Here is a 1,153,433-nt window from a genome sequence, read left to right as displayed (position 1 = left end):
TCAGTTTTTTTTTTTTAATTAATATTTTTTAGTTATCGGCGGACACAACATCTTTGTTTGTATGTGGTGCTAAGGATCAAACTCGGGCCGCACGCACGCCAGGAGAGCGTGCTACTGCTTGGGCCACATCCCCAGCCCCAAACTTTCAGTTTTTTAAAGGAAGATAGGATTTTCCAATGATCCTATCTTTAAAGAAGAGAACAAATTAATATGATTGACTCATAGAAGTAATATTAGGATCTGGATGTGATGATACATGCCTGTAATTACAGATACTTGAGAGGCTTGGCAGGAAGATCATGAGTTTCAGACCAGCCTGGGCAATTGTGGTTTTCTTCGTGTGACTGAAATACCTGACAAGAACAACTTCAAGGAGGAAAAGTTTATTTTGGGGTTATAGGTTCAGAGGATCAGTCCAGGCTTAGGTGACTTGATAGCTCTGAGCTGAAGGAAGGCAGAAAGCTGAAGGGTGTTACTCTATTCATGGCCACCAGAAAGAAGAGAGAGTGAAATCTCTTTATCAACCACACCTCCTTTGGCCCCAGTTTTTCATGCACTTTTCTGGGCAAATTGTAAGTTTTTAAAATTCTTCAGGTCTGCTTTATGCTCCTGATTCTAACAGTAAATATGGCTGTCATCAGAATCCATGCCACTATCTGAATGCTTTGCTGTCTTGAAATTTTCTCCACCAGATTAACTAGTCCATCACTTTTATATTCAGCCTCATGCAAAGTCTCAGAATATGGATGAAATGTAGATAAGTTCTTTGCCAGAATGTAATATGAATGGCCTCTAGTCCTATTTCCAATAGAGTCCCTGTTCTGAAACTACATGGACAGTCTTTACTGTCTGCTACGCTCTTAACATTCTGGTCATCACCAGCACCACCCATTAAGCTTTGGTTACAATATTTTAAGTTTTTTCCACCATGCATCTCCAAACTTTTTCAAATTCCTTTGAAAAATCAGTTCCAAAGACTTGTGAACCAATGGTCAGGTTAGTCACAACAATGACCCCACTCCTGGTACCAATTTCTTTATTCTTTTTTATTAGATTTTTAAAAATTGTAGATGGACACACTACCTTTATTTTACTTATTTTTAAAAATGTGATGCTGGGCTGGGGATGTGGCTCAAGTGGTAGCGCGCTCTCCTGGCATGCGTGCGGGTTCGATCCTCAGCACCACATACAAACAAAGATGTTGTGTCCGCCGAAAACTAGAAAATAAGTATTAAAATTCTCTCTCTCTCTCTCTCTCTCTCTTTCTAAAAAACAAATATATATTAAAAATGTGATGCTGAGGATCAAACACAGTGCTTCATGTGCTACATGAGCTACAACTGAGCTACAACCACAGCGCCAAAGCAAATCTTTTAATCAATCACCATCAGAGACTTCTGTAACTCTGAACACTAAAGGGAGAGCTCAACTATAACAAGTTGACTGGCAGGCTTAAGAAGAAAGGATGGGGAGGAAGGCAAGAACAGTGAACAATGGTAAACGACAAAGGAGAAAAGTGAATTGCTACTACAATTGTACATATTATGGCACTTTGCCATCTGGATTTCACACAACATTTTGTTCATGCTTACAGCTCTTTCAATGCTGTATTTATTTATTTATTTATCGATGCTGTATTTAAATATGCTTAATGTAAACGTGTCTATCTCATAATCTGTGACCTCTTACAAGACACAACTGCATCTCACTCCATGGTATCCCTTCTGTAGGATCCATAGTAAATACTGGAACAGAGTTGAATTAATGTATGTCATTACCTAGGTTATCCATTTCCCTTCTAACAATCCAATAGGAGTCCAAACACAACTTGTATCTGAAGCACATTGACTAAAGTAAAATAGTGCAATTTAACTATTACTTCTTAAAGGATATGTAATATCTTTTAATATAGCATTTCCACATTAAGTATAATGGTTAGTGTAGGTTTTTTTTTGGGGGGGGGATTGAATTCAGGGGCACTTGGCCACTAAGCCATATCCCCAGCCCTATTTCATATTTTATTTAGAGACAGGGTCTCACTGAGTTGCTTAGCACCTCAATGTTGCTGAGGCTGGCTTTGAACCCGTGATCCTCCTAAGTAGCTGGACTTACAGGTGTGTGCCACCATGCCCAGCTGGCCCTAAGGAACTTTGTGAGACCCCGTCTCAATATAAAAATATATAAAGGGCTGAGGATGTGGCTCAGTGGTAAAGCACCTCTGGGTTCAGTCCTTAGTACAAAAAAAGAAAAAACAAAAAAGCATTCTGTTGCTAGCTTGGTATTTGTATTTTTTTCTTAAACAAATGTAAAACCTTCCCATGTATTTTTCTGTATCAATTAAGATAATCTTTTTTTCCCCTTCAGTATCATATAATTTTTTTCCTTTAGTATCTCAGATTTTCTTTCTTCTTCATTTTTTTTTTTGCGGGGGGTACCAGGGATTGAACTCAGGGATATTCACCACTGAGCCACATCCCCAGCCTATTTTGTATTTTACTTAGAGACAGGGTCTCACTGAGTTGCTTAGCACCTCACCAAATTGCTGAGGCTGGCTTTGAACTCATGATCCTCCTGCCTCAGCCTCCAGAGCCACTGAGATTACAGGAATGAGCAACTGCACCCAGCCTCCTCTTTTTTAATGGCCAAATATCATCCTACTGAATGGATGTACTACATTTTGCCTATCCATTCATCTACTGATGGTTACTTGAATCATCTCTAACTTTTGGCTTTCACATGTTACAAAATACTCTTTTGGCTTTTGCTGCTATTTAAAGATATGAAAACCATTCATACCTCATAGGTCTTATAAAACTAAGCAAGGAACCTAGGTTGTAGCTCAGAGGTAGAGCATTTGTTTAGCAACTGTAAGGCCCTGGATTTGATCCCAGCACCACACAAAAAACACACAACAGAAAACTAATTATATAGTTTGAATATGTTAAACTATGACTTACCTATTTTGTAGTCTCAGGTGAGCTACTCTAGATCACAGCCTAATTGTAAGCTATATTTTTCTATATAAAAATAAATTTTCTTGGGCTGGGGTATAGCTCAGTTGGTAGAGTGCTTGCTCTGCATGCACAAGGCCCTGGGTTCAATCCCCAGTACCAAAAATAAATAAATAAATAGATAGATAGATAGATTGATTTTCTCCTAGTATCACAGATTAAAAGATGCCATTATTAATTAAGATTTAAAGAGATATAATGAAATACTTGTTTTTCATGACAATATTACTAGTATCTATAGAAAGATATTCTTACCCTTGAGAAAAGATAACAAACCTTCAGAATAATCAATTTCTTTTATTAATATTCTTTACAGAAATATTTTTTAAAAGAATGACAAAATTACCAGTAAGCGAAACTTCAAGGTTAAAATTAAAGATGAAACACTGTAAAAGGATTTTACCACAAATATTATCGAAAGGATATTTTGAAATAAAATAGTCCTATTACAAACATTTTTATATTTTGAGTGTCAAAATGAATTTCACAAGATAATTTCCTTTTCATCAGCAACTATTTAGATAAAAGTAAACAATATAAATATTAACTAAATATGTTTTTATCATTATAGGTAAATGCCTATGATTTATTTCTATTTATTTGTTTAGGGTGCTAGGGACTGAACCCAAGGCCTCATGCATGCTAAGACTTGGCTCAGTGGTTAAGCGCTCCATGGTACAATCCCTGGTACAAAAACAAACGAAACAACAACAAAATCCACAGCTCAAACCACCTGTTTCTTTAAGATTCATCAGCTATCTACTTCTAAAAAGTCCTTATCAGAGCTATTTCTTCATACCCAACATTTACTAACCCAACAGATGGGTCTTTAAAATGAGGCATGTAATTTTACTTCCAACTCATTGATTTTCAAAACTCAACTGGAGGCTTAAAAATATTTTAGAATACAAACAGACCTCTTGAATTAAACCATTCTCAACATTTGTCCAGGATTTGTTTGTGAACTCATTTGTTGTTACATACAAGGTTTAAACATGCTTACTAGAGGTTACAGACAGAAACCCAGAAACCATTACTTGAAACTTTGAAACCTATCAAGGAAACTCCTAATGCAACATCACTGCTTTTTCCTTCTCCTGTAAGAATCATTACTGTGAATGCGTACTCGCTGGTGCACAGAGGATGCTATTTTCATGCTGTCTTTCTTTGTAAACATCTTCTCTACTGTTCCAGGTTTCCAAAGTAACAACTGTGCATCTTCTCCCCCTGTCAGCAGAGAATCATCCTGTGTATTCCAATAGAAAGAACGAACGGTGGCGGCATGTCCTCCCTGAAGGGTAGTCACATGGGTCAGTCCTGACGTGGTGCAGTTCATTAAGTGAATCCTTCCTGTGTTTGTTCCTCCAATAACAAACAATTTGTCCATCTTTTCATGATAGAGGCCACCAATCAAATAGTCCAAATTACCTTCTTTCACATTAACTATTTCTCTGACATCCTGGATGTTCAAACGTGTAATTGGTTCATCAGTATCCAAATGATTAAGATCCCACCAACAAAATCCTTCATCATGTGTCATGCAGTAAATCTGTTTATAATCCTTCCCAGACCAACCAATACAGCTTACGGATGACACTGAGTTACAGGTTGTAACTAGTGCATCTTCTTCATTATCAACATTAATATCAAATACATTTACCAAGCCATCAGTTGAACCGGAGACGACCATGTTGGGATTGCTGGGATGGAAACGTACTTGAGTGATATCATCACTATGTGTCTCTGAATATGTACCGAGTGGGTCTCTACTAGTAGACAAACCCTGAGAATTAACTCTTGCATCCCAAAATACCAACAATGCATCATCGTCCACTTTTTCTGTACCAGCACAAATGACATGATCATTACAATTGATATCAAAGCTGATGAAAACATTGGAAGTGTACCCCTTGAACAGCTGAACAGGTTTTTCACTGGCTAATCGAGTGTCCCAACATTTTACAGTGCCATCAGTACTTGCTGAATATACACTGTCACATGAATTGGAGAACTTGACTCCATTAAGAAGTCCAGGATATCCATTAAATTCTCGTAATATGTTTAATGTTTCTTTATCATATATCCTTATTGATCCATTAGAACATAAAACAGCAACCAAGCTTCCTTTTTCTTCTTGTACAGTCTTCGATGTGTCTATGTCAAGCAGATAAGTGGGTTCCTTCGGTTCCAAGGAACGCTTAACAATATGCAGGTTAGAAAATTGTTCCTCAATCTTCTCCATATCAACAGTATCATTCAATGATAGTAAAACTCTGTAAAACAGAAATATAAAAAATAAAATTAAACTAAATTAAATTTAGTTTCTCTAATGTTGCAATTAGGTAATAAAAAAATTGGCACAGCTGGGCACAGTGGCATATGTCTGTAATCCCAGCAGCTTGGGAGGCTGAGGCAGGAGGGTTGAAAATTCAAAGCCAGCCTCAGCAACTTAGGGGAGAGTCCTAAAGCAACTTAGTGAGACCCAGGCTCAACATAAAAAATAAAAAGAGCTGGGGATCTAGCTCAGTAGTTAAGTTCCTTGGGTTTGATCCCTAGTTAAAAAAAAAAAAAAGGCACAGAATAGAAATGGAAGCTGTTCTAATATTTTAATCATTTCCCTATCACAATATAACTAAAACTCAGTTGCCTTCTAATTTACTCTTTTTTTTTTTTAAAAGAGAGAGAGAGAGACAGAGAGAATTTTTTTAATATTTATTTTTTAGTTATCGGCTGACACAACATCTTTGTTTGTATGTGGTGCTGAGGGTCGAACCCAGGCCGCACGCATGCCAGGCGAGCGTGCTACCGCTTGAGCCACATCCGCAGCCCTAATTTACTCTTTAATGCTGCATTTACCATAGGTATTTCTTAGCTAGTAAGAAAAGATATAAATTATATATATATATCACTTAGTAGTTCCTTTTAGTTCAAACCCAATTATTGGTCCTGCTCACAGTCCTCAGTATTGGCAAACACTGTGAATCATTATCTGGCCCCAGGTCCCTTATACAACTTTAGAATTTAGCAGGGATGTGTAGGCCATGGGGGGGAAAAAAAGTTCCCCAGAGATGTTCATGCCTTAATCCCTGGAACCTGAGTATAAGTTAGGTTACATGGAAAAGGAGAAATGAGGTTGCAGATGGAATTAAGGTTGCCAATTAGCCTAATTTAAAGCTGCTCTTAAAATAGGGAGATTACCCTAGATTATCTGGGTAGACCTAATATAATCACAAGTGTTTTTAAAAAGTAGAAGAGAAACACAGAAGTGTCAGAGGGAGATGTTACATGAAAGAAAGGCACAGAGAGATACAACATCACTGGTTTTTAAGATGGGGGTCATAAGCCAAGAAATGTAGATAGCCTCTAGAAACTGGAAAAGGCAAGAAAGCATTCTCCTCCAGAGGATTCAAGTGGAAATGCAGTCCACTGACACCTTACTTTTAGTCCAGTGACATCCACCTTGGACTTCCGACCTTCAGAACAAGAAGCTATGAAGTAAGTGTGTAGTCATTTGTTATAGCCCCATAGGAAACTAATAAGTCCCCAGGACAGAATCTTGGAGAAGTGTTTCTCAGGCAGTAGCAACTTTTAAATGGTGGGACTGGTTTTGAACACAGACACTATCTATCTATCTATCTATCTATCTATCTATCCATCTATCTATCTATATATATATTTATATTAGTTGGAGTTGAATACAATACCTTTATTTTATTTATTTATTTTTATGTGGTGCTGAGGATTGAACCCAGCATCTCGCAATGTGCTAGGCGAGTGCTCTACCGCTGAGCCACAACCCCAGCCCCTTTTTATTTTCTATTTTGAGACAGGATCCCATTAAGTTGCTTAGGGCCTCACTCAATTTCAGAGGCTGGCTTTGAATATGAGATCCTCCTGCATCTCCAATGACTGGGATTACAAGTGTGCACCACCATGTCCAGCTCACTACAAGTTTTTCTATGGTACTTTTCGCTAATGAATATCCTAGTCTGCTTCACTAACTAATCCACAACTTTATTCTTAATTATTTTTCTGTTGCTTTAGTGATAGCTTTGGAAACATCCATCTTTTCATCTTTAAGAGAAGTGACCACTAACTCAACAGTTATGAGGATTAACTGAAATAATATGTGTAATGTGTTCTGCTTCATGTCTGATATAGCATAATACATGTTCAATAAACATAACTGTAAAAATCACCAGTATCACCACTACCTTTTCCACTAACACCAAATGATAAAGAAGTTGGATCTATCAGAGTGGCCTCAAACAGCATAATTGGTGGTTAAAAAAATATCAAAAAGTTGGGTCTAGGGTTGTGGCTCAGTGGTAAAAGGATTGTCTACCATGTGTCAGGCACTGGGTTCGATTCTCAGCATTGCATAATGAATGAAATAAAAAAAGGCCCATCAACATCTCAAAAAATATTAAAAGGTACATTCAAAATTGGCACATGAACTATCCCCATCTTTTAATTTTGAAATTTAAAAACTATAAATACTGCTAGGCATGGTGGTACATGCCTGTAATCCCAGTGACTGGAGAGGCTAAAGCAGGAAGATTGCAAGTTTGAGACTAGCCTCAGCAACTTAGTGAGGCCCTAAGGTCTTAGTGAGACCCTCTCTCAAAATAAAATATAAAGGGCTGGGAATGTGGCTCAGTGGTTAAGTGACCCCTGGGTTCAATCCTGGGTACCAAAAAAATAAAAGTAAAAATAAATTCAAAAATAAATAAAAATAAAAACTATAAAACCTGCAAGAATAATATAATGAACACATATAAACACACACAGTCCTTAACCTCCTAGAGTCCCCAACTGTTAACTTCTTGCCACATTTGTTTTCTCTCTATATCTATATACATACATCTTATTTTGTGTGAACCATATGAAAGTTTGTTACAGAAGAAATACCACTTCATTTCTAAATATTTCAGCATAAGAACACCTCCCCAACCTTGTTTTTCATGACACTGAATGTTTTTAAAAGTCCAAGCCAACTGTCTCAAAAGATGTCCCACATTCTCGATGTGTCTGTTTCCTCATGACTAAATAGAAGTTTAACACTGTGGGTAGGGATACTATTTAGGTGATACTAAGTACTTCTTGTTGCATCACCTCAGGGAGGCATATGATGTCAAGTTATACTGGGATCTGCTAAGCAGTTATTCAATCATTCTTTCTACCTCATTTTGACTTTCATCTAGAAAACTATAAAGATTCTCACTCTCTGCCCCTCCCTTCCTCTCCATTGTCACTAAGAAATTATTTTTAATAATTATATAATAGTTCATTGCCTTTTTTTTTTGAGATCGGAATTTGTTAGCTTTTTCGTTGCTGCAACCAAAATACCCAACAAGAACAACTTAAAAGGTGGAAAAGTTTATTTGGGGCTCACAGTTTCAGAAGTCTCAGTTCCATAGATAGCTGTTCCATTGCTCTGGGCCCAAGATGGGGCAGTGCAACATGGGGGAAGGGCCCAGTGGAGGAAAGAGGTCAGGAAGCAGAGAAAGGAGAGAAGGGGTGGGGAAGGGGTTGGCTCTCAGGGAAGATGAACCCTCTCAGGGCACCTGCCCCTGCTTACCGTTACCAGCCAGTCTCCAGGATGGATAGTGTGAATGGAGCTCTTATTATCTAGGCACTGTACCTCTGTATATTCCTGCAGCAACTCAGGAGCTTTGGGGAGACACCTCACATATACAAACCATAACATGGTCTAGTTATTTGTCCAGTTATTCCTGAGCTTAAGAAGTTCCTGCCTTAGTCTCCCAAGCAGCTGGGACCACAGGCATAAGCCACCACACCCAGCTTGTTGCCTTTGATGTCCAGACTGTTCCAACTGGACACTGAGAAATACTTTTGGTTTTTTTAAATAACATTACCCCGTCAGTCTATAATCCCTACATGGATAAAACTATGGAATTACATTAGACTAAAAATAGTAAACTTCCTTCAATTTAAGTATTCCAAGACTAAAGAACCAATGACTAGTTATGCTGTGGTAGTTACCAGCATAACTGTTGGTTTTCCAACCAAACAGGCTAAAATGGCTTCTTTCCTGGAACATATCATGGTTTCTCCTACCTCAGTACTATAACAACAGCTGTTTCTCTGCCTGGAATACTCTTTCCCCACATTTTCTACATGAATAACTCCTTCCTGTTATTCAGGTCATAGTATATGTCACCTCCCCAGAGAGAACTTCTCCATCAACCAACATAAAGAAGCCCTCTTGTTCCCTGTCACATTGCCTATTCTATTAATTTAAAAAAATTAATCACTTAATTACAGAAAACTTCAAATGTACAAATAGGTGTAGAAGAAAGTATAACAGACACCCAAATATGTAATACCCAGATTTAACAGATGCTAACATTTTTGCCACATTTGCTTCAGAATTTTTATTTAAATAATTGAAACATTACAGACACAATGAAAACTTTTACTCCTATGCTTAAGAATTTATAAAAAGGAACTACATTTATGTGTATCTGCTGTGAAGTTTACACTATTCATTCAATAATTTTTGAGAAGCCCTGTTTTATTAATGAACATTATAGGAAAATGGTTGCTTATGCCATTAAAAACTGGTCATTGAGGGCTGGGGCTACAGCTCAGTGGTAGAGTGCTTGCCTCACATGTGTGAGGCACTGGGTTTGAGCCTCAGCACCACTTAAAAATACATAAAATACAATTAAAAAAATGATAAAAGAGCCTAAGAGTTCTAGGAGCAACAGGATAAACCTGAAAGGACATTGCATGCATCTGTGTGTTTGCAGGGGAATTCCACTCATGGGAATTTGTAAAATGAAGGCATTCAAAGTACAAAATGAAACTACTAAGATTTTACATTTGTGAAGAAAAAACATTATTTAGCATAATTTTTTACCACAAGATATTCAAAATATCCTAAAATGTGCATTTAACTTTTCAGTCCACAATTACAGGGTGACCTCATTTACATTCATGTTTTTAATTGCCACCTGTCAGTGAATAATCCCATCTATCTATACACAAATCCACATGTCCAACTACTACTGGTGATTTCTCCTTGGATGTGTCCTACCACACCCCAAAACAAAAGGGGCTACTTATTTATTTTTGAGAGAGAGAATTTTGTAATATTTATTTTTTAGTTTTCGGCAGACACAACATCTTTATTTTATTTTTATGTGGTGCTGAGGATCAAACCCAGTGCCCCACGCATGCCAGGCGAGCACGTTACAGCTTGAGCCACATCCCCAGCCCCAAAAGTGGTTATTTATGCTCCCCTCTTCCCAAAACCTTGCCCTTGAAAAATACTAAACAATTTATACGTCTCAATTGTCTCCATTTTGTTCAATGGTATTTGCATCATAATGGTACCTTGCTCTATCTAGTTCTCACGTTAGAAATCCTCATAAATATCTCACTCTTCCATTCAGACCACTCATTCAATCTCCAAATCCTACTTTTGAGCAAGCTGCTTAGAGAAACATTAGATTAAATCTATTTCTGTAGATCAAAATGATATTGAAATTTCATATGGCTCAACCTAACCAACACATGTGGAGAACAAAATTAACCATGAATTTAATCTTTTTTTGTGTCTGTTTGTTAGATGCACAAAATAATGCTTAATTAGCATTCTAGATCTCAACAGTTTAAGAAATATTACAGAGAGAGCTAAGGAGGTGAAATGAGAATATTATGGTTTAGATATGTGGTATCCTCCCAAAAAAGAACTTATGTATGAGACAATGCAAGAACAGAGGTGAAATGATTAGATTATGGGACTTGAACCTAATCAGTGGATTGAACCACTGACATGGATTAACTGTGTAGTAATTGGAGGCAGGTCACTGGGGGCTTGCCTCTGGGGTTTATATTTTGTCCCTAGTGAGTGCAGCTCTCTTTCTGCTTCCTGATTGCTATGTCCAGAACTGCTTTCCCCCACCATGCCTTTTTTCCATGTTCTGCCACACCTTGGGCCTAGAGCTATAAACTAAAACCTCTGAAACTTGGGAAGCTGAGGCAGGAGGACTTCAAGTTTGAGGTCAGCCTCAGTAATTTAGTGAGGCCTGAAGCAACTCAGTGAGACCTTGTCTTTAAAAAAAAAAGGCTAGCGAAATGGCTCAGTAGTTCTAAGTGCCCTTCAAGGTTCAATCCCTGACACCCACCCCACCCTTCCAAAGTTATTGTCAGGTCTTTTGTTCACAGCAGCAAAAAAGCTGACTAGAAGAGATATATGAGAATACACACATACACAAACACACACATGCACACATGGAGGGACAGAAGAGTACCAAAGGAGACAGTAAATGAAGATAGGCAAAAAGAGATCAATAAAGAGAAATACATAAGTGAAAGCGAAGTTACTGCTACTTCCTTTTCAATCCTACAGATACACTGCTGTCCATACCCTTCCCAACACTGAGAGGAGATAAGAGAAGGTCCAGATAAAGAAACAGGTAGAGGGATGGGGATGTGGCTCAAGTAGTAGTGCTCTTGCCCAACCACATCCAATTTAAATTTGGACCTAACTGTTCTGGGAATGGAGGTATATTACTAATATCTCATCTTTTTTTTTTTTTTTAATATTTATTTTGTTGTAGTTGAACACACAGTATCTTTATTTTTATGTGGTGCTGAGGATTGAACCCAGTGCCTCACACATACAAGGCAAGCACTTTACCATTGAGCTACAGCCTCAGCCCCTAATATCTCATCTTGACCTATAATTCCTTCAAAGAGCTATCTACTTCAGTCCAAGAAATAGCAGAAAACTAGCAGTGGCCTGGTGCTGAGCCATGGCAGCTGTTGTGATTGTTACTGGGATACAAAATTCTCAGGTATGTAAATAGTGCAGTGGCTGGGAGAAATTTAGAAAGATACCTCATGGACACCTTGGGGCTTCAAATAATAACTACTTGTTGAACAGCCATCCTGCAACATTTTCGGGGAGGGATACTGGGGATTGAACCCAGGGGGTGCTTTACCTCTGAGCTACATCCTCAGTCCTTTTTTATTTATTTTGAGACAGGGTTTTACTAAATTATTGAGGCCAGCCTTGAACTTTCAATCCTGTTTCAGTCTCCCAAACCGATGGGATTACAGGCATGTACCATTGCACCTGGCCCATCTTGCAATATATTACATGAGAAATGCTGACTGATCTCTGATCTGAATCATTGTTCTTAGCTGACTACTAGCTGGTATATGCCTATAATCCCAGCAGCTCGGGAGGCTGAGGCAGTAGGATGCGAGTTCAAGGCCAGCCTCAGCAATTTAGTGAGGCCCTAAACAACTTAGCAAAACCCTGTGTCAAAAAAAGGGCTGGGGATGTAGCTCAGTGGTTAAGTGCTCCTGGGCTCAACCCCCAGTACCAAAACAACAACAACAACGAAAGGTTGACTACTTAATAACAAAATCACTAAACTTAAGAATGAACTCCTCTTGCAGGTTTTTTTCTATTTTTTCTGGTACCAGGGATTGAACTCAGGGGCACTCAACCACTGAGCCACATCCCAGCCCTATTCCTTATTTTATTTAGAGACAGGGTCTGACTAAATTGCTTAGTCTAATGTTGAGAGCCACAGCCGAAGGGGCCTCAGCAAACTTCCAGCTGCCAGCACCATCTGCCAGCTGATGATTGGCTCACAGCGGCCCCAGCAAACTTCTAGCTGCCAACTGATTGGCTCCTCTGCGGTGATGCTCATTGGGTTGTTTCCCTGCCTTTTCAGACCACAGAGCTGCTCATTGGGGGACTTTTTTTGGCTCTGCCCACGCGACCCAGCCAATTGGCCTCAAGAGCAGAAGGAGTGGGGGGGTGAGAGGCTTGTGGGAAGCTGGTGGTGGCAGTTGGGCTCTGAGGGTTTTGCCTGAAGAGCTGTATGGTGTGGTGTGTGTGTTCTAAAAATAAAGTTCGTTTCTTTTGACAAGTGGCTCCTGAATTGTGCCCAGCCAGACTGTGGCAGTCTAAGGTCCTTGCTTAGCATCTGGATGGCCATCTTAAGTGACAGCTGCCATTTTAAGGAAAAAGTTTCACTTTCCCACCCAAGGGACTTCCCTGAGAAAGGTTCATCACTCCCTTATACCAACCCAACACTTAACCTTCCTCATTAGGACCTGCCTGGTTCTGATTCCTGAGCCTCCCCCATAAAAGTCCCAGAACCCACGCCTGTTTTGCATCTCTCTCCTATAGAAAGGTGGCCTTTGTCAGCTCTGACAAACTCTTGTGTATATCTCTGACTGGTCTCTATCTTTCATTTCTCGCTTACCTGTCTCTCGTTCCTTGCTTATCCTTCACTTAGCACCTTTCTTTTGCTGAGGCTGCCTTTGAACTTGTAATCCTCCTGCCTCAGCCTTCAGAGCTGCTGGGATTACAGGCATGTGCTCACCACACCAGGCACTCTTGCAGCTTTAAAAAAAAAAAAATTAAGTTGTAGACGGACACAATATTTTTATTTCATTTATTTATTTTCATGTGGTGCTGAGGATCCAATCCAGTGCCTCCCACATGCTAGGTAAGTGCTCTACCACTAAGCCACAACCCCAGCCCCTCTTGCAGTTTTTGCCTAAATAAAATTTAAGCTATTTTTATATATCAAATGTTATTTCATTTTATTTCCTATTAAAAGAAACCAAATAATATGTTCTTCCTATTTTAAAATACATCTTAAATAAATCCAACTTCAACTGAGTATTGCTTATTACTCAACTGGCTCAGTTTGAATATGAAATATGACAGAGAGACTAATTTAAATAATTTCATAAAAGAAGTAGATAAAAAGTATTAAAGTACCTTATGAAATGTACTATAGTTGAAGTCTCTGTGAATTATTTTTTTAAATATTTCTTTTAGTTGTAGATGGACATAATATCTTTATTTTTATTTATTTATTTTTATGTGGTGCTAAGGATCGAACCCAGGGCCTTGTGCATGCAAGGCAAGCACTCTACCACTGAGCTATAACCCCAGCCCTCTGCGTATTATTTTTGTGTAAAATAAAATATAAGCAGTGCCCTTAGAAGTCTATTTTTATTTTTCAGGTTGAAATGTTCATCATTTTACGTAAAAGATTTGACAACACAATTAACAATTGCACAGAAGTATATGATTTTCTTTTGAGACAATTTATCAGATGTGGATTGGAAAATCCTAATTCCCCACAGCTGGAACTCAATATTGCCTACTGACTATAAGGACCTAGCTCTGATGATTGTGAAATACAAAAGTCCCTAACAAAGAAAGAAGTATAATGGGAAAGGTCATTCAGAAATGGGCTCTAAAAATTTAGTGACCCATACTTACGATTTAACAATAATGTCACTACATCTATTAAATTGGGCCAGGATAATTAAGCCAGAGAAGAAAATCACAATTGGAGTTTAAGAAATACTAGGTTATATGTCAGAAACGTTATCTCCAGCTTTTTCTAAAATCTTAATCATTTAACCCTGTGAGACAGTATTATCATCACCATTTTACAGAGGACACTGAAGCTCATGAGCTCACTTGTCCATGCTCTCTCATACCTTGAGAGCATGAGTGACCATACTGGGGGAATCTGGTTTGAAATTGAAGTAACCTCAAAACCTGTGAATCTATATTCATTCAAATACTAAGCTATTGCTGAACCGAAGTATTACAGGTTTAATTTTTTCCTTAACCAAAAACTCAAAATGTTCCAAAAACCCAAAGCACTCCAAAATTCAACATCTTTTTAGAGCTGACATGACAGAAAATTTTATGCTCAATCTTGTGATGGAGCACATTCAAAACACAGTTGTACTAAAAATATTGTATGAAATTGTTTTCAGGCTATGTGTAAAAGATGTATATGAAACAGAAATTAATTTGTGTTTAAACTTGGGTTCCTTCCTCAAGACACATGCATAAATATTCCAAAATCTGAAAAACTCTAAAATCTGAAACACTTAAAACACTCAATCTTTATTATCAACTTTAATTAAGAATAAGCACATTAGGCTTTGAGAAAAAGGAAGCAGTGTGATCGGAAAAACATACCAACCTAGAAAAGTTTATAGTAAGCAACCATCCTTTGTTTTTTTGGTACCAGGGATTGAATCCAGGGGAAGTAAACCACTAAGCCACATCCCCAGCCTTTTTTATTTTATTTTTGATAGTTGTAGATGGAGAGAATGCCTTTTATTTATTTTTATGCGGTGCTAAGGATCGAACCCAGTGCCTCACACATGCTAGGCAAGCATCTATCACTGAACCACATTCCCAGCTATTTTTTGTATTTTATTTAGAGACAGGGTCTCATTGAGTTGCTTAGGGCCTCGCTAAATTGCTGAGGCTGGCTTTGATCTTGGGATCCTCCTGCCTCAGGCCCAGTCACTGGGATTACAGGTGTACCACCGTGCCTGGCACCATCCTTTACTTTTAATTTTTGTATTCTACTTTTATTTATTTATTTACTTGCTTACTTACTTATTTATTTTTAGTTGTAGTTGGACACAATTCCTTCATTTATTTATTTATTTATTTATTTATTTATATGTGGTGCTGAGGATCGAACCCAAGGCCTCGCACGTGGTAGGCGAACACTCTACTGCTGAGCCACAACCCCAGCCCCTACTTATTTATTTTTATTTTTAAATATTTTTTAGTTGTAGTTGGACACAATGCCTTTATTTTTATTTATTTATTTATTTATTTTTATATTCATTTATTTTTTAATGTGGTGCTGAGGATTGAACCCAAGGCCTTGCACATGCTAGACACAACCACAGCCCCTCCACTTTTATTTTAACAAACTTTTTGTTATGGAGTAGAGAACAGTAAAAGAAACCCCCTAAAGCCCTCACTCTGAAAAATAATTACATTCTCCAAAAGTTACTATTAGTTACAGAGGAGTCAGTTGTGTGTAATATTTCATTTGATGAGCAATTAAGAAACCTGAATGGACAGAATGATGGTACTCCTCAAATCCTTCTTCTTATCCTCCATGTGGCACCAGGATGGTTTCTGGATTTCACTTCAGCTCCAGGGACCAACCTTGATTAGCCTAGACCAACCACAGCATCTTATCCCTTTCATCATTAATTGGTTCAGAAACCTTACAAAAATGCCACTCTGTGCATCCATGCCCCTCCCTACCAGAAGTTCTAAACTGGAACCAAGCCAATTGATGGACAGAACTTTTTACACCATAGTTATGGGATTTGACATCTCCTGATTATTTAAGTCAGTTTGCTGCAGAATTTTTTGTTAATGCAACCAGAATCCCCTTAATTAGAGATAATCAAATAAAGTCTTAGATATATCACCAAGTATTGATCTAATTTAGAAAACTTTAGGGAGCACACAGGAGTCAATTTCATTCATATTAAAGACAGGAACTTTGATCATTTGTTCCCCCCTCACTTCCCTTTCAACTGCTTTTGTACAAAATTAAAAGAGAAAAGGAAATAAACAAAGGAACTCTCAGAAGACTATAAAATATACTCAGTAATTATGGTAGAAGCCCTGATTCTAAAGACAGCAACAAAATAAACACAACACTGAAGTGAGAGATTCAAAAATTCTTAATATACAACTCCATCTGGGAAGTTTCTGTATGTTCTAATAATGTATACATATATTTATGAATAATATAGTCAACATGGTTCAAAATTCAAAAGGCTCCAAAACTACTGTTTTGGAATGTTTCTATCTTCAAGACTCTTTCCTCTCCTAGGCAATAAATGTTACCAGTTTCTTATGAATACTTTCAGAAATTGTCAACTTGGATTTAATGTAAACATAACAGTGAAGTATTTGTAGCTTAACAAAAACTTGCCAGTGTGGTACAATTAAAATAGCAATGGGTTTAACCAAAGCAAAAATCCTCACTTTAAACACTTGTTTTACCACAAACTAGCAAAGCAGCCCAACAGAATCTCCTTCCCCAAGCCAATACCCCCTTTTCCTGAAGCATTACTGAGGCAAGTGAAAATAAAGCTTGAGTATTCTAACTCTCCTGACCTGGGGAGAAGGTAGTTAAGGGAGTGGGTGGCCGAACCCTCCTGCCTACACTGAGGGCCTCAGCAAAGAGCTGTGAGGGATGCCAATTTTTAAGGCCTCCAAGCCAAGTCTGAGAAATGAGAAACAGCTGACAGGAGAGAAACAACTTGGAACATGGGGAACTGCTACTTGCTATAGGGCACTTATTGGGACCTCAGCAGAGAGAATAGAACCCAGATGCCCAACCAAAAACTGCCACAGCCCCAGCACAGGAACACATTTTTGCTAGTGGAAGGGATGCCACGTCATGCCAGGTGATTAAGGGGTAATGTGTCTTTTTGATGCAGAGGACTCCAAGGCCCACTGGACAGGAGAGCCATAAAGCAAAAGAAGGCCCAAGTCCTCTCATCAGCACTTGAAAGGGTGAAAGTTGAACAGAAACGTTCGCTTGAGTGCATCAGTTAATTAATTGTGTACATATCTACAACATGTAGTTTAAATAAAACATCCAACTATAAAGATCTCAATTTCTAATATTTTTTTATCTTAAAAAAATAAATTTGAAATAAATTTTCAAGAACTAGAATATTGTACTAAACACCTGATTTACAGTCATTTCTTTCATTTTTTTGTGTGTACTAAATCCAACTTAAACTAAATAGAATACTACTTAGAGAAAAATGTATAACTTTATTTATGCATATTCTGTCCATTGCAAAGGAAGGTGTCTAGAAAAATATCAAATGTATTTCAAAGTAATTGGAGCAGGCTGGGGTTGTGGCTCAGTGGTAAAATGCTTGCCTAGCATGTGAGAGGCACTTGGTTCAATTCTCAGCACCACATATAAATAAATAAATAAATTAATTAATTAATTAAAGGTCCATCAATAACTAAAGAAATATTAAAAACAAAAAACCAATGTAACCGGAGTATGTGTGTGTATGTGTGCAGGGGTAGTATACTTTCTAATTTTTCTATATTGTTCAACATTTTAATTGTCATAATAACATTCTAACAATCCCCAAGTATTACATGTCCATTTACTGATGATAAAAGCATAGCCAATATAAAACTACTTTCTGAATTCATCATTCTTATTCCAGATACTATGCTATTAATTCCTATACTATAATGCCTCTGTAATAAGTATATTATACTTTTTAAAAATAAGGATATACTATTACCTTTATGGAAGCATATATCATATTAATTTTCAAAAAGGGATGAATATTAGCAGAGCACTTGGAAACAATATCTGCCAATGTCTAATGTCATGTACCTATGGCAAGGTCAATGGCAAACCTGAAAAATCTAATGGTAACCACACTAGCTCTACACTGGACACTAAAGAGAGTTATTATTTATGAAGCATATCTAATGTCAGCTTATCCAAAACAACACTGCACAGGGGAAGCCTAGGAATCTGGGTATTAACATTTCAGAAAAACGGAAGACTGACACAGGCACAAATCACTCATGGCCATATGCAGTATGTCCTAGAGGGAATAATACCTTGGGATAAAAAGCATACATTGATTTAACTTCAGTAGAACATTTCCCATAAGACATTTATATCAACAATTTAGAGAAATTTGTGTGACATTTTAAACTAACATAGAATTGGCTTTAAACAACTTGCCAAAGAACCATTTGTTTTAAATTGGGAAGAAGTGCTGAATATTTAGTAGAAGGTATGCTAAACTGACATCTGCTACAATTGCAATATAATTTCAAATTTCATATTCATTAATGACTGAGACTTAATGTCTTCATAAATTAATCCAGTTTAGTGAGTGTGAATATATTATTCTTATTCACATAAATGTTCAAGATACTGGTAGCAGCAACATATGGCATCCCAGGCATTAAATATACTAAAATTCTAAGGAAAAGCACAATTTTGAAAGTGCAGGAATCTGTTACCAAGGCAAAGGGGGAGGGGTTGAAGAGAATGACACATACTTTCTCATGTAATGCAAGATTATCCCTCAGGTTCCAGATATGACATTCAAAACAACTTTTTAAAAACAAACACATTTTCCTCAATAACATCCTGAGTTGCCCAGTTTCTCAAGTAACTCTTCCATCCAAAGTCACCCTCCTACAGTAAGTCTATGAATGCCCAGCTTCTTTCAACAAGAACAATGAACTGCCTTTCCCTTTCCAGAACCACCAGCTGGTTAACCAAACACAGAGAAACCAAAACTTCCCTAGTCACCAGATGTCTTAATTTGGAACAGTTAGAAGCAATGTGGAATAACCCAATTCTTGAATTGTTACTATATATTTACTATTTCTTCTTCTAATTCTAAAAAGATGCTTTTAAAAAATTAAACAAATGCTATCTTTAATATCTGCAAAAAAAGAAGGCAAAATAGCCTGGCATGGTGGTGCACGCCTGTAAGCCCAGTGGCTCAGGAGGCTAAGGCAGGAAGACTGTAAGTTTCAAAGCCAGCCTCAGCAATTTAATGAAGCCCTAAGCAACTTAGGCTGTGGCTCAATGGTTAAGCTCCCCTGGGTTCAATCCCTGGTATCAAAAAAGGAAAAATAAAAAGAACCATGCTCTATTACAGAATGATATAAACATTATCAAAACATTACTTAAATACCACGCAAACCATAGTTAGAAATTGATAAGCTCTAACATTAAATCTACCCAAAAGTCCTATTCGAGAATTCAAAAACAAAGCCAGGCATGGTGGCCTACAGTCCCATCTACTCTGGAGGCTGAGGCAGGAGGACCACATGAGCCCAGGAATTCAAAACCAGCCTGGGCAACATAGTGAAACTCCATCTCAAAAGACAAAAATGAAACAAAAAACCAAAAACTCATAAAACCGCAACCAACCAAAATAGAATTCAAAAACAATTTATGAAGAGTTTTAATATGACAGGGTGAGGACATAACTAAATTCAGCAAAGAACACAAAGTCCCTGACCTCAGGGAAGACAGCAAGAGGATAGACAGAATCACAGGCAAATAACTAGTTATAATAATAGAAATAGTCAGTGATGAGTGTTAGAAAAAGTATCATAAGGCAAGAAAAATGAGGTAGGAAGTTCTTTTAGATTCAATTATCAAGGGAAAAGCTTTCCCATGAGGTGACATTTGATTTGGGACTGGAATGAAATGATGAAACAAGGTATTGGACTATGTGGGGCAAGAGCCTTCTATGTAGAGAGAAAAAACGAGAAGGCCAGTACAGTTAAAGCTGAGCCAGAGAAAGAAAGCATGGTGTAGCAAAGTAGGTTAAAGAGGTAGCAAGAGCCATGCAAGAGCTTTGTAAGCCATGGTAAGAACTCTAGAGTATATTCTTGAGTGAGAAGGCCGCTGTGGGTTGAGAGTAGGTGAGAGACACTATGAACAGATTCTTCTAGTAATTGCCCAGAGAACAGACATTAGGGCAAGAGTTAAAATAGGTAAGACATTTGTGCAAAATTCTGGGCAAGAGTTATGATGGTAAGAAGTGTCTGATCTCAGATTGCAAATCATCTTTTCAAGAATAAATAGAATTTTCTGGCAAGACTAAATATATGTGTCAAAAGAGGGATCAAAAATAATTCCTAGGGGGCTATAATTACACTCAGTGGCAGAGCACTTGCCTAGCATATGTGAGGCACTGGGCTTGATCTCTAGCAATATATAAAAATAAACAAAATAAAGGCATTCTGTCCATCAAAACTACAAAAAAAATCTGAGGTTTCTATCTGGGTGTGGTGATGCACGCCTGTAATCCCAGTGGCTTAAAAGGCTGAGGCAGGAAGATAGAAGATTTGAAGCCAGCCTCAGCAATTTAGCAGGGCCATAAGCAACCTAGTGAGATCCTGTGTCAAACTTAAAAATAAAAAGGGCTGGGAATGTGCTTCAGTGGTTAAGTATACCTGTGTTCAATTCCTAGTACCAAAAAAAAAAAAAAAAAAAAAAAATCCTAGGTTTCTAGCCTAAGCAACAACACAAATATATTGTTTGCATATTACTTTTTGGATATTTACAAACTTTTAAGATAATAATAAAAGGATAAATTGGACAACATATGATTATATAATAGTTTAAATAGGGTTACTGGTAGATAGATTGTAGTACATCAATGCAATGGAATTCTACATGGCAACGAATACTTACTATTGGCATACACAAAAACATGGGGGAAATCACAGATCTGCTTAGTGAAAGTTACCTGACACAAAAGGAGTACTATATGATTTCATTTTTATTTTTTACTTTTGGTACTAAGGACTTAACCCGGAGGTATTTAACCACTGAGTTACCTACTCAGCCTTTTTAATTTTTTTTTGTATCTTATTCCTATTTTAATAAAGACTACATATATATGATAAATCATTCTACACATATGTTCATGTAGCCTAATGAAAGATTTAAAAATTATATGAACAAAGAAATGTTTGGAAATATAAAGTTTATAAATATTGACAATTGATAAAGCATAGTGAGTCAATTTTTAAAATATTTATTTTACAGATATATTCACTACATACCTACTAATTGCATACCTACTATGATTCATGCACTCATCATGTACTTCAGAGTTATTAGTATGGAAGATAGCAAAGAAACATGGATTTTTGTAGAACTTACACTCTAGTATAGATGTAACTTTGTATGAAATCTTGGATTGGGTTTTTTAAATTGGTAACTACAAAATAGTTCATATAAAGAACATATAAATTAATTCAATAATGTATACAAAACTGCCTTTTGAAATTTAAAGTGCCTAATACTATAAAAAATAGTTAAGTATAGATATAATTATTTTATTTTCTTGTTTATTACTCTACATATATTTTCCTCAAAGTCAGTGACACAATACAGTTGAAAATAATGATTTTTAGCTCCTATCTATTAATTTAGAGCCTTTTTAATCTTGACACAGGGTCTCATTAAGTTGCTGAGGTGGGCTTTGAACTTATGATTATCCTGCCTCAGCCTCCCAAGTCACCAGGATTACAGGCATGTGCTACCATGACTGATTATAATTTCATTTATACGAAGTTTAGGAATAAGCAAAACAAATCTATAATGGAAATCAGGGTACTAGTTACTTTTTTTTTTTTTGGTACCAGGGATTGAACTCAGGGGCACTTAATCACTGAGCCACATCCCTAGCCCAATTTTGAATTTTATTTAGAGATAGGGTCTCACTGAGTTGCTTAGCAACTTGCTTTTTGCTGAGGCTGACTTAAAACTCATGATCCTCCTATCTCAGCCTCCTGAGATGCTGGGATTACAGGCACTAGTTACCTTTTGAGGGGATATGGACTGGGAGAGAGAATAAAGGAATTTTCTGGGTGGTGATTATGAACAAGTGTATATATTTGAAAATAAAAAGTCATCATGGTACTCACTTTCAAAGCATATATCTAAAATCAAAATGATACAGACAAGATTGGCATGGCACTGTACAAGGATGACACACATGTTCATGAAGCATTCCATATTCTAGGTACATTTTAACAAAGACTGGGACACAATTCAGTGGTACATTACCTGCCTAGCTTGCGCCAGGCTCTGGGTTTGATCACTAGCACCAAAACAAAAATAAAGGAAACATAAAGAGTGTCATACTAAGACACAAATGTCTCAAAATTTAGCCCACTGGCAATAAAGGAAAGATTTTGACGGGGGTGGGGTACCAGGGATTGAACTCAGGGACACTCAACCACTAAGCTACATCCCCAGCCCTATTTTGTATTTTGTTTAGAGACAGGGTCTCAATGAATTGCTTAGTACCTTGCCTTTGCTGAGGCTGGCTTTGAACTCGTGATCCTCCTGCCTCAGCCTCCGGAACCCCTGGGATTACAGGCATGCACCATTGGGCCAGCTTAAAAGGAAAGATTTTAAAAGTGTCCAAGGAGGGCTGGGCAAGGGGCTGGAGTTGTGGCTCAGCGGTAGAGTGTTTGACTGGCACAGGTGAGGCCCTGGGTTCGATTCTCAGCACCACATACAAATAAGTAAAGATATTGTGTCCAACAACAACTAAAAAATAAACGAATATTTAAAAAAAAAGAAGAGAGTTTGCCTAGCATGTGTGAGGCACTGGGTTCAATCCCCAGCACTGCAAAACTAGAAATACATACATACGTAAATATGTCCACAGAAAAAAGAGGTCACAAAGAATCATAATAGCATCAGACATTTCAATAGCGGGGGAAATGAAATAATGTCTTCAAAATTCTAGATCAAAATTCTTTCTTTCTTTTCTTTTTCTTTCTTTTTTATTTTTTTTCTTTTTTTGGTACCAGGGATTGAACTTAGGGGCACTTGGTCACTGAGCTACATCCCCAGCCCTATTTTGTATTTTATTTAGAGATAGGGTTTCACTGAGTTGCTTAGCGCTCGCGCTTGCTGAGGCTGCTTTGAACTTACAATCCTCCTGCCTCGGCCTCTGGAGCCCCTGGGATTGCAAGCGTGTGCTACCGCACCTGCCTGGATGGAAATTATTTCTGAGAATTTTTTTAGCCAGCCAAGTATGTGGGAATAATTACATTTCTATGTAATTAATAATTATATTTCTATGTAAAAAAAAGAATACAAAACAAACAAACCATCATGGAGAAGGGCTCCCAGCCTTGAGAAGGACTCTTACTTGAGAAGTATCTTACTGAGAAAAGAGCAATGATTCTGATGTCCAGAATTCAGTTTTAAAGAAAAAACAAACAAAACAAAACAACCCCAAACCCAAAACCTCCCAAATTGTCAAGAAATGAAGCGAAGAATATAACAGACATCGAGATCAACTTGATGATGGACTTTAAAATAATTATGAATTGACTATTTTGTACAAACCCAGGGGCTGGTGGTGCAGCTGAGACGTTGAATGCATGCTGAGTGTGCAACAGTGCCCAGATTCAAATCCCTGGCACCAAAAACAAAAATATAAAGTCCCATGAAAAACTGAAAGATAGAAAATATTAAGTGTCGACAAAAATGTGAACAAACTATAGGAAAGACATTATAGAAAATCATATAGAAGTTTTCAAAAAAATTATACATAAAACTATTATATGATCCAATAATCGTACTATTAAGCATATATCCTAAGAATTTGAAACCAATATTCTTTTTTTAACTAAAAATTTTTTTTTCACAATACCTTTATTTTATTTATTATTATTATTTTATGTGGTGCTGGGGATTGAACCCAGTGCCTCACGCATGCTAGGCAATCACTCTACCACTGAGCCACAACCCCAGTCTTGTTCTTCAAAAAAGTTTTGAGATGAGGTCCTGCTGTGTTGTCCAGGCTATTCTCAAATTCATGGGCTTTAAGGGGTCCTTCTGCCTCAGCCTTCTAAGCAGCTGGGACTAAAATTAGTTATGTTGAAGAGTTATCTATATTGTTCATTGCCCATGTTCATTGCAATACTATTCACAATAGCCAAGACATGTAATCCACCTAATCATTAATGAATAGAGGGGATGCTATTCAGCCTTTAAAAAGAAGGAAATTGTATTATTTGTGAAATAAGGATAAATCAAATGGATTAATCAACTGATTAGATTATAGCCCTCATAATCCCAATTATTTCACTTCCTGCATTAACACAGGAGTTTTGGCGGGGGGACTAAACCACAATATCTGTCAATAAAAGAAAATAAAATTTTCTGGGCATGGTAGCACACACCTATAAGTCCAGCTATTTGGGAGACTGAGGCAGGAAGACTGTAAGCTCAAGGCAGCTTTGGCAATGGAATGAGGCCCTTTTCTCAAAAAATGAAAAGGGCTGGGGATGTAGCTCAGTGGTAGGGCAGTTGCCTAGCATGTACAAAGCCCTGGGTTCAATACCCAGTTCTTGGGGAGTGAGAGGGAAGAATAAAAGAAAACTTTAAAAAAAAGTATATGAAATTGGAACCCTTCTACAGTGCTGGTGGGAATTTAAAATATATCAGCCTTTCTGAAAAAGTCTGGCAGTTTCTCAGAAAGTTTAATACCTTTTCATCTATGAATATTCATAGTAGCTTTATTCATAATAGCCATAAAGTGAAACAACTCAAATAACCATCAACCAACAAATGGATAAACAAGATGTATATGCAGCCATACAATGGAATATTATTTAGACCCAGAAGGAATGAAGTATGATACATGCTACATCATGGATGAATCTTGAAAACATTACACTATGTTAAAAAAAGCCTGATATGAAAGATCACATGATGTGTGATTCCACTTCATTAAATATTAAAAAGAGGAAGTTTAACTTGTTGGGGTTGGGGTTGTAGCTCAGTGGTTGAGTGCTTGCCTCACATGGGTTCGATCCTCAGCACCACATAAAAAATAAATAAAGATATTGTTCAATCTGGCACAGTAGTGCACGCCTGTAATCCCAGTGGCTAGGAAGGCTGAAACAGGAGAATCGTGAGTTCAAAGCCAGCCTCAGCAACAGTGAGGCACTAAGCAACTCAGTGAGACCCTGTCTCTATAAATAAAATACAAAAATAGGGCTGGGGTTGAGTGCCCCTGAATTCAATCGTGGTACCCCAATAAAGAAACAAATAAATAAAAGGGCTTATCAGTAGACTCAAACCAGGTGAAGAAAGAATCAGAACTTTCAGGGAAAAAGAAAAATGTATGCAAGATGGGCCTAGTGGCTATGCCTATAATCACAGCTATGTGGGAGGCTGAGTCAGGAGGACCAAGAGTTTGAGGCCAGCCTGGACAACTTAGCAAGACCCTGTCTCAAAAAAGGAAAGGAGACTGGGGATTAGCTGAATGGTAGAGTGCTTACAGAGCACGTGCAAGGCACTAGTTTCAATCCCCAGTACAACTAAGTAAATAATATTTAAATGATAAAACATTTTGAAGAGATACTTCACTAAAGTATATGAATGACAAATAAGCACATGAAAATAGGCTCAGCATTATTAGTCATCAGGGATATGCAAATTTAAACCACAATAAAACACTAAGACACTTTTACTAAACTGACTACAATTAAAAAGGATTGACGAAACCAAATGCTGGTGAGAATGCAAATCTTCAGGAACTTTACTACACTGATGGTACAATGGTATAGCCACTTTGGAAACCAGTTTAAGTTAAATATACACTTACTCAGCAATCCCACTTTTAGGTACTTACTCAAGAGAAATAAAAACATGTCTACCCAAAGACCTGTATATAACCATTCATCACAATTAACAGCCAAATGCCTGGAAATAACATTAATATCTATGGTCTGGTGAATGGAAAAAAAAAAAAGAAAACTATGTTAAGATTCATATAATGAACTTTGATTTCTACACAAACACATGTGTGTATACATAATTAGATACGTCTAAAGTATATTCAGTGTAAATGTGCCTCCAAAAATGCTACCCTAAGTCACCTAGCACAAAGACACTTTTAATGTATTTACATTAAGGATTTTTAAAATTTCCACTGTTAGGATGCTGATCCATAATGGGGTGCATGGGAAGAATAGAGGAACTTTGGGCAAAGGGGGAGACGAGCAGGAGGGGGCACAGGGGCATGGGGGCAGGAAAGATGGTGTAATGAGATGAATATCATTAACCTAGGTACATGTATGACTGCACATATGGTGCTATGCTATATCCTGTACAACCAGAGAAATGAAACAGTGTGCTGCAATTGTGTACAATGAATCAAAATGCATTCTGCTGCCATATATGCCTAATTAGAATAAATAAATAAACTTTGAAAAAATTTCCACTGTTAACCAGAGACTGAAATAAGATAAAGCCAGAATGAGATCAAGCCAATAAAATTAAGCCAGAATTTCCTGACACTGGATAGCTTATAAACAGGTTAGCATCTTTTATACAATAAAGAAAATTTTTTTAAATTTATTTTTTGGGGGGCGGGAGAGGTGGTGGGGATTAAGCCTAGGGCTTTACACATGCTAAGCAGGCACTGTACCATTGAGCTACATACCCCCAGCTCAGGCAAAACTTTTTTTGGGGGGGTAGCAGGGATTGAACCCAGGGGCACTCAACCACTGAGCCACAACTCTAGCCCTTATTTTGTATTTTATTTAGAGACAGGGTCTCACAGAGTTGCTTAGCACCTTGCTTTTGCTGAGGCTGGCTTTGAACTCACAATTCTCCTGTTTCAATTTCTTGAGCTGCTGGGATCCCAGGCATGCTCCACCGCTGGCCAGGCAACATTTTTTAAATGGAAAGGTAGAGATGCTTTTCTTTACATTTTGAGGTAAAAATCGCTACTTAATAACTCCAAATTCATCTATTGAAGGGCATGTAGGTTGGTTCCACAGTTTAGCTATTTGAATTGTGCTGCTATAAACACTGATGTGGCTGTGTCCCTGTAGTATGCTGTTTTTAAGTTCTTTGTGTATAGACAGAGGAGAGGATAGCTGGGTCAAATGGTGTTTCCATTCCCAATTTTCCAAGAAATCTCCACACTACTTTCCTAAATGGATGCACCAATTTGCAGTCCCACCAGTTCCCCACATCTTTGCCAACACTTACTGTTATTTGTGTTCATAATAGCTGCCACTCTGACTGGAGTGAAATGAGTAGTTTTGATTTGCATTTCTCTAATTGCTAGCAATAATGAACATTTTTTCATATATTTGTTGATTGAATATCATCTTCTGAGAAGTGTCTGTTCAAGTCCTTGGCCCATTTATTGATTGGAAACTGTGGAACCAACCTAGATGCCCTTCAATAGATGAATGGATTAAAAAAGGTGGCATATATACACAATGGAATATTATTCAGCAATAAAAGAGAATAAAATCATGGTATTTGCGGGTAAATGAATGAAGTTAGAGAAGACAATGCTAAGTGAAGTTAGCCAATCCCCCCAAACCAAATGCCAAAAGCTTTCTCTGATGTAAGGAGGCTAATTCATAGTAGAATAGGGAGAGGGAGGAGCAAGGGAAGAATTGAAGAACTCTAGATAGTGCAGAGGGGTTGAAGGGAGAGGGAGGAGGCATGGGGTTAGAAATGATGGTGGAATGTGATGGACATTACTATCTAAAGTACACGTATGAAGACATGAATTAGTGTGAATATACTTTGTATACAACCAGAGATATGAAAAACTGTGTAATAAGAATTGTAGTACATTCTGCTGTCATATATAAATAAAAAAATATTTACTGAAACTAAAAAAATAAACTCCAAATTCAGAGTATATTCAAAAGGAATATGTTGAAACAAAAATTTAAAAAGTGGTAAAAGCTTTGAACACCAATATTTATAGCTTGTCCAATACTTGTGCTATAGAGTATTAAACACTTGTGCTGTGTCATGGGAAGATCAGAATCTAGGAAGTTCTAAACTCATTTCCTTTCCTCTAAACACAGTAGAAGATCCTGACTTCAGAGAAACAACTAACAAAAGGCATAATTCTGTAAAAGCCGGATATTAAGAGAAAAAAATTTCACACTTTTACAGAAAAGCGTGATGGATGAAAAAGACTGCAAATAATGTACTGTTAACTGCAACTTTACTTACAAATAAGACTTCTGCTATGAAACTGTTTCAATACTTGTGTTCCTTGCCCCTGGCATTGATTACTACTGCCATCTAGCAGCAGGTTCAAAAATAAGAGAACTGAAAAAAATCAAAATGTAACTCCAAACATAAGGATATTTTAACATATTAATAATTAAAGTTCTGCTGTTAATCATGATAACTGAAATTGAACTGTTTCTCAGAAGTTCCTCTCTTCCCTGAACAATGTAAATTATTGGCTCCATATGAACTAAACTTTTACCTCAACTCTATTCTCCCCCAAATTCCAATCTGTTTCTGCCTAGAACTCTTCACCTGAACATGCTGCCAAAACTTCTAAAAAGATTGACTTGCGTCCCTAAAATCTCTCTCTGTTAGCTGGTCAGGTAGGTTCAGAATCAGAATCATTTTTCATTAAAGGGAAGCAAGAGTCAACTAGCCAATGAATCCTACCTTGAAATCCACCCTTCATATCTATCTCCTCAAGCTGCCTTTACAAGATCCTCTTTGTTTCTCATTATCTCTCATCTGCAAGTGCAGTGACCTACCTCATTCCTGACAAAGAGGACAGGAAACACTATTTAACACCTAAATGGCTCCTGGACAAAGATGGTAAGAACAGAAGAATTCTTGCATCCCCTAGGAGAAATTTCAACCATAAAATTTCACGTCATAAAAAAAAAAAAAATTCAGGATGACATTACCTGGGGGAAAACAAGCAAATGTATGATTTCACAAACACTGCTTGATATTTTATGCGGGGAGGGGGTAAAGTACCAGGGATTAAACCCAGGGGCACTCGGCCACTGAGCCACATCCCCACATCTATTTTATTTAGAGATAGGGTCTCACTGAGTGCCTCACCTCCATTGCTTAGTATCCCACCTCCATTGCTGAAGCTGGCTTTGAACTCAGAGTCCTCCTGTCTCAGCCTCCAGAGCAGTTGGGATTACAGGCATACACCACCACGCCTGGTTTAATGCTTAGTATTTTTAAAGTATAACATGCTTTTCTTGTTTCTGTATGGCTGCAGACATTGAAGGAAAAATTGAACTTGTGAATTTCTGTATTTTGTACAATCTTCAATATTTATTGTGTAAAATGTATTCCATTGGTCAGTAAAAATTTTTCCCCCACAATAAACTACAAAAAGGATTGCTAGTCTCTCCAAGAATCCTACATCCTACCCATACTCAAGAGCTACTTCAAATTCTACTATACCTTTATTAATCCAGCATACAATGAGTTTTTACTTCCTCTGAATGCCAAAATATTGTTTATACAGCAATAATAACATGCTAAATATACTAGAGTGTTAATATCTCTGTTTTACATATTTATTTTTGTTTTCCCCTTTTATAGAGTATAAAACTTGAGGACTAGTAACACGTTCTCCAATTCTTTAATACCAATTCTACCGCCAGTCTAAGAAATCCTACTTCCTGTAAGAGGAGTATGCATACTAACCCACACAAAATATATTCAATAGAGGAAAACAAGGAGGCAAAGATAAGAATTACATACATATGTGAAACAATGGCAGTTTAAACAGGAAAGGCTCACAAAAACAACTCCTGAGCCTCTGAGGCAGTTATCTTCCCCACCGTGTTTAAGAAAGTAAAATTCTTACATAAGAAATAAATTGAATAGTAACAATATGGATAGAACATCCATAACCATAACTTTGAGAAGGTGAATTTGCCCCAAATTGTCACCCCAAAGTGTCAGGAAGCTAAAAAAGGGTTAAAATTTGGAAACATTACCTTCCAGTCTTCCACAGTAACTGATGAACAGAAAGTATTCAACAAACATTTGACAGTTTAAATGTAGTATCTAGCTAGTTCTAGAAACTCAAAAGTAAATAATATATTCAAAATGCTACTTTGATCTCACAGAATACCTTATAGAATCAAACTATCTCAAATTTCCAGTATGTAATAAATATTATATGACATAAACATGTTTTGATACAAAAAATCCATATAATTAATCATTCAAGACTTTAAAAAATAACCCAATGATTCATAAATTATATTCCTCTTATCAGAAATGCCTCAGGGGATCTGACTCTCAAAATGCATAGCTCCTAAGAAAAACATTAATTTGATTTTATAATCTCAGGGAAAAATAGGGAATATGTTTAGGGGGAATAAAATAACAACTCAGTATTACATTAAATGAAAATTAGTGAGAGTACATGGGCAGGGAGGGGTTGGAAATCAACTAAACAATGTGAGAAATTTAGCTTTAATGCCTATTTCTTGTTTTCTGAAAATACACTGCTGTTCCACATACTAACACCTTTAGGTCTCCGTAATGCAAACCTGATGAAGGATCAAGAAAGAAAGAGAAGGGCTCTGACAGAATGAGAATCTCCATAAAAATACAGTGACAGCACACAGGAGTTGGAAAACAAAATGGGAAATGAAGGCAGCATTCCTGGCATTCAGCATGAGCTGAAGAGGTGATGCTGTGGGAAAAGAGGCAGCATTTTTATAGGAAAACACCTGCAGGAGACATTCGACAGGATGGACTTACTTTTTTGACAGGAGGGTTGAACTTCAGTGAATCTCAGATCCTACCTAAACCTTGGTTTTTTTCACATACCACATTTTTTCTTGGTGCATGTGTGTGCAGTGCGTGTGCTGGGATTTGAAGGCTAAAACCTCAGTCCTTTTTATTTTTTGAAAGAGGGTCTTGCCAAGTTGCTGAGGCTGGCCTCAAACATGGTATCCTCCTGCCTCAGCCTCCCAAGTCACTGGGATTATAGGCACCCGAGCACCACCTTGCCATTTGTTCTAATGACTGTTTATTTTATGTGCACTGATGATACAATATTAACTAACATTAATGAATTCCTGCTATATGCAAGACATTTTTCTAAATAACTTTATTATACAGTATACTTCAGCCTTCCAGACAGCTGTATAAATTAGGTACACTCCTTCCATTTTATAATTAGGACAAAAAGGCTTAGAAAGGGTTGGTGATTTCCCTAAGGTCACTCAGTTCACAAATGCAAAGCAAGAATTGGAACTCAAATCTGGTTGTAGGAGTCCACACTCTTAAACACTTACCTATACTGCCACTCAAATGATACAAAGGACCTATTACACAGCATTTTAACTTTTTTTCATTAAATTTTTTTTTTTTGTAATTGTAGATGGGCAGCATGCTTTATTTATTTATTTTTTAATATGGTGCTAAGGATGGAACCCAGTGCCTCACACATGCTAGGTAAACACTCTGCCACTGAGCTGTAGCCCCAGCCCATATAAAACATTTTTAAATGTTCACTCAAATGTAAAGTATTATTAGAATTATTATTTACCCTAAGGAAATTAATAATAATTTGAACAATCATACTGTTAAAATATTTTATTTTATTTATTTTTTTAAAGAGAGAGAGAATTTTTTAATATTTATTTTTTAGTTTTTTCGGCGGACACAACATCTTTGTTTGTATGTGGTGCTGAGGATTGAACCTGGGTCGCACGCATGCTAGGCGAGCGTGCTACCACTTGAGCCACCTCCCCAGCCCTAAAATATTTTAAATACATACATGTGAAAAGCCTTGATATTAAATGAAAAAAAAATTATTTTTAAGAAATGAAAATATCAATGACGTGAAATCCCGTGCAAATTGTGGTTACCTGTAGCACACATGCAAGTTTCTAAATACTTATAGGCTTAAAAAAAAAACATTTAAAATAGTATCAGTTGTGATACATAATAAATTAAAAATAGCCATCTTGTGTAGCTTGTTTTCTTATATCACATTAACACTTGTTGATTAATGGTACTGAATAAAACCAGTGGGGAAGGAACATAATTTATTTAACAGTATTTGTCAGGCACTGTTTTAAGTCCTTCCAATAATCACTAGTGTAATTATTATTATTATTTTTTTTTTTTTTGAGGTCTGGGGATTGAACCCAGGGCCTTGTGCATGTGAGGCAAGCACTCTACCAACTGAGAGATATCCCCAGCACCCAACACTAGTTTAATTCTGATGACATCCTACAAGGTACTTATTGTTACTACTGTTGGGCGAGGTGGCACATGCCTGCAATCCTAGCAGCTCAGGAGGCTGAAGCAGAAGGATCGAAAATTCAAAGCCACCCTGAGCAATTTAGGAAGACCCTACCTCAAAAACAAAAAAGGGTTGAAGATCTGGCACAGTGGTTAAGAGCCTGGGTTCAATCCCTGCTGCCAAATTAAAAAAAAAAAAAAAGATACCTACTAACACCAAGGAACACGTAAAAGAAATACTTAGATATGACAGACTGATCTAAATTATCAGGAAAATGTTTTTGGTTAAGATGGAACACTAAGCTTTAGAAGAGGGCTCTTCTAATTTTCCTATGACTTTGTAGTATTACCAAAGCAAAATTAAATTTTGAGGCATGGTAATATCAACTTAAAACCTCAGAGAGACAAAATGTTTTACATTTTTTTTGATCCATTCAACATATGAAGAGGAAAACTGTCAAAGAGCTTAAAAAAAAAAAGAAAAAAGAAATCACATATACTAGTAGAATTTAAAACAGAACACTAAATTTGAATATAACCTTACATTTTGTTTATAAAATAATTTTACCATTTTGCAAAGGATGACAGTATTTATCATCTTGTCTGATTCTACAACTTCGCAAGTAGGACAAGTACTTGTAAAAATTATTCTTATTTTATAAGTGAATACACAAAACTTAGAAAAGTTAAACATTTTGCATGATCTAGATATATATATTCTGACTCAAAGCACTTCTCTGCACACCATGCTGCCAACAATTTTATGCTTTATACTTGTTCAAGTTGTTTCACAACAATTAATGCTTGGCCAAGAAAATCTGGAAAATAATACAGAACACAAAATGGAGTTTTATGATCTTTAAAATGTTAATAGAGTTTTACTAATTATCATGTGCCGTACAATCTTTAACTAGCTAGAATGATGTACCATTTTGTCCTGCCAAAATGAACCTGGAACCCAAGAAAAATCTGCATTTAAAACTAAGAGAATCTAATTTTAAATGCTTAAATATGAAATAATATGGCCGTGCAACAGTATGGGTTGGGTATCCCTTATCTGAAATGCTTGGTACCAGAAGTGTTTTGAATTTTGGAATATTTCCATATTCATAATGAGATATCTTAGAATAGGACCCAAGTCTGAACACAAAATTCACTTATGCTTCCTATACACCTTATATACATAGCCTAAAGGTAATTTTACAGTTTTTAGTGATTCTGAAACAAACTCATGATATCAAACTGTCCATTGTGGCATCTGTTGGCCCTCAAAAAGTTTTGGATCTTAGTCACTTGAAGGCCACTTACTAGATCAAGAAACAGGGCTAATTGGGGGGGAAAAAACAGGGCTAGTGAACCCAATGTGAGCTAACAAATAAGTGAAATAGTTTAGGTATAGATTACTGGGGAGAATTATTTTTAAAATTATATAATTAGATAATTAAGAAAACTCTTCACAAAAATGAAGTGTATAAACATTAAAATCTTCACTGGGTGTACTGTTGCATGCCTATAATCCCAAGACTCCAGAGGCTGAGGCTGGATTGTGAATTTAAAGTCTCGGCAATTTAGCGAGGCCCTAAGTAACTTAGGGAGACCCTGTCTCTAAATAAAATATAAAAAGGGCCAGGGATGTGGCTCAGTGGTCAAATACCCCTGGGTTCAATTCCCAGTACCCTCCCCCCCAAAATTTAAAATTTTGTGGCCTATAAATTGTATACTATATATATATCTTCATATCCTGAAGTTGAGTGGTAGACCACTTAAATTGGAGATGGACCAACACTAGTTCCATAATTTACCTGACACCTACACTGAAGACTGTAAGTACCAGAGTAAAGAAGTTGGAAAGACTTCTTTGGAAAAAGTTTATATGGACTGTTATAGAATTTTTTCCCTTGTTTTCAACTATGTACAAACATAGTTTTGACCTGGTCCCCTGTAAACTGCTGATACAGATAGGAGTCATGCTAGAAAATTCTGAGAGACTGTGCTGGCTATCTGCTCACATAGCACAAGGAGAACTGGCTGCACTACACTGTTATGGGCTTGACTAGTCACACTTTATTAGAGCAAAGGATGAGAGACTTATGCTGAGTATGGTGATACATGCCTGTAATCTTAGGGGCTTGGAAGGCTAAGGTAGGAGGACTGCAAGTTCAAAGCCAGCCTCAGCCACTTAGCAAGGCCCTCCACAGCTCAGGGAGACCCTGTCTCTAAATAAAAGATAAAAAGGGTTGGGGATGTGGCTCAGTGGTTAAGTGCCCCCTTGGTTCAATCCCCAGTAGCAAAAAATAAATAAATAAATAAAATGAAAGTTTTTTTTGCTGTGGATATGTCAGCATCACAGGTCTGGAGACAGCTTAAAAGGGACTTTGCCCAATAAGAAACATTTAGATGACAATGGGAAGTTTTAAAGAAAAGTTTAAAGGACTGGAAACTAAGGACTGTTAAATAGCTGGCTAAATGTATCACCAATATAGATAGCACAGACTGCTAGCACATCAGCAGATCACTAGCTAGAGACAAAATTACATCAGTTAGGTATAGATATGTGATAAACTTCTTAGCTAACAGGATGTAAGAGAAAACAATATGGGTCATTTCCTCCCTGGTCTGAAACTTCACAACTTGCGTTTCTTGCTCTTTGCCCTTCCTACTCCCTGCAAGAAGCAGAGATTGTCACTGAATAGTTATTCTATGTTGAATGTCAAACTGAAGCTGATTTTCATACATTCTGTTATCCTAATGTATCTATACCAGTATCATAGGGAACAAACCCAGATTTTTCTTGGGTTCCAGGGTCATTGTGGCAGGACTAAATGGTACATCATTCTATGGTTTGGATGTGAGGTGTCCCCCAAAAGCTCACATGTGAGACAATGGAAGAAGATTGGGAGGAGACATGATTGGGTGATAGCTTTACCTAACAGTGAGTTAATCCCTGATGGGGTTAACTGAAGTGGTAGGGTATGGCCGGAGGAGGTGGGAATTGGGGCATGGCTTTGGTGTATATATTTGTATCTAGCAAGTGGAGTCTCTCTCTCTGCTTCTTGATCATGATGTGAGCTGCTTCCCTCTGCCACACACTCAGTCATGATGTTCGGCCTCATCTCAAGCCCCCCAAAATGGAGCTGGCCTTCTATGGACTCAGACCTCTGATACCATGAGCCCTCAAATAAACTTTTTCTCCTCTATATTTGTTCCGATCAAATCCTTTAGTCACACAGCAAAAAAGCTGACTAAAACACCAACTCAATCAGATCCTGTCTCCTGAAAATTATGAATTCTAGCCACAGATGAGAAAGCAAGGACTTTCTTCTAAGAAAAAAACCTGAAGTCATCAGAGCTACTGTCTTCTTGATGGGAGGTTGTAGGGGATCCTATCGGTCCAGTTCTCTATAAAGCCTACTAAACATTCTGGGATAGGTGCAATGGGACTCAGAGGATTGATTTGATGGTTGAATGGTTTCTTATCATGAATTCCCATCACAAGACACAAACCTATGACTACAGTAAACTGGGAAGGAAGCAACAGTATAAACAGTAATCTCTCTCCTTCAAACTGCAATGTTATGATGTAATAGATAATTAAACAGCATCAATCATGAGCATATCAAGAAACTGAATGCATACATCACAGAATTTTTAAGGTAGAAGATAAATTTAAGATTTACTCTTCTAAAAGAATTCAGGTCTTAAGTGCAGATATGATAGGAATGTTCATTTACCTCTGCTGTTAGAGATAATTCAATGGAAAAGTTGGAGAAGCACCAACCTCCGGCAACTCTGAAAGTTCTTTTCATAGTAAACTGAAAGTCTAATTCACTAGTCATTTAACATGATTTTTTTCCTCTCTTATATCCCCTACTAAATCAGATGGACAGCATGCCTTTATTTTGTTTATTTTTTTATGTGGTGCTAAGGATTGACCCCAGTGCCTCACACATGCTAGGCAACTGCTCTGCCACTGAGCTACAGCCTCAGCCCCACTACTAAATCATTATACGCTTTGTGGTAGAGTGAATATGACCCCCAAGATACCTAGGTCCTAATTCCTAGAACCTATCAATATTCATTATATGACAACAAAAGGGCTTTACAAATGTTACTAAGCATCTCGAGATGCAGCAATTATCCTTGATTATCTGGATGGCCCTACATGTAAATATGAGTGCTCTCATAAAAGGGAAACAGAGGGGGACTGGACCGCAGAAGAGAAGGTGATATGATGATGGAATGATACGCTTTGGAAAAAGGAGCCACAAGCCAAGGAATATAAAAAAACAGTAGAAGCTGAAAAAGGCTAGGAAATGGATCTTCCTTCATCAGAAAGAATCTGGCCTGCAATATCTTAACTTTAGCCCAGTGAAAATTATTTCAGTCAGGCTTCAGACCTCCAAAACTGAAAGGAAACATATTTGTTTTATCAGTAAGTTTGTGATAATTTGTTATAGCGGCCATAGAAAATTAATACACCTTTTTGATAGTTTAGCAGTGATGTGCACATGATCCAACTTATATTAAACTGAATTAACATGAGGATCGTTCCAGTTTAGAAATAGAGAAATTTTCTTGTTTTTTGCTATAAAGTAAATGAAAATACACAGAAATCACTGCAAATACAGTTCCTTCAAAGAAGTATGGTGAAAAAACAAAAGAGATGGGCATGGTGGCACAGTGCCTGCAATCCCATCGACTGGGGAGGCTAAGGCAGAAGGATAAGTTCAAAGCCAGACTCAGCAATTTAGTGAGTCCCTAAGCAACTTAGCAAGACCCTGTCTCAAAATAAAAAATAAAAAAGGCCTGGGGATGTAACTCAGTGTTTTAAGCTCCCCTGTGATTTCAACTCTATTTGTAATACATATAAGCTGCAGAAAGGGTAGTCATAACTTTAGGTTAAAACAAAAATACAACTCAAATAGTGATGAACAAGGTGAGAGAAAAGAACTCAGAAAAGCAGTTATGTGGGCTGCTTTATTTTTGTCTTAAACATAGAACAGCCTAAGGAAAGAACACAATCCAGACACTTCTCAGTTCACACACCAGAACTGTCCCTGAACCCTGGACAAGAAGGCAAGTGATCTAGATAGGTTTAAGAGGTGTGTTTCTATGCTATGTGCTACCACTGTTCTACTCTGTACAGTGGGTTCAAATGACAGTCCAAATATCAGAAAAGAATCTGAAACGCAGATAAAGTCAGGTGTAGTTGATGTAACACATTTTATATAAATTACTCATTTGATCCTCACAACTGTAAGAAATAGACAAATTTGCTACTGATTTTAATTCTACAGTTGAAGAAGCAGAGGATGACTTAACCAAAGGTCCAAAACTGCCTCCACTCTGATGTCTTTCTACTTTATCAGTTTACCACCATTATCATAATCAATTTAATTTCAATTTATTTTAAAGTAATTTAAAATAATCTCAGTTTAGAAAACAGAAGTAGCATTTTGTAAGTAACACAATGTTTTAATTTTACATCCCTGTAAACCGAATGCCACACTCTGCATTTTCCTTTGCGCTTTTATTCAACCAAGCTAAACACATGGACGTGTAAATTAATGTCTAAGACCATTTCTTTCTGTGAAAATGAGAACTATTAACAGCGCCTACCTCTAGAATGCTGTGAAGATTCAATGTTATAACACATACAAAGTGCTTAGCACAGTAGCTGTTATTATAGCACATACTACAGATTTTCACCAGGGTCTCTTCCCTGGTGAAAATCTGCTAACATGGAAAAATGCCAAACGCAGAAGGCGTGAGAGGGAGAGTGAAGGAAAAAAGGACTTGTGACCCTTCCTTGGAAACTGGTGCTTAGCTTTTGCCAGAAAATAACCCAGAGCACAGGAGCTGGGGTAGGCGTTGGCAACACCAGCCTGACTTGCACAAGGCCCTGCAATGCAGCAGGACGTGCCGGTTTGATCCAGGGACTCTGACCCCAGGTGAGAAGCCCCAACACGTGCTCCCTCCTCCCCGTCATTTCCCATTTCCTCGGAGTTCCCCACCCTAGAGGTTCAGTGACTCGGACTTTCATGACTCCACCCGGGCTCTAGTCACCTGCCAAAAGACAGCTGCCCATCCCAGGACCGTCCCGCTCAGCCCTGCAAAAAGTACCTCTACTGCAAACCCCAAACTGGAGCTGGAGAAAAGTCGCGAGTTCGGCAGTAGCTGAGAGCTGACGTCCGGAACTCCGCCCCCCCACCTCTTTGATTGGATAAAAGCGCAAAGGAAAATGCAGAGGATTGGTTAGTAGGAGAAAGGCGGCCAAAACCCCGGGGAAGAAAAAAGGTGGGGAGTGAAGGCGCCAGGTCTTCTTCATAAACTGTCCTCTAGCTAGCTCCCGATTGGACGGTAGAAAGGCGTATGCGCCTGCGTAGACCCAGTTTACGTAAAGCGTCACACAGCACCGCCCACACGCTGCGTTAACGGAAGTTTCAACCACCCCATTGGTTGGGATGGAAGTTTCAGCTGCGTCCAATAAAGGGCAAGAATAAAGCAGGTTCCGCCTCTTCCTCAGCGCCCCAAAACTTCCTGTTGATATTGGGATATGTGGGTTCTTTTCAGCGTTTAGACGTTAGCGCTTCCACTGATCCAAACACGGGTAGAGAACTGTTATGGTGACTAGGAGTCTTGTACTGGGGGTGAGAAATAATTTGGAAGAGTCAGGCTCTGAAAAATCAGGGAAGGAAGCCTAATTCCATGTTTGAACGCGGAGGATCCACTCCTTCAATTCCTCACTGGCGCGACTGTGGTTTAGGAAGTCTGTGGTTATCATTGGATAAAAAAGATATCAATTTGTAAGTAGCTCCGCCTTAGCCCCAGGGTGCTCTGGGATTTGTGGTCCCGGACGCTAAGGTCCTAAAGGATAAGTGTGGTGGTTGCTGTAGTTTTTCCACATTGTTCTTAATACCTGTTGACGTTTATTGTGGTTTTGATGTGATGCGTTGTGCTTTTATCCTTTCGTATATCAGAACTGTTAAAGGCAAAGATAAAATTGAAAAATGTCACGTGTGCTCATAAAAGATAAATGTTAGTGTTTTCAAGAAACTTGTTTACTGACTGATGTGCCAGGCACTCTGCTAGGTGTTCATAGTTAGTGTGCATTAAAATTGTTTGTAAATTTTTGCTATTACAACAAAACCGCCTTTAATTTTCATATGGGTGACCATTGAAAATATTTGAACATCCTGGTGCGGTGGGTTGTGCACGCCTGTAATCCCAGCGGTTGGGGAGCCTGAGGCAGGAGGATCTTGAGTTCAAAGCCAGCCTGAGCGACTTTCCGATGCCCTAAGCAACTCAACGAGACCCTGTCTCTGATAAAATATAAAAAGGGCTGGAGATGTGGCTTGGTGATTAAGTACTCCTTTGGTTCAATGCCTGGTACCCCCAAAAAAGCAATTTTTCTAGATTTAAAAGTTACACTTTATAGGATTAAGCTAATAAAAAAAGGCTCTTATGACTGATGGTTGGAATTACTTCATCTTTGTTTAAAAAATAAAATTATTTTTAAAAATCTTGTCCTGTATTTTTCTTCAAAATCATTAGAGGTTTCAGGTTGTATGTAAATGGAACATTACAGATGTAACTCTTTATTCCCAATAAATGAAGTGTCACGTTGGATGAAAAACCACTTTAGTTCTCCTTTAATATTCTGTGCAGTATACTAAGTGAAATGTATCATTACAGTAAAGATTACCCTGAGTCAAAAATGCAAAATTATGTTTTAATGCTTTCATTAATCAACATTTTAATAGTATTTTTTTTTTTTACCTCCTGTTTTATGTTCTTTTCTTTGCTTTTGCATCCTGTTTTAAATCAGTGATCCATTTGGGATATAAATTGAATATTCTATGACTAAGAATAAAACCCATTAAAAACTGTATCACGGCTTCTGTGGTTCAAGGCATCAAGGCTGTTACTGTGGTTAGCAGTGGTTAGCTGAGTGATAAATCAACTGATTGAATAAATTGTGTGCACTTTGGCCTGTTGTGTATAAACTTTTTTTTTTTTAAGAGGTGAGGTGAAGCTCTTTTTGAGAGAGAGAGAATTTTTTTAATATTTATTTTTTAGTTTTTCGGTAGACACAACATCTTTATTTTATTTGATTGTGGTGCTGAGGATTGAACCCAGCGCCCTGGGCATGCCAGGTGAGCGCCTTACCGCTTGAGCCACATCCCCAGCGCGTTGTGTATATTTTTTAAGTTCTCACTTAGCAGGGCTTTTGGACGATCCCCAAGTGTTCCATTTCATTTCATTTTTTTTTTTAAATTTAATATGTGCATGGTATGTGTTTCTGTTTCTCTTGGGTGCAAACCTAAATGTAATATTGTTGGTTTGTTTGATAACTGTTCACTTTTTTTTTTTTTTTTTTTTGGTGCTAGGGATTAAACCGAGCCCTCCCACATGCTAAACATATACTCTACCCCTGAGTTACACCCCAGGCCCTAAGTATTCCTTTCATTCATTCATTCATTCATTCATTCTTTCATTCATTGGTACTGGAGATTAAACCTAGGGGGGCTTTACCACCAATCACATCCCCAGCCCTTTTTTTTTTTTTTTTTTTTTTTTTGAGACAGGGTCTTGCTAAGTTGCTTAGAGCTTTGTTAAGTTGTACAGGCTGGTCTGAGTTTGGGATCCTCCTGCCTCAACCTCTTGAGTCACTGAGATTACAGTTGTACACCACTGCCTATTAAGTGTTCTATTTTAAAGAGAAAAAACTTTTAATCACTTTTTTTTGGTGTGAATTTAAAAACTGAAACTCAAACAGATACCATTACTTTTTTTAATGGGATGAACCTCTCAATCATCTTTGTACATCATCTGTTGGACTGTAGCTTAAGGAGTGCATCAAAGTAAATACAAGGTGACTCTTGAGATGCAGGGAGAAAATATTAGAACCCCTATTTGTATTTAGCGTTTTTTTAAAGAGAAAGAGAGAGAGAATTTTAATATTTTTTAGTTTTCGGCGGACACAACATCTTTGTATGTGGTGCTGAGGATCGGCTGCACGCATGCCGGTCGAGCACGCTACCATTTGAGCCACATCCCCAGCCCCTGTATTTACTTTTTAACCTTATTTTTCTTCTCATCCCTGTGTTTTAAAAATTTTGTACATGATATAATAGTGTAAACTTTTTGATATATATGTAAAAATAAATTTGTATTGGAATAAGTGATAATTTTGTTATTGACTTATGTGATCAAAAATAAACCAATCAAAAAATCAATGAAGGCCAGGTACAGTGGCTCACACTTGTAATCCCAACAATTTGGGAGGCTCAGGCAGGAAGCATATGTCCTCATAAATTTGAGGACAGCCTCAGCAATATAGTGAGACCCTATCTCAAAGTAAAAAGGGATGGGGATGTAGCTCAGTAATAAAGCCCCTGGGTTTAATCCCCAGTAAATCCCATACCCCACCCCACCAAAAAGAAGGAAAGAGGTTATTCTTTAATCACTAAAGAGCTAGTTTTAAGAAATAGTTTTAAATTGCATTATGAAGGGGGTAAATTATCATTTAATTAAAATGGTAAATCAAAAATTATATATACCCATATACACACATATGTACACAAAATATTTGTATTTGCTACTATTAAAATATACTATATAAGGGCTGGAGTCGTGGCTCAGTGGTAGAGTGTTTGCCTTGCACACCTGAGGCCCTGGGTTCAATCCTCAGCACCAAATAGAAATAAATAAATAAATATAAAGATATTTAAAAAATATATATATATAATATGCCGCAAAGCCCAAATTGTACATAATACTGCTTGCAAATTCTTACACTTAATCATATATCTAGTTCAGCCAGAGAAAAGGAACCTATAGGAGAGATACTGTAAGGTTTTGTTTTGTTTTTTTCCCCAAGGAATTGATTCATACAGTTGTTGGGGGCTGGCTAGGCAAGTCTGAAACAGTAGAGCAGGCCATCAGGGAAGGCAGGCTGGAATTCTCAGGCATGACCTACAGTCCAAGAAGAATTTTGTTGGGCAAACCTGTTCTGCTGTTTTGCTCTGAAGGCCTTTCAATTGATTCAGGTTCACTCAGATTATCAAGGATAATATCCTTAAAATCTACTGATTATGAAATGTTAATCTTATCTACAAATACCTTCCCAGAAACAGAGTATTTGAATAGGTACTGATCATCAAGTTGAAAACTGATTATTACAGTCATATATATAGAAGAACTTCAGATCATTAAAGAGTAAGATTTGAGATTTAGAATTCATTCCAGAGAACCATGTTTGATATTTCGTGTTATATTTGTGGGAGTAGGTTAATATAAGCATATAATATATATAAAGTATCTCATTTCCCCTTTCTGATAAAATATTTCTGAAAGGAACAGCCCTGGCCTTGGCTCTCTAACTCCCTGCTTTATTCCCCTGACTATCCTTGAGACCCTAGCTTTTTAAGGGCTAGTCCTAAGCACCATGTTCCTTGGCCCAAATCTTGAATCCCAGAGTTCTTTGAAGATTGCCCAATACATAGAGGCCCACACCCAGACAGACATGCCTCTACCACTGCCTCTGCTACATAAGGAGTACTTGCTGGCAAGCCACCAACTCTGGAGCTTCCGGAAATGTCAACAAGGCTGTCCTTGAAACCAGAGGTTGGGGGTGGTGAGAACATCTTGTGACAGGTGCCGGCTGGTTTTATACCAGTCACTACGACAAACTGCTCTTTTCAAGAGGTAGTGGTGTTAAAACTCCTTCAGTTTTAAGATGGACTTTATTAACCTCTTTTGCTTTGTAGAGATGAAAGTGGGGGAGGAGGTAGGGCTGGTACTGAAAATGATAATTATGTTAATCAAAAATACCACCTACCTCCAGAAAACTTTTTCATACAGCTACCAAAAAGTGATGTTTAAGCTTCATTATTCTCTCTTATTTATTTTTGAGGTGCTGAGGATTGAACCCAGAGCATTGTTCACCAAGGCAGGCACTCTACCAACTGAGCTATACCCTTAGTCCCATGCTTCATTATTCTCTTCCTACCCCTTTGAAGTTAAAAGAATGAACAAATATCAAAATAGCTACAAATGCATGGAATTAGGAGAAGAAGGAAAAAAAGTATTTGACAAACTAGTGTTTGGATCTTCTGTTTAATTAAGGATTAGGACCATGCTTTATTTTAAACAGAGAAATTATGGTAGGACCAAAAGAAATGGCTTGGGATCTTAGTAATTATATGAAAAAAATTTCTTTATTACATAAAATGTGAAAGTGCATATTTACCCTTTCATGTGAAGTTAATCAAAGGAGTATGCTACCAGGTTGACTCTAAATGTATATAAATGAAGAGCTGAAAGAGATTGAATTACTGCCTAGCACGGTGGTACACACCTACAACTGCAGCAATTCAGGAGGCTAGGACAGAAGGATTGCAAGTTTGAGGCCAGCCTCAGGAATTTAGCAAGACTCTCAAAATTTAAAAATCCAAAGGGTTTGGTATGTATCTCAGATAGAACTGCCCCCACCCCCACCCCAGCTTCAATTCCCAGCACCACAAAAAACGAAAAAAACAAAGAGCTATTGAATTGCTAAATGAATACAACTACACATTTACACTTTCCTTTCTTACCTTTTAGTCTTAATTTTTTTTTTTTTAATACTGAGGATTTAACCCAGAGGTACTTAACCATTGAGCCACATTCCCAACTCCCCCCCCCCCCCACACACACACACTGAGCTCTAAAAAAATAGGAAAACCTTCCACTTTGTTTTGTAGGATTCCTGGAAACATCGGCCCACAGACTCAAATACATACCAATAGTATCTCTATTCACTGTGTGTCTCTTTTTGGAAGAATTTGTTAGGAGGTTGGATTTAATTTTCTAAGCATTATATTAAACAAAATTCCATGCCAGATTAATACAATATCTTAAAATGCACTAAAGATTTTAAAGATAGGTCTAATCATGATTGTTAGGGTTGTGTGTGTGTGTGTGTGTGTGTGTGTGTGTGTGTTTTACTGGGATTGAACCCAGGGACACTCTACCACTACATCCCTGACCCTTTTTATTTTCTGTTTTTGAAATAGGGTCTCACTACATTTCCAAGGCTGGCCTTGAATTTGTGATCCTCCTGCCTAGCCCCCGCCCCCGCCGTAGGTGGGATTATAGTCCTGGACCACAACACCCAGGTTTGATTGCAAGGATCTTAATAATATGAGCAATAATAGTAGTATCATATTGCAATAATGCCATGTTTTCTCTCATTTTTAAAAATACATTTAAGGTGGGCATGGTGGTGCATGCCTATAATCCCAGCTACCTTGGGAGGCTAAAGCAGGGGAATACAAATTCAAGGCCAGCCTGCTGGGCTCAGTGGCATAGGCCTGTAATCCCAGCAACTGAGGCTGAAGCAGGAGGATGCAAGTTGAGGTCAACCTAAGCAATTTAGTAAGATCATCTCTCAAAATAAAAAATAAAAAGGGCTGGAGATGTAGCTCAGTAGTAAAGTATCCATGGATTCAACCCCCAGTATTAAAAAAAAAAAATCAAGGTCAGCCTAATAAACTCAGGGAGACTATCTTAAAAATGCTGGAGAGATCCTGTCTAGCATTCCTAGAGCCTGGGGTTCAATCCTCAGTATACTGAAAAAAAAAAAATGTGTTTTGGCACATGCCTTTAATCCTAGCAACAAGAGGATCATAAATTCAAGGGCAGCCTCAGTGACTTATCGAGGCCCTAAGCAATTTAGAGAAACCCTGTCTCAAAAAAAAAATAAAAGGACTGGAGAAATGGCTCAGTGGTAAAGCACCCCTAGGTCAATACCCAGTACCAAAAAAAAAAAAAAAAAAAAATGTTGTGATGGAGATAAATACTCACCATGAGAGCCAGCAGCTTGAATAAATTTGTAATCAGATGATTACAAATGATTACAGATGATTGCTGTCAGGCTCATGAAGTGAAACTTATTCCTAGGTTTGGTAGAAGAAAAAGAACATTAAGTAGATTACAGTCTCAACATGAATATATTCATTTAATTAATTAACATTTCCCACCCTTAGGTTTAAATATTAAAAATTGATGCATGATAATTGTTGGTTTGTGCTACAATATTTATTACTTTTGATAAGCATTTCTCACCTAAACTTGTAGCATGTAATAACTTCTTCCAGAAATCTTCCACATTAAAAAAAATTACAAAAACTTATTTGACTACCACTTAGAACAAAATGAGCAGTGAAAAAAAAGAAGAAAATTATTTCTTTCAAAAAGCAAAATCAGCCAGGCTCAGTGGCGGATACCTGTAATCCCAGCATCTCAAGAGGCTGAGGCAGGAGGATTGCAAGTTCAAAGCCAGCCTCAGCAAAAGTGAGGCACTAAGCAACTCAGTGAGACCCTGTCTCTAAGTAAAATACAAAATAGGGGGATGTGGTTCAAGTGTCAAGTGCCCCTGAGTTCAATCTGTGGTACTACACATACACACACAAACACACACATACACACACTAAAGCAAAATCATGAGGCTGGGGTTGTATTGTAGTTCAGTGTCAGAGTGTTCGCTCAGCATATGTGAGGCCCTATATTCAATTCCAGCAGCAAAGAGAAAAGAAGAGAATAAAAATAAGAAAAACTAAAATCATAAATGTATACCAAGTGGAATAAATTATAGTATTTGCTCCCAACCCCTAGAATGCTCTAGACAGAAGTAGGCAATTCTTCTTTTATTTATAGATTACTTAATGACCTATTTGGTCAGCTAAGATAAGGAAAAGCAAGAATTTAATGGTTTGCTGGATCTTGGAATAGGTGAAGTTACTCACCCTAGATGTAGTGACTAAGAAAGGAAATGGTCATGATTATGGTCCTCATTTGGGAAAACAGAGTGCTGAGGATGGAACCCAGGGCCTGGGGCATGCAAAACACACATTCTACCACTGAGATACAGCCTCAGTCCCTCATCCTCATTTCCTATATATAAGTAGAACTTTGGGCTTAAATAGAAGACTGGAGGGTAAAAAAATGAGGAACAGAAACCTGACCTTATGCGGCTTATTTTCTAGTAGGCAGAAAAACAATATTTATAATTTATATTTAAAAGTACATAATGTGGGGGGCTGGGGATATAGCTCAGTTAGTAGAGTGCTTGCTTCACATGCACAAGGCCCTAGGTTCAATCCCAGCACCACATAAAAATAAATAAATAAAATAGAGATATTGTGTCCATCTACAACTAAAAAAATATTAAAAAACAAAAACAAAAAAGTACATAATGTGGTTGTGACTCAGTGGTAGAACATTTGCCTAGCACATGTGAGGCACTGCGTTGGAGCCTCAGTGCCCCATAAAAATGAAATAAAGGCATTATGACCATGAACAACTAAAAAAATACTTAAAAAGGTACAATATTATAAAAAAAGTACATAATGTAACTTTAGCTATGGTAACTATGATGCACATCCTCTATGCTCCCTTATATTTGCCATCTTCCTTCTCTGATTCCCCCTTTTCCACTCACACCAACTTCCTTGACATTGAACTTACCAATAAATTGTTACTATACAATAGTCCCCCTTTTTCCTAGTTTCACTTTCTGCCCTTTCAGTTACCCACAGTCAACCATGTCCAAAAATATTAAATGGAAAATTTCAGAAATAAACATAAGTTTTATAGACCCATTAGTCACTTAGTAAATCCTCTTGACTATCAGATTGACTATCATAGTATCACAATGCTTATGTTCAAATAACCCTTATTTTACTTGACAATGGCTCCAAAGCACAAAAGTAGTGATATAACCTTTTTCACAGCATAATATTATAGTTCTATTTCATTATTAGTTATTGTTAATCTCTTACTGTGCCTAATTTATAAATTAAACTTTATCACCATTATGCAAGTATAGAAGAAAATATACTACTCTCCAAGGTTTCACTGGGGGTCTTGGAACAAATCCCCTGCTGATAACAGGGAACTGTTATATAAATTTGAGCATATGATTGGTTCCCACGTACTCCCCTCCTTACTCCTACCTTGGCCCAGTCAGAACATGAGCTAGTCTTAGCCTCCTTGTGACTGGCATTCTGTCTTTAGTTGCTGGATAATGGGAAGGTCTAGGAAGTACTGGAGTAGGAGGAGGGTGGATGCACTCAGGATCTAAGGCAGCAGCTATTTCCTTATCAGCTTGGTAGTCAAATATTCCAATAATACAGCAACTGATATAGCCATACTAAAATATATTAGCTGAATATTAATTGGTGTTATGAAAAAAATAAAGTAAGCAAAGAGGATGGAGAGTGATGGAGTAACTCGGTACTCTTTTTGAGAAGTAAGGTGGACTTGGGAGTTCGTGTGTGTGCTTGTGCATGCGACATGCAGCAGTTATCTGTTGGATGACTAAGTAGACTGGGCAACGTCTATTTACCTCACACTGATGAAGAGACCTCAGTGGTGACTAGAACTGGGAGTGCCAAAGTAAACCTTAAAACTGACCAAGTCATATTCTTATATTGTGTGCATGTACAAATATGTAACACGAACCCCACAATTATGTATAATTATAATGCACCAACAAAATTTTTAAAAAGTTAACCTTAGATTCTTCTGATGATGCTCCCTTCATCTTGCTCTGTACTGAATTCATAATTCAGGATAGTATTACAATGAATTATTGCTTCCTGCAGATTAAACTGTTGCAAGACCCAAAACTTGTGAGTGGGTGAATTTTAAGGAAAGCAGAGATTACTAGAAGGAGACACTAGGAATATCACAAGTGCACTTCTCTCTGAAGTTGATCTCTTTCCAAGAGCTTGATCACATGTCTTCTGAGGCCTTGAACTAACAATTGTATTCTCATTTTATTTTTAACCTATTTTTAGGACTAGATTTGTCTTCTTCCTGAAAATCTGCAAGTCTCTTCCATTGTGAAAAATAATTTCCTGCTGGGTGGGGTGGCACAAGTCTGTAATCCCAGCAACTCAGGACACTGAGGCAGGAGGATTGCCATTTTAAAGCCAGCCTCAGCAATTTAGGGAAGCCCTAAGCAACTTACTTAGACCCTGTCTCAAAAAATAAAAGGAGCTGGGGATGTAGCTCAGAGGTTAAGCACCTCTGGGTTCAGTCCCCAGTACCCCTCCCCCCAAAAACAACAACAACAACCTGTGACTCTACCTTTAATTTATTATTTCAATTTCTAGGGAATTTTATATGCTGCCTCCATTTCATCATCTCCCTTTGATCTCCTAGAATATAGCTTTAGTCTATAGGGCTTCTATGAAAACCTCTCTTAAAGGTCACAAATCAACTCCTTAATGACCAAATACAAGAGCTTTCTCTACTTTTATCTGACATGACTGTCCAGCCATCTCATGAAACACCTTTCCCCTTTGGTTCTGCTCCATCCCAGTCTTAAGTCCTTTGGCCTTTCCTAATTGTAAGTGTCCCCATGTTCCACAAACACTCTCCTCCTTCTGTGTTTCCTATCTTAGTGCTTCACCATCCCAGTCAACTACAATGAAACCCTTGACATCATTTTTAACCCTCAACTTGATACTCTGCATTCAGCTACTGGTTGATGGTGCCTAGGGAAGAAAAAGCGTTTTCCTGTACTCTTGCTGTACTCTTGCAACAAGTCAGCCCCTCACCATGGTCTGCTTGCACTTTGCTATAGCTTTAAATCACCTTTGTCTTCCTACATGTTGCCCCTCCCCCAATATTTTCTCCAGTCACCAATGTTTTATCTTTTAAAAGGGAAAAACAAGGAGCTGGGCATGTGGCTCCCTTGTACAGTTCTTGCCCAGTACAGAGCTGGAAGCGGGTAATCCTGAGCACCAGGGGCAAGTGCCTGCCCAGCCCTGTCCCCCAGCGGCCATCTATCCAGGTGATCCTGTCTTCTCCAAGTTCTAACAGCTTACTGTGAAGATCTGCAGCAGCAAGTCATCAGGAAGAGGAAGACTTTCCATTGAGTATCTAAGTAAGATGAAAATGTTGACAATGTAATTTTCCAGAAGCAGAATTTTCATAATCAGTGGCACTTAACCACTGAGCTACATCCCCAGCCCTCCCTTTTTTTAGAGAAAGAGAGTCTCACTAAGTTGCTTAGGTACTCACTAAGTTGTTGAGACTGATTTTGAATATGAGATCCTTCTGCCTCAGCCTCCCAAGCTAGTGGTATTACAGGTGTGCACCACCACACCTGGCTCATAATCAGTCTTAAGATTTACTGTGACCTATGGATTTGAATCCAATTAATTGGAAGATCCGAGGACACACTGATTTGTAGACATTATGCAATGCCATATTTTATCTTCTGTGTAGATTCTTCAGAAAGTGATCTTGGCATTTTAGATCCAATTCAAGTATTGGTGTGTCTGTGAACTGGATTTAATTTTCCATGTGGATAAGGTACACAATATTTTTGTGGATATGGTGATAAGGGAATGTTATTGGAGACCAACATGAATGAGGATTTCACAAATTAATGCATAAAATAAACTGGAGAAATATGAGAAATATTAACATTGGCAACATTAGTATTAAAGTGCCAAACCTGCCCTCTTTTAAATAAAATATTAAAAAAGGCTACTCCCAGGTAAAATCCAGGGTGGAATTCATCTAAATTTACCATGCAGTTGTTTAACAAAATAGAGGAGAGTATTAACTTTTGTTCTTGGATTTAAGTCAAGGTACTATATAGAAACTGTGTACATCAGCAAGGAAGGTCACAGTGCTGCTTTTCTTTCTCAGTGATTTTAAAGAAATTGAGAAGTTCCAATGTGATTTTTTATTTCTTTTTAACCTGTATTCCTACACCCACCTAAGGCATTCCTCTACGTATTGTCTATCACAGTGTTTCAAAAGGTGAAATATTTCATTATGTTCAATCCAAAATGTTGGTGTTTTGTATGGATCACAAGCTCAGTTTTTCTTAAGTCTTTCTGCTTTTTGCCACAATTATTTAAAAAGCCAAATATGTGTTGCATGAAAACATTATGACCTTTTCCTCTTAGTTTAAATAAATTCCAAGGTAACTGGATTTCTAAAGCACATTTCTATTTGCTTGATATTGACCTTAGAAATTATTTTTGTGACCCTTTGATTCAAAAGAAATAAAAGCATGTGTGTGTGTGTGTGTGGTGTGTGTGTGTGTGTGTGTGTATTTTTTGTACTGGGATTGAACCCAGGGGCACTTTACCACTAAGTAACATCTTAGCCCTTTTTATTTTTATTTTGAGACAGGATCTAACTAAGTTGCTTAGGGTGTCACTAAGTTGCTGAGGCTGCCCTGGAACTTGCGATCCTCCTGCCTCACTCAACCTTCCAAGTTGCTGGGATTTCAGACATGTGCCACCAGGCCCAGTTGTTTTGTCACTCTTTAAAAATAAAAATGTGTGGGCTAGGGTTTTGGCTCAGTGGTAGAGTGCTTGCCTAGCATGTGTGAGGCACTGGGTTCAATCCTCAGCGCCACATAAAAGCAAATAAAATAAAGACACTGTGTGTATCTATAACTAAAAATATTTTAAAAATAAATAATTAAAAAATAAAAATGTAGAGTAAATTCTTAACTCTTAACTAATTCCTAACTAAATCTTCAGTGGACTTTTGGTTTAAAACTGTGCAGTAATCTAAGAGCTTCTTTTCCCTCCCATTTTCTAAAATGATTATAAAAGAATTTTTTAAAAGTTAATTATAAAGGACAAAGTAAACACAGAAGAAAAATATTTTTCATTTGTTTGTTTGTTTTGGTAGTGGAGATTGAATTCATGGACGCTTTACCACTGAGCTACCTCCTCAGCCCTTTTACTTTTTGATTTTGTGAGACAGGGTCTCACTAAATTGCCGAGAATGGCCTCAAATTTACATTCTTCTGGTCTCAGCCATCTGACTTTCCTGGATCATAGGCTTGTACCACTGCACCAAGCAATAAAAAGATTTTAATGATTTATAAAAGATGGAAATTGGAGGGAAGTGTGGTAATTGATTTAATAGTGTTGAGGAAGTCACAATTTAAAGAGCAAAAATCAAAAATGTTAATGAAAAGAAAGCTAATTAGCCATGAAGAAGGCTTCAGAGGCTCAGCACCAAGTCTACAAGAGAACATTAGACATAAGAACAAAAGTCTGCACTCAAAGTTATTGGAATCCCACCCAGTTCCCCCTCCCATTTCAGAGCTCCTCACTCAAAAAAAAAAAAAAAAAAGTCAAAAATTCCAGATATTTGAGAAAAACTTGTGACATAGTCTTCATAAAACAAATAAATAGGGGCTGGGGTTGTGGCTTATCAGTAGAGCACTCACCTCCTAGAATGTGCAAAGCCCTGGGTTCAATCCTCAGCACTACATAAAAATAAATAAATAAAATAAAGGTATTGTGTCCAACTACAACTAAAAAAATAAGTATTAAAAAAATAAATAGAGAAAAAGAACCTGGAAAATAGGGCCAATTCAGGGAAAGCTTTAAAATAATTATAAGAATAATTTGCATCCTCAAAATAGTAACAGGCATATTTATATATAATTATGTAATATATATCAAGTAAATATCTTTCTTATTAATTGATATATTTAATTATAATATATCTCAGTTAACAAAGAATTTGACTTACATTGTGTATTATGTATTTTAGTATGTATATATAAAAGCTCCTGGGAAATAGAATAAAAAGAAAATAAGAGGAAAAAATTCTTAGAGAATATGTTCACAAGATTGATTAATATGAGGTCTGAAAGAGAAAAGGGATAAAACAGAGAATGATAATTTGTCAGAGAAATAACATAAGAAAATGTCTGAAAACAGAAGGACTTAAATCTCCACTGCTCACCCCAAATAATGAGAACACACACTAAGACACATTTGGTGAAATGTCAGTATCTTGGCCTACAGAGAAGACCTGGAAATCACCCACAGTGATGAAAAGCGTGGGCCATGGCCTAACAAAGTCCTCATACACTTTGATAAAAAAGCAATGTTTAAAAATAACGTCAATTGGGCTGGGGTTGTGGCTCAGTGGTAGATCGCTTGCCTAGCATGTGTGAGGCACTGGGTTTGATACTCAGCATCACATATAAGTAGGTAAATAAAATAAAGGTATTGTGTCCATTTATAACTAAAATATAAAAACAAAATAAAAATAATATCAAGCTGCGCATGGTGGTACATGCCTGTAATCCTAGCAGCTCGGGACTCTGAGACAGGAGGATCACAAGTTCAAAACTAGCCTCAGCAAAAGCAAGGCCCTAAGCAACTCAGTGATACCCTGTCTCTAAATAAAATACAAAAGAGGGCTGGGGATGTGGCTCAGTGGATTAGTGTCCCTGAGTTCAATCCCTGGTACCAAAAAATAAAAAAAAATTATGTCAAGCCAGGCTTGCACCATGGGAGCCTTAGGCATGAAGATCCAAGTTCGAGGCTAGCCTGAGCAACTTAACTTAAATCTCCACATCACACTTTCTAAAGTCAGGCCTTCTCCTGCCTTCTGATCTCATCTGTCAGCACTCTGTCCCCAGATTCACATACCTAGTGTGGTGACCACATTCCTTTAATGACACATACTGAGCCCCTTCTTGTGTGCTAGCAAGCATAGGAAGATGGGTAAACATTTTTCCTATCCTGAAGGAATGGTCTAACGGCAGGAACAGAAGCATAAACAAATCAATATGCTTCAGTGAAATCCATGTAAAAGCAGGGACAACAATATTTCCGTGGGAATCCAAAATCCCATGTTTGTGTCTCACTCACCACTGCGTGCCCTTGATGTTGATCAATGTGTTTGAGGTGTGTGTGTGTGTGTATGCGTATGCGCATAGGTACAGAAGCACCATGAGGCTCTTCTCACTAGTCCTGCCTTCTCTCTCTCCCAGGGACAAAGACTTTTTCCCTTACATCCTAATCACTTTGCCAGTTTTGCTCTGAGTCTATTTCTGTCTGGAAGTATTACAAGGCAATAATTAAGAACGCCAGTTTGAGAGTTCTAAAGACTCTTATCACTTCTTAGATTCGTAATAGGGAAAGCCACACATCCACTTAGCATTCAATTACTTTATTTTGTTTGTTGTGTTTTCGGTACTGGAGAGGGCCTTGTGTACACTAGGCAAGCTCTCTACCACAGAGCTACATCCCCAGCCCAGTTACTTCATTTCTCAAACAGAGGCAACAGGACCAGTGATCTGATAGGCTTATTTTGAGGATAATTCATTTTGAGATAATTCATTTAAAATACGTGGAACATAGTATTTATGATCATCATGTCTGTCTCCCCAAATGTCCTGATGATGACAGGGATTATATGTGGCTGATTCTATATCACTAGTCTCTATCCCAGAGCCTGTAATTCCAGGTATGGGAAGAAAGAAAAGATAATTCAAGATTTCCTGGAGATGGTGTGATCTAACACTGGGGTGGATGGGTAGCATCTAACTATGGGTGGGAGTGGCCAGGGCTAGCAACCTGACTTGGAGAAGGAGTGCTGCTGGGTTAATGAGAGATAGACTGGTAGGTGGAATAAAGCTGTGAACACAAACATAGGCAGAGGTATTTATGCATGAGGTTGTAAACAGGGACATTATTGTCTCCTGGGCAAGAATAACAATACCAATCCTTGAGCAAGGTGAGTAGGTAAATTAATAGGAAACAAAACTGAATTCCTGGTATGTTCCCTTCCCAAACTCCACACTGGATAAAATACCACCCTTGATCTGGGGCTAAGAGAAGACCATGAGAAGTTTTAGCAATAAAAGGAAAAAGAGTCAACAGCTATTAGTAACAAGCATCAGAGTCAAACAAAGATGAATTTGAATTAGGAGAGCAAATTTGTAAGAAAACCAGGACAGCATGTTTTTGAAATTCTGCAAATAGTTATTGAGCCTCTATTGCATGCAAGGCATTGCTGAGAACTGTGGTGAATAAAGTCCCTTCCTTTCAAGTAGGAGGAGGAAAAACACAGGTATGCCAATCTGTGCGAACAAGATGGAATATGATAGTGCTGGGAAGAGAGAGAATCTGAATGCAGTAGAGAGTTTTCTAAACTAGTAATTCTCAAACTTTTTGGTGTTAGGAACTCTTAAAAATTATGAGGCCAGGCATGATGGTGTACACCTGTAATCCCAGCAACTCGGGAGGCTGAGGCAGGAAGATTGTAAATTCTAGGCTAGCCTGAGCAATTAGCAAGATCCCCCCAGCAACGATGAGACCTTGTCTCAAAATGACAAAAAGGGCTGGGGATAGATAGGGCTTAGTGGTAAAGTGCCCCTGGGTTCAGTATCAAAACAAAAACAAACAAACAAAAAATGATTGATTATCCTAAAGAGATTTTATTTATGCAGGTTATATCTATCAACACTTACTATTATATTAGAAATTAAACATTTGAAAGTATTTAACCATTTTTAGTTAGCAATATTAACCCACTGTATGTTAATATGACATTTTATAAAAATATATTTTCTAAAATAGAGAAGAATGGGTAGTAAGAAGAACTGTTCTGTTTTATATATTTACAAATCTCTTTAATGTCTGTCATGTAGAAGAAACCTGGATTCTCATAGCTGCCTTTGCGTGCAATCCATTGTGATATGTTGCTTTGACTAAATAATTTGAAGAAAATCTGGCCTCACACAGACAAAGAGCAGAAGGGAGGAAATTTTAGATTCCCCTTAAATGGGTCTAAGAAACCTTCAAGGATCTCTTGTCCACATTTGGAGACTCCCTTCTCTAGGTTGTACTCAGTTATTTAATCCTCCAGCAGGACCTATTTGTTAGGTAACTGCTCCCATTCCCAGCACCTGTGAGACAGAGAACGGAGCACTTGTGAGGTTTTTGTTTTGTTTTGGTGCTGGGGATTGAACACAGGGCTTCATGCATGCTAAGCATGTGCTCTACCTCTGAACTGTACCCCTAGATGCCCAAGCCCAGGCCTCCACCCCCACCATTTAAAAGGTATTTCAAGCACAAGGTGTAAAAGACATGTGGGGAAAAAAATCTGCCTGTGCCCCTGTCCCTTAGCCAACCAGTTTCTCTTGTAGGAGGCAACCGGCATTCTCAGTTTCTTGTCTTTCCTGCTGGAAACATTCTGCATATATTAGCTAGTGTGTGGCATAAACAGCCTGTTTTACACTTTGCTTTTCTTCAATTAATAACACACCTTAGAGATTTGTTCACACAAAAAGCAAATGCTGCTTATTGTGGCTATAACATTATTGCTTAATCTTCCATTATTATAAACAATGCTATGATAAATGCCTCTATTCATACTTCTCATGCATGCATATACACAAGTATATTGCTTCATAAATTATTAGAAACAGAATTTTTGAGTCAAAGGGATGTGCCTTTCACAGTTTGATAGCTACTTCTAAAACTGACCTCCATAAATTATCTATTTCTCAGACCCTATTCCACACAATATATTATGAAATTATTTTCTGTCATATGACAAACAAAAAAGGTATTGCATTATAGTTTTGATTATTATTTCTATTATAAGTTTTCCATCTGGTGCCCTGCCCAGATCCCACTTACGGGTCACTGCCCCTACTCTCCACATGCCCCACTCTTGGTTGCTAACAGGTCACAACGGGCATCCTGCTTGGGAGAACGATCTTAAATGACATTGCTCTATTAGATTATTCATTTTACTGATTTGTGGAAACTTTCTATAGGAAGACAGTGCTGGAAATGGAGGATTCTGGCAAACTTAAAGAAATATATATAGCATGAAGACATTGGGAAAATATGGGACAGGGTGTCCAAAGCAAAAAAGACACTGAAAGGGCAGGTGGAAGGACGTAAATCAGCTTTTTCTGTTTCACATTTTGTAGGTCTGTGTTTCCTGATCTTTAATTACAGTGATCTCCAAAGTAGAGTTTGCAAAATGACTCCCCAGGGTTCATGAAGAAAATCTTGGCATTTCTATTTGTATATATATTTTTGTTTTTTCTTTTCCATTTATGTATATTTTTTAAAATCTAAAAGCAAGAAATTAATTTTTCCTAAAATTTAGTTTGTGGATTGACATTGTATTTTTACCAGTCCAAAGGTCAGATGTTTATGTAAGGTACGGGGTTTCTAGAGACAAGAGCAGGAATTGTGTCACCCTCACTTGTTTGCTCCTTTTCAGCACATTATGGCACATTGTACAAGTAAAAGGTTTACCAATTATACTATCTAACTTTAACTAAACTAACCCCATAAAGTGGGTGTTGGTGCCCTGCCCAGATCCCACTTATGGGTCACTGCCCCCACTCTTCACATGCCCCACTCTTGGTTGCTAACAGGTCACAACCTGCATCCTGCTTGAGAGAACTACCTTAAATGACAGGAGTTGCCTAACTGGAAGGTTATACACTTAAACCCCACCCCCGTGCTCCTGGGCGGTTTGTTTGACCAAATGATAACAGGGTGCAAGAGGCCTGCCTTGTGGCCTCCAGGTGAGACAAGTCTGCGGTACCATTCATATTCCAGAGCTCCTTCTGAGGTCAAACTTAGGAGAGACTTGAGTGGAACCCATGTCTTTGCCCCCCCCCCCTTCCCCTATGCTATTCTGTTCCACTTATTCTCTTTTTGGTTTCAGCTGAGCTCACTCAGATAAAATCTCCAGTACAAGAATCCCCATGTCAGGCTCTGCTTCTTGAGAACTTGACCTAAAACAATAAGCATATGATTCTAAATAGTCATTCAAAGAAAAGAAGGATTGAAAAGATCAATAATAAAAACCACAGCTACAATAACACGATGGCAGAAAGAATTCTTGTCCTACTTCCAGCACAATCTTTCCTAGGCAAAATATGTGACAAAAAAAGGCAGTTTAACAAGAGGTCATCTAAAACAATTTGAAATTACAAAGAAGACTAATTGAAAAACGGATTTCTACCCACTTTTCTAACAATTGAATCTTTTTTTAGAATTTTTTTCTTCAAATATATTTTTAGTTATTGATACACCTTTATTTTATTTATATGCGGTGCAGAGAATTGAATCCAGTGCCTCACACATGCTAGGCAATTACTCTACCACTGAGCCACAATTCCATCCGTAGCAATTGAATCTTGCCTTAGTGACTATAGTGGTTTGATATAGTTTGATAGAGCTTGATAGAGTAAGGATAATATAAAAGCATTACTATTAGCAAAGTATTTAATATAAAATATAATAATATATTATTATAAGGATAATATAAAAGCATTACTATTAGCAAAGTATTTAATATCAATGCAACACTTGAAACAATTTTACTAAATTAAATGTGTTTAGAATTCTGATATTTTTTATTTCCAAGGCTTCTTTTCTTTTCTTTTTTTTGGTACCAGGGATTGAACCCAGGGACACTTAACCACTGAGCCATATCCTCAGTCTTCTTCATGTTTTATTTTGAGACAGGGTATCACTAAATTTCTGAGCCTGGCTTTGAACTCAGCAATCCTCCTGCCTCAGCCTCCTAAGTCACTGGAATTATAGGTGTGTGGCATTGCACCCAGCACCAATATCTCTTAATAATGAATGCCAAAATTAAAAAAAAAACAGCAACTAAAAAGAAAATAACTTATATACCACTGAAGAAATATTTATTTTCTGCCACAGTTAAAATAATTAGATAATTTATAGAATTTTTTAAAAAGTCAAACTCAAATCACATTCTTTAGTTAACATACAATAAAGGGAATCTGCTTAGAAAATATGGCAAAGGTACAGAAATAAGTAGTAGAATAAATTATGCAGTGTGGGAAGTTCCTATTCATTTTGATGAAAGTGAAAGTGTATCTATGTCCCAAATTATGTATTTGCTAACTTCTGAGTCAATAAAGAAATACAAGAAGGATTTTTTTTGATAGACATTACAAGAAAGTTATTCCATAGTGAGTTGGTAAGTCAGTGAGTGAAAAAAGGAATGAATAAACCCACATAATTAAGATTATAGTTATTACATGCACACATGTAATCCCAGCAATTTGGGAGGCTGAGGCAGGAGGATCTCAAGTTCAAGGCCAGCTTCATCAATTATGTGAGATACTCAGTAACTTAGTGAGACTATCTCAAATAGAAAGGTCTGGGGATCTGGTTCAGTTCTAAAGCACCCCTGGGTTCAATCCCCAGTACCAAAAAAAAAAAGAAAAAGAAAAGTACAGTTACTGAAGAAACCTAAAGGATAATCTAACTTGAAAGCAACCAGTTCCTTCTTCATCTTAGATTTCCCCTCATTTTCAGGAAATCCTATGCCTGTTTCTGATGTCTATGGCAATGTCTCCTCTGATCATCCAAGACTGCTGTGGAAATGACTTTTCTTACCATCTCACTTGCCAGGGGCACCTTGGAGAAGCCCTGCCCACTTTCTATTTTATTATGGATATGAGATAGGAGATGGAGAGGACAAGGCCAACCATTAAGATCACCTTAATATTTTTAGTATTTTCAAGGAAGTGGTGTATGTTCCAGTGACAACGAGAAATTTTGCTATATCTAGCTTTGTTTCTTGCTCTTCTTTCTGTGGTCATGACATATGGACTGATAAAGCCCTATGAACTTCTGGCAACCTGCCCATGTTATCTATGCCTTATCCTCCCACCCTCACCATTAAAGTGATGTGTTTCTTAGTGACAGAAATGCTATTTTATTCATCTTTAGGGGCATATGTTTAATAACTGCCCAACAAATATCAGTTGAATCAATGTCTTTTCATTATTTGAAAAGTTAGATATTATGTGTCATTTATAACCCCTCCACATTCTAGCCATAAAAATCCTAGTTTTTCTGAATTAAACATTCTTTTCCTCTCTCATTCTTAGTCATGCTCTTCCTTTTGTTCTGGGTTATATCTTAGTTACTGCTTCAGCTGTGGAGCCAAGAAAAAATGATAATCAAGTAGAAATTTGATTAGGAAAAAAAAAAGTATTCCAGAGAGGTTATTTTTTAAATTAGTTACTTTTTTTTAATTTTACACAATATCTTTATTTATTTATGTGTGTGCTGGGCATCGAACCCAGGGCCTCACATGTACTAGGCGAGTGCTCTACCACTGAGTCACAACCCCAGCCCCCTAATTAGTTGCTTAATAAAACAATTTTTTTATTGTTTATTCATGGGAAAATAATTTTTTCTTTATTACTTTCTTTTTTTTTTTTTTTAGTGGAGCATTGACTTCATTAGAACAGATGAATTTTCTGCAATGTGGTTACAATGCTAACACATATGGAATCAAATACTTCTTGTCTGATATACATTCTTGTCTGTAGTAACGTGTCTTCACTGACAAGTTATTATAACAAGAAGGTTGGAACCAGATTGCACAAACTTCTCCATGGTATCATTGGTCTAATTATTTTAATAAAATAATACTTTAAATTTTCAGTATAGCCACTTTACAATAAATAGTTTTTAGTGATCTGTTGAATAGACTTCGCCATCATCCATAAGGAAAGGAGAACAGTAAAACATCAAGTCCCTGAATGTCCCCTTTCTATTCCCAAAAATCTAGCCAAGTTAAGGGAACAATGAGAGCAAGCCTGGGCCAGAAAGTCCAGATACACATTATCTTGAAGGACACAGGCTTTCTCTCATGCACACTGGGAACTAGGACAAGTTAGCGTTATCTGTAGAAAGCTACTTTCTTGCACATATGCCAGCCCATCACTCCTTGGGATGCTGGTCATACAAGCTCACTAAGCAGGCTAATGCTGATGCTGTCACTGTTTCTGCAGGCTAACATATAAAACCCCCCTCTGAGTGGGGATGAGCACAGAACCAAGGGCACTGTGAAGAGGACATGTGTCAATGGTCCAGCCAGTTGCCACTGGACAAAGTGCTATGAGAAATAGAGGAGCTTTTTTCTGGAACAGGGTTGTGAGGGACAGAAGTGATACCAGTTAAGCCTGTTGCCATTAAACTCTTCTTGGGGCAATTACTGATCTCTTGAAAGCTTTCCCCAATAAATCCTGTGTCTCCCATGCTGTCTCTAGTCATTTTCTTTGGCCTTTCAGCAACCTAACCAATGGGCCTGGCACAACTGGGCAATGGACACGACAGCATAAAATTTTTTCATACAACAGACTGATTCTCCAGTATTTTGTGGCAAAATACTTAATAAAATAGGCCAAAGTGAAGATAAATAGTGCAATTTTCTTTTATAAAAAAGGAAAGCTTTTTAAATATTTCCTGACCTTTCTGTATGAACAAGCAAATCTCGCACTATGCAGATATTATTTTGGGGAATAGGAAAGAAAAAAAATAAAAGAACACTTATCTGTTCCTTCAAGGTAACAGTGACATTTTAACAATGAATGGAAACGTAATTTCTTATCAAAAGCAAGTGTAATTTGAAGTGTTTGTGTCATTCTGTAATTTTATTGCTGAAATTTATGTTTGTCACCTATAAAAATTCAAGTACAATGAAATTTAGAAACAGAATTGTCAAACCTGTTTGAAATTTTTAAGATTTACAGTGGATTTGAATTCATTTTTCTTTTCTTCCTCCCTCCCTCCCTCCCTTCCTTCCTTCCTTCCTTTTTTGTGGGTGGGGAGGGTACCAGTGATTGAACTCAGGGGCAGTTGACCATTGAGCCACATCTCCAGGCCTATTTCATATTTTATTGAGAGACACTGGGTTACTTAGTGCCTCGCTTTTGTTTAAGCTGCCTCTGAACTCACAATCCTCCAGCTTTAGCTTCCTGAGCTGCTGGGATTACAGGCATGTGCCACCACACAGGACTGAATTAATTTTTCTAAAAATAAAAATGCAGCCGGGGATGTTGGTCAGTGCCTGTAATCCCAGAGACTTGGGAAGCTGAGGCAGGAGGATTTCAAGTTTGAGACCAGCCTCAGCAATTTAGCAAGGCCCTAAGCAACTTCATGAGACTGTCTCAAAAATAAAAAAACACAGGGCTGGGGATGTGGCTCAAGCGGTAGCGCGCTCGCCTGGCATGTGTGCGGCCTGGGTTCGATCCTCAGCACCACATACACAAACAAAGATGTTGTGTCCGCCGAAAACTAAAAAAAAAATATATATATATATATATAAAATAAAAAAATAAAAAATAAAAAAACACAAGTTTGAGACAGGGTCTCACTGAGTTGCTTAGGGCCTCACCATTGCTGAGGCTGGCTTTGATCTCACTATCCTCAGCCTCCCAAGCTACTGGGATAACAGGTGTGAGCCACTACACCACCAGCCTGGGCAACATGGTGAGACGCTATATCAAAATAAAGTAAAAAAGGGCTGGGGATATGACTTAATGATAGAGCACTTGCCTAGCATGAGCAAGGCACAAAATACAAAATAGGGTGGGGCATGTGGCTCAGTTGCCAAGTGCCCCTGGGTTCAATCCTGGTACCAAAAAAAAAAAAAAAAAAAGTAAAATATGGAATACTAAAGAAAGAAACTGAAAAAGATACTAGAAGATGGCAAGACCTCTCATGTTGTTGGAGAGGCAGAATTAATATTGTCAAAATGGTCATATTACCAAAAGTAATCCACAGATTCAATGTGAGCCCCATCAAAATACCAATGACATTCTTCATAGAACTTGAAAATACAAACCCCAAATTCATATGGGAGAGTAAAAGACCCAGAATAGACAAGGTAATCCAGACCAAGAAGAGTGAGCAGGAGGCATCACAATATCTGGTCTCAGTAAGTCTCCTAAAGCTCAAAAAACAAAACCAAATGTTAGTGATTGAGATGGCATCCAATTAGAAAGCTTCTGTGCTAGGCACAGTGGCACAGGCCTATAATCCCAGTGACTCAGGAAGCTAAAGCAGGTTGACTGCAAACTTGAAGTCAGCCTCAGGAACTTAGTGAGGCCCTCAGCAACTTAGCAAGATCCTGTCTCAAAATAAAAAATAAAAATGGGGATGTAGCTTAGTGGTAAAGTGTTCCCCAGGTTCAATCCCCAGTATGAAAACAAAAAAAATAGTTTTTTAAAAAAATATATTTTTTAGTTGCAGTTGGACACAATACCTTTATTTTATTTATTTTTATGTGGTGCTGAGGATTGAACCCAGATCCTCAAACATGCTAGGTTCTACCGCTGAGCCACAACCCCAGCCCCACAGCCCCCTGGCAAAACAAAAGTTTTGTATAGCAAAGGAAATAATAATTCTGGATTCGAAGAGAAGGTCTACAGAATGGGAGAAAATCTTTGCCAGCTGTTCTTCCAACAGGGTATGGATATCCATACTACATAAAGAGTACAAAAAAATTTAACATCAAATATAAATAAATAAACAAACAAACTAGTTAATAAATGGGCAAATGATCTAAACAGACATTTCTCAAGAGAAGAAATGCAAATGGCCCATAAATATATGAAAAAAAAATGTTCAACATCCTTAGCAATCAGGAAAATGCAAATCAAAACTATACTGAGATTTCATCGTACTCCAGTTAGAATGGCACTCATCAAAAATACAAATTACAATGCTGGAGAGGATGTGGTGGGGAGGTACACTTATGCATTGTTGGTTTGACTGCACATTAGTACACACACTTTCGAAAGCAGTATGGCAACCTGAAAAGAGTAGGAATGAATCCACCATGTAAACCCAGCTGACCTTACTTCCTGGGATTTATCCAAAAGAATTAAAATCAGCATATTATTGTGATACAAACACATCAATATTTATAGCAGCACAATTCACAATAGCAAAGTTATGGAAACAGATGCCCAGCAACAGATGAATGGATTCGGACAGTGTGGTATATACACAATGGAGTTCTACTCAGTCATAAGGAAGAATGAAATTTTGTCATTTAATAGTAAATGGATAGAACTGGAGAACATTATGGTAAGTGAAATGAGCCAGACTCTGAAAGTCAAAGGTTGAATATTTTTCTCATGCAAAACTAGAGAGCAAGAAGAGAGAGGAAAAAGAAGGAGGAGGAATAAAATAAAAGGGGAATCACAAAAATACAGGGGAAACCAATAAAGTAGAAGAAGGGGTATCAAGAGGGAGGGAAGAGGGGTGAACTTAGGGAAGTACTGGGAATGAAACTGACCAAATTATGCTATGTTCATGGATGAATATATGACATTAAGTCTCAATTATATATATAATTATAACACTAACTGAAACAATGTTAGAAAGGAGATCAGTAGAGCAAGCAGATCAGGAGAGAGAAGCAGGGAGGCAAAAAAAGAAGTACTGGGGAATGAGACTGATCAAATTATGTTACATGCATATATGTCTATGGCATAATGAATCCCACTTTTATGTGTCATTATTATGCACCAATAATGAAAATTAAAATAATAAAATTCTAAAGGCAGCTGGTTACAAATCTCATATACAAAACTCAATAGCTTTGCCATAAATTTAAAAAGAAAGTTACAATAGCTGAGCACAGTGGCTACTTGGGGAGCTGAGGTAGGGCAAGTTCAAGGCCAGCCTAGGTAACTTAGACCCTATCTCAAAATTAAAAACAAAAAGGGATAGAGGCAGGTATGGTGGCACAGGCCTATAATCCTAGCAGCTCGGGAGGCTGAGGGAGGAGGATCTTGTGTCCAAAGCCAGCCTCAGCAATGGTGAGGCACTAAGCAACTCAGTGAGACCCTGTCTCTAAATAAAATACAAAATAGGGCTGGGGATGTGGCTCAGTGGTTGAGTGCAGCTGGGTTCAATCCCCGATACCAAAAAAAAAAAAAAAAGGGCGGGGGGTAGGAATGTAACTCAATGGCAGGGCATCCCTGGGTTCACTCCTTAGTGCTAAAAAAGTTTCTAAAGAAAGAAAAGAAAAATGAAGAAATGTGCAGGGTCAGTATGAAGTCAATTGAAGATATTGAAGATGTCTTGAGTGTATTATCCAGTTATCACTTCTCAGGAAACACTGTATGGACCCCCCATCATAGATAAAATCACTTAATATAAAACCCACCATAAGTCAGGCATGGTGGCACTCGCCTGTAATCCCAGTGGCTCAGGAGGCAGAGGCAGGAGGATTGCAGTGAGACCTTGGCTCCAATAAAATACAAAAAAGAGCTGGGGATATTGCTCAGTGGTTAAGGACCCCCGGATTCACTTTCCAGTAGCAAAACAACAACAAAACCACCATAAGAGTATTTATCTCCCTCTTAGCATTAAAACCATGATTTTTATGCCTATTGGTACAAATATGTGTTTAATCCCTTTCTCCTCTTCTGGATTTCATAAGATCCAAGATAACAGATATATTTTGGTTACATTTATATTTCCAGTGCAAAGTAGAATTCTTGGCATACTAGGATCTCAGTATTTGTTGAGTGAATGAATGAACAAATGAATAAGGAAGGAAAGACATATATTATGCTTGGTGAAAAAGATTTAATATTGTAGGAGTATTATGTCTAGGTAAATTAATCTATACATAGAATATAATGATGAAGACCAACAATATTTTTTTTCAAACCTGACAGAATTTTCTTAGAATTTATCTAGATTCTGGAGACAGATGGTAGTAATGGTTGTATAACAATGAGAAGGTACTTAATACTATGAAACTGTGATTAAAATGAATGAATACAAATTTGACTGATAAAATATTTAGAAATATGAAAATATTCCCAAAACACTTTTAAAATAGCATTTGGCTGGATGTGGGAGTGCACAACTATATTCCCAGTGACTTAGGAAGGCGAGGCAGGAGGATTGCAAGTTTGAGGCCAGCCTTAGTAACTCAGCAAGACCTTAAGCTTGTATCAAAATAAAAAATAAAAAGGGCTGGGGATGTGGCTCAGTGGTAGACTGCCCCTGGATTCAATCCCCAGTGTCAAAAAAAAAAAAAAAAAGTGAGCATTATCCCACTCTGTCTCCCCACTCCTCTTCCCAGTGGCAATCGCTACAACCAATTTCTTGGATATCATTCCAGAGATATTCTGGGTACATGTACACGTGCATGTGTGCACGTGCACACACACACACACACACACACATCTGGTTTTAGTCATTAAGTGGAAGCCTACTTTTCTTCCCCTTCTTCTTTTTCTTTGAAATACTTGGGAATTAATTCCGTGTAAGTATGTATAGAGTTTGCCCTCTTTTTTGTTGTTATTATCTATTCAAAACGTTCCCTTATAATACTGTATATGTGATATTATATAAGTGGAATATATATTTACCATATGAAATATGGTAAATATTTCTATGATATATGTATCATAGAGAATGGGATAGTATGCAAAGAGCTCTCACAAACCAGCAAGACAACCCTAAGGAAAATTTAACAAAAGATATGAATATATAAAGCAAATAAAAAAATAAACATTTGGAAAAATGCTTAACCTTATAAATAAGTAAATGTAAAATGAAACAATAAAAATAATTATCAAAATGAGGCATTTTTTATTCAGAATGAAAAAACAGGAAAGTTCAATAACATCCAGTCAAAGCTGGTGGTAAATTGGAAAAGAGGTCCTCTTATATGTCATTAGAAGTAATGTAAATTGATACAAGGTATCTGGAGGGCAATTTGAAAACATCTGTCAACATAAAAAAATTCACAAAAGTTCTGACTAATCACTTCCACTTCTCATAAATGAATAAAATGTGTTTGAAATGATGGTCACTGTATGACTCTCATTTTTACTTTTTTTTTTTCCCCCCTGTACTGAGGATTGAACCCCGGGGGCCTTGTGTGTGCTGGGCAATACTCCAGCATGCGCATATATATAGGGGCAGGTATGGTGGCACAGGCCTGTAATCCTAGCAGTTTGGGAGGCTGAAGCAGGAGGATCTTGTGTCCAAAGCCAGCCTCAGCAATGGTGAGGCACAAAGCAACTCAGTGAGACCCTGTCTCTAAATAAAATACAAAATATATTTATTTATTTAGTTGCTGATGGACCTTTATCTTACTTATTTATTTGTATGTGGTTCTGATAATCAAACCCAGTGCCTCAACATGCAAGGCAAGTGCTCTACCACTGAGCCACAACCATAGCTCCGTACTCCAGCTCATTTTAATTTACTTTGAGATAGGATTTCACTAAATTGCCCAGGCTAGGGGCTGGGGCATAGCTCAGTGGTAGAGCACTCGCCTCAAAAATGCAAGACCCTGGGTTTGATCATCAGCACCACATAAAAATAAATAAATAAAATAAAAGGTACTGTGTCCATCTGCAATTTAAAAAAAATGTTTTAAAAAAAATTGCCCAGGCTAGACTCAGACTCTCGACCCTCCTGCTTCAGTCTCTCAAGCCCTGGGATTATAGAAGTGTGCCACCATACCCAGCATATTGCAATTTTTAAAAACAACAATATCCTAAATGTACAAATAGAATGCTATCTAAATTATGCTGTAAGAAAAAAAAAATATACAGCCATTAAAGTTCCATAGACCCTTCAGACACATTTCTAAATGAAGAAAACTATAGAATCATACATGTAGTTCATTTTTACTTATATTAACTTTTAAAAGGCTATGCAAGCCAATGTATACATTTTTTTAAAAGTCAACAGAAGAGCTGATTAATAGTAGTTACCTCTGAGGTGTCAGAATATTTGACTAAAAGTGGGAAGAGATTTTAATTTTTCCTTTTTTACATCTTAATTCCGTTTTAAATTTTTATTTAGCCATGTAGAAGTTTTATTAGTTTATGATAAAATTTTAAAAACACCGTAATCTGGGCACAGTGGCTCACACCTGTAATTCCAGCCACTTAGGAGGCTGAGGCAGGAGGATCTCCAGTTCAAGGCTAGCCTGGGCACCTTATTGAGATTCTGTCTCAAAATAAGAAATAAAGAGGACTGGGGATGTAGCTCAGTGGTGGAATGCCCCAAGTTCAATCCCCAGTACTGCAAAATAAATAAATAAATACATACATCAAAACAACTGCATAAAACAGTTATATAAAAATGTCCCATACCAGAGGCTGGGGATATAGCTCTGTGGTAGAATGCTTGCCTAACATGCACAAGACCCTAGGTTCCATCCTCAGCATTGCAAGAAAGTCACATACCAAAGAATAAATCATTGTTGAAATACCCTTTTAGGAAAATTTGCCTCTAACTTCCAGATCAGGGTCTAAAGACTTTTTGTTCCAGTTATCCACTGTGAGGGAGATTAGACTCTCCATTGTCAAAGAAAGATTAGAGTTAATTACAAAGTCATGAAGTGTTTATGTATAAATTTAAAAGGATTTTCATCAAAAAGGACTTTCTTTTTAATACTGAACTAATTAAAAATAAGTTAATCAAATACTTTCAAATCTCAACATCCTGGTTAGTTTTAACTGGTAATTCTAACTCAATATACTTTAATGTGTAGATAATGTTAGAATTTATATCTTACTCCCAATTATTTTAGGACTACTCTATCAAGAACAATGAAAGTGAATTGTGAATGTTATTTTCTTTCTTTTTTTTTTTTTTTGCAGATGTCCAACACAGTGTTTTGAATAATTGCAAAGAAATAGGAACCTCTCTCTTTTGAGCTTATCCTGGGCACTCATTTTTCAAAATCCAAATGTAGTTTATTCTATTGAGAAAACTTTTCATAAGATAATTTCAAGATTGCTATTCTAGAAATACCACATGCAGAAATAGAACAGAATCTTTTTAAGAACGGCCAATGTCTAGCAACAGAATTTGTATTGAACACTTATCGGTGAAATATTTATGTAGTGAGAATTTTTAAAAAGGCAAAATATGCAGGTTAATGTCCATCAACATTCCTCATGACACACTGGGAGATATATAATATTGGAAATTACAATCGAAGCATGGCTCACACTCTCTTTTAAGCAGGAAGGACTGTGGAAGTCTGACAACAAGAATTAATTTCCAATCTAGTAATTATGCATTTTAGACCAAGTTTGAACTGGTAGTTAATAATAAACAATTAGCCCTCTTGTTATTGCGTTGTTGAAGAACTCCTGGAAAAACATCCCTTACCTCTGCTCAGGCCTTGAGCAGATGAGATTTCACTGGAGTCTTAAGCTCCAGTCAAGTAAGAGTGTTGGATGTTTCCAGCTATTTTACTTTTGTAATTATTATGTTACTATTGGTGGGTTTTTAAATTCCACAATAGAAATGAATTTTCCTCCCCCTTCCCCTTCCCAGAAATGTTTTTCAAGTCCAACACTTCAAGTTCAGAACTTTAAGGAAAGCTTGCACAGCAGAAAAGAAAATGCTCATTCGGCACTCTGGATAAATTTAGATGGAAATCACAGATTTCAGTTTGTTCAATTTACTTTAGAAGAAGTTGAATTTATTAAATACATATTATTGAATGCACTAGATGTAGATTTTTGTTTTGTTTTGTTTGCAATGCTGAGTACGGGGCAACCACTTCTGCCCCTGAGCCTCACCCTTAGGGGCCTCCCATCTCCTCCTACCCCCGCAATGGGAACAAGGCAACGTTACTTCCTGATTTTGCAAAAACTAGGCAAGAGTTGCTAGGCAAATGCTCTGCAATGCAGCTACACCCAAAACCCTTATTTATTTATTTATTTTTTATTTTGAGAAAATAAAATTGCTCAGGCTGGCCTGGAACTCTCAATTTTCCTTGCCTTAGCCTAGTAGCTGGGGTCATACGCATGGACCACTGCACCTGGTTATAAGCATTATTATTTTTTTAATTATTATTTTTTAGTGTCCATCAACATTCCTCATGACACATTGGTAGATATATATATAATATTGGAAATTACAAACTACCACTCAGTGGTAGTACCAGGGATTGAACTCAGGGACACTAGACCACTGAGCAACATCCCCAGCCCTATTTTGTATTTTATTTAGAGACAGGGTCTCACTGAGTTGCTTAGCGCTTCACCGTTGCTGATGCTGGCTTTGAACTCACGATCCTCCTGACTTCAGCCTCCCATGCTGCTGGGATTACAGGCATTCACCACCAAGCGGCTATAAGTATTATTTTTGAGGTAAAAAAGTTATTGTTTTTAAAAAAAAAAGTATTTTTTTTAGGTGTACTTGGACACAATACTTTTATTTTATTTATTTTTATGTGATGCTGAGGATGGAACCCAGGGCCTCATACATGCTAGACAAGCGCTCTGCTGCTGAACCACAACCCCAGCCCCAAAAGTTATTGTTTTATATTGTCTTGTTTCAATAAAACTGTCAATTTAAATACTTAGAAGATTATTTGAAATGTGGTAATTTGTGCTATTGATGATTATTAATAAACATTAGTGATACATCATTGTTCTAATTGAAATTTGGATTTAAAAAATAAAAAGAATGATGCACTTGCATTTGATTGGTGGCGATAAATTGAAAACATATCAGAAAATAAAAAATGAATTGTAGTCAGATGCAGTGGCACACACCCATAATCCCAACTACTTGGGATGCTGAAGCAGAAGATTGCAAGTTCCAGGCCAACCTGGGCAATTTAGCAAGATCCCGTCTGATAATAAAATTTTGAAAAGGGCTAGGGGTGTAGCTCAGTAATCCCCAGTACCAATAAATAAATAAAAGTATATATGTTGAAGACATGAATTTAAAACTTAATCATAAACACCACCAATATTTGAAGGTTGCATGATAATTCTAAAGCATAGGCTATCTTGAGGTTCATATAATAAACAAAAGACAAAATTTAGAAGAGAAATATATTGCCATAAGGCTGTTTTAAAAATGTTTTGAAATGGATGGTGCAGAAGTCTTTTAAACTAATACCATGGGTCTGGGGTTATAGCTCAGCAGTAGAGGGCTTGCCTCGCACTTGTGAGGTACTGGGTTCGATCCTCAGCACCACATAAAAAATAAATAAATAAATAAATAAAAATATCTTTAAAAAAACCCAATACCATGATTTTTGTTATAAATAAAATGTTGATTATCACAGGGCATTTTCAATTTTTTATTAAAAAAATACTGATGATCAATGTTCTTGGCCAATTAGACCGACCAAGAGTAAATCCCATGGGGGTTGGGGGTGTAGCTCAGTGGTACAGTGCTTGCGTAGCACGTGTTTGATCTAGCACTGGGTTTGATCCTCAGTATCACATAAAAACAAATAAATAAAATAAAAAATAAAGGTACTATGTCTATCTACAACTAAAAATATTTTTTTAAAAAAAGTAAATTACATGGTTATTGGTTTGAATGGTAGGGTTCTGTCTTAGACCTTCTTGCCTTACATTTTCAGGATTGGCAAATGCAAAGCTGCCACTTCTAGCTACGTGATCATAGCACAGATTGACCAAGGGAAATAATGACAAAATCCCAGTCAGCAAAGAAAACAAGAGAGGGCCTTGGGTAGTCAGAACAGCACAGGTTTAGCAATGTGAACTCTATGGCATATAAGTATTAGCTAGATAGTCTGGTTTTCTGAGGTTGATATCATACAAAGAAACTTGATATTAACTACTTTAGGTAAAGATCTTAAACACTCATAAGGCTGAAAGGGAGACTGACAAGAGAAACATGTTTTCTAGATAAAGGGATTTTTTTTTAATATTTATTTTTTAGTTTTAGGTGGACACAATATCTTTATTTTTTATTTTTATGTGGTGTTGAGGGTTGAACCCAGCGCCCCATGCATGCCAGGTGAGTGCACTACCGCTTGAGCCACATCCCCAGCCCTAAAGGGATCTTTTGAAGGGTCTGATTTGGAAAAGCAGTTCACAGTCCTGCAAGACCCCCAGTGGGTACATTACAAGACCCCAGGATGCCTTAAACCTTGGAGAGTATCAAACTCTCTATATACTATGTTTCATTCCTATGATAGATCTTAGCAATGTCAGCATATGATTTCTTTCCCCCTTATTAGGTCAAGAAATTTCACCTTTTCATTTAAAAGAAGCACTTCACAACTACTTTTTTGTCATATCTGAATTGTCAGCATCATTGTTCTCATAGTTCAGGACCATTACCAAGTAATATAAAGGTGGAACACAAGCACTGCAATAACAAAAAGCCAATCTGATGACAAGAGGGCAACTAAGTGTCTAACTAGTGGGTAGCCTACACAGCATGGATCCACTGATCAGGGAGATGATTCATGTCCTGAAAGGGATGGAGTGGATGACAAAAGATTCATCACACTACTCAGAACAGCACACAATTTAAAATTTATGAATTGATAGGCCTTAATTAATATTCTTGAATCGCGAATAACTGAAATCTCAGAAGTTGAAACTATAAATAAGGGGGATTATTGTAATGGAGCAATGTAATAGATGAACAATAAACTTATAAAAAAAAAAAAAAAGAGAAGAATTGTTGCAAGGGCAGATGTTGCAAGTGGGCAGTGAGCCAAAACTTGATAAAACAGTATGTTCCTCACAGTATGTTTCTTGATGTGTTAGCTGGCTCTGGGTGCCTGAGACTTTGATGTTCAAGTCATATGGAGTTAGGAGAAGTCCTTTCCTTTGTGGGAATTGTAGATGATTAAAGAAATTTTTATTTCCTCAATGTGATAATTATTTTTTCTCTAGCTCAGAGCTTTTTAAATAGATCATAGCTGGCTAGTGTGGCCCACAATACTCTTTAAAAAGATCTTTAGTCCGTATTGGAAGACACACACACACACACACACACACACACACACACAGACTTTAAGTCCATTCTAGCCACTTGAAAGGGTTTGGTATTAGAGAATCTAGGTCAAGCAGACCACATGATTTAGTAACTTAATAACTGTGGTTTATTTAATGACAAAGTGCTATTACAATACATAACTTGAATAATAACTTGGACATCTGAATGACCTGGTGGATTTGTTAACCAAATTATTGAGACTTGGCCTTCAAATTTTTGATTAAGTCTGGCACAGGACCAAGGAAGCTGCAGTTCTAGTAAGTACTTAAGAGATGCTGATCCAAGAGTTGCACACTGAGAATTACTCTTCAGCCAGCTTAATTCTGTTGATATGATTTTCAATATTTTCTCTTTGTTGTTTGAAAAGTGTGAGAGAAAAGCTAGATTGGCACTAGAAATTATTAAGATCTGGGGCTACAACGATTTGGCAGATAGTGTCTGGTTTAGGTTTTACTTTCCTCTTGATGTAGATATAGTCTGATTTTAGATTTAGTTATAACATGTAATGTCTACCAATTTTATAAATCTATACAAATCTCATAAGTATACTTACTGCCTCATTCTCTAATCCTCACCCCTCTGCTTAACTTATAACAACCTAGGAGTTGAACTACAGGATCTTATGATAACTATGCTTACATTTGAGGAAGTATGAAATTGCTTTTCAAGGTTACAGCACCATTTTATAGTTACAGCACCATTTTATAGTCCCACCACCAATTCACTGAGGTACCAATTTCTCCAAATCTCACCAAAAATAATTATCTGACTTTTTTATTGTAGACAAATTAGTGGGTGTGGCTGTTCCCTAGTGATTAATAATGTTGAAAATATTTTTATGTGCTTAAAGGTCATTTTTCTATCTCCTTTAGAGAAGTGTCATTCAAGTCTTTTGCTTATTTATTAAATTGGATTTTTAAAAATTGAGTTGTAAGAGGTCTTTACACATTCTGGGCACCAGACCCATTATCAGATATATGACTTGCAAGTATTTTTCTCCCATTCTGTCAACTTTTCCCCATTTCTTTTCTTTTTTTTTTTTTAGTATTTACTTTTTAGTTGTAGTTGGACACAATGCCTTTATTTTATTTATTTATTTTTATGTGGTGCTGAGGATCAAACCCAAGACCTCACACATGCAAGGTGAGTACTCAACTGCTGAGCCACAATCCCAGCCCCCTTTCCCCCCATTTTTTTAAAGAGGGAGGGAGGGAGGGAGAGAGAGAGAGAGAGAGAGAGAGAGAGAATTTTTTAATATTTATTTTTAGTTTTCGGCAGACACAACATCTTTGTTTGTATGTGGTGCTGAGGATCGAACCGGGGCCGCACGCATGCCAGGCGAGAGCGCTACCGCTTGAGCCACATCCCCAGCCCCTTTTTTAAAAAATTTTTGAGATAGGGTCTTACTAAGTTGCTGAAGCTGTCCTCAAATTTGCAATGTCCCTTCCTCAGCCTCCCGAGTCTCCAGGGTTCCAGGGGTGAGCCACAGTGCCCAACAAGAACCCTTTACTTTTGATTTGATTAAAGTCCAATTTATTTTTCTGTTGCATGCTTTTGTTGTCATATCTAATAAACTGTTGCCTAATGCAAGGTCACAGAGATGTATCAAAACTATGTCTCCTTCTAAGAATTTTATAGTTTTGACATTTTAATCCATTTTGAATTAAATTTTATAAGGCCCTTCACTTTTATTTATATGTTTATTTGGTACTAGGGATTAAGGTGAGGGACACTTTACCATGAAGCCACATCCCAGCCCTATTTGTTTATTTATTTAGTTGTAGGTGGACACAATACCTTTATTTTATTTTTATGTGGTGTTGATGATAGAACCCAGTGCCTCATACATTCTAGGTGAGCTCTCTATCTCTGAGCCACAACTCCAGCCCCCTTTTTATTTTTTTAATTTTGAGACAGGACCTTGGTAAGTTGTTTAAGGCTTCACTAAATCGCTGAGCTGGCCTCAAAATTGGAATCCTGATTTAGCCTCTTGAATCACTGGGATTACAAGTATGCACCACCATTCCTGACATCTATTTGTTTTGTTTTTGTAGGTGTGGGGTGGGTACCAGGGATTGGACCCAGGAGTACTTGACCACTGAGCCACATCCCCAGCCCTATTTTGTATTTCACTTAGAGACAGGGTCTCACTGAGTTGTTTAGCACCTCGCTTTTGCTGAGGCTGGCTTTGAACTTGTGATCCTCCTGCCTCAGCCTCCTGAGTTGCTGGGATTACAGGTGTGTGCCACTGCACCCAGTTAACTATTGTTTTTAATTTTTTAAAAAATTTTATAGTTGTACATGGACACCATGCCTTTATTTATTTAGTTTTTTATGTGGTATTCAGGATTGAACCCAGTGCCTCACACATGCTAGGCAAGCAGTCTGCCCCAGGCCTAACTATTATTTTTAATGAACCCTTTTTTTGACCCACCAGATATAGTAACACATGCCTGTAATCCCAGTGATTCAGGAGGCTGAGGTAAGAGAATTTGTGGCCAGCCTGGGCAATTAAGGGAGACCCATCTCAAAAAGTGAAAAGGGCTGGTGATAGCTTCATGGTAAAGTACCCCTGGGTTCAATCCCCAGTACCATAAAAAGGAAAAAAAATGGGAAAATACACACAGTTCTCATATACCACCTAATCTTCTTTTCACTACTAATTCTTGAATTAGTGTGATATATTCATTACAGTTGATGAGCCAATACTGATAAATTATTAATGAAGTCCATAGTTTGCATAAAGTCTCAGTCTTTGTCTTATACATTGAAGCACATTGTTTGAATGTTAAAATGCATATTCCTAGTCAGGTGAGGTGGTACATGCCTATAATCTCAGTGATATGGGAAGCTGAGGCAAGAGCAGTGAAAGTTTGAGGCCACTATCGTTAACTTAGTGAGGCCTTAAGCAATTTATTGAGACCCTAAGCAACTTAGTGATACCTGTCTTAAAATACAAAATAAAAAGGACTGGGAATGTAGCTCAGTGATAAAGCATCCCTGGGTTCAATCTCCAGTATAAAAATAAATAAATAAATAAATGCATATTACTAAGTCAAACATGCCAATCTGAAGAGGCTATAAACAGCATGATTCCAACTATTATGCTATATGGAAATGCCAGAACTGTGAAGACAGTAAAAATATCCGTGGTTGCCAGAAGCTTCTGGTGGTAGTGGGAAGCTAGGAAGAAACAGGTAGAACACAGGGGATTTCTGGAGCAATATTCTGTATGTAAATATAGTAGTGGATACATGTCACTTTATATTGTCAAACCTGCAGTATGAATAAATCCCAATATAAACTATGGACTTCATGGGTAGGCACTATACTGGTACAGATGCCAGTAGAGGCTGTATGGGGTTGGGGGGCAGTAGAGGCTGTATGGGGGTGGGGAGCAGCAGCAGAAGGAATGTATTTGGGAACTCACTGTACTTTTCACTGAATTTCACTGTAAAACTAAAACTTGTAAAAAAAATAATAAAGCCTCTTAATTTAAAAAATATTGCTAACAATCTAAATTGTCCATTCTGGAGAAATGGAAAGATCAATTGTAGTATAATTATATGGTGAAATACTATACACTAGGTTATGAAATGAATTAGATATATAAATGATCCACATAAACATATCTCAAAAACAATGATGAGTAAAGAAGGTTAATTTTTGGCTATATCATTAAAGTTTAAAACTACACACAAAACAATATGATATATTGGTTCAGGACGTCTAATATGCACATAGAAGTGGACTGAAGGACTCAGGTCAATCACCTCTGTAAAGCAGAAGAGGATGAAGCTTTAGCTTCACCTGTAACTTAAAAAAAAAAAAAACTTAAAGCAAATATGACAAGTAGTGGGAATACAGATATTTATTCTTTCAACATTTCTGCAATTCTTAAAGTATAAACTAAGAGGGAGGGAGTTGGGTGTGGTGGCGCACATCTGAAATCCCAGTGGCTGGGGAAGGTGAGGCAGGAGGATGGCGGGTTTAAGGCCAGCCTCAGCAAAAGTGAGGTCCTAAGCAATTCAGTGAAATCCTTTGTCTAAATAAATACAAAATAGGGCTGCAGATGTGGCTCAGTGTTTGAGTGCCATAGGTTCAATCCCTGGTATGAATAAATAAAGCAGAGGGAATGGATGTTGAACAGTGGAGAGAGAAAATACAGATAATTATTAAGAAGTTAAGGAACAGAAATGGGGCAGAGCGAGTTTGTGCACTGTTGGAAATGATTGATCTGTGTTGTTGCAAATAACAACATTTCCTTTTTAAACACTGAATAGCATATCAGTGTATGTGTGTGTGTATAATGTTTTCTTTATCCATTCATCCACTGATGAGCACTGGTGCTGATTCCACATCTTGGCTATCGTGCATACATAGTGTTGCAGTAACAGAGGAGTACAGATATCTCTTTGGCATACTGATTTAAATCCTTAGGGTATATCCTCAGTCGTGGGATTGTGTACAGTCATTCTATTTTTAATTTTTGGAGGAAACTCCATATTGTTTTCCATAATGGTGGTACTAAGAAGGGGACTTTTGCTGTTCTTGTATGACTTGAATTTTTTTAATTATATAGTAATGTAGCTATATACATACCTTGTATAATTTTTCATGGGAAGTAGGAAAGTAACTTCCCATTTCTATGAAATAATTTTACTATATAAGAAAACAGGGATTGGGGCTGGGGTTGTGGCTCAGAGGTAGAGCACTTGCCTAACATGCATGAGGCACTGGGTTCAATCCTCAGTACCACATAAATATAAAATAAAGATATTGTGTCCACCTATAACTAAAAAATAATAATAAAAAAAAAAACATGGGGCTGGGGTTGTGGCTCAGAGGTAGAGCGCTTGTCTAGCATGTGTGAGGCACTAGGTTCAATTCTCAGTACTACATATAAATAAATAAAATAAATGTCCATTGACAACTAAAAAATATTTTAAAAGAAAACAGCTAACACAAGAATAACCTCATTTTTTCTGATAGAACTTACGAAATAAAAATCCTTTATGCAATAAGCACTGTTACAAATCTAGAAATGTTTTAATAAGTAAAGGTAGTGATTGTCTTGGTTGCTGTTCTGCTTACTTTATTTTAAAAAATATTTATTTGTTCTAATTTGTTATACATGACAGCAGAAGGCATTTCAATTCATTGTACATAAATGGAGCATAATTTTTCACTTCTCTGGTTGTACAGAAAGTAGAGTCACACTATTCAAGTCTTCATACATGTACCCAGGATAATGATGTCCATCTCATTCCACCATCTTTCCTACCCCTAGGCCTCCTCCCTTCCCCTTCATCCCATTTTGCTCCCCCCCACACCCCATTATGGATAAGCAACCACTTATCAGAGAGAATATTTGGCCTTTGGTTTTTTGGATTGGCTTACTTTGCTTAGCATGATATTCTCCAACTTCGGCTGGGGTTGTGGCTCAGCGGTATAGTGCTTGCCTAGCATGTGCGAGGCCCTGGGTTCGATCCTCAGCACTACATAAAAATAAAATAAAGATATTCTCCAACTCCATCCATTTACCAGCAATGCCATGATTTTATTCTCTTTTGATGCTGAGTAATAGTCCATCAGGTATATATACTACAGTTTCTATATCCATTCATCTATTGATAGGCAATCTAGGTTGGTTCCACAATTTAGCTATTGTGAATTGTACTGCAATAAACATTAATGTGGCTGTGTCACTGTAGTATGCTGCTTTTAAGTCCTTTGGGTATAAACTGAGGAGTAGGAAGCTGGGTCAAATGGTGGTTCCACTCCAAGTTTTCCAAGGAATCTCCATTCTGCTTTCCATATTGGTTGTACCAATTTGCAGTCCCACCAGCAATGTAAGAATGTGCCTTTTTCCCCACATCCTCGCCAACACTTAATGTTGTTTGTATTCCTAATAGCTGCCCATTCTGACTGGAGCAAGATGAAATCTTTGATTTGCATTTTTCTAATTGCTAGAGATATTGAACATTTTTTCATATATTTGTTGATTGATTGTATATCATCTTCTGAGAAGTGTCTGTTCAGTTCCTTGGCCCATTTATTGATTGGGCTATTTGTTACTTTGGTGTTTAGCTTTTTGAGTTCTTTATATACTCTAGAGATTAGTGCTCTATCTGATGTGCAAATGGAAAAAAATTACTAGTTCTAGAAGTTTTCTTGTGTAACTTTTAGGGTCTTCTAGGTATAGAATCATATCATTGGCACATAGTGCTAATTTGAGTTCTTCTTTTCCTATGTGTATCCCTTTAATTTCTTTTGTCTGTCTAATTGCTCTGGTCAGTGTTTTAAGAACTGTGTTAAATAGAAGTGGTGAAAAAAGGCATCCCTGTCCCAGTTTTTAGAGGGAATGCTTTTAATTTTTTCCCATTTAGAATGATGTTGGCCTGGGGCTTAGCATAGATAGCTTTTATAATGTTGAGATATGTTCCTATTATTACTAGTTTTTCTAGTGTTTTCAACATGAAGGGGTGCTGCATTTTGTCAAATGCTTTTTCTGCATCTATTGAGATGATCATATGCTTCTTATTGAGAATTTTTGCATCTATGTTCATTAGCGATATTGGTCTTAAGTTTTCTTTCTTTGTTTAAAGTTTTCTTTCTTTGTTTGCCTGGTTTTAGAATCAGGGTGACACTGGCCTCATAGAATGAGTTTGGAAGTGCTCCCTCTTTTTCTATTTCCTGAAGTAAGAAGAGTATTGGCATTAGTTCTTCTTTAAGGGTCTTGTAGAACTCAGCTGTGCATCCATCTGGTCCTAGGCTTTTCTTGGTTGGTTGAGTTTTGATGGCATCTTCTATTTCATCACTTGAAATTGATCTGTTTAAATTGGGTATATCATCCTGATTGAATTTCGGAAATCATATGACTCTAGAAATTTGTCAATGCCTTCAATATTTTCTATTTTATTGGAGTACAAGTTTTCAAAATAATTTCTAATTATCTTCTGTATTTCTGTAGTGTCTGTTGTGATATTTCCTTTTTTATCACATATGTCAGTAATTTGAGTTTTCTCTCTCCTTCTGTTTGGTAGCATGGTGAAGGGTCTGCCAATATTATTTATTTTTTCAAAGAACCACCTTTTTGTTTTGTCAATTTTTTCAATTGTTTCTTTTGTTTCAATTTCATTGATTTCAGCTCTCATTTTAATTATTTCCATCTTCTAGTGCTTTTGGTGTTGATTTGTTGTTCTTTTTCTAGGGCTTTGAGATGTAATATTAAGTCATTTATTTGTTTACTTTTTCTTCTTTTAAGGAGTAAACTCCATGCAATGAACTTTCCTCTTAGTACTACCTTCACAGTGGCCCAGAGATTTCAATACATTGTATCTTTGTTCTCATCCACTTCTAAGAATCTTTTAATCTCCTCCCTGATGTCTTTTTCAACCCATTGTTCATCCAGTAGCATATTATTCAGTCTCAAGGTGTTGGAGTAACTTATTTTTTATTTTATCATTGATTTCTAATTTCATTCCATTATGATCTGATAGAAAGCAAATACAAAAAAGATATTACCCTGCAAAGAGTATCTTTGTGGCATAATATATGGTCTATTTTAGAAAAAGATCCATGTGGTGCTGAGAAGAAAGTGTATTCATTCATTGAAGGATGAAATATTCTATATATGTCAGTGTCAGTTAAGTCTAAGTTATTGATTGTACTATTGAGATCCATAGTTTTTAGTTCAGCTTTTGTTTGGACGATCTATCCAGTGGTGAAAGAGGTGTGTTAAAGTCACCAAGAATAATTGTGTTGTGGTCTATTTGACTCTTGAACCTCAGAAGAAGAGTATGTTTGATGAACGTAGATGCTCCATTGTTTGGGGCATATAAATTAATTATTGTTAGGTCTTGTTGATAAATTTTTCCCTTAAGCAGTATGAAATAGCCTTCTTTATCCCTTTTGATTAACTTTAGCTTGAAGTCTATTTGATATGAGGATGGAAACCCCTGCTTGCTTCTGCAGTCCATGTGAGTGGTATGACTTTTCCCAACCTTTCACCTTCAGTCTGTGGATGTCTTTTCCTATAAGATGAGTCTCTTGGAGGTAATATATTGTTGGGTCTTTTTTTAAAAATCCAATCTACCCGTCTATGTCTTTTGATTGGTGAGTTTAGGCCATTAACAGGGTTATTATTGAGACATGACTTGTATTTCCAGCCTTTTTGTTTGTTTTTGGTATTTAACTTGACTTGGTTTGTCCTTTGATTCATTTTTCCTTTAGTATAAAACCTCCCTTTGCTGATTTTCACTGTTGTTTTTCAATTCCTCTTCATGGTGTATTTTGTCAAGGATGTTCTGTAGTGTAGGCTTTTGAGTTGTAAAAATCTTTTGTTTATCATGGAAGGTTTTAATTTCATCATCAAATCTAAAGCTTAATTTTGTTGGATATAAGATTCTTGGTTGGCATCCATTTTCTTTCAGAGCTTGATATATGTTGTTCCAGGATCTTCTAGCTTTCAGGGTCTGGGTTGAAAAATCTGCACATATTCTAATTGGTTTCCCCCTCTATGTAATCTGCTTTCTTTCTCTTGTGGCTTTTAATATTCTCTCCTTATTCTGTATGTTAGGCATTTTCATTATAATGTGCCTTGGTGTGGATCTGTTGTGATTTCGTACCTTTGGTGTCCTGAAAGCCTCTTGAATTTAGTTTTCAAATTCATTCTTCATGTTTGAAAAATTTTCTGATATTATTTCATTGAACAGATTGAGCATTCCTTTGGTTTGGAATTCTTTTCCTTTCTCTATCCTAATAACTCTTTTTTAATGTAAGTTAGTCACATATTTTATTTCTTCTTTTCCAACAACTCTTAATTTGGACTTTTTATGCTATACCACATTTCTTGTATGTTCTGCTCATGGTTTCTTACCATTTTCACTGTGTGTTCTACATTCTTTTCAAGATTATATATTTGTCTTCATTGTCTGAGGTCCTGTCTTCCAAGTGGTCTAATCTGTTGGTGATACTTTCAATTAAACTTTTGATTTATTGTTTCTTTAATTTCAAGGATTTCTGTTGTTTTTTTAAAACCTCTATTTCCCTTTTGAAGTAATCTTTTGCTTCCTATATTTGTTTATGTGGCTCTTTGTCAAAATGATCTTTTGCTGCTTGTATTTGTTCTCTTATATCATCTTTTAATTCACAGAACATTTTAATTATGTACATCCTGAACTCTTTCTGTCATATCTTCTGCTGTGCTGGCCATGGATTCTAATAATGTGGTGTATTGATTTGTTTGGGGCACTTTCTTCCCTTGTCTTTTCATATTGCTTGTGTGTCTTCCCTTCTAGCACCATGGATCCTAGGTGAAGGGTGGGCAGGAATATCGGTGCCAGAGAAGCTGTATTCTCACAACTTGAATCCCAGGTCACAGAGCGATGCAGAATGCTGCCTCCCTCTGGCCCGCCACCTTGGATTCTGTCGTTTCTTTTTGTTGTTGTTTCTTCAGTTTCTTTTTTTAAAAAATATTTTTAGTTGTAGATGAACAAGATACCTTTATTTATTTTTATGTGATGCTGAAGATCAAACCAGGTGCCTCACACATGCTAGGCAAGCGCTCTACCACTGAGCTACAATCCCAGTCCCTTTTAAAAAAAATATTGTTTTAGTTGTAGATGGACACCATACCTTTATTTTATGTGGTGCCGAGTATCGAACCCAGTGGCTCATACATGCTAGGCACGTGTTCTACCACTGAGCTGCAACCCCATTCCCCTTCCAGTTTCTTAACTTATTATTTTAAGACTGTTGCAATATTTCAATTAGAAACAAGCAAACAACACTGTTCATTAAAATGAATTTGGTGGCCAGGCCTAGTGGTACACACTTGTAATCCAAGTTAATCAGGAGGCTGAGGCAGGAGGATTGCATGTCTGAGGTATCAGCCTGGGCAATTTAGTAAGATTCTGTCTCAAAAAAGAAACATTTTTTAAAGAACTGGGATGTGGTTCAGAGGTAGTACACTTGCCTAGGTTGTACAACGCTCTTAATTCAATCCCCAGTACAGGGGGAAAAAAAAGTTTGGTAGATTTTACCTTGGAAAGCCCCTAAAATAGGTGGGAAATAGAATGTATTTTATTGCCACTGACCCCAATCAAGTCCTATTTGGGCAGTGAACACGTTTGCATACCAGGAAGCCTTTTTAACTCTGCTTCTATCAGAAAAATGGACGTTTTAGTTCTGAATATATTGTTATCTACATTTTAATGAAACAGTATCACTTAAAATTTTAAATTAAATAACTGGTTATTTGAAACATTAAAGATCAACTATACAAAACAATACTCTTGAGAACACATAGAGCTTATTATTAGGTCTGAAAAAATATATCCTTATATTTGGGGAATATTTTCTTTCAGAGTTAATTTTAATTCTAAAAGAAGTCTCAAAACTAATCTGGATTCAAATTCCATTCTATACAATGGATTATTATAGTAATTACATACAAAACTTTCTAAGAATCTAAACTATTAACCCTTAAGCATTTGCATGAAAAGTGACAAAAGTCTTACTGGATTAAATTGGAAGCATTTATTTGCCAACTCAAACTTTTAAAATACCTAAAATAAAAAGTCAATCATTCATCTCCAAAATCTGATAAATGTTAAAGAAAATTTCTCCCCCAAAATGAACATAGTGAAGCCTGCCTAGGAATGAAGTGTGCCACCACACCTGGCACAACCAAGGAAAGTTTTAAAATTAATTTGGTTTGCCAGTCATGGTAGTGCAGGTTTGTAATCCCAGCAAGTAAGGAGGCTGAGGCAGGAGTTCAAGCCAGCCTTGCAACTTAGTGAGACTCTTAGCAACTTAGCAAGATCATTGCAAAATTAAAAAAAAAAAAAAAAAAGACTGGGAATGTAGCTCAGTGGTTAAAAGCCCCGTGGATTCAATCTCAGTACTGGGGTATGAAAAAAAAAATCTAATTAATTTAGTTTTTTAGGGCTGGGCTTGTAGCTCAATGGTAGAGTGCTTGCCTAGTATGTGCGAGGCCCTGGGTCCGATCCTCACCACCATATAAAAATAAAATAAAGGTATTGTGTCCAACTACAACTAAAAAATAAATATTAAAAAATATTTAGTTTTTAAAAAATGGTCGGGGGAATATTAATAGACAAATATTAAGACATTCTGTCATATCCTGTTGTCTGCTGTACCAGGGAGTGGGCTTTCTAAACATCCATGGAAAATATACCAAGACTAAAAATAATGAAAGGAAAAAAAAAAAAAAAAGAAATAGTCTGCAAGGGCTCTCTGGAGCAAGGCAAGAATCTGGATAGCCTATTTACAGGCAAGAGAGCTTTCATTGCCCAGAGTGGATTACAGTGAGTATGGCAGTTATCAAAGCACATTCTATTCTCCCTTAGGTTGTTATCAGATAGAGAATTCCTTTTGGGGGGAAGAAAGGAGGCAGGGGAAGGACAGGTTGTGAAAAGCCAACTAGCTGAGGTTAAAAAAAAATTGTTTACTTCCTTCATCATTTTCATTTTTTTAAGAAAATCTCTTACTTTTCTTAGAATTTTTCCTTCTGCACGTCTCACAAGGAAGGCATGTTTCCTTATAAAGATATGCTTAACAATGAAGAGCTTTCTGAAATGTCTTTTACAAGGAGCATGTTACACCTTATTTTTTACTATATTTATAACTTATGTAACTGCAACTAAAATTCAAGCTTTAAAAGTTTTTTTCTTTTCAACTCATGAACTTCAAAACCAATGGAAAGAACATGGCCAAGATTTGAAGAAATATCCAGCAGTTACATCTCCTATGTTAAAAAATCTTACCAGACAATAAAATTCTCCCTTCAGAAAATATACTTCAACTATGAAGTTACACTTAGAAAAGGGGTCTTTACAGATACCAAATTAAACATTTTGGTTTTTAAATTAGAATAAATACTGTTAACAAAAATTAAATTGCTTTAGCAATGAAAAAAATCTTTGCAGTATAAAATTGTAAGATTACATATTAAAAATAAAAACTAAGTCTTTACTCATTTTTATTGAATGTTTTGTGAAAATGATCCTTTAAAGGGCTTATGGGAAAGATGAGAAAAAAATTGCCTTTAAAATTCTAATCATTTCATTGAATTAATTTTTTGTTGTTTTTGAAAGATATGTTTAATAGATGTTACAGAGAAAGCTAAAAAATAAAAATAATTATGCCACTCTTGTAGGTCTTTTGAATTTTTGAATTTTCACATGTCATGGCACTTTATAGTTAAAAAATAAAATGTCCATATGTTTTTATTCACTTAAAAATTTTCCTCAAATACCAATAATTGCTGGAAAGGATGTGGGGGAAAGGGTACGCACACTGGTGGGATTGCAAATTAGTACAACCACATGGAGACCTCAAAAGACTAGGAGTGAATCCACCATATAACCCAGCTATCCCACTCCTGAGTATTTATTCAAAAGAACTAAAATCAGCAGACTACAGTGATACCAGCACAGCAATATTTATAGCAGCACAGTTCACAATAGCCAAGTTATGGAACCAGCCTAGGTGCCCATCAACAGACGAAATAATAAATTGTAGTACACACGCAATGGAGTTTTACTCAGTCATAAAGAAGAATGAAATTTTGTCATATGCTGGTAAATGGATGGAACTGGAGAGCATCATACTAAGTGAAATAAGCCAGAGCCAGAAAGTTAAAGGTCAAATGTGTTCTTTCATATGTAGAAGCTAAGAGAAAAAACAGAAAGAATAAAATCGGGGATCTCACAAAAACAGGGAGACCAAGGGAGATCAAGAGATTAAAGGAAGGGATTAGAAGGAAAGGAGGAGGGGATGGCATTGAGAAGTACTGGGAAACAAAATTTCCCAAATCATGCTATCTCCATGTATGAATATACCACAATTAATCCCTATTTTATATATATATATATATATATATATATATATATATATATATATATATATATATAAGATTATAATGTACTAATTAAAATAATGAGATCAAAGAAAGGGAGGAAGAGGGAAAGGGAATACTTCAGAATTCTCTACCAGATAAGAGAGACAGATGCACAGAATGCCAACAAAACAAACAACCTTTAATCTTGAATTTGACTTTTATTTTAAAATACATTTAGCATAGAACTGTCATAGGACAGAAAATAATAAAACACAAAGAAATGGAATATTTTCAAATACTTTTGAGCTAGACATAAAAATTAATAATATAGCATAGACCCCAAAATTCATTCAATAACCACACGTTTTTGAAAGAAAAGCTCTTTTCACATTTTCCAACGTACCGATAGGTTCCAAAGTGCCTTGGTTTCTTTTTAGTAGGTAAAGAGCCCAAATTTAGTTGCTTTATTTAAAATTATCAGATTCAGTTTCGGTAAAAATTACCATGTCCCTAAATTCTCAATCAGAATTATAAAAATATGAGCTCAAATAGTTATGCTATGCAAAATAGATACATCTGAATTGATATTTCAGGATAATCATAGATATTGCACTAAAATCAGTAATCCCATACCTGATGTTCATCTATATGGAAAGTTAATTCTCTTCTTTATGAATATCTTACTACAAATAAAATTATGTTAATCTAATTACAATCACACTTGAAAATATAAAGGCACAGACAAAAAAAAAATAGTTGCATACTATACCCAAATTTTCCACTGTGAAAACAATAAAAAGTGGGAAAAATAATAGGATCTAAATGATTGATACTTATTATTTTTAGATTTTATAATTTATCTTAAGTAGCTAATAAGTGAGTATTAAAAGTTAACAGTGGGCAATCCAATCCTTTCCAAATTTAGAAAAATGTTTTTACATATGAAGCATTTGCACCGTCCCATCTATAAATTTCAACTACATTTCCATTCATTGGAAATATCTACCTGCAGTATAAACAATCAAGACAATGTGCAAAAAAATATATCTTGTTCCTATAACTTACAATACACAGAAAAATACCTACAAAAATGGAAAATATTTATCCTTTTAGCTTTCCAATAAATTAGTGAGAAATTTTAGCCCATTCCACATTTCTTTCTAAATAAAGGTCTAAAGGATTAAGGGTGGTTTAGTTCAATCCCTGTTAGTTTGACATATATTTTTTAAATATTTGCCTGATTATATGTAATTAAGATAGAATTAGTCTTTTATATCACAGTATACATGACATTTCTTAATTCAGCAACAGAAAGGCACAATTAGCAAGCAATAAAATTCAGTACCTGAATTATTAAACTGATGTACAAAACAGCTGCAAAAAAAAGTACATTCAACACAGTGTACAGAACTTTAAAAAAAAAAAAAAGAATCTAAAAACTAATTTTTCTGAAAATTTGGTCCATTAAAAATGTCTCCCATGTTCAACATCATGGGTAACATGAAAGGTGATGGCAGTGTAAAAAGAGGCAGTAAATTAATATGTGGTAGCATATGAATTCTGGTCTATTAATTATGCAATTCAATTAGGAAATGGCTCCCATAGTAAATAAATGTTAAATATATTTGTTAATAACATACCTGTATTAATTCCAAATACACAGGCACAACTGTTTGCATATTATTATTGATTTAATAATACACCCCACAGTTTAAAAAAAACCTTAGGTATATTATTTTATATATAACATATATTAGATATATAATTGTATATTATGTACCTTAATATATATTATATATAACTTGAATCCATAATAGCACAAAACTCTCCAAACATTACATGAACATTCTAAATAGATACTTAATCATTTTCTCAGTATAGAAATAGTTCAGCTCACCTAAAACAATATCTGGATGTGCAATGATAAAAAGCACTGACTCTTAAGAATTTACTTAAATAATTATTTAAGTTAAATTCTTGCAAAAGCCTAACTCTGATCTTTTACTTAGAGTATATTTTTAGGTATCAGTAACTGATAACTTCCTTTCTTATCACAAACAGTATTTCCCCATCAAGAGATACCAATAAAGAAAAATATGTAGGGAACCAAAAATGTGATAGAGAAACCAACCATTCCATAGGTAATATATCGATAAGGAAGTTCAACTTCCATGTGCTGTCTTGCTTTTCGAATATCATCACATGGTATGTTGAAGATTTTACAGGCTAAAGGAATGGTGATCTTTTTCATTATATCTCTGACTATTAGTACAAATATCATTCCTATGAGGATCCGCAATATGGCTTTTCCAAACAGAGTCACAGTAATGGGAGGCCTAGTGAAAGGTAGTATCTCTAAAGAAGGATCTAATAGTAGACCCACACTATAAGCAACATGGGATCCACATGCAATTCCAGCACCACTTCCTAGAATCTCAGCTGTGTCTCCACGGGATGTGCTCCAGGTATCAAGAGTGAAAGAAAAGATCCCTAAAGCTAAATGAAGACCGATGATGATTAGTGGAGCATATTTGTGAGTTTGGTTGAAGTTGTCAATCAGGTCCACAAACGGATAGAAGACAGCTAAGATTAAAATGGTATATAGGAATCCAGCAATAATGTCCTGGGAAAAGATAAAAGTTGTTTAGTATAGTTGTTTAACATAATACTATTTTTGGCATTTAAAAAATAGTATATATTTCACATTTTAAAAGTTGAATAGATATAAATTTTACAATTCTCAAAGTAAACTTTACAAACTAAAAATGGTTGGGTTGTAATGATAAAAAAATCTGCTGGTAATAATAAAAGATTATTTTCATAGTTTTACCCTTTTATAAATTAAGAACATATACACTATATGCAAATTTATATCCAGATTCTGAACAATAAACTGTGCTTACATTGTACAGTTTTGTTTCTGAAAGGAAAGTATGTTTATTATTCAAAGAAACAGTCACTTGCTGTCATACAGCTTACATTTTAGTGGAAAAGACTGAGGATAACTGTGTTTAAGTAAGAAAACAGATAAATATTATAGTGACAGATAGTTACAAACGTTGTGTAGAAAGTAAAACAGGATGGGAAGGGCTCTATGAGAGTGGGAGGGAAGCCTGTCTGAGGAAGTCACACCTAAGCAAAGACTAGATTTTAGACAGAACTAGCCCTACCTTTCTTTACAGTACTAGTGGAAAAGACTCTCCAGGCAGAGGGAATACCAAGTGCAAAAGCACAGGCCTTGAGGCAGATAAGTGGCGAGTTCAAGGGAACTGACAGAAATCCAGCATGCCTCAAATATCAAAGGGAGAGGAATATGATACAAAATCAAAGAGATACGTTGAAGTCCAATCATGTAGAACTCTTGTAGTTAGGGAAAGAGTTTAGATTTTATTTCAAAAAGTGACAGGGAGCCAAGGCTGGAGATGTGGCCCAGAGATAGAATGCTTGCCTGGCATGCAAGAGACCTTGGGTTCAATCCCTAGTACGACAAAAAATAAAAATAAAATTCATATCTACATGAAGAGAAGGTATGTCAATGGATTTAGTAAAATATTTTAAAATTAGATTTAATTTAAATTTAATTTCTTTCCCATATTCATAAATTGAATATGGGAAAGAAACAAAAGAATTAATAGAAGATAATTTACTGCAAAAAAATAAAGCTAGTATTTAAAGTAACTTTTCTGAATTATTCTTGAAAACATTCAAACATGTTTCATAATTTTTACCTTGAAACCAAATCCTCAGATCTACTCTGTATCACTGAAAATCTTGTCAAAAGAGTTAACAGTCCCTATGTCCATGTCCTCACTTCCTATATTTTTCTAGACTCACTCCTTCAATGAAACCACCACTTTTCATGGATACTAGCAATCTTCATGACACTAAAAACAATGGTCACTCCTCAACTAGGACAGACTCCAGGAGTCCTCTACCAGAGTTACATTCCCAGCTCTTTTTATGTTTTATTTTGAGACAGGGCCTTGCTAAATTGCCCAGGCTGGCCTCAAACTTTGCAATCCTCTTGCTTCAGCCTTCCAAATCACTGGGATTACTGGCATGCACCACTGTACCCAGCTACAATGGTCACTTCTCAACAGCATTCAGTATAGTTGAGCAACAGACTATCTGTCAAATGTTTTGTCTTAAAATTCTTACTGGGAAAAAATTAATGTAGGGTATAAGCCAGGTACAGAAATAAACACCTATAATTCCAGTGATTTAGGAGACTCATGCAGGAGAATTGTAAATTTGAAACCAGCCTGAGCAACTTAACAAGGCCCTGTCTCAAAATAAAAAATAAAAAGGACTGGAAATAGAGCTCAGTGGTAGAACACCCCGGATTCAATCCCTAGTACTGCAAAAAAAAAAAAAGAAAAAAGAAAAAGAAAGATACATAAGATGTATATGAAATTACAAAATTACTATCTATGAAATTACTGCCCAACAAAAGAACTATAATATTCCCAGTACTGTCAGATCTATTGGTGCACTGCCTCCTAATTCTATCACTGTATCCTCCCCAGAGGCAATTTCCAAGTCTGGATTTTGGCTGAATTAACTGTTTTACCACATATCTTGAAGCAAAAAATTATCTAGTTTTGCTTCTTCCTGAGCTTTGTAAAAATATTACCATGTAGCATGTAGCCCCCGGGCCCTTTTTTTGGTACCAGAGATTGAGCCCAGGGGCACTTAACCACCGAGCCACATCTCCAGCCACTTTTTATATTTTATTTAGAGACAGGGTCTATCTGAGTTGCTTAAGGCTTCACTAAGTTGCTAAGGTTGGCTTTGAATTCTGATCCTCTTGTCTCAACCCCCCAAACTGCTGGGATTATAGGCAGGCACTACCATGCCTGGCCCTTGTGGTCCCTTTTGACTTGTTTTTTACACTTAAGGTTTTTAGATTCATTCATTATATATAATTGTAGATCAACCACATTCACAACTCTATAATATTTTGCTGTGTGATTATACAGTTCATCCATTTTCCTATTCAGATTGTTTTCAGATTTTGGATTAATTAACTGGTCCCGGCTGAACTTGAATGCTTCCTTAGTTGGCATCTATTCTTAAACCAACCAGGAGTATTATAAACATTACTCCTATGCTCTTTTTTGTGATGCTCCCTGGCACAGATCTGTAACTGTTTCTCTAGAGTATATGCTTAGGAATAGATTATCTGAATCATAAAATATGCTCAATTTTACAAGACAATAAAAAGGACAAGAAAAAAATGATACAACCCACTTGAAAACTTAGAATTCCATGAAATAGTTCATATTTTGTCATATTATGTCTTTTCTTCTATCCTTTATCTACATTCCTAGGGTGCCTTCAGAGACACCATGTGAGGAAAAAAAAGATGCCACATGAGATGCTGAGGGTAAAATATACAGTTCTGTTCTCAAGGAGCTTACAGTTCACTGCAGATGACAGACAAGAAAAAAAGACATCCCAATTAAGGGTAAATGGAAGAAGGGTCACCTAACCAGTCTTAAGAAAGGGAAGATGGGGAAGGTAATGAGAATAGGACAGCTAGCCAGGCCAAGACAGTGAAAAGGGCATTCCAAGCAAAGGTATTCCTAATATCATAGAGGTAAGAAACACTCTGCATTTAAGTAAATGTAATTCCGCACGGCATCACATCTGTGGGAAAATTTACTAATCAGGAGACTGAATACTAGATGGAGCAGTCAAACTGGAAGCAGGGCTACTAATTAAGAAATTGCTGAGATAGTCTGGTCAATATATAATGCAGGTGAGGACTAAGGGGATGTCAATAGGATAGAGAGGGATAGGAAGTGAGTAGGTGTGGCTGTAAACAGAGCAGCCCCCTCCCCATGTTGCTGTTTTTGAAATGTAAATACAGTCTCAAAATAAAATATCTGATGTGAGTCTTAAAAATACTGATAGGAAAATGAAGAAATTTAGAGTTTCATATGTAAAGACGTAGCCACCAGTCACTAAGTCTTGACTAATACTTAGTACTCTCCCTGGTTTCTGGACAGAGTACCTGGTTTCAGTTCAGTGACAGGAGAGGCACCAAAGAGATTCTACAGGAATATAAAACTGAGACACCGTTTCTATGAAACATGATTACTACATTCATAATTCACAAGTCATCATACTGGTACTCTGTAAAACAGTTATAAGACTTAAAATAACTATTTTCTTTTAGGTTTCATATAAACTTGCAAATGATTAAAATTATAAAAATTTTCATCAATGTCAGAAAAAATAAAGCATTAAAAACAATGTTTTCCTTACCAGAATGGAGTGCATTCCCATGTAAATTCTACTTAGGCAAACTAGAGAACACCAGCAGGGAATAAGAATCAGTCCATATATAGGAGGATACTATAAGGGAAAGAAGTGAAACTGGTTAGACTAAGTTAGATACAAACAAGAAATAAAAACCAAATCACTGTACTAACTCCAGGGTTATCGAGAACTGTTTTTACTCCCCATTGCACTCCCAGCACCTAATTCAGGGCATAGCACATGTCACACACTAAAGAAATACTTTTCCAACGATGAACAAATGACTGAATTTTCATGTTTCTACATTATTCTTTCTGGGAACTGGCTCATTTTTGCTTCTGAAGTACAGATTTTATCACTGGCATGCTACAGGAGGGGGACAGATAGAAGACATATTTTAATATGGTTCCAAAATTAGAGTTGCTGGAACAGCACCTCAATCTGGTCCATGTCAATGTCCTCACTTCCCTGGGGAGGAGGACCAAGAATTTTCTTCCTAATTTCCATCAGTGATCACTATTTCTAATTTGCATTGACATTTCCCCTCCTCATATTCAATATTTAACACTTAGTAATTAGCTTTCCACTTCTGTGCCCTCCACTAAAATTTCAAATGCTAATACTGAAAAAATTTGCAGTGAGATAATGGGAGCAGAAACCTCCCAAAAGAAAAAAGCATAAACAGAAAGTAAAGGCAACTCTTGGTATCAATGGCACCGATAGAAGAACTGACTTTGAATGTCCTGAGATTAGAGGGAAGGAGGAAATAATGGATGGGTATGATGCTAAGTTTGTAAAGGAAGAGGAGAAAGCACAGTCAGGGCAGTTTATACCTCAAATTTCTCAAAATTTGAAAGCCAAACTGAAGCCAAGATGGTTGGAGAACTGGAGTTGAAAGAAGATTTTGAGAGTAGTAAATATTTAGTAACATTTATTCTATTTGACTTCTCTACTACATTTTACATGGCCCTCCATTTTTTCTTGAAACTCTCAATACCCTTGAGAGCCCTGGCTTCACACTCTCTAGTTCGCTTTTTTGTTTCTGATCCAAGAGTATATCTTCCTCTTTTTATTCCTTAAACATTAGTGCAAATAAGGGGTTTTGTTTTGTTTTGTTTTGACAGGGGAGGTACTGGGAGTTGAACCCAGGGGCACTTATTCACTGAGCTATGACCCCAGCCCTTTCTATATTTTATTTTGAGATAGGATCTCAATAAGTTGCTAAGGCTGGCTTTGAACTTGAAATCCTTGTGCCTCAGCCTTCTGGGTCGGTGGGATTACAGGTGTGCTTATTTATTTTAAACATTTATTTTAGTTGTAGATTAACACAATACCTTTATTTTATTTTTATGTGATGCTGAGGATCAAACCCAGTGCCTCACACATGCCAAGTGAGCGCTCTACCACTGAGCCACAATCCCAGCCCTTATTTTTTAACTAGTACTGGGCATGCTGAAGACCTATCCATTTCCCTGAGTTTAAGGACCAATTTCCAATTCCTGTATGTATCTTCATCTCAAAGTCCCTATGGAGTTAAACCCACCACCTCAAAACAAACTCATCAGCCTATCACTCACACAAACTTGCTTTATAATATTCTAAATAAGAAACATGAATTATCCTTACTTCTTTTCTTATCCTTCTACTCAACCAGTAACTAAGCTTGACTAATCTAGCCTTACCAAGTACTACCTTCTAAATATTCCTTGCTGTCATCTCTTCTACATCCCTATTTATATTTCTCTTGCTCAGATCCTTAGTTTCTTTTACAGGCTCCCTATGCATTCCCTATTGCCCACTGTGCCCCATGCATGAAGAACTTGGTTTACTTGGGCAAACAGACATTTAACCATACAATGAGGTAAGTACTGACAGAAGTATACTAAAAATTTAGAGGTACCCTTGGGGGACAAGTGGTTAATTTATCTTAGAGATGTCAACAAAGTCTCCTAGATTAAGTAAGATTAAAAGATGGGTAGGATTTCATCAGAGAAAGGAATGAAGTACAGTGCTAAAAAGATGGAGAAGATTACAAACAGCAGGAACAGATGAGCAAAGGCTTTTCTATATGCAAGAAATTGTAGGCAGTGAGAGAACAAATTTCTCTTCCTGATGAGGAAAACATCAAATAGCAAACACATAAATATGCAAATTATAATATAAATTACATGTAAAATATGATGAATGGTATAGAGAAAAAAAAGAGAACAGGTGTTAAAGAATCAGTAATAATCATGAATATTTTTCATGTCTACGTTTCAGGTTCATTTGGCAGTTAGATTAAGGGCATGTGACCAGTTTTGGCCAATAAGCTGGGCGGGGGGGTGGGGGGGGTGGAGGTATGCCTTACGACACTTTCAATCATTCTTTGAACCCTCTCTTCCCAGAGATGTGATTTTGAAAACCATATGTTGAGCCATGTGTGAAGGCTGAGGCAGGAGGTTCAAAGCCAGCCTCAGCAAAATTGAGGAGCTAAGCAATTCAGTGAGATCCTGTCTCTAAATAAAATACAATATAGGGCTGGGGATGTGGCTCAGTGGCAGAGTGCCCCTGAGTTCAATCCCTGGTACCCCCACCAAAAAGAAAAAAGGAAAAGAAAACCATATGTTGAGATGCATAACAAGATAGGTTATGCATCAGCTTGGGTCCTTGAGGTCATAAGTGAACAGAGCTGTTGGCTAACCCATAATGGATACGTAAACACAAATCAGAGAGAAGCTTTTGTTGTGTTAAACCACTGAGATTTGGAGGGGTAAAGCCATTGCCACAATATAACCAAGCTTACTTTAATTTAGACAGAAACAGACATGGGATCAGGAGTTTAGAAGTGTTAGTGGGGCAGGTTACTGTTACATTATATAGAAGATGGTCTGTGGAGGGGCTGGGGATGTGGCTCAGCATTAGAGTGCTCACCTAGCACCTGCAAGGCACTGGGTTCGATCCTCATCACCACATAATAAATAAATAAATAAATAAAGGTATTGTGTCCAACTTAAAAAAAAAAAAAGAAGAAGAAGAAGAAGATGGTCTGTGGAGACTTCATTGAGCAGCTGAGATCTGAGGCAAGACCAGATACAGGCAAGAGAATTAGCCACACAGATACCTGAAGGAAGAACACATACAAGGAAGAGGAGTCAGCTGGTGCCAAGTTCCCAAGACTGGGAAGGAACCTATTGTGGTCAGAGCAGAGAGAACACACATCAGAGGTAGAGAGGCAATGGGGGCAGATTAAGAACAGTCTGAGAGGCCACTGTAAAAAGACTGGAGATGTAGTTCAGAGGTAAAGTGACCCTGGGTTCAATCCCCCAAAACAAACATAAATCAAGTATAGCAGTGTCAGATTGACTGCTAGGTTGAGATTAAATTTGGGGGATCAAAGGCAGTAACAAGGAGACCAGTTGGAAGGCTTTTATAGTATCATCTAGGTGAGGGAGGATAACATGGTTTCTATTTGTACAGTAGAAACTCAAGTCTTTTAGATATTTCTGTTAATCTTTTAGAAGTTGTTAATAGAACAAGACAGCCTAACAAATAAAGCAAAACCCTCTTAGCCTTTCCTTTTCCCCTAATCCATGGCACCTTCAGACTTCACTGCAAGGAAGAGTAGAATAGTTGGGAAAAGTCAATTTCATTTTAATCAATTGGTTGATTTTGGGGAGGCCATTAGCCTTCAGGGTATTTTCTCTAGAATTTGCTCTGAGAAAAATTCCTTATAAGAAACACCTGATTCAGTTCTGACTACATGATGGCTTTCATGTTACTTCCCATTGAATAATGGAATTCTGAGCCAGTGAGCAGGGAGGCAAAAAGTATTCCATCAGTAATCGTAAAGCAGATTTAAATAAAGACCTCAGATCTTAATGACCAAAGGAAATAAACTAGATACGCTAAATAAGAACAACAGAACTAAAGTGGGATCATGTGAGGAAGAATTATGTATAACTAATTCATCTATTACATTTATTTATTTCATATTTAAGAATTTCCAAATTATATCTACCTTTAATTTTATGTTAAACTGTCTTTAAAAACAAATTTAGAACCACTGTCTTCATTTAGATGTAACTGAAGGAAAACAGAACTATGTGGAATTATCCTTTGCCAAAAAATAATTCATTAAAAATATGTAATATATGAATATGTACACACACATACACACTAATCATTTTCAGTCATCTATTAGTTCCCCCATTTTTTCATGACTTTTTGGAGTACCCCAGGGCTTAATCCTACATATACTTCCTTTCCCTCTCTACATCACTCCCTTGATACAGTTCATATGCTCATGGCTTAAACTTATTTCTCTAGCCTGGACTTCTCTCCTAAATTCCAGAGTTGTATATCCAACTGCCTTCTTGATATTTCCATTTCAATGTCTAACAGGCATCACAATGTAACATGACCAAACCTGAACTCCAGGTTTCTCTTTCATCTCGCCATCCAGTTGTTAACTGCAATCCTTATGTTAACCGAAAGGAAAGCATATAATATACACAGAAGGAAAAGAGAAGAGAATCCAAAACAACAACAACTGAACATAGTAAAATGAAAAAAATGAGAAACAAAAAGCGCATTAAAAAAAGGTGGAAAAAAATTAGCAAAATGGCAAAAGTCACTCCTTACTACTAATTACTTTGAGCAGAAACAGTTTAAACTCCCCATTCAGGCAGAGATTTGGCAGAATGAATAATACAGTGTGAAACTATATACATTGTGAAAAACACTCACCTTTAGATGCAAAGACACAAAAAAGTTGAAAGTGAATGAAGGGAAAAAGATTACAAACAATAACAGAGAGCAAGGTGGGTATTTCAATACCAGACAAAATAGACTTAAGTCAAAAACTGTTCCAAAGGACAAAGGAGAGTAAATATTGACACAAGGGTCAATTCAACAACAAGATATAACAATTATAAGCATACATGCACCAAACAAAGCCTCAAAATAAACAAAGCCAATATGAGCATCTTAGTTGATGTAAAAAAAAAAAAAAAAGAATTTGACAAAATCCAATACCTTTCACGATAAAAATATTTAAAGAACAAGGAACAGAAGAAGAGAATTTCTACAACATGATAAATGGCATTTATGAAATATATACAAATAACACCAAACTCAATATTGAAAGACTGAAAGTTTTCCCTTAAGATTAGGAATAAAGGCTGGGGCTATGGCTCACTGGCAGAGCACGCACTTGCCTGGCATGTGTGAGGCACTGGGTTCCATCCTTAGCACCACATAAAAATAAACAAATAAAATAAAGGCTTTCTGTCTATCTACAACTACAAAAAATAATTTAAAAGATTATAAATAAAAGGACACCGCTTGCTACTGCTATGTAACACTGTACTAGAAGTTCTAGTCATAGCAATTAGTCAAGAAAAAGAAAGACTTCTAAATTGGCAAAGAAAAAGTAAAACTATCTCTATTCACAGATATGATTCTAAAAAATTGAAAATCCCAAGATCTGCCAAAAACAAAACAAAACAAAAACACCCCAACAACTGGAGTTAATAAATTCAAGCAGGCATGGTAGCACAAACTTGTACTCCCAGCTACTTGGGAGACCTAGGCAGGAGGACTGCTTGTGTCTAAGAGTTCTGGACTAACCTGGGTAATATATGTCTTAAACAAACAAACTAAAAACAAAACAGAGAGGCTGAGTACTTTTTTTTTTAGTACTGGGGACTGAACCCAGAGGTACTTAACCACTGAACCACATCTCAGCCCTTTTTTATGTTTAGAGACAGAGTCTTGCTAAGTTGCTTAGGGCCTTGTTAAATTGTTGGGTTAGGTTTAGGATTTTTGGTGGTGCTGGGGATTGAACCCAGGATCTTGTGCATGCAAGGCAAGTACTCTACAACTGAGTTATATCCTCAACCCCTCTGGCTTCCCCCTTAGAGTACATTCTTTTTATGGTTATCTAATCTATACCCTCTCTTCTGAAAACTTCTCCATGTAAACCCAGCAGTGTGGCCTGAAGACATGCTTACACTGTGTGATTCTGCTCACCTGATCACAGCTGTTTGAATCAGGAATGAATACTTGGCACTGGGGAAGCAGATTCAGTGGTTAGACTGAGCTAATCATATTCTTTTTTTTCTGACAGTAATTCAAAATAAAGTCAGAAAGACCATCTCTGCTGTGTGCTTGACCTTGTAAATAGTATAGAACTAGGGGTGGGGCTGGGGCTGGGGCTCAATGGTAAAGCATGCTTGCCTAGCATTTAAGAGACCCTGTGTTCGATTCCAGCACCACCAAATTAAAAAAAAAAAAAATAGTATAGAACCAGAGGTGACACAGACATATGTATAGCAAAGCAGAGAGAGAGAGGACAAAAGGGCAGGAATGAGAGACACTATGTAATCCCAAGAAGCAAAGACAGACAGCGGGCCTTAGTTCTCCTCACATTTTAGAAACTGGCTCCAATCCCTCAAGGAGGCCCAGAAGAGCTTTCATGCCCTTGGCTTCTATCAGATTCCCCCTCTAGTCTGGGGGTGGGGGTGGGGGAAACAACTTCCTCTTTTTCCTTAAGCTAGTCCAGAGTTTATTTTACATACACACATACCCTTAGTTAGATACTAACCTCCAACTAAGGTTACCTCATACCTCTCAAATGACTCAGATTCTATTACAGGTAGCTTTCTCCTTAGAGCCTCTGTTCTTTTGTGTGTCCTTTCCTAGGGCAATGTTATCTACGCCTGTCACTTTACTCTGCACTTACCTGCTGATGACACCAAAACTGCCCAGATGTCTTTCTGGATAGAACTGCCTCCTAAAGAACTACAGATGAGTATCTTACAGACACTTCAAACTCAACAAAACTAAAACTGAAATAGTCTCCTCTGTACTCTACCCTGCATTTACCCAAATATGACCTGCTTCCATTATTTGCATCTCCACAAATCAAACTGCTCTCTCTCTCTCTCAGCTTCCCAAACACAATATCCAGGAATAATACGTCCTTTTATTTCCCTCCCTACTGCCATCCAGTTAGTCACCATGTTATGTCAATTCTACCTGCAATATCTACCAATTTCATCCATATCTTTCTATTACCACTGTTGCTTATCAGGATTAGGTTTGTTTTTGTTTTGTTTGTATTGGGGATTGAATCTAGGGGTGCTTTACATCCCCAATCCTTTTTATCTTTTACTTTGAGACTGTGTCTTGCTAAGTTGCCAAGGCTGGTCCCAAATTTTCGATTCTCCTGCTTCAGCTTCTGGAGTCACTGAGGTATACTACCACACCTGACCTTAAGGAAAGTTTTTGTTTTTTGTGGGCTTTTTTTTTTTAACTCAGGGCACTCGACCACTGAGCCACATCCCCAGCCCCAATTTTGTATTTTATTTAGAGACAGGGTCTTACTGAGTTGCTTAGTACTGCGCTTTTCCTGAGGCTGGCTTTGAACTCCCAGTCCTCCTCCCTCAGCCTCCTGAGCCTCTGGGATTACAAGTGTGTGCCAATTTGCCGGCTAAGCAAAGTTTTAACAGAGCCAGATACAACTTAAGATTTTTGGACCATACAGTTCATGTATGTCACAACCATTTAATTCTGCTATGTAGCATAAAAACAGTCAGATAATATAAAAATGAATGGACATGGCTGTATTCCTATATGCTTTCTTTATAGACATTAAAGTTTTGAATTTCACATAATTTTCAAATGCTACAAAATACTCTTTGGGCTTTTTACAACAATTTAAACATGTGAAAACCACTTATACTTCATAAGTCACATAAAGATAAGCAGCAGTTATGAGGATACAGCTCAGTGGTACAGTTTGTGCTTAGCATGCATAAGACCTGGGTTTGAGCCCTAGCACTACAAAAAACAGATTTTTAAATTAAAAAACAGGCAGCAGGCCAGTATTTCCAACCACACTGATCTAGGTCCCTATCCTAGGTACCTGTTCTCTCTCCATGGAACTGGTAAAATAACCTTCTCCATGGTCTGCTCTCCCTATCTCCAGTATTGTCTCCCGCTAGTCATTTATTTTCTATACTAGAGAGAGAATCTTCCAAAAATACCGATCTATTCTTGAAAAAAGAACCATATGTTCTATTCACACCAATGTATGTAGGGCTCTCCATTTTGCCTAGAAACTTTTTTTGTGTGTGTGGTGCTGGGGATTGAACACAAGGCCTTGTGCATGCAGGCACTCTACCAACTGAGCTATATCCCCAGCCCCAGAATTTTTTTTTTTAACTTTAATTTTTTTGCAGTATTGGGGATTGAGCCCAATACATGTTAGGCAAGCACTTTACCACTGAGCTACATCCCCAGACCCCTTTTAAAAAATTATTATTTGTTTTGAGACAAGGTCTCACTAAGTTGGCCAGGCTGGCCTTAAACTTGCATTTCTCCTGCCTCTGTCTCCCAAGTAGCTGGAATCAGAGGTGTATGCCACGACACCTGTCAAAAAAAAAATTATATTTGATAGTCATCTTGATTTTATTCAACAAGAAGAAAAAGAGATAATTGCAACAAAAGAAATGCACTTATTATTCTCTGTTGACATGATTTCCTCTATAAAAATAGCACAAGCACATGAGAATCTATATACAAGTTATTAAATTAAGGATAAGTTCAACGATGTATAAAAGCACCTACATTTCTATATTTCAACCACAAAAAGTTAAAATATTTGAATTTTAATAAAATATCAATTCCAATAGAAACAGAAATATAGCTAAAAATGAATCTTAAGTTTGACTTATATGGAGAAAACTATAAAGCTACATTGAGAGATATTTTTAAAAACCTAAATAATAAGTAGATTTACCATATTACACACCAGAAGACTCAATATTATAAGGCCATCAATTCTCTCATTTATAAAGTTAATTTATAAATGTATTGTAATTTCAATGAAGTACAGAGTTTTTCTTGGAAATTAAAAAGTTGATTCTATAGCATATACTGAAAGCAAGGACCCAAATTAGCCAAGACAACTTTAAAGGTAGGGAACTTGCATGAACAGATATCAAGTCTTACTATACAGCAATTAAAGCAATAAAGATAATGTTATTGATAAAGACACAAACATACCAGTGAAACAGAACAGAGAACCCAGAATCAGACCCATACATATATGGGAACTTGATATGTACAGATGTGGCATTTCAGATAAGTTTAAAAGAAAAAAATCAGACATGGTGGCTGCAATACAAAGGCAGGAGGATCACAAGATCAAGGCCAGCCTCAGCAATTTAGTGAGGCCCTAAGCAACTTAGTGAGACTCTAAAAGTTAAAAAGGCTGGGGATGTGGCTCAGTGGTTAAGTGCCTGTGGGTTCAATTCCTAATACCAAAAAAAAAAAAAAGTGTGTGTGTGGGTGGGTGGGTGGGTGTATAGGCTTAAAAAATGGTATTAGATCTATTAATTATCTACATGAAAGGAATTAGATTCATACCTCAGAAAACCAAGAGAAAGTGAATTAAAAATTCACACATGCGGGCTGGGGTTGTGGCTCAGCTGTAGAGTGCTTGCCTAGCACATGTGAGGCCCTGGGTTCAATTCTCAACACCACAAAAAAAAAAAAAAAAAAAAAAAGAGTAAAATAAAGATGATATTGTATCCAACTGAAAAAATAAATATTAAAAAAAAATTCACACACGCAACTACAACTATCTTTTCAATAAAAATATAAGATATTTTTCTTTTGGTTCTAGACAAACTAAATCTAAAGTACTTAAAGAAAAATAAACAGGAACAGTAAGAATAATTCTGAAAATGTAAGATATAAAGCCATCTTAAATGTGATAATGTAGAATTTTGCACATATCAGACATATCAATTCTAAATTTAAAAAAATATGGATATAGACCCAACTACAAACTTAGTATGCGATAAAAGTGACAGTTCAAGTCAACATATAATCCACACTACTTGGGAACTGATGCAGGGGGATCAGAAGTTTGAGGCCAGCCTGGGCAACTTACTGAGAATCTGTCTCAAAAAACAAAGAAGAATGGGGATATAGTCCCTAGGATCAAGCAATCCCCAGCATCCCCCAAATTAAAACAAAACAAAGAAAAACCGTCATAAAAGTAGTATAAGAAGCTATTCTAAATGTCACATAAAAGCCAGTGCAACTATGAAAGAAAATATTAATACATAAAAGAAAATTTTCTGTTTGACAGAAATTACAAAGTCATAAGAAAATTAACAATTTAGGAAAACACATTTCCAAATCACACCATACACAATAGGCTAATTTTACTACAATATAAACTAGGGCTTCAAAACTAGTAAGAGTAAGTAAACAACTTGGTAGCGCATGCCTCGGTAGAAGTACCAGTTACTAGAGAGACTAAGGTGAAGGGATCACTTGAGTCCAGGCATTTGAGATGAACCTAAGCAACACAGGAAGATTATTTCTCAAAACAAACAAAAACCAAGCTGGGCGTGGTGGCTCATGCCTTTAATCCCCCAGAGGCTCAGTAGGCTGAGGCAGGAAAATCATGAGTTGAAAGGCAGCCTTAGCAACTCTGTGAGGCCCTACGCACTCAGAGAGATCCTGTCTCTAAATAAAATATAAAAAAGGGCTGGGGATGTGATTCAATGATTAAGCGCTCCTGGGTTCAACCCCCATTACCAAATAAACAAAATTATTAAGCAGCACAAGAGAAAAATATTATTTCCATGTAAAAACTTGCACAAAAATATTAGTAGCAGTGTTATTCAAAATGAGCAAAAAATGAACCCAAATGGCCATAGATTGATGAAAGGATAAGTAAAATGTGGTATGCCCACCTAAATATATATTAATTAGCAATTAAAGAAATGAAGGCTTATAGCACAGATATATGCTATGAGTGAAATGTAAAAATATGCTGGGTAAATGGATATTTTTAAAAACCATTATGCAAAGTGAAAAAAGCTAGTCACAACAGACTACATATTACATGTTTGCACACATATGAAATGTTCAGAATAGAAAAATCTACATACACATGAAGTAGATTAGTAGTTGCCTAGAGATTGGGGGGGAATGGAGAGTGACTACTATAAATAAGGACTTTCTTTGAGGGATGTTGAAAACGTTCTTAAGTGGATTGTGGTAAAAGTTACACAATTTTATAAATATACTAAAAAATATTGAATTGTGTTTTTTGTTGTTTTTGATATGGGGTCTTACCCAAGATGGCCTTGAACTCCTGGGCTCAAGCAATCCTCCTGCCTCAGCTCTGTATACCTGAGACTACAGGAACATGCCACCATATCTGCTTCAAATGTACATTTTAAATGGGTAAATAGTATGAAATGGGATTATGATTCAACAAACTATTATGTAGCTGGGTACAATGACACATGCCTGTAATCCCAGCAACTCAGGAGGCTGAGGCAGGAGGATTCCAAGTTTAAGGCCAGCCTAGGCAACTAGCAAGAAGACCCTGTCTCAAGATAAAAATTTTTTTCTAAGAAGGGCTGGAGATGTAGCTCAGTGGTAAAGCCCCTGAGTTCAATCCCCAGCATTGCCACAACAATAAATAAGAAAAAAAAAATAACACTAAAAGGAGCTAGGGATATAGCTCAGTTGTAGAGCATCACTGAGTTCAATTCCTACCATGGAAGGTGGGGAATTAGTTATCATATTAAAAAAAAAAAAAAAGCAGCTGGGGGGTACACCCTTGCAAACCCAGCTACTCAGGAAACTGAGGCAGTGATTGCAAATTAGAGGCAATGAGCAATTTACCAAGATGCTGTCTCAACATTAAAATTTTTTTAAACAATAAAAAGGACTGGGGATGTAACTCAGTGGTAAAGCACTTCTGGGTTAAATCCCCAGTATTAAAAAAAAAAAAAATTGCCCTAGCTTGTTGTGGCAGGCAGTTCTCAGGAGGTAGCAGAGAAGAAGGAATCAAGAGTACAGCATCTCACTGGGAACTATGCAAATTCATGGCCAAGTATTAATCTTCAAGCATAGGGAGAATGTCCTCCAGGCTGGGGACAAACTACTGGAAAGAAATAGGCTATGAATCCCCAAAGTTCATGTAAGTTTAGCATTCTTACTACCAAGCAGTAGAAAGATGAAACTGTGTAGAGCAGTTAGAAGGTTACCACCTAAGTCATGAAGCTAAATTAACTCTAGGCTGTTTATTCTAGACCCATCCTAGCAAGACTAAAAGGATTAAGCTGACAAGTAATTTAACTGCCTCCAGAACAAAGTCCAACACTATTTAAAGGGATAAAACAAAGTCCAAAACCCTGAAAAAATAACCAAGGAGCAAGAAAATACAATCTATAACTAGGAGAAATGTTCAAAACACACCAACATGATAGAGATCATAGGATTAATAGATAAGGGCCTTAAAACAACTATTAAAAAAAAACTTATAAACACATTAAGCTGAGAAATGAATGACTTTTGAAAAGGTTTAAAAAGATACAAAATACACAGTATCTGAAATTATATCCCATCTTACTTGATGAAATTATCAGAACATTAGACACTGTAGAAAATCAGTGAACTTGAAGCCATAGCAATAGAAACTATACAAAAGGAAGCACACAGAGCAAAGCCACAGCCAAACAAAAAGCAAAACAAAGGGGCTGGGGTTGTGGCTCAGTGGTAGAGCTCGACTAGCACGTGGGAGGCCCTGGGTTCCATCCTCAGCACCACATAAAAATAAATAAGTAAAATAAATGTATTATATCCAAATACATCTAAAAAATATTAAAAACAAACAAACAAACAAAAAGAGCATGAGTGACCTGCAAATAAACATGAAACTGGAATTCCCAAAGCAGAGGATGTGTTGTGGCAGGCAGTTACAAGGAAACAGAAGAGGAAAATTTTTTTCTAGAAATAATGCTGCACATCTTCCAAATAAAATAAAGTACAAACCCACTGACAAGATCAATAAATCCTAAGAAGAAATATCAAATCATATCATTTTAAAATTTCTCAAATCTAGTGACAAAGAAAATCTTAAAAGCAGTAAAAGACATTATTACATACAAAGAATTACAGATAAGAACTACAGCAGACATCATGCTGATATCTATGGAAACCAGAAGATAATGAAGCTATATATGTAAAGTGGTGAAAGAAAAAAAACAAAATCAACCTAGAATTCTGTATCTCATGAACATATTTTTCCAAAGTCAAGTCCAAATATTTTTCAAAGAATAAATCTAAGGGTTAAGGATATAGCTCAGTTGGTAGAGTGTTTGTCTCGCATATACAAGGTTCAATCCCCAGCACCACACACACACACACAAAAAAAGGAGAGGGTGGGAGAAAATGAATAAAGCTAAGAAAAATGTCATTGCTGACAGATATAAACGAGAAAAAATGTGAAAAAAGCTGTTTAGGCAGAAAATTTCACCAGCTCCAAACCTATATTAGCACATTCTAAACTACATTCTGAAACATTATACAAAATGATAATGTATTATGGGCTTTATAATATATACATAAATATGTGTTATAATACAAAAAGGGGAGGTGGGAAAATGGTAGCATACTATTGCAAGGTTCTATGTTATACCTGAGTGGTAAATTACTTAAAAAGGAGCAACTACTGAAAAGAGGAAAGATGTAGTACAGTTAAAAAAAAAAAAAAAAAAAAAAAGCACGGGGCTGGGGTTGTGACTCAGTGGTAGAGCGCGCACCTTGAATGTGTGAGGCACAGGGTTCGAACCTCAGCACCACATAAAAATAAATAAAAGTACTGTGTCCATCTACAATTAAAAAAATATTTAATAAAAAGCAAAATAACAATTATTTAATAAAAAAATAGAAAATAAGCAGTTCACAAAAGAGGAAAACATAAATGGTCAATAAACTTAGATAAACCTCTTTAAACTTTACTGATAAGAAAAATGCAAATTTGTTAAAAAATTATCTCGGGGAAAGACCAATAAGTTTGACAATATATTGTCACAGTAAGAGTGTAGGAACCAGGTACTGTCATATATTGCTAGTAGGAATGTAAATAGGTACAATCTTTATAAATGGCAATATTGCATTACCTGTTGAAAATCAAATGTATATGCTGTATTCTACTGTTTTTTGACATAGGGTTTCACTGTGCTGCCCACATTGGTCAGGCTGGTCTCAAACTTCAAGCAGTCCTCCTGCCTCAGCTTCCCAAGTAGCTGGGATAATATACATATACCCCAAAACACGCTTAAATACATATATTCTTTGACACAGTAATGTGTTAATAAACATATAAATAGTCACTGTATCTCTATATTTTATGACTGAAAATCTAAAGGTACTAGACTGTTCAACCTATTAAATTAGGCTATATTTATATATTAGAACGCATCGTGCAAATGTGAAAAAATAAGATAGCTGTCTCTATAAAACACAATGAATTAACATGGTAATATAATGCAATAGTCTTGTATCCTATAGCCAGATGCCTGGTTTGAATTCTGGCTTTATAACATATGTAATTTCTTCTGAAAATTAGTGGTGATAATACTGCCATAGGATTTTATGGGGATTCAAAGAATTAAGTCATGTAAAACATTAAGATAATCACAAGCACAATTAGTATTTATTAATTTCTGGGTAAAAGAAAAGAAAAATCGTTGTGTATGTGTGTGTGGGTGTGTGTGTATTACTTTATTTCACTTTTGTGTACTGAGAATTGAACCCAGGGCCTCGTCCTTGCCAGTCAAGTGTTCTACACTGAGCTACATTCCCAACCCCTCACAATATATCTCTAAGTTAAAAAAAAAAAAAAAAAAAAAAAAAGATCAAGAGCCAGAACAATATAGTATGTTACCATTTGTATGAAAAATGAAATATATAAATATACATCTATAAAAGTAAAGACTATCTCTGGAAAGCTAAACAAGAAAAATACAATAAATTCTGTAGAAAAGAACTCCTAGTAACTGGGACAAAGAAAAGGGAACTGTACTCTCTTCTTCATATTTTTATGTAAATTTAGAATTTTCTACAATCAATGTATTACTTATTTAAATAGAGAACTGAGGGGCTGGGGATGTGGCTCAAGCGGTAGCGCGCTCGCCTGGCATGCGTGCGGCCCGGGTTCGATCCTCAGCACCACATACAAACAAAGATGTTGTGTCCGCCGAAAACTAAGAAATAAATAAATATTAAAATTCTCTCTCTTAAAAAAAAAATAAATAAATAAATAGAGAACTGCAATTAATCTTAAACCAAGAATTTGTAACAAGCATTTATAAAATCATGAAAATGTGAAATTCCAATACAAGTATTATGCTAGGTTAAAAACTAGCAAAATATTGTATTGACAATATTTAATAAATTGTTTCTTCCCAGAATTACCACAGTAATCCATTTTCCTTGGCTCTTTTTTTCCCACCTTTTTTATTGGTGCTTCACAGTTGATGGAATCTGTTGTCACATATTCACACATGCATACTTCCCTGGTCTCCTGGAGCTTCTTTTGGTCTTTGTTATTTATGACCCACTTCTTTGGCCCTTATTTCTTGTTTTTCTTCCCTTTATTTTTTAATGACCCCACAGATATCTTCCTCTGTTATGTACAATAAACTGTTTTTGTTAACAAATTTATTTAGTTGTAGATGGACACAATGACTTTATTTATTTTTTTATGTGGTGCTTAGGATTAAACCCAGTGCCTCCAATGTGCTAGGCAAGCACTGTACCACTGAGCCACAACCAATAAACTTGTATTTTGATAGAACATCTTATATGCTTTTCTTTTCCAAAGCTCTGTTAATTTTTTTTGTACTGGGGATTGAACCCATGGCTACTTTACCACTGAGCTACATCCCCAGTCCTTTCTATTTGAGACAGTGTGATCTTTACGTTGCTGAGGGTCTCACTAAGATGCTAAGGCTGGTCTGGAACTTGCCATCCTCCAGCCTCAGCCTCCTTAATTGCTAGGATTACAGATATTTATTGAATTTTTTATTTATACTAGGTAAATAGAGGGAAGGCAGGGGAGAAGTCAACATTTAACACATTTAAGGCACAAATATTTGAAGCCAGGTACAGTACCCTGCACCTGTAATCCTACTTGGGAGGCTGAAGAGGGAGGATCTCTCTTGAGCCCACCAATTTGAGACCAACCTGGGCAAAACAGTAAGACCCCCATCTCAAAACAAAAACAAAAGGACACACAAATATTTGTGGATACTCCATACATATATACATATACAAACACAAGTTATCTTTTCAAGGCATACAAAGCTGTTCTTATTTTTTAAGAACCTAATTGTTATTTCAAAAATAGCATTTATTTTTACAAAGACGCTATAAAAATTATACACAGAGTATGACTTGAAATGAGTTTTCTGGGTAAGACCTTGATTCAAAGTGTCTACATTTCAATCCAGCCTCTGCCATTATTAACTGTGTTAATTTTTAATTACATAAAGTCCTTGGTACCTCATCCATAAACTTGAGTTAATAACAGGACTAAATTGGAATATTACAAAAATAAGTTAAATGAGGTAATGGATATTTCAAACAATGTCTCATCCACAGTAAGTCCTTAATAAATATTAATAAGGGGCTGGAGTTGTGGTTTGGTGGGAGAGTGCTTACCTATATGTGTGAGGCACTGGGTTTGATTCTGAGCACCACATGTAAATAAATAAAATAAAGGACCATTGACAACTAAAAAATATTTTTAAAATAAATAAATATTAATAATAACATGTACCTATTATTATTAGAAAAAGTATACTTTAAGATAAACTTCAACTAAAACATTATTAAAGCAAGTATATACTTAGAACCTGTTTTATGCCATATTATTTAAAAATTAAGAATTTGGGGATGGTAGTGTAACTTAGTGTAGAGCTCTTGCTTAGCATGCCCAAGGGCATAACAACAATAACAACAAATTATTTCTGAAAAAAACATGCAGGGCTGGGGTTGTGATTCAGCTGTAGAGCTGAGCACCCTGCACATAAAATAAAGGTATTGTGTCCAACTGCAACTAAAAAATAAAATAAAAAAAAAAATGCAAACATAAATGCAAAAGAAATTGCTTCATTTATTTTAGATTTTTAAAAATAGGATTATGTTCTTTATATGGGATGTTCCATATTTCTTTTTTAAAATTATTTTTTAGTTGTAGATGAACACAATAACTTTATTTATTTATTTATTTATTCTTATGTGGTGCTGAGGATCGAACCTAGTGCCTCAGGCAAGCACTCTACCACTGAGCTACAACCCCAGCCCCTCCTTATTTCTTAATTTTCTCCCAGTTCAAGCTACAAAAACTTCCAAATAAAATGAGAGCAATAATAATTATATTGGCCAATGGACCGTAAATTATTTAATCCTCATGGGAATGCCATATCGTTCTTTTTTTTTTTTTTTTAAAGAGAGAAGGAGGTGGGGGGGGGAGGGAGGGAGGGAGGGAGGAGAGAGAGAGAGAGAGAGAGAGAGAGAGAGAGAGAGAGAGAGAGAGAGAGAGAATTTTTTAATATTTATTTTTTAGTTATTGGCGGACACAACATCTTTGTTTGTATGTGGTGCTGAGGATCGAACCCGCGGGCCGCACGCATGCCAGGCGAGCGCGCTACCGCTTGAGCCACATCCCCAGCCCAACCATATCGTTTTCTATTTCATGTCATCATAAAAGATAGATAAGGTTTTTTGTTTTGGGGTTTTTTGTTTGTTTGTTTGTTTGTTTTCCAATGCTGGGGACCAAACCCATCTGCCTTTTACATGTGGCACCAGGGCTCTTCTTGAGCTCCATTTCCAGCCCTCAAAAAAGGCTTTCAAGCAACTGCTTGTAGCTATACTATTCCAATATACCTTACAAAGACTTGAAGACTGGAATTGCAAAGAGGCTGAGACAGCAATCTTTTTAAGAAAAGATTATTTTGGAGAAATATAAAATATATTCTAAGGAGCTCATATTAATCTTTGGGGAACTTACTCCAGTTCCTGAATGTTCCTCATTTATGTAATGGAGCACAACCTCTGGGAGTAAATTGTAGAAATCTGTACTTCTGCTAATTTGTTTTTATATACTGTCACTTTAAGAATAAATTAAGAGCATAAATAAATAACAAAATAAAGATTTTTAAAAATAAAAAAAGAACAAATGAAGAATAATGAAACACAAAGAAGTAATTTAAGACTCCATATATGAGATGAATCTTGAGCAAATTTCAAGGAGGGTAAGTGAAGTAGTCATGCCCAGCCAAAAGAAAGGTACATGAGCTAATTCAGGTGAGAGGCATTTCAGCATCACAGACATATAAAGAAGTCCAGATCTCTTCCAAGCAAGCATTTGGGTCATATAAATGGACAAGACTATCTACCAAAACTGATGCTAATGAGAAAAACACCAGGTTTTCATTGTTTAATTCTTCTCCCAGTGTCTCTCTCTCTCTCTCTCTTTTTTTTTTTATCTACTCTGGAAATAGCAGCCTACAATGCAGTACAATACTCACCGACAGAAAACAACTTGAGCAAACGAAGATAACTTTTGTTTGAAATACATAAAAAGGATTCAAGGAAAAATTAAAAGGTAACAAAAAAAAAGTCATTTTGATTTTTATACTGAATTATTATAGTCAAACATTTGTAAAGAAAGAACTTTTATGTAAGGGATTTTTTCCCCAAAAACAATTATACAAATTTAGGAGTTTACTCAAATTTAGAGGAAAGATACATAAAATACTAAATTTAAACCATTATAAGATTAGCTGGTACAGTAGTGTATGCCTGTAATCCCAGTGACTGGAGCTGAGGCAGGAGGCTGGCAAATTCAAAATCAGCCTCAGCAATTTAGAAAGATCTATCTCAAAATGAAAAATAAAAAAGGCTAAGGATATGGCTTAGTGATAAAGCACTCCTAGCTTCAATTACCAGTAACAAAAAATAAACAAACAAACTATTACAAGATTAATTCTGATGTGATTGGTCACTTTCCACATCTGTAAAAGGACATGTTTAAGAGTAGGTGATTCTTAACATTTTTGTTAGCTCAAATTTCTAAAACCGTATTTACAAAATTCCCCAAACACTGAATTATATATACTAGGTTGTTCAAAATCTATAATGTAAACTTGTTCTAATAGTTCAAATAATCCTAAAATGCTATCTACAGCCCATAAACAATTCAGAAGTAGTATTTTCAGACTTCCTGTTAGCATGTTCCTTAATAAATGAAGAGCAAAAACAGCTATTTTCTCTTCAATTTCTAATATTAATAGCATATGACAAAACTACTCACTGAGGAGACATTACAAAAGGCCTCCCAACCTTAGAATGCTGAGAGTCTTGTGAAAATAAGAGACGTTTTATCATCTAGTCAGTAAATATCACACTAAATACAACTCACTGGCAATCTTAAATTCTGAAATATTCAGATTAAATGAAAATTTTGAGGTATTTATCTACTGTGCAAAACAGGCAGCACTGGTTTATAATCTGAATGTCACTGTGTATTCCCTTTGGTTACATAGGAAGAAACTTTGTATGGTACTATCCCCTCCTAATTCTGCCATTCTTTTTTGTTTTTATAACTTTATTTATTTATTTATTTTTATGTGGTGCTGAGGATGGAACCCAGTGCCTCATACATGCTAAGCAAGCACTTTACCCCTGAGCCACAACCCCAGCCCAAATAAATCTGCCATTCTTAATACCCACATCACATATTCTGTATGTTCCAATAAGAGAAACACTATACAGAGCTATCCATGGGGACAAGATTTTACCTATACTGAAGTTGTGTGGGGGCTAAGTAAGCTTATTATAGCTTATTATTCTGGAGTTTTACATAGAATGTGTTATTTCTCAATGTAAGACGATCTTGTGCATTTAAAAATATGCAGGAAATCTGTTTCCTTAGATTCTTCATAATTATGTGCTTTATCCTTTTTTAAATTTTTTTTTTTTTTAGTTGTTGATGGACCTTTATTTTATTTATATGTATGTGGTGCTGAGAATCGAGCCCAGTGCCTCACACAGGCTAGGCAAGCACTCTACCACTAAGCCCCCAACCCCAGACCTCTGCTTTATTCTTAAGGGACTGGTCTGCAAGACTAACAAATCATATAATTTAAGACAGATAAAAACAAGCCCAGTAATTGAAGAATAAATATTTCTTCTATATGAAAGCTAACTAGTTTTTAAACCAATAACATTTATGGACCATAAAGAACTCAAAACTGGTAGGTCAAAGGAAGTAGGCAAGATAAAAATGATTTTTAAAAACTCATCCCTGGCTCTCAGTCTGACCCTACTGTCATATTCACCATTTTTACAAACCCATTAGTCTGAGAACCCTAGCTTCAAGAATAACTTTTAAAACATGTATTTTTACAGTTAACGTGACAATAGTACTGTAACAGCTCACAAACTTGATTCTACAGATCAGTGAGCCAGAAGGTAATTAAACGCTGTCTATCAGCAAATTAGCAACCAAGTCCCTTAAAAACAGAACTCAGACTCTGCTCCATTAACTTCCATAAATAGCCGCTCTCGTTTAAAATGTGTTACTTTATTGCTTGGAACTAGCATGAGCACGTTTGTTTCGGAACTATACCACGGTTTTGTAAACACCATCTCACAAGAGAGCGAACGACTTTTTACCTGTGTCGGAAGCAGAATCAGTATGGGGTAAGTCACCATATATTACAGTGAAATTTGGTCTCAGTTACTAAGTGATCAATTAAGAAAATCCACTTCCACGATGCATCCCAAGAATTAAAACAATTTGAAAACTCAGCCAAAGTCCGATGATAATATATGACTGCATGTAATATTTACACTTTGCGTGAAAAGTACGCGATTAAAATGTAATTTAACTGGCTAAGTTTTCTAGGTTTCCCCCCAACACTTTTTTTTTTTTTTTTAACTGAAAAAGGGCCTCTTTACCGGTACTGTGAAAACCTATGCAAAAAGAAGTTTGGGAGGGAAATGGCCAAATTAAAACAGCTGTAAAGAGCATAGAGTTCTTTGACGCCCCAGAGGTTGAGCGGGGCGAGCAGAGAGAGGCTTACCTGCCAGCGGCCATAGGTGAGGAGGACCATAGCAATGGGGATGGCGGTGCCAGACATGGCGTGGGTGGAGGGCATGCTGTACTCGGAGTTGTAGAAGACCTCCAACTTGACCACGGGCGGCGAGGAGGGTCGCGGCCAGCGGATGATGTCTTTTGTGCACTGGCCCAGGTACATGACCAGCACCCAGATGATCACCAGCCTGCGACCCACCAGGGGGTCCAGGTTCCAGATCCAGAAAGGGAAGAACATGATGTAAAAGAGTTCGTTGCCCAACTCCGTGCCGAAGCAGAACAGGTAGTAGAGCGGCCAGTTGCTCACGCGGGCCAGATCGCCCTCCTCGCCCGTCAGCGAGTTGCGTCGCAAGGAGCCCGCGCGCTGCGACGAGGCCGGGCCCAGCTCGGCCGCCAGCCCGTTCCGCACGCCGTTGGGGGCGCCGCTGCCGTCCGGCTTGACTGAGCACTGATTGCGGTCGCTCCCGGGCGGCTGGGGGCCCTCGGTCGCCCCTGACTGCCGCCCTCGCCGCCGGGGATCTCCGGCGAGCGGCGCTTCCACCTTCTCATCCTCCCTCCGGTCGGCTGAGCGGTTCGGCGGCGCCTCCACCCCGCACAGACGCTGGAAACGGGCCACTTTCTGCGGCTCCTGCAGACAGGCAGCCAGCTGGGCTAGGTGCTGCCTCAGCGACATGATAACGGGACCTGGAGGGCGAGCCGAGCCCCAGCGCTGCGAACCGTCTCCGCGCGCCCAGCCAGCGGCAGCAGCGCCTTGCTCAACGCGCTGGAGTCTGCCGGTGACGGCGCCACAGGCCGCAGCGGCCGCCACGCGCCCCTCCCTCGCTGCGCGCGCTCCGCCACCTCCCGCGGCCTCCGGGCGCGCGCGCGCGCGCGCCGCGCCCCGCCCCCTGCCGCGCTCCGGGAGCGTGCCGGGCCTGGCGGGTCCGCCCGAGCGCAGCGGGCGGCCAGGCTAGCAGCTCGACTCAGCCGGCTGCAGCTGTGAGGTTCCCCTAGTACCCACCACCAGGCGTCGCGGCGTTCTGCGGGCGGGGCGGGTCCCCCTTCTCCATCTTCAGCCCTCCTTCCCTGCAGGCTGGTGTTCCCGGCTTCCCTCTGCCAGACATTGGCTTAGAGAGGCCACGATCCTGATGCCATCTTTGGCAGTGCTGGTGACCAAGCAGCCGGACATCCTGTTGGCACTGAATCAAATGGTGGATGATGAATGGAGGCGAAATAACCACCATGCGCCCGGAATCGTTCGACTCAAGTCATTAGCAAGTAATTACAGAGCTGTCTGAGAAGGTTGATGTCAGGAAAGCCACGTGCCAATTGACCAGCAGTGGCAAGATTAGATGGTGATATCAGGACAGACCGAGGATGTATAACTGGTCAAATTAACAGTTGTGGTCTGCAAAAGAAAACCTAATTGCCCAAATTCAAAATATTGTGTCATTTATTAAATATTTGGGTATATATTAAGGGAGCACAGGTATTCTTAACTTACATTTAAAATATCCTTGTAATAAATTATAATAGCTATGACGTTAGCACAGAAGAAATATAATAGGTGAATACAGTATATGAATTTTGAGTTTGATAAGATATGTTACAAACTTGACTTCTAAATAGAATAGATTTTATTCTAAGCTCTCTGAAATCTAATTCCAGGAAATTATTTCAGGCAAGGTCAATGTCTATAATTTAAAAATTCAAACCACTTCCAAGAAACTGGCTGGAAAATGTCCCACGCCTTTACTTCATTAGAAATATTTTCATTTCCCAGGGAATGTTACTCTCTTCCTCCTACTCCAGTTGCTGGGCTGTGGCCAGAGAAAGAGAAATCATCATCCCGATTCTCAAGTTGCTTACAATATAAAGAAGAGATGGACAAGACCACCTCTGGAGTACAGCTCAGATGTAAAATAGAGACAAACAGCATTCGGAAAAACAGAACAAGTATGATCAGGGACAACAAGAAAGGTGTTAAAGCCTGGGCAGTGTCCTACCTCTGTAATCCCAGAAGGATCTCAAATTCAAGGCCAGCCTCAGCAACTTAGTGAGGCTCTAAGCAATTTACCCAGACCCTGTGTCAAAATAAAAAGGGCTGGGGTTGTGGCTCCGTGGTTAAGCAGCCCTGGGTTCAATCCCCAGTACCAAAAAATAAAATAAGAAAGGTGTTAAGAGGTGATCCTATTGAGCTTGTTTGTAATTAAAGAGAAAAATACGAATAGGTGAAGAAGTCCATTTTAGGAAGAGAAAATGAACAAAGACAGGGGATAGGAATGTGCAAAACTATATTTGGTTAAAACACACACACACACACACACACACACACATACACACACCTAGAAATCAAAGTAGGACAGGTAATTGGGAAACAGGTTAGAAAGGGGGTGATGAAACTATGTTGGAAAGCTTTGACTGCCAAGCTAGGGAGTTCATTTTGTAGGTAGTGGGAGCCCAGAAAGACTTTTTAAGCTAGGGAGAAATCCCATCAGAACTGTAATTTAGAAAGACAGTTGGAAGAAGGAAAAAAAAAAAAAAGGTAACTGGAACCTGGTGCAGTGGTAAACAGCTGTAAGCCTAGCGACTTGGGACACTGAAGCAGGAGGATTGCAAGTTCAAGACCAGCCTCAGACTTAGTGAGACCCTGTCTCAAAATAAAAAAATAAAAAAGGCTGGGGATGTAGCTCAGTGGCAAAGCACCCCTGGGTTCAATCCCTGGTACCAAAAGGAAAAAAAAACTGGGAAGGAAATCAAAGATGAATTGCCAGAGACCAGAGACTGAAAGCCAGGTAAATAATTAGGTGAGTGAAGTAATCAGGTGAGAAGAAAGAATGCCTGATCCAGGACAATGGTTTCAGAAGACAGAAGGAAGAGGATAGATTTGAAAGAGTTTGGAACTAGGAAAAATTCAGCTGTTTCATTTGAACTCACAAATCTAGTGGTGCATACCACTAATCCCAGCTACTCCGGAGGTTGAAGCAGGAGGATTATAAATTGGAAGCCAGCCTGGCAATTTAGTAAGACTCTGTCTCAAAATAAAAATTTAATAAAGGGGGTTGGGAGTATGGCTCAATGTAGAGCACCCCTCAGTTAAATCCCTAGTACCACAGTACATACACACACAAAAAAAAAAAAAAAGAAAGAAAGAAAGAAATGGAAAGAAAAAAGATTGAGGATGTAACTTAGTGTCCACAGCCCTTGGTGCAATCCATAGTAACCACAAAAAAAATAAAAGAAATGGATTAATAGGACGGTAGAGCTAGAAGAGGATTACAGGCCATCTTCTTAACTCCCTCATTTACAGAGAGTACTTTGATTTATTCACCTGGTAACTGTGTTAGGTTCTTGGAGATAAACCAATAATAAGACACAGATCCTATTTTCAAAATGCTGTGTTCAAATAATCACTGAGAGTGCTGTCCTTCTGCAGTCCTCCCAAATTAGTGTTATCTTCTGAGTTTTCCTTCTCTGAATTCTCCCACCCGTTCTTCCTTGTTCTACTGCCACAATCCTAACCCCAATTCACTTCAGACAAGCAAGGAGACGGGCCTGTGAGTGCACACCTGTAATCTGGGCTACTTGGAAGGCTGAGGCAGGAGTCCAATTTCAAGGCCAGCCTAGACAATTTAGAGAGAACCTGTCTCAAAATAGAATTTTTTTTTTTTTCTTCTGGTACCAGCTCTACCACTGAGCTATGCGCCCCCAAGCAGTAAGAGAAAGCAGGTGCTATTAAGGTCTCCTGTGCAGAGTCCCCATCCTGTCTCCCTCTCTTACCACTGTCCTGCATCCAGTTATTTTCACCCCATGTTAAATAATTCTGAAATATTGTTCCCTGAATATTTTATGCTTTCTTATGCCTGTGTGTCCGTGCATGCTGGGCACTACCAGCGAGCTACATCCCCAGTCTCTCTGTCTTGCATTCATTACCTTCCACTTCTCACCTGAGTTAGAGACCATGAGTTAGTTGAAGACAGGAACAGAATCTTTAATTTCTATATCCCTAGCAACTACCACAAAAATGTTTATTCAATAACTGAATGAATTAATAAATACAAATGCATGAACTTCAAAAATTTATTGCTGCTGGATGAGGTGGCTGTAATCCTAGCTACTCGGGAAACTGAGGCAGATGGATCGCAAGTTTAAGACCAGCATGGGCAAATTAACAAGACCTTGCCTCAAATTTTTAAAAAATTCAAAAGGGGGCTGGGGTTGTGGCTCAGTGGTAGAGCACTTGCCTAGCATGTGTAAGGCACTGGGTTCAAACCTCAGCACCATACATAAATAATTTAAAAAGTTTCATCAACAACTAAAACATATATTTTTTTTTAAATGATAAAAAAGGTTGGAGATATAGTTCAGAGGTAGAACACTTGCCCAACATGTTCAAGGCCCTGAATCCAATGGCAGTACTGCAATAAATAAGTAAATAATTCCTATAGATCTCCCCCAAAGAAATTGAAACCTGGCAGAGGATATAACAGTGCTGTCCAACATGCTTGAGACCCTAGGTTTGCTCCCCAGCACTGAAAAAAAGATACCGAAATCCAAAGGATTAAAACTTTCATGAACCTGATTTTTTGGCTGTGACTCTTTGCCAGGGCAACTATGAATTTTAAGAGATCATTCTCTTTTTAGTCCTTATACAAATTTTTTCTTTTTCTTTTTTTCTTTTCTGGTAGTCCTGGAAATCCAACCAAGGGCCTTAGGTACTGTACCACTGAACTACACCCCTAGCCCCTGGTACAAATCTTTGAGGAGGCCTCACTTTCTAGAGAGACCAAAGTTTCTGGTCAAACCAATGTGTCCCATAACTGTTTAGTAATAAATTCTTTAGAATTATTTCACTTAAATTATCACTTGAACACAATAAGAAAGTGAAGATTTCTCTTCTTGGATAACCAGTTTTAATAATGGTTACATTTATTAAATCTTGTTATGTAACATGTATTTATTTGATGTGTCTTAGAAAGGGTAACTAATTCAATCTGCACAACTGTTAAGGTAGGTATTCTTTCACCCTCAACCCACATGTGAAAAACTAAGGTACAGAATCATTAAAAAATATATTCAAGGTTTCAGAGCTAGTAAGTTCTAGAGCCAGAACCCAAGGCACCGAAAGTCAGAATTTGTACTTTTTTTTGTGGGGGAGGGCATGTACTGGGGATTGAACTCAGGGGCACTCAACCTCTAAGCCACATCCCCAGCCCCATTTTGTATTTTATTTAGATATAGGGTCTCACTAAGTTGCTTAGCGCCTCACTGTTGCTGAAACTGGATTTGAACTTGCAATTATCCTGTCTCAGCCTCCCTAGCACCTGGGATTGATTACAGGGGTGCGCCACTGCACCCAGCTATGCACTATGCATTATGCTGTTACCTCCTAAGAACCCTTTTTTTTTTTTTTTTTTTTAGGTACTGGGAAGCATTGAACCCACTGAGCTACATCCCCAGCCTTTTTAATTTTTTTATTTTAAGACAGTGACTCACCATCTTGCTAAGGGCCTCACTAAACTGCTGAGGCTGGCCTTGAACTTGTGATCCTCCTACCTCAGCCTCCCAGATTGCTGGGATTACAGCTGTGTGCCACCACACCTGGAACAAGTACTCCTAAAATGGCTCTTTGCTACTGTTTTATTACCACACTGTTTAGGAAATTCTAATTAATTATAATTCTAATTTTCTCATGGAAAATAACATTCAATTGACTTCTGAGTCCTGAACTTTCGAATTGTGTTTAGTTGGTCATTAAAGTATAATAAATATATGCTATGTAAAATGTTACATGGAGGCAAAAAAGAAACAAAATATGTTTCCACTCATTTTAATTAAACAATTATTGAGTGCTTACCAAATGCAAAAAAACATCATATTGAAGTCAAGAGAGGATATACAGGAATAAGACACTGTGTTGCCTTCAAAAAATTTAAGGGCTGGAGATGTGGCTCAAGTGGTAGCGTGCTCGCCTAGCTTGCATGAAGCATGGGGTTTGATTCTCAGTACCGCATAAAAACAAAATAAAGATATTGTGACCACCTAAAACTAAAAAATAAATATTTTTTAAAAATTATAATCTTGAAGGGGAGATTTAAAAACTGTATGGGAAGCCAAGCCTGCTGATACACACCTGTAACCCCAGTAACTTGGGAGGCTGAGGTAGGAGAATTGCAAACCCAGCCTGTTAAATGTTTTAATAGAGGTGCAGACACAATGCCAGGGGAATAATAACAGGAGGGATTATTTCCCAAACAAGAAAGGAATAGTATTTTTAGCATTTGTGTTGGATAGAAATTCAGAGGGGGGAATTTTACAGGGAAAACAATTTGAGGCACAGCAAAAGAGAATGAGCAAGTGTGGGCATTGAATAAAACCACAGGTGACCATTGTCTGGACTAGGCCTCTGCACTAGACCCAGACAACCAGTCTGGAAATCAAAATGGAATCACCCATTGCTAAAGCTGCACCTCACCAAACCATAACTAAGCTGTTTATCTGACCATCCAGGACACCGAGAGAAATGAGAGAGAAAGCCAAATTTCTCATCCAGACCAGTTTCAAATGGCATGATAATAAAGTTCCCTGTACCTTATTTCTTACACACACAAAAAATGTAACCCAAAGTAACCTGTCAGCCAGTATTTTCCTCTTATTTTGTCTCCACCTTATCTTACAAGAAAAGTAGTTTTGAAATTATCAATCCACTTTTCATTCTTTGTTTCTGCTTTTTTCTAACTTTCTTTGTCTATAAAATCCTTTTCTGCTCAGTTGATCAGAACACTTACTCTATTTTATGGAGTGAAGTGTTGTCTGATTCTAGAATTGAAATTAAAATCCATTAAGAAGTTTAAATTAAATTGCTGTACCTGGGCTCAGTGGTGCACACCCGTTAATTCCAGTGACTTGGGAGGCAGAAGCAGGAGGATCATAAATTTGAGGACAGCCTCAGCAACATAACAAGACTCAGTCTCAAAAAATAAAAAGGACTGGAGATGTGGCTCAGTGGTAAAGTGTCGCTGGGTTCAGTCCCTGGCACCAAAAGAAAAAATAAAAAAGTAAATTGTTAGGCAAATTTTAAAAACAGTAGAAAGATACTAGAGAATAGTATTGACCAAATTATATTGTTATATTGAATGTGCATATAAATATGTAACAATGAATCCTGCTATTATGTACAATTAAAATGCACCAATTAACATAAGGAAAAAAAATCGCTGCATTAGTTCATGGGAGGAAGAGGTGAAGTTAAACCTTATTGTGAAAAAACTTAAACGCTATGGAGAAGGAATTGCATTTGCTTTTTATTTTATTTTATTTTGATACAGGGGATTGAATTCAGAGGCACTTGACCACTGAGCCACATCCCAGCCCTATTTTGGATTTTATTTAGAGTCAGGGTCTCACTGAGTTGCTTAGCACCTCGCTGTTGCTGAGGCTGGCTTTGAACTCGCAATCCTCCTATCTCAGCCTCCCAAGCCACTGCAATTATAGGCATGCGCCACCACGCCCAGCTGCACTTGCTTTTTAGACAACAGTTGAAAAGAAAAGAACACACTGGTATGGTAGTACATGCCTATAATCTCAGTGATTTGGGAGGCCAAAACAGGAGGATCACAAGTTCAAGACCCCAAGATCTCACTAAATTGCCCTAAGTCAGCAATTTAGTGAAATCCTGCCTCAAAATAAAAAGGGCTGGATGTGACTCAGTGTTAAAGTGCCTCTGGGTTGAATCCTCAGTTCCAACAAAAAAAAAAAAAAAAAGAAGAAGAAGAAGAAGAAGGAAAAATGGTTGTATTGGAGTAATTTATTACTTCATTAATCTGGCCACTGTGGCACTTGGCTGTAAATCCCAACAACTCACGGGACTAAATAGAAAGTTTGAGGCCAGCTTCAGCAATTTAAGGAGACCCTGAGCAACTTAGCCAGATCCCGTCTCAAAATAAAAAGGGCATCCCTGGGTTCAATCCCCAGTACCAAAAAAATATAAAAGAAAGAAAAATAAAAAGAAATAATGTAAAATCTGTTTAAAAGATGACATATATGATGAACCCAGCCTAATTTCATTTTGATTGGGAGCCATCTTGTCACAAAGTCATGAAAAGTTCATTTCTGTTTTACTATAAAATACTAAGATTTCTATTTGGCCTAACCACACTCTGATGTTTAAACTTGTTTGGAATTCCTGCCCATGCTCTGAACTCCACCCCATGCTCTGGCTCTCCTTGACCAGATAACAACTGTCTCTGAAACCTCAGCAGTGCCTCATGAATTCTGATGTTGGAATCTGAACTTACTCCCTATTAAGCCATGTAGATCATTAATCTGCTATCTGCCTTTGTATTACGCTTGCCAGAACCCTGTTAGCTGTAAGTCCCCAAGACACCTGCCTTTGAAACTTTTTGTGCTATAAAAACCTCCCTGCGCTTAGATCAGATGCTGTTCTCTGGCCGGGCTTTCAGGTGAGGCAGTTGCTGGTCAGCCCTCTTGTGTACACAATAAAAGCTTGCTTTAATTTGGTTTAAAATTGGGTTCAGTGGTTTCTTTGCAGTGCGGGTTCAACAGTATACAGGGCTGGGGATGTAGTTCATAGTACGGTGCTTGTGTAGCATGCATGAAGCCCTAAGTTCAACCCCTAGCACCACACACACATGCAAACACATACACACACACAGAGTCCATATACAAAGATAGACTCTCAAATAAAAAACAAATAAAAAATAAAAAAATAAATCCAGTTAAGCACTTTGTCATGCACTTGTGATGCCAGCAACTCCAGAGGCTTAGGCAAGAAAATTGCAAGTTCAAGGCAAGCCTTGGCAATTTAACAAAACTCAGCAAGTTAGCAAGACCCTGTCTCAAAATAAAAGGAACTGGGATATAGCATAGTAGAAAAGGCCCCTAGATTCAACCTCAATCAAAACAAACAAATAAGCAAGCCATCAAAAAAAAAAAAAAAAAATCCAAGGGGATAATTATAGTGGGGAAGGAGGACCATCCATAGAGGGATGCTATGACCATAAGACTTACAAGCTCTCAAGAAAAATATTTTTCTATTAGAGAGTGGAATGAAAGAGGCTAAGGAGTACCAGGTATGAGGAAATGGAATAAAGGGATGATGTGACCACGTAGTAGAACAGATAAAGTTTTACCCTGAGGCCAGCATATGTGCAGGGAGCAGACTTAAGGAGGGTTCTATCCTGCCTCTGGTAAAGAGTGGGCCCTAGTTCAGAGTCCTGGGTAAAGGAAAGAAACTCAACCAAATTTCAGCTAGTAAGCATTTTTGTTCCTTTTGATCAAGAGACAAAACAGTTCAGCTAGTCATGCATGAACCAAGGAATGGGAATTTGGAGTCTGCCTCTAGCATTTTCCTGGGTAAATAAGGAAGTCTTATCTAAATCATGTGAGCACTTGTGAGTCTTATCTAAGTCATGTGAGCAAGTGTGGTTCCTTGGTAGGAATACCAACTGGTGAAAGGATTTCTTCACTTGCAATGTCAAATCAAATAGAGAGGCATTACTTAATACTCAGATTCCTATTAAGGAATAAAAATCCTTGTCTTCTTGGATGTCAAGAGCAAGCTTATTTGCATTTCTATCCAACTCATAAGTTTAGTCCTGTAATCTAACATACAACATGCAGTAATAGGACAAGATTAGTATTTTAAAATTAATTTGGAACATGGCCATTCTGTTCTTTTCAAAACTGTTCTCATTAGAGTAATAATGCCCTGGGCTGGTCACTAAGAATGGAAATGGATGTGGTATGCTAAAATTGTTGTGGGAAAGTAGACTGTGCATGGAAGACCTTAGGCAAAGCAAATGAGCTTCAAACCACTGTAGAGTCTTTGGACTTCCATGGGGTTATCTCAATACACAATACAATTTACAATTTCGTAAATTGAAAATGTTGTAAGTCAGCCAGACATGGTGGGCCACACCTATATGGCGATTTAGTGAGATTGTGTCTCAAAACCAAAAAAAGGGGCTGGGGTATAATTCAGTGGTAGAGCACCCTGGGTTCAATCCCCTGTACACAGAGGTGTTGGTGGGGGGTGGCATAAGTCAAATGTACATTAAATCCACCTAACCTACAAAATATCATAGCTTAACTCTCCTGCAGTGGGGATTAATTTCCACCATTGTGATTTTGTGGCTGACTGGAAGCTGCAGTCCACTGCTCCCGCCCATTATTTCCATAAATATTGAATCACATATTGCTAGCCCAGGAAAAGATCAAATTTCAAAATACCGAGTACAGTTTCTACTGAATGTATCTGGCATTAGCATGATAATAAAGTCCAAAAAATCACAAATGAAAACATCATTAAGTCAGGACTTTCTGTAGTTTGTAAACTCTATTTTTTTTTCTTGTTCATTTTTGTATTCGAGATTGAACTGAGGGATCGAACCATTTTTGTACCCGGGACAACCGAGTAACATCCCCAGTCCTCTTTTTTTTTTTTTTAGATTGCTAAGGGTCTGGTTAAATTACTGAGGCTGTCCTTGAACTTGAGATCCTTGGACTGCCAGTTGCTGGAATTATAGATATGCACCACAGTGTTGAAAACTGTAGTTCTAAAGTTACTAATTCAGGATAACAAGTGAAGCAACCTTAGATTCCTCAATTTGAGGCTAGAAAATGGTGAGTTTTGTTTTTGTTTATTTTGATTTGCAGTACTGGGGTTGAGCCTAGGGCCTTGAAATGTTAAGTACTGGGTTTCATCCCCAGCTCCCTTACATTCTTTAAGTGGTCCATCCTCCATATAAGTCAAAAATCTCCATTAACAGAGGGAAAACATTTGTATATACAGATGGATAAATATCTATTCTATGAAGAAATGACACTCCTGAACAGTTTTTAAGTATATTAATGGAAATGGATTGAATGTGTGCTTGGACACATGCTTGTTAAATCACATTATAAGAGGGCATTGTTGGGGCTGGGGTTGTGGCTCAGCGGTGGAGCACTCGTCTAGCACGTGCAAGGAAGGCCCTGGGTTTGATCCTCAGCACCACATAAAAATAAATAAAATAAAGGCATTGTGTCCAACTACAACTAAAATAATATTTAAAAAAAGAAAAAAGAAAGAGGGAATTGTTTAGGAGTAAGCTCCTACACTAGGCCCCAACAGAGGAGACTTCAGGTCAAAATGGAGTCACCCATGCAGAAGTTCCAGATGACAAAACTGAAAATAAGTTGTAAACTGACTTGTCCAAAAATCAGCAGAGAGATAATAGCCAAATTTCATAAAAAGGCCAGTTTTTTTTTTTTTTTGGTAGTTGTTATTGTGTGTGTGTGTGTGTGTGTGTAAATGAGAGTTTATTGACAAAGACATAAGGTTAAGCTTCACCCAACCCCATGCTCTACAAGAACAGATCCCACTAAGAACAAAAGAATGATGAGCATTCTTAGGGCAACACTTAGCCCTCCCCCCAGGCCAATTTTATTTAGTGTAATAACAAAGTTCCCTTTTCTTTTTTCTTTTTTGGAATTAGTGTTTGTACTCAAGGGTGCTCTATCACTGAGCTATATTCTCAGTCCTTTTTATTTGTTTTGTTTGTTTGTTTTGAGTCAGAGTGTAACTAAGCTGCCCAGGCTGACCTTGAATTTGTGATCTTCCTGCCTCAGCTCCCTGAGTTGCTGAGATTATAGGTGTAAGCCACCTCACCTAGTTTGAAGTTCCCTTTTCTTAATCCTATACAAAAAAATTAAACTTGAAATAACCCCATGCTAACTAATCAGCTATTTTTCTATTGTTATGTCTCACCGTGAAATGACCTATCCACTTTTAATTCTTTTTTTCTGCTTTCTCCAGCATTTTTCTGTTTATAAAACCAAACTTCATAGCTCAGCTCATTGGAACACTTATTCTTTTTAAAGTATCGATATTATAATTATTAGCAATTATTGATTATACAAAATAGTAGGTTTCAATTGGTGCGGTGGCGCACACCTGTAATCCCAGTGACTCAGGAGGCTGAGGCACGAGGATCACAAGTTTGAGGCTAGCCTCAGCAACTTAGGTGAGACTCTAAGCAATTTACTGAAACCCTGTCTCAAAATAAAAATAAAAAATAAAAGGATTGCGGATATGGCTCAGTGTTAAAAGTGCTTTGGGTTCAATCCCCAGGACCCACCCCTAAAAATAAAAAAGAGTTGTTAAAAAAATAATAATGGCGGGGGGGGGGGGGGGAGCTGGGGATATAGCTCAGTTGGTAGAGTGCTTGCCTTGCATGCACAAGGCCCTGGATTCAATCCCCAGCTCCACCAATAATAATAATAATGGTTTCATTTTGACTTTTTCATACATACATGTAACATTCTTTGATGTATGGTATTGTTACCGCTGTTGACCGGTGATGAGTTCTTGCTTCCCCAATGTTGAAGAATAACACCAAAGAAGCACGCCGAGGCAAGGTCAGAGTAGAAATTAGAAGTTTATTAAAGGACAGCAGAAAAGACTTCTCCTGGAGGAAGAAGGGGACCCAAGAGGTGGAATCCGTGGAAGGGATGTTGTCTCCCCTTTTTATAGTTCTTTCAGTGATGGAATGTAGGTGGGAAGGACCGAGGGGTGGGACACAGGTGGGCCAAAGAAGTAATCTGGTCAGGAAGGACTTCTGAGTCAGCACCTTTTTGCTGGGGGCTGTTCATTAACATTTCTTTGAGGTGGACTTTGGCCTAGGGCCTTTTCGGGACTTCATTAACATTCCATGAGTTGTCCTGCGTTTCCCGGAATCATTGCCAGCATGGCCTCCATTTTAGATTTCACTCGGCATTAGACCCGATTTATCTAACTACGCCTAACTTTAAATCTGGCTTCAGTATCCACCCTCCCCTGCCCTTCATGCCTTTTCTCTTTCCTAAAGGTAACCCCTTCTACTTTCATGTGCTCTTTATTTCCCCCTAAATTCCACATAGGAGAGAAAACATGCAACACTGTCTTTCTGAGCCTCTCACTTCACTTAATATGATGCTTTCTGGTTCCATCAATTTTCCTGCAAATGACAAAATTATTTTTCTATTATAAAAATAATAGATGTGTATAGATACCACATATTGTTTATCCATTCATCTGTTGATGGGCAGCTAGGAGGATTCCTAAAGGTTATTGTGAAGAGTGACTCTATAAACTTGGGGGTACAGGCATGTCATTTATATGCTGACTTGTACTTCTTCAAGAATATACCCAGGAGTCCCACAGCTGGATCATATGATAATTCTATTTTTAGGTTGTTGAGAAACCTCCAAACTGTGTTCTATGCTCAACTAATTTATATAACTGACATTATCACCAATGGTGTGTAAGGGTTCCTCCCCCACACGTTCCCATTCTTACCAGCATTTGCTATTTTTAATTTTCTTGATAATAGCTGTTCTGACTGAGGTGAGGTAGAATTTGGATTTGCATTTCCCTGATAGCTAAAGATGTTTAGCACCTTTCATGTATTTATTGACCATTCATCTTTCTTCCTTCCTTCCTTCCTTCCTTCCTTCCTTCTTTCCTTCCTTCCTTCCTTCCTCCCTCCCTCCCTCCCCCCCCTCTCTCTCTCTTTCTTATTGTCAATGGACCTTTATTTTACTTAGTTGTATGTGGTGCTGAGAATTGAACCCAGTGCCTCACACATGCTAGGCAAATGCTCTAGCGCAGAGCTACAACCCCAGCCCCTACTTATATATTTCTTTTGAGAAGTATTGTAACAGTGGTCCACTTCGTGCTTTGAATATAGCCCTTGAGGCTTTGCCACTGTGGCTCATTTTTAAGCTTTATTTATTTATTTACTTTTCTTTTCACCCTCTCCCCTTCCCTAGCCTAGGGAGAAACAAGATTACTCTTCTTTCCATCCTAAGCTGAGTAGTCTATCTTTGAGCAAACATATACCACAGGAATAAATTAGTTCAGACTTCAGGGATGGTGCCACTATCTCTCAAATCACCAAGTGAATTACAATACCCCACCACCCCCACACCACCTGCACACATAGGACACACCTGGAATATAAACTTTGAATCACTTCTTTTTTTAAAAAAAAAATATTTTTTTAGTTATAGATGGACACATTGTCTTTATTTTGTTTATTTATTTTTATGTGGTGCTGAGGATTAAACCCAGTGCCTCATACATGCTAGGCAAGCGCTCTGCCACTGAGCCACAACCCCAGCCCTGAATTACCTCTTTTTAAAGCCCTGTCTGCCAGCATGGTGGCGCAGGCCTGTCATCCCAGCAGCTCAGTAGGCTGAGGCAGAAGGATTGTCAGTTCAAAGCCAGCCTCAGCAATTTAGCAAGTCCCTAAGCAACTCTGGGAGACACTGTCTGTAAATAAAATGCGAAAAATGGATGAGGAGGGGGCACTGAGGCTGTAGCTCAGTGGCAGAGCACTTTCCTAGCATGTGTGAAGCACTGGGTTCGATCCTTAGCACCACATAAAAATAAAAACCAAGGCATCTGTCCACTTATAACTATAAAAAAATTTTTTAAAAAATGAGTGGGAATATAGCTCAGTAGTTAAGCACCCCTGGGTTAAAGCCCTCTCTTCCCTCTGATGGTCAGAATCACAGCCTCTCGGACAGGAGTCCCCTATGTTTCTCCTTTGCTAGCAAAGCAATAAAACTTTTTCCTTTTTTCTCAAAACCATGTCTTTAATATTGGATTGATATCAGGAATAAGGACTGAAATTTCAGCATCTCTTCAGATCATTTGCCCATTTATTGATTGGATTACTTTTTTGGTGTTAAATTTTTTGAGTTCTTTATATATTCTGGATATATTCTGGATATTAATCCTCTGACAGATGAATAGCTGGCAAATATTTTTTCCCCATTCTGTAGGATGTCTCTTCACTATTGTTTCTTTTGCTATGCAGAAAGCTTTTTTAAAAATTTGATGTAATCACATTTGTCAATTCTTGCTACTATATCTTGAGCTATTGGAGTCCTATTCAAGAAATTATTGTCAGCTGTGGTGATGCACACCTGTAATCCCAGCAGCTAAGGAGGCTGAGGCAGGAGGATTGCAAATTCAAAGCCACCTCAGCAATTTAAAGAGCCCTAAGCAATTTAACAAGACCTTGTCTCTAAATAAAAAATAAGAAACAGCTGGGGATGAGGCTCCTGGCTGAGTGTCCCTGGGTTCAACCCCTGGTCCCGGAAGAGAGAGAAATTGTTGCTTGTACTAGTATCTCAAAGTGTTTTCCTGTGTTTTTGTTCTGAAGGAGACATAGGGATCTAGTATATAGGTGATTTTTGTTCTGCATTTGTTTTTTTTGTTGTGTTTTGTTTTGTTTTGAGGCTATTTTGAAGGGGATTGTTTTCCTGATTTCTTTCTCATCAAGTTTATTTATATAGAAAACCTACCAATTTTTATATATTGATTTTGTATCCTGCTACTTTGCTGAATTTTAAAAAACTTTTTAGGGGGGCTGGGGTTGTGGCTCAGCAGTAGATCGCTTGTTTAACACGTGCAAGGTGCTGGGTTCGATCCTCAGCACCACATAAAAATAAGTAAATAAAATAAAGGTATTGTGCACAACTACAACTAAGAAAAAAAAAACCTGTAGGGTTTTCTAGGTATGGAATCATGTTATCAGTAAACAGGGATAACTTTACCTTTTCTATTTGCATCCTTTTATCTCTTCCTCTTGCTGATTGCTCTGGCCAAAGTTTTCAGTACTATATTGAATGAGGACGTAACAGTAGTCCATCTTATGCTTTGAGCATAGCCCTTGCTGCTCTGCCACTGGGACTTATTTTTAAAAGGACGAGTTTCTTTCTCTTCTTCTCTCCCTCCTCCTCACTGATTTCCGGGGAAACAGGATTACCTTTCTTCCCCATTCTTGGCAGAGTTATATGTCCTTGAGCACACACCCACTATAGGAACAAAGCAATTTAGACTTTGTGGACCATACCATAAGATCTCAGAATTGACTATCTTCCAAATTAACAAGGGAATTACAACTGAGACCATGTGGAATGTAGGCTTTTAATCATCTCTTTAAATACCCCGTTTCACAGGGCACAGTGGCATATGCCTGTAATCCCAGTGGCTCAGGAGACAACAGGAGGATCACAAATTCAGCAAAGGCAAGGCACTAAGCAACTCAGTGAGACCCTGAATCTAAATAAAATACAAAGTAGAGCTGGGGATGTGGCTCAGTGGTATTCCTGAGTTCAATCCCTAGTATTAAAAAAAAAAAAAAACCCAAAACCCTGTTTCTCTGGGTGATGTGCATCTGTAATCTCAGCAGCTCAGGAGGCTGAGGCAGGAGGATCAGACTGAAAGTTCAAAGCCAGCCTCAGCAATTTAGTGAGACCCGAAGCAACTTATTGAGACCCTGTCTCAAATGAAAAATGAAAAGGAGGCTGGTGCTGTGGCTCAGTGGTAGAGCGCTTGCCTACATAGGTTCGAGCCTCAGCACCACATAAAAATAAAGGTATTGTGTCCATCTACAACTAAAAAATAAATAAAAATAAAAAGGGCTGGGGATGTGGCTCAGTGATTGACCCCCCCCCCATTCAATCTCTGGCATAAAAAACAAAACAACAACAACAACAAACAAAAAATTTCTGTTCTATGTGATGGGCAGAATCACAGCCTCTGGGACAGAAGTCCCTGTGTGTCTCCTTTGCTAGAAAAACAATAAACACTTTTTCTTTTCCTTTTTCTCAAAACCATGTCCTTGTTATTGGATTGGGATGGAGGACAAGGACCAAGCTTTCAGTGACAATTTCTGGTTTTAAGGAAATGCTTTCAATTTTTCCCTATTCAGTATGACATAGGCTATGGGCTAGTTGTATATAACCTTTATTATATTGAGGTATGACCCTTATTCACCTAATTTATTCAGGGTCTTTATCATTAAATGATATTGAGGTTTTGTTTTAGGTTTTTTTTTTTTTTTTTGGTGCTGGGGATTGAACCCAGGGCCTCGTGCATGAGAGACAAGCTCTCCACCAACTGAGCTATAGCCCCAGCCCAACGTTGAGTTTTTATTGAAGTTTCTTCTGCATCTATTAAGATGATTGTGTAATTTTTAAAGTTTGGTTTTCTTTCTTTGCAGTATTGAGGATTGAATGCAGGGGTGTTTAATCACTGAGCTGCATCCCTAGAGTTTTTTTTCTTTTGAGACAAGGTCTTGCCCCCAAAATTGTAGAAGTCTGCCTCAAACTTGTGATTTTTCTGCCTCAGTCTCCTTAATTGCTGGGATTATAGACGTGCCCCACCTCAGCAGCTTAATGATTATGTGATTTTTCTCCTCCTCCTCCTCCTCCTCCTCCTTCTCCTTCTTCTCTTTCTTCTCCTTCTTTTTTTTCTTCTTTTGGTACTGGGGATTGAACTCAAGGGACACTCAACCACTGAGCCACATCTCCAGCCCTATTTGTATTTTACTTAGATACAGGGTCTCTCACCGAGTTGGTTAGCGCTTTACTTTTGCTGAGGCTGGTTTTGAACTCATGATCCTTCTGTCTCAGCCTCTCAGCCACTGGGTTTACAGGTGTGTACCACTGATCCCAGCTTTATTCTTGATTCCATTTAAGTGGTATATTACATTTATTGGTTTGCATATATTAAACCAATCTTGCATCCCTGGAATGAAACCAACTTGTTCATGGTGTATTTTTTATTGTTTTGGTATTGGAGATTGAACCCAGGTGTGCTTGACTACAGCCACATTTTTATTTTTATCTTCAGACAAAGTCTTGCTAAATTGCTGAGACTGTCCTCGAACTTTGCAGTCCACCTGCCTCAGCCTCTGGATATAGGCATACACCCCTGTACCCTGCAACAGACTATCTTAAGTGGTGTGGTTTTAGTTAGAAAACTCAGACACACAAAAAAGATCATTGTTATATGGTCCCACTCTATAGGAATTGTTGGATAGGAAAATAAATCTCCTCTCCTTCTTGGGATCTCCAACTGCATCTAAGAATTAATGTGACAAAACACCAACAGAAGTGCCCAAATTTTAATAATTTTTATACGCACATGGGAGTCTTCACAAGAGAATGAAAAAAAAAAAAAAAAAGTCCAGCACAAAAAGCTTTTTTACCTTTTAGGTAAACAATAAATTGGTGACAAATGACAAGACAAAGGGGTTTTGGCTAGGGGCAGTAAATTGGAAGTCACTAGGAAATATATTCAGGTGGGAGAGAAAACTCCTGGAAGATAGGGATATTTTAGTAAGTTTGTTTGTACAGATCATTTTGGTGTCAGTTCTTAGACTCAGAGTGTTCTAGCACGGGCAGACCATTTTCTCATGGGTCATTTTATGGCCAACTTTTGGTAGAAAAGGTCAGGCCAGGTTGCCCTTTCTGCATCAGCTGTTTCTCACACACCTTCAGCTTAAAATAAACAATATGCCAAGCTGGTATATCTTCAAGTGGCATGTCCTTAAGAGCTTCCCTAGTTTATGATTCTTTTTCATAGTATCATTTTGGAGTGAAATGTACATCATTTGGGGTCTGGGGTTGTAGCTCAGTGGTAGAGCACTTGCCTAGTGTGTGTGAGGCAATGGGTTTGATTCTCAGCACAAGAAAAAAGAAAGAAAGAAAGAAAGGAAGGAAGGAAGGAAGGAAGGAAGGAAGGAAGGAAGGAAGGAAGGAAGGAAGAGGTTAATTGACAACTAAAAAATATTTTTAAAAACATGCATTAATTATGTTTGTATTATTGGCATTTGTATATGTGTGTGTGCATGGTGCTGGGCATTGAACCCAGGGCCTTTTGCATGCTAAGCATGTACTGTACCACAGAGGTATACCTGAAACTATATATATGTATTTGTATATATAGACATAGACATATGCATGTCTATATATAAATAAAGACGGGGTCTCATTGTATTTTTTCGGCTGGCCCCAATCTCTCTCTCTCTCTCTCTCTCTCTCTCTCGCTCTCTCTTTTTAATTATTTTTAGTTGTATGTGAACACAATACCTTTATTTTATTTATTTATTTTTATGTGGTGCTAAGGATTGAACCCAGTGCCTCACACATGCTAGGCAAGTGGTCCACCACTGAGCCACAACCCCAGCCCTGGCCCTAATCTTTTAAACTCAAACAATGGTACCTCAGCCTCTAGAGTAGCTGGGGCTACAGGCATGCACTACCACACCCAACTATAATCCAATTTTGTTGTTGTTGTTGCTGTTGTTTTCGATGTTGGTGGGCCTTTATTTTATTTATTTATTTTTATGCAGTGTTGAGAATCAAACCCAGTGCCTCACACATCCTAGGCAAGTGCTCTACCACTGAACCACCATTCCAGCCCCTAGAGTCTAGTTTTTATTATTTATATTTATTTTATTTCCTCTCTATCAGGTTGTGGTCCATAAAGAATCATTGAGTTAGATTTTGGAGCATTAGTGATCTAAAGCATATCCAACACACATTAGAAAGGAGAACAATTATCCCTCGCTCCCCTAGAGTGCTGAAAGTTTCTAAGCTGCCTCAGGCCTGTGCTAGGCAATCCGAGCCTGCTCTAGGGTAAGTGCTGTGCCTCTTGGAATCAGCTACTGGAGTCAGGTTTAACCTGAAAACCAGAGGCATGAACATTTTTCTACTTTGGGCTCCCTAATGTGGTGCTTGAACAGTCTAACTTTTGGCTATCCTGTGCACTCCAGGGAATCCAGATGTTAAAATAGAAATGGAATGAAGAGTTGCATCATCTTGGGCACAAGAAACAGCTTACTTCTTATAATTTTTTCTTTTTCTTTCCTTCTTTTTCTTTCTTTTTAAATTTTAAGACAGGGTCTTGCTATATTGCTAAGGGTGGCCTCAAATCTGCAATCCTCCTGCCTCTGCCTCCTGAGCTGCTAGGATTACTGGTGTTCACCACCGCCCCTGGCCAAATTTTATTCTGCCTGGAGCCAGGAAGCTCCTCCTGGCAGCCTTTGATTTTGGCTCCCCAAATTCCTTCTGCTCCTTTTTTTATTTCTGCTTGAAATCCTTGTCTTCCTCCTAGGTCTCTTTGACCTGCCCCTGGGCCATTTTCTGAGCTTCTTGCCACCTTCGTAACTGAACATGACTCCTTTTGCCCTCGTCCCAGCCCCTGCCACTGGACACCTCAGACTTCTTAAATGGTATACAGGGAAATATCTTTATTCTGTTAGGGATAGAAGAGGATTTTTAAAAACCACAAACCATAAAATAAAACGTGGATGAATTCATCTGGACTTAAGGATTTCTGTTTCTCCAAAGACATCACAAAGAATACATCAAGATGTTTTGATACATAAGCCACACAAAAGGTCAATACTGAGAAAAAATATAGAGCAACAAATTAAGACTAAGACAAACTAAAAAAAAAAAAAAAAAAAAAAAGATACAAGACACAGGCATCTCACCAAAAAAGAAACCAAATAAAAAGACACTCAACTGCCTTAGTAATTAGGAAATGAAAATGTAAAGCAATGTTGCCATTTCACAACAACCACATTGGCAAAATTTTAAAATTGCTTAATACCAGGTGTAGGCAAGAATATGTGAAGCAATCAGAACTTTGGAACAATGATACTCTGCTGGTAGGAGTATAATGACCTCTTTGGAGAACAATATATCATTTTCTTAAAAGGAGAACGGAGCATACCCAACAACCCATTGCTTGCATTCCTAGGAATACCTTAAGGAAATTTTTGTACCTGAGCCCCAGAACACATTAAAGAACATTCATGGAAGCATTATTTGTGATGCAAAGAAAGAGAAACACAAATATCCTTCAGCAGAGAGTAGATTGAAGCTGTGTACACATAGCAGGGAATACCCTACCCAGCAAGAAGTATGAATGAATTTTATTCTACACATCAACATAGATGATTCTCCAAAACAAAACATTGAGAAAAATTCCAGTCACAGAAGAAAAACGTGGTATGATTTCATTTATATAGAGACGAAGAAAATGCAAACTCCAATAATATACAGTGGTTACCTCTTAGGGTAGGTGGGAGAGAATATAAAGGGGAGGGGCACATGATGGACTTCTAAGACACTGGTAATTTTCTATTCCTCATCCTGAGGGTTAGTATACGTATGTTTCTCTTATTAATGTTCTAAAAAATTTTGTAGCCTTTTTCAATACATAATGCATTTCAAAAGTATATAAATTAAAAAACACAGTTTTCAGAATTGGAGCCTATATGATAGAGTCAGGCTACAGTAGACTCTAGTACATCAGACTCTAATATAGTTGCCAGAGTTTATGGACTCCTGATATGCAGGTAACTATGATCACAGAAATATCTGTGTATTGTTATACTATATGTATTATTAGAGTACATGTTTATAGCAGACCTATGGTCAAGGTTTTCTTTTGTTTGCAAATAGCAGAAATCTAATTCAAACTAATTTTAAAACAAAAGAGCAAGTATGTATGGGGTATGTAACTGGGAAATATAAGATTGCTTCTATAGCAGGATATCTGTAGTCCCAGCTACTTGATAGACCAGGTAAGGAGTTTGAGACCAGCCTGAGCAACATAATGAGACTCCTCTTTTTAAAAAAAGCTATTGCTTCTGGCTTTAACTACAGCTAGATTCAGAGACTTGAATGTTATTGTTGGAATGCTGTCTCACACCCACTCTCAGCATTTTCTTCTGTTTTTGACTTTATTCTTTTACAGGCTTTCTCCCAAATGGTGGCAAAGATGATCATCTGCCAGGCAGATTCCAGAGGCTCAGGAGACTGAGCAGGAGGATTGCAAGTTCAAGGTCAGCCTCAGCAATTTAGCAAGGCCCTAAGCAACTTGGCCAGAACCTCAAAAAATAAAAAGTGCCAGGGAGTGGGGAATGCTTGTAATCCCAGCCTGAGGCAGGAGAATCGAGAGCTCAAAGCCAGCCTCAGTAAAACCGAGGCACTAAGCAACTCAGTGAGACCCTGTCTCTAAATAAAATACAAAATAGGGCTGAGGATGTGGCTCAGTAGTTGAGTGCTCCTGAGTTCAATCCCCAGTACCTAAATAAATAAATAAAATAAAAAATGAGTCTAACGGATACTCCACAATATTACACGGTTCAGTTCTATTGATAAAATTTCTTAACACCATCATCTATTGCAGGATTCCTGATTTACACAAAATAATCCCCCTGCTTTTTTTTTTTTTTTGAGACAGGGTCTCTTGTTTTGTCCAGGCTGGCCTCAAACTCCTGGACTTAAGCAGTTCTCCCACATCAGTCTTCCAAATTTGGGGACTTCTAGTGTGCTGCCACCATGCCAAGTAATTCACTTTTTTTTTTGGTACCAGGAATTGAACCCAGGGATGCTTAACCACTGAGCCACATCCCCAGCCCTTTTTGTATTTTATTTAGAGACAGGGTTTCACTGAGTTGCTTAAGGCCTTAAATTGCTGAGGCTGGCTTTGAACTCTTGATCCTCCTGCCTTAGCCTCCAGAGCAGCCAGGACTACAGGTGTGTGCTACTACAGCAATTCACAGTTTTTAGGCCTCAGTGCTTCCATGATTTCAACACCACAGTTTTTTTTGCCTCCCTTGGCTTTATTGTTTGCTCATAGGCTAATTATCGTACTTTCGTCTAAGGCAGGGATTGTGGCCTCAGATACCAGGCAAGTGCTAAGAATTTCTGACTAGATGTTAGAACTCATTTAGAGAACAATTTTGCCCATTACTTCCTCAATTTTCTTCCTGATTTCTATTTGGATTTGTAAACTATGAGCTCTTATTCTCTCCTTCCTGTGTCAACTCAAAGCCGTTTTATTATATTTGCAGAATTCAGTATCTAATACAAGTTGTTGTGGGGTGGTATATTCAGCAGTAGGAGATAAGCTCTAGAGAGATACAGAAGTGGGCTCGATTGCTGGCTCTTCTGCTTGCCAGTTGTGTGATCTTGGAAGAGATAACAGTGCTTCATAGAGAATGAATAAATGAGTGTACTTATGTAAAAAGATTAACACAGTGCCTGGCATAAAGGAAGCATTTAATAAATGGTAGTTTCTATTGTTGACTCTGTTTTTACAGTGTGCTAAAATTGCTGTTACTTTTTTTTCTTCCAAGTATTTATGGTGCCTTTTTAGTTTTCATTTCTTCACATCCTTTTTCTAGTTTTTTTATCTCTTGGTCACTAAACCAAAAATGTATCTGGACAATGAAAGACTAAAATAACTCAGTGCTTCATTTGAGGAAAAACTGGTTTAGAGAGCAAAATAGATTTGCTTGTCAAGTGGGTTTTGTTTAAAGTTGGAATATAAAGTCGGCAGTTATGAAATACATGATACATCAAGAAAAAAAAAAACCTATAAATATATAGGTGACCCTAATTGTGAAATTTTAGAAATTTACAGTACAGAGGGACACTTGATTGGATTGCACATCCTAGTCTTAATGGTATCTTTCATGACATTTTTGTAAAAAAGAAAAAAAAATGAAGGGGCTTGGAGTAACATTATGTCAACATGCATATCAAAAATAAAACAAAAACACAAAAAGGAAAAAACAAGATAAAAAATGAAATGGCTCAGTGGTAGAGCACTTGCCTAGCATGTGTGAGGCACTGGGTTCGATTCTCAGCACCATAAATAAATAAATATCCATCAACAATTAATAAAATAGTGTTTAAAAAAGAAAAAATGTGAGCTGGGGTTATGGCTCAAAGGTAAAGCACTCTCCTAGCATGCATGAGGCACTGGGTTTGATTTCAGCACCATGTAAAATAAAATAAAGATATTGTGTCCACCTATAACTAAAAATAAATTTTAAAAAAGGTGAAGAAATGAATAGTATAAATATAAAAGAAACATAAATTCAAAACATTTTATTGCCATGCTGAAGAGTGAATAAAGTTTTTAATTGGTGGTGTACATGGGTGTGGCACATGTGTGATAAACATTCTGCGTTGAGTTAGATAAACAGTTTTAAGTACATAGTGTTCCAAGACCCTATTGTATTACATATATAAATATATATGTACATATATTACATGTGTATTTTTTTGCAGTGATTGGAATACATTTTTGCTAGCAAATTTAAACATATATACAGTTAAAGGTGCCAATTATTATTGCAATATTCTTTACCCTGAGACTATTATTAAAATAGTTTTAGAAAACATTCCTAAGGCAATCAACAAAGGAAACCTGACAACACCTTGTCCTTTTACCCCATTTGCTATATACAGCCACATTCAAGTGAGTCAGCCATAATTTTAAGTGTTTCACATCTGTTAAACATTATAACAATGAATATTTGAGGATATTTTGAAATATCAAAACACTGGGAATGTTGGAAAATGTAAAGGATAAAAATTTTAGTCGTGTGTCTGATCAATGAGTTTTACTCCTAGTGGATTAAAAGAAAGATTTTTTTAGTCATACTTGTTCAGGGAATTTAAATTTTATTGGAGTAACATTATGTCACCATGCATATCAAAAATAATCAGGCACTGGGCACAGTAATACATGCCTGTAATCCTAGAGACTTGGGAGGCTGAGGCAGGAGGATCCCAAGTTCAAGGCCAACCTGGGCAATTTTGCAAGCATCTGTCTCAAAATAAAAAAATGAAAAAGGCTGGGGATGAAGGTCAGTGGCAGAGTATCTCTGGGTTGAACCCCAATGCCACAAAAAATAAATAAAATAATTTGAAACGGGCTGGGGGTGCAGCTCAATGGTTGAGTGCCCTAGGTTTAACTGCCAGTATTGGTGGTGGGGAGTGGCAGTGGGGAGAGCAGAGGGAGTCAGGCTCCAATATTAACTGAATTCTGTATTATTTGAAGATTTATCTGCTATAGTACAGAGAAGACAAAAAATTAAAAAGAAAATAAAAACACAAAAAGGAAAAAACAAGATAAAAAATGAAATAAAGAAAAAAATTTGTTCTTAAAAGCCACACTGATCTATTTATTTGTTTTTTAAATCACAAAGATTTATGCGCTAATGGTGTTAAAGGTATTTGCTTCATCTCAGTTTAACTGAAAGCTGAAGGATTAAATCACTTAAGCTGTTTCTTGTCAAGTACTATATTTGCTTTCAGCAATTTAGGGCAAATGACCAAAGAAAGGAATACATGGCTTAAAGGATTAGATTGGTGGAAATAGTTGTTTCATGTTTCAAAGAGCGCCCGTACTCTCTTATATTCTTCATAGCAAGCTGCTATTTGTCCGATGTGTCACTGTTGATAGCACCTCTTTGTTTTGGCTGTCTGCTTTTATTTTCTTCTCACTGCCTTTGTTGGTTTAGCTTCTTTTGTAATTCCAGTCTTTCCCAGCCTGCACCCCCCACCTGGCTTTTGATGGATCCTTCTTTCTGTTGCTCACACCGGATGGCTAACTTTCTTTTCTTCTGGTTAAATAGAAATTCTAGCCGACAGCTTGGGAGAAAATAAATATAATTACCTCTGGTTACTTTCATTGTGTCCTCAGACCTAGGAGAAGTATCCTTTGGTAAGGGCCTCTGGTCTTTGGCATCCAGGTATATTCATGTATGTATGTGACATGTTCATAGAAGCAGAAATATAGATGTGAAATGAGATCTTCATGAAACAAAAGCACACACTTAAATGAATGCCAGTCTACTATTTTAAACTATCTCATCTATCTAAATAGCACGTTAAAGAGAGGCTTGTCTCTTGAAACGACTGGAAACACATTTATTAGAAATGTCATCAGTACCACAATTCTTCTTGCACATCAGTTTCTTTCATCCAGTGTTTGTGAGAACATATATATCAAAATGGATTATTAAGCAATTGTTCTTTTAGGGGACCTCCTCCCCCGCCTTTTTTTTTTTTTTTTTTGGTACCAGCAACTGAACCCAGGGGCACTTAACGGTTGAGCCATATCCCCAGCTCTTTTTAAATATTTTATATCGAGGCAGGGTATGCATGTGCATGTGCCACTGCACCCAGCTTAAGCAATTGTTAATGTCATATGTGACAGGATGTTTAGAAAACAACAGGAGACATGAAATTCTAGTCATAATACTTTTTAAATTTTTTTAAATTGTCAATGGACCTTCATTTAATTAATTTATGCATTTATTTATACATGGTACTGAGGATCAAGCCCAGAGCCTCACACATTCTAGGCAAGCACTCTACCACTGAGCTACAACCCCAGCCCCTAGTCATAATACTCGATATCATTTAAGACAAAAGAGAAGCTGGGTATGGCAGTGTGTGTTCATAGTCCTAGACCTTGGGGCCCTAGGGCAGAAGGATCACTTGAGCCAGGAGTTCAAGGCCCGTAGCCTGGACAACATTGCAAGACCCTATTTGAAAATTTTAGAGAAAAAAGACTAATGTGAAGACAGAATTTGAAAATATTTATGTCCTAACCATATCTGGGTTCATATAGGATTAACACAAAATATCAAGTTCATTTTGTATCTTCCATAGCCAGATATATTTACAGTTATATTTGCTGTTGGTATCTCAACTAATGTGTGAACAACAACCCCTGAAGGTAGGTGGGGTGATGGCCTGTCTGTAATCCCATCTACTGCCGAGGCAGAGTTTGAGGCCAGCCTGTGCAACACAGCAAGATACCTTCTCAAACAAACAATGACAACAAAAATTTATATAAATCCCAGTGACTTGGGAAGCTAAGGAAGGAGGATTGCAAGTTCAAAAGCTAACCTCAGCAATTTAGTAAGGCCCTGTCTCAAAATTTTAAAAAAGGAAAAGGGGTGGGGATATTGCTCAGTGGTTAAGCACCTCTGGGTTCAGTCTCTGGTACAAATATATATAATTTTTCCAAAAGAATTTATAATCCTAAATTTTGAATACCACGTTGTTTTCATGCCTGTGACATTGAAACAGCTGTTGGGGCAGCTGTTTAGAGGTGGGAGCAGTTTCTAGGTTACTTTGTGGCTAAGTATCATTCTCTATTCAGTTACCAGGGACATGAGCTGTCCAAGTCAACAGCATCACAGAAGTAAGGGTTTAGCTCTGTGACGAGCTCCACTCCTTCCCCTTTTATAGGGGGATTGTTCTCTAGACAGGAAAGCACATCTTGGACAATGCTGTTTAAAACTTTTCAACCTGTAAGTTACTTCAAGGGAAGGGAGGAGAAATTTTGAAAACCTCATACTTCACCTCTCCTACCTTCTCCCCTTCCCTCTGTAAAGAAAACTTCTTTGGGGAGAGAGGGACCAGAAAGGCCTTTGACCTACTTCTTTCTCAGCTGCATCATTTAACTCCCTGGGGACCAAGACTTTAACGTATGAACCATCAGGTGACATTCAAGATCCAAACTATAGCAGCGAGTGATCCTCCTCCCTTGTCTTCATTCTAGACTGACTAAGAACTTGTACTAATACCCTCATATTCTATCTTTTTGTATTTGATCAACTTTTATAGTGTTTATGGTTAAGCTACTGGTTGAATCAGTAAAAACCCAGCTGAGAAATGCCAGTAACGTATCCCTCAGTATCCCCCATGCTACATCATTTCATATTCTTTGTGAAAGGAGAAATGTATGAAAGTCATTGTATGATTACCTGTGCAAACTCATCTTTGTCTATAACTAAAAGAATTTGAGGGGGGGCTGGGGATGTGGCTCAAGTGGTAGCACGCTCGCCTGGCATGTGTGCGGCCCGGGTTCGATCCTCAGCACCACATACAAGCAAAGATGTTGTGTCCACCGAAAACTAAAAAATAAATACTAAAAAATTAAAAAAAAAAAAGAATTTGAGGGTTGGGGTTGTGGCTCAGTGGCAGAGCTCTTGCCTCTCACATGTGAGGCACTGGATTCAATCCTCAGCACCACATAAAAATGAATAAACCAAATAAAGATATTGCATCCATGTATAAGTAAAATATATTATAAAAAGATTTTGAGATGGCTTAAATTAGACTATTAAACAAAAACAATGAAAAATCCCAGAATAAAATGCAATATCCAATAATGAATGTTAACTCGTTGAGGTTAAGTCCCCATGTTGTAAGCTTTAAAATTCTAGGAGTAATGCTGAACTATTTCATCCCATGCTGTGTCTTATTGGTGTCATTGTGCTATCAGCAAATGAAATTAAAATAATGGAACACCATAGAGAAGGAACAAGATATTGCAAAAATGCACTAAAATTCCAATATCTCGATGTAATGAATAGTTAAAAAAATACCCTTAAGTGCTATAAGGAAAACGAAACTCCCCTATGCTTTGTATTCTCAGATGCTGTTATGCTACATTAATGGACCACTTTTGACTTCTTCTGAACAGCAAAATAATCCTCAGTGATAAGAGAGTATTTTCAGGAATTTCTTTTTTTTTTTTTCTTTTGGTACCAAAGGATTGAACCCAGAAGGACTTTACCACTGAGCCACATCCCTGACCTTTTTTATTTTTTTATTTTGAGACAGGGTATTGGTAAGTTGCTTATGGCCTCATTTAGTTGCTGAGGCTGGCTTTGAACTTGCAATCTTCCTGCCTCAGCCTCTCAAATAGCTGGGATTATGGGCATGTGACACCATGCCCAGCCTCTTTTTTTAAAAAAATTATTTAATTTAACTTATTTTTATGTGATGCTAAGGATCGAACCCAGTGCCTCACATATGATAGGCAAGCACTCTACCACTGATCTACAGCCCCAGTCCCATCCTTTAACTTCTTCTTTTTTTAAAATATTTTTTAGTTGTACATGAATGCAGTATCTTTTTTTTTGTTTATTTACTTTTATGTGGTGCTGAGGATCGAACCCAGGGCCTCACGTGTGGAAGGAAAGTGTTTTACCGCTGAGCCACACCCCAGCCCCCTCTTTCTCTTCTTTTAAAGGCACTAATACATTGTTGGGGGGGGCTCTGGCTTCATGACTTCATCTAAATCTAATTACCTTCCAAAGAATTACCCTCCAAATTTCATCACATTTGGATTAGGATTTCAAATATGAATCTGGGGGATAAGGGACACAGACAGACATTCCCTGCATCGCGGTCATAGAAATAAAATTGGCAACAATAATAATGTAGTTGACACCTCCTCCATATCCATGGATTCCAGGTCTGTGAATTCAACCAACCACAGATCAGAAATAATTTTTAAGTTAGGTATGGTGGTATATGTCTGTAATCCCAGCTATTTGGGAGGCCAAGGAAAGAAGATACCAAGTTTGAGGCCAGCCTGAGCAACTTAGTGAGATCCTGTCCTAAAATAAAATAAAAAGGGCTGGGAATGGAGCTTAGTGGTAGGCCATTTGCTTAGCATGTGCAAATGCCTGGGTTCAAGTTCTCATATACATATAATTCTATGTTTTTAAATTGCGTCTATACTAAACATATATGGATTTTTTTTCTTGTCATTACCCCAAAAGAATACAGTGTAACAACTATTTATATAGCATTTATATTGTATTAGGCATTATGAGTATATAAAGTATATGAAGGGGTCCTGGAACTGGTCCCCACAGATACTGAGGGACAACTGTCCCTTGAACATGACTCACAGATCCCTTAAAAAAAGAAAGACAGATTCTGAGTTTTTCCTGTTACCTAAACAACTTGTTCAAAAATTTGCTGAATACTGATGGACTTATTTAATAAATATTTGCTGACCATTTAATAAGATACAAGCAGCATATAGAACACTGACAGAATTACACAAATGAATAATATGACATGCTGTGTACCTCTAAGATTCTTACATGGTAGGAGGGGCAATCTGCCAGCATTTTACATCATGTATTTGAATAGCTTTTGTGAGCCAAAAGATGAGATACTGTCTTCTCAGTTAACATTCTAAAAAGATCACCTAGTACTTTTCCTTTACCATGAAAGACCTTCAGAGTATATTCATGAATTTAGTAAGCACACCAAGCAGGAAGGAACACACTGACCTATATCAGTGTATTGTTTTGCATTTAAATGGTGTCTTAGTTCACTGGAGGTTTCAAGTGAATGTTTATTAGAGTATTCATTCCTTCTGATTAAGATGATAGCAGATGATTAACGAGTCCAGTGCCATAATTAAAATGAAAATTCTCACCTCCTTGATGAACAGGAATATCTAGATGCTGACTGCTTGTACACCTACAACAGTTTAGAGAAATGACTGCATACACCCTTAAGCAAAGACAATCTCCTGTATATGTGTCTGATTTTAGGAGGTTAAAACTATAATTATAGCTCTGAGGCCTTTCTTCAATGGAGTTGCATGCATGCCTTTGAACTTAGGTAACATTTACTACAAACAGTGTACATTTCTCAGCATGTTTTCTCTTCTTTCCTTATTTTTTCTTTTTTTAGTACTAGGGATTGAATCCAGGGCCTTGCTCATCCATGGGAAGGTCTCTAGCACTGAATTACATCCTAGCCCCAAATCTCTTTGTCTTTATTTTTATTACTATTAGGAAAATATCAAATCATGCAGATAGCATTTTCCATATTGATGGCAAAAAAATTAGTAATAAAGAGTTTTGTATTATGGACCCTTGAATAAGTTCAAACAGAAATCAGAGGAGTATTTTACTCATGAAATGATCCTAGTTGTTATCAAGTAGGATCACCAGGTGTGGGTATTTCTATACCAAAGATTATTTATTTATTTATTTATTACTTTTTAAAAATATCTTTATTATATTTACTTATTTTTATGTTGTGCTGAGGATCGAACCCAGTTCCTCATGTGTGTGAGGCAAGTGCTCTGCCACTGAGCCACAACCCCAGCCCCCAAAGATTATTTATATACACATCTATCACTATAGTTAACCAACTAAAATATATTGTTACTTAATTTTAGAGACTCTTAGCAACTGTCTAGACTAAAGTTTAGTTATAAACTTTAAAAAAATTAATGACACTTCCTTTAAACCAAATCATACATAGCAGCCCAACATTCAAAACTAATGAAATAGTTCTGTTCTGAAAGGAGGTGGGAAATTCTTCTTTACCTAAAAGTGGAGAGTCAGTAAACCAATTATGAGGCTTTTGATGAGAACTATGACTCACAGCTGACAGAATTTGCATTCATTCTGACAGAATCCTTTGTCAGAAGAGAAGATAGTCTTGCCGCTCAGAACAAGAATGATGGGAAACCACATTTTCTCTCCCGTTCCCAGGAAATAAACTATTACAGAGAAAAACTTGTCCAAGTATGGCTACGTAATAGGTTTGAGACCACAAATTTGAAAAACTTAAGAAGATAATGAGGGTCTGGGGATGTGGCTCAAGCGGTAGTGCGCTCGCCTGGCATGCATGCGGCCAGGGTTCGATCCTCAGCACCACATACAAACCAAGTTGTTGTGTCTGCCGAAAACTAAAAAATAAATATTAAAACAACAAAAAAAAGAAGATAACGATCATAATTTTAAATTATCCCTGTTTCTCTTTTGATAATGTTGGAGTACTTCACATAGAACCAACCCTCCCAGAGATAACTTTTTTTTTTTTTTGAGACTGGGTCTCACTATGTTGTCAAGGCTGGCCTCAAACTCAAGCAATCCTCCTGCCTCAGCCTCCAGAGTAGGTAGAACTACCGGCCTATGCTTCCATGCCCAGTAGTAACAAGTATAGTCTCTGGAAAAAACACAACTGATACCTATTTAAAGGCACTAGAGAGAGAGAGAGAGAGGAAGAGACCAAAAGCTTCTGAAAACCAGAGGACACTCCACCCTTTAAAGAAAGGACTAGAATATATCTGCAATTGTTATGACTTTTTCCCCCTCATGGGCATTGCCCTTGCCATGTGGAATGGAGCAACTAGAACTTCAACTAAACTGAAAGCTAATCACGGGGGTTGTCAGAGTGGCTGAAAAGTAATGTGGAAAATCCTGGAAAGGAGAGAACTACAAAGAAGGAGAGGCAAATTCTGCATCTAGATTCTGCCAAAATCTTTGACCTCTGTTATATACATTCTTGAGGAAGACTTGAACAATACAGATAAAAACAAGGTAGAAGCAGGTTGAAAGATCTAACAGAGGTTACTGTGGCTACATTCACTGCCTGATAGAACAACTCTCAAATATCTCCACAACGTAGCATCCATGTTTGGCAGAAATATCACTCAAAATTGAAGGCGTAGGTGGTGCACGCCTGTAATCCCAGTGGCTTGGGAGGCTGAGGCAGGAGGATTGAGAGTTCACAAGCCAGCCTCAGCAACAGTGAGATGCTAAGCAACTCAGTAAGACCCTGTCTCTAAATAAAATACAAAAAAGGGCTGGGGATGTGGCTTAGTGGTCAAGTGCCCCTGAGTTCAATCCCCAGTACCCGTCCCCACAAAAAAATTGAAGACATAATACTTTCTTTTTTTTCAATACTGGAGATTAAACCGAAGAGTACTCTATCACTGAGCTATACCACAGCCCTTTTTATTTTATATTTCGAGACAGCGTCTAGCTGAGTTGCTGAGGTTGGCCTTGAACTTGTGAGCCTCTTGCCTCAGTCTCCCGAGTGACTGGGATGACAGGTGTGCACCACTGCACCTGGCAATGTAGCACTTTCAGACGAAGTCTGATAGAATGCATCATTAGAAGACTTGAAGGAACACAAATAGACTGGAGATCTGTATCCTTGCAAAAAAATGAACAGAAAAATAAAGAAAGAAAGAAATGAACAGTGCCAGAAAAGGTAAAATGTGTATATAAATTTTTTTCTCAAGAAATACTTTCAAGTTAGGAGTGGTGGTGTGTGTCTATCATCCCACAGACATGAGAGGCTGAGGCAGGAGGATGGCAAGTTTGAGACTAGCTTGTGAGTTCAATTCTTAGCACAACATAAAAATAAACAAATAAAATAAAGGTATTCTGTTCATTTATAGCTACAAAAAATAAAAATAAAAAGGGCTGGGGATGTAGCTCAGTAGTAAAAAGCCTCTGGGTTCAATCCCCAGGGGGAAAAAAAAAATGAAAAGGGCTGGGATATTGCTCAGTGGTTAAATACTTCTGGGTTCAATCCTTAATACCAATAAATAAATTAATACAAAAATGTTTTAAAGAATAATTAATTGGTTAATTAAAAATAACAAAATTGTAGGTTTATAATAAATGCAGAAATAAGAAATATGACAATAAGACTAAAGACAGGTAGAGAGAAGCACAAGTACACTTTTATAAGTTTATTACATTATATCTGAAGTAATACAGCATTATTTGAAGGTAGACTGTGATATTAAAAATGTTAAACTTGGACCGGATGTCAGTGCACACCTGTGATCCCAGCAACTCAGGAGACCGAGTTAGGAGGATCCCCAGTTCCAGGCCAACCTCAGCAACTTAGCATGACTCAGTCTCAAAAAAAAAAAAAAGTTAGGGCTGAGTTTTTGCTCAGTGGTAGAGTGTGTGTTTAGCGCTGGGTTCAACGCCCAGAAAACCCCCCTCTAATTATCAAACCAAGAGCAAGCTCTAAAAATAAAGCAGAGGTACAGTAGTTCCCCTTATTCTCTGTTTAACTTTCTGAGGTTTTAGATACATCTGGTCAACTTTGGCCTGAAAATTAGTACAAAATAAGTACAATAAGATATTCTGGGGCTGGTGATATAGCTCAGTTGGTAGAGCACTTGCCTCACATGCACAATGCCCTGGGTTTAATCCCCAGAACAGAGAGAGAGAGAGAGAGAGAGAGAGAGAGAGAGAGAGAGATTGATTCTGAAACTGGGCATGGTGGTGCACTCCTGTAGTCTCAGCACTTGGGAGGCTGGGGTAGGAAGATCCCTCAGTTCAGGAGTTCTAAGATAAGCCTGGGTAGCACAGAGAGAACCCATTTAAAAAAAAAAAAAAGATGGTCACAATGGCCCACACTGGAGGCTGAGTCAGGAGGATCAAGTTTGAGGCTTGCCTGAGTAACTTATGGAGACCTTGTCTCAAAATAAAATATAAAAAGGGCTGGGTGTGGCTCAGTGGTAAAGGGCCCCTGGGTTTAATCTCCAGTTCTACCTTAACAACAACAACAAAATAGAATGCATGAGACAGCATTTTCTTATAGCTTTTATTACTGTATACTATTATAATTGTTCTATTTTAATATTAGTTCTTTTTATTCTTACTGTACCTAAATTACCTAAATTCATAAATTAAACTTTCTCATAAGTATACATGAAAAGGAAAAAAACAGTAGGATATTATATATAAGGCTTAGTACTATTCATAATTTGCTCCATTTCAGTTTCCAATACTATTCAGCTTTTTAAAAGAAGGAAATTGGGCTGGGGCTGTAGCCCCGTGGCAGAGCGCTTGCCTAGCATGTGTGAGGCACCGGGTTCAATCCTTAGCTCTGCATAAAAAACTAAACAAATAAAGGCATGCTGTCCATCTACAACTACTAAAAAATAAATAAACAAAAAATAACTAAATAAAAGGAAATTGGGCTAGGATGTAGTTCAATGGCAAAGTGTCTGCCTTGCATTCACAAAGCCCTGGGTTTGACCCCCAGTTCTCCCCCAAAAAAGAACCCCACAAAAAATAAATAAAAAAGATAAAAAGAAGGAAGTCTTGTCATTTGCACCAACATGGGTGGATATAGCGTACCTTATGTTAAGTGAAATAAACCAGAAAAGGAAAGAGAAACACTGCGTGATCTCACTTACATATGAAATCTTTAAAAGTTGATCGTAGAGGTGGAAGTAGAATGGTAGATTCCAGGAGCTGGAGGACGGAGGAAATGGGGAGATGCTAGTCATGGGGTAGCAGAATGAATGAGCTCTGGAAGTCTAATGTATAGCATGGTGACATTTGCTAAGACAGTGGATCTTAAATGTACTTACAGCACACAGACACAAAATGGTAACTGTAAAGTGATAGATATATTGATCAACTTGATCATGGTATGCCTGTAACAATGTCTACATATATCAAAACATCACAGTGTATACTATAAGTAGATAGAATTTGGGAGAGGGGCGCTACCAGGGATTAAACTCAGGGGCACTTGACCACTGAGCCCACCCCCAGCCCTTTTTTGTATTTTATTAAGGGACAGGGTCTCACTGAGCTGCTTAGGGCCTCGCTTTTGCTGAGGCTGACTTTGAACTCTCGATCCTTCTGCCTCAGCCTCCAGAGCCAAGGATCACAGGTGTGTGCCAGCATTAGATACAATTTTAATTTGTCAATCTCACCTCAATAAAGCTGGAGAAGAAATGCATCAACCAAATAAGATGAAATAATAGTTTGATAATATGGATTAATCATTCGATACAGGGAATGACACGGGCAGATATGTGATAAAACAAGTGGAACAAAATATTTATGTAGCTTCTAGATAGTGGTACTTGGGTGGTCATTGTATTGTTTCATCAACTATTATACTTTGGACATTTTAAAAATAAAATCTTTAGAAAATAAAATTAGTGATCTAAATTTTGACTTTGAAAAGCTATATCCAGGCATGGTGGCACATGCCTATAATCTCAGCATTATGCATTGGCTGAGACAAGAAGATCATAGGTTTGAGGCTAGCCTAGGCAACTTAGCAAGACCTTCAAAATAAAAAATAAAAAGAGCTGGGGATGTGGCTCTGTGTTTAAGCACCACTGGGTTTAATCCCTGGTACCAAACTTAAAAAAAAAGATTTATTTTCCACAGCAATATGAATTAGCAATCCTAAAAGCATTTGTTTTTTGCATGCACACACATGGCGGGGGCAGATAATATGTATCTATTAAGGTACCTTTATACACATTTTTTTTCTAGGTTTTTCAAGAGCTCTGAGCTCATCTGGCATGCAGATTCAGTTCATTTAACTTTCCTTTTGAGGTAGAGACAGAATAAGACAAGCACAGAATATCTTATGCCAGAAATTAGAAAAATGCTTAAAGTAGTTGGAACACGTCAAAAGAAACAAGATATAACCTGAAAATTTCCTTTCTAGCCAAATTGAAGATCATTTTAGCATCAAGATAAAGAACAGTAAAAACGGAGTGTAACACATTAAACAAAATAAGATCCATGAGCTCATACTGATAAGAAGGAACAAATAAATAAATAAGAGACCATTTTTATTTACAACAGAACATCAACTACAAAATGTAGAACAATGAAGTTAGAAATTAGTAGATGTTAAAACTATTGGGTAAAATCATGATGGCAGACAGAATATTTATACACCATCAGAATGCTTCTGCACAAATGACTTAATATTTATTTACGGAAAAATATTAACTTTGCAAATGGAGAAATCTGGCGGCTACCACCTTCAACTATGATTAAAGCTAACCTTGGCAATATTGAGACAATTGACCTGATGTTCTCCTGATACGGTGCTCTAGGAATGGTGCAGTTTTGCTTCTGTGATTCCTGCCAAAAATGCATAACCAGAATCTAATTATGATGAAATATTATACAAGTCCAAAATCCAAATTAAATGACATTCTACAAAATATCTGGCCTATGCGCTTGTAGGGTTTTTTGTTTTGTTTTTGTACTACGAATTGAACCCAGGGGCCCTTTACCACTGAGCTACATCCCCAGTCCTTTTTTACTTTGATAGAGGGTCTCACTAAATTGCTGAGGCTGGCCTCAAACTTGGGTCTTCCTGCCTCAGCTTCCCAAATTACTAGGTTAAAGGCATGTGCCACACCCAGCCAGTCTCTGTGCTCTTTAACACTTGAGGAACTGTTCCTGATTAGAAGACCAAGGTATTATCACATCTAAATTCAATATGCAATACTGGGTTGGAGCCAAGGAGAAGAGAATAGCTATGAAGGACAGTATTTGGACAATTGATGAAATTTGAATAGTTTTTTGATTAGATTGTACTATAGTTTCAATGTTAAAATTTTTAAAATAACTTTGTGAATATGTGATGTTGGGGGTCAAACCCAGGGCCATACATCTATCTCATGATGCTAAGCACACACTCTACCACTGAGTTACACCCACAGCCTTCAGTGTACTGATTATGTAAAAGAATGTCCTTGTATTTAGAAGATACAACACAAGTATATAGTGGCAGCTGAGTGCAGTCGAACATCCCTGTAATCCCAGGGAACAAGAGGCTACAGCAGGAGAATTAAGCAACTCAGCAAGACCCTGTCTCTAAATAAAATATAAAAATGAGCTTGGGATGTGGCTCAGTGGTTGAGGGCCCTTGGTTCAAACCCCATTACCAAAAGAAAAAAAGTGAAGGGTTGATCTTTACCCCTTATTTTTAATTTATTTATTTATTCTAACTTGTTATTCATGACAGCAGAATGCATTTCAATTCATAGTACACATATAGAGCACATTTTTTCATGTCTCTGGTTGTACACAAGGTAGAGTCACACCATTCTTGTCTTCATACGTGTATTTAGTTTTAAATGGTTCAGGAAAAAAATACATATGTATGCAAATATGCATATATACACACAAAGAAAAGAATATAAATAGCATAAAATATAAACAATTTGTATGTCTTATGGATGTGTGAGAATTCCTTATACTATTCCTGCAACTTTTTTTTGTAAGTTTGTAATTTTATCAAAATAGTTTTAAAATTTACTCATGCAATAAATACGTATATATGTAATAATATATCTGCACACATGTATATGTATGTATGTGTATCCAGTAAATTCAGTGGTGGACTGTTTATGTGTGAGTAAGGAAAATGTAAGTTCTTGATGTTAAGTCTGAAATGAGCTCTTACATCTCTTTTTTGGGGGGCGAGTACTAGAGATTGAACTCAGGGGCACTCAACCACGAAGCCACACTCCCAGCCTTATTTTGTATTTTATTTAGAGACAGGGTCTCACTGAGTTGTCTCCCTTTTTCTGAGTTTTCTCCCTTTTGTTGAGACTGGCTTTTTTGAACCCACGATCCTCCTGTCTCACCCTCCCAAGCCACTGGTATTACAGGTGTGCACCACCGTACCCAGCGGAATACTTAAGAAAAAATGAACTGTCTACACTGATAATTTCCACCATTCACTATTATTCCAATATCTGTTTGTTTGCTTATTTTGGGACTACTAAGGATTTGGGAAAAGCTATCCCACCTTATTTCCACCCACAATCAAAACTGGAAAACTTCGTCTTGTATGCACAAGGCCCAGGGTTCAATCCCTAGCACCACCACCAAAAAAAAAAAAAAAAAAGCTGGAAAACTTCAAATCCAGGACCTATTCAGGAATAATTCTTCCCGGCAATATGAACACTTAAAGTTGAAATCCTGTTCATGATGCAATAAGCAATAATGTGTAACCGCTTTAGGGATGGATTGCTTGAAGGAATTAACATAATCCAAAAATGTACATGTGTGATTGGTATGCAAATCTGTCCACAAAATCTATAAGATTCCATACTATCTTTTAATATGTGGAGATGTTTTATAAAGCCAAATAAATATGAAACTTCAATGAAGATTTTTTGCTATAACCATAATCAATGACATACATGCACTTGGTTTAAAGAGTCAAGTAATTCAGCAAGTTGTTAAACAAAGTAGCAATGCCCTGCCCCACTCCTGCCCATTGCCCACTCTTCAGGCAGAACCACTTTTGACCTCTCTTTAAACAACATGTTTAATTGTTTTTTCTTGGTTTTCCAGTTCTTTAAACTGTTTCTTATTGCAGAAGGTGAGGACGTAACGGTCTTGGCTCCCTTCATTTACCACATGAGTACTTGCCCTTCTCTTCCCCACCCTCCCAAAATTGTCCTTTCAAAATTCTGGTTTATACCCAGGCATGGTGGTGCATGCTTGTAATCCCAGTGGCTCAGGAGGCTTAGGCAGGAGGATTGAAAGTTCAAAGCCAGCCTCAGCAAAAGTGAGGCATTAAGCAACTCAGTGAGACCCTGTCTCTACATAAAACACAAAATATGGCTGAGAATGTGGCTCAGTGGTCAAGTGCCCCTGAGTTCAATTCCCAATACAAAAAAAAAAAAAAATTCTGGTTATGTGCCCGTAGTCCCAGTTACTCAGGAAGCTGAGGTACATGGATCACTTGAGCCCTGGAGTTCAAGGCCAGCCTGTAGAACATATAGCAAGACCTTGTGTCAAAATTGTTTTAAAACAAAAACAACACATTATTTTTAGATCAATATTAAGAGTTTCCATAGCCAGATGCTGTGGTGGATGCCTATAACCTTAGCTCCTCCAAAGGCAAATCTGAGGCCAGTCTGGGCAATTTAGCAAGACCCTGTCTCAAAGCAAAATGGACTGGGTATGTAGCTCTGTGTGAAGCACCCCTGGGTGTCTGAATGGTAGAGTGTTTGCCTAGCATTCACAAGGCCTGGGTTTGACCCCCAGCACTACAATAAAGGGTTTGGGGCTCTACTCAATGGATGATGAGGGAGAAAGTAGGAAGGATATGAAAGTGGCTGTCAAATAAATGGAGTATTGGTAAAGGGATCGCACGGTTAAATGGAACCTGGTTTAATGCTTTGCAGAGGTGCCCGGCTCTGTGCAGCAAGAATCGCCATGATTTCTCAAAGAGCAGTATAAGGATGTGACTTTATTAGGCCACTTGTTTACCTCCTAATGGAAAATTAATTCTGAGCTATGTTTTCTTTAATGCCCCTTCCCCGACCTCGATCCTATTTTTTTTTTAGAGAGAGAGAGAGAGAGAATTTTAATATTTATTTTTTAGTTTTCGGCGGACACAACATCTTTGTTTGTATGTGGTGCTGAGGATCGAACCAGGGCCACACGCATGCCAGTCGAGCGCTACCACTTGAGCCATATCCCCAGCCCTCGATCCTATTATTTTTATTATTGCTAATAATAAAAAAAGTCCACTGATGAGAAGCCCATGTCAATGTAATTATTTTTCTTTTCTTTTATAATTATTTCCCCACTCTGACCCTTCCACTTCTCATTCTCAGCATGTCTTAAAGATCTGCTTATGAGATGTGACTAATAAAATTTAATGTCAGTGTGTTTAAGTGTTGATTTGCTTGTATTTATTCTAAGTAAGACTCATTGGAATTTTCCGACTTTGGACTGATGTCTAGGAAAGTCCTCCACCATTATCTTTCATATTGCTTCTCTCGTCTCCACTTACTCCTGGAGTTTTTCTTGGCATGCTTAAAGCTTCTTATTTCATTTTTCATTATTTCTTAAAATGTTTTCCTATATTCTTTCTCTCTGCGCCATCTTCTGGATGCTTTTCCATATCGCTCATTTCTTTTCTGTTCATAATGTTCTTTTTCTCCCTTAGTCTCTAGTGTTTCCTCTGTAAAGATTATCAGTGTACTTTCATGTTGCTTGTCTCCTTTTGTGTCTGGTTTTGTTATGTTCTTGTTTGTTCGATCTGCTGGTTCTTGGACATGTTTTCTTCCTTCCTTCTTTTTTTTTTTTTTTTTTTTTGGTACTGAGAATTGAACCCTGGAGCACTTAACCATGGAACCACATCCCCAACCCTTAATTTTTTTAAATTTTATTTAGACACAGGGTCTAAGTTTTTAGGGCCTTACTAAATTGCTGAGGTTGACTTTGAACTATGTGATCCTGCTGCCTCAGTCTCCTGAGTCACTGGGATTACAGGCATGCACCACCATGCTGGGTTTCTTTCTCATTTTTGACCAGGAATTTATCCTCACTTGTTGTGGGAATTCTACATGATCTGATTTGTGAAGGGTCCTTATGGGGTCATTTCTGCATGGCTCTGTTAGGGCCCCAGGGGTTTTACTGGATCTATCAGAAGCTTTTTATATTTTGGCTTTGGGTTTTCTCACCTTGAAGACAGCACATATGGACCTGCAGCCATGAACAGCAGAGGCTTCAAGCTTAGGTTTCTCTTGGTGACCCCCTTTCTATCTCTGGCCAACCTGTTAGCATGTCTCTGCTCACTCAAAGGGTAGGGCTTCTGCCTGCTCTGTTTCACAGGCAGAACAATTTTCCTGGCTACCAGGCCTCTGCGGAGAGCTCAGTTTCAGTTCCATGCTGTGCCTGAATTTGGAGTTGTGGCCCCATGTCTTATGTCCTTGAGGCTTTTAAGCCCTTAAATGAACTTCTACTCACTTCTGATTTTTTTTTTTTTTTTGTACTGGGGATTGAACTCAGGGGCACTCCACCACAGAGCCACATCCCAGCTCTATTTTGTATTTTATTTAGAGACAGGGTCTCACTGAGTTGCTTAGCACCTTACTTTTGCTGAGGCTGGCTTTGAATTTATGATCCTCCTGCCTCAACCTTCCAAGCTGCTGGGATTACAGGTGTGCGCCATCATGCCTGGCTCCCAGACCTTTTTTTTTTTTTTCCATATATATATTTTTTATTTAGAGACAGGGTGTCACTGAGTTGCTTAGGGCCTTGCTAAGTTGCTGAGACTGGCTTTCAATTTGCCATCCTCCTGCCTCAGCCTCTGGGATTACAGTCATTTGCCACCTCTTCTGATCTTTGAGGGTCATTTGATTAGCTCAAAATCAACTCATGGCTTTGTGTTACTCTTCAGTTATCAGCCCCTGGGAATTTTCTGGTGGAACCTGTAAAACAAAGAACCAGGAAAATGATCTTCAGCTGGTAAATAAATAGGCTTGAAAATTAAGCAAACAAAAAACAAATCCAATTTCATTTGCATTCTGATTTATTTATTTATTTTTGAAATATGTTTTTAGTTGTTGATAGGCCTTTATTTTATTTACTTATATATGGTGCTGAGAATGGAACCCAATGCCTAACACATGCCAGGCTAGTGCGCTACCGCTGAGCCCCAGCCCCAGCCCCAGCTCCTGCATTCTGATTTATATTTGTTATACTATTTAAGATTTAACTTCAAATAGACAATGGTATACTAATTTGTGATCTAAATTTGTGGAGACTTTTTTTAAGGTAAATTTATTATTATTTTCTTCCTGCTTTTATGGCATCACAAAACTTCAGGTGGGAAGGGGGAAGCAGGGCATAGTGGAAGGAATGGGGCCATAGCATCAGGAAGATAGATCTGAGATCACCTGAGCAGTGCACGTACTGCTATCTGATCTTGGGTGATTTACTTCTCAAGACTTAAGTTTCTCCATTAGCAAAATGAATACAACAATACCCATTTAATATAGCTGCTGAGAGGATTAAAAGTGATCATAACAGCTAATGGTAAATTGAGTACATTGATGCTCTGCTGGGTGCTTTATTGTATTATCTCTTTTAATGCGTATGAATTCCTTAGTCCAGTGCCTGACACACTGCAAATGGTCAATAAATGTAGCTATTAGTTCCAGCAAATTACTGGTCCTAGCCAGCACTTGATCTGCCTATGAAACCCTTCACCCTAGTCCAGCAAGCCCCTGCCTGAGCACAGAGCAATAAAGAATTAAGACTTCATAATCAGATTCCTTACATTCACATCTGCCACTCGCATGCGCTCATGTGCAAGCATGCCCGTGCAATGCCGGGGATATAACCCAGGGCCTCCTACTTGCCAGGTAAGGGCTCAAGGATATATTCCCCCAGCCCAAGATCTACACTTTCTCTCTGGCCATGGTCAATTAAACTCAGTTTCCTTACCTGTAAAATAAAGATAACAGCAGTTCCTCCTAGAGTTATTTTTGAGGCACAATGAGTTAATTCATGTAAACTATTTAGAATACAGCCTTGTACATTATAGATCTTGGTATGTCATAGCCAGTATTTTTATTATTACTAGAAATTTATTGTCTCCTCAGACAGCCCATTTTGTTTCTGTAATGTTCTCCCCTCCAGCTCCCAATACTGGGGATTGAACCCAGGAACTCTCTACCACTGAGCTACATCTCCAACCTTTTTTTTTTCAATTTTTAAATTTTGAGACAGGGTCTTGCTAAGTTGCCCAAGCTGGGTGACTTATGATCCTTCTGCCTCAGCCTCCTGAGTCCTTGAGATTATAGGCATGTGTCACTGCACCTGGCTTTTATAATGTTCTAACATTAAAATTGTCACTTGCTGGATGCAGTGGCACCTATTTGTAATCCCAGTGACTTAGGAGGCTGAGGCAGAAGTATCACAAGTTCAAGGCCAGCCTGGGCAACTTATTGAGACCCTGTCTCAAAATAAGAACGGCTGGGGATGGAGCTCAATGGCAGAACATTTGCCTAGTGTGTGTGAGGCTGTAAAAGAAAGGAAAAAATGTCTCAATTTGAGCTGAGATCTGCCTCTCTAACGTACAGCATCTAGCAATTGGCCCTAATTTTGTCCTCTGATGAGAAAAAAATCTGATTCCCTTTCACATGATAGTACTTCAAGTATCTTTTCTCCAGAATAAACACCTCAGTGTTTCTCATAGGCACACAGTTTTGAGTTACCTTGCTATCTGATGACCTTCTAAGAGCATGAATTGGCTTATGTATCCTTCTACTGTGGGAACTACCTCCAGGCATTGTCTGATGAGCCTGGAGTATGGCACTCTGTACTCCTGAATACCACACACTTGGTTAAGTTCTCATAAACTTAGGCTTTCTATTATGCACAACCAAACTCATTTTTTTAATGCCAGCAGTGTTAATATTTGTTGAGAAAGAGAGGGAGGGAGATGGGGAGCGGGGGTCCTGGGGATCATCTCAGAGCTCGATGCATGCTAAACATGTACTCTATCACTAAGCTACATCTCCAGCCTAGTAACTTTTAACTCTTGGGCTGGGAATGTAACTCAGTGGTAGAGCACTTGCCTAACATGTGTGAGGACCTGGGTTTGATCCCCACCACTGAAACAACAACAAAAAATTCACTCTAAACATTGCCTCATTATTTGAGCCTTCTCCCCGTCCAACTGAGCAGCTATAACAAAATACCTCAGCCTGGGTAAATTATAAACAATAGAAATCTGTTACAGTTCTGGAGGGCAGGAAGTCCAAGATTAAGGTGCCAGCAGATGGGTATATTGGAGAGGGCTCTCTGCTTTGAAGATTGTACCTTCTGTATGTCCTCAAGCCTCCTTTATAAGGGCACTAATCCCATTTACTCTTATTACCTAATTACTTCCCAAAGGCCCCACCTCTTAATATCACTGCATTGAGGACCAGGTCTCAACACGTGAACTTGGGGGGACATAGCATTCAAACTGCAGCAACTTCTTAACCTTATATGTTCCCTAGGCTGTTGAGAGCCACAGCCGAAGGGGCCCCAGCAAACTTCCAGCTGCCAGCAAACTTCCAGCTGCCGGCTGATGATTGGCTCACAGCGGCCCCAGCAACATCTAGCTGATTGGCTCCTCTGCGGTGATGCTCATTGGGCTGTTTCCCTGCCCTTTCAGACCACGGAGCTGCTCATTGGGGGACTTTTTTGGCTCCACCCACGTGACCCAGCCAATCGGCCTCTAGAGCAGGAGGATTGTGGGAGGTGGAGAGAGAGGCTTGTGTTGGAGAGAGAGGCTTGTGGAAAGCCGGTGGTGGCAGTTGGGGCTCTGAGGGTTTTTCCTGAGAGGCTGTTTTGTTTGGTGTGTGTGGTTCTAAAAATAAAGTTAGTTTCTTTTGACAAGTGGCTCCTGATTGTGCCCAGCCAGACTGCGGCACTAGGCTGTCATCAAAATATTAGCATCGCTTCTAATTTAATGTAATTTCCAACTTTGATGAACAGGTTGTCTAAATCATTTATTCAAAGATAATATCTTGGATATCCTCTGGGTTCAATCCCCAGTACCTCCCCTCAAAAAAAGAAGAAGAAGAAGAAGTAAAGTTGGAACAGAGGTACAAAATGACATGACACAGCAGAAACAGAAAAATGAAAGGCATAAGTCCAACCATACAAGTAATTATAATAAGTGTACATGGATTAAACACTCCAATTTAAAGGCAGAGACTGGTCAGATGGTGCATGCCTGTGATCTTAGCTACACAGAAGACTAAGGCAGGAGGATCCCAAGTTGGAGGTCAGCCTAAGCAACATAGAAAGACAGTGTATTTATTTATTCCTTTATCTATTTACTTATTTTGGTACTGGAAATTGAACCCAGGGATATTTCACCACTGAACTACATCCCCTACCCTTTTTATTTTTCATTTTGAGACAGGGTCTTGCTAAATTGCTTACAGCCTCACTAGATTGCTAAGGCTGGGTTTGAACTTTTGATCTTCCTGCCTCAGCCTCCTGAGTCATTGGGATAACAGGTGTAGCCACTGTGCCTGGCAAGACCCTGTCTTTAAATCAATCAACCAATCAGTAATTTACAATGACACAAATTAGTGAGACCATGTCTCAAAAAATAAAAAGGGTTGGGGATATAGATCAGTGGTAGAGTGCCCCTGGGTTCAATACCCAAACAAAACAAAACAAAATCCCACTCATATGGTTTACAAATGAAGAGATTCAACAACTTGTCAGTTTTTAATATGTTAATAGTAATGATGCCAACATTTACAATGCTATTTAGTGGTGTGGTGTACAGGTACTTCAATTAATCCTCAATCCAGGCATGGTGGTGCAGGCCTGTAATCCCAGGAGCTCAGGAGATTGAGGCAGGAGGATCGCAAGTTCATAACAAGCCTCAACAATTTAGTGAGGCCCTAAGCAACTTAGTTGAGACCCTTGTCTCAAAATAAAAAATAAAAAGGGCTGGTGATGTGACTCAGTGGTCAAGTACCCCTTGATTTAGTCCCCAGTACCAAAAAAAATTAATTCTCAAAATAACCTATGAAATAGATGTTTACTATTCCATTTAAGATGAGGAAAAGGAAGCCCAAGAAAAGGTAGGTCACTTGCTCAAGGCTATGCAGCTAGTAACTAGGCAAGTCAGGGTTCTAATCTAGGCAACTGGTTTCAGAAATCATGTTCTTTCTACTGCTCCTGAGACTGAAAATATAGAGTATACTAAGTTTGGTGGTATAAAGCAGAGGAGAAAATGTTATTTTCTCATTTTGGGAAAATAGTAAAAGTGCTTCATCAGTTTTTAGACACTAATAAAGAAGAATATCTTCCATTTCCTTTTGTTTTTTCACTTTAAATTTTTTTAATTGACATAAAAATTATACATGTCTATGGGGTACCCTATGATGTTTTCATATATGTTGTTATGGTTGGATGTGTACCCCAGGGTTCTCATGTTGGAAGCTTTGTCCCCAATGTGGTGATGTTCAGAGGTGGTGTGGAATCTTTAAGAAGTGGAGTCTAGGGGCTGGGGTTGTGGCTCGGTGGTACAGCGCTTGCCTAGCACGTGTGAGGCCCTGGGTTCGATCCTCAGCACCACATAAAAATAAATAAATAAAATTAAGGCAACTAAAAAATATTTAAAAAAAGAAAAAAAGTGAAGTCTAATCCCAGAAGGGATTAATACAGCTTTTTTTGGACCCTGCTTATATTTGTCCAGAGGGGGATATTATAAAAGAGCAAGACTAGCTTCTTCTCAGTCTCTGGTTTTCAATCCATGTGATCTCTTCCTCTTGGATGCATTCCAGTAATGATGCTTTCCATTAATGTGACAAAGCAAGGGATCCTCACCAGAGCTGAGCAGATATTGGTGCCATGCTGTGGAACCTCCAAAACTGTGAGCCAAATAAACCCCTCTTCTTTATGTAATACCCAGTCTCAAGCATTCCTTTATTATAGTAATGGAAAATGGACTAAAACATATGTATGCATTCTATAATGTTTAAACTCTGGGTAAGTATATTTATCTTCTTTATCATTTCTCTCTCTCTCTCTTTTTTTTTTTTTTTTCTTGTGGTGCTGGATATTGAACTCAGGGCCTTGTGCATGCAAGGCAAACACTCTACCAACTGAGCTATATCCCCAACTCCCCATTTCTTTCCTTATATTTTTTTGGTACTAGGGATTGAACTCAGGCATACTCAACCACTGAATCACATCCCTATTTTGTATTTTATTTAGAGACAGGGTCTCACTGAGTTGCTTAGCACCTTGTCATTGCTGAGGCTGGCTTTGAACTCACGATCCTCCAGTCTCAGCCTCCTGAGCCACTGGGATTACAGACGTGATTTATCACTTCTTTATGGTGGAAACATTCCAAATCCTTTCTTCTAGCTTTTTTGGAATATACAGTTCATTATCGTTACCTGTAGTCACCCTACTGTGCAAATAGAACACCAGAACTGATTTCTCCTCTTAGTATCCATCAACCAACCTCTCCCCATCCCTCTTGCCCCTCCTATCCCCAACTGCTGGGAACCACTATTCTACTCTTAACTTCCAAAAAATCAACTCATTTAGATTCCATATATGATATTGTGCAGTATTTGTTTTCCTGTCACTAGCTTATTTTACTTAACATAATGTCCTCCTGTTCCATCCATGTGGTCAAAAATGACAGAATTTCATCCTTTAAATTTTTATTTATTTTTTATTTTTTTTAAGACTGGGTCTTGCTATGTTGCCCGGGCTGAGCTGGAACTCACCATCCTCCAGACTCAACCTCCTATGTAGCTGGGACTACAGGCATGCAACACCAGGCCTAGAGATATATATGGCTATATATCTATACTATTGTGTGTGTATACCATATTTTCTTTATCAATTCACACCTTGGTGAATACCAATGTAGATTCCATACCTTGGCTACTGTGAATAAAAAATTCTGAAAAGGTGCAGCTGTCTCTCAGACATACTGATTTCATTTCCTTTGGATATATACCCAATAATGAATGGCTAGATCATATAGTAGTTGTATTTTTAATTTTTTGAGGAACCTCCATACTGTTTTCTGGAATGACTACACTAATTTACGTTTTTGCCAACAGTATTGTTGTATTTTGTCTTTTTTTTCAAATTTTATTTTATTTTTATTAGCTACACATGACATTACAATGATTTTGGCAATTCATACATTTAAATCATTGGGGTATAATTTCTCATTTTTCTAATTGTACAGATTGCAGAATCACACTGGTCATAGAGTCACCTATATACATACAGCAATCATAATGTCTATTCTATTCTGCTGCCCTTCCTATCACCCCTAGTCCTCTCCTCCCCTCACATCATTTCTCTCTACCCAATCTAATGTGACACCTTTTTTTTTTCTTTTTCTCATCACAACATCATACATGTATAACGATGAGGGTCTCCTTCCATCTTCCGTGCAACTCCCCTTTTCCCTCTTTTTCCCTCCCACCTCTCTTCTCTATTTAGTGGTAGTCTTCTTTTCATACTCTTCCTCCCTATCCCATTTTGAGTCACCCCCCTTATATCAGAGAAGACATTCGGCATTTGTTTTTTAGGGGTATTGTGTCTTTTTTATAATAACTAGTTGGAAAACTGTACAAAAGAAACAATTGAAGAAATTGACAAAACCAAAAGTTGGTTCTTTGAAAAATTAAATAAGCTCGACAGACCCTTAGCCATGCTAACGAAGAGAAGAAGAGAGAGAACTCAAATTACTAGCATACAGGATGAAAAAGGCAATATCACAACAGACACTTCAGAAATACAGAAGATATTTAGAAATTATTTTGAATCCTTATACTCCAATAAAATAGAAGATAGTGAAGGCATCGATAAATTTCTTAAGTCATATGATCTGCCCAGATTGAGTCAGGAGGATATACACAACCTAAACAGACCAATATCAATAGGGGAAATAGAAGAAGCCATCGAAAGACTACCAACTAAGAAAAGCCCAGGACCGGATGGGTATACAGCAGAGTTTTACAAAACCTTTAAAGAAGAACTAATACCAATACTTTTCAAGCTATTTCAGGAAATAGAAAAAGAGGGAGAACTTCCAAATTCATTCTATGAGGCCAATATCACCCTGATTCCTAAACCAGACAAAGACACTTCAAAGAAAGAAAACTACAGACCAATATCTCTAATGAACATAGATGCAAAAATCCTCAATAAAATTCTGGCAAATTGGATACAGAAACATATCAAAAAGATCGTGCATCATGATCAAGTAGGATTCATCCCTGGGATGCAAGGCTGGTTCAATATACGGAAATCAATAAATGTTATTCACCACATCAATAGACTTATCTAAAGATAAGAACCATATGATCATCTCGATAGATGCAGAAAAAGCATTCGACAAAGTACAGCATCCCTTTATGTTCAAAACTCTAGAAAAACTAGGGATAACAGGAACATACCTCAATATTGTAAAAGCTATCTATGCTAAGCCTCAGGCTAGCATCATTCTGAATGGAGAAAAATTGAAGGCATTCCCTCTAAAATCTGGAACAAGACAGGGATGCCCTCTCTCACCACTTCTGTTCAACATAGTTCTTGAAACACTGGCCAGAGCAATTAGACAGACGAAAGAAATTAAAGGCATAAAAATAGGAAAAGAAGAACTTAAATTATCACTATTTGCAGATGACATGATTCTATACCTAGCAGACCCAAAAGGGTCTACAAAGAAACTACTAGAGCTAATAAATGAATTCAGCAAAGTGGCAGGATATAAAATCAACATGCATAAATCAAAGGCATTCCTGTATATCAGTGACAAATCTTCTGAAAGGGAAATGAGGACAACCACTCCATTCACAATATCCTCAAAAAAAATAAAATACTTGGGAATCAACCTAACAAAAGAGGTGAAAGACTTATACAATGAAAACTACACAACCCTAAAGAGAGAAATAGAAGAAGATCTTAGAAGATGGAAAAATATACCCTGTTCATGGATAGGCAGAACTAACATCATCAAAATGGTGATATTACCAAAAGTTCTCTATAGGTTTAATGCAATGCCAATCAAAATCCCAACAGCATTTCTTGTTGAAATAGATAAAGCAATCATGACATTCATATGGAAAAATAAAAGACCCAGAATAGCAAAAATAATTCTAAGCAGGAAGTGTGAATCAGGCAGTATAGCAATACCAGACTTCAAACTATACTACAGAGCAATAGTAACAAAAACAGCATGGTACTGGTACCAAAACAGGCAGGTGGACCAATGGTACAGAATACAGGACACAGAGACCAATCCACAAAATTACAACTATCTTATATTTGATAAAGGGGCTAAAAGCATGCAATGGAGGAAGGATAGCATCTTCAACAAATGGTGCTGGGAAAACTGGAAATCCATATGCCACAAAATGAAACTGAATCCCTTTCTCTCGCCATGCACAAAAGTTAATTCAAAATGGATCAAGGAGCTTGATATCAAATCAGAGACTCTGAGTCTGATAGAAGAAAAAGTTGGCTCTGATCTACATATTGTGGGGTCAGGCTCCAAATTCCTTAATAGGACACCCATAGCACAAGAGTTAATAACTAGAATCAACAAATGGGACTTACTCAAACTAAAAAGTTTTTTCTCAGCAAGAGAAACAATAAGAGAGGTAAATAGGGAGCCTACATCCTGGGAACAAATTTTTACTCCTCACACTTCAGATAGAGCCCTAATATCCAGAGTATACAAAGAACTCAAAAAATTAAACAATAAGATAACAAATAACCCAATCAACAAATGGGCCAAGGACCTGAACAGACACTTCTCAGATGAGGACATACAATCAATCAACAAGTACATGAAAAAATGCTCACCATCTCTAGCAGTCAGAGAAATGCAAATCAAAACCACCCTAAGATACCATCTCACTCCAGTAAGATTGGCAGTCATTATGAAGTCAAACAACAACAAGTGCTGGCGAGGATGTGGGGAAAAGGGTACACTTGTACATTGCTGGTGGGACTGCAAATTGGTGCGGCCAATTTGGAAAGCAGTATGGAGATTCCTTGGAAAGCTGGGAATGGAACCACCATTTGACCCAGCTATTCCCCTTCTCGGTTTATTCCCTAAAGACCTAAAAAGAGCATACCACAGGGACACTGCTACATTGATGTTCATAGCAGCACAATTCACAATAGCTAGACTCTGGAACCAACCTAGATGCCCTTCGATAGATGAATGGATAAAAAAAAAATGTGGCATTTATACACAATGGAGTATTACTCTGCACTAAAAAATGACAAAATCATGGAATTTGCAGGGAAATGGATGGCATTAGAGCAGATTATGCTAAGTGAAGCTAGCCAATCCCTAAAAAACAAATGCCAAATGTCTTCTTTGATATAAGGAGAGCAACTAAGAACAGAGTAGGGAGGAAGAGCATGAGAAGAAGATTAACATTAAACAGGGACGAGAGGTGGGAGGGAAAGGGAGAGAGAAGGGTAATTGCATGGAAATGGAAGGAGACCCTCATTGTTATACAAAATTACATACAAGAGGAAGTGAGGGGAAAGGGAAAAAAAAACAAGGGGGAGAAATGAATTACAGTAGATGGGGTAGAGAGAGAAGATGGGAGGGGGGAGGGGGAGGGGGGATAGTAGAGGATAGGAAAGGCAGCAGAATACAACAGACACTAGTATGGCAATATGTAAAACGTGGATGTGTAACCGATGTGATTCTGCAATCTGTATACGGGGTAAAAATGGGAGTTCATAACCCACTTGAATCAAATGTGTGAAATATGATATGTCAAGAGCTTTGTAATGTTTTGAACAACCAATAATAAAAATTAAAGAAAAAAATAAATAAATAAAGAGCCACCTGCTGCTCTAATGCAGCCCAGAGTGTCTAGCTAAGGTCATAGTTCGTTTTTTCTCCCTCTTAGCTGTTCACGGATTTCTATAGCTCCATCAGCCTTGATTTTTCTGGTTCAAACCTGATGAAGACTCCAGTAACTCTATTTTCAGGTTCTCTGCCTTTTTAATTTGTTTTCCTATCTCTAATCATAAACATTAGTGAAGGGAACTTTAGAAATGGAAAACATAATCCGAGTGGATTTCCAGTGTGTGGCTTTTCAAAGATTGAAAGAAATTTCAGATGTAACAACAACAACAACCAAAAAAACTGTACTGAGGGTTGGGGATTAGTTCAGTGACAGAGCACTTGCTTAGCATTCACTGGGCCCTGGGTTCTATCATTAAAAAAAAAAAAAAAAAAAAGCTGGGGCTATAACTCAGTGGTACAGCAATTGCCTAGCTAGTGGGTTTTCTTGCTTCAGCCTCCCAAGTGTCTGGGACTATAGGTGTGTGCCACCTTGCCTGGTTTCATTGTGGTTTTAATTTGCATTTTCCTGATGATTAATAATTTTGAGCATTTGGTCATTTGCATGTCATCACATAACAAATGCCAAGTTATACTGTGATTTCTCTTCAGATCATATTTTCTTTTTCTTTTTTTGGTACTGAGAATTGAACCCAGGGATATTACCTCTGAGCCACATCCTCAGCCCTTTTTATTATTTTTGTTTATTTTGAGACAGGTTCTCCTTAAGTTGTTAAAGCAATTTTTTTTTTTTTTTTGAGAGCTTGCCTCTGCAGGGCTAAAAAAATAAATAAAGAAAGAGGAATGTCATGTTAGGTCTACTGCCCGTTTTTATTTAGTTTTTCAAAATTTCTGTTAATTCCCAGTTTCTGGGGTTTCAGTTTCAGTCTATGGGTGGCTGGCCACGTTCGTTTAGGCCTGAGGCAAGGCAGAAGAGAGGGAGAGAGGGAGATGACCGAGGGAGAAGGAGAGGAGACAGGGAGGGAGAAAGGAAGAGGGAGAGAGAGGAAGAAAGGGAGAGAGCCCATTTTTAAACAGAATTAGAGTCTTATCCAAAAAAAATCCTTCCCTATTTCAGTATCAAGAAGTATTTTTCTTATTTTTCTTCTAATAGTTTCATAGTTTTAGGTCTCAAATTTAAATTTTTAATCCAGTTTGAATTCATTTTCTGCATGTGCATATCCAGTTTTTCCAGCACGATTTATTGAAGAGAATTTCTTTTCCCTAATATATATCCCCTTAGCAGCTTTGCTGAAGATCAGTTGGCTGTAGAGGTGTGGGTCTACTTCTAGGATCCCCGTTTTGTTTCATTGGTCTTATGTGTCTGTATTCCAATACCATTCTGTTTTAATTACTGTAGCATGGTAGTATATTTTGATGTCAGGCATTAAAACGCTTCTTGCTTTTTTTTTTGTTTGTTTTTTTGCCAAAGATTGCTTTGGCTATTTGTTTTTTGTGTGTGGCCCCATATGAATTTTACAAATATTTTTTTCTAGTTCTGTAAAGAATGCCATGGTATTTTGATAGAAATTACATCAAATCTGTCAATGTCTTTGGCTATTATGAACATTTTAATGATATTGATTCTTCCAGTCCATGAACACAGGATGTCTTTCATTTGTGTGTGTGTTCTCTTATCTTTATTGATGGTTTCTCCTTATTATCTTTATTAATTTTCATTGCAGAGATCTTTTATCTCTTGGATTAAATATATTCCTAGGTATTTTTTTTGTGGCCATTTTAAGTTAGATTGTCTTCTTAAATTTCTTTTTCAGATAATTTGCTATTAGCAAATAGAAATGCTACAGACTTTACAATTTTTCTGTGTTTGTTTATCAGTGTTAATAGTTTTTTGGTGGCATCTTGAGTTGTGTTTTTGTGTGTGTGTGTGTGTGTGTGTGTGTGTGTGTTACTGGGGATTGAACCCAGGGCCTTGAGCATATGAGGCAAGCACTCTACCAACTGAGCTATATCCCTACCCCCTCTTGAGGTATTTTATGGATGAGAATATATCATTTACAATGAAGATTTGACTTTCTTCTTTTAAATTTGGACATCATTTATTTCCTTCTCTTGGCTGATTGTGTCAGCTAGGACTTCTGGTTCCATTTTGAATAAAAATGATGAAAGTGGGCATCCTTTTCCTTGTTCAGATCTTAGAGAAAAAGTTTCAACTTTTCTCTGTTCAGTGTTATGCTCTTTGTGGGCTTGTTATATAGGGCATTTATTATGTCAAGGTACATTTATTCTTTACCTAATTTGTTCTGAAAATTTATCATGAAGGGATATTAAATTTTATCAAATGCCTATAAGATGATCATATGATTCCCCCTCCTTCATTCTGTTGATGGTGTGTTGATACATGTTGAAAGATCTTGTATTCCTGGGGTGTATCCCACTTGATGTGATTAATCTTTGATGTGCTGTTCATTTTCTCTTTCTTCCAGTTGTATGGTAGAGGCAACATATATGATGAAAAGATAATGGGCTGTAGAAGTAAAATAGCTGAGATTTGATCTCTGACTCTGCTACTTAACTATTTGACTTAGGCAAGTTATCTAACTTGTTTGGAGCCTCATTTTTCTTATCTGTAAAAGAGATTTGACAATGTTTACACATCAAGACTTGCATGAGAAACATGGCATGAGTTACTATATATAAAATGTGGATGCTGGGATTGTTGCTTAGTGGTAGAGTGCTTACCTACCATGTATGAGGCACTGGGTTAGATTCTCAGCACCACATAAAAATAAATCAAGTAAAGGTATTGTGCCATCTACAACACACACACACAGACACACACACACACGAAATGCGATTGCCATGCCTTGCTCATAGTTGACACTAAACAAATAAAGAGGGTTTTTTTTAGTAATCAGGATTCATTGAAATATGAGAACCAGTCATATCTTCTATAGAAGGGCAGGGCAATTCCCTAGGACTTCCAAGCAAGACCAAACTTGAAAGAGAACAAAGAACAATTTAGAACTTACTCAATGGCTTTATTTATTTATTCTAGTTAGTGTATTAAATGCATCTTCCTCAGGCATGCATCTTATCTAGAAATCTTTAATCCCCTTTTCCCATTCTGAACTCAATCGTGGGTTCTCATAGATATTTTTTTCACTATTATCTCCCAAGAATCTTTAAGGAGTATGATCAGAACCCAATTGCTAGTCTCCATAGTTATTATCAAAACACTTTATCAGAGATCCAATGAAGGGAAGATAGGTAGAAGGAACAGAACGTGCTTCCTTGCTCAGATGAATTTGCTGGATGCCAGTTATTATCTAATAACCTGCTAAACCATTTCTCCTTAGGGTCCTGATCACACAGTATGTCACTGAGCACTGAGAGCCTTTTTGTGTGTGTGTGTGTGTGTGCGGGGGGGTGCATTTTTCTTTTAATGAAGCCTTTTTTTAAAAAAATGAAGAGATATTAAGTTTTATCAAATTCCTTTTCTGTATCTATTAAGATGATCATATTGTTTTCCCCCTTTCATTCTGTTGATGGCATATTGATGATTCCTATGTTAAGGAGCGCCCACTACAGTCCTTGGCTGTACCAACTGAGCTATAGAAGGGCCACAATGCATATGTTGAAAGACCTTGTATTTCTGGGATGGATCCCACTTGATGTGAATAATTATTGATGTGCTGTTCCTTTTCTTTTTCTTGAACCCAGGGCCTTGTGCATGTGAGGCAAGCACTCTACCAACTGAGCTATATCCCGGCCCAAGGCTTTTACTCTAAGTGTTGAAAACTTTTTATATCACTGGCATTGGCTTGTATTTAGAAAACAAACACACATTTATTAAGGGACAAATGATTAAAACCATTTATTTTTCTAATCGACAGAAATAGAAAATGTTTAATTTCATCTGTTTGGTAATTTACCAAAGAATTCTTTCCACTAGATGTCACTGTTGTACTAGAAAAATTAAAATGGTCCTTGTGATACAAAAGTAAAATTCTCTTGCCTTGGGATGGCATATATATATATTCCCCCCCCAACCCCCCCCTCCAGAAGATACAACTAGAAGCCTCAGATGAATCTTATCTAAGATAATTTAATCCAGGGAAATCAGGAAAAGTTGTGTTGTATAGAATTTAGGATTTGGCCAGAAGATTTAGAAATATCCAAAACCTACTGCAGAATGACAAATTTTCAAAGACTGGTCTAGTAAAGAACCTTTAATTTTCTTGCTAGGCCTTTATTTGAAATTCTTTTGATGAGTCCTCTGACCCCTCATGACTTGTGCTGTGCTTCCATCCAGAACCAGCTTTCTCATGAGGATGGAAAACAGAACACCTCTTGAATTTTCTTTCTCTTTGATATTGACCCCTATGGTGACCTGATTTCAAAACATAAAGTATACCAATAGTTAGTTCCATTTGAAGTTATTACACTAAGCACTTCTTTATTCAAGGAGCTACAAAGATAATTAAGAACTTTGTTTTTTTTCCTTGTTGTATTTATTAACAAATTAGAGAAAAAAAATCCCTCCAGAAAATTGAGATCTGTGGCATGTTTCCCTGTGCCTGAAGTTATATTGAAATATAACAGATGGGAGCACAGTAGGAATCTTGCAGAGTATTGGCAGATATGTCACACAGAGCAGTTTCTTATTGCTGAGTCAAAAGCCTGTTAATGCTTACTAAAATACAAATAAACAAAACCACATCAGAAAATCAGAGAAAGATAATAGTGATAATCCTGATAAGTACCAACTTGAACCATGTCGATCATCAAATGGATGAAATTAGGGGATTTTTAAATCTCCAAATGTTTGGAAATTGAGCAAAATATTTCCCCAAAACTTATAGATGAAAAAAATAAAAATAAAAAGCAGTGGAAATGTTAAGCTATTTGGAATAAAATAACACAAAAATATGAAATTTGTGAGATACTGTTATAATAGTATATATAGGGAAATTGTAGCTTTAAATGCAATATTTAAAATTTTTCTAGAGGCTAGGGATGTGGCTCAAGCAGTAGCGCACTCGCCTGGCATGCATGTGGCCCGGGTTCGATCCTCAGCACCACATACAAACAAAGATGTTGTGTCCACCGAAAAACTAAAAAAAAAAATAAATATTAAAAAAAAATTTCTACATCAATATCTTATTTTAAAACTAAAAGAGTAATAATGGCCAAATTATATGGTTACATTGTGTGCATTATGAATATGTAACAATGAATTTTACTACTATGTACAATTAAAATGCATATAAATAATTTTTTCAATAAAAAATATGGAAAAAATAAATAAATGGAGGAAAAAAAACACCCAAAAGTGTAAAAGAAAAGTAATGATAAAGTTAAGAGTAAAATTCAAGGAAAATGGAGATGCAACTGAATAACTTAGCAAACACCAAAAGTTGATTCTTTGGAAAGATTAGTAAAATTGATCAACCCCTAGCAAGATAAATAAGATAAATAAGAAAAAATTATCAAGAACCAATAAAAATGAACATTGCTGTAGATCTTACAGGCATTAAAAAGATAAAAAGCCAGGCATGGTGCACATGCCTGTAATCTCCTGTAATCCCAGTGACCTGGGAGGCTGAGGCAGGAGGATTGCAAGTTAGAGATCAGCCTCAGCAACTAAACAAGACTCTGTCTCAAAATAAAATAAAGGGCTGGGAGTATAGCTCAGTGGTAGAGTGCTTGCCTGACATGTGTGAGGCCCTGGATTTGATCCCCAGCACCACTAAAAAAGCAGTTCAAAATAAAAGGGGCTGGGGGGTTGTGGCTCTGTAGTAGAGACACTCTGGGTTCAGTAGTGAAATAAGAAAAAATTAAAAGCTGAATGGTCCTAAATACCTAACAAAAATCAAAATTTAACACTTTTCCATCATATGTATAAACAGAGAAAATAAAGAGCAAGAAAAGACATATGAGTGAAGACACCTTTGACTTAATCAGGCAGCAGGCACTGAAAGAGGAGTGACAACAGAACATGACATTTAGGGTCTTTGAATGCTAACGTTAGCATTAATAATGAAAATAAAGCAGAATAACCTAAGTCCTGGAAGAACAGGGAAAAACTCGCTTAGTGGCTAAGGTGTCACTTAAACTGTTGGATTAAAGGTCTGGAGTCATAGCTCAGTGGTAGAGTGCTTGCCTGGCATGTGTGAGGCCCTGAGTTTGATCCCCAGCACTGCATATAAATAAAACAAAAGATCTACTAACAATTAAAATATTTTTTAAAATAAAAATAAACTGTTGGATTAAGGTTCCTTAAATTCTTTGCAACAGAAGACAAGATTGATGTTAATGAGGGAGCAGGTTTTCCAGTGGGAGAGAACGAGCTGTGCAGTCAAGTTAGAAGGAAATAGAAGAACCCAGAATTGCCTTTTTATTTTGTTTGGGGAACTTCCAGCTGATAGGGTTCAGATTATACTACTCCAGAATGTCCCACCAGCAGAGGTGGGAAGGTCTCTTGCCCCCATCCCAGCCCCCTGGCCAGTCCTTCCCTGAGGCAGGTCAGAAAACCAGAATAAGTTGTTTTAGCATAGGATTCTTTTGAGCTCCTCATTTTGAGAGAGTGCAGCCATTGAAGACGTTCAGAAAACAAGTGGAACTTTCAGTGCCTGTTGACTGTTTAACTGGGACATCCCATTTGTTTAGGGGCCTGCAGGTAGACTTCAGGGATAACTGGCAGAAGTTGGCAGAGGTTAAGAATCATTACCAAGCTTTGTTTAGTTTAGTATGTTTCAGCTGTATGGTCTTCTCTGTTCTCTCTATTGCAACCTGTTTCTTCCATATTAACTCGTCAGTTGATTGAAACTCCCTCCTTGAGGGCTCAGTGGTAGAGGATTTGCTGACACATGTGAGGTCCTAGGTTCAATCCCTAGCACAAAAGACAAAACAAATAAATAAGACCCTTCTTGATCTCCTGCTAGATACAGGCTCTGCCAACTTCTTGTTGGCTCAGTTCAGCTGAGGATAACTTGGTACTTTATGATCTTCCCCGATTCCACAAAGATCTCTTCCTCCCAACATTTCTATACCTCCTTCCTCCTTTGCCCAACCAGTTCCCTAGAATCTTTAATATTTCACTCTTTATTGCTTCTTGGCCTTTTGGCTAAGATCAAGTGTAGTATCTGTTCTTATCAGTTTAATATTTCACCCTTCAAACCCCTACCTCTTCTGTCCCTCTCTCCACCCTTGCCAGATCTTTCTCCTCACTTCAGCCTCTCAATCACTTGAACTTGAGTTTTTCCCGCTTTTTAAGGGACTCAGGGTGCCTCAAAAGCAACTACCTGTGGCTGAAAAGAAAGAAGGCTAACTGTTAGTACATTAGATTTATTTATCCACCCAAAAGTGCTTTGGGATTATTTGGATAGCTGCCAGAGGTCTCCTTTTACCTCCATGAGATTACTTATTAGCGCAAATAAAAATCAAAATCATAAAGGTCTCCTCCATAAATATTGATAAACAGGAAAACTTAATTTGTGCCATGATATTCAGATAAAAATATAAAGGGAAGGACTGGGGTTGTAGATAGCGTTATGTTAGAACAAAGGCAAAGCCCGGGTTCAAATCCCAACACAGTGAGTGAGAGAGAGAGAGAGAGAGAGAGAGAGAGAGAGAGAGAGAATATCCAAACAGTAGGATTACTAAGTTTTATTGAAACATAGCTAAAAATTTAGGACAAAAGTTTAAGATCTCTGTTCATGTTTGTATGGTATGTATATTTATGTATATATGGATGGATATTACAGATGTGTGATATTTTTCTACCTATGGGTAGTATTACCAAATCACTTAATAAAATCCTTTAAAGAAATTCTATTCAGATTGAAGTGCTTATAAATTAAATATTCCTAAAATTCTCAGAAATGTAGAAACCAGCCCCAAATTTAAATAGTTGATGTGGGACAAACTTTGGCAAATAAAGCTTATTTTTAATATGCTGGTGAAATAAAAGCAGGAATATCTTCAGAATTTTCAGTATTAAAGACAATGAGGCATCTGCGGATATACCTCAGTTGGTAGAATGCTTGCCTTGCATGAACAAAGCCTTGAGTTCAATCCCCAGCATCATTTAAAAAAGAAAAAAAAGATAATGTGGACATACAGTTTTATTCAACTTGGGTTCACCAGTCAAACAAGCGTATGTTTATGTTTAAGATGATAAAACTAGGGCTAGGGATGTAGTTCAGTTGGTAGAGTAATCCTCTAGTATGCAATGATAGAGCACCCCTAGGTTCAGCCTCCAGCATCACAAAACAAGCAAGCAAAAACAAGATTGTAAAACTATAAATCTAATCAATAAGAACAAAATGTTGGGCTGGGGTTGCCGCTCAGCAGTAGAGTGCCTGCCTAGCATATGTGTGAGGTGCTGGGTTTGATCCTCAGCACCATATTAAAAAAAAAAAAAAGTATGTGTCCAACTACAACTAAAACATTAAAAAAAAAAAGAACAAAATGTTAATTAAAAAGGAATTGCTTGATGTATGTCAAGCATGGTAAATGCTTTTACTGGGGATCGAACTCAGGGGTGCTCTGTCACTGAGCTACATTCTTAGCCTTTTTTATTTTTTATTTTGAGAAAGGGTCTCACTAAATTGCTGAGTCTGTCCTTGAGCATGTGACCTCCTGCCTCAGCCTCCTGAGTGTCTGGGATTACATGTATGTACTGTTGGGCAATTCTATATTTTTTAAGTAATCAAAGACCTGAAAAAGAAAACATGAAGCACAGGAAATTGCTTTGATAACATATATAATCTTGGTGTTACTTAAAAGGTTAAAAGGTTTATTACCACCAAGTGCGGTGGCACACACCTGTAATCCCAGCAGCTTGGAAGGCTGGGGTGGGAGGATCACGAGTTCAAAGCCAGCCTCAGCAATGGCAAGGCACTAAGCAACTCAGTGAGATTTTTTGTTTATGTGGTACTTTTTATATTTGCCTGTGTGGTTGTTTGTCAACAACAACCAAAAGTAATTTAAGACTATAGTTTAATTTGATGTCTCAAAAAAATTTTTTTAGTTGTAGGTGGGTACAATGCCTTTATTTTTATATGGTTCTGAGGATTGAACCCAGTGCCTCATACATGCCAGACAAGTGTGCTACCACTGAGCCACAAACCCAGCTCAAGCATCTTATTTTTATATGGTATATAAAAGGTAAATCTATTTGGATCTAGTAATAAATATGTCATTTGCCTCATGAGAAGTTTGTATTATGAAGAAACAGACTATACCTGTATTAATTGTGAGAGGTGTATAAGAAAGTAGATTGTGTCTTGATAAGAAAGGTGTGAAGTACACATTTTTGTTAAAAGCAAAAGGAATTCCATACTAGAATAGAATGACAGGTTATTTTAGAATGAAAAAGAAGAATGAAGGACAAAAATTAATGAATTAAAAAATTAAGAATCTTGGGAAAGGAACCTTGTGTGGTTAAATATGGTTACGATCAGATGGATATATTTATAAACTTTTATTAAAATTAACTAGAATTAATAATACATTGATGCAAAAGTAGAATTAGTGCTTTTCTCTGTAAAATGAGTTTTCTTGGAGTATTGATCTACTTTTTTTTTTAAAACTTTTTAAGTAATACACCTTTTTTGGGGGGGTGGATACTGGGGACTGAACTCAGGGGCACGTGACCACTGAGCCACATCCCCAGCCCTATTTTGTATTTTATTTAGAGACAGGGTCTCACTCACCTGCTGAAACTAGGGACAATCATATTTCAAAATTCCAGGAGACTTAGTAACATTTTGAGCTACTAGGGCAAAATTAACGGTTCTTTGTAATTCTTCTGCAACATGGGCTTAATATAAAATAGCAATAACTCTCAAAAGCCCAGAGTGTCCTGTTAGCTTGTGTAGCTCACCATTATGGAGCATGCTAGAAAGGGTAAGTCACTGTGCTATGACTAACTTAAACTGATAATGCATGAAAAATGGCATGGATTTAAAAAGGAGAAAAATTACATTGAGACTAAGTGCATCTTTTTTTTTTTTTTTTTTTTGGACCAGGGATTGAACTCAAGGGCACTGGACCGTTGAGCCATATCCCCAGCCCTATTTTGTGTTTTATTTAGGGACAGGGTCTCACTGATTTGCTTAGCGCCTCATTTTTGCTGAGGCTGTCTTTGAACTTGCGACCCTCCTGCCTCAGCCTCCCGAGCCACTGGGATTATAGGTGTGTGCCACCTTTAACTGGTCACAATACTTGTAAACAATTGTAACACCCTGCATTCCCATTTGCTCAGCTTAGCCCTTTTTTTCGGTTTCTCAATCAGAACTCTCACTAAAATAAACATTATTTGAAAACCTGAATTCGATGTCATGCTCCTACTCATGTGACAGGCTACATACCAACAATTTCAGTCCATTGTGATGGAATTGATGAGATTCATAGGGGGAGATGGGAACAGTGAAATAAAAACAGTGCCTTGTAAAGTAGAGCAGATAACTTTAACAGAAAGGAATATAAACTCATAAAGGTTCATTTGCCTCCCAATATAGCAAGCAAAGAAGGATAGCGGTAATACTTTTCACATGATCGAATTGTTATTTCAGTATATATTTGTTTGGTGTCTGTCCTGGACCAGGCTCTTTTGGGTACTGGAGACGTGTCACAGGTAAAACGTCTTTGGCTGAATGGTGCTGACGTTCCATTGGGAGACGAGTGAGATGTTAAATAATAAATACAGCATATAAATAACTTACATAGAATGTTAAAAGGTGACCAGTGCGGAAGTAAAAAAAAAGTAGAGCAGGACAAGAGGGAACAGGAGTTGGGGTGTTCCAGTTTAAAATAGGGTGGGTAGGGGAGTCATTAGGGATGGGGTGTCATCTCAAGCAAAGATTTGATAGAGAGGAGAAGGTTATCTTTGTGGAAATCTGTGACAGGAGCATTTCTGGAAGAGGACAGCTAGTACCTAATGGGTCTAGAGAGACAGAGGGAAATAGGAGGCTGGTGTGTTGGCGCGGAATGAACAAGTGGGAAAGAGCTGGGGGCCGGATGGTGTTGGGCAGTGAGGCGAGAAGCCCCCACAAAGGTTTTGAGCAGAGGACTTTCCTCATCTGAGCTAACGTTTTAGCGGTACCATGGCTTGCTGGCAGTAATTCAGGTGGCGGTAATGGTGACTTGGTTCTTGGTGATGGTAATGGAGATAATGAGAAATGGTTATATCCTGAATATATTTGGAAAGTGGACCTGTGAAGGTTTCCAAAGGCATTAGCTGTGAATTGTGAGAGAAAGAGAGGAGACACCCAATGATGTAGGAGGGAAAATTGAGAGGATAGGTCCTAGAATCAGGGGGAGAGAGAGAAAGGTCCTCTGCATTGGGTGCTGCTGATGGGTCTGGTAAGATGAAGACAGAATCAGCCATTGGTTTTAGTGAGAAGAAGTCATTAATAACCTTGATTCATGGAGACCTGGGTGAGGGAGCAGGTTCAGTGGAATGAAGAGGACCCGATTGATGTGAGATCAATTAAGAAAATGAGGAGGGGATTTGGACAGTGAAAATAAATTGTTTTTGAGGCTTTTTGCCACAAAGGGGATATGATTATGGGGAACTGAGGTCAAGGTTGGTTTTTGGTTTTAAATGGGAGAATTACAAAGTGCATTTATAAGATTCTTAAGGTACCCCATTTCGAAAGAAGAGAAGTTCAGTGGATTAGACAAAGGGGAATGAAGGGAAGGGGGGGATGGGAATAGGAAAGACAGTAGAATGAATTGGGCATCACTTTCCTATGCTCACATATGAGTAAAATGAGTCTATTGTGATAGGAATGGTCCAAAATGATACAGAAAAGAAAGGAACAAAATGTCCTTGCAGGTGCTAAGGGATAGGATCTAGCATATGAGGGAAGAGACTGGCTTTAGCCATGAGCAAGGCTAGTTCATCTGAGCTTGTGGTTTGGTGGTAGACCATTTTGGTATGTTCTTAGTTGAGGGGTGGGATGATCACTAAGTGACTTGGAAAAGCAGGGTCTTGGCTGACAGTAAGAATGGGGGCAAATACTGGATGTTTGAGGAAGAAGGAGAAGTTGTGAAATTGCCATTTGGGGATGGGAGGGGCCAGGATAAGGTGACCACTGGACAGCATCGAGGTGGTCAGCACTCTTGGGGGGCTTCCCCAGCCACATTCAGCATGCCTGTAGGATGAAGCGCCAAGCAAATACGAGATGGGTGAGGTGCCGTAAAAATTGAGCATGGAATTTAAAATGGAAAAGGATGGAAGGAAGGATCTCAAGGGGATGAAGGACAGTGAAAAGCAAGAAGAACCAGTGACTTGGAATTGCCAGAGGGCTTAAAGGATTGTTGGAATTGGGCCACTAGTAGGGGCAATCCGATAGACAGGGAGTGATGTTAAAAGCAGGTGCGCCAAATTGAGATTATGGAGGAGTTGTAGTTATTAGTAATGAAAAATATTGTGTGTGACCAGGACAGTGAAGGAGGCAGGGCAGAAGACACATTTATTGAAGAGAAATTCAAGAAATAGTGAGGCTGGGAGGTTGGAACTTCCATCACTGTTGAGTATTGAAATTGCCAACCATGAGACAGGGACTGTACTGGAGAGTGACAGTAGGGAAGAAGCTAAATTCATGCTGAAAGCCGGGCATGGTGGTGCACATCTGTAATCCCAGCGGCTCTGGAGGCTGAGGCAGAAGTTCAAAGCCAGCCTCAGCAAGAACGAGGCACTAAGCAACTCAGTGAGACCCTGTTTCTAAATAAAATACAAAATAGGGCTGGGGGTATGGCTCCGTGGTCCAGTGCCCCTGAGTTCAATCCCCAGTACCTGCCCCCGCCCAAATCATGCAGAAATAATGGGAAATGACAGGCATGGTAGATGGCTTTTAACAGGCAGATAGTCTGATGATATCAGAGAAAGCGGGAGGGCTGCTGGGGAAGTTCCTGGAGGGAGAGCTGGGTTTCAACTGCAACAGGAGGCAAAGCCTCAATGTGAGAGAGGATGTGGGTGGGACCCAAGTGTGTGTGTGTGTGTGTGTGACTGTGTTTGTGTGTGTGCGTGTGACTGTGTTTGTGTTGACTGACATAAGCAGGGATAAAGGGTGATGTGAGATGAACTCAAGGTTGATGATAGTGATGAGGCTGAGAACACTGGGTGCAGGGATGGGTGGCCATCTGGATTCCTGCTTCTGCCTGTCTGTCAGGATGGAGGACTGGGGAAAGAAGCCCATCTCTTGTGTGCACCAAGGGACAATGGTATTTAATACTTTTTACTGAGAAAAGAATCAATGAGAGAAATAGCTGGTACTTCCTTTGTTTACTGTGTGCCAGAGCCTATGGCAAGTGCTTAGGGGGATCATTCAGTTCTCGTGATGGTCTTTAGAGGTGAGGGCTCATCCCTCCCTGAAATGAGGTCTCACAGACATAGGATTCAAACCCAGGTCTCTGATGAATTACAGCTCATTTACAGTTAATTCAGCCTCAGTGTATTCTCTAGGACAGATTTTCATCACAGATGTCAAGGCTGAACTGCAATGACCCTATGAACCTTTTAAAATAACTTCAGGGTCTAGGGTGTAGCTTAGTGGTAGAGTGCTTGTGTAACATGGGCAAGGCCCTAGGTTTGAGCCCTAATACCTCAAAAAAAAAAAAAGGCATAAAAATCTTCACATGTTCCAGGGTTACATTTACTTAAAGACTTTGTTTGGGGTTGGAGACTCCTCACTTTTTCTTGTACAGTACTATCAAGCCTGTCTATGAAGTTAACTGTTTTCTCAGTAAAAAGTATTAAATACCATTGTCCCTTTGCAATTAACCAGTGTTTTTTTTTTTTTTTAAATCTCATGTCAACATGCTATTTGTAAAACACCGTTTGGATGAATGTTCAAAATTTAGTCTAAGAACTGGAGCGTTGGTAAGCTTGTGCTGTGATAGACCTTAGAAGTTTGCTATATTCCCCAGGTTCCTGAGGCTTCTCATTTTGCAACTATTGTTTTTTTTCTCCTCTGGTAGCCAAACAGGAAGACACTCAGAAGAAAACCTTCACCTGCTGGATAAATTCACAGTTGGCCAAGGTGAGGAAAAAAGAGCAAATTAAGTTATGAAGACATTTGCTACTCTTCTCATTCCCTCAGTTTTGACTCCAAGGAGGCCATTAAAAAGATGGCACCTGTGACCTGTGAAAGGTCGCAGAATGTCTTTTCATGAGAGAATGTGCTGACAGTCACCTCTGCTGTGGTGTATTTGGTATTCTTTCTCAATACACATAAGGGGTACTTTTGTTATGTGTAGGGGACACTGCAGTAAAAAGTAGCAATGTCTCTTTCATCAGATGAAATAAAAATAATGATTTGTTTATACTGAGTGTTATATGGTAGGCACTATCTGGAATCTCTACATGTAACGATTATGAGGACTTATGACATTTAAATGACTTCACAGCATTTCTGTGAGGTAGGCAGTATTATTCCCGATAAAGGTCAAGGAAACTAAAGCACAGAGAAGTTATGCGACTTGCCTATAGTGACACAGCCTGTAAGTGATAGTGCTGGGATACAAGCCCAGGCAGTCTGGACTCAGAGGCCTTGATCATAATCTGTGTGCCATCCTACCTCTCTGTGATGCTGAGCACCTCGAATAACCTAAATGCAGGATGAATGAGTCCCTTACTAACACCGTTCCCTTTCCCAATACAATGGTTGTAGTTTGAACAAAGGGTAAATACATAAGCAGGTTACTACAGAAATGTAACCTGCTTTCTAAATGGGCCACTACTGGCTGATTTTGAATGTCTTTCATGTCACTTTTACAGACAGGTTTTAAGTTCTCAGGGAAAGCTCCACACAGAAAAGTATTGTGTTACTGGAAATTTGCCATGAAATAAATTAAGCCCACTACCTTTCTTACTATGGCTTGATGTGGAACTTTGCAGGGGCTTTGTCATTTTATTAATTAAGAAGAAAATTGCTGCTGAATCTTAGCTTTTTTTTAAGATACAAAGTGCATTTATAAGATTCTTAAGGTACTCCATTTCTGAAAGAAGAGAAGTTCAGTGGATTAGACAAAGGGGAATGAAGGGAAGGGGAGGATGAGAATAGGAAAGACAGTAGAATGAATTGGACATCACTTTCCTATGCTCACATATGAGTGAAACCCCATATCGTGTGCAACCAGAAGAAAGAGAGGTGATACTCCATGTATGTATAATATGTCACAATACACTCTACTGTCATGTATCTAAAAAATAAAATAAAAATTAAATTCAAAAAAGAAGAAAATTGCTGCTGAATCTTAGCTTTTTTGAAGATACAAAGTGCATTTATGAGATTCTGAAGGTCCTGCATTTTTGATTTGATGATTTTTCAAATTATCTGAGTTTGATTATTTTTCTTGTGTCCTTTTTCAGCACACCTCTCCCTCAGTTATATCAGACTTATTCGCAGACATTAGAAAGGGGCATGTCCTCTTGGATCTGCTAGAAGTACTCTCAGGACAGCAGTTGGTAAGATTTTATGTGACACAAAGAAACTTTTTGTTGATTTAAAAAATGCATTTCATATTTCTGAGTAATATATCTGTTTGAACTTCATAGCCTCGTGATAGAGGATCTAATACACACCAGTGTAGACTCAATATAGAACATGCTCTGAAGTTCCTAGAAAACCAATCAGTGAGTATAAATTTCACCTGAAAATTTGCAGGAGTGATTATATTGCTTTGGGATATTTTTTTTTCTTTTAATCTGCACTTCTTCATTTCCAGGTCAAGCTAATAAATGTCCACGTTGCTGATATTATAGAAGGAAACCCATCCATTATTCTTGGACTAATTTGGACAATTATACTGCACTTCCATGTAAGTAGTGTGATGATAGGAAAGTTACTTCTCTAATTCCCACAGTTTGAACTGAGTGGAATGCCATAACTGTCACTCAATGCCTGATTCAATCTTAAGCTTTTCCACAAAGAGGATGCTCTGGAAATCTTAAATAGGCAGAAAATATGCAGCAAGTCTTTTGCCAGTTTTTTTTTTTTGTTGTTGTTGTTCTTGCATTTCTTTTATTTTTTTTTATTTTTTGGTACGGGGATTGAACTCAGGGGGCGCTTAACTACTGAACTACATCCCCAGCCCTATTTTGTGTTTTATTTAGAGACGGTCTCACTGAGTTTCTTAGTGCCTTGCATTTGCTGAGGCTGGCTTTGAAGTCATGATTCTCATGTCTCAGCCTCCCGAGCTGCTGGGATAATAGGCATGCGCCACTGAGACTGGCTTCCACAGAGATTTTTGAGCTCTTATGATAATCTGGCTATTGTACTAGGGCACATCAAGATATACTGACAGTTTAGTCCTGACTTTATGAAACTTATGACTGATAAATATTGTTCTTTTGGGCCTGGGATGTTGACTTAGTGTCAATTTTTCTGTACTACCTAAAAGATTGCATTTTTATGTACATTCATAATTACTTTAAAAATAATTTTAAAAAATATGTGGGGAAGCCAATGCTTATTTTAGAAAAACTAGAATATAGCATAACTAATTTATATAAAATGTAACACATACAAACCCAGACTACATACTACTTTTGGATACATGCATTTGTATTTATGATAAACTAATATGCATAAAGATGATGAAGACTAAATTTAGGATTGTGGTTTCTTTCCTCTTGGAAAAGAGGGAAATGGAATTAGAAAAAGCAACAAAACCAAATATGGTAAAATATTAAAATTTTATAATTCATGGGTATATTTATGAATTATCTTTTGAAGGCATGTAAAATATAATTCAAAATTTTAATGGATAATAAGAAAATCATTTATAATCCACCATAGATAACTATGATAAACAATTTGATGTACAATCTTCATGCTGAGCAAGAATTAATATATATATTCATACATGTACAGTCTTTCCTCTGTATCCATGTATCCCACATCAATAGATTCAACCAATTGAGGCTATAAGATATTCAGAGACAAAATTCACAGATTTTTTTTCTTTTCATTATTTTTAAAATAATATGGTAGAAAAATCATTCATATAACATTTACATTGTGTTAAGTATTATAAGTAATTGAGATGATATAAAGTATACAGAGGATGTACATAGTTATATGCATATACTTTGCCACTTTATATAAGGAATTTGAACATTTGGTACCTGGAGAGATCCTGGAGCCAATCCCCCATAGATAACTAGGGACAACTGTGTATCTTAAACAAATGGGATCCTGTTATCCATACTGTTTGAAAACCCATTCTAATCAATACCTTTCTAAATTTATATATATTTTAATGGAGATATATATAAAATATTTCATTAATGAACTATCAGAGTGTTCACAATTATTTGTGTTATAAGTCATTTAAAAAAAGAATACCCTTAAGATAAAACCTTTGTATACAACCTTAACTGTTTCTGTGAGCCAAATTCCACAAAATGGAATTGTGCCATAGGATTTACAAACTTGAACCTTTGTTTTAACATTTTACATTAACTTTTGTTGGTCACTAATACACATAGAGAAGCACAAAGAAGTCTTATGTATAGAGCTTGATGAATTTTCATAAATTATAAACACACCCATGTGGGTTGGGGGTATAGCTCAGTGGCAGAGCACTTGCTTATTATATACAAGGCTCTGGATTCAATCCCCAGCACTGCAAAAAAAAATAGAAGAGTTAAATCAATTTTTTAAAAAAGCACACCCACATAACTGTGATCAAAAATGAAATTGCAGAACTTTTCCAGCACCCCAGGTCTTCTCTCAAAGTCTCTGTCTTTCTTTCCTAAATATAGCCAACCCTTTGATCCTTATTATTGATTTGTTTAGCAAATTTTTTGGGGGATTTGAATTCAGGGGTCTTTAACCACTGAGCCATATCCCCAACCCTTTTTATGTTTTATTTTGAGACAGGGTCTCACTAAGTTGCTTAGGGTCTCACTAACTTGCTGAAGCTGACTTTGAACTTGCTATCCTAGTGCCTCCGTTTCTTGAGTCACTGGGATAACAGGCATGTGCCACTGTGTCTGGCAGTTTAGCATCTTTAATTCCACAGAAAGCGAATTCTAAGTGTGTTCTCTTAAACACACTATACATTCTGTTGTGTCTGTTATTTCACTTCACATCCTTTGCAGGGTTCATCTTGTTGTAACATGTGTCAATACATCTTTCATTTCCATTGCTGTTGTGAACATACAGTTGTATGAATGTATCACAACTTCTTTATTATTCACTGTTGATGTGCATTTTTTTTTGTTGCTAGTTTTCAGCTCTTATAACAAGTCCACTCCCACTATAATGGCATGAATCCATTCATGAGGGCAAAACCCTCAAATCTAATCCCTTCTTAAATGTCTTGCCTCCTAATTCTTCTAGGTTTCTAACACTTGAGCTTTGGGGACACTTGCAAACCATGGCAACTATTTACTGCTAAATGGTTTATTAATGGGATCATTTGATTTACATTCCCACTGGAACTGAGATTTCTAATTCAATCCTTGCTAACACTTGGCATTTAAAATTTTTTATTTTAGTTCTGATGTTTTGTGTAATGATTTGTAGAAGCTTTAAAATATATTCTAGATAAAAGTTCTGTTGGACACACATAAATTGCAAATAAGTTCTCTGACTCTGTGGCTTGCCCTTTTAATTTTTTAATGAACAGACATTTATCATTTTAACATAGTTTGAATTTATCAACTTCTTTTATGGCCATTAGTTTTCACATCTTTAAAGCAGTGTTTTTCCTGTTGCCAGTATGTTGAAGATATTCTCTTACATAATTTTCTAGAACAGTTCCATCCAGTAGGATTTTTCCTCTCTCCCTCTTTGGTTGTTGTGCTGGGGATTGAACTCAGAGCCTGCTAGGGGAGCACTGTACCAGTGAGCCACATCCTCACCCTTCAATAGAACTTTTCATAATGATGGAAATGTTCCATAGCCACACTGTAAAAAACAGTAACCATATCTCCATGGCTACTGAACTCTTGAAATGTGGCAGGTATGACTGAGGAACTGAATTTTAAATTTTAATTCATTAATTTAGATCTCACATGTGTCTAATGATGATCCTATTGGATATTATAGTTCAAAAAACTTAATTGTCTCATATTTATATATACAATCTTTCAACAATGGGGTTGATTTTTTTAGTATATATATACATATTTATATGTATATATATATTATTTTTAAGTTTTAGGTGGACACAATCTTTATTTTACATTTATATGATGCTGAGGATCAAACCCAGCGCCTTGCGCATGCTAGGCAAGCACTCCACCACTGAGCCACAACCCCAGCCCCTTTTTTAGTATATTTTATTGAAGCAATCAAAAATTATTTTTTCCCATATGGCTACCCAGTTGATTCAAAACTATTTATTGAAAGGGTCGTCATTTTCCTTCTCTACTATAGTAACACCTTCATAAATCAAGTAACCATAAATGGGTGACTCCCTTTTTAGATTACCTATTCTGTTCCATTAATTTATCTTTGTACCAGTACTATACTACATTAATTCCTATAGATATATAGTAAGTCTTGATATCTGATGGTGTATCTTGTCCATCATGTTCTTCAGAATTATCTTGGCTATTCTTTGCTCTTTGCATTTCCACCCAGAGTTTATAAATAACTTTTTCAATTTCCTCATGCACACACACAATTTGCTGTGATTTTGATTAGGATTGAATATATGGAATGTTTTTGAAGAAATTGGTGTCTTTAAAATATTGCTTCTTCTAATTAATATAATTTAATTATTGTTCTATTTAGAATATACTCTGATTTCTCTATTTGGCCCATACATTTATAAGAATTTATTGCTTAATTGCCAAGTATTTGGTGATTTTTGTTTGTTTCATCTTCATTATGAAATAAAATTTTAGTGTGGTCAGAGAATATCATCTGAATGATTTCAGTTTTACAAAATTGCCAAGACTTAGCTGGGTGTGGGGGTGCATCCTGTAATCCCTGTAACTCAGGAGGCTGAGGCAGAAGGATGGCAAGTTCAAGGCCAGCCTCAGCAATTTAGGGAGGACCTAGGGAACTTAGAAAGATTCTTTCTCAAAATAAAAAGGGCTGGAGATTTAGTTCAGGGGTAAAGTTCCCCTACCCCTCTGCCCCACCCCCCCCCCCAGCAACCCAAAAAAAAAAAAAAAAGCTGAGGCTTACTTTAATGGCTTAGCATGGTCAATTTTAGTTTATATTTTAAAAGAATAGTGGTTTTGGGGCTGGGGATGTGGCTCAAGTGGTAGCGCGCTCACCTAGCATGCATGAGGCATTGGGTTCAATTCTCAGCACCACATAAAAATAAAGATATTGTGTCCACCAAAAAAAAAAAAAAAAAGAATATTGGTTTTGCCATTTTAATTACAGTGCCTATCATCAATGCCAATCAGATGAAGTTTGTTAATTTTGTTGGTCACATCTATAATTATAATTAGTTTATTTTTATTTTTTAAAAATATTTATTTTTTAGTGTTTTAGGTGGTCACAATATCTTTATTTTATTTTTATGTGGTCCTGAGAATCGAACCCAGTGCCTCATGTATGCTAGGCGAGCGCACTACCACTTGAGCCACATCCCCAGCCTCTAATTAGTTCATTTTTGAGATGGGGTCTTGCTGTGTTGCCCAGATTGGGTTCAAACTCCTGGGATCAAGGAATCCTCCTGCCTCAGCTTTCAGAGTATAGGGACTATAGGCATATGCCATGTACCTGGCTCATGTATTACTATTGATTATATGGTTATTGTGTCGATTTTTGATAAAAATATATTAAATACTTCTATGTTTGTGGATTTATCTTTTTAAGTTTTGCATAAACATTAGCATGTTTATTTGAACCAATTGCTGTGTTTACTAATGATATGAATTTCCAGTTTCTCATAGCTGGGTGTGGTGCCACATGCCTATAATCCCAGCTACTCTGGAGGCTGAGGCAGGAGAATCACAAGTTCCAAGCTAGCCTGGTCAACTTAGAAAGACCTTGTCTCAAAATTTTAAAAAAGACTATAGATATAGCTCAGTGGTAGATAGTGGTTGCATAAAATGCTCAAAATTCTGGGTTTGATTCTAGTACTTAAAAAAAAAAAAGAAGTTTCTCTTATTTTTACCATCACTGGATATGATTTTTTTTAACCTGTGTTATAAAGAAAAAACTATCCTTTCATTGAATACATTTAGCGTTCTTAAATTACTTATTATTATATTTTTGGTACCAGGGATTGAACTCAAGGTGCTTAATGAGTAAAACATTAAGAGTAAAGCATTAAGAGTAAAACATCTCCAGCCCTTTTATGTATTTTATTTAGAGACAGGGTCTCACTGAGTTGCTTAGGCCCTCACTAACTTGCTGAAGCTGGCTTTGAACTTGCGATCCTCCTGCCTCAGCCTCTCAAGCCACTGGGATTATAGGTGTGCGCCACCATGCCAGGCTAGCTTTCTTAAATTACTACTGGAATGTACTTAATGGCAATTTTATTTTTTTTCTTGGGACTTGTTTTCCATATGGTTAATTGTTTTTCTTTCCTGCATGTACATTCTTTAAAAATATATATATATATATATTTAGTTGTCAGTGGACCTTTATTTTAATATATTTTAAATATATACATATATTTAAAATAAAATTTATAAAATATGCATTTAAAATATATTAAAATAAATGTACGTATTTATTTTAATATATTTAAAAAAACATATATATATATATTTAGTTGTCAATGGACCTTTATTTTACTTATTTATATGAATTGCTGAGAATCACATCCAGGGCTTCACACATGCTATGCCAGTCCTGTACCACTGAGCTACAACTCCACCCACTGTTTTTAAAGTATTTTTAGTGGTAGATGGACACAGTACCTTTATTTTATTTATTTATATGTGATGCTGAGGATCAAACCCAGTGCCTCACACATGCTAGGCAAGCACTCCACAACTGAGCCACAACCCTAGCCCTGTACATTTGTTCTTGATGTTTAATGATTCAGGTGCATTTTGATTGGTTCAGTCTCTAAAGATATTGCAGCCCAGGAGCTAAGTTTAGTTTAGTTTGGTTTAGTCTGGCAAATGTTGGGCTTCAGGGAAGTGCTCTGTAACCAGGTCAGGGAATGAATGGATGCTTGCCTTCTATGTGGGATGCCATACCTGGGTAAGGCCAGGAATGACCCAAGTCTAGATGAAAGTATGGAAAGCCAAAGTATGACCTAGATGATAAATGCTGTTACTGAAGGATTTGTCCAGAGCTCCTTTACCAAGAGTTAGCTGTCACTATTACAGAATACTTTTTGATCTTCTTTTGGCTGAGGATTTTTGTTCAGTCCTGGTAACGTGTTTTATACATGATGACAATCATGCTTTCCTTAGATTGAGGATCTTGCCCAGTCTGATTCTTGCAATTACAATCAAGCTTCCCCGGATGATATGAGTGTGGCTGATTCATCTCCTACCTCAAGTCCTCCAGCAAAGAGATGCCTCAAAGTCCAAGAGTGATGGCAGTTGTCTGCAAAGAAAGTTCTTCTCTTGTGGGCTCAAGACAAATGTGCCAGGTAAGTTCTTTGCTGGGATCCGGAGAGACACAGGGCAGTTGTTTCCACTAACACAGTGACTTCCAGGCCTGAAGATCAGGCCTGACTGGGTTTAACAGCTACCCCAAGGCCTCCTACACCTAAAGAGAAAATTCTATGTCCCTTCATTGTTTAGTGAGTGTTCCAAATATGGAAGTTCATGAGCTTGGCCAGTTTTGGTTTTGAAGGCCAGAAAGTGAAATATCTGGGTAAACTTACTCCCATTGCTGTGTTTAGGTGGTCTGCTGTTGTGTGGAAATTTTCTTCTTCAGGCACTATTCTTCTGTGCATCTGCAGGATGGGTTTAGATTTAAGGGATTTTACCACACTATGAGATCTTTGAAAGTTAAACCATGTCTTAAGTGACTATGTATCCCCAGGACTTAGGAAATGAGAGTTCATACTAGGTGTTCCATTAATGTGTGTTGAATGTATCAATTAACCAATAAGTGAGGAAGTAACCAATACGTAAAGTTTTCTCTTGATTCTGTCATGATTACATGAAGAAACCACAGTCTTTATTACTTAGAAGTAAAGACTTTATTAGTTATTACTCAACTCAGTTGGGAAACAAAGAAACTAGAGACAATGTGTTTTTAAAAAGTGGGGATGATAAAGGGAAGGTAGTGGTCATAATTTATTGTTAAAGAAATGTATTTCTGCTTTTGGGAAACATTTTCTTTCTGTTTTCACCAATGGTTATTCTAGCCATTGGAGTTTAGGAAGGATGAGGGATTAATATGTAGGAGATCTCCCCACTAGAAGAACAGCAGGGTGCCAGAGGCATTGCTCATCATGTGGTAGCATTGTCCAGGTAAGTAGAATCATAAATAGGCTTCAGAGACCTTTCAGATGGGGACTTCTGAGTAAGTTCTTCCTAATGAAAGGCTGGGAGATAGAGGTTCCTTTCTGCCTTCAGCCTCACCTTTATTTAGTTGTCATTCACTCACAAACATGCACAACTTACAGGTCTTAGATACGTTAAATGAACTTTCTACGGAGAAAATTTTAGTTTTTACCTAAAACTGCATGTACAAAAAGCATTATTATATCATATTTGATTTATGAATAAATAACCTTTATATCCTTTCAAAGCCTCGTATTTTTACCACAGTGTTTCTTTTCTCCGTGTCTGTCCCTCATGACTTTTCAACTCTACAGCTGATGCTAAACTTAAGGTGCAGCACCTCTTGAGTGATTTGTCTTGATTTATTCTTTTTGGCCATCATTGGTAATATTTTTTAGGTGACTTGTATTTCGATATTCTGTAGTTTTTCTGGGACTCAGATATAAGACTATATTGTAGTATGTTGTGTTTTCTTCTTAGTGAAACACATGAATCTGGCTGCCTTCTCTATTTCTAAGTGAGCTTAGATCCTGCCAATCAGTCCCCAGCCTAACCGTGCACTCTCTGAAGACCTGGCAGTGACATCTTTGTGGTACTGGCTTCAGCTCATCAATGCAGAACTAACCTCAGGGCCTGGTGCTCTGTTGATACAGTGCCTGCTGCTCAGTGATGAGCTGGTTCTGGCCCTCTCAGTCCCATGGAAAGGGTCTGGGCCTGTCCTCAGCTCTGAACTACATTCCTTTAGCCATTAGTTTAACTTACTGTCTTGGAGCACAGGCTGAAGCCAGAATTCCTGGGTTTGAAGTCCTAGCTCCCAGTACTTTCTAACTGGTAATCCGGGGTACCTAATCTCTCTCGCTCTCATTTTCTTTCTCCCTCCCTCTCTTCCTCTCCTGCCTCCCCTTCCCCGCCCCGCCTTCTCCACTCCTTTTCCAGGGCTCTGATGGAACCCAGGGCCTCATGCATGCTAGGCAAGCGCTATACCTCTGAGCTACACCCCCAGCCCTACTGAGTAGCTTTTGTCTAGTGAATATCTTTATTTTTTATTTTTTTTTTAAATGAGAGAGTAAAGGAAATTATAGTTGTTCTGGAATATTTCTCAAATTTTGTTGGCATCCGTACTTGTACAAGACTTCCTTTTGTAAAATATAGAGAAATATAATATAGAAATGTGTTGAATGAGTGATTCAAAATATATAGATACATATAGTAAGCCCCCATTATGTGCCGAGCAGAGTTTGGCAAGTGAGTCTGCCATGGTAAACAAGAACGGCAAGGCCTTGCCTCTCAGGGACCTGCATCCTGATGAGGGAAACAGATAAAGAACTGTGATAATTAGAGTTGGCAACAAGATGAGGCAGGATTTATGCTGTGGTCAGAATTGTTGATGGTTAGAGAGAGGATGGCCAGGCAGGGCCTCTCTGGGGAGGGGCCTTGGAACTGAGACCCAGAAGGGAAGGCTTTGGTGGAAGTGTGAAAGTCTGTGAGAAAGCATTCCAGTGTGAGGAGTGTGGCTTTGACATCAGGAGGGAGGCCAGGGGACATGCAGAGATGGGAGAGGTAGAGGGCCCTTGAGGGCCTGAGAGGTTATTATGCATAACATGAGATTCACCATTTTCACCATTTTTAAGCGTACAGTTCAGTGGCATTCAGTACGTTGCTGTGCAGCCTTGACCGCCAGCCACATCAGAACTTCTTTCATCTTGCACAACTGAAATTTTTTACCTGTTAAACAACAACTATTCATCCTTTCTTCCCCCTCCAGTCCCTGGCATCTACCATTCTACTTTTTTTTTCTTCTTATTTTAATTTTTGTGAGTACTGGGGATTGAACCCAGAGGCACTTAACCACTGAGCCACATCCCCAGCCCTTTTTATTTTTTATTTTGAGACAGGGTCCTGCTAAGTTGTTTAGGGCCTTGCTAAGTTGCTGAGGCTGGCATTGAACTTGTGATCCTCTGCCTCAGCCTCCTGAGCTGCTAGGATTACAGGCATGTGCTACCCTGCCCAGCCACCATCCTCCTTTCTGTCTTTATGTACTTGTCTACTGTGGCTGCCGTGTGTGAGTGGAATCATACAGTATGTGTCCTTTATAGCTGGCTTAATTCATTTGGATTCATCCATGTCACAGCTCATCTCAGCATTTCCTGCCTTCCTTAGGCCAATCTTCCACTGTATAGACCATATTTCGTTTGCCCATTTATTCACAATGACAGACTTCTAAACCAAGGAATGGCCAAGTCCATCTATCCTGTGGGCTACTAGCTATTGATGAGGCCCAATTTGTCACTTAATTGCTCCAGTGAGAAGAAAAATTGTTTTCTCAAGTGAAGGATCGTAACTGAAGGTGAAAGTCTAGAGTCAGTCTTGAGCCAACAGCTTGTGCATGAAGAGTATTGAACTTGAATGAGTATCATTATCATCTTGGGGGCTTTTAAAGATGTGGATTTCGGGCCCACTTCTAGAGTGATTCATTAGGTTGTGGAGAATGGCTTGAGAATTTGCATTTCTAGCACTACAGCAGAGGTGCAGTTTAACTTATGCTTTAATTTGACTAGAAGATAAAATTTTTCGTAGAATGGTTTATATTGGTTATTTGGTTCACTGAAACGTTTTAATTACTATTGAATATAGTGGGAGTGTTTTGATCTATTATTTTTAACTGCGTGTATCATGTCGTTCTGCGATAGATATGAGTCTGTCAGTGTGACAGATTTTAAGTCAAGCTGGAGAAATGGGATGGCTTTTCTGGCTGTCATTCATGCCTTGCGACCAGACCTAATTGACATGAAGAGTATGAAGCATCGATCCAACAAGGACAATCTGAAAGAGGCCTTTGGAATTGCAGAACGAGAATTAAAAATCCCCAAATTGCTGGATCCAGAAGGTAAAGAAGCTTCTTTCTTTTTAAAACAATTTTTGTAAAGGTTCAGCATAAAGTTGATTTGAAACTAATATCTCTATATAAGCAAATACAGCAACATTATATTTTAGTCCTAGAGGGTTTAGCTTAAACTCTTCATTGAATTTCATGAAATGAGGAATTCCTACCAATTAGTTAATAACTTCAGTAATATTAGGGGTGGAGCCACAGCTGGAAGCAGACAGTGACTTTATTGGAATAATTTGAGCCTTGGTCTTAATTTCCTTCTATTGTGTTCTTCTTGATCCTGTTATTTCTGTTGTAAATCCCTCATGAGATGTTTCTTTGAGTCTTTAATTATGGTTGTTATGTATCTCCCCTTTCCATTCCCTCCTCCTATTAAAACAGAACTTCTAGGAACAGAAACTGCTGCTCTCTCTGCTGTCCTCACTAGAAAGCCCTAAATATTGTGCCAGTTATGTTTGCAGAGATTACTATCAAATCATAATTTATTTTAACGTCATTAAATCAAGACTCTAAAAGCAAGATTAAAATGATTTCTTTCTGAAAAGCACTTTACTTTGAATTCTGTTGTTTCATAAACAAAACGACATTAAAAACAAAAGTCAGTGCTGGAGGTATATAGCTCAGTGGTAGAGCTTGTGTTTAGCATGCACAAAACCCTGGTTAAGTCCTCAGCCCCCAAAGAAAAAAGAATTAAAGTAATAAAAAGAGGTATACAGAGTTAGTGAAAGTTATAATGAACCAACAGATCAAGAGATAAAAATTCTAGTCTCAGCTTTATCACCAGGGCATATATTGTAAATGTTCAGTGGCTGGCTCTCCAGAACAATGTGAAACACACACATCTAAACATGTCATACATTTTACTGAGGTAAAAGATATGTAGGACACAGTTTGTCAATAATAATATATGATATGCATTATAAATTTCAAATAGCCCCAAAGTGCTAGTTGGTTTTTGTCAAGCTCTTACAATCCATCTGTAGGCAACGTGGGGCTGCAGTTTGCTGAGCATGTGTAGTTCTTACATGAACTACACTTTGGTTGATAATTTCCTTTATGTTAATGATTAAGTGGAATAGCAACGAGGAATGTCAAAATTTCACTTGTTCTTCAGTGTGACATGAGTTATTGCTTTGCTAAGTCAAATACTGGAAAAATATTTCTTGAATTTTTTATACTCTCACAGTGTAAGAGCTACAGATAGGACATACTTTTAGGATTTATGTATATCCTTAACAATTTCTCCATCCATTTTTTAGCATTCAACCAAAGAACAATCAAGCTCTCATTTGCTTATTTTTTTTTTTTTTTTGGTGCAAATACCACCGTGTAAGACCTATAGATAGGACATACTTTTAGGATTTATGTATATCCTTAACAATTTCTCCATCCATTTTTTTAGCATTCAACAAAAGAACAATCAAGCTCTCATTTGCTTATTTTTTTTTTTTTTTTTTGGTGCAAATATGACTGATATGGCTGATTTCAAGTTGCTGTCATGAAGTCACTGAGTATAGATTTGGGAAAAAATGTGGAGCAGCACACCATTATGTTATGTCCATCATACAAATGCAATGGACATAAATAACCCTATCCATAAATGCTAGTAAAATGCAAATATAGTAATTAGGGAATGATAAGTTTTGAGTATTTGTCACCCTTGCTTTTAATAGCATTTAATTGTATATTTACATAGTTTAATTTAAAAATTTTTTTTTTATTTGTTCTAATTAGTTATACATGATAGCAGAATGCATTTTGATTTATTGTACACATTTCTCTGGTTGTACATAATGTAGAGTTGCACCACATGTGCAGTCACACATGTACCTAGGGTAATGATGTTCATCTCATTCCACCATCTTTCCTGCCCCCCATACCCCCACCCTTTCCCTCCCTCTCTTCATAGTTTAATTTTTAATGATGACTATTTTTAAAAAACAGCTTACAAAACTACTGAACATTTAATATTAAGCTCTCTTTAATTAGTGTGAGCCAGCTGGCTCCTGTACACCAGTGGCCAGGTGACTGGGGATTTGTCACTTACATATATATATTATTAAAAGTAATTTTTTGTTTTTGGTGCTAAGGATTGAATTCACAACATCTTGCATGCTAAGCTTTCTCTCTACCATTGAGCTTTATCCTCAGCCCAATATTTTTGGTTTTAAGCAGTTTTATTGAGATATAATTCACATAGCATATAATTTATCCATTTAAGGGTACAACTTAAGGTAATATATTCACAATATTGTTCGACCATCACCACTATCAACTGTAGAGCATTTTCATCACCTTAGAAGGAAACTCTGAGACCATTAGCAGTCACTCTCCATCTTCCAACCTCCCCATGCCAATTCTGAACATTTCATATACATGAAATCATAAAATATGTGGTCTTTTGTGACTGTCTGCTTTAAATTTGCATAATGTTTCCAAGATTCCTCCATGCTATAGTAAGTATTGATACTTCATTCCTCCATTTTTTTTAGTTTTATTTATTTATTTATTTATATCTTTTATTGATTTTATTTTTTTCAAATACATGACAGCAGTGGAATGCATTACAATTCTTATTACACATATAGAACACAATTTTTCATATCTCTGTATATAAAGCCCTCCATTTATTTTTTAATTGGATATTTATTTATTTTGGTATAGGGATTTAACCCAGGGGCAATTTACCATGGAGCTTTATCCACAGCCCTTTTTAAATTTTTTATTTTGAGACAGGGTCTCACTAAGGTGTTTAGGGCCTTGATAAGTTGCTGAGGCTGGTCCTTGAACTTGAGATCCTCCTGTCTCAGCCCCACAGCTACTAGGATTATAGGTGTGTGCTACCATGCCTGGCTTCATTTATTTTTAAACAGGCTTCATTTTTTTTATAACAGTTTTAGACTTTAAAAAAGTTGAAAATATAGTACAGTAAGTTTCCACATACCCCACACCAGTTTCCTCATTCTTAAAATTTTTCATTATATGGTGCATTTGTTGTAACTAAAGAACCAATAGTGACATATCATTACAATTAAAAGCCATGCTTTCTTTGAATTTCTTTAGTTTTTACTTAATGACCTTTTTCCCTTTCAGAATGCTCCCTGGGACCATATTACATTTAGTTATCATGGCAACTCTTGACTGGACTGTTTCTTACACTTTTTTGTTTTTTATGACCTTGACAGTTTTGTAGATTGCTGGTCAGGCATTTGCAGAAGGTCCCTTTATTATAATTGATTTCTTATTTTTTCCCCTCATAATCAGTGTATTCGTGGGTTCTTGGGAAGAAGGCCTAGAGGCAAGATGCTGTTCTTTTTTTTAAAATTTATTCTAATTAATTATACAAGACAATGGATTGCAGAATATTACTGAGCCTTAAAGAAGAATGAAATTATGGCATTTGCAAGTAAATGGATGGAGCTGGAGAATATCATGTGAAGAGAAATAAGCTAAATCCCCAAACCAAGGTGCTATTCTTATCACATAGGTTCAAGGGTACGTGCTATCAGCATGGCTTGTTACTGTTGATGCTGACCTTGACCACCTGGCTGAGCTAATAATGTCCCTCAGGTTTGTCTGCTGTGAAGTTTCCCCCTCTCCTTCATATTGTACTCTTTGCAGGGAAATCACTGCGTAGCCCATACTTAGGTGAACGAGGCTGGCCCTCCTTGATGGAAGGTTATTAACAGGTCTTCTGCACAGGAGATTTGTCTGTTTTCCATTTATTATTATTTTTTTATTCAAGCATTTATTTATAAGACTATGTGCTTGTTGATATTTTATTTTATACTTGGCAGTTGTACTCCAATACTATTTTGTTTATTTTAATGCTCGATTCTTTTTTTTTTTTTTTTTTAGAAAAGTTTGTTTTAAGATAAAAGCATTGACTATTGGGAGCTCTTTCAGTTGGCTCCTGTGTTCCTTGGATGTATCCCCACCTACCTGGGGTTTGTCTGTTTGATTTTCACGAGAGTTCAATATTTATTGAGATAATATTTCATTCTTTCTTTTTTTGATCCTTGGGATTGAACCCAGAGCCTAGTGCATATTAAACATGTGCTGTACCATTGAGTTACTCCCCCAGCCAAATTAGGTGACATCTCTAAATTCACAATTAGGATAATGATTCCACATTTCTGTATATCAGTTTGGGGATTGGTCTGGTTTCATGTTGTTGTTGTTCTTTTTTTTTTTCTTTTCCCAATGTAGTTCTTGATTAATTCTTGTTGACTTTTATTCCTGTTTTTTGTTTTTTTTTGCCTTCCCTCTCTTTTTACCCTTTTAAAATTTCCTCCCCATCTTTTTCTTTTCCTTTTTGTTAGATATTTTTTCTTTATTTTTCTCATACTTTGTTCTAATTTCTTATTTCTGATTATTGTCCTTTAAAAAAGCTTACATTGTGATTCTCTAAATCTTCACTCTTGGGATGAAAATTTCTCTCTCTCTCTCTCTCTTTTTAAGTTGGGGTCTTTCTGTGTTTGTTGGGCACCTGTCCTTGAACTTCTGGGCTTGAGTGTTCCTCCTGTCGTATCCTCCTTAATGGCTGTAATTTTTTTCTATTTTAATATGTGCAAATAATTAAGCAGTTAATGGAAAAGACAATATAATAAAAATTTCCTGGGCTGGGGTTGTGGCTCAGTGGTAGAGTACTCGCCTAGCATGTGCGAGGCCCTAGGTTCGATCCTCAGTACCACATAAAAATAAATAAATAAAATAAAGGTATTGTGTCCAACTACAACTAAAAAGATAAATATTAAAAAAAGAAACAAATTTCCTCTGTAGGAATGATTGCCCACAACTTATTGTAGTTTAAATAATAGCTCAAAAATGTGAGATGCATTATGACTATTTATGCAAACCAAATATCATAGTCATGTTTGATTAAGGGACCTGTCCTCCGACACAATTTTGTTAAACTATTTAATCCTCATGCATCATGGCTTCATATAAAGTGAGAAGTCTAAAAAGGGATATTTAGTCGAGCCAGTATCATTATTTTATGCATCTCTTGATTTTTACACCTCTTCCATTGAAAACAGAATAACTCGATTCTTAGGAATCCTTCCTATATTGAAACCTCAGCCCCAGCTTTTTATTGATAGCTTTTATATGCTTACTGCCTTGAATGATATTATTTGTTCATGGATTAAATTTACTTTCTCCTTTAGCTGACTTATAGCACTCTTTGGGCCTAGTGAACAGGCTCACTAAAACATCCTAGTGTGTTATATCTGTCATTTATTTTTCTCCTAGCCATCAACACCTTGAGGGGCAGACAGTGCCTGAGAGCATCTAGCATCTACTTGTTGAATGAACAAAGGGATGAATCATAAGGTCCCTGAGGGCAAGGACTGTACCTGATACACCTTTGTAGCTCCTGCTTTTTACCAGCCTTTGTTAGCTCTCTATAAGTATGTGTTGCATTGAATTTAAGTGAATTAATAAGTAGAGAAGATTTCCTTTTCAGTATGACATATTAATTGTTTTGGCAACAAAGACACATCCCCAAATGAAGTGTTTTGTCTATGGCATATTGAATCTCTTTCTTTGTGATTTTATGATTCACTTGATTTATTATATGCCTGGAGAAGTCCTGCACTTAAACAATTTAAAACCATTTTGACTCTCTGGGAAGTCCCTGTTTTTCGAAGTTATTTTGCAAGGGACTTCTTTAATGCAACATGGGGGAATTTCTGCACCATGTCTCTAGAAAGGGAAATGCTTTAATTTTCTTCTCTCTACCTTCTTGAATACTTATGGCCTCACACATATAGCATCATAGAAACTTTGTAACTAGGAAAGTGAGGCTGTGTACATACCCATGCCAGGATTGCACACATGTGGCCCTAGATATAAGCCCTCTGTACAATGTTGGAGCAAGGTTGAATGAGCGAGATTGCATGGTTACTCAGCTACTTTGGTTCAAGAGCCTGTGAACCCAGTGGCATAGGCTGTGGCATAGCTTGTACTTGAGTATTCATTATAGTAAATTAACATCTACAGCTAATTGATAGTGTGGTATATCTTGCAGACGTGGATGTTGTTAACCCCGATGAAAAGTCAATCATGACCTATGTGGCACAGTTTCTGCAATATTCCAAGGATGCTTCTCGGACTGGAGATGTGACTCAGGTATGTCTTTATCAGTATAAATGAAGTCATTTTGTTGTATATGACTACTGGTTTAATTTTAAAAAACTGGGTTATGATTTTCATACAGAATTTAATTAAATAGATCAGTGATTTTTTTTTTTTGGTATCAGGGATTCACCCATTCACCCAGGGTGCTCAACCACTGAGTCACATCCCAGCCCTTTAATTTAAAGCAAAAAAAAAAAAAAAAAATTTTTTTTGTTTTCATTTTGGGACAGGGTCTCGCCAAGTTGTTTAGGGCCTCTATAAATTGCTGAGGCTGACATTGAACTTGCAGTCCTCCTGCCTCAGCCTCCCAGGCTGCTGGGATTACATGTGTGCGCCACCATGCCTGGTTTAGATCAGTTAGTTTTGACAAATGCATATACCCTTGTAAACCATTATGATGTGAAACAATGTTACCTACAACATTCCATTGTGCCTCTTGTCTTATTCAACCCAGACAGCCAGTATTCTAATTTCTTTCACTGTAGTTCGTTTTTCCTACCCCTTTTTTTCCTAAGGTAAAAGTGATAACTTCTTAAGCTTTACTGAATTACCTAAAAATGAATTTTAGCCAGGTGTGGTGGCACATGCCTGTAATCCCAGCAACTTGGGAGGCTGAGGCAGAAGTTCCCAAGTTTGAGGCCAGCCTCATCAGCAATTTAGCAAGCCTTAAGTAACTTAGTGAGACCTTGTCACAAAATAAAAACATAAAAAGGGCTGGGGATGTTGCCCAGTGTTTAAATGCCCCTGGATTTAGTCCTTGGCACCTAAATAAAGAAATTAATTGTTAATCTACAATGCATTTTATTTATTTCTTTATTGGGACACATTAAATGAAGCTAGGTTTTAAACAATTTTGGAGTTATTTGAATTTTTGTGTATTATAACTTTTATTCACTTTATTGATATATAATTCATACACCATAAAATACAATTATTTAAAGTGTATGGTACTATGTGTTTTTGGAGTATTTACATGATAATGCAACCATTATCATCATCTAATTTTAGCACATTTCCATTTTGCCTCTGTTTTAGCTTCATGTAAATGGAACTGTGTAATTTGTATAAATGGAAGCATTGTGTTCTACCTTTGATCCTTGTTTGTTGAGATATTCTTGAAATACTAGTAGAGTACCATTTGATTATTCAGTATTTCCCTTTTACTTTCAGTCTGTTACACAGTGTAGGTAGAAATTTCATAAAAATCACTGAGCTGAAAAGAAGCCCTTATTCTGATTCTTATTCTGATTTTATGAAGATACACGAGTGCTGGGAAGTCAGTGAAATGTTTATGAACATTATTTTCAAATTTATTTTAAATTCCTTTCTCAGATGTGTTTACATACATTTTATTTGACAAACTGTTTGCCTCTGTTTTTCCAGCTGTGGTGTTTGAGGCAAGAAGCCAGATTGTTGCTGACTCTGGAAGCTCAAGCTGAGGCTCGGCTTCTAACTCAGTTCACTTGTTTCTGACCTGCTGAGGAGCTACTCTTTCCTAATTCATTTTCATATTAAAAAATAAAATGAAAAATTCAACTGTCCATGAAATTGAATGCAAAAAAAAAAAAAAACACACACTTGCCTACTAGATAAAACTCAAATGAAGTTTAAAAAAAAATTAGAAATAAGGTGTAACTTCTGCTTTATCCTCTAGCATTAAAGTCTGCTACCAAATATAAGCAAGCTACCACCTAAGCAAGAATTGAATCTAAGAAAAGAATAATTTTTGCTCACTTCCATGTGATAGCACCATCAAAACTTTTAGTAGTGTTATTTTAGGACCTTTAAAACGTTCAAGATATTTTTGATGCCAGTGCTTTTCTCAGGAAGTGAACATCTCTTGAGTTCTTCCCTATTTAGATTAATTGGAAAGCACTCTTCTAAAATGCCTACTATAAAGCAGTGATTTGGGATAATGTTCTCTGAAATTGAATAATAGAAATGCATGGGCCAAAAACAGAGGGCATTGCTTGCTTCCCCCCACTTTTTTTTTAAGTACACTCTGATGTTTAGATGTTAGTTTCAGTCTATTTTAAAATTTATTGTTGTATGAATAAGCAAAATTACTCTTTGACACTGAGTCATTGGAATGTTATGATGACATTATTTCACTGATGTTTCAAGGTGTTAATTTTATTGTTAACACAAAAGGTCGTCAAGTCTATTTAGGGGAGAGTTTAAATGTGTATGTGTGTGTGTGTGAATTACAGAGCAAGGTAAAAGATGCTATGGCCTGGCTAGCTCTGCAAGAGAAAAAGCTACAGGAGGCACTGAAGGAGTCAGAAGGCAAGACCTACTTTAAAAAGTACCATGTAAGTGTGACTTTGAATACCTATTTGTATGTAGTTTACTCTTTTAGGGAAGAATAGTAAATACCTTTTTAGAAAACTCTAAGTTAAATATTTAAATACTAAATCAACTCCAGGTTTCAGGGCTGAATAATAGGATAGTGCTTCTGAAACTTTAATGTGCATATGAATCACAGTGCAATCTTGTTTAAATGCATTTTTAGATTCAGTAGTTCTGGGGCAGGAATTTTGAATTTCCAGCAAAGTCCCTGCTGTTGTCGATGGCGCTGGTACTTGGAGTACTTTGCAGCAAGGTTCTACTACAACACGAGCTGAGTGGCTGCAAAAGAGACCATCTGGCCCATAAAGCCATCTTTACTGTCTTGCCCCTTACAATGAAAGTTCTCCAATCCCTGGTTTATAGCAGAACATGCTTTTTTTGAAAAAAAAAAAAAAAAAATTTTTTTTCTTAGCTGTAGTTAGACATAATACCTTTGTTTTATTTATTTATTTTTATGTGGTGTTGAGGATCGAACCCAGTGCCTTGCATGTGCTAGAGGAGGGCTCCACCGCTGAGCCACAACCCCAGCCCCAGAACATGCTTTTTTATTATGAATATTGAATGAAAGGAAAAATCAGGAAATGAGCAATGGGGCATCCCAGAATTCTAATACGGCCTCAACCAAGGAGTTCTTTGGGAAATAATGACAACTATTATTATTATTTCTTTTGGGGCCTCAACCAAGGAGTCCTTTGGGAAATAATGACAACTATTATTAGTATTGTTTCTTTTTGGTGCTAAGGATTAAATCTAGGGCCTTGTGTGTGCTACAGTGCTTTGCCACAGGGCTATATCCCCAGTCCTAATGATAATTTTCATCATTATCACCATATATTGAATATTGCTATGTGCCAGGCACCTTGCTGATAAGTACTTTACAGGTTAAGACATCTTGCTGAGTTTGGTGTTGCTATTTAAGTTTGATAGATGAAGATAATAAGGTTGGGAGACAGTAAATGACTTATCTAAGGTTATGTAGCTACTAAAGTGCAGGAGTAGGGTTTTATTAGAATGTAGCTTTAAACTTCTTGCTCTTTTTATATCCTGTTGCTGTTCCAGGGTAAGTGGGTATTCATTGTAGAATTTTTTTTTTTTCAGTACTGGGATTGAACCCAGAGGGGCTGTACCATTGAGCAACATCCCACCCTTTTTTATTTATTTTTTTCTGTTTGTGGTACTAGGGATTTAACCCAGGGGTGCTTTACCACTAAGCCACTTCTGAGTCCTCATTATTTTTCTTTCTTTATGTTTTTTTGTGCATTCCATGGCCTTGTGCATTCCAGGCAAGCACTCTACCAATGGAGCTATATCCCCAGCCCCACCCCCATTAATTTTTACAGTGAGATAGTGGGCTTTGAACTAGTGATCCTCTTTCTTCAGCCTCCCGAGTAGCTGGGATTCCTAGTGTATACCACCATTCCTGGCTAAGCCATTTTATTTTGAGACAAGTTCTCACCAAATTGCTGAGGGACTTGTGAAATTGCTGAGGCTGGCTTTGAACGACTTATCCTTCTCCCTCACCCTCCAGAGTTGCCCCGCCAGACTTAGCCTGGAACTTTCCATCCTTCTGACTCGGCCTCCTCAGGGCTCCTGGTCACTATGATTAGAAGCGTTTGTTCTCATTATAGAATCTTGAAGGAGCCAAGGTGAAGGTGTCTGAGTCCCATTTCTTAGAGTCCCTTGTCTATGCAGTTCTGCGTTTCCTACCATCTCTCTGTTCTGGATAAGCTGGAGTGCTATCCATGTGTCCTCACAGCCACTAGCACTGGAGGCCACCACGGCCCTATCTGTGAGGTGAGGGAGATGGGTGAATCCAGCCTCAGCAACTCTAATACTCAACAGGTGTGTGATTTGTGACCATACCATCGTTTTCATTTGAAGCCATCCGGGAAAGAAGAGACAAGACTTTCTCATCTTCCTTTGGTTGAAGCAGTATAGAAGTCTTGTGCTTCTTAGCTCTGGTCTAAGATTCTTCTTGTTGACCAAATGCTCAGTGTTCAATGGAAGTGTATCGTTCAGGCACACATCTTTGATTTAGGAATGTATAATAGATTCATGTTTCCTAAATAAAAGGGCTTCATGGAGTTACTAATTACCAGAAAGAAGTTAAATAAATTAATTATCCCTTGGTTTGTGCATAGTTTTTTTTTTTTTCTTTCCTGATGCAGAGTCTCACTATGTTGAACTCTTGGGCTCAAGCAATCCTCCCATCTCAGCCTCCTGAGCAGCTGGACTAAAAGAATGTGCCCCCAGTCCCATCTCATATAAAATTCAATTAGAAATAATCAGTAATTATATAAATAATATTTATAGAATTAATAACTCTTTTTTTTTCTTCAGTGCTGGGAATTAAACACAGGAGTACTCTACCACTGAACTACATCATCAGCCCTTTTTATTTTTTTTATTTTGAGATAGGGTCTTGCTAACTTGCTCATATTGGCCTTGAACTTGTGATCCTTTTGCCTCAGCTTCCTGAGTCACTGGGATTACAGGGGTGTGCCACTGCATCTGACAGAATGGATAACTGTTAAACACTCTTCACATAAATGTGAACCAAGAAAAGCTTTGTTAATTGAATGTGGGGTGGCAGGGAGAAAGTGGTTTTTTTTTTTTTTTTGGTCTACGTAAAATGAATTTGGAAGAATTGGTTCAGGTTGAGTTAATCACAAACACTTTGAAAATCATTTGTGCATGACAACCACTGTGATATAATTCTCACATGTACTTATTCTTATTTTGTTGTGAACCCATATTTGGGAGGACAAACCAATTCACATTTTGCATGTGGCATCATGATCTGTCCTATAAAACTGGATGTTCTATTCCAGCAGGCATCCAACATTGTCCACACAGGTCACAAGCCAAGACTCATTTGGCTGGTACCCAAATTATCAGGATGCACTGAAGAAAGAAACCAGATCAGAGAGCAGCTCCTGGGGTCAGGGATTTTACCTTTATCTAAGTCAAAATTTAAATATAATCTTTAGGTACAGGTCTTCAAAGAGCATATTACATTTTATAAAGTGAATTAACTGTTTCAGCCTTTAAAATATTCTTCTAATTATAGAGCCTGACGTCCTGTATGGAGTTATTCAATGAAGAAAAAGTACGCTTTCTGAAAGTACTGTCACCAAAAAGGGATCAGCAGGAGCTGAATGAAGATGAATTACAGTTGAGAGAAGCCTGGGATGGCATCAACCAAAAGGTTACTGTTATGTTGGTCTGAAGAACATTTTCATGGGCATCTTTGTTTTGTTGAATGAAGACTTTACTGTAGACTTTCATGAAGAATTCTATAAAACACAGGATAGATGCTTCATCAGAAAATGGGATAATATTATATTTTTTCCCATAGCATCATTTGGAGAGTAGTTGGATTTAAATAAGAATTTGTGGCATTGTGCTTAAATACAAACTTATCCAATGTTATATTCTTACTATTCTTGGTTTACCATGGTAGATTATACCTATTTTGCCACACAGTAGATGATTTGGTTGACCTGTAGCTTCTACACCATCATGTGTCAATATCGGTAGATGCTTGAAAGGGTTAGGGACAAACCCAGAAATTATGTGTAAGGATAGATATATGTGTGTTAAGTCTGAATCTATCTGTATGATTTTCATCCTTGTAAATTTATTAAGACTTGATTTCTGGCCCTGATTATGGTGTATATGCTTTTGAAAAGAATGTGTATTCTGCAATTATTGCATGTAAGTCTATAAATATCAACTGTAGTTACTAGTGTTATTCAGACTGGCAGTTTGTTCAGTTGTTATCCCAACTGCCAAGAGATTAAAATTTGTAGAAATCTCTCTCTTAAAATATATATATATATATATATATATATATATATATATATATATATATATATATATTAGAAGGACACAATACCTTTATTTTATTTATTTATTTTTATGTGGTACTGAGGATCAAATTAAGTACCTCATACATGCTAGGCAAGTACTCTACCACTGAGCCACAATTGCAGCCCCTAGAAATCTCTTTTTAATTCTGCCAAATTTTGTTTTATGCATTTAAAAATTTTGTTAGGTATATACACATTTATGATTGTTGTGGCTTCCTAACTAATTGATACTTTTACCATTATGAAATACCTCTGTTTATCTTTAGTAATACCATTGTTTTTTTTTTTTTTTGCAGTCTACTTATTCTAATATGAATGGGATCATTCTAGTCTTCTGATGCCAACTGTTTATATGGCACATCTCTTTTCTTCATTTACTTTTAACCTCTTTGAGTTTTTGTACTGACAGAGCATCTCCAATTCTGTTAGCACAGAATTGGATCTCACTTTCTTATCCACTCTGAAAACCTGCCTTTTAATTAGAGTGTCTAGTCCATTTACTCTTAATGTTATTGTTGCTATGGTTCAAATTAGGTACACCATTTGACTTTTGTTTTGTTTATTCCTTGTTTGATTGTATCTCCGTTTCTTCCTTCTTGTCTTCTTTTGAATTGTTAGGGTTATTGTTGTTGTAGAATTCTATTTTAATTTGTCCATGACTTTTTCATTCTACCTCTTTCCATCTCTATTTTAATTTGTCCATGACTTTTTCATTCTACCTCTTTCCATCACGTTTTTAGTAATTGTTCTAAGGATCACCTTATACATTCCACACTTTTTGCAGTCTGGTAGAATTGTATAATTCCTTAGTTATTATACAACTTCTTTTTTTTAAATTTTTTATTGTTGGTTGTTCAAAACATTACAAATTTCTTGATATATCATATTTCACACTTTGATTCAAGTGGGTTATGAAGTCCCATTTTTACCCCATATACAGATTGCAGAATTACATCAGTTACACATCCATTGATTTACATATTGCCATACTAGTGTCTGTTGTGTTCTGCTTCCTTTCCTATCCTCTACTATCCCCCCTCCCCTCCCCTCCCCTTGCCTCCCCTCTTCTCTCTCTACCCCCTCTACTGTCATTCATTTCTCCCCCTTGTATTATTTTTCCCTTTCCCCTCACTTCCTCTTGTATGTACTTTTGTATAACCCTGAGGGTCTCCTTCCATTTCCATGCAATTTCCCTTCTCTCTCCCTTTCCCTCCCACCTCTCATCCCTGTTTAATGTTAATCTTCTTCTCCTGCTCTTCGTCCCTACTCTGTTCTTAGTTACTCTATACAACTTCTTTTAACACATAAAATTCTTGCCATCAAACTGATTCACTTGCCTCCTATTCTTTATCTTATAGTTAGTTGTTCTATATATAAATGCATGTTTGACATGTATATATCATATATGTGGCATAAACATATTTTAAAGCTCCCAATGCCATGTTATATTTTCCTTGCCTCAAACAACCATATGTTTTAAATAATATTATTTTAAGAGGAATTAATCTTTCATATTTATCTTGATGTCTACTCTTTCTAATTCCTTCTACAGATTTTAGTTTCCATTGAGGCCATTTTCCTTATGCCTAAAATCTTTAATTTAATCTTATAGTGCAGTGACAGATTTCTTTGATCTCTAAATGTCTTTATTTTGCCTTCATTTTTACAAAACAATTTTATTGAGGTATAATTTACATATTATAAAATCCACTTATTTTAAATTGATAATGAAATGATTTTTAATGAATTTGCGGAAAGACTATATGGCCCACAAAGTCAAACTTATTACTCTGGCTTTGAATAGCAGATGTTTGCTGATTTCTGCTTAGCTATCAGAAGGGTCGGCCTGTTTTCTGAATATGTTTTCCACACCATATGTCTACTTAAATAGTTGTCCCCTGGCTTAAAAGAGCCATCCTTTCTGAGGATCTAAATTTGAAAAGAAGTGCACTTCCAGGAATCCTACCATCAAGGGGTAGGCTCATTGTACTGTCTGCACCTGCTGATCTCAACTTGTGAAGGGACAAGAGCTGCCTGTGACAGGTTCTTAATAAAAGTCAATGAAGAAGAGAGTGTTTGTACAGTTCAGCCTGTTCCAGGACACAGAGACCTGGCCTAAGTACTCAGAATATGATTTGGAAAAAAAAAATATCTGAGATAATGAGCAAAATCACAAAAAGAATTATTTTGCAAGATTAAGTGCTACAAATTGATAGTATCCGAAAATTCTATTCTTATTCAAGCAGACTGCAGTTTATTTCTCAATGTGGCAAAATGAGATGTGCTGATTTTGAAGCCATCAGGTGTATAAAACTTAGTATCATCCAGTTTTTTGATTCAGTAGTTTGAGAACAGGGTTATCTTAAAGTTTCCTAGTAATGGTTTCATTTTAAGCCTGCTGTAGGGAAAAAATGTTTTATTTTTGATCTGATAAGATCTTATATAAATTTTCAACCAAATTCAAAAGTAATTGTCTGAGAAAGGAAGTGTGGAACCTGTTTTCTATGTTAAGTGAGAAAGGAAAGGAATGAAAAAATAAACATTGCCTGCCTCTGTTTTTCTTCTTTTGACTACTATATAAATATTTTCAATGTGACCCTAAGTAAAAAGCACAAGTTTGGTTTCATTTAAAAAAAAAAAATATATATATATATATATATATATATATATATGCAGTTTTCTTTTAGTTATGCAAAGAATTACAATTGAATTAGACCTATCCTTCTTAGCCTCTAACTCAAAGATTTTTCAATTTCTTAGTTTGTTTTTATTTCTTAGAAAATGCACAAATAATTAGATACAATAGAAAAACATGCTGGGGCTGAGGATGTAGCTCAGTGGTAGAGCCTTTGCCTAGTAGGTGTGAGGCCCTGGTTTCCATTCCTAGCTGATTTGTTTATATTAAAATTTTGATTCTTCATTTCCAACTGGAGATTTAATGGCATATACTCAGTGATTTAACACTGTAGAATTGCCTTTGCTGTATGCTTTTTTCAGACAATAAACTTGGAAGGCAAAAAATAAAAAAGACAAAGTGAAAACTCCTGTAAAATTCAGTGCTTTCATTGCGTGCTGCCTCAGTCGAGGAGCCTAACTTTGTCTTTTTTTTCCTGTATTGGGCATGGAATTCAGGGCCTTGTACATGCTCTGCAATCACTCTACCATTGAACTACACCCCCACCTGTCCTCATTTTGTATACCTGAATAGTTGGTGAAAAGTCTTTTACATATTTGCTTCGCAAATAATGAACACCCAACAAATGTTTTTGAATAAATTAATAATGAAGTGAATATCATATAATATGTGGACTTTGCCCACTTTCCCCTCTAAGTAAAAACAACTTAACTCTGAGAATAGTTCAGTAGAACTAGATCACAGAAAGAGAAAATACAGACTTAACACTCACATTTTCATTAGTGGCAGTTACTTTGAGTGAAACAAAGTTTGACTTGTGCTTGATCTTGAGAGTGGTGTGTTTGAGAGGAGAAAGCCACTAAAAAGCAATAATGAAGGATATGGGTAAAAAGCCACAGTCAGGAAAGGAGATGGCCTTGGAGATGGATTTTTATTGTGCTCGAGAATTCCAGTGGTCATGGCTGGAGGGTAGCTCAGTGGTGGAGTGCTGGACTTGCCTGTACAAAGCTGTGGGTTTGATTCTCAGTACTATAAAAAAATAAAATAAAATAAAAAGTCCAGTCATCAGTCCAGTATTCTTCCACACCCCCCACCTTTAGCTCCTCTAGCTGGCTTGGTCACATCACCTGCCACTTTTCTTTTCTTTTTTTTTTAAGGCTTTATTGTTTCAGTCAAAGCAGTCATATGAATGGCTTAAGTATGCCTGAATCCAGGAACTCAAATGATATCATTAGGGCCCCCTTTTTTTTTTTTTTTTAAAGAGAGAGAGAATTTTAATATTTATTTTTTTTCTTAGTTATCGGCGGACACAACATCTTTGTTTGTATGTGGTGCTGAGGATCGAACCCGGGCCGCACGCATGCCAGGCGCATGCACTACCGCTTGAGCCACATCCCCGGCCCCACCTGCCACTTTTCATTGTAACCATATACCTATCTGCTTCCCGTGATAGCTGGTTGAGTCAAGAGCTGTGGTTTTATTTGTCGGATTGACTCTGATGTGGTGTGAGGGCTGTGTTCTGCTCTACCCTTCCATTTGTGCATGGTACCAGTCTGGGCAAGGCCCTGCTCTTTTTTTTTGTGTGTGTGTGTGTGTGTGTGTTTTATTATGTGCTTATTTCCTTTTATACCCACACTTTCTTTCCATTCCTATTTCTCCCTGGGTCATCATTTTGAGGTATTTAGTGTATATCATTTTGTTTTAGATGTTTTTGCAGCATACACATTGATTTTTACGTAAGCGTGTATTTTTAAATTGTGTAATCTGAGGTTGTACATAATTTCTTTTATTTTTGAATACAGCGTATTTAAGGCACCCCCAGGTCACCATATAGGCATCTGATTTGTTCCTAACTGCTGCCCAGCACTCCATGGGATGTGGCCACCACATGTCCCCTCTGCACTCTAGAAGCCTTCTATAGTTTTATACCCTACTCTTTCCTAATGGGTTGTTTATAAATGTTTGCTGATGAGTGAATAAGTAACTGTGTGAGTGAGTGGGTTTTGATAATACTTAGAAGGGAAGAAAACCCAGGCAGAAGGGGCAGAGAAAGCCACCACTTTGCGTGTTTAGAGAAACAAGCTGTCAGAGTTTGTGTGACTCATGTGTGCATGCAGGGAGTGGTGGGAAGGCTGAGGAAGGAAGAGGTGTGCCTGGATTGTGAAGGGTGTGACGAAGGGCAGATATCAGGAGATATGGTATTCTAGTGTGAACATGTGGCTAGGGCTAGGGAGAAAAATCATCTATGAATCTATGAAAAGTGTGATTGTAATATCAGAGAAACACAAGGCCATACAACATTCCAAATGGTAGTCCTTGATTATGACCATCCCTGCTTAGAGGAGGGCTTTTAATATTTCAGTATTTTCCCATATAACTTAATATAGATTTATCTAAACCTTTCTCCTTCTTGTGCCTTCTTTTCCTACAGCCTTTGAATGAATTATATTCCTCATCAGCAAGTAGCTAATGATATTTAGGACTAAGATGTTTACCCATTGATAAAGATTGTCTTTTTTTTTATATTTATTTTTTAGTTGTAGTTGGACACAACACCTTTATTTTATTTATTTACTTTTATGTGGTACTGAGGATTGAACCCAGGGCCTCACATATGCTAGGCAAGCGCTCTACCGCTGAGCCACAACCCTAGCCCCTCCCATATTGTCTTGACTAACAAATGACATTTATCAGTCTTGGCTTTCACAGGCACTTTGAAGAATTAAACGTACTCTAGGTAAAGAAATACATTAGAAAAGTTCTGCTGAAGGACATCTTCCTTTATTTTCAGATTAACGCATGGAAAACAAACCTGAACGATGCCTTGCCCTGGCCCCTCTGTGAAATTGAAGCGTGGCTTCAGGAGGTCAAGGAACTCATGGAGGAGGAGTTACCGACCTCGCAGAATTACTCCGAAGCCATGGCTCAGACAGAAGAGAAAATGACTTTATTCAAGGTTAGAAAAGCAAAAGAAAAATGCAGAAAAATCAGGACTATGTTAGGTTCTTGAGGAAGATTCTGTCCTAGAAGATTCTGTCCAAGAGCAGCCAATGGATGATTGAGCACCGTGTGGAGTGATTCCCTAGGATTTCAGGATTTCAGGGATCCAGAAGATGCTTTTATGTTCATGACCATGTGCTTGTTCAATAAGAATTCAGTATAAGGAGTTCTAAAGCAACTGTAAGGTCTCGGGGGGGGGGGGGGGGGGGGGAGAAGGCTATGGACAGAAGATGACTTATTTAAAATGAGGAAGATTAGGTTGTTACTAAAATGGCATGAAATTTGATGTGTGAGATTAATAATTGCATTTGAGGTCCCGAAGGAATGGAAAACACACCAGACAAGAAAAAAAAAAAATTGATCATGGTTTTACCAAAAAAATGGCAGTCTGCTTCCCTTGCGAAATGTTGCAATTTAAAACTTTTATGTTAAAAATATGTACTCGTAAAATCTTGGATAAAATGAGAGGGGCTTTATGACCTTTTTGAAAAAAGACATACCGTGAGTGAGAGGAACACACCCATTGCAGGGTTTGGCAGTAAGTCTAGTTTATGTCATGCTAAATCTCTTTTCAGAGTCTGATGGGCAGATCTGACTACCATTCGAGTATTCTCATGGCTTTTGAAAATAAAGACAAAGAGCATTTGCCATTGGTGCCCCTTAACACCCTGGAGGAGATGAAGAGACGGTTCGTAGCACTACCATTGCATAACTGCTGGGACTGTTCACAGGGGAGACATAGCATGATGCCATGGGACCACAGGAATGTAGATATTTAGATAATTTTTACAAGTGTTCTCTTTAAATCTTTTTTTTTAATATTTATTTTTTAGTTGTAGTTGGACACAATACCTTTAATTAATTAATTTATTTTTATGTGGTGCTGAGGATCGAATCCAGGGCCTCACACGTGCTAGGCGAGCGCTCTACCACTGAGCCACAACCCAAGCCCCTCTCTTTAAATCTTGATAACAGTGCCTTCAATTTTTTGTAATAGTTACATTCTATCACGCTAACATCCTTTTTATTGAATGGTAGAATACTCCGGTGTAAGCTGTGTGTTTTTGGAGCTTGCCTTCTGCTTCGTAAATACAGGATAATGATAATCTCCCTGTCCATGTCTCATGAGGATATGGATTGAGGGAAGAAGTATAGGAAAGCACTTTATAAACTGTACAACCCTGTTGATATGGAGATTATTTAATGGGTGGTTGTATCCATCATCTTCTCTTTTCTCATTACTCATAAGCAATTTATTAGAACGAGAGGGTGTTAGCCTTGGTAATGAAAGCTGTTTTAATATGTAAACTTTTAAATTGTAGTTGTGTTAAATTATAAAGAAGTTCTCAAATTTAGTAAGATTTTTTTGTAGATCAATATTTCATTACAGGATTTCTCAATGAAGAATAATCTCTTCAGAAAATGTTCTAGTAGTTGTATGTATGTATTTATTTATTTATAGCTCAAAAAGGTTTATTTCATATTTTGCTATAATATTTGTTTTACATTAAAAAATAAAAATAAAAAATAAAAACTTTAGAATACATGTGAGTTCCATGTGTTTATAAAAGATAAGGTTTGCCCAGCATGGAGGTACATGCCTATGATCCCAGCTCAGGAGGCTGAGGTAGGAGGATTGAGAGTTCAAAGCCAGCCTGTGCAAAAGTGAGGCACTAAGCAACTCAGGGAGACCCTGTCTCTAAATAAAATACGAAATAGGGTTGGGGATGTGGCTCAGTGGTCGAGTGCCCCTGAGTTCAATCCCCGGTACCAATAAATAAATAAATAAATAAATAAATAAATAAATAAATAAATAAATAAAAGAAGGTTAAGTCCTCAGTGTTTTTTAAAATGCCAATATGGGCTTCTCACATTTTGTCAATAATATTAAGTTCAAAAATGTGCAATTTTTTTTCAGAGTGAACAACACTTTAGGGAACAATTTCACTCTACTTCTAGAATTTCACTACTTTAAATGCTCAGTTCTTGGCTTGCTAGATGAAGTGAAACCAAAATTGGATTTTTGGAACATAAAATTTGGAAAGAAAGAATCTGTGGAATTATTGCTGGAAGACTGGCATGTAAGCTGCTTTATTCTGTCTTGGGCAACTGTTTTCCTTGGATGGGTGCTGAGTTTGCATTTTTCGTTGGCTTAATTTCCCATTAACTGAAGATTTGGGACAAGGTTCTGTTGGTTGCTCATGTTAGCTTTGATATCGCCTAGAGAAAAGAATTGTAGGTAGTCAAATAACAGGCACAGAAAGGGTAAGAAACAGAAAACAGCATCATTTATAAGATTGAGTTAACCAGGACAATTAACCTACCAGGTTTCAGTGTTTTTTTCCACTCAAAACTCCTTCATTCACTGACTTGAAATTTCGTTTTATGTTTTTTCTTTCCCAATTCATGATGCCATTCAACAATTAAATTTTCCTTAGAATATTTTAGTCTTAGCATTTCAAGTTCTAATAGTACATTAATTTCTTTGATAAGACATATTTTAAAAGTCTTTTAATCTTCCCCCTCTCCTCCAAAATATCAGGAATCTTTTTGGGTTCTATATGATAGACTTGCATCTAACCACTGTGAAAAGTCTGGTCAGCCTGCATTTGTGTGAAAATAGGGGACCGTTAGAGTTGCTGCTGTACTGAATGGTATGGATTGTTGTGGCATAGGAATTTCCGTAGTAATGCAGATCCAGTTTTTTTGTGGTACCTGCAGTGTGAAAAGTAATTTGACTTCAGTGATCATATTGGTATCTGGATATTCTAATTTAGGACTAAACTATATTTATTACAAAAAATATTATCCCCCCTACTCCTAGGTTCACTTCATATGTTCAGATATAATGGCTTGGGGAGGGGGGGCAAAGAAACCTAGGGAAGAGGGTGGTTTCCTATAGTGCTAGTTCATTAGTGGATTTTGTAAATTAAATTCCACAGCTACTTCAATAAATAATGGTACATTTACGTATTCTGATTTTAATAATATAACACATTTCACACTATTTACACAGCAACAATGTAATATGTTAATGTAAATAAAATTGCTTTTGATATTCAGAAATAACAAGAATTTAATTTTTTTTATTTTGTTTACAGTCCTGGGAAAAGTAAGAACCATTTGCCAAAATAAAAGGAAAAAACTTTAGTATTAATAGTAATTTTAACAGAATTGTTGGAAAATATTGAAGACAGGTGTAATTAACTAAGCTTTTGTTTTTAACTATTATAGAGGCTGCATTAGAATAAAATGTTTATTATAATAACAGACCATCTTAAGACTGTAAAGAAGCTGAGATTAAACTGAGTTTAGGATTAGACCAGTGACCCAGTGCCAAGGAGGCCAAGCTGCCATGATGGTCTTGGTTCTCCCACCACCCAGCGCTTCTGGGATATGGTATCACAGATTCTTGGCTTTTAGAACAGCAGGCAATGTAAGCCTTGGATAATTTTAGTTTAGTATTTTTCCCCTCTTTCTTGATCTGGTGCATATGACAGTGTGTATTACCTTATTTTGCTTCTCCCATCAAGTTAGAGAAACTTTCAAAGGATTACTTTCCATAAACAAATTTATTCCTTAAATTTATTATTTCCCTGTAATGTAGTGAATGCAATGAATCCATTTGAAGTATTTCATGAAATGATCAGCGTTGCACAAATCAAAAAATTGAGCCTTCTTTGAACTACAAAAATATACTTTTGACCAGTACATCCTAGGAATTTGAAAACTTCCTAAGGTTTAAAACTTAACTTAAAGAACTTGTGACATTTGTGGAAAATCTAGTTTTCCAGGTAAAATGAGCATGAGATAAATCTCTCACCAATATACTTCCCCTGAGAAATGAAACACTTTTTAGTCTTCATACCTATAATCTGCAAAAGAAATTCTGACATTCAGAGCAAGTAGCCCATTTTGCATAATTTATAAATTCTGGAATTTGTTTGAGTTTGTGGATGTTTCCCTGACTTTTTAAAAACAAAAGCATTAACTCAGCCATGTTTTATTGCATATAACCTACTATTATGCCAGTGCTCCTGTCCCAGGAGCTGCCCTCATATGCTAACATGGAGGTACAATACTCTATGCGTTAGTTACTCACACCTGTTCGTTACTGAGCTGGGCACCAGGACACCACATTAGGCGGACGAATGTCCCAGTGGTGAGGACAGAGTGTGAGCCAGCAATCCTTTTGGGTTTGTAGATTTTAGGGGTTTTCAATTTCCATTTGGGGTTTTGGGGATTTTTTTGTTTTGTTTTCTGTTTTTTGTTTCTACATTTACCCCCACCCCCAGGCATAATAATGCATGTCTTATTCAATGTTATGCAACAAACTTATACAAAAACTCACTTAGTGTCAGCCACACAGTTTTTTTTAATGCAGTATATTCACCTGTAAATAGTTTGTGTAAAATTTGACAGAAAAGTATATTTACTACCCTGTAAATACATGTGATGATATATTGTATTATTTTGCTTTTTTGTAAAGCAGTTAGTTGCTGTATATGGATAACAAACAAAAATTTGATTATTCTCGTGTTAGTATTGTTAAATTCTTCCTGCGACTGCGTTACATCATTTAAAGAAAATGCTATGTATTGTAAACTTACATTGTATATGATAACTTAGTCTCCTTTCTATCAGGCCTAAACTTTGGCAGTTCCCTAGTCCACACCCTTGTTAATATTGTAAGCAGTTGTATGCCAGCAGGAGAAATACTGCCCAACAGACAAAATCAATCACTGTAGGGGAAACTTGTAGAAATCAGATTCAGAGCATTATTGTTCCCCACCCCATTTCTTCCTTGTGTATGTACTCCCCCTTCCTTTTTCTTAAGTAAAATGTAAATTCAATCTGCTCTAAGATGTGAGGAGTTATTTAATTTCTTCACATGCATCAAGCTCTGTTTTATTTGGTGTAAATTCTGTGTTATCACTTCCTCCCATTTCTCCCTGATCTTTTGAAACATTAAACCTCATCCTTTCTATTAAGGGTGTTTTTTGGGTCTTCTCCTCACCCCCATGGGAAAGATGTTTGTATTTCCAGAACCTCTCAAAAGTAAAATAACTTTGGTGAAATGCTTTTTTAGGGCCTGCCAAACTCAAAGATGACTCTGGGATAGGCTGATTTATCTTTAAATGAAATGCCAGGACCCTCTGACCAATCAGAGGTCATATATTAGGTCCCCACAATTCTCTCGAACATCTCAACTTTCCCCCACAGACACTACCTGTGTAAACAGTATAAGCCACCGATCCTGAGTTTTACCTATTTCATTTACCCACTCCAAGCGGAAAAAAAAAATCCACCCTGAACCCTATGGACAGGTCAGAGCTGTCCTCAGAAGGGTAGCAGTATGTCATCAATCAAAGGATTGAAAAAGATCAGAGGCCAGTGATGGTCTTCTATGGGAAGGCTGGGAGAGCCTGAGAGTGTGCTGGTCCATCCCACACTCCCCTTCCCCCTGCCACTGCTGGTCCTGAGAGGATGTGAAAAGTATGTGCACGAATGTGTCTGAAGCTTCTCAAGCAAGGTTGCTGGGCACCCAGGCTTAAGGATCACTGGAATGAGAACTGGAAACTCAGATACTGCAAATAGCTATCTTTTTCCCCATGTCCTACTAAAGCATCTTAGTTAACACTAGGGTTGTTTTGGTTTTTGATGACCCTCTAGATCATACCTCTTCATTCCTGGACAAGCTGCTCCTTAAAGATGTGGGCCAGGCCCATTTGGCAATTCTGAAATGCCCGAGGCCTGAACAGTTGGAGAGTTGGGGAGGGGCAGAAGGTGCTGAAACCAAGAATTTTGACACATCACCAAGTGGTAGCATCCCAGTGTTCCTCATCCTGCCCCTCCCTACCATCACTAAGGAAAGCCCCTAGTGGTGACGAACATCTTGTAGCATTTACCCTCATCCCTAGGTCTCCCTCAGTTTCCTTCAGTGAAATGGCTTGGCCTGCTCACCATATATGTCAGAATAGCCTCCAACAATCTCATCCAGATTCTCTTCGCAAGCAAGGAGTGTCTCACTGAAGTGAGTTCCACTGAAGACCCATTTAGCTGTGCATGGTGGCACACGCCTATAATCCCAGCAGCTTGAGAAGCTGAGGTAAGAGAACCAAAAATTCAAGGCCAGTCTGGACAACTTAACGAGTCCTGTCTCAAAACATAAAAAAGGGGCTGGCCCAGTAGCTTGGGAGGCTGAGGCAGGAAGACAGTGAGTTTGAAGCCAGCCCTAATAACTTAGTGAGAACTTGTCTCAAAATAAAATATGTAAAAAAGTGCTGGGGATGTGGCTTAGTGGTTAAGCACACGTGGGTTCAGTGCCCAGTACCAAAAAAAAAAAAAAAAAAATTACAATGTCGATTATATTTCTCTATTAGGACCACGCTCTAGCAATGTAGTCATTGTTGGTTTGAATCTCTCAGATTTTGTTCTTTTAGAAGTGCTCACTAATCCATAAGTGAAAACTTAATGTCACATGAAACTATAAAGTCCCTTTATACTGTATATATATGTATACATATTAAATATGAATATGCATTATTTAAAGTTCCCAAAGCAGCTTCATACATTTTTCCTAAATAGGGCCAAATTTTTGTTTTCTTACCATTCTGTATATATCCAAAAAAATTTAAAAAGATACTGTAAAATTTCTGTAGGTTTTCTACCACATATTTATTCTAGGAACCAAGCAGATCAGGATAAAGAGGATCAAGCCTCTGGGTTATAGGGTTCAGAACACTCCCAGCAAAGTGGCCACTGATAACTGAACAGGCCCCCCCCCTCCCCCAGAAGTTCAGAAAGCATTGTCAAAGCAGATGCAGTGGCACCTGCTTGTTATTTCAGTGATTTGGGAGGCTGAAGGAGGAGGACTGTAAATTTGAGACCAGCCTGGGCAACTTAATGAGATCCATAGTTTAAAAAAAAAAAAAAAAATCCACCTTCAGCGCCACACACCTATAATTCCAGAGACTCAGGAGCTTGAAGCAGGAGGATCATAAGGGCCAACTTTAGCAATTCAGTGAGACCCTGTCTCAAAAAGTAAAAAGAACTGGGAGTATAACTCAGTAACAGAGCACCCCTGGGTCCAGTCCCTAGTACTAAAAAAACAAAATTGCCAAATTACGTCCTTTGACATTTTCTTCTTACAGGAAGAAAATGTCAACAGATGTAACCTCTGATGATTGTATTCTTTTGTTCAAAGAAACTTTTGATTGGCTATAATTTGGCCCAGCCCTGTAGTGAGAATTGCAGATACAATAGAACAAGAAATCTTGGCCTCTGCCTTCTAAGATCTTAAGATTCAATTGTGAAAACAGCCACATAAATGACAATCACAGTGCCCCAAAGTATGGACAGTGTTCCTGAAGGGAATCCAGCAGAATTAGGAGTTGGATCTTGAAAATGTCCAGGAGGAGATATATCCAATGAGCAGTTGCAGGTAGTTTGGGAGTCTATTAACATGCAGGAGGTAATCTGAGACTATGCAGAAACTCTCTCCAAAAGGCCAAGTAGAGAAGCGCACAGGCAGAAAGCAGTATACCACAAAGAAATTGGCTTACTAAATTCTTTCTGTCCTCCATTCTTTTGTCTCACATGTAGATGCAGCCTAATCTCCTACATGTAAAACATATGAAAGCATACCTTAGCCCCAGACCACAAAAATAGGGAACAGCTTTCTTTCAAAACAATTCTAAATGTTATGAATCTGGGTCAAAGTAAAATGAAAAATTGATGGGACGGAATGCTCACTTCCCAACTCGGTCATTTGTGGATGAAAGCAGAATGGAATTAGGCAATCTATCAGAAACTGCACCAGTACTGCCCATAGAGTTCTACAAGGAGATGAAAAAAAAAAAAAAAAACATTACTAAAGTCCCAAGTCTTTTGGGGTTTGCAGCAGTCATTCAGCAAACTGCCTTATTTTCCTAAATTAACTCGAGCTGTGCTCCCTTGACAGTTCCTCCTTACAGTGCTATGATCAGCAACTGTCTTCCTAACTCCCTGGTTAGACTGTGGGCTTCTAGTAGAGGATAAGGCTTTGTTCAAAGGTATTCAGTAGATGGTTGCTACATGACACTTCAGGCTTTATGTTAACAGAGAACTCTATATAAAACAGAAAAACAAGAACAAAGACCCATTCCTTCTAGCACCTCCAATGCAAAATCCCAAACAAGACAGAGGTAGTCTGTATAATAAAAGTCAAACCTATTGAAAACTCTAATCCTGGGGCTGGAGAGCAGCTCAGTGGTAGAGCCCCTGCCTAGCATGTGTGTGGTCCTGGGTTCAACCCCCTGCACTGTGAAAGGAAAAAAATAATCCAGATTTTGATATTTCACAGATCAGTAAGTTTTTCAAAACAGTCAACTTATATATTTAAAAATAAACAATCACTACACACACACACACACACACACACAAATCTATCAGTGATTTTGGTTTTTGGGGTAATAGGGGATTTAGTACAAAAAAAAAAAAAAAAAAAAAAAGAGGCCATTCCAACCCCAAAAGAGGAAAGAGGAAGGGATAGAAAGATAGAGAATGGCTCTTTTTTAAGTCACAATGTTGTCCTTATTTTTCTCCCATCACTTCTGACTCGGCACCATGCATCTCAGCAGACAGACACGTGATAGGCTCAGCTGGACAGGCACCCAGTAAATGGAGAGGTCCACCATGGTTCTGGATGGGGAAAGTGACTCTCACGGAATACCAGTTTTTCCCACATGAATGTCCTGGTCAAACATAATTCCAGTCATGATCCCAGCAAGAAGAGTGTATCCAGACAGAATGATCCCAGTTCACCTTGGAGAATAAACAGGAAAGCGTGGCTAAGAAACAAAAATTAAGAGAGTAATTGGTAACTTTCCCTACTAGTAAAAAAAAAAAATATTTTTTTTTTTCTTTTTAATATTTAAAACTGTGGTAGGGTTTAGGTCTAACTGGTAGAGCATTTGCCTCACATGTGCAAAGTCCTGGATTCCATCCCCAGCACTGCCAAAAACCTGTGATATAATGGTGATTTGACTTGATAAATAGAATGGAACAGGCTAGCAGGTCCACTTTATGCTATAGTTAAAAAAAGAAAGCACAAGTAACCCCCAAATTCCTCTTGCTTCAAAGCCACAAAAGTGTTTTCTCCGTTCTGCTACACATCCATCACTGGTCAGCAGAACTGCTCAACCCAGTTTCCTAAGGCCCCAGAATCTCTGATCAGCTACCATGTGGTGCCAGAAAGAGAATCCAGGCTGCCCTGTCTGCTGCAGTGGTCACTAGCCACATGTGGCTGTTGAACACTAGAGATGTGGCTAGTGAGAATGAAAGCTGATAGTTCTCATTTTAATTTTAATTAAGTGTGAATAATTACATGTGGCTAGTAGCTACCAGATTGGACAGAGCATTATCAGTAAGCAAAGACTCAGGCCAGATGTGCAGTCACTTCTGCTCACAGTCATTGCTGAACTTGTCCCACTGCTTCATCAAGTCATAGGGTCCAAAAAAAACCTGTCCAAAAGGAAGCAGGCTGGCTGGAAATGTTGGCAAAAACATTAGGGGCTGTCACCATAAAGAAGGACTCATAGAAGCAGTGGAAGAAATCCTAAAGATCATGCTTTGACTGCCTTACCAGGTTTTAAAATGTCCCATGTCCAAAAGAAAAATCACAAGATTAAAAGTCTAACCAATGGCCTTTGATTGGTCTTATTTTAAACAGTTCATAGAAATTCATTATAAGAAAAGGCACAGTAGAAAACACAAAAAGGGCAAATCTGAATGGCTAATCCATAGAAAGGACATACTGTACCAACTGCTAATTACTATATGGTGACAAGTGTCAATGCACTCATTAGTTAAAAAAAAAAAAAAAAAAGGAACTGAAAGAGTGGGATCCTTTTTTTTTTCTTTTCTTTTGTTAAAGATGGGTTTTTTGGGGGCTGGGGATGTGGCTCAAGCGGTAGCGCGCTCGCCTGGCTTGCGTGCGGCCCGGGTTCGATCCTCAGCACCACATACAAACAAAGATGTTGTGTCCGCCGAAAACTAAAAAATAAAAAAATAAAATAAAATAAAAAGATGGGTTTTCATTATTACCCACGCTGGCCTTGAACGCCTGGGTTCAAGTGATCTTCCTGCCTCATCCTCTCCAGTAGCTGGAACTATGGGCATGTCTGCACTAGGCTTGGATACCATTTTTATTTGTCAAATTAGTAAAGATGGATTTACTACCTAGTGACAGTCAAGACTGGTCTGGTGAACTTGCACATGTACTATGCCTCGTTTTCTGTGTCACCATACTTAAAAACACCCACACTGGGGCTGGGATTGCAGCTCAGAGGTAGAGCACTGGCCCAGCACATGTGAAGCCCCGGGTTCAATCCTCAGCACCACACAAAAATAAATAAATAAATAAATAAATAAATAAATAAACAAACAAACAAATAGAATAAAGGCATCGTGTCCAACTACAACTAAAAAATAAAAGTCCACGCTGTTTGCCCCAGAAATGCTGTATCTAGGAATCAAGCCTTATTAGACAAATATGAACTAAGACTTTTGTCAAAGTATTATTTATAATATCAGAACTTCTGAAGACAACCAGAATGTTGACTAAATCACCTATATTCACCTACTACTTTCTAGAAGCTAAGCATTTCCTTTAAAAATGGGCAAGCCTGGGCTGGGGTTGTGGCTCAGTGGTAGAGCACTCGCTTAGCATGTGTCAGGTACTGGGTTTGATGCTTAGTGCCACATAAAAATAATAAAATTATTGTGTCCATCTAGAACTAAAGATATTTTGTTTTTAAAAAATGGGCAAGCAAATGTGGCTGGGGTTGTGGCTCAAGCGGTAGTGTGCTCGCCTGGCATGCATGCGGCCCGGGTTCGATCCTCAGCACCACATACAAACAAAGATGTTGTGTCTGCCGAAAACTAAAAAAAAATATTTAAATATTAAAAAATGGGCAAGCCTTGGGGATGTGTTTTAGTGGTAGAGTGCTTACCTAGCATGGAACCTTGGGTTCCATCCCTAGCACCACAGAAAAGTGAAGTGGGGCAGGGTAAGGTGGGGGACTTAAAGAGTAGTGTTTTAATTTGGGGGAAATTTCTAATAGAATCAAGAGTTTTTAAATTGTACATGAAGGCTGATCCTCAATTATGTAAATAAATACAAATATATATATATATATATATACACACACACACACACACACACACACAACACACACATATGTAGTTTATGTAGTTCATATATAGGAAAATATAAAAAGAAAATGCATCCAGTGTTAATAACAGTGGTTAATCTTTGTTTTGTTTCTTTTTGTTTGTTTGTTTAATTAGTTACACATGACAGTACAATGACCTTGACATATCATACATTTGAATCAGATGGGATATAATATCTCATTTTTCTGAGTATACAGGTTGCAGAATCACATTGGTCATGCATTCACATATATACACACAGTAATAATAATAATGTCTGTTTCATTCTACTATCCTTCCTATCTCCCCAATCCCTCCCCTCCCTTCCCATCACTTCTCTCTACCTAATCTAGGGTAATGCTATTCTTTTTTTTTTTCTCACATCATTCATGTTTTTTCTTTTTAACATTTGTCTATATTTTTACAATGAACATTATACTTGAAAAACAAAGGTAGGTTGTTTTTAAGAGGTGATGATGATGCTTTTTTAAAATATATTTTTTAGTTATACCTGGACACACAATATCTTTATTTTGTTTATGTATTTTTTATGTGGTGCTGAGAATCGAACCCAGTGCCTCACATGTGCGAGGCAAGCGCTCTGCCAATGAGCCCCAGCCCCAGCTATAAAAGGTACTTATAAAAGGTATTCATGATAGCAGAATTTTTGAGGTACTGAATTAACTATCAGTCATCTCCTGGACATCTTTATCTGTTTCCTTTTGTCAAAAGAAGACTTTTTGCCCAATTTAGATTCTAGGGAGCTGGGTTTGTTTTTCCCTCCTTAGGGGATTATTAGCATTACTGGGTTCGAGAGGTTCAGGCAACTCCCTCACCCAAAGCGCTGGTCACCAGAAACCTTGTCACTTTAGTATTTCTGTTCCCAGGTGACAGTCTCTCTGGGTTGATGGGGAGGGTCCTTGCCTTAGAGAACATAAAGCATGCAGGGTTGTGGACGTATGGGGAGGTGTGCACGCCTAACTGTGACCCACTGTCCTCAGTTCTCCGGCTCCTGCCAGTTGCTCCCATCCACATTCTCACTCCTGCTTCTCTGAAAGCATGCCTTCACCCTTGATTCTTCACCCTGCATCCCTTTTCCTGATCTTGAAATGATCCCTTCAGCTTTAAGAAGTGGGCCTGGTGTCCTGACCAGGCCAGGGACAGTGGATGGACAGGGCATCACCATATATCATGAAAACACTGTAGAAGGGGAGGAGAGCAATGAGGGCAACTGACTCAGGGAGGACTTCCTGGAGGAGGTGGCAACTGAAGATAAATAGGAGAACAGAGGCAGGCCACCCCAGAGAGAGGAACAGCCTGTGCAAGGCAAGCGGGCATGATCCACTCCTTGTTGAGTCTGGAGTCCGCCACACAATGCTTGGGATATAATAACTGCTCAATAAATGTGTACCTGAGTGTGGTCAATGGTGTTGCAGAAAGAAGATATTAGAACTGCAAAGGGCCTCCCCTGCTTGCAATCCAAGCTTGGATTTAGGAGTTTTCCTGTTAGGCAGAAGGGGGCAGTAGAGGAAAAGGCCAGAAGCAGGAGTTTATGATAGTAGGAGGTGAGACCCAGGCAGGAGGTTGATTCCTAAACCTTGAGGAACCCACAGGTGAATGCCCTTCCAGAAAGCCACTCTCACGGGTAATTTCTGCAGCTGATGATAGGATCTGGAGCCCACTTTGGGTAGAATTAGTAAAGTTTTCACCATTTCTTCTAAGAATCCTGGAAGGAAATTTAGCAAGCAGCTAATCCTGCTTCTGATAGTTGGAGAAGGTTCTGGGTGGGCACCCTTCCTGACATGAAGTCCTGCAGCAGAGGAAGGATGAGGTCCCAAGATGTCCTGCTACATGCACCCTGCTGCCCCCAGTCCAGTCAGGGTCCCCAGCACCCACAAGCAGAGCTGGCTGTGTCTCTGAGCAATGCCCTCCCCCCCCCCCCCCAGACCGAGGTCTATTTTGAGACAGGTGAAGAAGGAAACGAAGTTCACACCACCTTCTTCCCCTCCAAAGCGAAAATTATTCATGGTTTAAAAAACATAACAAAACTCAGAGGGTTGTGAGCAGGAAGAACTGTGAATCCTGCCCCATTTCCCTGACAAGATAGATGCTGAAGTCAAGACCTATGGATGAATACAGAAATGCACCCTCTTCTACACTAGTCCAAAGCCACTCCATACTGACACAAGAAGAACCACCACATGCCAGCCACACCTGGCACTGGCACAAACATTTTCTTATTAAATACCTGCAGTATGACCTCTGCAAAATAAGGAACTATAATCCTCCCTTTCCAGACAAGGAAACTGAGGCTTAGAGAAGCTAACTTGTCCAGAACCCCAGAGTTTGAAGAGTAGCAGACTTTGGTGCATTGCTCAGCTGTTTTGGATTCTAAAACCCATAACCTTTCATTAAACTTACACATGATATTTTAACTATTCATTTACTGTGGCTGTTGTGCTGCCCTAAGCTATCTGCAACAGGATGGCTAAAACAAAAGAAATTTATTCTTTCACAGTTCTGGGGCCAGAAGGCTGAAATGCAAATGTTGGCAGGACTGTGCTACTTGCAGAGGCTCTCAGGAGATTCTTTTCCTGGCTCCTCCAGCTTCTGGTGGCTTCCAAACTTCAATCTCTGCCCCCACTCCTCGCATTACCCTCTTTTTGTGTTAAGTCTGTCTCTGATCCTTCTTTTCTAAGGATACATGTGATTGCATTTAGGGTCTTCTCCTCAACAACCCAGGATAATCTCCCATTGCCAGATCCTCAATCAGATCTCCAAAGATCCTTTTCCAATTAGGGTGACATTTACAGACCCTGGGGTTTAGGACATAGGTATCGTTAGGAGGTGACATTTTTCAGTCTGCTGCACCATCTTTGCCCATTCCTTAATTGATTCCTTCACAGGTATGTGTGTGTGTGTGTGTGTGTGTGTGTTGTAGTGGGCATTGAGAGAACTAGAGAGATCAAAGGAGAAACAGGCAGTCTTCATTCTCAGGGAACTCATGCCACTCATGAAACCTTTCATACCTCTTCCCAGATGCATTTGTGATAGGGATAGAGGTGTGCAGGAATTGTTCTGAGGATACATATATTAACTCAGGCCACAGCCCTACCCCCACAGCATCCACGTTCTTCTTCTCCACTGCAGAAGCACAGGGGAGACAGGCAGGCCAGGGGTGAGGGAGGGCATGGTCAGGGACTGCTTCCCGTAGAAGGTGCCACATCCTCAGAATCTAGAAGGACAGGAATTGGACAGAGGAATGGAAAGGGGGAGGGGACAGGGAAAACCCCCACCCCACCCAAACCTCAGGCAAAGGGGAGCTGAGCTGCTTCTTGATGGGTCAAGACTATCCCTGCCAGCACAGGCTGTGGGAGCCACTGAGGTGTTCCAGTGGGGTGGGGACATGGCCAAATCTATTTCTTCCTAGACAGTCTGAATCCCAGCTGCCCTGTCCATGTGTATTTCCCAGCGTAGTCCCAGCCTGCTAAGGCTGCTGCAGCTTTGGAAATCACCTGGAGAATCAGAGATCACCTGGAACTCAAGGGAGACAGAAGGGAGGTGCTCAGCCATCTTGCTTATTCCTTTACCAAGGGACCTCTTGCTTCCCTAGGGCAACACCTCCCCTCTGGGTTCCCAGTTCTGCAGTGAGGCCCCAACATGGAGATACATTTTGAACTCTTAGATCAAGATATTGGAAGCTCTGGGGTCCTGGTCCCAGATCCACCTGTAAGAACTCAAGAACCTTAGAAATGGAAGCATCTTGGAGGGGCTTTTGGGTTGGCACTCAGCAGGCTTTTCTGGGATTCTAGAGCCATGACCTAACTGTAGATCACACGTGACATTACTGCAAGTATTGAGTTTGGCAAGGAGAGGGGCTGTGACTTCTCCCTTTTTTCTGTTCCCCAGCATGCCCAATACAACACAGGTACTCAATAAAAGGAATGTGGCAAACCCAGAGATGTCCTGTCCCTGGCTTTTGGGGGATTTGTTCCCAGAGTTCTGAGAGTAATTTCTGAAGCTCCCACTAGGGGGAGCCCCAGCTTCTTCCCATCTCCTTTCTGTGCTGAGCACCTTGGGTAAGAAAATAAGCAAGAGCTGACCTTGGAATGACTATCAGGGTTCCCAGGGCAGGCAGTGGCCCCAGCTCCCACTCCCACCTTCCTGCCAAGGGCCTGGATGGATCTCCTGCACTTGGCCTCTTTGCCTTCCCCCTTGTCCTCCTTTACTTCCTCCTGGAGTTCACAGGGCAAGTAATGCATTCCCTCTCATTTTCAGTAGTCCAGTAAGAGTGATATTACTAACCCCATTATATACATAAGGAAACTGAGCTCATTGGCAAAGCATTTGCCTCGCACATTTGAGGTACTGGGTTTGATCCTCGGCACCACATAAAAATAAGTAAAATAAAGGTACTGTTTCCATTTACAACAACAACAAAAAATTCAAAAAATTGTTGGTATCTTGCTCCCAGGCCGACGCGATGGCGCCCACCTAAGGCGGTGGGGGAGGTGTCTGGGCTCAGCTCCTCGCTGGTCGCAGATATTAATCATCTTTCTGAAAATCCAACCCATGTCTGTCTGGTGCTGATAACGCCAAGGTCGCGGGTTCGTTCCCCAGATGTGAGCGGTTTTTCTTCCGTCTCACTCATCTCCAGGGACAGGCAACTTAAAACAAAAGTGAAGCAAAATAAAAGAGGAATCTTAAAATGGCTACCCATCCTCTCGCCCTGCCCTAGGGGCGAGCAGTTTCACTTACCCTCAGTCGCTCCCCCTGCGAGCCACCAAATGCCGCAGTCTGGCTGGGCACAATCAGGAGCCACTTGTCAAAAGAAACTAACTTTATTTTTAGAACCAGACACGCCAAACAAAACAGCCGCTCAGGAAAAACCCTCAGAGCCTCAACTGCCACGACCGGCTTTCCACAAGCCTCTCTCTCCCACACAAGCTTCTCTCCACCTCCCACAATCCTCCTGCTCTTGAGGCCGATTGGCTGGGTCACATGGGCGGAGCCAAAAAAGTCCCCCAATGAGCAGCTCCGTGGTCTGAAAGGGCAGGGAAACAGCCCAATAAGCATCACCGCAGAGGAGCCAATCAGCTAGATGTTGCTGGGGCCGCTGTGAGCCAATCATCAGCAGGCAGCTGGAAGTTTGCTGGCAGCTGGAAGTTTGCTGGGGCCCCTTCGGCTGTGGCTCTCAACAGAAGAGCTCTTGCCTACCACATGTGAGCCACTGGTTTGATCCTCTGTACTGCAAAAAATAAATAAAATAAAGGTATTGTGTCCATATACACCTAAAAATATTTTTTTAATAAAAAGGGACTGTTAAAATAGAACTTACTACATTTTATCTTTTAATTTCAGCTGGGCGTATTTAGATAGGTTTCCCTATATGCTTATTAATTAAATTATATCTCTGTTGCTTCTGTGTGCATAATATACTCATAATTAAAACTACTAAAATTAAGAAATTTGGTGGTGGTGGGGGGGGCAGATACTGGGAATTGAACCCAGGGATGATTTGCTGCTTAGCTACATCTGCAGCTCTTTTGATTTTTTTTTATTTTGAGACAGGGTCTCACTAAGTTGCTAAGGCTGTCCTCCAACCTGTGATCCTCTGCCTCAGCCTCCTGAGTTGCTGTGTTCAAATGAAGAAAATCTATGCTTGGGAATACTATTAAATACTTTATACTTAATAAAAGAATCAAGGAAATCTGTGATTAAGTTCGTGAGGAGATGAAGACACACACTACTTGGACTCAGCCTGGGCTTACATGTACTGGAGTGCACCCATCCTCACTGATGAAAGACACTTCACTATGTGAAGATGCTACAATATATTTGGCCATTGTTGTGATCATAGATGTTGTTTTCTGTTTAAAGTGATACAAATAGTGAATTTATGAGTATTCATGGGCAGATCTACAAGGGTCTACTTCCTCTGATGCACATGTATACATTTTCTCTAGAAACTAGAGAAATTGTTGAAGGGTAGAGTTTTGGAAATAACTGACTACACCAAGCAATGTCCAACCCATTTTTCAAAAAGATTAGACCAACTTAAACTTCTGGCAGTGATGAACAAGATTCTGTTTACTTACAAAAATCTTCAAAACATGATTTTTTTTTCTATTAATGATGTTAAATGCATTTTATTCTTCATTAATGGATTGAGCATCCTTATAAGTTTATTGTACATATGTGTCTCCTTTTCTGAGAAATGAATCTTTATATTTCTCATTTTTCTATTGGGTTGCTTTTACCTTTAAAATTTTGCATAAGTTCTCTATTTATTTCTGAAACTAATCCTTCATCAGTTTATGGGTTGAAAATACCTTCCTTAAGTTTTTAGTAATAGCTTTTCACAATCTCTAAGGTATCTTTTGAGGAACAGATGTTCTTAATTTCATATAATGAAATGTATCAAGCTTTTTGTTTAATATTTTTGGATCTGGTTTAGGAAATCCTTTCCTACCCCAATGACAAAATTATTCACAAACAGTTTCTACTGAAAGTTTTAAAGGTTAGTTAGTAATATTGGAGTCCTTAAACTTCCTGAAATTGACTTTGTATGTTAGTGTAATATAACATTGGAGTAAAAAACTTTTTTTCTTTATTTCTTTCTTTTTTCGGGGGCGGGGGAAGGTGGGGGTGTAACAAGGATTGAACTCAGGGACATGTGACCACTGAGCCACATCCCCAGCCCTATTTTGTATTTTATTTAGAGACAGGGTCCCTCTGAGTTGCTTAGCACCTCACTTATTGCTGAGGCTGGCTTTGAACTCACGATCCTCCTGCCTCAGCCTCCCGTGCTGCCGGGATTACAGGTGTGCACCACCACAACTGACAAATAATTTTTCTCTATATGAAGAAACAATCAACATGTTCCAAAGAAACCAGAGATGACAAATTACCTGGAAAGTGACGTTTCTGCAGTACTTTCAGCCTTTCCAAATTCTGAGTACACACAGTCCTGCTGGGGGGCATGGAGGGTGACAAACTCAGCTCAAGGAACATCTCAGAAAGTCTGCGATGAACTTAGGAAAAAGAAAAAAACAACATAAGTTTGAAATGCAAAAGGCAGAATTCAACATATAGCCGAGCTGTGACATAACCCAAAGCTATATGACCCACACATATTTGTGACTATATCTCAGGTCAGCCCAGAAAAGCCTTCTGAAATATTGTGGGGAAAATATAGTATGAGGCAATAGTTAGTAAGTTTTAATTGTGTTATGTTCAAAGTGTTTGTATATTGTTAGAATGCTATTTTAAAGACATATGATTAGAAGATATGAAGTTCAATGGATACAGACTTTTGAGGAGATTCTGAAAAATTTAGCTCTTCTGAACTTTTGAAGAAGTTGCTACTGATTTTCTTTTGTCTAATTTCATCTCAGCTTTTCTTTCCCAAGGTAGATGCATAGCCACAGCCCTACTCTTTTTTAAAAAAATATTTATTTTTTTTAGGTGTAGATGGACACAACACAATTCTTTATTTTTATGTGGTGCTGAGGATTGAACCCAGGTCTGGCGCGTGCTAGGCGAGCGCTCTGCTGCTGAGCCACAATCCCAGCCCCACAGCCCTACTCTTAAGCTCAGCAGTTTCAGTTAGTAGCACATGTTGATGCACAAAAGGAAGGAACGAGGATAGCAAGGGAAAGCCCTGGTGGGCTCGGGGTTTTGGTTCAGAAATAGGAGTGGAATATACTGTGTAGTTAAAAAAAAATCTAGAAGAAAAGAGTTTGAAAGTTTTTAATTACAAAGAAATGATACATGCTTGAGGACATAGATGTGCTTACCCTGATTGGAACATTACACCTGTACACATGTATGTAATCATCACCTGGTGCCCCATAAGCTTATGCAAACATTTATCTATGAGTATTTTATCTATAAATAAAAAATAAAATAAAATGTAATTCGGAAGTAAGAGACCCAAACAAGAATAAGAAGTCAGAGGAAAGTGGAAGGACGTTAAAAAGGGAATATCTCTGAAAAAAAGGAATGTCCTGAATAACTAAATGCAAGAAAGGAAAGGAGTAGACTTTAATAAGAATGTAAGAAAGGCTGTGAAAATAGAAATAACTAATTCAAATCAACCCCTTAATCAACCGCTAATGGGGCTCTGACCCTGGGGCATCTGTCAAATGCAGAATGTTCAAGATGGACAGAGGGAGGAAAGGAAAATGACCTACCAACTGCATCCACAGGAATTACTATCAGGCAGCTGCCGTTCAGGGGAAAAAAATCTCTGTTTCCCAAGATTTCAACGAACACCACACTGCCCTTTCCTCTCTGCCCTCCTCCCCTGAAGCAAACATGCGGATCATTTGCAGACTTGCTCCTGACCTGGCTTGGCTTGCATCATCCAATCTACCCACTGTTTTGTGGTCAGCGGCTTCACTTTGTTGGCTTTCAGTTGCCAGGCATTGGGCACTTTGGCAAACACCACGCAGCAGAATCGCTCCACCTTCACCTCACAGACATAACCACGGAGGGCCCCCTTATCATGAACTTCAAGGAATCGGATGGAACATTGAGTTGTATGCCTCTGTGTACAGAAATGACGGACAGGTAACTTCCTAATGCAGCGTTCAACAGAATTCTTGAACTTGGAAAGATTTATTTTCTCTTTTTCACATCCAATGACTTGATGGGTCTCATCATGTACACCCAAAAATACATAGCCTCCTTCAGCGCTGGCCAATGCAGAAACACACCTGGCGAGCCTCTCTTTAACACACTGTGACAGAGCTGCTGGGAACATTTGAAATTCAACGTGCGGGGGACTCCATCAAGTTGAGTTTCTCCAGGTACTGCAGCTGTACTCTATCAAATAAAGTAGCAGCCGAGTCCTCTGTGTCGTCTTCACGGTGTGCACCAGCCTGAGCTTCCTGTGGACTCAACAAACTGGAATCAGTTTTCTCTTTCAGGAATACCAGTGCTTTATGAGAATCCATGACATTGTTAGATGATCTATATCTGTGGTACAAATTAGAGCACAAGGTGGCAAGTGGCACACCTGAGACTTTTGTGTTCCATGACGTCACAAATATTAAAAAAAGCTTTCCCTGTTGCATCTCATCTAAATAACCTTCAAAAACTGGAGGTAGATCCAACCCCTCTTCATGAATCTCATGATTGTAGTCTTCATCCTTTATCTTGGCCTTGATCACTCCCCCCTCCAGAGTTCAGCAGAGCACATACTGCTTGCAAGATGTTTTCATTCTGTTTCACCCACAGTAGAGGAGGGTTCATATCCGTTCTTTGCTGAGTCCCTAGGATGACTTCTCCTGCATCTATAACAAACTCAGCAAAGTTCGTTTCCAAATCAATCTTGAGACTCATCTTCTCAGCCCTTGAATGACAACCCTGAAAGGTTCTCCTAAAAGAAAGAACAAACAGATCAGGGCAAAGAAAGAAAAAGCAGGAAAATCAAGGGGTTAAGTCTACCCTTCTGCAGTTGGTCACTTCACTGATTTTCATACAGCATGAGGCCAAATTCACCTATAAATGGAGGGGGCAGGGCAGATGGAGGAGCCAAGTCTGCTGGATGCCACTGCCACCACAGGAACACTGTGATCTGAGTAATGAGTTCTGCCAACTTCTCTGAGTGGCAAGGGCTCTCAGGTCACCTGTGAAAAATAGAAAGGTTTACAACAATGCTCGTGGACTGGAGCTGGAATGCAACTAGGAAGCTCTCCTGGTCAGAAGGATCTCTGGGGCGAGAGCCTACAGAGTGGGAGAAAATCTTGGCCAGTAACTCCTCCAACAGGCGATTAATCTCCAGAATAAATAAAGAAACCAGAAAACTTAACAACCCAATCAATACCTGTGTACTAAACAAACTTCTCAAAAGAAGAAATACAAATGCCCAACAAATATATGAAAAAGTGTTTAACATCTCTAGCATTCAAGGAAATGCAAATCAAAACTACACGAAGATATCACCTCTGGCAATTACTAGTCTGAATGGCAATTATCAAAATACCAACAATAATAAACGCTGACAAAAATGTACAAGGGTATACTTGTACATTGTTAGTGGGACTGCAAACTAGTACAACCACTCTGGAAAGAAGTATGGAGATTCCTCAAAAAACTAGGAGTTTGGGCTGGAGAGTGGTAGAGAGCTTGCTTAGCAAGTTTGATGCACTGGGTTTGATTGTCAGCACTACATATAAATAAATAAAATAAAGGTCTGTTGACAACTAAAAAAATATGACATAAAAATAAAATTATTCAAAAATATAAACCTAGGAATGGAACCACCATATGACCCAGCCACCCCACTCCTTGATATTTTTCCAAAACTAAAATCAGCATACTCTTGCAATACAGCCAGCTCAATGTTTACAGCCACACCATTCACGATAGCTAAACTATGGAATCGACTCAGATGCACATCAGTAAATGAATGGATTAAGAGACTGTGGTTGATAGACACAGTGGAGTTCTAAGCCATGAAGTTACCAGGCACTTTCTGGTAAATGGATGGAAATGGACAACATCAGGCTAAGCAAAATAAACTAGACCCAGAAAGTCAAAGATCAAATGTTTTCTCCCCTAGGTGGAAGCTAGAATAAAATAAAGGAAAGAAGGAGGGAAGGATAGGATAACCTAAAGACACATAGTTGAGGAGAAGAAGAAATCAAGATGCAGAGTGGAGGGTCAGAAAAAGGGGAGGAAATGCAGAATGAATACTTTGAAAGTCATCTTATGTGCATATATGAATATACCGCAGGGAGCTTCACCTTTATGTCTAAGTAAAAAGAACCAATTAAAAATGAATCAATATTGAGCTGGGGTTGTGGCTCAGCGGTAGAGTGCTCGCCTAGCGCGTATGAGGCCCTGGGTTCGATCCTCAGCATCACATAAAAATAAATAACTAAACACAACTAAACAATAAATATTTTAAAAAATAAAGGCATTGTGTTGTGTACATCAACACCTAAAAAATAAATAAATATTTTTTAAAAAAATGAATAAATAGATGAGTGAAGGGAAGTCTCATAAAGTTGAAGAAGGAGAACAGAGACAGATGGGAGAGAAAAGTGGGAGGATCAAGAACTAAAGCTGTGGGCTCAGGATGTGGCTCAAGTGGTAGTGTGCTCGTCTGGCATGCGTGAGGCACTGGGTTCGATCCTCAGCACCACATAAAAGAAAATAAAGATCTTGTGTCCACCTAAAACTAAAGAATAAATGTTTTTTTTAAAAAAGAAAAGAGGGCTGGGGATGTGGCTCAAGCGGTAATGCGATCGCCTGGCATGCGTGCGGCCCAGGTTCGATCCTCAGCACCACATACAAACAAAGATGTTGTGTCCGCCGAAAACTAAAAGATAAATATTAAAATTAAAAAAAAAAGAAATAAAGCTGTCTTTAGTTCCTTCCCTTCTCACTGAGACTTGGGCAGGTTTTTGATTATTTTGTAATCCATCTTGGGGAAGGAACAAATCTGATAGAATTGGTAATTTATCATTGCCCCCCCCCCCCCCAGGCAGATCTGAGAACAAGACCTCAGCACCAGAATGCAGCTTGGTCCATATGTAGCTTGCTCTGTGGTACATCTATAAACCAGCCAGCATTGACACAACAAAACAAAACCAGTACAGGGCTCCAGTGGAAGAAGAGGACCTGAGATCCAGTAGCTAGTAAATCAGGGTACACAATGCAGACATTGGCCAAATGAGCTCAGTTTGAAGTTAGAGTATCACCAGGAAAAGCCACATGTCCATGCTGACAAGAACTGCCCCTGGGATGGCGGGTCCTTGATGATTTGAACTGTAGTCCAGATCCAGTCTTGTCCTTAGAGGACCATAATTACTTTTAGAATCCCCAAGTTAATGGGTCTGAGGGAAGCTGATTTACTACCCAATATTTAAAACACACTGAAGGACGTGAGACCTGGTCCTTGGGTACTGCTCGGGACAAATGCCACTGTCAGGGAGCTCAAGCCACTGTTTCAAACCAGTACCTTACTCTCTTCCTGTAGGAAGAGAACCCAGGAGCCAGATTTCAGAAGGGTGCTTGATAGGCATAGAATCAGATCAAAAAGGGTGTCTTATGACTTGATGACTGGCTTCCATATCCAATAACTTCAGGCAGCTGTGCTATAAACTAATCACCAAAGAGAAGGAGTACAACATAGTAGTAAATCGCTCCATCTTGGGAGGGAGAAAACCTGTATTTATGCTCCTTTCCCAAGATTTGCTTTGTGTCTCTGGGACACATACAACCTATTTTTATGTTCTGTAGAGGTTTAAACAAACAAACAAACAAACAGAAAAAAAAACTAAGCTGATAGTGTTTATGAAATTAAACTGAAAAAAAAATAGGCCTATATCCTGGAGATGTGAACAAGAATGCAGTGACCATTGCTATTCAAGAACAGAAGAAGATTAGGAACAAAGTGTAGTATAGGCAAACTGGCTTTGGAAAGCTGCATTCCCCGGCACTGTTACATGCACCATTTTGAATGAGCACTAAGAACGCAATGTGGACAAAATAGGTAACCACAGAATACAGTTAGCATGGTTCCATATATACGAGGTTCAAAAACAGGCAAAACTAATGTCACTTAGGGTACATAAATAGTGTATTATAAAGAAAATTAAGGAAATGATAGTCATAAAAATTCAAAATAGTGCTTACCACTGATGAAAGAGAAATGGCAAAATTAAGGAGAGACAGAGAAATAGGGAAAGAACATACAGGCAGCTTCTTCCAGACACAGATTTATCAATCCAGAGTGGGCACATGGGTGTACCACTTAATATTATTTTTAACTTAGCAAACATAGTTACATTACCCACACCCCACTCTCCTCATGCTGGGGATTGAATGCTCTAACACTAAGCCACATCCCCAATCCCTTCTCATTTTTTGAGACAGGATCAAGCTAAAATGCCCAGGCTAGCCTTGAACTTTCAATCCTCCTGCTTCACTCTTCCTAGTAGCTGGGATTATAGGCATATGCTATTGTTTTCTAAAGGCACATTCAATGTAATCCCAGTGACTTGGGAGGCTGAGGCAGGAGAATTGCAAGTTTGAGGCCAGCCTGGGCAGTTTAGCAAGATTCTAGCTCAAAATAAAAAATAAAAAGGACTGTGGATGTAACTTCTGGCAAAGTATCCCTGAGTTCAATCCCTAGGAAAGAAAGAAAGAAAGAGGGAAGGAGGAAGACAGACAGACTTGGTGCTATTCTGGACCCCTCTGTCACAAGAAGACAATAAAAATTTTTAAAAAGGTCAAAGAGAGCTCGTTCACAAGCAACCATACATGGGGTATATCCATAACTACAAGATACCATACATGGGGTATATAAATACCAGAAGCTTATTTCTCACAATTCTGGAGTCTGGGAAGTCTAAGATGAAGGAATCTGTTAAGGACCTGCTTTGGTTAAAGATGGCACATTTTCACCGTGTCCTCATATGGCAGAAGCTATTGGTATAGAAACAATCAAGACATGAGCTATTGTTATACAAACAGATAAGATAGATTTATGGAACAGAATAGAGTCCAGAAATAGACCCACACACATCTAGACAACTAACTTTCAACACAGATACAAAGTAGAGTAACTGTAATCTTTTCAATAAATTGGATTTAAGAAATAGATAAACATGTGCAAAGAAAATAAACTTAAGTTTCACGTTGTTTACAAAAACTTGCTCGAAAATGCCATAGACCTAAGTATAAAACTAGCAACTAGGGCCGGGGTGCTGGCTCAGTGGTAGAGCGCTTGCCTAAACATGAGAGGCACTGGGATAGATCCTCAGCACCACATAAAAAAAGAAATTCATTAAATAAAATTATAAAATACAAACAAACAAACAAATAAAACAGTGTGGAAATCAATGAAGATTGTCCCAGTGAGAATTGTAAGTTATTTTCAGAGCTCAACTGAAACAAGTTATACTGCTTGCATTTGGCAGAGACTCAAAGGCAGGCAGGGGCATGAGTTTGCCCTAATCTGAGGTTGTGGGTGTGGGTAAGCTGGGAGTGGGCTTACTAGAAGCAGGACATCCTCTGTGACTGGTCTGGAGATCATTTTGACTTTCTCTGGTTGGTCCTGAGTTGGAAGTGGGGGCAGGGACTAGGGAAGCCATTAGTTATTGACCAAGTCCTGACCATTTGGGGCCAGTCATTGCAGAGGTTATAGGTCACAGTTCTATTTTTATCCATGGTCTGGCCATTGTCCATAGGAATATTCAAGCTCTCAGTCTCTCTCCACTTGGTCATTTTCTTGCTTTCAAGATGAGAACCAACTCATGAACACATGGAAATCCAATATTCACTGCTTGAGGTCATATCCACAGCAAACTATGGCAAGATCTTGACCTTTAGAGCACAATCATCTGATGAGAGTAGCTGTGCAGAAAAATGTAAAACTCTGGAAAGAATCCAGTTGACTAGTCTCATGACCATTATGATAAATAAAAAAGTACTTTAATAGTGCCTGTAGGAACTTGGAATCCCTAGAGTCCAACCCAGACCAAAAGAACAAATCCCATAAGCCATGAGGATCAATCTCATACAACCAAGACTCCTTTTCTGTAAAGTGACTACATATCCTTGTTGGCTTCATTGATTCAAGTACATCAGGAAGTACAGGTAATGGCACAAATGCCACCATGGCTAACCAAGAAGAAATCTAGACCAAGGCCGTGTCCATCACTACTTGTGTTAATGACGGCTCCTCACTACTTGTGCTAATTTCTATATAGGGAAGAGATAGAGATAGTATCCTTTTTTTTTTTTTTTTTTTTTTTTTGAGAGAGAGAGAGAGAATTTTAATATTTATTTTTTAAATTTTCGGCAGACACAACATCTTTGTTTGTATGTGGTGCTGAGGATCGAACTCGGGCCGCACGTGTGCCAGGTGAGCGCGCTACCCCTTGAGCCACATCCCCAGCCCGAGATAGTATCCTTAATAACGTCTGTCAGAGCTAATGGTAAGTTTCTTATATATATTCTATGTGTAAGACTCTCACTGATGAGAATCCTCTTCTGATTATGCATATAAACAAGGAGTTGATAATTCCTCCTAGGCAGTGTCCCCAGATAATCATGGATGGTTTTCTTTTAGGTCTCATGCTAGAGGTGAAATATCCAACCTTGTGTGATTTTTAGAATTAGGGTTTCTTTATGTAAATATGAACAGCTCTCATGGTATTTTTCCTAAAGTACAGGGAATGTTAGTCTAGGTTTAAATTTTGCAGTTGATTCCATTCCTGGCTGAAGAGAAGGACAGATCTTAGAAAGAACTGATATTTTGAAGTTTCAGGAGAGTTGTAGGTTAAAGATAAGGGGTCTAGACAAGTGAAAGAGAAGGAAGGCACCAACTGAGGAGAGATCAGAAGAATAAGATGAAGGCAGAGAGGCAACTGGAGAGCAAGGAGGGGAAGGCTTTTCTAGAGAAATGAGCCTTATATGTTACAGCTTAAGTATGTCCAGTTGCTCACTGTCATTAGGAAAAGAATGTTTTGTTTTGTTTTGTTTTTGCAGGAGGGGAGATGATAGGGATTGAACTCAGGGGCACTAAGCCACATCCTCAGCCCTATTTTGTATTTTATTTAGAGACAGGATCTCACTGAGTTGCTTAGCACCTCACTTTTGCTGTGGCTGACCTTGAACTCTTGATCCTCCTGCCTCAGCCTCCTGAGCTGCTGGGATTACAGGTATGCACCACTGTGCCCAATTTAGGAAAAGAATCTTGGAGTGAAGCAATTTTTGATTCAGAGTTTCATTTGAGAGCCTCCATATCAGCCCCAAACTGCTGCCCAATTGGTCTTATAAAACTGACTTATCCCATTACTTTTCTAAGGTGCTTCTCAAATGAGCAATTTTGTTCACATGCTCCCCCACGTGGTCATTAAAGAGCCAAACCATCCTTGAAGTTATGCTACTTCAAAGGGCCATGAATTAGTAGTATACATATAAGAGCAGTTTTTCCAACGTAAGCAGAGGATGTAGACTTAGAACACCTTAAAAGAGATGACAGCCATCAGTGGGAATGTAATGTTTATGAACTTTGTGTCTCATGTTACCAGCCTCATGCTTGGCCATCTCTGATCCCAGATCTGACAATCTGTGTCCTCCTGCTGGCTGGATCAAAGCCAAGACCCCAGGACAAAAATCTTAAGTCAGGAGAAGAACTCTATTCTGGTTTTATTGATGACCCACAGCCTAATTTGTCCAAATGTCCAGTCCAGGGAGAATTGCAAACTCACTGGTCTGCAACGCCATCTTGAACAGAGCCTTCTAGGATCTATGCCTGTGTTGTGTCTTGTGATTCTTCTTACAACAAACACTTTACTTTTATTTTGCAGGGCTGGGGATGAAACCCAGGGCCTTGTGCACGCTGGGTAAGTGATCTATCATTGACCTCTATTTCCATTCCCTGAAAAACAATTTCAAATGGAGCAACACAAAAGGTCTAAAAGGGAATAGCCTGATTGTCACATGGATACCAGGCAAATGGTAATCAAATAGCCTGATTGTCCCATGGATACCAGGCAAATGGGAATCAATATCAAAATCCAGGTGCCAAACTGAGGATAAACAGCCACATCAACACAATGAAAGAAAAGTTCAGAACTAGTGCTGACTTACCACAACAGTGCAGGCTCAACAAGCCACTTGTAGCAAGGTGCAAGGGGTCTCTGTAGGCACCAGACCTGGGCGTAGCCTGGGACCCACAACAACAAGGAGTGTAGATGGTGTCTTGTAGGAAACTCCAGAAGAACTGTGGACATTAATGAAAACCACTCAACTGAAAAAAGGTACAGGGTATTTATGGAGAGCTTGCTATAACAAGGGAAATAGTCACCATTGCTTGCAGTTGGCAGAGGTCTGATGACAGGGGAGGGAGTGGGAAATCTTCCTAGGGACAAAAAGACAAGCTTGGGTAAGGTCTGATTTGTGGTCATTAGTGAGGAAGATGAGGCAAGCAAAGTCGAAACGGAGCATCCTCTGTGATTAGACTGGGAAACCTATTTGGCTTCCTGGGTTGGCCCTGAGTTAGAAGTGAGGGCAGAAATTAGGGAAGCTGTCAGTTACTGGACAAGTCCTGACACTTTTGGCCAATGGCTCTGGGGGCTGTGGGTTACCCTCCTGGGCTGGTTGCTGCAGAGGTTGTCAGTCAGAGTTCTGTATTTATTTATATTTGGCCATCGTCTCTGTGTATATTCAGTCCCTCAACTATGAAACTTCTAGAGAAAGTAAAGGAGAAAATATTTTTTCCTTGGGTGAAGCAAACATTTCATAGAGATGCCACTAAATGCACAATACATAAAAGAAAAAAAGAAATGTTGGACTTTAAGAACTTTTCTTTGACCTTTGCCTCCTTGCACCCTTGAAAGCAATATGGATCAGCAACAGCTCTATTGGAGCCATGCGCAAAAATTTGGCCTGGGTTCTTGATCTTTCCGCTGGAACTGTAGCTCAGTGGTAGAGTGCATCACCACATTTGTGAAGCCTGAGTTTAATACTCAGAACAAGAAAAATGTCAAGAGCTTCGTAATGTTTTGAACAACCAATAAAAAAAAAATAAAATAAGAAAAAGAATGAAAACAAGCCCCTGATTGGAAAAAAAGAACTTGTAATCTAAGTTATATAAAGAACACTCACAAAGTAAAATAAGAAAACAGGCTGTGTCTCCCTCTTGAGCTTGCCCCCATTCTCCTTTGAATATCTTTCTACTTTCCTAAATAAATCTGCCTATGCCTTTAACTGAGGCGTGCTGTAATTCTGTAATTCTCTTCCCTGCTAGTCCTGAATCAAGTTCCCACTTCTCTCTGGGGAACTACTTGGATCCTTCTTGAGAGACATCTCTTGTCTTGTGAGAGAAAAATTCAGGACCACTCAGATCAAGATACATGTCAGAGCTCCTGTAGCATGGGACAAGCATGCTTGGCAAATAATCAGCAAAGTTTTCAGAGGACATCATTCAAAGATGGAGGATGGGAAATTCACAGGCAGTCACTTGTCAAACTCCACCAACAATAAACACCAGGGGGTAGGGGGGCTACTGAATGAGTGTTCTTACAGGAACTAATATGAAAACCCTTCATCTAGGTGGAGCTATTAAATATTCCTCCTTCAGGAATAAGCATCTGACTCCTTATGTTCAAGTTCCTTGAAGAGTTTTACACACACATTGAACAATGGGTGGCCAGTCACATGCCATGGAGCCAGGGTTCCCTAAAGATTGGGAGACTAACGAAACAGGGGGGATTTGAGACAGACTCCCTCCAAAACTAAGAACAACTTCTTGATAACTAGTTTCTCTGCAGGATTGCAAACAGCCACTTTTGAAATTAATGCTTCAAATTGTTTTAACTTCTGAACTTCCTCTCACTGAGAATAAAATCTTCCTCCTGCTGAGGACAGATGCCAAGGAAGTTGAGACTGACCAGTTCTCTGGCTGACTGAATCCCAACATGTATATTTCCTGCCTTTTGTTTCATTTTTGCCCTCTCATTTAAAAAAAAACTTTCCTCACCTTGAGTTCTCTGAGGGTAATGATTAGAGACAAAAGTCTATATCTTACTTCAAAGCTGGCTTTGAATAAACCTATTTTCCTGCCCCCGCCCCCAAAGTTATAATAAAACAAACAACCCAATGTAAAAATGAATAAGAGATTGAACATATACTTCACCAAGAACGATACATAAATAGCGAATACCATGGGCTCTCCATTTCTGGTTTCTGCACCTGTGGATTCCACCAACCTCAAACGGAAAATACCTGAGGAAAAGTTTCATCTGTACTGACTATGTTCAGACTTTTTCCTTGACATTATTTCCAAAACAATAAAGAGCAACAACTATTTACCTGATATTTGCATCTTAATTGGTATTGTAGGTACCCTCCAGATGATTTAGAGTACTTGGGAGTATTATGTAGGTTAGATGCAAGTACTACGCCATTTTGTATGAGGTGCTTGAGCATCCTTCGATTTTAGTATTCACAGGGGGATCTTAGAATCAATCCCCTGAGGGAGGGCTATCAGCCCAGGAGAGAATGTTCAGCATCATTATTTGCTAGAGAAATGCCATTAAAACTACAGTGAGGGCTGGGAATGTAGCTCAGTGGTACAGTGCATGCCGTGCATGCTTAGCAAGCACAAACCCTGGGGTTGAATCCCCAGCACGGCCAAGAAACCAAAGATAAAACACAACAGAAACTACAGTGAGGTACCACTACCTACCTATGAGAACATGTAGTAGAATGGCTCAAATAGCTAATGATACCAGGTGCTGGCGAGGCTGTGACAGAATGCAAACTCTCCTGCTAGGAACATGAAGTGGTACGGGCATTTTGGAAAAGAGCTTGGCAGTTTCTTGAAAATAAACTTACCATCTAACCCAGCCATTCCACTCTAGGGTATTTTCCCAAGAGAAATGAAAGCATGTGTTTATTCCAGGACCTGTACATGAATGTTCACAACACTTTTATTTGTATAAAACCATAAACTGCAAACAAAACAAAAGCCTATCAACAGGTAAATGGAGAAGCCAATTTCGGTTACCCAGACAATGGGACTTTGACTCAGCAATAAAAAGGAAATGACAAGGATGAATTACAAAAATAATTATGCTCATTAGAAGAAGCCAGACAAAATAGGACATGGTTCCATTTGTATATAATTTTAAAAATGCCAAATAATGTATAGTGTCAGAAAGCCATTGGATTTCACTTGGAGAGGTGGGTAGGAGTACAAGGGAGAAATCAGAAAAGAGTACAAGGAAACTTTTAGACGTACCATCTTGATGGCAGTGAGGATTCCACCTATGTTGCAATTTATCAAATTGTGTGTTTTTATTTTCAGTGCCGGGGATCGAACCCAGGGCCTGACAAAAATTGTAGACTTTATGTACAGTTTCTTGTCTCTCAATAATACATCCATAAATCGATTAAAACCTTATTTATTGAAAAATAATTTTAAAGTATTTATTGTAATATCATTAGCTCAAAACCCAGCAGGAGATTTATGTGCCTGCTAGCTGAGTTTTTTTTTTTTTCATAGAATCTAAGTCTATGATGGGATTAGTGTCCCAGATTCTGCATACTCCTGATGGAGACTTTTCTATATCTTGTATATTCATTTGATTATGATCCTCCTGCTCTTTCCCTAGCACATTTTTTTTAAAAATATTTTTATTAGTTGTGGATGGACCTTTAATTTTATTATTTATTTATTTACATGTGGTGCTGAGGTCAAACCCAGTGCTTCACACATGCTAGGCAAGGGCTCTATCACTGAGCCACACACAACCCAGCGCTCCCTGGAACATTTGAATTTTTACTTCTCAGACCTGCCAAGTCCCCTCTCAGTGGAAATCCTGTGTGTGGCCTGGAACACAACAGGCTGTCCTGACTTCCAGAGAAAATGACCCCAACACGAGGTGTTCTCTTTTCCCTTGCCATGCGTAAAGCAGGAACTGTTGTGCTTCAAGGAATTGCCCATGTAGGTTCTCCGGCCCCCAGCAGTCTAAGACACCGGGTCACAAGGATCTATCCTTCTGGTCTGTGAATCTGTCCATTAGTCTCAAGAAATACTAATCATGAATGGTTGCTTACTTAATGTCCTGTTACCATGGCAATAACACTGAAATCAATTTCTATTTTTCTGATAAGTAGAAACACCTGTAAATTTTCATAATCAGATGAGGAACTAATCACATTTCCTTCTTCTTTGACTCATGGAATTAGTAAAACTCAGGATGAATCACTTTATTTAAAGAGAAGAATCCCAGTCTTGTGACACTTACATGAATCATCTGACCCAGGATGCTTCATACTTAGTTGTTCACCTGAAATCCGGGGCAGGAATCCTCACAGCTACCCCGACAAAGGCATGAGAGATCATTTTTTTTCCCCCACCTACACATCCCGGCTTCCCCACCTCCTGGTAGGGCAAAGCCAGGAGAACTTTGGCCACGCCCCATCTCCTCCTAGGGGCGTGGCTCTGGACCTCCACCTACTGGGGCCTTCTCCACCCCACCTCAACCCCATCCACCTGAAAACACCCAGCAACTACTGCCAAAGCCCTGAGGTCAAGCCTGCCCCAACTCCCTCCTGTACTCGTCCGGAAGGATTCTCTTCTGGCTCTTAAGACAGTCGTGTGCAAAAGGGAAACAAATTGACTCACTGCAGCCAGCCTCTGCGGACAGAACCCGCCCAGCTCTACTAGCCACTTTATGCAGCATACAGGGATTCATGCATGGGCTATGCTGGGACCTGCCCATCCCTTCTGATGCTGTTACTATGTTCCAAGCCAGGGGCTTATGGGAAAGGCTGGGGAACAGAGCCTCTTGTCGTAGACGGGACACTAATTTATTTGTCCCCCAGACCACAACCTCACTTGGCTTCATCCGCAGGATCCTGGGTACCCGATTTAGTTGTTCCTCTCAAGTCCTTACTACTCCTGAACTGTGGGAAAATTCACCAGGTTTGGTTTAGGAAATCTTAGGCTGTGCTGCTTGACGTTTCTCCCGCATTTTCAGCCTCCCAGTCTGGCGTGCTCCACAGCCCTCTGTCCTTGGAAGTTGCTACTAAGTTGCTAACAAAGCAAATCCCTCAAGCAAGAAAGGCGTTCTCAGGGCAGTGCCCAGATCTGGGGAGTAGGCTGCCTTTGCCAAAGCCCTGGTGGGTGCAGACCTAGCGCCTTTAAAGGACCCGTGCAGGGGATCCAGGAGGATTCAGTACCTGTCAGTGTTTCTCCTCTGCAGTGTGTCTCTCTCCTGGAGTTAGCCACAGAGCCTCCCAAGTCCAGAGCAGAGACCTGGCCCTGCAGACTCAAATGCTTATATCTGCTGAGGTTGGTGATGTTTGGGGGCGGGGCATTGTGTAAGAGGCAGAGGGAAACCCCACGATTGCATTTAGGTGGACTAGGAAACCCATCTCTGCATAGGGAATCCTGGATGACTATGAGTGAGTGGGGTGGATTGAGGGGAGGGAGAAGGTGAGTTGCTTTTTCTTCCTTTTTATTTAGATTTGCAGGTCTTATCCCCACACTGGGAAGGAAACCTAGGTGTAACCCCCACGTCCTCCAGGCCTCCCTGGACCAGCTCTGGCCCTCCGTGAGATGCCCCGGGCTCGGGCGTGCTCTGCAGGTCTTTCCCCTTACCACCTCAAAGTCCCCCTAATTTCTGCTTAAATTGCTGCTCCAAAGGCTTCAGCTCCCAGCCAAATGAGCCAACAAGGGAGTGAGGGAGCCAGTAGCTGGAGGCACTGGGCAGCCCTGAAAGCAGAAAAATAAAGCCTTTCTTTTGCACCCACTTTCCCAATAATTAAAGAATATTGATCCACCTCCTTTCTTTTGCAGGTTCTTCAGTTTGTTAAAGGGTGATGCCTGCTACTAAGGACTCCAACTGAGGCCTGCCTGGGCATAAGTGGGGCCGCTTGGGCCCACAACAGCATGCTCTGTCAGGGGCATTTGGTGACCAGAAAGAGAAGCTGTTCTTTGAATGGGTCGCCCACTGCAGACTTGACAACACAGCCTTGTGCTGAACTCAGTTCAATTTGTTCCTCTTTTTTCTATTATCAATGTGTGTTAGAGTCTGTAAACAAGTCAAAATAACACCTGGCATTTTGCCAGGGGAATGTTAGAATTTGTAAACAAGTCTGTATGGTGCCTGGCAAAATGCCAGAGGGAGTGGTTTGAGAAGTAACAAAAGGGAGCCATTAAGTGTGGAGATTCCTTATTGGTTGACTGATGTATCTAGTTTATGTTAATTAGATAAGCTGTGTGGAGTGTATAAATACCGCTCCTGTCCTGCAATAAACGGCTTCCACTCCTGCTGTATCAATCTACGCAAGTTGTTCGTCACACCCCCCCCCACCCACCCCCCCACCCCCCCCCACCCCCCCCCCCCCCCCCCCGGTTATTTTGCTGCAGCCGGACTGCGGCAAATGTGCTTTGGTGAAGCAGTCCAGAGACCCCCACCCAGAAGACTCTTACCATAATTAAGCAGAAACCCACATCATATTTGTCACATGTAAGTCTCTCTTCTTATCAGAGAGCTTTTTGCATAGCGCATTAGCTATCTGCAAAAATCTGCAGAAGGCTTGTCATTTCCTCTTTTTGTTAATTGCCAGTTTTGCAGGAAAACAAACACACTTGTGAAACATCTATTTAGAGGATGGAAAGAAAAGCACTTGCTATTGTAAAGGTTAAATTTAAGTTTTGCTTTTCTGTAAGTTTAAGTTCTGTTTTCCTGGAACCCGAAACTTATGTCAAAAACAGTTACTTATGTCAAAATGTACCCTGACCCAACACCCCCTGACAAAACGCATGATTATTCTGTAATGGTTATTTTGTAACAATCCCACCCTCGCACCCTAACTGCCATATGAACTTCCCTGTTTAAACACTGCATAAAAACTCTGCTTAAGCTGTGCTCAGGGCTCCAGCTTCTCTCAGGAGAGCTCTGAGCCCCAGCATGCTGGTCCAATAAACCCCTTTGCTTTTGCATGAGATAGTCTCTTGGTGGTCCTTTCCTCAGACGTTTGCCCAACCCTAACACTATGTGAACCTCCTAGCTCCCCCACTCACCCCCCACACTGGATATAAAATTCAAAGAATTTCTCTACTCATGGTCCAGGGGAGAATTTTAGGCAAGAGCTTCTATGGACCCTGCAATTAAGAAACCTGCTTCTCGAAAATTCCTCAGGTGTCCAGCCTCTTCTGTCCTATTTCACTGAGTACTCACGAAGGATCTGGCTACACCAAGCCCCACCCTCCGAACTTGCAGGCAGATAGATGTGACTAATGTTGCTTCCTGGTGGTGTCTCAGGCTGGGAACCCAAGATCCAAAAGGGTACCCACCGCAGCTCAGGGGGCCCAAGGGAACTAGGAGTGGACTTCCTGGGGGCTGATTTGAGCTGAACCTTCAAAGGTTTAAGTAGCACTTGGGTGTTTCCTGGAGCATTCAGTCCATCCTGACTCCAAGTGCTCCTCTTCCTGCCCTTCCTCAGCCTTCTTAAAATTCCAGTTAGCAGATGATTCTCCATCTTCTCTCTTTTCAACTCCAGGGCCCAGGGTTCCTAGGACCCCTGGAACCAGCTCAGAAGACCCTCTCTCCCCCCATGCACCGTAGAATTCAAGTGGACCTGGCTCAGGAGACAGTGGTCTATGGAACCTTGCTCAGAAAGACCTTCCAAAGAATCAGGCCCAACCAGATCTTGTGAGGCTGAAGAGAATGTGGAGCTTTGAACTAATGGGAAGGGAGCTGGGTTTAAATGGGTCTTTGTAGAACCCCATAGGTCTCTGGGGAGGCTCATAGCTGCTCAAGCACATGCAAATCCCTGCCCTGAGAGGAGGGTATTGCAGCCCTGCTTATTTCTGGCACTCAGGCAGTCACTTCCAGACATCCTGGGAAGATAAGAGCTCTGGCCAATTATTCAAGGCAGAGGGGAACAATGCATTTAAAAACTGAACCTTAGCCTTCTATAGTCATTTGAGGGGATTAGGGATCATTTTTTTTTTTTTTTTAGTGGTCAATGGACTTTTGTTTTTTTATTTATATGCGGTGCTGAGAATCGAACCCAGTACCTCGCACATGCGAGGCAAGTGCTCTACCACTGAGCTACACAGCCTCATAGGGATCAATTTTTAAATGCATTATCAAATAGCTAAGGTGTACAGAGAGCACAAAAATAATAAATTAATCACTCATGTATCATGAGTAGTGTATAAATCATTCCTGTGAGCTATGTGAAACCCTGGAATTTGGTGCTGCTTCTTGGAACTCTTCTGGGTACCTTGCAAATGGGGCATGACTCATTCAATGAGTCATCAATGAAAGATGACTCCTGTTCCTAGGGGAAATTTCATGCTTGTCATAGAATTCTCTAGTTCTTTTAGCCATGAATTTAAATCCCAGGTGCCCAGAGATGGGTGTAACCTGATAAGTCCCAACCATGTAAGTTTTTCCCTTTTTTGATATTCACACTGAAACCCTGTGATGTTCCTACCTATAAAATAAACATGCAGGATTTTGTTCCTTTGTTACATCCAGTTTCTACCAGAACTGGTCGCCCACCAGACCTCCCTATTTCATCTATTTTTGTGTCTTTTGTCCTATTACTTAATAATACTCTGGGGGCTAGGGCAGTGGTACAATGAATGCCTAGCACGTGTAAGACACTGTGTTCCAACCTCAGCACCACATAAAAATAAATAAAATAAAGGTATTTTATGGATGTGCACCTCAGGAACTTCCGGATCTGGGAGCCTAAACATGGATGCCTGAGGCATTCTAGATCCTGGGGCCTAAACATGGACGCCTGAGGCACTTCCGGATCTGAGGGCCCAAAGATGGACGTGCACCCGAGGAACTTTCAGATCTGGGGGCCTAAACATGGACATGCACCTGAAGAACTTCCAGATGCTATGGCCTAAACATGGAGGACTGAGGAACTTCCGGATCCAAGGGCCCAAAGATGGACGTGCACCTGAGGAACTTCCGGATCCGGGGGCCTAAACATGGACACCTAAGGAACTTCCGGATCCTAGAGCCTAAATATGGATGTGCACCTGAGGCACTTCTGGATGCTACTGCCTAAACATGGATGTGCGCCCGAGGAACTTCCGGATCCGGGCACCTAAACATGGACGTGCACCTTTGAAACTTATGGATCTGGATCTGGGGGCCTAAACATGGACGCTTGAGGCACTTCTGGATCCAAGGGCCTAAACATGGACGTGTCCCTGGAACTTCTGGGTCCTTGTGCCTATAAAGGGCAGGGCGTGACTCTCAGAAGAGACGTGGCCCATGAAGGGGAGCTGAGTATGGGGCCTGTTGGGGGCAGACTGAGCTGTCCCACCCTGAACTTGAATGTGATGGTGGCTTCACATCCCCCGCCTTCCCCTGGGTGTCACTTCCTCCCCTTCCAGGCGGTGCCGGGGAGGAAATGAGACCAGGCGCAGGGACCAGGCCACTGTCTTTCTCCTCACTTAGGCAGGCACCCAGACTGGCTGGGGATGGGGACATCTTATGACACTAGCTGCCTCCTATATCCCTGCCCCAGGACCTCAGAGACCACAGGCAGGGAGTCATTGACATGATTCTTTCCTGGCCATTGACCCTCAGCCCCAGGGTCTGCCCAGGGAGAGCTCTATCTCCCAGAGGGTCAGGGGGCCCCTGTGACCTGCTGCTCCTTACCCACTGTCATCCTGGGTGAGCACAGGTCAGGACACTAGACTACTGAGAGTGACATCTCCTGGATGGGCGGCTGGGGACTTTGCCTCTATCCCCAGGCCTCAGACACTGGATGATCCCTCCCAGAGACAGAAAATAACCCCACACTGCCCAAGACTTATTTTTAAGCTTTGGATTCTGAAATTTTCTTGCTGCCACCTTCTTTGTGAAGCCAGTTTTTCAACAGAGACAATATTCCAGGGTGGGGGGGGGGGAACAACATGGAGTCAATCAAACCAAGCTAACACATCTGGTCCTCCAAGAGAAATCTGGTTTGGAGGGAAAACAGCCATTCTCAACTGGCGAAATAGTGAAGTTCCCTTGTCCTTATTTTGTGTAAGCAAAATAAATAATCTGATGTTAACTCATCAAACTATTTTTGATGAGTGCTTGGCTCATAGGAAAACTGATTCTGTTTTATGGAATGAAGTGTTACCTGATTTTAACATTGAAAATGAAGCCAATTTCGTTAAATTACACTGTCATAATTCTGTTCTTTGATAGCAGAAATAAATAAACCTTTAAAAAAAAAGAAAAAAGAAAAGAAAGAACAGGGATAGTAAGCTCACTTTTTTTTGAACCTAGGAAAGCATTAATTCAAGGATGCAACTTATTCTTGAGGGATGGATGGTATACTGCTTTGACAAAAGGGTGTGCCCCCAAGTACATCTCCCCTCTTTCTGGTGTGGGAATGGCAGTAGGCTGTTTTCTGTGTGAACAAGCAAACTTAATCACATTTTAGTGCTAATGAACAATTCAAATGCTTTCAATCTGTGGACCCATTCATGTAGAGCTCTGTGGTCATCATGCTCCTCCTCACAGCCCTCCAAGGGAAGACCAAACTGAAAATGACCACAGCTCTCAGCCCGACAGTGGGTTGAGGTCTATGGGCCAATTAACTGCTCCTGACGTTGGGTCACTGGAAAGTCATACCTTTGGCCTTACTGAGCAGGGGACTCTGCTGGAGACTGTAGCTGGGTAGGAGAGTTGACACTGTCATTGGCATGGGTCTGGAGGGGCAGTGTATTCTACGAGACCCCAAGGGAAGAACTTGGAGCCCCTCACACTTTCACACATTTACCTCCAGTTAGCACACCAGCTTTTCAGAGAAAGTTTCCCTCGTGTTTCCAGTAGGGAGAGAGGAAACCGAGGTGTGGGCATCTATGTCCACCTGGCTCTATTCTCCTTTTCATGAAAAGAATATCTGCTCTCAGGAGAAACCGTCTGAGCAGAGCCTAACAAGTTTGGGTTCCAACAAGTCTTCCTGGCCTGGGGGAAGGGAAGACTCCAAATCTAGCCACCTCTGGCCTTTTACCAGGGAGAAGGGGAATATCTACTTCCAGTTCCCTCTGCACTTCCAGTCACACCTGAGGGGGAGGAATGAGAAGGACTTGAGGAAGTCACAGCTCAGGGTCTCATCCCTTAAGATAAATAGGTTCTCTCATCAGTAAACATAAAAACAACACTGAAACTACCAGAGTATAAACACAGGAGTGAATAAACTGGCCAGATTTCAACGTGGAAAACAAGGTAGAAAATCTTGGGGAGAATTAGGACCCTAAGCCTGTTACCTTAGCAAGATCATTGACACAAAAGACACATGCTAAAGAATTTCTAGAACCCAGTTCTCTTACTCTTCAATGAACTGCTTTGTGTCCATCGGAAAGATGTTGCATCCTTAATGACTGGTTGCCTCAGTCCCTTCAAAAGCTGTAAGTGCACAGGACAAAACACCTGCAAAGCGTAAGCCTGATCTCAAAGTCCATAAAGTCACTGATGAGGGGGAAGAATAGCCTCCTAGACCCACCTGTGCAAACCATGGCTGGAAAGTGTCCTGCCCAAAGCAGAAACAGCCTACAGCAAGTTTTATAAGAGTGGTGACTTGGTGTGCAAAGGTGCTCATTGGCTGGCTTTCTAAATACCTGTCCTTGCTCCTCAGAATACACTAAGGAGTTTATTTTGCACCTAGAAAAAAATAAAACATTTATAATTGCTACCAAAAGAGAGAAGGGAAATGCAGTGCCAAGGAGCAGCTCTCTGTTGGGTCATCACGTCGAGGTTTTCCAGCTCTCATTTAGCATGACTGCCATCCCTTCCCACATCTACCAGGACACTTAATTTACAGAGAGCCACGTAGCCTGCCCCGGAAGGCTACCGCTGGGTAATAAGCCCAGCACTGGTGATCCTTTTAGTGACTCCTCGGACTTCATCATACAAACACCTGTGGCCAGCCTCTCATCTTAAAGGGTAGGCTGATTGACACCCCATAACAGCAGTTCAGGATGAAATCTGACACCTGTTGGATTTAACAGCTGTCCCATCCCCAGGATTGTGGTTAGGATCAAACTGAAATTTCCTGGAAATCCTTATCTTTTCCCCATATTTTCACTGGTGCAGTATAGTTATACACAATGGTGGGACATGTTGTTAAAGACTCATACGTGCATGCAATATAGTAATATAATTTGGCCAATATCACTCCAGAGCACCCCAGCTCCGCAGGCTCTGTGCTGGGAGCAGGTTGGGCAAAGCAGAGAAGAAGTTCTTACCTGATGGTCGTTGTTTCGGCAAGGGAACCTAGAGAAGTGCGTTACTTCCTTTTGCTTCTCTAACACCTCGCCACAAACACAGTGGCCTGAAAAACACATTCGTTATCTTACAGCTCTGGAGGCTGGAAGTCAGAGCATCTGTCCCCCTGGGCTGAAGTCCAGGGGTCTGCAGGGTTGGCTCCTTCTGGAGTCTCTAGGGGAGAATCTTATTCCTTGACTTTTTCAACTTCTAGAGGCCACCTGCATTCTTTGGTTGGGACCTTGAATTATTTCAACCTTTTCTGTTTTCACACCTCCTAGTATTAACCCTGAGCTTACTGTGCTGTGGTGACATCATGATTATTTGGGGCCTACCTACATTATATAGGATTATCTCCCCTTCCCCAGTTTCTTCACTTGATCATCTTGGCAAAGTCCCTTTTGTCATGTGAGGTTACACATTCTCAGGTTCTAGGGATTGGGCTGTGGTCATCTGGGAGGGCCATTAGTGAGCCTACCCTAAGAAGTCAGAAACATACCATCTGAAGTTCCAGTACAGATCTGCCTGGTGCCCAGGCCCCTTCTCCATTGCCAACTCTCCCATCCCCCAGGACAAGAAGGACTTTGTGGACATGCGGGTGAAGAGGCTCCTGAAGGCAGGTGTCATCTCCACTCTCTCCTGCATGGTGAGAGCAGACAGTGCCATCCTCACTGACCAGACCAAGGAGCTACTGGCCAGGTGCCACTGCAGGGGGCCAGGGGCTGGGCCTGAGGGGACTGGAGGGCAGGAGGCTGGACAGGGAGATGGAAATGGTGGGGGCCTACATGAGGGACCGAGTGAGCCACTGGGTGTCCCAGAGACTGAAGGGGACCAACAATGAAAAGTGACATGATGGGGCAGATGTGACAGGTGGAAGCTTGTGTCAGAAGGTGTTCATTCTGGTTGCCTTGTTCCCAGAGATCAAAGGCACAAAGTGCAGCCTACTGGGCATGATCAGATCCAGTGCAACAGGTGCCCTGTGGGGAGACACAGCCGGTGGGGACATGAACAATGGCACCCAAGCAGCCAGACTGGAGGGCCAGGGCTCGGCAGCCAGGAAGGCCTGGTGGAGGTGACAGCTGAGCCCTGATGGAAGAAAAGGAGCCACTCTAATGCGGGGGAGGGAAAGGCTTCAGGCCAGGAAACAGCATCTGCAGAGACACCAAGGACAGAGGAGATTCCTCTAGAGCATGGAGGCCCAGGAGGGAATCTTGCTCACAGGGAATTAGGAGACCGTGGAGGTGGAGTTTCTCTTGGGTGGCGAGGGGCACCAAGGAGCCCCTGGCAGTGCCCATAAACAGGAGTGGGGTGGCTCTTTGCAGCCTTGCTTGGCCTCAATTTCTTCCGTGCCACTTAACATCATCACAGCGTCTTCCCAAGGTGGCTCATCGTGCATTGTGGGGCAGGAGCACACGGGGTGCACTCTCCGGGCTTTCCCTGTTCACCCTGGGGCTTCCTGGGCTCTGGCTGCTGGTCTGCGATGGGAGAGGCTGCTGGCAGTTCAAATGCTCTCCTTTATCCTTGGCCCTGCAGGGTGTTCCTGGCGCTGTGTGACAACCCAAAGGACCGAGGCACCATTGTGGCTCAAGGTGGTGGCAAGGTAATTGTCAGGATAAAGTCTTTGCTTTCCTAGAAGGTGATCTGCTTCACAGGAGCACACAGACTGTGTGTGTGTGTGTGTGTGTACTTGTGTGGGTGTGCTCATGTACCTCTAACCTGGCCCAAGAATCCTGTATCCCCAACTCAACCCAACCTCCTCGAATACGGCAACTCAGTTATTTGCACTGTTTGTGCTCATGGCCCCAAACCAATTTCTGCTTGATTGGCTGGTGCCATGGATGTCCTTTGGAATGTCTTTATCTTCCTTGCTATTGGAAGGAAGCCTGGTACAAAGATGGAGACTGTGGACTTTCCTGTAGAATAGAGTTGAGTCTTGCTGTGCAACCTGGGGCAGATGCTTACTCTCACTGAGCCACAATTTCTTCATCTGTAAAATGGAGGCAGGAACCACACACTCACATTTCAGAATGTCACCAGGATTACATAAAATACATGTAAAGTGCACCGTAGGTGGTCAATAAGTGTCTGCTGTTATGATTAGGCATGGCTTAGACAGTAAGGAATCCATTTATTATTTCTCCCAAAATTGAAGGAACCTGTGGATGGGTGGGCAGAAGTGGAGTTGAAGACCTTGATGATTGGGACCCAGGGGAGTGAATCTATGGCTGAGTAGTTGCTTTCCATGATGCTCAAGCGCTGATTATGTTACAGAGTCTCCGTGAACCTTTGATGGGACAGAGAGACAGCAGCTGGGGTGGGAAGATGGGAGAGGACTCTGGATCTGTGGCCTAGGTGACTGTGCCCTTTCTTGCAGGCTCTGATCCCACTGGCTTTGGAGGGCACGGATATGGGCAAGGTGAAGGCGGGCCATGCTCTGGCCAAGATCGCAGCTGTCTCTAACCCGGACATCGCCTTCCCTGGCGAGCGGGTGGGTATTTGGGATGAGTGGGGTAGGGCTGTGGGAGGAGTCTCCTCTGCTCTCATCACCCCAACCTGGGAGAGGGACCTGGTGCTGTCTCAGGGTGGGTGATGATTCTCCTGGATGCCTGGCCTGGCTGTGCCTGTGACATTCAGGACTGTCCCCTCAGAAATTCAGTCATCTCATTTACAAAGTAAAGGCAACATTCCTGCCTCTGAGGATCACTGTGCAGATGAGGTCCGACAAGACGTGTGGGAAAGTGCTTTGGAAATTTAAGGCTGGCCACCTATAAAAGCAGAGAATGGAGGGAGATGTGGCCCTTGCCCCACCTGATCCGCAACCTCTCCCCACAGGTCTATGAGGTGGTGCGGCCCCTTGTGCGTCTCCTGAACACACAGAGGGACGGGCTGCAGAACTATGAAGCTCTCCTGGGCCTCACAAACCTGTCTGGGCGGAGTGACAAACTCCGGTGAGTGGGGTGGGGTGGAAAGGGCAGGGGTGGGGAGAGGTGCCCCAAAAAGTTGGGTTGGAATTTCACAGGTCATGTGCTCAAGCTGCTGTGCTCAGAGGACAGCATCAGAGGCACTGGGTAGAAACCACAGTGGGAGGGGTTTGAGTTGGAGGAAGGAAAGACCACACAGAGACTGTGCAAAGCCCAAGGACTAGCAAAAGGGATCTCCAGTGGGGTGGCGTGTTCCTCCCAGGGCGCGGCCGTGCCCAGGATGCTAGGCCATTTAGTTTATACCCACTGGTGCCCCTCCTGGAGCCAGAGCAGCAGGTTCCATGCCACCCAGCTGGCTGATGGTGTGGGAGGGACACCATTAGGATGGAGGAATGGCCCCGGCGTGGCCAAATCCCCGCATGTTCACTACCAAGCACTCAGGGCCTCTCTTCCTCCACCCTCTTGCCCCAGACAGAACATCTTCAAGGAGAAGGCCTTGCCGGACATCGAGAACTACATGTTTGAGAATCATGACCAGCTGTGGCAGGCGGCCACAGAGTGCATGTGCAACATGGTGGACAACAAGGAAGTGAGGACTGGGCTCGGGGCGGTGGGGGGAGACCCAGGCGGGGAGGGTCCAGCCAGCAGTCAGGCCTGGTGTGAGATCAGGGGCTCCTAGGATGAGACTAAATTAGCGTTTTGACCAGAGAACCCAGGAATATCTAAATCTTTCCTACATTACAGCCCCTCTCCCTGTAGACACCCTGAGAAAAACATATTCACAACATCCTGTCAATCTAGGCTGGGTTTTTCACTCCAAAGCTTGTGTGGGATGAGGTGCAAGGTACCATTTTCCCAGTCTTCTTAGGCCTGAATATCATCATAGCAAAGCAGGATATGAAACCAGGGCCTTTTAGCCATCCAGAGAGGACAGACATGGGACTTCATTGTGTAGCAAACCTGGAAGGCCCAGTCCTTGGGAGAATCATTCCAAGCTTTCCCAAGGGGAAATGAAGCAGGTTCCTTGGGCATCAGCCCCTCCAGCCGTCCTGCCTGCCTCTTTTGCTGGTGCCAAGTTGAATGCAGAGGTGGTGCAGCCTGCTGGGTGTGGGGGGGATCCCTTATTCTCTTTGATCTTTTAATTGGAGGAATTTCACCCAACCAGTCAAGGAAGGCTTCCAGGGGGAGGCGGCATGGGCAAGCTGATAGAAGAAGGAGGAAAACTCCCAGGAATCCTGGGTCAGAGAACTTAGATGCAAGCCCCCTTCCCTCTTCCTCTGCCTCACCCCAGGAGGCACAGGTGGGGGACATTTGTCTCTGAACCCTGCAGCTGTCTCCCACAGGTTCAGGAGAGGTTCCTGGCAGATGGGAATGACCGGCTGAAGCTGGTGGTCCTGCTCTGTGGGGAGGATGATGACAAGGTACAGAATGCAGCCGCTGGACCCCTGGCCATGCTGACAGCAGCGCACAAGAAACTGTGCATCAAGATGACCCAAGTGGTAAGTGTGGGTCCTGGGACAGGAAGAGGCTGGGCATGCGCCAGAGAATCTCCCCACGCTGTCCCAGATGATCCTCTGGGGAGGCCATTCCACAGGGCAATCCCTACCAGTCCCCATTTCTATTCCTCCTGCCTTAGGAGAGGAGGTCTGTATCCTTTGCCTTCTTCTGGTCATTGTGTGGACCTCCTGAATATGCTGGCTTAAATCCCCTCTGTGTAGTTTCATCCATTATCTTCCATGGTACATACAAGTCATTACTTAAGAACACAACAATACAGCTGGGCACCATGGTGCACACCTAGAATCCCAGTGACCCAGGAGGCCTCAGCCTCCTGCCTCAGCAGGATGATCACAAGTTCAAGGTCAGCACTGGCAACTTTGTAAGACCCTGTCTCCAAATTAATAAAAATAAATGGACTGGCGGTATAGCTCAGCGTAGAGCACTCGCCCAGCATGCTTAAGGCCCTGGGTTAGATCCCCAGAACTGAAAAAAAATAACAATAATACCAGCAATGCTCACTGCTGCTGGGCTCCTGAGCTCCCCAGAGAAGCATGGGAGTGGTTGGGCTGCTGCAGGGAGCTTATGGTTTGGTGAAAAGGCTGCAGGTTCCCTAAAGTGGCTATGATGAGCAGCTCCTAAGATGGGACTGGGGCCACCACAGCAGGTGCGATGGGACTGATGTGGACATAAAGATGGGTGCAAAATGCAGCTCTCCTTGTTTGACCAAACTGAGCCTGTGCACTCATGCCCGCTGATGGTGAAAAACGTGAACGTCTCATGTCAAGTGTACTCACGTCTGGGTGAGGCAGGCGTTTCAAATAGATGATTTAAGGTATGTGTGTATGTGTGTACGTGCATGGGTGCAGGTGTGTGTGTGTGTCTGTGTTTCTCTATGTTCTAAAGGGCTTAAGCTCTCGTGGTACCAGAGGTTCTCTGCTGGCATGGTCTTTGGGTTTCAGCCTCTTTCCCTACAGCAAACCTCTCAAAAATGTAATGTGTGTCAAAATCACCTGGAGAGCTTGTGAAAACAGTTTCCCCAGGTGTTTTGATTCAGTCGATTGGGGTTTGGAAGCTTCTGGTCTGTGCACCACACTTCGAAGCCATTGCATCAGTGAAGCTTCTGCTGGAACACCTGTGGAATACCCATGGATGCTGTCTGTCTCCTGGCACTTACTGTATGCCAGGTGTTGCTCTAAGCCTTTACATAGATGCATCATTTATTCCTCCCAACAATTCTGTGAAGTGAGTATTATTATTACCTTTCATATCCAGATGAGGAAACTGAGGTACAGAACATAACGAGCCCAAGAGCACAATTAGTTAGGAAGGACTTGAGTCCTTGGGGATTGCCAGACTACCCCTGGCACTTCTTCATTCTTCCCGAGGGGCTCAGTATTCTTGGCCATCTTCTTGTCCCATCATGGACATGCTGGGGGACTCATGAGACTTCCCAGGCCCATCTTTGGTACAACTCTGGGGCCTATTGAATGCTGGGCATCTCTAAGGTCTCACAGCAGCTGGGCTGTGCCCAGGGAAGCCAGGCTGCAGATCCTCCTGCCTGGGATTCTGATTGAATTTCTGTCATCCTTTCCCTTGATCACCCAGCGACATCCCAGAGGGACCCATTAGCAGATGTTCATCAGCATAGAAACTGTCCTTGAACCTTCCACAGATAGAGGGTTTTCATTTTCTTTCCTGGGGCAGAAGACCTAGTGTAGTGTGTCAAAAAATGTGCTTAGAAGCTTGAAAGGCAGGTACTTGTCTTTTCCTCTCTCTGCTTCCATCTCCCTATCTGAGAGCAGCACATGCAGAAAGCGATCCCTGCAGATGAAGGGTGGATGAAGACATGAGGGAGCCCAGGGAGAAACCTCTGGATTGGTGTCAGGTCAACAGGGCTTGTTGAGCCCCTGTGCTAAGCTCTTTCCAAGAATCATCTCATTACTCAGCGTGATGTTAGAGGAAGGTGGAGCAGAAGACAGGGGAGGCTCCTGAAGCTTAGAGAAGGTGAATAGCCTAACCAAGGCCATGTGGTTGGTATAAATGCTGAGCTAGGACCGGAACACCGATTCTCTGACTGCAGAACCCATGCCAATGTGATGCCTATTCTGCTCTGCTGCCTGGGGTGTGTCTATTGAAGGCTAAAGGAATCAGTCTCCTGGTTCTACTCTCGGCTTTATCACTGTCTCCTAGGGTGATCAGAGTGGTCTAGAGTCCTGCTCCCCCATGCACAGTAATTGGACATCTTCATTACTGTGGATGGTGGATTGAGGAAGAATGGAGGAGAGGATTCACTCCAGACTCTGGTGTTGATTCTAGGCAAAGCCAAGGCTGGTGCAGAGCATGCCTCCCTGCATGGAGCTGTAGTGTGAAAGGGCACTTGGCTTGGCAGAAACAGGCATTGCCCATGAACCCAGAGTGAGAATTCTGATTTCTTTACTTTCTTTCTTTTTCTTTTCTTTTTATCCTTTCCTTCCTTCCTTCCTTCCTTCCTTCCTTCCTTCCTTCCTTCCTTCCTTCCTTTCTTTTTTTCTGTGCTGGGAATTGAACCCAGGGCCTTGTGCTTGGAAGGCAACCCTTTACCAACAGAGCTATATCCCCAGCCCAAGAATTCTCATTTCTGAACACTCCACATCCCCATTCTGCTCAGACATGCAGTGGGCCTATCTCTTTACTCTCAAGTTGCTTAAGATGTGAATAGATGGAGGATGTTAATCCTCTGTATTTCCAGATGTGTGGCCATAGCTAAGTTACTTGGCTGTAAGTGTGGCCAATGCTTTCCACTTATCTTGTCCCCAAATCTCCCCTCTCTGTCTCCCTCCTGATTCCTCGACTCCTTCCTTCCCTTTTCGGCCCTCTCCAGACATCCCAGTGGTTGGAGATCCTGCAGCAGCTTTGCCTGCATGACCAGCTGTCAGTCCAACACCGGGGCCTGGTCATCGCCTATAACCTGCTGGCAGCCGATGCTGAGCTGGCCAAGAAGCTGGTGGAGAGTGAGCTGCTGGAGATCCTGACCGTGGTGGGCAAACAGGAGCCGGACGAGAAGAAGGCGGCTGTGGTTCAGACGGCCCGGGAGTGTCTCATCAAGTGCATGGATTATGGCTTCATTAAGCCAGTGTCATAGGCAAGGGCCCCCAGGGGTGCTGAGGCTGGTTCTGTATTGTGTCAAGTCCTGCGCTGGGTACTCCCAGACTGTCAGTTCATCTGGGGATCGTAGCAGTGACAATTAATTTTCAACATAAAGGAAAATGTTTGTTTCCTGAGTTGTTCCCACTTGTCGTAAGAAAGTCTGGGTGTTTCTGGCTCTCTTGATCCCTGCCTCCTTACGTGTGTCATGATCTAGAAGTTCCTGGAATAATCTCCATCTGTAAGTAGAAGACAGATTGGATAATTTTTTTTTCTGCACCCATTCTGAAGGTCAGGATAATGGGCTGAAGTTCTTTCTATTTTGGAAAATGAATTGTGCGGTAGGTAGGAACTAACAGACGTGTGACTATGAGGATTAATGCTGTTGTATTTGGATTCTGGCTTGTGCTGGTTTTTATATACTCTCCCCACACTGTTGGATCAGGCTGTCCAGAAGTGCTTTTTCACCTGCAGTGCCCTGTCCCAGCCCTGTGCCCCTTCCCTTCACCCCCCGTTGATGGAAGTGTAGTTTATGTCGGGCACAGGGGCATCATCCTTGAGATTTGCTTGGCAAAGTCTTCCAAGCAAGATAGACACAGTGAATATAAATAAAACTCAAAGTACTTTAAGCCAAAATTAAATTTATCTTGGCCACCCAGGGAAAGGCCTGACATGGTTGTTAGATCCAGTGGTTCAACGTTGTCACCAATATTATTCTCTGGGGGGGAGGTCTTTTTCTCCCTCTCATCTCCCCACCCCATATCTTGTCTTGAATCCTCTGAGGTTTGACCTCATTCTCTGAGAGGCTCTCTCCATGCGGGAGGAATAATAAGTCTCCAGCAGCTCCAGACTTACATAGTTGTTATGGTTCAATACAGTAGAGAAGAAAAGGACCATTTTCAGTAACCCAGCAAAATTCCCAGCAATGAGTAGGATGTCCAGCTTGGGTTGTATTTCCGTCCGTGAGCCAATCCTATCCAGAGGTGACTGCTCATTGCCAGGCTCAGGTCATATCAGTGAGTCTGGGATGAGAAGGAGCTTCATTCCTGTCCAATTGACATGGATGGATCAGGGTTCCTATAGAATGGGAAGAGACGTGTCACCACAGAAGAATGTTATGATCAAAGAACGTGCTCTGGATGTCAGGCCTAGCCACAGAAGAATGACACAAGCAGGGTGCTTGTAGATGTGACTTTCTCTATGAATATTGCCTTCCCAGCATGGCTGAGACCTCTGTGATGGAGTGCTGTCTTCCAGTATGTCCCAGATCCATCCACATTTATTGAAAGGTCAATGTTTCTGATAATCAGCATTGGGTAGAAGGTAGGGCTTTGAGATTTATGGCTCTTGATGAAAATTAAAATTACTTTGGTACAATAAATATAATTGTAAACATCTTTGGAAAATCACCTGAAAAAGATACAGACAGATTGCTGGAAAGTTGCACCATTAGGATTGGGTCAAATGTTAACATAATTTCACCTCCTAGAGAACAGGTGCAAACATCAGGAGAACTGAGACCTTCAGATCTTCTCTGTACTAACAACCCTCATGTACACCTTCCCCAGCGCTTACGTGAGCTTGCACAGCAGAAACCATTCTCGTCATGTCCTTCTTATTCTGACAGAGAATGGCAGTCATTGAGGTGTGGTCCTTTTGAAAATATATACAACATTTTTTAGTAATAAATGGTGTGATTTGACCTGTCTATCTTCTCCTTTCCCCACATTTAGGACTGAGTGGGTGTATTAAGTGCTTTAGAAAAATCTCTCAGAGATAGGGCCAAAGTCTTATTCATTTTCACTTTTGTGAGATTATTACCTATTAGCATGGTGTTAGTGCACACCTGTAATCCCAGTGAGTAAGAAGTCCGAGGCAGGGGAATTACAAATTTGAGGCCAGCCTTGGGAAATTAGTGAGAACTTGTCTCAAAAATAAAATAAAATAAAAAAGGAATAAAATAAAATATAAACTAAACAAATACAATAAAACAAAACAAGACAAAAATACCTAAAACAAAACAATAGAATAAAATACAATATAATAAAGCAAAGCAATAAAATGGACTGGGGATGTAGCTCAGTGTGGAGCACTTGCCTAGCAGGGCCTGGATTCAATCCTCAGTACTACAACAAACAAAACCCACTGTAAGAAACTGCCTTTGCTTCCCACTCCTTAGTTACAGAAGCCATTGGCTTTTCCAACCTGGACTCAGTCATTTTTCTTTGCAGGACACAGGTAAGCACGCCCTTCCTAGCAATTTTCTTTCTTTTCGCGTATGCCTACAAATAGACCAATGCTAGCTTGGGATCATCTATTTATTGTGGTATCTCACTAAAACACATCAAGGAGCAGCCAGTGTGTGCCAACTTCTTAACCATTTTCTTTTTTTTTTAGATTCAAACAGCAACTCTTTATTCCCGAACTCACACCAGCCGTCTACAATCACGTTCTGGGGAAATCCACGTTCTCTGCCCAAATCCACCTCCACTGGGCTTCTCTCTCCCAAAATATACTGTCTGAATCCCGTGAGAACTCAAGGGGAACTCAGGCAGCAGGATACACCCTATTCCCAGCAGGAATAATCTTAAACCTGGAACGCCCTAAACCCGATTATCCTAAACCGGGAACACCCTAATCCGCCCTGGTCCTTGAGCAAGGTCACCTACATTCAATGTCACTGCAACATGGGGTACGCTGGCAAGGAAATTGTCATACCTACTTGGCTAATGGCTCCCAGCATCTCCCCCCTTCTGATTAATTAAACAACAAGCAATGTGGCTTAAGGACCATGCCTGGTAGGTTGTCCAATTCAACATATGGTTCTTACCCGTCATCGGAAAACTGACCTTTAGGCATCAGCCTCCTGTCTTAGGTTCTTAACCATTTTCCTTAGAGCAAACCCATGAGTACATCTGAGGTATGCTTCTTAAATTTCAAATACTGGAGAAAGTCAGTATTGTTTTCATTACTTTCTAATTGAAATATATTATTGTCAGAGAACTTACCTATATAATATTCATCCTTCACATTTGAGGAGCATGGAATTTTAAATTTTATATCTTCAAAGTTATATTTTGTAAGAATTGAACTGAACCTCTTTTCCCCTTTGTCTTCCTGTTTGTTAAAAGTGAATGGCAGGGCTGGGGCTGTGGCTCAGTGGTAGCGCACTTGCCTGGCATGTGTGAGGCACTGGGTTCGATTCTCAGCACCACGTATAAATAAATAAAATAAAGATCTATCAACAAGTAAGAAAAAAATTTTTTAGAAAAGTGAATGGAAAACAACTTCTGTTTCTAACACTAGTATCATGGCTGTTGCAGACTATATATATATAGATATAGATATAGATATAGATATAGATATAGATATAGATATATATTTCTCTCTCTCTCTCTCTCTCTCTATATATATATATATATATATTTTAATTATTATTAGTTGTTCAAAACATTACAAAGCTCTTGACATATCATATTTCATACATTTGATTCAAGTGGGTTATGAACTCCCATTTTTACCCTGTATACAGATTGCAGAATCACATCAGTTACACATCCACGTTTTTACATACTGCCATACTAGTGTCTGTTATATTCTGTTGCCTTTCCTATCCTCTACTATCCCCCCTCCCTTCCCCTCCCCTCCCATCACCTCTCTCTACCCCATCTACTGTAATTCATTTCTCCCCCTTGTTTTTTTCCCTTTCCCTCATTTCCTCTTATATGTAATTTGGTATAACAAAGAGGGTCTCTCTATATATTTTTTCCAAGAGAAAAAATATATAGAAATGTAGGCAAAATTTAATCTGTTTAAAAGCATCAAGGAGCAATTGAGGCAGTGAGGACTTGAGAGGTGAAGATCAGGGAAAAAAGAAAAAGCAGAGAAGGAACTTGATTTTTTTTTTTTTTTTTTTTTTGGCACTAGGATTGGAATGAGGGCACCATGCATGCTAGGCAAATGCTCCACCGTTGAACTATAACCCCAGCCCCAGAGAAACTGATTTAGGTGTAGGCTTTTTCATCAAGAAAGTTGAAGATGTAAGTGGTAGAGACCATTGATTATCAAAGAAGAAATAGATCTGGGTGTAGTAGCACATGCCTGTAATCCCAGGGACTTGGGAGGCTGAGGCAGAACATTGCAAATCCAAAAGCCAGCCTCAGCAACTTAACAAGACCCTAAACAACTTAGCAAGGCTCTGAATAAAAATAAGAAATAAAAAGGGCTGGGGATGTGGCTCAGTGGTTAAATGCCCCCAAGTATAATTCCTGGTACCAAAGAAAAGAAGAAGAAAGAGGAAGAGGAAGGGGGGAGGAGAAGAAGAAAGAAAAGAAATAGAAAATACAAATGCAGTAATCTATTAAAATCCAAACCCCAATCAATACATCTGAATGCCAAGGTGATAGATTTCCTTGCAGTTGATACACATGAAATCTTTTGGAGGTATTAGGATTGACTTAGGCCTGAGCCTAAGCAACTCCATTTTAAAAACTCCAGTTTGAAACCTGCAGTCTCACCAGGCACACCCACAGAGCCCTCCAGTATGGCCTCAAACAAGTTACTTCCCCTCACCCTGATAAACAGAGTGAAGCCTCTGGCAGGCTATCCCGAGGGAAAGGCAAGAAGATCAGGATAGAGCCCACCAGACCAGATGTTTCTGACCCCAGAGTAAATGATGTCATGGAGAAATCTGGTGGTAGCTGATCAAGACTGAAAGTGGGGTCAAAAGCCCCCAAATTCAGTATAAATAATAGAACGGATACATAGGGATTCAGCCAGCCGAAACAAGGATGCACTTGAGCTAGAGAGCCTGATGAAAACCTGGACTGACATCCCAACACTTGTCATCATTTCCTGATTCTCTGCGTGATCCTCACTGCTCTCAAACTCTACCTGGACCTTGGTGAGGGTCGCAGCTTCTCCCTATGACGCTCTGCTCAACCAGTCTTCGACTCCACACCAGGAAAAGCCTGCCTTGGTTCTGGACCTGGTCACTGCGGTCTAAGTGAGTTTGCATCTGCTGGACATAAATCCTAAGGCTTGAGACTTTTGAACTTAGCATGGAGAGGGAATGTCTGTCATAAGCCTGTCATAATTGTGTTTTGCAGTGCTTAGAATTAATCTAGAATTGTTTGCTGTGAATTAATAAATCTAGATTTGTTTACTGTGAATGGATTATGTCTATCACAGTGCCTAGCATTAAGGATTGTCGTTTTCTTGATTAAGAACCTACAGAGTGAAATTATATTGAGTAATTTGAGTGAATAAAGCATTGAAAGGGACAGAAGCGTATGGACATTCTTCATTTCTCCTCTTGACTGCATATGTCACAATTTTGCCCCCTCGCGACAGGAGGTAACAATCACACTATGAGCCACGTTTCTGGGATCCTACCTACCACACAATTCATTTTTCAAAATAGAAAGAACTTCAGCCCATTATCCTGACCTTCAGAACAGATGCAGAAAAAATTATCCAATCTGGATTTTCTGGCTTCCATTTTCTGTCTTCTAATCACAGAGATTATTCCTTTAGTTCCCTCAGCTGTAGGATAGGTTCAGAGTTTAACATTTCTTTTTTGAAAGAAGAATGGATGAGGGAAAAAATTTTCTAACTGCTCAGCTACAGGGTGGGTAGAAACTGTCATTCTGCTTTATGAAGGTGACAGTGTTAGTTGTTAACAACAGGGTGAGTTGTGTCTGGTTTTATTCAAGGTATACTTTCCTGGTCAGAGAGTCCAGAGACTGGGTTGGGCTGTGGGATGCAGGATCAGGCCCCTCACCACCCCCCATTCCCCTGCCTCCCAGCCCGTATTTTTCTTCCTCAGCAGAAATTCTGGCTCAGGCTCAGCTGAGCGGGTGGTGCTCAGTCAGCACCCTGCAGCCAGACAGGTGGGCAGCAGCTCTGTGGTCAGTGCGCCTGTGCTCTGCTGATCCTGCAGACTCCCGCAGCTCCTGACCACAGCATCCTCGCCCAACTTTCCCCTGTGGCTGTCGGGTTGAAGCTGAGGCAGATGGCTCTGGTCTTTAGTGAAGGCGGCAGTGGCCGCTCAGAGTTCAGGCTCTCACAGCTCCTGGATGAGGAGCTGCTCCTTCTGGAAGCTAAGAGAGTCTTGGCGGCGACCTCTGCTGGGGGCCTGGTGGTGTGTCTGCTGCTCAGCCTGAATCCAAAGCACGTGAAACTGTCCTTAGAGGGGCGCAGTGGCGCCCTGTCCTGGAGCCCAGCAGGGTTTTCCTGAGCTCGAGGGCTGTTCCAAGGCGCCTGCTGACAGGCAGTATCAGGAGGTGCTGGCCAGGTTGTCTTGGGGGACAGCGCAGCCTCACGTTTGCTGCTGTGCTGTGTTATATGGTGCGGTGGCCAAGGGCCAGTCTAGCAGAGGAATGGGGTTTCCATGGCTTCTGCCCCTCTGGTGTGGAGGCGTCTGTACCAGCTGCTCACTGTCCCTCCTTCCTGACCTGCGGGTGGGGGGCTCCTCTGTGCTCCAAGGGAGAGGACACCCAGGTGGGGGGGGCGGCAGCAGCCTCTGAGGACTTGTTGGGTCTTCTCAAGAAAGACTTGAGACAGGGAAAATGTGTCGCTCTCCCATGGAAATTGTCAGGTGTGGCAGCCTGGTGGAAGTCCTGAACGTGGTTGGGAGCAAACCCTCATCGTTCTGAATCTCACCCTGAATCCCTGTTAATCTCACATAGAAAAAGGTGCTAGGAGACAGCCAGGACCCACGGTGTGAGTGGCAGGGGCAGTTCTGGGTCCTTGCACTCTCCGCCAGTTTACATGCGGGTAGTGGGCTCAGGGTGAGCACTCTGGTTCCCCCCTCCCCCCCCTCTGGGGTACTAATGCAAAATGTCGATGAATTATGTCGTTTTCAAGGCTTTGACTCAGATTTGTACTTTGATAAATGAAAGTGAATATCAAGCTTGTTTGTACGGAAATAAGACTGTATATAAAAATGAGTCTGTGTTGTGTCTGGTGACATATATTTTATGTTTACCCAACGCTGTGCTAAACTTTGTGCTTGGCTTTGAATTATATATTTACACCTGACTTTAGATAAAAAGGAAAATTTAAAAGTTAAAAAAAAAAACCCAAAATTCAAAGAAAGCAGCCCAAACATGGGATTTTCTGGCTTCCATATGGAGAGAAAACACTGTGTACACAGGGTACTTGTCCCTCCCAGCCTGCCCTGTTGAAGCCAGGGAGACACTGGATTTTCAGTGACTGTCCCCTCCAGTGTTCCCAGAGGAAGTGCAGGAAGACACACAGGCCCGAATCCCAAAGCTGCCACCGCCTGCAGAAGCCGCTCAGTGGGGAAACTTGCTCCCCAGCAGTTCCCCTTGTGTCTGGCCAGGCCCCTGACAGACAGCAGACAGCCCTCAGACAGCTCTGAGGAGGGCAGGAGCTCCTAGTGGTCAAACTCTCCACCGCCTGCCCCCACGTGAGCAAGACTAGACACAAATGCTAGCTCACACTCTCACTGCAACAGGGGAGGACAGAGTGTCGAGTGCCAGGCCCAGTGAGCGAGATCTTGGCAAGACTCACAGCTGCACACCTGCAGGACCAGTCCTGTGCTGGCCCACAGCCTATCACCTGTCATCGCTTCCCCCTTCAGAGGCCTGGGGGTGATTCCCCTCCGCCCCCAGCCCTGCAGTTCCGGCTCCGCCCTCTGCCCTTCTCCACCCTTGGTGGCACCTGGGGTGCTCTTATTGTGGCCCAAGCCACAGCCCACTTTGTCAGAGATTACCACACCCTCCCCCACCACCACCGCCAGGAGGCATGGGCAGCATGTCCCTGTACTGGAGGTGCAGGTACCGCCAGTTGAACACTGTATGTGTACCCTAGTCCCCAACTGCTCCGGGCCCCAAGACCAGCCCTCTACTTGCCAGCCAGAGGCTGCTCAGCCCTCCACTGTCCTCGCCCCCCACGTCCACTGGACTCCAGCCCACTTGTGCAGCTATTATGACGCCTCTGGAGAGGAGCACAGCGGGGATGAGGGGGTGCTGCACCAGCTCGACAGGAGGGATCCCTGCCACTGCCTAGCTGCTGACCCTCAAACCCAATTTCTACAACCCTTCCCAGATGATTGGGCAACCTCACTGGGTCAGCTGGTGGACCAGCGGGATTTAGCTCTGCAGCCCCAGTGCCAGGGCTTCACAGTCGCCCCAGGACCCAGGCACACACCAAGTTCACAGTTCAAGGGCCTATCCCGCCTGCATGGGGGGCGGGGTGCGCACACAGCCATTGCATGTGCGTGCATCCCTTTGTGATGCAACCCTTTGTTGACGGTTTTCTGCACCTTTAAAAGCTGGGTCCTGGCCAAGAGTCTGACATTGCCCTTTCGCCTCAAGCCGCGCTGGCAGCAGAAGAAGGACCCTTTGTGCTCAGCTCTGGAATCCCTGAATCCCGTCGTCTTCCCTAACCCTTACTGCTGCCATGGGTACTTCTCAGGGTAAGCTTTGTCCCTCAACCCTGCCCCGGCCCTGGCGGGCACGGACCTGCCAGAAGTGTCCCGAATGAAGTCCAGTCACAGAGTCCCCTGACCTTACCTACAGTGGTTGGCCACTCTGGCCAGCCCCGCGGCACAACTCCCAGGTTGTCCTGCTGCCATCCTGGAACTGCACATCAGCAGTTGAGCAAAGTGCCTCCTTGCTGCTGGTCCCAGGTCCTGGGAGACCTGGACATAACCTCCATCCTCCACATGCCTGGTCTCCTAAGAAGATGATGCTGTCAGCTGCACCTTTCACTAACTCCTGCAGCCTAGACCACCCACTCGGCAAACAGATGCCTTGTATGGCATAGGAGCAGAGAGCCACTGCTTGCCAGCTTGTAGCACCATGGTATACCCGAGAGCCCTGCCCAGGGAAGACTGTGCTCAGTGCCCTTGGAGGCAGTGGCCAAGGGTGGATGAGCAAGTGGAAGGCCCTGCATATAGAGAACATCAGAGGGGGAGCCCATATCACTGGAGGAGCACAATATGACTTTAGGCTCCTGGTGGCCCATAGCCACCTGCCTTCCTTTGTGCCCAGGCAGGGAATCTTCCGCACCCAGAGTTCCCAAGTCAGAGCTGAGATATCCTGGGCCTTCTGTATGAGCTCCTGCTCCAAGAGAAAGGCCATCAGAGCTCCTATAGCTCCACTAGAGGTCTCCAAACCCTGGAGAGGAGGGCTCCAGGCCCACCCAACAGCAAGCTGCCCCAGGGTACTCTTCATCCCCAGGGATGGCAGCCATTATGAAGTCAAACAACAATGAGTGCTGGCGAGGATTCGGGGGAAAAAGGTACACTCAATGGAATATTACTCAGCACTAAAAAATAATAAAATCATGGCATTTGCAGGCAAATGGATGGCATTAGAGCAGATTATGCTAAGTGAAGTTAGCCAGTCCCTAAAAACAAATGCTGAATGTCTTCTCTGATATAAGGGGGGTGACTCAAAATGGGATAGGGAGGAAGAGCATGAGAAGAAGACTACCACTAAATAGGGAAGAGAGGTGGGAGGGAAAAAGAGGGAGAAGGGGAGTTGCACAGAAGATGGAAGGAGAACCTCATTGTTATACAGAATACATATATGATGTTGTAATGAGAAAAAGAAAAAAAAGTGTCACATTAGATTGGATAGAGAGAAAGGATGGGAGAGGAGGGGAGGAGTAGGGGGGATAGGAAGGGCAGCAGAATAGAATAGACAATATGATTGATGTATGTGCATTCCATGTATGTATTATACATCAAATTGCATTCTACTGTCATGTATGACTAAAAAAAATAAGTAAAAATTAAAAAAAAGGTGGCAGACTGGAGCTGTCTACTGCTGAGGCCCTGTGAGTACTGTTGGGCTTTGGGCCCTGGTGAGAGAGTAGGAAGTTCCTACTGGAGTCAGATGGAAGCCCCAGATGTGGGGGAAGGGGGACTGTGAAGTCATAATGGTGTTCATGAGGGTGGCCCCCAAGGGAGGCCCTGGCTGCAGAGCCAAGCCAAGGTGCTGGGAGAGGGCCTGGGAGGAAGGGCCAAGCAACAGTTGGCAGGCTGTGGAAGAGGGGGACACAAAGTTTGGAGGTGGGAGGGTGTCTCTGGGAGGAGAGAGCAGCGCCCACCCACTTTGGGTGGGGAGGCAGTGCTGGGGTGGTAAGGCAAGGTCTGGCTGAGGCCCACTGATGCCAGAGGCTTGGCCCCTCCCCAGGTAGAGGGGGCCCACATATGGGCTGGGGTTGGGGGGCATGGTATAGCTGTCCCAGATGGCCTGGGACTCACCCATCAGAAGGCAGTGGATGTGCTGTGGAGCTTTCTGTTTCTCCCAGTTGAGGTCCTCAGTGGTGACTGGACAGGCCAGTTCCAGAAGTGGTGGCAGCCTCAGAGGTCCCCCTATTGATGTGATGGCAAAGGAAACTTTCATTTCTGTGGCCTACCTGTATTCCCCATGGATGAGCATTTCTTCCTTGGCAACGGCTGTCCCGCTCTGCCTACAACCACCTTCTCACACTGGGCCTTCTTTGCCATCCATTTCCCTGCAAATGCCATGATCTTGTTATTTTTTAGTGCTGAGTAATATTTCATTGTGTATAAATGCCACATTTTTTAAATCCATTCATCTATTGAAGGGCATCTAGGTTGGTTCCCCATTCTAGCTATTGTGAATTGTGCTGCTATAAACATTGATGTGGCTGTGTCCCTGTAGTATGCTCTTCTTAGGTCTTTTTGGGTATAGTCCGAGAAGGGGAATAGCTGGGTCAAATGGTCGTTCCATTCCCAGCTTTCCAAGGAATCTCCATACTGCTTTCCAAATTGGCTGCACCAATTTGCAGTCCCACCAGCAATGTATGAGTGTACCTCCCCCCCCCCCCCCCCCCCCCCCCCCCCCCCCCCCCGCATCCTCGCCAGCACTTATTGTTGTTTGACTTCATAATGGCTGCCTTTCTGACTGGAGTGAGATGGTATCTTAGGGTGGTTTTGATTTGCATTTCTCTGATTGCTAGAGATGGTGAGCATTTTTTCATGTATTTGTTAATTGATTGTATGTCCTCTTCTGAGAAGTTTCTGTCCAAGTCCTTGGCCCATTTGTTGATTGGGTTATCTGCTTTTTTGTTGTTTAACTTTTTGAGTTCTTTGTATACTCTAGAGATTAGAGCTCTATCTGATGTTTGAGGGGTAAAAATTGGTTCCCAGGATGTAGGCTCCCTATTCACCTCGCATATTATTTCTCTTGCTGAGAAAAAACTTTTTCAGTTTGAATTCGTCCCATTTGTTGATTCTTGGTTTTAACTCTTGTGCTATAGGAGTCTTATCAAGGAATTTGGGGCCTGCCCCCACGAGATGAAGATGAGGACCAACTTTATCTTCTATTAGACGCAGAGTCTCTGGTCTGATTCCTCAGTCGGCCATCTTGAAAGGTAAAGAAACACGCTCCCCGTGGGAAGCAGCCCCTCATCCCTGGAGCCACCATCCCACCTGGGGTTTCTGACAGGAAGAAGCCCAGAGCCCCCACCTCTGCCAGCTGTCAGTAGTTTGGACACCTGGGAGCTCCAGGTCCAGGGGTAGCTCCATTCCCACCATTGATAGCAGGCCCCCAGCCTGGGCAGCCCAACCCACTCAGCCCTTGGTGCTGACAGACATAGAAATCCCACCATGGGGGCCCGTGCCAGCACCCACACACATTCTGCTGGCAGCCAGGCTGCAAGTCCACTGGAGCAACTAGTCCATCAGCCTCTGCAGCTGCTACTCAGAGGCCAGGGCCTGGGACCAGTGTTTGTCCCAAGAACAGGCAGTCCCAGTCAGCATGGGACAACCAAGTTTCATCCCCCTTAATGCTGCCAGTGTCAGTTGCCTCAGTTGCAACTTGGAGGACAGATTTGTCCCCAGTTCTTCCGTCTCCCATGGCAGAAATGGGCATCTGCTAAAAAAGTAGAGGGACCCCCAAAACCAGAGAACACCATGGGGCAAGCTTGGGACAGAACAGCTCCAGGGCCTGCCCCTAGGCAGAGCACCACCATGAGGACCAAGGGAGAGAAGGCAAAATACAAACCAGGGCAAGCAACCACTGATGTTTGTGCAATTAATGCCGTCCCCCAAAGCCTGACCGTGCAGAACCCCTGAAGCTCTCCTGGGAGGAACCATCACCACCTTCAGAAAGGCCACCTTGACTTGTAAGTTTGTCCCCATGCAATCCAGGAACCTGGGAGCCCAAACTAGCTCCCGGAGCTCATATCTGTCTTTGGGGTTCTGTTCATCTCCTCCCCAAGTGAAGGAAAGAGAAGCATGAGACAGCATTTACAGGGTAAATGGGGCTTCGACATATTCAGCGCCACTAACTAGACCATCCCTATAGTGGTCACTTTACAGGGGACAAAAACCAACCCTGTTCTTGGAGCCACGAGGGCCACTCCTTTAAGTGCCAAAAGGCGCCCTCTTACAGGCACCCTGAATTCCACCTCGGAGCATCAATACCTCCATGAACCAGGCTGCATATATTTACAGAGGGAATCATATCACCCATTTCCCTGGTGGTAAAGGTGAGGCTCTGGGAAAGGACATGAATTATGAGTTAGTCAAGGTCCTGCCTGGAAGAGCTGGGACTAGAATTCTGGAAATCTGGCTCCAGAGCCTCATGTGCAGAACCCTGCAGGGGAGGCCTGATGCCGGGAGCTTGGAAGGGGGGGACCCATCAAGTTGGGGTGGGGGGCTCAGAGAAGAATGAAGAGATGGGTGTGGCTGGGGAATTCGTCCAGAGGGGGAGACCAATAGGAGAGGGAGGGGATCGAGTGAGGGGACTGCATGAGCAAGGCCAGGCAGCGGGAGTGTGTGGGTCAGGCAGAGGAATGACCTGTGAGCAGCTGGGGGTGCAGGGATGGAGGGGGACAGGATTCAGAAGGAAAAGAAGGTTGGGCCACACCATGGAAAGAGCCAGGTCTGGCAGGGAGACACCACCCCTCCCTGCTCCATCCTCCAACTGTCTTTGAGTCTGTGCCTTGAACTTCCCCAAACCCTCCCTTCTCACCACCTCCACTGACCCTATTCCACCCCTCCCAGCTCTCACCTCCTCCCTGCCTCGCCCATAACAAGACAAAAAGCTCAAAGCTGCTGGCCATTTCCATGTAGTTCTTTTCCCTGCACCTTGTCCCCACATCTGTCTTAACTTGAACTCCAGGTCGGCTCTGTAGGGGCAGTGGTGGGTGACACACAGGATCTCCCTGCTTTAGAGCTGGAGAAACTGAGGCCCAGAGAAGTAATTTCTACTTCTATTTCAGATCTTGGGCCATCACCCCCTTGAGGAAGCCCTCCCTGCACTCTCTACTACCCTGTCAGGCCTGGTTTTTGGTTATTTGTTCTCAGAGGACCAAGGATTTTTGCTGTAGAGAACTGGCCTCAGGTTGTCACTGTCTATTCATTCACATGGATTAGTTTATGTCTTTCTATGTCACTTGGCATGCAGGGGACACTGGAGAAACACTGAGCGACTGAATGACAGTTTGGGTTCTTGTGACAAGTAACAAGAAGAGGTGTTAGTAGAACATGGATGGGGCACCACATGGTCCCCACTTGGGGTATAAAAAGTCTAGGAAGCTTCTATAAGGGGGTGATGACCTGGTTGGAGCTTGAAACCTGAGTTGCTGGTAGCAGCTGGAACATGCAGGATGGTACCTGGCAGGAGGTGAGCCCCTGGCTCCTGTCACCTTCAGGAATCTGGGTTCAAGGTCCAGTGGTCTAGGTAGCTGGGAATGTGGGCCTGTGAAGGCCTCTGCCCCAAGCTCCATAACCCCAGGCAACGTTGAGGCAGGCAGGGTGGCACACCCTTCCTCTGCTCACTCCCCTTTGTCCAGTGGTAGCCAAGGGGCATCTGACTCACCTCCTCTTTGCCCCACTTCCCCACAGTGAGATTTATTTTAAAGTTACCTGAAAATCCCTCCAGCCTTCCTGATTCAGCCACCCTGTCCTCTGTGATTCTCTTGTGAAGGTCAACTGAGGGTCCCTGAAGGACTGCAGCCCATGCACCTCACTGGCTCAGCTCACCCACCCCACCCTGTGGCTCTCCACTCTCCCCCACCAGGTGGCAGAGGCTTCTGGAGGTCTTCCCACCAGGAGTCTAGAACAGGCTTATTTATGTAGAATAAAAAAATTACGTATTTCATCCCATTTTCCTGGTCTTTGACAAAACAATTCTATTTGCATAAGACTAATAATTCAGTGACCTCCTTAAAGGCCATTTTTCTCTTGATTCTGGCCCATACAGAGGCCATGCTCTGTTAGAGTGGGAAAATAATTTTTTCTTGGTCACAGATTTATAGCTATAAGCAGAGCACTCTGTGAAAATTCTTTCTAGTGAGTAGTCTGGGCTTAATATTTCCTATACTTACATATTATGAAGGAGACCTTCCAAACATTGTGGTTCCTCTGTGCACCTCATATCCCTTCTCATTATCTGGACCACAAGCCAATTTCAAATTTCCCCATCCAAGCAAATGGCCTAAGGACAGAGAACTCCCAGATGCTCAAACAACAAGGAAACCAGAGAGCCAGGACAGGGCCTCTGTAGTAGTGAGGAGCCTGACCAGAGAGCCAAGTAAAATGAAAGCCTCCTGCTACCCAACTCTGAGGGCAAAGCTGCCAGGAAGTGAGAGGGAAGGGGACATCATGTCTCTGAGCCTCCACTTTGCCCCAGGATCACAGAGGTCAGGGTGAGACCTGTGCTATGCATCTAAGCAGTCTGCCACCAGGTCCCATGTGGGAGAAGGTGGATGTCATCTTAGCAAAAGAGTTTTCTCTTGGACCCCACAGGCCCCTGGTGGCTGGTCCAGCTGAGCTGCCAGGTTGAGAGGCCAGCACAGATGTGCACCTAGATGCAGCCTTGCTCATGGTGGTGCTGGTGCCCTGAGGCAAACTTGGGCATTTCTGCTTGGGTGGGCCCTTTGGGGATGGCACTGAAAGGAGGGGCCTAGGTGGCTCCAAGATCATGGTTGCTGTTTGTCCTGTGTAACTTGGTCACCATGGAAATACTCTGGTGGTGGGGGCCACAGAGAGTCAGGCCCAAGCTTGCCTCATAGGTCTGTCTGGTGCTCGAGGGTCCCTCCTCTTAGAAAGGAGATGCTCATTACCCACAGGCTGCTCCCAGGTTCTCTGCTCTCAGGTTCCACTGAGGACACTGCCAAGGGCATAGTCATGCAAGTTGGTCTTTCTGGGGTGGTGCTGGCCCCTCGATTTCTGCTTGGGTGGCCTTTGTGTCAAGCATTAAATGGAGGGGCATTGGTGACTCCCTGCTCATGTTTGCTGCTTGTCTTTTGTCCCTTGGTCACTGGAGGTATTCTGGTTAGAGGTGCTGCAGGTTTTCATGCTCCAGGCTTGCTGTCTGGGCTTGGAGTTTCTCTTCTTTTGGAGCAGATGCTCAGTGCTCCAAAGGCCAGTATCACATCTGGAGGGAGGTCTGTAGTCGTAGAAGCCAGTGATTCCACAGCATGGACTTTCAAGTGCCTTTCTGGAAATGGTGTTGGTCCCCTGCATTGATCGTAGGGGTTTCTGCTTCGGATGACTTTGGAGATGGCAGTAAAATTAGAAGCACCCATAGCTAGGGTGTCTTAGCAGGTCCTAAGCTGGACCCATGGTGCCCAAGTCCTGGAAAGTCCCACAAAGGAGAATAAGCCAGGGCAGTCCCTGCCAGAACCTGGACTCTCCAGCCTTTGAACCCAAAGGTGCAGGATGCCAGCCTTGCCTGCCTTGAGTGTAGTAGTTGTCAAGTGCTTCACAGTCGTTGCACAGGAGCATTGCTGGCACAGTCAGGCATTTCATTGAGATGAATCCAAACCAGGGGAACAGGTTTTTGAGCAGTATTGGATGTGGGAATATATAATGTGATTGGCTTTCTAGAAGGTAACCTCATCGCCATGGTTCCTGATGGGCACTGCTGAAAATACAGAACCATCCGGAGGACTGAAAATTTGATGTCATTCATTTATTTATTTTTATACCAGATATTGAACCTGGGGTTCTTAACCACTAAGACACATCCTCAGACTTTTTTTAAAAAATATGTTTATTTAGAGACAGAGTCTAGCTAAGTTGCTTCAGACCTCTCTAGCTTGCTGAGGCTAGTTTTGAACTCCATATTTTCCTGTCCCATCTTCCCCAATGCTTGGACTACGGGTGTGTGCCTCCAAGCACTGCTGGGCCTTTCATTTTGGCCAGATCTGAGCCTCTTAGTACTTTTGTTAGGAAATGGCCAGGAGGAGGGAGAGTGGATCTTAAATGGATGGTTTGTTATTGTAAAGGGCTGGGGATTATAGTTTGAATTAATCTAACAGTCTTCTTAATATTGTCCTGAGCATTGAATTTACCCATATTGACCCTACCTCTCCCCCTGCCCAATGCCACTGTGGATCACTGAGGGTTCTCTATGGTCCGAGTTCAGCCACAACCCTTTTCTTGGTTACTTCTCATAATGACATACCCGTGAACTGCATATCTTGACTGGTAACTAAAGCTTTCGTTGGTGGTGCTTTCAAATATGAAACTATAAATTTGTTATCAAGTGACTTGTCTAGAAATCATTTTCTTCCAAATTGTTCCAAAGAGGTCAGACTGGAAGAGGACCTAGTCACTTGCCAGGCTGACCTTCTTCAGGTGTTCCAGCCCCTCAGTGATTTCCATCAGTTCCCCCTCTTTGTAAAATCATGCAATAGACTTGTGTTTGGGGAAGCAGCAGGCTTAGGATTGAAGCAGGAGTTCAATAGAGGTTTTCAGCAGGAGGCTATGATAGGAGTCCTCAGTGCTTCCCCAGTGAGCTTGCCTTTTAATAGCAGGTAACCCTGGGAATGGGACAGATATCAACAACTAATAGATATCAGTACTCACATGAAACAGCTGATGTGCTGTGTTCAGCAGCCTATTCTTTTTTTTTTTTTTTTTTTGATATTGTTTTTTAGTTGTCAATGGACCTTTATTTTATTTATTTATATGTGGTGCTGAAAATTGAGCCCAGTGCCTCACACATGCTAGGCAAGCACTCTACCACTGACCCAAACCCCAGCACCATCAGCCTATTCTTTAAGAAGAAAGGATGTTCATAACCTGTTAGTGTCAGGAAGGCCAAAGGAGCACATGTACTAGTCTCTGGGGAGTAGTAGCCTTCTAGGGCAGGCTCCCTGACTGTGTGTTAATTAAGTGTCCTGGTCCATGTGGGCAAGATGAAAGTCAACCTCAGTGTGAACTGGGAAGCGCAGAGCTGATGACCAAAGAGAGCTGTTCTTTGACATTGCATTTCCTTCATCTATCGTGTTTAGCATGAGGAAGATTTTTTTTTTCCTTGTGGAAATTGAGTTAATAGGTGGTAAATAAATATCTTAGTTGCTTCTGATGTGGCTGAGGAGCACTTTCAAGTGTTTAAAAAACTGGTTTCTGTATATCATTGTATAGCTAATTGCAATTCTTATGAAACCTTCTCATAGGCTGTTTCTGGTTTTATTGGGATTTTTTTCAGCTGCATTGTGAATTGGATGAAGGACATTTTCCCTTCTTATAAATGGTTTTGTGGAATTTTGAGATTTGGGTTTTTATTCACATTTGAAGGGAATAAATCAACCAGCCTTAAGAACATGGCATCTTTCTGATGGATAGAAGCAATTCAAGGAAGAATAAGGATGATGTCTTTTAGAAATGCTATAGGAATATTTGTTTGGGGGTCAATAAATAACATGCTTAGAGTTTAATAAATATTTTGTTATGTCATCGTAGTTTCTACATTTTTGTATTCTAGTAGAATTTTATCTAGTTTTAATATTTGTTTTTGAGCAGACATCTTTATCTTGAGAGATATCATTTAGTGTTACTTTTCAAAATTTGCAGCTGTGTAAATCCAGATGCTTGGTGAAGCTGCTCTAGTGTGAGGAAATCCTCTCCTGTTAGGCCAGGAGCCTGTAAGGCACCATCAGCACATATGAAACCTGCTATGTATTATAAGCAACAGGAAATAGCACAGAAGCTGCAAGTGCATTTAGGTCATTTGGAAGTTGAATTCTTGTCATATCTTTACTTTGCTTAACATATCTTCTCCCCTTTAGTTCTTTCTTATAGTAATTTGAAGCTGATGAATTTACTGGTATTTTCAGGAGAGCATATACAATTAAAATATTTTTCAATTCAGTATCAGTTCAAAGAACTTAGCATCACCTGCCTCTCACCTTTGGTGGGAAGGTAATGAGCAGCCACTTAGCTCTGTGTGCACAAGGATGATGGTCCTGAGTCTCCTGGGATGGCTAGCTAAATCTGGAAGTTCCTTAGGAGATGGAAAGACATCAGCTCCTCATGTTCCATTCAACAGTGAGCACAGGGCGCTCAGTGAACATGCATTAGGTTTGTGAGTGTCCCCTGCAGGGACTGGTCTCCTATTCCCTTTCCAGACCTCAAAGCTGAATTGTCTGTCCTTCTCTCTGCTCCAGTAGCCTCAGCTATTGAGTACTATTGCCTCTGAGATGCTTCTTTGTTCATACTACTGGGATCTTGCCTCCAAAGTTTAGTTGGAAGAATAGGAGGAAACTGTTGCTTTAAACTGCACACAAAACAAAAGGAAGTGGCTTTGCCTTTCCCTAAAGACATGGAGATAGAGAAGTCCGTTTCCGTGGTCGTGGCCATGCTATGGAACAAATTCTTGGCCATTCCACACCATCCTTGCTTCTTATATGTTTTGTGCATCAGTGAATTTTTTAGCCCTAGCATTTTCACCTATGGGAGGCGTGTAGAAATGGAGGCACAGAAATGCCACCTCCTTGCCATTTCATGGGGTCCTCAGGTCTCTGCCTGCTGCCCCACCAACTTTCCCCACAAACCTCTGGAATTTCAGCAGTGCCCTCTGCTGTGGGCCTGTGGAGCCAGACTAAGTTAGACTTCCCGTGACTCAAACTTGGAAGTGATACCCCATGAGGCTTGTTGATTTCTGTTTCTTAGAAACCAGATGCTGATGTGGATCCACTGAGAGAGGAGGGAGCTACAGGCTTTGGGCACAGGATGCTGTGGTGTTTGAAATCCCCTGTAGTGTACCCCATCATACGATCGGAAGAGACATTGGGGCAATTTGATTTCGCACAGGAATTAGAATTCTATGGCAAAGGGGAGGCTATCTCTGAAAATAACCCTCCAGTGGTACAGAGTGGGGACCATGGCCAAGAGAGGAGCTGACTTTCCCTCTGTCACTGTGGGACTCAGGTCATGGTAAAGTTGGATGTCATCCTTTGTCCCTTAACTTCCTATGTCATGTGATCTGTATATTTGTGCATTAGAGACGCATGACTCCTGGATAAGTGTTTCTCAGGGAGTCCATGTATGTGTGGGCACATGTCCCTGATGACAACCTCTAAAGCAGATGCTAGAATGACCCCTGGGAACATGTTGAGAAGCTATGGAGGCCCTGCAAGGCACAATGACTTCCTCAGGGCCACACACATACCCACAAGAAGGGGAAGGGTCTCAACCAAGCTCTGTCTCCCCAAACCAAGGGAGCTGGCTACACCCGGGCCTGTCTGAGGGCCTGATCCAGGGTGTGTTGGTGTAACTGGGTCCACCTGTGCCTATGTCATGGGAAGACTGCATCCCAGTGGGCCATTGGAACCATCTTGTGTAAGAAAGGGATTCAGCAAAGGACTTCCTGAGATAGTGACCTCACTTCCTTGGCCATGGAACTCACAGAACTTGGAACCCTGGTAGCTAGGCACTCACAGTCCACAAACAGTCCCAGTCTGCTCACTGGTGTTGAGACAGCAAGCCCAGAGCCATGAGTTCTTGTTGTCTACAGATCTGTGGGTGCTTAAGCCTCAGGGCTTTTCCTGAGTGTGGAGGTGCTGGGTCAGCGCTGTGTCCCAACGACTCTGGCAATTTTTCCCAAGGAGACCAGAAGTGAGACAGGACAGGGCACCACACGTGTCCATAGTTTAACCCACATTCAGATTCCCCTTTCAAAAGTGCCAGATCTCACCAGGTTAGTGTGTGTGTGTGTGTGTGTGTGTGTGTGTGTGTGTGTGTGATGTCTCCTGAGAATATGGAGGGAAAATATTTTGATTTCCCCTGACGTATGGCCGTGATTCCTTTTGCAAATGGCTACCGTTTTCCTGTTGAAATGTCCCTCTTTGATTGCCCATCCTAGGGAGAAGATGACCAAGGCTCATCAGTGGATGTGTCCTGTCTTATGGAAACCCTCACAGTACTTCTCTGGGAGCTCGAGGATGGCCTGGTGCCTGCCCTGCAGCAGGGTAACACCCCCTATGTCCATGGGGTTTTGTATTTGTACCAAGATTTGGCCAGTACCCAGAAGGCTCTGGAGCTGCTGGGTAAAAGGTGTGTATCACCTCCAAGCCCTGGCCCATGGCCATCTCCTGGCCTGGTGTTGGGAATGCCGGGCATCACTCTGAAACTCCGTCAGCTCTGAGGAAAGTAGGGTTTTTCAGAGGAGAACTCTGCCTGGGTGTTTAGAAATCCAAGTAGGATGAGCCCTAGGAGTGTTTGCCTCAGAGTGGTCCTGGGACACAGGCTGGCGATGGCTCTGGCCTTTCCCTGGGGGCCTGTCCCCTCCCTGAGAGGAAGTTCTCTGCCTCAGACCTCACTCTTCTGAGGCCTCAGGAAAAGCAGTTTCCACATTTGGGAAGGAGTCTGTGGGTTGCATCTGGGAGGGTTCCAACCTGCCTGTAGACAGAGCAGGGACCCCTGGGGTCAACTGAGAGGGTCCTGGCCCTGAGGTAGCCAGGCAGCAGGTGGTTGGGTTCATTCATGGCTCAAATATATATGAAGCACCTACCTTTGGCAGGTACTTGGCCTATCATTTAGGAATCCGTGCAGACAAACTCTCCCAGCCCTCCTGAGCTCCCGTTATCGTCAGTAAGTTAGTCAAGTCCACCAGGCATCTCGACAGATGAGGGACACAGGATATTAGAGGTCACAGCCTCCTGGTATTCTCTAGGTATGGACGCCTCCAGCCATATGTTGAGGAGGAGTACCTTCAAGACAAGAAGTGAGTGGTCTTTGGGCCAAGAGGGAGGGCTGCTGTCTCGAGAGTGGTCACTTGGGGGGCTGTTGTAGAGGATGGCTGGGCAGACCTCAGGGTCTACCCTGTTGTTTCCCAGCAGAGGACAGAGGTCTGGGGCTTACTCTGTAGAAGGAACAAAGCAAGCTGTGGTGGGATTCTGGGTACCCAAGGAAGAGAGGCGTGGCTGGAGCCCAGAGCCAGGCCCTGTGAGGATCCCTCTCCAGCACAGCCAGTCCCAGCCTGGATTGCCCGTGCTTTTTTGTATAGAGACTGGAGAGAAAGTGAGGGGAGAATCCTACCCACACATGTGCCTCACAGTTTTGCCCCCTTTGCTCTGCTGCATGTGACCTGCTTGGACACTCTCTGGGAAGCTCCCCATGCAGGGGGCCTTGGGAGGTTCCAGCTGAAGGAGAGGCCCTTTACATCATTATCTTCCAGTTGGTACAGGTGGTGACCCAAGCTGCCATCCCATTCTTTCAAAGTCAGCCATCTTCCCTGGCAGCTACATAAAATTCACACACACACACAAATGCCAGAGGCAGGGGGTCAAGAAACGGTTAGACCAGAAGCCTCCACTTCTCCTAGAATGTTTTCTCGCTGCCCTAGTTCTAAAGTCCTTGAGGGCACCTCCCACGTGTGAGCACCTGCGCATTGTGCCAGATGCCCCACCACAGCTATCCGCCTCCTCCCACTAAAACTGTCTATTTTATTTTTTATGATGGTGGTTTTTTTTTTAAATGTCTGGGATGGCATTGTAAGTATTTTAGTAACAAACATTTATGTTGACACAATAGTGCTCAATCCATTCACCAGGCTGTGCCACCCCCAGCACTGAATAGCTGAAGATGGAGCCCCCTTAGAGCACAGGGGACCTGTGGGGCCCCTGTGCATGGAGCAGAGATGACTGCCTAAAGGGTGGTGAGGATTTCAGGGCATTTTATCCCCTACAGTGTTCTGTGATGTTAACTAGGTTAGATGTCATGTGACACTACAAACCCTGTTCATATAAGACAGCAAACTTAATATGTGTCTTCTTATTGCTCCACAGATCATGACTCACCTTCTTCTCATTCCCTAAGAAACAATATTGAAGTTAGACCAGTTAATTACTCTGTAATGGACTGAACAGTTGGAATAAAAGGAAGAGTTCCATGTTTTGCATACCAAATAGAAAGCTGTGCCTTTGGCTGGGCTGTAGCTCAGTGCTTGCCTAGAATGTATGAGGCACTGAGTTCAATCCTTAGCACTACAAAAAAAAAAAAAAAAAAAAAAAAAAAAACAACTAAACAAAGAAAGGCATGCTGTTGATCTAAAACTATTTAAAAGAGAAAGAAAGAAAGAAAGAAAAGAAAAAAAAAAAAAAGCTGTGCCTCTTGAATAGTTAGTCCCAATGAGAATGCAAGGGAAATGTTCATAAAGAAAATTAAAGTGCTGCTCCAGGGCATATGTGAATGATAAGAAAGCAAAACAGCTGATAGGGATAAAGTTTTCATAGTCTGGAGAACAGATGAAACAAGCCACATTCCCTTAAGCCAAAACCGCATCCAGATAAGACCAAAACATTAGATTTTTCTGATGCCAAGAGAAGGGAGAAAGCTCCAGAAGATGTCTGAAGGTGGCAGAATTTGGTTCATGATGTTCGAGGCAAGCGGCCCATCTCCATATAAGACAAGTGCAGGGTGAAGCAGCAAGTGCTGATGTAGAAGCTACAGCAAGTCATGAAGAAGATCTTGCTAAGCTATCTGATGAAGACGCGATATGGTTGAGTTTCTCGGTGTCCCCCAAAAGCTCATGGGTGAGACAATGCAAGAAGGTTTAGAGGGGAAATGATCCTGTTATGAGAGCCTAAAGCCAATTAGTGAATTAATCCCCTGGCAGGATGAACAGGTGGCACAGATAAAATGGGGTGCCCACACCCTCCCCAAGCCTGGAGGTGTAGGCGCCACCTATGGAGGAGTCCAGTTGCAGGGTGGAAGCGAACAGCAGTCATCCTCAACGTTCCACATTAGGGTTCCACATTGGAGGTTCCCAGCAACCAGCGGCATCCCTCTGCGGGCAGGGCATTCATCAGCGAGCCTAGGCGCCCTAAGGCCCTTTGGGGAGTCCAGTTGAATCGGTGGCTGCATGGAAATAGGCGTCCAAATAGGAGCATCCTCATCCATTGGCGGTGGCGGGAGTCTGCTTCCAGTGCAGTGGAGGTGTTGGCAGCATTTCTGGTGGCCAGGTCGGGACTCCAGTGGCCACAGTGTGGAGCGCTGGCTGTGGCGACAGCGACAGCGTAGGACAGCGGGCCTCAGAGTCAGAGGGCGACCAGAGGATGGGGTGCCCTGTGCTGTGGCTTCCCCAGGCCACTTGTCTTGCTCCTGGCAGGGCCTGCCTGCTCAGGAAGCAGGACACGGCAGGCGGCGGTACCCACACAGCCTCTGAGGACCTTATGCTGCGCACGCAGGTGGCGCCTGGCACCGGCCCTGAGCCCCCCGGGTGGCAGCTCGCCCCACCCCGGGTTCGCCCTGCCCCTCCCTGGGTTGCGGCCTCTGCGGGGGGAGTAGGCCCGCTGCCAGCCGGGGCAGCCTTTGGAGAGGACACCCACCCTCCCCAGCGACATCTCTCCTGGGCTGTGGCCACTGAGAGCAGAGGCAGTGGGGGGTGGGGCTACAAATCCTCCCCCTCAAAGCGCATCCCTGGGGCGGGACAAGAGTGGAGGGCATAGATGGCAGAGGGAACCCCAAGACGTGCCGTCCTTGGTCTTGGTCTTCTGCCACCCTTAGACAAAGAAATGTACTTTAAAAAATTAATTAGCTCTAATTAGTTGTACATAACAGCAGAATTCACTCTGGTTCATTGTACAGAAATGGAGCACAGCTTTTCATTTCTCTGGTAGAACACGATGTAGAGTTGCACCATATGTGCAGTCCTGCATGTACCTAGGGTAATGATATCCCTCTCATTCCACCCTCTTTCCTACCCCATGCCCGTCCCTCCTATCCTTCCCCTTTGCCCCAAGTTCCTCCATTCTTCCCTTGCCCCCCTCATTATGGATCAGCATCCACTTATCAGGGAGAACATTCAGCCTGCTGTTTTTGAGGATTAGCTTTTTTCACTTACATAATATTCTCCAACTCCATCCACTTACCTGCAAGTGTCATAATTTTATTCTCTTTTAAAGCTAAGATTCCATTGTGCACATATACCACATTTTCTTTATCAGTTTAGCTCTTGAAGGACTTCTAGGTTGGTTCCACAGTTTACCTACTGTGACTTGAGCTGCTATAAACATTGATGTGGCTGCATCACTCTAGTATGCTGATTTTAAGTCTTTTGGGTATAGATTGAGGAGTGGAATTTCTGGGTCAAATGGAGGTTCCATTCCATGTTTTTTGAGGAAGCTCCATACTGCTTTCCAGAGTGGTTGCACCAATTTGCAATGCCACTAGCAATGTATGAGTATACCTTTCCCCCCCACATCCTCACCAACACTTATTGTTGCTTGTATTCTTGTTAACTGCCATTCTGGCTGGAGTAAGATGGTCTTAGAGTAGTTTTGATTTGCATTTCTCTAATTTCTGGTGAAGTTGAACATATTTTCATATATTTGTTGATCGACTGTGTATCTTCTTCTGTGAAGTGTCTGTCCATTTCCTTAGCCCATTTATTGATTGGGTTATTTATTCTTTGGGTGTTGAAGTTTTTGAGTTTTTTATATATCCTGGAAATTAGTGTTTTATCTAATGTGCGTGTAGTAAAGATGTTCTCCCACTCTGTGAGCTCTCTCTTCATATTATTGTTTCCTTTGCTGAGCAGAAGCTTTTAAGTTTGAATCCATCCCATTATTAATTCTTGATTTTATTTCTTAAGTACAGGGTCTCTGGTCTAATTCCTAGGTCCTTGATCTACTTTGAGTTTTGTGCAAGGTGAGAGATCGTGGTTTAATTTCAGTCTGCTACATATGGATTTACAGTTTCCCCAGCACCATTGTTGAAGAGGCTATCGTTTAGCTAATGTATGTTTTTGGCACCTTTGGCAAGAATGAGATAACTACATTTATGTGGGTTTTTCTCTGTATCTTCTATTTTGGACCATTGGTCTACATGTGTATTTTGGTGCCAATAGCATGCCGTTTTTGTTACTACAGATCTGTAGTATAGTTTAAGGTTTGATATTGTGATGTCTCCTACTTCACTCTTCTTGCTAAGGATTGCTTTGTCAATAAGGATTTCTCTGTGTCTATTTTTCCAAATGAATTTCATGATTACTTTTTCTATTTCTATGAGGAATGTTATTGGGATTTTAATTGGAATCACATTAAATCTGTATAAGGTTTTTGATAGTGTGGCCATTTTGACAATATTAATTCCATGAGGGAGGAATTGGAATCAGGTACCTGCTCAAAAGGGGACGGATCCGATAGCCACGCCCACCTCAAAATGGCAAGGAATGCTTTCCAAGATGTAGTCGGTGTGCTTCCAGAGCCGGGGTGTCTGGTGATGTCAGGGGAACTGATGGCCTTGTGCTGTGGGGAGGTAGCAGCTGAGTGACCTGCATGGGAGTGGAGCGGAGTCTCGGTGGTCTGCAGATGTGTTGGTAGGTGGTTCTGCTAAGGCGCTGGCCGAGTCTTAAGTGAACTGCAACTTTGGCTTTGGGTCCTGCTCGGACACTGAGGCCCAGAGTCTTGTGCAAGGTCACAGCGCTGGTCATTTCTGTAGAGAGAAAGCTGTACAGGGGCCTCTAACACTCTCAAGAGATGCAGAATTCCTACTAGGAGAGATCTGGGTCACAGAGCAACACAGATGCTGCTTCCCTCTGGTCCGCCATCTTGAAAGTCTTTTCAATTTCTTTCTTTAGTTTTCATTGTATAGGTCTTTCATCTCTTTTGTTAAATTTATACCCAAATATTTCATTTTTGAGGCTATTGTGAATGGGATAGTTTTCCTAATTTCTCTTTCAGAGGGTTCATCACTAATAGATAGAAATGCATTTGATTTATGGATATTGATTTCATATCCTGTGACATTGCTGAATTTGTTAATATTAGAAGTTTTCTGGTGGAGTTTTTTTGGATCCTCTATGTGTAGAATCATGTCATCAGCAAATAGGGATAGTTTGAGTTCTTCTTCCCCTATTCCTATCCCTTTAATTTCTTTCATCTACAGCTCTGTCATGTAGTCTAAGCTGTAGTGGAGTTTAAACAGCAGTATAGTTTAAACTCTGGCTAGAGTATCAGGGACTATGTAGAGTAGAAGGTGAGAGAGGGCATCCTTGTCCTGTTCCAGTTCTGAGAGGAAATGCTTCCAATCCGAAATGCACTTTGAGGATGAAGAGGTCCTAGTTCCTCTGCTCTCCCCCCTACAGCCCAGGTGGGATGTCTCTTAGGAAGGTGGGGGTCCTCTCCCAAGGCTGCCCCACCTGGCAGATGGCCTAGTTCCCCTGCAGAGGCCACATCGGGGATGGGGCGAGCAGCCACCCGGCGGGCTCATGGCCAGTGCCAGGCGAGGCAGGTGTGGGCAGCCTAAGGTCCTCAGCAGCTGCCTGGGTATTGCCACCCCCCTCGTGCTGCTTCCTGAACAGGCCGCTCAGCCAGGACCAAGACCCAGGGCCTGGAACAGCCACTGCAGAGGCCATTCCAGCCTCTCGTCACCCTTCCACTCTGAGGCTCACTGCCCTGCGCCCTCGCTGCCGCCGCCAGCCTGGAGCTCTTCACTGTAGCCATTGGACTCCCCACATGGTCGCCAGATGCCACTGCAGCAGGATTCCTGTTACCCCAGCAGGATGAAGATGCTCACCACTGGACGCCTCTGTGTCCTCAGCCCCGTTTCCAGACTCTACTGGTGCTGCCGCCACCGTGCAGCAACCAAACTCCCAAACCCCAGCTGGACTATGATGCTGCCCACCAAGGGCCCAACGTCAATGCCCTTCACCCCCCGCCATGATGCCTTACTCCAGTGCCCCATGCCGGCTCCCGGATGAAGCTGCATGTTGTTGCTGCCACCACCAGACTCCATCATGGACGCATGACAGCGATACGCAGCACTGGATGCCCACTTCACCCACTGCAGCCAGACTCCTGTGGCACTGCAGGACAGAAATGATCATGGCAACATCCCTCTGTTGTCACCACAGCAGCTTCTGGACTCTTCTGCTGCCACCGCCACTGTGAGTATGCAGCAAGGGATCTCCCAAACTGCAGCTGGATACCAACACCTCAGCTGTTGCCACCCCCACGCCAACTCTCAACTCCGGACCTCCCTCGCCTGATGCCCTACGCCTGAAGCAGCTACATGTTGCTGCTGCTGCCACCAGATGCTACCACTCCATGAGGCCTCTTCAGTGATTCCATCCCAAAGATGCTGCTGTGCTGCCCAAGACCACAGAAGCTGGGAAGTTGGGTAGTCTCCATCGCAGTCGCCTCATCAGTGCCCACCGGTTGCTTCCTGCCTTTCCTCCCCCAGGACCACCCACCAGTCCTTCTGGGCCCTTGAGCAGGAGTTGTGCTGACTCAGGGAACTCATCCAAGGAAAACAAGTGAGTACTTTAAACAAAGGTTGCAGTCCTCACAACAGGCAGTGGGCGGGGCTAGGTGGGTCCAGCCTGCTGGTGAGGGGGCAAGGGTGGAGCTACTGGCCTCCTCTGGACCTTGACCCTGTGGGGCAAGCTGGAGAGGGATCTCTGGCTGCTCTGGGAGCCCAGCCTGGAAGCAGCTTCCTAACTCACCCTCACACTCCTCTCTGAAGGGGACTCTGGATTCCAGAGAAAGCCATCTGGGCTCTTGGGTTCTGGGCAGTGGTATGAGCCAGACTGGACAGACTCCACCCACCTGGACTAGGGGAAAAGCCCCCTCTTGGGAAAATACCCTCCTAGATCTACCAAACTTAGCCTGACATTGACTTCTTCCATGAGATTATCAAGAAAGGAAAAATATGTTACCTAGTTTTGTCTTGCAAAGGGTAGTGTGGGGAGAGAATGCCGCAGTCTGGCTGGGCACAATCAGGAGCCACTTGTCAAAAGAAACTAACTTTATTTTTAGAACCACACATGCCAAACAAAACAGCCTCTCAGGAAAAACCCTCAGAGCCTCAACTGCCACCACCGGCTTTCCACAAGCCTCTCTCTCCCACACAAGCTTCTCTTTACCTCCCACAATCCTCCTGCTCTTGAGGCCGATTGGCTGGGTCACGTGGGCAGAGCCAAAAAAGTCCCCCAATGAGCAGCTCCGTGGTCTGAAAGGGCAGGGAAACAGTCCAATGAGCATCACCGCAGAGGATCCAATCAGCTAGATGTTGCTGGGGCCGAGGAGCCAATCAGCTAGATGTTGCTGGGGCCGCTGTGAGCCAATCATCAGCCGGCAGCTGGAAGTTTGCTGGCAGCTGGAAGTTTGCTGGGGCCCCTTCGGCTGTGGCTCTCAACAAGAGGCAAAGGCATCAGAGTTGGTAGAGCTGAATTCACATCCCTTTTAACTGGGTGACCTTGTCCAGGGTCCAGAACTAGGTACAACCTTGGTTTTGCATCTGGTAAAACAATGATGGTGAGGATGATAAGCTATCACCATCTGTAATAGCTGGAAACCTCATGTGTGGTTCATAAATCTGACTATTCCAGTAACTTAAGAAAATGACAAAGAAGGCACACAACCACAAAGAAGTACCTTTTCAATAATCCGGGGATGGCTCTGTGAACATAAGGGCCCATGGAAAGACATAGAGCCACTGGAATTCTTTATTCTTACATAGGAGACACACAAGGGGAGTTTCCATAGAACATTTTATCCCAAAAAGGGCAAAGGGGTCGGAATACAAGGGAACAGATGAGTGTAACTCAACCCCAGTGGGTGATGCCTACACCTGGAGCCATGCCTTGTTATCTGAGCTGGGGTGACGCCCACATTACTGCAACCTGGCACTGCCCTGCCAGACTGAATGCAATAATTGTTCAGAACCCGGTGCATCAGGGCTTAAAGGCATCTGCATCCAAGGCAGCTCCCGACAATAAGCCATGGGCAAATCAAGTTGTTCTGCACTACCTCACCTTGGGAGCCAGGTAGGCATTCAGCAATATTTCCATGCAGAAATATATTCTCAGACTAAAGGTGACACACCTAGAAGTGCACCTTTGGATGATAACTGACCTGTGAGGTAGGGAGTTGAAATTTACATCATGTTTTTAGAGGAAATAATAATATATGGAAGATCATAAACCAAAGCATGAAATGTTGGGTCAAGCTCATGGAATTAAAAGCTCTTTTCAAATTTATTTAATGTTCCATTGAGATAAATCTATGTAGTTCAAGCCTCCCGGGATATCCCCGACTTCTGCTGCACACACAGGGAGCAGTGTCCACAACTTTTTTACTCCTCTATACAGTATCACCAAATGTATGTGTTTGTGTGTATACACACACACACACACACACATACACATATATATACTCGCACACATATACATGATGTATTATGTAATATTTTGTTCTTTTTGGTTTGTTTTTAGACTGTCTGTAATAGAATCTCATATACATTCTTTTGCTCCCCTTCAGCTGACCATCAGGAAGAAGGAAACACCAGAGAAGCTTGAGGATCAGAAGGACACTAGCCCTGCTCTGGTCACCCTGGAAGCTGGCTAGCCTGCACACACCAAAGTTGTCGAAACAGTAGCCCTGCTTCAGCCACTTGAGGATTGGCTTATCAATGCAAGGAGGAAAATAAACTAAGCAACAGGATAAATGGACTGTTTCATCCTGTAAGAGGGCTCTCATACTGTGGTGCATTGCCACCCCTTACTTCTGTCATATACACAGTCCTTTCCTTGGTCTTTACTACAGGACTGACAACCACCAAACACATAGCTAACCCATAATGGGGGGCGGGGCAAGGGAAGATGGGAGGGACTTTGGATTGGGCAGAGGGGAGTGTGGGAGGGGAGGGGATATGGGAGTGGGAAGGATGGTGGAATGAGGTGGATTGTATTAATCTATGTACATGTATGATTGCAGGAATGGGGTGACTGTGCACTGTGTCTAACCAGAGAAATGAAAAGTTGCCTCCATTTGTGTTTAATAGTCAAAATGCATTCTGCTGTTATATATAACTAATTGAAAAAAATTCATAAAGGTCTAAGGCTTAAAAGGAAGTTTAGACACTTTAATGGTCATAAAAATATGTATACTTTTCTTATATAAAATTTAAACTTATTAATTAAATTGAAAAAAAAAAAAAAAAAAAAACAACTAGCACATGTACTAGTTCAAACCTGAAAGGGCATTAAGGCTTGGGAACCAAGCTCACTCTTTGGAGGATGGTTTTTCTATTCTTGGTGGATTGAAAAGTTTAATTGACATAGTATGGATTATGCTATTCTTTATTGCTTTCATATTTGTCTCCCCTTTACAATGAAACTATTGGGTCAACTATAGAAGCAGCTGTTAGAGAGAGAGGGGGGGCGGGAGGAGGGAAACATGGAGGGAGAAATTAAGATTATGGCATTATATAAAATTTTAAGCCTAGAAGATGATGTTTTTTGATTTAAAGGGTTAAATAATGAGCATAGAGGGGGTAACGATGTATCACAAATACTCCAAATAGTCCAAATGATGTAGTGTCCAAAAGATCCCCACCTTAATTGTAATATATAAGCCTTTCTCCTAGTAAACAAGATTTTTTTTTTTTTTTTTTTGAAGTCAACAGGATTTCTAGAGAACTCATTGTGGTTTAGCTCCTCTTCATTGTAAAGGTCAGGTTTCTCTTTCTTGTAAAAGTTAGGTCTGCAGGGCTGGGGTTGTGGCTCAGTGTTAGAACACTTACCTAGCAGGTGTGAGGCACTGGGTTTGATTCTTACACCACATAAAAATAAAATAAGGTATTGTGCCCATCTACAACTTAAAAAAAAGTTATGTCAGCAATCAAACTTGTTGATGTACAAAAGTTACTCTTTCTCTTTTCTTAGTAAAATCTTGTGAAACCTCTGTCCAATCTAAGAACATGGAAGAAAAAGTAACTGTTATGTTAGCCATTGTGTTGTGTAACCATTCACTGAGTAGAAATCCCAGAGAACTTCCATACCTGGGGTCCAGGGATTTTTTGGCATTAGCCCCTCTGGATTACACCAGCTTAAATAAACCTTGTTCCTGCACATTTCTCAAGTGTCCAGCCTCCTCTGTCCTACATCAATACCTGCTTGAAATGCTAGAATGTCCCCATTCTTGAAGGACACTCAGAGACAGTCTCTCTGGCTCTGCCACAGTATGAATTCTATCCAAAGATATTAATCACAAAAAACTAAAGGGAGATTACACTATAGTGACCTCCTGGGGGGAGATTCAGTGTTGCATGATGAAACTTGTATACATATATTGAATTGCTATGATATACCCTGTAAAGTATAGAAATGATACATCTGAATAAACATGTTTTGTGAGAAATTGAATGTCATGTTTGCATTTGGGGTTGTTTCTAATATTATGCTGTAATAATATTTAATGATGTGATTACATTTTTTTAAATCTGAAAATAAATCAGAATTTTGTACAGTAACATTGTTAGTAAAGGGGATATTTTGGTGATTAGAATTTTTGCTTTCCTGTTAAAGCTAACTTGTTGAATTAAAGCTTTGCAGCAGACACCAACTCCATTAGAACCTCAGTCTGGTGAAGCCACAGCGTGGTGCCTGACCAGGGAAGTGCCCATGTGTGCCTGGTTCTTTGCCACCTAGTAGATAGGAGCCCTGACCCAGGGGGGTGGGACCTGCATTCCTGCCCCCTTACTTTCTCATGTTGGGGCACCTTGACTGCTGTGCTCTGCTTTAATCTCTCATCTGTGAGAATATTTGTCCAATGTGCCATGGGGCTGTTGAAGATCCGTGATGAAATTTATGAAGTTTAACGAAGTCTGGCTGGTTTATAGCTGAGGAGTGGCGCATCCTGCCAAAGCTGCCTATGTGACTGCCCTCTACCTGCTTTCCTGTGTGGTCCCTGTGGAAGGCAGGGGCACTCCTGTTCATCTGCCATGCAGCCTGCCAGTTTCAAAGGGTGAGAGATGTTAAGTAGCAGTGAATTGTGAGAAATGAAATGGAAGCCAATATCAGGGCAAGGTCATGGGTTTTCCTTAAGTTACTTTTAAGGTTTTCTTTAAATTAATTTTAAGGCAAGTGGGTACTCAGATAATGCAGGAAAACAACAAGTATACAAATAAAGAGAACAAAAGGAGCCAAATAAGAAATACATCAAAGGTTTAATGGGGGCTATTCCTAACTCTTGACAGGGTCAGTTGAGGTCATTGTAAAGCTAGAATTGATGGACACAGGTGTCCCAATTCTCACATTAACATAGGATTGACTCGTAAATAACACTCCCCTCCCTAGGTGGACACCATGACAGTTCTGGAAAGGACCAACTAGAGCCCAAAACTCTACCACCTGACATGAAGGAGTTGAACCCTGATTGTCAAATAGTGCTGAAGGTGGACCCCAGCTCTCAGGGCACCCCTAAAACACTAATCCATTTGGAGACAGCATTGTTCCATTTGTCGTTCTCGGCTGGGAGAAGACCCACTCAGGAGTGCTCTTTGTTTGAGCCTTACTCTACTTTTACTTATAATGAAGCTCTCCTGCATGGTTTTTGAGTCTGTAATTTCTCTTTTTTTGGAACACAAACACTGAGGTTTGGAGCTTCAACTCCCCACTCTCCTGGAGTCCCTTGTCAACCCTAGCAACCTGCATCTTGGTGTACCATTGCAGTAAGATGAGTTCCTTGTTTGGAGCTAAAGTTTTATGGCAATAAACAAGGCATCCTATGAATCCATGAGTGGTGATAGTAGCAGAAGCTTTATGAATAGGGAAAGAACATTTACATTTGGAATTTGTATTTACTCCTGTGAACCACCATGTTTCTGCTAGTGTTTGTGAGCAACTCTGCCATCTCCAGGACTCTGTGTCAGCTTGTTATCAGCAGGAGGAACATGCACCAGTGGAGTAGCTAGGTCAATCCAGGTAGGAAGGGGCCCATGTTCTGCCCAGGCATACACTTCCTTTCGGAAATGTGGGGTGATAACGGGATTCCAGAATGTGGGTCCCCAGTTCTAGACCATACTTCCAATGGGAACTTAAAAATCTCTTCACACAGAAATCATTAGGCTCAAATGGTTTCACCAGCAAGTTTTATCAAACGTCTAAGGAGCAAATAATTTCATTCTTACACAAAATTCTCCAGGGTACTGAAAAAGGACATTCCTTATTTCACATGAACATTAGGCCACTCTAATAAACATGGGTGCAAAATTCTTCACTAAACATTAGCAAATCAAGTGCAGTGTAGCAAATGTGCTTTTTATCACTGGTACCAGAAATGCTATGCATAATTGTATCAAGGGGAAAATACATACACACATACATTTATCTGAGAATGAAAGATTTAATATGTGAAAATCAATGTGATCCTCCATCTCAATAGAGTGAAGGAGGAACATGATATGATTTTCTCACTAGAGGCAGAAAAGCACTTCATGCTAAGTGACATGCAGGGCATTAGAATAAAGAGCTACTTCCCTTTTCTGTTCCAGAGCAGCTTCAAAAGTGCTAACCACTCTTTTGTAAGGCTGGTGGATATTTTAGGGATGCAGGTTGGGCAGTATGAAGGGTTCATTCTTACAAATCCATACTAAATCGATATCACTTTGACATCTGTTTAAATCTGTTCACATAACTTGGAGGGAATCTGGTGATGTAACAAAATGTAGAAAAAAGAAATGCTTTGGAAAGGAGAGGGGGAGCTATTCCTGGGTAGGCATCGGCATCCACATTTTGAACTGCTACAGCCCATCAGTCCCCCTGACTATCTTCAGCCTTGGCCTTTGGACAGGGCCAGCCCAGCAGCATGGGCAGGTGGGCAGGTCGACAGGGCACTGAGGCCAGGAGAATCTTCTCGAAGAAGAAGAACTTGGTCACAGGTCTCCATGGACAGGAGCAAGGTAGAGAAGAACCAAGACAGTTTCTTCTCCAATGCAAATCCCAGCAGCCACTTCCTCTCAGGCTTCTCAGACCAGATCTTAATTGGAATCCTCTCTTTGCTGAATCCATGGGAACCCACAGACTTCATTTGGGGCAGGCTGCAAGCTGGGCTGAGGAATAAATCTGAGCTCTGGGACACACATTGGTACTATTTCCTGGGCAGGGATGGCAGTGTCCCGTCTGTTACCCAAGGAAGGACTATGGTCCCTGTGGGGCAACAAGTTCCAGACAGGAGTGGGGTCTCTGTAAGCTCTTTACACATCAACTTTGCTCAATTTATCTTAACCCTAAATTAAAGAATATATTTAACTCCTTAAAAAAAGGGAAATTCTCTTCTAAGTACCTGGAGAAGACCAGGGAGGCTGTGGTATTTGGTCCAGTGAGACTGTTGGCTTCAGAATCCTGCCCCGGGTTTCACTGGGGCCATAGGATGGAAGTGAAGATGTCAAAGGCCAGAAGAAACCCTAATATACACTTCCTAAGTAACAGAGTGCTTAAGTTGTTTTTCCAGAATCCACTTAAAGAAAATTTATAACCAGCTATTCAAAAATGGACCTATGCAGAAAAGCCAGCCCCATCAGCCAGTGACTTTTTTGAGGTTTAAAGCTTAACTTCCCTGCTACCCCACAGAACTTGATAACTACCTGGAAAAGAAATATACAACCTGTGAAGAGGCAGCATGACCATCTAGGCCTGTGCCCAAAACCCTAACTTTTCCCCTTCTCACCACCCAGCCAACAAACACCTTCTCCCTTTCTATAAATTCCACTTATCCCAACTGATCCCAGAGGCAGATCTGAACTTACTGCTCTGACTTCTTGCTGGCTGACCTCACAATAAGCCTCATTCTTTTTGCAAAAACCGATGCCGTAGTATTGGCCTCTATGTGCCTATGTAGCGAGCCTTTGGGCTGGCATCATTAGGAACACCCTCCAGTGCCCCAGGGATAAGATTGCCTCTCTGCTCCCAAGATTCCAACAGTTGGTGTGTTGGGACAAAGGAGATTAAGTGCTCAGGAAATTGTCCCAGCTCCTTGGCCTCCTCAGAGCCCCACCTTCTCCCACCAGGTTCTGGTCAGGTTCTGAATTTGCCAGACACTGGGAGAATGGGAAGAGAGAAAAATCCCTTCCATCAGGTCTGTAGCTTCCAGAGCTTTCCTCTCCAGCCTGGGAATCTGTATGTGCAATGGTAGCTTCCACAGACACTCTGGGCTGTGAAGGCCTGGGGAACACTGGGACAGAGAGGACTAGGATGCTAGGCAAGAGGGTTGGGGCAGATGTCCTACTTTCATGGGTCAGAATCAGTCAAAAGGAACCAGGATCCAGACCTAGGCATTTTGAGGTGATGCCAAGGCAGGAGCTGACCAAAATTCTGCTTAGGGAAGTCCTGAGGCTAGGGGTTGCTCTGTCAGGACTTGTGTTCTGAGTCCCCATGGGTTCCTTGTAGCTGTAGGCTCTTGGATTCCTGCAGGAGCACTAGACATTGTGATGTGTAGTCTAATTTTAGGAGCCAGAGAAGACAACTGAATTCAATTTCTGGGTGCATAGGTGCAGCCTAAATCCTTTCCCAGACCTAATAGTACTCCCCTAGTTCAGAGACATGAAGACTCTGAGTACATAGGACCGACTGTGGACACGGCTGCAAGGGTCTGCGTGAGGACACGGAATTGTCACTCTGAGTACAAGAAAGCTGTGCTCCAGATGATGGTGCATACGTCCTTAGCTTGAAACTTGTCACAGCTGCCCTATGTGACAGCTTTGGAACACACAGACAGCTCCAGCACACCTGAACTAGACCTCCTGCAGTTTGGTCCCCCATTGGTTGACCCATGACTGTTTGAAAAGCAGTTCTTCTTTCTATTATAGGTGTGGGAAATTATTTCAGGTAATGCAGCAGCTGCTGGGCTGCATACCCCACTGTGAGGAAAAAGGGTCTAAAATAGTTCCTTTCCCCTAAAAATGGTTGGATCCCAAATCTACAGACTCAGAATCTGCATTGCAACAAGATCTCTCGGGTGACTGATATGCATTCTTGAGAAGGGCTGGCTAGGTGCAGCCTTTCCTGGATCCGGGCTGTTAACCTGGTGTACACCTGGGTGGGGGAGATATCGAAGTTGACTGAGTCAAAATGGCGTCCCTTGTGTCAACCCTAACAACAGAAACAAAAAGTAAATGCAGCTGGGAGATTTCGAAGGAAGCCTTTTTAGGCGTGTTTGCCTGGTAGTAACCACCACAGAAGACTCTGCCAGAACCTGAGACCTGACAAGGCCACCACAACCTCATTCGAAAAGTACTTCTGCCAGGATGCCTGCTCAGCCACCATCTGTGCCACCTCAGACTGGAGCTGTCCTTGTTATTAATCATTTGTGATCAAAGATTATTATTTCAAAATGTTTGATATAATCCTCATTTTGTATTTAAAAGCTTCACCTTCCCTCAACCTCTTTGAATATGCTCATAGTTTGCCATGGTACAAGTACTCCCACTGCTATACTTTGTTATTCCCAAATAAATATTATTTTTCTTTTTTCTTTTTGGTACCAGGCATTGAACTCAGGGACACTTGACCACTGAGCCACATCCCCAATGTTATTTTGTATTTAGAAAGTGGGTTTCACTGAGTTACTTAGCAACTCGCTTTTGCTGAGGCTGACTTTGAACTCATGATCCTCCTGCCTCAGCTTCCTGAACTGCTGGGATTACAGGTATGCGCCACCACACCCGGCCCCTACAACAAAATCATTATTCTTTAAGTGTTGAGAGCCACAGCCCGAAGGGGCCCCAGCAAACTTCCAGCTGCCAGCTGATGATTGGCTAACAGCGGCCCCAGCAAACTTCTAGCTGCCAATTGATTGGCTCCTCTGCGGTGATGCTCATTGGGTTGTTTCCCCGCCCTTTCAGACCACGGAGCTGCTCATTGGGGGACTTTTTTTGGCTCTGCCCATGCGACCCAGCCAATTGGTCTCAAGAGCAGGAGGAGTGGGGGAGGTTGAGAGGCTTGTGGGAAGCTGTTGGTGGCAGTTGGGCTCTGAAGGTTTTCCTGAAGAGCTGTGTGGTTTGGTGTGTGTGTTCTAAAAATAAAGTTTGTTTCTTTTGACAAGTGGCTCCTGAATTGTGCCCAGCCAGACTGAGGCATTTGAGAATCTTTCTGTCTCTGATTTCTATAAGATTGATACCTGTTTTGAATGATACTCTTCAATGTTCTCCATAAATTTAGGTGGTTGCTCCTTTCCCAGAAAGCACCTGAAGCCCAGACAGAAGGGCATCATCTAGGAACCCATCTGCATGGGTCCTTTCAGGTCAGCCTCACCATCAGGGGTTGGCTTGCAGGCACAGTTCCAATGCCACAACTATAATGTGAAAATTCAATTTTTTTTTCTCTTTTACTTCTAGATCCTCAAGCTAGGCAGGGTGACCAGAGGAAGGTAAAGAGAAGTCCTCCCCTCCAGGTCTCACACAGCAACAGTAACTGCATGTACATGGGAAAGGATTTCCCCTATTTTAGGGTCTTTCAGGTGGAGTTACTTTCTGTTGGGTATACCAATCAACTCTGATGGCAAAGAAAGCTGCGCTGTATAGCACAAAGCTGGGATTAAAACAGAGCTCTACAGAGGGACTTCTTATCTATCTTGGTCACCCTAGGCAGCAGTCAGCTATGGAACTTTCCATAAGTCCGTAGAAGCCTAGGCTATTGGCCAAGGCCTAATCACTTGGACCAAAGCAATAATAAAAAGCCCATCCTACATATGGTAGTATACATTTTAAGGTAATGAGGATAAAAATGCCAGTGAACATGCGGAGGAAATTTAGAAACTGCCTCTCACTAGCCTCCCCAGCCCAGCTAGAGGCCTCCTCACCAATATATGTCTTAATTGTTCCGGAGCAGTTGTATCCTCTGGGATCACTCAGGCATTATGGATAGTGCGTAGTCCCAAAGAAAGTAACACATAGCAGCCCCATTTCAGCAATCTCACTGAGTTTGGGGTTCCTTCTTCTGAAACAATGCTTCTCAAATTCTAATGTGTGATGTGCATATGAATATATGGCAATCTTACTAACATTCTGATCCAGAACATCTGGTGGTGGAGTGCTTGCCTGGCGTGGGTGAGGCCCTGGGATTAATCCTCAGCACTGCATATAACTAACTAACTAAATAAATAAATAAATAGATAAATAAATAAAAGATCCGTCAACAACTAAAAACATTAAAAAAAGAGAAGAAGGTCTGGATTTTGCCTTGAGATTCTGCAATTTAATGTCTCTCCCAGTGATGCAGATGCTGCTGGTTCACAGGCTACATTTTGAGTAGTGAGGCTCTACCAAGTGCCAAGGAATTTAGGGCTTTCAAAACATTAACTATACAGTCTGAGGTGAGGCCAGGCCTCAATTAGCCAAACCTAGAAAGATATTAACACTCCCAAGACAACTCACTGAATCCCAGCTGAGTGCCAGTGATTTTAGCCAGACCAAGCCTTGATTTAACCCTCCCTCATTTAAGGTCTTTAGTACACATTGCCATGCTTGTTCCCCAGGATCTGCCAATGCACACTGATGATGTGTGCAGCTTTTTAATGTACAGACTACCTCCTTGCAGATGGCTTTTGCTTCTGCATCTGGGCTACTTGGGATCTAACTTCCTTGTCTGTGCTGGGGATTGAACCTGGGACCCTGGGCATGCTATGTGTGCACTCTACCATTGAGCTATACCCCCAGTCCCCAGGGTCTAACTCTTATTATGAGGTAAGGCTCTGAGTTCTGAGGAGGATCAATATCAGGTTATGAGACATCTGGCCTAAATGTAGAGTCACTCAGTCAATGGAAGGCCAGTCCCCTTAGGCACAAGTGTGGCTTCCTATTTAAAGATGTTCAGGGAACCAAAGTTCTCAGCATCTGCCCAAATGTCCTTATTCCAGGCCTCAAGGTTCCACTGCTTCCACATCAGTGTCCTTCCCTTGGAGTTAGTGACCTGGTATTGTCGTAAATTTAATTGACATAAAACTCAGCAGTATTTACATTCAGGTCCTTGGCTTGGTACTCAGCCCTATCTGCCCTGCGACTAGAGGAGATGAGGGGTTCCTTCAAGACTGACACCAAGGCATTCTGGTTCCATGGAAGTTCTCAGCTGGATAGTTGCACCTTTGATCTCAATTTGTTTTTCACTGGATTTGTTTCTTAGAGCTCTCAGAAAAAGTTCAAGAATCTTTATAATTTATATTGTTGCCATAGAAACCAAACGTCGCAGTCACTTGAACTCCAAGAAACTTGCCTTCCATCTTCAGTTCATTCTGATGGTAATTGGTGTGATCTGATGCCACCACATAGGTGTGTAAACTGCTAACAAATGATGTAAAAGGAATCTACCAAAGTCATATAGACCTCTTCCTGGAGGGAAGAGGAGAGAAATTGGATGTGAAAGAAGGAAGTAGAATTCCATTTAAGATGCAATGTTTTATGACTTTTATTTTTTAAAAAAGTTTGAAGGCAATATGAAAACAGCATTTATAAATTCTATATGGTAAAGATTTATTATGATATGATTGCATTTTCCATTTTTTTTTTCAAATTTTGACATACTTCATTCCCAACACAGAACTATATAACATTATGATATTGAAGGGTTTATCCAAGGATTCAGGTTGATCGAAAAATGAGAAAGGAATTCATAAAACCACTACAACAAGTAAAATACACATAGCAAAATCACTTCAAAATTACTACATGGTACAGAACCCAAACTCATAAAAAGCAAAAGGTGTCTTTTTCTCCCTCTGGCACCTATTTGTATTTCCCAAAACACTTCCTAGTCTTTTAGGTATACTTCCAAAGACACTTAATGCATTCACAAGTGCAAACATATATCAATTCTATAAGCATAAGATGGATATTATTGGGCATGTTGCATGTTCACTATACAATATACCTTAAAGATGATCCCACATTAATACATATACAAATCCCCCTTTTATGGCTTCTTAGTATTGATTTGTCATAATCTATTAGGCACTCTGGGTAGTTATTTACTATTTTGCTACTTTCTGTTACTAGAAATCAAGTGAAATTCCATACTTCTCTACAGAAGTCATTTTACCCATATTTGAGTATCTATACAGAATAAATTCCCCAAAGAGAAATTACTAGGTAAAGGGATATATACATTTAAATTTCTGACAACCACTGCCAGATTGTTCTCTACAGAAGTGGTATTAATTTCTAAAAAAATATGAAGATGCTTTTCTTCCTGTCAAGTAGTATGCTATCATTCTTAATTATTTTGTCAATTGGTATTGCTGCCATCATGAATGACTGTCTCCATATGTTTAGGAACTATTCTAAATTCCTTTTCCACCTGTCATTTTCTTTGCCCATTTTTCTTTTCAGGATCTTAGAATTTTTCTCTTCCATTTATAGGGATATTTTTTGTTTTGGGGTGGTACTGGGGAATGGGACCCAGAGGCACTCTACCCCTGGGCTAGATTCCCCAGCCCTTTTAATTTTGAGACATAGTCTCACTGATTTTTCCAGGCTGGCCTTGAACCTGGGATCCTCCTGCCTCAGCTTTCTGAGTCACAGGGACTGCAGGCATGTACCACTGCCCCCAGCTTAAGAAGTTTAAAATCAACAAGGAATTAACTATTTGTGACACTTGCTGCTGATATTTTCCCAGTGCATTGCTTCTTGCACTTTTTAATGGTATTTTTTCCTACAAAGATAATTTTCTACTTGAAATAGTTATTATTTCCTATTCTAGTTTCTGGTGGGAGCCACAGACTTTTCCTATGCTGAAATTCTGGAGCAAGAGGTTAGTAATATATTCCAACTTAGCTGTAATTCATTCCATAATCACCTAAGTCCGTGTTTTCTTGTGAATGTGTCTGAAAAAAAATATTTTTGGGGGTACCAGGGATGGAACTCATGAGCACTTGACCACTGAGATGCATCTCCAGCACTATTTTGTATTTCATTTAGAGACAAGGTCTCATTGAGTTGCTTTGTGCCTCAGTTTGGCTGAGGCTGACTTTGAACTCAAGATCCTCCTGTGTGAGCCTCCTGAGCTGCAGGGATTACAAGCGTGTGCCACTGCGCCTGGCTGTGTCTAAAATTCTTCAAAGTAAAGTTCTTAATATTGTAACTAGCTGCCAGAAATGAACCAATTGTAGCTTTAAGTTTATACTCTTACAATGAGAAATTTAGGTTTCCTTATTAGGAAATAAAAAGGTCTTATTATTCTTAATAGAAAATTAACTAAATTTTTTAGTTACTGTCTCTGAAAAAAAATGTGGATTTATTTGCCTTTAAATATTGGGAGAGTTTCCTAGAGACCCAGGACAAATGAGGGATTCACATTTTGTAGTAGTGGCCTTTCAAAAAATAAGGATATTAAATTTACTCTATAATTTCATTGGTTATTAAATTAAGTGGAAAACAAAATATAACCTTTGAGTTCAGTACATTCATTCCCCTTTAGTCTTCAATCATCTTAAACAAACAGTGCTTCCCTAGAGGACTGTGGCAATCTTTTCTTTCTTTTTTTTAATTGTTTCTTTTTAGTTATACCGGCAGCAGAATTCATTTAGATTCTAGTTAGAATCCCATTGTTATGGAGGTGGGATTCACTGTGCTGCCTTTATATTTGTACATGGGAAATTATGTCAGATTCATTCCACTGTCTTTCCTTTTCCTGTCCTCCCTTCTTTTCCCTCCATTCCACATTGCCTAATCCACTGAACTTCTGTTCTTCCCCTAAACACCCCCCCTCTTATTGTGGATTTAGTTCCCACATACCAGAGAACACATTCAACCTTTGGTTTTTAGAGACTGGGTTATTTCGCTTAGCACGAGAGTCTCCAAATCCATCCATTTGCTGGCAAATGTCATAAAGTCATTCTTTTTTGTAGCTGAGTAACACTCCATTGTGTATATATACCACGTTTTCTTTAACCACTCATCTATTGAAGGGCACCTAGGTTAATTTCATAGCTTAGCTACTGTGAATTGAGCTGCTGTAAACAGTGATGTGACAATCTTACCTTACGTAGCAACAGAAGATTCACCACAGGGATAATATTAAAGCACATCTAAAAAGCAGAGGTTTCAAATAACCAAAAGGCATAAAAAAATTAAGATATTTTAAAAGACCGAGATCACAAACACTAAAACCATTAAAAGACAAAGGGGAAAATAATAAAGTAATATAACGCAGTCAAAACTTATAATTTGTAGCTTGTGGTCTTACATGTGGAAACACCCTGCCGGTTCCCAGCCTCCACAATGCCAGACACATTACCCCTCTCCACCTTTCACTTTCCCTGCACACCGTACTCAAGCATTTCTGCACATGACTGGGCTAAAAATAATGAAAATATCTGAATCTGCCTGGCACATGTGGCTTCGAGATCTTCCCATGATTACTTTTTCTCTCACTGAGAACTTCCCTAACATAAATATCCAACCCCTCCCTACACACACACACACACACACACACAATCTCTGAGTCTCAGGGTGCTCTCTCTGATATCCCCTATTAATATCTAAAATGCCTGGTACCTGCATTTATTTAGTGTCTGCCCCCAGGAAGAATCTTAGGGGTCTTATTTGCCACATTATCCCCAGCCCCCAATGCTGACAAGAACACAAGACTTAATGAATGAGTGCTTACTAAAGGTCTGATGCTTACACATTTAGATCAAGTAATTTCATAGTTAACTAGAGTTGAGGTCTATCTTAACTTAAGACCGGCATGCTCCCATCAGTTAAAAACTCTCAAAATATACAAATGCTTCCTTGCCCTGGAAGCCAGACAGAATAGAAGACTGTACAAAATGGCTGGCTCATTCTCTGGGAAATGATCCCAAACAGGATGTTTCTTACCAGGCCTGAAAATTGACGGACACCGTCGAACACAATGTTACCAGTCGGAATATCCATTGCATCACTGATCTGCACGAATGGATCCAATTCCTCATTGAGCTGAGATATTGTTCTCCTCATTGCCTTTAGAAATTTATCTTTATTATTATTATTTTTTTTTTATTTTTTTTTTTGCTTCAGTTGTTTTGGTGAAAAGCACAGCAATGTCCCTGGGGACACTTCTCTGACACTTCTCTGCTAGGTAGATCACTGTCTCCTTCAAGCCCAAGAACTCAACAGTTTCTACACTACCTGGAACACCCCAAGTCCAGTTAGGTTCATGGAGCATCACCAGGGATCCAAGGGGGACATTAGGAGGAGGATTTTTCTCTGACTGTCTGCATCACTTCTTGTAGCTATTGAGCTATTTCATCTTCATGGAGGACTGTTCCTGTGAGCTCTTCTCTTGGAAACTGGTCTGAGAGAGCAGGGAGGCCACTGCAGCTCAATTGGTTGGTCTGAGAGTAGTCTAGAAAAATCCAGAGAATTCCTGGACAATCCTTTCTTCTCTGAGTGATGGTTTTGGCCTTCTTATACCAATCCCCATCTTTGGTGCAGAAATTCTGAGCTTCATCCACGACAATGTGTTGAATCTCTGCAAAGTCATGTTTCATGAAGTATTTCCGGGTTACTGCCTTACATATTTTTTTATTGCTGGAAGTGTGAAAAACAAAACAAAACAACAACAACAACAAAAAAAAAAAAACAAAACAACAACAACAACAAAACCACAGTCAGATTTCTTCAATCAAACACAAAGGAAGCCTACTCTATTCTTAAACTCTCCTGGACCTGGTAAATGCAATAGACATCTTATCACATAAACTTAAAGCCACACCAAAGTTACTCAAGAAAAGAAAGTGAACATAGTCAGACTGAGTACCTCACAAACTTCTTCAGGGGCTGGTTCTCACAGACGTAGAGGATTTCATGTGGTTCACAATGGAACACATTCCTGATCTTCTGCATGACCTTCAGGGCCACGGTGGTCTTCCCTGACCCAGGTAAGCCATGAACAAACAGCTGTCTGGTCTTGTGAAGGTTCTTTGAAAGCAACTCATACTGTTGATCTGTGAGCAGGTTCCAAGTCTCAGAGCCCAGCTCTTCACTTACAAAGGATTTGAAGCCAAACAAGACTCTCACAAGGGACCGTAACAGAGTTTCCATGTGCTGGATGGTGGTAAGATTATAGGACTCTGGGTAAATTTGTGCTACTGAACTATGTGGTGTCACTGGTGTTCCGACCGGATTCAGCTGGAAGAACAAGGGAACAATGCACACTCTCCCAGTGTAGCCTCCTGTGTCCACCAGCCTCTGCTTCAAAGAAGAGGCAACCTTCATAGAATCATCCTTGAACCTCTCATCCCACTTCCTGAAAACAGTGTAGAGGATTGGGGTGTTGTTCTGGGAAATCAGAAGGGCATCACAGATAACACCCTGATTCTCTTTCAGACCCAAGTCCACAGCCCAGCTTTGAGAAAAAATCAGTATTCTCAGGAGACAGGGCTCATTTCTCTATCTATTAAGTCTCTAAGTCCTTTATGTTCTGAGCAGAGTTCCTGGTAGAGGCTTTCTGGAGTATACGCAACTCTGTGTGATGATACTAGACAAGGAAAGAACTAGAATAAGTTAGAGAATCCCAGACAAGGAATAATCACCAGCATATGTACCAGATCCAGCCATCACTTGGGCTCCATCATGTGGCAGTACTAGGTTCTACACTGGGAAGAAAAAGATGAACAGGGCTTAGGAGCTGATAAGTGGCTCTCCTAAATAGAGACAGCAATATTTATGACACAAAGTCATAAAGGCTACTGGAAAAGAGTCCACCAAATATTATGTGAGCATCAAGGACAGGGATACTTTCATATGAAAGTCTTCATGAAGAGGAAGACAGTTAAACTGATTCTCAAAGGGTGACTTCAGGTAAGCCATTTGAAAGGTGGAGAGCAGTGAGATGGTCAAAATGAGGTTCATGAACAAAACACGGGTCCAAGAAAGGAGTGCTTGTTTCAGGTACCCCTGAGGTACCTCCAAGCAGTCTCCATGTCAAAGAGGAGCAGGCAAGGACCGGGAGAGAGAGGGGGAGGCAAAGGTGGGGAGGAAGTCCTTCATGTGCCATCTTAATACCTGGCAAGCGTTGTACGCTCTATGGCTTCATTTAAGGACCTTCCATAAAGCAAAACTAGGTATGGAGAACAGATCCATGGTTGCGTTGGGTTAGGGTTGGGAGACTGTGACCACAAGGGGGCAGTATGAGGGAGCTTTATTTGCGCGGGGGGGGGGGGGGGATGGAGATTTTTGTATATTAACTGTGCCGATGGTTACGAAAACCTATACATATGTTAAAACTTTTAGAACTTAGTAACAAAAAATCTACTTTGTGTACATACATTTTTAAAATATCTTTTGAAAGTGGTATTTAAAAACACTTTTCCATAGGGCTGGGTTGTAGCTCAGTGGCAGAGCATTTGCCTTGCCCATGTGAGGCACTGGGTTGGATCCTCAGCACCACATAAAAATAAAATAAAGGTATTGTGACCACCTACAACTAAAAAACCAATGTTTAAAAAAGACTTGGATATATATGTATATATGTACGTGTTTAAGATAATATATTATTAAATACATAATTAATTTCAGGGGGAGGGTCACGTGCCCTAATTTGGAATCTAATCAAAATTGTGAACTCTTTTTTTTCTCTTCCAAAAAAAAGAAATCAATACACTCAAAATTTGAAGTTCAAATTTAAGGTAGAAGGAAGAGTCAAGGGTGAGTTCAGATTTCTGTGCTTGGCTAGAAGAGGACTTTCCAACAGATCATTTGGAACAAATAATATAAAAATGATATGTAATAATATGGAGACTGTACAGGAGAAATAGAAATAGAGGATTGTCAGAATGAGAGATAAATTTTGGAACTGCTTAGTTGGAGATATCTATGAAGCTGTCCAGAAAGCAATTGGACACACCCATAAAGTGTGTCTGGGTTCAGAGAAGGGCTGTAGATATTTTCTATAAACGTGGACTAGCAGGGTACTGGGGGCACATGCCTGTAGCCTCAGCTACTCTGGAAGCTGAGGCAGGAAGACTGCTTGAGCCCAGTAGTTCAAGGCCAGCCTTGGTAACATAATGAGACCTCATCTCAATAAACCAAAAACAACAACAACAACTCAAAAAAACAATTTGACTAAACTAAGGGTATTGCCTACTACTAATGTGATTTAACATTGTTCTAGAACAATTAATCAATGAACTCCAACAAGGACAAAAATGCATAAATATAGGAAGGTTAAATTCAAAATTATCTTTGCTTTCTGCCTTTATAAGACCATTAAGTAAAATGTTTAGGAAGTGGCATAATGCATACCTTACTTTTATCACACAGTAACAGGCAGGAGCTGATCAGAGAAAATGAGATAAGTAAGTTAAATGCACACTACACGGTCCCTCTCTGGAGAGAATGGCATAGCTGCTACAGAGTCTGGGGTTTTTAAGGGCTTTGAGCCCCCTTTTTCTAGTCTTGGTTTCATAATGTATACTTTAATACTCCAAATGTATCCTACACATCAATAATTAACAATCAGAAATTACTATAAAAAATTTCTAGTCTAAGCTGAGCACAGTGGTGCAGGCCTGTAATCCCAATAGCTTGAGAGGCGGAGGCAGAAGGATCATGAGTTCAAAGCCAGCCTCAGCAACTTAGCGAGGGCCTGACTGTAAATAAAATATAAAAAGGGCTGGGAATGTGGATCAGTGGTTAAGTGCCCCTGGGTTCAAACACTGGTACAAAAAAAAGAAAAAGAAAACCTAGTCTAAGAATATGATTTAATAAGTAACAAAATGATTCTAATCTTCTTCTAAAAGAGAAAAACTCTGATGTGATTCTATGTTGCTGAAAGCATAGCTGGAGGTATGTTTTGGGTTACAATATGGCAATGGAAGTCTACATTTATAAGCAATCGTTACTACTTGGAATCTATCCTTAAAGAACACTTGAATTATTTGTGGAAAAATATATATCGGAGAGAATGTTTTTTAAAACAGAAAAAAAGGCCAGGTGTGCTTGCTCAGCAACTCAGAGGCTGAGGCAGGAGGATCACAAGTTCAAGGCCAGAATTGTCAATTTAGCAAGACCCTCAGCAACTTGCTGAGACCCTAATTCAAAATGGAAAATAAAAGGGGTTGGGGATATAGCTCAGTGCTAAAGCACTCCTGGGTTAGATTCCTCAGAACCAAAACAAAACAACAAGGAAAAAGTTAGATATCATCCTTTAGACACCATTTGAAAATCCATCGAAAAAGGGACTGTGGGGCTGGGGTTGTGGCTCATTGGAAGAGTGCCGCAGTCTGGCTGGGCACAATCAGGAGCCACTTGTCAAAAGAAACTAACTTTATTTTTAGAACCACACACGCCAAACAAAACAGCCTCTCAGGAAAAACCCTCAGAGCCTCAACTGCCACCACCGGCTTTCCACAAGCCTCTCTCTCCCACACAAGCTTCTCTTTACCTCCCACAATCCTCCTGCTCTTGAGGCCGATTGGCTGGGTCATGTGGGTGGAGCCAAAAAAGTCCCCCAATGAGCAGCTCCATGGTCTGAAAGGGCAGGGAAACAGCCCAATGAGCATCACCGCAGAGGAGCCAATCAGCTAGATGTTGCTGGGGCCGCTGTGAGCCAATCATCAGCCGGCAGCTGGAAGTTTGCTGGCAGCTGGAAGTTTGCTGGGGCCCCTTTGGCTGTGGCTCTCAACATCTCCCCCTCTCTGTTTAAACAACAAGCATGTGGCTTAGGGACCGTGCCTGCCTTAGGTTGTCCAATAGTACATATGGTCCTTTGGTACCATTGCAATTGGATCTTACCCGTCACTGACTACCGGTCCAGTATACAGCCACACCTGTGGAGAGGTCTTTGTACCAGCGGGGGGGTGAGGTTCTTTGCCTCACCTCTGTTGGCCCCCAAATTTTAGCTGGACGATCATGACAAGCAGAAGGGAGGAAGATACACCAAGCCAATTGACGGCTCCTTTTGGAAAAATTGTACCACCAATGACATCATCAGCAAAAATACCCCAACACTACCACAAGTCGCTGCACCAACAGATAGTTCACAATGCATACAGGTGAGCTTACAATGTGTCCAGGCAAGTTCTGCAAGCAGTTCAGTGATGGCTATTGTAGAAGCTGTAGATTGGTTTTATCTTTGACTTCACCAGCACTGGGATGAAGATAGGAATTCTGGCAATAATGGCTAAAGAAAAAATTATGTAACATTACAGAAGGCACTAAAAGAAAACAATTTTCTTAACAATTTACATTGTCTTCACCGGCACTGGGATGAAGATAGGAATTCTGGCAATAATGGCTAAAGAAAAAATTATGTAACATTACAGAAGGCACTAAAAGAAAATAATTTTCTTAACAATTTACATTATCTTTAAGAGAATTATTAAATATAATGAAAAGGAAAGGTGAAAGTAAACAAACAGATCTGTTAACCTTCTTTTTTGTTTACATATTAAAACAATCCTCAACAGTTGTTTACCCAATTTAAATTAAATCATATAAATCACGTGAAAAAAAATTTGGATCCATTTTATCATGAGCGCTCATCATATATGATATATGGACATACGTACATTCAAACATATAACACAAAACACAAGTGTGCACACATAATAGAATACATACAACACATAACATTATAGTAAAGGCCTTATAACTTTTTACAGGTGAAATCTCCATTGCAATGTTTAAAAACTCTATAGTCAAAAAATAGAACTGATCAGCAAAACATTAACCTAGGTCTGTATGAGCTCAAAAAACAAAATAGAACTTCATGATATGGCAAAGGGCAATAATAAAATAGATATTGAAAAAAGCATCCTGGTTCTGTTGCAGATGTAAGAATAGCCAAACTGGAGTTTTGGATATCAGTTGTTATGGATTTGAGCCAAATCATCTTCTTTTTGGTCTGTAGAAATCGTTTTAGTTAATCTTTCTGGAATCCAAATTGGCTGCTGTTCTCCCTGTGGAAACACACAAACAGACCCCCGACTCCAGACAATTACTGGGTCAGGACCTTTCCATTGTCCTGTTAGAATATCCTTCCAAAGTACCTTGGGCTTATGCACATTTTTTGGACACATATGCCTTTCCGCAGCACTAAGTCCTGATGAATCCAAATTTAAAAAGTTTAGAGTAAAAAAGGTTATTTTAAGTTTATCTTTGGGGAATATATACCCCTTCCCAATTCCTTCTTTTTGCTTTAATAAGTACATTTTAATAGTTTGATGAGCTCTTTCAACTATGCCTTGTCCCTGTGGATTGTATGGGATTCCTGTTATATGAGTAATGCCAAATGTTGAGCAAAATTGTTTAAAAGAGGTAGAAGTATAACCAGGGGCATTATCTGTTTTTAACTGTTTTGGAACACCCACAGTGGCAAAATTTTGTAAGCAATGAGCTATAACATCTTTAGTTTTTTCTCCGGCATGAAGGGAGCCCATCAAAAATCCAGAAGAAGTATCAACTGTAACATGCAAATATTTTAATTTTCCAAATTCTGGCAAGTGTGTGACGTCCATCTGCCAAATATGGTTAGGTATCAATCCTCTAGGATTGACTCCAAGATTAACTTGTGGTAAAAAGGTCACACAATTTTGACATTGTTTTATTATTTGTCTAGCTTGTTCCTTAGTTATTTTAAAACGCTTTTGTAAAGTATTAGCATTGACATGGAACTTTTTATGAAAATTTATAGCTTCTTCTAGTGTAGAGAAAATATGTATGTCATGTGTAGTTTTATCTGCTAAATCATTGCTAAGGGCTCCAGGCAATCCTGTATGTGCCCTGATATGTCCTATAAAGAATGGATCTTTTCTGTCCCAGATTAGACTTTGTATAGTGGAAAGCAAAGAGAAAACAGTAGAAGAAGGGGAAATCCTACCAGCATCTTCAAGAGATACTATAGCATTAACTACATACTGACTATCAGAAAATAAATTAAATACAGAATCTTTAAACATCACAAAAGCTTGTAAAACTGCATTAAGCTCTACCTTTTGAGCTGATTGTTTGGGTACTAAAAATGTAAAAGTTTGATCAGGGGTAACTACTGCTGCTGTACCATTATTTGACCCATCAGTGAATATATTTGGAGCATTCATGATAGGTGTTTTTCTTGTCATTTTTGTAAAAATTACAGGATGCAATGACCAAAAAGACAATAAAGGATTAGATGGTAAGTGGTTATCAAATGAAACATTAGATTTGCACATGATTATTGCCCAAGTATTTAACTCATTAGCTAACTCATCAATTTGATTCATAGTATATGGAGTAATAATTTTATTGGGAGAAATTCCAAACACTCCCTTTGCTGCTTTTATTCCTTTGAGTATTAATTGTCCTACAGCCTCAGGATACCTAGTAAGAATAGTGTTAGGAGAATAAGATAAATGTATCCATAATAATGGACCTTCTTGCCAAAATACTCCTGTAGGAATATTTTTTGTTGGTAGTACAATAAATAATAAAGGCAAACTTATATCAATTCTATCCAAATGCATATTTTCCATATATGTTTCAATGATTTTTAATGCCTTTCTTGCTTCAGGCGTTAACATTCGGGGTGAATTTGGATCTGATGGACCTTTTAGGATATCAAATAAAGGTCCCAACTCTCCTGTTGGTATACCTAAATAAGGCCTTATCCAATTTATGTCTCCTAATAACTTTTGAAAGTCATTAAGTGATTTGAGTTGATCTACTCGTATTTGAATTTTTGGTGGACGGACCATGGTTGAGGATAATAGAACTCCTAAATAATTAATTGGAAAATTTAATTGTACTTTATCTATTGCTATCTCTAGATTATAATTTTTTAACAAGTTTGTAAGTGTGGCATAACATTCTAGCAATGTGTTTTTATCTTTGTGTGCTAATAATACATCATCCATATAGTGAAATATTTGTAGTTCAGGATTTTGATTTCTAAGTGGCTGGATTACTTTGTTAACATAAATTTGACACATAGTTGGGCTGTTAGCCATCCCTTGAGGGAGTACTTTCCATTCATATCTCTGATCAGGACCTTCATGATTCAGTGCAGGGATAGTAAATGCAAAACGTGGACTATCCTCAGGATGAATTGGAATTGAAAAAAAACAATCTTTAATATCTATAACTAAAACATACCAGGTTTTTGGCAAAGCAGACAACTGAGGAATCCCTGATTGAGCAGGTCCCATAATAACCATCTCATTATTAATGGCTCTTAAATCTTGCAATAATCTCCATTTACCAGATTTCTTTTTGATGACAAAAATGGGAGTATTATGGGGAGATACAGAAGGTTGTATATGTCCTTCTGCTAATTGTTGTACATGATGTAGAGTTACGCCAATTGTGTAATCATATATGCACATAGGGTAATAATGTCCCGTTCATTCTACTATCCTTCTTACCCCCATACTTGCTTCCTTCCCTTCACTCCCCTTTGTCTAATTCCAAGTACCTCTACTCTTCCCTACCTGTGCCCCCCTTCCTAAGCAATTTGAATAGGGATACCAAAACTATAAATCCTTAGCTCCCAGAAACTCTTCCCCCAAGTTATAGCACAACCCACGTTTTATAATAGCCGTTTGGGATTCCAGATTCTCCTTTATTTAAGAGGTGAGGAAAAAACCTTGTATATAATTTCTTTGACTAGATGGGCCTCATAGGGTCCATGAACTCCCAGAAATCACACAAAATTTTATGTATGCCTCACTTCATTATCTCAGAGGGGTCTCTGCCACCTACCTCCAGATTGAGGAAGCCCAATTTTTTATAGCTTTTAAACAATAAAAACTAGTATAACTTAGAAACCTTTGAAGTTAGTAAAAGATACATAAACTTAGAAATAATAACATTAATGTTTTCAATTTTAGGAAAATGAAACTATAAATCTGTCATTAATTTCTAATTCAAAATTATTTATTGAAGAATACTGACAATCTTCTAACAATTACTAGCTTGCATGAACATGTACTCTTTTCTAGTGAAATAGAGCAAGTTGACAGCTTTTGCTTTTTGCTGAAGACTGTCATCCCAGAAAACAAGCTGTTTAGGCAAACTTAAATTTCCATGACTTTTTTTCCTCTGTATGGTTGTTGCATAAATATATCAGCATGATAAAAATTCAGAGGTAAGGAAAACCTAAAATTTCCTTTGCTGAATGAAGGAGAAAAATTCGAATTTTAAAATCGAATGAGTTTTGTAAGCTGTCTCCTAAATTGGCTCAAATTTATTTTCAGACATTTTTAAGTGTATTTTTTGTTCTAATAGAGCATGAATATTATAGTTTTTCAGGTGCAGTGGCTGTGTATGATGGAAGAGGTCATAGAAATGCAAATGGGGGGATTTATAGTTAATTTTGGTTTTGACCTCCAGTTGTGGTGTCACTTGTGTGAAGCCCATAAAGAAATTCAGCAGATACTGAATTTAAAATTTCTGACATTCTCATTTGATGAGGTTCACCTCATTTCTCTTCTTACGATTCCTGTTTTTACTGGATCTAGCAGAAGAGAGAAAACCACAATTTGTATTTTGACTTCCCTAAAAACATAATGTATCTTCTGACTTTTTTCTTATTGATCCTTTTTAGGACCATAAACCTGTAATGTTTTATGTCCCAGTAAAATGTCTTCTAAGAAGGCAAAAACCCACTGTCTTAGAAACCTCACAGTGCTCTTCTGGTTATGTCATAAATCTCTTTAAAAAAAATCCCTAAATGATCAAGGGATATTTGGGTTCACCATAATGTCTTATCTCTAATTGATCATAAAATTTTAAAAATAATTGATCATGCTTCGTAATAGAATCAGAAGTTGTATATTCGAAAAATTTGTGGAATTATAAGGAAAAATAAGTTTTAAAACAACTTCATTTGTGTTTTCTCCTAGGTCAGCTGCCTAAAATCTTCTGTGTGCCTTAACTTGTACCTTTAATTTAAAAATCGAGGGACAGTTACTAGAGACATCAGGTTTATGTATCCCTGCCAACAACACCCTCTTTATTGTCTCTATTAGTAAGACACTGGCAGCCAATGAGCCACACCTCAAGTTAGAATTTTTGGAAGAGTGTATTTCTGGATTTAGCAAATCTAGTAAGTAATTATAATTTTCTTTAATACTAACAATAATTATTTAAAAATTCAGAGAATCCCCTTTTGTTTCAGAATTTACCAGTGAATTCTTTCACTTATTATATTTTACTCTTTTAACCTTTTCTAAATTTTTATCTATGGTACTCTGTAACTGAAAGAACTTTGAAGAAAATTCCTGATAGGACACATTAAGAAATTCACCAAGCCACTAGGCATGGTGGCACATGCCTATAATCCCAGCAGCTGAGGCAGAGGATGCAAGTTCAAAGCCAGCCTCAGCAAAAGCAAGGCACTAAGCAACTCATTGAGACCCTAAATAAAACACAAAATAGATCTAGGGATGTGGCTTAGTGGTTGAGTGTCCCGTTCAATCCCTGGGACAACCCCCCACCAAAAAAAAAAAAAAAAAAAAAAGAAAGAAAGAAAAGAAATCCACCAAGCCTGGTATAGTGGCTCTAGCTGGTAACCCCAGAGATTTGGGAAGCTAAAACAGAAGGATCAAAGTTCAAGGCAAGTGTGGGCAATTTAGTGAGACCCTGTCTCAAAATTTAAAAAATAAAAAGGTCTGGGGATGTGGCTCAGTGGTGAAGCACCCCTGGGTTAAATCCCTAGTACCACAAAAGAAAAAAAAGGAGAAAAAAAGAAATCCATCAAAATTCTGACAGTATAAATGAGGTGGTGAGATTTTTGGTATCTTACATGTCTCTGGGCCTCTTAAAAGTATTTTCTTCATTGTTTTAATTTGATGAGCTTTGACATTTTTTTTCTTAGCAGATAATTCCACATGAATAAAATATCCATGTGTCTCCTTTTTCAGAAAAAAAAAATGTGATTTTATGGACATGTATGGTTCATGGAGAACGCAGTGACACAGGTCCAGAGTTAGTCCTGGTGTTGCTTTAATAAGTGTCATGAATTTGACATCCATTTCTTTTGTCTGTCCATCTTCATAACCCATAAATGTTGACCTTTCCCAGCTTAGTTCCTGACATTTTCTTCCCATTTATTTATTTATTTATTTAGCCTGGGAAATTTACCGCTAAGACACATCCTCACCCCTTTTTTCAGTTTGAAATGAGGTCTCACTGAGTTGCTTAAGACTTACTAAATTGCTGAGGCCGGCCTTGAACTTGTGATCCTCCTTCCTCAGCCTCCTTCACAAGTCGATGGAATTACAAGCATATGTGACCATGCCGAACTTCTTCCCTTTCTCTTTTCCTCATGATACATACAACTTTTCTTTTTTCTGTGTTTAAACACATTTCTTGACTTTATTAGGTAATTGAAAACTTTAACAATTTAATCAAGGCTAGATCACTATGTATGTTTTTTCAAGCAAGAAATGTAGGAGTAACCCTGATAAGAAAATGTATAATATTAACTAAACAGAAAAAGTATAAAGGTTTATTGATTAATATTAATATAAGAAAATATTTGAGTGAATGTACAGGCATAATGTATTCCTGTATGAACAGTTCTTCCTAGATGATTACAAATTTATTGTAGTCCCATGAAATTTGAGGAATGAGAATGGAAATTAAACTGTAAATGATCTTAAATTCTACTTGAAGGTTTAAGAATACTATTTATGAGGCTGAGACAGGAAGATCACAAGTTTGAGGCCAGTCTGGGCAACTTAGCAAGATCCACTCTCAAAAAAAAAAAAAATGTTAAAGGGCTGGGGGATGTACCTCACTAGTAGAGTGCCTCTGGGTCCAATCTCCAGTATCATTAAAAAAAAAAAAGTATAAAAAAAATCCCTAAGAAAACATTGGGAAGAAAGACTTGATATTACAGATATCTGAACATATTATAGTGGTATAGTAATTAAAACATGAGTGTTCAAGAATCAGCACTCAGATCAGTTTTAAGAAAAGATAATAAAGAAGCAACATAAACTAGGGGGGAAAGATTAAATTGTTTAAGAAATGAGATTGAGAAATGAGTTAAGTTGGGTCTTCTTCCATACCACAAGATGTCAAAATAAGTTCTACCTGTATTTAAGGGTTGAATATGAAAACTAGAACCATTAAAAAACGAAGAGGAAGAAGTTAATATTGAATTACTTTTTAGATGAATAAAGAACATAGGAAACAAGATGATGGAAACAAATAATGAACAAATTCAACTTCATGAAGCTTCAAAACATTTTTTTAAGTGATGATAAATATAAACCTAGAAGGGTAAATGCTAGAAAAGATTAACATTAATCATGAAGAGATTTTTATAAATAAGAAAAATGAATCAACAGTAACATACAAATCATGCTAAAGAAGAATGTTTATGTTGATTTTATTAATAAAAGTAAAAAATGTCAATTGAAAGAATAGTGAGATAACATATTTAGCTATCATATTAGAACATATTTTTAAATTCAGTACTGATGCTCTGTAGAATATTGAACAGGGGCAGTTTTTCTAGAAAGTTTGGAAGTGATTATCAAGACCCTTAAGAGTATTCAATCCTTTTGGTCTCATAATTCCACTTTTTTAAATTTGTCCTAAGGAATTAATGTTGTTTGTCATAGATTATTTTTTAATTTATTTAGATTTTTCAACTAAAATATATCTTGTCATTAGTAAAGTGCCCAGATCTTAAGTGGAGAATTTGATGAATTTTTACATCACAGTACATCACAAAAGTAGCTTCTAGATCCAGAACATTTCCAACATCCAGAGGATCCTTTCTCACTTAATATTGCCCCTTTACCAAAAGTAAACACTGTTGTAACTTCTATTGCCATAGATTTATTTTGACTACTTTTGAACTTCATATGATATTCCTTAAAGTAAGAAAAAAAGGGGCATAGTCAAACTACAGGGAACTAATTACCTTGTTGGATCTTATGACGGAATAATATGAAGCCATTAAAAATTTTTGAGGTGGGGCTGGGATTTTTGCTCAGTAGTAGAGTACTTGCCTAGCATGTGTGAGGCCCTGGCTTCAATCCTCAGACCACATAAAGATAAACAAATAAAACAAAGGTATTGTGTACATCAACAACTAAAAAAATATATTAAAAGAATTTTTTTTTGAGGGGTCAGACATGGTGACATATGCCTATAATCCCAGCTTCGTGGGAGGCTGAGGTAGAAGGATCACACGTTTGAAGTAAGCCTGGGTAATTTAGCAAGATCCTGTCTCAAAATAAAATAGAAAGGCTGAGATATAACTCAGCGGTATAGCAATACCTAGCATTTATGATGCCCTGGGTGTAATATCCAGTAACACACACACACAAGTTTTTGTTACAGAGTTTCACTTTGGAAAGATGGAAACATTCTAGAGATAGCTAGTGGTAATCATTGCACAACCATGTGAATATACTTAATATATTTTTAAGTATACTTAAAAGTGGTTAAAGTGTTAAATTTTATATTGTGTATATTTTATCACAATTTATAAAATTCTCTTTGAGACTTTTAAGTGTATAGAGGATTTTGTATCTTAGTCTATTTTTTTTTCCCAAAAAACAAATTGAAAAATGGTTTTGGAGAATTTTTAATGATTAGTAAATCTCAGTAAAATGTATAATGAGAAAGTATTTAGGGTATACTGTATATAGAGCATGATCCTAACTTTTGGGGGGGTTATATATGTGTACACTGTCATAAGCATATATTATTTCTACAAATATTTGAAACCATGTGGAAAGATGAGGTAATGTGTTAATATATTAAGACCGGTTTCATTTTTTAGTGACATTCTCCTTCTGCCGAACTTTCTATAATTCTCTACATGTCCCTTTTCCAGTGAGAATAAAACTTAAAATATTTTTAAGCTAGATGAGAAATTATTAAAATGGAGAAAATAAGATAATTTTTTAAAACTTGCCTTACCAGCTTTTAAGATTGAATTCTTCAAGGTTTATTCACTTTCTTCACCTCTTATCCTCAAAAATATATTTTCCACCAGGTGCAGTAGCACATGCCTATAATCTCAGTGACAAGTGAGACCTGGTCTCAAAATTAAAAATAATAATAATAATAAAAGGGACTAGGGATGTAGCTCAGTAATAAAGTGCCCCTGGGTTCAATTCCCAGATAGAATCTATAGATAAATAATGATTTGCCAAATCTCTTTTCTCTGATTCTAGGTAATGATCTTTAATTCTTACCTCCCCTCTCATTCCTTCATATTAAAATAATTGTTGTAATTTTCATTGATCATCTATGATAATAGTATATGTTTTTCTAGGTATTGAATTGAAACACCTTTGTTTGGAATATATGACCCCATGGCTGTCAAATCTAGTCCGTTTCTGCAAGCATAACGATGATGCCAAACGACAAAGAGTTACTTCTATTCTTGATAAGCTAATAACTATGACCATAAATGAGAAACAGATGTATCCATCTATTCAAGCAAAAATATGGGGGAGCCTTGGACAGGTATTGAATTTGCTCAAATATTTATCTAGTATCTCCTATGTGCACCTATTTTTTTGGTGCCTACTTTGTACAAAGCTGCATGCTGGACACTAGGGTATAGCTGTAGAAAATATAATTGCCTCCTTCGAAAGCATGCAGATGCCCACCCAATTCTTAATCTAGTTTGAAATTGTAAATGTCTAATGAATGTTTCAGAACCAGAAAAACACTAGTTACTTTAGCACTCTTCTCCAGGACATAACTATATAGAGTTTAACTATAGAAATATGACATCATATGCTTTAAAATGTATTCTCATTCTTGCATACCATCAATGTCAGTATTTCTTATTAATGTCATTAGGGACATCAGCTTTCATTTATAGTTTTAGCATAATAATTCTACTATTAAAATAAAGGATCTAATGTAACTTTTTTAATCTGACAAGAATTATGTATGTTATTTCTTCAAAGTAATCACTTAAGGAAGCAGTACACTTGTTTGAACATTACTGTGAATTCTTTAAGTAATTTTATAGCACTAGAAAATTTCTCAGTACTTGACATCATTTCCTATATTTTAAAATAATTAAGTTGGCTGGGGATGTAGCTCAGTGGTTGATTGCTTGTCTAACATATTCAAGGTCCTGGGTTCAATCCCCAGTACCAATAATAATAATGATGATGACGACGACGACGACGACGACGACGATGATGATGATGATGTTGTTGGTTACACATATTGTCAAGGAAGAGCAGAGATACTTTACAAGTGAATGAAACTAGTACTGTATACATTATTAAATTTTGAATATTTATCTTTTACTCTCTGAAGGAACCAAGTGAATATCCTCATCCTTTCCTGACAGGACTCTAATAAATTTCTAATATTTTAGAGGCCTTGGATAAAATAGTTTTTATGTTAATTGGGCTGTTCTTTGAATTTTTTTAAATTAAAAGTTCACAATGTGGTTGAAAACAAGTTTATTTTCCCTCTTCCATTAGATTACAGATCTGCTTGATGTTGTACTGGACAGTTTCATCAAAACCAGTGCAACAGGTGGCTTGGGATCAATAAAAGCTGAAGTGATGGCAGATACTGCTGTAGCTTTAGCTTCTGGAAATGTGAAATTGGTTTCAAGCAAGGTAATCACTTTTCCTTTGCCCTCTGGATCGTGGCATTATATATCTGTTTTTTACTATCCGGAGGGCTTTTGTTTTGTTATATTAAAGTTAAACTAAAATTTTTAATAGAACTTTTAGTCCCATGTTTCTTAAAATTCTGCTTTTTTACAGGTCATTGGAAGGATGTGCAAAATAATTGACAAGACATGCTTATCTCCAACTCCTACTTTAGAACAACATCTTATGTGGGATGATATTGCTATTTTAGCCCGCTACATGCTGATGCTGTCCTTCAACAATTCCCTTGATGTGGCAGCTCATCTCCCTTACCTCTTCCATGTTGTTACTTTCTTAGTAGCCACAGGTCCATTGTCCCTCAGAGCCTCCACACATGGATTGGTTATTAATATCATTCACTCTCTGTGTACTTGTTCACAGCTTCATTTTAGTGGTAAGTTCTAGGAAGGTAATTTGTGTTCAACCTATTCTTTTCTCCACTTTACTTCACCTAGTTGGTACAGATTTCTTATTATTTATGACAGTGTCTTAACACCAAGGTGCTAATTTAAGCCTGCAGTAATGACTTGAAATTTTATCAAAAAGAAAAATAATTTACTTCCGTTCTATATCAAGTTATAATAAGGATTTTCTGTGCAAATTTGTCATGTAGACTCTTATAGTTATCACATAAGCTATAAATACTCAATGTTAAGTAGATTGTGTTACATTATTAGTACTAATTAGTGATTAAATGGAGATCTTCAATTCAGCTAGGCACATTGTTAAATGCCTGTAATCCTAGCAACTTGGGAAATTGAGGCAGGAAGATTCCAAGTTCAAGGCCAGCCTCAGCAACTTAGCAAGGCCCTAAGCAACTTAACAACAACCTGTCTCAAAATAAAAAATTAAAAGACTGGGGATGTTGCTCAGTGGAAAAGCACCTCTGGGTTCAGTCCCCCACTCAATACAAATATATAGATAGATAAATAGAGAGATAGATATTTTATATAAATGTATCTATATAATATATATACCAATACTATATATATATACATATATATATATATGAAATATATATATATGTATATATATATATATATATATGTATATATGAAATATATATATGTATATATATCTTCAAAGTTTTTACTTGTTCCTTTTTTCTTTTACAGAAGAGACCAAGCAAGTTTTGAGACTCAGTCTAACAGAGTTCTCATTACCCAAATTTTACTTGCTGTTTGGCATTAGTAAAGTTAAGTCAGCTGCTGTCATTGCCTTCCGTTCCAGTTACCGAGACAGGTCGTTCTCTCCGGGCTCCTATGAGAGGGAGACTTTTGCTTTGACATCCTTGGAAACAGTCACAGAAGCTTTATTGGAGATCATGGAGGTATTTAAGGCAAAATGATAAGACACTAAGTTAAAATCATTTTTAAAAATCTAACATTGTACAGAAGAAATACTGATATATTCTGCTGTTTTGCACTTAATACTTGAATAAAAACACCTCCATGGAATTTGTTATTTATTGGTAACATAAAGGTCATTTATTTAATGACATGTTTATTTATTTATTGAAATGTTTCTAAAAATATTTGCATATACATATAAGGGTATATTTTTCTTTTTTAGGCATGTATGAGAGATATCCCAGCATGCAAGTGGCTGGATCAGTGGACAGAACTAGCTCAAAGGTAGGTCCCAAATTCAATATAAATTGTAAAAGTATGTGAGTTGTTGAAAAGATGGCTATTACCGCATAGTCAATGTCTTATTATTTTGTGTATTTGGGTTGAACATAAAGGTTTTTATAAACTTTTTTGATCTTTTAATTGCAGATTTGCATTCCAGTATAATCCATCCTTGCAACCGAGAGCTCTTGTAGTCTTTGGCTGTATTAGCAAACGAGTCTCTCATGGGCAGATAAAGCAGATTATCCGTATTCTTAGCAAGGTATTTCTTCCCTTCTCTCAAATATTTGTGGTTCCCAAATTGTAAAGCATATCTTCCATTATTTTTTTTCTTCCATTATTTTTAAATTTAATAAAAACTTAATTATGTTGCTTAAAACATTTAAAAGATGAATTTTATCTTCTTTATTGTAATTCTTGGAAGTGAAGAAATCTTCTCTTTTAAAGAAGCTATATCTTCAGGAGACAATAAGTAACTTGCCTCTTTTTTTAAGCATGAACCCTTAATATTTTATCAGATTTATGAAGTTTACTATTTGGTAAGACTTACAAAAATTGTATAACTTGTAATTACTATAATATTGCCTGTCTTATTAGAATATGTTATAGAAATGCTTTAAAAAACAAGAAATAATGTATATCAAACTAGCTACTAAGATCACCATTGTATTAGAAAAAATTCTCATACTTGTTGAATAAGTAAATATTCCTAACTGATTTCTGAGATTCAGTTTAGGAGTTTGTTTTATTTCAATCAAAGTAAAATAAAGAATTCTGTTTTCCTAAAAGGCACTTGAGAGTTGCTTAAAAGGACCTGATACTTACAACAGTCAAGTTCTGATAGAAGCTACAGTAATAGCACTAACCAAATTACAGCCACTTCTTAATAAGGTAATTATTGTATAGCACATTAAGTTTTTTCATTTTGGGTGTCAGTATTACATGTTGTTTACTTGTAAGGAGTTCAGAAATTAAGATGGATTAAGGGAAGGTCATAAAGAAGGTCATAGTTAAGGTGGAACATCTTGTCACAAAGTTTAGTTGTTTGAAGTTGTTACATTAAAGGAAAAATAAGTATGGAAAATGCATTCTCAAGTACTTGTAATTTTATATCTCATCAATCCTAAAGGACCTATTCTTAATTCTTTCATCTAATAATTATTGCATATCTACTGTGTGCCAAGTTCTGTCATAGATGCTAGAGATATACGTAGTGCCAATCAAGCCAATAAAAAAATGCCTGCCCTCATGGAGCTTGTATTCTAGGGTGAGTTTAGAGGGTCATGGAGTGGATAGATAATAAACAAAGTAAGTAAAATACTTAGTGTTAGTAAGTAGAAAATATAAAGCCAAGAGAAGTATATCTGATCATCAAAAGAGTTTGGTACTAGACTGGGAGTAGAGCTCAATGACTGAGCATTACCTAGTATTTATAAGGTCCTGGGTTTGATCCTCACCACTGTGATTTAAAAAAGAGAGTTTAGGTGTTTTATGAAGGTAAAATTTTAAAGGAATAAAATGATACAGTTACTAATTTAGGATTGTCTGAGCTCATCTCAGCTTTGTGACCTCTGGCAGGTGATTTACATGTCTGGGCATTTTGTTTCCATATAGATAAAATGAGTAAACTAGACTAGATAATGGCATGTTATTACCTTCCAACTCTACAGTCATATAATTCTTTGAATTGAATTCCAAGGCATGCGGGTCTAGGAAGTGATTACAGAAAAATAAATACCTATTGTATCCCTGGTAGAGCTAGATGTTTTACAGATGTCTTTTTTTGTTTGTTTGTTTTTTTAAGTTGTTGATGGGCCTTCGTTATTTATTTATTTATATGTGGTGCTAAGGATCGAACCCAGGGCTTCACACATGCTAGGCAAGCGCTCTAACACTGAGCCACAACCCCAACTCCTACAGATATCTTAATCTTAAATGATACAAAATGATTTTCTTATCCTCATTCATGTAAGTAAAAATGAGACTCAGAAGGCCTAACACTGGAACCATGATTCTAATCCAAAGCTGTCTGATTTTAAGTCCATGTAGTTCCCCATAAAACACAGTGCTAAATAAGAATTACCAATAATATGTATTTTTAACTCAGAGAAGCAAGAGATTAATATTCTAGTAAGAGTGACACGAGTTCAAAATTAGAGATAGATAGGATTTAGTATAGGTAGAGAGAAAGAGAAGCAAGCCTTGAGCAGCAAAATATAGCAGTAGGGACTGTACAAGAATGCTAGGACATGGTGAGATGGTGGATAGACCATTCAAGTTGTTATGGAGAAATTTTGCAAGAAAATTATGAAGATTGGATAAAATTAATACAACATTCAACATTCTTCAGAAAGGAGTTTTAATATATACCATTTTTTAGCAGACAAAAAATATGACAAGAGCAGGACTTAGATCATTCTGGTGATACAGTACCCAGTAGGTTGGAACAGGGAAAAACTGAAGGCAGAAAGCATCCACATGTTGAATAAAGGGTGGCCTGAGGATTGCATCAGCAGCAGCAATACAAAAGAAATGACAAATTTGAGAGACTGCACTAGAAAACTGGATTTGGGAATCCAGAACAGAGAGAAATCAAAGAAGATGCTATGATCTCAGCCCAGATAACCATGTCTTTAGTTATACGCATGAAAAAGACAAAGAACTTATCTATATTTATCTCCTCCCCCAAATGAAAGCATGGGTAATTTTGCAAGATAGCATACTTTGTTTTATGATGAGGAGGCATAAATTTTATGTTCGGCTTACTAACCTGGAAATTTGTCTTCCTTTGCCAGGACTCCCCTTTGCACAAAGCCCTCTTTTGGGTAGCTGTGGCAGTGCTCCAGCTGGATGAGGTCAACTTATATTCAGCAGGCACTGCACTTCTTGAACAAAATCTACATACCTTAGATAGTCTCCGGATATTCAATGACAAGGTAAGCAAACTTTCCTTTGGAATTCCTAGATTACATGCATGTAGTACTTCTTTTTCTTTTTATTGCTGTGTGATTCTTTTAAAATCAAAAGAAGTCTATATTTTAAATATGGATATTTTTAATTTAGTTTAGTGTGAGTATATTTTCTTACCAGCTCATAAAAAAACCTATTTAAACTTTAGTACATATTTTCTGTATACAGATAGCAAAAAATGGTGCTTGCTGATGCTAACAAATATTTTTAAGATAAATAATACTGAGTGGTAATAATAGCAACTATGCCAGGCCTTATGCTAAGCACTGTACATTCATTATTTTTCATTTTGATAACTCCAAGGTAGAGGTTAGCATTCTCCATTCTTATTTCACAAATAAAGAAATAATCTAAAAAAGTGCTTGTTTTTATTGACTAATGCTACTTAATGAAAAGTATAATAGTAGTTGGCTATAATCCCAACTACTCAGAAAACTTTAAGCAGGAAGATCAGTATTATTAAAACCTAATAAGGAAGTTGGAAAATCGAAAGGAACCCCCCCCCAAAAAAAAACAAAACACAGTATTTGTTCAGTCTTCCTAATGTGGTATAAAACCAGTATTTGTTCAGTCTTCCTAATTTTGTACAGACCCAGAATAGCTAGGTATTGTGGAAATAATTTTCCCCCCAGTTATAGGGAGTCAACACAGGGGTGATCTACCACTTAGCTACATCCTTACCCCTTTTTATTTTTTTGAGACAGGGCCTCAAACTTGAAAGCCTCCTGTCTCAGCCTTCCAAATAGCTAAGATTATAGGCATATGCCACCACACCCAACTGGAAATGAAATTAATCTTAGAGTTTGAAAGTATTTTACCAATAAAAAGGAACAATGATTAAGTAACTTGTCCTGATTCATGTATCTAGCTCCAAACTAGAATCCTTCTTTCTTAACTTTTTGTTCTTTTCTGGAGTTGTCTTGGGACAATAGTGGTCAAAGTGATATCTACTTATAGGCTATTTGTATGTTAGGAATATTTGTAGCCGGGCATAGTGGCACATGGCTATAATCCCAACTACTCAGAAAACTTAAGCAGGAAGATCACAAGTTTGAGGCCAGGCTTATAAACTTAGTGAGACCCTATCTCAAAATAAAAAGTAAAAAGGGCTGGATTATAGCTCAGTAATTAAGGGTCCTTGGGTTCACTCCCTACACCACCACAGGAAAAAAAAAGAAAGAATATTTGCAAATGAAGTGTTTGTATCTTAGAAATGTCTGCCTTGGTAATCCCAGTGTTTTGGAGGGCTAAGACAGGGGGATCACGAGTTAAAAGCCAGCCTTAGCAACTTAGTGAGACCCTGCTCAAAATTTTAAAAAACGGGGTGGGTGGCTGGGAATGTAGCTCATTGGTGAAGCACCTCTGGGTTAAATATCCAGAACCCCCCAAAAAAGGAAGTATCTGGCATTTTCAAAGCCAGAAAGAGCCCAGTAGAAGGAACTATGCCCCATAATTTAACCCATATGGTTTACTTTAAATCCAAACTATTCTAGGGCCCTAATGTACTAGAAATCAGTTAATAAAGCTTGTTAAAAGTCACCAGGATGATATCTGGGTTCATAGATGCACGCTTCCGGGCCCAGCTATTTGGGAGATTGAGGCAGGAGGATCACTTGAGTCCAGGAATTTGGGTTTTTTGTTTGTTTTTGTTTTTTAGTTGTAGATGAACACAATACATTTATTTTATTATTATTTTTTTAATGTGATGCTGAGGATCAAACCCAGTGCCTCACGTGTACTAGGCAAGTGCTATAAACTGAGTTTTAAACCCAGTTCCTAGTTCAGGAGTTTAATGTAAGCCTAGACACCATGCAAAGCCCCAGCTTGAGGGAGTAGGTGGAGGAACAAACTACATACCCAAAATAAACTTACACTGAAATAAAAAATTATGTATTATAAATAAATAAATGCTATTTCATTGTTCTACTGTCTTATTATTTAAGTGCTTGACTATCTTGCATCTTGTACTAGTTAATTTTTAAGATCTTTAATATTCTTCTGTGGTTTTCTGTAGCTGAAAATAATTTCTCTCAACTTAAAGGATTACTTGTCATAACTATTGAACACAAAAATCAATCATTGGTGTATATTTTTAGGGGAGGCACTAGGAATTAAACCCAGGGATGCTGTACATCCCAGACTTTATTTTTTTATTTTTATTTTTTGGAGACAGTTTAACCAAGTTACTGAGGCTGTCCCAAACTTGCAATCCCAAGTAGCTGGGGATAACAGGTGTGTGCCATGAAACTCTAAATAAGTGATCTTTTAAAGAAAGCTTCTGAACTAGGCCTGTAACTCAGTGACCAAGTGCTTGCCTAGCATAGATGAGTTCCTGGGTTAGATCCCCTGCACGGCAAAAAAAAAAAAAAAAAAAAAAAAAAAAAATTAAGAAGTGAAGAAAGCTTCTGTGTGAACTTCATTAATTCTCTCATAATTATTTTCAGTAGAGTCCGGAAGAGGTATTTATGGCAATCCGGAATCCTCTGGAATGGCACTGCAAGCAAATGGATCATTTTGTTGGACTTAATTTCAATTCTAACTTTAACTTTGCACTGGTGGGACACCTCTTGAAAGGTAGAGAGGCCTTATGTCAGAATGTTAGTATGAAGCGCTACCTAGAAGCTGGAAGTAATTAAAATAATTGGTTACTTGAAATAATTTAACCCATATGTTTACTTTAAATCCAAACTTTGTCTTATTGAGTTATATTTTGTTCAGTATGTATTTTAATAGAGCCTAATTTCCATATCAAATATCAGATTTACTTAAAAAGCAGAAGACGACAACCCACTTGGGATTCCTTCCTTTAGGAGCTCCACTTTCTTTGTTTCAAAAATAAATTGTTACTTTGCTCTAAAAAAAAAAAATGCAAAAGAGTTGATTTTTTGTAAAATTCCTAAGTACTAGGGCTAGGTGTATAACAATCCCCTGCCCCTTCAAACAAAAAAGAAATTCTACGTACTGAGCCTTTTAATAACTATGTTATTAGTAATAGTACTTAAGTATTCTGTTGATTAGCAAAACAAGACATTGTAGATCAGTGTTATTTGGTTAATTTATATTAGAAAATCTTGTTGTACAGATTTGATTACAGATTTTCTTCAGCTTGTTTCCAGTGTATTATAGATCAGTACCATTATTATACCACAGAGCCTCATCTCTCTGATCCTATCCCCACCCCTCCAGATTCCTGTATTACTTATAGCCAGTGCTCGTCAGCTGTTCCTCATCCTTCACTTTCTGACCTGGCTTTATTCTTCATTGCTGACTTCACAACTTGATAGCAGTGAATATAATATGATGCAGTCATGATCAGAGACTGTGGTTATTAGGAATAGCATAGTGTTTTGAGTGAGTGTCAAGCTAGAACTTGAGTCTCTAGTTTTGTATCAATTTAAATAATTCTTAGGCATGAGGGATCATAGAAGTTCCCTAATTTTTACCTGATGGGTACCTACCACTGTAAACGTATACATTTGATTTTACTTCCTTATAAAATTCCTGTGGAAAATATTAACAGGATAAATTAACATCTTGTTTTTATTTTTTTTTATAGGGTACAGGCATCCTTCACCTGCCATTGTTGCAAGAACAGTCAGAATTTTGCATACACTACTAACTCTGGTTAATAAACATAGAAATTGTGACAAATTTGAGGTGAATACGCAGAGTGTGGCTTACTTGGCAGGTAAAAACAAGAAACAGACAAAATTAATATTGCTGCAACTTTATCTTAGGAAAACCAAAAAGTACAAATACCTTCCTATATGGGTCCTTCAGCTGGCTAATTGGCAGAGTAAATAATTCATAGGTTCATAGGCCAGTCCTTTGATGTGGTTAAAACTTTGAAAGTTTTGCCAAAACGTTTTTCCTAATAAAATCTGGAATGTGTTCCTCTTGTCATCTTTGGTTCAGAACACAACAGTGGCTCCCTGTGGTTTGTCATAAAATCTGAATGCCTCAGGCCCTCAAGCAACTCTGATTCTATCTTCTTTATCTAAATTTCATAAGCCTAATTTTTTATATTTCTCCAAATGGATGGACTATTTTAAGTTAATCTACTTCCCATCTCTTAGTAGTGACTTTCTGCCTCTTCAAAAGTTATTCCTCATGCCATTTTATCTGAAATGTCTGCCCCATCCATACTAATCCATTAAACCTCCCCTATTTGCTCTTTTCTAATTTTTGTTTCTTTGCTCAGCAACATTTAGCACTCTCACACTTCTTGAATGTAGTTGTTCAGTGGCAAGTACTGATTCCCAGTTTAGCAGGTTCCATTTGTTGCAACTTTTTTATTTCATAGCCAATCATTTAACATCTCTTGAGTGTTTTCCTCAGTGAATTTAATAATACCTGCCCTGACTACTTTTTATTTGTTGAGATCAAATGTACATTTAAGCCCTTGAAAAAAAAGGGTGCTTACTAAATCTCTTTGTATATTTCATGTTTATGTAGCCTTCCAAAACAGATAGACAGGTCTGTCATTAGGTTTATATCCCTGAACCTCACATACTCTAGGGCTTTTTAAATGCACCTTTAACAGGTGTTACCCTCTTTAGAAATGTATCCTGTTTTAGGTGACACTAGTGACTTGTTAAATTTTTTAATCTGCTTTCTCTTTTATTTTAGCTTTACTCACAGTGTCTGAAGAGGTTCGAAGTTGCTGTAGCCTCAAACATAGAAAGTCCCTTCTTCTTACTGACATTTCAATGGAAAATGTTCCCATGGATATGTATCCCATTCATCATGGTGATCCCAGCTATAGGTAAGTGGACTTGCTCCTCCATAATTACATAATTATAATCAAGTTTCAATTTTCCAATGCCAGTGAAAGCAAGTGGCAGAATCATCTAGAAGATAACATAGAGGGGAATCTAGAGATAGTCAGGGAAGTGAAATAATAGTCTAGGAAGTCAAAACTATAAATATATAGTATTTTATGAGTTAGTAATAGGATAGTTATCATTCTAGTCTCATTGTGTTAATGTTATCATTAGTTTGCCTTTGTTGAGCACAAACCAGTTGAATAACAGATGATTTGAAAGGATTAGGTTGCAGCAAAGGGTCTTGGAAAAAAACAGTATGAAATAGAAGCAACAGTTGCATATTTCATGATAGAAGCTAAACCATGTAGATTTGTAAAACCATGCATGCCCACATAAAAATTGTGTTTACTTGTATCACATTAAAGTCATTAAGAAGCTTTCTTTAGTACAGATTTAGATGAAAACCAATGAAATTATGTTCAATGTTATACGTGATTTGAGGTAGTATATTTTTCAGTATAACTTGGAGAAATTAGATGAAATGGCATCATTTGGGGATTTTTTGGCATTTTCAATTAAACAAAAATATTTAATTTTAATTTTTTGGGTACTGGGGATTGAACTCAAAGGCACTCGACCACTGAGCCACATCCCTAGCCCTATTTTGTTGCTTAGTGCTTCACTTTTGCTGAGCCTTGCTTTGAACTGGCAATCCTGTTGTCTCAGCTTCCAGAGCTGCTGAGATTACAGGTGTGCGCCACCACACCCAGCTCTAAACAAAAATATCTTTAAGGTTTAGATACAACATTGAACATAGAATCTCTTATTTGTAGAGCTTATATTATTCAATTTATTAACTTTCTGCTTTTTTTAAAAAAAAAAAAAAAAGCCTTCCATGGTTTCCCAATAAGATTTTTAACAGTGTATGCAAAATTTATCTGCATATACTTGGTATGCAGTAGTCTTATTCATTAGCCATTTTATGACTGTATTTCTTCTGTCCTTTTTGTTATGGAAAGGAGAAAGTGAGTTTGCCTGACAGTTCCCCTGTCAACGTTTGATTGACAGTTCCCAATCAAGCCAAATAATTTAAAGTTTGATTTTCTTGGTATTTAAACCAAGAAAATAATTGCCTAAACTTGATTTTTCTCTATTTAAAAAATCAGTGCAGGGCTGGGGTTGTAGCTCAGTGGTAGAGCACTTGCCTAGCATGTGTGATGCACTGGGTTCGATCCTCAGCACCACATAAAAATAAATTAGTAAATAAAGGTATTTTTTTAAGTGCATTTAAGTTCAGAAGTATACAATATAATGATCTGTTTAATTGTCTGTGTTTATTGTCTGCCTGAAAATTGCTGAAAGTAAATTTTAAGTGTTCTCACCACAAGTAAATTATAAATATGTGAAATAATGCATGTTATTTAGTTTGATTTAGTTATTCCGTGTATACATACACATACACAATTTTTACTTGTCAATTTAAAAAGTTAATTAAGAACTAGGTATATAGCTCAGTTGTAGAGTGTTTGTCTAGCATGCTTGAGGTTCTGGGCTTTAGCCCCAGCACCAAAAAAAAAAATGTGAAAATGTTTAACAAGAAAAGCAATGAATAGAATCAATGTAGTATAATTCTTTCTGTTTAGCCTTTGGTGAGTCCCTACTATGTACAAGATACCATGGCAAGGAAGATAATATTTCCTGGGAATCCATTCAGAGTTTGCACTGTAAAGCCCTTTAAAGTGCAGTTTTAATATTGATTGCTGTCATTAGTAATAGAAAAGCTACTTGGAATGGGCAAACATTGGTTGTATTTGTCACCATGTCAATTAATTCTTTCTGATTAAATCTCTTAGGACACTAAAGGAGAACCAACCATGGTCCTCTCCCAAAGGTTCTGAAGGGTACCTTGCAGCCAGCTATCCAACTGTAGGCCAAACCAGTCCCCGAGCCAGGAAATCCATGAGTTTGGACATGGGGCAGCCTTCTCAGGCCAACACTAAAAAGTTGCTTGGTTAGTTTATCTTAATTTTGTACAATTCTTAAATGTAGTATTATTCTGGAAAACAATCAGAGGCTTTCACGCTTGAAAAGATTATTTGAAACTGTTTTATATTATCAAAATTTTTCTGTTTCACTGTGGCAAAGTCTTTGTTTTGTTTTGGTACTGGGAATTGAACTCAGGGGTACTCAACCACTGAGCCACATCCCCAGCCCTATTTTGTATTTTATTTAGAAACAGGGTCTCACTGAGTTGCTTAGCGCCTCACTAAGTTGCTGAGGTTGGCTTTGAACTGGCAATCCTGTGTCTCAGCCTCCCCAGCTGCTGAGATTACAGGTGTGTGCCACCACATCCGGCTCACTGTGGCAAAGTTTTTTTATGCCAGTTATAAGAGGGTTTGATAAATTAAGCCATTGTCAATTGAGATAGAGAAATTCAAATGAGACCTTGAAATAAGGGTTTGTTTATTTCCTCATTCTTTAAATACTACAACTCTTCTTGTTTTCTCCCTTGGGTGGGTAGCAGGCAATGGCAATAGGAAAACCATTAGACACCTACAAGAAGAAAAGAGTCTTGGTATACTCTGGGCTTTTGGGATATTTCGCAAAATTATCATTTGAAAGCAGAATACACCAAAATGGTATGAAGCTATGATAATAGTATTTCCCATGTTATCTTTGAAATGACAAAAAGTAAAATAATGTATTTTTCAATATTATAAGAAGGTTTAATTTTTGAGAGTTAAGATTGCTCAGTTCTACCAATATTTGTCTATGAAAAATACACCTAAAATGCTATAAGATCCTTTTCTGTTTCAGAAACTGAAAGTAAATTCCTGGAAGAGCCCAATGATCTACCTCACATCACAGAGGAAATGCAAAGCAGTTCTGTATTCCCTTTGAACTTTTCATTATTACTAGAATATGTTGGTATCTATTTCTATGACCAGCATTGTGAATGGTTCAGTGGAATTTCAGTTATCCATGCAAACATATTTAAATATCTTGAAGTAGTATTGGAAAAATGTTTGTGTTCATAAGGAAATTAGTGAACAAACAACAAAGTACAAAATAAATAACCTGCCAGTAAACCATGAAAGAAATGGAAACTGTGAATGATAATCACTGTTACTAGTCACACAGATGTCTGTTACTTTTTGTTTGAGTTCTTTTCTGTTAATACTTTGTGGTAAATAATCTTCTAGGAGTTTCCTGGTTATTTTGTGTTTTGTAATTCTGGATTTTTGTGTCAAGGAAGTTGTCCCCCTTTCCCTTGATTTGATTGCCAAAATTAACACCCACAACTACTAATGAGGCAAATATGCAATGGTTTGCATCTTAAATGCCCAAGTGAAAATTAGACTGATGAGAGATGCTAAGTAAGCCATAAGTGAAAAACTAACCAGAGAAAATGTGGTATTGAATTCATTCAGTGCATGTTCAGGGTGCAAAATTTATGGTCTCTGCCCTGGAGGAGCTTATAGTTTCATGACCAAGATATAGTCAGCTCACCAGCATCAATAGCATCTGCCAGGAGCCATTACAGTGATATAATAGGGAAACTGAGGTCTTGACGAAATTATGGGAAAGCTGCAATAACATTTGAACCAAGTCTTAAAGATTTAATCTATGTTTGCCAGGTAGACACAGGATAGAGAAGGGCATTTATTCAAGAGAAAGGAGGAATCGCCTGACTAAAGAAGTTAGGAAAGAACAGACAGTGCATTATGCCATCATGGGGAATGGTGTAGGAAATGAGGGTAGAGAAGAATCAGAACTTTATTGTGAAAGATTTTATGTGCCCTCTTCAGAGATTTAGAGATTTAGCCTTACCATGTATCAAGCAGAGATCTTTAAGTAAGTAAGAACATGACCAAATTTTATTTGCATTTTAGAAACTTTCTGGAAGCAATGTGGAGAAATAGGCAGAGATTTTGACTAGGGAACTATTTAAGAGATTAATACAGTAGTCCAAGCAAAAAATGATGTAGCTCTGTGCTAAGGCAGGAACATCTTAAACACTTTATATTCAAGCGTTTTTCTTTTTAGCATATTCTTATTCATAGACATCGTGGTTAATGAACTTCCATATTCTGTAACTTCTGTTTATAGGAACAAGGAAAAGTTTTGATCACTTGATATCAGACACAAAGGCTCCTAAAAGGCAAGAAATGGAATCGGGGATCACAACACCCCCCAAAATGAGGAGAGTAGCAGAAACTGATTATGAAATGGGTGAGAAACAAAGTTAATATTTGATCTAGATCATTGACAATAAGGTGGGAGAGTATAGAAAAGCTGTATTTACTTTCCATCCATGTATTTACATCTTCAGGATGCAATATAGAAATTTATCCTTTTTTGTAAGATAAGCTCTACAGTCCTTAAAATGACAGTTATCCTGAAACCTGTGTAAAAAGTAATCAAATATATTATACACAGCATTGTAAATAGCTAGCCAAATTTTTGTGTAGATGAATAGTAATTCTGTATGATGTTTATGTTAATATTTGAAGTATCTACTGAAAACCTTTTGAACTTTAGAAGTGACATGAAAATATGTTAGGCAAAATGGTTGTCTACGTGCTCTGTTAATACAGCTGATTGTGTTAATCCATATCTTACTGCAGAAACTCAGAGGATTTCCTCATCACAACAGCACTCGCATTTGCGTAAAGTTTCAGTGTCTGAATCAAATGTTCTTTTGGATGAAGAAGTACTTACTGATCCGAAGATCCAAGCGCTTCTTCTTACCATTCTAGTAAGGATTTTTACTTTTTGAGAATTTTTTTCCCCCTCAAATTTTTATTCCAGTCTACTGTTAGGAGCCACTTAATATTAAAAGCATGAAAGGAAGATCATCTACTTCTCACCAAAACAGATAACAGTTCAGCCACAAAATTTTTTTAAATGTTTATTTACTTTTCTGCATCTTGGCAGGCTACATTGGTAAAATACACCACAGATGAATTTGATCAACGAATTCTTTATGAATACTTAGCAGAGGCCAGTGTTGTGTTCCCCAAAGTTTTTCCTGTTGTGTAAGTATTTCCTTTTGTTTTTTTTATTTTTGTTTTTATGGTACTGGGGACTGAACCCAGAAGTACTTTACTACTGAGCTATATCCCTGGCATTTTTTTTTTTTTTTTGAGTTATGGTCTCTAAGTTTCCAAGACTGGTCTCAAACTTGAAATCCTCTTGCCTCAGCCTCCCAAGTCATTGGAATTACAGGCATGTACCACCATGCCTAGCCAGCACTCCTTTTAATTTTAGCTAACTTTTATACCTGTCTTTATGTCAAATGCTTTATAAAGATAGCATAAAATGGGCATGATAAAGCTAACTTTATTTTTTTTTTTTTTTTTTTTTTTCCCTTTTATTTTTTTTTTTTTTTATTGTTGGCTGTTCAAAACATTACATAGTTCTTGATATATCATATTTCACAATTTGATTCAAGTGGGTTATGAGCTCCCATTTTTACCCCATATACAGATTGCAGAATCACATCAGTTATACATCCATTGATTTACATATTGCCATACTAGTGTCTGTTGTATTCTGCTGTCTTTCCTATCCTCTACTATCCCCCCTCCCCTCCCCTCCCCTCTTCTCTCTCGCCCCCTTTACTGACATTCGTTTGTCCCCCTTGTATTATTTTTCCCCTTCCCCTCACTTCCTCTTGTATGTACTTTTGTATACCTCTGAGGGTCTCCTTCCATTTCCATGCATTTTCCCTTCTCTCTCCCTTTCCCTCCCACCTCTCATCCCTGTTTAATGTTAATCTTCTTCTCATGCTCTTCGACCCTACTCTGTTCTTAGCTACTCTCCTTATATCAAAGAAGACATTTGACATTTGTTTTTTAGGGATTGGCTAGCTTCACTTAGCATAATCTGCTCGAAACTGAATCCCTTTCTCTCGCCATGCACAAAAGTTAATTCAAAATGGATCAAGGAGCTTGATATCAAATCAGAGACGCGCCGTCTGATAGAAGAAAAAGTTGGCTACGATCTACAGTCGGTGGGGTCGGGCTCCAAATTCCTCAATAGGACACCCATAGCACAAAAGTTAATAACTAGAATCAACAAATGGGACTTACTCAAACTAAAAAGTTTTTTCTCAGCAAAAGATACAATAAGAGAGGTAAATAGAGAGCCTACAACCTGGGAACAAATCTTTACTCCTCACACTTCAGATAGAGCCCTAATATCCAGAGTATACAAAGAGCTCAAAAAATTAGACAATAAGAGAACAAACAACCCAATCAACAAATGGGCCAAGGACCTGAACAGACACTTCTCAGAGGAGGACATACAGTCAATCAACAAGTACATGAAAAAATGCTCACCATCTCTAGCAGTCAGAGAAATGCAAATCAAAACCACCCTAAGATACCATCTCACTCCAGTTAGATTGGCAGCCATTATGAAGTCAAACAACAACAAGTGCTGGCGAGGATGTGGGGAAAAGGGTACACTTGTACATTGCTGGTGGGACTGCAAATTGGTGCAGCCAATTTGGAAAGCAGTATGGAGATTTCTTGGAAAGCTGGGAATGGAGCCACCATTTGACCCAGCTATTCCCCTTCTCGGTCTATTCCCTAAAGACCTAAAAAGAGCATGCTACAGGGACACTGCTACATCGATGTTCATAGCAGCACAATTCACAATAGCTAGACTGTGGAACCAACCTAGATGCCCTTCAATGGATGAATGGATAAAAAAAATGTGGCATTTATACACAATGGAGTATTACTCTGCATTAAAAAATGACAAAATCATAGAATTTACAGGGATAAAGCTAACTTTAGATGGGCATGGGGGAACCCTATAATCTCAGTGACTGAGGAGGCTGAGACAAGAGGACTACAATTTCGAGGCCAACCTCAGCAATTTAGCCAGTCCATGGGCAACATAATGAGATCTGTCTCAAAATAAATTAAAAGGACTGGAGATGCAGCTCATTGGTAAAGCTCCCCTGGGTTCAATCCCCAGTCCCTCCCCCACACTGAAAACAAAAAAACCCACAAAGAACCCAAAGAAATTTAGGGTATTCTATTCCTGATCTATGCTTTCTATGTAGCATAATTGTTTCCTTAGTTTTGGTTAATCTTGTTTTTAAATTTCTAAATTTTATATAGTTAGGTCTTATTTCTTTTTATTATTGGAGTGCAGCTAGGATTAGAAATAGTTTCTTACTAAGATTCCATTGGATCATATATTTCACTTCCTCCAAACTAATTTTTGCTTTCTTTAATAATATTCAATTGGGCTGGGGTTGTGGCTCAGTGCTAGAGTGCTTGCCTACCATGTGTGTAAGGTACTGGGTTCAATCCTAGCATCACATAAAAACAAATAAAGGCATTGAGTCCATATACAACTAAAATAAATAAATAGATAGATAGATAAAATAAAGTTCCATCAACATCTAAAATAATTTTTTTTAAATAATATTAAATTTGAATTCTTCCCCCCTACACCCCCACTTTAAAGACAGGGTCTCACTGAGTTGCTCAGCACCTTGCTTTTTGCTGAGGCAGGCTTTGAAATCAAGATCCTGCCTCAACCTCCCGAGCCACTGGGATTACAGGTGTGTGCCACCATGCCCAGCTAGATTCAGGATTTTAAAGCACTAATTAGTATTAAATTTAGTTTTTTAACTCCCTGGATACATATCAGCAGTCAGCAAAAAGAGATGGTTCTAAAACATGCTAAATGGCAGGCAGACTCCAACCTTGTGTTAAAAAAACATTTACCACAAGTATGATTAGAAATGATTATATGACACCTCTAGTTGTTTGATTTTACTGTATTTTCCCTGATGATTTAAAATGAAAGACAAACCCAACAAGCAAACACATAAATTCATTATAGAAAATTTGGGAAATATAGAAGAGTACCAGAAAGTTAAAAGTATTCATCTCAGCCTGGCACTGTGGTGCACACCTGTAATCCCAGTGGCTCAGGAGGCTGAGGCAGGAGGATCGAGAATTCAAAGCCAGCCTCAGCAACTTAGCAAGGCACTAAGCAACTCAGTGAGACCCTGTCTCTAAATAAAATACAAGATATAGGGCTCGGGATGTCGCTCAGTGGTTGAGTGCCCCTGATACCCCCCTGGTACCCCCCTCCCTGGTACCCCCTCCCAAAATAAAAGTATTCATCTCCCTTCAATTTTGTCACTTTGTTCTGAGGAATATATATTATACAAATATTTTAGTTTAAAAATCACCTAAAATGTTCCTTTATTGACTTCTATTTTTTTAGGCATAATTTGTTGGACTCTAAGATCAACACCTTATTGTCATTGTGCCAAGATCCAAATTTGTTAAATCCAATCCATGGAATTGTGCAGAGTGTGGTGTACCATGAAGAATCCCCACCACAATACCAAACATCTTACCTGCAAAGTAATGGATGATTGATGAATTTGCTGATGTGTGCACTGTTGTAGAATGCACTGACTAGAGAATTCTTCATAACGGATAGGCTGCTTCATACTTTCTCCTATATAAACCATTTGTTTACTCAATTATGTGTTCAATATTGCTTGACAATTTTATTAAAATATGGTTTTATACTAAGTCTATTTTAATTAAGTTTTAATCTGCTTTGACATTGATTCTAAAATATTTTCAGTGTGTGCATGCACAGGTTTTACCCATGAGCTATCATAATTATTTCTGTTATGGTTAAAAGATATCTTGTTATAAGAGAAATATTTGATTTGATGCAGGTTTTGGTTTTAATGGTTTATGGCAGTTTGCAGGACCTTTTTCAAAGGTAAGAAAATATATTTTTCTCTTATTTTTGACTAAACAACAGTTTTATCCACATGAATGTTTCTGCTTTAAAACCACATAATATGCTGAGTATAATGGCACACACCTGTAATCCCAACAACTCGAGAGGCTGAGGCAGGAGGATCATGAGTTCAAAGCCAGCCTCAGCAATTTGTTGAGGCCCTAAGAACTTAGGGAGACCCTGTCTCAAAATACAAAATAAAAAAGACTGGTGATGTGGCTCAGTGATAAAGCACACCTCTGGGTTAAATCCTCAATACACAGAAGAACACACACACACACACACACACACACACACAACACTGAAAACCAAAGTAGCAGTTCAAACATGGTATTTTTATTCATTTGTTTTTATTGGTGCATTATAATTATACATAATAGTTGGATTCATTATGCCATATTCCTGCATGTGCATAACATAATTAAACACAGTGTTTTTAGGAAAGTTGTTCATTGTAAGATTTGTTTTCCTATCTTGTGACTAGCAAGGAGCATTATCTTATGAAGATATTTTGACATCCAGCTGTTGGATTAGATTCATTCCTCTTTGTTCATTGTGTTCTTTGATTGGCATTAGTTGTTATAGTGCTAATAAATCTGTATTTGCTACATAAATCTGTATTGAATTATTTTCTCTGTATATGTCCTCTCTCCAAATTGATGGAAGTTCCTTGAAGGCAGGACTTCTATTTCTTTTCCCCAACATTCCTGGTGCAGGGTTCTAGGTAGAGGGGTGTTAATATGAGTTATCTAAACCTTGTTCTGGTTTTAAAAATTGGGTATTTAGTTTATATTGTCTTAACTATGACTGAATATCTCTTGATATGAACAGGTCTTCACTAAAAAAAGCAGGCCTGAAGTCCCAGAAATAAGCTTTTGTAGTTGGATTGCCATAACCCTCTGAGCTCTTTGCAGTGTCTAGTTAGTGGAATATAAATAGCAGCTGGGATGATTCTCTGCTCATTTTCTCTGTTTTGGAAAATTGGCTAGACATCATTCCTGATGATTATATTGTCTTAGTATTAAATTCAGTCTGTGTATGGCTTTCAGAAATTGTAGGTTCATCTGGAAGCTTTAAGCGTAAGCTGAATAAAATTCCCAATTGTAAGCCAGTCTATAAATATTACTCCATTCCCCCTTTTTAATGATCTATAACAGACAAAGGAAGAAAAATAATAAATTAAGCCCCAAATAAAAATTAACCTTTTTTTGGCTTCAGAGGGAATTTTTTTTTTTAACGGAGCTAAAATAATTTCCTATTTTCCATTACAGCAAACACAAATCCCAGACTATGCTGAGCTTATTGTTAAGTTTCTTGATGCCTTGATTGACACGTACTTGCCTGGAATTGATGAAGAAACCAGTGAGGAGTCCCTCCTGACACCCACATCTCCTTACCCTCCTGCACTGCAGAGCCAGCTTAGTATCACTGCCAACCTTAACCTCTCTAATTCCATGACCTCACTTGCAACTTCCCAGCATTCCCCAGGTCAGTAAATGTGATCTTTATATGACTTTAAGCAATAATATTAAGTTACCAACATTAGGAATTCCCTTGTGATCAGATTATTACAGGTTTTACCTTTTTCTCATGAGATTCACCTTATAGTTCTTCTTTACCTTGTACCTGAGCTAAATGTTGTTAACCCTATAAAGTTTTCTACTTTCCAACAAATTGTATGTAAGATAGTGAAATGTTCATCGTGTTCACATAGGTTTCCAGGGTTGATAGGATTTTCAGAGTTTGGGTAAGAAGGGTAATCCAAGTTGCATTACCCTTTAAGTGAACATAACTACAATTCTTTTACTAGTATACCATACATTCCCCTAAGGACTTCTGTGTCTCTAATATTGTATACCACATCAAAAATATATATATATATATATACACACACACACAAAATCTGATAGTACCCCACTTCTTGCTGCAAGCAATAACCCAACAATCTTGAAATTATCTGGGTTTAAACAAACAACCAGACCAAAAAAGTCATCTTAAAAAAAAAATCCTCTAAATCATAAATATAGTCCTCATTTAGAGTCATTTTTAGGTCCAAGTAGATAAAGTAAGCCAAGTTAGCATGCAACTTAGAGGTCAATACACTGAGAAATAATAGCTGAGTGTGGTGGCATATGACTTTTATCCCAGCTACTTAGGAGGACTACAAATTCAAGACCAGCTTGAGCAATGTAGTGAAATCCTGTTTCAAAAGTAAAATTTAAGTTCTGGGGATATAACTCAGTGGTAGTACACAAGCCTGGTATTTTTTTAGGCCTGGGTTCAATCCTCAGTACCACAGAAATAACAACAAAACCTAATACCGCCAGAGGGATTGAGATAAACAAGAACAAGACAGTAGAAATGGCAAACCTGCAGAACTCTGGGCTCGTTCATTGTCAGAGTGAAAGGTTGTAAACAATTCTGGGTGACCCCAGAGGTACCACTCATCACAGAATTGATGCTGTTGTAGGTGTTGTAATGAGAGTGGGCAATGAAGGAAAATAGATTTTGTTCCTTTTTTCTTTCTTTTAGGTCATATTTTTAATTTAGAAAAATTACCTTCTAAAATGGTTAAAATAAAAGAAGGATTTGAGGGGCTCAGTGGTAGAGCAATTGTCTAGCATGAATAAGGGGCTGGGTTCACCCCCCAAAAAAAATCTCAAAAGAAGGATTTGTTTTTTAAAGTTCCATTTTCTGAAATGGTCACTTGTAATACACCTCATTCTGAAAGGAAAAGTCCTTTTAGATAGTTTATTTAGTTCTTTTAAGTGTTAGTTCGTTTTGTTTTGTTTTTCTAAAAGTCAAATAATAACACTGAGCATGGAGGCACATGCCTATAATCCCAGCTACTTGGGTAGCTGAGACAGGAGGATCATAAATTCCAGGCCAGCCAGAGCAATTTCGTGAGACCCTGTCTCCAAATAAAAAGGGTTGGGGATGTAGCTCAATTGTAGAGTGCTTGCCTAGCATGCGTGAGGCCCTGGGTACAATCGCCAGTATTGCCAAAAGATAAAATAAAGTAAAATATTGTATCATCTCAAATGATATAACTATTCTGTTATGGTCATAACAGAATAAAAAGACTATCTAGTTTATAATCCCAGTATTGCATTAACATTTCAATTTCTACAATACTTTTAAAGAATATGAAGAATTTGGCATGAGATTTAGAATGAGACCATCTAGGATATTATGCACATTATACACCATTTTGTCAAATAATTATATTCGACTTTTTTAATAAATTTATTTTATTTATTTTTTATGTGGTGCTGAGGATCCAACTCAGTGCCTCACACATGGTAGACAAGTGCCGTACCACTGAGACACAACCCCAGCCCTTATATTCTTAGCATTTATTTATCAATACTTTCACAGGAAATTCTTTTTCCCCCACAAAGTAAGAGGAGCCTGCCCAACTTTTTTTCCATATAACCATGGTCATTTGCCCTGGTCACTTATTCTCTAGAACATTGTTTCTTCAGGTTTGGTCTCAGACCAGCAGCAGGATCTTTAGGGAGTTTATTAGAAATATAAATACAAAAGCTAGAGTCTCATCCCAGACCTCCTGCACCAGAAACTCCAAGAGTGGGGCCCTTCCAGTAATTAATGTTTTAGTAAGAGTCTGATACTATCTAGGATCTGCCTGTGGTCCTGCCCCATTTTCATCATTTCAGCCCTCCAGGCCAGGAAGAACTTAAATTTACTTTCTTACTTCTACTGCAGCCACTGGATACTTCCTTCTCTACTCCCCTCCCCTCCCCAACACTCACGTAAATTCTTAAGAGTTCTGAACTGGAGAGCCATACAGGTAATTTAATTCTAGGCTAACAGTGTTGTATGCAATGAGGAAACTGAGCTTTAGAAGCATTGGGTTAATTGCTTTATCCCACAGCTTCTATTTAGAACCAAGGCTGTACTCTTTCTTTTGCCTTCTCTATTTATCTGTCATCTTCTTTCCTTTCTCTTCCCTTCCCCTTCCTTCTCTTGTGTATTTCTATCTCATTGCTTCTGCTGCCTTAACCTAAAATCAACGTTTTCTTTCGTGGAGCTCCCTATTTTCTAGGTTATTTTGTTGTTTAGAATTATCAACCACTAAAGTTGGTTAGAGTTAGAAAATTCACATGGGTTGGAGTGCAACTTGGGTACATCACTTGCCTAGCATGCATGAGGCTCTGAGTTTAGTCCCTAGCACTGAAAAATAAATAAATAAACTGTATACTCCTCCTACTTTTAAAGTTTGGTTAGTTTGACCAAACTTTTGTGTCTTAGGCTGCAAAAATGGTGTTAAACATATCAAAATGATTAGTTTTTTCATTGACCTTTTTTTTTTTTTTTTTTTTTTTTTTTAAAGCAGACTAATTGTTAGGGAGATTCTTGTCCATCTTATGTAATGGAGACAAAAAAAATCAGGTTAAGAGTAAGGTATTAGTATAGGTTCCTCTGCTAGTCAATTAATTGCTTATGTCCAATGTATGTGGACATTAGCCATACCACTTGCTTTGCTAGAACAATCTTACTCTATAACTTCTTATTTTGAATTGTTCTTAAACCAGGTACAATCCTAGAGAGTTGGGAAGCTGAGGCAGGAAGATCACAAGTTCAAGATCAGCCTTGGCAATTTATCAAAACCCTGTCCCATAATAAAAACTAAGAAAGGGCTGGGAATGTGTTTCAGTGGTAGAGCCATCCCTGAGTTCGGTCCCCAATACTCCAAAATATAAAAAATAATTGTTTTTAAAAACCAGAGAATATACTGGGCCTGATGGTATATGCCTTAACCCCAGCTACTTGGAAAGCTGAGACAGGATGTTTGTAAATTCAAGGCCAGCCCAGTCAATTGAGCAAAACGCTGTCTCAAAATAAAATAAAGGACTGTAGGAGTATCTCATCTCAGTGATAGAATTCTCCTGAGTTCAATCCCCAGTCCCATTAAAAAAAAAAAAAAAAGAACAGCACATAAAGTTTTGTTTATAGTTCTAAACTAATGATGTCACCCCTAGTAGTTCTACAAAGATGACTGCCTGAATAGACTGCTAACACCCTGGAAATCTCTGAGTACTCCCAAAAGAAACTGAAGTTTTAAAAATAATGGAAATAATTAAATCATAGTGTTCACACCTCCCCTCTATCTAAAGTGTGTTGCTTGCCTCATTTACTACATGTGTTTGGAGTTACTTTTCCATAGTGACTTTCCTAGAAAGCCCCTTTGTATCTTTAAATTGTGGGCTTATGGGCATGGGATTTTAAATCAGTGGTAGAGTGCTTGCCTTGCCTAAGGCCCTGAAGTCGATCCTCAGGACAACATTATAAAAAATAAATTAAATAAAGGTATTATGTCCATCTGCAACTAAAAATATATATTTTTTTAAATTGTGGGCTCTGGCTGGGGTTGTGGCTCAGAGGTAGAGTGCTCGCCTAGCAGATGCAAGGCCCTGTGTTTGATCCTCAGCACCACATAAAAATAAATAAAATAAAGGTATTGTGTCCAACTACAAAATAAATATTTTTTTTAAATTGTGGGTTTATCTCCACAAAAGGATCCTAATTTCTTCTTTAATAATTATTATGGTTTTATTGTTTGCTCTCATGAAATATCTCTTCATGATGAGAGTTGATACTTGGTAATTATATATGTTGTTTCACATCTTGATCTCCCATGTAATTTTATATCTTTATTTCCTTGTTTCTTTATGGATTGAGTTTGCTGATGACAAAGAACTAAAAGAAGCAACAAATCTTTTGGTACCAGGGCACTTTGCCACTGAGCCACATTCCCAGGCCTTTTTTAAATTTTTTAATTTTGAGACAGGGTCTTGCTAAATTGCTGAAGGTCTCACTAAATTGTTGGGACTGGTCTTGAGCTTATGATCCGACTACCTTAGCCTCCCCAGTTGTTGGGATTACAGGTGTTTACCACCTCACCTAGCTACCAAAGCAATGTATCTTACTCAAATTCCTAACTTATTCTAGCATTTCAACTTTGCTATTTAATTGCATAGAAACCAAAAATATTTCCTTATCTCCTTTTCCAGCAGCCAATTCCTAAGCAGTTACATTTAAAGAAGCTCTGTGTCACTGGCTGAAATAGAGAATAAATGACTTGCCATCAAATTACCCAGCATCAACTAGCACCATGCCTACTGAGCTTTAAGCAGTGCCTATTTACAAAAGCAAAAGTTGATCTTCACACAAGCTATCTTTTTGCTGCAAACTTTCCATGTCAGGCAAGACCCTGCTTTGGTGCATAACAGGTTCAGCCACTAAATTGTATTTTCTTTTGGTCTCCAGCATTCATTTGCTTGCAGATCAACTAGATAAGATGATGAACTAACTTCTTCTGCCCCACTCCAATTCTTGCCTTTTAGCATTGGAGACCAGTACACATGAAATCGTGTTTATTGTAACCCATTAGCTAAATGGACTTACAACTTTGCCTCTTCAGGTTTTCTCAAATGCTACTAAGAACATCCTGAAGAGAATACTTTACTCCATGATATAAAAGAATATTTCAGATGTGATCTGTTGATCCTTATGAGGCCCAGTGTAGCTAAGTTTGACATGAATTGAAGAGCCAGGATTAAAACTAGAAAATAAAACCTGTCTACCTTTAATTTAAAAAAAAAAAAAAGGCAATTATGGTACTGTCTCTTTGTGTAAACCCAAGCCTTGTGTGGTTTTCCCAGCTAATTTTTTTTTAATTAAAGTCTTATGTTGAATACTTTATGCATTTCAAGTGTAGTCTTCCTTCATCCTCTTTATCTATTAAAGAGCAAGTGTAGTAGAAATAAAAATCCTAATAGAATTACATGGACTTAATACTTATTAAAAAGTGAAATAGATCCATTTCCAAAGTATTAAAATTTATATTCTATCATAGGGTCTCCTAACACTTTTCGCACTGTAATTTAAAGCAGTAAGCATTTAAACACCTATTTTGTAGGTGTGCATTAGATACTCTGGGATATTTAAAGATGGGCGAGGCCCTGGTCACCAGGGACTAGACAGTTTTTGCCCATGGATCTCATTCTTGGTTTTAAGTTCTTTCTTTCTGATTCAGGCTGTTTAACAATTTCTACTAAGGCAGGATATATGTCTCCAAGAGATTTCAGAATAGTAAGGGTGGCAAGTGTGCACAGATCTCTTTTATGATACTTCCTATGTTGGATCTTGTACTATAAATTATTTGGATGGGGTTTGTGGCTTTACTCAGTGATAGAGCGCTTGCCTAGCATGTGTGAGGCACTGGGTTTGACCCTAGCACCAAATAAAAATAAATAAAAACAAAGGTATTGTGTCCATTTACAACTAAAAAAACTTGTTTTTAATTATATGGATAGTTCAAAGGGACATTTCTCAAGTAGTGTTATGGCAAAAATTTAAGATTTTACCTCAAAAAGATATGAGAGGTTTGTTGTATTTTTAAATGAGCCTATGATCCATTTTCAGTGTTTATTTTTAACTAGGAAAAAGGTCCTTAATTTTATCCTTTTATCAGTGTTTTTTTTTTTTAAACTACAAAAAGGTTCCTAATTTTGTCCTTTTATCAGCTAATTTTACTACTAGTATTAGGGCATGAATTTTTTAGAGCAAAGAATCTGCATTTTAGATTCACTTTTTCCACTTTATTTTTTGGCTTCATCCAAGCCTGGCTTCTCTTCCTCTGGGGAAACAGGGTAGATCAGCTAGTAGTAATCATAAGCATTCCTGGACCAGTAGTGCTAACAGTTGTGTACATGGAGGGATATTTCATCAAAACCATTTCTCTAAAATGAGGCTTAGCTCTGAGTCAGTAATGCTTCTAATGTATTTACTAGGTTTAAAACGTCTCCCTTTTAGAAGAAATTTAAAGGCCCCTCTTTTTGAGATGACTTGAAATCTTTCAAAGTATTTTAATGTTTTAAATACTGTTTATGGTATCACCAGAGCTGTATTTGGTGTTGACTTGTTTTCTTTCTCTTTCTTTGTTATTACTCTGTATTAAGGAAGAAAAAAAAAATTTAAGCAATGACATGGTATAACTTTTCTAAATTTTCCTCTCATTTTTAGTTTAATTCTTGATTTAAACCCAAATTCTTAATTCTAATACAAATGGTAAAAGTATAGCTATTTAGGAAATTAATGGTCAGAGTTCAGTAATTAAACCCAGACTCCAAGCCAGGTGTGATGGTGCATGCCTGTAATCCCAGCAGCTCAGAAGGCTGAGACAGGAGAATCAAAGGTTTGAAGCCAGCCTCAGCAATTTAGCAAAGCTTTTAAGCAAACCTAGTGAGAACCTCAAAATAAAAAAGGGCTGGGGATGTGACTCTGAGGTTAAGGGCCCTTGGTTTCATTCCCTGGTATCCCCCCCCCCCCAAAAAAAAAAAAAACCCTCCTTCTTAAAACCAGGGAACAGAGTAATTATCCAGAATCTAATCATTTTTCACCCTTTAAAAAAAAAAAAGTTATTGACACCACTCCTTTGTTTTTTCTTCCATTCTGTATCTGTGCAGCTTCTCTACCTTGCTCTAAATCAGCAGTTTTCATGCAGCTGCTCCCTCATCAAGGTACTCCTCGCTTTCATTGTCCTTGCACGAAATACTGCTTGCCTGGCACTCATCCTGGGCACATGGCATGAGACATCACTCACCAATCCCTGGAAGCTCAGTCTGCCTTTAGGCGCCAGGGGAACTTATAAAGTTATTGCTTTATAAGGTCTGGGAGCTTACAGAACTGCAGATCCAATGTGTTCTGTCCTTTGAAGGAGCCACATAGACCCACCTTGAGCACTGAAGCTGCAGTTTTGGCTCTAGACTAACACAACAGGTTAACAAGAATTCAAGGGAGAACCAGGTATGGTGGTGCACACCTGTAATCCCAGCTACTATGAAAGCTGAGGCAGGAGAATTACAAGTTCAAGTTCTTAATTCTAATACAAATGGTAAAAGTATAGCTATTTAGGAAATTAATGGTCAGAGTTCAGTAATTAAACTGAACTAAAGTGCCTGGGCAATTTAGCAAGACCTTATCTCAAAATTTAAAAAGAAAAAGACACAAGAGAGGGTTAATAGTGAAAAAGCAGGACATGTGGTTTGAGGAAGTTTTTTTTTTTTTTTCCTTTAAAGCTTAGAAAATACTTGATTTTCGGGCTGGAGTTGTGGCTCAGCGGTAGAGCGCTCGCCTAGTGTGAGTGAGGCCCTGAGTTCGGTCCTTAGCACCACGTAAAAATAAAAAAAATAAAAGGTATTGTGTCCAACTACAACTAAATAAATATTTTAAAAAAAAGAAAATACTTGATTTTCCCCCCAAATTATGCCAACTCCAGTGTTTTCATAGACATTAAAGCTGGCTATCTTCTATTGCTTGTGTTTTTTAAAAGGACTATGGTAATTAGCTCTATGGACTAAGAAGGAAAAATGTGGCACACTGTGTCTACCTTATAAAAGATCCTTTTTATTCTTCTGTAAGTTTACAGAAATATTAAAGCTGAGACAGAAAAAGAAGCGTTAACAATTGGTGAAAGTCTATTACAATGTTTTTTAAAATCTTAGTTACAATTTTTTGTATCTAGCTCAAAATACAAATATTCCAAATATTTTATATTTAACATGTCTCCATTAATGTATTTACTATAGCATAAGAATAAACTATAGTTATCATGGTTATCTTTCTAAGAACATTTCTTACATTTTGTTCTTATTTACATTCACTTCAGTAATTTTATCAATTCCTAGTATAAGATTTAAGTCCTATGCTTTTGTTCTAAAACCGAAGCTTAGTATATCATTTAGTCTTTTTATTTAGATATTAGGAATATGAAAATTTATATAGTAATTATTTGTGTGCAAAAATTCTTCACCCAGATTTTTTTTCTGATTTTTCTAACAACCTTTTGAAACAGGCAAGGTCTGCCATTATCCTGAATTGCCGACTTAACTAGAGCCAAGATGCCCTGGGATGTAGCTTAGTGGTAGAGCATGAATCCAGCATGATCCCAGGATTCAATCCCCAACTCCCAAATAGAAGGACAGAAAGAACAAGAGCTAAATAAAAGTTCTGATCCAACCAACAAGATGCAAAATTTGGTCCTCAAACATCTGTGCTAGATCATAAGAGTTTTCTGATAGTTTTGTCATATTGTATAATAAACTAAGCCATGTGTGGCCAGGTAACCTACCAGTGCTCCTGTGCAGTTAGTGGAGATGTGGCTTATTATTAGTCTTTCATTTTTTTCCAGTATAATGTCTTACAAATTACCTAAACCATTTTTCTTCAACTTCTCAAGAGCTTTACATGTTTTGCTATTTGTCAGGCTGGGATTGTACATCACTAGCTATCAAAATAAGCAAACCCTGATACCTGCCTTCAAGGAACTTATGTCTCACAGGGGAGACAGACCTGTAACTATAATGTGATCTAATAGTTCTTTTCCCTACTTACTTGTTTTATGACTTTGGCCAATAACACCTTTTAATTTAGGATTTTGTCTTTATCTGGAACCACCACACTTGGTTTGAAGCATCATGCTGTTAATACACTGCCAAAGAGAATTTTCAGCTTCTTCTGCCCTGCATGTTTATAACTGGCTGATGTTTGACCACAGCCTATCTGGGGGCGGGGGGGAATTTAAACTAGCAGGACCAATGGAAGTGTTAGCTTTATTTCCTTTGGATGGCAGCCCCTGGGTTTCTGTCATCTCTTGGATTTTTTGCCTTTTGCCTGCTGGAGGTGGGAAGAGAGAGCCAGTACTTTAGGGGGCATAAGAGAAACTAAAACACAAAGCTTCTGAGGGGACTTGATGAAAAGAAGTACAATACCAAGGGCTTTCTCACTCATTTAAAATATCACCTGAACAAAAAACAGTGGTGCATACCTATAATCCCTGATTATATGAGGCTGAGGCAGGTTTGTGGGTTCAAGCCTAACCTAGACAACATAGCAAGACCCCTTTCAAAAACCAAACAACAAAAAAAGTATATTGCACCTTGATACCCTCAGGCAGTGAGGCTCTACTTTTTTGGAGGTATTTCCATAATGGAAGGGGCTTCTAAAATACAGTCTACCAGTGCAGAATGGGTTCTCTGTCTCCATATGGGGAGTCTGGCTGATAATCTGAGTGCTTTTAAAGATAGATACATTGTTCAATAACATTTTTTGGCATCTCCTTTTAAATTTTTAATTTGAGTTTTGAAAAGTTATTTGCTTAATAAAAAAAGTAGAATATTCTTTTAATTTTGAGCTCTCTTATTTTTTTTTTGCATTACAATTCTTAATATACCTTTATACCACAATTTATCATATCTCTGTTTGTATATAAGGTATGTTGACACCAAATTCCCATCTTCATACATGTATTTTGTATAATGATGACCATCTTCTTCCACCATCCTTGCTATTCCCCTTCTCCCTCCCTTTTCTTCCCATCCCTATTCCCTACCTAGAGGTAATCTTCCTCCCCTGTTCTCCCTCCCTACCCCACTTTGAGTCACCCCCCCTTATATCAGAGAAAACATTCCGCATTTGTTTTTTTGGGATTGACTAACTTCCCTTAGCATAATCTTCTTTAATGCTGTCCATTTCCCTGCAAATGCCATGATCTTATTCTTTTTTTAGTGCTGAGTAATATCCCATTGTGTATAAACACCACATTTTTTTATCCATTCATCCACTGAAGGACATCTAAGTTGGCTCCACAGTTTAGCTATTGTGAATTGTGCTGCTATAAACATTGATGTGGCTGTGTCCCTGTAGTATGCTGTTTTTAGGTCCTTTGGGTTTAGTCCGAGAAGAGGAATAGCTGGGTCAAATGGTGGTTCCATTCCCAGCTTTCCAAGGAATCTCCATACTGCTTTCCAAATTGGCTGCACTAATTTGCAGTCCCACCAGCAGTGTATATGAGTGCACCTTTTTCTCCTGCATCCTCACCAACACTTGTTGTTTGTCTTCATAATAGCTGCCATTCTTACTGAGGTAAGATGGTATTTTAGAGTAATTTTGATTTGCATTTCTCTGATTGCTAGAGATGATGAGCATTTTTTCATATATTTGTTGATTGATTGTATACCCTCTTCTGAGAAGTGTCTGTTCAGGTCCTTGGCCCATTTATTGATTGGATTATCTGTTTGTTTGTTTTTTTTTTTTTTTTATGCTTGTTGAGCTCTTTATATATCCTAGAGATTAGAACTCTATCTGATGTGTGAGAGGTAAAAATTTTTTCCCAGGATGTAGGCTCCCTGTTCACCTCACAGATTATTTCTTTTTCTTTTTAGTTTAAATGCATCCCATTTGTTGATTCTTGGTTTTAATTCTTGTGCTATAGGAGTCTCATTAAGGAAGTTGGAGCCTAGCCCTATGTGATGAAGATTAGGGCCTACTTTTTCTTCTATTAGACGCAGAGTCTCTGATTTTAAAAAGTAGAATATTCTTAGCCCTTCTTTGAAAAAACCTTCACCCTAGTAACTTAATCTATATAACTACCATTGTATAATTTTAATTCTTAAGGATACCACTGAGGGGCTGGGGTTGTGGCTTAGTGGTAGAGCGCTCGCCTAGCACGCGTGAGGCACTGGGTTCGATCCTCAACACCACATAAAAATAAATAAAGTAAAAACTGCATTGACAACTGAAAAATATTTTTAAAAAATTTAAAAACAAAAAAGAATACCAATGAGCAGGCCCTTGTCCCCAGACAGAAGCATTGCTGTCTTGCAGTTTAAGGATGTTTTCTTCTCAGAGTGACCCATGGGAGAGCAGTGACAAGGATGCACTGAAGGAACACACAGAAAGGAGCCCCAAGGTGGCAGATGCTGGCAGAGCACCACAGGACCTTCTCGGTGGTTACCTACACTGCATATGCTAGCACCACATTACTTCAAACGCATGTTTTCTTAAGTTTTGTCTTCCTATTTCCTGTAAGGAAATGAATTTCTATTTAGGAAATAACCCCAGATAAGAAAATATTATACTTGAACTTGTAGACCAATATGCAAATTTAAAGAAATAAAAGGTCAAATACACTGGCAAGTTTTGTGATAATTTAAAATGAAGAAAGCCAAATTGGCGGGAGGTGTGTGTGGGGGTCTTTTCTACTAAAAATATACTACCCCCTGGGGATCAGGGATTTCATGCTTTTGGGTTCTGAACTACAGGGATCCAGCTATTACATTTTAAAATGGAAGCATTCAGTCCAACCAATCTTTATTGAAAATAATCAACTGGATTATGTAAGAAAACAAAAAATGAATAATAAGTGATTCCCTTCCATGTGTTTTTTTCCTTCTGTGGGAAGAAATAAGATGTATATACAAGTTGTGATCATATAAGTTAAACTATAAAATTAAGGGGGTAGAAAGTAGTTCTTTGCAGGAGACAGAAGAATGTACCTCAAAAGAAGTTGCGATGAGAAGAAAAAAAAATAGAGATTGAATTATATCTTGTAGAGATAGGCAAGGCAATTAAAAGAGCCTGCATAAACATACATCACAAGGACATTCAAGGCACTTAAGAAATTATGAGCATCCTCTTCAGTTTTGTTTCAGCCTTTTAAAGCTCTGGAGAAGATGCAAATCACTATAAAGAAGAGAATAAAAATTACCCAAAATTCTGTTGTTCAAAGACAGATTTTATGATTACAATGTTTTCTTCTACTCATCTTCGTTTGAATTTGATTGAAGTACACATTCTCAATACTGGTTTAACTCTGCTTGGCTTCTGGAGAGATGTAACTGACATTTTAAAATGTGTTCAGTTCACATTATCATCAACTGATGAATGTCCATGTTCCTTTGATAATTCACTACAGCAAACCTCTGTTGAGCCTGTGTAAATCTGGTCATGTACTTCTGGATTCCTGACACTGACTTGAATTCAGGACTGAATCCAATGAAGGATGTGTGGCTCCTAGAGGAAGATCACCCCAGATTCATTCCTGTTCATAAGCCAACAAGTAGCTGCATAGAACTGTACATTTTCTGCAGCATAGTAAATACTTCTTGACTTGAAATACTACTTTTTGCCCCAAAATGGAAATTTTTTCATTCCCAAATTTAATGATTATTTTAAAATTCAAATGATACAGATAAGAATAAAGTAAAAATTACCTGGGAAAAAGTACTGTCCAAATATATCATTTTAGCAAATATATTCTTAGCCTTTTTTTAAAATAGTAATGGTTTATTTTTTTTCTTATTCAAAAAGTTATGAGCATCTTTCTATATCTATAAATAACAATCAGTGCTTTACGTTTTGATACAAATTACTAAAATGCTCTGCTCCCGCAGTTAGGCCATTGATGGGTATCAAGTTACGTGGGAGCAAATTTCATTGAAGTGAAATAGGTGGAAGACCTAAATCATGAACTTTTAAGAAGCAAACACACTTGAAATGCAACATCCAGATCAAGAAACAGAACATTCCCAGCACCTGAGAAGCCGCCCTCATGCCTCCTTCAGTCACTGCTTTCCTAAGGATAGCCACTATTTCATAACCTAATATGTAATCTTCACTCATCTGATTTTTTAAAATATATATATACTTTGTGTTTCTGATTACTTTTCTAAGGTTACTACTTAATTTATAAAATTCACTGTAGGGCCCTGCCTTTGGAAGTTTGATCTCCATAAGAGAAATAAGTGACAACTGTTTATGTTTGAGAAATGCACAATGACTTGCCACAGTTGGAAAAAAGCAAAGATTCTAAAGTATAACCTTTGTGATATATTATTTTCTCAGTAAATACTTAGGTTCCTTTGGAACTGGCACTGAGATGCAAAAAAAAAATAAATAGCACGTGTTTTTCTTTGAAATGACAAATTTGCGAAAAGACTATAGTACGCTTTGGGACCCGAAAGGATGTTCTCTTTTATAAACAGGAGTAAAGATGTGTATTTATTTGATGTGTCTTAGAAAGGGTAACTAATTCAATCTGCACAACTGTTAAGGTAGGTATTCTTTCACCCTCAACCCACATGTGAAAACTAAGGTACAGAATCATTAAAAAATATATTCAAGGTTTCAGAGCTAGTAAGTTCTAGAGCCAGAACCCAAGGCACCGAAAGTCAGAATTTGTACTTTTTTTTGTGGGGGAGGGCATGTACTGGGGATTGAACTCAGGGGCACTCAACCTCTAAGCCACATCCCCAGCCCCATTTTGTATTTTATTTAGATATAGGGTCTCACTAAGTTGCTTAGCGCCTCACTGTTGCTGAAACTGGATTTGAACTTGCAATTATCCTGTCTCAGCCTCCCTAGCACCTGGGATTGATTACAGGGGTGTGCCACTGCACCCAGCTATGCACTATGCATTATGCTGTTACCTCCTAAGAACCCTTTTTTTTTTTTTTTAGGTACTGGGAAGCATTGAACCCACTGAGCTACATCCCCAGCCTTTTTAATTTTTTTATTTTAAGACAGTGACTCACCATCTTGCTAAGGGCCTCACTAAACTGCTGAGGCTGGCCTTGAACTTGTGATCCTCCTACCTCAGCCTCCCAGATTGCTGGGATTACAGCTGTGTGCCACCACACCTGGAACAAGTACTCCTAAAATGGCTCTTTGCTACTGTTTTATTACCACACTGTTTAGGAAATTCTAATTAATTATAATTCTAATTTTCTCATGGAAAATAACATTCAATTGACTTCTGAGTCCTGAACTTTCGAATTGTGTTTAGTTGGTCATTAAAGTATAATAAATATATGCTATGTAAAATGTTACATGGAGGCAAAAAAGAAACAAAATATGTTTCCACTCATTTTAATTAAACAATTATTGAGTGCTTACCAAATGCAAAAAAACATCATATTGAAGTCAAGAGAGGATATACAGGAATAAGACACTGTGTTGCCTTCAAAAAATTTAAGGGCTGGAGATGTGGCTCAAGTGGTAGCGTGCTCGCCTAGCTTGCATGAAGCACGGGGTTTGATTCTCAGTACCACATAAAAACAAAATAAAGATATTGTGACCACCTAAAACTAAAAAATAAATATTTTTTAAAAATTATAATCTTGAAGGGGAGATTTAAAAACTGTATGGGAAGCCAAGCCTGCTGATACACACCTGTAATCCCAGTAACTTGGGAGGCTGAGGTGGGAGAATTGCAAACCCAGCCTGTTAAATGTTTTAATAGAGGTGCAGACACAATGCCAGGGGAATAATAACAGGAGGGATTATTTCCCAAACAAGAAAGGAATAGTATTTTTAGCATTTGTGTTGGATAGAAATTCAGAGGGGGGAATTTTACAGGGAAAACAATTTGAGGCACAGCAAAAGAGAATGAGCAAGTGTGGGCATTGAATAAAACCACAGGTGACCATTGTCTGGACTAGGCCTCTGCACAAGACCCAGACAACCAGTCTGGAAATCAAAATGGAATCACCCATTGCTAAAGCTGCACCTCACGAAACCAGAACTAAGCTGTTTATCTGACCATCCAGGACACCGAGAGAAATGAGAGAGAAAGCCAAATTTCTCATCCAGACCAGTTTCAAATGGCATGATAATAAAGTTCCCTGTACCTTATTTCTTACACACAAAAAAAATGTAACCCAAAGTAACCTGTCAGCCAGTATTTTCCTCTTATTTTGTCTCCACCTTATCTTACAAGAAAAGTAGTTTTGAAATTATCAATCCACTTTTCATTCTTTGTTTCTGCTTTTTTCTAACTTTCTTTGTCTATAAAATCCTTTTCTGCTCAGTTGATCAGAACACTTACTCTATTTTATGGAGTGAAGTGTTGTCTGATTCTAGAATTGAAATCCATTAAGAAGTTTAAATTAAATTGCTGTACCTGGGCTCAGTGGTGCACACCCGTTAATTCCAGAGACTTGGGAGGCAGAAGCAGGAGGATCATAAATTTGAGGACAGCCTCAGCAACATAACAAGACTCAGTCTCAAAAAATAAAAAGGACTGGAGATGTGGCTCAGTGGTAAAGTGTCACTGGGTTCAGTCCCTGGTACCAAAAGAAAAAATAAAAAAGTAAATTGTTAGGCAAATTTTAAAAACAGTAGAAAGATACTAGAGAATAGTATTGACCAAATTATATTGTTATATTGAATGTGCATATAAATATGTAACAATGAATCCTGCTATTATGTACAATTAAAATGCACCAATTAACATAAGGAAAAAAATCGCTGCATTAGTTCATGGGAGGAAGAGGTGAAGTTAAACCTTATTGTGAAAAAACTTAAACGCTATGGAGAAGGAATTGCATTTGCTTTTTATTTTATTTTATTTTGATACAGGGGATTGAATTCAGAGGCACTTGACCACTGAGCCACATCCCAGCCCTATTTTGGATTTTATTTAGAGTCAGGGTCTCACTGAGTTGCTTAGCACCTCGCTGTTGCTGAGGCTGGCTTTGAACTCGCAATCCTCCTATCTCAGCCTCCCAAGCCACTGCAATTATAGGCATGTGCCACCACGCCCAGCTGCACTTGCTTTTTAGACAACAGTTGAAAAGAAAAGAACACCCTGGCATGGTGGTACATGCCTATAATCTCAGTGATTTGGGAGGCCAAAACAGGAGGATCACAAGTTCAAGACCCCAAGATCTCACTAAATTGCCCTAAGTCAGCAATTTAGTGAAATCCTGCCTCAAAATAAAAAGGGCTGGATGTGACTCAGTGTTAAAGTGCCTCTGGGTTGAATCCTCAGTTCCAACAAAAAAAAAAAAAAAAGAAGAAGAAGAAGAAGGAAAAATGGTTGTATTGGAGTAATTTATTACTTCATTAATCTGGCCACTGTGGCACTTGGCTGTAAATCCCAACAACTCACGGGACTAAATAGAAAGTTTGAGGCCAGCTTCAGCAATTTAAGGAGACCCTGAGCAACTTAGCCAGATCCCGTCTCAAAATAAAAAGGGCATCCCTGGGTTCAATCCCCAGTACCAAAAAAATATAAAAGAAAGAAAAATAAAAAGAAATAATGTAAAATCTGTTTAAAAGATGACATATATGATGAACCCAGCCTAATTTCATTTTGATTGGGAGCCATCTTGTCACAAAGTCATGAAAAGTTCATTTCTGTTTTACTATAAAATACTAAGATTTCTATTTGGCCTAACCACACTCTGATGTTTAAACTTGTTTGGAATTCCTGCCCATGCTCTGAACTCCACCCCATGCTCTGGCTCTCCTTGACCAGATAACAACTGTCTCTGAAACCTCAGCAGTGCCTCATGAATTCTGATGTTGGAATCTGAACTTACTCCCTATTAAACCATGTAGATCATTAATCTGCTATCTGCCTTTGTATTACGCTTGCCAGAACCCTGTTAGCTGTAAGTCCCCAAGACACCTGCCTTTGAAACTTTTTGTGCTATAAAAACCTCCCTGCGCTTAGATCAGATGCTGTTCTCTGGCCGGGCTTTCAGGTGAGGCAGTTGCTGGTCAGCCCTCTTGTGTACACAATAAAAGCTTGCTTTAATTTGGTTTAAAATTGGGTTCGGTGGTTTCTTTGCAGTGCGGGTTCAACAGTATACAGGGCTGGGGATGTAGTTCATAGTACAGTGCTTGTGTAGCATGCATGAAGCCCTAAGTTCAACCCCTAGCACCACACACACATACAAACACATACACACACACAGAGTCCATATACAAAGATAGACTCTCAAATAAAAAACAAATAAAAAATAAAAATAAAAAAATAAATCCAGCTAAGCACTTTGGCATGCACTTGTGATACCAGCAACTCCAGAGGCTTAGGCAAGAAAATTGCAAGTTCAAGGCAAGCCTTGGCAATTTAACAAAACTCAGCAAGTTAGCAAGACCCTGTCTCAAAATAAAAGGAACTGGGATATAGCATAGTAGAAAAGGCCCCTAGATTCAACCTCAATCAAAACAAACAAATAAGCAAGCCATCAAAAAAAAAAAAAAAATCCAAGGGGATAATTATAGTGGGGAAGGAGGACCATCCATAGAGGGATGCTATGACCATAAGACTTACAAGCTCTCAAGAAAAATATTTTTCTATTAGAGAGTGGAATGAAAGAGACTAAGGAGTACCAGGTATGAGGAAATGGAATAAAGGGATGATGTGACCATGTAGTAGAACAGATAAAGTTTTACCCTGAGGCCAGCATATGTGCAGGGAGCAGACTTAAGGAGGGTTCTATCCTGCCTCTGGTAAAGAGTGGGCCCTAGTTCAGAGTCCTGGGTAAAGGAAAGAAACTCAACCAAATTTCAGCTAGTAAGCATTTTTGTTCCTTTGGATCAAGAGACAAAACAGTTCAGCTAGTCATGCATGAACCAAGGAATGGGAATTTGGAGTCTGCCTCTAGCATTTTCCTGGGTAAATAAGGAAGTCTTATCTAAGTCATGTGAGCACTTGTGAGTCTTATCTAAGTCATGTGAGCAAGTGTGGTTCCTTGGTAGGAATACCAACTGGTGAAAGGATTTCTTCACTTGCAATGTCAAATCAAATAGAGAGGCATTACTTAATACTCAGATTCCTATTAAGGAATAAAAATCCTTGTCTTCTTGGATGTCAAGAGCAAGCTTATTTGCATTTCTATCCAACTCATAAGTTTAGTCCTATAATCTAACATACAACATGCAGTAATAGGAAAAGATTAGTATTTTAAAATTAATTTGGAACATGGCCATTCTGTTCTTTTCAAAACTGTTCTCATTAGAGTAATAATGCCCTGGGCTGGTCACTAAGAACGGAAATGGATGTGGTATGCTAAAATTGTTGTGGGAAAGTAGACTGTGCATGGAAGACCTTAGGCAAAGCAAATGAGCTTCAAACCACTGTAGAGTCTTTGGACTTCCATGGGGTTATCTCAATACACAATACAATTTACAATTTCGTAAATTGAAAATGTTGTAAGTCAGCCAGACATGGTGGGCCACACCTATATGGCGATTTAGTGAGATTGTGTCTCAAAACCAAAAAAAGGGGCTGGGGTATAATTCAGTGGTAGAGCACCCTGGGTTCAATCCCCTGTACACAGAGGTGTTGGTGGGGGGTGGCATAAGTCAAATGTACATTAAATCCACCTAACCTACAAAATATCATAGCTTAACTCCTGCAGTGGGGATTAATTTCCACCATTGTGATTTTGTGGCTGACTGGAAGCTGCAGTCCACTGCTCCCGCCCATTATTTCCATAAATATTGAATCACATATTGCTAGCCCAGGAAAAGATCAAATTTCAAAATACCGAGTACAGTTTCTACTGAATGTATCTGGCATTAGCATGATAATAAAGTCCAAAAAATCACAAATGAAAACATCATTAAGTCAGGACTTTCTGTAGTTTGTAAACTCTATTTTTTTTCTTGTTCATTTTTGTACTCGGGATTGAACTGAGGGATCGAACCATTTTTGTACCCAGGACAACCGAGTAACATCCCCAGTCCTCTTTTTTTTTTTTTTTTTTAGATTGCTAAGGGTCTGGTTAAATTACTGAGGCTGTCCTTGAACTTGAGATCCTTGGACTGCCAGTTGCTGGAATTATAGATATGCACCACAGTGTTGAAAACTGTAGTTCTAAAGTTACTAATTCAGGATAACAAGTGAAGCAACCTTAGATTCCTCAATTTGAGGCTAGAAAATGGTGAGTTTTGTTTTTGTTTATTTTGATTTGCAGTACTGGGGTTGAGCCTAGGGCCTTGAAATGTTAAGTACTGGGTTTCATCCCCAGCTCCCTTACATTCTTTAAGTGGTCCATCCTCCATATAAGTCAAAAATCTCCATTAACAGAGGGAAAACATTTGTATATACAGATGGATAAATATCTATTCTATGGAGAAATGACACTCCTGAACAGTTTTTAAGTATATTAATGGAAATGGATTGAATGTGTACTTGGACACATGCTTGTTAAATCACATTATAAGAGGGCATTGTTGGGGCTGGGGTTGTGGCTCAGCGGTGGAGCACTCGTCTAGCACGTGCAAGGAAGGCCCTGGGTTTGATCCTCAGCACCACATAAAAATAAATAAAATAAAGGCATTGTGTCCAACTACAACTAAAATAATATTTAAAAAAAAGAAAAAAGAAAGAGGGAATTGTTTAGGAGTAAGCTCCTACACTAGGCCCCAACAGAGGAGACTTCAGGTCAAAATGGAGTCACCCATGCAGAAGTTCCAGATGACAAAACTGAAAATAAGTTGTAAACTGACTTGTCCAAAAATCAGCAGAGAGATAATAGCCAAATTTCATAAAAAGGCCAGTTTTTTTTTTTTTTTTTGGTAGTTGTTATTGTGTGTGTGTGTGTGTGTGTAAGTGAGAGTTCATTGACAAAGACATAAGGTTAAGCTTCACCCAACCCCATGCTCTACAAGAACAGATCCCACTAAGAACAAAAGAATGATGAGCATTCTTAGGGCAACACTTAGCCCTCCCCCCAGGCCAATTTTATTTAGTGTAATAACAAAGTTCCCTTTTCTTTTTTCTTTTTTGGAATTAGTGTTTGTACTCAAGGGTGCTCTATCACTGAGCTATATTCTCAGTCCTTTTTATTTGTTTTGTTTGTTTGTTTTGAGTCAGAGTGTAACTAAGCTGCCCAGGCTGACCTTGAATTTGTGATCTTCCTGCCTCAGCTCCCTGAGTTGCTGAGATTATAGGTGTAAGCCACCTCACCTAGTTTGAAGTTCCCTTTTCTTAATCCTATACAAAAAAATTAAACTTGAAATAACCCCATGCTAACTAATCAGCAATTTTTCTATTGTTATGTCTCACCGTGAAATGACCTATCCACTTTTAATTCTTTTTTTCTGCTTTCTCCAGCATTTTTCTGTTTATAAAACCAAACTTCATAGCTCAGCTCATTGGAACACTTATTCTTTTTAAAGTATCGATATTATAATTATTAGCAATTATTGATTATACAAAATAGTAGGTTTCAATTGGTGCGGTGGCACACACCTGTAATCCCAGTGACTCAGGAGGCTGAGGCAGGAGGATCACAAGTTTGAGGCTAGCCTCAGCAACTTAGGTGAGACTCTAAGCAATTTACTGAAACCCTGTCTCAAAATAAAAATAAAAAATAAAAGGATTGCGGATATGGCTCAGTGTTAAAAGTGCTTTGGGTTCAATCCCCAGGACCCACCCCTAAAAATAAAAAAGAGTTGTTAAAAAAATAATAATGGGGGGGGGGAGCTGGGGATATAGCTCAGTTGGTAGAGTGCTTGCCTTGCATGCACAAGGCCCTGGATTCAATCCCCAGCTCCACCAATAATAATAATAATAATAATAATAATGGTTTCATTTTGACTTTTTCATACATACATGTAACATTCTTTGATGTATGGTATCCGCCCTCCCCTGCCCTTCATGCCTTTTCTCTTTCCTAAAGGTAACCCCTTCTACTTTCATGTGCTCTTTATTTCCCCCTAAATTCCACATAGGAGAGAAAACATGCAACACTGTCTTTCTGAGCCTCTCACTTCACTTAATATGATGCTTTCTGGTTCCATCAATTTTCCTGCAAATGACAAAATTATTTTTCTATTATAAAAATAATAGATGTGTATAGATACCACATATTGTTTATCCATTCATCTGTTGATGGGCAGCTAGGAGGATTCCTAAAGGTTATTGTGAAGAGTGACTCTATAAACTTGGGGGTACAGGCATGTCTTTTATATGCTGACTTGTACTTCTTCAAGAATATACCCAGGAGTCCCACAGCTGGATCATATGATAATTCTATTTTTAGGTTGTTGAGAAACCTCCAAACTGTGTTCTGTGCTCAACTAATTTATATAACTGACATTATCACCAATGGTGTGTAAGGGTTCCTCCCCCACACGTTCCCATTCTAACCAGCATTTGCTATTTTTCATTTTCTTGATAATAGCTGTTCTGACTGACGTAAGATAGAATTTGGATTTGCATTTCCCTGATAGCTAAAGATGTTTAGCACCTTTCATGTATTTATTGACCATTCATCTTCCTTCCTTCCTTCCTTCCTTCCTTCCTTCCTTCCTTCCTTCCTTCCTTCCTTCCTTCCTTCCTTCCTTCCTCCCTCCCTCCCTCCCTCCGTGTCTCTCTCTCTCTCTCTCTCTCTCTCTCTCTCTCTCTCTCTCTCTCTCTTTCTTATTGTCAATGGACCTTTATTTTACTTAGTTGTATGTGGTGCTGAGAATTGAACCCAGTGCCTCACACATGCTAGGCAAATGCTCTAGCGCAGAGCTACAACCCCAGCCCCTACTTATATATTTCTTTTGAGAAGTATTGTAACAGTGGTCCACTTCGTGCTTTGAATATAGCCCTTGAGGCTTTGCCACTGTGGCTCATTTTTAAGCTTTATTTATTTATTTACTTTTCTTTTCACCTTCTCCCCTTCCCTAGCCTGGGGAGAAACAAGATTACTCTTCTTTCCATCCTAAGCTGAGTAGTCTATCTTTGAGCAAACATATACCACAGGAATAAATTAGTTCAGACTTCAGGGATGGTGCCACTATCTCTCAAATCACCACGTGAATTACAATACCCCACCACCCCCACACCACCTGCACACATAGGACACACCTGGAATATAACCTTTGAATCACTTCTTTTTTTAAAAAAATATTTTTTTAGTTATAGATGGACACATTGTCTTTATTTTGTTTATTTATTTTTATGTGGTGCTGAGGATTAAACCCAGTGCCTCATACATGCTAGGCAAGCGCTCTGCCACTGAGCCACAACCCCAGCCCTGAATTACCTCTTTTTAAAGCCCTGTCTGCCAGCATGGTGGCGCAGGCCTGTCATCCCAGCAGCTCAGTAGGCTGAGGCAGAAGGATCGTCAGTTCAAAGCCAGCCTCAGCAATTTAGCAAGTCCCTAAGCAACTCTGGGAGACACTGTCTGTAAATAAAATGCAAAAAATGGATGAGGAGGGGGCACTGAGGCTGTAGCTCAGTGGCAGAGCACTTTCCTAGCATGTGTGAAGCACTGGGTTCGATCCTTAGCACCACATAAAAATAAAAACCAAGGCATTCTGTCCACTTATAACTATAAAATATTTTTTTAAAAAATGAGTGGGAATATAGCTCAGTAGTTAAGCACCCCTGGGTTAAAGCCCTCTCTTCCCTCTGATGGTCAGAATCACAGCCTCTCGGACAGGAGTCCCCTATGTTTCTCCTTTGCTAGCAAAGCAATAAAACTTTTTCCTTTTTTCTCAAAACCATGTGTTTAATATTGGATTGATATCAGGAATAAGGACTGAAATTTCAGCATCTCTTCAGATCATTTGCCCATTTATTGATTGGATTAGTTTTTTGGTGTTAAATTTTTTGAGTTCTTTATATATTCTGGATATTAATCCTCTGTCAGATGAATTGCTGGCAAATATTTTTTCCCCATTCTGTAGGATGTCTCTTCACTATTGTTTCTTTTGCTATGCAGAAAGCTTTTTTAAAAATTTGATGTAATCACATTTGTCAATTCTTGCTACTATATCTTGAGCTATTGGAGTCCTATTCAAGAAATTATTGCCAGCTGTGGTGATGCACACCTGTAATCCCAGCAGCTAAGGAGGCTGAGGCAGGAGGATTGCAAATTCAAAGCCACCTCAGCAATTTAAAGAGCCCTAAGCAATTTAACAAGACCTTGTCTCTAAATAAAAAATAAGAAACAGCTGGGGATGAGGCTCCTGGCTGAGTGTCCCTGGGTTCAACCCCTGGTCCCGGAAGAGAGAGAAATTGTTGCTTGTACCAGTATCTCAAAGTGTTTTCCTGTGTTTTTGTTCTGAAGGAGACATAGGGATCTAGTATATAGGTGATTTTTGTTCTGCATTTGGTTTTTTTGTTTTGTTTTTTTGTTTTGTTTTGTTTTGAGGCTATTTTGAAGGGGATTGTTTTCCTGATTTCTTTCTCATCAAGTTTATTTATATAGAAAACCTACCAATTTTTATATATTGATTTTGTATCCTGCTACTTTGCTGAATTTTAAAAAACTTTTTAGGGGGGCTGGGGTTGTGGCTCAGCAGCAGATTGCTTGTTTAACACGTGCAAGGTGCTGGGTTCCATCCTCAGCACCACATAAAAATAAGTAAATAAAATAAAGGTATTGTGCACAACTACAACTAAGAAAAAAAAAAAACTGTAGGGTTTTCTAGGTATGGAATCATGTTATCAGTAAACAGGGATAACTTTACCTTTTCTATTTGCATCCTTTTATCTCTTCCTCTTGCTGATTGCTCTGGCCAAAGTTTCCAGTACTATATTGAATGAGGACGTAACAGTAGTCCATCTTATGCTTTGAGCATAGCCCTTGCTGCTCTGCCACTGGGACTTATTTTTAAAAGGACGAGTTTCTTTCTCTTCTTCTCTCCCTCCTCCTCACTGATCTCAGGGGAAACAGGATTACCTTTCTTCCCCATTCTTGGCAGAGTTATATGTCCTTGAGCATACACCCACTATAGGAACAAAGCAATTTAGACTTTGTGGACCGTACCAGAAGATCTCAGAATTGACTATCTTCCAAATTAACAAGGGAATTACAACTGAGACCATGTGGAATGTAGGCTTTTAATCATCTCTTTAAATACCCCGTTTCACAGGGCACAGTGGCATATGCCTGTAATCCCAGTGGCTCAGGAGACAACAGGAGGATCACAAATTCAGCAAAGGCAAGGCACTAAGCAACTCAGTGAGACCCTGAATCTAAATAAAATACAAAGTAGAGCTGGGGATGTGGCTCAGTGGTATTCCTGAGTTCAATCCCTAGTATTAAAAAAAAAAAAAAAACCCAAAACCCTGTTTCTCTGGGTGATGCGCATCTGTAATCTCAGCAGCTCAGGAGGCTGAGGCAGGAGGATCAGACTGAAAGTTCAAAGCCAGCCTCAGCAATTTAGTGAGACCCGAAGCAACTTATTGAGACCCTGTCTCAAATGAAAAATGAAAAGGGGGCTGGTGCTGTGGCTCAGTGGTAGAGCGCTTGCCTACATAGGTTCGAGCCTCAGCACCACATAAAAATAAAGGTATTGTGTCCATCTACAACTAAAAAATAAATAAAAATAAAAAGGGCTGGGGATGTGGCTCAGTGATTGACCCCCCCCCCATTCAATCTCTGGCATAAAAAACAAAACAACAACAACAACAAACAAAAAATTTCTGTTCTATGTGATGGGCAGAATCACAGCCTCTGGGACAGAAGTCCCTGTGTGTCTCCTTTGCTAGAAAAACAATAAACACTTTTTCTTTTCCTTTTTCTCAAAACCATGTCCTTGTTATTGGATTGGGATGGAGGACAAGGACCAAGCTTTCAGTGACAATTTCTGGTTTTAAGGAAATGCTTTCAATTTTTCCCTATTCAGTATGACATAGGCTATGGGCTAGTTGTATATAACCTTTATTATATTGAGGTATGACCCTTATTCAACTAATTTATTCAGGGTCTTTATCATTAAATGATATTGAGGTTTTGTTTTAGGTTTTTTTTTTTTTTGGTGCTGGGGATTGAACCCAGGGCCTCGTGCATGAGAGACAAGCTCTCCACCAACTGAGCTATAGTCCCAGCCCAATGTTGAGTTTTTATTGAAGTTTCTTCTGCATCTATTAAGATGATTGTGTAATTTTTAAAGTTTGGTTTTCTTTCTTTGCAGTATTGAGGATTGAATGCAGGGGTGTTTAATCACTGAGCTGCATCCCTAGAGTTTTTTTTTTTTCTTTTGAGACAAGGTCTTGCCCCCAAAATTGTAGAAGTCTGCCTCAAACTTGTGATTTTTCTGCCTCAGTCTCCTTAATTGCTGGGATTATAGACGTGCCCCACCTCAGCAGCTTAATGATTATGTGATTTTTCTCCTCCTCCTCCTCCTCCTCCTTCTCCTTCTCCTTCTTCTCTTTCTTCTCCTTTTTTTTCTTCTTTTGGTACTGGGGATTGAACTCAAGGGACACTCAACCACTGAGTCACATCTCCAGCCCTATTTGTATTTTACTTAGATACAGGGTCTCTCACCGTGTTGGTTAGCGCTTTACTTTTGCTGAGGCTGGTTTTGAACTCATGATCCTTCTGTCTCAGCCTCTCAGCCACTGGGTTTACAGGTGTGTACCACTGATCCCAGCTTTATTCTTGATTCCATTTAAGTGGTATATTACATTTATTGGTTTGCATATATTAAACCAATCTTGCATCCCTGGAATGAAACCAACTTGTTCATGGTGTATTTTTTATTGTTTTGGTATTGGAGATTGAACCCAGGTGTGCTTGACTACAGCCACATTTTTATTTTTATCTTCAGACAAAGTCTTGCTAAATTGCTGAGACTGTCCTCGAACTTTGCAGTCCACCTGCCTCAGCCTCTGGATATAGGCATACACCCCTGTACCCTGCAACAGACTATCTTAAGTGGTGTGGTTTTAGTTAGAAAACTCAGACACACAAAAAAGATCATTGTTATATGGTCCCACTCTATAGGAATTGTTGGATAGGAAAATAAATCTCCTCTCCTTCTTGGGATCTCCAACTGTGACAAATGTGACAAAACACCAACAGAAGTGCCCAAATTTTAATAATTTTTATACGCACATGGGAGTCTTCACAAGAGAATGAAAAAAAAAAAAAAAAAGTCCAGCACAAAAAGCTTTTTTACCTTTTAGGTAAACAATAAATTGGTGACAAATGACAAGACAAAGGGGTTTTGGCTAGGGGCAGTAAATTGGAAGTCACTAGGAAATATATTCAGGTGGGAGAGAAAACTCCTGGAAGATAGGGATATTTTAGTAAGTTTGTTTGTACAGATCATTTTGGTGTCAGTTCTTAGACTCAGAGTGTTCTAGCACGGGCAGACCATTTTCTCATGGGTCATTTTATGGCCAACTTTTGGTAGAAAAGGTCAGGCCAGGTTGCCCTTTCTGCGTCAGCTGTTTCTCACACACCTTCAGCTTAAAATAAACAATATGCCGAGCTGGTATGTCTTCAAGTGGCATGTCCTTAAGAGCTTCCCTAGTTTATGATTCTTTTTCATAGTATCATTTTGGAGTGAAATGTACATCATTTGGGGTCTGGGGTTGTAGCTCAGTGGTAGAGCACTTGCCTAGTGTGTGTGAGGCAATGGGTTTGATTCTCAGCACAAGAAAAAAGAAAGAAAGAAAGGAAGGAAGGAAGGAAGGAAGGAAGGAAGGAAGGAAGAGGTTAATTGACAACTAAAAAATATTTTTAAAAACATGCATTAATTATGTTTGTATTATTGGCATTTGTATATGTGTGTGTGCATGGTGCTGGGCATTGAACCCAGGGCCTTTTGCATGCTAAGCATGTACTGTACCACAGAGGTATACCTGAAACTATATATATGTATTTGTATATATAGACATAGACATATGCATGTCTATATATAAATAAAGACGGGGTCTCATTGTATTTTTTCGGCTGGCCCCAATCTCTCTCTCTCTCTCTCTCTCTCTCTCTCTCTCTCTCTCTCTCTCTCTCGTTCTCTCTTTTTAATTATTTTTAGTTGTATATTACACAATACCTTTATTTTATTTATTTATTTTTATGTGGTGCTAAGGATTGAACCCAGTGCCTCACACATGCTAGGCAAGTGCTCCACCACTGAGCCACAACCCCAGCCCTGGCCCTAATCTTTTAAACTCAAACAATGGTACCTCAGCCTCTAGAGTAGCTGGGGCTACAGGCGTGCACTACCACACCCAACTATAATCCAATTTTGTTGTTGTTGTTGCTGTTGTTTTAGATGTTGGTGGGCCTTTATTTTATTTATTTATTTTTATGCAGTGTTGAGAATCAAACCCAGTGCCTCACACATCCTAGGCAAGTGCTCTACCACTGAACCACCATTCCAGCCCCTAGAGTCTAGTTTTTATTATTTATATTTATTTTATTTCCTCTCTATCAGGTTGTGGTCCATAAAGAATCATTGAGTTAGATTTTGGAGCATTAGTGATCTAAAGCATATCCAACACACATTAGAAAGGAGAACAATTATCCCTCGCTCCCCTAGAGTGCTGAAAGTTTCTAAGCTGCCTCAGGCCTGTGCTAGGCAATCCGAGCCTGCTCTAGGGTAAGTGCTGTGCCTCTTGGAATCAGCTACTGGAGTCAGGTTTAACCTGAAAACCAGAGGCATGAACATTTTTCTACTTTGGGCTCCCTAATGTGGTGCTTGAACAGTCTAACTTTTGGCTATCCTGTGCACTCCAGGGAATCCAGATGTTAAAATAGAAATGGAATGAAGAGTTGCATCATCTTGGGCACAAGAAACAGCTTACTTCTTATAATTTTTTCTTTTTCTTTCCTTCTTTTTCTTTCTTTCTTTCTTTTTTTTTTTTTTTTTTTCTTTTTAAATTTTAAGACAGGGTCTTGCTATATTGCTAAGGGTGGCCTCAAATCTGCAATCCTCCTGCCTCTGCCTCCTGAGCTGCTAGGATTTCTGGTGTTCACCACCGCCCCTGGCCAAATTTTATTCTGCCTGGAGCCAGGAAGCTCCTCCTGGCAGCCTTTGATTTTGGCTCCCCAAATTCCTTCTGCTCCTTTTTTTTATTTCTGCTTGAAATCCTTGTCTTCCTCCTAGGTCTCTTTGACCTGCCCCTGGGCCATTTTCTGAGCTTCTTGCCACCTTCGTAACTGAACATGACTCCTTTTGCCCTGGTCCCAGCCCCTGCCACTGGACACCTCAGACTTCTTAAATGGTATACAGGGAAATATCTTTATTCTGTTAGGGATAGAAGAGGATTTTTAAAAACCACAAACCATAAAATAAAACGTGGATGAATTCATCTGGACTTAAGGAGTTCTGTTTCTCCAAAGACATCACAAAGAATACATCAAGATGTTTTGATACATAAGCCACACAAAAGGTCAATACTGAGAAAAAATATAGAGCAACAAATTAAGACTAAGACAAACTTAAAAAAAAAAAAAGATACAAGACACAGGCATCTCACCAAAAAAGAAACCAAATAAAAAGACACTCAACTGCCTTAGTAATTAGGAAATGAAAATGTAAAGCAATGTTGCCATTTCACAACAACCACATTGGCAAAATTTTAAAATTGCTTAATACCAGGTGTAGGCAAGAATATGTGAAGCAATCAGAACTTTGGAACAATGATACTCTGCTGGTAGGAGTATAATGACCTCTTTGGAGAACAATATATCATTTTCTTAAAAGGAGAACAAGGCATACCCAACAACCCATTGCTTGCATTCCTAGGAACACCTTAAGGAAATTTTTGTACCTGAGCCCCAGAACACATTAAAGAACATTCATGGAAGCATTATTTGTGATGCAAAGAAAGAGAAACACAAATATCCTTCAGCAGAGAGTAGATTGAAGCTGTGTACACATAGCAGGGAATACCCTACCCAGCAAGAAGTATGAATGAATTTTATTCTACACATCAATATAGATGATTCTCCAAAACAAAACATTGAAAAAAATTCCAGTCACAGAAGAAAAACGTGGTATGATTTCATTTATATAGAGACCAAGAAAATGCAAACTCCAATAATATACAGTGGTTACCTCTTAGGGTAGGTGGGAGAGAATATAAAGGGGAGGGGCACATGATGGACTTCTAAGACACTGGTAATTTTCTATTCCTCATCCTGAGGGTTAGTATACGTATGTTTCTCTTATTAATGTTCTAAAAAATTTTGTAGCCTTTTTCAATACATAATGCATTTCAAAAGTATATAAATTAAAAAACACAGTTTTCAGAATTGGAGCCTATATGATAGAGTCAGGCTACAGTAGACTCTAGTACATCAGACTCTAATATAGTTGCCAGAGTTTATGGACTCCTGATATGCAGGTACCTATGATCACAGAAATATCTGTGTATTGTTATACTATATGTATTATTAGAGTACATGTTTATAGCAGACCTATGGTCAAGGTTTTCTTTTGTTTGCAAATAGCAGAAATCTAATTCAAACTAATTTTAAAACAAAAGAGCAAGTATGTATGGGGTATGTAACTGGGAAATATAAGATTGCTTCTATAGCAGGATATCTGTAGTCCCAGCTACTTGATAGACCAGGTAAGGAGTTTGAGCACAGGAGTTTGAGACCAGCCTGAGCAACATAATGAGACTCCTCTTTTAAAAAAAAGCTATTGCTTCTGGCTTTAACTACAGCTAGATTCAGAGACTTGAATGTTATTGTTGGAATGCTGTCTCACACCCACTCTCAGCATTTTCTTCTGTTTTTGACTTTATTCTTTTACAGGCTTTCTCCCAAATGGTGGCAAAGATGATCATCTGCCAGGCAGATTCCAGAGGCTCAGGAGACTGAGCAGGAGGATTGCAAGTTCAAGGTCAGCCTCAGCAATTTAGCAAGGCCCTAAGCAACTTGGCCAGAACCTCAAAAAATAAAAAGTGCCAGGGAGTGGGGAATGCTTGTAATCCCAGCCTGAGGCAGGAGAATCGAGAGCTCAAAGCCAGCCTCAGTAAAACCGAGGCACTAAGCAACTCAGTGAGACCCTGTCTCTAAATAAAATACAAAATAGGGCTGAGGATGTGGCTCAGTAGTTGAGTGCTCCTGAGTTCAATCCCCAGTACCTAAATAAATAAATAAAATAAAAAATGAGTCTAACGGATACTCCACAATATTACACGGTTCAGTTCTATTGATAAAATTTCTTAACACCATCATCTATTGCAGGATTCCTGATTTACACAAAATAATCCCCCTGCTTTTTTTTTTTTTTTTTTTTGAGACAGGGTCTCTTGTTTTGTCCAGGCTGGCCTCAAACTCCTGGACTTAAGCAGTTCTCCCACATCAGTCTTCCAAATTTGGGGACTTCTAGTGTGCTGCCACCATGCCAAGTAATTCACTTTTTTTTTTGGTACCAGGAATTGAACCCAGGGATGCTTAACCACTGAGCCACATCCCCAGCCCTTTTTGTATTTTATTTAGAGACAGGGTTTCACTGAGTTGCTTAAGGCCTTAAGTTGCTGAGGCTGGCTTTGAACTCTTGATCCTCCTGCCTTAGCCTCCAGAGCAGCCAGGACTACAGGTGCGTGCTACTACAGCAATTCACAGTTTTTAGGCCTCAGTGCTTCCATGATTTCAACACCACAGTTTTTTTTGCCTCCCTTGGCTTTATTGTTTGCTCATAGGCTAATTATCGTACTTTCGTCTAAGGCAGGGATTGTGGCCTCAGATACCAGGCAAGTGCTAAGAATTTCTGACTAGATGTTAGAACTCATTTAGAGAACAATTTTGCCCATTACTTCCTCAATTTTCTTCCTGATTTCTATTTGGATTTGTAAACTATGAGCTCTTATTCTCTCCTTCCTGTGTCAACTCAAAGCCGTTTTATTATATTTGCAGAATTCAGTATCTAATACAAGTTGTTGTGGGGTGGTATATTCAGCAGTAGGAGATAAGCTCTAGAGAGATACAGAAGTGGGCTCGATTGCTGGCTCTTCTGCTTGCCAGTTGTGTGATCTTGGAAGAGATAACAGTGCTTCATAGAGAATGAATAAATGAGTGTACTTATGTAAAAAGATTAACACAGTGCCTGGCATAAAGGAAGCATTTAATAAATGGTAGTTTCTATTGTTGACTCTGTTTTTACAGTGTGCTAAAATTGCTGTTACTTTTTTTCTTCCAAGTATTTATGGTGCCTTTTTAGTTTTCATTTCTTCACATCCTCTTTCTAGTTTTTTTATCTCTTGGTCACTAAACCAAAAATGTATCTGGACAATGAAAGACTAAAATAACTCAGTGCTTCATTTGAGGAAAAACTGGTTTAGAGAGCAAAATAGATTTGCTTGTCAAGTGGGTTTTGTTTAAAGTTGGAATATAAAGTCGGCAGTTACGAAATACATGATACATCAAGAAAAAAAAACCTATAAATATATAGGTGACCCTAATTGTGAAATTTTAGAAATTTACAGTACAGAGGGACACTTGATTGGATTGCACATCCTAGTCTTAATGGTATCTTTCATGACATTTTTGTAAAAAAGAAAAAAAAATGAAGGGGCTTGGAGTAACATTATGTCAACATGCATATCAAAAATAAAACAAAAACACAAAAAGGAAAAAACAAGATAAAAAATGAAATGGCTCAGTGGTAGAGCACTTGCCTAGCATGTGTGAGGCACTGGGTTCGATTCTCAGCACCATAAATAAACAAATATCCATCAACAATTAATAAAATAGTGTTTAAAAAAGAAAAAATGTGAGCTGGGGTTATGGCTCAAAGGTAAAGCACTCTCCTAGCATGCATGAGGCACTGGGTTTGATTTCAGCACCATGTAAAATAAAATAAAGATATTGTGTCCACGTATAACTAAAAATCAATTTTAAAAAAGGTGAAGAAATGAATAGTATAAATATAAAAGAAACATAAATTCAAAACATTTTATTGCCATGCTGAAGAGTGAATAAAGTTTTTAATTGGTGGTGTACATGGGTGTGGCACATGTGTGATAAACATTCTGCGTTGAGTTAGATAAACAGTTTTAAGTACATAGTGTTCCAAGACCCTATTGTATTACATATATAAATATATATGTACATATATTACATGTGTATTTTTTTGCAGTGATTGGAATACATTTTTGCTAGCAAATTTAAACATATATACAGTTAAAGGTGCCAATTATTATTGCAATATTCTTTACCCTGAGACTATTATTAAAATAGTTTTAGAAAACATTCCTAAGGCAATCAACAAAGGAAACCTGACAACACCTTGTCCTTTTACCCCATTTGCTATATACAGCCACATTCAAGTGAGTCAGCCATAATTTTAAGTGTTTCACATCTGTTAAACATTATAACAATGAATATTTGAGGATATTTTGAAATATCAAAACACTGGGAATGTTGGAAAATGTAAAGGATAAAAATTTTAGTCGTGTGTCTGATCAATGAGTTTTACTCCTAGTGGATTAAAAGAAAGATTTTTTTAGTCATACTTGTTCAGGGAATTTAAATTTTATTGGAGTAACATTATGTCACCATGCATATCAAAAATAATCAGGCACTGGGCACAGTAATACATGCCTGTAATCCTAGAGACTTGGGAGGCTGAGGCAGGAGGATCCCAAGTTCAAGGCCAACCTGGGCAATTTTGCAAGCATCTGTCTCAAAATAAAAAAATGAAAAAGGCTGGGGATGAAGGTCAGTGGCAGAGTATCTCTGGGTTGAACCCCAATGCCACAAAAAATAAATAAAATAATTTGAAACGGGCTGGGGGTGCAGCTCAATGGTTGAGTGCCCTAGGTTTAACTGCCAGTATTGGTGGTGGGGAGTGGCAGTGGGGAGAGCAGAGGGAGTCAGGCTCCAATATTAACTGAATTCTGTATTATTTGAAGATTTATCTGCTATAGTACAGAGAAGACAAAAAATTAAAAAGAAAATAAAAACACAAAAAGGAAAAAACAAGATAAAAAATGAAATAAAGAAAAAAATTTGTTCTTAAAAGCCACACTGATCTATTTATTTGTTTTTTAAATCACAAAGATTTATGCGCTAATGGTGTTAAAGGTATTTGCTTCATCTCAGTTTAACTGAAAGCTGAAGGATTAAATCACTTAAGCTGTTTCTTGTCAAGTACTATATTTGCTTTCAGCAATTTAGGGCAAATGACCAAAGAAAGGAATACATGGCTTAAAGGATTAGATTGGTGGAAATAGTTGTTTCATGTTTCAAAGAGCGCCCGTACTCTCTTATATTCTTCATAGCAAGCTGCTATTTGTCCGATGTGTCACTGTTGATAGCACCTCTTTGTTTTGGCTGTCTGCTTTTATTTTCTTCTCACTGCCTTTGTTGGTTTAGCTTCTTTTGTAATTCCAGTCTTTCCCAGCCTGCACCCCCCACCTGGCTTTTGATGGATCCTTCTTTCTGTTGCTCACACCGGATGGCTAACTTTCTTTTCTTCTGGTTAAATAGAAATTCTAGCCGACAGCTTGGGAGAAAATAAATATAATTACCTCTGGTTACTTTCATTGTGTCCTCAGACCTAGGAGAAGTATCCTTTGGTAAGGGCCTCTGGTCTTTGGCATCCAGGTATATTCATGTATGTATGTGACATGTTCATAGAAGCAGAAATATAGATGTGAAATGAGATCTTCATGAAACAAAAGCACACACTTAAATGAATGCCAGTCTACTATTTTAAACTATCTCATCTATCTAAATAGCACGTTAAAGAGAGGCTTGTCTCTTGAAACGACTGGAGACACATTTATTAGAAATGTCATCAGTACCACAATTCTTCTTGCACATCAGTTTCTTTCATCCAGTGTTTGTGAGAACATATATATCAAAATGGATTATTAAGCAATTGTTCTTTTAGGGGACCTCCTCCCCCGCCTTTTTTTTTTTTTTTTTTGGTACCAGCAACTGAACCCAGGGGCACTTAATGGTTGAGCCATATCCCCAGCTCTTTTTAAATATTTTATATCGAGACAGGGTATGCATGTGCATGTGCCACTGCACCCAGCTTAAGCAATTGTTAATGTCATATGTGACAGGATGTTTAGAAAACAACAGGAGACATGAAATTCTAGTCATAATACTTTTTAAATTTTTTTAAATTGTCAATGGACCTTCATTTAATTAATTTATGCATTTATTTATACATGGTACTGAGGATCAAGCCCAGAGCCTCACACATTCTAGGCAAGCACTCTACCACCGAGCTACAGCCCCTAGTCATAATACTCGATATCATTTAAGACAAAAGAGAAGCTGGGTATGGCAGTGTGTGTTCATAGTCCTAGACCTTGGGGCCCTAGGGCAGAAGGATCACTTGAGCCAGGAGTTCAAGGCCCGTAGCCTGGACAACATTGCAAGACCCTATTTGAAAATTTTAGAGAAAAAAGACTAATGTGAAGACAGAATTTGAAAATATTTATGTCCTAACCATATCTGGGTTCATATAGGATTAACACAAAATATCAAGTTCATTTTGTATCTTCCATAGCCAGATATATTTACAGTTATATTTGCTGTTGGTATCTCAACTAATGTGTGAACAACAACCCCTGAAGGTAGGTGGGGTGATGGCCTGTCTGTAATCCCATCTACTGCCGAGGCAGAGTTTGAGGCCAGCCTGTGCAACACAGCAAGATACCTTCTCAAACAAACAATGACAACAAAAATTTATATAAATCCCAGTGACTTGGGAAGCTAAGGAAGGAGGATTGCAAGTTCAAAAGCTAACCTCAGCAATTTAGTAAGGCCCTGTCTCAAAATTTTAAAAAAGGAAAAGGGGTGGGGATATTGCTCAGTGGTTAAGCACCTCTGGGTTCAGTCTCTGGTACAAATATATATAATTTTTCCAAAAGAATTTATAATCCTAAATTTTGAATACCACGTTGTTTTCATGCCTGTGACATTGAAACAGCTGTTGGGGCAGCTGTTTAGAGGTGGGAGCAGTTTCTAGGTTACTTTGTGGCTAAGTATCATTCTCTATTCAGTTACCAGGGACATGAGCTGTCCAAGTCAACAGCATCACAGAAGTAAGGGTTTAGCTGTGTGACGAGCTCCACTCCTTCCCCTTTTATAGGGGGATTGTTCTCTAGACAGGAAAGCACATCTTGGACAATGCTGTTTAAAACTTTTCAACCTGTAAGTTACTTCAAGGGAAGGGAGGAGAAATTTTGAAAACCTCGTACTTCACCTCTCCTACCTTCTCCCCTTCCCTCTGTAAAGAAAACTTCTTTGGGGAGAGAGGGACCAGAAAGGCCTTTGACCTACTTCTTTCTCAGCTGCATCATTTAACTCCCTGGGGACCAAGACTTTAACGTATGAGCCATCAGGTGACATTCAAGATCCAAACTATAGCAGCGAGTGATCCTCCTCCCTTGTCTTCATTCTAGACTGACTAAGAACTTGTACTAATACCCTCATATTCTATCTTTTTGTATTTGATCAACTTTTATAGTGTTTATGGTTAAGCTACTGGTTGAATCAGTAAAAACCCAGCTGAGAAATGCCAGTAACGTATCCCTCAGTATCCCCCATGCTACATCATTTCATATTCTTTGTGAAAGGAGAAATGTATGAAAGTCATTGTATGATTACCTGTGCAAACTCATCTTTGTCTATAACTAAAAGAATTTGAGGGGGGCTGGGGATGTGGCTCAAGTGGTAGCACGCTCGCCTGGCATGTGTGCGGCCCGGGTTCGATCCTCAGCACCACATACAAGCAAAGATGTTGTGTCCACCGAAAACTAAAAAATAAATACTAAAAAATTTAAAAAAAAAAGAATTTGAGGGTTGGGGTTGTGGCTCAGTGGCAGAGCTCTTGCCTCTCACATGTGAGGCACTGGATTCAATCCTCAGCACCACATAAAAATGAATAAACAAAATAAAGATATTGCATCCATGTATAAGTAAAATATATTATAAAAAGATTTTGAGATGGCTTAAATTAGACTATGAAACAAAAACAATGAAAAATCCCAGAATAAAATGCAATATCCAATAATGAATGTTAACTCGTTGAGGTTAAGTCCCCATGTTGTAAGCTTTAAAATTCTAGGAGTAATGCTGAACTATTTCATCCCATGCTGTGTCTTATTGGTGTCATTGTGCTATCAGCAAATGAAATTAAAATAATGGAACACCATAGAGAAGGAACAAGATATTGCAAAAATGCACTAAAATTCCAATATCTCAATGTAATGAATAGTTAAAAAAATACCCTTAAGTGCTATAAGGAAAACGAAACTCCCCTATGCTTTGTATTCTCAGATGCTGTTATGCTACATTAATGGACCACTTTTGACTTCTTCTGAACAGCAAAATAATCCTCAGTGATAAGAGAGTATTTTCAGGAATTTCTTTTTTTTTTTTTTCTTTTGGTACCAAAGGATTGAACCCAGAAGGACTTTACCACTGAGCCACATCCCTGACCTTTTTTATTTTTTTATTTTGAGACAGGGTATTGGTAAGTTGCTTATGGCCTCATTTAGTTGCTGAGGCTGACTTTGAACTTGCAATCTTCCTGCCTCAGCCTCTCAAATAGCTGGGATTATGGGCATGTGACACCATGCCCAGCCTCTTTTTTAAAAAAATTATTTAATTTAACTTATTTTTATGTGATGCTAAGGATCGAACCCACTGCCTCACATATGCTAGGCAAGCACTCTACCACTGATCTACAGCCCCAGTCCCATCCTTTAACTTCTTCTTTTTTAAAAATATTTTTTAGTTGTACATGAATGCAGTATCTTTTTTTTTGTTTATTTACTTTTATGTGGTGCTGAGGATCGAACCCAGGGCCTCACGTGTGGAAGGAAAGTGTTTTACCGCTGAGCCACACCCCAGCCCCCTCTTTCTCTTCTTTTAAAGGCACTAATACATTGTTGGGGGGGGGCTCTGGCTTCATGACTTCATCTAAATCTAATTACCTTCCAAAGAATTACCTTCCAAATTTCATCACATTTGGATTAGGATTTCAAATATGAATCTGGGGGATAAGGGACACAGACAGACATTCCCTGCATCGCGGTCATAGAAATAAAATTGGCAACAATAATAATGTAGTTGACACCTCCTCCATATCCATGGATTCCAGGTCTGTGAATTCAACCAACCACAGATCAGAAATAATTTTTAAGTTAGGTATGGTGGTATATGTCTGTAATCCCAGCTATTTGGGAGGCCAAGGAAAGAAGATACCAAGTTTGAGGCCAGCCTGAGCAACTTAGTGAGATCCTGTCCTAAAATAAAATAAAAAGGGCTGGGAATGGAGCTTAGTGGTAGGCCATTTGCTTAGCATGTGCAAATGCCTGGGTTCAAGTTCTCATATACATATAATTCTATGTTTTTAAATTGCGTCTATACTAAACATATATGGATTTTTTTTCTTGTCATTACCCCAAAAGAATACAGTGTAACAACTATTTATATAGCATTTATATTGTATTAGGCATTATGAGTATATAAAGTATATGAAGGGGTCCTGGAACTGGTCCCCACAGATACTGAGGGACAACTGTCCCTTGAACATGACTCACAGATCCCTTAAAAAAAGAAAGACAGATTCTGAGTTTTTCCTGTTACCTAAACAACTTGTTCAAAAATTTGCTGAATACTGATGGACTTATTTAATAAATATTTGCTGACCATTTAATAAGATACAAGCAGCATATAGAACACTGACAGAATTACACAAATGAATAATATGACATGCTGTGTACCTCTAAGATTCTTACGTGGTAGGAGGGGCAATCTGCCAGCATTTTACATCATGTATTTGAATAGCTTTTGTGAGCCAAAAGATGAGATACTGTCTTCTCAGTTAACATTCTAAAAAGATCACCTAGTACTTTTCCTTTACCATGAAAGACCTTCAGAGTATATTCATGAATTTGGTAAGCACACCAAGCAGGAAGGAACACACTGACCTATATCAGTGTATTGTTTTGCATTTAAATGGTGTCTTAGTTCACTGGAGGTTTCAAGTGAATGTTTATTAGAGTATTCATTCCTTCTGATTAAGATGATAGCATATGATTAACGAGTCCAGTGCCATAATTAAAATGAAAATTCTCACCTCCTTGATGAACAGGAATATCTAGATGCTGACTGCTTGTACACCTACAACAGTTTAGAGAAATGACTGCATACACCCTTAAGCAAAGACAATCTCCTGTATATGTGTCTGATTTTAGGAGGTTAAAACTATAATTATAGCTCTGAGGCCTTTCTTCAATGGAGTTGCATGCATGCCTTTGACCTTAGGTAACATTTGCTACAAACAGTGTACATTTCTCAGCATGTTTTCTCTTCTTTCCTTATTTTTTCTTTTTTTAGTACTAGGGATTGAATCCAGGGCCTTGCTCATCCATGGGAAGGTCTCTAGCACTGAATTACATTCTAGCCCCAAATCTCTTTGTCTTTATTTTTATTACTATTAGGAAAATATCAAATCATGCAGATAGCATTTTCCATATTGATGGCAAAAAAATTAGTAATAAAGAGTTTTGTATTATGGACCCTTGAATAAGTTCAAACAGAAATCAGAGGAGTATTTTACTCATGAAATGATCCTAGTTGTTATCAAGTAGGATCACCAGGTGTGGGTATTTCTATACCAAAGATTATTTATTTATTTATTTATTACTTTTTAAAAATATCTTTATTATATTTACTTATTTTTATGTTGTGCTGAGGATCGAACCCAGTTCCTCATGTGTGTGAGGCAAGTGCTCTGCCACTGAGCCACAACCCCAGCCCCCAAAGATTATTTATATACACATCTATCACTATAGTTAACCAACTAAAATATATTGTTACTTAATTTTAGAGACTCTTAGCGACTGTCTAGACTAAAGTTTAGTTATAAACTTAAAAAAAATTAATGACACTTCCTTTAAACCAAATCATACATAGCAGCCCAACATTCAAAACTAATGAAATAGTTCTGTTCTGAAAGGAGATGGGAAATTCTTCTTTACCTAAAAGTGGAGAGTCAGTAAACCAATTATGAGGCTTTTGATGAGAACTATGACTCACAGCTGACAGAATTTGCATTCATTCTGACAGAATCCTTTGTCAGAAGAGAAGATAGTCTTGCCGCTCAGAACAAGAATGATGGGAAACCACATTTTCTCTCCCGTTCCCAGGAAATAAACTATTACAGAGAAAAACTTGTCCAAGTATGGCTACGTAATAGGTTTGAGACCACAAATTTGAAAAACTCAAAGAAGATAATGAGGGGCTGGGGATGTGGCTCAAGCGGTAGTGCGCTCGCCTGGCATGCATGCGGCCAGGGTTCGATCCTCAGCACCACATACAAACAAAGATGTTGTGTCCGCCGAAAACTAAAAAATAAATATTAAAACAACAAAAAAAAGAAGATAACGATCATAATTTTAAATTATCCCTGTTTCTCTTTTGATAATGTTGGAGTACTTCACATAGAACCAACCCTCCCAGAGATAACTTTTTTTTTTTTTTTGAGACTGGGTCTCACTATGTTGTCAAGGCTGGCCTCAAACTCAAGCAATCCTCCTGCCTCAGCCTCCAGAGTAGGTAGAACTACCGGCCTATGCTTCCATGCCCAGTAGTAACAAGTATAATCTCTGGAAAAAAACACAACTGATACCTATTTAAAGGCACTAGAGAGAGAGAGAGAGAGAGGAAGAGACCAAAAGCTTCTGAAAACCAGAGGACACGCCACCCTTTAAAGAAAGGACTAGAATATATCTGCAATTGTTATGACTTTTTCCCCCTCATGGGCATTGCCCTTGCCATGTGGAATGGAGCAACTAGAACTTCAACTAAACTGAAAGCTAATCATGGGGGTTGTCAGAGTGGCTGAAAAGTAATGTGGAAAATCCTGGAAAGGAGAGAACTGCAAAGAAGGAGAGGCAAATTCTGCATCTAGATTCTGCCAAAATCTTTGACCTCTGTTATATACATTCTTGAGGAAGACTTGAACAATACAGATAAAAACAAGGTAGAAGCAGGTTGAAAGATCTAACAGAGGTTACTGTGGCTACATTCACTGCCTGATAGAACAACTCTCAAATATCTCCACAACGTAGCATCCATGTTTGGCAGAAATATCACTCAAAATTGAAGGCGTAGGTGGTGCACGCCTGTAATCCCAGTGGCTTGGGAGGCTGAGGCAGGAGGATTGAGAGTTCACAAGCCAGCCTCAGCAACAGTGAGATGCTAAGCAACTCAGTAAGACCCTGTCTCTAAATAAAATACAAAAAAGGGCTGGGGATGTGGCTTAGTGGTCAAGTGCCCCTGAGTTCAATCCCCAGTACCCGTCCCCACAAAAAAATTGAAGACATAATACTTTCTTTTTTTTCAATACTGGAGATTAAACCGAAGAGTACTCTATCACTGAGCTATACCACAGCCCTTTTTATTTTATATTTCGAGACAGCATCTAGCTGAGTTGCTGAGGTTGGCCTTGAACTTGTGAGCCTCTTGCCTCAGTCTCCCGAGTGACTGGGATGACAGGTGTGCACCACTGCACCTGGCAATGTAGCACTTTCAGACGAAGTCTGATAGAATGCATCGTTAGAAGACTTGAAGGAACACAAATAGACTGGAGATCTGTATCCTTGCAAAGAAATGAACAGAAAAATAAAGAAAGAAAGAAATGAACAGTGCCAGAAAAGGTAAAATGTGTACATAAATTTTTTTCTCAAGAAATACTTTCAAGTTAGGAGTGGTGGTGTGTGTCTATCATCCCACAGACATGAGAGGCTGAGGCAGGAGGATGGCAAGTTTGAGACTAGCTTGTGAGTTCAATTCTTAGCACAACATAAAAATAAACAAATAAAATAAAGGTATTCTGTTCATTTATAGCTACAAAAAATAAAAATAAAAAGGGCTGGGGATGTAGCTCAGTAGTAAAAAGCCTCTGGGTTCAATCCCCAGGGGGAAAAAAAATGAAAAGGGCTGGGATATTGCTCAGTGGTTAAATACTTCTGGGTTCAATCCTTAATACCAATAAATAAATTAATACAAAAATGTTTTAAAGAATAATTAATTGGTTAATTAAAAATAACAAAATTGTAGGTTTATAATAAATGCAGAAATAAGAAATATGACAATAAGACTAAAGACAGGTAGAGAGAAGCACAAGTACACTTTTATAAGTTTATTACATTATATCTGAAGTAATACAGCATTATTTGAAGGTAGACTGTGATATTAAAAATGTTAAACTTGGACCGGATGTCAGTGCACACCTGTGATCCCAGCAATTCAGGAGACCGAGTTAGGAGGATCCCCAGTTCCAGGCCAACCTCAGCAACTTAGCATGACTCAGTCTCAAAAAAAAAAAAAAAAGTTAGGGCTGAGTTTTTGCTCAGTGGTAGAGTGTGTGTTTAGCGCTGGGTTCAACGCCCAGAAAACCCCCCTCTAATTATCAAACCAAGAGCAAGCTCTAAAAATAAAGCAGAGGTACAGTAGTTCCCCTTATTCTCTGTTTAACTTTCTGAGGTTTTAGATACATCTGGTCAACTTTGGCCTGAAAATTAGTACAAAATAAGTACAATAAGATATTCTGGGGCTGGTGATATAGCTCAGTTGGTAGAGCACTTGCCTCACATGCACAATGCCCTGGGTTTAATCCCCAGCACAGAGAGAGAGAGAGAGAGAGAGAGAGAGAGAGAGAGAGAGATTGATTCTGAAACTGGGCATGGTGGTGCACTCCTGTAGTCTCAGCACTTGGGAGGCTGGGGTAGGAAGATCCCTCAGTTCAGGAGTTCTAAGATAAGCCTGGGTAGCACAGAGAGAACCCATTTAAAAAAAAAAAAAAAAAGATGGTCACAATGGCCCACACTGGAGGCTGAGTCAGGAGGATCAAGTTTGAGGCTTGCCTGAGTAACTTATGGAGACCTTGTCTCAAAATAAAATATAAAAAGGGCTGGGTGTGGCTCAGTGGTAAAGGGCCCCTGGGTTTAATCTCCAGTTCTACCTTAACAACAACAACAAAATAGAATGCATGAGACAGCATTTTCTTATAGCTTTTATTACTGTATACTATTATAATTGTTCTATTTTAATATTAGTTCTTTTTATTCTTACTGTACCTAAATTACCTAAATTCATAAATTAAACTTTCTCATAAGTATGCATGAAAAGGAAAAAAACAGTAGGATATTATATATAAGGCTTAGTACTATTCATAATTTGCTCCATTTCAGTTTCCAATACTATTCAGCTTTTTAAAAGAAGGAAATTGGGCTGGGGCTGTAGCCCCGTGGCAGAGCGCTTGCCTAGCATGTGTGAGGCACCGGGTTCAATCCTTAGCTCTGCATAAAAAACTAAACAAATAAAGGCATGCTGTCCATCTACAACTACTAAAAAATAAATAAACAAAAAATAACTAAATAAAAGGAAATTGGGCTAGGATGTAGTTCAATGGCAAAGTGTCTGCCTTGCATTCACAAAGCCCTGGGTTTGACCCCCAGTTCTCCCCCAAAAAAGAACCCCACAAAAAATAAATAAAAAAGATAAAAAGAAGGAAGTCTTGTCATTTGCACCAACATGGGTGGATATAGCGTACCTTATGTTAAGTGAAATAAACCAGAAAAGGAAAGAGAAACACTGCGTGATCTCACTTACATATGAAATCTTTAAAAGTTGATCGTAGAGGTGGAAGTAGAATGGTAGATTCCAGGAGCTGGAGGACGGAGGAAATGGGGAGATGCTAGTCATGGGGTAGCAGAATGAATGAGCTCTGGAAGTCTAATGTATAGCATGGTGACATTTGCTAAGACAGTGGATCTTAAATGTACTTACAGCACACAGACACAAAATGGTAACTGTAAAGTGATAGATATATTGATCAACTTGATCATGGTATGCCTGTAACAATGTCTACATATATCAAAACATCACAGTGTATACTATAAGTAGATAGAATTTGGGAGGGGGGCGTTACCAGGGATTAAACTCAGGGGCACTTGACCACTGAGCCCACCCCCAGCCCTTTTTTGTATTTTATTAAGGGACAGGGTCTCACTGAGCTGCTTAGGGCCTCGCTTTTGCTGAGGCTGACTTTGAACTCTCGATCCTTCTGCCTCAGCCTCCAGAGCCAAGGATCACAGGTGTGTGCCAGCATTAGATACAATTTTAATTTGTCAATCTCACCTCAATAAAGCTGGAGAAGAAATGCATCAACCAAATAAGATGAAATAATAGTTTGATAATATGGATTAATCATTCGATACAGGGAATGACACGGGCAGATATGTGATAAAACAAGTGGAACAAAATATTTATGTAGCTTCTAGATAGTGGTACTTGGGTGGTCATTGTATTGTTTCATCAACTATTATACTTTGGACATTTTAAAAATAAAATCTTTAGAAAATAAAATTAGTGATCTAAATTTTGACTTTGAAAAGCTATATCCAGGCATGGTGGCACATGCCTATAATCTCAGCATTATGCATTGGCTGAGACAAGAAGATCATAGGTTTGAGGCTAGCCTAGGCAACTTAGCAAGACCTTCAAAATAAAAAATAAAAAGAGCTGGGGATGTGGCTCTGTGTTTAAGCACCACTGGGTTTAATCCCTGGTACCAAACTTAAAAAAAAAGATTTATTTTCCACAGCAATATGAATTAGCAATCCTAAAAGCATTTGTTTTTTGCATGCACACACATGGCGGGGGCAGATAATATGTATCTATTAAGGTACCTTTATACACATTTTTTTTCTAGGTTTTTCAAGAGCTCTGAGCTCATCTGGCACGCAGATTCAGTTCATTTAACTTTCCTTTTGAGGTAGAGACAGAATAAGACAAGCACAGAATATCTTATGCCAAAAATTAGAAAAATGCTTAAAGTAGTTGGAACACGTCAAAAGAAACAAGATATAACCTGAAAATTTCCTTTCTAGCCAAATTGAAGATCATTTTAGCATCAAGATAAAGAACAATAAAAACGGAGTGTAACACATTAAACAAAATAAGATCCATGAGCTCATACTGATAAGAAGGAACAAATAAATAAATAAGAGACCATTTTTATTTACAACAGAACATCAACTACAAAATGTAGAACAATGAAGTTAGAAATTAGTAGATGTTAAAACTATTGGGTAAAATCATGATGGCAGACAGAATATTTATACACCATCAGAATGCTTCTGCACAAATGACTTAATATTTATTTACGGAAAAATATTAACTTTGCAAATGGAGAAATCTGGCGGCTACCACCTTCAACTATGATTAAAGCTAACCTTGGCAATATTGAGACAATTGACCTGGTGTTCTCCTGATACGATGCTCTAGGAATGGTGCAGTTTTGCTTCTGTGATTCCTGCCAAAAATGCATAACCAGAATCTAATTATGATGAAATATTATACAAGTCCAAAATCCAAATTAAATGACATTCTACAAAATATCTGGCCTATGCGTTTGTGGGGTTTTTTGTTTTGTTTTTGTACTACGAATTGAACCCAGGGGCCCTTTACCACTGAGCTACATCCCCAGTCCTTTTTTACTTTGATAGAGGGTCTCACTAAATTGCTGAGGCTGGCCTCAAACTTGGGTCTTCCTGCCTCAGCTTCCCAAATTACTAGGTTAAAGGCATGTGCCACACCCAGCCAGTCTCTGTGCTCTTTAACACTTGAGGAACTGTTCCTGATTAGAAGACCAAGGTATTATCACATCTAAATTCAATATGCAATACTGGGTTGGAGCCAAGGAGAAGAAAATAGCTATGAAGGACAGTATTTGGACAATTGATGAAATTTGAATAGTTTTTTGATTAGATTATACTATAGTTTCAATGTTAAAATTTTTTAAATAACTTTGTGAATATGTGATGTTGGGGGTCAAACCCAGGGCCATACATCTATCTCATGATGCTAAGCACACACTCTACCACTGAGTTACACCCACAGCCTTCAGTGTACTGATTATGTAAAAGAATGTCCTTGTATTTAGAAGATACAACACAAGTATATAGTGGCAGCTGAGTGCAGTCGAACATCCCTGTAATCCCAGGGAACAAGAGGCTACAGCAGGAGAATTAAGCAACTCAGCAAGACCCTGTCTCTAAATAAAATATAAAAATGAGCTTGGGATGTGGCTCAGTGGTTGAGGGCCCTTGGTTCAAACCCCATTACCAAAAGAAAAAAAGTGAAGGGTTGATCTTTACCCCTTATTTTTAATTTATTTATTTATTCTAACTTGTTATTCATGACAGCAGAATGCATTTCAATTCATAGTACACATATAGAGCACATTTTTTCACGTCTCTGGTTGTACACAAGGTAGAGTCACACCATTCTTGTCTTCATACGTGTATTTAGTTTTAAATGGTTCAGGAAAAAAATACATATGTATGCAAATATGCATATATACACACAAAGAAAAGAATATAAATGGCATAAAATATAAACAATTTGTATGTCTTATGGATGTGTGAGAATTCCTTATACTATTCCTGCAACTTTTTTTTGTAAGTTTGTAATTTTATCAAAATAGTTTTAAAATTTACTCATGCAATAAATATGTATATATGTAATAATATATCCGCACACATGTATATGTATGTATGTGTATCCAGTAAATTCAGTGGTGGACTGTTTATGTGTGAGTAAGGAAAATGTAAGTTCTTGATGTTAAGTCTGAAATGAGCTCTTACATCTCTTTTTTGGGGGGCGAGTACTAGAGATTGAACTCAGGGGCACTCAACCACGAAACCACACTCCCAGCCTTATTTTGTATTTTATTTAGAGACAGGGTCTCACTGAGTTGTCTCACTTTTTCTGAGTTGTCTCCCTTTTGTTGAGACTGGCTTTTTTGAACCCACGATCCTCCTGTCTCACCCTCCCAAGCCACTGGGATTACAGGTGTGCACCACCGTACCCAGCGGAATACTTAAGAAAAAATGAACTGTCTACACTGATAATTTCCACCATTCACTATTATTCCAATATCTGTTTGTTTGCTTATTTTGGGAATACTAAGGATTTGGGAAAAGCTATCCCACCTTATTTCCACCCACAATCAAAACTGGAAAACTTTGTCTTGTATGCACAAGGCCCAGGGTTCAATCCCTAGCACCACCACCAAAAAAAAAAAAAAAAAAAAGCTGGAAAACTTCAAATCCAGGACCTATTCAGGAATAATTCTTCCCGGCAATATGAACACTTAAAGTTGAAATCCTGTTCATGATGCAATAAGCAATAATGTGTACCCGCTTTAGGGATGGATTGCTTGAAGGAATTGACATAATCCAAAAATGTACATGTGTGATTGGTATGAAAATCTGTCCACAAAATCTATAAGATTCCATACTATCTTTTAATATGTGGAGATGTTTTATAAAGCCAAATAAATATGAAACTTCAATGAAGATTTTTTGCTATAACCATAATCAATGACATACATGCACTTGGTTTAAAGAGTCAAGTAATTCAGCAAGTTGTTAAACAAAGTAGCAATGCCCTGCCCCACTCCTGCCCATTGCCCACTCTTCAGGCAGAACCACTTTTGACCTCTCTTTAAACAACATGTTTAATTGTTTTTTCTTGGTTTTCCAGTTCTTTAAACTGTTTCTTATTGCAGAAGGTGAGGACGTAACGGTCTTGGCTCCCTTCATTTACCACATGAGTACTTGCCCTTCTCTTCCCCACCCTCCCAAAATTGTCCTTTCAAAATTCTGGTTTATACCCAGGCATGGTGGTGCATGCTTGTAATCCCAGTGGCTCAGGAGGCTTAGGCAGGAGGATTGAAAGTTCAAAGCCAGCCTCAGCAAAAGTGAGGCATTAAGCAACTCAGTGAGACCCTGTCTCTACATAAAACACAAAATATGGCTGAGAATGTGGCTCAGTGGTCAAGTGCCCCTGAGTTCAATTCCCAATACAAAAAAAAAAAAAAATTCTGGTTATGTGCCCGTAGTCCCAGTTACTCAGGAAGCTGAGGTACATGGATCACTTGAGCCCTGGAGTTCAAGGCCAGCCTGTAGAACATATAGCAAGACCTTGTGTCAAAATTGTTTTAAAACAAAAACAACACATTATTTTTAGATCAATATTAAGAGTTTCCATAGCCAGATGCTGTGGTGGATGCCTATAACCTTAGCTCCTCCAAAGGCAAATCTGAGGCCAGTCTGGGCAATTTAGCAAGACCCTGTCTCAAAGCAAAATGGACTGGGTATGTAGCTCTGTGTGAAGCACCCCTGGGTGTCTGAATGGTAGAGTGTTTGCCTAGCATTCACAAGGCCTGGGTTTGACCCCCAGCACTACAATAAAGGGTTTGGGGCTCTACTCAATGGATGATGAGGGAGAAAGTAGGAAGGATATGAAAGTGGCTGTCAAATAAATGGAGTATTGGTAAAGGGATCGCACGGTTAAATGGAACCTGGTTTAATGCTTTGCAGAGGTGCCCGGCTCTGTGCAGCAAGAATCGCCATGATTTCTCAAAGAGCAGTATAAGGATGTGACTTTATTAGGCCACTTGTTTACCTCCTAATGGAAAATTAATTCTGAGCTATGTTTTCTTTAATGCCCCTTCCCCGACCTCGATCCTATTTTTTTTTTAGAGAGAGAGAGAGAGAGAATTTTAATATTTATTTTTTAGTTTTCGGCGGACACAACATCTTTGTTTGTATGTGGTGCTGAGGATCGAACCAGGGCCGCACGCATGCCAGTCGAGCGCTACCACTTGAGCCATATCCCCAGCCCTCGATCCTATTATTTTTATTATTGCTAATAATAAAAAAAGTCCACTGATGAGAAGCCCATGTCAATGTAATTATTTTTCTTTTCTTTTATAATTATTTCCCCACTCTGACCCTTCCACTTCTCATTCTCAGCATGTCTTAAAGATCTGCTTATGAGATGTGACTAATAAAATTTAATGTCAGTGTGTTTAAGTGTTGATTTGCTTGTATTTATTCTAAGTAAGACTCATTGGAATTTTCCGACTTTGGACTGATGTCTAGGAAAGTCCTCCACCATTATCTTTCATATTGCTTCTCTCGTCTCCACTTACTCCTGGAGTTTTTCTTGGCATGCTTAAAGCTTCTTATTTCATTTTTCATTATTTCTTAAAATGTTTTCCTATATTCTTTCTCTCTGCGCCATCTTCTGGATGCTTTTCCATATCGCTCATTTCTTTTCTGTTCATAATGTTCTTTTTCTCCCTTAGTCTCTAGTGTTTCCTCTGTAAAGATTATCAGTGTACTTTCATGTTGCTTGTCTCCTTTTGTGTCTGGTTTTGTTATGTTCTTGTTTGTTCGATCTGCTGGTTCTTGGACATGTTTTCTTCCTTCCTTCTTTTTTTTTTTTTTTTTTTGGTACTGAGAATTGAACCCTGGAGCACTTAACCATGGAACCACATCCCCAACCCTTAATTTTTTTAAATTTTATTTAGACACAGGGTCTAAGTTTTTAGGGCCTTACTAAATTGCTGAGGTTGACTTTGAACTATGTGATCCTGCTGCCTCAGTCTCCTGAGTCACTGGGATTACAGGCATGCACCACCATGCTGGGTTTCTTTCTCATTTTTGACCAGGAATTTATCCTCACTTGTTGTGGGAATTCTACATGATCTGATTTGTGAAGGGTCCTTATGGGGTCATTTCTGCATGGCTCTGTTAGGGCCCCAGGGGTTTTACTGGATCTATCAGAAGCTTTTTATATTTTGGCTTTGGGTTTTCTCACCTTGAAGACAGCACATATGGACCTGCAGCCATGAACAGCAGAGGCTTCAAGCTTAGGTTTCTCTTGGTGACCCCCTTTCTATCTCTGGCCAACCTGTTAGCATGTCTCTGCTCACTCAAAGGGTAGGGCTTCTGCCTGCTCTGTTTCACAGGCAGAACAATTTTCCTGGCTACCAGGCCTCTGCGGAGAGCTCAGTTTCAGTTCCATGCTGTGCCTGAATTTGGAGTTGTGGCCCCATGTCTTATGTCCTTGAGGCTTTTAAGCCCTTAAATGAACTTCTACTCACTTCTGATTTTTTTTTTTTTTTTGTACTGGGGATTGAACTCAGGGGCACTCCACCACAGAGCCACATCCCAGCTCTATTTTGTATTTTATTTAGAGACAGGGTCTCACTGAGTTGCTTAGCACCTTACTTTTGCTGAGGCTGGCTTTGAATTTATGATCCTCCTGCCTCAACCTTCCAAGCTGCTGGGATTACAGGTGTGCGCCATCATGCCTGGCTCCCAGACCTTTTTTTTTTTTTTCCATATATATATTTTTTATTTAGAGACAGGGTGTCACTGAGTTGCTTAGGGCCTTGCTAAGTTGCTGAGACTGGCTTTCAATTTGCCATCCTCCTGCCTCAGCCTCTGGGATTACAGTCATTTGCCACCTCTTCTGATCTTTGAGGGTCATTTGATTAGCTCAAAATCAACTCATGGCTTTGTGTTACTCTTCAGTTATCAGCCCCTGGGAATTTTCTGGTGGAACCTGTAAAACAAAGAACCAGGAAAATGATCTTCAGCTGGTAAATAAATAGGCTTGAAAATTAAGCAAACAAAAAACAAATCCAATTTCATTTGCATTCTGATTTATTTATTTATTTTTGAAATATGTTTTTAGTTGTTGATAGGCCTTTATTTTATTTACTTATATATGGTGCTGAGAATGGAACCCAATGCCTAACACATGCCAGGCTAGTGCGCTACCGCTGAGCCCCAGCCCCAGCCCCAGCTCCTGCATTCTGATTTATATTTGTTATACTATTTAAGATTTAACTTCAAATAGACAATGGTATACTAATTTGTGATCTAAATTTGTGGAGACTTTTTTTAAGGTAAATTTATTATTATTTTCTTCCTGCTTTTATGGCATCACAAAACTTCAGGTGGGAAGGGGGAAGCAGGGCATAGTGGAAGGAATGGGGCCATAGCATCAGGAAGATAGATCTGAGATCACCTGAGCAGTGCACGTACTGCTATCTGATCTTGGGTGATTTACTTCTCAAGACTTAAGTTTCTCCATTAGCAAAATGAATACAACAATACCCATTTAATATAGCTGCTGAGAGGATTAAAAGTGATCATAACAGCTAATGGTAAATTGAGTACATTGATGCTCTGCTGGGTGCTTTATTGTATTATCTCTTTTAATGCGTATGAATTCCTTAGTCCAGTGCCTGACACACTGCAAATGGTCAATAAATGTAGCTATTAGTTCCAGCAAATTACTGGTCCTAGCCAGCACTTGATCTGCCTATGAAACCCTTCACCCTAGTCCAGCAAGCCCCTGCCTGAGCACAGAGCAATAAAGAATTAAGACTTCATAATCAGATTCCTTACATTCACATCTGCCACTCGCATGCGCTCATGTGCAAGCATGCCCGTGCAATGCCGGGGATATAACCCAGGGCCTCCTACTTGCCAGGTAAGGGCTCAAGGATATATTCCCCCAGCCCAAGATCTACACTTTCTCTCTGGCCATGGTCAATTAAACTCAGTTTCCTTACCTGTAAAATAAAGATAACAGCAGTTCCTCCTAGAGTTATTTTTGAGGCACAATGAGTTAATTCATGTAAACTATTTAGAATACAGCCTTGTACATTATAGATCTTGGTATGTCATAGCCAGTATTTTTATTATTACTAGAAATTTATTGTCTCCTCAGACAGCCCATTTTGTTTCTGTAATGTTCTCCCCTCCAGCTCCCAATACTGGGGATTGAACCCAGGAACTCTCTACCACTGAGCTACATCTCCAACCTTTTTTTTTTCAATTTTTAAATTTTGAGACAGGGTCTTGCTAAGTTGCCCAAGCTGGGTGACTTATGATCCTTCTGCCTCAGCCTCCTGAGTCCTTGAGATTATAGGCATGTGTCACTGCACCTGGCTTTTATAATGTTCTAACATTAAAATTGTCACTTGCTGGATGCAGTGGCACCTATTTGTAATCCCAGTGACTTAGGAGGCTGAGGCAGAAGTATCACAAGTTCAAGGCCAGCCTGGGCAACTTATTGAGACCCTGTCTCAAAATAAGAACGGCTGGGGATGGAGCTCAATGGCAGAACATTTGCCTAGTGTGTGTGAGGCTGTAAAAGAAAGGAAAAAATGTCTCAATTTGAGCTGAGATCTGCCTCTCTAACGTACAGCATCTAGCAATTGGCCCTAATTTTGTCCTCTGATGAGAAAAAAATCTGATTCCCTTTCACATGATAGTACTTCAAGTATCTTTTCTCCAGAATAAACACCTCAGTGTTTCTCATAGGCACACAGTTTTGAGTTACCTTGCTATCTGATGACCTTCTAAGAGCATGAATTGGCTTATGTATCCTTCTACTGTGGGAACTACCTCCAGGCATTGTCTGATGAGCCTGGAGTATGGCACTCTGTACTCCTGAATACCACACACTTGGTTAAGTTCTCATAAACTTAGGCTTTCTATTATGCACAACCAAACTCATTTTTTTAATGCCAGCAGTGTTAATATTTGTTGAGAAAGAGAGGGAGGGAGATGGGGAGCGGGGGTCCTGGGGATCATCTCAGAGCTCGATGCATGCTAAACATGTACTCTATCACTAAGCTACATCTCCAGCCTAGTAACTTTTAACTCTTGGGCTGGGAATGTAACTCAGTGGTAGAGCACTTGCCTAACATGTGTGAGGACCTGGGTTTGATCCCCACCACTGAAACAACAACAAAAAATTCACTCTAAACATTGCCTCATTATTTGAGCCTTCTCCCCGTCCAACTGAGCAGCTATAACAAAATACCTCAGCCTGGGTAAATTATAAACAATAGAAATCTGTTACAGTTCTGGAGGGCAGGAAGTCCAAGATTAAGGTGCCAGCAGATGGGTATATTGGAGAGGGCTCTCTGCTTTGAAGATTGTACCTTCTGTATGTCCTCAAGCCTCCTTTATAAGGGCACTAATCCCATTTACTCTTATTACCTAATTACTTCCCAAAGGCCCCACCTCTTAATATCACTGCATTGAGGACCAGGTCTCAACACGTGAACTTGGGGGGACATAGCATTCAAACTGCAGCAACTTCTTAACCTTATATGTTCCCTAGGCTGTTGAGAGCCACAGCCGAAGGGGCCCCAGCAAACTTCCAGCTGCCAGCAAACTTCCAGCTGCCGGCTGATGATTGGCTCACAGCGGCCCCAGCAACATCTAGCTGATTGGCTCCTCTGCGGTGATGCTCATTGGGCTGTTTCCCTGCCCTTTCAGACCACGGAGCTGCTCATTGGGGGACTTTTTTGGCTCCACCCACGTGACCCAGCCAATCGGCCTCTAGAGCAGGAGGATTGTGGGAGGTGGAGAGAGAGGCTTGTGTTGGAGAGAGAGGCTTGTGGAAAGCCGGTGGTGGCAGTTGGGGCTCTGAGGGTTTTTCCTGAGAGGCTGTTTTGTTTGGTGTGTGTGGTTCTAAAAATAAAGTTAGTTTCTTTTGACAAGTGGCTCCTGATTGTGCCCAGCCAGACTGCGGCACTAGGCTGTCATCAAAATATTAGCATCGCTTCTAATTTAATGTAATTTCCAACTTTGATGAACAGGTTGTCTAAATCATTTATTCAAAGATAATATCTTGGATATCCTCTGGGTTCAATCCCCAGTACCTCCCCTCAAAAAAAGAAGAAGAAGAAGAAGTAAAGTTGGAACAGAGGTACAAAATGACATGACACAGCAGAAACAGAAAAATGAAAGGCATAAGTCCAACCATACAAGTAATTATAATAAGTGTACATGGATTAAACACTCCAATTTAAAGGCAGAGACTGGTCAGATGGTGCATGCCTGTGATCTTAGCTACACAGAAGACTAAGGCAGGAGGATCCCAAGTTGGAGGTCAGCCTAAGCAACATAGAAAGACAGTGTATTTATTTATTCCTTTATCTATTTACTTATTTTGGTACTGGAAATTGAACCCAGGGATATTTCACCACTGAACTACATCCCCTACCCTTTTTATTTTTCATTTTGAGACAGGGTCTTGCTAAATTGCTTACAGCCTCACTAGATTGCTAAGGCTGGGTTTGAACTTTTGATCTTCCTGCCTCAGCCTCCTGAGTCATTGGGATAACAGGTGTAGCCACTGTGCCTGGCAAGACCCTGTCTTTAAATCAATCAACCAATCAGTAATTTACAATGACACAAATTAGTGAGACCATGTCTCAAAAAATAAAAAGGGTTGGGGATATAGATCAGTGGTAGAGTGCCCCTGGGTTCAATACCCAAACAAAACAAAACAAAATCCCACTCATATGGTTTACAAATGAAGAGATTCAACAACTTGTCAGTTTTTAATATGTTAATAGTAATGATGCCAACATTTACAATGCTATTTAGTGGTGTGGTGTACAGGTACTTCAATTAATCCTCAATCCAGGCATGGTGGTGCAGGCCTGTAATCCCAGGAGCTCAGGAGATTGAGGCAGGAGGATCGCAAGTTCATAACAAGCCTCAACAATTTAGTGAGGCCCTAAGCAACTTAGTTGAGACCCTTGTCTCAAAATAAAAAATAAAAAGGGCTGGTGATGTGACTCAGTGGTCAAGTACCCCTTGATTTAGTCCCCAGTACCAAAAAAAATTAATTCTCAAAATAACCTATGAAATAGATGTTTACTATTCCATTTAAGATGAGGAAAAGGAAGCCCAAGAAAAGGTAGGTCACTTGCTCAAGGCTATGCAGCTAGTAACTAGGCAAGTCAGGGTTCTAATCTAGGCAACTGGTTTCAGAAATCATGTTCTTTCTACTGCTCCTGAGACTGAAAATATAGAGTATACTAAGTTTGGTGGTATAAAGCAGAGGAGAAAATGTTATTTTCTCATTTTGGGAAAATAGTAAAAGTGCTTCATCAGTTTTTAGACACTAATAAAGAAGAATATCTTCCATTTCCTTTTGTTTTTTCACTTTAAATTTTTTTAATTGACATAAAAATTATACATGTCTATGGGGTACCCTATGATGTTTTCATATATGTTGTTATGGTTGGATGTGTACCCCAGGGTTCTCATGTTGGAAGCTTTGTCCCCAATGTGGTGATGTTCAGAGGTGGTGTGGAATCTTTAAGAAGTGGAGTCTAGGGGCTGGGGTTGTGGCTCGGTGGTACAGCGCTTGCCTAGCACGTGTGAGGCCCTGGGTTCGATCCTCAGCACCACATAAAAATAAATAAATAAAATTAAGGCAACTAAAAAATATTTAAAAAAAGAAAAAAAGTGAAGTCTAATCCCAGAAGGGATTAATACAGCTTTTTTTGGACCCTGCTTATATTTGTCCAGAGGGGGATATTATAAAAGAGCAAGACTAGCTTCTTCTCAGTCTCTGGTTTTCAATCCATGTGATCTCTTCCTCTTGGATGCATTCCAGTAATGATGCTTTCCATTAATGTGACAAAGCAAGGGATCCTCACCAGAGCTGAGCAGATATTGGTGCCATGCTGTGGAACCTCCAAAACTGTGAGCCAAATAAACCCCTCTTCTTTACGTAATACCCAGTCTCAAGCATTCCTTTATTATAGTAATGGAAAATGGACTAAAACATATGTATGCATTCTATAATGTTTAAACTCTGGGTAAGTATATTTATCTTCTTTATCATTTCTCTCTCTCTCTCTTTTTTTTTTTTTTTTTCTTGTGGTGCTGGATATTGAACTCAGGGCCTTGTGCATGCAAGGCAAACACTCTACCAACTGAGCTATATCCCCAACTCCCCATTTCTTTCCTTATATTTTTTTGGTACTAGGGATTGAACTCAGGCATACTCAACCACTGAATCACATCCCTATTTTGTATTTTATTTAGAGACAGGGTCTCACTGAGTTGCTTAGCACCTTGTCATTGCTGAGGCTGGCTTTGAACTCACGATCCTCCAGTCTCAGCCTCCTGAGCCACTGGGATTACAGACGTGATTTATCACTTCTTTATGGTGGAAACATTCCAAATCCTTTCTTCTAGCTTTTTTGGAATATACAGTTCATTATCGTTACCTGTAGTCACCCTACTGTGCAAATAGAACACCAGAACTGATTTCTCCTCTTAGTATCCATCAACCAACCTCTCCCCATCCCTCTTGCCCCTCCTATCCCCAACTGCTGGGAACCACTATTCTACTCTTAACTTCCAAAAAATCAACTCATTTAGATTCCATATATGATATTGTGCAGTATTTGTTTTCCTGTCACTAGCTTATTTTACTTAACATAATGTCCTCCTGTTCCATCCATGTGGTCAAAAATGACAGAATTTCATCCTTTAAATTTTTATTTATTTTTTATTTTTTTTAAGACTGGGTCTTGCTATGTTGCCCGGGCTGAGCTGGAACTCACCATCCTCCAGACTCAACCTCCTATGTAGCTGGGACTACAGGCATGCAACACCAGGCCTAGAGATATATATGGCTATATATCTATACTATTGTGTGTGTATACCATATTTTCTTTATCAATTCACACCTTGGTGAATACCAATGTAGATTCCATACCTTGGCTACTGTGAATAAAAAATTCTGAAAAGGTGCAGCTGTCTCTCAGACATACTGATTTCATTTCCTTTGGATATATACCCAATAATGAATGGCTAGATCATATAGTAGTTGTATTTTTAATTTTTTGAGGAACCTCCATACTGTTTTCTGGAATGACTACACTAATTTACGTTTTTGCCAACAGTATTGTTGTATTTTGTCTTTTTTTTCAAATTTTATTTTATTTTTATTAGCTACACATGACATTACAATGATTTTGGCAATTCATACATTTAAATCATTGGGGTATAATTTCTCATTTTTCTAATTGTACAGATTGCAGAATCACACTGGTCATAGAGTCACCTATATACATACAGCAATCATAATGTCTATTCTATTCTGCTGCCCTTCCTATCACCCCTAGTCCTCTCCTCCCCTCACATCATTTCTCTCTACCCAATCTAATGTGACACCTTTTTTTTTTCTTTTTCTCATCACAACATCATACATGTATAACGATGAGGGTCTCCTTCCATCTTCCGTGCAACTCCCCTTTTCCCTCTTTTTCCCTCCCACCTCTCTTCTCTATTTAGTGGTAGTCTTCTTTTCATACTCTTCCTCCCTATCCCATTTTGAGTCACCCCCCTTATATCAGAGAAGACATTCGGCATTTGTTTTTTAGGGGTATTGTGTCTTTTTTATAATAACTAGTTGGAAAACTGTACAAAAGAAACAATTGAAGAAATTGACAAAACCAAAAGTTGGTTCTTTGAAAAATTAAATAAGCTCGACAGACCCTTAGCCATGCTAACGAAGAGAAGAAGAGAGAGAACTCAAATTACTAGCATACAGGATGAAAAAGGCAATATCACAACAGACACTTCAGAAATACAGAAGATATTTAGAAATTATTTTGAATCCTTATACTCCAATAAAATAGAAGATAGTGAAGGCATCGATAAATTTCTTAAGTCATATGATCTGCCCAGATTGAGTCAGGAGGATATACACAACCTAAACAGACCAATATCAATAGGGGAAATAGAAGAAGCCATCGAAAGACTACCAACTAAGAAAAGCCCAGGACCGGATGGGTATACAGCAGAGTTTTACAAAACCTTTAAAGAAGAACTAATACCAATACTTTTCAAGCTATTTCAGGAAATAGAAAAAGAGGGAGAACTTCCAAATTCATTCTATGAGGCCAATATCACCCTGATTCCTAAACCAGACAAAGACACTTCAAAGAAAGAAAACTACAGACCAATATCTCTAATGAACATAGATGCAAAAATCCTCAATAAAATTCTGGCAAATTGGATACAGAAACATATCAAAAAGATCGTGCATCATGATCAAGTAGGATTCATCCCTGGGATGCAAGGCTGGTTCAATATACGGAAATCAATAAATGTTATTCACCACATCAATAGACTTATCTAAAGATAAGAACCATATGATCATCTCGATAGATGCAGAAAAAGCATTCGACAAAGTACAGCATCCCTTTATGTTCAAAACTCTAGAAAAACTAGGGATAACAGGAACATACCTCAATATTGTAAAAGCTATCTATGCTAAGCCTCAGGCTAGCATCATTCTGAATGGAGAAAAATTGAAGGCATTCCCTCTAAAATCTGGAACAAGACAGGGATGCCCTCTCTCACCACTTCTGTTCAACATAGTTCTTGAAACACTGGCCAGAGCAATTAGACAGACGAAAGAAATTAAAGGCATAAAAATAGGAAAAGAAGAACTTAAATTATCACTATTTGCAGATGACATGATTCTATACCTAGCAGACCCAAAAGGGTCTACAAAGAAACTACTAGAGCTAATAAATGAATTCAGCAAAGTGGCAGGATATAAAATCAACATGCATAAATCAAAGGCATTCCTGTATATCAGTGACAAATCTTCTGAAAGGGAAATGAGGACAACCACTCCATTCACAATATCCTCAAAAAAAATAAAATACTTGGGAATCAACCTAACAAAAGAGGTGAAAGACTTATACAATGAAAACTACACAACCCTAAAGAGAGAAATAGAAGAAGATCTTAGAAGATGGAAAAATATACCCTGTTCATGGATAGGCAGAACTAACATCATCAAAATGGTGATATTACCAAAAGTTCTCTATAGGTTTAATGCAATGCCAATCAAAATCCCAACAGCATTTCTTGTTGAAATAGATAAAGCAATCATGACATTCATATGGAAAAATAAAAGACCCAGAATAGCAAAAATAATTCTAAGCAGGAAGTGTGAATCAGGCAGTATAGCAATACCAGACTTCAAACTATACTACAGAGCAATAGTAACAAAAACAGCATGGTACTGGTACCAAAACAGGCAGGTGGACCAATGGTACAGAATACAGGACACAGAGACCAATCCACAAAATTACAACTATCTTATATTTGATAAAGGGGCTAAAAGCATGCAATGGAGGAAGGATAGCATCTTCAACAAATGGTGCTGGGAAAACTGGAAATCCATATGCCACAAAATGAAACTGAATCCCTTTCTCTCGCCATGCACAAAAGTTAATTCAAAATGGATCAAGGAGCTTGATATCAAATCAGAGACTCTGAGTCTGATAGAAGAAAAAGTTGGCTCTGATCTACATATTGTGGGGTCAGGCTCCAAATTCCTTAATAGGACACCCATAGCACAAGAGTTAATAACTAGAATCAACAAATGGGACTTACTCAAACTAAAAAGTTTTTTCTCAGCAAGAGAAACAATAAGAGAGGTAAATAGGGAGCCTACATCCTGGGAACAAATTTTTACTCCTCACACTTCAGATAGAGCCCTAATATCCAGAGTATACAAAGAACTCAAAAAATTAAACAATAAGATAACAAATAACCCAATCAACAAATGGGCCAAGGACCTGAACAGACACTTCTCAGATGAGGACATACAATCAATCAACAAGTACATGAAAAAATGCTCACCATCTCTAGCAGTCAGAGAAATGCAAATCAAAACCACCCTAAGATACCATCTCACTCCAGTAAGATTGGCAGTCATTATGAAGTCAAACAACAACAAGTGCTGGCGAGGATGTGGGGAAAAGGGTACACTTGTACATTGCTGGTGGGACTGCAAATTGGTGCGGCCAATTTGGAAAGCAGTATGGAGATTCCTTGGAAAGCTGGGAATGGAACCACCATTTGACCCAGCTATTCCCCTTCTCGGTTTATTCCCTAAAGACCTAAAAAGAGCATACCACAGGGACACTGCTACATTGATGTTCATAGCAGCACAATTCACAATAGCTAGACTCTGGAACCAACCTAGATGCCCTTCGATAGATGAATGGATAAAAAAAAAATGTGGCATTTATACACAATGGAGTATTACTCTGCACTAAAAAATGACAAAATCATGGAATTTGCAGGGAAATGGATGGCATTAGAGCAGATTATGCTAAGTGAAGCTAGCCAATCCCTAAAAAACAAATGCCAAATGTCTTCTTTGATATAAGGAGAGCAACTAAGAACAGAGTAGGGAGGAAGAGCATGAGAAGAAGATTAACATTAAACAGGGACGAGAGGTGGGAGGGAAAGGGAGAGAGAAGGGTAATTGCATGGAAATGGAAGGAGACCCTCATTGTTATACAAAATTACATACAAGAGGAAGTGAGGGGAAAGGGAAAAAAAAACAAGGGGGAGAAATGAATTACAGTAGATGGGGTAGAGAGAGAAGATGGGAGGGGGGAGGGGGAGGGGGGATAGTAGAGGATAGGAAAGGCAGCAGAATACAACAGACACTAGTATGGCAATATGTAAAACGTGGATGTGTAACCGATGTGATTCTGCAATCTGTATACGGGGTAAAAATGGGAGTTCATAACCCACTTGAATCAAATGTGTGAAATATGATATGTCAAGAGCTTTGTAATGTTTTGAACAACCAATAATAAAAATTAAAGAAAAAAATAAATAAATAAAGAGCCACCTGCTGCTCTAATGCAGCCCAGAGTGTCTAGCTAAGGTCATAGTTCGTTTTTTCTCCCTCTTAGCTGTTCACGGATTTCTATAGCTCCATCAGCCTTGATTTTTCTGGTTCAAACCTGATGAAGACTCCAGTAACTCTATTTTCAGGTTCTCTGCCTTTTTAATTTGTTTTCCTATCTCTAATCATAAACATTAGTGAAGGGAACTTTAGAAATGGAAAACATAATCCGAGTGGATTTCCAGTGTGTGGCTTTTCAAAGATTGAAAGAAATTTCAGATGTAACAACAACAACAACCAAAAAAACTGTACTGAGGGTTGGGGATTAGTTCAGTGACAGAGCACTTGCTTAGCATTCACTGGGCCCTGGGTTCTATCATTAAAAAAAAAAAAAAAAAAAGCTGGGGCTATAACTCAGTGGTACAGCAATTGCCTAGCTAGTGGGTTTTCTTGCTTCAGCCTCCCAAGTGTCTGGGACTATAGGTGTGTGCCACCTTGCCTGGTTTCATTGTGGTTTTAATTTGCATTTTCCTGATGATTAATAATTTTGAGCATTTGGTCATTTGCATGTCATCACATAACAAATGCCAAGTTATACTGTGATTTCTCTTCAGATCATATTTTCTTTTTCTTTTTTTGGTACTGAGAATTGAACCCAGGGATATTACCTCTGAGCCACATCCTCAGCCCTTTTTATTATTTTTGTTTATTTTGAGACAGGTTCTCCTTAAGTTGTTAAAGCAATTTTTTTTTTTTTTTTTGAGAGCTTGCCTCTGCAGGGCTAAAAAAATAAATAAAGAAAGAGGAATGTCATGTTAGGTCTACTGCCCGTTTTTATTTAGTTTTTCAAAATTTCTGTTAATTCCCAGTTTCTGGGGTTTCAGTTTCAGTCTATGGGTGGCTGGCCACGTTCGTTTAGGCCTGAGGCAAGGCAGAAGAGAGGGAGAGAGGGAGATGACTGAGGGAGAAGGAGAGGAGACAGGGAGGGAGAAAGGAAGAGGGAGAGAGAGGAAGAAAGGGAGAGAGCCCATTTTTAAACAGAATTAGAGTCTTATCCAAAAAAAATCCTTCCCTATTTCAGTATCAAGAAGTATTTTTCTTATTTTTCTTCTAATAGTTTCATAGTTTTAGGTCTCAAATTTAAATTTTTAATCCAGTTTGAATTCATTTTCTGCATGTGCATATCCAGTTTTTCCAGCACGATTTATTGAAGAGAATTTCTTTTCCCTAATATATATCCCCTTAGCAGCTTTGCTGAAGATCAGTTGGCTGTAGAGGTGTGGGTCTACTTCTAGGATCCCCGTTTTGTTTCATTGGTCTTATGTGTCTGTATTCCAATACCATTCTGTTTTAATTACTGTAGCATGGTAGTATATTTTGATGTCAGGCATTAAAACGCTTCTTGCTTTTTTTTTTGTTTGTTTTTTTGCCAAAGATTGCTTTGGCTATTTGTTTTTTGTGTGTGGCCCCATATGAATTTTACAAATATTTTTTTCTAGTTCTGTAAAGAATGCCATGGTATTTTGATAGAAATTACATCAAATCTGTCAATGTCTTTGGCTATTATGAACATTTTAATGATATTGATTCTTCCAGTCCATGAACACAGGATGTCTTTCATTTGTGTGTGTGTTCTCTTATCTTTATTGATGGTTTCTCCTTATTATCTTTATTAATTTTCATTGCAGAGATCTTTTATCTCTTGGATTAAATATATTCCTAGGTATTTTTTTTGTGGCCATTTTAAGTTAGATTGTCTTCTTAAATTTCTTTTTCAGATAATTTGCTATTAGCAAATAGAAATGCTACAGACTTTACAATTTTTCTGTGTTTGTTTATCAGTGTTAATAGTTTTTTGGTGGCATCTTGAGTTGTGTTTTTGTGTGTGTGTGTGTGTGTGTGTGTGTGTGTGTGTTACTGGGGATTGAACCCAGGGCCTTGAGCATATGAGGCAAGCACTCTACCAACTGAGCTATATCCCTACCCCCTCTTGAGGTATTTTATGGATGAGAATATATCATTTACAATGAAGATTTGACTTTCTTCTTTTAAATTTGGACATCATTTATTTCCTTCTCTTGGCTGATTGTGTCAGCTAGGACTTCTGGTTCCATTTTGAATAAAAATGATGAAAGTGGGCATCCTTTTCCTTGTTCAGATCTTAGAGAAAAAGTTTCAACTTTTCTCTGTTCAGTGTTATGCTCTTTGTGGGCTTGTTATATAGGGCATTTATTATGTCAAGGTACATTTATTCTTTACCTAATTTGTTCTGAAAATTTATCATGAAGGGATATTAAATTTTATCAAATGCCTATAAGATGATCATATGATTCCCCCTCCTTCATTCTGTTGATGGTGTGTTGATACATGTTGAAAGATCTTGTATTCCTGGGGTGTATCCCACTTGATGTGATTAATCTTTGATGTGCTGTTCATTTTCTCTTTCTTCCAGTTGTATGGTAGAGGCAACATATATGATGAAAAGATAATGGGCTGTAGAAGTAAAATAGCTGAGATTTGATCTCTGACTCTGCTACTTAACTATTTGACTTAGGCAAGTTATCTAACTTGTTTGGAGCCTCATTTTTCTTATCTGTAAAAGAGATTTGACAATGTTTACACATCAAGACTTGCATGAGAAACATGGCATGAGTTACTATATATAAAATGTGGATGCTGGGATTGTTGCTTAGTGGTAGAGTGCTTACCTACCATGTATGAGGCACTGGGTTAGATTCTCAGCACCACATAAAAATAAATCAAGTAAAGGTATTGTGCCATCTACAACACACACACACAGACACACACACACACGAAATGCGATTGCCATGCCTTGCTCATAGTTGACACTAAACAAATAAAGAGGGTTTTTTTTAGTAATCAGGATTCATTGAAATATGAGAACCAGTCATATCTTCTATAGAAGGGCAGGGCAATTCCCTAGGACTTCCAAGCAAGACCAAACTTGAAAGAGAACAAAGAACAATTTAGAACTTACTCAATGGCTTTATTTATTTATTCTAGTTAGTGTATTAAATGCATCTTCCTCAGGCATGCATCTTATCTAGAAATCTTTAATCCCCTTTTCCCATTCTGAACTCAATCGTGGGTTCTCATAGATATTTTTTTCACTATTATCTCCCAAGAATCTTTAAGGAGTATGATCAGAACCCAATTGCTAGTCTCCATAGTTATTATCAAAACACTTTATCAGAGATCCAATGAAGGGAAGATAGGTAGAAGGAACAGAACGTGCTTCCTTGCTCAGATGAATTTGCTGGATGCCAGTTATTATCTAATAACCTGCTAAACCATTTCTCCTTAGGGTCCTGATCACACAGTATGTCACTGAGCACTGAGAGCCTTTTTGTGTGTGTGTGTGTGTGTGCGGGGGGGTGCATTTTTCTTTTAATGAAGCCTTTTTTTAAAAAAATGAAGAGATATTAAGTTTTATCAAATTCCTTTTCTGTATCTATTAAGATGATCATATTGTTTTCCCCCTTTCATTCTGTTGATGGCATATTGATGATTCCTATGTTAAGGAGCGCCCACTACAGTCCTTGGCTGTACCAACTGAGCTATAGAAGGGCCACAATGCATATGTTGAAAGACCTTGTATTTCTGGGATGGATCCCACTTGATGTGAATAATTATTGATGTGCTGTTCCTTTTCTTTTTCTTGAACCCAGGGCCTTGTGCATGTGAGGCAAGCACTCTACCAACTGAGCTATATCCCGGCCCAAGGCTTTTACTCTAAGTGTTGAAAACTTTTTATATCACTGGCATTGGCTTGTATTTAGAAAACAAACACACATTTATTAAGGGACAAATGATTAAAACCATTTATTTTTCTAATCGACAGAAATAGAAAATGTTTAATTTCATCTGTTTGGTAATTTACCAAAGAATTCTTTCCACTAGATGTCACTGTTGTACTAGAAAAATTAAAATGGTCCTTGTGATACAAAAGTAAAATTCTCTTGCCTTGGGATGGCATATATATATATTCCCCCCCCAACCCCCCCCTCCAGAAGATACAACTAGAAGCCTCAGATGAATCTTATCTAAGATAATTTAATCCAGGGAAATCAGGAAAAGTTGTGTTGTATAGAATTTAGGATTTGGCCAGAAGATTTAGAAATATCCAAAACCTACTGCAGAATGACAAATTTTCAAAGACTGGTCTAGTAAAGAACCTTTAATTTTCTTGCTAGGCCTTTATTTGAAATTCTTTTGATGAGTCCTCTGACCCCTCATGACTTGTGCTGTGCTTCCATCCAGAACCAGCTTTCTCATGAGGATGGAAAACAGAACACCTCTTGAATTTTCTTTCTCTTTGATATTGACCCCTATGGTGACCTGATTTCAAAACATAAAGTATACCAATAGTTAGTTACATTTGAAGTTATTACACTAAGCACTTCTTTATTCAAGGAGCTACAAAGATAATTAAGAACTTTGTTTTTTTTCCTTGTTGTATTTATTAACAAATTAGAAAAAAAAATCCCTCCAGAAAATTGAGATCTGTGGCATGTTTCCCTGTGCCTGAAGTTATATTGAAATATAACAGATGGGAGCACAGTAGGAATCTTGCAGAGTATTGCCAGATATGTCACACAGAGCAGTTTCTTATTGCTGAGTCAAAAGCCTGTTAATGCTTACTAAAATACAAATAAACAAAACCACATCAGAAAATCAGAGAAAGATAATAGTGATAATCCTGATAAGTACCAACTTGAACCATGTAGATCATCAAATGGATGAAATAAGGGGATTTTTAAATCTCCAAATGTTTGGAAATTGAGCAAAATATTTCCCCAAAACTTATAGATGAAAAAAATAAAAATAAAAAGCAGTGGAAATGTTAAGCTATTTGGAATAAAATAACACAAAAATATGAAATTTGTGAGATACTGTTATAATAGTATATATAGGGAAATTGTAGCTTTAAATGCAATATTTAAAATTTTTCTAGGGGCTAGGGATGTGGCTCAAGCGGTAGCGCACTCGCCTGGCATGCATGCGGCCCGGGTTCGATCCTCAGCACCACATACAAACAAAGATGTTGTGTCCACCGAAAAACTAAAAAAAAATAAATAAATATTAAAAAAAATTTCTACATCAATATCTTATTTTAAAACTAAAAGAGTAATAATGGCCAAATTATATGGTTACATTGTGTGCATTATGAATATGTAACAATGAATTTTACTACTATGTACAATTAAAATGCATATAAATAATTTTTTCAATAAAAAATATGGAAAAAATAAATAAATGGAGGGAAAAAAACACCCAAAAGTGTAAAAGAAAAGTAATGATAAAGTTAAGAGTAAAATTCAAGGAAAATGGAGATGCAACTGAATAACTTAGCAAACACCAAAAGTTGATTCTTTGGAAAGATTAGTAAAATTGATCAACCCCTAGCAAGATAAATAAGATAAATAAGAAAAAATTATCAAGAACCAATAAAAATGAACATTGCTGTAGATCTTACAGGCATTAAAAAGATAAAAAGCCAGGCATGGTGCACATGCCTGTAATCTCCTGTAATCCCAGTGACCTGGGAGGCTGAGGCAGGAGGATTGCAAGTTAGAGATCAGCCTCAGCAACTAAACAAGACTCTGTCTCAAAATAAAATAAAGGGCTGGGAGTATAGCTCAGTGGTAGAGTGCTTGCCTGACATGTGTGAGGCCCTGGATTTGATCCCCAGCACCACTAAAAAAGCAGTTCAAAATAAAAGGGGCTGGGGGGTTGTGGCTCCGTAGTAGAGACACTCTGGGTTCAGTAGTGAAATAAGAAAAAATTAAAAGCTGAATGGTCCTAAATACCTAACAAAAATCAAAATTTAACACTTTTCCATCATATGTATAAACAGAGAAAATAAAGAGCAAGAAAAGACATATGAGTGAAGACACCTTTGACTTAATCAGGCAGCAGGCACTGAAAGAGGAGTGACAACAGAACATGACATTTAGGGTCTTTGAATGCTAACGTTAGCATTAATAATGAAAATAAAGCAGAATAACCTAAGTCCTGGAAGAACAGGGAAAAACTCGCTTAGTGGCTAAGGTGTCACTTAAACTGTTGGATTAAAGGTCTGGAGTCATAGCTCAGTGGTAGAGTGCTTGCCTGGCATGTGTGAGGCCCTGAGTTTGATCCCCAGCACTGCATATAAATAAAACAAAAGATCTACTAACAATTAAAATATTTTTTAAAATAAAAATAAACTGTTGGATTAAGGTTCCTTAAATTCTTTGCAACAGAAGACAAGATTGATGTTAATGAGGGAGCAGGTTTTCCAGTGGGAGAGAACGAGCTGTGCAGTCAAGTTAGAAGGAAATAGAAGAACCCAGAATTGCCTTTTTATTTTGTTTGGGGAACTTCCAGCTGATAGGGTTCAGATTATACTACTCCAGAATGTCCCACCAGCAGAGGTGGGAAGGTCTCTTGCCCCCATCCCAGCCCCCTGGCCAGTCCTTCCCTGAGGCAGGTCAGAAAACCAGAATAAGTTGTTTTAGCATAGGATTCTTTTGAGCTCCTCATTTTGAGAGAGTGCAGCCATTGAAGACGTTCAGAAAACAAGTGGAACTTTCAGTGCCTGTTGACTGTTTAACTGGGACATCCCATTTGTTTAGGGGCCTGCAGGTAGACTTCAGGGATAACTGGCAGAAGTTGGCAGAGGTTAAGAATCATTACCAAGCTTTGTTTAGTTTAGTATGTTTCAGCTGTATGGTCTTCTCTGTTCTCTCTATTGCAACCTGTTTCTTCCATATTAACTCGTCAGTTGATTGAAACTCCCTCCTTGAGGGCTCAGTGGTAGAGGATTTGCTGACACATGTGAGGTCCTAGGTTCAGTCCCTAGCACAAAAGACAAAACAAATAAATAAGACCCTTCTTGATCTCCTGCTAGATACAGGCTCTGCCAACTTCTTGTTGGCTCAGTTCAGCTGAGGATAACTTGGTACTTTATGATCTTCCCCGATTCCACAAAGATCTCTTCCTCCCAACATTTCTATACCTCCTTCCTCCTTTGCCCAACCAGTTCCCTAGAATCTTTAATATTTCACTCTTTATTGCTTCTTGGCCTTTTGGCTAAGATCAAGTGTAGTATCTGTTCTTATCAGTTTAATATTTCACCCTTCAAACCCCTACCTCTTCTGTCCCTCTCTCCACCCTTGCCAGATCTTTCTCCTCACTTCAGCCTCTCAATCACTTGAACTTGAGATTTTTCCCGCTTTTTAAGGGACTCAGGGTGCCTCAAAAGCAACTACCTGTGGCTGAAAAGAAAGAAGGCTAACTGTTAGTACATTAGATTTATTTATCCACCCAAAAGTGCTCTGGGATTATTTGGATAGCTGCCAGAGGTCTCCTTTTACCTCCATGAGATTACTTATTAGGGCAAATAAAAATCAAAATCATAAAGGTCTCCTCCATAAATATTGATAAACAGGAAAACTTAATTTGTGCCATGATATTCAGATAAAAATATAAAGGGAAGGACTGGGGTTGTAGATAGCGTTATGTTAGAACAAAGGCAAAGCCCGGGTTCAAATCCCAACACAGTGAGTGAGAGAGAGAGAGAGAGAGAGAGAGAGAGAGAGAGAGAGAATATCCAAACAGTAGGATTACTAAGTTTTATTGAAACATAGCTAAAAATTTAGGACAAAAGTTTAAGATCTCTGTTCATGTTTGTATGGTATGTATATTTATGTATATATGGATGGATATTACAGATGTGTGATATTTTTCTACCTATGGGTAGTATTACCAAATCACTTAATAAAATCCTTTAAAGAAATTCTATTCAGATTGAAGTGCTTATAAATTAAATATTCCTAAAATTCTCAGAAATGTAGAAACCAGCCCAAAATTTAAATAGTTGATGTGGGACAAACTTTGGCAAATAAAGCTTATTTTTAATATGCTGGTGAAATAAAAGCAGGAATATCTTCAGAATTTTCAGTATTAAAGACAATGAGGCATCTGCGGATATACCTCAGTTGGTAGAATGCTTGCCTTGCATGAACAAAGCCTTGAGTTCAATCCCCAGCATCATTTAAAAAAGATAATGTGGACATATAGTTTTATTCAACTTGGGTTCACCAGTCAAACAAGAGTATGTTTATGTTTAAGATGATAAAACTAGGGCTAGGGATGTAGTTTAGTTGGTAGAGTAATCCTCTAGTATGCAATGATAGAGCACCCCTAGGTTCAGCCTCCAGCATCACAAAACAAGCAAGCAAAAACAAGATTGTAAAACTATAAATCTAATCAATAAGAACAAAATGTTGGACTGGGGTTGCCGCTCAGCAGTAGAGTGCCTGCCTAGCATGTGTGTGAGGTGCTGGGTTTGATCCTCAGCACCACATTAAAAAAAAAAAAAAGTATGTGTCCAACTACAACTAAAACATTAAAAAAAAAAAAAGAACAAAATGTTAATTAAAAAGGAATTGCTTGATGTATGTCAAGCATGGTAAATGCTTTTACTGGGGATCGAACTCAGGGGTGCTCTGTCACTGAGCTACATTCTTAGCCTTTTTTATTTTTTATTTTGAGAAAGGGTCTCACTAAATTGCTGAGTCTGTCCTTGAGCATGTGACCTCCTGCCTCAGCCTCCTGAGTGTCTGGGATTACATGTATGTACTGTTGGGCAATTCTATATTTTTTAAGTAATCAAAGACCTGAAAAAGAAAACATGAAGCACAGGAAATTGCTTTGATAACATATATAATCTTGGTGTTACTTAAAAGGTTAAAAGGTTTATTACCACCAAGTGCGGTGGCACACACCTGTAATCCCAGCAGCTTGGAAGGCTGGGGTGGGAGGATCACGAGTTCAAAGCCAGCCTCAGCAATGGCAAGGCACTAAGCAACTCAGTGAGATTTTTTGTTTATGTGGTACTTTTTATATTTGCCTGTGTGGTTGTTTGTCAACAACAACCAAAAGTAATTTAAGACTATAGTTTAATTTGATGTCTCAAAAAAATTTTTTTAGTTGTAGGTGGGTACAATGCCTTTATTTTTATATGGTTCTGAGGATTGAACCCAGTGCCTCATACATGCCAGACAAGTGTGCTACCACTGAGCCACAAACCCAGCTCAAGCATCTTATTTTTATATGGTATATAAAAGGTAAATCTATTTGGATCTAGTAATAAATATGTCATTTGCCTCATGAGAAGTTTGTATTATGAAGAAACAGACTATACCTGTATTAATTGTGAGAGGTGTATAAGAAAGTAGATTGTGTCTTGATAAGAAAGGTGTGAAGTACACATTTTTGTTAAAAGCAAAAGGAATTCCATACTAGAATAGAATGACAGGTTATTTTAGAATGAAAAAGAAGAATGAAGGACAAAAATTAATGAATTAAAAAATTAAGAATCTTGGGAAAGGAACCTTGTGTGGTTAAATATGGTTACAATCAGATGGATATATTTATAAACTTTTATTAAAATTAACTAGAATTAATAATACATTGATGCAAAAGTAGAATTAGTGCTTTTCTCTGTAAAATGAGTTTTCTTGGAGTATTGATCTACTTTTTTTTTTTTTTTAACTTTTTAAGTAATATACCTTTTTTGGGGGGGTGGGTACTGGGGACTGAACTCAGGGGCACGTGACCACTGAGCCACATCCCCAGCCCTATTTTGTATTTTATTTAGAGACAGGGTCTCACTGAGTTGCTTAGTGCCTTGCCATTGCTGAGGCTGGCTTTGAATTCATGATCCTCCCACCCCAGCCTTCCAAGCTGCTGGGATTACAGGTGTGTGTCACTGCACTTGGTGGTAATAAACCTTTTAACCTTTTAAGTAACACCAAGATTATATATGTTATCAAAGCAATTTCCTGTGCTTCATGTTTTCTTTTTCAGGTCTTTGATTACTTAAAAATACAGAATTTTCTTAATATTATTACAGAGCAAGACCTGCCTGTGTTGCTGAAGCTATTGCAGAGGTCCTTGGTCACTGGTTTTTGCAATACTCCCTAAAGAATTTCAAGTGAGTTGCATATAATAGCAATCATGAGTTTATTAGAAGGGTAGGAAAAGGGGACAGTGGACCCTCTCAGAGAGGAGAGGGACAGTGTACCCCTTCTGCACTTCTGTTTTATTGAGGGTCCCAGGGAAGTTTTTAATAAGTCCCATCTAGGTCCACCTCTTGACTTTTGACTGAAAATAAGTCAAAAGTATGGCCTTGCCCCATAGAGGGGAGATTTTAGTATTATAGTAATATGCTAAAGATCCAAAGCAACTCTGGGTCCTTGACCCATGTTGATTGATTTTAATTGAAACTTGTTCTTAGAGATGTTATGGTTGGGGAGCTTGGCTTTGCTTCTAGTTATCCTGTCTCCCTGACTCCTGGAATCCGATCTGTGTAAAGGCCACACAAGTCTCCCTTCATGGTAACTTGTGTCTTCTTATTAGCAGGGTGTAGTCCATGGGTCTGTATTTCTCCCGCAGATAAAAGGTTATTTGCTGGGCTGAGGTTGTAGCCTGATGGTAAAGTCCTTGCCTAGCATGTGTGAGGTACTGGGTTTGATTCTGTTCTGTCTCTTTCTAAAAGAGAGATATCTAACAAATTAGGATTATTTGATATGTTAAATTTCATGTAAAGCACTGTCAAATACAGTGAAGATAAACCTGTTTATATAGATATGGACATATATTTTTAATCTCAGCACTACATATAAATAAATAAAATAAAGGCCCATGGACAAGTTATATATGTATTTGCTGAGGACTGTAGGATATTCTTTTGATTTAAGCCAGGCAGTGTCAGAATGGTCTCAGGTAAGTTGATTTTTAAAAGAATGCATGTGGGGTCTACACTGTAGACTCCGTCTATAGAATTATCACCTTAAACTCATGTTCTCACTGCTTATGTCTCTGTGCTACCTATCAACATGAAGAGTTAAATTTTGTTCACAATCTTTAATGTAAACTTCTACATTTGCCTTTTTATTTTGGTTTATTTATTTATTTTTTGCAGTACTAGGGCGTGAACTCAGGGTTTTGTACATGCTAGGCAAGTGCTATGCCCCTGAGCTATAACCCCAGTCCTGCCTCTGTGGTTAAAATCTTTTATTTTCACTTTAGTTAAATAGATAACCAAATATTGTCTCCTAGTGGCCTCTGATCATTTATAACAAATGTTCTAAACCTTTCTGAAACCCTCCGAAGATCAAATTTTAAGTGGCATCTTTATTTTTTAGAGATGAGATCTCACCATGTTGCTCAGGCTGATCTAGAATTCCTGGGCAAGTGATTCCTCTGCCTCAGCCTCTAAGTAGCTGTGAATAGGGTGCTTGCTGCCTCACCCAGCTTTCAACTGAGTCTTTTTGAGCTGGAACTAACTTTGAGGTTTCCAAAAAGGCCCCTGGAAAATCTCAAAGAAATCTGTTCTGTTCTGTCTGTTTCTAAAAGAGAGATATCTAACAAATTAGGATTATTTGATATGTTAAATTTCATGTAAAGCACTGTCAAATACAGTGAAGGTAAACCTGTTTATATAGATATGGGCATATATTTTTAATCTAAGTATTTGAAAATATATGACGTTCGTAGAAATTTTCCAGTACTCTCACTGTTCATAATAAGATATGCAGGCTTATCAGTCGTAATTGTGGTTATGTTATAATATTGACTACAACAGTAATAACTAAATTTTCTCAGCAAAGGAACTCTCATAAGATCTTTAACTATGGCCCTTTAAAGTCTTTGTCATACACAGACAGTTATTGTTTTACTCTGTGGCCTACTGACAGAGCTTTTTTAAGGACTCATAATACAAAAGTGTTTCATCTTCAAAGAGATTCATGAAAAAGACTTTTTTTTTGGGGGGGGGGGGGTACCAGGGATTGAATCCTGGGGCACTTAACCACTGAGCCACATCCCCAAGTCCTTTTTTATATTTCGTTTAGAGATAGGGTCTTGCCAAATTGCTTAGGGCCTCACTGAGTTGTTGAGGCTGGCTTTGTACTTTGTACTCATGATCCTCCTGCCTCAGACCCTTGAGCTGCTGGGATTACAGTTGAGCACTACCATGCCTGGCTATGAAAAAGACTCTTGATAGGTATTCTGAAATGCAAACCTGTAATAACTTTTAGACCATTGGATTGGGTAGTATAGCAGAATGGCTAAGAACATAGAGAACTGCAGTGTCTAAAACAATAGTGATTAGCTTTGTGGGAATGTTGAACACTTAAAATTAAGCCAGTGCAAGCTGAGATATCCTTTAAATTGTGATCAGTGTAATAAACCCATTTAATTTACCAAGTTAGGCTAAAATATCTTGTACAACTATATGATAATCTCTTAATGCAGAAAAAGCATCTACACAAAACATACTGCAAATGGCATACTGACTGATGAAAAATTGAATCATTTTCCCCTAAGCACAAGAATGAGGTAAAGATTTCTACCCTTGTCAATTTTTTTCAGCATTGTACTTGGGGCTCAGCCAGCGCAATAAGTCAAGAAAACGAAATTTAAAACATTCAAAATGTAAAGGAACTAATACAATTATTTTTATATTCAGACAACATGATTGTTCAAAGAGAAAATTTTGGAATTAAAAAAAAATCAATTACTAGAACTAGAAAATAAGTTTAGCAATGTACTAGAATGCAAGATAGATACACAAAAATCAACTGTATTTCTTTATAATCATAACAACAATCAAAAATTGAAATTAAAACCCAATTCGAATGGTATCCAAATATAGGAAATGTTCTTGAAAAAGATATGTAAGACTTGTTCATCAAAAAACTATAAAACAGGGCTGGGGCTGTAGCTCAGTGGTGAGGCACTGGGTTTGATCCTCAGCACCATATAAAAATAAATAAAGATACTGTGTGTTTATCTACAACTAAAAAATATTTTTTAAAAAACTACAAAACATTGCTAAGGAAATTAAAGATCTAAATGAATGTAGATATGTGATATTCATGAATCAGAAAACATAATATTCTTAGGATATCATTTCTTCTCAAATTGATTTATAGATCTAGTGTAATATCAGTCAAAATATATTAAGACTTTTTGTAGTTTTTATTATATTAGGTCTTCACAATATAGCTTGTTTTCATATTTTTATGTTTTTATTGAGTGTAGTTGGTATACAATAAACTACATATGTATAAAGTATATAATTTAGCAGGGTTTTCTATTAGCATATTCATGAAACCATGAGTATAATCAAACTAAATAAATATCTTTTATTTCAAAAAATGTTCTATAACTCCTTTGAAATTCCCTCCCAATGTAAACATTGAGCTACTTTTTGAAACTATAAATTAATCTACTTTTTTTTTTTTTTTTGGCACCAGGAATTGAATCCAGGGGTGCTCAACCACTGAGCTAGTCCTTTTTAAAGTTTTTCTTAAATTTTGAGATAGGTTCTTGATATGTTGTTCAGGATCTTGCCAGTTTTTAAGGCTGGCCTTGAACTTGCAATCCTCCTGCCTCAGCTTCCTGAGCCACTGGGGTTATAGGCATATGCCACTGTGTCTGGTGATTAATTTGCTTTTTAAAGAACTTTATATAAATGTGCTGGGCACTATGGTGCATGCCCATAATCCCAGCAGGTTGGGAGGCTGAGGCAGAAGGATTGCAAGTTCAAGGCCAGCCTCAGAAACTTGGTGAGGCCCTGAGAAACTTAACAAGATTCTGTCTTAAAAAAAAAATTTAAAAAGGGCTGGGAATGTGGCTCAGTGGATAAGCACCCCTGGGTTCAATCCCTGGTCCCGCCCCCAAAAGAAATCATAAATAAGATTTCATTTATATTAATTTTTTTTGTACTAGAGATTGAACCCAGAGGTGCTTTAAATTGAGCTACATCCCAGCCCTTTTTATTTTTATTTTTTTTATTTTGAGACATTGTTTCACTAAGTTGCTCAGGGCCTCACTAAATTGTTGAGGCTGGCTTTAAATTTGAGATATTCCTGCCTCAGCCTCTCAAGCTACTAGGATTACAGGCATATGTGCCACCATGCCTAGCCTATGATTTTTTTTTTTTTTTTTTTGGTCTGGTTTCTTTCTCTCTGCACAATTATTTTAGTATTCATCCATTCTGTTGCATAAATCCATTAATTCCTTTGTATTACCAAATATCTCCTTATATATATCCCAATTAGTTTATTACAATGATAGTTGTAAACCAAAAGCCCAGCAGTCACTAATGGGGAAAAGCAAAGTGTACTTAAAAGTTTCCAAAAATTTCATCTCCAGAGAAAGGTTGCAATTTAACCTATTTTGCAATTCCCTGAAAATCTTCATTCTCAAGACTTGTCTTTATTTGACTTGAGTCTATTCACACTGTTTGTGTGTATGTGAGTAGTCTTATCCTTAGGGAATTTGTTGAAAACAATCAATGGCAATCATTTAACATTTCAGATGCACCATGCAGTGAAACCAGTTGGAACTAACAAGGAGCTGATCAAAACAAAGCAAAAACCCTGAAAAGAATAACTGTGAAATACAATGCCTATGTGGAGCTTTGCAAAGCTTGAAAATATACCTGGAAACCTTGCCGCAGTCTGGCTGGGCACAATTCAGGAGCCACTTGAAAAAAGAAACGAACTTTATTTTTAGAACACACACACCACACCACACAGCTCCTCAGAAAAAACCCTCAGAGCCCAACTGCCACCACCGCCTTCCCACAAGCCTCTCAACCTCCCCCACTCCTCCTGCTCTTGAGGCTGATTGGCTGGGTCACATGGGCGGAGCCAAAAAAAGTCCCCCAATGAGCAGCTCTGTGGTCTGAAAGGGCAGGGAAACAGCCCAATGAGCATCAACGCAGAGGAGCCAATCAGTTGGCAGCTAGAAGTTGCTGGGGCCTCTGTGAGCCAATCATCAGCTGGCAGCTGGAAGTTTGCTGGCAGCTGGAAGTTTGCTGGGGCCCTTGGGCTGTGGCTCTCAACAAAACCTAGAAGTCTATGTGCATGTGCTCCCTGCTAGCCCAGGAAAGACTTGAAGTGCTGATACATACAAAATGGGTATGCCAAGAGAAAGAAACCAGTCACTGAGCATCACATATTTTATGATTCTATCTATATGAAATGTTCAAACTAGGGAAATCTATAGAGATAGTAGATTAGTGGTTGCCTAGGGCTGGGGGTAGAGTTGGTTGTGAGGTGATAAGTAAAAGGTGTGAGATTTCTTTTGAGGGTAATAAAAATATTGTATGGTGATATGTAAATGTGAATATAGTAAAAATCTTTGAATTGTAAACATTTTTAAAATAAGGTGTTGTCAGGACATTTTAACTTTTTAAAATACCTCCTTATTATATTTCCCCATCTGTTTGGAAGAATTTGTATATTAATACTTTTTATTAAATTAACAGTAATTATACATATTTATAGAGTCCATGTGACATTTTAATACATGCATATAATGTGTAATGATCAGATTTGTGTAATTGGCATAACTATCACTTCAGACATATATCATTTTTTTGTGTGGGAACATTCAAAATCCTCTCAATTAGCTATTTTGAAATATCCAATTAATTGGCGCCAACTACAGTCATCCTACTGTGCTATCTAGAATATTAGAGGTTATTTCTCCTATACAAGTGCATCCCTGTTCCTATTAACCATCCTTTCTCCACATGTCCATCTCCCATACCCTTCCTAGGATCTGGTAACTACTATTCTATCATCTCCTTTTTTGAGATAACTTTTGGTTTCCAATATAAGTGAGAACATGCAGTATTTATCTTTCTGTTTCTGACTTATTTCACTTAATGCAATACCCTCTAGTTCCAAACATGTTGCTGCAAATAACAAGATTTCATTCTTTTTATGACTGAATAATATCCAATTGTGTATATGTGCCATATTTTCTTTATCCATTCACGCATCAATGGACACCTAGATTGATTCCATACCTTGACTATTGATGAATGGTCCTGCAATGAACATGCAGGTAAGATGTATCTCCTACATACAATCTCTTTGATTTCCTTTGGCTATGTATCCAGTAGTGGGATTGCTGGATCATATTAATTGTATTTTAGTTTTAGGAGGAAGATTCATACTGTTTTCCATAATGGTTGTACTAATTTATACTTCCACCAACAGTTTATGCTCACTGGAATGGGTATGCCAAGAGAAAAAAATGGGTATGCCAAGAGAAAGAAACCGGTCATTTTTTATCTTTTTGATAGTAGCCATTTTAACTGGGAGGAGATGATATTTCATTGTGTTTTGATTTGCATTTTCTTGGTGATTAGTGATGTCGAGCATTTTTTTCATTTATTTGTTGACTCTGTATATTCTCTTTTGAGAAATGTGTATCCAGGTATTTTGTCCAGTTTTTTTTTTTTTTTTTTTGTGTGTGTGTGTGTGTATGTGGGGGGTGGGTACTGGGGATTGGACTCAGGGGCACTCAACTACTGAACCACATTTCCAGCCCTATATTATATATTATTTAGAGACAGGTCTCACTGAGTTGCTTAGTACCTCACCATTGCTGAAGCTTGCTTTGAACTCTAGGTTCTCCTGCCTCAGCCCAGCTGCTTGGGATTACAGGCATGCGCTACCATGCCCAGGGGTTTTTTTTTTTTTTTTTTCCTATTAAGTAGTTTGAGTTCCTGGAACTTAATTTTTTTGTTGGACAGACAGTTTACAAATATTATCTCCCATCTTTCATGTGTCTCATCACTCTTTTCTGTGCAGAATCTTTTTAGTTTCATGTCATCCCATTTATCAGTTCTTTCTATTGTTACCTGTTCTTTAAGGACAATTTTTTTAATCTCTTCCTAGCCAAATGTCCTAAAGCTATTTCCCCTTTATTTTCTTCCAGTAGTTTCACAGTTTCAGATCTTACATTTAAGTCTTTGATCTATTTTTAGTTGATTGTTTGTATATGGTGAGAGACAGCAGTCTAGTTTCTTTTCTCTGCAGAGAGAGATCCAGTTTTCCCAGCGCTATTTACTGAAGAGAATTTCCTTTCTGAGAGGTATATTCTTGCTACCTTTGTTGAAATCAGTTAGCTGTTAAATATGTGGATTTATTTCTATCTTTGAGAGAATTTAAATAATTTCTGGTAGTCAGCTATTTTTACCTTTACACTGTGTACTTTTTAAGACTTTTAATAACATTTTGATTTGTTTTATAATCATTATAATACTATGGCTAATTATTATTATATAATACTATGGCTAATTATTATGATAAAATACTATAATTATTATGATATAATACTATGGCTAAATGGGCTTTCGGTTCTCACCACCAATCTGTCAACATGGCAATCTCTTCTTTCTTGAATCTGTATTTTACCAGACTCTTCCTTGGCTAAAATCTTTGAGAATTTCTTTTAAGAAGATTTATTTTCAGACCTCTTGCATATTTGAATTTGTCTGTTACGATTAGAGTGACATTTTGACTCAGAGGAAACATCTTGGAATCCAACCGCTCTCCAAGTACAAGGACAATGTTTCATTGCTTTCTGGCCTGTAATGCTATAGAAGGAAAAGGCTGAGCCTGGTTTGAGTCTTTTGTTGTTGGCATCTGCTCTTGGATTTGGTTTAACTTGTATGTTTGTATGATTCTTTTAGTTTTTTTCGTCTTGAAATTTAAGCTTTTCTCTAGTGTATGTCTAAGTAGTGGCCTATTTGCATTAGCTTTTTTCCTTAAACAACTCATTTTCTATTGACCTCCGGAAATATAGAATATTAGAACATACTGTTCATTTTGCTAAGACTCTAAATGGCTGCAGAAGTCATTGAAATATCATTCCTTAATTTTTCAAAGTATTTTTTTAGGTATAGGTGGAAACAATGCCTTCATTTTTTTAAATTTTTATTTGGTGATGAGGATCCAACCCAGTGCCTCACCCGTGCTAGACAATTGCTCTACCGCCGAGCCACAACCCCAGCTCCATACCTTAATTTTGAAACTATCTAGAAAATAGATTTTTGAAATTTTTTTTATTTTTACTTTTTTGGGTACAGGGGATTGAACTCAGGGGCACTCAACCACTGAGTCACATCCCAGCCCAATTCTGTATTTTATTTAGAGACAGGGTTACTTAGTGCCTCGAGGTTTCTGAGGCTGGCTTTGAACTGGCAATCCTCCTGTCTCAGCTTCCAGAGCCACTGGGATTATAGGCACGAACCCCACCTGTAATAAACTCAATAAACTATATTTTTGTAAGACCAATTTTATATTTTTCATTATTATATTCTTGTACCTCATAAAAATTATTGTTACTTTGATTTGTAATTGCCTATCAATGGCAAAGAGATATATGGATAAATGTTCAAAATGACCTAATAGATTGGGCTGGGGATGTGGCTTAGTGGTAGAATACTTGTCTGGTATATGTGAGGTTCTGGGTTAGATTTCCATCATGGCAAAAACAAAAAACAAAAGAAAGCAATAACAACAACAAATAATTGATCAAAAAGAAAATAAAGTCACTAAATTATGATTTTCAAATTAACCAGGTTTATTGTAGTCTGGGCTCTTAAGACAAATTTGCTGGGACTGGGGATGTGACTCAGAGGTAGAGCACTTGCCTAGCATATGTGAGCCACTAGTTTTGATCCTTAGCACTACATATAAACAAACAAACAAATAAATAAATAAAATAAAGGTATTGTGTCAATCTACAACTGAAAAATATATATGTATATATATATATACACATTATATATATAAACTTAAAATATATGTATATATACACATTATATATGTATGCATTTATACATATATATATATACACATACATATATATAATTTTTTAAAAAGATAAATTTTCTTGGTTGACAGCCAAGAGGAAGAGGAGTAAAAATATAAGTGGAAGCAAGACACACAGAGAGACAGAGACAGAGAACCCAGAAGTTAATAGGTGAAAGAAATAGACAAATGAATAAAGATAGTAATTTGGAGCAGAGGAAACCCCCCCGCCCCCCAAACACACACACTCAGTTGCAAGAAAGGAGGGGAAGAAAAGTTTGAGCTCTAAGGGATTCAGAGTAGGAGGAAAAATGCAAGGAAGTTAGACTCACAGGGGGAAAAAAAAGAAAGAAAGAAAGAAAAAAAAGCAGTAAGTAGAAAAAGAGAGAGCTCATCAGTAGTTTTTTGAAGTATTAGTACACAATTTTTTTTTCTATTTTTCATTGGGCAGTGAAATTCAAAATAGTTAATTGTTCATTATCACCACTATGTGAAATTTTAATTAAAATGTTAGCCAGTGTTTCTAACTTTGTAATTTCCCTAATCATTGAATTTGAGAAATTGTTTTCTGAATTTGAAAATCATAATCCAACAGGGAAAAACGAAATTTTAAGTTGCAGTTAAGAAACCCAGAACAAGCGTGGTGCAGTGGTGCATGCCTATAATTCCAGCAATTTGGGGGGTTGAGGCAGGGGGATTTCAAAGTTAGGCCAGGCCTCTGCAACAGGGTGTTTTCAGAGTCTTGAAGGAAAATAAAATAAAATAAAAAAAGACCAACGGTGAAGGGGTAGCTCAGTGGTAAAGTGCTCCTGAGTTCAATCCCCAGTACCACAAACAAAGAAACAAACAACAAAAGAAGCCCAGAACACAATTATGACAGATGGTGAGATTTGGTGGAGTCTCTAGCTCTGTTTTACAATGTTTATTGTCATAGACAAGAGATAGCTGGAAAAAAACATCCCATAATTTTTAATAAGCCAAATGTAGCAACTTACTTAAAGTATACCAAAGCCTGATAATTTTCTTGGTAAATAACAATATGTACATTTGTGTCTGTTTGGACTTTAATTAATTAATTAATTTATTTATTTATTTTGTAGTGCTGAGGATCAAATCCAGGGCTTCTCACAAGCCAGGCAAGCACTCTATGATTGAGCTACAGCTTTATCCTGTTTGAATGTCTAATTTAACAAAATGAGAAGAGGGGCTGGGGTTGTGGCTCAGCGGTAGAGCACTTGCCTTGCAGGTGTGAGGCACTGGGTTTGATCCTCAGCACCACATAAAAATAAATAAAGATACTGTGTGTTCATCTACAAGTAAAAAAATATTAAAGGGGTGGGTTTGAGGCTCAGTGGCAGAGCACTTGCCTAGCATGCATTTGGCACTGGGTTAGATCCTCAGTACCACATAAAAATAAATAAAATAAATGTATAAAAAGTACAAAAACATTGTTCAAAATTTTTTTAAAAAATAAGTAAATAAAGTTTAAAAAAATTAAAAGGGAGAGGAGGCTTCCCAGGATAAATAAAGGGAGCAAACCTAACTATAGCTGGAATTCAAGGCACTCTAGACCTAATTTTTTTGTAGTAATTTTTCCTCCATAATAAAAGTATTTCACATGAAGACTTTAAATATTCAAAGCACTAATAGTTATGAAGATCTAAGGTATCATGTACATAGCATCCTGATGAGTAGTCAAATGGTCTATTTCTTAACACCAAAAAAAAACTACACTGATATTCCATCTCACTCCAGTCAGAATACATGCAACAATAAATGTTAGTGAGGATGTGCGGGGAAAGGTACACTCTTACATTGCTGCTGGGACTGCAAATGGGGCAATAATTCTGGAAAGGAGTATGAAGATTCCTAAGAAAACTTGGAATGGAACCACCATTTGACCCAGTCATCCCACTTCTAGTTTTATACCCAAAGGACTTAAAATCAGCATACTATAGTGATGCGGCCAATCAATATTTATAGCAGCACAATTCTCAATAGCTAAACTATGGAACCAACCTAGGTGCTCTTCAACTGATGAATGGATAAAGAAACAATGGTATATATACACAATGGAATATTACTCAGTCTTAAAGAAAGATAAAATTATGGCATTTGCAGGTAAATGGATGGAGCTGGAGAATATTATGCTAAGTGAAATAAGCCAATACCCCGAAACCAAAGGCAGAATGCTTTCTTTGATATGAGGATGCTAATTCAAAATAGGAAGTGGATAATAGAGGTATTTTGGAGTAGACAGAGGGGAGTGAAGGGGGTGTGGGGGTAGGAATGATAGTAGAATGAATTGGACATTATTACCCTATGTGCATATGTGATTACATGAACTGTGTATCTCTAAATCATGTACAACCAGATGAATGAGAAGTTATATTCCATTTATGTATGATATGTCAAAATGCATTCTCCTGGGCTGGAGTTGTAGCTCAGTGGTAGAGCACTTGCTTAGCATGTGTGAAGAACCGGGTTTGATTCTTAGCACCACATATAAAAAAATAAAGATCCATTGATGACAAAAAAAAAAAAATTTAAATGCATTCTACTGTCATGTATAACTAATTAGAATAAATAAAAAAATATATAAAATGGTCTGTTCCATGATTTCATTTGGGTAAAAGGGGAGAAATAAGCTTAGGCAATGCAGATAGTTTAAAGACAAAGGATGAATGATATTTTATTGGTTCATTGAGTTTGTGGAAACTTCAGTAATGTAATTATGATATGTGTTTTCTTCTGTGTGTATATAATTCTTCAAGAAAAATTCATTTCTGAATCCAATTATATATTACATCCTGCTTTTTCATTAGTATTGAAATATTTATTAAGTAGTCACACACATATTCTGTTACACCCAATACTGAGGGAGGTAGAATGCACAGATATACTTCCTGTCTTCCTGTACTTCTCGTTCCCAGATAGATAATATATGTGAAGACAGACACATGACAGACCCAGGCCCTCGATGAACTGACCACTGATTAGCACAAGTACTGCCTGTCCCTGTGTGTGATAAGACCATGGCTCAGTACCCGCACCTTTTCTTTAATGACTTCTGTTTATCTGTTCCTTGAATCATTGTTCACGATTATTTAGAAGTAATATCTTTACAGATTTCCAATTCCCTTTCCAAATCTCATCAAATAAGTCTATTAATCACATACAATATGATCTATACTCTTCGTTATTATTTAAAACTAACATTTCAAAACTTCAACCTTACTATATTTATAAGTTTTGCAATATCGTCATGCTAACAGCGCTTTATTTAGGCTACTGGGGAATGAACCCAGGGCCTCACACAGGCTAGGCAAATGCTCTACCATTGAGCTATACCTCCTGTTCTGTGTGCTATTATTTTTTAAATAATTTCAAATCAACACACTGTAATCCTAGCTATTAATATCCAAGGAATTGCATATTTATTTTCTTTAAAAAATATGTGTGTATCCTCAACTGGTAATCCTGTGAAGGTCCGTGGTTCACTGACCACACTTGTGTAATGACTGTGTTATCAAGTCTGCTTTGTTATCACCTAGGAAGAATGATAAATGCACCAACATAGACTTCCACCCTATAGAACACGAGTTGTTCTATCTTCCATCTCAGAAGATAGTCTCGTTTTTTTTGTAACCTTATGACTAAGCACATTCCAAGATACACATCCTTAGGAGTATTTAAAGAATTCTCCTGAGTTTAATTAAATTTGGTCAAATATTTCATTGGTTAAAATACCTCTTAGGAAATTCATCCCTGGGTGTTTTTGTGTTTGTTTGTTTAAAGCCCTTCAGACTGATTCATTAATAATTGAAATTTACTGTGATAATAATGACCCAAATGTATCTTAATTGTTATCATGCAAAATAGGGCAGGTCAAACACAGCAGTTGTGCAGTTCAGATAAGAAGTAAAGGAAAATGCTGGAGAATTAAATAAAGCTACTTCCTTTTCCCCCTCCCCAAGCCAAACCGTATCCAGCTATATTAAAGAGACTTCATAAATAATCATGGTGTTTCAGGCAGGACATGGGCAGAAAATCATTTAACAGAATACAATAGCTTTTAGACTTCCTTTGTGAATGATCGACCAAAATCAGAAAGCTACCATAAAAGCAACGAAGTCTTTATTTGATGCTCTGAATAGGGAAAGTTTGCAACATTTTAGCATGTTGTTTTAACAACTTTTCACAAACCAACCCTGACTTTCAGGAAATTAGAAGAAAATGGCAGAATTACCAGTCTGAAGATCCACAGTCTAGAGAAAGATTGCTGCTCTTTTGAGGGACACTATCTCACTGATGTCACTGGAAAGTCCAGGTTGCCTTACATATTGCTAAAACCAATTTTGGGGGGTCAAGTCCCAACATATCTCTGGGCTTAGGGAAGATAAGTCTGTGCTGATAGCAAGAGGGAGAGGATTTTCCACACCACACCACAAGGATTTTGTGTCCCAGTGTCTATGTGTGTGAAGATAAGGGAAACCCTCTTCCTAAGAGAAGTTTCTCAAAACTAGCAGGGAAAGGTGACTTCCCCCACAGCAATCCTGCCTTGAAGACATTCTTTAGTGATGTATGCTCCTTCCCCACAAAACAACAATGATGTGAAAGTGTTCTGTAAAAACAGAGCTTAAAAAAAATAATACCTGTGTTTCTGGCATTGAACTCAGGGCCTTACACATCCTAGGTAAGCACTCTATCACTGACCTACATGCCCAGCCCCAAATTCTGTATTTTTATAAAACACAATGAAAGTAGTATTTCAAACTGTGCAGTCACCAGAAATTTCATAAAAAATGCACACACTACCCTTGGTATCTCTGACACCTTCAGTTTCCTGGACCTGGTTCTGTTTGGCAGCTCCATTATCTGCAGGTTATTCTCATCCTTTCCAGCAATAGTTTGCCCCTTCTTCCCTTTGGGACCTTCCCTCCCTTCTTTGCAGGGCCTGTTTTAGGCTCGGACTCTACCTTAGGAGGAGCATGTTAAGCTGACAATCCTCTGAATCTTCCTGTGGCTCCTTCTTCACCTTGGCTTTCCTCCTTTAGCATTTCAATCTTCAGCCTGGTGGCCTGAGAGAACCAACCCACCAACATTGGTGAGATGTAGGCACTGAACCCGGGGATGCAGCTGCTCATGGCTTTGGTGGTCATGAGGTGTTTTCTTTCCTTCCTTCATTCAACAAATATCAGAGGAGTGTGTATTCTGTACCTGCCCTGTTTCTAGCTGCTGAAAAGGCATCAGTAAAATAAACTTTATTCAAATACATAAAAACCACTGTCATCATGGATATATAATTATTGGAATACAAAATATTATGGAATGTTTTAAAGTACACATTAATCTTTGAGATACTTTTCATCAGTGTTTTCTAGTGCCTCATTCCTTAATTTTCCTAAATTTGAAGATCTCCAAATATTTCAGTGAATATTCTAACATTTATAATTCTGATTTTATTTTATTTTTGGTACTGGAGATTGAACCTAAGATCTCAGGCATGTTAGGCAAGAACTCTACCACTGAGCTACATCTCCTGCCCCTCCCCCCCTTTTAAATTTTATTATTTATTTATGTAGCTACTGTTAGATATGGAAAATGAAAAACTCTAAGATAGTGCAGCCTAGGAAAAGGGGGTGAAAAAGAAAGCCATACATTGATAGCTTTCATCCCTTTCAAGATAAATCCTTTTCAGATGCTGGCCACTGGTGGGGAGAAAGTGTTTCATCAAACCTAGAATGATAGACTCTAGGAAACACTAATTTCTTCCAAGATGAATCCTCTCCACGTGCTGGCCACTGACCCCCAATGCCCAATTCCTGAGTGCCCAAATTGACATGCTCACTAAATCACTTCTCAGTATAACCTATATAAGCCCAAATTGCTCTCTTGGCCAGTGGCTCATTTTCCACCAGGAAAGTGTATGTAATCCCATTCCTGAATAAAAGTCCAAAGTGATCTGTGAAGTTTGTGTCCGGCCCACTCCTTTTGTGCTAACAGGTACCAGGGATTGAACCTAGGGACGCTTAACCCCTGATCCACAACCCCAGCCTCCCCCATCCTTCTTTTTATTTATTTACTTATTTTGAAACAGAATCTCACTAATTTGCTGAGGCTGACTGGCTTTGAACTTGCGATCCTCCTGCCTCAGCCTCCTGAGCTGCTGGGATTCCAGACATGCCTCACCACCCCAGAGCCCTTTCTATTTTATTTTGAGGTAGAGGTCTTGCTAAATTTCCCAAGCTGGCCTTGAACTTGTAATCCCTGATCCTGGAATCTGCTCCTGTTGCAGCCTCCCAAGCTGAGGCTACAGGTGTGGGCCACTGCACTGGATTTCACTATCCTTTTATTCTAATACTGGTAATACCTGCTTGGTTCTTCCTTTTCACTAATACCTCTCAAATTCTATTGCTTGTACCTTCAAAATACATCCAGAGTACTACCACTTCTCTCTTGCACTACCACCATATTGACACCATCATATCATCCCTGCCTGAATTATTTCAGTAGACTGGAGCTGCCAATTTAGGCCCTTGCCTCTCCCCTGCAGTCTCTCAACATAGCTGTTGGAATAGTTCTCCTAAATGTAAGTAAGATGATACTCTTTCTCTACTCAAAACATGACAATGAATTATCATTTCATGTAGAACAAAAGCCAGAGATCTTAATATTCTGTTTCTAAGTGTTGACTGTGGTTATAATAGATTTGTTTTCATTGTTAGATGATATTGTATTGTAAAAGACTAACTCTATATTAATCCATTCTTTCATCTATGGACATTTGGAGACTTTTTTGTTTGTTGGTTGGTTGGTTTTTCTAATATTGCCACAACAAGAAATGCTAAAGGAAATTCTTAGAGATGTAGGAAATGATATAAGATGTAAATTCATAAGTAGAGACAGGAACGAATAACTGTAGCATTTATGGTCAATTGATTTTTCAACAATAAAGTTAAATGAGGAAAAGAATCTTTTCAATGAATGGCCCTGGGACAATTGTATATTTACATGCAAAAGATAAACACTGAGCTCCTACATCACACAATGTATAAAAATTAACTCAAAGTGAATCATTGACATTAAAGTGGGAGTTAAAACTGTCAAACTCTTGAAGTAAACCTAGGTGTATATTTTCACGACTTTGGCTTAGGCAATGGTTTCTTCATATGATACTAAAAAACATAGCAACAAAAGAAAAAATAAATATATTGCACTTTACTAAATGAAAATCTTTGTTTTTAAAATATTTTTTTAGTTGTCAATGGACCTTTATTTTATTTATTTTTATGTGGTGCTGAGAATCAAACCCAGTGCCTCACATATGCTAGGCAAGCGCTCTGCCACTGAGCTACAACTCCAGCCCATCAAATGAAAATCTTGTCCTTCAAAGGACATTCTTTTTTTTGTTGTTGTTATACATGGACACAATATCTTTATTTTATTGATTTATTTTTATGTGGTGCTGAGGATCAAACCCAGTGCCTCACATGTACGAGACAATTGCTCTGCCATTGAACCACAACTCCAGCCCAAAGGACATTGTTAAGAACATCAAGATATCACACAGAATGGGAGAAAATATTTGTAAACCATATATAAAGTAGGGAATTTATATCCAGAATATTTACAGAATTCTTGCAACTCAACAATTAAAAACACAACAATCCAAGGGGGAAAAATGAGTATCTGAATGTATTTCCTTTTCTCCAAGGGAAATATGTAAATGGCCAATACACATAAAAGATGTTCAACATCATTGGTCATTAGGGAAATGCAAATTAATGAGATACACACTCCGGTGGCTAAAACAAAGAAGAAATGTGGCGAGAATACAAAAATTGGAACAATCACACATTGCTGGTGGGGCTATAAAACAATGTAGTCATTTTAGAAAACTATTTGAAGTTCCTAAAAAAAAATACAGAATTATTGTTAAATCTACATTTCAAGATTTATTCTAATGAGAATCTTTGGCAAATTATCTATTATGAATGTTATTTTCCTTATTTAAAAAGTAAGACTGGTACCTGCTTGTAGCTTCAAATTCAAACAACTTTTTTTTAAAGGATTCATAATTTTTTAATAGCTTTATTTAATTAATTTATTTTTTATGTGGTGCTGAGGATCGAACCCAGGGCCTCGCACGTGCTAGGTGAGCCCTCTACCGCTGAGCCACAACCCCAGCTCCTCAAACAACTTTTGGCTTCCCAAAAATACCTATAAGAAAATGAGTTTTGGTCTAGGAATGTAGCTCAGTGGTAGAGCAATTGCCTAGCATATGTGAGGTCCTGGGTTCAATCCACAGTATCACAATCAAATTAATTTAAAAAATTAAAAATAGACAAAAGATTTGAACAGACACTTCACAAAAGAAAATACACACCCTCAGGTTGGGGTTGTGACTCAGCACTAGAGGGCTCGCCTAGCAGGTGTGAGGCCCTGGGTTCGATCCTCAGCACCACATAAAAAATAAATAAATAAAATAAAGATATTGTGTCCATCTACAACTAATATTATATATATATACTCATTTGTGAGTGCACATATGTATAATAAAATCCAATTACCAAATGAGAAGATGCTCAAAATCATTAATCATCAAGGAAATGCATGTTAAAACCACATTGACATACTTCTTTGCACTCATTAGAATAATTAACATTAAAAAGACTGATGATATCAAGTGTGATCACTGGAAAACTTATATATTGTGGAAGTGAAAACAGTGTAATTATTTTAAAGAACAATTTCATAATGTTTTAATAAAATTAGGCATTTGTTAAATAAATATCCCAGCAATTGCATTCCTAGGTTGTTTGTGTATGTGTGTGTGTTTGATGCTGGGGCCTTGTGCATGCTAAGCACTGTGCTCTACGACTGAGCTACGTTCCCAGCCTCCATTCCTAGGTATTTACATAAAAGAAATGAAAACATGTGTCCACAAAAATACTTGTACAGAGCAGATTTATCTATAGTAATAATTTATAATGGAAACAACTCAAGGACCATCATCAATTGTGGTATATTCATACAATGGAAAATTAATGAATAACAAAGTGAATGAATTGCTGGGCAGGGTGGCCCACGCCTATAATCTGACTGGCTCGGGAGGCTGAAGCAGGAGGATCCTGAAGTCAAACCAGCCTCAGAAACAGCAAGGTGCTCAGCAACTCAGAGAGACCCTATCTCTAAATAAAATACAAAATAGGGGTGGGGATGGAGCTCAGTGATTGAGTGCCCCTTAATTCAATCCCAGGTACCCTCCCTCAAAAAATAAACTGATATGTACAAAAACAGGGATGACTCTCAAAAACATTTTATTGAAGGAAAAGCCAATGCAGAAAAGACACACTGTTTATTTGGTTCATATGAATTTGAGAACAGGCAAAACTTATCTATGTTGACAGAAATCAGATCAGTGGTTGCCAGAAGGGAGAGACCGATTACAAAGGGGTACAAAGGAATTTTCTGAGGTTATGTAAATATTCAGTATTTTATTGTGAAGTTGATATCACAGGCATACACTTTTATTAAATAACTCATTGAAACTCTATATAGTGGTGTATACCTATGATCCTACCTACTGAGGAGGCTGAGGCAGGAGGATTGCCAGTTCAAGGCTAGCCTGGGCAATTTAGCAACACCATGTCTCGGAATAAAAAAAAAAAAAAAAAGAAAAAGAAAAGGACTGGGGATGTAGCTCCATGATAGAGCACTTCTAGTTTTCATCCCCAGTACTGCAGAACCAAACCAAACCAAAAAAACCACACTGAATCACTGGATTGTATCCTTAAATTTTGTGCCTTTAAAGTATAATATTCTTCAATAGTTTATTTAAAAAGGAATGCTAGCAGATTGTGGTGATACATGCCTGCAATACCAATGACTGGGGAGACTGAGGCAGGAGGATCACAAGTTCAAAGCCAGCCTCAGCAACTTAGGGAGGCCCTAAGGAAAGTGAGATCCTGTCTCAAAATAAAATATAAAAAGAGCTGGGAATGTAGCTCAGTGGTAGAGTACATGCTTAGCATGCATATGAGGTCTTGGGTTCAATTCATAGTGTAACACACACACACAGTGCTGCTAGAAATTCGGATATCAGACATTTTTGTGCATGGGTGTTTTTATACATGTCATATACATGTACATTTTGTACACGTCCTCAGTATACACGGTATATACCTAGAAATAGAAACCCTCTGTTTTATGGTTTGCAAATTTTCAGTTTTACAAGAAAATATGGAATTAATCTTCAAAATTGTTTTATAAATTTATACTTCCACTAGCAATGTGTAAATTTTCCTATTGATTCACACCCTCACCAACACTTGATATTTTTATATTTATTAATTTTATTCATCTATCAGGTAAAAACGTACCTCACTATGATCTGAATTTAAAATTTTTTTGATTACTAATGAAATTGAATATTTGGATTCTCTCTTCTCTGCATTTGCAGTTCAACTATTTTATTTCATATTTACATTTTCTGATTGATTTGTAGAAGATCAACTTATGTTCTGAATCCCAGGTCTTTGTCAATTATATGTACAGAAAATATTCTCTTCCTATGACCATATACATATATACATATATGTCTATCTATCTATCTATATAAATTTTTAATTTAAAAAATCTTGGTAGTGCTAGGGATCAAACCCAGGGCTTCATGCATGCTAGGCAAGCACTGAGCCACATCCCTAGCCCTGTGACTTACATATTTACTCTTTTAATGGTGTTTTACTGGGGTTTGAATCCAGAGGGCTCTACTACTGAGTTTAAGACAAACTCAGGCTGGCCTCAAACTTGTGAGCCTCCTCCCTCAGCCTCCTGAGTCACTGGAATTATACTGTGCTTGGCTTTTCTCCCCTTCCTTCCCACTTTTTTTTTCTTTTTATGGAATTTCCACCCATGGTAGGAAAGCACTTTACCGGTAAACTACATCCCGAGTCTAGAAACCCATTTTGGATGATGTCTCTGGCACAGGTGTTTTGCTTATGGCCATTACATGAAGATACCCACCTTCACTTATTTAGGACTCCCTTAACTGAGGACTATAGATAGGAGACATCACCTCCAGGGCTGGAGGAACAAATTGGAAGAGGTAGCATTAATGGAACCTGTGAAGTGGAGGAGGGGACCCAGAAGGCTGTGCTCAGTCCTCCATGGAGACACTCCATAGCTGGGTCTCTGAGGAGCGCCAAGGGACTGGCTCTCTGATATCCCCAAATGTTGCTCAGATGGGAGCACTCTGGGATGGGTGTTGGAACTTCTGGAAGGAAGTTGAGGAGCAGTTGAAACTGTAAGTGCCAAAAGCAGAATGCTGGAGACAGAATCATGCCTGTAGCTGGAGGGCTGGCTGGAAGTGGGAGGAGAAATCAAGTCCTGTCTCCCTCTCTTCTGCCTTCCATTCTCCCATTCTCTCGGCAAAACCCAAGAGAAATCGTTTGTTCATAGAACAAAAGTTCTGCAGTGGAAAATCTTATGCCTGTGTTGTTTTGGAGAGACATCCTCAAGGAAAATTCTTAGTGGGATGATAAGTAGTTTTACCAGATGTTGTCAAAAAAAAGTCTCCATATGAGGTTGAACCATTTTGTACTCTCAGCAACAACCTGTGAGAATGTTTTCCCATAGAGCCACGTGAACACGGTCAAGCTATTGCATTTCCCCCAATTAATAGACACTAAATATTTCAGTTTAGTTTTACTTCTTTTTTTTTAAGGTCAATGAGAACAGAGGACTTTACTGTGCTTATGTGGTTTGTCCTGTTCTGTTAGATGCCTGTGACCTGCAATAAGAAAAGTGACATAAGAAGGATGGTAAAGGGCTGGGGTTGTGGCTCAGCTGTAGAGCACTCGCCTAGCACGGAGGAGGCCCTGGGTTCGATCCTCAACACCACATACAAAATAAAATAAAAATAAACAAATAAAGGTATTGTGTCCATCTACAACTAATAATAATTTAAAAAAGAAAAAAAAGATGGTAAAAACTGAGGCCAACTTCCAACCTAAACAGGCTGCCCTGGGAACCCCACAGCACTGCTGTGAGTGGCGTGTCCTTTTAAGAGTAAACGAGCCTTCTTCCTCCTCCAGGAAGGACCGGATGGAATCCCCAGTGACTTGACCTTGAGACTGATAGCCCAGCGTGCTGCCAGGGTGAAGGTGATGGACCCAGCCAAACTGAGGTTCTGCCTCAGCCACTTGTACTTGGTGTTGGAAAGGCCCAGGCAACGGTGGAATTGGTGATGACAGAGAAAACCAAGCATACTCACTTCAGTAAAGAACTTTCCCGTGGGTCTCACAACAGATTGATTTCATTAAGTTCACCTTTGCTAGACTCTTTGTGGACGAAAGCTCAGTCCTTCTGGAATCTGCCCAGGAAAAACTCAGCTGGGCTACCTGGCATGCAGCAGGCCTCTTGCCTTGGAGTCCATGCCTGCCCAGCACCATCGTGCAGTGGGGTACAGGAGGAGCCCTTGCAGCCCCCTCACCAGATGCGCTCAGAAGGCACCGTTACCACCCACCAGTTAATTAATATTAAGATTCTTGTATGGGGCTGGGGTTGTGGCTCAGTGGTACAGCGCTCACCTCGTGCGTGTGAGGCCCTGCGTTGGATCCTCAGCACCATATAAAAATAAATAAATAAATAAAGGTATTGTGTCCAACACAACTAAAAAATAAATATTATTTATAAAAAGATTCTTGTATGAAGTTGAACACACACACTTCTATTTGTAAACTGTTCATGTCTTTTTGACTATTTTTTTTCTGTTGGGTTTTATAATCCATATATATGGAATGGTTTTCTAATTCCATGGTTAATCTATCTATCTATATCTATCTATCTATCTATATGTCATGCAAGTAGAAGTATTTCCTCCCACTTTGTTATTTTTAAAAATACATTTTTAGTTATAGGTGGACACAATACCTTTATTATATTTGTTTATTTTTATAGGATCGGACCCAGTGCCCCACACATGTAGGCAAACACTGTACCACTGAGCCACAACCCCAGCCCTTGTCATTTGTTTTTTGATTTTGCTTATGGTGACTTTTTTTTTTTTTTTTTTTTTTGTACCAGGGATTGAACTCAGGAGCACTTGACCACTGAGCCACACCCCCAGCCCTATTTTGTATTTCATTTAGAGACAGGGTCTCACTGAGTTGCTTAGTGCCTCCCTTTGGCTGAGGCTGGCTTTGAACTCGTGATCCTCCTATATCAGCCTTCCAAGCCATTGGGATTACAGGCCTGCGCCACTGTACTCAGCTTTGCTTTTGGTGACTTTTGTATAGCAGGATCACTGTAATGTTTTTTAAAACCTTTACCTAAGCCATAGCCCAGAAGGCCTTTCCTAAACCCAGTTTTTTAAAAAAATTTATCCATATTCTTATGTATGTAACTATATATTTTACACTTAGATCTGATCCATTTGAAGTATGTTTGGCATCTGTATTTATGGATCCAGTTCTCTCTCTCTCTCTTTTTTTTTTGGGGGGGGGGGTACTTAGGATTGAACCCAGGATCACTTAATACTGAGCCACATCTCCAGCCATTTTTTTTTTTTTTGATACAGGATCTTGCCAAGTTGCTTAGGGTCTTGCTAAATTGCTGAGGCTGCCTTTGAAGCAGTGATCCTTCTGCCTCAGTCTCCCAAGAGGCTGGAATTACAGGTATGAGCCCTGAGCCTGGCCAGTTCTATACTTTTTCTACATGACAATCCAGTTGGGCTAATAACATTTATTAAAAGGTACATCTAGCAGGGCACGGTGGCTTATGCCTACAATCCCAGAAACTCAGGAGGCTGAGGCAAGGGTATAACAAGTTTAAGACCAGCCTTAGCATTTTGGAGAGGCTCTAAGCAATTTAGAGAGACCTGTCTCAAAGTAAAAAAATAAAAAGGCTAAGGTTGAGCCAAATAATCCACCAAGTGGTTAAGTGCCCCTAGGTTCAATCCCGGTTCCCACCTCCGCAGAAAAAAATAATAATAATATATCTGAAGTGGCATAGTGGTGTGTGCCTATAAACCTGTAATCTCATCTCCTTGGAAAGCAAAGTGGTAGGATCATGAGTTCAAGGCCAACCTGGGCAGCATAGCAAGACCTTATCTTCAAAAAGAAAAGAAAAGAGGGGGATGTGGCTCAGTGGTAGAGCACTTGCCTTGCAGGTGTGAGGCACTGGGTTTGAGCCTCAGCACCACATAAAAAATAAATTAATACGCAAAGACATTGTGTGTCCACCTACAACTAAAAAAATTTTTAAAAAAAGAAAAGAAAAAACTACATACATGCTTGACTCTATTTCTGAACTTTATATTCTGCTTTATTGGACTATTGTTCATTCAGCAACACTGTGCCTATAAGGATTTTAGTATATATGATATTATAATAACAACAGGAGGTTAGGCCTCTTACCACTTTTCTTTTTCAGCATTCCCTACTTATTCTTACTTCTAAAGACTCTCATTAAAATCAGAATCAACTTTTTTTTAACTCCAGAAAAAACAATTATCTCAGTACTATTATGGAATTGCCTTTTACTTACATATTAATTTTTGGAAAAATAACATCTTTGTGATTTTATTTGCCTTATCCAAGAGCAAGGGATTCAGAGCTGGGCGTGGTGGTACACGGTTGTAATTTTAGCAACTTGGAAGGCTGAGGCAGGAGGATTGCAAGTTTAAAGCCAGAGTCAGCAATTTAGCAAGACCCTAAGCAACTCAGTGAAACTTTGTCTCTAATAAAATATAAAAAAAGGGTTGGGAATGTGGCTTGGTGGTTAAGCACCCTTGAGTTCAATCCCTGGTACCAAAAAGAAAAAAAAAAAAATAGAGCAAGGAATTCTTTTCACTGGTTACCATTGTGTCTTTCAGAAGCATTTTAAGATTTTTCTCATTTAAATTTATATACTTTTTGTGAAGTTCACTCTTAAGTTTTTTGTTTGTTTGTTTGTTATTATTTTTAAGAGGGGTTTAAGTAAGGCTTACTTTTACATTAAATCTTTTATATTGGTGGAGTGTGGTGGCACATACCTGTCATCCCAAAGGTTTGGGAGCCTGAGGCAGGAGTATGGCAAGTTCAAAGTCAGCCTCAGCAACTTAGCAAGGCGTCCAGCAACTTAATGAGACCCTGTCTCAAAATAAAAAGGGTTTGGGATGTAGCTCAGTGGTTAAGTGTTCCTGGGTTCAATCCCAGTACCAAAAAAAGTTTAAAAATTTAAAAAATCTTTTATCTTGTTGGATATATATGAAGGGCAGTGTTTCCATCCATTTTAATGTTGGTTCCCTTGTGTTTTCTAGGTGTGGTCTTATAGCATCAGCAAGTATAATGTTACTTGTTATCCAGATTTTGTGTCTTTAATTATTTCATCATCTTACATTGGCTAATTAACATTTAAACACTAAATTATAGTAGACATAGTAAGCAACCTGGCTTTGTTCCTGACCCTAGTACGAATACTTCCAGCGATTAAGATACTGAAATATATTTTATTATCTTAAGGAAATATCCATCAATTTCTATTACATTGAATTTTTTTAATATCTATTTTTTAGTTGTAGTAGTTGGACACAATACCTTTATTTTTTATTTTTATGTGGTGCTGAGGATCAAACCCAGTGCCTCACACATACCAGGTGAACACTCTACCTCTGAGCCACAACCCCAGCCCTACATTTAATTTTTTAAAACAGAAATATATACATCAAATTGTATCTAAGACCTTTTTTTTTTAGCAGTTGTGAAAATAATCTCATTTTCCCCTTTATGTCTATTAATATGGTGAATTATATTAATAATTTTCTTAATTTGCTTAATATTGAACTCTCCACACAGTCTAAGAATAAGTTCATCTTGGTCATAAAGTAGGTTATCTTTTTTTTTTTTTTTTTTTTTTTTTAAGACAGGGTGTTACTATGTAGCTAGGCTGGGCTCAAATTCCTGAGCTCAAGTGATCCTCCTACCTCCGCTTCCCTGGTAGCTGGAACTACTGGGTGCATCGCTGTGCTTAACCATTTGACTTTACTTTTTTGAAAAGCTTTATGTTAACAACAAAATGGAGTGGGAAGTACTCAGATTTCTGAATTTTGAATTCTTGAATTCCTGTGGATCCCTGACTTTCATATGGGCATAGCCCTCCCTCCCTAATATCTGCCTTCTATCAGTGGGGAGCATTTGTTACAATTAATGAACCTGCATTTGAGACATTGTCACCAAAAGTGTGTGGATTTGGGTTTATTCTTTTTATTTTTTTCAATGCTGGGTATTGAACTCATGGATGAGGGTGTATTATTTTTATTGTATATTCTATGGAATATTTGTGTGTAGGGGGTACTGAGGGCTGAACTCAGGAGCACTCTGAGCTATATCCCAACCCTTTTAAAAATTTATTTTGAGACAGGGTCTCATTAAATTGCCTAGGATGAGTTGGAACTTGCGATCTGCCAGCCTCAGCCTCCAGACCTCTGGTATGCAATGCCACACTGGTTATTCTTTGGAATTTGATGAAGGTACAAGAATATACATCCACCGTTTCAGCATCATTCAAATTGTTTCACTGTCCTAAAGTCCTTTGTGTTCCACTTATTTAACACTCTTTTCCTCCAAACTTTTTATTGTACCAATAGTTTTGTCTTTTCTAGAATATCATACAGTTTAGAGTCATATAATAGATAGCCTTTTTAGGTTGCCTTTTTTCATTTAGTAATATGCATTTTCATTTTCTCCATGTCTTTATTTTTATTTTTAGATTTGGAGACAGGGTCTCACTAAGTTGCTGAGGGCCTTGCTAAATTGCTGAGGCTGGCCTTAAACTTGTGATGCTCCTATCTCAGCCTCCCAAGTGGCTGGGATTACAGGTGTGTGCTACCAAGCTCAGCTTCCTCCATGTCTTTTTTAAAATTTATTTTTAACTGGTACACAAAACATAAAAGTTGTACATATTAAAGGGGTACCATGTAATGTTTAATACACGTATACGTTGTATAACGTTTATATCAGGCTAAACATATTTATCTCTTCAAATATTTATTCTTTCTTCTTCTTTTTTTTTTTTTTTTTTTTTTTTTTGTGTGTGTGGTACTGGGGATTGAACCCAGAGCCTTTTGTATCTGAAGCAAGCACTGTACCAACTGAGCTATTTATTATTTCAGTGTGGCAAGAATTTTCAAAACCCTTTCTTCTAGTTTTTTTTTAATATTTTTCAGTTGTCAATGGACCTTTATTTTTTATTTATTTTATATGCAGTGCTGAGAATCAAACCCAGTGCCTCACACATGCTATGCAAGCACTCTACCACTGAGCCACAACCCCCGCCCTCTTCTATTTTTTTGAAGTGTATAGTCCATTAATATTAATGTATAGTCACCCTACTCTATTGTGATACGCCAGAGTTTCTTGGTCTTATCTAACTGCAGCTTAGTTGATCAATGTTTTCCCCCTTCTTCCATGTCTTTACACAGTTTGATAACTAATTTAATTCATGACTGAGTAATATTCCATTGTCTGGATGTACCGTGGTTTATTTACCCACTTGCCTACAGAAGTACATCTGGTTTTCTACCAAGTTTTGGCAGTTACGGATAAAGCTGCTATACATTCATGCATAGAGTTTTTTTTTTTTTAATATAATATTCTGGTTTTGGGGGGTGGGGGACCAGGGATTGAACCCAGCGGCACTTAACCTCTAGATGCATCCCCAGACCTTTTCATGTTTTATTTTGAGACAAGATCTCACTAAATTGTTGGAAGCCTTGCTAAGATGCTGAGGCTGGCTTGAACTTATGGTCCTCCTGCCTCAGTCTTCCAGGTAACTGGGCTTACAGGCATATGCCACTGCATGAGTCATTGCTCCTGGCTCATGCATAGGTTTTTGTGTGGATATAAGTTTAGTATGTTTTAAAATGTGTTTTCAAATTCTCCTTTTAATGTTTGACTTAGAATTTTTTTTACATCTGTATTCATAAGCAAGATAGTTTATAGATTTAGAAACAGGGTCTCACTGAGTTGTTTAGTGCCTTGCTTTTGCTGAGGGTAGCTTCAAACTCAAGATCTTCCTGCCTCAGCCTTCTGAGTTGCTGAGATTACAGGCGTGCACCACCTTGCCTGGTGGTTTAGGCTTTTGAATCAGAAATCTAAAGCATTTTTGGCCATTCTTTCATTTAAAAACATTTTAATTGACACATAATAACTAATTTTACTTATTTGTGGCATGTATGTGCTATTTTGACATATCTATAACATTCAATAATAAAATTAGCAACTTTATCACCTCAAACATGTAACTTTCTTTAGTTCTTTTTCTTTCTTTTGCAGTACTGGGGATGGAACCCAGGGCCTCATACATGCTGAGCTATATTGGTTTTTATAGATTGATATGGATTGTTTCCATTGTCACTATTTTAAAGAAGTTTTTCGAGTTTAGTTTGTATTTTCCCTTTCATTTATCAGTTTTTTAATAGGGCACTTTAAATTTTCTAATGGAAAGGACTGTTTATTTTCTGATTTTGTTATTAATTTCTAGTTTGTTACATTATTTATTTATTTAGAGACAGGGTCTCACTAAGTTTTTCCAGGCTGGGCTAAAATTTTTAATCCTCTATTCTCAGGTCCTGGGTAGCTGGGATTATGAGCGTGCACCCCTGCACCTGGCTCTATTTATTGCTAATAATTGTTTAATTAAAATGCTATTTGCTTTATTCTACTACTGAGTGCTTTTTTCCCTCCATGTTCTAGGGATTCAGCTCACGGATGCTTTACCACTGAGCTATATCCCCAGTCCTTTAAATGTTTTATTTTTATTTTTTTAGTTGCAGATGGGCACAATACCTTTATTTTACTTATTTATTTTTATTTTTTTTTGTGGTGCTGAGGATTAAATCCAGTGCCTCACATGTGCTAAGTGAGTACTCTACCATTGATCCACAACCCTAGCCCCTGAATTCTTTTTATTTTTTATTTTGAGACAGGGTTTCACTAAGTTGCTAAGGCAGGCCTGAACTTGTGATTCTCCTACTTCAGCCTCCCTAGTTGCTGGGATTATAAATGCACACCACGATGCCTAGCTATTTTTATTATTATTGTTTTTTATTGTGAGTTGAGCAGTATGATTACTCTGTCTTTTTGCACTTGAGCAAAAAGAAGAAGATATACAACAGGATCTCTTTAATGATGCATTTATTTCTGCTAAAAATGCCTACATGAAGATTCAAGGACTGCCATAACTAGTTTCATGCCATTAGGCAAATATTTTACCCTGAAGTCTCAGTTTTCTTTGTAAGACTAAGGTTACTTGTGGAATGTTTTTAAATCTAATACTTCAGCTTACTAATCCAATAAAAGTGGTTTTGAAATAGTATCTTTGTAAGCACCACTGTATTACTAAAATAATTGCAATAACAGCAATTACTATTTATTGAGTGCTCAGTGCTTTCCAGGTTCCATGCTCGGGGCTTTACCTATATTGCTCCATTGAACCATGTAATATTCTTTTAAAAACTTCCCCAACCTTCCAAAATGTTGGACCCAGTTGCCAGTGCATATTTTGCACTTTGTTGTACATAACTTTCTACTTTTATCAGGGCGATAGAAAGATCACGCTGGTCAAGGGAGCAATCACCCATATTCTTTCCGTTCGTTTCAAGGTTGACAGGAAACAAGACCAGAGTGAGATAAGAATTTCAGATGTGGTGGACTTTTGAACAAAGAACATGGCTGTTTTCTTGGCCAGCTATTTTCAACCCAGGTTTATACAAGTGTTCCCAAAGTGGTAACAGTATTGTAGCAAAAGATTATTTCTTGAACAGGATACGGTGGCACATGACTGTAATCCCAGTGACTTGGGAGGCTGAGTCAGGAGGATGGCAAGTTAGAGGCCAGTTTCAGCAACTTAAAGAGACCCTGTCTTAGAGGTTAAAAAAAAAATATATATATATATATATATATATATATATATATATATATATATATATTTTTTTTTTTTTTTTTTTTTTTTTTTTTTTTTTTTTTCTAAAAATGACTGGGGATGTAGCTCCTTGGAAAAGCACCCTTAAGTTTAGTCCCTACCATCCAAAATACATAAATGAAATAAAAAATGATTATTTCTTGAGATGGCAGAAATTGCATAGGGGGAAAGGAATATTCAGATCTAACTCTTGTCTCTAGTAGTAACACTGTTATTAAAATAGGGGCAAATAATAAAATGTTTCACCCCGCCTAAGACTAATGAATGGTATACCTGCCTTTAAAGGCAGGTATTAGATTACTTTGGGTTGATTTTAAATCACTGATCCTTCTAGTCAGTCATTTAACATATTATCTCTTATCTTCATCAGGGTTGATAAATACATGATAGCAATGCTAACACCACTCCCTTCGGTAGAGGGAACAGTTCATGCCAGAGAATCAGTCACAAACCATTTTGTACTCCTTCTTGCCAAACCAGACTTGGACCCACAATCCTCAACATGGCACCCAAGTGAGACCTTAGTGAGACATTGTCTCAAAACACAAAACAAAAACTCACAAAAATATCCCTCCCCCCCCACAAAAAAAAAAAAAAAAAAAAAAAAACCCAACAGGGGGCTGGGATGGCTCAGTGGTAAGGCATTCCTGTGTTCAATCCCTGGTGCCCCCATTCCCACTGACCCCTCGCCCCCCATGAGTGGTAAATTTAGTTCCTTTAATGGCATGAAGTGTTGCCTAACTCAATTGAGTTCTTCACATAAATGGTCTTTGTAGTGACTTTTGGCTCATCTGCTGCTCAGTACTAAGTGCAAGTGTAAATGGAATGAATGCTTCTGTAGTTCTCACCAATGTGCCACAACATGTCTGCATACCAAATCACAGGTGCCCTTTCAGTTTGATCAACTTGCAAAACTTATGCTTGCCATAATCACAGCCAGCAAAGTCTCTCAGGTGGGCTGTTGTCCTTAGTGCTCTTGTTGTTAGTCTTATTTATTGTGTTAAAAGTAGGTATTAATATCCAAACTGGATCATTTGCTATAAATACAAAGGCTTGAGGTAAATAAAAGCTAAGAGACATTATATATATATATATATATATATATATATATATATATATATATATATAGGAACAGAGTATTGAATCCAGGAGTACTCTGCCATTAAGCTACAGCCCTTTTCATTTTTATTTTGAGTCAGGGTCTTGCTAAATTGCCAAGGTTGGCCTCAAACTTGCAATTCTCCTGTCCCAGCCTCCCGAGTTACTGAGATTACAGGCATGCACCACCACGCCCGGCCCATGTTATCTTTACTATGTCTGTGTTTTGATTCATGTAAGTATGACCAGGTTCATGGTAACCCTTACTTTTCCCCAGAGATATAAGGATACGAGCCATCTGTTTATGTGCCCCAGTGTTGTGCATTACAAGAACTAGGTGTGTCTCTGTTTAGCTTATCATTACGTATTTTATTTTCACTTCAAAGTGTGGAGAACCTGTTTCAGTGCTCTTGTCATTAGTCTTATTTGTTGAGTTAAAAGTAGGTATTAATATCCAAACTGGCATGCCTAGGAAAAACATAGGGAATTAGAAGGCACTAATTGGGACATTTGAAAACATTCTGAGACACTCTATTTTGGACTCTTTCAAGTGCACTAGATACAATACAGAACAACAATTCTTTCACTTTGAGGGCTTGTGACATAGATGCCTAGAAGGGAACAATAATTAGGAAATTATTTCTACATTTTCTCCAGAGAACTGTTGTCAGGATGATTTTGTAGCATATGAAGTGAAGAAAGCAACAGACATAGAGTGGAAATGAACAGAGCAGAGAAGGAGAAGAGACAATGCTTTGTAAATGGATCTACAAAGTCCTTGAACCCAACACCCTGAAACCAATTCTCTGATTTGCATGTATCCTGTCAGGTAAAATAGTTCTATGAAGATACTCCAAGACCAAAGTATCTTCTTGTTTTATGGCTCTTTGTTGTGGCTCAAGCCATTAATAACCAATAATGCAAACCTATATAGTCCAAGAAATGATACTATCAGAGTGATAATGTTGCCTTTTGAGGAAATATACAATAAAATATGTATTTACATGTTCAGGAAATGTGTATTTCCTGAATAATTATGATACTTACAGAGGTATAAGTTTTTGAGATAGATGTTCCAAAATGTGTGATTTACAACTATTTTTTCCATTAATAAATGTTTACTGTACACACTGTCAAACTTCTAATCGCTGTTATTTACCATTTAGTTTAGGCTGTAAGCACAGTTAACTAAGTAATCCAGGCAAGATTCTGCAGTCACACAACACGTATGTACTTGGATTTCTAAACGTGATAGAAACTCAATAGAAATATATTTTAAAGTCACTGCTTCTTCATGTAATAATAGTGAGGTGATACCTCTTATGTAGGACTTCAAGTGCCATAATAATACTGTAATAGCAACTGGCAAGAGGCGACTGGGAGTCGTGACATCATCCTGAGTCCAGAGGGATGGAGTAATTTTTGGAGGGAGGAGTACTGGGGATTGAACTCAGGGGTACTCAACCACTGAGCCACATCCCCAGGCCTATTTTTGTATTTTATTTAGAGACAGGATCTCATTTGAGTTGCTTAGCGCCTAGCTTTGCTGAAGCTGGCTTTGAACTCGTGATCCTCTCAGCTTCTTGAGCCGCAGGGATTACAGGCGTGCGCCACCGCTCCCAGTTGGGATTGAGTAATTTGCTGGAAAAATCAGACTGGCACCTGCAGGACGGATTCCCAAGGATCCAATTTCCATTGAGTTTTCAGACCTGGATGAACTACGCGGAGCTGTTACATTCATGCAGCTTTCCCCATTTCCTCGCATCTGGGAGGAGCCAGAGAAGTAATCTGCATTGTTAACAAGCGCCACCCCATTGCTTCAGGTGACCCTGAGGTCTGTACCACTGTAAGACCCTGAAAGAAACAGTGATCCAGATCCTTAAAGCCATTTAATCAAAATTTCTCATTATGCAAAGGGACCACAAGGGTTAAAAGACTTGATCAAATCTGGTGGCTAACCGCAGATCTGTTCTCTTACCCCTACTTCCAAGACCCAGGAGCTCACGAGTGTTGGAGAAGCTGAAGTAGCCAGAAAAGCGTTTTCAGAGAGTTTGTAACCCCTTTTCCCCCAGCCGCGGCTACGAAAAGGGGCGTTAACCTGCCTTCGGAGTTAGCATCTCCCTCGCACCACCTCTGAGTTTCCAAACCACCCAAAGAAAGTTGGGTGGCGGGGCTGTGGCGGGGCCCCCGGGGGAGGCCAGCTGCTCCGCCTCCGGCGCAGGCGGGCGCGCTCCACAGTGGCCGCGGAGCGGCGAGCGCGGGACTCGGCGGGCGGCGGGCGGGGAAGGCGCGGGGCGTGGTTTGTAGCTTCCGAGCGCCGAGGAGCGGAGCGCGCTGTGCTGCGACCAGAGCCTTCGGCTGGACCGAAAAAACGAGACCGAAAACCAGCGAAAGGTGCGATCTAGGGAGAGGGGCAAACGGAGCGCCGATCTGGGGCGGCCCCGGCCCGTGCCCTCGCCTATCGGCCGGCCGGACGGCGGGTGAGCGCGGCGGCGGGGGCCCCAGCACCCTGGTGCACCCCGGAGAGAGCGGGAGGGAGGGGAAGGTGCCCGGGTGAAGGAGGGGAAGGTCCCCCACCCGGGGCGGGGGCTACGGGAGACGCCAACAGACCCGAGGCCGGGGTCCGAGCCCGGCCACGGGAAACTTTGCACGGGTGGGGAGAGCGGGATGCGTGCAGGGCGCTGCAAACTTGTCAGCGGGCGGGGCGCTCCGGGGATTGGAGCAAGCACCATCGGGTGGCGTTTGTCTCTCCGGCTTCTTTGTGTCACCTCCGGGCCCCAGCCCGCCGGTCCGCCGAGCTCGGGAAGGGGCGGCGCGGGACGTGGGCCGGGTCCTCCGGCTGCCCCCGCCTGGGCGCAGGCCCCAGAGCTCGGGGTGGGCTAATTGTTTTCATTCCTCGCGTCACGCCTGGGCGGGAAAGATTTTGAACACCGCGTGAGATAGAACGGCAGAGCTGCGGCGCAGAGATTGCAAAATCGTGGGCGGTACGAGGCTCGCCCCCGGGACCGAGAACCTGCGGGCCCGGACGCATGGGGGCTGGAGGGGACCCGCCAGCCCCGGCGCTCGAGAACAGCGGCGGGCGGGGCGGCCGAGCGCCACGGCTAGGCTGGATGGGGGGGGGGGCACTCGGATGGCTGGGATTATAATTCCATTTTGATTGCTTGGGGTCTTTGTTGTCTGAAATTGCCTTTAGGGTCTGACGATAGCACCTTCTCCTTAGGTTATTTTCCTTCTGTTCAGAGGGGGCGCGGGGCGGGGGGGAGCTGCGTAGGGAATCAGTGCTGCTCCCAACCACATTAGCCGCTTTATTAGGTGGAAGTCGATAAGTCCTGGGTAACCTTTGCTTTTGTGGACGCCTGTTATTTCCGAAAGTTATTATTTTCCCCTCCCCTAGTGGAAGGGAGCGTCTGAGCTGGATGCCAGCAGGCACGATTGTGTACAAGCACCAGCAAGTCGGAGCCAGACCGTGAGGGTTCTGTCTAGCCGCGGAACACTTTTGCAACGCTCTTTTTTTGTTTTTTAAGTTTGTTTGATTTCAAGCAACTTTTATCTGCCTTTCCACAAGTTTCCATAGATCCCAAGGCCTCGTCGCAGATACTGTGTGTAGTTATACTAGGATGAATTCTATTCTTTTCAGAGGTGGGTAATGCAGTGAAACATACCTGGGCTTCTCACCACTCAGGTACTTGCCACCGAGATACCATGAACGCCGTAAAGGTTTTTATGGGGTGAATAGTTGGTGCGTTTCCATATTTTGATGCATGACTGCTTCTCCAGTTTTCTTTCTGGAAAACTGTTCAGGCTCCCCAGGGTTTTTCCTGAGATAATTACTATATGGCCTCAGCCCCACCCGCCTGTCCCCTCCGCTCTCTACCCTCCTGGCCGTGGGAACAGGTGTAATTCACATGAAGTTTTCATGATGAAAAGTCTGGAGATGTCAAAATGAGTAAAAAAGTGGAAATGTTTATGTCTTTGTCCATATGTTTGAGTTATGAGTCTTTATTTGGTTGCAAGATTCAAAATCAAACCAATTTGCATCAGCCAGCTTTGTACATTTAAGATTGTTTTAAACCAAGTGCCAGGGTGCATGCCTGTTAGGATTGCAAGTTTGAGGCCAGTCTCAGTAATTAAGTGAGAACTTCAGCAACTTAGCCAGACCTTGTCTCAAAATAAAAAGTTAAAAGGGTTGGGAATACAGCTCAGTGGAAAAACGCCCTGGGTACAATCCCAGTATCAAATGAGGAAAAAGGATATTGCAGTTTTTGTTTTTTGGTCTTGGGGATTAAACTAGGACCACTCCCCAGTCTTTTTTAGTTTGAGACAGGGTCTCCCTAAGTTGCCTAGGTGTCTTGAAATTCATTCTGCCTCAGTCTTCCCAGTCTCTGGAATCACAGGTATACATCAGGGCACTGGCTGCAGTGTTTTTTTTTTTTTTTTTTAATGGTGCTGGGGATTGAACCCAGGGCCTTCCTTGTATATACAAGAGAAGCTATATACTAACATACTAACTGAGCTATATCCCCAGCCCTGGCTGTAGTGTTTTAAAGAACTGAGTTACAATGCAGTTATTAAGTAATGTCCTTAGTAGCATAAGGTGAGAGTTTAATTGGAAATTTAAAAACTGAATCAAGGCTGGGTGTGGTGGCGCATGCTTGTAATCCCAGCAGCCTGGGAGACTGAGGCAGGAGGATCACAAGTTCAAAGTCAGGCTCAGCAAAAGCAATGCACTAAGTAACTCAGTGAGACCCCTGTCTCTAAGTAAAATACAAAATAGGGCTGGGGATGTGGCTCAGTGATCAAATGTCCCTGAATTCAATCCCTAGTATTAAAAAAAAAAAAAAAAAAAAAAAAGACCGAATCAGTCCCTTTAATAAGGCAAGGATGAAAAGTAATTTATTTGTCATTACTCATCATGTTTTATTTAATTTTTTACAGTTTTAAAAAATTTCATTTATCGTGTTTCAAGTGTAGATTTTCAATAATGTCACAGAATTATTCATTTATTCAAATAATATTCTATCATATACAGTCACTGTGCTAGATCCTGGAGATCTGGAAAATACTAGTACCCACTTATAGAATGTTCATTTTGTACCAGTAAATAGTTGATACTGATCACCTCATTCGTCTGGAAGTTTTATTGTGTACCTCCAGTGCTAGGGGCTGGGGTTATGATGGTACACCAGGCAGCTGTGGTTCCTTCCCTTATCTAGTGAGGAAGATAAGCAGAAAATAAAATGCATTACTTAACTAATCACAGGTCTGAGAACATATATCATCCCACTCTTCTCTTCAAAACTCTCTAGTGGCATCCCCTCTTCCTCTGAGTGAGTGGCCCCCAGTGCTGCCTGTTCAGGTTCTCCGCTCCTTAATCTCATTACCTTCTTGACCTTTCCCGTTCTTCTCTTCCTTACTCATGTGTGTTCAGCCAAACACGCTCTCTTGCTGTTTTTTAGGCTTTGGGGACTTACTATGCTCTGCCTGAATGCCCGCTGTCCCCCAGCTTCCATATCTGTGATGGTTCTCTCCCTGACCCGCTTCACTTCTTCATCCCATGGTATAGTCTCAGAGAAACTTCACTAACCTCCAAATTTAAATTCATAACCATCCTCACATTCCTACTCTCATGATTTGTTCTTTTGTCTCCATAGCACTTATGGCTGTCTAAAATATGATGTTTCTTGCTTTTTGTCTGTCTTCCTCCACTGGGTCGCACACTCCATCAGAACTCTATGAGAGGCCTTTTATGACTGCTGGGTCTTTAGGTCTTGGAACAATGCCTGGCGTGTGGTAGTCCACAATAACCATCTGTTGCACGGCCATTGTTGAATGCAAAGGGACAACCGAGTGCTGAGACACAGAGTAACCCGAGGCTCCTGGGTTACTAGTGAGAAGGCCTCTCTGGAGGTGACATTGAAGCTGAGCCTCGGAGATGAGCCCTGCTGCTGTGGGGTAAGAGGTTGTGGAGAAGAGACAGGCGTGAAGGGAGATCAGGCAGAGACGTCATGAGTTAAGGCCTTGAGGCAGGAGAGCTCAGCTGTGTGTGGATTTATTGGAAGTGAGAAGGTCGTTGTGGCTGAACACAGTCAACTCAAGGGAGGGTGGAACCAAGTGACGGAGTGCTGATCAGGTGTCAGATCATGCAGGGCCTTTGAGAGTCACATGGAATCCTCATATAGTCACTATTAGCCCCATTTTTATAGTTAAAAAAAACAACTGGTTATTGGGTAGATAAAATATCTTTCTGAGATAACAGCAAATGGCAGAGCCAAGGATAGGAAGCCAGGCTCTGACTCCAGAGCACCGATGTGTCCCTACTATGCCAAGATCGGAAGACAAGTCATTGCAATGTACATGTGGCAGTGGCAGAAAAGATGTACCCCTGGGGGCTGTGAGAGGAGGGAAGCACCTAGTTCTGCCTTGGTGTGGGAAGGCCAAATTGGAAAAAATGAAATAATTTTTCCCTTTTTTTTATTACTATGAAAATTTTCAGTTTAGGTTCAGTTAAATTGAGAAATAATGTTAACATTAAAAGCAATAGCTTCTACTCCAAGGCTTAAAAATAGCAAGACTTGCTTTGACTGGTGTCGAATGCCCCCTTTCCTATTGTCACCAAGTAAATGATTATGTCTGGAATAGTATAAAATCATTTACGTGTGAGCCTGTAATTGTTCATGAAATTTTGAGGGCTTTTGTTTTTTTGTGGGGGAGGATGCTGCTCTATATTCTTTTTTGATTGTTATCTTAAATTTTCAGTTTTACATGATAAATTTTTAAACAGCTTTATTGAATATAATTGGCACATAGTAAATGCCCATATTTAAATTTTAATATTAAATATTTTTATTTAGTTTTATTTTTTGAGACGGGGTCTCACTATGTTGCCAAGGTACATCTTGAATTTCTGCACTCAAGGTATCCTTCTGCTTCAGCCTCCTGAGTAGTAGAACCACAGGCATGTGCCACCATGCTGGGATTGATCAGGTTTTGACTTACACATAGACCTGTGAAGCCATCTCTTCCCCAACCTCTTGCCTCACCCTAGATCTCCCCTTTCCCATACAACCAGTGATAGTATTCTGACTCTATGGGTATGTTGGCATTTAAAAATTTACATAAGGTAGGGAAGATGGTGGAATGAGATTGACATTATCACCCCTATGTATGAGTATGATTGCACGAATGGTGTGACCCTACATCACATACAACCAGAGAAATGAAAAATTGTGCTCCATTTGTGTAAAAAAAAAATAAAATTAAAAAAGTTTATATGAATGGAAATGTTAAGTACGTTCTCTTCTTGGCCTGGCTTCTTTCACTTAGGATAATTAATTTTGAGACTTAGCCGTGGTATTGTGTGTATCAATATATTTTTAAAAATATTTATTTTTTAGTTATAGGTGGACACAATATCTTAATTTTATCTGTATGTGGTGCTGGGGATCGAACCCAGTGCCCCACACATGATAGGTGAGCGCTCTACCTCTGAGCCACAGCCCCAACCCAATATTTTTTTTTTTTTGCTTAGAAATATTCCATTTTATTGATAAACCTCAGGGCATTTATCTGTATACCTTTTGACAGACATTTGGGTTACTTCCTGTCTTTGGCTATTAAAAGTAAAAATGCTATGAACATTGTATACAGTCTTTGGACATCTGCTTTTATTTCCCCTGGGGTCAATGTGTAAAGTAAAATGACTGGATAATATGACAAGTAGTTATTTAACTTAAAGAAACAATCATACTTTTCCAATCTCAATTATGTCATTTTACATTCCCAAAGTAGTGTTTGAGAGTTTCAGTTGTTCCAAATCTTTGCCAACAATTGGTATGGTCAGGTTTCTCATGGACAGACTAATAGTGGGATCTCCTTGTGGTTTTAATTTGCATTTTCTTGATGATTAATGAGTATCTTTTATATACTTATTTGCCACCCATATATCTCTTTTGTTGAAGTGTGCACATTTTGTGCCATTTTTCTTGTCTTGTTTTGAAGATTCTTTGCATATTCTGAATACAAGTCCTTTATCAGATCCATCATTTGCAAATATTAGCTTTTGGTTTTGTCTCAGTCAGTTTTGTGTGGGCATAACAGAATACCGCAGACTGGGAAATTTATAATGGACAAAAATTTATTAGTTAAGCCAATTCTAAAGGCTTGCAGGGGCTGGCACCTGTTGCGGACCTTCTTGTTGAACCACCCTGCTGTAGAAGAGAAAAGGGGGTGAGATCCATTCCTACCATGATATCATCAATTCATCACCTCTAATACAGTTACAATGACAATTACATTTCAGCAGTTGGGGGGGACATTCAAACCATAACAATGTCTTTCATTCTCGTAAGTATCCTTTGAAGTTACTGTTCATGATTTTGATGAAATCCAAGTTATCAGTTTATTCTTTATGGACTGTACTTTGGTGTTATATCTAAGAAGTCTTTATCTAACTCAAGTCACAAGGTCCTATTTCTCCTTCTCTTTTTTCCTCTTCCTCTTCTTCCTCTTCCTCCTCCTCCTCCTCTTCCCCCTTCCTCTTTCCCTTCTCCTTCTTCTTCCTAAAAGACTTATAATTTTTAGTTTTACTTTTAGGTACATTGGCCTTGCATTAATTTTTGTTTATGGTGCAAAGTATAGGTGGAGTTTGCCTCACCCTGCCGGAAATATTTGGCAGTTTCTGAAGATGATGTTTGGAGACAATGTCTAGGCTAAGGCAAGGGGCATTTGCTCTTGGCATCTACTAGTGGGTGGAGGTCAAGGATGCTGAGAGATCACCTCAAAGGAGAAATCAGTCATTCAACCAAAATGTCAGAAGTGCTGAAGTTGAGAAACTCTAGGCTTGAGGTTTATCAATTTTTCACTCTTCTTTTTTCTTTCTTTTTTAAATGGTGATACTAGGAATTGAACCCAGGACTTGCATGTGCTAGACAATGGCTCGACTACTGAGCTACATCCCCAGCCCTTTTTATTTACTTTATATTTTGAGACAGGGTCTTGCTAAGTTGCCCAGGCTGGACTAAAACCTGTGATCCCCCTGCCTCAGCTTTCTGAGTTGCAGGGATTACAGGCATGTGCCAGGCCAATCTTTAGATATTTGGGCTATTTAGACATTTATAGTGATTAGTAATATATTATTTAAGTCAATAAGGTTGTTTTCTGTTTTTCCTCATCTGCTTTTTTGTATCCTTTTCCTCATTTTCTATCTTCATTGGAATTAAATGAAAATTATCTCCCCCTGTGGTGCTGGGATTGAACTCAGGGCCACATGTATACCAGGCAAGAACTCTACCACTGAGCTATGCTCCCAACCCATGAACTAATTAAATATTTTTAGTGATTCTATTTTACACACACACACACACACACACACACACATATACACACACACATATATAGGCTTCTTAGCTATTGTTCTTTGTTTCTATTATTTCTGTAATTATTTAAACACACCACAATTTACCTGCAAACAACATTATATCACTTCATGTCCGGTATGAACTTCGTAATAGGGGGATGCGACTGTGGCGCAGCAGTAGTGCACTTGCTTGGCATGTGTGAGGCACTGGGTTTGATCCTCAGCACTGCATTAAAAAAAAAAAGTCTATCAACAACTTAAAAAAATAAAAAATAAAAAAATAAAAAAATCTTAATAGTAAATTTTGAATTCTCTTGATCTTTATGCTATTGTCATACATTGTAGTTTTCATCTGTTCTAAACCCCATACTACATTATTATCCTTTTTTTTTGAGTAGCTAATTATCTTTTTTTTTTGCTAATTATCTTTTAAATAAGAAAACAAGACAAAATAAAACCCAGTATTTATCCATGCAGTTACACTGGTTATATTTTTTTATTTTAATATTGTTAAATGAAAAAGCAAATAGGGTTTAGGTTATTGGATTCTCATGTATTTACCAGTTTGTAAAGTTAAACTCTTAAAGAAGTGATATTCAGAAATCAGAACATAGTTCATCTTATCAAACTAAATCCACAGAATTGTTTTAGGGCAGGTGATTGCTGCACTAGGAAGGTGTTTTAGTGTACTGCAGATATTAGAAAAGCAGAACACCTGGAGTTGGAGCACTCGCCAGCCCATGGGTGCCCTGGCTTGCTTTCTTTTTTCTGAGTAGCATGAGAAAGAGGGAGGTGGATGGGGAGAAGTAATTCATCCATGTTGACATTTTCCAGACCCTGAGAAATTTGAAAGCTGTTTGAATGCATTTCTCTCTCTTGATGGTGTGTGTTGAAAAGCACTTTCTTCCAGCACTTTGGGTCAGGAAAACACATCTGATAAAAATGAGTCTCAAGCTTGTACTTGTTCATGTCCATATTGATTGAAAACTGCGATCTGAGATGCAGGAGTGGGGTCCCTCTACAGTTTGCATCTGCTTGCTGCTCTAGTTCCTGCTGACTTTTTGTCTTCCTTTAGGGACTGCCAGTGTTTGCAGTTTGTCCTCTGGGAGTAGCTCTTTTCTGTCTGGCTATGCAAATGAATCCCTGTTCAATTCATTCAACAAGTAATTTATTTTGTAAATGTTTATTATTTCTAGACTCTGTCACATTGATGAAAATCAGTGCCCCTTGCCCTTAGCCAGATATCTACTAGGAGAAAGGAGTCCTGGTGAGATAACTGGTGACTGCTACAGGGAAGGTGTGAACAGAGTAAAACAGAACAGCAGTGGTTCTCAAAGTGTCATTTGGGGACCAGCAGCAGCCAGCCTATAGAATCAAAACCTTCATGGTAGGGCCCAGCAATTTGTCTTTAACAAGGCTTCAAAGTGATTCTGATGCTGCTACGTCTATGAACTACAGGTAGACGTGGAGGATTAGATGATCTCTGAGATTTTTTTCCAGCTCTTCAAATCTGTGAATGTGGTTTAGAAATGTGGTATTGGTGAAGAGCACTAGTTTGTACTAATAAAATAGGAAATAAAACTTTAATTGCTTTGGGTGTGGTGGTGCATACCTGTAATCCCAGGGACTTAAGAAGCTGAGACAAGAGGATCACAAGTTCAAGACCAGCCTAGGCATCTTAGCTAGACCCTGCTTCAAAATAAAAAATAAAAATAGGTCTGGGGATGTAGCTTAATGTAGAGCACCCCTAGGTTCAATACCCAGTACTGTAAACAAACATACAAACAAGCTCCCCCCAACAATAATTATAATGTAGATAAAACAAATCGAAATGATAAAGTTGTGTTTGCACTGGGACAAAAGTCAATCGTCTTTTTTTTTTTTTTTTTTTTTTTCCAGTGCTGAGGATTGAACCCAGGACCTTCTCATGGTAGCTAAGTGCTTGACCACTGAGTTGTACCCCCAGGCAGTAAATTTTTTAAAAAATATTTTTTATTTGTTCTTTTTAAATATACATGACTGTAGAGTGTATTTTGACATATTATATATACATAGAGTATAACTTACTCTAATTAGGATCCCATTCTTGTGGTTGTACATAATGTGGAGTTTCACTGGTCATGTATTCACATATGAACATAGGAAAGTTATGTTTGATTCATTCTACTGTCTTGTCCATTCCCTTCCTTCTCCCTTCCCTTCATTCCCCTTTGTCTAATCCATTGAACTTCTATTCTTCCCTTGTCCCCACTTATTGTGTGCTAGCGTCCACATATCAAAGAGAACATTTGGTCTTTGATTTTTTGGGATTGCCATCCAATAAATTGGTTAAATTTTTTTTTATTATGAAGAATTTAAAATATATCCAAAAGCAGAGATAATAGTAAAATGAACTCCTGTGTAACCCTTAGTCAGTGCCAATAATTATGTCCAGGGCTGTGAGTGTTGGTGGACAACTGTAATCCCAGCTGCTGGGGACTTGAGGCCAGCTTGGGCAAGTAGAGAGACCCAGTTTCAAAAAAAAATCAACTTCTGCCAACCTGGTTTTAACTTTGCTCTTTCCTATCCTATGTTTGCTGAATTATTTTGGAGCAATTTTCATACATCATATCATTTCATCTATAAATAGTTAGATTTTTAATTATTTGAGATAATAAGGTATTTGATACAAATTTGAAACTGAACCACATGAATGATAGGTCAGATTTATCTAGAGTTTATTTATACAAACATGGGTAAAACAAAACAACCAATGTGGACATGTGTATATGTATTCCTATTAGCCTAAAATCCATTCAAAATAAGTGTACCATGGGCTGGGGTTGTGGCTCAGCAGTAGAGTGCTCACCTAGCATGTGTGAGGCACTGGGTTTGATTCTCAGCACTGCATATAAATAAATAAATAAAATGAAAGGTCATTAACAACTTAAAAAATATATTTTTTACATGTGAATTAAGAATTCTTATGATTCATTTCAGCAAATTATGTTGTCTCATTTAGAAAGAAAACTTATATAGCATGTCAGGATGCATGGTAATTTTTTTTTAAATATTTATTTTTTAGTTGTAGTTGGACACAATACTTTTATTTTATTTATTTATTTTTATGTGGTGCTGAGGATCAAACCCAGGGCATCACATGTGCTGGGCGAGCACTCTACCGCTGAGCGACAACCCCAGGCCCTGCCCCCCCTTTTTTAAATATTTATTTTTTAGTTGTAGTTGGACACAATACCTTTATTTTATTTATTTATTTTTATGAGGATGCATGGTAATTAAAAGAAGAAATCCTTGGGCTGGGGAGGTAGCTCAGTGGTGAGTACATACTTAATATTTGTGGAGGCCCCTGAGTTTCATCCCCAGCACCAAAAAAGGGGAAACATCTGCTCATCTTAGTGAAAAGAGTACATGCAGTATCTCTTTTTTCAAGGTTAGAGATAACCGTATTTTGTCAGCGATCAGGCTGTGAGGTGCTTATGTTTGGAGGGGAAGGGCAGAATTGATTTACACAACATGGCGCCTGTCTCCTTATGCTTTGGCTTAGGAGCACAGTGCGGTGTCCTGAGGAAAAGCTGATTGTATCACTTAGGACTAATATCTTCATGCTTAGCTGCTTCTGTATGATTCATTACTTAAGGGATCATACCATAGGAGTTAGCTAATTTTAATTTAAAAATGCTAATTGCTCAGGAGGAAATCTGTTTATTTATTTTAGTTGTAGATGGACACAATACCTTTAATTAATTAATTAATTAATTAATTTTTTATGTGGTGCTGAGAATCAAACCTGGTGCCTCATGCATGCTAGCTCTACCTCTGAGCTACAACCCCAGCCCGACTCAGGAGGAAATTTTAAACGTAAATTTCAATAAAATAAGTAAAGCTGTTCACGACCCTTCTACCAGCCCTCCTAATTAAAAACAAAAAAGCATAAAAACAAAAGCAACAACAACAAAAACCCCACAACTCAAATATCTCTAAGCTATTAATGCTATGGGAAGTTGTAGCCAATGCATGATGGGATTGTTTGGTTGACTACGGTATACTAGAACTTTTATTTAAAAAATTTGAGCTAGTGATTCAGAGAGAGGAGGAAAAAGAGAAATGACTTGTAAGTTCTGTTATGAACAAGTTAAACATGTGTTTTATTATTTACACTTTTGTGTTAGCAATGAAAATAGGTTACTAGCATGCTCTTATTAAAATATCCTTACTTTATTAATATTATTAAAATCATTCATTTGATGATATTAAGTAAGAATTTTTCCTCTGTTAATAGGTCTTTGTTTAAAAGAGAGTATGTTACCTTTGGAGTCTGTACTTTTTTTCATCGTAGGAAGCTTCAACTCTATTGGGTAATAATTAATTCTCTCCAAATGTTTAGTCCAGAGCTGATTATATTCCCTTCTGACCTGGATGAGAAGGAACTCCTGAATGCTTGTATCCACACTTTGATGATTTGGTCACAAAGACTCTCTGTTGGTGATGTTTCTGAGCCTTGGAGGGTGAGCTGGCTCCTCCTTCCCTGAGTCATCACGGTGTTTTGTAGTTGGCTGTCTGTTTTCTTAGCAACTGCTGTTGATTTCAGGTTTGAGCAGGGAGAGCATGTTCTGAAATGATCCAGCATATTCTTTTGCATTATCCATGCCTGTTAAACTTTATGATGTTAATGTATGTACCACGAAGAATGAACGCTTGAATACTTTTCCTGGCTCTACCTTCTCAATCATTTTTTGTTTGATTTGTTTTCAGGTTAAGTGGACTGAGTGGGAGTCAGGGTAGGAAAGGAGAAAAATAAATGAATGTGGGACACAGTGAATCTGCCTGTGCATGCTCCTGGACTGTAGCAGAACCCAAATGGCCTCCGTGTGCCGATGGGATAAAGTGTAATTTACTGAGGTTTTCAGCTTACTGCTCCCATGTGCGTAACTGCTAGAGGAAGGAGTGAATTTTAGAAATGTCTGTGGTATAGTGAAGTGATGGGATGGCTTCTGAAGACAGCCTGACGTTGGTTCAGATCCTAGCTTCACCATAAACTAACTGTATGCATTGGGACAACTTACATAACCTCTCTGAGTGCAAGTGAAGCTAAAATACCATATTGTAAGAATTTGTGAGTATTGCTGAGATAGCATAGGGAACAGTTACAGTATCTATAGAACACACGGCAATTAAAGTTACCGTGTTCAATTCATGGGTGGCGTGTACAGGGGCTAGGTGACAGGTGTTGGGTGCAATTAGAAATGAGTTAGACATGGTTCCCAATTACTAGGAATGGGGTAGATGGCCTTGTTAGTAGGTCCTTTAGTATGATCTAGAATGGAAGAGGGGCCAAATGTGGTGCTGGCAAAGTACAGTGGGTGCGGAAAGCAAGTGTTGACCTGTGCCAGCTTTGGGAAGTTATGGCTAATTTTGTAGCACATTTGAGCTCAGTGTGTGTAGCTGGGTCTCGAATGATCCAAGAAGGTTTTTGTGGGTGGAGAATGGAGGAGAGTAGATTTCAGGCTGAAGAAAAGCACAGGTTCATGGCAGAATGTGGTGGAAGAGAAGAGTGGAGAGAAGATTTGTGGTTGGATTTTGGATGCAGAAGTATTTGGACTATGTTCTCATAGCCTGTGGGGGAATGGAAGCAGCTACTTGGTGTGAACTCTGTTTCACAAAAATGTTCTAGAAGATATATTAGAGACCTGGGACATGCCTGTAATTCCAGCGGTTTTGGGAGGCTGAGGCAGGAGGACTGTGAGATTAAAACCAGCCCCATTAAGTTAATGCGAGGCTCCAAACAATACAGTGAGAACCTGTTTCTAAATTAAAAAAAAAAAAGAAAAAAAAATATATATATAGGCTGGGGATGTGGCTTGGTAGTTAAGCACCCGTGTACCCCTGTATCCCACCCCAAAAAACCCTAAAAAAGATATATTGGAGAGACAGGAAATCCAATCAAAAGTATGTTTCAAAAATACAGGTGAGTGATGAAGAAAGATTCTAAACGAGGTGCCAAAGAGGATGTTGGTGCCGTTAGTTGAGGGAAGGAAAACATAGGAGAAGACATGGGAAGAATTGGATGGTGTGGCAGTGGGGTGGCATGATGGGTTTTTTGAGCTCAAACATTAGTGAGATCGCTAGCCAAAAATTGGAAATTCAGTTATGAAAGAAGGAAATTGACATTTTTTTTGTGCGTACATACTATGTCTCAAGTTTTATTCTAAGCACCTTCACAAATTATAAAGAGGAAGCAGCTGGGTGCAGTGGTGCACACCTGTAATTCCAGTATCTCATGAGGCTGAGGCAGGAGGATTGCAAGTTCAAAGCCAGCCTCAGCAAAAGCGAGGCACTAAGCAACTCAGTGAGACTCTGTTTCTAAGTAAAATACAAAATAGGGCTGGGGATGTGGCTCAGTGGCTGAGTGCCCCTGAGTTTAATCCCTGGTACCTCTCCTCCCCTGGCAGATGGTGTTTTTATAGGTGAAGAAATAGAGGCTCAGATAGAGTCCTGATATGTAAACATCACAGTTTCTTTTTGCTGTTTTGTTTGTGTGTATCGTTGAGCCAGTCTTGCTGTGTAGCCTAGGCTGTCCCAAGCTCTGCCTCAGCCTCCTGAGTAGTTGGGATAGCAGGTGTGCACCACCATGCCTGTCTCAAACTGGACTTTACTGTCAAAACACTTGTCATTTTTAGCTTTGTCTTCATTTTGGAGGAATGGAGGAGTGAGTGAAGACTGAGGTACAGCAGGTTGCCTTCTCTGGCACTTTTCCTCGGTTTCCACCTTCAGGCTCCTATTACAGATGCTTTGCTCTGAGGAGAGTATCACTGTCTACCTGGGTGATTTCTTTATGTTTTCTGAAGAGTGTCAAAGGGAGTTTGATTCTTCATTTTGTTTCTCAAATTCCAATATTCCTTTCCTTTATTTTATCTTATTTATTTATTTTTTGTGGTGCTGGGAATCAAATGCAGGCTCTTGCCTATGCTAGGCAAATGCTCACTGAGCCACAACCCTTTTTATTTAATTTTTTTGAGACAGAGCCTCTTAAGTTAATGAGGCTGGCTAAAATTGTGATCCTCCTGCCTCAGCCTCCTGATTAGCTGGAATCACAGATGTGTGCCACCATGCCTGGCCTCCTTTCCTTTTAGAGCTGCCTGAAGGTTGAAGTCCTTTAAGTCCACCCCCCCCCACCCCCATGAAATGGAAACATTTGGGTCAGAGTGTGTAAATACTTATCTAATGAGCTCTGCTTTAGTTGGATTGGAGAAGCAAGTGGGGCAGAGAGAATGTTGCTTTTTCCTTAATGCTATCCTTTTTATTAGATGATGAATTGTGTAATCATGAGGTCAAGTTCATGGGTGCAGATAAAAACTAAGTCTGGCAAGACTTTAACTGACTTTTAAAGTCTTTTTTTTTTTTTTGTAATTACACAAATCCAACACACACACACACACACACACACACACACACACACACACTCAGAGAGCAAAATCCCTTGCCCATACTATTTTCACTTTCCATTTTTGGAGCCTTTCTCCCTAGAAATAATCACTGTGGACAATTGTATGTCTCTCCCATTTAATATTTCCAAAGAACCATCGCAGTTACTAGTCATGTATCTAGAATTCCAGTTTTTCCTTTTCACCTAGATATTTGATGTCAGGACTTATAATTGGGGTTTTATAAATGTGGTTTCCTTTTTTAGACTGTGGTTCTGAAAGTCCCACAAACATCAGATTGAACCTTCTGTTAAAATACTCTTGGATCACCTTTCAAATCAGTGACATACCCCAGGTTAGAATTTCGGAGACCTTGAGTTTCTCATTTGTTGCTAAACCAGTTCTGTTAGTTAATTTATGACACAAGTTTGCCAGTTAACTGCAACAGTGGGCAAAAACATTTTCTTTTCTTTCTTTCTTTCTTTCTTTTTTTTTTTTTTTGAGGAGAAAGGGCAGAAAGGAGCTGAGAATAAAAATTAACACAGGCCCATTTTTTAGTGCCATCACCATATTAATCCATTATTTCATAAGGTAAAAGCTCAAATAATATTTGCTATAGTAAATTCCTCTACAGAGTCCTGTAATGAATGAGTAGATTAAATATATGTTACCCACTCAGGAGGTTTCTTACTGTAAGTTTAAGGATATGTGTTTTGGAATCTGAAATACTGGAGTTTGAGTTTTGCTTGTAAACTTGCTATGGGGATCTAGACAAGTTACTTAACCTCTCTGTTTCCCTAAATGAGATAAATAGTATTTGTCTTATAGACCTGAGAAGATTATGGTGCTTGTAAAGTGTCTGGTATGAGTTAAGAACTAAATAAATATTAACTATTCTTATTACTGTTTTATCATGATTATCAAATAGAGTGCCAAAAATTTTGTAAAGAAAATGTACGTGTTCTTATTTAAGCTATTAACAGAGGAGGTATCACTGATATTTCACTTTCATGTACTATAGGTTGTTAGAAGGAATGTACAAATATTGAGAAACTTTTAAAAGCAGATGCAAATCTCAGTATCTCTTAGTTGATTAGCTTCTTATCCAAGGAGCTTCACTCAGAGAATTACACAGATTTCCTTTTGTCTTAGTGGGGGCCTACTTCTCAGTGCTGTTCAGTATTTCTGGTTTCGGTTCTAATTGGGAGAATACTACAGAGTGCATGACATTTTTGGAGGCATGTTCTAATTGTTCATCAAGTAAGAGAAAGCACCCTAAATGGTGTTTCTGTTGAAGGGTGTGTTCTGTGTGTTTTGGAGGCAAGGAAGGTTAGGGATATTTCCATGGGGACAGCTTAGAGAGAAGGAAAAATATTCCTTAGAAACTTCAAACTTAGAATTTCAAGTTTAAAATTTCATGAAAATAAAGCTTAAGAATTTTGTAATTGTAGTTATTAGAGATAAGAGGTCAGAAGGAATTCTAATGTTGCAAGTTTTATCTTCACAAGAAAGTACATAAATTCCAAATAGTTTAATGAGATCAAAGATATACTAAAGAAATAATTCTGGCTTTGTCCCAGAAATGGGACAGAAATTATTTTTATTTTTACTTATTTAATTAAGGCCAGATAAATTTCTACAGAGTCACTGTGCATGCTATAAGTAACATCAAAGATAATTTAGTATCCACAGAAGTGCATTCCGTTCTTTCCCTGAGTTGGTATGACTTCATATCAGATCTTCAAATTGTGTCCGCACCTTGGCAAATGTGTATCTTTAGGGAAGACTTAGAAACAAATAATTCTGATTGTTTCTCTTCAAGTGAGAAAGTTCTGCCATGTTTATAATTGAAATGGAAACAAGTTTGGGAGCTTCTAGCAAGTCCCACTGGAAGCAGGGTTGAAAGGATTTCACAGTTGGACATTCTGCTATTCAGAAACCAAATCTGTTTTTCAGAGACACTCTCCATTTACATAGTTGTTTGAATCAAGTTTTAAACAAAAGAATACCTGTTAAAAGAGTTGCATTGCTGGCTGGCAATGCTAGGAAAGACAGCTTTGTTGTTGTTGTTGGTGGTGGTGGTGGTGTCCTGGGGATGGAACCCAGGACCTCACACATGCCAAGCAACTGCTCTACCCCTGAGCCATACCCCAGCCCCAGAAAGACGATTTCCATATCATACTACAATTCATTCCCTAGTTGTTGCCCCCCGCCCTTTGTCTGCTTTCCCACTAACCAGTCAGCATTCTGGGATTTGATGGTTGGGAAAGACTAGGTGTTAAATATTTAGTTAGAACTTCTATGTATTAATGCAGTTGCACAGAAATGGATGGTTCTTTGAAGGTAAAGAATTAAAGAGAAATGCAAACTCAAAAAGGAGAAAAAACATTAATTTGGGGGGGAGATTTGAATTTTTAAAAATCCTGTATGTTTTTAAAATTCCAGTGTCAAAATCATTACCAGTTGTGGCTAGAAGAGATGTCACTTATTTATTTATTTCTGAGTCAAAGCACTTGATTAAAATAAGATTTATGTATGAGCATCTGTAATGTACATGTTAAAGTCTACATTGATTTATTGATTGATCTAAGGATTTGCAAGTTTATTTGTTTTATGCACTAAGTTAGTAATTCATTAAATAAAGTTGGGTCGTAGGAAATGGAGAGGAGCACTTTTCCTTAAGAAGAGTGGTAACCCTGGGAAAAGTGGCCTGTAATCTCAGGGGCTGGGGAGGCTAAGGCAGGAGGGTCACAAGTTCAAAGCCAGCAACTTGGCAAGGCCCTAAATAATTTAGGAAGACCCTGTCTCAAAATAAAATGTAAAACAAAACAAAACAAAAAAAAAAAGAAAGAAAGAAAAGAAAAGAAAAAAAGGGCTGGGGATGTGGCTCAGTGGTTAAGTACCCTTGGGGTACCTCAGTGGTTAAGTACCCAGTATGGTGGGGGGAGGGTGTGAGAAATAATGGTTTGGAAGAGGACTGATCAGAAAGAGTATAAATCATATGATTTCTAAAATACCAATATAAATTATAATTCTGGGTTTGTTCCAGACAGTCTTATGCTGGTCAGCAAAGAACAAATGTTAATAGTCTCAGGAATATCATGATTATATAAAATAGTCTATAAGTACAACTAAACAAAAAGTATATTTTGTCTTGGGTCAATTAAATTTGCCCCTTGTTCCTCAGCACTCAATGTTCTGTTCTTCTCAGCCTAGGCAGACTGCTCTCACTGGTGTAATATGCTCACAAAGGCCAGCAAAGGAGTGTGGTGGGATTAAACATCATTCCTGGGCTAACTTTACTGTGTGTGTGTGTGTGTGTGTGTGTGTGTGTGTGTGTGTGTATGTGTGCGTGCATGCGCACATTGATCCAGTATCCATGCTGGGTCAGAAAGCGTCTTCCTATGTATGATTTATAGGATATGTATAGTGACAGTGTCATGGGTTATAACTGGAACCCAGAGGGTTTGAAATCCATCATGTTGAATTTTGTTCAGAATGTTAGAACTGAATTACCCCTGAGTACTTTTATCTCATAGTTTAGGAACCAAGATTCAAAGATGGCAGGTGCTACATTCACAGAATCAGAAGTAAAACCACTATCTCCAGATTCTTGGCCCATGGTTCTTGCACACGCACACATGCACGCGCACACACACGAGTTGTATATATATATGTTATGTAATATTTAAGACTCATGAAAAGGTATAAATAATTACATAGTAAGTGCATAAGTGCTTTAACATCCTAGTTAAGAAATAAAATATTGCTTATGTGGTGTGACCTCTTCCTCTCTAGAGGTAACTGCCATCCTAAATTTGGTGTTTATCATACACATGCGTTTCTTTACAGTTCTGTTGCATGAGAATGGTAAGGGTCACTTTCAAGGTGTCTACCATTCATGACAGATACTGGCCATAAACAACAGGTCTAGCTGTGCTGGGTTGTTCTGGTGGAATATCAGCCCCGTCACAGCTCCCTAAGCAATGTTTTAAGATTGTATATACTTAATGTACAGTCTCACTGTAAGTCTCAGGCTCTTCTGCAAGTTGCTTGAATCCTCTCAATTGTGAAGTTCATCTGTACTGGAATATATGTAACTATGATTGGTTCATATTCATTGTTTAACATTCTGTTGTGAATAGGTCACAGTTTATCCACTTACCTATTCATGTCTTTTACTTATTTTTCTACTGGGTTGTCTTTGTGATTTGTAAGTAAACTTTTAAAATATTTTTGGGAAACTTTTAAAATTTTTTTAAATAGTTGCAGATGGACAGCATGCCTTTATTTGTTTATTTTTTTTACGCAGAGCTAAGGATTGAACCCAGTGCCTCACACATGCTAGGCAAGTGCTCTGCCACTGAGCTACAGCCTCAGCCCGGGAAACTGTTTTTTTAAATTAAACAGCTGACATGTACATAAGCCCTATTACAGTGTTACCTTTCCAGGGCTGTTTTATACACACACACACACACACATATACATATACATATATATAGCTATGTACACTTGAAAAGGGGTTTAGAGCATTACCTTAATAAGACAGATGTGAAGTAAGCCAGTATAACTGCCTAAATGTTACCATGCCTGTGCCTGCAGTTACAAACATTTCTTTCTTTAGAATGGATTTGATATATTCTTAGAACTCTTGATTGTAGATTAATTTGATTTCTCCATATTTACATGGTCATGCAGAAGAAAGTCCTGGAAGTATTCTAAATGAGAGGAAAGTGTGTATAGGAAATTATTAAAGTCTCTTTTTTTCCCCTCTGCTAAGTAATGGTTGGCACCATTGCTTCCTCTTTAAACCATGGATGGGCCACAGGATGTGAAGGAAGCTAGAAAGGGAATAGAAGCCCAAGGCCATGGCTGTGTTCTTTCCATAGCTTTATTTATTTAAATCATTTGGGCTGTTCATGGCTTAGCTTCCCTCCTTTTTTTGCAGTCAGTGTTGACTGAACTTGAGAAGCACAGGCGAGGCTGTTTGTTCTCTTGTTGGCTACTTGTATCTGCTTTCAGAAAGGTTATTGTTTTCAAGGATCTTAAGCTCCAGGATTAGGACAGTTAAACCTTTTGTTGGCTTGGAAAATGTAACCTTGCTCTTGGTTCTGCTGTCCTGGCTGCTGCTTGCTTTTCTCCCTCCTGTATCTTTTCTTACAGATTGCTCGCATTCGTTATCTACCAAATATCTGTCCTCCAGAAGTCTCTCACATTTTGTTCATTTTAATTTTTTAAAACCTTCTCGTAGTTGTACAAAAGGATGTATGCATTTCAAAATGCTCTTCAGGCTAAAGGTTGCCTTTTCCTGGAGCACTGGCCTCTTTTGTTGTTGGGAGCTAACAAAGAACTGTCATTTGCTGGGTATTACTGGCAGGGAACCGGCCAGGGGTTCTAAGAAGAATATGTGTAACCTGCCTGAGCGCTCTTGTTTTAAAAATTGCCATCTAACTTTGTCTCCTCTGCCTTGGGAATAGCAGGAACTTTCAGAGTTAAGAATGTTGTTCAGAAGAAAGATGTTTATTTATTTTTAGAGGCAGGAAAGATTTCAAGTGTATTTACCATAACTGCTTTTTTTTTTTTTTTTTTAAATAAGAACTAGTGGACTTTCTAAGTGTGTAATCTCAAAGGGAAAGTAAATCTCACTACGAGTCTTAGCAATATATAAACCTTTGGAAAACAAACTGAATTTTTATTTTAGCTTTTTATGTTTGCTTAGTCAGAATTAATATTACCCCAGTGGTTCTGAAATTCTTTTTTTCTTTGCATTTTATGCCAGATAACTTGATTTAATGATGTAGAAAATGAAAAAAAGGCACAGGAGAGAAGTGTTTAAAAAAATTTTGTTGGTGGTACAAAGGGCATGATCTTAATCCTAAGAAATAAGCATTTTCTCAGATGAGGTCATCCTACTTAGTTTTTGTCTTCTTCATGATCACATGGGTAAAAAGAATCTTTTTGGACCTTTAAAAGAATTCTGATTTATTTTGGGGAATATTTTTCACTTTATGAGCCCCAGTTTCTAGTAAAAACAGAGCATAGATGTACCTGAAACCCAAAGACCGGAGGCTGGGGGTATAGTTCAGTTGCAGAGGACTCGCCCAGCATGCTCTAGGCCCTGGGGTCCATTCCCAGCACTGCAATGCACAGGCCCCAAACGGAAGACTAGGGTGGACAGAACCAACCTTCCTTCCTATAGAATCTTTGTGAACAGTTGTGAAGATGATTTCCAAAGCCCTTTAAAGATACAAAGTTCTATCTAATGGTTCACAGTGACAATAGCAACATTTTAGGATTCTCTTCCAACCCTGTCACTTCCTTCAGTGGAACCGAGTTTGGGGTGGAAGAGGTGTAGTGGTTTTCCTGGACCAGAGTGCTCAAGTAGTCACCTGCTTTTGTGGAAGCACAGGCTTTTATGGGACATTATAATATGCGACTAGTAAAGAATCAATCCTTTGAGAGTAACACGGGTCGGGGGATGAATAAAGAAACACTCATCAACAGCAGCCACACACTGGGAAACCCTGACATCTTAAACAATAATCAGGCTTTTGAGATGCTGATATTTACAGAAAACTATTTTTTCCTTTTTTTTTTTTTTTTTGGCATGAATCTTTAAGCACGTGTATTTGAGGGACCAAGAAAATGTGGGCCAAGCTGATGCTGAGCTGCCAAGGTGGTCAGTGCTACTGAAGCAGTCTCCAGCACCCCAGAACATGCAGACCAGTGATTTGGAGCCAGAAATCCCAGGACACAAGGGAGGCTGTGGCCAAAGCGCCTGTTGCAAGGGGTGCATCTTAGAGAAGACCCTGCTGTTTGACTTTTCTGTACTTTTGGGAAGGTCTGTGGACCAGGAATATCCCAGTGACTCATGTTGATATTAGGAAGGACTCAAAATTCCCATCCTTTTCTTAAGCTGATCCCAAGAATAGGTTGTGGGTTGGTCTCAGAAACCTAAAATGTCTTATTTTTTGGATGTTTCTTCTTTCGTCTAATAGGATTTTGTAAGGGGATTCACATATAAGGGCCTATATCCCCCAATATTTTTAGAATGGTTAAATGTTGGGACCACGTTCAAATCTCTGGGTTGATTCCAGGAGCTTTGATGTACTCAAGGCCTGTGGACCCTCGTAGGACCCCAATAATGAGAGTGCCCCAAACCCCAGTGCTATAGGTTCTCAAAGAGCTTAGTAGCCCTTGCTTGTGTGCTGATTCCAGGGCCTCAGAAATACATGCCATTATCCATTCAGCTGTAGTATATTCTTTTCTTGATTCCCAACTCCAGTATGGGAGTTAGGAATATATTTTATGTAGGTAGAGGTATGGATTTGATGGCTACGGACTGAGTTGGTTGTTTTAAACATACTTAATTGTAATAGTGAATAACATTATATTTCTTTTTCTTTTTTAAAATTTATTTTTATGTGGTGCTGAAGATCAAACCCAGTGCCTCACACATGGTGGGCGCGCGCTCTACCATTGAGCTACAACCCCAGCCCTATATTTCTTATTTAAAAAAAAACAAAACAAAACAAAAAAAAAACCCTAATAATCACTATCCAAGATAGTTTCTTTTTGACTGTGTTGGTAATTATCATTTATGATCAGAGAAACTAAGATAATGCAGGGACTTGTTCAAAGTTTCCCAGTGAGTCAGTGAAAGAATAAAACAAATCAGAATCCACTGTCCCTGGATGCTCAGCCTGGTGCTTAGTCCAACAAACCTGTTATTGGGGATTAACATCCACTCAGAGCCAGAAATAGACCAATTGGGACCTAAATCAGTTTTGATCATTGGTCTCTAAGGATGAAAGGCTGAGGGATACATTAATTTGCTGGGCAATTGATTTTCCCTGAGGATAAGAGAAAAACAAAACTGAAATTGTTAGTCATCAAAAATGGCCCAGCCACTTTTGCTAACAACTTATGTTTGGACTTGGAAAACTTCCAGCTCTATAAATAGATTATGGGAAACCTTTTGGGAGAGGGGGAAAATGGTACACAGGACTGTTTACATACCTAAAAATAGTAGGCCCATAGAACTTGGAGAGAAAAGTGAGGTCTATAACCCTGAGCGTGGGTTAAAAGAGTTACCATACTTCAGAGCTGAAACTTCACTTTTTATTACCAATCACTTCCAAGAATTGGTAAGTTTAGAAAGAATAGGTTAAAGGTTTGGCAAGAGGATTTTTTGGGAACAATTTGTACAAGCAGAACGTTTCTGAACGTTTCCATTTTTTTTTTCCTGCAGAGAGACATGGTGACTTGGTCACCTGCGATCATACTTTGTCTTGGTGGAGGTTAAGGAAACAACTCAAGTGGAAATGAGAACCAGCTCCACATTTTTATATTACAATTGAAATAGAATCACAAAATACTTCTGAAGCCACGTACAGTCGTAAAGTATCACTGTTCAGATATTCTGGGCTCATCATTGTGTTATGAAGTCAGTCAGAGGAGCTTAATATTTAACCCTGGAGGTTGGTATCAAAAAGGCACACTTTGCTGGGTGCAGTGGTGAACATGTGTATCTCCAGTGACTCTGTAGGCAGAGGCAGGAGGATTGCAAGTTCAAAGCCGGCCTCAACAACTTAGTGAGACCGTAAGCAACTGGGCAAGACTCTGTCTCAAAGTAAAACATTAATAAAAAAGGGTTGGGGATGTGGCTCAGTGGTTAAGCACACCTAGGTTCAATCTCCAATACCAAAAAAAAAAAAAAAAAAGGCATGCTTTATCTTTCACAACGGGCAGACATTGGACATAATTTCCTATGTGTGTGTTCCTTTCCTTTCTTGTTCTCCATATCTACCTCTCTGTTCCTGCCTTCGTTTCCCTGACTGTGCTGCTTTATGACTAGCTGTCTCAGGTGTGGCTTCCTGCATTTTACAGCCTGGGACATTTGCATTGGCCACATTTGGTGTTCTTTGGATGATGAGTGGGTGGGTGAATATGAAATGGCACATGTAGGAACAAGATTGTGACTCTCTACCCTGTGGGGCTAGCGCGTCTAGGTCTTCTTGGTCTGCACCTGGCACACCCAGAGACCTGAAGGGTCCTGCAGCCCTCCCATAGGCCTGCCTGTCAGGGTGATGAACACCTTTATGGGAATGTGGGGAGGACCAGCTGGTTGTATTGAGAAGTGGTGTATCTCCTGTATTTGGGGCCACACAAGAATCAAAATAATCATTTGCTGAGACTGTTACTGTTCCCTGTGGATTTTTGGCCTTTTGGTTTCTGCTACTGAAGCCTCCTTTTAAAGAATATGTATGTATCACCAGTTATATGTGTGTGTGTGTATATATATATATATACACACACACAAGCACACACACAACCTGTAAATATCTAACTGAACCCATTAAATAATGAAGTTTGCTTCATTTGTTTAGTACTTGCTGTTTTTCTTTTTGTTGTTATTTTCCCTTTTTTAAAGAAAAATTTATTTGTCCTTTTTAGTTATACATGACAGTAGAATGCATTTTGACATATCATACGTACATGGAGTATAACTTCCCTTTCTTGTGGTTGAACACGATGTGGAGTTACCTTGGTCGTGTATTCACATATGAACATAGGAAAGTTATGTCTGAGTCATTCTACTGTTTTTCCCACTCACATCTATTCTCGATCCCCCACCTCCCTTGCTGGTTTTTTCTTTCTTTCTTTTTTTAGTTGTAGATGGACACAATACCTTTATTTTACTTATTTATTTTTATGTGGTGCTGAGGATCGAATCCAGGGCCTTGCACATGCTAAGCGAGCGCTCTACCGCTGAGCCACAACCCCAGCCCCCTTGCTGGTTCTTTGATAGTGTGAAAATCCTTGAGGAATTTTGTTCTTTTACACTAGGGACAGAAGGAATTGGTAGGTGAAGATGAAAGCATTTTGGGATAATGAACTTAAGGAAAAAGAGATGTTTTGTCTATAACTGTGAGCTGAAGGGCATGGGGGGATTCCTTTCCACCCAGGAGTGATGGAAGTCCCTGCCTTCAGAATTGAGGCGTGACGGACATCCCGGGGAATCCTGGGTCCTTGGGAATACAGGAATACTAAAGTGGAGAAAGAATGATGTTTTCTGACTTGTGCTTGGAAGATGCTAAGGAGTCTGAAGAACCTAACAGCCTCATAAGCCAAGCGGGCTATCATGGGAAAACCGGAAACCCCTGCCATTGTCTCTTCCAACCTTGAGTTAGGGTTAATTTGTCTCAATGACAGAAGCAACTTAGAAGCCTCCCTTCATGCTCTTTTTATTGGAAGATTATCTTAAAAGCTTTCTTCTTGTTGCTGCTCCGTTTCCTCTTTCAGGCAGGGGAGGGGGACCTTCCCTGAACTTCAGTGGTTAAAAGTCCACTTGGCCCAGAGTCAGCCCCAGTGAATCCTGAACTGGAGTGGAGGTGATGGGCAGAGCCCACTGAGAGCCAGGCCCCACTCCCCCAGGGAACAGCCAGAGCCCCCAGAGGCTCTCCTTTCCTGGGTTCTGACTGTCATCATGAACAGTGTGGAGCATTTCATTCTTCCAAGAAAGGCTCCTCAGGGGGCTAGCGGATCTCATAAAGGAAGCTGGAAAGGTGGAAAAGCCAATTTGACATAGACTGTTAATTATGTGCAGTTAGAAAAGGGAGAGTGACAATATGCGACTCCACTGAGGAAGAAAGGGGCTTCCAAAGTTCACCTTCCAATGTCTGAGACAAAGGAGAAAAACTGAATTTATTCAGTTGAATAAGCAACAGAGGACAAAAATATTTCCTGCCCTTTCCCCTTAGCACCCCACAGATGACATTTTAGAGATACCAAAGATAAAGTTAGTATGAAAAAACAACACAGGAGAATTCAACAAACTAGCAAAGGATATTGTGGGGATTCTTGGGTTTGTGGTGCCAATCAGCAAGGGCCATGACAGGGACAAGGCAAGTTAAACCAGGAATAACCACAAATCACAGTCTTAGGGAAACATTTTCTTCCCTGGTTATTTTGTATTATAAGGTAACAACTTATAAAACTTAACGTATTTTATGTCAATTGATGAAAGTAATTGACATAAAATACATTATTTTATTGTAGCAAAAATGGACTCTTAACGTGGTTTTAAAAGAATGGGTGTAGTTTACATGTTTTTCATTTAGAAGATAAGTAGTGCTCATTTAGCAATAATGCTAAAAGATTTTTAAAAAATATGTATTTTTTAGTTGTAGATGGACACAATACTTTTATTTTATTTTTATATGGTGCAGAGGATCGAACCCAGTGCCTCACGTGTGCTAGGCAAGCACTCTATCACTGGGCCACAATCCCAGCTCCTAAAAATTTTTTGTTACATCACTCTACCAAAGCTATTTTAATTTTGCACTTTACCTTCTAGCCTTACACCTGCATACATATTTGTGTAATTGTATTCCTATTGAATATAAACATTTATATTGTTTTTCTTAGTATTTTTGTATTTAACATTTTCCATAGACTTTATAATGATAGATTCTATTTTGATTAAAAGAATTTTCGTGTTGACCATAATTTGCAAAGCATTCCCATATACTGAGAATTTATATTCATATGTATATGTGTGTATATATATGTACACACATATATATATACACATATATATAATATGTGGATATGATATATGTACATACACATACACACATATATCTTTTTGTTTCTAACTAATTAGAATGAATTGCTAGGAATGGGATTGCTAATTCATCTTGTGTCAACATTTTTGTGATTCAGCCTACCTATCACTGTCTTGATTTTCCAAAGAGGTATTGTGTATTGTCATGTAATGTAGTGGTATAATGATTTCTTTTTTCTTTTTGTGGTACTGGGGATTGAAACCAGGTATACTCAACCACTGAGTTACATCATCAGCCCCTTTCTGTATTTTATTTTGAGACAGAGTCTGTCTTGCTATGTTGCTGAGGTGGCCTGAAACTTGCAATCCTTCTGCCTCAGCCTCCCCAGTAGCTGGGTTTACAGGTGTGTGCCACCTTGCCTGGTGCTGTGTATTTTTTTCTTTGTCTACAGAAATCTAGAAATTGGAGAAGAGAGGGTGAATGTATATATTTGTATATGTTTAGTGTTTACATTTCCTCTAGTGTGAATTACCTGTTTATATGTGTTAGAGTTTGTTCTGTTTTGAGAGAAAACTTTGTATGTCCTTGGATTGCCTAGGCAGCTGTTGCCAGGATGATTTCCTCTTGTTTTCATTTGCTTTGTGATTAATCTTTGCTAAAGATTAAAAAAAAAATGATCCATTGAATTAGAGAAGTGACACAGACTGATGTCTCTAAAGAAATGGAAAATATCCAAATTAATTCTGCTCTCAGGGAAGCACTCTTGCCACATCAGAGAGCCTGTTGCTTCATTTTGTGCACATGCCCAGTGCGGAAGATACCACTTATTCATAAGGGAACACAGCCTCTCTCATAGCCTCAGTCTGTGGCCTTGCAGCAACCGTTAGAACAAAAAGCACAATTAATAATGTTCGTCACTGGAAACTGTAACTAACTTACTTCTGGCTGGGTGGCCAGCCAGACTGACTTTTGAAGTATGGAGAATATCAGCCATATGTGAATTTTATTCCTTTACAAAATATTGTCTGAGAGAAAGAGTCTTAAAATCTAAGCATTTCACTGATGGGAAATAATAAGGCCTCTACCAACCTGACTTCAGGTTATTGCTCATGTTTCTATGAGTCTGTGTGAGGCAGGCTGTGTGAGGCAGGTAGAACTGGGGGTCCCTATGTAACAACAGAAGAAGTGGAAGCTCAGCTGCCTGCTCATGGCCATGCCAGGGATACTGACAGCCAGGACGAGAAGCAGTTAGCTCCTGCATCCCCAAAACTGTCAAGTGGAACTGCATAGTCGTTAGAATGAACTAGGAGATAAAGTTGCATATATGGTTTTAATTAGAGACTGGTACAGTAATTAATATTAATCAATATTAATGATGATGATTTTTGTGTGTGTATGTGGTGCTGGGGATTGAACTCAGGGCCTTGTGCATGCAAGGCAAGCACTCTACCAACTGAGCTATATCCCCAGCCTCAGTGATGATGATTTTAAGTCACCCAAGGAAATGTAGATCATATTCCATGTGTTGTATTTAAAAACACATGTTGGTGCTCTTGAAAGAGTAAATTATATAATTACTTGAAAATTTACTCTATCTCATTTTGGCATTATATGAAACAGGTTGAGGCTGTGGATGTACACATGGGACTCGGCTCACTAGCCAAGTCACTAGGGATAAGGCCCTTCACTTCCCTGAGGCTTGGTTTCATCTGTAGATTGATGATGCCATTAGTATCTATGTCAGAGAAGTTTTATGAGGGATTAAATACAAAGTATGTAAAATGCTTAGTGCATTATGTACAATGTATAGCACATAGTAAGCACTCTTTCATCACGAATTAGGTGTTATTTGTTGATTTTTGTTATTATTGGTGTTGATTTTTTCTTAATCTTTTATATTTAAAAACTCAAGGCTGGGGATATAGCTCAGTTGGTAGAATGCTCGCCCTGCATGTACAAGCCCCTGGGTTTTATACCCAGTATCACAAAATACAACAACAACAACAAAACAACTCAGTGTCGAGCATGTGTTTCTTCATTCCAATTTTTATTATTTCATAAAGACTTGAAATAATAAAAATTGAAAAATTGATTTCTTACATAATTCCTTTTCATTATAAATTCTTTTATACATTTTTTTTTAACTGAATTGCATGCAGTGTGTAAATTTAGTTGGGATACTCACACTGTGTTGGTTTTGTGGGTGGATATTCATTGTGATCTTGTCCTTTCAATCATGTTTAGTCCTTCAGTCAGCCAGGCCTCAGGAATTATCTGCATTCCACGAGGTCCTTTTGTACATGATATTGTGAGCAGTCTTTGGGCTTTAATGTTTGGAATGAGGCTTGCTTTTTGTGAATATTTTATTATCTTTTCTAAATGATGATCTGTGTATAATCAAAATCAGTTTTAACAAACAGAGAAAATGGCAAAATATGTTTGAGCATGTATGATCTTGGAGAGATTATTTCAGTTTTAGATTATCTAGGGAATGGTTACCTAGTTTGTGGATGTATTTATATTCTCATTTTCCTCCAAAATCTGTTGCCATTGTCTTTTGTGTTCTTCAGTTATACTTTCTACAGAATGGAATGAGAAAAACATGTTTTTGCTGTTGGTGTGATTTAGTTTTAGATGTGTCAGGTTGTGTTAGTCAGTTTTCCATTACTGTAACAAATACCTGAGTTAATCAACTTATTTAGAAAAAAGGTTTTTCTTATCATTTAGAGGTTTCAGTCCATGATAGGGCAGATTCAATACTTTTACTGTGTGTGTGTGTGTGTGTGTGTGTTAATTACTGAGGTACTAGGGATTGAACTCAGGGGTGCTCTACTATTGAGCTACATCCTAAACTCTTTTTTATTTTGAGACAGGGCCTCTCTAAGTTGCTGAGGTTGGCTTCATATAGACCTCTGGTGAGGTAGGGAATAATGCATCATGGTGGGGGCACATGGTATAGGAAAACTGTTCACTTCATGGTGGGAAGCAAAGAGAAAGCTTTTGGATATACCCTCCAAGGGAATACCTCAATGAACAAAGACCTCCCACCAGGTCCCACCACTTCCCAATAGCACCAAGGTGGGACCAAGCCTGTAACACCTGGACCTTTGGGACACAGTCCCCATCCAAACTGTAGCATAGGTGTTAGTGATAGCTTGCTGTTGCTTCAAAACATACACAGAACTGACATAGTTGAAAATTGCATGAATATAAGTGTCTTCTTGGATATACATCTGTATCTTTAACTTTCTCCACTTGTTTTCTGGCATGATTCAGGAATAAAATGACCTCTGTAGCCTCGCAGTGTATTCACTGTATGGAGAGTAACTAGACCCAAATGTTCAGACTGATAAATATTCAAACACTTGAACTACCAATATGATAAACATATTGAAAATGAGAATTTTTATTTGATGGTTCATAATCTCTAGGGATAGAGCAAAGCCTCAGCATCCCTTTATATTATTATAAGTATAAGCTTCATTGTTCTCTTGATGTGAGGCAATGCCAGTTTGAGTTAGAATGAAAAAAAAAAAATATTAGATGATAAATTCCCTTCTTCATAGGGTTATTTTGAATTTGGGGAAAGTTGTCCTAGACAAGAGCCTAAAGTGAACTGTACTGAAATATAAATGTAGAATTGTTCATACTGCTAAAAATACAGAAGCTGGTAAATTATGTGTGTGTAAATTATGTGTGTGTGTATGTGGTATGCTATTGCACCCAGGGCCTCACACATGTTAGGCCAGCACTGTACGACTGAGCTCCACCCCCACCCAGCACTAATGGATTGTTCTAAAGTGGAAAGAAAAAAAGGCATTAGGAAGAGATTTTTGTGATGGGGCTTTGGGTGGTGGTGGATGACCCCCACTGGAGAGCTGACAGGAGGGTCCCCGTGTCTGGACCAGAAGATGAAGGCAAGTTCCTCAGGTCAGTTTAGAGAAGAACCCCTGGCAGGATGTCAGGGCCAGGAGGACACTTTGAGCTTCTTCCTACTGCAAGACGCCCTGCAAGGGAAGACAGTCTAGATTGCCTATTGGTAAGTTAATGGAAAAACAGGCCCCATTCTAGATCACAGAATTGAAATGATTCTGCATTGTTTCAGCAGAATGAAAGCGATTCATTAGGATAGGATTTTCTTCTGAAGAGACCAGAATAAGGAACAAAAGAACAGAGGTAGTGGGTACCAGGTGAGAAAGCGTAATGATTTTAGCCATCCATTTCTCCATGAACTGCTGGCTCAGGGCTTACACTTTGCATTGGATTGGATGTGGGGGGCTGTGGTTACCAAGAAGAAAGCGGTACCCTGAGGAACTCAGCATCCAGTGAGGTCTGAGGTCTGGAGATCTAACAGGTGTGGTGGAGGTGCTGAGTTTGCAAGATGGGGTGTGCAGGGGGACACAAAGAGAGATCCTCCCACTCTGCCTGCATGAGTTGGAGTTGTCCAGGTGGATGGGGTGGGAGAAAAATTGTGCAAATCCAGACTGAGAGGGAGAGAGAACATGGGGCGCTGGGAAGCTGGGATTCCCTGGCCATGTGAGGAGTGTCAGGAGACAGAGATGAAGGAGTAGAAGATCCCAGATCCTGAAGATCTTGAATGCTGCTCAGTTGATGGGAAACTTTTGAAGTGTTTGAAACATGGACGTCAGATCAGCAGAGGGATGACTGTAAGAGCTCACTGTGGTGGCTGCGCGAGGTGCTGTCCAGACACCCCAAAGTGAAGTGGTCGTTGCCTAGATCTGGGGGGGAGGTGCTTTCAGCTCCTATGGGACTTGCTGAGCTGCATTGAACACCTCGCCCAATAATGGATGGAGGTGGAACTAATGAGGTGGGGCTAATGAGGTGGGGGTGGGAAGGCCAGGTGTCTAGTCTGTCCAGGGACAGCCCTGAAGGGCACTTGCCTGCAGCGCTCACTATGGGGTTGGGAGTGGCCGTTGTGGAGCCTGCTTTGCAGCTTGACCATTTCTTCCACCCCATCCTGCTTCCATCTCTGCTCTGGTTAGCAGGGCATTTCTGAACTCCTATCTCAGTGAACTTGGCAGGCCCTCTTTGATGTCCCCTTAAGGTGCTGAGGCCTGGAGATGGTCTCTGGTGCAGAGCGTAAGCAGTCACCCGCCTCTTCCCACTGTTTCCCTTCTCTGAAGGATGGCATTCTTGTACCACCTGTTGCAGCTCAAAATAATTGTTTCCTGCATCCTACCCCAGCCCCCAAATTTCTAGTTGTTTACAGAAGGTTTATTCTGGACCCTGTAATTCCTTCTTAGACATAACTGAAGTCACCTGTTGTGTTTTGAATCTATTGGACTATGAGATGTTGAGATAGATCTGTTCATTAAGCCGTTAGCTATATGTTCATTCAACAATATTCAGTTTACATTCATTGAACACTTGCTTGGTGCCGGGTTTTCCCTTAGGTACTAAGGTCATAGAAATGAAAGATATCAGTCCTTTCTCCTGGGGAGATAATAATCTAATGAATTCTTCACTGGACTCAAGGGAGATGTTTGGAGAATAAGCAAACTTCTAAATAGATTGTGTTTTTTCTCTTTCTTCCTTTCTTCTTCTCCTTCTCTCTCTCTCTTTTTTTTTTTTTTTTTTTGGTTTGGTGACAGAGTCTCACTATGTTGCCAAGGCTGGTCTTAAACTTCTGATCTTAAGTGGGGTCGTCCTGCCTCAATCTGGAGCCTGGCTAGATACTCTTTTTTTTTTTTTTTTGTAGTGGAGCTTGAACCCAGGAGCACTTAATCACTGAGACACATCCCCAACCCTTTTTTAAATTTTTTACTTTGAGACAGAGTTTCACTAGGGACTTGCTGAGTTGCTGAGGCTGTACTTGAACTTGTGATTCTCCTGCCTCAGCCTCCTGAGTTGCTGAGGTTGCAGGTGTGCACCACCACACTTGGCTAGACACTGATTTTCTTAAGTGTACCTGGCTACCCTGCAACCCCCCGCTTGAGGGAGCAGGAATCTTCTTGCTTGATAGTCAAATGATGGAGTCATTTGTGAGTCACTGTGAGGTACCAACAAAGGCAGTTGATGCGTTTCATAGAGTGAAAGTTTTTCTTTTAACACCTCCACTGCTGCTGTCTCTAACAGGATTTCAAATGTACTACGTTCGTATAGGCAGACACACAAACTTGTCACCTGTTTAATGCTCAGCCCAGGAAAGGGAACCCAGACTAAAGCACCAAAAGGGCAATTGAGAGCACATGCCTGTTATCCCAGGGACTCAGGAGGCTGAGGCAAGAGGATTGAAAGATTGAGGCTAGCCTCAGCAACTTAGTGAGAGCTCATCTTAAAATAAAAAAAACAAAAAGGGTGAGAGATGTAGTTTATTGATATAGCACCCCTGGGTTCAATCCCCAGTGCAAAAAAAAAAAAAAAAGATAGAGTTAATGGTTTATTTATTTTCTTTTGGCTTTAGAATCTTTAGGTAAGTAATGAAGTTTTTGTAAGAATAATTGATTACAATTCCTACAAGGCAGGGCGAAATGCATGCTTTGTGGTCCACTTTTTTATTATAAGGAATTTCCCATCTTATTCTTTTTTAATCATAGGCTTTGATTTCAAGAGTGGGTTAGAGCAGATATTTTAAAGAATATATTGTGTGATTATCAGGTGCAAAGTTAATTATTAGTTTGTTTACCTACTGGATGTATATTACCTATTATATATTTTATAACTAAATGACCCAGTAATTGAACAGAATTTATTTTTGTACTTATTGGGGAAAATCGTTCTGGTAATTTTGTGTTTTAACTGGTAGAGACTATTTTCTAATTATTAGAGAATTTATAAGGAAAACCCTAACAGTATGAAATAGATTTTATGCAGATAGTTTTTTTTTTTTTTTTTACATTTTGAGAAGAAAATGAAATGTTTTCCCAGTAATGAAGAAAATGTTGCCTTTGGTTTCCATATGGTCAGAGAACACATTTAAGGTGGTACTCTGAACTTTTAATGAAAAAGGCAGATTTGAACTGAGCTCCACCCCTAGAAGTCTACAGGGAGAGCTGAGCCGATACCTCAGAGGTCCATGGGGTGGGTTCATCCTGGCGCCCTAGGACAGAACCCCACTGGTCGTACCTTCCTATCCTGGCCTCCTTGGCAGCCAGCCAGGCTGAAGATTTGTTCTCAGAACAGCCCAGTAACTGAAGTGGAAGTTATATGACCAAACACATGAAGGTGAAACAATCATTAAACTCCCCACCCCTGGTTGTCATCTTTTTTTTTTTTTTTTTTTTGGTACCAGGGATTGAACCAAGGGTGCTTAATCACTGAGCCACATCCACAGCCCTTTATCTATTTATTTACTTACAGAGCAACAAGGGACAGCTATATTTTTTCAATCCTGGTTTGAAATATGCTTAAAAATGGGTGAAATGGTAGGATTTGGTGCTTTGGTGGACTGTTAGTCCTGCCTTTCGTAGCATCATGAGGTCTCAGACTTATTCAGTTGGAAGGACTCAAGAATGTCTACCGCCATCCTTATGGAGGAGAACAGGAGGGGTCACATACATTTAGTGCATGGGACCTCAGGCCACACGGCCAGTCCAGGAGTACTTCTGCTAGATGGCTTTGCCTCCTCACAAGACCCTTCAGCTCTCCAGGCTGGACTTGGTGTGACTTCTGGTATCCCAGGCCCAGATGGCGAGTCTGACCCCACTGGACAGCCAGCACCAGGCTGATGGGCGTGGGTTCTGGCCTCTCTCTTCTCTGGTGGGGATTCTGAGGCCAGAGTTGGTCTTAGTCTAGCCCAGGTGAGCCTGGCTCCTTGGTAACTACTGCCCAGGCACCGTTCGTGCCCTCCTGGAAGTCAGTCTCAAAGTGTAACTCACCATACTTGGTCTGCACACTGCAGGGCTGAAGTGCAGTGGTAGCAATGGCCAGGAACCAAATACAAGCTGCACAAGAATACTTTTTTGGTCAATTGCTGACCGAAATAAATACATGAAGGCGAAACAATCACTAAACTCCCCACCCCTGGTCATCGTTTTTTTTTTTTTTGGTACCAGGGATTGAACCAAGAGTGCTTAATCACTGAGCCACATCCACAGCCCTTTATCTATTTATTATTTATTTATTTTTATTTTTTTGGTACTGAGGATTGAACTCAGGGACACTCAACCACGAGCCATATACACGGCCCTATTTTGTATTTTATTTAGAGACACGGTCTCACTGAATTGCTTAGTGCCTTACTTTTACTGAGGCTGGCTTTGAACCTTTGAACTTGCTATTCTCCTATCTCAGCCTGCTAAGCCACTGGGATTCCTCCTCTTTCTGGTGAGACACCTTTGCTGAGATTACTGGCCCTTTTTATTTTTTTTAACATTGAGACAGGATCTTGCCAAGTTGCTCAGGGCCTTGCTAACTTGCTGAGGCTGGCTCTGAATTCTTCTGCCTCCCAAGTCACTGGGATTACAGGCATATAAGTTTGCTCAGCTTCCTTTGTGTTCCTGAGATGTTTTAGGAAACTAGCCCTTGCTGTTCTTTTCCAATTTAAATTTTTAGGTACCATCAGGATATAGAATAGGCATTAAAATTATGTTTATGGAAATCAATGACATGGAAATGCTACAACTTAATATTTAGCAGAATCAAACAAAATTGTGGTACAATTACCTTTCTGTAAAAACAAAATATCTATAATAGAAAAGTTACCTAAAAATCCCCCAAATGTTAGGATTGGTGATATTTGTATGGTGGGGCTAAGGATAGAGTTTACTTATTTATTTTAGTTTTCTGTAATATTACAAATTAATAAACACACGTAGTACACAATTCTTCTTTAAACAAATGTGTATTTCATTTTGTAGAAAATGTGATTTATAGTTCAACTTTTTATCCTGAAATGTATATAAATTTATTTTTTTCTTCATCCTGTAATATTACCTGAATACATTTATTTACACTTGTCCCTGTCATGGTGGTTGATTAGGGGCAAACTTAGTTTTGCACTTACTGATGATTTCTGATTTGACTAGGCTCATGTGTTCTGGCCAGCCTTCCCAGCCCCCGGGCTGCATCTACTAGGTCCTACCTACTTTAGCAGGGAAGTCTTGAGGGTAGGGACATATAAATTGCTTTTTTCCCCCTTAAACTCCCCAGGCAGCTAGTAACTGCTGTTTATGCTCCCTGAGTGCTTCATTCTCTGTAAAGGATTTCCCAGTTACTCATCTTCCCATCACAGTGCCTAGTACAGGATCTGGCAAGCAGTTAGCACTTGATTGATTCTTATTAAATGAGTGAGTGATCCTGCCTTACCCGGAATTCTCAACTTTCCTTGAATTTGGTTCATGTGTTTATAATACTTAAATTACACCCCAGTGTTAGAATAAAATTGGGTCAGAAAGCTTTTTTTTGGGGGGGGGGAACCAGGGATTGAACTCAGGGGTACTTGAGCACTGAGCCACACCCCCAGCCTTGTTTTGTATTTTATTTAGAGACAGGATCTCATTAAGTTGTTTAGTACCTTGCTTTTGCTGAGGCTGGCCTTGAACTCTCAATCCTCCTGTTTCAGCCTCCTGAGCCGCTGGGATTACAGGTGTGTGCTGTGCTCCCGCAGAAAGCTTTTAAATTAAGTGAGGAATGTGACCCTTGTGGGGGAGAAGAAAACTTTTTTCCTGTACACTCCTAGGTTCGGTGGTTGGAGGCTCTGCCAATTAAACTGACCAGAGAGATTTGTTAACAAGAGAAAAAACCGTTTAATTACTTAACCATGCATAGCAATTCTGCAAAGAAATGTGGCTTTAGGAGGAGGTCAGGATCTCTTCCTAGAGGGTTCAGGATTGTTTATAAGGTTTGTTATTGGGATTAGAATTAGCCCTCTGCATTGATAAGAGTGAAGTCATCCTCCTCTTTCTGGAGAGACACCTTTACAAATGGAAATTTCCTTTACAGAAGGGAAACATACTTAGTTTGTAGAGCTTGTCCAGCCACTGCTCAGTTGTCTTCAGCTCAATATATCTGATGCTAACTAGGTAAGACTGTTTGGGGTTGCACACTCTGGTCCCCTTCACACTCATATACGTATGATTTAGGGCTGCAGTGAGACATGGTCATTATAGGACAAAACAAGCCCTTATCTGGAAAAGATTGATTTTGCTAATTTCCTCTGTAAGGCAGCACTGTTAAAAGAGAAATCATGGGTCCCAGGCCAAGTGGCAGCTGGTGATTCTGCTGATAAAAACCACAAGTAATTTGGGGTCCTTAGAGTACTGTGGGCCAAAAGGAAAAGGCAAATCACTCTGCCTTTGCCCATTTTTAATAGAAAATTAATTTCTGGGTGTGAAAAGACTCTGCAGCTGCCACAAAAACAGGCAAATGTTTTTTGTTTTTTTTTAAAATAAACAAATAGTATATTTCAGCAACAAATTTCTCATTGTAACAGCTAACATATTTGTGGCTGTCAATTTTAGAAATATTTCTTTTCAAATGTCTTGGAGACACAAGTATTTGGGATTTTGAAGATAATACTATGTCCTTCTTCAGCAGGGAAGCATAACACAACAAAAAATGTGTAAAAATGCTTGTGTTAGATGAATGCTCAGGAAAAATACTGTGGCAATCACAGTGAGATTCTGAACATATTTTCCCAGCATTTCTGTCATTTCTCCAAAATATTGCCATTGTACATGCAGCCATTTTTACCACAGCTCATGGGACTTTGTGTAGCTTTTTAAGAGAATTCTTTCATCCCCCAGCCTCCTTTCCCCCGCTCCCCACCCAGAGTATTTTGGGGTCAAGAGTTCCTTTTGAAACCGTGAAACCTCTACACCTGACTTGGTGGTGTATACCTGTAATCCTAGCCATTTGGGAGGCTGAGGCAGGATGATCACAAGTTTGGGAACAGCCTAGGCAACTTAACAACTTAACAGCCCTTTCTCAAAATACAAATTTTAAAAAGGGCTGAGAATATAGGTCGGTAGTAGAGCGCTTGCCTAGCATGGGTAAGGCCCTGGATATAATAATAATAATAATAATAATAATAATAATAATAATAATAAGGCCTTGGGTTCAAACCTAGTAGAATGATGATGAAACTGTGAAACCCTAAGGAAAAAACTGATTACAAGTAGAAATTGACATTTTATCTTAAAATATATCCAGGGAGATATTTGAGGGCAATTCAGTTTCTTTCTTTTTTTTTAATGGTGCTGGGTATCAAACCCAGGACCTCACACATGCTAGGCAAGGCATTCTATCACTGAGTTATATTCCTGACTCTCCATTCAGTTTTTTATGTCCAACAATTCTGGCCATTTGTAGATTTTCTTTTTTTTTTTGCAGTGTGTGTGTGTGTGTGTGCGCCAAAAACTCTTGGGACAGAAGGAATTCAGGTGGAGAAAGAAGTTGTAACTTTTTTAGTAGCCTCGTGTTAGATAGTAGTTAGTGATGAGCAGTGGCATGCAGGGCAAGGTCACAAATTTTCTTTAAGTTACTGCCAAGGCCAATGATGAGTACATAACCCAGAGGAAAACACCAGTACACAAACCTTGAGGATCAACAAACAAAAGCAAAGGGAGCCAGTGGGGGATACATCACGAAAGAAGGCTTTGTAGGACTGGCTCTTGACAGGACCCAGAAAAGTCAAGGTAAAACTTGAGTCATGGTCCAAGTGTCTCCTTCCATCTCAGAAGGCCCCCCTTCTTTTGTGCTGGCAGTCTCACAAAGGTAACCTCTGACCCCAGCATCCACACTAACATAGGACTGCCTTGTAGATGCAGCCCCCCTGAAGGGGATGGTCACTATGACAGTCCCAGAAGAGGACCTGCTCAGGTCAAACTCCACTGTGAAGTACGGGTAGGACACCTGACTGGTAAAGTTGCTAAAGGAGGATCCCAATTCTCAGGACTGTTGCCAAAAGCCCAGAAGCCAATCCAAGGAGGACATGGTTTTTATAAAAAGGAAAAGGAAGGTTTATTGCTTTGCTAGCAAAGGAGAAACAGAGAATGCCTGTCCCAAAGGCTGTGATTCAACCCATCTGCAGGAACAGGGGGCTTTTAATGAGGTGATTCAAAGGCTACATCCCACCTGTTCTCCGCTGGAGTTGTAATTCACTTGTAAATTTGGGAGATAGTTTTTCCTGAGATCTTCTGGCACCACCCCCAAAGTCTGGATTGCTTTGTTCCTGTGGTGGGTGTGTGCTCAAGTATAGATAAATCTGCCTAAAATGGGGAAGGTGGTAATCCTGTTTTCCCTGAGATGAGGGATGGGGAGAGATTAGGGAGGAGCAGGGAGAGGGGAAGAGAAAGAAACAGGGCCATTTTAAAAAGAAGTTGCTGTGGCCCAGCAGAAAGGGTTATATTCAAAGCATAAAATAGACCACTGTAGCAGAACGACCATGAAACAGTAATAAAATCGGAGCTAGCCCTGTGCCCTTTGTGGTTCTCTGCCCGGAGGTGGCCCACTCTCTCTCTAGAGAGTTCCCTCTTGAGCCTCCCTCTTATCTCACCCTGCTCTCACTTGGCTTCCCTTTACCTTCACTTGCAATGAAATTCTCTTCCATGATTTTAGGTGTCTGACTCTTAAGTTTTCTTTAATTGGAACACAAGAACCAAGGTTGGGAGCTTCTGCTACTCGCTCTCCTGTGACACTGTGACTTATTGTTGTTAGAAATAAGGAGGTGCCCCAAGAATTCAAACACGTGCTCCAAGGTGGGAGGGCAGGCAAAACTTTGCTGCTGGCAAATGGTCTTGATACCAGACCGAGCCTGGTTAGCAAGCGCACCTGGGCAGGCAGCCCACCTGCTTATATCTTGAACCTAACAGAGCATTGCCCTTCCCTCTGATTGGAGGAGTTGGGGGTTACAAGTTACTGCGATTGGCTAATTTTAGAATTAGGGTGGGCAAAAGAGAAGGGCTCCAATTGGTTTCAAATAAGGCTAAATACTAGATTTTTAAAATGAACCGTAAGACTTTGTATTTCTCACAATGTGGGTGGACCTATGTAACAGTAGCACTTAGACTTCAGAGTTAGCTCAGGGTTCCTGGACAGCCAAAGTTAAAAAACAAAACAAAACAAAACAAAAATATCAATCTGGTTCGTGTTTGAAAACAACAATAAAAATTCCATTTTCTTTCTCCAAGGAAATGAAGTATTTTTTTTTTTTTTATTGTTGGTTGTTCAAAACATTACATAGTTCTTGATATATCATCTTTCACACTTTGCTTCAAGTGGGTTATGAACTCCCATTTTTAGCCCATATACAGATTGCAGAATCACATCAATTACACATCCATTGATTTACATATTGCCATGTAGTCTAGTGTCTGTTGTATTCTGCTACCTTTCCTATCCTCTACTATCCCCCCTCCCCTCCCCTCCCCACCCCTCTTCTCTCTCTACCCCCTCTACTGACCTTCATTTCTCCCCCTTGTATTATTTTTCCCTTTCCCCTCATTTCCTGTTGTATGTTCTTTTGTATAACCCTGAGGGTCTCCTTCCATTTCCATGTAATTTCCTTTTTCTCTCCCTTTCCCTCCCACCTCTCATCTCTGTTTAATGTTAATCTTCTTCTCATGCTCTTCGTCCCTACTCTGTTCTTAGTTACTCTCCTTATATCAAAGAAGACATTTGGCATTTGTTTTTTAGGGATTGGCTAGCTTCACTTAGCATAATCTGCTCTAGTGCCATCCATTTCCCTGCAAATTCTATGATTTTGTCATTTTTTAATGCAGAGTAATACTCCATTGTGTATAAATGCCACATTTTTTTAATCCATCAAAACCACCCTAAGATACCATCTCACTCCAGTGAGATTGGCAGCCATTATGAAGTCAAACAACAACAAGTGCTGGCGAGGATGTGGGGAAAAGGGTACACTTGTACATTGCTGGTGGGACTGCAAATTGGTGCAGCCAATTTGGAAAGCAGTTTGGAGATTTCTTGGAAAGCTGGGAATGGAGCCACCATTTGACCCAGCTATTCCCCTTCTTGGTCTATTCCCTAAAGACCTAAAAAGAGCATGCTACAGGGACACTGCTACATCGATGTTCATAGCAGCTCAATTCACAATAGCAAGACTGTGGAACCAACCCAGATGCCCTTCAATAGACGAAATGAAGTATTTCTTAGCACTCAATTCTTAAAAGAAAGGTTTTTTTTTTTTTTTTTTTGTTTTGTTTTTTTTGTTTGTTTGTTTTGTTTGGTGGTACTGAGGATTGAGCCCAGGGTGATGTACTGAGCTACATCCCCAAACTCTTTTTATTTTTTTATTTTGAGACAAGGTCTTGCATAGCTGCCCAGGCTGGCCTTGAATTTGTGATCCTCCCGTCTCAGGCTCAGGAACAGCTGTGTGCCACAAGTCAAGCAAATTAAGTTTCTAATGGGGAGCATCCTACAAATAAGAGCTGAGAGTTGTTAAAACAGTGTGCTCAGAAACATTGTTCCAGTTTGTTCGTTTACTTGTTCATTCTTTTGATCTTTGCTTAGATATTTATTATGCACCTGCTGTGTGCCATACTCTATGCTAGATGATACAGCTACAATAGCAAATAAGACACAATCCCTTCTCACATAGTTGACTGTCCAGAATCTGAAGCAGACTCCAGACCATGGATCTGCTCCACAGGGCCAAGCTGGGCTCAGTGATGAGCATTCACGGAGTGGGTTTCTCCATGTTAGCTGGCAGGTCGTAGGATTTATGGCCTTTGGCTTGATGTGTGGAGGCACAGGCCTGTGATCCCAGTGACTTGGGAGGCTGAGACAGGAGGAATGCAAGTTCGAGGCCAATCTGGGCAACTAAGTGAAGCTGTCTCAAAATAAAATAAAAAAGGACTGGGGTTATACTCAGTGGTAGAACATCCCCGTGTTCAACCACCAGTTCTGCAAAACAAACAAGCAAATATAAACCATAGTTGATGCATGGATAACTGCAGTGTATTCTAGCTTACAATGCCAAGAAGGTGCTGACTAGGACTAGGCAGTGGGAGTCAGGACTCCAGCTAGTTTGATCAGGGCCGAGGTTATTCCTGGAGTGGGGAACAGAGATAAGTGACTTGTTAGTTACTCTTTTAGGGAAGGTGAATTCACCTAAAGACAATTTTGCTGAATGAAAGGCTATTGTAAGTATTTCATTTTATTATTTGTAAAGATTGAGTAATTCATAGAAGATAAGACAGTTTTAATAGTATATTAAAGGCATATGTGACTGGGGTGCAGTGCTTCATGCCTGTAATCCCGGTGACTCAGGAGGCTGAGGTAGGACAATCACAAGTTTGAGACCAGCCTCAGCCACTTAGCGAGGCCCTGTCTCAAAATGAAAAATTAAGAAGAAGAAAAAAAAAAAGGGCTGGGGATGTGATTCAATGGTAAAGTACCCCTGGGTTCAATCCCCAGTACCAAAGAAGAGGAAGAAAAAAAGATATATGTGATAGTGAAGGTGGCTTCGTTTCATTTTATTGTGCTGACATTTTATGGAATATTTAATGTGTGTTTGCCCTGCTGGAATGAGAAGGACCTGGGGCAGAGACAGAAACACACTTCAGAACTTGGGCTGTTGGTCCCCAAGAAAGAGGAGACTGAGAGGCGGATGCGAAGTGACAGGGGAAGGCAGGGTAAGAGTGTGCTCACTGGAAGTATATTCATTAAAAAAATCTTGTTTTTCAAGTCATACATAGGATAAGGGGCTAATATTCAAAATATACAAGCAAATCAAGCTACTTAATAACAAGAAAACAAACAACTTAAAAACAGGTAAAGGAGCAGATATTTCTCAAAAGAAGACATACCAATGGGTATTTATGGAAAATGGCTCAACATCCTCATCATCAGAGATTAAAACCACAATGAGCTATCACCTTCCACCTGTTAGATTGGTTATTGTCGAAGGGATGAAAGGTAAGTGTTGGCCGGGATGTGGAGAAAAGGGAACACTCACCTACTGCTTGTGGTATTGTAAATTAGTACAGCTATCATGGAAAAGGGAATGGAGGTTTCTCAAAAAACTGACAACAGAATTACCATATGATCCAGCTATTTCACTGTCTGGGTGTATACCCAGAGCAATTGAAATTGGGATGTTGGGGCTGGGGACATAGCTCAGTTGGTAGAGTGCTTGCCCCACATGTTCAATCCTCAGCACCACACACACACACACACACACAAAAAAAAAAATCTGGATATTGACGAGATAGCTGTATTCCTACGTCCTCTGCAGCATTGTTCACAATGGCCAAGACTTGGAAACAATAGAAATGCCGAATGGATAAAAATTCAGCTATTCAGCCTTAAGAAGGCAAGAAATTCCATCACTGGGGACAACATGGATAAACCTTAGAAGACATTATGCTAAATGAAATAAGCTTAGAAATAAGATTAACACAAAAAAGACAGATACCACATAATCTCACTTGTACATGGAATCTAAAAAGATTGAATCCATAGAAGCAGAGAGGAGAAGGATGTCCCACGGGGTTGGGGCATGAGGTGGACAAGGAAAGAGGAGGTGTTGGTCCCAGGGCATAAAGTCTCAATTGGACAGGATGAATAGGTTCTGGTGATCTCTTGGCATGGTGACCACAGTCAATAATGTACTGTATTGTATATTTCAAAATAGCTGAGAGTGGATTTTCAATGTTCTTGCCACAAAGAAATAAATATTCAATCATTCCACAATGTATCCATGAATTGAAACTTGACATTGTAACTCATGAATGTATATAATTATTATTTGTTAATTAAAGGTAAAATAAAATTTTAAAAAATGTATTCCTGAGTGTAAAAAAGTCTTAGAAATCCATTTTATTATGAATAATAATCCATATATTATGTCCCTTGTTTCCCCCACCCGCGTTCAGGCCATACTGGAAACTGGAAACATCATGAATCCATTGCTTCTAGGCAAGACTCTCTGTTGATTCAGGCTCTGGTAACTGAGGCCAGAGGTGACATTTAGTTAGTCCAAGAGAGATGGGATGGGCCGAGCCATGCCTGGCAGAAGTGGTAGAGTGGGTCCCAGAGTTGTTCATGTGCTTTCTGTGGGCGTGCTTCAGTGCTCATCTGTAAGTTAGGCCTCTTCTGGAGCTGGAAGCTGGAATCTCAGTGCCTGTGAATAATTTGGCATTCAGAAGTATGAAAATAATCTCACTTATTTATGCACATAAGCTTCTATTTCTCACTACCAAAATGTTCTTGCTCACAAATGACTAACAATTTACAATTTTTATCTCGTTTTGTAATTTCAACACGTTGCATATGCTATCTGGTCCTCACAGAATGTGTTAATTTATCTGTACCATTTCTTATTTCCGAGAAGGTTTGAAGTAGTTTATAGGGGAAATTCAATAGAATAAAACACAGAGAAAGACAGATTAAAGGGAGAATAAAGAAAGGTGGATAAAGCCAGTGGTGCAGCCTCTTATTTTCCATAGGGTCATTTTGTAGTTGCTAGGGATGGGGTATAGCAGCCAAAAAGGAAAGGGAACCTCATTTATTAAAATAACGTGGTTGTGAGATTAAAAGAATAGGTGCTCAGGATTTTTCTTTATACTGATTTTTATACTGAAAATCAGTATAAAGAAAAATCTTTATACTAATTTTTCTTTATACTGTGGTTTTTCTTTATACTGAGACTTGAGAGACTGCTCCACACTATATTCTCATAAAAGGAACACAGTGTGTGACTCCTGGGCTGTGTCCTCCTGCACGGCACACGGAGCACAATGGCAGGTTTCTCCTGACCACATCCTGTAGGACCCTGCTCAGAGTCACACTGCAATACATTTCAATCAAGGCAGTTCTCTGGGGGCTGATGGTGTGGCTCAGAGTACTGGCCCAGCAAGTGTGAGCCCCTGTGCCCTCAATTCCCAGCACTGGAAAAAAAAGGGGGGGGGGTGGGGGCGGGAAGAGAAAAGAAAATGGGGGGAAAAAGGCAGTTCTCCAAGGGATAAGACAATGCAGTGTAGGTTTCCAGCTCCCCGACAGCTGGGCAGGATCCAAAGGCAACATCCAGGAATGGCTGGACTCTTGGTGTTCCAGGCATTCTGCCGTGAATAGTATTTCTTGTAATCTAGCATTTTCAAATGCACAGCAGAGAGCTTTGGGTTAGGTTCTTTGGCAGGAATCAGAAAGTCTATCAGTTGGCCCAGACGAAATCATTATCCTCATTTCACAGATGAAGAGACAAGACCTTGGAGAGGCAGATGATTGTCCAAGGTCACGTGGTCAGCGGTGGAGCTGGGACAATAGCTGAAATATTCCCCTCTTAGACTATGCTCTCTCAGTGGTTCCTCTCACTTCTCCAACTTAAGTAGACTTCTGTTACAATGAAGAGCTGGGGAAAATGATTAATTCTGTTAAGTTAATTAATTAATTCTTAAGTTAAAAAATTAAAAAAAATGTTTCTAACATCCATATGTACTCCTTTCTTAAGATGTTGGCTAATTTAACTCTATAGCTGAAGTTTTACCCTGCAGTCCTTTGCTGTCCTTGTCTGAAGTTGGTGGTTATCATCTTTCTGTCCTTTTACTGTGTGTGATTTATATAAAGTGCATAGATGACTTGATAGTATATTTATCTTTTTGACCCCCATCATAATTTCAGCATACTATATATTCCGTGCTGATATTGGTCAAACATTCAATTTTCTCTGGAATAGTCTTCCCTTATATGAATAGGAACCATCATTCATTCTTTTTACCAATGAGATTAGTTTTTTCTACTTTTTTTACACTTCTACCATGAACATTCTCGAACATGCCTCTTTATGTATATGTGCAATTTCATAACATTTTTTAGTTGACAGACCTTTACCAAGTCTCCAACAGTTGCTGCTCCTACTTGAGCATCAGGCAGATGTGAGAATTTCTGTGTTGAGTCTTCATGGCCAAACTGTGGGCCCAGAATGCCCTTTGGGTCCATTGGGGGACCCAGGCTGCTCTGGCTTCTGGTCTTCAGCTGCTTTCCCAATCCTTGTCTGTGTCTCTGCTTGATTCATTCCTGTTTTCAACTGTGACCTGTTTGGAGCACCGTTCATTTCTCCAGCACCCTGCCCCACCCACCCTTTTCCCCACTTGTTCCCTGGAGATGACCTCACTTCTTATTTTACTGAGAAAAATGAGGTCATTTGATGAGGACTCCCTTCATTCTTCTTTGCTTCAAAACTCCTCAGCATTTCTACCCTGGAAAACAGTGAACATATTTTACAAACCACAAATTCTTAGAATGAATAGAAGAATCAATTTTGAAGAAAGGTCCTGACACACTAAGTCTTACCGGAAGCTACTCCATCTTCAAAATCCTTTTGACACAGAATTTAGATCCCTTCTGGCCACAGCCTTTAGTTTTCCCAGATGACTCCCCAGATCACTTGGTGCTGCACCCTGCATAGCCGAACCTTAGAAAACCGGCCAGGGGCAATGGGGGATTGAGAAAGACCAAGGAACACTCGTAGAGAGAAAGCTGGGACCAGGTGGGACACCATCCTCTGATGGAGGAACATTGACCCAGAGTTATTATATAGATTTAATCATCAAAAGTTTATTTGTGGGAAAGGTTCTTCAAGGTAGACAGACTTGAAGGTTGTGGCACTTGTGAGACATTGTGGTTATCTTATTATGTCCAGAATTCTCTATCCCTGGCAGCTGATGTCTGAGCTCAAGGCTAAGACTCTTATAGTTCTGTGCCTTTGCACAGAGCCTCCTCAGACAGGGTGTCACCACAGCAACTGGGCAATCTTGACCTGCACCTTTGCACAGAAAATTCCCAGTGCAAGTGTGGCCATAGCGACGAGGCAGTCAGAGACCATGATCCAAGTCACTACTCTCCACAACTTGACCTCAGAGAGATGTCAGTCCTGCACTTCATCTGTCTGCTCACCCTTCCAGTCTTCACATCCCTCCTTTCTAACTCTTCCTCCCTCAGCACTCACCCCATGCCTCTCTCCCAGACCCCCCTTGAGTTCTCCTTCTTCCTTGCCTCAATAATTCTCATCCTTGAAACTGTCCTTTACTTCTCCTGTGTTTGATACCCAGTTCCTATTTTTCTCATTTTTAAAGTTTATTGATTTAGTTATTCTATTTTATTGGAATATTCCCCCACTTTCTTTCTTTTTTTTACTATTTTATTTTATTGATATGCTAGGGATTGAACCAGGGCCTTACATGTGCTAAGCAAGCTCTCTACCACTAAACCTCACCCCCTGCCCCACTTACTTTGTTGAAGTAACATCTCCAGTAGCTTTCTAAGAGTGAATGCACATAAGACATACATGTTTTGGAGACCTACATGTCAGGAAATGACTCCCCCCCGCCTTAATACTCAATTCAGACTTTAGGTAGAAATAGATTATAGGTTGAAAAGTTTCTATCAGAACCCCCACTTTCCCTCCCTCCCTCCCTCCCTCCCTCCCTCCCTTCCTTCCTTCCTTCCTTCCTTCCTTCCTTCCTTCCTTCCTTCCTTCCTTCCTCTTTCCCTCCTTCCTTCCTACAGTCTTACCTTGTTGCCTGGGCAGGCCTTGAACTTCTGATCCTTTTGTCTTAGATGCCTTGAGTAGCTGGAGTTATAGATAGGCATGTGCTACCACAACTGGCTCTCTCAGAACTTTATAAAAAAAAAAAAAAGATTGTGGTAAAGTACACATAGCATAAAGTCTACTGTCTTAACCATTTTTAAGTGGCCAGTTGAGTGGCATTAAGCACATTGCTATAATTATCACAAACTAGTGTACATCTCCAGAGCCCTTTTTATCTTGGAAAACTGATTCAACATACCTATTAAAACAATTAAAAGTTAATTAAAACAATTAACTCCCCATTCCTACTTCTCCTAGCACTTGGTAGCTACCTTTCTACTTTCTGTCTCTATGTATTTTAGGTACTTGATACATTTTCTGAGGCTTTCTGGATCTATGTTGATTTCCCATACCAGGTTTTATAGTCTTGGAAGTTTTCATCCTCAAGTGGGTTTTTTTTTTTTTTTTAAAGCTCTTAATTTTAGTATTGTGACTAGCATTTATTTATTTATTTATGATGGGGATTGAACCCAGGGCCTTGCTCATGCTAGGCAAGTGTTTTACCACTGAGCTATATCCCTAACTTCTAGCTTTTATTTATTTTTTTAACTGCTGATTAAGAAACAATGTGGTATAAGATTCTGTCTTCAATCCCCAGTATACACAAAAAGAAAGAATGAAAGAAAAAAGGAGAAAGTTAATCCTAATAAGTTTATTCATGGTTTATATTAACTACCGTTTATATACTGTAGTACATCTCCTGCAGTAAGCTCTCAATAAATGTTGTTTTTGTAGATTTTAGTTTTAGGTGTTTTTCTGTTGCATCCCAACAACCACTCTTGAAGGAAAGCTTTATCAGTTTCATTCTACAGCAGTGTTTGTTGCAGAGGAGAGCATCTGGGACTTGGTCAAGGCCAGCGGAAGGCTGTTAGGGAGGTGGCTGCATTCCCACAGGATGCCCTCATTATGGGTTAAGTGGGTGGCTTAGCTGTATCCTTGGTATTGAACTGTGAGTGACACTGCTGTCTTCTGAGATTGCAAGTCCAGCAGCATTATAAACTGAGAATTGTGACATGTTTTTCAAAAGTACAGTGAATTGATAGGATTGATTATTCTGGCCTTTTGTGGTGGTGGTAAAAATAAAGTGCCTGGGAGGGGAATTACCAGAGACCTTAAAAAATCACCGGGTCTGGGACTCTGTACCAGTTGCTTCTGATCAAATCATGGCAACAGGATAAATAACAGAAAAAGTTAATGGGGAAAAAAATGAAGAAACTTACTACTAGTGTATTACCAACTTTCTGCTGTGGAGTTGTAAGCAGATCAAAGTTAATAACTGTCATTTGCTATGAATGACTTTGTTGCTTAGCTGATCAAGGGGAGATTCTTTAACAATTCCTTGAAGGACCTTGTGATGCAGCTGAAGAATAGAAAAAAAGAATAAGGGAGGTGCCCAGGAAAAATGCTGGAATTCAAATCACTGTTAAAGAAAAAAGTGAATGTACATAACTACATCCTGCCACTGTGTTCCTTCTGGTCAACCTTAAAAGATAGGGTAGCTACCTATTTCTCACTATTGACACAATGACTTTTCACTTGCTGTTAGACTGGCAGGGATTGTTAGCAAACTATCTAATAATGAGAATATGAAAGACCCATTGAGCTACCAAAAAGTTTGGGGAGTAGTTTTTAGAATTTTTTTTTTTTTTTTTTTTTTTTGGCAAGTGGGGGCGGATACCAGGGATTGAACTCTGAGGCACTCGGCCACTGAGCCACATCCCCAGCCAAATTTTTAACAAACTCAGAGGCTTTTTCTAATACTTGTTCCTGGCTTTTTTCTCATTATGAAGATATAGATATGCAGGTTCTATAATATATGGTTTGAAAAACTGACCCTGAACTACATAATACCTTATTCCCTATTTCAATAAAAAGAAAAAAAAAAAAAGAAATTTTATTGCAGTAGACATGGGTATTTATCATTTTAAAAATATGAAGATCAGCAAAAAGTAGAAAATAAAAATCACCCATAATGGCACTCATTGGAAATAACCTCCATTCAGATTTCTTTGAAAGCATTCCATTCATAATAATCCAAAGTAAATGCCAAGATTCTTTTAAAAAGGGAAATTCACCAGTGTTTTGAGGTTTTGTAGATACCACAGACATATTAAGATATATTGCATAAGCAAACCACGATTGTTTCAAAATAGCATGTGTATTAATGTACATGAATTTTTAAAACACAATTCCCCATCACTTCATTTGATCTTAAAAGCTTTAATGCCAATACATTAATTCTTTACCCAACCTTTCCTTATGTTCCTGAAGAAGGTCCATTATTCACTTTTAAGAATAGCCTAATTTATTTTAATTCTAAACACTGATTTCTTACATAATTGTGGCAACATTTAAGTCGAGGCCAGCAGTCTGAGATCCACCTGAGGATGTAGCCCTGGGCTCCCCTCTAGAGTCAGAACACAGGGATGACTCAGTCCTGGGGAGTCTGGCTGACAGAGACCCTGTGACTCTGGGCCAAAACCTCACCCCTTTTTGCCTTCCCTTTTTAGTCTTTCTAGCTTCTCAATGTAAAGCCGAGAAATCTCCCCAGACTTATCTTCTCTACCCTGTTCCAGTTTTTGATGGGCCTTGTTTGATAAGTTAATTCCTCTGTGGAAATGTCAACCCTTTCTCTCTGTCATCAAATAAAATTGCATTGGGAATATCATAAAAAAAGATCTTTAATCAAGTCCTCATCACCACTGTAGCATGTTTTGGTAAATAATTATACTAAGACAGTATCTGGGCCAATGACACTTGTCATTGATCCAGTACTCAAAGTTTGGTTTTACTTTTAATGGATGTTTTTAGAAGTGCTAAGAAGTTCTTCAGGGCATAAAAATTATTATATTTTATTGACATATTTGCTAAAATTTTTTTTTACAGTAAAAATCAAACTGAGACATCTAGTTATCTTAAAGCCTGTTCTTTATTTTTGCCATTTTTACCAAATTTTTCCTACAGCTCTAATATACAATACAGTAAATTCCATACATCAGTCTAAATGGGAATATTTCTTAATTTGGTTATTAGCTTGTTATTAACTTATTATTTATTCTTTTGTTTTTATTTGTAATATAAATAGGAAATACTTTCATAAATAAGAAATGTTTTCTTATAAATAAGAAAATATGTATTATTTCCCCTATATTTGGTACTTTATATTTGATTAGTAGTGGCAGTGAGTGGTTTTCAGAGAAACTCTTACCAAGTTCAAGGTATCCAAATAATGCCAACGCTAATGAGATTTTTTAGAGTGACACGCTGTTTTAATATGTATAACTCCTGTCCTAGTTCAGTTAGGCTGCTCTTAATACTTGCCTAGTGTGTGTGAGGCCCGGAGTTCAATCCCTATTACTGTAAAAATTAAAACAACAACAACAAAGAAAAAAAACAACAGAACTGTATTTCTCATGGTTTTATAGGCTTGGAAGTTTAAGATCAAGTTAGCAGCAGAGGCAGGGTTTAGTGAGGACCCACTTCCACATAGACAGCCAACTTCTCTGTAACCTGGCATTGTGGAAGTAGATACAGGTCTCTCTCCACCCTTTTTTAAAATAAGGGCACTGATCTCATTCATAGGGCTCCTGCCTCATGACATCATCTCTCAAAGGCCCCACCAGTGAGAATTTCAATTGGAATCTTGAGGGAAATACAAATTCTGTCCATTGCAGCTGCTGATGGTCATATCTATCTCTACCTTCAAGTGATGGAGCAGGCATACCTTCTTGGCCACAGAGAATCCCCTACACTCCTCTCTTAGAGAATTGTGCTTCATATTGTATTTATTTGTTATTCTCAGTTTGGATTCTTTGAGATCAGCTTCTAGTACATAGCAATGTTTGTTGAGTAAATGAGTAAAACAACAGCTGAGTGCGGTAGCGCATGCTTGCAATCCCAGTGACTTGGGTGGATGAGGCAGAGGATTTCAAGTTCAAGGACAGCCTGGGCAACTTAGAGAGACCTTGTCTCAAAATAAAGACAAAAAAAGCTGGGCATGTAGTTCAATGCACAGTGCCCCTGGGTTCAGTACCTAGTATTATTAAGAAAAAAAAAAAAAAAAAGGAATGAATGACACATGGCAAACTTCTAGCTATCTGTGGGAGTACGGTCATGTATTGATTTAGAGTATAAACCACCTAGATGCAAATCTTGGCTCTATTGTTTATTAGCTGTGTGTCCTTAGACAACTGCATATCATATTTGTGCATCTTAGTTGTCTTTTTGGTGGAGGGAGTACTGGAGATTGAACTCAGGGGCACTTAACCACTGAGCCACATCCCCGCCCTTTGTATTTTATTTAGAGGCAGGGTCTTCCTGATTTTCTTGGGGCCTTGCTAAGTTGCTGAGGCTGGCTTTGAACTTGCAATCCTCCTGCCTCAGTCTCCTGAGCTGCAGGGATTATAGGTGTGTGCTACCATGCCCAGCTTCTTGGTTGTCTTCTCAAATGTGGGGATAATTGCAGTACCAAGCTCAGACAGTTCTTATAAAGGGTGGTATATGCCAAGTGCTTTGAACAGTGCCTATATATAGTGAGTGCTGCATAAGGTGGCTGCTACTATTGTTACTATCCCCCCTCCCCTTTAAAAATAGCCCTGGATAGAACAATAGGTATCCTTAGGAAATTCATTCTGGATTCAGTTTTTCTTCTGTGAAAATGAAGTAGTACTTTGTCTCCACTTTGGGTTTTAGGAGCTGGAGGATGTGGAAAGGGATAGTGAATGTCCTCAGTATATCACAAGGCTGAGGACCTCTGTCTTTCTTTGTCACCAGGCTACAGCTAGATATAATCAGGCCCTTGGGAACTAATAAGTTAATCTTTTTAGTTAGAATGAATCAATTCAGTAGAGCTACTCTGTTAACTCTGGCTGATTCTGATGCATCTTAATTCAGAGGGTAAGCAACTGAATTACTGATAAAGTTTATTTGGTAGATAAAATCTTTAATAACAGTGATCTACAGGAAAGATAATAAAAGGAGTGGTTTTGATAATAAACATTGGGGAGGAAGGGATGGAAAGATTTTTGAACTGTTTAATGATTTTTATCCTCTGCGTATTTAAAAATAGTCTGTTTAATATTTAATATGACTGATTGTATCTAGCTGTTGGCCTCAGATTTATTTTTTGGTTTTCCCTTCAGCATTTTATTACGATAAATTTCTAGTTATAGCAGAGTTAAGGTATTTTACAGTACATGTTCACATGTTCAACACTGTTTCCCCACCTCTGTTCCACCCTCACCTCCTCAATCCCCATCCTGCAGCTGGAGATTGAACCAAGGGCCTTTAACATGTTAGGTAAGTGCTCTACTCTGAGCCACGCCCCAACACACAGATTCTAACATTAACTTCATCCAATACTTGCTTGGTTACAAAGCTGTACGTCCATCTTATTTGATCTTGATTGATCGATTGTGGAACTGGGAATCAAACATAGGGCTGGGCACATCATAGACAAGTGTTGAACCACTGAGCTACATCCTAAGCCCTGTGCATACATTTTGTATATTTGGTTAATTTTATTCTAATTTTTTTTTTAAGTTGTAGATGGGCACATACCTTTAATTTATTTTTATGTGGTGCTGAGGATCCAACCCAGGGACTCGCAAGTGCTAGGCGAGTGTTCTACCGCTGAGCCACAACCCCAGCCCAGGTTAATTTTATTCTTTAACTTTAAAAATTTTTTAGTTGTAGATGGACCCAATACCTTTATTTTATTTATTTATTTTTATGTGGTGCTGAAAATTGAACCTGGTGTCTCACACATACTAGATAAGCGCTCCACTACTGAGCCAGAACCCCAGCCCCTGTTTAGGTTTATGCTATTATTTAATTATCTTCTTGAGTGAAGTCATTATTTTATTCTCAGTCCCCAGAAATTAGTAGACACACACATACACACATCCAATGCTTTTTTAGAGTTGTGATGTAAGGAGTTTATTCGAAGAATTAAGATTCAAGGTGAAGGGCAGGGTGTAACTCAGAAACAGAGCACCTGCTTCTTCTGCATGAAGCCTTGGAGTCAATCCCCAGCACCACAAAACAAAACACCTAAGTAAGTAAGTAAGTAAGATTCAAGAGACTCAAGAGGCCAAGGGAGAAATGTGTAGGTGGAAAAATAAGTACTTGGGAAAATAATATAATAGATAGATGTAAGTTAATGCAGTCTCAGCTCTTGTTGCCAGTGAGTGGCAACATTTATGGATCAGAAAAGGAACTAAATAAAATAAAATGTTTTGAAGAAAATTCTCGTGGTTGAAGGTTAACAACACACAGGCTAATGCCTAAGATACCAGTTTATGTCCACTTTGTTTCCTCTAGAAAGTTACTGAATTTCAGTTTCCTTTTCACGGCTGGTATGGAATCCACAATACTAGTTCTTTTGGAGTTCTGCCAGTAATTCCAAAGCGCTTGAATAGGTCACAGGGCAAAATCTTGATTGTGATTCAAAGAGAAGGCGTAGGTTACTTTGTTCCCCATGGATTGCGGAAACACTCCCAGAAACCTGTGTGCACTTCTTTTGGAGGGCAGTGTTTGCTTGTTGCTGTTTTCTTGTCAGGGTACATTTATCAGAAATGCAGAGCTGCGGAGTCACTAATGAACATTTCTCCCTTTTCACTTTCAGTTCACTTCTGTAACTGAGATGGACATGAGATAATCTCCATCGAGTCAAAAAATGGCATCTAGTCCTGACCTTCCCCACAGAAATCAACAGGCTGCCTTCGGCATTGACCATCTCCAGGTGTCACTGCAAGGTAATGAAGGTCCCATGGGGTAACACCCACAGACTCTGTGGAAAACTTAACCCTCCCTTCTTCACTAATCCTACTGCTTTCTCTCTCTCTCATGTTTTTTTTTTTTTTTTTTTTTTTAAAGATATATCTGTATTTTTCCAACTGTAGAACCCTTTCAGTCTGTAGCACTTAAATGTCTTTATTCCTGTCTGGCTCTCTGGGAATTTGATATCTCTGATTTCTTACTCTGAAAGTATGCATTTTATTTGCATTACCAATTGGTTAGCCATAGTTTGCTTGGCATTATTTTGTACTTTTTGCATAGCCTCTTTTAAATGCATATCCTTATTTTTGCCTATTCTGCCTCAATAGAAAGGACTATTAGTAATGTTATTTGGGAAGGATCTGTCAATCATGTGAATTCTGTATGTGCATCTCAAAGTACTGCTTTTTTTTTTTAAGTGCTTTTTATGGAGTTTGGTAATTTGAAAAATTCCTTAGCCACTAGACTTTATGTTGTTGATAAAACAAATATTGGAATTGTAGAGTGAGTTAGTATAGAAGAACTAAGGCTATTGAAAAAAAAATCTATATTTATAAAACTATATATTTTAAAGTACTATTAAGATTATGGCTAGTACTATACAAATATTTAGGACAATACTTAAAAGTCATAGTTTTTTTTTTAGTCATTTATGATAAGGATTCTAAGATGCTTTTCTAATATTTTCTTGATTAAAAATGTCTTTTGATTGATTAGCTTCTTGTCCTTGAGGTTAAGATAGAAATCTATAGATAATGGAATAGGTTATATCTATATCAGTCTTTTAAAAGTAAATACTATGATTTTGGGGGCTGGGGATATAGCTCAATTGGTAGAGTGCTTGCCTAGCATGCAAAGGGCCCTGGGTTCAATACCCAGCACCACCACCAAAAAAAAAAAAAAAAAAAAGTAAATACTGTGATTTGTGTAGAGTAAGAAATATGTATGAAATATGATATGTCAAGAGTTTTGTAATGTTTTGAACAACCAATAAAAAAAAAAGAAATATTTAAGTTGTTGGGAGGTAGTATTTGAGGTAAGAATTTAAAATTTTTCTTTTTTCTCTTTTTTGGTAGTGGGGATTGAACCCAGTGACACTTAACCACTGAACCACATCCTCAGTTCTTTTTTTTATTTTATTTAGAGACAAGGTCTTACTGAGTTTCTTAGGGACGCTAAGTTGCTGAGGCTGGCTTTGAACTCAAGATCCTCCTGCCTTAGCCTCTAGGATTATATATGTGTGACACCATGCCTGACCTCCCAAATTTTTAATTTTTATAATACATCATAATATTCAGAAGTAGTTGGAATCAAATTTTCATTTAAATAAAAAAATAGTATGCTTGTTTTTTTTCTGTAGCGTTTTGGCTAAAATAAACAGCTAGATCTAAAGTCTAGTGGTGGCTCTGCTGCTTAGTGGCTCTTTGAATTTATACAGGAGACTTCTTTTTTTGAACCTCAGTTTCCTCATTTGCATAATATGGATGAACATGCCCTCATTGCAGTTTTCCCAAAGAGAAAGAGACACAAAGGGCACAGCACAGTGCCTGGCACAGAATAAGGACTCCATAAATGTATTGTCATTTCTTTTTCTTTTTTTGTGTGTGTTAAAAGTGAAATTTATTATAATATAATAAGTGCAAGTGTCATGGCTGAAAATGCCAGTTAAAATTACAAAGTATTTAAATAATTTTCCCAATGTAAATATTGCAAATGACAACTTCAACAATTCTGTGTGTACACGGAATATTGAAAACATGAAATCATGCACAAGGCCAAAAAACAACATTGCACATTATTCTTTTAGTTATCACTTTTCTCTTCTGGTTCCAACATCACACCAACAAACAAAGGGTGTGCTAATTACTAAGATCACAAACCTCAAGGTGGAAGTGCTTTGTACACATGTCAACTGCCACATTAATGTTTTAAAACCATCGGCTTTCTTCTTATCAAGTGGTTCTATTTCTTATATTTTCTTTTCTCAGTGGGTTTGTGGACAAAAAGATGAGCTAGAAAAACTACATGACATGTATTTCCCATGATTTATTTAAAGGTGGCATAAAGTTTTGAATGAAGTACCATTAAGTATATTAACATGTAAATAAACTCCAGCAGTTCACTTTTGGCTTGCTTACTTGGCTCCAGTATTTCTTGAGAAAGGAGAAGGGCAGAGCCATCAAGAAGAAAGGGCAAATCAGAACTGCTGAGGAGTTGGGATAAGGTAGCATTAGGAAGGGGTTAGGAAGAAGTGCAAGACTAATAAGGGAAATTTAAAAGTGATGCCTATCTCTTCTTCTCTCCTCATAATTAAAGCAGGGACTGGTTCCAGCCCAGCCTTCCTCTCCTGCATGCCAGTGGGGCTTGGGTTATTTTGTGCCCTAGCACTGTGAAAAAGGCACCGCCTTTCAGATGATGGACATATCTGCTTCCCACTGAAAACACTTTCCACAAATTTGGGAAATAGCCCATATATTACAGTTTGGAACAGTTCACAAACACCAAAGAGAGTCTGAACTCCTCCTCACATAAGGGCATTTTTTTCCCTCAAATGAGCAGAACTCCTAGAGAGGGTAAGTGATCGATCCAAGGGGAAGACAAGGAAGCTAGCTAGGTATGATGTTTATAACAAAGTTTCTCAAACTCTAATGTGAATATGATTCACTCATCAAAATGCACTGGGTCTGGGTGGTGAGCAGAGGAACTTCAGATTTTATATTTCCAATAAGCTAGGAGATGCTGGTGCTCTTGGTCTGTGGACCACATTCTGAGAAGCAAGGGTCTACAACACAGAGGGAGCCAAGTTTTTCTGAGCTATAAAAGACCTGCTTCAGTGTCTTCACCTGTCTAAGCACACCTCCACACAAAAGGTTTAGGTGGCCTGTACAGATGAGCAGCTGTTTGGCTATGTGAACAGCCAAACAAATAACATAGTTCAACTTCAGTAAAAATAGTGGTCCATTATCTAGGAATAAAACTAATCTTTTACTTAGGAAGTCTTCCTTAGAGTGATCATGATATAAAGGTATAAAAAACCCAGCATATTAAATCCCATAGTAAAATGCCACGGGTACACACATATACATACAGTACAAATCTTAAGAAATACAGTGTTCTCTATCAAAATAAAGTGCTACCATGGCTCCCAGCTAAAATCATCTCCTCTTCCAAATACCAGGAAAAAACCTTGAATTGTAAGAAAAATGACAGTGTTGCCTGCAGCACAAGGCCACAGGCTTCCTATTTGATCACAGCCACACGTGCAAGAATAACAGGAAATCCAAAGGCAGAAACAACAATTCCAGTAGTGAAGAAATATGCACTGCTAGTTGTGTTACAGTCATATGTGACTCTTTTGGAGATGAAATGGGGAATAGGGGAGATGGCATGGAAAATCAGGACAAAAAAGGGAGAGTATACACCATAATCCTCCAAGGCACATCCCAGCACAAGAAAAGTCAGCCCAATAGCCCCAGTGAAGGATAACGCCACAAGAGCTTTAACGCCTGCCATGTCTCCCGAGCTAGCGTCATTTCTTTTTATATATTTATGGCCACAAATCTTTGTGTTAAAATCTTTGTCCAGGAACACCCAGCTAGAGCAGAAACCTCCTGGTATATAGGAAAAATTTGTAAAACAGGAGTTTTGATACTACTGTTTTTTTGTTTTTGTTGTTGTGTTGTTTTGACACGTCTCTTCAATGTCTTCCCAACACTCACAGGACGGGTTTAGACTTCTTGGTGTAGGCACAGGTCCTCTCTGATCTGGTGCTTGCCTTTCTCTCTGCTGTCATCTCCCACCACACCTCTGTAGGCACACTGTGTTTTGGCCCCCACATTTTTCCAACGGGCATAATCTCCCTGGCCCAAGAGTGAGTGTGTTTGCTCAGGTTGTTCTCTTGTAGCCCTGACTTCTTCTGTAACAATGGAGTCCAACTCATCCATCCCAGGGTCAGCCAGCCTCAGCCTCCTCAGCCTGAGCTCTTCTCTGTGAGGCCAAAGTATGTGCTCCCTCTTTTTCTTATGTCTGTTTCAACATTCATAGTATTATAATTATTGTATTTAATAATACTTTGTTCCCCACTACAGAGTGAGCCTCCCATAGCATGTTCTAGCTTACTAGCACTTTTGCATTATCGCATGGGATCTACTTTCTTTCACTTGATCTTTACAACCATATGACAAGGTTTTATATGTTTGGTGAACAGAGATGCTGTGGCTCAGGACGTCTGAATTATCTTCCCAGAGTCACACAGCTGATGAGCAACTAGGTTTTGACTTGGAGTATAGTTTTCTTTTCACTGTATAGCACTCCCTCTGACACACTTCAAAGAACAATTTGGTAGGCATAATTTCCCTTCCACCTTTCTCTGAGAGTCTATTAAGTCTCAGCCTTACTCTCTTCTGTCTAGAGCAAACTTAAATCTAGAATGTGGATGGACATCTTCAGCTCACCTTAGTGATCTCAGGATTATAAATTGCTGAAAATAATTAGCAAATTACTAGAAATATAGCATTCTTTGGATTATAACTAGGTCATACAATGTGCTTTACAATAGAAGACTAGTATGAGCTATTTAGCAAGGAAAATGTCATATCTAGGAACTAGCCAGTCTGAGTAATTTACTTACATGATGTATTTCAAGGATCATAGTGCCTGATGCATCATCCATGGGGAAGAAGTGGGAAGCCTTACTGATCCTTGGGGTAATTTGAGAATGGAGGTTTTGTGTAATTTGAGAGGTTCAAGATCAATGCTCATAAGAAAGTTTTCCCCCCATTTTCATTTCAGAACATTTTTTGGTTTTGTTTTGTTTTAAGAGGCAGATAGAGGTAGTATGATGGTCTAATTAAGTTATAAAGCCTATTTTATTTGAGCAAAACTTCATCTGAGGTGAGGGAATTGTGACCACACCTTGGCTCAGAATAATGCACTCAAAAAAAACAAAATTAAAATGCCTGAATTGAAATGTGGTGATTCATCATTGATAAGCTGTGAGAACAGGTATCCCATGTGTGCAGGGACTGAAGGCGGGCGGGCCTGAAAACCAGGGGTGCTTTGTCAGTAAGCGATTTCCTCCTTTTTCTTCATTTTTGTTTTGTCTTTGAGAAAATATTTGTATAAAGGGATTTGGAGGTACTTTTTGAGGGTGATATTTAGGTTCTTTGGTCTAGCAGGGGGAACGTTTGAGTGGTTAGGAAGAAAAGGGAATTGTATTTATGCTTTTGAGTGCGTTGATGTAAAAATTGAATTTTAGTTCAGGGCATTTTGTCTATATCTAAATGATCCACATTTTAAACAAATTTAAGGTATGGAAATTTAGACTATTAAAAGACATTCATTATAAGCTGGGAGAGTGGCCCATGCCTGTAACCCCAGTGGCTTGGGAGGCTGAGGCAGGTGGATTGTGAGTTCAGAAGCCAGCCTCAGGGGGCTGGGGTTATAGCTTATAGTTGGAGGGAGCACTTGCCTAGCATGTGTGAAGCCCTGGGTCCAATCCTCAGCACCATACATAAATACATACATACATACATAAACCAAAGGTATAAAAAAATCCAATAACATTATTAAAAAAAAAAAAAAAAAGCCAGCCTCAGTAACTTAGCAAGGCCCTAAGTAACTCAGCAAGACCCAGTCTCTAAATAAAATATAAAAAAGGCCTGGGGGTGCTGGGATTGTGGCTCAGTGGTAGAGTACTTGTCTAGCATGTGTGAGGCACTGGGTTCGAACCCCAGCACCACATTAAAAAAAAAGCTAAATAAACAAAGGTATGGTGAACATCTACAACTAAAAATATTAAAAAAAAAAGGGGGGCCTGGGATGTTTCCCAGTGTAAGGGCCCCCAGGTTCAATCCCTGGTACTCCCCATCCCCACCAAAATGCATTCATTATAGAATCTTTAAATTTTTCCATTTGGATTTGTCCCTTGAAAAAGTAGTGTTTCTTTCCCCCTCTTTTTAAAAATATTTTTTTAGTTGTAGATTGTCACGATGTCTTTATTTTTATGTAGTGCTGAGGATTGAACCTAGGGCCTCACAAGTGCAAGGCAAGCACTGTACCACTGAGCTACAGCTCCAGCCCTACTTCTTTCCCTTTTATCCTATGGAAATAATTACTGCATATTTTGTCTGAAACAATATTTTATGGTCATAAAAGGAAATAATTTATGTAACACAGCAAATTATTTTGTTTTTAAAAATGATGTAGGTAATGCCTTAGAAAATCAGCATCTAGCTGCAGAATGTTATCCTGAATTAGACACTGAGTTAGTGTCTAATTACCTTTACCACCACACAAGAAGTTACCTTTCTTGCAATCCTGCCAAGAGGCTGGTGAATGGTTAACCATCTGCAAGGATCTGTATAAAAACATGTTCAGCCCAGTTACTGTGTCATTTCAGATAATATGCATATCTCATATTCAGTGCTGCTGTCACCTAGATGATGTATTGTAAAACATTGAAAAACCCTCTGTGTCTTGTGGGTGGATATCATAGCGTGGTAGGGCTCCACAGTGAAATGTGAGTCTCTATAGTTAGGTTATTATCCATTTAAATATATTCATTATTTACTGAGTATTCATCTGAAGGGAGGCTTTCACTTTATTTCTTATTTGGAATAACATTAAAAATTATCTATCTGGGAAAAAATTATCTAGCTGGATGTAGTGGTGCATGCCTGTAGTCCCAGTGCTTTGGCAGGCTGAGGCAGGAGGATCACAAGTTCAAAGCCAGCCTCAGCAACTTAGCAAGACCATAGGCAACTAAGCAAGACTCTGTCTCACAATAAAAAATAAAAAGTACTGGGGATGTGGCCCAGTGGTTAAGTGTTCCTGGATTCAATCCCCAGTACCAAAAAACAAAACAAAACAAAACAAAACAAAAAATACCCTAGAAAAAAAATTATCCAGGTTAAGGATACATAATTAAAATTAGATAGGAGGAATAAATGTCAAGATACTGATTGTACAGCAAGGTGACTATAGTTAATGATGATATGTTGTATTCTTAAAAAATGTAAACAGAATGGATGCTATACTCTCACAAAAATGATAACTGTATGAGGTTTTGCATCTGTTAATTATCATATTTAACCATTATATAATGTATGTGCACACAGCTTGGTGTAGTGGTGCATGATTGTAATCCCAGCAGCTAAGGAGGCCGAGGAGAATTGTAAATTCAAAGCCAGCCTCAGCAATTTAGCAAGACCCTGTCTCCCCCACTTCAATTTTTTTAATAAATAAATAAATAGGGCTGGGGATGTGGCTCAGTGGTTAAGTGCCCCTGGGTTCAATCCCTGGTATCCCCCCCAAAAAAAATCAAATCATATTGTACGTGATAAAAACACACAGTGATCTCTGTCAATTAAAAATATTCTACTTTTGGAGTAAAAAACATTATCCAGCTTTCGTAGGTTAGGTTGAAGCATCATAATGAGACATAATGTTTAATTTACCATGACTTACAAAATGCTGAAGGCCAACTATGTGCAGGGCGCTGAGTGATAAGGGTACAAAGGAAACTAGATCAAGCACTTTTAAAAAGCAAGTTTTCCTTTGCCTGTGGATGCCATGTGGAAGTGCCAAGGATGCAGATCCAATCACTTTACATTTTGGTATCTATCGTAGAAATCCAACCAAAGTATAGCTAGCATTGTTGTCTGGGTTATCTTTTCATGTTTCAATTTTAGGGAGGTAAAGAATAAAAATTGAATTCATATCACATTATTTGGAAGATGAGTGATGTATTCCAATCATTGTTTAAAAAAAAAAATCAAAATTTGGTCAAGGCTTCCCTGGGGTTTGTTGTCTTCTGACTTAGCTCCTTGTAATTGCTGCTTTTCCTGGGGTTTTTGAATATCACTTACTTCAATAATCCTGAATTCCTCCATGTGCACATTTGGTGCCCTGAATATAATACTGCCATATCTTTTATGGCCAGTGAAATTTCTGAATATTTTAGGCCTTCAGTAAACAATTGCATAATGAATAATGGAGTGGCCATTCCAGTATAAAACACAAAGTCCTATAAATTATCCTGAATTAAAAGAATCATTCAATGTTCAGAAAAACTGGCAGGTTAGGATGGAAACACAGATTTCTTTAGACATGAGTCAGTGAGGTATTGGTATGTTTAGTATCATGTTTCTAAGACAGACTCTGTTCTACCTGTGGCTGTGAATGAATCCCTGTGACGTCTTAGAAAAAGGAACTGGATTAATAAAAAAATCTTCCAAGTGGAATTTTTATCCCTTTGCAAGAAAATTTCTGGGTGAAATTTTGATGGAAATGATGCATGAGGGGTAAGAAAGAGATGTGTATTAACAGTTAATAATTTTGGTTCCCTAACCAGTTTAGACTGCTCAATTATTATGTGTAAAAGCAAATCACGCCTGGGGTCTGTTTTGGCTGGTTGGATGATTATTACACCCAGAGAAAACAATCAAGTTACAGTCCTTCACTGGCTATCAGTGTTGTACCATAATAACACAAAGCTTCCAGGAAGTTCTGATAATCGTAGTAGTTGATATCGTCCTTTGCTGTGTTTTCTTGGAAGATTGTTTGCCTTGGCATTATAAAGCTTTATCATCTTTAAAAAAACACCAATTAAGTGAAAATCAAATAAGAGCTCTTGTGGTGTTTGTAGTATATAGTAATTTTCAGGAAAAAGATAGATACATATGTATATATTATTATTTTTTCTTAGGTTGCATGTTTGATTTTGGCTTCTGGGAACTTTAGTTCTGTTTCTGCCAGGAGTTTGGAGATAAGATTATATTATTCTGGGTCAGTTACATTTTGAAAACTAGGGCAAGATAAATCCAGGGTCATTTAGAGTCCTGTTAAAGTGGGTTAACAAAGATCTCATTCATTCCTTATAGAAATAAAAAATCCTTTTTAATTAGCCCCATGAGAGATAGAAGATTTTCTGAGCTTTTGTGTATGCATCTGTGTTGGGCAGGGTTGTAATTATTCAGAGTTTGAAGTAGTGTATCAGAAAAAAAATTAAAGTTCAAAATATCACTTTGAAAATGGGGAATTAAGAGGCTAATGTAGTTTATTAATTTATAAGCATTTGATGGGTTTAGTCTGTGATCTAACATTCTGAAATTTGGAGGGCATTCTAAGTGTGCCCTTAGATAACTTTTGTGATCTGATTTCAACATCAGCAATTATAATTTCTCTGAATGACTCCATTTTTTTCTAAATCATTCAGGGAAATTTTGATAAAAGATAACCACATTTGTTGTTTTTAACATATATGAGAGTGAGAGTTTAATACCACCATATATTTGTAGAGTCATGTTAAAGTGGTAGATGAAAGCATATGGATGATTTATAAGAGAAATGGAATATTTTGAAGTTTTTTAATAAGTGTATCTTTGGAGGAGAGGCATTTTATTTTATTTTTATGTGTTTATTTTCCTGGTATTGGGTATTAAACCCAAGGGCACTCTACCTCTGAGCCTCATCCCAGCCTTTTAATTTTATTTTTTTTCCTTTAATTTTGAGAGAGAATCTCACTAAGTTAAGGGCACCAGCCAGTTGCTGAGGCTGGCCTTGAATTTGTTCCTCCTGTCTCAGCCTTCTGAACCACTGGAATTACAAGTGTGCACCACTGTGCCCTATAAGAGATATCACATTTTAATGAATAATCTGATCATTGAGGTTCTGTGATGTATGTTGAATTAGCATGGGAAGAAAATAGCAGAAAAAAATACTCACACATTCTTGCTGTTGGCTTGTGGGGTGAGTAGCCCTCACTAGTCGAATGTTTTTTTTTTTTTTTTTTCTTGCCTTTAACTGCACAAGGGCTTACCTTTTGCATCAACAGTGTCATATTACAAGGTAAAAGGCTGATGGATCAAATGCAGGACAAAACAACCCTTTTCAAATTTGAGAATATTTTAAGATCTTTCCAAAACATTGGAATTGTTAGCCTTTTCTTCAGTTAAGTAGGATTTTAAATAGTGGGGATGAGTTCTACCCTGTAGTTCTGCTGTCTGCCTCATTCTGTATGTTTTATTGCCCAAACTTCCAGGAGGTCTTTTCTGGGGATGTAGTTTAGTGATAGAGCACTTGCCTAGTATGCATGAGGCCCTGGGTTCAATCCCCAGTACTGCAAAAACAAAACAAAAAAACTTCCTGGGGGTTTGATGTTTTCATTAAAAAATATTTCAGAAGTACAGGTCAATTCACATTTACCATTTTATTACACTAAATGGTCAGTTTTTATGAGTACAGATGAATCTGTCCTTTGATTCATTCTTGCAGCATGTTTCCCAAGACCTACTTTGTGTCATGTACTACTTCAGGTAAGAAAATACTAAGGTGAACAACTCCAGTAAGCTTCACAAACCCTTGGTGCTTATGTTTAACTTAGGAAATTTCTATATATATATGTTTTCAAGAAAAATATCAGCATGTGGTAAGTGCTAAATGGAGGATTCAAGTGGGTTTATGTGGGCTGGGGGTGGCTCAGTAGAGTGGGTGATTTCTTTAACTGCAGAGGGACAATTTAGGACTGATTGAATAACACTAGGGCTGCTATGCAAAGAGTAGGGTAAGAGCATTCTGGTTTAAGGCAGGAGATCAAGGAAAAGCTGAAAGGTAGAGGGAAGCTTGGTGAATTCAACTTGCAAAAGCAGCCTAGTGTGGCTGGATTGTGTTGGCCTGAGCTGGTTTTGAGAAGCAGGCTAGGCAGAGCTGAGCCAAGCAGATTCAACAGCTGTCCAGGAGACGTGTACTGGGAAACCATTGGAAGGCTTCATTTTTAATTTTATTTGAAAAAGGGTCTTGCTATGTCACCCAGACTGGTCTTAAAACTCCAAAGCTCAAGAGATCCTCCTGCCCCACCCAGACTCCTGAGTAGCTGGCTCCATAGGTACCTGTCACCATGCCTGCCTAGATGGCTTAAATTAGAGGAGTAATATGATCTGGTTATATGGGAGAATGAGGAAAACAGGAGAGCCAATTAGGATGCTTTTGTGGGAGTTCAGATAAGGTATTATGGTAGTTTGGACCAGGGTTATAGCAATGGCATAACCAATCAGGGACTTTTTAAGATATTTGTGAATATTGGGGATGTGTGGGGTGAGAGCAAAAGACAAATTAGGGAGAATTTCTCTTTTGCCTTGAGCAGTTGAGAAGTTGTTGTAATTTATTGTGATGAACAATACTGGTAGATGAATAAGTTTTGGAGAAATCAAGAGTTTATTTCTGTCACAGTGAGTGTGAGATGCTTCTTTGATATCCAAACGGAGAAGTGAAGTATATAGATGGTTGTAAGTGTCCAGAATAAGGGAGAGGTAGAGATTCGGAAGACCACAGCACATAGCTACTACATGGGCATTCACAGCCCTGGACTGACTGGGCGAGATCACCTGTGTGGTGTTTAACAAGAGCGGACCTTTTGGATGTGTTAGTGTTTAAAGGTCAGGCAGAAGGGGAGAAGCCAGCAAAGGACACTGAGAAGGAGTACCAGGGACACAAGGAAAAACAGGTGGGTGTGATGGCGTGGAAACTCTAGATGCCAGGGCTTCAAGAAGGAGGAGTGGCCCACCTGTTGAAACTATAGAGCTCTTGAGTAAGGTAGATAGGAGAACACTGTGTTGGGGCAATCAGGCTTGCTGGTGGCTCTGATGAAGTTAGCTACCTTTGTAAGTGGTGGGAATGGAAGTCTGACTAGAGTGGGCCTCAGAGAGAATGTATGAGGAAGTAGTAAGTTAAGGTGGTGACTTAATCAACACTTTAAAGCAATTTTTCGGCGAAGGGGAACTGAAATATCAGGCCCAAGATGAAGAGAGATGTAGGATTTTTTAAGGTAAGAGATACCCATTCCATTACTGGTCATGCTTTTCATAAGCATAGGTTAATTTATTCTTAGAGTCCTGTTTGTTTCTTCATTCATTATGCAACAAATATTTTCTAACACCTCTTATATATAAGGCACCATGCTGAGCACACAGGGTGGTACATAGCACATGCTCTTCTAAAACTCACCTTCTGGTTATAGGGATTCACACGAGTACACATACTCATACAGTATCATGTGGTGTGTGCTGCAAGAGAGAGAAGGCTTGGTACTGTGGAAGTATGGAGCAGGGGTACCGAACCCAGACTTGGGAGTGTGGGATGGCTTCCCAGAGGAAGCTATTGATTCCCAAGCTTTGACCTAAATGATGTTAACAGACATGCAGGGAGAGGAGTGCTTCAGGCGTAGGATGGGCGGATGCAAGGCCAGAAGGTCAGACTGAACATGGCATACTCTAGGAGAGGGATGTTCAGTGGGACTGAGGACCAGAGTGGGAAGGAGAATGTGAAAAAATAAGGCACTAAAGGGCTCTACAAGGACTTGAAACATGCAGGGGTTTGGAAGTTTTTCTAAGACCTAGGAGGAACAGTTGCATGATTTTGAGTAAAGACATACTTAAAGACGTTCTGGTTCCAGAAATCCCCCAGGCTGCAGGATTTGTCTCTATGGGAATGAGTGTGGAAGTTGAAAGTCCAGTTTAAGTCTATTATGGGGTCCAGCTGAGATAAAATGGTGTCCCCAATCTAGAGGTGACAGGTATTCAAGAGGGAATTTTTTGGTTGAGTATGGAGGAATCAGGGAGAGGAAAGTATCAAAAATGAGTTTATTCTTGGGCAAATGAATGGATGATGGAACCATTCACTGAAAAAAAAAGTGCAGGAGAACAGCTTTGGTGGAGGAGGGAGTTAGTGAGAGATGATGACACTCTGGAAATGCTGAGGGTGAGGTGTCTATACAATAAGTAAGTGGAGGTGCTCAGAAAACAATCTAATGAAGCTCAGGACAAATAGACACTGGGCTGGAGGTCAAGGTTTGAGAGTCATTAGTATATAAATGGTAATTGATTCCATCCATTGGAGTAGATGGAAATATCTCAAAAAAGAGTAGAAAGATCTAGGAAGAACGTTAGAGATAGGAAAAGCAAGACAAATCTGTGCTAGAACCTGAGAAAGGTGTTCAGAGAAGTCGGAAGAAAACCAGGTGAACGTGGCATTATAGACTCCAAAGATGAAGAGTATTTCAAGAAGGAGAGGGTAGGAGATGAGTCAGAGGTTTTAAAATCTCTGATAAGTCTTGAGATGCACCTATTAGGTTCATCAATGGCTGTGTTGTATGTGGCCTACCTGAGAATTCAGGGGAATGACCTGTCAACCCAGCTTATAATAAGTTGAGAAGTGAGTAAGAGGTAAGGAAGTGAAGACAAAGTGTATAGACAACTCCTTGTGGACGTTTTGGGTTTGAAGGAGCAGAGAGAAAGAGGGTGGTAGCTGGATTGGCCATGGATTTGATATTTCAGCCAATTTTGAATTGTAATGAAAAGAATATGAATTTTTGAATTAGATACACCTGGATTTAAAGTTCTTCTGCATGAGATATGAGATCTAGAGCGCATTAGGAGACAGAGCAGGCTTTCAATAAATGTTTTTTTTTGTTTAATTTTTTTTTAGTTGTTGACTTTATTTATTTAGTTGGACCTTTATTTTATTTATTTGTACATGGTGCCGAGATTCAAACCCAGTCCCTCATGCATGCCAGGCAAGCGCTCTACCGCTGAGCCACAACCCCAGCCCTCAAAAAATGTTTTACTGTATGGGTGAATAGAAATCCTTCATCTTTTGGGAGCAACAGTTTTCTCACCTATGAAGCGCCCACTTGAGCCAGGCACGGTGATGCACGCCTGTAATCCCAGTGGCTTGGGAAGCTGAAGCAGGAGACACACGTGTTGAAAACCAGCCGCAGTAAAAGTGAGGCACTAAGCAACTCAGTGAGACCCTGTCTCTAAATAAAATACAAAATAGGGCTGGGGATGTGGCTCAGTGGTTCAGTCCCCAAGTTCCATCCCCAGTATCCCCTTGTCCCCCACCCCCCACCATGCCCACTGGAGCCCTTATTGGCAGGCTTTTGTGAAGTGTCATGGTTCCTTCCTCTGAATTCCCACTTCTTCCTGGGCATGTCTTGCTTCAGCAAGCCTGAGCTTGAGTTGTGAGTGTCAACTCTGAGATATTAATCTCATTATACCTCTCTTATACTGTATAGCATCCTAAGACACTTGGCTAATCTGAGATGACCTGATCAGTACCAGTCTCCTCATCAGCTGCAGGTTCCTTGAGAGCGGGGGCCATGTCTGACTTTGCCTCCTGTTTTGCCTGGAGCACCTCCTACCGTGCTTTTTGAGCTGTATGAAAGTGTCAGGCTCCCTTGTCTTGATTTTTCACAAGGAAAGCATTCACAATTTTATGTGGAAAAGAAGAGAGGAGGCAAAGAGTAACACATATGTGTTAAAAGAAATGGAGTCATTTCTTGATTTATTCATTCCTCAGATATTTATTGAGCAACTCAGGTGAGTCAGAAGAGGGAGAGGCAGCACCCTGATTCTAGCCATTTCATCTGTATTCCAGGCTCATTTTCTTGGGCTAGAAATATCAGATTTGCTTAGTCAGAGAGCCAGGAGCTATGTTCCAGGGAGGCTAGAAACAAAAGCCTTAGTGTGAAAAATCTCAGGTGTTTATACAAGGGTGTGGCCTGCTCCTGTGGCTGAATTCCACATGCTAAGGCTCAGGAGAAATCACTGTTTGTATGTCATATATTTTCCTAATGAACGAAACACTTGTATCTCTCCACTGATTGGGAAAAATAGCAACAAACTCCTGCTCCCTCTTCCCCCAGCTATGTAACACTCATCCAACAAGTATTTTCTGAGCTCATAGAGCGTGGAAAGCACTGTGGGAGGTGCTCCAGGCAAAACAAGAAGCAAAGTCAGACATGGCCCCCGCTCGGAGGGAGCCTGCTGCTGATGAGGAGACAGATATGAATCAGATAATCTCAGATATTAGCTAAATTTTTGGGGAGCAGCTTTATTACAATATAATCTGAGATAAAATGCATGAGCTGGAGATTTAGCTCCAATGGAACCGGAGGAATGCTTGCCTAGCATGTGTGAGGCCCTGGGTTGGACCCCTGGTACTGCATGCAGAATTTTCACATGCCATACCATTCGATTCACTAATACAAGTGTCTAATTTAATAGTTTTTAGCATATTCATAGAGTTGTCCAACTATCACCATGCTGGATTTTAGACTATTTTTTCACCTCTAAAACCAAATGCTATAACCTTTAGCTATCAGCACCCCCAGGTCCATTTCTACCACCAGCTAATCTGCTTTCCATTTCTATAGGTTTCCCTATTCTGGACATTTTATAAAAATGGAGTCATGTAATATATAGAATTTTGTGACTGGTTTCTTCTACTTAGCAGAATATTTTCAAAGTTTATCCATGTTATAACTAATATTTATTGTGTAGACCAAGTATAGTCTATGCCAGGAATTGTCAGACTTTTATTCTGTAAAGGGCAGGTAGGAAATACTGGTGTTGAGTCCCACAGGGTCTCTGTCTTAATTACTTTGTCATTGTAGATGAACAGAGCTGCAGGCAACAGGTAAACCAATAGTGTGTCTATGTTCCAATAAAACTTTATTTACAAAAACAGGCAGCAGATCAAATTTGGCTTGTGGGCTGGAGTTTGCTGACCTCAGATCTAAGTCAGTAGAGTACTTAATCCTTCTAACACCTCCATGAAGTAGGTATTACTGTCCCCTGAGAAGACTGAGGTGCACAGTCAGTAAGTGGCAGATATGGGATCCAACAAAGGTAGTCTGTCTCTAGAGCCAGTGTTTTTTTTTTTTTTTTTTAAACTAGGTGCAGAGAGGAAGGTTTGTAGAGACCCTGACAGAGGCCAGAACAGCTGGAGCCCAGCATGTGGGGTGCATGTGGTACATGGGGTGTGCAGAGGTTGGAGAGATGTCAAGTGGCCTCACAGGCCCTGTTCAGGATTTTGCTGCTGATCCTAAGAACAGCAAGGAGCATTGGAGATGTAGCTCCAGTGAAGCTGGAGAAACCAAGGGTGAAAAGAGAAACTGGTCAGCTTTCCTGGCTGAGGGGGAGAACAGATTGGAAGGACGCAGAGCAGACCTGGCGGTCCAGGGAAGCATTCCAGGCCAAGCTGATAGCAGATTGAACCGGAGGGAAGAGGGCCGGAGAGGAGTGGAGGTGGGGTGGGAGGAGATATTTCGGAGCAGTGCGGAGGCAGAGTTGGCAGGATTTGAGGATGACAGGACGGGAGGTGGCAAGGATGGTGGTGTGAAATCCCGAGCTGGTTTGAGGACAGGCAGGGAGGGGGGAGTCTGATTTCAGTCCTGGGGTGGCAGGAGAATGTTGCTTTTCCATAGTGACGTCTTAGGCTCTCCAGGGGGAAGTGTGTGAAGTGGAACTTGGGAAGGTTGAGAGGCGGTGGCACCTGTGCTTTGGCTTCTGTCAGCCAGGAGTTATTTCCTAAACTCACCCTACCAGTTCCCAAGGGGCGGTCTCAGTCTTGAGACTGTTTCTTTTCCTTTCTTGTTTGTTTGTTTACTTCTGGGTACTGTCATTATTACCTCTCCCCATCTCCATGAGTTAATATTCTCCCCCACTGTAGTTAAATAACAGGCCTTTTCTGGTTTATCCTTCAAATATTTAAGGTGTTTCTTGTTTTGATTGTGCATGCCTGTGTGCTTTTATTCCTTTAATTTGTTTATTTGTTTTGTTTGTTATCTCCACGAGAAACAATAGGAGAGGCAGCTTTTTTTAAAATATATTTTTTATTATGTTGATAGAACTTTATTTTTATTTATTTATATGTGGTGCTGAGAATCGAACCCAGTGCCTCACACACGCTAGGCAAGTGCTGTACCACTGAGCCCCAGCCCCAGCACCTCCCTCTTTTAAAGTTATTTTTTTTTATTGGATAACAGCTTGATTAAGATTCTTTGGGATGGCTGTTAGAAGGCATGGCTAAAATGTGTTGTGACATTGTCACACAATTTGACTTTCATCCTTACCGTGCCAGTCCTAGGTAACAGTGAGTTGGCAGCGTTGTTTCAGTAAATGGCGACTGGGTCTCATTAGGCCAGGCCTGTGACATCATAAGAAATACATGTTTGGTCTCTGTCTGATTCTTGGCACAGAGCTCCTGAAACCCTTGTCATTTCCTGAGGGACAGGAGTACTTGGAGCATCTTTTGTTCTAATATTTGGTCTTTGACTCCAGTTCCTGGTACAGAGCTCCCAAAGCCCTTGGAATTTCCTGGGTAATAGGAGCATCTTTTGTTTTAATAAGGTGACTTTTGATGGGCTCTCAGAGAGCCTCAGGATGGGGGTGGGTTACCAGAAAGACTAAGTTATGACTGGAAAGTTAGAAATTCCAGCCATCTCATCCCATCTTCCATAGAGTGTATAGGGGCCAGATAGTGAATTAATAATTGATAATGACTGTGTGATGAGGCATCCATAAAAACAATCCCTGAAGTATGGGGTTTTAGAGGCCTTCTTGGTTAGCGAATGCATTCACATGTTGGGAGGGTGGACACCCCAACTTCACAGGATAGAAACCACTGTGCTCTGGATCTTTCCAGACCCTGACCTGTGTCCCTCTTCATCTGTCTGTTCATCTGTTTTGTAAAAATCATATTCTTTACTCAGGTAAACGCAAATTTCAGGTGCATTCTGTGACCCATCGTAGCAAATATCTGAACCTAAGGCGGTGTGTCTTAGGAATCCCTGGTTTGTAGCCAAGTCAAATAAAAGCGTAGGTAACCTGGGGACCCACTACTTGTGATTGGCATTTGAAGTAAGAGGCAATCTACCTGTGACCTCTACACTAATTCCAGGCAGTGTCATAATTGACTTGTAGGGCAGGGGTTGTAGCTCAGTTGGTAGAGCATTTGCCTTGCATGTGTGAGGCACTGGATTCGGTCCTTAGCACCACATAAAAAACAAATAAAGGTATTGCGTCCATTTACAACTGAAAAATATTTTTTAAAAAATTGACTTGTAGATGATCATGGAATTGGAGAATTGCTTAATCTGAGGAAAAACTCTATACATTTGGTATCGTATGGGAAATATGAAGAGTAGCGGTCCACAAATGGAGTGTCTTTCTTCAGCAGTGCCTCTTCTTCCATACCGTCCTAGGACTGGGACTGAATCCAGGGCACTTTATCACTGATCTACATCCACAGCCCTTTTTATTTTTATTTTGAGATGGGGTCTCTCTAAGTTGTTGAGGCTGGTCTTGAACTTATAATCCTCTTGCCTCAGCCTCTCCAGGTTGCTGGGATTACAAGCATGTACCACCAAGCCTGGCTAACAGATACCTTTTTACTTTAAGCAGTATACTTAAATTTCTGCTTTTTGAATTATCAACTTAAAAAATAAAACTATATTGTATATATTCATTAAATGTGTATGTGTGCAGATGTTCATTCATTCAACAAATATTGATGGAGTGCCTTCTTCTTTGTGAGGTACTATCCTAAGAGCTAAGGACCCAGAGACCAACAGAAACGATTCTTTGCCTTTTAGAATTTATATTCTTTATGTTTAGAATTTATGTTCCTTATTAGTTAACGGTTCTTCAATATCTAAAAGGATGTTCATCTAGAAGAATGCTGCAGAACCATTAACTAATGTTATTGCTGAGGAAGAAATGGGGATTATTGGAAGGTTAAGAATAATTTTTAATTTCTATTATTTTATATCCCTGTGTACTGTTTGAATTTTTTATGATTATTATAGATTATTCATATAACAATAATACAGGTTGAATATCTCCTATCTAAAGTGCTTAAAACTGAACTATTACAGGTTTAGATTTAAAAAATTTTTTTTGAAATATTTACATATATATTAATGAAGTCTCTTGGGCATGGGACCTGAATCTAAACATGAAATTTCATTTATGTTTCAAATAAACCTTATGCACTTAGCCTGTAGATAATTTATGCAGTATTTTTAATAATTTTTTTGGATGAAACAAAGTTTCATGGTATGAAATTTTTCACTTGTGGAATCATGTCAGCACTTAAAGTTTCGGATTTTGAAGCATTTTGGATTTTCATGTTAGAGATTCACAATCTGTAATGAGAAAGGACTCAATGTTGTGTTGCCAGGGTTAGAGCCAGAAGAAATGATTTCTGCTTTACTTTAGGAAAGGGGACTTTTGAAGAGGATATATTTTGTTTTAACAAACATCTATCAAATGCCCCATGAACAGCAAGCATATCGTGCTGAGTGCTGAAGCTGTGGGGTGCAGAGGGAGATGGGAAGATGGGCCATTCCAGAAGGTGCACCGAATGGCAGTGCCGAAAAGGGGGCACTTAATTGGGGAATTGTGGATATTGTTTGGCTGGAGAAATAGGATATGCATAGAGTCTTTGAGAGATTATGTGTCAGGAAAAAGTAGATTGGAGCCAAATTACTATTAACTGAGAATATTAGGCTAAGATTTTATAATTTATTCATTAAGGACTTAGGGAATGGTCAAAGGATTTTAATGAGAGTGAAAGGTCAAAGTAATGAATCTGGGGCTGTGTGCAGAGAACCTGTTGTCAATCAGCTTTCAATAGAGAAGTCAAGTTCCTGGATAGGGAGGGGTTTTCACTGATACAGTGAGGAAGACTCTGGGAGAGGCTTTCAATCCCGTGTCACTCTTGGTTAGGTGGAAGGGGGAAGCTGGTGACTTTTTATTTAGGAAACTGCTTTTGAGCCTCACTACCAGGGCAGACTCTGGGAGCCGACATTGTGGATGGACTTCTGTGAAACCCCAGGAACTCGCTGAGACTGAGCAGACATGGAGGTTTTACTATGAGCTTTGGAAATGGCTTTGAAATCTGCACCCTTAAGTTTAAATCAGTTTGTTTTCAGTTTAGCTCTCTACCAGCTACAGACATGAACTGTCAACTCACAAAGGCAGATTGATGAAGAACAAACTCAGGGATTAAATGTTATTTTTCTGGGAATGTCACCTAGAGAAAAATCTTTGCCTCCTTTCTCATATTCAGTCAAATATATATATATTTAAATATTTATTTTTTAGTTGTAGTTGGACACAATGCCTTTTATTTTATTTATTTATTTTTTTTAGAGAGAGAGAGAGAGAGAGAGAGAGAGAGAGAGAGAGAGAATTTTAATATTTATTTTTTAGTTTTCTGCGGACATAACATCTTTGTTTGTATGTGGTGCTGAGGATCGAACCCAGGTCGCACGCATGCCAGGCGAGCACGCTACCACTTGAGCCACATCCCCAGCCCTTATTTATTTATTTTTATGTGGTGCTGAGGATCGAACCCAGGGCCTCACATGTGCTAGGCGAGCGCTCTACCACTGAGTCACAACCCAGCCCCAGTCAGTCATTTTTTAAGAATGAGAATCAAGGACGATTATATGAACCAGAATGAAGTTTACTCTCTACATTTTCTACAAATATATAAATATATATTTCTTATTCACCTCAAACATTTGGGATAATTTCTCGTTTTCTATTTCTTAGCATTTTTACAAAATTTATCATTTGTTCTATTATTCTCTTTATTTCTTGCTTTTTTCCCCCAACACCTGCTGATTAAAAGGTACTATTCTGTGCATACCATTCTAATAGGAGTTTTATTATGTTGCTTTAAGCACACGTCTCTCAATCATTTCTCGCCCAATGGTTCAGTCTTCAAAAGAACAAAAGGTTACTTATCCTACTGTTGGGTGAGCTATTTGGCTCCCGTTCCTGTTGAATTAATTTTGCTATTCAGGGATAAGGCAGTGTGAAAAACGTGAGAAAAGTGTGTCAAGGGATAAATGGCATGGCACATAGAAAACCGTTTAATTGAGCTGCTACAAAGGTGTCTAATTGCTCCGGGGACACCTTCTTTTGCTGTTAAGCAATCGGTCTTTGTTCCATTTAAAGGGTTCCTATTTCCAGGATGAAGAGGTGTTCTCTAAGTTTGAACAATGAATAAAAAGGCAGGAAGAAGCCTTTCCACACTCTTCTCTGAAAGGCCTGTTTGTGCCCTGTTCTTTGCTAACTGGAGAGTACCTGCGGGGATTTGTCAATTGCTCCTCCTGTTGCCTTTTCCCTTGTTTCTATTTCTAAAGTTTAATCACTTTAGGACAGGGACAACTTTAGGGTTTCTCAAGAAATTTCTGATTATTTTAAATTCAGGTTTATACCTGTGTCTGGGGTTAGTCCTCAGTGCAACCTCGGAGATAAGATTAGATGGTCCAATATAGTAATCCAATTAGACTTCTGAATTTGCTGCCTCTTTTCTTCCTTTCTTTCTTCCTTGTTTCTTTTTTTTTTTTTTTTTTTGGTGGGGGGAGGGGGGGCAGGTGTGAGTATTAGGGATTGAATTTCGAGGCGCTTAACCACTGAGCTATATCCCCAGCCCTTTTTATTTTTTTATTTAAAGACAGGCTCTCACCCAGTTGCTTAGGCCTTCACTAAGTTGCTGAGGCTGGCTTTGAACTTGTGATCGTCCTGCCTCAGTGTCCCGAGTCACTGTGACAGCCTAGCTGCTGCCTGTTTTCTTAGTCTGGGAAAGTGCATAGTTCCTAGTTTGCTCAGCGTCAAGACCCTCTTTGTCCAGTATTGCATAGACATGAAATGATCACTTATCCTATTGGAAAGTAGTTTGTCTTGACTGAGATTTCCAGATAGAGGACATGGAATACACCTTAGGCACCTGATGCTGTTCTGCACCCAGTTTTGTGGTGCATTTTGCTGTCTTCCCTGCCCTTCCAACCCTAAAGATGGTGCAGACTCTGTCTCCTGGACCTGATTAGTCCCCCCCCCCCCCCCCGCGCCCCCATTAGATTTTAGACGAAAAATCCTCCCCAGTTCCTTCAGGATAAGAAAAAAGAATCACCTTTTTTTTCTTTTATTGTTGTTAATTTTGTCTTTATTTTGAACTTCTGCTTTATTATTGGGAATGGCTAGGTCCTTCCTTACTTGTTTAATGTTATTGTATGCATGTAACTTGATCTTGGAGTCATAAAATCTTGTTCTCCAGCTTTTTTTCTATTGAGAAACAAAATTAGCCTTCAGTGTCTAAATGTCTAAAATTTATTGTTCTATCACCTGCTGAAACTAGGGACAATCATATTTCAAAATTCCAGGAGACTTAGTAACATTTTGAGCTACTAGGGCAAAATTAACGGTTCTTTGTAATTCTTCTGCAACATGGGCTTAATATAAAATAGCAATAACTCTCAAAAGCCCAGAGTGTCCTGTTAGCTTGTGTAGCTCACCATTATGGAGCATGCTAGAAAGGGTAAGTCACTGTGCTATGACTAACTTAAACTGATAATGCATGAAAAATGACATGGATTTAAAAAGGAAAAAAATTACATTGAGACTAAGTGCATCTTTTTTTTTGGACCAGGGATTGAACTCAGGGGCACTGGACCGTTGAGCCATATCCCCAGCCCTATTTTGTGTTTTATTTAGGGACAGGGTCTCACTGATTTGCTTAGCGCCTCATTTTTGCTGAGGCTGTCTTTGAACTTGCGACCCTCCTGCCTCAGCCTCCCGAGCCACTGGGATTATAGGTGTGTGCCACCTTTAACTGGTCACAATACTTGTAAACAATTGTAACACCCTGCATTCCCATTTGCTCAGCTTAGCCCTTTTTTTCGGTTTCTCAATCAGAACTCTCACTAAAATAAACATTATTTGAAAACTTGAATTCGATGTCATGCTCCTACTCATGTGACAGGCTACATACCAACAATTTCAGTCCATTGTGATGGAATTGATGAGATTCATAAGGGGAGATGGGAACAGTGAAATAAAAACAGTGCCTTGTAAAGTAGAGCAGATAACTTTAACAGAAAGGAATATAAACTCATAAAGGTTCATTTGCCTCCCAATATAGCAAGCAAAGAAGGATAGCGGTAATACTTTTCACATGATCGAATTGTTATTTCAGTATATATTTGTTTGGTGTCTGTCCTGGACCAGGCTCTTTTGGGTACTGGAGACGTGTCACAGGTAAAACGTCTTTGGCTGAATGGTGCTGACGTTCCATTGGGAGACGAGTGAGATGTTAAATAATAAATACAGCATATAAATAACTTACATAGAATGTTAAAAGGTGACCAGTGCGGAAGTAAAAAAAAAGTAGAGCAGGACAAGAGGGAACAGGAGTTGGGGTGTTCCAGTTTAAAATAGGGTGGGTAGGGGAGTCATTAGGGATGGGGTGTCATCTCAAGCAAAGATTTGATAGAGAGGAGAAGGTTATCTTTGTGGAAATCTGTGACAGGAGCATTTCTGCAAGAGGACAGCTAGTACCTAATGGGTCTAGAGAGACAGAGGGAAATAGGAGGCTGGTGTGTTGACGCGGAATGAACAAGTGGGAAAGAGCTGGGGGCCGGATGGTGTTGGGCAGTGAGGCGAGAAGCCCCCACAAAGGTTTTGAGCAGAGGACTTTCCTCATCTGAGCTAACGTTTTAGCGGTACCATGGCTTGCTGGCAGTAATTCAGGTGGCGGTAATGGTGACTTGGTTCTTGGTGATGGTAATGGAGATAATGAGAAATGGTTATATCCTGAATATATTTGGAAAGTGGACCTGTGAAGGTTTCCAAAGGCATTAGCTGTGAATTGTGAGAGAAAGAGAGGAGACACCCAATGATGTAGGAGGGAAAATTGAGAGGATAGGTCCTAGAATCAGGGGGAGAGAGAGAAAGGTCCTCTGCATTGGGTGCTGCTGATGGGTCTGGTAAGATGAAGACAGAATCAGCCATTGGTTTTAGTGAGAAGAAGACATTAATAACCTTGATTCATGGAGACCTGGGTGAGGGAGCAGGTTCAGTGGAATGAAGAGGACCCGATTGATGTGAGATCAATTAAGAAAATGAGGAGGGGATTTGGACAGTGAAAATAAATTGTTTTTGAGGCTTTTTGCCACAAAGGGGATATGATTATGGGGAACTGAGGTCAAGGTTGGTTTTTGGTTTTAAATGGGAGAATTACAAAGTGCATTTATAAGATTCTTAAGGTACCCCATTTTGAAAGAAGAGAAGTTCAGTGGATTAGACAAAGGGGAATGAAGGGAAGGGGGGGATGGGAATAGGAAAGACAGTAGAATGAATTGGGCATCACTTTCCTATGCTCACATATGAGTGAAATGAGTCTATTGTGATAGGAATGGTCCAAAATGATACAGAAAAGAAAGGAACAAAATGTCCTTGCAGGTGCTAAGGGATAGGATCTAGCATGTGAGGGAAGAGACTGGCTTTAGCCATGAGCAAGGCTAGTTCATCTGAGCTTGTGGTTTGGTGGTAGACCATTTTGGTATGTTCTTAGTTGAGGGGTCGGATGATCACTAAGTGACTTGGAAAAGCAGGGTCTTGGCTGACAGTAAGAATGGGGGCAAATACTGGATGTTTGAGGAAGAAGGAGAAGTTGTGAAATTGCCATTTGGGGATGGGAGGGGCCAGGATAAGGTGACCACTGGACAGCATCGAGGTGGTCAGCACTCTTGAAGGCTTCCCCAGCCACATTCAGCAGCATGCCTGTAGGATGAAGCGCCAAGCAAATACGAAATGGGTGAGGTGCCGTAAAAATTGAGCATGGAATTTAAAATGGAAAAGGATGGAAGGAAGGATCTCAAGGGGATGAAGGACAGTGAAAAGCAAGAAGAACCAGTGACTTGGAATTGCCAGAGGGCTTAAAGGATTGTTGGAATTGGGCTACTAGTAGGGGCAATCCGATAGACAGGGAGTGATGTTAAAAGCAGGTGCGCCAAATTGAGATTATGGAGGAGTTGTAGTTATTAGTAATGAAAAATATTGTGTGTGACCAGGACAGTGAGGGAGGCAGGGCAGAAGACACATTTATTGAAGAGAAATTCAAGAAATAGTGAGGCTGGGAGGTTGGAACTTCCATCACTGTTGAGTATTGAAATTGCCAACCATGAGACAGGGACTGTACTGGAGAGTGACAGTAGGGAAGAAGCTAAATTCATGCTGAAAGCCGGGCATGGTGGTGCACATCTGTAATCCCAGCGGCTCTGGAGGCTGAGGCAGAAGTTCAAAGCCAGCCTCAGCAAGAGCGAGGCACTAAGCAACTCAGTGAGACCCTGTTTCTAAATAAAATACAAAATAGGGCTGGGGGTATGGCTCCGTGGTCCAGTGCCCCTGAGTTCAATCCCCAGTACCTGCCCCCCCCCCCAAATCATGCAGAAATAATGGGAAATGACAGGCATGGTAGATGGCTTTTAACAGGCAGATAGTCTGATGATATCAGAGAAAGCGGGAGGGCTGCTGGGGAAGTTCCTGGAGGGAGAGCTGGGTTTCAACTGCAAGAGGAGGCAAAGCCTCAATGTGAGAGAGGATGTGGGTGGGACCCAAGTGTGTGTGTGTGTGTGACTGTGTTTGTGTGTGTGCGTGTGACTGTGTTTGTGTTGACTGACATAAGCAGGAGTAAAGGGTGATGTGAGATGAACTCAAGGTTGATGATAGTGATGAGGCTGAGAACACTGGGTGCAGGGATGGGTGGCCATCTGGATTCCTGCTTCTGCCTGTCTGTCAGGATGGAGGACTGGGGAAAGAAGCCCATCTCTTGTGTGCACCAAGGGACAATGGTATTTAATACTTTTTACTGAGAAAAGAATCAATGAGAGAAATAGCTGGTACTTCCTTTGTTTACTGTGTGCCAGAGCCTATGGCAAGTGCTTAGGGGGATCATTCAGTTCTCGTGATGGTCTTTAGAGGTGAGGGCTCATCCCTCCCTGAAATGAGGTCTCACAGACATAGGATTCAAACCCAGGTCTCTGACGAATTACAGCTCATTTACAGTTAATTCAGCCTCAGTGTATTCTCTAGGACAGATTTTCATCACAGATGTCAAGGCTGAACTGCAATGACCCTATGAACCTTTTAAAATAACTTCAGGGTCTAGGGTGTAGCTTAGTGGTAGAGTGCTTGTGTAACATGGGCAAGGCCCTAGGTTTGAGCCCTAATACCTCAAAAAAAAAAAAGGCATAAAAATCTTCACATAATTCCAGGGTTACATTTACTTAAAGACTTTGTTTGGGGTTGGAGACTCCTCACTTTTTCTTGTACAGTACTATCAAGCCTGTCTATGAAGTTAACTGTTTTCTCAGTAAAAAGTATTAAATACCATTGTCCCTTTGCAATTAACCAGTGTTTTTTTTTTTTTTAATCTCATGTCAACATGCTATTTGTAAAACACCGTTTGGATGAATGTTCAAAATTTAGTCTAAGAACTGGAGCGTTGGTAAGCTTGTGCTGTGATAGACCTTAGAAGTTTGCTATATTCCCCAGGTTCCTGAGGCTTCTCATTTTGCAACTATTGTTTTTTTTCTCCTCTGGTAGCCAAACAGGAAGACACTCAGAAGAAAACCTTCACCTGCTGGATAAATTCACAGTTGGCCAAGGTGAGGAAAAAAGAGCAAATTAAGTTATGAAGACATTTGCTACTCTTCTCATTCCCTCAGTTTTGACTCCAAGGAGGCCATTAAAAAGATGGCACCTGTGACCTGTGAAAGGTCGCAGAATGTCTTTTCATGAGAGAATGTGCTGACAGTCACCTCTGCTGTGGTGTATTTGGTATTCTTTCTCAATACACATAAGGGGTACTTTTGTTATGTGTAGGGGACACTGCAGTAAAAAGTAGCAATGTCTCTTTCATCAGATGAAATAAAAATAATGATTTGTTTATACTGAGTGTTATATGGTAGGCACTATCTGGAATCTCTACATGTAACGATTATGAGGACTTATGACATTTAAATGACTTCACAGCATTTCTGTGAGGTAGGCAGTATTATTCCCGATAAAGGTCAAGGAAACTAAAGCACAGAGAAGTTATGCGACTTGCCTATAGTGACACAGCCTGTAAGTGATAGTGCTGGGATACAAGCCCAGGCAGTCTGGACTCAGAGGCCTTGATCATAATCTGTGTGCCATCCTACCTCTCTGTGATGCTGAGCACCTCGAATAACCTAAATGCAGGATGAATGAGTCCCTTACTAACACCGTTCCCTTTCCCAATACAATGGTTGTAGTTTGAACAAAGGGTAAATACATAAGCAGGTTACTACAGAAATGTAACCTGCTTTCTAAATGGGCCACTACTGGCTGATTTTGAATGTCTTTCATGTCACTTTTACAGACAGGTTTTAAGTTCTCAGGGAAAGCTCCACACAGAAAAGTATTGTGTTACTGGAAATTTGCCATGAAATAAATTAAGCCCACTACCTTTCTTACTATGGCTTGATGTGGAACTTTGCAGGGGCTTTGTCATTTTATTAATTAAGAAGAAAATTGCTGCTGAATCTTAGCTTTTTTTAAGATACAAAGTGCATTTATAAGATTCTTAAGGTACTCCATTTCTGAAAGAAGAGAAGTTCAGTGGATTAGACAAAGGGGAATGAAGGGAAGGGGAGGATGAGAATAGGAAAGACAGTAGAATGAATTGGACATCACTTTCCTATGCTCACATATGAGTGAAACCCCATATCGTGTGCAACCAGAAGAAAGAGAGGTGATACTCCATGTATGTATAATATGTCACAATACACTCTACTGTCATGTATCTAAAAAATAAAATAAAAATTAAATTCAAAAAAGAAGAAAATTGCTGCTGAATCTTAGCTTTTTTGAAGATACAAAGTGCATTTATGAGATTCTGAAGGTCCTGCATTTTTGATTTGATGATTTTTCAAATTATCTGAGTTTGATTATTTTTCTTGTGTCCTTTTTCAGCACACCTCTCCCTCAGTTATATCAGACTTATTCGCAGACATTAGAAAGGGGCATGTCCTCTTGGATCTGCTAGAAGTACTCTCAGGACAGCAGTTGGTAAGATTTTATGTGACACAAAGAAACTTTTTGTTGATTTAAAAAATGCATTTCATATTTCTGAGTAATATATCTGTTTGAACTTCATAGCCTCGTGATAGAGGATCTAATACACACCAGTGTAGACTCAATATAGAACATGCTCTGAAGTTCCTAGAAAACCAATCAGTGAGTATAAATTTCACCTGAAAATTTGCAGGAGTGATTATATTGCTTTGGGATTTTTTTTTTCTTTTAATCTGCACTTCTTCATTTCCAGGTCAAGCTAATAAATGTCCACGTTGCTGATATTATAGAAGGAAACCCATCCATTATTCTTGGACTAATTTGGACAATTATACTGCACTTCCATGTAAGTAGTGTGATGATAGGAAAGTTACTTCTCTAATTCCCACAGTTTGAACTGAGTGGAATGCCATAACTGTCACTCAATGCCTGATTCAATCTTAAGCTTTTCCACAAAGAGGATGCTCTGGAAATCTTAAATAGGCAGAAAATATGCAGCAAGTCTTTTGCCAGTTTTTTTTTTTGTTGTTGTTGGTGTTGTTCTTGCATTTCTTTTATTTTTTTTATTTTTTGGTACGGGGATTGAACTCAGGGGGCGCTTAACCACTGAACTACATCCCCAGCCTTATTTTGTGTTTTATTTAGAGACGGTCTCACTGAGTTTCTTAGTGCCTTGCATTTGCTGAGGCTGGCTTTGAAGTCATGATTCTCATGTCTCAGCCTCCTGAGCTGCTGGGATAATAGGCATGCGCCACTGAGACTGGCTTCCACAGAGATTTTTGAGCTCTTATGATAATCTGGCTATTGTACTAGGGCACATCAAGATATACTGACAGTTTAGTCCTGACTTTATGAAACTTATGACTGATAAATATTGTTCTTTTGGGCCTGGGATGTTGACTTAGTGTCAATTTTTCTGTACTACCTAAAAGATTGCATTTTTATGTACATTCATAATTACTTTAAAAATAATTTTAAAAAATATGTGGGGAAGCCAATGCTTATTTTAGAAAAACTAGAATATAGCATAACTAATTTATATAAAATGTAACACATACAGACCCAGACTACATACTACTTTTGGATACATGCATTTGTATTTATGATAAACTAATATGCATAAAGATGATGAAGACTAAATTTAGGATTGTGGTTTCTTTCCTCTTGGAAAAGAGGGAAATGGAATTAGAAAAAGCAACAAAACCAAATATGGTAAAATATTAAAATTTTATAATTCCTGGGTATATTTATGAATTATCTTTTGAAGGCATGTAAAATATAATTCAAAATTTTAATGGATAATAAGAAAATCATTTATAATCCACCATAGATAACTATGATAAACAATTTGATGTACAATCTTCATGCTGAGCAAGAATTAATATATATATTCATACATGTACAGTCTTTCCTCTGTATCCATGTATCCCACATCAATAGATTCAACCAATTGAGGCTATAAGATATTCAGAGACAAAATTCACAGATTTTTTTTCTTTTCATTATTTTTAAAATAATATGGTAGAAAAATCATTCGTATAACATTTACATTGTGTTAAGTATTATAAGTAATTGAGATGATATAAAGTATACAGAGGATGTACATAGTTATATGCATATACTTTGCCACTTTATATAAGGAATTTGAACATTTGGTACCTGGAGAGATCCTGGAGCCAATCCCCCATAGATAACTAGGGACAACTGTGTATCTTAAACAAATGGGATCCTGTTATCCATACTGTTTGAAAACCCATTCTAATCAATACCTTTCTAAATTTATATATATTTTAATGGAGATATATATAAAATATTTCATTAATGAACTATCAGAGTGTTCACAATTATTTGTGTTATAAGTCATTTAAAAAAAGAATACCCTTAAGATAAAACCTTTGTATACAACCTTAACTGTTTCTGTGAGCCAAATTCCACAAAATGGAATTGTGCCATAGGATTTACAAACTTGAACCTTTGTTTTAACATTTTACATTAACTTTTGTTGGTGACTAATACACATAGAGAAGCACAAAGAAGTCTTATGTATAGAGCTTGATGAATTTTCATAAATTATAAACACACCCATGTGGGTTGGGGGTATAGCTCAGTGGCAGAGCACTTGCTTAGTATATACAAGGCTTTGGATTCAATCCCCAGCACTGCAAAAAAATAGAAGAGTTAAATCAATTTTTTAAAAAAGCACACCCACATAACTGTGATCAAAAATGAAATTGCAGAACTTTTCCAGCACCCCAGGTCTTCTCTCAAAGTCTCTGTCTTTCTTTCCTAAATATAGCCAACCCTTTGATCCTTATTATTGATTTGTTTAGCAAATTTTGGGGGGGATTTGAATTCAGGGGTCTTTAACCACTGAGCCATATCCCCAACCCTTTTTATGTTTTATTTTGAGACAGGGTCTCACTAAGTTGCTTAGGGTCTCACTAACTTGCTGAAGCTGACTTTGAACTTGCTATCCTAGTGCCTCCGTTTCTTGAGTCACTGGGATGACAGGCATGTGCCACTGTGTCTGGCAGTTTAGCATCTTTAATTCCACAGAAAGCGAATTCTAAGTGTGTTCTCTTAAACACACTATACATTCTGTTGTGTCTGTTATTTCACTTCACATCCTTTGCAGGGTTCATCTTGTTGTAACATGTGTCAATACATCTTTCATTTCCATTGCTGTTGTGAACATACAGTTGTATGAATGTATCACAACTTCTTTATTATTCACTGTTGATGTGCATTTTTTTTTTGTTGCTAGTTTTCAGCTCTTATAACAAGTCCACTCCCACTATAATGGCATGAATCCATTCATGAGGGCACAACCCTCAAATCTAATCCCTTCTTAAATGTCTTGCCTCCTAATTCTTCTAGGTTTCTAACACTTGAGCTTTGGGGACACTTGCAAACCATGGCAACTATTTACTGCTAAATGGTTTATTAATGGGATCATTTGATTTACATTCCCACTGGAACTGAGATTTCTAATTCAATCCTTGCTAACACTTGGCATTTAAAATTTTTTATTTTAGTTCTGATGTTTTGTGTAATGATTTGTAGAAGCTTTAAAATATATTCTAGATAAAAGTTCTGTTGGACACACATAAATTGCAAATAAGTTCTCTGACTCTGTGGCTTGCCCTTTTAATTTTTTAATGAACAGACATTTATCATTTTAACATAGTTTGAATTTATCAACTTCTTTTATGGCCATTAGTTTTCACATCTTTAAAACAGTGTTTTTCCTGTTGCCAGTATGTTGAAGATATTCTCTTACATAATTTTCTAGAACAGTTCCATCCAGTAGGATTTTTCCTCTCTCCCTCTTTGGTTGTTGTGCTGGGGATTGAACTCAGAGCCTGCTAGGGGAGCACTGTACCAGTGAGCCACATCCTCAGCCTTCAATAGAACTTTTCATAATGATGGAAATGTTCCATAGCCACACTGTATAAAACAGTAACCATATCTCCATGGCTACTGAACTCTTGAAATGTGGCAGGTATGACTGAGGAACTGAATTTTAAATTTTAATTCATTAATTTAGATCTCACATGTGTCTAATGATGATCCTATTGGATATTATAGTTCAAAAAACTTAATTGTCTCATATTTATATATACAATCTTTCAACAATGGGGTTGATTTTTTTAGTATATATATACATATATATATGTATATATATATATTATTTTTAAGTTTTAGGTGGACACAATATCTTTATTTTACATTTATATGATGCTGAGGATCAAACCCAGCGCCTTGCGCATGCTAGGCAAGCACTCCACCACTGAGCCACAACCCCAGCCCCTTTTTTAGTATATTTTATTGAAGCAATCAAAAATTATTTTTTCCCATATGGCTACCCAGTTGATTCAAAACTATTTATTGAAAGGGTCGTCATTTTCCTTCTCTACTATAGTAACACCTTCATAAATCAAGTAACCATAAATGGGTGACTCCCTTTTTAGATTACCTATTCTGTTCCATTAATTTATCTTTGTACCAGTACTACACTACATTAATTCCTATAGCTATATAGTAAGTCTTGATATCTGATGGTGTATCTTGTCCATCATGTTCTTCAGAATTATCTTGGCTATTCTTTGCTCTTTGCATTTCCACCCAGAGTTTATAAATAACTTTTTCAATTTCCTCATGCACACACACAATTTGCTGTGATTTTGATTAGGATTGAATATATGGAATGTTTTTGAAGAAATTGGTGTCTTTAAAATATTGCTTCTTCTAATTAATATAATTTAATTATTGTTCTATTTAGAATATACTCTGATTTCTCTATTTGGCCCATACATTTATAAGAATTTATTGCTTAATTGCCAAGTATTTGGTGATTTTTGTTTGTTTCATCTTCATTATGAAATAAAATTTTAGTGTGGTCAGAGAATATCATCTGAATGATTTCAGTTTTACAAAATTGCCAAGACTTAGCTGGGTGTGGGGGTGCATCCTGTAATCCCTGTAACTCAGGAGGCTGAGGCAGAAGGATGGCAAGTTCAAGGCCAGCCTCAGCAATTTAGGGAGGACCTAGGGAACTTAGAAAGATTCTTTCTCAAAATAAAAAGGGCTGGAGATTTAGTTCAGGGGTAAAGTTCCCCTACCCCTCTGCCCCCCCCCCCCCCAGCAACCAAAAAAAAAAAAAAAAGCTGAGGCTTACTTTAATGGCTTAGCATGGTCAATTTTAGTTTATATTTTAAAAGAATAGTGGTTTGGAGGCTGGGGATGTGGCTCAAGTGGTAGCGCGCTCACCTAGCATGCATGAGGCATTGGGTTCAATTCTCAGCACCACATAAAAATAAAGATATTGTGTCCACCAAAAAAAAAAAAAAAAGAATATTGGTTTTGCCATTTTAATTACAGTGCCTATCATCAATGCCAATCAGATGAAGTTTGTTAATTTTGTTGGTCACATCTATAATTATAATTAGTTTATTTTTATTTTTTTAAAATATTTATTTTTTAGTGTTTTAGGTGGTCACAATATCTTTATTTTATTTTTATGTGGTCCTGAGAATCGAACCCAGTGCCTCATGTATGCTAGGCGAGCGCACTACCACTTGAGCCACATCCCCAGCCTCTAATTAGTTCATTTTTGAGATGGGGTCTTGCTGTGTTGCCCAGATTGGGTTCAAACTCCTGGGATCAAGGAATCCTCCTGCCTCAGCTTTCAGAGTATAGGGACTATAGGCATATGCCATGTACCTGGCTCATGTATTACTATTGATTATATGGTTATTGTGTCGATTTTTGATAAAAATATATTAAATACTTCTATGTTTGTGGATTTATCTTTTTAAGTTTTGCATAAACATTAGCATGTTTATTTGAACCAATTGCTGTGTTTACTAATGATATGAATTTCCAGTTTCTCATAGCTGGGTGTGGTGCCACATGCCTATAATCCCAGCTACTCTGGAGGCTGAGGCAGGAGAATCACAAGTTCCAAGCTAGCCTGGTCAACTTAGAAAGACCTTGTCTCAAAATTTTAAAAAAGACTATAGATATAGCTCAATGGTAGATAGTGGTTGCATAAAATGCTCAAAATTCTGGGTTTGATTCTAGTACTTAAAAAAAAAAAAAGAAGTTTCTCTTATTTTTACCATCACTGGATATGATTTTTTTTTTAACCTGTGTTATAAAGAAAAAACTATCCTTTCATTGAATACATTTAGCGTTCTTAAATTACTTATTATATTTTTGGTACCAGGGATTGAACTCAAGGTGCTTAATGAGTAAAACATTAAGAGTAAAACATCTCCAGCCCTTTTATGTATTTTATTTAGAGACAGGGTCTCACTGAGTTGCTTAGGCCCTCACTAACTTGCTGAAGCTGGCTTTGAATTTGCGATCCTCCTGCCTCAGCCTCTCAAGCCACTGGGATTATAGGTGTGCGCCACCATGCCAGGCTAGCTTTCTTAAATTACTACTGGAATGTACTTAATGGCAATTTTATTTTTTTTCTTGGGACTTGTTTTCCATATGGTTAATTGTTTTTCTTTCCTGCATGTACATTCTTTAAAAAAAAAAAAAAAAAAAAAAAAAATATATATATATATATATATATATATATATATATATATATATATTTAGTTGTCAGTGGACCTTTATTTTAATATATTTTAAATATATACATATATTTAAAATAAAATTTATAAAATATGCATTTAAAATATATTAAAATAAATGTACGTATTTATTTTAATATATTTTAAAAAACATATATATATATATATATATATATTTAGTTGTCAATGGACCTTTATTTTACTTATTTATATGAATTGCTGAGAATCACATCCAGGGCTTCACACATGCTAGGCCAGTCCTGTACCACTGAGCTACAACTCCACCCACTGTTTTTAAAGTATTTTTAGTGGTAGATGGACACAGTACCTTTATTTTATTTATTTATATGTGATGCTGAGGATCAAACCCAGTGCCTCACACATGCTAGGCAAGCACTCCACAACTGAGCCACAACCCTAGCCCTGTACATTTGTTCTTGATGTTTAATGATTCAGGTGCATTTTGATTGGTTCAGTCTCTAAAGATATTGCAGCCCAGGAGCTAAGTTTAGTTTAGTTTGGTTTAGTTTGGCAAATGTTGGGCTTCAGGGAAGTGCTCTGTAACCAGGTCACGGAATGAATGGATGCTTGCCTTCTATGTGGGATGCCATACCTGGGTAAGGCCAGGAATGACCCAAGTCTGAAAGTATGGAAAGCCAAAGTATGACCTAGATGATGAATGCTGTTACTGAAGGATTTGTCCAGAGCTCCTTTACCAAGAGTTAGCTGTCACTATTACAGAATACTTTTTGATCTTCTTTTGGCTGAGGATTTTTGTTCAGTCCTGGTAACGTGTTTTATACATGATGACAATCATGCTTTCCTTAGATTGAGGATCTTGCCCAGTCTGATTCTTGCAATTACAATCAAGCTTCCCCGGATGATATGAGTGTGGCTGATTCATCTCCTACCTCAAGTCCTCCAGCAAAGAGATGCCTCAAAGTCCAAGAGCGATGGCAGTTGTCTGCAAAGAAAGTTCTTCTCTTGTGGGCTCAAGACAAATGTGCCAGGTAAGTTCTTTGCTGGGATCCGGAGAGACACAGGGCAGTTGTTTCCACTAACACAGTGACTTCCAGGCCTGAAGATCAGGCCTGACTGGGTTTAACAGCTACCCCAAGGCCTCCTACACCTAAAGAGAAAATTCTATGTCCCTTCATTGTTTAGTGAGTGTTCCAAATATGGAAGTTCATGAGCTTGGCCAGTTTTGGTTTTGAAGGCCAGAAAGTGAAATATCTGGGTAAACTTACTCCCATTGCTGTGTTTAGGTGGTCTGCTGTTGTGTGGAAATTTTCTTCTTCAGGCACTATTCTTCTGTGCATCTGCAGGATGGGTTTAGATTTAAGGGATTTTACCACACTATGAGATCTTTGAAAGTTAAACCATGTCTTAAGTGACTATGTATCCCCAGGACTTAGGAAATGAGAGTTCATGCTAGGTGTTCCATTAATGTGTGTTGAATGTATCAATTAACCAATAAGTGAGGAAGTAACCAATACGTAAAGTTTTCTCTTGATTCTGTCATGATTACATGAAGAAACCACAGTCTTTATTACTTAGAAGTAAAGACTTTATTAGTTATTACTCAACTCAGTTGGGAAACAAAGAAACTAGAGACAATGTGTTTTTAAAAAGTGGGGATGATAAAGGGAAGGTAGTGGTCATAATTTATTGTTAAAGAAATGTATTTCTGCTTTTGGGAAACATTTTCTTTCTGTTTTCACCAATGGTTATTCTAGCCATTGGAGTTTAGGAAGGATGAGGGATTAATATGTAGGAGATCTCCCCACTAGAAGAACAGCAGGGTGCCAGAGGCATTGCTCATCATGTGGTAGCATTGTCCAGGTAAGTAGAATCATAAATAGGCTTCAGAGACCTTTCAGATGGGGACTTCTGAGTAAGTTCTTCCTAATGAAAGGCTGGGAGATAGAGGTTCCTTTCTGCCTTCAGCCTCACCTTTATTTAGTTGTCATTCACTCACAAACATGCACAACTTACAGGTCTTAGATACGTTAAATGAACTTTCTACGGAGAAAATTTTAGTTTTTACCTAAAACTGCATGTACAAAAAGCATTATTATATCATATTTGATTTATGAATAAATAACCTTTATATCCTTTCAAAGCCTCGTATTTTTACCACAGTGTTTCTTTTCTCCGTGTCTGTCCCTCATGACTTTTCAACTCTACAGCTGATGCTAAACTTAAGGTGCAGCACCTCTTGAGTGATTTGTCTTGATTTATTCTTTTTGGCCATCATTGGTAATATTTTTTAGATGACTTGTATTTCGATATTCTGTAGTTTTTCTGGGACTCAGATATAAGACTATATTGTAGTATGTTGTGTTTTCTTCTTAGTGAAACACATGAATCTGGCTGCCTTCTCTATTTCTAAGTGAGCTTAGATCCTGCCAATCAGTCCCCAGCCTAACCGTGCACTCTCTGAAGACCTGGCAGTGACATCTTTGTGGTACTGGCTTCAGCTCATCAATGCAGAACTAACCTCAGGGCCTGGTGTTCTGTTGATACAGTGCCTGCTGCTCAGTGATGAGCTGGTTCTGGCCCTCTCAGTCCCATGGAAAGGGTCTGGGCCTGTCCTCAGCTCTGAACTACATTCCTTTAGCCATTAGTTTAACTTACTGTCTTGGAGCACAGGCTGAAGCCAGAATTCCTGGGTTTGAAGTCCTAGCTCCCAGTACTTTCTAACTGGTAATCCGGGGTACCTAATCTCTCTCGCTCTCATTTTCTTTCTCCCTCCCTCTCTTCCTCTCCTGCCTCCCCTTCCCCGCCCCGCCTTCTCCACTCCTTTTCCAGGGCTCTGATGGAACCCAGGGCCTCATGCATGCTAGGCAAGCGCTATACCTCTGAGCTACACCCCCAGCCCTACTGAGTAGCTTTTGTCTAGTGAATATCTTTATTTATTTATTTATTTTTTTAATGAGAGAGTAAAGGAAATTATAGTTGTTCTGGAATATTTCTCAAATTTTGTTGGCATCCGTACTTGTACAAGACTTCCTTTTGTAAAATATAGAGAAATATAATATAGAAATGTGTTGAATGAGTGATTCAAAATATATAGATACATATAGTAAGCCCCCATTATGTGCCGAGCAGAGTTTGGCAAGTGAGTCTGCCATGGTAAACAAGAACGGCAAGGCCTTGCCTCTCAGGGACCTGCATCCTGATGAGGGAAACAGATAAAGAACTGTGATAATTAGAGTTGGCAACAAGATGAGGCAGGATTTATGCTGTGGTCAGAATTGTTGATGGTTAGAGAGAGGATGGCCAGGCAGGGCCTCTCTGGGGAGGGGCCTTGGAACTGAGACCCAGAAGGGAAGGCTTTGGTGGAAGTGTGAAAGTCTGTGAGAAAGCATTCCAGTGTGAGGAGTGTGGCTTTGACATCAGGAGGGAGGCCAGGGGACATGCAGAGATGGGAGAGGTAGAGGGCCCTTGAGGGCCTGAGAGGTTATTATGCATAACATGAGATTCACCATTTTCACCATTTTTAAGCGTACAGTTCAGTGGCGTTCAGTACGTTGCTGTGCAGCCTTGACCGCCAGCCACATCAGAACTTCTTTCATCTTGCACAACTGAAATTTTTTACCTGTTAAACAACAACTATTCATCCTTTCTTCCCCCTCCAGTCCCTGGCATCTACCATTCTACTTTTTTTTTCTTCTTATTTTAATTTTTGTGAGTACTGGGGATTGAACCCAGAGGCACTTAACCACTGAGCCACATCCCCAGCCCTTTTTATTTTTTATTTTGAGACAGGGTCCTGCTAAGTTGTTTAGGGCCTTGCTAAGTTGCTGAGGCTGGCATTGAACTTGTGATCCTCTGCCTCAGCCTCCTGAGCTGCTAGGATTACAGGCATGTACTACCCTGCCCAGCCACCATCCTCCTTTCTGTCTTTATGTACTTGTCTACTGTGGCTGCCGTGTGTGAGTGGAATCATACAGTATGTGTCCTTTATAGCTGGCTTAATTCATTTGGATTCATCCATGTCACAGCTCATCTCAGCATTTCCTGCCTTCCTTAGGCCAATCTTCCACTGTATAGACCATATTTCGTTTGCCCATTTATTCACAATGACAGACTTCTAAACCAAGGAATGGCCAAGTCCATCTATCCTGTGGGCTACTAGCTATTGATGAGGCCCAATTTGTCACTTAATTGCTCCAGTGAGAAGAAAAATTGTTTTCTCAAGTGAAGGATCGTAACTGAAGGTGAAAGTCTAGAGTCAGTCTTGAGCCAACAGCTTGTGCATGAAGAGTATTGAACTTGAATGAGTATCATTATCATCTTGGGGGCTTTTAAAGATGTGGATTTCGGGCCCACTTCTAGAGTGATTCATTAGGTTGTGGAGAATGGCTTGAGAATTTGCATTTCTAGCACTACAGCAGAGGTGCAGTTTAACTTATGCTTTAATTTGACTAGAAGATAAAATTTTTCGTAGAATGGTTTATATTGGTTATTTGGTTCACTGAAACGTTTTAATTACTATTGAATATAGTGGGAGTGTTTTGATCTATTATTTTTAACTGCGTGTATCATGTCGTTCTGCGATAGATATGAGTCTGTCAGTGTGACAGATTTTAAGTCAAGCTGGAGAAATGGGATGGCTTTTCTGGCTGTCATTCATGCCTTGCGACCAGACCTAATTGACATGAAGAGTATGAAGCATCGATCCAACAAGGACAATCTGAAAGAGGCCTTTGGAATTGCAGAACGAGAATTAAAAATCCCCAAATTGCTGGATCCAGAAGGTAAAGAAGCTTCTTTCTTTTTAAAACAATTTTTGTAAAGGTTCAGCATAAAGTTGATTTGAAACTAATATCTCTATATAAGCAAATACAGCAACATTATATTTTAGTCCTAGAGGGTTTAGCTTAAACTCTTCATTGAATTTCATGAAATGAGGAATTCCTACCAATTAGTTAATAACTTCAGTAATATTAGGGGTGGAGCCACAGCTGGAAGCAGACAGTGACTTTATTGGAATAATTTGAGCCTTGGTCTTAATTTCCTTCTATTGTGTTCTTCTTGATCCTGTTATTTCTGTTGTAAATCCCTCATGAGATGTTTCTTTGAGTCTTTAATTATGGTTGTTATGTATCTCCCCTTTCCATTCCCTCCTCCTATTAAAACAGAACTTCTAGGAACAGAAACTGCTGCTCTCTCTGCTGTCCTCACTAGAAAGCCCTAAATATTGTGCCAGTTATGTTTGCAGAGATTACTATCAAATCATAATTTATTTTAACGTCATTAAATCAAGACTCTAAAAGCAAGATTAAAATGATTTCTTTCTGAAAAGCACTTTACTTTGAATTCTGTTGTTTCATAAACAAAACGACATTAAAAACAAAAGTCAGTGCTGGAGGTATATAGCTCAGTGGTAGAGCTTGTGTTTAGCATGCACAAAACCCTGGTTAAGTCCTCAGCCCCCAAAGAAAAAAGAATTAAAGTAATAAAAAGAGGTATACAGAGTTAGTGAAAGTTATAATGAACCAACAGATCAAGAGATAAAAATTCTAGTCTCAGCTTTATCACCAGGGCATATATTGTAAATGTTCAGTGGCTGGCTCTCCAGAACAATGTGAAACACACACATCTAAACATGTCATACATTTTACTGAGGTAAAAGATATGTAGGACACAGTTTGTCAATAATAATATATGATATGCATTATAAATTTCAAATAGCCCCAAAGTGCTAGTTGGTTTTTGTCAAGCTCTTACAATCCATCTGTAGGCAACGTGGGGCTGCAGTTTGCTGAGCATGTGTAGTTCTTACATGAACTACACTTTGGTTGATAATTTCCTTTATGTTAATGATTAAGTGGAATAGCAACGAGGAATGTCAAAATTTCACTTGTTCTTCAGTGTGACATGAGTTATTGCTTTGCTAAGTCAAATACTGGAAAAATATTTCTTGAAGTTTTTATACTCTCACAGTGTAAGAGCTACAGATAGGACATACTTTTAGGATTTATGTATATCCTTAACAATTTCTCCATCCATTTTTTAGCATTCAACCAAAGAACAATCAAGGTCTCATTTGCTTATTTTTTTTTTTTTTTTTTTTGGTGCAAATACGACTGATATGGTGCAAATACCACCGTGTAAGAGCTATAGATAGGACATACTTTTAGGATTTATGTATATCCTTAACAATTTCTCCATCCATTTTTTTAGCATTCAACAAAAGAACAATCAAGCTCTCATTTGCTTATTTTTTATTTTTTTTTTTTTTGGTGCAAATATGGCTGATATGGCTGATTTCAAGTTGCTGTCATGAAGTCACTGAGTATAGATTTGGGAAAAAATGTGGAGCAGCACACCATTATGTTATGTCCATCATACAAATGCAATGGACATAAATAACCCTATCCATAAATGCTAGTAAAATGCAAATATAGTAATTAGGGAATGATAAGTTTTGAGTATTTGTCACCCTTGCTTTTAATAGCATTTAATTGTATATTTACATAGTTTAATTTAAAAAAAAATTTTTAAATTTTTTTATTTGTTCTAATTAGTTATACATGATAGCAGAATGCATTTTGATTTATTGTACACATTTCTCTGGTTGTACATAATGTAGAGTTGCACCACATGTGCAGTCACACATGTACCTAGGGTAATGATGATCATCTCATTCCACCATCTTTCCTGCCCCCCATACCCCCACCCTTTCCCTCCCTCTCTTCATAGTTTAATTTTTAATGATGACTATTTTTAAAAAACAGCTTACAAGGGGCTGGGGATGTGGCCCAAGCGGTAGCGCGCTCGCCTGGCATGCGTGCGGCCCGGGTTCGATCCTCAGCACCACATACAAACAAAGATGTTGTGTCTGCCGAAAACTAAAAAATAAATATTAAAAAATTCTCTAAAAAAAAAAAAAAAAAAAACAGCTTACAAAACTACTGAACATTTAATATTAAGCTCTCTTTAATTAGTGTGAGCCAGCTGGCTCCTGTACACCAGTGGCCAGGTGACTGGGGATTTGTCACTTACATATATATATTATTAAAAGTAATTTTTTGTTTTTGGTGCTAAGGATTGAATTCACAACATCTTGCATGCTAAGCTTTCTCTCTACCATTGAGCTTTATCCTCAGCCCAATATTTTTGGTTTTAAGCAGTTTTATTGAGATATAATTCACATAGCATATAATTTATCCATTTAAGGGTACAACTTAAGGTAATATATTCACAATATTGTTTGACCATCACCACTATCAATTGTAGAGCATTTTCATCACCTTAGAAGGAAACTCTGAGACCATTAGCAGTCACTCTCCATCTTCCAACCTCCCCATGCCAATTCTGAACATTTCATATACATGAAATCATAAAATATGTGGTCTTTTGTGACTGTCTGCTTTAAATTTGCATAATGTTTCCAAGATTCCTCCATGCTATAGTAAGTATTGATACTTCATTCCTCCATTTTTTTTTAGTTTTATTTATTTATTTATTTATATCTTTTATTGATTTTATTTTTTTCAAATACATGACAGCAGTGGAATGCATTACAATTCTTATTACACATATAGAACACAATTTTTCATATCTCTGTATATAAAGCCCTCCATTTATTTTTTAATTGGATATTTATTTATTTTGGTATAGGGATTTAACCCAGGGGCAATTTACCATGGAGCTTTATCCACAGCCCTTTTTAAATTTTTTATTTTGAGACAGGGTCTCACTAAGGTGTTTAGGGCCTTGATAAGTTGCTGAGGCTGGTCCTTGAACTTGAGATCCTCCTGTCTCAGCCCCACAGCTACTAGGATTATAGGTGTGTGCTACCATGCCTGGCTTCATTTATTTTTAAACAGGCTTCATTTTTTTTATAACAGTTTTAGACTTTAAAAAAGTTGAAAATATAGTACAGTAAGTTTCCACATACCCCACACCAGTTTCCTCATTCTTAAAATTTTTCATTATATGGTGCATTTGTTGTAACTAAAGAACCAATAGTGACATATCATTACAATTAAAAGCCATGCTTTCTTTGAATTTCTTTAGTTTTTACTTAATGACCTTTTTCCCTTTCAGAATGCTCCCTGGGACCATATTACATTTAGTTATCATGGCAACTCTTGACTGGACTGTTTCTTACACTTTTTTGTTTTTTATGACCTTGACAGTTTTGTAGATTGCTGGTCAGGCATTTGCAGAAGGTCCCTTTATTATAATTGATTTCTTATTTTTTCCCCTCATAATCAGTGTATTCGTGGGTTCTTGGGAAGAAGGCCTAGTGGCAAGATGCTGTTCTTTTTTTTAAAATTTATTCTAATTAATTATACAAGACAATGGATTGCAGAATATTACTGAGCATTAAAGAAGAATGAAATTATGGCATTTGCAAGTAAATGGATGGAGCTGGAGAATATCATGTGAAGAGAAATAAGCTAAATCCCCAAACCAAGGTGCTATTCTTATCACATAGGTTCAAGGGTACGTGCTATCAGCATGGCTTGTTACTGTTGATGCTGACCTTGACCACCTGGCTGAGCTAATAATGTCCCTCAGGTTTGTCTGCTGTGAAGTTTCCCCCTCTCCTTCATATTGTACTCTTTGCAGGGAAATCACTGCGAAGCCCATACTTAGGTGAACGAGGCTGGCCCTCCTTGATGGAAGGTTATTAACAGGTCTTCTGCACAGGAGATTTGTCTGTTTTCCATTTATTATTATTTTTTTATTCAAGCATTTATTTATAAGACTATGTGCTTGTTGATATTTTATTTTATACTTGGCAATTGTACTCCAATACTATTTTGTTTATTTTAATGCTCGATTCTTTTTTTTTTTTTTTTTTAGAAAAGTTTGTTTTAAGACAAAAGCATTGACTATTGGGAGCTCTTTCAGTTGGCTCCTGTGTTCCTTGGATGTATCCCCACCTACCTGGGGTTTGTCTGTTTGATTTTCACCAGAGTTCAATATTTATTGAGATAATATTTCATTCTTTCTTTTTTTGATCCTTGGGATTGAACCCAGAGCCTAGTGCATATTAAACATGTGCTGTACCATTGAGTTACTCCCGCAGCCAAATTAGGTGACATCTCTAAATTCACAATTAGGATAATGATTCCACATTTCTGTATATCAGTTTGGGGATTGGTCTGGTTTCATATTGTTGTTGTTCTTTTTTTTTTTTCTTTTCCCAATGTAGTTCTTGATTAATTCTTGTTGACTTTTATTCCTGTTTTTTTTTTTTTTTTTGCCTTCCCTCTCTTTTTACCCTTTTAAAATTTCCTCCCCATCTTTTTCTTTTCCTTTTTGTTAGATATTTTTTCTTTATTTTTCTCATACTTTGTTCTAATTTCTTATTTCTGATTATTGTCCTTTAAAAAAGCTTACATTGTGATTCTCTAAATCTTCACTCTTGGGATGAAAATTTCTCTCTCTCTCTCTCTTTCTCTTTTTAAGTTGGGGTCTTTCTGTGTTTGTTGGGCACCTGTCCTTGAACTTCTGGGCTTGAGTGTTCCTCCTTTCGTATCCTCCTTAATGGCTGTAATTTTTTTCTATTTTAATATGTGCAAATAATTAGGCAGTTAATGGAAAAGACAATATAATAAAAATTTCCTGGGCTGGGGTTGTGGCTCAGTGGTAGAGTACTCGCCTAGCATGTGCGAGGCCCTAGGTTCGATCCTCAGCACCACATAAAAATAAATAAATAAAATAAAGGTATTGTGTCCAACTACAACTAAAAAGATAAATATTAAAAAAAGAAACAAATTTCCTCTGTAGGAATGATTGCCCACAACTTATTGTAGTTTAAATAATAGTTCAAAAATGTGAGATGCATTATGACTATTTATGCAAACCAAATATCATAGTCATGTTTGATTAAGGGACCTGTCCTCCGACACAATTTTGTTAAACTATTTAATCCTCATGCATCATGGCTTCATATAAAATGAGAAGTCTAAAAAGGGATATTTAGTCGAGCCAGTATCATTATTTTATGCATCTCTTGATTTTTACACCTCTTCCATTGAAAACAGAATAACTCGATTCTTAGGAATCCTTCCTATATTGAAACCTCAGCCCCAGCTTTTTATTGATAGCTTTTATATGCTTACTGCCTTGAATGATATTATTTGTTCATGGATTAAATTTACTTTCTCCTTTAGCTGACTTATAGCACTCTTTGGGCCTAGTGAACAGGCTCACTAAAACATCCTAGTGTGTTATATCTGTCATTTATTTTTCTCCTAGCCATCAACACCTTGAGGGGCAGACAGTGCCTGAGAGCATCTAGCATCTACTTGTTGAATGAACAAAGGGATGAATCATAAGGTCCCTGAGGGCAAGGACTGTACCTGATACACCTTGGTAGCTCCTGCTTTTTACCAGCCTTTGTTAGCTCTCTATAAGTATGTGTTGCATTGAATTTAAGTGAATTAATAAGTAGAGAAGATTTCCTTTTCAGTATGACATATTAATTGTTTTGGCAACAAAGACACATCCCCAAATGAAGTGTTTTGTCTATGGCATATTGAATCTCTTTCTTTGTGATTTTATGATTCACTTGATTTATTATATGCATGGAGAAGTCCTGCACTTAAACAATTTAAAACCATTTTGACTCTCTGGGAAGTCCCTGTTTTTCGAAGTTATTTTGCAAGGGACTTCTTTAATGCAACATGGGGGAATTTCTGCACCATGTCTCTAGAAAGGGAAATGCTTTAATTTTCTTCTCTCTACCTTCTTGAATACTTATGGCCTCACACATATAGCATCATAGAAACTTTGTAACTAGGAAAGTGAGGCTGTGTACATACCCATGCCAGGATTGCACACATGTGGCCCTAGATATAAGCCCTCTGTACAATGTTGGAGCAAGGTTGAATGAGCGAGATTGCATGGTTACTCAGCTACTTTGGTTCAAGAGCCTGTGAACCCAGTGGCATAGGCTGTGGCATAGCTTGTACTTGAGTATTCATTATAGTAAATTAACATCTACAGCTAATTGATAGTGTGGTATATCTTGCAGACGTGGATGTTGTTAACCCCGATGAAAAGTCAATCATGACCTATGTGGCACAGTTTCTGCAATATTCCAAGGATGCTTCTCGGACTGGAGATATGACTCAGGTATGTCTTTATCAGTATAAATGAAGTCATTTTGTTGTATATGACTACTGGTTTAATTTTAAAAAACTGGGTTATGATTTTCATACAGAATTTAATTAAATAGATCAGTGATTTTTTTTTTTTTTTTTTGGTATCAGGGATTCATCCATTCACCCAGGGTGCTCAACCACTGAGTCACATCCCAGCCCTTTAATTTAAAGCAAAAAAAAAAAAAAAAAAAAAAAAAAATTTTTTTTTTTTTCATTTGGGACAGGGTCTCGCCAAGTTGTTTAGGGCCTCTATAAATTGCTGAGGCTGACATTGAACTTGCAGTCCTCCTGCCTCAGCCTCCCAGGCTGCTGGGATTACATGTGTGCGCCACCATGCCTGGTTTAGATCAGTTAGTTTTGACAAATGCATATACCCTTGTAAACCAATATGATGTGAAACAATGTTACCTACAACATTCCATTGTGCCTCTTGTCTTATTCAACCCAGACAGCCAGTATTCTAATTTCTTTCACTGTAGTTCGTTTTTCCTACCCCTTTTTTTCCTAAGGTAAAAGTGATAACTTCTTAAGCTTTACTGAATTACCTAAAAATGAATTTTAGCCAGGTGTGGTGGCACATGCCTGTAATCCCAGCAACTTGGGAGGCTGAGGCAGAAGTTCCCAAGTTTGAGGCCAGCCTCATCAGCAATTTAGCAAGCCTTAAGTAACTTAGTGAGACCTTGTCACAAAATAAAAACATAAAAAGGGCTGGGGATGTTGCCCAGTGTTTAAATGCCCCTGGATTTAGTCCTTGGCACCTAACTAAAGAAATTAATTGTTAATCTACAATGCATTTTATTTATTTCTTTGTTGGGACACATTAAATGAAGCTAGGTTTTAAACAATTTTGGAGTTATTTGAATTTTTGTGTATTATAACTTTTATTCACTTTATTGATATATAATTCATACACCATAAAATACAATTATTTAAAGTGTATGGTACTATGTGTTTTTGGAGTATTTACATGATAATGCAACCATTATCATCATCTAATTTTAGCACATTTCCATTTTGCCTCTGTTTTAGCTTCATGTAAATGGAACTGTGTAATTTGTATAAATGGAAGCATTGTGTTCTACCTTTGATCCTTGTTTGTTGAGATATTCTTGAAATACTAGTAGAGTACCATTTGATTATTCAGTATTTCCCTTTTACTTTCAGTCTGTTACACAGTGTAGGTAGAAATTTCATAAAAATCACTGAGCTGAAAAGAAGCCCTTATTCTGATTCTTATTCTGATTTTATGAAGATACACGAGTGCTGGGAAGTCAGTGAAATGTTTATGAACATTATTTTCAAATTTATTTTAAATTCCTTTCTCAGATGTGTTTACATACATTTTATTTGACAAACTGTTTGCCTCTGTTTTTCCAGCTGTGGTGTTTGAGGCAAGAAGCCAGATTGTTGCTGACTCTGGAAGCTCAAGCTGAGGCTCGGCTTCTAACTCAGTTCACTTGTTTCTGACCTGCTGAGGAGCTACTCTTTCCTAATTCATTTTCATATTAAAAAATAAAATGAAAAATTCAACTGTCCATGAAATTGAATGCAAAAAAAAAAAAACACACACTTGCCTACTAGATAAAACTCAAATGAAGTTTAAAAAAAAATTAGAAATAAGGTGTAACTTCTGCTTTATCCTCTAGCATTAAAGTCTGCTACCAAATATAAGCAAGCTACCACCTAAGCAAGAATTGAATCTAAGAAAAGAATAATTTTTGCTCACTTCCATGTGATAGCACCATCAAAACTTTTAGTAGTGTTATTTTAGGACCTTTAAAACGTTCAAGATATTTTTGATGCCAGTGCTTTTCTCAGGAAGTGAACATCTCTTGAGTTCTTCCCTATTTAGATTAATTGGAAAGCACTCTTCTAAAATGCCTACTATAAAGCAGTGATTTGGGATAATGTTCTCTGAAATTGAATAATAGAAATGCATGGGCCAAAAACAGAGGGCATTGCTTGCTTCCCCCCACTTTTTTTTTTTAAGTACACTCTGATGTTTAGATGTTAGTTTCAGTCTATTTTAAAATTTATTGTTGTATGAATAAGCAAAATTACTCTTTGACACTGAGTCATTGGAATGTTATGATGACATTATTTCACTGATGTTTCAAGGTGTTAATTTTATTGTTAACAAAAAAGGTCGTCAAGTCTATTTAGGGGAGAGTTTAAATGTGTATGTGTGTGTGTGTGAATTACAGAGCAAGGTAAAAGATGCTATGGCCTGGCTAGCTCTGCAAGAGAAAAAGCTACAGGAGGCACTGAAGGAGTCAGAAGGCAAGACCTACTTTAAAAAGTACCATGTAAGTGTGACTTTGAATACCTATTTGTATGTAGTTTACTCTTTTAGGGAAGAATAGTAAATACCTTTTTAGAAAACTCTAAGTTAAATATTTAAATACTAAATCAACTCCAGGTTTCAGGGCTGAATAATAGGATAGTGCTTCTGAAACTTTAATGTGCATATGAATCACAGTGCAATCTTGTTTAAATGCATTTTTAGATTCAGTAGTTCTGGGGCAGGAATTTTGAATTTCCAGCAAAGTCCCTGCTGTTGTCGATGGCGCTGGTACTTGCAGTACTTTGCAGCAAGGTTCTACTACAACACGAGCTGAGTGGCTGCAAAAGAGACCATCTGGCCCATAAAGCCATCTTTACTGTCTTGCCCCTTACAATGAAAGTTCTCCAATCCCTGGTTTATAGCAGAACATGCTTTTTTTGAAAAAAAAAAAAAAAATTTTTTTTTCTTAGCTGTAGTTAGACATAATACCTTTGTTTTATTTATTTATTTTTATGTGGTGTTGAGGATCGAACCCAGTGCCTTGCATGTGCTAGAGGAGGGCTCCACCGCTGAGCCACAACCCCAGCCCCAGAACATGCTTTTTTATTATGAATATTGAATGAAAGGAAAAATCAGGAAATGAGCAATGGGGCATCCCAGAATTCTAATACGGCCTCAACCAAGGAGTTCTTTGGGAAATAATGACAACTATTATTATTATTTCTTTTGGGGCCTCAACCAAGGAGTCCTTTGGGAAATAATGACAACTATTATTATTATTGTTTCTTTTTGGTGCTAAGGATTAAATCTAGGGCCTTGTGTGTGCTACAGTGCTTTGCCACAGGGCTATATCCCCAGTCCTAATGATAATTTTCATCATTATCACCATATATTGAATATTGCTATGTGCCAGGCACCTTGCTGATAAGTACTTTACAGGTTAAGACATCTTGCTGAGTTTGGTGTTGCTATTTAAGTTTGATAGATGAAGATAATAAGGTTGGGAGACAGTAAATGACTTATCTAAGGTTATGTAGCTACTAAAGTGCAGGAGTAGGGTTTTATTAGAGTGTAGCTTTAAACTTCTTGCTCTTTTTATATCCTGTTGCTGTTCCAGGGTAAGTGGGTATTCATTGTAGAATTTTTTTTTTTTCAGTACTGGGATTGAACCCAGAGGGGCTCTACCATTGAGCAACATCCCACCCTTTTTTATTTATTTTTTTCTGTTTGTGGTACTAGGGATTTAACCCAGGGGTGCTTTACCACTAAGCTACTTCTGAGTCCTCATTATTTTTCTTTCTTTATGTTTTTTTGTGCATTCCATGGCCTTGTGCATTCCAGGCAAGCACTCTACCAATGGAGCTATATCCCCAGCCCCACCCCCATTAATTTTTACAGTGAGATAGTGGGCTTTGAACTAGTGATCCTCTTTCTTCAGCCTCCCGAGTAGCTGGGATTCCTAGTGTATACCACCATTCCTGGCTAAGCCATTTTATTTTGAGACAAGTTCTCACCAAATTGCTGAGGGACTTGTGAAATTGCTGAGGCTGGCTTTGAACGACTTATCCTTCTCCCTCACCCTCCAGAGTTGCCCCGCCAGACTTAGCCTGGAACTTTCCATCCTTCTGACTCGGCCTCCTCAGGGCTCCTGGTCACTATGATTAGAAGCGTTTGTTCTCATTATAGAATCTTGAAGGAGCCAAGGTGAAGGTGTCTGAGTCCCATTTCTTAGAGTCCCTTGTCTATGCAGTTCTGCGTTTCCTACCATCTCTCTGTTCTGGATAAGCTGGAGTGCTATCCATGTGTCCTCACAGCCACTAGCACTGGAGGCCACCACGGCCCTATCTGTGAGGTGAGGGAGATGGGTGAATCCAGCCTCAGCAACTCTAATACTCAACAGGTGTGTGATTTGTGACCATACCATCGTTTTCATTTGAAGCCATCCGGGAAAGAAGAGACAAGACTTTCTCATCTTCCTTTGGTTGAAGCAGTATAGAAGTCTTGTGCTTCTTAGCTCTGGTCTAAGATTCTTCTTGTTGACCAAATGCTCAGTGTTCAATGGAAGTGTATCGTTCAGGCACACATCTTTGATTTAGGAATGTATAATAGATTCATGTTTCCTAAATAAAAGGGCTTCATGGAGTTACTAATTACCAGAAAGAAGTTAAATAAATTAATTATCCCTTGGTTTGTGCATAGTTTTTTTTTTTTTTTTTCTTTCCTGATGCAGAGTCTCACTATGTTGAACTCTTGGGCTCAAGCAATCCTCCCATCTCAGCCTCCTGAGCAGCTGGACTAAAAGAATGTGCCACCAGTCCCATCTCATATAAAATTCAATTAGAAATAATCAGTAATTATATAAATAATATTTATAGAATTAATAACTCTTTTTTTTTCTTCAGTGCTGGGAATTAAACACAGGAGTACTCTACCACTGAACTACATCATCAGCCCTTTTTATTTTTTTTATTTTGAGATAGGGTCTTGCTAACTTGCTCATATTGGCCTTGAACTTGTGATCCTTTTGCCTCAGCTTCCTGAGTCACTGGGATTACAGGGGTGTGCCACTGCATCTGACAGAATGGATAACTGTTAAACACTCTTCACATAAATGTGAACCAAAAAAGCTTTGTTAATTGAATGTGGGGTGGCAGGGAGAAAGTGGTTTTTTTTTTTTTTTTTTTTGGTCTACGTAAAATGAATTTGGAAGAATTGGTTCAGGTTGAGTTAATCACAAACACTTTGAAAATCATTTGTGCATGACAACCACTGTGATATAATTCTCACATGTACTTATTCTTATTTTGTTGTGAACCCATATTTGGGAGGACAAACCAATTCACATTTTGCATGTGGCATCATGATCTGTCCTATAAAACTGGATGTTCTATTCCAGCAGGCATCCAACATTGTCCACACAGGTCACAAGCCAAGACTCATTTGGCTGGTACCCAAATTATCAGGATGCACTGAAGAAAGAAACCAGATCAGAGAGCAGCTCCTGGGGTCAGGGATTTTACCTTTATCTAAGTCAAAATTTAAATATAATCTTTAGGTACAGGTCTTCAAAGAGCATATTACATTTTATAAAGTGAATTAACTGTTTCAGCCTTTAAAATATTCTTCTAATTATAGAGCCTGACGTCCTATATGGAGTTATTCAATGAAGAAAAAGTACGCTTTCTGGAAGTACTGTCACCAAAAAGGGATCAGCAGGAGCTGAATGAAGATGAATTACAGTTGAGAGAAGCCTGGGATGGCATCAACCAAAAGGTTACTGTTATGTTGGTCTGAAGAACATTTTCATGGGCATCTTTGTTTTGTTGAATGAAGACTTTACTGTAGACTTTCATGAAGAATTCTATAAAACACAGGATAGATGCTTCATCAGAAAATGGGATAATATTATATTTTTTCCCATAGCATCATTTGGAGAGTAGTTGGATTTAAATAAGAATTTGTGGCATTGTGCTTAAATACAAACTTATCCAATGTTATATTCTTACTATTCTTGGTTTACCATGGTAGATTATACCTATTTTGCCACACAGTAGATGATTTGGTTGACCTGTAGCTTCTACACCATCATGTGTCAATATCGGTAGATGCTTGAAAGGGTTAGGGACAAACCCAGAAATTATGTGTAAGGATAGATATATGTGTGTTAAGTCTGAATCTATCTGTATGATTTTCATCCTTGTAAATTTATTAAGACTTGATTTCTGGCCCTGATTATGATGTACATGCTTTTGAAAAGAATGTGTATTCTGCAATTATTGCATGTAAGTCTATAAATATCAACTGTAGTTACTAGTGTTATTCAGACTGGCAGTTTGTTCAGTTGTTATCCCAACTGCCAAGAGATTAAAATTTGTAGAAATCTCTCTCTTAAAAAAAAAAAAAAAAAAAAAAAATATATATATATATATATATATATATATATATATATATATATATATTAGAAGGACACAATACCTTTATTTTATTTATTTATTTTTATGTGGTACTGAGGATCAAATTAAGTACCTCATACATGCTAGGCAAGTACTCTACCACTGAGCCACAATTGCAGCCCCTAGAAATCTCTTTTTAATTCTGCCAAATTTTGTTTTATGCATTTAAAAACTTTGTTAGGTATATACACATTTATGATTGTTGTGGCTTCCTAACTAATTGATACTTTTACCATCATGAAATACCTCTGTTTATCTTTAGTAATACCATTGTATTTTTTTTTTGCAGTCTACTTATTCTAATATGAATGGGATCATTCTAGTCTTCTGATGCCAACTGTTTATATGGCACATCTCTTTTCTTCATTTACTTTTAACCTCTTTGAGTTTTTGTATTGACAGAGAATCTCCAATTCTGTTAGCACAGAATTGGATCTCACTTTCTTATCCACTCTGAAAACCTGCCTTTTAATTAGAGTGTCTAGTCCATTTACTCTTAATGTTATTGTTGCTATGGTTCAAATTAGGTACACCATTTGACTTTTGTTTTGTTTATTCCTTGTTTGATTGTATCTCCGTTTCTTCCTTCTTGTCTTCTTTTGAATTGTTAGGGTTATTGTTGTTGTAGAATTCTATTTTAATTTGTCCATGACTTTTTCATTCTACCTCTTTCCATCTCTATTTTAATTTGTCCATGACTTTTTCATTCTACCTCTTTCCATCATGTTTTTAGTAATTGTTCTAAGGATCACCTTATACATTCCACACTTTTTGCAGTCTGGTAGAATTGTATAATTCCTTAGTTATTATACAACTTCTTTTTTTTTAATTTTTTATTGTTGGTTGTTCAAAACATTACAAATTTCTTGATATATCATATTTCACACTTTGATTCAAGTGGGTTATGAAGTCCCATTTTTACCCCATATACAGATTGCAGAATTACATCAGTTACACATCCATTGATTTACATATTGCCATACTAGTGTCTGTTGTGTTCTGCTGCCTTTCCTATCCTCTACTATCCCCCCTCCCCTCCCCTCCCCTTGCCTCCCCTCTTCTCTCTCTACCCCCTCTACTGTCATTCATTTCTCCCCCTTGTATTATTTTTCCCTTTCCCCTCACTTCCTCTTGTATGTACTTTTGTATAACCCTGAGGGTCTCCTTCCATTTCCATGCAATTTCCCTTCTCTCTCCCTTTCCCTCCCACCTCTCATCCCTGTTTAATGTTAATCTTCTTCTCCTGCTCTTCGTCCCTACTCTGTTCTTAGTTACTCTATAAAACTTCTTTTAACACATAAAATTCTTGCCATCAAACTGATTCACTTGCCTCCTATTCTTTATCTTATAGTTAGTTGTTCTATATATAAATGCATGTTTGACATGTATATATCATATATGTGGCATAAACATATTTTAAAGCTCCCAATGCCATGTTATATTTTCCTTGCCTCAAACAACCATATGTTTTAAATAATATTATTTTAAGAGGAATTAATCTTTCATATTTATCTTGATGTCTACTCTTTCTAATTCCTTCTACAGATTTTAGTTTCCATTGAGGCCATTTTCCTTATGCCTAAAATCTTTAATTTAATCTTATAGTGCAGTGACAGATTTCTTTGATCTCTAAATGTCTTTATTTTGCCTTCATTTTTACAAAACAATTTTATTGAGGTATAATTTACATATTATAAAATCCACTTATTTTAAATTGATAATGAAATGATTTTTAATGAATTTGCGGAAAGACTATATGGCCCACAAAGTCAAACTTATTACTCTGGCTTTGAATAGCAGATGTTTGCTGATTTCTGCTTAGCTATCAGAAGGGTCGGCCTGTTTTCTGAATATGTTTTCCACACCATATGTCTACTTAAATAGTTGTCCCCTGGCTTAAAAGAGCCATCCTTTCTGAGGATCTAAATTTGAAAAGAAGTGCACTTCCAGGAATCCTACCATCAAGGGGTAGGCTCATTGTACTGTCTGCACCTGCTGATCTCAACTTGTGAAGGGACAAGAGCTGCCTGTGACAGGTTCTTAATAAAAGTCAATGAAGAAGAGAGTGTTTGTACAGTTCAGCCTGTTCCAGGACACAGAGACCTGGCCTAAGTACTCAGAATATGATTTGGAAAAAAAAAAATATCTGAGATAATGAGCAAAATCACAAAAAGAATTATTTTGCAAGATTAAGTGCTACAAATTGATAGTATCCGAAAATTCTATTCTTATTCAAGCAGACTGCAGTTTATTTCTCAATGTGGCAAAATGAGATGTGCTGATTTTGAAGCCATCAGGTGTATAAAACTTAGTATCATCCAGTTTTTTGATTCAGTAGTTTGAGAACAGGGTTATCTTAAAGCTTCCTAGTAATGGTTTCATTTTAAGCCTGCTGTAGGGAAAAAATGTTTTATTTTTGATCTGATAAGATCTTATATAAATTTTCAACCAAATTCAAAAGTAATTGTCTGAGAAAGGAAGTGTGGAACCTGTTTTCTATGTTAAGTGAGAAAGGAAAGGAATGAAAAAGTAAACATTGCCTGCCTCTGTTTTTCTTCTTTTGACTACTATATAAATATTTTCAATGTGACCCTAAGTAAAAAGCACAAGTTTGGTTTCATTTAAAAAAAAAAAAAAAAAAATATATATATATATATATATATATATATATATATATATATGCAGTTTTCTTTTAGTTATGCAAAGAATTACAATTGAATTAGACCTATCCTTCTTAGCCTCTAACTCAAAGATTTTTCAATTTCTTAGTTTGTTTTTATTTCTTAGAAAATGCACAAATAATTAGATACAATAGAAAAACATGCTGGGGCTGAGGATGTAGCTCAGTGGTAGAGCCTTTGCCTAGTAGGTGTGAGGCCCTGGTTTCCATTCCTAGCTGATTTGTTTATATTAAAATTTTGATTCTTCATTTCCAGCTGGAGATTTAATGGCATATACTCAGTGATTTAACACTGTAGAATTGCCTTTGCTGTATGCTTTTTTCAGACAATAAACTTGGAAGGCAAAAAATAAAAAAGACAAAGTGAAAACTCCTGTAAAATTCAGTGCTTTCATTGCGTGCTGCCTCAGTCGAGGAGCCTAACTTTGTCTTTTTTTTCCTGTATTGGGCATGGAATTCAGGGCCTTGTACATGCTCTGCAATCACTCTACCATTGAACTACACCCCCACCTGTCCTCGTTTTGTATACCTGAATAGTTGGTGAAAAGTCTTTTACATATTTGCTTCGCAAATAATGAACACCCAACAAATGTTTTTGAATAAATTAATAATGAAGTGAATATCATATAATATGTGGACTTTGCCCACTTTCCCCTCTAAGTAAAAACAACTTAACTCTGAGAATAGTTCAGTAGAACTAGATCACAGAAAGAGAAAATACAGACTTAACACTCACATTTTCATTAGTGGCAGTTACTTTGAGTGAAACAAAGTTTGACTTGTGCTTGATCTTGAGAGTGGTGTGTTTGAGAGGAGAAAGCCACTAAAAAGCAATAATGAAGGATATGGGTAAAAAGCCACAGTCAGGAAAGGAGATGGCCTTGGAGATGGATTTTTATTGTGCTCGAGAATTCCAGTGGTCATGGCTGGAGGGTAGCTCAGTGTTGGAGTGCTGGACTTGCCTGTACAAAGCTGTGGGTTTGATTCTCAGTACTATAAAAAAATAAAATAAAATAAAAAGTCCAGTCATCAGTCCAGTATTCTTCCACACCCCCCACCTTTAGCTCCTCTAGCTGGCTTGGTCACATCACCTGCCGCTTTTCTTTTCTTTTTTTTTTTAAGGCTTTATTGTTTCAGTCAAAGCAGTCATATGAATGGCTTAAGTATGCCTGAATCCAGGAACTCAAATGATATCATTAGGGCCCTTTTTTTTTTTTTTTTTTTTAAAGAGAGAGAATTTTAATATTTATTTTTTTTCTTAGTTATCGGCGGACACAACATCTTTGTTTGTATGTGGTGCTGAGGATCGAACCCGGGCCGCACGCATGCCAGGCGCGTGCACTACCGCTTGAGCCACATCCCCGGCCCCACCTGCCACTTTTCATTGTAACCATATACCTATCTGCTTCCCGTGATAGCTGGTTGAGTCAAGAGCTGTGGTTTTATTTGTCGGATTGACTCTGATGTGGTGCAAGGGCTGTGTTCTGCTCTACCCTTCCATTTGTGCATGGTACCAGTCTGGGCAAGGCCCTGCTCTTGTTTTTTTTTTTTTTTTTTGTGTGTGTATGTGTGTGTGTTTTATTATGTGCTTATTTCCTTTTATACCCACACTTTCTTTCCATTCCTATTTCTCCCTGGGTCATCATTTTGAGGTATTTAGTGTATATCATTTTGTTTTAGATGTTTTTGCAGCATACACATTGATTTTTACGTAAGCGTGTATTTTTAAATTGTGTAATCTGAGGTTGTACATAATTTCTTTTATTTTTGAATACAGCGTATTTAAGGCACCCCCAGGTCACCATATAGGCATCTGATTTGTTCCTAACTGCTGCCCAGCACTCCATGGGATGTGGCCACCACATGTCCCCTCTGCACTCTAGAAGCCTTCTATAGTTTTATACCCTACTCTTTCCTAATGGGTTGTTTATAAATGTTTGCTGATGAGTGAATAAGTAACTGTGTGAGTGAGTGGGTTTTGATAATACTTAGAAGGGAAGAAAACCCAGGCAGAAGGGGCAGAGAAAGCCACCACTTTGCGTGTTTAGAGAAACAAGCTGTCAGAGTTTGTGTGACTCATGTGTGCATGCAGGGAGTGGTGGGAAGGCTGAGGAAGGAAGAGGTGTGCCTGGATTGTGAAGGGTGTGACGAAGGGCAGATATCAGGAGATATGGTATTCTAGTGTGAACATGTGGCTAGGGCTAGGGAGAAAAATCATCTATGAATCTATGAAAAGTGTGATTGTAATATCAGAGAAACACAAGGCCATACAACATTCCAAATGGTAGTCCTTGATTATGACCATCCCTGCTTAGAGGAGGGCTTTTAATATTTCAGTATTTTCCCATATAACTTAATATAGATTTATCTAAACCTTTCTCCTTCTTGTGCCTTCTTTTCCTACAGCCTTTGAATGAATTATATTCCTCATCAGCAAGTAGCTAATGATATTTAGGACTAAGATGTTTACCCATTGATAAAGATTGTCTTTTTTTTTATATTTATTTTTTAGTTGTAGTTGGACACAACACCTTTATTTTATCTATTTACTTTTATGTGGTACTGAGGATTGAACCCAGGGCCTCACATATGCTAGGCAAGCGCTCTACCGCTGAGCCACAACCCTAGCCCCTCCCATATTGTCTTGACTAACAAATGACATTTATCAGTCTTGGCTTTCACAGGCACTTTGAAGAATTAAACGTACTCTAGGTAAAGAAATACATTAGAAAAGTTCTGCTGAAGGACATCTTCCTTTATTTTCAGATTAACGCATGGAAAACAAACCTGAACGATGCCTTGCCCTGGCCCCTCTGTGAAATTGAAGCGTGGCTTCAGGAGGTCAAGGAACTCATGGAGGAGGAGTTACCGACCTCGCAGAATTACTCCGAAGCCATGGCTCAGACAGAAGAGAAAATGACTTTATTCAAGGTTAGAAAAGCAAAAGAAAAATGCAGAAAAATCAGGACTATGTTAGGTTCTTGAGGAAGATTCTGTCCTAGAAGATTCTGTCCAAGAGCAGCCAATGGATGATTGAGCACCGTGTGGAGTGATTCCCTAGGATTTCAGGATTTCAGGGATCCAGAAGATGCTTTTATGTTCATGACCATGTGCTTGTTCAATAAGAATTCAGTATAAGGAGTTCTAAAGCAACTGTAAGGTCTCGGGGGGGAGAAGGCTATGGACAGAAGATGACTTATTTAAAATGAGGAAGATTAGGTTGTTACTAAAATGGCATGAAATTTGATGTGTGAGATTAATAATTGCATTTGAGATCCCGAAGGAATGGAAAACACACCAGACAAGAAAAAAAAAAATTGATCATGGTTTTACCAAAAAAATGGCAGTCTGCTTCTCTTGTGAAATGTTGCAATTTAAAACTTTTATGTTAAAAATATGTACTCATAAAATCTTGGATAAAATGAGAGGGGCTTTATGACCTTTTTGAAAAAAGACATACCGTGAGTGAGAGGAACACACCCATTGCAGGGTTTGGCAGTAAGTCTAGTTTATGTCATGCTAAATCTCTTTTCAGAGTCTGATGGACAGATCTGACTACCATTTGAGTATTCTCATGGCTTTTGAAAATAAAGACGAAGAGCATTTGCCATTGGTGCCCCTTAACACCCTGGAGGAGATGAAGAGACGGTTCGTAGCACTACCATTGCATAACTGCTGGGACTGTTCACAGGGGAGACATAGCATGATGCCATGGGACCACAGGAATGTAGATATTTAGATAATTTTTACAAGTGTTCTCTTTAAATCTTTTTTTTTAATATTTATTTTTTAGTTGTAGTTGGACACAATACCTTTAATTAATTAATTTATTTTTATGTGGTGCTGAGGATCGAATCCAGGGCCTCACACGTCCTAGGCGAGCGCTCTACCACTGAGCCACAACCCAAGCCCCTCTCTTTAAATCTTGATAACAGTGCCTTCAATTTTTTGTAATAGTTACATTCTATCACGCTAACATCCTTTTTATTGAATGGTAGAATACTCCGGTGTAAGCTGTGTGTTTTTGGAGCTTGCCTTCTGCTTCGTAAATACAGGATAATGATAATCTCCCTGTCCATGTCTCATGAGGATATGGATTGAGGGAAGAAGTATAGGAAAGCACTTTATAAACTGTACAACCCTGTTGATATGGAGATTATTTAATGGGTGGTTGTATCCATCATCTTCTCTTTTCTCATTACTCATAAGCAATTTATTAGAACGAGAGGGTGTTAGCCTTGGTAATGAAAGCTGTTTTAATATGTAAACTTTTAAATTGTAGTTGTGTTAAATTATAAAGAAGTTCTCAAATTTAGTAAGATTTTTTTGTAGATCAATATTTCATTACAGGATTTCTCAATGAAGAATAATCTCTTCAGAAAATGTTCTAGTAGTTGTATGTATGTATTTATTTATTTATAGCTCAAAAAGGTTTATTTCATATTTTGCTATAATATTTGTTTTACATTAAAAAATAAAAATAAAAAATAAAAACTTTAGAATACATGTGAGTTCCATGTGTTTATAAAAGATAAGGTTTGCCCAGCATGGAGGTACATGCCTATGATCCCAGCTCAGGAGGCTGAGGTAGGAGGATTGAGAGTTCAAAGCCAGCCTGTGCAAAAGTGAGGCACTAAGCAACTCAGGGAGACCCTGTCTCTAAATAAAATACGAAATAGGGTTGGGGATGTGGCTCAGTGGTCGAGTGCCCCTGAGTTCAATCCCCGGTAGCAATAAATAAATAAATAAATAAATAAAAGAAGGTTAAGTCCTCAGTGTTTTTTAAAATGCCAATATGGGCTTCTCACATTTTGTCAATAATATTAAGTTCAAAAATGTGCAATTTTTTTTCAGAGTGAACAACACTTTAGGGAACAATTTCACTCTACTTCTAGAATTTCACTACTTTAAATGCTCAGTTCTTGGCTTGCTAGATGAAGTGAAACCAAAATTGGATTTTTGGAACATAAAATTTGGAAAGAAAGAATCTGTGGAATTATTGCTGGAAGACTGGCATGTAAGCTGCTTTATTCTGTCTTGGGCAACTGTTTTCCTTGGATGGGTGCTGAGTTTGCATTTTTCGTTGGCTTAATTTCCCATTAACTGAAGATTTGGGACAAGGTTCTGTTGGTTGCTCATGTTAGCTTTGATATCGCCTAGAGAAAAGAATTGTAGGTAGTCAAATAACAGGCACAGAAAGGGTAAGAAACAGAAAACAGCATCATTTATAAGATTGAGTTAACCAGGACAATTAACCTACCAGGTTTCAGTGTTTTTTTCCACTCAAAACTCCTTCATTCACTGACTTGAAATTTCGTTTTATGTTTTTTCTTTCCCAATTCATGATGCCATTCAACAATTAAATTTTCCTTAGAATATTTTAGTCTTAGCATTTCAAGTTCTAATAGTAGAAAAAAACGATACATTTTCAGTTTTGTCTTGGGATACTTTTCTTGTGGCTTTAGCTCTTCCAATTTATAGGGGAAACTGTTTCAAGTGATTTAAACATTAGTATGTCCATGAAGCATCATAGAACTGTTACCTCTACAGTTGGTCCTTATCCTTCCTTCTGTTTCCATTTTTGGAAAGGAGGCAGGAAGAAAAGAAAAATCCAAGATTATAAATTTCAATGCAAAAATTGATGAGAAATTTATTTAAAAATGTTAATTGAAACACTTTGTTCCCAAACAAGAAGCCTCATTCTCAATTAGACTAGATTTTTAGTATCGTACCTTTTTAGCCTTCTTCAAATTTTCATTTTTTCTATTTAAGTAGTCATAGTACTTCACTGGCATATAATAAGTGTACAATAAATACTCAGTATTTTTCCAAGGCAGAATTTAGTTAATGATCATTTCTCAAATGTTTCTTGTGTGTTGGATGAGAATATATCTGTAACAAAAGCTAATATATCTAATAAAAACTTACTCAACATTAATAAAACATATGAAATAAGAGCAATTGTTGCAATTATGCAGTATTAATAAAGTATTAGAAGTGGGAGACTTTGGAATTACTGTAAATAATTAGCTTGCCTTTTCCCATAGGAGGAAAACCATTGTAGAACATATCACCCCAGTTAAGATAAATGTCCTCAGGGGTCATATTGTCATACTTACGGGTCATACTTAGGCCTCCTAGATCTCACCTGTCCTTTTTCATGAACTGCCCTTCATCTTCAATTGCAATATGTAGTATTAAAGTACGATAGAAATCTTAACAACTATGTGTTCTGTCAACATTATCAATTTCTTAGCAAATTTTTAAAAGTGAAAACTGTCAATATGTGTTTTTTCCCCCAGAATTTTATTGAAGAAAAAGAGTTCATAGCTCAACTTGATACTGCTTTTCAAAAATGTGAAGAAATTTATAAAAATTTAGGTAAAGTAGTTCAGTTACTTTTTAATGAAATGATCACCACTTAAATATATCACATTTTATATTTGCTTTCTTTATTCTTTAATGAGTTGGAAATTAGTTTTAAATGCATGATTCTTGCTTTCACTTTTAGTATTGTTGGAGAACAATACTCTCAGTTGATGTGTAGATAGTTTTCTGAAGAGTATTATTAACAAAAATGTTGTTTTCTAAGATTATTTTCTTGTTTTGGTAATATTGTAGCTGGAGAACGTGAAAATATTAATGAACAATATATGGTGATGGAAAGTAATATTTCTATGTACAGAAAAAAAATATATAATGTGAAGTCTACTCTAGAAAAAGTTCTGGCCTGTTGGGCTACTTATGAGGAGAACCTTCGCTTACTGAAGGCTGGTTTTGAGGAGACAAAGAAACAAGTTAAAGAGGTATTTGCAGTCTAATGACACCTTCTTTACTTTTTAAGTTTTATTTAGAGACTCTTGTTTTTAATCCAACGATGAGAATCTAGAGAAGAGTAAACATCTCTTCTTTATCTTTTGGAAAATTCTCTAAGGTCTTGGAAAGAGTTTAGTTTATTCCTAATATAATGATCAAAAGGATGCTTTATCCACATTATAGGTTTTATACACATGTGCACACAAATGCACAGCTTTATTAGGGTATAACTTATATACATGGTATGCTTTTAGGAGACATTACTAAGCATTTATGTAAGGAAGAAAATGCTTGCAGTACTAGATGGCTTATAGACACATTTAAAGTAAAATGTGGTTTTTAAAGTTATACTTTTCGATTTGGTTGAAAGCTTTACCTCTAAAATTTTTCCAAGTTTCTAGAGGAGAACAATCAAAAGGCTGATGGGGAGAGGTGTGGAAGAAATGTGAATGTAATTTATTACTGCTTTCACTTGCTAATCCTGTAATGATTTCCTTTATGACTATCTGAGGTAGTTTTTCTTTCTTTAATTTGTGCTCCTCTGTTGTAAATGGAACTAGATAGCCATTCAGATGAAACATTTTCCAATTGGAAACCGAAATACTTAATGGGAAATAGGCTATTTGTTTGGAGTTAAAATTTGTGTTAAGTGTATGAGTGCAAAAAAAGAGCACTCTAGGGGTTTGTGAGCCACCACTCCCTGTCACTCACATTGGTACTAGAAGTTTGGATCTTTGACTTCTAACAGTTGCTCTGTTTTTAAAGATCCTCTATTAAAAATGTACATAACTCTGAGAAAAATAGCACTCATGAGCCTGAAATTCCTAAGCTCTGATGAGATGCCCTGGGCTGCTAAAGAGATCTTACAGGACACTTTACATTTTGAGGGAGATTTAACAGCATCTATCTCTTGGACACCACGCTACTTCTAAGTTGTTGGACCTGACAACTTAAAAATGGGAACTATTAAGTAATTCCTTGGCCTAGAGATTCTATGAAAAAAAATCACTGAAACCTAGAGGGCTTCGTGAATTGAATGAGTTTGGTAACCTCTGCTGTAAGCTCATCAGCCACTCAGAAAATTAGAGCAGATGCTTCCTAAAGACCCAGGACCAGGAGGGAAAACAGGTGCCTGTACCTGCCAAATAGCAATTAAACACGAAGAGCTGGAGCAACAGGACTGAGTGAATTCCCTGTGGGGAGAGTCCTGGTCTCTGCAGAGACCTCCAGACTGACTTCTGCTTCACATTAGCCTTGGTAAAGATTTATTATAGATGATAGAAAGACAAGTGTTGTACCATTGGATATGTATGTGGCTTATATGTTATTGTAGGTTCCCTTTGAGACACTTGCCCAGTGGAATGTAGAACACACCACTTTAAACGAAGTGGGAAGTTTCTTAATTGAAGTCAGCAATGATGACGTTGGATCATTTGTTTCTAAAGAACTGAGAAGGCTGAATAAAAGATGGAGAAAGTTTATTACAAAAACTCCACTTGTAAGTTCTTTCCTTTTTTGGTAAACTTTTTATTGAGATATAATTCACACCACATACAAATCACTCATTTAAAGTGTGTCACTCAGTATTGTTCAGCGTGTTCACAGGGCTGTGCAGCCATAACCATGATCAGTTTCATAAAGAAACCCTGTGCCCATTAGCAGTCACTCCTCACTGCCAGCTAACCCTCCCAGCCTTTGGTACCTACGACACTACTTTTCTTCTATTGTCGTGGACATTTCACATAAATGGAATCATATGGTGCGTGGTCTCTTGTGACAAGCTTATTTCTTGGTATGGTGTTTTCAGGGATCATCACTTTATAATGTGATATATCTATATGCACTTAATTTCTTTTTATTGGCAAACACCAGTCTATTATGGGGATGCATCACATTTTATTTAGGCACTCATCAGTTGATGTACATTTGAATTCTTTCTACTTTGTGAACTGTTCGACATAGTGTAGCTGTGAACATTTGCACATGCTTGTGTGGACACCTGTTTTCATTTCTCTTGGGTGTACACCTAAGAGAACTTTATCTTTAACCATTCCTAAGATATTGCTTTCTAGTGGAAATTCATTTACCATTAAAGAATAGTGTAAGCATTATGTTGCCTGTTAGATTTCAAGTTCCTCAAGAACACACTCTGGGCTTTGTTTATATTTGGTTACAGTGTCTCATAAAAGCAAAGTTACAATAAATGATTTTAATTTAAATTATTCTTTCTCTTATTTTTATATGACATGTGGGTGGTTTTCTTTTTTCCCCCTGAGTAATTCTCATTTTATAACATTGTTGCTGATTGATAAATCCTAAAGATATAGTTGACTATATTATCCCCACCTATTGTTTACAGCATATGTCAGCATACAAATAAAAATATGTGCACTAAATTTCACAAAATTACGGGCTGTGGTTGTAGCTCAGTAGTAGAGCTTTTGCCTAGCATGTGTGAGGTACTGGAGTCAATCCTCAGCACCACATAAAAATAAATAAAATAAATGTATAAAAAATACAATAGCATTAAAATTTTTTCACAAAATTAATCTTTTATAGGAAATGAAATTGCCACTTTCAAAAAAACAGGATCAGCCCACTCTTGACAATTCTAGAAATATTCTATTACCTAAAGAAGAAGAAAAATCAACTGTTGATTTTTCAAAGAATATGTCAGTAGGACTTCCTGAAAATTATAATCGGAATATAAAGGTAACAGGATTATATACTTTGTATATTTCATTTTGCAGATAGGAATAGTTTAACTTTGCTGTTTTTCTTTTAATGACACCATATTGTTGAAACAGTGGTAAATGTATGGATTACTAGATAGTAGTTACCATGTGATCATTTTCTAGAAAATCAGGGAGGTTGTTTTCGTCATGAAGCAGTTGCTAGCATGCGAGGAATGCAGGTCTCTTAATCCTCGTGCATTTCCACAGTCATGCAGAAGCACACAGGGCTTCTTTTTTTTATTTTTAAAAATATTTTTTAGATGTAGACGGACACAGTACCTCTATTTATTTATTTAATTTTATTTGGTGCTTAGGATTAAAACTAGTGTCTCCCATATGCTAGGCAAGCGCTCTACCGCTGAGCTACAACCCCAGCCCCACACATGGCTTCTGAGTGCTGTAAAACTTGAGTTGAAAACATCTCCTTCGATGACTTCTGACTAGTACTCAAAAATGGTTTAACTCCAGGGCATCCCCCAGTCGCCTTGTAATTTTGCTTCCTTTCTGTAAAATGAGAGAAAGCATAATGGATCTTGTTTTGTGGATAATCTGGAGGACTGCAGATTATAGGTAAGAATATAGAAAAAAAGTAAATATATTAAAAATCATACACGGAAGATGAAATACCTGTGGTTTTAGACATGTGCCTCCTGCAAAAGAGCTTTATACGGCTTTACCTAAGAATTTCAGTTGGCTTTGGCCAGTTGCCATGGTGGATGTTTGGGGTTTCCAACCATGAGAATGCCTAATCAGGGACTGGGGGTGTGGTTCAGCGATAGAGCCTTCAGCATGCTCGAGGCCCTGGGCTCAACCCCTAGCTCCACCAAAAAATGTAAATAAATAAATAAATAAGAATGCCAGATCAGGCCTAGCATGTGGAAAGTCCTGAGTTTGATCCTCAGCACTGTAAAAAAATAAAACAAACAAAAAAGAATGTGTAATGAGAGGAAATCTGAAAAGATCTGATTTTTGTCCAATATGCTTTAAAATACCATAGTCTTCGGAGCATTAAAATGTAACCTGATTAAAATCAACTTTGCATTGGATTTGTCTTGTAAAACTGTAACATATCAACCTATCGCATACTGAGAGAATATAAATAAGAAAAAGATTTGATTGTTAAAAATTTGATTCTTAGTCTCTGGCATTTCACAACTACTGTTAATAATAGCTGTGTTTAATAATTAAATTGTTTATGAGTTTTAGAAACGTGTTTTTGAAGCCTAATTTTCTAAACTTTAACTATCTGTAAAATAGAGATAATACTATTTAATAGGAATGATATTATAATTATAATAATGTAGGTGAAGAAACCTTTAATTTGTAAAATGATATATACTTTCATAAAGTACTATTAGTATTGTCTAAACCAGTCCTTATATCATTAAAATGATACAATCAGATGTTACATAATAAGTGACATATCAGTCACTGACAGACCAAATACACGACACTGGCCATACTCTGAGGCCTAGGCGTGTAGGAGCTATACTAGGTTTGCCTAAGTATGTTCACTCTATGATGTTCACACAATGACAACATCACCCACTGCTGCATTTCCCAGCATGTGTCCCCATTGTTAAGTGACCCATGACTGTTCATTGAATTAGCACTCTTCCAGAAAGGGGTGTAACTCTTAAGTGGAAGGTGGTTTTATAATGCATTTATAATGACATTTTCTCAGTGATAATTTTGAATATTGTAGGCTGTGGAAGAACATGAAAAAGACCATGAGGAATCCACAGAACACCTAAAAGTGGCTGAAGAGGTTGAAAAACTCATTGGACAAGTGGAGGTGTGGGAGGCAGAAACCAAATCCATTTTGGATCTTCCGAAACATCAAGATGTTATGGATAGTACCATAGAAAAATCTTTGCAGGTATGAGTGTAAAAGTATTAAGAGGGTGTTTTCATGGTTGGAGATTTATATGGACTTACGTTTTATATGAAATGAAAAGTTTCAAAGTAAATAATAATGAGCTTTCAAAAGTTTTATTTTTCTTTATTGGGTTTTTAACAATGCATGAATTTTAATCCCTGGATCATCTGCTCTGATTTTGCTTGAAATACCTCTGAGCTTTGGTTCTTAGACTAGTTTTTCCAGGTATACAATGAGATGAAAATATTCTTTTGCCCTGGGTGTGGTGGCACACACCTGTAATCTCAGCAGCTCAGGAGGCTGAGGCAGGAGGTTCGTGAGTTCCAAGCCAGCCTCAGCAATTTAGTAAGGCCCTAAGCAACTTAGGGAGGCCCTGTCTCAAAAGGGCTGGAGATGTGTATCAGTGGTTGGGTGGCCCTGGGTTCAGTCATTGGTGTGTGTGTGTGTGTGTATGTGTGTGTGTGTGTGTGTCTGTGTAAATATAATATTACATATCGATTACATTATAATACTTATGTATCTGTATTCTTTTGCATCAGAGGACAGTGAGGAGATGAGTGCATTCATTCTTGCATGCAGCTCAGTGCAGTAGGAATGTAAGGCTATATACTCAATTCTCCACTGAAAAAGCCACTTTCCCCTCATGACTTGACGTGGGAAGCGTGACGGATGGTAGAACTCCATTCCATCCTGATTCTAAAGCTTTTGAGTCATTGAAAAGCAATGAAGCAAGAGTATGTTTCAATATTACTTAGTTCTCCTGGAAAAGAAGTTATAATTGAAGTTTATTGAGTTCTAGCTCAGCTATAAAATTCATGAAGCATGTCACAAGTTGGTATAAGATAGGTAGTTCCTGGAGTAAAGGAGCATTTATATTATATTCTAAATCTACATTTATGAAAGGGATATATTTCAACATCTGGTGTTTTATCGTTCGTAAGGGTGATAGCTTTTGTTGCTTTGAAAATACTATATATTAAAAAAAAATAAAAATTAAAAGAACTTATTTCAGCTGGCCATAGTGGCCCATGCCTATAATTGCAGTGACTTGGGAGGCTGAGGCAGGGGGATTTCCAGTTAAAGGACAGCTTCAGCAATTTATTGAGACCCTATCTCAAAATAAAAAATGAAAAGGGCTGACAATGTGGCTCGGTGGTAAAAATCCCCTGGATTCAATCCCCAGTACCAAAAAACAAAACAAAACAAAACAAAAAAACCCCAAAACCAAAAAACTTATTTCCTCTGCCAGTGCTTTTCTAATTTTATTTTTTATTCTTACTTATTTAGTCATCTGAAATTTATTCAAGTGAAAGAAAAGAGGTAGAAATTAAATATTTAAAATACATACTTAAATAAAATATTTAATATTTTAAATAAAATAAATATTCTATGAAATAAAATATTTAAAATAACTTTTATTTCAAAAATTAGTTTTAAAATATTTTCAAAGCGTAACAATGATCCCTCTTAAAAACAGTGAAAATATAATCACACTGAAATATACTTACGTGCATAAAGAATTAAGTAAATATGGGATCAAAATATTTCTTTTTTTCTTTTTTTAAGGGGGGTTACCAGGGATTGAACTCAGGGGCTCGCAACCACTGAGCCACATCTCCAGCCCTGTTTTGTATTTTCTTTGGAGATAGGGTCTCACTAAATTGCTTAGTGCTGCATTTTTGCTGAGGCTGGCTTTGAACTTGTGATCTTCCTGCCTCGGCCTCTCGAGTCGCTGGTATTACAGGCATGTGCCACTGCACCTGGCTGTTTGATCAAAATATATTCTAAAGTGAGAAATGAACTTGCCAAACCATGTGAATAATGGGATTTTATTTTAAACTTTTTTTTTTTTTTTAATTGTGATGCTGGGGGATTGAAGCCAGGGTTTCATGCATGCTAGGCAAACATTCTACCACTAAGCCACATTCCCAGACCTATTTGTGTTTTTAAAGCAAAGTTGCATTTTTATATTTTATGGTTTTATATTCATAGAAAAATATCCATAGGATTTAAAAAATAACTCTTTTGTCTTCAACCTGCATCAAACCTAGCAGTTTCTGGGACATAATGAACATAAAAGAAATATCTTAAAAAACAAATATCTGAATGATTAATTAAATGACAGCTAAGGGAGGGGATAGAGAGACAGGAAATTTGCTTTATCCTTCTGTTCTGTTCACTACCTTAAGATCAAGAAGATCAGCATTTACATAGTTGATATTGTGCAACATAATTTCTATTTTGTCATACCCTACACCATCCTTGAGTTGTAATTGAAAATTCTTAAGTTTTGTTAACTTGGGAGAGCTGAAAGTGATTTCTGATTATTTTATTTTCTAGTTCTTTATTGACATGTAAGATTTAATTATCTTTCATTATATTTACTAAATTTGTGATTCTGCGGATTAATTGTTCTTTTATACATTTCACAGTTTCCTGATGTGATTGTTAATGGTTAATATGTAACATGCAATGTGAAGCTTTCTTCAATTTGTTTTAATAGCATCTTATTGCCAGAGGCTCAATGTATGAAGAGCTTCTGGCCAGAATTGAAGATACTTTACAAATGGATGTTCAGAATATTTCAAGCCAGGAGTCCCTCCAGCACGTTCTCACAACTGGACTTCAGGCAAAGATTCAAGAAGCGAATGAGAAAGTCCAGGTCTCTCTTAATATTCCCTGATTAGTGAATTTATTCTTTAAAACCAGGTGGTCAGTGGGTAAAGGGCGGGCTGGCCCTGAAATTTGTAAATATCTTGTAAAATATCACTTTTGTACTTTCTTTTCTTTATAATTTAAAGTGTACTGCAAAGTAGAAATATAAAAAATTAGATATTCCTATATCTAGTAGGAAAATGTAAATTGCTAATCAAAGAAAATATTTATTAACTTACAAATTTACCAAGAAGTTGGGCCAAGTGTTCATTTGATTTTTTTTTTTGTTGTTGTTGTTTTGCCTTTACAGATCACTGTGGTAAAATTAATTGCAATGTTGAAGAATTCAACGGATATTTCACAAGAATTGGATGCCAAGCAGAAGGTAAAAGAGTCCCAGATGGAATTGGAATCTTACATTGTGAGAGCTGAACAGTTACTTGGGCAAAGACAGAGCCCCCGTGGACTCATTTCAAAATATAAGGTAGGAATCTTCTCAACCATCATTAGTAGGATATTTATCATTAGATCATTAGCTACCTATCTCATTTGAAGTCAAGATGTTCCCTTGCTTGTAAAAAGTAAAGCTATTTTAATTTTACTATTTTTTTTTTTTTTTTTTTTTTTTTGTGGTGCTGGGGATTGAACCCAGGGCCTTGTGCATGCGAGGCAAGTACTATACCAACTGAGCTACATCCCCAGCCTAAAGCTATTGTAATTTTTAAATTTTCCAGTATTACATGTTGTTCCCCTAAGGCTAATAAAAAGAAGCATTCAAATGAAGAATATTTTAATTCAAATTTTATCCAAGAGTCTTTGGATGTACCAGGTGATCTAGTGTAAAGAGCACAGCTGATTCTGATGTTGAGCAAGACTTTAATTTCTGTTTTGTTTTGTTCTTTTAAATTTGTAAAATGGGCATAATAATTTTAGCCCTAGACTCATTGGGAGGCTTTTAATGAAAATAAGACATATAAAGGTATTTTGCACAGTTACAATTCTGTGAATACTAATATTATTAAAAGGCTTCATTAGAAGTTATTCATGGATACATACTTACATATAAGTTAAAGACCCCATAATGCTGCTTTTTCCAGTTTGATTTTTTCTCCCAGGTTTTGCAGGTAATGGTGACATCTAAAGATGTAACCAAACCAGAAACTTGCTATTCTGAATGCCGTGTAGGTGTTTGTGGGGGTGCAAGGAAAAACAAGGCCCCTACCTTTGGATACACTAAGGGGGTGGGGGAATACATGGTTTTTTGTTCATTCATTTATTCAGCATTGAACACACTTTTTGAATACTAAAAATTGGATACTGGCATTGTGGGGGAGATGAAGATACAGTCAGGCAATAACCCCAGTCCTATTGTTCCCACTCTTTGTTGGAAAAGATGCCCTCACAGGAGCCTCTCTTCATTCTCATCCTGGCCTCCATCTCTCTTCTGGGCCTTAACCTTATTTTGGCCTCCTGTATTGCTAACCATACTGGACTTTGCTCTCAGTTTTCTCCCCCACCTTGAAAGCCTTCTCTTGCTTGATCTTGTACTCTGTGCACTTGGCCAGCCACCAGCCAGCCACCTACTAGACTGCTTATGAGTCAGTGCTTTTATAAGTCATTCCTGGGGTTCTCCTGTCCACTGAAATTGCTGATGGGCTGACTCCTGCAGGTGTTAGTCTTGGGCTCTGTATCAGCCACCTTCTGTCTGCCTTCAGCCAGACAGAACCACACTGTTAAGAGATTAGAGAGGGACTGGGGGTGGGGAGGAGAAAGAGTGTGAGGATTTCTTTTTCTCCTCCCAAGAGGGAGGGCAGATATGGTCTACCAAGCAAATAGAGAAGAATAAAAGAAGAGTTTTCTATACCCCTTCTCTACCAGGGAGAAGAATTGGAAGTGTCAGTTCTTATACCATTTTCTTCTCCCTTACCATCTTCCTTTCAGAATTTGAGGCCAAGGTTTTGCCCTTTTTTGCCTCTGGCATTTAGTAAAGTGGATACTTGTTCTTACCAGAAACAACATCCATCCTTTGCTGGTAAATGAGTGGAACTGGAAAATAGCATGCTAGTGAAATAAGCCAGTCCCCGCAAACCAAAGGTCGAACGTTCTCTCTGATATGTGGATTCTAACACATGATTAAGGCCTGGGGTAAGTGGTGAGGGGCAGTGAGAATAAAGTTCACTGGATTAGATAAAGGGGAATGAAAGGATGGGAGAGGGAAGGAAAGACAGTAGGACATAACTTTCCTATGTTCATATATAAATACATGACCAGTGTAGCTCCATGTCATGTACAACCACAAAAATGGGAAGTTATACTCCATGTATGTATAATATGTACAAATACACTCTACTGTCATATAAAGCTAAGAAGGACAAATTTTTAAAATGCTTATATATTTATGTGCCAAGAGAGATCTTGTTTCAGAATATGTATCCACAAGACATAGCATATATTGTTTAATACTAAAATATAGGAGGAAAAATAAACAAACATTCTCTTAAAAAAAAAAATCTGTCCTCTGCCAAGTTTTGCCCTGAGACCCGTGGTTGCTCCCACTGCCCTGGCAGTGCAATGAGGTTTCTGCTAGCATTTAGGAGTTAGGGTATTGCCCAGGTTCTAAATGGAGTAATAATCAAAGAAGCCTTGGAGAAGGGTCCTGGAGTCAGTGTTGTGCCATGTCTACAGCAGGCTCTTAACAAAGTGTAGTGAATAAATAAGCAAATTCCTACCCTGCCTAATTACCTTCTACTTCAGAATTTCTCCAGCTTCTCACTCCTGTGGGTTTTCTGCAATAGGTCTCAACCCATTTTTTGTTCTATCGTTCACTAGTTCTGCAGGCCAGGTTTCTGGTGTCCTAGAGTATGTCAGGAAAGGAGCAGGTACATTTCAGGCAAGGCTGTCCTCATCCTTGTTGACTGCCACTCCTTCCCTGGGGCAGGACTGCCCATGTGGTAGGCCCCAGGCAAAAGTTTGACCTGATGACAAGGTAATGTTGGCTTCTTTTAGCATAATAATATTTATGCTCAATATTAAATAATTGCCATATAAATCCTACTATAAATTTTGTCTTACTGCAATGTTAATCTCTCTTAATACCGTTATATTCTTCCTCCTGTATTACTTATGAAGTAAGGTTGTCTACTCAATACATTAAAACTTCAGAGAAAACAATGCCAAGGCCTTATTTTTTTTTGGGGGGGTGGGAGGTACCAGGGATTAAACTCAGGGCACTCAACCACTGAGCCACATCCCCAGCCCTATTGTGTATTTTATTTAGAGACAGGGTCTCACTGAGTTGCTTAACACCTCACCTTTGCTGAGGCTGGCTTTGAACCCATGATCCTCCTGCCTCAGCCTCCTGAGCTGCTGGGATTACAGATGTGCACCACCATACCAGTATTGCCTCATTATTTTGTCCAACAAGTCTTTGAGTTATTTTTCAAAGGAGCAGCAGAATTCATTTGGAATATCCTGAAGGTATCAAGTGTGGAACTACATTTGCATAATAAATTGTTTTATTCTTTTCAAAAAAGTTTCAAGAAATGCAAAACGTCTGGATCTTGAACATCTAACTACATTTGAATGATAAATATTTTTGTTTCTTTTCAAGAGAATTCAAGAGATCCAAAAGGGTGTATCTACCAAAGGGGGTCTCCTATAAATCTTCAAATAGTCATCAAGAGTCTCTTCTGGTTCTATCTGTTAAAAATCTACAAAAGAATTGCTTCAGAATTTGGCAGTGTAAGGAGGCTTACATGTTCTTGTTTACACTTTCTTTTTTTAGGAAGCACTGAAAATTTTTAATACTAATAGTCTGGCTAAGTATTTGAAAGCAGTTGAAGAACTGAAACTTAACGTTCCTGAGGATGTAAAGCTGTCTTTGGAAGAGAAGAGGAGGGAGGTCTGTGCCAGATGGGAGGTGAGGACCCACATAGGCTTCTGGTCTGGTCCTGGGTCTCTGTGTCATTGGTCATTCCTGGGGTTCCCCTATCTACTGCATATTGCAAATGGACTGGCTCCCACAAGTGCTGGTCCTGGGCTCTGCATCTGCTGCCTTCTATTCTTGTCTGCCTTTGCCAGTGACCACACTGTTAAAAGATTAGAGAGCACCTAGAGGGGGAGGAGAGGGAGAGTGTGAAGGAGTTCTTCCTGTCCTTCTCTTGGGCATGGCCTCTGGCAGCAGCAATGTCTTCTTCCACTCTGGACCCTGTGGCTCCAGCATCTGATGGATGTCTCTCCTCCCTGGGTACCACAGAAGCCTGTAACCTGCAGAGGTAGCAGCTTCCTGCAGTTGCTCATCTCTGAATTGCCTGACTGTCCCATTTGAGCTTTAGTGTAATCAATTTCCAGCATTCGTATTCCCAGAGTTAAATATTTAGAGTGTTTTCTGGTTTCCTGGTTGGATCCTGACTGAGACGGTGCATTAACATGTCCTTGGACAGAATTTCATAGTGAAATAGGCATAGATGTCAGTGGCAGACAAACTTGGATTCAGAAGATATGACCCTGGATAAGTTTCTCAACTCTTAGGAACTTTGCTGAAAAAATGAGAAAAACATGATCTACTTGGCAGGATTATTGCCAAGATTTATATAAAGAATCTGCCACAGAGATTGTGTCCAATAAATAGTGATTAATGTTACAAATGTATGTGTGTATATTTAATCTGTGCAGTTGACTCTTCACTCCTGGATTCAACCAACCATGGGTCAGAAATTTTTGAGAAAAACAACTGCACCTACACCAAACATGTACAGCCTTTTTTTTTTTTTTTTCATTATTCCCTAGGTAATAACAGCATAACGACTATTTACATAGCATTTACATTTTATTAGGCATCATAAGTAATCTAGAAATGACTTACAGCACATGAGAGGATGTGCATAGATTGCATGCAGATATGACATCATTTTTATAAGGGAATTAAGCATCCTTAGATTTTGATATCCATGATGGAGGAAGGGATGGAATCAGTCCCATGTGGATAACTGAATTGAATAGCTACTGTGAAAGGTTTTCCTAAAACACATTTGATTTGATTTATTTCTTTTTGAGCCAGGTTCTTGCTATGTTGCCCAGGCTTTCCTTGAACTCACAATCTTCCTCCCTCAGCTTTGCAAGTAACTGGGATTATAGACCACACCCAGCTTCTACACCATATTTTAAAATAAACTTTTATTTTAGAATAGTTTTAGATTTTTTTTTTTTTTGGTACAGGGATTGAACTCAAAGGGACTCAACCACTGAGTCACATCCCCATCCCTATTTAGTATTTTATTTAGAGACAGTGTCTCACTGAGTTGCTTAGCGCCTCACTTTTTGCTGAGGCTGGTTTTGAACATGCGATCCTCCTGTCTCAGCCTCCTGAGCCACTAGGATTACAGGCGTGGGCCACTACATCCAGCTTAGAATGGTTTTAGATTTGAAGAATTATTGCACGGTGCTGGGGTTGTGGCTCAGAGGTAGAGTGATTGCCTAGTATGCGTAAGGCATTGGGTTCGATCCTCAGCACCACATAAAAATGAATTAAAGATATTGTGTCCACCTACAACTAAGAAAAACCAAAAAAGAATTATTGCAGACATGGTTCAGAGAGTTCCGGTAGGCTCCACACAGGGGTTCCTTTCTTATTAACATATTATTACAGTATGTGAGGTTTTAATTAATGGGTTATTATTGATACATTATGATTGACTAAAGTTTGTACTTTATTCAGATTTCCACAGTTTCTGCCTAATGTTTGTTTTGTCTGTTTCAGGATTCCATCCAGTATACACATAGCATTTTTTGTTATGTCTCCTTAGGCTTAGATATGTGTTTTGCATATATTTTCTCCCAGTCTGTAGCTTGTCTTTCTTTCTTTTAACAGCGTCTTTCACAGCTAAAACACATTTTCAGTTGTTAGGGAAAAAAAAAATAGAAAAACAATTTTAGTTGTCAGGAAGAAAAAAATATGTTTATGGGTTTTTAAAACATTCTCCCAAAGATACACAGATGAGTCAGAATGTAGTTTAAGTTCTATCTCTTTTTGTTACTATAAATATTTTTGTCACTACAAATAGTTTTCAAGTATTCTGTTCCCATGATTAATATGTTCTTTTGTCTTTTTCAGTCTCTTCATCAAGAAATTTCTTTGTATATTCAGCAACTAAAAATAGATATCGAGAAAGGAAAACTTAACGACAACATTTCCAAGCTTGAAAAGCAAATAAATAAAGAAAAGAAACTTATTCGTAGAGGAAAGACTAAGGGTCTCATCAAAGAACATGAGGTAAAACTACCTATTTCCATTGAAATCTTGTCATCCTTTTGTGGTTTATCCTACATCATTGTATGTGGCCAGGATTAAATCTGCTCTGCAAATAACTTCAGCCCTTATGTCCCCTGGGGGTGCCACTTACATGACTCAAGTGCTAACTGCAGCCTGTACTTTTTAGTTTTTAGAAGTGAAAAAATCCAGCATTGAGTTCTTATTTCATGATTTCCCTTGATATGCCTCCATGTCCCCTGTCCTGAGACTCTGGTCACAACTGTGTCTGAAGTCCCTGCAGATGCTTTTGTCAGGACATGCTGTCCCCAGAAGTGCAGCTTTTGTGAAAATGGGCATATCACAATATAAAGCAAATCGAGGCAGATCTGGTGATCTTTTTGGTTTCTGTCCTGTTGGGTTGCTTTTATGAATTTGATAGTACTGACCCCCTCTTTTCATTTCTTTTTTAACAGTTTGCTGTTGCGGTTCTCCCAATATCAGTCTCTGTTGCACAGACTGGACTTTAGGCGGGTGTGGGGAGTCCTTTTTAGTGCTCTTTAGAAATTTCCCTTTTTTCTTCTATTCCTGTTTTGGGTTTTTACAGGATATGTTGGAGGCCCTCCATTTTTTGGCTAATTTCATCCTTCTTCTGGGCGATTTCATGCATTCAGGGGTTATAACTGCCTTCTTTGCAATGACAATGCCTAAGTCTTTATCTCCAGTGGAATCCTTTCCTCTGAGCTCCATGCTAGACATTTTTTTCTTTTCTTAATCATAAATTCTAACTAATTTTTATAATTTAAATTAATGGCTGTCACTGTGACAGTTTCATACAATACTGTATTTCTGACTAGAAGGTATCACTAGTGCTCTTCAGGGGCCTCAAATCAGCGTGTCCACTACTGAACCAGTACTCTCCAACTTTTGCTCCTCCTCCTCTGTTCTTCATCTTGGTTATAAAAGGTGTTGCTGTCCCAGAGCGCTCTTCCTCTGCTGTCCCCCTTCTTCCCACTCATGTCTTTGTCAGTGGTCAAATTCCACGTGGTCCCCTTCAGAAAAGCCTCTCCTTCCCTTCCTTCCCGTCAGGGTTGCCATGGTCTCAGGGTATTTTCTCAGTAACATGACTGCATCACCTTTTATAAGCACCACCAGAATTAGCCTTTTGAGCCACAGATCATATTTTGCTTGCTCCCTGTGATCCCCAGGACAACTCCAGACTCCTTAGAAGCCCACTCAGTTTTGTACCCTCTGGCCCCAGAACACCCCCGTAGTGTCCCTCCTCCTGTGCCCTCCCCTTGTACTTAGTGTGTCTTTATTCCTTCCTCATCCAGCTCACATGGTTGTGAGGCAGACTTTCCATGACTCCTTTTTTATTGGTACCAGGGCTGGAACCCAGGGTCGCTTAACCACTGAGCCACAACCCCAGCCCCCACCCCTTTAAAAATATCTTATTAGAGGCAGCATCTTACTGAGTTGCTTAGGGCCTCACTGAGTTGCTGAGCTGGGTTTGAACTCGAGATCCTCCTGCCTCAGCCTCCCAATTGGCTTTTCCATGACTTCTTAAGGCAGGGAGTGTCTCTCTCACAGTACTTGACACTATGTGCTAATTAATGTCTTGTTTCTGAGTTGCAGATTCCTGTAGGGCTGACTTTCTTATCTTTTTCCCAGTGCCTGTTATCATACAGAGCCCACAGTAGCTGGACTGTGAAAGAACACGTTGTTAAAGTCACACACATCTGTGAGTTTCTGATCCTTGTGGAATGATTGTGCATACCCATCTCTCTCTCTCATTCCATCCGTTAGGCCTGCTTTTCTAAGGAAGTCATTGTGTGTCAGCTCCATCACCATGTGGATGTCCTGAAGGCGCTGTGTGAAGAGCTGACTTCGCAGGAGCATCAGCAAGAAGTGCAGAGAGTGCTCAAAGATTATGAGCAAAAGATAGAAAGACTTCTGAAATGTGCTTCTGAGATCCATGTGACTCTGCTGGCCCCTGTGGGGGGCACATCAAAAGACGAGTTAGAACTTCCGAAGAGTAGCCAGGCTTTGGGGTAAAATTGAACGAAGCCTTTTGCATAATCAGATGGCACCGAGAGTTATTCATTCTCTTTTGGGTTCCATTTTTCTCACTCTGTTGTAATACCCAGTCTCGATTCCTTCCTAGGGAAACTGTGACCACAGCTGAGAATGGCGGAAAGGGTTTCCACAGTGAGGTGCCATTTGCCAAACCAGATAATCAGCTGTCGACTGAAAAGGTGTTAAATGTGGATAATCTGTTGTAGAAGTAAACTCATTGTAAAAAGCAAAATGTAAAACAATCCACTTCTCATTAATTAAGCTTTGGTTTAATGATCTGATTGTTTTCATCAATTAAGAATCCCCACTTACCCAAATGCAAGGAAGACTGCTTTTCAAGAATTAGCATGCAGTGCACCAAAGCTGTAGTGAGCACAACTTAATCTAGCTGTGAGGATGCAACCAATTGTTCCTAGCAGAGGCCACTCTGAGTCACTGTGAAGCGAGGTCATCTGTGTCCATTGGTCCATTGCTGTTGAGGAAGAGAGTGAGCTTGGTCTGCACAGATGCTTCTATTTCATTGAGATGAACTAGTTCATTTATCATTTGTCTTCTCATTGTAATTTGTTTCATTTTCCTCGAGAATTGAATTTTCTGAATTCTTCAAGTTAGATAAGTTGGCATGTATGGAAGATCATAGGGAAGATCATATGGAAGATGTAGGGAAAAAACAAGGTAACATTTGTTTTGAAAAGTCTGCTTCTGTATCGCAGGCTTCTGTTTGCTTTTGACTGTGGCCATGTGGTCTCAGTCAGAAACAACATTTAGAGGCTGGTAGCATTCATTCAATGATAAGAAACGATTAGAAGGCTAATACCTCTTCTCCATCCTATGGGAGGACTTTTTTCTGAGCTGAGAAATCTCAGAGAAATTGTATTATTTCCTGATTTGGGATATTAAAAAATCAATGATACTTCTTGGAGCATAAAACATTTAGCTTTCCAGATACTTAAGTGTGTTTAAGATATTGTGTTACTCATTACTCATGTTTTACATATTTGCTTAGGTAGTGGAACCTGTTGAGAATTTTAGCCTGACATCGGAGTTAAAACTCCAACAACAAGAAAGCATTATGGAGCAGCTGGAAGAAGATCACAGTGCATCTAAAAATAGATTACAAAAGAGGTAACCTCTTTTTAAACAACTGGAAAGTCCACCAAAAATCTTTCATTGAGAACATGTAAAAAAAAATGATTCTTTAGTTGTAATTTTTGCATATGGTCCACTAACTTAAACAGGACTTCCTTAGAATTTCCTCATGCACAAATGACAGTAACTTAAAAAATTTTTGGTTCAATTTTTAAAAGTTAAGTAATATTGCCAGGCATGGTGGTGTACACCTGTTATCCCAGTGGCTTGGGAGGTTGAGGCAGAAGGATGGCGAGTTTAAAACCAGCCTCAGCAAAGGTGAGGTTCTAAGCAACTCAGTGAGACCCTGTCTCTAAATAAATATGAAATAGGGCTCGGGATGTGGCTCAGTGGTTGAGTGCCCTTGAGTTCAATCCCCAGTGGTACTACTACTACTAATAATAATAATAAAATAAAATTAAGTAATGTTGCATTTAATTTTTTCCCCCAGGTATGATACACACAAAGAGATTCTTGAACTACATCTGCAAAACAACAAATTCAGGATTACTTCCGATTTCTCTAGTGAAAAGGAAATGAGTAGTGCTAATCTGCAGAATAAACTAACAGATTTACAGGTAACACCCACAAATATGATTTCTCTGGTTATGTCTTTTAATACAAACAATACCACCATGAGTATGGATGGTACTATTTTTGTTGAGGTCACATAAGCAAGGTGTTTCCAAAGACCTGTTTGTTGGATTGCATTTTCAATGTCACCCTATTCTGTAAAATGATTTGTTTTCAGGAATTATATTAGGAAAGACTTTGTTCAGGGTCTTGATTTATTGCTTCTGCTTTAATCTTATACTCCAGATATTATGGCTCATAAAATTTTTGACTGTAGTTGGAGCTTTCAATGAATTGGTCAAAAACAGTGTGTTTAAGGGCAATTTCAACCTACTTACGTGCTGTTCCAAAATTAGTGAACTAGCAACTAAATATTCATTTAAGTTGTTCATCTTCTCAACCAAATTGTCACATTGTCTAAAATTGCTGCAGTGTAAACCAATTGTTGACTGTGGGATGTTGTGCAGTGAGGGACAGGCAGTGGAGGGAATTTTCACTTTAATTTATGAATCATATTCCTAGAAAGGCTTCAGAGAAGGTGTCGCAGTTGGCTCAGATGTGGCAGAAAACACAGTCTGTTAGAGGTATTCACACAAATTGTAACCCCTGCAAATAAATATCTTAATTATTTTGGAGATTATCTGTGTATTGTAGTGTAATCTTGTACACCAGCTGGTGGAACCCCTGCAACAGGTGAAGAAAGGTTCACAGGTGGGCCCTACAAGGTTGACCTCCATTTTCTAGTTCTCTTCCTCTTATTATGCCAGCTCTCAGTCACTTTGTTGGTCCCTCAGTAGGATTCTTAAGTATTGCCTTTGTTGGTGAGGAAGAACTGAGAGAGCAAACAAGAATAGTGTAGACTTATAAATGTTTAATCATAAACCATAAGTTAATTTTATTCACTTATGTGTGCAGAAACATTTGTGGTTAATTCCAATTTTCTTCCAGTTTAGAAGGTAACAGAGATTTAGTAGCTAGAGGAGATAGCATATCTGTTATTACATCTACATATGTCTTTCTGAATTGTGTTCTGTGTATCTGTCTTAGGGGAGGGGAGACACCTTTGAAATCCATATTGTCTATTCCTTTCACTTCATTGACTGGGTCTTCTGAGAGCACAGTTAATATCTCTTCCCCACAGGACAGTTCATTTGTAGTTGGTTGGAAAATATTTTAAGGCACATTTTGATGTGAAACATTGTGCTTGCTCCCACTGTTGGTAAATATCTCATTTTGTAAGAATATTATAATTGTGCCTATAAACCTTTCATTGATAAGTTAACTTATGTATTTTATCTAGGTCTTAAAAAATGAAACTAATGCTTGCTGGAAAGAGTTTGAAAGCACTTCATTGGAGTTAGAAAGTCTCATGAATGACACGGAGAAGCCTCTTATAGTTAAGGAGAGAGACAGGTTAAAGGAAAAAGAAAATGAGCTTCAAATGTCTCTTAATACCAGGTATAATTCTGAGATCTACTAAACATGAATTTAATAAGTCCAAAGCTTTTAAAAGTAATGTTAAGCAAGACTATTACTATGCTAAAAATGTTATCTTATTTGGTCATCACAACCAAAAGAGAGATTAGCATTGTTGTGTCAGAAAGCTTTCTGTTGCTGTGACAAATTCCCGAGATAAATTAGCTTAAGAAGGGAAAAGGTTTCAGTCCATGGTTACTCAGCCCTATTGCTTTGGGCCTGTGGAAGCACAGTACATCATGGTAGGAGTATGGGGCAGAGGAGGGCTATTTACTTCTTGGTGGCCAAGAAACAAGAGACACAAAGGGGTTGGGGCCTCAATATCCCCTCAAGGGCTCACCCCTAATGAAACTCATTTTCACTAGGTCGTCCTAAAGGTTCCACCACTTCCCAGTAGCACCAGGATGAGAATCAAGCATTAATTCATGGGCCTGTGGGGAAATTTTCAGATCCAAACTATGGCAGTTAGGATTGACATTTTACAGATAAGGAAACATACTTGAAGAGGTTCAATAATGTAACCAAGTCATACCACTAGCCAGAGACTTAAGATAGCACTTACGTCTTTGTAGTTCCAAAGGCCATGCTCTTCCCACTGTTTTTCCTTGGGCATGAATTTGGCTAGGTCACATAACCTCTGAGGCCCAGTGACTTTTTCCTTTCTAAAATGAAAGTGCTTTATTATCCAATATACATAGGATTTGTGTTCCCAGTACATATTCCCATTTTTCATAGGAAGCAACTGAGGCTCAGAGTCTGTTATTTATCCATAGTCACATTTCAGTTCTTTATCAAAAGAGCCTATTTGTTGAACATCATTATATTCCTCTATTTTTAATATGGATAATATTTTTAATATGGATTTATAATAAATCATCTATAAATATGATTAAGTAATGAGGAGCTTTCTTAGTCATCAAGTCAAAGTATATTCAAGTTTTTGCATTTTCAAAGAGAAGGAAATGCGTAGTATGTTTAACAAATTTCCATCTGTGTGGTATCTATTAAACCATTTAGAATGCTTGGATATCAGGACACAGAGAAGTCATTAATAATGATATCAAAATAGCAGAAGTGAGCTGGAGTTGCTCTCAGCCAATGGGGCATACTTAACCTAGGTCTGGTGTCCCTTACTAAATGAAGGTTTGGGGAATGAATGAATCAATGGATGAATGCATAGTGGGGAAAAAAGAATACTTGAATATAGCAAATGACTCTTTTTTTTTTTTTTTTTTTTTTTTTACATTTTGGATCTGTGGGTTTGGGTTTTCATATGATGATTTGTACATGTAATTAACTATATTTTGGAGGGTAACTATTTCCTGTTCTTGGTTAAATAATGGAGTTAATGTGTTTTCATAGGATAGCTGTCAGCTCTTTCCCTCATGTCTGGTTTATTTTTTCATCCAGAGTGGAGTCTTTGGAGATGGCACTGCAGGTCTTATTACCAGTGGAGAAAGAGTCACTCTTCCTGTGTGGCTCAGACCTATTTCCCTGTCAAGTGGCCATCCAGGAATTTCATCTCGTGGACACTGATGGAATTTATCAAAACTTGAGGGTACATACTTTCATACAGTATATTTATCAAATAATCAATTCTTCAGAGATTTATAGATATGTATGAATTTTTAATTGTTTATCCTAGTATAGATTTGGAATAAGCTATGATAGAATATAAGTCAATGATTTGAACTTGTTCTTTATTTCTCAAACTTCCAATTTCTTGCACATTTGGAGGTAGGTAACATGGACTAAATAATAGGACATTTTCTTTGAATTCAAAATAAGCCTTTATGAATGCCTTCTTCAATGACTGAATCTCCCAAATATTGCACTATCCTCACAGATTTAAATCAATTGGCAGTTTACTTATTCCAGATCCTGTCTTAAATCAAAGATATTTGTTTTGTTTTTCAGATTGTAATATATATATATATCTCAATTCTTAATCTCTAGTTCCTTGCTTTGACACAATAGATTAGTCTACTTATTTTCTTTTGAGGTTTGGAAAATCTGAAAGGGTATCAGCAGAAGAAACAGCTGGGTCAACTGTAATTCAAATGTTTCCTTATGATAAAACTGTCATCTTTGGTTAAACTCAGAAGTATTTTTTCTAGATCCAATCTAGTCATGTGATTAGGATTAGTTTCTGACATGCAGTTTTCTTTTTCCTGCCTCAGTCTTCTTAGCTTTTAATTTTTTATTTTAGAACATCCAAGATTCCATAGCCAAACAGATTAAAGTATGTACCAGTTTAGAAGAGCCTGGCAACATTGTATTAAAGGATTTACACCCACTTGATCTACATGCAACCCAGAATATTATACTGAAATGCAAAACACAGCTTGAAGAAATGAACCACAAGCTGCGGATGAGTGAAGAGGTCCTAAAAGCTCTGGGAGAGTTTATAGATTCTGTAAGAACAGTTAAGCTCTCTGTTGATCTTGTTACCGACCTTTCAGCTTCAGATGCACCAGTAGCCCCAGAAAATACTTTGACAGTGAAAAATATCAAGAGAGAAATTCGTCTGATGAGAGACAAGGCTAGGCATTTGGATGAACGTTTGAAGATGCTTGATATAAGCTTTGAAGATGCAGACCTAGGTGAAGACACTTCCTGTAAAAAACTTCTTGATGCCCTAACAATGAAGTTATTCGAGACACGTATCTGTGACACACAGGAAGCATTTGCTGAGGAAATCAATTTAGTAGAGACTTGTACTTCCAAAAATGCGGAACTCTTTAAAAATATTCAAGACATGCAAAATCAGATCGGTAAAATTGGTCTTAAGGATCCTACTGTTCCAGCTGTAAAACATCGGTAAGGGCTATGCTGTTTCCATCCAGTGATACTTTTCAAATATCTGTTATGTGAAACAAATACTTCTGTTTCTTTCTGTTTTTATTCCATCCTGCTCTCTCTGTTCAGTGTTCGGTATTCTTTTCAGTCCTTTTCGTATGAGCAAGCTTTCATTTTCTTGATATAATGCCTTTACAGAATGTTAGATAATTTTCTTCTCTTTGAGGTGTGTCTTCTGGACAGAGGAGTGGCAAAATAAATATAGTGTAAAGGACTGCGTTACTTCAAAGTCCCTTGCTCTTCTGTGTGCTTATTATGGAATTCTGTTAAGGACAGAAGACTGGCAAACCCCACACATCTGATAGGAAAGGGAGAAGTGGTGGAAGATGCACATGCCTTCCTTGGCTAGTTGGTCTTCTCCTCTTCCCCCAATAGGATTAGGGTGGTACTGAGAGGGAGGCCATGAAGCCTTTAAGAGGAAAGCTAATATTGGTGTTAATTGTGGAGACTGAGCAGAACTGGTGTAGCTGCAGCCTTCTGCATATGTGCTGTTTTCATTCTGGCATTCAGAGGATGTCCTCCAGGTCCTGAAAGCTAAAATGTTAGGAAGACTCACCTTCTGTAGCACTTTCCTCTTCTTTTTAAATCTCCCACACTCTCTCTAGTTTCTCAAGGTCATGGAGGTCGTCAGCTGACCTGTCACCGTATTAGTTTTCCATCTGTGTGACTCAGATACCTGACAAGAACAATTTAGAGGAGGACAAGTTTATTTGGGGTTCATGGTTTTAGAGGCTCAGTCCAAGGTCAGCTGACTCCATTGCACTGGGCCCAAGGTAATGCTGGAACGACACAGCAGAGGACAGGGGGAAAGAAGGATGCTCAGCTCATGACAGGCAGGAAGCAGAAAGAGAGCAGGAGGAATAAGGAACAAAATAGATAATCCCCCAGGCATCCTTCTAGGGACCCACTTTCTCTAGCCATGACCTCCCTTTTACCATGCAGTATAGTAATCCTTTCAAATTATTAATCCACCAAATGGCTTAATCCATGATGAGGTCACAGCTCTCATATTCTAATCATATCACACTTCTGCATTGCTCACTCATGAACTTTTGGGGAACACCTCATATCCAAACCACATCAGTCAGTATAACTAAGTGTGCTCTTCACTCTGAAAATTTTCCCGGCCTTCAGTCCCATGAGATTTTTCTAGGGGACCTCAGTTCATAAGAAGGTATTATACTAATTATTACACAGTTATTATTTTTCTAAGTATAATGATAGATTTTAGTAATAAATATTAATGTATAAATAAAAAACCATACATGTATAAGTAATAAATTACGTTGTTAATGTAGCTCTTAATACAGCAAATATGTACTGTGTGCCAGGTACTGTTTTAGGTATTGGGAATGCAGCAGTTAACAAAATTAAAAAATTCTTGCCCTTTGTAAAACTTATTATCTACTGAGAGGAGAAAGATGTTTACGACGTCTGGTGGTGATAAAACCTATGGAGAAAAACTAGGGAAGGGGAAGGAGGTTGCGATTCACTAGGATCATTGGAGAAGGCTTTACTGAGAAGGCCATCTTTGAGTCAAATGAGATGCAAAAGCAAGTCATGTGACCACCTGGAGGAAGAACCTGCTAGGCTGAGGGAGCAGTGGATACAAAGGTCAGATGTGTTTGAGGAGAGGCACGGAGATGAAAAGGTGCAGCAGTGAGGGGAACAGGTAGGAAAAGGGGGTCAGAGATGGCATGGGTGGATGAGACTTAGCTCAGGTAGGGACTTGTGGGCCATGTGATGACTTTGGCTCTTTCTTTGAGTGATATAAAATGGCATTGAAACGTTCTGGGCAGAGGGAAATGATTTTATTTGAACCATAACTGGTTCTCTCTGGTTGATATGTTCAGAATAGACTGTAGCAGTTGAGAAGACATTATCCAAGTAAGGGATGATGGTAGCTGTCCTAAAGGGGTAAGATTTTGTATATATTTTGAAGACAGAGTCCACAAGATTTGTTGATACATTTGGACATGGTCATTAAAAGAAAGATTAGAGTCCAGAATGATTCCAAGGTGTGACCTGAGCAGCTAGATGAATGGCATTAACAGATGAGAAAGACTGATGTTTATCAGGTATTGAATGGAAGATCAGGTGTGCTCCGTTTCAGAGATGATAGGTTCAAAGTCCTTATCCAACATTCAAGTGATAATCTCGACTTGGCTCTTAAAAAATAGATGGTGTCAGGAAAAAGGTGCAGTTAGAAGCAAACATTTGAGAGTTTTCAGGATTTTATAATGTATCAATAAAGCCATGAGATGGGATGAGGGTGCTGAGGAAGAGACAAGAGGTCCAAGTTGTATATACTTCAGGCCACCCATGTTAGGAGATCAGGGCAATGAGGAGGAACTGGGGGAGATACTGAGACGGAGCAGTCCGTGTAGTGGGAGGAAAACCAACTGGGTCCTGGGAGCCATTGAAGAAGGCATTTCACCAAGGAGAGTGGGCAATCCTGGAAAGTGCTGCTGACCAGAGAAGGAAGGTGAGGGCTGAGGAGCTCAGATTTCCCAGTTTGAGGTGCTCTTCATAGTAGTTTTGATGGAGCAGTAAGAGGTGAAAGCCTTATGGGAGTAGATTCAAGAGAGTGTTGGAGGAGAGGAAGTAGCTTCAGATGAATGGAGTAAATCCTTCTGGGATTAGTTTACAGTTTAAACCCTTAGTTAAATGTCTCCAATTTGATATGGAAGAGCTTTTTTGTACATAGAGTAGAGCTGAAAGATTTCCTTACCCTTTCCTTTGTCTTTGGCCACTCTCACCCTTCTTATCAACCATGCAGTATTCAGTCATCCATGTCTTCTTGCCATACCATGCCGTCTTTCCCACACACCTGCACACTGCACTCTTTCTCATATGCATTAGTATACCTTTTGCATATGTGTTCATCACAGAAGAATATTACTACTTATGATTTTGTATATATATTTAAAACACCAAATTAGTATTCTGGAAATGCAAAGAGTTGCCTGTAGTCTGTAATAGGAATATGTAGTTTGGGCATTGATCTCATGAGGAGAAATGGAAAGAGAGTGTATCCTCTGCCCCCATTAACCATATTTGTGTGGAACCCAATGGGTTAACAATTGGCTAATAAACTTTTTTCTCATCCATCATCAAGGAAAAAATTATTACTTAAACTGGAGAAGGATATAGATGGGTATGAAGAAGAGAAGATACACTTGGAAGAAATGGTTGATTCTCTCCCCCAATTCAAAGATGGCAGAGAAAAACCTCTGATTCAACAGTGCCAAACTACCCTGCTCTTGTGGGAAAATACAAAAACATCCATTGCTGAATGGTAAGGGAAAAGAAATCCCTTCTGCATCTGTACACAATTAATGTTTTGAAATGTCATGTTGAAAACGCACCCTGTAGACCTGACAGAGGGGCAGACAGAACTCACAGGGCCATGTTTGTGATGTGGTTCTGGCAACTTCTAACAGTGGCCTTCTGTGACTGTGGCCACTTCCCGCTCTTTTTCCTTGGGGGATGCGGCCTGACGGGTTTGGTTTGGGAAATGCCTGGATGCCTGAGTCTCCCTGATGGCTCTCCTGAATTCTGCTGCCTCTCTGTGGCCCTTTCTGCACCCTCTTCTCAGGATCCCGCCCATGTCCTACCAGAACCCACGTATACAGGAGTCAAGATACAGTCTCTTCATGGCGTTTGGTCTAGTTCACCCTCTGACTTTACAGAGGAAAGATCTGAGGTCCAAAGAGACTAAAGTAACTTTCCCAGAGTCATATGACAAATCAGCCATACTAGATACCAAGCAACTAACTGTATAGCTTTACTTTTTTATCTCCAAGAATAATGATGAAATTAAGATGCTGGTTTTATAGGGTTATAAATCATGTATTTATCTCCGGAGTTTATTACCCTTTACATAGTGATCTTGTGACAATACTAATACAGTGATGGTTTTATACCATCTGTTTTGCCAGGTTAATATATGTGTCATCATTCCTGAGTTGTACTGGTAAAACAATGTTATGAACTGGATTGAGAGGGAAAGTCATTTTTTAACTTATTACTCATTATAGTAGGATACTTACTTACAAAGAGAAACTGGTTTTGTTATTTTCATACATTTTTTCTTACATTTTTTTCTCTTCAGTCTTGATCAATGTGGAAGAGTTTTGGAGCTCTTAAAACAATATCAGAATTTTAAAGGTATCTTGACAACTTTGATTCAGAAAGAAGAGAATGTCATCTCCCTGCAGTCTTCCTACATGGGAAAGGAGAACCTGAAGAAAAGGATCGCAGAGGTGAGACTGTTCCAAAAGAGACATCTACCTAGTGATTCGCTTAGGAGTGTCAGGGAAGAGAGTATTATAAATGTCTTTTTTTTCTTTTTTGTACCAGGGATGCTTAACCACTGAGACATGTCCCCAAACTCCCTTTTTTTTTGGAGACAGTCTTCCTAAGTTGCTTAGGACCTCACTAAATTGCTGAGGCTGGCTTTGAACTTGCAATCCTCCTGCTTTAACTTCCTGAGCTGCTGGGATTATGGGCGTGTGCCACTGTGCCTAGCTATAAATGTCACTTTTGAAACTAGATTTAAAAGAAGTTACAGGTGACTCTATTTTACCAGCTATCTAAGAATATGTTGAATTTTTCACCAGTGCTTTAAAAAACAAACAATCAGTTCACACATTGGTACTGGGTTACCTGTGTTTGGATTTTGATACTGGGACTGTGGTCTGCTGCTCTCTGTAAGGCTGTAACAGCCCTTTCACTTACTTCCTGAAGGGAAGCTGAGACTTCACTGCAGTTTTGAGAGAACAGAGGTAACAGGAAAATCCCCTCTGTTCTGAGTGAACAGGGGAAAAAATATATTTTTTACTTACTTATTCCCTGTAAAGATGTGTGAGCTAAATCTCCAAGTAACTGCAACTGTGTCTGTGGCCTCATCAATCAAAACTTCATATGGTAAAAAGAATAACATCTTTGGACACTAGATGTCATTATTTTCTATGATTTTACGTATAGTAGTCATCAATTAGTGTAGCAGAAGAACGGAATAGTTAGAAAAGAATACACCATACTATACTACATTACCTTACATCAAAAAGTCGGTTTTTTTCCACCAGATTTTTAAAAATATTTTAGTTGTAGATGGACACAATACCTTTGTTTTATTTTTATGTGGTGCTGAGTATCGAACCCAGGGCCTTGCACGTGCTAGACCGAACACTCTACCGCTGAGCCACAACCCAGCCCCTCCACCAGATTTATGAGTTTTAAGTTAAAGTGCGGTCAAGGCTCACAAGCATGTGTGATACATAGTCAGCCTGATATACCTGGGTGTTAGAAAGCAATTTCATTAAACTTTCTGGTCACCAAGAGCAACTCATTTGAAGCTTAAATGGACCAGATTTTTACAGGCAGAGTGGTCTTTACCTAGAACTATAAGCCAACAAGCTCAAAGTGCCACCCAGAGTGTCAGGAATAGCCCTCATTGGGGGGTGCCCCTTCTCGGACTCAGTTTCATAGAGCTTGCTCATCAGGAGGGGCCCTGTTTGAAGACCAACTGTAAAAGAGGTGACTGTGTAACTGTCTTCCTATCAGACTTCCTCCAAGAAGGCCACCAAGATCATGAGCAGAGGGTTAGAATTGCTCAGATGCAGCCTGTCTGGTTCCATCCAGTGTAAGCAGCTTTGGGTTTTTTCCTGGTCGTGGGAACTAGGAGGATCCTCTCCTCATTTTAGTGGATTTAAGGAACTCTGGTTTCTTTGTTCTCAGAGAATCATGTTCAGCCTTCTAAGATGCCCTCCAGCTTGTGTCCCAGTTCATGTAACCACCCTTCTTCTGTGTCCCCAACACCAATTTCCCACCTTGTCCTCTTGTTTCAGGGTCAAGGTCTCTGCCTAATTCAACAGACCCTGTGTCCCTGCCTTGTACATGACCAGATACCTAGTCCCTCTTGACTTGCCACTTTTCTTTGTTTATGTGACTCTTCCTCAGTCCTGGAGCCCTGCCTTAGCCCTGCTAAGTGACCCTGTTGCCAGAAGAAAGCAGCCCTTTCCTGGCCTGCTGAGCACCTAGCACAGGCACCTAGGTTCAGAGCCTGGTAATTAAACAGTGTCTTGATGAGCATTAGCCACCAGGCCCACCCTGTGTGAGGCCGATCTGCAGCTCTTCTAAGGTGCCCAAACCCTCTTTCCATGACCTCATACCTGCGTAAACCTGTAACTATAAACTGTCCTTTCTGGATGATGAAACTTCCAATGGATAAAACTTCCTCCCATCACCTCTAGGCATTGGCCACTCTCTGGGTGAGTCTCCCTAGTGGCCAGTTCTGACCCTTCTGCTTCACTAGCTTCTCTGTGACTGCTACAACAGGAGCCCACCCCTATCCTTAGCTGTACTTGGCAGCCTTAAGTCCAGAGCCTCTCCAGAAAGTCAACCTCCATCTTCTGCCAGGGTACAGGAGAAGGGCACTGAGGGTCAAGTGTTTCTCTTAAAAAAAAAAAATATCATCCTCTTTTCCTGTTTGTGACTTTTGTACTTGCCTTCCTGGGTACCTTGAGGTAATTTCAAGCCTTTTTTGAAATTCTATGGCACAAGTGGGCTGGCTTCTCCCCTTCACTTTACTCCCAACCCCCCTCCCCTGTAGGCTCATTTTTTTCAGATTTTATAAAAAAAAAATTCACTACATGCAACATGTCATTTCTCATAACAAACTTGTTACATATATTGTCTCATGGTTATAAGTCTACAGTTCTTGCAAGATAGCTATTAAATCCTTGAATATTACAAAAGTTTATTTATTCGTTTATTTTTGGATTAAACAGGTTTAGACAGAAACCCAACTTTATGGTTATAGGATATAGAATATTTAACTTAAAAATATGGAAACTGGCATTTTAATATTTGCTGACCTTTTTATTTTCTTTGTATTGAGGAAAAAGGAATGGCTTATCAGTTCTTTGCCACTTGTGATGAGGAATCACTGTGACAAGAGCATATTATGGCTTTTCCCCCGCTCCCCACCAGTGCTGGGGATTGAACATAGGGCCTCATGCTTTCTAAATCTTATCACTGAGATACACCCCCAGCTCCCTATGGTTCCTTATTAAATAACATGAAGACTTTGTGCCTTCTCATTTCAACAATAATTTTAACCATGAATAAATCAAAGAATATGGGCTTTTATAAAATGATTCCTATATATAGTATTTATACTATTGAGCAATAGTAGTTCACATAAACATGCCCCATATACAGAAATTATTATTATACTAAATTTTAAATTTTTTGAACTATTTTATATAATTCTGTAGAGTGAAAAATATTTTCAATAAGTACGATAGCATAAGGTTTGCAGTAATCTGTACAGAACTGATAGAAATTGGTGAGAAAACCCCTGTGATCCTAATGGTTGTTTGTATATACTTAGTAAATTCAGATTGTTAATTAAAATAAGAATCAAAAGGACATCCAAACTAGTTGACAATATCTCTTTTTTTTTACTTTCATATTAATTGAGCTTTTTTGATAGTCAGTAAAACAATCTTTACATTGTTGGTGAAAGAGTGTATTATATGGCTCTTTTAGGAAACTCTTTGACAATATTATTTAAGATCTTTGAAAAGCTTTCTACCATTTGATCAAATATTTTGCTTGTAGGAATAGATCATAAGGATATAATCTTAAATGTGGAAAGCTCTTAATATGGAAGATGTTCATTGCTGCACTTTATCAAATCACTCATTTCTGTGTTTCTCACCATTCTTCACCGTGTTCATCTCCTCTTCTCTCCATTTATTACTTGCCTCAGAAGCCCAAAACCCTGAAGCCATATAAATTGAGATTGAATAGGATTATCTTGTGGGCTTGAGGTTTTAAGTAATTGCTACTACTACTAAAATGATACTAATAGTGACGATGGTGGTGATAATGATAACTTTTAGTGTTGATGGCTTGGCCATTGTATGCTGGGTCCTTCTGCCTCTGTGAGTAGGAGAGAAGATAGGTGCTAAATACTGATCCCATGGGGCTGTTACTCATCTGGTCTGTTGAACAGTAAGGAAGCAACATGAAGCAGAAAAAAGAACTCACCCCTAAACACAGATTGTACTTATTGATAAGAATGGTCTAATTTCTGTTTTGGAATTTGTACAGTCATACTGGCAATTTGCTTGTGTAAGAAGAAAGAAATTGAGGATAAGAGTATAGGAACTTTCCCAAGACCACATGCTAATAACAGGCAAAATCCTTATTATTACCCAGGAAGAGCTGATCACAGTGTCATGTTTCAAACACTGTATAGAATTGCATGATTTGAAAGTATATTTGAAATTAATATATAACAGAAGTTAAAATTGGTTAACTTTGCTTTGCCTGACCTCTTTATTTAACTGGAAAGACTTGATTACAAAAGGTATTTTAAAAATTAATAAGGGCTGGGAGTGTAGTTCAGTGATACAGCACTTGCCTAGCTCATGTGAGGCTCCAGCATTGCCCCCCCATACACACACACACACACACACACATATGTATATAAAATAATAAAATTAATAGGGCTGGGGATGTGGCTCAAGCGGTAGCGCGCTTGCCTGGCGTGCGTTGCGGCCCGGGTTCGATCCTCAGCACCACATACAAACAAAGATGTTGTGTCTGCCGAAAAACTAAAAAAAATATATATATTAAAAATTTTTTTTAAAATTAATAAAATAACTAATCAACCCTTAAGAAATGTGTCATAGTCCAGGACTTTCTTGTTTTATTGAAAATTCTGTATCTTGTGTCTTAATATAAGGGTATCTTATATATTTGCTGAAAAGTTATTTTATATGGAAAATACAGAAATTTTAGTACAATGGTGATTTTTGTGTGTGTGTGTGTGGGGTTGGAGATCAAACCCAGGGCCTGTGCATGCGAGGCAAGCACTCTACCAATTGAGCTATATCACCAGCCCCTTTTCTCAGATTTTAAAACTGTCTGTGAGAAGGAAATTTTAGTGCTGGTTATTAATATAACTTTCAGTTAATTTGGTGGTGACTTGGGAATTGTCTTCACAAACTGTCAATCACAGTATTTTCATGATGCTTTGTACCAGTAACTGGATACTGCTGGGAACTTTTGTCCTTCAAAACCATAGAAACCTGGATGTTTATCTAGGATATGGTGCCACATTTCCACTGTCTTTAGTTAAAGACAAAAGAGCAAAAGCAAGAACAGAAAGGCTGAAAATGCCAGGGCACTATTAACGTTGGAGAAATGTCAGAGTGGGCCTACTTCTCATTACTTTATGCCTTTTATTTATAGTAGAGCAAAACCCACAGGTCCCGTTATAGCTCAAAGTACCTCTCCTGCCCTTTCTTTCCTCTTCACCCAGTGGTTATTGTGCCAGTGTAACAAATTCTACGTGCGAAGAACTTTGCATTTTATTTGTGTGTGTGTGTGTATGTATTTGTGTGTGTGTTACTGGGGATAGAATGCAGAGTCTTACAAATGCTCGGCAAACACTCCATCACTAAGCTATACCTGCAGTTTCTTATTTTTCCATTTTAAAGATTTTACTTAATTTCAACTTTTTAAAAATTAAACGTGTGTGCGCGCGCGTGCGTGTGTGTGTGTGTGTGTGTGTGTGTGTGTTGTGCAGGGGTTCATAACCAGGGCCTTGTGCATACTAGGCAAATGCTCTACCACTGAGCTACACACTCAGTCCCTAAATTCAAGTTTTAATTTTGAGATGATTATAGATTTACATGTAGTTGTAAGAAACAATCAAAAGAGATCTTGTTTACCCTTCACTGAGTTTCTTCAGTGGTAAAATCTTGTAAAACTATAAATACAATGTCACAATCAGGATATTGACACTGATGCAGTCACGATAAGGAACGTCTACATTATTACTGGATGCCTCTTACTACCATTGTATGGCCCCATTCACTTTCCTCTGGCTCCCACACCTTACTTAACTCCTGACAACTGGTTATATATTCTTTATATATCTATATAATATTGTCATTTCAAAAATGTTCTATAAATAGAATCGTCTGGCATGTCACCTTTTGGGATTAGGTATTCGCTCAGCATAACTCATGGAGATTGATTGAGATTCTTGCTAGACTGATGGTGTTCATTTTTCTGGCTATGGTGCTGTTTGGTATACATGTACAACACTCACTGAAGGACATTGGGCTTCTTTTCAATTTCTATCTATTATGAATAAAGCTGCTATAGGGTCTTTGGTAAATATAAATTTTTGTTTTTCAGGAATAAATGACCAGGTATTTAATATTTCTTATATATTGCTGAATTCTACTTGTTGATGTATGCATATTCACAAAGGATATTGGGAATGTTTCTGCTTCTTGTGTTTTTTAGAAGAGATTATATATAATTGATGCTTATTCCTCTTTGGCTGTTTGCTAGAATTCTCTAGTGAAACTGTCTGGACCTGTAGGCTTTTTGTTTGTTTGTTTGTTTGTTTGTTTGTTTGTTTGTCTGTTTGAAAGTTTTCATGTCATACATTCAACATCCTTTATATTAATGGAGCTGTTCATGTTACATATTTAAAGAGATGCGTTGTAGTCCTTTGTGTTTTTCGAAGTGTTGTTCCATTTCATCTCAGTTCTCAAACTTAATTCAGTGGATTATTTGTAGCACTCCTCCGTCACCTTTTGCTGCCTGGTGTCTGCAGTGACATCCCTTGCTCCATTCCTCATCCTGGTATTGCTTTCTTCTCTCTTTTTCCCTGTCAGTCTTTAGAGATTTGTCAGTTCTACTCTCTTTTCTAAGAACTAGCTTTTGTTTTATTGATTTTCCCCCTAATGTTCTTCTATTTTCAACCTAACTCGTTTCTGCTTTTATTTTTTGTATTCTTTTTATTTGCTCTGGGTTTATTTTATCCTTTTCCTGAGTTCCTGAAGCAGTAGCACAGACCATTGATTGGAAACTCTTCCTCATATCTTCAGCATGCTTTTAGTGCTATAGCTTCCCTCTGAGCAGTGCTGTGCGTCCCCCACGTTTTGATGTTTTATTTTCAGTTTCATTCTGCTTGATGTATTTTAAGATTTTCCCTTGAGGCTTACTCTTTGACCCATATTTAGAAATATTTAGTATTTCTAAATATCCATGGGTTCTTCATGTGCAAATCCAACCAACTGCAGAGTGTAGTTTTTAAAAATTGTGTTGGTACTGAACATGGACAGATCTTTTTTTCTCTTATCATTATTTTTTAAACTATAGAGTATAAAAACTGCTTAAGTATATGTACTCTAGAGATGATCAGATTTACACAGGAGACTGTGCATAGATTATATGCAAATACTCTACCATGTTATATTGGGTACTTGAGCATCTGTGGATTTTGTTGTGCACTTGGGGGTTCTGGAACTAACTGCACATGGATACTGACCAAAGAAAGACTAAGTTGTTTAGTTTTTAAGTGATTGGAGAATTAATTTCTTTCTCTCTCTCTCTTTCTTTCTTTTTTACTTTATTCTTTTTAGTTTTACATGAGAATAGGAATGTATTTTGACATATCATACACACATGGGATATAACTTCCCATTCTATGGTTGTACATGATGTGGATTTACACTATTTATGTATTCATATGTGTACATAGAAAAGTTATGTCCAATTAATTCTACTGTCTTTCACATTCCCACTCCCTCTTCCTTCCCCCAAGTCCCCTTGTTCAATCCAGTGAACTCCATTGTGAGTCAGCGTCCACATATCAGAGACAACATTCAGCCTTTGGTTTGGGGGGATTGGCTTATGTCACTTAGCATGGTAGTCTCCATGTCCATTCATTTACCAACAAATGCCATAATTTCATTCTTCTTTTGCCCGAGTAATATTCCATTGTGTATATGTACCACATTTTCTTTATCCATTCATCTATTGAAGAGCACCTTTGTTGGTTCCATAGCTTACCTATTGTGAATTGAGCTGCTATGAACATTGTTTATGGCCCTGTCACTACAGTATACTGATTTTAAGTCCTTTGGGTAAATGCCGAGGACTGGGATAACTGTGTCAAAAGGTAGTTCCATTCCAAGTTTTCCATACTGCTTTCCAGAGTGGCTGCACCAATTTGTAGTCCCACCAGCAATATATGAGTGCACCTCTTTCTCCACATCCTTGCCAACATTTATTGTTACTTGTATTCTTGATAATTGCCATTCTGACTGACATGAGATGAAATCTCAGTGTAGTTTTAATTTGCATTTCTCTAATTGCTAGTGATGGTGAAAATTTTTTCATATATTTGTTGACCATTTGTATTTCTTCTTCTGTGAAGTATCTGCTCAGTTCCTTTGCCCATTTACTGATTGGTTATTTGATTTTTTTGGTGTTAAGCTTTTTGAGTTCTTTATATAGGAGATTTTCTTTTTTATAAAGTAGAATTTCACCTTCAGGGACTGGGGATGTGGCTCAAGCGGTAGCGCGCTCCTCTGGCATGCGTGAGGCCCGGGTTCGATCCTCAGCACCACATACAAACAAAGATGTTGTGTCTGCCAAAAGCTAAAAAATAAATATTAAAAAAAAAAATTCTCTCTCTCTCTCTCTCTCTCTCTCTCTCTCTCTCTCTCTCTCCTCTCTCACTCTCTCTTTAAAAAAAAAAAAAAAAGAATTTCACCTTCAGGAAGATTAAAAAATTCATATTAGAGCTTTTGAATTCTGTTTATTTATTCTGATAAGCACTTAAGTTCTTTGACATTAAAGATACAATTTTTAGTGAAGAAATATAGGGACTATCATACATTTTATCCATTTAAATGGATATGCTTTTTTTTTTTGACAGAATCTTATTTCTCATGGCTAGAATTTTTTTTGACCATTATAACTTTCTCATAATGCAGAGTAGGAGGAAATTTGAGTGTAGGATTATCATTAAATTAATTAAGATTCTATATACTAGAAAGTGTAGAGAAAATGGGACAATAAAAACTGTTTAAAGAACAATGTGAGATAGAATTATTCTTTGTTATGATTATAAAACACAAAAATAGAATTGTGATTTTTTTTACTACTTATGTCAATATATCAAAAATATCTTTCATATCTTTTTTTACAGATTGAAATTGTCAAAGAAGAATTTAATGAACATTTAGAATCAGTTGACAAGATAAACCAGATCTGTAAAAATCTACAATTTTATCTAAATAAAATGAAAACCTTTGAAGAGCCCCCTTTTGCAAAAGAGGCTAATGTTATTGTGGATCGATGGCTTGATGTACGTGATTATTTTATTGACTACAAATTCTATTTTATAACAAATTAATCTTATGGGTGAATATCTTTAGTATTCCTAATTGAAAAATTAAACTATATTTGTCATAAATATGTTCGAATAATATGAAGTTTATAACTCAGGAATTAATTTCACCCCAGAGTTAGGCACTACTAATAAGTGGGTCTATAATCTTCTAGGTACAAAAATAGTTACTCAACTTATGTACATAAACTAGCTAATCTATTATGCATTTGTGCAGGATATTGACATTTAACTGTATATTTTTGGTTGAGTAGTAATAACTTTTTTTTATGAATTACAAACTAAGGATTTATCTGTATTATATTTCATTTGCTTTTAAAAAGCATATTTGGTGGGGCTGGATTGTGGCTCAGCAGTAGAGTGCTCGCCTAGCATGGGCAGGACCCGGGTTCGATCCTCAGCACCACATAAAAATAAAAGCATTGTGTTGTATCCATCTACACCTAAAAAAAATAAATAAATATTAAAAAATAAATAAATAAAAAGCATATTTTTTTTAAAAATTGTGGTTTAGACATTAGGAAGACTATTGCTTTTAATTGATATAAGATACAGCAAGTGAACTACATTTTTTTTAAGAGAAAGAACTACATGGTAGATTAAATAATATTTTTGGTGATCATAAAACAGATTATTTCTCCAGTAATAATAAATTCAAACTCAAATTTTATTTTAGAAATAGTATTTGACCGGAACAGTGGTTTTCCTACTTCTTTTCACCACTACATGTATTACTTCTGCTTTTACATTATGGTAGATAAATGAGAAGACAGAAGACTACTATGAAAATCTTGGTCGAGCTCTGGCTTTATGGGACAAACTTTTTAATTTGAAAAGTGTCGTTGATGAGTGGACTGAAAATGTCCTTCGAGAAAGGAATTCACAGCTGACTGAAGAGGAAAGAGAAAGGCTGAAGGTGATTCAACAGAGATAATATAGATTTTTTTTTATAAGTTGAAATTTTATTCAAAATCAGATTTAAAATTTTTATTTTTTTATTTGTGCATAGATGTTTTGTTTGCACACATCTGACACTGTAATACTGAGTTTGCTCTCTTGGATCAGGACAGAAAAATCACAAAGAAATATTTTATCTCTTTTGTTTATTCCTTGAGAGGGACCTGAACTCTATCCATTCCTTTGTGACATCCAGGAAGGTGATAGAGGATACTGTTAACATGGGGTTCACAGACACCAAGGGAGTTCATGGATAAAATGATCTTGGATGGCAAAAGATTGCGTCTTTATTTTCATAAACATCTAGTTTAATATAGCATTTGTTTCAATTATGAATATAGGCAACATACATGGTAGGATGAGCATCATATGTGACTTCATTATCAAGAGAATCACAGATTTAAAAAAATTTAAAAAAAAGAAAGAAAATCACAGATATTTGGGGTCATTATTTGGTTGTTTATACCTGTATCCTTATTACTAGTTTGAAAGCAAGGGATGTAGTGGGCCCACTGTTGGATCTTGTCATTTAAGGTATTAATAGAGAAACATGAAGCAATATATGTCACACATTATTTTTAATATTTTGATAACTATAACCCAGTGTAATTGTTTTCATTTGTAACATTATATAATTTTCCTTATGTTTTATTTTTCAATTATTATTATGCAAAGGACCCGTAGATTTCACAAATTGCCCAAGGGGTACATAGTATTTAAAAAAAAAAAAAAGGTTAAGAACTCTTTGCAGAAGTTCTAACAAAATGTATTATTGTCCCCAGATAAGGGTAGTGTATACCCCAGGGGTAGGCAGATCTTTTCTTATAGGGCCATACAGTAAATATTTTAGGCTTATGGATCATTCTGTCTCTGCAATTATTACTCATCATTGCTGTTATAGCGTCAAACTGATAAACAGTTAAAAAATCCTTGGAAGTAGCTGGGTTCCAATAAATATTTACACAAAGAAGCCCTCAGCTCTGAGGCTATAATTTGTTAACCCCTGATCTAGAGCCTCCTGATATAGACAACATTTATTTAAATTCAACAGTCCCTCAAAAAGATTATTTTTTAAAAAAAGAAGAATAATGAGAATCAGTATCTTTATAGAACTTAAAAAAGCTGTGTTTTTTTTTAATAGTAATCTCAGACTTTGTTATTTGGAAAAAATTAATGTTGTCTCTTAACTCTGAGAAGAATGCTTTCTAACCACTTGTTTGTTCATGTATTATTGGGTTTTTTATCATGTAAAATCATCATCTTGCTGGGTGAGAAAACAAAGGTTGGCGGTTTTTTGTGGATTTATGTAATATAAAACTGTATGTGTGCATGAAGCAAATGCTTCAATATCATTTTATCCCTCTTTGTATTTTATTCTCTTTTTAATTCATATATCCATTTTTATGGAAACCATTTTTAAAATGTGTGAAGATTTTTGGTTTCCTGGAGATGTGATGGTAGTTCCGAATTAAAACAATGATTCTCTTAAGTATAAATGAATCATCTCTAAGAATCATTTAAATTTGTCTTGAACTATAGGTTATTTAGAAATCTGAAGTTAAGGAATATAAACTGCCAGCCCATGGGCCAAACCTGCCAAAACCTGCCAAAACCTGCAAGTGTGGACAAATCATTCACAGCCCAAACACACATATCTAAGAAGTTTGTAATACTTTTAGGCAGACCATGCAGTTTTGCGGCATAGGCCTTTCCTCTCTCTATTGCCTTAAAACTAGAATGCGTCACTCACTCAGTGATAGCAATTATCTGACCTGTAGAGGCACTTCAGTTTCTGACTCCCAGGACTCTGTCAAAAAACAAGTGATTAGAGGAAATTCAAAGGCACTCTCAGTTTCTATCAGCAGTAATAATCATGGCTACTGGAAAATTGGTGATGAAATAAGAAGATATTTTCCTTTAAAATTATGTGTTTTAGGAAGAGTTACAAGTCCATGAACAACAAACTTCAGAATTTTCTAGAAGAGTGACTGAAATACAGTTTCTGCTTCAAAGTAATGAAAAACCACTTGAATTGCAGGTAAGAGAATTTCCACTTAAAATCCTCAATTAAAGATTCTCTAAAGCCTCTTAAATAGTATTCATAAACCAAGCATTCTAAATCTTAATAATAAAATTAGGATCATTATTTATTTGATTTCTATGTTAAATCCAACCAAATTTTGTAGTTGGCATAGATAATGATTTTTTTTCCCCATGATTAGCATGAATAATACACATTTACAGGTGTATTATGTAAAGGGTCACATGTGGCTGTGTTTCCATGTAAAGTAACAATAATTTCTTGTGAATGTCTTGGGTGCAGGAAAGAGAATATGACTCAAGTCATATTCTATAAGATTTATTAATTGCTAGGTGGAGAAAAAGGGAGCTTGCTCCAAGTGTGATTTTTCTGTTGTATGAAGATAATTGTCTCAATTTTATTTGGATCAGGGTGCACAGTGGTTAAATAAGAACTCTGGAGGTACTTTGTAGGTAACATCCTGGCTGTATCACCTACTAGCTTTGTATTGGGCAAGTTATTCAACCTTCTTTGTTTTTTTTTTTTTTTTCTTTTTTGTTGTTGGTTTTTTTTTATGGTTTTTAGTTGTAGATGGACACAATACCTTTCTTTTATTTATTCATTTTTATGTGGTGCTGAGGATCGAATCTAGCACCTCCCACATGGTAGGTAAGCTCTGTACTGCAGAGCTACAACCCCAGTCCTGTTATTCAACCTTCTTAAGCCTGTATTTTGCACAGGAAGTGCTTACCTGGATTCTGTATATATAAAAAGCAATCATTGTTGTCTAATTTTTTTCTGTGTGTTTTAATCTTATCTGTCTTATCTCCTAAGTGCCTTGAGATATTACTTCAGTTGATATGTTAGATAAAACTTATTTTGGGGGAAGGATTCCAATTAATGTCTTAGAAAAAAAGTCACAATGCTAATTTCAGTTTTTCTATGTTATTCTTTATTTTTTTTTCCAAGGCAATGTTCCTATCATTGTACTGGTGATATGGAGTAATGTAGAGCAATGAGAAGAATTTTTTTTTTTTTTTCAAATTGAAATGAAGCAGTCTTGTTAACTTTTTAGCAATGCCTTTGCCTTGCAGTCTAGTTCAATAAGATCCGTCACAGAACTATATGTTGCATGATTTCAGGTCATGGAACGCTCTATTTTGAACAAGATGGAACATGTGAAAAAGTATATATCAGGAGAGTCCAATTGCTTCGAGCTTGGTAGCAGCACAGCTGAGCTCAGGGAGGATCTCGACCAAGCCAAGACCCAGATCGGGATGACGGAGTCCCTCTTGAAAGCCCTGTCTCCTTCCGACAGCTTGGAGATTTTCACTAAACTCGAGGTGCTGCCCAGTTACTCATCTTCTGATCTTCAGTCTTACTCTCACATTTTTCATGGTCTTGACCTTTTTCCGTTAATAAAAACAGAAAGAAATGGAAGTTCGGGGGGCGGGGGAATACCCAGAAAATCAGTTTCTGTGTATTTAGCACTTTGATGTTTGAATTGCTTTGTCTACAGTAACTTTTTAAAATTAAATTTGCAATGGATTGTATACCTGCTAGCAAAGAGAAAGCAAATCCATTCATTCAAAATCTTGTAGACTTTTTCAAAACAATTGAGATATCTGTCTTCTGTGACTTGAGCCTGTTTTAAGACTTAATGGTGGTTGTTTGTTTACATCTGTAGGAGATCCAACAAGAAATTCTACAGCAGAAGCACAACATGATAGTACTTGAGCATCAAATAGGTTGTCTCACCCCTGAACTCTCTGAATTGAAGAGGCAATATGAAAGTGTCAGCGATTTATTTAATACCAAAAAAGGTGTTTTGCAAGATCACTTTTCTTCATTATTGAATGGTGAGTGTGATGTTCCTCTTACTTGAAGTATGAAGATAGTACTGTGAACCCAAAAACTAATCTAAGCCTGACTTATAAATGGTTTGCACAGACTGTATTTAAAGGAATAATATTTGGATAAAACCTTTGGGGGGAAATACTTACTGATTAATGCCTGGCATTAAATAATGTGTTTTTCTTTAAAGCCCCAAATCTTAATTTAAAAGTTAAGTTTGAACTACTCAACTGTGCTCAATGAGTCAGGAAGGCTGCTTGTGTTCTGTCTCTACAAGTGTCTTTGAAAGGAGATTTGGTTTAGCCAGGTGTGGTGGCACACATCTGTAGTCCCAGTGACTCGGGAGGCTGAGATAAGAGGTTTGCATGTTTGAGGCCAGCCTCAGCAACTTAGTGAGGCCCTAAGAAACTTAGTAAGACCTTGTCTCAAAATAAAAAGTAAAAAGGGCTACGGATGTAGCTCATTGGAAAAGTGCCCTTGGGTTACATCCTCAGTCCCCGTCACCCCTCCCAAAAAATAAATAAATAAATAAGAGGGAGATTTGGTGTAAAACATACCAAATTACTTTGTAGACTTTATTAGGCCTCATAATTGGATTTCAGGATGTATTACCACTTTCCAGGATGGTGTAGGAAGCAGGTTATAAAATCTCTTACATAATAAGGTGTATGGAATTCTGCTGGAATGTATAGAGCTTTTTTTCTCCCCTACTTCCTGTAGATCAATGCAAGAATTTCAATGACTGGTTCAGCAAGATTAAAGTGAGGCTTGAAGAGTGCTTCGACTCATCAGAAACAAAAAAGAGTGTGGAACAAAAGCTGCAAATACTTTCTGTAAGATACACATGTATACATATTAAAATGTATATGTACGTTTTAATCAATCTATCATAACTAAAATATTGGCAGCATGAAACTTAATTTTAAGTAGATAAAATAATAATTACTTTGACTATTTTTTTTTTTTTACTTAACAGATGATAGTCCCAAGTAACCAGGCTTTTTTCCTAAGTATTTTGGAACTCTGTTTTTACTGAGTTAAGTGTGCAAGTAGCTTAAACAAGTTCCACTTTGATACTACTCTAAGATGCTGTTTTAGTTAATTCAATTGTGTTAAAATCATGTTTGATCAAAGATGAAGACTTCACCTAATTTGGACTATAAAATTTCTTTTTTTTCCTTGAAAAAGATTACTTCATTTAATTATTTTCCCGGTCATATTTTTAAATTTTTTTTAATATTTTATTTTTAATTTGTGGTTGGACACAATACCTTTTAATTTTTTTTTTTAATGTGGTGCTGAGGATCGAACCCAGGGCTCTGCACGTGCCAGACAAGTGCTCTACCACTGAGCCACAACCCCAGTCCCCCAGTCATATTTCTGATAAAAATTGCAATTGAACTTTAATGTATTGCTAGACAGAGCACTGAGTGTACAGAGCTTGTAAGGTACCTTTGGCACCCTTAAATATTGATCATTTTGGGGTAGATTATCTAGTACATTAATATTTTGATGACAAGTCGTGTTCTCAAGCTTATTGAAAGCACTAAACATTTTGTTTAATTTATTGTTTTAATGGTACTATGCTTTATTACTGGAATCATCTTTCTTGTTTCTTTAAAGCCCCACTTTTTTTTTCTCTCTTGCTTTTAATTTGCCCATTTCATGGGACTCAGCAATTCACACCCAAACCTTTGAAACACAAACATTGGGAAAAAAAATTCTGGTGTTGGAAAGGTTAAATGGAAAATAGTGTTTAGTTTTATATAAGGATGTCAGAGCAAGTATTTAGGAAGAGTTGAGCAGAGCCAGGAGAGGAGAATGTAGCTTTCCTGGTCCTGCTCTGAGGGACCTCATGGTGGCTCTGTACTGCTATGCTAGATGTGATATCCAGAAAGTCAGATTCAAGTGCAAATGGATACACACATCCAGAACTACCATAGGTCTTCTACCTTTGGAGTTAGCCACACCTTCATTACTTTCCTTCTGTGAGAATGTTACCTGGGAATTGGCAACATCTGTGTACTGCTTTGGAAAAGTGTCATGGGGGTGGCAGGTGACTACCTTTAGATCATAATTGATTTTTTTGTCTTTCCTAAGGATTTCTTGACTCTTGAAGGAAGAAGCAGTAAAATACAGCAGGTAGAAACTGTATTGCAGCATGTGAAGAAGCACCTACCTAAAGCCCATGTTAAAGAGCTTAACAGTTGGCTTGTGAGTCAAGAAGTTGAATTAGAAAAAATGGTGTCCATATGTGAGGCCCAGGCAAAGGAACTCAATAACTACCTGGAGCAGCTACTGAGGTACGGAGTAAAGGTGAAATCTAAATAACATTTTCACGGGATATTTTTAGAGTTATTTCTCGTGTGCTCTTCCTCAGTACAGTGTATGCTGTGATATGCAGTACATAAAAATTTAATAGGTAAAATAGATATAATTATTCCTTGGTATCTAAGCATCCAAAATCCACAGATGCTCAAGTTGCTTATATAAAATGTATAATATTTGCATATAACCCTTGTATATTAATATGAAATTTCAGGAAGTCCTATTTGATTTATTTTAATTATTATTAAGAACCCTTTTCACCTTCTGATGAGACAGTAATATTGATACATATTAGAGGAGATGCTTTTGGTTATAAACAACAGTATATTTCTCTTTATCTCTGCATTTTTAAAAATATTTTTTAAGTTGTAGATAGATACAATATCTTTATTTATTTATTTTTATGTGGTGCTGAGGATTGAACCCAGTGCCTCTCGTGTGTAAGGCGAGTGCTCTACCACTGAACTACAACCCTAGCCCCCTCTAACTGCCTTTTTTTTTAAAAAAAAAAAAAAAAAAGCAATTTAATAATTCATAGAACTGAAAAATTGAGTGTTACATATAGCTTAACAGGGGCTTGAGTAGTTGGTTCAAACAACATGATCAGGACTTAATATCTCTATCTTCCATTTCTCAGGATTGCTTTTTTTTTTTTTTTTTTTAACCATTGGGACCATTATGTAGGGCTTCTTTTTAAGGTCACAAGATGGCAATTCTTGGAATTGTGTGACTTTTTTCATTCATATTTAGCAAAAACAAAAACCAGAATTTGTGTTCCTGATACTTTAAGGGCATCTCATATATTTTAAATCTCTGGGTTACTTGTAATACCTAATACAATTAAAAGGCTATGCAAGTAGCTGTTATACCATATTGTTTAGGGAATTACAAAGAAAAAAAAAAGTCTGTACATGTTCAGTATAGATGCAATTTCTATTTTTCCAAATATTTTTGATCTGTGGTTGGCTCACTCCATGAATGTGGAACTCATGGATACAGAGGGCCAACTATACTCTTTGTGGTTTGGATTTTTTTTTTCCGTGTGTGTGTGTGTGTGTGTGTATGCATGTGTGCATGTGTGTTGGCGGGAGGGCACTCGGTATTGAACTCGGGGTCTCATGTGTGCTAGGCAAGTGCTGTACCCCTGAGTTATGCTCCTAGCCCTGGACTGTACTTCATTTTTAAAATTAATTAACTAATTAATTAAGTATTGCAGATTGAACCAAGGGGTGCTCTACCACTGAGCTTCAAACTTCAGCCCTTCTTATTTTTTATTTTGAGGTAGGATCTTGCCAAGTTTTCTAGTCTGGCCTCCAATATTTGATATTCTGCTTCTGCCTCTGCCTCTGAAGTAGCTGGAGTTACAAGTGTGCTCTGCCCTAGCTAGACTTTTAAATTCAGGTTTGGTGCTAGGAGTTTCTACAAAGTAACTAATGGCAAAGGTTCAGGGTACAGTCCAAACATTTTGGGTTTTTTTTTTCCTGTTATTTTTGATACTTTGTGTGGTTCATTGCTTTAATGAATTTCATTATAATATAGGCAGTTATTCAGGTTTTATATGTTACAAGTTTTCTCAAAAAATAAAACTGATAGTAAAAACTTGGTTGACTGACAAGGTTCATGCTATCCTCTTGAGTATAAACATTTTTTGCTTATTTTATATCCTAATCTTTGTAATATTCTTTTAGACTGCAGGATGATTGCAGAAGCCTGAGTAAGTGGTTGACTAATCAAGAAGAGGAATGGAAAGAAATGGAAGAATCAGGAGAGAAAACTGAGCTATTTTGTCAAGCATTAGCTGAAAAGAGGTATCATGATCTCATATGAAATATATTGCTTGGGAATATGATTTCTTCTACTGTGTAGGAGTGACTCCTATAAACTTTCAATGTTATTTGTAAATTACAGGGAACATTTTGAATCTCTGGTCCAGTTGAATGACTCTTTGAAGGACCATGGGTTTACTGAGGAAGATGAAATAATAAACGAATCAACATGTTTGATTGAAAGATACCAGACATTATTGAGACAATTACATGAAATTGAAGAAGAATTTAAGTTGCCACCTGCTGAGGACCAGAGCTTTAATGATCTTGCACATGATGTGATTCATTGGATACAAGAGATTAAAGAGTCTCTTATGGCTTTGAACTCATCTGAAGGCAAAATGCCACTCGAGGAAAGAATCCAAAAAATAAAGGTATAACTGGAAACTGAATTTGAGAGGTCAGAGTGAACTCTAATTTTGAAAAGATTTAGAGGAAAACTGCAAAGATTTGTTTCTTAATAGAATCACTGTGGAATGGTTGAAGAAATTCAAATCACTGAGCTTACAAAAGAGAAGGGTTATGATGGATCTAAAATTATTTTAATTCATATGAAAGAGAGAAAGAATATCCTGTCTTTGAGAGGGCAGTACCCAATTATTTTCCATCTTCACTGCATGCAGAAGAATTGAAATAAAGACAATAGATCAGAGCCACAGCAGGTGCTGGGATACAAAAGTGAATATATGTCTGTATAGTAGAGGCATTCGCAAGGTCAAGTGCAGGGTGGAGAGTATTTCTTGGGGTGGGTTTATATGCTCACAGAAGGCTTACTAGATGCTTAGTGGAGGTGAAGAAAAAGAAATCTCATGCTTCTTGGAGTCCTCTTTCTCTCCAAGGGGAGATTCATTCAGTGAATATTGCTAGTTTAAAGTACAGGGCACAAGCCAGCTATGATGCTGCCTGCCTGTAATCCTAGTGACTTGGGACTGAGGAACCAGGATCACAAGTTCAAGGCCAGCCTGGGAAACTTATTGAACCCCAATCTCAAAAAAATAAAAGCAGGGCATAGAAGCCTATGTACTTATTGGACTCACATAAATTGAAGCATTTTTTAGAGGAAGAGATGCTCAAGAAGAGTGAGCTGGAAAGGTTGGTGATACTTAGTATTCAGCATCATTTGGGATTATGTCTGAAAGTTTTCTTTGATGACAAATCTCAAGTAGATTTTACAAGACGGAGAGAACTGAGTTGTCAGGGCAAAAGAGGGAATGAGAACAGAGAATAAGAATTGTTGTCAGGGTGGAGAAATAAGAGTTGACACTGAGAGGAAAGCTGTGTTTTCCTATGGGAGGCCATAATCTATTCTGGGTTGTATAAGAAGGTCTTATTTAGTTTGCTACCCTAATTCTCCATTTATAAATAATAGAAGAGAATAGGAAGGAGGATTTACCCAGCTTTTTTTAGCATATGAAATTAAGAAGGCAATTGAAAATGAGGCAGTGAATAGAAACTCACCTCCTGATCCTGATCAGCTCAAACTGACAGATGTTTATTGAGAACCAACTCTTTATAAATGTGAAGGGGATGTCTTTATATTTGGGGCATATATGAAAATGAAAGGGTTATTTTGAAATATGCTCTGCAGTTAGAATCTTAGGATATCTTTTTATTTGTAAGCTTTATGCTATGTAAAATCTCTAATATGAATGAAATTATAATATCTTTTGTATTTTGTGTTTCAGGAAATCATTTTACTAAAGCCTGAAGGGGACGCCAAAATACAGACCATTACGAGACAAGCCGAGAGCTGTGAAGCCCCGTTGGTGCAGGAGACCCTTGCTGATATCACCAACCAGTGGGACAGCACGCTGCATCTGGCCAGCACATACCTAAGGTAGAGGGTGGGAGTGCTGTCCCTGCTTGTGTTTTTTCTCATTGCTCAGAGGAGTCATAACAAGTATGTTTTGTCTGGTGTCTGGGTTTGGATATAATATCTACTGGAGAGAAAGTCAGTGGTGTCCAAGGCAAGAGAAATAGTCCAGGTCAGATATGAAACGGCTGCTGCATGCTCAGGCAGTGTATCTGGTGCATCATCCTGTGGGGTTCTTCCAAACCAAGTCACGTCACCTCTCATTCCACGTTCATGTGACCCTGCTTCTGTGCCAACCCCCTCCCCTCAGTCAGCCCTCAGAGCCTGCATGGCATCCCTGTGGAGTAACTGATGCTTTGGAATATTTTTCTTAAGAAATTCTTAAAGTGGAAACATTGATAAATGTTGGCCAAATTCTGTAGACATATTTCTGGAGAACATACTTATTTCTGATCTGGTCTTAAATGGTACATTTCATGTTTTGAAATGTGAAGCTTATGTTTTTCTAAAGAGACCACCAAATTACAACTAAATTGAAGATACAGAAAGCATAAGCCAGTTAATTGGTTAATATATTGAATGCTTATTTTACTTTTGTAAGAAATGTAAGAATTACATTTGAGTATAACAAAACCATTGGGACTAGTTTGAAATTTAAAGTATTAAATATTCTCTGATCAAACTATGTAACAAAAAATAATTATGTTTTAGATATGCAAATAATTTATGCCTCGATTTCTGAGCTAAATTTAGTGCCATTTTAGAATATTATAGTGCCTGAAGAGTCTCTGGAAATAATGTGAATTAGTATTATTGTAATGCTGTTGATTATAATGTGCATTCAACTCTAGCATGCAAAATGCCCTTCCATTTTGCTATTATTTCATTTATAAAATATTTGGTGAAATTTAGCCATCAAGAAAAGCTTCTGCTAGAAGGGGAAAAGTATTTGCAAAGTAAGGAGGACTTGAGATTAATGCTCATAGAACTAAGGAAGAAGCAAGAAGCAGGCTTTGCCCTTCAACATGCTCTGCCAGAGAAGAAAGCCCAGTTAAAAATTTATAAGAAATTCCTCCAGAAAGCACAAGATTTGACATCCTTGCTAAAGGAGTTAAAATCTCAAGGAAATTACCTCTTGGAGTGCACTAAAAATCCCAGCTTCAGTGAGGAGCCTTGGCTGGAAATAAAACATCTACATGAGAGTCTTCTTCAACAACTGCAGGTGAAGTTTATTCTTTGATAAATACAATTTTAAATGATTGTTGCAGTCATTCTATTGATGCAAGATTCATATTCAGAACTATTGCTTGGCTGTCATTCTTTTGGTAAACCTAAAGCTTTCAAAAGTTAATTTATCATTTTACATGATGTTTTAGTCAGCTGTGACTAAAAGACCCAACCAGAACAACTTTAGAGAAAGGCTTACAGTTTCAGAGGTCTTAGTCCATAGAAGGTTGGCTCCATTCCTCAGGGCTCGAGATGAGGCAGAACATCATGGCAGAAGAGTGTGGCAGAGTAAAGCATCTCACATGATGATCACAAAGCAGATACAAATATCTTTGCCGGATACAAATATATACCTCAAAGCCACGACCCCAACGCACCATTTCCTCCAGCCATATCCACCTGCCTTCATTTACTACTCAGTTAATCCCATCAGGTGATTAATCCACTGGTTGGGTTAAGACTTTCACAATCCAATCACATCTCCTCTGGACCTTCTTGCATTGTCTCACACGTGATGTTTGGGGACTCCTCACATCCAAACCATAACAGATGAAAATGCCAACTTTCAAGGACTGAGGAATCCAAACAGTTTTGCTAGATGAATCCACTGTGGGTTATTTGATGATAATGCTATTACCTTTCATTGAAGTTTGGTTCTTTAGGGGTTGAATGGCTTAAGATTCTAGGCATCTCTATGAAAAGGACAGTGTTTGCATTATCCATCCATCCATCCACTCACCTGTTCATCCATCTACATTGTGATATTTCATTTATCTTGTTCCTACCTTCTTATAAGTGCCCTTCTCTTAAATCTTAGGACATTATTTGCAGTGAAAGAATTGAGGTAAATCGTCAGCTTGTTAAGAGGGACTATATTCTTTTAATAGAACTGTTTATAATTCTTTGCACACTGAAAGCTGGGTTCAAAGTAACGATTACCTCGGTAAGAAATCCTGCTTGTCTAGATATTAGGAGTTGGGAAGGGATTAAGGTGGCTATATATCACTTTGTTTAATACTAGCTGCTTTTCTGATCAGGTGTGGTTATCTTATTTTCTTACCCCACAGAGGGAACCTGAAAATGGTTGGCTCTTGAGTTAGGATTACTTTTTCCTAATGTAAGATTTGAGTTTGATTCTTAGGAAAGGAACATGGGGTGAGGTTGATCTTGTAGAGTCTCATCTCCAACTGTGAATTCTTGGTTTTAAAGCAAAAGATAATTAAGGCACCTGGTTTATTATGGATGTTTGTGATTTAAGGATATAATTTATAGTTATTTCTTTTTGTAAACTGCTTGCCAAAAAATTATCTTCTGGAAGGAAATGAGGGCAATAAAGCATAAGAAGAACAAGTGTTTTTATTGAGTCATTTTTTAGGGAAAGATGCAGATTTTGCAATGAAATACCTCAGACACTGAGATCTTTACTTCAGAACTCTGGATCAGTTGTGGACATATTTCGGCTTTTCTGTTGTGGTACTGGGGATTGAACCCAGAGGCACTCTATCACTGAGCTACATCTCCAGCCCTTTTTATTTTTTATTTTAAGACAGAATCTTGCTAAGTTACCACACTAGACTTGAACTTATAATCCTCTTGCCTCAGCCTCTCAATTTGTGGGATTATAGGTATGTGCCACTGTGCCTGGCAGAACACACTCTCAAAAGGTGGAACCTTGTAAAACAAATATTTATAAATTGTGTAATTATTTGTGAAAAATTCAGAAAGAAATAATTTGTAATTGTCAATTGTTTCTATTTTTAGGATTCTGTGCAAAAATTAGAGGATCATGTTGAAGAACACCATTCATACGAGGTTTGCATCAAAGAGCTGAATACCACATTGGACAATATCTCCATGGAATTAGTTAGTTTTTCTGATTTGCCCGTGGATCAAACAGCAATTGAGGACAAATTGCAGAAACTGCAGGTATCAAACAATGTCCATATGTGGTAGACATTTTTGGAAAAAATCAACATTCATTAGAACTTGACTAATCAGTGGTTTTGATCAGAAATTTAAGTGTTATTCAAATGACTTAGATAGCAAAAGTTCTGAAAAGTCAAAACAATGGGAACATTGTTCTTTAGTGGCCAAATCCAATTGTAATTTGAATTGAACTGTACTCTGACTCAGTGGCCTTTGGAGATAATTCTACCTGTGACCTGTCTGTACCATTCAACTATGTGAACTTGAAGGGACTCTTATTCATTTATGTAACTTCAAAACCTATCCTAGTACTTAACTGTTAGTTAAATGAATGAGTGAATACTTATTGCCCTTTAAGTTAGTGACTAATAAATCCCACATAGTCCATAGAATACTATAAGACATATTCCATTTCACCAGTAACATCAATGGCTACTGTAATACTTAAAGTTCTTCAGTGGCTACTATGGTACTTCAAATTCTTTTTCTGTCTGGAGTTTTCAAATTAGCCTCATTTGTTCATGCATGTTGTAATTATTAATTGAATTTCTACTATATCTAAGAGAGTATACCTGATAGTTTTATTTCTCATCACCTCCAAATCTTTGAATTCTAAATCTTAGAATTAGATTCATGTGGGCACATGGTTCTTTTCTTCTTTTTAATACTTTACACATAGCAGGCACTTTTCTTTAGTGTTTTGACTTGTGGAAAGAGTATCTTAAACAAAACATGAATATTCAACACATATCTGTTGACCACCTCCTATGTTTTACAACCAATGCTGTAAACATTTGCTGCATTACTTGTTGCAAATCTCCTTATAAAATCTGTTTTGATGCTATATTGGCTTAAATTTTACCCAAAGTTTCTTCTTTGTGGTATGCATTGATAGGGTTTTTAATACATGATTTCTACTAATATTAACACTGTAATTCACAGAAGCCAGCTCTTCTGACAGTTCAATGGAGTTGCTTTTGACAATAATCTTTTCTCCACTCACAGGAACTAGAAAGTAGACTCAGTTTACAAGATGGCACACTGAAGAAGATTTTAGCATTAGCAAAATCCATCAAGCAAAATACATCTTCAGTGGGACAGATTATTATTAAAGATGATATAAAATCACTTACGTGTAAACAAAAAGATTTGGAAAACAGAATTGAATCTGCTAAACAGGAGACTGAAAATTATCTCAACAGCCTTCTCAAATCAAAATGCTCAATAGAAAAGAATGAGAAGTTTCCTCTGCCAGGCAGACAGAGGCAGGCCACTTCTGAGGTGGTGGAGTCCACTTGGCTCTTGGTGGGAGTGGAAGAGCTGGAGGAAGACTGGGAAGTAAACAAGGTAAGTGTTGGTGATTACACTCTCTGGGATAAGTCTAAGAAAGAAGAGGTGTTTGGCTCTGAAAAGAGGGTTGCGAATCAAGCGTTCTGACTTCATAATTAAATCCTCAGCATACTGGTTATTTATGAAACTCACTTGTACAAAGAGCCCTTAGAAAACTATCCAGATTTTAGTGGTGAAATATTACTGTTCAGTCTGTTAAAATGTCAATCATCAATTTAGGTATATTATCCTCACAGATAGGTAATCAGATACAGTTTCGTGGGTCAAGAGCACAAAGGCAAATTAGAAAAGGCAAAAGAAAGAAAATTTGCTTTACCAATTTCCTAAGGGGGCGGGAATCTAACAGCTCAAATTTTCTTTCTTTTTTTTGGGTTGATTTTATAAATGAAACCAGAGATAGTTATTTTCTTTCTCTACTTTTGTTAACCCTATACTGCAAATATACTCTTAAATGTTGTCAGATCTTTTAGTGTGAAAATATTTACATTCAGACTCCTAATTTTCTCAGGGAAGAGGAAGAAGGAGCTGGGTGTGATGGTGCACACTTGTAATCCCAGTGGCTCAAGAGGCCGATGCAGGAGGATCACAAGTTCAAAGCCAGCCTCAGCAAAAGCGAGGCACCAAGTGACTCAGTGAGACCCTGTCTCTAAAATAAATAAAATAACAAAATAGAGCTGGAGATGTGGCTCAGTAGTCAGGTGCCCCCGAGTTCAATCCCAATACCGCCCACCCCCGTCCCCCAAAAAAAAGAAAAAAGAAGGATTTTTTAAAAAAATTTTTATTCTAAACCAAATAGGTGCATTTTCCTGTGGTTCTTAAAGCACTTTCCTGTAGCTTCAGATCCATGTGGTAAAGGCAGTGAAGTGTCACCCAGTCAACTGTGTTTGAACGGATCCCCTGGCAGGCAGCCTCTCACTGTCCAGGGTACAGTGGACGGTCCGGAGGTTAGGTCAGTCAGGCATGAGCTTTCATCAGCTTTTTATGGAACATGTAATCAACAGGAAGGAAGAGAACACGCCTTTTGATTGTCTTCCTGGAACAAAAAGTCATGGATGATTAAAGGAACCAGATAGGATTTTTTAGAAATATGTTAAGCAAGGTTAATTACCAATGGACCTTCTCTTTGGCCATGATAAAAGTCTTTTTATAAATCCCACTGTATTAGATAATCCTAAGGAAGTAAGTCTAACAGAGTGACGCCTCTGTGGGTGAGACACTTGAGGTTGTATATGTGAAAGATACTTCCTTAATGATATTTAAAGAGGAATAGGTGAATGGGGCTGGGGTTGTGGCTCAGCGATAGAGCGCTCGCCTAGCACGTGTCAGCCCCTGGGTTCGATCCTTAGCACCACATGAAACAAATAAATAAAATATAGGTATTGTGTCCAACTACAACTAAAAAAATAAATATTTTTTTAAAAAGAGGAATAGATTATGTAAAAAAGGAAAAATACCCAAGTGCTTTCTATAGGATAAAGTTGTAAGATAGGACACAAACCTAACACAAGACTTTGCCAACAGGGGTTAGTTGCCCAATAACTTCTAAACTAACTTCTCAGGCACATTTTGACCATGAACCCCAGATTTCAATAAAGTACATTAAAAACTATATAAAGATCATAATCTAACGATGTTTTCTTAATTTATTAAGATGTTTACTTAATCTCAGATGATAAGAGCTTTTGTAGTTTGAGAGTTTATTAAGATTTTTTTCAGGACAGAGGAAGGAATTTAAGTCTTCAAATATGTTTCATAAGTCTTGATTACAGAAAATTAGTTTTGATTCCCTAGCAGTGTTTACTCTTCTGTAGCATGAATCTTTTTCTGAATCTGGGCTTACTTTTTCTACAATAAGTGCAGGCTGCACTTTGTACTATGTAATATTATAGTGTGTAAAGTTGTCTAATGTTAGATTATGAAAGGTCAAGAGCAGTTTCAAGATCAAATATGGGGCTGGGGTTGTGCACAGCAAATAAAATACAGGTTTAATATGACAAATAAAATACATGTGTAATATTATTCAGTGTCAGGACTCAGACACCTCAATATCATGAATACAAAAAGCACAGAAAAGAACAACTTATTTAATTTTAAATCTGTTTAAAATAAGCTATTATAATAGTGAAAATAAGCACTGAATTGATTAAAAGCACTTATGCAGACCTGTTTTGCTCTCATTCTGTTGGGATATGGGGTAGAGTAGCTTTCAGTCTTACAGGAAGCAAATATCCCATCTATGCTCACCTCATGTGACTTTGAAATCTAGGATGTTTCATCAGATAATTTTAAATAAGTCACTAGAAGAATTTTTAGGATGTTTTTATTTTCTTTATTAAATATTAATTTTTGTAGAATGTATGATTTTCCTCTTAAAAATTGCCCTGTGCATTTGAATTTAGTGCTAATGATTTCAGTTAGATGAAATTTACTCTAGACACATTAAATTTAAAACGTTTGTTGACTTTTTCTTTAATGTTGGAAATATTAAAACTGTCTAGAATCAAAAGAAATCACAAATTTATTCTGAAGGATGGGTGATGATGTTCCAATAGCATAATATATTTTTTGTAGATGTGCGTTTATGAGAGTTCTTTTCCCCACATACTACGAATTGAACCCAGGAACACTTACACTCTACCATTGAAATATATCATCAGCCCTTTTTATTTTTTTTATTTTGAATCTCACTAAGTTGCTGAGGCTAGCCTGGAATTTGTGATCCTCCTGACTCAGCCTCCCAAGTACCTGGGATTACAGGCAGATGCCGAAGCACTCAGCCAGTTTTCTAAGAGTCTTAAAGAATGAATAGGCAGAACTACCTTCCCTTTTCCTTCTTCCTATATAACTTAAGTAAAGTAACATGTTAGGAAATGCTAAAAAGTGAGGACTATCTAATCTCCTGGGCTTTTAGATATCCATAAAGGGAAGTGATCAAGAGTAAATGCATTGAAACTCCTATGTCCTATATTCTTTCTATTTTTTATTTTCAAAAATATCATAAAGCAATATTACAGATTCACTGTATTCAGTGAGCTTTTATGCTGCAGTCTTCCTAAATGACAACCCACATGACATAATTGCTTAAAAAAAAAAAAAGACACCCAGAACATTTGGTCTATAATTACTTCTTTAATTTCCTTATCATTGGTGTCATTGCTTTTCATTATTTGTGAATTGTTTTTCTCCTTTTCAAAAGCTTCTGATCATTAATGATTTGGTGTATAAGAAAGCATCTGTAGATAAATCCTAGAAGATAGGTGATCACCTGAGTAAGCAAGGCTTCCAGGGCTTCCAGTGGGTGAGTGAGCAGAAGCCAGGTGTGGAGTCTACCAGGAGAAGGAAAACCACTCCACCCAGGGAGACTTTTCAGTCCTGGGGTAATTGGTGTCTACTTCTGATGTTTCTTCTGGTAACTCAGTAACTATACATAATGGATCACCTAGCTGGGCCATGTGTCTACTCCATCTTCAAAGTATCCTACTTTGGTCTTTTGGCCAGCATTTGAGTCTTGCTTCTTACTCTAGGAGTATTTTTCACAGTCCAAGATTTATTCCTTTACAGGATGAGCAACCTGCACTCTGTACATGTTCTTGCTGTCTACAAACAGTGTGTGCTTGAGAATGTGCTCCAAGGCCCTAAAATCTTGGGCTGAAGAGACCTTAGAAATTTTCTTCCCTAACCTTTGTATTTTAGAGAATGGGCTTGAAGTCCAGCAGAGCTGGGGTAGAACCCAGGCATGCTGCATGCCCACTCTGATGCTCAGAACTCTACCCACTGTTTCACAAAATGTGTTATACAGGTGGAAACTGGGTGTCTAAATAAGTTCTGAAATGTGAGGTTAAACAAATTTAAATAGATTTTCTTTATTATGTGAGTTGATCTTCCTGAGTCGTGTGTGCTGTGATGACTCTAGTATTTCTTTCAAACCTCTGCTTTCTTGCTTTTCCCTCAATCCTAACAGATGTTTGGCCAAGAACTGCTAGATTGACAGGTCCTCATTTTCTTTCTATTCCACTTCATAACTCACATATTATGAATTTGAAAAATAGACGACTAAGTAAAATGTTCTATTTTTCTCTGGCTTGAGTTTGTCTCTGTGTCCATTCAGTAAAAGTACATTGATCAGGCAGTGAAGATTCAGACACAGACACTGTCTGTCCTCATAGAGCTTCTGTTCTTGTGGGGGAGACATATGTTACTTAATGAATTACACTAACGAGAGTCTAACTACAGGAGCTTAAGGAAGAACCCAGTTTGGGGTTAGCTTTTAACAAAGCAATCTGATCCGGACAGTAGAGGTAGAGACAGCTACTCTCAGGAAGCAACTCCTGAACAGGGACTGAAAGGGTCAGCTGGAGGCAGCAGAGCTCTGGGCTGGGCGTGGGAAGCTTTCTTGACAGAGGAAATAGTGGGAGAAAGCAGGAGTTTCAGAAGCTGATTGATGGCTCCTTGGCCAGAGGGTAGAGGGCAGTGGAGAGCCTTAGATGAAGATGAAGTCTGAGAGGGAGGAGCATGGCTGGCTGAGTCACTAGTGCTTTGTGGGTCACTTTGACATGTTAGACATTATACTGAGAGGGTTAAAGAAGAGTAATCAGCAGCCTCTGAGACTGTTGATCTGCCTTTTTTTTTTTTTGTCTCTGATGGCAATAAGATTTATGCTAAGATTGTTTTTCACTACTTCATGTTGGAAGGCTTTAGAGAAGGAAGAAACATGTCCCTTAGAGCTGGTGTGACACGCTGTCCGCCTGTTGGCAGGTTCCAAGTGGTGGACTTTAGATCCTGGCCGACACACTATGGGACCATTCCTATGAAGGAGAGAGGATGGTGACGCTGTTACTGACTTGCTTTCTTGGCTGTTTCCATTGATGGAAATGAAACCATAATTCAGTTTAGAGAGCAAATCAGTAATCAAATGGATCATGTTTTGTGGCTATTAATTTGAGTTCTAGGCTAATATCCTAAAGAAATTTACATGTACATGCAAGAACCATACAGGAGTATACAGTGTGTATTACAGTATGAGGTGTGACAGGAAGAGAGGGACATGTTATTGTCCAGAGTATTCTAAGAGATAAATAAGTCACATTCATTCATTCATTCATTGGAACAGATACAAAGCTAAAATGACCATTAGATTTATACCAGTTAACATGGATAAAATCTCAAAATATACTCTTGAGTGAAACTAAACAAGTATAAAATCGTAGGTATATGATTCTGATTTCTGTAAGAATTAAAAACACAGAACACTACTATGCCAGTTCTGATGCATGTAATAACAGTGTAATGATGTGTATGTGGACTTTAGAGTAGGGTTGGTTCTGGGGAGGAAAAGAGGAAAAAAGGTTGGGGTTGGGCTTTCGGTTATTTTCCTAATATGGAAAATTATATTGTTTTGTGTATTCAGTAATGAGAATCTGTTATTTTTGTTCTTTTGTATATGCTTGAAACATAACCTAAGATAAAATGTTTCAAATAAGATATAGCAGAGGGTACTTACTGAGCAAAGGATGACTGGTCTTGAAAGAACTTTCCAGGAGCCAATCAGGGCCTGGCATCTGCATTCCAATCTCCCTGTCATGAGCAAAGGAATGTTGCCTTTTAAATTTGAAATGTTCGTTTGAGGGATTCTGTTGGCTTGTCTGCCAGGGTAGAAAATGGCTCTTGGGTTTGGTAAAGGAATGGTATTTTGGGGTGATTCCAGGTGTTTAAATACACTTTTTCTGACCACTGAAGGCAGTCATTACAAATGTCACTAGTGTTTTCCTGTGTAACGGCAGTCCTCAGGCACTGGTTTATCAGGTAAGAGATAAGAGCTCTGAATTCTTAGTAGATGACTAATAATTGATAAAGCTCTCCTACTGCCTGGTACTTAGGCCTGTAGCTCAGGCTCTTGTGCCTGGTGAGTTTATAGGGGGCTCTGAGAAACAGTAACCATCAGGTGGGAAGGAGGCAGGTGCGTACCTGAGATGACTGTGGCCCAGATCAAACCCACCCGGTGAAACCTGTGATGTGGCCCCTTTCTCCTGTCCCCCCAAGTCCTTCTGGATCTTTCCTGCTGTGACGCTGCCCATAATATAGACTTTCACCCAGGTTCATGTGAATTAAATCATTAAGTTGGAGGAAATTTGCCAAATCATTTCAATCATTTGTAACCTTTTTGAAGAAGTGACTGTGCCAAGTGTTACTTCAAAACCCTAACTGGCTGAACCCTCTTACCAGTTAGAACAGGTGAAGTTCCAGGCAACATTTGTCTTATTTAAATAGGTTTTTAATTTTAGAATGGTTTTGGGAAAGTACAAAGGTAATATAAAAAGTTGCCTTAAATCCCGGCATCTAATTTCTTATTGCTAACATCTCATATTACTGTCCAGGGAGTCATTTTAAGACAACAGTTTTTACCTTTTGGGGGTTTTGGAAACATTTTGTTCCAAGAGAAAATTGTTCAAAGTTTCTGCTGACAAAGTATATTGCAAAATCAAGAGTTTTTTCTTTTATTAAGTTACCTGGAAATAAAAGTTAATATCTTAGCAAAATAATGGAAATCTTTAAAAATTACTGTCCTGGGACCTAGTACACATAAATCCTCAACAAATGCTTGTTGAAAGAATGGATAAATGAATGTGGGTACCCTGAGATGTCTGTGACCTGTTAAGATCTGCAATTTTTTAAAGTTAAAAAAAAAAATCTCTATGTGTATGTATGTGTGTCCCCATATATAGCCCATATATAAGCTGTTCCACCTTATCTAGGTTATAATTCTTACTACTATCTGATTTAAGGTATCATTTATTCTTTTTTTTTTTTTTTTTAGTTGTAGATGGACACAATACCTTTATTTTATTTGTTTATTTTTATGTGGTGCGGAGTATCGAACCCAGTGCCTCACACATGCTAGGCAAGTGCTTTACCACTGAGCCACAAACCCAGCCTCTCATTTATTCTTAATATCATGAAATCATGGTGTTTCCTTCACTTAACCACTTATTTTAAAGTACAGATGGCTGACAGTGAGTGACTATTTTTTGACCTATCCTCTGTATCATAGTGAATACCAAGTATAAATTTGGGAAATTTTGACTTTTCCATCCTGTTTTGTTTCTTTAAGACTATATATTATACCCCCGAGCCAGGAGTGGTGGTGCATGCCTGTAATCCCAGCAGCTTGGGAGGTTGAGGCAGGAGGATAACAAGTTCAAAGCCAGCCTCAGCAACTAAGTAAGGTCCTAAGTAATTTAGTACCCTTTCTCAAAATAAAAAATAAAAAGGGCTGGGATGTTGCTCAGTGGTTAAGTACCCTTGGGTTCAATCCCCAGTATCCAAAAAAAGACTCTATATATGATGCCTCAGTATATAATGGAGCAACACAAGATCCTGTACTATCTTGTAACAAAGTTTCACTTTTTGGAGTACCAAGTAGGTATTCATTATGGTATGGGAAAAAAAAAATCACCTTTGATAATACCCAACTATACTTCCTTAAAGTCTTTAATCTGAGTCAGTAGAAAAAAATCACAATTTTTTTTGTCAAGATAAATAAAAATGATTCATTTGGAAGGTAGACTACTCAGCAATTAATCTTTTTATGTTTTCAGAATTCAGACGTGGAAATGGTTTTGTCAAAACAATTTCCTCTCCATGTTCAAGAAAGCATGAACAACGCCGAAGATGAGCACAAAGTCAACGAGCTGCAAAATCAGCCCTTGGAATTGGATGTTCTGCTGAGAAATGAACAATTAGAAGAGATAGAGGTATGGAACTGCAGAAACACTGACCACATGATTGCATCACTCATCCAGGGTAGCACAATGCATTTTAATTACCAAAAACCTGCTTGCAACAAAGTGAAAAGTCTTATTTAACCTCTGCCTGATGATCAGTTTGGTAACTGTATAATTATGTACTCATCAGTAAGTTGTATAAGTTTTTGCATTTAACAAGTAGAAGGGTTTAATGAACATTCGTCTTCTTTCTCTTTCAGAAAGTTCCCCCAAACTTATTCAGTAACAAAATTTTGGATTTTTCTGACTTCTCATCCTTCCTTTTCGTGGTCATGTGTAGTTTTTTTATTCTGACAGATTCTTTTTATTTTTCCTCATCATCAGTCCATGGGTCCTGCTTTTTTTTGGCGGCTGGGTTTATAGGCTGCATTAACATATTTATGTACTTCTAGCTGTGCAATCTAAAAATCCAATACGTGACCACGTATTTTAAAAAATGACACTATAAAGGATCCCTACAATTTTAGCCAAGTTTACATAATAGGAAATATGTGTCTAAGAATGAGATATGATATTATTAACTAATAATAATTATTATTATTGTTATTAATTACTATTAGTAGTAATTAATAACAATGTGAGATGTAATAATAATGCCATCTATTGCTGTATGTAAATAATTAAAATAAATTTTCCTTTAGAAACTACAGAAACTTTTAAGATGGTGGGATCATGTAATTGATACTAAATGCTGAACCCAGGTGAACTTCGGTCTAGATTTAACCTAATTGTAGAGAAAAAAGTTCTTTTAGATGTCATGACTTTAGTTTCTCCGTGTGCAGATGAAATATTTGAAATATCACCTTGAGAATAGGGTGTGTTATCTGGAGGAAAGGAGAGGAAAAATGGATGAATGAATTAATGCATGTATGATTTACTGGTTTGTGCGGCTTGTTTTTAGGAATTATATAACCGATTAGAAGCAAGGAAAACAGCCATTGAACCACTAGAACAATCTGAATGTTTCAACAAAACAGAAGCAAGTGCCTTGGCCCTCCACAGTAAAAGATATTCAGCACAGCACTTGGACAATCTGCTTCAGGCGCTTACTGCTTTGAAGAAAAATAAAGAAAGCCAGTATTATCTCCTTAAACATTTTCAAGAACATGTCACCGCAGTTGAATCCTTGATGAAAGCCTTGTTGACAGAAAAGGAAAGTCTAAAAGTGTAAGTGTGGGAATATAGGACTCATGTGCTTTTCATTCAAGCACAGCCCTCACTTCCTTGGATGGGCTCAGAGTTTTCAGAGTTTATTCTGTGAAAGGATCTTATGATTGTAAAACTATTCTAGGGAAATGAATTCTACGTGGAACTGGCTTAGTCTGTTTGGGCTGCTATAACAACATACCATAGACTGTGTGGCTTATAAACAACAAAAATTTCTTTCTCACAGTTCTGAGGTTGGGAAGTAAAGATCAAGATGCTGGTAAATGTGATGTCTGGTGAAAGCTCTCACCAGTGCATCGATGGTACCTTCTAACTGTGTCCTCACAGAGTAGAAAGGACAAGGCAGTTCTCTAGAGATTTCTGATTCAAAGACTCCTAAACCCACTCATATTTTATAAGAGTTTTGGCCTTATGATGTAATTACCCTCCAGGCCCCACTTCTTAATACCCCTAAGTTATTGATAAAATAGGAATTTGGGAGGGACTCATTCTGGTTTGTTTTGTTGTTTGTTTTTGCTTTTTTTTGCTTTGCTGGGAATTGAGCCCTGGGTCTCAAACATGCTAGGCAAGTGCTCTACCACTGACTCATATCCCCAACCCTCAAATATTCTTAAATAGCAGAAACCATTTAAGAAAACTTTGTTGGTTTTGTGCTAGAAAAATAAATGTACATTACTGGATATGTTTTACAAACTAAGTTATTAAACAGTTCACAGTATAAATATCTGCAAAGTATATTTCAGTTCTATGAAATTCAATGTTCTTTTGGATAAGAGTTTATTCTAAACTGTGGGAAGGAGAAAAATATGTGTAGTTTTTTTGGCATTCACATAATTGGTTTAGATAGTTTAGTACATATTGAATATATATGTATATATACACACACATATATGTATATATTTACACACATGTGTATTAATTGTTTCTTTTAAAATATATGCACTCCTTTTGCCATTAAAATGATGACAAATGGTGGCAGATAGTCTTTTTTTCAGATATAGTCTTTTTTAAAAAATTTTTTTTAGTTTTATTTTTTAGTTGTTGATAGACCTTTATTTATATGTTGTGCTAAGAATCGAACTCAGTGCCTCACACATGCCAGGCAAGTGCACTACTGCTGAGCCCCAGCCCCAGCCCCAGATATAGTCTTAATAGGTGAATTTTTTTTCATTAAAAAGGTTTATTTTATATGTATATCTAAATGGGTTTACTTTTAGTACTATCTCTTGAGGAAAACACTTTATACTGAAAACATTTGCTTAATAATTCTGACTTCTTAGTCAATATCTGTAACATGATTTTAGAAAGATGGTAACAGAGGTGTTTGATAGTATGGTAATTTCTCTCAGTCCTAGACTGACCTTTGTAATAGCACTTTACAGTTTGCAGACTGTTTTTATATACATTGTTTTTTTTCACTCTTCACTCTTTTCCTTTGATTCTTTGTTTTAGTGATACCTTTTTTGTATCTGGTGCCCAGGACCTTGTGCATGCGAGGCAAGCACTGTACCAACTGAGCTATATCCCCAGCCCATTAATGATACCATTTTAAAGGTGTATTTTCTGCATTGTCATCCATTAATTGAAAGCCACAGTAAATAAGATTTTTATTTCTATTTTAAGGATATAATACTTTTGTAGATATCCTAATCTTCTTTTCTGTGAATTCAAAGTAGAATTATTTTCTTTTAATGATTATCTAACCATATATTAGTGCATAATAAATAGTAAATGTGAAAAAACACTATTTTTATTTTTCCCCTCTAGGGGACCAATGGACAGTGAAATCTATTTGAACAAAATTAAGAAATTCCTGAGATCAATAGAAAAAGAGAAAGTTTCTTTAAGCAAGTTGAAAGCTGAATGGGAGAGCTTATCACCTCATGTGACTGACATGGATAAGAAGCTGATGGAAAACCAGATTCAGCAGCTTGAGCATGGTTGGGAGCAAATGGAACACATGGTTCAAAAGAAGCATTCGCAGCAGGTAATGGAATATGGTGAATTCACCTCCCTTGTGAATAAGTTCCAAGACATGGAGACTTCTCTGCAAGAGCAGCAGCAGTGTCTGCTGTTAAGGCTGAACTCTCTAGAAGAACAGGAGGGGAGCCACAGCATCATTGCCTCGGCCACTGAGCTCCAGGCCATCAAGCATGGGTTTTCTATTTTAAAGACACAAGCTGAACTTCAGATGAAGAGGTTCTGGGGAGAAAAAGAAAAGAAGATTTTAGAAGATGCAATAAATAATTTGAAGAAGCAATTGGAAACATTGGATCCATTAAACCTGGAGGTGGAAAATCGGATTAAGAAATGTGACATAAAGAACAAGATGAAGGAGACTATCCAGTGGGTCAAGAATCTGCAGGGTACACTCACTCCCTACATTTGCCTTTTCCCAGATGACATTCTTTCACAGATCAGAAAATGCAAGATGGCTCATGATGGTATTCTGGATAAGCAGCAGGTCATGGAGTCATTGGTGAAGGAGGTCAAAGATATCATTCCAAACCTTACAGCAGATGAGGGGGATGATTTAAATAGCCTCCTGGAGGACTTACAGAGTCAATATCAAATGCTAGTTTTAAAATCAACTCAGAGATCACAGCAGTTGGAATTTAAATTGGAAGAAAGAAGCCAATTCTTTGCAGGGATTGGGAAGGCTCAACTCACTCTTCAAAGAAAGGAAGCACTGATCATTCCCAAGATGGAAGCAGCCTCCACAGAAACTGAGCTAGCACATGTCCACTTCACTTTGAAGGCATCCCAGGAGGAGCTGCGAGAAATTGGGAGTGTGATCTCAACACATCTTCAGGAACTAGCAAACACCTGTAAGGATCTAAATGTCTTTGAAAGATTATTTCTTGATGACCATTTGAAACATCTGAAGACCAGAGCCAGCAGAACACGAAGATTCATTCAGAGTAAGTGCAATGAAGTAGAACATAAGATAAATTCTTATAGAGAACTCCATGAAGAAACATCTGGTCTTCAGAGGGAGGTTGATCGTATACAGCATAAGGAACTACTACTTAACCAAGACATAAATCAAGATGTGAAAGAGTTCAATAATCTTAAAGACAGACTTACTGGTGTTCGATGTGAGATCTTACAACTATTAGAACTTAAAGAACTGTTTGACTACACAGGGATAAACTGGGACTGTTCACAACTTAACCAATTGAAAACCCAAGTATTTGAAAAAGAAAAGAAAATTGAAGAAAAAATCAGACAGTTGAATACGTTTGTGGCAGAACACGGCAAATATCAAGCATTACTGAGTAAAGTAAGGGATATGGATTTGCAAATTAAGAAAAGGGCTGAATTAGTACAGAAAGCTCCTGATACCTCACCAGAGAGCAATTTGCTCAATGCGATAATTTTGAATCAGAAGATTGAGAAAGCGAAGTGCTTATATAATGAGGTACTAAAGAAATTAAGTGAAAACAAGGCCTTGGATGACTCATTCAAAGAGAAAGAAATAGTACAACTAACACTGAATGTAGAAGAAAATGATAAGTTACAGAAGGTTGTCAAAAACATAGTACTAGAATTCCAACCAAAAGAAATTGATGAAAAGAATTTTCAGGACCTACTAGAAAATTCCTTACATGTTTTAAATCAGATTAAATCTCACGTACAGCAGCCTTTGCTTATAAATTTGGGAATTGAACATATTGAAAATGAGAAGGATAATTGTGAAGCATTTCTAGAACTAGTTCAGGAGGAAATGTGTAGTATTAAAGCTGTGACTGTTACCGAGAAGCAAAGAGAAGAAAACTCTCCTGAAACTGGTGATATGGAGACAAAATTGCAAGATGTTGAAGCGCTTCAGACACAGCTTAGCAGAAGCATTGATTTACGCATGGTAAGTTTTTTTTTAATTACATATTTTCAATTAATGGCGTTTTATTTTTTATTTGTTTATTTCACTGTGGTTAATATCTGTACGTCTAAAGAAGTTACAGGTTCTACAGGAGAATTCTTTGCAGGAAGTTAGCTCTTTGCAAAAGTGCAACTTTATAATCCTGACTCAATCTACATCTAAATTCAATACCTTATAGTTTTGAAAAGCACTAATCTGATATCTCTACATCTGCTTCCTTCATAGCCCTTATGGAAGTCACAACAAATTTTTTCGTGTGTGTGTGTGTATTTTTTTTTTTTTTTTTTTTTTGGTCTCTAGAGATAGTAAAAGATGATGGAAGAAGTGTGGTGTAAGGGAAGAACACCAAATAATAACTGATATTTATTTAGAATTTACAATATGCTAGGCACAGTGCTAATCATTCTATGTTTAATCTTCTCAGTGATTCTGTGAGGCAGGTGCTATTATTAGCCTATTTAAGAAAAATTGAGAGCTAAGAATGTGGCTCAGTGGTAGAGCTCTTGTGTAGCATGTTCAAGGCCCTAGGTTCAATTCCCAGGGTTGTTGTTGATGATGATGATGATGATGATGATGATATTACAATAAGGAAATTGAAGTTCAGATTTTTCTCAGGATCTTGTGACAAAAACAGAACCAGAATTAAAACTGAGATCTGATTCTAGATGAGGAGTCATCAAGTTAAGGAAGAACCATGGGCCAAATCCTGTCCATAGTCCTTGATTTGTAATTAAAGTTTTATTGGAACACAACCACACCCATTTGTTTATGGGCTAATGATGGCTGTTTTCATGCTCCAACTGCAGAGTGGAGTAGTCTTGATGTTTGCTGACCTCTGTGGGAAAGTGACCCCAGCACACTTCCCCCTTTCCTTTTGATAAGAGGGCAGGTGTCTTAGACATCTTTCACATTGTACTCTACATGATACCTTACATGTTGTTATCAAGTCTGTCACATTCAACTTATAAGATGGGGAAATTAACTTCTTTATTTTGAAGAGTTATTATTAGGTAATGTATTTGAAATATTTTGTTAGATGTAAGTGCTACAGAAATGTAAAGTCAAATGATGAACCCTAATGTGTTGTTTAAATAGGTTCATAGCAGATGTTGAGGAATCTGAGAACCTCTCTTAGTTTTAATGATTTCAGGAAACAATTGACATAAATACCCAAAATAATATGATTAGAACTGGAGGGTAAGTGATTTATTTTGGAGCTAGGGATATATAGCTCAGCAGTAGAGCTAGCATACACAAGACTCTAGTACTGAGAATTAAATCATGTACTTTTTTTAATTGCCGTTTTTTTATTTGTTTTATTTAGTTGCACATGACAGTACAATGATCTTGACATATCATACATTTGAATCAGATGGGGTATAATTTCTCATTTTTCTGAGTGTACAGGTTGCAGAATCACATTCGTCATGCAGTTACGTATTAACTTTTTTATGTGTGTGTGATCCTGGAGATCAAACCCTGGGTGGCTCTATCATTGTGATCTTCCTGCCTTAGCCTTCTGAGCTGCTGGGATTACAGGCATGCGTCACCATGCCGAGCCCATACCCTGCTATTTCTTATTTTAATTAGAAGACTGAAGTCTAGAGACATTCCGTGATGTGCTCAGACTAAAGGTAGTAGCATAGCTATTGATTTCAAGACACAAGTAATCTGGAGTTTGTTGTTTTGTTTTCATTTGTTTACAGATACTGATTAAAGTTATACATATTAAACATATTTTACTGTTTTATTTAATTTGTAGTCTGGTACAAGAATTCCAGAGCAGGAACATATAGTAGTGGGCATGATTCATCAGACATTATTCTGAATTTAGATGATTTCTTAGAAAATCTGGAAACCATTTTTTCTTCATACAAACAAAAAGTTATTCCTTTTTAATACTAGTGTGATATTGTTAAATCGTAAGTATAAGAAGTCAGCTCTGATAAGACGCAGAGACAGGTTAGGAACGCACACAAACATTCAATAATTGCAAAACATTTGACAGTGTTGTCACAGCTTTTAATCTCCTATTCTCCAGGATGCCTTGAACAATGCTTATGAAAATATAACCCTCTATAACGAAGCAGTCGCCAGGGCGATGGAGATCATCACTTCCCTGGAAGCCATCATTGCATCCCCGAGAGTAAACCTTCATAATCCACAAGAATCACTAGAGAGGTTTCGCTGGAAGCAAAAGGAATTGGAATCCACAATTGCAGACATCCAGGACCTCATCGAGAACCTGGGAACTATATCAGCACCCGAGGCCAAGCAGGAATTCCAGTGTACCTTACAGGAATTAATTTCTAAGAACTCAGCCATGAAGGAGGCGGCCACAGTGAAGGCAGCTATGGTAGAAAGGTAAGTCTTCTTCCTGAAGGTAATACTTTAGGAACGTAAATTAAGGCTTTTTTTTTTTTTTTTTTAATAATTAACGTATATGCATTAGAGCTAATATGGGCAATTGTAAAAGTTTTTTAAAAGTTCACTAAAGAAAACCCTAGTAAATATGTTATTATATTAAAATTTCTTTGGGTACGTAGAGAATATTGATACAAGCATGTATATGATGTATATAAAGAATGATGATAAAACAAATATCTTCATGCTCAAAGTTTCAAAGATTGACATTAATTTGAATATTCTTTTTCTTTTTGTTGTCAATGGACATTTACTTTATTTATTTATATACAGTGCTGAGAATCGAACCCAATGCCTCACACATGCCAGGCAAGCACTCTCTCAACGAACCACAGCCCCAGCTCCTACTTTTAATTTTCTCCTATGCTCCTTTCTTCTCTCATAAATATCTCTTATCTTAAATACAATGTTTGTCACTTCCTTGCTTTTTGTTGTATTTTTGCTGTGTTGATGTGTTTTTTTTTTCATGATCGTCAAACCAACACCCAGTGTGTCTATTCTTCTGTCACTTCATTTTTTTCAAATTCATCATATGACCCTGAGATTTATTCAGTGTTCTTTTCTGTAGAAAAATTCATGCACTTAGCTATTGATGGACATCTGGATCGTTCCTGGTGTTTTGTATTCTCAAACACTGCTAGTAGAAACATTTTAAAATGCAAGAGTTTTCTGTGTATATCTCTAGGAGTGGGATTGCCTGGGTCACATCTTAAATTTTTAATGCCAAATAGTTTCCCTAATTTCCATTTAAACCAGCAGCATATAGGTATTACAGGTGTCCCATATCCTTACCAACACGAATGAGTAAGAAGTGTTACCTGATTACAGTTTAAATTTGCATTTCTAGTACTGCTAATGAGTTTGAGCTCTTTTGTTGAATGTTTATTAATTGTTTATATTTCCTTTTCTGTAGAATGTCTATTCAAGTCTTTACTCATATTTTGTTGTATTGTCTTTTTCTTACTGATTTGTAGGAATTTATTCTATGTTCCTATTAAATACCCATCCAATCTATCCAGAACCACATTTGAGTAGCAGGCAAAGAAAATTAAAATCTCACAAATATTCTCTTTTTTTTTATTGGTTGTTCAAAACATTACAAAGCTCATGACATATCATCTTTCATACATTTGATTCAAGTGGGTTATGAACTCCCATTTTTACCCCAAATACAAGTTACAGAATCACATCGGTTACACATCCACATTTTTACATAATGCCATATTAGTGACTGTTGTATTCTGCTACCTTTCCTATCCCCTACTATCCTCCCTCCCCTTCCCTCCCATCTTCCCTCTCTACCCCATCTGCTGTTATTCAATTCTCTCCCTTGTTTTTTTTTTCCCTTTTCCCCTCACAAACTCTTATATGTAATTTTGTGTAACAATGAGGGTCTCCTTCCATTTCCATACAGTTTCCCTTCTCTCTCCCTTTCTTTCCCCCCACTCGTCTCTGTTTAATGTTAATCTTTTCCTCGTGCTCTTCCTTCCTGTTCTGTTCTTAGTTGCTCTCTTTATATCAAAGAAGACATTTGGCATTTGTTTTTTAAGGATTGGCTAGCTTCACTTAGCATAATCTGCTCTAATGCCATCCATTTCCCTGCAAATTCCATGATTTTGTCGTTTTTTAGTGCTGCATAATACTCCATTGTGTATAAATGCCACATTTTTTTTATCCATTCATCTATTGAAGGGCATCTAGGTTGATTCCAGAGTCTAGCTATTGTGAATTGTGCTGCTATGATCATTGATGTGGCAGTATCCCTATAGTATACTTTTTAAGGTCCTCAGGGAATAGACCGAGAAGGGCGATAGCTGGGTCAAATGGTGGTTCCATTCCCAGCTTTCCCAGGAATCTCCATACTGCTTTCCATATTGGCCTCACCAATTTGCAGTCCCACCAGCAATGTACAAGTGTACCCTTTTCCCCACATCCTCGCCAGCACTTGTTGTTGTTTGACTTCATAATGGCTGCCAATCTTACTGGAGTGAGATGGTATCTTAGGGTGGTTTTGATTTGCATTTCTCTGACTGCTAGAGATGGTGAGCATTTTTTCATGTACTTGTTGATTGATTGTATGTCTTCATCTGAGAAGTGTCTGTTCAGGTCCTTGGCCCATTTATTGATTGGGTTATTTGTTTTCTTATTGTTTAATTTTTTGAGTTCTTTGTATACTCTGGATATTAGGGCTCTATCTGAAGTGTGAGGAGTAAAAATTTGTTCCCAGGATGTAGGCTCCCTATTTACCTCTCTTATTGTTTCTCTTGCTGAGAAAAAACTTTTTAGTTTAAGTAAGTCCCATTTGTTTATTCTTGTATTTAACTCTTGGGCTATGGGTGTCCTATTAAGGAATTTGGAGCCCGACCCCACAATATGTAGATCGGAGCCAACTTTTTCTTCTATCAGGCGCAGAGTCTCTGATTTGATATCAAGCTCTTTGATCCATTTTGAATTAACTTTTGTGCATGGCGAGAGAAAGGAGTTCAGCTTCATTTTGTTGCATATGGATTTCCAGTTTTCCCAGCACCATTTGTTGAAGATGCTATCCTTTCTCCATTGCATGCTTTTAGCCCCTTTATCAAATATAAGAAAGTTGTAATTTTGTGGATTGGTCTCTGTGTCCTCTATTCTGTACCATTGGTCCACCTGCCTGTTTTGGTACCAGTACCATGCTGTTTTTGTTACTATTGCTCTGTAGTACAGTTTGAAATCTGGTATCGCTATACCTCCAGATTCACACTTCCTGCTTAGAATTGCTTTTGCTATTCTGGGTCTTTTGTTTTTCCATATGAATTTCATGATAGCTTTATCTATTTCTACAAGAAATGCCGTTGGGATTTTGATTGGCATTGCGTTGAACCTGTAGAGAACTTTGGGTAATATCGCCATTTTGATGATGTTGGTTCTGCCTATCCATGAACAGGGTACATTTTTCCATCTTCTAAGATCTTCTTCTATCTCTCTCTTTAGGGTTCTGTAGTTTTCATTGTATAAATCTTTCACCTCTTTTGTTAGGTTGATTCCCAAGTATTTTATTTTATTTTTTTTGAGGATATTGTGAATGGAGTGGTTTTCCTCATTTCCATTTCAGAAGTTTTGTTGCTGATATACAGGAATGCCTTTGATTTATGCATGTTGATTTTATATCCTGCCACTTTGCTGGATTCATTTATTAGTTCTAGTAGTTTCTTTGTAGACCCTTTTGGGTCTTCTAGGTATAGGATCATGTCTTCCGCAAATAGTGATATTTTAAGTTCTTCTTTTCCTATTTTTATGCCTTTAATTTCTTTTGTCTGTCTAATTGCTCTGGCTAGTATTTCAAGGACTAAATTAAATAGAAGTGGTGAGAGAGGGCATCCCTGTCTTGTTCCAGATTTTAGAGGGAATGCCTTCAGTTTTTCTCCATTTAGAATGATGCTAGCCTGAGGCTTAGCATATGTAGCTTTTACAATGTTGAGGTAAGTTCCTGTTATCCCTAGTTTTTCTAGTGTTTTGAACATAAAGGGATGCTGTACTTTGTTGAATGCTTTTTCTGCATCTATCGAGACGATCATATGGTTCTTATCTTTAAGTCTATTGATGTGGTGAATAACATTTATTGATTTCCGTATATTGAACCAACCTTGCATCCCAGGGATGAATCCTACTTGATCATGGTGCACAATTTTTTTGATATGCTTTTCACAAATATTCTGAAAGCAAAAACCTGGCCCTACAGATTTTCTTATTTCTATATATTTTCATTTTATAGATTTTTGTATCCTTGATTCCTTGCCAGTTTATTAGTGTGTTTTAGGAGTTTTTTTCTTTTTAGAAGTAAATTTGGTAGAGAATCTTTATTGTTCTCAGTGGGGAATTTGGGATTTATTTTGCATAAAAATTTTTATAGTATTTTTAACATTTCACAATATTATGTTGAATAGAAAATAAAAAATTTCCTACTTTGATTTTTTTACCCTATAACACTAGGTCATTTCTCTATTATAACACTTTACAAAAATAATTACAATTGCTATATAAAATTTTATATAATGTTTTCTTATTTAATTTCCTTAATCATACCTTTTCCTAGACCTAATTTTTGCTATTTTAATTAATACTCTGGTGAGAGAAAAGGTATTATTATGCAAAAGATTTTATCTTGTTTAGGATAAATTTCTTATATTTAGGATTTATTCCTTGAGGTAAATTGCAGAAGTGCAATTAATGAGTCAAAAAAAATCCACAAAGCTCTTCAGTTTAGATATTTTAAGGGCAGCCTTAAATGCCTGTTAAAGTTTGCATTTAAAGCCATCCCTGGGCCCCTTTGGGGTTGCATAGTCAGTGAAAACCTGTTGAAATGCATTGAATAGAAAAAAAAAAAAACTTTATATAAAACTGAATGTGGAGAATTCATCCTGGGAAGTTCAAAGTTTATCGTGTTCCATAAAATGTAATATCACTCTTTTTTCTAACTGTGCCTCATCAGGTGTCTTGAGAATTACAAACGCTACAGAAGTATCAAGGAGTACATTTGTACTCACCTCAGAAAAATGGAGACAGTTCTCAGGCAGTCCATGTCCCCGTTACCAGTGTCTTACAAGGAAGCTTTAGAGCGCTTGGAACAGAGCAAGGTAACCGCGTTTGCGAGTCTCCGTAAGTCTGTGCACAAAACTCAGAAGATCATGCACGTGGAGGTATCAGGAAATGTGGTTCTCACAACCCATGGAAATCTTCAGGCTGAGTTGAGAAAGTTCCTCAAACCAGAAGTCAGGAGGGAGAAAAATGAAACGGTGGTTTTTAAGATATTTAATTAATTGGATTCACAGTGTAGTCCTCCCCTAGTAGCATTCTGTCCTCTGAAACCTTCACTTTCTCATTATCTCAGGGGATGCTGCTGGATCAATGGTAGAGCCTGTCGCCCAGTGAGCAGTCAGGCACCTGTCCTAAGCTCTGAATTCTGGTCACTTCTTAGACCCTGTTACTAAGCAATTTTAATTTTTGCTTATTTGCATTTGTTAGAATGTACAGTATAATTGCTGCTTGGATTTGGATGAGAACATTCTAAATTGATAATATCTACCAAAAAAGCAAAGGAGAAAAAGTGGGAATAAGCACCCCTAAATATTTTTTGATGGTTAACATAGGAAACATTGTACAGATAAATTACCTAGTAAAATATGAGACTCGAGTTAAAATAACAAGATGTAATTCTCAGATATTTACCTTTGAAAGTGCATTCTTAGATTTAAGGGTCATTATTTGTCCTCATAGTCCCAAATTCATGCAGAATATAGTTATGGATAATTCTTATCTAGCCCAAATTGACTTGCAAAAGTATTAAAAAATGGTCACGTAATACTTGTGGATGGTTACAATCACTGACTGTTGAAGATTTAAGACAGTTTCTATGTTTCAGGGCAAAAAAAATAGACATTATATCCCTGTTGTTTATTCATTTTCTTTCTTAAGGCCTTGGTGTCAAATCTCAAATCAACCAGAAAAGAGCTCACGAAGCTGCGACAGGTCCTTCGACACTTGAGGCGCAGGTGCACAGAAAAGGATGGCATGTGTGTGCTCAGAGGCCTGTCGGTCCTGTGGGAGAAGTGGCTCAGTTTGCTACAGGCTGCCAAAGTCTGGGAGATGTGGAGTGAAGAACTGAAACAGGAGTGGAAATTCGTTAGTGAGGAAGTGAGTGTTTCATTTTCAACATTCAAATTCTAAAGTTTCCAAGCAAATGTTATTTCCTTTATTACCTTCACTTTGTATGTAAAAAAAGCCTCCCACAGTACCATCTGTGTACATCATATATACATGGCACATAAATGTTTCTAGAGGTCAGGCTCTATTAGAATAGTCCCCAAGAACTACTTAGGCTCTTTTATAATAGTGGCTTAGTTTTTTTTTTTTTTTTTTTTTTTTTTTTTTGGTGGGGGGTATAAGATAATTCTTATAAATTGTTGAGCTTGAGTTTTAAAATCTTTTTTATAAAGATAAATTAATCTCTCAAAAATAACTGGCTCTACATTCATTCTACTAAAGGTTAGAATTAGGCAACATGCATAAAACCAACTAATTTTGAAATTAACTACCATTGTTAGCTATGGAAATTAGCTACAATTGTTAAGTGCAGACCTAAAAACATGAGGTGTGATGTTCTTTCTGAAAACAGTCTCAAAGAATACCCCCATAATATATGCCAATCACAGATGTTAATTTATTCATAGTTTCAGACTTAGGATTCACATGTATTAAGAAAGAAAATTAAAAATCGTATGAAAGGATCTTAGCATATTTTCTAATCTTTCCAAAGGGCCAGGTATCAATGACATACAATTCAGAACACTCATGAAAAAAAACCCTTCTCTTATTCATTTCAAACTTTTTGCTGACTTTAAGATAGAAATATGAGTCAATACTTAATTGCAGGAAGATCACATGCTTTGGGATCAAAATGTTTAACACTATCATAGTAACCTGCTTAGAACTTGATGTTTTTGAAAATGAATATCATTTCAGTCATTCTGGCAGGGTTTGATCAGTGAGTAATCTCTTCAATGTTCAAGCTCTAAGAAATTTTGTAAATTATCCTGTCGGTGGGGCTGCTGGCACTGGTTCTCGCATGTCCACAATAGTACCATTTATTGAGTTCCTGCACTGGGCTGAGAAGGCAGTGCACACATGATCTCACTGAATCTTGGTCTATGGAGGTAAATATTGTCACCATTATGTAGGTGGGGAAACTGAAACCTGAGATATTAGGCAACAGCCAAGCAGCCCCAGCTAGAGATTGAGCAGTGAGCCCCTATGGGATGAGACTGAGGCTGTCTTGCTCACCATTCCAACCTTACAACCCTGTCCACAGCTTTGCATTTAGTGGGCACTTAGTAAATATTCGTGGAAGGACAGCTCTTATTCAAATCCAGATTCTGGCTAATTCAAACCTTTTGTTCTTTTTATTTTCTCACATGTTGCTTTATACCCATTTGCAATAATATCTTATGAATTCAGACCTCATTCATGCAATTATTCTTACAAACATTTGACAAAGTCTGATAGCAAAATATATTTATCAAAGAATAGCACAATAATAATAACTACTAAGTAGAGCACTTAATATGTGCCAGTCATAATTCCACATATTAGGTTTTATGTCATCGTGTGTCATCTCTTTCATCCTCAAGAGACTCCTGAAGAGGTTTTTTTAAATGTATGTATAAATTTTTTTCAAACATAAAGTCTGTGCTCAATCACTAAATCACCAAATTAAATGATATTTGCATACATCAAATCAATTTTTTTTCCTGGCTCAAGCCCAGGACTCATGCATGCTAGGCAAGCACCTTACCCCTGAGCTATACCCCAGCCTGATATATGATTGTACTGTAGCCCTTACCCATTCAGTAAAATGACATCATCTAAAGACCTATACACGTAAGATTTTGTTAGTGTGGTTGGTGCCTTTATAAACATGAAAAAGTGAATTCTGTTTTTAAAATGTCTACAGTAATACAATCATTTAGTATCTTTAAGGAATAAATGGTTCATGTATAATTCTTGAAAATGTAAATGCCCAGTTTATAAGTGTACAAGTTAAAAAATTAATTTTTTACTTACCTTTTCCCCTCTTATATCTTACCTCCCTATTTTCTTAAACAGAATGAGCTCATTATGGTTATTAACTTCTGGTTATCCAGAATAATCATATATTTTATACTTTGATAATGATAATATTCTAGAATGAAGTCTTGTCTTCAAAGACAAATGGAGTGCTAAGGCTGACTTCTTCCCCTGGGTCAAAGTAATTTCTTTGTTGGTTTCTATTTCTGCGGTTCTGGGTATTTTATTATAAAAAGGAAAATTTTGAGTTTTGACTTCTGGGGTGTGTACAGTCTCCACAGAGCAGGCACCTTAGGATAATACATGCCCTTAATAGTGTTATATAACCTTAATAGGTTAATGTGACTTAGGCTCTGGGCATGTAGTAGAGGTCACAGACTCCAGTGGGTAGTCCTACATTTATTCTGACCTCTAAACTGGGTTGCCATGTTAACAATGAAAAGTATAGTGTTTTCAGATGGGCCTTGACTTAAAAGTCCATAATCAGGCTCTTAATTACAGCTCAGATGCATATTTTCTTTTTTATGTGACAAGGACTAAGTTGAGATTTCTCCATTCTGGGCTAAGTATACTCTTCAATTTGTCAAATGATAGGGTGACATTGACCTCAAAGGTGATAGCTTCCACCTCTGATAACCTACAGAATTCTTTTTCCTATCTACATGCCTTCTCCCCTTTGATTTCTTCATAATTTACCATGAACCTAAGAGTTGGTTTTGGTATTGGGAATTGAACCCAGGGGTGCTTTACCATGAGATACATCCTCGCCTTTTTCAGTTTTTTTGTCTGAGACAGAGTCTCATTAAGTTGCTGAGACTGGCCTTGAGCTTAGAATCCTCCTGCCTCAGCCTTCTGAGTTTCTAGGATTAAGGCATGTGCTACCATGCCCAGCTGAACCTAGAAGTTTTATAACCAATTTTGTTAGGATTCCGTGTCCAAGGAAGATCATCAAAGCCTCTTGTAAGTAGACAAATGTATGTATACTTGTCATGGCAACTTGTTATGATTTGAGAGTCGTCCTTACCCCCAAGTCAGTAAAATTTAACAAAAAGTTTGTTGAGTTTTAACAAGTATATAGAGTCACTTAATCACCTTAAAATCAAGATGTAGGACATTTCTGTCACCCTGAAAATTCCCTGTGTCACTTTATGCTCTTTGCCTTCCCTCACCTCTAGTCCCCGGCTACCATTAATCTATTTCTTGTCCTATAGCTTTTTCATTTGCAGAACGTCATATAAGTGCATTCATACAGTGTGTGGCCTTTGACTTCTTTTCACTAAGTATCACGTGCTTGGGTTCATTCTTGCAATTGCTTGTCTCAGCAATTCATTTCTTTTTTTATTCCTGAGTGGTATTCTACTTGGTAGATGGAGTACAGTTGATCCATTCATAAGATAAAGAATTCATGGGCTTTTGAGCAAAATTATCATTTTAATAAAAAAATTATTAAGTGGCTGGGGGTGAGACTCCATGGTAGATCATTTGCCTGGCATACACAAGAGCTAGGTTGAATCCCCAGGACCTGTTAAAAAAAATGTTGTCCCCTTGAGTTCCCTTCCTCAGACACTTACCAGCTGTACAAGAGATAGCAGGACCTGTGTTTAGGGACTGCCAGCAGGTGATTCATTTTGGAAAGTGACACTGGGAGGACAGAAGTAGGAGACTAATAGAACTGAAGCAGGAAAAGTCTGAGCCCTTAGTTGTTTGGCTCTGACTGTGTCTTCGTAGCTGCGTTTGCCCATTTGTGGTTAGGATAACAATGGAAGAGATGCTCCAGTAGGTCTTTGGTTGCAGGTAGAGTTCTTCCAATGCCTGTGCATATCGGAAACCTAGATGTGCTGTTAGCCCTGTCAATATGGCAGTGCCTTTATTTGCATGGTGGTTCTCAAGCAATATGATCTAGTGGAACCCAGTTCTAGTGGAACTCCCTGATGCAAGTGTAGTGGTCGGCCTGAGAACCAAGATTTGGTTTGGAGATGATGGGAAGCACAAATTTCATAACTCAGGCTCTTGGAGAGGGTCCAGTCTATACCTTCTCCAGGTATTATAGCCACTGGACCCAACTGGATCCTATGTCCCAAGTGGCAGAGCAGCATATACCATAGCCCACCCCTGCTGCAGTGCCTCATTTTCTCCATGTGTGCCTCAGCCTTACAGCATTGTTGATAATGGATATGATAAGCAGAGCTGTGTAAGAATCCCAGCTACAATATATGCAACCTCTAAAATCCAAAAAGGCCCATGTGGTGCTGCGTCTCTTTCTCGGTGGTGGAGGTCAAGGATTGAACAACCTGAAAGAGGAGAAGCCCTGCTGCACCTCAGACCACTGGGCCCTGGAGTCTTAATTGATGCTGGGGCTTTTGAGTTTGCATAGGCTTTATTACTCACCTTGTGGCACATCTTACTGGACATCCAGGACCTTGCTAACCATTTCGGTTACTCATGATGTCATAAGTGGAGTTGACCCGTGTGATGTTCTGCAGTGTCGAGATGGCCAGCATGGATGTGTGGCTCTGTGTGAACATAGGATTGATGTAACATGAACACAGAATGAGATAAATGAGGGTCTAAAGGAGGAGAAGACTATTGGAGTTGAGGAGGGACTTAAGATCCATCAGATTCAGGAGACTTTGAGACTTTTTTCTAAGTCTTTGTTGAAGTCTGATGGAGCTTTTGATTTCCAGCTGCATTTAAAATTAGATATGGGGGCTGGTCTGTGGCTCAGTGGTAGAGCACTTGCCTGGCATGTGTGAGGCACTGAGTTCAATGCTCAGCACCACATGTAAATAAATAAATTTTAACTAAACATATTTTTAAAAATAAGATATGATTTTGGGTTCTGCACATACTAGTGGTTGATGAATACATGGTTGGTTTGGTACTTCAAGATGGTTTCTCTGTGGTGGGCACCATAAGGGTAATGAGAATCTGGACTTATTTTTGGAGTTAGAAGTGAAAGAAGTTTTTGGAGGTGAGAAGTGAAAGAAAAGGGACCTGCAGGAAAATTTCCATGTCTAATAGTTGCCTAGCTTCTTATAGTGGGAGCTGCTTGTGGGCCTCATTCTAACAACCCCTGTGCATCTCAAGAGAAATACCACTTTATCCAACAGAAAACTGAATAGGAAATCAATTATTTTAAATATTCATCAACATTTCTTTTTCCCACAACAGTAACACTTCATTTTATTTATGTATTTACTTACTTACTTATTTATTTTCATGGTAATGGGAATTTGGCCTGGGGCATTTTACTACTGAGATGTATTCCCAGCCCTTTTTCAGTTTATTTTGAGACAGGGTCTCGGTAAATCGCTGAGGCTGGCCTTGAACTTGTGATCCTCCTGCCTCAGCCTCCTGAATTTCTGGGGATACAGGTGTGAGCCACCACAACCTTTTGTTCTCATCATCCTATAGCTGGGAGCTATATGATTCTGTTGATAGAGGACCAATATTCCCAACTGTAGGAGAACAAATATTTCTTTTGAATTAGGAGATGGCCTATAGATACCCTTTGAAGAGAGAGTACTAAAAAATTATGGCTGCACAAGAATATTTCAAGTCCTAATGTGGTAAGAGTGTACTTGACTTATTTTAGTTCTCTTTCATTGTTGTTGTTGTTGTTTATTGAATTAGATGGAACGAGAAACAATCATTTTAGACAATCTTCAAGAGGAACTCCCAGAAATTTCCAAAACAAAGGAGGCCGCCACCACGGAGGAGCTCTCAGAGCTGCTGGACGCCTTCTACCAATATGAAGAGAGTGTGGAGATGCAGCAGCTCTTGCTGACCCTGCTCCTTCAGCGCATAAAGAGTATCCGGAATGTTCCTGAAGGCCGAGGGGCTGTAGAGGCTGTCCCTGCTCTTCAAGAGATCCAGTCCATGCGGGAACGGTGCGACAGGTAAGACTGAAGAAAGAATGTGCTTGGCAATTCTGGCTCCAAATTTTCAAAAGTATCCAATTGATAAAATATAAAAATAGTATAGGATAATGACAAGTGATACTATGGGATTGTGTTGTATAGGATAATTGGCATTATCCTATACTACAAAAAGGAAAGGAAAAGATAAAGTAGCTATCATTAAAACAAGCACTCATTTGCCATCTTGAAATTTCTGAGTAGAATAACCTCGTTTTGGTACCAGGGATTGAACCCAGGGGCACTTAACCACTGAGCCACATACCCAACCGTTTTTGGTTTTTGTTTTTTTCTTGTTTTTTTTTTTGAGACAAGATCTTGCTAGGTTGCTTAGGGCTTTGTTAAGTTGTTGAGTCTGGCTTTGAATTTGCAATCCTTCTGCCTCAGCCTCCTGGGCTGCTGGGATTACAGGTGTGTGTGCACCACCGTGCCCAGTGACACTGTGCTTCTGACTGGCTGGCTATCAAGAATTCCTTTGACACCTTCCCCAGGTCCAATTAACTTGCCAAAACAGCTCACAGAACTCAGGAAGACATTCAGGTTTGCTGGCTTGTTATTAAAAGACAAAAAAAGGGATATAGATGAACAGCCAGATGGAAATTGCTTAGGCCGAGTGTTTAGACACCACACCCTACCTTCCAGGTATCTCTGCTGTTCAGCAATCTGGAAGCTCCCCAAATCCTATTCTTGTGGGTGTTCATTATGTAATCATGAGAGATTACATCATTGGCCTTTGGTGATCACCTCAGCTTCAGTCCCCGTCCACTCTGGAGGTTAGGAATGATGATATGGAGGTGGTGAGGGTGGTCCTGAATGTTAGTACCCTTTAATCATATGGTTCTCTCTCCTTGCAAGCAGTTCCCATCCTGAGGCGCCTCGAGAACCCACCAAGAGTTGCCTCATTAGCATAAAAGATGCTCTTGTCACTCAGGAAATGACAAAGGTCTTAAGAGCTCTGTCAAGAACCAGAGTCACTGACTCAACATTAGAACAATAGGTTCTGCTTGTGCTTCTATCTATAAGGGTATTATGAGCTTTGTCTCAGGAACCTGGGCAAAGACCAAACATTTATTTATTACATCATAGTATCACAGATTCTTATCAAATAACTCTAAGGTTTTTTTCCACCCAGTTGCCTCTTTCAATATTTGAAGCATCCACAGCAAATGGAGTCAGTGGAAGAGAATAGGTCCTGTAGGATTGTTGGTCCCCAAGAGCCTGCCGATGACTCCAGTCACACTCAAAAATCATTTTTATTTGAGATCAAAGAGTATATGCAGAAAAATAGAAGGTAGAGGTGGCAACTAGAACAGAAAGCTCAAAGAGAAGATATTTGGGGATGGAAGTTTTGGAGAGGTTTTTGATTGAGTGCTAGGATTTGGTGTGTTTGATTATGTGGTATTGAAATCATTGAAAAAATGGAGCCAGGTACAGTGGTACACACCTGTAGTCCCAGTGGGAGGCTGAGGCAGGAGGATCACAAGGTCAAAGCCAGCCTCGGCAACTTAGTGAGGGAGGCCCTCAGCAACTTAGTGAGACCCTGTCTCAAAATAAAATATAAAAAGGACTAGAATGTGCCTCAGTGGTTAATGAGATTTATATATATGTTATATATATATATATAATATATATATATAATATTTTCTTCTTGGGGGAAAATCATTTTTTGTGAACTATTCAGATATTTTGTTAATTGTTGAAATTAAACTGTTTCACAAAAGAGCAGGACAGAAAATTGGTTATATTTTGATGTTCTGTTTTAGGCTTCTTCAGAAAGCTCAGAAAAATAAGGAATCATTGCAGACTGAACTCCAGGGAAGACATTCCTTCACAAAGGAAATAATTGCTTTGAAGAACGTATTTCAACAGGCTTCAACTTCTTTCCAAAATATGGCATCAGAGGGCCACCCAGAAAGGGCAAAGCAGTTGGAGGTAAGTGAGGAATGAACTAGTGAACGTGGCTGATATTGGCCCATAGCCTTGTATTCAAAGTCCTTGGGGGCAGAGGTAACTCCTTGATTTGGGTTGGAAGAGTGATTAGGAAAAGATGCAAGGAGAGCGGGAAGCACATGCAAAGGCCCTATGGTATGTTGTGGGCAGAGCCAGGGGACCATGAGCAAAATTGAGAGCAGGCTGAGTGTGGACTAAACAGCCCTTTTTCAAGCATGTTTCAAGGGTGTTTGGTGAACAGACCCCATTTGGGTAGCATGTTAAACTATTTTAGTAGGCCATGGTGTTTTGCCTCTGGTAGGGGCATGCACATACTGAGAGTCATTTGGGAGCTCATTTCTTCAGAGTGATCTCACATTCCAGTTCAATGGTAACAGTCAAAAATGATGTTTGGAAGCTGATTCAGAAGTTGCAAGCTGCGGTGAACCAGAGCTTTGGTGTTGATGTCCAGGAGCCCTCCCATAGGCACCAGCTCTATTTAGCCCTGAATGACATCCTGTCCTCCCTGAGTCTAGATAAAGCAGGAGGACACTCACACCAGTCCACCTGTGTCTGGATGGCTTTGTTCTTTAACTTTCTCCTTCTAGATTAATAAAGGAGAATCTGTGACACATCCCAGAGTCATTTAAAATTGTAATCGCTCAGCGTCAGCACAGTGACTCAGTCCATTAAAACAAATAATGCTTGAACAGCTACTGTAAAAACCAAACAACAGAAAAGCCACAGTAAAGTCAAGAAGTATTTTTCCACTTGATCTTTGGGAAACTTTCCCAAACAAATGAGTTTCTCCTTTATAATTACTAGAGGAGAACAGTAGATCAGATTTTATTTCTAGGCCACAACCAATGGACTGTTTGTTCAGGTTTCTTTTATCTCCCCAAACCTGCATTCTTTGTAAGGAACTGGAACCCTCCCTTTTGAAAAAAGCTGAGCTCTGCTGGGCTGTCTAATTACAAGAAAGGGACACTTTTGCTTCAAGCGTGGGCTTTTAGTGGCCTTGACTCATTGTGATGATAATGTAGGAAGAAGTAGAAATAGAAACAAGTTAATAACAACACCAAAGAAAAACTTCTTTGAAACTTTTTTTGCTACTTGTAGCTTTTAAGATCCGTGCTGCGACTGAGATACCGTTTAATCCTAGAGGTACTTTGGAAGCAGGGGACATTTGTAATGTCTTTTTGCCACAATGGTTTGACACTCTGAAGAGAGATCAGGTTTAATTCTTATAAATTAGAAAGCATCCTCTGACCAAACCAAGTATCTCCTGGGTTCAGTCAACTCCTAACAATAGTGAGTTTTGTCCAGCAAAGTTTGCTTCTTTGGATCACGAGGACGAGGAGGAGCTGGAAAGCAGCTTTTGCTTTTTAGAGCTGAACTTTCCCCACACAGTGTGGAAACTCTCTTGACGTTTTTAGGAGCTTCAGAGCATTCTTAAGAAAGGCAAGCTCACTTTTAAGAGTATCATGGAAAAACTGCGAATCCAGTACTGTGAAATGTACACCATAGTCCCTGCAGAGATGGAGTCCCGGGTGGAGGAATGCAGAAAAGCTTTAGAAGACATAGATGAGAAGGTAATAATAATGTTCTTACTTGTACTGTCCTTTATGGGGTTGAATGACTAGAAGAAAATGTTCTCTAAGGCCACATTTTCATTTGCCCTGATTTTAGCTCTGACTGGTTTGAGCTTGGTTAAATGGCAGTTTTGTGTATTGAACACTGAGATTAATAGGCTTGAAATAAGTGACTTAAATAACATAATATTAATCTGTATATATTTAGTCATCCAGATGCTTAGTTTTTCTTCTCTTGCATCTTAAAATACTTACATATTGGGCTGGGGATGTGGCTCAAGTGGTAGCGTGCTCGCCTGGCATGCGTGCGGCCCGGGTTCGATCCTCAGCACCACATACAAACAAAGATGTTGTGTCTGCTGAAAACTAAAAAATAAATACTAAAAATTCTCTCTTTCTCTCTCTCTCTCTCAAAAAAAAAATACTTACATATTATCTTTTCCTTGGTTTATAATTATTTTTGATTGTACAGACACTTAAAATTTTTGGACACAAATAATACTTTGCTTTAAGATGGATTCCCTGAAACATTTTGAAATTACAACCAAGAAGAATAAAAGTCGCACTAGGAACAGTATTTAGCAAATATTGTCTAATGATGATGTTAACAAAATTCTCACAAAACATACCTGGGCAAATCATTATACCTGAGAGTCCAGATTTGAACAAAGGTAGGAAATATTTTATAACACCAGGGACATAGGAGCTGAGCTGAGCAAGCCAATTTTCTTGGATATTAGAAAGACAGCCCAAATCCAACAGAACAAAAAAAAAAATCTGTTTGGCCCAGCATTCACAGAATGATTTTTATGTGATTTTTTTTTTTTAAGATTAAAGCACCCATAACTTGTTAGCTAAAATAGCTCTTCAAGCTCAGCACAGTGACATATGCCTATAATCCCAGTGGCTTAGGAGGCTGAGGCAGGAGAATCATGAATTCAAAGCCAGCCTCACCAATTTAGTGGAGCCCTATGCAACTTAGGGAGACCCTCTCTCTAAATAAATTTTTTAAAGGGCTAGAGATGTGACTTAGTGGTTAAGTGTCCCTTGGCTGAATCCCTGGTGCCAATAAATAAATAAATAAATAAAGCTCTTCAAGTACAAAAATGTCAGATTTCAAAAACTAGGACTGGAGGATCACAAGTTCAAGACTAGTCTCAGCAACCTGTCTCAAAATAAAAAAAGGACTGAGGATGTAGCTTAATGGTGAAGTGCCTCTGGGTTCAATTTCCCCCAACTCCACCAAAAATAAAAGGAAGAAGGGATTCAAACTTAGTTTCTAGAATCTGTCCTATACTTCTCCTAGAAACATTTAACCTAGAAAAAAAAAAAGAATGTAATCTCCTAATATATAGTTACATAAGTCTTTTTTGATTTAACATACATGAAAACCTATTAGGTACATTCTCAAGAATTGTGTGCTATTGGTTTTACTTTAAAAGATTACTAAATGTTTTAGTAGAAACTAAGGGTTATTGTCATAAATCCTTTATGTGAAAATCTCTATGAAGTAAGTTAGTAATAAAAAACAATCTTTCACATTTAAGGTTGAAAATTTCCACTGTGAACTTGTTTATTTGTAACAAAAAGCCACTGATTTTTATTGTGGGAAGTGTTTAAAGGAAGTTCAAGGACCCAGACAACAGACACATCTCTGTGTGTAATTCAGATGGCTATTGACTTTCCTAAATCATAATCTTTCCTAATGTATCTAAATGGTAAGCATTTCTACCAAGAGAGTAACTGCCCCCAAAATCAGAAACCTCCATTTTGTGGTAATTTGTAACACAGCCAGCAAGAAGAAAAATAATAGAGGGTCAAAGAGAGGCTTGTTTTTATAATAATCATGACTGTGGTATGGTCCATGGAATAAAAACATGGAATAAACACTTTGACAGCCTCGTGCAAGTAGGGCCTAGGATAGTCTGGGGACTTGAGGGCTTCTTAGGACTAGGTCAGCCACGACCTTGATGTGTGACCTTTACACGTCATTTAGCGTGTCTTTCTGTTTCTGTGTCTGTACTCTTATCTGCTTGGGGTTGTTTTATTCTCGGTGGTCATACAGCTACAGTGACGACTGAAAGAGTTATACAAAAGCATATAGTATTATTTGGTTATTTAGTAGCTGCTTAGAGAAAACCTTATCCATATAGCTTTAAAAAACAAGAACACAAATTAATCAAGTATTTGGAAAAATAATACATTCAGCATTCTTTTAATATCTTTCTTGGCACTAGTTGTTTTAACATGCAGATTAAAAAAAAAAAAAAAGACTGCCTGGTTTAGCAGCTAGATTTCTGATTGCTGGGAAAGTGGGCATTAGAAACAGTTACACATAGAAGAATTAAGCTCAGCATCCTTAGGAAATAGCTGCTTTTAGAAGACTGTTTCCACCCAAACGAATATTAAGGTGGAAATTACATTTTGTTTTTAAATTGGCTTGGGAATTGTTTTAATAAAAACAGATCTGTGCAGAGAATATTCTCTGAAATGGAGAGGTTGTATAACATATCCCCCAGGAATTCTTTTATATCATTTGATCCATAGGGGTATGTTTCAAAGAGTCCTCTCAGTACAGTGGCCCAACACAATTTTTAAATTTTTTTTAAAGTAATTAATTTACTTATAGATTATATTTAAAAGGTCCGGTGAACACAGCTGACATTTAGCAGTTGGCTAATCTACTACTGTCTCACTAATGCATTAGCCAGTCTGGTTTGTAATTTTTTCTTCTAGTCCTTATAGAGTAAGGGCTGCTTTAGGCTGGGAATATAGCTCAGTCAGTAGAATGCTTGTCTCACATGCACAAGGCCCTGGGTTCAAACCCCAGCACCACTAAAAAAAAAAAAAAAAAACAAGAGTGAGTACTGCTTTTATTATGTGAACTTGGATTAGAGAGCAGAAACCCTCTCTAAGCCAAATTCAACTTTCTCCCTTGTAACAGATTAGTGATGAAGTCTTGAAGAGCTCACCATCATTTGCAATGAACAGGAAAATAGAGGAAATTAACAGTGGGCTTCAGCTTGTTGAAAATATGTTGCAGCAGAAGAGCGAAAACATTGAGAAAGCTCAAGAAATTCAAAAGGTAACATCCTCCTCAGCTCACTTCAGCATTAGGTATTTCTGACAAATAACCCCACCCCCCACCCCCCCACCCCGAATTCAATCCATCGCAAGGTGAATTCTTTGGATGAATTAGAAGCACCAAGGTCCTACACCAAATCCAGAGGTGCATCCTTGATTAGAGGCCACCTAGGGGGTTGGTAGGAAATTATTCTTGGTTTTTCCAAGGTGGGCACCTATCTCAGCTCTTGGGAGAATCTGACTGTGCTATCATTTCCACAAGTGAATGGCAGTAAGGATCTTGGGAAGACTGATGTAAAAAAACTAGGATATCAAAAATATTAATGGCTTTTCTTTAGATTGCCCAGTTGGGGAGGGAAAGGAAAATAAAAAAATCCAAATTTGTTTCCCTTGTAAAATATCTTAGGAAATAAAATCTTAAGTAAAACAGACATAATATTCTACTTCTGAACTCCCAAGTAAATGCCTATATGTATATTCTTATTGTAATCTACATTTTTAGGAAATATTTTAATATAATTGGACTTTAAAAAATATGTAAGAATGTGGCTCATTAGGTATGTCATTAGGTACAATTTTGGCTCTTAAGCAGAGGAACCTAATTTAACAAGTTAGATTTTCCCATTTCTCAAAATTGTTTTTCTAGAGTTAAAAGCAGTTACTACTATTGCACGCAGCTGGGACTTCCTTTCACTTCATTAATTCCAAGTCAAGAGACAGTTTTTTGTTTTCGTTTATTATTATTATTATTATTATTTTTTAGTTACAGATGGACATAATACCTTTTTATTTTTTTATTTTTTATGTGGTGCTAAGGATCAAACCCAGTGCCTCACAGATGTTAGGTGAGCACTTTACCACTGAGCCACAACCCCAGCCCCTCAAGAGGCAGTTTTTGTTGTTTGTTTTTAATTTTATTTTGGCACTTGATAAAATTGTCTCTAAATGTATTGTACATATATTCTGCTCTAAATAGCCTGTTTATTTATTTTATTTATTGCTGAGATGATGAGGTCTTTCTGTATTACCTGGGCTAGGCTTCAACTCCTGTGCTCAAATGGTTCTCCTGCCTCAGTCTCCCAATTGCTGGGACTGTGGCACACACCACCACACCCATTTTAAATATCCCTTTTTAAACATAATGCTTACCTCATCACTCTTGAAAGGTTAGGGCTCTATTGTCCTTATTTGCTGTCACTCGTCCCTGGAAAATATCAAGGTCTTTCTGTTCCTTGCAGATAATTTGTACTAGTATGAATGAAGTTACAGTTAGGTTAGTGCAGAAAGACAGTGAATGTGAATCTAAGTTAATAAGTAGGCCTGGGATGTTTTTTGATAGCGTTTCCAAATGCCTGTGAACACTAGGGTTTACTGCCATCTAACATGGCAGTCTTCATTCAAACTGACTTAAAAATGTCCTTCTCCAGAAACTGTGGGACAAGCTGGATCTCTGGCATTCCAAGCTAAACGAGCTGGATTCTGAAGTTCAGGACATCGTTGAACAGAACCCAGGACAGGCTCAAGAATGGATGGATAAGTTGATGATTCCTTTCCAGAAGTACCAGCAAGTCTCACAGAGAGCAGAAACCAGAACCTCACAGTTAAATAAGGTGGGGGTGTAACACATGCTAGCCTTATAGCACGAGATAGGTTTAAAACAAAAAATGTTCAGAGGCAGCTGAACACAAATTGCCACTTATAGGAGCTGAAACTAGAGCTACAGGGTAGGCTCCCGTGGGCTGGGGCAGCTGAAGTTGGCTTGGGCTGATACAACCAAGAATCCAAAAGTTAGCCAACCACAGGAGTCAAGGAAGTGCTGGGGCCCAATAGATAGAGGAAGACCAATGATGGGAATTCAGGGCAGAGAGTCTCCAGAATCCAGGGAGGGAGCCAGCAATGGAAAGGACTGCCATTTAGGAACAAGATCGCTCTCTACGCCATTCTAAATTGTGGCCATGGTTTGGTGAGTTGTGAGTGTAGCCTGGCAAAGATAGGATCCTAGTCTAACAAGAATATAATGGGCTGGTGCAGTGGCACACGCCTGTAATCCCAGTGGCTCACGAGTTCAAAGCCAGCCTCAGCAATTTAGCAAGGCCCTAAGCAACTCAGTGAGACCCTGTTTCTAAATAAAATACAAAAGAACTAGGGATGTGGCTCCGTGGTTAAGCACCCCTGAGTTCCTCCCCTGATACAAAATATATATATAATGGGACAAAATGAGAATTAATGGGACATTATAGGGAAAGACCCTGAACAAGAGGAAGTATTAGCCAGTTTTCAGAAAGAAGCATAAATGGGAATCAGGCTAGCTGCAAGGCAGACTTGGAACCCTTGCTGAAGCCCACAGCATCAGGGTGGAACTTCTTAAGTTCTTTCCACCATAGTCAGAATCAGTCTGAAAAGCTGGGAGGGTCTTCACCTGGAGTGCTGTCTTCAGTGTTGTCAGCCATGGGGCCTGAAAGGCCCAACACATCACTGACTAATCTCAAGTGACTCTCCATTCAGGAACCGTTCAACCCCAGTGACCAGCATCTGACTAAATGTGGTCCCACATTTCTTTCTCAGGCTACAATTAAGATGGAGGAGTATAGTGATCTTTTGAAGAACACACAGGCTTGGATAGAAAATACCAGTCGTTTGCTGGCCAATCCTGCTCGCTATGACTCTTCAAGAACCCTGAGTCACCATGCCAGCACCCTGCAGGTAAGTGTTTTCTGTTAGTGAGAGAATCTCTACAAGTGTCACTGGGTTAGCCAATCAGTGTCATCTTTTTTTTCTTCTTCTTACCTGAAAAATCACCTTTCTTGTTGTTTTAGTCAAGCTTTTTTGCTGCTGTGACTAAAGGACCCGATTAGCACAATTATAGAGGAGGAAGAGTTTATTTGAGGGCTCATGGTTTCAGAGGTCTTAGTCCATAGAAGGCTGGCTCCATTTCTCAGGGCTCCAGGTGACATAGGACATCATGGTGGAAGAGTGTGACAGAGGGAAGCAGCTCATATCATGGTGATCAAGAAGCAGAGAGAAAGACTCTACTCTGGAGATATAAAATATATACTCTGTAGCCATACCCCAAATAAACCACTTTCTCCAGCCACATGCACCTGCTTCCAGTTACCACTGAGTTAATCCCCTCAGGAATGAATCCACTGATTAGGTTAAGGCTATGATCCAATCATTTCTCCTCCAAACCTTGCATTGTCTCACATGTGAGCTTTTGGGGACACCACATCGAAACCATAACATTTATCATCATACTAAGAGGCAGAAGGAAGCTTGAGATATTGGCAGACACTAGAAAGGAATTTTGGAGATCAGGATCTGGTTCTCTTTGTCCTACTCTATGACTTTTTGGATAATTTTAGCATTTATCTTCCACGGGCCTCAGTGTTCCCCATCCGTGAAGTAAGAAGTTTGCATTGGGTAGTGTTGATGGTTTTGGTTCACGAAATTCTAAGATGGCCCCCCAATATTCTCATTCCTTGGTGTGTATGACCTTTATAATCCACCCCCCCCCCTTGAGTACAGGCAGGACTCTGAACAGGATAGAATAGTCACATTGATTAGGTTATGTTCTGTGACTGTGGCGATGGGATAGTCACTGTTGTGAATACATACATGATCAATCGTGTCACTTGATTACAAGATTCCCTAGTGGCAAACCATACAGAGATTCTCCTGCTGGCCTTAAGAAGTAAGAACCATGGGATTGGGATTCAAGGGTGCCTTTAGAAGCTGAGAGCCACTTTCAGCCATTAGCCAGCAAGAAAACAGGGACCTCAGTCCTACAACTGAATTCTGTGAACAACCTGAATGTTTGCAACCTGATGGCCTCCTGAACACAGGACCCACTCACAGTATACCTTAACTCCTGACCCATGGAACACGTCACATAATAAATTTGTTTGAAGCAGTCAGATTTGTAGTAATCGTTACATAGCAATAGAAAGCCAATCCATGGTTCCTTCCAGTCCTGACATCCCAGGATTCATTCCTGGCACTGCACAGGTCGCCTGTGTCTCCATGTCAGCTTATAGAGACAAAGAGAGGGAAGTATTCTCCTAGGCAGGGCCATGACTTGCAGGGGTGGTCCAGATGCTGAGCACTGATGGTTTTGGTCCACGAAATTCTATTTGTGAAGGAATATTTTTCTTCTCTCATTCAGCCACCGGAAAGGATCCCTTAGGAAATGTTCTGTAATAGTTTTTACAGAACTCACACCTCCAAGATGATCTGTGTCCTCTTTATATCTTTAGAACAGCACAGCATGTTCCGCAGTGGGTGGCTGACTTCCTGCCTCCCTGCCTCCCTGATGTTTGAGATTTGGTGGCACATTTTTGTCCTGTGGTAACAGTTGTCAAGACAATGCATTTTTACCCATTTATCTCTTTTCTTCTGCATTGCTTCTGATCGCCTTTGTCCCTCACTGCCACCACACATTCCTTAGATTGATTTTCCACATCCCTAGAGCATGCCATCTTTTTATTTTTAATCACTTTTTTAATTTTTTTTTTTTAGTTGTCAATGGACCTTTGTTTTATTTATTTGTTTGTAGTGCTGAGAATCAAACCCGGTGGCTTGCACATGCTAGGCAAGTGCTCTACCACTGAGCCACAACCCCAGCCCTTTAATCACTTTTATGATTCACCATTTTGGAAGAGTCTTCCAAGACAGGAGAGAGAAATAATGCTTTTTCCTCAAATGTTTTTGATGAGTTAAAAATTAAAAACTGTAACCACTCAGGCAAGAACCGTTGGCTTTTGCTGCCTTCTCCTGAAACAAATATGCAGCTGTAAAAGTGTTCAGGATACTGAAATTGGTGGACTTTGTTGATAAGCTAGAACTGAGCATAGGGAATAGGTCAGGGAAGAAAGAAGTTTATTTTCTCCAGAATGGATCTAATAAATCCCCCAATGGGAAGTAAGTCCCCGAGAGCTTACTTCTAGTCCTCTGTGGAAAATCCCATTTTGTCCTCATAATGGAAATAGTTGTTTCTACTTTTAAGATATTCTTTTCCATTTTTGATATTACCAGGTCTTACTTTTTAAAGTGACTCTTAAAAACCTCAACTGAGGTTTAAAAAAAGTTTTTGTTTTAATTGCATATAACTTTTTGCCTGGACTACATTTGTTAAAATACATTTGTATGATCTAAAGCTAATTTCACAATTAGTGCTATTGTAATTAAGAATCATCAAAACAAATGATCATTGTAAAAATAGTAAACTAGCTTGTTTTTAAATCAACTTCATTGAGGTATAATTTTACATGTACCAAATACACCTATCTTAATTGTGCAGCTGTGTAACCACCAACAACAACAAATTGAAGAACATTTCCATCACCCCAGAAAGTCCCCTTGTGCCTCTCTGTACTCTGTGTCTGTCTCTTTTTGCTCATCCTCTTATCTAGGCAACCTTTCCCTCCCTCGTTGCTTGCTATTACTAGAGTTCTGTCCTTTCTGGACTGTCATGTAAATGGAACTGCATAGTTTATTATGTCTGACTTCTTTCACTTAACATCTATCCAGAGTTCATTATTTTAATTGCTGTGTTCCATTTAGGGAAGTGAATGAATCATCTGCCATACACCAGTGAGTAGGGTTTGGGTCGTTCCTGATTCTGAGCTATGTGTTAGCTATTGCCTTGTAACAAGTAACACCCCTGATTGGCAGCTTGAAACACCATGTTGTTATTATCTCACTGTTTCTGTGGGTCTAGAATCCAGGCTCAGCTTAGGGGAGTGTGTCTGGCACAAAGTCTCTCATGAATTCAGTCATGGTATCAACAGAGGCTTTGGGCTCCTCTGAAGTCTTGGTTTGTGAGGGAAAGAGAGACAGGATCCACTTCCACATGCATTCACACACAACAGGCCGCGAAAGATCCACATCCGTACACAGAGACACGGCCTCTTCACAAGGCCACCTCATAGCATGGCAGCTGGCTTCCCCCAGTGTAAACAAGAGAAGGTAACTCCTTAGTCAGAAGCTGCAGTCTTCTTGTGACCTAATCTGGGAAGTGGCATCTTATTACTTCAGTCATATTTCATTAAAGTAAATCATGAATCCAGGGAACTGATTATACAGGCATGAGTACTGTGAAGCGAGGATCGTGGGCGCCATATTGAAGGCTGCTTGCCACAGGCCATTATGAGCAAAGCTTCTGTGAATGTATTTCTGTACAAATCTTGATGTGGACATATATTTTTAATTGCATTTCAATGAATAAATATCTAAGAGTATGATTGCTGGCTTTTATGGTAAATGTTCAACTAAATGAAAAACTGCCAAGTTGTTTTCTGAGATGGTGGTATAACTTTTTGACTCCCCTCCATCTTTTTGTCAGCACTTGGTATTATCTTTTAAATTTTGGCCATTCTAGTGATATATGGCAGTATTCTGGTTTAATTGGCATTTCTCTAATGACTCATGTTTTTAGCATTTATTCATGTCCTTGTCATTTATATACTTCCTTTGTGAAATGTCTGTTCATTTCCCACCCCCACCCCCAATTTTAAATTGGATTGTTACCTTATTAAGTTGTAGGAGTTATTTATAAAACATTCTAAAAATGATTTCTGTATCATATGATATGTGATTTACACATATTTTCCCCAGTTTGTGAACTGAACAGAGGGAATAGGGACAAGGGAAGAAAGGAGTTTATTTTATTGTCTTTCCATTCTTTTATCACAGAAGTTACCAATTTGATAAAGTCTAATTTAGCAATATTTTCTTTTATAGATTATTCTTTTGTGCTATATCTAAGAAATCTTTATCTAATCCAAGATCACAAGTTATCCTCCTATGTTATTTTCCAGAAAATTGATAGTATTAACTCTTACTTTTAGGTCTGTGATCTACTTAATGTTAATTGTTATATACAGGTGAATCAAGGAAACAGTGTCAAAGGTCAAGGTTCATCTTTTTCCCTAAGGATATCTTATTGTTCCAACACCATTTACTGAAAGGACTCTCAACTTTGAATTATTTTGGTACCTTCTTGAAAATCTGTTAACCTCATACGTATGGTTCTATTTCTAGGTTTTCTCTTCTGTTTCATTGATCTGCTCAGTTCTTTTACCATTGTAACAGTCCTAATTACTATAGCTTCATAGTAAATCTTGAAATCAAGTATCATAAATTCTATAACTTTTTCCAATTTGTTTTGGTTAATCTTATTCTTTTGCATTTCCATATAAATCTTAGAATCAGCTTGTCAATGTCTATTTAGAGGTCTGTTGGAATTTTGAGTGGGATTACATTAAATCTGTTGATCAATTTGGGTAGAATTTATGTCTTAGCCATATTGACTGTTCAATCTAGGAACATGTATATCTCTTCATTTATTTTAGTCTTTTATTTCTTGCAGCAATGTTTTGTAGTTGTCAATGTACTGGTTTCTTGTATGTGTAAAGTTAAATTTAAGTATTTCATGGTTTTTAATGTTATTGTATTATTGGTCAAAGGCATTGGTTTTAAGTTTTGTTTCTCTTAACTAGGATTTGAATAAGATCAATAGAAAATTCTGAATAATCTGATTAATTTTTGAGACTTATAGTTAGATTTCTACCTGAATAAGTAAATATTCTTTCTCGTATCACTTAGATTTTTATGAAATTACCTGAAGACTACATTAGCAGGCTGAACATTTTGAGATATTTTGAAATCTTAAGTGTGCAGTGGTAGAGCACTTGCCTAGCATGCATAAGGCCCTGGGTTTGATCCTCGGCATCACAAAAACAAACAAAAAGGAAATATTGAGTTTGAAAGTTAGTACATGTTTTAAAGAAACCTATGAATAATTAATGACACTCTTCTCATGTCTGTCACTCAGGAAATTCCAAGGATTTTAGAAACTCTCTGCTAGGAACTCAGGATGAAGGTCAAATAAATATAATTCTTGTTATAAGTAGAGCATCCCTAACCTGAAAATCTGAAATCTAAAATTGCTCCAGAATCTGAAATACATGATGGGTCTTAATCAAAATGCAGACACACTAAAAATAGTGTGTAAAATTACCTTCTGGATATGTATATATCCTGAAGGGTGTATAAATTGTGTAAGTGAATTTTGTGTTTAGACTGGAGTCCCATCCTTAAGACATTTTATTATTTATATGCATATGTTTTAAAATCTGAAAAAAAAAAATTCTGAAAACCAAAACACTTTAGGTCCCAAGCATTTTGGATAAGGAATACAAAACTTGGATGGCACCATATCATAGCAGACACTCTATAAAGTCATCCGTGGCCATTGGCAATAGGGAGCATTCAGTGTTTTCACTATGGAAATGGAAAGGACCAGGAGTTTGAAACACTGACAAATTTTAATTTTCTCTGATTTAAATTTTAATCAACTTGTTTTTCTCTTTTCTTTTTTTCTCTATCTAGAGGGCTTTGGAAGATTCTGAGCAGAAGCACAATCTTTTACATTCAGTTTTCACAGATCTAGAGGATTTGTCAGACATTTTCGAAACAGATGGCTTAGTACAGTCCGTACAAGACCTAAGCAGTCAAGTAGTAGATCTACAGCAACAAATAATGGAAAGCCTTCCCCACATTCAGCGGATGGCAGATGTAAGTTGACACCCTAAAGATGTGACTTCCTGTTTTTGGTTTGTATTTCATCTGGCAAATTTGTTGTACTACTAATCATGTCTTAGTTATAGAAACCCACAATGAACTGGTAAAATTTTCACTTATGCTCTTTTTACTTTACTTTGAAACCTTGAGTGCAACCATAACCGAAAAGCATATCCCCATTCTTAATCCAGAATTATTCTATCTAAAGAGTGAAGGATTCTGATCAGATAAGCTCATTGTTTTCTCTTTGTCCAAATGGGCTATTGTTGATTTTTAAAGCACTAAGAAAAGAATGGGTTTGCAGGTGCTTGGTATATAGCTCAGTGGTAGAGTGCTTGCCTAACATGCATAAGGCGCTGGAGAACCACAAAAATGTTAATGAATTAATTAGTTAATTAATTAAAATACCCATATGGAAAGAAGGAATTAAAACAGGCAGCCTTCCAAGTCTTCTTTCACCAATAGCAAACATTTGTTGAGAGGTTGCTATATCAGCCACTGAATTGTTCCTTTTTCTTTTTTTTCTTTCTTTTTAATATATTTTTTTAGTTGTTGATAGACGGACCTTTATTTTATTCATTTATTTATATGCAGTGTTGAGAATTGAATCCAGTACCTCACACATGCTAGGCAAATGCTCTACCATTGAGCTGTAACCCCAGCCCTTTTTTTTTTTCTTTTTTATGTATTTGTTTATGTGGTGCTGGGGATCCAACCCAGGGCCTCGTGCATGCAGGTGCTCTACAACTGAGCTACACACACCATCACAGAATTTTTAAGTAATTTTGAAAATACATGAGGCATTTACTTAAAGTCACCTGATAAAGGCCTTTACAGTTAGTTCTGTTATTTACCTTGCGTTTCTCTGTGGCATTCCATACTCCTGTAACTTCTGGGAATAGTAGCTGTTGAAGTAAATTCTTGGTTACTGAAACCTAATCCAAAGTTTTAGAGTGCATCTGCAACTTCTGATAGAAATTACCATGGAATACATAGAAAAATTTTATGTACCTTCTCAAACAGTAGGTACAGAAAATTATTTCAGTGTACTTTAACATTTTCTCATAATTTGGGGGGACTACTATAGACAGTCACTGTACTTTCTGTCTGTCTGCTTCATGCTAATGAAGGTCTGTTTTACCCTATGTTGAGTGATTCCAAACTGCTAGAATTGGAAACCGTTAGGCTATTTTTATGGGATTTTTAAAATCTCCATTATTAACCATACCATCTTACTGCTATAGGGATCTGTATTGATCTCCAAAGTCAGTTTGAGGGGTCTTGTACAGTGATATGCATTTCGTATCTAGATTTTATAGCGCATATTTTAACTTATTTTTGTAGCATTTAAGGTTCTCGGCCAGGTTCTGGACGTTGACACTAACTAGAGAAATAACCACTGGACAAATGATCTATTATTTAAATAAATCTGAGTAGATTATAAAGTCATTTATAATATTGCTTGGCAATATTTTATCAAAAGGGTGGGGGTTGTGACTCAGTGGTAGAGGGCTTGCCTAGCACATGTGAGGCACTGGGTTCAATCCTCAGCACCACATAATAAATAAAGTAATAGAGTAATAAAAAATGTTTTAAAAAATATTTTACCAAGGGTTGATTTAAAAAAATCTGGTCAGTTTTCTAATCTTTGTGTGTAGTTTTTCAAGGGTAATTTTATCATTTTACTTAAAGTGGTGGAAATTTTTAAAATATCAGACCCACCTATTTTCAAGTGTTTAAACAGTTCCAAAGATAAAGTTAAAGAGTCTGTAGATAACAAGAGATTTTTTAAAAAATGGTTTGGATGCATATTACCTTTGTTCTCATGAGAAAACGAAAATTAGCTCTATGATTATTTTAATTCAATATCAAGGTGTAGGGCAATGCTCTGTAGTGGAATATGCTATTAGTAAAATGACATTTTTATTGAAAGTAGTGAAAATTATCTTTGTAGCACTTGGCTAGTTTTTAAGAGATATAAGTAGCAAATTCTTTGGCTAAGTGTAAAATAGAATTAATGGCAATAAATTGTGTTTTATATATTATTAGTTTACAGCATATACTGCATAAGTTGGTTCTGTTTCTGAAATTCTAGGATGTGGTTGCTATTGAATCCGAAGTAAAATCAATGGAGAAAAAAGTTTCAAAAATCAGAACTATCCTGTTATCAAAAGAAATATTTGATTTTTCACCTGAAGAACATCTTAAGCATGGAGAGGTAAGCATAGATCATTATAAAAAGTATTCTCATAATACCTGCTATGTCTGTTTAAAAATATGTAATAATGTGATTTGAACCAAGTATTTGTCTTGTTTTGTTTTGTTTTGTCTTATGATCCTGGTAATTGAACTCAGGGCCTCCTGATGCCTTGGACAGTACTCTAACACTAAGCTAAACCCCTAGCCCCCAAAGTGTTCATCTTGCTAGAATAATAGCAAAAATAAGGTTTGGAAATAGATATGAATGAATATAAATGCTTTAAATTATACTCATAATGCTACCTGTGTAAAGATAATTATTGTATAGGTAAGTTTGCCTTCAAGTCTAAAGAACTTGAGCACCTAAGCCAGGCTCAAATGGGTTCTAGCACTATAACACTGCTTCCTTAGCTGCGTGAACTTGAGTGTGTGTGTACCTTGTCATATCTGTGCACTAGGATTGAAGTCATTACATTCTAGTTACAGTGCATATGGAGCTCCTAGCACAGGAACTGAGACAGACTTTGATTCCTCCTTAGCCTGATGATCAAAAACTTGTGTTTTGGGATCAGGCAGGCCTGGGTATTAATCCCACCCCTGCCTCTTACAATCTCACCTTATTTGAATCTTCTAACTTCCAGACACCTCTGTAATGGAGGTTAGGATTCTTTCCCAAGAGGATTGTGAAGATTAAATGAAGAAGTATTTAGTCAAGTGATTAATTTCTCCTAATTTACTGGTTAGGAGCCAGGTATGGTGGCACATGCTGTGATCCAGCTACTCAGGAGGCTGAGGCAGAAAGATCTCAAGTTCAAGGCCAGCCTGGGCAACTTTGTGAGACTCTGTCTCCAAATAAAATATAAAGGCCTGTATATGTAGCGCAGTGATAGGATGCTTACCTAGTATATGTGAGGCACTGGGATTCAGTTCCCCTGCAAGTTACCTAGGTAGATATGTAGGTAGGTAGGCAGATTGATCCAGATTCTATGGATCAGAAGTTGATTAAAGCCAAATATGATTGTACTCCTGGGAATTAAAAATTTCTGGACAATTTTGTTCAATTTAATAAGCATTTTTGAGAGCTATGTAGGAAGCTCTGTGCAGTTGCTCAGAGGTAAGATACAGAATTTGCCCTTTGATAGCCCACTGCTTAGTGATAATATGCAGGGCTAAACAACAATTTCACACAGAGAGGGGAGGGAGAGAAGAAAGCAAAGGGCCGTCCAAGTGCACAAGTAAATACTGGCAAATTGCACTTACCCCAGGCATTCTTTCCCGAGACCCTTAACTCTCACATCCCAAGTGATGCAATGGTTCTTTTCAATCTGACTTAAGAAAATGTTTTAAATATTGAAACTGTAGAGACTAAAGTATTCAGTATTTTAATTTTGAATAATTAAACTCAGCAGTGGTCTTTTTCTCCATTTATGTACCATGCTTTTCTTGTGTTATTAAGGTCATACTTGAAAATATACGCCCCATGAAGAAAACCATTGCTGAGATAGTGTCTTACCAAGTGGAACTGAGGCTACCCCAGGCAGGAACAAAACCTCTGCCTGTGTTTCAGCGGACAAATGAGCTTTTGCAAGCTGTAAAACTATTGGAAAACGTGACTCAGGAACAAAATGAGTTATTAAAGGTGAGCAGTTTACAATGGCAACCAATCTATTGGATAAAAATGTTCAGCAAAAGCTGGTTTTGTTCTCAATTTTAATTGAAAATAATTATGATCAAGAAGGTGGCATTTGATAGAAGAGCTTAAATTCTTGCCCTTACTCTGGTTGAAGACATTAAAGCATAGTCCGGGTCTATTTAATTCTATTCCACACCTGTTAAAAACCTATGTTGGTACAATGCTGTGGGAAGAGATTTGAACCTAAACCAGGCATTTGCAGTCTCTGGAAGCCAACAGGTCTGTCTGTATCCATCTTGCTCATTTCTAGCAATCAGCTCATCTTATTATCTTATTACCCAGCGTGTGAGTAGATAGAGGGTAGGCACTTTACAGTTTTCATGGAGTCTGGTGTCAGGGTGTTAAGTGATTTGCTGAGCAGCTACAGAGTTAACCTGCATAGAGGTTAATTTGTGTACAAATATAACACAAGTTTGAGTTTCTGGACCCTTGGTTTCATTTCTCACTATTAAGGGTCTCTTCCTTCTAGCTGATAATATCTTTCATCCTCTCTCCAGAGAATGTTTTTCTCCCACTTAAATTTTGTTAGATCACCATTCTCAAGACAGGAATCATCATTGGTCAGAAATTACCTTTTTTCTTTAGCATGTATTCCTAGATCAACAACCACTTTCTTTGCTGAAAGATCTTGAATTCTACAGATCCTCTTAGTAGATATCTGCATCCTACCTTTGACCATCACAATAGCTTGTTCCTTCTTAAGTTTCATGTGCTTGTGGCTGCCACTCGATCATCCTAAGGTTTCATCCTGTATTCCCTGGTTTGAGTCTTACCTCACACAGTCCCTCTTGGCCTGGCTAGTGATCTGCTGGTGTCATTTTCTAACACTCACAGAGAGAAAAAAGACATAGCACTCAATGTTCTATTTTTTTAATAATGTAAGAGAAGAAAAGAACATCAAACTTGATGTAGTGTTTTTAATCTTTTGGTGCTTTATTGGTCTCTTGGACAGGAAAAGAAAATAACAATTCTTAACTATGCTTCCTCACAAGATGAAAAGGGGATGATGGAAGATGCTATTTATTTATTATTTTTATTTATTTATTTTTTTGCCAAGTTCGGTATCAAACTATGGTGCTAAAATTTTCCATCTTATTGTGTTGGTGGAAATCAAATGTCCCCTCCTATCTTTCAAAGCTAAGTAAGCTAGTGAAAATGAAAACCATTAGAATATAAGACATTTCCTTTAATTCTACTATAGATATTACAAGTGCCTTCCTTGTGGAAAATAAGTCAAATTGCTTTTGGGGAGAGTAATGAGATGTAGTTCACTGTTGAAGACTGGGAACAGGTGTGTGCAGTGAACGTAGTTATTCATTTCCAGCCTGCAGCTAAAATTATGGTTAAATATTAAAGAAAATACAAGGAAGCATTATATGTTGGCCAGAAACTTCATAGTTTCAAAAGATATTCTGCTTCACAACGAAGCATACCAAAGAAGTATCTAGACTTGGTTTTTGAAGTCCATTTATCTTTCATCGTTCTTGAATCATACCATTTCGCTCACAAATAGGTCTGAGCTCTGTTCCCTTAACATCAGGTTCCATGTGCTGTTCTGGTGAGTTTTACAAATTCAGACTGCTCTTGAACCTTCAGCTTTTTACTTACAAAATGCACTTCCTTGATCCTAAGGTGTACTGGGGAGGATAGGTCTGAACCAGGAAAATTCATCGTCATCACTCCAATCTCATGCCCTGTTCATTCTGAATCAGTAATGTCAGCGTTCTTTTGGAAAGCTCCATGTGGATTGTGTATTAAAATGGTGAATATGATATAGCAGTAATGTCATAAATCTTAGCAACTTTATGTTAATATGCCATAAAAGGCTTCCCAGAGTAAGCCCACTAGATTGGAAATACTTTGGAGAAAAGGTGTGTCTACTTAGATTTGTACTCTAAGCACTGCCCAAGGTGACCTGACACCTAGTAGAGCAGGAAGGTCAGGCCAGTTTTGCAAACGTTCTTAATATTTAGAATGCAGATGATATTTAGGATATATCTACAATATATTTAGAATATAAATATAAAATATTCTGTATTTCTTGTTGAAATCTGTATAAGTGCATATTTTCTGCATTTGATTGGAACTTATCGTGGGGATTGATAATGAAAATAGCCCATTAATCTAGTCCTTAGATATGACAACAGTTTTTCTTTTTTGGGGGGGGGGGTTATTTTGTAGGTAGTCATAAGACAGACTAATGAATGCAATGAAGAAATAGAAAGTTTGAAACAGATCTTAAATAATTATTCAACGGAGTTCTCCCTTGAACAAATTTCACCAGACCAAGCTGTTGACTTTCCAGAAGTACAGGTATGTTTCTTTCATTCATTTATTCATCAATTCATTCAGTAGTAATAAGTAGTGTTTAAGCCCTTGGTATTTAGTAGCCTTTGTAGTGCTACAGCATTATGTCTGACTTCTTTTTTCCAATTAAAGCTATTTATTGTGTGCCTTTACTTTCCATTCCTGTTTCATAAAATAGAGGATTGTATAATGTCATTATTGAAGCATGATAAAATCGTAGGCTGGGCAGTTCTAGCCCCAGAAACTGGACTGGGGCTTCCACATCTCTTCCTTAATGGGGAGCTTTTCATGTGCTCACAGCCTCAACATGGTATATTTTGATCTGCATTTGCTCTGATCCCAAAGAGACTCGTGTGGCATTGGTTATTTGGACAACCTGGCTCTCTGACTAGTTTTTTGGGATGGTAGTTAGGCAGTGTGGGCAGGCTGGGCTTTAGAGGTAATAAAACTCTGGACACCATTATAATGAAGGATTTCATATGCCAGGCTGTATTTCCATTTGCCATAATTAATAATGTCCAGAGCACACAGTTACAGTGGTTTGCCTGTCAATCCTCCACTGTTTCAGTCTTGATTTTTAAGTCAGTACTTCTGTATTTAAAAACATGATTATATACCCAGGATTCTATAGAGCTGTGTTTTTTGTCCTGTGATCCAATTGATGCAGGCAGGTAGTTAATGTGGCACTACAAAGCAAGGTTATACCATTTACTAGGTGCGAGACAGAAGCAAGTTACTTAACATGCAAGGTAAAGTACAGAGAGGTGACATAGTCATTAGTGACATAGTCAAGGTGACATAGTCATTAAGGGGTGGAACCAATGACACAGACTTAGTGTTAAAGATTCAATACTGTGAAAATGTCAAGTTCTGTGTTCATGAGAAAATTTGAGGACTACAAATAGCTTTTGTTTGTATATCTGAAGACATAGGGATTGAAACTCAGAAAAGTAAAAATATTTGTTTAGTTTATTTTAAAATAGCAATCATAAACCCATGTTAATAGAAATAACATTTTTATGAATATAATTATGTCACTCAAAACACTATGAAAAGAGTGACTCTGTTTTACATTTTTGTAAATTTCTTTAATGTCTGGCTTAATAGAAGACAGATTCTCATCTACTTCTGCATTCTATTTTGTCAATTTTTTTTTTTTTAATAGTACAGGGGTTTGAAGTCAGGGGCACTCACTCACTGAGCTACATCCCCAGCCCTTTTTTTGTATTTTATTTAGAGACAGGGTCTCACTGAGTTGCCTTAGTACCTTGCTAAGTTGCTGAGGCTGGGTCTGAACTCATGATCCTACTGCCTCAGCCTCCTGACTGCTGGGATTACAGGTGTGTGCCACCATACCCAGCTATTTTATTAATTTTGTTCAAAGTATATAAAGACAATCCAACCTCTCAAAGACAGTGTACTCGGAAAAGGGAGCAATAACAGCCCTTTTGAATAACTGTGGATATTCTTTGAAACTGCATTAAACCCAACAAATGAAAGTCACTCATAGGCTAGTTATAAATGGGATCTGTAGCCACATTAATGAACTTTCTATATTTTTACATTAAAATCTATTGGTTTTTCTTACACTTTGAATGGATCTTCTACTATGTGTAACTTTGAAATACCATATTTGATCATTTAGAAAATATTATTTCACTAAATGATGTAGATCTTCCAAATATTGACAGTATAGCAAATGCTGTACCACCCAGCTGTACCTCCCAGTCTAAAACTAAATTTTGAACACATGAGAGTTTCCTAAAAAGAGCAGTCCACTTTCTGATCAGTACTCATTGTAGGAGCCCAGATCTTCCAAATGTTAGCAGTGATCAATATAAAACACCTATGTTTTCAGAAGAGGCTTTAAGTATAGCATTTAAGTAAAAGTATAGTTTCTCAGCTATTTTATTTCATGTGACTGGGGCAGGGTGGTAGGTAGTTCAGCTCACAATCAGAACCAAACATTCATACAAATCCTTTCCCTCAACCATCATACTTTGGTAGGTAGCAAAAGTACTTTGGGCATATTTCCTATTTTGTCACCAGAATATTAAAGGTATCTATCTTTATCAAGCATGATCTAAAGTGAGACTGGCACTTTTCTTTTTTTTTTTTTTTTTTTTCCCTACTATAAGTCTACCATAGTGAAGAATTTAATTGATATAGTTGATGTCTGTCTTGATTCATATAAGGTAACAGTAGTTTTACCCACCATTGTTTTGGTGCCATCGGAACAAAAAAATGTGAACACAGCAAAAAGGCAAGTAATTTTAGTAGCATTATGGAAATTATCTCCACCTCAGGCACTGTGGTCTGCAGACCCAGAGGTCTGCAGGCGCAACCTGCAACTGGCTACTCAGCGCCCTTTGTGTCTCCACAGTGGGAGAGGTTGAGCACCTCCTGCTCTGTTCCCCAAATGTTATTCTAAAGGCTGTCAGAACTTGGGGGGGCACTTAACCTTGGAAGCTTAGTGTTTATTGAAAATAGGACACAATCCACTCCAACCCAGATTTAATTCTGACAGTTATCATTTGCTACTAGCGATAATGGGAACTTTGACTTCAAACAGAATGGGGACATTGATATAGGAATGTGTGCAATCACACATGAGTCCTGGGGAAGCCCAGCTCTGCTCTGGCACATGCTGCAGCTTTAGAAACATCACCTGCTTCCTCTGGAAGCAGACTCCAGAACTTACTTGTAGGTAGAGACGTGCAACTTTTCCATCTGTAAAAAAATTAATAACCATAAATATCTTCAAGACAATGGAGCTAGATAGATAAGTAATGCATAGAAAAAACAAGGGTTTAAGGAAAATATTAGGAACAATTTTATTTTATATATATTTTTTCTTTTGACAGTGCTGGGAATTGAATCCAGGACCTGGTGCATGCTAAGCAAATGCTCTACCACCCAGATATACCTCCTGCTATAAAACGAATTTTAAACACATGAAAGTTTCCTAAAAAGAACAGGCTACTTTCTGATCAGTACTCATTGCAGGAGTTCAGGCACGGGTTGGATAACTCTTAGGTGCTAGAGAGGAGGTTGTTAGCCTAGACAACATCTGCTATTCCTTCCAAAACTAGGATTCTATAATTAATTCTATAATTCTCGTAGACAGATAGTATTTGCATATCTACCATATATAAAAAATTTATTTGCATATACCAACCCAGATGTTAAAAAGCGACAGTATGAAATTTGGACTCATCTCTCCATCATTCCCATAGTAAGTTGTACTGCAAGGTAACTATTACTCCCATTTGATAGTAAGCTTGGATGTGGAAAGAGTAAATGATATAGTAATACTGAAGAAGTTTTCAAAGGCAATAATAAAAGAATGAAACTTCTAAGCCTATTTTCACTTAGCCATTCTCAAATGTTAGTCTGCTTAAGAATCTCTGGGGCAGACATGAGAACATATCTCCTAAAAACATGCATTTGTAATACTTTATGTGACAAAATGGGAAGTAGGCAGACAGCCCTTCTGTGTTAAAGTGCAGACCCTGGGTCCTGGCCTTTTGCATTCTGGGTCCACCAGTCCTATTGCTAGCCACTAGGGCAGTGGCTCTCCACCCCAGCTGTTCTGCACAGTCACCCATAGAGCCTGTTGCAAGTTTTTATGCTTTGGCTCCACCTCCAGATATTCTGATTTGCAAGGTCTACAGAGGAGCTAAGGTAACCTACCCACATCCTTTGGAAATGCAGCCAGATTGGGAAGGAACTACACTGTACCAGAGAGTGGTTCCTGGCTTTGCCAACCAAACAGCCTAGAACCATTTATCATCTCTTTTACTGAAGGGAGCTGGCTCCTGTGCACATCCAAAGACTTCAGACTTCTAAACAATGCAGATATTATTTTTGTACAGGAAGACATCAAAAGTATGGAACAGCAGATTCTGCATTTAAACCAGAAAAAAGAAGACCTATTGGTGGACTTGAAGGCTGCCATACTAAACCTTCACCAGCATTTGAAGCAAGAACAGCAAGAAGGAGACGTGCTGTCAGCCAGAGCATTGGAGGATGGTGGAACGGCTGAGCTGGATGTGTCTGAGTGGAAGGTAGGAACCCCTTTACGTTAATACTGGTCCCACATTCCACAAGAGTGTTAAATGGGTAATATTTTTCACCTGAACAACTTGTTGTATCTCGGTCTATGGCCCATAGTAAAGGAATTTTTTGAAGTGGAAGTACTTCACTTGAGGTTGTTTACTAATGAACATAAATCCTCAGGGTGTGTTTGTTCTGGGCTCAACCCAGAATTCTTATGCTTGAGTTATTTAAGGATGTGCTTATGAAATTCCACGGGCAGATGGGTAGGGAGCCATCTTTGAAGTATCATCCTATGGAATAGTCAGCCCATGGCAGACTCAGAAGTGGCCTGGCACCTTCTCTCGGCCCTCTCCAAATCCACATCAGTGAATAACAATCTTCAGTTGTTTGATGAAGGGCCCCAGGAAGCCACGCAAACGAGAGGGAACTGGACTGTGCCAGCCTGTCGGGCTGGATGAGCGGAAAGGTACAGGGCCCAGAGGCTGGGTGGGCATCGTGGATAAAGTAAGTAAAAAATTAGCTCCATAAAAATGCAGCCAGGCCAGGATCCTGGCGATGTTGATGTGCAAGCTGACTGCAGGTGTCCTTGTGCTGTGCCCCTTTCAGCTGGACAGACCAGGCTCCATGTCATTCTTGCCAGCCGTCAAGGAAGAGGCAGAGGAAGGCTCCCTGAAGAGTGAAGTAAGGAAAACGATTTTCTTGTGAAAGTTTGTTAGAACCAGATCTCTAAAAAGGTGGTAGAAAAGATCTTAAAAAGAATGTTTATTTCTTTAAAAATATTGATATTGTTAAAGGATGATTGAAGTAGTTCTCATGTTATTAACATTAAGTGCATCTCAACCTACTTCACTACGTACAAGGGAGAGAAATGTAATTCAGACGCACTTGTTGGCAGAGGGAGAAGATGAAGTCCTCTCTCATGTCCTGACTTCTGAATAAATTCTCTGAAGTTTTAAGAGTATGCTGTTGGGTTGGCATTCCCATGTGACTTTTACAACTTTATTTTTCCATATTTGAGTTATTTTTTGGGGTCTAAAACAGTGTTGTCAAGGTCATGTGCTGTGTCAGTGACGAATACAGCTAATTGTTACTACTTCATTACAACTGGTTGAAAGAGACATTCACACTTGAACTTCTGGACACCTATTTCCATTCCATACTTTAAAAACTAAAGTTATCATGTGTCTTAAGCTAAAAGGTAGAAAATTGCAGCTTCTTACAGTTTCTATCGCTCAGATATGACCACTAGACAGTTTTTAATGCTCGTTTTATAGATTATATTATTATTATTATTCCAATTATTAGTCCATTGTCATGCAGAACAGATCTCTTGTCCTATAGTTGTCCCTAGGACTCAGTGTGGCTGAGAGTTAGGATAAAGAAGAATGTAGGTTTACCATGTCCTCTGACCATCGACAGCTTCACAATCTGCTTATGTCCCTTGTGGCAGAGAGAATCAGGAAAATAGAGGCAGTACCAAAGGCCAAAACAGAGGGGACTTCAGACACTTCAGTATGATTTAATTTCAGATAGGTATTTACTTTAGTGTGCTCTCTCTCTCAGGATGTTATGAATGGCTAAATCCATCTAATGCATGTATGCATTATCTCACATACCGTTTTCTTTTTGTGGGAGAACACTTAAAATCTCTCTAAGCAGTTTGCAAGGACACACTATATTGTTATTGGCATACAGTTCATCTCTTAATCTTCTTCCTGTCTAACTGAAATGTTTCATCCTTTGACCAACATCTCCCCAACCCCCTCCATCCCCTCCACCCCAATAAACACCATTCTACTCTCTGTTTCTACAAGTTTAACTTTTTTACACTTCACATATAAGCAAGATTCTACAGTATTTGTCTTTCTGTGCCTGGCTTATTTACTTCATTTAATAAAATATCCCTTTAGTTCCTCCATGTTGTTACAAATGACAGGATTTGCTTCTGTTTATGGCTGAGTAGTATTCTGTCATTCATATATATATATATATATATATATATATATATATATATATATACACACACACACACACACACACACACACACACTTAGATACATATTACACATTACATTCTTTATCCATTGGTCCATTGATAGACACTCAGGTTGATTCCACATCTTGGCTGTTATGAATAATGCTGTAATAAATACAGAAGTGCAGATATCTCTTCAATGGATTGATTTCACTTCCTTTGGATATATACCCAATAGTAGTATTGCTGGATCATATGGTGGCTTTCTCATTTAGTTTTTTGAGGAACCTGTATACTGTTTTCCCTAATAGCTAATTTACTATCCCTCAACAGTATTTAAGTTTCCTTTCCTCCACATCCTTGCCAACACTTGTTATTTTTCATCATTTTTTTAATAAATGCCATGCTGAAAGAATGGGAAATATGGAGGAACTTTGGGCAAAAGGGAGGGAATATAGGAAGGATGCATGGGGTCAGGAAAGATGGTGAAATGAGATGGACCTCATTATCCTAGGTACATGTATAACTGCACATATTGTGTGATGCTACTTCATGTACAACCATAAAAATGTGAAGTTTTGCTGCAATTGTATACAATAAATCAAAATGCATTCTGCTGTCATATATACCTAATTAAAGTAAATTAATTATTTTGGAAAAAATCACATGGCACCCCATTAATATATATATATATATTTCTAATGTATCAGTTTAAAAAATAATGTTTAAAAATTTTAAGGTCTTTTTGGAGATTAGTGAAAAATAAAAGTTCCATGAGAATGGTAAAAAAAATAAAAATAAAAATAAATGCCATTCTGATAGGTATGAAATGATATCTTCACTGTTTTATTTATTTATTTAGTGGTGCTGGGGATCAAACCCAGAGCTTCATGCATGTTAGACAAGAGCTCTATCACTGAACTGCACCCCCGGCCTCTCATTATAGTTTTAGTTTGCATTTCTCTGATAATTAGTGATTTTAAGCATTTTTATACCTATTGGAATGTTATTTTAAATACAGCATTTAAGATTGCATTTACCAAAACAAATTAAGTACCTAAGTATTGTTTGAAAGATCTCCTTTCTGTGACTTGAGCTTACTCTAACTTTAAAAAAATATTCTTTAGGCTTCAGGAATTTGCAACCACATTTGAAATATGACTTAGTTAGCAAAATAAGTGAATGGAATATAGGAGAAGGTGTGGAATCAAGGCCTACAGTCAAAATGCCCAGCAAATTGAACCTTGCATGAGAGAGACAAGGAGGGTGCTGTCTAGGAGAGTAGGGTATCACTTCCTTCTGCTAACCAACCCATCACTGTCTTAGAATGAATATGAGAAAGCGGAGCCGTCTTCGAGGTCTTTGCCTTTACTTTGGAAGCATGACCTGGGCTTGGAGGAAGATGGAGAATCCTCCTCCTCAGCAACCATCATTCCGGTAATCTTGGGCATATCATGTTCAGAGGTGGGGTGTGGGGACAGGGAGCTGTTTTTTGCCCCAATTTGTGTTCCCTTTCCCCTCTTCCTTTGTTCTGCTTTCATTCAGCACCTCCACTTTAAAATACAGACATGTCCCAAATGAGGAATAAAATAAGGGATAGTAAGTCAAAGAAAAGAAGTTCTTTTTTTTTTTTTTTAAGAAAAGTTCTTATTTGAAAGAATGCTTAGAACTGTGCTGCATTTTTTGTCACTGTTGACAAATGAAAATTGCATGTATTTATTGTGGATCGTAGGATGCTTTGAAATACATATATACCGTGTGGAATGACTAAATTGAGCTAATTAGCATATGCATTGATTTGCATAATTATCATTTTATTATTGTGTGTGTGTGCATTAAGAACACTTAAAATCTATTCTTTCTGTATTCTCTAGGTCTATGATACATTGCTATTAACTATAGTCATTTTTTATGGTAATGTCTCTTGAACTTATTCCTCTTACCTAACTGAAATTTTGGATCCTTTGTTCAGTGTCTCCCAGTGCTTCCCCACAGTCCCTGGTAACCACAATTCTACCCTCTGCTTCAAGTTTTTTAGATTCTATTTGTAAATGAAATAATGTGATATTTAGCATTCTGTGTCCAGCTTATTGCATTTAACATATTCTTGTTCAGGGCCATCTGTGTCATTGCAAATGGCAGGATTTTTTTTTTCATTGTTAAGGGTGAATAGTATTCTGTAATATATACAGACCACATATTCTTTATCCATTCATCCATGCTGGAAACTTAAGTTGGTTCCTTATTTTGGCTGTTGTGAATGTTCAAAAGCTTCTCACCATTACATCTGCACAAATGCAATGCAACTTAGTAAATACCGGCTAATGTTTTGCGTTTCTGTTGTTCACTCAACAGATAGTAAGAGAGTACTTTTTCTGAGGAAAAAGTCACTTCAAAATTCACCTAAATCACATTGTTTTGCCAAGGCATTTATCACGCCTCTCTTTTGGGAGTAGTTAAAATGTGTGTGTGTGTCAGGGGAGGAGAGAGGGGTGAGGGTCTTTCCATAATTTCTTTTAAAAAAATAATGTAGGATAAATTAATGCAGTAAGCCTTTTTCTCCTTACAACATTCTGAACCTTCTCTAATCTTTCAAAATAAAAGGCGATATCCTCTCTTTAGAAGACCATCCTCACCTGGCACAGCAGTAATGTCTTTCCTTTGCTTCTGAAGCATGCCTGCTACCGTATCATCGTCACCTTGACTCCCACCTCTTCCTCCCACCTCCTGTCCCTCAGCTCCCACACCAACCCTTCATTAGTCATTGGCACCATGCTCTGCTTACACCTGCATCTTCAGTTTCTGCCTCGTGGTGCATTTCTTCCCTCTTAACCCCCTTCCCTCAAACAAACCGATCATCCCAATCTGTCTGCACCTTGAGTGGCTCTTTGCTTGGCATCCCTGGCCTGCCTTTCCTCCATGCTGCCCGAGGTGTCCTCCCCATCCCTAAGACCCATCTCAACTTCTGCCTCCTCCGTGGAAATTGCTGGTCCTTTCCCTCTGTTGCCCCTAGCTCTCCCCAGGTGTGGCTTACCACATCCTTAGGCCTATACGTGACACAGTTCTGTTCCAAGAGCAGATGTCCCGTCCATGGCCAACTATGGCACTTGGATTCATGGACTGTTTGAATCCTGCTTCCCACATCAGTTACTGTACTTCCTCGTTCATATCCCACTAAATGTTTGTCCTTGGGGCTCCCTGGGTCCCTTTGAGATCTTTTCTCTGCCTCTGGCTGTGTGTATGCTGTGATTGACTTCCAGAATGCAACTTTAGCCTTTTGTTAGTCCTAATCCTTATTGATCTTGCCAGAGTCCGACGTTATGGGCCACCTCGTCCTCTTGAAGTGTCCTTCTAATTCTTCACTTCCTGTCTCTTCTACCTGTAAACTCTCTGTCCCTTCCTTGCCCCTCTCTTCTGTCTGTGACGCTAGGTATTCCCCGAAGGTTCCTCCTCTTCCTTCCCTCTGTTTTGTCTCCTGGTGATTTCATCCCCTGTGCTTGGCATCTCTGTGCCAGTGATTCCCACCTCAAATCGCCCATCATGGCTTTTATCTTAAGTCTGTTCCACATGTCTACCCTCCTGATAGACTTCTCATTTTGGATAAATATTCTCAAATCCATTTGACCAAATGGATTTCAAAGTTTGCTCTTCCTCCTAATTTCTCAGCGCCTGCTAGTGGCACCCACTGTTTTCCCAGTCCAAAGTGAATAAACTTCATGATCATCTTCATATTCAGTCAGTAGCCAAGCAACACCCACTGAAGCTTCATCTCCCTCTCTTCCTATTCTTTGTTTCCTCATCCTGTGTGAGGCAATTTTATTTCTCCTTTGGCTGTTGGAATAGCCTCCTAATTGGTTTTACAACCTCCAGTTATTTTTTTTTTTTTCTGGTATATCTTACACAACACAGATGGCTTTTTCTAAAACCTATTGCGCTAAATAAATCCCATCTTAATATCCTTTGTGGATTCTGATTATCAACTTAGTAAAATGCAAACTTATTGGCATGCCAAGTTTTTCATGATCCTTACCTACCTTTGCAATTTTATCTAAAGTTCTGCCTTTAGTTTTGGTTCAGTTCTTAGTGTTTGATAGCAATTATCATGCCCAGTAAAGAGGAGCTAACATTTTGTTAAAAGCTACTAAATACTTTAAATATATCATCTTGTTTAATAATCAAAAGCTTTAGTGAAGTGGGTTTTAGTCCCCTTAATCAGCGGTTTAAATTGAATTTATATTGTAAGAATGTTGAGTATCTCCCTTTGGAAGTCTGTCGGATTTTGTAATTCTTTCATGAATTGCTAGTGCATAGCATTGCATTTTTTTTTCTCTGTAGGAGTTGATGTTTAACTTATTAATTTATAAGATTAATATATTAAGAGCATAACATTTCATCCCAGTTAGTTTTTCTCTTTTAACTTAGACTATATTTCTTCTGTGGTGCACATTATGTTATTTTTTTTTAATGTTGTCTCTACTAACATTCTTTTCCTATGTTGTCAAAGCCCTTCCCCACCTCTACAATTTCTATGGTATAGCTTTTACATTTCAATATTAGATACAATTAGAATTCATTGTCAGGAGTGAGACAAAGACTTTTGTTATATTTTTCATAAAATATCTCAATAGTTATTCTTATATCTAATAAGTTCATCTTTTCTCCCATTATTTGAAATGTGGCCCCTATCATAGAACCTCATTTAAACTCTCAAAGTGATCTGCTTAAATACTTAATTCTGTGGATCCTTTATGTGCTCATTAAGAAGAGAGTTTTTGAGTATTTAAGTCATATAAATAAAGACAAACCAAAGGAAGCTGATTTTTTTTTTTCCCCACCAAAACAAGCTAACTCTTTTCTAAATGCACCTGAATTCTCTGGACATTTTTGCAAGCAGTCAAATTGCAAATGAGCAGGCAAGGAAGAGGGGCTACTCTGGCAGCAGGGAAAGACCTTTCCTGGATGTCTGATTCTTTTCTTTGTAGGAAGCAGATGGGAAAATAAGCACCTGTGATAGTTCCATGGTACAAATTCTGGCACCAGACTCACTAAACACTGAGCAAAGCCTAGCATTTTCCCCAAAGCTCAACCAAACAGAAGAGGTAAGTCCCTGTCAGTAACAAGCCAACTGCTTGGCTACCTGGACTGTCGCCAGAGGTGACCAGCTTTCTGGGTTCTGCAATCCTTTGTGTGCCAAGCCAAGTGTTCTTTGTGAACTTTCATGTCTGTATGTGTGCTTTCAAGCTATTGAAATGGAAGATTCGCTATCATTCACATAGAAAATAAGCATGGCATGAAGCAGGGAGACCTTTCTCCACTTGGTCACCCTTTGTGGTGTGAAGTAGTCTTCCCGTTAGTGATTTCTTCCACCTGTACACACAGCATCTGGGGACAACGAAAGTGGAGAAGAGCTAAGGTTGACTAACGGCCTACCTCATAAAAGGCATTTATTTGTTTTTTTTTTCTAATCTTTGGATTAGATGAAGCTGGTTAATGCCTGCCCGCAAGTTTCCCAAAAGAGAAAATAAAAATTCAGAGAGTAAAACACTGGCAGTCACTGGGAGAGTAAGGAATCAATTGCAGAATTTTCCAGTCTACTCTTCTTCATTTGAGATATTTTTGTGGTGCACATTGTTTCTCAAGAAGGCCCTCTGGGGAGCCGTTTCCCATGGTGGTTTTGGTGGAAATAAAGCTCCATGGGTCTCACCGAGTAGCTCCCCAAAAAAGATCCTGACCTGCTTTCTCCCCTCCTTCTCCTTTTCAGTCTTTTCTCCCAATTGTTTGCCCTTGTATATATATATATATATATATATATATATATATATATATATACACATATATATATATACAAAGTTGTCAAATTGTTATTCCTCTTTGCCCTTCTTCCCTTTCATTCTCTGTCTCTCTTAACAGTATGTGCCCAGCACGGCAGACAAATGTCGCAGCTTAACACTCGCTGGCAGTACTTATGTCTAAGAAAGTTGCTGACCTCACCCATAGTTTTGTTTGTTTTTGTCTTTTGCTGGCCAGAATTAATGTTTCTTTTGACACCTAATTAAAAATCAGACGTAGCTTCAGTTGTGCTTTGGCTGCAGCGGGCATTCTGCACAGTGTATTTCTCCCGGGGTGGGTGATCGGCAGGTTGTTCTGCCCTGGCAGTGTCTACAGCACATAATGGTGATGATAAGAGAAAGAGGTGAGGGGAAAGTAACAAAAATCCACTGAACGCTTCCTATGAGCCAGGCACTGGGGTTTTACATGTGTTCCCTCTTAATCCTCACGTCAGCTCTGTAAGGTAATTACTGCTGTTGCCCCAGTTGACAGAAGGAGACTTAGACGTTCGGTTGTCCAAGGCCACACAGCTCCTGAGTGGCAGAGTTAAGATTGAAACCCAGAACTTCTCCCTCCAGGTTTAGAACTTGAGCTTTCCACTGTAAGGCCCCAGTGACTCTCTTAAACTGCTGTCTGTGTACGTACATTCATATTTTCTTCCTAACAGAACTTTTGTCCTGGGGGTGCCTCGTGGATTCTTGAAGCCCTCTTTTGATCAGTCAGGGTCATTTCACCTCCTGCCTTTGGTCATTTCCGTTTCATTGACCCAACAGCCAGAGAGGGAAAGGGGGAGCTCCAGAGACCAGGCCACCTGTGTCATCAGCCAGGCATTAGCCTCTGCAGACTTTTTGGTTTAGAGATCAAGGGCACTGACCAAACGAGAATTGTGCAATTTTTAGTAAAATTCAGAGTCATCTGTGACCCGGATTGCATTGAAGAATAAATATTTAATACAGAAAGTGAAACCAAAGTGGGCTTGACCTCACAGAATAAAGACTGCCATGCCTTTCCAGCAGCGTGTCGCACGTCTGTGCTTGTGCAGGTGGACGTGGCCCTTCAGGCAGGCAAGCTCTCATTCTGTGCAAAGTGAGGAGGATGCACAGGTATTTGTAGAATTGACTCAATAGAAGGAGTAAACTTGAAGGCTTGATATCTTGGCACGCAGAGTGACTGTAGCCAGTAAATTCACTTGCCTTTTAACCACAGTCCTGTTGTTTAGATATGTGATGCGTTTATACAGAAATCCAACAGTGTGACTCCCTGAGGGGTTAACCTGGACACTAGAGAGCTAGTAAAATTGTGTCCAAAAGGTGGATTTGTAGATTCCACAGCAAGGTGAAATCAGGGCATGAATTCTGGTTCTACTTACTAATTAATTGGGTGACCACAGGCCGTTTGAATAGCCTCCCAAAGCCTCAATTTCCTCAGCTGTATACTGGGAATAAACACAGGCTTGCAGTGTGAAGGAATGAGGTAGTCTTTATTACATGTTTAGCACAGTGCCTGACGCATAATAAGAGCTCAGTAAAGGTTAGTGTTATTAGTTTAGTTATGTCATAGACGTGACAATTGTGGCTAATGCTTTGAAGCCTCCCACAGTGTACAATTAGAAGACCTTCGTTTACATGATTTCTGCCTTTAGAATCTGGGGCTATTTTCCAGGGAAGCTGTTTTGCTGAGATGCTATTAGGGAAACAACTAGGGACTCATAATTTAAAGATCACAGAGCTGTTGGCCTTGGACAACTGGAAGCAAGTTGGTGAGGTGAGAGGCATGTGAACTGATGACGCACAAGCTCAGTTGTCTTTGACTGTTTAAAAAAAAAGACATGGGCAAACTGCTCACTGGCAGGTTCCTGAGGCCACTTTCAGCTTTGCAAGTTCTATGGTTGCAAATAATCTTTTTTCTCCTACCCCACACCCCTTAGATTCTCTTCAGGTTCAAATTACCAGCAAATAAATCCCAGATTAATCATCCAGCTTACTTATTTCCTCAGTAATTTTATTAGTGAGAAAGCAAAGAAACAAAATGTCTTTTAAAAATGTGTGTGGCATATAGGAGGGGCTCCAAAAAGTCTGGATACATTAAGAAGCCAGATGGCAAATCATTTATTATCAATTAATTAATATTCACAGGTTGCTATGTCAGGTGGCAAAGAAAGGGGATCCCCAAGTCTTTTCCAGTAAGATATAAGTAATAACTGAAAAGTAGAAAATAATTAATCAGCTAGGTGTGGTTTTGCTGAGGCAGGAGGATCACAAGTTCAAGGCCAGCCTGATCAGTTTAACAAGATCTTGTCTCAAAAACTAAAACAGGCTGTGGAAGTAGCCCAGTGGTAAAGCATCCCTGGGTTTAATCCCCAATACGAAGGAAGAAAAGAAGGGAATTTATCAGGTGGCTAGAAATTGGTGATTTGCAGTAATATCACTCAATTGTTGCTTTTTTAAAAAATCAAGATTAAAAAAGAAAATTGAAATAAATGAATCCAGGTATTAACCTGACTGTATATGAAGTTCAGAGGAAAACACAAGTCAGGGGAAAATGTCCTTAAGAGGGTGATTCTTGAATTAAATTATAAAAACAGATCGATGAAGGCAGAGGAAAAATAGGGATTTGCAGAAAAGAGCAATATGCATGAAGTTAATAGATGGTCAGAAGGAAGAAATTCAACCCAGAGACACTTCTTCCAAACCAGCTTTCGTAACACTCATCAGTGTGTAAATGAATGATATTTTCATACTTTGCGTGATTTTATTACCACCTACCAGTTTTCTTCACTCAATTGCATTGAAAGTTTTGTGTTTAAATAAAATTTCACAAATATTCAGAAATGTGCATTTGCATTGAATTAGGGTATGCATTTGTGAGCAGTTCTCGTTAGAAGTTTGTCACCTGACCCAGATTGTGCTTTATTACTTGCTAAAAAAGTCTTCTATGGATAACATTATAATTTATCAAAATCACAATAAAATATTTATAGGGAACAATACTTTCATTCAGCAAAACAAATCTTTATTAAACTAAAGGAATTTCTCTCCAAGGGCTGATACACTTTTTTAATATTATAGAGAAGGATAATTAATATGGTGGAAGGCAAATATTTCTTTGTATGAAATCTTTTTTTTCCCCTCCAAACTGAAAACATCTGATATAATTATTGAAAAACTTTCATTTGCTAACTGGAGAAATTTTGCTATTGCATTGATTAGCAGCCCAGTTATTTCAATATGAAAAGAACACATCATTCTTTTCTTTTTTATTTGTTCTACAGTCAGTTATACATGACAGTAGAATGGAATATATCATTTTTTTCTATATTAATTACTTGGTCTCTAACTCAATAATATTTGAGGATCTCGAAGGTGAAAGTTATTTTAGAGATTTGTTCTGAGGAAGAGGAGGAAAGTTTTCAGATTCCTCTGCTCAAGTTCATAACTTGACTCAAGCAATTTTTACCGGGGAGAAGTTGAGATGAGTAATAGCATGTATGTTGAAAGAAAAGCTAAAATCCTTTATAATCTCATTACTTGGCTTATTTCATTGTATGCCTGCAATATGTATAGGTCGTTTTTTTGTTTTGTTTTCTTGTTTTTTCCTGTTTGAATAGAGTGCAGAGTAATGTAAGCATTGCTTAATCCTGGGTCATGAAACTTTAAACACTGGCCAGTTCCTGTAGTGTTTGGGACACACACACCCACATGCCCACACTCTCTCTCACTCTCTCACCTCTCTCCTGGGGCTCACCGCTCAATGAACTGAAAGCCCATTCGCTTCCTCTGTGCCCAGGAATACTGTACCTGTGTACATGCAGATCGGCTGCTTAGAAACCTGTGCCACCAGGTCACGTGATTGTTGCTATGAGTGTGGAGGTGCATTTTTCTTTTCTTTCTTCCTTCTTCTGTTCTTATTTTGTTTCTTTTAACTGGGGAGAAAGGTTGTGGGTCCACAGGTCTTTGCCAGCCCAAGTCTGAAATCTTTGGACTCCTGGCTCTTCACTGCTGGATTATCTTTGGGTTTATCTTAGGGTCCCACTCCTCCTATCAAGGCTGCAGCTCTGGACTTTTCTGATAAGCCAGGAGATTTTGAGACCTCAGTGAAGAGAACTAGGGCCCGGCCTGTAGAAGTCCTCCATGTCTGCAAGACCCAGGTGGCCGAGCTGGAGCTGTGGCTGCAACAAGCCAGCGTGGCATTTGAGCCGGAAACATTAAACGCAGACATGCAGCAGGTGGTGGAACAGGAACTGGTCGGGTGCCAGGTAAGACCTTTGGGCCAGTTCGTAGTTTGCCTTTTCACCAATCACCAGCCAACGCAGAGCTGATTTCACTTAAAGCAACAGTATGTTTCTTCTCTCGCTCTGACTCTCACATTTATCTTCGCCTTAACTTGTAGTTCTTTGAAATGCTTTATGTAAACAGCATATTTGGGAGGACAAGAGCTCAGAATATGGAGTCCAAAGCCAGTTCTGTCACATTAACTATGAACTTAGAGAAGTTAACTTCTCAGCCCTAAATCTCCTATTATAGTAGATTAGCTCATAGGATTTTTGTTAGGATTAAATGAGACAAAAACAAAAAACAGTGTCTGTTATATAAAGTATATAAAAGGTGCTCAATGCCAGGTTCGATGGCGCATGCCTGTAATCCCAGCAATTTGGGAGCCTGAAGCAGAAGGATTACAAGTTCAAGGCCAGTCTCAGCAATTTAGCCTTAAGCAACTTAGCAAGACTTTGTCTCAAAATTAAAAAAAAAAAATGGGGGGTTGGGGATGCAATGGTTAAGTGTCCCTGGGTTCAATCCCCAGTACCCCCGCAAAAAAAGTGCTCAAAATTTAATAATTCTAAGTACTTGGAATATTTATTCTTCAGAAATGAAACTGAGTGTTCTGATTTCCAAGATTGCAAATACAGCATGAAAGGGCTTTACAGCCATTTGACCAGGAATGCTCCCCGTCTTGCTTGGGAGGAGCAAGGACATGGACTTCCTTGACTTTAGTCACTTTAAGCAAAACTTGCCAGCTCAGCCCAAAGGTTGGCTCTCTGTCCCACAAGGGAGGGGCTAGAATGATGACATCGCAGCAGCATAATTGCATGTCACAACAGCAGAGACCTGCTGGCTGCTTCCAGAGCCTCTCTCCCTCTGCACTCAGGAGACCAGCCGCGACTTGATGTCTGCCTTGTTGCCTTGTTTATCTGCCAGGGATTAGGACACTCTCTTTTCTCAGAGTACCCCACACCACCAGCCTGGCCACAGGGAGCTCTTCCTGCAGTCACTTGTCGTGTGATGGGAATGGCCTGCCCTTCATCCAGGGGCATTCTCCCCTGCTGCTCAGGCCCACAGCCTTACCGCATCCAGATCTGCCTGCAGGGGAGAGGACAGGCAGCTGCCCTTATCTGCTTCTCAGGGCAGCCCAGCACCTCTGACCCCAGTGGTCAGTTCTGAATCGTCAGTTCACTGACAGAGTCCAGCTGAGCACTGTAGCACACGCCTATAATCCCAATGGCTTGGGAGGCTGAGGCAGGAGGATCACAAGTTCAAAGCCAGCCTCAGCAACAGTAAGGATGAGACCCTGTCTCTAAATAAAACACAAAATAGGACTAGGGATGTGGCTTAGTAGTTAAGTGCCTCTGGTTCCATTCCTGGTACCAAAAAAAAAAAAAAAAAGATAAGTCCAACTAGCACAGGATAAAGCCTTGCTTAAACTGAATCCAAGCCAGTTCAGATTTTGATTCTCAATCATTTAAGGCCGTCCCATATCATTTGCAAACTGATTGTCTACTGACTAGGGAGGCTTCATGTCAACTCCTTGATCATCACTGGAATCCTCTCCTCACCTCTTGTACCTACTTTGAGGATGTGGGGGTTGCCCAAAGAAAAGACATGACCACCAGGTAGCAGTAGCGCCCAACAGGCTTTATGTGGGCAGGACTTTGACAGGATTGATTCTTAGAGTCACAAAAGTTCTTGCAGAAGCCTGGGATGAGGCAGGTGGGCACTGCAGGGGGGAGGAGGAGAGGGAAATCAGTGAGGGGCTTTATGTGTCTGTGTCATATCCCTGAGCAATGTTGTGTCCAGGTCAGAGAGTTTCACAGGGCAGCAGAAGCTTGGGACTTTCTAAAGCCCCAGGGTTTGTCTTATCCATGGCTGGCAGATGTCAGGTGTAGTTTTGGGAGTATACAAAGCAGGCAGGCTCTGTATGGCTGAATATATGCTCATAGGATTATATTTAAAGCCACTACATATATAAAAAGTGAGGTTTGAGCTAATGGTTCTAATTTACTGGAAAGAAAGAAATAACATAGGGGCCAATATACAAGGGCCATCTCTGGATCATTTATATAATAACATGACACCTATGATTTCACATTGAAACATAAAAACACCTTAAAGTTGTCTATAAATACTACATTCCCAGTAGGAAAATGGCCAAAGGACAGGAACAAACAAGAAACATTGTGTTTGGTAATTTAAATTTGAAAGGAGCTGTTCAACCTTGATAATTAAAGACATTTGAATTAAACTAGCTATTGTTTTGCGTTGTATTACATTCATAATGATTTTATCATCCTGGCAAAACTCTAGCAAAATAGACTCACTAATGTGTGGTAGCTCTAATTGGTTCAGTGTTTTGAAGATCTGTGAGCATATAACATGTCCATCTTTTTTGACCTAAATTTACCTGTGCAGATAATCTGAAATGAGAAAAATAATTATGGCAGCATTAATTACAAAAGTGAACAACTGGGAACAACTTAAAGTAGTAACAAAGAAGGGAACCATGGAGTAGAACTATTAAAATAGGAATCGTGAAAAATGAATAAAGAAAGAATAAAGAAGGCAGGGGAAATTAAGAGTAGTCAACACTTTTTGCTTACCACTTTTTTAAGCATGGACTGTGTACATGATATTAACTCATTAAATCAAAAGTACATGGATTGAGGCCAAATCACATGGATTTAACTCATTAAAATCACCCTATGAGGTAAATTCTGTTATTATCCCCATTTTACAGATTACTGCAAGCATGTACCTACATCTAAAGCACAGTGCCTAAGCACACACAGGTACCAAGTGGCAGGGTCAGGGTCCAGGCAGCAGTCAGGCTGGTTCTAGCATCTTGTTCTTAACCACTGTGCTCTACTGTGTACATTCTTCAGTGTTTTCTAAAGTGATTATGAAATCATTTCTTTTAGATTAAGGCAGAGAGTGATATCTGCAATTGGGATTGTTTTGGTTGCATTCCTGCTGAAAAGCGTAGGAATTCAGTGGAAGTTTTGTTTGCCCGAGGTCGCTTCCATCCTGTCTTTCTGGGATTTCTTGTATACCTTTAGATAAAGAGAGGAAGCTTCACTTATTGGAAGAATAATACTTTGGGTGCAAGTCCCCAGCATGAAAACAAAAAAGACCAACCCTGTGAATAATTCCTGATTTTCTTCCTTAGGCTATGCTGACCGAGATTGAGCACAAGGTTGCCTCTCTCTTGGACACTTGCAAAGATCAGGGCCTGGGAGATAGTGGAGCCACTCAACAGGAGGCCGAAGCACTCTCCCTGAAACTCAAAACTGTGAAGTGCAATTTGGAAAAAGTCCAGATGATGCTGCAGGAGAAATACAGCGAGGATCAGGTAAAATATGGTTATGTGTAGACATATATCTCCATAGGCCAGAGCCAGCCAGAGGAGAACCCTGGGTGGAAATGATGCACCAACTACAGAGAAACTGTACACAGTAAGCAGGAATCTGTAAACTGGAAGCGATGGGGACACTGGCTTTTGTTGGTTTTATTTCATTTTACTGCGGTGCAAGTGTCTTAACGAGGTTGTTGGTGGTGGTTTGGTTTGGGTTGGTTTGATGGGGTGGAGTGTACTTGCTGATAATAAGCTTTCAGGTAAGGTTTCTTCATAAGTGTATATTTTAACACAATTTTGTGACTCCTGTTGACCAGACAATGAAGCCTTTATAGATAAGTTGAAAATTTAACATGAGAAAAACAAAACCTGCTTCCAGGGTACTTTTGTTCTTCATTATTAATGTTTATATATACTCTCACAGTATAGTAGACTACATTTAGAGTGCTTTCATGATTTTTAAAAGCATTCTGTTTTTATAAATGAAAACGCTCATATCATGCATAAGATCTTACTCTGTAAGATTTGCATCCAAACTCATAAGTGATTCCTGCTTGGGGACTTCACACTCACAGAAATGAGGCTGGCTGCAGAGACATAGGCCATATGGTGCCCCTTTCATCCTCCTTTTTAAAAAAAATAGATAGTTGAGACATGGGGAAAATCTGAGTTCATAAATGTTGTACCATTTCCCTGTTTGATTGATTGATTGACTTACTTTGTTCTTAAGTAAAAAAGGAATAAATAAATAAATCCTGGCTTTTAGTAATTCATGGGATGAATTAGATTGAGGAAAGAAGATCGTTTCATCAAATGGAGTGATTTTTCACGATGTTAGAAATAAGTACATTAAAACATAGCATACAATTATATTACCTAACAAAGTACTATCATTTACTTCCTGTAACACTTTTCTATTAGGTAATCCCATTTTTAGAGTTCTTAGATAAAGTGGGTCTTAATTTTTAAACAGTCTGCCATTGTTACATTTTTCTGCAGTACCCTACCATTCTAAGGAAACCTTCAGAACTTCAACAAGTCCTCCAGCCTGTTAACCTTCCTGAATTGGTACCTATTGTAACTGAAAGGCCACAATTTAGCAGACAAAGAGATGTCCCCGTGCAACAGGTAATTTTGGCCACTGGCCATTGTAAGGACAAGAGTAAAACTTTCTAGATGCAGTTTCTCTTGGGCAAAACTTTGAACTGCCATTGGAGGGTCTGCATGTGTGACCAGGTGCAGAATGTCAGGTGTGAGTGTTTGTGCGTGTGCAGCAATGCCGATTTTTGGATGTTTACTGGTTTGCTTCCATCTGCTACCACTGGGGACACTCTAACTTTATTCCTTTATTAAGTTGTATCTTATATTAAACTAAGTAGAAACATGAAGGGTAAACTTAGTACCTCTGTGTCTACAACACTGCTTTGCTTATTTCAAAACATGCTGATATGTTTTGGGTGATTTTTTCCCCATGTGTCTAATAGTTTAACATTTGATTATTGTGTGAATATTTTGAATGGATTTTTTGAAAAGTTAAGATTAACAACAATAGGGGCTGGGGTTGTGGCTCAGTGGTAGAGCACTTGCCTGGCATGTGTGAGGCACTGGGTTTGATTCTCAGCACCACATGTAAATAAATAATAAAAAATAAAGGTCCATCAACATCTAAAAAAAATTTTTAAAAAAGATTAACAAGAATAGGCAATCAAGAAAGAGAAATGGTCAACAATGACTTAAATCCTTAGGTACTAAATAAAAAACTGGATTGACTAGACCTTTTCAATCTTATTCAATTTTAGGTTCTGGAGTTAAAACCAATGGAACAGAAAGATTTACTCAAGTTTATAGAATTTAATGCTAAGAAAACATGGCTGCAGTATTGCCAACAGGATAAAGATACTACTCAGGGATCATCTGTGAGGTGATTTTTAAACAGTTGGACATTAAGTAGATTTTTGGCTGGGAGAACCGTTTTGGTTTTTTTGTTTGTTTGTTTGTTTTACAAGCCACTCACAAAACATTATCTAAAGGTAATTCCTAAATTTCTTCATGCTGATTATTCTTTTTACCTTTTTCGCTTCCTTAAAAGCAACAAGGCATCTGGCCCTGAAAATGAAGCTCCAGACTTGATCTTTTCACCTCAGGGTCAAAATGGTGATAAATGGCAATATCTTCATCATGAACTGTCCTCAAAAATAAAGCTACCTCCTCCTCAGCTCGTGGGGCCTCAGGTCAGTCTGCATTCTGCACACACTGCAAGCAGCCCTCGCGTCCTTGGAACCCAGCAAGCCCTCATTAAATAAACACATAGGCTTTGCATCATGTAGCAGTTTCTTTTCAGATAGCAAAGGTGTGCCATCTGGGTTCTTCACTTGTTCAATACTTTTTCTCAATTCTGGAACTCTGCCTCAGGTGCTCCTCCAGCACCGTGGGCTTCCCTGATCATAGCTCTTCCTAAACTCTCCACCTATGTGTTTGAATTCCCCCATCAGAAGGTCTGAAAAGAAAGACCCTATCTGTGTGATTCACCCAGGAGTCTCTAGCATAGTACCTGGGCATCAGATAATCTCAGTTACTCTCTGTTGAATGAGTAAAGGAATGAATAATATAAGTTAACCTTTAAAAAACACTTTAAAAATGATACAGTGCTGGCCAGGTATGGTGGTACATGCCTGTAATTCCAGCTACTTGGGAGGTTCAGGCAGGAGGAGTGCACATTCAAGACTGCCCCAGCAATTTAGTGAGACCCTGCCTCAAAGTAAAAAATAAAAAGGGCTAGAGATGTAGCTCAGTGGTAGAGCAACCCTGGGTTCAACCCCAAGTACTGCTAAATAAATAAATTATAAGTAATTAAATAATCTTATTTATTCTTCCTTATAAATGCCAAGGTACAAAAGCTTACCGAGAAGGGAACTCCAAAGACAGCATCTGAGGCAGTTTTTCTGTTTACAGTAGCATCAGCAGGGTCTCCAATTGTCACTAATAAGGTTTCCCTTTTTCAAATAGGTTACCACCAATATGAGTATTCTACCCAGTGTGAGTGTGTATAACTTTAGATACCCTACAACGGAAGAGCTGAAAATGTACACCACCCAACTCGAAGACCTGCGTCAAGAAGCAAATAATCTTCAGACACAGGTAGAAACTGCCTGTTGCTTATTTTCCTCATTACCTGAATGCAAAAAAAGAGGGAGATAGGATGTCCTCATTTAAATTGGTCATAATTTTCTTCACTGAACAAATAGAATTCATCTTGTTTGCCAACTCTGATAAATTTTGTGGTGACTGCCTAGAGTGCAGTGTTCAAAGAATTATGGGTCTGAGCCCAAGATCAATAGGAAAGAGGATGATGATGGATTAGTTCTGTCTGCCGTGCTCGTCTGGAAGGGCAGGGAAGGAGGGTAGAGCAGGTATGGTTTCCAAACTTGAGTAGGCTTAATGCCAAATGCTCAGTGTATGCTAGGTATCCATCAGAGAAGACCGCAGGAAACAGCTCAAGTTGGAGTGATTCTGAGCATGGGCATGCTCCTAACTAATTGTAACTAGTCAGGAATTCAAGGTGACCATGGGTGAAGAAAAGAAGGTGGTTCCAACAGCTTCTGCTGAAACAGATCTGTGCTCCCCAAATCACCAGAATGTGATGACACTACCCGTGGACCTCTTTGGAGATGTTACCTCTCAGGATGTCCTTAATTCTTGCAGTCAGCCCATAAATGACACTCCTGACTTCTCCCCACTCCACAATCCATCCCTGTCTTTAAGATACCATACCTCCTTTTCCTCATCAACCCTTTTGAGCTTCTCTGATGTGATTTCTTTTCTTTTTCCTGGCTGTACTTGATTTCGTTAACCCACTTTCTCCTACATTAAAATGTGTGGGGCATGAAGCAGGGGGAAGAGGGACAGTGTGGTTGGCCTGGGACCACAACTGTACCTGAATGGTCCTGCTGAGGAAGCCCTTTATCTCACGACTTACCTTTTCATTCCATTCAATAGTCAAGTAACAACCGAACATTGAGTTTCTTAAACCTGTCTTTCTGAAAGTTAAAAATTTAATTTTATTTATTTATTCTATGACCTACTTCATAGAAAAGACTAGTTCACTAATTAGTGCGAGTACTGCTTAGTTCAGTTTCTGGAGATCATTTGTTTGAAATGGCTTATTATTTTTTAAAAAAAAAGTATGATATCAATTTTAAGTTTTAATGGAAACCAGGAAAAAAAAATGTAGGTTTAGGAAGACGAGGAATCCTAATGATTACTTTTTCTCGATTCAGGAAAACATGACAGAAGAAACATATAACGATTTGGATAAAAAATTATTTGAGCTCTTCCTGAGCCTCAATCGGTGCCTCGGCAGTGTGGAGGAGATGCTGCAGACACCGGGGCTCTTCAGGGAGGATGTCTCTGCCCAGCAGGAGCACTACGAGGTAGGGCCCATATGGTCAGCCATTCCAACAGCCCCACTTATTAGGCCAGCACTGAAGCCTCTTGAGGTCAGAGCTCATTCTGTCTACTTCCTCCGCCTTGCAGAAACTGGCTCTCGAGTTGAAGAAACTTTATTTAGCTCTGTGTGACAAGAAGAATGATCTTTTCAAAGCCATGGCTTGGTCTGGCAGGAACACCACTTTGCTCCTTGAATGTTTCGGTAGCCTCCAGGTCTGCCTGGAGCACACTCAGGCCAGCGCTGCCTCTAGAAGCAAGTCCCTGAAAGCTGGCCTGGACTACAAGCACAGTTACCAGGTAGGACTCTGAGCTCATGGGTGACTTTGCACAGCATGGACTCCTTGTTCCCATGCACCATGTTCTTGGTGGCATTTGTTAATAGAAATTGCTAAGGTAGAAGGTGAGGCCCACTAGTCCTCGTGGTTGGAGACCATTTAAAAGTGAGGCCCAGCTGGGCGCAGTGGGGCACACCAATGGCTCAGGAGACTGAGGCAGGAGGATTGCAAATTCAAAGCCAGCCTCAGCAAAAGTGAGGCGCTAAGCAACTCAGTGAGACCCTGTCTCTAAATAAAATAGAAAACTAGAGCTGGGGATGTTGCTCAGTGGTGAGTACCCCGAGTTCAATCCCCAGTACCAAAAAAAAAAAAAAGCCCTTTCCAAAATCTTGGGTATGAATTTATTAGCATGAGCTACCATGGTGTTTCCTTTCTTATGTTACATTTAGCCATTTAATGATTACACAGGGAGGATTTGTAGTTAAATTTCTAGGCAATGGGAAGCCATTAAGCTTTTTCAGCAAAGGAACGACAATCCATGTAGGTTTCAGGTGGATTTGTCTGGCAGTTGTCTGGTGTGAATTGAAGGGGGGGAGCTGAGGCAGGGAAACTAGTTCAGAATGGCTAGTGAAAAAGAAATGAAGCATAACACCACTTATGAAGGAGTGTGGCCCATACAAATCAAACCTGAATCCAATCAAGCTTCTAAAACCTAAGTCAAACTGACAGACGGGCAGAAGAACACGTTAAACAGCACTGTGGGGCAAATCCAAGGAACAAAAAAGAAAGGTGGTATGAGAGTCAGCAGGTGCAGAGATACTTAAAGACATACTATTCCATCGTGACATACAGACCTCATTTGGATCCCAAATGAAACAAACCAAAAAAAAAAAACAAAAAAGCTGTAGGCTCTCAGATACATGAGCCCTGTCTGGATGGTTAACCATACTAAGGAATTATTTTTTATTTTGGAGGAAGTGTATTTTTAAAGGAGGGAGCTTCGTCACCTAGAGATACCTACTGAAACATAGTGATGAAATAACTTGATTTCTGGTATTTGCTTCAAAATAACAAGGGGGGAGGTGGTAGGAACAGCCAGGAGAACTGGAGGAGGCTATAGAGGAAAGAAGGTCAGTAATGAGCCAATAATTGTTGAAGCTCAGTGATGATAAGGCGGGGATTACTCTATTTTTGTATGTGTTTTAAGTTTCCAGATTTTTTAAATTAATTTTCAGAAAATGTATATATAAATTTATACAAATTCTGAAAATTTATAAATATAATAAAAAAGACAAAGAAGGCCTAAATGAGATTGCTCAGTTTCCTGCACTTATCTTTTTTATACAGAATGAAATAAAGCGACTGTATGATCAACTCATTAAGAATAAGACAGCTTTACAACAGTCCTTGAATGAAATGCGTGGCCAGAGTATTGGTGAACAGCTTCAGGTAATCAGTGAAATACTTCAAGTTAACCTAAACCTCGGGCCAGAGAGTCTTGTGCACCAGATGGTACTTCTGAACCACTACCCTTTGTGAGCGGTGGCCAGGCTTGAGGAGAGCAAGAAGATGAAACTATTGATTTTTGACGTTTAAAAATATCTCCCAAGTAGTCCTTTCTGAAGAACAACTTAACAGTATGAGACCATTTTTACCTATCAGCGTGGCAGAATGTTAAATGTGTCCAGTGTTGGTAAGGGTGATGGAAAACGAGGCCCTCACTCTCTTGGTCAGAACACTAATTAGTTCAGCCTCTGGGAACCATTTGGCTGTATGACAGAATCTAGAATGCTCTTCCATTCACAAGCAATTTGACTTCATTAATTAATTGAGCAAATACTAACTGAGAACCTACTATGTTCAGTTATTGTTCTAGGGGCTTATTTGTACTCTTTCTGAGGACACAAAATAAATGCATAAACATAAATATCATAAATATCTGGAGATGGACCTAGCAGTACTGTAAATAGCCCAAAAGTCCATGAAGAGCTGCCTAATACTACAGCAGGGTGCATCCTTACAATGGCACACTATGTATCTGTTTAAAAGGAGCCAACTGGTGTGATGACTGGTACAATGTCTGCAATATTATTGATTCAGGAGGCTGAAGCAGGAGGATCACTAGTTCAGGGCCAGCCTCAGCAACTTAGTAAGGCCCTCAGCAACTTAGCCTGACCTTGTCTCATAATAAAAAATTAAAAATCACTGGGGATATAGCTCAGTGGTAAAGTGCTCCTGGGTTCATTAAAAAAAAAAAAAAAAAGAGCCAGATACATGATATGAAGAGATGCTAAAGGGCTTATAAGTGAGGAATGACTATAGGATAGTTCAGTGGGTTTAAGGATGTGCATGTGTACCTGCACTGGTGTATGCTTAGAATGTGTTAGGAACAAATTGTGTGACCTCCAGGCAGATTGACAAGGAGAACTGGAGGTGAGGAAGAGGTAAATATGATCCTTTTTTTTTTTTTCCTAATTCCTTTCTGTACTATTTAATTCTTTTTAAAATAATATATAGACTTTTCAGGCTTATTAAAGGGTGTTCCTTTTTTGTATCATCTCTCCCTTAGAAAGCAGATTTATATACAGCAGAGCTGCAGAATTCTGAGAGCCGAGTGGCCAAACTAAGAGACGAAGGGGAGAGGCTTCGCTTACCCTGTGTTTTACTCCAGGAGGTTTACAAGTTAGAGGTATGTCTGGGCAGAACACATTCACTCAGTGCGATGATTGTACAGGAGAAGGCTTTGGTCTTCCACCTAGTGAATGTTGACCTGCATTTGAACTTTTTTTTCTGGTTGGATGAAACTGCTTGTGCACACCTGCTCTTTCCTTCTCAGGATGTACTTGACAGTATGTGGGGGATCCTGAGAGCGAGGTACTCTGGGTTCAGTAGCCCGTTCATCACTGAGAGCCAGCAACATGCCCTTCTACAAGGCACAGTGGAACTAGTAAATATTGGAAAGGAAATTCTTGCTCATGGCCACTTAAAACAAGCCAAAAGTAAAGTTGCCTTACAGACTCAAATACAAAATCACAAGGTAAGATACCCAGGTCGGATCCCCTTGTCCTGGACTAAAACCTTAAGGCTCTTCTGACTTTGAATGGAAACGATTCATTTTCTTCTTAGTGAAACATGCAGCATTTATTCCTCTAATAAATATCTCTTAGGGCTGGGGTTGTGGCTCAGCGGTAGAATGCTCGTCTCTCACGTGCAGGACCCTGGGTTCAATCCTCAGCACCACGTAAAAAATAAATGAGTGAAGTAAAGGTATTGTGTCCAACTATAAAATAAATATTTAAAAAAAAAAAACATCACTTAGCCTCTTAGTGTGTAGCAGACTGATATCAGGGGACCCCTAGGAATATATTTCAGTGAAAACAGACACAGCTCATTATGTTGATAGAGCATTCAGCTGATTGAGAAGATGGACTTTTATCAATGAGTCTTCAAACAAATTTCCACTAAAAATTAGGAATCATTCAATGAGAGCCTAGGAGAAATGGACCTAAGGGGGTTAGCTTTCTGAGAACTGGAATTACAAGGAAGAGGTACTTTTATATAGAATAATACCACAATAAATTCTTCCATCTTCCATTCATTTTATTAAATAAAAACCTCTTATCATCACCGGCTAAAGAGGTGCAGTAATCTAAGTCTCCTGATGAGAAATGGATAAGGCATCGTCCCTACCTTGAACAAGCTGCCAGTCTAGGGCCTTTGGAAAGGATGCCTTAGTCTAAGAAAAATAGAAAATTAAATATTGAATGTAGGATGGAAGGGAAGAGGAGAAAATTGGTATCTACAGAGTTCCAGACCCTTTGCTAGATGCTTTCACAAACCCTTCCTTGTATGTGTCCTTCTCAAGGAACAGGAGAAGGGATTTGCCTAATACAGGGGTCCCTCCGAACAACCAGCAGAGGTAGCAGGCTGCAAATGAGAGGAACCTTGAAGATGCTTGAGGTACAAATATGGTCCATTTTGTGGATAGGGATCCCTATCAGCTTCCATTAGGAAATTCCCTTCACTTAGCCATTTTGGTGAGTAGAAGCCAGAGTTTTAGAAGGAGACAGGCTTTAGGAACCTTGTCTGCTAAGCATGTGGGCTGCAAGCATTTGTACTTACTGTCTTCAAATGATTCAGCCACCTTCTCATAATGTTTTACAACTCAAAACAACTGATTGAGGAAGAGCTGCCTGAAATTGAAGTTGACTAACAATAATGGAATAGAATATTTTGTGGAAAATATTACTTAAGAATAATATTTCTCATATATATGTGTATATGTGTGTGTGTCTCTCACACATATTTTTTTTTTAGTTGTAGATGGACAGAGTACCTTTAGTTTATTTTTTTATTTTTATACGGTGCTGCGGATCAAACCCAGTCCCTCATATTATTTTATTTTTTTATTTTTATACGGTGCTGAGGATCAAACCCAGTCCCTCATACATACCACTGAGTTATACCTCCAGCCCCTAGGATAATATTTCTTTATAATTTGTTCAGTGTCCATTAATTTTTAAGATTAAGAGATCCACTTCAGTTTACTTTTTATCTTTTGATACATTTGACTGTCCCTGATATCCAAGGGTTTTGAATTAAAAAACAAAAATAACTGGATAAAAAGTTAAGGTAACTTCCCCACAGTTCAGGAGCCTGAGGCAGGAGAATCGTGAGTTAAAAGCCAACCTCAGCAAAAGTGAGGTGCTAAGCAACTCAGTGAGACCCTGTCTCTAAATAAAATACAAATGAGGGCTGGGGATATGGCTCAGTGGTTGAGTGCCTCTGAATTCAATCCCTGGTACCCACCTCTCCATGGGGGAAAAAAAAAGTTAAGGTAACTTGGCTTATATGATTTTCACAATTTAAAAATAAATATTTAAAACCTTTTTCTGTATTATAGGTATTTTTCAAGAAGCTTGTTGCCAACATGTTGTTGATCCAAACATACTATGACAAAATGTTTCCTTCCGTGTTGCCAAAGAGAGAGAGATTTTGGGCAGAACAAGTAACCGAAGTTAAATCCCTGGAAGGAAAGGCACAGCAGTTTGGCATGAAGCTGCAGAGTTTGTTGCAGGTATTTGGCTTACTTGAACTTTACCCTTAGTTGAGAATTCCTGATTCTCAACCACTCTTCAGGTGTCAGAATCAAGTATCCGGTTATTAAGCAAAAGTTAAATGGGAAATAACAGTGAGGAATGTGAACCCAGGTCTAATTCTGAGGCTCCTCCCTAGCTTTTCTTTAGTCCTGTTCCATCATGCACACATCTGGGATGATATGGCATCTCTACCTTTTAGGTTTGTGTATGAATAAACCAACTTGAAAGCACGTTGAGACTGTGAGCCAGATCATTTGAATGACAGTTAGTGGTTCAGAAACTGCACCCCTGGCCCAGATGTTCTGTTGCCAAATTCATAACCATGCTGTCTCAATTCCAAGGGGAAAATTGAGCATGTATAAAGTTTCTTTTCAGCTTTAAGGTTTCCCTCTCTAGCATATTAAACCATTCACAACCAATGTTAGCTAGCACATAAAGGAAATTTTTAAAAGGGAAAGGAATATTGAATTTGGTAATGTGATATAGCATTTTATGGTAACATTTATCTTTCTAGTATGCCAAGTTTATATTTATACTACTATTTCATCATATTTAGAAGACATTGCATGGGCCCAGTGAATGCCCTAGAAAAGCCAGGTAACCCACTACTTGAAGAGAGATGAGAATTAGGTGGTGATTTTTCCAAGAGATCATTTTTGGTGACAATAACTCAACTCTGTGGTGTGCTGGGACCCTAAGTAGCTCTCTTTTATGGAAACAATATGCATTAGGTTTTTTTTTGTCATTGTGACGAAAACACCTGATAAGAACAACTTAAGAGAAGAAAAACATTTATTTTGGGCTCACACTTTCAGAGGTTCAGTCCATGACAGAAAACGTTATGGCAGTAGGGCATGGCAGAAGGAAACTGCTTAGCTTATGGCAACTGGAAAACGGAGAGAGGAGCCAGCGACAAGATGTAGTCCAAGGTCATACCCAGTGACCAACTACTCACTTGCTTATAATTACCTCCAACTAGTCCATTCAAATTATTCATCAGATGGATTAATCCTCTTGAGGTTACAATGTTCATAATCTAATCATTTTACCTGAATTGCCTAATACATTCGTTCTTTAGGGTGGGTTACATCTCTGATTTTATGTTGATTCTCTAGAAATGGGAAGAATTCGATGAAAACTTTGGATCTCTGGAAAAGGACCTGGAAATTCTTGTCTCTACATTGCCTTCTGTGAGTTTGGTGGAAGAAACAGAGGAGAGATTAGTGGAAAGGATATCATTTTATCAGGTATTTTTGCTTCCTAATTTAAGTTGCCAATGACATGGTCCGTAGCACTTGGTGTCTTGTTTTGACTAAGTTGCTTGCTTTTGAAGCTGAATGGTTTGGATTGAAATGAAATATTGTTTGTCACCCAGCCCACAGGTAGACAAGTGTAGGGATATGGCAGGCTCCATGTGGGCTCCTCAGCATAGCCACCTGTTGGGCTTGGGTTGAAGACTAATTCAAATCCTGTTCCATCACTGGTCACTTTTGTGACCTTACTGCCTCCGAAACCTTGTTTTTTTTGTTGAGAACAGAGAAGTAAGCCAGTCCCACCTGTCTCAAGAGGTGAATAGCAATATACTACTAGTATAGAAACCCGCTGAGAATGGAATAAACATATATTTAGTTTTCTTACTGCAATGAAGCCCTGATGGGATCTAGCCCATGAGACAGGCAGAATCTGTTGCCTCCTGCAATGTTTTTAAAAAGACTTCAAACTTTTAAGCATTTCTTGTGTCATTTTTGGTCCAGTTATTATCGAAGGGTCTGTGTCTCCAATTTTGATGTCATAGAAAAGATAAAACATTAATATGATTTCTGGTGGCATTGAGAACAAGACTAAGACAAAAACAAGTTTCAAATTCTTCCATCAGAAGCTTAAAATACTCAATTTTACCTGAAAATACATAGTCAGAATTTGAGTTGTGCTGCTAGAGAAAATCACCAACGATGAATATGAAAGCTTCAAAAGTCAGCTTTGTGCCTGATGAGGCAGGATGGGAAGTGAAAGCAAGATGCATGGCAGTGCCCTGCTGATAACACTTTCCAGAGGTCAGGGCACTGTTTATACCCTCCAGCATCCCAGAGAGCCTGGAGTAGATGAATCTGGGTCTTCCCAGGGGGTGAGTGGGTGCAGGCCTGGGGATACAGAGCATGCCATCTCACAGCTGAAAGAACACAGTCGAAAACAGTATTTTAAACCATACCATAGTAAGAAGTAATATTAGCCATTTAATGAGCCTCATTATCTGTTCTCGACCTCCCCAAAAAGTGACCACATCTCTTAAAATGTGAGTATGGTTCCCTTAAGTTTAAAGTATTTTTTTTTTTAAAGAAATCATTGTTCTAAGTCTTTTAAATAAATTTGCTATACTAAAAGAAGACATCCCATAAAACCCTTCACACAAATAGGCTTCCTGAGGCCAATCTTGGTCCTTATAATCATGGAGAGGTTTATGGGTATCAAGTCTGTCTCCCAGGTATGAAATGGAGGAATGAAACTTCTCCAAGATATTGTAACGGTGAAACGTCTGGCACTTAGGCTTAGAAAACTAGGACGTTTTTTAAAAAATTGATGTTGGATTTTTTTTCTAGCCTTTAAGCTCAGGGAGGAGGAGAAAGGATTATAAAAGGAGGAAAGGGAGTTGGAATGAAATATTCAGGTAATTTTTAAAAAAGGTTTAAGTTAATTGGAAAATCGCAAAAGTTCTATTTTGATAATAATTTGTATTTTAAAGGTTAAACAGCTATCAGGATAAGTGAGATTAGCTGAACCCAGCTTGTGGAAGATAATTGCCTTAAGACAGTTCTCTTCAGGGGGTCATTGTATTTGCAGTTTTGAAGATTTTTTCTTTTTCTTTTCATGACTTGAGTTGAATGATGTGCTGATTTAATTTATTCTTCTGAAGTTCTCTTTCTCTCTCCTGGATCCTTTTATTCGGAAAACTGTAGAAATGATTTTCCCCTGGTATTTGCATCTTTTATATTTATCACTTTCATATGTGGGTCTCAGTCTGCAGTGTCCCTAGGGGCAGGAACAGGAATGAGGAATCCTGGCTGGGTCTGCAGTCAGGGTTGTGAGGACTGAGGTGGGAAAGAACTGAATAGAGCAGACCCTTTTAAAGGAAGCTGTGGCTGCTTGTTTCCAGCCAGGCTTTGCCACAGGACAATGCAGAACTGCAATCCCTACACCTTCTGGATTTCCCCCAGGGCTCTGGAAATCCTAATTTCTGTACTTTATGTCAATTCTATGTAAAATATCCTGATTTTCAAAATAATCTTGAGGTCAATCAAAACCTGACTGAAAAACGAGGCGCACAGTAGCCTATGCTCATAGTCCCAGCTACTTGGGTGACTGAGGCAGGAGGACCCCTTGTGTCCAGGCCAGCCTTGTTTGAAAAAGAAAGAAATCCGTCTGCAAGCTGAAAGCAGCCAATAGACTGCCACCTTGTTTTGTTTTTTTCTTTTGTTTTTAGTTGGAAGAATTAACTATCAGAACTTAATCAACAAATTTCATGTTTCTTGTTTACCTGTACTAAGTTACAGAGCTGCTCTATAGAAACACATTAATCAGGCCCTCTTATGAAAGGGGCCCATTAATCACGTCTGTCCAGCCAGACTGCAGTCTTGAATGTTGCTTAAGTATTCTCATTTCTTCAGTAGCCTGGAACGTAGGTTTTTGTGTTTGTGAATAGATTGGTAGACTTGATGGTTTTTAAAAAAATCATTCACTCCATGACTTATTAGCAAATAAAAAGAAACATTGATGGAAAGCATGCCCGGCTCTACCAAACTCTAAATGAAGGCAAACAGCTGGTGGCATCTGTGAGCTGTCCTGAACTGGAGGGACAGATTGCCAAACTGGAAGAGCAGTGGTTGTCCCTGAACAAGAAGATTGACCTTGAACTGCACAGACTGCAAACACTTCTCAAGCATCTACTCAGGTATGTTTTTTTCTTTGGAAATGATTGGCTTTAAATTTTGCTGTGAAGAAAGACTTCAGAGGGATTCTGCAGTCAACTAAATTTTGCATGCAGTCTCCCGGTTATGCTGTGCTGTTCTTTTTGACAATCTAAAGCACCTGGGTCCACTTCTGGATTAATGGGATCTGATACAGGCCTCTGATATTGGTGTGCTAGACTCAGGAATCAGTTGGCTGGAGAACATTGATATAGATTTATGGAAACTAGGAACTGTATTATAAAATAGTTCATGTTCCCTTTACCCTATGCTGTTGCAGTTTTTCTATCCTCTTTGTTAAGTTCTAAAATTTAAACAAAATTAAATGATTTTGGCTAAAACAATGATTTGGAAAAGTCTTTTGAGTTCATCAGAGGGTTTGTTTTGCTCAGTTGGGATAACCTTGAAGCATTCAAGGACGGCAGAAAACAGAGTATTGAAGCCTCATTCTCATCCCTGCCTCTCAAGGGCTGTCTAACCTAAACAAGTTTTAGAAGTGACAAGAAGAGCAGCACTTTGTTTGGACATTTTTATCAGATATCAGAGAAAAAATTTTTGAATCCAGGCAACAGCAGTTTGTTATTATACATCTTGCACAAATGCTTGTTGTATGTTTACTTAAATGCATTTATAGAAGACATTTGATGGATTAAAAAATAATCTCTTTTTTACACAGGAGTATACTTTTGTGTAGCTGTAATAAGAAATAAAGAATATTTTATTTTATTTTTATTTATTAAGAGATATTTGCATTTGAGGCATGAAATAATCCATCATATAATCCTTATAATTGTTTTGATTTTCTGAAATATAGGGCTGATCAACACAGGCAAATACAAAATAAAATAAGAAGAAATATGTTAGTGGTACACCTCATCATCAGAGTACCTTTCTAATTTCCTTTCTCCCACTTTGCTCCTGTTAGTTACAACAGAGATTCAGATGAGTTAACCAAGTGGTTGGAATCTTCTCAGCAAACTTTGAATCACTGGAAAGAACAGTCCCTCAATGCGTCTCAGGACTTGGATACAATCAGAAGCAACATAAATAAATTTTTTGTAAGTTGCAATAGAATATGTTCAAATAATGTTTGGTCAGAAATAAATTATCAGAGGAACAGGTTCAGGATTGTTGTGATAATCTCCCTTCATTTGTGGGTAAGGAGTAAGATTTGAGGTTATTGTATCTATGGTCTTCAAACTTATAATTATTTGCTTATACTATTTATTTATGTATTTATAATGATAGAATGTATCTTTAATTGACTATTTTAAAATGTCTATTACACTAAAATATATACTATGTATAAATATTTTGCTTTGACATAGGACATGCTTTACAAATACAGAAAATACCTCCCCCAAAAATTTAAAAACAACTATGTAAGATAGTTGACTAATCCTCATTGACTAATCCACTCTGGCTCTCCCAGCCGGATTAACGGACAGTGCTGAGTTAATGTCTCCATGTTGCTCTCTAGTTTTTATTTATAAATTATCATTTATTTACTCAACTGCTTCTCTAACTTTGACTGAGCTTCTCGAGAGCAGGGGCTATCCTTCAAACTAAAGGCTATCCTTTATTAATTCATAAATGTTTTAAGTTAATAAATACACAGTTTTAAATTATTGGATACAGAACTGGCATTTCTACTAAAAAGATTTTGTTCTGTGGTTTTGAGGATTTTTCTGGAAAAGAGGATTACTTTTGTAATATAAAATGCACTCCTGAGACCCCTTAATCTTTGCCCTTAGTTATTCCTATCTTTTTTCCTTTATTTTTAAAATACATTTTGTAGCTATGGTTACTCACTTCACTTTGGTATTAAAATGTAAATAATTTTTTAAATACTTGGGAATATACATGGGAAATTTTTCAAATATTTTAGTTAAAAATTCATTGCAAGTGGTTCATGTAATCTGAACTTGAAGTTGAGTTCCATGGTTTCTTCTGAAACTGAAATAACTTGTCTATTTCTAAAAACCCACTAGGTTCTAAATTTCTGGAGGGGCAGGATTTCCATCTCTTTTGTTCTCCCATGTGGATCTAATATACGGAGTAGTGCCAACACTTGGTAGGCAAAGCCGGGTGTGTGTGTACACAGACATTCAAACTCTTATTCTATTTAGTTTTGCACTCTGGCCAGTTGCTCTGACTGTATTTAAATTTTAAACGTTTCTATTCTTTACAACTGTTTCCTTAGGAATTTTCCAAGGAAGTGGATGGAAAGTCCTCTCTGAAGACTGCAGTTTTAAGCACTGGGAACCAGCTTCTGCACCTGAAGGAAACTGACACGGCCACGCTGAGAGCCTCCCTAGCACAGTTTGAACAAAAGTGGACCATGCTCATAACTCAGCTTCCAGATATTCAAGAAAAGCTTCACCAGGTAAGTGTTTAGACACCCAACATTTAAATTAGCATTCACTTGTTAGCTCACAACTCTTTTTAAATTATTTTTCTGACTCAATAATTTTCATTGACATTACCTATTTTTCTCTGGCACCACTGAATATAGAGGTCTTCATTACTGGACTGTTCTCCAATGAGATCTTTCTTCACAGAGAAATTGGGCTTAATTACTTTATTTTTCAGTTTATCTGTGCCACTCTGTTCGTTTATGTGAAGGTCTTCACCGTTGTTTGTAGGTGTCACATTTTCTGAGCTTGAATACTGGGTTTGTTTTTGTGAGTAACCAGCATCATTATGAAGCAAGACCTTATATCAAACCAGATACCGTCTTTAGTGATGCCCTGAATCATTTCGTTAACAGTAGATAATTAAATGGAAATCATTTTGTCCTTGCAGCTTCAGATGGAGAAATTGCCATCTCGTAAAGCCATCACAGAAATGATTAGCTGGATGAACAGCGTGGAGTATCAGGCTGCAGGTGGAGACTCGGTGCACTTCCCTAGTTCTGAGTCTCAAGTGAAGAATCTTCAGAAGCTCAAGGTAATTACGCAGGGAGCCACAGTCTTTTCAATAAGAAGTCATATCACTTGGAAGGGAAATGCTGAACCAAGAACCATGTGGGAAATAATGTAGGAACACTGACTTGGGGAGTAGAGAATAGGGTGGTAGATGATTCTAGAAATGATGGGGTAGTCCACTGGCTTTTATTTCACTTGCATTTCTTTATAGCTCTGAACCCTGCAGGACCATCCAAGCTTTTAATGGACTCAGGTCTTCCTTTACCTCCCCAGTCAATATGCTATACCTCTGACCTGGACTGCCACTTAGCTGCAGACATCCTCTTAATCATCCTGCAAGAGCCAGCTCAAGGTTCTCCTCATTGACAAATCCACTCTGGCTCTCCCAGCCGGATTAACGGACAGTGCTGAGTTAATGTCTCCATGTTGCTCTCTAGTTTTTATTTATAAATTATCATTTATTTACTCAACTGCTTCTCTAACTTGACTGAGCTTCTCGAGGGCAGGGGCTATCCTTCACCTCCCAAGAATAGCACACCTAGCCCAACAGCTGGCCTCCAGTGGGTTTTAATAAATACTGTACAAACAGAGATATGATAAATTTTGGTATAAAAGTGTATTAAGAATTGTATGCAAAAAAAATAAGAGCTCATGTATAATGGCATAATGTGGCATGAACATACTTTATAGATAGAGTTATGAAAAATTGTGCTGTGAATACATAATTATGAATATAATGCACTCCACTATTGTCATGTATGTAAAAAATAAGTTAAAAAAGAAAGAAAGAAAAATAAATAAATATTCTGGCTGGATGCAGTGGCTCACACCTGTAATCCCAGCAACTCAGGAGGCTGAGGCAGGAGGATCATGAGTTCAAAGCCAGCTTGAGCAGATTAGAGAGGCATTTAGCAACTCAACAAAACCCTATCTCTAAATAAAATATAATAAATGGCTGGGGATGTGGCTCAGTGGTTAAGGGTCCCTGAGTTTACTCCCTGGTATCAAAATAAATAAAGAAATAAAAATTCTGACAGCAAGAGAATGAGGAAGAAAAAGCTGATATCCTGCTACAGATATGAATGTGACCCTCTCTGTGTACTTCATTTCGTGTACATTTAATTAACATTTAAAGAAGGCACATTAGGTTTACACAATATGGCCAGTGACACTAGCTAGTGCTCACTCTACTCTCTGTGACAGGAAAGCGGCAGACAACAAGAGAATGAACTATATCTGCCTCTATTTCCAACAGACTCACATTCAACTTTGGTATTCTCTCTCTCTCTCTCTCTCTCTCTCTCTCTCTCTCTCACATGCAAAGCTGGGAAATTTTTATTAATCCCTTTTTTAAAAATGTAATGTAAAGTTATACCAAAAAACAAAAAAAAGTAACCTGAACTTCAGTAACAGCTGGAACAATCCCCAGCGGCTGGAGAAGAGATTTAATTTAGTTGATTTTCTGTGGGTGTTGGTTGTTTGCCATCTCTACACATTTTTTCCAAGGACCCGAGAAGCTGCTAGAGGTTTGGTGCTCCCAGCAGCAGCTCAATGCAAGCCAAGGGTCTTGGGATCTTCACACTCTCCCAAGATCTGAGTGTGATGTACTTTTGAAGGATGTGCAATGTTCAGTCATAAATGTGATAAAAACTGGCAAGCAGGAAGCTCATGTATTCAGTGAGAGTAGAGTGTTTGTCTCCAATTGATGGTTCATTTGAAGACATGGTGCCACCCTTTTACTGAAAGCACTGGTTCCCCTGTTGAAGTTTGCTAGGGATTACAATAAATTTGACTCATTTCAAAGCTTCATGAAGCCTTCTCACCAATGATACCCAAACCAGAATTTCCAGGAAGAAATAGAGCTTCTTAATGCAGTTTTTCCAAGTGGAGCCACATAGTGTATGGGATGTTATGAATTCTGACTATTTGGTACTTGTGTACTCTGGATTTCCCAGAGAGTCGGGTAATAGTCTAACAGTCAGATAGAAATTTTGATGAGTGAGCTTGACCCAGCAGTTATGGACCAGTTCTACACGAAAGATTGTGTTACTGCAAAGAATGTCACTCAGGAGAGTAGAATTTGTGACCTGATTGATACCAGGTTCTTGTCATCAATGCCACACTGTTCAATCCTGGTGGGTATTCAATGAATGGAATGAAATCAGATGGAACTTACGGGACTGTTCCCATCACTCCAGAACCAGTAGTTTCTTATGTTACCTTTGAAACAAACTTAAGTCAGCCCTCTTATGATGACCTCTTGGGAAAGTTGTGGAAGTCTTGAAGCCAGGAAAACATTGTGACCACCTTGTTTGTTAATCAGAGTTCTAAATTTCGTACTGTGCTTTCTTCACCCCAGAAGACTGAAGGTTTGAAAGTCTTGATTGCAAGAGTGCTGTGTTCAATGATTACAGTTTTGTTTTTACCAGTTTTGCTAAGAAGCTTGCAACAACAGCAGAATTAAGAAAAATGAAGGAAAAAAAAAAACTTAAAAAGAGAACACAGATAGAAGGTGATAGCTGCTTTCTAGATGTCCTTACCAGGGCCATGCTGTCCATAACCACCACCATCTAGGGCACAGGGCCCTAGATGTAATGATCATGTGATCATATTGAAGTGTATGCTTTGTATCAGAAGTTAGATATCTTGCATGAATGCTTTCCTCTGTGTTGGGGTGTTCAGGGCCACTCTTGCTGTGAAACTGAAGTGCATGTAGGAGAAGCCTTTTACTATATGAAACTTTACAACACTTGTCAAAACAATCCAATTTGCTTTATGCACAGTGTACCATTCCTGCAGTTATCGTCCCAAATTCCCCACAGAAAGGCTTTTGGCCTCAGCCTAACCATCTGGGCCTGTTCTATTAAATTACTGCCAGAATTTTACATCCAGTTACCTCCACTACTTTCTAGAACATATTCTCTACTAATATATTTTTTTAATTTTTTATTGTTGGCTGTTCAAAACATTACATAGTTCTTGATATATCATATTTCACACTTTGATTCAAGTGGGTTATGAGCTCCCATTTTTACCCCATATACAGATTGCAGAATTACATCAGTTACACATCCATTGATTTACATATTGCCATACTAGTGTCTGTTGTGTTCTGCTGCCTTTCCTATCCTCTACTATCCCCCCTCCCCTCCCCTCCCCTCCCCTCTTATCTCTCTGCCCCCTCTACTGACATTCATTTGTCCCCCTTGTATTATTTTTCCCTTTCCCCTCACTTCCTCTTGTATGTACTTTTGTATAACTCTGAGGGTCTCCTTCCATTTCCATGCAATTTCCCTTCTCTCTCCCTTTCCCTCCCACCTCTCATCCCTGTTTAATGTTAATCTTCTTCTCATGCTCTTCAACCCTACTCTGTTCTTAGTTACTCTCCTTATATCAAAGAAGACATTTGGCATTTGTTTTTTAGGGATTGGCTAGCTTCACTTAGCATAATCTGCTCTAATGCCATCCATTTCCCTGTAAATTCTATGATTTTGTCATTTTTTAATGCAGAGTAATACTCCATTGTGTATAAATGCCACATTTTTTTTATCCATTCATCTATTGAAGGGTATCTAGGTTGGTTCCACAGTCTTGCTATTGTGAATTGTGCTGCTATGAACATCGATGTAGCAGTGTCCCTGTAGCATGCTCTTTTTAGGTCTTTAGGGAATAGACCGAGAAGGGGAATAGCTGGGTCAAATGGTGGCTCCATTCCCAGCTTTCCAAGAAATCTCCATACTGCTTTCCAAATTGGCTGCACCAATTTGCAGTCCCACCAGCAATGTACAAGTGTACCCTTTTCCCCACATCCTCGCCAGCACTTGTTGTTGTTTGACTTCATAATGGCTGCCAATCTAACTGGAGTGAGATGGTATCTTAGGGTGGTTTTGATTTGCATTTCTCTGACTGCTAGAGATGGTGAGCATTTTTTCATGTACTTGTTGATTGATTGTGTGTCCTCCTCTGAGAAGTGTCTGTTCAGGTCCTTGGCCCATTTGTTGATTGGGTTGTTTGTTCTCTTATTGTCTAATTTTTTGAGTTCTTTGTATACTCTGGATATTAGGGCTCTATCTGAAGTGTGAGGAGTAAAGATTTGTTCCCAGGATGTAGGCTCTCTATTTACCTCTCTTATTGTTTCTTTTGCTGAGAAAAAACTTTTTAGTTTGAGTAAGTCCCATTTGTTGATTCTAGTTATTAACTTTTGTGCTATGGGTGTCCTATTGAGGAATTTGGAGCCCGACCCTACAGTATGTAGATCGTAGCCAACTTTTTCTTCTATCAGACGGCGTGTCTCTGATTTGATATCAAGCTCCTTGATCCATTTTGAATTAACTTTTGTGCATGGCGAGAGAAAGGGATTCAGTTTCATTTTGTTGCATATGGATTTCCAGTTTTCCCAGCACCATTTGTTGAAGATGCTATCCTTCCTCCATTGCATGCTTTTAGCCCCTTTATCAAATATAAGGTAGTTGTAGTTTTGTGGATTGGTTTCTGTGTCCTCTATTCTGTACCATTGGTCCACCCGCCTGTTTTGGTACCAGTACCATGCTGTTTTTGTTACTATTGCTCTGTAGTATAGTTTGAAGTCTGGTATCGCTATACCTCTACTAATATTATTGAAACCAGTTTCTACTTCATACAGATGTTTTTTGCAACAACAATTAAATTTTTCTCTCATACCCATAAAAAAGAAGTGTCAGGCAGTGTGTGCTAATCACTGGGAATGCAAAGATGAATGACAAGGCTGGCTGTTACTTTCAAAGACCTTGCAAGTTGCTGGAGCTGGTCTCTGATAGGGAGGAGATGAATGGCTTGATCACCAAGTATAATATTAGCAGAAAATGTTTTTACATACCGACACTTCCTAACCTCAGTGGGTAGCAGAGTCTATAAAAGGGCTACTCAGGCTGCATGCAGTAACCTAGCCCATGCCACGTGATGACCCCCCTGGATTGTCTCCATAGGATGTGTTAGAACCTTCCCAGATAAAACCCAAGGCTTGACAAGAACCTGGTTGGCCTTTCAGTAGGTTTAGGACTGCTATAGAATGTGAAGTCATCCAAGCTACTCTGGGTGGCAGAGTCTGTTGCCCAAGGAACAAAGAAGCAGCCTAAATTCCTTAAAGGTGTTCTGGGTTTTCTGGGAAAGCTTCAACTTCTGTTTCCAGCCTATTGTCTCCATGATCCCTCAGGGAAACTCAGAATCCAGTATAGCTCTCCCATATTCTCTCACAAGATTCCAGGGACCTGATATACATTCTGATGACAGTAGCTACCATATATGGTGCTTCCTTGGACTTTCCAGTCAGTCTGAAAGCAATGAGTCTCTCTGTTCCCAGGAATATGTAATCCCCAAGAAGAATCCCTACTCAAATAAAGCAGCCTCCTGATAAGACTTGGGGAAGGTAGAAGGTAACTCCTGACAAGGGCACCCTAAATTAATGGGTGGGAGGTTGGCGCCCCCTAGAGTCCAGCCAGGGGGAAATCCAGTTCATCTAATGGACTTCATTCAGACTTTGCGTGTTTAATTCCACTTCTTTGTGTTTTAGGAGTTCAGAATGGAAATGGACTATAAACAGTGGATCGTTGACTTTGTTAACCAGTCATTGCTTCAGTTAAGCACCTGTGATGTAGAAAGCAAGCGCTATGAAAGGACGGAGTTTGCAGAGCACCTGGGGGAGATGAACCGCCAATGGCACCGAGTGCATGGAACCCTGAATAAAAAGGTATGCTCCAGGGTCACGGTTGGAGGCATGTTTTGGCCTTTATAAAACACCACATTCCAAAAAATTAAAATAGATATTCAGGCCAGGCACAGTGGCCTATCCTGTAATCACAGTGACTCAGGAGGCTGAGGCAGGAGGATCTCAAGTTCAAAGCCAATCTCAGTAATTTAGTGAGGCCCTAAGCAACTTAGTGCCTCAAAATAAAAAAACAAAAAGAACTGGGGATGTGGCTCAGGGGTTAAGTGTCCCTAGGTTCACCCCCAGTCATCTCTCCCAAAAAAAGGCATCCAGATGGTTGATTTACAGTTGAACCTAATAATCATAGCCTCTTTATAGACCCTATGTTTTAGCATTCTCTATGGGTACATGTAATGGAATATGAAAATAATTCTTATATTCCTGTTGAGATTTCTTAGCGGGAAATTGAGTTAGGTAGTAAAGAGGAAAACTTTCATTTAAAAAGATGTCAATATTATGTCAGGCTACTAAAAGTTCAGAGAATTTGACATTTTCTGTGAAAGCAGATGTTCAAAAGGGACCCAAAGCTATTTCAGCCTTGAAAAGATTATGAAAAGGAAAAAAAATTGCCTATGGCTTTTTGGTAGGCTTTTTACTCCATGATTCTTGAAAAGATGAAAAAAACTTATTCCTGAAAAATATTATATATATACATATATACGTATGTATAGTATGTGTATATATTTATATATAGTATATATATAGTATACATATATTTAGTGTATATATATATATATATATATATATATATATATGTAGTGTATATATACACTAAAAATATATAGTATAAAGTGTGTGTGTGATCTCTTTTTTGTATAGAGAATAGATTTATGCAATTAAGATTCAAATACATGAATGGACATAGAACATGAGCAGACATTTCACAAAATAGGAACCAAGCTCCCACCCATTAATTCAGGTGCCGCTGAAATATGTCAACTTTGATTATCAGATATTTAAACTAAATGATGTAACATACACTTATTAAATTAGAAAATTTGTTTTGTTTTTTGTTTTGGTGCTGGGAATTGAACCCAGGAGCACTTGAACACTGAGGTACATCCCCTGCCCTTTTGTTTTCTTACATTGAGACAGGTTCTTGCTAATTTGCCAAGGCTGGCCTTAAACTTGCAATCTTCCTGCCTCAGCCTCCTGAGTAGCTGGGACTATAGGTGTGTGCCACCTTGCCCGACTTAGGAAATGTTAATAAAACAAGAATATAAGCCCAAAGTGAACATTTATATGTTGCTGATACTGTAATGGCTTCATTACTTTTTTGGAAAGCATTGGGAAATTTTAAAAACCATCTTTTCTCTTAACCCAGCAATCCAGCTCTTATCTATTTATTTAAAGTAGGTATTAAAAAAAAAAAGTGTGCATGAAGTGCTCAACATTACTTATACTTGCAAAAATGCAGAATGCCTTAATTTCAAACTCTAGGAGAATAATTAATCAAAAGATACTATGTCCATTTGATAAAATACTGAGCAGTCTTTAAAAGTAATATAAGCATATGTCATAACTCAGCAAGGCCTTCAAACATAGGAAAAGCAATATGAAACTTCATATATACTATGATTAAAAGCTAATTTTAAAAATGTGAATATTAAGCTGGGTGCAGCAGCACATGCCTATAATCCCAGCAAAATTGGGAGTCTGAGGCAGGAGGATCCCAAATTTGAGGCTAGCCTCACCAACTTAGTGAGACCCTGTCTCAAAAATAAAAAGGGCTGGGAGTATAATTCAGTGGTAGATCTGGCCTGGATTCAATCCCCAGTACCAACAACAGCAACAAAAATTGTAAATATTAGAAATGAGAAGAATTACAAAATTCAAAACTAATTATTGCCAGGCACAGTAGCACATGCCTGTAATCCCAGGTACTTGGGAGGCTGAGGCAAGAGGATCGAAAATTTGAAGCCAGCCAAAATTTAAACAGCAATTTAACAAGACCCTACCTCAAAATAAAAAATAAAAAGAGCTGGGGATGTAGCTCAATGGTAGAGTCCCCTTAGGTTCAATCCCAAGTACCATAAAACAAAACAGAAAATAATTATTGAAAGAGTAGGTTCTGGGGACCAAGTTATATTGTTCTACCATGTGCAAGTTATATTGTTCTATCTATTTGTTGTTATATGTTCGTAACAACAAACCCTACTGTTAAGTATAATTATAATGCACCAATAAATATTTTTAGTTAAATAAAAACTGATTTTTTAATCACATTGTTGAATTGTGATATTGTTGATATTGGTAGAAATTTTTAAACAACTCCAAGAGACTCCAGAATAAGAAAATTGCCATAAACAGTTTGTATATTTATAGAGAATGCAAAGAAAAAAATATTGAATGTTAGCAACCTAATTTTATTTTGTATAGTTGTTATGAAACTCTGAAACAGCCAGTTATCTCAGAAGATTAACTTTTACTTTAAATATGAAATTTCTAAAAGAGGAATTTAAATCCAATTTCCTGACTGATGAATCTTTATTCCAAAATTATTCATACATCTTAATGTGTGAAATATTAGAAATTTGAGAAGAAAAAAATATCCTTTTAAAATATCATGCCATTATAAGGATTGTAATGCATTCCACTGTTGTCGTGTATTAAATAATAATAATAAAATCAATTTAAAAAATAAAAATAAAATAATATCATGCCATATACATTTTAAGCATGGGACTTAAAATAAGAAATGTTTTCATAATAATTTTCATTTTATATATATATTTTTTTTTAAGTTGTAGATGGACACAATATCTTTATTTATTTTTATGTGGTGCTGAGGATCAAACCCAGTGCCTCATGGATACGAGGCAAGTACTCTACCACTGAGCTACAACTCCAGCCCTTCATAATAATTTTATTTATCATTTATAGATACAACATTTAGAACAATTTTTGGAAAGTATCACTGAGAATGAAAATAAAATGCAGATTTTGAAAAACTGGTTGGAAGCACAAGAAGAGAAGCTGAAAACTTTACAAAAACCCGAAAGTGTGATCTCCATCGAGAAGGTGCTCCTGGACTGTCAGGTAAGGAGGGGCAGAGCACCCTCCACATGGCAGGGTTGGGCTGTAGGGTCTTAAGCTTGTCCGTGAAGGATAGTGCTGTAGTTTCTGGACACTCCTACAAGCTCCCCTGTGTTTACAGCTGGGTGTTGCTTAGTGACAGGTAGCTTTCTGAGAGAGGCATGTTAGAAGATTCTGTTGTACAGCTTGTGCTTAGGAACACAGAGTGTCCTTCTGCAAACCCGGAATGGTTAGACCCCAAACGCCTGGCTGTATGGGACTGCCATTGTGTGTATGGCATAACTTACTTTTTTCATAAACTAGATATTTAGTTATAGGTTTTACATAATGGCCAAGTACTATTTTTACATAATCAGAAGAAGGTATTTTCATGGTTATTATTGCTTCCAAGAGGTTGCAATATTACTCTTGGGCGGGGGGGCATATATTGACAGGGAATTTTGATTTAGGTGCTCCCTTTTCAGTTTTTGTTATTTTGTCCAACATTAGCAAAATGACTCTGAATTTTCTATTATTCTTAGTATTTTATTCTGTGTTTCATCAGAAGAAAATTTTCTTCTACCTATTGTGTCTTTGTGTCTTAAAAGGACTACTTGTCCTTGGAACCAGTGTCTGAGTCACTTTTGGGTGTAAGGGTTTTGTCTATCTGCCAAGTCACACAGTCCTTGAGGGGCCCTCTCCCCAGGGTGGACTCATTCTCCTTTAGCACCACCCTATTGGGACACTCACCATTTCCACTGTTGCCGTGGCTGGGGATGGCACACACTATGCTGCTTCTGTACCTACTATGTGAAAGTACTGCATTCGTCACTATGGAGCTGGAGAGTTGGGTCAGATCCCAAATCTGAGAAGGTTACAGAATGGTGCATATGTAAAATGAGGGAAGGGAACACCTGAGGAGGTCTTTCCAAATTATCTTTTTTTTAATTTTTTTAATTGTAGTTGGACACAATATCTTTATTTATTTTTATGTGGTGCTGAGGATTGAACCCAGTGCCTCACATATGCGAGGCAGGCACTCTCCCACTGAGCTACAGCCCCAGCCCTCCAAATTATCTTAATCCTGTTCTCAACCTCTACCCTCCATCTCCACATTAGTCTTCTTGTAGCCATCTTGGATTCCACACCTTTCCTCCATGGGAAGCTTCTGTTCCTCAGCCTATTGCTGGTCTTCCTTTCCAGACGCCCAGCAGCAGCTCTCATCCTTGCCTCTATCTCCAGTAACTCTTTAGGTCCTCCCAGTTTACCCCTACTATCTAGTCGGTCCACATCTGTCCAGACTGGTCTAGTCCAGACCCCTCTTGTCACAGGCCTGTCCTACCATAGCTACCTCTTCTGTTTCTCTCTGATTCATTCTTCACACCAAGGTGGAGCAATACTTATGAAATGCAGAAGGCCACAGCAATGCCCCACTGAAAAGTCCTTCATTGACTCCGTGTTACCCATAGAATGAAGTTCAAATGCTTCAGGTGGCATTCTGGCCCCTCTCTGACCTTCCCTCACCCTACAGACCTAACAGTAAGCAAGCCTTAAGAAATTCTTAGTCTTCTTGTTTTGTTTTGTTTTGATAACACTGACCTCTGAACAAGTTTGTGTTCAGTTTAGCTGTTCTCCCTGCAACCCCACCACCAAGTTGTAATTAAATAAATCTCAGTGAGAACCCATTTCTAATATTCATCATGCTTTTTGATAACCCATTAATTTTACCAGTAAAAAGCATTTCTAACATTCATTGTGCTCCTTGGCAAAATGACTCATGTTGATTGAGACGTTGAACTCAGAGCACTCTGATGGCCCTCTCTGAAATGAGGGTTTCCTAATTCAAATGCACTTTGACCACCTGGCGTGTGCATATCTAGTTGTATTTGGTTGCATCAGAAATGGTTTCTCTTACATGTAATTTGCACACGTGCCTGGCCAGCAGTATCCATTGTCAGTCCCCACCTGAATGTGGCATTGAACTATGGGCAGTTTGGGCCCCAGTGCTGTTGCACTATGTTGCTGCTCACTGTCGGACTCTGGACACTCCCTCAAAGGCTCTCCTACTACCATCCACACACAAGCTCTCCTCTGTCTTTGTTAGAACTCAGCCAAAACACCCTGACCTCACCTTAGGCCCACCAATTATACACCTTCCCACAGGCCCTCACACTTTCCATTAGATTCTGTTTTCCTATTTTAATTTCCTTACCTCGCTTTCTTAGGTGCATCTTTATAAAAGTCTGTAAAACAAGGTAGAGATGGAAGTGCATGAATGAAATCAGCTTCCCTGGCCTGTGATAGCACCCTGTTTCTGAGGCCATACTGAACTCATCTGTCTACTTGTCTGTCCTCAACTAGACTGGGGGTTTCACAGGGCAGGCTTGCTACTTAGCATGCCGGTTAAGCCTGTCACTGCCTGGGAAACTCATGGGTGCTTAGGAGTTGCTTGAGCCCATGTATTAGTAGACCTAAAAGAGTGCTTCATGCAAAAGTCATTTTTGCTTTTCTTCGCTATTCATTGATTATAGGAAATAAAATGAAAATAATTTCATGACTGATCCCAGGGTAGAATCTTTCAGTTCAGGAAGCTTGTTGCTAAAGTAGCTTCACTCTAGAAAACTTAGAATGGTGTTTATGAAGTGTTAAGATTTAAGTTAGTGTTGAAACATTCTGAAGGGCTCCTAATAGTTCTAGATGAATAGGAAGAGGCCGAGTTTGGCATATTATATTAGCAAGGAAAACTGCGTAATTGTTTAGAATGAGGCAGTCTGAGATACGATTATTAATCTCTCAAGTTTGATGCTGCTGTACCATAAGTACCCAGCATTCACAGAAGTTCATTCCTGATCATTTCAAAGGAATTTAGATATTTAAAAAATATTTAACATCAATTCTCCAGGAACAGATACAAGCACAGCTGGACTTTTAAATTCTAGTGAATCTCTACGATTATCAACAGATATCTTTATGCCACCCTATTTTGTGTGTAGCAACTTAGGACTTAAAGTAAAATGGATTTATTTACCAGTGGAGCAGGGAACTGACAAACTTGAAAAGTCCTGGTAGGCCTCTGTGTTGCAAGGTCAGACTATAGGATCACTCAGCTAAATCCAGATTGTTCTGAGGAGAAAAACAAACAAGAACAGCTTTGTGTGTGTGTGTGTGTGTGTGTGTGTGTGTCTCCATGTGCTATTGTTACCACAGTTATTGTTTATACTACCTTTTTGGTGTTCTCGTGTGTCTCTGTGTTTTTTCTCTCTGTTTCTACTCAATAGTCATCCTCTTCATTAACTTATGTTATGGAGGAAATATAACAACTTAATAGCAAATGTGAGTATTTTTATAAAATCTTTAGTTAGTTGAGCTTTTAAGGAGGAGGGCAAGTTGGGATTTTAAAAATGTTTCAAGCTATCCCTGTGCTAAGAAAGAAGTCAGCTCCACGTTGGTGATAGAGGATGCTTGGTGATGGAGAGGCTGGCAGAGCTAGAGGTACTGTCTCAGTGAGTCACCCTGGCAAAGCTGTTTCAGAGAAGCTGCTTGGTTTGTTAGGTGCTTTCACAACTAGTCCCTAAACAGTATGCCCGGAAGTATGCCCCCATGGTACTAGTCCCTCTCAGGGCTGCGCTGGTAGAAGGGCTGTCGTCACAATGAGGTTTTCTAGTAATATGTTGTATATTCATGGGGCTCCAAGTGGAGAAGGGAAGAGGGTCACACAGTGGAAGGAAGGTTCCTCTCACTCTGTCTTCTGATCATCCAGTCCCACTCCCAACTATAGTAATCAGTTTCTTAAAGAACAGATTTTTCTCCCTCTTTATTCTATTTTTCAGTACACAAGCCTCCTGACATTCATAGATTCAAAGTTTGTGATTTAAAACAAACAAATGCAGCTCGGAGGCTGAGGCAGGAGGATTGCTAAGTCCAAAGCCAGACTCAGCCCTTAGTGAGGCCCTGAGCAACTTAGCGAGACCCTGTCTCCAAATAAAAAATGGCCTGGGAATGTGGCTTGGTGTTTGGCTGCCCCTGGGTTTAATCCCTGGTCCTGAAAAAAAAAAAAAAAAGTTTGTGATTTCAGTGTTTCAAGAATAAGCTGAAGGCTCTGGCAGGTGGCAGCTTTGTGGGGGCTGAATTTCAGTACCACTCTGTGAGACTAGTCCAGGGTACTAATCCCTCACCAGGGTACAAACACAGCCACGCCTGCCCAGCACCCATGTGCCTGCTAGGAGCTCAGGTTCCTCTTTCCTTATGGACCCACCCAGTGAGTCTTTTAAAGGATTAAGATTTTATAAAGCCCTATTTCTTGCTAAAAACAGTCTTCAAGAGAGAAAACTTGAACAAAGGGTCACTAACTGGAGGCCATGCATTCAAATCACACATACCTGGGTGGAAATCCAGGACAATGCTGAAGAAAGTGAGCCCGTGTACATCCCAGATTTGTACATTTGGAGAATTGAAAGGAACTCAGAATAAGAGCTATGAATGCCAAAGGACTTTTGTATTTTCCTAATGTTGTATAGCAAGTTTGTAATTCTCTAATAATAATAAATAAAAAGTTTAAACTTTTTCCAAATTGGTCTTTAACCCCAGTCCTGAGAGGGGTGTATAAGTACCTCTATCCATCCTTCCTCTGGGAAGAGAGGCAGTGTCGCTACTGGCCCCCTTTAGCTGTTTTCAGACTGCTGGGTCCATGATCTCCTTTGTAGCAGAGGGCTCCTGATGGTTTCTGGAATTATGTTTGTAAAGAATAGACCAAGGGGCGGGGTGGAGCTCAGTGGTAGAGAATGTGCTTATCCTACACAAGGCTCTGGGTTCAGTCTGCAGCATGCGTGCACACACACACACACACACACACACAAAGAAATAAAATAGTGGACAAGGTCAGGGGTGCCGTTATGAGTGAATTAATAGACTAAAAGGTATTAAGTAGATAGTAAAGCTATTACTGACTGAACTACCAGTAAATTCTATGACCTTCACTTACACGATGCTTTGTGATTGGAAAGCACGTTCCTGCCTGTGGTGTCACCTGCTCTCTCAGATGTGCACAGCATGGAGAATCGCTTATCCAGATGAGAAAATGGAAATGGACTAGGGGGCTGATGACATTGGCCCAGCCAAAAAGCCAGCCAAGGGCAGGTGTGCAGCGAGGACCTGCTTTTCTAGGTTCTTTCTAGGATAAGGACTTGTTGCCTAGACTCTCCTATATGTAGAACCATGGAATATAAAATTGAATTGAGTGTACTGTGATTAAAACATCTTTGATGTAATGTCGTGTAATTATATACTATACTGGCATTTTTTTTTTTTTACTTGATAAGATTAAATTCCTCTTATACCTTACTCTTTTGTGTATTGTGCATTGAAAACCTTCTCCTCTTGCCCTTCCAGGATATAGAAAATCAACTTGCAATTAAATCCAAAGTACTGGATGAGCTGAGACAAAGCTACCTGACTCTGGAAAGTGGGGCAATTCCACTGTTAGAAGATGCAGCATCTGGAATCAACAAGTTGCTTCAAAAGCGGGACAGTGTGATTCGTCAGGTGCTAGATTCATTTAGTGTGCTATTTCTTGCCACATAGTCTTCTTATACCTTATATGTTGTTGTTGTTATTCTTTAATGAAGACATGCTCTATACTAAAAAGCAAAAAGTTTCTGAGAAAAAGATTGAAATGGAGAAAAGCCTTTCGAATCCTATTTTATATGCTGAATAATCTGAGGCAAAGCCACGGCTCCTGACATCACTGACAGGCAGGAAATCTACTTGACTGTCCTTGTTTTGTCTAATGTACTCATGCAGACACAAATGTCTCTATCCCCCAAACCCAACAGAGCATCTGGCATTGTTTCCCAGACAGATACACGGGAGCAGCTATGAAGCAGCAGCTCAGGCTCCCCACACACAGGGCAGTGCCTCGGGAACTGATCTTGTCATGTAGCCTCTGTAGGCTAGGAGCATGGTCAGCCTAAAGAGAACTCTGGAGGAGGGCAAAAACACAGCACAGTAGTGAAGAGTAAGAACAGAGGGAGCCAGGCATGGTGATGCAGGAGGCTGAGGCAAGAGGATCCCAAATTCAAAGCCAGCCTCAGCAAAAGTGAGGCATGAAGCAACTCAGTGAGGCCCTGTCTCTAAACAAAAAACAAAATAGGGCTGGGGATGTGGCTCAGTGGTCGAGTGCCCTTGGTATCACCACCCCCTTCCCACCCCCACCCCCACCCCCAAAAAAAAGAACAGAGGGAAAGAGTGTGCTGGACACCTGGTAATCTTATGAAAGGTATGTCAAAGTCCCCAGGTGGAGGGAAAGACCAGGCAACTCCAAACCTGGCTGCCTGCACTTCCCAGCAACTGAGGGACAAGCTGTACATCTAACCACTTGCAGGTGTGTCCATGTTTCTCCCACAATCCTCAGTGTGGGTTATTTGTCGTCTACTAAAACTGACTTTCAACCATGAGTTCCACGAGGGAATTGGGAAGAAGCTGCGTGAAAGAGACCTGTAGCAGCCTCCGGCCTCCTTCCCTTCCCAGGACTCCAGCAGGAAAATAGGGAAGAGTTTGCTCAGTCGTTTGTTAAACTTATCTTGTGCGAGTCCCTGTGCTCACTACCAGGAGTAACATAAGAAAAAAATAAATCCTGCCCTCCAAGATCTCACAGGCAGCAGAGGAAACTTAATCATAATACTGTGAATTATAATATAAAAATATAGAGGGGGAAAATGAAATGAGGTAATATGACAAATACGCAGATAATAGTGCTATCAGGACAGATAAGTAAATGGAATAGAATTGAGAGTTCAAAACCCTCGCCGTACAGTTCATTTATATTTTTTTTAACAAGGGTGTCAAGATGATTCATTGATGGGAAAAATCTTCAAAAAGGCACTGGCACCACCAGACACCCACATTCACACCATATACACAAGTTAACCTAAAATGAATCAAGGACATAGTAAAAGCTAATGCTGTAAAACTTTTAGAACAGGTATCAATCTTCATGACTTTTTAAAATAATCTTTGTTTATTTTTTTTTCTTCAGTATTGGGGATTGAATCCACAGGTGCTCTACCACTGAGCTATATCCCTAGTCTCTTTTTATTTTATTTTATTATTATTATTATTAATTTTGAGACAGGGTCTTGCCTTGCCTAGGCTGGTCTCAATTTGTGATCCTCCTGCCTCAGCCTCTGGAGTATCAGGGAGTACAGGCATGCACCACTATACCCAATTCATGACTGGTTTTCTAGATATGATATGAAAAGATAGATAAATTGATGGGGCAGGAGAATTACAAGTTCAATGCTAGCCTGGGCAATTTACCAAGGCCTGTCTGAAAATAAATTTAAAAAAAAAAAGGACTGGGAATATAGCTCAGTGATAGAGTGCTTGCACAAATCCCTGGATTCAGTCCCCAGTACCACAAAAAGAATATAATACAAATAGCCATAAGTACATGAAAACATGCTTAATGACGTTAACCATCAAGGAAATGAAAATCAAAACCACAATGAAATGCCAGTTCACATCTGTTAGGATAACGATAACAAAGGCAACAGCAAGTGTTAGAAAAGATGGGAAGAAACTAACCCTGATAAACAGTTCACAGAGATGTCAAATGGTGCAGCTACATAGGCAAATAGCCTGATGGCTCCTTTAATGGTTAGGTAGATTGACATCTGCTCAGCAATTTCATCAGATTTAGATAATTCAAAAGAAATTAAAACAAAAAACTTGTAAATGAATATTCATAACTATGATTCATAACAGCCAAAGAGGAGAAATAACTGATTGTCTATCAATGTATGAATGTATATATAAAATGTGATATATCTATATAATGGAATATGCAGCTATAAGAAGGAGTGAAGTACCAGTGTATTTTACAGCATTGAGGGCCTTAAAAGCACTATGTTAAGTGACAAAAGTTGGTCATAAAAGACTACATATTGTATGATTCCACTTATATGAAATAATCCAGCATAGGCAAATCTGTAGAAGTGGAAAGTAGATTAGTGGCTGGGAAAAGTGACAGCCAATAGGCATGGGCTTTTGGTTTTGAAGTGACAGAAGATGTTCTTCATGATGGCACACACCTGCAATCCCAGAGAATCTGGAAGCTGAGGCAGGAGGATTGCAAGTCTGAAGCCAGCCTCAGCAACTTAGTGAGGGACCTTGTCTTAAAATAAAAAAAAGTGGGGATGTCACTCACAGGGAAACACCTTTGTGTTCAATCCCCAGTACCAAAGGAAAGAAAAATGTTCTAAAATTAGTTATGAAGATTGTGCTTTTAAAATAGGTGAATTGTGCGGTATGTCAATTGTATCTCAGTAAAGTATTGTTTTTAAAATACAGAGGGTATGAGTTGGAATCATCCATCCGTAAGATGTTCAGAGTCAACATAGCCTTGTGTTAAGAGCAAGGACTCTGGTCACAGTTTTAAAGAGATCCTCATAACATCATTGTCTGTCTGTATCCTTGGGGAGGTTGTTTCTCTAAGCCTTTGTTTCCTGATCTACAGAGTGGGCATGATAAGACCTAATCATTTCTTCTTACCTCAAAAGCAATGCCTATCAGTGCTCAATAAATGCTACTCTACGGCTGATCCCAGTTTTCACATTTTGAAAACATTTCTCCTTCTTCTTTCTGCTGTAGTGAGTTTTTCTTAATAAATTTCTTCTTTTCCTTCAAACCACACATACCATGTTTTCTCCATGAAGTTGCAGTATTAAAAGGGGCCCCTGGGAGGGTGCTAGAAGTTGCACCACCTCTCTATGTGGAAGCTGTGAGCACCTTGCGCAGCATGCACCTGGCCATCCTTGTAGAACGGTGCACCTGTGGCCTCTGCATCCACACAGTCAACCAACTACAGACTGAAAATATTTGGGGGACAAATTGTGTCTGTACTTAAGATGTACAGACTTTTCCCCCTGTTATTATTCCCTAGATAACCATTTACATTGTGTTAGGTATCATCTGTAATCAAGAAAGAGTGTAAATTGTATAGGAGGATGTGCAGAGCTTATGTGCAAATACTACATCCCTTTACATAAGGGATTTGAGCATCCTTAGATTTTGTTTTCTGATGGGATGTCCTGGAACCACTACCCCATGGATACCTTGGGCAACTTCCACCCATGCAGGTCCCAGTTTCTGAGAGAAAACTACCCTGGCAAGGATTTCCCCCCTCACCATACAACTCTTCTTTCTTTTTGCACTGAGGATCCTCAGGGCCCCAGCATACCAAGCATTTGCTCTGTCTCTCAGCTACACCCCCCCACTCCCTAGCATGATTTCAAGGTTATCAATATTGTAGTTTATATCAGTAGTTCATTTCTTTTTATGACTGAATATTTCATTGTATAGATAAGACACAGTTAATCTGTTCACCAGTTGATGAATGTTTGGGTTAGTTTCACTTTTTAGCTCTTAGGAATCACACTGCCATGAACATTTGTGCAAACATGTTTTTAGTACTCTTGAATCTATATCTACAAATACCATTATTAGGTCTAGTGGTAATTTGACTTTTTCTTTTTGGTGGCTCTGGGAAATTGAACTCAGGGCCTTGTACATGCTAGGCAAGTCCTGAGCTATGTTCCCAGCTCCCCACTCCCTTCTTTTTTTCTATTTTGAGACAGGGTCTTGCTAAATTGCCCAGGCTGGCTTCACACTTGTAATCCTCCTGCCTCAGCCACCCAAGTAGCTGGGGTTATAGGTGTGTGCCTCCACAGCCAGCTTCTGTTTGTCTTTTATGGGGAACCATGGAATGGTTTTTAACAGTGGCTACATCCTTTTACATCCACACCCACAGTGTGTGAGGATTCTTGCCACGTCCTCACCTGTTGTTACCTGACTTTTTGATCGTAGCCATCAAAGTAGATATAAATTGATATCTCCGTGTGGTTTTGATTGACATTTCCCTGATGACTGTGGAGTGGAGCATCTTTTCAAGTGCTTATGGACCATTGGTGTACCTTTTGGAGAAATGTCTTCTCAAGTCCTTCTTCTATTCTTCAGTTTGGTTATTGTCTTTTATCGTTGAATTGTATTCTTTTACTCACAGTCGTATCTAAAGTCATTTTGATTGGCAACAAAATGCTCAACCCCTTTCATCACTATCAAAACACACCAATGGATAAAATGGACCCACCGTTTGCCTTTTGTCCAACTTTGCTCTTTCCCATCCTTTGGCTAGGGCAGCATCCTCTCCAGCTTGTAACTGCTTTGCAATAATCAGACCCAAGTGCCAGGTATCATATTTGCAATGCTTTACGGTTATTAGAGCATTTTCACAGATCCTATTGGGGCGGGGGTTGTTTGTTTTTTATTTTATTAATCTCTGTTTTTGTGGATGAGGAAGACAACAGTAGGGTTAAATAATTTACCCAAGGCCAGAAGACTAATACAGTATACCTGAGCAGTGCACTCAGATTCCATTCCTTGCTCCCTGTCCTTTTCCAGGGCTCTCAAGAGACCATGTCTTGTCAAGGATTTTCTAAATGAGTTCTGTTTCCTTTTTTCATATAGGTCAGTGAGCTCAAAAGCTTCATGCAGTCGGTGCTACAGGAGTGGAAGTTGTATGATAAACTCTATGATGAAGTGAACATGCTGGCGATCCAATTTGGGTACTGCATGGAACACAGCAAGCCTGTGGTGTTGTCACTGGAGGCCTTGAGGTGCCAGGTGCAGAACCTTCAGGTAAATTAGCCAGAGTGTGGTGCAGTGCATTATTGGCAGGAAATTCCAAATGGAAGCAAGAACAATAAAGGATGCATGTGGGTTTATACCTCCACAGAGAAGCCCCAAACAGTGTGTTAATGCAATATCAAAAGTATACCTTGAGCCGGGCTTGGTGGCACACACCTGGAATCCCAGTGGCTTGGGAGGTGGAGGCAGGAGGATTAGTAATTCAAAGCCAGCTTCAGCAAAAGCCAGGTGCTAAGCAACTCAATGAGACCCTGACTCTAAATAAAATAAAAAATAGGACTGGGGATGTGGCTCGGTGGTCAAGTGCCCCCGAGTTCAATCCGTAGCACCCCCAAAAAATATATTAAATAAAAGTATACCTTGGGGGGCTGGGTTGTAGCTCAGTGGTAGAGTGCTTGCCTAGCATGTGTGAGGTACTGGGTTCAATCCTCAGCACCACATAAAAAAGAAATTAAAATAAAAAATAAAGGTATTGTGTCCATCTACAACTTAAAAAAAAAAAAGTATACCTTAAAGCCAGGCATGGGCATGGTGGCACATACCTGTAATCCCAGGGACTAGGGTGGCTGAGGCAAGAGGATTGTGACTTCAAGGCCAGCCTCAGCAACTTAGCAAAACTGTGTATCAAAAAAGAAAAAGGGCTGAGAATGTAGCTCAGTGGTAGAGGGCCTCTAGGAGCAATCCCCAGTATCAAAAACATAAAGTACACCTTTAAATTCTAAAGTGAGTCATGTGAGCAAAAGAGTAAAACTATCAAACCATATGTTGAATTTTCCTTCATTTTCCATGTCCATATTATTTTGCAATTTAAAAGTTTTACTGTGGGGCTAGAGGTGTACTTTAGAGGTATAGCAGTTGCCTATGACATGCAAGGTCCTGGGTTCCAACCCTAGCATTGCAAAAAAAAAAAAAAAAAAAAAAAGTTTTACTGTGTGACTGCTCTCATTGTGTAGCATTGAGAAGCAAGAACTGCTGTCTTCCGTGGGTGGGGAGGCCATCTGAAACTGACCCTCCTGCTCTGTTCTTAGTCTCTTCAAGATGAAGCTGAGATCAGCGAAGGGAGTTGGGAGAAACTCCGGGAGGTTATTCATAGACTCAAAGATTCCTGCCCCTCAGTTGCTGAAATAATTGAAGAGAAATGCCAAGACACTCATGCAAGGTACACTTTAAGATGCAATCAGCATGATAAACCTAAGGTCTTGTAAGGTCTTCCTGGTCCTCTGAGATGACTGGTTCCATCTTATTCTGGCCTCTGCTTTGAATGGTCTAGTTCATGTACAATTGGATGCCGTGAGGGCTGGCATGTGCCTCCTGTAGTAATTGGACATGAATCTAAAAATGCCCTAATTACAGCCCCAGGATAGCCACTTACAGAGAGCATGCACTGAATGTCAGGAGCCATCTCAGGAACATCAGAGGCAGTGGCAGAAACACACTAAGGGGTGGGCTGGATGGGTGGATTGCAGGAGTCCATCAAACATCACCATAAACATTGTAAGCTGGAAACAAAAAACATTGTATCTCTTGGGGAAGCCGTTTCTGGTGGAAAGGAAGGAATATTTGTGGCTGGAAGGAATTCTTTGAAGAATTGCTGCTTGTGGCATATGAAAGTCTATCTAAAAGTGTGTGGCCCTCATTAATTGCAAGACTTTGGTTTGGGGCATGATATATGAAAGCTAATGTGCTGGAGACAAGGACAAAGAGGTCAAGCCGCCTTGAGGGTCCTTCTCCACTCCTCCTCCACGCAGATGCAGCCACTCCAGTAAATCAGCTTTGAACAAGTACTGAACAAAGGAAATCAAACTCTATACCCTGCAGTGATGTCCTCAGGTCTTGATCCAGTCCATATTGGAAAAGGGAGTAAGCAGGAGCATAGAAATATATTCAGCTCCACATAGAGTTATCAGGGCCACCCTCAACATAAGGTAGTACGGTTGCTATTTAAAGAGTCCTGGTCACCACCGCATGTACAAGTTCAACTTGTACTATTTGCATACCATTTTGTACAGTTGTTTAAAATTACATTTTTCTGAGAATTCTATATCCAGTGAAAAGGTTCTTTGGGAACAAAGGGGAAATCAGCAAAGGGGGAATCATTCATTCTAAAATGAAGTAATTTTAAAAATTTTGACAATAAACTTATCCTAAAAAAAAAAAACAATGTCATGCTCTTCTTAAGAATTTATTGCCTAAAATAAAGAAGAAGAATCTGGATTTCCAGAAAGAGTTACTATTTCTTTATAGTGAATACAAACTAGTTGCTTATTTAGGTGAGGCAAAATAACTTCTTGTACTCTTAAAACATGATTTTTTTAAAAAGAAATTTTAACATCAGTGAATAACTCATCCTCAGGATTTTAGAACAGATTAATCAAAAAAATGACTTTGGATCATTGTTCAATGTGAAATGTATTAAAAATACATGCCTTTGTTCCATCCAGGGCAAAAAAAAAAAAAAAGATTTTTAGACAAGGCACTTAGGACAGGAAGGATGTTTTCTGGGAAGGAGGGCCATAATCTCTTTTCTAGTTCAGCTTCTTATAAAATGGCACATGAAGAGGCTTGGTTCATTTGCACAGAAATGGAAAAACAGTTCATTGACTACATCTTGTATTTGTAACAGTTCCATTTATATCATAAAAGTCTATTTTTTGCTGTTTCTAATTATTTCTTAAATAAACTGTCAAAAATAAAAAAAAATTACATTTTTCTTATTTTTTATTAATAATGTGAAAATATATTTTTAAAGTCACATAGGAAATAAACGCAAGATATAGACTGTATATGGAATAAAACAATTCCCATTTACTTTTATAAAAGTGATATTTTACTTATATAATTGGAAAATAAACTTACTTGACATAAACACATTTTAAGACTTGTTTAAAGAAACTCTCTGTGGATTGGAAGTATCTCCCACATGGAGAAGCTTCATCAGGTGTACAATTCAGTGCTTTCTCCCCCTTTGCCTAAGAGACATTCATAATATAGTGGATATTTCTTGCTAATCACCAATGTTGTCACTTTTGTTTAATACTATAGTCAAGTAAATATCCTGATTTGGATCTGTTTATATTGCGGTTTATTAAATGGTGATGCCATTCATTTTAAAAAGCATTTGGCAGTGTCTTATCCACCTACTGTTAACTTCATGGTTGAGTGTGTATATTATACTTTTGCTACAAGAAAAAGGATGGAATGAGGGTCCTGTTGTCACATTGCACTGACAGGTGGACCCAGGTAAACCAAGATCTTGCAGACCAGTTGCAGGAGGCCCAGACTCTGCTCCAGCTCTGGAAAGCTTATCGCAGTGCTCATGTGGAAGCCACGGCAAGGCTGGAGCAGCAGGAAGCCAAATTTCAACAGCTTGCAAACATCAACATGTCTGGAAACAACCTGGCAGAGATCCTGCCAGTGGGCCTGCAGGACATAAAGGTGGGTACAGAGCCCAATGGGAAACCAAAGCCAAGTCAGCCCAGCTGACAGGGCCAGTGAGGGACAGCCTCAACTTTGAAATAAGACAGACCTCAGAGATATCTGTCAGGACAAGTGCCCCGAGGCACCAGGTGCCCAAGCTGACAAGTTGTGTAGCCTGCAGTGAGGCGGAATGTGTGGGGTTGGGAGGAACAGAGCAGCTGGCAGCTCAGAGCAGAGGTTCCGGCAGCAGCCAGGAGGGACCTGGTAGCACCATGTTCTAAGTCAACACTTTGACTCTGGCAGTTAAATCTCTAAAGCAAAAACCTTATATAAAGTCTGAGATAAAAGCAAAAGTGTGGGCTGGGGTTGTCGCTCAGTGGTGAAGCGCTTGCTTCTCACTGGGTTTGATCTTAGCACCACAAAAAATAAAGGTATTGTGTCCATCTACAACTAAAAATATTTAAAAAAAAAAAAAAAAAAAGGAAAAGTGTCTCCCCAGAGTGGGGCCATTGAGGAATCTCTTGTTTTAGAAATAATCATGAACTTGGTGCCATGTTAGTATGACTTTTCTGTGGGAGTAGTGATTTTTAGAGGATTTTAAGAGCAGTACAGTCTCCTATGTGGTGTTTTTCATATTAGAGTTATGAAATGTCCTGAAAGTGAATAATTTTTAGTTTTAAACTTAGTGACCAGGTGTATTTTGGATCTTCTGATGTTCAAATCAAAACAAAGTAAATAGTTGAATTAAAGACATAGGAATGCAGCAGAGCCATATTTCTAATCTACTTCTACCTGATTGGTTGTTTTAAAACAAAACAAAAATCCTGAAATTTCAAACACAAAACATCACCAAATGTAGTCCTAAAATCAGCTTGATTGAGATTCTATAGCCTCTGCAAAGTGAGTCCACATTTATGTCAGGAAGTCTGAGGACAAGGGGTCCAGATCACAATGATTCTTGAAATGGTGTGCAATCTCTAAACACACGAGTCTACCCAGTTGGTCTGCAGCTTCCATAAACTAGATCTCTCAACTCTTTTGGATGGTGGTCAGTTTTAGCTGTGAACTGACAAATTTCAGAACAGTTCAGTGAGACACCTCATTTGAAGAGATCTTAGCTTTTTCAGCTACTTAAAAGGAACAGTAACTAAAAGGTAAGCCCACAAGTTCAAGGCAAAAGTTCTTCTAGATTTTTTTTGACGCTGATGGAGTGGCAGGGGCTAGGGACTGATGTGAAAGGAGGGAGAAGTATGATTCCTCTTTCTTCTCCAGGAGCTGAAGCAGGATGTGCAGAAGACAAAAGAAGTCTTTCTCCAAAATTCCATCCTCCTGGACCGATTCCCACAACCTGCAGAGTCCAACGCCTCGGGGCTCTTTTCTGGTCAGCTGTATTCCCTCCGGAGAGCTATTTATTTGGAAGAGATGCTGCTTGTGAAAGCAAATGAATTTGAGGTTCATCTTACTTTTCCATTCAAATTGTAGTCGTGGACATTGATGTGCTAATCTCAATCCCTCTTAAGAGTGCTTTTTGGACAGCACGTAAGGGAAGGAGCAGAATGACATCACCCCGTGTGATTCTGGCTTCAATCACATGGGCATGGGAAGATTTTAATGGAATGTGTTAGTTTAAAAATGTGATATTTTATTTAGATTTCCTAGAAGGGTAGTTGAGTCACAGAAGTAGCTGCTGGATGGCCAGTTGCTATATTCTTTATTCGCTTTCTGAAAAGCTTTTAATGTGTGAGCTATATAGAGGCCTTGGAGTGCCAGTCTCAAGTCTCAATAGCAACAAGAAGTAAAACTAGCAGGCCTAAGGGCTGGCTCTCCTCTGTGTGGTCCCCTCAACAGGTGAGCGTTCCCTCTGTGAAGGTCAGACGCACCGGGTGAAAATCTACGGTCTTCAGATTAGTCATCTATGAACTTTTCAGACAGTAATGAGATGCTGGGGGTGGAAAATAACTTGAACTGTTATCCTTCCCCAAGGCTATGCTAAACTCTGTGATATATGCTCATGGAAACTGTTTGTAATGAAAATCTCTCCTTCTAGTTTGTTCTCTCACAGTTTAAGGATTTTGAGGACCGGCTGGAATCTTTAAAAGGCCTCATTATACACGAGGAAGAGAATTTGGATAAACTTTACCAACAAGATAAAGAAGAAAATCCTGGCTTGTTCCTGGTATTGGCAATATTTGTCTTTCCTCAGGGCTTACACTCACCATAGGATGAAAAAAATAAGCTAATTACTGTTGCACTATAGAATCAGTTTCCACCCTAATTAACGCTTGAGCACAGTTATTTGCTAACCATTTATTCCTGCCCTATTTTTTCTAGGGTCTAGAAAAGTAGAACACATGGAGATCTATTTTAGTAATATGTCATAGTAACTTTTCCTAGATTTTCTGTTATCTTGTGGTTCTTATTAATTAACTTATGTGAACCAGAATCAGCTACTGTGATTATTTTTTCTGGTTGGTTGAAGATCAAGTGTAAAACATTCTATCTGAATGGTATGTTTTTTATCAGGAATGGTAACACATGCCTGTAACCCCAGAGTCTTTAGGAGGCTGAGGCAGTAGGATTGCAACTGTGATGCCAGCCTGGCCAACTTAGTGATACCCTGTCTCAAAGTTTAAAAAAGGGAACTGGAGGTGTAACTCAGTGGTAAGCACTTACCTAGCATGCATGAGACCATGGGTTCAATCCCCAATACTGCAAAGAAAGAAAAAATTGTGTATTTTTTTCCTTTTTAAAAATTACCTTAATAAATTTTGTACAGTTAGCATAAGTGAATGAAAGAATTTAGGAATTCTGGATCTTGCAACTCTTAAGGATTGATATTTATAACCTTAGATGAGGAGCAGCAAATGAGGTACCTTATCCAAATTCAAGTCAACCTGCTATTATTATAAAGTTTTATTTGAAGCCAGACATGCCCCTCCATTAACACATCTTCTATGAGACTTTTCATACTGTAAGGGTAGAGTTGAAGAGTTGCTATAGAGATCATATGGCCTACAAAAACCTAAAGCATTTATTTATTTACTTATTTATGGTTTTTGTTTGTTGAGATGGGGTCTTCCTATGTTGCTCAGACTTAGAACTTGTAGCTTCAAGCAGTCTTCCTGCCCCAGGATGCCAAGCAGCTGGGACTCCCGGTGCTCAACACCATGTTCAGTTCAAGCATAAAATATGTATGATCTGGCCCTTTGCAGAAAATGTTCGCTGACCCTGACCTAAACTATTACAGCAGAGTTCTATGGTGATAATATGGATATTGTGAGACATGTTTGCTTAACATATTATTGACCTACTTACAGGCTGTACCTAGAATATCTTTTTACAGATAAAATGTTAATGAATTTGCTTTCTTGTGATTTTATATTCTATCAAAATATGGGGGCTGGGGATGTGGCTCAAGCGGTAGTGCGCTCGCCTGGCATGCGTGCGGCCCGGGTTCGATCCTCAGCACCACATACAAACAAAGATGTTGTGTCCACCAAATACTAAAAAATAAATATTAAAATTCTCTCTCTCTCTACCTCTATCTCACTCTCTCACTCTCTCTTTTAAAAAAAAATATGGGAATAATATTTTCTTAAAGTATGGTTTAAGTTATCATGCTTTGCTGGGGGTATATTTTGTTTGAGCCTATTTTCAGTCTTGCTCAGACAAAAAATTGATTTCCCTTCCTACTTCCTGGGCTATTTCAATGTCTAGCTAATTAACTGTGGGCAAGTCATTTACCTGTTCAGGCCTCAGTTTTCCCTCGTCTTTAAGATAAGGAGGCCATTTAATCATCTAAGTATTCTTATTGGCATCCAAAAATCTAGTCTTTATTTTTTCATAGAATCATGTGCTAGCATTGATAGCCCAGTCTCCTGACATTGAACGTCTGAATGAAGACAGCCTCATGCTCCCACTCAGTGACATGCCCCTGAAGACATTACAGAATATGAACCGGCAATGGATTCGCGCCACTGCCACAGCACTGGACCGCTGCAGGTCAGAACATCCCATCTGTGCCATTGTTCCAATTCGGGTAAAATGAACAGCTCAAGTTTGGGAAAGTCGTCATCACGTGGTACTGTTTTGTTTGTTTTTAAACCTTTGTAGCGAGCTGCAGGAAAGTGGGTTAAATGAAAATTTTCTTCATTGTTGTGAAAAGTGGGTCCAACTTTTGGAAAAGATAGAAGAGATGCTCAAAGCGAATATTGCCAACAGCCTCCCTGCTCTCCTGGAACAGCAGAAAGCTTATGAGGTAAACCTGTGCTCTCTGGAGCAGGAGTCTGGGAAAGATAGTTCCAAATACAATAAGTACCTATCACTCTCTAACTACAGAGTGTACATCTTTAAGCAAATTCAGTAATTAACTGATCATTTGTAAACTTCTCACACATTTCATATGTTTTAACATTTTGTTACAATGTTTTATAAGTGACAGCACTCCTAGATTTCCTGCAGTGCATGGAAGCTTCTAGCATAACTTTGCTTCTACAGAATGCAAATATACCCATCAAATAATATACCGAGAGCATATTAAATTACTTCAGCTCATTTTTGCATTTTCACTAATTCTCTATAGGAGTGAAGTACCCTGTGCAGTAATAATTGCAACATTTAGTAGTTCACAGAAGTATTCCCCCTTGCTATACTGATGTATATTCAAAAATCCTCCTGGTGGCAAATCCTGCAAAGTGTGCCTGATTATTTCACTGTTACTTTTTAACATAACTGATTTTAGTCTATATTGTTACTAAGATCATCCAATGGAGCCTGGCAGGATGGCGCTCACACACCTGAAATCCCAGCAACTTGGGAGGCTGACACAAGAGGATCACAACTTTAAGGCCAGCCTCAGCAACTTAGCGAGACCCTGTCTCAAAATAAAAATTGAAAAAGGCTGGGGGTTGTGCCTCAGTGGTAAAGCACCCTTAGATTAAAACCCAGTACAAAAAAAAAAAATCCAATGGAAATGAGCATTTAGGCATAATTATGATTAGACCTATTTGCTCTAAGGAAATGTTGGGGTGATAGTTGAGCATTTCCAGTTGAACTCAAATAACTTGAAAACAAATCATTTCTATATCCCCTGCCATCATAGATTTTAATAAGAAATTTGTAGCAGGAAGCTATGTTGTAGTTGTAAAAGAAGGGCTCTCCACATTCATAAAAACGAATTCTAGCTGAGAATTTTATGTTTTGACCCATGCAGATGTTAGAAGCTGAAGTTTCTATAAACCAGACAATTGCTGATTCTTATGTCACCCAGTCCCTACAACTCCTGGACACAACAGAAATAGAGAAGAGGTAAGCCCTCTAGGACTTACAGAAATAATGCAGTTGATTGAGACAGACCTCTGACATGCAGATCTATCTTTCTTCCTTTCTCTCTCTCTCTCTCTCTCTCTCTCTCTCTCTCTCTCTCTCTCTCTTTTCTTTTTTGTGCACTGACCAAGTCAGAGTAATTAGTTTTCCATCTCCTCACCCTTTCTTTATAATTAGAACCCCCAAACACCTCTCTTCCAGTTCTTCTTAAAATATGAAGAAGGTTGTGACTCATAGTCACCCACTTTGCTACAGAAAACTAGAACTTACTTCTTTTAACTGCCAGCACATTATTCTGCCCGTGTCCATGCCCTGAAGCCAGGTTAGCTGATAGATCACTATGAGTCCAATCTTCTGGCAGTACATTAGGACAGGGTCTTGCTGTGTGGCCATAAAAACACCGGTGGCTCTTTTCCCTATGGTAGATGGATGGGGTCAGTAGCACAGAAGCTTTTGAAAATACCCATTCCCCGGGTATAGTAAATTTTAATCCAGAATGGTTCTTTGTAATATGTTTCATCACCCTCATGATGGTTTGTTATTTCAAAATAAGTTTTTAAATGCTTCTGTTCCTAATAAGAAACCATATCATAGTTGTTAAAGAAGGGACTTCTCTCCAGGCTGACCGCCTGGGGTTAGGGCCAGTGCTGGTCTAGCTGAGCAGAGCCCCCATGGCCAGTCTGCTGACCATAACTGAACTCTTCCTGTAGCTGGCTCACGTGGCAGGCTCTTTATTCTTAAAATTTAAGAACAATTTCCAGTAATCAGTAACACCACAAGGTACCTGCCTGTTCATTTGTTTCCTTTCGATGCCAACTCCAAGATTTCTAGGCAGCATGTGGCATAATATATGTTAACACTGCTCAGTTTGTTTAAGGAAATAGTTGTGTATGCTGGCAAAACACCAATTATATGCAAATTATCTTCTGCTAAACACTTTTTGCCAGCCACACATTGCCTCTTCCAAAGCTTCCCCTTAGGTTTAAGTGGAATGGGTCTCAAATTTTAACAAGTTGTTTGATGCAAATTGTACATACAAATAGCAAATCTGAGTTTCTATGACTCACTGACAGTTATTCTTTCTTGTGTGATCATGTCAAGAATCTCTAACCATCTATTTTTCCCAGACCAGAATTTGTTTTGGAATTCTCAAATCTGACGGACCACTGGCAGAGTGCTGCCCAAGGCATTCGGCAGAGGAAGAGTGACATTGACCAGCTGGTGAGGCAGTGGCTATACTTCACCTCCTCCATGGAGGACTTGTTCCGCTTCCTCACCAACACTAGCCACATGCTGTCCGCAGTAAAGGATCAGGATTGCTACAGCCTCTACCAAATCAGAAGTCTGATCCATGAGCTAAAGGTAATGCATGCAGCAGCAGTGTGAGAAGCATGAGGTAGTCAGCATTTGCTAAATGTTCATTCACCTAAAGTTTTGTATTTTCTCCAATGTCACAGTCCAAGTGTGCTCTGCTCGATGGGAAGCCAGCTGGATGTAGTCACCACAGTCTACCGCCTGGTCTAGCCTTATAGGATTAGACTCCAATATACCTGTTCATCTAGAATAGCAAGGCTCATCCAGGGGCAGTGGTACATACCTATAGTCCCAGCGATTTGGGAGGCTGAAGTAGGAGGACCTCAAGTTTAAAGCCAGCCTTACCAACTTTGCAAGGACCTAAGCAACTTAATTGGACTCTTCCTCAAATTAAGAAATAAAAATGGCTGAGAATGTGCTTTAGAGGTAGAGCACCCTTGGGTTTAATCTTCAGCACCAAAAAACAGTAATAATAACCATAGAAATAGAAGGCTTTCTTGGGCCATGGGATGAAGCTGGAAGCAAAGATGAGTGGATAGTGCCTGACACAGTGGCACACACCTGTTATCTGAGCAACTAGGGAGGCTGAGGCAGGAGTATTGCAAGTTCAAGGCCAGCCTAGACAACTTAGTGAGATCCTATCTCAAAATAGAAAATAAAAAGGGCCAGGGATATAGCTCAGTGGTAGAGTGCCCCTGGTTCCATCCCTAGTACAGGGGTAGGTGTGGGAGATGGGTTAGAGCCAAACTCAGAAGTTACACATGTCCCATCTGCCATATTCTATTAATCAAGGCCATTAGACACACCCACACAGGTTCAAGAGGAGGGGACAAAGGAACCACCATGTGATGAACAGTGGCAAGGTTCCAAAAGAACTTGTGGGACTGAGAGTATTGTGATTATTTTATGAGAAAAAAACAGTTTGCCATACCAGTTGGAAGCTGTTCCTGTAGTCTTGGAGAGTTGTTATGATAGCTAAGACAAGAGCCATCTGAGTGGAGATTTTTTTTTTTAAGGGCTATTTTTGTAGATAGAGTTTACAAAATTCACTAACAGTTTGAATGTGGCAAGTAAAGAAAAATGCAGTCCAGGATGACTCTGGTTTGGGGCTGGAGACCAAGCCAGGGAAGAGGAAGACCAGGTGGCTGAGTGGCTGGAAGATGCAGGGGGACTGGGTGTGTTCCTGGAGTCAGTTTCTCTTATTTCCTCTGCTCCTTTGGGTTCGAATGATCTCAAGTCTTCCCAGAAACACCTTTGTACGTAAATCAGTGCTCATTGTTGTTTATCAGATTCTGTCTTGGAAATGTCTACTTTATGTCCTAGATGAGAAATTTGAAGATGATGGAAGTCACATTTGGAAAGATAAAAGCTATCGAAATTTTTCCCATGAAAGCAAATTCTTTCAGAACCATGAATCAATTAAAAATTTTTACTTCATTTTTGTATTTATAAATAGCTAATTTACATCTTCACTAAAGAAAAGCCTTTGTGATGTTCAGGTAGAATTGTTTTAAAGTGTCCTTTTAGTGCATTAATATACATGTATATTAATATACATGTTTGTATAATAATTTGAAGGGTTTTTTTTAACCTCTTTTATTCTGTCCTCTTTTACATTTGTTCAGGATGATATGCCCATTCTACTCTTCTGGATTGCCATGGTGATAAATAGTACAAATGATAATTTCAGGTCTAATACTAAATCATTTTCTTAATACACTTAGATCCATTTACCTTTATAAGCTTTTATTCTATGAAGCATATATTTTAAACTTCCCTTTCCATCATTACACTAAGAATGTTATCTCTTACTAAACCTTGAAAATTATTTTAAGAACTTCTTCCTTGGTAGTGTGCTGTCTACTCAAAGTAAAACATTAGCTTTGGAAGTGACTAAGAGCCCATGTATACATGTGTAAAGTGCTCGTGCATGCTGCCCGTTCTGACCAGATTTGTTTGGTCTATGTCTAATTTAACATTTAAGAAAAGCTTTCAAGTCAAGCACCACGATGCACACCTATAATCCCAGGTACCCAGAAAGCTGAGACAGGAAAATTGCAAGTTCAAGACCAGCCTCAACAACTTAGTAAGGACCTAAGCAACTTAGTAAGACCCTATCTGAAAATTAAAAAAATAAAAAGGGCTGGGAATGTACTCAGTGGTAAAGTGCCTCTGGGTTCAATCTCTGGTACCAGCAAGAGGAGTGGGGAGTGACAGAGGAAGGGAGAGCAGGAGAGAGGAGGAGGAGAAGGAAGGAAGAAAAGAAGTGCTTTGAAGGAAATCTAGACAAACACATACCATCACATTTGTATCACATCAGTGATTGAAATCAATATTTTTTTTTCTTTTTAGAATAAGGAAATCCATTTTCAGAGATGGCAAACCACCTATGCACTAACCTTGGAAGCTGGGGAGAAATTACTGAACACACCTAACCTGGAAGCAAAAGAGTCCATGAACAAGAGAATCAGACAGCTTCAGAACAACTGGAAGGACACGGAGCTCCATCTAGCACAGATGATTAAGCATCTCCAAAGCATCATAGAGGTAAACCACCATTTATTCATACATTCATGGTGTTCAAGTACTCTATATATGATTTTTATTTGCCGTGTGAAGATGGGAGCGACTCTAGGAAATCTAATATTGTGAGTTTTCCAATGGAACTCAAATTCTACTCACCTGTGAGTTATACTAGTTACTTCATAATAGTAAAATAATAATATAACACCGAAAAAGCTCAGTGACAAGTATATAATTAGTTAAGGCTCTAGTAAGATATTTACATTTTTGAAGTATGAAACAATCATTTTTGGTAGAAATTTAACACACAAAGCTAACATTCCATACAATGGTCTATCCTGGGGTAAAATATATGAAATAAACACAAAAACTGTACTTTTTTTTTTTTTTTTTTGAGTCCTGAGGATTGAACTCGGGCATTCAACTACTGAGCCACATCCCCAGCCTTTTTTTTTTTTGGTAGTTGTTGCTTTTTTATTTTTAGTTGTAGATCAACATAATTATTTTATTTATTTATTTATGTGGTGCTGAGGATTGAACCCAGTGCCTCACACATGCTAAGAAAGCACTCTACCACTGAGCCACAATGCCAGCCCCTAGCCCTGATTTGTATTTTACTTACAGACAGGGTTTCACCAAGTTGCTTAGTGCCTTGCTTTTCCTGGGGCTGGCTTTGAACTCATGATCCTCCTGCCTCAGCCTCCCAAACCGCTGGGATTATAGGCATGTACCACCACACCTGGCTAACACTACATTTTTCTGATATGATCAGAGAATACTCTTTTCCACATAAGTGAATTTTCCAGATACCAGATAATTTATGACTGTACACTTAAGAATTGAAATGTTCCAGCCAGGCACCGTGGCACATGCCGATAATCCCAAATGGCACAGGAGGCTGAGGCAGGAGGATTGCAAAGTCAGCCTCAGCAATTTAGCAAGGCCCTAAGCCACTTAGCTAGACTCTGTCTCTAAATAAAATATAAAAGGGGCTGGTATGTGATTCAATGGTTAAGTGCCTCTGGGTTCATTACCTGGTACAAAAAAAAAAAAGAATTGAAATGTTCCCCACCAACCCTTTTCTCTAAGTTGTCCAGGCTGACCCCAATTTGTGTTCATCCTGCCTCAGCCTCTCAAATAACTGCAATTATAGGCATATGCCACCACTCCCTGTTCCAAAATATTTTATTTTGAATCTTTAGTAGGAAAATTGTTGTTTTGCCAAAATACCATGGTATTCTAAAGGACTTGAGCTGATTTGAACCTATGACCCAAAATTTAGATGCTCTTTAAGTTCTGATATAATTTTTATGATTTTTCTTTCTCTTTTCTGAATAGTAAGCTATTTTTTTTATTATTCCCATCTCTGAGTTTCCCTACTCCATATGGCCCACTCTCCTCTAATCAGTTGTGTGCATTGATACTAGATAACCAAGCTGGTCAGGGGCACCTTTTCAAATTAAGTATAACTGTGCTGAGTTTGGGCTGAATTTTATGTGGTTATGTGGATTTTATGTGAAATTCATGAGCTAGCAATCTCTGGTTGACCATCTGCTTTATTTGTAAAGCATGATGGTAAGGGAAAATAAAGGTTTGGTGGGAGCAGCTGGGACTCACAGTTCTGCTTCTCTCTTTGCTTTCTTCCTAGTTGAGTACCAGGAAGTAGATGCTGCTAGACAAATGGCCTCCCCTTAGGTGGGAGGGTTCCCTAGATTTGGGTCACCCTGAGTATGTTTAGGTAGCAGTTGTACTGAGAAACGGAATGGTGTTTCATTGTATGTTTGTCTACTTTTACTAACCTAAGAAATAGAAACTTAAACTAAAGAGCCCAGTATAAATACCCTGAACTTGAAAATGCAAGTTTCTATTTGCTCAGTAATGTGAGATCTAAGGAAAAGAGATGGTCAGTACTAGGCTAGGCTTTTAACCCCCTCTCCGTGGGTCAGTCGGTATTCTCTGAGTCTCATTTTAAGTGTGTTAATATTTACCCTGTGTCCTAAGGTCATAACTCCCATGAGTTGCTGAAGTTTGAAAAGCTTTGTAAAACTGCAAAGCACTGTAGAGAAAGTGGCAATCAGGGAAGTAATGAGAACAGAAAAGGGAAGTTGAATGTAAAGGGGTTGCTACAACCAGGCATTGGAAGAAGCAGAGAGCCAGCAGAGGGGTGACATTAGAAAAGAAGACGAGGAAAGGGCTGAGTTTTGTTTTTTTTTTTTTTTGCTTGGTGGTGCCATCAACAGCATATGCCTAAGACTGGATGCTAAAAGTTCATCCTTACAGTAGCTTTTTAGATCTAGACTTCTCCAAAACTCAAAAGGAAGGTTAGGTAGATGACAAAGACAAGCAGGGAGGAAGAGAGATTTCAATCCAAATGAGCCACTGGTAAAACTACAAAGGCCATGTCAAGTCATATTGATGTCCCCTCTGCTCCTTTATATCAGTCTACTCAAGACAAGGAACCAGGCTGCAATGTGATTTATAAAAAAAACACACAAGAACCAGGCATGGTGGTGCACACCTACAATCCCAGCGGCTTGGGAGGCTGAGCCAGGAGGATTGCGAGTTCAAAGCCAGCTTCAGCCACCTAGCGAGGCCCTAAGCAAATCAGCAAGACCCTGTCTCTAAATAAAATTTTAAAAAGGGCTGGGGATGTGGCTCAGTGGTTAAAGACCTCTGGGTTCAATCCCTGGTACCAAAACATACATACACACACACACACACACACACACACACACACACACACACACACAAAGAAAGACTATGTGGATTAAATGAGCTATTTTATTTGTACAATTGTTTCTTAAGAACCAAGTACTTATCCAATTTAATTACTGTTTTTAAATAGACCTGGGACCAGTGTGAAAAGAAAATCAAGGAGCTGAAAAGCAGGCTGCAAGTTTTAAAAGCACAAAGTAAAGATCCTCTTCCAGAACTTCATGAGGACCTCCACAGAGAAAGAGAGCTGACTAAGGTACTGAAGTCTAACAGTGGTTGGGATAATCATTTAGCTGTTCTCAGAGCTCCTGGGGTGTTTGCTTGACTTTATTTCTATGTTGAAACTAAGTTTCACATTCAGTCAAAGAAGATTTTCCCTATCTTCTAACATCACATTCTGGGCTCTGAAGGTATTAAAATTGGTGATTTTTGCAATCGTCATATGAAGACAAGGAAAATCTATTCTTGGGATCTTAGGGATTTTCTCTTCCAGATCCTCTTTCTGTTGTTGCTCCTCTGTAATATAAGATGTGGCCCCTGGGATTACTTTAAAAGCTATTCCCTTATCAAATGTCCTTGTCTTTGAAATTAGTACAACTGAAGAATTCATTTTTAAAACCAGTATGTTGAGTTTTTTACTCAAGTATAAAATTTTCCTAAAATTCTTCTAAACCAAGTTGTGCTACTATGCCTAATTGACCACACTGGCAAATATCCACATTCCTGGATATTTTAAGTCTTTGCAGAAGGCAAGGCACAAGCATAGGAATTTGGACCATAAAATTCCCAAGTCAGGAACTTCCTGCATCTCTCTCTCCCCTGCCCCCCACCCTTTGATGCTAGGGATTGAACCCAGGGCCTTGTGCATGCAAGGCAAGTGCTCTACCAACTGAGCTATATCCCCAGCCCCTGCATCTCTTTCTTCTCTGCAGGTTTGGTGTTTAAAAAACATGGAGTGCCTACCAGAATCAGTGCCTTTTAATGTTTTAAGCTGAAAAAAATAGGCATTAATGGGTTGCCATTTTTGTTTTTGGTACTGGGGATTGAACCCAGGGGCACTTAACCACTAGGTCACATCTCCCGCCCTTTTCATTTTTTATTTTGAGACAGTCTTGCTAAGTTGCTGAGGCTGACCTCAAACTCTCAATCCTCCTGCCTCAGCCTCCAGAGTTGCTGGGATTACAGGTGTGCACCACCACTTCTGGCATGAGCTGTTTATTACTTGAAACTGTGCCAGAAATAAGGATCCTCCTTCCATATGACTATTACTCAGCTAAAAATTAAAACATTACCAATACAGTTTAAGCTCCCATGTACTTTCCTGCCTCAAAGGTATCCATCCCAATCCTAATTTTGGCATTTGTCATTCTTATTCATTCCTCTATCATTTTAATACATAGTTGTCCTTCTCAATGAAATACAGAAGTACGGCTCTCTGGGTTTCAATAAGTGTCACCATAGTATATAACATAAATACAGTTTTTTTTCCCTTATGATTTTTTTTAAGTCACCAGTATGATAACTATAGCTCCCTCCTTCTCCCTACTGTATAGTATGAATTTGTGTTTTCCTTCTCCAATCATTAGGGATTGTCAGATTTTTATTTTTAACTTTTGATAGTCTGATAGGTGTGAGATTGCATCTCTTTATAGTTTATTAGCCCATTTTATTTTTTACATTGAGACACTATGTTGTTTAGGGTCTTGCTGAATTGCTGAGGCTGACCTCAAACTTTCAATCCTCCTGTCTCAGCCTCCCAAAATGCTGGGATGACAGGCATGCACCACCATGCCTGACCTATTTATATTTTTACTCATTTTTGTGTTGGGTTATTTATCCTCATCTTATTGATTTGAACAAGCTGCTTTTTTATTCTTTTTTTTTTTTGGGGGGGGGGGTGATATCAGGGATTGAACTCAAAAGCACTCAACCACTGAGCCACATCCCCAGCCCTATTTTGCATTTTATTTATAGACAGGGTCTCACTGAGTTGCTTAGCACCTTGCTTTTGCTGAGGCTGGCTTTGAACTTGTGATTCTTTCCTCTCAGCCTCCCAAGCTGCTGGGATTATAGGCGTGCGCCCCAGCACCCAGCTGCTTTTTTTATTCTTAATACACTACTCCTCTGTTGAGTACGTGCATTATAAATGTCTTCTTCTGTCAAGGAGCTTGGTTTTCTACTTTTTCTTGTGTCATTGGCTGAACAAAAGATTTTGTGTTATTTTAACTGTAGATGAATTTATTAATATTTTCCTATGTGATTTATGTTCTTTTCTCCTTTGGGAAATCTCTATACTTATATCATAAAATATATTTCCTTCTGAAAGTTTTCAAATTTTGCTTTATACATTCACCTCTTTATTTGTTGAAGACTTGATTTGGGCATATGTTTTAAGTGAGGATTTATTTTTTCATATATCTGTATTATCCTGGCACCTGTTTATTGAATGGTCCAGTGTTAAAAATCAAATTTACTACATATATGTGTGATTTGTTTTCCACTTCTCTACTATGTTTTATGGTCTATTTCTTTGTATTTAATATCAATCTATCTTGATTGCTGTGTTTTATAATTAAAAAAAAATCTTCATTTTAGGTGAGACGTATACCCACACCTGTTCTTCCCCATTCATATGAATGGATGTCTGTGGGCCTTTGATCTTTCATAGCTTTTTTTGTGTGTGTGAGGTGGATACAGAGTGCTGGGGATCAAATCTAGGGCCCTCAAGCATGCTAAACAAGTACTTCACTACCACTTAGCTATACCCATACCCGCAGCCCTGTCATATGACTTTCAGAAGCAGCTTGTCAAACTGAAAATTTTTGATAAGGGTTTCAATGGAATTGCAATGAGTAAATAGATTAATTTGTAGCAAATAATATCATTTTGCCATTGAGCATTCCTGTTTATGAATATGGCATATTTGTCCCCTTTTTTGCTCATATTTAATGATTTTTCAATAATGTTTTTTAATTTTCTTTATGCAGTATTGTATACCTTTTGCTAGATATATTTCTTGGTATTTTTAAAGCTATTAAATACTGCCTTTCTCTATTTTCTGATTTTTTTTTCCTTTTTGAGGTATTGGGGATTGAACCCAGGGCTTCGCATATGATAGGCAAATGCTCTACCACCAAGTTACATTCCCAGTCCCTCCATGATCATTGATGGAGTGCAGAAATATAATCTTTGTATATTTACCTAATGTTCAACCACCTTATTAAATTTTCTTGTTAATTCCAATAATTAGCCCACATAGTCTTTTGATTCTCTCTAAAGATAATCATTATCTATGAATAATGACAATTTTTTTTTTGTTTCTTTTAATTCTTCTTTTTTTTTTTTTTTTTTTTTTGTACTGGGGATTGGACTTGGGGGCACTTGACCATTGAGCCACATCCCCAGCCCTATTTCATATTTCATTTAGAGACAGGGTCTCACTGAGTTGCTTGGCATCTCACCATTGCTGAGGCTGGCTTTGAACTTGTGATCTTCCTGCCTCGGCCTCCCAAGCTGGTGGGATTACAGGCATGTGCCACCATGCCCAGCTGTTTCTTCTAATTCTCATATTGTGTTTCTACTTCCTTTCCTAGCCAGTGGCTCTGGAATAATATTGAAGAGAAGCACTGATAGCTGGCTCCTTTGTGTCAGTCCTGATGTTTTAAAAAAAAAAAAATTTTTTTTTTTTTTTTGAAATGAGGATTGAACCCAGGGGTGCTCCACCACTGAGCAACATCCCCATCCCTTTTTTTAACATATTATTTAGAGACAGGGTCTTGCTTATTTGCTAAGTGCCTCGATAAGTTGCTGAGGCTGCCTTTGAACTCGCAATCCTCCTGCCTCAGACTCCTTCCTGAGCCACTGGGATTACATGTGGGTGCCACCATGCTCACCAAAAGAAAACAATTCTAATCTTTCACCATTAAGTATATTTGCTGTTCACCCATACTTCTATAAAGTGTATATATATATATATATATACCTAATTTTCAAAGTTTTTGCCATCTTTACATTAGGTTTAGACCCAAAATGAGAGAACAAATTAGTAACAAATGAAAGAACTCAGAATCACTTTCTTAGTTGATACACAGGAAATTGATTCCATAAAGTCTAGAAACCTGTGCAGAATGGAAAATGAAAACCCTTTTTCCTAAGTACCACACTGCTCATCTTCCAGCAGAATCTTTTCAGTGTCCCTACCTTCAGCATCCTATTTATCAAAGGAAAGAATCAGGCAGAGGCAAAAAGTATTGAATTCATTCAACCCCTGACCATATTTCAAAAAGGTTCCAAATAACCTGAAGCCTGTCTAGGACAGTGTGTGCCATCCCTGACTGTCTCATGGGAGATACATTAGCTACTTGACCACTCTGAGCTTTACTTTCTTCCTCATAAAATTGCATTCTCATTATAGCTACATTTGTTGATGTACAGAATAATTTATATGACCATATACTCATACACACACACACACACACACACACACACACACATACACACACAGTTCGAGCATCTCTGATCCAAATAGCCAAATATACCCCCAAATTGAAAACTTTGAGAGCCATGTTGATGTTTACCAGAGCATTTCAGATTAGGGATGGATATTCAACCAGTAAAGGCTGTGCAAATGTTCCAAAATCCAAATCACTCTAAAGTCTGAGATACTTCTTGGTCTCAAGCATTTTGAATAAGGGATACTCAACCTATGTAAGATTTCTTTATAAGTTTTTCATATAGTCTAATCATACTATTATGAAAATTGCTAGATATCTGTGTTTATAAAATTTTAGTCCTAGGAGTGATTTTAATTTTTAAATTATTTTTGAATATGTAATATAGTCACATGGTTTGAAATTCAGAATTTATGCTGGGCGTGGTGGCACACAACTATAATCCCAGCAACTCAGGAGGCAAGTTTAAGGCCAGCCTCAGCAATTTAGGAGACCCTGTTTGAAAGGAAAAAAGGCTGAGGATGTAGCTCAATAATATGTGCCCCTAGGTTCAATCCCTACCGGGGGAGGGGGAAAACTGAAAGAATCATTAGTTATCATTCCTACATATTAAACTTGCCCCCCAAATATATAAAACTCAACACCAAAAAGTATGTGGAGAAACAGATATAATCATCCATTTGAGGACACAATTTGGCAATACTTATTTAAAATCATAGAATTGTCCATATTCAAAAGTCCTATATCTTGGGCTGGGAGTATAGCTCAGTGGTAGAGCCCTTCCTTAGTGTGAAAGAGGCTCTGGGCTCAATTCCCAGCACTATCCAAAGTGTGTGGGTTGTGGGGGGGAGTCCAATCCTTTTTTTTTTTTTTTTTGGTACCAGAGTTTGATCCCAGGGGCACTTAACTACTAAGCCACATCCACAGCCCTTTTCTATGTTTTATTTAGAGACAGGTCTCTCTGAGTTGGTTAGGGCTTCCTTAAATTGCTGAGGATGGCTTTCAACTCCTGATCCTCCAGCCTTAGCCTCCTGAGCCGCTGGGTATACCTTTCAATTGTAGGTATCACAAGAATTGATTTAAACCTGGGTGGATAAAAAACACCTGCCTACTGTGCAGGCATCAGAGCTGGGCCTCTGAGCAGGGGACTGGACAGACTGAGCTTCCTAGCACCCGATTGGGAAACTCAGTGAAGCCCTTTAACTTGGTGAGTGGTGCACCTCAGTGAGTGAGTCGCACCTTTTATGTTGCGCAAGCCATTTGTGGTGTTCCACTGCAGAATCATGAGTCTAAAACATTTATTCTCTCTGATGAAGGTACCATTTCTTCATCTGCACACAGTCATTAAAAAGAATTCCCCAGGGCATTTTACTAAATGTAATTTTTATTGGCGAGTTACGAAGGCATGCCAGTGTAACTTCTAGAATTCTAAAAGTCAATCAGAATTAAGACAATTTTATGGTGGCCACCCTTCAGACTGATTTCTGGTGTAAATGACATAGGACCTTCTTTCAGACTCCTAGTGATAGGAATGGAGACCCTTAAAATGTGCCCTGCACAAGAAAAACCTAAAAGACTCTTGAATGGGCTTACTGTTTCCTTTGATCTTCTTTGTGATGAAAGTAATTTTCTTGATTCAAAATTCAGAGTTTTAATTTGAAAAACCCTTCATTTCCAGAGATAGTTACGGCCGAAGGTACAGCTCAGTGGTAGAGTGCTTGCCTAGCATGTGTGAGGCTTGGTTTTGATCCCCAGAACCACAAAAATAATAACATAGATATAAAATAAAAGGAAAATAGAGATATAAAGAGTAGAAGTTTCTATGGCCAGAGGAAGTTATCTAACTAATCTCTGTCAGTTATTAGCAAAGAATTCATGTTTTCTTCCATTTTATATTCATTTAGAAAGTTAGCCAGAAATAATTTCCTTTGAACAGAAATTGTCATTATTTGACAACAGTAAGCAGCAATCTAAAAGCAGGAAATCACCACTGTTACCTATCTGTAACAGTTTCCGAATTAAAAATGTGTGCAACATTGTTATTAGACTCCAATATACTGCTCTCTAAATAAGGATAAAGACGTGCATGACTTTAAAATAGGATGCATGATATAAAAATCTGAACTACCTGAGGAATTGAGAAGGAAGGCCGGAGAGAGCATTCCTTTGAGAGAAAGGTGGTGAAGGGCTGGCCAACCAGGACTGCGGAGCCCGCGGGGCTGTTTCTAATTCTGCCGGTCCCTCCCCTTCCCCGGCCTCCCCTCCCCCAGAGTCTAATCAAAGGATTAGCCTACAGGTTTGGAAACAACAGCAGCTTGAGTTGAAGGCTCCCCCCACCAACACACACACACACACACACACACACACACACACACCCTCTTGTGTTTAAATGCAGGAACTAGAGAAGTCTCTGACTAACTGGACTCAGAACTTGCAAGAACTTCACACCATGAAGGGCGACTTAACCCGGCACATTCTCTCGGAGGACGTGATGGTTTTGAAGGAGCAGATAGAGCATTTGCACAGACAATGGGAGGACCTCTGCCTCAGAGTAAGTCAGTCAACTGCAGGGTACGGCTGCTTGGGAGTTGATCGAAATGTCCTGAAGGCCAGACAAAGTAGAAAGGAGGTTAATTTTCATTGAGAGGCCCTTTTTCAGCGGGTCCCCTGGCCGGCTGCTGTTCCTTTAGAAGGCAGCAGCAGAGTTTAACAGATTTGACCCTTTTGTTTCAGCAGACTAAATGCTGCAAGTTTGCTCACTGTTTAAGAGTTTTGTTTTGTTTTTAATCACCTTAAGCAGGGAGAATTGCAGCCATGAGCAGATGTGCGGCCTCTGCTCTCTGCTTGGTGTCCCAGCACTTCTAATTTGGTGTATTAGAAGAGGTCTCTCTTACTGCAGTGTCCCTTCTGGGCCTAACAGGGGAGTCTCACCTAGTGTCTGCAGGCGTGGGAGTGTTCATTGGAGAACTCTGCATTCACAAGCAATCGCAGATTTATTTCAAGGAGTTAGTTTTTTTAAACTCTCTAAAAGAAGTGTAATCAAAAGCTTGGTCCCTGTCCCCAATGCCAATCAATACCAATTTAATGAGGACACGGTTTTGAGAAAAAGAAAAAAAGGTTTATTGCTTTGCTAGCAAAGAAGAAACACAGGGGACTCTTGTCCCAAAGGCTGTGACCCTCTCGATTTGGAGGGACAGGGTCCTTTTAAAGGAACTCTTCAAAGGTTACATTCCAGGTGTGCTCTGGTAGGGGGTCCCAGGGCGCCCTGTTGGCCTGTTAAGATTTACTTGTTAATTTGGGAGATATTCACTTCCCAGATCCACCGCTGGCATCTCCTTCCTCTAATAGGTGTATTCAAAGGAAATTAAGTAGAGGAAAGAAAGGAGAACACTGTCTCCCCAATATTGTTAGGGAGGGGGAGAGAGGAGAAGTGAGAAAAAAAAACATTAAAAAAAAATCTTAGAGTAATGAGGGCTATATTCAGAGGTGAAGGGGCCACTGTTACAGAAGTGGCCAACTGCTGTTCTGTCTCTCAGGGGGGCCCCCTTCTACTTATCAGGAAGAGGACTGTCGTTGGGGTAGTACAGTTTACCATTGTGACAGGAATGGGGTTAAAGTGTTCAAATAGACTTTAAAGATCTTTGTTTTAAGAACATGTAATTCTAAGGAAAAGAAAATCTTTAATCTCATTTTTTTGTGAATTAAATATCAAAAACTCCTTGATTTTAGTGTTTGATAATCACAATGTGCCCTAATTTCAAATGTTCTTGTAAGTTGTTTTTTTTTAATTTAGGTTTTCTGTAAAAGAATGTTTAGAATATGTGAAAAGTATTTGAAAAGTTAGACACAAAGACAGGGGTCCAGATGTTCTTAATTGTTACCATTATGAAGTCAATCGGGACACTGCTCAAAATGCCAAGAGTTTTAAAAGCTAAGATAAATAGATGCCCTGAGGAATGGAAACCAAAAGCTTGCTTTTTTAAAGTGTAGATTTTCAAGCCTTTTTAACAGGTTAGTCTGGGTAGGATGTCCAGCATTTGGTATTTTTGCCTCCCTCTGTCTGAAAAGAGCAGGGGTTTTTTTGTACATAGTAAGAAAATCCCAGAGTTCAACCTTCATTTCCTGGTCTATAAAGCAAGGTGTTAAAACTTTGCTAAAAGAACTTAGCTATCTCCTTTTAACTCTTAAGATTTTAAAGATTTTTTGAAGACCTAAAAAAGAAATACTTCTGACCATTTAATGAAGCTAATTTTCATTATCTAAATGTAAATTTATTTAGGTAATAAATTTCGGTGTAAGGAGAAGGACCTTTTGCTGATGTCAGTTTAGGGGCCACTTATTCATAATGGAGCAGTGGCTGTTGGGAGGTCAGCCTGTGGCAAACCAGTTTTTGGTGATATTTCCATGGTTTCCATCCCAAAATTACAGTGTATAATGGGACGGTGGATTAAATGAACGACGTGCACCGTTCCGTGTGTTGTTTTGCTTTGTTTAAACATTTGAACATTTCAGGGACTGCAATTTTTCTAGTCCATTTGCATTACAGATGTGTAATTTATATCATGATCTGGATTATAATTAATTTTCAAATTAAATAGGACATTGGCCTTATAGGCATAAGGACTTGATCGGTTTTTTAGAAGGAAAGGATTTGGGTCATAAAGTTACTATAGCTAAAGTAAGTAGTTATAGTAAGTAGTTAATAAATGCATATTGAAAAATAGGAAACAGTGGAAATCGGGTGATGCTTAAGATATTTATCTAACTTTTCTGATTTCTAATTTTTCATATAACCTGATAATAATAGAGAGGCATTGCATACAGCTTAATCCTTTCAGTCAGGTGCAATGCAGTATTTGGTTACTTTAGCTATGAAAGGTGTAAAACACTTCTGTTGCTGTTAAGCTCTAGGTTTTAAAAGGAAGAAATAGATTTAAGTGTGTAGAGATGCTGATTAGAAGGAATGAAATTCATAGTCCTTTTGATGAGGAGAGAGCAGGGAGGGCTTTCCTGGCTCTCCTCGGCTGCCAGATGCATTTTTATACCCAGGTGGCTACACGCAAACAGGAGATTGAAGACAGACTCAATTCATGGATCGTGTTCAATGAAAAAAATAAAGAGTTGTGTGCGTGGCTGGTCCAGATGGAAAACAAGGTTCTACAGACCGCAGATATTAGCATTGAAGAAATGATTGAAAAGTTGCAGAAGGTAAGTAAGCAGGGGTGCCCAGGTGGGTGCTGTTATGATGACCTTGGACTGCTGTGCCCTCCTGATGCCAGGCTCAGAGAGGTAAAATGTATTAGTGTTACCGCTGTTGACCGGTGAGTCCTTGCTTCCCCAATGTTGAAGAATAACACCAGAGAAGCACGCAGAGGCAAGGTCAGAGTGGAAATTAGAAGTTTATTAAAGGACAGCAGAAAAGACTTCTCCCGGAGGAAGAAGGGGACCCAAGAGATGGAATCCGTGGAAGTGCGGTTGTTTCCCATTTTTATAGTTCTCAGTGATGGAATGTAGGTGGGAAGGCCCGAAGGGTTGGGACACATGTGGGCCAAAGAAGTAATCTGGGCACTTCTGAGTCAGCATCTTCAAGTTTACTATTCATTAACACTTCTTTGGGATGGGCTTTGGCCTTGGGCTTTTTCCTGGACTTCATTAACATTCCAAGAGTTGTTCAACTTTTTCCGGAATTCATTCTCAACATGGCCTCCATTTTAGATCTTACTCGATATTAGACCCGATTTACCTAACTACACTGACTACCTAACTTTAAATCTGGCTTCATTAGGGTGTGTTTCCAGTAACATTTTTTTTTGATCCTTTGGAGGGAAAAGTTGACAGAAAGAAGATTCCAGAGAGATGGGAGTGTGAGACCATCATAGGTGGACATGGTACTAAGGGGAGTTGCTTGCCCTTGGTTAGGAAGTTTGGCCAGAGAAGGAGCTCACGAGCATCCTTCAGGCCCTAAACCAGGGCTGGTTTCTCAGGGGGTTTTGGAGGTTGTTTTGTTTTGCTGCAACACTAGGGATGGAACCCAGGACCTCACTCATGCTAGATAAACACTCTCCCATTGAGCCACACCCCCAGCCCTCTCCAGGGGTTATTATAAGGTGATCACCTTGCCAAAGGGGAGAGACCAACAGCAGTGAAGCCCATGATTTTGAAATGATCACTAATCCCCGGAGAGCAACCCTAGGGACTATTGAATTGACAAACTAACTGCTGCTTTATACATTTCACATTTGCCTGGTGGGCCGGGTTTGTTTTTAGCCTTTCACAGCTGAGTTATGTTAACAGGCCTGAGAATTTTTTGATTTTTAAAAGGATTCTAAGCAGCAACTGTGTGTTTATGACTGGAGCAGAAATGAGTTTGCAGGGATAATGCAGACTTTTTTGGTGCTTTTGCCAGGACTGCATGGAAGAAATAAACTTGTTCAGTGAAAACAAGTTACAGCTAAAGCAGATGGGTGACCAGTTGATCAAGGCCAGCAGCAAGACGAGAGCAGCTGAGATCGATGACAAGCTCAACAAAATCAACGATCGCTGGCAACATCTTTTTGATGTTATTGGATCAAGGTGAGAATGGCTTAAAAAGGTTCGGGGGTTACTTCAAAGAGCTGGAAAACTGGGTGCTATCTTCCTCTAAGGTAATCTAGCAGATTTATAGATGTACAGATTGACATTTGGTAAGAATGAGTAGAAATTCCAGTTTCAGCATTAAAAGAAAGTGATTTTAGTAAATTTTCACTTAAATTAGATTAGTTTTATTTTACTTATTCTTTTTTCTTGGTAGGGAGGGGTACGGAGATTGAATTCAGCAGGTGCACTCAACCACTGAGCCACATCCCCAGCCCTTTTTTTGTATTTTATTTAGTGACCGGGTCTCACTGAGTTGCTTAGAGCCTTGCCTTTGCTGAGGCTGGCTTTGAACTCACAATCCTCCTGCCTCAGTCTCCAAGCTGCTGGGATTATAGGCATGCACCACCACGCCTGGCTATTTTACTTATTCTTAATTTTTATTTTTCTCTGGTGCTGAATTGAACCCAGAGCTTCACACATGCTAAGCAAGTGTTCTACCATTGATTTGCACCCCCAGCCCCCCTTTATTTATTTTATTTTATTTTTTTAGTTATGGATGGACACAATACCTTTATTTTATTTATTTATTTGTATGTGATGCTGAGGATCGAACCCAGTGCCTTACACGTGCTAGGCAAGCTCTCTATCACTGAGCCACAATTCCAGCCCCTTTTTGTTGTTTTGAGATGGAGGTCTCACTATGTTGCCCAGACTGGTTTTGAACCTGTGGACTCAAGTGATCCTCCCACCTCAGTTTCCCAAGTAGCGGGGACTATAGGCATGCACCGTGAGGCCATGTTAGTTTTAAATGAGAGCTGGAAACTTAATTTGGGAAGGGACCCATGAGGAACTATTATTCAGAAATTGTAACTCTGCTTTAGCATTTGTGTTTCCCCCAGATGAAATTATGACTGTTCCTGCCTCACTGTGGCAAATATCAGAGGACAGGACACAGGCCTGGTTTCTAGAAACTGGGCTGGGGCCCTTGACTGCCCCCATAGCAGGGACCCTCTGTAAGGATACATACTGGGTGTGCCAAGTTCCTAATGGGCATCTTGTCCATTGGGGAACGCAGCTTTGGATTATGGACAGCATCTTGTCCTCAGGTACAGATGAAGTCACAGCTTGCCGCAGTCTGGCTGGGCACAAAATCACGAGCCACCACACAGCTTGTAGATTCAAACAGCAACTCTTTATTCCCGAACTCACACCAGCCGTCTACAATCACGTTCTGGGGAAATCCACTTCTCTGCCCAAATCCACCCCCACTGGGCTTCTGTCTCCCAAAAAATACTGTCTGAATCCCGTGAGAACTCAAGGGGAACTCAGGCAGCAGGATACGCCCTATTCCCAGCAGGAATAATCTTAAACCTGGAACCACCCTAAACCCGGATAGTCCTAAACCGGGAACGCCCTAAACTCGGATCATCCTAAACCAGGAACACCCTAAACCCGGATCCGCCTTGGTCCTTGAGCAAGGTCACCTACATGCAATGTCACTGCAAAATGTCCTATTTCCACGAGTCCTTCCACTAAGCAACATGGGGTATGCTGGCAAGGAAATTGTCATACCTACTTGGCTAATGGCTCCCAGCAACAGCTGTGACCACAAATCAAAGTATATTCTCTGGGGCTGGGGCTTAGTGGTAGCGTACTTGCCTGGCATGTGTGAGGCACTGGGTTCGATTCTCAGCACCACATATAAGTAAATGAATAAAATAAAGGTTCATTAACATCTGAAGAATATTTATTAAAAAAAAGTATATTCTTCAGTACAATTTCATCAGAAACAGAATTGATCATTTCTCCCCTCACAAAATGGTGATGCCCAGAGTTTTTAAATGTCTTCTCTCCATCTTTAAATTCTCTCTTAAAGATCAATCCCAACCAGATTCCTTTACAGCCTGTCATACAGAGAACAGTCACTCAGCCATGGGTTTTGTGTAACAGTGTGCTTAGGTGTTTTGAACACATATATAATCTGGAATATACAGGAGAACTAGAAGGTGCATGAAGAAGTGAGGGGTGATAAAAATAAGATGCTGTTAATAATGTGGCATATCCTTTACCTCGCTGTTTACAGGAAGTCATAAGTGAGCCTGATTCAATCAGCAGAGCCACCGGGCTAAGTGGTATGAGAATTACAGACAGGAAGTAAGATGTGTCAATTACTTTAATGGGAGTGGATATCTGAGCAGCTATAAAGCCCAGCGGGTTCGAGAGCTGGGATCACATCTTCCTGGGGGTGGGGATTAGGAAGAATCTTACAGAAGGACTGAGATCCCATACGGTCCTGAGGAAGGGTTGACTCTTGACCATGACTAGAGGCAGCGAGGGAGACATTGTGAGCCAACAGGTACAGGGTACAGCAGCACAGACGCCACCTGAGAGATGACAAGAAGCCCCACAGGAAATGAAGCTGGAAAGCTCCAATGAGGCTAAGTCTGAACAGACTTTAAATCTCATCTGAAGACTTGGCCTGCTAAGTAAGGTCTGGGTCACTTAAGAATTTTTTAGCCGTAGTGGCTCTCCTAAAGGTGTATCTCGGGGTGATTTGGCTGCTAGCATAGGCTGGGCTGAATTTCACTTCTTTCTACAGCTTGTTGAAAAATACACCTACTGAAATCCATTGCTGTAACCTAGGTAAGGCTTTGGTTTTGAGCCACTCCTGACTTTCTTACTTATTTACCATGGAAACTTGAAGTTTCCAAATCTGCACATTTGTCCAGTGGCACTCCTTATGTCAGAGGCCACTCCCTGCTGTGTGGATGAGTGATGGTGTGTCCCGCCTTTGGCAGAGGACTGGTGTAGCATGCAGGAACCAACAATGATTGACTGGTGGTTTTCACTGTTTACCCCTCTGAAAACTCTGAGATTCAATAGCACATTGGAAGAGGAGTGGAAGAGGATTCCTGTGGTTATGTCTAGTAATAAGAGGTCTTTCCTCTGTGAGGCCAGGGGTCTGACCCAGAATCAAGAATGGTGCTTTACATATTTGTTGAAATGAAGGAATGTTCTTTACCATCATCATCTTCATGTCCTAAGTTGTCCTGGACACCTGGCATTAATCAAGGGTGTGATGACGTTGTCCCTGTTCATGGGTCATTCAGGAGCAAAGTCTAGCTAATGCCTCCTGAAGATTCTTAATCGTTCCTGATATATCACTTTGGAGTTTTCACAGGCTCTTTACTGTCCTCCCTGCTTCTTTGGCTGCCTGTCTTCAACCAATTGCTTGGTGGGAAAGAAAGAATACAGTGGGATAAGTTTCTTTGATCCTTTTGGAAACAGCAATTGGGAAACTTAAAGAACTGAAATAATAGCAAATATATTGGCTGCCGGTTATATTCTTAACAGTATGTTCTTTTTTGTATGATTTCACTTAAACTTCATTGTAATTCTGAAGGGTAGGTATCATTATCCCATTTTACAGATAAGGAAACCGAGGGCTGAAGTTAAAGAATTTACCCATAGTTAGTTATATAGCCAGCTCATGACAAAACCAGGATTTCAACTCTGGCAGTTGTGTTGCTTCCCTGCCATCCCAGACCCTTCCAGTTGGAAACACTGAAATGTATGGGACACATCGAGAGCCTGGTGCTGAGGGACTTGGGAACAGTAACATCTTTTACCATTAAAGAAGGGCCAGGTGGAGTGTAAGGAGCTTTTAGCTGAGCGAACCCTTCAAGTGAGTCAAGGATCCAGACAGCAAGCTTGGACCTGCGGTGAGCCATCCTCACATAGAATCAGCTCATCTGATCCCCAGCACTGACTGCATCCTGGGCATTGGACGGGGGCATTGCTGTGGGGGAAGGAAAGAGTTGGGAACCCCACATAGGTGTTTGGCCTCATAACTTTAAAATTTTTCACTAGAAGTCTTTAACTCTGAGGTTTGAAATGGCACTCAAAAGTCTGAAACGTCGGGCTGGGGATGTGGCTCAAGCGGTAGCGCACTCGCCTGGCATGCGTGTGGCCCGGGTTCGATCCTCAGCACCACATACAAAGATGTTGTGTCTGCGGAGAATTAAAAAAAAAAATAAATGTTAAAAAAATTCTCTCTCTCCCCCACTCTCTTTAAAAAAAAAAAAGTCTGAAACGTCACTAAACCAGGGGGATAATTCACTGAGGGGAAAAGGGGAAAACAAAAAGCCTGTTCTTTTGGACGCATCCTCAGCAAATTTCAAAAGAATTAATAAAGCATTGAGTGCAGGATTCCTTTAAACCACATGAAATTGGTGATCATCTCAGCTAGACTCCTTTTGGAGTGGATGGGGAGAAAAACAATGTTTATTTATAACTGCCAGGCTCCCCACAACCATTTTTTCATTTTAGCCCTTAATACTACAAGTTCAGTATGATACTTCATTTTACAAGAAGGGAAACTACAGCTCAGAGAAGGTAGTTAGCGGTCAGATTTCTGCTCAGGACAAGAATAAGAATCAAGGTCTGTTCATGCTGTTGCACTAAGCATCGAGAGAGCATTTGGAGGTGGTGCACACCTGTTATCCCAGTGACTTGGGAGGCTGAGGCAAGAGGATAGCAAGGCCAGTCTGGGCAACTTTGCAAGACCCTGTCTCAAAATAAAAGGGCTGGGGATGTAGCCCAGTGGTAGAGCCAAGGTCCTGCCTCAGCCTCCTGAGTCACTGGGATTACAGGTGAGTGCCACTACACCACTAGGAGGCCTTGGCTTTAAAAGTATTATATCAGAAATATTTTTGAAACCTGGAATTCAGCCGAGTATAGTGGTACACGCCTGTAATCTCAGTGGCTCAGGAGGCTGAGGCAAGAGGGTCCCAAATTCAAAACCAGCCTCAGCAACAGTGAGGCACTAAGCAATTCAGTGAGAACCCTGTCTCTAAATAAAATACAAAATAAGGCTAGGGATGTGGCTCAGTAGTTGAGTGCCTCTGAGTTCAATTCCTGGTAGTCACGCTGCCCCCACCCCACACCCACTACACTGGAACTCAGTGTAGAATCCTGTTTAATGGAAAGCAGTGGTTCTCAGACTTGAACATTCATCAGAATCCCCTGGAGGGTCCACTCCCTGAGCCCCTGAACTTCTGTTTCCATAGATCTGACTGGGGCCTAGAATATACATTTGTAATGTGTGCCCCTGAGTGGCCTTGGGTTGGTCTGGGAAACAGTTGGGGAACTAAATCCATATTGCACCAAGAGACAGAAATCCTGCATCTGCAAGCAGGTCTGTGGCTCCGTGAGCCTTGGTTTCCACACTGTCCAACTCCACAGCCCTGTGCCTTCCCACCTGGCCGGAGGGCAGTGAGGACTAAAATGCCAGATGATGATCCTGGGTCCATCCACACACACATGCTGTCCATTCAGCGTGGCCATGATAACCATAGCTGGGAGAAGAGACTCACCCCAAAACGACTATCTTTTCTCTACTGATAAAGTATTCAGCTTCTGTAAAATCCTTCAAGAACCTGAAGTCTGGTGTCCTTAAATAACTTTATCAAAGAGTCAGGGAGCCCAAGTCCTGACACATAAGATTAAACAGGCCCTGACGTGGCAATTAGAATTCACAGAGCTGGCTCTGTGTTGTGGTGGGATTGGGAAATTTAGCTGTCATCAAGGGCCCTTATATTTATAGTATCTTATATTTGTGTCCTCTTAAATTCTTAGGAAACATGCTATCAGTTTCATTACTGAAAACCACCGAAAGCATATTTTTTGATGATGGTGTGGTCATCTAGAATCCAATCTGATTGATGACAAGAAATATTAGTTCTATGCTACTGTGTACATGTAATAGATTGAATGAATTTAATTTTTTATTGTAGCTATTAGCTCCTCCTCAGTTTTCTTAGATAATATCTCTGAAAAGTGACTCAGCAAAACCTGAATGAAGGAAAGATTACTAAATTACAGAAGTTCCCCTCCCCCCCAAAAAAAACCCATCAATACATACAATATTCTGGATTAGAGGGCACTATATTACCATGGAACAGATTAAGTACAAAATGCCAAGTGATGGGGCTGGGGATGTGGCTCAAGCGGTAGCGCGCTCTCCTGGCATGCGTGCGGCCCGGGTTCGATCCTCAGCACCACATACAAAGATGTTGTGTCCGCTGAAAACTAAAAATAAATATTGAAATTCTCTTTCTCTCTCTCTCTAAAAAAAAAAAAAAAGCCAGGTAATGGATGAAAAGATGCAAAGTTAACATGCTTTAGCCAGCACAGACTAAAGCTCCCAAAGGAGTCTGGGATTTTTTGGGCAGTAGGTACCTGGGTTTGAACCTAGGAGTGCTTAATCACTGAGCCACATGTCTAGCCTCCTTTTTTATTTTTTAATTGTAATTTGAATTTTGAGACAGAGTCTCACTAAGTTGCTCAGGGGCTTGCTAAGTTGCTCAGGCTGGCTTTGAACTGGCCGTCCTCCTGCCTCAGCCTCACAAATTGCTAAGGATTATACGCACGTGCCACCACACCAGGGGAGTCTGGGATTTCATCTCCTTAATGGGACTGAAGCCAGAGAAGGATTCATAATCTGACCTACTATTGTTTTATTTAAAAAGAAAAAAGAAGAAAAAAAAACAGTATTCATGAAACACCTAAAAAAAAAAAAAAATCCATCTAGCTTTGTTTCCCAGAGCCCCTTCCCATTTCATAGATGGGAAAGCATGACCAAATCCTAATGAAGCAGGAGTTCTGTGACCACAGGTGTCTGTGTCTTTAGTGAGTCACTCTGGTTAATGGTGTATGTGGTTGTGTGTTTTTTGTTATTTCAGGATTAGGGATTAACCCCCAGGAGCATTTAACTACTGAGCTACATCCCCAGCCCTTTTTATTTTTGAGATTAGTTCTCACTAAGTTGCTAAGGGCCTTGTTAAATTGCTGAGGCTGGCCTTGAATTTGCGATCCTCCTGTCTCAGCCTCCAGACTAGCTAGGATTATAGGCATGCCTTATCGTGCCTTGCTGCTTACGCATTGTGATGGAGCCTCTTCAGGTATGGGAATTCTTTAAAGACTCTTTCTAGCAACATACTGGAATGATCTGATGAAAACTTTCAGTGCCTAAAAGAGGTACCTCCAGAATTTTTATGTTAGTTATCTTTCCATGTTGGATCATTAGAGATTTGAATTTTTCTTTTTGTTTATCTGTACTTTTTTCCTTGAAGTAACAGGGATGGAACCTGGGGCCTCATGCATGCTAGACGGGCACTCTGTTACTGAGCTACACCCAGCCCCACCTTGTCTGTATTTTCTAAGGAAAGCAATGTTGCCCTTCTTAATTTCTCTTCTGTGGTATCTTCATTAACAGGCTTGGCATTCTTAACCAATGTTGAGTCCTAGGAATCAATGAAGTAAGAACATTACTCACAGTCTTGATCCTTTCCTATTTACAATGGCTTGCTCTCTTGCTTTCAGAAGTATCAAGTCCATGGAAAGAAATTAAGCATAATTTTCACATTTTACCTACCCATATGAAAAGCCCGCCTAATTTATAATAGTAACAATTAAAATGTTGTCATAACTCAGCAGTTATTACCATGGCAACCATGTGTTAAGATTGTTTTTCCTTCCCTTGCAGAATGGGCAGGCAGACATGCCTTTTTAAACTGATAACGCTTTTCACTGCTCTCCTTTTATCTATATTTTCTCAAGGTTATTGGGAAAGACCAAACAATTCTGTTAGTCACAAAACTGACTTGCTCTGGTCTTAGTAGGTTGTCTGGTACAGGGGAGCAGGAAGAATTGAGATATTTTAGCATAAAGGAAGCAAGTTATGAGATAGGCCTCCCCACTTCCATTTTCTTTTCCATCATCTGATCATTGCAGCTCTAGAACAGGTGACTGCTGCTCCCAATACCTTCCTGGGGAGTCAAGGGACTCCCACTCCCCAGAAGAGAGCAGCCATCAATGGGATGATACAGGGCACTGACTCTCTGAGGTTCATGTTTAGCAGGTCACAGGAGTAGCCAAGTATGTGAGCATAAGTTAATTGGATGCTGCATTTGGGGAGAAATGCTACCAAATCCGTATTCCTAATTCCACTGGTTTAGAATGTTTGCTGTGTTTCAAGGTGGGGATGTCATAATGATCCAATGTTGGGCTTTAGGAACCCAAGAGAATGGATTAATATTATGGAGTCACAAAATAAGGGCTGGAAGTGAGCTTAACACAAACCAAGCAATGGTCTGGTAAACAGAGCCACTTCAGATCATCCAGAGAAACTGAGGCTAGGGATAAGGAGGAATTGCCAGGTGCCCACATTATAGTAAGGAAGGAGCTATCAAGGAAAAGTACACAATTTCTTCCCCTGCAAAATCTTGAGCACCATTTGTACAGCAAGATGGAATTTTTCTGCAAAAAGCAATGGAATGGATTATATGAACTCTCTGATCTTCCTAAACCAAGATGCACAGGACTCAAAAGGGAGGGCAGAAAATCCCCACTGGGAAATGTCCCCCTTAGGAATACAGGAGGAAGGCATCCCTGTTAGACTCAGGGGCTTCATATATTTCATTGTCCCTTTCCAAAAACTTGAAACAGAAAAATTAATTTGAGAACAGAAATCCTTTTTTTTTTTTTTTTTGCCATGTCTCCAATCTGCTTATTCCCTGGGTTTAAAGCACTTGGTAAATAACCCAGAGCCAAGATAACACTGGGACTTTCTTCCCCCAGCATTGCAATCCTGTAGCGTCAGAACAAAGACGGAGTGTCTGAGGGAAGAGCTGGAGATGTTTGTTTATTGGAAGGGAGAAAACAGAGATTAAAAATTGCAGTGGGCAGAGAAGGTGTCTTCCTTTGCTACTGGCCTCGCTCCGGGGCCCGGGAGCCAGCCCTGCCGCCTCGCCTCCGTGAGGAGCCTTGGGGAGGGCTGCCTCCGCTTCTCTGCAAGATGCTGAACCAGTGAATGAAGAGGGCACGCTGGGCAGGGGGAGGGGCCGCCCCGGCCCTGGGAGGTGGAGGTGCAGCCGGGAACTTGGAGCTTTCGCTTCAACCTAAGGAATGACTTTTTCTCATATACAGTAAGTGCCATTTCAGCCATCAGCTCTGCCTATGGCGACACGGTAGCTGTCTCTTGTGTCTCTGCTCTCTCATTTTGGTGACAATAGAGATCACCGATGAGATGGTGGCGGTGGAGGATATGCGCTCAGCCATCGGGGGATGGGTTCTCCGGCGTCAGCAGGCGAGCGGTGTCTGCAGGCTGCCTCCGACAAGCAGGGCAGAGAGACAGCGACTGTGCTGTGTGGAAGATGGGAGTCTTCCGGCCTCAGAAATGCTCCAGCCAGGCGATTAGCTCCAGAATGTGTTGTCATGTCCGTGTCCTCACATCAGGGCTTTGGGATCTTGGAGCAATTGATTATTTTGCTATAAAGATGTTTAGCTCTTGAAAAAGATCAGAGTTATACAGGATCCATACAGCGTTTTTAGCAGCTGACAGCTGCCCCCATGTTGGAGTGTTGATTTCTGCACAAATTTGGGTGCTTTCAACCATCTCAGTTTTTCCTTGTGATTTTTGTTCTGCTGTCCACATTGGCATAGGAATTTTTTGTTAATTTATGCTAATCTAGGGCTTTAGTAATTTCAGAGTAGACTCCTTAGCATGAGGAGAACTGGACTGAAAGGTAAATTATTCCATATGCACAACTATTAATTATTCTAAATGTATATGCAGGTATTATTTAAAGCCTCCATTGCATTGTAAGACCTGGGCTAGATGCAGAGACTGCTACTAACCAACTCACCTTGATTTTGACTGTTCATTCTGGAAGGAGAGCAGTATTTGTCAGTGTTACATTCTGATCCATCACTAGTCAAGATAAAAGAAAAACTTTGTTCACCTTAATTCTTTTCTGCATTTCTACCCATAATCCTTGCAAAAGAACTGTTCTGTTTTATAGCTACTCTTGGGTATAATTCTTTTGTTTGGTTTCATGGAAAATATCTGTATAGGCAGACAGCTCCCCCTTTGCATCTAAAAAAAATTTTTATTGTTCTGATCATCAGACCTCAGAATTCAACTCAGGAAATCATGCTGCATTTTTCTGAATAAATATTTGTTGGCATATATGTGAGAAGTGTTAGCCAAGAGCACCTGGGTCAAAATGTGGGCAAGTACAGAGATGGGAGCCACATAAACAAACTGTTTAGGTGGTTGATGTAATGCAGGGTTGTGCCAACGGACTGGCTTCTGAATAGATTTCCTTGTTTCTCCATATTAACTTGAAATTCAGATGTTTTCCAAGAGCAACTTTAAGGAGTCCTAATGTGGAGGCCAGTTGCTGGGGCTGGCAAATGGCACATAAGTTACTGACCTGGGAAATGTGATTTGGGTTACAGTATCTGTAGAGAACAGAACATTACAAACTCAGCAATGCATCTGATGTTCCTGGAGTGAGTTGTAACATGATTATCCAAGGAGCAACATTTTGATTCTCATACATTTGGGGTGTTGTGCTTCCAGACAGAGGTTGATACATGGAATAGGTTCAATTCTGACTGATGAATGCTATATAGCTTCTTGGCAACCTTCTTGCCTTCCCTCTGCCTTCTCTTCTTTAATTTACCCTAAGTGTGCACCTGATTTGTGTGCCTGTTCCACTTCATTTGGAAATTGAGTTTAGGGGCACATGTGGCTCACTGGAGGGCACCATGTTGTTTTCTGGCAAAAGGGCTTTGATGTGCTCTGGTCTTCATTTCTCTCCTTTCAAATATAATGTGACCACCTCTTTTATAGAAAAAAAACAAACTTGAAGGTATAAGTGAACCTCATTCAATAGATCTTTATTGTGCATCTCCCCTATCATAACGTCTAAATTGCAAGGTCATGAGCTCTGTGGGAATAAGACCTATCTTCCAGTTATCTTTGGATTTCCAGAATGTGCACAGCAACCAAGATTAAGCAAATAGTTAAATGCATTGAAAGAAAATCATGGGAAGGAAATGGGGACAGCATATCTGAGCCTTCTGACCTCTTCCCCACACACTAGCTTATAGCCTAGCGCTGTGTGGACTGGCTTCTGTCCCCAGTAATGCAGTAGTGTATCCTGGAGCCATGAGTCCAGACTTCCATTTCTTCAACTGTCAAATAGGAATGATGATAATACCCATCTCTTAGCATTGTCATAAGGATTAAATGAGTTGCTAACATGTGAACCACTGCAGGCCTGGCACGGGTCAGCCTGTTAGATGCTATGTTACACAGATATTCCATTTTAGTAATAAGGTTTATGTATTAAAAGTCATATCCAATGTAGATACTTTTTTTTTTTTTTTTTTTTTGAGAGAGAGGGATTCAGCAAGTTGCCCAGGCTGGCCTTGAATTTGCAATCCTGCTGCCTTGGCATTCCAAGTATCTAGGTTTATAGGTGTTCACCACTGCACCCAGCTATGTTTAGGTAATCTTAAAGGTAAAGCAGATGAAGGTGATTAGGGAATGCCATGAAAATAGCCACCAACTACTAGAGTCCATGAAATAAGACAAAAGAGCACTAATATTGCTATGGACTGAATGTTTATGTCCTTCTAAAATTCATACATTAAAACCTGATCCCCTGTGTGATGATAATTATTGATGGGGACTTTGGGAGGTGATTAGGTCTTGAGAATGGAATCATCATGCTTGGGAATAATGACTTTCTAAACCTTATTAATTTTATTGTTATATTTTCATAGAGAAATGATGGAATAGCTCTAATATCTATATTTTCCCCCCTGTGGAAGAAGGCCCTGGGCAGAACTTTACATTTTTGCACTTTTCAAGGAATTCAAAGGCAACCTTCATTTACATCCCTTAGTATAATTGCTTTTGTCAGCCAAGGCAGGTATTTAAGTGTGTAGCACCCATCCACCCAGGCAGGCAGGAGCCCAGAGCACTCCTCACTTGGGTTGTTGAACATGTGGGTGTCTAATCACTCTGCCAGAACTTCTGATTAGGAGACTCAGTCAGACTAAATACCCACCTGCATTTACTTCAGGGCTTCTCTTAACTTCATTTTTTATCCTAATCTCATTAGGAAAACTTGCTTTAGTGACCTCTTACTGTTGTTTTAATAGAGAATAGATTTCTTCTCCCTATTTATTTATTTTTTTATTGGTTGTTCAAAACATTACAAAGCTCTTGACATATCATGTTTCATACATTAGATTCAAGTTGGTTATGAACTCCCAATTTTACCCCAAATACAGATTGCATTCTCTCTCCCACCTGTCTCAGTCTTCGTACTCTTTTGTTTGGTATCTCTCATCCATCACTGCACTTGACCTTCCTTCCATGTAACCTCCAGGGTCAGTATGACAGGAAACTGCAGTCTCCTTTGGATTGTCATGGCGTCAAACCATGCCAACCTTTCATTCTCCTCTTTTTGAGTGGCAATTGTGATATCACTGAGCTTTGCGGAGAGGTCAATGTAGATACTTTAAAAGAATGGGTTAGCAGAATAAAGTCTATTAGACTGAGTGTCCTTTATCCAAAATGCTTAGGAACAGAAGTATTTTGGATTTCAGATTTGGGAATAATTTCATATGTACATAATGAAATACCTTAAAGATGGGACCTGGGTCTAAACACAAAATTCATTTAGGATTCTCATATATACCCCAGACATAGTTTTACATAGTAACTTTCAGTGTTGCCTGTGTCCTGATGTAAACCATCACACGAGATCAGGAGTGGCATTCCCCACTTGTGGCATCATGATTGTGCTTAAAAAAAAAAAGTGTCTGATTTTGGAGTATTTTAGATTTTAGGTTTTTTCAGAACAGGGATGCTCAGCCTGTATGTTATACCTATGTCCCATTGATATGTCTGAAGCACCCCTTAGAAACCACAGTCCTGGGAAGCCGAGCAAATTATTCATCCCCCTCCTGTAGGAGTTATCATGCATGGCATGGCTAACCCCTAGGGCTGAAGTCAATCAAGACCACTGCACCCCGGTATTCTTACACCCAGATTATTTTGCTGCTTGTCACCTTCATATAAAAAACTTGCATTCCAGCCCTCTTTCTTTTTACAATAAGAAAGAGGCCGGGATTCTTATGGTGAAATAGGGTCAGATGCTGGATGAAGGCAGTGAATGGCTGCCATCCTGGGAAAAGGGAAGAGGAGGCTGCTGAACTGAACCTGAACCTGCCCAGGCCTCTTCTCCAGCAGAGCCTCCAAGGAGGACAGCCCTTCCCAACTGTGTGGAAGACTTTTGGTCCCTGGACAGGCAGGGTGGCAGAATGTTTGGGTGAGGAGGGCATAATGCCAACTTGGTGGAAATGAAGCCCCTGCTTCAACCAGGTTACAATGTATCCAGGCCTGGCTTGGGCTTCTGTTACTTTTTTTTTTCCAATGAATCCTCTTAGTGACTTTGAAGGCAACTTGTTAGCAGTAAGAATGCAATTTGGAGAATATTCCTCCTTGAAACTGATCATGCACACAGTCCCTGGGCATCTGCCCATCACATCAGACAGTATCCCCAGTGCCCTTCATGCATTGTGTCTCCTGTGGTCCTCTCAGCTACCCAGGAAGGAAGGTGCTACTGTTAGCACCATTTTTCACATGAGATTAAACAGTCAGGACTGAAACCCTGTGGTCAGGGCCTGTCTGTGTCCTTCACCACCAGACTCCACAGCTTACAAGCCTGAACAGTCTATGGTGCTAATAAGATTAAAACACCTATGAAAGAACTTGGTGAGGTCCAGTGCTGAATAGAAAAGGCATTATTATTTTCACAGTCTCCTGTAAACCCAGTCAGCATAAGAAGAGCTAGTGTTATTAAGCATTTATTATGCCCCAGTGGCTCTACATGCATGCATTCTGTTATTTTGGTCTCACAACCACTGCAAGGTGTTTAATTTTACAGATAATAAAGAAACAAGGAGTCAGAAACTGAGGGTCTTGCAGGGATGTATAGCTTATAGATAGTGAAATGGACTTGACCCTGGGCAGCTCACCTCCGAAGCTCTGGCCTTAACCTCACTTGGATCCTGTTGCCTTTCTGAATTGGGAGACTTCAGAGGCCTACTGGGGATAAGGGAGAACATAACAGGTCACCCTGACAATAGAGCTGGTTGACTTGGTCCCTTGTAAGGAACGAAAACAAAATACACATGCACACCTCTGTGGTCTGCCCAATTCCTAAGCTGTAGAAGGGCTTTAGCTATATTTATCCATTCAGCAAATGTTTGTGGACACCTTTGGCCCACCAGGCGGTGTGGGAGCTGCCTGGCAGCTAGTCTCTGTGTTGATAGGTGCAGAGACTCACTGTTAGGGTGCCAGGTGGGAGGCCCAGATACTGTGGGAGCCTGTGGGGGAGGGGCAGTGGAGAGAAGCTCCAGAAGGAAAGAGGAGTTGCTTTGCAAACTGAAGGGCTAGAGGCAGAGGCCACTAAACGCTGGAGGAGATCACGTGATTAAACTGGTTTGTCCAGGAAGGGCAGCGACTGTTGTGTTGTGGCCATGGATCAGACCCGCCTTCCAGGATGTATCCTTCAGCTTTAGAACCAAAGGTGGGTAGGAGGGCAAGGAGGCCTCTAGGTAGGAAGTTGTCCAGTTAAGTAAGAGGTGGTGGTGGCATGGAGGTCAGTGTGGTCCAGTGAGTTAGGGTCAGTACCCCAGTTTCTCTCTTTAGCGCTCCCAGCCATGGGATGTAGTTCTGACAGTATCTTCCAGCTTGAGGATTGGTAAGTGGGAAATTTCAACTGTAGCTACTAGTTGAAGTCGCTGGGATTAACTGAAAATCCCCCAGGTCACCCTCACTCACGCTCCTTTTAGGACTTTCATGAAAGGGTTTATTGACACATTTTATTTCAGTATTTACATAAAATTATGGTGGTTGTCCCTCGGTGGCACTTGGTTTTGGTGAGTGCACCACTTTACACCAGTGCCACATGTGTCTTTTCAAATCTGCTCAATGTGGAGTCAGCCTGGGCAGGATCTGAGGCAGACTGGCCAGGTAGCAGGCACTTAGAACTGCGCTGGAGGGCACCGTTCACCTCTGCCCCTACCCTCTGACTGACAGGCGACCCTCTAGTACCCACATGGGCTGGTTCAGTGGCACCATCGATCCTGGCTGAAGTGGTGGGTTTGGCATGTGTCCTTCTCTTGCTCAGAGCAAGGTCCCATGAGAGGCATTGTGGGCTAACTACCAACTAGCCAGGCGTGTGACATCTTTAATCTCTCGGGAAGACAATTGTCTCAGGCATACCCAAGACAGAAACGGGGCAAAAGAAGCCAAAAGTGGTTATTGTAGAGAAGTGACATCTCACCTCTGGAGGCCCAGCAAGATGGATAGGACTTCAGGGGGCCCCCACTTTGGGAATGATAGGACATCCTTGTTTGCATGGGTAGACTAAGTCCATATGAAAAAATCAACTGAGGTGACAGTTTTGCAAAGTGGCATGTATTCTGTGAGAACTCTGGTGACATGAGAGTCGTTCCTGTTAGAAGATTAGAGCAAGTTTTGATCCTTTACCCACCAACACCCTTATTGGCTGGTCCCTTTTTCTTATCACTAAATGCTGAGTTTTTGTCTTCCATCTTTTTTTTTTTTTTTTTTCTGCAAATATGTTCAGGGTGAAGAAGCTGAAGGAGACATTTGCTTTTATTCAGCAGTTAGACAAAAACATGAGCAACCTTCGCACCTGGTTGGCTCGCATCGAGTCTGAGCTTTCGAAGCCGGTTGTTTACGACGTCTGTGACGATCAGGAAATCCAGAAGAGGCTCGCTGAGCAGCAGGTGGGGCCATGGGAAGTGAGCTGTGTCCCAGCAGAGGTGTCTAAGATGCAAGTCTGATAACGAACACAGACCTGCCCACATCATCTGCTGTGTTTCAGCATGTTTGCATTTCATAATATCTGTTTGTTTTTTTCCAGGAAAAAAACCCTGATTGCCTGTCTGCATTTTTATATGTGTGAGGCGTCCATCTCTTGAATGCCCACCCATTCACATAGCTCTTTATGAAACAGTTTAAATAGTGTGTAAGATGTAGACCTTAATCTTAGTGAGAAATTAGGGGGTTTAGTTTAGTCTTTTTTTTTTTTTAACTTTGATCTTTGTTGTGTTTTGCTAACAGTTTTGAAAGGCAACAAGTTGGAAAAGAAATAACTCTTTTTATGAAGGAAAGTTTTCATGGGGTCATGCTATTTGTGTCTGATAGACACTTTTTTAAAAAACAAAAATTATAAGATATGCATGCCTACAGTCCAACTACTCAGGAGACTGAGGCAGGAGGATCACAAGTTCCAGCCAGCCTGGGCAACTTAGTGAGACCCTGTCTCAAAAGAAAATTCTTTTATACAATCAAAGGAACATACTCGGGCCAAGAAGTTCAGGTTTGCAGAGTTTACCACACTTTGCATTTTGTCATCAGTTATATATATGCATGCTCTGAGCTAACCTTGGAAATCTGCATTTTGAAAAATCACTGAGTTCCACTAGCATTGGCCACTGTGCCCACTGGCAGGTGCTCTCTGACATCACTAGTTTATTGAATCCACTTTGCTGCCTTCTATAAATTTTACTCACATGCCATTTTCATAATGCACTGCCCAAGTTTGTCTTTATTTTTTAAATGACCAAGTTTATATTGTTCTTTCTGTGGCTTTTGTTCATCTCCGTTTTCTTTCAGAGCTATAGGCAGATTATTCCAACCATGCAAGACGTATGATTCTTAGATTTGAATCTGGTTTTGTCCCATTTAACCTCCCCTGTGCTCATCCTATCTATCATAGGTGCTTAGAGACGGTTTGGGTTGGCACATTTCCCCCAGATTCAAGGCCAGAAGGCTGCCTGTTCTATGACATTCTCTAGAGTTCAGTCCATCCTTTTAATGATTACAAGTGTCATTTCATGCTTCTATAAACAGAGCCAAGTATTTGATATTACTATTACCTTTACTATTCAAATTATGCCTATTCTGGCTTTCAAATTAGTATGATTTAATATTGCTACAAATTAGTACTGGTTTTACTACTTCAGATATCTAAGGGTGTCTTTTTATTAAGGTCATCTAAATTCTGTCTTTGCTTTGTGGAGAAAGAATATGACATAAATTTCAAAGAACTTTAGTGGACAGTCTAGAGATTTTGATGCACTTCTCAGTGGAACATCATCAGCTTCATTTACAAATGTAATCTGTTGGACAAATTTCTTAATTTCTAGTCTCTTAATAGATAAGGCATTGCAAACAACTATCAATCCTGAGTGGTGAGTTTTTTCAGATAAATAGTAAGAAAGATGGCAGTATCTTTGCTCTTAAAGAATGATTGGCTGAATTTAGTACAGGCTCAAAACTGTGTTAACTTTTTATAAATCTGAAATATGACACACTAAATTGCAGGATATTTATTCCTAAAGTGTACAATTTAGAACTGCCATTCTCTTGACCTATTTGTTCCCATACTGAAATGATACATAATTTCCATCTGATGGATTCGAGGTTTCCCTCTTTATAGAATTCAAAGTTACCATAATGGAAGTCTTATCCCTTTTGGTTATCAAAATAGTTGTGGAGTTAGTATTTAGGACTACCATTACAGCAAATAAATTAGATATATTAATTTTCTATTGCTGTTGTTTACAGATTAAAAATGCAAATGTATTAATCTTACAGTTCTGACCAGGCACCAACCTGGAGCTTGCCCTTCTGAGGGCTCCACAGGAGAATCCATGTCTTTGCCCTCTGGCTTCCAGAGGCCTCCCACATCTCTGGGCTTCTGGCCCACTTCTTCCACCTTCTAAGACGTCAATCAACATTGTCTCTATGGGCCATTCTTCCATAGTTGCATCTTCCTCTAAGTCTTCTACTTTTAAGGACTCTCAGGAACACATTGCACCCACCCAGATAATCTAAAATGATCTATATTAAGTCAAATGATCAGCAAACTAAATTCTCCTTTACCTTGTAACCTAATATATTCATGGGTTCTAGAATTAGGATTTAGGCATCTTTGGAAGGGAGGGGATTCATTTCATTGTTCTGCCACCTGAGCAAAGTTTTAGTACTTTTGTTGAATAGAATGAACAGGCATGTGTTTCTTATACTAAACCTAGACCATCCAAAACACTAAAAACAGAAGTGGCACACAAATGAACTTATGAGTCACTTTTTTAAAAACCTTACTTTTTCATCCCTAATAAATATAATAAGTTGCTCGATTGCCTCTGGTAAAGGACCCAAAAGCTTGGGATTGCCTAGTATTGCCTCCTGCAAATGCCCCCAGCTCCCTAAAGAGCCATGATGTCCCTGGGTCCTCTTTGTAATGTCCTTAGGGACCTGGTGAGGAAGGATTAGACTCTATGAGAGTCCTCTGGGTTTCTCCTTTCTTTGGTAGAACTTCTTTAGATAGTTGGTGATGGGGTCATTCTTTCAAAATGCAAAGGAAATGGAGCCCATTAGTGACAAATCATGAGCCACTTTCACTGAGTCTTAAACATTTCTCTCCTGATTTTTTGTTTGTTTGTTTGTTGAATCCCTGAGGATGCCAGATGGCACTTGGGGACATTTTTAGTTGCCCTCTCATTCTGTAATGACCAATAGCCTCTTCCCCAAAGGCCCACTCAGCTTCACTCCAAGCCCCCTAACCGTCCCCCAACACTACCCTGGTTGGCTGGCTTGCCACCCAAGCCCCTCCCATGGAGACTTCCTGGAGCCACCACACCATGGGTTCCTCTCTGTGATTTTCTTCTTTATCTTATTTTTCTGGTTTCTTTTTATCCTCCTCCTTCCTGACTGCATCTCTTCTCTGGTTTTATGTCTCCCCCCATCACCTCTTGCTGAGCCCCCTCTTCCTCCTCCTCCTCTGCTCTTTCCTAACTTCACTGTCAACTGCTCAGGAAAATAGAGTGAAGAGGAGCCCCTTTCCAAAACCCTTGGCAAAAGTCTTTCCCATTGTCTTCTGCCTTTCCTTAAACTCAGTTCATCTCCAAGTTTGGATAGTCTCTGAAATGCAATTATTGTTCAGCCTCATGCCTCAGTGGGCATAGCAACAGGATTATTTTATTTAATTTGCAAAGTAATACTTGTCTAGGACTTGGAAGATCTACATTTAAAAATATAATTTACAACTTGATTTTATGCATGAAACTCCAACATCAGTAGGCCACTCTGGTGTTTTAGGTGTTTGGGGGGTGGTTGTGGTTTTTTGTTGTTGTTGAAAATGTAGGGCTTTTGCTTTTATTCAGCCAAAATGTGGATGATCTTTTTTTTAACTTGGTTTAGAACCTCATTTCTGTCACTTATTAAATTTTATTAAATTTTCTTTAAACATTTATTCAATATAAGCTAGATAACTAATGTAAGCTAACTGCAAAGAATCTATTAAAATACATGGCATTCGGCCAGGTGTGGTGGTGCACACTTGTAATCGCAGCAGCTCGGGAGGCTGAGATAGGAGAATCGAAAGTTCAAAGCCAGCCTCAGCAATGAGGTGCTTAGCAACTCAGTGAGACCCTGTCTCTAAATAAAATACAAAATAGGACTGATGATGTGGCTCAGTGGTTGAGTGCCCTGAGTTCAATCCCTGGTTTAAAAAAACAAAAAACAAAAAAAAACATGGCATTCATGTTTATCCATAGACTAGACTTTCTCTGAGCATCTTCATCAAATTCTACCCAGTTGGAGCCAGGTGAGATCGAGGGAAATTTTCAATTAATTTGTCAGAATTACTCAATTAGCACTACTGTGCTAAATTACTGTTATTACTTTAATAATTCAAAGGATATGTATCAATATCAGTAAATTTCAGAAAAACCTGTTCTAATTCTATAAACCAGTAAGAATTCTTAAAAACTGGAATTCAACTTAAATGTAATAATTTTAAAGCTAGTCCTGGTATTGGCCCTGGGGATACTGCCACCCTTATAGCATTTCTGATACTCTTCCTGAGCTGTAGAGCTTCAAAAACCCACCCTGCACATCTCTCCCTGGGCTCACAGGGTGACCGAGTGGAAGAGATGTTTCTTCTGAGTTTAACTTGGTGCCCATGTCTACTCGGGATCTGTGCTAGCAGCTGGCTGATTTAGAATTCAGGTGGAGTGTTCGCATTTGTTCTCTCAAATCCACCCAAACACACAATGATCTAAATTGTGCATTTGAAAGAAGAAATGTAAGAAAATATTAGGCCTACCTAGGCATATAGTAGTTGTCTCCAAAATTATTTAAATACTGAGCTGACCTGGAATGACCTTGAGCTGCCTCTCTGCAGCTGGTGGCAGCCACTGTTTGTAAAGTAATCCTCTTGAAAACTGGTTTATAGCTTAGTAGAGTTGATAGTGGCTTACTTAAACCATTGTGCAATTTCAGAAATGGTGGTATTATCAAACAATTGAAATAGAATTTAACTTGGTCCTGGCTACTTTACAACATAATTCAGCTACTAGGATTAATGGTGTAGTCTCCTGTCACGTATCACATAATTTGGATGTCAGGGGAAGCCTATCCCATCCAGAATGGCAAAACAAACAGGCTCCTCATCTGTCTCCCTACTCCCCAGCCCACCCATGGAATGTGAAAGAATTATTCTCTCACAATAACTGAAAAAATGTGTGTGTGTGTGTGTGTGTGTGTGTGTTGTCCTCATGCATGCTGGGCAGGTGCTTTATCACTGAGCTATATCTCTAGCCCCATGTTTCCTCTTATGAAATTTTTTATCTTTTTCCTGTGACCATGCATTTTCATAAGTATTCTTTTTTCCAAATTGGGAAACGGCATCACTGTCACTATCATGGGAGAAGAATCCAGAGATCCTTCCCTCCTCCCCAGGTCACAGCCCCACTCTCTGGGTAGAGGAGTCCCAGGATTCTTCCCTGGGACCTGTGGAGCCGCTGATGGGCTCATGGAGAGGCCATGCACACCCTTACAGCTACCCACACAGGAGGACGTATGTAGAGAGACAGCACAGGGCTCTTTGTAGGTTCCAGAGTTCTGTGACCCATAAAAGCTCAATTCTGTTGCTAAATCTCAGCTCCTGCTGAAGAGATTTGGACAGTTCAGAAACCAAATCTAAATTGGAGGCCTTTGGGGTAGGTCATTTGGATTAGATTGCAAGCATGCCCAAGGTCTGTGGAACAGTGGCCTCTCAGGGTCAGCAGGGCCACCTGTCAGTGCGCAGCAGGCCCCATACCATTCCCACCCTCACTCAGTTCAACACATAAATCCCACCTGTTGCCACCACCTAGGCTTCGGGTCAGGTGCAGTGGCACAGGGCTGTACAAATACAGGCTGAGCCTGTATTGTTGGTCCCAAGTGCACCCAGGGCTGTGTCCCTAGACTAGGGGAGGGATGAGCGGTGAACCTTTGATGCCAACCTTCCATCCATTGCCACTGTCTCAAAGGCTTTTGTACCCTGTTGCAACCCTAGGATCTGCAGCGAGATATCGAACAGCACAGCGCAGGGGTGGAGTCCGTGTTCAACATTTGTGATGTCCTTTTGCATGACTCTGACGCCTGTGCCAACGAGACCGAGTGCGACTCCATCCAGCAGACCACCAGAAGCCTTGACAGGCGCTGGAGGAACATTTGTGCCATGTCAATGGAGCGGCGCATGAAGTAAGGACCCTGCTGGCCCCAGACATTGAGCTGTGGCCTACAGAACCCTGTGCACCCTCTGCCTTTAGTCATAGTAATTGCTCTATTCACGTCACTTAGAAATGTGCCAGGTATTGGCAGAGAGGACCCAGTAGGGGTGACCAGTGTTTACCAAGGACTTATTGGAAAAAAACATAGTGTGGTGCCATCTTCCCCCAGCTCTTTTGTGGCTGCTGTTTACTGGGCCATGAAGCACTGCTGAGCTTGTCTCCTGTTTTTCAGCCCTGTGAGGCAGGAGCTCTGAGATGCTCGGCCCTTCCAGAAGGAAGGTGCACAGACCAGGAGGCAGCATCCTCAGATATTTCCCAGGAAGGGTGGCAGGGTCTCTCCCTAACTGCATGAGCATAAGGCAGCTGGGAATGAGCCCAGTCAGGAGGCAAAAACAAGTCCAAAAGGCACAGGGTGGAAATGAGCGGCTGGCTAAGCCACTTTCCTCCCATCAGAATCGAAGAGACATGGCGCCTGTGGCAGAAGTTTTTAGATGATTATTCCCGCTTCGAGGACTGGCTCAAGTCTGCCGAGAGGACAGCAGCCTGCCCCAATTCCTCTGAGGTGTTGTACACAAATGCCAAAGAAGAGCTGAAGAGGTTTGAGGTAAACGCCTTCCCCATCCTTTCTCCTGCTAATGACCAAGACAGCAGCCTCTCAGAAGCTACTAAATGGCTTCCCAGGGCCATAGCACAATCCTCAGCCTGCCGCCAGCTGCTAAGGCAGCTTTGCAAGGTGTTACCCACATATGCCAACAGCCATGTGCTGGCCTTGGGAGCCTGTGCTTTAGCATCAAAGACCTGGGGATAGCCAGGCTCAGTGGCACACCTAAATCCCCAGCAACTTGGGCCGGGTGTGGTAGGAGGATGGAAAATCTGAGGCCAGCCTGAGCAACTTAGCAAGACCCTATCTCAAAATTAAAATTTAAAAGGGCTAGGGATGTAACTCAGTGGTAGAGCACCCCTGGGTTCCATCTCTAGTACCAGAAACAACAACTACTGGTGAAGTCACCCTCTGTTACCTGTGCTGACTGGGGACTGGCCACACAGAGCAAGCCATTGGGGTCGGGGAGGGGCATGTCCCAGCCCTCTGCCTCCTTGACACTGACCCCTCCGTGGGCTGCAGGCCTTCCAGCGGCAGATCCACGAGCGGCTCACTCAGCTGGAGCTCATCAACAAGCAGTACCGGCGGCTGGCGCGGGAGAACCGCACCGACACGGCCAGCAAACTGAAGCAGATGGTCCACGAGGGCAACCAGCGCTGGGACAACCTCCAGAAGCGGGTGACAGCCATCCTGCGGAGACTCAGGGTAACCTTTCCTGCAGCACAGGGGTTATTTGTAGATTTTCGGGGAGAAGCGATATGGGACAGGCAGTGGCAGGCTTGTAACAGCGCAGGGAGATTTCACTGCAGGACTAACCTGTCTTAGTGTTCTCTTTGCACCAAGGAGCCCTCAGCTGCCAGCGTTCATTTTTAAAGAGGGATTTGTGTTGGGGCTTCGTAAAGCCTATTGATGTGATCTGTGTTACCAAAACACAACTCTCTACAACTTCCAGTGTACACGTGAGCACAGGGACTGCCCGCAGAGCACAGGCCCTGCTTCCTGGGTCAGTGGAGGCAACACACAGCTTCCAGAAAGAGCCCTGCTTTGCCTGTCTGTGTGTTGTTATGTGCCCCCAGGAATATGCATAAACCCCATCATGCATGTGCCCCTCCGCATTGCAGAGGTAGGGGGCAGCCATTATTCTCCTTTACAGCTCAGTGACTAACCTCAGAGGTTGGGGGCTGGTGTTTCAATAATACAGTGGGGACTCCCCCTCCCCCAACAGAGACTAAACTCTTTGGATGCTCAAGTCCCTCGTGCAAAATGGTGTGATATTTGCAAATAATCTATGCACATCCTCTCCTCCTATACTTTAAATTGTCTCTGGATTATTAATTGTCCCTAATATAAGTAAATACTTATTACACTATGTTGCTCAAGAAAAGTCTTGTCTTGTCCTGATGTTCAATGCAGACAAATTTTCTTCAAATACTTTCTGTCACAGTTGGTCAAATCCTCCAGTGTAGAACTTGAGGATACAGAGAGCCAACTGTATGTACTCACCCTGGATTTCTGTAGTTCATAAGTTAAACCTAAAGGAGTATAGTCAGGAGCTATCCAATGTGATATTAACCCCTACTCTGTTCTCAAGGCAGAATACTTTTGAAACTCTTTTAGAAAGATAAGAATATTTTGTTTTGTTTTGTTTTGTTTTGTTTTGGTGTTTCTGGTTTGGTTTGGGTTTTAACCTTCTGAGGAGGACATTGGCTACCATTTCTAGTAATCTAGACAATTTCATTGTGTTTTTGTTGTTGTTGTTTTTGCCCCTGAGCATCCCCAGCCTTTTTTTTTTTTTTTTTTGGCAACAGGTCCTCACTGAGTTGCTTAGGGCCTTGCTAAATTGCTGAGGCTAGCTTTGAATTTGTGATCCTCCTGCCTCAGCTTCCTGAGTTGCTGGGATTACAGGGGTGTGCCACCACAGCCGGCTCATTGTGTTAATTTCTTGATTGGACTATTACTAGTCTAAATGGTCATTTGGCTCTGAATGCCACATTTCTCTGGAAATTGGCTGCCCATCTGAGAGCCTCCTAAACTGGAGGTGTGATGCATCTCCTCTGGGTCTCCAACATGCTCAGAATTACACAAAGGCAAGTGGGGCAGTCAGTTAGCCAGGTTCAGCCCTGCAATCTGCACTTTTCCATCTTGAAGCTGCTGTTAAATCTGCCATGCCTGGCCCGGCCTCCCAAGGGGTTCCTCAGTGGACAGGGGAAAATCCCTGACTTAAAGAATTACAGAATTTCAAGTGTTTGAAAAGACCTCTGAGATCATAATCAACATTCCCACACCTCCCTCATTTGCTAGGGTAGAAACCAAGGCTCAGAGGTTGGGGGCTTGTTTGGTATCACAGCCAGGACCAGACCCAGGCTGCAGAGTACAGTGCTTTCAGGCTTCCTGGGCACCCCGATACAAGTCTTCCCGAGCACTCGGACACCCTTTCCTTTGAGCCAAAGGTGATGAATACCTGAACTTTTTCCCAAGGTCAGTACAGATCTGATTTCTTCCCCTTTGCAGCATTTCACCAACCAGAGGGAGGACTTCGAGGGCACCAGGGAGAGCATTCTGGTGTGGCTCACAGAGATGGACCTGCAGCTAACCAATGTGGAGCACTTCTCCGAGAGCGATGCTGATGACAAAATGCGCCAGCTGAATGTAAGGGCTGCTTCCTCAGCTCCTCTTCAAAGATGGCAGCTTTGAGGAGGAGCCCTGGCCAAGTACAGATTTCACCTGATGCTCTAAGAGCAAATTCCAGAATTCTTTGAGCAGCTAGGTTGCATCTTACCTATGTATTACTGGGTTCTCATGAGCAAGGACACTAATCCTTGCAGTTGAGGGGTCATTGGAATGAGGCCCCTCCCCCTTTTTGATGGCCACTTATAAATCATCCAAGGGGAGAATTTGCTTTAGGCTCCAAATAGAAACGTCATACAATGCTGTTTCTCTAGCACTCAAATTGAGTATAATGAAAGGGAAATCTATCATTGGTGGTGCCAAGAACAGATTTAACCAATATCTACATTAGGTTTATCTCACGGTTGTTCTCTCCTTAGCTAGACTTTAGAAGAAAATGAGAAATGAAAATTTTTCTCCCCTAATGGCACCCATAAACATTATTATTTCATCTGAGGCAAACAGATGCCCATTGGTTGCTTATTATGGGAAATGTTCTTGTGTTCACCCAGTATCAACCAGAGGAGTTACTTCCCTCACACCCAAGAATGATTAACGTCCATCTGTGTCAAACCCTTAGAATTTATTAATTGGAAAAAATCGGTGCCCAGAAGGAGGAGGAAAAAAATACATATACAGCCTTTTTAAACTATTAAATCGTCATTGTCACTTGGTTAAAAATTGATGAAGCTGGAGTCCTGGGTACAAGACAAAATGAAAATAGGAACAAAACCAAAATGACACGCCTTTTCCTAAGGCCCTGTTTGAACATAGCACTGGACGCCCCGGGTGCAATTTTCTTTCTTTTGAAGTCGTCTCTTTTTCATCCTCTAAATAGGGCTTCCAACAGGAAATTACGTTAAATACCAACAAGATCGACCAGCTCATCGTGTTTGGGGAGCAGCTGATTCAGAAGAGCGAGCCCCTAGATGCCGTGCTGATTGAGGATGAGCTGGAGGAGCTGCACCGGTACTGCCAGGAGGTGTTCGGCAGGGTCTCTCGCTTCCACCGGCGCCTGACCTCCCACGCTCCGGTAAGGGCAAGGCCGCCTGCCCAGGGCTCCACCAACCGCTTAAAGAATTGGGATGTCAGTTTTGTAGAGGTTCAACTGATTGATTTTATGGTTAAAAATCACTGAGACTATGCTGAAATTTTTCATTTCTGCTTTTATTAAATAGAGCTGTGAGTACTTCCAAGTCCCCACTACCCAGTGGAGAGGATGGTACTTCTAAAACTTCCTGCCCCTCTGACCTGTTTTCAATGTATTCCTCAGTACAGGGCTCCTCTGGCACATGACGGTACCCCGAGAATTCATTGAAAACTGTTATGGTTTTTTCATTACAAATTTGGGAATGTGTTTCTTAATGTGTGAAAGCTTTTAATATCTGTGCCTTTCTGGTGTTTTGTTGGCAGATTTGAAGTTGTTTTTGTTTTGTTTTTTAAACTTTCTGATTCTTGGAGGAATTTGCTACTAACACGAAAGTTTGCTCGGCCTTTCCCCTACCTTCCAGATAAAGTTATTTAAGTTTGATTATATACCTCAGCTTTCTGTCTTGGAAACAGCTGGAATTTTTTGCAAAATACAGATTCTAGCCCCATTCTAGATTGGCTAAACTCAAATAACCATAAGCAGAGCCTGGGGGTACAGTTCTTTTTGAATCAGCCTTAGAAATGCCTATAGTGGTGGCTGCTAGCCAGGCAGACTTCCAGGGCTCCTTCTAGGTGAATTGCCCTTGAACTGGTTAATTCTAAAAGCTGGATACTCCCCCCTTTAGGGTTTGGAAGATGAAAAGGAAGCCTCTGAGACCGAAACAGACATGGAAGACCCCAGAGAAATCCAGACCGACTCTTGGCATAAAAGGGGAGAGAGCGAGGAACCCTCGTCTCCCCAGTCCCTGTGCCATCTTGTGCCCCCTGCTCTGAGCCACGAGCGGTCTGGCTGTGAGACCCCTGTCAGTGTGGACTCCATCCCTCTGGAGTGGGATCACACAGGTGACGTGGGGGGCTCCTCCTCTCACGAAGAAGATGAGGAAGGTCCATACTACAGTGCACTCTCAGGTAATGGCAGATCCCCAGAGTCCTAGAAATTGACCCATTTGGCTGTGTTCCTAGCACCCTAGTGACACGGGCAGCTCTTGATGTCTAGCTTGTGGCCAACCCAGACAGACTTCTATAGCTTCCTGGGTTCTGTTCTGTCCACCTTTTGACTTACCTGAGAACTGGCTCATTCCTATGAACCAGTGAAAGGGTGAAAAAGCAAGAAATTGACATACAGACATTAAAGCCGCGCACAGATGGCTCTCGCTGTTGGGGAGACTCCTCAGCTAACTTTTCAGTGGAGTTTCTCGGAGCCTCAGTAGACTGAGCATCTCTGTTCTTTCTACAGAACTTCCCCTCCTTCCACCACTACAGCAGGCAATCAGAGGTCAGCTGGGGGGAAAAAAAAAAAAAACTCCTGGTTTCAAAACTCTTCTAATAAAAAAGATAGAGTAGTTAGTTTCCTCCTTTCAGCTGACAATGTTTCAAAACTGTTAACTTACTACTTGGGCATTAATCTGCAGGCATGTCCAGTGAGGAAAATGACATTATTCTTTTTCAGATGTAGAAATCCCTGAAAATCCTGAGGCCTATCTTAAAATGACCACAAAAACTTTGAAAGCATCTTCTGGTAGGCCCCTGCCCGTGCACGTCTCCACATGGCAGAGTCCCGTGACGCATATTGCATCCTAACCCTTGCTCCCATGTCCCGTCTGCCCTGTGCCTTCTGTGGACACCATGCGCCTTGGTCCTCGTGTCATGGTGTATTTACACTGCCTTACTCACCCATAGCTGCGTGCTCCCTGCCCTCACCAGAGCGTCTCCATGCCAGCCCTCCTCCCCGCAGGGCTATGCAGGAGGAATTTTCTCATGATGCCTTTTTTCATTTCCTCCATCTAACTGAAGTCCTTTGGCATGGACCAAGCTTTTCTTCATGGTGGCTTGGTTTGGAACTATTTCCTGGCTTCTGACCATTTCCAGGGACTGGGCTGGGTGGGTGGGGGTGAGGGTACCCCTACCTCTGCTGCAGGAGAAAAACAACCTCCTTTCTTCCACTTGCAGCTCTAACCTTTATCTTTCACTCTGTGGTGGGGGAGAGCCACGAGCAGCAGCCCTTGGGGTCTCCAGTCCATCTTCAAGGTCACCCCTTCCCCTCAATTCCAAGAGGCCTTCTGTCTTCTTGGCCCCCAGACCCAACCTGGCCACCCAGTTTCCCCTCCCCACTCAAGATACCAGCTCCATTCAAAATGCCACTCATCCCACAGCCACTCATGCTCCTTGTGCTCCGCTGTGATCCCATCTAGTGCAGCACGATGCCGCTCAGCTGCATGACTCATCTCATCCCCTCCTGAGACATACTGACGTTTTGCAAACATGCATGCTTTGCAAGGAGAGCTGAGGAACTCATCTTGACACTATAACCTGATGCCATATTCCCCATGACCTGCTTTGTGTCACTAAAGAGGAATCCTTTGTTTGCAAAATAGACCATCACTTGCAACTTTTTGTTTCAGGTAAATCCATTTCTGATGGCCACTCGTGGCATGTTCCTGACAGCCCTTCCCGTCCCAAGCATCACTACAAACAAATGGAAGGTGACAGGAATGTACCACCCATCCCCTCGGGTTCCAGCACCCCTTACAAATCAGCCTATGTAAGTCTTGACTCTCCTGGGAATGTAACCCAAATGTATGAGTAAGAGTTAAAATTTAAGAGAGAGAGATTTTTGGTGCAAATTACATGTGCTCACTCCCTAGGCACATCTTGAATTGGTTTTCTCATGGGACAGTTGCTCTACTGAGGGATTGGGGATAAAGTTCAGTGGTAGAACACTTGCCTAGCATGGCCCAAGGTCCCAATGTCTGGGTGATTCCTAGCACTACCAAAAAAAATCTCTGCTAAACTGTCCATCCACACTCCATTAGGACCCTGGCAAACAGACCAGAGAGGTTTCTAGCCAAAACTATCTTTGTGTATGTTGACATAATATAGTAGTAATTGTTTCTGTTTTGTCAGTTTTCCATGTAAAAATTAAAGAGACAAGTTGCTGGGCCTTCCTGAACTGCTCCTGAGCTCCCAAGCCTTTGTTGTTTATCTTTTTTATTATTTTTTTAATTGGTGCATTATAATTATACATAATAATAGGACCTATTGTGATATATTCATACCTGCACAACACATAAATTGATCTGTTTCATTCCCTGGTATCCCTGCTTTCCTTCCCTTTCTCCCTCCCCAGGACCCTTTCCCCTGTTAAACTGACCTCTTGACCACATCCTAAGCAAAACACCATGACTTCATGTTTAGACTTGATGGCAGGCCATGGTGGATGGTGGCTTGGGTTCCCAGCCCTGCCAGTTCATGACTGCAGAACCTAAGGCACTTTAATCTTGCCTCTGTGAGCTTGACTCACCCAAGGATAACCCTGCCTTGCATAATTGTTGCTAAGATTGATGTGTGTAAAGGTAAAAGAAGGCCCGCAGGAGTGGAGGTCATCATTACTGCTGCCATATTGGGGGAGGGGGGTAGTCACAGCATCTGTCCCTTCTCAGTTACATGAGTTCTTAGCATGCTCCAGCTGGGCAAGTGGGGGACAGCCTAGAGTTAACTATGGGCCACAGAATATTCTTAGTACAGAGGATTAGCGACAAGAGAGTTAAAATTAAAGCATCCCTTTTATCTTAATACCATCTTTTAGAGAAACCAACAGCAATGTAAGCATCAGGAGATTTAGTCAGAGTGCCCTCTATCTAGGAGTGACTATGGCTACCCACTTGGAGGTGGATCATCTTCACACATTCAATCCCAGTCATTTGACAATGGGTTGGCCACATATAGTTCAGAAATACTTCCTTTTGCTTGGCAAGCAGCTCTCACTTAATCTGCCCTTCTGGTGTGAAATAAGATGGGGGGAAGAGACCCAGCGCCTGACCTGTGCTTCACATACCCTGGGCCCATGTGGTTTGCTTCTCCCAGCCATTACACTTCTCGTGTCCTTCATCTGGCCAGTTTCAAAAACGCAAACCTTTTTGTTGTGTCTGAAGCAGGCATGTCCCCACAAATTTGAAGGATTTTTAAAATTTGTTCATTCCACACAAATAGGCCACATGGACTCAATCCAAAGAAAGGAAGGATAGTTTTCCTAAAAGAAACACTTTTATTTCTGCAAAGGCTTGAGTAACATAGTCCATTCAGCTCTGTGATAATAGAGAGCCAGTGTGTGCCGTGAAGGACACACACCCTCAGAGGCGGTTTGTCCAGCCACCTCAGTAGGGAAATGGGAGGAATAGTGAAAATGCTGTGGAAATGTGAACGTGCCAACACGGTAAGCACAGAGATTGTTTTTAGTTTTCTTCCCACGGTTCTCCTGGGGACCTTAAAGCATGAAAATTTAATTTTATTCCCATTGCTGCCATCTTGCCCTTTTCTGGGCTGCTGCAGAGGCTTTTTAATTTTTTTTTTTTTTTAGTTGTAGATGGACACAATACCTTTATTTTATTTATTTATTTATTTTTTTAATGGTGCTGAGGATCAAACACAGTGCCTCACACATGCTAGGTAAGCGCTCTACCACTGAGCCCCAGCCCCAGCCCCTGTTGCGGAGACTTTGTTTCTCCACTCAGTTCTGCTTGCTTATAAATGCTAACCACATATGAAGCCACCTCCATATTACTAGTGAGTGGCCCTTCGAAGCAAAGGGCCCAGTACCCTTATTTCTTGCCTATTAGTCTGAACCCAGGCATTCTTCAGAAAACTTTTAACTTTTATAGATGGCTTTTGTTGTTTATCTTCTTTATTGTTTTTTTAATTGATGCATTATAATTATACATAATAATGGGACCTATTGTGATATATTCATACCTGCACAACACATAAATTGATCTGTTTCATTCCCTGATATCCCTGCTTTCCTTCCCTTTCTCCCTCCCAGGACCCTTTCCCCTGTTAAACTGACCTCTTGACTCATTCTAGGGAAAGCTGCTATTACATCCAGGCACTGATGGTGGCAAAGAAAGTCCAAGAGTCCTGAATGGCAGCCCTCAGCAGGAAGACGAGCATCTGGCCACCCTAACAGGACAGCCATCAGGTACTGCTATGCCGGCGGCTATCAGAGAGATTGTGTGTGGTATTTGGGCTTAGCTGAGCATTTGAAACATCACCTGAAAGAATATTAATTAGGAATTAAGCTGGGTGCAGTGGTGAATACCTATAATCCCAGGAGTTCCAGAGGCTGAGGCAGGAGTATCACAAGTTGGAGGCCAGTCTGGACAAATTAAAAGGGTTGGAGATATAGCTCAGTGGTAAAGGTTCAGTCCCCAGCACTCACCCCCGCAAAATTAGGAATTGACCAACATATGATTCACCAAAACTATTAAACTTACTCTACAACAGCCAATATTATTTTCAGATTAAATGACTTGTATTTATGAGTCCCTAAACTATTCATTTTAATTTGGAAACTGTTCTTTAAACATTGACAAAATATGCCTCCTATGATGAAGTTTTTAATGACTTCATATACATATCTCAAATGTGAAGTTTCGGGAGGCTGAGGCAGGAGGATTTTGAATTCAAAGCCAGCCTCAGCAACTTAGTGAGGCACTTAGTTTTTATTTAGAGACAGGGTGTCTCTAAACACCCTGTCTCTAAATTAAAAAGGCGAGGGCGGGGGGCGGTGGAGGAGCTGGGGATTTGGCTCAGTGTGTTCAATCCCCAGTACCAAAAAAAAATCAAAATAAAGATGATAAAGTATTCTCAAGTGTCTCCTCATTAGACCGGACCAATAACTGACAGAGTTTTTGCTCAGCTAAATCTAAAGTGAAGCTGATAGCTCTGTGTGATTGTGTGTGGACCAAAAGAGGAAACGGAGAACTGAGATGCTGAGCTGGCGACCAGAGCACACATCGGTCCCATGCTGGGTTTCCTCCCCAAGTCCCCGCCTCTTTCCAGCCTTTGGGAGTGTGGCACAGAGAAATGCGCTGTGCCATATTCTGGAAGAGAGAACAACCCTACCCAGATCCTCCTGCAAGGGGCATCCCACACACTTTTACCATGCTGACCCCTAGTAGCTTCAGCCAGAGAAGTCTGTCTGCATTATTGCTTTTTTTTAATTGGTGGCTTTGTTTCAGGTGCCTTCGACAGATGGGAACTGATTCAGGCACAAGAGCTTCACAGTAAACTCAGAATGAAACAAAACATGCAGCAGCTGAACTCTAATATCAGCGCCATCACTGCTTGGCTGGGAAAAACTGAAGCAGAGCTTGAAACTTTAAAGATGGCAAAGCCTCCCTCCAACATCCAGGAAATGGAACCCAGAGTGAAGAGATTGCAGGTGAGCTGGAGGCCTGGAGGGAGAGGAGCTGAGAACGGGCACGTGAACGCACTGCTGGGCTGGGTAGGTGGCAGCTCACAGATGGAGCGTGGTAGAGGTCAGCCTGTTTCATGTCACTTCTGGATGGACAGATCTGATTTCCCAGGCACCTCTAGACTTTTCTGTTGTTGTCATTTTTGTTATTGGGGATTGACCCCAGGGGCACTTAACCATTGAGCCGTGTCCCTAGGCCTTTTTCTTTTTTGAGACTGGGTCTCACTAAGTTGCTAAGGCTGGCCTCAAACTTGTAATCCTCCTGCCTCAGACTTCAGATTACAGGCAGATACCACTGTACCCAGCTACCTCGAGACTGTGGAGGTGCTGGTGGCCACTGTCCAGCACCTTTAAGTCTGAACTATATGTATAGTTCCAGGTTGGTAGATCCTGTGGCCTGATCTGGTCACCCTACTATACTGTTGGGATTTGTCACCCATAATCAGCCTGGGCCCCACCTGTACCAGCCTAGGGAGCAGAGTAGGGGCAGTTCAAGCCCTGTACTTTGGAGGTGTTCCAAACACAAGCCTGAGCTCTAGAGGCCCTGGGCAAGGGGTCCTGGGGTATTCAAGCACTCTTCATATTTGTACTTTTATTTTACTTTGTGCGTTTGTATATCAGGGATTTCCATTCATCTTAGAAATAACATTTCTGGGATATCTGGAGATAGAAAAGTGACATATACTTTATCCAAAAGACTTTTAATCTGGGTCCAGAAATTTTATTAAGTCAATCACAGAGCAAGGGCTGTGGCAGTCAGCAGGATCGCTTCATGCCTCCAGCATGAAATTAATCCAGTGAGTCCACCAGCAAGGAGACCAGCCTCTGCTGTCGGGCCGTGTGGGCTAGCGTGCCAGGTTCCCTGGCCTTATAAGGCAGCTCCCTCACCTGATGCTTCCTAGCCAGTCACAAGCGAGGTCACTCGCGTTTCAGTAGCCACAGCCCGGAGAAGTGTGTGGAAGGCCTGCTCCCTACTGAGGTTCAAAGGAGCCCCTCCTTTTCCAGAGCACTTAGCCCACTCATTTCCCTCTGTGGCAGGAGATATTAAAAGCTTTTGACAACTACAAGGCATTAATGGTCTCTGTCAATGTGAGCGGCAAGGAATCTCTCCCAACTGAGAGCACCGAAGCCACAGAGCTCCAGAGTAGACTCCGCCAGCTGGGCCTGCGCTGGGAAGCGGTCCAGGGCGCAGTGGACAGCTGGAGAGGGGACCTGCGGCAGTCGCTCATGCAGTGCCAGGTATGCTGACTCAGCCCAAGGCCCTGTCTCCGGCAGTGGCCAGGCCCATGTGGTGGGAGCAGCAGATATTTTTACTATCATCAGACTGCTTTGGCACAAATGTGGCTTGTACTAGGAAATGTGTGCTTTACTGTGTGTTTCCAAAGAGTCATGCACCCCAGTGCGCGCGCGTGCGCGCGCACACACACACACACTCACACTCCTCTCCTTGAGTCCCCTGGCCTCACCCACCCCCTGTGACCTGTAAGGGTCACAGCAAACATTCTTGTAGGTTGGGGATGCCGCCCCAACACTGCCCCATCTCTGTCCTTCTGCCAGAGTGATTGGCAGACCTGGTCATGGAACACAGGAACAGTTAATCCAGCTGTCCGACTTCATAGGTTTGGACTTTAGGCAAAATCACTGACTCTCCCAGTCTTGGTTTTCTCATCTGAAAAATGGGCATCGTTTTAATACCTGTCTCCCAGGTCCTTTTTAGAACTAATGAGGTGGTGTGTGTCATCTTAGCCCTGTGCCTGACACATAAGTGCTCAGCATTTATTAACACTGCATTGCTGTTTAGCTCTGACCCCATTTTAGGAAACAGAGCCCACCACAGCCTGGGCCAGCTCCCTTAGCCATCGAGCCCAGTGAACTTGTTGAAGAATGCATGTGGTCTCTTCATTGAGGATGACCCGAAGCCCCTCCTTTCTGCTAGCACTTTCCCCCTGCTCTCCCCTTGGCTTGGTTTGAGGCCTTGTACTGTAATTGAGATGTGGCCCTTTTATTCACTGGCTTAGACGAATGGGTGACTGATGGCTGAGAAGCAGCCTGCAGCCTTCCCGGCACTTCCTCTCCCATGGTGCCCAGAAGGCACAGTGCTTAGATTATGTTGTTTTTTAAGGATTTCCATGAATTAAGTCAAAACCTGCTCCTGTGGCTGGCAAGTGCTGAGAACCGGAGGCAGAAGGCTCATGTCACCACTCCAAAGGCAAACCGCCAGGTCCTCCAGGAGTGCCAGAAAGAACTAATGGTAAGTTCCCTTCTCCAGTTTTCTGCAGATCACTGGCTGCTGGCTGCTCCAGCTGGTCAGAGTGCTCCTGTGCACGGACAGTGCCAGAGGCAGCTGTGACTGTGACTGAGCTGTGACTCAGGAGTTCGGCCCTCATGTTCCCTCATGCCCTCTGTAATCCTGAAGCACAATGACTTGCAGAGATGAAGAGATAGAGCAAGAAGTCTTTCAGACTCTCAGGAATTGGGGACATGAGTGTTTATAATACCTGACAAGCCAGGCATGGTGTTACAGGCCTGTTATCTCAGCAACTCAGGAGGCTGAGCCAAGAGGATTGCAAGTTTTAGGCCATCCTGGGCAACTTAGCGAGACACTATCTAAATATCAGAAGGGCTGGGTGGAGCTTAGTGGTAGAGCCTAGTGCACACTTGCCTAGTGTGTATAAGACCTTGGGTTCAATCCCAGGTGCTTCTGAAATAAATAACATCCTGAAAAACATAAGGCCCTGGGGACATAGTTCCAGGACTCCTGTAGGTACCAAAATTTTGGATGCTCAAGTCTTCCTACCCCACCCCACTCATTCCTTTCCTCTGATTTCTCCAGCATCATAATTATCTGCAGAGTGGAAAGGAATAAAAAGCAGGGGCAGGGTGCAACCTGCTTGCTCTCTAAACAGTGCTAGACTGAGGACACAGGCAAAGTAGAAGGCTCAGCATTCATCGGGAACTGAGAAAGCCTCGGGTGGCCACACCAGCTTCTCTTTGGACAACTATTTCACACACTTTTATTTCAGCAATTGAAAAAGGAACTAGTAGAACGTCAGCCTCAAGTCAACTCCCTACAGGAGCTCTCCACCAGCCTTCTCGTTAAGGGGCATGGAGAAGACTACATTGAAGCTGAAGAGAAGGTCCATGTCATCCAGAAGAAACTCAAACAGTTACGAGAACAAGTATCCCAAGATTTAATGTCCTTACGGGGAAGCCAGGTGAGTCCCCTGGTGGCTTTTTTATGGGTTAAGATGTCACAGTAGAGGCAGACAGAAGGCAGGGTTTGTAGCCTTGCTGTGGTGAGGAGGCCAGGAGAGAGCAGGTGGACTGAGTGGAGTGTGGCCATAAAAATTGCATAAGCTCCTCACATGTGTTCTGTCATGTGAAAAGGGAGAGAGCAAGGTAACTGCCTTAATTGTCATGGCTGGGGTTATGGAAAGCAGCCATCCGTCATCATTTCTGCCTTCAAATCAAACAGACTCAAGGCTTCACTCTCACCTATATCTCAATAGTGCTGTTTCTTGAGAGTTTCCCTTGACATCTGCCTTAGTGGATGAGGGCCTGGTCTTCCCACATCACCCCACTCACTTCAGAGGTTTCATGTCCTCTTTATTGTCCTGGTCCCTTTGTTCTCACCACTTCTCTAATTTATTTAACTTCCTTCTCTTTAAAATGGGATATAATTCAGAACCAAAGGAATACCCAGGCTGTGGGCTCCCCAAACTTGGGACAGGTCCCTCCACTCTAGAATGTCTACTTCCTCCTGTACACCCAAGACTTGATGTCTCGATGGCCACAGTGACCTTGGTGAGCCCCTGGTCAGCTGGAATCAGTGCACATGGCTGGCCTTGCCCTGGTTATGTTCTCTCTTGTCTGGAAAGGTTTCGAGTCAAGGGCGGAGAGCAAGAGAAGGACCCTGCTCAGGAGGAGCTGTAGGCTTGGGGAGGGAGCAGGGCCTAGAAGACTGTGTGAAGCATGGTTCTGTGCTCTTGTGACTATTCTGAACTGAACTGTTGGGGTGTGGCTTTCAGAACTCAGACCCATCTCTGCTCAACTTTGATGAGGTAGACTCCGGGGACCAGCCTTCTGCAGCAGCCATGGCAGCTCCCCAAGCGAAGGTGAGAGCCCCTGCCTTCTGTCAGAACCACAGTCGTGATTTTTTTTCAAATTTTTAATTTTATTTATTTATTTGTATGGGGTGCTGAGAATCGAACCCAGTGCCTCACGAATGCTAGGCAAGCGCTTTACCACTGAGCCATAGTCCCAGCCCCATACACTCGTGATTTTTAAAAGTCACTGAGATGACAGAAACTTGGAACTCCAAGACTAAATAAGACAGTTCCTGACAGCACAGATCTGCTTTAACTCTGATCAAAAGAAATGCTTCCTCAAAGATTTTTTTTTTTTAATATTAAAATATACTTTTTAAAAAGACCTGACTCAAAGACTGTCTCCTACTCAGTACACTAGGTTGGGATCATAGTAGATTGTAAAATACGAGGGCCCTTGTTAAAGGGGTTTCCCGATTTCTCCCTCAAATCAGATCAACAAACATGATAGTTTAACAAACCCAATTATTTCTTACTCAGTATTGTTGAATCTCAGGTGTCTTAGTCTAGTCTCAAGTGTGGCAGGAAGACGAGCTATAGAAGTGTATCACTTTAGGACCAAACTGTCTTCAACTTACTCTTTGGTTTCTTTTTCCCAGCAGGTCAGAGCAGAGAGAACTACAGAAGATGAGAATGAGACAGACAGCAGGTAATGACCTCACAGTCACAGGAGTGACTCCCCAGGGTTCACAGTCACTGTGCCAGCTCTGCCAGTGCCACTATGCAGGTCCTTGTAGAAGTCTGGTTTTCTTTCTCCTGGAAACTTCTGGGGTTTCTCTTCCAAAACAGGACCCCTGCTGTTGGCTGCCTTTTGCTCTCTCACCCTGGATTTTCTTGCTTACGTAGCAGAGGGTCAGGGGAGCAGGTGAGTGTGTCCTCTGGAACCTCCTGATCAGCTCTCCTCTGTTGGCAGGATGTCTGGTCCCGGCAGCTCACAGCCACGGCGCTCCTTCCTCTCCAGGGTGATCAGGGCAGCGCTGCCCCTCCAGCTGCTCCTGCTGCTGCTGCTGCTCCTGGCCTGTCTGCTGCCCTCCTCTGAAGAGGACTACAGCTGCACCCAGGCCAACAACTTCGCCCGCTCTTTCTACCCCATGCTGCGGTACACCAATGGGCCTCCCCCAACCTAGAGGGCTCAGCCATACCACCAGCCTCTTTGCTGTGGGTGCCCAGCTGTGGCCCCAGACCAATGTGTGAGTGACTCTTAGCACTGGGAATGTCCAGGGATCTGCAGTGGACACCCGCCTCTGGGCTTATCCAGAATGGGCTCTTGGGGTTCCAGGGCAGCTTTCAAATGAAGTCCTTCCTTGGGGACAGGGAACTATTGCAGCAGTTGCCCAGGGCATTTTGGCAAAGCTAGTTGATTGGTTGAGGGAACTCTGGAAAGGGCAGTTTTCCTAAGAGTCTCGCACTTTGTAAATTCTGACTTATTTGTAAAACAGCATTATTATAACGTAGCTAACGTGGTCCATGAGCAGTGGTGTTCATCACAGAATATATATTAGAGAAACAAGCAGATCCCACCTTAGAAATGGTTCCAAAATTCATATGCACTGAGCTGATTGACTGAAACAATCATATTTTAAATGTTTAGAATCAGTTTTCTTCCAATCAGCTAGTGATCTTGAGCTACCAGATATAAACCAAAATGTTCAGCTCAGTACCTAGATCTGCTCTTTTATATTGCTTTAAATTTTTAAAGAAATTTTATTGCATGGATGTGGTTATTTGTGCATATTTTTTAACAATGCTGAATCTATGAATAATGTAAACTTGGATTTTTTTAAAAATCAGATTTTAGCTTGAGCTTTTGACTAATGTACAGTAAACGCCAAACTACAAACTTGATAGGGATGTTTTTGTAAGTTAATTTTATAAAAATTTTCAATGTTTAAAGAGATGCTTCAGGTTTGGTTGAACCATTTTGCCAGGGGGGGGCGGGGGTTGGTACAGAAACTTGAAGCTGTCTGTGGTATGTACAACTCAGATGTTTCTCATTAAAAAAAAAAAAAAATTAGCTAAACTGTTGTAGTGAATTATATCACAAAGTGGGTCAGTGGCAGTCTTCTATTAAACAAAAATTGTTTTTAAAATATTATAAGGGCTTTTTATTCTAAGCTAAAATTTATATTCTACTTATTTAACTTTGTACAGGATTGTTTGAGATCTAGAAACCTCACCCTATCTGGAGGAAGGACCCTTGTATATGTGTAAATGACTCTATGATCTCAGGTGCTAATAGGGAGTAGATGAAGAAAGTCCCAAAGGGAAGGTGGACACAAAAGATCAAGACCATATGACCCAGTTTTTGTATTCCCATCTGTTTCTGGAATGAATTGCAGACTCAATATCCCTTATCCAAAATGCTTGTAGCTAGAAATGTTTTAGATCTGAAGCTTTTTTTGCATTGGAATATTTGCATGTGCATAATGGGATATATAGGGGAGGGGGAACCAAATCTAAAAAAGTATTTTATGTTTCGTATACACCTTATCCACAGAGGCTGATGGTAATTTTATGCTACATCTTAAGTAATTTTGCACATGAAACAAAGTTTCACTGTGCAGAATCCAGTTGTAGCATTATGTTAGTGCTCTCAGTGCTCAAAAAGTTTTGGATTTTGGATTTTGGGGTGAAGCATGCTCAACCTATGACAGGTAATCAAATATTTAACAAATGTTTCAGGCAAAGCCACCTGCCTTCCATACAATTCCAGCACCACTGTCTGCCTTCTGCCAAAAGAAAGAAGGTAAACCCCAGCATTTCTGCTGCCTTGAAGTTACCCAGTTCCACACCTGCATCTCGAGTATCTAGAGATAGATGTGAAAATGGGTCATTTTCTGCCTTTGGAGGCTGAGGCAAGAGGATCACAAGTTCAAGGCCAACCTCTGCAACTTAGACCCTGTCTCAAAAAATTAGGGCTGGGAATGAAGCTCAGTGGTAAAGTGCCCTGGGTTCAATTCCCAGTACCAAATAATTCACCTTTTTCATAAATTTCTCTGGGATTACATCAATTTAAGTAAAAATGTTACAGCTCTTTCCTTAAGGCACTGAGTTGCTTAGAGAGTTCCTGCTCCATTTTAGCCTGAGAGGAAGAACAAAATTCTTATTTCCCTCTCCATCTTCCATTCTGCCTAAGGGGGAGACCTGAAGCTGGTCAAGTGCTGGTTGCATTTCAAAGCCTAACTATGCATATCAATTGTGGACACTCCCTCAAGATAAAGACCTTTAAGTCTTGAGTTTAGTCACCCCCAACTCTGATGAAACCACTGCTGCCTTCCCTCACCTCAAACTCAGTGTATTCCCAAAACACTTCTCTGAGATAATATTTTATATTGCTGCAAATATATTTGCATCTTTCCTTCCCCACTTGTGGGGGAAATTTTCAAGTGACCATTGACCCAAAGATAATTTCAATATGAATGAATTATTTTCCCCTGCATTTCTGAAGGGTATGATACTAAATGACTCAGAAGGGGTCATTACAGAAAATCTACCCAGATAATTGATGCCCTGCACACCAGGACTTTGACATTTTGTGGGCTTCATTTTACTCATACACACTTACCTGTGGTCAGATCACAAATGATTCAGTGACTAAAGATTAAATGTTTCTTGTTGAAGAAGCTGGAGATGAAGGCAGAGGTGAACTCTTCTGAAATGAGGCATTTGTGTTTATGGATCTCATAAAGGAAGAATGCGCCCATGGTCGTCATCAAATTTCCAGAGGGCTCTATAAACTCAGAATTCACAATAGAATGTAGACACCATTTAGCCCAATTATAAGTTCTTATATGCCCAACAAATACGGCACAAAAATTAGGAAATCACTTTATTTATGTCACAGTGAACTTTTCTCTGCGATGGTTCCATAGACATTGGAAGGACACAGTAAGGAAAAAGCGCTTCTCAGAGGAATGGAAAGCAAGTCTCCAAGTCTGCTTCCACACAACATCACACATTCATTTCTTGAAAAGTCCACATTTGAAAGCCTGTGAACGGGAGTCAACAAATCAAGGGCACAAAACATCACCCCCCAAAAATGACAAATTAGAGCCAAGCAACAAACTCTGAGGTACACAGGACCATTGAAGAATATAGTTATAGGACCAATACTCATATGACATTCAGACACCATTGGACATCTGCCCTTCCCAGAGAGGAAACCCACCATCAACTGGCTGGTCCTATAAGTGAATTAGAATCCTTAGCATAAAAAAAAAAAAAAAATCCTTGACTCATGAACAACAAAAAGGCTGATAGATTTATGTATCACAGAGACCACAAACATGGAGCCAAAATTCCAGTGAGCTCAAGAGCTATGAAGAAGCCTGTATTTTCACACTATGGTATAAAGAGCTACAGGAAAGCATTCATGCCTAAGAGATGTGAGACTTCTACATGGGTAAATTTCCAAGGAATATACTCAGCTTTGACATATTTGGGGAAAGCAGTAATAGGTAGATAGTGGTGGTGATGATGGTCCCCTCTGGCCTGTGAGCCCAGGAAGAGGAGAGGAATAATATAGTACATCTTTTTTTTTTTTTCTGCCTGCCATTGCTGCCACTTGTAAGAATTCATGCAGACCCCATCCAAGCTGAGGAGGCAGGATCTGAAGGTACAACACAAGCAACCCTAACTGACTAACCATCTTTCCATCCTACTGAGATTCAGCTCAAGAAGCAGAATCCTGCAGCAATAATGCTAGCTGGACAAGCAGACTGGAATTTCATTCCAGGCTCCATGGTAAGTATGACCTCAAGCAGGTCATTGTCCCCTGGGGAATTTCATTTACACATGTATAAATGATGGAACTGGAGCTGGGTGCTGTTGGCACATGCTTGTAAACCCAGCAGCTCTGGAGACTGAGACAGGAGGATCATGAGTTCAAAGCCAGCCTCAACTCAGTGAGACCCTGTCTCTAAATAAAATACAAAAGAGGGCCAGGAATGTGGCTCAGTGGTAGAGTGCCCCTGAGTTCAATCCCCAGTACCAATCCACATATACCCCAAAAAAAGAAAAGGTGGAACTGACTTTCTGTGTCAGAGGTTTCCAAGCTGTTAACTGTGTCTACAGGGTTGTAGTAGGCATTAGGAGTATACAGTGTCATCAGTAAGTCCCACTTAAGTCACAGTAGCCATGCATGTCAGAGTGCTTTTGATAAATGGATTCTGCAGTTTAAAATTATTGGGATGGGGCTAGGGCTGGAGATATGTGAGTGGTAGAGACCCGATAGATAGATAGATAGAGATATCACGTGTGTGTGTGTGTGTGTGTGTGTGTGTGTGTCCCACTAAGCAGCATCCCCAGCCCTTTCATAGTTTTTGAACTAGTTGAACTGCTTGATCACTTCCAGCACTGGACTTGGACTGCCTATATTCAGCTCTGTTACTTGCCCTGTGTGGACTGGAACAAGTTCGCTTAGACTCTCTAGTTTCCAGCCAGAAAGTTATGATCATGGTAATCATTATGAAGATTAAATGTAAGTAAGTGCTAAAGGCTTACTTTACATAACCTTTATTGTGTTTTTTGAAAGGGTTTTGGCAGCTTAAAGATATGTACCAATCTTATTTAGAGACAGGGTCTCACTGAGTTGCTTTGCACCTTGCTTTTGCTGAGGCTGGCTTTGAACTTGTGATTGTCCCACCTCAGCCTCCCCAGCTGCTGGGATTACAGGCACACACTACTGTGACTGGCAAAAAAAGAAATGTACCAATCTTAATAAAAATATTTTGTTTTAAGCCAGGTGTGGCATATACCCATAATCCCAGGGACTTGGGAGGTTGAGACAGGAGGATCATAGTTTTCAGGCCAGCCTCAGCAACTTAGTGAGGCCCTATCTCCAAATTAAAATGGTTAGGCAGGTAGATCAGTGGTAAAGCAACCTTGGGCTTAATCTGCAGTACCAAAAAATATGTACGTATGTGTGTATAGAACTAGAAACTGAAGATTCATCTTGAATTAGAAAAAGTATCTAAATATTCAAGACCCTCAGCAGATGAAAATAGGAACCAACACCTATTTTCACTTGCTAGAAAATTCTAGAATTGCTTCCATTTAGCTCACATACATATGAATATGTAGTACAGTTTTGCCAGGAGTTGGCAATGGATTTTTTTTGTTCTAACTGAATTCTAAAATAAGATTAAGATTCTCTAAATTTGTTATTTGGCTGACAACTCTGTCTTTTGTTCTCATGTCAAATTTTCAAGAAAATCTCAGGATTATCTGGGGTTTAATCTTTTCTAGTTGGTCCTGGTTCGTGACAGCCCTGAGGATGGAAAAGAGGGAGTCAGAACAGAGGGAACTTCCCTTAGAAAACCCACTGTGAAAAATCAATGCTCTCCTGAGGTTGTCCACCCTGGTCCTCTTTAGGGACAGCCAGTCATTATCTGAATCTGAGTGAACTCTGGGTGGGAAGGACATTCCATGGTGACCATTAACATTTGTCTATATGACCCCATGTTAGCTACTCAAATTAAGCCCAAATCTCACTCATCTCCTGTAAATAAGTTTCTTACATTAAATGATCAGTTACAAATTAAAACAGGAAGGAAATCCTGTGATACCAGTACAAGGCAAAGCTGAGGATCAGAGTTCCAAAATATGTTGAAAGTAGTTAGGTCTTGTATTCATTCAATAATCGAATTCCTATTTACACTTGTCAGGTTCTGTTTGCTCTAATTAATTCCTTTTAAAAACTGAACTTGGAAAACACTGTGATCCCTGCTTAGCTATGGGAGAACTCGAACTGCCCTAGAGGAATGTGGACATAGACTATTTAAGAAGAGTAGACATCCCCAAAATGAAGGCATTTCAAAGAAAGCACTGTGAATTAGACAAACTACTATCTTTAAAATGGACACAGAGGATTTGACCAGCACATCAAAAGGGCAGCCTGAAGCATTTAAAAAAAGTCCATCCTTATAGGATATATTTGGATCAGATGGGCAGAGATATTCAAAACACTTCATCTGAAGAGGAAGAGGGCCCTGGGATACTCAAAATGAAAAACAAACCCTTTGAGTACCAAGTATGTTTTCTCTATCATCTGGTTGCCCCAGATCCCAGTCAGAGCGCTGGGGTGAGAAGGTGCTAACCTGTGCAGCCAGCACACCCAGGTGAGACTTGGAAAGATTCACATCCTGACTAAATCCTTGAGAAACAGACAGAAGAATTTGTGGAAAATAACTAATGGCCACTGGACAAGAATCACAGGAAACGCCCACTTACCTGGAAACACAGGACTTGGCACAAAGGGCACTTGGCCACCTGAGTCCAATATGGTACTTTCTTTAGGTGTCAAAACTCCACCTAAGGGGGCCAGGTTGTGGCTCAGTGGTAAAGGGCTTCCCTAGCACATGTGAAGCACTTGGTTCAATCCTCAGCACCACATAAAAATAAAGATTAAAAAAAAACTCAACCTAAAATATCCACTCCGCTATGTACTAATTAGGCAATGGATTGGAACCCATTCTATTGTTTATTCTTGTATTTCTTGCCTGGTAATCTGTAAAATAGAAGAATTCACTGGCAAATAACTGTTCAAGGCTGACTTCTTTGCCCCCACTGCCAAGCCTTGTGTGTTTACAGTAGGAAACTTTAGGCAGGTCAGAGAGAAAGAAAACTGACCTTCTCTGCTTTCTTATGAAATCAAGCTTGTTTTCTGTGCTGAATTTCTCTAAGCCTGTCACATTTGGGTTACTGAGAATAATTTTAAACTGCCTCAGATTACCAAGCTTGGTGTGTCCAATGTCCACGTGTATCTAAGACAGCTAAACTCAACTTTTAGTAAAATTGCACCAGGGTCAAAATTAAGAACTAAAGGTTTTTCACTAGCAAAAACTAACCTTTATGACATTAAATTTAATCTTCCTAATGACATAGTAAATACAGGATGTGCTAGCCAAAGTAAACTTATTTGCAAAAAGAAAATGTATTTACTGCCATATTCCAAGGAACTTTTGAAAAACATTACTACAAAAATCAACAAGATCATTTAACTGCTCATTTCCAAAATAATGACTGTTATACATTTTACACATTGGCTGTGTCCTCCAAAAATTGGTCTGAAAATTTCCATTTTTAAAAAAGTGAGTTAAAATTGTCATTTCAGAAGTGCTTCGTCTTCCTTTCCTATTTCTATATTGCCCAGACCACCATATAAATTTTCTGATAAGAAAATATTTTAAGAGAGTTCCCCAGGGGTTAAAAGGATTATTTTTTGCTATAAATACTTACCCCTAAATAGTTCTCTTTTTTAAGGAGAGTTTCCAAGCCAAGTCTTGTTCGAGTGGTGTCTAGACAGCATGGCCCCAGAGCTAACATGCTAGTGTGTGTGTGTGTGTGTGTAGCATCTTTCCACAGAAAAGCACCCATAACCCATGGTGTCCCTATGTCCCCCAGGTGGCTGATGTGGCACTTATGGCTGCCACTTCTGCCATGTAAGATGTAAACTGCATTCACAGCACCCTGGGAAAAACTGTGGCTAAAACCTACACCCACAAGAGAATCCCATTCCTGCAGACATGAGGTCTTTCTGTAGCACACATGCTAAGCACACTGGGACAATAGTTTCAAGAAGGCCCAACTCCAAGGGCAGAGAAATTTAAATCTGCCACAATCCTCCATGAAAGTGATTGCACGCACCAAAAGAATTAGTGGGCTCCATGAATGCAAACTGAGGGACAGATGTGTGCAAAGAGAGCGATAAAGTCTGGTAGGAAGATCACGGCTCACATGCCAGTTTAACCACTGTCCCCTTGGTCTTTGACAGAACCTCAGAACATGACATCAGTCCTCACAGGCCTGTGAGGTAGGTACGTGAAACTAGTTAACTGATTGTCATTGCGGTTTTCGAACCTATAATCAAATGGTCCAGAAGACAGCATCCAAAGGTCAACTCCAAAGGGACTAAAGAGTGCACATTTAGGGTTAGTCCATTTCCTATCAATGTGTCATGTTCTAATTTGCAACACTTCCATGTCAGATTTACACCATTCATTCCAAGACCTTTAGGATATTTCCCAAAGAGGGGAATGGAGATGGAAAGTAAGAAAGGGACCACATTGAGATCCTAGACAGCCATGTAACATGGGACTCTGTATTCAAATGTGCCCCCAATACAAGGAAAACTTGATTTTCTCACCCTGACTCCTGAGAAGTAGAAGGTAGGGAAGGGCCAAACATGACAGAGGCAGCCATACCCAGATGAGGGGCCACTCTGTGGAGATACGGTGAAGGCCAGGCTCCTGATCTGCTTAAGTTCATGCTTCTGACTTTGACCACATGTGGGCCTTTTCACCTCCAGGCCAGGCATCACTGAGATTGTGGGTTCTGGGAGCCCTCTTTGCTCTTTCTGTCCTCTGCTGAGCTGCACTCAGACCCGGAGACGGAGGACTTATACCCACGGAGCGTGTGAGCATTCAGCATCTCCAGCAGCAGGTCATACACAGGGACCACATTTTTGCACTTCATGCTGAGCAGATGTTCCATGCCCTTGTTACTATGGGACAAAAAGATACTGAGTTTTTTTTCCCTGAGGGTAGGGTTGGGAATGTCAAAATCTTCCCCATTCTCCTGCGCAGAGCAGGTCCGAAACTGCCCCCACCCAGCACTCCCCCAGTCTCCTACTCTACAGCTCAACCACCCAGCTCTCAGTAATTTATATTCAAGGACAAAAACAAAATTGTCTTGACTTTTGTGTCCCACCACCCACCCAGCACATGGCACAGGGTACAATCAATTCTAATTATTCACCGTAGTCATGTTTTATAAAGTCACTGTAAACACCAAGTTAGCAAATACTGAGTCACTGCTCCTCAGGGACATACACAGGTTCCTAAAAACTTCTCATCCCATTTTCATCAGCTGGTCAATCTTGTTTTAGGTGTGTTTATATAAAGATGCCTTATTTAATAGACATTGTCAATTTATTAGCATCAAACTCACAGCCAACAAAAGGCACCCTAACTCATGCCTGAAGCAAACTTACCTATTTTCTCCAAAAGGCACATCACAGCTTTTCTAAGATAGAGAGCATTTCTGCACTACATTAGGAAGCTGTTTTTAAATGAAATTGCCCCCCAAAAATGTAAGAATGTGGCTCTGAATAGTGTACAAGAGCCAGACCCAATGGCACATGCCTGTAATCCCAGCTACTTGGGAGGCTGAGGCAGGAGGATTATGAGTTTGAGGACAATCTGGACAAAATAGGTGCTGTTTCAAAAAGCAGAAATAAAGAAAAAACGGGGACAAGTGGTCTTTTTTCCTCCCTTGTGCTAAAATCCTTCCCCACAACCCCTCACCTCACTCCTCAAGCGGGCATTATCTTTCACCTTCATCCAGCCCTGGTGCAGGGCTACCCTCCTGGGTGACACCATGCACCAGCAGAAGCCATTGCTGCCACCCCCTTCACCAGCACACAATTTTACATGTGGATCTGGAATGTGCTCCATCCACAACCCTGCCTTCCCAAACTTGTTTGGAAGATCTCATTCTTAATATCTTGATGTCATCAAAAGGAAAGAATAAATTTTAGGAAAGCTTTGTGTGCTTCCCCAAATCACGGGCCTAATGGATGCCCTAGGAGAGCCAGACTTAGCTTCTTCAGGAAAATGACTCAGGGTGGTGGTTCACTGCAGGGGAGGAACTGCCCCTTTTAGGACTCCATGAACAAGCTCTAAACCCTAGCAACCAAAAAACAGGCCACCACATGATGGCATGAAAATCCGGAAGGTGCCCTGCGACATTCACTCAATACTATGAGCCAATCTGCGGTTACACGTGAGTGAACACCCCCACTCCCTTTCACGGGTTTTCTCTTAAAGGTGACAAGCCTACACTATCCACCTTAAACTCGCAAACACTTCCCAAAGCTCTGAGCATGTACACCGCGCATGCGCTCAGTGGAGCAGCCCCTGCAGGCCGGTACCTGATGTGCCTGACGTGAGACAGGAGCATCAAGAGATTAGCCAGGCGTACGGACTGCTGCTGGGAAGAGATGCCGCTCTTGGCGATCACCCAGACCAGAGCGTCAGTCACAGCATTCAGCAGGTGAGTCAGCTTCTGGCTGCTCTCCGCCTCCTGGCTCGCTGCGGCCAAAGGGTACATACCTGGACGAGACAATGAGAGCCCCAAGTCATTGCTCTGAGAAAAACCAAAGTCACGTGCTCACCATGAAGCGTGCCCACGTTGTCGGGGAAGGAAGCCCACCTAGGTCTGAGCTGTTCTGGCTTGGGCATCTGAGGCGAGATCTCAAGAGCCTGACTTTACCTCCCAGGGGTTCTTCCCTGAAAACCAGCCCCATCCCTGAGCTGCAAGGGAAGCCCAGCTGAATGCAGGGCAGATAAATGACCTCTCGAACAATCTGTCAGGCCAGATCAGTGGCCTCGCTCAAGCAGTAGGTGTATCTATTCTCCCCAGATCATGAGGGGACATTTTCATCTGCAGCGACAAGTATATCTGGAGGTCAGAAAGGGAGATTGATTCTACTCTGAGCCCAAGAAGAGCTCCTTACCTAATGGAGTTTAAGAAACAATGGCCAATGCTATGAAGCTTGGCCTCCCCCACACCACCACCATGTGTGTGTCCCACACAGATGGCACCACTGTCACCCTGTCCAGGTCCTCAGCATCTCACTTCTGGGACACCTTGCTGGGACAGCATAACCATCCATTTGGAGTCGGGTTTTGCCTATTTTATGTCTACCATTTCTAGCTCTCGAACCCTGAACCAATTCTCCAGCTCCAACCTCAATTCCTAATTAGGAACATTATTTCCTTAGGCCCGGAAAAGCAGGGTTGCCTCCCCAACCTGCCCTACCCTGGGTTCAATTCCCCTCTGACTCTGGGATCTAAGATGCTGCAGCTTCCCAATGGTTGCAAATTAACAAAATAACAACTCCGGTAAATCTCCCCCCTTTCTCTGCCCCCCCCCACCACAAAACAATTTCTCAATTCCTGAAACATTGACTTCTCTTCTAGGCTTTCAATTTCAAAGTAATAATAAGTAGAAAATTATGTGACATCAACCACAGCTACAGATTTGACTGTAATGATGGATTTGTTTTGGCAATTTTTGCTCTTGTTCTTATTGACATTTTTAGTTACATTGAGGCAACTCAGTTCAAATGCGCCCAACCCCACCTGCAGCACAGGATACACAGAAGCACAGCTACCCAACTGCAGAGCTTCGGCATATGCCTAGGGGCCCGCCATAATGTCTCATGATGCATATCTAAAATATCCACCTTTTATAGCATCCCTGAAGCAGCTTCCCTAACCCACCTGCTCACCTTGTCCTCCATAGTGGCTCTTTGAATCCCTTCGCACCCTCTGGCCTGCCACTGCCCCCCAGTGGTGACCTGCCCTCTCAATGGAAAGGAAACAAGACCCCACTCTTGATCCAGGGCATCCCCTGAATGGCAAAAACGCAGATCTGCTCATCCAGCACCCTCTAAGGCACACCCTCTTGCGCTCTTGGGGTACAGTCCCAACCACCTAATGCAGCAGTCGAGAGACCCAGGTGATGTGCTAAACATGCCCAACCTCCTGCCTAGGAACTCCCTCCTTCTCCAGCCTTCCTTCTCTTATTTGTTTCTAGCTATTCCTCCTTTAGATCCCAACCTGTTCTTGGATTTCCTTCTAGAAGCTTCCCCTGTCCTGCCTACCATCCACCTTAAGTTTGGCTTGAGTTCTCCCCTAAAACCCCATATGCTGGATATCTGCCTTGTCCTCCTGCATCTCCAAAGCCACCCTCCAGTCCTCCCCAAGACTGCACACATGCACTCTGAGGGCACAGAACCTACTTGTCATTATATTCCCATCACCTTGAACAATGCCTGGTGTGGAGGAAACATTCATCTATGGGAGGAATTTAACTGAAATCACATAGGTTCAAGTTTTTGCATTTTTTTAGCCAAACATACATCGTAATTTTTAGAAACTATTTTTAGTTGTAGATGGACACAATACCTTTGTATTTTATTTATTTTCATGTGGTGCTGAGGATTGAACCCAGTGCCTCATGTATGCTAGGCAAGCGCTCTACCACTGAGCCACAGTCCCGGCCCCATCATCATCATCATCATTTAAATGTCAACACATATTTTAGGTACACAACAGAAAATCATGAATTAAAAGTACAGAGAAAATTATTTTAAATTCGCTTTGCCTAAAATTGATCCCAGATGCAAAAACAGTTCTTTGAACTGTTATCTAATATGTTCTGCTGCATGACGTGCTCTATGAGTTTCTACTGCCATAAAGAAATATGACTTCAAATTCTAAAAGGAACCAAAATTGTATACCGGTACATATCTCATTCCAAAGTGACAAAATTTGAAATAATAAAAATGAATCACAGCTTGTATTCAAAGGCTCACAGCAGCACTACTTATAATAGCCTAAAAGTGGGGGCTAGGCTTGTGGCTCCATGGCAAAGTGCTTGCCTAGCACATGTGAGGCAATGGATTAGATTCTCAGCACCACATATAAATAAATAAAATAAAGGTCCACTGACAACTAAAAACATATTTTTTAAAAAAAATAGCCTAAAAGTAGAAGTAAGCCAGATGCCCATCAACGAATGAATGAATAAACAAAATGTGGTCTATTTATATAATGGAATACTACTCAGCCACGAAAAGAATTAAGTACTGACAAATACTATAGCATGTATGAACCTTGAAAACAATTTGTCATTGCCTGGAGGTATAGGTTGGGTGGAAAATGGAGGTTGATGGCTAAAGAATATTAGATTTCTTTTGGGGTGATAAAATTAATTATAGTGATGACTGCACCACCTATAGTGAATATAATAAAAGCATTGAATTATATACTTAAATGGCTTCATTGTGTGGTATGTGCATTAGGGCACAAGATGTATTTAAATAAAAATAACACCTCAGAACCAAAATTATAGTAACATAAATGCCCTGGGCAGTGTGAGAACACATGCTAGGTGTTAGGTCACCCTACCCGAAGCAGCAGCATAGCCTGAGGATGACCCTGACCTTCTGCAGGCCAGGGCAGCACAGTTCCACATAGTACCTCGGGCCCATCATTAACGAGCAGTTTGCAGAGGGCAGGCTTCAGAGTTTTGTTTTTTAATTTTATTTTTTTTTTATTATTTCTTACATCACAATAGAGGAGTGCATTACATTCATAATTTTTTTGCATTGCAATTCTTAATACACCTTTATACCACAATTTATCAAAAAACAAATGCCGAATGTCTTCTCTGATATAAGGGGGGGGTGACTCAAAATGGGGTTGGGAGGGAGAGCAAGGGGGGAAGATTACCTCTAGACAGAGTTTTAACAAGGCATCTTGATCACACCAATTTTACATATGGGGAAATATAGAGACAACAGACTGCCACTAGCACACAACCATCCTGGGAAGGCAGTGGCCTGAAGAATGCCCACTGCACTGCCAATGCCCTCCCCAGGCAGGAGCGCCTGCACTTTGGCCATTCATGCACCCTCTTGCTCACCCAACACCTGGGGACAATAACTGCTAAGAGCAGGCCCTGGGCAGGAGCAAAGGACCAGAGCGGAAGCCCCATCAGTCAAACACACAGGAAATGACAAAAATAAACCCCTCCACCCCCCAAAAGGTGGGAACATTAGCTAGAATTCATTATAGAACAGAATTACATGAAGCACCTTTCGTGAAACTAAAGAGTTCTAGTACAAAGGATGATCTTGGCACAGTGCTCTACACATACCAAAGACAGTAAAATAAAATCCAGGACACTGTCTTCTCTCCCCTCTGGGGACAGCTGCGCATCCCTCTCACTGGCCCATTTGATGATATTCTGAGAAGCACAAAGCCCCAGATCTGCCACCTCCTATGTGTTCCAAGGATGAAGATATGTAGTTCCTTGACTGAAGGCAAATAAATTAGAAAACCTAGACTGTTTAATTAAAATCCCAGAATACTGACCACGAAGAAATTTCCAGCTTATGGGAGGTGTAGTAGGTATGTGCTGTCTAATGTAAAACAGGATCACCTCTGTTCCTTTCCCTTGTTAAGTTTCATTCTTTTTAAGTCTTAAAACTGTTCAGACAAACAAACAAACAAACACTCTACAGTTATGTATAACTAAAACAGAAATACATAAATAAAAATAAAACCTCTATAAAAAATTTTTTAGACAAATAGAAATGTTCCCAATTTAAACTAGTTTGAAAGATTCAGGGTAAATGTTTGCAGGTTGATTCCACTCTATTTCTTAGATTTAGTGATCTCTTTAATTCTGAGGGAGGATTACGAATCTTCAGGGTCCTAGGTGACAAGGATGGTCTTTCTGCTCTTAACTAAGGATGCTATTAACTGCAGTGCTCACATAACACCTCTGAATTTCTAAAACACTTGAACATTGGAACAGATTGTTAAATGTAACATTTCCTGTTGTCTCTGCATCTCAAGAGGCTCATCAGAGGCTGAGATCACACTGTGGTTCCAGTTCCGCCCACATCCTCTGCATGCTTGGTGCAGAGGGTGACTGAGAAGCAAGCTAGAATGTTAAGCCCCCACCTGGAGGAGGATTGCCTCTTCCATTTATGTCCAGTAAGGATCAGACCCTTGAAAGTTTAAGGATATATCCCCTATTCTAGACCAACAGCATTGTGTCCAGTTCATTTTGACATCTTATGAGTATATAATGGTTTCTCGTTGTGATTGTTGTTTTTTGGTTTTGATTTTGCAGGATTGAGCAACCCAGAGGTGTTTTATTCTTGAGCTATCAGGCTGGCCTCAAACTTGCAATCCTCCTGTCTCAACCTCCCAAGTAGCACTCCCACTTTTTAAAAATATCTTCCTTTAGATGGATTTTTCTTGTGGTTCTATTTTTAATCACCTTTATTTAAAATTATATTAGTCCTAACTCTTTGAAGAATTATTTCAACAGCTGCATTCAGGGTCATGATATACATATTTAACTCACTGCAGTTTTTGGTTTTTTTCAAGCAATACTACTTCATGTTCAGATGAAGAACTTCACAATAGCACATACTTCCATTTGTCCTTTCCTGGCCTTTGTGCTCTTGTGACATGTTTTTCTTCTATATAAACTTATAGCATGTTGTTATTATTTTGGCTTTAAATACTAGGTTATCTTTGAAACACAAATAAAAGGACTTAAATAGGAAAAGAATGTTCCTTGGATGTTGAATTATGGTTTCATTTGGTATAATCTTCACCTCCTTAAAGGGCATCTACTAATATTTCTTACAGTACAGGGCTGCTAGTAATACATTCTTTCAGTTTTTCTATGTCTGAAAAGATTTTTATTTTGTCTTCAGTTTTGAAAGTATAAGGAACTCTACAGTGACAACTGTTTTCTCAAGAACTCTAAAGATGTTGTTTCCATCTCTTTAATTTGCACTTCAGAAAGCAGATTTTTTGCCATCTTTGTCTTTGTTCCTCCGTATGTCTTTTTTCTCTGGCTGGTTTTTTGAGACTTTTTGCAGTCTAGTGAGGTGGCTCGTGTCCACAGTCCCAGCTACTCAGGAGGCTATGGTGGGAGGATCACTGGAGCCCATGAGTTTGTGACCAGCCACACAATATGATGAAACCCCATCTCAAAAAAAAAAAAAATTTTTTTTTTTGTTCTTTTTCATTGAATTTAAGCAACTTGATGATTAATATATGTTGGTGTGATCTTCATCATCTTCCTCTTCCTTCTCCTCCTTTGTATGTGTGCTTAGGCTTCACTGAGCATCATAGAAACCATGTTTATTGTTTTCATTAAATTTAGAATTTTTAAAAACTATTGCCTCTTCAAGTGCCTTTCCATATCCCCCATCAGGGATTTCTTTCCTTTCCTTTCCTTTCTTTCGGGGTGGGGGCGGTGCTGTGGGTCGAACCCTGGGCCTTGTGCATGTGAGGCCAACACCCTACCAACTAAGCTATATCCCAGCCCAGGGATTTCAATTTTATGCACATGAACAACTTCAGTTGTCTCACTAATGCTGTGTTCATTTTTTAAGAACTCTATGTCTTCACATCCACGATCCTTCTTTCTGCTGCACCTCACCTGATGTAAACACCACCCAAAGTTTTTGCATTGAGAAGTTCCTTTTGTGCCTGCTTCATACTTCCCGTGTTCCTCCTTTTCCTGCTCATGCTTTCCTCTGCCTCTTGGATATATTAAATATAATTAGAGTAACTGTCTTAATGTACCTGTCTATTAATTCTATCATTCATTTCATTTGTGGGTCTTTTCTAACCTAGTGGCTTTTTCCTTGTTAGAGATCACATTTTCTAGCTTCTTTGAATGCTTACTAATTTTGGCTGGTTACCAGACATTGTGAATTTTTCCTTATTGGGCACTCAATATCCTTGTATTGTATTGTTTTGTTCTGTTCTGTTTTGCAGCGCTGGGGATTGGACCCAGGGCCTTGAGCATGCTGGGCAAACAGTCTACCAGGGAGCAATACCCCAATCTTCTGCTTTAAATAATCTTGAGTTTTGTCTTGGGTTGCAGTCAAATTCCTTAACAATATTTTGATTTTTCAGACTTACTCTTTTTTTAACTTTTTTTTTTAGTTGTAGATGGACACAATATCTTTTTATTATTTTTATGTGGTGCTGAGGATCGAACCCGTGAGGGGCAAGTGCTCTACCACTGAGCTCCAGCCCCAGCCCCAGGCTTACTATTTTTTCAAAAAATTGTTTTGTACTTGTAGAATGCCTTTATTTTATAGGTTTATTTTTATGTGGTGCTAAGCATTGAACCCAGTATCTCATGCATGTTAGGCAAAACGCTCTGCCACTGAGCTACAGCTCAGCCCTCAGGCTCCTCCTAGGTTTTGTCTGGTAGCCTTCAGTCTTGGGTTGCTTTCTCCGCACCATCGAGACAACAGTCTCCTGAGGATCACACCCAATGTCTGGGCTCTCACAAGGTTTTCCTCACAGCCTGGTAAGCTCACCCTGTTTGAACTTCAGGGATTGTTTTGCTCCGTCTTTTCTGGTGCTTCTTCCCAGGCTGGCCCTCAGTATCTTCATAATCATGAGCAGATGAATACCCAGCTGAAAGCCTTCTGGAAGATCTCCAAAGTTCTCTCTCTGAGCAGCTCTTTCCTCTCAAGTCCTGTCTCCTAAAAATCACAGCTGCCTTGATAGCCCCAAATTCACAACCCTTCCCCCTCAGTTCAGGGGGAAAAATGGTTTCTATTTGGGCTACTCCCTATTATGGTTATTTTTTTAATTTTATTTTTAGTTGTAGATGGACACAACACCCTTTATTTTGTTTATTTAGTTTTTTTATGTGGTGCTGTGGATGGAACCCAGTGCCTCATGCATGCTAGGCAAGTGCTCTACCACTGAGCCACAACCCCAGCCCGTATTATGGTTAATTTTAGGTGTTGTATTAGGGTTCTCTAGAAGAACAGAATTAACAGGAAATATAATTATAAAAAGGGGACTTATCAGGTTGTTTTATGCAGCCAGAAGCTAGATAGTCTACAATGGCCATGTGCAGGCTAGAGAGCTGGAAGAACCAGCAGCTGCGCAGTCCAACAGGCTGAAGCCCCAGAACAAGAGGGACCAATGGTGCTACCCCATTCCAAGACCGAAGGTTTCTGGAGAATCACTGGCAGAGTCCACTTCGAAAAAGAAAAGAATCAAGAGTTCGATATCCTCAGATGATCGCAGCAGCAATCAAGAACCTGTTCAAGAAGAACCAAGCTTACATCTGCTGCTGCTTCCTTGTTCTTCCAACTTTTATTCCATCCAAGCCATCATCCTATTGACAGTGCTGCCTAAGCTCAGGGAGGGTCTCCACTTCAGTTGGCTATCCCACATACTAATCATTCCTGGACACACCCTCATCCACACACCCATAAACCTTTTAATCATTGGCATCTCTTAATCCAATCAAGTTGACAATTCAAATTAACCATTACAGGTATCAACTGCATTAAAGAATACTGAACAGCTGGTAAAGCATTATTTCTAAGTATGTCTGAGAGTGCATCCAGATAACAGTGGCATTTGAATCAGGGGGCTAAGTAAGGAAGATCTGCCCCTACCAATGTGGGCAGGCAGAGGGCCCAGAGTGAGCAAAATGGCAAACTAAAGGCAAATTAATTCCTCCCTTTCTTCCTCCTCACTTCCCTTTTTCCCTCCCTTCCCTATCCTGCCTCCCAGATCTGGGACACCCACTTTCTCCTGCTCTTGGACATCAGAACTCCAAGTTATCCAGGCTTTGGACTCTGGGCCTTGCCCCAGTGGTCTCCTAGTTTCTCAGGCCTTTGGCATTGGACTGTGAGTTACACCACTACTGCTGTTGGTTCTCAGGCCTTTGGACAGAGCCAGGCTACCAACTTCCCTGGTCTCTGGCTTGCAGATGGCACACCATGACACTTCTCATAATCCCTTGAGCCAATTTTCATGGTAAATCTACTCTTGCATATCACATCAATATCTGTCCATGCATCCTATTGATTCTGTTTCTTTGTAGAAACCTAATACACTTCCTTGCATTGCAACCTAGAAACTAAACTGGCTCCAGGCAGTAGACTGACAACCAGTGTCACCTTGTTATATCCCTTCTCTTAAGGCTCACTGTCCTGCATAGTCTGTTTGTCTAATGTCTGTTTATATATTCTGTCCTGGATTTTTATTTAATATTGGGGCAGTATGTTCCACACCTGCTTTTTTTGTGGGTCGGGGAGGGGGGCATTGCTTTTGTTTCCAATTTAAATGCTACAAATAATCCAGAAGAAAAAAGCCTGTTCTTGCAAATCCTTAAAATCTGGCATACAGAAGGACCCCACCCCTTTCTCAACAGTAGAAAATTTCCAATAGAAACAGAATCCCATTCTCCTCCGAGCAATGTTGAACCACATAAATTCATTTGACAACTGTTATGACTACCAAGCAAGAAACTTTCTTGCTGGAGATTTTTTTTCATTTGGATTTACCATAAACAAATTTTAGTCATTTTACTGTCACAAGTGGTAATTGCCTCACTTGCCTTCTGTGGTTCTCTTACCATGTGGTTTTGTCAGATCTCGCAGGAGGAGCGCACTTGCCTTCGTGTTCCCCATCTGCACAGATGCTGCTTTTAGCTTTAACAATAACACAATATGATGTCTCAGAGTCTCAAATGACTAGAAGGAGCCTTGCCAAAGAGAAGGCTTTTTACAGTAAAGCGTTGTAACAACAAGCAAACTGCTTTCCAAGGAGCACTTTGCAACACAGAAACGAGTTCTGAATTATTTCTGAAAGTAAGAGGAACCCCATAATCTGGCATTTGATGTCCTTCCATTGATGAGATGGGAACATACTTTTTAAGCAGATCCACTCTTTTAACAAAGAAATGGCAGCAAACATGTGAGGTAAACGTCTATAGGCAGGATAGAAAAGAAGAGCAGAAAAAGTTGATTTTCTTCCCTATCAATTTTATATGTCCTGTTGGAAATTTGCCCATATGCACATTAACTTAACCATCAATTAGGAATTTTTTTTTTTAATGTGGTGCTGAGGATCGAACCCAGTGCCTCACATGTGCTAGGCAAGTGCTCTGCCACTGAGCTACAGCCCCAGCCCCAATTAGGAATTATTAATCACCAATCATCTACTATTTTAGAAAAATTTATGAATGACAACAATAAATGGGAGGGGTATTGGGTGTAGGGTAGTGTCCTGTTAGGAAGGTGAGGTCACACAGAGACCCAACTGGTACATACTCAAGGGTTGTCTTTAGGGTCTCTGTACCTTTGGATCCTTTCTTCATTCTTCTGTGCCCCTCTCCTGTGAGGCCTAACCCACCTTCCACCCAGACCCAACCATCTCCTGGACAGCATTCTGTGCTCTCTCCAGAGCTACTCAAAGTAAGACTGTTAACAGGCCACAAAGAGATGAGCAGACATTGAATATAAGCTTCTAGAAACCTTATAGCAAGCAACAGAATAATTGTATGAATATATATGGTTTATGCAAGTTATATAAATGTAAATCTAAAATTATAAGTATAAATATTATAAAATCATAAATATATAACATACATAAAATATAAACATAGACATAAATTACAAATACATAAAATCATACAAATTATATAAATATATTTAAAATTTTATATATAAAACATGTCAGAAAAAAATCAATAACCTAAAAAGCCCAAAAAGAATAAATGGCTAAGTGCTAGGCAAAGGTGTATGCCTATAATTACAGCTACTTGGGAGGCTGAGGCAGGAGGTTTGCAAGTTTGAGACCAGCCTGGGAAACTTAGCAAGATTCTCTCTTAGATTAAAGAATAAAAAGGGCCGTGGTGTAGCTCAGTGGTAGAGTGCTTGCCTAGCATGTGTGAGGCCCTGGGGTCAATCCCCAGTACTTACAAAATAAACAATAAGTAAACAATGGCTAAGCAAACGATCAATACCTGATAAGGAGGCTGGATGAACACCAGACAGAGAGTAAGCTGAGCAGTATGACAAGAACCTAGAAACGTAGAAATGTGTACAAAATAACATATCTTTATTTACTAAGGTAATGTTTATAGTGATTTTTAAAAAGGAACTGGATATGAAGTAAAGGCACATCAATAGGGAAATGGCTGAACAACTGCCCTGTGAAATGTCCTGATTTCAAAGATTGAATGAGATCTCTCTAAGCTGACCTGGAGGAATTTCACAGCACTTTGAAAAGTAAAAAGGCAAGATACAGAGATTTGTGTGTAGCGGCCCATGGTTTTTTAAAATGAAAAAAATAAAAGCCTGACTGTGTATATTAGTGGTAAGGTAGTATGTTAAGGTAGTATGTTAACCACTAGAGGATGGAAGAAGGTAGGAAGTCTATCATTTGGCTGTTAAGATCAACTACCTGGAGCTGGGCTCAGTGATGCACACCTGTAATCCCAGTGACTAGGGAGGCTGAGGCAGGAGTATCAAAAGTTTGAGGCCAGTCTCAGAAACTCAGTAAGACACTTAGCAACTTTAGTAAGACCTGGTCTCGAAAGATTGGCTACTTGATTTTGGATAGGAACATTGAGGGCCAAACAACAAAATTAAGACTGAAATAAGTCTATTTCAAAGCACCCATAATTTTGAACATAACATACCATACATTTATGTATATGTGTATGATTCTATCAATATATACAGCTGACCCTCTGTATCCAGTGTTCCAATCCACAGATTCAACTAGCTATGGATCAAAAACATTCAGGAACAAAGACTAAATCTGTACTCAACACATACAGACTATTTTGGTCATTATTCCCTAAATTATATAATACAAAAATTGTATACATAGCATATTATATATGATAAGTAATTTAAAAATAAAGTATATGAGAGAATATACATAGGGAATATGCAAATAGTATATCATTTTGTATAAAGAACTTGAGCCATCCATAGATTTTTTTTATATCTACAAGGGATCCTGGAACTAAGACCCCCATATATACCCAAGGACAACTGGAGAAAGAGAGCAAGAGAGAGAACAAGAAGCACAAACACTCTATTAGCTACGGTCACCAAAGTTATGGCGGTTGTCTTCAAGAGGGGTATTCCTAGTAATTTTTAAACTCTTCTTTTTGTTTGAATGTTCACAACAACCAGGTATTATTGATATAATTTTTTAAAACCACACATCTTAGATACCTTCCTTGTGTCCCACCTCTGAAGCCTGGTCCCTCACCTGATCCCACTATACCAAACTGGTTCAAGTTCCCAGTGTCTCTAACATACCCCTGCCTCAGTCTCTCCCTCTCCAGGGAGTCCTCCACCTGGAAATGGGAGTGACCTTGCTATTACACCCTTCCATGCACAACTCTCCCCTTCTGAACCTCCTGGCTGCTCAGTGCCCAAGGAAACCATTCATAACCTTCAATGCTGCAGTCTGCAGCCTTAGGCAACCCCCTCTGCTCTTCCACAGATGTCTTTGCTTCGGTAGCCTCTCCTGAATCTCTCCTCCTGTTCTCCTGCTGTACTCCACACACACTCGAGTAAAGCACTGAGATTATGAGTTTTCATAGTTTACTTCCTTCCTCCCTATACTATGAGCTATTTAAGGGCAGGACTATTTCCTAAGTGTCTTTACTAAATGAACAAATGAATGCATGAATCTGTAAAAGTAGAAGCCAAAAACATTAACTATAGATGCACATCAGCCCTGTAAAATGTCTGTCTGAGCCTTGCAAAAAGGCTTACAGGGAAACACTTTAAAGTTCATTTCTTTTTCTTTTTCAGTAAATGGCCTGAGCTCCTCTACTTTTTAAATCAACTCCCAGGAGTTCACCCAGTGAATAATTTATACTCAAGTTACCAAAAGTTAACTACAGTTTAAATCCCTACCAAAAAAAAAAAAAAAACCAGAGAAGTCCCAAAGGAAGCTGTTGTCCCCTTTTAAAATCAAACACAAGTTTAATACTGTTCTTTTGCCATGCCAGTTCTAGAAAGAGTATCTCTCTCCACAAACACGGCCCAGCTGCGGGGGTTACTTACTGGAGTTGAGGAGTATCATGGCCTTGACACAGAGATACTCTTTGTGCTGGAGTTTCAACTCACGAAACCTTGAAGTTGTTGCCAGGAGCATGTCAAAGATCTCCAGAATTCCTTCTACGCATTTCCCCTCATCCCTACAAAAGTTCATTTGAGAATTTAAGGAACACACAGCTTTAGGCAACCATCAAAAAGAATAAGGAACATTTTCGTTTTAATCTCAGATTTCATCTTGTACATCCTTTGACTGCAGCAAGGTATTATTAAGACAACACCTAGCAACATGAAATTGCTACAATTATCTTCATATAAAGAAGACAAGGTGTGCTATAGGGGATTTTTTTAGTAAATCAATAATATTGAGTCAATATTATTTAGGCAAAAGTATGCATTGGAACTACATTTTTCCTTCCACCTCTTCATCAGGTGTTTGTTGTTGTTTTATTTTCTTTTAAAGAATACCACTCTAGTTGATTATTTTAAAACTAAACCATTTCAGTCACCCAGATATGACACCTAGCCAGATATGACAGATGACTCAAATGAGGCATTCCATGTTCCCATTGGGAAGTGTTAAGAGGAAGTCTGCATGTTACAGAAGCAAATATCCCAAGAAGAATAAACTTTCATATCTAGACCTTCTCATTTCCTAGCTGCTTAGAAACAGGTGTGCCAACCAAGACACACTTCCAAACAAGTTAATTTGAAAAAATGCATCTGGGAATATGATATACGAAGAAATCACAAACGAGGTGAATTAGTTCAGAAAAAGGCAGAAGTGGGACTGGAGAAAATTTTGACTTGAAGTTTTTGTTATTTGTTTGTTTTGAAACAGAATCTCATTATGTTGCCAAGGCTGGCCTCAAACACTTGGGCTTAAGTGATCCTCCTGCCTCAGTCTCTTCAATAGCTAGGCCACAGGCACTTACTATCACACCAGGCTTAAAGATCATTTTTCTGAAAAAATTTTAGGCAAACTTCAAAGCATATAATCAAAATTCTTTTGAGAACTCCTTATAGGGATGAATTTTTTTAAACATACCTTTGAAGTAAATTACTGTTCTTTATCTAAAAAAAACAGTGGCTTTTATTCACTCTAGCCAGACATATATTATTCCACCTCACTGCTTTCCAAAAAACTTCTATCATCATCAGATAGAGTTACTGGAAGTCCCTAACAATCAGGAAGATGATTTTGCCCAAAAACCCTCATTACTCCTGAAAGCTGCAGTGCATCTGAGTGAAGGGTGTCCATGGCACAGTGGGGTTCTGTGGGTTTCATTTTTAGTCTCTTTAGCATCCCCCAAAGGGAGATTGAAGTCTCCTTGGCACTGGCTGCTCCCAATCCTTTTCCCTCAACCCCACCAGGACACTTCTAATGATCATGGTATTTGCAGGAACAGCCTCTGTAGAATTCAAATAAACTGACACCACTGGGCACCACCAATTCTGGAGAGACCTTTCCCATTAGGTGCTCAGCCAGGAGCGCAGCTCACCAGGGTCCTGCTTTCCACAGCACCTGTGACCCCACAGACTCACCTACAACCCCACAGACTCACCTACACAGAGCTACAAGCACCCAAACTGGCTCAGGGTTTTGGCAAATCAGCATGGTGACTTCTGCAAAAAGTTGCAGCTTTCTGAAAATACACAGGTTAAGTGACAAAACACTAGTGCCCCCTAGAAGTCACTTACAGGGAAAGACATCTATCTGGGAGAATCAGAGCACTTTGGAAGGAATGCCATAATCTGCGAGAACCCCCCCCCCACCCTCCCCACACCCCTTCTTCCCACCTCCTCTGATCACCTCTTCAGTTCTGGGTTCCAGTAGGGACAACAAAGGCTCTGCACTTAGCAGGTACACAAGAAACTTCCCTCATGCCACATCAAGTCACTCTGCTCGAGACAACTAATTCTTAGAAATTGCAACTGCTGAGCTTGAGGACATTTGGTTCAGAGAAGTTGATTTTGCACTTAAGAGCAAAAACAAAAAATACCCAACAACCCTTGCACTTATGCTTTAAAAGTTTGACTTTGGGAGCTGGGGCTGTAGCTCAGCAGTGAGTACTTGCCTAGCATGTGTGGGGTACTGGGTTAAATCCTCAGCACCACATAAAAATAAATAAGTAAAATAAAAATAGTGTATCCATTTGTAACTAAAAAAATTAATTTTCAAAAGTCATAATGGTATAGCAGACACTCATCTGAACTCAACCCTGTTTTTTAGAAGTTGTCACCTGTGCCTAAGACCTGCCACTAAATATTGAGATTGGTACCATTCCTCACTAAATGCATGCCATATGTTTTTTTTTTTTTTTTTAGTTGTAGGTGAACACAATACCTTTTTTTTTTAATTTATTCTTTACGTGGTGCTGAAGATCAAATCAGTGCCTTACACAGGCTTGGCAAGCGCTCTACCACTGAACCACAACTCTAGCCCCAAATGCATGCCATATTTAATGAAAATTCGTATTTTAAAATGCGGAGAGAGTTTACATATAGATTTATACTGCCACTTAGAGTAATCAGAGCATGTGTACTTCATGGGAAAAGTGAATTTTCATGAAATTCACTTGAAAGAAATCCTAAAGAACCAGGTTTGACTGCTTTCTTTTTGGCAGGTATGACAGATAACCATTTCATTCAAGGGCTGGCAAAGTTAGAATATTTTGTTCAATTCACAGTCTGTAGAAACCAAATATATTTTTAGAAAATAAATGAGAAATATAGGGGCAATAACAAACAATACCTCATAAATGACAACCTCATAAAATTCTACTTTCAGTTGAGTTATACAGAAAAGTGGAGGATTTAAATTGATGAGGTCTATTTCATTTATTTTGTAATTATGGATTAAAACTGAATTATAAGCAAAAAAACTAGGACAAGATAATAAGATTTGAATTAAAGATAGAGAACATACGGACTGAAGGTTAAAATATTGAAATTGTATGTCAATCAAATCTACTTACTCATGGAAGTACACATTTGCCCACCATTTGTCCATAAACCAGTGCCAAATAAAATTACTAATTACATGTGGAATAGTCTATTGCTTGATAATCTTCTTTTATAAAAGAAAGACATCCTGTTTGATATAATGACAAATGTTCAATGAGTGGGCCCTACTTTGGGGCTATTCTTTAGTACTAACATATGTATCTGCTGGCTGCACACATGGTTACAGACCAGAATTTACCTCCTGTGTATGGCCATTGGATATAGGGTGGGCAGACCCAGGTAAGTCCTTTCCATGTGCTTATCCTTAACAAGGGTTCAACATTTGGATACTGAGGGTAAATTAAAATTTTGAAGTGAAAATATTACAGCTACCTTGAAAAAAATTCAATATAGAAACAATTAATGCAAATACACACTCAAACTTCCTCTCATGGCATTTGGTTTTTTGTTTTTATTTTTTGGTACTAGAGATAGAACCCAGAGACACTTTAACACTGAGTTACATCCTCAGCCTTTTGTAGTTATTGTTTATTTTGAGACAGTGTCTCACTAAGATGCTGAGGATCTCCATAAGTTACTAAGGCTGGCCTCCAACTTGTGACTTCCTGGGATTACAAGTGCATACCTCGGCACCCAGCTTCCTCTGATTTTTAAATAGCATTTAACATTAACAGTTTCTTATTGATGCTAAGGATATAAAAATGTCATGTATGATTTTTTGAGCAAGCAGCAGCTCAGGTTCTGTAGTAGATCATGAAATGAATTTATGATTTTAGTGGTTACTAAAAGAACTACCTTTTTGGAAATCGGCTGAGATAACCAGATTTTCCTCTCATCCTCAGTAGGTTCAAGTTTTCTTGCTGCAAAAGCCTCAACATGAATAAAGGTCATGTCACTACTTGAAGGAATTCTGGCAGGGAAATTTAGCAACAGACAGCTAATTTTCAAATAGTCTGAGGATTATTTATTTACTTAGCAAAAAAGATTCATAATGGAACTCCTTTATAGAGTATGATCCCTGATTTTGATTAGGCAACTCCCCCAGAAACTATATTATCTATATAAGAGATGAGCTGAGTAACTGAACTATCTTAAACTTGAAATTCTAGATTCCAAAAAGCTAATGTGTCAAAAATAATACTAGGGTGCTGGGGCTGTAGCTCAGTGACTGAACACTTGTCTAGCATGCGTGAAGCACTGGGTTCCATCCTCAGCAACACATAAAAATAAACAAATAAAATAAAGGTATTCTGTCCATCTAAACTACAAAAAAATTTTTTTTAAATAATATTAGGGATAACAACAAAAAGTAAACATGAGGAGGCACCAAACAATGCCTCCTCAATGTGAAAGCATTTACAATTCCCTAGAACTCCTTTTTATACTTAATGAGATATACTAAATTTATATGTTATAAAACATAAGACTTTCAAATATTTATAAAGAGTTATGTGAATATATTAAAAATAACTTTCTTCTTCTATTATCTAAGTACAATGTAAGCACAATATTTATCCAGGATTGGTTTCCATTTATAGAAATTTTCACATTTACTTACAGGAATTAAAGAACCCATATAAAGAAGCAAGTTAATTGCACTAAAATCCAGGAATGAAATAGTCACTGAAAATTAACACTATAAGACAAAAAGTAAAATAATTTCAATATCTGCAAATCTACTGGATTATCAAGGGACAAAACATCTCACTAGCACTAACTTCTAGGAGAACTGTATGTGTATATTATATGTACAAGTAGGTTTGTCGGGGAGTATATGTGGCTTTATTTAAGTCATCGAGTGGAACATAATGAATGCATGCCTTGGCTGGGTGCTTGGCTTTTTGGCCTGCCTTGTAGCACTGTACCCTGAGATGACAGCAGGAAGAGTGAGTTTCTGAAGTAGACAGAAATAAAATAGTGCTATTTTAAGCCAAAAGACTAAAGTAGAAAGCAAGGCAGCCTTTTGGCCTCCTCCTTCCCCTTCCAGTTCTCTCTTGCCGAGAGGCAATGTACCAATGTCACTAAGAGTGTGGATTCCGCAGCCAGGTCCCCAAATCCAGCTCTACCACTTACTTTTGTATAACTGTAGCAATGTCACTAAACCTTCCATTTCCGATAGGGATTCTGATGTTGCTTACCCACAAAGGGCTGTTGTGAAGATTAAACAAGTCAACATATATCAAGTGCTTACGATGGTGCCTGGCACATACAAGACATTAAGTGAGCTATTTTGATTGTTACTGAAGGCTCTCATGCTCCACACTGCTCTGGGCTTCCAGAGCTTCCCTCTATGGTTCACCACCAGGGCTTGCTCCTGCTCAAACCACATCCCATGCGCCAGCTCTTCCCACAGGCTTTGTTCTCCACCAAAACAACTTCATTACTCAGAACAGTGCTCTTTGTCAATGTCATCCATGAATAGATGCTGATACCTTGGGGCACCGCTCTTCATCTGCCAAACGTGCGAATGAGGGTCTTCTGATGACCTAAAGTGGTAACAGGATTATGATGCAAGAGTTGGGGCAGGTACTTTCTGTTCTTAGCACTAGGCATCCTCCTACTCTGTGCAGAGTCAACGTGCACTTTTTCAACATAAGGGGAAGTGGAAATCAATTCCCATGGAGATTTTCAAACTGTTCAAATGTACACCAAAAGTTTTCTATTAGGGCTGAGGTTGTGGCTCAGTGGTAGAGCACTTGCCTAGCATGTGTGAGGCACTGGGTTCGAGACTGAGCAGTGCATATAAATAAATAAATAAATAAATAAAAGTCCACTGACCTTTATATATATATATATATATTTTTTAAAGTTTACATATATAAATATATATATATATTTATTTATTTTAAAGTTTTATATATATATTTTTTAAAGTTTTCTATTTCTTTCTGCAAAAATCTTTAATATGTTTGTATATTCCAGCTTTCCCTCCATAAACAGCTCTATTAAATCAATTAAAAATTGGTTCCTTTTCTGTGCCATCATTTTTAAAAAGCTAAGTAACCAAGTTATGACATTAGCACTATCATATCCCAACTTCTATAAACCTTCATCTGGTTTTAATAACTATTCCTTTCACCGTTATTTCCAAAAACACTGTTATAGCACATGCTTTAGAGTGAGTTAAAGCATATGAAAATAAATTCATAAGAAATTTATCACCTGTATAGATAGTTGGAGATGTAATTGGTCACTAGAGGTGGACAAGACAGCAGAACAATTTAAGACTATAACCTGAAAAAAAATTTTTTTTTTTTTGGTACCAGGGATTGAACCCACGGGTACTTAACCACTGAGCCATATCCACAGCCCTTTTATGTTTTATTTTGAGATAGGGTCTCACTAAGTTGCTGAGGCTGGCTTTGAACTCATGATCCTCCTGCCTCAGCCTCCTGAGCCACTGGGATTATAGACATGCACCACTGCACACCACTAAAATAGAATTTTTAATGCAGAAAGATCTACATTGACCTGCACACTTAGTGGCCATATATCCTGCAGGGTACAGTCCCTTGTTGTGACCCCAGCCTTTGAATGCAGCTGCGCCACAGATTAGCAGGGAGGCAAGGGACAGTGAATCCCAGCTTTCTTTTTCTTGGGTTCTTGACCCAGTGAAGGAGCTGATGACATTATCATCCTCTAATTACCCTTTCAGGTGTGAGATTTTAATTACTGCACCTAGGATTTTGTTTCCACTCACTAAGTGGCCTCACTCAAAACGAGTCTGAGAAGAAGCAAAATACGTGTTCCTCACCTGTCCAGAACGAGGTCTGGGGCGAAGATGAGCTTGCCGGGGTGGTCAATGGAGCGCCACATCAGTCCCACCATCAACACCTCCATCCAGCAGCTCTCCAAGAGCCGCACTTGGTCCAACAGGCTGAGCTCCACGAAGCCTAGGGAAAAGAAGATATCGTGAGACACACCACACCTGCCCTGCTCTTCCACAACCTGTTCTGTGAAGTCAGAACAGCAAGTTTTTAAAGGCTTAGGAACATAAACAACATAGGGAAATAATGAATATAAGATGTGATTAAACGTTGTTTAAAGGAAGAAAGTTTTGAATTTAAGTTTTGAAACTTGCAGTTTCCAGTCTTGAATCTTTTCTAGAGATTAATAAATTTCATTTAGTATTTATTTATGTATGTATTTATTTATATTTCCGTCAGTACTGGGGATTAAACCCAGTGCTCTACCAGCCCTTTTTATTTTTCATTTTGATACAGGGTCTTGCTAAGTTGCTCAGGCTGGCCTTGAACTTGGTGATCCTCCAGCCTTAGCCTCCTGAGTCACTGGGATTACAGGTGTGCACCACCACAGCGGGCTTCACTTAATATTTATAAAGAACTATTACCAAGGCTACTTGGCTCCCTGGGCAGATGCTTAAGGAGAACAGAAAGCCAGAACTGATCCTTGTTAGCAAAACTGTCTTAATAACTCCTGTGACTATTGAGAAAGATAGAGCTCAACTGCCAGTCAGAGGGACTACCTGTCTGACCCAAGCCATGACTGGGACTAAAAGGGTGGGCAGAAAGGGTAGGTGGAGGTTGGGGGTGAGGGCCATGCAGGGAGCAGTGCCAGCCTCTGCTGAAAGTCAAGGCTTCAACTGAAATGGTTCCTCTGATTGCTCAAATTTCCTCTCTAGAGTTAGGTTCATTCTTCTGAGTAGGAACACTCATTCTAGGTGAATGCATCCTAAAGAGCAAATACTACAACTGAAGCAGGTCCTGACGGCCTAATAGCATGCATTGGTCACAGAACTGGAAAGAAACAGAAATCCGTAAGGAACTGAGTGCTTTTAAAGCAAAGTAGAGAACACTGGAGCTTCCTTTATGTGCTATGATAAAAAGAGCAGGCAGGGTAACCAAAGGCAAAGTCTTTGCATAGAATGAACTTCAGTTTGAACATTAGCTCAGTCCCCTCCTAGCTAGTTATTTAATCTCCTTTAAGACTATTTTCTATAGGAAACATGGGGGCACTCTTGCCTTCCTCTGAAACCTTCCTATAGGTACGATCACTTAACCTACTCATTTTACCAATGAGGAAACTGCAGCACCAAGACCACACACATGATTCAAATCTTTGAGCGATTACATTGTGAATCTGCACAAAGGAGAGTTCAATGGAGTAATGAATGTAAAGATGGACAAATCCCTTCCATAGACACACACATAGCCCAGTTCAGGTCCCTCTTATGTACATACATTCCAATTCCACACAGTTATAAACACTACACCTACCCAAGAGAGATGAAGATGTCTATTTTTATAGATATCTGACAAGATTGAGGCTAGATGATATTTTAATACCATTTTGGTTTGGCTAATGACTATGTCAACTGCAGGGAGAGAAAAATCACACCTTAAGCCTATACCTAAATTTTCTGCAAAACTTTCAAAACACCACACTTAAAGAAGGACTAATATGGCTTAAAAGTTCACTTTTGTTAGAGTACAAAGAAGCTGCAGAGTTTTTAGGAATAATTTTACCACTACTCTCCATGTGGGATCCTGCGAAATAGTGTTTATGCATTCAAAGCAAAAACTGAAGGAAAGTGCATCAGTGTTTTCTCCTGTGGGAAACAGCAGAGAAAATGAAATCATTCTGGCAAAGGTGAAGATGCTAGACAAAACAAAACAAAGCCAGACACCAGAAAATCCTCAGAAAACTCAGAAGGAATGAGCCCAGGCCCACAAAGGACCATGAGAGACAGGGTCTTAGTTCCCACAGCTCTCTATCCCCAACATTTCTTCACCTAGCTTCTCACCCCCACCTAATATTTACAGTTTGCCTAATGCAGTTGCTGCCTCTGAAGCCAGGGGTTTAGAGCCTGGAGACAGACCTCATTTCTTAGGCCACTGTAAAGAAGTGGATGGAGATGTCTTTTCGGAGGATGATGTGTTGCAGCCATACAAGGTTAGAATCCTAAATTCACTCCTCCATAGAAACACTAGTTCAGATACGAATTAGTAGTTTTAGCACAATATAGTACTTCAGGTACAGATGCTCCTCAGCTTACAATGGGGTTACATCCAGACAAACCACAGTAAGCTGAAAATATTTTAAGTCAAAAATTGCAAGACCTGGCTTGGTGGCACTCACCTGTAATCCCAGCAGGTAGGGAGGCTGAGAAAGGAGGATTGTGAGTTCAAAGCCAGCCTCAGCAGAAGTGAGGCACTACGCAACTCAGTGAGATCCTATCTTTAAATAAAATACAAAATAAGAGGCTGGGGTTGTGGCTCAGTGGTAGAGTGCCCACCTAGCATGTGTGAGGCACTGGGTTTGATCCTCAGCACCACATAAAAATAAATAAGTAAAATAAATGTATTGTGCCCATCTACAATTAAAAAATATATTTAAAAAAATACAAAATAGAGCTGGGGATGTGGTTCAGTGGTTGAGTGCCCCTGTGTTCAATCCCCAGTACCCCTCCCCTCAAAAAAAAATTAAAAAGAGAAATGCATGTAGAGCTAGGTACTACGGTACACATTTGTAGTGTCAGATACTGGGGAGGCTAAGGCAGGAGTGTCGCTTGAGGCTATGTTGGGAAAGAGCAAGACCCTATCTTAAAAAAAAAAAAAAAAAAAGCACGTATTAAATTCAACTTACCAAACATCGTAACTCAGTCTAGCCTACCTCAAACATGCTCAGAACACTTATATTAGCCTACAGTTGGATACAAATCATCTAACACAAATCCCATTTTATAATAAAATGCTGAATAGCTCATGATTGAATACTGAGCCACAAGAGAAAACCAGAATGGTTGTATGGGTACACTTTCACACCATCATAAAGTTAAAAAATTATAAGTCCCATCTTAAATCAAGGACTGTCTATATATACTATAAATAGGTCTGGTTTACTTTATAGGATGGAAAGTTTACTTTATAGGATGGAAAAATGTAGGTTCTAAATGACAACTCAAAAACAGTTAAGCCTGCTTTTGACTTGACAGCATGCCAGGTTTATTGGTCTATTGATTCGTGTTACCTCAACTGCTGGTTTACTCTATTAATCTTTGTATATTAACTTATGTATATAACACTGATACTTCCTTGATTGGAAAAATATTTTAAAACTTCCTATTTAGGATCTGACAAACCTTTCATTTTCAGGCTGATCATACTGTACCCTACCTCACCCCAACCTGCTCAAGGTGAGAAGTCCACAGCCAACAGACCCAGTCAATGTGGAGGTCATAGATCTACCTTTTAACTATGTTCCAGGTTCCAAACCCTGGACTTTCTTGCCCAAATGGTCCCAAGTTCAATTTTAGAGCCCAGGTATGTCTCTTTCTGAGACTGTTCTCCCAGACCACACGTAGGAATGAGAGGCAGCCAATAGGCAGTGTCTTTTGGAGATGTGTACAGAGAGGATGGGGTGCGTGCAAGGAGGGACCCAGGGAGTAGGGAAAAGAAGGGAGTCAAGAACAGAAACAGGCCAGGTACAACTCCTTCTGTGCCAACATGTCAGGTAGAGAGGAACTGAGAAGTCCAAGAATTCTAAACCACACTGCCTTCCAGGAAATGTTGAAGCTATGTTTTCAACATAGGAGAAAAGAACACATTTTAAGTTATAAATTAAGATGTCAAATTGTTAACTATCTAGACAAAGTCCTGGACATCTACTTTTTACTCTCAACCCAAAAATATTAGGAGCAGTCCTTTCTAGAAATAAATGAAATGCGAAGACCCAGAGAGCCCTACCAGGAATTTTCTTGGCCCAGCCAATCATGTGCACCAGTTCCTTGTCGGCCAGCTTGGTGAGGGACATCATCATGGAGACCTCTGTGAAGGGTGTGCTGGGGCGGCTCACCAGCACGTTGGGTGGCTCCGCCTCGAGGAGGGTGAGCACCAGCTGCTCGGGGCTCAGGGCACTCAGCAGCAGCTCCTTGGCTCGTGGCAGGTGCCCACCGGTTTTCTTGGCTTTGCTCAGGCAGTGCAGCTGCTCGCTGGAACTTCTCTGTCGTTTCACCACGTGATACCCGCACCTTTCTCTCCGGGAGCCTGAAGGGGAGATCAGATGGCCATACAGTGTTTGCTCTGATCCAGAGGCTAGATCCTGATGGCCAGGGAAAAAACGCAGCCATGATATCACTGAAGGACCTGAGTCTATTCTCAGAAAGCGTCTGAGAACAGAAGGTCAACTTCTTTTCTGGAGCCTTGGGGCCTGGACTGAAGATTACTATAGTTGTGACTGTATTAACAAAATCAAAAACTTGACATTTTAGGCGTATTAAATCTCCATTTGAAGGTCATCTGTGGATACTAAATCCATTTCTCTTTTAAAGCATGAGGACATATCTCAGTTTCCAAATTACAAAATTAAGAATTTTCCTCAGGTAGAAAATAGGGAAAAGTTAGGACTTCAACATTGATAATACACTTTATGATATATTTTAAATATATGGATATATACGTACACATGTATGTATGCATATCTGTATGCACATATACACATATGTGTAACACGTGTTCTTGTCACAAACTTACACAAACAAGTATACTCCAAATAAATTAATTGAAAAAAAAAAACTGGAAAATAGAGAGGAGAATGACTTTGGACATAAATACTTTCAGCCTTTTATGCTTTTATACATTTTCATATTTTATAAACAAAATTAGAATCATGGCATAGATACTATTTCATAACCTTCTTTTTCTCTTTTCATTAAAAATGTCATATGAAGGGCTGTGGATATAGCTCAGTTGGTAGAATGCTTTCCTCGCATGCACAAGGCCCTGGGTTCCATTCCCAGCACCACAAAAAATAAATGAATAAATAAATAAAAATGTCATATGACAATTAAAAATGCACATAGCGTTCTGTTCTATTAGTATAGCATCATTTATTTAGAGTTCCATGCTAAAGTTAATCTAATTTGATACAATTTTTCGATTAGTTTAAATATTATAATAAACATACATTTTGTATATGTATCAAATTACTTCCTTATAATAAATTCAAAGAAATTAAATTGTTGAACCAAGGCATACATACATTTAAAATTTTGATACACATTCACAGATTACTCCCCAAAAGTGTTTCACAAATTATAATCTAGTAGTTTAAGGACCACCTATTCTCACATAATACCATTGAGCATTAAAAATCATTTTTTTAATAAATATTTTTTAGTTGTAGTTGAAACAATACCTTTATTTTATTTATTTATATGTGGTACTGAGGATCGAACTCAGGGCCTTGCACATGCTAGGCAAGTACTCTAACACTGAGCCACAAACCCAGCCCCTAAAAACCATTTTTAATATTTGCTTTTATAAGGACTAACATTTTTAATATTTGCTATTATAAGGCTGGGCTAAACAGTCTTGCCTTACTTTGTATCTTTAAAATTACTAGTAAGGTTAATTAATATGTTTGTCCTTTGTATTTCTTTACTTATTAATTGCCTATTTGTGTATTTTGCCCCTTTCTTCCCTAAAACCTACAAAGGCTCTTTGTATAGTATTGATAGATAACTTTGTTAGATGCAACATTCATCTTATTTGCTTTTTTAAAAAAAAATGTATTTATTTATGTATCTTTAGTTTTTTTTTTGTTTGTTTGTTTGTTTTGTTGTTTTTTTTAGGTGGATACATTAGTTTGCTTTTATGTGGTGCCGAGGATAGAACCCAGTGCCTCATGCATGCTAGGCGAGCACTCTACCACTGAGCCACCACCCCAGCCCTTATTTGCTTTTTTTTAATTGCTGTTTTTCTTTGTGTACTGGGAATTGAACCTACGAGTGCTCTACCACTGAGCTACACCTCTACCCCTTTTTAATTTTTATTTTAATATTTATTTTTTAGTTGTAGTTTGACACAACATCTTTATTTTGTTTATTTATTTTTATGTGGTGCTGAGGCTCGAATCCAGGGCCTTGCACATGCTAGGCAAGTGCTCTACCGCTGAGCAAGAATCCCAGCCCCCCCTTTTTAATTTTTATTTTGAGGCAGTGTGTTGCTAAGTTGCCAAAGTTGGCCTCAAACTTGCAATCCTCCTGCCTCAGCTTCCACAGTTGCTAGAATTACAGGCATGCATCACCATATCTGGCTATCTTACTTGATATATGTTTTTTAATTTTGCTCATGGTGTCCTTTGTCATAAGAAGCTTTAATGCAGAATCAAATCTTTTTACTTTATATCAATATTTTATATATTTTCCTTTATCTTCTTGAACACTTGTGTGATTCAAATTTATTTGGAATTTTATGCATACTTATATTATATCATGATATTATATGATATGATATTTATTTTCATGTTATATTTTTCAAATGGATATACAATTTTCCCAATAGTAATTATTGAATAAGACTTCACCACTGATGTGAAACGTCTTTTCATTAATAAATAATTACATATAAAATTATCTTTTCTCAGATTCTCTATTCAGTTTTAGAGATCTACTTTTCTATTCCTGAGTTAGTTCCAAAATGTTTTATTAATGTGGGTTTTTGGATCAGAATACAATGGAAGAGGGGCCAGGGTTGTGGATCAGTGGTAGAGCGCTTTGCTAGCCTGCATGAGGCACTGGGTTCAATCCCCAGCACCATATAAAAAAATAAATAAATGAATAAAATAAAGGTATATGTCCACCTACAAATAAAAAAAATATTTAAAAAATACAATGGATGGACTGGGGTTGTGGTTCAGCAGTAGAGCACTCACTTAGCACATGTGAGGTGCTGGGTTTGATCCTCAGCACCACATAAAAAATAAATAAATAAATAAATAAAATAAAGGTATTGTATCCATCTACAACTACAACTAAAAAAATATATTTTAAAAAAGTGATTATAAAAGAAAGAAATTGACAAATATACTATTATTATAGGATATAGTAATGTAATCTCCCTCAGCATCTGATGGAGCAAACAGTTGAGAGAAAAGTGAGAATGCTGAACATTTCAACTGCACAACTGACAAGCTTAATCTACACAGACCATAAATATTTATAAAAATTTTCACATGTCAGGTCATAAAGAAAATCTTAATTAAAATTGATGTCAGATCATTTTTGATGATGTTAAAATAAAGATAAAATTAGCAATGAAATAAATTAGCTAGAGCCAGGTACAGTGGTGCATGCCTGGAATCCCAGCAACTCAGGAGGCTGAAGCAGGAGGATCACAAGTTCAAAGCTAGCCTCAGCAACTTAGTGAGACCCTGTGTCAAAATAAAAAAATAAAATGGGCTGGGGGTGTGGCTCAGTAGTCAACCGCCCCCTGGGTTCAATCCCTGGTACCAAAAATAAATTAATTAATTAACTAGAAGGCATGAGAAAATATAAACTATTGTCTCCCAAGGAAATTTAGTCTTAGCTAATTATAGTAAAAGGAAGGGCTCTATCCACTCAGGAACAGTTGAATCAAATTTGTTACCAAAAGAATTAAAAGTTTAAAATACATTTTTTTTTTTTTTTTTTTTTTTTTTTGGTACTGGGCAGTGAATCCAGGGGTGCTTAACCATGGGCCACATCCCCAGACCTTTCTAAAATTTTATTTTGAGCAGGGTCTCACTGAGTTATTTAGGGTCTTGCTAAATTGCTGAGGCTGGCTTTGAACTTGTGATCCTCCTGTCTTAGCCCCCAAGTCACTGGAATCACAGCTATGGGCCACCATGCCTGGCTTAAGACATATTTCATTTTATTAGCAATTAGAGTGTTATAAATATTTAAGTTCAATTATACTCCAGAATAACATGGAATAAAATGTGTGGCTTACAAAGCACTTCTCTAATCACACATTTCTCTTTTGTACCCTGTGTGAGGATAAGGAGTGTACAAAAGAGATGTGCTTTCCCCGTGTGAAAGACTTTCAAGTCTTATGTTCCAGGCCCTGTAGTGAGTTCTGGAAATTTCAGGTTCCATAAAACAAAGCCCTTGTGAAGAAATTCATATTTTCTATGAGGACATTTCTAATGCTATGACTTTGACACTACAACCTAGGCAGCTGCCTCTGAGTGAGCTTAATGACAAACTAACAAATAGGGTGTAGTAAATAGTCCCAGCCCAAAGAGGATGGATGGTGACTATAATAAATGATATAATGGCAGCTAACATCAACCAGAAGCTTCTACATACCAGGTACTGTGTATTGTACACAGATGATCTATCTTGTGCTGACAGTCACCCTAGAAGGACAGGTGCTATTAATATCTTCAATACAGAGAGGAGGAGCCAGACACAAGGCAGCTCAAAAAAAATTGACCAAGTTAGGAAAGCTAGAAACTAGCAGGAGCAGGATCTAAACCTAACCAATCATATGAATCCAGAGCTGTGCTTGTAACTATTATCTTATTGTTTAACTCTTATTTTATACCAACTACCTACCAAATCCATTTTTTGAAAGTATATACATCAGGTGAGTGAGTAAAGAGATGACACTTGAAAGACGCTGAGCTGTTGTCCCAACACAGGGATACAGACTAAATATGTGGCTATTGAGATTGTTTTCCTGGATAGTTATATGGAAACATATCCTTGTAAAGAGGCCTTATCTCTGATGTCAGTCTAGGCAGCTGTCCTCCTATGTTAAATAACTATATCAACACATCAGTAGGAAAGAAAAGATCAGAGGTAAAGAAGAAAAAATTAGTCACAGAGACATGATTTATGACTAAAAAGGGAATGTAGATGGTGCAGGAGGATCCAGAATGCAGGGAGACTACCAATGCTCCAAGACTGAATAGAAGGTAAAGTGTGAGTAGAGGGTTTGGGGGAAGGACAGACAAGAAGGGCATCTGGAGAGAGGCCAAAAGTAAAGAAACAAAATGAGGGACTGGGGATGTGGCTCAAGCAGTAGCGCGCTCGCCTGGCATGCGTGCGGCCGGGGTTCGATCCTCAGCACCACATACAAACAAAGATGTTGTGTCCGCCAAAAACTAAAAAATAAATATTAAAATTCTCTCTCTCTCTCTCTCTCTCTCTCTCTTTAAAAAAAAAAAAAGAAAGAAAGAAATGAAATGACACTCAGTCCATAGGAGTCCAACCCTCATGCTCTTCCTACTGTGGGTGCTGCCTTGAACCCGGAGGACTAGAGCTGTCCAACAGATCCTAGTACACAATGTGCCCTTGACCTAAGATTAAACTGGAAATCATTGTTTTTTAAAAACGCACACACTACACTCACCTTAAAATATTGTTTAACTTAAAAATAAAGACCTTTTCTTTGTAATTTTTTTGTCAAAAGGCTAAAGGCTTTCTCTTTAAACATCTCTGACACCTGTAAAAATCACCTTTCTGCATGGACTATACCCATATGTCATCTCTGGATTTCCAGTTGCAGTATTTTTAAAAAATATTTTTTAATTGTCAATGGACCTTTATTTTATTTATTTACATGCAGTGCTGAGAATCGAACCCAGTGCCTCACACATGCTAGGCAAGTGCTCTACCACTGAGCCACAACCCCAGCACCCAGTGGAGCATTTTTAAAACGGAGCAACATGGCTGGGCGCAGTGGCATACGCCTATCATCCCAGAGGCCTGGGAGGCTAAGGCAGGAGGATCACAAGTTCAAAGTAACTGCAAGGTGCTAAGCAACTCAGTGATAACCTGTCTCTAAATAAAATAAAAAATGGGGCTGAGGACGTGGCTCAGTGGTTGAGTGCCCCTGAGTTCAATCCCTGGTACCCAAGGGCGGGGGGGCGGGGGGGACTAGAGCAACAACTTAGACATTCCTAAGTTTGTGATTTCTCCCCCTTCTTAGCTATTAGTCCTTTACAGTTTTGTTCAAAGCTTTCAAGTAAACTTTCACAGAAACAAAAGCCCAAGAAATGTAATCAAATTAAGATAGTTCTGCTGTACTTGTGAATTAGGTGAGGGTTCTAATCTATTGTACATACAGAGAAAAAGAACCAGAGAATGTTTAAAAAGCAGAGCTACTAAAAGATGATCAGGGAGAAAAAGAGAAAGATGCTCATTTTAATTTTTTCAAATAATTAGTTACCAAGAAAGAAGTTACAACAAATTCCAGGCAAAATATAGGCTAGCAAAAGAATAAGAAAAGCACAGGCAGAGATGATATGAAATATATATAAACAATAAGCATGACTGGGTATGATGGTGCATGCCTATAATCCCAGATACTGAGGGGACTGAGGAAGGAGGCTGCAAGTTCAAAGCCAGCCTAGGCAACTTAGTGAGCTTAGTGTTTCAAAATAAAAATAAAGATTAAAAATAAACAGGCTAGGGATGTAGTTCAGTGGAAAAATGCTTGCCTAGCAAGCTCAAAGCCCTAGATTCAATCCTCACCACCATCACACACACACAAAAAAAGTGTATACAGACAAGTAAATTAAAAGCTATCCAGGTGGAGAGAGCAGGAGTAGGCATCTTTGTGACTTGTTATACTAAAGTGCTCTTCTTTTTTTAACATGTGTATGTATAGCATGTATACACACATATCATGTATATATACTATACATTATATACACTATATACTATATATATACTACATGTTATGCATACATATATAAACACACATACATACTGTCATAGAACAAAATCTGTTTCTGACTCCTGTATGTATTTTTTCCACTTCTAGAAAGCTAGTAGAAGGAAGCAAGACACTTCTCCATAGCTACCCAAATAACCCACAAGATATTCTACTTTCTTGTCATAAGTTTCCACTGTGGACATTTAAACCAGGATGTCGTTCTTGGAATGCGACTTTTCAGGGTCTCAGGAAGGTGGCCATCCAGCCTGTTAAACATTTCAGTGGCTAGAAGTTCCCTAGCCCATGCAGTGGCCTATTCTGTTGCTAGACCCACATGAACTTTGCAAGTTCTTGCGCATTTGGGGCCAAAATCTGCCTCTGGCGTTTGATCACACTCATCCCAGCTCTGACATCTGCAGCTATAGGCAACTGGTCAATACGGTGTGACAAACACTTGAAGATAATCACTATGTCCTAAATCTCTTATCCAGGTTATGTGCCCTCTAGTTCCTCGAAAGACACAGTTTTCGGCATGGCTCCATACAACAAAAGGCAAGTGAACACTCACCACATTTCACCATTCCTACTTCATAGCACTTCCGAAGCCGGCAGGCCTGGCAGCTTTTACGCCGGTTCTTATCTATGGTACACTGATTTGTAGCTGGGCAAATATAATCATTATGTCCTACAGTAGAGGAAAAAAAAATGAAGGTTCTTGTTAAAATATTTTGGTTAAATTTCTTCCAGGGCAACAACACTGATAATATTACCCAGTTGACTGTTGATGAAATTGTAAATTAGTTCAACCACTAAGGAAATCAGTATGGGGGTTCCTCAAAAGACCAGACACGGGACCACCCCATGATTCAGCTATACCATGCCTCAGTATTTATCTGAAAGAATTAAAGCCATCACCCTATAATGATACACACATACCATGTTTATAGCAGCATTACACAATAGCTATGATGGAACCAGTCCAGGTGTCCATCAACAGATGAATGGATAAAGAAAATGTGGTATATATATATACAATTAAGTTTTGTTAAGTCATAAATAAAAATGAAATTATGTCATTTGCAGGAAAATAGATGAAACTAGACCATCATGTTAAGTGAAAGTCAAGGGACTATGTTTTCTCTCATATGTGGAAGCTAGAGAGGAAAAAGGAAAAGAAAGGTGGGGGCGGACCTCATGGAAATCAAAGGCAGATCAGTAGAGGAAAGAGATGGAGGGGTAGAAAAGAGGAAGGGTGGGGATAAGTGCTGGAGTGATACTGGCCAAATTATATTACTATATTGTGTACACAGACGAGTGTGTAACAACAAATCCCATCATTATGTGCAACTCTAATGCACCAAGAAAAAAAATGTGGGGAAAAGCATATTATCCACGTGAGAGATAGGGGACAGATACAGATACAAATGCCAAAGTGACACCCTGACAACAAGTAAAGGAGAACTAAGAATAGCTCAGGGACCTTGCTTTTTGGCTAACAGGTTATTCCCTCATATTACTAGAATTTAAAAAAATAGATATGCTTAGGCTGGGCACAGTGGTGCAAGCTTGTAATCCCAGGAGGTTGGGAGGCTGAGGCAAGAAGAACACAAGTTCAAAGCCAGCCTCAGCAACTTAGCAAGGCCTTAAATAAATCAGTGAGACCTATCTCTAAATAAAATATAAAAAAGGGCTGGGGATGTCGCTCAGTGGTTAAGTGCCCTGAGTTCAATCCCTAGTACCAAAATAAATAAAGAAATACATTTAGAAATATTCTCCTTTGGACATGGAAAGGGAAAGTCACATGAAATTGATTTGCTCCAAATCAAAGAATTCCTCAAGAGTTGTGTATCAATTTACCAAATTCAACTGCTTGTATGCTTTTACATATATCCCTCTTTGGGATTTAATATAATATTTTTTATGTGAATTCATAACCAAATAAGAAAAGTAAATCAAAAGGAACAAATAAAGAAATTAGTAATTATTCTGGGAGATGAAACTGACCAGATTATGTTGTATGAATGTATGAATATGTGACAATGAATCTCACTAATATGTACAACTATAATGAACCAATAACAAAACTTTAAAACAGAAATTAGCAATCTACATAAGAACAGAAAGTACTTCTTTAGCTGTGGTGGGTTATTGTTCTCATTGTTTCACTCCCTCCCTCCTTCCACCTTGTGACCCTGTGATAGGCTAGAGTGCACAGAGTACATTTCTGAACCACTGATGTTGGGTTTGACTCTGGGACTTACTTTAGCAATGGTATGTTAATAAATGTGCTGTTCTAACAGTTGGCTTGACCTCTTGAGTGCCTAAAAGGTAGCCACTGGTCCAAGGAGAATGTGGGGATGTGTGGAAAAGACCTGAACTCAACCCAAAGGCCAGGGTCAGCCTTATGGAATAGAACCATCTTAATCAACCCATAGATCCACCCATACAAAAACTAATGCTCAGTGTAATAGGACATTAAGATTTAAGTTGTTTGTTAGATAACAACCTCTAAGACAATTACACTTTTATTTCATGCAGAGATAAAATATTTCAAAAATCAGTTATTTCATGGGCTGGGGCTGAAGCTCAGTGGTAGAGCACTTGCCTAGCATGTGTGAGGCACTGGGTTTGATCCTTAGCCCCATGTAAAAATAAACAAATAAAATAAAGGCATTCTGTCCATCTATAAATACGAAAAAAAAAAAGTTATTTCAGATGCAGTATGAAGAATGGATTAGAGTCAGCAGAACCAATGGAGGACAGGAGACCAAGTGAGAACCTGCTATAGCTGTGTAAATGAGAGAGGCTGTCTGGACTGGACATTCGTAGAAAGGATGATAAGGGACACATGGGTCTGAGAAAGGTTTAGAAAATGGAGACTATCATAAAACAGATAAAAAATAAATAGAGCATTCAGGTACCTTTCTTTTTCTTTTGGTAAGAGGGATTGATTAAACTCAGTGGCACTCAACCACTGAGCTATATACCCAGCCCTTTTTTTACATTTTATTTAGAAAGAGGGTCTTGCTGAGTTTCTTGGGGCCTCACTAAATTGCTAAGGCTGGCTTTGAACTTGAGATTCTCCTACCTCAGCCTCCCGAGCCACTGGAATTACAGGTGTGCGGCCACATCCAGCTCTTTTTAAAATTTTTAAATTTATTTTTGCTACTGGGGATGGAACTCAGAGGTACTTTACTACTAAGCTACATCCTCAGCCCTTTTTTTTGTTTTTTATTTGCAGAGGCAGGGTCTTACTAAGTTGCTTAGGGCCACACTAAGTTGCTAAATTGAACTTTTGATCCTCCTGTTTCAGCCTCTTGAGCTTCTGGGATTACAGGAGTGTACCACCACCCCTAGAGGTGCCTTTATTTCTTCATTGTATCTTTCTAATAAACAACATAGCCTGAACTTCTTACCTTAAGCCTAAATGGATCAGATTTCCAGAGTAGGCAATGGATGAATCTCAATGATAAATGAATAAGTCAGAAAAGAAATAAGTCACAGGACACAGAGGAAGAGGATTCAATTTATGCAAAGTTCAAAAACAGAGAAAATGAAACTATAGAGCTTAGGGATATGTGCACACGTGGTAAAATCTTAGCAAGGAAGGCAGAAGTTATGACTGTCTTACCCCTGGAGGGAGGGAAGGAGCTATGACTGGAAGGGCCACCCAGGGGTCACTGCAATATCCTATCTCATTACCTGGGGGCACTGCAATATCCCATCTCATTACCTGAGCACTGGTTACACAGGGCTTTTGCTTTCCTATTCTTTAAACTGAATATAATGCATGCAGAATTCTACTTTTTTTCTCTTTTTTTTTTTTTTGCATAGTGGCAAATAAAAACTCCAACCTTTTAACATACTCCACATTTTTTTTTTTTTTTTACCAATATGAGTATCTCATTTAGCAAAGAAAAGTTCTTTTGATCTTTGGTTAGGCCCTTTTTCTTCAGTTACACTTAAATGACATAATTAACTATCTTTTATTTCAAAAGATAGCATCTCTAATAATACAGTCTCATTTTTATTAAAGTATTTTGATCTTTCCCTCTACATATTTTATTAAAATATCTTTCCTTCTGCATATAAAGACAGAGAGCTAGAAGGCTCATCACTTATGTGAGTAATTACTTCTGGGTGGTAGAACTGGGGGTGATTTAACTTTCTTCTACACTTATTTTTCCACATAATTTGAATGTTTTTTAATGAATATAGATCATAATTTGTGACAATGAAGTGTTTTGTTGCTATTAGTTATTCTCCAGTGAACTAGGTGTGGTGGATAGTGGGGAGGGTGGACCCTGAGCAGGGTGACAAAGGTTTCTATGTGGGACCATCCCCATGGTGGCGTAGTGAAGCCCCATTGGAGTGAAGAGGGTGTCTGCCTGGAGGATGAACAGGGGCAGTAACAATAAAAAAATTTTCATATAGAGGTATTGATTAAAGAAGCAAACAGTAAAAATAATAAGAAACATGTTCTTCATGTTAGAGAAAGAAGATGCAAATACGCAAACAGGAAGAAACTAGAACAAATTTTCTGTTACACTTCTACAGCATGTATATGTATGCACACACACAATATATATATTACTTAATGCTGTCCCCTAAGAAGACTTGGAAGCAGGGACACTCCCAGAGCAAGGAGAAAACTAGTACTCAGATTTTTTTTCTTTCTCCCTTTTTTTTCTTTTTTTGGTGAGGGTATACTGGGAATTGAACCCAGGGGAGCTTTACTACTGAGCTACCTCACAGGCCTTTTTATTTTTTATTTTGAGACAGGGTCTGGCTAAGTTGCTGAAGCTAGTCTAGAACTTGAGATCCTCCTGCCTCAGCCTCCGAAGTCACTGGGATTACAGGCCTGTAGCCACCATGCCAGACTACAAATACCGTTCTCCACTAGGAGAAAATGGGGCTCCATGGAGAAACAACTTATCCCAGGACTGGGACAGGCAAAGTATGGATAAGCCTGAAACTAGTTAAATGTAACCAGTTTCTCTTATTCACTTATGAATAAGTGCCCAAAGAATTATAAGAACATGTCAAAAAAGACACTTCTGTCACTTTAAGGTTTCCTGCTGGTCAAATCCAAAATAATACAGATATCAAAATAATAAATAATGATACTAAAGATAATAATCCATTGCAAAAAATAGGATATCATAAATTATAATAATATAAATTAACTAACTAAAGGTTTAATGAAGAACGGGAATATTTGCATAGTCTCAAAGGATTTCCTAACAAAAAGACTTATGAATTACAAAGAGAAAGAAAAAAATAAAGAAAAAACAGAACTTTTACAGAATACAAGCCTGGCAGACATCATTTAAATCAAGTAACCAAAATGAACATCACTAGGAATGGGACAAATTAAAATCATGCGCCACACAAAAGGAGCTAATGGAAAGAACACAGCGTCATCGCCACAGAATCATCTCTGAAATTTTTATTCCTGCCAATAATGTTAACCTGAAACTAATGATGAGGAAACATCAGGCAAATCCAAAGGGAGGGACATTCTGCAAAATGGCCTAAATCTTTGGAAGTGCTTATAATCATGAAAATCAAAGAAGGACTCAGGAACTACTCTAGACAAATAGAGAATAAAAACATAACAACTAAATGCAAAGTCTGGTTCTGAAACTGGATTCTTGTGCTACAGAGGGCTCTGTTGGGAAAATTGAGGATTCGATGGCAGTAATGCATCCTGATGTTAATTTCCTGATTTTGACAGTTGTATTGTGTCAGAAATACATGTTAAGGTATTCACTGTCTGAAATTCAAGGTCTTCCGCTATCATTCAAGTTGTTATACGTTCCCTGCAGTTGCAGGACTGATGTTTTAAAAATCATCATTCACAGAATTGTTGAGTACCAGCAAGTAAACAAAATGCACAAACTAGCCGGGCGTGGTGGTGCACAACTGGGGCTCAGGAGGCTGAGGTGGGGAATCTTGAGTCTAAAGCAGGCCTCAGCAAAAGTGAGGCGCTAAGCAACTCAGTGAGACCTTGTCTCTAAATAAAATACAAAATAGAGCTGCAGACATGATGGCTCAGTGGTCGAGTGCCCCTGAGTTCAATCCCTGGTACCAAAAAAAAAAAAAAAAAAGCACAAACTGTTGTCTTGCTCAACACTGTACCCTCTAGAGCTTAGTACAGGGCTCAGTAAATATTCATTAAGTGGATTTTAATAGGAAAGAGAAGTAAAATAAAGAACAAGCTTTTAAAAATTAAGCCATGCCTTCATCTGGACCAGGAATGATGAGGAGCTTCTCCCCAGGTTCCCTTGCTCTGTGCTCCACAGCCCAGGAGAGAAACGGCAGCATCTCTAATGGCAACTCAGTGTGCGAAGAAGCCAACAAGATCAGCACTAATGGACTGCCCAGCACAAACGGCTTGCAGTGCACTCGTCCAGGGAAAGGGACCGAAATGTATTAAGATGTGGTCCTGGAGCTTATGAATCGAGTTAGCAAGACAAGTTTAAAATTAGAAAAACAAAACAGTGTTAAATGTAACCAGTTTCTCAAGTTAACAGTGTACCATCCTGGCCTATTTGAGACATTTGAGTGGACATTTTCAATTACTGCAAAGTATTTATGAAAATATAAAAGGTCCAAAGAAAGGATCATTTAGGCCTTAAAAGTAGTTGTCACAGCATAAACTCTTTCCTTTTTGCATATTTAGAATTTTACATTCCTGGCTGATGCAGGAGGAAGGAATGACATTGGGAAAATTTACTTTCAACTGTTATCAGCTATAGTCTCAAGGTTCAAAGATATTTCAGGCAGACAGATGTTTTCCCAACAGCAAAAAAGAGGAGTCTCTCTCTCTTTTTTTTTTTTTTAAAGACATACTTAATTGTAATGGACCAAAATTTCTTCAAGGAGCTGGCACGGTGGTGCATGCCTTATAATTCCAGTGGCTCAGGAAGCTGAGGCAGGAGGATCGAAAGTTTAAAGCCAGTCTCAGAAACCTAGTGAGGTTCTGAGCGACTTAGCAAGAACCTGTCTCAAATAAAAAGAGGGGGCGTTGGGGATTTGGCTTAGTGATTGACAACCCCTGAGTTTAATCCCTGGTACCAAAAAAGAAAAAAAAAATCCTTGGGCTGGGATTGTGGCTCAGCAGTAAAGTGCTCACCTAGCACATGGGAGGCCCTGGGTTGGATCCTCAGCACGACATAATAATCAATAAATAAAAGTATTGTGTCCAACTACAACTAAAAATATATATATATATATATATATATATATATATATATATATATATATATATATATATATATATATATTATTTTTTTTAAATCCTCAAGGGGTAAAATTCCAGAATCTCAGAAAGATACAGAATTCAAGAATCATATCAAGCTGGTGTGATGGCACACACCTTTAATACCACTGACTTGGGAGGCTGAGACAGAAGAATCTCAAGTTCAAGGCCAGTCTCAGAAACTTAGATCTGTCTCAAATTCAAAGGCGGGGAGGGATAGCCTGGGGGTATACCTCATTGGTGGAGTGTCCCTGTGTTCAAACCCCAGTACCACAAAAATTTAAAAAATGTATATCAAGAATTCAGTTCTGAATTTCAGAAAATATGAACTGTCCACATCACATATAGCAAAAAACTGGACCTGGCCTAATAATTCACTGCTATGATAATCGTAAATAAAAAAATATTTAAGCATTGGATATATTTCCCATAATCAACTTTATTTCATCTTTAGAACAACTCTGAGTATCTCTGTTTCACAGAGGAAGCTTCAGATGAAGCCAAAGAGCTATTACCTGGAAGATCCAGGACGAATGAGTGGTTATCAAACAGGGTAAATTTCAGAGGCTACATAGAAAGATGACTTTATCCACCAACATTCTTCTCCTCACCACCATCTGGGTGCTATTGGTGCTTCTCTGCTTCAGGTAAAACTTCCTCTTAATCTGCACTTATCAGTGGGTAAGTTAATTGCTATTTCCCATTTGCACACTATGAACCCCTTAAGGCTGCTGTTCTTAATTGGTCAAGAACAAGGAATTTGGGGCTGGGGTTGTGGCTCAGCGGCAGAGTACTTGCCTAGCATGTGCAAGGCCCTGGGTTCGATCCTCAGCACCACATAAAAATAAATAAATAAAATATAGATATTGTGTCCATCTACAACTGAAAAATAAATATTTTTTAAAAAAAGAACAAGGCACTAAGCCAGGCTCAGTGGTGCATGCCTGTCATCCCAACAGTTCAGGAGGATCATGAGTTCAAAGCCAGCCTCAGCAACGGGTAGATATTTGGCAACTCAGTGAGACCCTGTTTCTAAATAAAAATACAAAATAGGGCTGGGGATGTGGCTCAGTGATTGAGTGCCCCTGAGTTCAATCTCTGGTACCAAAAAAAAAAAAGGCACTGAGGCTTTGATAGAAAAGGGAAGAAGACCTCACGGTACATTCTTGAATCTCAGCAACTTGGGAGGCTGAGGCAGGGGACCACAAGTTTGAGGCCAGCCTCAGCAACTTAGAGAGACCCTGTCTCAAAATTTAAAAAGAAAGAAAGGTAGGTAGGTAGGTGGGGGAAGGAACTCTATGTAAGAACATTGCTCAGTAGGGGCATCTGAAGAAGAGATTATGAGGCAAAGAGAAAGAAAGGAACACAGACAACAAAAGAGAGACTTCAGCACAATCAGGGCTGGCATGGGAGGGAGTGATGGCAAAGATGTGTACAGAATTGGGCTGACTGGTCCTGAAGCCAGGCATGCACAACTTGAAATTGATGAAAAGGTGATTTTTGAAAATTAGCAAACCAAATACATGAACCCTACCCCAGAAGGAAATTGGAGAATTTAGAGAACTGATCTAATACCAGAGCAGAAAACAGGGAGCCATGCAGGAAATTCAAAGTAAGAAGACAGCATTTCATCAATTCTCAAAGTCCACCGCAGCTGAATTCCTGATTTCTGACCATTTCCATAAAATCTATTTATTCTCCTTCCCTCAGGAGCCATCCCACTGTCAGGCCTGTTAAGCGTGCCCTGTATTAAATCTCTGCACCTCCTAACAAGTACACACCTTTTCCAAGCATTATCTTTTTGAAACTGTAACTGGACATCTCCCCATGATCCTGGGGGTAAAGGGAGGAGCAAAACCCATTCAAGTTGGCTGTATGACCTTAGGGTTGTGGCATAGAACAAGACAATCAAAGATAAAGTTCTGTGCACTTGAAACAACCCACATACTGGCTCCTCCCAGCCCACTCTCAAACATACATGATCCTCCAATCTTCAGTGAACAGAATATATCAAACAGGTCATTGCTGAAATTTCTACCAGGTCATCTCTGTAAAACTGTTTAAAAGCAAAAGTGGAAAACTAAAAGAGCAGTTTAACAATACTCTTGTACCTTGAATGCTTCTTTTAAAAAAGGCCTTACATCCTTCACACGACCAGACTCCATAGTGATATCCAGACGCATAATCGCTGCAGACCGCACAGAAGTGAGCATCCCTTTTTGAACTTGGACTAGTAACCGGGCTGGTGCAATGGTTCACACTGACCTTCCTCTTCAGTGTCTCTCTGGGAAGGCAAAGAAAATATCCATTGTAAAAGAGCATGAAGAGAAAGGAAGGGTTTTTAGGGGGAAGAAAAAAAGGCATGAACATTGTCTAATTTAATCTCTTTGCCTTCCAGGACTCATGATAAATGTATTCTAGGAAATCTGATGGAGCAGAACCTCTGTTACTGATATCAGATCTATGTGGAGAATGACTGATGTGTGAAAGTGGTTAGGTGAGTTTATGCCCATCCATGCACAGGAAGGAAACAGAGGCTCAAAGCTTGCTGCTGGGCAAGGGGCACCAAGGAGGAACAGAACCCAGCAAGGGAACACTAGGGGGCACTAAAAACACACCTGGCAAGTTCCTAATTTTGTCTGAGCATGTTTGTTTTGAAAAGGGAATAGTAGGGGTATTACTGACTTATTACTTAATTTGTCCAAATATTAACAAAACTTTTATTAGAATTCAAGCTCAGAAACAAAAATATTTCCTATTTTAAAGAAAAACATTACTTTTATATTTTTAAACTGTATTTATTTATGTTTTATAGTGTTGAGGATCAAACCCAGTGTGTCATATGTGTGAGACGAGGGCTTGAACACTGAGCTATATGTCCCCAACCCAACATTACTTCAAAAAAGTTACCTATGATTTTTTGCTGGGCATGGTGGCATACACCTGTAATCCCAGCAACTCGGGAGGCTGAGGCAGGAGGATCATGAGTTCAAAGCCAGCCTCAGCAAAATCAAGGTGCTAAGCCACTCAGTCAGACCCTGTCTCTAAATAAAATACAAAAAAAGGGCTGGGGATGTGCCCCAATGGTTGGGTGCCCCTGGGTTCAATCTCCAGTACCCCCCACCAAAAAAAAAAAAAGTTATCTACAATTTTTGCTGAATGTGGTGGTGTACACCTGTAATCCCAGTAGCTCAAGAGGATAGCAAGTTTGAGGCTAGCCTCAGCACCTTAGCCGGACCCTGTCTCAAAATAAAACATAAAAAGAGCAGGGGGGTTGGGGATGTAGCTCAGTGGCAGAGTGCTGGGATTGTGGCTCAGTGGCAGAGCACTTACCTCACACGTATGAGGCACTGGGTTTGATCCTCAGCACCACATTAAAATAAACAAAATAAAGGCATTCTGTCCATCTATAACTACAAAAAAAATTAAAAAAAAAAAAAGAAAACACTGATGTGGCTCAGTGGTTAAGTGCCCCTGGGTTCAATCCCTGTTACAAAAAAAAAAATAGTGGAGAACAATTGGATATTCAGATACTATACATGCACACACACACACACACAAACACACACAACACAAAACACAAATTTTTAAAGTTACCTACAATTTTTATATTCTCTTTTTTATCCACCAATACAAAGTTGTTATTAAAAGAAGAAAACTAAAATTATTATATAACATTTTCTCAAAGTTCCTTTTTTAAATATGCTTGCCGAGGATTGAACCTATGGTCCCACATGCGCCGCGCACATGCTCAATCACAGAGCCATATCCTCTGCCTGATTTCTCAAAAGTGATGAATTTCAATACCCAACATGCCCTAACGTAGCACTCTGCTTGATTTAGAAGTTTATTTCTTCTTTTTTTAATTTCTTTTGATACCATCCTTTCCCTCTATAGCCATACTAATTATTAAAAACATAAAAATTTAGACTGAAATAATTCATCATGTTACCTTGCATTTAAAGAGCTCAAATATTTAATTTCAGAAAAACTTAACAGAAGCCTACATTTATGTATTTTCTCACCAAACTTCTTAAAGTATTGTTTTAGTTCATGGTTTAGAAAGCTTGTACTAATTACCTTTTCAGCCTTCACATGGCTAGCATGTTATTTACTTTTATCCTGGAAACAATTTGTCCTGAACACTAAGTTGTGACTGACAAAAAGATCTAACCTGAAAGTAAAGATTTATTTTTCAAACCCAAATAGCTTCATTAGGAGGAAAGTGACTCAAGGTCAATCTTTTTTTAATTTTTTTTAAATTTTTTAGTTGTACACAATACCTTTACCTTGTTTATTTTTATGTGGTACTGAGGATCGATTCCAAGGCCTCACACGTGCTAGGCAAGTGCTCTACTGCTGAGCCACAACCCCAGCCTGATTCAAGGTCAATCTTCATCACATAAAGACAGTGGTCACGATAGTGAATTCTCCCCATGATACCTATCTACAAGCACAACCTTTTAATGAGGGCATCATATGTTTTCGGTGCTCTAAGTTATCTAGGTGACAAAATAAAGACCTTGTATAACACACATCTTTCTTCTCATTAAACCACAAAGCAAAGTGCATCATGCCCACGAACTGCAGTTTAGAATGAAGACTACATTTACCTGTTGACAGGTAAGGTGTGTTCCAGTGATCTTGCTTCACACCAAGGACTCTTTTGAGGCTCTGCATACAGAAGTGAGGACTGACAGTGAATTGCTAAAGGAGACAGGTGCCCAGGAGTTGGCCATAACACATGTGGGCTTGCTGTCTGTTGACCAAGTCCACTTTCATTGTTATCTGAAGTGCTAGAAATACTGTAATTCATCACAGCAGGGCTATAGAATGTCATGGCCGAATATTCGTGATGGCTCTCTACATAGGAGGAAGGGATATATATGGGGCCATGCTCCAGGGGTAGGACAGATTGACTGCAGTTGTAGGAGGCAGGAGAGTTAAGGCTAGATGGTGAGTTTTTGATATCCATGTCTTGAACAGGCAGCAGCTGAGAAAACTCCTTGTGAGAAGAGGCACAAAGGGACATTATAAAGGACTCATAGGCAGGTATAATGGCTGTAAAGAGAAACAAAAGATATGGCTATGAGCTATAGAAGTAACTGTTAAAAATTATTCAAACATTTTTTATAAATGCACACCTTTGTATGGGATTACAAATACATCCAAAAAGATACATGTGAAAATATTAACTACAGAGGGGTAGGAATGTGAAGTATAAAACTCTCATTCATTTACTTCTTTTTTTTAATATTTATTTTTTAGATGTAGTTGGACACACTATCTTTATTTTATTTATTTATTTTTATGTGGTGCTGAGGATCGAACCCAGGGCCTCACACATGGTAGGTGAATACTCCACTGCTGAGCCATACTCCCAATCCTCATTTACTTCTTTATTGCTTCATTGTTGTGGTAGTTATTTAACCATGATAATTTATTCTACAATATTTTAATTTTATTTCACTATAAATTGTGTTGAGTTCAATGGTGGTATTCCTTTACAGGGAATACAAAACTAAAATCAAGCCATACAAGCATAAGATAAACCAGTGATGAGGCCTGCTCAGTCTATACTAGAGCAGACACCAGTTCATACCAGAGCCCACATGAAGGTGTTTTTATTCAATAGAAACAGACATTAACGGGCTGGGGTTGTGGCTCAGTGGTACAGCACTTGCCTAGCACGTGTGAGGCATTGGGTTCAACCCTTAGCACCACATAAAATAAAGAAAGTTATTTTTTTTAATTTAAAAAAAGAAACAGACATTAACAGTAGCAACATATGGCTATAGAACGAGACCATAAGTGCCCTTGAATTTTTTGTGAGTTCTAGTGAGGCTCTGACAAGCCTAACATTATTCTCTTACCAGTCAGGTAATAGAACCCATCTGCTAATGAAACTCGAAGGTTCTTCATCCAGCTGGAAATGACTACAACTTAAAGTCCTTTTCCTAGTTGTCTGCCTTTCCACTTTAGAGTCATCTAGCAGGTTAATTTCAATGTGACAAAAGGTATCATCTGGATGGCTACATCATGCCCTGGTGACAAGGACAGGTATAATGAAGTTTGTGCTGAAACAATTGGACCTCCTGGTTGGTCTTCTAAAATACTTTTGAAAACTAAAAACCAAAGAATATATAAAATTCCATTGAGTATGCTTTTTCTGGAGCTAGAGAAGTTTATTTGAATGCTCATGTGGAAAAATAGGAATAGCCAGGTAAACCCTAAAGAAGATCAATGATTGGGGCTAATATTATTAACAGATATTCAAATACACTGTGTTCTTTCAATAATAAACAAGGTCCCTCCGCAATCTTGTAGCCTCAGGTTGGTGATAACTTTTCCACAGCCACCCATCCAGGCTGTGGCCCAAAGGGTCAACATCTCAAAGGAATTCATTAAGAAATATCACCTTATCCAGAGAGGTGGCACATACCCATAATCCCAGCATGTTGGGAGGCTGAGGCAACAGGATTGAGAGTTCAAAGCCAGTGTCAGCAACTTAGACAGGCCCTAAACAGTTTAGGGAGAGAGAGAGAGAGAGAGAGAGAGAGAGAGAGAGAAAAGGAACCTGGACCTACCTTGACCATGCATTCACACTGGTTACTGACTGCCATCTGCACAGAGGCACTTTGGAGGGTGCATTTTGCTGGCCCTGCAATGCCAGACCAGCCAGGCTAAATCAATCAACATCTCTGCTAGTTCATGGCCAAACCTCGCTTATCCAGTGAGGTTTGAACTCCTTCCAAATTTGTTCTTCCTTAGGTGATACTCCTCAGTCATGGGGTGCCAAAGAGAGTTTCCTTATCTTTTATACTTAATCTGTTACCGTAGTTGGTAATTCTTTAAACTTCCTCTGTTAGCTGAGTATGCTGGTAGAGCCTGTAGTCATAGCTACTTGGGAGGCACAGGCAGGAGGATTGCAATTTGGAGACCAAGCTAGGCAATTTAGCAAGATGTCCATCTCAAAAAAATAGAAACAAAAGATTTCCCCTGTTGAAAGTATTTATAGTTTCTATCCCCTGAGTTAATTCAAACTACTACTGTGATGGCAAACCCAGACGTGGTTGTGAAAAGAAATTACAAAAAACACTATGGTAAGAAACCAATGCCTGGAGAAGGGGTCAATTCCACTTCCTTCTCTAAGCCTTTCTCCAGGAAGCCTAATTAACCATGGGATTGTAAGCCTAATTAACCTTTTGGATTGTAAATAACTGCCCTAGGAATCTGACTACTCCCTCTTGAAATGTAACAGATTTCTTCTTATCTGTTTTTGTGAGCATGCTTTATGTTAGAGACCCTGCTCAGGGCCTTCAGCTGCGTAGATTAGGATTTAAAAAAAAAAAGATGAAAAGCCCCAATGATAGGATGGTTCTAAAATGACTTGAAATAACCTATAAATATTGTGAGAAACTGTGGATCAGGGCTCAGAATTTGGAGTTTTTGTTTTCCTCTGGGCCCACCTGCATAAAATTAAAAATTTGGAATTCGCCTCCTCTCTGAGTACTACTTGCTCCTTCTGGATTAGTCTGTTTCCCGCAACACTACTGTAAGAGAATAGAAGATCTGAAAATAGAAGATTTGAGAACAGAAAATCCAAAAGCAACACTTTTTGGAAATTTGGTATACCTCAAATCACTGGGAAAACACTAGACGGTAGTCCAGCCACTGAAAAAAAAAGAACAGTGGATATATATCATACACTGTACCAGAATAAACTCCAGAAATCAAAAAGTTCAGAGAGATGGAAGAAGAAAGCAGGGGAAAGAAATATAAATGTAGAAGAGGGGATAAAAGGGAGAGGGGAGGGGAGAGGCCCTACAAGCACCAGCAGCTAACATAGGAAAATCCCTTTACAACCTGAGTGTGAGGGGAGCACTCTGGCTGAAAATCCAAAAGCAATTTTTTTAAATAACCAATAAATTCAATACCCAAACCCAAATATCATACAAATACCATAATCAAAGTAAAAAAATAACTAATTATAAATTATAAAAACAAAAAGAAAGAAAAACAATTCTCAATTTATTTTAGAAACAAGGAGCTAATCTCTCTAATACACGGGGAGAACTCAGATTAGAATGAAGAACAAACTACTCATTAGAAAAACAGGCAAAAGCCACAGGCAGAATACAAAAGGAAGGCAAATGCTTCTTAAATAAAAAAGATGTTCAGCCTCATTTGTAGAAGAGATACCTACATTAAGATACTATATCTCATTTAACACATTAGACAAAAATATTTCCCTGGCAAATGATTCAAATGTTTGAAAACAGACTGTCTTGGCAAGGCCACAAAACAAACAAACAAAAAAGCCAGCAACACATGCCTGGAATCCCAGCCACTGGAGAGGATGAGATAGGAGGATCACAAGTTGGAGACCAACCTCAGCAATTTAGAAAGCCCTATCTCAAAATATAAAAAGAGGTAGGAGGTGTAGCTCAATGGTAGAGTGCCCCTGGATTTTATCCCCTGTACCCCGCCCCCCCCCCAAAAAAAACAGGAATAACAGGGATTCCATGTGTGTGCACATGTGTATATGTGCTAATGACTGAAACCAGGGACATTTTACCACTGGGCTATACCTCCAGTTTTTTTTTTTTTTTTTTAATAAATACTCTTTTTTTTAATATTTATTTTTTAGTTTTTGGCAGACACAACATCTTTGTTTGTATGTGGTGCTGAGCATTGAACCCTGGCCGCACTCAAGCCAGGCGAGTGCGCTACCGCTTGAGCCACATCCCCAGCCCTATACCTCCAGTTTTTGAAACAGGGTCTAAGTTGCTTAGGGCCTTCTTAAGTTGCTGAGGCTAGCCTTGAACTTACCATTCTTCTGCCTCAGTCTCCTGACTCTCTGGGATTACAGGTATGCACCACCGCACCTGACTAAGGGACTCTTTTCTACAATGCTGATGGGAATGGAAAATGATAATCTCTATGGGTCTTTTTTTTAATATTTTATTTTATTTTTTTAGCTGTAGTTGACCCAATACCTTTATTTTATTTATTTATTTATTTTTCCTGAACCTGAGGATCAAACCCAGGGCGAGCGCTCTACCACAGAGCCACGACCCCAGCCCAAAATTTTGTTTTGACAAAATATATCAAATATGTACGTTTTTACCTTTTGGACTATGACTTTCAAAAAAAGAGAAAAAGAAATCATTTGCTAGCATTGTAAATTATCATTACATCAGTTTCTCTACTTGGATACACAGTAATTAAGGTAATTAAGCCTATACTCTCCTTCTTCTTTTATACCCCAGTACTGCAAATGGAAACCAAGAATGCTCTACCGCCGAGCCACACCCCAAGCCCTTTCTAGTTTTTATTTTTTTAATTTTAAGACAGTCTCACTGAGTTGCCCAGGCTGGCCTTGAACCTGTGATCCTTCTGCCTCAGCCACCAGGCCTGGATCTGTATCCTGCCTTTTTGAAAGAATCTATATTTTATTCCATTGTCAAGGGAAACTTCTGTACAAAGGAATATCAGAAAAAAATTGGTAAAGCAAATAAGTAAAAATACTGCAATTACTGCATCCCTGGATAGCAGGCATACATAGACATTCATTTTGCCAATCTTTCAACTATTCTGTAAATTTGAAATTTCTATAAATTTTTCATAATAAGCAGCTTTGGAAAAAAACAAACAAATTAAAAATGAAACCCTTTTAAAAATATTTAAAAATTTGGAATAATATAATCTGGAAAAGAGAACAGTGACCATTAATAATGAGGCTGGTTAAGAGAGAAAATTAAATGAAGGCACTTGCCTTCAGAATTATCCATCCTCAATATTTTCAACTCTTGCTTAAAATATAGGCAATTTGGTTCTCTAGAAGCTCCCAATATCCTCCTTCTGATGTTTTAATTTGAATGCTCCCTTCCTTTGTCCTAAAATCCTATCTATAGTGGCTTTAATTATGTTCATAAATTCTTCAACATTCTTCCCTTCAAAAGATGGAGTCTAGCCTGGCCCTTGAGTGCAAGCTAGATTTAGGGATTCACTTTTTTTTTTTTTTTTTTTTTTGTATAATGAAGTCCACTTCCAGAGGCACTGTCTGAGCTGAGTCCTCGTGTTCTTCTGGGGTCAGCCTTTATTTTTTTTTAATTTTTTATTTGTTTTAATTAGTTATACATGACAGTAGAATGCACTTATGTATTTTGATATATCATACATAGATGGTATATAATTTCTCATTTTTCTGAGTATACATATTGTAGAATCACATTGGTCATATAGTCACATACATGTATAAAGTAATGTCTGGTTCATTCTACTATCTTTCTTATTCCCCACGACCCCTGTCTTCCCCTCCTTTCACTTCCCTCTATCTAATCTAAGGTAATGTTACTCTTTTTTTTTTTGCATTACAATTCTTAATACACATATATACCACAATTTTTGTATCTCTGTTTGTATATAAAGTATGTTGAATTGGGTAATTCAAGTCTTAATACATGTACTTTGTATAATGATGTCCATCACATTCCACCATCCTTGATAATCCCCTGCCCCCTCCCTTTCCCTTCCACCCCTCTTCCCTATCTAAAATTCATCTATTTCTCCCATGCTTTCCCTCCCAATCCCACTATGAGTCAACCTCCTTATATCAGAGAAAACATTTGGTATTTATTTTGGGGGGATTGGCTGACTTCACTTAGCATTATCTTCTCCAATGCCACCCATTTACCTGCAAATGCCATGGTTTTGTTATTTTTTAATGCTGAGTAAAATTCCATTGTGTATATATGCCACAATTTTTTTTTATCCATTCATCCACTGAAGGACATCTGGATTGGCTCCACAGTTTAGCTAGTGTGAATTGTGCTGCTATAAACATTGATGTGGCTGTATCCCTGTAGTATGCTGTTTTTAAGTCCTTTGGGTATAGTCCGAGGAGAGGAATAGCTGGGTCAAGTGGTGGTTCCATACCTAGTTCCATACTCACTTCTAATAAATAATGTCAAAAAGGATAATGTGTGATGCCCAAGACTAGGTCATAAAAGGCACTGTGGCCTCTTCATACAGCTCTCTTTGTATCATACACTCGCTTTGGAAGAAGTTAGATGCCATAATTGAAGGACACCCAAGCAGCCTTGCAGAGGTCTCTTGATAGTGGCCAGCAAGAAACTATAGTCTCCAGTCCATAACTCTTTGAGCAAGATATTTTGGAAGCAGATCCTCCAACCCCAGTCAAACCTTCAGATGATGGTGTGGCTGACATTTTGACTTGGACCACATGTGAGGACATCCAGCTTAATTGGTCCTAGATTCTTAACTCTTGGAAACTATGATGTTACACATGCTTATTATGTTAAGATGATAAATTTTATAATTTGTTACACAGTAACAAATAATATGATATCCAAGGTATGTAATTCATCATTTTCCTCTCCTAAACCAGTCCTTTTCCTTATTTGCATTAAGCCTGTTATAGTTGTCTTTGACTTCGCCTCTTTACCCAGTCACCATTAATCACCCAGGCACATGGTCTCTGTATCCAAATGCCTTGCCTCCATGTCTGTCTTTTGCTGCCATATTGAAGAAAGTTCTTCTTATTTCTTTTCTGAGCATCTAAAATAGGCTCCTTACTGCTCCTTGGGTCCGGCCTTTTCCAGATCCTCAGAGCTCAGAGTTGCCAAATTAACATGTTTTTTGTTTGTTTGTTTCTTATAGGGAAAGAATATGAGGAACTCTGTTTAAAATATAAGATTTCATGAAGTCAAGGGATCACCTTCAGTAGGCATGGAGCTGTGCTGAAGAAAGAAAATTTATAAGAGGCCTACCTTCAGGAAACTAATATACGACTTAATACCCCACACTCCAGTACCAGGGATTGAACCCAGAGGAGCTCTATTGCTACATTCCCAGCCCTTTTTATTATTTTCTATTTTGAGACAGGTTCTTGCTAAAATGCAGATGTTGGCTTTGAACTTGTGATTCTCCTGCCTCAGCCTCTGGAACAGCTGGGATTACAGGCAGGGGCTACCATATCCAGCACTATCTTAACCATTTCTACTTGTACAGTTCATCAGTGTTAAATCCCTTCATTCTACTGTGAAACCTATCTCCAGGATGCTTTTCATCTTGCAAAACTAAAATTCTATTCCTGTTAAGCAACAACTCCTCCATTTCCCTCTATTATTTATTTTTTTATTACTTACTATTATTTCCCTCTTTCCCCACTTCTAGTCCCTGTAAACCACCATTCTACATTGTGTCTCGAGAGATCTGACTATGTAGTTCATATAAATGAAACTACACAGCATTTGTCCTTTTGAGGCCCATTATTTTTTTTAATATTTATTTTTTAGTTGTAGTTGGACACAATACCTTTATTTTATTTATTTATAGGTGTGTTGAGGATCAAACCCAGGGCCTTGCATGTGCTAGGTTAGTGCTCTACCATTGAGCCACAACCCCAGCCCTTGAGGCTGCTTATTACACTTAGTGTAATGTCCTCAAGTTTTACCCATGTTGTAGCATGTGTCAGAATTTCCTTCTTTTTTAAGGCTGAATAATATTCTACCACTTTCTGTTTATTGAATAGTTTTAAACAGAGAGCTTGAACTCATTTACAGATCCATGGAAATGACCTGGGTTACAGTGAGTGGTTGAATATAGGAGAGACCACAGGAGCTGGTGATTGAGGCATCAGTAACCATTAGATGGCAGCTTCAGAACTGACAGCATTGTTAAAAGGCATTTGTCTTTCCTGAAAATATGTCTCATATTTCAATCCACCTACACATACACCTGCTCACTGTGCTTGTTTTCAAAACTTACCTTAGCAATCATATTTTAGTGCACTGTTTTTGCTATATGATCTGAGCATATCTAATATAGCCAAATATTTAATGAAAACACACTTAGAATACTTCAACAACAAAATTTAAACAGAATACAATGTAATAATTGAGAGCAAGATACTTAAGGTAACATAAAACATATTGCATTAATGAATAATATAATGTAATCTGGAGGTAATATTATATATCTTGAACTTGAAAAAAGTATAAAAAATAAGATGGCCTACCTAGTTAATGAATAAAAAACATGTTCAAAGGTTAGTAAGGTCATTATGGTTAGTAGTCTTTCTTATACAAAGTACTGCTCAATATAAACATATATAAGGACAAATACAACACTTTCCATCATCAGATTAAATTATATCCAGGAAATTATAAAGCAAGAAAATAGTGAATTTTAGAGGAATTTGAATAGAAGACTTCAAGTTAATAAAAATTAATGAAAATTTTAATTAAATGGCTTCACAAAGAAAATATTCTATGAATGTGTGGTCAACCAAGGTTTAACTGAATTTCAGATGGTCTCAACTTTACATATCCCAAAAGAAATATAATTAGCATTTTAGCATAAGCAGTTCAGCAGAGCCAACACCTCAAACTATCAGAAAAACCTCTGCCATCTTTTCCTTTCATCAGACTTCTTAAAAACTGACACAAAGTAAAGAACAGTCACATGGCAATTCATGATCCTGAAATAACACTTGCCATTATCTAATTGGAAAATTAACACAAAGTTTTAAAAGAATAGGACATCTTCCTCTGGGGTAGAGAATCAATTCCATCACTCATTTTCACCTATAACTAAAATGTTGGTCCAATGATGCTAAAATGACCTGGTAGACACACACCACCAAATGGCAAACCCCAAGACACATCCAGGCCATTAATCAGGTACTATGATGACTTTGTCTAGAAAATACAGATCTCACATGTTAACCTATCGCCAACTTCTCTAGAATTTCTGCACATCCCCAGCACAATGACAATTAATGTTAGAGAACTGATTGCTGAGTGGTCATAAAAAAGCAAGTTACTATTTGGTTGGATAGTTTTTGGATGTATCCAGATTCATGTGACAACTATTTCTCAGAGGCATCTTGGGAAATTAGTAAACTTGGTAGCCAATGCATAGTGCTTTTCTCCTAAGCCAAGCCATAACAAGGGATGATGAACTTAAATCACTGCAGCAAACTGGAACACAGGCAGCATAAGGGGAGCCTTCTCCACCAAAGGTGGTCTATAAAACTGTGAACAAACCCATTCTGGTTATTTGAGTACTTCTATTCTAAAACGGAGATACAAAATGGTTAAAGGAAAGAATCCTCAAAAGATCCAATTTCTTCAACATTGTAATGTGGAATTCTCTCAGCACATCATTTGAGGTCAAGCATGGCCTCAGTGACCACAACATCTGGTAGAATAGGGAAAAATACTCTCTAACAAGTTTAATTGTTGGGCCTGGAAGGCATGGAGTTTTAGCTGGCCAAGAAAAGAACATAAACCTGGACATTCTAGAATTACTCATTACATTTATGATAATCCTCTTTAATTAGTAACCATAACCTAAAATGATTGTTCCATGTCCTTTGGGGTGAAAGCCTGTCTTCCATCCAGAGACTTTTCTTTCCCATTCCACCAGCACAACACACACACACACACACACACACACACACACACACACCTGTTTGGCCCTCTCAGGTCCCATCTTTGTTCACAGAAAAGCTTTCTGTACACATGGAATTATGCATGGTATCCTAAGGCACTGGCTGGGGAACACATTATGGCTCTCAAAATGAAAAAAAAAAAAAAAAAAAAACTTAAGTTTTTAAAATCCCAGATATTGGCAGTGGTTTTATGGAGAAGACCAAGGTCAGCCCTAGAAATAGTAGGAAGACATTCCAAAAATAATAAACTGATTTATTAAAGCACCTATAAATCTAGCTAAAGAATAAGAAATCAGTCAAAATGGAGCCTGTTTTTATGTATATTCTGGCTGAGAGCACCACCCAGCAGACACTGGATCTTGGTCTCAGCTCTATCTGAAAGCCAGATCATCTTAGACAAAATACATAAACAACTTGAGCTTCCACATTTTCCTCAGTTAAAAATGGGGGCTTATATGGGCTGCATCTTTTCATAGTTCTCTGAGGAGAAAATGAAATGCTGTATGTGAAAGCATTCTGTTAGGTATTAACACATCCAAGAGAGGGAAGCCAGTCTATTGGCATGTCACTGAATATAGCTATGGTATAGAATTTCCAGACCCTTTAAGATAAAATGACTTATTTGTGGGGAGCCATTCTCGCGCTTTTGGGCACCTCCCTGATTGGGTGTGAGGCGTTCTGGCCAAACTGTGTCGGAGCTATCCACACCCTCTCCAGGTGCGAGAGCCTGTCCGTGTGGGGGTGTGACTGATCATTAACCCTGAGACCAATCACTGACCCTGACCATGGAATGCTGCCCCCCTCGACCTTCATTGGATGGAATTTTCCCCTGAATTTCTTGTTCCCCAATAAAAGGCCACTCCCTGGCGTGCTCTCTCTCTCTCCTGCTAGTCCTGAGTAAGCCTTGCTAGAGGGAGGGCCATCTCGGACCTGGTCATAGAAAAAGGTAATTGAGTCTGTGTGTTTATTTCGATGTCACTAGTTAACTTCTATGCTACGAACCTCTTGTATGAAACCAGCGTGCTGGTCGCGCAGTGGACTTATTGCCACCCCAAATATTTTTGCCTCCTAATTTTACTTCCTAAATTTCTGTTGAACAGAAGTCCATTATCACCGGTCCAGATAGCTAGGCTGCTAAGTAGCCTGTCAACTTTGTATGTATAAATAAAATGCACAGCCCCTGATGCTACCTTCTCCATCCTGCAGACTCGGAGGACTTTGCTAACTCATCCCCTTTCTTCTCCCACCTGTGCATCACAGTCCCTAAGCATTCCATTCAAACACTTTACATTTGTATGCCCCACAAAAGTCATAAATTCACACTCACAAAGCAAAAGCTAGAAGGGGGAATAAAACTAGAAGAAATTTCAAGGAAAAGATTTAAAAATACATTTCTTAAGGACTGAGCATCCTTGATGTATTTATCTGTTTGGCAACCAGGAGTTTTAAATGTATCTTTTCCAAAGCAAAATGGTAAGGCCATCAATCAATTTAATATTAATTAGAATAAAGAAAAATTACTCTAAAACAACCATAGAACTGATCATCAATACTCGATTTACATACAACTGTTTAAAATGTATACAGGATCTGGGTACCATAGTACGCACCTGAAATCCCAGTGACTTGGGAGGCTGAGGCAGAAGGGTGGCAAGTTCAAGACCAGCCTCAGCAACTTAGTGAGGGCCTAAGCAACTTAGTGGGATCCTGTCTCAAAATAAAAAATAAAAAGGGCTGGGGATGTACCTCTGTGGTAAAGCACCTCTGGGTTCAATCCCCAGCAACCCCCCCCCCAAAAAAAAAGAAAAAAGAAAAACACAAACATCAACAAAAAAATGTTCACATGTATCTTCCAAAATGAGAACTCCTTCAGTCATAATTCATACAGTGACACACCTAAAAAGGCCAAATATAACTGCATGTAAACAATACTAAGTCTGAATTTTTTCAAATGTCATTATGTCTAAAACAACATACTTGATTGAATTATGAAGCCAAATATTCAAGTAAACAGTTCTCAAGGGCTCTAGACATAATAATAAAAAATTTACCAGTAAATGATTCAAGTTTAGTCTTCGATATTTTATATATTTTCATACATATGTTCCATAAAATTACTCAAAACAAATAAAATTAACATAAGATGTATTTTGAATTATTACCTGTTAGATACACATTTATAGAAAATTGCAGTGTCTTGTTCCTCAAAAGGGACACTTCAATATCTTTTAAAGGCTAATTATATTTTTATAAGTTGAATTTACTGTTTTGCCTTATCTGTATTATAGATATATTTTTTAAATGTAAAAGATAGATTCATTCCAGACCCTCAAAATCATGATGAAATGTGTTGTTTTTAATTGATTTCAAAGATTTATATGCCTTGAGCAAGACTTAAATGTTATAAGATATTACTTTCAAAATAAGAATTTTTCAGATTCATCTAAAGAAATGAATGCAAAACAGGAATCCTAAAGCTTATGTCTGCACACCTAATGATGAAGAAATCTACATTTTCCCCCTTCTAGAATGTATGTAGAAACAGAGATTTTCTCCAGAGGGGGGAAAAGCCCAAGAAATATATCATTTTTTTTTTCATGGTCACAACACATCCACTAATAACCAAATCCAAGTACACACCTTCTCTTTCACATGTTCACTTTTAAAATAACAAACATCTTTCTCACACACACAAAAAGGAAAATAGCGATTGTGAGTTTAGAAACTTACAGCAGACATAAAAATTTCTAATGGAATGCCCATGGAAATACTAGAACTATAACAAAGAAAGGCAAAATCTTTTCTCAAAGTGAGGCATACCACACCAAAACAAAAACCTGCTCTTCAGAAGAAGATAAAACTAAGTCAACCTTACTTTCCTAAACAAAACTCCACTCAAAGTCAAAGCTCTTTAAAAGTAATATTCACTTGACCTGATTTTGTATTTCAATATGACACCGTGGATAATGCAAAGTGTGAGGAGGCAACAGTTGGATTCCTCTTCAGCAAATAAGAGACCAGATTTAATGTAGTTCCATCTGCCCAGTAAATAAGTAAACCTATTTCTGATATAGCTGAGAAACGTCGGTTAACACATTTTTAAAGCACTAGTCGTCTGCCTGAGACATGCACTCTCCCAGTTCATAAAACTCAAGCGGGAAGCGTCATGCTGAAGTCCACTGTATTCATTTCACCCACAGTCGGGAAATCATAGAGTACAAAAAAAAGAAAAAGAAAAACACAAAACAGGATTCTTTTTTCTTTTAAAAGACATTTATTTTATAACACCCAACCGGAAAATTATAAGCACAAGCAGAATAAGTTAACTTGCTGGTGTCTAAAGTGAAGATATGTAATCAAAGCACAAAACTTCTGTTACCAGTAGTGGCGGCACGCGCCGGTAATCACCGCGGCTCCAGAGGCTGAGGCAGGAGGATTGCAAATTCAAAGCCAGCCTCCGGAATTTGGCAAGACTCTGTCTCAAAATTAAAAAATGTAAAAAAGCTGGGCTTTAAAGTTCAGTGGTAGATTACCCTTGCTCTGGATCCCTGGCCCCGGGGTGGGGGTGGGGGGTTGGATTTGTCTTACTTTTATTGGTTACACAATATTACTGGTTTCTCACCGCAGAATTTCAAAATCATGACAATGAAATCACACCTTGACGAAGGGGGCACCTACCTTACAGGTAAACACGCCGGCCTTGCATTCTCTAAAATATCCACACGTGCTCTCCTAGGAGAAGTTCCACCTCCGGAGCTGGCTCCCGGCCACCTGCTGTAGAAAGTGAGCGCAACTCGCAACCCAGCCCCGTCGCCAGCCTTTACCCGCAGCCCCGGATGCCAGGAATGTCAGTCGCCACATACGAAGGTCCCTCTCGCCCCAGCTCTGGCCACCGCCTCTCCACCCTGCAAGTCCAGAGGTGGTCCTTGCAGCCTCGGCGTTTCCCACGGCCTCGCGGCAGGGGCGTAGGGAGTGTCAAAAGGGCCAGCAGCTGGAGAGGTCGCCCACGACTTAAGGAGGAGCCTCTTCTTCCTTTTAAATACCGAGAAGAGGGTGTGGGGGTTAGTTTGTGAGCTCACGTGACCACGAGCGGGAGACCGTAGGAGGACCGGGAGCTCTGCCTGGAGATCCACAAAGGGGGCGGCCCCGGAGAAGGGGCTCTGGCCCTGGCGCCGCCTTACAGCTACCCGCAAGGGTTGTGAAGCGCAGACCGGGTTCCCCTGCCTGTGCCTAGACTCTCAAATGCAGGAGGGCCGACGTGAAGACTGCGCCTGAGCATTTCTAATCAGGTCCCGCCTGCTATGGGACTGATGCTACCGGTCGCGGGCCTCACGTTATGGATCCTGTCTCGGAACCAGAACCCACGTGGGTATCATTAAATTCCTGGCTCTGTAAGAATCCAGTATTAAACTTGGGTGGGGGAACCCCAGGGTTGTAGCTCAGTGGTAAATCGCTTGCGTGGGGCGAGTGAGGCCCTCGGTTGGATCCCCGACACAGCAATAAGTAAATAAGTAAATAAATACCTAGGAGTGAAACTGGAGGGGCTGTGGATTTACTAGAGCCCCAGCAGCAAGCTGAGAGGCAAAGCCATGGACTACTGCTGCAGACATGAACTCTCACATCCCAGAGGCTGGCTAGGAGGGCCTTCGGGGCTAGATCTAAGATCCCAGGTGTCTTCTCTAACTCACCGACGGGAAAATCTGTACCTCCGCGGCGGCTGCGCTTCGCCTCGGCTCACCTCTCTCTCTTGGCGAGGGTCTCGTGCGCCCCCTGCTGGCATCTCCGATTGGCTCACCCGACTGGCTGTGACTCCCTAGGTGAAGACTAGGACCTCACTATTTCTAGATGTTAAGAAACAGCAGGCTTCAAGTCAGGTTTTGACGGCTGGATGTCCCACAATCCACTGAGAGCCCCCACCCCCACCCCGTGTCACACCTGTGCCTAATTGATAGTTAAACCATCCACACACGGCATAAGAGACTTGGTACTGGGGATCAAACCCTTGCTAGGCAACCACTCTACCACTGAGCTACATCCCTAACCCTTTTTATTTGTTGAAATGGGGGTCTTGCTAAATCGCAGAGGCTGACAACTTTTGACTCAGCCTCCCAAGTAACTGGTATTACAGGCCAGGGCCACTACACTTGGGCTGGGACTTGGGTTTGGGGATGGGGGTTGTTTGTTTTTAATTTTTTTTTTTTTTTTTTTTTGTAGTCGTAGATGGACAGCATGCTTTTGTTTCATTTTTATGTGATGCTAAGGATCAAACCCAGTGCCTCACAGATGCTAGGAAAGCTCTCTGTTGCTGAGCTCCAGCTCCAGCCCTGGACATGGTTCTTGATGTGATCTGTATCTCTAATGGAGGAACACCAAGGGGCCATTTGGAAGGAACCTTTTACAGGGCCAGCCTCAACTGGGATTTAGCCAAACATAGCTTTGAAGGACCCTCCTGTGCTCTGTGTTTATAAGAATGAGGTCCACAGGTAGTAAAGAAGGCTCCAAATATGGAGGAGTTTATCAAGTCTCTACTGTACCCCACCCCCATCCAATTTTCATTAAAGCCAAGAGTTCTGGTTTCTTCAGATTGTAAGACAGTTCCCTAATCCTGAGGCACTGAAGTTAGTTTGTACAGTAGAGTGGATAGCTGGTGCACTTCACCTGGTGAAAATTTGTAAAGGCCAAGATGTTCTATTTTTGCCAATCTCAGCTTCCCCAACCCCATCTGGGGTGTCTCTCTAGATAGTCCCATACCCATGTGCTCCTTCCTCTTTTCTACCTTAAAGAAAATTTTCAAATGATAGCCAGTTCCATTAGGTGGTACTTGCTTTTAACATAATACCTCTGGAATGGAAACTATAATGAAGGAATTTCAGTCATGAGCCAATAGGCAAGGAAAAACGGTGTGAGGGTAAGGAAAACTGCCATCTATCAGCTACCTACATCATGCCACACTGTATGCTGAGCACTTGCACAGAATTTCACTTAATCCTCATACCAGGTTTGTAAATAGATAATATTGACCCCACTTTTCAGATGAGACACTGAGAATCACAGAGCTTATATCAGCTACCTGAAGCTACATGAAAAGAAAAGAACCCAGTAGCAAGAGTGGCTTCATAGACAGGTTTAGATACAACAAACATATAAAGTAAAAATTTTACTATTAATTATTCCCATTTTATGGTTGAAAAAAATGGATGTTCAGGAAGGCTGTGAGTTATTTAAGATTACATGGCTTGTCACTGGCTGACAAGGACTTGAACCCAGGACAGGGCATGAGGCCCTATTTACCTCCTTACCATACCTGCATTTGATCACAAATAAAGATGGCTGGCACATCTCCTCTGTGCAGAACCTTAACCCTCCTGCATACAAACCCTGCCTCAACACCTCCTGCCACCTGTGAGATAAGATCCTGCTCTATCTGGGAAGTACAGCTGTGCTGAAGTGCCACAGCAGGCAGACTTGCCAGGTTGGTTCATTTTCAGTTCCCTTAATCTTCACAGATTCCCAGGGACTATCCCTGTTTTATGGATAGGGAAACTGAACCTGACATTTTTTTTTCTGTGAGTTCACCCACATGCATATGCTAAAATGAAAAATTACAACGCAAGCTTGCCTACTCCTCTGCTAATCCCATGCTTTTCCACTGTTACCACGTGATGTCTTCCTTCTTTGGTACATACATGAAGACCTGTCTGTCCCATAGAGCCCAGGTATTGTTGAATGAAATTTTGCTAAATTGTGGTCTAGGCCTGACCACCTGTGAGCATATTTACATAACTTATTCTTTACTGACCTGTGTTTGAATACAATCCTCAGTAAAATGATCAAGGACAAAAGCAGCAAGGTAGATATGACCTAATATCTGGGTGTCCAGGACACAGGACAGGTTTCTTTGACCCGCAGTTTAAATGAACCACCTCAGCAATCAATATCTGCAGCCAACTCTCCCATAAGTCACCCTCATTTATCTTAGTCTTGTTCTTTGACATTTGTAAACAAACAGGTTAAATGACTTGTCCTGTGGACTGTTCCTCAAAGGGACTTGGATTTCACACAAACCTCTTGCATACTTTGGGTTTCTAATGTTCTATCCACTTGAAATCAAACAACATGAAGAATAAATACTCCTGTCCTCACCCCAGCTCTGATTAAAGCAATTCTCTCTTATGAACTAGAAGAGAAATTAGACCCTGGAGGCGTGAACGTGAACACCCAGTCAAGAAAGAAAATGTTAAAGAACTGCTAGAAATGGTGGCAAATTGTAAGATGCAATTTCACAAATGACTCAAATGCAATTCTGAAATGCAGCTTCCTTACCTTTTCTGACTCAGAATAAAATAATATTAATATCAGGTCAGACAGTGTAAATTTCTCAAAAATGAGGTCAAAAAGGAAAAGATATATAGATAGACATGGTGTAAGAGAACAGAGTCTGACTGTCTGATTTCACAGTTTAGTGTTTTTTAAAAGTTGACTAAATTTTTTTCTGCTGCTTCTTGTAAATGTGTTTAACATTTTCAAGTTGTTCATTCATATTATAGAAAGTTACTAGGAATGCCTCTTATGTCCTTTAGACCCACATCAACTAACTCCCTAGTGGTGCACTTTGCATAAATGGCTTTTATAAAAATCCAGACCTGGAAAGGTTGGTTAAAGGATACAAAATTATAGTTAAGAGGAGGAATATAAGTTCTAGAGTTCCATATCACAGCCGAGTCACCACGGTTAGCAGTAATTTTATATGTCAAAATAACTAGAGAATTTTGAATGTGCTCCATGCAAAGAAATGATAAACGTTTGAGATGATTACCCTGATTTGATCACCATATATGAAATATCACAAAGTACAATTATGTATCAGTTTTTTAAAAGGAAAGATGACATTTACTACCTCAAATGAAAATGCAGACCCAATCTTTTATGCCCAGAGAGAAGGCATTTCTTTCACATGTTATTTCTTAATTGGATGAGCCCAACCAAAGAAATAAATTATTTTCTTCTCTATCATCTAATTCCCTCCTTTGTTGGTAACCCCAATCATAAAATAAACTTCTCTCTCTAAACAATTCCTCAGCTATTGGAAAACACAGCTTTATATAGGAACACAGGCCATCTGATTGGTAGATAGATCTACACCTGTCTCCTCATAGGAGCTTCCCAAATCACTACCCCCTGGAGTCCTAATGTCCACTGCCAGGGCTAGCCTCTTAGGCTTGTCAGCCAGACCCCATCCCAACCCTGCCTACCTCGGTCCTCCCACACCACCTCAGTCTAAACTACCACTCAAGGGAGAAAATTCTTGACAGCTGCTTTAGTTCTTTTTGCTTTACATTTTTTCTGACAACTGATATAACATGTATTCTTTCATAAAATGCTTTTCTTTGAGAATAGCTACTTGCCACACATTTATCTCCTTGTGGAAAAGTCCCTTTAATGCTGAAAAATTATAAAGCTTTAAGTGTCTACCTGAGACACTTAAAATGTGTTGCCTTAGGTGTCTACCTGAGATACTTATAAGTGTGTTTGCTCTCAAAGGGGAAAAGGAACAGGGAGACACAACTACCATTCATTCAGCCATTACTTGCAAAAACCTCTGCCTGCTCTATTTCACTTAATCCTTGTCTAATTTGGCTTTCCATGACTGTAACAAAATACCTGAGATAGTCAACTTAAAAGGGGAGAAGTTTATTTGGGCTCACAGTTTTGGAGATTTCAGTCCATGGTTGGTTGGTCCTATTGCTTTTGGTAGCCCATCATCAACAAAATGCATGGCATAGGAACCTGCTCACATTAGAGGAGCTGGGAAGCAAAAGAGACAAGAGGTCTGGTTCAGTGGCACACACCTGTAATCTCAGCAACTCAGGAGACTGAGGCAGGAAGATTGCAAGTTCAAGGCCCACTTGAGCAAACTTAGTGAAACCCTCAGCAACTTAGTGAGACCCTGTCTCAAAATAAAAATGGCTAGGGATGTAGCTCAATGATAGAGCACCCCTGAATTAAATCTCTAGTACCTCCCCCCACACACATTAATAAAAAGAGAACAAGAGGAGGGTTTGTGATCCCAAGATCTCCTTTCAGGCCTGCTCCCAATGACCTAATTTCCTCGTACCAGATTCCAACTTCTAAAGATTCCACCATCTTCAGTAATACCATGAGCTGGTGACCAAGTCCTCAAAACATAGGCCTTTGGGGGACATTCAAGATCCAAACTATAGTAACCCTCAAAACCATCTGCCAAGGTAGGTACTGTTTATGCTCTCAATTTACAGAGAAGACTAATATTCAGAGAAGTACCTTGCCCAACATCACACAGGTAGTAAGTAACAGAGTCCAAATCGGATCTGTTTCACTACAAAGCTCATTTTCTCTGTATTGCTGCTATCCCTAAGGCTTTATTCTCTAGTTATGGGGAGAGGACAAAATATACAAGAAAGACCTCCTTGCCTATTAACAAATGATAAGTGAGAAATGAGTGAGAATTATATGGACTTTTCGGAAGTTCCTTCTGCAGTTTTAGGTTCCTCTTAGAACTTCATAGTAACTCCCAGAGCTCCTTACCTGAGCTGACTGGATTTCAGACCTAGAGACTGCCTAGCTCCCCTAGGTTCTCTTCTGAATTCTATAGGTTTTTCAGGCCCAGTCTTGCATCCTTCCTTTGGAGTCCCTCATTCTTCCACTCTCATGCTCTGGAAGCTTCATTCAGACACCTGAAGACTAGAAACGACCTGCCTTTGCTCTGTCCACCCCAACATGGTTGGGAGGAGAGAGAGATGGGGCTTCTACAGAGGACAGAGAACACAGGCCTCTGTGCAGACAGGTCAGAATGGAAGCCAGAGCCGGGGATCAGTTTTTAGCTCAACCATTTCCCAGCTGTGTGTGCTTGAACACTCTCCTGACCTCTTTGATGTTTCTCTGTAAAATGGGAATAGTAGAAGAATCTATCATAAAAATGTTGTGAGAATTAAAAGAAATGATGAATTGTAATGTGCCTATCACCTTGTAAAGGCTCAATAAATGGTTGCTTGAAAACAACCCAGAGATCTTTGAAACAAAGGGCTTCCCAGATGTAAGGAAGCCTTGACCTAAGAAGGGAAAGCAGCAGGCTTCTGAGGGAAGAGGAGGTACCCAGGGAATCATGCCCTTTGTTGAGTTCTCTGCATCCACTTTCTCAAGCAGGCCCAATCATGAAGTGAGTCAGTCTGACATACTGACATCAGATTCATCTATAAAAGCAATTTAGGGTTGGAGATGTAGCTCAGTGGTAGGATGCTTGTCTAGCATTCATGAAGCCCTGGGTTCAATTCGCCACGTACGGGGGGGGGGGGGGATAGAGCCGCTTTTCCCCATATCCCTGGGTCACAAGTGTCACCTGGGTCACTTATTTAGAATACAGATTCTCCCTAGAAGGTTCTAAATCAGGCTCCTCTGGGGCAGGTGTTGGGGATACGCATTTTGCACAAGCACCTTAGTGAAGGAAATGTCTAAGGTGCTCATGTGTCTACTGTGTAGTGGAATCTACATCATGGGCAAAGTTATCACCCCAATTTTAAAGGAAAGTCTATTAAGACCCACTCACTCTGGCCCAAGAGAGCTGACTATCCAAGGAATCTGAAACTTGGTTGTTACACCAGTGGCAGCTTGAAATCCACCACAGCAGTAGTTACATCAAGATTTCTTCTGGCCACAAGGTAGCTCACAGGTGCTCCTGTCTGATTCCTTCAGAACACTACAGAGTGTTGATCATCATGAACGCTTCCTAGCAGTTCTCTGGTTTTCAGAACCTGGCTTAATCTGAATATTATCTTTCTCTCTATGGAAATCCATAAACACTATATACAATCAGCAAATAAGCATTTTGTTTGTTTTTTTGCAAGCTGGTTTACTGGCACAACATTTATCTCCCGTCAGCAATAGAACTAGAGTTCACCTGTGTTCTCCTGAGTGCAGGAGCATTCTCTTGCATTTAACCCCTGGAGCTTCCCTACCCTCTCCACTCCTGCACAGATCTATTAAGGGCTCAAATTCTACAAAAGATCATCTTCCATAGAGTTGGCACACTTTCTAGTTATAGAATCCAAGTGTTAGCTTTCCACAGCAGGTTCATGCCTCCCTCTAGTGGATGGGAAAGAGTACAACTAGCCAGATTCCTGTTTGTTTTTAAATCATCATGTGATAATGTGTGACGTGTTAACACAATATTTAGTGGCTTATTCAACTAATTTCCAAGAGCAGCACAAAAGGAAGGCAAGTAAAATAGTCAGGAAGGGCTCACATTCAGGTGAATTTCCACACAGGCTCTTTTCAGGCCAGCCTCTCATACTTGTGATACCCCAGGCAAGCTTACAAATGGAGGCTCACAAGTGTCTTAATTTTGAAACATGAAAAATCAAGCTAATAAAATGTATTTCATATTTTCAATGTACCTTTGAAATGACAAAACTGAGAATTTTGTGTAGGGCTAGGAGTGTAGCTCAGTTGTAGGGCCCTTGGCTATCCTGCAAGGTGGCCTGGGTTCAATTCCCAGTCCTGGGGTTTGGCAGGGGAGGGGGGTGTAGTATTAAAAAGCTATGCTTTGCTAGGACTGAAAGTTAGCAAAATATCAAAGAACTAGGTTCTATTACTATTATGTATGTCTGGGTTTTGATGATGAAGCAGCAAGATTTGAATCAGTAATAACATGAACACATATTTAAATCATAATTACTCCACAGAATTTATATCTCTTGCCTTTATTTAAAAAACCCATTAATTATTTTGTTATAATTGAGTTTTTATGTAACTTATGTTCCATTATCTAAAGGATAAAAAGTAAAATGTGATTGTTTTTCAAATTGTAATTTCAAAATGAACAAAATTTGAATGTATATTTATCCAAAAAGAAAAAGTTTTAAAATAAAAAAGTTAAAATAATGGTAAATGTTTTCAAAAGAGCTATTTTTTTTCTTAAATATTAAAAACTGCTTATGAGCTAGGCTGGGAATGTAATACAGACTGGTATGGGCAAGACCCTAGGTTCCATCCCCAACACCACCAAAAATGTAAATAAAAAACTGCTTATGGAAATTAATAGGTAGCAGGGTATAGTGGTGCATGCCTGGACTCCCAGCTTAGGTTCACAAGTTCAAGGCCAGCCTCAGCAACTTGGCAAGACCCTGTCCCCCTGCCCCCGCCCAAACACCCAGCAAAAAAAAAAATAGGACTGGGATATAGCTCAGTAGTAAAGCACCCCTTGGATTCAATCTTCAATACCAAAAAAAGAAAGAAAGAAAAGAGAATTATTAACAGGTAAAATGCAAGTCATATTTAATAAAATCAATATTTTTAATAAAACTAAATTTTTAAAATTTGTACTATTATATGAAATATTTTATAAAAATGAAAGCAGTCAGAATTATAGCATTTAATGCACATTTGATTGATGCAATAAAGAAATATGCAGGGGTTGGGGTTGTGGCTCAGTGGCAGAGTGCTTGCCTCGCACATGTGAGGCACTAGTTTCGATCCTCAGTACCACATAAAAATAAATAAACAAAATATTTAAAAAAGAAACATGCATGTTATGTTTAGACCTAGACATAGTCTAGTTCATCTTAAGAGTCAAGATGAACTATTTAATTTTGTAGAATATTCCTCAGCTGTTGCAGATACAGTGCTAATTCCTGGGTAGCTCTGGAAGCATGAATTAGAACCTGAATGGAGGTAAGAAAATGGGACTAGAGGAAAATGATACTTCATTAAGTAAGAAGCAATTACAGTTTAGTTCTTAGGAAGAATTAGGCAAGTTAATTCTATCCCTGTCTTTTAACTAAGTGCTTCTGCTGCTCACCTTGGTCCTGCCCTTCAAAATTCTGTCCATCTCTGATATCAACAGAAACACAAACTTTCACAGCTTTTGGCTGCTAACTGGATGTTGTTTCAAGGACATGGGGCCTAGAGAAAGACAAAGGGTCCTTATATATACCTAGTTTGTTGAGAAAGATTTTATTAGGAATGGAGATTGGATTTTGTCAATTTTTTTTTTAATTTGGTATAGGAGATTAAACCCAGGGGTGCTTAACCACTCAGCCACATCCCCAGCCCTTTAAAAAAAATTATTTTTTAGTTGGACACAATACCTTTATTTCACTTAATTATTTTTTTTTTCATGTGGTGCTGAGGATGGAACCCAGGGTCTCACACGTTCGAGGTGAGCGCTACACCGCTGAGCCACCATCTCAGTGCCCCCAGATTTTTTTTATTTTTTATTTTGAAACAGGGTCTCACTGAATTGCTTAGGGCCTCATTAAATTGCTAAACTGGCTTTGAACTTGTGATCCTCCTGACTTAGCTTCTGGAGCTGCTGGAATAACAGAAGAGCTTCCCACTGTGCCCAGCTAAATCCCACTTTTTTTTTTTTAAATACATGACAGCAGAATGCATTTCAATTCATAGTACACATATAGAGCACAATTTTTCATGTCTCTGGTTGTACACAAAGTAAGAGTCACACCATCCGTGTCTTCATAGTGTACTTAGGGTAATAATGTCCATCTTATTCCACAATCTCTCCTACCCCCATGCCCCCTCCCATCTCCTCCCTCCCCTTTGCTCTATCTAAAGTTCTTCTATTCCTCCCATGCTCCCCACCCTACCCCCCATTATGGATTAGCATCCACATATCAGAGAAAACATTCGGCATTTGGTTTTTTAGGATTGGCTTACTTCACTTACCATGATATTCTCCAACTCCATCCATTTACCTGCAAATGCCATGATTTTATTCTCTTTTAATGCTGAGTAATATTCCATTGTGTATATATACCACATTTTCGTTATCCATTCATCTATTGAAGGGCATCTAGGTTGATTCTACAATTTAGCTATTGTTAATTGTGCTGCTGCTATAAACACTGATGTGGCTGCAGCCACATGTTGTTTTTAAGTCCTTTGGGTATAAACTGAGGAGTGGGATAGCTGGGTCAAAGTTTTCCAAGGAGTCTCCATACTGCTTTTCAGATTGGTTGGACCAATTTGCAGTCCCACCAGCAATGTATGAGTGTGCCTTTTCCCCACATCCTCGCCAACACTTATTATTGTTTGTATTCTTAATATCTGCTGTTCTGACTGGAGCGAGATGAAATCTTAGAGTAGTTTTGATTTGCATTTCTCTAATTACTAGAGATGTTGAACATTTTTTCATATATTTGTTGATTTGATTGTATATCATCTTCTGAGAAGTGTCTGTTCAGTTCCTTTACCCATTTATTGTTATTCAGTTTTTTGGCATTAAGTTTTTTGAGTTATTTATATGCCCTACAGATTAGTGCTCTATATGATGTGTGTGTGGTAAAAGTTTGCTCCCTTTCTGTAGTCTCTCTATCTATCTCACTGCTTGTTTCTTTTGCAGAAAAGAAGCTTTTCAGTGTGAATCCATCCCATTTATTGATTCTTGATTTTATTTCTTGCACTATAGGAGTCTTGTTAAAGTTGGGGCCTAATCCGACATGATGAAGGTTTGGGCCTACTTTTTCTTCTATTAGGCCCAAGGTCTCTTGTCTAATTTCTAGGTCCCTGATCCACTTTGGGTTAAGTTTTGTGCATGGTGAGAGACAGGGGTTTAATTTCATTTTGCTACATTTGGATTTCCAGTTTTCCCAGTATCATTTGTTGAAGAGACTATCTTTTTGCCAATGTATGTTTTAAACCCCCCCCCTTGTCTAATATATTAGAGATAACTGTATTTGTGTGGGTTTGTCTCTGTGTCTCTATTCTGTACTATTGGTCTACATGTCTGTTTTGGTGCCAATACCATACTGTTTTTGTTACTTTGGCTCTGTAATATAATTTAACATCTGATATTGTGATGCCTCCTGCTTCACTTTTCTTGCTAAGGATTGCTTTGGCTATTCTGGGTTTCTTATTTTTCCAGATGAATTTCATGATTGCTTTTTCTATTTCTATGAGGAATGTCATTGGGATTTTGATTGGAATTGCATTAAATCTGTATAGTGCTTTTGGTAGTATTGTCATTTTGACAATATTCTGCCTATCCAAGAACAAGGGAGATCTTTCCATCTTCTAAGATTTTCTTTAATTTCTTTAGTTTTCATTGTAGAGGTCTTTCATTTTGAAGGCATCGACAAATTTCTAAAGTCATATGATTTGCCAAAACTGAATTAGGATGATATACATAATTTAAACAGATCAATTTCAAGCAATGAAATAGAAGATGCCAGTAGAAGCCTACCAATCAAGAAAAGCTCAGGACTAGATGGATACACAGCTGAGTTCTACAAGACCTTCAAAGAAGATTATCAACATTCCTCAAATTATTCCAAGAAATAGAAAAAGAGGGAACACTTCCAAACTCATTCTGTGAGGCCAATATCACCCTGATTCCAAAACCAGACAAAGACACATCAAAGAAAGAAAACTTCAGACCAATATCTCTAATGAACATAGATGCAAAAATTCTCAATAAAATTCTGGCAAATAGAATACAAAAGTATATTAAAAAGGTGGTGCACCACAATCAAGTGGGGTTCATCTCAGGGATGAACATTGGTTCGACATATGGAAACCAACAAAGGTAATTCATCACATCAATAGACTTAAAGATAAGAATCATATGATCATCTCAATAGATGCAGAAAAAACATTCAACAAAATACAGCATTGCTTCATATTCAAAACAATAGAAAAACTAGGGATAACAGGAACATATCTAACATTGTAAAAACTATCTATGCTAAGCCCAAGGCCACCATCATTCTAAATGGAGAAAAATTGAAAGCATTCCCTGTAAAAACAGGAACAAGACAGGGATACCCTCTTTCACCACTTCTATTTAACATAGTCCTTGAAACTCTAGCCACAGCAATTAGACGAAAGAAATTAAAGGGATACAGATAGGAAAAGAAGAACTCAAAGTATCACTATTTGCCAACGACATGATTCTATACCTAGAGGATCCAAAAAATTCCACCAGAAAACTTTTAGAATAAATTAATTCAGCAAAGTAGCTGGATATAAAATCAACACCCATAAGTAAAAGGCATTTCTGTACATCAGTGACAAATCCTCTGAAAGGGAAACTAGGAAAACTACCCCATTTACAAAAGCCTCAAAAACAATAAAATACTTGGGAATCAACCCACTTTAAAAAAAAAATTTTGTTTTAGTTGAAGATGGACACAATACCTTTATTTATTTATTTTTATGCGGTGCTGAGGATCAAACCCAGTGCCTCACACATGCTAGATGGATGCTCTACCACTGAGCCATAACCCCAACACTAAATCCTACTTTTTATCCATAAAAAGTTCACCTGCAGCAGTAGCTTAACCCCATGCATGCCTGGTTCTCCAACCAGATGCACTCACTATAAACACATTTAGGGATACAAACCCAGAGAGTCTGGCTTGGAGGCCAGGCTCTTTAACACTTACTCTGCATGACCTCTTCCATCACAATCACACCCATTCCTCGATATCAGTTGTCATCTGGAAACAAGTAGCAACAACATACTTTAGAAGCCTTCTTTCCATAGTCCTTTGGCATGGACTTTTTTCTCCTGGGTTGGAAGTACTGAGGATTTCCCAAAACGCAAAATTGCTTTTTAGCTTATCTCTTTTATCATTAATGAAGGGTAATTGGCAAAGCTGGGGCAAAAGATTTATTAAGAGGCTTTCTGTTCAGTCATTCTCTTACTAGTTTTTGACATTAAGCAAATGATTTAAATTCCCTGATCTTTAGTTTCTCTTATTGGAAAAAAAAGGGGGGAGGATCAAAAAGAAATGGGGGAGGGGTGGAGAATAAGTCCCAGGCATTTTATGAGAATTAAATGAGATAATCTAAAGTATGTGGCACAATGTTTATGGTACAGTAGGTGTTCAATAAATGATAACTATTATTGTCAAACTCTTTCTTCTATCATTAAAATGGTGTAAAAGTGGAATTATTTGGCACTTCTGGAAACAGGAAGGAATACAAAGTGATCCCTCATAATCAACACCCATTTGCTGCTTAAAAGAATATGCTAAGTGGAAATAGTTACATAAGCCAAAGATGCTATGGTATAATATTATTTTAACAGGATTTTTTCAGTTGCAAGTAATAAGAAGCTTGACCCTCATGAACTTAATACAGAAAATGCAGCATCTCACAAGTATGACCTCAGAGTAGCTACAAATTTAATTAATTCAGAAACTCATGTCAATAAATCTGTTCTTTCCATTTTCTGCTCTGCTGTCCTTGGTGTGACTGATTTTGTCCTGGGGGCAGCTCATCCATGATTCTAGATGGCTGTAGTAGTGCAAGGGTCACATTCAGGCAAAATATTCAGTAAGGACAGAGGATGAACCACTACTTGAGTCTTCGGGAGTAAAGAAAAGTTTCCCAGTAGCTCTCCTAGCATGTTTTGCATGTCTCCTTGGCCAAAACTGAGTCACACCTCCAAACAAACCACTGGCTAAGGGACTGGAACACCTTAAATAGTTTTGTCTTATCAGCATTTATCTTCTCTCTCTCTCTCTCTCTCTCTCTCTCTCTCTCTCCCCCTCTCTCTCTCTCTCTCTCTCTCTCTCTCTCTCTCTCTCTATATATATATATATATATATATATATATATATATATGTACTGGGGATCAGAACCCAGGGGAGCTTTACCACTGAGCTACATCCCAGCCCTTTTTATTTTTTATTTTGAGACAGGGCTTCCCTAAGTTGCTTAGGGCCTAGCTAGGTTGCTGAGGCTGGCTTTGAACTTGTGATCCTCCTGCCTCAGCCTTCCCAGTCACTAGGATTACAGGTGTGTGCCACCACACTTGGCTAGTATCTCTCTTCTCTGAGCACAGGACCATAGAGCAAAGGACAGAACCCTAACAAACATGGAATGCAGTAGCAAAGAAAAAGGAAATTACTATTAGAGTAAGAAACTGAGAGTATCTATTTCAGTTAGGGAACTTTCTTGAGATCCAGGCAGAGCTGCCCTTTTAGAATTCTGTATTTGAATGTGACATTATAAAGGATGATATAACTCATTATGATTGTAGAAAGGGCATTATGGAAGACCTAATGACACCCCAAAACAGCAATGAAAAGACAGTAAGGTATTTCAAAATTGAAATTAGCATCACATGTCTTGGCCAAATTATATTGTTATATTGTGTGTGTATATAAATGTGTAATAACAAATCCATCATTACGTACAACTATAATAATACACTGATAAAAAATGTAGAGAAAAAAATTGCATCACATGTATTACAGTGATATTTAATATAAAATTATAAAGATACGGTTCCAAAGGTAAAATTAAAGTATAAGAATACAGTTTGCCTTTTTCAAGAGATTCTAGGGAACTTACATATACAGCACTTTCATATGCTTCAGCAGGGCCAGACACAGCATTATCACATCTTCCATTTTGCCTATGTCCTTAAAAGTCCTTAGTAGGTACAACAAAAAAAGGGCATATTGATTTCAAAATCCCATTTACAGTGCCTTCAAAATATTTAAAAATTCAATCTGTCTGACCTAATCCTCTTACTTCCGTGTTCCTGGTCATTCTCCATCAGTTACCTAGTACACCCTTCCCTGCAAAATAAAGGGTTTTTTTTTTTTTATTTGTTTGTTTGTTTTTTGGTAATAGATTTTTGCCCACACTTCCCTATAATCATTTCAAGTTTGCCCACACTTCTCTAAAATCATTTCAACTCACACTAGACTGGAAGACTTAAGGATGCTAAAATGTCAGTAAATCTGTTTTTTCCATGAGAAAGTATCTTAACTTAGAGATTGTTTTCAAAATAATCATAGGGCCCTATTAACTAGGGCTACATGATATTAAAGAAAACTATATTAAAGTGGCTAGCCACAGTAGCCCATGCCTGTAATCCCAGCTATATGGGAGGCTAAAGCAGGAGGATAGCAAGTTTGAGGCCAGTCTCAGCAATTTAGTGAGACCCTGTCTCAAAATAAAAAATAAAAAGAGCTGAGGATGCAGCTCAATGGTAGAAGACCCCTGGGTTGAGACCCCAGAAAATTATATTAAAATGCCTTAGAAGGAGAACGTGATATTACTTTATAAAACTCTAATTCATGTTTAGGCCTCTTGAGATTTTAAAACCTACACTACTAGTAGAACAACTTTGCTTTACATTTTAAAAGCTTACGTTTTTTCCTAGCTTCTATATTCTCTTCTAGCCATTGTACAGTGAAGTCAGTGCTGTGAAACAGATACCAATCTTAGGTGCATTGTTTATGAAAACATGACTATAAAGCTTTGCAAACTCAAAGGAAAAACTATTAGTAAAATAATAGATCATGGACTGTATCACAGGCAGAGTGGTCATAGTTATTCTATAGATCTATAGATAAAGTATATATGTGATATAGCTATTCTCTCTGACTAAATGGAAGGGATTTTAAAATGAAAACCCACAACCTCAGACCATTTATTTCAGATTACTGGGCCAGTTTATTTACAAGGAAGGCTGGGGTGAATGTCAATGGGAGAGCACTTGCCTAGCAATGAATAAGGCCCTGGGTTGGATTCCCAGAGCTGAAGAAAAAAGTGGGGAAAAACAGGCAGGGGGAGAATAAAAGGAAAAAAAGAAAAGCAAAAACAAGTCCTAAAAGAAACGAATGTGATATTTTTTTCAGAAAGAGTTGAAGACATAATTTAACTATTAAAAGTCATTATTTGCAATCACATTTATACCCATTTCTTGCATTGCTTCTACTTAATCAATTTTGCCTGTGAAGTAAAAAAAAAGGGTATTTAAATTACTGTAAACTGCCTTTGAAGAATTAAACTACTATATTTTATTTGTCAAATTAACTTTAATGTATAAACATCTATTTACAAATGAAATTTGGGAAAGTCTTTTATTATTACAGAATTAGTCTGCTCTAAGTCAACACTTAAATTATTTCTGCATATTCACATATTATATTAACCAACTATCTAAAGCCCCTGAGTGTGATTAAGATTTGCTAAATGGGTACCAATGATCTTGTAGTAACAGTGACACTTCATCTTATCAAAAAGTTATTTGGGGGGCTGGGGATGTGGCTCAAGCGTGCTTGCCTGGCATGCGTGTGGCCCGGGTTCGATCCTCAGCACCACATACAAACAAAGATGTTGTGTCCGCCGAAAACTAAAAAATAAATATTAAAATTCTCTTAAAAAAATTATTTGGCCACAATACTTGAGTAAGACATAAACTACAGAATAACACCAAAAACTGAAGATGGGGATTTATACTTCAGGGAAGATGGATAGATGCATTTTTCTATATTCCTCCTGAAAATTACAACTAAGGTACCTAAGCATTGTATTAAATCAAACATAAGACTCTAAAAGACTGAAAGAAAAAGGCAGGCCAGTCGGACCTGCAGAACAACATGGTGGTTAGTTGCATATGTTTTCTTTTATGCCTCACATACCCCATACTTACAGTAGAGGAAGCTGCCTGCCCAAACATGGAACAGGCACAAACCAAAAAGGAAAAAAAAAAAAAAAAAAAAAGTCTCAATAAAAGCCTATTTTCTCTAGCAAAAGGACCAGGAAAAAGAAGTCTAGCAAGACAGAAAACTTTTGTACAATAACAGCTCTCCTCCAACCAAACACCACAAGGGGAAAAATAATAGCAAAACCAAGCCAGTCACACCAGCAAAGGTTGAGTGGGGAGCCCAGATATATACCCTTGCAAGCCTGTCAGATGTCTAACAGCAGTGCCATGCCAGGGCCATGCCAGAGCAGGCCAACTTAGAGAAGCTGGGTTTTCTTTCTCTCCTGGTTATGAGCTCCTCCCACTTCTATGCTGTTACTGGAGACCACATAGGGGCCTGAACCTTGGAATCCATACCTGCTGGGCAATAATGATGCAGCCCTCCACTTCTTTGCTGGGGTAATGCAGCATAGTGAAGAGTCCAAACTTTCATCACCACCCAGCAGTAACTAAGGAATACCACTACAGTGTCTATAGAGACCACAAAGAAGCTGAAACTCCCACACCCACCCAGGAGTAATAAGGAGTCCCCTCCCTGGGTGTCAGTGGAGGCTAATCTCAACTTGTTAGTATCTGATAATACCTATTTTCTCCCTGGGATAGCAGTGTCAGAGAAAGCCAGAGTTTTTAAAACATCCAGAATCTCATCAAAAGAGAGACAGAGAGACAGAGAGAGAGAGAGAGAGAGAGAGAGAGAGAGAGAGAGAGAGAGGCAGGCCAGGTTTCTGATTATTTGCCATACCAAGTACTAGAAACGGCTCAAACTGGATTTAAAAAAAAAACAATAGGGCCAGGCAAGGTGGCACATGCCTGTAATCCTAGCAGCTCATGAGGCTGAGGCAGGAGCCTTAAGGCACTAAGCAACTCAGTGAAACCCTGTCTCTAACTAAAATACAAAAATAGGGCTGGAAATGTGGCTCAGTGGCTAAGTGCTCCCGAGTTCAATCCCCAGTACAAAAAAAAAAAAAAAAAAGAACTACATGTAAATGCACTCACAACAAATACCAAATATGTGTACAGTGGGGAAAATGGGAGATTTAGAAAATGGTAGACTTTTTGGAAAACTCTGAAGTGTAACTTTAAAGATTTACAGGTATCTTCCTCACTTTTCCAATTTAAAGTGAAAAATAGTTTTATCAACTTACTACATGAAATAAAGTCATTAATATTAAAATAATATATGATCAATTTCATTGCCCAGAGCAACACCTATAATTCACAAAAAATCTTTTTTCCCCATCTAAATCTAATATTCCTTTTAAAAAAAGTTATTGGGCTGGGGCTGGGGCTGGGGCTCAGGGGTAGAGCACTTGCCTAGCACAGGTGAAGCACTGTGTTCAATCTTCAGCACCACATAAAAATAAAGGTTAAAAAAAAGTTATTGAAAGAAATTTTTCCTTCCAGATATTTTGAGGGTCTTTTTGTTCCTTATATTTTTCTTCAACTTAGAACCATTCACAAAAGTGCTTCATAAAAAAATGATGCAGGTGCCCCATTTGCTGAGTGAGCATCTAAATTTCCTGCTTAAGAACTTTCATTCTCTATAGAAAAAGGAAAAAAACAAAAACCAAACAACCATTTTCTGTTAATCATCAGTCATTTACAGTGACATTGTAGTGACAAAAAAACTATGAATAAATACTAAGGGAAGACATTTTTTTAAGATTTTTGACATTCTAATTTTATGGTATTGGGGATTGAACATAGGGGTGGCTTAACCACTGAGCCACATTCCCAGTCTTTTTTATTTTGAAAGAGGGCCTCACTAAGTTGCTTGGGCTGGCTTTGAACTTGTGATCCTCTGGCCTCAGCCTTCCAAGCCACTGGGATTACAGGTGTTCATCACCATGCCCGGCTTGGACATTTACATTTTAATTTTAAAAATAAATAGATCTGAGGGCAGGGGATGTAGCTTAGTGGTAGAGTGCTTACTTAGCCTGTAAGAGACTTTGGTATATGGAGTAAGATAGTTTTAAAATAGTGATAAAGTTCTAAAATAAGTTTGAAAAAAAACAAGATTCAAAAATTATGAATCTGCCAGGCACAGTGGCATCCACCCATAATCTCAGACACTCAGGAAGCTGAGGCAGAAGTTTTGCAAGCTCAATGCTTTCAGTGTAGGTAGTTGGTCAGAGAGGAGCTGGAATGGAAGAACTGGAAGGTGAGAAAGTGGTGGCAGCTCTAAGAGCCCCTGATCAGTGATTGAGCCAGAGGACCCAATAACCATCATGCTACTCCATAAGGACACAAATTCCTTCTCTCCTTTTGTGGGTGGTGCTAAGGAAGAAATTCATCTGAGGATGGTGGGCAGACTACTCAGAGCCACCAAATGACACCACCACTCTTCCCCAACATTCTACCAAAGGAGTAATCATACTTCTCCACAGATTTTCAGGCACACATTATGTTCCCAAGGTCTGGCTTGTGCCCACCAACTGTTCTGAGGGTAGTTGACTGCTATATGATCTTCTATCCATGCCACTAGGCCAGAAAGGACAAAATGACCCTAGTACAAAAGGACACAGCACAGGCTTCTTATGACTCCTTCAAATAGGCAGCCACTACACAAGCACTGGCCTGAAGAGGCATGGCTACTGCCACTGCAAGGTTTCATGACACTGTAAATTCCACCCCATCCTAACAAAAGCCTAAAGCCTAATCATTTCAATGCACTTTTGTCCCTAGCCTATCTGACCATCCTTCTCTCTGAGATGTATCTCACCATCTTTATCCCTGTCTCTTGCCTTGCAGGAAACCTGCTCCAGTTACCATCCTTGCCTTGCTGGACTTCTGTTTCTATGTTGGGGTGATTGCACTAACCTTAGGCATTACACCCAAGGGCTGAGGATCATTTTACAGTCACTTTCAACCTCTGGTAACGCCATCTCAGGTTGTGAGACCTTGTCTCAAATTTTAAAAGAGAAGGTTCAGGTAGAGTCTAGGGATATAGCTTAGGGGGCAAAGTGCTTTCCTAGCATGCCAGGCCCTGGGTTCAAACCCCAATATCATACATAAATTCACACAAAATCACAAAAAAGTATGGATCTCTATAAATAGAAATTACAATGTAGTAGATTTGGCTAACACTTTGGTTTTTTTTTTATTGGTTGTTCAAAACATTACAAAGCTCATGACATATCATCTTTCATACATTTGATTCAAGTGAGTTATGAACTCCCATTTTTACCCCAAATACAAATTGCAGAATCACATCAGTTACACATTCACATTTTTACATAATGCCATATTTGTGACTGTTGTATTCTGCTGCCTTTCCTATCCCCTACTATCCCCCCTCCCCTCCCCTCCCATCTTCCCTCTCTACCTCATCTGTTGTTGTTCAGTTCTCTCCCTTGATTTCCCCCCTTTCCCCTCACAACCTCTTATATGTGATTTCGTATAACATTGAGGGTTTCCTTCCGTTTCCATGCAATTTCCCTTCTCTCTCCCTTTCCCTCCCACCACTCGTCTCTGTTTAATGTTAATCTTTTCCTCATGCTCTTCCTCCCTGCTCAGTTCTTATTGCTCTCCTTAAATCAAAGAAGACATTTGGTATTTGTTTTTTAAGGATTGGCTAGCTTCACTTAGCATAATCTGCTCTAATGCCATCCATTTCCCTGCAAATTCCATGATTTTGTCATTTTTTAGTGCTGCGTAATACTCCATTGTGTATAAATGCCACATTTTTTTAATCCATTCATCTATTGAAGTGTATCTAGGTTGGTTCCACAGTCTAGCTATTGTGAATTGTGCTGCTATGATCATTGATGTGGCAGTATCCCTATAGTACGCTCTTTTAAGGTCCTCAGGGAATAGTCAGAGAAGGGCGATAGCTGGGTCAAATGGTGGTTCCATTCCCAGCTTTCCCAGGAATCTCCACACTGCTTTCCATATTGGCCGCACCAATTTGCAGTCCCACCAGCAATGTACAAGTGTGCCCTTTTCCCCACATCCTCGCCAGCACTTGTTGTTGTTTGACTTCATAATGGCTGCCAATCTTACTGGAGTAAGATGGTATCTTAGGGTGGTTTTGATTTGCATTTCTCTGACTGCTAGAGATGGTGAGCATTTTTTCATGTACTTATTGATTGATTGTATGTCCTCCTCTGAGAAGTGTCTGTTCAGGTCCTTGGCCCATTTGTTGATTGGGTTATTTGTTATCTTATTGTTTAATTTTTTGAGTTCTTTGTATATTCTGGAAATTAGGGCTCTATCTGAAGTGTGAGGAGTAAAGATTTGTTCCCAGGATGTAGGCTCCCTATTTACTTCTCTTATTGTTTCTCTTGCTGAGAAAAAACTTTTTAGTTTAAGTAAGTCCCATTTGTTTATTCTTGTTATTAACTCTTGGGCTATGGGCGTCCTATCAAGGAATTTGAAGCCTGACCCCACAATATGTAGATCGGAGCCAACTTTTTCTTCTATCAGGTGCAGAGTCTCTGATTTGATACCAAGCTCTTTGATCCATTTTGAGTTAACTTTTGTGCATGGCAAGAGAAAGGGGTTCAGCTTCATTTTGTTGCATATGGATTTCCAGTTTTCCCAGCACCATTTGTTGAAGATGCTATCCTTCCTCCATTGCATGCTTTTAGCCCCTTTATCAAATATAAGAAAGTTGTAATTTTGTGGATTGGTCTCTGTGTCCTCTATTCTGTACCATTGGTCCACCTGCCTGTTTTGGTACCAGTACCATGCTGTTTTTATTACTATTGCTCTGTAGTACAGTTTGAAATCTGGTATCGCTATACCTCCAGATTCACACTTCCTGCTTAGAATTGCTTTTGCTATTCTGGGTCTTTTGTTTTTCCATATGAATTTCATGATTGCTTTATCTATTTCTACAAGAAATGCCGTTGGGATTTTGATTGGCATCGCATTAAACCTGTAGAGAACTTTGGGTAATATCACCATTTTGATGACGTTAGTTCTGCCTATCCATGAACAGGGTACATTTTTCCATCTTCTAAGATCTTCTATCTCTCTCTTTAGGGTTCTGTAGTTTTCATTGTATAAATCTTTCACCTCTTTTGTTAGGTTGATTCCCAAGTATTTTATTTTATTTTTTTTTGAGGATATTGTGAATGGAGTGGTTTTCCCCATTTCCATTTCAGAAGTTTTGTTGCTGATATACAGGAATGCCTTTGATTTATGCGTGTTGATTTTATATCCTGCCACTTTGCTGAATTCATTTATTAACTCTAGCAGTTTCTTTGTAGACCCTTTTGGGTCTGTTAGATATATTATCATATCATCCGAAAATAGTGATAATTTAAGTTCTTCTTTTCCTATTTTTATGCCTTTAATTTCTTTTGTCTGTCTAATTGCTCTGGCTAGTATTTCAAGAACTAAATTGAATAGAAGTGGTGAGAGAGGGCATCCCTGTCTTGTTCCAGATTTTAGAGGGAATGCCTTCAGTTTTTCTCCATTTAGAATGATGCTAGCCTGAGGCTTAGCATATATAGCTTTTACAATGTTGAGGTAAGTTCCTGTTATCCCTAGTTTTTCTAGTGTTTTGAACATAAAGGGATGCTGTACTTTGTCGAACGCTTTTTCTGCATCTATTGAGATGATCATATGGTTCTTATCTTTAAGTCTATTGATGTGGTGAATAACATTTATTGATTTCCGTATATTGAACCAGACTTGCATCCCCGGGATGAATCCTACTTGATCATGGTGCACAATTTTTTTGATATGCTTTTGTATTCGATTCACCAGGATTTTATTGAGAATTTTTGCATCTAAGTTCATTAGAGATATTGGTCTGTAGTTTTCTTTCTTTGAAGTGTCTTTGTCTGGTTTCGGGATCAGGGTGATGTTGGCCTCATAGAATGAATTTGGAAGAGCTGCTCCTTCTTTTTCTATTTCTTGAAATAGCTTGAAAAGTATTGGTATTAATTCTTCTTTGAAGGTTTTGTAAAACTCCGCTGTATACCCATCCGGTCCAGGGCTTTTCTTGGTTGGTAGTCTTTTGATGGCTTCTTCTATTTCTTCCTTTGTTATTGGTCTGTTTAAATTGTGTGTGTCTTCCTGACTCAATCTGGGCAGATCATATGACTTAAGAAATTTATCGATATCTTCACTATCTTCTATTTTATTGGAATATAGGGTTTCAAAATACTTTCTAATTATCTTCTGTATTTCTGTAGTGTCTGTTGTGATATTGCCTTTTTCATCCCGTATGTTAGTAATTTGAGTTCTCTCTCTTCTTCTCTTTGATAGCATGGCTAAGGGTCTGTCGATCTTATTTATTTTTTCAAAGAACCAACTTTTAGTTTTATCAATTTTTTCAATGTTTTTTTTTGTTTCAATTTCGTTGATTTCCACTCTGATTTTAATTATTTCTTGTCTTCTACTACATTTGCTGTTGTTTTGCTCTTCCTTTTCTAGGGTTTTAAGATGTAGTGTGAGTTCATTTATTTGTTGTTGTTTTTTTTCTTTTTTTGAGGAATGAACTCCAGGAAATGAATTTCCCTCTTAAAACTGCTTTCATTGTGTCCCATAGATTCCGGTATGTTGTGTCTGTATTGTCGTTTATCTCTAAGAATTTTTTTTTAAAATGGTTTTAGTTTTTCTTTTTTAAAGAGAGAGTGTGAGAGAGAGAGGGAGAAGAGAGAGAGAGAGAATTTTTCAATATTTATTTTCTAGTTTTCGGCGGACACAACATCTTTGTTTGTATGTGGTGCTGAGGATCGAACCCGGGCTGCACGCATGCCAGGCGAGCGCACTACCGCTTGAGCCACATCCCCAGCCCCTCTAAGAATTTTTTTATTTCCTCCTTTATGTCTTCTGTAACCCATTGATCATTCAGTAACATATTGTTCATTTTCCAGGTGATGCAGGATTTTTCTTTCCTTCTTTTATCATTGACTTCCAGTTTCATTCCATTATGATCAGATATGGTGCATGGTATTATCGCCACACCTTTATATTTACTGATAGTTGCCCTATGGCATAATATATGGTCTATCTTTGAGTAGGATCCATGTGCTGCTGAGAAGAACGTGTATCCACTTGATGATGGTTGATATATTCTATATATGTCGGTTAAGTCTAGGTTATTGATTGTGTTATTGAGTTCTATAGTTTCTTTATTCAGCTTTTGTCTAGAGGATCTGTCTAATGGCGAGAGAGGTGTGTTGAAGTCACCCATAATTATTGTGTTGTGGTCTATTTGACTCTTGAACTTGAGGAGAGTTTGTTTTATGAATGTTGCAGCACCATTATTTGGTGCATACAAATTGATAATTGTTATGTCTTGTTGGTGGATGGTTCCTTTTAACAGTATATAGTGTCCTTCTTTATCCCTTTTGATTAACTTAGGTTTGAAGTTGATTTTATTCGATATGAGTATGGCCACTCCTGCTTGCTTCCGAGGGCCATGTGAGTGGTATGATTTTTCCTAATCTTTCACCTTCAGACTGTGTATGTCTTTTCCTATCATGAGTCTCCTGAAGGCAGCATATTGTTGGATTTGTTTTTTTAATCCAGGTTACTAGCCTATGTCTCTTGATTGGTGAATTTAAGCCATTAACATTTAAGGTTACAGTTGAAATATGGTTTGTACTTCCAGTCATGTTTATTTATTTATTTATTTATTTATTTTAGTTTGGCTAGTTTTTCCTCTTTGGTTATTTTTCTCTCCCTTTACTGAGATACCTCCCACTGTTAGTTTTGGGCGCTATTTTTCAATTCCTCTTCTTGTAGTATTTTGCTCAAAATGCTTTGCAGTGCTGGTTTTCTGGCTGCGAATTCTTTTAGCTTTTGTTTATCGTGAAATATTTTAATTTCATTGTCAAATCTGAAGCTTAATTTTGCTGGATACAGTATTCTTGGTTGGAATCCATTATTTTTCAGCGTTTGAAATACGTTGTTCCAGGATCTTCTCGCTTTCAAAGTCTGTGATGAAAAATCAGTCGTTAACCTAATTGGTTTACCCCTGAATGTAATCTGCCTCCTTTCTCTCGTAGCTTTTAATATTCTCTCCTTGTTCTGTATGTTGGCTATCTTCATAATTATATGTCTTGGAGTTGGTCTATTACAGTTTTGAATGTTTGGGGTCCTGTAGGATTCCAGAATTTGGCAATCCATTCCATCTTTCATCTCTGGGAAGTTTTCTAGGATTATTTCATTTAATAGGTTGTCCATTCCTTTGGTTTGAACCTCTATACCTTCTTCTACCCCAATGACTCTCAAGTTTGGTTTTTTTATGATATCCCATAACTCTTGGATAGATTGCTCATGAGATTTAAGCATCCTTTCTGTGTTGACTACATTCTTTTCAAGTTGATAAACTTTGTCTTCATTATCTGATGTTCTGATTTCTACTTGATCTAGTCTATTTGTAATATTCTCGTTAGAGTTTTTAATTTGGTTTATGGTTTCCTGCATTTCTAGGATTACTGTTTGGTATTTTTTTTTAATCTCTATCTCCTGGTAAAGCTCGTTCTTTGCAGTTTGAATTTGTTTGTTTAATTCGTTTTCAAAATATACTTTCATTGCTTGGACTTGCTGTCTCATGTCTTCTCTAATATTCCATTCCATCTGAGTTAGGTATGCCTTGAGTTCTTTCCCTGTCCATGTTTCTGATGCTTCTAGGTCCTCCTATAGATTTAAGTTGTCCTGCATTGTTTGTAATCCTTTTTTCCCTTGTTTTTTCATGTTGTTCACGTTACTTTCCAGCTCTGTTTGACTGCTGTGTAACTGCTTTCTCCTATAAATTTGTTTTGGTTTTGTATATCTCTGTTGTCTCTCCTTTGTGGTGGGAGATTATGCCTAGAAATGTTGGGCTTTATTGTACTTTAAAGCTGATTCATTCAATTCATAAAAGGCTTCTAGGTTCTGTATGCATATAGTGATTTGTTATTTGTTCTTAGGACTTTATGTTTAGGTTAGGTGCTATGATGGTATGAGGGTTAGTATGTCTTGGCTACTTTAGAAGATTGCTCTACTGAAGGGGGATACTAACAGGTGATTGGATCAGGGTGTTGGTAGTAGCTAGGTATTTAGGAGCCCTATAGACAGCCTCGAAACATTCACCTATTTGCATTTAGACAATTACACGTAATGGAAGACGTAATGCTTGGGATGAAAGTTGGGGGGTAGGGGAGGGAAGGTGCTCTTAAAAAGAAAGAAGGAGAGAGAGAGAGATAGATCAGAGGAGAATGAAAAGAACAATACAACTTGAAACGGGGAAAGAAGAAAGAAGGAAAAGGGGAGAGAGGAACAGAGAGAGAAGAGGAAAAAAAAAATTGAAGTCTTAGAGATCCATTTTCTTCTCTTCCAGTAGGCGGGGCTATGCCCTCCGAGCGGAGCTTCTGCTCTCTACCTGCCCATAGCAATCCCTGTAAGGCGGCTCCTGGAAGACTCTCAGTCTTGTCAGTCCAGAGCCGTTTCACTTCTCCGGCCCCTCCCCCCCTTCCTCCTGTCAGCCAGCCAGCCAGGTCCTGTTCACCAGAAGCGGTTCCCCAGAGATCTAGTTACACTTGCAGCCCCAACGCGCATCCCATTTAAGCCCCACTGCTGTGGTAAACTGGCGGCTAAGACCTTGGGAGTCACCGCTTGTGATATGGGGGGTTGGGGGTCGGGAATCCCCTCTGCTTCCCTACAGACATGCCCCCGGAGAGATCCCTGAGGTTTCCTGGCTGCTTGTATCTGGCTGGGGTGGGAGTCACACACCTGCTAAAGTGGATTCTGCTGGGAATGAATTCCGTCAGCCGAGCTCCAATGACGTCACCTCTCTGCTATGGCGGGCCCCAGGCTCCTTGCCGGAGTGTTCGAAGGGAGGGGTGGGACTGGTCCGTCCCCGGTTGGCCTCAGCTCCCGGCTCGCTATTTCATGAAGGTTTGGCTAAAGACCTCTTCCTGCCAAGCTGCGTCTCGGAGTCTAGCCACCCAGTCACAGTGGCTGCGGGTGGGCCGGCAGCCGCGCCCCGGCGCGGCGCGCGGACAGCAGACAGCGGCTGGCGGATCTGGACCTCTGCGTCTCGTGGCGGGGATTCACTCGTCTGAGGCAAACTGTTACTTCCAAAAATCCTAGTAACTCCCGGCTGGTCTCTCTTCAGTGGAATTTTGCTGGGAGATTTTCCGCAAGTAGAATCTAAGTGTTATCTATGCGTCTTTCTGACCCCATCACTGAGGGGGTATTGAAAGCGCTGCCTCTCCGCCCGCCGCCATGTTGGATCCTTGGCTAACACTTTGAAACCTAACCTGATAGCTATCTTCATTACATTCTACAATGGATAAAGTTGAATTGCTGAGTCATTGGGTAGACATTTGGTTTTAGAAGATATTGCCAAATACCAATTTAACCTCCCACAAGCAATATATGAAATTCTTGTTCCTTGCCAACCTATGCCAATCATTTTAACTACCAGCCCTATTTGTAGTTTATTTAGAGACAGGGTCTCACTGAGTTGCTTAGTGCAATCGCCATTGCTGAGGCTGGCTCTGTCTCAGCTTCCGGAGCCACTGGGATTACAGACCTGGGCCACAGCACTCAGCTTTCAGTTCCTTTTTTAAAAAAAAAATTGTATCTAGAGGCTGGGATTGAGGCTCAGTGGTAGAGCGCTAGCTTAGCATGTGTGAGGCCCTGGGTTTGATCCTCAGCACCACATAAAAATAAATAAATAAAATAAAGATATTGTGTCCAACAACAACTAAAAAATAAATATTAAAAAAATTGTATCTTTTGTTCCCACCCTTTTATGCAACTCTGGACTCAATAAGCAGATTCAGTTTCCAGATTTTAATCAAGTAACACTAGAAAATAAGCTGGGAGAAAAAATTATTAAAGAAATGATGAGGGCTGGGGATGTGGCTCAATGGTAGGTGCCCGCCTAGAATGAACTAGGCCCTGGTTTTGATCCCTAGCACTGGAGAGAGAGAGAGAGAAGAAAAGCAATGATGAAATTTGCCTCAGAAGGAATTGAGGGGGAAAATAGAGGCAAAATAAGAAATGGGGAAGAAAAGTCCTGAAGTGGTATAGGTTCTGGATATGGGAGAAGATTTGAAGAAAATTGAGAGTAAGGGAAAAGAGAGAAAAAAAGATTTTATGATGTGAAAAATATGGGGGAGGGGGGGTGGAAGGTATATTATGAATTATGAATAACTGATCTCTTTATTACTTGAAAGAAGCAAATTAAGATAGAAATTCCTTTCAGCTATTTTTAATCTTTGCTTTTTCTGGTTTTCTTTTTTCTTTCTTTCTTTTTTCTCTTTTTCCTGTTTTAAGATGGGATGTTGCTGCATTGCTCACACTGTCCTAGAACTCTAAACTCAAGTAACCCCAGTACCCCAGGCTCCTGAGTAGCTGGGACTGAGGCATACACCACATGACACCACAACATGCCCAGCTACAGTCAACAACTTTTAACAACTGAACTGTTCTTTAAAAATGGAACCCCACACATACATTGGATCTGTGGAAATTTGCTCTACCCACAGACTACATGAACAATCTGTTGGAGCTGAAGAGGACTCCCACTACTTCCTTGAAAAATTTCCCCCCCAATAGGCTTCTATAATATCTCCCTGGCTGGCATCTTAAGAATTCTTATCTACTGACCACTCCCCAACTTTCCTTCACTTAACGAAGATTTGGGGACAAGTTCACATTATTTTTTTAAATATTTTTTTTAGTTGTAGATGGACACAATAATTTTATTTTTATTTGTTTATTTTTATGTGGTCCTGAGGATTGAACCCAGGGCCTCACATGTGTGAGGCAAGTACTCTACCACAGAGCTACAACCCCAACCCCAAAGTCACATTCTTCTACACCAACACATAACTTAATTCTGTATTCCAATGGCTTCAGATGATGACACATACAACAATATAGTTTTGTGATTCACATACTTATTTAATTCCAGTGCCAGCTATGTTGATGCATGCTTATAATGCCAGCTACTCAGGAAGCTGAGACAAGAGGATTGCAAGTTTGAGGCCAGCCTGTGCAATATAAAAGACCCCATCTCAAAAAACAAAATTATAATTCTGATGACCTTTGCCCATGCTCAGTATATTAGTCAGCTTTGGGTCACTGTAGCAAAATACCTGATATAAACAATTGATAAAAAGGTTTCAGAATTTCTCTGTGCTTGGTGGGCTCCATTGCTTTTGGGCCTGTGGTTGGATAGTAGTACATCATGGTAGAAATGCATATAGTAGAAAATTGTTCATTTCATGGCAGTCAAGAAACAAAAAGAAATGAAGAGGAAAGGCTGAGATCTCAATATCCCCTTTAAGAGCACACCCAATGACTTAACTTCTTTCCACTAGGCCCTACCTCCAAAATGTCTCACTAAGTCCCAACAGTGCCCTAGGCTGGCAACAAAGACTTTAACACGTGGCACTTTGGGGGAGACTTGACTAAAGTATTTACCATAGTACTCAGTAGCACACTGTTGAAGCTAGCTCATTCCAGTTCCTGAGAGCTGATTATTCTTAGCTTTTTCATATCCCATGCATAATGATATTATATTGATAATATTGGTAGCTTGAAATCAGTCATGGTGAATCAACAAATGCTACAATTTGGAGTGTTCTTTCTTTCTTTTTCTTTCTTTTTTTTTTTTTTTTTTTTTTGAGCTGGTTTACCAGTACATGACTGCCTCTACCATTCTTCACCTACACCCAGATCCAAACAAAAACAATCCTAAATTTTGTCAACACACTAGAAATTTAAAACTCCAATATTCATTCTCTAACCACCACCTCAACTCTCAGCTCTCTCACAGTCCTAGTTCCCCAACGCCTTCTCTTCAGTATCGCAGAGACCTTCAGGCATGATGTGCACTTTCTCTCCACACATCCAAGGGCAGGAAGGCTTCCAGTCAACCATGCTATACTGTTTCCTTTTATTCTCCCTAGAGAAGAGAAGGAACAATTTAATCAACACGTATCAATATTATTGTGTAGAGTAATACAAGGTAACAAAAATTCTTTTTCTTTTAAAACAAATCAAAATTTACTCTAATCTTCATCATGAAATAAATTTTTGTATATATATATATGGGATTTAGGATAATACTTTGATGATTATGATATTTATGGTATCACACACAGACTGAACTACTTCTACCACAATAACTTCCCAATGGCATCCTTTAATTTGGATTTAGAAATAGAAGGAAACTGGAAGTAACTATATTGCAACAAAGAATAATATATGTGAAAATTTGACATCCTATACTCAAATAGCTTAGATACTCAAATGACTGATTTTATGACTGATCTTGCTTTATTTTTTATTTTTCTAAATATATTTTAGTTGTAGGTAGACATAATAACTTTATTTTATTTAGTTTTTTTATGTGGTGCTGAGAATCAAACCCAGTGCCTCACATATTCTAGGCAAGTGCTGCATCACTGAGCCACAACCCCAGCCTTGGATCTTGCTTTGAATACCAATTGCTAGAATGGTCATCTCTCTCTCTCTCTGTTCTAAAAGTTCACTACCATTTCTAAAGTTATCTATAGTTTCAATTGTATTTCCATATTTTCTACATCCCCTCCTTTCTTAGGATTATAGTCACAGGGGCTGGGGATGTAGGTCAGTGGTAGAGCGCTTGCCTTGCATGTATGAGGCACTGGGTTCAATATTCAGCACCACATAAAATAAATAAATAAAATAAGGTATTGTCCATGTACAACTAAAAAAAAATTTTTTTTAATAAAATAAAAAGGGCTGGGGATATAGCTCACTGGCAAAGTGCCTTTGGGTTCAATCCCCAGTACCCACCCCATCACACACACAAAATTACTCTGGAGATATGTGATACACACAGAAAAAATCATATATATGTGTATATGCTTGTGTAAGTATGTATATGTGTATATATATGTAGATATAGAGTGTGTGTATATGTGTGTGTGTGTGTGTATAGTTGGAGTCCCAAAATGAGAGAAAGAATGAGTCTGCATAATAATCAAATTGTTTATAATTAAAAACAGAGAAAATCTTATAAGCAGCCACAGGGATTGGGAAGAGTGGGGAGACTCATTACCTTAAAAGGCACAACAATAAGAGTATAAAACTGACGGCTGACTTTTTAACAGACACCAAAGCAGTCAGACAATAGAAGAATGATATCTTAATGTGCTGAAAGAAAAAACTTCAAACCCAGAATTCTATACCCAGTGAAATACTATCCATGAGTGAACATTAAATAAGAAAGTTTTTAAGAAAAAAGAAAATTAAACAAAAAGCCTGAAGAATTCACTGCTATAGGAACTGAAGCATTAAAAGTAGTTCTTCAGGGGCTGGGGTTGTAGCTCAGTGGTCGAGCACTTGCGTAGCATGTGTGAGGCTCTGGGTTCGATTCTCAGCACCCACCGCATATAAATAAGTAAAATAAAGTTCCATTAACAACCAAAAAATATATTTTTTAAAAAAGTAGTTCTTCAGGTTGTTGGAAATAATTTCATTGGAGAATTACAGGAATAAAGAACACCAGTGCAGTGGGAATATAGCTCACTGGTAGAGTGACTACTTAGTAAGCATGAGGTCCTGGTTTCAATTTCCAGCACTACAATAAATTAATTAATTAAAGAGCACCAGAACAGATGATTTTAACAGACACCAAAGCAGTCAGACAATAGATAATGGTATTGGGAAACAGACATAAACATGATAGTTAATAATGACTATAAAGGGGCTGGAGTTGTGGCTCAGTGGTAGAGCACTTGCCTAGTACATGTGAGGTGCTGGGTTCAATCCCCAGCACCACATAAAAATAAATAAAATAAAGGTATTGAGTCCATCTACAACTAAAAAAATTATATTAAAAATAATGACTATAAAAATAAGGTCTGGGTGGGGTTATAGCTCAGTGGTAGAGCACTTGCCTGGCATGTGTGAGGCACTGGGTTTGATTCTCAGCACCGCATGTAAATAAATAAAAATAAAGTTCCATCAACAACTAAAAGAAATATATTTTAAAAAAATAAAAATAAGGTCTCATGGGATTTGTATTGTGTGTAAAAGTAAACATGGCAAAAATAGCACAGTAGGTATGGGATAAATTCAATTAAACTATCATAAGAGTCTTAATTTGGGGAAGAAGTTATAGAAGTATTGAAGTAAACTATAATAAATCAAGTATGCATTTTAAAATCTCTAGGGCTGATAGAATAGCTCAACAGTAGAGCTCTTGCCTAGGCTGAAACAGAAGGAGCCACATTCAAGGTTAGCCTTGGCAACTTAGCTCAGTGGTAGCAGGCATCTGGGTTTAATCCATAAAACTTCACACATGCATACACACATGCAAACATACACAAATTTATAATTGCAGATTTTTTAAAAATTCACTATTTTAAAATCATGATGGATATTTAACTTATACATAAAATCAAACCTTTCAAATCTGTGTATTCCAGTGTTCATCTTAAAATCAGATTAGTACATATAGATTAGAATGTGATTTCATTCCCAACATTAAAATTGTCCCACTTTTTAAAAAGTGAACATTATACAAATAATGAATTCTACAATTCCTAATAGAAAAGAACTTTGCTAGCTACTGTTTAGGCCACACCTATTTTGCTTTATGGTAGGTACTAAGGGGGAGTGTAGTCACTGTCTATTCATTCTACCACCAAAACTTAGTGGCTTATGACAACAACCATAAATTATCTAACAGAATTTGAGAGTTTGAATTTGAGGGATCCAGTTCAGGGCCTCCTTGTGACATTGTTGTTAAGATGTCACCTGGAGAGGCAGTCATTTGAAGGATTGACTAGGGCTGAAAAATCAGCTTCAAGGTGGCTCATTCATACCACTGTTGGCAAAAGTCCTGAGTCCCCACTGGCTGGGAGTAGACTTGTCTTTCACTGCATGAGCCTAACAATAGCTCTGTTTGATATGTCCTCATGACCCAGCAGCTGGTTTCCCTCAGGGTGAATGATCTAAGAGACAGCAAGAAGGAAATTGTGATCTATTGACATAATTCCACTTCCACCATATTCTAATCAGAAGGAGGGGAATTGGCTGTGTGTGTGTGTGTGTGTGTGTGTGTGTGTGGTGTGTGTGTGTTGCTGGGGTTTGAACCCAGGGCCTTACACATGCTAAGCAAATTGCTTTACCACCAAGATATATCCCCAGTCCTTTTTTTTTTTTTTTAAATTTTTTTGAAACAGGGTCTCATTAAGTTGCCCAGGCTGTCATTGAACTTGCAGTCCTCCTGCCCCAGCCTCCACAGTAGCTGGGATTACAGTTGTGCACTACCACATCAAGCTAGATTCCATCTTTTGAAGGAAAAGAAAATCAAATAATTTGTGGTCTTATTTTAAAACAACCATATGAATGTTGTTTTGTGTGGGAATTTGTTTGTTTTCCTGAAACAATGTTGTTAAGAACTGTATCTCCCAGCCTTGGGTATATAAAGATGAATAAAAGAGGCAGAACTCTAATGGAACTTAAAAAAGAGACAGTAAACAAATATAAAAATTCATAAAATACTTTTAGGTGGTGATTTTAAAAATAGAGTAAAGCACTAGTGATCAGAGATCAATGAGGGAATACTTTTTGATAGTGTGCCTAGAAAGGCCTTCTGTGCTAAGATAAATGGGATTGTACTATATATTCTATTATATAACCTGATTTTATCATTAACAAGGCCATAAGTCTTAGCTTGGGCTGCTATAACAAAATACAGACTGGGTGACTTATAACAAGACACTTGTGTCTCACAGATCTGGAGCCAGAAAAGTTCAAGATCAAAATGCCATTCAATCATGATGAGTGTTCTCTTCCCATTTTAAAAATGGCTGCTTTTTCACTATGTCCTTACACAGCAGAGAGCTCTAGCTTCTCTCTCTCCCATCATGAGGCCCCACCTTCATGACCTCATCTAAACCTAATTACTTCTCATAAAAGCCTTCCCTTCAATAACATCATCAAATTAGGGGTTAAATCTTCAATGTATCAGGCATGGTGGTGCATGCCTGTAATCCAAAGGACTTGGGAGGCTGAGGCAGGAGGATTGCAAGTTTGAGGCCAGTGTCAGCAACTAAGTGAGGATCTCAGCAATTTAATAAGACCTTGTCTCAAAATATAAAATAAAATGGACTGGGGATGTAGTTCAGTGGTAAAGCCACTAGAGTATTTTTATCTAGAGCAGTACTGTTGGCACACAGTGGCCACTTATTAAGTACTCGCTCAGTCATACATAGACATATCAAGGTGTTTGAGGTGCCAAAGGCAACAAATTTAGAGAGAAGGCATCTGGTTTGGGGCCTTGTCCAGACACAGCTTTAGGCAATATTCTTTAAAGTTCACACTCTCACCTGTACAGTGGGGTTTATACCATATTCCTCAGCATAAGAGACAGTTCAAACAGTCAAGCTGGGCGTGGTGGCACACACCTGGAATCCCAGAGGTTCAGGAGGGTCAAAGCCAGCCTCAGCAATTCAGTGGGGCTATAAGCAATCTAGTGAAACCCTGTCTCAAAAAAAAAAAAAAAGTAGTATATGTTTTTAAAAAGATAGTGTAAGACACAATAGTTTAATTCCCTGCAATTTACAGGAACATGTTTTAATTACCCTCTAAATTTCACTTGTTCAGATAATGACATAATCTAAGTATACACTTTTTTAAAAATATTTTTTTAGTTGTCAATGGACCTTTATTTTATTTATTGATAATAGGTGTTGAGAATCGAACCCAGTGCCTCACACATGCTAGGCAAGTGTTCTGCCACTGAACCACAACCCCAGCCCTAAGTATATACTTTCAAGGGCCCTTATGTTACATCGTATCTGTAGAATGTCAAATTGTGTGTGTGTGTGTGTGGTGATGGGGTGGTGGTGGTGGTGGTGGTGGTAGGGGTGCTATCAAGATTTCCTGTTGAACAACTCTGGAAATAGTCATGTGTGGAATAATGACTTTTCAGTAAAGGACTGACCACATTTACAATGGGGTCCAAAAAGTTATATTGCTTAGTGACCATGTAGTCCTCTTAGTTCATGCTCTATCATGGTCGAAATTGACTAAGAACGCATTTTGTTGAAGGGTTCCTATCATAAATCCACACATGACTGTACACTAAAATCACTAAATCATACACTTAAAATGGGTGCATTTTTATGGTATGTAGATTATACCTCAACAAAACTGCCAATGAAACCAAACGAAATTTTCTAATTCCATATACGGGGGTACTGTAAAATATTCTCCGAATTTAAGTATAAGAAAAAAAAATACCCAAAGAGCTCCCCAGCACCCACCCCCCAAAAAAGAACCCTTGTAATAATAAACCATGCCATTAGTTGAAACAGGCTACTTAAGAAACGGTTGCTTAGAAACAGGCTACTTAAGAAACAGCTAACTGGTCAGGTCCTAAGTGATCTATCTGGACGACTAAACTACATGGGGAGGTTGAACCTGGGCTCGGTAAGAACCTAGCCAGGGAGCTGGTGCAGAGAAAGCAGAGTCAGCGGACTCGGCGCCCAGCGGGACCGTCCTCACCCACACCCCAGCGGCCTAGTCTGTCCCGCTGGTTCCCGGAGCAAATGCCAAACTCAGTCCTGCTCCCGGAGGGACGCCTACAGGGAGGAGCTTGCGCTCGGAGGGTCAACCTCATCTCGCGGACCCGCGGCCCGCGTCCGTGCTCCAACCCCAGGTCTGGGGCGGGGAACCACACGCCCTCCAGTTCGGTCACCATTCCCAGCACAACGGGGCTGAAACAGCCACGGGGCTTCAACCTTGGCTGGCACCAGGTTCGCTCACGAGTTTTTTTTTTTTTAAAGTCACTGGCTCCATCTCAGACCCTAGGAATCAGAGGCCAGCCCTGAACACTGTCGGTGGCGCGACTGTGAGAGAGTCGGGAGCCCCGCCCAAACGACCAAGCTCAAGGTCTGCAGTCGCTGCTGCACGGGGCGGAGCAGAACTTTCTCGAGAAGCCTAGACACAGCAAAGCGTCCCCAGGGCGCAGATTCGTAGCAGAGACGCGCCTCCAGAGCCCACGAAACGGATCCCGCCAGGCCGCCCCGCCCCGCGCCCTGATTGGCTGTAACGGAGGCGGGTCCCACCCCAGTCAGAGGCGCGCTCTGCACCGGCTCTTTCCACCAACCTATCATTTCCCCTAACAGCCATTTCTGACGGCCTTCGTTTTTTTCTTTGCTCTCTCCCGCCAGCAGCGTAGAGTACCAGCACCCACCACAGTTAAATACCCAACCCTTTCACCGCACAGGCGCAGTAGCGCGGGTTCCCTGAACTGTTGGACGTTAGCGGACTGTTCCGAGAAGTCGCCCCGCCAGTTTGGCCGCACCTACAGTGGGAATTCTATAAGGGACTCACGTGCTAGAACGTGGTCGCCACGTAAGCGGAGGACTTGGGGCTGGGACGTTTTGCACCGTAGGACATTGAATAGGGTGTTCCTCTTTGCGGAAGGGGACACTTGTAGGGGAAAGGCGGGGCTAGGTGGCTGAGGGAGGAGGCTGATCTCAGACTGTCAACGCCTGAAGACACGTTTGTTTGGCAGTTGAGGAAAGGAGCCTGTATCAGAATGTACCTAGTGGCTGTGCCCGCTGGCTCCTCTTTTGAGGGTAAAGAGCTCCTTTAATCTGACCAGAACATGTTCTGCCAGAGTAGTTGGGGCTGCCTGGAATCTCACAGAACTCAGGAATCCAGGTCACATTCTTTAACTTTGATATAAAATTTGAGTTCAAAGAAGTGCCAGGACTTTATCAAGTGTGCAAAGCTGTTTAGTGACAAGTTCAGTAAGAACAAGGTCTTACATCCCATTACTTTCCCCACCATACATACTTGAATCTTATTCACCTTGCTTAAGAGAACCCCATAAATTTACCCCTTTTCCTCAAACCTATGTTTACCATCTCTTAGGTTCTGGCCTCATAACCACCTTCTAGTTTTGACCCTGAGAAATTTAGCATTTCAGTTGACTTCTTGTTCAATCCCAAAGGAGTTCTGAATGCTTAACCAATGCATTTGGTTGCCACACTTATTTACTTTTTTTTTTTTTTTTTTTTTGGTAGATGAGAGTTTGGGACGATTATAAGCAATGCTGCCATAAATAATCTAGTAAATGTCTTTTTCTATAATATACACACATTGCTAGTTATATACGTAGGAGTAGAATTGCCTATTCATAAAGCATAAATGTATTCAATTTTAGTAGTTGTTAACTATGGTAGGCACAATAAATAATTATGCCCTTATTCCTGGCACCTGTATTAAGTTGTATGGCAAAAAAGAATGAGGGTTGTTAATCATCTTAAAATAGGGACATCAGGGCTGAAGAGCACTTGCCTAGCAAGTGTGAGCCCTCAGTTCTATCCCTAGTATGACAAAGTATACAATTTAAAAAGGGACTTCATTCTTGATTGCTCAGGTGGGCCCAATATAATCACAAGGGCTCTTATATGGGGAAGAGGGAGGCAAGTAGAGCAGAGGAGAACCAGAGAAATAGTAGTATGGCAAAATTGGGGATGGCCTGATGACCCTGGATTTATTTCTGTGGTACTGGAAATTGTACCCAGAGATGCTCTACCACCACACCCTTTTTATTTTTGAGACATGTCTTGCTAAGTTGCTGGGGTTGCCCTCAAACTTTCAGGTCCTCCTGCCTCAGCCTCCAGAGTCACTGGGATTACAGGCATGCCCTACTGCACCCTACTGACCCTAGATTTAAAGATGGAGGAAGGAGGCAATGAGCCAATAATGTTGGCAACCTCTAGAAGTTGGAAAAGGCAAAGAAAAAGATTTTCCTCTTTCCTGAGGAACACAGCTCTACCAACAACTTGATTTTTAAGCCCAGTGAGACCTCCAAAACTGTAAGATAAAAATTTGTATTTATTATCTTAATTTTTCTACTTATATATTTACCTATTTTTATTTCAGCCAACAAGCTTTATTTGTTATGGTGACCCAGGAAATTAATTAACAGTTTTCCCAAGTAATTTTATCAATTTTTATACTTAGGAAGCTTTGAGAAAAAATAACTGAGCTGGAACCTCTAATAGGACTAGAAAAAAGAAAGTTTATTAGGTGATTCTGATGCATCTTGAGAACCAGTTATCTAAACACTTATATCTACATCTGTCCTTGAAGAACAATGTGCAGTGATTTGGATTGAAAGCATTTCTAGAAAAAATTGTCCCAGATATTTGAAGGGTAACTCTCCCTAACTTGCTCAGAATTAACATAGTTAACACTTTTTACAATCCCTCTTCTGTGAATAGCCAGTTCCTGTTCCAGGCAGGGTGTACCCCACATTTTCTCTTTTGCTAGACCAAGAATATTACTCCCCACCCCCATATACTGGGATTAAACCAAGGATCAAGGAAATTCTTCAGAGGAAGGATAAGCAAGTTTTTTTTATGTTCCAGCCATGTATCCTAAAGTCCAGGGAAAGAGTGCCTTATTCCTCAGGTTTGCACGTCAGCTTCCTTGGTAAGGACACCAACTGATGGGCCTCACTTGGCAGTTTTTATCACAAAGATGTTAACAAAAGAAAAAAGTGATCAAATGTTGAAATTATAAACTACTTGAAGCTAGTACTCATGTACTTTCCTGATAGATGTCAAATATCACTGTTTCCCCTTAAATTTTGAAATATTTCAACTAAGAATACAAGTTTCTGATTCACATTCTGCTTAAAATCCTGTAATTCTTGAAGTATATCAAGATTCCCTGGCATACAGTTTGAGAGTCACAACTATGACAATTTAGAAGGTGATTCTCATTTTTCCTTAAATGGGTATTTTATATAATCATTTTCTTCCAAAGTGCTACTTCTGTAAGGTCCAATATAACCTGATCCCTCCCATGCTAAGGAGCCCTCCAAAACTAAGCCAAACAGGAGACCCTTTGCAGTGACCACAACAGACATTGAATCCCACATGCTTGTTCAGATTCTGACCTGTTCCCACAGAGGACATATTGGGTAAATCTAAGACCACCTTGGAAGATGAACAATTTCCTACTTTAAATGAAATATATTAGAAATTATACTATTTTTAAAAAGCCCATAAACTTAGAAATCAACCTACCATTAGGGAAACACTGACAGACACTATTAAATGTTAGGAAAATAAAAAACAATGTAGTCTATTGCCTGACAAGAATTGTCAAAGACCTTCCTAACCCTCAACATTTCATATTTGCTATTCATACTCTGTTAATAAAATGTATAAGATAGATTCAAATTACAGAATTTAACTTTACCTGGATTCTTAAGGGGGATTTTATTTTTAGTTGTAGATGGACACAATACTTTATTTACTTATTTTTAAGTGGTGCTGAGGATCGAACCTAGTGCCTCACACATGCAAGGCAATCACTATACCACTTAGCTACAGCCACAGCCCCTCTTAAAGGGGATTTTTTTAACCCAATAACTTGTTCATTCTAGAAACAGACTATTAACTATGAATATAAATATTTCAACTAAGAATACAAGTTTCTGATTCGCATTCTGCTAAAAATACAGCTAGTGATTAAAGGTCATTAGATAATTGTTATGTATTACAAAGTAGCAATCCAAACTAGACTATAATAAAGGTATTGAACAAGATTATTTACAAAGACATGTTAAGTGCCAAACATCACAGGAGAGAAGAGACTTAAGTAAAATTTTTCCACTGCATTTTATTCATGATACAGCATATTCAAGATGCCGTAGGAAACAGCTATATCTGCTCAGTTCTTGGCAGCAATTAAAAGGCAGAACTTGTTTATTCATTATCTTGTCCAGTCTCACAATCAGAAGCAATCTTTGATTTGTTAGATATTTCATAAACTTGTATAATAAGCTTTAACTGATTGATGATTTCTTTGTCTGCTGTTTTCATGTCAAATCCCAACATCTTCAAAATAGTTTCTCGAAAGTCACCAAGCTATAAAGAACCACCCACAAAAATCAAGATATGTCATTAGTTTCAGTCACCAATTTATTTTGCACAATGAAATTAATATTAGAAATTTGGTCTTATTCAGCTTTTCTTTTTAAATGTAATATATGCTACATTCAAATGGTATTTTTAAGCTAGAAAATTAGTCTCTTCTATTCCAATAATTCTTTAAAATTTCCTTTATATTTTTCTTATGTTTACACTTTAGTAGATTAGACCTATTTTTTTTTTTACATCTTAATGCTTTTCACCCATAAGGCAATTAAATTTTGTTGCTGCTGTTGTTTGAGATGGGGATTTTACTATGTTGCCCAGGCTGGCCTCCAACCCTTGGGCTCAAGTGATCCTCCAGCCTCAGCCTCTTACGGAACTGGGACAACATATGCACAACCACACTTTTTAGACTTCTGGTGTGCTTTATGATAATAGAAGTCCCTTAAATATATATCCATCCATCCTCCAAAAGCCACAGTGATCTAGAAAGAGCACAAATAAAAACCACCCATAAGGGGCTAGGGATGTGGCTCAAGTGGTAGCACGCTCACCTAACATGTGTGAGGCACTGGGTTCAATTCTCAGCAGCACCACATAAAAAATAAAATAAAGATATTGTGTCCACCTAAAACTAAAAGAAAAATCACCCATAAATCCATGCTTAAAACAACTAAAGAATATCACAGCCTTCAATCTGCACTGAGTGGAAATGAATATCCTAAACTAGTAGGGGCAGCTCCAGAGGAGGGTGCTACTCGTTTCCACTGTTGTAGAACACATATAGCCTTACCCCCAGGAAATGGGATAGTTCTCAAATAGGGAAATACAGAGAATAAATCTGAAACCTGATAGTGAGGAAGGAAAAGAAAGAGGCCTGAAAGCATAAAGACCAGAAATGGCAGTTCTAGAGGGCAAGGGGAGGTTGGAGAGTTTGGAAGGGTGAAGTGTTTCTTAGTGGCTTGGTAATAAAGGAAAAGGAAGAAGTAAACAATGAAATTAAAAGACATATACAAACAGGAGAGTATGGCAGAATCATACATTACACAAATTCCTACCCCCAAAATAAAAGGCTTGTTCTAGTGAACTTCAAAAACTGCATCTACCACCTCAACAAAAGAGGGCGGTATTGAGTTAAGAAACCTAGTAAGTAAATCCAACCTACAGCTACTAAAGAAGAAACATGAAAACCAGGACAATTAAAAGGATTTCAAATTGAACAGATAAATGGCAAATTAATATCCATAGAGAATTGCTTTAGGAAGAGTCAGGTGGAATGGCACACGCCTATAATCCCAGCAACTTGGTAGGCTGAGGATAGGAGGAATTCCAAGTTTCAGGCCAGCCTCAGCAACTTAGTGAGAACCTGTCTCAAAATAAAAAGGCCTGGGGATGTAGCTCAGTAGTAAAGCTCCCTTGGGTTCAATCCTCAGTTCTCCCTCAAAAATAATTGCTTTAAGAATAAGCAGTATTATCAAAACTGTTTAGGTGATGAAAATATGCCCCCCCACCCGAAAAAAAAAAAAAAAAAAACAGTCACAAAGCACAGGAAACATGTTTGACACAAAACCCTGAAGTGAATTAAATCTTAATTAAATGAGGATTTGCAGACATGGAAAACAACAACAACACCTTTCTTTGAATTATACATTTAATAATTCAGAATAAAACCATGTCCAAGATGTCTAATGAATACAGAAGATATGATCATTGAAATCAGGCAAGAATAACAGAAAATCTTTTCAGAAATGAGGCATGAACTACAAAGTGACCAAAGGAGGGCCAGGGTTGTGGCTCGGTGGTAGAGCACTTGCCTAGCATGTGGTGAGGCACTGGGTTCAATCCCTGGCACATTTAAAAAAAAAAAAAAAAGTGACCAAAGGGGAATAGACTTTACTGAAAATATAAGGGGCATTGAAAAGAGGGATAAAAACAACATAGAAAATGAATATGCAGGGGCTGGAATTGTGGCTCAGCAGTAGAGCGCTCGCCTGGCATGCGCGGGGCCCTGGGTTCGATCCTCAGCACCACATAAAAATAAATGAATAGAATAAAGGTATTGTGTCCAACTACAACTAAAAAAAAATAAAAAGAAAAGAAAATGAATATGCAGAAAATAGAGGGAAAGAGACAAAGATGCAGAGAGAGAGAAAGGAGAAAACACTAATCTTATGACTTTGGTGTTTTTGTTTTGTTTTTTAATCAAAACAGGGTCTCAGTAAGTTGGTTAGGGCCTTGCTAAGTTTCCAAGGCTGGCTTTGAACTTGTGATCCTCCTGTCCCAGCCTCCTGAGTCTGCTTTGAGCATATCATCCAGAATTTGGAAAAGTTTCAAATTTTTTAAGCAACTAATATGGAGATATGACATATACTTTAAGAGTGGCCCAGAATGATCAGTTAGTCTTTTAAAAAGTCTGTTAAAATATTTGCCTTGTAGTGAAGCCCTGGGATTGGATCCCAAGCACTGAAAAGAAAAGGAACAAGAAAAAGAAAAAAGAAAAAAAAAGGAAGGAAGAGAAAAGGAAACAAATTTGCTTTATAAGTATAGTGAAAAATCTAAGCAAGTTTAGAAGTGTCATTCTATTCTCGAATGTGACACAAACAATTACATACATGGTTTCCTCTGAGCTTCCATTCTCTAACATGACCCTATCCTCCAAACTAAAATAATCACATATCCCATTCCTAAGCCATTGTGGGATTCTCCAGGGAGAAACACTTGATTTAAACTGGCCCAATAAGATCCCTTCTGGAATTTTTCTCTCCCATCACAAGAACTAAATATGAAACTCCATGGCTGTCATTTACCATGTTTCCTGTCATAGGGAAAAAAAAAACAACAACACTGGTAGTCAGACAAACTGTCACACAGATGCCAAGAAGACAGTGAAAAAGGTCCTGTAAAGTGCCCGGTGCTAGTCCTAGGGCCTAGGTTCATCTCTGACTTCACAGAGATTAGTTTAATCTGTTTTTGATACCATAAGTCAATAAATTCTGTTTTGTCTAAGTTAGTTAATGTAAGTTGAGGTGGGTGTGTTTATCATTCCAACTAAATTAACTTTAATATAGTAATAAGATAAAAAAACCTCTTGTTCTTGTCCTGACACTTCAAGCGTGTTCTTGGCTATGGAGAGCTCAGGAGTGACAGTGTCTAACATCTGACGGGCCTTCTCTTTGTCTGATCTTGCCTCTTGCTCTGCAGAGTCGGATGTAGTTTTCAAATCATCTATATTCATAACTACCTTCTCCTTCATTGTTTCAGCTTTTGTTAAAGATTGCCTGAGCTTCATAATTGTTTTGTCCTATGAGAGGGTAAAATGTGGATGAAAGAGAGGAGACGACTGTGAGTTGATCTCCTATAAAAAACAGACAGGCTTGATAACTCGTGGTTTTTTTTTTTTTTTCCCATCTCTCTTTGAAAAGAGGTATGATTATGACTTAGATCTGAAATTTCCTCCAAAATCTCATGTGTTGAAGGGTGTCTCATCACATATCCAAAAACAATAGAGCCAAGTGATCCTGGACTGAAACCTCTGAAATCATGAGCCAAAATAAATCTTTTCCTCTTTTTTTAAAGTTGATTATCTCTGGTATTTTGTCACAGCAATGAAAAGTTGATGACCACATATGGAAAAGAGAAATAGTCCACAATTTTTCAATTAAGAGGCATTTCTACCATTCATAATCATTTAGCATTTATATAAACTGAATTCATGGATTTAAAGAAGCTTAACACATTTTCCATGTCCTTAAAGGTCTTACAGCCTACATTAAACAAATACAGAAATGGATAAAATAATTGGTTCTACAGTAAGAAAAATATTGGTGATAAAATAGCATATCAGTTGATCAATTATTTAGTGTGTATTTGGCTTAACTCACAATCTACTTTTGATATAGGAAAACTGAATCTAGCTCCAAAGAAGAGAAAAAAAATATCCATTAACCCAATAAGAAACTATAATAAAACTAAAACGAAAAGAAGCAAGGGATTTAAAATCATAACATTCAGACTACCAGTTACCTTTGAGAAACAGGGAGGAGGATACCTGGGGGTTTCAGTGGGATTGGTAACATTCTGTTTTCTAAAATGATTGATGGATTCACAGGCATCCAATTTTATTTTCCTATAGTAATACATATTATAGAATAACATATTATATATTAATGTTACATATTATTCTGTTTGTATATAAAATTATTTTAATTTATTTGTTCTTTAAAAAGTTCAATGAGAGCTAATGCAGTTAAATAGGAATGGACCAAAACTTTTATGAATTTTTGAAAACTTCATTTCCTTTACTTACTTTAAGGACATTTATTTTTGTCAGTTGAGTTTTCATATTTTTATTTGATAATTTCAAATCACTGAGCTGTTTCTGAAGTTTCTGAATTTTCTCCTCCAATATTGGCGTTGTAATAATCTGTAAATTTTGCTGAATATTCAACAACATTTCTAATTGTTTGAACTTCTTGTTATGCTTATCAACTTGAGAATTCGGAGTTCTGAAGTTTTCCTTTGCAGAAATTAACAGTATTGAAATAAATAATTGGCTTTAAAATGTTCTATACTAGCATGATACCAATCTATTCTAGAACAATAAACTGTAGGCTTAACAATATTTACATAAGTAAAATATCTTTTCAACATAAATACACATTATTAAGATAATCGGGAGACAAAAATGCTACAATAAAAGTGATGTCTATTGCTATCAAGGGTAACAGTTAAACAGACAATTTGTAAATACTTAGCAATAGTGTAGATTAATTCTTCTTTTCTAGGAATGTATTCTAAGAAAATAATGAGTATTTGTATAAAGATTCATGTGCAGAGATATTCTTTACTACTCTATTCATAATGAAAAATAAAAGAAATACAAATGTCAGGAAAATTACATATGGTAATAATACATTCCCTAGAAATTGTTTAAAAATATTTATTAAAAGAAAATAATAATATATTAGTTAAATGAAAGAAACAGGATTAAGAAAAATTATGCTTATCTCAGTTGTTAAAAATATGCACTGAGGAGCTGGGGCTGTAGCTCAGAAATAGAGCGCTTACCTCTCATGTGTGGGGCACTGGGTTTGATCCTCAATACCACATAAAAATAAATAAAGGTATTGTGTCCATCTAAAACTAAGAAAATATTTTTTAAAAAATGCATGAAGAGCCAGGCATGGTGACACACTCCTGTGAGTCCAGTGACTCAGAAGATTGAAACAGGAGATTGCAAGTTCAAAGCCAACCTTAGCAACTTAGTGAGGCCCTGAGTAACTTAGTGAGACACTGTCTCTAAATAAAAAATAAAAATGGCTGGGAATGTGGCTCAGTGGCAAAATACCCCTGGGTTCACTTCCCAGTACCAAACAAACAAACCAGACAAAAATAATATGTATGGAAAGTAATCAAAAGAAAACATTATAATATGATATATGATAACACCAGTTATTTCCAAATGGTGGAATTACTGGTGATTTTGGTCTTATTCTTTTCCTATTCTGTGCTTTATAAATCTTTATAATGCACATGAATGAATTTTATTATGAGAAAAAAAAAATAGTTATTTAAAATATCTTGACAAATGTAGCAAATGTATTAAAACATTCAAAGAAACAAAATAGATAACACTGGATAACAAAAATAAGAATGGCACATTTTTCTCAATAACAACACTGGAGCCCCAAAGATAATTAGAAGAATTAATGTTTTCTAATCTCTGTGTGAACTCAATTATCAATCAAATGTGAAGATTTTTTTTTAAAGACCTTTTTATTTATGCAAGTACTCAAAGAAAAAGTATCTTTCCCACGGTATCATTTCTTAGGAAGTTCTTGGAGGATGTATCCAAGCAAAATGAGAAAGAAGAGGGCTGGGGATGTAGCTCAGCTGGTAGAGTGCTTGCTTTGCATGTGTAAGGCTCTGGGTTCAATCCCTAGCACCATCAAAAAAAAAAAAAAAAAATGAGAAAGTAAACCAAAAAAAAAAAAAAAAGAAGAAGAAGAAGAAGAAGATATGAGATTCAGAGATTAGAGAAGAAAAGTCACAGGATCACAGCTGGGTCCAGACCCATAGAGTAAAAATCAAGATCCCCAGTCTTAAGGAAGAAAATGAAAATTTTGAGAGAGAGGGAAAAAATGTCATATTTTTATAGACTAGTGGATCATTTGTTATAATATTTAAGGGAAAAACAAATGAATGTTGAAAATTACACATATGAAAACACAAGGAAGGTATATTCACTCTAAGGAAAAGTGCAATGCAAGAAAGGACATGTAACAAGAACATAGTACTTTGTAACTTTTGTAAATATTTAGTTGTCATAGTGAAGTAAATATTGATTATGGATCTCTCCCCAAATATCAATATATCAACTATATTTGGGAAATAGCTAAATGGGAAAGTGGTATAAGAGAGATAAAACTTTAATATGAAATCAACAGATAATGTCTGAAATAGAAAATTCAAGATGTAGTAGTATAAAATTATTTAGGGAAATGAAGGTACTACCAGAAGCAACAATCAAAAGAGTTAAAAATAAAAACAGCCCTTGTTCTATCTTGTCTCCAGGCAAGTCTGGAATTCTTGTACTGTATTTTGGTCAAAAGAGGAGTTAAGCATACTAAATAGTAAAATTTTCAATGTACTTTTTATAGTCTGTTTAAATATCCCCAGGAGAAATCCTGTTATTAAAAATGTATGGACTAAAAAAAAAAACAAAAAAACACAGCCGTGCCCTACATTTCACTTAATGGCAGAAGAAGAATTAATTCCACAGAACACGTTTAAAAGAACAACAAATGAGATGGATTCAAACTAAAAAGCTTCTTCTCAGCAAAGGAAACTATCAATAACGTGAAGAGAGAGCCCACAGAGTGGGAGAACATCTCTATTACATGCACATCAGATAGAGCACTAATCTGCAGGATATATGAAAAACTCCAAAACCTTAATACCCCAAAACCAACCCAATCAATAACTGGATTAAGGAACTGAGCAGACACTTCTCAGAAGATATAAAAACAATCAACAAATATATGAAAAGTGTTCAACATCTCTAGCAATTAGAGAAATGCATATCAAAACTACTGTAAGATTTCATCTCATTCCAGTCAGAATGGCAATTATCAAGAATACACTCAACAATAAATGTTGGTGAGGATGTGAGGGGAAAGGCACACTCATACATTGCTGGTGGCACTGCAAATTGGTGTAACCACTCTGGAAAGTAGTATGGAGATTCCTTAGAAAACCTAGAATGAGGGTTGGAGTTGTGGCTTAGTGGCAGAGTGCTCACCCAGCATGTGTGAGGCACTGGGTTCGATCCTCAGCAACACATAAATATAAAAATTAAAGATATTGTATAAGTAAAAGTAAAAAATAAATATTAAAAAAAAGAAAACCTATAATGAAACCACCATTTGACCCAGTCATCCCACTCCTTCCTTGGTCTATACCCAAAGGACTTAAAATCAGCATACTATAATGACACAGCCACATCAATGTTTTTAGAGGCTCAATTCACAATAGCTAAACTGTGGAACCAACCTAGATGCCCTTCAAAAGATGAATGGATAAAGAAACTGTGGTATATGTACACAATGGAATATTACTCAGCATTAAAAGAGAATAAAATTATGGCATTTGCAGGTAAATGGATAGAGTTGGAGAACATCATCATGCCAAGCAAAGTAAACCAATCCCCAAAAACCAAAGGCCAAATGTTCTGATAAGTGGATGCTGATCCTTAATGGGGGGAGGGAGAATGGGAAAAATGGAGGAAAAATGGAGGCACTTTGGATTGGGTAAAGGGGAGAGGAGGAGGGGAAGGGGCATGGGGGTAGGTTAGAGAGTGGAATGAAACAGACTCATTACTCTAGGTAAATGTATGATTGCACAAATGGTGCGACTGACTCTACATCATGTACAACCAGAGAAATGAAAGGTCTGAGGAAGTGACTCAGTGGTAAAGCATCTTGGGTTCAATTTCTAGTACCCATAAATAAATAAATATTAATATACTGATGGGTCACTTTTTCAGATATTAATAATCTACATATTTATAATTTTGGTGATTGACATTGTTTGATAATTTGGTATGTTTCATTTGCAGATCTTATTTCATATTCCCCATTAGGATTTTGCAATGTTCTTCATATAAGTCCTTTATGTTTCTGGTACAATTTATTCTTGGTTAATACAAAGAATGCTTGTATACACAATTGGTTACTGATAAGAAAGAGGAAGAAAGAGGGCTGAAAAATTATTTTTTTTTCTTAAAATCTTTTAACATGATTAAAAGGGTTGTGGAAATCATGTTATTAGCTTCCCCCACACACACTTTACTGGGAATTGAAACCTAGGGTACCCTATCATTAAGCTATATCCCTAGCCTTTTCATTTTTTATTTGAGACAGGGTCTCACTAAGTTGATGAGGCTGGCCCTTGAACTTGCGATCCTTCTGCCTCAGCATCCTGAGTAGCTAGGATTCCAGGCACGTGCAACTATGCCTGGATTGCATATTCTTAAATTTCAATATAGCATTTAAAATAATTTTGTGTGGAAATGAATCATTATCAGTCACATACGTAAGAGCAGAGATAGAAGCTGCACTCATCTTTGAATTCTATGGAATATGTCTTTTTTCCCCCGGTACTGGGTTTCAATCCAGATGTAGTTTGCCATTGAGCTGTATCCCCAGTTTTTTTATTTTGGTTTTTGTTTTGTCTTTTTTTTCCCTAAGATAGGGTCTTGCTAAATTGCTGAAGCTAGTTTCAATTTGCAATTCTCCAGCCTCAGCTTCTTTAGAGGTAAAGTTGCACACAGATGGGATTATAGGTATGTACCACTGTATTGGTTTATGGGTATTTTTTTTAAAACACCATTTCCTAAAGTGCTGGAAGAAAAACTTAGAGCTCCAGCCAGAAGTATAGCTCAATGGTAGAATGCTTGCCTACCATCCAGCACTGCAAAAAAAAAAAAAAAAGAGTTCCATAAATATTGGATTGGAGCTGAGGATATAGCTCAGTGATAGAGTGCTTACTTAGCATACTTGAGGGCCTTGGTTCAATCCTCAGCACCACAAAAATTTAAAAATTAAAAAAAATGTACATATGTGTGCATATATATATATATATATATATGTATATTGGATGCATGAATGGGCTGAAAGGCCAACTGAGTCATTAGTAAATAAGTGAGTGATATTACACCTTGAGCCACAGCAATTATAGAAATAGTATAAAATAGGTTAAGGTTCGAAAGGTAATTCAGTGAAGAGGTAGCAAAATAGAAACAGGACTTCCTGAAAACAAATTGAATTGCAACCTACTCGTTTCCATCCCACTTTTAGGACTGCCTTTTTCCTTATACATTCAGGGAAGCAGAAATTGGAGAAGATAACAGTTTATACAATGATTATTCAAGGAATATCATCAATGCACCTCACTGACACTCATCATATTTAGCTGTCACAGTGCCTGAAATTCCACCATTAGAGAATCATTCCTTGGCATTCCTTTCCTTCTAATTCTCTTCTAAAAGTGTATTAAGATATTTATTAACATATCTGTCATAATAAACATCAAATATGTGCACAGTAAGGAAATGGAGATATGGAAAGAGGAGAGGCTTTTTGATAAAATCAGAAACTTCAAGGATCTATAGCAAATCCTCCCCTTTTCCATTAGGAGAAGTATATATAGTATGAATAGCTTTAAACATTAAATAATGTTAAGGTCATTAATAAAATAAAATATGATCATTTCCTTTATCAAAGAAATGCCTATGCTTCAGTATATTCTTACTTTATTCCTGTCCAAGTCTGATTTCCTTTGAAAAAAGTCATTGAAACCAATGTTTCCATCTAGACGTTTCAAGGGTTTTTTTTGTTCCCTATAATTTTCTCCACCCTGAGGTGATTCTTGAGCAGTTTCTTCGTAAATCTGATGCAGCTGTTCCAATTGCTTAGTGAGCATCTGAATTTCCTGCTGTAGGCCTTCTGTTCTCTTTTTAAAAAAGGAGATATTTTTCAAAAACTTCCTGATGATCCATGCTTTCTGCATCATTTCAAAACTGTGTTCTAATTATATTGATTTTGTGATGACATTAAATTACAAAATAGATGAATAGGGAAGCCTTTTAAGAGATACTTTTAAGAGATTTTTAGTACTGAGGAAGTTGTATAGTGAATTTTAAGTGTGCAGAGTTTTTTGGTTTTGTTTTTTTTTAAAATGGATGGGGTTGGAATATAATTCAGTGGTAGAGTGCTTGCCTAGCATGCACAACGCCCTGAGTTTAATCCTCAGCACTGCCACTGTCCCTGCCCCCACCCCAAAAAACCCAAAATTGGAACACAGATTATTGTGCAGTAGTTTCACTAACACATTGAATTTAAGAAATACTTATCATCAGCTGAATTCCAGGGTGAGGAATCACAAAATTTTACTAAAATGATTTGGACACGGACAAGAAGATATATCCACATGAACATGTTGATTCAGTCTTTTGATAGACTTGACCAGTAAATTAAACTAACTGATCTGAAATTTATTTATGAATGTGTTTTTGATACTGGGACAGAGACAAGGGCCTCATTCATGCTAAGCACATGCTCTACCAGTAAGCTACACCCCAGACCTGACAAGTTGTTTAACTGCACCAACTAAACTAACCAGTGTTGGAGCATTATGAAAATACTATCTTCCCATAGCAATATTTTTAAGTTAATATTTATTGAACTTATACCAAACTGTACTAAGCATTTACCATGTATTAACCAATTCAATCCTTTCAACCACTCTGTGAGATAGGAACTATACCCCTCTCCACCATTTTACAGATGAAATGGAGGCACAGAGAGAATAAGTAATCTGCCCAGGATCACACAGCTAGCTAAGGGCAGAGTTGGGATTCATAGCAGGCCTCTGTGCTCTTAGTGACTATGCTATACTTTTTCCAGTGTCGTAAGATGACCTATTTCTCTTCTTTCACTATGGAAATACAATCAAAATTACAAGTCAGAGCCATACAGTATACTAAATTAGATAATAGCAAAGTCTATATCTTAAAAGAATCAAATAGGAAAAAATAACTTTTTTTTGATGTACTTACAGATTTCCAAGAGAGTTCATTTTCACTGATTTCCAGTATCTTTTCTTTCACAGCTTCCTCTGTGGCTGGTATGGGAACAATGCTATCACTCAGAAGAGTAGACAATTGACTGAGGAAATTCTGATATTGAGATTGTGCGGTTTCAGTTTCCCATCCGCATGAATATGGCTGTCTGTCTAACTCTGGTGCTTGTTTATCCTCTTGTATCAAATCTTGTTGACATCCATCCCAAATTTTCTGCTTGTGATTTGGTTCTTCAGTATGAAAAATGTCTCTCTCAAAGTTGTTGGCCATGAAAGCTTCTGTCTTGTCCTAAATATGCACACAAGTTAAACTTCTCACTTGAAATTAAATACAGAGACTTCTATTTTCCTTCTTTTGAACTACAAAATATAGTAGTAGCACAAAACTTCAGGAGACCCTCAAGAGAAAGAATTAAGATTCACAAGAGAAACTTGGGCATATATTCAAAATAACAAATGGGAACAGCAAAAGTAGAAATTAAGCTTAAAGAAGCAGCTAACCAAAAATCCCCAGTTGATGAAGGTAGAAAAAATTGAGCTAAAAAGTGTAGAAGGAATGATAGGAATGTAAAAAAAAATCATCATCATCATTTTGTAACTCCTAATGTAATAACTGATCTAAGCAAGAATCAGCAATGATGGGCTGGGATTGTGGCTCAGTGGCAGAGTGCTTGCCTCACAAGTATGAGGCATTGGGTTCTATCTTCAGCACCATATGAAAATAAATAAAATAAAGGTATTGTGCCCATCTACAACTAAAAATTTTTTTTTAAATCATCAATGAATGCTAAGACCATTAGTGAAAAACTGGCAGAGAATTGAATATTTTCCTAAAGAGTTATGATTATCATATATAATTTAATAAAAACAACCTTGATAACATGAGAGTATAAATGAAAGTCATATTTCTTTTCCCTAACCTTTCCTTTATGCTCCTGTAGTCATTCTGCTTCCATTGTAAACATGACAGGAAAAAAAAATTACAGATAATGCATGTACCTCTTTCCCTTACTTCCCACAGCAGAATTCCACCTTATAACTTCAACAAGACTTTCTTCCCACCTTCCTGTCACCTTCGGTTCTGGGAGCTAAGTAAGCAAGTTCAGTTTCTGGGCTTTTTGTTATGAAACTGAGAAATTCAAGAAGAGCAAGAATTGTGGAAGTAATGGTGGGTTTGTATCACTAAAAGCTTAGGAAGAAACAGCCACAGGAATAAAGACTAAGGGAAGAAAAGGTCAGAACTGCATGAACTTTGACTCTGTGAGAGTTTTTCAGAAATGTGTGAGTTTTACAACAATATTTGAGAGAGAGAGAGAGAGAGAGACTGTGAATTCTAAATTACTTGAGAGGGGCAAATAAAGAATACTTCAAAATACTTTGAAAGTAGTTGCTGAATTTTTTTTAATGAAACTCCTCCCATTAATCAGATCGTATAGGATCTTATCTTACATTCAGATTTAAACATTTTAATTTATTTATTTGCTACTAGATAGAGAACCCAGGGGCACTTTACACTGAGCTACATCTCCAGCCCTTTTTATTTTTTATTTTGAGACAGAGTTTCATCAAGTTACTGAGGCTGACCTCAAAGTTGGGATCCTTCTGTCTCAGCCTCCTGAGTAACTGGGGGGGAGGTTAAGGTGTGTGCCACCATGCCTGGTTCTAGATTCACATTATATAATAAACTAAGGATTTCACAATAAACTTTCACCACTTCCTGGACAACATCTGGCTCCCCTTCTTTTCCTTCAGACTTCTATAATACCTTCAACTCATCCTATCAATCACTGTCTACCTAAAGCCCAGGCTCACTTCCTTCCTCTAAACCCAACTTACATCATCATTCTAGATGTCAATGACCAATGGAGATGACCCACCAATTTAGCTTCATGATTCCTGTGCCCCAGTGACCTTCACTTCTATTCTCCTCTTTAACCACCTACACTCAGATGCACTAACCCAGATTTTGTCAACCGCAGGTACTAATCCATACCAGAAATTTAAACTCCAATATTTTGGGGGCTAGGAGTACAGCTCAGTGGTAGAGCACTTGCCTAGCATGTGTGAGACCCTAGGTTTTATTCCAAGCACTGCAAAAACAAACACGCAAACAAATCCGGTATTTCACTCTCACCATCACCTCTTTCCCAGTTATCTCACAGCCCCATTTCTGCTAACCTTTTCTTTAGAATCAGAGAGATCTTCAGATCCTTCTTGCATATTCTTTCCATGTATCAGAACAGCCTCCAGCCTGCCACACTCTCCTCCTTCTTTTCATCTTCCATTAAGAAGAGGGCAGCTGAGTGTGGGAGTGCATGCCTGTAATCCTAGTGACTGGGGAGGCTGAGGCAGGAGGATCACAAGTTTGAGGCCAGTCTCAGCAACTTAGTGAGAACTTGTCTCAAAACAAAAAAGGATGTAACTCAGTGGTAAAACCCTCCTGGGTTCAATCCCCAATAGAGAGAGAGAGAGACAGACAGAGAGAACTAACCAATAAGTTACTCAACTCTACCCATTATCTTCTGGAGTAACAATAGGTAATAAAAATCCTGTTTCTTCAGAGATTAATTGGAATTTGTTCTCACCTTCACTGGGAAAACATCCAATAAATTTTCTTGTCCTTTCATAGTCATATAAGAAGGGAATCTGCTAGTGCCTGACAACATTTTCTCCAAAAGATCAGCTTTTCGCTCTGCTTTTTCTCTTTCAACCAGATGTACTCTGTGTAAGATAAAAGTAGATAACAATATTGTAAAACCAACTCAACTAATTTTCAATTAATTAAAAATAACTTTTAAATGCCTCCATTCAAAATAAATTTAAAAGTGTATCAAGTAAAAACATATTTCTTATGAAAAGAGCTAGGCAGTTATCTAAGTATTTCTAGGAAGAGATTAGAAATGGTAGAGAAATGGAAAGAAAAACAAGCCAGTGTTAATCCTTGTGTAATTCCCCTAGGGGACATCATTGTGAAACAATCCTCTTGAGGTGAAATTTAGATATGAATATATGCCACTGTGGAAATACTGTGATCATCCAGAGGATCCATATGGATAAACATTCTTATTTTAACAATCCCTAAGTGGGACTTCAATTGGAGTTTGATGAGGAAATAAGGAATTAGAAATAATGATGCATGGGCTGGGGATGTGGCTCAAGCGGTAGCATGCTTGCCTGGCATGTGTGCGGCCCAGGTTTGATCCTCAGCACCACATACAAAGATATTTCGTCTGCTGAAAACTAAAAAATAAATATAAAAAAAAAGAAATAATAATGCACAACAAAGAATAGCATATGTAAAAACTTGTTAAATCATGTTCTTTGATATAAGCAGCTAATAATTTGGTACTTCTTTGATTACCAATTGCACATATTGGTAATATTTTCTATCCTAAAACTAGGTTAGCAGGGTGTGGTGGTGCATACCTGTAATCCCAGTGGCTCTGGAGGCTGAGGCAGAAGGATCGAGAGTTCAAAGCCAGCCTTAGCAAAAAATAGCAAGGTGCTAAGCAATTCAATGAAACCCTGTATCTAAATAAAATACAAAATAGGGCTGGGCATATGGCTCAGTGGTTGAGTGCCCCTGAGTTCAATCAATCTATCTTCCATATTTTTTAGGTGACTCTTCTAAGAATTGCACCCCCCAGAATTAACAAATTTAAGTCACTCAGCCAAAAGAAAGTATTCAAATTATCAAAAGAGAAAATTTTAATTCAAAAAATGATATTATTAACATGCAGGACACACTCAAAATGTTTAACAAACCTGTAACTTCAGCCCTAGAATGAAAGTAGAGACAGAATGGAATAGAATCAATATTTGGAAAACTAATTCCCAAGAATTTTCTAAACCCAATGAAAGACATGAATTGGCAGATTCAATAAGCTCTGTGAATCCCATGTAGTCAATTGCTAACAATTAAAAGCAGCTAGAGGAAAAACACACATTACTTTCAAAGATACAAAAGTAAGACTGATGACTGGTTTTTCAACAGAAATTATAATACCAAAAGATAACTGAATAACATCTTAAGCGGCTGAAAGGAAAGTACAGACAACACAAAAATCTATACTCAGTGAAATTACTCTTCAAAATTGAAGATGAGGGGCTGGGGCTGGGGCTTAGTGGTAGAGCACTTGCCTTGCACATGTGAGGCACTGGGTTCGATCCTCAGCAGCACATGAAAAAATGAACTAAAGGTACTTAAAAAATTGAAGATAAAATAAACAGTTTCAGAGGGGATAAAATGGAAAAATGTCAGAATCACTCTATAAGAAATATGACAGGCAATTTTTCAAGATGAATGAAAATGATCCCTGATACTTGCACAGAACTGTGGAATAGAATGAAGAACATCAGAAAGGGAATGTGTGCATAGACAAAAATTAAAACTGATGGTTAAACCCGTCGGGTATGGAGTAACACCTGTATCTTGGTATAGAACTGATATTTGATTTTGAAATATCTGATATTAATTTGGAATGAGGTGTTAAGCTTCTGTTAAAATGTATTCGAAGACCCTTTAAACCAGTGAATCCGAAACAATTTTCACACCATTAGCGGTTGAAACCTACCTCTTTAGGTATTTTGAGGTATTTACTATTAACTAAATTTAGGAAGTTTTTAGTTTCACTCTAAGTGCAGTAAATATTACAGACATTGGATACAGTGGGATTTTCTGTAGATTTTACTTAAGAAGAGGTGAGTATAAAGCAATTTGCAGTCATTATTGTAATGACAATACTGTTCAAGTGCAAACCCAAAACAGTACAGCTTTTAAATTTTAAAGCATTTGGTAAACTATCACTGTTTTTTTTTTTCTGTTGCCAATAGCAAAATGCTTTTCCATTAATAGAGACTTCATGCCTTTCAAGCATTTTAAATATGATAATATTTATAAATGTGTGATTTGGAGGAATTCTTTAAATTCTTTTTCCTAATTTCCTTTCTCTTCAGAATAGATTCTTTCAACAAGTAATTTGTGGTAATGACTGTGTTGACTTCAATTTTTGGAGTGTAGTAGCTATGTTAAAGATTAACTGTTTGGTCTTACTAAAGCCAACACAGAACTTGCTGCTGTGTTTTTTCTTCAGTGATAAATAAAATACTTACAGAAAAAAAAAAACTGATGGTTTTAAAAAAAACAATAATATTTACCATGTGGAAAAGTAAAATATAACAATAATAGAACAAAAGCAAGAAATGGGTAAATGGAGTTAAACTGTCATAAATACTTTATTTGAGGGGGTATTGTAAAAGTACTAATTTAAAGGAAACTAATAAATCAAATATATATTTTGTAATCACTAAATTTAGGGTGAAAACTGTGATATTTTAAAAAAGTATTAAAAGCTCAATACAGAAGAAAATGAAATAAAAACTTATGAATCAAAAATAAAACAGAGATTGGTGTGGTGACTCACGCCTGTAATCCCCCTTGGCTTAGGAGCCTGAGGCAGGAAGATCATGAGTTCAAAACCAGCCTCAGCAACAGCGAGGTACTAAGCAACTCAGTGAGACCCTGTCTCTAAATAAAATACAAAATAGGGCTGGAGATGTGGCTCAGTAGCTGAGTGCCCCTGAGTTCAATCCCTGGTACCAAATAAATAAATAAATAAAGCAATAAAGGATTAATAAAGGTACAGAAACAGATGGGGAAAATATAAAATAACAATATGACTGGCTGAAATCCAACAATTTCAGTAATTACTTTAGAGACAAATGTTATAAACATTTGATTAAAATGTAAGATTATTATACTGAATTTTAAAAAGACAATGTTAAACATTTTTCAAGAGACATACTTTAAATATAGGAACACAGAAAAATGTAAATTAAAATGGGAAAATACATTCTATGCTAACATTAACAAAAGGAAAGCTGGTGTAAAATTATTAATATCGAAGTAGATTTTAAAGCGAGAAGGGCCTGGGGTATAACTAAATGGCAGAGTGCTTGCCTAGCATGTGCAAGGCCCTAGGTTAGACCTCCAACAACAACAACAACACACACACACAAAGGAAAAAGTACATAAAAAGCTCCTCTCATGGCTGGCCGGTCATTTCATAATAAAAAGTGACAGTCTGGGGATGTAGCTCTGTGGTAGAGTGCTTGCCTAGCATATGTGAGGCCCTGGATTCATTTCCTAGCACTGAAAAAAAAAAAAAAAAAGCGGGGTGGACAATTAAATGGAAATATATCAATATCTTTAGGATGCTTCAAAATATATAAAGCAAAAGTTGACAATACTAAAAGGAAGAAATAAATACAAATCTGCAATCATAATTGGACATTTTCATACTTCTTTCAATACCAGTAGAATAAAAGTAAAAAGTGCTAGGCCTAAATTTTTTTTTTTTTTTTTTGCTTGTGATACTAGAGATCAAATCCAGGGACTCATGCATGCTAGGCAAGTGCTCTACCACTGACTACATTCACAGCCCATGAAATCTTAGTCCTAGATTCACTAAATGCAAGGAGACAATAGTTAAAGGATCTGGGAACCAGAAACGGCTTAAGAACAATTCTTGTCCAGAATGTCCTCCCAAATTCATTCCATGGGAACTGTTTCCATTCCTCCTGTCCCCCAGACACTAATAAAATAATGAAATCCCTTTAAAAAACAGTATGTATGTTAATCAGGGTTTTCTTGAGAAACAGGATTTATAAATGAATAGAAAGGGAGTTATTATGAAGATTGGTTCATGCAGTTGTGGAGACTGGCAACTTCCAAGATCTGCTGCAAGGTGAGTCAGCAAGCTGGAGACTCAGGAAAAACAACAGCATAGTTCTAGTCCATGTTGAAGGCTTTAGGCCAGGGGAACAGATGGTGGAGTTCCAGTCCAAAGGCCCACAGGCTTGAAGCCAGGAAGAGTTAATGGTTCAGTTAAGGTTCAAAGGCAGAAATAAAGCTGATGTCCCAGTTCAAAGGCCATCAAGCAGCAAAAATTCTCCATTTGGGCCTTTCACCAGCCAGATGAGATCCACCCATGAGAAGAACAATCTGCTTTATTTGTTCTACCGATTTAAATGTTAATCTCATCCAAAAATACTCTCATAGAAACACCTAGAATAATGTTTGGCCAAATACTGGGCACCTCATAGCCCAGTCAAGTTGACACAGAATTAACCATCACAGTAGATACAGCCATGTTTTTCTTTAGCACTAAGGATAATAAAAAACAAGTCAATAGTGACTCGCTCTGTGTGTTAGTCAGCTTTTTGTTGTATGACCAAAATAACTGAGAAGATCAACTTAGAGGAGGAAAAATTTCTATGGGGCTCACAGTCTCAAGGTCTCTTTCCAAAGATAGCTGACTCCTTTACTCTGGGACCAAAGTGAGGCAGCACATCATGGTGGAAGGGTGTGGTAGAGGAAAGCTGCTCCTCTCATGGCTGGCGGGGAAGCAGAGGGAGAGAGAGAAAGGAGGGAGGGGCTGCAGGAAAGATACACCTTTCCAGGGAACCCCCTCAGTGACCCACCTTCCTCTAGCCACACCCACCTGCCTACAGTTACCACCCAGTCTATTCAAACTAGGACAGACAGATTAGGTAACAGCTTTCACAGCCCAATCATTTCTCCTCTGATCATTTTTGCATTAACACAGAAGATTTGGGGGGACACCTATATCCAATCCATAACATTCTATAGCAATATTCAAAGTTGTGTTGAATAGCTTGCCATGGCTGGTCAGCTGTTGGATCAACCTACAGGCAACTTCATGTAGATACCTAATGATGAATTGCTTTTAATCAGTCTTTCACTTAAAGTTTGTCAGTCCTCTTTTTCTAGACACTTTGCATAAGCAGAAGAAAAGTGGAAGTCTCGTTCTCCTTTTTACAGGCCTTTAAGTAAAGGTTTGTTTTCCTATCAATTTTAGTTCCCTGTACATTTTTAATTCTCTTCTCCTCCTCCACTCTTCCTCCTCCTCTTCTTCCTTTTCCTTTATTTATTTATTTATTTATTTTTGTGCTAGGGATTGAACACAGGTCCTCACACAGGCTAAGCAAGTGCTCCACCACTGAGTTACATACCCCCATTCCTGTTTTCTTTTAAAAAGTGATTTGGAAAATACAAGACACAGAAGAAACTTCAACCTATCAGGTGAGCTAATAGAGCCTAGTACAACCTGAATAATAACAGGCTACACTAGTATTCATATCTGAACAGAACATCTTTTCATCATTGTGTGACTTTTTAAAATAATATTCATATAATAGGACTGAAAATTAATGTTTTTCTCTGCCCGTCAGCCAAGGACACATGATCAAATGCCTTCTTTCTCTATAAACCTACTAAGTAACCATAGGTCTACGAGTAACAAGTTGTATGAAGGACAAAACTACATGATGATCCCAAAAGGTGCCGGAAAAAAAGCATTTTACAAAATCCAACACACCTTCATGATAAAACTACTCAACAAACTAGGAATCCAAGGGACATCCTCAACTTGATAAAGGGCATCTATAAAATCCCATAGCTAACATCATATTACTGGTGAAAGACTGAAAGCCTTCTTCTGGGCTTTCAGGAACAAGTCAAGGATGCTGACTTCTTGCCACTTTTATTCAACATTGTATTGAATAGTGGAAGGCAAAGCAATTAGGCAAGGAAAAAAAAAAAAAAAACACCAAAGGGAAAGGAAAAAGTAAAACCATCTCACAGATAACAAAGTTTGTATAGAGAAAATCTTAATTCACACACACACACACACACACACATACACACACACACACACACCCCTATTAGAGCTAATAAACAAGTTAAACAAGGTTCAGGACAGAAGATTGACATAAAAAAAATAAATTGTTGGGCTGGAGAGATAGCTCAGTTGGTAGAGTGCTTGCCTCGAATGTGCAAGGCCTTGGGTTCTATCCCCAGCAACAACAACAACAACAAAAATCAATTGTACTTCTAATCCCTAAAAATGATCAATCTAAAAATGAAATTAAGGGAACAGTTTCGTTTATAATTCATAAATAAGAAAAATACTTAGGAATAAGTTTAGCAAAAAACATGTAAACTGAAAACTATAATATGTCACTAAAACAAATAAAGAAGGTAAGAGCAGTGGCACATGCTACTTGGGAAGCTGAAGCAGGAGGATTAAGTTTGCGGCCAGCCTCAGCTATTTAACAAGACCCTTACCACTTAGCAAGACCCTGTATCTCAAAATAAAAAATAAAAGAGGTTGGGGATGTAGCTCAGAGGTAAAGCAAACCTGAGTTCAATCCCCAGTGCCAAAAGAAATTATTAAAATAAATTAAAGAAGACCCAAATAAATGGAAGTACACCCCATGTGCATGGAATGAAGACAATATCAATATATTAATATATATATATATATATATACATACATACATATGTATATATGTATGTATATATGTATATATATACAATATGTCAAAATATACTCTACTGTCATGTATATCTAAAAAGAACAAATAATATATATATATATATTATATATTCAACATAATATATTGATATATATATATATATATATATATATATTCAACATAATCTTTGTCAAAATTCAAGTTACGTTTTTGGGGGGTAATTGACAAGCTGAAATGATCTTTAAATGTACTTACTATAAAGCTACAGTAATTAACAGTGTAGTACTGGCATAGGATTGATGTATAGACCTAGGGAACAGAGTTGAGTATCCATAAATAAATCCATATGTTTATGGTCAATTGATTTTTGGCAAGAGAATTACCAAAATTCAAGATGCCAAGACAATTCAATGGAGGAAAAAATAATCTTTTCAACAAATGGTGCTGGGAACAACTGAATATCTATAGGGAAAAGAATGAATTTGGATGCCACCTCCCATACCAGTCAAAAACTTAGCCAAGCCAGGCAGGTTGGAACATACCTGTAATTCAAGTGACTCAGGAAGTTGAGGCAGGAGGATCACAAGTTCAAAGCCAGCCTTAGCAATTTAGGGATGCCCTAAGCAACTGAGGGAGATCCTGTCTCAAAATTAGGGGAAAAAAATGCCAGGGATGTTGCTTAGTGGTTAAGCATCACTGAATTCAATCCCCAGTTCCAAAGGTGGGGCGGTGGGGGGAAGATAGATGTAAATGTGACCCTGGATTAATCAATGATTTCTTACATATAACACCAAAGAAATAAGTGACTAGAAAATTTTAAACTTCATTAAAAACTTTTTTGCTTCAAATGACCCCTACATAAATAAATAAACCAAATGTGGTATATACATATAATAGAATATTATTCAGCTATAAAAAGGAATGAAGAACTGATTAATGTTACCCTACACTGAACTATGAACCTTGAAACATTTTGGCACATGAAAGATGTCAGACACAGGCCTCATACATTATAATTGCATCATATGAAATATCCAGAAAAGGCAAATTCATAAGACAGAAAGATTAGTGGTTTTCAGGGCCTGGGGGAGAGTAGAATGGGGGGTAACTGGTAAGTGGCTGGTAATTTGAAGGTGATGAAAATATTTTGAAATTAGTGGTGATGATTGTGCAACTACTGCATTCTATATACTTTAAAGGCATGATTCTTATAGTATGTGACATATCAGCAAAAAGTTTTTTTTTTTTAACTATTATAATGTTGATTCAGTATTAGGTGAAATTCTACTAGATTTAAATTCTGTGACTAATCAGGAGTATAATGTTCACATACTATGTGCAAACAAATGGCAAAAGACTTGTTTTAAAACAAACCAGAAAATTCCTTACTTTAGAAGGTTTTCTAGTGCTGTAACTCGTTCAGTTAGTTCCCAGTTGCCTCTTTCAAGACTTTCAATGTTGGTGTTTTTCAAAGACTTCATTCTGGTTAGAGAAGCAATGAGTTCCTGTAGGTCCTGGATATCATCTCTCAGGGACATTATCTGGAATGACTGTTGGGTGTTATTTTCTTTATAACTTTCTAACTCACTCTTCATCTCTTGCAACATACTTTCCTTTATGAGAAGTTTGCTTTGAAGATTTCTTAGCTAATGAGAAAGTAAATACTAATTAAAATCATTTATAATTTGGTTTTTAAACATTCATAATGTTAAGTAATTACAAGTATTTAAGTTACACATTATATTAAAAAATGAGGTTTTTAAAATTTTTTAAATTTTATTATTTTTTCAGTGCTGGGAATCAAACTCAGGGCCTCACACATGCCAGTTACCCTACACTGAGCTATATCCCCAACTCTAAAAGGAAGCCTTTCAATCAACTCCTAACCATATATTCCAATGTTAAAAGTGTATTTTCTTTCCTTTTTTTTTTTTTTTTTTTCTTTTTTGCAGTACAGGAGATTAAACCCAGGGGCTCTCTCCCAATGAACTATACCCCAGTCCTTTTTACATTTTATTTTGAAACAGGGTATCACTAAGTTGCTGAACTTGTGATCCTCCTGCCTCAGCCTCCTGAATCATTGGATTACAGATGCACACCACCACATCCAGCTAGATGTTTGTTTTGCTTTTCAATGAGTTGTTTGATTTTTTTGTTGTTGTTGTTATAATTGGGCACAATACCTTTATATATTTTTATGTGGTGCTGAGGATCCAACCCAGCGTCTGGCACGTGCTAGGCAAGTGCTCTACTGCTGAGAGCCACAACCCCAGGCCTCCAATGAGTTGTAAAAAGAAATGGGTTCACAAGTCTATCTTCGGGAGAGGTGCCTGTTTATAACGCTTGGTTCCTGGTCTTATGTGTGCTCATTGGAGAAGCGGAGAGGAAGTCAGGAGGAAAAGCAAGGTATAAATAGGCTATATATACATAAGGCAGATAAAGGGAAAAAGAGATTATAAAGTTGTGGAAAGAAGCAAGAGTAATGGCTTGTTGGGGAGTGGGGAAGCCACACCCACCAATCGGGACAGGGGTGGGGGTGGGGGGGTGTGGAATAGGAGGAGGAGCCCAGAAAGAACTGTAAGGAATGGGGGCCATCTCTTCTGATAAGTGGAGAATGTTCACCAGATAAAGGAAAAGTGAGGTACTGCTAATATTCAGGGATCTTTTAACTGTTAATGTTTTTATACCTTTATTTATTTATTTGTTTATTTATTTATTTATTTATATGTGGTGCTGAGGATGGAACCCAGGGCCTTGCACATGCTGGGCAAGGGCTCTACTGCTGAGCCACAACCTCAGCCCCAGATTTAGTCTTTTTTACATAGTGAAAGATCATTAGTTTCATAACCAGAAGTAGCTCAAGAATGCTGTTATGGAAAAAAAATACTTAGAAATGCTATATTTTCACCAAGTATATCGGCACATGCCTACAATTCCAGCTGAGGCAGGAGGATCATAAGTTCAAGGCCAGCCTGGGCAACTTAGTGAGATTCTGCCTAAAAAGTGCTGGAGATATAGCTCAGGGGTACTTCTTCCCCCAGCCCCCAAACACACACACAAGCTATATTTTCTAATAGTGAAGTCTGTATGAGAACCAAGCATTTTAAACTAAGTTTTTCATCAGTATATGTATATAAGGAACTTGTCCTCTATGTCTAAAAAATCATGTAAAATGAAAACAAAATGAATAAAATGAACTGAATCGTCTATATTCTCACTAAAAACATACCTTCATGTATTTTTAAAACTTATATCTTTCATAAAAACACATCTCAGTGAGTCCAGAGAATTTCTAGAGCAAGAACAGAAGGCATAGGGACAGACCTCAAACCTCAGAGCAGCAAGACAGACTTGGCCACAGGCATTTCAGCTAAATTTTCCTACTCATCCTACAAGGTGGCTGTAAGGATTAAAGATGACATAGAGCCTAGTACAGTGTCTGGTACATATTAGATCCTGAAAAAAGTTGTAGAAATGGAGCCGGGATGGTACAGGGCACAGACCTGGTCGTGGGGGAAGCAGAAGATTTGAACTCCAGCTGAAAACCCATGTCTTGTCTCTGTTGCACAGCCACCCCAAGTATAAGAGTTCTCTATGTTCAGGCCTAGTCCATCATAATTGGACTTAATGTCATTTCATCAGTTATCCTGCAAGATCCACCCCAGAAACTCTTCAGTGATCTCCTAATTGAGAGATTCAACCATTTCTCTTCAGGTACCATTATAGTCCATCTATCATTGAGGCCTCTGACACCACTGACCATTCATTCTCTTTTGCCGGATGTGGTCACTGGTTTTGGGTACCAATTCCTACCCCCATGTCATCCTCTGGTACTGCAGAACTAAAAATAAAACTGTTATTTTTCCAGTCTCCCTTATGTAGGCTGGGATTCTTTAGGCCAATGGTTCTCAAATTTAGCATGTATTAGGATCACCTGGAGGGCTTGTTTTTAAAAAAAAAAAAATAGGTTACTAGGGTTGGGGATGTAGCTCATGGGTAGTGCTTGCCTAGCATGCGTGAAGCCCTGGGTTTATCCCCAACATATGCCCCTAAAGACAAATAAACAAACAAATAACACAAAGAAGCAAAACAGATGGCTAGGCCTACCTCAAGAGTTTAAATTTTGATGTGGGAACAGAGAATTTGTTTTTCTTCTGCGTTCCCAGATTTTATTCATGTGGCTGGTCTGGGGAATTACACTTTGAGAATTAGGCTGTATGCAAACTGGACTTTGTCTCTTTGGTACAAACAGAGTATAGGAAGAGGCTGTTTTTCCCATTATTATTTCTTTTGGTGAGCCAGGTCAAGGATGGGGCCAAAATGAACATTCCGCCCTTGCAGAGGTTGAGAGGCCACCGTGGCTGTGCCATGAAGACTCAACCACAGACATCATTATAATAAGTACATGTATGAAAACACGAATGATTTGTGTATAACCAGAGACATGAAAAATTATGCTCTATATGTGTACTATGAATTGAACTGTATTCTTCTGTCATGTATAATAAATAAATATATAAATAAATCTCAACAGCAGCAACTTCCTAACCACAGGATAGTGTCTACAGATGTCTTGAGCTCACTCATACATTCAGTGCTGGCCCTGACTCCCACACACTGATCTTCCAATCATTTGCTATACACCTAATTCCCCGACTTAATAAATTATTTTCTGCTTTGTTTTCTACAGTAAAACCAAGACTGATCTATCCCTCTTCACAACTTTTTCCTCCTTGATTTTCCCAAAATTGGTTATCTCCTTTTTCTTTTCCTCTCTGAAGACTTCTTTTCAGTCTTCTACTATGTTTCTTTTTATCTTGCTTGGAGGCATTTCAACAGAAGATTGGGTCAATTGAACAATTTGTCTCCCTGGGTCAAACTGTTCAAATTCTTCCATTGATTGAATATCTACAATTCTATCTCCAAGTATACAAGCATTTCTTTTTTTTTTTTAAAGAGAGAGAGAGAGAGAGAGAGAGAGAGAGAGAGAAAGAATTTTTTAATATTTATTTTTTAGTTTTCGGTGGACACAACATCTTTGTTTGTATGTGGTGCTGAGGATCGAACCCGGGCTCCACGCATGCCAGGCGAGCGCGCTACCGCTTGAGCCACATCCCCAGCCCCATACAAGCATTTCTGAAATAGGGTGGTGGTACAGCTCACTACTTGCAAATTGACGAATCCTATTTTAGCCAAAAAATCAAGTATCATAGCAGCCATACAGCAAATATGGGTTTGGGACATGAGAGATATTACCTGTCAATCAGCTATTAGTTATTCGGAAATTGCTAGTGACTATTCCACCCAAACTTTGCTGTCTGTTTTATAGTGTAGCTAACATTCACTCTGATTCATGGCCTGTGTATAATAATGTTCAACCTCTCCTTCGTTTCCAACATACTCAGGTTAACCATAATGATTCCAACTTCTGTTTGGTGTCATCTCTTGATATGCATACCCAAAATATGGAATCCTATTGAAACAAATGTGCAGCAAAGGGTAAGACCATAAGAAGAGATTATGGTATATATCAGACTCATATTTGGCCATATTTATGTGGAGTGATTGATTTTGAAATGCTTTCAATTCCCTTTTATTGAACAGCTCTATCACTGAGCTACACCCCCAGCTCTAATAATTCTTCTTATGTTCCTTACTTCAATAAATAGTACTGTGAATTGGGGGAAAACAGAAGGGGGATGGAAATAGGAAAGATAGTAAAATGAACTGGACATTATTTTCCTATATTCATATAGGAAATGTGTAACTCTACATCATGTACAACCACAAGAATGGGAAGTTCTACTCCTTGTATGTACGTCAAATACATTCTACTGTCATATTTAAAAAGAATAAAAAATAAATAGTACTTCCACCCTTTGAATAACTTTGAACATTTTTTGTTACTCTTTATTATGAAAAGAAAAAGAGGCATCCATGATTACCAAAAACAACCAAGAACACTATTTCTTAACTTGTTTCATTGAGGCCAGATAGCAAACTGAAATAAGACAATATGAATATGATGACTTATTTTCAGTAGTTGATATTTATAGGGGTTATCCTCGAAAGAGCATTAAAACATAAGGAAGCTGGGCACGGTGGTGCATGCTTGTAATCCCAGTGTCAGGAGGTTGAGACAGGAGGATCGCAAGTACAAAGCCAGCCTCAGCAAAAGCAAGGTACAAAGCAACTCAGTGAGACTCTGTCTCTAAATAAAATACAAAACAGGGCTGGGGATGTGGCTCAGTGGTTCAGTGCTCTTGAGTTTAATTCCTGCTACCCCCACCTCCCAAAAAAAAGTTTAAGGAAAGTTAACTTGCACACACATCATACATGAAAGTAATATGTAAAACTTCCTAAATCTATATTTATAAAATCTAGGTAAGTGTTTCTAGAAAGTGCTTTGCTGCTGTTGAGCAGTGCTAAGCTGGATATAACACACCCTATATTGTGGGTGCAGGGTTCTTTTTTTTTTTTCCTGTTTAAATAATCATAAAATATGTACAAATTTTTTAAAAAATATATCTTACTGTTTGAAAAGTAGATGAAGCTTCCCAGAAAAGAAGAGTCTCTGGAATTCAATAAACACTTTCTGGTCAGTCCAATTACCCCAAAGTCAGGCCTACACTGATTTCATCACTGAAAGAGCTTTCTTTCCTTTTCTTTTTTCTTTTCTTTCTTTCTTTCTTTTTTTTTTTTGAGACAGGATCTCACTATGTGGCCCAAATTGGCTTCAAACATCTGAGCTTAAGCCCAGCCTCCTGTCCAGTCTCCCAAGCAGCTGGGTCTACAGGTACATGCCAACATGCCCGGCAAGAGTGCTTTTTAATTCCATTCCCAGCACTTGACCAATCTTTTAAAAATACTGTGCCATTTCCTCTACCATATGCCTATTAAAACTCCCTACAAGCTGGGAATGGCTGTGGTGGCGCAGCTGCTCTGGAGGCTGAGGTGAAAGGATCACTTGGATCCAGGAGTGTGCCCGTCTAGATAACACAGCAAGACCCATCTCAAAAAAGAAAAAAAGAAATTTTAAAGAGAGGATTTATAGTCTTTATCCCTAAGCAATTCTCCTAAGCTAAGTACAGCTTTCTTATCCTAGAGAAAATGAAAATGGTAATTAACTTAGAGTATGAAATTGGTTTTTTTAGGCCCTTCTGGCAAAATCTTAACATAAATCAGTTTTTCAGTCTAAAGTCCTTTAAAAAATTATTTCATTAAAGTAAAACTATTTAGAAGGAATGCAAATGAAACACAGCCTCTTTAAAATGAAAAGAAACTTTCTGATAAATGCTTTTCTGCATTCAGTTTCCTCATACTGATAAGGGAAACTGAGAAACTTCTTCTTTCTTGGGTGCCAAGAAAGGTAAGACTGACATTTTCTATAGCTTGTATAGCCTACCTAAGTCTGCTTATATATATCCCCTGGGTTTTGTTTCTACAAATTGTAACTGCTTCTGTAGAGCCACTGAAGAAACAATCTAGCTGTTTCTCCCCAGTTTCATCAAGCTGCATTAAATTAACTTTTCCTTTTTTTATCATTGCTTATTTCCTATGTGGGCAGGTGGCTGAATCCTGCCAACTGGGATCCAGGCAGTTTTCCTGGCTTGGCTGCCAGTACTAGCCCTGCCACTCTAACACTTCTCAGAATCATCCTTTCATTTAATTGACAAATAAGCCCTTACTGCCTTCTGTTTTCCAGGCATGTGCCAGGTGCTCAGGATCCAAAGAAGATTAAGAATGCTCTCAAGATTTTTCCAGGACGCCAGGTAAACCAATTTGAAGACAATAATTTTTTAGATAAAACTTTACCTTAATAAATACAGTAATAGTGGTATGAAAAGAATGGACAGAGAACACAAAGGATATCTAATTCTGCCCTCAGTTGTCACTTCAGATCTTCCTGAAAACCCTGTGATGATCCTCCTGCCCATTGAGGACAAACTCAAATGCAAGTTATTTTGCCCACCCATTCTCTCCAATCACTTTTTACAGTCCCCCTCTTCAACCTCTGTGAAACATTCTGTGTTCTTCAAGTCCACCCTAACTGCTACTACCTTCAAGAAGCCTATATTCATGTAGTTTTCCTGGTACTTCTCATTGTTACTCCCATTTCCTAATTTTTTTACCTTTTCTTCACGACCATTGATTTGTAAACTCTAAGATTTTAAAACATTTATGCATTACTTTTTAGGTAAAAAAAAAATCCAAACTTGAAGAGTCAGATTTGGATTTAGAGATCATGAACCAGAAATATACTCAGGACTTAGCTAACTTTAGGCTACTGTGAAAACTGAGATATGACTTATTGATAAAAACTGTCAATGAAGGACTTGAATTCAGAATATATAAAGAATTCTCTGAACTCTCATAATAATCCAATTAGAAAATGGGCAAAAAAACTAACTAGAACAAATTAAAAAGTTAAAATAAATTTTAAAAATAAGTTTAAAAATTGATATAAAGAAAGTGAGAAATTATTAGCAAAGAAAGAAAGAAAGAAAGAAAGAAAATGGGCAAAATATTTGAGCAGAAACTTTACCAGAAAGGATATACAGATAGCAAATGAGCACATAAAGATATGTTCAACATCATCATCCATTAGGATATGCAAATTAAAGCCACAATGAAATATTACAACACACAGAATATCTAAAATACAAAGTAATTACAACACCACATGCTGGTAAGAATACAGGGAAACTGGATCACCCATACATTGCTAGTAGACATGTAAAATAGTACAGCCTCTCTGTATGACAACTTTCTTATAAAAGTAAAATGCAGTTACCATATGACCCAGATACTGCACTCTTGGGTATTTATCCTGGAGAAATGAAGTTATGTTCTTACAAGAATATGCACATTTATGTTCACAACAGCTTCATTTGTAATAGCCAAAGAAAAAATTGGAAACAACCCAGGTATCTATTATTATGGTATAGATCTACAATATTCCCCAAAGGTTCATGTGTTGAAGGCTTGTGCCCAATATAGGAATGTTCGGAATTGGGGCTTTTGGGAAATGGATGGATCATTAAGGCTCTAACTGCATCAATGGATTAACTGATGGAATAATAATTTGATGGCATCACTGGGAGGTGATGGAAACGGTAGGAAGTGGGGCCTCACTGGAGGAAGTAGGTCACAGGGTGTTGAGAGCCACAGTTTAGTCGGAATGACTCCTGGCATTTTGCTAGAGGGAATGGTTGAAAGGTGACCCTGCTCTGGGAATAGGGCGGCTCCGGGATTAGGGTGGATCCTGCCGCCTGGGGCACCCGCTACTTTGGAGTTCCCATTGAGTTCTCGCAGGGTTCTGGAGAATTGGTGCAGAATTGGTGCCCGGAGCCCCATGGAGGGAGGTATTCCCGGGAAGTGTATGTAGAGTGCCGGAGAGAGTTCGGGAATAAAGAGTTGTTGTTTGAACCTACAAGGCTTTGTGGCGGCTCGGCTCGGTTACTTTGTGCCCAGACAGACTGCGACAACAGGGAGCTTGTCCCCTGCACCTCTCCCTCTTGCTCTGCTTTCATAGCTGCCATGGGGTCAGCAACTTTCCTATGCCATCATGTCTCTACCTTGGAGCCAGCCCATCATGGACTGAAACCTCTGAAATTATAAGGCAAATTAAATCTTCCCTCCTGAGTTGTTTTTCTCAGATATTTTGTCTTAGTGTGGGAAAGCTAAAACTTCTGTCAATGGGTGAATATTCAACAAACTATGGTACATACATACAATGGAATACTACTCAACAATGCAAAGAACCAAATCAGTGCTTCATGCAATGATTTGGATAAATCTCTATGAAATTATCCTAAGTGAAAAAGCCAATCTCCAGATATTACATATGTAACATTCTATTTATATAACATTTAAAGACAAATTTATTGAGATATAATTCATCACTTCTTTTTTTGGGGGGGAGGAATGTTTTTGAGGTGTGGTCTTGCTATGTTGTCCAGGCTTGCCTTGAACTTGAGATTGTCCTGTCTCAGTGTCCCAAGTAACTGGGTTTATAGGTGTATGCCACCACATCCAGTTAATTCACCAATTTAAAGTTTATATAGTTGGATAGTTTTTTGTATTCACAGAATTGTGCAATCATAGTAGATTCATTTTTTCCCATTACAAACTAAGATGTAATTCACATAAAATTCACCTTTTAGAATTACAATTCATGGGAAAGGATGGGGAAAGTGCTTAGGAGTGATATTGGCCAAAGTAGATTGTTATATTGTGTATGGTGTACATGTATAAATATGTAAAAACAAATCCCATCAGTATGTACAATTATAATGCACCAATAAGAAATGTGGGACCGGGTGCAGTGGCACAAGCTTGTAATCCCAGCGGCTTGGGAGGCTGAGATAGGAGGATCGCAAGTTCAAAGCCAGTCTCAGCAAAGGTGAGGTGCTAAGCAACCCTGTCTCTAAATAAAATACAAAAAATGGGCTTCGGATGTGACTCAGTGGTCAAGTGCCGAGGAGGAGGAGGAGGAGGAGGAGGAGGAGGAGGAAGAGGAGGAGGAGGAGAGGAGAAAGAAATGTGGGGAAAAATACAATTCAGTATTTTTTCATATTTTCACAAGTTTTTGCAATCATTACTGTCATCTAATTCCAGAACATTTTCATATCTCCCAAAGAAGCCCCATACTCACTATAGCAGTTACATACTCCCCTGGAAACCATAGATGTGTTTATTCTGTACATTTAATATGAATGGAATTGTATATGTTTTCTTCTTTCCCTTAGGTAATGTTCTCAAGGTTCATCCACATTGTAGTATATATCACTACTTAATTCCTTTTTATGGCTGAACAATATTCTACTGTGTGGATAAACCTTATTTTGCTTATTCACTTATCAGTTGAGGGACATTTGAGTTTCCGGGTATATATGAGAGAGAGAGAGAGAGAGAGAGAGAGAGAGAGAGAGAGAGAGAGAGAGAGATAGATAGATAGATAGATATTAGGGATTGATTCCAAGGGCACTCTATCACTGAGCTACAGCTGCTGCCCTTTTTATTTTTTATTTTGAGACAGGGTCTCATTAAGTAGCCCAGGCTGGCATTGAATTTGCAATCCTCCTGCCTCAGCCTCTATGTTGCTGGAATATCAGGCATGTTCCAGGTTGAGTTTTCACTTTTGTGTGTGTGTGTTGCTGAGGCACTGGATTCGATCCTCAGCACCACATAAAAATAAATATATAAAATAAAGGTATTGAGTCCATCTACAACTAAAAAATGTTTTTAAAAAAGAGGGGCTGGGGATGTAGCTCAGTGGTAAAGTGCCCTGGTTTCAATCCCCTGTATCAAAAAATCCAGGTCCTTGTGCATGCAAGGCAAATACTCTACCAACTGAGCTCTCTCTCTCGAGCCCGAGTTTTTACTTTTTGACTTTACAAATAATGCTACTAGGAATATTTATGTACAAGTTTTTTTTGTGAATGTTTCTCACCGCTCTTGAGAGTATACTTGGGAGAAGGATTACTAGGTCATATGATAACTCCATGTTTAGTGTTTTAATATACAGTTCAGTTCTATTATCCTCAGGTTCCACATGCATGAATTCAACCATGTATCAAAATGTTTGAAAAACTATTGTGTTTATATATTGAACATGTGTAAACTTTTTTTTATTTGTACAGGGGATTGAACCCAGAGGCACTTTACCACTGAGCTACATCCCCAGGCCTCCCCACCTATTTTTAGTTGTAGATGGACACAATACCTTTATTTATTTATTTTTATGTGGTGCTGAGGATTGAACCCAGTGCCTCATATGTGCAAGACAAGTGCTCTGCCACTGAGCCACAATCCCAGCCCCCACCCCAGCCTTTTATTTTTTATTTAGAGATAAGATCTTGCTATGTTGCTGCACATTTGAGTCAGCTTTTTCATTGTTGTGACCAAAAGACCGGATAAGAACAATTAGAGGAGGAAAAGTTTATTTGGGGGCTCATAGTTTCAGAGGTCTTAGTCCATAGATAGCCATCTCCATTTTTCAGGACCTGAGATGAGGCAGAACATCATGATGGAATAATGTGACTGAGGAAAGCAAGTCAGGACATGGCCATCAAGAAGTAGAGAGAGATTCCACTTGCCAGAGACAAAATATATACTGCAAAGGCACACCCCCATGACCTACCCCCTCTAGTCATATCCTACCCTGCCTTCAATTACCACTCAGTTAATCCCTATCAGGGGATTAATTCGCTGATTGCTTTAAGGTTCTCATAACCCAATCATCCACCTCTAAACCTTTCATTTCTCACATATAAGCTTTTGGGGGACACATCATATGTAAACCATAACACTGAAGTTCTCTCTAAATTTCTGTGACTGGCCTCAAACTTGTGATCCTTGTGCTCTGCTTCCCCAGTCACTGAGATTACAGGCATGTGCCAATGAGTCCAGCACTGAACATACACAGACTTTTTGGTCATTGTTCCAACAACATAGTATAACAACTATTTACATAGCACTTACAGTTTGGAATTATATGTAATATAGAGGTGATTTAAAGTACAGTTGTCCTTTGTGTATATGTGGGTGATCAATTCCAGGATTCCCTACACATAACCAAAATCTGCAGATGCCCAAGTCCCTTATATAAAATCATCTCATATTTCTTGGAAAGCTGGGAATGGAGCCACCATTTGACCCAGCTATTCCCCTTCTCGGTCTATTCCCTAAAGACCTAAAAAGAGCATGCTACAGGGACACTGCTACATCGATGTTCATAGCAGCACAATTCACAATAGCTAGACTGTGGAACCAACCTAGATGCCCTTCAATGGATGAATGGATAAAAAAAATGTGGCATTTATACACAATGGAGTATTACTCTGCATTAAAAAATGACAAAATCATAGAATTTACAGGGAAATGGATGGCATTAGAGCAGATTATGCTAAGTGAAGCTAGCCAATCCCTAAAAAACAAATGTCAAATGTCTTCTTTGATATAAGGAGAGTAGCTAAGAACAGAGTAGGGTCGAAGAGCATGAGAAGAAGATTAACATTAAACAGGGATGAGAGGTGGGAGGGAAAGGGAGAGAGAAGGGAAAATGCATGGAAATGGAAAGAGACCCTCAGAGGTATACAAAAGTACATACAAGAGGAAGTGAGGGGAAGGGGAAAAATAATACAAGGGGGACAAACGAATGTCAGTAAAGGGGGCAGAGAGAGAATAGGGGAGGGGAGGGGAGGGGAGGGGAGGGGAGGGGGGATAGTAGAGGATAGGAAAGACAGCAGAATACAACAGACACTAGTATGGCAATATGTAAATCAATGGATGTGTAACTGATGTGATTCTGCAATCTGTATATGGGGTAAAAATGGGAGCTCATAACCCACTTGAATCAAATTGTGAAATATGATATATCAAGAACTATGTAATGTTTTGAACAGCCAACAATAAAAAAAAAAAAAAAAATCATCTCATATACTTTAAATTGAATAACATTTTATAAATAAAAGAGAAAGGGGCTGGGGTTGTGGCTCAGTGATGGAGTGCTTTCCTAGCATGTGTAAGGCACTGGGTTTGATCCTCAGCATCACATATAAACAAACAAACAAACAAATAAATAAATGTATTGTGTCCATCTACAATTAATAAAAGAGAAATAAAGGAGAGATTGGTGGTTACCAAGGGTTGGGGGTGAGAAGAAGTGGGTGTAGATGTAAAATGGCAATGTGAAGGATTCTTGTGATGTTAGAACTATTCAGTATCTTGACTGACTTATAGCATTTAATATATAAACATACAAATGAGTACAAACAGAACTGGGGAAATCTGAATAAGATTGGTAGACTATATCAATGTTAATACTCAGGCAGTTACATTATACTATAGTTCTGTAATATTTTACCATTAAAAGAAATTAAACAAGCTGGGTGTATTAGTGCATACCTGTAATGCCAGCGGCTGGGGAGACTGAGGCAGGAGGATCACAAGTTCAAAGCCAGCTTCAGCAATTTAGTGAGGCCCTAAGCAACTCATGAGACTCTGTCTCTAAATAAAACAAAAAATAGGGCTGGGGATGTGGCTCACTGGTTAAGCACCCCTGGTTTCAATCCCTATACCAAAAAAAAAAAAAAAAAAAGGGAAATTGGACACAGTGTACAGAGATCTCAACGTAACTTTTTGTTTTTCTTTTGTGGTACACCTTGGCAATCAAATCCAAGACCTCACTGCTCCACAGTCTATCATTGAGCCACATCCCCCCGCCCCTGCCCCCTACTTTTTCTTTAAATTTTTAGTCTTGATAAGTTGCCCAGGCTGGCCTTGAACTTGTGATCCCACTTGAATTTGTGATTCTCAACTTCCCAAGTCACTGGGATTATAGGTATGCGCTACCATGACTGGCTTGCCATTGCTTTTAATAATTTCAAGTATATTTATGATTATCTTAGTAAAAAATTCAATTAGAAAGAGTAATAATTTTCTTTACCTGAAAAAATTTTATTACTCTCATCTACCCTCTCCAGAGCTGGCTTCATCTACCAGGTTCTATTAGCCTTATTATTATTCTCTGGCAAGAAAAATATCTGCATAATATAGTCAATTCCCTTACAAATAAAAGTTTCCATGAGAATCAAACTAAAAAGTACTGGTAAGACACATTAAATTATCTTAAATTTAGAACACCATAATTCATTATACATTTTCCTTTTTATTGGTGCATTATAATTATACATATTAGTGAGATTTGTTATTACATATTCACATGACTTTTTGTTCTGAACTCATATTTTTTAACATGGCAGCCCACCTAGCACTATGTAAGAGTTTTAGCTCAGTATCATACTGCTTTAACTAGACAACACAATAACCAACTGAATAGGTTAATATTTATTCCTTCTATATCCAGCTTTAGCCAAATATAGCTCTCTTGCACCTGTTTCTCCATTAAACGGCAAAAACACAATTATTTTTGTATGTCCCACAAAGAGATAAATTATAATAAAAATTTTTAAATGCATGCAGTGAGAAGAGAACCACCCTATCAAGACAGTTGTGTTCCTGTGGAATTAAATAATAGGTTATTGGAAAAAGGAAAGATGACTCATGCTGATGCTCAGGTATTCTGTTGAAATCACTAAACTTTTCTTTTTTAAAATGACTTTAACACTAGGAAACCATGCAAAAATAGTCACTAATTTTGGGGGTGGGGGTGGGGATTGAACCTGAGAGTGCTTTACCTCTGAGTTACATTCCTAGCCCTTTTCTTTCTCTCTTTTCTTTTTTTCTTTATTTGCGACCTCCTGCCCCACTCTCCCAAATTGCTGCAATTACAGGCATGTGCTGCTATACCTGGCTGACACTAATTTGTATTAAATTTAGACAATGCCAATGGGAACTATCTAAAACCATGTCAAAATGAGATCTTACAGAGCCTTTCAGATATTTACCTTGTTAAATAGATGAAGACATATATGTAATTAGGAAATGATTTATGTACACATGACAAGTAGCTTTTTTTTTTTTTTCCTAGTGCTGGGGATTGAACTTGAGTCTTGCATATGCTAGGCAAGTGCTGTATCACTGAGCTATATCCCCAAATCTGTTGATTTTATCTTGAGGCAGAGTCTCCCTAAGTTGCTGTGGCTAGCTTCAAACTTGTGGTCCTCCTGCCTCAGCTTCCTGAGTTGCTGGGATTATAGGTATTTGCCACTATACTTGATGGTTTAAAAGTTTTTAAATGAATTATGCATAGACATAAAACTTAATCTAATACAAATATGAATTATCAAAAATTCAAATTTCTGAGATTATTAATAATAAGTTAGACTGTTATAATAAGATCTCTATAGTTTTAAGGGATTGACATAATTTTTCCTGAAAGAAAAGAAAAATCTATGACTCTATCAAAGCTTTCATAAGATATACTATGTCTACATAAGCTCAATTTAAATCTAAGCTCTATCTACCACTCTTGTGTAGATAAAATGGAAATATATATATATATATATATATATATATATATATATATATATTTACCTAGATATCTATATCTATACTTGTATCTACTTAAATTAAATCTGGAATCAATCAAGCCATTGATAGAGGAAATAATAGAAAAGAACTTTTATATGGTTCTGGGCAGCAAAGAATCCACTATAAATGACTATGTTGAGTTGAGTCCCTGCCCCCATATTTGTATGTTGAAGTCCTAATTCCTAATATCTCAGCACGTGCCTGAATTTGAGTAATTATGTTAAGTAATTATGTTAAAATGATATCATTAAGGTAGGCCCTAATTCAATATGATGGGTATCCTTATAAGAGGAGGAAACTTGGACATAGGCTGATACACAGGAAAAACCACATGAAGACAGGGAGAAGACCACCAGCTACAAGCCAACCAAAAAAACTACCCAACTGACACCTTGTCTCAGACTTTTTTGATGTGACGGGGGTGGGGTGCTGTTGTTCCACTCTGGGGAGTCAAACCCAGGTCTTCACATATACCAGGCGCTTCAAGCACTCTACCTCTAAGTCACATTTTTAGCCCTCTGTCTCAGACTTCTAGCCTTCACAACTGTGAAAAAATAAACTGTTGTTAAATCTACTCAGTCTATGACACTTTGTTATGGCTGCCTAGGAAATAGCCACCATAGATTGCTACTTATTCAAAGGGCTGGTCATTGCCCCTCAAATGTAAGCATTCCCAGCATTTTGCCTAGAGGTAACCATAGAGGCAGCATAGACATAAATGGCTACATCATAGTACCCTTAACAATGACCTTTGAGCTTCCAACCATGGCTACCTTTGGAACTATTTCTTGCAACAAATCCTGAGAATAGTTAGGCTCAACTAAAGAATTTCTACAGGTGCTCTCTAGTCTTCATCAGAGGGAGTAAAATTCAAGGGATTTCCTACAAATGTGTTTTCTGTTTTTGTTTTTGTTTTTTAATCTATTGATGCCAATGAGATATATCAAGTATTAAATTAAACTAGTGAATATTTGCCATTTGGTGGTATGCTGAAAATAGGAGCTCATTTTTTTCATTAAAAATATTTAGGAGCCAGGCATGGTGGCGCACACCTATAATTCCAGCTACTTGGGAAGCTGAGACAGGAAGCTGAGACAGGAAGATTGTGAGTTGAAGGCCAGAGTTGGCAACTTAGTAAGCCATCGTCTCAAAAATAAATAAATAAATAAATAAAGAGAGCAGAGGGTATAGCTCAATAGTAGTACACCACTGGGTTCAATCACAGTACCAAAAAAAAAAAAATTAAGGTAGGCAGTATAGCTCAGTGGTAGAGCACTTGCCTAGCTTGGTCAAGGTCCTGGGTTTAATCCCTAGCACTGGAAAACAAACAAACAAACAACTTAGTACATATAATTGATTATTATTTTTACATAAATTTTAAGCATGGTAATCTGTAAGCTGTGTTCTAATATCCCAAATTTGTCAGTCATCTCCAGTGGATATTCTCTGTCAAAAGACAGATTTGAGTCTAAATTAAAATTACTCCTCAGGAATGAAAGAATTCAATATTGAGAACACACACACACACACACACAAAAGCAAAAGTGGGATAGATAATACCTTGAGCTCTTTATCAGAATGTTTACTCTCCCTACTTCTACAGAAGATATAATTTTCTAGTGTTCTTTTTTGTTTATATAATCTCTATACCTCAGCTAAAAGATTCTTGTTTTTCACCAACAAACCAGCAAAGTCAGGATGGACTGGGTCAGCTGCCCTTTTGTTGCATGTAACTGGGTTCCTGGTAGAAATCACCTCAGGAGGTAGATCAAAACAAGCCTACAAAGAGAAATTGCCAATTAATTACTAAACATGTACCCTGTGAATAAAAACCCACAATATTCTGGCTTATATTAACTCAAGTAAGTAGTTTTAAATAGACCAAACTTGAAAATATTCATTTTGAGGTGCTACCCTAACAAACACATTAGGTCCCAAGAAAACAGCAAGCAACAACATGCTGACCCAAAAAGCTACTTCATATTTTCTAAAACAATTTGTAATGTGAGCCATGAGGAAATGCTGCACATCTATAAATTGTGCAGACACAATTTCTGAAAACATAGGAATCAATAAAATGGGGAAATTTTAATGTGCATCTAATAAAAAGTTTATAGAAACATGAACTACTAGGTAATTGATTCCGGGCCTGGTAGTGCTCATCTGTAATCACAGCTACTAGAGACAGAGGCAGAAGGATCTCAAATTGAGGCCAGTCTTAGTGAGACCCTATCTTAAAATAAAAAATAATCCCAGCAACTCAGGAGGCTGAGGCAGGAGGATGGCAAGTTCAAGCCTCGCCTAGATGACTTAGCAAGACCTTGTCTTAAAATAAAAAAATAGAAGGGTTGGGGATATGGCTTGGTAGTAGAGCACTCTAAAGTTCAATCCCCAGTACTGCAAAAAACAGAAAGTAAATAAATAAATAAAAATTAAAAAGTTTGAGGATATAGTTCAATGCTTGCCTAGCATGGGTAAGGCCTTGGGTTCTATCCCCAGTACTACAAAAAGCAAATAAACAAACAAAAAAATGTGGTGCACTAAAAAGATAATGAGAGTCAGACTACTTAGTTCCACCACTTAATCACTGTGGCCTTTCTCTGGGGTTCAGTATCCTAATCTGCAAAATAATTGAACTAGATCAAACTCAATTTACAGTCTATTTTTATATTATTTTGGGGATAATGGGCATTAGTGAAATACCAGAACTACAAAAACAGTCAAAACCAAAATCCGTTTGAGGTTTTATTAGATTATAATATTTCCTTGCTCCTTGTTCTAGAATCAAGCCAGAAATCAAAAGAAGTGGGATATCATTTGACCTCATTTCTTGTATTCATTCACTAGCAAAGAAAGGGGTCAGGGCACTAGCATAGGCAAATGGACAAACAGAATGGACTTTCCCTTTCTTCAAGCTCTCAGTTGTGTGGGAGAGATTGAGAGATTATGAGAATGGGGAAAAAAATAAACACCAGAGTACAACTCACCACTGGATGGTTTTTCCAGGCTGATAGCTGCCTGACTTGTGGTGACTTAGCCTCATGGGGCCTAGTAGGAAGCCTTCCTGGATGTGAGTGGTTTAGAGATCGGAGAGGGCTTGACATGCTGGAGATACAAGCAGCATGAAACGGATCTACTAACGGTGACCCCAGATGCTTCCCAGGGAAGTTTCCATAGAGTACTCAAGAAGAGATGCTGAGGTCTGTTGGGCATCAAAAGCAATGTCTTCTAGAAGGTTCTACTTCAGATCCTCAGGGCTTAGTTAAACCTCAGAAGAAGCTGCCCAATGAACCTATTGCTTAGAGAAAAGGAAGACCTGGTTTCTAGAGACAGGACCAAACTCTGTTTAGATTGTAACTGGTGAAAGTAGCACGTGAATGTAGGTATGTACACTCATAATATCATTCCCCTTTTTTTCTTTAGTGATGGGGATTGAACCCAGAGCCTTATGCATGCTAGGTAAGCGCTTTACTACTGAATTTTACCCCCAATGTTGTTTGTTAATCACGTTTTTAGTTATTTGACTTGTAAATTTTCCCTTATTTTTAATCTGTTAGAAATATTATGTCCCTCAAGATACCACTAAAAGATAAAAGTCAAATATGAATTGATAACATAGAATGTGATAGTTCACAGTGCTCTTTATACCCCAGAGGAAAATAAAATGTAACCTCATATTGTAATTTTTGTAAATTAAATTTTCTAAGAATTTCAGCATTGCCTTAAATCTATTTTCTCTACCCAGTTCAATTCCATATATTATCTTTCTTTTCTAAAGTAAAATCTTAAAGAATAGAGAAAACTTTGAAAATTGACCTTCTATGTTTTATCAAGCAACGGGATAGGGGTTCCTTTTTCAAAACCAGGAAATAGACAGGTGTAGTGGTACTTGCCAGCTACTTGGGGGGCTGAGGCAGAACAGAAAGTTTGAAGCTAGCCTCAACAACTTAGTGAGACCCTATCTCAAAATTTAAAAAATAAAAAGAGGGATGTAGCCCAGTAGTAGAGCCACTCCTGGGATCAAAGTAGTAGAGCCACTCCCAGTACCAAAATAAATAAACAAATAAAACAAAACAAAATCAGGGAATACATTCTGATGTTTAGGAACTGCCCTGAAGGGGCTTCATGTAAGTGTGGGGTATGTTTTTCCTTTGCTGAGTGTTGTCTCCCACAGAATTGGACAGTCTCAGAATGATAGGAATTTTCAAGGGAAGAAAAAAAAATCAGGATCATGTGACTTGTGTGTGCAGGTGTGTGTGCATTCGCACTCAAGTGTGTACGTGTGTGTGTGTGTGTGTGTGTGGTGTGGTGTGTGATACTGGGGATGGAAACCAGAAAAGCCTGGCAAGAGTTCTACCACTGAACCACACCCCTAGCCCCAAGGACCCTGTGACTTGAGGAGCATGGAACACAATGCAATAAGGGCCTGTGTTTTCTTTACTAACCCTGAAGTCTGTTTTAAAATCCATCTAATAGGGTTGGGGTTGTGGCTCAGCAGTAGAGCACTTGCCTAGCACATGCAAGGCCCTGGGTTCGATCCTCAGCACCACATAAAAGTAAATAAAATAAAGGTATTGTGTCCAACTACAATTAAAAAAAAATTTAAAAAATCTAATAATTTAAATTTAATATTATCAAAAGCAAATATTAAAGCATAAATATGTCTAGTGAGACTTTAATCTCTCCCCTATTCTCATTATTTGATACCTAAGATCATTACTATATCAGTTTCTTTTCTAAAAGCCAAAGAAGAGAATCAAAAGAACTAAAGTTTTCATGGAAGGAAAAATAAATTCCTCCTTAATCCTGGAAATATCATGATACTGAAAATAAATTTCTTCTTAATATTCTCAGTTTTTACTTTCATTTTTATTTTCTTACCATCTTATGAATCTTGGCCTCTATTTTTTTTTTCTTTTTGCAGTGCTGAGGACTAAACCCAGGACTTTGTACATGCTAGGCAAGCACTCAACCACTGAGCTATTCCCTAGCCCCTTGTGCTCTATTAAAAACAACTTTATTTATTGATTTTCACTCAGATTCTCTAAAAAACAAGCTATTGTGCAGGCCATTCCCAGATGGTGAACTTTTATAAAAATTCTTCAGTGTCAGTTCAAATACCATTCCTTCATTTCTACAAAGCAAAGGTGATCTCTCTTTTCTCTTAACTTTGCTATGGTCTGAATGTATCCCCTAAATTAATATGTTGAAACTTGGTTGTCAGTGTGATAGTATTAAGAGGTAGGACCTTTAGAAGGTGATAAATCAAGAGGGCAGAGCCCTCCCGGACGGCATCAGGACTCTTAATAAGTCTTGAGGTAGCTGGGTGCAGGTGGTGACTTGGGAGGCTGAGTCAGGAAGATAGCAAGTTACTTAGTAAGATCCTGTCTCAAAATTAAAAATAAAAAGAGCTGGGGATATGGCTCATTGGTAAATGCCAATGGGTTGTTCAATTCCTGGTACAGGAAGAAAAAAAAAAAACTTGAGTGAGAGAGTTCACTCTCTTTTCTTCTACTACTATGTAAGGATGAAATAAGAAGGCCTTCACCAAGCTGAGCGTGGTACCCCACACTTGTAATCCCAGTCATTCAGGAGGCTGAGGCAGAAGGATTACCAAGTTTGAGGCCAGATGGAGCAATTTAGGGAAACCCTGTCTAAAAATGAAAAAAGAAAAAAGGGGCCCAGTAGTTAAATGCTCCTGGGTTCAATCCCTGGTGCTGAGAAAAAGAAAAAAAAAAGAAGAAGGCTTTTACCACTTTACCAGATACTGAATGCCAGTGCTTTGATCTTGGAATTCCCAGCCTCCAGAATCTAGAATCATGAGAAATAAATTTCCAGTCTTTATAAATTACCCAGCCTGGGTATTCTGTTCTAGCCCCGCAGACTATTCATTTCATTATTATCTCATTTGATATTGTACTATGTCAAATTTTCATCTCTCCTGCTAAATAAAAGGTATTTAACAGTAGGATCTACTTCTGGTTTGTCCTTATCATCTCACAACAGCCACAGAAAATATAAACTGAACAACCAAAGAAAACAAGAAGAGAAAAAAAAATCCTTAATACAAAGTTAATTTAATAGATATTAGTACTGTTCCCTAAAATGAATTTCATGAAAATACAATAAAAATGTATGAGATATCTAAAGTAAAAATAAAATACAACAATATGACATGTTTATTCTGGGATTTTTAGTTTTGTATATGACTATTCTATTTTACATACTCATAAGATAAAGTATGCTATGTAAAATTTAATAGAAAGCAAAAATTTTTACCACATAAAGAACAAGAGAAAATTCCAAATCCAAGGTCAATCCCAGAAGGCACCTGAATTGTCCACTGTAAGTAGCAGTCCTGCCAGGAGAATGTTAGTACATCAAAGGAGCTGTTGCTGGGCAACCGCATCACAGAGGTTCAAGGAGGGAGAAGAAATCTCCCAAAGTGACAGTTAGACTTGTAGTTATTTCCCTAATTAATAAAATGAAAAAACAAAGTGATTTTCATCAAGCATTAGTAATCTTAGGAAATCTTAAGAAAGTGATCTGACCAAAAAGTGAACACTCCAGCAATCATGCAAATCATAATTCTGATCCTCCTTTTGTGAAATTCTTAGAATAGGTCAAACATTTGTACTCCAACATACATCTCATCAAAGGAGAACTATTTTGAGAGAATGGGAAATTATTCCATCTACTATTTCTTTTCTTTTCTTTCTTTCTTTTTTTTTAAGCTGTTGAAAGATCTTTATTTTATTTATTCAAATGTGATGCTAAGAATCGAACCCAGTGCCTCCCACGTTAGGCAAGTGCTCTACCACTGAGCCACAACCCCAGTCACCTATCTACTATTTCTACAGCAAAAGATTCTTTGTCTGAAAAATCAGGATTCTAATTCTGGGAAAATATTTTCACAGCAGAGAAAGTAGGTCGCTATTACTATTACTATTACAATTATTATGTGTGTGCGGACTGGAGATTGAAGCCAGGGGCACTTAACTTCTGAGCCACATCCCCAGTTGCTTAGGGCCTAGCTAAGTTGCCCAGTCTGGCCTAGAACTTGCAATCCTCCTGCCTCAGTCTCCAGAGTTGCTGAAATTATAGAATGTGCCCCTATGCCTGGATATGTATTATTATTTTTTAGTTTTAGTTTTTTATTTCATTTTATTTCAGTACTGGGGATTGAACTCAGGACATTGTATGTCTGAGCTACATCCCTACCTCCCCAGCCCTTTTTAAAAAAAGATTTTGAAACAGAGTTTTGCTAAGTTGCCCAGGTAAGCCTTGAACTTGTGATCCTCCTGCCTCAGTCTCCTGAGAATATAGTTAGGCACAGCCATTGCTGGCTCTATAATGTATTCTTGATCTTGAAATAACCAGAAATATCTTTTAATATCAAATAAATCTTCAAAGAATACTGATACCTTGACCTTACCCCAATTTATGACTTTATTAGTCAAAGGTAGAACCGGCATAACTTCATACTAAAAGCTATATAGGTCATTAAAATGTAAATTTAGGGGCTGGGGATATACTCAGTTGGTAGAGTGCTTGCCTCACATGCACAATTCCCTGGGTTCAATCCCCAGCACCAAAACAAAAAATAAATAAATAAATAAATAAATTTAGGGCTGAGAATAATTGCCCACTGTCTTCATCTATATATGATAAAAATGAGGCTGGAGAAATTAAGTTATAGAAATGAGAGTAATAAATAACTACTCCAGGATAACAGGAAGCATTTTTTCCCTCTACAAGATTTTTTTAAAATTATACTCACTGAGGATAGGGATGTAACTTAGTGATAGAGCACTTACCTATTGTATGCAAGGCCCTGGGTTCGATCCTCGACACTATAAAAAATAAAAATAAAATAAAAAATATCCATGTGCAGTAGGTAGGTAAGTATGAACAACAAAGGAAATCTTATAAAGCTCAGACTCTGGTGGAGAAAGCAGATAGTCCACAAATAACTTAAAAACAAATCATTTTTATGGTAATAAGTGCTATGAATAAAATAAGCTCATGTGAAAGTAAAGGAGAGGTAAATTAGAGGGCAACTTTTAATAGTATAACCAAAGAAGGCCTTTGGGGGATATACTAATAAATTAAATGGTAATATACATTTTACAGATAACCTGCCTTTACAGAGATTCATTATGATGAAGGCTATTGAGGTTTACTATTGAAGTTGATGTTGTAATTAACATTTTCCTATATATCTTTGTGTATCTGTGTGAATATTAATTAAGGATAAATTCCAAGAAGTGGAATTACAATAATATCAATATATTATTAAATCACTCCGCCAAAAGGTTGTAAAAATGAAGTTTGGGCAAAAAAGTGACACATATCTTCTAGCAACTGCCATTATATGTATTTAAATAAACTTTTGTCTTACTGTTCTCTCTGAGGTAGTCAGTTCTTGCTCCCTACTTTAACCAATGTGCAACATTTTCTTTTATTTTTTAGACAGAATCTTGCTAAGTTGCTGAGGCTGGTTTTGAATATCTGCAACATTTGACAGAATTAATTACCCCTTTTCCCATGAAATATACTTTTTTAAAAAATATTTTTTAGGGCTGGGGATGTGGCTCAAGTGGTAGCGCGCTCGCCTGGCATGCATGCGGCCTGGGTTCGATCCTCAGCACCACATACAAATAAAGATGTTGTGTCCGCCTAGAACTAAAAATAAATATTTAAAAAAATTCTCTCTCTTTAAAAAAATTATTTTTTAGTTGTCAATGGACTTTTATTTTACTTATTTATATGTGGTGCTGAGAATCAAAGCCAGTGCCTCACACATGCTAGGCAAGTACTCTACCACTGAGCTACAACCCCAGCCCAAATATACTGTCTTTCAAGACAATGTGCTTTTGTAGTTTTCCTCATAACACACCGGATTCACTTTTTGTCTTTCCTCTTGGGTGTTCCAGGGATCAGTCATTGGTTCTTTCTTTACTTATATCCAATTTTCTTGGTGAGCTCTTATCCAGTCTCATGGATTTAAATATTATATCTCCACTTTTATGTTGAAGAGGCATCTGAAATCATTTCAGTTGAATTCATGATCTTATCCCTAAAACCTGGTCCTTCTACAGAAAGGTAAAATCCTTTCATCTCCCTGTAGCTCAGACCAAGTCCTTGTTATCTTTCTATTACATTCCAAGTTCCTCTCTTCATTTAGGTTTCTGCTTAATCATTGCCCAGAGAAACTTCTCTTACCACAATTCCAAAACTGCACTGCTGGGGATGTGGTTCAGTGGTAGTACACTTGCTTAGCATGTGTGAGGCCTTGGGTTCAATTTCCAGCAAAGGAAAAAGGAATAAATATGTATCAACCATCACCTTCCACCTCCCCACCATCACTGTCTATCCTCTTAACTAGCCTATTTTTTAAAAATAGCATTTCTCTGGGCTAGGGTTATATCTATAGGGCTTGCTAGCATGCTTGAGGCCCTGGGTTTGATCCCTAGCACTCCAAAATTAGTAAATGACGAAACAAATAGCATGCCTTCATCTCTAAAGCTGTATATTATTTAAATTGATCATTCTCTTCTCCCACCAAAATATGAACTGAGGGCAGGAACAGCTTACTAATATATCTGGTTCAGCAGTATACCACTAGAGCTGTGTTGTTGGCACATAGTGGCTGCTCAACAATTTCTTGCTCAATGAATGAATGAACTGTACAGGTCATAGATATGACAGCTGAAAACTAGACTTGTTCAGATAGCAAAGGCAATAAATTAAAGATGAAGCATCCAGCTTTGGGTCCTAGGGCCAACAACAGCTTTGGGCAAGGAATACTTCAAAGTTTAGTTGCCCATTTGTAAAATGGAGTTTGGATATCTTTCTCAGCAAACAAAACAGCAGAAACAGTCATTATCTGGTAATGTAAGATACAAAAAGATTCACTACCTGTAATTTATCAGAAACAGTTTTCTTGTTAATTTCATTTGTTCAGGCAAAACAATATGAGTGCATGTTCAGAAGTCATTATATTACTATTATAAGGTAATTATTGTATCACTATGTGTTATATTGTGTCCACTTAGGGGCTGGGGATGTTGCTTACTGGCAGAGCCACTTAACATATGGGAGGCCCTGGATTCAATCTTTAGCCTAAGTATACACACACACACACACACACACACTGGAAAAAAAATCGCCAAATATTTCCTAAACGTATCATGGTGGTAGCTGTACAAGTCTGTAAATATATAAAAAATCATTGACATTTAAAAACGGGTTAATTTTTGGGCTGGGGTTGTGGCTCAGAGGTAGAGCACTTGCCTAGCACGTGCGAGGCCCTGGGTTCGATCCTCAGCACCACATAAAAATAAATAAATAAAATAAAGGTATTGTGTCCAACTACAACTAAAAAAAAAAAAATTTAAAAAGGGTTAATTTTATGATATGTAAGTCACACCTCAAAACTGTTAATAAAACAAGAAAAAGATTCTATAATTCCATATAGTGGGTATTGCAAAATATTCTAAGAATTTAGGAATTCTCAGAATTTAGACAAATGTTAATTACGCGCCCCCCCCCCCCACCCCGCATCAAGTTCAATAAATAAGCTCTGCCATTAAGAAACGCTTGCTAGGGCTGGGGTAGAGCGCTTGCCTAGCACGTGTGAGGCCCTGGGTTCGAACCTCAGCACCACATAAAAATAAATAAAATAAAGATATTGTGTCCAACTACAACTAAAAAATAAATATTAAAAAAAAGAAAAAGAAACGGTTGTTAGAAGAAACCCAGCTAACTGGTCAGGTCCTAAGTGATCTATCTGGACGACTGAACTATATGGGGGGTTTGTAACCCGGGCTCGGTAAGAACCTAGCCTGGGAGCTGGTGCAGAGAAAGCAGAGTCAGTGGACTCGGCACCCAGCGGGACCGTCCTCACCCACACCCCAGCTGCCTTGTCGGTCCCGCAGGTTCCCGGAGCAAATGCCAAACTCAGTCCTGCTCCCGGAGGGACGCCTACAGGGAGGAGCTTGCGCTCGGAGGGTCAACCTCATCTCGCGGACCCGCGGCCCGCGTCGGTGCTCCAACCCCAGGTCTGGGGCCGGGAGCCACGCGCCCTCCAGCTCGGTCACCCTTCCCAGCACAGCGGCGCTGAAACAGCCGCTGGCGCCAACTCACTCCCCTGGAATCAGAGGCCGACCCCGACCGCAAAAGCGCGGGTGTGAGAGTCGGAAGTTGCCCACACACCCAGGGTCCCCAGCCGCCACCAGGAGGGGCGGGGAAGAACTCTCGAGAGAAGCCAGGTGGCCTCAGCCTCAGCCTCAGCCAGAAGTCCCCACAGCACAGAGAGGTAGCGGAGACGCGCCTCCCGCGCCCGCGAAACTGCACTCCCGCCAGGCCGCCCGGCCCTGATTGGCTGAAACAAAGGCGGGTTCCGGAGTCGGTTCCAGCTCGCTGTTCGGCGGGTTCCCGCCCCAGACAGAGGCGCGCTCGGCACCGGCTCTTTCCACCAGCCAATCATTCTCGCCAGCCAGTCATCACCTACTTTCTTCCCTTTGCTGCAGCCCCCTACCCCTCCGCTCTTCACTAGCTGAGGGAACGACATCTTCCTGGATTGCGCACGCGCCTCCGCCTCCTGGGGGTGGAGGGGTGCGGGTGGGCGCAGGCGCAGTAGTACGAGCTCTGTGGGCAGTCACTAAGCACGTGGGATAGGCTCCGGGGTCCCGCCGCGCGAAGGGAGTGGAACCTCGATTTTGGTGGTGTCAATCGTGGGCAGCGGTCTATTGAAGGCCATGGCACCGGCGGAAGTCCTGAACGGGAAGGTGGTCTCTGCGTAAGCACTTGTCATTTTTGTTAGGGCGTATTGGGCCGCTGGCGAGATCTTTGAGCCAGGTGTGCAGTCCCCCACGGACCCATTTTTGCAGGAGGGACGCTTGTAGAAGTGGTGTCAGGTCTGTTGCGTAGGGAGGAAGAACATTGACTGGGCCCATATCACCTTATGACCGGTCTCCTGCAAGCGAAGAAAGGTCCCAGGCCCAGTCTGTTTGCCCTTGGGCTCCTCTATGGGGGGAGTGAGGGAGGCAAGTCTTGGCCTGACTTTGCTCCCAAAGTGCAGTGTGCTGGCAACTTTCTGAGAGAGTAGTTGGGACTGCTCCGGGGCGCCAGTTGAAGAACTCAGAAATCCTGTCCACTCTTTTCTCCTATGATTTGGAGGTGATTACATTGTGACAACACTTTATAAGATTGGTGACAGAGGATCTTCTTTCAGTCCATGGTTTTTCCAAGTACACCAGAGTCTAACTTTTCCTTTCCCTTCCATCTCGTGCTCCTAACAGCCATCTTTCTGTGCTGACTCTAGAGTTAATTTTTAGTTTGGCTCATGAGTCCTGACAATATTCCATATTCCATTTGAGCTCTTCCTGTTCTACCCCTTCAGATTTGAAGTGGATATGGGTGCCACCTTTGCTCCCAGAAAGGAACATCTCCTGCTCTTTACTGAGCTGAGGATTGTACCCAGGGCCTTATACAACATGTGCTCTACTACTTCTCTACACCCCCTAACCACGCCCCCTGCTTTTTGTTTTAGAAGTGATTTGGGGGTTAAGAGGAGGGTAGAAAGAATAGAGAAGGATCTATTCTGTCTGACTTTACTGAAGTTGCATTTGGGACCTTTGGCATCTCCAGTTATTTAGTATCTGCTGTAGCTGACAATAACAATTGTCCTCTAATCCTTAACTTTATTCAAAGAGGCTTTTGAGTGCATTAGAAAGTTAACTGGTGGTAAAGCCTACCTTGGGACAAAATGATTGTTTCCTGAAAGGTAGAGAATATGAACAAAGATGGAGAGATGTAAATTAGTTGGTGGTGAATCTTCCACATTGGTGAGGAAGAACCCCAGATTTTTGCACTAGAAATTGCAATACTTAATCCCTGAGTGCTTTTTTAAAAATATATTTTATTAGGTATATTTGAGGTTTACAACATGATATCATGGTATACATATAGATAATAAAATGGTTTCTATAGTGAAGCAAATTACATTATTTCATAGATACTTTTGGGGACAAGAATAGCTAAAATCTACTTATTTAATATAAAAAACTCACACAATATAACTGTTAACTATAGTCTTCATATTGTGCATTAGAATTCTAGACATGTTCCTCTTACATAACTGCTACTTTCTATTCTTTGACCTAATCTTATGTATAAATATTTCATATATGAGCGAAATTATGCAATATTTTTCTTTTTGTTTCTGGCTTATTTCACCTAGTGTAATGTCCTCCAGGTCCATCCATGTTTTGGCTGGTAATATTCCATGGTAAATATTTCCCACTTTATCCATACACTCATCAGCAGATACTTAGGTTGTTTCCATATCTTGGCTGTTTTGAATGATGCTTCAGTGCATAGTGACAGGGCAGCTATTTTTACAAGGGGGTGATTTCGTCTCCTTTGATTATGTATCTAGGAGAGGGACTGCAGGGTCATGTAGTAGTTTTTATTTTTTCTTTCCTAAGGAGCCTCCATATTATTTTCCATAATAGTACTAATCTATATACCCACCAGTGGTGTACTAGGCTTCCCTTTTCTCTGTATCCCCTCAACATTGGTTCTCTCTCGTCTTTTTGATAATAGCCATCCAAAGGGATGTGAAGTGATTTTAATTTGCATTTCCCTGATAATTATTGATGTTTAGCAACTTTTCATAAACTTGTTGGCTATTTTTAAAAATCTTTATTTTTCAATACCTTGCTTCTTAAACTGCATAGTTTCTGCCTGACTTTCCTTTTTGTTTATTTTTGCTTATATTCAAACCTATTCCTTTTACCATAGACTTTTTCTTTCTTTCTTTCTTTTTTTTAGTTGTAATGGACAGAATGCCTTTATTTTATTTATTTATTTTTACGTAGGTCTAAGGATTGAACCCAGGGCCTCACACATGCTAGGCATGCCCTCTGCTCCTGGCTACAGCCCCAGCCCATTACCAATGACTTTTTCATGATAAAAACGTCCTTTTAGAAAGATTGGTTGTAAAGAGATAATTTAGGTTTCTGTCTTGGCAGGCTACCAAAAATTGGTGCATACTGGGCATGTTTTATTTGGATAGAGAGCATATTAAATATGTTTATAAGTTCCATAAGGACAAATAGATTGTTTTGTTTTTGTGTGTAATCCAAATACCTGGAAAACCCTTTTTTTCTCTTTACTACTTGCGCAACTTTAAGCAAATTCCTTAATCTGTCTGTGCTAAAATTTCCTCAGATGTAAAATAAAGATACTGTCCAGGCTGTTGGGTTCTAAGGAGAATTAAATGAGTTCCAAACAGGAACATTCAGAATTGTTCCTGGCACATAAGTGTTCAATATATGTTAGCTGTATTAATGATCTGCAATTAGTTAATATATACATAAATGGTAGAAACTTTTTTGGGGGGGTACTGGGGATTGATTTCAGGGGCACTCGACCACTGAGCCACATCCCCAGCCCCATTTTATATTTTATTTAGAGATAGGGTCTTACTGAGTTGCTCAGCGCCTCACCATTGCTGAGGCTGACTTTGAACTCTCAATATTCCAGTCTCAGTCTCCCTAGCCACTGGGATTACAGGTGTGCATTACTGTGCCTGGCTTAGAATCATTTTCTTTTTGACAGGGATAGCTGCCTTGAATCACTTTGGGGACTTTTTGTTATTTTTATATTAAATGTGGATACATATAAAATAGTATACTTATTATAACTATACATCTCAATGAATTTTTTCAACTGAACATATTTGTATAACTAAGCACCCAGATCAAGAAATGGCAGTATTGGCTGTTATTGGAGGCAAACACCTTTAATCCCAGTGATTTGGAAGGCCGAGGAAGGAGGTTTTTGTACATTTGATGCCCCAGCCTCAGTAATTTACTGAGACTATCTCAAAATAAAAAAAATAAGGAGCTGGGGTTGTAGTTCAGTGGTAGAGCACTTGCCTAGTATGTGTGAGGCACTGGGTTCGATCCTTAGCACTGCATAAAAAAATAAATAAAGGTATTGTCTCCACCTGCAACTAAAAATATTTTAAAAACATAAATAAAAAGGTCTGGGGAAATAACTCAGTAGTAGAGTACCCCTGGGTTCAATCCCTAGTACCAAAAGAAAAAAAGAAATGGCATTATTGGCCCCTGAGAAGTGCCATCTGGTTACCAATTCTCATAGAGGCAATCGCTATCCTGACTTCTAAAACTAGATAGTTTTGTCTGTTTTTGAGTTTCTATAAATGGCATCATACTCCATTTCTGAAATTATTCTGTTACATATAATTCATTTACTCATACTTCATTGACTCATTGCAGTATAGTGTTCTGTGTATAGCTATTTACTTATCTGTGGACATAAGTGGCATAAGTTCCCAGGTCTTGGCAATTTGAATGATACCATGCACATTCTTTTACATGTCTTTTGGTGTAATGTGATATGCTTTTTTATTGGAGATATATATATATATATATATATATATATATATATATATATAAAAGAATAGAATTATAGGACAATAGAACATGTAAATGATCAGTTTTGTTTGATATTGCCAATCTTTCCAAGATTGTTTTACTAATTTACTCTCATAAGGAGCTTTGAAAAATATCAGTGCTTGGTGCAAATACCATACTGATATAATTGGATTCACTTGCCATAAGCTCCCTGCAGGCATCCTGAAGTTTGAAACCATATATCCAAATTCTTAAATCTAAATCAAGTTCCTGTCATTGAAGAATGAGGTATCAATGATTTTGCCATAGGTATTGAAGACACTTTCTAGAAAAAACCTGTTCCATGTACTAGAAGGTTTTCTCTCTCCAGTGTTTTCAGAAGTAACATAGCTAAATAAAATTTAATTTAATTAAAATTTTAATTTTTGCAGTGCTTGGGATCAAATCCAGGACCTCATGCATGCCAGGCAAGCACATAACCACTGAGCTACATCCCCAACCCAGGCTGACCTTTTTGTATCATCTTGTTGATGAATGGCCAGTTCTTATAAGTGCTATTTATAAAGGAGCATGAAGACTTGAAAACAGAAAGCAAAACACACATATGCATACACACAAAGGCTTGTTTTTGCACACAGAAGAATTTTCTTCAATGTGCGTATAAGGTGGCTGTATCTTAGCATTTTGACCTGCCTAGAGAGTTTGACTCTAGGAACTATGCTACAGTGTTTATAATTCTTCACAGTGTAGGAGCTCTGAAAGGGGAGGTAGCCTGCAGGACCCATAGGATATCATAGTTCTTCTAGATTCCATGTGTTGAAACTGTAGCAGGAAGCTGACTCTTGGGGCCATGGCCCCGGGGCACTCCTGAACAACAAGGTTTTCTTTATTTTTGCTCTACAGGGATTGGAACCCAGGGCCTCACACATGTTAGGCAAGTGCTCAGCCACTGAGCTATATCCCCAGTCCCCTTCTTTTCTTCTTCCTTCTCTTCTTCTTCTTCTTTTTTTTTTTTTTTTTGGAAACAGGGTCTCCCTCAGTTGCCCAGACTGGATTTGAACCTGTTTTAGCCTCCCAACTTGTGTTCCTCCTGTCTCAGCCTCCTAAGTATCTGGGATCATAGGCATGTGTCACTGTATCCAGCAAGAAGGTGGTTCTTAAAGCTTGAGCATGTTGGGCTGCAGATGGAGACCTTTGGTGAGGTTTCCCTACCTTTTCTCTTTTGCTAGGCCAAGGACACTCCTGAGAGGAAAGGTAAGCAAGCTTCTTCCATTGCAGTCAGGGATCCTGGAATCCAGAGAAATGGTCCCTCTTTGCTAAGTTTACAGATCAACTTCCTTGGTTGCCACCAACTGTTGGGCCTTCCTGGGAGTCACATTTGTAAGGCTTCAAGTACCCTGGGCAGTTTCTTCCTCTGGATCAATGGTATTGATACAGTGTTTGAATTATAAAAAAAATCTCTTCCTTGATTGGAGGAGAGGGTGGGAAAAAGACCACGAGTTCACAGTCAGAATTTCTCCAAAATCTAGTCCATTACCCCCACCCCATCCTGCAAATAGGGAAATAGGCCAGAAAAGCAATGTGATTTGGCTAATGGCCACTAGACTACTTCATGACAGAGGCTCAACTAGGACCATGGTCTTCACCTAGTACTTGGTGGTTTTCACTCTGTCAGGCACTGGCTGTTTGCTAAAAGGAATTTAATAAGCTCATCTGTTTCTCTTCAGTCTTCTCTCATTGCCAGTTCCCCACTCTGGTGAAAACACTACCCATGACTTTTATCTACTTATCAGTCTGCCTTTATGTCTTTGTGAAAGCCAAGTTCAGCATTCCAGTTTTCTTCTCTGCTTGTTCTGCCCTTTGTGAAATTACCTCCCTTTGAAAGTAACACCCCAGTTTCTCCCCGACAGGAGCTCTGAGATTTCAGCCTGAATTTGACAATTGGGAGGAGGTCTGAGGTTTGTATTGTCAGGTTTTTTTGTTTTGTGTTGTTGTTTTGTCACTGTGATCAAAATAACTGTCCAGAACAACTAAAGGAGGAAGAGTTTATTTGGGGGCTCTTGGTTTCAGAGGTTCAGTCCAAGGTACACCAACTGCATTGCTCTGGGCTAGAAATGAGAGAGAACATCATGGTGGAAGGGTGTGGCAGAGGAGAGCTGCTCAGTTCTTGGTGGCCAGCAGAGCAGCAGAGAGAGGGAGGAGCCAGAGAGAGATATAATCCCCAAGGATATGGCCCCACCTGCCTACAGTACAGTAGTCCTTTCAAATTATTAGTCCACCCAATTAATTGATCCACTGGTGGATTATAGCTCTCATAATCTAATAATTTCACCTCCGAACATTTCTGAATTGTCTATCCCAACCATAACATGGTTAGAGACATGTATGTGTCCTTTTTGAGTATTGTTTGACAAATATCTGTGTGTTTTCTCTATGCCAGGCAATCTTCAAAGCCCCGAGTCTTTTTTTTTTTTTTTTTTTGGTACCAGGGATTGAACTTAGGGGCACTCAACCACTGAGCCACATCTCCAGCCCCATTTTATATTTTATTTAGAGACAGGGTCTCACTGAGTTGCTTAGCGCCTCACCGTTGGTGAGGCTGGCTTTTGAATTCTCCATCCTCCTGTCTCAGCCTCCTGAGCCGCTGGGATTACAGGCTCGCATCATGGCACCAGGCAGAGTCTTCAAAACAAAACAAAACCTTTATTTATTTATTTATTTATATGTGGTGCTAAGGGTGGAACCCAGTGCCTTACCTGCTAACAAGCGCTCTACCACTGAGCCCCAACCCCAGCCCCCAGCCCTGAGATTCTAACAGTGAACAAAACAACTTGAATCTGTTGTTCTCATGGAATGTGTGGACCGATGGGTAATTGATGATAAAGTGGGTAAAACAACAGGAGGTATAAGAAGTGCCAAGAAGAAAACCAGAGCAGGGAAAAGGGTCAGGAATTTCTGTGGCATGGGGGTTGTAATTTTTGATATGGGAGTTAAGTCTTTGAAAAAGTGACCAATGGACAAAGACTTGAAGGAGGTGGAGCCACCAGCCTGTTGATGTTATGGGGAAGAGGTCTCCTGACCCAAAACAGTCTGTGCCCTGGACTTTAACGTAACCAGTTAATAAATGACTGGCTTGGGGTTAACAGATGGCCCTGTGGAAAGCAGAGAAAACACTGGTAGTGACACATACCTTGGGTGTGAAAGTCTTTTAAGAGATTATACATGGGGAGGAAGGGGTATATATTAGACAGTGTTGGAAAAACCATCTTGCTTTGTATTTTGGAGGTGAAAGCAAACCCTATCTGTATATTTCAAAGTGGGGTCTGCTGTGTTTTGTGATTTTTTTTTTTTTTAACTTTCCTTTGCTACAATTAGACCTGTTTTCTCCAATAGGGGCATTTTTCTTTATTTATTCTCTTTTCCAAAAAGACTGGTTGTAAAGAGACAGATGGTTTGCCACTTGGCAGACACCAGGAGTAGGTGCTTGGAGTTTTTGTTGGTCGAGTGAGGGAAATTGGATACATTTGTAATCTTGTAGCCCTGAAGCCTAGGCATGGCCGCCATGGATCACTGGATAATAGTTAACTTTTGTGTTTTGGTTTTTCCATCTGTACATTGGGGTATTAATGATACCTAACTCAAGGTTGTTATAATTAAATGAGTTATTACTTATAAAGCATTTAGAGCAGTCCCTGATATCATGGCAAAGGGCAAGTCTTTTTGGCTACTGAATCAACATTGATAAGCCTTTTTTTTTTTTTTTTTTTTTTGTCCTATACATGTATCTGTGTGCCCTTTTATGCTTAAAAAGATTTGTCTGTAATATGCTCCAATTTTTGGTGCTCCAGGTCACTCAAAGTTACATGGGGCTGGGCACAGTCACAGACACCTGTAATTCCAGCGGCTCAGGAGACTGAGGCAGGAGGACCTCAAGTTCAAAGCCAGCCTTAGCAACTTAGCGAGGGTCTGTCTCTAAACAAAATATTAAAAAGGGGCTGGGGATGTGGCTCAGTGGTTAAGCACCCCTGGATTTAATCCCCAGTACCAGGAAAAAAAAAAAAGTTCCATGGAACCTGGAGGGTCCTAGCAGGTTCAGCTTTGGGATCCTATGCAGGAAAGCAGGTGGGAGTTCATGAGAGGTGAGACTTTCTGCTAGGTCTTAAGGCAAAACCTTAAGACCAGGCTGTTGAGAGTTGTAGCTGGAATGTGGCAGAGCACAGAGCTGGCAGCAACTACTGTGGTCATGGCACCAGCAAAAGTCTTCAATGGGGATATGGTCTGCAAGTAGGTGTTTGTCTTTATAAGGAGAATTAGAACCAGGGAGTTTGGCAGTGGAGTTTTAAGCAGGAGTGTGTGGCTTCTCTGTTGTCTCCATTGAGTGGGACTGATGGTAACTATCATGTCATGGAGGTTGTCTGGAAGACTAAAAGAATGTGTAAAGCCCGTGTGCTAACTGTGGTTACAGCTGTATTCTTTGACATCTGATTCACAGCACAGGAGGAAGGTCCCAGTATCCCTGCACTATGCACTTTGATCCCCTTGGCACTGGTGCCCTGGAAATCTTGACCTTGAAGGAGTGGGTGGCTGGTGGTGCTATGGTCAGGATTCCTCCGCCCCAGCTCAGCCATCTCTCTCTCCATTTTGTATTTCATGAACCTTTAACCACAAGTGACATGCCTTGCCACAGAGTTCCAGTGCTGGTGACAGAAGCTCAACAGTGCATCTTCCTTCCTTACCAAGGAAGGGTTTGTAGATTGCTTACTAAAAGGAAGTGCAAACCTTTATCTCCACTAAGAGATGTCTTGAGTTTGGTTCTCCCTGAAGCCTTTCCACTGTTAGGAGATGACTCAGTCAATCTGTTTGGGAAGCATTCAAACTGATCCTCTTCAGGAAGTCAGAGAGTTCAGTGAGGTGGCACACACTTATAATCCCAGCGACTTAGGAGGCCGGAGCAGGAGGATCGCAAGTTTGAGGCCCGCCTCAGTGATTTAGTGAAACCCTCAACAACTTAGACACTGTCTCAAAGGAAAAAAAAAATGACTAGAGATGTAGCTGTGGTAGAGCACCCAGTACCAAAATAAATAAATAAAATAAAAGTCATTTTTGAGGGTTTTGACTGATTATAGAATCTAACCATCTTACTTTGTTGGCTAAGGATTGTCTCCCTCCCCACCTCCTTGATGAGAAGGTCTTTGCTACTAGTCTGGGTAGTAGAGGTACACCTTTGGGTTTTTGATGCTTGAGTCTCAGAAGATAAAGGAGCTTTTCTGTACAGCATTTTGCTGGAGCCTGTCAGGAACTTTTCTTCATGATAAATGATCTTTCCTTTGGGTTTTGGTGTCAAACACTAGTCCCTATTTATTTAGTAAGCAACCCAAGACCAAAGTCTTTTCTACCTAAGATTTTCCTTTAGTCTCCTCTAAGAACAGAAAGGCCTGCTCTTTGTGAAGCTTTTCTCATGGAAGAGCTGTTGAGTTGCTCTTGCCCTCCAACTGGAGATGGCTCAAACTTCCACACTGCCCCTGGATGATGATCCAGAGGCCTTGCAAGGGACTTGAAGCTGTTTGTTGGAGCCATAACTAGCTCTGATGGCCAGATCAGTGGTTAGGTAATCCTAATCAGTGAGACTGATTCTGGATGGGAGGCCCTGGTTGGGAGGCATCTGGCAACTACTCTCCCTTGTTGGCATATAGTTGAGCACAGCTTCTAGGTCCTCATACTCAGAGCCATAACTCTTGTCTCATAACTCTTTCTATTGGCAGAAGGTAACAAAACAGTGGTCTAGAAGCCAAATGTTTTGTTTTGTTTGACTTGCAGAAGTATTTTTAAAAATTGGATTACATCTCAACACATTTATGTCTGTAATAACACATAAAAATCTGGATGCCTCACTTTTTGAAAGGAGATGGAAAGTTTAGCAAAACCATACTCTGTATTAATGTTGCCTTTATGTTGTGTGATCAATGCCGCCCTGCCTCCCTGGGTGGAGCGGGGTGGGGAGGTGGGACCACAGTGTTCAGGAACCCTACCACCCTGGGTTGCATGCCCCAGGACTCTAAAGGTGCTTTTCTCTTTGTAACCCTTCTCTAATGAATTTGCAACCCACTTTTCAATCTGTTTCCTTAGCTCCATTTGTTTCTCTGTCAGTGGTTCTTGAAGAGGAATGGTTTTCCTTTCCTCTACCTCAGGGCATTTGGACATGAGTGGAGCCTTTATTACATAGGACAGGAGAGGAGTTGTGTGCTATTTGCATCTAAAGGCAGAAGCCAGGAAAGCTGCTAAGCATCCTACAAAGTACAGGACAACCACTATAACAAAGAATTATCTGGTCCAAATGTCAGTAGTACTGAGATTGAGAAACCCTGATCTAGAAGCTTAAAATAAGTAGTTCTGTACATTGTGTATGTGGATAAATGATGGTCTTTTACCTCAGAGAGAATTCATTAAAAATGAATACCTGATTTTCCTGTCGTAAGTATCAGGCAATTTACTTTTCCTTTCTTAGATCTTTGAAAGAGTTATAATTGGATGGAAGAACTTATTTATTTATTTTGTGGGGTGTGGGTACCAGGGATTGAACTCAGGGGCACTCAACCACTGAACCACATCCCCAGCCCTATTTTGTATTTTATTAGAGAGACGAGTCTCACTGAGTTGCTTAGCGCCTTGCTAAATTGCTGAGGCTGGCTTTGAACTGGAGATCCTCCTGCCTCCGCCTCCTGAGACATTGTAAATTTTCAATGAAGCATAAAATAATTTCTTCACATTAAACTTTCAAGAATGTATGAGAGGGCTGGGGCTGTAGCTCAGTGGCAGAGCGCTTTTACCTAGCATGTGTCAGGTACTGGGTTCAATCCTTAGCACCAGATAAAAATAAAAAAATAAAATAAAGGCATGTTGTCCATGTACAATTATAAAAAAATTTTAAAAAGAATGTATGAGAGATATCTGTCAAATGTAATAATATTTGTGTTGAATTTTTTACTTATATATACTTTTTAATTGTTGATGGACCTTTATTTTATTTATTTATATGTGGTGCTGAGAATCGAAGCCAGAGCCTCACAGATACTGGGCAAACGTTCTACCACTGAGCCACAACCCCAACCCTTGGGTTGAATTTTAAGAGTTTCTGTTATAAATATTCCTATATGTAATAATATAAAATACTGTTATTAGTTGACTATTCAATATGCTGATTTAATGTAGCTTTTTGGTATGTTGGTGGTTTATGACCAGTCAGACTTCTTTCAACAAGAAGGTAATTTTGTCTTTAATTTGATTTAAAGGACTAGGAATTCAAGATATATGTAGTTCTTAAAAAAAAAAAAAAAAAAAAAAAGATATATGTAGTTCTTAAAACACTAGATGGCCTCACAATCAAAATTATTTTTATAAGAAAATACTTATTAAGCTTTTAAAGAAATTTGAGGGGCTGGGGTTGTGGCTCAGTGGTAGAGCATTCACCTCACACGTGTAAGCCCAGGGTTCGATCCTCAGCACCACATATAAATAAATAAAGTAAAGGTATTGTGTCCAACTAAAAAGTGAATATTTAAAAAAAAAAGAAATTTGAAGTACCTGTTAGTAGCAAAAAAGTATGACGAACAAATGAAAAAGCAACAAAATGAACAAAATGGAGATAAAGCAAATTAATTAATTTTTTTGTGTTGAATTGCATTGTTAAAATCTTATAAGAATAATCTATTCCTTGGAGGGGAAAATAAATTTGGGTCCTTATTTAGGAAAATCTCTATATTTTGTGGTTTTGAGAGGAGGGTCTCATTGTGTTGCCTAGGATAACCGTGAACTCCTGAGCACAGATGGTCCTTCTGCCTCAGCTCCTGAGTAGTTGGGCCTACAGGCACCTACCTCTATGCCTGGCTAAAGACTTATATTTTGACCATGAATGTTCTTTTTCTCTGACAGTTATTAAAGGCATTTCTGGGTACCTTTTCTCCCCACTTTGGTGCTGGGATTTGCATCCAGGGCCTGGCACATGCTGAACATGCAGTCTACCACTGAGCTACTTTCTGTGTACCTTGTGAGAATGGAGAGTTACTGTCAGCTTGTACTACATTTCAGTATTTGTTGGCTAACAGCAGCTTTGTTTTCTTCCTGAACATTTCTTAGCCATGTCCCTAAATACCTTTTGCTGCCTCCTTTGTCTATCATGTTGAAATGTCCTTTTTAGCTTATATTTCAGCAGTGCTTTTCTGCTCTGCCATAAAATGTCAAAAAATTTGAACCTGTGCCATCGTGTTAGAAAGGTAGAATTGGAATTCTTCATAGACTGTCAAGAATCATTATATAAGCCTTTGGGCCAAAGAGATGACTGGTGATGGTGAGGGTGTTAGACTGTGTGACAAGGACTCTCCAGGGGTAGTATGTGGTTCTGTAGGGATGTTCACTTTTGACTTTCGTTGATGAGGCTGTTTTACAGTTGTTGTGGGGGAGGTTAACTTGAAGAAAATTGATAGTGGCAGATGACTCTTATCTAACAGAGATTTAAGGAAATTTTGTCAAGTAAATAATTCCTGCTTGATTTCTGCTCCTTAGAAAAGATAATCCTAAACATTACCTTTTATTGCAGGATTTCTCAGCCTTGGCACTATCACTATTAACTTTTGGGCTGGATAGTTCTTTGTCATGGGGGCTTATTCTATGCATTGTAGGGTGTTTAGTTGCACCCCTGATCTCTACCCACTAGATGCCAGTAGCATCTTAGTTAAAACTGCACCTGTATCTGTTCTTGCTTGTGCTTTTTACATATCTAAGTAGCTATAATTATTTTACTAGTATCTATCCATCAGAACCAGAGAGACTTCAATGGTATATTGCTACTTTTTCTTCTTTCATTAACACTTAAGTGCTGATTTCTTCTGCATAGAGACTGAGATATGTCTCCCCTTAGATATTAGAGTTAATGTTGATGGAGGATGGTGTGAGTTCTATGTATGTAGTTCTGGTATTCAGGGACAGTGAGTGTTCCTCCAGCGATCTATTTTGGTCTCACTTTGTTCGGGAATCCTTACTTAGAAGGTATATGTAACTCATGGGGATGGAGAGAAACTGGCGGCAGCTTCAACTCAAGGAAGTTTCGGATGATTTAGAAGATTTTAAGATTAGGAAGTTGTTCTGTTACAACATTTAGACTTTCTGGAATTTACAGGCTTCTTACCATTTAATTCACCACAGCTTCATGACCCTAAAATGAAGACTGATGAGGGAATGTTCACTTTTTCTCTCCATTTTTCTCTTTTGTAGTTTCTTAATTTCAGTCATTGTTGACCTTTGCTTTTATTCTGCTTTTCATGGTAGGGTTCTTCAGTTAGTGGCTAACCCAGAAAATGAAGACAGGGCACAAAATTTTAGGGGACTTAACCAATGGGCTTGACTCACTCCCTGATTTGAAAACTTTCTACCCTATTGCTTTAGTTATGAACAGTTAGTTCTTGCTGGTTATGGTTTAAAAGGGCCTGAATGCCTGCTTTTAAACAGACCTTTCTAATTGGAAGAACTTCCCCATCAAGGCAATTGCAAAGATAAGTCTGCTTCTTAGGAAAAGTTTAGGAGATTCAGTGTAACTGATCTCCAGCTATAATCTTTTTTTTTTTTTTTTTAATATTTATTTTTTAGTTGTAGTTGGACACAATACCTTTATTTTATTTATTTATTTTTATGTGGTGCTGAGGATTGAACCCAGGATCTCCCATGTGCTAGGCGAGTGCTCTAGCACTGAGCCATAACCCCAGCCCTCCAGCTGTAATCTTTTTGTGTGTGTGTGTGTGTGTGCACTCGCATGCGCGGGGTACTATGGCCTATGCCTATAATCCCAGCAGCTCAGAAGGTGAGGCAGGAGAATCATAAATTCAAAGCCAGCTTCAGCATCCTAGCGAGTCCCTAAGCAACTTAGTGAGACACTGTCTCAAAATAAAAAATAAAAAGGGCTGGGGATGTGGCTCAGTAGTAAAGCACCCTAGTTTAAAAAATCCCTGGTACAAAAAAAAAAAATTGCAAAGTTAGATTTATTTAAATTATAGAATAGAAATATGGAACAGTTCTTTGTTGTTAACCTACTGAACTAGAACACCACTTTCCACCTGTACCACCTGTGGTACTAGGTTCCCATAGCTTGCCACATGCTGGGTGTATTTTTTGTCCTTAGGCTCCCTACTTTAGGTTTCAAAATGCTCACTTACTCTAGAATCTTTGTAAGAATTGCTAAGTAAATTCATTGTATCAGAATGAAATCTGCTCAGTGCCTTAGGATATTTGTAGTGGGCAGTCTTTCCATTTCCATTTTACAGCCCCAAAGCTCAGCCCTTTATGTGTGGCCCTGGTATTTTCTCTGTGCCTTATGTTAATGTATCTAGAATCCAATCACTTTGTACCAACCTACAATCAACACTGTAATCCAAACAGCAGCAGCATCTCTGCCTGGACTTTGGCAATTGCAGTCGTTTCTTGCTGGTATACCTGACTTTCATCCCTGCTGTGTGTTCTCAATTCAGCAACCAGAACAACCTTTTAAAAACCTGAGTCTGATCATGGCAGACCTGTTCAAAACCCTCTCAGGGCTTCCTATCACATTCAGAATAAGACAGTTCACCTGATCTGGTTAAACTGCTTCCCTTTACTAGTTGGAACTCATTTGCTTACTCAGGGTCATCACTCTTTTGTTCATCTTTCTGCCACTTGTCCTTAAGGAAAGTCACATGACTTCTGTGAATAAGAAAGCTCTCCTAGTTCACCAGGTGATTGAGTCTCAGAATTGTTCTTTGTTTTCACCATCTTTATCTGCTATTGTCTTTCCACTTTTTAGGCTCCTTTTATGTTGTGCTAGTAAGTTATTTCATGAGTTTTGTTTCAGCTGGGAAAAGTGAAGTAGAACCAGTGGAAACCTTTACCTACCCTTTTTTTTGGAGAGCACTGAGAGACACAGAACTTTTACTTCTTGCCCTGTTGTTTGTGCCTTTTCCCTCCCTTCCTTCCTTCCTTCCTTTCTTTCTTTTTTTTTTTTTTTGTACAGTGTGGGGAATTGAACGCAAGGGGTGCTTTACCACTGAGCTACATCCCCAGCATTTTTTTATTTTTTGAGACAGGATCTTGCTAAATTGTTAAAGTCCTCCTAAGTTGCCAGAGTTACAAGCATGCACCACTATGCCTGTCTTAATTCTCTTGAAATATATTCTTGTAAAGAGTATGGATTTGAGAAACAAGGTCACTAACTAGATAAAAATTGGAAGGCTAGGAGATGACTTCTTGTACCATTCAACAATCTTGATGTTTACCAGAGCAGTCCAAATGAGCTTTTTCTTTTAACTTCTATGCCTGTTTATGACAGTTTTTGTAAAGCATGGAGAAGTAGAGCCAGGAGTACCCCAATTAGAATGAGGGTCTATGTTTATTTGTTATGTCAAGTGCAGTTCAGGGTAAGATGAAAAAAGATAGGCAAAACTGGATCTCCAAGAGAGACAAATCCTGTTCAGATGTAATTATATATATCATAATTGGGCAAAGTTGAGCTATTTTAAATATTTGTTTATGGATGTAATTTAACTTGCTTAATGTTGTATGTTGTTGAGAAGTTATATGTTGATAAATGGGTTATCTGAGTTTCATTTGAGGTTATTCTTTAAACCTTGCATTATATTTTTATAAGGAAAATTCTTATGTGAATTAGAATGCCATTTGTAAGTTCATGTTGAATTTGCAGTGGAATTCACTGATTTATTATTGAGCCTTATGTGGACACTCTGGTCTTCTTACTATGGTGGGTTGAGCAAAAGGTACGAGCTTGAGTTCTTCCCTATAAAAGTTTTCATGACAGCATCTGGTGAGTGGAAAGGCTGAAAAAGATTAGAACCAGCACCTTCTAGAAATTTTGTTCAGATTTTTACTTATTCACTGTATGATTTAGAATGTCATCAACTAATACATTTTATTTTATTTGGAGGGTTGATGGGGATTGAACCCAGGACTTTGTGCATGGTAGGCAAATGCTCTACCACTGAGCTATACACCCAGCTGACTTATTTATTTTGAGACAGATGCCCACACTGACCTGAAACTCATGATTTTCCTATCTCAGACGCCTGAGTAGCTGGGATTGCGGACATGTATCATGATGGCTGGCCGAACTTAATACATTTTAAATTGACTGTCCTCACACCCCCAGCCTAGACATCATCAATGGGTGTTAAAAGGATCCATATCAACTTAAAATTTAGAAAATTGATGAGATGATCATCGTACATTATATCCTAGAATCATTTAGTGAAAGTATTTTTAATTTAAGAGAAATACATCTAATAATCCATGTCACTTATTTATGCTTGAAACATGAAGTGTTATCTTTAACCTTTCTTTTTTCTCTAGGCAAATAAGGGAGAGATTGAAGAACCAAGTCATTCAGATGAAGGAGCAAGTACCTGACTTCACCCCAGGCCTGGCAATTTTACAGGTATTATCATAGTATATTTCTTCTAATGACCTCCCTGAAGACACATGGTAGCAATTCAGGCAAAAGCACTTCAGACTTCTTCCTCCATTTTTTTCTTTATTGGCTTTTGTGAAACCCCATGCCTTTACAGTTTCTCTTAGCAGACAACTCCTTTTTTTTTCCTCAAATTCCATGTGCTGGTTTAAGCTGTCCCCTGGCCCTTTCTCTGGATGCCTTTTCCCCAGACCAGTGTCTCTTAACCTTTGATCTTCATAGAACCCTTTATGCTCTTCAAAATTTAAGACCCCAAGGAGCTTTTATTTATATGGTCTTACCTATTCGTATTTACTGTATTGGAAATGAAAACTACGTTTTAAAAATATTCGTTCATGTTAAAATTCCAATAGGAAGTTATTATTCTGTAAAATAAATGGAAAAAAAACCTTTTTGATAATAGAATTTAATGAGAAGAGGGGCATTATTTTACATGCTTCGTAGAGCTCTACTGTCTGATGTAAAGATGTGGTAGAGTTGAAGAGGGGGGATTCCCAACCACGTCTGCATCCAGTCTCTTGCTGAGTGGTGGTCTGGTTGAAATGTAGGAAGAGAATCTGGCCTCATTCAGATGTGTAGCTGTTAAGGGAAGATTTTTTTTTTTTTTAATATATAGTTGTCCAGATAATTGTAGATATTTTTCTTTGATACTGTACCAGGATTCACTGAGTGAAGTTTTCAAAGGTTAGTCACAATGTAGAATTTGAAAGTCTCTCAGTGAACATTCTTCATGTTTTGTAATTTCTTTTAGTATTTTCATGCTTTGTTACTTCAAAGTAACAAAGCATGAAAATGTTACAAAACAGGAATGGATATTGACCCATGACTGGTTTTGTAACATCCTTCATTCCTCATTTGGAAAACAATGGTTCCCTGAATTAGGCAGATTTTCTAAATGCTAACATTCTTCATTATTCAATTAAAAAAAAAAAATGGTATCACCAGCAAGCTCATCAGAAAAGTCTTTAAGTATTAAAAAGCTGTCAAATTCACAAAGGTCGATTAAAAAGTTCTAATCTTTGCTTGATTTTTTTTTTTTTTTTTTTTTTTTTTGATGCTGGAAGTTGAACCCAGGATCTTGTGCCTGCTCAGCACATCTCTACCACCAAGCTGAACCCCTAGCCTAGAAGTGTTATCATTGGCAGCAAATGCAATTTGTTGTTCTCCTTGAAGTTCTTACTTGTTTTATTCAGTTTTGATAAAATATTTGACAATCATGTTTTTCCAACTATTCTTATAAGTAAACATGGTGTTCCAGGGACTGGGGCTGGGGCTCAGTGGTAGAGAGCTTGCCTAGCATGTGTGAGGCACTGGGTTCAATTCTCAGCACCACATATAAATAAATTAATTAAATTAAATAATTAATTAAATAAAGGTCCATCAACAACTAAAAGAAAAAAAAATCTTTTTTTTTTTAATTAAAAAAAAAAAAAAAAAACAGTGGTGTTCCATAGAAAAATGCATCTTGTTCAGCTGCCAAGGCACAAAAGCCCAAGTGCTTTTCCTACTGACAGCCACTGTACTTCCCTGGGCAGCAGAAGTACTTTATGAATGCTTCTTGATTCTTTACACAGAATAATAAAAAGACATGTGTTCAAGGGTTGAGGTTTAATAAAATCAGTAATTTGTATTACTTCAAGAGCATTCCTAAGTGAAACTGTTATCTGTTTTTACTAAGATTTATGTGTCAGTGAAAGATACCTTAGCAACCAGAGTATGGTTTGGTACCCTTGTCTCAATTTATGCTATCACCAACAGTCTTACCCAGCATTATTTTTGTGCTATCAGTATAGAAGTTAACACAATGAAACAGCAAACAACATAGTAGTATGTGAAGTTGTCAGAATATAAATGGAGTCACTGTGTCAAACCTTGACAAATGAAGCCAGAAAAGGCCATGAAGGGAGAGTTCTCATGCTTAATTGCCTGATAAGAACTATCATCAACTGGGAGTGGTGGTGCATGCCTCAATCCTTGCAACTCAGGGGGTTGAGGCAGGGATATCATAAGTTCAAGGCCAGCCTCAGCAACTTAGTGAGACCCTGTCTATCTATCACCAAAGACTGCCCAAAGCACAGACTTGCACAAAGCCAAAGTACTACAGCCTCACCCAGAAAATACTTCTGCAAGTTTATCTACCCAGCAACTGCCTACCCAACATTAGATGCCACCTTTGTTATTGATCCTTGTGGCCAAGGGTGATTGTTTCAAAACAACTAATGGAACACTCATTTTGCCTTTAAAAACCCTTGTTTGCCTTTACTTCTCTGAATATGCACATAGTTTGCTGTGGCAGGTATATTTCTATTGCAATACTCATTCTGGAATAAATTTATTATCTTTGGAGAATCTCTCTTCATTTTTTACTTAGATGGAATGTTATTTAGATACAAATTTTATTATGAAAATAATTTGGCCCTCAGATTTATCTTCATTTAATGGTAATTTTTCTCCTTTAAGTTTTTTTTATTTTAATCATCCTGTATTAGTTGTACCTATTAGTGGGATTTAGTGTAATATTTTAGCACATGCATACAGCGTCCACTAATCAAATTCAATCTCCCTTTATCCATCCACTCCCACACCCTTCCAAACTTCTAGAACTCAGATCAACTTTGTTTAGCTTCCACATTTGGGAGAGAACTTGCAATACTTGTCTTTCTGTGTCTGGCTTGTTTCACTTAATATAATATCCTTTAGTTCTATCCATTTTACTATTTAATGACAGATTTCATTCTTCTTTATTTTTGAACAAAATCCATTGTGCATATATATTTATCACATTTTCTTTTTCTACTCATCTGTTGATAGACACCTAAACCAATTCCATATCTTTTTAAAACTGTATTGGAGATTGATCCTAAAGATACTCTACCACTGAACTACAACTCCAGCTCTTTTAATTATTTTATTTATTTACTTATTTATTTTTTGGTACTGGCTGAATCCAAGGGAGCTTTACCCCTGAGCTACATCCCCAGTCCTTTTTATTTATTTTTTTAAATTTTGAGACAGGTTCTTGGTACTTTGCTGAGGCTGGTCTCAGACTTGGAGTCCTCCCACCTCAGCCTCCTGAGTTGCTGGTATTTCAGGTGTATAGCACTGTGCCCAGCTTGATTCCCCATCTTAGCTAGAATGAATAGTGTGCTAATAAACAGGTATCTTTTTGGTATGATGATTTCATTTCCTTTGGCTATATACCCAGAAGGGGGGTAGCTAGATCATTGTTTATTATCAAAAACAAAACAAGTGCTGGTGAGGATGTAGAGAAAAGGGAACTCTCATGCCCTGACAGAGAGAATGTAAATTAGTTCAGGCATTATGGGGAATGGTATAGATGTTCCCCCCAAAGTCACAGATCTTTGAAAAGGTGTTGGGATCCCTCAAGAGTGCACAGGATACACTTTGAGAACTATTGCCCTAGGTGGTTCAGTTACTGTGAACTCTGGATCCCTTCTGAGATCCAGACTCATCGTTCCTGGAGAGAACATCCCTTGTCTCCCTTCCTTCTCTAGCCTCCTTTGCTGTTGTTTGTCTTCTCCTGATACCTAAACCATATGAATGGCTTAGGGTTCAGCCCTCATATCTTTTCTCCATCTTAATTTTTCCCTAAGTGACCTTACCCAGTCCCATAGTTTCATGAGGGAATACTTCCAAATTTAGGTCTCTAACTGGAGTTTCTTCCCTGAGTTTGATTGCATCCAGAAGGGAGGCAATTGATAAATATTTGTATGGGCAAAGGTATAATTGATTGTTGGAAGGTTTGATTTGGATGACAGGATCTCACAGTTTTCCTTTGAAACTCCCTTAAAACACCAGCTTCCTGCCTCATGTTCTTTCTATTTGTATGTCTCCACATATATCATCTAACCCCTTGCTAAGTTTCCTTTCCTTGTTTATTAAGAATTTCAGCATGAATGCTACTCAAATTCCCCTCCCATTACAGTGTATCTCACAGGCCTTAGGTGAGGGAAAAGGTACAGAGGGCCTGTCCCTCAGTATGTGGTGTGTTCTCTGCTATGGTGAGTTTTTCTTTTTTTTTTTTCTTTTTGCAAATTACTAAGAAAGTAATAGGTTGTGGGTGTATACTTGGTACATTTGGGGACTGGTTATTTCTTGGCTTATTATTGTTTGTTGTAGAAAGAAAGTAAATGTCATAGGTGAGAAATCTGTTTCTGGACTGAGAGTATAGCTCAGTGATTGATAGAGTGCTTGCCTGACACGTGTAAGATCCTGGGTTCTGTCTCCAGCACTGGAAAAACAACCACCCAAACAAAAAGCCAAATCTGTTTCTGTAAACTGTTAAATAAAAATTATAGTAGGTCTTTATCTGGGCTAAGATCCTGCACTAGGCCCCATCAGTTAAATCTAAAAATCAAAATGGAATCACTAATGCTGATGTTCCCTGCTACCAAGCTGAAACTACGATGTTTATCTGATCTTCTGAGAATTTAGGACTAGAGAGATAGTAATGACCTTTCCCAGAGAGGCCAGTTTCGATTAATATTGCAGTTCCCTCTGCCTTAATCCTTTTGCCAAAACAGGTAACCTGATGTTAATTAACCAATCAGCTACATTTCTGTCATTCTAACTCCCTGTCCTAGTCTACAAGGAAAGTCATTTTGAAATCTCTCTCTCTCTTACACACACACACACACACACACACACATTTTATTTGTTTGTTTTTTTAGTGGTGCTGGGGATCAAACTCAGAACCTAGTGCATGCTAGGCAAGTGCTCTACCACTGAGATACATCCCTAGTCCTTTTTGTTTTTTTGTTTCTGCTCCTTTTGAGCCCATTTCTGTTTATAAAACCAGCCTCCTCTGCTCAGCTCATTGGAACACTGATGCTATTTTATTGCCCAATTCCAGAATTGCAAATAACCAATTAAGATCTTTAAACTATTGAAATGTTGTACTTTGACAAAGCCTTTTCTTAGCAACTTTTTTTTCTCCTTTTAAAAAATCTACTTCCAGAATTGACTTTAAATGCATTGATTACAAGAGTTTTTATTATGTAAATACTGTTCTACAGCTTGTCTCCATGTCCTTGCTGATAAAACAGTGGTAGGATATTTCAGTCTTGTACTTTAGCACTGAGTCGGCACTTTCAAGGCTTACGTAATCTGTTCCAATCACATCTCTCATTTTCACAATTCTAGCGATGCTTGCACCACCATCTTCCTGTGTGACCATGCCAGATGCCTGAGGTCCTCTCTTAGAGCGTCTCTCTGCCCCACTCTCTGTGATTCTGACTCTTAAACTCTGAGAGTCTGCACCCTCCTCTTGATTCTTGCTGCTCCTGCCCATGAGCCATTACAGTCAGCACTCACTGCTTCTAAGCTTCTGATGTAGACTCCTCCTCTCTGTCCTCTTGACTACAGTAGCAGTGCTTGTTAAAATGCATATCTGATCACAACTGTCCAACTACATCTAGAGATGACAGTACTAATCACATATCATCCAGTGTCTACTACAGTTTAATGATCTGCCTGTAATCCCAGTGACTCCCAAGTTCAAGGCCAGCCTCTATAATTTAGTGAGATCCTATATAAAATAAAAAATAAGAAGGGCTGAGGATGTAGCTCAGTGGTTTAATTCCTAGCAAACCCCCCCCCAAAAAAAAATAAAACAAACTTGAGTTTTTATGAATTTCAAATAAGGCTGTAATTCTATTCTTTAGTACATAAAATATATTTGTTTCTTTTTGGTACTAGGGATTGAACTCAGGGGCACTCGACCACTAAGCCACATCCCCAGCCCTGTTTTGTATTTTATTTAGAGATGGGGGTCTTACTGAGTTGCTTAGTATCTCACTTTTGCTGAGGCTGGCTTTGAACTTGCGATCCTTCTGTCTCAGCCTCCCGAGCTGCTGGGATTACAGGCGTGTGCCACCACACCTGGCAAAATATCTTAATTATTAATAACATAATATCTAATATTTGCTTCCTATCAGAATTTATTTTGAGTGCTTTACATGTAGTAATTCGCTCAGTTTCCACAAAATATGTGGACCAAAAAAAAGAAAGAAAAAGAAAAAGTAATAAATTTAACTGACCTGAGTATCTTTAAAAAGTTCCTAAGACAGAAATAAAAATTAATGAGTAGGGGCTGGGGTTGTGGCTCAGTGACAGAGCACTTGCCTTGCACGTGTGAGGCACTGAGTTTGACCCTCAACATCACATAAAAATAAATAAACAAAACAAAGATATTGTATTCATGTATAACTAAAAAATTTTTTAAAAATTAATGAGTAGACCAATACCCAAGATATTTTCTGGTATAAAAATAGGGATTAGTAAACTGTGGCCCATGTCTAAACATTGCCCAGATTGTAACCAGTTAAAAAAAGAAGTTGCAGCAGCTGTGACAGGGTATTTGCCCCATAAAGCCTGAAATATACCCTATCTGGTCCTTTGCAAACTCCTTATGTTAAAAAAAAAAAGAAAAGAAAAGAAAGAAAGATATCCTGTTCTGGAATAGGGCTTTTTTTTTTTGTGGGGGGATGATATAATGCATAGCTACTTTGAAGGAAGAGATTAGCATTCCTGATAAAATGCTGAAGCACTGTTCTTGATAAACTAATGGGATTAAGATTTGTTCTGAGACACCAGTCTTCCACCCACCCACTTGACTGCCAGTCAAGAATCTAATGTTCTTTAACTAAATATTCTTGCACCTAGTCCATCAATGATTGTGTAACTATTTTTCCATATAAAATGCCTAAAACTGGAGGTATAGTTCAGTGGTAGAGTGCTTGTCTAGCATGTGTGTGAGGCCCTGGGTTCAATCCCGAGCAACAGAAGAATAAAATAAAATGCATATACTGAGAGTAATCTTTGAAATGATCCCTTAGATATCTCTTCCTTTACATTTGGATTATGTTAAAATGTGGGCATAAACTCATGACTAAGGCTTCTTTGCAACTAGTGGCAGTTTTGGAGTTTTAGAAAAATTCCTTCATAAATATTAAGGCAGAAAATAGTACTATTTTTTTTAACTATTTTAATATATAAAATAGTTAATATATAAAGACTTTAGACTTGTCTTCTGGCTGGGCACAGTGTTGCATACCTGTAATCCCAGCAGCTCAGGAGGCTGAAGCAGGAGGATCACAAGTTCAAAGCCAGCTGCAGCAACTTAGGGAGGCCCTAAGCAACTCAAGTGAGACCCTGTCTCTAAATAAAATATAAAAAAGGGCTGGGATGTGGCTTAGTGGTTGAGTGCCCCTGGTTCAATCCCTGGACTAAACAAAAAAGAAAATAGATTTGTCTTCTGTAGATGCCAAAGACAACGTCTCTGAAGGAACACACTATATGGATTCAATTTGACATGACTGTAGCCATTCTTGAATTGTAGTCTCATGATTGCCCCAGAATAACCCTAGCCAGTTGTTCCTATATAGTTTTCCAGCAAGCTACAAATAGACAAAATCATTAGAGTGTTATGTGGAGCTTCCCAGCTGGCCCCTTGCCCCAGGGGCTCATCAGACTCTTTTGATGTTAGCATAAGATAAACCAGGTACATTCCAGATGGGATAAAGTCATTGTCCTAACCTAGATATGCCTCTCTTCCTGACCCAAACTGTGGGATCTAATTGGTCGTGTTGCCATCCAAGACACACTTCTGTCACTAAGTCCCCAAATAAATTGCATTCTGCAATACTGGATCTGTCTGCCTCTTATTCTTTAGTTTTACAGTACTTTGGGGTCAGTCCTCATATACTAGAACTAGTTTCTTCTGGAACACACTGGGATTCCAAATTTAGCCAAGGTTCTTCAAATACAAAGGACAGCAAAAAATATTTTCAGGTATATATAGACTCAGAAAAATGCCTGTATACCTTTCCTGGAATCATGACTTATGGTAGTATTTCAGCTGCTTGAGAGATAATTGAAGAGAAACTCTGAAGTAGAGAAGTAGTTTAAAAAGGACTGGTAGGTACACTGAATGTAGCTTGGTGGTAGAGCACTTGCTTATAATATGCAAGGCTCTGGGTTCAGTCCCCAGCCCTGCAAAAAAAAAACAGACAAATCCCCCCAAACCAATTTCCCCTAACAGGACTCTTCTGATTCTCTCAAAACTCAAATTAACTTTACAGAAAACTTAGAACTACATATGGAAGGGATGTCTGAAGCCAGGATTCAGGCCATGTCCTGATGTGCAAGGGCAGCATCTGTGTGGCAGGGTCTGGCAGTACAGTTGCACAGGTTCTGTGGTCCTGTTCAGAGGAGCAGGGCTCTAGTCATCTTTGGAATCAAGGCACCTACTGCTTTTCCCTCTGCAGTTTGGGGAGAAACCATACTTGTAGTGTTTTTTTAACCTCAAAAGAGAGAAAGGTTGACTACTAGAGTGCGGAAAAATACTTGGAAAATTAAATTTTACAGATAAATGCTTATAATGGAAAACTTTCAATATGTTCATAATTAAGAAAATGGAGGGAACACAGGGAGCCACAGCAGAGTGACCCGAAGGGGTTGGCTCCTGCACTGACTTTCCTCTGCTGTGAGGGTGGCAGACTGCCCTCTGCCTGTCTTGGCTGTGTGTTCTGTGAACGAGGTCCTCTTCTTGGTTGCTCTTTGTGTGGCTGGGCACCAGAGCTTTCCAATGGCCTGAGTATGGGGGAAGGCAGGGTACTTTGCCTTTCGGGTGTCTTTTTTGCCTGACAATAATTTCATAGCCCTCCATGCCTTATTCTGGTATGTCAGCAGAAATTCCATGTTTCTGGTAGCCCTGTAGCCCCCTTGCTTAGTGCTTCATTTCTAATGCAGATGCAAGTGGCCCCTACTTTTTCTTTTGGAATAGGGTCTCCCCCCATGTTGCCTAGGCTGCTTTGAACTGGGCTCAAGCGGTTCTCCCTCCTCCTGGGTAGCTGAGACTATAGGCACCAGCCACCTTTCCCAGTTTGACATTTTCTTTTAGTTTGGCCTTTTTGGTGAGAGTCAGGTGAACCTTGTTTGGGGAATGGGGGCCACCAGCGTTCATGTCCCCATCCTGTCCTGACAGCCTCCTTTTTCTCCTATAAAAGTTCTCTCCAACAAGAGAGACATGCTCGAATGTTCCTTTTATCATAACTAAAATTGTAGAAGCTTTTCTGTACACTTTGCCTTTCCCTAATTGTCTGATTTGCATGTATTCATTATTCTAGGTTGGCGACAGAGATGATTCCAATCTTTATATAAACGTGAAGCTGAAGGCTGCTGAGGAGGTAAAGCCTAGAGAAATGGTGCTGTCACCCTCCCCCACCTCCATCCCAGGTCCTGCCAGTTACCCTTTGCCCTTCCCATAGGACTTTTAGTGCCACCAGCAAACATTAGAGTATTTATTTTGCAAGTCAGAAATGGGTGACAGTGTGGCAGCCTCTGGTTTGCCCTTGAATGCTTTCTCATCCATGATTTTCTTACTTCCCAAAGAGCAGGAATAATGGATATGATGTGTGGTGACAGTGAACAAGTAAATAATGAGCGGTTGGAATGAGGGACTAAGTCTTCAGAACATGAGGGCGAAATCATGACTAACAACCTGGTTTATTTTAGTCATATCCTTAAAAGAAGCGGGCCCATATCTTAATTTCTCTTGGCATTTACCTGTTTTCAATGTTCATTTTTACAGATTGGGATCAAAGCCATTCACGTTAAATTACCAAGAACAGCTACAGAATCTGAGGTGAGCCTTAGGGAATGATTGTGAAGAGGCAGCTAGAGTGCTTTCTTCTCTGGCTTTTGTTAGTAGAATTTTAAGGACTGAGATACATAAGATCCCCAGGTAGATCTCTCTTTATAGACTTCACCTCCAGAAAATCCTTGGAAATACCCACAGAGGAAATAGTGCATCCTATGGTATGAATATTTGGTACTCAAAGCTGATTGCAGTTCCATGCTCTAGATCACCTATCCTGTCCATTAAAACTGATCCTTGACCTGTAATTACCTTCCGTTTAAAAACCAAATATGTATTTTTTTGTTTGTTTGTTGGTTTATTTCTAAAGCTGGGGATTGAAACGGTGGTCTTGTGCATGCTAGGCAAGTGTCCTACCCCTGAGCTACATCCCCAGTCCCATATTCTATTTATTGATGTTCGAGAATGGGCAAAAAAATTAGTGGTGATTAAAGTCAGAACTGTGGGCTGGGTGGTGGCGCATGCCTGTAGTCGAAATCTCTCCAGAGGCTAAGGCAAGAGGAGCGCTTATACCTACAAGTTTGAGACCAGCCTGGGCAGCATAGTGAAACCCTGTCTCAAGAGAGAAAAGGGAAAAGAAAAAAACTGTCGTCTAGGGATGTGGCTCAGTGTTAGAGCACTTGTCTAAAATATGTAAGGCCGTACATTTAATCCTCAGCACTGCAAAAATATAAAAAAGTAAAAAATAAATAAATGGAATCAGAACTGTAGTTGCCTACTTGTAGGGGGATAACTATAAAGGGTAGGAAGGAAAAAGAACTTTCTGAGGAAATGTTCTGTGCCTGCACTGTCCAATATGGTATCCTCTAACCCTAGGAAGCTGTTTTAAGTTGAATTAAAAAGAAATAATATGAAAAATTCAATTCTTCAGTTGCACTAGCTACATTTCAGGTATTCAGTAGATGTCATTGTGTTATAAGATACAAATTACAGAACATTCCTGTCATCACTGAAAGGATTATTGCACATTGCTGCTCTATATCTTTGTTGTTGTTGTTGTTCCCAAATCTTTATTATTATTATTATTACTTTTGATAATTTTGAGACAGGTCTCACTAAGCTGCTTAGAACCTCACTAAAATTGCTAAAGCTAGCCTTGAAGTTGCGATCTTCCTGCTTCAGCCTCCCAAGTCACCAGGATTATAAATGTGTACCAGAACTCTCATGCTAGATGAATAAATTTTAATCCTCATCTTCTTCCTCTTCTTCATTTAGTCAGAATGGGAATAATGCAAATTATAACTGCTTTGTTAGCAACTGCGTGTAACCAGTTGCCAATATTCTTCTTCAAATGTTTTTTGGTAAAATACTTCAACTACCTTTCAGAACAGGTTACCTTGTTATGGTGGTCTTGCCTTTTCTCCTTTCGAGGGTTGCAACCCATCCACTGAGATTCCCAGCTTTTTCATTTTTTATTTTCTCTTGGAGAGACTGCTTGAAACTGGCAGCTTCTGTGATTCCATCTTCTTTAGGATGGGCTTAATTAAGGGTAAACCTCAAAATCTACTTCCTTTTTTGCCCCACTTTGCCACAAGTTTTTAATATGCACCATGGGAGCAGCAGAAGCAGAAAGGGCTTCTCTGTATCTGGATTTTTATGGTTATAACATAGGCCTTGCTGTTGCAGTAGTGAGTTGTTAAAGCTCTTACTTTTTTGTGTGTATGTGTGTGCTGGGAATTGAACCCAGGGATGCTTTGCCACTGAGCTGTGTCCCTAGCCCTTTGTATTTTATTTTGTGAAAAGCCCAGGCTGGCTTCAAACTTGATATCCTTCTGTATTATCCTCCTGAGTCACTGGGATTACAGGCATGTGCCACTGTACCCAGCTTTTTTGTTAAGATTTCTTAGCAAACACCTGGGGAATTGTGTTAGTCAGCTTTTCTGCTGCTGTGGTAAAATGAGCTAATCAATCTATAAGGAGGAAAGATTTATTTTTGGCTCACAGTTCTCAGATTTCAGTCCATGGTCACTTGGCTCCATTGCTTTGGGCCTGCAGTGGCACAGTACATCATGGCAGGGGGTATAGAGAGAAGGCTTGCTAAACCCTTGGGGGCTGCAAAGAGAGAGAGGAAGAGGCCAGCATTCTCATATCCTCATCAAGGGCATGTCTCCATTGACCCAATTTGTTCCGTATGTCCCACCTCTTTCCTTTAGTGCCACAGACTGTGAACAAAGCCTTCAACACATGGGCATTTGGGGACATTTCAGGTCTAAACTATAGCAGGTATATTTTATGTTAAAGTAGAATTTCTCTCAGCATTCAAGGGCTAGTTACATTCTGAGAAGACTATAATTAAATTCTTTGGGAAAATGGGGCCACTTGATTTTTCCCTTGAAACATGTTTCTCCCAGCTTTTGACTTCTGTGTACATGTACTAATGTATGTGTGATCTTACTTTTAGGTGTTAAAGAGTATCACGTCCTTGAATGAAGACTCTACTGTACATGGCTTCATAGTACAGCTACCCTTAGATTCAGAGAATCCCATTAATACTGAGGCAGTTATCAATGCTATTGCACCCGAAAAGGATGTAGATGGGTGAGTGTGGCTTGGCTTCCTACACTGCATTGGATGGTTCCATTTATAATATGTCTCTGTTTGGGGAAAACGTCATATTTGTTTCTGAAGAATAGACACCTAATGATTTTTGTTTCCCCCTCATTTTTATCACTTTGTTGTTTAGATTGACTAGCATCAACGCTGGAAAACTTGCTAGAGGTGATCTCAAAGACTGTTTCATCCCTTGTACACCTAAAGGATGCTTGGAACTCATCAAAGAGACAGGTAAAAACAAAACAAATAACAAGATGGTGATGTCTCTGAGTGCCTGTGTTGACATGTGGAGTGCAGAGGAGGGCACACACTGTGGGCATAAGTGATGGATTTGATTGGCAGCAGGCCTGTTTACTAGGGGGTTTTTACCTAAAGTCACAATTTCCTGAAAACTCTGTGAAGTAGGTGCTATTATCATTCAGTAGCTAAGAAAATAGGCTCAGGGAGATGGAGTATTTTGCTTAAGAGACAACAGAACCATGATTTGAACTCAGAGTTATTTGAGTTGAAAGCAATTTATTTTTGTGAAAAAAATATCCTGTATGGTGATAAGAATTCAGAGAGTATGAAAGGGTACAAAGTGAAAAGTCCCCATCCCTGAAACTGGCACAGATAGTGGTTTCAAGACTAGACAGATGGCTGGAAATGGATATCTTGAACAGTTGGCCATATTTCCTTATTACGTAGCTAGTACCTTGGTATTTTTAATTTCATTATGAATACTTTTAGCAGAGGTTATTTTTTGCAAGGAAATGGGTCCTGTTTAAAAAAAAGTAGGCCAGAAGTTTCATATGGAAAGTTTGGCCAGCATAAATGAAATTTCTGTATGGTTGACAAGAAAAGATCAAGCCATAAGCCTTGGGACAGCTATTACAGTTCCGTCCTACAACTAAATTTATATTTTTCAGCATACTGAGCAAATGCTTATTACAATGTGATAAAAGCAAATCCCATGAACTATATAGCAGCTATCAGCTTTCTACTTCCTCTTAGTGATAATGAAGCTACCATTTGCCCTAAGTCAGCTTCAAGTCTTTTGCCGAATCCTAAAGAGCATAGTGAGGTATCTTTTATATGTGTGTATGTCTGCGTGTATTTAGCTAGCCAGCTCTTTTGGGGATTGAATCCAGGGCTTCATACATACTAGGCAAGTGTTCTACCACGGAGCTATATCCCCAACCCTGACCAAGATAAACCTTTTAAACATATTAGACTTAGAAGTCTATTTTTGAATATTCATGATGTTAATACTATATAAGATCTGATCTTTTTCTGATAAAATTGATTTTATAAATGAAGCATAATTTAAACTCAAAACTGCCTCAAGCAATGATCCACAGTCTTCAGCCTTGACTGGATCCTATGGCTTAGACAGAGTCCTCAAAACATTCTCTTTGCTTTAGTGTATGTGGGCAGCTCATTATCAGGTTCCTTGTCCATCCTTGGGCATAATAGTAATGGGATTTTGCCAGGGGATGAAATAGGACCACTGGTCTACTACTGGGTACTCACCCTAGTCATCTCTGTTGAGCACAGTAGGAGTCAGTCCTGAAAAGGATGTTAGTATATTTCCAGAAGAATGGACGCTTAGTAAGCAAAAAGAAAGCTTTCTACTATAGTTAAAATTTCCTCTTTATCGCTTCCCTGCAAATGACTCTGTGGTTCAGGTTATAAGTCAAATGAGAAACTTTGACAAGGAACTGCATGAATAAACTTAAAGCTGGAAAGAATCACCAAAACTAATCTAATTTCCTTCACTTCTCTTTACCCCATTCCATACACCCAAGTAGTTATAACCATTTTTCCCAAGTAATTTAATCTGATAACTTCTTCCATATGGTTGTTTAGCTGTATCTCAGGGTTTCTTTTTGAGTGTAGGATTTCTTCCCACTCCCCTATGACTCAGTAAATGGATCTTGGCCTAAGATGCTCTCCAAAACCATAACAAGGACAGTATACAAGTTCCTAATCTGGATGTGAAACCCTAGAGCTAAGAATCTCATTGCCAGAGAAGGAGTGTTTTTAGGAAGGTTTCTGTTCGATGCTAAGAACCTGCTTTCGTGCACTTGTTCTGTTTTTCCACTCAGGTGGCAGGCGAAGAAGGGCAGCTGCTTTGTTCCAACTCTGACGCATGCTGGCTTTTCTTTCAGGGGTGCAGATTGCTGGAAGGCATGCGGTGGTGGTCGGGCGTAGTAAAATAGTTGGTGCCCCAATGCATGACTTGCTTCTGTGGAACAATGCCACAGTGACCACCTGTCACTCCAAGACTGCCAATCTGGACAAGGAGGTAGGAGTTCTGGGATAGAGTAGGAGGTGTTCAGTGTGTGTGTGCATGCATGTGTGTACTTCACCCTCACTGTCTTGTTTAACCTCATAATGTTGTTAATATGTTTCTTTTCTCATTTTACAAGATAAGGAACAAATTCAAATTACAAACTTGCCCAAGTTTATACATTAAGATTTTGTTCTGACTGTATATTTTGAGAGTAATTTGCCTCCTGGCAAAAACAGAGGTTAGCAGTGTAGGCACTGGGATCGGCCTCTGGTATCCAGATCCTGTGTGTACTGCAGAAGAAGAAGTGTTCCAGAGAAAGTCGTGATCAGCGGACACCCATGGCAGCTTCTTCTTTTTGGGGGGAGGTACCAGGGATTGAACTCAGGGGCTCTTGATCACTGAGCTATATCTGCAGCCCTATTTTGTATTTTATTTAGAGACAGGGTCTTACTGAGTTACTAGCACCTCACTTTTGCTAAGGCTGGCTTTGAACTCATGATCCTCCTGCCTCAACCTCCCGAGCCTCTAGGATTACAGGCTGTGTGCCAGCCCGCCCAGCCATGGCAGCTGATTCTTGATCCTCACATCAGATTCCTGAGTCCAAAAATGTTTGCATGGCCAGGCCTGGTGGCTGGTGCATGACTGTAATCTCAGCTACTTGAGAGGCTGAGGCAGGAGCATTGCAAATTCAAGGGCAGCTTGGGCAACTTAGCAAGATATGGGGAGAGAGCAGGAGAGAGGCCTAACATCTTCTCTTTTAATCTTCCTAAAGCAGTGCTCTGTGGAAGGTTCTGTAGGAGATAATGCAGTTTTCAGGCATTATATTATGCAGGGTTGTTGTCCTGAGTCTGTGGCTCCGAGTCCAGGCTCCCCTTCACCCTAAAGGTTCTCATTGCTTTCCCCCATTTTGTTCAATGCAAGGGGAGCTCTAGGCATATGTAGAAATGCATAGCATGTGAAAGGCCATCAGAAACAGGCATGTGGCTTCCATTGGAAGCATTACTCTGATATCCTGAAATAGCTGATGATAATAAAAAATTAGTATAGGGGCTGGGGATGTGGCTCATATGGTAGCGCACTCGCCTGGCATGTGTGCGGCCTGGGTTCGATCCTCAGCACCACATACAAATAAAGATGTTGTGTCCGCCGAAAACTTTAAAAAAAAAAAAAAAATTAGTATAAAGCTCAAAGGTGTCCTTTCCACTTCTAGATTTTTTTAAAAAAGTTTTTTAGTTGTAGATGGACACAACTTTATTTATTTATTTGTTTGTTTGTTTCATGGTACTGGGGATTGAACCCAGGGCCTTGTGCATGCGAGGCAAGCATTCTACCAACTGAGCTATATTCCCAGCCCCCACTTTTAGATTTTTTTAGTGTGTGTCATTACTCAGTTTCTGAAAACTGAATCCCTTCCCTTAGGTAAATAAAGGTGACATTCTGGTGGTCGCAACTGGTCAGCCTGAAATGGTGAAAGGAGAGTGGATCAAACCTGGGGCAGTTGTCATTGACTGTGGAATCAACTATGTCCCAGGTGAGTATTGCTGGGGAGGAAAAGGTGGTTTCTGGTAAAGGCCCAGAAGGACAGGAAACCTGAGAGAGAACCTTTAGCCTTATTTTATGTTTGAAGTTCTGAGGTTTAGAGAGACTGACTTGCCTGAGGGTGCACATGATTAATAGGTGAGATAGTTGCCTCTTGTGGGCAGGCCCACCTGGTGTGAGAACCTGGAACTTTCACTGCTGTATTGTAGTGACTTAATCCTCCTTGACTTAATCCAGGGAGAGGGTGGCAGAGGGGCTGGGAGGGCGCTGCTGTTTGTCTTCATGTGGAGATCAGTTTGTTTTAACAAAGGTGATGGGTGGGTTTAAAATGTAGCGCAGTTAGTCCACTCTTACCCACAGTTTTGTTTTCCATGATTTCAGTTACCCATGTTCAACCTCATTCTGAAAATATTACATGGAAAGTTCCAGAATTAAGCAATTCATGAGTTTTACATTGTGTGCTGTTCTGAGTAATTTGGTGAGCCTCTTGTGCTGTCCCTTTTCATCCCACCTGGGATATGAGTCATCTCTTCCTTCTCCGTGTCCACATTGAATATACTACCTGCCTGTTAGTCACTTCGTAGCCATCTCAATTGTTAGATGAACTGTCATGGAGTAGTTGACGTTCAGCTCACCCTTACTTCACTTAATCACAACCACAAAATGCAAGAAGAGTGATGCTGGCGATTTGGGTATGCCAAAGAGAAGCTGTAGAGTGCTTCCTTTAAGTGAAGAGGTTAAAGTATAATCAGGTATTTTGAAAGAAAGTAAAACCACATTCACATAAGTTTTATTATAGTGTAATGTTGTAACTATTCTATTCCATTGTTGTTGTTAATCTCATGCTGTGTTTAATTTATAAATTAAGCTTTATCATAGATTTGGATATTTAGGAAAAAAATAGTATGTATAGGATTTGGTACTGTCCGTGGTTTCAGGCGAAAACTGGAGGTGGGGTTTTGAAACTATCCCGCACAGGTAAGGTGGATCTATTGTATAATTGTTGCAAAGTGCTGTGAGTGTCCAGAAGAGAGACACATTCTACCAAAAGTTCTCTGGAAGGGCTTTACAAAGTTGTTTGGGCTGAGGGTGTAGCTCAGTGGTGGAGAACTTGCCTAGCACATGTGGGGCCTTGGGTACCATCCTTGGCACTGCCAAATGAAAAAAAAAAAAAACAAATGTTCAACCTGGATTTTTTTTTCTCAGAGGAGAGAAATTCAGCTTTTTAGTCACGTCCAAAACTCTATGTGGCTGGGCATGGTGGCCCAGTGACTTGGGAGGCTGAGGCAGGAGGTTCATAGGTTCAAAGCTAGCTTAACAACTTAGGGAGACCCTGTCTCAAAAAATAAAAAAAAAGGGCTGGGGATGTGGTTCAGTGGTTAAGCGCCCCTGGGTTCAATCTCTGGTACAAACAAAGCAAAACAAAACAAAAGCTGTATGTGGCCTCCTTATCCCCAGGTTATTCCTTATTATTTTGGCTAGTGATATCGTCATCCTTCCTTTTTACATATCTGAAACCTTTTCATTTCCCTTCCAATCATTCTCTTTGTTGGATTCATTTTTAAATGTTAGGTACCATTTTCCTCTCTCCCCTGTTTTCAGTGTCATCCCAAGAGTTGCCCTTTCAGCTGGGTAGCTGCTGTCATTTCTTGTTGGTCTGCCTATCTGCAGCTAATTCCCACGCAGATCCACCTGCTGACCAGGACCCTTATGCCTTTTGTCTTCCCTTGTCTCTTGCCAGACTCCTCACGTGAGTTTCAGCGACCTCTATAGTCCTTTTTCTTCTTTGCACTTAGTAAATACCTGGCGTAAGCTGTTGGAAGTGGACCACTTTGCCTTCCCTACCCGTTCCTTGTTTGTCCTTTGCAATTTCTGTGCTGCATCCTTAATGGAGTAGGCTGTTCAAACATAAAATTTTCAAAGAGAAATACAGTAATACCTGTATTGTTGCATACCTCATAGATTCAAGAAAGTAGCGATCTTGGGGCTAGGGTTGTGGCTCAGTGATAGAGTGCTTGCCTCACATGTGTGAAGCACTGGGTTCAATTCTCAGCACCACATATAAATAAATGAATAAAATAAAGGTCCATCAACACTACAAAAATATTAAAAAAGAAAATAGCAATCTCTAATTGAGTGCTTCCTTCTTTGCAGCAAGGGCTATGCCAGGGCTTGGACTACACAACCAAATAGGGCTTGGCTATGGCTGGCTGGCTGACTTTCTTTCTCAGGGAATCAAAACCAGGGCCTTATACTTTTCTGCCACTGAGCCACATATTCAGTCTTGAACTTCACTTTATTTGGGGGGCGGGGGTGTTGGGGATGGAACCCAGGGCCTTGTGCATCCCAGGCAAGTGGAGTTCTACTACTCTACCACTGGAGCTACTTTGATCTTTTAGTTTTACTTGCAATCCTCCTGCCTCAGCCTCCTGAGTCACTCAGACCTCACTTCGAATTGCATAGTTCCTCTCTGTTTGTGATGTCTGTTCCTCCTTCCAGACTTTGTCCTATTTCCCCTTAGCCAGGAGTGGTCTCACCTTCTTTTGAAAATCCTTCCTTCCCTCCCCTCCCCTCCCCCCAAACTTGGTATTTCTTTTATTGTCTGTCTCATGTTTAGTGTCCTGTACGCTCCCTGCTAGGCTCCTCCCAGTCATCATCTCTGGGGAGTCTTCTCCGGCTTCCTGCCTTCTGACAGCTGGCACTCATATCTGTTGAATTGTTCAGGGAGTTATAGCAAGAATAATCTTTTTTTTTCCCTCCCTTCCCATCTCAAGTTTGAAATGTAGACACTGAGCTGCCAGGAGCATTAGTCACTGTCAAGTCCTCACTGTTTTTAACCTCCCTCCCACTCTCCCTACCTCGATTTTAAGACAGTAGCTCATAAATGATCACTCATTTTCTGGTAGTGTAATTATCTCATGGGTGATAAAGAAATTGCTCTCCTACAACTCCTCAATTTGAACACTTGCAGCATGACATTCAAGCTCACTGTCTTTCAGTCCTTGCATCTTCTGTATCCTAGTCCTGCTGTGGGCATTTTTTGGATTAGATGTGAGAGATGGAGAAGAAAAACCTGGGTGGGGATCTGGAATCTGGAAGATAGGACTGAAATGTTTGTTTACACGTGAAACTTATCATCCTGTTCACATTGATTCTTTGTGTATATGGTAACACATGAATAAAGTTAAAGCAATATCATCCTTTCTGTTCAGTGTTTTTGGTGATCCTGTGCATATAGGCAAATATATCGATAAGCCTGGATGTTATTGTGCCCCAGGGATGGTAGAATCATTGCATTACAGACCAGTGGGTGGGCTGCAGGACCTAAAAACCATTCTTTGCAAATATTCATTTTAGAAGCAATATATTCTACAATTAGGTCACTTCTTGGTTCATATTTTATTTAAATTGTTTGTATGGGGCCTGGGGGTATAACTCAGTAAAGCCTTGGTTCTCTGAGCCTTGGGTCAGTCCCCAGCACCAAAAAAATACAATTAAATCATTTGCATGACCTAGTCAAGGTTAACAGGGATAAATTACTTGACAAATTAAGAATGAATTAAGGTGAATTTATGTTTTTCAAAAACGATTTTTTTTCTTTTATAGTTCTGGGATCGAGTCTAGGTCCTTGCACATGCAAACAAGGAATTTATTTATTTATTTATTAAGATTTACGTGCAGAGCAAAAAGTATTGGCCAGGGCAGTGTGTGAAAAGTTCTTCTTCCTTAACATACTACTAAAGATAATTTGAGAAGACCTAGATTAATAGTGTTTTATTTGAAAGGCATAGAAGAAGAGGTAATAGATTTCCCACCCTACCCTGATTCAGTCTCAGCTCATTCCGTATAATGTTTCCTGTACTGACAAATATTTATTTTTTAGTTGTAGTTGGACACAAATACCTTTATTTTATTGATTTATATGTGGTGCTGAGGATCGAACCCAGAGCCCCACACGTGTCAGGCAAGTGCTCTACCGCTGAGCCACAACCCCAGCCCCTCAGTTGAATTTTGTATATGCAACTTTCCAATGAAAGAGAAATTCTAGGGCCAGGGTTGATAATCCCAATGTTTATCTGCTACTGAAGCTGTATACTTAGGCTCAGAAGTGGTCACTTTTTCCCCTGAGCACATTGTTCAAAACTAAAATACAAAAACTAAGATGACTAATAAATAGAAATGAAAGGAGCATTTTAGGCTAATATCAGTGTTAGATTGTTGAAACCTATAACTGCATTTCCTTGGCATTTTGAAACGATTTCAGGGGTTATGAGGGGAAATGTTCTACCATAGTTTGCTGCTTCATAATCTTCTAGAAACCAGAAACTACTCCAAGGAGTTGTGTTCACCAGCTTCCTTTAGTACATATCTAGGTTGGGAAGAAGAACCTTAATGTTTAGAGAACACGTTTTTAGTTTCAAGGATGTGCACTTTCACTAGGCATGGTGGTACACACCTATAATTCTACCTCCTTGGGAGGCTGAGCCAGGAGAATTGCAAGTTTAAGGCTAGCCTCAACAAGTTGGTGAGGCTCTGTATCAAAAATATGTGTGTGGGGGGTGAAAGGGCTGGGGTTGTAGCTGAGTGATAGCGGCCACCTGGTTTAATCCCTAGTATCACTGCCACACACACACAAACAACACAGAGAATTTGCACTTTCTTGTTTGGTTCTCATCAAGCTTGTGAGATAGGTAGTGATGTTTCTTCTTTGCATCTTTGCACTTTCAAGGAACATGGGCACCGCAGAGTGGAGGACAAACAGTTAAAGGGTTTATCCTAGAGCATAGTTCTGGCTTTTTTGGCCTCATCTGAAAGCTTCCTCTCTCAGCTGTGAAGATCTGCTGAAGGAGAAGTGGTATGAGGCTAAGATTCTACCAGATCCTGCTTTGGCAGCCTCATTGCTTCAAGGTCTAGGCCTGTGCCCCAGCCCCTCCCGGAAGTGCACCAAGCCAAGTGTAGGATGTTCTTTGTGTGAGTGAGCAATGATGCATCATTGGGTTTTGTTCTCTTGAACAGCTATTCTTTGCTGGTAAGATTTGTAGTTGTTCTTGTATCCATTTAAGGGAAGTGTAATTATATTCTTTGCCTTCAGCATACATTTAAGTAACTGCTCGTCTTTGGAATTGGATGTTGAATTGTTCCTCCAGCTCACGCATAGAGCTTACAAAACGCTGACAGTTGCTGTAGAAACGGTATCTGGCAGCTGTGACATAGTTGGAGTTTTTTGCACCCAAAAAAATTCCTTTGTAGGCCTTGGCAAATTAACATTTTGAAAGGTTCTCATTATATACTGGGTAGTTGGTTTTAAGAATAAAAAACAGTGTTTTATTTGCCACCTGAGGGACTACAAAAGGATTCTCCAGGTTCTGAAAAACTACTTAGTTGTCTTGTGAATTTTTGCTGGTAATATGATCTTCCTAGGAAATAGGAGACACCTGTCACCCTACAGTGGAGCTGGTGATGGAACCCGGGCCTCGTGCATCCTAGGCAAGCATGCTGCCACCAAGCCACACTGCAACTCTATCCTGTGGCTTTTAATTAGACACTTGAGCCTCATGGGGTTATACACCGTAAAATTTGCCTTAGTTTTTGGAACAGTCATAATTGGTCACTTAGCTTGGAGATAAACTTAGCTTTCGATTCTGAGACTCTGCTTTGATTTATTCCCACTCAACCAGATGATAAAAAACCCAATGGGAGGAAAGTTGTGGGTGATGTGGCATACAACGAGGCCAAGGAGCGTGCAAGCTTCATCACGCCTGTCCCTGGCGGCGTCGGGCCCATGACAGTGGCTATGCTGATGCAGGTATTGATGAGTGAAAGTTTCTGTGATTGTTCTGAAGAGTCAACACTGCTTTTCTCTCCCAAAAAAGAAATGGAAGAACGGAGAAATAGTATCAGTCACATTAACAGAAGAAATGGCATAATTCTTATTTCCTTTGGAATGTAATTCTCTCCAGAAACAGAAAAGCACAGACAGGCTGACTTGGCTCCATCTGTTTTGGTTTGCTTGCTCTTTATGACACATAGTAGCTGGTCTGGGGGGAGGCAAGCAGCCCCAGAGCATGTCAGGCACACGTGGACTCACCTAGAATCAAAGCACATTCCTAGGAGGATTATGAATCAGCTCATTTTGGGATTGAACTGGAGGGCCCTGATGTTTGGAACTGACACGGGGGTTAAAATAATCACCTCTTCTAAGTTTCATTTATGTCATTTTGCCTAGAGCACAGTAGAGAGTGCAAAGCGTTTCCTGGAGAAATTTAAGCCAGGGAAGTGGACACTTCAGTATAACACCCTTAACCTCAAGACACCTGTTCCAAGGTAAAAATGAAATTTTCCTGATCTCGAATGTTATGGATTGCTGGGCTCAAGCTGATGGATACCATGGGCACATGAACACTCCCAAGAAAAGTACCATCAGTTGGGGTGGGGGTTGTAATGCCATTACCAGTTTAGGATTAAATTCACTGAATAAAGACTGATGCCTATCTTCTGTGTTTTTAAAGTGACATTGATATATCACGATCTTGCAAACCAAAACCCATTGGTATCCTGGCTCGGGAAATTGGCCTGCTTTCTGAAGAGGTTGAACTATATGGTGAAACAAAGGCCAAAGTCCTGCTCTCAGCACTGGAACGCCTGAAGCACCAGCCTGATGGGAAATACGTGGTGGTGACTGGGTACCGTGTTGCTTTGTGTTGCCCCTCGAGTCTTCAGAGCCATCTTGACTATTACCAGGGCTTGCATTTGCATGTGGCATGCATGTGTGGAGGTGCCTTTAATTTTGCCTTGGCGTTTTCACACACACCTGATCTTATTTGATCCTTATAGCAACCTCTTGAAGTAGGGAAGAGTAGAAGTCTTTCAGAGATGAGAAAATTAGTTTTCCATCTTGTAGAGAGAAGAGTATGATTTTTAAAATTAAACCCCTAATTCATTAATTCAATATATCTCCTGAGCAGTCCTTTTTTTTGGAAGTTCTCTGTCTTTTCAATTTATTTGTTGTTTTTAGATATACATGACAGTGGGGTATATTTTGATATATTACACATACATGGTGTGCAACCCATTATAATTTTCATCCCATTCTTGTGGTTGAACATGATGTGGAGTTACACTGGTCGTGTATTCATATATGAGCTTAGGAAAGTTATGTCTGATTCATTCTACTGTCTTTCCTATTCCCATCCCCACTTCCTTCCCTTCATTCCCCTTTGTCTGATCCAATGAACTTCTATACATCCCCTCTCTACCTTCCCTTGTTATGGGTTAACATCCACATGTCAGAGAGAACATTCAACCTTTGGTTTTTGGGGACTGGCTTATTTCCATTCATCTGTTGAAGGGCATACCTTGGCTATTGTGAACTGAGCTGCTATACACATTGATGTGGCTGCATCACTGTAGTGTGCTAATTTTAAGTTCTTTGAGTATTATAATCCGAGGTGTGGGATAACTGGGTCAAATAGTGGTTCCATGCCAAATTTTCTAAGGAATCTCCATACTGCTTTCCAGAGTGGTTACACCACGTTGCAGTCCCACCAGCAATGTAGGAGTGAAACTTTTCCCCACATCCTCACACTGAGCAGTCATTTTTTAATGCTGGGTGAAGTTATATTTAAAGCTAGTTTTTGTTGTTGTTGTTAACAGTACTGGGAGTTCAACATAGGGATGTGCTGCCACTGAGCTATATCCCAAGCCCTTTTTATCTTGAGACAGGGTCTCTCTAAGTTGCTGATGCTGATCTCGAAATTGGTGATCCTCCTACCTTAGCCTCCCAAATTGCTGGGATTATAGGCATGTGCCACCATGCTAGCTAGGTTTATTTTTTCAATTCCAAGGATGTAACCCAAGACCTTGTACATGCTAGGCAAGTGCTCTACCTGAGCCACATTTCCAGCCCCAAAGGAAGAAATTAAAGAAAGTAAAATTATAGCATCTGTCTATAAGATCAAGTGTCAAGAATATTTGCTTCTTACAATTAGAGCTTTTCTTTCTTTCTTTTTTTTTTTTTAAAGCTTTTTGGAAATTACAGCTAAGAATTTTAGAAAAGATCACTTTCAGGGCTTTTGTCCTTATTTAGAGTTAGAGTCATTCTCTAGTGTCTGTTAGGTCTGACTTAGTGAAAGATAAATAATTCTATGAATGAATCTTTTCCTCTTTTGCTTTAATCTTGAAGAATCACTCCAACACCCCTGGGAGAAGGAAAAAGCACAACCACGATCGGTCTGGTGCAGGCCCTTGGCGCCCATCTTTATCAGAATGTGTTTGCGTGTGTGCGACAGCCTTCCCAAGGGCCCACCTTTGGAATAAAAGGTACTTATGGGGCAAGGCCAAGGTGGCCAGAGGGCACCTACCTCTCCTTCACTCCTCTCGGACCCACTTGACTCCTGAATGTGTCTGAGGTCTTCACCTCATTTAGACACTAGGAACACCTGGTGTTCAAGTCCTCCAAAGAAGTGCATTTAGTGAAGGCTCTCCTTGGATCACCCCAGCTCCTGTCGCTATTGGACATTGCACAGGGATTCTTTGGGATTGGTAATATGTAGCTAGAGGTGCTTTTATTTGACCCTAATAGTCTACCGTCTCAGTAACAATAAAATTATCCTAGCTATTGATTCATGCTGACAAGTCTGAGACAGACAGACTCTAGAGATGTCTTGTTGGAAATAAGAAAAGCCTACTTTTACTGAATGCTTTTTTGTCAGCTATTGTGCATAGCATATTATTTCTATGCATATTATTTCATTTTATAGTTCTACATGACATAGTGTTATCACCATTTTATAATAGCAGCAACAGAATTTTAGCAATAACTTGGTCAGAGGCGCCGTTATTAAGGACCAGAGCAGCTTCCCATGTATATTTCAAGCTCTAAACTACCTTTAACAGATGCTTCTTCTGATTGGATGAGAACACGACATTAGTAATCATCTTTCAGAGTTTGATTGCTGCAATAGTGTAGACCTGCTCTTCTAATTAAAATTATTTTACTAATTATAATAGGTTCAAGTCACCTTTCTCATTTGCTTGGTGACAGGGTATCCATTCTTCTTGTTTCAGTAATTACTGCAAATGTCGACACCAGGCACACCTCTGCCCTTCTACCTGTTTTATGAATGTGTTTTGACTTAGTTCTGCTTTCAAGCTTGTCTTAACAGTCCCCTTTCCACTTTGCAAGGAGCCTTTCTCCTTGTTCTATTTAGTGAACCCACTATTCTCATTTTCCTTTTATTGCCTCATTGCATGGTCTCTGCCTCACAAAAATAAAATCTATACTCCAAGTTGACATTTATCTCACTAATGATGTGGTAACCTGGATGTTTTTGACTGGCCTTGTGTTAATAATCCAAATGGGCCAGCATAACTCTAGCAGTTAAGCTGTTTTCTAATATATGTCTACTTCAGGAAGGATTAGAGTCTCTGTGTTAGGTGTGAATACTTTAGAAATTCCTATTTTGAAAGCCAGAGTAGCTTTATGAGAGGAGGAAATTAAACAGGCTTGCCTTTATGTAACTGTCAGCTGAGTCTTTTAATGTGTTAGGAATCACAGGGAACCTATTTCTAAAGATAATGACTAGGTATATATGTATGTGTTCGTGATTTTGTCATTTAGACTCAGATTTCAATTGAGAGACTATTCAGCATGAACATGATCAAGTATTTTACTGTGGTAAAAGAAAATTAGAAAATACTTGATCAAATCTGTCCAAATGATTATTAAAAATAAACAAATAATATGCTTAGTTACAAAATCCTTTTTTTTTTTTTTTTTGGATTCCAAGTCATGGAGAAGCGTTTTTTAACACGAGCCCCCAACCTTTACTCTCCCCTAGGTGGCGCTGCAGGAGGTGGCTACTCCCAGGTCATTCCTATGGAAGAGGTAAGGTAATCTGGGATTTGGCTGAATCAGACCCTTTTTTATATCTTTATACCTCCAGAGATTAAAGGGTTTTTTTCCTAAAAAATAGCACTGTTAGTGGACAAATGACTTGTTTCCTAGTAGAAGCAATGCAAATGGAAGAATCGTCTTAATTCATAAACTTGTGACATTTTGGTTCCAAAGTCTGGCTTTCAGTTCATAAGCAAGTGATCAAATGGAGCATGATTTTGAGAAGCACCAGGACACAGTGAATTCAGGCTACTAACAACAGGAATGGGAACAGGAGAGGAAATGCAGTTGGTACTGCCTCAGTGTGCTCCTTCTTGCTCTTTGGTTAAGGGATCTGAGTATGTCCTCAGCAGTCTGTGTTGCTGTTGGTTCCAATGGTGTTTCATTTATGATCTCTGTGCTGTTAAGAGAAAATTGTACTGTGTGTGGGAGGAGTTACTCTTGAAGACAGCCAGTCACTCATTTTCTAGGAGCTCCCGCCATTGGCCGTTCTCCACTAACTGCTGACCTTGGTATTCCCCTGACGTTAAAATGGAGGTTGACTGGTTGCAGTAGAATGAAAGCTGGAAAGACAGAGCAGCTTGGAGACCAATGTGGCTTCTATTCTGTTGTAGTTTAATCTCCACCTCACCGGTGACATCCATGCCATCACCGCAGCTAATAACCTCGTTGCTGCGGCCATCGATGCTCGGATATTCCATGAGCTGACCCAGACAGACAAGGTAGGGTGCCAGGGGCTTTTGAAAGGGCTGAAGCACCCAGATTAATGTTGGCCCTTTGGGTAGCAAGGCAAAGGGGTTCCTCTGACCTAAAAGCCCTTTCCCTCCTTTTCTTTAAGGCTCTCTTTAATCGTTTGGTACCGTCGGTAAATGGAGTAAGAAAATTCTCTGACATTCAAATTCGAAGGTTACGGGTAAGTTTTTCCCCTCTTTGTGATATTGTCTAAAATTTGGTGATAAGGATATAAAACTCTCCTTAAAATATCTTATTTTGTGTCAAGTTACGTCAACAATCATAGTCCTGTCGTCATGATATGGGTGGCAAGGATTGGTGGTCGAGGTTATTTCTCATTTATTTATAAATTATAAATAGTTAGTCCTGGAACAAAGAGAGCACTGACAACCTGCCCTCAGCTAAGAAGAAAACTGATGCTCCCTTTCTAGCATGGAAAAGAGTCAAGATGCCATTGCAGTAACATTGTAGTTTGATTCCCTGCCTTTCCCAGCCTTGGGACCTTAAAGCAAAATTGTTATAAAACTTGCCTTGCAGTTTACTTATCTGTACTTGCCTTGTTGCCTTGCATAGATAGAGGACTATCAAATAGTTAAAGGAGTAGTTACTTTGAAATATTATTAGAAATTATAACAAATATATAGTTAATAAGCATATACTATACCACACTTCTAGGTTTTTTTTCCCAAAAGAAATGAAAACTTGTGTTCACACAAAAACCTGTGTATGAGTGTCTTTAGTGGCTCCATTAATAATCTCCAAAACCTGAGAATATTCTGTCTTTCAAAGGATGAATAGATAAACAAACTGTGGTACATCTATACAATAAAAAGAAATGAATTATTGGTACACACAACAACTTGGGTGAATCACAATAAGAAGAAATGAGTTATTGGTATACACAACAACTTGGGTGAATCTTAAAGACATTGTGCCGAGTGAAAGAAGCCAGTCTTAAAGGAATATGTGTGGTTCCATTTACATGACATTCTCAGTAAGACAAACTGTAGTGATGGAGGACACATCAGTAGTGCCAAGAGTCATGAGACAAGGCAGGGTGTGACCATGAAAGGACTGTAAAGTTAAAAAATGAATTCATGTTGGGCGTGATGACACACTCCTGCAATCCCTGCTGTTCAGGAGGCTGAGGCAGGAGGATTGAAAATCAAGGGCAAGCTCAGCAACTTAGTGAGCCCCCATCTCAAAATAAAAAGCAAAAAAGGACTGGGGATGTGACTCAGAGTTAAAGCTCCTCTGGGTTCAATCTCCAGTACCAAAAATTAAAAATAAATAAGTAAACTCATGTATTCTTTTATTGAAGAAGTAAGGAAGATAAATTTTATATATATGCTCTTTAGATAACATGGTACATATAAGCATTTAATACATTTTGGGTGCTTATTACCAACAACACTTCTACTCACTTTACTTTTAATTCTTGGCTTCTTTATATTTTGATGCTGCAAGAATAGTCCACAGAGCTCTCCTGTACCAGATGCCTTAATTGTTCACATGTTGCTGTACTTGCTTTACAACTCTGTCACTATTAATACATGTGCATTTTTTGGTGGACCATTGAGAACAACCAACCATGACGCAGTCTCGCATTCAATAGCTTATTTTGCTTTTGTACCCCACCCTGCAGTGCTGTCCATCAGGTAGCTCAGCTGTTACTCCACTCATAATCAGTCGACTTCTGATTTTACCTTTGCTAATAGAAATTTCTATCAGAGGTGAGGAGGGGAAAGGCTCTTAAGCCAAGAGACATGCAGAAGGTGACAGTACCTCTTGGCAGGGATAGAACTAGGCCTAGGCCTCTTGTCCCTCTGTCCTGGCATTCTGTGTTGTATAGTCTGCCCTGGGCGCTTGCTGAAGAGTAGATTGTCAACAGCAGATTCTGAACAGGATGACCAAGGGTTTTGCTAGCTTTAGTGAGCAATGTCATGTTCTAGGTTTTGTGGGGCTCTCTGACAAGCCAATGAGTGGCCAGCTCTGCAAACAATCTGAGGTTTCAAAGCAGGTCCTCATAACACAAGAAAGAAACTGCGAGGCAGAGCAGATCTTGCTGGGGCCCACTCTGAACTACCATGAATTGGAAGATGTGACCTGTGTAGACACTGTTGGGAGGAGAAAAATAAAAACCCTTTTTGTGTCTTTGGGAACGATGAGAAGTTAACAAAAGTACAACACTACATTAAAAGTATGTAAAAGTTATGTTGATTTTTTATTGATATTCATTTCTGTCCTTTCTGAAATTTTATTTATTTATTTGGTACTGGTGATAGAATTCAAGTTCTTACATATGCTAGGTAAGCACTCTACCACTAAGCTGCCTCCTCATCCCCTAAAATTTCCATTTGAATTGGGCTTCTTGGTTGTCTGATTAAAAATCTTTGTCACAGTGATAGAGCATATGCTTGGTATGCATGAGTCCTTGGGTTCAATCCATAACATGAAAAAAAAAAGAAAAGGCAGCTCTCAGTGGTGCAATGGGGGAGGCTGAGAAAGGAGGATTGCAAAGTTTGATGCTAGCCTCAGCAGATTAGCAAGGCCCTTTGTCCCAAAATAAAGAAGGCTGGGGATGTAGCTCAGTGGTAAAGGATATCTGGCTAAAATCCCCAGTATCCAAAAAAAAAAAAATGCTTGGAGTAGATTTCACTGGTAGAGCATTTGCCTAGATGCATGAGACCCTGGGGTCTGAACTCCAGCACCAAAAGAAGAAAAGAAAGAAAGATACAAAAAATCTTTGTATATTGCTTTTCTTTCCTTTCAGTATATTTGGGCTTGGTGAATCAGGAAGTGTCTTACAACACTTCTTGGTCTATGCTTTTTCAGAGCTAAGTTGAGGGAAATGCCTCTAGTACTCAGTCATAGGGACCAACCTGTCAATATTTGTGCATGTGTAAGGAAGAAATAACCTCTAGGTGTAGCCTCAGGCATCATCATATTCTCTTCTGAATTTAAGATGATTTGCTTTTCCTACAAGGGGACCCAATCTCAAGAAAAGGATTCATTTTTTTTAAATTATGATGTTTGTTTTGTCTTATGTTTCAATTTTCTACCTCTTCAGAGACTAGGCATTGAAAAGACTGACCCTGCCACACTAACAGATGAAGAGATAAACAGATTTGCAAGACTGGATATTGATCCGGAAACCATAACTTGGCAAAGAGGTACTAAAGCCCAAGGTGTTTGGTTATACTGCTCGCCCCATGCCCTCCAGGAGAGTTGTGAAAATGTGAAGTCCAGAAGCTCCTGGGTTGGTATTTTCATGGTTAAGGCATGACCAAGATGGTGACATTATTTTTCTTGCCACCCCCTCTTATCAGCTGCCATCAAACCCCCTTGGCTGGATGGGGAGAACATTTTGCTATCTATTCAGTGTTGATTGAAATGAGGGTGGTTTCAAGGATGTTCATGCATAAACCAAAAATAACGTTTTTAAAGTTCCATTTTATGCAAAAAGTTTTGGTGTCATGAAGTAGAGAAATTATGTTTAATCATTTCTTGAATCATGTGTGCCCTTTATTCTAGAACTCTTGTCTGGCATCAGTGAGTTGATTTTTCTTGTAGCTCTTCAGCTTGCCTAATCATTTTTACTTCATTTTATTGGATTCTTTTGTAGCAAATTAGATAGCCTCCAGGGTTTAAATACTTAGGAATTTAGCTAGTGAGTTGCCCGGCTCCACCACCATATGTTGCTTTTCTCCACGCACAATTAGCATGGCTTACAATTTTATTTTGTACCAAGAGTGCATCCATCTATTTTATATTACTGCTGAGAAGAAATTCTCATCATCATGCAGAATACAGCTAAAGGGCAATATATTGGCTGTTTTTGTGATTTTTATTGGCATGGAAACTGTTAATGGTGTTTTTAACATGACACGCTTTAATATCTAAAACCACACTGGTAGGTCTGCCTTTGCTTCAGCAGTTTTAAATAGATGGTATAATGTTTTACCAGGAATAAACTAAAGATCCATTTTGAAAATTTAATATCTCATTTACTTTTCTTTTGCTTTGTGTCTATTCTTGACAGACAAAAAATGGATCACAAATTTAACTAGCTATTTGATACAGAAAAATTAGTTATAAGGAACTGGATAGTATATATTTTGAAAAGTAAGGTGTAACTCCAACAACACATTGTTTTGTGCACTTACTGAGTAAGGCTGTGTGTCTCCTGAGTACGGCAGATTACACTGCTTTTGGTGTTTAAGTCATTAGTCTTTTTTGGTGAGATTGAACCCAAAGCCTTGTGTATGCTAAGTACATGCTCCAAACATTATTATAGTTTGTTTTTTTAAAATATTTTTTTAGTTGTAGATGGACGCATACCTTTATTTTATTTGTATGTGGTGCTGAGGATCAAACCCAGTGTTTTCCACATGCACGGTGAGCGCTCTACCACTGAGCCACAACCCCAGCCCTATTGTAGTTCTTATACAAACTAATTCCCATTACCGAGTTCCTTAAAAATACTTTTCCTTGGGTCTTCAGTGGTAGTGCTCCTACCTCATATGCATAGGCCCTGTGTTTAGTCCTCAAAATTGGAAGAATATAAATGCTTCTCCTCTTTGACTCCTTTTACGTATGAACTGGGTTCCGCTTTGGCTTGGTGGTTGTCCGTTTTGGGCTTTGCTGTTGGCGTGCTTGGCATTTCATGCAGAAGTGGCACCTCTTATTCTCCTGTGTGCCCACACTGCTCTCAGTACTTTCCTTCTGACACCAGATGTCTGGAGGTTTTGTTTTTCCCTCCCAGAACAATTCAGTTCAGTTTTCCAGTGGATACTGACTGGGTATCTCCCAATTTAACCCCATCTGACACAGTCTGAAGTAGATCCTAGTAGTAAATTAAGGGTCCATCTCTCAATCTGCCCTCCCTACTGCATACTTCAATCTCAAGCCCAAAATGTCACCTGGCTGTAAATTGGAGGCTCTCATGACCTCCTCCTTAAGTTTGATCATTTGTTAAATCCAATTAAGGACTCAGGGATACACTATTTATGTTTATCTGTTTGTGTGTGTGTGTGTGTGTGTGTAGTATTTCAGTACTAGGGATTGAACCCCAGGGCACTCTGCCCCAGGAAACTCTATCATTGAGCTATACCCCTAGCACTTTGTATTTTAAAAATCATTTTGAGACAGGACCTTGCTAAATTGCCTAGTCTGGCCTCTAACTTGTGATCCTCCTCCTCAGCCTCCTAAATCACTGGGATTATAGGCCTATGCCACCATTCCCTGCTTGCCAGTTTATTATAAAAGATATAACTCAAGAATAGTCTGGGGCTGGGATTGTGGCTCAGCACTAGAGCACTCGCCTAGTGCGTGTGAGGCCCTGGGTTCGATCCTCAGCACCACAAATAAATAAATAAAAAGAAAGGTATTGTGACCAACTATAGCTAAAAACAAAATAAGTATTTAAAAAAAAAAGACTAGTCTAATGGAGGGCTGGGGTTTTGGCTCAGTGGCAGAGCACTTGCCTTGCACATGTGAGGTACTGGGTTCGATCCTCAGCACCACATAAAAATAAATAAACAAAATAAGGGCTGGGGATGTGGCTCAAACGGTAGTGTGCTCGCCTGGCATGCGTGCGGCCTGGGTTCGATCCTCAGCACCACATACAAACAAAGATGTTGTGTCCGCCGAAAAACTTAAAAATAAATATTAAAAAAATAAATAAATAAAATAAAGATATTGTGTCCATGTATAAATACAAAAAAATTTTTTAAAAATAGTCAGATGGAAGATAGGCAGGATACATCACCTTCCTAGCACCTTAATGTGTTCCCCAGCCTGCAAACTCATCAAATCTTATTATTCAAGAGTTTTTCATAGACCTTGATCTCTCTCCCCTAATCCTCTTCTTGGGGTTGGTGGATGGGGCTGGAATTTTCAAACTTCCAATCATTTGATCTTTCTGGTGACCAGGACCCTCCTTCTGCTCTCTAGGGGACTGTCACCTTATTAGAATAAACTCATGTGACTAAAAGGGATTTTTTATGAATAACAAGACACTCCTATCACCCTTAAAATTCTAAAGGCTCTCGGAGCTTTGTGCCAGGAATGGAGCTTTGTGCCAGGAATGTAGGACACACATCAAATGTACTCTTCCTATATTATGCATAAAAAAGCCAAAGTTAGGGAGGCACTACCATAGTACTAGGAGGTAGGATTATATATAGCTGGGTGGCCTGTGCCGAGTTTTCCAAGGTTATATAATTAGATGTATATTCTGTCATTTGAATAGAATGTGCTAAAGGAAAGACCAAGCCTTTTACCTGGCATGTTTTCAAACGGCATTGGCATTTGCTGTGAGTCTTTGTCTCTTGTTTCTTAGAATGGAATAAGGTTAACAAGTTCCTCCACAGAGCAACACAAACCTCAACCATTTTAAAGAGTGCACTCTTAAAATATATATATTAGCATATATATATATATGCTAATATAGAATTTGCTTAAAAATAGATTCCAGCTGGGCACAGTGGTGCACGCCTGGAATCCCAGTGGCTTGGAAGCCTGAGGCAGGAGGATCACAAGTTCCATGCCAGACTGAGCAACTTAGTGAGTCCTTATCTCAAGATAAAAAATAAAATAGGCTAGGGATGTGGCTCAATGGTTAAGCACCTCTGGGTTCAATCCCTGGTTAAAAAAAACAAAAAAAAATAGATTCCAGATTTCTAATTAGTTGTTTGAATTCTCTAGATGAAATAAAAACAGCCACTCCACTTTCACTTGATTTAAAAATAATTCCTGTACATTTCTGGTATGTGAATATTATTTCTTAACTCATACTCTAACTTTGCCATCAAAGCTCTGCTGCTCCCTTAAGCAGGTCCTTTTACTAAACACCATTCTGTGCCTTCCCTTTCCATTATAGTGTTGGACACTAATGACAGATTCCTGAGGAAGATCACCATTGGACAGGCTCCAACAGAGAAAGGGCACACACGGATGGTAACTATTTGTTCCTTCCCAAGTAAATTAGCTTGTGTGAACTAGATCTTGCTGCTTTATCCTCCTCCATCCTCCCTGTACGACTGATACTGCCAGGTGTTGTTCTGCCTTCTCCCTTTTAAAATGGAAGTGAGTAGGTGTGATATTGAGCACTCCTGACAGCTTTTGCAATAAATCCCATGTGTCACCTGTGTGGTTTTCCCCCAGCATTTTTTCCTGGAGGTGGAGAGGCCCAAGTGAATATCCTTGTATATAAATTGGTTAAAATTCCTCCTCTTTTGTGGTCATTTGACAAAATGTCTCTCCATAAAAGTGACTGTGTTGTCCCTTGTTTGGGGAAACCATAAACACAATTCCAAGATGCCTTCACAGGGATAAAACAATAGCTTCCTGGTCATTCTAGAACATTTATTTTAAAAATTGGCTACTCAAGGACTTGGAATAAGTAATTTAAAAATTTTCTATTGCAGGATCATTTTCATGAAATTCTTTGTGTCATATCTGCTATTCCAACCTTTTAAGTATTTATTTAAGGCATAGGATGCCAAATAGGATGACATTTTGCAATTCAAAAAAAAAAAATTGTTTTCAGTTTAACACAGAGGTTTTTGTTCTTGTCTCTTTTTCTTGCCCACAGGCGCAGTTTGATATCTCTGTGGCCAGTGAAATCATGGCTGTGTTGGCTCTCACCAGTTCTCTGGAAGACATGAGAGAGAGGCTGGGCAAAATGGTGGTGGCATCCAGCAAGAAAGGGGAGCCCATCAGTGCTGAAGATCTGGTAAGTGCCCAGGCACACCAGGCTTGGTGACACATTGGAGCCCACTGTCCTAGGGTCTCTCAGTGGTTACTACTAACAAAAACTATGCCCTTCTTAAGACATTGTAATCTACTTATCAGTATGATTATGCTAATGACAAGATAACTATGAAATTTATAAATAGTAATTCATAGTGAATAATAGGTATTATGCTCCAGATGATTTAAGTAACGTCTTCATCCTGTTAGTTCATGGCTTCAATTTTCAGAGAACATCTACAGGCCAAATGAGGCCTTTAGAAAGTGAATTTGGAGTCACTCCTGGGCCCCTCCCCATGACATGTGGCTTCCTGCATAGAGGCCTCTTGGGGCTTTTAGCCCTGCATCTATCCAGATAACTGCATTGGAAAAACTCATTAGCCATTTCGTTGATGGTCCTACTAAGTTGGCTGTCTACTTCAGGGTTATTTCTGAACTGTCTGGTAATAGGAGATTTGAAATGAGAAATTTTTTTTCTTTTTCTTCTTTATTGTATCTCTTTGGAAATGAGAATTTGTTTGTTTATTTGGGGGGTTTTATTTGTTTTGTGGTACTGGGAGTTGAACCCAAGGCCTCATGTATGTAAGGCAAGCACTGTAACACTGAGCTACATCCATGGCCCTTTTTATTTTGAGATAGAATCTTGCTAAGTTGCTGGGGATGACCTTGAACTTGAAATCCTGCTTCAGTTTCCCAAGTAGCTGGTATTACAGGCGTGTGCTGTGGTACCCTACAGAATGAGAAATCTTATTATAGTTGAAGTTTTAAAACCTATATTGGGGTTGAGGTTGTGGCTCAGTGGTAGAGCATTCGCCTAGCATGTGCAAGGTCCTAGGTTCGATCCTCAGCACCACATAAAAATAAATAAAGGTATTGTGTCCAACTATAACTTAAATAAATAAATAAATAAATAAAACCTATATTATATTAACCAAATTAGTTGACTTGTGATAGTGGTATGGCAGAAGAATTTAGAAAAGAGAGAAAGTATTAACTTTCTGTTTTCGTAGTCAAATATATGAATTTAATATGTATTTTAAATTTTCACATCCTTGCCTTAAATTTAGGAACTCATTAATATTGAATATAGGATTATGTATTAGAGAACTTGTCTAGCATGCATGAGGTTTTCATCTCTAGCAATCACCCACCAGAAAAACAAAAAATTTAGTATAAATGGGAATTATTGCTTTATTTTCTGTTGTCACCAATTTGTTTGGCTATATGGATGGCTTAAAGGAGGAACCTGGAGCAAGAAGATCACGAGTTCAAGGCTAGCCTCAGCAACTTAGGGAAACCTTGTCTCAAATAAAAAGAGCTGGGGGATGAAGCTCAGTGGTAGAGTAACCTGGGTTCAATTTCTAAAGCACTGAAAGAAAAAATGGGGGATCTGATATCTAAGAGTTGGTATTGAATTTTTGGGTAATATTTTAATTTCAGTTTTGGGAAACACATAATGCATTTCTGTTCAGATACCAAAGTTACAAATAATTCATTCCTCTAGGAACTAACATTTCTGTGCTGTAAATGAGCCTGAAATGGATTCTTCATATTAGTCAGCAACAGAGCTTGATTGAGATGCTTGTTTCTAGAACATGTTTTTCCAGAAATTGCATGTGAATATCATTTTCATTCCACTTGTTTTCCCTGCTTAAAATAACTGGTAGCTTCAATGAATGGTCTAGTTTAGCTGAAACTACTAATTGGTCCAAGATGACTAAAAAGGGAACAGCTAGAATGTCAAAGGTTTTTTTTTTTCTTGCTGGCACGAGCTGATACTTCCTGCTACTTGTCTCGCAGGGGGTGAGTGGCGCGCTGACGGTACTGATGAAGGATGCAATCAAGCCCAATCTCATGCAGACGTTAGAGGTAAGCACAGGAATCCCTGTCCTCCAGAATTGGTTTTTGACTTTCAGAGCAGTGATTAGAAAGTACGCTTTCCTTGGGCAGTCAGAGAGCTTTTCTACTGCTCATCTCTTATCTTTTTGACAGTTGTGACTGGGAGAATACTGAAATATATGAGATGGCTTTGTATTTTCCCTCTGGGAAGTTTTCTTTAAAATTCCAACTAAATTCCATGCTCTTGACTGCATGATCCCGTTTTGAAGCAGGGTTGACGGTGCTGCTCATGGTGTCCTGGTTTCCACAGGGCACCCCGGTGTTTGTTCATGCGGGACCATTTGCCAACATTGCACACGGGAATTCTTCCATCATTGCAGACCGGATTGCGCTCAAGCTTGTTGGCCCAGAGGGCTTTGTCGGTGAGAACTTTTGCAATGTCGGTGAACAGGCTTTTTCCTGGAACATGAGGGGTTGGGGTGGCATTTTTACAGTTGCTCTTCTCCTCCCTTGCAGTGACCGAAGCAGGATTCGGAGCAGACATTGGAATGGAAAAGTTTTTTAACATCAAATGCCGATATTCTGGTCTCCGCCCTCATGTGGTGGTGCTTGTTGCCACTGTCAGGGCTCTTAAGATGCACGGTGGCGGCCCCACGGTGAGGATCTAGGGTCGGAAGGGTCTGATTATCAGGAATGTTCAGCGGCTCAAAGGAAGTTGGATAACTCTGCCTGCATCAACAGTAACCTGCTCTTGTCCTCATAATTAACAGGGTGCTAAAGCAAGGGGTGGTCACACAGCTCGGTGCTGTCTGCCTTATCACTCATAGGCATGTCGTCAGCTCTTGGCATTTTAAGAGGGCTGAAATTGGCTTTGTGGCCTGCCTCTCTGAGGAAACATCTGACAGTATCTAAACTCCTCCAAGGACATGTGCTTAGCTATACGACGCACAAAAAAGTTCCTTTATGTCAGCCTGTTCTCTGTGAATCTGAATCTCATTTTACTTCTAAATAGGGACATTGGCAGCTAGCCAACCACACCATTTAGCTGAGGCACAAGTCAGTTCCTTGAGAAGTTCTTGGTGGACAGGGCCACTGACAGCAGGAGGGCAGAGGACTAGTCAGTGAGGGCAGGTGAAGGAGAATGATAGAGCCTCTTAGGACTACTGGGTGATAAAGAAGCATGTATTAGACTAGCTTATCTTCTGCTTCAACCTGTACTAGGTTTTCCTGAATTCCAACTTTGTAGAAATTGCACTTTTTGCTGGGCATTGTGTTGCATGCCTGCAGTCTCATTGACTTGGGAGGCTGAGATAGGAGGATCACAAGTTTGAGGCTAGCCTCAGCAATTTAGAAAGGTCCTAAGCAATTTAGTTTTAAGTACTAGGGATTGAGCCCAGGGGCACTTGGACACTAAGCCACATCCCCAGCCCTGTTTTGTGTTTTATTTAGAGACAGGGTCTCACTGAATTGCTTAGGGCCTCACTTTTGCTGAGGCTGGCTTTGAACTCATGATCCTCCTGCCTCAGCCTCCTGAGCCACTGGGATTTATAGGCATGCACCACCACAATCAGCCCTAAATTGTGAGACCTTGTCTCAAAATAAAAAATAAAAGGTTTAGGGAAATAGCTCAGTGGTAAAGCACCCCTAGGTTCAATCCCCAGTACCCACCCGCCATACTATTTATTCTAGTATTTTAACATGTTTTAATCAGCACCAGCATAGAAAGACATGGTGCTAGTTTTCAGAAAACACTGAAATTAAATTCCTATTCTCCAGGAACTTGTATTATAACTTGGGAAATAAGATCTCCCTCATCTACTGAATAAAATCAGTGTTTCTTAGTGAGGTGACGAGCATTGTCCTATTGTAGTGATTCTCAAGTATTTTGGCTTCAGATCCTCTTTGGTACTCTTAAAATTCCTTGAAGATTTTGATTCCTGGCATTTAAAAAAAAAATTGTTGAAGGCTTATGAGAGCTTCTGCTTATATGTGAGTTATACTATTAATATATTAGAAACTAGCACTGAGTTATACATTAACATAAAGAACTTCTATGAAAGTTACTATATTTTTTGAAAAAAAAAAATGGGCATCATCTATTTTCAGATCACTTCTGTATCTGGTTAGCTGAAGACAGCTGGATTCTCATCTTTGCATTTGACCTGTTGTGATATCTTGTGTCACATAATAATCTCTGGAAAGTCCATGTTATACCTAATGAGAGAATGAGTGAAAAGGACCCTGAGATCTTGGCTCTATTAGGAAAACAGTTCTGGCCTCAGGGCTGTTTGAAGACTTAGGTTTCCCAGACCACAGTGTGACAGTGGGTGCCCTCCACACTCCAACACACCTCCCAGAGCTCTGGGTCTTAGTTACTCCTGGGGTACTAAAGGTACTTCTGACCCAGGACACCCCTTTGTGCTAGCAGTGCAGGATAAGCTCCCCTTTTCATAGCCAATATTCCTCTCTTTCATCTATATACCATTGTCCCTCCTTTGCTTCCTTCCTCTTGACCTTGTGGTCTGAACAGCAAGAATTCTGGGTACTTATCCTGGCCAGCCCTGAGAGGGGGCTTTGCATGTACTACACATGACCTCGCAGATGGAAAGATGTGTAAGCTCCTTGCTTCCTGCCCTGCCTCCACATGGCCCCCTGAAGTTGGAGCATGGTAGTCTCCCTGAAGAACTCAGGCAGACTGACCTGGAGTGTTCTTCATTACCATCTGCCAACCATGCTGGGTCCATGGAATCACACCTTGATCCCCTTGCTTATCCCTGGGGATGCAGCAGAGCTGCATCAGGACATGGTACCCAGGCATCTACACACAATGAACCCACTGCTTAAGTATTTAGTTGCTTTCAGTTGTCCTCTATGATGGAATTCTGTTGTTTTCCCTCGCTTATATTATACCTGTGCCAGGGTTTGGCTCCCCCAAGTTATTGGCTGGCCCTGTGGACCAGCTCTTGAAACTATGACAGGGTCATCACAGGTTCCATCAACTGACATCCAAGGGTGATCTTTGCAGGCCTGGCTGCTGCCTTTCCCATGCTCACCTTTACTCCTCCCCTGCTATAGTTTTCTTCACTTACTGAGGACACTGGTCCTGCCTGGAACATGTTCCTTTTGACCTCTGCTGTCATAGATCTGTCATTTCTCACCTCTTACTTTACCTCACAAAAGTCCCCCCCACTTGGGCTGGGGTTGTGGCTTAGCGGTAGAGTGCTCAACTAGCACGTGTGAGGCCCTGGGTTCGATACTCAGCACCACATAAAAAAAAATAAATAAAAATAAAGGCATTAAACAACAACAATAAAATTCTAGAAAAAAAAAAAAGTCCCCCCACTTTGCTCAAAGGAGTTCTTGCTCTGTGCTGTGTGCTTGGTCACTTGCCCTAAGTCCTTGGGGCAGGAAGCAACCTCTATCGCTGTATAACCCCCAAGCATGCAGCCTTTCACCCATTACCCAGGACAAGCACCATTTTAAGCTAGAGCCTAATTGTAAGTAGGGAGTACATCTGATTTTGTGTCCTTTTCTTGCAGGTCACTGCTGGACTGCCTCTTCCGAAGGATTACATAGAAGAGGTAACTTCTGTTATTTCTAATTATTTGCCTTAGAAAGCACCATATCCCAAATCAACCTGGCCCATGGGGAAATAAAATGGATGTGGTTATGATCCAGGGTTGCTCCTGGGAGTTCAGGATGCTAAAAGGCAGTGTGCTGAAGGTTGTATTAAATGAGTAGTAGTAAGTGGAACTGCCTCACAGAAGAGATCAGTAAACCACTGATACCGACCCATCACTGGTTCTCAGTGGGGTGATTTTGATCTCCTGGGATATGGGACATGGCCGTGTCTAAGGACATTTTTTATTGTTAGAGCTGGGGGTGGGGAGTGTACCTGGCATCTAGTGGATAGAGGACAGGGATGCTGTTAGCAGGATAGCCCCCCAGTGAAGAATTATCCAGCTCAAAATGTCAGTAGTACTGAGGTTGAAAAACCCGGCCCTAACCCAATGGAAGTTTCCTGGACTGTCTTCCCTGCATTGGCAGGATGAGTCCCTAATGCCATTGAAATCAGAAGCAAGTAGGAACCTTTTAGAAATAACCTTTTCCTCTGCAGATTTAAGCACATATTAAAGAGCCAAGATAATAATATCCTGGTTGTTTTGTAGGCACATCTTCCATAAGCTGATTCGGTTTATAGTATCAAGCAGGAGCCAGAGAACAATTTATGAGAATAAACCTTTTCATATTGATAATGTTTACCATCAAAGAAACATCTCTAGAGCCAGATTTGGTGGCTCCATGACAAACAGGCCCTCAGATAAGTTGCAGGGTCATCTGCTGTCATGGTTAATTCAATTTTTCTGCCTTTTGGAGGCCTTTACATTATCCAGTAATACAGGGTCATTATGTAGGTCTCAAATAAAGTATTTCAAAATTGGCTGGAAAAAAACTGTTAGTGCCTTGAGTCTGCCTGTCTTCTGTGTGATGATTTGCCTTTTATGGTCATCCGTCTGAGTCATGCGTAGGATGGGAATTCACAGTTCTGGCCCTTCTGCCACCCCACAGCCTCTCCTGTGTCTAATTACAGTGACTGCCCCAAACTGGCCCAGCTGGTGTCTTCATTTAAGAAATTCTACTTGTTTAAGCCCTTCTCAATCAGTCTTACATATGAATTGGATTTCATGTGATTAGAGGTTAAGAATTAGCAATGCTTTTTAAAATGCCAGATAAATCCTAATCTTAGTTTACAATTATTAAAGAAAAAAACCCATAAGTCACATTTATAATTAGCCTATTTGTTTTCTACCTTTAACCTGTTGCTGTTTGAGGGGTCCACAATCAAGCACTAATACTACTAGGCTTTTTTCATGGTATATATGTATACATATCATTATGTATATGTATTTTTGGAGATGATGACTATATATATATATATTTAAATATATAATCTTTTGGGGTTATTTTTATTTTTTTTTTCAATTCTAGGGATGAAACCCAAGGTCTTACTCATACTAAGCAAGCACCCTACCACTGAGTTATACCCCGGTCTCTTGATATATTTTTAAGCTAATGACAGTAACATACCCTCTGTTTTTAAAAAAAAAAAAAAAAAAAACTTAAACATTACAAGAATATAATAAGTGATTGGAATTTCTTTAAATTTTAATATTTAAAATTTTTTCTTGAATTATTCAAGTACTTTTTGTACAAAAAAAAAGTAAGCTCTCCTTAGTTGTGCAACTTTAGTACATCTTGGGTGGAATCTATGCTAACACAGATCAGTGTCACTTTTCATAACATCTGTATGATGAATATTTATTGAGTGAGGTTATACTTCCGTGGCCTGAACCCCTGTAACGGAGGTTAGTAGTGTTTGCAATTTTCTAATGGTGGAAGCAGAACTGCAGTAACATTTAAAGATATGTTTCCTTAGTATTTGGTTATTTTTTTGTGTGTGTGTGTGGTACTACATTGAATCTAGCCTTTTTTATTTTTTACAGGTCTTATGTTGCTGAGCCTGGCCTAGAACTTTCAATTCTCTGACGTTAGCCTCTCAAATTAGCCCCCCAAATTACTGGGATTATAGGTTATATGTGTTTGCCAATGGGCCTGGCCTTTTTTTGTCTGTTTTGTTTTTTGTTTTTTGTTTTTGAGATGAGGTTCTCACTATGTTGCCCAGGCTGGTCTCAAATTCCTGGACTCAAGAGATCCTCCTGCCTTGGCCTCCCAAATAACTAGGATTGCAAGCCTGTGAGAGCATCACTGATGTCGTCATAGGTCTTCTACAGTAAAGGATAGTGAATGCCTCTTTTGTGCCAGGCTCTGTTTTCTAATGGAAGGGATTATACTGTGCTGAAAAGAGTCTGTATTTTTGTAGCATTTGTGTGTATACAATCCATAAACATCATTTAGGTAGGGGCAACTCATCCCCTTCAAACAGCAGCAGAGCTATTAAGATGTGGCTAATAGATGTGGTATAATGACCACAAATCCCCCAGCTCTTGTGTTTTCAAGGTGATGAGGGTACGGGCATAGCTCCAGTGCTGCAGGTGGAGTTACAGCTCCTTCCTCCTCCACAGCATCCACTCATCAGGAGTGAGTTGCCTCATTGGCCTTTCTTTTACTTGTCGGCTTGCCTCTGTGTCCTGGCAATGAAAGGCTACTCACTCAAGGAGGCCGTTTGCCTTTTAAGAAGAAGCTGCAACCATCTGCTCTCTGATCTTACAGACCTGTCACTCTTGTTTTACAGAACTTGGAGCTGGTTGAAAAAGGCTTCAGTAACTTGAGGAAACAAATAGAAAATGCCAGAATGTTTGGAGTTCCTGTAGTGGTGGCTGTGAATGCATTCAAGTAAGTACAGAGCATAAGAGAAAAGGGCGGGGGTGGGGGGGAATGTGGAAAATAGCCAGGAAGCATTTCCTATAGCTAACTGTTGAGAGGTGCTTTTAGCTTCATTTTGTTCTTCAGTTGCTGCTACTGGTTACAGCCTGCGGGTTGAGCCTGTAATTTGACAGGTACCACATATATCACAGCAAACTCACTGCCTTAACCTTCTGAAGGTCCAGAAGTGAGATTCAGTCCTTGTGGGGGTCCCTTTTCAAACACTGAGTAAGGTAGATAACACACAAGATGGAGGTTTAATGCTTCTTTGGCTGATAGAGGCCCTTTGTACTAGCAGAAGATTGTAGCCTGCAGTCTTCCATTATTTCTCTAGGTCTGGTGGGATGGTGTCTTGATGGAGTTGAACATGTTGAGCTGGAAATGCTCATGCGAGGACTTGTGTGGGTTGTTTGGCATTTTGGTACTGGTTTGGGTTTTGTTATAATGGCCTCACCACAGTAGAATGGAAAGCAAATTTTTGAAAAGCTAGTATTTATTGATTCCTGATAGTGTTCTGGAAATGTTCCAAGTACTTTCCATCTAAGCCTCATGACATTCCAATGAAATAAGTGCTGTGATTATTCCCATTTTAACCCATGTGGGATTTGAGATACATAAAGATGTTTTGGCCAAAAGTTACCTAGGTAGTTAGTTGTGAAGATAAGATTCAAACCCAGGCAGTATTATTTGTATTGACTGATTTCCATTTATCAGTGGGTAACTCACATCTCACATGGGGTTTAATGGCATAAAGAAGTTGTACTTTGTCCTTTCCAGCCATCTTCCATGCTTTAACGTGAAGCACTCCTTTACAGGACAGACACAGAGGCCGAGCTGGATCTCATTAGCCGCCTTGCCAGAGAACATGGGGCCTTTGATGCCGTCAAGTGCACTCACTGGGCGGAAGGGGGCAAGGGTGCTTTAGCCCTGGCTCAGGCTGTCCAGAGAGCTGCACAGGTGCCCAGCAGCTTCCAGCTCCTTTATGACCTTGAGGTGGGTTACTTGCTATATGGGGAAGAAAAAAAAAAAAAGTATAGTGAGGTTTCTGTGTGGCTATCTCTGTAGAGCCCATGTGTAGCAGCTTCAGCCTCTCAACCTTGTGGTTTCACTTCCTACATGGGCGAGTTACAGTAGGACTAAAGACTGGACTCTCAGCTCCGGATAACTGTAAGATTGCATTTTGTTTTCAGTTCTCTGTCCCATGTACTTCAGGATGTGGTCGAACATTAAGTAGTATGTCCACAATTGGCAACTCAGTTAAGAATATGGAATGAATGGTGCAGTTCTGGTTGTAATTCTATAAGCTGGTTCCTGGCTTGGTTTTTACAAGATATCATAGACTTTGAAAAAAAATTAAAAACATAAAAAAGCAGAAGGAAGAAACTCAATTACTCTTGTAAAATAAAGGTAAAATACTGATTGCTTTTAATACAGTATTTATATTGATATAATACACTGCCAAATTCCTCTTTGTCTTGTTCCTCTTTGTCACTTGCAGATATAATACACTGCCAATTAGTTAACTTCTTTGCCAGGAGTGGTGGCACATGCTTGTAATCTCAGCAACTTGGGAGGCTGAGGCAGGAGGATTGCAAGTTCAAGGCCAGCCTCAGCAATTTAGTGAGGCCCTTAAGCAACTTTGTAGGACTTTATGTCTTAAAATATACAAAGGGCTCCGGATATGGCTCAGTGATAAAGCACACAGGTTCGATCCCCAGTACAAAAAAAAAAAAAAAATCTCCTATTGACAGACATTCTCTTGTTGAACTCTTTTTTTTTTTTTTTTTTTTAATGGAATTTTGTGTTTATTTTGTTTTAGTGGTGCTCTCAAACATGGTACTCTCATATGGTAGGCCAGTGCTCTACCACTGAGCTACTCCCTAGCCCCTGAACTTTGGTTTTTATAGATGGGTTTGAAAATCTTTTCAACCAATCATCATTCTAGAAAATGGTACACAAAGTGCAAAGTACTTACAGTTACCCTCTCTAAACCCCTATCCACAGCACTTAAGTCAGAAACTACAGTTCTTAAAGCAAGCAGGAGACATGGAAGAAGTAGGGTAACAAGGACTTTTTAACCCATTTCTGCTTGGAGCTTTTCTCTGCTCTGACATAAGACAAAGCTACTGCTTTTTGTCTTATTCAATATCTGCTAGTCTTAGATCACCCCTCAGCCAAAGTGCTTTTTGCTTCAGAAGTTCTCAATGTGCCTTGGCATTTAATAAGCCCCAGTTATAAGATGCATATGAAAGTAATCTATTGCATCTTTTTTTATTACTCCTTTCAAAAAAAAAAAAAAAAAACTTGCCCAATATATTCTTTTAGTCTTAGTTGCTAAGGAATAGAGAACCAGTTAAAATACTAATTTTAATACAGTATTTATGTGTGTGTGTGTGTGTGTGTACCTTTCTATCAGTGTATCTAACCATACACTCTACACACACACACACACACACACTCACGTATAATTTTATATAGACAAAATAATTTCACTTCCATGGGACATTCTCCACTTATCAAATCTTGGGCTTGGGATGGGCATGTTGTAATCCCAGATATTTGGGTGGCTAAGGCAGGAGCATTACAAGTTGGAGGGTAGCCTGGACAACTTAATGAGCCCCTGTCTCAAAATAAAAAAGTGCTGGGGTGGTAGAGCACCCCTGAATTCAATCCCCAGTATCACAAAAATATTAAAAAATTAAATTTTTTTTTAAAATCTGGGGCTTGGCAAAAGACCTAAGAAGAGCATACTACAGGGACACAGCCACATCAATGTTTATAGCAGCACAATTCACAATAGCTAGAATGTGACCAACCTAGATGCCCTTCAATAGATGAATGGATTAAAAAAATGTGGCATTTATACACAATGGAATTTTACTCAGCTCTAAAAAATAATAAAATCATGGCATTTGCAGGCAAATGGATGGCATTAGAGCAGATTATGCTAAGTAAAGTTAGCCAATCCCTAAAAAACAAATGCCGAATGTCTTCTCTGATATAAGGGGGGTGACTCAAAATGGGATAGGGAGGAAGAGCATGAGAAGAAGACTGCCACTAAATAGGGAAGAGAGGTGGGAGGGAAAAAGAGGGAGAAGGGGAGTTGCACAGAAGATGGAAGGAGAACCTCATTGTTATACAGAATACATATATGATGTTGTAATGAGAAAGAAAAAAAAAAGAAGTGTGTTACATTAGATTGGATAGAGAGAAAGGATGGGAGAGGAGGGGAGGAGTAGGGAGGATAGGAAGGGCAGCAGAATAGAATAGACAATATGATTGATGTATGTACATTCCATGTATTATATATCAAAATGCATTCTACTGTCATGTATGACTAAAAAAATAAATAAATAAAAAAATTTTAAAAATCTGGGGCTTGGAATTAACATGTTCCTAAACCAATAAACTTCAAATTATTTGCATATCAATATATGTATATTAAAAAATATGACCCTTTTAGTGACACTGACCTGGAATGTGACCATGTCCCTGTGAGGAGTCCTCATGTATGTCATGGTTTCTCTTTTCTTTCTTGTGTATTAGCTCCCAGTTGAGGATAAAATCAGGATCATTGCGCAGAAGATCTATGGGGCCGATGACATTGAATTACTCCCTGAAGCTCAGCAGAAAGCTGAAGTCTACACAAAGCAGGTAGATGTTGGGCTAGTTTGTTTTTTCCTCCCTTTGCAAAGCAGGCCTTGGAGTCAGAATCCCTGAGTTCTCCCAGCCCTGCCAGTCACCCACCGCTTCACTTCTTTGAATAGCAGCCTTATCACCTCTGAAATCCTGGGTTTGGATAGGTGATTCCATCCAGGCTCTTCCTTTACCCATATGTCATATGTGAATGTATAGAAAAGCCCTGAGGATATGAGGAATGTCATAACTGAAATATCAAGAACCTTTTCCCGGCTTTATCCTCATGCTCTATTAAGCAGGAGGATAGAGAAATAGAGATAAACATGAAGGACATCAGCTATTTCAAATAAATTAAAGAAGCTTGTAACCAGAATGCCCTGATATCCTTTTTTGTACTTGTCAACTTTTCATTTGTCCTATTCTTGTTCTCTTTCCCCCCAGGGCTTTGGGAATCTACCCATCTGCATGGCCAAAACACACTTGTCCTTGTCTCATAACCCAGAGCAAAAAGGCGTGCCCACAGGCTTTGTTCTGCCCATTCGTGACATCCGTGCCAGTGTCGGGGCTGGTTTTCTTTACCCTTTAGTAGGAACGGTAAGTGAGGCCACAAGAGAGGAGCCTACTTATGTGTGCTTCTCATCCTAAATGTATTGTTAAGTTGACAATAAAATGCCAAGTTAACAGAGTTCACTGCTGAGAAGAAAGTTGGAGTTAGGCCTATTATGATTAATCCTCATGCTATGGACCATATTGATGTTAGTTCAAATGTGATACTGTGACTACTACTGCATAAAAAATTCAGGGGTAACTTGCCCTTGATTGAGTCCAGCATAGACCGATTGATAGGTTGGGTCAGTGGTAATATATAGGCAGCTCTTCATAGCCATGAGTTCTGTATCTGTAGATTCAATCATCTGTGGATCAAAAGTATTTCTAAAAAATTATCTGTTCTGAACATATACAAACTTTTTAATATATATAATTATATAGCATTTACATTGCATTATAAGTAATCTAGAGATAATTTGAAGTATAGGAGAGGATGTGCATAGGTTATATGCAACTATTACATCATCTTAAATAAGGGACTTCAGCATCTACAGATTTTAGAAATCATGGGGATCCAGGAACCAACCCCTGATGTTACTGAGGGACAATTATAATCATAATTAGTGTTTATTTGGCACCTTATACTAGATAACTCAGTCCTCCCAGCAGTCCTAGGAGTAAGGACTGAGGTTCTATATGTCCAGGGTTTTACTGACAGGTTTAGAGTTTATGCCTAAAATTCAGGGAGGTCATCATCTTTGAGTAAGGAATTCCTTCATAAAATACAGCTGAATCATACATAGACAAAAAGCAAATTTGCTTACTTACAGGTTTTATGCACATAATAGGAAGGTAGAGAGATGATTAAGGACATAATCGTAGTTTAGACAAATATTGTCCTAACGTTAACATAGATTTGCGCCTAAGATTCCTCTTAGGTCTGCCTGCTATCCTGAATTTACAAATTGTACTTACATGCAAAACAGAATTGAAATATTCAACTAGACTAGTACAATAAAAAAAAATGCCCCAGGCACATTGCTGCACCCCTGCTATCTCAGCATCTCGGGAGGCTGAGGCAGGAGGATCGAGAGTTCAAAGCCAGCCTCAGCAATTTAGCGAGGTGCTAAGCAACTTAGTGAGACCCTGTCTCTAAATAAAATACAAAATAGGGCTGGGGATGTGGCTCAGTGCCCCTGAATTCAATCCCCAGTACCAAAAAAAGAAAAAGAAAAGAAATGCATGGATGTACTTTTAAAGCTATGCCATTCTTTCAGTACAGTAAGAAAGTGATAGGGGGTGACATTATGCATCCTTTTGAAAGTGCATGATGTCAGAGCTGAATTCAGTTCTTACTTCTGCTGACTTTGGTCTCAGGCAAGGTATGAGAGGTGTGAGCTTATTGACCCTAGCTCACAGCGTGGGCCAACGTCACCATGGAACAATGGCATCAGCACAAGTGCCAGCACACTATTGCCTCCTTGGCCACTCCAGAGAATAAGAGGCTTAGTCTTGTGATGTAATGCTCATCAGTTTGGGGCTTGTAGAAATTTTCTTTTGATAGGAATGTTAAACCAGCACCTGCAGAAATGTATGCTGTTCTTTTGGAGAAATTGTCAGCACTTATCAGCACAAGAGCAGTAGCTGCACTCTGCCTGGTTACTTTCCATGTCCGTATGAAGAAGGGTAATCAAAGAGATGAAAGCAGAGTTGGATGTGGTCAGGCCAGTGCACATCTGCCTGCTCAGACAGCCAGCCTGCCCAGTACAAGACTTTCTCATGGAGAATAAAACTTGGCTTCAGGGGCCTTCAGCTTTAACTTTGACCAAGACTTGCACACATAATCAAATGACTTAAACACTCTTAATAATTCTGTTCTTAATACCTCTTGGTTGCTGTGGGGCCTCAGCAGTGCTCAGAGGATTTATTTATGTATCACTTCAAAGTGTGGTGACTTCTTTTCAGAATTTTATATCTAGGTTTATATATATGTATACACATCATTTTATTTTTTTCTGATTATTAATAACCAATATTTAAGGAAAAAATCATCTTTGGGAAGGAGTAAAAACTCTGAAAATCTTACTGCTGTTTGGGGAACCATTTTTAGAGCTTTCTGCTGACAGGCACATGCACATCTACCCCAGTGGGCACATGTCTCTTGTCTTCATAATATGCAGTCTGCTAGATTTTTCTGCTAGGTCTAAAAACTAGTCCTTTTCTTTTCCATAGTTGTCCTTATCTCTTGCAGAACCCAGGAATAGAAACCAGTTATCAGATCCCTATAGCGTGTATTGTTTGGTGCTCACATGTCAAAATTTAGTTTTATTGAGTATTAATGTTTTGTTTTACAGAAGATGACTCATCCTACTTAACAGTGTTTTTATACTTAAATTTTAGAAATTCAGCCTAAGTTGTTTTCTTGTCTGGTTCTGATTTGGAACTTGTGTGTGTTCATTATACAGGGTATGGTTACACATAAAAATATACCAAGTTCACACTTACAATCCATGTGAATTTGCATCTAAGCAGGTATTTATTAAAGTCAAGACTTTAGAAAAGAAGCAAGAATAAACATATAAGCACTATAAGTTTAAGAGTAATGATTGTACTGGACATAGTAGTGCACTCCTGTAATCCTAGCTACTCAGGAGACTGAGGCAGGAGGATTGCGAGTTTGGAGCCAGCCTCAGCAACTTATCAAGGCCTTAAGCAATTTAGTGAAACCCAGTCTCAAAATTTAAAAAAGGGGGCTGGGTATATGGCTCAGTGGTAAAGTGCCCCAGGTTCAATCCCTGGTACTCTGCACACCCCCCAAAAAAAAAATCACATTAAGTTCATTTTTCATGCTGTTTTACATCCTAGATGAGTACAATGCCTGGGCTCCCTACCCGGCCCTGTTTTTATGACATTGACTTGGATCCTGAAACCGAACAGGTGAATGGACTCTTTTAAACAGGTAAGTTGTTACTGGATAGAGTTTTATTTTTCTTTCCCTCTGTACTATATTTAGTATTACAGAAATCAACAATTGTAAAAATTCAAATTTTAATGCTTTCAAAACATTTCTTTTTGGACTTCACTGAAGGGAGGAGATCAAGAATGAGAGTTAGCAATAGCCAGTAAATGAGATATTTGTATTTCAACACATCTTTAGGAAAAGAGCAGGCTTGTCCTGGGTTGGCTGTGCAGGGGAGAGTGTTGCTGTAATGAACTATGGAGGGCCAGCAGAGAAGGTTAGGCTTGAGCTAAAAGTTGATGGCATGTTGGAGGCCAGACCAGCTAGAGATCTGTATCAACAAGTTTGAACAGACAGAAGGCAGGAGTTGAGTAAATGTCCCAGAAAGCAGAATAAAGAAGAAAATGGGGCTGGGGTTGTGGCTCAGTGGTAGAGCACTTGCTTAGCATGCGTGAAGCACTGGGTTCGATCCCCGGCACCACATAAAAATAAACAAATAAAATTAAGGTATTGTATCTATATGCAACTAAAAAAATATTTAAAAAATGAAGAAGAAGAAAACAGGACCAGTCCAGGAGTTCTTGGGTTCTTAGGTGAATCACAATGAGTGAGCTATCCCTAGGCACATCCAATTGAAATTTCGAAAACATCTAACAAGAAAATCCTAAACAGTCTTTTCCAAATAAGGAAAAAACAAAACAAAACCTGATTTGCCTGTGAAAAAATGAGAATTACACTGAACACCTGTCTTATCATCAATAAGAGGCTTTTTAACAATGGCAACGCAATATCTTCCAAGTTCAGGGAAAGATAACTTTCCCTCTATGTTAACCCATCCAAATCTGTCCAGATGTTTTCAGATATGCACAGATTTGCCACTTCCACATCTCCTCTTAGGAAATTATTTAGCAATGTACCCTGTAAAAATGAGGAAATAAACTAAGAAAAGAGGAAGATGAGTTTTAGGAAATTGAGTCCTGATTTTGACAGTAACAGGTGTACTGACGACTATGTAAATGATCTCGAGTTACAAATCCAAACTGGAACCAGAGGAGGGATGGCTTGAGAAAGGATGGAAAGAGCTAGAAAAGACAAGGGCATCAAAGGGCAGAATAAAAGCTCTTATATCATTTGAGAAAGTAAAGGTCCAGATGGAAGCACAATGTAACCATTTAAGTCATGGTGAGGATGCTAAGAAGAGAGACTTTGAGCTCAATGCCAGGGAAACTGTGTTCTTTGAGAGGGCATGTGAACTACTGGAAATGCTGTCCTGGCTTACTGCTTGGTGTGTTCCTGAGCAGTATTAACATAACCTTCATGTAAATGCCATGCATTATTCTCCAACCTATTATGGGCAGACCCTAGGAGACTATTGGTGGGAGAGCATATAAATGTCAACAGCTTTAGCAATATGAGTGGGGAATAATGCAGTGTGGAAGGAAAGAAGAAACATTTTGGTGCAAAGAGAAAACATTTATTTGTTTTTCTTTCTAGATCATCCTTCTCCAAGAAGCCACTTTGAAAGTTTGGCCCACTGTGGTGGGAAGTTGAGAGAAGTCAACCGCTGCCTGGAGGGTCTTCTGAAATGAATAATGGGAGTTTGCCTACAAGCCTTTTTTCAGCCTTAATTCTCATGATTATGTACAAATTAACATAGCTCATGTACCTATTTACTTTAATGAAGTTCTACAGAATAAAAAGAAAATAATTTTGCTATCTTGGTGTTAAAATGTAAATCATAGCACTGATAGACTGTGCTGCAGTATCACTGCCATCCTATCTGAACCCATCTGTTGGGCAGCCCCTTGGGGCTGAAGAAGCAAATTGCAGTATGTACTTTGTGATCAGTTGTGTTTAAAGCGGGGAATATGTGCATGCTTGTGTATCTCTGCAAGGACACATGATTCAGGAGACCTAAGAAGGTCAGAGTGGAAGTAGGGTATGGAGGAAGATTTGCCTTTTTATCTAATACCTTTCTATTATTGTTCATTTCCCACCCCCATCCCAGGGAGGTATTGCGTATATAGGTTTTCGCCCTGAGTTTCCTTGGAATTCCCATTTCTATCATAGCATTAGCACCATTAAGTCCTTAGGAAGGATAGTCATAGCACTAGACATAGGTTAACCCTTTTTACTCTTGCTGGTTCAGCAGTTGTTTATTGAGTTGCTACTAAATGCCTGGGCTTTTCTATAGAATTTCATTTTTCCTAGAATATTCTAACTTTTCTTGTGAGAGACCTGTCATCGCAAAGTAAGAGCTAACCTTTGCTTAAAAATGTGTAAATATTAACTATAATAGAATAGATCTCGGGCTGGGGATGTGGCTTAAGCGGTAGCGCGCTCGCCTGGCATGCGTGCGGCCCGGTTCGATCCTCAGCACCACATACAAACAAAGATGTTGTGTCTGCCGAAAACTAAAAAAATATTAAAATTCTCTCTCTCTCTCTCTCTCTCTCTCTCTCTCTCCCTCCCTCTCTCCCTCTCTCTAAAAAAAAAAGAATAGATCTCTAAATTAAGTTTGTATCCCCATTTTACAGAAAGGCAAACTGCAAGATTGCACTGCCAGGGCCTGCACCATGAACTTGTAAGTTGTTTTGTTTCCAAAGTCTTTTCTCTACCATCAGGCTGTCTCTCCAAGCTCTATCTAGAAGGCAACTCCTGCCAGGTTGTGAGAGGTGGTAAGCTGTGCCCTTTTCATATCCCTCCAGAAGGAAGGAATGATAAGGGTAGAAGAAGCTAAGAGAGGAAATAGAGGTTAGAAGGCTGCTGAGCAGTCCTGATGGCATGGGTTTTGTGGAATTGCTTTTTCAGTTTTTGATAAAGAAGATGTGTCACACGTACCAGCTTACAGATGCTATTTCCACAATGAAAGAAGGCACAAGCAGCCAAATAACAGCAGGTCAAGTGAAGACTTGTATTAAAGACCATAGAAGCATTGGTGCGTGGAGTGCTTATGTGTGTCACCAGAGAAGGCCCAGTGTTTTCACCTTGGGGTTGGGAATTACTTTTGATCACTGCTTCCCAGTGTCTGGTCTTACTGTTCTCTGGGCTGTGACTGCGTTCCTTCCCCATATTAGTCATCTTACTGCTAGGCTGCTGCTGTGAGTTGAAAATGTATAGACACTTAATTCAAGAGAGTCAGCAACATTTATGTGCTGCCAATTAAAGAAGATTCCAGAAGAACTGCTGTTGGGTTTCTGGTGGCTGTCTGCAACTTTCATGCTACCCCCAGGCAGATCAACCATCAGCAAATTGGAACCACAGTTTCACTTCATGGTGTGCTAGGGAAAGGGGCTGAAGGACTTCTTCTCAGAAGATCTCTGAAATGTTAAGACTCTTGAAGGGCTTACCCACTTCCACAGCTCAGGCCTGGACTGTGGGTGGGTAGTGACCAGAGTTGGAGAAATGGTATGATGGTATGATTCAGATAAATGTGTAAACTATTTTATTGTTACACTGTATCTGGTGATATTACATGATAAACTGTAAGTAGGGTAATTTGTCATCAAATTGGAGAGACATTTATAGCCCATTTCCTATTACATAATGCAAAGCTGCTAATAGAGTAGTAGACAATGATATGGGTAATAATTTCAACAGTCTTAACTGTCACTTAAGTGCATTCAGGGATGACAGGTTTCTTTCATGTATGAGGTACTGGATACATTTTTTAAAAATAGATCTGGCATCGGGTTCTAGTCAAATCCTAAAGAAAAACCACAGTGCAGTATTTTATTTATAGTACTATACTCAGTGTGAATGACTATGTGTGGTAGAAGTCAGGGACAAGTTATTTGTAATGTACCTCAAAGAAATCTCTTAATTTGTCCTTCAAATACAAGATAAATTTACCTCTGACCTCAAACTGCTTTTCAGCTCCCTTTTACTTTTTTTTTTTTTTTAAGCAAGTAGAATAAGATCTACGAGTCATTAAGGTGGACTTTATATCATTCAACATGAATCTTTCTTCATTCCCCAGTGCTCTCTACTAAGACAGCTATTCTGCCCTGTCCTCATCTAGGTAAACCATCCTTATTTGTTGCCTAAAACTGCTGCAAATTCTCAGGTCCACTAGATTTGAAGAATCTTGGAGTTTGAGTATGAGTAACAGTACCTCAGTTGCTTATAAATGGCATGGATTTCTTTTTGCTCTTATTTATTTATTTGTGCAGAACTGGGGTTTGAGCCCAGGGCACTTTGCCACTGAACTACATCCCCAGTCTTTTTATTTTTATTTTGAGTCAGGATCTCAGTATGTTTCTGAGATTAGTCTCAACCTCCCAAGTCACTAGGATTATAGGTGTGGACCACTAAGTTCAGTTTTTTTTTTGCCTTGTTTAAGCTTCAAAACTGGCAGAAGCGGGGTTAGCAGCCCATAAGGAGATATCAAAGCCATTTTCACACACCTATGATTGTTGGATAAACAGTGCTAAACTGAATTTCTTAATTCAGATGCTTATAGATGTTTATGGGTTTCCTGCTTTACAGCTCTTATCTGCAAATGTAAGATCCTGACAACTTCAATTCAGCTTTGTTGGATTATTTGTTTGTTTTTTTTTTGGGGGGGGGCGGGTACTAGGGATTGAACCCAGAGGTACTCAACCATTGAGCCACATCCCCAGCCCTTTTTTTATATTGCAGTTAGAGACAGGTTCTTGCAGAGTTGCTAAGTGCCTCATTAAGTTGCTGAGACTGGCTTTGAACTTGCAATCTTTCTGCCTTAGTCCCCTGAGCCACTGGGATTACAGGCATGGACTGCTGTGCCCAGCTTCAGTTTGTTTTTGTGCAGTTTGTTACTTAATAAGTCTTGGTGGAATGATCTTACAAAGTGGGGTTGGGGATTTAGAGCACTTGTCTAGCACACGCTAGGCCCTGGGTTTGGTCCTCAGCCCTGGGGGAAAAAAAGGATTAAAAAAAATCTTACAAAGGTAAAATGTGTTCCTGGGAAAACATTAAAAAATGGACACACACACACACACACACACACACACACTGTCCAAGATGATGGTCCCATTGAAGAAAGAAGTGCTGCTGTTTTTCAGGAGTTCTTCCTTCCACCATCTGGAAGTTCTGCTGGAAAGGTTCAGGGAGGAGGCTGGACCTCACAGCTGGAGCTCCCAGGAGTTCTCCCAAAGCAAGTCATCCTAAGCTTTCATTGGGTGTTACATTCATGCTTTGTGTTTACAAATAAATACTTGTGCAGCTTTTAACCACGACTAGAACCATGTTTAGGTAAAGGCTCAGAAAATTCATGAAAATAATATAGGCCATCAGGCAGGAAGGTAGAAAATGCCTGAACCCTTTGACAGACTGGAATAGTAAGAAATGTCCTCTCTTCCACTCCTGCTTAATTAAGAGAGACAAAGTTAATCACATAATGAATGTGATTAACAGTAACATAAGCAACTTAAAGCTATTTCAACTTATTTTAGGAAATATATGTAAGTTATTAAAAGTGGTGGGACTTGGAGCTGAGGTTGTGGCTCTGGGTAGAGTGCTTGCCTAGCATATGTGAGACCCTGGGTTTGATCCTCAGTACCACATATAAATAAATAAATTAAATAAAGGTATTGTGTCCACTACAACTTAAAAATATTTATTAAAAACTGGGCTGGGGATGTGGCTCAAGCGGCAGCACGCTCGACTTGGCATGCGTGCGGCCCGGGTTCGATTCTCAGCACCACATACGAACGGAGATGTTGTGTCCGCCGAAAACTAAAAAAAAAAAAAAAAAAAATTAAAAAAAAAAAAAGAAGTGGTGGGACTGCGATCTGTGCCCTTCTCACCTTGTTGGCTTAGATGTTGCTATGCATCATCATTTCCACCTCCTTCTACTGGGAGTCAGGTCTGAGAGCCTGTTTGGCAAGAACCATGACAACTTTATATTCAAAGCCACTGCTGGGAAAGTTTTGTTTCTTTTTGTTTGGATTTATATGTAATTTTCTTTCCAACTGACACTTCACTACTCTATGCAGTTTGAATCCTGCTTTTAAAATTAGACGTCTGCCTTGTCTTTAAATATTCGTGGAGGTAATTTAATGGGAGTGCCTATAATTTAAAAAAGGATTTTGCTACTTTGAAAAATGCGGGGTTCTCTTCTTTGGTCACCTCCCCCATCTTCCCACTCTCGGTGGTACCTCTGCCCTTGCCCTGATTTGAGACTGCAGGGAGAATTCGCATCCCCGGCTGTGATCCAGAAGGGAGCTCTCCAGCGGGCTGCAAACTATTCACAGGTGGATCCCCCATTCCCAGCGCCCCCGCCCCTAGGGTTGCCCCGCCTCGCCTCCGGCCCCGCCCCGCCGCTCCTCGCGCATTGGTGAAGCCGGCTGTCAATCTCCAAGCTGCTGGGGAAGGGGCGCAGCCTGGCTGCAGTCCCTCTGCAGAGGGCTGTTTGCTCAGGGTGCGAGGTGGCTCCCAGGCTGTCTGGGCGCAGTGCTGCGCAAGATTGCCCGACCTCAGCAGTGGAGTTCACGCCAGCGCTAACGGTAAGTGAAGGCAGGTTAGAAGGCTGCGGAGGCGGTGGGTCGGAGAAGTGTCAGGTCCGCTCACCTCCTGTGCGGCAGAGTGGGTGGGAGGTGCCCCCACTACAAGGGGGATCCGGGTCCTCCGAGATGGCCAGGAGTGAGAACCTAGAAGGTCATTAGTCCGCAGGCGTCTCCCACCTACTCACTTGGCTTTACCGCTAGTACCAGAAGCATGGGTTACGGTATTTTTTCCCTCTCCTTTACCCTGTTTTGGAAAATGTGACTTGAGATTCCTGACCATTATAATTTTACAGATAGCTTGAAGCTTGGTTATCTGTTCCACGCCCCCGACATTTTCCTTTTTGAGTACTTTATCCTGCGCGCTCCATATCCTGCCATAAAGGGTATCAAGCCAGAGAGATTCCTTCCTCCAGAAGGAAGCTTCGTGGTCCATATCTGGTGCTCGGGAAAGATGCTTTGCTTTCCTTTCCTCAGGTAGTGGTTGCTCTTTGCTGCAAGGGATAGAGGGGAGGTGGTGTTTTCTGTGGCATTAGACATAAGATTCGGTGAACAACGGGGGCTTTAAGGTTTCCTGAGTCAGTGAAGCTACCCTTGCAGGTTAAGGACGAGTCATTAGCAATCTAACATTCTTCTAAGTTTTAATGTCTACAGACTGCCTCCCGCCCTCCCCCACCACCATTTCTGTTAGGCTTCTGTTTGGGTGTTTGTTTCTACAGCATGATATATACATTCAAGTGAGCTTTACAAGCAGTTGTCTTAGGGCAATTCAGGTTAGTTTCTAATGATACATTCTTTAAAATAATCTATTTTCAATATTTCTATTAGTAATACATCCTCTGCTTACTAAAAATGCTTAAGCTCTGAAAATGCACAAGAGATGAGAAGACTTGAGTTACAATCAGCTGAGGTTCTGGTGCTGAAAAGATACTGCAAAATGTTCATATTTTCTGCCATCGTTCTAGAATGACTTTGTCTTAGAAGCATGAAGTATGCCATACTGAACCTAAAAATATATTTCCTTAGATCATAAACTGATTTTCCAGAATTCCAGTTCACAAAACCAAGGGCTACCCAAATGAAACTTCATTTAGGATTTACATAAAAAACAGTTATGAGAATTCACTTGCCTATTTTAGGATACCAACTAAAATTTATAGGATTTTTTGTTAGGTAATCACCTCATATCTGCATTCTTTGATGCTATCATACTACTCTGTGGATTAATTTTAAATACTCCTTCATATTTTTGTTTAGCCTATCAATTTGCCAATTGCATGGCTTATCAATTTATATTTGGCTTTTAAATTGGTTCCAGAACCAAAAAATAAAAAGACTTTCAAAAGCTTGGTTTTAAAATAGTAAGAACTCAGTCTAGGTTCAATTATGAGTTGATGGGCTGCATTATGGTTAATTAAATGACCATTAAACAATTTTTTAAAATTTGACTAATGGATTTATTGCAGATAAGAAAAAAAAATTGTTTTCTGATGAAACTCTTAAAGCCCAGTTTCAGAGCATAGGTTTTAGAAACAGGCAGTGCTGGGCTGAATGTGAGCCTGTTACCTAACTTTGTAATCTTAGGAAAGCTGTTTCATCTGTAGACAGAGATACTACCACCCACTCATTTGGTAATATCCTGGTTCAGGTTAGAGATGTATGTAAAAGTGCTCAGCATGGACTAATACACAAGAGTTGCTGAACATATGTCAGCTATTATCATTAACTTGTACCAACCTCCAACTATGTGCATACCACAGTGGAAAAAGTATGAACAGCAAACACTTAAGTGAAACACCAAAGTTATAGAACTAATTTGAGAGTGGAGACTGACAGTGATGTTAAATTTTCCTAAGAGTATGTATGAAAACTAGCACCTTCTTGATAGAACATACATTTTTAGAACAGAAACCTTATGGTACTATGGAAAGAACTCTAGAGTCAAAATCTTCTAACTATGGCTATGACCTTATCTGCCTGTTTGGCTTTCTATAAGCCAAGTGCCCCCTCTGGAGCTCAATTTTGTCATCTGGCTGGACTTGAATGACCTCAAGTAATCTCTGATGTCCTTTGCAGCTTCAAAATTCTTTATATTAGATTATTTGTCATCCTGCCCTTCACTGTTTTTTGTTGTTTGTAGTTGTTGTTTGCTAAACTTACAATGTACGGTCATTAATAATTCATGAAGACAAGCCCAACTAAAGAATTGACAATATCAGACTTGCAGAGTAATCCAAAATGAAATTTTCACAAAAAGAAAATATATATTCATATCAAAATATTTTTGATAGGTTAAAGTAGACCCCAATTTCTACTCTTTAGTCATTTAGGAAATTACTATATGGAAAACATGCCCAGTAGAATCTACATTCAACTGAAATAATGTTCACAGAAAATAATATTCTCATGGTCAAATAAAATACCATTTTTTTTATTCTCATCAGGTTGGTCTTGAAATAGAAGACCTTTCATGAAGAAATTGCAACCAATAGAGAAATGAGGCATCTGTATAGTAGAGAAAGCCCTAAAACAACCGTATAAGTAGGATGAAAGGAATGAATATACCTGGGAGAGATTTTACTCAGTGTGAATATTTTTGTCCACCGGTTTGCCCTAAAAGGCTGCCTAAGGAAGAAATAATATAGTTTTCTAGAGAATGAAAGAGTGTGGTGTAAATATGGAGACCACAGTTTCTGAAATTCAAGTAGAAAATAAGGATGAAATGAAATTAGCAGAAGTCAGTCCTCAGAATGAAAGACATGAGGAAAAAACATCCATGCTTTGCTTCAAGAGAAGAAAGAAAGCAGTCAAGGCAGTGAAGCCCAAAGCTGTCTCTGAGGCTGCCAATGTGGCAAGGGAGTGTCCGGTAGAAGCAAGAGCTTCTGATCAGCCACAGCATCCAGGGGGCACCTGGGCCTCAATCAAACGTCTAGTAACACACAGGAAAAGGTCAGATTCTTCAAAGCAGCAAAAGTCATTTAAGGCTGAAGTGCAACCTGAAATAAAGGATGAGGATGCTGATCTTCCTAAGAAAAAGGTAAAATCCAGAATTAAGATTCCCTGCATAAAATTCTCAAAAGGTGCACAAAGAAGTAATCATTCCAGAATTACAGAAGACTCAGACTGCACCATCAAAGTCCAAAAAGAGGCTGAAGGGTTGGATATACAAACTCAGACCCAATTAAATGACCAGGCAACAAAGGCTAAGTCAGCCCAGGACCTAAGTGAAGGCGTCCTGCACAAAGATGGTGATGAGTTCTGTGAATCAAATGTGAACAGCAGCATAACATCTGGAGAGAATGTGATTTCAGTAGAACTTGAATTAGATAATGGGCATTCTGCTATTCAAACAGGAACTCTAATCCTTGAAAAGGAAATTGAAATGATTGAAGAAAAACAAAGTGTTCAACCCCAGCAAGCAAGCCCGCTTGCAAGTTCAGAAACAGACAACCAGCAACTAGTGGCTTCTGATGTTCCTCCATCACCTGCAATCCCAGATCAGAAAACTGTGGAAGAATCCAATAACAGTGTCCTAGAAAGTAGACCATACTGTGAAGACTATGAAAGTAGAGAGATGGCAGCTGAAGAGAATAAGCCAAAAGATACTGAATTGAGCCAGGAATCAGATCTGAAAGAAAATGGGATCAATGCAGAGAAACCCAAATCAGAAGAAAGCAAAAGAATGGAGCCAATTGCTATTATTATTACAGACACTGAAATCAGTGAATTTGATGTTAAGAAATCTAAAAATGTCCCTAAGCAATTCTTAATTTCAATAGAAAATGAGCAAGTAGGGGTTTTTGCTAATGATAGTGGTTTTGAGGGTAGAACTCCAGAACAATATGAAACACTCTTAATAGAAACAGCTTCTTCTCTTGTCAGGAATGCTATCCAGTTGTCTATAGAACAGCTGATTAATGAAATGGCCTCCGATGATAATAAGATAAACACTCTCCTACAGTGACTTAATTTCCAGGTCAAGGAAGAAAAGCTAAACCATTTACACATTTGTGGCATTTCTTATTCAGATACAAATAAGATTTATCACTTGTGGAATTAAAGGTAAAAATCCTAGCCTACAAGTGCTAAAGAGTAAATCAAGTTCATAAAACTCTACCACTGAAATGCAGTCACTTCTGGATTGAAGGAAGTCAGCACAGATTGCAACACAAAGTGACATACAGGGAGTACTAAAATGGCATATGGAGATTGTTTGGGGAAGGAAATATTTATTGAGCACTGCAGTATGCCATAAGCTCTTTACTGTTCTCTGATGTCACAAAGTCTGATTTCTTTTTAATAGTTTAATGCTGTGTAACATCGCATTCAGTTTTCAAAAACTTTTTTTACACTGCACTTTTATGTTGTTTAAAATGGTGAATAAGGTGAGTTATTTTTGTGAATGTGTATTTTATAGTTATTATATTCCTCAGCAGTAGTATTACCTCAAAAAATATATTGCATTTCTAATTTCAGCAGAGACTATGCATAATATGCATACTGGAATTAAACATAAGTGGTTTTCTCATTTTGCTCAAGTCCCTTACAAAAGCCATTGATGAGATCCTTCAAATAGGCAAATAGTGTGGAAACAAGGGATACAGTTTCCCTTTCCACCTTGCTTTAGCCCCAGCAGATCTGTATATATCCATTTTTATACCAGCTGATACCGGCTGGTCTGCTGAAAAGTGTAAAACAAAACAATGAAAACAAAATGAGGGGAATATTACTTTTCATCCAGGAGAAGTAACAAATGATCACAGCACAGAGTTCTTCTTGAAGAATTTCTTCTTTAAAGACCCTATTTACCAACCTCTCCTCAAGGAGGGGAGAGGTCCGATGGTAAAGATCCTAGGAAATCATAATATTCTAGTGAAAATGTTGTTTATTCTTGGCCAAGAATGAGCCATGTATAAAATTATTTATAAGGTACATATTTTCAGTGTGTCTATGTGTTAAGAGAAACCAGTAAAAAGTATTTTACATGGATATTGAAAATTAACTTTTTCATCACAATTTCCAGTCCAGCTAATATTTTACAAAAACGACAAGGGCTTCATTTGCATTTTATTCAGTTATTTAAAGAGAAGCATTCAATCACATTAATGATTGCCATGTTTTTTGGAGAAAATTCTATCCTCTATGTTTTCTTGTATGAAATGGCCACGATACCCTAACATACTTCCTTGCCTCACAGGTTAAGGTTCATATTGTATAGTCTCCCATTTTCTAAACTGAGTTATGGTGTTACTACTTGAAACACATGAAAAAATGGAAGTATGAATGGTAAGGTTTGTTGAAGACCATCTTAGAGGAAGGATGCACATTAGATGTTTTTAAATGATCTGGGTGACGACTTGCGTCATTTCAAGATTGCTTACACAAAGTTATGTGCTAATTTTTCCTATAATTCATTTTTTGGTAAATAAGTTTTGAGACCTCTGACAGAGAAAGCTAGTCTGACTTTGGAATTAAACCAAATAATGGATATTATTAGTAAGATTCTTTGCTGCAGTACAAAAATATTTCTCCCAGATTTTCCTACCTTCATGTTTATAATATTGGTGGGGAAGTTTCCTTCAGTAGCAAGATAAAAAAATGACCCAAGAAATCCTTGTCTTTTAATTATACAACTGCTACCAATATTTTTTAAAGATTAAGTCATATTATTTGAAAAACTCTTTAACTCTCTATATGTGGTGCTAATAGACTTAGAAAGCTACCAGCAAATATCACATATTAAAATGAACAACTTAAAAACCTGATTAAGGTTGGTGCATTGTATAGTATTTTGAAGAATCCTGTCTTCATTTATTACAAGGATTGCTCCAAGCCAATATACTTGCATTATAATTTTCCAGTAATCTCTTATGAACAAGCAAAAGTATAGCATTCATCAATTATTTAAAGCAGTTTGGAAGGTTTAGACATTTATTTAGGATTTAAAAAACAACAGATACAAGCTAAATATGTATAGTGAAATATCTAGGTTTCACACTGTTATTTGATAAATGTAATTTTGGTTAGAATGCATTATGATCGTTTTTATGATGATATGTATACTCTTACTTGTGTTCTTTATTAAGTGGTTTCTCCTCAATCTTTTCTAGTGAATTAAATAACTAGTATTTATTTGAAAATACAATCCTCAAATTAATTGGTCTCAATCTATTATATCTGTTACATGGCCAAATCCTATTATAGTGAATTTCTAAAGGGATCCAAATTGTTTTGTTGTTATAGAAATAAGCAGGAATTGGATGGCCTAGAAGTCTCTCATAAAATATTTTTTATTATAATAGTATTTATTTTAAGTAATTTTACCATATATGCAAAATACTGTGTGAATATAAATAGGTTCTGATTCATTTCACATCCATTTGATCATTTAAAAAGCTTAAATTTAAGAACACCATATTTTAATTTAAATCTGCTATGGTATAAATATTGCTTTTAATGAACATTTATTAGCTAGGATTTAGCTTCACTTTGAACTCAGATTTTTTTTTGCAAGCCTGGGGGAGTTTATCAGATTCTTATTAATCTTTTCAGCATATTATCTTCCCCCTTTTAAGAGTCAAGTATTATTCACTTTGCTTCTTACAACACAGGATATTAAAATTCTCTATTTTATGTAGCACTATTCACCTAACATTTTTTAAAGCACTTTACAAGATATAAAAATAGTACCCAGTAAAGGTAGAAGAAAACAAAAGAACTTTCAAACAGAAATTATGTTCCCTGCCACCTCCTCCACCTCAAAGAATAATAAGCATGTGGCACAAATGGAGTTCTTCATATAAAAGCTGTCTGCATAATTTTCTTTCAAGGTAATATATTTGACAGCACAGAGTTTGCAATGATCTTAATTGGGCTACTATGCAGTGGAGTCTTAGAAACTTTCTAATTTACTTTTGAGAACTTGTATTATTTCACCAGTATATGTGAATAAGCATCTTGCTAAAGGTTGTTTCAGAGATCATGAGAGGGCTCCAGTCAAATCCGCATGCATTCCAGAGTTAATTTTATCCATAAATTTCTAACTAACTTCAAGTTGCCTTACTTTTTAAAGTTAAGATTTTTTTTAGGGTTTTACAGCAGAATTTAAAAAAAAATTGTGAGACTTTAGAATCTTATTGTTCGAAAACATCCTTTTAATGTCAACTTTACTGAAAAAAGTCTACTTTCTAATTTCATCTGCTATTAAATACATCAGGGTTTGATTTTTCTGCCTGCTATTTCTGAATCCCTTAAGTTTTAGAGTTCTTTAGTTTCAAATTCCTGTGTTTTATTGTGTAACATGAGGTTTCTTACACACAATTCAAAATATCCTCCATAGAACATTTTATGAAAGATTTTTAAAATAATGATCCTTATTTAGTTACATTTATTAGAATGAAGCTACATAAAACTTGGGTGTGCAGATTAAATACTATTTGATTCAGCCTCTGTTAGGCATAACACGTGCCAAACATTTTGATAATGGAACAGGCTCTCTGCTTTCCAAGAGCTCAGTTTAGGGAGCAGGACAACAGAAGCTGGGACAGAGGTTAAGGCAAAGAGCCACAGACAGTGCAGCAACATGAGGCCAGATAGGGAAGCAGAGAGAGTAATTTTGGGTTGTGTGGGGGAAAGTGTCATCTGAATACACTAGCAGTTTCAAAATAGTTAAACAGTATATTCATTCTGAATTGTGCCTAGGTACAGAAAAAGGCCTGCATAACGTTACATATTTATAGTAGTTCATTGTCTGTAAAAATGTTAAGTGGATGAGCTATTCTGAAAGTCTTAAGAATTCCATTTTGTATTTCTCATTAAAATTGGTATTGTATTACTGTGGATCAGATATTAGTATTAAATAAATAATACTATGAGAAAAAGGTTTCAAGCCGAATTAATTTAGATACTAATTATTAATAAAGAATGTTTATTTATCCACAGCTTTAAAAAATGGTAAATTATGTTCACTTCATAAAACTATAAATATCATACTGATAAAACCACTTAGTTAGCCTTACCAAAAGTTCCACTCAGCTGATTGGGCATCAGACAGACTTTATAATATGTGCCTGAAGGAATCTACTTTCAGCAAGAGAACTAGAATTCTTAACTAATTCAACCTAAAGGGAAGTTCTGAATGTGATGCCACCTGTGAATTTAACGAAAACTATTTGGGAGGCTGGGGGTGTAGCTCAGTGGTAAGAGCTCTTGCTTAGCAATGCAAGAAGTCCTGGGTTTGCTCCCCAGTGCTGCTTAACAAAACAAAACAATAATAGAAACAAAAAAGGCAGTTTTCATCCTTTCTTGCTATATACTCATTAGTTGTCTTTTCTGAATTATATTAATTTATATGATTTCTTAATGATCTTTATGGTTTCCCAAATAATCAAGCCATCTTGATGTAAAAAATGCTTAAATTATCCAGGTAGTACCTGTTAAGGCTGGGTGTGTCAAAAGTTCTGTGACTACTAAGACACTGATTCATTCTGCTAACATAATGCTGGTTTTTCTTAATTACAGCCCAATAATAATATTTGGGCTCTATGAAAGACTTGGACCCATTTAAAAGTTGATAGTACCTTCAAAGTCCTAAAACTAAACCTAGTTCCAGTTAATGTCTTTTTTTTTTTTTTTTTGTAGATGGACACAAAATAAAATACCTTTATTTTATTTATTATTTTTTTTAATATGGTGCTGAGGATCAAATCCAGTGCCTCACATGCTAGGTGAGCACTTTACACTGAACTGTATTTTTTTTTAATATTTATTTTTTAGTTGTAGTTGGACACAATACCTTTATTTTATTTACTTATTTTTATGTGGTGCTGAGGAACAAACCCAGGGCCTCTCACATGCTAGGTGAGCGCCCTACCACTGAGCCACAATCCCAGCCCCTCCAGCTGTAATTTTTATATTTTATTTAGAGACAGGGTCTCGCTGAGTTGCTTAGCGCCTCACTTTTGCTGAGGCTGGCTTTGAACTCACGATTCTCCTGCCTTAGCCTCCCAAGCCACTGGGAATACAGACTGCGCCACTGCACCTGGCTCAGTTATCAAATTTTTAAAATTTTCATCAAATTACATATTTCTAGAAATATATACTACCTTTTGCAAACTTGTCCTCACAGGCAACTCTGCTAATCCCTGTTAAAGCCACCTTGGCTCCAACTGTTTTGTGAGTTCCTTCCCCACTTCCAGTTTAAGCTTACCAAAGGTTGTTCCTGAGCTCTACAAAGAATACATGTGTGTTTGTACATGTACACATGACACACTGTCAGAACTGCAGTGAATTCTCAGCAATGTTGGGTGCAGGCACCATAAAAAAGTAAAACCTAGAGAAGATGGTGATAGCTCCTAGCTTGGAAAACTCCCAGCCTTAAAACTGATTTTCAACCTCTTATAACCATGGTAGCAGTCTCTAGCGGTTTCTGTACATTAGCAAGACTAAACACTTTCCTCACCATTTGCTTTGTAACTAAACTTAAAAAGGACTTTCAGCCTTGACCTTTATGACACTGCAATTATGGGGCAGGATTAAGCCTTTCATATATTTTTCATAGCTGTACTTGGGGCCATAACCAGGGTTTTCCACTTCTGCCCTCCTGGGAGATTGGGTGCAAATAACTGCATATGCTTCCTAAGTGCTAGGGATTGAACCCAGGACCTCATGCATGCTAAGCACATGCTCTGCCCTGAGCCACACTCCCAGCCCTGTATCTAAATCTTTTACCCCCAAATCCCTGCTTTAACTTCTATATCTTTGGGTCACACAGAAATGTCTGGCCAATATGGTCACTAGGGGGACTCTGGGATACCCTGGTGATCCATCACCATAGCTAATGCAGCTATAGGCATGCATGTGTGTGCTCATCAAATAGCCTCACATATAAATTTCAGGACACAGGTTTCATGTGTAATTGTCATTTGCAAAATCAGGTATTTAGGCAGAATATCTCTAAGTGTCATACAAAATTAAAGTATTTCCATCCTCCTAACAGAATGACTAAAGTAGAATTGCCCTTAAATGCTAGAAGGCTGAGATGTATAGAATGCCAAAACAAATGGTCACTACACAATTCAGATGAAAAAAAATGAACTGGATTTTCTATATTTTATCCAAATATATCACAAATAGCTTTGTCAGCTATTTCCCTGATTTCAGCATGAATTTGCATAGAATTATCTCTAATTTTCTGAGTTCTCTCTATGTGCTCAATATCTGACTGAAGTGTTTCTCCTGAAAGATGATGAATAACTGTGAATAATAGCAATCATTAAGTTTTGTTAAACTCTAATAAGACTTTTCTGTATTTTTCTGAGTGGTATGCATCTTTTTTCATTAAGCCATACTTTACAAACAGTAAAAAAAAAATCCACCTATTTGTAGCATATAACAAATTTTGACAAGTCTTTAAACTTATTATGACCTCTATACCATCTGAGTATTTACACATAATCTGCAGGGCCATCATGGTGGCTGAGTGTAGCCATCAAAGTTTGAGAGGTCTACAAAGAGATGCGTAAAATAAAAAAAAAAAAAAGTCTTCCCTTTATATGCCTTTCCTCCCATACTTTAAAATACTGTGGTTGGAAAAAAGAGGAAAGAACCACTTCACTCATAGTATGAGACTGCATATTTGTGAGAAAAGGGAAGTGTTCAGAAATGAGAACTGACTGGCTAAGAAAAATTTTTATATCATTTCTCTGGAATCTTTGGTCTGCATTTAAAGACCTTTCCCCTTCCTTATGCAAATGTTTTATTTTCTCATTCAAAAAGTTAACAGATGAATATTTGCTGAAGAACCACTACAGTTTATTTAGATTTCCTTCCCTACAAAGCAGTTTATACAAATCTCAGTCCCTCCCATCTCCCATTCCTTTGTTTTGTTTTTAACCTACACATTTGGAACAAAGTATCATATGTCATATGTCTTCAGAAAAACAGGCTAAATTCATTAGGTCTCATTCTTCAAAGACTCACTAGGTACACACAAATCTGATGTGGGACTTCCTGAAACTCAGTAAAAACACAACTATAGCTGGTGAGGGACACCTTCTCCAGCTGCCTCCTTCCATAAGCCTCTCCCTGGCTCTGAGAAGGGAAGGGACTAGTGCAGTGTACAAAGAATCCCTCCCAGTGCACTGCTACTCCTTCAGACTTCTGACAGTAAAGGACAACAGTAAAGGGATACTTTATTTCTGTTATTTTAATATGATATCACCAAGTTGTTTCAATGGAAAAAGTATAACATTGTATAAACACTGGAAGAAAATTTATCTGAGGGAAATGGGTTCATTTTCCAAGTTGGCTCATCAACTGTGAAATAAAACTGAGGAAAGCAATTGGTGGCTAGGTATTAAGTTCTAGGAGAAAACTAACAATAACCTTGTAGTAGAAATGGGAACAAATTTAAAAGACAGACATTCACTAATTTTTGGAAGGCAAAAAGAGCTGAGGGTAAGAGGATTCTATTAAAGAGAAAGGAATTCTCAGCTTACTCAGACTAGAACTAGATGGAAGGAAATGAGGAAGAATAAAAACAATACCACTGTAGTGAGCTGCTGACTATAAAGTAAAGGCAAATCCAGAAGTAGCTAACAATTAAGAGTAACACCAAACTTGGTGCATTTTTAAAAAGTACACTGGTGCCACCTTTTGGCCAATTGAAAATTTACAAAAAATTTTTTTAAATATTTATTTTTTAGTTATAGGTGGACACAATATTTTATTTTTATGTGGTGCGGGGGAAAATCAGGTGCTTCATGCATGGTAGGCGAGCACTCTACCTCTGAGCCACAACCCCGGCCCCCAAGATTTACAAAATTATAACCTACAATCCCATTTTAATTTCACCAAGAGAATTTAGAGACACAATTATTTCATTCAAATAGTATATGAATAGATTTAAAACTGTCCCAATTAATACACCTCTGATTTTTAAATAATCACATTTTTAATTTTTTATAATCTGGGGGATAGGATAATACAAATAGAATTCACTTCACAACAAACATATCACATACTCCATTAAAATAAATAATAATTAACTTCAAAAATAATTGGGATAGAAATCTTAAAATAAGTTTCTTTGCATTCTTTAATTCCTGACAACTACCACAAAACTTACATTAAGCTTTTACACCAGGGTTGGTCAACCTCAGCTCCACGGACACTGAGCTGGGTAGTTCTTCATTGTGGGAGGCTGTCTTCTGCACTGTAAGATTTTTAGCAGCATCCGTGATTGACACCCATTAAATGCCAGTAGCAACCTTCCCTTATCTCCTATTCAGTAGATGACCAAAACCATCTCCATACTGCCAGATGTTACCATGGAGAGGGGGATATCTCTGGGTGCTGGTTAATGTCTCAACTTGACTGGATCATGAAGTATTCATATATTTAGTCAAACAGTATTCTGGGTGTCTATAAGCATTTTTTTTTTTTAATTTAGGATACTGATCTCCTGTCTTTGGATGAATACTGAAATACTGGCTTGGGTCTCAAACCTGCCCAATTTTGAACTGGAACTTCTGCCATTAGCTCTACTGGTCTCAAGGCCTTTGGACCACACTAGAACTACACCATTGGCTCCCCTGTTTCTCAGTTTGCAAAATATAGATGTTGGGACTTCTCAATTCCATAAATGCATGAGCCAATTTCTTGTAACACATCTATATATCTATCTCATCTTTCTATCTCCTGTTGGTTCCTTTTTACTGGAGAATCCCATCCAGACTGACATATGGTTGAGAACTACTGATGTAGATTATGTTACTGGGGGCAAGGAGATATAATGTAAATAGGGAAGATAGGAGCAAAGAAACTTCTGGGAAATGACTAGACATTTATTACCTTTCTTTCCAGAAATGGCAGTTGGAAGGCACTTATTTGATTAGGATACCCCTTTTCTTTTACCATAGATTATGGTTCGGAAGAACAGGGTCTACTGATACTTTTTTGCATCACATCTCCAAAATGTTACCCAGCACAAAGACTACTTACCTCAACACTAGGAAGACAATATTTGGCAGGACTGCTGTAAAATAAGAACACAACCTATAAGCCGAGCTAATAAAAGGTTTTGTTTATAAATTACATTAATTTGTCTTGATAAAGTACATAGAATCTATTGTTTTTATTCCAACTGGAGAATACAAAACTTTCTAAAAGAATGTTTCTGAAGCAAATTCATAGTACATTAGGTGAAAGAGTTAATCATACAACGTATTATTGATTTTAGTCTCCTGCATTTGCTATGAATTACCTATAATTTTAAGATTTCTTCAGTATGCCCTTTATTATTATGCAAACATTTATAGTTCAACTTTCTTTTAAAATATTTTATTTATATTTTGATTTTGACTAAATGAGTTTTTTGGCACAAAATATAATTGATGACACTTAATGTCAATTGCACTGGAGCAATATCTACTAGGTAATCAAGTGTGGTACAGACACATGTTGAAGCACAAAACATTTTTCCAGGTCTTAATAATCACAGTTTCGGATCTAAGACATCCAGGTATGGGAGAGTAAAACCTTACCAGTTTAAAAAAAAAAAAAAAAAAAAGTAAGTATAGCAGAGCATATTTACACATTTCACTCTTAAGAATTTAAAAATTAATTGTAATACAATGCCAAAGACCTACATTCAATTTAAAACATCAAAGACACAAGTTACATTATGAAAACTCTGACATGGCCTATTTTTACTTCAATTACTACAAAAAAAATAGATATTGATCATCAAGAATCTGAGTTACAACATCAAACATTTGCCTGTACAAATAAATTTTAATGGAGTTATACACTCTCCAGATTATCTTTTTCCATAATATATATTTCCTTCAGTTTTTAGTGAAAATTATTTTAATACTATTTTAAAGTAATATTAATGAAGTACCATGTAATATCCTTACTCCATTTTCTATTCCTATTTACTATTAAAATCATCTTCATCAAAAAAATGAATGGTTATTTCTTCATTGTCTTTGTTCCATTTCCTATGTGAAAACAACACATTTGGAGAAACTTCTAATAAAGCTGAAATTGGCAAGATTTTATTCCCAATAATGCCAAAAGTCTATCTGCTGAAGGCTAAAGAGAAATTGTTATAATTACAGTAGAATAAGAATTCAAGCAATTTGTTATTTGTAAAAAATGAGTTTTGTCAATTAATTATTGAATATTAAATAGTACACGACTGCTTCTAACGTGTTCTAGAATTTATAAGCTGAAATATTGGTTAATATTTTCAGTCACAGAATAAATGTAGTTTTCTCTTTATGGTTGGTTTTTAATCATTAATACTAACAGAATTTAACACAACTTTAATACAAATCCTCACAACACCTCTATGAGGTAGGTATTACTTGTACTTATTTTACAGGTAGGAAATCAGAAAGCCAGAGCGAGAAAGAACAATCTCAAAAATTATAGATCAAGAATTTTGGTTTTCTTATAAGGCAGACTACTTATTAGACATTAAGTTTTGATAATACACTCATAAGGACAAATACTGAAATTGTCTATTTTTTTTACCAAGAAAAAAACTATATGTAGGATTTGAAAAGAAGAGAAAATTTAAAGCTGACCCATGGGGAAAATGCCTAGTTAGTATTTGCCTGATATACAGATGAAAAAACACATGGCATTTCCAGTTTTAAGAATGATAATCATTAAGCAAACCTACATTATTAGAATACTTTCTAAAAGCATAGTTCTATTTTGCAGATGATACAGTCATAACAAAAGGCTTTACATACAAGAACTTTAAAATTTTAGTGAGGAATCATGTCTTAAAGAAAACAAAAAACCAGCCAGGCACGGTGGTGCACGCCTGTAATCACAGCTGCTCAGGAGGCTGAGACAGGAGGATCCCAAGTTTAAAGCTAGCCTCAGCAATGGTGAGATGCTAAGCAATTCAGTGAGACCTGTCTCTAATAAAATACCAAATTGGGCTGGGGATATGGCTCAGTGGTCAAGTACCCCTGAGTTCAATCCCCTGTACAAAAAAAAAAAAAAACTCTCAGGGCCCAGTGTTAGGCTTATGACAGTTATTTTAAAAATGCCTGATGAATGAAAAAAGAAAAAAAAAGTTTCTGGTTCTCTGGAATTCAGCTTTTGGGATTTTTTTTTCCCAATAAAATGAAGTCAACAACACTTTCCACATTGTAAGACAGAATATTAAAGGACCAAGGGGGAAAAAAAACAAAGGACCAAGGAAAGAGCATCTGCTTGCTTGCTTTTTTTTTTTGAGATGGGATCTTGCTATATCACACAGACAGGCTTTAAACTTGTAATGCCCCTGCTGCAGCGTTCTGAGTAATTGGGGTTAGTGGGGTTACAGTGTGTACCACAACACCCCAATGCTTTGAATTCTTAATATTAAAAAGAAAGTATAAGAACAGAAATCCAGTTGACCACTATCATCTTAACACTCACATAGATTTATTTGTACTTTAATTTTAAAGTATTGTCTAGCATAGCTAATCAGCTATAAGAAAACTTAATGAGAATAAAAATTTACTTTAAGAAGATCACAGAATATATCACAAATAGCCCAAAATACATAGAAGATCACAGAATATATCACAAATAGCCCAAAATACATAAAATCAGTGTTAATATTTGTGTTCTTCTTGTGAGTTGAAATCTTGAAGGGCAGTATAAGTTTGAGTAATTGTTTATGTGAATTAGTAAAAAAAATTTTAAGATTAGATGAAGTTCTGAATCCAAAGAGCAACACATTTGTTTTTAACAATTCCCAATACAATTGATCATATTAACAAAGAAATTTGCTCTCAGCACAGATCATTCTTGACACCAAGAGGTTTTTCTCACCTTCAGCAGAAATTCAACTGCCTTATACAATGCCTAGAAGTATTCTTCATTCAGACCTCAAGAAAAAGTTAACACTTTGTAATTTTACCTAAACTGTTTACCTAGAGAAAAATCTTTGTGTTCTTATTACGTGGATTATTCTGAGCTCACTCCTGATTGAATATCAAGACTGTTGAGTACGTCACCAAATGTCCTAAGAAGTGTGCAGTTAGGAAGGAGCTCAAAGATTTTTTGAATGTGGTTAAATTCCAAGTCTTACAAATCAATTTTATGAGATATATTCAAATGTCTGTAAGGCTGAAGCACGGTGGCATATGTCTGTAGTCCTGGCTAGCTACTCAGGATGTTAAAACGGGAGGACCACTTGAGCCAAGGAAGTCAAAGCTAGCCTGGGAAACCAGAGCAAAATCCCATCTCAAAAGGAAAAAATAAATAAATAAAAATAAGAGTAGGAACTCTCAAATGTTCTTCAAATGTCTGTGAGGCTTAGAATTTAATAGGGCAATACACAAAAATGATGAGACTGTTTGGAGTCTCTTCTGTTTTTTTTTTAAATAAATCCAGTGCTTTTTTTTTTTTTTTTTTTTTTTGATAGTGGTAGATGGACAGCATGCCTTTATTTTATTTGTTTATTTTTATGTGGTGCTGAGGCTCGAACCCAGTGCCTCACACATGCAAGGCAAGCACTCTGCCACTGAGCCACAACCCCAGTTCTCCTCTATTATTCTTCACTATTAGTACTTGAAATTTAAATTCTTCAGAAACAATTTAAATCTATCTTTTATGGTGAAATTTGACCAGATGATTCTCAGGTATAGAGAGCAGCAGTATCTATCACTTATTCTACAAACTTTAATTTTTCTGGGATTTTAGCTTTATATCACCATTATAAAAGGAAACTAAGTTATTCACACAGGGAAAGCTACCATCAAAGATTTTCAATGTGGTTCTAGATTACTGAATTTATCTACTTTGCTTGTTTTAGGAACAGAAAAAGTGACCATTATGCCTCTAAAACATGTCAAGTGATTTTTAGAAAACGAACATTAACCCACATAGCCTAGAAAATCCTGACAGAAGAGGGTAGAAAGATGATTTGTATTTCATCACTTTTGTCTTTAAACTCATGTAAATCTATGTTCAGAAATATCTCAAATTGTTCTTAATGCTTGGGATGAAGGTTACAACCCCAGGGTATTAGTTAAGCATATAAAAACAGAGATTAAGGTAGATCTGCTTATGTATTTCTCTTTAAGATTATTTTTTAATCTGACTCCTCTTTTTATTTTTTATTTTTAGTTCTAGTTAAACACAATACCTCTATTTTATTTACTTCTATATGGGTGCTGAGGATCGAACCCAGGGCCTCGCATGTGCTAGGAGAGCGGTACCGCTGAGCCACAACCCCAGCCCTCCTGACTACTCTTTTAAATGAAATATATTTTTTAAAAGAGCTATACTCAATGTTTAGTAAATAAAAGATGTTGCAAAGCTAGTAAAATTTTGCTGGGTATGGTGACACACACCTGTAGTAAACCCAGCTATGTATGAAACTGAAGCAGGATCACAAGTTCAAGGCCAGCCTTGGAATCAGAGGGAGACCTTGTCTTAAAAAAAAAAAAAGGATGGGGATGTAGTTCAGTGACAGATGCCCTGGGTTCCATCCCCAGTACCACACACACAAAAAAAAAAGAAAGAAGAAAAAAAAAACCCAACAACAAGTCAGGCACGGCACACTCCTTAATCCCAGTGGCTTGCGAAGCTAAGTCAGGAGGATTGCAAATTCGAGGCCAGCTTTTGCAATTTTGCAAGACCTTGTCTCAAAAAAAAGGGTTGGGAATGTGGCTCAGTGGTTAAGTGCCCCTGGGTTCAATCCCCGGTACCAAAAAACAAAAACAAAAATACCCAACAACAACAAAATTACTCATGATTCAGTATAGCCACGTCTTAATCCTATATACTACATATTTCAGTCATAAAGAAAAATTACATTATGTAATTTGAAGGAAAATGGATGGAACTAGATGTCATTATGTTAAGTAAAGTCAAACTCAGAAGGTCAAGGGACTTATGTTTTCTCTCATACGCATAAGCTAGAGAAGAAAAAGGAAAAGAAAGGCTGGGGCAGATCTCATGGAAGTCAAAGGGAGATCAGTAGAGGAAAAGAACTAAGGGGTGGGAGATGGTAAGGAAGTAGTGCTGGGGAGTGATACTGGCCAAATTATATTGTTATATTGTGTGCATGTATGAATATGTAACAACAAATTCCATCATTATGCACAACTCTAATGCACCAATAAAAAAAAGTGGGGAAAAAAAGATTCTAAAAAGACAAATATATGTATTATTGATAATTATGTATTAAAATAGCTACTAATTTCCTACATGGCAGAAAATATTTTAAAATAATCCTCATAGGGACTAAATTCATATGAAACATAAGCCATGAATAATAGTTTAGAATATTATTTTTAGCAGTGCTGGGGATTGAACCTAGGGCCTTGCACATGTTAGGCAAGCACTCTACCAGTGAGCTATATCCCCAGGCCCTAGAATATTCTTTAAAACAGATTTCATATTCTATTTTATTTTACTGATTCTGAAACCTGGAAAAACTTAGATTCTATAAATATCCATCTAAGTTTCTATAAATTTCCACACTGATTTCTGATTTCTAAACTGAGATTTAATTTATGAGAAGTTCATAGGATTAACTGAAGGTTACATTTTAATAGGCATGTACTAATATATGTCTTGTAAGACCTAATATATACAACCTTAAAAACTGGATTACAAAAAAAGTCAAGCACTTGAGAAGGAAAATAATTCATAAATAAAAAATACCACATGAATTTTTTTTTTTTCAGGATTGGTATAAAAATTCTGTAGGAGGAGTTGCTATTCAACAAGGATAGTGTCAACATTTTCTTGTGTGAGCTCTGACTCTAAGGCACAAGGCAAGTCCAAGTGTTCTTGTGATAAGCGAGAACTTTTCACAGGTACATCAGACCAGTTGTCACAGTATGGCTGAAATCTCTGGGCCAATGCATTACCAAACCTTTGGCATCGGTTATATCTGTAAGATTTACCTTTGTGTGTATACATGTGTTCCAGCAATTGACTCTTTCTAAGAAATTTATGACCACAGATGGTACAACTGATTTTTCTTTTCCTTGAAAAAGAAAAATTACAGTTTAATTCTACTGGCTCTGTATCTTTGGAGATCAAAGATACTTGACTAATCTGCAAAGGCTCTGTGGTACCACGATTTGAGTGTTCAGGCTGCTGCTCATTCTCCTTGACAATAAAGGAACTGAGCCTGTGACATTCAAGAACCTCGCTATTTTCATTAAGTGGATGTACTTCTCCAAGATCATTACTTTCCAGAATGGAAGCAGGGACACCAAATGGAAGGGATCCAGACACATGGGTATGGAGATGTTGTCTTAAGTTACTACGGGAATCAAAACGTTCCCCACAGTAATGGCATAAATGTATTTTGACACTGTTTTCTATAAAAGAGAGACCTGTTACCTCTGATGAGGGTGAGGGGTGGCTCTGGGGGACCACAGATTCTGGATCACATCTCTCCTGCTTGATGGACACTGGGGGTTTCTGGTGCTCCTCCAAGGCCTGGGCAGCAGGATGAACTCTCTGCTGGTCTGCAGTGCCATCATCAAGCCCAATAGCAAGAGACAGCTGCAACTGAGGGTGGTCACCCTGGACAGCAGCTCTGTTTCCATTGTTATTGGAAGGAGTTTCCTTGACCTCCAGCCCTTGTTTCACAGTTGTTTTTTGGGTTGTTGAAATCTGAATGCCATACAAGTTTGAGGACTGCACAGTCTCTGGTGAGAACACTTGATTCATTTCAGTTGCAATGTGAGAAAGGTAGTCGGCATGAAGAAATCGAATCCCTTCCTCCAAACGACTATGATCCACAATCTGTTTTGGCCCTTTCCCCGTGTACATAATATGTAACAAATAGCTGAATATGTCAGGTTGAATGTCGGTTGGTTGGATTTTTATGCATTCACTGTTGAGAGAGAGAGAGAACACCATGCAAAATGAAAACACAATCTAGTTGGCCTTTCAGTTAACAGCAATCTTAGTCTAAAGCAGTTTCTTCTTACAAAGTACAAATTAATTTAGCAATCTGTCTTGATAAAACACTACAACAAAAGCTTACACTTCCTTTTACACCAATTTTATGGTCTAACATTAAGCCTTCATATATTTCATCTACTGGCTAAAGTTAGGAAATGCAGACCCAATACTCTGATTAGTTGGACATTAATCAATGACTCTTAAGTGATAAATACTATACTAGATGCCAGGAGGTAGAAAAATGATGAGTAAGATAGACGTTCTGTTCTTAAGGAATTTAACAGTCTATTGAGTATATAACCAAGAGAACTGACATAGGGACTCAGATACCTGCATGCCAATGTTCACTGCAGCATTATTCAGTGTAGCCAAAAGGTGTAAACAATTGAAGTGCTCATCAAAAGATGAATAGATAAACAATATGCAGCTTTATACTTACAACAGATTATTCGGCCATATAAAGGAATAATGTTCTGATACAGACTATAACAAGCATGAACCCTAAAACCATTATGTTAAGTAATATTAGCCAGACACAAAAAGACAACTATTATATGATGCCACTTACATGAAATACCTAGAATAGGCAAATTCAAACACAGAAATTGGAAGTTACAACAAGCTGTTTAGGGTGATGAAAAAGTTTTGTAAATAGCAGTGATGATTGTACAACATTGTGAATGTAATTACTACCACTGAATTGTTTAATTAAAAATGGTTAAAATGGTGATATACATACACATAGAAGTGATATGTACCATCTCCATACACAATAAAAATATTTTAAAATTTTAAAAAGTCTATTGAAATTGGCAATATTTAAAATGTAAATTATGTTAACCTTATTTTGGCTTCCAAAATACATTAATATTCTATTCTTTAAATCTCAAATGAACATAGGTACAATTCTGGAAAACTTTAATTAAGGTAATCCTAAACCTGATTCTTAGATATGAATCTAGAATTTAGTTAACAGATGGAAATAACAGTAAAAAAGAGATCAGGAAATCCCTATAAAATTGGAAAAGAGACAACCTAAGGGAAACTGTTGAATATGAAGGGAAAATGGAAATCAGTCAATGGACTTACCTTTCGGAAGCAGAAGCTCACTGTCAATGCATTTGAATGCACTGGGTGTCAGTATGCTTGCAATACATTTCTTTAGTCCTGATATCTCAGTATTCCCTCTTCCTCTCTTGGTCTTCATTCTTTGTTCTGACCTAGCTACCCAATGACATGGCCTGTGGCAAGTTCTTTTTTTTAATACCAGTTAAGAACTCTATTAACTGAGGGGCTTCTTTAGTTGCTCAATACAGAGCAGGTCTGCAACCTTCATAATTCCTAGGTTCAGTTTAGCATTGCACCTGGCACACAACATGTACTTTAGGGGCTGAACCAATTCATGGCTCTCAGGAGACTGAAGACAAAGTGCCACTTCTAAAGCAGTGAAAGCAATCTACTGTGACACTTAGGTCAGAGAAGAAACTCCTTAGACTGGCAGAAAAAGCTGCCTGTTACTTGTTCTACACTCCAACTTGCTCTCCCTATTGTGCCATGAATTCCAATCATTCTGATCTACTCAGAATGTCTGAATGTTCATATGTATATACATATATACACACATATACATATATGTGCATGTATGTGTATGTATATGTATGTGTGTATGTATGTGTGTGTATGTATGTATGTATGTATATGTATGTATGTATGTGTGTGTGTATATATATACGTTTTCATGCTGTTTTTCCCCCCTTCTATCTGCTACATACCTTCTTATACACCTCTCTATCTGAATAATTCCTGATCTTTCAAGATTTAGGACCTCTGTAAAGTCTCTTCACAATACGGCTGCTGAAATACTATTTTACCTTGTACACTCTTCTATGATAGACATTGTATTATTAGTAACAACAAAGCTCTTGTTTTAAGCATTTTAATCTATATTGATCTATTTAATCTCCTCAAATACCCCAGGGGGTGATCATTCTATTCTAAAACTTTACAGGCAAGACAGAAGAGAGGTATAGAGAAGTAAATTACATTGTAATGATTTGTTTTACATGCATTATCTATAGGACTTTTTTTTTTTTTCCAAGACTACAAATTTCTTGAGGGCAGGGTGTATAACTTCACTTACTGGGGTCTAGTTAAGTGCCTGGCACATAGGTACTTAATATACATAACGTGCAGGCTTGGTTTTTTTGTTTTTTGTTTTTGGTATTAGGGATTGAATACAGTGGTACCCACTTAGCTACGTCTCGAGAGCTTTTTATTTCATTCAGAGACAAGGTCTCACTAAGTTGTTGAAGCTGGCCTCAAATCCTACCTCAGTCTCTTGAGTCATTGAGATTATAGGCCTGTGCCAACACATCAACAAATAATGAATAAATATTTGAATGAATGAACATTTGGATACAAATGTATAATTGAGGTTGGATTCCTAAGTATTTATGTAAGGTTCTTTAAAGAAAAACAGACTGCTGAATCACTTTTAATCTAGAATGGACTAAAATTACTCTCTATTCAGAGCTTCAAATTTGAATATCTAAATTGGGTGCAGTGGTGCACGCCTGTAATCCCAGTGACTTGGAAGGGTGAGGCAAGGTGATGCAAGTTTGAGGCCAGTCTGAGCATTTATCAAGGCCCTAAGCAATTTGGTGAGACCACTTCTCAAAAAAATAAATAAAAAACCACTAGGATGAGGCTTAGTGGTAAAGCACTTCTGGGTTCAATCCCCAGTATCCCTCAATCCCGTAATCTGAATATCTAAATTTGTCTTGTATATAAATTCAAAAAACACAAAGGAAGTCTTTGAAAAAATATTTTAAACAAAAGACCTTTGAATTGTAATATGGAGTTCATGGTAGGTAGAATTATGACACCAAAATCTTGCTATGAAAGTATCATAAAATAGAAATCAACAACTTATTGATTAAGAGCAAAGACCTGAGCAGGGCTTATGGCTCAGTGGTACAGTGCTTGCCTAGCACATGTGAGGCACTGGGTTCGATCCTCAGCACCACATAAAAAAATAAGTTAAATAAGTTATTATATCCGTCTATAACTAAAAATATTTTTAAAAAAGAGAGCATAGACCTTTAGTTTCAGATAGATCTGCACCTGAGTCTAACATATTAGCTATATAATCCTGGCTGAGCAACTCGATCTTACCAACTCAGTTTGTTTTTTTCTCTAATATAGGGGTAACTGTAGAATTATGTTATAAGATTTAGCACTTCAATATGGGATAAGCCTTCAATACATTTAAGTTATAATTTCATTCTAACCTTCCACCACAGATCTATTACATATTGAGTTTAATTACTGATATATAAGACAATTATAAAATTGCTTAATATATTTGAATGAATGAACATTTAGATAAAAATGTATAATTGAGTATAACGATAGTATACTGATAAAATGATAGATAATACATGATGATCCAGTACCAAGAAAAAGGGGGTCTCACTATAATGATAGCACACAAAATGATAGTATAAGACATACTTTTTTCAATATTGTAATGTGAGAAATATACATAATCTTCTTCTAATATACAAAAACACATCCTTACCTTGTTTGGTGAATAAATATCATCTTGAAATAGTTAGAAAAAGCAGCAAGCACTGCTCTATGGGCTTTGAAGTAAACATCTCCAATAGCAACTGTGCAATCACATAGAAAACCAAATTCTCGCTGCATGTTCAGCTGCTGCAGAAGGACAAGGCTATGGCTAGCAGTATCCATTGTGGCTCTGAGAAAAAGAGCAATATAAAAATATATGTTTGTATGTGTGTGTGTGTGTGTGTGTGTGTGTGTGTATATATATGTTATAAAAACTGTTTACAGTTGACACAAACCTACAGAGCAGCAAGGATACCTAAATATAAATGAAATCATAGATTTCCAATCCTGTTAATTTCACCCCAAACCTTGCAAATATTAATTTCCTCCATTATGATAACTGATATAAACTCTGTTGAACAGTAAACAAGGCCCTTGATCACCTTGTAAGACGGTAGCTTGATATGAATGACGCATGAGCAAAAGGAAGTTCTGTTCTTTTCTATCTATGCAACCATAATGTTTCTAATGCTCAGTTTCCTCAAAGGAAAAATGGAAATGAGATACTTATCCCTGCCTCAGAGTTAAATGAGCTAACTTACATGAAAATCATGTTGCAATAGATACTGCTATTCAAATGTTAGCTATAAATGTGAATAACATAAGGAATACTGTCTGGGGTAGAGCTGCCATTGTTCCTTATGGATCCTCTGGCACTCAGGGGACATAGCTGCCCAACTATTCTAAAATGTTTGTGGGGAATGATCAGTAACACTAAGTTTAGGAGCCCTTAAAGATGTCAGGCCACATCCCCTGTTTTACATGGGAGCCCAGGAGCCCCATGAGAAAGAAACTAACTCCTGATCTCTTCTCAACTGGACTCCCAACAGATAAGCATATATGCCTGAAGGTAAGAAAAAGGCAGGGATGGATGTCAGGTACAGAAGCTCATGTCTATAATTCCAGAAATTCAGATGGCTGAGGCAGGAGGATGGCAAGTTTTCGGTCTACCTCAGGAACTTAGGCACTAAGAAACTTAGCAAAACCCATGTCAAAAGAAGGGTTAGTGGGGCTGGGGTTGTGGCTCAGTGATAGCACACTTGTCTGGCATGTGTGAGGCACTGGGTTCGATCCTCAGCACCACATAAATAAATAAATAAAGGTATTGTGTCCATCTATAACTAAAAAAAATAAAAGGGCTGGGGATGTAACTCAGTGGTAAAGAGGAGAAGAAGGAGGAGGAAGAGAAGAAGGAGGAAGAAGGAGGAGGAGGAAGAAGAAAAGAAAGGCAGGATAAGACAAATGAGTCTCAAGGGACAAAGTCCTACATAAGGAAGAAATTGTAAGAAAAATTCTGGCCAAGAGGCCTACTGTGAGCATAAGGATATTCAGGAGTGCCATCATTCTAGGCACGTGGAAGGATATTCTTCACCACCTTCTCTGTTGTAGCTGTGCAAAGTGTTCTGGTACTTATAAAGGGCATCACCAGGTGACTGAGAGAACACCCTTTGAAAGAGCAGATCCTGAAAAAGAGAATGAAGTTTCCTCACTAGCCAGATAGATCAAGGTCAAAGGAGGTCAATGGTGGAGGTCTGGATTAGCTGTCTGGGGACTGGCAATAGTTTGAGCAGTAGACAGCTGATAATCAATAATATAATAAAAATAGCTGATATTTTACCATGCTTTCTATGTGTTAGGCACCTTCCACTCATTTAATTCTTAATACAACTCTAAAAGAAATAATACTAAATGCCTCCTACAGATTAAAAAAAAAAAAATCAACAGACTTGAATCACTTATCCAAGGTCATACTGCTAGTAAATGGCAGAGCAGAAGATTCAAACCCAAACTCTAGAGTCCAAATTTCCTTCCTCTCCACCTTCCAGAGTGAATATGACTTACAAACTGGAAGAGCCAAGAAAACACAAGGATCGCACATAAAAACACCCCTATGAAGCCTTGGGAGTATTCGGAAAGAGGAATCAGAGAGAAAATCGAATTTTTTGCTGGCTAAGCAGATGTGATACAGCAAAATTAATGCTTATTCTTATTAGTAAAATAAAATCTAGCATAGTGTAAAATGTATACAGAAGACTATTTGTATAAAAGGAATGGATGGTAATTTTATTTATTTTTGTGGGGAGGGGTACAAGGGGTTGAACTCAGGGGCACTCAACCACGGAGCCACATCCCCAGCCCTTTTTTGTATTTTATTTAGAGACAGGGTCTCATTGAGTTACTTCGCACCTTGCTGTTGCTGAAGCTTGCTTTGAACTAGTGATCCTCCTGCCTTAGCCTCACCAGCTGCTGGTTATTTGGAAAAGTGGGAGAAAGATTTATTTATACACAAGTTTGGACTCCAGAAATTTGAGCTCTAGAGATTGGGTTTGAATCCTCTGACACTTACTAGCATTATGGCCTTGTGTAAATGACTTACTTAACTCCGTATTGATTCAGCTTTTTATCTGTAAGAGGATTTAATATTTTTTCTTTTATACATGTCTACTACACATCTCTGGGAAGATTCCAATAAACTAGTAAAATGTTTACTTCTGGGAGAGAAACTAAGGAGTAGGGGAAGTCAAGGATGGATAGGGAACTATAAGATCTGAACTTAAAATAATATATTTCAGATGGACAAGTAGATACAGAGGGAAAAAAACTACCCACCTACTGCAAAACACACAAAATAAACATCACGGGGGCACCGGGGTTGTGGCTCAGCGGTATAGCGCATGCCTAGCACGTGCGAGGCCCTGGATTCGATCTTCAGCACCACATAAAAATAAATAAAATAAAGATATTGTGTCCAACTACAACTAAAAATTAAATATTAAAAAAATTAATAAATAAACTAAATATCACAAGCACAGTAGATACTCCTTGGCATCTCTCCCTCAGTCTGTCCCCCCATCTTCCTTGCCTCTAAAGATAACCATGATCTTGAACTTGGTGTTTACAGCTCTCTTGCACATTTCCACTCTAAGGGTATATATTCTTTAACAAGGTATAGTGTTGCTTTGCAAGTCTTAAAATTTTATATAAATAATATTGTTCTTTAGGAATACTGTAACTTGATTCTTTTGACTCCACATTCATTCATTACTTTTGGTGTGTGGAGGGTGGTTACTTAGTATTTAAGGGGCAGTTCACCACTGAGCTATATACCCAACCCTTTTTATTTTGAGGCAGGGTCTCATAACGTTGCTTAGGGCATTGCTCAATTGCTGAAACTGGACTCAAATTTGTGATCCTCATGTCTCAGTCTCCCAGATTGTTGAGATTATAGGTGTGTGACACCAGGCATTACTTTTAAACCCTATTTATTCAAACACGTGCCCATTTCTCCCCCAATTAAAATAAAACCTCTTAACCCTTGCCATTTCTTTTTCTTTCTTTCTCTCTCTCTCTCTCTCTTTTTTTTTTTTTTTTTTGGTGGTGCTGGGGATTGAACCCAGGGCCTTATTCATGAAAGGCAAGCATTCTACCAACTAAGCTATACCCCCAGCCCGCATCTCATTTTTAAAACACCTTAAGCATCAACAAGGTAACAGAAAATACAGAAGTTTAACTCAATCCTCTAAAATATAAACAAAAATTTAAATTGTAGGTACTGTTCCAAGAAGTTATTTCACCAAAAACCACTACTTGTATTTCCCACATTTTCCCAATTTCAAAACACCATCAGGGAGATTTAAAAAAATAAACAAATAAAAATCTTTATTAGAGCCGGGCACGGTAGCTCACTCCTGTAATCCTAGCAGCACGGGAGGATCCAGAGTTCAAAGCCAGCCTCAGCAACCATGAGGCACTAAGCAACTCAGTGAGACCCAGTCTAAATAAAATACAAAATTGGGCTGGAGATGTGACTCAATCCCTAGTACTGCCCCCACAAAAAAACACTATTAGAAATTTTATTATGTGAAAATCATTGAAATGTCATTTAAGCCAGCCTTACAAACTGCTTTAAAAAAAAAGCCTCAGATCCTAAACATTTTCATCAGTTCTTCTTCTCTCTCTCTCTCTCTCTCTCTATATATATATATATATACATATAAAATGCATTAATGTAATGAACTATTGAACCATATGGAAATGAGGAATACTACACTAAAAAGCCGCACATACAAATATCTTGTGTTTAATAGTCCGAGTAACATTTACTCATTACTCTTAATTTACTCAACAAATACTCTTGAAGAAAAGCCTAATAGAGAAAAAATATTTGAAAGCATGTACTTTTCAAGACCTGGAGACAAAAAAAAAAAAAAAAAAAACGTTAAGTGGTGCCATCAGAACAGTTCAGAAAACATGCTATGAACATGCTATGAGGGGGAGATAAGTACAGGTAACTTAATGGAAAACAAGGCACGAGAACTGGTCTTACATAAATAGGGAAAATAATGATGATGATGATGATGATAATTATAATGATAAAAATTACTGGGAAGGCTGAACATAGTGGCACATGCCTCTAATCCCAGTGACTCAGGAGGCTGACTCAGGAGGATCACAAGTTCAGGGTCAGGCTCCGACCACTCAGGGGAGCCCTAAGCAACTTAAGGAGAACCTGCATCAAAATAAAAGATAAAAAGGGCTGAGGACATAGCTTAGTGATAAAGCACCCTGGGTTCAATCCCCAGTACCAAAAAAGAAAAAAAAGTACTGAGAGGTATATGAATAATTATATAACAGAAGAATTCAGTTTGGCATAGAACAAACAAAAGGAAATAAGAAAGATGGGGTCAGTTCACAGAGGAGACTGAATATAAGTTACCCCAGTTGTGTTTGCAATAAGCTAAGATGTTTGAGTGAGAACAGCATGATCAGTTACTTATTCTGCAAGAAGAATAGCACAGTAGTGAAAGCTTAGATTCTAGAAAGCCAGTTTAAAACTCCAGCTTGGCTAACTTACTAAACTGTGATTTTTAACAACATACTCAGCACTCTGGGTCTCAGTTTTCACTCATAAAATACAGATGACAGGATTTATTTCACAGGTGTTATACTAATTTTTTAATTTAAAAAAATTTGTTGTAGATGGACATAATTCTATCTATTTATTTATTTATTTATTTATTTGTTTGTGGTGCTGAGGATCAAATCCAGTGCCTCATGTGTGCCAGGCAAGCTGAGCCACAACCCCAGCCCACTCAGTGAGATTTTAAGATTTCAGATACTGTATTTTCAGGTCTCACATTTTCATTTCATTCCTTTTTTGGAAGTTTCTTATTTCTCTGCTGAGATTTCCTATTTTTTACAACCTTACTTATCATATCCTTAACCATGGTTATAATATCCGTTTTAAATCTTCTCTGCAATCTAGCTTTGGATTGCTGTGGGGGTCCATTGATTAGGGTGATGGTTCCCTGTCGTTTTCTTTCCCATGTGTAGTCATTTTAGATCATATGCTAAAAATTGTGATTAATACAAGAGATTCACAGAATCTGTCACATTCCTCAAAGAGTGCTACTTTTGTAGACAATTAACTTGGGTTGGAACTAAACTCCATGTGTGGCCTCCCCAACGTTGGGCAACAGTTGAAAATACCTGTTCAGATTTTTTAGCCTTATGTGTGCTGTTTGGAAGGTATTCTATACATGTGCATATCAGGAATGGGCAAGAGATTCAACCCTGAATCAGCAAAGTATATATACACAGCAAGTATATATACAGCAAGTTTATATTCAGCATTTATGATTCCACCATCCCAATATCCTCTCTAGGATTTCTCCTTCACTTTCCAGATACACCGACATTCTGAACTCTGGCCTCTTCCTTAAGAAAGAGTACAGGTTTGTTACCCCAGTTTTAGCCCTTTTGTCACCAACTGGAGCCTACCCTCAGGCTAAAACTCATTAAAGTGTAAACTTAACCACTGGTATTTCCCTCTTCCAGTTGCAAATTTTACCCCCGTTTTTTGTAACTATTAAATGTCATCTGGCAATTAAAAAAAAGGTTCCCCTCGTTTTTTTAGTTTTTAATCTGCAGAACTGTCCCAACAGGAACAAATTAGCCATTAGTCTTTATCAGCTGCTCTAAAAATTCTGATCTCAATGTATATTTACACACTTAAAAAAAAAGGGACTAATGGTTATGAAGATATTATTTATGTGGATAATATTTATCCATATTTACCATGTTAGAAATTAAAAGTACAGGGGCTAGAGTTGTAGTTCAATGGTAGAGCGTTTGCCTCACATGTGTGAGGCACTGAGTTTGATCCTCAGCACCACATAAAAATAAATAAATAAAATAAAGATATTGTGTCCACCTACAACTTAAAAAAAAAATAAGAAATTAAAAGTACAAAATGTTTAAATGAGCTGGGTACAGTGGAGCATACCTGTAATCCCAATGGCTCAGGAGGCTGAGGCAGGAGGATTGCAAGTTTAAAGCCAGCCTCAGCTACTTAGCGAGGAACTTAGTAACTCAGCAAGACCCCATCTCTAAATAAAATACAAAAAAGGGCTGGGGATGTGGTTCACTGGTTGAGCACGCCTGGGTTTAATTCTCAGTACCAAAAAAAAAAAATACAGCTGGAGCTGGGTCCAATGGCACATGCCTATAATTCCACTGACTTGGGAGACTGAGGCAGGAGGATCACAAGTTCAAAGCCAGCCTCAGCAACTTCATGATGACCTAAGCAACTTATTGGCTTCTGCATTCAATGGGTTGCTGTGTGTTGTTTTGGTTCAAGTATACTGAAAATCTTGCCAAAGGAAGATACTTGTAGATCCAATGAAAGGGTTTCAGAATCACCAAGGGTCTTTTGGACTACACTTCGAGAACTACTAACCTACACTTTTTTTTTTTTTTTAATTCCATGAGGTAATAGAACAGGTATTATCAGCTCCAATTTTTAACTGAGAAACTTTAAAATCAGAAAAGGCAGGAAAGGTACACAAAGTCAGAAAACTAGCTGTTAAGTAAGGCTAATGGTAGTTCAAGTTCTGACTTTTTAAATCCAGTGCCTTTTCTCCAAACCCCCATCTAGAACTTTAAAACATTTAGATTGATGGCAGATTTTTCCATTATGTTGAAATATAATTGCAAACAGAGGTAAATTTTCCCAGTTTATAAAATGAAATAAATTCAGAACTGTTAAAAAGATACACACACATACATACATACACACATACACATATACATACATATACCTTACACACATAACAGGTTCATACAAGCTTGCTTGCATAATAAAAGACATTTAATATTTTAAGGAAGCATATTTTATATCTAGTCAACAGTGCCAATCCACTGCAAAGTTATTACAATATTTTCTAATACACCCTTCGATGTACTCTACCACTGATTTATACTCTAGCCCTAGCTGAGTTTTGTTTTTTTCCATTTTGTATTGGAGATTGCATGCTGAGCAAGCACTCTACCCGAGCCCTTTTTTAAGTTTTTCTTTTGAGACAGGGCCTTATGAAATTCCTAGGCTGATTTTCAATTTTCAACCCTCCTGCCTCAGCCTCCCAAATAGCTGGAACTACAGACATGCACACCATGCATGATCCTAGTTAGGCATTTTTTATTTTTAATAATATTTTTTGGTTGCTGATAGACTTTTATTTCATTTATTTGTATGTGGTACTGAGAATCAAACCCAGTGCCTCACACATGCCAGGCAAGTGCATTACCGCTGAGCCCCAGCCCTAGCCTTTTTATATAGACTTTGTTCATCATTTCTTTGTCATCCATTTTACTTTCTGATATGCAAAATAATCAGTTTCCCAAGCAAACAGAAAATCTTAGAAGCTGCATTTAAGAATTTTTGGTGGAAGTTTTAAGATGGCAGAAAGGATGCAAAAAAGTTATCCTTTTATTATATTTGTAAATACTAGAAACAATTAGAGGTCTCATTTTAAAGCTTTATATGCTGGACAAAGCAGCCCATGCCTGTAATACCAGCGATTTGTTAAGGCAGGGGAACGCAAATTGGAGGCCAGCCTTAGCAACTTAGCAAGACCCTCTCTCAAGATAAAAAGTAAAAAGGGATGGGGATGTAGCTCAACAGTAAAGTGCTCCTTGGTTCAGTCTCCAGTACTGCAAAAAAATAAATAAATCAAGCTTTGTTATCAAAGTAATAAAATAACAGGATTAACATGATATTTAAGAGACTATAAAAACTTTAGTTTCTAAACTGTAGTTAAATCAGGATTAGTTCAAACTAAGTAAGATAAGGAAGTTTAATACCATATGTTTGTTTAATTAAAAGTTAACTTGAGGGCTGAGGTTGTGGCTGAATGGTATAGCGCTTGCCTAGCATGTATGAGGCACTGGACTGTATCCTTAGCACCATATAAAAATAAATAAATAAAGGCATTGTGTCCATCTATAACACACACACACACACACACACATATATATATATATATTAAAGTTGGCTTGATGTTAATTTTTTTCAATTTAGAAAAATATATTTTATTAGTTAGACTGCAGTCTCATCTCTATAGTAGCCAGAATGAGATCCCAGACTGTACATCTCGTATTTCTCCAGGCCGTACAATCCTTAATAAAAAAGGAAAAAAGGATTAGGACATCTGTTTCTGAAAGAAAATAGTCTTACTTCTCCTGTAGGTCTCTATCACTGAGACTTTACCATTAGCATTAAGACAAGAAGACAGAAAGTTGGCAGAGAAATGTTCGCAGTTTTTTTGAGCTCCTTACTTATTGCTATAAATACAAATGTAAAAACAAAATATTCCAAGTGCTACGTGACAAAATACTTTCTACAATGATTTTAACTTTTTAATAGAACTTTTAAGATGATTGCAGAGTATGACATTTGATTACCCAGAAAAATCAAAGAATAGGGCTGGGGGTGTGGCTCAGTGGTATACTGCTTGTTTAACACCCACAAGGCCATGTTCAATCCCCAGCACTGAACAAAAGAAAAGGTATGGAAATTAGAAATTATTTTATCCTGAAAAAATGGTTGTTATCACTAACTATAAAATTTTCTATGTAAAGTTGACTGATGCCAGAGACCCACCCCAGGCCACCCAAACAATTCCTGGGGGTGAGGCATAGGTCCTTTCTTTTAAAAGAAGCTCCCAGGAATCTTTCATATGACACCACAATTAACAACTATTGCCTTGGAAGAGCACAGAACCAAGGAAGTACTTCATACTCTAAAATTACATGTTATTTAGGAGACTAACAAAATCTTATTTACTTTCTAGATTATAGTAACTCTGGATTAATTCAAACTAAGTAAAATGGAACAATTTTATACTAGTTATTTATAAGTAGCAATCTTATGTTTAAAGTATGGGAATGATATTGTGTATATTAAATGAACCATAATTCCAGTTGCAACTTTTTAAAAAAATTGGCCAAAATAAGAAACAAAAGGCTCTAAAACTAGTAGGGTGATTAGGGATGGGAAAGAAGAAGAATACAGTATTTTCTGATATCTTTTAAAAAAAAAAAAAAAGTATTTAGAAAACCAGGCCTGGTGCACACAGAGCCTTGGGAGGCTGAAGCAGGAAGATTCAAGTTTGACATTAGCCTCAGCAATTCAGCAAGACCCTGCCCCAAAACAAAAAACAAAAAGGGTTGGGGATGTAGCTTTCCCATATCAAGAAGGGGGGAGGGGGAAAAACACTAGAAATTTCTCATATTCTGTTATATTTACTTTCATAATATCTAAAAATGATACAGAAATTTCAAATCTGAAAATGTTTGACGAAATTCTGCATAAATTCTTGATATTGGCTTATGAAATCCACAGAGAATGTTAAAGAGGAGAAATAGACATTGTTGATGATAAAGAAAGAGCAGTTATTCTCTAGAAACCTTTAACAGAATGGGCAAATGTCAGTTTGGGGCCTCCTGCCAGTTGGCAGACACAGCCAGGCTTCTCCACCTCTAACCCCCATCTAAACAACATTGTGGGATGCCTGATAAGCCACAGCATTAGGCCAACAACAATGCTAACAGCAGTGAGTACAAACTGCTAATGGACCTTTACAAAAAAAAATAAATAAATAAGAACCCTGTGAAGAAAAAGATTTTTAGTCCATTAAAAAGAAAAGGGGGGAAAAAAAAAAACATAAAAACTGAATTTCTGTCAGGGAAAAAAAAAAAGTTCCTCAAAGAATCAGAGAAAGTTGAAAAGGACAATGCTAGTATAGACCTGGAATACAGTACAGACAAGAGTGATTATAACTTCTGAATATAAGTTAAACAAAACTTTCTTTGCCAAGGAATTACAGTTCCATGAACACATAATCCACATAACCATGAAATTCTTTGCTACTATTGCCTAGAGTTTTCCAGAAGAAATAAAACATCCATGTATAATGGATTTGTAACTAGGGAAAAACTGAATTAGAAAAATTTCAAAAATAACTGACTTAACACTATAAACACTTTTCCTCCAAATAAGACCAAGAAAAAAATGAAATTCCTATTAAAAAAGGAAAGCAGAATGTAAGTAAAATCAATTAATAATCCTGAAACTGCTTGCTTCTAACACCACTTCTTCCTCCACTCTCCCTAAGCAGGTTTTGTTTTTTTTTTTTTAAGAGAGAGAGAGAGAGAGAGAATTTTATTTATTTTTTAGTTTTTCGGCAGACATAACATCTTTGTTTGTATGTGGTGCTGAGGATCGAACCTGGGCCGCACGCATGCCAGGCTAGTGCACTACCGCTTGAGCCACATCCCCAGCCCCCCAAGCAGGTTTAAGAAGCAACATCCTTCCTTTTCTAGGAAGAATAAATACTATCCAGATTACTTCCCACAGTTACTATTACTATACTACTATATGTAAGGCTGTATGTTAGTGCTCCCCAGTCTCTCTCTTAACCCTGTGACTAATGTTTATTATTTTCATTTCCATTTTAGAGATGAGGAAAAAATTTAAACTTAGGATACATAACTAGCAAGTAGTATAACATGGAGATCAAAAAAGGCAGGTCTTGGGCTGGGGTTGAGGTTCAGTGGTAAAGCGCTTGCTTAGCATGTGTGAAGCACTGGGTTCCATCCTCATAAAAAAAAAGTTAAAAAACAAAACAAACAAACAAAACAACTAGCAGGTCTCACTCCATAGCCTATACTGGTTACTATAAACTGGAGCAGTAGTTTTGTTAGATCTCTCCTCTCAAAGGACTGATATTCACATGCTCTGTGAATAAAACAGAAAGGGAGCACAGAAGTACTTTATAATTTATCTAGATAAGAGCACCTGCACTGCTTTTTTAAAACAAGACGGGGGGGGGGGGGGGGGGGAGGAATCTGCAGTCATTTAAGACCCCAACTCTTTTCTGGTCTGTTATTACTAAGATGGACAAGTTGGTCAAGCACCACCTACGGACCATAGTAAATAAATCACTTTGGTTCAGTGGTAGGGAGGGCATTATGCAATATTTCCCAGCACAGCCCTGACCAGGATTATTTTACGACCAAGACACTTGGGCCCCTCCTCCCCAGCTAGACAGCCTGGCTCCTTTGCATTCCCCTCAGGAGATAGGGTGGAAGCACATAACTCCACTTTCTGAGGCATAGAGGGCAGCTGAAAGTCCTGCTTGGCCTCTATGGGCAACCACAGGCGCCAATAAATCAGCCACAGGCGATTCTCTCATCCCCTTCCTGGCTTGAATTGGGAGCAACATATAATGCAAAAGAGTACAGACTAGACTTGGAAGATAAGGGATCTAGGTTGAAATTCCTCCGTAAATGAATTTATCATCATAGGTAAATCTCTCTGAGCCCATTTCCTCAGAGTTTTAATACATTTATAACATGGAGACAGTATTTTCTTCTTCTTGGGAAGAATTCAGAATTCATCTTTGAAAGCAGCTGGTATGGGACCTGACCCACTAAATGTACTCAATAAACCTAACTTGAGCAGGATCCATCTCAGCTATATCCAAAAAAAGACATTCAGGATAGGACTGGGCAAAAAGATATAGCAGGTAAGGTGGGGTCCCTTCCAACTTTCTTGTTAACCATCCCTTGATGTTTTATTGCCTCTTGGTTTCATACCAGTCATCAGAACTAACTTATTTCATGTCATTAGTATTCTGTCCCATAATGGATTCATAGTTTATCCTTAACTAACACATTCAGACTCCTAGAGGCTTTGATGCCCAAACCTAAAAACCAACCCATGCCACAAGGTTGTAGTTCTTGCAGAGAATAGAGCTAAAGGGTTTTGTTGTTGTTTGGTTTTGGTGAGAGGTATTGGGAGGGAGAATGGGCTTTTGGCCCCAAAGCACATCACCTGCTGCCTAACCCGCCTAGAAACGGTGCTATCTCCCTACTGCAGAGCCATCACATACTGGCCAAGACTGATTTCTTAATAAACCTGAGAAATCCTACAAGCCAAGTGTAATCTCCTTTGGTTGATACATACAGAGCAGGTTAAACTGGCACAGCAGTCCTGGCATGGTGGAGGATGCAATGTCCGAATGTCTGTAACTATGAACTCCAGCTGAGAGATGGAGGCCCTAGATCAAGCAGATCGAGAAACACCATGCCCTTTAGGCTTGGTGTCCTTGTAAATATCTGGTTTTTGTTTTCTTATTTTGCTGTACTGGGGATGGAACCCAGAGCCTCGTGCATGGTAGACAAGCGCTCAACTACTGAAGCCCTGAACTGAGTTTTATGTAAGGCTTCTCAGCTCAAACGTTTGAGATTATGAAATGTCCTTCACATACTTGACAGAATCCTGAGTGAATCAACAGTTCTGCCAAAAGGACTTGAGTCTAATGAGAAAGAATACCAAATTTAACCCCTTGCAGGGAAATACAAAGGTTAACTTATAAAACACGTTAGCTACTGCCAGGTTCTAGGTACAGCGCTGCTCGCTGCCCAGGAATTGATTAGCGCTTGATTTCTCCAAGTAAGTGCTAGGGAGACGCTGATAAGATGGGGCCAACTTCAAAAAGAAAAACTGAATTTGCTTAGAATGACGTAAACATTTTAAAGAGAGAGAGAGAGAGAGAGAGAGAGAGAGAGAGAGAGAAATTACTGGGATTAGGGACCTAGCTTTCTGCCCTTGAAACTGGGTACTCACAAACTGGAATGGGGAGGAGATATTGGCCGCTGCGTCCGCGCAGCTGCACCTGCAGACCCTCCCGCTTGTAAGATGGGTGGGCCCAGTTGCGGGTGGGGTGGGGGGCGGGAGGGGCAGACGCGTCATGAGTATCGGGGCTTCAGGCGCGGGGTCGCACCCAGGCCCTCAGCAGGGAGGGTTCCAGGCCTGCGCGGTGCGACCGCGCGCCACACCCGCCTGCGTCAGGCCCCAGCCGTGGCACCAAAGGGCAGCTCTGGTCATCCACCCAGCGCTCATTCAAGGTTGCCATTTTCCTCCTGCGCCCTGAATGACATCTCAAACAGATCAAAAACACCCCTCTCCCCAGCTACTTGCATCTGTCTCACGGCCGATGCAGCTGCAGCCACAGCCCCGGTGGCTAGCGGCGGGAGGGACTGAACCCAGAGCAGCCCACAGGGGCTGGGCCGCGACGCTTACCCAGACGCCGCCGCGGCGGCGGGCTGGCTTCTCTATGCGGGAGGGGCGGGCTCCGCGCCGCGCACTGCACGCGGCAGCGCCGACTCACGCACTCGGTGCCGGGCTCTCGCGCGGCTTCCCGCGTCGGCCGCCGCGCGATGGGCCCACGTGATCGTGCGCCTAGTTTCTGGGGAACCAGCGACGAGGGGGCCGGGTGTGCGTGCTTGCGTGCGTACGTGTGCGCCCGCCCGCCTAAGTGGCCAGACGGGGGTCGGCCCGCGCTCTGGGTGCCGCCACGGTCCCCAGTCCTGACTCTGTTAGCGGAAGCGTGGGGCTAAGCCTGAGCGTCACAGGCTCCCCACATACAACCGCGTGACCTGGGGACTTTCCCCAGGGTGTGCAAAAGCACGGACACCCCCGCAGTTCTGAGGCCGGGGTGGGGGCGGGGAAGATGTGCCCGCGTGTTCGGCGGGTGAGGGCGCGGGGACAGCCAGGCCGAACCGCGGGAGCCTGGGAGGCGAGGCGGTCTGGACCGGGTGGAGCATGGCGGGGGAAGTGACTCAAGGCCAGTGGCGGACAGGCCCAATGAAGGCAGGGTGGGGGGAACGCGGGGAATGGGCGTCCCAGAGCGGATGAACCGCGGACAGGATGGGGCGAGGGTACCGGCGCCCCCAGAACGCCCCGGGCATACCGCGAGGGAGAGGGCCCAGCAGCTGGGCCCTGCTGGGCGGGGGTCTAACATCTGGGACGAATGGTAAAGCATCATCCTGCCCTTGGGGAGTCGGGAGGAACCCAGTCCCATCCAGCTGTGCAAACAGAAGGAGGTCCCAAGCCTACCCTTGGGAGAGGGGCGAGAGGGGTGGTCAAGCCGCCGCCACGACGGCCCCCGCGGTGCGGGTTGTGCCAGCCTCCTCGGAGCCCGACGCAGAAACTTGTTGCAACAAACAGGCGACCGCGGGTGCCCCTAGCAGCCAGCGTCGGAGTGGGTGGGCGGGCGAGAGGGAGGGGAAGGCTGGCGGACGCCGCAGCGAACTGGTGGGCAGACCCGGAGTCGCCGCGTAAGCGGGGCCGGCTCAGTGCGGTGCGGCAGGCGCGGCTGTGCGGCAGCGGAAGTCCTTTGTTGCAGCACAGTCCCTGGCAGAGCCAGAGTCTCTCCGCGCAGCCCAGCCCGAGCTCAGCGCGCCGCCGCCACTGCAGCTCGCGGCCCCTTCGCCTCCGCCCGCCTTTCCCGCGGCTGATTTGCCTTAAACTCCCTAAAATCTCCGCAGCCCGGGTTCCTGCTGCGGCGGGTGAGTATTTGCCAGTTGTGGGGCTATTTGCGCAACTTTGGCCCGGGTCTGAGGGCGGCGGGCCGCGGGCCTGGCGGAGTGCGGGGCCAGAGGGGCGCCGACCCGTGCGGGAAGCCGGAGCAAGGCGGAGGCGCTGGGAGGAACTGGAGACCGGCGGCTGCTGGGCCGCCTGCTCTACGTCGGCGCTCCAGGTCCCGAGCGTGCGGCCTCCCTGGGTGGGAGGCGAAGCCCGGGTGGAGAGTAGTTACCAGATAGTTATCATCTTTTCCCTTTCTTTCTCTGCCTTTATTTTATTTTTTTAAGGGGGGAGGGGAGGTGTAGACGGGAGGCGGGAGGACCCGGTTGATTGACGGGCCCAGGGCCCGCTTCTCTCAACTTACAGCTGCGGCTCCTCGGCGGGTGGGAGGGGAAGTGTCCCGGAGCCCGAGGCCGCAGACTTGGGCGCGCTCCGAGGGAGGAGGCATAAGAGCCTTGCAAATTCTCCTACGCGCCTTCCCACCCGCTCTCGCCGGCACACACGCTTTTTTGTTCAGTAAAAAGTGGTAGGTCTGGGTATCGGGAATTTTCAGTGGGAAAGATCTTCTGTTTCTTGGGAAGAAAGTGCTTTCGCCTCCAGTGGTGGCCGCTTACTAGAAGTTCGGTTAGTTTCGGTGAATGTGTTGTTGGCTGTAGATCCGGAGTTGTTACCACTGGAGTGTGTAGGCATGGGTCTGACTGAGCTCCGCTCCGTCTCCCTTTCCACCTAAGCAACGCGTCCACATGATCTGAACGGTTGACAAGACGTTTTCCTAGTTGGGCGCGTCTGGAAGAGGTTGATAAAAGTCGTTGTTTTCAGTGCTTTAAGGCATTTGTTTGTCGTGATAATGTTCCTAAGTCGAGTTTCAGCGTACATGCAGTTTCAGGTACATGCAGATTCTGCGTTGGCCAAAGTGTATTTTCATACCGTGTTACGACGGGAACAATTTTCCCATTGATACTCGAACCCAAAGGAGCGGTCCGAGGCTTTTTGAGGCAACTTAGAATCAATTTCTTGAGTGAAGGTCGAGGCATTCTAAGGCAAATTTGTTGAAGGTTGCAATATGACAACTTCAAAGCACTCATGATTTGCTTTGAAACGAAGAAATTAGATTCTGTGGAATCTTATTGGTAAAATTGGACATGATGTGGAGAAACGGGAGATTTGTAGATACAGGAAGATGAAGCCTGACTGATGGCAAGCCATCATTTGCTCAGAATTAAAACTTTTATTTTGAATCACTTGCTAAGTATCTAAGTCTCAGTAAAACTGAATAGCTTTGAGAGCCAGATGGGGCATCCTCCTCTTACACAGAAGAAACTGAAGCATAGTGGAGGTGAAATGCTTTTCTCCAAAGGTTAATAAACAGAAAATCTACAGGAAGCCTTCAGTTAACACACTGATTTTTATAGCAGGATTTCTTCATTAAGACCAAATTTTCCTGCTATTCAGTAACTCAGGCCCCGCAGTCTATTTCTTTCCACCTCTAACATGATGGCTACTCTTTAGGTGTTTTTTTGAGGGGTGAGGAGGCTAGTGCATCATTGTCAGAGAAGAGAAACCATGTTTTAACCAGGACTATAGCGGGGCATGAGCACAGTCACAGCCATTTGCTATTGACCTTGTGTTTTGATTTCACTTTAACACTGCTTATTTTTGTACTGCTTCCTCATTCTCCTCTTTTGCCAGGCTATGGGGAAGATAGTGGACCTTTTTCAAAGTGTCTCCATGTTCTTTGCAGCACCATTTCTCTCTTTAAATGTGCAGGAGAAAAGAAGTGCCTGCTTTCAGGCCTGTCCTTCTCTGGCCAGGAAAGACATTAAGTCTTCACTGTTGACCTTCTGGCCCAAAGGGGAAAAAACCATTTGGGACAGAAATTCAGAAATTTTTCCTTAGCTTTTTACTTTTTATGCTACAGTCTTTCCCCCAAATCAAGGTATATTTGAGAAACATCTCCTTGAGAGGTCATTTTGGTCTCTATCAGATGTTTTCTCTTGATATTTTCTTCTTGTGCCAGTACCTTTTATGATAGATTGCTTTGTAATTTTTCTTATATTCTAATGTGAACCAAGTCAAGTGTTATTCATGTCTATTTTTTCCTCAAAATGGAAATACTTTTTTAAAATTATAAAATACATACTCTTTGTAAACATTCGATCTATGCTGAAATACATAAAATACAAAAATGAAAGTCATTCTGACTCCCACTCCTCAGAGATAATCACCAGGAACAGTCAATTCCTTGTTTTAAAAAGGAAAGAAGGCAACATTTGATCACAGCTGTGCTGCTGCATGTGCCTTACCCTGCCTAGGGATGGCCTGTCATGATTCATGGGCTCATGTTCCCTGTTCACTGCTTGAGTTGGTGAGAATTGCCAGGTAGGGAAAAAGGGAGTGTTTTGAATTGAGCTGATTTTAAATTCTATGATGGAGTAGCAGACATGAGAGTTTAGACTTATCAGAGTTGCTGTCTTCGCTTTGTTCTCCTGAAGTGTACCTTGGTGGGTGGGTTCTCACACTTTTTTTTTTTTAATTTTATCTAGTCTCTGATGGATTGTTTTATCCAAGCCAAATGCATTAAAACAAGTCAAACCCCTCACATGTAGAAAATTTCCTTATTTATAGTTGGGTGTGAGTGGGTGTAATTGGGATAAAGACCACTCCCAATGTATCCCTGTGCTGATGTGGATGATGGAGGTTAAAATAATAAATAATAATAAAATGTGAAAATTAAAGAAATAGTTGCCGAAAATTTCTGTTGTGTATGTAAGATGGATTTTTTTTTTTTTTCTTTTTTAGAAATAACTGAAGAAGGTCCATCCCCACTTTAAAATCCTAGTGTTTGGGGAGGACATTCTATAGTGGGCAGCAAGAATCTGGTTAGGGAAAAGGCAGGGCATTCTGCCTGCCTGTAAGATGGAGCAGTATGAGAATGATGCGAACTTTTAGATTTGTAAAAAAGGGAGATTCTGGGAAGCTTAGAATGTTCCAAAAGAGCAGTGTGGTTGATAGTCATGTCCAGAAAGTGTTGGTTGGCTTACAGAAACTGTAACTTAGAACTTTTACTTACAAGACAAGCAGTTTGGGGTAAATCAACCACAGGACTTGTTTCTTCATTCACAAAATGAGGATAATAAAAATACCTATCTTGGGGGCTGGGGTTGTAACTCAGTGGTAGAGCGTTTGCCTGGCATGTGTGAGGCACTGGGTTTGATCCTCAGCACCACATAAAAATAAATAAGTAGGGGCTGTAGCTCAGTGGTAGAGTTCTTGCCTAGCATGTGTGGGATACTAGGTTCAATCCTCAGCACCACAACATAAAAATAAACAAAGGCATGCTGTCCAACTACCAAAAAAATAATTAATTAATTAATTAAAAATAAATAAGTAAAATAGAGGTATTGTGTCCATCTACAACTAAAAATATTTTTTATAAAAACCCTATCTTGGGTAATTGTGAGAATTAGTTGTATAATGCATGAAAAATGATCTGTAAATTGTCAGCCATGTGACAAAGCAAAAAGTTGGTAAGCAAAATAAAACTTAACCTACTTCAACAATTATTCATCCAAAAACCATCAAATATCAACTAAATGTCAGGCAACTGGAGGCTCAGAGGTTACAGTAATGACTAAGTGTTCTAAACCTTACAATAAAGCAGAGGAACTAAATAATTATAATACCTACCTTAAGCGCAGTGATAGATGTAGCATCCAGTTTAGATGATAAATTTTTGGCCACCTTGTGGTTGTATGTATACAGAGTTTGGGAAGCATAGAAGAGAGTGCTCTGCCTCTTCCTGGGATCAGAAAGAACTCCCCAGAGAATGTGAGCTGGACGTGGAAAAGGTTCTAAGCAATGGTGTGAAGGTAGGAATGCTTTCACGGTGTTAGGTGATTTGGGATGAAGGAAAATCTTAAATAGATTTATGACTTAAAATGGAGTTAAGTTTAAGCTTCTTAACTTTTTTTTTTTAATAGTTTTTAGTCATCAGTGGATCTTTTATTTATTTATATGCATTGTTGAGGATTGAAGCCTGGGCCTCACACATGCCAGGTGAGCACTCTAGCACTGAGCCACTACTCCAGCTCCTAAGCTTCTTAACTTTTATGCTAATCTTTATTGGTTTCATTTCATTGAATTTCCTGCCCCGCCATCCTGGGGACTGAATTCTGGGGTGCTCTACCACTGAGCTGTATCCCTACCCCTCTTTATTTTTTGAGACAGGGACATCCTTTACTCTCAAATGATTCATAAAGAACAAGAATTAGACCTCTAGGTCTTGTTTATTTTGAGAGAGGGTCTCACTAAGTTGCTGAGGCTGGCCTTGAACTGGTGATCCTCCTGCCTCCAAGTAGCTGGGATTAGAGTGGTGTGCCACTATTTTCAACTTCATTTTGTTGAATTTTAATTAGGAGTGTGGTTAGAATTATGCACAAACAAGTGGCTGGGATTGTGGCTCAGAGGTGGAGCGCTTGCCTAGCATGTGTGAGGCACTGGGTTTGATCCTCAGCACCACATAAAACTAAAATAAAGGTATTGTGTCCACCTATGACTGAAAAATAAATGTTTAAAAAAAAAGAATTATGCACAAACAAAAAACACTGGGGCCACAGAGTTGAAAAGTGTTACATGTGTAAGATTTCCTAAAAGAAGGAAACTGGTAATCCCTGCCATCATTGCTGAGATCTACCTTACCTGGTTCTTCATTCAGTAACTGTTCACTGAATAGTTACGTTCCACATAAAGGAATAAGCCAAAGTCCTTGCCTTCAAGTTGCTCACAATCTACTGAGGCATACCAACACATATGTAATTGTAGCCAGTTCCTACTTAGCACTTTGTGACTGACATGCCTATGGTAACTCTAAAAGCTACCATCCCTTCACAGTTGAAGAAAGAGGCACAAATTGGGTAAGCAGCCTACTCAAGGTCTGGTTAATCAGTACTTTAATGCCCACTATATATATATATTGCTGTTCTAATTATTAAAATGTAAAGTGCAAAATAAGGTGATAATACACAGTTAAAAATGGGAGAGGAAGTTATAAAATGCTTTTAGGAGGAGGTAGTAACCTCTAATATGTGGGAGGGTCATACAGCAGAATCAATCAGCCTCAGTAAAACTGGAGGTAAGAAATGAAGTCCTGTATATTGAAGATGCCTGGGAGTGAGGCCACAAGCAGTACTCTATTGCTTGAATTTTGAAGTTTGAATTGGGAAGCAGCCACAGATACAGGTAGATGGGTGGGCACAGAGGGTCTTGTATGCCTTGCCAAGGAGTTATATGGCCTGGGGATATGTGAGGGGACACCTATAGCAGGAGAATGGCATGGTCTAATTTTATTCTTTGTGAATCATCTGAGAGTGAAGGATGTATTTGAGGAGCACATTAAGGAACCCATTACAATAACTCCGGATTGATAATAGAGGCCTCGAAAGGGCAGGGAAGGTAAGGATAAAATAAAGGGGCATATTTGAGAAATACTGAGTGGGAAAATTGGCAAGACTTGGCAAATTGATTGCCAGAAGTTCCAGGTAATTTGTAAGTAGCCTGGGGGTGCACAGTGGTGGCAACTGAAACAGAATGCAGGGGGAGGAGCAATTTTAGGTGGGCCTCAGACAAAGTCTGAGTGCATAAAGTGAGTACTTTGGAATGGGTAGGAATCCTGCAAAATGAACCCTAAGAATGAATACAAATGCCATGTGCAAAAAGGGACTTCCTGGTAAAACCACTTTTAGCGGAGAAAAGCCAACTGTTTATACAGTGCCCTCTGGTGGTCAAAATATGTTATGCTGCCTCTTCAAGATGAAGGATGAAAGTGTAGAAACTGCCTGGATTAAATACTTTACTCCTGGAGGAAAGAGAATATTTTAGAAGCCACTGTTTCCTCTGCCTTCGGGTTGAATTGATTCCCTAGACCTGTAATTCGGTTGAACTACAAAGGTATCTCATAAGTTAGTTGGTTGGCAATCTTACCTAATCCCTGTCATGAAGCAGAAGGCGGCAATTTGAGTGCCTATCAACAAAGTACAGAAATTGAAATTTGTATGTGTGTGTGGGGGGGTGCTAGGGATTAAACCTAGGGGTGCTTAACCAATGAGCCACATCCCCAGCCGTTTTTAAATTTTGAGAAAGGATCTCACTAAGTTGCTTAGGGCCTCGCTAAATTGGTGAGGCTCACTTTGAATTTGTGATCCTTCTGCCTCAGCCTCCTGAGCCACTGGGATTACAGGCATGGACCACCATACCCAGTTAGGGATTGAAAACTTATATCTTACTCTAGAGCCCTTCCCTATGTTCTCACAGAAAATTAATTTATTATAAATTGAGTTTCAATGAGTTTTTGTCTTGTTTCACAGCCTATAAGAGACTGAAATGGTGAACAGAAGGAGGTCAGCATACCTTTTAGAAGTAACAGCTGTTGGCTTGACAAGGGGACAGAAAAATACCAGCAAACCAACCAACAAACCACCATCTCCAAAAGCAGGTGTAGGTATAAACAAACTTTGCAAATTTCACCAGCTCCTGCACCTCAGCAAAACATAATTGATGTAGAGAACATAGTCAGGTGGTGCTGTGTGTGGAGCTGCAGTTAGAGTAGCGAAGAACTCTAGACCAGGACTGAAGAGACCAGGGTTGTCCTGACAACCACTAAACCTACAAATGGCTGTGAGCATATCACTTGGTTTGCTTTGTGGGCCTGTAGAATAGTAGATTGAACCTGTCATTTCATAAAATTTTATAAAATGTGCAATGATGACATTAATAATTTTTAAAAATTGGATTATGCTTGGATTGAAAGGGCAAAAAACATTTGCCATCTCTAGTTTATATAAGAGTTCTTTGATGAGTATAATTATGCCAATTTTATAGTTGAGAAAAGTAGAACTAGAGAGAGAAAAAGTTTCCTCATTCCTACATAAGTTGTAGAGCTGGTATTCAAATCTAGTAGGGTGTGCTTCCTGGGCTTTTAAAAAAATTCCTTCATTTAACAAGCTATACTAAGTGCCAACTATGTGAGAAGAGTGTGCTAGACACAGGAACACCCAGGCTGTTAAGTCTTGGCCCTGTCCTTGAGGGTTCAGAATAGTGGGCATTACTGTACCAGACTGTTCCTTGGGTCTCTGTCAGTGCTAATGATACAAGTAATACTTCAGCATTGTTAGCATTAATGTACAGCTGAGTTGTGTTTTTAAAAGACTTGAGGGTGTGAACATGAAACCAAGCTACCATTTATAGCATTGTTTCTATGGGAATATGTGTTTTAGGTTCCAGATAACTTAAAAATAAGTTTTGGAATATAACCCAATTATAATTTCAGAACTTCCTGTACTGAGTACTGAATTTGGAGTTTAATAACCAGCCAGAATATTTGGTCTAAATAGTGAATAAGTTTTTCTAATAATTTTTCTAATAAATTTTTCTAATCATTTAAATGGCTTAAAGTAAAACCTTTTATCTTTAGGACCCTCTACAACTGGTTATTCCCAGCAGTTTCAAGGAAAAAACCTAAAGAATTTAATCAGTTTCAGAGATTGAACTGTATACCCTGGAAAATGGTATTCAAAGAAAAAAACTTTTGCTGATGCGATATTCTTTTAGGTGGCAAAATCTCTAAAGTTGTGATCTTAGACTGGAGAGTTATATTGCTTGTGCTCTAATCCAAAGAAGTTCTGTCTTTATGGCATACATGCAATACTATATGCCTCTGTCTTGGTCAGTTTTTCATTACCATAATAAAATACCCGAGACTGGGTTACTTATAAAGAAAAGTTTATTTAGCTCACAATTTGAATGCCAAAGATCCTAAGAGCATAGCACCGGCTCTGGTAAAGTCACCTCTTGGCTAGATCATATGTTGGGAGTGAAGGATGTATTTGAGGAGCACATTAAGGAACCCGTTACAATAACTCAGGATTGATAATAGAGGCCTCGCAAGGGCAGGGAAGGTAAGGATAAAATAAAGGGGCATATTTGCTTTCTTTATAACAAACTCCCTCTTAGGAGCTACCCGGTCTTAATCCTTTCCAAGGGTGGTGCTACCAGTGATCTAATGGCCTCCCACTAGGTACCACATCTTAGGGCTGGGGCTATAGCTCAGTTGGTAGAGTGCTTGCCTTGCAGGCACAAGGCCCTGGGCTCAATCCCCAACACCACAACAACAACAAAAAAAAAGGTACCATGTCTGACAAGGCTTCCAGCACGTGCACTTTTGAACACACTTAAATCACATCGAAACCATAGCAACCTCTGTTTTTTTAATCTAGTTTTTTTAACCTATGTATGTGTATGTAGTATGTGTTGAGATATACACACACACAAATATCTGCCTAGAGCAGAGCCTGACATTATAGTAAGGCTTAACAAATATTAGCTATTCATATTATTATTGTATTATAGTTGTCATTTACCACACCTCACATCCTTCACCTTCCATTTATAAAGCAAATCTACCTTCCTTTCCATTCAAACTATTGTATAGTCGTCAGTGTCCCCTCCTCCCTCGCGCAACTATTTATATACATACCTTTGCAAATACCAGAAATGTCTTTCCCTTGCTCTCTGTTTTTATCCACCTACTCCTTTGTCAAGTTTCCACTCAAATCCTACATCCTTCCTAAAGCCTACTGTTCTGGTATAATTCATGCTTTTCTCCTTCTAAACTCTTGCTGTATTTTAGTCAATATAATTTAGTTAGCATTTAGTTGTTCTCAAATTGCTTTTTAGTTTCAAATTTAATCCCTCATATATAATTAGCTCAGCTATACACCATCTTTCTGCACCCCCATGCTTTATACAGTGTTAGGAACACAGTAGGTGTTCAATACATTCTGATACTCTAATTATAAAACATGAGGGAACCCTTTCATTACATTTTAGGCTTTCAAAAAAGGTAATCTTGGGCTGGGGTTGTGGCTCAGTGGTAGAGCACTCACCTAGCATGTATGAGCCCTGGGTTCAATCCTCAGCACCTCATAAAGATAAATAAATAAAGGTATTGTATCCATCTACAACTAAAAAATATTTTTTAAAAAAGTAATCTACAGTCCTTAATTAAATCCATACACATACATTCAATCTTGTAAGACACAGAAATAGGTAAAAGGAGATTAAAGTATATACAGGTTGTGTATCCCATATCTGAAATGCTTGGAACCAGAATTGTTTCAGCTTTCAGACAAAATTTTCCTGGATTGTAGAATATTTTTATGACTTTTATTGGCATGTTAGTACTTTAAAAATTTTAGATTTTGAAACATTTGGAATTTGGGGATTAGGTATGTTCAACCTGTACTTAAATAACCCTTTGAGATCTGGAGGTAACTGTAATAGGTGCAGAGATGGGGTGTTGAATTGGGAGTCTGGTGCTAGGCCCTTCCAGACTTTCCTGAGGCTGTGCAAATCATCCTTAAGTTTCTCAGTGGTAATGCAAGTCTGTGTCACAATTTGGAATTATTATTTGCCTTACAAAAGGAGACACTTCAAAATTACTTTAAGTTACTTTATTTGCTTTACATGCTTTTTTGTAGACCCTTTTCATTTATCCAGTGATGGGGCCAAAGATGTCATCACCCTCATTTCACATTGCAAAAAGAAAGGTTATGTGCCTGGCACATAGTGAGTACTCAGTGTGCTGACTGTGATGTCTGCTTATAAACAAATCTGAAAATAGGTAATCCAGCAAGACTATTATTTCCAGTTTAAAAGATTTAGCCATGGAGGGTAGGTGTTTTTGAAATCTTAAGTGTCAATAAGAAATTTACTGAAACAGCTTACATAGTATATCTTAGGGAACACATCTGTTGAATAAGACTAAGTGGACACATGCAGGTAAAATCACATTACAAATAGTGTTCAGAATGGGGGTGGTCACCTGTGCAGTAGCACATAGCCAATAAACTCTAAGCCCCACGCCCAGTCTTTGTTAGTGTTCTTTGCAGAGGGCCACACCTCATAGTTCCAAAGAAGTGTTTAGTACCATCTAGGTAGACTGGAGTCCTTGTATTATAGTCCTGCTACCTACTTCACCACAGCTAACTATATCCTGAGAGATATGGTTTAGTGACCCTAGATTGTTAACCTTCTTTTATAAAATAAGAATTTGGACTTGGAGTAGATCTCTCTAAGCTCTACATGTCTGTGACTATCTAAATTACTTAATATGTTTAATGTGTTGGCTGTTTTTGAATTTGAGATGAGCTGGAGCTAATAAGCTTTTCAAATCAAAATCTTAAAAATCCAGCATAATTTTTTAATTTTTAAATTCTTGCTGAAGTACTACACATTGGGTATCCTAGTCTTAGGGGAGCAGTCCTTATCCAAAAAACATGAAGTCCTTTGAATCACACTTGAATGTTTTGCTGTCAGCCCAGCCTTTGACTTCTAGCTGTGATAAACTTGTTTTTCCAGTGATGCAGCTAAGTAACACAAACAAAAGCAACCACAGATTTCAGTCATAAAAACAGGAGCAACTGAAATATAAGCAATACTTTTATGTGAAACTTTTTATAGGTTTTACTATAAGAAAGTTCACTAAGTTTTTTTTTTTAATAGCATCATTAAAGAGGTCAGAATATTGAAAAGAGATCAAACTTGGAATTTGAGAGAAATTATTTTTTGTGGATTTTTTTTATTTGTTTTGGTAATTGAATCCAGGGGTACTCTACCACTGAACTACAACCCCAGTCATTTTTATTTTTGAGACAGGGTCTCACAGAGTTGCTGAGGCCAGCTTCAAACTTGTGATGTTCCTCCCCCAGTCTTCTGAGTCACTGGAATTATAGCTGTGCACCACTGCACTCAGCTGAAATTATTTTGTAATAAAAGCAAAAGCACTGGGCTAAGGATGTAGCTCAGTGGTAGAGTGCTTACCTAGCATGTGTGAAGCCCCTAAGTTCAATTACCAGCACCAAAAAAAAAAGTGAATGCATTATAAAAAATGTAATGCAAAAGAGATTTAGGGATTAGATCCCTCATCCTCCATTCCTACTTTTTTTTTTTTAACGTATTAAGCCTTCTTAAAGCTTTTCTGAATGAGAGAGAATAAGAATACAGTTGCTGGTACAATGTAAATTACAGCTATTAGAAGTTATTCTACCTAAGATCAGTTTTACCCAGAACTTGGACAATTGCTTAATACCATTGCTTAAACTGTAGGTCACCCTAGTAGTTGTATGGTTAGCACCAAAAATTAGACAGCCCTTGTTCAGCTTCCACCTCTATGATGAGAGAGAATGTAGACAGACAGATGGAGGCAAGGGATTCATACCCATTTAAACCCAGAGCCCTTGTGTCCTTCTACAGCATGATGCCTCTTCCATAGAGTAGGAACTTTACTCAGTTCATGTTGAATGAAATCACTAATTTAGAAACTGTCAAAATTCTCAATGATCTAACCTTGAGATTATGGAATGCCTATGCTATTGCTCATTTCAGTACTTAATAGTGCCTGGTCCACCAAAGGTATTCAGTAAAATTTTTGAATGAATAAATACACATTAAATATTATAAGTACCATTATTTGTTTCAGTGTTTTATTTATGTTAACACAGAATGTATTTTTACTACTTTGATTGAATAGTGATTATAGCTTCAGATGTCCTATGTAATTGGACTTACATGTAGTTGTATTAATTTGAATTAATGGCCGTAAAACTGCTTTTCATTCAGATAAGAGTTCTTGGAACTCTTTGTCTTTATTTCAAGTGTGGACTATTTAATGCCTGAAAGTTGTTATAGATTTATAGCTTTCTAATGGACTGTGTTATTTAAAAGGAAACTTTAAGATTATCTACTTAGACTTACTTCCTGATGCTTAAGTAAGCATTACCACTGCTGTGACAGCAGTTACTGTTACTTCCATTAACTGATTACCTGCCAAGCACTATACATTTTATATGCCACCTCTGTGAATGCTTATTTTAATGTTATTTGAGGTATTATCCCCACCTTGAAACTAAGGGTGAACTAGGAAAGCAAGTTTCAAAACTCTTTTTTTTTTTTTAAGAGAGAGAGAGAGAGAGAGAATTTTCATATTTATTTTTCAGTTTTCGGTGGACACAACATCTTTGTTTGTATGTGGTGCTGAGGATCGAACCCGGGCCGCACGCATGCCAGGCGCGCTACCGCTTGAGCCACATCCCCAGCCCCAGTTTCAAAACTCTTAGTTAGATTGGAACCCAGGTCTGACTGATTCAAGGCTTGTGCTCATTTCACTGTAATATCCTCAATAACATTTTGCTTCTTCTTTAATTTGGGTGTTTATTATCCTCCAAACAGGTTTGTTTAATTTATGAACAACTCTTATTACTAGAAAGCAATTTTTTTCAATCCTTCTACTTTGTTTTCATTCAGGGTCTCTTCGAAACCTACAAAAATGACTGTACACTAGAAATCTCGCCCTACTTAAATGAGCTTGGGTCCACATTTTTGTAGACTTTTTTTTTTTTAAACATTTTGAATAAGACTGTATTGTCTGGATTTGTTTTATATAATTCTAATTGTAATAGAATTTTGTACTTTTGTTTACTTCATTCTCCATCCTAAAAAAAATTCTCACTTCTGTTGTCTTCGTTCAAAAATACAGTTTTCGAAAGTCAGTGAATTTTAAGAGTGAATTCTAGGGAGTAGATTATTCACTAAAAATTCCCTTTTTATCAGGCACCCAAATTATAAATAACACATGGATGAGCATCTTTGGCATAAACTGCTTTTGTATTTAGATCCATGGAAAACAGGAGTCCTCATGGTTTTGGTACAGATTTTCAAGTTACAGTGGTTTGAAATAATGTATTAGCAGGTTTTACTACTACATTTACTACTTGATACACCTGATCTGGTTTCCAGAAGGTACAGTGGTTGCCATTTTAAGAAGGCAGCAGATGTCATCACCTTCATTTCACACTACAAAAGCAAAATTATGTGTTTGACACATAGAAGTACTCAGTATGCCATGCATGTATGCTTACAACAAATCTGAAAATATGTAATCCACACTCACATCCCTACCCATGGAACTCTGGCTTTAGGCAGGGAAATAGGAAGGAAGATGTAATTTAGGCCTGTAGGGGGAAAGGGTATGTAATCCATATTTGATTTATGAGGAACAGATAAAAGCAAGTAAGTAAATTTAGATACTCTTAATTACTATAGCAGGGATCAAAGAGTTTTGGGACTGAAGAGCGAACATTTTATTTCTCTGAACAGCTTGTTTAAATGTTCTTTTTAAGTTCAGTAAAATTGCGTAGGAATTTTTTTAGTAGCAGATACATTCTGAACCTTTATGTATACAGATTAAAATTTGAGGATAAAATTGGATCTTATTTAGGCCTGGGGATTTAGGTCAGTGTTAAAGCACCCCTGGGTTCAATCCCTACTACCCAAAACAAAACCAAAAATATACAAAAATAGAATTTTACTTTTCTCCCAGCTTCAAATAGTTATCAACACATAGCCAATCTTGTATCATATATAGTCCCTTCACCCACTTCATTCATCTTGAATATCTCGTTTCATCTACAAACACTTCAATACATATATATAAAAGATAAAGATTTTTTATAGTTATATTATACTTGAGATATAGGCGTACTTTTTAATTTTTTTAAAATAGAACAGTGATTATATTTTTTTAATCATACTAAGTCCTATAATGGTAAAGCATATCTTTTTAAATTAGTTTTACATGACAGTAGAATGCATTTGACACGTCATACATAAAGGGAGTATAAGTTTTCATTCTTCTGATTGTACATTATGTAAAGTTACACTGGTTGTATAATCATATATGCACATACACTCATTTTTAACAATCAAAAAACTCTTATCACACTTAGAAATGAGCAATAGTTCCTTAATGTCAATCATCTAAGAAATTTTTAATAATAATCTGGTTACTAATGTTCAGATTAATCTTTTATTTCTTTTGTTGTTCATTTCCTTTAAGTACTCCATTCTAAATCTTGAAAATTTTCCCATTTTTTTTCTGTTATCTTCATAAATATAGTTTTTGAAAGGCAGTGCATTTTAAGAGTAAAGGGAAAAAGAATGGCATTTTTCCTTTCATATTTAATGTATACATTTTTCCTGCAACCAAAATTAAGGTTTTTGTTTTTGATGACTTTTTTTAATATGGGAAACCTGAATAAATGGCTGTTTTCATTTTCAAACTTAAAAAATTATTCATAATGTTTTACTACATTAGGGTGGAAATTTATTCATACCTTGAATGTAATAGCAGTCAGATAAGTCTGAAATAATGATAAAAATTATTTTAATGCTTTTCTTATATCATCTGACTTTAATATTTTTGTTTTACATAGGTCTCTAATTAATAGAAGATGGCAAAACCCAGCCACAGCAGCTACGTCCTTCAGCAGCTAAACAACCAAAGAGAATGGGGTTTTCTCTGTGACTGTTGTATTGCAATTGATGACATTTACTTTCAAGCCCACAAAGCCGTTCTAGCTGCCTGCAGCTCCTATTTTAGAATGTTTTTCATGAACCATCAACATAGTACTGCACAACTGAATCTCAGCAATATGAAAATTAGTGCTGAGTGTTTTGATCTCATTTTGCAATTTATGTATTTAGGAAAAATTATGACAGCTCCCTCCAGTTTTGAGCAGTTTAAAGTGGCAATGAACTATCTACAGCTGTACAATGTTCCTGACTGCTTAGAAGATATACAGGATGCAGATTGTTCTAGTTCAAAATGTTCATCTTCTGCTTCCAGCAAACAGAACAGCAAAATGATATTTGGAGTAAGAATGTATGAAGACACTGTGGCTAGAAATGGAAGTGAAGCCAATAGGTGGTGTGCAGAGCCAAGTTCAACAGTAAATACACCACATAATAGAGAGCCTGATGAAGAATCTTTACAATTAGGTAATTTTCCTGAACCACTATTTGATGTATGTAAAAAAAGTTCTGTGTCCAAATTATCTGCTCCAAAAGAACGTGTATCGCGACGCTTTGGACGGAGTTTTACCTGTGACAGCTGTGGATTTGGCTTTAGTTGTGAAAAATTATTAGATGAGCATGTGTTGACCTGTACTAACAGACATTCATACCAAAACACAAGATCTTACCACCGAATAGTAGATATTAGAGATGAAAAAGACAGTAACATCAAAGCTGAATTTGGTGAAAAGGATTCTTCTAAAACATTTTCTGCACAGACCGACAAATACAGAGGAGACACAAGCCAGGCTCCTGATGATTCAGCTTCAACCACTGGAAACAGGAAAAGTAGCACAGTAGAGTCTGAAATAGCCACTGAAGAAAAAAGCAGAGCTGCTGAGAGGAAAAGAATCATTATCAAGATGGAGCCAGAAGATATTCCTACAGATGAGCTGAAAGATTTTAACATTATTAAAGTTAATGATAAAGACTGTAACGAATCCACTGACAACGATGAATTGGAAGATGAACCCGAAGAGCCATTTTATAGATACTATGTTGAAGAAGACGTCAGCATTAAAAAAAGTGGTAGGAAAACTCTAAAACCTCGGATGTCAATAAATGCTGATGAAAGAGTTGGTTTAGAAAATATGAGACCCCCTAACAACAGCAGTCCAGTTCGAGAGGATACTGAAAATGCATCTTGTGAGCTGTGTGGACTCACAATAACCGAAGAGGACCTGTCATCTCATTACCTAGCCAAACACATTGAAAATATCTGTGCATGTGGTAAATGTGGACAAATACTTGTCAAGGGTAGACAACTTCAGGAACATGCCCAAAGATGTGGAGAACCCCAAGATCTGACAATGAATGGGTTAGGAAATACTGAGGAGAAAATGGACATGGAAGAAAATCCTGATGAGCAGTCTGAAATAAGAGATATGTTTGTTGAAATGTTGGATGATTTTAGGGACAGTCATTACCAGTTAAACAGTATCCAAAAAAAGCAGTTATTTAAGCATTCTGCCTGTCCTTTTCGATGTCCTAACTGTGGCCAGCGTTTTGAAACTGAAAATCTAGTGGTTGAACATATGTCTAGCTGCCTAGACCAAGATATGTTTAAGAGTGCCATCATGGAAGAAAATGAAAGAGATCACAGGCGAAAGCATTTCTGTAATCTGTGTGGAAAAGGATTTTATCAGCGGTGTCATTTAAGAGAACACTATACTGTTCATACTAAGGAAAAACAGTTTGTTTGTCAGACATGTGGAAAGCAGTTTTTAAGAGAACGTCAGTTGCGTCTGCACAATGATATGCACAAAGGCATGGCCAGGTATGTCTGTTCCATTTGTGATCAAGGAAACTTCAGAAAACATGACCATGTACGGCATATGATTTCTCATTTATCTGCTGGTGAGACTATATGCCAGGTCTGCTTTCAGATATTCCCAAATAATGAACAATTGGAGCAGCACATGGATGTTCATCTGTATACATGTGGAATATGTGGAGCAAAATTTAATTTGAGGAAAGATATGAGATCACATTATAATGCCAAGCATTTGAAAAGAACCTAAGTGATTTTTCTACTGTACTAATGTCTAGTTGATAGCAGACAAAACACCAAAGCAAAAAGGATATGAGCTATTTAGAAATTGATTTTATAAGATGAATTGTTTTTAAAAATATTCAAGTCCCTTTTATCTTTAATATTTTTGTTTAGGATATTAAGTTTCTACATTTTAGGCGTTAAAATGTTTTTATCATTTTTTGTTGTTTCTAATAGCATTCTTTGTTTCTAGTTTTCTTAGCTTGGATTAAAATTACTTTTACATGTAGACGATAAGTGGCTGTTACCCCTTCAATGACTATTAAACTTTAGTTTTTTTTATCAATAAGGTGATGACTTCACTATTTTTATGTGTTTTTTTTTTTTTTTTAAGGTTATCATGTGAAATTTAAAACCCAATATGATTGGCCATTCCTGTTTAAATTTTAAAAAGTATTTATTTGAAACTGCCCTATTTCATTGTTAGCATTTTTTTCTTTTTCTTTTTTCTTTTCCCAGTTGAACAGTGGGTTAGCTACTGTTTATTCTCCCTTATTATCAATGAAATTCATATTCTTAAATTGACAAGCTTATTAGGCAAGTTAGGTGCACTGAATCTAACCTTTAAGGTTGACATGGGCTCAAACTTGGCCTAAAAAGATTGATGGACCTGAGGAAATTCCTATAAATGAACATTTCCTATAACTGATAAAATATTATCATTTAATAATCACATTAAAAACTTATATTAAGTGTAAATCCCAATGGCTTTCCCTCACTTGAGAAACTTGTGGGGATAAGCCATTTTGTTTTATGATATTAAATTTAACTATGATAGTTAATTAAAAAGACATCTTGTATTCATTAAAAATATTTTTAATTTAAAATATTCTTGATTTTCTAAAGTGTGTTAGTTTACCAATTATTTTTGTTTATAAATAGACTTTAATAGTGCTCTAGAAGTATGACATCTAAAGGAAAATATGATTTAAAATTACATACTTTTGGAACTTTGAGATTCGAGAAAGTTGCCATGTATATTGATAAATCTAATAAAATAAATCAATTATAAATCTGGTTGTTCTATAAAAGTAGAGTGCACAAAAAATGTGTTGTGTTTTATACTAAGATTTGGAGAAAATGTGTCGTGGCAAATTGCAGTTTATCACCATGCTTTATTATTATTTTCTGTAAAGGATACAAAATTTGAGGATTATAAAATAATCAGCATATAAATGGAAATAGTTTATCATTTTCAATTAAAGTAGTTTGTTAGTTGTTATTGACAGAGGGTCTACATCATTTACATGTGAATTAAAACACTGGCAAACCTGACCCACCAATAAACACATCTACTGAATAGAATGCCTATTAATGTGAATTACTTGTAACATAATACCCTTCTTATAATTAAAAGGATTTTAGTTAACTCTCCTATATTTAAAATATAATTTTGTGATTATGAGCAATAGTTTAATGGCATTGCTTTTTGTTCACATCAGATTTTTAAATAAGTAATTTTTATACAGTTTACATAAAAGAACAAGTTGCCAAGAGAATTGAGAGACATATTGGCTAGTAAAGATTTAGTTGAAAGTATTAGAGCAGAGTGAGTACAGAGACTTAGAGGGATATGTTCAAATTGTTGAGGTTAGGAATAGCACAGGAGCCAGGGCAGAATTAATGTGAAGTAGAGAAGCACAAGAAGATAAAACAAGAAATCAAGAATTTTTTTTTTTTTTAAAGCCACACAGTTAACAGAGAATGCAGGAAAAATGAGTTCCCCTTAGTCTTAGATTTAGTTGTTTATCAAATACTTAAATTGGAAATGCAATTTAAAATGAAATATAAGATGCATATATATATATTACTGTTAGGAACTTGATAACCAAAAGCTCTCAGAAAGTAGTGTAAAGAGATAAGATAAACCAAATTTCCTAACTACATGATATCTTAGTGGACATGATCTTCAGGGTCACTTTTTTCTACCCTCATCAAAATTTTTGTTGCAGCGGCTTTCCCCACTATTGGGGTGGGGGGTGGGGAGGGCTTTTTTCTAAATACTACCTCTTTGAAGAAAGGATTATTTATTCCATTGGGGAGGGGTTGTGTGATTTTGTACTTTGCCATGTGCTAACAGCCAACAATTAGCAACCAAATATATAAACATTATCTTAATTTTACATGACACAGATGTTTATAGTTTCACAAAGTCACACCTCATGATGTATTTCTTCTTGTTTCATATGTCACAGGACACACTTGTTTTGGAATTAGCTACAGGGTAGTACAGGCTTCTCCAAGTGGAAAGTATAATTTTCCTTATCAAACAGTTCATTCAAAGGCTATGTGGCTTTTAAAATTAAGGGAAGCTCAGCACAGTGACACATGCCTGTAGTCCTAGTGACTTGGGAGGCTGAGGCAAGAGAATGCAAATTTGAGGCCAACCTCTGCAGTTTAGCAACTTAGTGAGACCCTGTCTCAAAATAAATAAAAAGCACTGGGGATGTAGTTTGGTAGAGCACCCCTGGGTTCAATCCCATATCAAAATAAAACAAAATTAGGGGAAATGAAAAATGCCCAACACCTTAGCCAGACTCAACTTCCTTTCACCTCCATCCTCTGTTAGCATGGAGCCTCTTAAAGAGCTCTAACTCCTTTGCTATTGCTTCTTGCTCTCCTGTGCTGTGAAGAGAATGAAGACTGGAAGTTGTCTGCTGTTCATATAACACACATCTTTAGGCTCCAAATTTTAAAAAAAGGAAAATCTAGATAGATGGAGTAGGATCTTGTTCCCGTTTCATCCTGACACCATTTTGTTTGAAAAGACCTTTTGTTCTTACCACTACCAATTCTTGGATTCCTTTTTTTCTTCCATACTGGGATTAAACCCAGGGGCACTTTACCACTGAGCTATATACCCACCCTTTGTAGTTATTTTGAAGCAGGGTCTCACCAAGTTGCCCAGGCAGACTTTGAACTTGTCATCCTACTGCCTCAGCCTCCTGAGTAGCTGGGATAACAGATATGCACCACTGTGCCTGGCTAGTTTTTTGGATTTCTTTATGTATGATGAGCAATCCCAGACTAAATTTTTTATCTTGTGGCGCTAGTGATCAAACCCAGTGCCTTGCGAGACATGTTAGGCAAGTGCTCTAACACTAAGCTACATCCTCAGGCCTATTTTTTCTAAAAAGCAAGAAATCCTGGCGGAATAGTCAGCTTTTAACAAACTTGCCACTAATTACAGTGCAATTTGGATGTTCTATAACTTTTTAGTAAATAAGACCCTCACACCCAGAGATTAATAAAACATAGCCAAGGCCATAGTAGATTAGGATTCAGAAGTTTGTCTTAATTTCCCATATTATTAAAGTAAAAATATTCAGAGAAAGGAGCCATATGAGTAAACTGGTATTTGGCAAATGTTTAATTACTACAAAGTAATTAACAGTTTGACTATGGACAAAAATTAAGTTAGAAAAAAATCTTCCAGAGGGGCTAGTTACAATAATAAGAATTAAAATAAGGATGGTGTTTGCTAGAGCTGACACTAGTTAAAAGGAAAAATAATGGACAAGAAAGATGTTGTACTGTAATTAAAAGCAAAAAAATATGAATAGGATATAAAAATTGAAGTAAATAAAACATTTGAAGATTATAGGTGAGATGAATAGAGATTAAAATAAATTGATTAGATTAAAATAATTATAGGCTGCCTAACTGAATAAGAGTGATGAACATATCAAGGCTATGCCTGAATACTTGAGATACTTTTATATTCTAAACAATGGGAAGAGGCTGGTGATAGCTGGCAACTTCTCACTGGTAACACGATACTCAATCCTCTATATCACTACGAAACTTTTCCTACTTAATGCATCTCTGGAAAATCTGCCAAAGAACCAGTGTAATAGTTGTTAATATTTAAGTATAAAACTTGTCATTAACAAAAAGCTAAATAAGTACCAACAGAAAAAAACCTGGATATGTCTGTGCATACATAGTTAAGAATAAAGAAATTTGGTATATCTAATTTAACTGAGTTTTATCATGAATTAAAATTGAAAAAATTTTTTTCCATTAATCTGTTTTGATCAGTCAACTTTCCTCACCATCCCCTTCTCCGTTGTAATTAATGCTTCCCAGGGATAAAATGCTAGTGCTCTGAAGGCATCCTCGCATCAACAACTTCTAGCATTGCAGAGCACCAAAAAGCTGTGGGAAAACATATCCTTGTAAGATCCTCCCTATATCCTTAATGTCTGAGGGTGATAGGTTGGATGGTAGGAAACTCAAGCAAGTGGAATTATATTTGGTGTTTAGAACTTGAAGCTACATCACAGATTTGGAAATCCATTATCCATTCAAAATAGGGTTCTCAGTAATCCCAGTATCTATTTATTTAGGGCTATATACTCAAATGCTTTACATACATAATTTTAATTAAGCCTCACAGTCTTTTGAGGTAAGTATCATACTAATTTTCTAGACAGGGGAGCCAGGTCCAGAAGGGCTGAGTATTTTTCCTAAAATCACATAGAAACTGTATTAGACCTGGAGTTTGAATCTAGACCCAACTTTGCCTACATTACTATACTTAACCACTAAGCTACTTGCTCCACCTATCAAGAAGTACAAAGATGGGCCTTTTCAGGCTCATGTGATAAAGGTCCTGTGAGGCTGTGCTCCTTGTTCATCTCATCTGCAATGCCTGGTAAGGGGGCTAGTAATGGTACCTAATGAACATTCTGAGTAATGTGAAAATATGAGAATGGAAAACAAAATTTTATTTGAATGAGTCATTCAGAATGATGTTTTAGAAATAAATATTAAATGCTGATATGTTTTGATTTTCTTTCATTAAAACTTGGAACATTTAGTGGTATGTCAGCCATTTGTGGGGGCCTGTGGTAGAAATCAATTAAAAATTACTTTGAATTCAACTTCTACATTTCTATGTCTGTGACTCCCCCCCCCTTTATTTTCTCTATTGCTGTCCTTTGTTTTAATCTCTTCCATCAATCTCCATTTCCTTTTATTTGTTTTGACACTGATGAGTTAAGAACTCATTTGAAAACAAATGCTCCCAAGAAAAAGCAGAATGACAGAATAACCAGTTTCCTCTTTTTGCCTTAACAGATGATGTGGATAAGAAAGTCATCATTTCTTTGATCAAAAAACAGAACACCCCTGAAAAGGGAGATACTGAGGGATGAAATTTACCAAATTATATTGTGTGCATATACAAATATGTAACAATGAATCCCACTATTATGTACAATTGTAATGCACCAATAAAAAATATGAAAAAAAAACCTCTCCCATTACTGTATTGTGATTGCTAAGATTTATAAAGCAATCAAAGTTTGCTTAAAAACAAAAATTGGAGGGCTGCGGATATGGCTTAGAGGTATAGCCCCTGCCTAGCATGCTTGAGGCCCTGAGTTCAATCCCCAGCATAGCCAAAAAAGAAAAGAAGAAACAAAAGTTGGTTATTCTAGAGTGTATAATTCAACTTATGAAAGCATAGATTTTAGGTGAACTTACATAGTCTTATAAAAGAGGAAAAATAATTTCAGGAAATGACAGCTTGCATAACCACCCTAACCTAGTAGCAAATTTAAACATTTAAGTGAAACAACCCCTCCAATCTGATTCTAACTTCTGCATCTACCTGATTTCTATACAATAGTTTCCATGCTACTACTAGAATGATTTAACTACCATCTATCTGTCAAACATTTTTTTCAAGTAAGAAGATTGAATTGCAGATGATTCTGTGAATGTCTATATAATCATTTAAGTGGCCTGCTTTTCACTGCTGTTAAATTCAAGGACAGATCATTTGGTAACATGGGTGTAGTCTCAAAAACCAGATGAAAGTTAACTATAAGTTTATATGAAAGGCAAGAGGCAAAAATGGAGTTTAGAATGTTTGTGTCTGTAACTGACAATTAGTAAATATAAACTAAATAACAGCTTGTAAATTCAAGCTAATTGTGAACCAGTGTAATATTGCTTACATATTTATGTACATACACTTAGTGGAATTCAGCATTAAGTTTAAATCCTACTTAAGCTATTCCCTTAATGTATTTAGGAGAACCAAATCATTGCGGCCATTCAATAGTGACTAAATTGTTCTATCAGAATCCACACAGATCACTAGGGGGCAGGAAACTATTATAATATCTTAATATCCTACTCAATGAACTGACCAAAAAAAGGTGATGTAAAGATTACTTGGCTCTGAATTGAATAGTCAGTGTACTAATCATCATTGTACTAAGTAAGAAATCATACAATAGCTCAGAGTCAAAGAATGACAAATTTTTTAAAAACATGATTTCATGTCAGCCAGGAAAAATTTGCATAATACTCTACTTACCTGAGAAAAGAACAGACAAGCATTCAGGCTATAAAGCCTGGTCTATGCTTTATTTCAAAAGTGTTAATGTTTACATTCTACTTAAAACCAATAGTTTATAGTAGTTGAATAGGCTCAGCTCAATTTCTGATGAAACAATTCTAAGCACTCTGATAATGAAAATCACCTTTCAAATGTTTATGTTCCGTGATATGGAAAAAAAATCATTTTAAGGGACAATTTATTTTTTAATTATGGAATTATAATTATACAAGGCATTATAATTCTAGGCAAAAATATAATTCTACCCAGAATCACTGGGGCTGGTTAAGACAGTTATATGCCTAGGAATTTGAAGGAAAACTTCTTTCTCGTGTATGTGTGTACTTCCTTTTCATTTGCAGAATATATAACAATATTTGAGGAAGGCAATGTTAGCTTCATGGCTGAAGAGAGTAAAAGGAACATGCACTTTTAAATTTGTTTCAATCAGAAATTTGTCATTAAAAAATACATTGTAAAACTTTTTATTTGAAGGAAAAATGTGTCTTAACTTCTTCCTTCCTACTCTTCTATTTGACCTCCTTTTTTATGTTACGTTTTTGTGCCCAACCATTTAGTTCAGACCATACATGCAAGACAAAAATAAAATTCTGCTAAATAAATATAGCAGAATTGTATTAGTAATAATAATATTTGAAAGATGCAATGAGTTATATTCAAAAGTAATTGGGTGATTTTAAATTCTAGAAACTATTCTTTTATTCCTATTCTTTGTTCTTTTTAACAGTGTGCTGGCCTGGTGCCAAAAGCTAAGAAATTCTGACCTAAAAATATGTTGTATCTTGTAGACAGTCAACTTGTAATGTTTTTTTTCTTGAGTTTTGTCTTTTTCTGTGTGGCAGTGGTGAAATAGGGCCTTCTAAACCTCTGGAGAAGTGACAGATCTGAATTTGGAGAGGACATGGGGAAGAATCAATCTTCAACAGATAATCTTTAAGTGCAGACCCAGGAATATCAGATCTGAAGTGGCACCATCTTTTCTGTCTTCCTGACAAACTTCATCAGCCCCAAAAGTTCCAGTTGCAAAGATCCAAGAAAAATAAAGATCACTTTGGAATCACTTTGTTATAACAAAATTGATTCATGGTGACTTTCCTAGTAGTTGTGAAAAATATGCTAAAGTTACTGTAAAATTCTTATGACATCAGTGGTTAAAGCTGCACTAAAATGAAACTTTATATGCTAATTATCTTCAGTGGTCCCTTCTAAAATAAAAGGGCTTTGTAGACTACTATAAATATAAAACAAAGAGATAATCACATATCTCTAAAGAACATATATAATTCTAAACTTAAAATAACCAGAATCATAGCTTATATATTAAGAAATGTAGTTAGGCAGTTTTTTAAAATTCACTGAAAAATATGTAGTTTAAGTGTTAAGTAAAAAGACAGGAGTACAGAGAAGGAAATGTAAGGCCAATATTATAACAAGACAATCTAGTTATTACTCACTGTAAGTAACACTTGCCTTCCTTTCTGTGTTTACCAGGCACATACAAGGTTATTAATATAAGCTCCTCTTTAAGTCTGTTAACTCGAAGAGTGGAGTAGTATAATTCCAATAGTGGTAGATTTTCACAAATCACAGACATGCTGTTTTCTTCTGAATTTAGCAATATAATCTAATAAGGTAGAATTAATTTCTGTTAAATATTCTCAATATTAATGTACAGTGCCCTGCTCTTCAACTTCAAAATAAAATTCAACAAAGTATTGAGTGAAATGATGATTAACATTTAACATTTTTTAAAAAACCTTTCATGCAGAAATACTTGAGATTTTAACCTGGATACAAATGCATTACAATACACACATACATACACATTCTTAACCACATGACTTATGACCATATTATTTCCTTATTGTGAATATACTGTACTGTTACCTTTGAATAATTATGTAACCAGTTCTTTATTGTTTTTAGTGCAATACCAAGATGTTATATATTTTTAGAAGTGCTGTCTTATTTTTATGCTTATTTCTTCAAATATTGTAGTAAGAAATTGCACAAAGAGATCTAACTTTAAAAATATACTTAAGAGTATATATGCAGGGATTAAGTCACTTAAAAACCTTAGCTGCAAGGTAGGATGATAACTGAATATCTATTATAATAATTAGACTAGCTGAAAATCAGAATTTATTACAATGGGATAGTAGGAATAGATGGGAGAAGGGAGAAAAGAACTCCATTAATGAGATCAAACATGAAAATGTTTCAAAAGACATAAATAAGTCTAGAGAAGTTTTAGAGTCTAAAAAACACTACTATTCATCTCTTGGGAACAGATGAATAGAAACAGAACTGCAGGCTTCTAAAAATAAACAGAAAATAAAAGATAAAAGAATATTACCAATAATTAAAGGTGCCAGATCAATATGAAAATGACAAGTAATTTGATCAACTAAATTTTTATTGAATTAGATTTACTAAAGAAAAATGGCTTAAATTTTGACTGTATTAACTACAAGTGTCATGAATTATAATCATTATAAATGGTATAAATGCCTTCTATGATATGATTATTTTCTGTATATTAGTATAAAATGGAACTTTTGGATTACATAAAGTACTTTTGTTACATTTTTAAATACATGCTTTTACCTAATAAAAGTTACTCCTTTATGTTCAGAAGTTAAACTGTCTGTATTTACTTTTATTTGTACTGTATGTTTTTCAACCTGGATCTTTTAATGTACAGTGTCCTGTACATTAAAATAGTCTGAAAAGTTATCAATTCCTCTCATTCTCTAATACTATAATAACAGAATAAACAATATATTTAATTATGGTGTTTCTGCACAATTTTAAAAAAGCACAAAGAGAATTAGCTAAAACTCTTGTGACAAATCCTGGTTTCTTTGAATATAGAATAATGATTGGAAAATGTTATTTCATGGCAAACACAGATGACAACAAATTGGGTTTCCTCATAATATAAAAAGAATATTTTATAAAAAATCCACTGACAGGGGCCAGAGTTATGGCTCAGCAACAAGAGCGCTTGCCTAGCATGCATTAAGCACTGGGTTCAATCCCTGGCACCACATTAAAATAAAGGTATTGTGTCCATCTACAACTAAAAAAAAAAAAAAAAATCCACTGACAAAGTCCTTTCAGAGTGTTAATTTCTTTCTCAAAATAGCAAACATAATTTACTATTCAGAAAAATGACTTCTTTGCCAGCAATTAATTCTGTTTATGTTCAAAGATTTTAATAAGTATTAAAAATAATGGCATATGGAGTCTGATTCCCCAAGTACAGGAGAATAGTCTCCCTTTTCCTGGATTGTTTCAAGACTATTCCTCAACCGTCTATCCTTAAAATTAGCCCTCAAAACTGGAAGAGGAACAATTTGTCCACTACTGTCACAGAATGATTTCTTCCAGGTTCAGTTCTTCCATACCAGACACAGTTGTTTCCTAAACCAGCTTATTGTGTATCTACAATTTAACTGTAACTAAAAGACTGGATTTTTAAGACTCAAACAAATGGCAAATTTTTTTCCTGTAGCAACAGGTCATTGAACAATTATTTTAAGAAAGGACACTTTCAAAGGATTATAAAATGGCAGTATTTATAAAGATCTTAAATATAATCATTAGCTGAACTCCAGTTTGCTCAAAGGTCCTCAAATCATAGGGTGTTACTCTTTCTGTCTTTTTCCTGCCACCATTACCTCCTCAAAACAATCCACAATCTTTAGGAAGATTGTGAGTGGGTGGGGATTGAGGATTGAGAAGGGTTCCTGGAAAATACACAAGTTTTTTCTCTCATAGTAATTCTGGGAAAATTTATTCTTTTCAATCTACTTGGGCATATACATAGTTTTAGGCCTCATTTTCTTCATCTTTGTATCTCTAGTACAAATATTTTCAGACAGCAAAGTTGTCTTCAACTTTTGAAATAGAAATAGGAGAGGTAATCAGAAGATCTTTCTCTAAGACAGGAGAAAAATGAAGTTATTATCTACAAGATTCAGGTTAAATGATGTGCTGAAGATCCCTTCTAACAAACAGGAAGAGGGCTAGGAATGTAGCTGTAAGGTAGCATCTGCTTTATATGCGAAAACCTTGGGTTTGATCCTCAGCAACCAAAATAAACCAAAACAAAAACTAGCCAGAAACAAAATATTGAGCTAGAAAATTACTGTGTAGGATAAAAAGATTAAAAAGTTTTGCAACCTCTTTTTTCACTTATATCAAGAATAATTTTGTGTAACATTAAAAACCTTGTAAACAATTTTATGGCTGTATAATAATTCATCATATGCATGTTCTATAATTTACATAATCACTCTCTTGTTATCTATTTAAGTCATTTCCTTTTATTTATGTTGCTAACTTAAATAATAAAACCTGCATTTTCTATTATTTCCTTAGGGCGAAGCCATAAAAAGTAATATTAAATGAAAAGTATGGTCGTATTTAAGAAAAAAAGTTGTCACATAGCCTTCAGAAAGACTATAATATCTGACATCCTCACTGGTAGGGCTTCTCTGTTTTGCTACACCATTAATGGCAAGGATGAATATTACTTGATCATAAATTTGCAAATCTGATAATTTTTAAGACTTTTTAAAATTATGAATCAATTATCAAAAAGAAAAATAAGATTTTTAAAAAACAAATACAAATAAGGAAAATATAAAAATTCCAAGAATAATCAGTATGTGCTAAAAATATTCTATGAATGCAAAAATGTCTTCCATATAAAATCAACAGGCAGATACTGTATCATTTTGGGAAAAAGTTCAGGATGCCACATAAACTATAAAACATTTGAAAATCAATTTACCAGGTAAAAAACTAGAGCAAAAATATATATAGTTATAGCTAATCAAAATATGGTTATAATTGCTACTCTGGTTTAGAAAGTTGTGTTTAAGATGAATGTGGTCATTAGATAACAATATTTCTTTATTATAACTGTGCACAGAGGTAGAACATAGTTACTAAGCAAAAGAACCTCTCCTTTGAAACTCTAATTTTAGCGTTTGTGTGGGAGAACTCTGGGCCTGCTTGTTTTTTTGCAGTCCTGCTTTGCTTTAAGTAAACGTGTGAGTACAAGAAATAGGAAGAGCTTGTGCTTCTCATCAGGTTCTTTCAAATGTAGGTAGGACCCTAGTGCCAAATCACATTATTTCATCAGTTCAAAGAATTAATTAGTATTTCTTTCCAGGCCACTATTTCCCTCTTATCTTAAAAAAAAAATTAAAAAACAAGAATTTCCAAGAATAAAGCCAAGAAATCTGTACTCACAACTTACGCCAGCTTCAATTAGAATGTTTTGATTTTTTCCTCTCGTTTTCCTAATATTTTCTCTAAATGTTTTCCTATTTCTATTTTTTTCAACTGCTTTCATGGAAAATAATATGGGTATGATGGTTAAAACCAGTACTGCTTGACCAGTGAGATTAACAAATTCATATTAAAAACTGGGAATTACATACATGACTAAATAAAAAACCTTAAGGTGTTCATTGATTTGATTTTATAGGATTCTGTCAATGGTACCTTTTAGATATAAATAGCTTTTGTGTTTCTCAGGCCAAAATTCTTCTCCCACACTGTCTTACGCAACTTTTTTCCAGGCCATACCAGCATTTAGCCAGCTTCAAAGGATGGCTCCCCTCTCCTGTAACCCCAGGAAAGACCATGGCACAAGACTCCTAAAAGTATCCTGCCCAGCTGTAGAGATTTTCTTGTCTGTACCCCTCCCCTTCTAGTAACAGTAAGCTTCCCATACAAAGCTCATATACTGGTCTCATCGTTGCCAATATTACAACCTATGTAAACACTGCCTTTCCAACTCTGCTGGCAAACTTCAGCACCTGGCTAGGGCATGTGGCCTCTTCAGGAAGCCCTCCCCAACACCAGTCTCACTCATCGTTCTCCTGGGTTCTCACAGCACCCTTTTTTCCAGCACTTCTCTCCAGTTGTGTTACTTCCTTATCAGACTATCAACCCCGTATGGGGGGCCGTTTGTCTTTTTCCTCTCCACAGTAGGTACCTGTTAAAGCTTGTAGGAATCGCTGTCCTCACTTTCCCTCTCCGCCCCCGCCCACCCGAGAAGCTACCGCTCTCTCTACTCCAGGATTCAGCTTCTACCCCAGTCACCTGGGGCCGGGCAGTGCTTCCCTGAGCTTTCCCCACATTCCTGTTGAACACCAACGGACCGTGAACTTTTTCATCTACCTTCACCTGAAGTTACCTGTAACTTCATCACAGGTAAAGAAAATTATCTCACTGGGCTCAGACATAAACCAGTAGTAGGTCATAAACTCGGCAGAGTGTGCGAACGCCAGGGATGCGGGGATCGTGCGGGGAGGGAGCCTGGAGAGTTTTTTGTGGTGCGGGGTTTCGTGAATTTGTTGATTTTTTCCCCTAAAGAACTCAAAGCGACGGACAAAGCACTTGAAGCTGAAAATGAGGGAAGCAGTGCAGAGAACAGGAAGAGGAAACCTGGAGGTTTACAGCGACAGGACGAGCAAGGAACCATAAAAGCTTGGTCGAGAAAGTGCAACCCTAGGCTCCTGGGAGGCGGGCTGACGACACTCCCGTCTCGCCCCAGCAAGCCGCCCGCGCGCAGCGCAGGAAAACGGCTGGCCTTCCCGGGCTCGTCCTCCCCCGCTCCACGCAGCTTTCACCGAGTGCTTCACGGCCACGGAGCTGCAACGAAACACGCTATATAAAATTTCAAGTCGCTGACCACCGACTCAAAAGAACCTCATTTTTGTCTCCGTCCAGGGGAGCCTCCCCCACCCCCTGTCATGCAGAGGCCGGATCCCCTCAGCTTGGGCCAATCGGGCCGGTTTTGGCCGTATTTATTTGGCACAACCAACTCAAAATGAATTCCCCTTCTTCCTCGGGCTAGGTCAGTCTGGACACGGGGCACTAAAAGCACTTGCGGCCTCGGGACCAATAAATAATCCCCACACCGCGCTCCCCTTCCGCACCTCCTCCCGGCGCCACGCCTCAACCCTTCCTTCCCCGCCCTCACTGAGGAGTCCGCGCTGCTCACTGGCCGCGTGCCCTGCCAATCCTGTGCGCATCGACGAATCCCGCTTCTGGAAAGCCAAGACCGCGGAAAAAGCGCGTACACCTGGCGGGGGCGGGGGGCCGGGGGGGCCAGGGCACGAGCCTAACGCCCCCAAGCAGCTGGAGGTACTGGGAGGAGCCTCATTTGCATAACGGCCGTCCTTGGGTCTTCTAGAGAGGGTCGGGGTCCCGCCCCTCAGGGTCCCGCCCCTCACCCAACTAGACATCTGTTGGGCTTCAGGTCGGTCACTCCGACCCAGGCAAGCCTGTGGCTGGGCTGGAAGAGTTTGTGCGGGCGGTCCCGGGAGCGGATTGGCTCTGGGAGTTTCCAGAAGGCGGCTATAAGAGCGGGGAACCCGGAGGGGGGAGCAGGGAGACTGGTTGCGCTCGCGGAGAGTAGTGCGAGGTGACCGTTAGTTGACGCCGCGGACTGCCTCTCCCTGGTTTTCTCGTCCTAACATCGCTCGTTTATCTTTCAGTCAGGATGTCCGCCCGCGGCCCGGCTATCGGCATCGACCTGGGCACCACCTACTCATGCGTGGGGGTCTTCCAACACGGCAAAGTGGAAATCATCGCCAATGACCAGGGCAACCGCACCACCCCCAGCTACGTGGCCTTCACGGACACCGAGCGCCTCATCGGCGACGCCGCCAAAAACCAAGTGGCCATGAACCCCACTAACACCATCTTCGACGCCAAGAGGCTGATCGGTCGCAAGTTCGAGGACGCCACGGTGCAGTCGGACATGAAACACTGGCCGTTCCGGGTGGTGAGCGAGGGAGGGAAGCCCAAGGTGCAGGTGGAGTACAAGGGGGAGATGAAGACCTTCTTCCCCGAGGAGATCTCCTCCATGGTCCTCACTAAGATGAAGGAGATCGCCGAAGCCTACCTGGGGGGCAAGGTGCAGAGCGCGGTCATCACGGTCCCCGCCTATTTCAACGACTCGCAGCGCCAGGCCACTAAGGACGCGGGCACTATCACGGGCCTCAACGTGCTGCGCATCATCAACGAGCCCACAGCGGCTGCCATAGCTTACGGCCTGGACAAGAAAGGCTGCGCAGGTGGTGAGAAGAACGTGCTCATCTTTGACCTGGGCGGCGGCACCTTCGACGTGTCCATCCTGACCATCGAGGATGGCATTTTTGAGGTGAAGTCCACGGCCGGTGACACCCACCTGGGCGGCGAGGACTTCGACAACCGTATGGTCAGCCACCTGGCAGAAGAGTTCAAGCGCAAGCACAAGAAGGACATTGGGCCCAACAAGCGCGCGGTGCGGCGGCTGCGCACCGCCTGCGAGCGCGCCAAGCGCACGCTGAGCTCGTCCACACAGGCGAGCATCGAGATCGACTCGATGTACGAGGGCGTGGATTTCTACACGTCCATCACCCGCGCCCGCTTCGAGGAGCTCAACGCGGACCTCTTCCGCGGGACCTTGGAGCCGGTAGAGAAGGCGCTGCGCGACGCCAAGCTGGACAAGGGCCAGATCCAGGAGATTGTGCTGGTGGGTGGTTCTACCCGTATCCCCAAGATCCAGAAGCTGCTGCAAGATTTCTTCAATGGCAAAGAGTTGAACAAGAGCATCAACCCCGACGAGGCGGTGGCCTACGGCGCCGCAGTGCAGGCGGCCATCCTCATCGGAGACAAGTCGGAGAACGTGCAGGACCTGCTACTACTAGACGTGACTCCGTTGTCGCTGGGCATCGAGACGGCTGGCGGCGTCATGACCCCACTCATCAAGAGGAACACCACGATCCCCACCAAGCAGACGCAGACCTTCACCACCTACTCAGACAACCAGAGCAGCGTGCTGGTGCAAGTGTACGAAGGCGAACGGGCCATGACCAAGGACAACAACCTGCTAGGCAAGTTCGACCTGACTGGGATTCCCCCGGCACCCCGTGGGGTCCCCCAGATCGAGGTCACCTTCGACATTGATGCCAACGGCATCCTCAACGTCACCGCTGCTGACAAGAGCACTGGTAAGGAAAACAAAATCACCATTACCAACGACAAGGGTCGTCTGAGCAAGGATGACATTGACCGGATGGTTCAAGAGGCGGAGCGGTACAAGTCGGAAGATGAAGCTAATCGCGACCGGGTGGCAGCCAAAAATGCGGTGGAGTCCTATACCTACAACATCAAGCAGACGGTGGAAGATGAGAAACTGAGGGGCAAGATTAGCGAGCAGGACAAAAACAAGATCCTCGACAAGTGTCAGGAGGTGATCAACTGGCTTGACCGAAACCAGATGGCAGAAAAAGACGAGTATGAACACAAGCAGAAAGAGCTTGAAAGAGTATGCAACCCCATCATCAGCAAACTTTACCAAGGCGGTCCTGGCGGCGGTTCTGGAGCGTCCGGGGGACCTACTATTGAGGAAGTGGACTAAGGCTTGCACTTAAATCAGCGTAAATCTCTTTTCCTTTCTCTTTTTTTCCCCCTTTTGTTTTGGTTTCTTTGAAATGTCCTTGTGCCAAGTATGAAATCTATTGTTGAAAGTCTTTAGCCTGGTGTATGCATATGAAAGGAAAGGTACAACAACTTAGTTTAACTATAAAAGGTTAGTTCTAAAGTTTAATTTTGAGGAAAAAAAGATTTGCGGTTTCTCTTTAATGCATTTGAGCATTTTTTGGTTTACTTTAGTTTGTGCATAGAGATTAGAGATGGGAAACCTGGCCTTTGCACACCTGTCCTATGGAAGCTTAGTAACAAAATACATAAATGCTTAAAATTGTTTATTTTTATGTACTACTTTAAGACTAAGCATCACAGTGATCTTAAGGACAGGTATATTTTGCAAATAAATGCAAATTTCAAGTAAAGCTGAAATTGATCTCAAACTTATTGTCTTGGAGTTTTTCAATTTTACCTCCTTCCCATGTTTTATTCATGTTGGTTTTTAAAATGTTAGTGTGATGTGAAATTTATCTAATCCAATATTCTCTAATTCTCAGATGAAGTTCCCGCCTTGAATTATCAACAACTTAAGGGGAGAAGAATCTGGGTAAACTTTTCTTCTCTCTTTTTAACCTGACTGGGGTCTTCTAGTATACCCAGGCTCCTAAGACCTGGTTTAAGTGTTCTACTGAAAATCCACTTGACTATTCCAGGAAAATACAAGCTATATTTTGGGGTTAAGTATAAAAATGATTGATTTTTTTTAACCTAGTGGAGGCAGAAGTTATCTTCTCATTATAGTCAAAGGTAGTATAAAAAAAAAGTTGTATTTTGTGACATACAGGTGCCTGTAAGTCACTTTAAAGCTTGCCTGCTTTAGAGTTTAAAAGTGACTTAACATTAAGTACAGATCAAGTCAAATTTGTTTTAACTTTAATTTTCTAGCAAAACAGCTCAACTTCTGAGTTTGTGGAAAATTCTATAAGAACATGTTTCCAGCAGTTGTAACTATTGGGAGATAGGGGAAGATGATCTATAGGCCCCTCTCCCATTTGAAGCTCATAATGTTTTTGCAGTACTTGCCTCACAAATCACTATAATAAACTTTTTTTTAATATTTATTTTTTAGTTATAGGTGGACACAATATATTTTATTTGTATGTGGTGCTGGGGATCAAACCCAGTGCCTCACACATGGTAGGCGAGCACTCTACCTCCAAGCCACAGCCTCAACACATAAACTTCTTTTTTAAAAGGCAAACTACAAGATAGTACTGTATATTGTTAATATACAACATGACCATTTATCTTTCTGATTTGAGATTGTTACAAATAGAATATTTCAAACCCTTTGGAAATCCACATCCTTGGGAGAAGGTGGTTTTTATTATTTTTTTAAATGGAATGACACTTCTGCTTTATTCTCATTTATTTCCTTTAAAGGGAATTTAGGAGAAATTCAGTAAACTTTATTGGAAAAAATTCATAGTTTTAACCCAGTGTTTTCACTGTATAAATGTCCTTTTATCTCTTTCCAAGTGAAAAGATTTTCCTCATGTTGTTCAAAGATAATTGGATTATAAAATTATATAAATTATGAATTATAAAAACTTTATTTTCAATCTAGCAGCAGACCCTTTGGGGCCATAAAGAGACTAATTTTTGGAATAATAGTATGAGTAATAATTTAGGGCTTCTCACACAATAGTTGACCCTTAAATGCAGATAAGTTTTACTTTAGTCTCACTTGGGTCAGGGGAGAGAGAAGAAGATAAATAGGCAATTGTGAAATTACTTCAGAATACTTCTTAAGAAATTTAAAGGTGATTATTAGAAAAGCTGATGGTAACTTGGGTTTATTAGTGTTAGTGTTATAGTGGTGGAAAGTTTTTGGCAATGGGTGTTTCTTTGTCTACACATAGCATCACATAAATGTTTGACAAACTAGTACTGACAGAATCAGGTAAACAGTGGCTTTAAAGTGACTTTTTCTTTTTTTTTTTTTTTTTTTGTGGTGTTGGGGATTGAATCCAGGACCTTGTGCATGCAAGGCAAGCATTCTACCAATTGAGCTATATCCCCAGCCCTAAAATGACTTTTTTACGTGAGTTTTACCAAGTTAATATTCATACTATTGCCCTTTTCCAGTTCTTTGCTGAAAGTGTTGATCTTTTGTTCTGACTTCAAAAAATAATATCTTTAAGTGCAATTTGGTATTAGTATGACTATTTTAAACCTCATCATAGAAATTAGTTTCTAAAGTCTTAAACTGACCTTTGGTAGTCCTTGATCATATGGCCTGGCCTCCTGCAACCAGCTATTGTCCTAACCTTAATGTATTAGATGCTTTATTTTCTGTTGTTTTAAAAAATAATTTATACACTTTTAGCTGCCTTGAGTGTTTTTAAATTTAATTCTTCTCAAATTTACCTGAATTCAAATATTACTAAGATAAAGGCACCAAAGTGGCCATTTAGTGTTTCCCAGGAGTTAGTTGAAACTGGTAACCCAAGAACTCTGGGAACTCCTTAGAAGATGTAAGGCCAGCCATAGTCAAATAACAGTGGAAAAAGTACTTGATGTTAGGATAGGGCTAAATTACAGTTTAAGGAATCATTAACATCACTTGAACTCAAAAGTAGTAAAACTGTGACTACTGATCACGATTAAAGCAAATGTACTATATATAGATGCTAAGAGATTGGAAAGATATATTTCTCCAGGCACTTACATTCTTATCTGAATGTATGATTAAAGGTTGTCCCTGTTTTAAGGTGATAAATCTAGACATCTATTACAATAAGACACGACAGATTATTTACAGAATTTGAGGTGTGTGACATTTCAAAAACAATCTCACTTTGTTTTGTACAGTAACTAGTCAATGGAAAGGCATTAAAACTTGTACATTAGGAGATACTAATGCTATTGACATCTTTAAACTTACATGCATAAATAGGATATTTAATACACCACCTGTTCAGTATGTCAGAGATTTTAAATGATAATTTAATTATTGGTATTATGTATTAACCAGGAATACAGTGGCTCTTTCTGGATAAAATCAAAGGTCTTTTTATGAAGCTAAATGGGGCCTATAAGACATTGCTACTTTAAATTGAATATAGTTTATAAACATTGTGTTGAGAGGTGGTCTTGGTGGCACATGCCTGTCATCCCATAATGGCTGGGAGGCTGAGACGGGAGGATGGTAAGTTTAAAGCCAGCCTCAGCAAAAGGCAAGGCACAAAGCAATTCAGTGAGGACATGTCTCTAAATAAAATACAAAATAGGGCTGGGGATGTGGTTCAGTGGTACTCAAGAGTACCCATGAGTTCAATCCCCAGTACAAAAAAAAAAAAAAAAAATTTGTTGAGAGACATATTCCCTTGATTTTTGAATACTAGAATTTTTTTTAAATCATATGCCACAAGACAATTGCTAAGAGAATTTATATATAGCTTACAATATGTGAGTAAACTGTTTTGAATTAATTACAGAATTAGAAATTAGAGGCAGAATTTTGTTCCTTGGAGAAAAATTATTGATCTTCAGAAAGAGTGCAGTTTTTTAAAAAATATTTTTAGTTGTAGATGGACACAATATATTTTTTTTATGTAGTGCTAAGAACTGAAACTAGTGCCTCACACGTGTTAGGCAAGTGCTCTACCACTGCACCATACAACCCCAGACCAGTTTTTATTTTTTTAAATATTTTTTTTAGTTGTAGTTAACACAATATCTTTATTTTAACCCAAGGCCTCGAACGTGCTAGACAAGTGCTCTACCGCTGAGCCACAGCCCCAGCCCCAGTTTTTATTTTTGATATGATTCTTGGAATGGAAATATTTTAGGGGTTTTGCATTTTTGAAATTGTATAGTGTGATACTTAATGTTATATTTCCCTTAGAACAAATCAAGAAGTCATAGGCCCTTTCCTTGACCCCTTTCATTGTAGATCAGGTTGTTTGTGAATTGATGAGTAGGGAAATAAGCAACCTATTCAGAATTTGATATTGCCATTTTCTTTTATGGAAAATTAATTTTTAAGGTAGAATTATAACTAAGTCTGCCCTTATGACTTTTTCATAGTATAAGCATACACTGTATTCAGTTAATATCTTGAGCCTAAAGTTTGAGACCAACAGCCTACTTCTGTGTTATATGCTCTTAGTTATACTTTGAGGAGTATAACTTTTTCCCTTAATTAGGCAAAAAAAAAAAAAAAATGTCTTGTAGGGCACTTGGAATTATTAGCTATTTATAAGTCATCTTTATATTCCTACTTTAAAGGTCACAAATTGTTTTTCTTTAAATAAATACATTTCTAGGGTAGGTTGTAAATTTCTAGTGCTATTTTAAAAATAAAAACCTAAAAAGAATTCTTAGGTAAAGTGATAGAGAATTCTAAGATGGTCCATCAGAGTTACTGAAGTTTCTCTTTAAACATTGTTTTTCTAGAACATGCGAAATAACTTGTGTAGATATTTTGAGTTCTCAATAACTTATTTTTTAGCATTCAAATTATGTATAGATTTAAATGCCTTTTGTACTAGAAATAATTTTTCTTTTTTTATTAATTTATCTTAATTTGGTATATATGACAACAGAATGCATTTTGATTCATTGTACACAATTGCAGCACAACTTTTCATTTCTCTGGTTGTACATGATGTAGCATCACACCATATGTGCAGTCAAAATGTACCTAGGGTAATGACGACCATCTCATTGTACCCTCTTTCCTGCCCTCCCTCCCCTTTGCCCAATCAAAGTTCCTCCATTTTCCCCATGCCTCCCCCCTCCCCATTATGGATCACCATCCACTTATCATAGAGACCATTCTGTCTTTGTTTTGGGGGGATTGGCTTTCTTTGCTTAGCATGATATTCTCCAACTCTACCCATTTACCTGAAAATACCATAATTTTATTCTCTGTCAATAACATTTTTTACCTTAGTTTTGTATATTACACTGCCTGAGTTACACTATGGTATGGTATATAAGATCTTTGGTTTTTCATTAAAACTTCATACATTTGGGGGAGCAATTTGAACAGTTTAATGACCACACTCTGAGTATGATTGTGAAATGACTGAATTCCATCCAGATTCCATCCAGATTTCTTTCTCAGACTTTCCGGGGAGCTTTTCTTCATTTTTTTCTCCCTGTTTTCCCCACCTCAAGTTATGTACATTGTTTGAAAAAAAGACTTTTGGCATCTGGAATATTTCTCTTGTCCTTTCAAGGTAGTCATCTGGTAGTAAGCAAGCCTATCCTCAGTGTCAAAACAGCACTGCCAATGTATAGATGGGTTTCCATATATCTGAGCCAACCTGAACAGCTACCAGAATGGATCTAGATGATTACTATTTTATAGTTTATCCTGATATAATCAGTAATTGTCACCAAGTAGTGAGATGGGAGGGTAGGGGTAGGAATCGGCAGGGTATCTCTAGCCACAATTTTAAAGTTTATGGGAGCATAAAAATCCTAACTACTGAGTATCTTTTATGCTATTTAAACTATAGCAAACTATTAGGTATTCCTAATCATGTTGCATTGCTTGCTTCTGTGTTGGAAGGGGAAAATATCAACCAAAATCTGCATACCAACTCAATTGCAAAAGGAAATTACAAGATATGTGATTTGAAAAGTGAAAAATATATGTAAAAATAGCAACTTAATTACACATTGACACCGAGCACGTTTTCTGAGTTGAGCAACACTAATTTTGAGTACTTAATTAAGGCTGGTGCTTTACACACACAACTATGAAAATCTTCATAACTCCTGATTTGGGTATTTTCAGAAGCAGGATGGGAGCTGTTTTACCCTAGGTTCCACAACTGGTGAAGAGGCAGAAATGTTCTGAAAATCTCTGGTGTCCCATTCACTAGGCCACACTGCTTCTTCCCTCCCAACACCTCAAAATCAACGTAGGTCCAACCTACTTAATGTAGAAAGGTGGGAACAGACAGTTCTTTCTTATAGGAGGGAATTTAGTTGCTGCTTCGAAACAACGCAGAAGTGTACTATCACCGCGGGAATGCCCTCAAGTCCTGCGCAGCTTTACTACTGGGTCAGACAGTAAACCGATCCAGCGAAGATTGCGAGGTGCTAACGGAGCACCGGGTGGGGCTTTAGGGACCTGGAGAGAAGCGCGAGTCCCGCCGACACGCGGCGGAAGCAGCTCCCGACCCCGCCCCGCGTCCGGTGAGCCAGCGCCCGCGGCGGGTAGCCTGGGTGACGCTGTGAGGCGGCCAGGGTGCAGCCATGTACCGGCTGCCCGAGTCTAAGAGGAAGCGGTGGGGCAAGCAGGCCCCTTCCCGGCAGGACGTACAAACCGCCTGTGTCCTCCCCTCTCCCGGGGCTGGTGAAGGCGGCCCTGCTCTCCCGGATCGGCAATCGGCCCCGCGGGCGACGGTGGCAGGCTCGGCGGGTGCCCGGGACAACAACCTACCGGCACCCGCACGCCCTCGTCCTTTGCTGCGCTCCGTGACCTCCTCCACAGGCGGGTCGCCGCCTTCCTCCGGGACCGGTAGTTCTCAAAAACATACCGGCATATTTGCCCACAAAAACAGACCTAGAGAGGTACATTGAGCAGTAGGTAGGAATTGAATTCTGGCTCCACACGCAGATGTTTAGATGCTCGTGAAAGCCCCCCTCACCACCTCTGATTGGAGGGTTGCAAAGTAGCCCAACAGCTGGGGAGCGTCGGGGGTGGGGGGCAGAGAAGCAGCCCTGTTCTGGATAGGACCCGGGGCAAGGAGGGGCTGGTGGGTTGCTCTCTACCACTACCTGAAAGGGTTTTGGAGATTGCCTCGGAACGGAGGGCGAAGGGTTTTGAGCAGGCTGCTGTTTTGTGTCCAGCTCAGGTCAAAGGTTGTGGCCATGCTCGGCATCAATTTATTTTGTCCCAAATATTTTTGTCCGATGAATCTTGAGTTATGTGCAGTTTAAATTTTCTTTCTTCCTCCCTTTCCTTTCCTGAGCCGTCCCTTCTTTCCTCTTCCTACTTTCTTCCCTCCCTCCCTCCCTCCCTTCCTACTGAAACCAAACCAAAAAGCAATCAAAAAGGATAAGTTAAAAATACACTTTTAAGATTCTACATCTTTATTGACTAGAGTTTTAAAAAGACGTGTGAGTTATTAAAGGTTTATGTAACATGTGGTTTGAAAATTGAACTTTTAATTATTTTGCTTCAATCATTTCATTTTGCAGCAATCAGGATTACAGTTAGGGATGTGGTACTGGAAAGATGAAACCAAAACTCTTGAATTCAGAAGGTAAATTTTAATAAAACTTTATTAGCAGTTTTATAAAATTACATATGTGTGGGATAAAAAATAAGCAATGTAGAAAAGTATAGAGATTCTGGAAGCTAAGAAATACACAGGAATATATATCTTCCCTACTGCTAGAAAAATAAATATTTAACCAGTGTGTTCCCTTTATAGTATTATTTAGCATTATTCTACAAAAAGGATATTTTATATTACTAGTTGGAATTATTGCCTAATTCTATCTCATTCTTTTGACCACAATTTCAAATATGTAACATTACAATTTGTATTGAAAAAAAAGTATAGAGAATAAAATAAATATCTGGTGAAGTCCCACTATCTGGAGATTATCATTTTACTGAACAGCCTTGCAGACATCACTTTCTGTTAATTAACCCTTACCAGCTGCTTCCCATGTACCAGCCTTTCTACTAATCAGTCCACAAACCCTTTGAAACAGCTGCTATCCAGTTTACAGATAAAGAAACTGAGGTTTCAAAGGGCTAAGTGATTTGAAAATTAAGTAACTTGGTCCAATAGCATAGCTCATAAGTAACTAAGAAGATTTAAATGTATGCATGTTTGGCTCCAGAGTCCATATTCTTAATACTGTGTAAAATTGCCTTTGTAAGTTATAGAAATAGTTTTACATGAGTGGGATCATATTACACCTCCTGCAATGATGGTACATTTTATAAGGAAATATAATTAGATTAGAAAAACTAATCTAAAATCCTGAATCTAGCTGGGAGTGGTGGCACATATCTGTAATCCCAGTGGCTCAGGAAGCTCGGGTAGGAGGATCACGAGTTCAAAGCCAGCCTCAGCAATTTAACAAGGCACTAAGCAACTCAGTGAGACCCTGTCTCAAATTAAAATACAAAAAAGGTCTGGGGATGTTGCTCAGTGGTTAAGTACCCTTCTATCAATGGAAAAAATAAATACTGACTCTAAAACTATATAACTAAACTGATAATACTAGCCACTACTTGTGTATCTAGTGCATATTTTTCTAATTCTTATAAATAGCTATGTGAAGTGAGCATTAATATTCTCATTTTATGGGGGCTGTGTTGTGGCTCAGCAGTAGAGTGCTCGCCTAGCACATGAGAGACCCTGGGTTCCATCCTCAGCACCACATAAAAATAAATAAAGGTATTGTGTCCAAACAACTACAACTAAAAAATAAATATTTTTAAAAAATTTTAAAAATATTCTTATTTTATTGGTGAAGAAACAGAGGGTCAGTGAGATTAAGCAAAGTCATATAGACATTGAGTAGCACAACTGATAGTTTGAACCAAAATTAGTCTGATGCCAAAGCCCTTTCCACTTACAAGCTCTCTCCCTCTATTAGACTGTGGGCCCCTCAGCAGCAGAAAATGCCTTACTCATCTTCATGTCCCAGGAACTTTACAGAATGGGTGCTCAACAAATGTTTATTGAGATGTTCAGTTAACCAGCTGGATTCAAGTGGAGGAATACTAGAGGTAGGGGACCAATCAGAAGGCCATTGATTGCAGGATTAGAGATAGTTATAGTAAGTAGCAGAATTAACTCCATGCAGTTAAAAACAGAAGGGTGAAGGACAAAGAAATATTTAAGAGGTGGAATTGACAGAATGTTTGGATAAAATTGATAGAATATAAGTGGCTGGATATAAAAGGAGAGGGAGAAGTAGGTGTCTTTATTGACTCCCAGGTGTCTGAGTGGAGAAAGTGAGTGGCTAGGCTTGCCCTTCACTCAAATACAGATTAAAAGACACAAATGTGTGTTTGAGTTTGCTATGACATGTTCACATGAATATGACTCTTCAGCTGTTGGACAAATGGGGCTGGAGGCCAGGAAGAACTTTGCTAAGTATATATAGTTACATTATAAATATAATGACATGGAGGTCAAACAAATAATTAAAAGGCTTCACATTTTATTAGCATCAAAATTAAGTTTCATAGAATATATTTGTTCCAGGATTAAGGAATCTTTTATGTCCAAAGTAGTAATTTTAGTTTTGCTTTTTTTTCCCTCAGAAATGTCATAGAAGATTCTGTTTGGCAGCTTCTAAAGCATTACACTTGGTGACTGTGAGACAGACAGCTGTGGTATTAAATGAAAGACTAGTCACAGGAATCAAAATAGAATGTGGGTCTAAAATTTTCCTATATTTGCCTTCATCTACATATAGATACATACAGATATACATATCTATTCTTCATACCATATGTATATCACTATGTATCTATATGTAGATATAGACATATATAGGTGCTGGGGATCAAACCTAGCATGCTAGGCAGGTACTCTACACTGAACTACATCCCCAGCCCTCTTCATGTATATTTAAGGACTATCTTAGGTAGTGACATAGTGCTTCAGGAGGCTGAGGCAGGAAAATCCCAGATTTGAGGCCAGCCTGGGCAATTTAGCAAGAACTTGTCTCAAAATTTAAAAAATTATGTGGCCTATGCACATACATTCTGGGACAGTTTGAGGAGGTGTAGAAAGGAACATGATGAAGAATAGATAGGGACAGCCCTTTTGTAAGATGTAAATTACAAAAGAGCTGTAAGGAGATGTAACTCAGTGGTAGAGGGCTTGTCTAGCACATGTGAAGTCCTGGGTTTGATCTTCAATAATGAAAAATAAAATAAATATAAATAAAGGCCATCTTAGCCCTCTTTAATGAAAATTGTACCATACTTACTGAACTTCTGTATAAATGAAGTTAATTGGCAGTATTTTAAAAAGATATTTACTCTTTTTAGTTGTAGTTGGACATCATACCTTTATTTATTTATTATTAAGGGATGCTGAGGATCGAACCCAGGGCCTCACACATGCTAGGTGAGCACTCTACTGCTGAGCTACAATCCCAGCCCAGTTAGCAGTACTTTTCAAACTAATCTTCAGTGCTAATCCAGGTAGCACTATTTCATATTTGAGCCTACTAATAAACTTACAGATAATCAGTTTCATAGTTTTTAATATTTATAAATTATTCATATTCACAAGCTAAAGTTTCTTTTGTTACCAAATTGTTATTAAAATATGACTTGATTTGATTTCCCCTAGTTTTAGAGATGGTATGACTTAAAATATTGGTTGTAATTAATTGTCTATTTTAAAAAAGCTAGAGAGGTTTATAATTGTACCCAACACAAAGAAGTAATAATTGTTTAAGGTGATAGATACACCAGTTACCTTGATTTGATCATGATATTATATAAATGTATTGAAATATCACACTGTACCCCAGTTACTATATGTTGATTAAATGTATTAAAAAATAATATCTAAGTCACATGGTATAATATTGCCCCAAAAAGGCTAGATACAAAGTGTAAATACTGCTGGGCACAGTGGGACATGCCTATAATCCCAGTGATTTGGGAGGCTGAGGCAGGAGCCTCAAGCGAGTTCTAGGCCAGCCTTACCATCTTAGCTAGACCCTGTCTCAAAATGAAAAAGGGCTGGGGATGCAACTCAGTAGTTAAATGCCCCTGGGTTCAATCCCCAGTACCAAAAATAAATAAATACCCCCCAAATACCAAAGCCCCCCAATGAAAAAGTAAATGGTTGAATGAATGGTTATATGTGTGTAAAACTTTTTAAAACAAAAGGAATTGCCATGATAGAAGTAAAAAAATAGCAGTTACCTTTAGGGGTATTATCAGCTGGCACATAGTGGGGGACAGTACAAGGGAACCTGCCCATGTACTAGAAATGGTTTTTATGTGTTGGTGGTAGTTACGTGGGTATATACATATTAAAAACTTGATCACGCTTTATACTTAGGATTTTTTTTTAATTTTTTATTGTTGGTTGTTCAAAACATTACATAGTTCTTGATATATCATATTTCACACTTTGATTCAAGTGGGTTATGAACTCCCATTTTTACCCCGTATACAAATTGCAGAATCACATCAGTTACACATCCATTGATTTACATATTGCCATACTAGTGTCTGTTGTATTCTGCTGCCTTTCCTATCCTCTACTATCCCCCCTCCCCTCCCCTCCCCTCTTCTCTCTACCCCCTCTACTGTCATTCATTTCTCCCCCTTGTATTATTTTCCCCTTTCCCCTCACTTCCTCTTGTATGAAATTTTGTATAACCCTGAGGATCTCCTTCCATTTCCATGCAATTTCCCTTCTCTCTCCCTTTCCCTCCCACCTCTCATCCCAGTTTAATGTTAATCTTGTTCTCATGCTCTTCGTCCCTACTCTGTTCTTAGTTACACTCCTTATATCAAAGAAGACATTTGGCATTTGTTTTTTAGGGATTGGCTAACTTCACTTAGCATAATCTGCTCTAATGCCATCCATTTCCCTGCAAATTCTATGATTTTGTCATTTTTTAATGCAGAGTAATACTCCATTGTGTATAAATGCCACATTTTTTTAATCCATTCATCTATTGAAGGGCATCTAGGTTGGTTCCACAGTCTTGCTATTGTGAATTGTGCTGCTATGAACATCGATGTAGCAGTATCCCTGTAGCATGCTCTTTTTAGGTCTTTAGGGAATAGACCTAGAAGGGGAATAGCTGGGTCAAATGGTGGTTCCATTCCCAGCTTACCAAGAAATCTCCATACTGCTTTCCAAATTGGCTGCACCAATTTGCAGTCCCACCAGCAATGTACAAGTGTACCCTTTTCCCCACATCCTCGCCAGCACTTGTTGTTTGACTTCATAATGGCGGCCAATCTTACTGGTATACTTAGGATTTATTTGCTTTAGTACTTATAAGTTACAACTCAATTTAAAACAAAAATTAAATACCCCAAGTAGAGATTATGTGGCCTACACACATACATTCTGGGACAGTTTGAGGATATGTAGAAAGGAATATGATGAAGAATAGATAGGGACAGCCCTTTTGTGGTGAAGCTGTTTCAAGTTTTAGTAACTCAGTTTGGCAAACCTTAGGTTACCTTAAGTGTCCTGCTATTAGGGACAGTAGTACTAAGGTGGAAGAAAATAGACCTTTGTATATTTTATGGCCAGAGTTAGTGTTTGGGTTCAGTGGAAATATAGGTGCTGATTTCTTATTAAAGTCTGAACATATCTGAGTGGGCAGTGGTTGGAGTAAAAGCTGCAGAGGTGGCAGGCTTGTCCAGGAACCCTTACTGAGTACATGGGCTGCATTTCTGCTCTAGAAAGCTCCTCCCATGGGAACACTGAGGAGCAAGATTCCAATTAGGTGGATAATCTTAGAGGGAGGGGGTAGGACCTAGATGAATTCTAACAGAATAGAGAGATTAGGACAGTAGGTGAGTCAGTAAGCATGTAGAGGGGTTGAAAGATTTAGTTATACAGGTAATAAATATACCTTCTTATTATTAAACTATTCAAATAATGCAGAAACATACAGATGTGGAAGACAGATTTCTTTACCACTATCTCGTCTCTGCCCCAGCCCTCCACCCCTCATTGGAATAGCCACCATTAACAATTGGTATTCTTAAACTTATTTATTTTTCTTGCCTTTCCCCCACCCTAATAACTCAGTACACCCTCCCCCATGATCCCAATCCTTGGAGACCAATGATAAGAGGAACATCAGAAAGAATGAAAAGCGTGGAAATCATCCATTGGCCAGCATGGTGCCAGTGTCTTCAAAAAGGAAAGGAAAAGAAAGGTGGAAAAATACAAGTAATCCATTCTCTTGAGGTGACATCATGTACTCACTTTTTGGAGCTGACATATGATACAACAGGACATTAGGAGGTTGGCCAAACTGCTGGGGAGGTATTCCTCCAAAATAATTCCTTGCTGAGATTTGATAAGGAGGCAATAAGGATCTATATGATTGATATTCATCTTTAGAGAATGACTAAAACTGGGGGAAAAGTACTTCCATTACTCTATCTACATTTCAGCTTAATAGAGGCACATACAACTTTGGGCAGAGATAAAGCTACTGGTTGGGTTATCAATGCCATATTGTTTCCAAGCAGAAAAGCAATTCATAACCCGCACTGGGCCACCAAACCAATGTATGTAGCAAACACCACAGTTGTGGAAAATATATTCTCTCTAAGGTAGGAACCATATCCTACTGATCTTTGAAAGACTTCTATTTTCCTGTTAGCATTTGCTGATATTCTGAGAGCGTGCATTGGCTGTAATCAGATACCATCTCATGTTCACTGTCAGCAATTGCTGACAAAAGTCTCAGGGGCCTCAGTATAAACTTGTTGTTTTTTGAGGTCTCTTGTTAATTAGATCCATTACTGCCTAATAAGTCTTATACTGCCTGTAAGGAAACCCTGAGTCAAGTAAAGGGTTCTGAAAACTTCCTGGAGACAGGCAAGTTCTTGAGAGGGGTTCAAAATTACCAAGATGACTTCTTGGGGGCAGGATTGCCTGGTGGCTAAGCCCATAGCTCTGTGGCTAGAGAACCTGGGTGCCCATCCTGGCTTTGCCATTTATTATGTGATCTCAATCAAGTTACTTAATCTCTTTCTAAGCTTCAGTTTTTCCCAGATATAAAAATGGTGTTAATATTATTTTTCTCATAGAGTTGCTATGAGGATTAAATGAGATTGTGCTGCCTGGCATGGGCACATGCCTGTAATCCCAGCGACTAGGGAGGCTGTGGCAATAGGATCAAGTTCAAAGCCAGCCTCAGCAACTTAACAAGGTCCTAAGCAACTTAGCAAGACCTTGTCTCAAAATTAAAAATAAAAAGGACTGGGGATGTAGCTCAGTGGTAAAGTGCTACTGGGTTCAATCTCCAGTACCAAAAATAAATAAATAAATAAGATTGTTCCTAAAAGCATCTGGCCCATAACAAGTACTCGATAAATTTTTAAAATCCCTCCAAACTTAGTGAGGTTTCTGCTTCTTGAGAAGTTACTACAAGATTTTTAGATAGAAATTTTTGTGTATGGTAGTATTGTGGAGGCTGCTGAGGCTGAGAGCCTAATGTAAAATCTGAAGTTTTAATCATTCTGTGTATAAATACATAAACGGAACACTGTTGTGCCCAAAAATATTTGGCCTCTGCTCATAATATATGCCATCCTAAGGTTGTATGAGTTATGATCATGATGTGATTAGTTTTTCCCTGGGAAAACATCAAGTTACTAATCATCTCATTTCTATTGCAGTTTTATATCTTCAGTAGAACTCAAGGAAAAAGGAAAGAAAGGCAAAGCCGTTCACTTTGCTGAAATTGATGGCCCCGCTTCAGAAAGGTGGTTTCACTTCTCATCCATGCCAGTTCTGCCAATGGTGCCTCTCAGTGGAATCATTTAAGTCTTTACAAACTCTAAGTTCCATTATCTCAGGCTGAAATGCAGTACCAATAAAGGAAAAATGAGGCACTACCTCAGAATTATAGTGGGAGTTACAAATCATCCCTATAAATGTATCTGAAATAACTTGGCTGTTAGTACATTTCAATTTTTTAGTTTTCTTTTAATCTGAATATTGTAACTATCCAGAAATAGATGATTGAAATGATCTCTTTTGGATGGAATATATGTGTGTGTGTGTGTGTGTGTGTGTGTACCGTACATATGATATTAGGGGTTGAACAGGGCCTTGCACATGCTGGGCAACTAACTCTACCACTGCATCACATCCCCAGCCCTATGTGTACATTTTATATCAGACAGTGTATATTCCTTTTACATCTAGCATAATAAATATAATGTTTAATAAGACACATCCCCAAATGATATTTCATTAAATGAAACCCATGCATAACTCTGAGGATCTCCTTACTTTATAGTAAATGATTCACACACTGCAAGATAGAGTAGATACAACTAAAACCTTTTAAAACACTAGGGGCTGGGCATGGTGGTGCACAATTGTAATCCCAGTGGCTCAAGAGCTGAGGTAAGAGGATTGCAAGTTGAAGGCCAGCCTTAGCAACTTAGTGAGACCCTGTTTCAAAATAAAAAAGGCTGGGGATATGGCTAAGTGGTTAAATGCCCTTGGGTTCAATCCCTGGTACCAAAAAATAAACGAACAAACAACAACAAAAAAACACTACTACATGCTGTTGTTCCAAAACAGGTTGACAGATAAAAGGCTCTCTTCAAGAGAGGATAAGTCAGCGAAAGCCTTAGAGAAACGAGGTCAGCAGGGCAACGTTACACTGGATGATGTTAAGTGTGAGTAGCTGTTCCCTCCTTCTTACACACTACCTGGTATGAACCTCTAAGGCAGCACTTTGTCTCTCTTTCAATTACCCATCTTCTCTCCTTTCAGTTGTTGCTTTGCTTTTGCTACAAGATACTGAGATGCAGAAGATCTGTTCTTTTACAACGTTTATGAGGTGTGTAATGCTTGCAAGACATTGTCTTTTCCCCTTTACTTTGCAGTAATTTCATCTGATAAGTGCTGATAGATCTGATTTTTAGAGAAACAGCAGGAAGCAGGTTCTATGTAAACCATCAACTCATCACTCAGTCACAAAGACTGAAATCAAAAAGTCTGGCAGAGGAATCCAAAAGTCACAGGAGCCCACAGGAAACCCCAACAAAGTCCCAAGGCAAGGAGTACAGAGTGCATGTTGCCAGAGTTCCATGCAGACTGCACTATATTTATATACCATTCACAGAATGTACCCATTTACTGTAGAATGTTTCTTGATTTTTCTAAACATCAGTTCCCTTAGCTACAAAATTAAGAATAGTGTCTCCTTTCTATGGCTGTCTGTGCCTGGGCTTCTCTTGGCATCTGCACATATGACTGGTCTATTAGAGTCGGGCACCCAATGCTATAGGCACTTCTCCTACATCCCCTCAGATTTCCAGTGCAGGTTGCTTGTGATGAATACCTGAGACTCTTCCCTCAGGTCTTGCTCCACTTCAGGGGCCCACTTGGCCCGAGCACTGACCTTGGCAAGCAGGACAACTCCTTAGAGTTGTTTTCTATATGATATTTTCTATACAACCTCCCAGAGCCCCTGCAGAACTGAATTATACTAGTTCACGGTGATAACACCCCATTCACTGGCTTCCTTCCTTTTCCTATTTCATTTCCACTCTCCATAGGATGTTTCCTAAGATCACGTCCTGCATTATCTGCTTACTCTCAGTTCTTTGCTTCAGGATCTTTTTCTGGGGAAACCCAGAGTTAGATAAGTAGTTATTAATATCTTGACAAAAAAATCTGTAATAGTCACCTTCATCCTGCTCTAAAGGTGCAGTTAAAAGAAAGCATGTCAGAGTAAGAATGTCCTTTGGGGGCTAGAAAGAAGGTAGTAAAAGTCTGATAAAAATATAAAGAAAACAATACCTTCTAATTGAAAAATGAGATAGCATTGTAAATCTGTGCATTCTTTTTGGAGAGCAAAACATGAAAATTTAATATGCTTGTGTACTGTGTTCTAACAATTTCACTTCTGTCTATAATATTTTAAAAAGACATCAATATCCTTCAACAGAAGACTAGTTAAGTAATTTAAGAGAGAATATTCAGCTGTTTAAAAGAATAAGGGACATCTATACATAGCATCATAGAAAGAGGTCCACACTACACATGTAAGTGACAAAAGCAAGTGGCAATAAATCATGTCTATAGAAAAAAAACACTTTAAGGCATATATTTATACATATGTATACATATTGGTGGGGGAGGATGTTATATGTAAACACCTATGCTTTAGAAGGTTTAGGAAGAATTCATTCCAAAGACTTAATAGCGGTCACCACGAGGGAGTAGGATAGAAGAGAGAATATTTTACTTTATACATTTCTGTACATTTTAAAAAAATATTTTAGTTCCCCACTTGAATCAAATGTATGAAATATGATATGTCAAGAGCATTGTAATGTTTTGAACAATAATAAAAAATATTTTAGTTGTACTTGGACACAATATCTTTATTTATTTTTATGTGGTGCTGAGGATCGAACCCAGTGCCTCACACGTGCGAGGCAGGCTCTCTACCACTGAGCTACAGCCTCAGCCCCAATTTCTGTACATTTTTTAAACAATGGATATATATTACTTGTATAGTAAGAACTTCTTGAAAATTTAATTAATAAGCACAACTGTAAGAATTTAGTAGTCAGGCACAATGGAGCCTGTAATCCCAGGGACTTGGGAGGTAGAGGCAGGAGGATTGCAAGTTTGAGGCCAGTGTCAGCAAATTAGTGAGACCTGTCTCAAAATAAAAAATAAAAAAAAGGACTGGGAATGTAGCTGAATGGAAGAGCATCCCTGGGTTCAATTCCCAGTACAAAAGAAACAAAAAGAATTTAGTGTCTGACTTTCCAAAAATAAATCTTTTTTTTTTTATATAAAAAGTGAATTTCTTAACTTTCAGTAGTGTAATAGAATCTTAAATGGTAAGTAAATTAGTTGTGTGATAGGCATGTTAACATGTATTTCTACTCATGTCCTATGCCCAGATTTTTTATGAAAAACCTCATATTTGAAATAGGTTAGTGTTGATTTCTTTCTGTTTTCTAAATTTCTTCATAGAAATAAGAATCTTGACAATTTCCTCATGGCATTATTGTACTATTTATCTCATTACTTGGAAAAAAACTCGCTGGAAAAGAAGCCCCAAAGCTATATGGTGTAAGTAAGTTCTGTAAGTGCTTTTTATCATAGCCAGTTTAAAAGTAACTTTTATCTAAGGTGAAGAGATAATGGAATTTTAAAAATCTTTTGGGTGTACATGGGAGAATTTTTCCTGTTTTTAAAGCTCATTGAATAATGGGTATTCCGTACAACAAAATATTCCAACTAATAAAGAATAACAGTACCCAATAATGAGATTTAATGAAAGCCACATTAGTAATTTAAAAAATTTTAGTAACCATATTTTTAAAAGATGCAGGTTAAATTAGTTTTAACAGTTATTTTATTTAACCCTATGAATGGAAAATATTATTATAACAAGTAGTCAATACTAGGAAGTGATTAATGAGATATTTTACTTTTTTTATGAAATAAGTCTTTGAAGCCTGGTGTCTTTTATACTTACAATATATCTCAATTGAAACTAGCCACATTAAATGCTCAACAGCCACATGTAGTTAGTAGCTACCATATCCAGTAGTGCAGAAATAGATTTATTTTGTTATGCTTTATATGCTAACAAAAGTTCTTGCTAAAGGGTTTGTAAGCATCTAATAAAAAAGTTAAGATTTTTTTTTTTTTTAAATAACAGATTTGGCCAAAATGACATCACAGGAAAAAACCCCAAACTTTCTTAGGCTACTTGTAAAGAACTTAATTGCTTTACACAGAGGTGGCTTAGAGATATACACCCAGGAGCAAGCTCTGGGAACTTGGAGTCCACAGCAGAACAATGCCTTGCAGACTTGGCCATGACCTTTCACAAGTATGGAACTTTCCAAGTGCCCAGCTGCCCTCCTCGTACATGTGGAACCAACCCAGTGACTTAGCTGTTAGGAATGTTGAATAGAGCCATTAACTTGCTACAGAGTATTTTGAAATGCAAAACTCCTGTATATAATCAAGCAGTTTGAAAAACATTTTATGGATAGAGAAATAGTTTCTGGATAGCAGTTTTGTAAAGGATCAAATAAATAATTCAAACACTGCTGCTACCGTAAAGCTATCATAATGTGCAATGCGGGTGTTGTTTCAGGGCAACCTTTCACAGTAAGACAGCCAGAGCATGCAGTGTTTCTATGGTAGCAAGCAAAAGGGCTAAAGCAAGTGTGAGCTTCGAAGGTACAAGGATTCTTACTATTCCCAAGTAGAAACTTATTAGACTTTGGTGGTATTTTGGCTTATTTTGTATGGTCTTTTCTAATTTTGAGGCTTATTGCTAATCTAGCAAATAAATTTGTTTTATATCTTAATTAACAGGTAACAGAAAAGAAAGATTCCTTAGTTATTTTTAAAATGCATGAAAACTCTTTAGAACATGGAGGTGTAAGACTGTTTCTTAGAAGGAATCAATTACAGAAATGAGCAAAAGCAAAGTAGGCCTTAAAATGATTGATTCTGGGGTTTGATTCTAAAAAAGCATTATAACCTTTCATTTTCAGGCTTTCCAGTAGTCAGTCCATTTACTTATTATTTAGAATTAAACATAGATTGCAATGTGATATCAGCACAGAAAAAAAATTGATTTCAGTCCAACTAGCATAGGGATAATGATAGTGCCTAATTCACAGTGTTGCACAGAAATAAACGAGATAGTGTCTTCTCTTAACCCAGTGGTCACACTTGGGAAGAAAGCTTGCATCCTGTGAGAGGAGGGCAGAAAGAAATGGAGAAAGATGTCAAAGATGCATTGTGTGTGTGTGTGGGGGGGGCTTAAATGAACTCTAGAGAGGGGAAAAGGGGAAAAGGGGAGGGTGTGGAAGGGAGTGGGCAGAGGGGTAGGAAAGATGGTGGAATGCGATGGTCATCATTACCCTAAGTACATGTATGAAGACACGAAGATTGTGACTCTACTTTTGTGTACAACCAGAGATATGAAAAATTGTGCTGTATATGGGTAATATGAATTGTATGTCTTTGGTTGTCATATATAACAAATTAAAATTTAAAAAAAATTTTAAAAATACAGCAAAGTAAATTGTGTAGCCAAGGGCAGGGGGAGATGCATTTAGATGATACTAGATGGTTAAAAGCCCTAATTCCAGAAAAAGAAAACTATTCCCCATTTAAAGATGAAAACATTAAGGCTCAGAGAGGTGAAGTAATTTGTTGAAATGACATACCTACTAAATAGTAGAGATGAGGCTAGAACCCAGGTCTAACTCAAAAGCCTGTGCTTAACCACACCCAGCACCTTCTATTGATCAACTATGGGTCTGTTTCCAGAGTTCATCCATTCAGAATCAAGATTTATAGCTCTGAACAAGACACAATTTTGCCTGAGTTTATAAACACTGTACCATAAACATTTTTCAAGTTATGATCTCCTTTATGATTTTTAATGGTGGCACAACTTTCCATAAAGTAAATGACTTGACTTTAGCTATTAAGGGGTAATTTATTACAGTGGTTAAGGTTGCATATTTTGGTGCCTGGGTTAAATCTCATAGGTTTAATATGATCATTTCTGTGGCTCTTTAAATTTTTTTTTTTTTTTTTGGTATAGGGGATTGAACTCAGGGGCACTCGACCACTGAGCCACATCCCCAACCCTTTTTTATATTTTATTTAGAGAAGGGTCTCACTGAGTTGCTTGATGCCTCGCTTTTGCTGGCTTTGAACTCGCTATCCTCCTGCCTCAGCCTCCTGAGCCACTGGGATTACAGATGTACACCACCACACTCCAGTTGAAATTCTTTTCAGATGTTTATTTCACAGTATTATGCTGATTTTTCTCTTACTGAAGCATCAATTTCAGCAAAATTTTTCTCTTACTGAAGCATCAATTTCAGCAAAATTTGTCATTCTTGTCATTTACTTTTTTTTTTTTTGTAATAGTTCTGGGAATGGAACCCAGGGCCATGCTAGTCAAATGCTCTACCATTAAGCTGCACCCTGGCATTTTTAAAGAATATACTTGTTATTTCAGGTGAACTATTAATTTAGTGTTTATGGCTGTTTAAGGCAGTGCTTCAGAATGAAGTAAAAAGGCTGAAACATTATAGGGAATGGTTTTTCAGATATAGAATTTTTCTTTTTCTTTTCTTTTTTTTTGTACCAGGGATTGAACCCACGAGCACTTACCCACTGAACCAAATCCCCAGCCTTTTATTTTGAGGCAGGGTCTCACAAGGTTGCCCACAGCCTTGCTAAATTGCTGAGAGTAGCTTTGAACCTGAGATCCTCCTGCCTAAGCTTCCCAAACTGCTGGGATTACAGCAAAATAAGGCTATTAGCTTCTGGCAGCTTTGACAAAGGAAGGTTGAAGGTGCAGAAAGCAGGGAGACAGGCACTGTGATGTGGCCATTGGGGCTCATGTGGAGGGGTGTGTTTGGGTTACATGGCATTTGGACACTTAATATTGGAGCCTACTGGAAAAAGATACATTCATACATTGCTGGTGGGAATGCAGATTGGTGCAAAAATTATGAAAAGCAATATGGAGATTCCTCAGAAAACTTGGAATGAACACCATTTGACCCAGCTATCCCACTTCTTGGTTTATACCCAAAGGACTTAAAATCAGCTTATATAGTGATGCAGCCACATCATGTTTATAGCAGCTCAATTCACAATAGCTAAACTATGGAACCACCCAGATGCCCTTCAACAGATGAATAGATTTAAAAAAATGGAATATTACTCATCCTTAATAAAGATTGAAATTATGGCATTTGCAGGTAAATGGATGGAGCTTAATTCTAAGCAAAATAAGCTAGTCCCAAAAAACCAAGAGCCAAATGCTTTCTCTGATATGTGGATGCTAATCCATGATGGGGAGCAGCTAGAGAAGAATATAGTTACTTTAGGTAAAGGGGAGTGAAGAGAGAGGAGCGGGTATGGGGTTAGAAAGGATAATAGAACAAATCAGGCATTATTACCCTATGTTTGTATATAACTATATGACCAGTGTGATTCTACATCATGTACAATCAGAAGAATGAGAAATTATACTCCATTATATATGATGTATCAAAGTGCATTCTACTGTCATATATAACTAATTAAAACAAATTAAAAATAAAATTTAGGGCTGGGGATGTGGCTTAAGTGATAACGCACTCTCCTGGCATGCGCCGGGCGCTGGGTTCGATCCTCAGCACCACATAAAAATAAAAATAAAGATGTTGTATCCACTGAAAAACTGAAAAATAAATATTAAAAAATTCTCTCTCTCTCTTAAAAAATAAAATAAAATTTAAAAAGTTGGAGCCCACTTTATCTATTCAAGAAACTCATTTTATTCTAGTGATTTCCAAGCCTTTTATCATGTGTAATAATGTTTTGTGCTCTGAAACAGCCATATTATCCTTAAAGTCACCATTTCCCCTCACAGCATATATTCATCTAGTTGTTGTAGTGGTTAACCTCAGAAGGGATAGTAATTTGTTTTTGTTTACTGTGCATTTCATTTGGTATCTAGTGATTAACAGTGCACTGGAATGTATTGTCAAGAATATAGTTCCCTATTGTGCTGCAAAAAAAATTTAAAATTAGGATTCAGACATGTTGCAACCTAAGAAAAGACTGTCTTTTACAAATATCATTTGCAATTCAGTTGGAGCTGGGGCTGTGTTTTCACAGGGAAGCAATGTTATTATAATTGACACCCAAGTTCCCAGAATAGTTGACCACAAATGCCTCTTTAGCAACACACCTAAACTCAGAACTGAGAGTGGCCCAGTGCTGTACTTGAAGCCTCCAAGCTTAATAGAAACACCAGGAATGGGGAAAGCTGAGGTGGCAAGGAGTCTCTACAGCAGCTTTGAGAACACAGTAGAAAGAAAGGCTGCCAGCTGCCTCAGCAACCAGTATGGGTCACTTGTTAGTTGAGCTGTTCTATAGATATTAGGACTAGCTGTATATAAAATTGAGGCTCCATAGATAGCAAAAAGAATCTATCTATAAACAAGTGAAAATTGACCATAAACTTTGAGTTGCTGATTCTAGTGATTAATAATGATTTAAGGGACTTTGAGGATTTTCCTATGTCATGGCTCAAATAAAACAAATGAATTGGTAAGTCAGGTGTGTTGACTCACTAGTATATCTTTCAAAAAAGTTTATAATTCAGACTTTAAAAATGCTAATTAATAGGCATTTACTCAAATTAATCCATATTGTCTTTTTCTTCCCTCTAGGGGCCTTGTAGAGAAAAAAGAGATGGAGCTGGTTTTAAGTAAGTTAGAAGCAGCACAGAAATATTTGGCTCAGAAGTACTGTGTCCTTGTGCTGGGGTTGGGCATGCCTGATAAGCATCACATGTGCTGTGGAAAGTAAGTGTGCACTCCAGATGCCATTAGATCGTGACATCCTTAGGACCCTTGCATTTGACTTCTGGTACTGGGGGGAAAAGCATTTCCTTTTTGTTGTCCAGAATAATTGGGCTCAGGTAAAATCTGCCCCAAGCACTGGGGGTTGTCTGCTTTGAGAGAGCCAAGTGAGTATGGAAGACATCCCAGAATCTCAGTTAATATCTATTTATTTAGGTACGGAATTGAACATAAGGGTGTTTTACCACTGAGTTGCATCCCCAGCCCTTTGTTTTTTATTTTGAGACAGGGTCTCGCTAAATTCCCGAAGGCTGGCCTCGAATTTGCCGTGCTTCTGCCTGAGGCTCCAGAGTTACTGAGATTATAGGTGTGTGCCATGACACCCGGCTCAGCTGATATTTAAAAATTCTCCCCTGCTTGTGATTAAATGACTTGATTTCTCAGTGGAATCTTGCTCTCAACCAGGAGGGATTCCTATGCTAGGCAGGGCTACTGGTGGCCTCTAGTATATACCGAGTGATAGACCAATGTTGGTGGGGGATGGAATGTCTGCTTGTTTTGCAACTGCCAGGAAGAGCTGCAGAGGTAGGGGTTATAAAATAACACTGTCTATGGAATACAATTTTTGTCTTAGGATGATAATGTTTGCATAATTGTAATCGAAATTTAAAAAGGGGTCTCATCACCAGAAAGTTGGAGATCATAGGAAGAAAAACTTTGATCCTTAACCCCAAATCTCCCCCTGAACAGTTTCATGACAAGCCCAAGAGCGATGCCATGGCCATAGCCAGAACTTAAAAAAAAAACCCTCAATAGGAAAAGAACACAATACATGATATACCTCTCTCTAAATCCCCCATGTTTTCAAAGATATCTTTGTCCATGAACATACTTACCCAGTTGTTCCTATGTATTTTTTGTGTTCTACATTTCCTGTGTGCTCTCCTCTCTTATTCTGCATACATAATTTCACTTATTACTTTCCATAGCAGCTGGAGTTATCCTGTTGTATACCCATTGCTTAACCATCCCTTTTGTAAACATTTACATGGTTTCAGTTTTTCTGTTTTATTGTAGTTTGTATTGCTTTACATAAATTATTTTGTTCATATGGACTATTTCCTTATGGCTTATTACCCAGAATGTATTTACCTATAGGGTACAAACAATTGTTAAAAAGCTCTTCATAACATATTGCCAGATTGTGCTCCAAAAAGGTTCATTCCAGAGGTAGTGGTATGTGCTGATAGTCCCAGCATTTGGGAGGCTGAGGCAGGAAGATCACTGGAGCCCAAGAGTTTGAGGCCAGTCTGGACAACATAGGGAGACCCCTTCACCAACCAACCAACCAAGACCAACCAACTGAAAAGAATCCAGAGCCCTCCACAGACCTCCTGCATGGGAGGCTGGGAAAAGTGATTTCAAAAAAATTAAAACCTTTTTTATTGCCCTCAGCAATAGGCATATTTGGTTGTGTTGGGTTTTATTATTTTAATATTTTTGATAGTTTAAAGGTGTATTAAAAGCTTAAAGATGTTTTACATGAATGAATATTTTTCAGGCTTTTAGAGTCTCTGCTCTTTTTCTTTTTAAAATTATTCACTGCCTACTCATTTAGTTTCAACCATTTACCAAGGGGGAATTGGAAAAGTTTTTAATTTCTTTATTTACATCCTATACCAAGGATTGATCATTTGTATTTTTTAGTTTGTTGCTTTCTTTTGAATATTTATATGTTTAAACATTAGAAAAATGTTTTTTATTTATTCAAACATGTCCACCTTGTTTCTGATATTTGATAGTCATACAAGTTCTTGTGGTTCTTGAGTTAAACTTATTATCTTTCTTTTTAATTTTTTAAAATTAGCATTTTAAAGAAATGTGACTTTGCTCCATTTGAAATCTGTTACAACATATCAGATGAACTATGAATATAAGCTTTTTATTTTTTTAACTAATATCAAACTTTCTAGTAATATCTATTAATGATTTTTTTCTCCACAGTAACATGTCTTGTTAGATTTTGAATTTTTCTAACATTTTAACCCAATTTGGTAAATTCCTATTGATTTTTTCCCCCCAGTACTGGGAATTGAGTCAGGGCTACTCTATCTTTGAGTACATTCCCAGCCCTTTTATTTTTTTGATATAGTGTCTTATAGTTTATATAGTCTTATATAGTTTCCCTGTCTGACTCTGAACTTTTGATCCTCTTGCCTCAGCCTTCCAAGTAGGTGGGATTATAGGCATGGACCAACACATCTGGCTTGCAGTCATTATTTCTTTCTGTATCTTTTAAAAGTATAGATAGTCCTTACACATTCGGCTTTCCACAGCCTGCTTTTCCTTATGGTAATGCTCCTAAACCAATTTGTTTTTAAAATTACAAGTCATAGCATATTGGTAGATCTTGAAATCAATGTAGTTGTGAAGAGAATAAAATAGTTTTAAAAAATAAGTATATCTGGCGTGAAAGTAATAAATAGAAATCCATAGTCCAGGGATACTTCAATAAACAACTGAAAAAAAAATAAGTATATCTGGGGCTGGAGTTGTGGCTCAGTGGTAGAGCACTTGCCTGGCATGTGTAAGGCCCTGGGTTCAATCCTTAGCACCACATATAAATAAATAAATAAAGTAAAAAAATCCATTGACAACTAAAAATTTTTTTTAAAAATCAAGTATATCATATGAAATAAAGATAAGTATTTTTTTCAGGATACTTTTGTGTCTATGTCTTAGTATGTTTTGAGTTGCTTTAACAAAATACTTGAGGCTGGGTTCTCTATTATTATTCTCTAAATAACAGAGGTTTAATGAGCTCATAGAACTGGTGTCCAAGAGCATGGTACCAAGCTTCACTTTTGGTAAGGACCTCATGGCAGATAGCATCAAAGGTGGGAAGTGGAGAGAGAGTGAAGATAGAGAAGACAGAGGAGTCAGATGTTGGGACACAGTGTACAAGATAGATCATATAGTGGGAAAGGAAACAAGAAATCAGGGAGAAAGCAGGCTTGCTCTTTTTTTCCTCCCCTAATACTAGAGATTGAACCCAGAGTGTTCTGCTACTGAATCACATCTCAGCCCTTTTTATTTTTTGAGACAGAATCTTGCCAATTTGCCAAGACTGGTCTCAAACTTGTGATCCTCTGGACTTAGCCTCCCAAGTCCCAGGTATTACATGCATGTGCCACTGTGCCTGGCCAGGCTGTCTCTTTAACAACCTGCTATGAAACTAATCCACTTCTATGAGACCCAACCCAACTCTCCATAATACCAGCATCAATCCCTTGTAGTGGTGACTGCCATCTTCCACTAGGTCTCACCTCTTAAAGGTCCCACTCCCTTTCAATACTGTCACCTTGGGTAAGTAAGCCTCAGCTTATATTTCAGCAAGGACAAACCAGATTCACACCATAGCAGTCAATGTGTGTATTCTAGGGACTCAATATTAAGTATGTTTCTTGCTGTGAGTTACAATTTAAAGAGTCTGAAAGCCACTGCGTTACAGCATCCTTTCTGTACCACAAGCACTCTTGTGTTTTCATAAGAATTTTGCTTTGCTCAGCCTTTCAAGCAATTATACCATAGTGTTGTTTGTCAGCTAATTGTTCAATTTAGACAGTTGTGTTAATTTGTTGGGCCATTTGAATACACTATTGAATTTCCCCTATATTTTAGAAAAAGATAAGTGGAACATTGGAAAATCAAGTACTGCTAATTCAAATCTAGAAACCATTGAGCATGTGGAGAATCTTTAGCTGCATTCAAATGCTCGAGACTAAAGTAGAACAAATGTGGGTTTGATTGCAAAAGACAAGACCTTGCACATGCTAGTCAAGTGCTCTACCACTGAATCATATCTTCAGCCCTTTTTTGTTTTTTATTTTGAGATAGGGTCTTGCTAAGATGACCAGATTGGCCTTGAACTTGGGATCTTCCTGCCTCAGCCTCTGAATACCTTGGATGACAAGTGTGTGCCACTGCTCCCAGCTACAATCTTTTCCATGTGTGTTTTTTTTTTTTTTTTTTTTTTTGGTGCAGTAAAATTATATACAATAGTGGGTTCATTGTTACATATTTGTATATGCACCTGATATAACAATATAATTTGGTCATTATTGTCCTCCAATATTTCCCCTTTCCCCCTCCTCCTTTTTCCTTCTTACAATACAATTTTTAAAGGAAACTATGATGTTTGAAAGTAGGTGATTGCCTCTGGTTAGCACAAGGTCCTGGTCCCTTTTCCACCATCTGCAGTATCACTTGCTTTTCTTCTGCCCATTGGATGGCAGTTTGGAGAAGAACAGGCTTAGAGCTCACCATGCACCATTTATGTATCAAATTCCATACATGTCAAAGGACTGACATGTATGGAACAAAGGATTTAGAGGAAAGCAGATTGCAGGATAGTTCTGCCAGTGAGTTGTTAATGGCCATAATGGCCATGGATGTTGATTATGTCCTTGATTCATGGATTTATAGTATTCTTTTGGTGGGCTTTTTTTTTTTTTTTTTTTTTTTTTTGCACTGGGGATTGAACTCAGGGACACTTAACTATTGAACCACATCCCTAGCCCCCTTTTTTTTTTTTTTGTATTTTATTTAGAGACAGAGTCTCACTGAGTTGCTTGGGACCTTGCAAAGTTGCTGAGGCTGGCTTTGAACTCACAATCCTCCTGCCTCAGCTTCCTGAGCCACTGGTATTATAGGCCTGTGCCACCGTGCCTGGCATTGGTGGGTTTTATGTAGAAAATGAGGACAGTGATTTTTTCAGTTATAAGTAATTAGCTGATTTTAACATGTCTTTATTTCACTTTAATTTGAATAAGCTAATATTTTCATGTGGGTTTTCTAATTTTTCCCTCTAACACGTGCATGGCTAATATTGGACTAGAATACCTCATGCCATTTATCTCTGGAGTTAGAGTGAAGATTATAGTAGAACCAATAATTTGGGGCTGTTAATCTAGTGCTTTCATGTCACTTGAGAAGTAAGAGAAGATGCTTCTCTATACTAAACACATCTGTGAAAATCCAGTATCACATAAATCAGCAAAATTTTGATGAATGTGTTCAGTAAAATTTATCTGAGTGTTGGAAATACATGCAAAAGCCTCCTTTTTGGTGTAAACTATAGACTTAGATCTGTTCTTTGGTTGTAGCTAGTACAGGCTTCATCCTCACCCCCATCCTAGGATATGAACCTTCTTCCTACACTCTCAGTGTGGCTGTCTCCTCATGGTGGACCAAAGAGGCTGGTGGTGGAGGTAAAGATAGAGAGAAAAGTAGGCTCTTTGAAACGCAGGTGTAAACATCATCTTTTTAAAAATTTTTGAGGTGGTGGGTGTGACTATATTGCCCAAATTGGTCTTAAATTCCTGGGCTCAAATTATCCTCCTGCCTCAGCCTTCCAAATAGCTGGGAGGACAGATGCATGCCACAACACACAGCTCTAAATCACTCTTAAACCTGCCTCCCAGCTCAGTCACATGCATTAAGGACTCTTTCCCCTCTCCACCAACACATCTTTGAAACTTCTTTTTCCTTGTATAGGGCAGAATTTGACCTTCATTTAGTTTAGATCTTGAATGTCTCTCAAAGACTCATGAGTTAAAGGCTTGGTCCCCAGGATGGGAAGTGGCAGAGGCTTGAAGAGGTGGAGCTTAATGAGAAATCCTTAGCTCATTATGGTTGTGCCCTTGAAAGGGATTGTGGGGCCCTGGCCCCTTCTTCCTCTGCTCTCTGGTTCATGAGGTGAGTGAGTGATTTTGCTACAACATGTGCTTTGGCCATGATGTGCTACCTTGTTGCAGAACCAAAGCAATAGACCAGCTGATGATGGACTGAAGCCTCCAACACTATGGACCAAACTGAACCTTCTCTCTCTCTCTCTCTCTCTCTCTCTCTTTTTTTTGAGAGAGAGAAAACCTTTTTTTTTTTTTTTTTGTAGAGGGACATAACAGAATGACTTTATTTTTATGTGGTACTGAGAATCGAACCCAGGTCCCACGCACACTAGACGAGCGCTCTACTGCTGAGCCACAATCCCAGCCCCATGAACCTTTTCTCTTATAAGTTAACTCTCTTGGGAATTTTGTTATGGTGATGGAAACTTACCAACACACTTGATTTCACCTAAAGCCATAGTGGGCAAATGGGAAAACACAATTTTTTCTTTTCCCCAGCCTAGAGCCTAGGTTCAAACCTTGGCTCTAGGCTTTATATCCTTTCACAATAACTAATAATATACTTTCTTCATTTTGATTTAGAGCTAACAATCTAAAGTAGCAACAAGGAATAAGAAAGAATCTTAATAGGCCACTGCAAAAAAAAAAAATCTCTGGATTTACCATCAGGTCACCTTTCCCTTCTTTCCTTTGGATTGTGCCCTCAAAGGTGGATTATACAGTGCTCTTGCAGACCAGCATGGTAGCCACTTGCCATATGTGGTTACCGAGCATTTGAAATGTAGCTTCAAATTGAGAGATGCTATAAGTGTTAAATATATGCAGTATATAAAATATGTACAAAAAGCTTTAAGGTAAATAAAATACCTTATCAATTTAAAATATTGAGTATATATTGAAATGATATTCCAGGAATTTGGATAAAATAAGTATATTGTTAAAATTAACATCACCATTTTATTTATTTATTTTTTTATTTTGCAGTGCTGGGGATCAAACCTAGGGCTTTGTGCTTGCTAAGCAAGTGAGCTATACCCCCAGCTCCACCTGTTTGTTTGTTTTTTTTTTTACCATGGCTGCTAGAAATTTTAAAATTATATTTATGGCTTACCTTATGTTACTATTGGATTGTGCTATTACAAACCTTGTTTAATTTTGCAGGTGATTTTGGCAGAGGAGGAGGTGTCTTACATTCTTTTAATCAAAAAATTTCTAAATGATTTTAGGTTCTATGTACTTAATATAGAAATTATAAAATACAAAAAAAAAAAAAAGAGAAAATGATCCACAGTTCACCAGCAACAGATGAATTTACAGAGATTGAACTGTGAGATCCCAAACAGTGCCCCTGCCGCACATCCATTTCCTGGACTCATTTCAGTTTCCCTCACAGAGATAAATCAGAATGGCAAGACCCAGTCTTCCATTCTTCATTTCCCAGGTGTGGGCCACATCAGTTTGCTTTAGGCTTTAAGAGAGATAAGAGTTCAGGTATTTATACCAATTTGAAGGAAAGTGAAGGACGTTCATGTTACCTTTCCTTCTAAACTAAAAAATGAAAGAGAGAGAGAGAGTGGGAGAATGTGTGTTTCATGGACGTCACTCTCTAATTTCAAAACCTTGCCAAGATGCTGTCTCTCTAAACTTTTCTCCCAGAACATAAGCTGACTCATTATTCCAAAAACAGTTTGTTTGGTTTTCTGCTTCAGCTTGGCAGGTCTGCATGGGCTCTAGTTTCAATCTGGTAGAGGTATGAAAGGGCAGAAATTCTTCAGGTGAGGCCTGAATAAACCAAAGAAACATGGAAGCTTTCTTTCCCTGAAAAGTTTCTGCTGGACTCTGTTGTTCAATATTTTTATCTGCAAACTATTCTAAAGAAAAAGCCATTTCCCAAGCATTCTGGTTATGAGGACAGATGTATATATCTTACAGACATGAATTTTAGCACAAGATCTGTCCCTACTTAAACATATATATTTGGTTTTTAGTCTCAACTTTAGTTTTTTTTTAGTTGTAAGTGGGAATAATAGTGCTGACTACTTCATATGGGTATTATGAAGACTAAATATGGTAATCAATATAAAGGTTTCAGCATGGTATCTGGCACATAGTCTGCACTTAATGTAATTATTGTTGCCTTAATTTTGTGTTGAAGACTTGTACATGAGGAATCCAATATACAAAGAAGCAGGTAGGACAAGAGCTGTAAAAGATGAGCCAGCTCTTTGGGCTCATGCCCCAGTGGAAGGCCGCTTTGGGCCAGTAAAAACCAAAGTCCCTGGAAGAAGGATGGAGATCCTGAGGATTGGAATTATCTTTCCTAGACTTTCCAGGATGGTTCTGGAAAGCCTGGTCCCAGGACCAATCCTAGAATCCTAGGAATCACAGTTACTCCAAGGAAGGCACAAGAAAAAGCAGAAGTGAAACCAGCTTCAACCTTGGAGTACCCTGGGTCTGACCTCCTTCCCCATGACTGATGGAGTGACTGCAGGTACACAGCCCCCACAGTCAACTCTCAAGAACTCTTCAGGACATGCCTGCTTCCCTAAAGCTGAAAGTCAAAATCAAAACAACCCATGTAGGATGCAAGGTCAGGTTTACTAAGCATGCTCATCCCAGTACAATAGCCTTAACAATGAATTTGTGTTGCAAGGACTGCTGGGCAAATATCTGCCTTTAAGAGTAAGGCTCAGGTCTGGGTGTGTGGTTTAGCAAGAGAGAAAAAGCTCCAGGCTCCTTAATGTCAGATGTTACTCAGAAGAAGGAGGAGCACAATATAGTTCTTAGTCTGTTGATTGTGTGGTGTTGATTTTATTAATTTTGTTTCTGTTTCTTTTTTGTATCCAATAGCCAAAACCTTTGTTTTTCTTCATTCTATACTTACCCTCTAGTTCTGTGCAACCGCATCTATTTATCACTTCACATAACCTGTTTACCACCTTCCCACTCTCCTCATGTCCCCAACACATCACCAGAAGCACATCACCAGAAGCATTTGAAAATATACAATTTCTCATTGGTTTGTTTATTTTGAATTTATGTTGGCTTTTTTTTTTCTTTTGGGTATTGGGGATTGAACCCAAGGGCACTTTACCACTGAATCACATTCCCAACTCTTTTTTATTTTTTTTTATTTTGAGACAGGGTTTTGCTAAGTTGCTTAGGGCCTTGCTGAGTTGCTGAGGCTGGGTTTGAACTTGCCATCTTCCTGCTTCAGCCTCTGGAGCTACTGGTATTGAAGGCATGCACCACCGTGCCTGGTGATTTTGGTTAATTTTTGCCCAAACACTCCAGAGGTTTTGACCTGGGTCACCTAGGAAGTTGAATAGAAGGCATTTGTATTCTCTTTGCCTTTTGCTAGCATTCATGTAGCTAATTGTCTTGGAGCCACAGGTCATGAGCCTACATTTTGGGAAAGATAAGAGCTAGAATATTAAAGATTAAACTTCCCTCTCAGCCTATTGTTATAATGTGCTATGTTGCAGGGAGAAAATGTCAGACACACAAAAAGACTGGAAATTCTTCGAGGTGAGTCACATTTTAGGGATTTTCTTTGTGCTGTGATACATAGTGCATAGCAATGATGAATAGTCATTTCTTAGGCACTTATTTTAGTGAATATTCTTTCTTAAAAAAATGCTAACAAGCCACATAGTACACCTTAGGATTTTGGTCTGATTTTCCTCCCATGAAAGTGAGTACATGTCCAATTTTTCATGGCTTTCCAGGGATATTGAGAAATTGTGTCATCTACTTTGCAATGTTATATGAACAGTTGAGAGTTTTTCTTATCATTTCTGAAAGTCATGATTCTTGTCTGTTTTTTGTCATAGTCCTTATTCATTTTCTGTACATACGTAGCATGGATTGTCTTCCAACGTCAACACTTGACAGAGATCGAGGAAGAAATAGGAAGGCTCTTCCGCTCCAATATGTTCAATATTCCTCGAAGGAAACGGGAGGATGAAGAATCAGGAGGGGAGAAGAAACGCATGACTTTTGTACAATTCAGGTTTGATCTCTTTTGTAAACTTGAGGCTGTTTCTAGACAGCTGGATAAGGTGATCTAAATGGCATCTTTCTTCTCCCACAGGCGAATGATGGCAAAACGCCCAGCCATTAAAAAAGCCGTTAACATGCGTTCTCCAGTACTGTCTACTCTGCTGCCATCTCTCAGAGAAAAAGCTCAGAATATCGTTGAGAAAAAGTATCATCTAGTAGGCATCAAACTCCCAGGCCGGGTGCAAAAACACATGCAAAGTCTGGACTCTGTGCCCATGTCAGTGTAAGTGACTCAGGAGGGAGGCCAGATAGCCTGAGGGTTGGACCTGGAAAGGGCAGGGGCTCAGCACCATCCATGCCTCTGCCAGAGAATTGAATGAAGACAAGGCATCTGTGTTTCCATGAATCCCCTGCTCCTGGCTGTCTGTTTCCTGTCCAGAGCAATTCTAGTTATATCCATTGAGATTAGAAAAAAATCATTAGAAAGTTATGCTAGACTCCAAATATTTCTAACTTGGAGAAGTAAGTAACAGATTCTTTAAGGCTGATGTTTATGTATTGTAAGAATCATCTTTGGAAAATTTAGGAAGGGTCAATACAAAATCTTGCTGTGGATTGAGTTTTGGATTCATATGTCAGACCACAGTGGTTATTCATGAAATAGAGACAACTTTCAAAAAAGTGTGTGTGTGTGTGTGTGTGTGTGTGTGTGTGTGTGTCTGTCTGTCTGTCTGTCTTAGTTTTAGTATACTACCTCAGCTATACCAACAATTCTTTTTACAGAGTTGGCATTTTGGGGGAGCCACGATGTCTGTTCAACCCTCATACCCTTCTCCCCCTTGAACCAAAAGAAAATGCAAAATCATCTAAAAGACTTCCATCCCTGGTAGAGAGAAATAACATCCAGATTCAGGACGCACTGGAGTCATGAAAACATTGTCTTCTTAAATATGCCCTAAATAATCTGGTATATTTCACTTCTGTAATCAAGTCCCAGCACTTGAGGTAAACTACTTCAACTTAACTGCTTGATATAGGATCAATATGTGTGTTATTATTATTAAACTTTTTAAGTTATTCAAGTTAATTTTGTTTGTACAAGTTATTTTGTTAAAAGTTCAATAGACTATTAAATAATTCCAGAAATCTCTTGAAAGTTCATTTTCTTATTTTTATTAGTTTATTTTGTTACTTTCTTGCTTCCTCTACTTCAGTGTGACTCTTCAAGAGTATTAGGCCACTTAGCTAGTATTTTAGTTGACTGGTGAAGAAGCATTCATTTCTAAATCCAACTTTGCCTTATGAAAAAGCATCTTTGGTATGTGTGTAAATAAAATTTCAGAAACAAAAAAGGCAAATTAAAAATTTAACACTAAGCCAGGCATGATGGAGCACCCCCTCTAATCCCAGCAACTCTGGAGGCTGAGGCAGGAGGATTACAAGTTCAGTTCAAGGCCAGCCTGGGAAACTTAGCAAGACCCTGCCTCAAAATAAAAATCAAAAGGGTTGGGGATGTAGTTTAGAGGTAAAGTGCCCCTGAGTACTATCCCATACATGCACCCCCCCAAAAAAAAAGTTTAACCAGTACCTAGGTGGCACCTGGTATTGTAGAGATGATTGACATGCTGTCTTCATTCAGGTTTCTCCCTGAGCAGGGCAAGGAAAAGAAGGCTAGAAGTCAGATATAAAGAGAAACAGTGTGACTCAGCTTAAAGGAGAGAGGTTTTCAAGTTGGGGATGGAGGGATGGATATGGAGATGGATCTTGAAGTTGTGTGGAGCCTGAACAGGCAGCTATGGGTGGAAGATACCAGGGCTCAGACCTGAAAACCCCATGGCCAGGCCTTGTTTAGTGGAGGTGAGCTATGGGGTTGGTGGGGGTAGTAAGCACTTAGGAAAGATGGAGCTATTTTATTGCTTAAGCTTTTGTCAGTGGCTGCAGAACTGTCTTCTAGTTTGGCCATCGTCTTAAGGCCACCTACTCCCTGGTTCTGCTTCTGATGCCTATCTGTGTCAACATTTCTGTCTTTGCATTTATTTTGGGCTTCAATTCCATCATAGATACAAACCATTCCTGTTTAGGACTTAACATGTGGCATTCTGATCTCCGCTAATCTCCATACCAAGAAAGAAAAGTAGATTTGACTCCTCCATTCATGGACCTCCCTCTAAACAAGTTTTAGGTTGCAAAAGAAAGTTTCTGGGGCTGAGAGCCCAGTGAACTCCCCCCTTGTTTTATTGACAGGCTGTTGTGCTTCCATCTCCAGAGCAGTCTGATTGGCAGTAGGTTCAAAAAGTTGTTCTGTGTCCAGAGTTTGCTAGCAACATACTGCTAGCATGCCCTCTCTCTCTCTCTCTCTCTCTCTCTCTCTCTCTCTCTCTCTCTCTCTCTCGATAATGTCTAAGGCAGTCTAGGTGATCCATGCCAAAGGGCTTGGTATGGCAGATCACTTCTTTTGCAAATAATCTCCCTTTTCTTCTTTGGGCAAAGATTCATTCTCATTTCCTTTACTTCTCCTAACTCAAACCCAGAGGCCTAAGCAGAGCAAAAGAAAAATGCGCTGGGTCTTAGAACCTCAGTCAGGTCACTCTGAAACCCAGCATAATGGTGGGTGGCAACTCGAGACGAGGACCTTTGTAGAGGTGTTACCTCTCCCACCTCCACTACCTAGTTTGAGAACATTGACACTATTTGGAATCAAATTCTTTCCAGAATCAATTTTTTTCCAGGCCTAGTGGTACACACATGTAATTCCAGTGATTCAGGAAGCTGAGACAGGGGGATCACCAGTTCAAGGTCAGCCTGAACAACTTAGCAAGACCTTGTCTCAAAATAAAATCTAATAAAGGACTATGAACATAGCTCAGTGGTAGAGCACCCTTGGGTAAAGTGCCCAGTAAAAAAAATATTAAACAATTGGAAAAATAAACTAGATTATATGATTTCACTCTTTATCTATAGAATTTGCAAAGATTGAAAGAAATAATGACCAACAATGGCAAGTGGGTGGGTAACCAGGCACTCTCACACATGAATGAGGGAGTGGCAGTATGCTCTGATGTGACCCTTCTGAAGGAAATTTGGCAGTAACATATTTTACCTTTCAAGCATATTTGTGTATTCATTTAGGGCTAGTTCAAACATCTGGCTTGTTCATGTTGATCTCTGAAGATGTCCATTATTGATTTACCACTCATTGAGAGGTGGAAATGTATCATTCTATTCAGCCCAGTAACCAAATAAGCACTTTAAAAGTTCTTTTTAGAATGATTAGAACAATGATAAAGTAAATATTCTGTTACCTTATAAGAAGTAATTTACTGATAACCTACTCAGTGCTCAGTACCTTGCTAGGTTTATGAGACACTTAAGGAGTATAAGGTGGAGGGGTTGGGGTTGTGGCTCAGTGGTACAGCACTCGCTGAGCATGTGCAGGGTACTGGGTTCGATCCTCAGCACCACATAAAAATAAAATAAAGGTATTATGACCAACTACAACTAAAAAAACAAAACCAAAAAAAAAAAAAAAAGAAGAAGAAGAAGAATAAGTATAAGGTGGGTGTGTTAGTCAGTTTTCCATTACTGTGACAAAACACCTTATAAAATCAACTTAAAGAAGGAAAGATTTATTTTGGCTCAAGATTTCAAAGGTTTCAGTCCATAGTCACTAGGCTCTATTGTTTCTGGACCTGTGGCGAAGCAGAACATCATGATGGGGAGCACATGGTATAGCAAAACTATACCTCATGGCTGATGGGAAGCAGAGAGGGGGAACAGGGACAGATCATACCCTTCAAAGGCACAGTCCTAGTGACTTACTCCATCTAGGTCCCACCTCCTACAGTTTCTACCACCTCCCAATAGCCCCTTAGCTCTCAGTCCATAAATGGATTAGTCCATTAACGAGGTTACAGCCCTTATGATCCAATGACCTCCCAAAGGTCACCTCTGAACCCGATGCACTGGGGACCAAGCCTTCAACACATGAGCTTTTGCAGGACATTTCAGATCTAAACCATATCAAGAGGGTTCCAGCCTTCAGAGCTGAACTAGGAAGTCAAGAGCAAACCTCTGTGACAGAACGGGAGAGCAAGCGGGTAAGGCTAACTTGTGAAGTGGAGACTCGGACCAAGCAGCTGGCCAACTTGAAATCACCCCCTCAGAAATGATGAGGACACGAGAGGGGAATGCACATCTCTTTTCCATCAGTCATTCCCCCTCCTCCTGCACCAGTGCTTTGATAAAAACAGCACAGCTGTTCTTCTGAGCTTCTCTTTTCCTTGGCTCTTTCTACCCAACAAATGACAGGTAGTAATTTCCCTTTCCAACTGTACAGTGCAACCCAAATAGTGGATGAGGGACAATTTTTCTCTGTAGAACTATTTCAGGAAATAAATTAAAAGGAAATGATAGGGCTGGGGTTGTGGCTTAGTGGTAGAGCACTTGCCTAGCATGTGTGAGGCATGAGGTTCGATCCTCAGCACCCCAAAAAATAGATAAATAAAATACATATTATATATATGTATATAAATAAAATACAGGTATTGTGTGTCCATCAACAACTAAAAAAAATTAACAAAGGGATAGAGCTAGAATATTATCATCATTTTGTAAATCATAAATGGAATAATGGATCAGGCAATGATCGCCAGTAGCAGGTGACATCCTAAGAGACACCTGGGCATCATGTAGGGAGTCTACAACATTTCCTCTAAAGAAGTCCCTCCAAAAAATTAAAACTGCATAGAACAGAGTCTCTAAGCCTAATAGCCAGTCTAGGAAACCCAAGAAAGGAGGAAAATGCTACATAGCACTGCAGGCATGCAGTTGGAAAATTTTTAAAAGGGAGGAGTCTACAGAAAAAGTGGCCTGGTTTCCACAACAAATAATAAAGGGTGAATCTTTAAGTGAGAAAAGTAGACTTAAGGGATATATTAGTCAAATACATTGTGGACCTTGTTTGGATCCTAATTTGAACAAACTAATAATTGTTTTATGATATATATGTAATACATATCATATATAATGTATGTGATACAATCAGGGAAATTTAATACTGGGAGGATATTTGATATTAAGGGATTATTGGTAAATTTTTTAGGTATAATAATGTCATTGTGGTTTTCTAAGCTTTTGCTCTTTGTTAAAAAAAAAAAAATAGAGGCAAAGACTTAAATATTTACAGTTGCAGGGGGAGCAGAAGTGGAAAGGAGACTGGGAGATAAAAACAAGTAGGTATCAGCTCTCCATGAACTACCAGGATGTGATTGGTGAGAATTGCACCCTCCCCAGTTTTTTTTTCAAAATTTTTTTAGTTGTTGATGGACACAATACCTTTATTTTGTTTTTATTTTTATGTGCTGCCAGGAATCGAACCCAGTACCTCACGCATGCTAGGCAAGCGCTCTACTACTGAGCCACAACGCCAGCCCCCCCCAATTATTCTTTTGCTTTGCAACAAGCACAGACCAAAGCATGCATGAAAAGTTTGAGGAAAAAAAAAAGATTCCCTCAAAAAAAAGAAAATCACAAAATGCACAAATCCTATAGATGGGTAACTGCTCCAATCAACTTCAGCCCCTGCCAGCAGCTGGCTTGAGGCCCGGGTGGCAGTGCAGTGGATTTCCAGGTGTGCTCTTTTGTATTGCTTCTCCCAGCCTCTGACTGTACAAATGTGCTGTTGCTTCCCTTGGGGTAATTATCTCCTCCCCCACACTCACCATCTCTCTTCTCACACCTCCTTTAATATGTGCCGACAGTCACACACTGATGCAGACACAAAGGCAGCATCTGCTTGAGAATCCAAGAGTCTTGTGTCATTTCACACCAAGAATCAAGGGGGGAGGAGCGCTAAGTGTCATCCCAGGACTCCCGTGGTAACATGTTCCCATTAAAGGCCTATTGCTTGGATTTTTAGAACTAGACAATTCCCCCACCCCCATGACTTCTTACAGCAAACCAGGAAGAGTGCTGGTGATGGATGCTAACTTTTCAAATCAGAACTCTGAGGAACAGAGTTATCGCTACCAGTCTAGAATTACAAGTTTGTCTTACTAAATTATTGGTTTACTGATTCACAAAGAAATATTTATATAGTACACCTGCTATGCTATGACCTCCAAATTCTCCCATGATGAGGCAGATATCATCCGTGTCTTTCTGGATGAATGAGGAGCAGTTAGCAAGGTCCAGATGATTTGTGCTTTGTAAGTGGGTAGGGTGTTAGGATTCTATATTAATTGGGTTGGGGAGCAGATGGGGGTTTTAGGTAAAGTAGTGACGTGATTCGATTTATTTTCAAAATGATTCATCTGGCTACTGTGTGGAAAGTGGGCTGGAGGTTGAAGGCAGTGCGGAATGGAGAATGGAGACTGGGATCAGTGAGAGGCTACTGATTTGAGGGAGAGATCAGACCTGGAAATGTAGATTTGGAAGTAAGTGGCCATTGAGATTGGATACGATTGGCTAAGGAGAGATTTAATGCAAGTAGAGAAGACACTGGGTCCTTACCCAGCTGTAGAGCTTTCCACATGTTGGAAAGAGCAGAAGAGGAGCTGGAAAATGCAGTAAATCCCTTATGTGTTCCAGCAACATAGATCAACAATGTGCCAATAGCCTGTGAGGTAAGAGGAAAACCAAGAGCGAGGAATCGTGGAAGGAAAAAGCATGTCATGAAGTAGGGATCGGGAAGCTGGGGAGAAATGCCACAGAAAGAACTAATAGGATGAGAACAGAGACGTGACCTTAGATCTGGGAATATGGAAGTCAGCTGTGCAGGCCTGGAGGTGTGGCGCCCTCTCGAAACAGGTTCTGTGGGGAAAGGCAGAGGGCAAAGTGGAGACCAGGACTATGAGAAGGAGAGATTTGCTGCGAAGCAAAGGAAAGGAATACAGTCAATAGGCAGCTCTGTGGGCCAAAGGGGTGGCATTATTTTGTTGTTGAATTGTTTTGGCTTTGGCTTTTCAGAGATACTGGAACACATGTGTGTGTGTTAATAGGCATGATCCAGTTTAGGTGGAAAACCAATGAGGCAGTGGGGGCCAGGGGATACTTGTAAGAGGTGAGACTTGAGGAGGCAAGAGGGTTGGGCTGGGGGCTGCCCTGGATGGGAAAGCTCAGGGTATAAATCTCTCCATGTTCTCTTGAGGCTCTTGAATGCCCAGTAGCTCCTCTGTGAGCATCACTTCAGCAACAACCAGGCCCTGAATTTTCAGAAATCCAGGTAGTAAAATTTCTTAGTCCAAAGAAGTTCATCCCAAACGGCGGGCTTTCAGACCGTGCATAGGAAAAGACAGTTGGGCATGATGTGTTTTTGTTTTGTTTTCCCCAAAGCCACTCCTTCTGGGTGTTCATCTGCTCTACATCTGTGTAGGACTCAGCCTGAAAATTGGGTTTCTTTTTTTCCCTAGGATCCCAAATAACCAAGTCATGGATTAATAATCATTAAGTTAAGCAGCACCTGAGTGTTCAGCTGGCTGAGCTCAGCGGGTTGTATTTTAAACTAAGTTAATTTCTCTTTTAGAATTGACTGCTAAACGGGGGGAAAAATCACCTCTCCTTGTGATTACTTTCATCAGAGAATGATAGTATTCAACCTATCATGTTTTCTTCTTTTCACTTTACTGCAAGAAAATACAGAAATTTAAAACTAATACTTAATCATCAGAGCTTAAGGTTGGTTGCTCAGATTTTTATTTCCCATTTTTATACATATTTCCCATTTTTATTTTTGTGCTGCTTATACCTTTTCTTGTTTGTTTCCTTCTTTAATTAAACATTTTATTTGGAGATAATTTTGAGATAATTCCAGATTCAAAGTGTAAAAAATAATACAGAGATCCTATGAAAACTTTACCTAGCTTGTCCCAATGGTAACATCTTGCAAAATTATAGTATAATTTCATAGTGGATATTGATCATAATATTGATCTAGCCCAGACACAGAACATTCCATCACCACAAGAATCCCTCCTGTCACTCTTTTATAGCCACACACACGTCTTATTTCAAGAATGTCATATACATGGGTTCATATAGTATGTAAGTTCTTGGGATTGACTTTCAGCATTTTCTAGAAATGTATCCAGTTCATTGCACATATCAAATACTTTGTTCCCCTTTATTACTGAGTAGTATTCCATGATGCAGATGGAACAGTTTAATTCATCCTTTGAAGGACATCTGGATTGATTTCAGATTTGCACTATTACAAATAAAGCTGCAAACATTCATGTACAGGTTGTGGTGTGAACATCAGTTTTTATTTCTCTGAGCTTTTGCCTTTTATAGTATATTGTATGAGGTGGATCATAAATGATCATGAATAAGCAAAAACAATCAACTTTCTTTGGATCATGATTGTTATTAGAGTGCCATTATCCTTCATTTTTAAAGAGCTTCCCAGTCTCTAACTTCCCTCTGGCCTAGAAAAAGCAGATGAAATCTGAGACTGTTACATAATTTGTGGGTGTGGTGCAGCCAGATTCTTACGTGTTCCTGACTTCTGGCTTATTATGAAAACTAATTCTGAATATATAGTTTATTTTTGCTTTATTGCTCCAGAATCCTGGTCATTATGAACCACGTTTGGTTTCAAGTTGCTTGTTTAAGGTATGTGTTTGGAATTCTTTGAAGGTATGGGTAATTAAAACAAAAAACCCAGGGCTGGTGTGCAGCTCAGTTGTAGAGCACTTGCCCGGGGTGCACAGGCCCTGGGTTTCATCTCTAGGACTGCAAAGGTGGGGGGAAGGGAATCCCAATAGAGTTGGTAGTTTGGTTCATCAGAATCTACCATTTAAAATCAAGACAATCATTTTATGAAATCATGGTTTTATACAGATCTCTGCTAAAAACAATGCTTAATTCAGAGAAAATGACAAAGCTAGTCCACCGTGAAAGCCAAGCCACATGTTTTTGGTTGAAGTTACATCTGACAATTCATCAGTGGAGGAATGGAGAATGAGAAAGCGTGTGCATTTTTTTTGTTTTTGTTCTTGAGGTTCAGGAATGACACATCCAGTTATGTACAGCTCTCTCTGTTTCTGCCTATTATTAGTGTATCCAGAAAATTCTATTTGCTCATTTATTTCATTCAGCATTCTGCTTCCTCTGTGGCAAGAACTGTGGACCTGTGGAGTGTGTGTGTGGGGTGGGGAGGGCATGACACTAGAAATCCAAACATTAATAGGATCCCATTCCTGTGCTCAAGGGGCTCATAGTCCAGTGAGGGAGGGAGATGCACATCTCAATAGTGATAAGATAATACACTGGTATTCCAGGGTCTCCAAGGGGCAGTGGCAGCAGTGGGCTCATTGGACTGGCTCAGCAGAGGGGTCTTGCCTGTAGATAATGGCTGGTTATCCACCCTTCCTATACTCATGGCTATTTCCCAAATATTCCTGGTGATTTTACCCAAATCATCTTTCTGCTTTAATTACCAATGTTGATTGAGGATCATCCCAGACTTTTTTTTTTTTCCTGCATATAAATTCAGGAATCCTCGATAGGTTGTGAGCATGTTGAAATACTTCCACAGCAGTTGGTAAGCAGACACTTCCCCAGCCCTCCATGACCCATCTACTCTGGTCCCTCCCAGAGATCCTCTCTCCTGCAATCCATCACCTAAAGGGCTCACACCCCACAGGCACAGGTGATCCGCACTACACATGGCATTCTTTCTGATTGGTGCCTGTCATGACCTGGGGATGAGACTTCCAAATGGATACAGTGTATGTGTACCTAAGGTATAAGTCTATATACATTTCTTCAAATTCATAATGAATTCATATCAAATGAAAACTTACTATACCTTCTGTATAGCCAATGTGAGATCTTTCTAAATTAACATATTTAGATTTGTTTCTTTTTCTTTTTTGGATGCTAGGAGTTGAACCTAGAGTGTTTTACTACTGAGCTATATCCATAGCCCTTTTAATTTTTTTTTTTTTTTTTTTTTTTTTTGAGACAGGGTCTCACAAGTTGCTGAGGCTGGCCTCAAACCTTCAAACCTTCTCCCTCAGCCTCTGGATTCAGTGAGATTACAAGTGTGTGTCTCCACACCCAACAATTCACTTCATTTTAAAAATATCTGTTTTACATGGTTCATTACATGGATTTAAACATAATTAACATAAGCATTTAGGGGAGGTTTTGAAAAATGGAGATGTCCTGCCCTACCTCCAGTCAGTGGCACAACATTGGAGATTCAGGGAGTCTGGGGAGGGTCAACCATGTGCATTTTCCCAAGTTCTCCTGGTGGCCCTGATCATCTCAGCCAGGACTCAGATTTATTGGTATGAACAATGCCAGATTTCCCTAAAAATTTGAAAGAAAATAGAAAGACCCAGAACTTCTTTTTACAGTGCTGGGGATTGAACCCAGTCTTACACATGCTATGCAAACCATTCACCACTGAGCTACAGCCCCAGCCCAGGACTTCTTTTTCTTTTTCTTAAAAAGGCCCTGTCTTTACTTTTCTAAGAGACAAGATACAAAATAAATGCTATGGAAACTTGTGTTTAAAGATGCCCAGTACTTCAGTTTACAGTTGCCCTTTCTGACTAGCAAATCACAGTTTTGCTTTGCTAACAATAAGAAAAAAGAATGGTAGTCTGAAGAGTAGGTTCCAGATATCCAGGCCAAGCTTTGCTTCCAAAGCACATTCTCGTCTCTCCTGTATTTAGAATAAATTCAACTTTGGTTGTTCTCCAGGAACTGAGTAATAGCCAAACATCAGCATTTCTTCAGATTTGGAAATGAATCTTGATTGGTTTTTTTTTTTTTTGTAAGAAGGCATACAGTTTAGATAATCAACTGCAGTTCTTGGAAAGGATTAAATTGTGAACTCAGCTCACCACTCCCAAGTTATCTGGAAGCCAGAAAAGTATATTTATGGGAAAAGAGGTTTATATAAATACTTTATTCAGTGACCCACATGATAGAGTTGAGAACAAGTATCTTATGTTTGGTGGATGATACCAAATTAGGTGGAGTTGCTAACATCACAGACGATGAGAACTCAGTTCGACCCTTTCAGATGGATCTTGACAAATTTAGAAAGAACAAGATCCATACCGCAAATCCAAGATAAGAAGTGGCTTGAAGGAGCTAGCATCAAAAAGAAAAAATGTGGTCATGTTTCAAAGTTAGCAATTTTGTCACAAGTACAAAATTAGTCAGCAATAGAGAACCAGCAGGAGAGCAAAAGAACGTAATTCTGGAATGTTAATGAGAAAATATAAGCAAAAGTCCTGATTTCTTTTCCCACATATGGCATGGGTCAGGTCTTAACTGGAGAACACTCCTCTCCACTTTTAGACTTTATAATTTGAGAAGTCTACCTCCCAGAGTAAAGTATGCATGGAAAAATGTGGGTGGCTTAAGCTACAGGGAGGAGAGAATCTTAGAGACGCTTTTTTGTTTTGTTTTGTTTTGTGCTGGGATTGAACCTAGGGGTTCAGTTATACCGCTGAGATACATCCCCAGCCCTTTTTCTAAATTATTATTATTATTATCTTTTTGGACTTGGGATTGAACTCAGGGGCGCTTACCACTGAACCACATCCCCAGCCCTATTTTGTATTTTATTTAGTGACAGGGTCTCACTGAGTTGCTTAAGGCCTCACTAAGTTGCTGAGGCTGGCTTTGAACTCGAGATCCTCCTACCTCAGCCTCTCAAGGCACTGGGAATACAGGTGTGCACCACCGTGCCCGGCTTCTAAATTTCATTTTGAGACAAGTTCTCATCAAGTTGCCCAAGCTGTTCTCCTGCTTCAGCCTCCTTAGTCATTGGGATTCTAGGCATGTGGCACTGGGCCCACCTTTTTGGAGAAATTTTAAGCTAACTAGAATTATTCAAACAGAAGGAAAACTCACAAACTAAAAAGCTATCTTCAGGGGTTGATGGTGACATTATCAGGAGAGAGCTGAATATCATATTCTATCATCTACAGAGGGTACAACTGAAAATAAAGAACTGAACCTGTGATACTAATTCAGGTTACACAAGATCCAAGGACGTGTTTGCCTGAGGTCCAGTTGAGTATTGCTGACTTAGTATACGTGCAGGTATATAGGATGTGGACTCCGGGGCTATTCTGCTTGAGTTCAGATCACAGCTTCTCCACTTACCACCTACAAGGCCTCTGGTAGATTACTTCATTTCAAACTGCCTCAGTTTCCCCATAACAGAAGTGGAGCAATTAATAAAGTCTGCCTCCTAAGGGGAGATGGGTCTGAGACGATGTTTGGAAAGCTCTGAGGACAGGGTGATTATGGCTTGATCATCTATGATGGTAATAAAAATTGTAAAATGGGTGGCCAGGTGCAGTGGTGCACACCTGTAATCCCAGAGACTCCGGTGGCCAAATCAGGAGGATCACAAATTCAAAGCCAGCCTCGGCACTTAGCGAGGCCCTAACCAACTTAATGAGACCCTGCCTCGAAATAAAAAGGGCTGGGGAGGTGGCTTAGTGGTTAAGGGTTTGTGGGTTCAATCCCAGTACAGAAAACAAAAAAGTAAAATAGGCCCCTGGAAGGGATCCTTGAGTCCATTCTTGACACTTAAAAAAGACAATTTTAAACTCACAGTTAAATTCATAGTTCTTATTTGAGTCAACTCTGACAAAACGTGATGTTTATGTTAAACATCTCACTGACACAATATTCTAGTTATAATTTCAAAATTGCCTCATTCTATCCCATCATTTATATCCCAAAATTATAAACTGTGCACACGCAGCTATGGCTGTCCCATATACCATGTACCATCACGTGGATTTCAAATTGGATGTGGCTCTTGAGAATATTTATTCCTTTGCCTTTCAATATGTTATAGTTTAGATATTGGGTGTCCCCCAAATGTGAGACCATGCAAGAAGGTTTAGAGAAAGTGTTATGAGAGTCTTAACCCAATCAGAAAATTAATTTCCTGATGGGATTAACTGAGTGGTAATTGAAGATGGGTAGGGTGTGGCTGGAGGAGATGGGCTTTGGAGTATATATTTTGTATCTGGGGAGTGGAGTCTCTCACTCAGCTTCCTGATCATCATATGAACTGCTTCCCTTCACCATACTCTTCCGCCATGATGTTTTGCCTCACCTTGAGCTCCAAGGAATGGAGTCAGCTGGCTATGGACACAGACCTCTGAACCACAGCCCCCAAATAAATTTTTTCTCCTCTAAAATTGTCTTGCCAGGTTTTTTAGCCAAGCAGTGAGAAAGCTGACTAAAAGAGATATTACAGAGGTATAAACAAATAGTCTCCATAACATGTCCTCGAATATATTCATGCTTGAATTCTGTGCTGGTAAGCCAGCTTGTTGTTTTGCAGGCTGGGGATGGGACTCAGGGCCACATGCATGCTAGGCAAGCGCTCTACCACTGAGCAACATCCCAAGCCCTATTCAGTTCAACTAACCATGGTTGAGGACCTTTGGTAGGCCCTTAGAAAGACAAATAACTCTAGTTTCCTGCAGTTAGAGACCTCATTATCTAACAAGAAAAAGAAACAGAAATAATTCATGTTAATATCATGTGCTAGATGCTCTATTTCAGGTGCAAATGGCTATGAAAGCAGAGAGCTTGACTGATGATTTTGCCTGGGGAAATCACCAAAGGCTGACAGAAGCCCAGACACATAAGTAAGCCTGGAAGAAAGCAGGTCAAGAGAGGAGAATTTCTTAAGGTGAAGCTGAGAGGACAGCCAGGAAGTGAGAGTTTCTGCCAGGTCCAGGAACTACGTAGTAGGGCTGGAGTCCAGGGAAGAGGAGACACACCAGGGGACAAGGACCAGGTATCCCAGGAGCTGACGGTGGTGAGCCATGTTTCCTGGCTCTGCTAGAGTTCTCCTAGGGTTGGTAGGTAATCTCTTAGAAGGATTTACAGTTCCTCTCCCACCTTCTGTGTCTGGAAATTATTCATGTAAATTATATGAGTAACTCCATCTTCCAACAGACAAAAACATACACAGTTAGTTCATAATTGTGGTGTTGGATAGTAACCTGTCTCTTTATGTATCACAGGTAGTGGAATGAGGGCCGAATCAGGTTCCAGATCTGTGTTCAAATACCAGCTACGCCTTAGTAGCAGCATCTTCCTGGGTAGGTTGCTCAAGTTTTCCAAACAGGGCTTGGAAATGCCCAGCTCCGAGGATGTGATGAGGATGAAAACAGATTGTATGTCAAAGGAAAGCAGCTTGCGTTAAGGAGATGCTCTGTTCACGTTGGGAGGATTTTTGTTGTTATTATTTTGCCTAAGTAGTACTGGCATAGAGCTTTGACATTCCTGGATACACTTGAACATGAAGCAGTATTTGAGGCAATGAGAACTCAGAGGCCATGGATTTAAACTGTACCCCTCTCCCTGCCTTGCAGAAAGATTTCAGGATAAGAATCGTACGTGTGTGTATGTGTGTGTGTGTGTGTGTGTGTGTGTGTGTGTGTGTGTGCTTATAACCATTTTTCTACATTTGGAATAAGACCATTTTCTAAATAGTAAAACAGAAAATGCCAGAGCAAGCCGTCCCCTTGGTAGTAAATGAAAAAGAAGGAAACTCTTTCCTTGAACTTTGTTTCTAAAGGCTTTGGTAGTGTCACCCCAAATCACACAAATATACTATAAATAGACACTCATTTTTATTCAGCCAAAGAAGGATGAATTGTTTTTTTCAGGAAAATGGATGGAACTTGAGAATATTATGTTAATCAAAATAAGTCAAAGTCAGAAGGTCAAGGGTCATCTGTTTTCTTACATCTGTGGAAACTAGAGAGGAAAAGGGAAAATAAAAGTGTGTAGAGGGGTCTTTTAAAAAAATTTTTTTTCTAGTCGTAGATGGAGACAATACCTTTATTTTACTTATTTATCTTTATGTGGTGCTGAGGATTGAACCAGGGCCTCACATGTGCTAGGCAAGTGCTCTACCTCTCTACCCCAGCCCCTACAGGGGTCTTATGAAAATTAAAGGGACACAGTAGAGGAAAGGGACCAGGAGGAAGGAAAGGAGAAGTACTAGCGAACGGTACTGGCCAAATTATATTGCTATATTGTGTGCATGTGCGAGTATGTAACAATGAATATACCCTTACATATAATTATAATGCATCAATTAAAAATACGGGAAAAAATAAGTAGACACTCATTCCATTTAATCTATGTTCCGAATTGGTGAAAAGTCATGAACACTCTTCAAGTAACGTGGGAACATTCAAGAAGTTCCAAGCCCCTAAATATTGTTACTGTATTTTCATTACTGAAAGAGGGAGAAAGCAGAGTAAGAGGAGGCTGGGGGAGGAAGAGCTCAGGCCGAGGGCACCCGGCGTCCCTGCGGATCCAGGCTGGCAGTGGAGAGGGGATTGCTTTTTAATTTCCTTCAGGCAACATATTTGTTCTCTCATTATGATTTCCTAAGTGATAAGAAGTGAATTCTATTATAAATCAGCCTCTCCTGGGGTCACAAGGAGGCGGTGGTGGTGCCACTGACAAGATCAGTCCCAGCCCAGAGGGCTCAGGATCTGAGGGTACAAAGCTTCCCGATGTTCCTGGGCACCAGCAAGTCTCTGGAAGTGGAAAAAGCCCCAGCATCATTAACAGGAAGTCATTTTTTCCAGAGCAGGGCTGGGGAGAGGCAGCTGAATGAAGAATGTTCAGTGCTTTCCCATGATACAAGGTCAGGGCTTTCATTCCAAGCAAAAGACAGATCCTCCTTTGTCCATCCATAGCTAAATGATACCCAAGGCTCCATGAGGAATAGTTGGTACCTGTCACAAGACACCATGTCCTTGTCACATGCCTGAGCGTGGTTTTAAAAGGAGAATATGATGAGACAGCCCTAAGGCTCTGCCCCTAACCTCTGGCCTGCTCCCCTTCTTCCAACCCCTTCCCTTCCTTGGTGTCTGGTTTCACAGATACAAAATAAAAACCTCATTGATTCAGCAATTGGGATCGTTGAGCTGAACAAATTGAAACTGAAGTTCTCCTTTGCAGTACCTTTTCAAGAAGGGTTTGGCACATAAATGAACAAAGTAAAAAGTTTATTGGAGAAAGAAGGGATTTAACCCAGTTAAATAATAAATGCATTAAAAAGACTTTAAGTATGTTTTAGGTTTTCTTAAGGTCAATCTACAACTGGCTGACAAAACATTGAGAAACAGTATGGCATTAATAAAAAGAAAAGAAGAAAGAATGGGAAAGGAAAAGAAATTATATCTGAGCTTATTTAGAAATAGCTCTGTGATTGATTAGCAATGTCTGCTCTAGGCTCAGGAAAGAAGGTACAGGATTGGTTAGCCAATATGCCAGGTGTGTGCCTCCTGGTAATGGCTCAAGTAGATTTAGAAAGAGAGCTGTATAGAAAGCAAACACATAGATAAAATAAAAGCAAATAACATTAAGTAAAATTATTTTTAATGTTTTGGACCTATGCTAGTACTTTAAATAAACATTTCATTTGATTCTCATGGTACTCTGAAAAGCAGTATTGGTCATTTACTTGTACAAATGGATAAATTGAACTCTAAGGAGGTTAAACTGACAAAGGCTACATAACCAGTTTGTTGGAGAGTTTCAAATCAAAGTCAGGTTGGTTGACTCCAAAGTCCATACTCTTTTAATTAAAATAAAATGGAACTGTAGTTGGCCATACATTAAAAGGATCATTAATTTGGGTTCAGTAGGCAGGGAAACACTTTCAATTAAAACAATTAAAGTGGAGATAAAATAGAATAATTAGAATACTCATTTCAAAAGAAGACAGAAGAGAAAATTATGTGACACATGAAAAACAACTAGCAAGATGGTAACCTTAAATCCAACAGATCAATAATTGCATTAAATGTGAATAGTCTAAACTACCCCAATTCAAAGGTAGAATTTGTCAGATTGAATATTTAAAAAGCTAGACCCTACTATGACTGTCGATAAGAAACACACTTTAAATATAAAAAGGAACGGATTGAAAGTAAGAGGATGGAGAAGGGCTAAATCAGGCTGACACTAATTGAAAGAATACCAGAGTGGATTTTAAACAAGAACTATTACCTGAATAAACAGATACATTACTTAATGATAAAGTAATAGCTGTATCAAGAAGACATAACAATTCTAAATGTGTATATGTCTAACAACAGAGCTTCAAAATGCATATGAAAGATCGGAGCTGGGCCTGGTGGCCTGTGATCCCAGCAGCTCTGGAGGCTGAGGCAGGAGGATTACAAGTTCAAAGCCAGTCTCAGCAACTTATCGAGGCTCTAAGAAACTCAGGGAGACCCTGTCTCTAATAACATATTTAGAAAGGGCTAGGAATGTGGCTCAGTGGTTAAGTGCCTCTGGATTCAATTCCTGGTACCAAAACAAAACAAGATCAGGTAGAAATGAAAGAAGAAATAGGAGGATCCATAAATATAGATGGAGATTTCAATAAGTGGACAAAGTATATAGAAAAGGAGCACAGATAGACAAGATCCCCACATCACCACCCACAACTGTTCCATAACTGAATGTTATAAAACATTCTACTCCACTATAGTAGGTACCCATGCTTTTCAGATGCACATGGAAGAGCTCCCATTATAATTTGGGCCATAAACAAACATTCTCAAATATAAAGAACTGAAAACAAAGTATGTTCTCTCATTATTCAATTCCATTCATAATGAAATTAAATCAGACATCAATAAATGAAAGATATCAGAAAATCCCTTATTTGGAAATTAAACAACTCACTTCTAAATATCTCATGGGTTGAAGAAGAAATCATAAAGAGAAATTAGAAAACATTTTGAATTGAGTAAACTACTCTAAATTGCTAAAATTGTATAAAGTCCACCTGTTTTGAATTAATGTGGTTTGTCTGCTGGTTATAAAGCAGGGTACCACTGGAGAGATTTTATTAAAATACAGAAACAAGGACACTGCATTCTCATCAGTCTCTAAAATGAAGAGCAGATGGGCTGTGTCCACAGGACCCTCCCCTTCCTTTCTTCCTGCATCCCTTATTCGGTCCTGGTTTCAGAGGACAAGTGTGTTTTTGTGAATACACACAATAGAATCTCACTCCAGACTTGGTGGCAACTGATGCTGGGTGTTTCTTGCCCTTGACATAGTGACCTTGCAGTGAATCAAGAGCCAGGAAGTTCTCTCCTCAGTGAGTAGGAGTAACTCTCTCACTGGCCCCAAGTTGAGACACTTTCAAAGAACAATACCAAGCATGTATCTGGCCTCTGTTGCAAACTTCTGAAGAGAGCCAGAGGCTGGTGTGACATGGCTGAGAGAGCAAGAAAACAGCTGGCAAGAAGCTAGCTGGCATGTGGGGATGGCACATATTACCAATGGTAATAATGACATTATGTACTGCTTTCTGGGTCCCAGGCATTCACTCTTTAATCCTTACTGTAACCCTATGAGGTCAGTAGATCCATTCTGCAGAGGAAGGACTAAGGCATCATAAGTTAAAGAAATGACCTGGGGTCCCACAGCCAGCAAGCGGCAGATCTAGGATTCCATGCAGGCAGACTGCCCTAGCAGGTCAAATACTTGGTCTCAGCGAACCCTCACCAGGACCCTTATGATTGAATGGGAAAGTGGGTACAGAAGGCGTCACACAGGGCTAACAGAGGCCCAGAGAGGTCATGTGACTTGCCAGTGGATAATGGGCAGTTGAGGCAGACCTCAGGCCAGTGCCCTTTCTCAAGACGATGCTACCTCCTTCCCAGGGTGCCCCAGGAGAATCACTCACATTCTTTAAGTACACATTTTCCAAAGCACCAGTGTGATCAGCTAGGGAGGCAGGTCTGGATATTATAAGCAGAGCAGAGGTATCATTCCCAGAGCACTGTATTAGTACTGTTGTGGGAGCTGCTTGGCATTACTGGGGTATGTGGGTCCATATGTGGGTATGTGTGACCTCAAAGGAGTTACTTAATTCATCTACTTCAATTTCTCTACAATTGGGCTGATAATACCAATGACCTCATAGGGTCACTGCAAATATTCAAGGGGTTGCTGTTCATAAAGCACCTGATCCTGTGTCTGACGCATAGGAGGCATGACAACAACGTCATCTCACATTTCCAGGTGTTGCTGCTTGAGTCCTCCTGGGAAGTAGTTGTTCACTCCTACACTATAATCTCCGGACAAAAATAAAGCTGCGGTTTTCTCTTCCCTTCTTTGCCCTCCTGAGACTGGTGGTTTCTATCTTCACTAAGTACTCACCAGCCTGGAGCTTGGAGACTTTTGCCTGTTGGGGCTTGTCCTAACAAACCAGCTCCTTCCTTTTAACACACACCCAGCATTTAGAAAATTCCTCCCTGATCCAGAGAGGGTGTGTCTAGCAATGCATTTTTCCCCTAAATTCACAAATGGGAGGATTGCATCAGAATGCTCTTAAGAGTTTGCATATGTCTGTGTTTGCCAGAGGGAAGGTGGACAAGCAGGGGCTATCTTTGAGATTCTTATGGTTCTCTGGAGTCTTTCCTGAGGTCTGCAAGAGATTATCCTGAAGTTCTGACTCCTTCTATTGGTGAAGCAGCTGCCCACTGGACAGGTTGAAACACTAGAATTCTTCTTGGCTCACGGTGCTAGAAAGAAACTCTTGGTATCAAGAGCCCTAAAAAGATTCACGTTGCACTATGATTCCTCTCCTTTAAAAGGGGAGATGGCTTTAAACACACACATATACATGTCACATTTCAAGATGTAGTGTATCAAGCTGGGTACGGTGGCATGTGCCCTGTAATCCCAAGCAACTCAGAAGGCTGAGGCAGGAGGATTTCAAGTTCCAGGCCAGTCTAGGCAATTTAGTGAGAAAATAAAATAAAAAGGACTGAGAATGTAGCTCAGTAGTAGAGCACTTGCTTAGCATGTGTGAGGCTCTTAAACCCACTTTAATGGGTTTAAGTCCCATTACAGAAAAAAAAATGCGGTTTATCAGTTTGTTGCAGTGAATAAGAATATAGACTCAAAAAAATGTTACTAGACAGCTAATTGGTTAGAAGGGCATATCCAAAAGTTAATGATTTTCTCTAGATGCTAAAATTATAGATTTTTTCTTTTTTCTTATCTATTGTTCTACCAAAAAAAAATGCCTATTCTGAAAAAGATGTTTTAACAGCGTTATTTACAAAGAAGACTACAAACAACCTAAATGTTCACCAATAGGAAATTACTACGATGGTTCATCCATATAATGATACATACTGCATCTATTAAAAAGGACATTTACAAATACTATAAACATGCATGATCTAATAATAAATTTAAAAATGTAGAATTTAAAACTGTATGTAATGGAAAACCCAATAAAAGAGCTAAAATTAAAAGATGGATCATACTAAGTTTTGGTGATGATGTGGAGGAACTAGACCACTCGTACACAATGGGTAGAATGGTACAACGACTTTGAAAACACTTCACTTTTCATATGTAAAATATATAAATTTAAACACATCCATACCTTGTGATTCAGAAATTCCACTCCTAGGCCTTGACTCAAGAGAAATGAAGACACATCCCGGGCACCCTGGCACATGCCTGTAATTCCTGTGGCTCAAGAGGCTGAGACAGTAGGATTGCAAGTTCAAAGCCAGTCTCAGCAAAAGCAAGGCACTAAGCAACTCAGTCAGACCCTGTCTCTAAATGAAATACAAAATAGGGCTGGGGATGTGGCTCAGTGGTCAATTTTACTCCCTGGTACACACACACATACCCCAAAATAGAGAGAAATGAAAACATATGTTTGCACAAAAATCTGTTCATAATAGCTTTATGATTTCCCCAAACTGGAAACAACTCAAATGTTCATCAACAGGTGAATGGATACATTGTGGTATAGTCATCCAATGGAATGTTACCTAGCCATCAAGAGAAGTGAGGTTCTTACACTTACACTTGATGGGACATGCATGAGCCTCAAAAACATGCTGACTAAAAGAAGCCACACACAAAAGGAATGCATCCTGTGTGATCTCATTTATATGAACACTCAAAAAACAAATGTAATTTATAATGACAGAAAGCCAACCAGTGTTTGCCTAGAGCTGGAGATTGACAGTATTGACTCAGAAAGGGCACAAGGGGATTTTTTTTTTCTTAATGGAAATATTCCATGTCTTCAATATGATAGTGGTTCTATGAGTATATAAAGAAAAATTTGTTATTACTATTTGTAATGTGACAAAATAAAAACACGTGATACACATATTCATACACCATGGGTCTCAATTTTAAAAACAAAAAGATGGGGCAGAGAAAGAAGAGTGGAAGCATGTTTCCTGAAGGGTCCTTAGTTTGTGCAATTACAAATTATTTTAATAAATTGGTAGCTTTTTCCTTCCATTTTATCCCATGGACAAATATTCTTATGTTAGCAAGTACTATCTTAAAATAATTGTTTAAATTATTTAAGTTGTTTAAAAAGTTATTTTCCATCTTTAAAAAATTCAGGAACTATTTGGTGACTCAGCTCCATAGAAAGAGGAGAACAAGAGAGGCGCATTGTTCCCCAGCTAACTGGCATCTCTCTTTCCCAAGGCAGTGAAGTCTGTGCCAACCATCGCAATGTGAGAAGGAACTCCCACAGTGCTGAACCACACATCTCAGTAAGTGGGTGCCTCCTAAAAATGTGGAGGTTTAGATGAGGTGAGCACATTTTGTCCAAGCTTCCCACTGAGATCACCAAGCACTAGCTATCAACAGGGCCCTATTCCAGAACCTTCTGGGAAGTGAAGCTAAAGAGATTTGTGCGGGGGGCGGGGGTCCTTTGGGAAACTTGACCTCAAAGAAACTCTGTGAGGACCATCTCCTCCCCTGGGCTTAAGCAAGCCAGTCACGTGAGCAGAAGGAGACGGATGACCTGGGGGTAATGACTGGGAAGGACTCCTTTTCAAAGGGACAAACTGGCTAAACTGGCATACCAGTGGCCATCTCACCCTCTGAGCTCCAAACCCTGTGGACCATAGCTTCTTCCTCCTTGGTACCTCCCTGTCCCATAGGTCTACACATAAAGGTACCCAATGTCTAATTTTATTATATCTGGTCATTTTTGTTTATTTCTAGTACTAGGGATTGAACCCAGGGGTGCCCTACCACTGAGTTACACCCCAAGCCCTTTTTTATTGTTTATTTTGAGATAGGGTCTCTCTCCTTTACCCAGGCTGGCCTTGAACTTGCAATCTTCCTGTCTCCCCAGTGGCTGGGATTACAGGTGTGTGCTGCAGCACCCAGCCATTAGGTTGCTTCTATTCAGTGGATTTGGCAGGGTGGGCAAAGGAGCCCTCTCCCTTAATAGACTGCTAATGGCAGGGCCACAGGAGAGGGCCAGGGCCATGGGTTCAGAAATCCCCGGATGCTCCTGTGGAATCACTGGCCAGATCTGAGTAGGTGCTTCCTCACGCCCTGCCTGCCTTCATTGCCTCTTTATCCAGGAGATCTGTTTTCACCTGCCCTGCTTCCATCATGGGAGAATGTTCTAGGGTTTGGCTAAATATCCATAAAAAAATAGAAACAGTGGCTGGGGTTGTGGCTCAGCGGTAGAGCGCTTGCCGAGCATGTGTGAGGCCCTGATTTCGATCCTTAGCACCACATATAAATAAATAAAATAAAGATCCATTTACAACTAAAAAAAATATTTTTAAAAAACAGAAACAAGCAAACAAAAACTGGCCATTCTGGTTGCAGCCTGACCTCCTGTGCTCGCAGCACCTTCCCAGTGGCTCACTTTGTGTTTGCAAACCTGACGCTTTGGCCATCCTCTAAACTCCCCACGCAGAGGAGACAGCTGAGGAAACTTGGCATCACTGCTCCTTGTAGCACTGCCGCCCACCACGGGAAATGGATGTGGCACCGAGAAACCGGCCCGGCCCTGCCCACAGCACATAATTACTGGTTTTCATATTTGGATGGTCCAACCTGGTGCTAGGTCTCTTGTACTTGAAGGAGCCAGGATATATTCCCCCCTCCTTTCTTTCAAAACAAACCTAGGAGTCTTTATTCTCTGGGCAGATTTCCTTTGATGAGGTTCCCCGAGCCTGAGGATGCCTCTGTTCACTCACCCTGGCCTCTGATGACCGCCCACACTGACTTCCATGTGCCGTGGTTTCCAGGCTGGGAATGAAAGTGTAACTGGATGTTTTATCATCACGTTGGAACACAGGCCTAGAAAAGGAGAGCCTTCCCTGTAATTTCCACTCCTCTGGGGCTCTCTGTTCAACCTTGGGTTTTGCTGAGACAGCACATTTGGCAAAGAACAGACCAGATACGGGCCCCTTGCCCAAAGTGCCACCTACCTGCCTGCTATCAGGAAGGTGAATCAGATGACGGAGCAAGTTTCCATCTTTAATGATCCATCCGTCAGCAAGCAAATGCCCCCCACCCCCACCCCTGAAGATGCCAAGAGGCCGTGGGAGGTTCCCAGAGGAACAGCCTGCCCCGGAGGTCACCACCTAGGCTGTGCACTGGGAACAGCTCAGCACACACCCACGTGCTGGTGACAAGCAGGTCAGTTCTCAAGCCAGAAGGTACTCGGGTAGTGGGAATTTGATGTGTTGCGTGTTGGGTGACGCTCTAGAGGGACTCAGAGCAGCCTGAGGTGGCTGTAGACTGAGGGCTCAGGGGAGGAGAAAAAGAAGGGGGGCTGCTTGAACCGAATCTTCAAAATCAGAGGCGAATTATGTAGGTGGGATATCGAGGGGGACCATAAAGCTGCCTCATGGTGCATAAAAGTGAGGTGAGCCAAGGCCTCCCAGCCCTGACGCTGCGTCCCCTCCTTCACTTTGAAGTTCTTCTGGATTTTCCCCTTCATCTGGTTTAACCAAGAAAGAGAATCCTGTTGTGCCGCAAGTCTGCTCCTAAATCAAAATTCAATCCAGAATTCTGAGGGTGAAGGAGACTCTGTCACAAGTAGCCCAGCACAAGTACATAATCCCTGAAGTAAGGGTAGCTAGCTGTGGGAGCTGGCGTGGCAGGGGTGGAGGGAGCAGAGGGAGACGTCACTGGGTGCCAAGCTGGTCAGGGGAGAAGGTGAGCGGTTGGGAGAAACCCCAGAAAGGACTGGTAAAGCATGCTGAAGATCAGTGCCCAGATTCGTGTGTGGTACGAGACAGTCTGACAAACAGATTGCTGTTTGCTAGAAGGGGTGAGCAGAGAGGTAACTGGAAGGACAGAATCAACGGCTAATGTGACCCATGGTGTTATACTCAGCTCTTTGTTATTGTAAAAAGATACTTGAGATAACCAACTTAAAAAGAAAAAAAAAAGTTTGTTTTGGCTCCTGGTTTTGGAGGTTTGGTCTGTGGTTGAATGGCCCATTGATGGCAGGAATGTGGCAGAGGAAGCCCTCACCTCATGGCCAGCTAGGGAAAAAAGGAAAAGATTGATGTTCCAGTCCCCTTCAAAGGAACATCCTCAACAACCTAAAACCTCATACTAGGCCCCACCTCTTAAAGGTTTTGACTACTAGTAGTGCCAAGCAATGTTTTAACATATGGTCTTTTGGAGACATTCGAGATCAAACTACAGTTCTGGGTTCACCCTCTGAGTTCTGTGTGGAGCCTTCATAATCTAATAGCAAGATTTTCTTTGAGGCAGCAAGATACACACCTCTCCACCCTTCTAGAATACAAGGGATTTCATAGTGAAAAATCTGTGCATGGAGGGAAAAGGACAGGAAGGACATGTGTCATGCATTCTGTGACCTTGGGCCCCTGGTCAGTGTCAGAACCTTGACCGCACTTGCTTGCACCTGACCTTGGGTGTTCCAGCTTCTGCCAACCCTGAGCCAGCTCTAGCCTCACCCTCCAGCTTTCCCACCCTGCAGACTTGGCTGCACTTGCCTCTTTGATCTCCAAGCTAACAGCAGCCCAGGCAAGATAGGAGTGTCACGGGGCCTGCCCAGGCTCTTGCCCTGGCTTGAGAAGCCAAGAGGAGGAGGAGGCCACAGCCGGGCACATGCAAAGGGTGAACACAGAGGAGGAAGCCAGGAGCCCTTCCTGACCTGCTCAGTGAGGGCCTCTGCCAGACACAAGGGCTGCTCACACTTGCAAGGTCACTGTGCACCTGAGACAGAGGCCCTGGGCTGTCAGCTGGCCTGGGTGCTGGAAGTTACTACATTTGGGCTGTAGTGTGGGAGTAGCCATGTATCTATTCATCTGGAATATAACTCTTGAGAGGAGGTCTGTCCTATCTCCCCAGCGGGAGGCATCACAGTGGCACTGCCAGGGGGAGGGGCCCATGAAGCTTTCTTCAATGAAAGGGGAGTACACACTCCAAGAGGCAGGGGACTTTGCCACTTTGTTTACTGTGTAATCTTGGTGCTTGTCCCATTGTAGCCATGAGGGAAATATTTGATTATCAGATTAATAAGGCATTTGCTAACCACCTGGTCAAGGCTAGAAGCCTCCTTAAAAAGTTGCAATCTGGGGAAAGCCATGGTAAAAGTTCTGCAGTGCCTAAATTCGAGATCGCTCTGTCCATTTAACATTTATTAAGCACCTACAGTATGCCAGGCACAGGGATAGATGCTTGAGATACAGAGATGATCAAAAGGGTCACAGGAGACTTTAAATAAATGAAAGACCAAATGAATGGCCAGGAGTTGGGCAGAGTCAGAGAGGAAGTCTGGAAGAGTGGATCAGAGCCTCAATTTTTTTTTCTCTAATCCTAAATTTTCTTATCTGTAACTGGGAGATAATGATCAGTTTGGTTTATTATAAGGGTTGTTGTGGTGATTAAGAGCTAAGGCATGAAGGTTGCACGTCCCAAAGGAAGAACACTGTGTTCCATGTGTTCCATGTGGGGTAGGGGGTGCCCAAAGAACTCTCAGAGGAGAGGCTTGAGCTAAGTCCTCCAGGATGAGCGGATCTGGCCAAGTGGGCAGAGAGGAGAGTGATGGTGATGCGAAGGATGACACGGTCCTTCTAGGCCCAGCAGATGAAGGAGACCCAGGAGGCCCTGGGGGAGTGAGTGTTCAGTGCACAAGCCACCAGGGTCATCCTGAGACAGACAGACAGACAGACAGACAGACACACACACACACACACACACACACACACAGCCATTGAAAGGTTCTGCTGTTCTCCATAGGATCAGTGCAATGTCATCTATGAATTAGGACCCCCCAAAGTGCTGCACTGCCACCCAGGATGTGCTTCAGTCACACCCCAAGCACACTGAAAATAGTCACACAGTAATTGAGAGTGACCACTTATGAGTTGTCAGTCGGAGCAAGAAAAGGATCAAAGACCAACTAAAACTGCCCTGGTACCAGCTTCTGTTCTAAGCACATCACCTGTATTAACTCATTTAATAACAAGCCAATGAAGTAAGTACCATTATTTGTCTCATTTTATATTTGGGAAAGAAAGGGCACAGAGAAGTTAAGTAATTTGCCTGAGGTCACACAGCTAGGAGATAATGGAGTTAGACTTCAAAGCCAGACAGCCAGTTCCAGAATAGATACTCCTAGCCACCATGCTACGTTAGAAGCATAAAGGGTAGAGAACCACAAATTTTACTATTTCTCTGGGTATAAAAACCACTTAAATTTGCTTTGTTAGGAGGATTGGAGACCTCAATTCTAGGGCTTTGGAGATTGTCTGTACCATCTCTGCAGGAAAGTATATGGTTGCAAATGTTATTCTGGGCATCTGTGGGTCCCCTGAAGCTTATCAGTAGGTCAATGACAGGTCCAAGATTTCCAGCTGGGGCTGGGGGAGAGAGCTGGGTTTGCTGGAGAGGACCAAGCAGGAAGCAGCCTGGCTCTGAAGCCATAGCCAGGTTGCTCAAGCTGGCAGTTTAGCGCTCTGGAGATGAAAACACTTGCTTCAAACTCTGAATCATCTGTTGCTATTTCTTTACATATTTTTGCAAGGAAAGAAGGCTTTATTTGGAATGATTCGCCAGCATCTTATAAATCAAGAGACACACAAGACAGACTTCAAAGAGCTACAGAGACTTACAGAGACATCGGGGCTATAAATATGAACTATTTCCAATGTCCCCATGGCAAGGCATGTAAACTCAACTTTAGAAAAAAGAGCAGAAAGAAATCAACTAAATTTTCGAGAGGGAGACATATTAGAAATCTAGCTCATGTAACGTAGAACTATTTTCTTTACTTAAAAAGTTGAATTGGGGTAATATGTGAACAGGATGTGAAAGTGAAAAATTTGGAAAGCCCAGAATGAAAGGAATGGCCACATCTCCCCCAACTTGACTCCCATACCCTAAAGATAACTACTGCTCTTTGTTCTATTACTGTTTCTGGGGCTACCTCCTTATCTTTAAATAATCTGTATGATTTCTATTGCTCTGCTCCGAATAACAAGGATTTAGAGTCCTCACCATCCCTGTAACATCCCCATCCTAACTTCTTTGTAGTTAAATGACTATTTTCCTTTTATTGCATTGGTTAACATTGTAATTTGGGGAGGGGGGGCGGGGATACTGGGGATTGAACTCAGGGGCACTCGACCACTGAGCCACATCCCCAGCCCTTTTTTGTATTTTATTTAGAACAAGCAGATGTCACCATTGCGCCGGCTTAAAAGGAAAGATTTTAAAAGTGTCCAAGGAGGGCTGGGATGTAGCTCAGTGGTAGAGAGTTTGCCTAACATGTGTGAGGCACTGGTTCAAACCCCAGCACTGCAAAACTAGAAATACATACATACGTAAATATGTCCATGGAGAAAAGAGGTCACATAAAAAATCGAAGAATCATAATAGAATCAGACATTTTAATAGCGGGGGAAATGAAATGTCATCAAAATTCTTTCTTTCTTTTCCTTTTTTATTTTATTTTATTTTATTTTTTTTGGTACCAGGGATTGAACTCCGGGGCCCTCGACTACTGAGCCACATCCCCAGCCCTGTTTTGTATTTTATTTAGAGACAGGGTCTCACTGAGTTGCTTTGTGCCTCGCTTTTGCTGAGGCTGGTTTGAACTTTGAACCTGCCTCAGACTCCTGAGCTGCTGGGATTACAGGCATGCATCACCAGCCTGGCTAACATTGTAATTTTGAGATTTAATATATGTATTTAAACCTCTATCTCTTGTTCAATCAACTGTGACAATCTTTCTTCTTTCCCTCCTGTACACGTGAGAAAGTGGAGGCTTGGGAAAGTCATGCTTGGTCCAGGCCTCGCACTAGATAAGTGGTAGCACTGGATGCCGGCCCAGGTCAGCCCCCAAACCCCAAACTACTACAGCACAGAGCGTAACTGCTGTGGTCCCTGAAACACTTTTTACCCGTCATCTATCGCTGAAGTGGGGTCGCCTGCTATTTTTATACCTGTTACTGTGCAAAAAGAGCTGTTGCCCCAAGGACTTGGTTCTACCAGAGAGTTAAAAGGCCACATTAAGCCAGGTGTGGTGGTGCACGCCTGAAATCCCAGTCGCTTGGGAGGCTGAGGCAGGAGGATCTCAAGTTCAAAGCCAGGCTCAGCAACAGCAAGGCACTAAGCAACTCATTGAGACCCTGTCTCTAAATAAAATACACAAAAAGGCTGGGGATGTGGCTCAGTGGTCGAGTGCCCCTGAGTTCAATCCGCAGTACACCCCCAACAAAACCACATGAGCAGGTGGAAAGAGAGTGTTTATAGAATAGATTGCAGAGTCCCGGAGGCCTGGGGCCCAGGTGAAGCCCCTCATTTTCTTGGAAGCAGTGCAAAAAGTCACTCTGGGGTATTCTATAGCTATGAGGATGGTTAGGTGGAAACCTGCTCAGATGTTCCCTGTTCAGCCCTGTTACTCAATTGCAAAAGACAACGCAGGTATTGCAGGTGTCACAGGTATCAAGGTGAGTCACTACTTGTTTAGTGCCCCACCCCAACTCTGGGAAGATGCAAGAGGCTTTCCTGGTGTCACTGTCACTGGGTGTGTCCCTCTGTGTAAGTGTGGGGGACTGGATTTGTTTTCTTCATTCCTTGATGGTCTAAACTCCGCTCAGACTAGCACACAGCTGAACTAGTTGTTTCTTAAGCTTTTGCACTTGGTCTACTAATTTGCAGAACATGGAGCCCAGGGCAGCGTCTACACTAAGCAGTGTGCTCATCAGAGTTCACAACAGGCTCTCCTGGGGGCAGGGGCTGGGAAATAGCATTTGCCAATTTCCATGGTATGCATACCCACAACACGGGCAATTTCAAGCTACCAACCTGAATTCACAGAATATGGAACTAGAAAGAGATGCAGTGTCTACTCATTATCTACAACATGGATAGAAATAAATAATTAAGATATAATGATTTTTTTTGGACCAGGGATTAAACTCAGGGGTACTCAACCACAGAGCCACATCTCCAGCCCTATTTTGGATTTTATTTAGAGACAGAGTCTCACTGAGTTGCTTAGTGCCTCACTTTTGCTGAGGCTGGCTTTGAACTCGCCATCCTCCTGCCTCAGCCTCTAGAGCTGCTGGGATTATAGGCATGTGCCACAGTGCCTGGCTAGGTAATGATTTTTGAGCATTCACTATTTTTTTCTTTTTGGTACTGGGGATTAAACCAGAAGCACTTTACCCCTGCGTTACATCCCCAACCCTTTTTTACTTTTTATTTTGAGAAAGGGTTTCCCTAAGTTGCTTAGGCCTTGCTAAGTTTCTGAGGCTGGTCTCAAACTTTTGATCCTTCTGCCTCAGCCTCCTGAGTCTCTGAGATTACAGGCATGTGCCATCTCTCCTGGATCAGCCTGTTACTTTTTTAAAAATGTAATTTATTTGATTGTAAGTTGTTATAATAAGTAATTATAATAAGATAATTAAATCTTTGGTAATGGTTATGTTTAACATCGGGATTACGGAGTTCCTGAGACTTTAACAGCCAGCTCTTGTGAGCTGAGAACAAGCAGACTTCAACATGCCTACTACCCACCTCAGGCAAGGCATGAGGAGGCCACTATCTATTATAAGACAGTGACCAGTCTGGAAACTAAAATATACAGGAAAGTGAGTTCTGGTCACAGAGAGTGGGATAGGGTAGGCCTGTATCTCTGAAAGATTCAAGTATTGCAGGAATGACATTTTATTTGGTTTACTCTGATGTGCAAGAAAGGGCATGCTGCTTTGTCGGTGACTATCTTACTGCCATGGCTTGGAAGTGTCCCCTAAACATATGTGTTGGGAGCTTGATCTGCAGTGGGTTGGTGTTGGGGGCTGGACTCCTGAGAGGGGGTTAGGGGATGAGGAACACCCTTACGAGTGGATTGCTACCATTCTCACAGGAGTGAGTGAGTTCTCACAAGCGGGCTCATGCTCTTAAGAGTGAGTTGTTATAAAAGCAAGTTTATTTTCCTCAGCGTTCTCTTGCCTTTTATGAAGCAGCCAGAAGACCCTCACCAGAAGCTGAACAGATGCTGCCGCCATGCCCCAGGCCTTCCCAGCCTCCAGAATTGTGAGCCAAATAAACTTCTTTTCTTTGTAAATTACCCAGTCTGTGGTATTTTGTTATAGTGATAGAAAATGGATCATGACACTTACCTTCCTCTGAGACCTCTGATGCCTCTACTGGGGCAGAGGACTCCACTTGTCCATGAAATATTTCTCCAGAGAACTCATTTTCTCTCAGTTTAGAATGATCTTTTCTGGGTTATTCCAGACCCTCTTGAATGGGTCTTTCTGATTTCTCCCACCATTTCACCTCTTTAATAAAGACGGCCAATTAGTTGGCAATGTTATTGTAACAGCACCACAAACTGAGAAGCTGGAACAACATAAATTCATTGTCTCTCAGTTCCGGAATCCAGAAATGCAGATTCAGGGTGTCAGCTGGGTTAGTTTCTCCTGCGGGCGGGCAGGGAAGATCTAGTCCAGGCCCACTCTTCTCAGCTTGTAGAAGGTCATCTTCCTCCTTGTCTTTCACTTGTGTCCTCCCTATAGTGTCTAGCTCCAAACTTCCCCTTTTAGAAGGACCCAAGCAATTGGATCAGGACTCACTCTACTGCACTGACCACCTCCTAACTCATGATATCTGCCACCACCCTGTTAAAAAAAAGTCACCTTCTGAGGTTCTAAGGGTTAAGAATTCAACATATAAATTTGGGTTGGGGGCAAGGGGACAATTTAACCCATCACCAATGGTATCTGGCTGCAGAAACATCTGGAAAGAAAGGGAAATGCCCGTGTCCTCGTGGGGGTGAAGGGTCTGCGGGCCATGCTCAGTGTCCTTCTGGGCCTTCACGGTAGAGAGGCCGATCGGACTCAGCCTCCTGAGCCAGGTTGTTCACTGGCAAAGCTGGACCCACCCAGCTCTTTTGGCCCCTGTGTCTGAAGCCCCTCTGGTTGTTTGGTTTCCATTGTCTGACCTCTCGTGTCAATCCACTTGGGGACCCTGGACCCTCAGTCCCCTCTACACTACTACCGTAGGGCGGAGGACTCTGTGACACACCCCAAGGCCCACCTTCAGACTACATGGCCTTAGACTTAAGGAGTCTAAGGAAAGAAGCAGCAGCCCTCTGTTCTGGGAGCCTCCTAGACCTACCCGGAGTGGAGTGCGAAGTGACCCCTCTCCCCCAACACCGGCTGCCATGGGCCTCTCTTCCTCCTCTTTCTCCAAGTTTCCTACACTGGAAATGTGGTCTGCCTTTTCCCCAGAGGGTAGGTATTTAAGTTATCTCTACCTGAGGTTTGTAGTGAAAGGTAATGCACTTTTGCCTGTGTGCAATGTGGGTCTTCCTGTGTTATCCAGGCTGCTCTCAAAGCCATGGGTTCGTGCCTCGGCCTCTCGAATAGCTGGGACAATAGGTGTGTGCCACCACACTCAACTTCAGTTATGCTTTTAATAATAAAAGGGAGCTTTGGGAATTTAGGGGTGAAAATTCTCTCCTAAAACCAAGTCTTAGTTCAGCGCAGTTGTGCACGCCTGTAATCCCAGTGGCTCTGGAGGCTAAAGCAGGAGGATCGCAAGTTCAAAGCCAGCAACTTAGTGAGGTCCTAAGCAATTCAGTGAGACTCTGTCTCTAAGTAAAATACAAAAAAAAAAAAAAGGGCTGGGGATGTAGCTCAGTGGTTAAGCACCCCTGGGTTCAATCCCTGGTACAAAAACAAACAAACAAACAAAACAACAACAACAATCAAGTCTTGCTTTTTAAGATCAGTGGCCTTGATTTTGTGTATGTGTATTGTGCTAGGAATCACACCCAGGGCCTTACACATGCTAGACTTGCACTGACCTCATTTTAAAAAAGTATTTATTGTTTAGTTGTAGTTGGACACAATACCTTTATTTTATTATTTTTATGTGGTACTGAAGATCAAACCCAGGGCCTCAGATGTACTAAGCGAGGACTCTACACCTGAGCCACAACCCTAGCCCCTGGCTAGATTTTTATCATGTATCCTAATGACAACAATTGAGCATTTACACATATATTTGATATATATGGATATGTATACATATGAGAGTCTCAAACTATATATATTCATGCTTTATAAAAAATTTGAGCATATATATGCTTCTATGTATATACATACACGCATATACACACACACACACATAAAACTTTCCTCAGTATCTGCAGGAGATTGGTTGTAGGACTCCCCTTGGATATCAAAATCTGTGGATACTCAAGTCCCTTAAATAAAATGTCATGGTATTTGCATCTAATCGATACACATCTTTCCGTATACTTTAAATCATCTCTAGTTTACTTGTAATACCTAATAAAATGTAAGTGCTATATAAAGAGTTGTCATACTGTATTGTTTAGAGAATAATGACAAGAAAAAGTCTTCACATGTTCAGTACAAAGCACATTTTTTTAAGAATGCATGGTTATTGACAGCCAACTTGTGTATGTATAATATATATGAATATATATGGCAACAACATGTATATGTATATATTGGGGGGGTGGGTCCAGGGATATTGCTTAACCACCGAGCCGCATCCCCAGCTCTTTTTTTTATGTTTTATTTTGAGACAGGTTCTCGCTGAGTTGCTTAGGGCCTCACCAAGTGACTGAGGCTGGCTTTGAATTCAAGATCCTTCTGCCTTAGCCTCCCAAGCTGCTAGGATTACAGGCACTGTGCCCTGAGCAAGTTTCCTCTGGGGCTGTTTCTGGATGGACAGCCTATATATACGGGATAGTCTCAAAACTATCTACCTTTTTAAAAAACATTATACATTTAATATTGTACATGTATTATAAAGCATTTATCCACAAATAGGTACTTTAAAGGATAGACAGAAATGAAGATAAATGCCCTATTTTCTCTTTCTGTACCCCATTGTGCTGTCTTGGGTACATCCCCCCACTTTGGAGACCATTTTTCAATACTACTGTCTTCCAAGGGATTAAAAGAAAAGAGAGAAAAAAAAAAAAAAGAATCTGGCAGCCAGAGCTGAGCAATGGCCTGGTTGTCCTCAGCGGCCTGTCTCTCACCCTGAAGCATAGAAACCTGTTGATTAAGTGGGTGGAGAGCCACTGAGCATCATGATTTAAGCAGAAACAAAAATACACCAGTAGAATGTATTCAGAAGAGTCGTCTCCATCCTGTGGAAACAAACTGCAATGGGCTGGCCCCTGATGCTCAGAGCAGAACAAGCTGTCTCTTGGTTGGGTACAACGTGTCCTTTGTCATCACTGGAAGACTGATGTGCTATGCTCATCATCCTCAACCCTACTTGGAATGACAACAGGTGCTGTCCTGTCAGCAAAAGTGGGTGGGCCCTAAAACCTGCAGGAGGAGCCCCAGGAGGTCCGTGCAGGACAAGGCAAGAGCGCCAAGGTCTATGTGCTGGGAATAGAAAAGGACACGCGATCTGAATCAGAGCCTGGCTGTGATGACCACGTGTCCCAGGAACTGAGAAAATCCTGCTCTTGAACTGTGACTGTGTGCTAGTCTACCTGGAGGTCCCCCTGTCAGAACCCCAGTCCTGACTGTGGGTACAGAAATATGATATCCTTGCAAATATAGTATTTCTCACATGGAAACATTTGAGAACCCAGGAAGTCAAGAGAATAGGCTACACGAATTCTGTTCTTGCATTTCAATATAGACCTGGGACAAAGATTAAGGGACATTTGGAGATTCCCAGTAACTGGTCACTTACCCAAGGTTTGTTGTCAATTTACTCTGGCATTAACTAATGTGGCCAAGATCACTCCAGCAAATTTTTGAATCCTGGTGACTGTTTACACATTTGGTGACCTTGGGAAAGTCAACTGCACTAAGCCTTGGTTTCCTATTAATAAAATAGTCCCAATACAAGAACATAATGCATACATAGAGTCCATTGTGTCGCTTGGCACATAGTAGGCATTTAGCAATCCTCATTAAAGTTGCTGATAACAGATAAAGGCTAGACTTATCTAAAAGGGAACCAAAGCCAGATATGGTGGTTCACACCTGTAATCCCAGCTCCTGGGGGCTGAGGCAGAGGATCTCAAGTTTGAGGCCAGTCTCAGCAACTTAGCAAGACCCTCAACAGCTGAGTGAGATCCTAACTGCCAAATTCCTGCTTCTCCAACCAGAACTTGGAGGTGTTGTTTAAAGTGGTCTGTTTTAGAAACAAAACTTCTAGAAATGCTTAACATTTCAATTAAAAATTAATGATTTAAAAAAATTTGTTTGGTAGTTGTTGATGGACCTTTGTTTTATTCATTTATTTATATGTGGTGCTAAGAATCAAACCCAGTGCCTCACACACGCTAGGCAAGTTCTCTACCACTGAGCCACAACCCCAGTCCAAATTAATGATTTTTGCATGTGAAAATGCTTTAGGTTTTTATTAGAAAAATTGCCCAAGAGTCTCCTAGCATCGTCATCCACATTCTGTCACATCACCCATCTCCTAAGTCACTCTCCCCATTTCCATAGTATTTATATCCCATCTCGAAGCTACCTAGCCCACATACATTTGTGTTTTTAGTAGAAGCTCTTAAAAACTTGATCATCTTCAAAACGAAAGTGGCATGTCACCCTTACTGGGATTTCAGGCTTTGTGACAGACAATAGAAAAAATATTTACAAAAAGCCTATGAATGGAGGCTGGGGCTATGGCTCAGTGGTAGAGTACTTGCCTAACATGTGTGAGGCCCTGGGTTTGAATTCAGCACCACATATAAATAAATAAGCAAAATAAAAATAAAAGTTTATTGACAACTAAAAAAATATTTTAAAAAATTAAAAAAGCCTATGGATGGGAGGGAGATGCTTCTCGCAGTGGCTTATGGTTGAACTTGGGGTTGCTTTCTGTTGGATATGCGGGCACAGACCAGGCAAAGCCTGTACAGTTCCTTTCTCACAGCAAACAACTGACACCTCGAGCTACTCATTTGGGCACCAGAATTGTTCCCAGACAGCCTCCCTTCTGGTCTTCCTGGAAATATACATGGATCCCCCAGAAGAACCACAGCTGAGGTCAGACGACAGGGCGGGAAGGGCTAGAGCTGCTCACCGGATGCACACAGGATGCACTGGGAGTATACAGGTAGGTGGGGGTGGGGGTGGGACAGGTGAGTGAAAGTGGAGATTGGAACTAATCCTCTGGGGCTGTTTCTGGATGGACAGATCTGTGGGGAGCAACACCGATGGTAGCTGGTGACATGTGGGGAAGGAGGCACCTGATCTTATTTCTAAAAATTTTCACTAAATCTACCCTGATTGTTTCTACCAAGAAAATTTCAAAGTGTATAAAGTTGGTGCAACGGTACACATGCCTATGATCCCAGCAGCTCAGGAGGATCACAAGTTTGAGGCTAGCTCAGGCAACTTAGTGAGATCCTCTCTCAAAAATAAAAAGGACTAGGGATGTAACTCAATGTTAGTGCAACCCTGGGTTCAATTCACAATGCCACAAAAAAATTAAAATAAAAAAATAAAGTGTATAGAAAGGTAAATTAAAAAAAATATATGAAGACTGGTAGTATATCTCTGATAGAGCACTTGCCTTGCAACTCCCCGGGTTCCATCCCCAGCAAAACAAAACAACAGAACAAACGAAAGAGAAGCAGGCAGATGGTCTGGTCTTTCTGCCCCCACAAACTTGTACTTCAAAGCTCCTAGGCCTCTCTGGGCTCTGCTGATGTGGGACACACTGCCACCTGCTGGGGCATTTTGAGAATGTCAGTGGGCCCGGCCCTTCAAACCCAGTTCCACCTTCCCTTCAGCAGCCAAAAGGGAAGCATATAGGATTCCAGATCTGTGACTGACTTTTCCAGTGGCCCCAGGGAGAAATTACCCAACTGACCAGAATATAAACATAATCATCTAGACCTTATTTTTAATCTTTAAAAGAACTGTGCTAAATGAAAATTCCAATACTTGCCTCCTAAAATAATCTATTTTGTCTTACAATCAAATTGCCTTCATAAAAATGAACACAATCAGATTATATTAGGTTAGATTAGCTAAACTGTCCTTTTTCCTAGCTTTACCATTACCAGATATGTGACATGGGGCAAGCCTCAAGTCAATAGTTACATTCAGTAGTAATATTTACCTCATAGGACTATTATAAGAATTTTAGAATCCTGGCACAAGCCAGGCATGATGGATATGCCTATAATCCCAGTGGCTCAGGAGGCAGAGGCAGGAGGATCACAAGTTCAAGGCCGGCTTAGGTAACTTAATGAGACAGGTCTCAAAATAAAAAGGGCTGGGGATGTAGCTCAGTGGTAGAACACCCCTGGGTTCAAAACACCCCAGTATCTTAAAAATAAAACAAACAAAAAATCCTGGCACATAGTAAATGATCAATAAAGAGTGCTTTTATTATTCTTAATATGGTTCTAAAGTTATATGAAATCTAAAAACATGGTAATATGTAGATCCCCTACTAACTTACTAAGCCTCTTTGTTCTCTTTGGCTGAGTTCCAGTTCTAAGTAAGACACTGAATTTGGGACTATTCTGACCCAGCCCTACTCTCCCTGTTATTCTAAGGCTACCTTGCTCCGCTGTCCTGGGTTTCCTGAAAAACAAAAACAAAAAAAAACACATGCTCTCCAACACACAGCAAGAATTCTGACCAGAATGTGCCGGAAGAACCACAATTGCCGCGGGGGAGGAAGAGAAGGGATTCTTTCTCTTGGACCCTTAGAGGCCAATTTGCCTTCAGAACTTCCATTTCTCGCCTTCGCATTTTAATTTAAGTCACTGATTAAAGCATGCAATTCAGTAGCAAGTGGTCAAAGGGAGGAGAACACTTTTGAAATATTATTGAAACAAAGCAAATCAAACAAAAACTAGAGAGGCCACCTAAGGAAAAGGCCCTGTGTGCTGGTGGGTGGGAGTGGAAGAGGCGGGGTGAGAGGTGAGAACTGTTAGGAAACAGTTAAGCATCTGCAAAGCCAGGGAGAGAGAGAGAGAAGAGGGAGGGAGTAAAGTTGAAAGAAAGTTCTACAGAGCCAGGAAATACCGCCTGAGTCCACTTTTTTTGGGGTGTGGGTACCAGGGATTGAGCCCAGTGGTGCCTACTCACTGAGCTACATCCCCAGCCTTTTTTATATTTCATTAAAAGACAGGGTTTCCCTGAGTTGCTTTAGGACCTCTCTAAATTGCTGAGGCTGGCTTTGAACTTGTGATCCTCCCTTAGCCTCCCAAGCCTCTGGGATAACAGGCATGTAATCCACCTGCACCTGGCTGAGTGCACTCTTCATTCCATGGATACTTCCCATGTCCCCTTTCTATGCTAGACTTAGGGTAAGGTTCATGGAACATAATGAGGTGCTTCCTCCTTTGAGGTTTGAACCCTTGCAAGATTGTACTTGAATTCAGATCTTGATAAGTTTCATTAAATACCAGCCTGGTCTGATGGGAGAACATTCCACACTCAAGTTTCTACTTTGTTCACAGAAGCACCACATACACAAACCATGCAGCAGAAATGCATATGTATTTTTCCATGCTGTTTGAAGGGAGCGTGTTTTGGAATATTTCAGCTTTGGAATCCACTGAACCAAGCATTGAGGGTGTGTACTCAAAACAATAAATTGCTTTCTGTGTAAATATAAAGCCAGGGTACATCATATCACTATAAACACAGTTAACTGTATTCTGTATGCTTATGAACAGGCATTGTTGACAGATTAAAGACTACCCTGGAATCCAACCAATCAGAACTCAGCAGAATTCAACACTGGCCGTCTGTATTCGGTGACAGAACCATGGGCTTAGCTCCTATGTCATTTTATAAGCAAATTATATGGATTGTGTTTTGTAACAGCAATTAAATAAAACATGAGATTGCAACATAACAAGAGCAAATAATGTGAACCAGGTCATTCAAAAACTAAGAAACTGGCTTTGGCATAGATTACTTATGTATGTCTTCAGCTTTGGGTGGTTATAATATAAATGAGAGGTGGGACAGAGTGGGGAATATAGCTTGAAAGGTCTTAAAGAGATGTGTGGGGTATGTTTGATTTCAACAATAATCTAACAATCACAGAAACATAGGTGTCATTGGGGTCATTTTTATGTCCATCATGGACAGAATATTGCAAATGATTACAAGGCAATGTTTTGCACATGACAGATTTTTTTTTTTTTTTGGTACTGGGGATTGAACCCAGGGGCACTCAACCACTAAGCCACATTCTAGTCCCTTTTTTTTGTATTTTGTTTAGAGACAGGGTCTCACTGAGTTGCTTAGGGCCTCACTAATTTGCTAAGGCTGGCTTTAAACTCCTGCCTCAGCCTCTCAAACCCCTGGGATTATACAGGTGTGTGCCACAGTGCCCGGCTAAATGTCATTTTTTAAGAACAGTTTTAGATTCTTAATAAAACCGAGCAGAAAGTGCAGAGAGTTCCATATTGCCACATATACAGCTTCACCCGAGTACACTTGCCACCAGTGTATTACCCTTGGCAACTGACATTCTGCATCATTACCACCCAAAGTCCATAGCTTACATTAGGGTTCACTCTTGGCACACATTCTATGTGTTCTGACCATAGAGGACACGTGTCCACCATTATAGTATCATGTAGAATAATTTCATTGCCCTAAAAATCCTCTGTGCTCTGCTTATTCATCCCTCCTCATCCCTAACCTCTGGCAACCCTTGATCTTTTCACTGTATCCATAGTTTTGCCATTCCCAGAATATCATATAGTTGAAGCCATGAAGTATGGATTCTTTCCAGATTGGCTTTTGCTTAGTACTATGTACTTAGGTTTCCTCCATGTCTTTTTTTTTTTCCGGGGTGGGGGGAGGGGGGGTGCTAGGATCGAGCCCAGGGCCTTGTGCCTTTGAGGCAAGCACTCCACCAACTGAGCTATACCCCAGGAACTCCAAGTCTTTTCATGACTTGATAGCTCATATCTGTTTAGTGCTGAATAACATTCCATTTTATACAGGTATCACTGTTTATCAGAATTTAGTTTTTGATGCAATCTCTTTTTTAAATTAAAGCATTCCAAAGCAATCCTCAAGTTATAAGTTGGCTGAACATTAGTTTACGACCTAGAGAGCTTTAGAATGCAGCATAATGAAAATGGCAGGGCAAACCCATGAATGTTAAAATCTCAATGTAGAGTATAGAGGAATTTTCTGGATTCAATAATGTACCTTTCCTTTTCTTCCTTTACATCAAGACATTCAACTCCCCAGCCTCCCTTGAATTTAGGTGTGGCCAAGAAACTGAATTCTGGTCAATTGACTGTGAATGGGAGTGACCAAAATGGTTAAGGCTAAGCGTGTCTGATATTTCATCTCAGTCCAATTAGAATAGAAAATGCAAATAAATAATAAATTATGCAGGCTAGGGCTGTAACTCAGTGGCAGAGTACTTGCCTAGCACGGTGTGAGGCACTGGGTTCGATCCTTAGCACCATATAAAAATAAATAAAATAAAGGCATTCTGTTCATCTACAACTACAAAAAATACAATAAAAATAACAAATTATACAAGAATATAAATAATTAAAATATATAAAATTTTAAAAAGAAACAAAAAAGAGGGGGTGTCAACTCACTGAATAGAAGATTAGTATACAAAAAATCAAAAATATTTCTACAGCCACGCACAGTGGCACGTGCCTATAATCCCAGCAGCTCAGGAGGCTGAGGCAGGAGGATCACAAGTTCAAAGCCAGCCTCAGCAAAAGCAAGGCACTAAGCAACTCAGTGAGACGCTGTCTCTAAATAAAATACAAAAAAGGGCTGGGGATGTGGCTCAGTGGTCAAGTGCCCCTGAGTTCAATCCCCAGTACCATATATATGGTAACAATAAGCAATTTGAAAGTGAAGTTTCAAAAAATAATTCTATTATCAATAACAGCAAAAAAATAATAAAGGAATAAACAACAAAAGATGTGGAATAACTTATACAGAAAACTTAACATAGTTTTTTTTCTTCTACCTTTTCTTCTAAGGAGATTGAAGAAGGAAGGGGGAAAAAAGAAGCATATACAATGTTCTGAGGCAGGAGGATCTTCAGTTCAAAGCCAGCCTCAGCAACAGTGAGGTGCTAAGCAACTCAGTGAGACTCTGTCTCTAAATAAAATACAAAAAAGGGCTGGGGGTGTGGCTCAATGGTTGAGTGCCCCCTTCCCCCAAAAAGAAGATTTAAATTACTGATTTTTAGGCTAACAAAATTAAAACTGATAGCAGTGAAAGCATAAAAACAATAGGCCAAAATAATAAAGTAGTGTCTCAAAATAGACCCACATGTATGTAGTAACATGCTTTGCAACAAAGGTCTCAGTGCAATACAATGGGAAAAGCACGGTCCTTCAGTTAACAGTGTTGACCCACTGGACACTCAAATAGGAAGAAATGAATCTTCATCCCTACATGACAGCAAACACAAAAATAAAATACAGATAAATCATAGACCTAAATGTGAAAGCCAAAATGATAAAGCTACTAAAAGACAGCAGAATATCTTTATGACCTTGGAGTAGGCAAAGATTTCTTTAACTACACAAAAAGTACTAAACATAAAAGAAAACATTGCATTAAAATGTAAAACTTCAGGGGCTGGGGGTGTGGCTCAAGCGGTAGCCGATCGCCTGGCATGCGGTCAGCCTGGTTGGATACTCAGCACCACATACAAAGATGTTGTGTCCGCCGAAAACTAAAAAATAAATATTAAAAAAAGAGAAAATAATAATAAAAAAATAAAATGTAAAACTTCAGTTTATCAAAAATACCATGAAGAAATCAGGCTTGGTGATACATGCCTGAAGTCCCAAATACTCGGGAGGCTGAGGCAGGAGGGTCACTGGAGCCCAGGAGTTCCAGACCAGCCTGGGCAACATGGGGAGATCCAATCTCATAAAATAAAGAGAGAAAGAAAAGCTACAGAATGTGAGAATGTAAATGCAATGCATATATCTGCCAAAGAATTTATATCCAGGATATATAAATGAAGTGGGTAACTAACCCAGGCCTGGATACAAAATAAACCAAGGACACAGAGAAAATTAGTGCCTGGGAAAGGGAGAGTTGTCCTCCCCTTTCCAGCCAGCTGTTTCCAGGGAACCTAATTAGCACCATTCACTCTTTTGGATTGTAAAGGATTTTCCCTAGAATCTAACTATTTTCCTTTGAAGTGTAAACTCTGCTGCTGGGTAAAGGCTCCGGACCCCAGGATAGAGGCCTTGTAAGAGAAGCCAGTCTCCCTTACTGCACTCTGCCCTCTCCCACCTGAAAACTCTTATGCACAATCATATATCTTTTTTTAAAAAAAAAAACCTTGTGCACAACCATGTATCATTTTAGACCAGAAAATTCATGACACCAGATAAACAAAAAACTAGTAAGCGGTGCTCAGAATCTGGAGTGCTAAAGTTTGGTTTCTCCCAGTCTTTGAGTGTCATATGCTGCTTCTTGCCTGATTCCTGCAACATAAATAGGAACTTTTTTTTTTTTAATGTTACTTAATCAATTTATTTCACATATTTTTTTTTAAATTTTTTATTGTTGGCTGTTCAAAACATTACATAGTTCTTGATATATCATATTTCACAATTTGATTCAAGTGGGTTATGAGCTCCCATTTTTACCCCATATACAGATTGCAGAATCACATCAGTTACACATCCATTGATTTACATATTGCCATACTAGTGTCTGTTGTATTCTGCTGCCTTTCCTATCCTCTACTATCCCCCCTCCCCTCCCCTCCCCTCCCCTCTTCTCTCTCTGCCCCCTCTACTGACATTCGTTTGTCCCCCTTGTATTATTTTTCCCCTTCCCCTCACTTCCTCTTGTATGTACTTTTGTATAACTCTGAGGGTCTCCTTCCATTTCCATGCATTTTCCCTTCTCTCTCCCTTTCCCTCCCACCTCTCATCCCTGTTTAATGTTAATCTTCTTCTCATGCTCTTCGACCCTACTCTGTTCTTAGTTACTCTCCTTATATCAAAGAAGACATTTGGCATTTGTTTTTTAGGGATTGGCTAGCTTCACTTAGCATAATCTGCTCTAATGCCATCCATTTCCCTGTAAATTCTATGATTTTGTCATTTTTTAATGCAGAGTAATACTCCATTGTGTATAAATGCCACATTTTTTTTATCCATTCATCCATTGAAGGGCATCTAGGTTGGTTCCACAGTCTAGCTATTGTGAATTGTGCTGCTATGAACATCGATGTAGCAGTGTCCCTGTAGCATGCTCTTTTTAGGTCTTTAGGGAATAGACCGAGAAGGGGAATAGCTGGGTCAAATGGTGGCTCCATTCCCAGCTTTCCAAGAAATCTCCATACTGCTTTCCAAATTGGCTGCACCAATTTGCAGTTCCACTAGCAATGTACAAGTGTACCCTTTTCCCCACATCCTCGCCAGCACTTGTTGTTGTTTGAGTTCATAATGGCTGCCAATCTAACTGGAGTGAGATGGTATCTTAGGGTGGTTTTGATTTGCATTTCTCTGACTGCTAGAGATGGTGAGCATTTTTTCATGTACTTGTTGATTGATTGTATGTCCTCCTCTGAGAAGTGTCTGTTCAGGTCCTTGGCCCATTTGTTGATTGGGTTGTTTGTTCTCTTATTGTCTAATTTTTGGAGTTCTTTGTATACTCTGGATATTAGGGCTCTATCTGAAGTGTGAGGAGTAAAGATTTGTTCCCAGGATGTAGGCTCTCTATTTACCTCTCTTATTGTATCTTTTGCTGAGAAAAAACTTTTTAGTTTGAGTAAGTCCCATTTGTTGATTCTAGTTATTAACTTTTGTGCTATGGGTGTCCTATTGAGGAATTTGGAGCCCGACCCCACAGTATGTAGATCGTAGCCAACTTTTTCTTCTATCAGACGGCGTGTCTCTGATTTGATATCAAGCTCCTTGATCCATTTTGAATTAACTTTTGTGCATGGCGAGAGAAAGGGATTCAGTTTCATTTTGTTGCATATGGATTTCCAGTTTTCCCAGCACCATTTGTTGAAGATGCTATCCTTCCTCCATTGCATGCTTTTAGCCCCTTTATCAAATATAAGGTAGTTTTAGTTTTGTGGATTGGTTTCTGTGTCCTCTATTCTGTACCATTGGTCCACCCGCCTGTTTTGGTACCAGTACCATGCTGTTTTTGTTACTATTGCTCTGTAGTATAGTTTGAAGTCTGGTATCGCTATACCACCTGATTCACACTTCCTGCTTAGCATTGTTTTTGCTATTCTGGGTCTTTTATTTTTCCATATGAATTTCATGATTGCTTTCTCTATTTCTTCAAGAAATGCCGTTGGGATTTTGATTGGCATTGCATTAAACCTATAGAGAACTTTTGGTAATATCGCCATTTTGATGATGTTAGTTCTGCCTATCCATGAACAGGGTATATTTTTCCATCTTCTAAGATCTTCTTCTATTTCTCTCTTTAGGGTTCTGTAGTTTTCATTGTATAAGTCTTTCACCTCTTTTGTTAGGTTGATTCCCAAGTATTTTATTTTTTTTGAAGATATTGTGAATGGAGTGGTTGTCCTCATTTCCATTTCAGAGGATTTGTCGCTGATATACAGGAATGCCTTTGATTTATGCGTGTTGATTTTATATCCTGCCACTTTGCTGAATTCATTTATTAGCTCTAATAGTTTCTTTGTAGACCCTTTTTGGTCTGCTAGGTATAGAATCATGTCATCTGCAAATAGTGATAAATAAATAGGAACTTTAAATCAATAAGAAAAAGACTGCCAGATTAAAAAAAAAAAAAAAAGTCCAGATAGGAAATTCACAAGAAAAAAAGCACCCAAGTGTCCAATGAGCCTATTAAAAAGTGCTCAATAACATTAATCATTAGGGAAATGCAAATTAAAATCCCAAGGAGATATTGTACCCAGACCAGAATGACTAAATGTGAAAGACAGACCATAGCAAGAGTTAGCAAGGCTCTAGAGCAGCTGGAGGCCTCACAGTGCTGGTAGGTGTGTCAATTTACATAAGCACTTTGGAAAACTATTTGGTAACATCTACATCTGCTAAAGTTTTACATATGTATGTTCTAGGGTCCAGTAATTCTACTTCTAGGTGCACACAAGAGAAATATACACATATGTGCACCAAAAGACTCTCCCATGATAGCTTTATTGACAGTAACTAACCCTGAATTGAAAACAACCCAATACACATTAGCAGTAGAGTAGATAAACCAATCGTAGTATATTCACGCAATGGATTACTTTACAACAGAGAATGAACTACTGCTTCATATGACAATACAGATGAATCTCACAGACATAATTTTGTACAAAAGAAGCGAGCATATCCTCCTCATGCTGACTTTCATCATCTGCCAATTGAGTGACAAGGACCTGAAAGAGAGTGGAGCCACAACGTGGGGAGAGCTTGGGTGACCCTGCATGATCATTTGGAATGCTTACCTAGCCAGGCACTCCCAATTTGTATTGTGATTATGAATGAAAATAACTTTTATTGTGGTAAGCCCCTGAGAATTTGGGGTCATCTCTTATAGCAGCCATTTAATTATCCTCCTTGTTACATAAGGCACTGCACAATTATGTGATAATAGTAGGTATATCAGAATGTGCTGGAGAGGCTACCAGGAGTCTGTATGGTCAGGAAAGGCTCTTCCCCTCATATCAGTTGGAATTCAGATGGAGGAGGACAGGTTGAGTACGTGACAGGAGTGAGATCATCCCAGGTAGAAGCAGAGACATGGAGGCAGATATTGATGAGGGACAGATAACAGTGTCTAGTTGTTGCAGGGGAAGGCAGGTTAGGGCCACTTTTACAGGGCCCCTGTCACACCCTGAAGGATCTTGGAAAAGAAAGATCCATGACTCTTCTTTCTTTAGTAGATCTGCTCCCTTGATGTGAAGAGACTTCAGGCTCTGCCTACGCATTCATGACAGTATCTTGGGAGATGTATGTGATTCTTTTCCCCTGACAAGATGCCCATTGTCTTCTCTGTTTTGTAATTACAGTATCTACTTTGAAAAGAATTTATGGAGTCTGACGAATAGCTTAACATTTTTTTTCTTTGAACTCCCAGATGTTCTGACTAGATTCCAACTCTCAAAGTTCCCAGCCCTTCACCAGAGCTGTCTGGTAAATGTCTAATCCCACCCGGGACATTCCTATTTCCTGCTGAGAAATAAGAAAACAACACTGCTTCCCTGAGGGTGGTGTGCTTCAGTCCTGGGGACTGGAATCTCCATTTTAGGAAAAGTGTTTATAAGCATAAAAAGCTCTGAGAGGAAATGTTCCTGTGAGTCTCCTGGGAAATAAGGAGACCCCTCCAGAAGTACTGGCTGTAGAAATGGGCAGGGTTCAGCTGCGAAGCCCAGCACCCCCCCCCCCCCGCACCCCTCCCATTTAGGAAGTGCAAGTGTGTGCAAGAGGGTGTCTGAAACAGACCCAAGCAGAATACAGGCAAAGGAAAAGAAGTGAGAGGGACAAGGAGAGAGGTCGATAGTTTTCTTTCCTTGCAAAAAGATCCCTCCGGGAACTTTTAAATCATGTTCTTTTTTTTTTTTATTTTTTAGTATTCGGCGGATACAACATCTTTGTTTGTATGTGGTGCTGAGGATCGAACCCGGGCCGCACGCATGCCAGGCGAGCGCACTACCACTTGAGCCACATCTCCAGCCCTAAATCATGTTCTTTTTAAATCATGGAAATATTCACACATGCATAAAAATAGACAACATTGAAAAATGAACCCCCATGTATCCATCATCCAGCTACAACGATGATCAACATTTTTGTCAATCCTTTTCACCCACCTGCCTCTCTCCTTTTTGCAGTAGTTCTGGGATTGGCAAATAAAAGCCTACTGGGCCAAATCCAGCCTGCCTCTTGTTTTTTATTTTTATTTTTTTGGTAGTTGTAGATGGACAGCATGCCTTTATTTTATTTGTTTATCTTTATGTGGAGCTAAGGATCAAACCCAGTGCCTCACACGTGCTAGGCAAACACTCTGCCACTGAGCTACAGCGCCAGCCCCAGCCTGCCTCTTGTTTTTATAAATAAAGATGTATTGGAGCACAGCCATGACCATTCATTTATATATCAGCTATACCTGATTTTGCATCACAATACCAAGGCTGAGAAGTTGTAACTGAGAGCCTGTGGCCCTCAAGGATAAAATATTTGCTGTCTGGCCCTTTATAGATAAAACCTGTAAGCTGGGAGTGGTGGTTGTACACCCGTAATTCTAGCAACTCCGGAGGCTAAGGCAAGAGGATCACAAGTTCAAGGCCAGCCTGGGCAACTTTCTGAGACCTTGTCTAAAAATAAAAGAAAGAAAGAAAAAACTTGTCAATCCCTACATTAGACTCTTAGAACAAACACTAGACATATATCATTTTATCTATAAATGCTTTAGTATCAGTATTAGCAGACAAGAATTTTACAAATGCCATACCATTAATAGAACTATCATACATAAAATTAATAATTCTATAATCTCACCTAACAACCAGCCTGTGTTTAAAATTCTCTGATTATCTTAGAAAAATATCTTTTACGATTGCCTTTTTTACATCATGATCTAAATATGGTTCACATATTGCATTTGGTTAATATGTATTTTAGTCAGTATTTTCATTGCTGTGTCCAAAGGACCTTACAAGAACAATTTTAAGTAGGAAAAGTTTATTTTAGGGCTCAGGGTCTCAGAGATCCAGACAGAACATCATGGCAAAAGGGTGTAGCAGAGGAAAGCAGTTGAGAACATGGTACCAAGAAGCAGAGAAAGAGAGTCCACTTCAAAATCTATGCTCCAGTGGCATTCTCCAGGGACTCCCTCCATCAGCCCCACCCTACCTGCCTTCAGTTACCACTCAGTTAATCCCTATTGGGAGGATTAATTCACGGATGGGGTTAAAGCTTTCATAACCCAAATATTCCACATCTAAACCTTCTTGCATTGTCTCACATGAGCTTTTGGGGGACACCTAATATTTAAACCAGAACAATATGTCTCTTGAGTATTTTTTAATCCATTGGCATTTCTCCCTTACTCCCTTGCTTTCTTTTAGTGACATTTATGTGTTGAAGAAACCAGGTCATCTGTCCCATAAAATCCCACATTCGGCATCTAGCTGTTCATATCCTCACTACATTATTCAACAGACTGGGCTATGTTGCCCAGGCTGGCCTGAAATCCTGGACTTTAGGGTTCTCTTGCCTCAGCTTCCTGAGTAGATGAATACAGGCGTGCCCCATCATGCCCAGCTCACAGTGCATGAGCTACATCAGGTGACATGGGCAACTCATCATCTGGGAAACTTCCACTGCCCTGTCCGTGGGAGACGTATGGCAAGACGTGGAATGAGAAGCCAATATAATCAGACCCGCACTGCCCCTCCAGGTTGTGGAAGAGTATCAATTACAGCTCTTTTAAGGCTCTTGTAATGTAAACTGACCCCAGAAACAATAAATGGTATGGTATACAAGAGGGAGAATAAAATCATAAAGTCACAAGCAACATCAGTAGGATGATGAGAACAAAAACTATGACATCTAGAATACAACACTTATAAAAAATTAGAAGTGCAAACAAAACAGTTCCACCTCTCTGACAAGGACCTGCAGAAGGTCCAGGGAAGGTGCCTATGAGCAGCAGGCAGGGAGGGAAAGGGGAGGGAGAGGTGATCCGTGAGAACGGGGAAAGGCCATCAAGACAGGAGTGGGTGTGCCCTGACCGGGCAGGTGCCTGCATTGGAGAGGATGACAGATTCACCTGGGCACCACACACACATGCCAACCCGAGAGCTGGCCGAGGATTTGCCAGTGCTCATCTTGGAGTGGTTTGCACGCCAGCTGTTTGGGAACAGCCATGGGCAGATCTATCACACCTCTGACTGGTGAGGAGACTGAACCAAAATGCCATCTCCCTCCATGGGGCACCCACCCTCCAACATCGCAATGGCTCACTCAGCAGAGGGCCCTCCACTGGCAGAAGACCAGACCCCAGAAGAGAACTTGTACTGTAGACAAGGATCACTTCAACCTCTGAGGGAGAGAGCGGCCTGAAATGAGAGAAGAAGAGAGAGAAGTTGGAAGAAAGAAAGAGAGAGAGAGAGAGAGAGAGAGAGAGAGAGAGAGAGAGAGAGAGAGAGAGAGGGCCCTCGAGCACACATAAGGCCACAGGACCATCTTATTTTCAAGGCCCAGGTATGCAATGGTTAAAGGCTGAATTATGTCCCCCTAAAAAAGATATGTTGGAGTCCTAACCTTCAGCATCTCAAAATGTGACCTTATTTGGAGATAGGACCTCTACAGAATCAAGTTAAGATGAAGTCATTAGAGTGGACTCTAATCCAACAAGACTGGTGTCCTTATGAAAAGGAGGAATTTAGACACAGAAAAATGTGTGAAGGTGGGAATTTGCTCCACAGGCCAAGGAATGAGAAGAAAGGCCCGGAATAGATCCCTCCTCAGTTGCCTCACAGGGAGAGTGGTCCTGGGTTTGGACTTCTTGCCTTTTGAACTGTGAGACAATAAATGCCTATTGTTCTAAGCCACCCGTTTATGGTGCTTTGGTACTGTGGCCCTAGCAAATGAATTCAGCCACACTCTCCTGTTGTGTCATTGGGGGTGATGACAACATTACATAGGTAGAATCTTTGCTCCTCCTATAGTGTCCTGCTCTTTGAAGAACCCCCTGACTATTCACAGAGATATACCTACATCTCTTCAACAGCCTGAGGGAAGATGGCAGGGCATGTCGTCCCACACTGAGTATACCATTCAGCATTCAGTGGGGACATGGTAAAGTGTTGCAGCCCACAAGAATCAGTCAGTTTCTAGATCCAGTCATCAGGGGCTGTTGGCAGGAGGTAAAGGACCTATAGATTGCTGTCAGCAGAGGAGATTCTCATGGTTACAAAAAGAGCAATTCTCTGCCCACCCCAAAGTTGCAAGGAAGGAGGAAGCCTGCCAGACCTGTTGACCTGTTCTGTGTAACATTTCCATACCCGGACTCCAGCGCATCTTGCCTAAAGATGACCAGAGTTGGATTTATAAGGCTAAGGGATAGGCTGCAGGTTAGGAATCTGTGCAACCGTTTATAGTTAGTCATATGGGAGTAACTTTTGGAAATTCAGGGGCAGACATAGAGGTGCAGGAAAAGGTAATTCAGAGAGAAATATTCAGAGAATTTAAAAGGAAGATGATAAAGAAGGTGCAAAAGTCATGACGCTTGAACCCTTGAGCTGCTGTCCCAGGAAGGGGCCTAACGGATGAATCGAAGGAGGTGGTACGGATGAACAGGACTCTCTGGACACAGCAAACCCCTTGTTCAAGTCCTTAAATGACCAGGATTGCTGGGTCCACTGATGGAGGTCAGACTGCTAGGCATCTCTGGAAATGGGGGTTCAGGAAAGCTGTGTTTTTACCGGCCAGCATTCCTTCCCCACCCTAGGGTTAGCGCATGCCTCTGTCCTTTGCAGGACTCCATGTGATCCTGGTGGGGCTGCCCATTGTAGCCCCCTGCCTTCCTCTTTACGGCAGCAGAGAGGTGGGCCTGAGACCAAAGCCCAGCCAATCAGGTTCTTCCCTGGAAGTCACATCTTCTAAAGCAGGATGTTCTCTCTCCTCAGAGTGGCCAAACCAACACATTTTGAGTCTGGAGCTGTCCAAAGCCATGGTGAGCCTGGTCCAGTAGCAAAGTCTGGGACACTAAAGAAGAGTGAGAATCCTGGTAATAACATATAAGTCATGTGATTCTGTCCCTGTCCAACCCGTGGACACATGTCTGAGACCTAAGGAGACTGGTGTGAGTAAAAGCTGAATTATATCTGTAAAATCTTTCTAAAGCAAAGGCAGCACATAGAAGAGGAGGGAAGCATCTTCCTGACACTTCATCACAGACCATCACTTTGGTCCAGTGAGTTCTTCATGGTCAATACCTGGAAAGTAGAGGCAGTGCCTTGCAGGAGACTTTGGTGCCTAGCCCAGGGTACTGGCCCCTACTGGCAATAGCAGCACCTGGAAGGAGACCGTGGCATTTAAAAATCATAAGCCATATCCAGTGAGAGATAACAAAATGGCACGCTGGGAGAACAAGTGTTCATAAATACACAAGACACCTATCCTCCTCCCAATTTGCAAATACACTTCTTATTTTCTATGGGACAGAGGACGTTACTTAGCAGAAGGTTCTAGGCACAGACTGAAAAGAAGCAAAAGCCAGTGAAATATGAGTATTACTCCTGCCACACATCCCCTTCTGATCCATAGGTTGAGGTGGCCTGGGAAACTCAGGCTATATTTGGCTAATCTCAATACAGTTGATTGCCTAATGACCAGGGTTTTTTGTTATTTATTACTGCATAACAAATTACTCCAAACCTCGGAGATTTGAAATGACAATAAACATTGTTCACCTCACATAGGTTAGAAGTTTGGGAGTTGCTTAGTTGAGCAATTCTGCCTCAGGGATCTCAAGAGGTAGCAGCAAAATGCCTGCCAGGGCTACAGGATCCAGTTCTTGCCTGGGGCTGAAGGATCCACTTCCATGCAGGTTCACTCACCTGGCTGGCAGATTTTCCTAACTGTCGGCCTCAGTTCTTGCCCAATGGACGTCTCCATAGGACTGCTTGAGCATCCTCACAACATGGCCGTGGGCTTACCTAAGAGCAAGTGATCCAACAGGCCCAAGTAGAAGACTCAAGGAGTAGTATAGCCTCAGAAATTCCACTCTTCCCTTTCTAAATTATCTTATTACCCAACACCACATGCCAATTCAGAGTGGGAGGGATGACACAAGAGCATGAATACCAGCAGGCAAGGCTCACTGGGGCTCTCTTGGAAGCTAGCCACTACATCCAGTCTCAGCCTGTTACCATACTCAAAAGAAGTAACAGTGTGACATCCATGAGCACTGAAAAGCAATCAAAGTCTTTCTTTCACCCCCCCCCCCACCCTGCGCCCAGTACTGGGGATTGAATCCAGAGGCTCTCTATCACTGAGCTACATCCCCAGCTCTTTTTTGAGACACAGTTTTGCTAAATAGCCCAGGACAGCCTTAAACTTGTGTTCCTCCTGCCTCAGCCTCCTGGAGTAGATGGGATTACAGGTATGTGCCACAATGCCCAGAAAGCAACTGAAGTTTTAGTGGAAGTCTCTAGAAGAGGCAAAGAAGGAAGGAATTCCATTACAGAGAACCCAGAAAAATTCTAAAATTCTCTTTACTCATCAGTTTCCCCAAATTCCCACTCCTCACTGCAATTGCTCCCCAAAATCTCTCTATCAAACTTACTCAAATCTTTACTTCCTCCCTACCTCAGTTATGTAGATCAAGTCAGCCTTTCTCTCTTCTCCTCTCTACCTTGAAGTCCCAGGAATCAGGCAGACAATCATAGACACTGCTGAGTAGGACACAGAAAATGTATAAATGTAAAAATTTAAAATTTTATGTTCATATCACATTTATATCCTAAGTGTCTCCCATAGTACCTACAACATGGTAACAGCTCAATCCATGTTGGAGAATGAATGGATGGTAGCATTGTAGATGAGAACATTGGTATTTGGTGGTAGTGCTACAGTAACAAGTTTCCATATGGAATCCAAAAATATGGAGATCTCTTTCTATCTTATTTAAAAGTGTTTATGATAAAAATATGCAATGTTGCTACTTTTCCATATGTATGTGTGTATGTTCTCTTCTGAATAAACTTCTTGAAAACAGGCTCTGTGCTTTATCTCTCTAAAGCCTGGCAATGTCTGCCTTGGAATTTTGTCAATAATTTATTGAGCATTTACAACATGCATCGGGCACTTTTCCAGGGCTGACACATATATTAACTCATTTGATTCTCACAGGAACCTAATGAGGTCAGTCATGCTATCACTATCTGCAGTCTTTTCAGATGAGAAAAAGGGGCATAAAGAGGTTGAGACAGGACTGGGGATGTGCTCAGTGTTTAAGTGCCTTTGAGTTCAATAGCCAGTACAAAAAAAAAAAAAAAAAGAGGTTGGTACAGGTGAGCAGTAAAACACAACTGTAATCCCAGCAACTTGGGAGGCTGAGGCAGAAGGTTCAGTCGGGGTTCAATCCCCAGTACCAAAAAAAAAAAAAAAAAGGTTTGAATCTTAATGGAGGTTACAAAATGAGAGCTGGGATTTGGACTAGGGTAGTCTCTACAACATCCGTGGAGTTTGTAGAACTGAACTAAAGTTGAGCGAGATCTGTCATTCTTCTTCCAGGAAAGGCCTGTAAGTACACACCAGATACATCTAGAAAGACATAGAGGAAATCCTGGAAACCACCAGTGTGCGGTTAGGTAGGTGACTCATGGTGGGGGAGAGAGGAAGTGGCAATGCCTCTGAGGGGACTGGCTTAGGGAAGGACGAAATAGATACACAAATAAACCAAGCCGCTGTGTTCATGTTTACATCAGAACAGAAACTGAGCTGCAGTGGGAGCTGGTTGATCTGTGCCCCCAGCCTATTGTGACCCGGAGCTGGGTAAATGTTTGGCTGACACAGGCTTCTTCACAGGTGGAGAGTACTAAGGCCATTATCAAGCCTGGTTATGCTGGAATTGTGTACCGTCTCTTCTGGATACTAATGGTTAAGCAAAAATTTAAAAATCACCAAGGGAAACCAGGAAGTAATACGTCTCTTTGAGGAACCAACTAATGGAAAGTTTTCTAAAATAAGTAACACTGCATAAGCTTCAGCAATGGGATTGGTGACACCCTTCCCCTGTCATAGTTCTGTGGGCCTTGTTTAGTATCCCATAATAGTACTTTGAGCCTTCTGGATTTTGAAACTACATAACTATTGGAACAGTTTAAAAAGAGTGAGAACAAAATGATTTGCATTGTTGATGCACAGGAAAGCCAGCTTGTGGAGATGGGAGGCTGTTCTCCTGGAGGAGAACAGGACTGGTCTGGGGACACCTGGGTTGGAATTTCAGTTCTGCTGCTGAACACTCCGCGTCTTCCAACCTCGTCTTACTTTCTTAAGTAAGTCCTCATCTGGAAATTGAGAAGGTTGCCCTAGATTCTTCCCAGGCCCACTCAGCAAGAGCTGTGAATCCATGAGAGGCGGAGTGTGGTTGAGGCGCCATCTTCTACCTGCTCCATGAACATGGTAAGGCCCACGTGGAGTGCTCCATTTAGAGAGGCAGCTCGGCTGACATGTGGAACCGAATAAAGGAGCCCTTTGAATGCGGCAGCAGCACACACCAAGAGCAGAGGAGAGATGCATTTGTTTTCAGATGGGGCAGATTTACCTGCCCAGCACTAACCAGAAAGCTTTAACTTTATATTTATTTTTATTGTGCACATTTTTCTAAGCTTCTTGAGTCCTTTATGGAAGCAAATAGAGGCATAATGATAATCTATATTTTTAATCCTAGAAAGTAAGTTACTTCAAAGGGATAACTATAGAAGCATGTGACCCAGGAATTCCATTTCTGGGTACATGTCCTTGAGGACTGAAAGCAGGGACTCAAATATGTGTGTACCAATATTCATAGCAGCATTATTTACAATAGCCAAAGGCAGAAGCATTGGTAGATGAAAAATTTTTTAAAAAGTAGTATATCCACTCAGAAGTATATTATTCAGCCATAAAAAGGAATAAAATTGGATGTATGCTAAAGCATAGACAAGCCTTGTGTGATTCCAAATATTGTGTGATCCCACTTATAGGAAGTACCTACAAGCCAGTCCATAGAGGCAGAAAGTAGGATAGAGGTTATCATGGATGGGAAGAAGGTGGAGAGGGGAAATTATTATTTAATGGGCACAGAATTTTTGTTAGATATGATGAAAAAGTTTAGGTATAAGATAGTGGCAATGAAAACCAACACTGGGAATATATTTAATGCTACAGAATGATACCTTATTAGTGGTTAAAATAAATATTGTGCATTTTACCACAGTGAAAAATTTTAAGTGAGTTGCTTGCTTTTTGTGCTTCTGTTAAATTTTTTTTGGAAGGGAGGGATATAAATTGGCTCTCTGTAAGTATAAAGGAAAAGTGATAAAATGGGGAAGGAGGTAGCTGCTTAAATAATGAAATTCAACTGGAATTCACGATGCATGTTTGAAAGTGTGTGTGTGTGTGTGTGTGTGTGTGTGTGTACTACTCAGCTTTTGTCACTATATGAAATACCTGCAGCAATTAATTTATAGAGAAAAAAAATGTATTTTGGCTTATGATCTTGGAAGTTCCAAACCATGATCAAGGGTCCCATTCTTTGGACTGCTGGTGAGGTAACACATCATGGTGGGAGGGCATGACAGAGCAAAACCACTCACCTCATGAGCCAAGAAACAAGGAGAAGAAAAACAGGAAGAGGAAGAGACTGGAGTCCCATGATCCTCTTCCAGGGTAAATCCCATAATCCCCTTCCAGGGCAAGAACCTTACACATTCTAAAAGGTCGACAGCATCTCCTAATAGTGCCACCCTGGGACCAAGACTGCAACTTATGGATATTGGGGGACACTATTCATATTCAAATGATAACAGTGTGCTCCAGAATTTAGAAAGATTCAAGGAGGGTGTGGATTTGAGAAAGAGGAAAGTCAGAATGGCAACAAGTAACCAAAGCCAGATGTGGTAGTTCACACTGGAGGCTAAGGCGGGAGGATTGCAAATTTGAGGTCAGTCTCAGCAACTAAGCAAGACCCTCAGAAAGTTAGTGAGACTCTGTCTCAACATAAAATATAAAAAGACTTGAAATTGGGGCTGAAGTTGTGGTTCAGTGGTAGAGCATTTGCCTTGCACATGTGAGGCACTGGGTTCGATCCTCAGTACCACATAAAATAAATAAATAAGTAAAACAAAGGTACTGTGTCCACGCTCAACCAAAAAAAAAATAATTTTTTAATTAAAAGAAAAAAAAAAAGGACTTGGATATAGCTCTTGACAGAGTATCCCTGGGTTTAATCCCCAGAAAATGCATCCCCAGCTTTTCTCTTAACAAGATTACTGTCTCCAAAACAACTGAGACAAAGTTTGCCTCTGACATAACAGCTGTGGGTCTATTTCAAGCCATAGTCTTATTTGTTTTCAAACCACAAAAAAATCATTCTATTGTTAATAAATGTTGACTGTTACATAGTCAAACAATATGAAACAGAGTGAAAGCTTACTTATAATCCTTCTGTGGAAGAAGCCTGGTAAATATTTTTCCACAGCTTATCTGCTCCATGGTTGGTTTTCAATGGACACATTTCTTCTACAGGGAATAGACTCTGAACAGAATTGGGAGATAACCTCTCTTTCCTTCTCAGTGCTACCATTGCTTATACCTCTGTGACTTAGTTCTCCATCTGTAATACATGAATCACATTCACTATTATCTTTTTTTGTGTGTGTGTGGGAGGGGAGTACCAGTCCTTGTACCCTGGAGCACTCGACCACTGCACCACACCCCAGCCCTATTTTGTATTTTATTTAGAGACAGGGTCTCAGTGAGTTGCTTAGCACCTGAGTTGCTGAGGCTGGCTTTGAACTTGTGATCCTCCTGCGTCAGCCTCCTGAGCTGCTGGATTACAGGTATGTGCCATTGTGCTGGGCTCACTATTATCTTTGAATGAGAGTAATTCCTTACATGGGCACATGGCTTGACAGCTTGGAGAGCACTGTGGTGGGCTGTCCACCAGAACATCAGCTCCGTGGGGGTAGGATTCTTTCTGTTTTGTTCTCTGCTGTGTCCCAACATTGATGGGACAGTGATGCTATACAGTAGATGTACAATCAACATAAGCTGACTCTATGGCTAGGATTTAGGGACTCTCCACAGCAACCCTGTGAGCTATTTCTTTCCCCTTTGTACAGATGAAAAAACCGAGTCTCAGTAAGACTGGCCAGAATTCTTTTCTTTGGCCTGAAGTCAGATTCCTGAGCTAAAGTGATGAAAAATGATTGTTGCAGGTTCAAACCCTCACTTCAGAGCTTGGGCTTCCCCTTCCTTGCGGCGGCTTGCTGGGACTAGCTTCTATCTCTTCCTGAACAGCCTGCGGCCTGACAATTTTTGCAGGGCCTCTGCAGAAGAGCATGACTCGAGATCTGGGTGGGGCCCATCTAACTCTCCTCATTTCAGAAGATCTGGAAGGCAGCCAGTTTCACCTGGCCATCGTCTCCCTCAAAGCTGGCCATCAATTCCTCTCAAAGTGTGGAAAGACCACAGCTGGAGGTGCAGGTGGGAGGCCAGACCCCTGAGGGACCAGCGATGTGGAGAGGGAAAGTGACAGTTGTCCACACCAAACATTAAATGGTGTTCTGGACCCTACACTGTCTCATCATTGATAGCCCCTGGTCAGGACATCACAGAGGCCAACCTAGTGTGTCTTCAGATTAGAAAGGATGTGCTTCACAGATTTGACTGCAAATCCCGTATTGCAATTTTAATCTTCACCCTCTTTAGAGATCATACCCATCTTGGTCTTTTAAGAATTAAATCATTTCAATAAAAAATTTTTTTTGAGCAAGACTTCAAACATAATTATTTAATTATTCATTATCTTATGTCTCCTGTTGGTTAGGAATTCAGAAGGAAAACTGAGGTGACTGCTCTCTGCTCCAGGACATCTGGGGCTTCAGGTGGCGGATGCTGCTGAAGGCTGGGTCTGCAGTTGAGGCTCCTATACTTATGCACGTGTGCAGAGGCGGGTGTTGCCCCCAGGGGGCCTCACTGGACCACACACATGTGGATTCTCCATGTGGCTTGGGCTTTCTCACATGGTGACTTGGTTCCAGAGGTAAATAACCAGAGAAAAAGAGAAGGTCCAGTGGAGGTTGTGTTACTTTTTATTACCTATTTGTGGAAGTGTAAATATTTTATTACCTATTTATTACCTTTTTAATACCTATTTGTATTAGAGTTCTCCAGAGAGACAGAACCAACAGGAGAAATGTCTGGAATTAAGGGCAAGAATCACATGATTATCTCAATACATACAGAAAAAGCCTTCAGGGCTGGGGATGTGGCTCAAGCGGTAGAGCCCTGGCCTGGCAAGCGTGCGGCCCGGGTTCGATCCTCAGTACCACAAACAAAGATGTTGTGTCCGCCGAAAACTAAAAAATAAATATTAAAAAATTCTCTCTCTCTCTTTAAAAAAAAAAAAAAAACAGAAAAAGCCTTCAAAAACATCCAGTATTTGTTCATGTTAAAAATGCTGGGAGGGGCTGGGGTTGTGGTTCAGTGGTAGAGCGCTTGCCTAGCATGCGTGAGGCACTGGGTTCAATCCTCAGCACCACACAAAAATAAAGTAAAGATACTGTGACCAACTATAACTAAAAAATAAATATTAAAAATATGCTGGAAAAACTAGGAATAAACAGAAATTACTTCTACATCATAAAGGCTATCTATGACTAACCCAAAGCCAACTTAACGAATGGAGAAAAACTGAAAGTATTTCTTCTAAAATCAGGAACAAGATAAGGTTGTCCTTCCTTACCACTCTTGTACTCTTGTTCAATAGTTATTGAAACTCTAGCTAGAGCAATCAGACAAGCAAAGGAAATTAAAGAGATACAAGTAGGAAAAAAAGAATTCTAATTATCTTTGTTTGCTGATAAGATGATCCTATATCTGAAAACAAAACAAAAACTCCAGCCAGGCTTGGTGGTGCATGCCTGTAATCCCAGTGACTTGAGAGGTTGAGGCACGAGGATTGCAAGTTCAAAGCCAGCCTCAGCAATGGTGAGGCACTGAGCAACTCAGTGAGTCCCTGTCTCTAAATAAAATACAAAAAAGGGCTGAGAATGTGGCTCAGTGGTTGAGTGCCCATGAGTTCAATCCCCAGTCAAAAAACAAACGAACAAACAAACCAGCCAACCAAAAAAAAAAAAAAAAAAAACCTCCAGAAGTTTTTAAAGCTGATAAATTCAGCAAAGTAGTGGGATACAAGATCAGCATACAAAAATCAATAGCTTTCCTATACTCCAATAATGAATCTGCTAAGAAAGAAATCAGGAAAACTAT

The 1,153,433-nt window shown here is 39.1% G+C and overlaps 13 protein-coding genes, 5 long non-coding RNA genes, 2 other non-coding genes and 6 pseudogenes across 62 annotated transcripts; 17 read left to right on the top strand and 9 right to left on the bottom strand.

The window, feature by feature from the left end:
- Positions 1 to 3,384: 3,384 nt before the first annotated feature.
- On the bottom strand, positions 3,385 to 38,707 carry Wdr89 (WD repeat domain 89). 3 transcript variants are annotated; one of them, XM_027929662.2, is made up of 3 exons: positions 38,579 to 38,707; positions 13,268 to 13,407; positions 3,385 to 5,284 (listed from the first exon to the last, which is right to left on the bottom strand). In XM_027929662.2, the coding sequence occupies exon 3, from the start codon at positions 5,251 to 5,253 to the stop codon at positions 4,090 to 4,092; it is 1,164 nt and encodes a 387-aa protein (XP_027785463.2). In that variant the 5' UTR covers positions 5,254 to 5,284; positions 13,268 to 13,407; positions 38,579 to 38,707; the 3' UTR covers positions 3,385 to 4,089. The 3 variants fall into 3 exon arrangements, with proteins under 3 accessions (XP_027785463.2, XP_071464090.1, XP_071464091.1); XM_071607989.1 differs by lacking the exon at positions 38,579 to 38,707 and adding an exon at positions 29,288 to 29,348; XM_071607990.1 differs by lacking the exon at positions 13,268 to 13,407.
- Positions 22,319 to 22,423, top strand: LOC114088310 (U6 spliceosomal RNA). The gene has a single exon (XR_003581971.1). It is a non-coding gene; the product is annotated as a U6 spliceosomal RNA (small nuclear RNA).
- Positions 38,708 to 84,946: 46,239 nt separating the features above from the next.
- Positions 84,947 to 112,795, bottom strand: Sgpp1 (sphingosine-1-phosphate phosphatase 1). Its single transcript, XM_027929840.2, has 3 exons — positions 111,970 to 112,795; positions 91,019 to 91,108; positions 84,947 to 87,371 (listed from the first exon to the last, which is right to left on the bottom strand). The coding sequence occupies exons 1-3, from the start codon at positions 112,651 to 112,653 to the stop codon at positions 86,820 to 86,822; spliced, it is 1,326 nt and encodes a 441-aa protein (XP_027785641.1). The 5' UTR covers positions 112,654 to 112,795; the 3' UTR covers positions 84,947 to 86,819.
- Positions 112,796 to 170,230: 57,435 nt separating this feature from the next.
- On the top strand, positions 170,231 to 170,315 carry LOC139704890 (U2 spliceosomal RNA; annotated as a pseudogene).
- A 6,791-nt stretch (positions 170,316 to 177,106) lies between these two features.
- On the top strand, positions 177,107 to 224,473 carry LOC139704705 (nesprin-2-like). 2 transcript variants are annotated; one of them, XM_071607988.1, is made up of 12 exons: positions 177,107 to 177,178; positions 178,510 to 178,605; positions 178,696 to 178,773; positions 178,866 to 178,958; positions 185,485 to 185,666; positions 189,222 to 189,418; positions 195,453 to 195,553; positions 197,773 to 197,874; positions 200,982 to 201,119; positions 207,210 to 207,374; positions 207,994 to 208,106; positions 224,186 to 224,473. In XM_071607988.1, exons 6-12 carry the CDS (start codon positions 189,271 to 189,273, stop codon positions 224,202 to 224,204), a joined length of 786 nt encoding a protein of 261 aa, XP_071464089.1. In that variant the 5' UTR covers positions 177,107 to 177,178; positions 178,510 to 178,605; positions 178,696 to 178,773; positions 178,866 to 178,958; positions 185,485 to 185,666; positions 189,222 to 189,270; the 3' UTR covers positions 224,205 to 224,473. The 2 variants fall into 2 exon arrangements, with proteins under 2 accessions (XP_071464089.1, XP_071464088.1); XM_071607987.1 differs by lacking the exon at positions 224,186 to 224,473 and adding an exon at positions 209,337 to 212,390.
- Positions 218,695 to 240,418, bottom strand: LOC114084649 (schlafen family member 5-like; annotated as a pseudogene).
- LOC139704707 (uncharacterized) lies at positions 233,556 to 241,430 on the top strand. Of its 2 annotated transcripts, XR_011706638.1 has the most exons (4): positions 233,556 to 233,571; positions 234,197 to 234,297; positions 234,949 to 234,984; positions 240,951 to 241,430. It is a non-coding gene; the product is annotated as an uncharacterized lncRNA (long non-coding RNA). The 2 variants fall into 2 exon arrangements; XR_011706637.1 differs by lacking the exon at positions 233,556 to 233,571 and having other exon boundaries at positions 233,785 to 234,297.
- Positions 241,431 to 266,998: 25,568 nt separating this feature from the next.
- On the top strand, positions 266,999 to 277,076 carry LOC139704706 (uncharacterized). Of its 2 annotated transcripts, none has more exons than XR_011706636.1 (4): positions 266,999 to 267,068; positions 275,045 to 275,235; positions 275,855 to 275,905; positions 276,969 to 277,076. It is a non-coding gene; the product is annotated as an uncharacterized lncRNA (long non-coding RNA). The 2 variants fall into 2 exon arrangements; XR_011706635.1 differs by lacking the exon at positions 266,999 to 267,068 and adding an exon at positions 267,346 to 267,434.
- Positions 277,077 to 281,634: 4,558 nt separating this feature from the next.
- On the top strand, positions 281,635 to 286,325 carry LOC139704704 (uncharacterized). Its single transcript, XR_011706634.1, has 2 exons — positions 281,635 to 282,439; positions 284,445 to 286,325. It is a non-coding gene; the product is annotated as an uncharacterized lncRNA (long non-coding RNA).
- Positions 286,326 to 297,862: 11,537 nt separating this feature from the next.
- LOC114082232 (schlafen family member 5-like) lies at positions 297,863 to 299,861 on the bottom strand (annotated as a pseudogene).
- An 8,062-nt stretch (positions 299,862 to 307,923) lies between these two features.
- LOC139704615 (neurofibromin-like) lies at positions 307,924 to 327,921 on the top strand. Its single transcript, XM_071607405.1, has 16 exons — positions 307,924 to 307,960; positions 312,158 to 312,351; positions 313,335 to 313,475; positions 313,626 to 313,905; positions 314,627 to 314,841; positions 315,084 to 315,145; positions 315,290 to 315,404; positions 315,932 to 316,033; positions 317,938 to 318,078; positions 320,560 to 320,686; positions 321,669 to 321,800; positions 322,742 to 322,877; positions 324,732 to 324,889; positions 326,989 to 327,111; positions 327,507 to 327,637; positions 327,817 to 327,921. The coding sequence occupies exons 2-16, from the start codon at positions 312,190 to 312,192 to the stop codon at positions 327,919 to 327,921; spliced, it is 2,130 nt and encodes a 709-aa protein (XP_071463506.1). The 5' UTR covers positions 307,924 to 307,960; positions 312,158 to 312,189.
- Positions 327,922 to 399,444: 71,523 nt separating this feature from the next.
- LOC114088287 (U2 spliceosomal RNA) lies at positions 399,445 to 399,529 on the top strand (annotated as a pseudogene).
- A 34,890-nt stretch (positions 399,530 to 434,419) lies between these two features.
- Positions 434,420 to 767,139, top strand: Syne2 (spectrin repeat containing nuclear envelope protein 2). Of its 11 annotated transcripts, none has more exons than XM_071607980.1 (116): positions 434,420 to 434,521; positions 487,614 to 487,743; positions 514,003 to 514,064; positions 515,395 to 515,490; positions 515,581 to 515,658; positions 515,750 to 515,842; positions 522,411 to 522,592; positions 526,149 to 526,345; positions 532,588 to 532,688; positions 534,922 to 535,023; positions 538,137 to 538,274; positions 544,401 to 544,565; positions 545,170 to 545,282; positions 546,489 to 546,651; positions 547,937 to 548,015; positions 548,256 to 548,440; positions 549,784 to 549,948; positions 551,010 to 551,162; positions 552,891 to 553,064; positions 555,568 to 555,726; positions 556,030 to 556,203; positions 559,504 to 559,638; positions 561,832 to 561,990; positions 563,773 to 564,017; positions 564,131 to 564,221; positions 565,049 to 565,167; positions 565,622 to 565,748; positions 567,044 to 567,201; positions 568,630 to 568,777; positions 569,429 to 570,039; positions 573,197 to 573,376; positions 574,193 to 574,343; positions 583,115 to 583,273; positions 584,073 to 584,231; positions 586,209 to 586,310; positions 587,435 to 587,635; positions 587,980 to 588,151; positions 588,867 to 588,979; positions 590,247 to 590,449; positions 592,163 to 592,282; positions 592,383 to 592,674; positions 593,986 to 594,137; positions 595,026 to 595,335; positions 597,102 to 597,266; positions 598,272 to 598,613; positions 606,212 to 606,367; positions 607,299 to 607,564; positions 609,332 to 611,429; positions 613,489 to 613,811; positions 618,340 to 618,484; positions 619,323 to 619,541; positions 625,104 to 625,369; positions 627,151 to 627,319; positions 628,753 to 628,908; positions 631,853 to 631,993; positions 633,420 to 633,602; positions 634,558 to 634,695; positions 640,381 to 640,566; positions 642,668 to 642,790; positions 644,228 to 644,410; positions 646,646 to 646,777; positions 650,647 to 650,838; positions 651,437 to 651,511; positions 654,132 to 654,242; positions 657,788 to 657,904; positions 662,659 to 662,889; positions 666,072 to 666,254; positions 667,257 to 667,385; positions 668,057 to 668,178; positions 668,347 to 668,488; positions 669,264 to 669,395; positions 670,535 to 670,687; positions 670,791 to 671,000; positions 672,326 to 672,427; positions 673,548 to 673,667; positions 673,815 to 674,015; positions 675,882 to 676,055; positions 677,193 to 677,324; positions 679,827 to 680,023; positions 680,965 to 681,097; positions 682,243 to 682,425; positions 682,845 to 682,988; positions 688,515 to 688,691; positions 691,593 to 691,748; positions 697,113 to 697,265; positions 702,246 to 702,416; positions 703,454 to 703,584; positions 705,656 to 705,860; positions 707,115 to 707,294; positions 707,890 to 708,018; positions 709,690 to 709,844; positions 709,956 to 710,100; positions 711,055 to 711,149; positions 712,295 to 712,529; positions 714,834 to 715,028; positions 717,850 to 717,975; positions 724,566 to 724,721; positions 727,220 to 727,378; positions 728,577 to 728,743; positions 744,268 to 744,430; positions 750,055 to 750,242; positions 750,725 to 750,875; positions 751,395 to 751,577; positions 753,384 to 753,521; positions 754,378 to 754,572; positions 755,315 to 755,597; positions 756,139 to 756,207; positions 757,091 to 757,230; positions 759,549 to 759,663; positions 760,706 to 760,908; positions 761,980 to 762,180; positions 763,064 to 763,192; positions 763,965 to 764,156; positions 764,970 to 765,056; positions 765,650 to 765,696; positions 765,961 to 767,139. In XM_071607980.1, the coding sequence occupies exons 2-116, from the start codon at positions 487,665 to 487,667 to the stop codon at positions 766,172 to 766,174; spliced, it is 20,772 nt and encodes a 6,923-aa protein (XP_071464081.1). In that variant the 5' UTR covers positions 434,420 to 434,521; positions 487,614 to 487,664; the 3' UTR covers positions 766,175 to 767,139. The 11 variants fall into 11 exon arrangements, with proteins under 11 accessions (XP_071464081.1, XP_071464077.1, XP_071464084.1 ...); XM_071607976.1 differs by having other exon boundaries at positions 765,647 to 765,696; XM_071607977.1 differs by lacking the exon at positions 434,420 to 434,521 and adding an exon at positions 434,522 to 434,607 and having other exon boundaries at positions 765,647 to 765,696.
- On the top strand, positions 488,580 to 488,652 carry Trnaa-agc (transfer RNA alanine (anticodon AGC)). The gene has a single exon. It is a non-coding gene; the product is annotated as a tRNA-Ala (tRNA).
- On the bottom strand, positions 490,899 to 491,278 carry LOC114088130 (leptin receptor gene-related protein pseudogene; annotated as a pseudogene).
- Positions 684,011 to 685,540, top strand: LOC139704803 (S-adenosylmethionine decarboxylase proenzyme-like; annotated as a pseudogene).
- Positions 767,140 to 773,960: 6,821 nt separating the features above from the next.
- Esr2 (estrogen receptor 2) lies at positions 773,961 to 831,352 on the bottom strand. The gene is made up of 11 exons (XM_071607986.1): positions 831,335 to 831,352; positions 817,788 to 818,235; positions 815,286 to 815,458; positions 806,479 to 806,595; positions 799,173 to 799,472; positions 795,221 to 795,359; positions 793,899 to 793,952; positions 790,065 to 790,145; positions 788,509 to 788,642; positions 775,978 to 776,158; positions 773,961 to 774,549 (listed from the first exon to the last, which is right to left on the bottom strand). The coding sequence occupies exons 2-11, from the start codon at positions 818,204 to 818,206 to the stop codon at positions 774,363 to 774,365; spliced, it is 1,785 nt and encodes a 594-aa protein (XP_071464087.1). The 5' UTR covers positions 818,207 to 818,235; positions 831,335 to 831,352; the 3' UTR covers positions 773,961 to 774,362.
- Positions 831,353 to 860,085: 28,733 nt separating this feature from the next.
- Positions 860,086 to 867,540, bottom strand: LOC139704703 (uncharacterized). 4 transcript variants are annotated; one of them, XR_011706632.1, is made up of 3 exons: positions 867,453 to 867,540; positions 865,442 to 865,595; positions 860,086 to 861,021 (listed from the first exon to the last, which is right to left on the bottom strand). It is a non-coding gene; the product is annotated as an uncharacterized lncRNA (long non-coding RNA). The 4 variants fall into 4 exon arrangements; XR_011706633.1 differs by lacking the exon at positions 867,453 to 867,540 and adding an exon at positions 867,226 to 867,378; XR_011706631.1 differs by lacking the exon at positions 867,453 to 867,540 and adding an exon at positions 866,732 to 866,953.
- Positions 867,541 to 870,850: 3,310 nt separating this feature from the next.
- LOC114088102 (coiled-coil domain-containing protein 170-like) lies at positions 870,851 to 910,599 on the bottom strand. The gene is made up of 9 exons (XM_071607404.1): positions 910,483 to 910,599; positions 909,146 to 909,274; positions 892,886 to 893,142; positions 884,743 to 884,878; positions 882,135 to 882,446; positions 880,829 to 881,029; positions 875,325 to 875,534; positions 874,104 to 874,319; positions 870,851 to 871,012 (listed from the first exon to the last, which is right to left on the bottom strand). The coding sequence occupies exons 1-9, from the start codon at positions 910,597 to 910,599 to the stop codon at positions 870,851 to 870,853; spliced, it is 1,740 nt and encodes a 579-aa protein (XP_071463505.1).
- Positions 910,600 to 919,075: 8,476 nt separating this feature from the next.
- Mthfd1 (methylenetetrahydrofolate dehydrogenase, cyclohydrolase and formyltetrahydrofolate synthetase 1) lies at positions 919,076 to 986,957 on the top strand. The gene is made up of 28 exons (XM_027929697.2): positions 919,076 to 919,298; positions 935,326 to 935,410; positions 944,593 to 944,652; positions 945,057 to 945,110; positions 947,524 to 947,660; positions 947,806 to 947,906; positions 949,826 to 949,962; positions 951,370 to 951,481; positions 957,168 to 957,295; positions 957,716 to 957,813; positions 957,999 to 958,172; positions 959,672 to 959,808; positions 961,329 to 961,375; positions 961,999 to 962,106; positions 962,223 to 962,297; positions 965,187 to 965,289; positions 969,000 to 969,076; positions 969,714 to 969,854; positions 971,672 to 971,740; positions 972,021 to 972,132; positions 972,227 to 972,366; positions 975,250 to 975,291; positions 977,964 to 978,064; positions 978,910 to 979,087; positions 981,641 to 981,748; positions 982,175 to 982,327; positions 985,148 to 985,241; positions 986,736 to 986,957. Exons 1-27 carry the CDS (start codon positions 919,258 to 919,260, stop codon positions 985,235 to 985,237), a joined length of 2,808 nt encoding a protein of 935 aa, XP_027785498.2. The 5' UTR covers positions 919,076 to 919,257; the 3' UTR covers positions 985,238 to 985,241; positions 986,736 to 986,957.
- Zbtb25 (zinc finger and BTB domain containing 25) lies at positions 979,081 to 1,029,707 on the bottom strand. Of its 11 annotated transcripts, none has more exons than XM_027929709.2 (5): positions 1,028,727 to 1,028,885; positions 1,015,251 to 1,015,430; positions 1,011,101 to 1,011,599; positions 1,004,726 to 1,004,759; positions 979,081 to 979,099 (listed from the first exon to the last, which is right to left on the bottom strand). In XM_027929709.2, the coding sequence occupies exons 2-4, from the start codon at positions 1,015,421 to 1,015,423 to the stop codon at positions 1,004,733 to 1,004,735; spliced, it is 699 nt and encodes a 232-aa protein (XP_027785510.1). In that variant the 5' UTR covers positions 1,015,424 to 1,015,430; positions 1,028,727 to 1,028,885; the 3' UTR covers positions 979,081 to 979,099; positions 1,004,726 to 1,004,732. The 11 variants fall into 11 exon arrangements, with proteins under 11 accessions (XP_027785510.1, XP_027785512.1, XP_027785506.1 ...); XM_027929711.2 differs by lacking the exon at positions 979,081 to 979,099 and adding an exon at positions 990,729 to 990,956 and having other exon boundaries at positions 1,004,726 to 1,004,756; positions 1,028,727 to 1,028,886; XM_027929705.2 differs by lacking the exon at positions 979,081 to 979,099 and adding an exon at positions 990,730 to 990,956.
- Positions 991,655 to 995,687, top strand: Akap5 (A-kinase anchoring protein 5). The gene is made up of 2 exons (XM_027929712.2): positions 991,655 to 991,726; positions 994,168 to 995,687. Exon 2 carries the CDS (start codon positions 994,380 to 994,382, stop codon positions 995,685 to 995,687), a length of 1,308 nt encoding a protein of 435 aa, XP_027785513.2. The 5' UTR covers positions 991,655 to 991,726; positions 994,168 to 994,379.
- On the top strand, positions 1,029,325 to 1,055,170 carry Zbtb1 (zinc finger and BTB domain containing 1). 12 transcript variants are annotated; one of them, XM_071607970.1, is made up of 5 exons: positions 1,030,554 to 1,033,879; positions 1,033,991 to 1,034,066; positions 1,036,373 to 1,036,502; positions 1,044,335 to 1,046,250; positions 1,053,742 to 1,055,170. In XM_071607970.1, the coding sequence occupies exons 4-5, from the start codon at positions 1,044,353 to 1,044,355 to the stop codon at positions 1,053,776 to 1,053,778; spliced, it is 1,935 nt and encodes a 644-aa protein (XP_071464071.1). In that variant the 5' UTR covers positions 1,030,554 to 1,033,879; positions 1,033,991 to 1,034,066; positions 1,036,373 to 1,036,502; positions 1,044,335 to 1,044,352; the 3' UTR covers positions 1,053,779 to 1,055,170. The 12 variants fall into 12 exon arrangements, with proteins under 12 accessions (XP_071464068.1, XP_027785502.1, XP_071464066.1 ...); XM_071607971.1 differs by having other exon boundaries at positions 1,051,609 to 1,055,170; XM_071607963.1 differs by having other exon boundaries at positions 1,030,556 to 1,032,389; positions 1,033,773 to 1,033,879; positions 1,044,335 to 1,055,170.
- A 4,865-nt stretch (positions 1,055,171 to 1,060,035) lies between these two features.
- Positions 1,060,036 to 1,062,783, top strand: Hspa2 (heat shock protein family A (Hsp70) member 2). Of its 2 annotated transcripts, none has more exons than XM_027929536.2 (2): positions 1,060,036 to 1,060,069; positions 1,060,423 to 1,062,783. In XM_027929536.2, exon 2 carries the CDS (start codon positions 1,060,428 to 1,060,430, stop codon positions 1,062,330 to 1,062,332), a length of 1,905 nt encoding a protein of 634 aa, XP_027785337.2. In that variant the 5' UTR covers positions 1,060,036 to 1,060,069; positions 1,060,423 to 1,060,427; the 3' UTR covers positions 1,062,333 to 1,062,783. The 2 variants fall into 2 exon arrangements, with proteins under 2 accessions (XP_027785337.2, XP_027785336.2); XM_027929535.2 differs by lacking the exon at positions 1,060,036 to 1,060,069 and adding an exon at positions 1,060,118 to 1,060,184.
- A 5,799-nt stretch (positions 1,062,784 to 1,068,582) lies between these two features.
- Positions 1,068,583 to 1,096,188, top strand: Ppp1r36 (protein phosphatase 1 regulatory subunit 36). Its single transcript, XM_071607962.1, has 11 exons — positions 1,068,583 to 1,068,934; positions 1,069,565 to 1,069,629; positions 1,076,745 to 1,076,831; positions 1,077,661 to 1,077,758; positions 1,077,856 to 1,077,922; positions 1,080,079 to 1,080,177; positions 1,085,322 to 1,085,456; positions 1,094,629 to 1,094,671; positions 1,094,977 to 1,095,155; positions 1,095,237 to 1,095,428; positions 1,095,929 to 1,096,188. Exons 1-11 carry the CDS (start codon positions 1,068,617 to 1,068,619, stop codon positions 1,096,074 to 1,096,076), a joined length of 1,431 nt encoding a protein of 476 aa, XP_071464063.1. The 5' UTR covers positions 1,068,583 to 1,068,616; the 3' UTR covers positions 1,096,077 to 1,096,188.
- Positions 1,096,189 to 1,103,641: 7,453 nt separating this feature from the next.
- LOC139704702 (uncharacterized) lies at positions 1,103,642 to 1,125,519 on the top strand. Of its 3 annotated transcripts, XR_011706629.1 has the most exons (5): positions 1,103,642 to 1,103,755; positions 1,116,668 to 1,116,775; positions 1,118,138 to 1,118,632; positions 1,121,216 to 1,121,453; positions 1,122,003 to 1,122,488. It is a non-coding gene; the product is annotated as an uncharacterized lncRNA (long non-coding RNA). The 3 variants fall into 3 exon arrangements; XR_011706628.1 differs by lacking the exons at positions 1,121,216 to 1,121,453; positions 1,122,003 to 1,122,488 and adding an exon at positions 1,125,426 to 1,125,519; XR_011706627.1 differs by having other exon boundaries at positions 1,121,216 to 1,122,488.
- The last annotated feature ends 27,914 nt before the right edge of the window (positions 1,125,520 to 1,153,433 follow it).

Source organism: Marmota flaviventris, chromosome 2 (genome assembly GCF_047511675.1).
Source record: "Marmota flaviventris isolate mMarFla1 chromosome 2, mMarFla1.hap1, whole genome shotgun sequence".
Taxonomy (NCBI): domain Eukaryota; kingdom Metazoa; phylum Chordata; class Mammalia; order Rodentia; family Sciuridae; genus Marmota; species Marmota flaviventris.
Note: the sequence above shows the minus strand (reverse complement) of the source record. Positions and strands in the feature narration are given on the sequence as shown.

Coding starts and splice junctions, on each gene's coding strand:
- Syne2 (XM_071607976.1), top strand. CDS start 487,665: ATGGCATCTAGTCCTGACCTTCCCCACAGAAATCAACAGGCTGCCTTC. Junction 559,639..561,831: donor AGGTCTGTGCCAGATGGGAG/GTGAGGACCCAC, acceptor TGTCTTTTTCAG/TCTCTTCATCAAGAAATTTC. Junction 618,485..619,322: donor AGCGCTTGGAACAGAGCAAG/GTAACCGCGTTT, acceptor TTCTTTCTTAAG/GCCTTGGTGTCAAATCTCAA.
- Zbtb1 (XM_027929701.3), top strand. CDS start 1,044,353: ATGGCAAAACCCAGCCACAGCAGCTACGTCCTTCAGCAGCTAAACAAC.
- Zbtb25 (XM_071607973.1), bottom strand. CDS start 1,015,423: ATGGATACTGCTAGCCATAGCCTTGTCCTTCTGCAGCAGCTGAACATG. Junction 1,011,600..1,015,250: donor ATATTTATTCACCAAACAAG/GTAAGGATGTGT, acceptor CTCTCTCAACAG/TGAATGCATAAAAATCCAAC.
- Akap5 (XM_027929712.2), top strand. CDS start 994,380: ATGAAAGAGTGTGGTGTAAATATGGAGACCACAGTTTCTGAAATTCAA.
- Hspa2 (XM_027929536.2), top strand. CDS start 1,060,428: ATGTCCGCCCGCGGCCCGGCTATCGGCATCGACCTGGGCACCACCTAC.
- LOC139704615 (XM_071607405.1), top strand. CDS start 312,190: ATGACCCCATGGCTGTCAAATCTAGTCCGTTTCTGCAAGCATAACGAT. Junction 320,687..321,668: donor GGTGGGACACCTCTTGAAAG/GTAGAGAGGCCT, acceptor TTTTTTTTATAG/GGTACAGGCATCCTTCACCT. Junction 322,878..324,731: donor CATGGTGATCCCAGCTATAG/GTAAGTGGACTT, acceptor TAAATCTCTTAG/GACACTAAAGGAGAACCAAC.
- Sgpp1 (XM_027929840.2), bottom strand. CDS start 112,653: ATGTCGCTGAGGCAGCACCTAGCCCAGCTGGCTGCCTGTCTGCAGGAG. Junction 91,109..111,969: donor TCACCTATGGCCGCTGGCAG/GTAAGCCTCTCT, acceptor TTTCCCTTATAG/TATCCTCCTATATATGGACT. Junction 87,372..91,018: donor TGGGAATGCACTCCATTCTG/GTAAGGAAAACA, acceptor ATCTTTTCCCAG/GACATTATTGCTGGATTCCT.
- Ppp1r36 (XM_071607962.1), top strand. CDS start 1,068,617: ATGTACCGGCTGCCCGAGTCTAAGAGGAAGCGGTGGGGCAAGCAGGCC. Junction 1,085,457..1,094,628: donor CATCACATGTGCTGTGGAAA/GTAAGTGTGCAC, acceptor GCTATGTTGCAG/GGAGAAAATGTCAGACACAC. Junction 1,095,156..1,095,236: donor ATGACTTTTGTACAATTCAG/GTTTGATCTCTT, acceptor CTTCTCCCACAG/GCGAATGATGGCAAAACGCC.
- Esr2 (XM_071607986.1), bottom strand. CDS start 818,206: ATGTCCCTTTGTGCCTCTTCTCACAAGGAGTTTTCTCAGCTGCTGCCT. Junction 793,953..795,220: donor CCAGACCTCGTTCTGGACAG/GTGAGGAACACG, acceptor TTACCACTTTAG/GTCATCAGAAGACCCTCATT. Junction 790,146..793,898: donor ATGAAGAGCGGTGCCCCAAG/GTATCAGCATCT, acceptor GTGTATTTTCAG/AAAGCTGCAACTTTTTGCAG.
- LOC139704705 (XM_071607987.1), top strand. CDS start 189,271: ATGGCTTTTCTGGCTGTCATTCATGCCTTGCGACCAGACCTAATTGAC. Junction 189,419..195,452: donor CAAATTGCTGGATCCAGAAG/GTAAAGAAGCTT, acceptor TATATCTTGCAG/ACGTGGATGTTGTTAACCCC. Junction 201,120..207,209: donor GGGATGGCATCAACCAAAAG/GTTACTGTTATG, acceptor CTTTATTTTCAG/ATTAACGCATGGAAAACAAA.
- Mthfd1 (XM_027929697.2), top strand. CDS start 919,258: ATGGCACCGGCGGAAGTCCTGAACGGGAAGGTGGTCTCTGC. Junction 919,299..935,325: donor AACGGGAAGGTGGTCTCTGC/GTAAGCACTTGT, acceptor TTTTTTCTCTAG/GCAAATAAGGGAGAGATTGA. Junction 945,111..947,523: donor GAACAGCTACAGAATCTGAG/GTGAGCCTTAGG, acceptor TCTTACTTTTAG/GTGTTAAAGAGTATCACGTC.
- LOC114088102 (XM_071607404.1), bottom strand. CDS start 910,599: ATGTCAAGCCCTCTCCGATCTCTAAACCACTCACATCCAGGAAGGCTT. Junction 881,030..882,134: donor ATGAACTCTCTTGGAAATCT/GTAAGTACATCA, acceptor TTTTTTAAAAAG/AGAACAGAAGGCCTACAGCA. Junction 871,013..874,103: donor TGTCAGGACAAGAACAAGAG/GTTTTTTTATCT, acceptor GGTTCTTTATAG/CTTGGTGACTTTCGAGAAAC.
- Wdr89 (XM_027929662.2), bottom strand. CDS start 5,253: ATGGAGAAGATTGAGGAACAATTTTCTAACCTGCATATTGTTAAGCGT.